The sequence below is a fragment of the Lepidochelys kempii genome, chromosome 2 (assembly GCF_965140285.1).
Source record: "Lepidochelys kempii isolate rLepKem1 chromosome 2, rLepKem1.hap1, whole genome shotgun sequence".
Taxonomy (NCBI): Eukaryota; Metazoa; Chordata; order Testudines; family Cheloniidae; genus Lepidochelys; species Lepidochelys kempii.
Genome location: NC_136381.1, coordinates 225,840,053 through 226,993,485, shown reverse-complemented (window position 1 = coordinate 226,993,485; position 1,153,433 = coordinate 225,840,053). Strand labels below are relative to the sequence as shown.

The 1,153,433-nt window shown below is 41.7% G+C and overlaps 11 protein-coding genes across 53 annotated transcripts; 9 read left to right on the top strand and 2 right to left on the bottom strand.

Moving 5' to 3' along the window:
• The first annotated feature begins 162,198 nt into the window (after positions 1-162,198).
• Positions 162,199-188,618, top strand: STEAP1 (STEAP family member 1). 10 transcript variants are annotated; one of them, XR_013635411.1, is made up of 8 exons: positions 162,203-163,215; positions 164,206-164,255; positions 165,837-165,929; positions 169,594-170,106; positions 171,518-171,682; positions 174,415-174,681; positions 185,485-185,583; positions 188,536-188,618. XR_013635411.1 is itself a non-coding variant. In XM_073334038.2 (7 exons), exons 1-7 carry the CDS (start codon positions 163,077-163,079, stop codon positions 173,838-173,840), a joined length of 1,059 nt encoding a protein of 352 aa, XP_073190139.1. In that variant the 5' UTR covers positions 162,199-163,076; the 3' UTR covers positions 173,841-174,502. The 10 variants fall into 10 exon arrangements, 9 of the variants coding, with proteins under 9 accessions (XP_073190139.1, XP_073190140.1, XP_073190141.1 ...); XM_073334038.2 differs by lacking the exons at positions 185,485-185,583; positions 188,536-188,618 and adding an exon at positions 173,519-173,546 and having other exon boundaries at positions 162,199-163,215; positions 173,770-174,502; XM_073334039.2 differs by lacking the exons at positions 185,485-185,583; positions 188,536-188,618 and adding an exon at positions 173,519-173,590 and having other exon boundaries at positions 162,201-163,215; positions 174,415-174,500.
• A 6,380-nt stretch (positions 188,619-194,998) lies between these two features.
• On the top strand, positions 194,999-226,176 carry STEAP2 (STEAP2 metalloreductase). Of its 5 annotated transcripts, XM_078851788.1 has the most exons (7): positions 194,999-195,147; positions 201,460-201,525; positions 202,038-202,229; positions 202,847-203,369; positions 206,805-207,332; positions 216,588-216,752; positions 225,316-226,176. In XM_078851788.1, exons 4-7 carry the CDS (start codon positions 202,878-202,880, stop codon positions 225,598-225,600), a joined length of 1,470 nt encoding a protein of 489 aa, XP_078707914.1. In that variant the 5' UTR covers positions 194,999-195,147; positions 201,460-201,525; positions 202,038-202,229; positions 202,847-202,877; the 3' UTR covers positions 225,601-226,176. The 5 variants fall into 5 exon arrangements, 4 of the variants coding, with proteins under 4 accessions (XP_078707914.1, XP_073190135.1, XP_073190130.1 ...); XM_073334034.1 differs by lacking the exons at positions 201,460-201,525; positions 202,038-202,229 and having other exon boundaries at positions 225,316-225,404; positions 225,498-226,176; XM_073334029.1 differs by lacking the exon at positions 202,038-202,229.
• A 21,066-nt stretch (positions 226,177-247,242) lies between these two features.
• On the top strand, positions 247,243-295,302 carry CFAP69 (cilia and flagella associated protein 69). 8 transcript variants are annotated; one of them, XM_073334019.2, is made up of 23 exons: positions 247,244-247,462; positions 249,114-249,176; positions 252,025-252,090; positions 253,679-253,788; positions 256,677-256,753; positions 258,092-258,190; positions 260,240-260,389; positions 260,551-260,728; positions 261,972-262,095; positions 272,416-272,464; positions 272,577-272,698; positions 273,907-274,123; positions 276,963-277,127; positions 279,380-279,498; positions 279,948-280,066; positions 282,015-282,096; positions 282,737-282,929; positions 283,675-283,812; positions 285,198-285,274; positions 285,710-285,907; positions 287,995-288,081; positions 289,803-289,907; positions 292,959-293,914. In XM_073334019.2, exons 1-23 carry the CDS (start codon positions 247,355-247,357, stop codon positions 293,178-293,180), a joined length of 2,868 nt encoding a protein of 955 aa, XP_073190120.1. In that variant the 5' UTR covers positions 247,244-247,354; the 3' UTR covers positions 293,181-293,914. The 8 variants fall into 8 exon arrangements, with proteins under 8 accessions (XP_073190123.1, XP_073190120.1, XP_073190122.2 ...); XM_073334020.2 differs by lacking the exon at positions 292,959-293,914 and adding an exon at positions 294,619-295,302 and having other exon boundaries at positions 247,245-247,462; XM_073334023.2 differs by having other exon boundaries at positions 247,389-247,478; positions 253,728-253,788.
• Positions 267,659-272,285, top strand: LOC144930267 (uncharacterized). Its single transcript, XM_078851914.1, has 3 exons — positions 267,659-268,284; positions 269,430-270,204; positions 272,262-272,285. The coding sequence occupies exons 1-3, from the start codon at positions 267,659-267,661 to the stop codon at positions 272,283-272,285; spliced, it is 1,425 nt and encodes a 474-aa protein (XP_078708040.1).
• Positions 295,303-301,468: 6,166 nt separating the features above from the next.
• Positions 301,469-301,837, bottom strand: FAM237B (family with sequence similarity 237 member B). The gene has a single exon (XM_073329570.1). The coding sequence runs from the start codon at positions 301,835-301,837 to the stop codon at positions 301,469-301,471; it is 369 nt and encodes a 122-aa protein (XP_073185671.1).
• A 16,361-nt stretch (positions 301,838-318,198) lies between these two features.
• Positions 318,199-338,365, top strand: GTPBP10 (GTP binding protein 10). Of its 2 annotated transcripts, XM_073334017.2 has the most exons (10): positions 318,199-318,336; positions 318,886-319,079; positions 319,177-319,268; positions 321,694-321,838; positions 327,346-327,419; positions 328,162-328,214; positions 332,489-332,596; positions 333,036-333,113; positions 335,156-335,279; positions 337,862-338,365. In XM_073334017.2, the coding sequence occupies exons 1-10, from the start codon at positions 318,304-318,306 to the stop codon at positions 338,062-338,064; spliced, it is 1,104 nt and encodes a 367-aa protein (XP_073190118.1). In that variant the 5' UTR covers positions 318,199-318,303; the 3' UTR covers positions 338,065-338,365. The 2 variants fall into 2 exon arrangements, with proteins under 2 accessions (XP_073190118.1, XP_073190117.1); XM_073334016.1 differs by lacking the exons at positions 318,199-318,336; positions 318,886-319,079 and adding an exon at positions 318,349-318,726.
• Positions 338,366-341,944: 3,579 nt separating this feature from the next.
• Positions 341,945-356,296, top strand: CLDN12 (claudin 12). The gene is made up of 4 exons (XM_073334018.2): positions 341,945-341,959; positions 342,618-342,846; positions 346,581-346,648; positions 352,612-356,296. Exon 4 carries the CDS (start codon positions 352,634-352,636, stop codon positions 353,369-353,371), a length of 738 nt encoding a protein of 245 aa, XP_073190119.1. The 5' UTR covers positions 341,945-341,959; positions 342,618-342,846; positions 346,581-346,648; positions 352,612-352,633; the 3' UTR covers positions 353,372-356,296.
• Positions 356,297-369,672: 13,376 nt separating this feature from the next.
• On the top strand, positions 369,673-427,235 carry PTTG1IP2 (PTTG1IP family member 2). 4 transcript variants are annotated; one of them, XM_073334011.2, is made up of 7 exons: positions 369,673-369,871; positions 375,748-375,800; positions 384,245-384,353; positions 389,662-389,770; positions 398,192-398,260; positions 404,383-404,498; positions 418,987-419,020. In XM_073334011.2, exons 1-6 carry the CDS (start codon positions 369,778-369,780, stop codon positions 404,483-404,485), a joined length of 537 nt encoding a protein of 178 aa, XP_073190112.2. In that variant the 5' UTR covers positions 369,673-369,777; the 3' UTR covers positions 404,486-404,498; positions 418,987-419,020. The 4 variants fall into 4 exon arrangements, with proteins under 4 accessions (XP_073190112.2, XP_073190114.2, XP_073190115.2 ...); XM_073334013.2 differs by lacking the exon at positions 418,987-419,020 and adding an exon at positions 407,760-407,796 and having other exon boundaries at positions 404,383-404,442; XM_073334012.2 differs by lacking the exon at positions 404,383-404,498 and adding an exon at positions 426,776-427,235 and having other exon boundaries at positions 369,675-369,871; positions 418,987-419,033.
• Positions 427,236-459,101: 31,866 nt separating this feature from the next.
• CDK14 (cyclin dependent kinase 14) lies at positions 459,102-954,671 on the top strand. Of its 3 annotated transcripts, none has more exons than XM_073334004.2 (15): positions 459,102-459,530; positions 479,710-479,741; positions 592,738-592,983; positions 616,699-616,793; positions 639,283-639,362; positions 679,466-679,560; positions 699,959-700,021; positions 721,265-721,388; positions 753,251-753,371; positions 770,107-770,200; positions 806,004-806,067; positions 835,903-835,951; positions 866,703-866,842; positions 871,077-871,225; positions 950,314-954,671. In XM_073334004.2, exons 1-14 carry the CDS (start codon positions 459,449-459,451, stop codon positions 871,190-871,192), a joined length of 1,401 nt encoding a protein of 466 aa, XP_073190105.1. In that variant the 5' UTR covers positions 459,102-459,448; the 3' UTR covers positions 871,193-871,225; positions 950,314-954,671. The 3 variants fall into 3 exon arrangements, with proteins under 3 accessions (XP_073190105.1, XP_073190107.1, XP_073190108.1); XM_073334006.2 differs by lacking the exon at positions 950,314-954,671 and adding an exon at positions 912,383-913,576; XM_073334007.2 differs by lacking the exons at positions 459,102-459,530; positions 479,710-479,741 and adding an exon at positions 565,463-565,551.
• Positions 954,672-987,085: 32,414 nt separating this feature from the next.
• FZD1 (frizzled class receptor 1) lies at positions 987,086-1,056,949 on the top strand. 3 transcript variants are annotated; one of them, XM_078851787.1, is made up of 3 exons: positions 987,086-989,348; positions 1,037,803-1,038,095; positions 1,056,590-1,056,949. In XM_078851787.1, exon 1 carries the CDS (start codon positions 987,421-987,423, stop codon positions 989,293-989,295), a length of 1,875 nt encoding a protein of 624 aa, XP_078707913.1. In that variant the 5' UTR covers positions 987,086-987,420; the 3' UTR covers positions 989,296-989,348; positions 1,037,803-1,038,095; positions 1,056,590-1,056,949. The 3 variants fall into 3 exon arrangements, with proteins under 3 accessions (XP_078707913.1, XP_073190102.1, XP_078707912.1); XM_073334001.2 differs by lacking the exons at positions 1,037,803-1,038,095; positions 1,056,590-1,056,949 and adding an exon at positions 996,362-1,000,499 and having other exon boundaries at positions 987,086-988,962; XM_078851786.1 differs by lacking the exons at positions 1,037,803-1,038,095; positions 1,056,590-1,056,949 and adding an exon at positions 996,362-996,442.
• Positions 990,753-1,129,722, bottom strand: LOC140907638 (uncharacterized). 15 transcript variants are annotated; one of them, XR_013635407.1, is made up of 11 exons: positions 1,129,449-1,129,720; positions 1,129,191-1,129,231; positions 1,127,077-1,127,218; positions 1,033,176-1,033,228; positions 1,032,032-1,032,115; positions 1,028,862-1,028,996; positions 1,024,256-1,024,412; positions 1,015,324-1,015,348; positions 1,014,180-1,014,271; positions 1,002,146-1,002,216; positions 994,808-999,879 (listed from the first exon to the last, which is right to left on the bottom strand). XR_013635407.1 is itself a non-coding variant. In XM_073334010.1 (4 exons), exons 1-4 carry the CDS (start codon positions 1,041,481-1,041,483, stop codon positions 1,032,035-1,032,037), a joined length of 669 nt encoding a protein of 222 aa, XP_073190111.1. In that variant the 5' UTR covers positions 1,041,484-1,042,005; the 3' UTR covers positions 1,031,890-1,032,034. The 15 variants fall into 15 exon arrangements, 1 of the variants encoding a protein (XP_073190111.1); XR_013635404.1 differs by having other exon boundaries at positions 1,129,191-1,129,720; XR_013635406.1 differs by lacking the exon at positions 1,127,077-1,127,218 and having other exon boundaries at positions 1,129,449-1,129,717.
• Positions 1,129,723-1,153,433: the final 23,711 nt, after the last annotated feature.

Below are 1,153,433 nucleotides of genomic sequence, written 5' to 3'. Positions count from 1 at the left end.
CGACCCGCTCCCCGGAGGAGGGGAGTGGAAGCCCCCAGACCCAACCGTTTTGCTGTTTGTTTATGGTCCTGTACCGAGCCATGAAGAATTTTCTTATCTCTGCAACATTCCGGGGCTGCTGAAAGCCCCGCTGTTCAAAGCTACAAAACCCGGAAGAGAAGGCAGCCGACAGAAAAAACCGCCCAGGGAAGCTACAAATCATCGTGGAGGGGGCCATAAGACTGAGTAACTTTTGAACTGTACTCGCGTGTGGGGGGAATTTGACCGTTTTAATTGCATTTGTAGGGGCACAGGGGGTGTGGCACGGAGCTGCCCCCGATCCATCAGTGCCCCCCACAACACCACTACAATAGTCACGGCCCCCCTGCCGTCCAGCTCTGCTGGCAACTTGCCATCTGCCTCTGGATTTAGCTGCTTGCTCTGAATTCTGCTGTCCGTCCCAGACACAACAGCTGACCAAACGAGACTCTTTAGACAAACGCGCATGGGTCCATGTTCCCCCACCCTCCCCGGACTGCCCACCCCACAGTTTGCCCCTATTACCTAACCCCAACTCCTGTTTCCTCCCCCTGTCCAGTTTGACCCATTTGCCCCCCCCACCCACCTGCAGCCCAACAGGGAGAAGCTGTTAATCTGCTTCCCCCTCTCCCCTCCTCCCTCTGGTGTCTCCCCGTCTCTCCCTGCTCACGATGGCGGGGAATGAGAGGGGTGAGGCCCCTCTAACAACCTCAGCTGCCCCTCTCCCACCTGCCCCCCTGCCCAACCCCCAAGCCTCCCCCCCCCCCACCACTGCTGCCAAAACACCTGCCACCACCGCCGCTGGGGCATTGGCAGCAGGAAGCACTGGGGCGACTACTGCCACTGCTACGCCCACCGTCCCCCCCAGATTCTAGGAGAGCCCCCCCAGTTGGCCGGAAAGGCCAGGGTGTGAAGAAGGGAAAGGGCACCTCTACAACCACCAGGTCCTCAATGGCAGGGGCTGCCCCCACCGCTGTGGCCTCGTCATCGACCATGGCGTCTCTCCCCACTGTTGCCTCTACCAGCTCTGCGAGCGTCCCTCCCCTGGCCCCCAGGGCATATGCCCGGGCGGTAGCAGCCCCCCCACTGCCTGCTGCCTCGTCATCTCACCCACCCACCGCCTCCTCTACCATCAATAGCGGCCGGGGCCCCTTCCCCACCATGACCAGGAAGCATGGCGTCCGTTGCCTCCTGGTGCCCTCCTCGCCTCACGTGGAGACATACGTGCAGGCGTTGGCGAGGGTGGTAGGACCCACGGCTATTGTGGCGGCCTCCAAAATGTACAGGAAGGTCGTCTTTTTCTTAGCAGTGGAGGCTGCCGCCCAGGAGGCAGTGGAGAAGGGCCTGGCGGTGGGGGGGGTGTTCGTTCCCCTGGAACCGCTAGAGGACCTTGGCGTCCGCCTAGTCCTGACCTCTGTCCCTCCTTTTCTACCCAATGCCATCCTGTTACCCGCTCTCTCCACCCTGGGGAAACCCGTTTGTCATCAGCCCTCTCCCGTTGGGCTGCAAGGACCCCATCCTCTGTCACATCCTTTCGTTCCGCTGGCAAGTGCGGCTTCTACTGCCGCCGCCAGCATGTGATGGAGAGGTGCTCGAGGGGTCCTTCCTAGTCCCCTACCAGGGAGCCCGCTATCGGGTCTTTTACTCCACGGGAGAGGCCCGGTGCTACCTCTGCCGATCAGCGGGGCATGTCCAAAGAGACTGCCCCTTGACCTGGCGGGAAGGGGCACCCGAGACCCCCGAGACCCGGCAGGACATCAGCTCCATCGTTGCCGATGCCCCTGGCCACCCGGTACCTGAAACCACCTCTCCTCCTGCTCGATCCACTGCTGCTCCTGCCCGGGCCCAAGAGACACCTCCCCTACAAGGCTCAGAAGAGCGAGGGAGCCCCGCCCTTGCTGTTAACAATCCAACAGAGCCTATGAAGGAGGATGCAGCAAAGATATTACTGGACATAGGAGAGGGCCTGCCCCAAGGAGAACTGCCCCCCGCTCATGCTGCCTCACCATTACCCCCCCCAAGCCCCTGAACCATCACCTCTGCCCCCGACACGACCCCTGCTAACCAGCCCCCAGACAATGCTATGGAGGGCTGGACCCTAGTCCAGGGAAAGCGAGGCAAGCGGAAGGCTCGAGCTCCGCTGCACCCATCCGATGCGGAGGCCCCCTGGGAGACCAGGAAGGGAGGCACTGACACTGAGCCTTCCGCTATACCCACGAGTGAGATCCATCCACCGGTGTCGGGAGGGGAAGACAAAATAGCACTGGAAGGTAGAATCTCCCCTCCACGGGAGACCCTCCCCTCTGAGATCCCTGAGGAAGCCCCTTCTGCCTGACTATCACCCAAACTCCCCGCGAACCCGAAGCGACTGTCATAGCGGGCGCCAGAGGGAAGACCTCCAGGCTGGCAGAAGACGACCTCTCCTCCATGTACGAGGAGATCGAGGCCCTAGGTTTGAGCCCGGTCACCTAGGGAGAGAACCTACTGCTGGCTGGCCTCGATCTGGGCAACCTTACCCTAGTCCCCCTTTCCCCATGCTCCCTCCCCATAACTGCCTTCCCGGGCAGGCACCCTGCAGAAGGTGGTCCACCATCTGATGCCATGGCTGCCAAATCCACCACAGAGCCTGCGCCTAGCATCACTGGGAGCCCCCTCCCCACCCCCTTAACCCTCGAATCTGTTCGGGAGGCACCACCTCAGCTGCTTGCCTCCCGAAGCCCAGAGCCTCGCCTCTGACCCCGCCCCCACCCCTGTCCCTGCCCAATCCACCTCTTCCTGCAATGCTATTGCCGCCCCTGGAGTTATTTCTTTCCCATTTTTTGCGGATTCCCCCTAGGAGCAGCCTTTGCATTTTCCTGCCGCAACCCATTAGGAACTGCAGTTTTCCCTCCGCCATCCCTTTCTACCCCAAGGCTTGAGACAGACCTAATAACTTTAGCCGGTCAGACGCCCCGTCAGTGGTCCCCACCCTGCCTGCCTGCCTCAGTGGACCACGAGGCTGCACCAAGAGCCCCACTAGGGAATAACCTGGAAATCGCAACCCCACCCCCCCATGAGCTGCGAAAAGCATTGCGGGAGTTTTTAAGAAGACATCTGTGGCTCCTGCAACAGGGTACAGCTGGCTCTCCAGCTATGGGGGGGACTTTGATCAACTCCTCCAGGCCACAAGGGCCCTTATAAAGGAGGGTAGAGGGACAGGAAAGCACGGTGCCGCAGCCTATGGGCAGGCCCGCAGTTTCCATGATGATTTACTCACTTACAGGATGGGTCATGGATTGTTGTGTGACCCGCCAGGGGCCGTGAACACCCCTGCCAACAAGGAACCCCCACCCCCCCAGCCCTTCGCATGATGCCTCATTATCGCAACTTTGAACACCAGGGGCTGCAGGATGGCTCTCTGCTGTTCCCAGGTGCTCTCTTACCTTCAGGAAGGGGGGTACTCTGGTTTTCCTGCAGGAGACCCATACGGATCCAACTGCCAAGGACAGCTGGCGGCTGGAGTGGGGGGACGTGGTCTGCTTTAGCCACTTCACGATTCAACAAGCTGGAATGGCGACCCTGTTCTCCCTCAACCTATGGCCCGAAGTGCTAGCGGTCACTGAGGCCGTGCCGGGCCACCTGCTGCATCTCCGAGTCTGTATGGAGGGGCTCGTGGTCAACCTCGTTAACATCTATGCCCCGACAACAAGCCCGAAGCGGCCGCAATTCTATCAGTGGGTGTCCGACTTCCTCAGCACCCTAGATTCTCACGAGTGCCTAATCCTGGGAGGGAACTTTACCACCACCCTCAAGGAACAGGACCGCTCAGGGGCCGAGCTGAGCCTGGCCGCCACGAACATTCTTCGAGGAATAGTCAAACATCACTCCCTAGTGGACGTCTGGCGTGACCATCACCCAGATGACACTTCCAAGTTCACCTTTGTCCGGGTGGAAGCTCATCAGTCACAGCACTCTCGGTTGGACCGTATTTATTTATCCCGTTTCCATCTTTCACAAGCCTACTCCAACATTTGGCCGGCCCCATTTTCCAACCATTATCTAGCCACCATAACAGCCTCCCTCCGTGCAGAGAGGCTGGGGCCAGCCTATTGGCATTTTAACAGCCTGTTAGAGGATGAGGGCTTCGTAACGTTCTGATGGGAGTTCTGGCTGGCCTGGCGAGAGCAGTGGCGTGCCTTTCCCTCGGCACGGCAATGGTGGGATCTAGGGAAGGTGTGCACCAAGCTCTTCTGCCGTGACTACACCTGGGGCACCAGCCAATGGAGAAATGCGGCAATAGAGCAGTTGGAATGGGAGGTCTTAGAGCTAGAGAGGCATCTGGCTGCCAGCCCTGAGGACCCGTTCCTCTGCGGAGCGTGCCGGGAGAAGCGGGAGGAGCCCGAGGTGCCTTTGTTCGATCCCGCATCCGCCTCCTTCGGGAGATGGATCGTGGCTCCCATTTCTTCTACGCCCTGGAGAAAATGAGGGGGGGCCAAGAAACACGTCACCTGCCTTCTAGCAGAAGACGGCACCCCCCTCATGGATCCGGTGGAGATGTGTGGGAGGGCCCATAACTTCTACACAAGCCTTTTCTCCCCGGATCCAACTGATCCTGGTGCTTGCAGGGTGCTCTGGGAGGAACTCCCTATGGTCAGCGCGGGCGACCGAGACCGACTAGAGCTGCCTCTCACCCTGGCCAAGTTCTCGGAAGCCCTCCATTGCATGCCCACCAATAAATTTCCAGGCATGGACGGGCTGACTGTGGACTTCTACCATGTGTTCTGGGACATCCTTGGCCCAGACCTAGCCACTGTCTGGGCCGAGTCTTTGCAGGGCGGGGTCCTCCCTCTTTCGTGCAGGTGAGCGGTGCTTGCCTTGTTGCCAAAGAAGGGGGATCTCCACGATTTACAAGATTGGCGTCCCATCTCGCTCCTTAGCACGGACTACAAAATCGTAGCGAAAGCAATCTCGCTGCGGCTAGGGTCTGTGCTGGCGGACGTGATCCACCCAGACCAGACCTACACTGTCCCGGGCCACAGCATTTTTGACAACCTATTTCTAGTCAGAGACCTTTTGGAACTTGGGCGTAGAGACAGTCTGTTGTTCGCCCTCCTGTCTCTTGATCAGGAGAAGGCGTTCAATAGAGTGGACCATGGGTACCTCCTGGGCACTCTGCAGGCATTTGGATTTGGACCTCAGTTTGTGAGTTTTCTCCGGGTGCTATACGCTTCCGCAGAGTGTCTGGTTAGGCTCAACTGGACCCTGACCGAACCAGTCAGCTTCGGGCGAGGAGTACGGCAGGGGTGCCCCCTCTCGGGCCAGCTGTATGCTCTGGCAATCGAGCCCTTCCTGTCTCCTCCGAAGGAGGTTGACAGGGTTGGTGCTGCGGGAGCCAGAGCTGCGGCTGGTCCTGTCGGTGTACACCGATGACGTCCTCCTCATGGTCCAGGACCCGGGCGACTTGGCGTGGGTGGAGGCTTGCCAGGCCATCTATTCAGCAGCCTCCTCCGTCTGGGTCAAGAGCTCTGGCTTGGCAGTAGGGGACTGGCGGCAAGTGCGCTCCCTCCCACCTGCGCTTCAGACCATCCGGTGGAGCGTGGGTCCGCTCCTCTACCTCAGCGTTTACCTTTCTGCCACGCAGAAACTGCCGGAGAACTGGCAAAATTTAGAAGGCGGGGTGATAGAGTGGCTCCGGAAATGGACGAGGATACTCCGATGTCTCTCCCTCCGAGGGAGAGCATTGGTGCTTAACCAACTAGTCCTGTCCATGCTCTGGTACCGGCTTGACACCTCGGTCCTGGCCCTGGGTTTCCTGACCAACCTCCAGACACCGATTCTAGAGTTCTTTTGGTCAGGAATGCACTGGGCCCCTGTTGGGGTTCTTCATCTACCCCTGAAGGAAGGAGGGCAGGGCCTGAAGTGTCTGCACACTCAGGTCCGTGTCTTCCGCCTCCAGGCCCTCTATAGTGCAGGTAGTTAGACATGGAGCATACTGGCACACGCCTTCCTGTGCCACTTCCAAGGGCTCCGATACGACCAGCAGCTCTTTTATCTCTGTCCGAGAGGTTTTCCGCAAGACCTCTCCGGGCTGCCGGTCTTCTACCAGGACCTCCTCCAGACCTGGAAACTGTTTTCAATGACCAGGTCTGTGGCAGCCGCCATGGGAGCAGATCTCCTAGCGGAGCCCCTGCTACACAACCCCCAGCTCCGCGTGCAGGTAGCTGAGTCCCGCTTGGTGCACCAGAGTTTGATTCTGGCGGAAGTCACGAGAGTCAGAGACCTCCTGGACTACGACCAGGGAGACTGGCTGGACCCCCTGACGCTCACTCGGTGCATGGGGCTCTCCAGACCTCATACCCCCCGGTGCGTACTTCAGGACGTGAAGGCCGCTTTGACGCCCACTGCTCGGGCTTATCTCAACCTAGCCCTGTGCGAAGGCACACCCTGCCCACCCTCTACCCCAGGCTTTTCAATTGGGCCCCTACCCCATAGATCCCAACAAACCCCTCACCCTTTCACTGCGAGCTGGCTGCACGAACTGCAGCTGGTCAGCTTCCAAACCATGCCAAGGAAACATCTATACACACTCACGCTTCACACCCTTCATGCCCTCACCCTGGTGTCCTGCCCCGATACAAAGTGGCAGGACCTCCTGCCACCTTTGGAGGGTGAGCAGCCCCGGTGGGCCAGCCTGTATTCCACCTTGGTCCCGAGGCCCATCGGGGACATCAGCTGGCGGCTCCTTCATGGAGCTGTGAACACAGGCATGTTTTTGACGCGGTTCACCCCCATCCCAGATACTTGCCCTTTTTGCAACGTGAGGGAAACCCTGGCACACGTATATTTAGAGTGTGCCAGGCTGCAGCCCCTTTTCCAGTTCCTCATGAATATTTTATATTACGCTTTTGGCTGCACTTTTCCCCTCACCTTTTTATCTACACACTCCCCATTCGACCCCACAAAGTTGTGGGATCTCCTGGTTAACCTCCTCCTAGCCCTAGCTAAAACAGCCATCTATAAAACCAGAGAGAGGAGGTTGGCTGATGACGTTTCCTGCGACTGTGGAGCCGTTTTCCAATCCTCAGTACATTCACATATCCAGGTGGAGTTCCTCTGGGCAGCGTCCACTGACTCCCTCAACGCCTTTGAGGAGCAGTGGGCGCTGTCCGAAGTTCTCTGCTCAGTGACCCTGTCCGGTTCCCTCCGTCTGACCTTTGATTAAGGGGAAGAGTGAGAGACCCCAGCCATTGCCGCTGTGGATACCATCATCACCACCACCTAAGAGGGGTCCTTTCACACGTGGGTGCACGTCCCTCCCCCACCCCAAAACTGCCCACCCTGCAGCCTTGCCCACCTTGTAGGGCACTCTCAGAAGAGGAATACTTGGTGACACTGGGTGTGGCACTAGGTAACTCAAGGGGGTGGAAGACCATAAGTGTCGAGGAAGCCCCCCGCTCTGGGCCCAGGCAAGCCTGAACATTTCTCTCCCCTGAAAGCTGCTGTATTATACATTGCGTTTGCTCTTGTTTTGTTGCACAGTTTTGTTTTATCCTTTTTGGTGATTTTTTGTAAGTATGTTATGCAAATAAAATTTTCTCCTGCTTTAAGAAAAAATAAAATTACCCTCCTATAGCCATCTGGCCCGACCCTGTCATAGTGGACAGAACAAAGCATACACACTATGCCATTTTTTAGTGATTTTTACCAAAAAAAGTTCCTGGGTTTTATAAAAATCTTAAAAAAAACCACAAATTTTCCTGGAGGCAATTGGTATTGGAGAATCAGAATAGGTGCTACAATGGCATTGGATATCTGCAATATATTCCAATAGGAGCATGAAGAGGACTACCAACTGTTAGACAAAATCAGTCACTTGGGAGAGGGAGACATTTTCTTTACAAGAAACCAGACTGTCAGGTTTGGTGACTGATCCTTATGTTACAGGATATAACAAACTTAACGTGAATTTGAACTGTTAATAGATTAACTAAAAACTAAAAATTATTTTATGATGGGTAAAAAAAGAGTGTGACAGTCAGGCTGGACAGCTGCAGGAGAGAGTCTGGGAAAACAGGTATGCTAGCCCTAGAATGCTAAAGGCCCTTTTTCCTACAAGCTGGGAATGGGTTACTTCAGGTCAATTCAGAACACCCAAGTCCAATTAAGGGCTGCCTGAAACCTGTTAAAATTGCTCTCCTGGTGAGAAACTGCTGCAAGTCTGGAGGCACCAGGGTGATAGAATCATAGAAGATTAGGGTTGGAAGAGACCTCAGGAGGTCATCAGTCAATCCCCTGCTCAAAGCAGGACCAACCCCAACTAAATCATCCCAGCCAAGGCTTTGTCAAGCTGGGCCTTAAAAACCTCTAAGGATGGAGATTCCACCACCTCCCTAGGTAACCCATTCCAGTGCTTCACCACCCTCTTAGTGAAATAATGTTTCCTAATATCCAACCTAGACCTCCCCCACTGCAACTTGAGACAATTGCTCCTTGTTCTGTCATCAGCTACCACTGAGAACAGCTGAGCGCCATCCTCTTTGGAACCCCCCACCCCACCCCCTAGGTAGTTGAAGGCTGCTGTCAAAACCCCTCTCACTGTTCTCTTCGGCAGACTATATCCCAGTTCTCTCAGCCTCTCCTCATAAGTCATGTGCCCCAGCCCCCTAATCATTTTCCTTGCCCTCTGCTGGACACTCTCCAATTTGTCTACATGGATTGGCTTCTCCAGTGTGAGAGACTGTGCTCCTCCCCATAGGGGAGACACCCAAAACCCAGTGCCTGTTTAGGGGAAGGACTAACACCTGCCCCAGTGAGGGAAAGTCATTCCCTTTTCATTTTGGTGCTTTATAGACTTTTCCCCCTTTGTTTGGTAGAGGAGCACTCCTCAGGCCTGCCCAGAGGTCTGCCAGGAAGGCTCTGAGAAACAAACCCTGAAGAGGGGAGACAGACATGCTCCAGAATGGAGGCTGATTTACCCCAGGCCCTGTCCCTGCCAGAGGGAGCGCTAAGCCTAGTAAGACAGAAAGGGTGCCTTGCCACAGAAGCTGCAAAGATTGTGAAAAAATGGACTTCACTTTGCACAACCAGTGAAAACTGTGGTTCCCAAGTGAACATAAGAAGCTAAATGACTGAAATACAAAGTAAACCATAAAGACAGAAAACCAAGGCAAATGAGTGGCAGAGACCATATTACAACTACATCTATTTCAAGTCACTCACAGTATCATACCAAGTTGTGCCACCAAAGAAGTTGCTTTCAATGGCATGCATGATAAGCCATCATTTCACTTAAATGTATTGCTGTTAGTACAAACTGCAAATAAATACATGTAGCCCTGCTATTTTGGATGTTCCAGATCGAAAGACCTGTTCTAACACTGGGCTCTAAACAGGCCTACCCCAACTGTGAGCTTAATTGGTGAAAAGCAGGTAAAGGTTCATGAATTGTCAGTGACCTGTTATATAAAATAGTTTGAGAGATGATATAAGGAGGAGACAGAAAGATTGAATAAATTTAAACACAGAGGGTCATCTTGGGACTATGTTATCGTAACTGGTAAACTAAAGGGATAGAGAACCAGAAATAAATAGACCAGTATTGGCGTTTCGGAAATTAGACCTATTCGTAGGCAAAAAAGGAGACGATGGATCATTACATCTATCTCCCCTATCTGTGGCCCTTAAAAAGAGGCTTGGGAAGCTGGGGAGGGAGGATTTCCACTACCACTGCAAATACCGCTACTAAGGTATTTTTCATTGTGACACCCTGAGCTTGGCACACAGTGGGAAACACCTGGCTATCACTGCGGCACCAGTGAGGACCCCTGCCTGATACATGTGGAATCCTGCTTGGTCTGCCCCTTCCCATCCCCAACTGTCTTCCTCTTATCCTATTGCTCATGCTCTCAGCTCTCCACCTGATCCTGAGACCAACTGCACAGCACCGGCATGAAGTAGTGAGATGGCCCATCCAACTCTGCTGGCTTCAGAGGGACCAGTGAGAGAGAGGAGCCTAACCAGACCTAACCAGCTGACCAGGGAGGTGAGCTGGAATCCAGATCAACAGCTGCCGTGGCCAACCTGCCAGCACAAAGTATCTGTCCATGACTGACCAGCCACCCTGTATCCAGACAGCAAAAGCATCAACAAAGAGGGCCACAGATGGGGAGATAGATGTAATGATACATCGTCTCCTTGTTTTGCCTACCAATAGGTCTAATTTCCGAAGAGCCAATTCTGGTCTATTTATTTCCTCACTGTTTTCTATCCTCTCTTCTTCCCCTTGTGCCTGTCTGTTCTGTTAAATGCAGGAAAGTGGAACTCATTCCCAACCCAGAAGTGAACAGCAGATCTAACCGTTTATTATGATAAGCACTCCTTGGTGGTGAATAAAGATTTTAACCAATGAGCTCTCTCTCTGAAAAGGGAACTTTGATAAGTTTTAATTAGGTTTGTTTTGCATAATCACTCACTCTGTTTCAACACTTTTTGCCTCTTCCTTTTGTGCATCTCAAATCAATAAATTTCCAACCTGTGGCATGAATTTTCTAGAGTGTTTTTGTGATACTAAGCAGGCCATGGTCTATGTACTCAAAGTCTAGAACCAATTTTAATTATTGTTTTACAGTGCCAGTGTCATGTTAGCATCTTTGACTAGCTGGGCCCATTTATTCCATTAAAATGAACACAGTAGAACCCTAAGATCCCAAAGGTCTTCCTACTCAGGTGCCTAAGACTTGAGCATCTTGTGAGGCATCTGATTGGCTTGGGAGAGCAACCAGCTGCAGTCCTGCACATAGTTGGGACCACCCAAACATGTGAGCTGAGCCCAGGGAGACAGTGTCAAGGAGAAGGGAGTTGATTGCAAGGAGTCAGCTTCCATAAACGGCCAGATTCAGCCCCTCTTTTGCTTTTAAAGGGAAGAAGAGACGGTTCACTGGTCCCCAGCTGAGACAGAGCCACTATGGCTGGAGGAACTCTTCCACTCTTAGGGTGCTAAACACACAAGAAAAATGCATTTATGAAGATGCAGCTGGAGGACAAAGCTCTGATGATGATGCAGAAATGGAGTTCTTTACTGGGTCTCTTAAGTGTAGAAAAGAAATCTGGGTTCAGAGACGCTAGAAATAAATGAACAAAAAGTAGATAGAGCTGAGTGCATCAGGATGACAGCCAGTGTAAGTGGAAAGATTAGCGAGTACCTGGTATTAAAATTGTTAAAGCTTATTCATAGAGCAGGCTGGCACAAAAAAAGCTCATGTATTTCCTCTTAAAAATCTCTGGTAGGCAAACAAAAAAACGCAGCCTGGTGAACCTTAGGCTGTATGTCCACACTGCAAATCGGAAGTGTGACTGCAGCTCAGGTAAACACACTTAGGCTAGCTTTAATCGAACTAGCTTACTACTAGCAATAAAGATAGGGCAGCATGATCTGTGCAAGCCCACCTAGTGCCCTGGGTACCTACTTGTGTTGCTAACCCATGCTGAACCCCATACTACTGCATCTTCACTGCTAGTTTTCATGAGCTAGCACAGGTATGCTTACCCATGCTTCAATCATACCCCTGACTGAAGTGCAGACAGCCTTAGAGGTAGGCATTCCAAGCCCTTTCCCGCACATAGCAACTTGGGAAGGTACAACTCAGCTATTAAACTTTCATTTGAGGAAAAAAAAAGCCATCACCAGGAGGAGACATCTTAAAGCCAGCTTCTCAAAAGCATCAGGATTGTGCTACTACCCTGAATTAAGTTTCTTAAAATTTATAATTGATATTTGTCTGTTTACACAAGGAGCACTCATATGACTGCTGCTTACTGTGACAAATACCATATGATTATTTGAGAGGTACAATTGGAAAGGCATATATAATTTTTGATTCAGTATTCTAAATCAAGTTGGTGGAGAAGAGAGTCGCATTTGAAGTTTAAATTCCGTACAAGCTGTTAAGCTGCAAGTGGTGAAATCCAAAAAGGAACATTTAAAAGGCAAGCTTTGCTGAAAGATAGAATCTTTTCAACCCTGCCATTGAATAGCTAACACAATCCCCCAGGTAGATCCCAGCAAACAAATTCCATTGAGAAGACAACAATGAGACTAACAAACATACATCAAGAATCTGGTAAATAAGATTTGCTAAGTCCACCTCAGAGGATTCAGGAAGAGGATCATTCTGTTCTCACAGCAGAGCTGTTTTTAAATGCAAGGAACATTTCCCTTGTGGTAGTCATGGAAGTTTGACTTATACCCTGTAGAAAAACTCCCAGTTTACCAGAATTGAGTCAATAAGATACAGCTCCAAGTAGGGATTGGGTGGGAGCTGCCTCGTGAAGATTGGTTGTGGGATTGTGCATCAAGAAGATACCTGTACACCAGAGAACTTGGGGAAGAACTGTATGATCTCAGGCTCACCTTCTTTTAGGTGATCACAGGCTGCTCTCCCTAGTGAGTACAGCCTGCTCTACAACTCTGGCTGCTCCTCCTCCTCTCTACCCACTTTGGGCAAGCTACACCACTGGAGAGCATGAAGGAAGCATCTCAGTGCTGTTCTGTGTTCAGATAAGAGTTGTCCATGTACCTTACACAGCACATGCAGGACTCACTCACTCCCCTGTCAAGAGCCAGGAACAAATCAGCCTGGTTTTTTAGTACAGAGTTTAAAAAAAAAAAATCTGAGTTTTCATCCCACAGAAAATTCTAGTATTTCAACATTTGTTTCCATCCTAAAAAAAGGACAAATATTTGTAACACCTCAACATTCCAGCATCAAAACATTTTTGCTTTGCTCAACATTAATCTGTAGACTCCTGAACTACCACAGTGCCTCACGTAATTTGGGTACCTCATGCCTGCATTCTCCTCTACATGCTGGAGTCTCAGCAGGATGACGTCTTGCATGATGGACCATGATCATGGAACTCCTATGTCATCTCAGAACAGTTCAAACAGAAGGGAGACTACAGTGTTTAATGGGAGATGTAGTCCAGCCCATCAAAGAGAATGGGAACACATACATGCGGTGGCTCAAGTGGATGCAGATTAAAGTCAAACTGATCCAAAAAACAAAGTGTTGCAATTCAGTATGACAAACTAAACATTTTGACTCAGGTCAACCAATAAGAAATGTTTTTATGTTGAAAAATAAAGATGTTGGCAAAAATCAAAATTTTACCATGCAAAATTTCATTTTTGTGAAAACTGCATTGTTGGTTGAGAGAATATTACTGATCAGCTCTAGTTCTCAGTATACAACAATGCTCACTTGTTAGGATGGTGTAATGTCCTGGTTCCTTATGTATGAATCTGTGAGCCTTCCAGTGGCTACCCCATGCAGGGGATAAGGCACCTGATACTGCTTCAACTAAAGGAAGTCTTTTTGCTCAAGTGGTAGTCAGTGGTTTTGGAACTGAAGCACCAGGGTTCTAGTCCCAGCTTCCCAAAGAACCCTGTATATGCGAGTTTCCTAACTGCGCCTGTTTGCAATTCATATTTATTACTACAGGCCAAAGTTTCTGGAAACTGTATTGAATGTAAAATCTTGTAATCAGTTAATATTTTCATTTTCACCATTTGCTTAAAAAAAACAGTAAATGTAAAATTTCTGCTCTTGTATGAGCTCTGACACAGCTCTAGCTTTGTGATTTAAAATAAGAGTTTTAGCATGCCCATTTCCCAAAGTCTTCTTGGTGTTGTATGTTTTACTCCTTTTCCAGAGAAGATTTCCATACCATATGGATGTGTTTTGTTCTTGATCCAGTAACGCCCCCCTTTGGATTCCAGAGCACAGGGGCAGTTGGGAAATAAACGTGTGGACAGACGGGATCTAACCTCATTCTCCCTACTTTCCCAAAACCCTCAATGACAGTGCAGTGTATATGAATTGGGTAGTATCCCTTTAAATAATTTGTGAGCCCTCTAGTGGGCCTTATCATCTATGTTTCAGAAGCCACCAGAGCAGCAGCGTATATATGTAGCTAGGGCTTGCAAATTCTATGTAGTTAGTAAACAGTTATTTGAACTCTGCTGTTATACACAAAACATCAAGGGACCCCTGGACAAAAGTAAAGGGCACAACACTGCTATTTGCTTGGAATAATGTTTAACCCCATGCTTTATGTCCAAAAATCCAAAGAGAACTGCAGAGAGAGAAGTTATATGTGCCAAGTGCTTTTAAAGAAAAAAAGCTATGGTTTTCTGATGAGCTTAATACCTAAAGACAGAGGGCATAGAGAAGGATATACACAGAGCTGTCCCTAGGGTATGGCGGATTGGGGCAACTGCCCCGTGCTTTGGGGGGGCCCTGTGGGCCAGCACAGTTGGTCCCAGAAGTGATGGATTTGTCATTTCTGCCCCAGGCCCTGCACTCCCCCCACCCCCCAAGGATGGCCCTGGATATACAATTCATATGTGCAAACATATACAAAAAAATACATTAGAAGAAAATAGTCAAGGTTACAAAGTCAAGCTCTCAAAAGCTAGGAAATGCCAGCACTAAAACTGCATATGCAACCTTATTTCAGTCCCCTTGTGTGTATGCATTATCATAGAATATCAGGGTTGGAAGGGACCTCAGGAGGTCATCTAGTCCAACCCCCTGCCCAGAGCAGGACCAATCCCCAATTAAATCATCCCAGCCAGGGCTTTATCAAGCCTGACCTTAAAAACTTCTAAGGAAGGAGATTCCACCACCTCCCTAGGTAACGCATTCCAGTGTTTCACCACCCTCCTCGTGAAAAAGATTTTCCTAATATCCAACCTAAATCTCCCCCACTGCAACTTGAGACCATTACTCCTTGTTCTGTCATATGAGAACAGCCTAGAGCCATCCTCTTTGGAACCCCCTTTCAGGTAGTTGAAAGCAGCTATCAAATCCCCCCTCATTCTTCTCTTCTGTAGACTAAACAAGCCCAGCTCCCTCAGCCTCTCCTCATAACTCATGTGTTCCAGTCCCCTAATCATTTTTGTTGCCCTCCGCTGGACTCTTTCCCATTTTTCCACATCCTTCTTATAGCGTGGGGCCCAAAACTGGACACAGTACTCCAGATGAGGCCTCACCAGTGTCGAACAGAGGGGAACGATCACGTCCCTCGATCTGCTGGCAATGCCCCTACTTATACACCCCAAAATGCCTTTGGCCTTCTTGGCAACAATGGAACACTGTTGACTCATATCCAGCTTCTCGTCCACTGTCACCCCTAGGTCCTTTTCCGCAGAACTGCTGCCTAGCCATTCGGTCCCTAGTCTGTAGCTGTGCATTGGGTTCTTCTGTCCTAAGTGCAGGACCCTGCACTTGTCCTTGTTGAACCTCATCAGATTTCTTTTGGCCCAATCCTCCAATTTGTCTAGGTCCCTCTGTATCCTATCCCTGCCCTCCAGCATATCTACCACTCCTCCCAGTTTAGTATCATCCGTAAATTTGCTGAGAGTGCAAACTACACCATCCTCCAGATCATTTATGAAGATATTGAATAAAACCGGCCCCAGGACCAACCCCGGGGCACTCCACTTGACACCGGCTGCCAACTAGACATGGAGCCATTGATCACTACCCATTGAGCCTGACAATGTAGCCACCTTTCTACCCACCTTATAGTGCATTCATCCAGCCCATACTTCTTTAACTTGCTGACAAGAATACTGTGGGAGACCGTGTCAAAAGCTTTGCTAAAGTCAAGATACAATACATCCACTGCTTTCCCTTCATCCACAGAACCAGTAATCTCATCATAGAAGGCAATTAGATTAGTCAGGCATGACCTTCCCTTGGTGAATCCATGCTGACTGTTTCTGATCACTTTCCTCTCCTCTAAGTGCTTCAGAATTGATTCCTTGAGGACCTGCTCCATGATTTTTCCAGGGACTGAGGTGAGGCTGACTGGCCTGTAGTTCCCAGAATCCTCCTCCTTCCCCTTTTTAAAGATGGGCACTACATTAGCCTTTTTTCAGTAGTCTGGGACTTCCCCCCGATCGCCATGAGTTTTCAAAGATAATGGCCAATGGCTCTGCAATCACATGCGCCAACTCCTTTAGCACTCTTGGATGCAATGCATCTGGCCCCATGGACTTGTGCACGCCCAGCTTTTCTAAATAGTCCCGAACCCCTTCTTTCTCCATTATGATATGGTCTTTAAAATACAAACCCTAGCATTATAACTGGCTCCATGGAGGAGATGCAGGAGTTTCCTGCAGGATCTAAAATCACTGGGGGGAGATAATTATCTGAAATCCCTAGACAAGTGTCAAGTCTGAAGCAGCCTCATCTCCCTGCATGAAATTGTGTATACTAGTTTGATCTGGTTGGAGGAACCTGAAAAACTAAAAAAACATAAAAGGGACCAGCCTGGTGACAGCATGGTACACTAAGGTCTGCACATAAGTGGTTTGTTTTAAAGATATGTTTTCCTCACTAATGCTTTTGTTTTGTACAAATACTTTCCTTAATGAAGGCTGGCTGATCACTGGTTAGCCCTGTCACTGCCCAAGGAACAGGACAGCCAGTGGTGAACTAAACGCCAACTTGCTAAAGTGACCACAGTGACTTGCCACCTAAATCCCCAGTCTCGAAGGAGAGTCTCAAGACTCTGCCACAAAAATGTTGACAGCTAGAGGCTCAAGACCTGAGTGGGGAGCCCTCAGGGAGCCCACAAAGGGAACAGAGGTGCAATTATCTCAGGAACTGTGCTAGTCATTTAAAAACTTGGTGAAATACCATTCACAGTGGTACAGAGTTTCAGATAATACGAATAAAGTCTCTGAATTGGTAAATATAGTCCATTAATAAATGTACTGAATAGTATTCGACCAGCTGTCACAGTGATGTACACTGGATTGAAATACTTTAATTACAGTCTTATCTTTTTCAGTAGAAAACTCAGATGTGAGAAACGAATCAGTGGTTCCAGCAGGGGGCCACCTCAGGAAGGGGAAAGTAAAAGAAGCAGCATTACAGGCTTGTACCATTTGGTTTTATATGGCATAACAACTGAGCATTGACCTGGTGTAGTTATTTTACTGCTGCTGCAATTGGAGGGGGGAGAATTCAAGATAATTGAACATTTAAGTATTTTTGAGGCAACATGCAGCTATTTACAGGAGCAGTTTGTGTGTCACAGGGTTGTATATTTTTGTCTATTAGAATTGGGTTGTCTGCTTTTCTTACATCAAAGTACACATGGCTTGAGGGACCAGTTTATTTTTGTATTTTATTTAACCAAATAGTCACAGTACTACTTAACAAAATAGCTAATTAGATCATTTTTCCTTTGATGACAAATTTAGAGCATATTACTTGTCATTTTTTCCTGTATTTATAGCAATATTGCTATTGTAGCTTGCCTACATACTGAAGGGCATGTTCTCAACAAACAAGAGTCATTGCACAAGGAAAATAAAGTAGTTGACAAGCATAAGAATGGTCTGTTCTATGGGTATTATAATCATGCATCTCATAAAAAGTACAACTGCACAAGCTTTTAAAAAAAAAAATCACCTGAAACTGAATGCCTGCCTGCTTGCCATCTCCAACTGCCACATAGTTCCCTGCTTGAAAGCTACAGAGATCCACTGATCACTTGACACTGTATAAGGGCCAAATCCTCAGCTGGTGTAAATCAGTACAACTCCAGATCTATGCCAATTTATAAGAGCTGAAGATCTGACCCAAATACTTTCTTCTATAAGGAGAAAGGAGGGTGGCAGCATTTTTGCCTTCCTCTCTCTGAAGAGAAATCTGTTTCTAACACAGTGTTATTTTCCTATAGCAGTAAAACACTGGTATAAATGCAGAGCTCCTTCCATTTTAACCAGCTTGTTTTGATTTTTTGCAAGGATGGAGGCAAAAAGTAAAGAAATCAAAAAGGAAATTAAAATTTCAGCTTTAGTTTGTGATACCTTGTTAAGGTTGGAGCAGTGCAGTCGGCCAATTCCACCCAGAAGAAAGTGGCAGATTTTCCACTCTAATCAGCATCATTAGTTGATGGGATGTAAAAGAATAGTAACTGCTATATAATACTTTTACATTAAAAAAAGACATAATATGCATGCAGAAGGGGTAAACATGCTGTATACCCGTATTATCAGATAAATTGCAGAAAACAAATGCATTATTCATGACAAAATGTAGTTGAATAATGGGTCTTCAAATTCATATTGCTTTCTCCTGCTGGTATTTAAACTAATCTCTATGTGTGAAGTGTGGTTTCACAAGGTTTCCTAAGTAATTTTAAATACCTCTGTAAAATTGGACTAAGGCAAATATTTTCCTTCAGAATGGTTCAGTGTTGAATCAATGGAGTTATGCAGATGAACACCAGCTGAAAAGCTACCTCACGTGCACCTAAAAGATGTGGTTTATGATCCAATACTCAAGTGCAGTTTCAGCTACAGGTAGATCAAGTATTCGGTTTAATACCCAGTCACTATGTTTTGATCACTCATAACCGTGCATCTTCTCATTAAGGAACCCAGGGCAAACCCCTATGGCATTAATGAATCAAATGCACAGAGGTGAACATAGACTCCTGTATTTTTGCCTCCAGGCATCAGATGATATCAAGCATCATTGTGTAAAAGCATGTGCACACAGCATACTTTCTTCTAAGTGGATTCAGTGTCTGCATTTTTCTTTCACCAAATGTCCTTTTCCTCCATCTTTTCAGCACACCTCCTAAAAATAAAATGTCTCTTGATCATTATCCTGCTGCAAAAATGACAATTCAGCTTGTGACCGATATGGTCTTCAACAAAAATACAACAGGACTTTCTGTATCAACTGCTTGTTTATTACAGGACGGTCTCAAGTGTATTAGAAGTCACGAGTTTCATTTCTACAAATGTGAAAAGTTCATTAACTATTCCAAAATTAAAATCTTCATATACAAGTCCTTCAGTAGCCTCCTTTTTCCTTGATACAGCAGACAATATAGAAGACCTCAGAATAGCCTCCTGTTTTCTCACACACAACCTCCCCCACCCCTTTCCAAAACATTCTCCTTGGGGTAAATTTCAGCCCAAAAAGAAAGTCTGAGGAAAAATCTTCAGTCCAATGCCATCCTCTTCAATGGAGCTATGAACTTCAAAAGTCTATTTGGGAAATTTAAAATACTACAATTATTTAAAACAGACAATGTCTTTAAAATAAACCTCAGGAAACAGAGGTTTTAAAAACCCTGCTTATTGCCACTAAGGCTGCATAGTAGAATCATGAAGTCAAATGCAAAAGTTAGGGTTCCAGCAACATCAAGGGCTAGACTGGGGCCCATATGAATAAGAAGTTTACAATCTTTGGCTTATACCAATCCATGTAATTCAAGTCAGTGTTCCAGTTTACACCAGCCAAGACTTGTGGCCATGGTGAGCAGTTGCTAGCTCAAGTGATCTTGGGGGAGTCACTGCTCACCCATATGTGGTAAGTGGGTTGTAGTCTTGGCATAAACCAACCTCTTTCAAAGATTCCAAGGACAGAAGGGACCATTGTGACCATCTAGTCTGAATAACAGAGGTCATAGAGTTCCCCCAAAATAATTCCTAGAGCTCATCTTTTAGAAAAAAGCATCCAATCTTGATTTAAAATTTGGCAGTAAGAGAATCCACCACAGCCCTTGGTAAATTGCTCCAATCGTTAATTGCTCCGACAGCTAAAAACTTACACCTTATTTCCAATCTGAATTTGTCTACCTTCAACTTCCAGCCATTGGTCAGTCAGTGTTATACCTGTCTCTGCTAGACTGGAGAGCCCTTTATTAAATGTTTGTTCCCCATGTTGATACTTATACCTTAACCTTCTCTTCATTAATCTAACTAGATTTTGCTCCTTGAGTCTATCACTATAAAGCATATTTCTAATCCTTTATTCATTCTTGGGGCTCTTCTCTAAACTCTCCCCAATCAATCAACATCTTTCTTGAACTGTGGGCACCAGAACTGGACACAGTATTCCAGCAGTGGTGGCACCAGTGCCAAACATAGAGGTAAAATAACCTCTCTGCTCCTACTTGAGATTCCCCTTTTCTGCATCCCAGGATCTCATTAGCTGTTTTGGCCACTGTGAGCTCATGTTCAATTTATTATCCACCAGGATCCCCAAATAATTTCTCTAGAGTCACTGCAGCCCAAGATAGAATCCTGCATCCTGTAACTATGGCCTACATTCTTTGTTCCCAGATGTATGCATTTACATTTAGCCATATTAAAAACAGGTGTTTGCTTGAGCCCAGATTACCAAGTAATCCAGATCGCTCTGAATTAGTGACCTGTCCTCTTCATTATTTACTACTCCCTCAATATTTGAGTCATCCGCAAACTTTGTTTTCTTCCATATCATTGTTTAAAATATTATATAGCATAGGGCTAAGAGCCAATCCCCACCTGAAACACATCCGCTCAACAATTCCCTTTCCACAATTACATTTTGAGACCAATAAATTAGCCAGTTTCTAATCCACTGAATCTGTGCCATGTTAGTTTTAATTATTTTCATCAAAATGTCCCCCAGTACCAAGCCAAACAATTTACAAAAGTCTGTCAACAGTTACCTTTATCAACCAAACTTGTAATCTCCCTCCAAAAAGTGTGTGTGTATATATATCACATTAGTTTGATGTGATCTATTTTTCATAAATCCATGTTGATTTGCATTAATTACATTACCCACCTTTAATTCTTTATTAAAAATCGAGTCCCATGTGAGCCATTTCATTATCTTGCCCAGGATTGATGTCTGGCTGACAAACCTATAATTACCCAGGTCATCCCATTTACCCTTTTTAAAAATTGGCATAACATTAGCTTTCTTCTGGTCTTCTGCAACTTCCCCAGTGCTCCAAGACTTATTGAAATATCACCATTAAAAGTCTAGTGGGTTCCTCAACTAGCTCTCGGAATGGTCTTGGATGCAAGTTATCTAGACTTGCAGATTTTAAAATGTCTAACATTAGCAGCTCCAGAAATACAAGTGGAATGGAAAGAATGTTACCACCACCATATGATGAAGCTATGTCATCAATTCCCCCTCCCCCCATACAGAACTAATATTGATCACTTCTGCCTTTTCTGCATTATTATTGACAAGTCTACTATTTCTCTCTAGAAAGGGATCAGTATCATGGTCAGGATTCTTTTTGTTCCTAATAAATTTTAAAAACTCCTTTTTCCTATCCTTACCTATACTGGGCACAGACTTGGTCTTGTGTTCATTAGGTTCCCTTATCAATTTTCTATAATTCCTAACCTCTGATTTAGATTAATTACTATCAACTTCCCCTTTGTTATGTGAAGTTTGGTTGTTGGCTTTTTTTTTTATACAAAGCAGCCTTTGTAACCTTTGGGTGGGCTAGAGTTCACTTCATTGTCCTTCTCCAGTACCTTAAAAAAAAACCCAATTCCCTCAGAAAATTAGCTGGAGACCCAGAATTCAATCTTTAAGGATCTTCAGCAAGGATTGTCACCTCCCCACATTCAAGGAACTAAAGAAATGAATTTAATTAACAACTTTATAAAAATCTTATGATAAAGAAACAAACTATTATTATTATTAGCTACTTAAAGTTCACAACATAACATGGCTATTTTATAATCCACTTACATTATATAGTTACAGATAAACAAATCTAAACAGGTCAGTCCCCACAAAGAACAGTGAGAACAAACTCAGTTTCCAAAAGCTTAGGTTGAGTTCACCTGAGTCTCAGTTAGTCTTTGATAACCAAATCTATACAGTTTGCCGAGTCTAAAACATCTTTCCTCCACTGACTTATAGGAGTCTTCAGTTAGAATCCATGTTGACTCTCACTGTTAGCCAGTTAGCTAATGGACTAGCCAACCACTCAGTTAATATATTTTTTTAAACTGCTACCAAAAAATATAACTAAACTGAGAACAGCAAAATATAAATGACTACTCCATTTAAAGAAAAGTTGATGACTCATAGGAGCAGAAACAATTTAACTAAAACAGTTTGGCTAAAATCAAAACATTCAAAGTATACAATTAAAATAGAAAAAATTATTTTCCCTCCCCATTTCCCCTTGCTCTAATTAACACTGCCCACGCTCCCTGTTGGAGGGTTAACAATATCACTAACCTGCTGGAAAATGCTTCAGTTCAGGACAACTGCCTACTTTCCGCTCCAGGACTCAGCTTTCCCCAGGACTCACCCCGGGCACATAGCCCTTTATAAAGCAGCTGCCCTGGCTGCTCACCCTCATAAAGTCTCACCTCAGCAACAGGGAACCTATAGGAGCATACCCAAAACTACCACACCCAATTCTAGAAGCTTCTGGATGTGAAGGGCTAAATCTGCCTAGTAACAATGACCCAGGCACAACTCACTCCTTCCCCCAGCTTGGATCTCTTAAAGAGATATTTCCCTATTAAGCACACAGGTTACACCTTCACTTCCCCTCTAAATCAGGTTGGGTTTTTAACCAATATGGCCTTCTTCCTCAGCTGCGGCATTGTGGCTTTTTAAGCATCCAGTAAGTTGTTCTTAAATGATTGCCAATTATCCATCACATTTTCTGTGATTAAATTCTTTCTGCCAGATGGTTTGGCTCATAGTTGTTTTCAGGTTTATGAAATTGGCCCTATTAAAGCACCAATTATATATGTCACTGGTCTGGATTTTATTCTACTTGCACATTATAAACATTATGACCACTTGTAGCTAAGCTACCTTTAACTTTTAGTTCTGTGATCAGTTCCTCTTTACCTGTTAAGACAAGGTCCAATAAAGAATTCCCCTGTGTTGGCTGCAGTATTTTTTGAGTTAGGAAACTGTCCTCTATAATATTTAGAAGTTCCAATGACATTTTAGTCCTGGCAGCATGAGACTGTCAGTGTATGTCACTCAAACTGAAGTCCCCCATCATCACACAGCCTTTTTCCTATACACTCGAGACAGGTGCCTAAGGAGGCAATTATCCTGTTCCCTAGTGTGATTTGATGGTCAATAGCAGACACCAACTAATATCTATCTTGTGCTCTATCTGTTAGGACGCTGATCCATAAGTATTCCAGACCATTTTCTTCCAAGTTATCAGTGATGATTTTTGACACTATACCACTTCCCCTCCTCTTTTGCCCACTCAGTCCTTCCTAAATAAGTTATAACCATTTATTTTAACATTCTAATGATGCATATCATCCCATCGGGTTTCAGTAATACCAACTAGATCAAATTTATGATAAATGACCACCTCGCACCCAGCACTGCTGCCGCCCCGCTCCCAGCTCTGCTGCTGCTCCACACCTGGGGCTTTGCTCCCAGCCTCAGCTCTGGGTGGTTTGGGGGGTGGACAGATGTAAGGGGGCTGGCTTTCAGAACCCCCACTATTAAAAATGTTCCAGCACCACTGGAGCTGTGGAGCTGGCCCTTGTGGCAAGAGCAGTGCACAGAGCGACTGGCTGCCCCTCCCCCTAGGAGCTGCAGGAACATGCCGGTCAGAGCTGGGTAGTGAGCCTGCCAGCCCTGCCAACCCTCCTCTCACACACACACACACCCCCGCCCCAGCACGGGTCCCGGGCTGTGCACTGCTGCCCGCCTCCCCCTAGCACCGCAGGGGTCCTGGGCCATACACCCCCAGGAGCCACAGCACACACACAGCCCCCCCAGCCCAAGTTTTAGTTAGAAGTATATAGTAAAAGTCATGGACAGGACACAGGCCATGAATTTTTGTTTATTGCCCATGACCTGTCCATGACTTTTACTAATAATACCCGTGACTAAAACAGCATTATTTATAGGCAATTCAAGAATTTCTTCTCTTTGTGTCCTTTATTTCCTTGATTAATTTTGCTCTCAGCAACTTGATTTTGTGCTGAGGATCTTCCCCGCTTTTATCCTCCCCTTTTGCAATTAATTTAACCCCCTTTTGACTACTGTAGCCGGCCTGTCTCCAAGGAGATTGGTTCCCCTTCTACTGAGGTGGAGACTATCCAAACTATTCATCATTCTCTTTCCACAGAAGGTAGACCAATGTTCCACAGAATCAAGACCCTACACCACTTACCTAGCCAGCATTTTACTTCCAGAATGTTCTGGCTTCAGGCTTCCATCACTCGAGGGTCAGAAAGGATTTCAGAGAAAATCTCTTGGACATGCTTCTTCTTCAGCATACTTCCAAGTTCCCTGATGTCATCTATTATCTGTGAGATAACCCATAACACAGTATCACTAGTGCCAATACAAGCCATCAGCAATGGCTCCTTGTATGTTGACTTCAGAATCCTGTCCACTCTTAAAGTGTCATCTCGTGTCTTGGCTCTGGGAAGGTAGCACACTGTCTTATTGTCTGGCTGTCCCTTGCAGAGTGTTCTTTTGATTCTTCTGAGTATTGAATCTCCAACAAGGATTGTCTGTCTTCCTTGGGCAGTTGGAGAATTCTTTGCAGGCAATGGTTGATTTTCTTACTTGTTGGGCAGAGCTGTCATCCACAGGTGTGTCCCAGGCATCTCTCCATTCCCTGGCACCTGCTGGATCTTGAGAGGTATCTTCCATAGTTCCCATGTTGAGGACCTGGTGTTGATTTGAAACTTCTAGCTGTCTGGAATTCCTTCTATTCTCTCTAGTGGCCACAGCATTTCTATCCTCATTTGTCTCTAGTCATGTAGCATGTCACTGTGACCTCTTGCCTCTGCCAGTTATGAACCACCAGGCCTCCTCTCTGACTTTCTCTATCTCCAATTCCTTGGTGGCCAGTCCCATTCTTTCTTGAAGCAGGGATATTTTTGTTTCCCAAACCTAGCTTTCTAGGAATTCCTCAGCTTCTCTGATTCCCAGTAGCATCTCAACTTGCCCCTCCAAAACAAGAATATTTTCCTCCAGTACAGCCACCAACTTGCACTTCATGCACAGGAAATCTCTTCTGGATTTAGGCATGAAAGAGAACATGGCACATCTGGTGCAGATCACCACCACTGTTCCATCACTGGCCATCTTGCTATCACGCATAGTGCTGTACCTGGAAGGGAGGCATCTCACGCTCACGCTCCCTCAATTCCTTCTGAAATTCTCCTATTAGCTGCCTCTGTTCACAGCTCTAAAGCTCACCTATCTAGTGACATTTTATACCAAGTCTTCCCTGCTTAGTTCAGCTCAGCTCCACCCCTCATCACCAGAAAGTGATTAACCACTCAGAGACTTCAGGCAGCTGGGCTTTGCACATCTATGGTATTTTCTGCTCTGTCAAAATGTATACCTTAAAGTATACAGACAGATTAACGTGCTGTTGGAATCTTGATTTTTTTTCATTAGCTGAGTCTTGGCAATTTCAAACTGTGCTATCTTTAATGTTGCATTTTGTTTGGAACGCTTCCATTTCTCACACACAAAACAAGTCTTCCTCTACACATCAAGAGTAAAAACAAAGAGCAAAATAGACATGATTATCCTCCTCTGGGAACTGTCATATGGAATGTTACAAAACTTCACACTCATCTGTTTTCAGTTGGCCTGCACTTGCTCAGAGCCTTTGATAGGGGCCATAATTTATACCTAGAGAGAAAAAACTAGCTCAGATGTACAAAAAAGGCTTCACACTCCCAGGATTTAAATTGAACTTTTTCTCATCATAGATATATCTCCTTAGAAAGATATCCTCGGCCTAACCCCGCTGTAAGTGGTACCCAGGAATAAATAGATAAAAGTCACTTAAATTAGACCTTTATCTAGTGATACCAGCTAGTTTTTTCTGCATGAAGGACCCCAGTAGGTGTACAAGGACTGATGTAACAACCTTATCCTGGAAAGCTTTGTCAATGCTCATTTAACTGAAATTGCTCCACGTTTAACAACCTGTTATTTTTTATTATTATTATTTTAAGTTGTTTGTGAAGTATGCTGGTTGTTTTAAGTTATTTGTGAAGTAGGACTATGACTGCTGTCCCTTGGGAGGGTCGTGAGAATGTAGCATCTATTTCATAGAGGCCAGCTATTGGATTACTGCAGTAATCCATATGTGGGACTACACCTGAAATGCATTCAGAAACTAAAGCAGTGACTAGAGCTGGTTGGGAAAATGTCAAATAAACTTCTTTCAGCAGAATTTGCCAATTTGTTGAAACCAAAATGCTTCTAGGGACTATCAATTTGGACAAAACTCCACCAAAAACCAGGCAGGTTTCTGACAGAGCCATGCCTAACAGACAGGTTTTATACATTGCGCCATTTCCTGCCAGCTCACTTGATGGGCTGCTGCTAAGCCTGGGCTTCCAGGCTCTCAGTTCCTCGACAGGCTGTAATCCAGGGCTTCCAGGCTCTGAGACAGCCCTGGCCTGCCTCAGAGCCAGGGCCATCAGTAGAGCTAGGCAGAGATCAATAATTGCATTTAATGGGGAATTTCTACGGTTTTGGTTTTCATTCCAAATCAGAACTAAATCAAATTTTGAAATCTCAAAACCCTCTTCAAAATGGAATTACTACTCTCTGCCCAGCCCTAGCCGCAACAAAAGTGGCAGCCCACTGGTTAAAGAGTATATCTCACCAGCAGCACATAACCCAGTGGTCCATGATCTTCACTGGCTGACTGTTGGGTTTTGGATGGAATTTACAACTAGGTGCCCAACTGTCAGGCACCTGCAATGGGAGTTAAGTGACTTACTCACTTAGGCACCTAGTGGCGTTTACAAACGTGCTTAATGTCATGTTTAGGCACCTAATGACCTTTTTAAACCTGATGGCTGGTGGCCATTTGAGACACTCTCTTTCCTTACACCATACTACAGCAGCTGAAGTCAGCAGAAAGGCTCAGGCTGGATCTGTTGACTTTTAGGGTACACTGCAAAGAACAACCATTTGCCAGGGCTTAGGGGAATGGCTCAGGGTTTAGGTGGGTTATGGTATCTGAATGGCTGTTTTGTAACTGTGGGCTTGTGTTGCTGGGTGGGAATCCTTAATAGGGATTGTTTTTAAATAATTGTTCAGGCATCTAGAGTTGGACATAACCCTAATCTTTTGGTATTTGAAACAAAAATCAAGTAAATATGCTAGTGATTAAAATTTTTGAATAAATATTCACATGGAGCATATATAGATGTTCAGAAAATGGTTTGACAAAACTTTGGCTTCATCCTTTTGGTCTAACTGCTCAGGCAATTTCCTCCAGTTGTGCATGCAACAATACTTGTAACTGACACAGCTCCAAGTCCACTAATCCATGCATATCGTTCTAGAAAATGTACTGATCTACAGTTCTCCCCCATGTGAAAAGTGAAGGAGCATAAATGAGGTGATGGCAAAAGAAAAAAAAAGAGGGCAGTTACCAAGTTCCTTGGACTATTCCAAAAGTTTAAAAAAGTGAGGTGGAGGGGCCCTGGGCCCATCCTCCTGGTGTTATGCAAGAGACAAGAGAAATACAAGACTGATGGAATTATTGTTACTGATTTGGAACTATTTTGGCTGAAGGGAATTGTGCATTCAGTGAGGTCATCTCTGAGAGACAGCAATAGCTGGCAATTAAAACTGTGAAGGAAGAGGAATGGTTTTAAACAGAAACATCTCTGAGGGATAAATTGTGGGTGTACTGAGGTTCCAGCACATAACAGCGACTGGAGCCAGTCTCCCACAGCTAAGAAGAATAGGTCAAATTTATGCCTGTGGAAACTTCATGAGAGTTGGGCCAAAGATGACATTGGCTCAGTGAGTTAAGAAAAAAGGGGAAATAGAGGATTTGCTTACTTTGTTTTGAGTGCCAAAAAACACACCGGCTGCATGGGTGAGGAGTCTGATGAAGTGGGACTCTGGCCAAACTACGGAACAGCAGGAGGTGCTAGACCAATATTATCCCCAACAAGCAAGTAGGCAGGAAGAAGGAAGAGAGGGACAGGGAGTTAGAGGAGCCCTCTTTTTCTCCATCCTCTCCTCACCAGCCAGAGTAGCTAGTCACATAAGAACATATTGGATCAGATCCTGAATGCGCCTCCTCTCCTGAATGCGCCTCCCTGCTCTGCTTCTCTGCCCACCCCTCACTTCCCACGAATTAGCTGTTCGCGTGGGAAGCCTGAGAAGGCTGAGAAGCAAGCGACGGCTTTGCGCTCAGGCCCAGGGAGGCGGAGGCGGAGGTGAGCTGGGGCGGGGAGAAGTTCCTCTGTGCTCCCCCCCCGCCAGTTACCTGCTGCAGCGCTGGCAGCCCTCCTCATGCTCCCCTGCCCCAGCTCACCTCTGCTCCACCTCTCTGAGCCTGAGCGTGAAGCTGCCACTTGCTTTTCTGCCCTCCCAGGCTTCCCACGTGAACAGCTGATTTGCGGGAAGCAGGGGGTGGGGGCGGAGAAGCAGAGGGGGGCGGAGTGTAACTTGGGGCAGAGGTGAGCTGGCGCCAGAGGCAGGGAGCTGCCGGTGGGTGCTCTGTACCCAACAGATTTTCCCCGTGGGTGCTCCAGTCTTGGAGCACCCATGGAGTTGGCACCTAAGGCGCCACTTTTGGCCGGTTGTTAAATTTAGAAGCCCTTTTAGAACTGGTTGTCCCTCGCGAACCAGCTCCAGCTCACCACTGCTTCAGAGGGAATGAACAGAACAGGGTAATTATTGAGTCTTTCATTCCCTTGGCAGTCAGAGGTTTAGGGACACCCCGGGAATGTAGTTGCATCCCTGACCATCTTGGCTAATAGCCATTGAGAAACCTACCCTCCATTAACTTATCTAATTCTTTTTTGAACCCAGTTACACTTTTGGCCCTCACAACATCCCCTGACAACTTGTTCTACAGGTTGACTGTGTCTTGTGTGAAGAAGTACGTCCTTTTGTTTGTTTTAAACCCACTGCCTATTAATGTCATTGGGTAACCCTGGGTGAAGGGGTAAATAACACTTCCTTATTCACTTCCTCCACACCATTCATGATTTTATAGACCTCTATTATATCCCCCTTAGTCATCTCTTTTTCAAGCTGAAAAGTCCCAGTCTTTTTAATCTCTCCTCATATGAAAGTAGTTCCATATACCTAATAATTTTGTTGCCATTGTCTGTGCCTTTTCCAATTCTAATATATCTTTTTCCCGATGGGACAACCAGAACTGCACACAGTATTCAAGGTTTGGGGGTACCATGGATTTATATAGTGGCATTATTATCTATCTGTCTTATTACCTATCCCTTTCTTAATGCTTACCAACATCCTGTTAGCTTTTTTGACTACCACTGCACAATGAGCAGATGTTTTTCAGATGACTATCCACGATGACTCGAAGATCTCTTTTTTGATCATCATTTTGTATGGATAGTTGGGGAAATGTTTTTCTAATATGTATTACTTTGCATTAATCAACATTCTATTTAATTTGCCATTTTGTGGCCCAGTAACCCAGTTTAGTGAGATCCCTTTGTGACTCTTCACAGTCAGCTTTGGACTTACCTATCTTGAGTAATTTTGAATCCTCTGCAAATTTTGCCACCTCACTGTTTACCCCTTTTTTCAGATCATTTATGAATATGTTGAACAGCCCTGGTCCCAGTATAGGTCCCTGGGGGACACCACTATTTACCTCTCTCCATTCTGAAAACTGATAATTTATTCCTACCCTTTGTTTCCTCTCTTTTAACAAGTTAGTGGTCTGTGAGAGGATCTTCCCTCTTGTCTCACAACTGCTTACTTTGCTTACGAGCCTTTGGTGAGAGACTTGTCCACATGTTTGTTGACCTCCTCAAAGAATTCTAATAGATTGGAGAGGCATGACTTTCCATTACAAAAGCTGGGGTGGCTCTTCCCCAACAAGAGAATTGTGTTCATTTAAGTGTCTGGTTATTCTCTTCTTTACTATAGTTTCAACTAATTTGCCTGGTACTGAAGTTAGGCTTACTAACCTGTAATTGCCAGAATCACCGCTGGAATTTTTTTTAAAAATTGGCATCACATTAGCTATTCTCCAGTCAGCTGGTACAGAAGCTGATTTAAATGATGTGTTACATACCACAGTTAGTCATTCTGCAAATTTCATATTCTTCATATTTGAGTTCCTTGAGAACACATATTTGGCTAATGGTTTCATGTTTGAATGCCTTCACATACAAGGGGAGAGTAAACCACTTCACCAAAAGAAGTGAAATAACTTACTTCTCCCTCAAACCCAGGATAAAACAGGGGAGAAATCGTGAATGAATACAATTAATTCTCTGGCCTGATCTTGAAGCAGTACAACTACATACCACATCTGAGACACGTTGTGAGGTTACCATCTCTAGGCTATAATGTCTCACCCACCACTGCCAGTGCCCAACTATACTAATCATTACCCATTGCTCCATTCCTCAACCACAGCATCATAAGGTTAAAACAGACAAGGGAGAGTACTATATAAAGACAAGGTGCTGTGACCTGTTTAATACTTTGCTACTGGAGTGTCTTAAAATAAATGATGTGATCAAGCCATCTTTACTATAACACTATTTGAAAACAGAGAGAATCCATTTAAGGATTCCCCTAGTGGGTCAGGAATTACTCTATGAAGACATATAATGCTGTATTTGGTGGAAGGATTGGTATATAATAAAGTTTCTATCTTTAAAAATGCATTGCCCCTTCAGGTCATTTTTTGTTTGTCTTTGTTTTGGAGATTTGTTTTGTTGCTTTCTTATGTGAAGGGGTTGTTCCTCAGATCTGATGAGAGCTGAAAAGCAATTTTTTAAAATAAATGTTGGTTCCAAAATTAGTCTGAGGATTCAGTTAACACCTACTAACCTAGTACTTTGTATTGAGAAATTCCACCTGGGGTAAGCAATAGGTACGAAAGCCTTTGATTGCAGTTACTGAGGAATGCTCAAAGTTGGGATAATCAACCTATTAGGCATTATGTTTACAGAATGGTAGAATGGGGACTTTAAGAAAGGGAGCTCAGAGAATCTCCAGAGGATTCTATTCGAAGTGTACAACAAAATGTCCAAGACAAGGACACTGAAGAAGTGCAGGGAAGTGGCAAGGTGTCTGACATACTGGAAAGTCAGTAGTACAGAATGGAATGTAAGAAAGGAGAAAAGGACTGCCCCATGACGCAGCACTAGTGACAATTCACAGTGTGTCTGGAGACAGCACATCCCTGACGTCTCGCTGCTAGAAGATACAGTAATGGTGACATGAAGTAGAATCCTGGCACCAAGGGCCTGATCCAATTCCCATTAAAGGCAGTGGGAGGACTAGCTCTCCTACTGAATATGGTATATTTCACAGTCCCACATCTTATTATTTGTGCATGCAAACAAATTACAATAGCTTCTCCCAGAAAGGAAGAGGATAAAAAAAACAGTGTAAAAATCAGGTTGCTATGTGAAGTAGTAGTTGCCACATAAACCTCTGCCCTTATAGAAACACATTCAGGTCAGTGTCACAACTCAGGGATACCATGTGAAGTAAGTGGCAGGAATAGCAGTACATATGTCACATTTATCATGGAGGTTTAATAAAGTGGTTTTCATAGAGGTTGTACTTTGTTTTGAAGTTATTCATTGTTCAATATGTACAATACTGTGACGTTTCTCAGGGTGCCCAGGACTGTGAATCACCTTGCTACTCTCCGGCCTCAAGCGAGAGGGAGAATTACTTGTGCTTAACATGGCGCCATCACCCTGACATCTCCAGTTAGCCACCCAAACAATCTCCTCTGGGCTATGCCAGTCCTTACTTTGCCTTGTAGGTTAACAATAGGTGCATCCCAGTCCCTGACCCTTTTGAAGTATCCCCCTATAGTATTCAGTCCCTTATCCACTGAATACCCACAGTCTGCAAATTAATTTCAGTTCTGCAGTTTCTCGTTGGAGTCTGGTTTTGATTTTTTTTGTTGAAGAATTGCCACTTTTAAGTGTGTTATTGAATGTCCAGGGAGATTGAAGCATTCTCCTACTGGTTTTCAAATGTTATAATTCTTGATGTCTGATTTGTGTCGATTTATTCTTTTGGCGTAGAGACTGTCCAGTTTGGCCAATGTACATGGCAGAGAGGCAGCATTCAAAAACCAGTAGGAGAACACTTCAATCTCCCTGGACGCTTCAAAAACAGACTTAAAAAAAAAATTTGCAAACTGGACACCATCAAATTAGGCCTGAATAAAGACTGGGAGTGGATGGGTCACTACAAAAACTAATTTCCCTCTGCTGATACTCACACCTTCTTGTCAACTGTTTGAAATGGGCCACCATGATTGCATTGGCCTCATTAGCACTACAAAAGTGCTCCCTCCCTTGGTATTCACCCCTTCTTGTCAACTGTTGAGAATAAGCCACTTCCACCTTAATTGAATTGGCACGTTAGCACTGACCCCCTACACACACGCACTTGGTAAGGCAACACCCATCTTTTCATGTACTGTGTAGTTATACCTGCTCACTGTATTTTCCACTCCATACATCTGATGAAGTGGGTTTTAGCCCATGTCAAGGTTCCTCCCCACTCTGAACTCTAGGGTACAGATGTGGGGACCTGCATGAAAACCTTCTAAGCTTACTTTTACCAGCTTAGGTTAAAACTTCCCCAAGGTACAAATTAATTTTATCTTTTGTCCTTGGAATAACCACTGCCACCACCAAACTCTAACTAGGTTTACTGGGAAACGTAGTTTGGACACGTCTTTCTCCCCAAAATCCTCCCAACCCTTGCACCCCACTTCCTGGGAAAGGTTTGGTAAAAATCCTCACCAATTTGCATAGGTGACCATAGACCCAAACCCTTGGATCTGAGAACAATGAAAAAGCATTCAGTTTTCTTACTAGAAGACTTTTAATAGAAATAGAAGTAAATAGGAGTAAAGGAATCACCCCTGTAAAATCAGGATGGTAGGTACCTTACAGGGTAATTAGATTCAAAACATAGAGAATCCCTCTAGGCAAAACCTTACGTTACAAAAAAGACACACAGACAGAAATAGTCATTCTATTCAGCACAATTCTTTTCTCAGCCATTTAAAGAAATCATAATCTAACGCATATCTAGCTAGATTACTTACTAAAAGTTCTAAAACTCCATTCCTGTTCTATCCCCGGCAAAGCAGCATACAGACAGAGAGACACAGACCCGTTTGTTTCTCTCCCTCCTCCCAGCTTTTGAAAGTATCTTGTCTCCTCATTGGTCATTTTGGTCAGGTGCCAGCGAGGTTACCTTTAGCTTCTTAACCCTTTACAGCTGAGAGGATTTTTCCTCTGGCCAGGAGGGATTTTAAAGGGGTTTACCCTTCCCTTTATATTTATGACAGCCCACGAAAGTTTATGCCCAAATACATTTATTAGTCTCTAAGGTGCCACAAGGACTCCTCATTGTTTTTGCTGATACAGACTAACACAGCTACCCCTCTGAAACCTGTTACAGAATAGTGAACCCTTTGCTAGCTGACACCAATGGGCCTCTGTGTCACAAATACATATATGGCAGATCAGATGGTTAGTGTCCACCCTGTCTACCCAGCCCCACCAACAACAGTGTAATTGTTTCCCCTTTAGATACCTCACAAAATTAACAGAACACACCCCTTAAAAAACAGTGTGTTGCTTGCAATGGTAAAAAGGGCTACCAAGTTAAGTTTTACTGAGACACTGCTTTTATTATAAGTACTACAAGTATACAAATACATATATGGCAGATCAGATGGTTAGTGTCCACCCTGTCTACCCAGCCCCACCAACAACAGTGTAATTGTTTCCCCTTTAGATACCTCACAAAATTAACAGAACACACCCCTTAAAAAAACAGTGTGTTGCTTGCAATGGTAAAAAGGGCTACCAAGTTAAGTTTTACTGAGACACTGCTTTTATTATAAGTACTACAAGTATTACATTATATAGCTAAAATGAAAATGTAAAGAAAACCATTAACATAAGGATTCTGTTATTAAATGCAATCAACATTCCGTCAAATTAGTTTTATTGTAGGTTTCTATAAAGGCTAAAAGTTCAGAAAAGCTGCTTAAATATTGGTATTGAAATGAAGTGTGGCATCTATTCCAGCAGAATTTGAAAGTGACTGTAGAGGATCAGATAACTCAAGGATTTGGGAATTTGGATACAGAGCCTTTTGCCTCTCAGGTCATTGATTCAGATCCAGCCCTAGTCATTGCACTCTGATAGATATTTCCATCTGAGGGCTGCATAGTTGCCACACTTGTTAACAATCTCCATAGAGAGTCCAAAGAGTGAGTGGGAATGAAGACTAAATTGAGCTCCTAAAAGTGTCCCTCTTTCAGAACTGATTGCTGACGTATTGCAGCCAGTCATAGATGGAGGGATGATGTTGCAATACTTGAACAGCTGCTGCCTGTTCTGTCTATGTTCTCTAGCTAATTAGGCTTCGTTCTCCAGGGCTGTCATAGGCAGGTACATTGTCTTTTTTAAAATTTTTGAATAAAAATCACGAACATTCTTTACATTGCTTCAAAATTACACTATGCAAGTGTTGCTAGCATATGAAGGAACAGGCACTTCTGTATGCCTAATAGCAAGATGTCTTTCAACTTTAGTAGACCTAAAGTAGAATTTCTCCATGTTAAAATGAGGAAACCTAGCAGGAGAGATTAAAAAGCATCTACTCAGTAAGAAATACCAGGAGTCATCACCATCTGGCCAGATCCAATTATTATACAATCAAGGAATCTCCTGCTAGCAGCACGACAGGGAAAATTCTTAAGAGGGCCGCTCTTTACCATTTATAACCACAGCAGGGAATAAGTGTGATATACGATTGGCATTGTGTGCCAAATCCGGAAGTGCATACTTTGGTTTAGATACATTCATTATGCCAGATCGAGAGAGATACATCTGTGTAGAGTAACTTACTTTAATGAAGAAAAACAGCAGATTTTCCAAGTTTGATTGGGGCACATGAACCATGCACAGCATTTTACCCCCCTTAAATTGATCACAAGAGCTCCTAATGTCAACTTTGCTGTAAACTGTTTCTTTCAAACAAGAGAAGCTTCACTGTTTGTAGGAGTTTCCTGCAAAATGAGTTGTGGCATGCTGGCCCTTCGACCCCATCCATTCCACATGAATTTCAGAAACTCTTATTTTAATTCCATCCCATTAGTATCAGACAAATTTTCACATGGAGCAGAATGGCTGCAAAAATACCACACTATGAAAATGTCTAGTTGTCAACATTTATCCAGCATCTGGCGTGATAATTTTGGAAGCACAGGAACAGTAGACCCACCTACGAACATATTTTCAGTGGCAGCTTGAGTGTGGATGGATAAGGAGAAAAGAATGACTGTTGCTCTTTAAGTTGCCAGAATATTTTTCATAAACTGAAGCCTGCAGAACAAAGCAGAAGAAGAAAGGCACAGTCCATCCGTATATTTGATAACACCTATCTCAAAACAAGGGCTTATTGTATTGGTACTACTACAACACTGTAATAAACAGATCTGAAATTATTCAGATTTTTTACATTGAGTGCTTCATCTGACATCGTTTGATTGTGTCAGCCTGATGTTGTAATTTGTTTAATAGATTTCATTCTATTATGATACCAAGTTAAAAGCCTTCAAAATTATAATCCTTTCCCATTTAGAAATACAGTGCCTTGCACCCAACAGCAGCCTTTCTAGCTATCATTCCTTCCCTCTCCAGACAGACGTCACCTCTGCTGTAAAAGGCTGCTAGTATAGTAATTCTATTGCCTTCCCACTCAGATAGACACTACATAAAGCAGCAGTGTTTTTGTCATAAGCTAATTGAATATGCAAAAAGCCAAAATTGCTTCAAATTGCCACCTCCACACTTGAACTGTGTTTTAAGGAAGCAAATTAAGGTCAAACAGACAAAATCCAGATGACTCAAAAGCAAGTTGGAGCCAGCAGTGTGACAGGTCATTGAATTTTAAATCCTCATCAGATTTTCCTAGAATTATAACAAGTTCTAGGAAAAGAGCTTGGTACAGTCAGTATGGTAGAACTGGATTTATATTGCCAGCTGATATGCTCATAAATACAATTCAAAGGCTAAAATTTTCAAAAACACCTTCATGACTTCGGACCCTACGTCTAATTGAAAATCAGTGGAACTTGGCTGTTTTTGAAAAATTTGCCTAAAATCTTTAGTGGTGATCAATTTCATCATATCCTTGTATGGTCCCCTGTGCATCCACGCTCAGCAGTTATAGCTGACTGGAGTTAGACGGCTCTTGGTCCCTGCGGGTTCTACTATGGAAAGAATCTGGGAACTGATCTTTTTGCACAAGGTTTCTAAGTTGCAGAAGTCCCTTCCAAAAGCGGTTCACTGTGGTCGATTTGGAGACTAGTGAAAGCTGTTATTTCAGTTAGTCTTTACTACTATTACACTTTTGTGTTCTTTCCCCTTGCTTTTATGTCTGCTGCACATCTGCTATAGGGTTTGACCTGCATTGTATTGCTATTTTAGCTTTTTTTTTTCTTTAAATGTTTGGCATCATTTTTATTGTAAAAGGCTTAGACACCATGCAATAGCTGCCTTGCTTGTGAAATATGAGGTGAGATATTATGTGGGAGAGCAATACTAGGTTTGGAAACAGAATTGGACTCTGTGTCCTGGTAGTCTCCATTGGCCTAGGTAGGAGACATGATGTGGTGGGTAACTCATTCTCCCTAGGAAGGATTGTCATGGCCCATTCATGTTTCTCCAAACCAATTGAAATGTCCTGAGACGTTCAGGATCAGTTCAATAATCTGGACTGCTGTTTGGGCCAGTTTTTTTCTGAACTGGTTCTGCTATCTCTGTGGGCCAGTCCTGAAACCAACGATTATAAGGAATCCCAATAATATCCTTTGCTTATGTTATATGTATTTGAAATTACAAAATATGGAGAGGAAAATGAAAATGCTTATCCTTGTTTAGACCCGGCAGTCCTTCCTTCTCCCTTTCCTCTACAAGTGCAGCAGGTGCTTAAAGAACAATAATTTTAAAAAAAAAGCACATCCTTCTCTTGCTAGGATAGAACGCTCAGCTTTCCAGCCTCTATCCACAAACTCTTTCTGCCCGTCACTAGACCTGGGCTAAATAGAAGCAAGTTGCTGTCTCTCTGCTACAGATGCATTCTGCTTTTGCACTTACATAATAGCCAAACAAGTGTCACTTCTGCTGTCTCCAGACAACAGAGAAGAAGATGAATGGGGTCAGGGTGAAATCTAGATGGGGTAAGAAAAGAGAAGGATGGCATATGTCAAATAGGAAAAGGAGTGCAAAGACTTCGACGTGGTTCAGCTGAGCATGAGTAAGTAATGAAGTCTTTGGGTATTGCCCTAAACTTTTTGAGATTCATGCGTGGGAGAAAAGAAAGAATCAAAGCCTTGATTGTTGGTTGGGAAAGGATTGCAAATACCAGAGCTGAGTGTCAAAGCTCTCAGAGATTACCAAGACTATCAGCGCAACAATCAATACATATCTTGTTCTTCAGCAGCAGGGAAAGACAGAAAAAAATCAACTCTTATCCAGCTTCTTAGCACACATACAATTTCAGAAAATGCTCTCCCTCAAAACCAGAAAATCGTACTGAGAGAAATTATTTTTGATTCCCCATTCCTTCTGTTAGCACAGTGTTTTGAGTCTGACAGACAGGAGTAGCATGTTTAGACTAAAACACATATGTTAAATGGACCCCAGAATCTCTCCCCTATTTTATGTCACTGAGTAAGTCAAGGAGCAGAGCACACAGGTGAAATGTAGCTTAATCCTTCAGTATTTTCCCTCTTCTTTTGGAATTCAAAGATATGGCGAATTAGGAGGTCAAAAATCTCAGAGAGTGAGGCTGTCCTTCAAGTAATTTGAAATCATGAGAAAAATGCTTTCACAAGCAACAGATCACAAAGCTCAAGTAATTATTAATTAGAGATAATTCACATATTTCAATATATTTGTGAGTTATCCTCCTAACTGCATAAATTAGGTACATAAAAATATTGAATAACTTCCTTCTCTCTGTTTTGTAATACTTAGAATGTAAGCTCTTCAGAGCAGGGACTTTGCCTTCTTGTGTTACTAGAAAGCACCTAGACATTGTGTACCATATCTAAAACAAACGCCTATGAAATAACAACAAAAACTGGGCCCTTAGTGGCTGTAGCTAATTACAACAATGCATTCTACTTTACTGGGGGTGAAGATCAAGAAAAGGGGACTGCTCATTTTATGGGAAAAAAGTGTTCAGAACCATTTTTCCCCACTGGAATTGATATGTCCCACGTGACAGGGTGCACAATAGATCTTTTGGTGCTCTCTGAAAAGGACCCTGCAGATCTGTCACGCACCCCTAATGGTGTCCCTAGCTGGAAGTCCTGCTGAACCAAACAGCAGCCTAAGGTTTGGGGGTTAATTTCCAGGCAGGGTTCGCAATCAGTTCAGGAAGGTGGGAGCTAGTAAAGTCCTGCTGAACCTATGTGAGTTCAGTGCCTTAAAGGGAAGTGAGGTTACTCCCAGAGGCAAGGAGGAATGTAGTTGTGTTGACCTGACTTGACCAGAAGGCAGGTGACAGGAAGTAGAGGAACTAACATATATGGTTTGTATGTTGTAGAAGTTTTGAGCATACATAGAATGTAAACTAGTAATTCTACAACTTAGTTTCCAAATCTACAACATTTATAGAAACACATGATGTAACAAATCTGCAGCTAAATTACATTTCAATTTTTAAGTTTAAGTGTTTTGGGGGATTTAAAAGCCTCCCCCACTTTTTAGTTTGTAAGTCAAGGGGGACTTTTCTGCTGTCCGTTTTGCACCTGTGTGACACATTTGCACAGGGAGTATGTGGAATATTGTAGACTAAAATACATATTGACATATTATAAAAACTAGTTTGTTAGTCACAGGAAAGTTTAACTCCACACATCTCAGTTCTACAAAGCTTTCATGTTCCCCAGAAACTCCCTTGCCTCTGGTTGATGAGACAGTATTGCAGACTAATTACACCTCGAAAATATATATGTAATTTACATAGAGGCAAAATCTGGAAAGATGATACAGAAGATAAAGAACTCATGGCTGGCATATTTGAAACTCTGTGTAATCCCCAACATCTCTTAAATCGATGGATAAGATTATTCAGCAATCAGAAAATCTCTAACAGCTGGGAGCTGTCTAAAAATACTGCATTTTCTTTGAGTGAACTGTCAAAGTTGTAGAATTAATAATAAGACATGCTAGATGTATTTCTTTTAAGTCCTTGGCCAATTTAATAAACATCTGACATGGGTACTAGTACTGGGTTTATTTTGTTTTACATTTGAGCTATTCTGAAGGAAGGCCTGTCTTGTGACTTTTCAGCTCATTTCAGTCCTTTATGTTAATCAACTGACCAGAAGGAGCAAGAAACATTTCCTTTTCTTATTTCAGTTTGATGTTTCCTATTCTCCATTGTTAGAGTAACAAACCTCAGCATTCTGAAATTTACATGCAATGGTTTATGGAATGTGGATCTTAACTGAATCCAAAATCTTGTTTGACTGCTTCTGCGTAGATAGTTGTTTATCTTCCCTATTGCCATCTGTCATATACTTGAACCATAACATTTGGAGCCAGACTTGACTCCAAACTTTCCCAACCTTCATGGCTATTTGGATTCAGAATTCTTGCTCATGTTCCTACGTAGTTCCAAAAGCATAAAATGCTCACAGAATAATACTGTGCCTGAAAAAGATTTTCAAATGATTTTAACAGAGTCAAGTGCTCACATCCTCGTCAATGAGATTTGGGGTGTCTAAATCACTCAAACTCCTTTGAAAATGCCAACCAGGAAACATAATGTGGATAAAAACCGTGCTACAGTCAGATGTTAGGCAAATATTTCCTTCTCATGTCTGGCCATGATGATTACTTCCTCCAGCACACCATCAGTTCCTTTACCATGTGTTGCTGTAGCTGTGTTGGTCCCAGGATATTACTTCACCCGCCTTGTCTCTCTAAGTTAAAAGCTTTCAAAATTATAATCCTTTCCTTTACCATATCATTCATGTACATTTGCAATCTCATTTCTCTATTCAGCTGTTGTTTATCAAGACTAATGATGGGATCCAGTCAGATACAAGAAAATAATTCCCTAAAGGGTTCGCATCGGCAGCCAGTTCTGGTTGAGGATTGCCTGTGAACCTCAAGATGGCATTCTTTATTGGTTTAATAGCTAACAAGATACAGTCCCTAGAATAAACCATGAGGGTGAAGCAAAAATAAATATACATTGGCCTGAGAATAGTGGAGGAATTATAAAACCTTTATTTATTTTACCACCATAGGCCTTAACTCAGAAAGCTAATTAAGCATGTGCCTATCTTTAGGCATGTGTGGAATCCACTGTCAGTGTCATCAGTAGGACTATTATGTTTAAAGCGAGGCATATGCCTAAGTCACTATTGGTATAAGGGTCATACATATTCAGTGAAATTCACCAGTCCTCTGACGCAATTGGCCAGCATTGATGTACTGCTTCAAGCCTGTAGACATGATGGCCTGAAGCCTTTCCAAGTGAAGAGTTCTCTATTGCCACCTGCTGGCGAGAGGGAAGAAGAGCAGCCCAGAGCTGCTTTAAGGACAGCAGATGGCGTGGGCTCCTCTCGGAAGGAAATGCTCTGCTGGCATCTATTGGAGAGCAAGGGGAATTGACTGAATGGGCCAGGCCTTATTTGCATTCTAGTTATGTGACATCTGGGGGCATTTGGGTTAAAATACAGTTAAATGTTGAGTTTGGGGGCAATAAAATTGTTTGTTGAGAAATACAAGGACAAGACATCAACACTGAGTGTACCTGGGGTTACCTGAGATTGTCTCAGTTGGGTGAAGCAGCCCGGGCAGAGCTAAGGGAGGGAGAGAGAGGAAAAAAGTCCCAACCTTCTGGTGAGAGTTCCTCTCTAGTGGTGAGGACTCTGCAAAGGGTCCTATACAACACTGGTACTTCTCTAAAGAACTGACTTGAGGCTGCTGCAGAATGGTGGACGGCCCAAAGCTGTGGGTGGCTCCAAGGTCATGGACAGTGCTGAGCAGCATTGACAGCTTTGAGACAAAGGATGGTTTGGAGCAGCGGTGGCTGGAGCAGAACTGAGGTATCTTGGGCAGAAGCCTACCTACATGACTCTGGTCTGGTGCAGGCCTCACTACCCAGCAATTAAAGATGAAATCGCACCAGCTGGCATAGGAGGTAGAGCCTGGAGGCAGCACAATGACCTGCCAGCCTCCTTGGACTTCTGTCACAACCCAATGATCCCCTCCGTCAGGGGGGTCCCCTGGGGAGGCAGATCAGCATTGTATGTTGATAACGCTGTTGCAGGCATTGCAAAGTATTTTGGGCAGGGTTAAAGGTGTGAGTGTAAGTGAAAGGTTCCTTTGCAGGTTGTACAAGGTCGAAGAGGGAGGGGGAGAGAAGAGAATGGGTTAACTCAGTGCTTCAGTTCAACCTAAAGATAAGACACTGGCCCCAGTCCAAGGTCACTGCGCTCAAACAAACTCTCTGCAGTTAAGAAGCCTGCTGCTGCGTCCGTATCTCACCCAACCCCAGCTAACTGTGAGAAAAAAGAAACAAGCCGGACAGGACTGCAGAGAGCGCAAAAATTAGGAGACAGCAAAGACCAGCGAGGGGGAAAACAAAGTCTTGCATCTCTAAAGTCAGTTTCTTTTGGGAAAGCTGAGGAAGCCACGGAAGGCTGGTTTGAACTGGTACACAGAGCTTGGGGAACAAAGGTCCCAGAAGGAGATACCCCCAAAAGACCCCAGGGACTTAAAAACCTCCTGGGAGCTGAGGCAAATTGGAGATCAAAAGCAGACCCTGGGCGACCCCTGCACGGGACAAGAACTCCCGTCCACCCCTCCCCCTCTTCTTCTTACATTATACCCAGGCTTGGCCAGCCTCGGATAGTGCGGGTGTGAGTATGAAAGTGGATTAGGGCTTGGGGCACTAACGCTTTCTTCCTTCCTCTAAGTGACATGGGGAACCCCCCAGCACTCTCCGCTGTTATTTTATTATTTTAAAACTTTAAAACTTAGACCCTTGGCGTGTTCCGTCATGTCCTCCCCTAACCATCCTGCGGCCTCAGCCTGATCACCTGACACCTCAGACAGATTGGTAACTGAAATCTGTCACACTTCTCCAACCCAGGATACCTAAAGTGAGTGGGAAACTGTGGAGGAGGGAAATGGCCAGAATGCACCAGCCACTCAGAGTTGCCAGGATGACCGAGGTTGGGACTAGTGTTAAGATCCCCTAGGGGGTGGAGTCTTACCTCATATAATTTGTTGATTAACTACTGGTTTTCCCATGTTTATTCTGTTTGTCCTTCCTTCCCTCCCAACTCCTCGAAATAGACTTCTCTTTGTTTTAAACCCCTCAGCTCAGTACTTGTGAGTAGGGAAGTCTGTGTAAAAAGTCTGTGAAAATTCATAAAATGTCACAATAACCTATAATAATAAATGCTGTTGGGAAAAGGTACACAAAGGAAACAGAAGGACTGAATTAGTCTAAACAAAAAGGCCTGCTGATATAAGAAAAGGATTCTGTTAAGATCATGCCCGGTAAACAAGAAAATAGGGGTCTAGAAGTTAATGAACCAAAACAGGATACTGCGCCTAATGTGTGGACAAAATAATGAAAGAATAGGCTATTCCACCCATCACTCTCTTTTGGGGTCCTTAAAGAAAAAGACCTTGTGGGGGGGGGGGGAATACAGAAGAACAGATGGAGGCTACATCATAATGGCTAATGCCCCTGCTGTTTCCTAGGACCCCAGGTCTTCAATGTCCTGATCCTGAAAGATGTCCTGACCAGACTGGCCCAGAGAGAAGGACCCAGATGACATTGCCACCCCTACCAGCTCCAGCTCAATCCTAAAATGAAACAGGATTGGAATTTAACAACAGCAACAACCAAGAACCACTCCAGCCCATCTCAACTAACTCCTCTTTTCCCCAAAAGGACAGTTATTACCATCTCTGATACCACTCAGAGACTGCCAAACCAAGGGGGTTATTCTTCTAAAAACTCTCTCCAGCTAAAGGGAAAGGGAACAAGGGATGTTGTTAAAATGAAGGCATTATTTAATTTTTTACTTTTCAAATATTTTAACTGTTTTTCCTTATGCAGGGCTGTCCCTAGGGGTGGGATGGGGCCTGGGACATAGGCACCAAGTTTCTAATCTGCTGGGGGGTGCTCCCCCTGGCTCTGCCCAGGCCCCGCCCCCAGTTCCCCCAAGATCCCACCCCTGTCCTGCTTCTTCCCATCCCCACTCCACCCCACCTCTTCCCTGCTTCTTCCCACCCCTGCCCCACCTCTTCCCTGCCTAGTTCCATCCCCTCCCCCAAGTGCACTGTGCCCTTGCTCCTCTCCCCTCCCACCAGCACCTCCTGACACCACAAAACATCTGATCCACAGCAGGCGGTAGGTACTGAGAGGGAGGGGAAGGCACTGGGGTGGGGCTCCTCCTCACACCCCTACCCGCCTGTCTGCCTGCCATTCGCCTCCCCGTTCACCTCCTTATCCCGCTCGCCCACCTGCCTCACCTCCCCATTCACCTCCTCACCCCGCTCACCCAGCTGACTCCCACCTCCTCATGATAAAGCATGGAGCCCCGCAAAGCACGGAGCCCAGGACAGTAGCCCTGATTCACCGTACCCAAGGGACAGTTCTGTCCTTATGTTTAATAAAAGGTGAAAAGGAAGTCTGATAATGTGTTTGTCATGCTACTAAGCAGGCAGAGGTCTCTGTATACCAAACTCTGGGCCTCGTTTAACACTGTTTAATGTTGGACAGTGACTTGGTTATGTTAATAACTTTGGCCAATTTATTCCATCTAAATTAATACAACATACCCAGGTGGTAGATATAGATTCCTAGATTTCTGGGTGGGGGCTCGAGCCAATGATACTTAAGACTTTAAGGAAAATCCTAGAAAACTGAACTCAGCCCTTTCTGCTGGTGCCAACACCTAGCTGGCGCCAACACCTAGCAGAAGGGTTCCATTTAAACACCTTAAGATGGTATGAGCATGGATGTAAGTTGCAGAAGCAGCTCCTGCATCAAGGGAGAGACATGACAATGTCATTCTGGAGCCACCTCAGTCTGTGTACACACAGAATGGGAGGGAGGGATGAGTCAACTGTGTGATCTCTTAGGTTTTAAATTAAAACTAAGAAGAAAACTCGTTAAATTGACACAAACATTTTGTAAAATTCCCCCCCCCCATGTGCATTTTTTGTCTTGCTCAAAATTTGAAATGTGAACAGAACAACTGAAATGTTGAATTTTGGCCAACTCTATGACTAATCTGACATATCTACTCAAAAAATGACAATTGCTTGGACACAATCATGCAGAAGTAAATCTAACAACCTAACCCTTCCAATCTCAATTTCTCTGTTTTTTGGAGTCTATAATTTAAAAAGCCCTAGGTAACTAGAAGTTTCTAAAGATGTATTTTGTTAGCATGCACTGTAAAGAAACAGCATGGAAAAAACCAGTATTGTACAAAAACAATAGGAGAAAAAAATCCCTGAAATATCTCATTTAACCTTCTTGATATCCTGAGAAGTTCTCCTAATGGTAGAAACAGAGGCACTGACTTTCTAATTTCCTGGGGTGCTCGACCCTTGCTCTGCCCCAAGCCCCGCCCCCACTCCACCTCTTCCCCCCAAGGCCTCACACCCACCCCATCTCTTCCTGCCCCGTTCGAGCCCCGCGCACACCCCACCTTCGCTCTCCCCCAGCACCTCTTGAATGCCGCTGAACAGCTGATCACCAGCAGGTGGGAGGCGCTGTGGGGGAGGGGGAGGAGCTGATCTGCGGGGCTGCTGGTGGGTGCTGAGCCCCCACTATTTTTTCCCATGGGTGCTCAAGCCCCAAAGCACCCACAGAGTCAGCACCTATGAGTGGAAAAGGTTTGCAGCCAGTCAGAGGGTTTAGTACACAGATTAAAAGTTATATGTCGTCTATGGATCCTCAGGAAAACCAGCTCCATACTTGTGAATCTTGGGCAAGACAGGCATCCCAGCTGTGCCGCAGCAGCATGGCTCATCCAGCTGGTTACCTGTGCAATAACAAGGCTGCTGTGTTCTAATGACATACATTACGGTTGATGTAAAAAGGCAGCGTCAAACCCAGATGGTAGGTTGAATTTTCCAGGCTTGTAATTGAAAAAAAAAATCAAACTTAATCTGGAAGTTATTTACAGAGAATAAATATGGGGGAGGTTTTCAAGGGCACAAAAGGTAGGAGTCAGGCCCTATTAAACTCACTGCCCTTTGAAGATCTTCCCTATTGAACCCAAACTGATGCTATTTTTCAAATAAAAGAAGAAAAACTGCTCATGTGGCAGACCAAAGATAAACATACACTTTTTAAAAGTGCTCAAGCATCTAGTTCTAGCTTCTGCCTCAAGAGCAACACCTGGATATTTCTCAGAGTGGAGGATTTTTTCTAGGAACTTAGTGTTCTACCTGTATTTATCATGAAGCACAGAACAAGCACTGTTAACGTTCACTTTGAGCAAAAGAGCAGCTTCGATAGGATCTACACTCATTCGACTTTTCTCTGCACTCCAAATACTGTTCATCATGCTCAACACTTGTACCAGTGAGGAGGGCTTTAAACTAGGTTCACCGGGGGAAGAAGACCAAAGCCCTGAGGTAACGGACGCTCAGCGAGTTATCTCAAGTGCCTATACGCAAATGCAAGAAGCCTGGGAAACAAACAGGGAGAACTGGAAGTCCTGGCACAGTCAAGGAATTATGATGTGATTGGAATAACAGAGACGTGGTGGGATAATTCACATGGCTGGAGTACTGTCATGGATGGATATAAGCTGTTCAGAAAGGACAGGCAAAGCAGAAAGGTGGGGCAGCTGTATTGTATGTAAGAGAGCAGTATGACTGCTCAGAACTCCAGTATGAAACTGCAGAAAAACCTGAGAGTCTCTGGATTAAGTTTAGAAGGGTGAGCAACAAGGGTGATGTCGTGGTGGGAGTCTGCTATAGACCACCTGACCAGGAGGATGAGGTTACTAGATCACAGGCCCTGGTTCTCATGGGGGACTTCAATCACCCCGATATCTGCTAGGAGAGCAATACAGCGGTGCACAGACAATCCAGGAAGTTTTTGGAAAGTGTAGGGGACAATTTCCTGGTGCAAGTGCTGGAGGAACCAACTAGGGGCAGGGCTCTTCTTGACCTGCTGCTCACAAACAGGGAAGAATTAATAGGATAAGCAAAAGTGGATGGGAACCTGGGAGGCAGTGACCATGAGATGGTTGAGTTCAGGATCCTGACACAGGGAAGAAAGGTAAGCAGCAGGATACGGACCCTGGACTTCAGAAAAGCAGACTTTGACTCCCTCAGGGAACTGTTGGGCAGGATCCCCTGGGAGAATAACATGAGGGGGAAAGGAGTCCCGGAGAGCTGGTTGTGTTTGAAAGAATCCTTATTGAGGGTGCAGGAACAAACCATCCAGATGTGCAGATATATTAGGCGACCAGCTTGGCTTAACAGTGAAATCCTTGCTGATCTTAAACACAAAAGAGAATCTTACCAGAAGTGGAAGATTGGACAAGTGACCAGGGAGGAGTATAATATTATTGCTCAGGCATGCAGGAGTGAAATCAGGAAGGCCAAATCACACTTGGAGTTGCAGCTAGCAAGGGATGTTAAAAGTAACAAGAAGGGTTTCTTCAAGTATGTTAGCAGCAAGAAGGTCAAGGAAAGTGTGGGCCCCTTACTGAATGGGGTAGGCAACCTAGTGACAGAAGGTGTGGAAAAAGCTAATGTACTCTATGCTTTTTTTGCCTCTGTCTTCACGAACAAGGTCAGCTCCCAGACTACTGCACTGGGCAGCACAGCATGGGGAGGAGGTGACCAGCCCTCTGTGGAGAAAGAAGTGGTTCGGGACTATTTAGAAAAGCTGGACAAGCACAAGTCCATGGGGCCAGATGTGCTGCATCCGAGGGTGCTAAAAGAGTTGGCAGAGGTGACTGTAGAGCCATTGGCCATTATCTTTGAAAACTCATGGCGATCGGGGGAGGTCCCCGACAACTGGAAAAAGGCTAATGTAGTGCCCATCTTTAAAAAAGGGAAGAAGGAGGATCCGGGGAACTACAGGCCAGTCAGCCTCACCTCAGTCCCTGGAAAAATCATGGAGCAGGTCCTCAAGGAATCAATTCTGAAGCACTTAGAGGAGAGGAAAGTGATCAGGAACAGTCAGCATGGATTCACCAAGGACAAGTCATGCCTGACCAACCTAATTGCCTTCTATGACGAGATAACTGGCTCTGTGGATGAGGGGAAAGCAGTGGACGTGTTGTTCCTTGACTTTAGCAAAGCTTTTGACACGGTCTCCCAAAGTATTCTTGCCAGTAAGTTAAAGAAGTATGGGCTGGATGAATGGATTATAAGGTGGATAGAAAGCTAGCTAGATCATCGGGCTCAACGGGTAGTGATCAATGGCTCCATGTCTAGTTGGCAGCCGGTATCAAGTGGAGTGCCCCAAGGGTCGTTCCTGGTGCCGTTTTTGTTCAATATTTTCATAAATGATCTGGAGGATGGCGTGGATTGCTCCCTCAGCAAGTTTGCAGAGGACACTAAACTGGGAGGAGAGATAGATACGCTGAAGGGTAGGGATAGGATACAGAGGGCCCTTGACAAATTAGAGGATTGGGCCAAAAGAAATCTGATGAGGTTCAACAAGGACAAGTGCAGAGTCCTGCACTTAGGATGGAAGAATTCCATGCACTGCTACAGACTAGGGACCGAGTGGCTAGGCAGCAGTTCTGCAGAAAAGGACATAGGGGTTACAGTGGATGAGAAGCTGAATATGAGTCAACAGTGTGCCCTTGTTGCCAAGAAAGCTAATGGCATTTGGGGCTGTTTAAGTAGGAGCATTGCCAGCAATTGAGGGATGTGCTCATTCCCCTCTATTTGGCATTGGTGAGGCCTCATCTGGAGTACTGTGTCCAGTTTTGGGCCCCACAATTCAAGAAGGATGTGGAAAAATTGGAAAGAGTCCAGCAGAGGGCAACAAAAATGATTAGGGGCTGGAGCACATGACTTATGAGGAGAGGCTGAAGGAACTGGGATTATTTAGTCTGCAAAAGAGAAGAATGGCGGGGAGAGGGGGATTTGATAGCTGCTTTCAACTGCCTGAAAGGGGGTTCCAAAGTGGTTGGATCTAGACTGTTCTCAGTGGTAGCAGATGACAGAACAAGGAATAATGGTCTCAAGTTGCAGTGGGGGAGATTTAGGTTGGATATTAGGAAAAACTTTTTCACTAGGAGGGTGGTGAAGCACTGGAAAGGGTTACTAGGGAGGTGGTGGAATCTTCTTCCTTAGAGGTTTTTAAGGTCAGGCTTGAGAAAGCCCTGGCTGGGATGATTAAATTGGGGATTGGTCCTGCTTTGAGCAAGGGGTTGGACTAGATGACCTCTTGGGGTCCCTTCTAACCCTGATATTCTATGATTGCTGGTTTCTGGTAAACACAGAACACGTTCTTTTTGGTGCTGCAATACATCTTAAAGATTGAGACATTAATAATTGAAAAATGGCACTTTCAGGTGTCTCAAAAGTTGTTCCTTGGACACCAGGACATCCTAAGAAAAAGTGGAACTGACTTGGTAAAACCTGAAGAAGGGCTCTGCATAGCTCAAAAGCTTGTCTCTGTCACCAACAGAAGTTGGTCCAATAACAGATATTACTTCACCCACCTTGTCACTCTGGTAAAACTGGGGCATCTGGTCACTTTAACAGAGGCCCTCAATGTGATTTTTCAAACTCACTTTTTAGAGTTGAACCTCACTTTGAACGCTATTAGAAAACTAAAGATAGGCTCCAACTAAAACCTTTGGTGTTTCTGTTAAAAACAGAACCTGGATCCAAATCATCCCTAATATTTGTGAAATATAAACCTGGCCTCTTTGGATGTGATGAGATACCTGAGGCTGGGACTTAATGAAACCCCCTACTCAGCAGGAAGGCCAATTACCTTCTAGACAAAGACTTTGGCTGTTATACTTAGTTCATGTATTTCTTTTATAACAAAGGGCCATATCTGCATTCTAACTCCTTACAGATTTGAAGAAAGTCTTGTCTTGTAGCAAAAAATGGTTTTCAGTGAATTGAAAACAAGGGAATTCTGGAGTTTTCTAGTGCATTAGCACCGACTACATATGATCGTATCTGTTTTGTGTTTCTTAAAGCAGTGAGGGAAACATCAGTTGAGATTACAGAAATTAGATTGGTTTAAATGAATTATAGGGCACCAAAGATGAAATTTTGATTTCCCCTCACATCATATTGCACTCTATTACTCCAAGGAAACTACAAATATCCGTAATTAAAGTCTGCTTGGTGACATTTATGTGATTAAATGTAAAAGCATGAATTTAATGCTGCCACTGAGTTCGCAACAGCTTCTCAAATGACAGACATATACATCTCATTCTTAAGCTTTACAGTGCTGAGATGTTCCCGACACAACCTGCTCATCACAGGAAAAAAAGAGAATGATCGGAGTGATATAAATAGGACCTGAACGGAAGGGAAGGGACCTGAATCAGTGCAGTTTTCTTTGTTACAATATGAGAAAAATCACCTAATAAATATTGCATTTCTGCAATAAGATGTGAGGAGAACACTAAGGGGCCAATTCTGGATCCCTAATTAGGATGAGTAGTGTGTGTTCACAAAAAAGAGTTTGATTGAAGGTACACACACATGCATCTGCCAGGTCCTTCCCTGACCATGTCTTTCCCCCCAAACCACCTTTAAAGTAGGGTTTCTTCACTGTAGAGAGAGCTCTGAAGAAAAAGTAATACAGCCCTCAACTGTATTTCATATCTTCTTTAATCTAGGAGTCTGGTGAATCCTACCCTGACAGGACACTGCCAGGTCCTTCCCTCTCATGTAGGGCCTGATCCAAAGTCAGTGGGAGTCTTTCCAATGACTTCTTCAGTGAGCTTTGTATTAACCTCTGTGATCTGGAGTGTGTTAGTAATGTTGATTTAATTGATCAACTTAATTTAATTTATTTAATTAATTTTAATTCATTACTATTAATAATAACAATTACTTATTAATATTAATTAGTATGGGTTTAGGCTCACCAATCTGTTTGATCAGAAGATATAGTTCTCGTCCCAAATCAGGCTCCACAGAATTTATAAGGGACCCTTGGGTGTATGACAGGAAGCTCACACTGAGACAGATATAGTCATAAAGACTTTTTATTAAAATCAATGAAATAGTAAGCAAATGGTAAAAATAGTTAGAATTACAAAGTTACAATTGTATTACTGATATTCAAGAGATACATATGGTAATACAATATTATGTGCTGCAAAACTTTGGTTAATACTCACACCGTGTTTTGATAACCTGGTGGGTACAATTTTGAAAAAACCCCTATGCCATTCTTGGTTGTTTATTGGTCTAGGTAAAGGTCTTAGACATAGGCGTGAGGGCTTTATGTATTTGGGTAAGAAGATGAAGGTCAACTTTACTTTTCTGGGTAAACGGTCCCAATATAGATATGCTAACTTTGCCTTATCTTAGCATACAGGTTTTTGGCCTGTAGGTCTCTTGCATTACAGCCAAATTTATTTTTAATATAAATCTATAAACCTATTACAATACATCAAATGCTTAAACAAAAGAAAAGCTATATCTATGCAAGCAAGCAGGGCTACACCCCATAGGCCCTTGGACCCACAGACAGCACTGTGCAAAGTCCAGGGTGTACTGGAGTAAGCTGATCCATATAGGGCTGCCCCTAGCATGAGACCCGAATACAAGAGACTTTGTATTGCACATTGTGTATATAGCATACATTTCTTTCAATGCATGCTTTAAATAGTACATTAGAACTCATTACTTAATTTATAAGGGACCGTGACTATTAGCAGCTAGGATGGCTATGACCTTTAGGAAAATAGTACAGCAAATGTTACTGCCAAGAGCACACAGTTATTTTATGAATATAATCTTAAGGGAATAAAATAAAACAGGTTCCTTACTTTAAGCACTGTAAAAAAGGCAACACTGACCAACACATTTTGTTTGTATGAAAGATTCACATGTACTAAAAAACTCATGTTATGATGTGGCATAACTCATTTTACATATACTAGCGCTATCTAACTACTGGAATGCAACGAGAAATCTTAAAGGACATACTCTGTAGTTTCATCATAAAATGCTAAAGTTCATGTCAAAATTTTTATGGAATGAAAAATTTAATATGAATGTTTTAACTGAAATTTAGAGTTTATGAAACTTGCTAGAAGCTAAAATTTTCTATTTCTTCACAGGTCAGGTACAGAATAGGGAACAGGAGCACAAGATTCCACCACACCACCTTCTAAAATGCCCCCCCACCCGCTGGCCTGCAGGGAATCTACTGTAAGAGATGGGTCATATACATACGACATTTTCGTATGACAATTTTCATATTCATTCAGTCCCTGGCCTCTCTGCAGGGGCTGCAAGCAGACATTCCAATTAGGATGTCTGGATTTGTGATGTGTACATTGTAATGATGTTGTGCAGGCAAGAACAAGGATCACACTGAAGAGTGCATGGAGTCAATGCAAGCTTGCTGCTTTATTAACTACCCAGAAGTGGGGCTAGTCAGAATAACTTTGATGGAACAGTTTTCCTTTCCAAATGCAGTTCTGTTAAAATTGGAACGCTTTCAAAATCATGTAAATTTCACCATTTCATTTTGGAGAGAAAAAGAAAAGGGCGGGGGGGGGAGGGCTCTGACAATGTCAAAATAACCTGTTTCTACATTATTGGAACTAAATATTTTGATTTCTCCTTTTGAAACATCTTTGTTACAAAAAAAAAGTATTTTGTATAGTATATAATATAAAACAAGTTGAAATTGCAATAAAATGTTTCAATTTTGTCAAAACTAAACATTTAAATCAATCCAAAACAACACATTGGTCAGAATTTTATTTCATGGTGAATTCCAGATTTTTGGGATTTTGTTGCTAATCAGAGCAAAACCAAGTTTCAACATCTCAGAACTCTCTGAAATAGAATTTCCATTCTCTGCACCATTCTACTATAAGTAACATAGTAGGCCACTTTCAGGTGTAGTGAGACTGACAGAAATAACTCTTACAGAAACTTTGGTGCAGCCACCTTCTGCAAGGTGCCTAATTCTTCAATAAATCCGTCCCTCTTTGCCGCTGTGATTAAATGCCTTTGATGTCATTCTGTCCACACCTCCAACACAGCAGCTCCCACTGTAGTCTTCCGAACTCCAAACTGATAAGACTGTGATAGTTCAGCCTGGCATCTCTTCTGAGAATACATTGCAAAAATTACTACATTTCCCAGGGATTTATAGGAGTCTGACTCTTTTTACCATAATTCCTTTAAACTCCCACAATCCATTTCCAAACTTCCCACAAACTATTGCTTCAGGAAGCCGTGCTAAAACTTTGGAGTAGGAAATTAGATCACAGTACAAGTGCAACCCTTGACTGTAGTGCGGTGTGTAGACATGAAGTAGGTGGCCAGCATGGATGCACTGCTCACTTGCCCTTTACACCAGAGGTGTTCCATTGGTTCACTTAGGAGCAGTATAATTCTCTACTATGGACATTTTAAATGGTCAAGGCCAGAGAAGATAGTTTGTCCTTAGAAAAAAGTTTACTGTATCTTTTATGATTAGTAGAGCTGACCAAGAAACCAAAGGTTTCCCACAAGAAATATTGTATGAAAAAAATCTTACTTCAAATTTTGGTTTTCCTATGGAAAATTCAAAACCAAGTCAAAACAGAAGTTTTTGCTTGAATTGACCCTTTGAAATGAAACAAATTTTTATTTCATTTCTACTTAGTGTCGTTTCAGATTTTCTGTTTTTAAAAAACCCAACAAAATTGAAATTGAAACTAAACCAAAAAAAAATCTCACTTCAAAATGTCAGTTTGAAGCAAACTTTTGTTTAGAAGTTTCCTGTGGGAAAAAATTTAGTCAGAATTTACATTTTCCCACCAAAAAAACTGGTTTCAACAAAACCACAGTTTGGAGGGATAACTTTTCACATGACAAATGTAATTAGCGCCAGAATTTCATTGACCTCCATTAGGCTATTTTTTCCTAGGAAAGCCCTCTTCTGCTAAATTTTAGCAAGAATATAAAAATTATAAACAGATGGGTACTTTATTAATATAGTGCCTGGGTTCACTCATTTCTCCCATAACACAGAAGTAATCTCCTTTAGTTGTATGCTACTTGACCACTGGGAATCATGTAGACAGACTATAATAATTACAAATTTCAGCCATTGAAATTAAGTATGTGGTTCTTTAAGACATAAAATATCCTTAAATTAAACCATATCTACAAAGTTTGAGGGACCCAGAGGAGATGGTGTAAAATAAAGAGAGACCACAGTGACTGAAGTGCAGATTGGAGCCTGTGAAATGTACAAAATGTTGCATTCTGCAGCATACCTGGCATCTGAACACAAATGTGTGCGTCTGCTCACCACAGATTGTTGTAGCATAATGACATGGATTCTTTTTAAGCAATGGGAAGAGTCTGTGACAAAAGATTTCCCTTATCAGCATTCATGCGTCTAAGTACTCATTCAAAATTCTAGTTTGTAAACTCCAACTCTCTCACAGAAATCACTGGCCATCTGTTGTGTTTAATGAGCTTCCAATGAAAGCAATTTTGATCATTAATTGGACTTTAACATGTATATTTCGTAGCAACTAACAAGTTAAGAATTCTAAGTCTTTGTCTATACATCATTCCTTATACTTTGTATCTACATTCATCCAATTCACATATGATTTACCAAGCATCTCAGTCCCTCTGAATTATGCTCTTTTTCTCAGGTTTGATCTTTTTTCTGTTCTCACATCCCTTCTCTAATTGCTGCCAATTCAGGGATTATTTTTAGATGACAGGGAAGAACAAACAGTTTCTTTGAAAACAGCTTTGGATCACTAATGGAAGTATGTCCTTAGATGTGTAACCACTACTAACCTTCCCCACCTAAGAATGTGGAAATATAAGTGGATTTTCAGGCATATTCTGAAATGCTGAACTTCCTCAAAAAGAGGTTAGTATAATGCTATTAAATCTATATATTAACACTGGAGACAATTACAATGCGTCACCAGGTATCTGTACCATGTATGAATGTTCTTGAGCAGCATGTATAGTGTGACATTAATACTTTTATGAGATGTTCTACCCTTTCGCTTCTCTTCCGAAGTAGTTTTCATCTTCGTATATGATATAAATTGGAATTACTCTCAGGATGTATATAATTTTTGGTGCTGTTGCATAAAAAGGCCTGAAAGGGTTAGGCTTTGGTTGTTGTTTTTTTCATTAAAAAAAAAAAGCACTTTTCCTGATTGATTTTTAATATTAGAAGCATTAGCTATATCAGTGGTCTGGGGTCCAGCAGTGGTCTGCAGAACCCTTCCTGATAATCAGCAGAATGAAACATTTTGAGAACTAAACTATTCCCCTTCTGTTTTCTGGAGGACTAGAGAACTGGAAAAGAAGTTCTCTCTGTCCTCAATTGAAGGAGTGGACAAGCAAGTCTATAACAAGGAAAAATCTTCCTTCCAAGTGTGTCAAAAGTTTGAATTAACTAATTAGTAGGGGGAAACCCATTACACATAATGATAAAAATCCTTTCCTATCTCAGTTTTTCAGACTTCAATTTCTTATCTCCTGTGGGATGAAATCCAGGTGCCACTGAAATTCTGCCATTGACTTTTATGGGGCCAGAATTTCATTTCCAGTATTGTGATTACAGCTAGGGAAAGTTTCCAGCCAAAACATTTGGGGTGGGGTAGAAAATTGCAAATATGAGTCAATCAAAACACTTCGCATGTTTGTGTCAATTTTGGTGAATTATTTTGGTCCAAAAAAGCGGGGTGGGGGGAATCCCAGAAATGCTAACATGTTTCATTTTGACATCTGTAAAACAAACAGTTTTGACTTTTCTTTCTAAATCCACAAGGGGACTTAGGTACCACTGGTATGCACAAAACCAAGCTGATGGTGATTAAGGCACTCACCAGGGTGGGGGAGACTCAAGTTTGAATCCCTCCTCTAGAACAGGCAGTGGAACCCAGGTATTCCCCCTATCTTCCACCACCCACTTGTTAGGCAAGTGTCCCAATCATTGGGCCATAGTATGTAATGGGGTCATTGCTGCCTCCTCCTCCATTTTGTGAATGCCAATGGCACCTAAATCCCCTTATGAATCTAACCCTTTGCTTTTTTTTTTTTAAGGGTGAAAATGCCCAAGCACAAAACAAGATGTTCCACGGTGGGTCAAACAGTACGTTTCATTTGATCCAAAACCATTTTTTCAACTTTTCAATTTGCCAAAATTCCCCCAAAAGTTCCCCCTAAAACATTTTTTTAGATTTTTTTTCAGGACTGCCAGTGAACTGAAAAATTAGTTATTCATACAGCTTTAATCATAATCCCATTTGTCATTCTGTCAGTCCTAGAGGCCACCAACAAAAACAGGCTAGACAAGTCCTTATGAAACCAAAAATCTAGCAACATTTGTTAAAAATATTCAGGCTTTTCTATCCATCATCAAGAAAAAGAAGGTACAATTTGTAATGGTATATTGAGAACTACAATAAACTTTATTGATAAAGTACAAATTTACATTTCAAAAAAATATGCTACAGAATGGAAGGCAGAAAGAAGCCTGTACTGCATATGCGACAAATCATGCTCTCTTTATGTCAATAGCAAATTCCCACTGACTTAAATGGTGCAGGATTGGCTTTATCTATATTCCTAATGCTAATGTCAATAGAAGAGGTGCGTGCATTGAGAAAAGAATAAACCTATTAATCTAGCTGACAGAACGGTAAATAAATAACCTCCTTTTAATAAGATATCATGCCATGGACAGCTGTATTAAATGTCAATCTATTCTATATTTTTATGGAACTCTATACTGAATTGCAAATTGTGTGCAATGTTGAGAATGCTACGTTTTGACATAAAAAAATATTTTTCGTACAAAGATCGCTGTTTGATTAAAGTACACGGACTCCTAATATTTGGCTCAGCAAGAAAATTCTTATCATGTACTTTAAAAATTGTTTAGCTAGACAGCTTGAACACTGATGTCACCAGTTCTTGACTACTGTTCATCCATAGCTATTGAAAGCAAGACGGTCTGAACTGTAGGAGTCTCCTAAAGACTCGTGTCTTCAAAGTTTCTTCTCCAGTATCCACTAACTCCTGCTCTCATGCCTCGCTTACATTATATTATGGTTAAATTTTAACCTACTAATTAAACATATTGGAACAAACAAGTTATGTATCACACTGAAATAACACATACCTTTATGTTATTTCCTTTGTTTTATAAGTATTCCATATGGTACACTTGTCTGTGTTACTTGCCTGCAGTAAATTTCAGGATATTACATACAAACAAAAATGAATGTTTCCAAAGTATTTACTCAGACAATTCTGAAAAGCCCTCAGCTTGATATGTTTAGTATTGCTGAGCAGGAAACAGTTTTCCCATCCCATGAAACACTGTCAAGATTTCAAAAAGTTTTCCCATTCCACATCAGGACAAAACCAAGACCTTTCAACATTTTTCATGAAGACCCAAAGAGAAAGAGAGAACAGCCCCAGAATAAATGTTATATTTTTAGCAGTGAAGATATTTAACCATTGGAACAATTTACCAAGAGTTGTGGTGGATCCTTCATCCATGGCAATTTTTATATCAAGATTTGATGTTTACCTCTCTGTGGGCAACTCTGAGCAGGGACAAGGGACCCCTATTCCAGGATACGTCTAACTCACTTATTACTCTTTTAACCCATAATCACTTAAATGGCAATTCACCTAAACACATATACAATTTATTTACACCTAAACCATCTCTTTGGGGATTAAAGAAGATGTCAAAAGGTAAACATGGTGAGGAAAAGGCTTGGGTGAGGTTCAATGCAGCAGTCTCTAAAGTGCAATAAACTTTACCATTACAACAAATTTATGACTCTAGTGTCCTCTTCCTGGACCTGTTGCTGTGATGCTGCTGGTGTCACTCCCCAATGTTGGGTTTGGACTCTGTGTGACAGAACCTGTTCTTCACCTACGGTTATGGCCCCCCTGAGAGGCGATGTCCCCTGCTGGGTCTGGCACTTCATTCCCTCCTGACTGGCAATGTCCCCCTCTGAATCTGGCATTTCATGCCCCCTCGACAGACTTTGGGCATCCTGTTCCTCTCTCCCTGGACCAGCGCACATGACCCTGCTGCAAGAGATGGAGACTCACCCTACCACTGTTGCTCTGATGCTGCTCCAGCTGCTACTCTGGCTCTGGGCTGCTGTGCCCTCCGCAGCTCTGCCCCGACAGCCCTAGCTCACATGGAGGACAGGCCCTGGACTCTTGACACCCTCATTGGCCTACCCACCCTGTGGAATCCAGATGACTTGGAGTGCTGGCCTCTACCCGCTGAACCTGGAGACCTGTGAGTCCCCAGATCCTGACTCCTCTTCAGCACTGCCACTTTCTCATGGTAGTGGGAGAGGGCCAACCAAAAAACCCCACTAAACTTCAGCCAGAGGCCAACAGCCCCATTGCACTCTTTCCCATTGAAAATTTTGCAGTAAATACTGATTTCTCACCAGACAATTACTGCAGATAACTGTTTCTAAAACAAACCATGCTTTGTGCCAGTAGTACCTTATAGTGCAGGATATGCTCATTTTAGTTACAGGACAGCTAGGTGAGAAATAGAGGCTTCTAGGAGTTCATAGTGAGGGTTCTTTGACATTCTGTTGGCTGTTGGTTCACAACTTGATAGAAAAATAGTTGATCTTTGTAATTCACACAATTATCTTTATACAGCTTCAACTTTAATTTAGTTACACACCCGCCTTTGTTGTGTCACTGTTTTGATTGTACTCCATCTTTTTTAATTGCTTTTGAGGAGGAAAAAAATCAACTTAAAATTCCAGCTTACTAATTCATAGATTCATAGAATATCAGGGCTGGAAGGGACCTCAGGAGGTCATCTAGTCCAACCCCCTGCTCAAAGCAGGACCAATCCCCAATTTTTGCCCTAGATCCCTAAATGGCCCCCTCAAGGATTGAACTCACAACCCTGGGTTTAGCAGGCCAATGCTCAAACCACTGAGCTATCCCACCCCCCATCACTCTGAAGTTAACATTCTATTTCCTGTGTGCACACGAGTAATCTACTTACACCGATTTATGTTAGGAAACTGCCGGTCATTCATTATAACAGGGATAGATAAGCTGAAGACAACATAGATCAGGTTAACTGAACACATTTGTATACATAAAGTAAAGGCAATTAAGACATGAAAGGGACTTAGCATCTACAAACTAATTTAGGCTATGTCTACACCGTGCACCTTACAACAGCGCAGCTGTGCCGCTGCAGCCGCACCGTTGTAAAGTACGTAGTGTAGCTGCTCTTATAAAACCAGCCCCCGAGGACGGGCGGTAGCTTCATCGACGGGAGAGTGGCTCCCACCAATGAAGCGCTGTCCATACTGGTGCTTTTCATCCTTAAAACTTTTCTCATTCAGGGAGGTGTTTTCTTCACACCCCTGAGTGACAAAACTAAAGGATGTTACTGTATATAGACTGAGTGCTTCCAGTTTGGAACATTTCCCAAATAATCAATGTATTTCAGGATTCCTGATTGGAATGGAAAATGGTTGTTGTAGTCAGCCCATAGGGTCTTATTTTCAGAAGTGCAGAGCACCTGCAACCCCATTTGCAGTCAATTCTGAGCACCTCAGAAGATCAAGCCTTTGCTGCACCTCTATAATATCAGAGTCTGATAACATTTTTCTCATCTGGCTTAGAGAGTTCAAAGGAGATATATTAAAGAAGAAGCTCTCAGACCAGAATGTTAGGAACATAGGATATGCAGACTGGATCAGACCTGAGGTCCATCTAGGCCAGTATCTTGTCTCTGACAGTGGCCACCACCAGCTGCTTCAGAAGAAAGTGAAAAAACCCAATTTCAATAAAGTGATGTGAGGTAATCTGCCCCTCATTAAGGTTTCATTCTAATTCCTAATAATTTTGGATCATTTTAAGATCTGAAAGATAAGGTTTTATCTGCATTCTATTATTCTTTTTGTTAGCATTAACTATTGTAACTCTGGATGTTCTTGTTTCCCATATAAATGTTCAATCCCTTTTTGAATCTTCCTGGCCTCAATAATATCCTGTGGCAATTAGTTCCTCAGTCTAGTTATACATTGTGTGAAAAAAAGTATTTCCTTTTATCACTTTTGAATTTGCCACCTTACAATTTCATTGAATGTCCCCTTGTTCTTGTGTTATGATGCAGGGAGAACAAAAGCTGCTGATCTGCCTTCTCTATACCATTCATTATTTTAGATATTTTCACCATCTCCCCTCTCATTCAACTACGATAAACACTTGTCATCTTTTCAGTCTCTTCATATGGGTGATTGTCCATACCTGTCATCACCTTTCTCTGAACACTCTAATTCTGCAGTGGTTTTGTGTATGTGTGTGTGTTTGAGATGGGGTGACAGCAGCCAACTAAGGATGTATAATGATTTGTATAATGACATAATATTTTCCGTCTTGTTCCTAACGTGGTTGGTTTTTTGACCACAGAGACACACTGAATAGAGGTCTTCACTGAGCTATCTACTCTTTCCTGAGCTGATACAGTTCATTTGGAATCCTGTATGTTGCATAAATAATTTTCATTTTTCCTTCCAATGTGCATTAATTTTCATTTATTGGCATTGAACTTCATTTCCCATTGTGTTGCCCACCCAGCTGGCTTTTTTAGGTCTCACTGAAGTTCCTCACAGCCCTCTCTGGATATGACCAACCATAATAACTTTGTGTCATCTGCAAATTAGGCTATTTACTGACCTCCCTTTCCAGATCAATGGTTATTAATGAACACCTGAACTAACATGGAACCTTGAGGCACCCCATCGTTAATCTTTTGCTGTGATGGAAATTGACATGAGATGAAAGGTTAACAGAAAAGAGGAGGTATCAGGGCACTTTAAAAATAACTAGAATGTACAGCTTTAATAATTTTGATATTTTGGTGAGTGTTAGGTTATTTACATTTGAAAGACTGCCTTTAATAGAAGGCTTGGAAGGTGATGCAAAAAGAGTAGATGATCAGGATGGTCCAATTTGACAGCGGAATGTCTAATGAGCGTCACAGAGATCTGTGTGAGGTTCCACCTTTATTCAATATTCCCACAAAGAAAATTATTCCTTAAAAAATTTTCAAGTTGCTGAAGAGGAACACCTATCCAAAGCTATAAAAGCAAGTCAGTCAAAGCAAGGAAATGTCCAGTTTAGATATCTCTGTAACATACCTCAGCTTGGATGTATAAACAGGGGACTATCAAGTCAGAATAGCAAGGTTGTACTATCTCTAATTTGGTGCTCTTCAACCACTGCCAGAATACTGGGTCCAGTTCTGGTGTCTACACAGCAAGAAGGATGTTGGTAAATGAGAGAGGGTTCAGAGAAGAATGATTTCAAAGATTGTAAAACATGTTATAGTTATAGAGTCAATGAGCTCAATCTATTTAGCTCCACAAAGAGAAGGTTAAGGGGTGACTTAATCGCAGTTTACAAATACCTACATAGGGAACAAAAATTTGATAGTAGGCTCTTTTAACTAGCAATCAAAGGTCTAACACAGTGGTTCCCAAACTTGTTCCACCGCTTGTGCAGGGAAAGCCCCTGCCAGGCCACGCCGGTTTGTTTACCTGCCGCGTCTGCAGGTTCTGCCAATTGTGGCTCCCACTGGCCGCGGTTCTCTGCTCCAGGCCAATGGGAGCTGCTGGAAGTGGCACGGGCCGAGGGACATACTGGCCGCTGCTTCCATGTACATATTAAAGAAATATGCTCTAGTTCAAACAGGAGTTAATTCAGGGAAGTCCTATGACACAGGAGGTCAGACAAGAGGATTACCGTGTTCCTTTCGGGCCTTATAATCTAGGACTATATGAAATATAGCTTAATGAGAATTTTTGTGCATTTCTTTTCAATTTTTATCATTAAAGTTTCTTCAAAAAAATTGAATTTTTCAGCCTATTTTGACTCCTTTGAGATGGTCTCAAAACAGGAATTGTTATTTATTTTTTCTGCAAAAGATTTCTCAAAATTTTGCAAATTCAGAAAATTTTGACCAGCTGTACACCAACTCCACATATCACTTCCTCCTCTTTGAATAAATCCCATACATTTTCAGCATATACAGTAATACAATATGCACACCACAGGTTTTTCAATTTCACGGTAACACAAAACCTTACCTCCAGCCTCCTGCAACATTAACAGACAGAGAGAGAGAGAAAGAGAATGAGAATGTGTGTTAGACATTCTTGCACCACTGAAGGTCATAATGAATTATTTCTCCATGGGGAAATAGAAGGTTAGAGTTTATCATATCATCATTCAGGTCTCTGACTAATATTCCTTTTGGGGTGCAGGAGGGGCAAGCCAGGCTGCCTTACACCTCGTTAACCAAGAGATTAACAAAGAGGCGAGGCTGCTGTTAGGGGAAAGCTTTAAAAAAAGAGTTGCCTACACATTGCTTGGCACAGTGATGGCAAAAGAGAAAGGTGGAACAGGAGAAGAGTCTATAAACATCACAAAGGAGCAACCACTGAGGAAGAAGAGAGTGGGAATGGGCCATCTCAAGAAGACATGAATTAAAAATAGGCAAAAAGATAAAAGTTTAAGAATACTTACCAAGTGGAAAAGAGAGAGAGCATGAAGCAGTCACAAAATGACCACTTTGGGGCTCCAGCTGCCAAATGCAAAGGGCCAACATGCTCTTCCCTGCCCTGTACACCGACAGAAAGACACTCGGGGGAAAGTTCCTATAAAAGGCAACTTTGCATTATAGAAGGTTAGTAAGGGCAGATAAGGTGGATGCTGATATCCTTCTGCATTCAAACTATATCACAGAGAGGAGTTATTTAGTACAATAAAACTAGTCTTTATAGGTTGACATTAAGACAGGGAAAACTTTGGCTAAATATCAGGAAAAAGACCACTCCTGTTAGCGAGGTCTATTAGCCCATGGAATAATCTCCTGAGAGAAAGAGTGGAAGACCCAGTGGCACTTTTCAAACCACACGGCATACAGTAAACTAACATTTTTACAGCAAATGTTACAGTACAGCATTCTCTGTACTGGTGCAGAGAATGACAAGGTTGTCTAATAGATCTCTTCCAATGTTAAATTCTGTGATTAGATTCCTAGTGCTACAGCTTAAAACAGGATGTGCAGTAACGTATCTGATACGCTCCAGAAAATTGATATGGGTACAAGTATCTAATCAGAGATAGTTAATGTTATAACTTTTGTGTTGCTTATGCAGGCTGTAATTTACAAACCAGATTGTATAGATGTGTAACACTGCTAAAGTGAATACTTTGGTTGAATTTGAAGGCAAATTAAGATTTCATTCTCTCTGAGCTCTGGGCCAGAACACTCCCCTGGGCTGTTGGCGAGCAGCATTCATTCCCTAAATCAATGAATATTTAATTTTATTTATACAAAACAGAACAGGTTCCACAGCAGAGACTGGGAGAGACTAACCCCAGAAATCCCCCACCAGCTCTTGGTTAGGCCACACACTTAAGCGGTGGGAGACCTGCATTTGAGTCCCTACTCCACATCAGGCAGAGTGAAGACATGAACCTGGGTCTTCTACTTCCTAGGTGAGTACACTGACCGCTGGGGAAATAAAGAGGACTTCTCATTTTTGTGAGAAAGGGCTTAGGCACCTAACTCCAGGAAAGGGTTCACAGCTGTGAATCATGAACAGAGTTAGGTGCCCAGCTCCCTTTGAGGGGCAGGGTTTAAGCCCCACCCCTCTCCTTGGTATTTCCTATTGGCTAACATAGGCAGCTGCTCATTTAGTTTGCTGGCTTCTGTGAATCCCATTCTTAGATCCCTAACTGTCCCCATGCATTGTATAGGGAGCCTGGGTACCTGAATCAGGGCTGTGGATTCCACTAGGCAGCAGGGTCCCTAAAGTTACATTAAGAGAACATAAGTTATTACATTTCAATATAAACAAGAAACAAACTTCAAATTCTCTCTCTTTTCAAGACCCCAGCTAATTTTGCAAAGGAGACAACATGGTAACATTAAGATAGCCCAGTGAAATTAATATACAGCATCCTACTTGGCCTTGCGTGTATGAATTGCTTTCATTTACAGTTTTTAATTTCTTAGCAAAGGAGTCCTCATAGGGCATTGCTAAAAGGAAAATCCACTCTTCAAGTCACTAAATCTATACCATTGCATTATTATAGACCTGTGTAAACACAAAATACCTCAAGAATGCTTTAGGGGATACAAGCTTCATTAGAAGGATAATCTACTACAATATGATAAAACATAAGGTAGCTATTCTTTCTACCACAGCACAGATGAGGACTTTATTTTAAACCCATAGCAGATTGAATTTTTGCATGATGTTTTCTTTAAACTGCCTTGGTTAATCTAGAAATATATTAAAATACCCATCTGCCAGCTGTACTAGTTTCAGCTGTAGCAAATTGATGATTAGTAGCCTCCTGACATAATTTTCTTCACATGAAATAAAAAAATGACTGTCACAGGATTACAGCAGAGGGGAAAAATCCAAAGTTCATTATGATTTGTCTTTTTTATTTTACCCTTGAAATGTTTTGGTAATTAACAGGTGTGCTACCATTAAGTAGAATGCAGACATCAGTAGGGCAGATATTTAAAAGGCCATTTTTGCAAAGTTTCACAAAAAAACAGCATACCAACAACTCACTGTTAACATTTCAATCTGGTGAATTCGTAGGCAGATTCTGTTCTACTGCTACATACAATGACCAGGCTCCATAGCAGAGCCTGGTCTCCTGGTCCAAAGCTAGTGAAGTGCGTGTGTGACACATTAATGGTCCAATTCAGCCCCTGAAGTTCAGTGGTGAGGCACCGCTTACACTAGGGCTGATTTTGGTGCTCTGATTCCAAGGGCACTTCAAGACTCCCTGTTGTTGGTAGTGCTGGTTGATTCACAGAGATGAATTGTCTATCCACTTTTAAGGGAGGAGAGAAGAAGCATTGTTTTGTTTTCCAGGCTTTACAGTGTGGAAGAGATGCTAGGTCGATAGCCCAGAAGGCTGAGGTCCCTAAAATCTATCCATAGACCCAGTACAGCACAGACAGTAGCAGTGCAGGCTTGCAGGTACACACGCGTGAACATACAACATAGGACTGTAAATATCCATTAGCAACAGCGCAGCCTCCATGCCTATTCAGTCCTGGGCCATTCTGCTAAGACTCCCAATAAAAGCACCAATAGCGCTAACTCTGATGGTAACTTTGTGATGCGGATCCTTGTCCATTAGGACTCAGGCCGTTGGCTCATTTCACACATCATCAAAATTCATCGGATAGTTTTTGGTTACTTATACCATTGAGCAGACCTGAGTCAGCAACCTTGAGCAGGAGCGTAACAAGACAGAAAGTCTGTCTCCTGAGGCATGCAGTAATCTGGGCAGAAGACCACTGAAATAACATACTGCATTGCTGCTTTCAAAGGTACAGTTCCTCCAGGTAGCCTTTGATGTGACTGCGTTTTAACACAGACCCCCCACACACACACACACACACAAAAGAACATTAACTATATCCACTCTGACAGGTTTCAGAGTAGCAGTCGTGTTAGTCTGTATTCACAAAAAGAAAAGGAGGACTTGTGGCACCTCAGAGACTAACCAATTTATTTGAGCATAAGCTTTCGTGAGCTACAGCTCACTTCATCGCATGCATTAAATGTGTGTCTTCATCCAGTACACAGAGATGCTTCTCTCCTTGTTATCTTCCCCCACCTCCAAAACCTGGCCATTGCTCTGTCCCAAACACATCAAGTTCCCTTTTACCCAGGCCTGGCCACATGTTTTCAGGGGTGCTTTCACTGGGCTGTCTTCCTCCACTGATCTTCCTCCTATGACTAAGAAAAACTAACGTGGCTCAGTACTGACTGTAATATGTGTGCTCACATATGATGATTTCAGCTCTGGGACTAGCATTTGTTGATTAACTTGTGCTGCAGACTCAAAAGACGTATTAGAAGAAATCAAACCATAGGATCTCCTACTCCATCTGTAACAATATTAGCAAAAGGCTAGGCACAATATACACATGATTATACAGACTATACACATGGTCTGTATAATCACACCGCTTTTCCTTCTCACCAGGACAGCCAGACACTGCCCTCTGCTGTGTGGTGCGGGAGCAGAGTTACTGAAAAACCTGCACAAAGAGGTAGTGTAGTAAGGAAAGGTGGGTGCGTGGAAGGTTTCCCCTTCTTCCCCACCATGCAGTTGCCTCCAAACCCTCTGCAGTGAACTTGCAAGCTGAGCTCCACACAGCCTGGGGCTGGAAAGCTGGATAGAGCTGTTCTGATGGAGCTTGTTTCCCTCTCAGAGCAGCAATATGTTTAATAAATTACTGTTGCTCTAAGGAGTAGAAAGTCTCTCTAAAGGACATCGATCCAGGTGACTGGTGTGGGAGGGGCCGCTCATGGAAGCTCAGCAAGTTGAGAGTTGAGTTGCCAATAGCAGTCATGCGTGGGGCCTGAGCCAGGAAAGTATGGACAGGCTGAGAAACATGGCACTGAAAGCTGTGGTTACTGTGAGTCTCTGTCTTCCATGGAAACTATCAGCTGTCCCCCACCCATGGATAGTCTGCGCTGCTGCTAATCTCGCTCCCAGAAGGTGACACGTCACATACAACATGTTGCATGTCACATGTTGCACGCCGCACGTCACACACACAACACATCGCACGTTGCACACACAACATGTCACACGTCACACAGTGTACCAGGTTTATCCCAGATGCCTCAACAATCCCCTTTCATGCCTTCTCACACTTGAAGGGGAGCATAAGGGCCCTAGTGAATAAGCCTCAATTAGGATGCATGAGTGGGACCAGTGACACCTACAATGTGCAGCATTATACATTGTATGAACTAGGGGGAGAGAAAACTTGCAGATAGTGATACCCACGGTTAAATAACCTGTAAAAACAAAGAAATAGATGGCATTCAGAGAAGATGGTTGATCCTGTTGTCCTTGCCAAGCCTGAGCCTTCTGCTTCATTGACTTGCATCTTTTCTCCTTTATCCTGCAGACAAATTTTGTTCTTCTTTTTTTATTACAATGTTGATTAAAATCTGCAGTTTATTAAAATTATGCAAATCCCTCTTATTTAGACAACTAAAGGCTTGTGCAAAATGTACTCCTTAGACACAGGGATAAATTCTGTCAAGGCAAAGGAAGGCTGTTGGGGGAAGGCTGCACAAACAAACTGGTAGACACAGCAGGCCACAGAGCACCAGACCAGCCCCAAAGCCTGTTGACACTCACCCAGGTGGAGGCTTGGTCAAGGTGTCTAAGGAAGGGGCTGAGCTAGGGCATCTTCTGAACAGGCTTATATAGAGCCCTCAGCTGGAATTAAAATTACCTCACCCCCTTGGAAGCATTTCCCTTGGGGTGCCCATGGATTAGGTGGCACAAGAAGGTGTAATTTTGACACCTTCTTGTACCAATTTGGGTCAATCTGACCCAGTAACTATTAAAAGAAAGTTTTACATATTCAGGGGTCCATCGCTCTAAATACAGCCATTGGTTACGATTTCCAAAAGTGACTAGGAATTTTGAGTGCCCTTAAAAGGGGCTGGTTTTCAGACGTGAATGAGTATTCAGTGGCATTTCATTGTTAGCTTTTGTAATGGGAGAATAATCTGACATTTAATGTTGGTTTCTTTTCAATCATTCAGTGTTCAGGCCCAAAGGAATGCATAATATTTGCTTAGACAACCCTGAGTTTGCAACCCAATGAAAAAGGACCAAAATAAGTAAAGTCACAGAATGCTAAATCCTGCTCAAATATATTCATGATGAATGAAGCCTCCTTGAAGTCAATGACAATCCTGTTCCAGTTAAAGTCAGTATGATTACCCATGCGAGTAAACTGATTAAAGGTCATACTGGTTAAAAAACTGACCTAGTTTAGAGGGGAAGTGAACACAGGCTACAAAAAAAGTATTATATAACACATGGAAGAAAGGGGAAGTTGGTAGTAATGAATAAAAATCAGAAGCTAGAAATTTGTAGAAAACTGATAAGGGAAGCAAAGGGACATTAGGAAAAATCTATGGCCAACAGAGATGAGGACAGTAAAGGAGTTTTTTAAGTTTAAACAAAAAGAATCCTAACAATGGTACTGGTTCATTACTAGATGGAAATGTTAGAATTATCAATAATACAGAAAAGCCAGAAGTATTCAATAAATATTTCTGTTCTATCTAAAAAAAAACCCAAATGATGTAATGTTATCATATGATGATGACATTCTTTCCTTTCCACTAATTTCTTGGGAGGATGTTAAACAGCAGCTACTAAAGTTCGAAATTTAAAAAATCAGCAGCTCTTTTAATATTATTGGATGCAAGGTTAGGAGATTGCTGGACCATTAATGTTTATTTTCAATAAGTCGCCGACCACTGGGGAAGTTATATACTATTGGAAGAAGGATAATGTTGTGGAAGTATTTTGAAGGGTAAACAGGATGACCCAGGTCATTATAAGCCTGTCACTCTGATATCGATGGCATTATCAAGCAAGATAATTAAACAGCTGATATGTGACTCAATACAAAATTAAAGAAGGTGTTGGGGACACTGGGGCATGGCCACTATGTAACTCGAGGGGATGGAAGACCACGAGTGTCGATGAAGCCCCCTTGCACTAGGCCCAGGTGTCCTTGGCCCTCGCTCCCGCCTGGAGGCACTCGCAGCAGCTCTGCGTACTAGGCCCAAGTGTCCTTGGCCCCCCCGGCTGGAGGCACACACAGCAGTTATGCTGAGGATCTGCAACAATATGCTGCGGAGTCAGACTGCCTGAAACTAAGCAAGGCCAAACAGGGCAGATATGGAAGAACAATGCTGAATAAAGCAGCTTTATGTATAGTTTAACAAATGATACAGAGAATCAGGGAACTAGCTGGGAACTGGATTGGCTGGCTATATGGATACTTGGGGCAGCTTGCTATTGGATAAGTATGCTGGGGAAAAGGATGTATAAAAGCCTGTGTAACTTCCTGCTCTGGGTGCAGGATTTGAGATTTTATTCTCCCTGTACCTTTTTGCAGCTGCAAATAAACTTTTCTGCTTCTCCACCCCGTTGTGATCATTGGGTGTAGCACACCGGGTAACAAACCAACTCAAGCTGTTGTTCAGCCTCTCGGCACTGGGTGCCGGCAACAAAGGGAATATAATTAATGCCAATCAACATGGGTTTATGGAAAATAGATCCTGTCAAATTAACTTGATTTTTTTATAAGACTACAAGTTTTGTTGATAAAGGTAATGTTGATGTAGTATAGTTAGACTTCTGTAAGACATTTGGCTTGGTACTGCATGACATTTTGATTAAAAAACTAGAATGATATAAAATTAATTTGACACACATTACATAGATTAAAATCTGGCTAACTGATAGGTCTCAAAATGTAACTGTAAATAGGAAATTATCATCTAGGGGGTCTGTTCTAATGGGGTCTTGGCCCTATGCTATTTAACTTTTTTATCAATCGCTTAGAAAAAAATAAAATCATCATTGATACAGTTTTCAGACAAGACAAAAATTGGAGCAGTGGTAAATAATGAAGAGGAGAGGTCACTGATCTGGATCGCATGGAAAGCTGGGAGCAAGAAAACTGTGTTTTAATACAGGTAAGTATAAACTAATATCTCTAGGAATAAAGAATGTTGGCCATATTTACAACAGGGGGACGTCTATCTTGGGAAGCAGTGAATCTGAAAAAGATTTTGGGGTGGTGGTGGATAATCAGCCGAACATGAGTTATCAGTGAGATGCTATGGCCAAAAGCGTTAATGTGACCTTTGGATGCAGAAACAAGGGAATCTCGAGTAAGATTAGAGAGGTTATTTTACCTGAGTATTTGGCACTGATGCAATCACCACTGGGATACTGTGTCCATTTCTGGTGTCCACAATTCAAGAGAGATACTGATAAACTGAAGAAGGTTCAAAGAAAAGATGCAAGAATGTTTAAAGGATTAGAAAACATGCCTTGAAGTGATAGACTCAAGGACCTCAATTATTTAGCTTACCAAAAAGAATGCTAAGGGGTGATTTGATCAGTTTATGAATACCTACATGGAGCACAAATATTTTATAATGGGATCTTCACTCTAGCAGAGAAAAGTATAACATGATCCAGTAGCTGGAAGTTGCAGCTAGACAAAACCCACAGGAAATAAAAGCATAAATTTTGAACCATTGGAACAATTTACCAAGAGTTATGGTGGATTCTCCATCACTAGCCATTTTTAAATCAAGATTGGAGGTTTTTTCTAAAAAGATCTGTTCTAGGAACTATTGTGGGGGGAAAGTTCTGTGGCTGGTGCTATACAGGAGGGCGGAGTTGGTGATCATAGTGGACCCTTCTGGCCTTGGAATCTATAAATCTATATTCAACAAGATTTGGCCCAGGATTTACATCATTCTGTCCATCTCTTTTTTTAAGCATTATTGTTTCTCCTAATTATTGTTCTTCCCTATTTTAGTTCCCCTCTGATCTCCATGTTTCGTCAAGAAGGATTTAGCTAAGCAGCTGCCACTAGCATGCTCATTGAGTTTGAAGATTATGCAGTTCAAGTTTTAGCAAAGACCTTCCAGTTTGTTTCCACATTAATGTATTTTATCTGGAATAAGGACGTGTTCATCCTACAGCAGGGACACCATGAATTGAACTGTGGCCCTTTCAGCGCTAAAAGCATGAACCTCTAATAAGTTGAGCTAAAGAGACAGCATAGCAAGCTGAAAGCTGTAACAGACTCATATCCTCTGTGGACTAGGTGCCAAGGGAAGCATATAACACAAATTGACCTGTGGGATTATACTCACTCCCAGCCACCTTGCTAACGTATGATACTCCGACTTAAAGAAAGGGTTTTTCATTGTTTGTTGTAAATATTTGACACTCCTGACAGTAACATTTCAAGGGTCTCCACTGGCTTTCAAACAATATTTAGATGTTCAGTTACAACTGAATCAGTTTCTAACTTAATTTGGATGGCCAGGGCCCAGCCATGCTAAAGCCTGATTTTAAAAAATGAAAGGAACCAATTCACCCCTAGAGGTGATCCTTCCAGAGACAGGTTAAGACTCATTAGAAAGACTCTTGGTAACCAATCAGGGTCAATAAAAATCTATGATTTTTATTTCTGAAAAATTCTATAATCTGATTTTTTTATTTAAAATCTGATTCTTATTTAAATTTTATTTTTTAAAAAATAAGCCTGTTTAAATGAAATCTGAATTTAATACAAAATATTTTCAGGCCTAAACTTTTTATAATTTAATTGTAAATGTGAAACATGTTTTGATAGGAAATTTTTATGTATTCAAAACGTTTAAGGATGTTTTGTTTAATAAAAATAAATTGTATATGCTGCCTTCTGTGTTTAATTAAATTGCAGTTACCATTCTAATGCAGCTTGACACAAATCATGAGCAAAAAGTTAATCTAGTAATTAAGCAATAGCATTGACCATTTAACATACTAAAAAAGTACGGTAAATAAGAATCCGAAAATATTAAGCTATATAATTGTTTTAATACATGTATATAATTATAGTGTACTTCCTAGGTAGCAAAAAGATGTACCAAATTTAGTGTACAAGCTCTATTTAATTGTAAATCAACGTTTTAATGGTTCTATCAACCAATGAGAATATGCCTCTCTCTAGAAAATAACAGAAGTGCAAATGGAAGAGTTTATTAAAATCAATTTTTAAATTAAGTCTTTCCATTTGGTGATTTAAATCAGTCCACTCCATAAGCAATAGGTATTGCCACCAACTGCATTGTATCTTTCCTGTGGAGGTGGTGGGCGGAGGGAAGACAACTTGAATCTCCTGACTGTCAACTAGTACCTTCTACTATGATCATTAAATTTAGTTAAAAAATAGAAGGTCACTATTGAGAGCTGCACTAAGGTTTCCTACTGATAGAATTTTACCTGTATTTTTCAGCCATATAATTCCTCTAGACTAGCTACACTGTCCTGAGTATTCTGCCAGAACTTACATCCATTTCTCAAACTGCTGACCCTCTTAATGACCTGAAGCAAGGTCTAGTGATTGGAACTAACAGCAGGTCAATTCAGGTATGTAACATATTCACTGTACTACTTTGCATGCACAATGCATCCTGTTCTTGTACAGGAGTGGGTGGAGTATTGAGTCAGGAGGTAGTTTAGAAGGTAGTCAGTCCAATAATATGTAAGAGTAGAGTACTTGACCTAAAAATATGATCTAATCAGCAGCAATTTAGATACCGTATATTCAAATTCAAGCGCTCTGATTTATTTCATGTTCCTAGCACTCATTTTAAAAGAGTTAGGAATTGAACTAGCAGGACATTAGAATGAATTATATTAATGGTCTACATAAGAATCTAAGTGCACGCCCTGCCCTTCAGGAAGACCAACTCCCATTTTAAGCGTCTATATGCAGAAGTGCTCAGTCTCCAATACTTGTCCATTCCAGATGGAACTTCTTTTATAAAAAGCAGAGTTAGGTGTAAAATTTGTAACTAATGATTATTTGACACATTTCCTCTCTCTTTTTGAATACTTGGCCACCTATTCATTAGTCAAGATTTATTGCTGAATAATTTCTGCAGGTAAGTCTTTGCCTATAACTTGTTCATGAGCGGTACATTGTAACATATGAAGTTTGTGCTGCTGAGACTGGACACATGGTCACATCTATCTACCATTCACGTTCATAATACCACATTCACAACTGTAGTATACAAGCACCTTACACAAACCGTCAATGTAGAGTATAAAGACTACAGCGGGCCAGGACATTTTTAACCAAATGTTTTTTCCTCAAAAAAAAATACTGTTTCATCTAAGCTGAAGAGTTTCAATTTTCGACAAAGTTTTCAGTGCTAAGGGTTCTAAGCTCCAAGTTGGACTCTCTGGTCACTTCCCAAGAGAGAGAGACAGACTGATCAAGAACCTGATTTTTTCAATCCAAAAATGGAATTGGGTCAAAAACATCCACTTCACAAAAACATTCAACATTTGTGTTGATTGCAATGAGGAACGAAACCAAGTTTCAAAACCTCAAAAGTTGTCATGAACTGTAATTGTCATTCTCTGACCAGCTCTAATTAAAGACCTACATGTGGTCTAGTCTGTTTTCTTCCCCCACTCATTACAAGGAATCAGGCATTTTTCCTCCCTTCTTTTCTCTGCATCTCCCTCCTTCCACTCTATCATCTTTTTCCACATCCTGTGCTGCTCTTTTTTCAGACCACTGGACCTGCAATGGCATCAAACTAGGTTTGTTGATGCTAGCAAAGATGGCAGAGTCTCAATGGCTATTAAGTCACGATTGCTGATCGTGCCTGCGTCTGAGATCTAGCACTGAGGCTCGGTTTCAAAGTAGCAGCCCTGTTAGTCTGTATTCGCAAAAAGAAAAGGAGTACTTGTGGCACCTTAGAGACTAACCAATTTATTTGAGCATGAGCTTTCGTGAGCTGCATCCAATGAAGTGAGCTGTAGCTCACAAAAGCTCATGCTCAAATAAATTGGTTAGTCTCTAAGGTGCCACAAGTACTCCTTTTCTCATTGTGGCTTGGTGCATCATAGTCTTCCAAGGAGTGGCTGTGGATTAGGTGCACTGAAGTATACTAGCTATCTGGTTGTTTACTCTCTTGGTGTTGGTTGACATTTCTGATTTTTATTTCTTCCTTTTAAAAAGTGTGGTGGCAGATGAAGAGTACTGTGTGTTGGGCTCATTCAGTGGAGATAAGAGAGTAGGAATACAGCAGATGCCAAGGAACAACTTCTTTTTCCAGCACTAACAGGTACTGTTTAAAAGAACTAAAACCTCTTATTTTTTTTAATATATTGTATGGTTTTATGCAAAGCAGAAAAAAAGAGAAAAATGTCCAAATCATCTTTACTGACAGTGTTCAGAATTGTCCATGCCAGTTATATTTATCAACGCAGAGCTCCTACTATCTATCCATCTCTAGGAAGATTACATTACATTATTGATAGACCCTTCCACTAATACTTCCTCTACTATAATAAGTTTCATTTTGTATATCACATTTTCCCTGTATAAATCAACAATATAATAGTCATCAATTGTGACTTCACTAGCAGGTGAGAGCGAGTTCCACTGCAGAATTTCTCTCCAGACTAATGTGTAGCATCTTTACTCGTTTGTCAATGACAAATGCATGAAATAGCAGATGCCATGGCCTAGATGCCAGAATGATGCTATTCTCTGTTGTTCTGTATTTGTGATGTAATCAATGAGAACAGAATGTGTGCGGATGAATGCATTTTTAGATTTACTTTTGAGATAATCACAGGATGTGGGTGAACAATTCTGATTTAAGAAAATGTTTTTCTTTGTAAAAAAAAGGCAATATTTTAGTGACATAAATAATAATGCTTTACAACTAATTTAGTTTGAATATGCTTTTACATTTCCCTTGTGAACACTCTAGTTTTATATCATTATAACTAAGAGTCCAGTTATGACCTCAGATACAAGAAAAAAATACCCCCATATATGTAGAAACAGATTTCAGTCCTATGAGGTTATTAGAATTAATTTCATGTTCTTTCTGACTTGTCCTTCCTCCCATATATTAAGTTGAAGTTGATATAATGTAAGGGTTCGTGACTTATTCAGCAAGTTAATTATCAAACACTGTGTGAAGGCTGAACTATTTAACAAGTGTATATTTAATAAGAGTGTCAAACATACAGCTAAGGGTAGCATGAAATCCCACCTCTACCACCATGTCAGAGTTCCCTCCCCACTCTGAACTCTGGGGTACAGATTTGGGGACCCGCATGAAAGACCCTCTAGGCAAAACTTCAAAGTTACAAAAAACAGGGAGAAACCTCCCTCTTAGCACAGGGAAAATTCACAAGCTAAAACAAAAGATAATCTAATGCATTTCCTTCCTATTTGGAATCCTCTATGTTTTAAATCTTATTACCCTGTAAAATTACCTTCCATCCTGATTTTAAAGAGGTGTTTCTTTTACTTTTTTTTTTCTTTGTAATAAAGTTCTGTTTTTTAAGAATCTGATTGGGTTTTTGTGTCCTAAAAACCCAAGGGTCTGGACTGTGCTCACCTTGTTTACCTATCTGGTTGGTAGATTATTCTCAAGCCTCCCCAGGAAAGGGGGTGAAGGGGCTTGGGGGAATATTTTGGGGAAACAGGAACTCCAAGTGGTCCTTTTCCTGAATCTTTGTCTAACTCACTTGGTGGTGGCAGCAGTACTCACCCAAGGACAGGGAAGGATTTGTGCCTTGGGGAAGTTTTTAACCTAAGCTGGTAGAAATAAGCTTAGGGGGTCTTTCATGTGGGTCCCCACATCTGTACCCCAGAGTTCAGAGTAGGGAGGGAACCCTGACAGAGAGTTTATTTGCAAATGTTAACACTGAAAAATCAACAATAATATCTGGATTTCAAAAACAACTAAAAGCAGATTTTTTGCCTTGAAATTGATCAGTATAAATACATCTGTTTCACATACAGTGGAACCTCAGAGTTACGAACACCTCAGAAACGGAGTTTGTTCATAAATCCAAAATGTTTGTAACTCTGAACAAAACGCTATGGGTGTTCTTTCAAAAGTTTACAACTGAACATTGACTTAATATAGCTTTGAAACTTTACTATGCAGAAAAAAAATGCTGCTTTCCCTTTTTTTTTTTTTTACTAATTTATGTTTAACACAGTGTTATACTGCATATGGGGATTTTTTTGTTTGGTTGGTTTTTGTTGTTGTTTTTGTCTCTGCTGTACCTGACTGTGTACTTCCAGTTCCAAATGAGGTGTTTGGCTGACTGGTCAATTTGTAACTCTGGTGTTCGTAGCTCTGAGGTTCTACTATACATAACAATTCGAGATTTTTAAACACAACCTGCAGCCAAAATGACACCTGGTGAGACATGTTACTTAACCTTACAGAACTATGTCCTCTAGCAAAACATTGGGCTGTATTAATCATTGCATATGTATCTTAAACTGAAAACTTACAAAAATAAGTACAAGATTTCAGATAAAACACTGCAGGGTATATTAACACCCTAAGTAATTCTCAAGTAATGTCAATACTACTTGTCCAAGGTTACAGTTCAGATATATAACATTGTGATATCACTGGAGATATTTGACTTTTAAAACATTGTGTCATTTTGCTTTAGCTATCTCTACCTCCACACAGTTGTTGAATCTTTCACTTAGGGGAAATTTGCATACAATCCATTTAAACCTGGAAGATTTCCATGGACTTTAGTCCTGCAATCAGGACTTTTCTTGGTGTACCCCATTTACACTTGCTAGTGTCCAAAATGACCTTCATGCAGAATGTTTTGCCTGGATCTCCAACATCTTCGTTTAGGCCTCTGTTCAGCAAGATGTTTAATCACACGCCTAGCTTTAAGCACAGTAATAGTTCTGTTGACTTCAATGAACTACTCACATGCTTAATGTTAGGTACTTGCTTGCTAATACTTGCTGTATTGGGTCCCTAAGAAGTATCTCTCTCCAGCATTTTTTTTAAATCTAAAAATTGAAATTGGAGTAAAAATAAACTTGATCATCTTTCAGAGTGGTAGCCGTGTTAGGCTGAATCTGTAAAAGCGGCAAAGAGTCCTGTGGCACCTTATAGACTAATAGACATATTGGAGCATAAGCTTTTGTGGGTGAATACCCACTTCATCAGACGCATGTAGTGGAAATTTCCAGAGGCAGGTATAAATAAGCAAGCAAGAATCAGGCTAGGGATAACGAGGTTAGTTCACTCAGGGAGGATGAGGCCCTCTTCTAGCAGTTGAGGTGTGAACACCAAGGGAGGGGAAACTGCTTTTGTAGTTGGCTAGCCATTCCCAGTCTTTGTTTAATCCTGAGCTGATGGTGTCAAATTTGCAAATGAACTGAAGCTCAGCAGTTTCTCTTTGAAGTCTGGTCCTGAAGTTTTTTTGCTGCAGGATGGCTACCCTTAAATCTGCTGTTGTGTGTCCAGGGAGATTGAAGTGTTCTCCTATAGGTTTTTGTATATTGCCATTCCTAATATCTGATTTGTGTCCATTTATCCTTTTACGTAGGGACTGTCCAGTTTGGCCGATGTACATAGCAGAGGGGCATTGCTGGCACATGATGGCGTACATTACATTGGTGGACGTGCAGGTGAATGAACCAGTGATGGTGTGGCTGATCTGGCTAGGTCCTGTGATGGTGTCGCTGGTGTAGATATGTGGGCAGAGTTGGCATCGAGGTTTGTTGCATGGATTGGTTCCTGAGTTAGAGTTACTATGGTGCAGTGTGTCATTGCTGGTAAGAATATGCTTCAGGTTGGCGGGTTGTCTGTGGGCGAGGACTGGCCTGCCTCCCAAGGCCTGTGAAAGTGAGGGATCGTTGTGCAGGATGGGTTGTAGATCACTGATGATGCATTGGAGAGGTTTCCACTGAGGACTGGATGTGATGGCCAGTGGAGTTCTGTTGGTTTCTTTCTTGGGCTTGTCTCGCAGCAGGAGGCTTCTGGGTATACGTCTGGCTCTGTTGATCTGTTTCCTTATTTCCTCATGCGGGTATCATAGTTTTGAGAATGCTTGGTGAAGATCTTGTAGGTGTTGGTCTCTGTCTGAGGGGTTGGAGCAAATGCGGTTGTACCTCAGCGCTTGGCTGTAGACAGTGGATCATGTGGTGTGTCCGGGATGGAAGCTGGAGGCATGAAGGTAGGCATAGCAGTCGGTGGGTTTTTGGTATAGGGTGGTGTTAACGTGACTATCACTTACTTGCACCGTGGTGTCTAGAAAGTGGACCTCCCGTGTAAATTGGTCCAGGCTGAAGTTGATGGTGGGGTGGAAGCTGTTGAAATCATGGTGGAATTCTTCCAGGGTTTCCTTCCCATGGGTCCAGATGATGAATCCTTGATTATTGATCATCTTTGTTTTCTAATAGTCCAGTCCCACTGTAAACATATCATGCGAGCATGGTCAGTCATGAACCAGTCAATCCCCTCTAATCTTGCTACAACACAGTTTCATTGTTGTAACTTGCAACAGTCAGGTAAAGGAGATCAGTAGGTGACACTTGAGGAGTTCTCTTAATTTAATTATACTTTCTGAGGGCCAGACTGTGATACCCTTACTCACTTCGAGTATAGTACCTTAACTCCTCAGATAGCCCCCAGAGTAAGGTACTATTCATTGTGTATAAGGGTGTCACAATATGGACCTGGAAGATTAGGATAGGACCTCTTACCTGATTCATAGGTAAGGCAGAGAGGACCACCATGATTATCTAGCCTGGCCCCACTACATAACACAGGCCATAGAACTTCCCCAAAAAATTCCTGTTTGAACTAAATTATATCTTCTGGAAAAAAATATCCAATAGTGTTCTTAAAATGCCAGTGATGGAGAGTCCACCACAAACCTTGGTAATTGTTCCAATGGTTAATCACTATCACGGTTAAGAATTTACACCTTATTGCCAGTTTGAATTTGTCTAGCATCAACATCTAGCCATTGGATCTCTGTATGCTAGAATGAAGAGCCAATTATCAAAGATTTGTTCCCCATGTAGGCACTCACAGACTGATCAACTCACTCCTTATCCGTCTCTTTGTTAAAGACCCTGATGTAATCTTAGCTGCATGTCGTGATAGGTAGACAAGGAGGGTGAGGTAATATCAGTTATTGGACCAGTTTATCTTGGTAAGAGAGACAAGCTTTTGATATGGTAGTTCCAGTAACCTACATGTTAGAAAAATTTTGAATAATAGAATTCTGGTTTTATTTAGACTATAAGCAATTTGGGAGGGAATATGTTTTATCTACATTCTGCAGGGCACCATGAACATTTAAGTTTTAGGTTTCAGAGTAGCAGCTGTGTTAGTCTGTATCCACAAAAAGAAAAGGAGGACTTGTGGCACCTTAGCGACTGTACAGCTCACGAAAGCTTATGTTCAAATAAATTTGTTAGTCTCTAAGGTGCCACAAGTCCTCCTTTTCTTTTATTTAAGTTTTACAATACTATAAAAATAATTTTACTGAGATTATTTCACTGAAACATTGTGTCAGGGATGAATTTCACCCAAACTTCATTTAGATCAGTGGAGTTATATCCAAAATGGAGGTGACCCAATTGTGAACATTTTCCCAATCTAAGATCCCTTTAGTTTATTTGTATTGATTTCCTATATTTTGCAAAGTAGTGCTCAATTTGATACAAATATTATGAAAGATGAACCAGCATGGAGGATAAGCTTTAGTAGAGGAAAATAGTGGAAGCCATCTCTGGCAGTTAAAAATGAGGAAGCTAAATAATTGTTTCACTTCATGGGCAGTGAAAGTACTTGATTCAGATAACTGCCTAAAGTCAGTGAAATTGGCTCCAACACCTCTTCCAAGAAACAAAATAGTGGAAACTCTGCTGTAACACATGTTCTTAGACTGATCTCTGCAAGTTTGAAATAGGATATTGAGAGTTGCCACATGTAAAGATAAATTACTTTTCAATCAGTCTTCTGTTTCCTATCACCTGTCTTACTTAGGGGAACAAAAGCATTAGAGAGGTGAAAGAACTGCATCATTTGAAATAAGTCTTTGCTTTGCTCTGCTCTATCTTGTATATGAGGGATTTAATCTATTCAACTTAGGTTCTTATTGCGTGCCTATCGCGATGGTATCTGAGCACCATAAGATTAGAAATAATAGACATGCATACATTTTGGAATAGCTGGGGAAGAAGAGAGTAGTCAGGATCAACACAATGAATTTATTGATTCTAAAAACTAATGTTGTGAACCAAAGTCCATTGCTGGTGGTGGGAGATTCTCCATTGATTTCAGATCAGACCTGAAGAGAATCATTGTAAGTGTAAAAATGTTTTGCAAAACTGAAAGTACAACACAGAATCCAGTTTTGGATTGCTACTGTATTTTGATATATGAAGAATAACTGCACTTTACTGCTGAGTGTGGTTTTTAGAAAGAACCAACTGGTGTGTATGGGTACTGCTGCCCTCTAATGAATAGAATCACATCTTCTCAGCTATGTCTCATGTGTCTACCAACTAGTTGAGAGTCCTCCTTTATCTCAAGAGCCTCAGCTTTTATAATGGTGCTGGGGGGGGGATCTCTGTTCTATCCTTGCTGATGGTGTGAGGTTATGAATGGCCATGTTATATAGCACAGTGAGAACCATTAAGTTCTTGGTGCATATGTTCTCTTGTTTATAGTTATCTTTGTAACTTTTTTTCTTTTTAAGTGCCTTTGAGAAACATTTAGATCTTTGAAGAGAATCTTCTGGCCCTTTATCATGCTTATATTTGCAATATGAGAAAAGTCAATGTAGATATTTATTTATAGGAGACTGCAAAGGTTTGAGAATGGCAGCTACATACACAAATAAGTCAGCGCTAACTGTCATTAGATACAACATATGATTTCACTGCAGAATTTCCCACCAGACTAACACGTATCTTCTTTACCCATTGTCAATGAGCTCTGGAATATGATGTCTTGTATCTGGGGAGTCACAACAGCTGAGCAGAGTGGAGGGGGGGGGCAACTTGTCAAAAAGTTTTCCGTTAGAAAATGACATCTTGACAAAAATCACTTTTTTGTGAAATTGTGTCAATTTTGACAATTTCCCACTACAAAATATTTTGAAATGAATATTTTTCCATTTTCAAAAACTGTTTTGATTCAGAATTAAAAATTTCAAAATATCCCCTTATTAAGTTTGGCCCGAGTGTGTGGGGGACACCCTAAGATATTTGAGGTTTAATTTTGAGTTAAACTCTCAGAGAGCAATAGAAATAAGAAAGCCTTTATTTATTGTTTATTCCCCAACATACTTAAGCATGCACCTGACTTTAAGCATGGAAGGAGTCATGCTTAAATATCTTGTTGAATTAGAGTGTAATGATCCTCACACTGGGTCTGTTTGGGGAGCATGGCCTAGTGGTCACAACCACAACCCCTGGCTGCCAAGGGGGTTGTGAGGACGGGAGCCTGGGCCCTCCTACTCCACTGGGCTCCAACCGAGGGCCCTTTGGACTACCAGTGGTCTGGCAACTGAGGCTGCTTAAGGCTGTTCTCCCTGGGCCTCTTCCTCTCATCCCGTCCTCCCCCCAGGGTCAGCTTAGTCCAAGGATTTCCCCGTTGGAGAAGTACAAACCAATATAAGTAAGAGGGGGTTACCAATGTCCAGGGTCCACAGGCTGGGAAGAGGGAGATACTTCCCTCTTTGATTGTCTCTGAAGTGGGTCCTCCCTTCCCCTCAGGGAGAGCCCCTGTGAGCAGCTGTGTCATAGATATTTAGGTCAGAAGGGACCATTTTGATCATCTAGTCTGACCTCCTGCACAACGCAGGCCACAGAATTTCACCCACCACTCCCACAAAAAAAACCTCATACCTTGCTATTGGAGTCCTCAAATTGTAGTTTAAAGACTTCAAGGAGCAGAGAATCCTCCAGCAAGTGACCTGTGCCCCATGCTACAGAGGAAGGTGAAAAACCTCCAGGGCCTCTTCCAATCTGCCTTGGAGGAAAATTCCTTTCCGACCCCAAATATGGCGATCAGCTAAACCCTGAGCATATGGGCAAGATTCATCAGCCAGATACTACAGAAAATTCTTTCCTGGGTAACTCGGATCTCACCCCATCTAATAGCCCATCACAGGCCATTGGGCCTATTTATGAATATTTAATTACCAAAACCATGTTATCCCATCATACCATCTCCTCCATAAACTTATCAAGTTTAATCTTAAAGCCAGATAGATCTTTTGCCCCACTGCTTCCCTTGGAAGGCTCTGATGGTTAAAAACCTTCGTCTAATTTCTAATCTAAATTTCCTAGTGGCCAGTTTATATCCATTTGTTCTTGTGTCCACATTGGTACTGAGCTTAAATAATTCCTCTCCCTCTGGTATTTATCCCCCTGATATATTTATAGAGAGCAATCATATCTCCCCTCAACCTTCTTTTAGTTAGGCTAAACAAGCCAAGCTCCTTGAGTCTCCTTTCATAAGACAAGTTTTCCATTCCTCGGATCATCCTCGTAGCCCTTCTCTGTACCTGTTCCAGTTTGAATTCATCCTTCTTAAACATGGGAGACCAGAACTGCACACAGTATTCCAGGTGAGGTCTCACCAATGCCTTGTATAACGGTACTAAAACCTCCTTATCCCTACTGGAAATACCTCTCCTGATGCATCCCAAGACCGCATTAGCTTTTTTCACAGCCATATCACATTGGCGGCTAATAGTCATCCTATGATCGACCAATACTCCAAGATCCTTTTCCTCCTCTGTTACTTCTAATTGATGCGTCCCTAGCTTATAACTAAAATTCTTGTTATTAATCCCTAAATGCATGACCTCACACTTCTCACTATTAAATTTTATCCTATTACTATTACTCCAGTTTACAAGGTCATCCAGATCCTCCTGTAGGGTATCCCTGTCCTTCTCTAAATTGGCAATACCTCCCAGCTTTGTATCATCTGCAAACTTTATTAGCACACTCCCACTTTTTGTGCCAAGGTCAGTAATAAAAAGATTAAATAAGATTGGTCCCAAAACCGATCCTTGAGGAACTCCACTGGTAACCTCCCTCCAGCCTGACAGTTCACCTTTCAGTAGGACCCATTGTAGTCTCCCCTTCAACCAATTCCTTTTCCACCTTTCAATTTTCCTATTGATCCCCATCTTATCCAATTTAACTAATTTCCCCTGTGGCACGGTATCAAATGCCTTACTAAAATCCAGGTAAATTAGATCCACTGCGTTTCCTTTGTCTAAAAAATCTGTTACTTTCTCAAAGAAGGAGATCAGGTTGGTTTGGCACGATCTACCTTTTGTAAAACCATGTTGTATTTTGTCCCATTTACCATTGATTTCAATGTCCTTAACTACCTTCTCCTTCAAAATTTTTTCCAAGACCTTGCATACTACGGATGTCTAACTAACAGGCCTATAATTACCCGGATCACTTTTTTTCCCCTTTCTTAAAAATAGGAACTATGTTAGCAATTCTCCAATCATACGGTACAACCCCTGAGTTTACAGATTCATTAAAAATTCTTGCTAATGGGCTTGCAATTTCTTGTGCCAATTCCTTTAATATTCTTGGATGAAGATTATCTGGGCCCCCCGATTTAGTCCCATTAAGCTGTTTGAGTTTCGCTTCTACCTCAAATATGGTGATGTCTACCTCCATATCCTCATTCCCATTTGTCATGCTACCATTATCCCTAAGATCCTCTTTAGTCTTATTAAAGACTGAGGCAAAGTATTTGTTTAGATATTGGGCCATGCCTAGATTATCCTTGACCTCCACTCCATCCTCAGTGTTTAGCGGTCCCACTTCTTCTTCCTTTGTTTTCTTCTTATTTACATGACTATAGAACCTTTTACTATTGGTTTTAATTCTCTTTGCAAGGTCCAACTCTACTTGACTTTAAGCCTGTCTCACTTTATCCCTACATGTTCTGACCTCAATAAGGTAGCTTTCCTTGCTGATCCCTCCCTTCTTCCACTCCCTATATGCTTTCTGCTTTTTCTTAATCACCCCTCTGAGATGCTTGCTCATCCAGCTTGGTCTACAACTCCTGCCTATGATTTTTTTCCCCTTACTTGGGATGCAGGCTTCCGATAGCTTCTGCAGCTTTGATTTAAAATAATCCCAGGCCTCCTCTATCTTTAGATCCATAAATTCTTCAGTCCAATCCACTTCCCTAACTAATTTCCTTAATTTTTGAAAGTCAGCCCTTTTGAAATCAAAAAACCCTAGCTGCAGATTTATTTTTATTAATCCTTCCATTCAGTTTGAACTGAATTAGCTCATGATCACTTGAGCCAAGATTCTCCCCTACAACCATTTCTTCTATGAGGTCCTCACTACTCACCAAAACCAAATCTAAAATGGCATCCCCTCTAGTCGGTTCAGCAACTACTTGCTGAAGGAATCCATCAGCTATCGCATCTAGGAAAATCTGAGCCCTATTATTATTATTGGCACACGTCCTCCAGTCTATATCTGGGAAGTTCAAGTCTCCCATGATCACACAGTTTCCATTTTTATTAAAAACATTAAAAAGGGCTCTATCCATATCCAAATTAGATTCCGGAGATCTATAGCACACTCCAAGCACTATCCCAGGGGAAGCGCTAATAGTTTTCTTCCCCAATTTAATTTTTGCCCAGACGGACTCAGTCATATCCATTCCATCGCTTCTTATTTCTTTACATTCTATCTCATCATTGATATACAATGCTACTCCACCAACTTTACCTTTATTTTGGTCTTTCCTAAACAGCAGATACCCTTCAATACCCGTAGTCCAGTCATGACGACTATTCCGCCATGTTTCTGTTATCCCTATAATATCTGGTTTCACTTCCTGCACCAGTAGCTCTAGTTCCTCCATTTTGTTACCTGGGCTCCTCGCATTGGTGTACAAACATCTTAATTTTTGCTGTTTGGCCTCACTCACATTCTGTACCCGATTAGGCACAGTCATTTTACTACCAGTATAACCTATTAGACTTGTATCTACACTGCCCTTCCTCCTACCCACGGCTGTATCCATTCTTACTTCATTTTCTTTCCTCTCAATACTAAATTCTGCCGTGGAGATTACCTGGACATCTCCCAACCATCTCCCCCTAATTCCTAGATTAAAGCTCTCTTAATCAGTTGTGCCAGCCTCCATCCTAGAAGTGTATTTCCTTCCCTACTCAGATGAAGTCCATCCCGAGAGAACTGTCCTCTATCCATGAATGCCTCCCAGTGGCCATACATCCCAAAGCCCTCCTTAAGGCACAACAGATGGCTTAGGCAGTGGATAGTCATAATCTTGTCACACCTTTGTTGCCCTTCTCTAGGAACAGGCAGAATCCCACTAAAGATCACCTGAGCCTCAATTTCCTTAAGCGTCTTCCCCAGCCTAGTATAGTCTCCCTTAATACTTTCCAGTGAGAATCTAGCCGTATCATTTGTTCCCACATGAAGAATAATCAATGGATTCTTTCCCGCTCCCTTTAGAATCCTTTTCAACCTCAGGTCTACATCCCGTATCTTAGCACATGAAAGACAGCACACCCTCCTATTCTCCGGATCAGCTCTGGTTACAGGCCTATCTATTCTTCTCAGTAAAGAGTCCCCAATCACATAGACCTGTCTTTTCCTAGTGACGGTGCTATTCTCCAGTCTATCCCCTGTTCCCTCTGGCTGCAAGTTCTTTCCATTCCATTCTCCCTTGTAATCCTCTTTAACCCATCCTGTATCCTCCTGGGGCTCATATTTGGTGTAATCTCCATTAACTCTTCCCCTTTTCCTATAGGACTAGCCGCTCTTCTCTTCTTCCTTGCCCTTCCACCTTCAGTGACTACCTGCTGAGCCCCTTCTTCATTTTCCAACTCTGCATACCTATTCTTAAGCTCTATTTTTCCTTCACTAGCCAGTCTTTTCCTCTGCCTGGTTCTTTTAGTCACATGCTTCCACTGACCACTTTCCTCACCCAGTCTCCCCTCAGAATTCCCCAGTCCTGCTTCCATCTGCAAGTCTGAGCTTTTCCCTTCAGATACCTCAAGTATTTGCTCCATAATCTGCTCAAACCCCTTCCTAAACTCTACCAGACTTTCCACCTGCATCGCCAGACCTCGGATCTTTTCCTCCATCAGTTCTATCAGACGGCATTTCATACAGACAAAACTCTTACCAGGTACCGCCTTCAGGATCATGTACAGACCACAGCTTCCACATCCAGTCATCTTCATTGTGTCTTCCACTACATGGGTCACTCCCACTGCTGCCTCTGTATCTGTCATAGCCTTCCCACCTAAACCCTGTTAATCTGGGAAACACAAACCACACCAAAACACCACCACCCACAGCAAAAAACAAGCACCACAAGACAAACTCCCCTTACAAACTGCCACTCAAACGCCCCTGTTTACAGCTCCGTTGGCTAGCTCCTGTGCCGCTGCCTGACCAGCTGCTACCTTTTAGGACCCCTAGTCAGAGAAGCCCCGCCTCCTAATCAGGGCTCAGCTTCTCTCCCAGCACAAAGCCCCTACAAGCCTCTCCACATACAAATACTACCAATGCAAAACCAAACACAAATACCTTCTCCTCCAGCAGAGCTCCCGCTCAAACTCCCCCGTTCACAGCTCTGTTTGCTAGCTCCTGTGCCGCTGGCCTTTAGGCTTCCCTCTGCTCTGTGCTGCTGGAGCTGTGGGCTGCAGATCTCCTCATCTCTATCTCTGCCACCCAACTTAGCTAATTCTCTGTCTTTTAATTCCTCCAGCAGATGGAACATTTGCTGCAGGTGTGGTGGAGTGAGGCTGGCTGAGCCCAAAATAATCTCTAAACCCCTTGTTGCTTAGTGTGGGGTTTGTACACCTCATCATGTAGGGTGATGAAAACTGTTTACATTAGGTTTCAGAGTAGCAGTCGTGTTAGTCTATATTCGCAAAAAGGAATACTGATGAAGTGAGCTGTAGCTCACGAAAGCTTATGCTCAAATAGATTGGTTAGTGTCTAAGGTGCCACTAGTACTCCTTTTCTGTTTACATTAGGTTATTAATACAGTAATATAAGTAGGGAGTGTGATGAATTCAGTCACAGAGACCCCCTTGGGACTGTCACCTGACATGCTGGAATTACCTCTGAGCCCGTTTTCCCTGCCAGCTTGGGACTCCAGAACCCTGCCTTGTTGAGCCAGACACACTAGTCCGCTGCAACACAGACCCATGTCTGGTCAATGCCACCAAAGCCTGCAGGCTTTACTGAAAACAGCTTAGCAGGTTACCTGCCTCCAGCACCCAGACACCCTGCTCCCAGTGGGATCCAAACCCCAAATAAATCCATTTTACTCTGAATAAACTTATCCAGGGTAAACTCATAAATTTGTCTGCCCTCTATAACACTGATAGAGAGATATGCACAGGTGTTTGCTCCCCCAGGTATTAATCACTCACAAGTGATTTTATTAAGTATAAAAAATAGGATTTAAGTGGTTTCAAGTAATAACAAACAGAACAAAGTAAGTTACCAAGCAGAATAAAGCAAAAACATGCAAGTCTAAACCTAATACATTAAGTAACTGATTACAGATAATATCTCACCGTCAGAGATGTTCCAATAAGCTTCTTTCACTAGACTCCTTCCTAGTCTGGGCCCAATCCTTTCCCCTGGTACAGTCCTTGTTAGCAGACATCTTAGGTGGAAACTAGGGGTATTCTCATGACTGGCAGTCTCCTTTATTCTCTTCCATCCCCTTGTATAGCTTTGGCCCAAGGTGGGAATCTTTTGGCTCTCTGGATCCCCACCCCACCTTCTAAATGGAAAAGCACTAGGTTTAAGATGGATTCCACCATTCTTCCTAGGCTGGCTTACACAAACACAGGAAGTCTTACGAGTAAACAGAGCCATTTACAACCAATTGTCCTAGTCAATGGGAGCCATCAAGATTCTTAACCACCACCAATGGCCCACACTTTGCATAATTACAATAGGACCTTAGAGTTATACTTTATATTTCTAGCTTCAGATACAAGAATGATACATACATACAAATAGGATGAACACATTCAGTAGATTATAAGCTTTGTAATAATACCTTACAAGAGACCTTTTGCATAAAGCATATTCCAGGTACACTCATATTTACACTCATAAGCATATTTCCATAAAACATTATGGAGTGCAACGTCACAAGGAGAATCTTATGCTATCAAGTGAAATTCACCCCATACAGAAAGCCACGGATCTCTGCAAAGATTAAACCAAAAGCATCACAAGTAAAAGAGCGAACGTTTTATAATGATCATTTTCCAATGCAATGACTCATTTGCAGATCCTTCTTCAAGCTGACTATTTTTAATGTAAGGAATATTTTATCCATCAAATGCTACAGGAAACAGATAGTTTTAAAAATCCACAGCTGATAATAGTGTAGAACTTTGCCAAGAATGTCCTGGACTTGGTCCAGCTTGTCTTTTGCTATTTAGCTTCCAGTCTTCAAATCTGAGTTGAATTAATTTAATTTTAAAACAGTATTATACAGGTTTATTTGATTTCCTGTCTTTCTCTCTTGGCAAAGAAAAATAAAAATGAACCAGCATTGATAAAGAGATTATGTGTATATAGTTGAATACAAAGCAGTACATCTGTCTCACTATATCACAATGGAATAATGCATGACAGGCACAAGTGTGGCCAATGAATAAAATATTTAATTTGGGTGCAATGAAAAATGAGATAATAGCTAATCCTCTGCAGTCGTCCATGCACCACTGAGATGTGCCTTTGCTTAGCTGCAGCAAATGGAGAAAAAAATATGTAACCTCCCCTCCTGTTCACTGGCCCAGTATGAGGTTGTTCAAGATAGGGGAAGCTGCCTTGCAACTTTTTACAGAACTTTCAGAAACTGGGCCTGAGTCTCCGCTGTGTGCTCTGTGCTGTGTCAGTGTGTGTTCACCTCAGACCAGGCCCACGCAGGCAAACCACCGGGAACAAGGCTTTATTCTGTAAAGAACATGGAACAGGATTACAGTCCAGCAACCTCCTCTCTGCTTGCCTGCTACGTGCTCCCAGCTCAGTCAGTGCTGAGACCTCCTGCTGGGGGGCGGAGGGGGAGCAGAGGGTACATCCTGGCAGGGAACCAGGAAGTTCTCCTAACATGCCGCAGACTGTAGTCCACAACTTGTTGTTCACAGGACTGCTGTTGAAGCACACTGGACCTTGGGCTACACCCTTCCTATCTACTATCCAAGATCCATAAACCTGGAAATCCTGGGCGCCCCATCATCTCAGGCATTGGCATCCTGACAGCAGGATTGTCTGGCTATGTAGACTCCCTCCTCAGGCCCTACGCTACCAGCACTCCCAGCTACCTTCAAGACACCACTGACTTCCTGAGAAAACTACAATCCATCGGTGATCTTCCTGATAACACCATCCTGGCCACTATGGATATAGAAGCCCTATACACCAACATTCTACACAAAGATGGACTACAAGCCATCAAGAACACTATCCCCGATAATGTCACGGCTAACCTGGTGGCTGAACTTTGTGACTTTGTCCTTACACATAACTCTTTTACATTTGGGGACAATGTATACCTTCAGATCAGCGGCACTGCTATGGGTACCCGCATGGCCCCACAGTATGCCAACATTTTTATGGCTGACTTAGAACAACGCTTCCTCAGCTCTCATCCCCTAACACCCCTACTCTACTTGCGCTATATTGATGACATCTTCATCATCTGAACCCATGGAAAAGAAGCCCTTGAGGAATTCCACCATGATTTCAACAATTTCCATCCCACCAGCAACCTCAGCCTGGTCCAGTCCACACAAGAGATCCACTTCCTGGACACTACAGTGCTCATAAACGATGGTCACATAAACACCACCCTATACCGGAAACCTACTGACCGCTATTCCTACCTACATGCCTCCAGCTTTCACCCTGACCACACCACATGATCCATCGTCTACAGCCAAGCTCTGCGATACAACCGCATTTGCTCCAACCCCTCAGACAGAGACAAACACCTACAAGATCTCTGTCAAGCTTTCTTACAACTACAATACCCACCTGCGGAAGTGAAGAAACAGATTGATAGAGCCAGAAGACTTCCCTGAAGTCACCTACTACAGGACAGGCCTAACAAAGAAAATAACAGAACGCCACTAGCCGTCACCTTCAGCCCCCAACTAAAACCCCTCCAACGCATTATTAAGGATCTACAACCTATCCTGAAGGATGACCCAACACTCTCACAAATCTTGGGAGACAGGCCAGTCCTTGCCTACAGACAGCCCCCCAACCTGAAGCAAATACTCACCAGCAACCACATACCACACAACAGAACCACTAACCCAGGAACCTATCCTTGCAACAAAGCCCGTTGCCAACTGTGCCCACATATCTATTCAGGGGACACCATCACAGGGCCTAATAACATCAGCCACGCTATCAGAGGCTCGTTCATCTGCACATCCACCAATGTGATATATGCCATCATGTGCTAGCAATGCCCCTCTGCCATGTACATTGGTCAAACTGGACAGTCTCTACATAAAAGAATAAATGGACACAAATCAGATGTCAAGAATTATAACATTCATAAACCAGTCGGAGAACACTTCAATCTCTCTGGTCACACGATTACAGACATGAAAGTTGCTATATTACAACAAAAAAACTTCAAATGCAGACTCCAGCGAGAAACTGTTGAATTGGAATTCATTTGCAAATTGAATACAATTAACTTAGGCTTGAATAGAGACTGGGAGTGGCTAAGTCATTATGCAAGGTAACCTATTTCCCCTTGTTTTTTCCTACCCCCACCCCTCAGACGTTCTTGTTAAACCCTGGATTTGTGCTGGAAATGGCCCACCTTGATTATCATACACATTGTAAGGAGAGTGGTCACTTTAGATAAGCTGTTACCAGCAGGAGAGTGGGTTTGTTGGGGGGGGGAGTGAGAAAACCTGGATTTGTGCTGGAAATGGCCCAGCTTGATTATCATACACATTGTAAGGAGAGTGATCACTTTAGATAAGCTATTACCAGCAGGAGAGTGGGGTGGGAGGAGGTATTTTTTCATGCTTTGTGTGTATATAAAAAGATCTTCTACACTTTCCACACTATGCATCCAATGAAGTGGGCTGTAGCTCACGAAAGCTTATGCTCAAATAAATTGGTTAGTCTCTAAGGTGCCACAAGTACTCCTCTTCTTTTTTACCCTTCCCCCACTTATTGAAAGGGCGACCTCGTCCCTTTCCTTAGTCATAAGCCTCTCAGGTTGAATATCGCATGCCGCCCCTTTTTTTCAATGTTTCCAAGAGCTTCTTGCTGCATGTCACCACACAGCAGTACTGGCCAAACCCCCGGTCTCTGCTCCTCTTTCACCACTGTTCCAAATCAAGCCGGATGAGTGCCCTTTGCTGTCTTGTTGAGTGCCGAGGAGCTGGTGAACTATCTGGTCCCACTCTGTCTGCCCTTCTCCAATCCAATTAGGAGGAGAGTCTGAATGAACCGTGGTCCCCATGATCTGGTCAGGCTCCTCCAGGTCAAAGTACTGAGGATCTGAGTCAAAATGGTTTGGGTCTAGCAGCCTCCGCGAGACAGTTGCACCCCTCCCAGACATGCGTGGGTGGGTAGGGGAAGGAAGTAGAGGGGACATACATTTCTCCCCCTCAGTGCAATTGAGTCAGTATGGAGGGGGAAGTAGACTGTGTGCACCCTAGAGCAAGTGTCAGGAACCATATTGTGATTCTCTGGGACATAAGCTGATTCTTGGTCAGTTTCTAGAGCAGCACAGCTACGCACTGTCCCTTACTAAGGGCTTGTGGCAAAGCCATAATTTAGACTTGTATGATTCAAACCCACACTACGTTAAGGCTGATTCTTTCAGAGACCATGTATTTGACACTCTGAACAAAGATAACCTATCTACTGCCTTTTGATATAGGGATACAACCAAGTTGAATTCAATCAATCTTTTTGACAGTAAGCTGTAATTCATTACGCTCCAGCACTATGTGGAGCAGCCCTTGCCTACAGAGGTGAGAGGATGCCTGTTTGATCATTCTAACAGTCAGATTCTTCTCTAAAGAAGGTGATGATATTTTTAAATAAAATGATTTCTGTATTTATTCAATAAATCATGAAAGTGATTTTTAAAAAAGAATGCGTACAAGATTATTTAAAATCATTGATGTACTTTTTTCTGTTATTATTTATCTGTATTGCAGTAGTGCCTAGAGGTCCCAGGCTGGATCGAAATCCTGCAATGCTGGGGGCTTTACAAACACATAGTAAATGTAGTAAGAGACCATCCCTGTCTCGTCCTCCTTTTCTCACTGGAATAATTAATTCCATCAGTGACAAAAGCCAAGATTCTCATAACTTTATAGGGTCAGCGCTATCTTACTCCTTGAAAAATCCAATTCATTTTAAACAAAATCCCCAGTGATTCCCAGTGCTTTCAGATACAATTGTTTCTTTGCATGAATGGTTGGATGTGTGTGAGACTGATAACAGGTGCATGTCCCGTGACTGTGTGGAACCTCATGCTTGTAAGAGCTGCATAGTGATGATAAACTGGCAGTGCTAGGTATGTTTGAGATAGAGGTGTGAAAAATATTTATAGGGAAATGCCAAACAACTCAAAAATTGTGGCCAGAAATAAAAAAGAGGCTTAAAGATAGCTAGCCTTAAAACCATATTTTGGCACCTAAGTGGCTGCTCACCCAAAAATGCTGGTCACCCAAAAGCTCCCACTGAACTCAGCAGAAGCTGATGGAGGTTTAGCACTTTTTAAAATCAGGCCATATTGTTAAGAAGCTAACTTTAGGCATCCATTTTTGAAAATCTTAACAATGGGTTTTAAAAAATGGACTTTATTATTCCCTCTCCTGAGATGTGCTAACCTCAGGGTGTCCAAGAGTGCATTGCAACTAATGGCAAGGGAATGTGCTCAGTCATACTGTCTTGATACGTGCGAGAAGATACAAACATCCTTGAGAACAGAACTCTAAGAGGGATGTATGATAGAATCATGAAAGCAATGGGTCCTTCAGCCAAGAAGGCCACCCTATGCAAATGTCTTAATAGAGACATAAATCGACAGAAGCAAAATGATGCAACACTGGATGGAACATTATCACAAACTCTATTAACATGAAATCTCTGTTTCTGAAGCAGTGCTAACTGTGATTCTGAGGCTCCAGACTATTAAAGACCTCAATATAGAATTATCTACAAATTATCTTAAAAATGCAATCACTTGTCTAGCACCTGGAAAGTCAACAGGGAAAGAAAGCATTCTTGCTGAAGTGTTGCAACAAGGAGAGGTTATGCTTAAACATCTCCATAGTGTCTTGCTTGCCTTCTGGAGGAAAGGAGGAATACCACAAGACATGAAGGACGCCAACATCATAACATTGTATAAAGACAAAGGCGATTGGAGTGATTGCAACAACTGCAGAGGAATCTCTCCTCAGTTTTCCTGGCTAGGCTTTCACATGCGTCATTCTCAAATGACTGCAAGTTCTTGCTGAATATGTATACCCAGAAAGTCAGTGCAGCTTCCATTCCAGTAGATCAGCTATCAACAGGGTCTTCGCACTATGGCAACTGCAAGAAAAGAGTCAAGGAAACAGGAAAAACCTCTCTTTGTGGCCTTCGTAATCTTATACAGCCTTTTTAACCTGGTCAGCAGAAAGGGCCTTTTCCAGTTGCTAGAGAGAATTGGTTCCCCCTGCCCCAAGTTCTCCTCAGTCTGATTTGATCCTTCCATGATGGCAAGGCAGCTACAGTCCAGAATGATGGTGATCAGTCTGACAGCTTTGAAATCCATACTGTTGTCATACAGTGTTTTAGCACCAATTCTCTTCAGTATATTCTTCTTTGTGCCGCTTCATCATGCCTTCTCATCCAGCACCAAGGATGTATATCTCCAAAATCAGATGGAAAGCTTTTCAAAATTGCATATCTGTGAGCAAAAAGCAAAAGCAAATACTTGCTGATAAGAGAACTTATTTTTGCCAGTGACACGGTGCTTACTGCACACAATAAAGAGGAGTTCCAGCAATTTTGCAATAGCTTCGTTCTAGCGTGTGATCAGTTTAGATGAACAATCATAGAATCATAGAATCATAGAATATCAGGGTTGGAAGGGACCCCAGAAGGTCATCTAAGCAGGACCAATTCCCAGTTAAATCATCCCAGCCAGGGCTTTGTCAAGCCTGACCTTAAAAACCTCTAAGGAAGGAGATTCTACCACCTGCCTAGGTAACGCATTCAAGTGTTTCACGACCCTCTTAGTGAAAAAGTTTTTCCTAATATCCAATCTAAACCTCCCCCACTGCAACTTGAGACCATTACTCCTCGTTCTGTCATCTGCTACCATTGAGAACAGTCTAGAGCCATCCTCTTTCGAACCCCCTTTCAGGTAGTTGAAAGCAGCTATCCAATCCCCCCTCATTCTTCTCTTCTGCAGGCTAAACAATCCCAGCTCCCTCAGCCTCTCCTCATAAGTCATGTGTTCCAGACCCCTAATCATTTTTGTTGCCCTTCGCTGGACTCTCTCCAATTTATCCACATCCTTCTTGTAGTGTGGGGCCCAAAACTGGACACAGTACTCCAGATGAGGCCTCACCAATGTCGAATAGAGGGGAACGATCACGTCCCTCGATCTGCTCGCTATGCCCCTACTTATACATCCCAAAATGCCATTGGCCTTCTTGGCAACAAGGGCACACTGCTGACTCATATCCAGCTTCTCGTCCACTGTCACCCCTAGGTCCTTTTCCGCAGAACTGCTGCCTAGCCATTCGGTCCCTAGTCTGTAGCTGTGCATTGGGTTCTTCCGTCCTAAGTGCAGGACCCTGCACTTATCCTTATTGAACCTCATCAGATTTCTTTTGGCCCAATCCTCCAATTTGTCTAGGTCCTTCTGTATCCTATCCCTCCCCTCCAGCGTATCTACCACTCCTCCCAGTTTAGTATCATCCGCAAATTTGCTGAGAGTGCAATCCACACCATCCTCCAGATCATTTATGAAGATATTGAACAAAACCGGCCCCAGGAACGACCCTTGGGGCAGTCCACTTGATACCGGCTGCCAACTAGACATGGAGCCATTGATCACTACCCGTTGAGCCCGACAATCTAGCCAGCTTTCTACCCACCTTATAGTGCATTCATCCAGCCCATACTTCCTTAACTTGCTGACAAGAATACTGTGGGAGACCGTGTCAAAAGCTTTGCTAAAGTCAAGAAACAATACATCCACTGCTTTCCCTTCATCCACAGAACCAGTAATCTCATCATAAAAGGCGATTAGATTAGTCAGACATGACCTTCCCTTGGTGAATCCAAGCTGGCTGTTCCTGATCACTTTCCTCTCATGCAAGTGCTTCAGAATTGATTCTTTGAGGACCTGCTCCATGATTTTTCCAGGGACTGAGGTGAGGCTGACTGGCCTGTAGTTCCCAAGATCCTCCTTCTTCCCTTTTTTAAAGATTGGCACTACATTAGCCTTTTTCCAGTCATCCGGGACTTCCCCGGTTCGCCACGAGTTTTCAAAGATAATGGCCAATGGCTCTGCAATCACAGCCGCCAATTCCTTCAGCACTCTCGGATGCAACTCGTCCGGCCCCATCAGGCAAAGAAGTCCATGATTACGGTAGAAGGTGTGTTGACTGTACCAATACTTTTTAATATCTAGAAGGTTGTGCACAAATCCTGCTATTTAGGAGCAATGGTGTCAACCAAGCTTCTCATCTAGAAATAAGGTAATTCTCTCATCAGAAAGGCAGCTACCAGTTTGACCAACTGACCAAGTGCCTTTAGGATAACAGGAAACTAACAGTGAATACCAACAAACGGGTCTACCAGATGTGCATTCTGAGCATGTTGCTGTATGGTGGCAAGACTGGACCACGTACAACAGGCATAACAGAAGGCTAAACACCTTCCACACTCACTGGCTTTGCCGTGTTATAAATATGAAGTGGGGATCAAAGTTCCTGATACAAAAAGCAAAACTGAGAAAGCAAAATTTCCAGGTCTAATCAGACATCTCCATTGGCTTGGTCATCTACATTGAATAGACAATGGATATATTGCAAAGGATCTTCTGAACAGAGAATTTGTGGATGCTGCAAGATCATTGGGCTGACCTAGGCTCAGGTTCAATGATGTTTGCAAGAGGGATTTGAAAACATTCAACATCAACCTGGCAAGCTGGGAAGATGCAACTAGCAATAGGTCACTCTGGAAAGCTTAATTGTGCCAGAAAGTCAAAGAGGCTGACGAGTGGAAAGTGAAGAGAACAAAGAAAATGCAGAAGGCCTCAAGCTCTAGTAGCATGCAGGCTTCATCCTCTGACCCTGCACCTTATGTCTACGTTATCTGTGGCAAAGACTGTTGCTCAAGAATTTGACTTTTTAAACTACTTGCAGTTCTGCAGCATGATACACAGTAACTGAACTGCTTTGGTGCTTACATCATCGTCTTTCGAGATGGACTATAGATACCTAAACATTAGCTTCTTTTCGAGAAAGGTTTTGCTAAGTATATTGAGTGAAAACGACTAGGGCTGTCAACTAATCACAGTTAACTCATACCATTAACTCCAAAAAATTAATTGCAATTAAAAAAATTAATCACGATTAATCACACTGTTAAAAAATACAATACCAATTGAATTTATTACATATTTTTGGATGTTTTTCTACATTTTCAAATATATCGATTTCAATTACAACACAGAATATAAAGTGTACAGTGCTCACTTTATATTATTTTTATTACAAATATTTGCACTGTAAAATTATCAAAGAAATAGTATTTTTCAGTTCACCTCATACAAGTACTGTAGTGCAATCTCTTTATTATGAAAATGAAACTTACAAATGTAGTTTTTTTTGTTATATAACTGCACTCAAAAACAAAACAATGTAAAACTTTAGAGCCTACAAGTCCACTCAGTCCTACTTCTTCAGTCATTTGCTAAGAAAAACAAGATTGTTTACATTTACAGGAGATAATGCTGGCCGCTTCTTATTTACAATGTCACCTGAAAGTGAGAATAGGCATTCTACTGTTATAGCCGGCATCGCAAGATATTTATGTGCCAGATGTGCTAAAGATTCATATGTCTCTTCATGCTTCGATCATCGTTCCTGAGGACATGCTTCCATGCTGATGATGCTCATTAAAAAAATAATGCGTGACTAAACTCCTTGGGGGAGAATTGTATGTCTCCTGCTCTGTTTTACCTGCATTCTGCCACATATTTCATGTTATAGCAGTCTTGGATGATGACCCAGCACATGTTGTTCATTTTAAGAACATTTTCACAGCAAATTTGACAAAATGCAAATTTACCAATGTGAAATTTCTAAAGATAGCTGCAGCACTCGACCAAAGATTTAAGAATCTGAAGTGCCTTCCAAAATCTGAGAGGGATGAGGTGTGGAGCATGCTTTCAAGAAGTCTTAAAAGAGCAACACTCTGATGCAGAAACTACAGAACCCAAACCACCAAAAAAAGAAAATCAACCTTCTGCTGGTGGCATCTGACACAGATGATGAAAATGAAAATGCATTGGTCTGTACTGGTTTGGATCACTATTGAGCAGAACCCGTCATCAGCATGAATGCATGTCCTCTGGAATGGTAGTTAAAGCATCAAGGGACATACGAATCTTTAGCACATTTGGCATGTAAATATCTTGCAGTGCCAGCTACAACAGTGCCACATGAATGCCTGTTTTCACTTTCAGGTGACATTGTAAACAAGAAGCGGGCAGCATTATTTCCTGCAAATGTAAACAAACTTGTTTGTCTGAGCAATTGGCTAAACAAGAAGTAGGACTGATTGGACTTGTAGGCGCTAAAATTTTACATTGTTTTATTTTTGAATGCAGGTTTGTTTGTTTTTTACATAAATCTACATTTGTAAGTTCAACTTTCATGATAAAGAGATTGCACTACAGTACTTGTATTAGGTGAATTGAAAAATACTATTTCTTTTGTTTCTTATAGCGCAAATATTTGTAATAAAAATAAATATTAACTGAGCACTGTACACTTTGTACTCTGTGTTGTAATTGAAATCAATATATTTGAAAATGTAGAAAACATCCAAAAATATTTAAATAAACGGTATTCTATTATTGCTTAACAGGGCGATTAATTAATTTTTTTAATCATGATTAATTTTTTTAATCGCTTGACAGCCCTAAATATGACCCAGTTTTGCAAGGAAACATCTTCATCTTAAAAACATTGAAGACATTGCCTCCCCCCCCCCACTTTTCCATAGGAAAATAGTTTATAGAAAATTCACATTAAGAAGAGTGGCAAGTGAAATCATGCAATATAAGGCTGCACACGTTTTCAAATGAGATTTGAAACAGGGACACAAACCGCAGCCTTTGGATTTCACACAGTTTTAGTTACAGGGTAGGAGTGACTTTTTTCATCAAAGAGACAAAATGAGTAACCAACTTTATTTGATAAACTTCTGTTGGTGGAAGAGACAAGCTTTAGAGCTGCATGGAGTTCTCCTTTAGGCCTGGGACCAACACAGCTGCAACACTTATCACACTAATTTACAAAAATGTAACAATGGCAACTTTCTCCTTGTGTATATAGGAATAAACCAAGTTAATGGCTTTGCAGGGGGGCTTGTTTCAGTGTACTCTGTGAAGCACAATAGACACTGAGTATGCAGTGAACCAAATGATCTCTAGCTATATTGTACTGAATCTCTCATACACAAAGAAAAGCAAATAAATAAATCACAGCTCTTATTTTTAGTTTTCATCTTACACATTGTTTCTTTATAAAAAGACCCTTACCACACACCAGTCATAGAACAGCATCTAGGGATATGTTAGTTTGCTCTAAAGTGATGAATGGCCATTTCATAGGAAGGCTGGTTTGAGGTCCAGCAATCAATACAACAAGCACTAAGCTATGGCTCAGACAGCCGCTCTGGTTCTTATCAGAGCTCGCAGACGATGATAACACAAAAACAATGATATCAGAGTAATAGCTGGCGACCTCATCTTTCTTTAGTAGTGAATGCTGGCCTTAATCAGTGTCTCCACCTCATCAAGTGGTCATTTTAAGACTGTGGCAGTAGGTACTAATCTTGCCTTTCATTTCAAGTGTATTGCAACAATTTTTTCTTTAAGTTTCACATTAAAAGGATTTGCAGGAGCAGGGCAAGAGGGATAAACTGTGGAACCCAATCTTCTGAAATTGCTTGGAAATAGTTTAATACTACAGTGGCATCAAAGAAGTGGACTTTAAAATATTTCCTCCTGAGAACAAAGGAAAGAAATAGATGTAGCCGGAAGCTAAGGATAAAAATAAGTGTTTTTTCAGTTTCTCCACCTTTCAAACAGGGATAACACTGCTCCTCTAGCTTTGTACAGTGCTTGGAGATCTATAGCTGGAAAAGTATTTATGAAAGCTATATTGTTATTATTAAGTATATTCTAAAAAGTGAAAGGCAACAGATGTTATAAAACAAAAATATCTTCATAATAGAAAATTACACACAGTGCTAAGAGGACAAAAATCAAACACAAAATAATGAAGAGTTGTTCATTTTTTCCCCCAGAGTTTCAGCATTCATGCAGCACAACCCTATTCCGTCCCCGCACACAATCCCTGACAGCTTTCCCCTTCCCGTAATTGCTTCCATTCTCTCCACAAAATCCCTGAAGCTTCCCCAGCCCAAATGCAGCTTCTCTACTTTGGCCAGATCAGACAGCATAGAATCATAGAATCATAGAATATTAGGGTTGGAAGGGACCCCTGAAGGTCATCTAGTCCAACCCCCTGCTCGAAGCAGGACCAATTCCCAGTTAAATCATCCCAGCCAGGGCTTTGTCAAGCCTGACCTTAAAAACCTCTAAGGAAGGAGATTCTACCACCTGCCTAGGTAACGCATTCCAGTGTTTCACCACCCTCTTAGTGAAAAAGTTTTTCCTAATATCCAATCTAAACCTCCCCCACTGCAACTTGAGACCATTACTCCTCGTTCTGTCATCTGCTACCATTGAGAACAGTCTAGAGCCATCCTCTTTCGAACCCCCTTTCAGGTAGTTGAAAGCAGCTATCCAATCCCCCCTCATTCTTCTCTTCTGCAGGCTAAACAATCCCAGCTCCCTCAGCCTCTCCTCATAAGTCATGTGTTCCAGACCCCTAATAATTTTTGTTGCCCTTCACTGGACTCTCTCCAATTTATCCACATCCTTCTTGTAGTGTGGGGCCCAAAACTGGACACAGTACTCCAGATGAGGCCTCACCAATGTCGAATAGAGGGGAACGATCACGTCCCTCGATCTGCTCGCTATGCCCCTACTTATACATCCCAAAATGCCATTGGCCTTCTTGGCAACAAGGGCACACTGCTGACTCATATCCAGCTTCTCGTCCACTGTCACCCCTAGGTCCTTTTCCGCAGAACTGTTGCCTAGCCATTCGGTCCCTAGTCTGTAGCGGTGCAATCCTGGGCTACTCACTGCCCCTCCACAAAGTCACCATTAGAAACCGTGAGCCTGGTTTTGCCTTGATCAGCACATTCTATGTTTATTTAATATGATGAATGTAAAGATTCTGTTCTATTTTCTGGTTCACCTCTCGCACTTGAACAATAGCCCTTGGTTTATTTGTTCTGGAGAAACTGCTTATTTACAGATGAGGACATGCACTAATAGAACAGTGCTTAGCAAAATGTGAGTCTAGGGCTATACTTATAAAGCCTCAGCTCATGCCAAGGGTGGGGGTCTGGAGGAACCCATATTTGGTAGCAGGAGGGCCCAGAGGCATTCTGGTTGAGGCAGACAGAATCCTTCTGTGGACTCTAAGGGAGTGTATTCTCCCCTGTACCCACTCAGCTCTGCCAGTCAGTACACAATAGAAGTGGAGTTGTGAGCCTGTCCTCACACTGCCCTGCCCCCTTTTGTTTACCTAGTGGCAGAGCTAGACTCACACAATCTTTGTACTCTTTAATAGACTTACAGCATGCTACTGTACAAGGCTGCAAGAGATGGGCCTAAGGCTCCTTGCATCCTCCCTCCTTCTACAGGGCCACCCAGCCAACAAGGTAGGGCTGAGAGCAGAGCAAAGGTCCCATCATGCTGCTGCACTGCACCACCAACATAGGTTCATGGAGACTCATGTTGGGATCTCTGAATAGTCAGCAAATCCATGTGCCACACTTGCAGAAGTGATTCCCTGTCCTCTTCTACCTGCCAGGTAGATCTGGCTGCAGATCTAGATATATCATTGTGTTTCAGATCCACACATGGTTCGCAAAGAGCCTGACTTTGGATTAGCTATCTTAAATATGTTTTGTCACATGGTGCCTTTTTGTGATCCCAAGCAGACTATTCTCTTTACTTACCTCCTGTCAGGAATCAGAGCCAGCAGCAGAGCTAGGGCAGCCTCATCAGTAGCTGACCTGCAGCAGCTGCCTGTTTAGCCACACCATCGGACTGGCTGCAGAGGCCAGCCGGCCAGCTCTTAAGCCAGCAGCAGCTCACTAGCTTCTCAATGCTCATGCCCACCATTGTGCCTGCTATCTTGTTCCTGCTGCTCCTGCCTTGCACCCAGCCTTGCCTCTGTTCTGCCCCTGCCTTGAACCCCTCTTTGTCTGCTACTCTGCTCACTCCAATTCCTGGCCTCTGGTTTTGACCCTTGGCTCTGGCTCCTGACTGCAGACTCCAGCTCAACCCTTGGCTGTGGGACCCAGTTTCTGCCTTCCGGTTTGACCCTTGGCTTTGGCTCCAGACAACTGACTACAGCTCTAACCCCAGCCACTAGGCCTGTTGCCCACTCTGGTCATAAGGCTAGGCTACCCTCATCCCAGTCAGCTGACACCTCCCTTCCCTTGGTGTATAGAGATTATATCATTTTTCTTGACACAAATAGACTCTGTGGCACAGTTATATGTGTGATTAAATAACAGGGTTTGAAAATAGGTCAATACAAAGTGTAATTATGGATCATTACACTAAATAGAAGGCCCAACCTAGCCAAATACCAAAACTGGCAAATATCACATATTAGCGCAAGGTTGTCCATTGAAACCATATCATTGATACATAACACTTTTGTCCAATAGTAGGACACACAACAATAGCATAACTAGTCTGCTTTAATCAAACAAAAACAGGAATAGCTATAGGATAAATTCTATCATGTTTCATAAACAAATGTACAGGATTTGTATTACCATCAAGCATTGTCCAAAAGGATAAATCTGACACTCCATAAACATAAACTAATGGCCACCAAAGTGCACTTCAGAACTATACATGCCACATACCCAATCATTAAGGTAACAGGAAATTCCTATTTTTGATGGTGTTGTCATATAAATTTTGACACTGGTTAACCAGGCGCCAGCTCTTGCCAAGGCACTTACAAATTCATAGCTGGAAACCAGACTAGCTCACCTCTATGTTTGTATTGTTCAAGAGAGATGTTAGACTTGTAAGGATGTGTTTAGTCTCTATAAAAGGCTTGTAAGTTGCGGCATGCATTAATCTCAACTTGTAATGTCAATTCGATGCTACAAGGTAAAATACAAATTTGTTTGATAATTGTAAAAATGCCTACTCTGAACTTACTCAGATGAGAAGAGTTGGCTCCCCACAGCCATCAAAATTAATTTGGCCACTATAGGACAAAAGCTTTGTTAATTGCCCCATCCACACGTAGAGAAGTCAGTGCAGAAGGCCTTGTCCCATTGGTTTGAATGCTGGAGGAGAGAAATAAAAATGGCTAACGTGAAGATTTTTCATCTCTTTGCTATTTGGACTCTCACAAGGGCTGGAGCTAAGAAACAGAAAGCAAAGATACCCAAGGTCAACCTATTTTAAGCCCTCAAAAGACATTCAATGCTGACAGATTACTACATCTCTATCACCTTTTCAGATCACAGACAAACTCATTTGTGTATATATATGTTTGCTTACTTGCATCTGTAAATAACTTTTGTATTTCTTTTTCCTAGTTAATAAACCTTTAGTTTATTACAGGAGTGGCTACAGGCATTGTCTTTGGTGTGACATCTAAGGTACAAATTGATCTGGGATAAGTGACTGGTCTTTTGGGACTGTGAGCAACCTGAATATTTTGTGATTTTTGGTGTATTTGACCATTTATCACTGAGTCCAACTTGCCTGGCTGGCAAGATAGGCTGGAGAGCCCAAAGGGACTGTCTGTGACTCCATGGTAAGTCTGCGACAGTGATCTAGTTCACATTTGTTACTGGGTTGGTGAAATCTAATCATAGAACATACAACCAGTTTGTGGTATCTTTTGGCAGTCTGCCCTAAGGTTGACGCATTCAGTCATGAGCCACTCCAGACAGCGTGACATAAGTATTCCCCACACATGCTGTCAGACAATGGTTCCCAGACCAACAAGCACAGTCGGCACTGCAATGAAGCATAAATATGTCATTGATGATCCAGTCATTTTCATCTGTGTCCCTGGATGTTGCCTATATTCAGAAGTGAAAGTAAGCCTGTACGCCCCGGTACAGCGTACAGGTAAGAGCCGGTGCGCCATACCAGGACCGGCTTTCAGAGAGGGCAATTTAAAGCCCCGGGGTAGCAGCGGCGGGGCTGAGATGGGGATTTAAAGGGCCCCGGAGCTCCAGCCACCGCTACTGCCTCAGGGCCCTTTAAATCCCCGCCAGAGCCCCGCCGCCGCTACCCTGGGGCTCGGGCAGCAGGGCTCAGGCCAGGATTTAAAGGGCCGGGGGGGGTAGCAGCGGCTGGAGCTTCGAGGCCCTTTAAATCCCCATCTCAGCCCCGCCGCTGCTACCCCGGGGCTCGGGCAGCAGGGCTCAGGCAGGGATTTAAAGGGCCGGGGGGGGTAACGGCGGCTGGATCTCCGGAGCCCTTTAAATTCCTGCCAGAGCCCCGCCGCCGCTATCCCAGGGCTCGGGCAGCAGGGCTCAGGCCGGGATTTAAAGGGCCCCAGAGCTCCAGCCGCCGCTACCGCCCTGGTCCTTTAAATGCCCACTGGAGCCTCCCCACCGCTACCCCAGGGCTTTGGCAGCAGGGCTCCAGTGGGGATTTAAAGGGCTGGAGCAGTAGGGGTGGCTGGAGCCCCAAGCCCTTTAAATCCCCACCTGAGCCCTGCTGCCCGAGCCCTGGGGTAGGGATGGGGGGAGCTCTGGCAGGGATTTAAAGAGCCTCGGAGCTCCAGCCACCCCTACTGCTCCAGCCCTTTAAATCCCCGCTGGAGCCCTGCTGCCAAAGCCCTGGGGTAGTGGCGGTGGGGCTCTGGTGGGCATTTAAAGGGCCAGGGCGGTAGTGGCGGCTGGAGCCCTGTGGCCCTTTAAATCCCAATGGAGCCCGGTCACCACTACCCCGGGGCTCAGGCAGCAGGGCTCAGGCAGGGATTTAAAGGGCCCTGGGAGAGTAGCGGGGGCTGGAGTTCCGGGGCCCTTTAAATCCCCATCAAAGCCCCGCCACTGCCGCTACCCCAGGGCTCAGGCAGCTGCTACCCCAGAGCCCCAAGGTAGTGGTGGCAGCAGGGAGCCCCCAGGGCTCCTCAGTGATTTAAAGGCCCCGGGGCTCCACTGCAATAGCAGCAGCTGGAACCCTGGGCCCTTTAAATTGCCCCCGAGCCTCCCAGCCGCCTCTGCAGCTGGTAGCTCAGGGGGGATTTAAAGGGCCCCGGGCTCCCAGCCACCACTACCGCAGCTGGAGCCCTGGCCCTTTAAATCAAGATTTAAAGGGCCCAGGGATTTAAGGCCCCGCCTCTTCCGGTTGAGGCCCTGCCTCTTCCGGTTGAGGCCACGCCCGCTGCTCAGGACTCCAGCGTACCGGTAAGTCCTCTATCTTACTTTCACCCCTGCCTATACTGAAAGGTGACTCTTCAGACTCAGAGTCCTGATGTGAAGAACTCTGGTACTTTTGTATTGTAGTTCAGAGTGAGACATGTAGAAGCTCAAGTGAATATTTTACAAGCTGCCAACCCAATTTTGTGGGACCTTGGATGATATCTAACTACCCTCTAGGGAGTGTCTTCAATTAGTTTCCTATACTTGATTGCTAAAGTTTAACATATGGTAAATCTATATGTGTCTCCACACCGATAACTATCAAACTGCTTGTTTTCTTGCTAGCTGCAGAGGCTGTTAAAATCTTTTGCACAAGACAATTTTCACTAATTAAAAGACAATAGAATCTATATAGGGCTCCTAAAGTAAATCTTCCTTTGGCCAGGCTATGCTACCTGTTTGACATCCATTGGGGCAATGTGGCTAAGCTGCACAAGTGCCAGCAATCTCCATCTGTATTACAGAGGCATCTGAGAAACCACTTTTTACATTTCTAGTGAGAGATGTCCATTTATTTGCTGTTTAGAGTGTCTCACATCTGCCCATAAATCCCACCTTCTCAAGGAAGGATAGAGCCAGTTAGGACAGTGCAATAGAGACAGTGCCATAGACAGTGTACTTCGAGTAAATATTCTGTACATATGGGGAAAGTCAGCTAAGCTGCAACTAAGGATCTGCTGCTGTTTCTAGTTGCTCATACTGCCGTTTCTCAATTTCCATGATTTTAAAGGTTCCTTTTTCTTGATCCACTGCACTTCAGCTGAAATGAACTGTGCATTTATGGCAATATTTTGCATGGCAGATTTCTAATACTATGCTCTTCTTGGACTGGATCCAAAATACTGTGCTCTTCTCTTCTTGGGCTGGACTCCCTTGGGCTGGATCCAAAGCCTATTGAAGTCAATGGAAAGTCACACCTATATATGGTAAAGAGAGCAGAATAGCAGGTCTAAACAGTGCATTTTGAGCTCAAATTTTATCCAGGTTCAGAAATAATTGCCTCACTTGGTGCTTGTAAAATTTTCTTGAATAGCCTGAGAGGTAGAATTAAATATTTAATATTCTTACACTTATTGTAGCTTTTTTTAAAAAACAAAAAACAAAACTATGACTTCTTTACTCCTTGGTTGGTACAACAAAGCAAATGAATTAAGGGGGAGGGTGAAAAGCAATTCAGTAAAAATGAGGAGAAAGAGAAAGGTTTTCATCTTCTCAAATTGGTCCTTTGACCTGGATAATTTTCAGGAGTGGGACCTTTTGTAAAGGATCATGTGAAGTTTTATCCTTAGAGTAATCAAGCTTTGGTGAATCTTTTGGAGGAGAGGAAGTGTTAATAACAGCAAAGAGTACAAAGCTGTTAGATATGGAGGGCCAAGGTCTCCAGTGTATTGAAATAAGCAATGTGTGTCTGCAAACTGAAGCAAGCTAAAGGCAAACATTCCTAACTGTACATTTCTTTAAGAGAAGATAAAGAGCATTGAATCAATAAATCACTGAAAAGATTGTTATTCTGTACAAGCTGAAGGTTGGTGCAGGTCATTCCCACTAAAGCAAACAGATCTTGTTAATTTAATCCAACAGATTTGGCAGAGAAACTAAACAGGAATTTAATCAGCAGCAGAAGGTGGTGAACATTTCTGAAAATTGAACGATCATTGTGCCAGACAGTAAACATCATTATAGCAGGGTGGAAAAAGGAAAGGAAAAGTATATCCCCTTTCATGCTCTTCATTAACTTAATCAAGCGCATAATAAATTATTAAAAATAAACTGTCTCCAGAAAAACACAAAACAATACATACAGGAGCAGGGAGGCAATAAATTAGGGCAACGTTTATGCCAGCATTAAAATTCTCTCTTTACTCTCCATTTCTTTTCTATTTTGCAATTCTTTCCTTAAATCTGTCTCACTGCAAAATGTAGGATCAGATGCATAATGTAATATTGCTATAACCCATGCTAGAAAAAGACATCAATTCGCTTTTTAACTTTTCTCAACCCACAAAAAAAGTGTGACAAATCAGAAGCCTCCATTTGCTGACTAGCAAGTCAGTGCCTTGATTTCTATAGCAATTGCCCTAGAAGGAAGTCTGGGATTTGAAGGGAAAGTGGTTGTTCAACACACTAGCTTTTTTGTTTTGGTTTGTTTTTTTACTGAAACTGCCACAAACCAACAACGTTCTCATAATCTCTGTCCCCGAAATGCTACTCCACAAACACTTCTACAGTTTTTTCTTTCCTGTCCCACAAACCAAGTGAGGTATATTAAAAATTGCCAGTTTGTTTTGACATTTGTCAGAGAGGTGAAATTTGAGACTTTTAATGTAGATCTGGGGGAAAAGACATTTGGAACAACCTTCAACTCATGTATTCTAGAAAGAGTTAAAGTCCAACTGTTCAGCATCTCCCATGTATGTTTCTGATGGTGGATCCTTTCTGTGTCAAGAGATTCAATTATCTATCTGTTAAATGGCATTTCAGAATTTGTTGAATTTACATTTGATTCTAACCCAGTTCCAAATTGCCTACAGTGCTTTGGTCAAAACCGAACTGCCACTTGTCCACCAGCATGACCCAGTCCTAACCTGGAGGGACCCCATTCAGAGGTACTCTGTGTCCATTCAGTCCTGGACCTTTTGTTTATTTTCCCAGAACTAGCGATATAGCTGAGGTTTTTCCAGGTATGTCTTACAAGTGAGTTTCTTCTTACAAATGACATGGAACTTATTTTAGCTTTATTCCCTGAAATAAAGAAAAACTACTGAAATAAAGAATTAACATGAAAATGGGCTTCTTCCCCTGATTTCTACAGAAGGCTCCCGACCTGCTCCCATTGCTATTTTGAGGGAGTTCCCCCACTTGAAGTGGGGAAGGGAAGCACTCAGAATTATGTCCGGCCCCTTACAGTGCAGCTAAAAATACAGTGGCCATGTCCCAAATAGCTTACAATCCAATGTCAGACAAAGGAGAGCAAGCACAGCAGAAGACTATGCAACTACCCACTTAATGAATGTGCATACCCTGGAAAGACCCTTTTCTAAATATATTAACAGAGAATCACTTTTTGTGGATATTATGGTCAATGTGAATCTTGAGGAGGGTTTGGATTAAGGAGGGAGTGATAGAATGCTCTCCTAGAACTGGTCCTCTGGGGAAGTGGTTCTCAAACAGCGGTACATGTACCCCTGGGGGTATACAGAGGTCTTCTAGGGGATACATCAGCTCATCTAGATATTTTGCCTAGTTTTACAACAGGCTATGTAAAAAGCACTAGCAAAGTCAGTACAAACTAAAATTTCATACAGACAATGACTTGTTTATACTGCTCTATATACTATGCACTGAAATGCAAGTACAATATTTATATTCCAATTGGTTTATTTTATAATTATATGGTAAAAATGAGAAAGTAAGAAATTTTGCAGTGATAGTGTGCTGTGACACTTGTATTTTTACATTTGGTTTTGTAAGCAAGTAGTTTTTAAGTGAGGTGAAACTTGGGAGTACACAAGACAAATCAGACTCCTGAAAGGGGTACAGTAGTCTGGAAAGGTTGAGAGCCACTACTCTGGGGAACTACCTCTTGCTCATTACAATCCCTCTGGAGCACACACAAGATAAGAGTCAAAGATACTTTTTGCAAAGCCTGATCAGCCTCTCCCCTGCTGATTTTATGCCTGGGGCTGATCCTTTACACAGCACCTAGGGACTTTGGGACATGGCCAACTTTGCTCCCCCAACTTGCACTATATGCTCTTTGGCCATCACCATGGATCTGGTCCTTTTTATTATCTTCTTGAGTCCCCTGCTAGCATAGTTCCTAATTTGGGAAAAGCAGGATATCATTGAAAAATCAGAGTTGAGCTTACTGGGGTAAATAAATATCAAATCCTCAGCTGGAAATGCACCTGACAGTACACAGCACAGCAAATGTATTGTTAATTGTTGGTTATACAACTGAACATATTGAACACAGGCTAACACTTTCAGTGGACATTTTTCAAAGTACTCTGGTCAGTAGAAACATCTACTATTGCTTTGTTTTTGCAAGGATTTAAGGAGACGTAGACAGCACAGTTCTTGCATCATATGTGATCTAAAGAGCCGCTGGAGCTACAGCATGCTGTCCTTGTCCAGTAGAATCCCCTATATATTTATTAGAGTCAAATACTCTCTTTTTCTACAGAAAGGACACTATGTAAAGTTGCCACCTGAGCTAACCATTCATGAGGGACTGCTGATTATAGTACACATGCCTAGTGTTCTGAACTCAGCAATACTCAAATGGTATCCCAAATGCCCTACTAAAGGCTTTGTTCTCTTCCAGATGTGACAAACAAGTGCTCTGTGTGGTACATGTATGTTTTCAGTTTTGCACTTATTGTTAATTCTTCTACCAAACACTAAATTATATTAAATCCCAAATTTGTACGGCAAGAATTAAACAGTGTATTATATTAACAAAAATATCTCAGCTGCTACTCGTGATCCCTCTGTGGTATAATTACTGTTTCCCTAAAGGAGAAATTAATTGATCCTGTTAACAGAAGTATTTAGAAACAATTATATTTAAAAGTTCATGCATCTAAAGTTCCTAATAATTCCCACAGAAGTTTGGGGACACTAAAATACAGGACTGGACTGAGAACTGGGCCCAGTTGATTTCAGGATTGCAATACCTTCCATCCCCTGGTTTTACCAATTTGAACTCAACACTGTGGTGACCATGAGCATATTTTCAGGTGAACCTGGACCTCTGGGTGGAGGCCTCACCTTGATTAAGACAACACCATCAATGTTGGGACTGAACAGTGACTACACAGGTCTTGCAAAGTTCATGATTCTACTATATCTCTACATGAGTTTCTGCAGTTAAGTTTCTGGGGTGGTTTTTTTTCTGATTCAAACCCTTCCTCCCCTCCCAACCCAAAGGCATCAGACACAAAACTAGACCTTAAATATGCCAGGCCTATCTATTTGCATTTTCAATCTTTGGTACATGCTGTCGATAAGGAACATATTGTTAAAAGAGCAGTGTTCACTTGAGTCTCCATAAACATGTTGTAAACAAGCATCTATATACAAGTAGAGACATTACAATGCACACCTTCTTGAAATAATTTTAGTTCTTTTAATTGGAAGCAAGATTACTATAAGCCAGCTAAAAAGGGTGAGGAAAGTTTTTGGCAGATACCACCAAAAACACTCACTGGTCATCTTGATTACAGTTAAAACATGTTACATTGCTTGAAAAAGGATGCACAATATGGCATTTATACCTGATTGTCTGTGTTTTATTAGCAGCGTTTGCATTACACTAATGCTTAAAAGATCCAATCAAGATTCAGGTGCTCTACAGACAAGTAAGAAAAAGACAGTCTCTGCCCCAGAAAGCTCACAGTCCTGGTTTGTCTCAAGATGAAACAGAGTGACAAAACAAACAAACAGATGAGATAACAGTAAAACAAGTATGGGTTTTATACAATTAATTGTACTTTCAGCTTGCCACGTGACTAGCCAGCTCTCCTTACACTGGCGAGGTGCTTCAGCCGCAAACTAGCTCTAAGAATGTGTGAGATGTTTAAAACTAGACTAGGTAAAAACTTTAACTTTTAACCAGTTGCTTTGAAGAGGCCACTGTGGATTCAACACCCTGAAAAAAAGAATGGGCTGGCAATCTCTGTCCTGAATCTGGCAATTGGATCCATACAGGCAGATCCTTGCACTCCTGTAGTGTCCCACTGATTTCAGTGAGGCTGTGTTGGTTCAAGATCCACTTTAGTCAGCGGGCCTGATTTCAGGCTCAGGGCCCGTGTCTGGAAATAAATTAGAGATGGGACTGAGGCACATGGTTTGGATCTGCATCGTATTTTCAAATGTGGGGGTGATTAGATTCAGGTTTTTGCTTCTACTCCATCTCTGTAATGACTGTCTCCAATGCAGATGAGGAACAAAGGTGTGAAAGGAAAGGTAGCAAAGGGGGGGAGGGGGAATGAAGATGTGAGAAGGAAAAGGAGGGCAAAGGAGAAAATATAGAAAAACCACAGCAGCAAAGATGACAGAAAAGCAGACAAAATCTGAAAATAGATAGAAGATTGAGAGAAGGAAAGACCAAAAAAAAGAAGAAGAAAAGAATGAAAGTACATGGAGGACAGGGGGAAGGAAACCAAAAAGATGGAGAATAGAAAGGAAGTCTGGAAAACAATTGGTGGAAATCATGTAGAGAACCTTCCCCATACAGAGGCATAGCAATGGGCAGGCTCCCCCAGGGCAGAGCAGCCACACATTGCCCCACGCTCTGGGCTGTGCCTAAATGGCAACATTTACCTCTATGTAATTAAAGTACATTTACAGCTCAGTGTGCATCTGCCCTTGTCCTTTTGCTACCGAGTCCTTGGTCTTTGCTAGTACATTTGGGTGTATGCAAGGTCAGTGAAGTTCTCTCCTTTCTTTCTATAACCTTTCTTTGGTTTATAGTTGCTTTGCTGTACTGTTCCTTTGATGTTCCTAGATGTAAAAATCCCATAGTACCATTTTACATGGCAGAGCACCTTTTGCTAGTGCAGATGCCTCTCGGTTACACCAGCTATGGAGAGGCCGATTACTGTCTCCTTTTCACACAGTTTACTATTATATCTGTTATAAAAAGCCAGTCAGCTGCGAACTAGCTGAGTGGCGAACAGCAGAGAGGCTAACAGAGGGAGTTTGCCTGGGATCTGTCTGAGAGGAGGTACACTAAGTGCTGCATTAGGGGGCTGTGTTGGTGAGTATCTGAGTGTCTGTTGTGGGGACAGTGTGACAGTTTGACTGTGTGCTTGACTGATTGTTTGAAAAGTGTGAATTGGGAGTGCTTTGTTCCAGGTGAGCCTGGAGTGGGCCTGACTGTTATAAAAAGCCAGTCAGCTGTGAACCAGCTGAGCAGCGAACAGAGGGAGTTCGCCTGGGGAGAGCCCACTGAGGCTTACATCTTGCCGGCTTCTCTGAGTAGTTACTACAACTCCTGAGGAAGCTAGTAGAAGGAAGGTAATATGGATGGGAAGTGTTCAGCTGTTGTGACCTGCACTGGATGTGCCATGTTTGTCTTTCTTCCACAGGACAGAAGCAACTTTGTCTGTACAAAGTGCAAGCTGGTCTCCATACTGGAAGAGAAGGTTCAAGGTCTGGAGAAACAAGTATTGACCCTGCATTGCAGAAGAGAAACTGAAGATTTCCTGGACAGACGTCAGGATATGCTTCTACGGGCACAATGTTCTGAAGATTCAGAGCAGGCTGTGCAGCGGGGACAGAAGGACGGTGAAGAAATTTGGCAGCATGTGACCTCCAGAAGAAGAAAGGGGAGCGTCCATGTACCAGCAATGCAGATACAGGTAAGCAACCATTTTCATGTTCTCTCCACAGGTACTAATGTGGAGAGTGGACTAGATGATACATCTGAGGGAAGGGAACAGAAGGAGAGACCGCCAATTAGAAGGCATGAGATGCACTGTCCTAGGGATGGGGGTTCCATGACCACCGCTCCCAAGAGAAGGAGGCAGGTGGTGGTGGTCAGGGACTCTCTCCTCAGGGGGACTGAGTCATCTATCTGCTGCCCCGACTGGGAAAACTGAGAAGTCTGCTGCTTGCCAGGAGCTAGGATTCACAATGTGACGGAGAGACTGCCGAGACTCATCAAGCCCTCGGATCGCTACCCCTTCCTGCTTCTCCACATGGGCACCAATGATACTGCCAAGAATGACCTTGAGCGGATCACAATAGACTACATGGCTCTGGGAAGAAGGATAAAGGAGTTTGAGGCACAAGTGATGTTCTCGTCCATCCTCCCCGTGGAAGGAAAAGGCCTTGGTAGAGACCGTCGAATCGTGGAAATCAATGAATGGCTACGCAGGTGGTGTCAGAGAGAAGGCTTTGGATTCTTTGATCATGGGATGGTGTTCCAAGAAGGAGGAATGCTAGGCAGAGATGGGCTCCACATAACAAAGAGAGGGAAGAGCATCTTCGCAAGCAGGCTGGCTAACCTAGTGAGGAGAGCTTTAAACTAGGTTCACCAGGGGAAGGAGACCAAAGCCCTGAGATAAGTGGGGATGTGGGATACTGGGAGGAAGCACGAGCAGGAGAGCAGGAGAGGGGAGGGCTCCTGCCTCATACTAAGAAAGCAGGACAAACAGCAAGTTATCTTAAGTGCCTATACACAAATGCAAGAAGCCTGGGAAACAGGGAGAACTGGAAGTCCTGGCACAGTCAAGGATTTATGATGTGATTGGAATAACAGAGACGTGGTGGGATAACTCACATGACTGGAGTACTGTCATGGATAGATATAAACTGTTCAGGAAGGACAGGCAGGGCAGAAAAGGTGGGGGAGTTGCACTGTATGTAAGAGAGCAGTATGACTGCTCAGAACTCCTGTATGAAATGGCAGAAAAACCTGACAGTCTCTGGATTAAGTTTAGAAGTGCGAGCAACAAGGATGATGTCGTGGTGGGAGTCTGCTATTGACCACCGGACCAGGGGGATGAGGTGGACGAGGCTTTCTTCCGGCAACTCACAGAAGTTACTAGATCGCAGGCCCTGGGTCTCATGGGAGACTTCAATCACCCTGATATCTGCTGGGAGAGCAATACAGCGGTGCACAGACAATCCAGGAAGTTTTTGGAAAGTGTAGGGGACAATTTCCTGGTGCAAGTGCTGGAGAAACCAACGAGGGGCAGACCTGCTGCTTGACCTGCTGCTCACAAACCGGGAAGAATTAGTAGGGGAAGCAAAAGTGTATGGGAACCTGGGAGGCAGTGACCATGGGATGGTTGAGTTCAGGATCCTGACACAGAGAAGAAAGGAGAGCAGCAGAATACGGACCCTGGACTTCAGAAAAGCAGACTTTGACAACCTCAGGGAACTGATGGGCAGGATCCCCTGGGAAAATAACATGAGGGGGAAGGAGTCCAGGAGAGCTGGCTGTATTTTAAAGAATCCTTCTTGAGGTTACAGGGACAAACCATCCTGATGTGTAGAAAGAATAGTGAATATGACAGGCGACCAGCTTGGCTTAACAGTGAAATCCTTGCTGATCTTAAACACAAAAAAGAAGCTTACAAGAAGTGGAAGATTGAACAAATGACCAGGGAAGAGTATAAATATATTGCTCAGGCATGCAAGAGTGAAATCAGGAAGGCCAAATCACACCTGGAGTTGCAGCTAGCAAGAGATGTTAAGAGTAACAAGAAGGGTTTCTTCAGGTATGTTAGCAACAAGAAGAAAGTCAAGGAAAGTGTGGGCCCCTTACTGAACGAGGGAGGCAACCTAGTGACAGAGGATGTGGAAAAAGCTAATGTACCCAATGCTTTTTTTGCCTCTGTCTTCACGAACAAGGTCAACTCCCAGACTACTGCACTGGGCAGCACAGCATGGGGAGGAGGTGACCAGCCCTCTGTGGAGAAAGAAGTGGTTCGGGACTATTTAGAAAAGCTGGACGAGCACCAGTCCATGGGGCCGGATGCACTGCATCCGAGAGTGCTAAAGGAATGGGCGGATGTGATTGCAGGGCCATTGGCAATTAACTTTGAAAACTCATGGCGATCGGGGGAGGTCCGATGGGCTAATGTAGTGCCCATCCTTGAAAAAGGGAAGAAGGAGGATCCGGGGAACTACAGGCCAGTCAGCCTCACCTCAGTCCCTGGAAAAATCATGGAACAGGTCCTCAAGGAATCCATTCTGAAGCACTTAGAGGACAGGAAAGTGATCAGGAGCAGTCAGCATGGATTCACCAAGGGCAAGTCTTGCCTGACAAATCTAATTGCCTTCTATGACGAGATAACAGGCTCTGTGGATGAGGGGAAAGCAGTGGACGTGTTGTTCCTTGACTTTAGCAAAGCTTTTGACACGGTCTCCCACAGCATTCTTGGCAGCAAGTTAAAGAAGTATGGGCTGAATGAATGGACTATAAGGTGAATAGAAAGCCAGCTAGATTGTCGGGCTCAACATGTAGTGATCAATGGCTCCATGTTTAGTTGGCAGCCGGTATCAAGTGGAGTGCCCCAAGGGTTGGTCCTGGGGCCATTTTTGTTCAATATCTTCATTAATGATCTGGAGGATGGCGTGGATTGCACCCTCAGCAAGTTTGCAGATGACACTAAACTGGGAGGAGAGATAGATACACTGGAGGGTAGGGATAGGCTACAGAGGGCCCTAGACAAATTAGAGGTTTGGGCCAAAAGAAATCTGATGAGGTTCAACAAGGACAAGTGCAGAGTCCTGCACTTAGGACGGAAGAATCCTATGCACTGCTACAGACTAGGGACCGAATGGCTAGGCAGCAGTTCTGCAGAAAAGGACCTAGGGGTTACAGTGGACGAGAAGCTGGATATGAGTCAACAGTGTGCCCTTGTTGCCAAGAAGGCCAATGGCATTTGGGGATGTATGAGTAGGGGCATTGCCAGCAGATCAAGGGACGTGATCGTTCCCCTCTATTTGACATTGGTGAGGCCTCATCTGGAGTACTGTGTCCAGTTTTGGGCCCCACACTTCAAGAAGGATGTGGAAAATTAGAAAACGTCCAGCGGTGGGCAACAAAAATGATTAGGGGACTGGAACACAACTTATGAGGAGAGGCTGAGGGAACTGGGCTTGTTTAGTCTGCGGAAGAGAAGAATGAGGGGGGATTTGACAGCTGCTTTCAACTACCTGAAAGGGGGTTCCAAAGAGGATGGATCTAGATTGTTCTCAGTGGTAGCAGATGACAGAACGAGGAGTAATGGTCTCAAGTTGCAGTGGGGGAGGTTTAGGTTAGATATTAGGAAAATCTTTTTCATTAGGAGGGTGGTGAAGCACTGGAATGTGTTACCTGGGAGGTGGTGGAATCTCCTTCCTTAGACGTTTTTAAGATCAGGCTTGACAAAGCCCTGGCTGGGATGATTTAGTTGGGGATTGGTCCTGCTTTGAACAGGGGGTTGGACTAGATGACCTCCTGAGGTCCCTTCCAACCCTGATATTCTATGATTCTATGATTCTATATCCAATATTTAATGAAGCCCAGCATTATCTATTTAATTGATAGATATCTATTTAATTGATAGATAGCTCTTCAATTTCCTTTTAACCTAACAGGCAGTACTTCAAAGGAGTCCTGGGAATCAGGAAAGGTGAATACATCTAACCCTTTTGCATACCTAAAAGGAAGGCATTGCTGTGCATTCACCATGCAGAATGCAGTCTTCTTTGTTATGAGCAAACATCTCTTTAGTCCTATGGTCTTTCTCACGGCTAATCATTCTCCCTGACTTTGTCTGAAGTGTTTTATTCAGGCTACTGTGTTTTATCTGTACGTGGGTCATTTAATTATGCCTTTGTTCTGGGTGTACTACATATTTAATTGTAAGGCCTCTGCTGTTCACAGAGAAAGGCAGGCATGTTTTGTTCCGTTCAGTGCAATGAGGACTGTCAGAAGAGATGCCCACACACTCCAGAGACTTTTCTTTTGTTTGTCCCTATGTATTTGTTCTTGTCATCTAAAATAAAGGTCATTTTAATTGAAAGTACCTGTGCGCTCTGGTTGTACAGAAAGGCATAACACACACCAAGATCATCTGCAGTTTATCTATATCCAGTCTCTGTGCCTGATGGTACTCAGTCTATCAATGCTCTAAGGCTTTTATCGTAACTAATTTCTATAAACCAAGTGCTGATCCTGCTTTACATAGAAGTAAGGGGCACATAGGCCCATAATCCTGGATATGTGAGGTTCACACCAGCCTCACTGTCAATTAGGGTCAAGCAAGTATATTCAGGGTTGTGGAGCAGAGGATCCTGCAAGGATGGGTGAAGTGCTCTTGCCAAATCTATGTACAGAGTGACGGGCTCTATAGAAAAGCTGAAGTGAGACAAGTAGTCAGGCACAGTGCACGTTTAATACATGATTTCCAGTTACCAATACCTGTTTAGAGATGAGGTAATGGCAGAAACATTTATCTAAATCCCCTTAAACTTGCAGGGGAGGAATGCCAAAGGTTAACATCTTGAGGTGAAAGCAGATACCTCACTTGCCTCCTGTCTTTCTCCTAACAGTCAAAACCTTGTGGTCTGGTTCTTGGGTACAGGGTAATGGGAGGGGGACATAAAGTAGTCCACACAAAAGAAAATATTTCCTTAATCCCCATCCCAGAGAGGAAAGCAGTCTCTCAGGCTTCATGGGCAGTTGCATCATGATCAGCGGAATTGGAGCAGAGGACCCACAGAATGACAGTTATAAACAGGACACCAGAAAAAACAGACAATTAAGCTAGAATCAAGTCAGTTACATGGGGTTTAATGAAGTCCCACTTGTTCAACATTCAGTTTTACTTATTGCACATGAAACAGCATTCGCAGTTCCCACTCCTCTGTGAGACCACAAGTGAGAGCTTAATCCTTGGAGAATTTCAACCAAGAAAATCAGCCTAGCCCATCTTCTTCCTCAGAGGCTTAGATAAGCAGCATCTGTAAACTATCAGTCAGTTAATATCTTAGGGCACCTCCCCAGGAGCTCTAATTTTGCTTGGTTTTAAGTTCGACTTCAACTACCCTAAATTCCTCCTTTTTAAGGGCTTGACTTCAGGCCCCGCAAGCCTCATAGTTGTGGCAAGTTGGGGAAGATTGTGACCACAGGAGTTCTTTAGCCCTTGACAGGCTGTTGGGGGATGTCATAAAAATAAAGGGAAGGGTAAACCCCTTTGAAATCCCTCCTGGCCAGGGGAAAGCTCCTCTCACCTGTAAAGGGTTAAGAAGCTAAAGGTAACCTCGCTGGCACCTGACCAAAATGACCAATGAGGAGACAAGATACTTTCAAAAGCTGGGAGGAGGGAGAGAAACAAAGGGTCTGTGTCTGTCTGTAGTCGTCTTGGCCAGGGACAGAACAGGAATGGAGTCTTAGAACTTTTAGTAAGTAATCTAGCTAGGTATGTGTTAGATTATGATTTCTTTAAATGGCTGAGAAAAGAATTGTGCTGAATAGAATAACTATTTCTGTCTGTGTATCTTTTTTGTAACTTAAGGTTTTGCCTAGAGGGGTTCTCTATGTTTTTGAATCTAATTACCCTGTAAGATATCTACTATCCTGATTTTACAGGGGGGATTTCTTTATTTCTATTTACTTCTATTTTTTATTAAAAGTCTTCTTGTAAAACACTGAATGCTTTTTCATTGTTCTCAGATCCAAGGGTCTGGGTCTGTAGTCACCTAGGCAAATTGGTGAGGCTTTTTACCAAACCTTGTCCAGGAAGTGGGGTGCAAGGTTTTGGGAAGTATTTTGGGGGGAAGGACGCGTCCAAACAGCTCTTCCCCAGTAACCAGTATTAGTTTGGTGGTGGTAGTGGCCAGTCCAAGGATAACGGGTGTAATATTTTGTACCTTGGGGAAGTTTTGACCTAAGCTGGTAAAGATAAGCTTAGGAGGTTTTTTCATGCAGGTCCCCACATCTGTACCCTAGAGTTCAGAGTGGGGGAGGAACCTTGACAGGGGAGCTTTCCAGTAAGGGCCCCACCAGATGGGAGTTCAGCTAAAATGTGCAAAACACCACTGTTTCGGGCCTTACAAAAACAAAACAGCCACAGTTTTGCCCCGCTCCATATCTTTTAAGCTATTTAAAAGAGACCATGGACCTCACCACTTTCTGAACTAAATGTAAAACTCATGTCTTCAGTTTAACTTGCCTTTAACAGTTCTTTACCCATATACATATAAACAAGACCAAAAAAGAAAGAACCCTATCCATGAATGAAGCTATTTCTCATACAGGCTGGACAGGAAGAATGAATGCGTAAAAGAATGGACAAAATTGAGAGAGTTTTTTTCCCAATGCTTGAGAAGCACTCATTATTATTATTTGTGCAGCAATAGCATCAGGGCCTGTGGCAGAGTGATGCTAGAGAAGCCTTAATCAGCTCCTGCCACTCCAGCCCTAAGTCAATCCCCCTGATTGGGGCTGGGTAGATAGCCTGATGTTTGCCTGGTAACTGAACACACCTGCCAGCCTCATTAGCAAGAGCTATAAGACTGGGAGGAAATGAGAACAAAGGGGAGGACTAGAAGTGAGTTGCTTAGTTTGTTGCTGGTTAGGTCTGTAGTAAGCCAAGCTGTGATAAAAAGCCTATATATATTTGGGAACTGGTAGTAGGGACTTGATAACAAATAAAGAGCATGGGTGTTACACCAGCCTGAAGCCTCTCTGAGAAGAAGAGCCAAATCTGGAGTGGCATAGCATGCACCCTGTTAGACATGGGGGCTTGTCTCAGATCTATAAAGTCAATGCCAGGATATGCTACTTGAGAACAGAGGGAACTATGCAGTGGCTAGCTAAACAGTAAGAGGAGCTGCAGAAAATCCTGCAGGCCTTCCAGCAGCCCCACCAAGTGGAGTGGCAGGCCTTGCTTGCCTGGTAGGCTGAACAACAGAAAATCCTTCAGGACTTCATCAAGGAGCAGGCCAGTGTACAGCAACAGCTCCTGCACCAATTAGTAAGTACCCCAGGTGGTAATGGCAGCCATGTGACAGGGTTGGGACTTGGTAAGATGAGCCCTATCAATGACCTTGATGCCTTCCTGTGTACATTTGAGTGGGTGGCTATAGGAGCTGGATGGGACAAGGCAACCTGGGCCCTAAGACTAGCCCCCTATCTGGCTGCCGAGGTGCAGGCTACCTATATGGCCTTAAGGGATGAACAGGCCAAAGATGATACAGTGGCCATCCTACACTGGATGGGACTGTCTGTGGAAAAGTACAAACAGAAGTTTTGGGTGGATGGGGGGTTTGCAGCCCTGAGCTTTTGCCCAGAATCTCATGGCCTGGGCCACTCAGTGCTTGAGGCCAGAGACCGCCCCCCCCCCCCCCCCCCGATGGTGGGAGAAATTATGGACAGGGTGATCCTGGAATAATTTGTGCAGGGCCTCCCAAAAAATGTCTGAGTCTGGTGGCACCAGCCGAATACAGTAGAGGCCACGGCCAAATTGACTGAGGAATATGCAGATGCTCCTTGAAAGGGGGGTTGGACAGCCCTGTGTCTGAACTGGGGGAAGAAACCCTGAGAACCCCCTTGCCCCCAGGAGAAGCCTGCAGGAAAATAAAGAACAAGGGAGCCCCTAGTTGCCCAGGATAGTTGGTCTGCTGGCAATGAGGGCAGCCGAGACACAAATGCAGAGATTGCCCAGAAATGGAGCGTGGGCTAGCTGAGTTTTGAGGTTGGATGAAGGGTGGAGGGAGGAAGCAGGGGTGAGGACTCCTCACCATCCCCATGTGGATGGGGAGGAAGCCCCAGAGGGACACTGCCTCAGCCTGCCTCCTCATTCGGAGAGTGCTGGTGAAGCCCAAGTGACTTATCCTGTGGGTGAGAACAATGCTCAAGTGCATCCACAGGGATTAGAGGCTCTGCCCTGTAGCCCAAGTGCCCCTGGAGCTCGGGGGATGGCTTGCCTGGCAACGGGTGGGGATGGTAGAGGGGTTGCTGTACCCTGTAGTACTGGAGACAGTTTGGGGCCCCATCCCAAAGGGGAAAGGAGGCCATGGGAGGGGACCACCTGGAAAGAAGGGAGGGGAGACCCCAATGAGCAGAGATCCCTATGCCCAGTGGCCCCAGGGAGGTGGAGGACCCAGGTCCCCAGAGGACAGGAGAGAGAGACCGTAGACAACAGAGCCAGAGAGAAGACGGGAGGGAAGTAGAGGGTGAGGGACTGAAGGACTACCCTGTTACAGAACCACAGGGGAAAGGGCCTGAGGATGAGAAGGGGGGGAGGGCCCCAAGGAATGTCTGAAGGTGGAGCCTCCAGGCAGGGAGAGCCAGACGCCCCTGGGCCAGGTAACTGCACTGGAGGCCCCTGAGGGTGAGGGTGAGGTACAGACCCACCCAGCTCCCCTGCTGGACAAAAAGGGGGAGTACCTGGGAGGGCGACTACAAGGCTGAGACTGGTGTGAGGACCTGTGGGTGGCAGTGAACCTGTAGGGCACTCCGCCTACTACCTAGTGTGCCTTTTGTGGCTGGGGGACCACCCAGTGGGTAGCAGCAGGCTTCCTGGGCAGGGGGAGACTCAGAGGCCAGCCCTTAAGGGGGTAGGTGTGTGCTAGAGAAGCTTTAATCAGCTCTTGCTACTCCAGCCCCAATTCAGTCCCTGGATTGGGGCTGGGTAGATAGCCTGATGTTTGCCTGGTAACAGAACACACCTGCCAGCCTCGTTAGCAGGAGCTATAAGGCTGAGAGGAAGTGAGAGTGAGGGAGAGGCAAGACCAGGAGGTCAGACGGAGATGGGAGTCTCCTTGTCTGTTGCTGGCCAGGCTTGTGGTAAAAAGTAACAGATTTCAGAGTGGTAGCCATGTTAGTCTGTATCAGCAAAAAGAACGAGCCCACAAAAGCTTATGCTAAAATAAATTTGTTAGTCTCTAAGGTGCCACAAGTACTCCTCGTTCTTTTTCCTCACTTAACGTTGTAATTATGTTCCTGAAAAACGCAACTTTAAGTGAACTGATGTTAAACAAATCCAATTTTCCCATAAGATTTAATGTAAATGCAGCAGGTTAAGTTTCAAGGAAATTGTTGGGGGGGCAGACAAAAGGCATTATATACTGTACAGTACTGTACTGTGGTTGGGAAGTGCCCCTGGCTTACCCCACACAGGCACAGCCCGCTGCAGGCAAGGACACTAGGAAGCACCTTCGCAGCAGCAGTGGCAGCTTACTCGGAGAAGAACAGGTGCCGACTTTGCTGGGGGATGTTCCAGGCCCCCCTCTTCCTGTCCCCTCTCCACTGCAGGCCTACCTCTGCCCACCCCCACTCCACCTCCTCTCCGGAGCATGCTGCATCCCAGCTCCATCCCCGCCCCCAGAAAGTCCTAAGATCGCCAAACAGCTGTTTGGCGGTGCTCAGGACTTTCTGGGAGGGAGGGGGAGGAGTGGATATGCAGGGCTTCCCCACTCCTCCCAGAAAGTCCTAAGTGCCACCAAACAGCTGTTTGGTGGTGGGGGAAGCACTGGTAGGCAAGGGGGGGAGGCAGAGAAGAGGAACTTGTGCAATGCTCCCTTGTAAAGTCGCTGCTCTTCCACAAAATCTTACATGCAGTGTACAGAGCAGGGAGCCAAACAACGTTATAAGGGAGCATTGCACAACTTTAAATGAGCATGTTCCCTAATTGAGCAGCAAAATAACTTTGAAACAACTTTAAGCAGGAGGACATTAAGCGAGGTGTTACTGTATATAGTTGGAAACTGTTGGTGGGGACTTGATCACAAATAAAGAGTACAGGTGTTGTACCAGCCTGAAGTGTCCCTGAGTCTCTGAGAAGAGGGGAAGAAGGGCAGAATCTGGAGGGAGATGGCATGCACCCCATTACAGGGCCCTATTGTGTTGGGCTTTCTATAAACACATAGTGTCTTGGGTGCATATGCATGTGGGGCAGTTAGCCCCTTCCACTACTCACACCACTGTGACTTAGGGTTGCCAACCCTCCAGGATTGTCCTGGAGTCTTTAATTAAAGTTTGTCATGTGATGAAACCTCCAGGAATACATCCAACCAAAATTGGCAACCTACTGGGACTACCCTCTATTTTTAGGGCACTAGCTCAAGAGGAGCTAGCACAGGTGTGTAAGTTTACTTGCTTTAACCTTGTAAATAACTTTAAGTTCTTGTCTTAGTTAATACATCTTTACTTACTTTATTATAAGATTGACTACAAGCGTTGTCTTTAGCATGAGATCTGAGGTACAATTGACCTGGGGTAAGTGACTGGTCCTCTGGGACTGGGAGTATCCTGAATATTGTAATTTTTGGTTTAAGGGACCCTCTGTCATGAAGGCAAGCTTGCCTGGGTAACAAGATAGGCTGGTGTACCCAACGGGACTGTATCCGATTCCATGTTAAGGCTGTTATAGTGCTTGAAGAGTACACACTTAACACTTGGTTGGTGAAATCTAAGTAGGGAACTAATGTTCCCCTCTCATGTTATCTAGACTGGTGATCTGGTAGGTCACTCCAATCCTTGATTCTGGGAGCCAGCCTTACCCTGCTCTGCTGTGAGAACCCCCACTCCTGGGCTCTTCACGCACAACCTCTGGCATGTAAGCTGCTCCTTGGATTGTAACACCAAATGACCCTAGCCAATACCTCCAGTCCCAGACACAACCCTAGGAACCTCTGTCTTGCAGTGTCCAGTTATGTCCGCTGGACGCTGCAAGCTTATCTGAGTTCGTTAATTTAACAAAGAAATTGATATGTACCAGGCTTGTTCTCCCAAGGGGTGTCTCTGACATGCTTCAAACCAAATGCAGTGCTTCAGGTAGAATAAACAGATTTATTAACTTAAAATCTATCTTTATAGTTATTATAAGTCAAAGCATAACAAGTCAGATTTGGTCAAATGAAATAAAAGCAAAACTCATTCTAAGCTGATCTTAACACTTTCAATGCCCTTACAAACTTAGGTGCTTCTCACCACAGGCTGGCTGGTTGCTCTTCAGCCAGGCTCTCCCCTTTGATCAGCATTTCAGTTGCTTGGTGTGGCATCTGTAGCTGTAGGTAGAAGAGAGAGAGACAATGGCAAACATCTCTCCCTTCTATCATGTTCGTTCTTCCCTCTGGGCTTTGCCCCCTTCAGAGTTGGGTGGGCATTACCTCACTGCAGTCCCAAACTGACCAAAGGAAGGGGAGTGACTCACCTGAGAGCCTAACAGATCCTTTTGTTGCTGCCTAGGCCAGCGCCCTTTTTGTTCCTGTGAGGCTGGGCTGGGTTTGACCCATACATGCCCTGATAAGGTGTGAACTGCCTCTCTGCTCTTGGAGAGTTCTTGCCTGGGCTTATTTTAAGCCATGCAAGACACATTTTCAGCCTCATTACAGGTTATAATTTCATTACTATAACAATGCTCAGTGCATCATGATCCTTCTGAAGACACCTGACATGACAAACTTTACATTGGATACCACACAATCATTTCCCAAGGATGAACATGGGGGGTGCTGGTGTTCCCCCCCAAAGTACAGAGCATCAGAAGAACTCATAACCAGTTTGGGGTCTGTGCCCTGCTTCTTCAGTCTGCCCTGAGGTTGGTACTCATGCTCTTGATCCACTCCAGACAGCCTGCCTGGGGGGGTCATAAAAAGACCTGGATAGATGGGTATTTTTTATCTGCAGAACTGGGTTGGGTTTTTTATTTGTTTCTTTAAACCAGCCATACCTTTCATATGGTAGCTAATCTGATGTGAATATTGAAAAAATGTTTATTTGGTTTTTAACATGTCCTAAAATCATTAAAATTAAGTTAAAACTAAACAAATGTAGATAAAAAATTGGAATTCTCTAACTAAAAGCCATAAAACATCTTCCCATCATTTTGCATCCAAGATATATAGGGCATATGGCCACTATGAAGTTGGGTTTTTTTCATTCCTAGATCTTGCGAGTTACAAGCCTCAGCTGGTCACCACCTGAGACTAACAACCCCTTTCCCTGCTGTAGCCGAAAAGATTATTTACTCAGCACAATGGGTGCTTTAATATTCTGTATTCAAAGTCAAACACAGAGGCTGCCTAAGGACTTGGCAAGCCAATGCAACAGAGGGCAGCTCGGATTTAGTGCCTGGAAGTGACGGTGGTGGTGTGATTGGGCTCGAATTGCTGAGCTACTTTTCTGATCATAGCTTGGTGCTTGTGCAAATCACATCTGCAGTCAATGCAGAGGACACTTTTTTTTGATTGGTTGTCAGGTAGTACCATATGCAGCACTAATACTAGAAAACAGATTTTGTCTTTAGGAAGACAAAATTCCAGCGTTCCTGAGTTTTTACGTCGTGGTTGACTTGTTTAGATGTATTTATTTTCCTGTTAGCATCCTGCTGTTGTTAGACAGACTCTTTAGATAGATAGACATGGCAGACTATAAGGATGTTAAATATTATGGTCCTGATTCTCAGTTATAGTAAGGTTCTCTTGTGCTATTCTACCAGTGTAAATGGCCTTAATGTGGGTGGATAAAGAGCCCTGAAACTACTTCCCGCACAGGGGCTGATATAGACCTAACATAAGGATTTTATGCCTGCCCTGTTCCCAGCCCCTCATATAGAAGGTGGATTCTATACTGCTATTCTATGATTCTCAAGGTCCATAGAAAGCAGAGCATAAATTAGGCTCCCCTAAATTATAATGGAGGTTAGGCAGGACCCTGCATGGCCTCACAATATAGGGAGCACAGAAGTGACTTAAAGCCATATTTGTCCCCTGTCCTTTCCTGCTCCATGCTCAGGGAATCAGTCTCTTTATATCTGCAGTTGTGGGATGTATACATCTATCATAGTCTGGTGATGAAAGGAGTGAAATCTGCAACAGGAGAAGTTGCCTTGGCCATCATTCACCTTCAGCTGGAGCTCATTAACATCCCGTCATAAAAGGAGGATAGTTTAATAGCGGAAGACAGTAAGTTTCCAGAAAGGAGGAAGAGACCCCTTCTCCATCATAACCAAGCACACCCATGAACTTTTCTGGGTCCTGAAGCAGAGGACAAGAGTTTGAGTGAACCTTGCTTTAGAGCATGTTTATCTATTCCACAGTGAGGCCTGAAATGCCAAGCAAATGCCTGACTGAGCCCTGCTAGAGGAGATTATATACTATGAAGCCTAGCCAAGCAAACGAAACCTCTCTCCATCCTCACCTGGAATGGGTGAGATCCTGCTAGGCCATCAATCCTGTAAGATGACAAGCAAATGGTATGAGGTGTACAGAAACGTGGGTGTCTGGAATGGAGCATGGTGGTGGGGACAGTGAACTGGGAGGACCATGGACTGGATTAGGGCCTTGCAGCTGTGCTACCTGGTCTTGAAGTGAGGGGAAGGGCACTCTAGGTGTGTGTTGGGGAGTTAAGGAGGTGTGGAGGAGACAAAAGGAGATTGGGTGGGGCATGGAGGGAAACAGACTCTTACTGATAAAGTTTAAATACTTTCAGTTTTCCAGCTTTTAAAAGTTTAAGTGGTTAAAGTTTACTTTACTACCCTTCTGCCCTATCCAGGTATAAAACTGTCCCATGCATCCTATTGTCTTGATAAACTCTCAAAAGAGAGCCCTGATTTGGTAGATGTTATGGTTCACACATAAGCAGTCCTGAGATCTATCTCTGTAAACACTTCTTTCTAATGACAGGCTTGCGCATCTGTGTAAGGTGTAGGTGCTGGGACCAGGGTATAGGCATTCTGACCTAATGGTGATAGCTGAACTGGGGTCTGCACATCAGGGACAGTAGTCATTGAGCTGAAGTCAGAGGAATTGCAAGAGCCAGCTTCGGTAAGCAAGAGTTGGGGTCAGAGTAGGCTGAAGTTGAAGATCAGAAAGAGTAACAGGCTGGAGTCGGAGTGAGGCTGGGACCAGACATCAGGAGACAAGGCAAAGTCTGTGTGGTTACACAGACAACTTCCTGGGTCAACCCCAGGGTTAAATATGATACTTGACCAATCACAGTTGCAGGGTACGGTCACTCTGGCTCCCTTAGAAGGCAGTTCCTGCAACACCTACTCTCCATAGTGCTCCCCGCCTGTAGCTCTGCATGGCTACTTGGTGGCACTGTCAGCTGCCCCAGGCTCTACAGACTCGTTCTAATATGCAGACCCTTATACTCTCAAAGTGGAATTCCACGATTCACCCGCTTTTGACTGGACCACAAAGTTACCTCACTCCAATTTCCCAACCATATTCCCTTCAGCAAATCCATCTGGATTTGGCCCTTGCAACAAAATTCTCTTCAGGAGCCAGGACCAGCTGGTGACCACATTGACAGGGAATAGCTTGTTCAAAATAGTATTATTTATGTATCCATCGGACCATCGCAAGCAGATAAAAGGGGTAAAATTTGAAAAGCCTAAATGCATATTGTCTTACCTGAACTTAGCCTTTCCTTACCAGTAAGAAGCTTCCACTTAACCCAGGCTTCCCCCAACACTAGGGCTGGGTGAAGAAGGTTGCACCTCTGCAACTGCTGCCTCTCTCACACACTGACTATCTCCTCTGGACACAGGCTGTCTTTTAGCCATTTCAAAGTCCTCTCTTTGAAAGAGGCCACCTGAAGATCTCCTAAGGTTTTGAGTGGGACTTCTGAGCCTGACCAAACTGGTTTGTGTCTTTTAGCCAGAGAGGACAGAGTCAGTCGTACGGTAGACTCCTGGTATTGTCCAGCTGAACACCAGACAATTAAATTCTGTCCAACTATTTTTTAGGTTCCTGCAGGTTTTAATCCTTGCTCACCTTTTAGCCAGCACTGCAATAACTACTAAACCCACAACATTCATAAAAATTAACACAGATAATTCCCAATGTTCTTTACAAGAGGCATCATAAGAACTGTCAGAGCAGGGACTCCTCCTGCACCCTTTACACACCAATCCAATTTCCACTTCTAGTGCTTGTTCAAAAAAAATCTGAGAAACTCTAAACAAAAAAAATCCTCTTTAGGGTCCACTAGTTGCCTCAACAGCTTTACAGAATTAAAGCTGCCCCCAGTGATCAATCTTGGAGGTGTTTTAGGCAAGGATCTATACTTGCACATATATTTTGGTCATTCCCTATTGTTTCATGCTTTTGGGATGGCATTATAACCAGAATTAACATGATTCTAGAGATATCACTCGACCTTTAGAGCAGATATTTACTTACTGTATGCAGCAAAGGAACACTATTGCCATGCCAAAAGGGATGGCTACATAAAGCTTTACTGGTTGCAGGTTGTCAAATTTGCTACATAGGAACAGTAAATCCTCACCCAAGGCATGAAGACTGGCATACTGTACTGGCAGACCTGACTACAAAGAAAAGGAGCACATACAATAGATAGCAAGCTCCAGGAAACACTTGAATCCATTTGGAATAGCTTGAATTGGTCAAGATCCCTCCCATAGGCCTACATGAAAGGTGGGAGATAAATTCACACTCTCCTTCCCCATCCCAGCTCCTTTTTGTCTCTTCCCCCTACTCTCTTTCTTGACTTTAATTTCCTTTGTTGTTGCTGTTCAATATGTGTGATAAAAATCTGTGTGCTAGGGACATTGTTAATATGTGAAAATCCAAGCACTGGATAAATATCTTTATCTTTTCTGATGTACAGTACTTTTGAACTTATTTTATACAATGGCACCTAGAATTTATTTGGTTTGTTAAAAGACAATAGATTGAAAAGATTTCAGAAATAAAAAAAAAGTTGGTAAATCTCCGATACCAAGAGAGAAGTATACAAAGAATTTGTAATGAAAATACAACCCCAGAAGGATATGAACTCAATACCTTTGAAATATATGGCCAGCACTTTATCCACTAGGATAAAAAGACTTTGGTTAACACTCATGGGAAGTTAAACATATTTTTTGGCCACAGGGCCCAATATCCATCTGTAAATTAAATAGAAATTGAATCTTAACCTTAATCCCACAAAGTTTACAACTATTTATCCTGCCAAAGCATACAGATATATCTTGGGGGATATTAAGAGAGCAGAAGACTTGCTAGTGACTGATCAAAGGCCCAGAAGAGTCTGGAGTGGTGTCAGACTCATACCTGGTAACTTTTGTACTCTCTTGTATGGCAGTGTGCAGTTTGAAAATTCACTGGAAATTCTCTCAAACAAAAAGAAAAGGAGTACTTGTGGCACCTTAGAGACTAACCAATTTATTTGAGCATAAGCTTTCGTTGGTTAGTCTCTAAGGTGCCACAAGTACTCCTTTTCTTTTTGCGAATACAGACTAACACGGCTGTTACTCTGAAACCTGTCATTATGCAAGGCACTGCATTTAGCCGTATGGAGTGGAAATCTATCAACTGCATGAAGGATGAAGTGAGCTGTAGCTCACGAAAGCTTATGCTCAAATAAATTGGTTAGTCTCTAAGGTGCCACAAGTACTCCTTTTCTTTTTGCGAATACAGACTAACACGGCTGTTACTCTGAAATCTCTCAAACAAGTAAGCACTGCTCTGCTTTGAATGTTAGTTTTTCCTTTCTACATCTTCAGGGCTCATCCTGCAGTCCTTACTCAGGCAAAATTCCTATTGGGGTTCATGGGAACTATCAGCACACTGCACCTCTCAGAATTATGCGAGATTACAATATGTTTAGCGAAGTATAATAAATCATAGTGACATAGACAGAAACAGGCCGATTTGTTTTTTTTTTTACTTGTCTTCAGCTGTTCATTTATTCCAGGTACGTGAATCTAACCACCATTTAGGGCCTGGTTCTGAAAAGATTAGCCATCAATGAGTACTAACTGTATTAAGTGCTGCAGAGCCCACTGAAGACCATGATAATCTTTCTAGTGTTTGTTGCCGGCACCCAGTGCCGAGAGGCTGAACAACAGCTTGAGTTGGTTCGTTACCCGGTGTGCTACACCCAATAATCACAACGGGGTGGAGAAGCAGAAAAGTTTATTTGAAGCTTCAAAAAGGTACAGGGAGAATAAAATCTCAAATCCTGCACAACAGAGCAGGAAGTTACACAGGCTTTTATACATCCTTTTTTCCAGCATACTTATCCAATAGCAAGCTGCTCCAAGTATCCATATAGCCAGCCAATCCAGTTCCCAGCTAGTTCCCTGATTCTCTGTATCATTTGTTAAACTATACATAAAGCTGCTTTATTCAGCATTGTTCTTCCATATCTCCCCTGTTTGGCCTTGCTTAGTTTCAGGCAGTCTGACTCTGCAACATACTGTTGCAGATTCTCAGCATAACTGCTGTGTGTGCCTCCAGGCGGGGGGGCCAAGGACACTTGGGCCTAGCACGCAGAGCTGCTGCGAGTGCCTCCAGGCAGGAGGGGGTGGGCCAAGGACACAGGGGCCTAGTGCGAGGGGGCTTCATCGACACTTGTGGTCTTCCATCCCCTCGAGTTACCTAGTGGCCATGCCCCAGTGTTCCCAACAACTCCCCCCTTTGAGAACACGCAACAGCCTTGGCTCTGAGTTTTCTCACTTGGGCTACTTATTTCTTTACAATATGACTTTGCATAAGCACTTTGTGATAGCCCTGAAAAGAATGACTTATTAACTTTTGCAAAAGGGCCCTGACACATGATACTGCACAGCATAATACCAGTAATACAAGCAGTACAGGAAAGAAAAATTTTAATAGCAGGCTAAATAAACCACCAAGCCAAGACGACAAACCCCAGCCTGAAAACAAGGTTTGCAACCAATCGTTCTCTGGGGCAGTATAGGCAACCTGTGCTCCGGCTCGGGCATGGGCTTCAGCCTGTACCACCTTTTCATAGATCTCATAACTGCTATCATTTACATATACACAACATCGGGGCCCGATAAGGGCACAAACCCCTCCTTGGGATGCCAAGAGATAGTCCAAAGCCAGCCTGTTTTGGAGGGAAAACGTCCTGAGCTGCTGTACCTCTTCATTTAATATTTTGACTGCTGACCCTAAATCACTAACCGAGTCCTCTAACTCTAAGGCCACTTTCTCAAGTACCATCTGCAGCCTTACAGTATAGTGGCCTATGCATGCCAGGGCTGGCCCGGTAAACAGTGGCGCTATTCCCAGTACAGAGCACCCTACCAGCTTCTCGGTTGTGAGGGGATTCTTCATATTGCCCGCCAATGCCTTAGTCAGTCGCCACAGGGTCTTTTCTCGTGACTCAACAGAGGTGTCTCGGGCATTTCTAATCTTTCCTTTGGGCAGTGTGGCAGTTATGGAAAGATGAGGAACTCCATGAGCTATATAACAGCTACCTGTCCAGCTGGCTGGCAGCACCTTGTAAGCCTTTCGGCCACATACAAAATAGTGACCCTGTAGGGCCCAATAAGGACTGTTTCTTAAGGGGATTCCTGGGATATTTAAGGCTGCTTTTCCAAACAGTTCATATGCCCCTAGGGGGGCATCCCATCCTCCTGATTGGGTACAAGTGGGGGTATTTCTAATTGTGCCGTTCAAATTACACTCGCCATAGGGACAAACCCACCATTGGCTTGCTACATTGGAGATATTAACTGGACGGCAAGTTACATTTCCAAACCCCTTTTTTGTGGTAAGATTATTTGTAAGTGTTTCCCTAAAAGGGGAGGAACCATTACACCCACACCGTTGGCCTCCCCTGTTGGTCTTTATCCAATACCCATCAGCCCACTGTGTAATAACACAGGAGCTCTTTCCCACAGGATGCCCATAGGGATCAGATTGGTTTCGGGTAAAACATAACACTCCCTCAGTGAGTACTGCAACTGAATACTCCTGGTCCTGATAGGTGGCTTGCTGTAAAGAGGTCTTGTTCCAGAACGGTGAGTCCGTTCTTTCCTGCTCTTTGGTGGTGGCTAATTCTGCTAGGGTCAAGGGCAGCATGTCAAGGGGCATTCCCGTTTTGGGGGATAGTGGAGTTGGAGCACACACCCAGCAATCAGTCTGGTTTGTTAAAGTAGCAACATGGTGCGCAAGCAAAACAAAGGAGTTATGCTCCCGATATGCACAATTTGGAAATACCAATACAAAGAATAACAATGTTACCCAATTAATTATTACCAGAGTCTTCCCAACTCAGGGTCTCCAGTACCTGGGTGGGCCCATTTTAGCATTAAGGTGCCCGCTATTTGTGTCTTTTAAACAGTAGCTTTAGCCCGAGATCGTCACTAGATGAGGAGTCAGCAGGTTGGACGGTCCACTGTTCTGCTGACGAGGGGGCAGGTACTGCCTTCAGACGAGAGTGATGGATCCAGTTCTTGTGTCCCTCGATCTTTGCCGCTGTATGGGAGATCAGCAGGACGGTATAGGGTCCTTTCCACTTTTCCTGGAGAGGCTCGTCTTTCCAGGTGCGAACAAGCACAGAGTCACCGGGCTGTAAGGAGTGAACGGGAGAGTCCAAGGGGAGAGGCTGGGAATCCTTGGTATACCTGTGAAGAGACAAGAGAACAGCAGACAGGGAACACATATACTGTGACAAAAAACCATTACCCAACTCCCATTCCCCTGACAGAACCGGGGTGCCATTCATGGGCCATGCCCTTCCAAACATAATTTCAAAGGGACTGAGCCCTAATCTACCCTTTGGGAGAACGCGGGTACGGAGTAGGACGAGGGGCAAAGCATCAGGCCATCGCAGTGAGGCTTCTTGGCACACTTTTGAGAGATGCCGTTTAAGGGTCTGATTGGTCCGCTCCACTACACCACTGGCTTGCGGTCTCCAGGGCGTATGGAGTTTCCAGGGGATTTGTAAGGCATGTGAGATGCTTTGAATGATTTTTGACGTGAAGTGTGTCCCGTTGTCAGATTCCATCCACAGGGGGAGTCCAAAGCGAGGAATGAGCTCCTTAACAAACTTGAGGGCCACTGTTCTGGCAGTGCAGTTACGGCATGGGAAGGCTTCTGGCCATCCGCTGAACCGATCCACTATAACAAGGAGATATTTGAACCCTTGAGTCCGGGGAAACTCAGTAAAGTCTATTTGCCACACTTGTCCGGGGCCCGGAGTGGGTTCTAGGGCAGCTGGTGGCACAGGATGTCCCGGTCGGGGGTTATTCTTTTGGCAGACTAAGCAGTCCGCTTGTACCTGGGCAGCCAGGGGTCGGAGTCCGGAAGTGATAAAGTATTTTCCCATTAGCTGGATAAGTGCTTCCCTGCCAGCATGAGTGGTTTGATGTAGTTTCTGCAGCACTGGCCGGATTAGGCCCTTTGGTAAGAGGACCTTCCCTTCTGGGGAATGGAGCCATCCCTCCTTTTCCCGGAGACTGAGTTTGTCAGTTAGCTGTCTCTCCTCCCCAGAGTACTGAGGGGTTGGAAGCTCCCCTACTGATGGGATAAGGGCATGCATATGGGCGTTCTCAGCCTGAGGGGATGGCAGGGTGGCAGCATGCTTAGCCTCTCTATCTGCCCGGGCGTTACCTCTGGCCACATCTTGATCCTCCCTTTGATGGGCTTTACAGTGTACCACCGCCACTTCTGAGGGGAGTTGTACAGTTTCTAGGAGCTGGAGGATTTGGGGCCCGTACTTGACTGGGGAGCCTTGGGCTGTCAGCATTCCCCTTTGCTTCCATAGGCCAGCATGAGCATGCAGCACACCAAAAGCATACTTTGAATCAGTAAAAATGTTGACCCGCTTTCCTTTTGACAGTTCAAGTGCACGGGTCAGGGCTATTAGTTCGGCAAGCTGGGCAGAGGTCCCAGCAGGCAAACCTTCAGCTTCCACAGTGTCATGGAGGGTCACAACAGCATAACCCGCCCTCCTTTGCCCATCTATTACAGTACTGCTACCATCAGTGTACCACTCATAATCTGCATTTGGGAGGGGTACATCCTTTAAATCCGGACGGCTGGAGTACTGGGCATCTATGATCTCTAAACAGTCATGTTTCTGTTCCTCTGTTTCTGGCAAGAGAGTGGCTGGGTTAAGGGAGGGGCAAGGCTGTAGGGTGACTTCAGAGTTCTCTAACAGCTTAGCCTGGTACCGAGCAATCCGAGCCTGGGTGAGCCAAAGCCCTCCCTTTGCATCCAATAAGGCTCGGACCATATGGGGAGTATAGATTTGCATAACCCCTCCCAATGTTAGCTTCTCGGCTTCCTCAAGCAATAGGGCAGTAGCTGCGACCACCCGTAAACATGCCGGCCAACCCTTTGCAACCTGATCCAATTGCTTAGAAAAATAAGCCACAGGACGCTTCCATGCTCCTAATAGCTGTGTAAGCACTCCTAGGGCCACCCCCCTTCGTTCATGTACATACAACTGAAACGGCTTAGAGAGATCTGGCAGGCCCAGAGCCGGGGCTTCCATCAATTTTCTTTTCAGGATTTTAAATGCCCTGTCAGCCTCTGGGGTCCAATAGAAGGGGTCATGATCTGCTCCTTTTACACAGTCGTACAGGGGTTTAGCCCACAGTCCAAACTCTGGGATCCATATCCTGCAAAAGCCTGCCATACCCAGAAATGCCCTGAGCCGCTTACGGTTACTTGGGGTAGGAACTTGACAGATAGCTTCCTTTCTTTCGCTTGAAAGCTGACGCTCCCCTTGCCGTATGTGAAACCCGAGGTACCGTACCTCTGGGAGGGCAATTTGAGCCTTACTCCGTGCTACACGATATCCCCGGAGTCCAATAAAATTCAGGAGGCTCACGGTGGCTTTAAGACAGGGTTTTTGGCCCACAGTGGCAATTAACAAATCATCTACATACTGCAGAAGGAGAGCCTCCTCATTATCCCACTCCTGTAGGTCCCTGGCCAGAGCCTGGCCAAAAAGGGTGGGAGAGTTTTTAAATCCCTGGGCCAACACTGTCCAGCAAAGTTGCTTTTTAACCCTTTTTCGGTCCTCCCACTCAAAGGAGAAGATCTCCTGTGATGGGGTGGCAACTGGGATGGTAAAGAAAGCATCTTTCAGATCAAGGACTGAAAAATGGGTATACTGTCCCCCTATAGAAGCCAATAAGGTGTACGGGTTAGGGACAAGAGGGTGCAGAGTCTTAACCCGTTCATTGACTGCCCTTAGGTCCTGTACCAGCCGATACGTGCCATCAGGCTTCTGTACGGGTAGAATGGGAGTGTTCCAGGCTGACTGACATTCCCGGAGAATACCATACATTAGGAATCGATCTATAGTTTCCTGTAAACCTTCTCTGGCTTCCCTCTTGATTGGATACTGTTTTACTTGCACTGGGCCTTTCCCTGGTATGAGCTGAATAGTAATAGGGGTCTGGTGGGTGGCCTTTCCTGGAATCCCTGATGCCCACACGAGGGGGTACACCTGGTCTTCCCACGGGCTCCATTCTGGGGCTTGCATGGCTGAGGGTTCAACTGCAAGGGTCATGATCCAGGCATTCTCAGGGGGTAAGGTAAGGGTTATTTCGTCCTCAGTAAAATGCAGGGTGGCACCGAGGCGACAAAGTAGATCCCGTCCCAGCAGAGGGGTTGGACACTCAGGGAGGTATACCAGCTTGTGGGATATAGTCCTGTCTCCCAAAGCACATTCCGCTGGGGCATACACTGGGCACTTGGTGTCCCTGCCTGTGGCTCCCACCACAGTAAGGGAATCTGCTACTGGCAACTGAAGAGGCTGATTTACGGCAGTTCGGGCCGCTCCAGAGTCCACTAAAAAATCTATTTCTGAGCTTCCCACCCGCATCTTTACTCGGGGTTCCGGGGGTAGGGTGGTCCGTCTCCCCTGACACCCCTATTCCTGCTCCACCATCGCCATCATAGGGGCACTCCCCTTTTCTTTCCTCTTTGGGCACTCATTTTTCCAGTGTCCCTCCTGTCGACACAGGGCACACTGGTTGCGACCCAGTCGTCTCTCCTGCAGGCCCGGACGGTCGCGTCCACGGCCCCTTCCTCCCCGGCCACTTCTCTTAGTGCCGGCCTGTACCGCTGTTACCATCAATCTCACTTGCTTTCTCTCCTTCTCTGTCTCTCTCAGACTATAAGCTCGGTTTGCAGTCTCTAAAATTTGTGCCATGGTCATACCCATTAAATCCTCCTTTTTCTGTAACTTTCTCTTAATATCAGGGGCTGCTCTGCTCGTAAAAATTCCCTTAATAATTGACTCAGTTGCCTGATCATCGGGGTCTGCATTAGTGTTCTGTCGAATGGTGTCCCGAATACGCTGTAGAAAGGCCCCTGGGCTTTCTTTTAAATCCTGCATTACTTCATATGGCTTTGCCCAATTATTATGTCGGACAGCCGAGTGACGGAGTCCATGCAAAAGCAACTCCTTATAGGAGGTAAGGCGGGTCATATCCCCATGATCATTTGGATCCCACCTGGGGTCTGCTCGGGGGACTTGTGCATCCGGGTCAGGGACATTAATACGATCCCGGTCGTACCGTCTCTGTGCCTCCTCCCTTGCCTTGGACACAACCTGTTGTCTTTCAACCTCAGACAATAGGGTTCGCAGGAGGACGTTACAATCATCCCAGTCCGGCTTGTGACTACTGAGGCACCCCTCAAAGACTGATATAAACCTGCTTGGGTTGGTGGAAAACTCTCCTGCCTGTGCTTTGAAAGCAGCCAAATCCACAGGATTAAAGGGCACATGAGTATAAACCTGCATAGTTGTGGCAGGACGCCTGTCTGATCCAGACCGGGCGACTTTAGTTTCAATGATTAAGGGGTATAGGCCAACCATTGGGGACTTACAAGGTGTGGGTGTAGGGGCCGAAGGGGACACCAGCTCTGCCATTACAGTGGGGGTGGGGGTCTGAGGACTAACATTAGCTGCTACCAAACCAGTTGGAGTCAGATTACAGCGCTGTAAAATATCTGGTCGAGTACATAAAGTCAGAAACAAATGCGCATACATATGTTCATTCCATTTCCTTGTTCTCTGACAGAACAGGAGTAACTGAAGGATCGTGTTGTAATTAATTGACCCTCCTGGTGGCCACCACTCCTGGTCCTCGAGTTGATATTGAGGCCAGTCAACTGTACAGAATCGTTTTAATTGGCTCTTAGTCATCGGATCCGCACCAAATACCTTCCAGTTTTCTAGAATGCACTCTAGGGGCGTACACCGTGCCCTAACCTCTGAGCTCTGTCCCTGTCCCATACCTACAGGGTAACTCTGGGTGTCCCCAGGTTCCAACAGAGCATATAATCCGGATTTTAAAGGATCCTACCTTATCCAAGGAACCGGTTCTTCACCGTGGCCTGCAGCTGCTCCTCCCCCACGTCTAAGGGACCGGTTCTTCACCGTGGTCCACAACAGCTTCTCCACTATACGAGTGCGTTGCACCGTTGTGCCCTCTGGGGTCGATCAAATCGTGTCTCCTCCGAGGCCCCCGATGAACTCACCGGTGCGCGCTGGGCGTCGGTTCTCGCCGCAATCCTCGACCTCCAGGAGGGGTCCGGGCAAGGCTAAATTGCAGCCTCGAGCCCACCCAGGGACGCCAAAAGCTGTTGCCGGCACCCAGTGCCGAGAGGCTGAACAACAGCTTGAGTTGGTTCGTTACCCGGTGTGCTACACCCAATAATCACAACGGGGTGGAGAAGCAGAAAAGTTTATTTGAAGCTTCAAAAAGGTACAGGGAGAATAAAATCTCAAATCCTGCACAACAGAGCAGGAAGTTACACAGGCTTTTATACATCCTTTTTTCCAGCATACTTATCCAATAGCAAGCTGCTCCAAGTATCCATATAGCCAGCCAATCCAGTTCCCAGCTAGTTCCCTGATTCTCTGTATCATTTGTTAAACTATACATAAAGCTGCTTTATTCAGCATTGTTCTTCCATATCTCCCCTGTTTGGCCTTGCTTAGTTTCAGGCAGTCTGACTCTGCAACATACTGTTGCAGATTCTCAGCATAACTGCTGTGTGTGCCTCCAGGCGGGGGGGCCAAGGACACTTGGGCCTAGCACGCAGAGCTGCTGCGAGTGCCTCCAGGCAGGAGGGGGTGGGCCAAGGACACAGGGGCCTAGTGCAAGGGGGCTTCATCGACACTTGTGGTCTTCCATCCCCTCGAGTTACCTAGTGGCCATGCCCCAGTGTTCCCAACATGTTGACTTGAGACCCAGAACCACATCCTGGAAAGGATGTGAGACAAACTTAGTTAATATAGTGTGTGTAAAATTGCTGTTAAATAATTGAAGTCAGTATAGCTGAAATGCAAGTAGGGGGACAATTTGGATATTAATGTTAAAATAGGCTTGGTAACAAGCTAAGGCCCAATATAGCCTATGGTAGTTTAATAGTTTGAAGTGTTTTCGCCAAAGTAGCAAAGAAGTTAGCATGACTGTTCTGAGGTTATAAGCTATAGCAATATATTTCAATATGTAGCTTGCAATAAAAAAAGTACACCACAGAAGCACAAAATAATGTAGTTGGGGGGGGGGGATTTTTTTAGTATGTGTAACTATGAGGTCAACCGCATTGGAAACACTGGAAAATGTATTAACACAACATTGGTGACATATGCTGTTTATGCCGATCAGAACCCTGAATGTGGGTAGGAGAACAAGACCTAAAGGCCAGAATTGATGCATGAATGTTCCACAAGTGGAACACCAGGAGTGATTGCGTGGGCAGTAGCCCAAAATGTCAACTCCTCTTGTGGTATGCTCCACTGACTGTTTCTTCCATCTTTGTTTCTAATGGCCTGCATAAGGAGTACATATACACAAGATTGGAAGTATGTCAGTTCTTGAGGGCCTGCTTTATCTTGTACCAGCCTAAAGCTGTAAGTATGCGTGATCCAGGGAGTCATTTTGCTGTTTTTCATACTCTTATTTTCCTATTTCAATTTTATTTGCCTGTACTAATTAAAACTCATAATCTCTGTGTGTGCTTCACTAATCTCACTTTCTTAATTAATTCTAAGTAGCCACCTGAAAAAGGAAACTGTTGTGTGTGACCAGTGCATTTGTATCCCAGACTAATCCAAGGCTACACTAGTGACTTCTGTGGACTTTGCATCAGACCCTAACCACAGAAGTACTGTGTTTGCACAATTGGGTCCTTAGCTTTTGCATATGAGGATAACTGGTTTAAATTAATGTTCCCAAACAGTATAAAGTGGGTAGCTCTATCTACCATGGTGGCTAAATGAGTCAAACCGAAGAGAGAGAAATTGAACTCCTCCTACTTTACATACAATGATGAAGTGAGCTGACTACAGTGACAGTCACATGATCACACATGAAAGATATATTTCTTTGACTCCTTAATTTCATGTGATTTTTTTTTCCTCTGTTCCTGAGCCAGGCCACCAGCTGTCATGAGATTGGTATAAATGTCATGAAATTTTAAAAATAATAAATCTTGGGTCAAGCAAGGTTGGGACCCAACCTTCAAGGCCAAGGCTCCCTGGATGGGGACCATTGCAGGTGAAGGGGTGGGCAGCACTGGCTGAGAGAGGAGATGTAGAGACAGCATCCAGGGGACAGGGGATCATTGCATCCTAATACAGAGCTCCTAGCACAACTTAAAAGTGCCCTCTGCCTATGGAAACCCTAAAGATGGGCAGGCACCATTACCTACCTTCCCTCAGGATGAATTCCCCCCAGCATAGGACCACAGGAGAATATAATTTATACCTCCTAGCCCTGGCTTCGGTGAAATGTCTTTAATTCCTTGTTTCAGACTGTTAAATACTCCCAACGTAAGCCTGGTTCAGAAGACAGTGGGGAAGAAAATGTCCATCCTCAGAAGAGACCTGCCCACATTTCTGTACAGAAGTGCTGTGCTAAGGCTCAGGTTAATCTTTAAGTTAGGGATGAAGCAACACAAGTCACTGCAGGGGGAAGGGAGTAGTCACAGGGGGCTGCCTAAAGAGAGAGGCTGGGGGATTTGGAGGCTGGAAGAGGGGAAACCGGAAGTCCAGTGGGTAGTCCGGTGATAGTTGTAAGATCATAACTGGGCACCCCCAAAATTGGTAACACAACATACATTGAATTACATTTTCAATGCCTGGAATATCCAAAATGTCAAGTTCCTGGCCCATAGCAATAACTGGCTGAACTCTGACTCCACACACCGAGTGTTCTCTGTAGTTTCCCAAGCAAACATCTGCACAAATAATCCTTCTACGAAAAAAGGCAGCCTAAAGATGAAACACTAAATTTGCATTTTAATACCTTTAGTGCTTTTGTGTCTATCCTGATTTTTGAAATTACATTTAAAACAGCAATACAGAGGGAATAAAAAGGCCATTAAAAGTATGTTAAATATGAAGATAATATCATATGCATTCTGTATTGCAATCACTTGTATAATCTTCCCTAATAAAAGGTCCGTACAGACCACTTAAAGAAATAGATATTGAAATAAGATAATAAAGTCTCTTTACAGTGTTTTTATTTTTATATTCTCTCAGGAAACTTGCAGTATTGCTGGAAAAAGCCATCAAGGTTGCAATGATGCAAATGAAAATAACTTCCACTTTCTCCCAAGAGGTGTCTGAATGATCAGTATATTTCCTTCTTTAGCTGGAGCAAAACAACTTTCATTAATATTTCAACCTGATGTTCTTGAGAACTTCAAAGAGCCACATCTTCAAAAGTGCACTCACATGTTTGCATGTGCACAGATGCATGCAGAAGTCAGGTTCTTGCACATATGCAGCATTGTATGCATGAAACCCACCCAGAGCTTTGGAAAAGGTGCCCCTACATGGTGCATTTCTACTGTCAACATATTCAGTACATTTACCAGTGAAACATAATAATTATATATGGGTTGACCAGTTTTGCATTTTTGGAAAGTCCAAGTACCCACTCACTCATAAGCAGTGGATGTTTTGCTGTCCATGCACTATGTACTGTGTCTATCCACAGCAGTGGTTCTCAACCTAGTTACCATTGTGGGCCACATCCAATACTATCTGTATGGCCCTGAAGATGTCACATCGGCTGCAGCTGTGTGCTGATTGGGCTGCAAGCATCCCATGGGCTGTGGGTTGAGAACCACTGATCCACAGCTACTGGCAGTGGTAGGATTCAGGCAGTTTGGACTACACACCATAGCCATACCACACCAGGCTGTGACCTCATCAGTTATCATAGCAGAGCAGGCTTGAGCTAGGGCAGTACTTCAATAGGAAACCTTCAGAGAAAATCCACTGTGGTACAAATGTTGACAAATCCGTCCTCTCTCTGCCTCCCTTCCTCTGGGACATCATCAGGGGAACATCAAGGCTAAGTAGTGGCAGGGTGGTGACATTCCAGGGTGGAAAGAGGCTTGACAGTGGGCAGAGCTGGATTGCATTTCACTGAGCCTTAGCCAACAGAACATCTCTAGGTGACTGTTCTAGCCAGGGTAAGTTAGAATAACTCTGTACCTGCTCTGCCTTGTGCGGGGGCTGGTTTGACTGCTTGGGCATTCCAGGATCAGGGGAGGCATAAAGGAGCCTTAAGCCATGTTAGAGGGCTTATTCCTTCACCCACTTACTTCCCTGGTCCTTCTCACATGAACAGAGAGCAACAATACCCGAAGTCCAAAGGTGCAAACAATTCGATGTTTATTGGGGTGAACTTCCAACAAGCATGATTCCAGTTTCCTTCCTTAGTATCCTCCTTCCCAGCTCTGACACCACAGAGCCTTACACCTGTGTCCCTATTCCCATTCCTACCTTTAGCCAAACATGATTCCAACTTCCTTACTCCCATTCCCTGTTCCCATTTCCCCCTTTAGCAAAACATGATTCCAATTTTCTTACCCCCATTCCCTGTTCCTATCTCACACACCCACATGCCCACCCACACCCAGTCACTTCCTCATTGACTACAGATTATATAGTAAAACTTGAGTTCTGCTTAGCTATACCTTAACCAATCATTTTCCTGAAATTTAACTAACCAATCCTAACATATTGTAACATGGTTATGTAACCAATTATATCCCACCACCTTAATTAGTTTACACCCAGCAAAATTAATTATACAGCAGACAGGAACAATCACAGAACCAGACAGAGATTATACAGACAAACAACAGCAAAGTGGGAACTATAATGACAAGACAATACAGAAGTGAGGATTTCACATCCCAGCTATTGATAAGTGAGTTCTTGCCAGACAGGATGCTATCAAACTAAGTTTCCTTTTACATTTTCTAGGCACTTCCCTTTCTCTGGAGGTGATAGGAACTATCAGGACAGGATTGTATTCCTAACAGCCGAATAGCACCTTATTTCAGTGTGACTAGTTTGGAATGTGAGGATGTGACTGTTTGCTTCCCAGCTTATGGCTGCCTCTGCTGCTTAGCCAAAGGCCTTAGCCTCAGAACAGGGCCTCAGACTGTCACAGTAAGAGAAGGCCCTTACACCAGCAGACAGTGATTTTGATTCTTTCTTTTATACCTCTATCACTAGCCAAGTGATAAGAATACACCTAAATTCTTAGAGTATAGGCCTTTACAGATAGGCCTGAATATCTATATCCTAACAAGCCACCTTAGCCTCGGGATCGTACCCTACAATCTTTCAGGTGCTCTTCGTCTGAGATGTATTTACTCTTTTGGCAAAAAGATACACTAGTTTTCCACTTAAAAATTGTTTCTTCCATTAAACAATATGCTGCCTGTAGGTGTATCAAATAAGAGATTCCTCAAGTAACAGTACTCAAATCTCCTATGTCTACTTCTCACTGTCACTCATGTGTACCTTGTGGTCTCTAAGTGCTTTCTTTCCACCAGCATAGCATTAATCATCCTGCCAGTTCCAGAATAATGTAACTAAACTTAGTTATTAAAATTCTGATAGTGAATTGTCATGTTATACAGAAAATATTCTTTAAGTACCAAAATTCATTTCAGAAATAAAAGCTCCTCAAAAGCTATTTTGTGATGAAACGCTGCAGCACTCCCAATTTCATTATGGATCGATCCTTAACTACACCTGTTTTTACTTTGGGGGTTTAATTTAAAATTGATTTCTCATAACAAATATGCACTAATTACATAAAAGGTTCCTTGGTGCACTAAACAATTAGTATATTCAGGATAGCTCTTTCAAACAGCAGACATCAACAATGTTTTGATACATAAATCAGTGACAGTCTAAAAACTAAGGGTAGGAAGGGCTTGAAATGTTGTGCAGCTAAGTTGTTTTATATCTTGAAGAAAATGCATGTTACAGAGAATGCTTTGCTATCACTTTAAAAATCGAATGTTCTTTTTGTCTGAGAGTTTACCATCACCACACAGATTAAAAAAGAAGAAACTTTTTGATGGAAAGAAAGGTGAGACCTACTTTAGGTTCTCAGCATACACCCACATACTGAGGCAACAGGGGCCAGAAGAAATTGTTTAAAGCATCATTAAATGTTAATAAAATGTGAGTGTTTGGGGGAAGTATGGATGCCCCATTGGCAAGGGAGGAATCCAACTCAGATAAATTCTGCATGAAAGAATCTTCTTTTAAATTATTAAACGATTGTAATTGACAACTCTAAATTGTTCTTTTTCTATCCCCTTTTATGTTATTTTCTTGGTTAAATGTTATTGGCTCCTAATTTCATTTTTTGCCCTCTTATAATCTAAAAGAGTTTCTGTGAAACTAATCTGAACATACTGTGAGCTCAATGCACACCGCTTATTGTTATTAGATACTGCTGCAGAGCAGGCTTGCTTTGGTGTAAGGGAAGGGGATGTTATGTAAATAGTTTTTAGCTGTATTTGTTACATAACAGTTTTATATGGTTGTGCCAATTTAAAATGGCTTGAGTTTAATTCATAGTTCTCTAGCAGTATAGAAATTGGCGTAGTTTAATCCTAGGGAAAACTAGAAAATATTCTCAGTATAGTTTGAGTGTGAAAGAAACACAGCATCAACTGTGCAAGAAGCCTGTTTAGAGCACATCAGAATCACAAGCTGGGTGTCCATTTCTTTGCATACAGAAGGTGTGTGTGGGGAAGAGATTCAGGTTTCCAAAGATTCTGAACACCAATAGATGGAAACTTTAAAGGGAGCTGATGAAATGCTGAATAACTGGCTGTATTGTATCGTGATTTGTCTTCAGACAATTCAGTTGCTTATTAGGTTGATCATTTCCTGAGACTCTCAGTGCTACTGGTGCTGATACTATAGGTGTGACAGCCAGAGGAACTTGGGTGCCCTCCAAGGTAAAATATCTTGATCTGGAACTTTAATTGATCATGTCATACTCTTTAAACTCTTTAATTGAAGGTGCAGTATTACATTGAGCCACTGGGTGCTCAGCCTTTTAGAAAATCCGGCCACTCATTTAGGATTTAGAAGCCTAACTTTAGGCTCCTATTTTTGAAAATCTTTCTCCTACTATCTAAAAAGCTCAGGTCACATCATCAGAACTGCAGGGACTATGATTTATAGGGAGATTTTCAAAGGTGCAGTGAGCAGTGAGGTACCTAATTCCCATTGAAATTCTCTGGGATTTATACACCTAACTCCCTTAGGCTTCTAAAAAACATCCCAGCCTACAGAAATAAAATGATCTTGAAGCATAGCTAGAGACGGAACACTGGATGGGGAGGGCCAGGGTTCTGAGACGGTACTGAGCGTTCTCTCTCTCAGGTGCTTGGCTGGTGGGTTCTTACTCATATGCGCAGGGTTTAACTCAGAGGTGAAAGTAAGCCGGTACGCCACGGTACAGCATAGCGGCAAGAGCCGGTGCGCCGTACCGGGGTGGATCGGCTTCCCCAGGCGCAATTTAAAGGGCCTGCGGCTCCTAGCAGCAACTGGAGCCTCCAGCCCTTTAAATTGCTGCCAGAGCCCTGCTGCCAGAGCCCTGGGGTAGAGGCAGCGGGGCTGGGGCGGCGATTTAAAGGGCCCTGGGCGGTAGCGGCGGCCGAGCCCTGGGCCCTTTAAATCGTCCCCAGAGCCCCGTTTCCCCAGGGCTCCAGCAGGCTCTGGGGATGATTTAAAGGGCCCGGGGCAGTAGCGGCGGCCGGAGCCCCGTCCTCGGAGCCCTGCTGCCGGAGCCCTGGGGAAGCGGCAGTGGGGCTCCGGGGACGATTTAAAGGGCCCAGGGCTCTGGCCGCCGCTACCGCCCAGGGCCCTTTAAACCGCTGCCAGAGCCCCCAGCTGCCGCTGTCACCCCGGGGAGGGGGAAGGAGGCACTTGCCCGTACAGGGTGGGCCAGGGCTGGCTCTGACCTCCCCTAGCCCCAGCCCTTCCGCCCAAGGCCCCGCTCCTTCTGGGGGCCAGAGCCGGCCCCAGCCCAACCCCATACCAGTAAATCCCTAGACTAACTTTCACCCCTGGTTTAACTGATCACAGTTGCAATGCATGCTCAACACCCACCAGCCACATCTGTTTGGCGACCCTGCCAAACATCTGATCAGTGGCTACCACTAAACAGTTGTTTGGCAGCTCAGGGAGGGACTTGAGGAAGGGCAGAGAGCAGCAAGCAGATGAGGGCCTCAGAGAAGGGGTGGAGCAGAGGCAGGTAGAGGCAGAGAGAGGGCAGGGCTTCGGAGCAGAGCACCCCTGGGGAAAACTAGAAGTCGGCACCTATGTATATGGGCCATAGCTGTGTGCTGATTAGGCCGCAAGCAGCCTACAGGTTGAGAACCACTGTTCCAATAAATCCATTCATTCCCTCCCAAGACTCATCTCTGTGCAGGAGCAAGCTCTATTGGGTTTATGCCAGCTGACACCTTCCCCTATGTCCATCCCAGGAATTCTACAATTGTTAGTTAAAATCAGAATCCGGCTCCTTTCCCTGCCTGAGCAACCCAGAAAAGATGAATCAGAAATGAGAATCTACCCCCAAAAGTACAAATCAAAAGGTGGTTACACAGTCTACACAAATTTACAAAGACTCTGCCTTTCCCATATGTCATTCTATATAAACATTTCATGAAGATGTGCTTTTAATTTCTTCATTTCCTTCTACTGATTTCATCTAGACAACATTCTTCAGTCATTTGTAAATAATTTAATTTGCACAAATTAAGTAAGTAATTGCAAATTTTATGAAAACTACACAGACATTGCAAGCTGGAATCATTGAGAGAAGGATAGATAAGACAGAAAATATTATATTGCCTCTATATAAATCCATGGTACGCCCACATCTTGAATACTGTGTGCAGATGTGGTCGGCCCATCTCAAAAAATATATACTGTATTGGAATTGGAAAAGGTTCAGAAAAGGGCAATAAAAATTATTGTGGGTATGGAACAGCTTCCATATGAGGAGAAATGTATAAGACTGGGACTTTTCAGGTTGGAAAATAGACGGCTAAGGGGAGATATGATAGAGCTCTATAAAATCATGACTGGTGTGGAGAAAGCAAATAAGGAAGTGTTATTTACTCCTCATAACACAAGAACTAGGGGTCACCTGATGAAATTAGTAGGCAGCAGGTTTAAAACAAACAAAGGGAAGTATTTTTTCACCCAACACACAGTCAACCTGTGGACCTCTTTGCCAGAGGATGTTGTGAAGGCCAAGACTATAACGGTTCAAAAAAGAACTAGATAAATTCATGGAGGACAGGTCCATCAATGGCTATTAGCCAGGATGGGAAGGGATGGTGTCCCTAGCCTCTGTTTGCCAGAAGCTAGGAATGAGCGACAGGGAATGGATCACTTGATTATTACCTGTTCTGTTCATTCCCTCTGGGGCACCTGGCATTGGCATTGTCAGGAGACAGGATACTGGGCTAGATGGACCTTTGGTCTGACCCAGTATGGCCTTCTTATGCTGTGTGAATAAAAAAAAATCTATAGTTTTGTATCTTAGAAAAACTAGAAATCCAAACCTCACAAGAGTAGCTCAATAGTTATTTCATTTCACCTGATTAGCATTTTCTACATTCAGAAAGAAATGTGGTCCAAGAAGTCACTCCTCTGGTTCATCTTCAGTCAACAGTTCAACTGGGGTTATTCTGGAATCCCACAGAGAAAATGAACTTTGTTAAATAATTGCATGGAAAACAGAAAAAGCAAGAAAAGGGGTTCTCAATTCTCAGTGTTTGTGAAGTTGGAGGATTTACTCTTTGATGAGTTTGGGATCTAATCTGTCACCCATGACACATGGCTAGCTACAATCATAAGTAACTGCTTCTAATTTTAATAGGATTTTACTCACATTAATTGCCTAGATGTCACTAAGAAGAAGAATATTATAATGAACTTGCAATGTTTGTTTTTAACTTCCTGTTCACACAAGGATATTTGTTATTTCCTTGAACAAACATTCAGTAGTGTCGATTGTATTAAATGTCTTTGGAGGAATTTATGATTTGACGGTGAGTTGGTGAGCAGCATGGGATGAAGCTGAAGAAAAGAAAATTTAGCCTAGATACCAGGAATTATTTCCTAACAGACAGATCTATTATACTGTGGAACAGCTTCTCGAAAGAAACAATGGAAGCCCCTTTGTGTGGGTCATTTGAAACTGGCTTGGCAAAGTACTAAACAGAATAACCCTGTACTGGTAAGTGATGGATGAGATTAACTTCAGAGTCTTTTTCATCTCTGGTTTTTATGGCATATACGTTATTTTCTAATATTCATCATATAAATACATTGAAAAATATGTGGTCCATCAAAAGATACTTGAAAGAATTTGAGTTAATTAAGAGGCTAGGGCCAGAAACAACTTTGAAGGTTCACAAGAATGTTAGTTGAAAACATGCATTGTAGAGTTCATATTTCTGTAAGTCTAGATGTGGAAGACATTTGAAAACAGGGAAGGAAGTCAAGGGCTGTTGTTAGTTTACACTTTCATTGTATTGTTGATTCTCAGGCAGCGCAAGGGTAGTGAGAACAATGGAGAGGTTGTTTAGACCTGGAGTATATGAACTGGGAATGATGGATGAGCAATGCCTCCAATGCTTCCGACTAGATGGGAAAGGCATCTTAAACCTCCACGACCTGTTCTCTGAATAGCAGGAGACTAGATCAAGACAAAGCCATTCCGGTTTACAGAAAGTACTGCCTGTCTGTTCTGTTACAGGCTTTCACAAGCTAGTAAAGTTACTCAAGAAAGTTAAGCACAGTAAGAGGTTTTACAGTAATATGAAACCAAACCAGGAACTTTTTAACAATAATATTCTTAGGCCACAGATGTATAAAATTGTTTTTGAAATGTTCACTATTTAGAAGTACTTATATATATTTTCTGTGTATCTTGACTGCCACCTTTTGGTCAAAGGATATTGTTTTCAACAAGCACTTTTATTACAAAGAGATCTGACTTTCAGCACTCTTACAGGCAACAGTATATGCAATAAGATAAAAACACAGTTTTACAGGATCAAAACTTTACACAGATAAAATAGGACAAGAAAAGGCACAAAAAAGGACAGATGATAAAAATAAATTGTTCTTGTTTTATCCTATATTCTTGATTCATGGACAGGTTCCTTGCTGTTGATTCACACACTTCTGAGATAATGAGATTGAATATAGATTTATAAAGCTCCCATGGGTGTGTCACATTTGGAGCAGGAGTTCATTTGAGCTTTCCCCTTTAGAGCAACGTCTCCCTGTATTTATTTTCTTTTGATAAATATGTTTTTTTCTATCCTATCATTGTTCGCATTATTTGTTCTGTGTACAGCACCTAGCACAATAGGATCCTGCTCATTGATTGGGGATCCTAGGCATGCCTACAGTACAAATAATACATTGTAATAATTGTTATGTTTATAATGTGGTAGCACCAAAAAGCTGAACAAGTTGGGATTCCATTGTGCTAGGTGCTGTACAGATAGATAATAAATGATCATTCCTGACCAAAGAATATAAAATTTAAAAAAAAATCTAAACTCTTCTTTAACTTTTCTCAGTCTGAGTAACTTGTAACAATCAGCAGCATACAGGACTCCCCAGCAGCCAGAGAGCTGCAGGCAGCACCCACATCACCCTCCTATTAGTCGCAGCTCAGGCAACACATCATCAGAGACAGGGATGGGCAGGCAGCGGGAACAGCTGCATCACCACCACATGCTCCAGTTATCTCCAGCTGGTATATGGTTCTTAAGAGTCCCTCTCCCGCTGGGTCAAGTTAAAGCAGCCTCCAGGCTGTTCTACCCTGTTCTGGGGATAAGGCAGAGAATCAGGAGTTGTAACTAGCTCCCTGCCAGTCCTGCCCCCCAATCCCTCACCACCACCACTCACACAGTCTTCTGTCCCCAGCAGTCTCAATAGAAAATCTGCCCCATAAAGTCTAAGTTGGTGTCATTTGTGTACTGAAGTGATGGAAGCAAGTGTAAGTTAAAGTAGGGGGCAAGTTACTTTAATGTTCACCTTATACATGGTATAATAAATGGCTACTACATGACAGTACCCTCTGAAAGCTGAAGCTAGGGCAGAATGTGACTGTTTACTTATTAAGCGGTGTGTCAAACACACAGCATCTGGTATCAGAGTTTTGTAATCTGTACTGCTTGCCAGTGCCTTTCTGCATGAGTGCAAGGGGCTGATTTGAACATAGAAAGCCCTGACGGAGGAAAGGCATTGCATGGAGAGGTAAAGGGGCAGTACAGTGCTGCTCCCGAAGGTGGACCTATTACCCCTTGCTGCTGGCTATGGATACAAACTGAGGTGCTGCAAATTTGCTTTTCTAGGGGCACTTGTGCCCTAGTGCTGAAACTTCTGTGGCAGGCTTATTGTTTAGCACATGCCCCTAGTCTGTCCACCCAGGCAAGTGCAGGCGCAAGTCATGGGCTCCCCCATTTGCACAGCTCTTTGAGAAGTCTCAGCAGATACAACAGCCTTGATCCTGCGAGTGCAAAACCCCAAGTTAGAACTCTGACAGCATCACGTATATTGTTTGGGAGTATTTGGGGTGCCACTGCTCAGGATGTTCCTTTTGTCCGGATAAACAGAGGACTTAAGACTTCTAGGGTCAGAAAACTTGCAATAAACTCACTTTAAAATCTAGTTACACGATTTGTCAGAAGTTCCCACTGTTAGGTGTAAGATTTGATAAGGCAGCAGGGAACCCCCTAACAACAATTGAGCTCTCTGTTCTTTACTGTGAAGCCAGCATCTATCAACTGGTTGGAGATTACCTTCCCGTTTTTCCCTCCCCCCCCCCTTCCACCTGTTGGATAACGCTGATAGTAGAGATCAATGTATGTAAACCAAACAAGGCAAAATTTATTTTGGGAAATGAGATGTACAAAGTGGGGAATAGGAAAATGAATGGTGTGGCGTGAAGCCAGGACCCGAGCTAATCCCTGGATTGGATACAAGGTAAGCGTAACATATATATCACTCTTCAGTCTGTATCTTGGGACCTCAATTTCTTAGCTCATGTGGAGCCTCAGGAGAGGAGCATTGAGGCGATCCGTCGTTCAGTCTCCTCCTGGTGGGGATGCTGAAGATGGAACCTTAGATGACACTGGGCAGGATTCCTGAGATGACAATGGGGGCGTCTGAAGATGGAGGACAGTGACTGTTATGGATGTGAAGGCTGGACTGGTCAGGAGTCTAGTTGGCCTGCAAAGTAAGATGCGTGCACCTGCCTTTAGGATGGGCAGCCGCCAACTGAAGCACTGTTGACCTTATAAACATTTTTATAAGGGAAAACCCCTTAGAATCCTCGCAAATAACCGGTTTCAACTAGTACTTGTTTACCACTATCAACTTCCAAAAGAGGCGGGAAAGCATTCCAGCCACCCCTAAGGTCACATGACCAATCCTCCATTTTGTAAAACAAAATGGATGACACCTCAGAGCAATAACATAGATAAAATAAACATAACCTAGGATTTTGCCTCCAACAGCATGTTTGCCCAAACTCTGCCATCTCTAGATGTAGATCACAGTATGTAGCTCTAACCTGCTACTGAATCTGTTTGGTATATAAATGGTGCGTGAAAAGAATCAATGACTTTAAAATAAAACTATATAACCTCAATGGTAATATCAGTTCACTTTGGTACTTATTTCAGCTTGCTGCCTCCTGCCTGTTGCTTCATGGTATGTTTATGCCTCCATTATAGAGTCCTTAATTACAGAGCTTTTATTACTTAATTCAAAGAGTTTATTACTTCAGGAAGTAAAAAGCAGTTAACATAAGTGTGTAGTGCTGTTCCTCTTTACTCCGTTAGTTTATAAGGTTATAAATGTTTTCTCTGTGCTTTTTGTCCTGCTGGCTATGACTTAACCCATTTCTGTAAGTAAAACAAATGTAGATTTGTAATAAAAACCCTAATGGGCACACCTTTTCTTTTGCAGTCTCATTCAGGTCTGTGTCATAGTTATATCAGTGACCACAAGCTGGGCTCACCGATGATATGTAGCTTCAGACAAGAGCTAGCCCCAAGCCGGGCACTGACCTTTGCTTCTGAGCTACACGTTTGGTGCATGAGTCTCCTCTCGTTTAAGGCCAGATACAAAGTCCACTGAAGTCAACCGAAAAACTCTCACTGACCTCAATGGACTTTCAACCAGGCTCTTACACCTGTGAAAACAATGTGCTGCTCTAATGTAAAACTGGTGTAAATGAGTGGAGAACTAGGCCCTTGTTTCTCTGATGTTGGGCTCCTTAATCATAACTACATGACACTTGGAGCATTCTCTTTAGGAAAATGAACACTCTTCATCATAGACAATCAGCTGTGATGTAAAGTGAATCTCCAAGATCAGGTGCTGTCAGCTCACCTATTGAAATACTCAAAATGGCAGCCTGGGTAGGGTGTGTTGAAGGCTGCATGGCCATAACTGGGGTCAAGCTGCAAAGCCAGGGCATGGAGTGATGTATATGCACTGGCATCGCAGGTAATCAGAAAAAAAGAAAAGAAATAGGAGGACAAGGGAAGACAAGATAGCAAGAGAAGCTGAATACTCGAAGTAGGGAGGTTGTATTACCTCCGTATTGGGCACATGTGTGATTCCTACTGGAATACTGTGTCCAGTTCTGGTCTCAACAATTCAACTATGATGTTAATAATTTCCAGCTGAGTAAAAGGTTACAGATGGGATCAGGAAATGAAATTAAGAACAAAAGTAGAGAGCGGTTAACTATTTTTTTCCAAATAGGACAAAATACCTATCAAGTCTTCACCTAAAACTATGTACATACTCTTCTAATATTACCACTCCTCATAAGTAATGTTCTTTCACTGGGAATGGGAGAGGGAACCTTCAAGCTGAGGGGAGATGGTATGTGCGATTGCACATGGGAGGAGATGTGTATCGCCAGAGAACCTCCCTATTAAAATGTGGTCTGCAGTGCACTATGAAATCTTGAGAACCCCTGCAGTAAATGAGAAGTATAAAATATTTAGAACCAGCGTATGGATTGGGACTTCCTTCTAGGGATGAAAATGGAAAGTGGCTCTATTAAAGGTTGAAAGTAAAGTGAAGGGTATTATTATACAATACAATGAGACCAGGCTTAAATTAATTATTATGGACAGGCCAAATTTAAAGCACCTCAAAAGGGAAAGTTTTTCATTGTGGAATGTTTCAGTATGATACATTTACTACATTTTCTGCCAGCTTAGTGAAGAATTTTAACAAGTGTTCAACTCCTGGGGTTAGATTCTTCTCTCACTTTTACCTGGCTGAATCAGGAGTAATTCCAGCAAAATCAATAGCATTCCACTGGTGTGAAACAGGTATTAGCAAGACTGAGTCCAGCCCCTGGTCAGCACTGAACAATCTGTCATCACTATCATTCACTTTTCTAAATTATTATATATAAGCCAAGCACTTCAAGTGTTTCAATACAGTCTAATCTATTCTACACCACAAGCTCTAATCTATACCCAAAAGGCATTGTAGCTTCACTTATTATTTCTGATTACACATGTACCTACATTTTAGTGGAGGAGAGGAACCCTCAATAAGAAAACATTGTTTCTTTTTCTCTCCTGTGATTTCAGTTGTATCTTAATTTTTTTCCTCATTATAATTGTATGCATATTTAATATTGCTAGAGTATGTGACTCATTTATGAAAATCATTGCCACTTATAAATTTTCTATGTAAACTTGAATTTTAAATGACTGTATTGCCTGAAGAATTTGTTTCTTCGCCGTTTTATCACGCTCTAGTGATCTGTGAAATACTTCACCTCCCTTCCTTTCAAAAGCATTGTATAAAAGATGACCTGTTGCTCTTTCAAATGCTGAGACAATCAGAAAAAGGCAGCATTTATTTCTCTATCCCTAAAAGTCAACGTACAAGAGTTCTCAACTTCCTTCAGCCACCAACTCTTCCCTCATCCCATTGAATCTCCTTTATTTCAAAAATAGTCATTTTGTCCCTCTCTATTTTCAGGCAATCAGAGCTGTCATGTAATGTGTGATGATGATTAGTCAATCATTGTCACTCCAACTATACACTATGGGCTAGATCCACAAAGGGATTTAGGCACCTAACTGGCACTTTAGGCACTTAGTACAAAATGTAGATCCTCAAAACCCTCATTTAGCTGACTCCTAACCCTGTAGAAATCCAAGTTTCTTCCTACAAAAGTCCCTAAGGAGCCTAAAAATCTGCCCCTGAGCATGTGCACATCTGCCTAAGTCCTGACGTCTGGTGCCTTCCTCAGGCCTAAGCCTGAGTGGGTCTTCAAACTAGGCATTCCCCACAAATCTCACCTGTGGAGCTTGAACAGGCCTCACTCAAAACACAGCCACATCTAACCTTTATCCCAGTAGTTAGATCACTCACCCGGGATGTGGAACACCCAGGTTTAAATGCCCCCTCTGGATGATTTGAATCCTGTAACAAGATGACCTGCCCCTTTAATGACCAGGAGACCTGGGCTGGCCAACTGTTTAATTATCTGCACCCTGCCACACTTTTGCTGAGTGTAGAACTTAAAAAGGGAGGAAAGCTAGCAGTCAGGGAACGGCTGTGGAAGGAGAGTAGTTGAGCTGGGTAGCTGAGCTAAAGGAGTGGAGCTAACTACTGTAGTGGGCCCCAAGGAGACAGTCGGATTGGGGCCAGTCAGGGCCGGCTCTAGGCACCAGCAAAACAAGCAGGTGCTTGGGGCGGCACATTTCTACGAGCGGCATTCCAGCGCTAGCCATGCCGCCCCTAGAAATGTGCCCCCGCCTCCCCAGCTCTCCTGCACTCCGCCTCCACCTGCTCCCCTGAGAACGCCGCCACCGCTCCGTATCTCCCCCTGCCTCCTAGGATTGCCGCGTGCAAAACAGCTGTTTCGCGCGGCAAGCCTGGGAGGGAGGGAGGAGAAGCGAAGTGGCGGTGCTCTCGGGGAAGGCGGCGGTGGTGGAGCGAAGGTGAGCTGGGGCGGGGAGCTGTTTCTCTATCCCTCCCCTTATTTTCTGCGCTCCCCCTCGCTCACCTCCGCTCCGCCTGCTCCCCTGAACGCGCTGCCTCTCCCTCGCCTGAGAGGGAGGGGGGAGAAGCGGAGCGGCAGCATGTTCAGGGGAACAGGCAGAGCAGAAGTGAGCTAGGGTTGTGGAAGTTGCCAGGGGGGCAGCCGCAGGAAGCAATGGGGGGGAATGCGGCACGCCTGTGGGAGGAGGCGGGGCCGGGGATTTGGGAAAAGGGTTGGGAAAGGGGAGGGATAGCTCAGTGGCTTGAGCATTGGCCTGCTAAACCCAGGGTTGTGAGTTCAATCCTTGAGGGGGCCATTTAGGGATCTGGGGCAAAAATTGGGGATTGGTCCTGCTTTGAGCAGGGGGTTGGACTAGATGACCTCCTGAGGTCCCTTCCAACCCTGATATTCTATGATTCTAAGGGGCAGATTTGGGGCAGAGCCAGGGTTGGGGGGGGGCACACAAAAAAAGCTAGGGCAACCAAACAAATTTTGCTTGGGGTGGCAAAAATCCTAGAGCCAGCCCTGTGGCCAGTGTTCCAAGAGAAGCCCAGGAGAGGTGAGAGGCTCAAGCCTGGAGAGGAGCAAAAGATGCTTCAGTGATTTTTGTTTGTCATTTTGAGCTTTACTGAGGGGCCCAGGGAGAAGCCCTGGGACCTGCTACTCTGGAACAAAAAGTGCAATTTTTGTTGAGTTCTGTGGTGAATTGGAAGGAGTTTTCTGCTGGCCTGGGAGAAGCCAGATGAAAGGCCTTTGAAGAGGCCAGTTGGGAAAAGCCAGCTTAGGGCCTGTCCAGTTACAATCAGACTCCAATACCCCAGAAGCAGCTTGAACTTTTAAGTGACCTGGCTGGAGGGCTAGGCCATGGAAGATCCAAATGGAGATGACCAACAGGAGGAGGCAACCAAGGGGAAGGCCATGCAACCAGACACAAGGGGGTGTACCCCCAACGGTGAGTTGCTTCTAGGCACATGGGGCTCAGTATGGGGAGGGACCTTATTAAAAACCCAGATCAGGGAAAAAGTGTCCCAACTACTGGGCTTTGGGATATTCTAGAGTGGGTCTTTCCTCAATCTCTTCTATTGAAACTGTTCTACTTTATATAAATAATTAAGCAGTCATGGGAACTTGGGTCTCCCACCTCCCAGGGAATTCCCTAGCCACTGGGTTATAGAGTCATTCTTATGTTTTCTCTGGTCCGATGAATATTTAATTATTTATACAAAGTGAAATGGATTGAACAGAAGAGATTGAGAGAATCCCACCCTTGTGGTGACACTGTCCTGAGCGTGGGAGATGTGTGTTCAGATCCCTGCTCCAAGTCAGGCAGAGGTGGGGATTTGAACGTGGGTATACCACATCCTGTCTGAGTGCTCTAACCACTAGCTACAGGTTAGAAAGGGTCACCAATGCCACCCTTTTTTGTGAGAAAGAGCTTAGGCATCTAACTCCAGAAGCGGTTTCCTGGCTGTGAATCCTGAGCAGAAATAGGTGCCTAGGTCCCTTTGAAAAGTAGGACTTTGGCCACACCCCTCTTCTCAGCATTTTCTTTTGGCTAGTTTAGGTGGCTTCCCAATCAATGTGCTGACTTCCGTTAATCCCTTAACCTAGATATCTAACTCTCTCCGTGCATTGTCTGAGTATTTTGGAGACCTAACTCAGGCATGTGGATACCATTAAGTGGTAGAGCACTAAACATCAGACCTTGCAATGCTGAGCCTAAGTCCCCCTTTGTGGATATAGGCCAATGGGCCAGATTCCACTATGTGTTCTTGACTCTTTGCGACATTCTAGTGGTACAAATCAGCCTGATCTAGCCAGCAGAGAATTTCTTTGACATGAGGGGGCTCTCTGTGCACACCACCTACACCCAGCCATGTTTCATCTCCTTCTCCTATGCTGGGGCTATCTCCAGCTGCGGATAGAATTGCCACTTGTCTCACTTATCCCTGGGATAGTCCCTACACCAGGGGTGGGCAAACTTTTTGGCCTGAGGGCCACATCGGGGCATGGAAATTGTATGGCAGGCCATGAATGCTCACAACATTGGGGGTAGGGGTGTGGGAGGAGGTGAGGTCTCCAACTGGGGGTGTGGGCTTTGGGGTGGGGCCAGAAATGAGAAGTTCAGGGTGCGGGAGGGGGCTCTGGGTTGGGGTGCAGGGGGGAGTGAGGACTCTGGGGTGGAGCTGGGGATGAGGGGGTTTGGGGTGCAGGAGGGTGCTCCGGGCTGGGACCAATGGGTTCAGAGGGTGGGAGGGGGATCAGGGATGGGGCAGGCTGTTGGGGCATGGGGGGGTGAGGGCTCTGGCTGGGGATGAGAGCTCTGGGGTGGGGCTGGGGATGAGGGGCTTGGGGTACAAGAGGAGGCTCTGGGCTGGGATTGAGGTGTTCAGAGGGCAGGAGGGGGATCAGGGCTGTGGCAGGGGATTGGGGCGTGGCGAGGGTGCAGGCTCCAGGCGGCGCTTACCACAAGCACCTCCCAGAAGCATGTCCCTCCTCTGGCTCCGAGGCGCAGGCAGGCGGCTCCGTGCGCTGCCCTGTCCACAGGTGCTGCCCCCACAGCTCCCATTGGCCGGGAACTGTGGCCAATGGGAGCTGTGGGGGCAGCACCTGCAGACAGGGCAGCACACAGAACCGCCTGGCTGTGCCTCCGCGTACTACATAGGAGCCAGAGGTGGGGGTCGTGCCAACTGCTTCCTGGGAGCCACACGGAGCTGAGCAAGCACCCAACCCCACTCCCTGGCTGGAGCTGAGGGCCGGATTAAATGGTCTGACAGGCCAGATGTGGCCGTGGGCTATAGTTTACCCACCACTGATAGATCACACTCCCCTATCACAGCCAGGGACAGAACACAGGATCCTGACACTTGTCTCAAAACAGTTGTGTAACCCTCTGAGTGTGTGTGATGTTGCAGTCTATATGATTTTATGAAAGTGTGCTGATGAGTGTGAATATAATGTAACTAAAATATGCTTCATGCAAAAGGTCTCTTGTAAGGTATCATTACAAAGTTTATAATCTACTGAATGTGGTCATCCTATTTGTATAAATGTATCACTCTTGTATCTAAAACTAGAAATATGAAATATAACTCTGAGGGCTTATTGTAATTATGCAAAGTGTGGGCCGTTAATGGTGGTTTGGAATCTTGATGGTTTCCATCAACCAGGACAATTAACTGTGGATGGCTTTGTTTGCTGGCAGGCCTTCCTGTGAGTCAGGCTGGGAGGAATGAAGGCTTGGGGTCTTACAGTGATATGTGAACATGTCACCTGAACTGGAATCCATCTTTAACCTGGTGCTTTTCCATTGAGAAGGAGGGGTGGGAACCCAGAGGGACAAAGGATTCCTGCCTTATGCAAAAAATATATAAGTGGGTGGAACAGAACAAAGGGGGCGGCCATCATGAGGAATCCCCTAGCTACCACCTGAGCTGAAACAAGGGCTTTACCAGGGGAAAGGATATTGCCCAGACTAGGAAGGTGTCCAGTCTGTGAAAGAAACTTATTGAAACATCTCTAAGGGTGAGATTTTACCTGTATTCAGTTTTATTACTGTATTAGGCTTAGATTTGCGTGTTCTATTTTATTTTGCTTGGTAATTCACTTTGTTCTGTCTGTTACTACCTGGAACCACTTAAACCCTACTTTCTGTATGTAATAAAATCACTTTTTACTTATTAATTAACCCAGAGTATGTATTAATACCTGAGGTGGGGGGGGGGGCAAACAGCTGTGCATATCTCTCTATCAGTGTTATAGAGGGTGAACAATTAATGAGTTTACCCTGTATAAGCTTTATAGAGTAAAACTAATTTATTTAGGGTTTGGACCCCACTGGGAGTTGGGCATCTGAGTGTTAAAGGCAGGAACACTTCTTAAGTTGCTTTCAATCAAGCCTGCAGCTTTGGGGCACGTGGATCAGATCCTGTTCTGTGTTGGAGCAGACTGGCATGTCTGGCTCGGCAAGGCAGGGTGTTGGAGTCCTAAACTGGCAGGGAAAGCAGGGGCAGAAGTAGTCGTGGCACATCAAGTGGCAGTCCCAAGGGGGTCTCTGTGATCGAACCCGTCACAGTGTGTATATCCACATAAGGATAACACTGTACTATTCCTACTAGTTACTTCTTTAGCTCAAGTGGTAGCAATCTGTGCTATTAATCTGCATGGCCTTGATTCAAACACTGATAAAGAGCCATTGGGGAAAAAACAGCATGTGATCATGTCATTAAAGATTGTACCATAATGCATATGAACAAAGGGGATTTTTTTAAGGTTACACAGGCAACTTTAATTCTGGTATTTCCTAACCTTTGAGTACTGGACTATGCAAACTTATCATTCTTTCACTATTTGGTTTTTGAGTATTTTTGCATGTAATACACACACCTTTGTCACCTCTTGTCTGGATTACAGTAATACAATATACCTGGTCATGAAGCCATCAGCTCTTAGGAAGTTCCAGCTATTACAGAATGTTTCATCTCCTCAGGAATATGGGATACTGCAAGCATATCAAACCTGTCCTCTACTTTCTACACTGGCTGCCCATAGATCACTGAGTCAAGTTCAAGGTCTCAGTTGTTATCTTCAAATAAAAATCTTAGATGTCTGTATACTAATGCAAGAAGTATGGGGAATAAGCAGGAAGAATTTGAAATGCTAGTAAATAAACACAACTATGACATAGCAGGCATCACAGAGACTTGGTGGGATGATATGCATGACTGGAATATTGGTCTAGAAGGATACAGTTTGCTCGGGAAGGGCAGGTAGGGAAAAAGGGGAGGAGGTGTCGCCTTATATATTAAAAATGTATACACTTGGACTGAGGTTGAGATAGAAATAAGAGACAGACTTGTTGAAAGTCTCTGGGTTAGGATAAAAGGGGTAAAAAAGAAGACTGATGTCATGGTAGGAGTTTACTACAGACCACCAAAGCAGGAAGAAGAGGTGGATGAGGCTTTTTTTAAGCTAACAATCATTCAAAGCACAGGACTTGGTGGTGATGGGGGATTTCAACTACCCAGACATATGTTGGAAAAATAAGACATCAGGGCTCAGATTATCCAACAAATTCTTGGACTGTATTGGAGACCATTTTTTATTTCAGAAGGTGGAGAAAGCTACTAGCGGGGAGGCTGTTCTAGATTTGATTTTGACAAATAGGGAGGAACTGGTTGAGAATTTGAAAGTGGAAGGCAACTTGGGTGGAAGGCAACTTCGGTGAATGTGATCATGAAATGGTAGAGTTCATGAGTTTAAGGAATGGTAGGAGGGAGAACAGCACAATAAAGACAATGGATTTCAAGAGGGCAGACTTCAGCAAACTCAGAGAGTTGGTAGGTAAAAATCCCATGGGAAGCAAGTCTAAGGTGAAAAACAATTGAAGACAGTTGGCAGTTTTTCAAAGAGACATTAAGGACACAAGAGCAAACTATCACATTACGTAGGAAAGCTAGGAAGTATCGCAAGAGACCATGCTGGCTTAACCAGGAGATCTTAAATTATCTAAAACTCAAAAAAGAATCCTACAAAAAGTAGAAACTCGGTCAAATTACAAAGGATGAATATAAACAAGTAACACAAGTATGTAGGGACAAAATTAGAAAGGCCAAGGCACAAAATGAGATCAAACTAGCCAGAGACATAAAAGGAAACAAGAAAACAGTCTACAAATACATTAGAAGCAAGAAGACGACCAAGGACTGAGTAGGCCCGTTACTCAATGAGGGGGGAAAGACAATAACAGAAAATGTGGAAATGGCAGAAGTGCTTAATGACTTCTTTGTTTCGGTTTTCACCAAGAAGGTTGGTGGCAATTGGACGTCTAACATAGTAAATTCCAGTGAAAATGAGGTAGGATCAGAGGCTAAAATAGGGAAAGAACAAGTCAAAAATTACTTAGACAAGTTAAATATCTTCAAATCACCAGGATGAAATGCATCCTCGAATACTCAAGGAGATGACTGAGGAGATATCCGAGCCATTAGCAATTATCTTTGAAAAGTCATGGAAGACGGGAGACATTCCAGAAGACTATAAAAAAGGGAAATAAGGACAACCCAGGCAATTACAGACCAATCAGCTTAATTTCTGTACTTGGAAAGATAATGGAGCAAATAATTAAGCAATCAATTTGCAAACACCTAGAAGCTAACAAGGTGATAAATAACAATCAGCATGGATTTGTCAAAAACAAATCATGTCAAACCAACCTGATACCCTGTCAAAGAAAGCTAACAAGCCTTGTGGATGGGGAAAAGCAGTAGATGTGGTATATCTTGACTTTAGTAAGGCTTTTGATACTGTTTTGCATGACCTGCTCATAAACAAACTAGGGAAATGCAATCTAGATGGAGCTAGTATAAGGTGGGTGCATAACTGGTTGGAAAATCATTCCCAGAGAGTAGTTATCAGTAGTTCACAGTCATGCTGGAAGGGCATAACGAGTGGGGTCCTGCAGGGATCGGTTCTGGGGCTAGTTCTGTTCAATATCTTCATAAATGATTTAGATAATGGCATAGAGAGTACAGTTATAAAGTTTGTGGACAATACCAAGCTGGGAGGGGTTGCACATGCTTTGAGGATAGGATTAAAATTCAAAATGATCTGGACAAACTGGAGAAATGGTCTGAAGTAAACAGAATGAAATTCAATAAGGACAAATGCAAAGTACTCCACTTAGGAAGGAACAATCAGTTGCACACATACAAAATGGGAAATGACTGCCTAGGAAGGAGTACTGTGGAAAGGGATCTGGGGGTCATAGTGGATCACAAGCTAAATATGAGTCAGCTGTTGCAAAAAAAGCAAACATCATTCTGGGATGTATTAGCAGGAGTATTGTAAGCAAGACACAAGAATTCTTCCACTGTACTCTGTGCTGATTAGGCCTCAGCTGAAGTATTGTGTCCAGTTCTGGGCACCACATTTCTGGAAAGATGTGGACAAATTGGAGAAAGTCCAGAAAAGAGCAACAACCATGATTAAAGGTGTAGAAAACATGACCTATGAGGGAAGATTGAAAAAATTGGGTTTGTTTAGATTGGAGAAGAGAAGACAGAGGGGACATAACAGTTTTCAAGTACATAAAAGGTTGTTACAAGGAGGAGGGAGAAAAATTGTTCTTCTTAATCTCTGAGGATAGGACAAGAAGCGATGGGTTTAAATTGCAGCAAGGGAGATTTAGGATGGACATTCGGAAAAACTTCCTGTCAGGGTGGTTAAGCACTGGAATAAATTGCCTAGGGAGGTTGTGGAATTTCCATCATTGGGGATTTTTAAAAGCAGGTTGGACAAACACCTGTCAGGGATGGTATAGATCGGGGTGGGTAAACTTTTTGGCCAAGGGCCACATCGGGGTTGCAAAACTGTACAGAGGGCCGGGTAGGGAAGGCTGTGCCTCCCCAAACAGCCTGACCCCTGCCCCTTCATCCAACCCCCTCCCACTTCCCACCCCCGACTGCCCCCCTGAGAACTCCCTGACCCACCCAACCCTCCCTGCTCCTTGTCCTCTGATAGCCCCCTCCCAGGGCCCCCATCCCTAACGCCCCCCAGGACCCCACCCCTCATCCAAACCCCCTGTCCCCTGACTGCCCCAACCCCTATCCACACCTCCGCCCCCAACCGCCCCCCAGAACCCCATCCCCTATCCAACCCCCCACTCCCTGTCCCCTGGCTGCCCCCCGGGACCCTGACTGTCTCAACCCCTATTCATACCCCCACCCCCCGACAGGCCCCCCAGAACTCCCATGCTTATCCAACCCTCCCTGCTTCCTGTCCCCTGACTGCCCCCCAGGACCCTCTGCCCCTTATCCAACCCCGCAAGCCCCTTACCATGCCACTCAGAGCAGCATGTCTGGCAGCCGCACCGCCTGGCCAGAGCCAGACATGCTGCCGCGGGGCCCTGCAGGAGCGCACAACCACACTGACCAGAGCACTGGCAGCATGGCTGCAGGGGAAGGGGAACAGCAGGGGAGGGGTCGGGGGCTAGCCTCCCTGGTCAGGAGCTCAGGGGCCAGGCAGGACGGTCTCTTGGGCCATAGTTTGCTCACCTCTGACCTATTGGGAAACTGGATGCTTCAGCTCATTGCTAAAGAGCTTAGCACCACTGAATACACCAGTCTGAATACAATGAAGCTCATGCAGTGATTGGAAGGGTTTTTTCCCCCCAATCTAATGGCTGTTTGATGGCCTCTATATAAAGTGAGTTTCGTGGGTCTCCATTCCAGCTCCCATTATCACAAACTCACTACCACCCATCACGCTATTTGGCAGACTCAGGAGAGAGGCCAAGAACTGCACGATCTATGGAGAATGAAGGACCCCCTCCTACACTGGGAGGTACAGTTGCCACCTCTCAGATTAGGGTTGGTGGTCTCACCTCATGCTTTTGGATACTCCTGATGCTAAAATATGGTGAAAATAGCAAACCATTCCTAAACAGTGTAGTTTACCAGAGAGCCCTAGCCAAGCAAATTAGCAGAAGACAAGGGCAATAAACATTTTTAGTATGGCTTCATAATTCCTGTACCTGAAGTCCTGTTTCTCAGACCTCAGTAGGAATCAAACAGCAGGAAACAGTTCCTTTCTTCACATCAAGAAAAGGAATACTTGTGGCACCTTAGAGACTAACCAATTTATTTGAGCATAAGCTTTCATGAGCTACAGCTCACTTCATCGGATGCATACTGTGGAAAGTATTTTCCACAGTAATCTGATTACCTGCTGCCTAATAGGGCTTACAGGAAGGCATCTGGGCCTTGTAAAGGGGGAGACAGCTGTTGCTAGTTGTTAGCAATTGCCTGCAGACACTGCAGGGAGTAAGAAGGTTCCTAAAGGACCCTGAATCAGCAGGGAGAAGATACCAGGAGGGAGGGCCTGTAAAGAAGGCCAATCTTCAAGCTAGAGGTGTTGGGGGAAGAAGGAAGCTGTGTTCTTGGGGAGGAGGGGCTGGGCCTAGCTGAAAAGGAGATAAAGGCTTTTTAAGTTTGTTTGGGTTTTTTTGAAAGACTGTAGAACTTAATAAATTGGACTCCAGAAAGGAAAATGTTTTGAATATCTGGCCTGCATGGACTTTTTAAGGTACCCTGAGTGAAAGGGAAACTGAGGCCAGTGCTCCTGAGCCATGCTGGGCCAGAAGGGAGTACTACAGAGCAGGTATACCCTTTGACACCCCTATATACAGCTGCAATCAAATCCATCCTTCTACCCTGATGGTTATCAACAGAAACCCAGGACACATCTTGGACTGCATGGTCTAGCCACTGCCCAGGTTTGCAAGCAGTCTAGCCCTTTGGTAGTGGTTTTCCATTGTTTTGCCTTTCACTAAACAAAGGGTCACTTAATTGTTCCCTTGTTCAGCCTGAATGGAAGTTGTCTGTCATAACCAACAGCTTCAATGAGATAGTATGATTGCCCAACCCCCAGCCAAACAATATTAGTCATGTGATAAGTAACTTAATAAATATAGCCCAGATACCACTAAACTAGTCAACTGAGAATTTCCAGTGAGAGTTTTGCCATTGATATCTATGGGAGCATGACCGCCTTTGGACCTTAATATTTAGATAAAGACTGAGCCAGTTCTCTGTACATACAACACTACCCGTAGCTGATTAAAGCAGTCATGTGCCTCCACTCATGTTCCTACCGCTAGATGTCACCCTGAGAGTAATTTTTAAAGCGTGACAACGAGCCCGAAACGAGAAAAAAATTATATCCCACCAGGCAATTTCTTATCTGCCCGCCAGCCACACGGCTCAGCGCGGACGACCTTGTGCTCTGTAGAATCCACACCAAATCAAAGGCGAGAGGCGAATAACGTTTTGTATCAATGTCAGTAATTTCCCAAATACCAACAAAATAATCCACAGTACTAGTGTGAACACAATCCAGAGCTAGTGTTCTGAATGCAGCTCCAAGGTGGGTCAGCTTTGTCAGAATTGCGATAGCTAAAAGGGGCCAGATCAGGGCAGACTTTGATCGTGATTGTTACGTTAGTAGAGACAGGGCTGGAGAAAGTGCTATTTGTCAGCAGGAAGGAGACAGGTTTGGCTGGCAGCAGGGTTAGGTGAGGGAGATCGGAATTGAACGTGCAATTGGGGCGAGGCATGTTGTCGGATGAAGGGAGGGTACTTGGCAGGCAGCGGGGCAGGAGTAGTTTCTTGGATGTCGGTTTGGGACCGGAGGAGGCAGACTTTGGGGTTTCGATTTATTTTTATTTATTTTTGGTGTAAAGGGAGCGCCTAAATTTGTGTTTTATTTGGTAGGGCAAGAATATCTGGTAAGAAGAGGCAGGGACAAAGTGCAGAATGGTTAGAGAGGAAAGCGTTGGAGGACCCCGACAGGACGATTGGCGAAGATAAGGAAAAGAAGGACAGGGAACAAGGGATTATCTGCCACTGTTTCAGAACCCAGATTTTCAGGGAGCGGTAAGAACAGCTCAAGAAGTTCTCTATTTAGGCCGCGAAATTTGGGGGGGAGGGAGGTAGGGCCCCAAACTGGCAGGATCTGGGGCGCTAGCTCCGGCTTTTTCCTCCACTGTTGCGCTAGGATGCAGTGAGGTGTCTCGCCTTCTGTCTAAGAAGTACAATTTGCAAGGTGAGAGCCAAAAATTGTCTGGATCGCGCGGGACCCAGATGCCAAATCCAAGGATTGGTGGCACTGACGTGCCAGGATTCACTGGGACTGAACGGCTTTGGGGTCAGAGGAGCGGCTACATGTGTCCGCACTTCCCACATTAGAATTTGAAGGGGCGGGGGCAAACGTGGTTGGATCCAGAAAAATTCAGCTGCGGGATCCAGGGATTTTTGTACCCGGGCGGCATGGGTCTAGGGCTTTTTGGTGCAGAAGGCGCGGTGAAACCTGATCTCTAGTGAGCTCTTACAATTTGAGGACTGTGTAGACGAAAATCAACAGGATTCTGGCAAATCCAGTTTTCACCCAGCCCCAGCGAAGGCGGGGTGAAGCCGGATGGATGCAGAAGGCGGAGCTGGAAAGGAGGAGGGAGAATGGGCACGCCGAAGGCTGGGCATCAGACTTCCAAGGTCGCTTGTGGGCTGCGCCAGCGCGCCTTGGAATCTCACCCTGTCCTGAGCCTGGAGACCTAAACCGAGGTAGAAAGTTTGTAAGTAACTTCAGTGTAATCTCCGCGTTTTCTAACAGCTCCGCGTTTGTGGCTGGGGTACGTTCACACAGACAAACAGCAGCAGTAGATTCGCTTTCTCCTGCCCTGCCCTGATTAATCAAATACTTGCTGAGCTGAGCTACTGGTGGGCCCTCGGGAGACTGTTAGAAACTCAGCCCACCCGTTACAACCGGAACAGGAGGAGTCCTGGAGAGCAACCTCTAACTTCACTTCACTCCAGAGTACCCTTCTCTCTCCCCACCCCAGTGCTAAATTCAATCAGTACCTTCCTGCAACTGGTGACTCAGAAATCGCTGTAAGAATTGGTTTTATAGCCCACAAAGGGAGGGGAGTAAACCCTGGACTCGGGATGACAAAGTCTTGTTTGGTTTAGTTTTCCAGGCTTTAATGTGAGCTGCCTTGGGAAGTTGCCCGAGTCTTGGGAAAATGTTTCCAGGCAATGCTCCCTTTTGCAGTAAACAGCAGCTCATTCATATTTCCTGTACCTGACAGTCTGACTTTTCCACCCCGCTGCGTTGGCTGATTGGAACAGATTTTAGGCTGTTTCTGTGAAGAACAAAGTGAAATGCTTGTTCACAGATTGTCCTACATCCTCACCTGGGTCGCTTTAATTTTAGGGACAGTGTCTCAAAACCTGGAGAAGATCTAATCCCATTCTGACTGTAGCGGAAACGCTGAACAATACCTTAACTATTCCAAATACTGTGTATTTCTCACTAGATCTTCCACAAAGTTCAGAACAAAAGCTTTGCTAAATGCAAATGTGGAAAGTTCTTTTTTTTTTTTTTTTTCTTTTTTTTTTAGAAACTGCATATATCCAAACAATGCAGAGAGTTCTCTAAAAGAAAAACTTTTGGTTCTTGAAACCTATGCTGTAATTTTGCAAATATAACAGCAGATTTTCAGATGTAACTCCCACAGTAGGTTCTAATCATGTTTATTATTTCTCTTTTCACAGAGCCAAGTCCTGCAGTCCTTACTCCAGAAAATCTCCCATTGACTTCACAGGTAGCTTTCCCTGAGTGAGGGCTGCAGATTTTGGACCCTAGTTTGTTTATTTAGCATAATTCTGAGTCAGCTTTCATGTTACAAAATGGAATGATCACATCAGAAGGAAAACTATCATTTGGTTTACCAGCTGATCTTAAAGTGGACAGCAAACCTTATATTCACAGCAGGAGCTTGTCCCTTATGGTTTTAAATGGTTTTACTGCTTCACTGTAGAAGGTGGGAAGTTGAGCTGACATGCAGTGAGGACAGGAATTACTACAACACTTTTGTCATACAATAATAATTATTATCTACTTAGCCATCATTCTATTTATCTATTTCCTCAACCTCTGGGCTTTTAAATGTAATTTTCTTTGTCTCAGTGGGTGCACTGGAGTTGGCTGCTTCTTACCAATTTTAGCATTTACCATAGAGTAGAATTATTAATGTCTCCTAGTATGGACCCTCCTAACCCACATCTCATTACTGGACATTCAGCAGATATTTTATTTCGTTAATTCTGGCTCAAGAAAACAAGTGCACTTTCATGACCCATCCCCAATGATTCTTTGTATGCAGCTCCACAGCTGAGACGTGTTGCATTGGATGAGAACATGCATTCATTCTCACACAGTTTATTTTTCAGTATTGCTTATTAGGATTGTTTTCATTTCCAGAAAACTGATAAATTGGCTTCTAATTGTTACTTTTGCAACAACAGCTGTCTTCCCAGCTGATAGCCATCATAGTAAATTTCAAAAAGAAAAGGAGTACTTGTGGCACCTTAGAGACTAACAAATTTATTTGAGCATAAGCTTTCGTGAGCTACAGCTCACTTCATCAGATGCATCCGATGAAGTGAGCTGTAGCTCACAAAAGTTTATGCTCAAATAAATTTGTTAGTCTCTAAGGTGCCACAAGTACTCCTTTTCTTTTCGCAAATACAGACTAACACGGCTGCTACTCTGAAACCAGTAAATTTCACTACATCCTCCACAATATCACAAGCCTTTAATAGCTGGCAGGTATTGTTGGGATTCTCATTTCTAGAATGTGCAGTATCAGAATAAGAGCTGCATGTCTTAATGCATGAATATCACTTGCCCATCTGTCTTTCCAATCCAGATTGTGCTCTTGGAAATCTGTGTGAACTGGTACAAGAAAGGATGATTAGAATGGCAGCATTGAAACCAAAAGAGGATAGTGCTGCAGGCCCTCATCTCTCTCCATTTTATCCCTTCCTCACACCTTAACCTCACTGTTATGGATTGACATGATCTTTGCAAGTCCAATCAACTTGCTTAGCTTTACCTGTGCTGCCTCTAATGTCTCAGACAGAACTGAGTGGTCTCATGATCCTCATTCTGCCAAGGATCAGGAAAAAATTAAAGGGACTCCTGTTAGAGCCATGAGAGCCCCAAAGAAGCATGTACCACTCTAAAGCCACAGGCTGTGTGTCACTTCCATAGGAGGCAAATGGTCCTGAAAACATACGGCAAATGAAAACTATGGTCATTTCTGCATTTCAGTAAAATAACAACAAAATTGCAGCAGTGCATTTGAGTACTTGATGACTTACATCCTGTAGTTATTTTTCAGGGTTCCTCTGTAATGGAGAGCAAGAACACTCTGGATCAGGATGAAGTTCAGAAACCGGAGCCTGGGAGAAATACGGGAAACCATAACAATTCGGTAACATACATATAAAAAAAGCTCATATGCATCATGCAAATGTTTGATCTCTCACCTAGGTTGTTCTGGAGAATTAACTGTTTCCATAACATGGGGATCTCATCAGCTCATCTTTAAGTCTTGTAACAATATTGTCATGAAGAGATAAAAAGATAAAGACATTTCATTCTGTGTAGTCAGAGATCATGCTTAAATACACAGTTTGGGCCACTGGAGTGGCAGCACAGTTCAGAGCTACATGAGGGATTTGAGTTGTGCCCTATTAGCTGAACAAAGCACAGTAGAAATCATTTTATTCCAGTAAGAAATCCCTAAATTTCTTTAAAGGACAGTCTTTAAAAGACAGTCTTTTTAAAGTAGTTGTCTCACAATGAACATTATGTCTTTCTCACTGCCCCCAAAAGAAAAATCCAGCAAAAAAAAAAATCTTTTCCAGCAAAAATTTGCCTCTGCAGGAGGAGGAAGCTGGACTGGGAGGTGCTCTGCGACTGTGGGGCCTATTTCTGAACCTCCCTAAAGTCATGTCTCTGGGTAGAGTTCCTCTGGGCCGTGTCCACTAGCTCCCTGGATGACTTCGAGAAGCAGTGGGCACGGTCCAGGGTTCTCTGCTCAGTGTCCACCTCTGGCTCCCTGCTTTTAACCCTATGACCCTCACTCCCTTGCCTGTTTTTTTCATTTGTTTCCCCACCAAATCTGCTTGAGGCCTGGGACAAGTAGCTCCTCCTCTTTGGCTGGGGGGAGGGGCCTTTAGATGTGGGCAGGCTTGTGCCCGCCCATCCCCCAGAGCCTCAGTAGGTGCTGAGTCACAGAACTAATGCCTTATTCTGAGGGTAGCTATCTCTTATCGTTGAATATTGAATTAGGCCTTTCAGACTACCTCTTCAAAAGGTCAGAACCTCTGGGCCAAGTTCACAGATGAGTCTTAGTGCATATAATTTACCCCACCTTCTGTCCTCTCAGCATGTATGTTACACCAGTTCAGTCTGCCTCTGCTTACGGAATGTCTGCACTGCCATTCAAGGTGTGATTGCAGCTCAGGCAGACGTAGCCGCACAAGCTTTACTCATGCTGTCATTGCTAAAAGTATCAGTGTAGATGTGGCGGCGTGGGCTAGTGATGGGAGTAGGTACTCAAGGACCCCAGCGGGCTTGTACAGCCCGTGCTGAACCCTGAACTGCCACATCTACACTTCTGTTTTTAGCCATGCTAGCTAGATAAAAGCTAGCCCAGTTATGTCTACCTGAGCTACAGTCACACCTCTGATTGCAGCGTAGGGATACCCCTCGCCTGAGCGCATTTAATGGAATCTGTCTTCAGAGGCAGACAAGCTGTGCTTTTACTGTGGGATAACTAGCATGTTAGCTGTCCTTCTGTGAAACCTACTGGAGACAAGGCATAAGGTAAACTAGGTCAAACCCCAGAGGAGGGCTGATCTCACCTCACTATCACGCAGTAACCATTGCGAGTATCTTGTCTCCACTTAGGATTTTACAATGAGATCACTATGTACACCTGTTATCTCGCTGTCAAAAACCCAAATGCTGTTCTGTCCGTGAAGACGAAGCCTTAGGGTATGCCTGCACTTAGAGCTGGGGGTGGAATTACCAGCTCAAAGAGACATACCCTCGCTAGCTCTGATGGAGCTAGCATGCTAAAAATAGAGTGTAGCTGTGGTGGCAGGAGGAGCTACTTTGTGCTGTGGTCTTGGACAGTTGCATACTCAAGCTGGCTACCCATCATAGAATCATAGAATATCAGGGTTGGAAGGGACCCCAGAAGGTCATCTAGTCCAACCCCCTGCTCGAAGCAGGACCAATTCCCAGTTAAATCATCCCAGCCAGGGCTTTGTCAAGCCTGACCTTAAAAACCTCTAAGGAAGGAGATTCTACCACCTCCCTAGGTAATCTGCTGCTCAACCAACCCCTCATGCCACTGGGACTACATTCTATTTTTAGAGTACTTACTCAATCATAGCTAGCACAATTATTTCTCCTTGAGCTGGAAATTACACTCCCAGCTTGAAGTGTAGATTCGCACCCAATTACCAATGGGCTACATGCTGCCCCGCTTCGCACATCCTCTCTGAATTTTCCCATCTGACTTGTGTCAGCACCATTGTCATATGGAGCAGTCTTGTTCTTGAGAATGATGCTGGATGACAGCCCTGAACCTGCTTTGGGAGCATAGGCACTGACTCCATGGGTGCTTCAGGGCTGGAACACCTAGGCTATAAATTAGTGGGTGCTCAGCCACCAACCAGCCACCCGCCAATCAGCTGCTTGGCGGGCCCCCTCCTCCCTCCAGCGCCTGCCGCTGATCAGCTGTTCGGCAGTGGGCAAGAGGCACTGGAGGGAGGGGGGCAGAGCAGGGTGGAAAGAGGCAGAATGAGGGCAGGGTATGCTTGTGGGAGGGGGCAGAGAGGAGGCTGGAAAAGACAGAGCAAGAGTGGGGCCTTGAGGGAAGGAGCAGAGTGGGGGCAGGGCCTCTGGGCAGAGCAGGGCTGAACCACCCACCCAGAAAGAAGAAAATTGGCACCTGTGTTTGGGAGTCCTCCAATGTCCTAACGTGAGGCAGATTTAGAACTTCCAAATTACTGTCGCTAATTATTTTTTCCCAAATCTAGTACAGAGACTCTTCTTCACTGAGTTCTGGACATAAGACAAGTTAGATGTCTTCAAATGGAACCATTTCTTGCTTATTTGAGGCTTTATTTTATTTGTATGGGATTATGAAGGGAGACACTCCTTTTGGATTGTGAAGAATAAATGTAATTCCCACCCCCACACAAATTTCTACCAGCATCCCATCATTGCATAGATATAAAAGGAAAACATAAATTCTAATCTGTTTCCCTCTCCAAGAAGTAATAACCACAGGACAGTCTTTAAATTTACTGACTGTCATGCATGCTATAGTGTTATGCTGAAGTTCTGGCCTAATTTTGCTCCCACCAAAGTTGATGAGAGTTTTGCCACCAACTTCAACGAAAGTCAATCAAGCCATGCCTACCTGGCAGAAGAAATTTCAATTTTGTAGTTGAGATGATCAAATTTCACATCATTTGTGAAGGGAGAAATGAGGCAGGAAACTATTAGATCTTATGTGTATCTGGTGAGGGAGGAGGGGACTTGAGCGTGGAGTGGGCTGATGTGCACTCCTCGCTCTTTGGTTTCTACCGTCTGTGTACCATCAATCAAAAAATTTTCAATTTCTCCTGCAAATGCAGTTAAAATATCACTGGCTGACTAGAATGTTGAATTATACAGACTCTGGCTTCCATTGCCATGTGCATTATTTGGGTTACATTATTAATCTGTGTCTTGAAATTTATCCCTCTTATCAGAAGAGGTCATAATGAAATCTTCTCTTGTGGTAGTTAACTTCCTGGAATGAAAATCTATTCAGAAACCACCTTAGAGGATGAATAGGGAACCAGAAATCTAGATTTAAATTGCCTCAGCACAGATCAGCTAGGTACCTAAGTATCTGAGAGGTGAAATCTCACATGTTTGAGCTGTCTTGTTTTTGATAACTATTATGTTACTGTTTGTATAATGTAAGGGAAACGTATGGTGAAAGGGCAATAATGCAGGAGTCTAACACGATTGATGGATTCTTTAATCTCTTAAACTTGACACATTTTTCTTCTTTTTATCCTTTTCAGAATACGGATTTGCAAGTCACCTACACCCAAGAAGCAGTTGCGTTTTTTCATTTACATCAAACACGTCATTTTGATGAGTTCGAATACCCTTCAGATCAATACTGCAAGCAAGATCTCTTCCCCAAGTGGCACTTGCCACTGAAGATAGCATCTGTAGCCTCATTGCTAATATTTATCTATACTTTTCTGAGAGATGTCGTCCACCCTTTTGTCACTACTAATGAAAACACTTTCTATAAAATTCCAATCCTGGTCATAAACAAAGTTTTACCAGTGGTTTCAATCACCCTTCTGGCACTGGTTTATTTACCAGGAATATTAGCTGCAGGTTTCCAGCTCCACTATGGGACCAAGTATAAACGATTTCCACAGTGGCTGAATGGCTGGATGTTATCAAGAAAGCACCTTGGCCTTCTCAGTTTTTTCTTTGCCTCAATGCATGCATGCTATAGCTTGTGCTACCCGATGAGGAGATCTTACAGATACAAGCTGTTGAACTGGGCGTACCAACAGGTATGACTGGGTCCAAATATTGAACTAAAACTTCTTTATTGACAGAGTCCTGATCTCACATCTACTCAACTCTCGCAGAGAAGCCTGTGAGGAGAAAGATTTTCATTTGAATCTGAAGCAGCCGCCACAAAGCTCTTTGTTTAAAAAACCTATGGGCTAACCCACAAAATATTTATTGCTTCATTTAACAGGCTGGGGTATGTTAAAGTGAAAGAGCAGAATATAATTGCTAAAGCCTGAAAATAAGAGTCCCATCCTCCAGGTGTCAATCCTGGCTCTGCCAATGAATCTGCAAACTCTTGAGCAAGTCACTTCCCCTGTGTGGGTTTGAGATTAGTCCTCCATAAAACAGCTCCAATCATACCTGCCTCACAGGTAATTAGTTGTTTGTAAAGTACTTTGAGATCCTCATCTGACTGTCTTCCTATCTACACAGCTCCTGGTACTAATCCCAATTGCCATTGTCCTATATATAACAAATAAGTGTGAAGTGGTGTTAGACTTAAAGTCCCATCTCAGCTTTCCGCTGGCGAACAGCGTAGACGTGTGTGACTCAAAGAGGGTGGGGTGTTTTCAGCTTCTTGAGAATTCGGCATATGCACAAGCACTTTGCTCCAAAATTTACAAAAAGCTGGCCTGCTGGGAATTTCCCTGGCATTAGAGTATCTTCAGGTACTGTAGTGCTGCTAAGCCACTCGCAGCCCCCGGTATAGAGAGTGTCCTGGCGCCATGTCAGGGCAGAATGACTGTGACTGGAGCACACTGCATTGTGATGATCCCTACCTGATGCAATGGCCTCTTCAGGGCTGTTGCAGGCAGCCATAAATTAGAACAACCTGGAGAATCAAGGTCCTCTGAAGTCTAATCCATTCCTCTGTACAGATCATTGTTTTCAGGGCAACTCAATGGGCCGAGTGTAATTTTTAGAGCTAAATAGCTATCCTGGCAGGATAACAAAGTAATTGAGAATGCCTGCTGATTAGCCCCTTAAAATAGTCCAGGTCAATATATTTCCTGTTAGAATCTTCCAAATATGGTATTTAGCAATAGGTGGAATTTTGATTGTGAAAGAATAAAGATTCTCCTCCTATGAAGTCAAGTTACAAAGGCTGCAGAACAAGTCTCCTCTGAGTCAAGGTGTTGCTCAATTCAGTAAACAGTTCTCAATCTAGGTGATTTTCCTTCAGAATAGACTGATGCAAACTTTGTCATCAGAAGTAAATAACCTAAGAGTTAAATGCAGAGATTTGGCTGCGTTCCCATTTGTAGGGCAAAAGCAAAGGAAAGGGAGTGAAAACAAAGCCCAGTATTGACTTATGGCTAAATGACTCTAATGTAAATAACTACAATTCTTGGGAACAGCAAGGTCCTGTGTCAGTCTGTCATTTTAAATGTGATGTTCTTTTGGCAGGTCAAGCAAAAAAAGGAAAATGCCTGGATTGAACATGATGTCTGGAGAATGGAGATTTATGTGTCTCTAGGAATTCTGGGACTAGCTCTGCTGACCATACTGGCAGTAACATCAGTTCCATCTGTCAGCCATTCTTTGACCTGGAGAGAGTTCCACTGTATTCAGGTACACATAAACAGTGCATGTGATCTGTGTGCTCTTGGAGGATTTTATGTTATAAATTAAGATCAGCAGTAATAGCCTTTCTTTAAAATATCAGAACATCACAGTGCTCATGGAAACCAGTCTGAAAGTTTACTCAGTGTCCTTTGCCAATTGCTTTGTAACAAACATTCTATTTTATTTGTTACTTGGAAAAAAAAGATTGACATATTGGTAGGCTAAAATGTTGTTGAAGATTAGAGATTGTTAATGACAAGGAGTATCCCCACACCTGTAAGGCACTAGTTCTGGTGTCACCAACTTGATATTCTTGGTTCTAAAAAGTCAGACGGCTGTTCCATGGCCTACTGCATGAGAAATGAGACTGTGGGCTCAGTGCAGTCCATCACAAAAAACACCCCAACAATTTGCACCTTTGTTGGAGGCTTGATCATAAAACCAAGTATTAGACGGGTGTTAACATGAGATTATTTTGAGTCCAGAACAGGATCACGCTATGTTGGCAGGGCAGCAGAGAGGCATTTGTACTACCACATCCTATATCAAACCATTAAGGCCAGATCCTTGGGACCAAGCCAACTTGTGTTCAATATAGGAGACAAGGTAGGGGGAAAGGCTCCACTAATCTAGGGGCTTGCCACTGACAGTGTTGGTCACTTGGGGATCATTCCACTGGCCAACTATCATTGCCATAAAAGGCATTTCAGTAATACCTTGGCCCATTCCTACTGGCCCAGATATGCCTTGATGTGCCTTAGCAGCACAAAGCAGACGGAAGGGAGGGCAAGGATCAGGTCCTTACCATAAACATAGGCTTTCACTCTCCCTCTCCAGCAAAAAAGGTGTATTCAAAGCAAAGGTATCTTGTTGAAAAGGTAAGGGGTCAAATTCTGCCCATAGGTACAGCTAATCAATCTTACATATGTACCAAGCTCAGCATCCACATGTGCTTGCTTCAGCCACCTAAACATCAGTTTGAGGGGCTGGGGTTTTCCTCTAACTTACATTAGCATTCATTTAAAAAGACTCCCCTGAAGTCACTGAGGTTATACCAGTGTAAAACTGGTTTAGCAGAGTGATGAATCAGACCCTGAGCACCTAAACATGAACGTTTGATTACCTATTAAGCACTCTGCATTAGGTCATCAATGAGTATCTCCTGACAGTGCAGTGATGGGGGATCATATATACTGTAACTTGAGATGCAATCAGTTGTGGGGAAAATTCTCAGGTGTATAGAGAGTAGCTGGGGAAAGGTGGTCAGAAGGGGCCTTTACTTCACAATTTTGGTTATTCATATTAAAGTACTGTTATCCCTTTTTGACCCAACCAGTAAGCCAAGATTCAGGATCTAGAGGGTTGTTTCAGTAGAGGAGAAATAGCTGATACTTCAGTGTTTCTCTGATAAAATTCTGTTAATTTCCAAAGAAAAACCTGTCATAAAGTCCTGTTTCCCTGAACACAGCAGGAATCAAATAGCACAAGACAGTTTCGTTTCTCTCAGTTCCAGCCAGCACTTAGCCCAAAAGCTGTCTCAGGGACACATTCCCAGTGCTGGTTCTGACTGTGCCCTTGGCCTGCTACTGCTTGTATCTCAGCTTCTGTGGTGTTTTTCGTTCCCTCCTGCTTTTATCACAGACACGCACATCTCCACTAAAACAATACCCAGTGAAACCCCTTCACCTATGTGGCTCTGTTTCTGACCTGTCTTGCGTCTGCCATTCTTTTGAGTAATGCGCCTAGTGTTTCAGCATCCTGGTTCTCTAGAGGAGCTCAATAGCTTCTTATGCTGTCCTAAATGAAAGGGCAGCAGTTATGCCCATCTTCTTCTTCATCTAGGCGTCGCCCAGCCCATACCAGCAGCAAGGTAAAGAAGCCCATCTAACCAGAAGAATAACACTAATATGCTAGGTTAGTCTTGTAAACAAATAACGCATCAATATGATTATGTGGGGGGATAGCTAGAACATGAAAGTGCAGTGTATGATTTCCCAGTGATTACTATGAAAAGTTAAATAAAAAAAAAAAACAGTTTTTGTTTTCACGGAAAATTCAAATTCAGTGATGCTACTAGTACTTTTTTCTCTTAGGGTCCGATCCTGAATTCCCTGAGCATCCGAAATCAAATCCAGTGACGTCAGGGGGAGTTATTTCTGTATGAGGAAGGCAGCACCGCGCTCTTCCACAGTTATTAAATGGGGTTGTTGTTGTTGTTTCATTGCGTGGAACATCAGAAGTTCCTGATTGTAATAATTTGCTTTGCAAGAAATTTAAAAAAAAAATCTATCTTTGTTCTTATAAGGGTAGAAAAGGCCTAACAAAGCATCAAGTCACAACCATCCTCCTGCTAATGCAGGATAAAAATGGCATGTGGGGAAACTGAGCTGATATCAAGAATGAACTTATGTCTTCTGAGGAAAGTACGATTTGTATGTAGCACCATAGACCACCCCATCTCTCTTGACATCTCATTACTACTGCTGCTATATGGAAAAGTTGCAAAAATGTGCCCAATCTTTCTCCCATTAAAGTCAAAGAGAATTTTGCCACTACTTTGATGGGTGTAGGATTGAGCCCCTTAGTTACTGAATTAATGATCTTTGATCTGATCAAAAGCCCAGTGACATTTGTGGGTTATGCATCAAGCCCTTGGTGCTTACGACGTCTGCCTAATAACGTACGTTTTTTACTGTTATTGGGGAAAAAAATAAACTTGTGTTCTTTTCTCTTTCCAGAGCAAGATGGGGTATTTAGCTTTGCTGCTATGCACAGTTCACGCATTGGTATTTGCCTGGAATAAATGGGTTGACGTAAACCAATTCGTGTGGTACACCCCCCCTACATTTATGATCGCCATTTTTCTTCCTATTATAGTCCTGCTTTGTAAAAGCGTCCTGCTTCTCCCATGCCTTAGGAAGAAGATCCAGAAGATCAGATGCGGTTGGGATGCTAATATAGAGATGAATAAAACACAGATGACTTCCAGACTGTAGATTGAATGAGTATTTATCATGCTGCCATGTATAGATTTAATGAGCTCTATGAAATGGTCACATGTGGGAGGGGGGGGGTTGCATGCATTGGTTAAATACTATTTGTGTATTTTTCATTTCCACTTTTGTTTGGGGGTGTGGCATCTGTGTTCTCCTCTGACTTGATCTGGGATAAGGGAGTACCCTTTACTGAGACAGTGAATTGAATTGGGTTCCTCAGGCATTGACTCATTTCTTTATTCTGAGTCCTATGCTGTTTAAAATCCAATTCTTCATTTCCACAAGTAAAACAATCATCAGCCATAGGGAAAGGCAATCATAAATCCCGGCTTGACATGTTGACTACAGAAGGTCAATAAGATAACGATTTGAAAGAACCAGATCTGACTCTTATACTACAGAGGGTGTTTCCCAGTGCTTGCTATGTTTAAGGTAACACATGTCACATTTTTTTCCCCATTCCTTTTTTCCCCTCTTTTATTATTATTTTTTTTTTCCTATTTGCTTCTTTATTTATTTTTGAGGCTGAACATCTTCCATGCCTTCGGCAGGAGCAAGCAGACACTTACACATGTGCTTAACTTAACTCGCATAAGTCCTCCCAGTGACTTCAGTGGGGCTGCTCACATGAGTAAAGTTAAGATCATGCGTAAGTGTTTGCAGGATTGACCTTTACTTTGTTCCCCAGGGTGATTTTATTTTTCAGTTAAGCCCTTTTAGACACTTCTGACCAAATAGGGTGGTGTGGGGGAGAAATGTCAGAGAATAAACAACACTTTGAAACTTAGCATTGACATAGTCCTGAATATACTTAATCAAAGCTAATGAATCCTCGCATTCTCTGTGATAGCAGCAGCTGATTGAATGATATTAGTTGAATGATTCACTTGACAAATGTCAGGATATTTTTCAAATAAATTATGCAGTGACTACTCTTTTTTCATTATTCACCCAGCGTTAGCTCCATCACTGCCACTCTTCTGTTCAGGCTGACTAGGGAGCCCAGAATAGGTGCTGATGATGCCAGGCTGCTGTTGGGACCAGTGAAATGAGAATTGTAATTGCTTCACTGGACCACACACAACAGACTCACAGCATACACATGGCAAAATGATTCCAAAAAACTCTCTCAAAATCAAAAACAGGAGAAAATTGATGACTGGTAAAAAGGAAAGGACCTAGTGTACACTATACATGGATCCAGTATACCTTAAAACTAATTCGTCTACTATACATTAATGGATCTAGCATACATAGCAAAACTAATGGATCAGATAACATTGGTGTAGGGACAGTATATTTTACATTTCCTGTCTTTAATCTTTCATTAAGTATATTAATACGTTGCTTTAGTACAAGACATAGGGGAGTGGTTACCTCTATACTTCATTGACTAAAGAGAAAGTGGATAACACTGTTAGTAACCATGACTGGTCTGTACTTGTAGTGTCTAAAACACAAATATATTTTAATATGTTCAGTGTTTTTAAACCCACTAGCCTCTTAGAATCACACTGCCAAGCTGTCATTGTGTATAAAAGTCAATAGTGCCAGACAGTGATGGACGTTGTCTAAGGAATTTAAACAAAGGAAGTTAGTGCACAATATGAGTCCAAGAACATTTCAGACTTATTTACTCTAGGAACAGGGCTCATGCAATTATCAGTACATTTGGAGTGTCATCACTAAAACAAATAAAATGAATGAGAGGATGTTATCATGGACACAGACTAGGAGCAACCAAAGGCTCCTGGTATTCATTTAATCAGAGCATTATCTGCACTCCATAGTAAGGTACTATAAAATAGTTTACTAACAATGCTACAGAACTACACAAACCAGTTTACCAGATTAGGTGGTAGAGTACTTTAAGAGTTCACCTCCTTCCTTTATCCAACAAACCAACTAGTATTTTTAATAAAAAAAAATGTACTGGCTGCTAGTTTCCTCTCCCATTGTGGTGATGGGGGGTGCATGGAATCTAATTGTGTTTATATATTGTTCAAGCTGTAACCATAAAACCTGACCAAACTGAATGCCTAGGGCCAAGTTCAGTCATAGCATGGGTACAAATAGCAGTGTAGACAGTGAGACACAGCTTAGGTAAGTAGGGTGCTCTGTATGCCTGACCCCCAGGCTATATACCCTACACAGCTCTCTACTCACCCAAACAGTGCCTCTCATGGCCACATGCTATTTGTAGGAGGGTAGTGTCCTACTCCCTCCCTGCTGGCAGAGACTTTCCCCACTGCAGTGAAAGACTGAGGCGGCAGGGAAAGGGCGTTACCGGAGCCTTTCACTGTGCTGTATAGCTACACCTGTAGTGCCTGGGGTAAGTGTAGTCATAGACTTAGTGAAACAGTGCAAGCCCCCCAGTGCACCATGTAACAGAAGGTAGCGTTTGATCTTTAATGATTATGTATTAAACATCTTGTGCTCTTTGCAGGAGCAGCCCTAGTTTGCATCTTATTTAAAAAGATTTTGGTTTGGAGCACTTTCCATTTGTGTTGCATTCTGGATTAATTGTTTTACAGCTGACAGTGGAATCAAAACCTTTGACACAGAGTTGAAATAAACAGCTCTGAAGGTAACCAGGCATTGCGACACACAGCTCTAAGCAGAACCTGACCCTTGATTGTTGGAAGCTACAGAGAGGAGATGGATTCAACACATGCTTTAAAAAAGTCTTTTAAAGCAACCAGTGTTGCCTGTAAAAATGAAGAGCAATCTAATAATACATTTGTACACATATAGTAAACAGAATTGCTCAGGGGATTAGTAATGGACTTGGAAGCTTTTTACTTGTGTTACCTTAACCAGACTTAAACTGGTAATGGTAAGCTCTATCAGTGCAAATTGGGGTTTTTCTTGTCCACACTTGGGGCTTGAACATTAGTGGCTGACTACAAAGTGAATTATCAATATAGGCAAAGGATTGCATTTTCAAAAGTGCCTATGTGACTGAGGAGCCTAACTCCCATTTTTCAAAAGTGACTTAGGGCTAGATGCACACTGGAATCTAGGTGTTGCGACACTCAGCGTTGCCACACTTAACTTTTAGGTACATAGAAAATCATTGGGATTCACAAAGCCTAAGTTGAGTGCTCAGCCTTTCTAGGCAATGAATGGAGGAAGATAGGTGCCTAAGAACGTGATTCACAAAAGCCGTATGCTAGGTGTCTCCCTGCCTACACTAGCCAATGGGAGGGATGCGCCGTAAGCCCCACCCTTCTCCAGAAGTTCAGTGTCTATCTCTGCATGGCCTTCTTAGCTATGAACCCACTTCTGGAGAGAAGCACCTACGGTATTTCTGGCAAGCAGCAGCTCCCCCCTTTTTAGTCCAGTGGTGAGGGTACCCATCTGAGATGTGGGAGAGCCTGTAGTCCTCCCGTTGTCTGAGGGAGAGAGAGGATTTGAATGGAGATCTGCTACCTCTCCAATAAGTGCCCTACTCACTGAGTTGTGGGATATTCTGAGGTAGAACTACCTCAGTCTCTCCTGTAGAAGCAGTTCCACTGTGGAAAACTAATTAAAGAGTCATTGGCACAGGGGAACTGGATCCTGGTTCTTCCATATCCCAGGTGAGTGCTGTAACCAGCAGGACTACAAAGTCATTCTTGTGCAGGTTTGCGCTCTAACTCTCTTTGGCCCAATGACTCTTTATTTAGCCACAGTGGAACAGCTTCAACAGGAGAAATTGAGGAAGCCCCCCCACACACACACACAATATCCCACAGCCCAGTGGTTAAAGCACTCACCAGAGAGGTAACAGATCTCTGTTCCAATCCCTTCTCTCTCTTAGGCAAGGGTGGTCTTGAGGTGGGGGTGGGGGATCTCCCACTGCCCAAGTGAGGACTCTAACCTCTGGGCCAAAAGATATGAGGGAGGTCCTCCCCACCCAGCTATTTTGTGTGGAATTAGGCATACTCTGAGCTCACCTACAAAATCGGGCCCTGCAGGCAGGTTAGATGGAGGAACACCTATCTTCCTCTGGTTTGTGAATTGCACTGGGGCTTTGGCATCCTGAAGCCTAGAGTGAGGCTGCAGTGCACATGCTCAGAGGCAGACACATAAGCATGTAAGGACATTTACTGCTGAGTAAGTTTAGACCCCTACAGGGAACGGTGGAAGCTGAGCCCAGTTTTGTGAATACCAGTGGTGCCTTACTCTGGGATTTAGGTGCCTAAAATGGCAATTAGATGCCTAACTCCCTCTGTGAATCTAGCCCATAGGGGCCTAATCCCATTGACTTTCAACGAAAGCTAGGTTCTTAAGGGCCAGATATTTAAAGATATTTTGGTGCCTAAAAATGCAGATAGATACCTAATGGTATTTTCCAAAGTGCCTAGACACCTAACTCCTATTTATTTCTTCATTATGCATGAAGAATACAGCGTATCCTCCCCAAAATTACAACACTTAAGGCACACGATGAATCTTCTGAGTCTTTACAAGTAAATGCATTAATTTGTTTCAGTTAAAATTAATTTTAAAATGAGTCTCAAGAAATTTAGCACCCTGTGTCACACCATTTTTGTATCTGCAATGATCCTAGTATTGGAACAATGCAGACCCTTCAAACTTGATTTCAATGGGAATTAGATGCTTAAGTCCTTTGGAAAATCCCATTAGACACCTATATGCTTGTTAGATGCCTAAATACCATTCAAATCTGGCCCCAAGTGTCTAAGCCATTTTAGAAAATGGAACCTATGCTTGTAAGTCATTTTAGGTGCTTTTGAAATTTTTTCCAACTCCTAAAAGTCATTCCTGAAGGGTCTTTGGTGATCCATAGGAAATTATCTTAGTGCAATTTCTGATGCACAGGTCCACATTACAAAGAGCACCAAAACAATGGGGACCACTGTTAGTAGAGAAGCCAAGGACTGAATGGGCCTGAAAATTAAACTACTATACCCATAGTCTCCATGCCATCAAGAGTGATCCCCCCATTTCAGGTGTAATGCATATTAGTTGAGCAATGCAATTAATGCTGCCCATACTATACCTGCAGATAAACAGGCTAAAGGAGGACTTGGTCTGCAGGACATCAGACCAGGACATATCACAAGCACTACCGTCACTTCAGAAAGTGTTGCAGCAAATCCTTGCACATGTGCATTTTTAATTATCTAGCTGTAATTTGTACAGCACTTCCGAGCTTATATTCATCTTTTTTAAAATAGTGGGGGAATTCTCTTACATAAAACTACAATTGGTATCTCCTATTTTAAATCTATTTACAGGTTGTAGCTTTGTAGAGGGTGAGACAGAATATAAAAATGATTACAAGAGCTCTGAATCTGATTTTTCCAGCATGTATCCAGCTGCATTGTCAGTAAGCTGCAATTAAGACCCACCTGAAGTACGTGAAGAAAATGAAGTTGTAGTGACAGTTTGTGTCTGTAATATATTATCACAAGGTGCATTTGAAAATCATTTAGAGCAAGATTCTCAGCTGTTACAAATCAGAATAGCTCCTCTGACTTTAATGTCTGAAATTGGTTGAAATCCTAGCTTAGGTTACAAGTATAAATCAGTATGATGGTCTCAGCCTATTGTAAAGGCAGATTGTAAATCCTCCTCACATCCCCACCACATATACTGGGACATTTGAGCACATCTGAGAGTTTCCTCTCTCTGACTGGCCAAAGGTAATAGCAGAAATGTACACTGGTAGCTGAAGTTTGCATAGCACCTAGGAAAGCCGTTCGTAGCTATGGTCAGTTGCAACCCTTACATTAATGAGCAACAAATTAAAAAAAAATTATAAACAGATTATTTTCTGGTTATTGTTTTTTGTGCAAGATCCAGAGACTAATAGCACTGCCCTACCTCACAGCAGTGTAATGAGGCTAAATCCATTAGAGATTGAGAGGTGCTTGCAACAGTGATGAGAGTCATATGAATACCTTGGATAGACATAGCTGAAAACAATACAGTATCTGATTCACTCACATGTGTGTTTTTTCTTCTGTTAGTACTATATATAATTCAATCCATGCAATTATAACTAAAATCTGAATGCCACTTAGGCTCCCTTGCATGTATTTCATTCAGTTTATATCCTTATGACTAGGGCCCTAACAAATTCATGGTCCATTTTGGTCAATTTCATGAATTTTTAAAATTGTAAATTTCATTATTTCAGCTATTTAAATCTGTAATTTCACAGTGTTGTCATTTTACGGGTCCTGACCTATAAAGGAGTTGTGAGGGGGTTGCATGGTTATTGCGGGAGGGCTGCAGTACTGCAATCCTTACTTCTGCACTGCTGCTGGCAGCGGTGCTGCCTTCAGAGCTGGGTGCCTGGCTAACAGACACTGCTCTCCATCCTCCCAGATTTGAAGGCAGCTCAGAAGTAAGGGCGGCAATACTGCGACCCCCCCTAAAATAATCTTGTGACCTTGCAACTCCCTTGTGGGTCAGGACCCCCAATTTGAGAAAATCTGATCTCCCCTGTGAAATCTGTATAGTATAGAGTAAAAGCACACAAAAGACCAGATTCCCCAGGGGAGACCAGATTTCATGGTTTATGATGCATTTTTCATGGCTGTGAATTTGGTAGGGCCCTACTTACGACATCTAACTACCTGATTTGTAGATATCAAGTGGACATGCAATTAGCTGTGTCTACAAAATTTCACAGAAAACACCAGAGGGCAGGTTGATGCCCCTTTAAAAATCGGACCTAAAATTAATTCATTAATTTACCTGTAGCCATGTTTGTTTATGTCCACTATATAAAAATTTTACACACATCTCTTCAGCACTCTTGTTTTCTTCTCTTATGGCTTGATCCCACTTCCAATGAAATCAATGATAGCTTTTCCATTGACATCAAAGAAGTACGACCAAATCCTTTGCTTCTACAGCTGTCCCTGAATAGCAAACACGTCAATAGTCTTCTGTTTTTGAGTTCATTAGCGCTTTTAAAATCCAAAGCTGGAGTTACTACTTTACCCCATTTCAATAGCAGAGTGATATGATTTTGTTTTATTACTTTGTTTGTTATCCAGTGTCCTTAGTTTTCTACTAATCATCAGTCAAGGAATCCATAGAAAAAAATATTAAAACAGATAAAAATAACTGACCTCAACATAACTGTGGTAATGACTGGCTTGGAAAATATTCTTAAAATGGTTTGTGCAGCTGATGACCTCACCTCTTATTTTCTCTTCTATTCTATCACATCCTTAGTTTTTCCACCACAGTCCTTATCTTTGTTGCACTCACTCCTCTTTTATCCTTTTCTCTTATAGACTGACCAACCCTATTTTTCTCTGCTCTCCCCTGTCCCCATTACCCACATAGGAGCATTCATTCTCTTTTTCGTCTCTTCCCTCTCTTCTTTCTGCCCATACCCAGTTTCATTTACTTTACCCAAGTCTTACTTCTGCAGTTCTGATTCTTTTCCTCATATCCTCTGTTCCCCATCCGCCAGGTTTTACATTTACATATGTATTTACCACTGAAGATTAAGCTCCCAATCTGCCAAATCAGCCTTAGACCAAGCAGTTGGTCTGTTTAATTAGTGAGAGGAAGTCCTGTGTCCAGTGATGCTGACTCAGGAGAGCCAGGGATTAGCAGCTTTGACACAGAATTAGTAGCAACTACAGTAAGAAAATTATGTATGGCTCTACTCCTGACTAAGCCAAGATCACTAAGTTCTCTTGGTGAAATTCTGGCGTTATTGAAGTCAATGGCAAAACTCCCATTGATTTTAATTGGGCTAGAATTTCACCCGCTGCGTCTCCATTTAACTCATCCGTAAAATGTTCCTTATTATTATACTTGAATGGGTGCTGTGGGGCTGAATTAATAAATATTTGTAAAATTATGTGAGAGCCTCAGATGAAAGTTGCTGTATAGGGTCAGTACACAGTTGTGTCAATTTTTCAAAAATGAAATATTGAAGCTGCTTCCAATGAACCTGATACAACAGAAGAGGTTTTGCCAGGAATGTTTCTGTGTATACTGTCCTTCAAGCAAGGAGGTAGAGGAAGGCCACCACTGTCCCCCGTGATCTAAAACTCAAAGTTATAGATCCTTTCTTGGATATGCACATGCAAACCCAGTGATCTCACTGGGATTAAATCATTACTGAGAGGCAAATTTGTCCTTCAATTTCCTTTTTTGGTCTCAATATGAAAAAAGTGAAAAAGAAAAATTAGTGCTTGAAGACTGTTTTATTACACTGGAAGGACCACAACTCACAGTCCTTAGCCATGCATGCATTGTCATATTGGCTTCATCACTGGGATTATTCATGTGAACAAGAATATCTTATATGAGTATGTACTGCAGAGAGTGGCCCTAATATTTGGAATGTTGGAAAACAACAACAAAAACTCGGCAGATGCTGGAACTTGAGGAAGGGACAAATGAGAAACATTGCTGTGTAAATGCAGAAAACTTATTTTGGATCTAAAATTTGGATTACATTTGAGGAATGGTGAAATCTTTTCACAGTCCACTTACAGATCTTATCAGCAAAAATGTTCTGTGACTCAGGGAATTCTTCTCTCACACCAACAATTTCCTCAAATTCTGTTATGGATAAAGAATAGGTTATTTCTGAAGCTTTGGAGAAATGAGTGATTGTTTTCCAGGATAAATGGATTTATCTACTCCTGAATATTGTTCATGCTTCACAAGCCTCTAAACATAAGCTGATTTCTCTTAAAATAGGTTGTTCTTATATTGGAGCAGACGTGGCTCTTTTGTTCCCTGATAAATCGTACAGAACATTGTTTTAAATGGGAAAAAATGTATTCTCTGATCATTGTTATACTAAATCATTTTAAGGTTTTCCTCCCCGTGAAATGAAGGAGAAAAAAACCAAATAAGGTAGAGAAAGTGCATTAGATTGAGAAAAGCAATTAGTAAGAACCTCAGTTTTACTCTCACTCCAGTATTACTTTTTTTTTTCACTTTCTTTGGGCCTCATCCTGCAGTCCTTGCCCAGGCAAAATTCCCAGTAAAATCAATGGGATTTTTACCTAGATATGGGGCGACAGCAGGATCAAGCTCTTTCTTGGCAATTACTCTCTTTTACAGTGAGCATGGTATTTCTGCTTTTTCTTAATGCATTTTTCTCTCCTTGGAAATATACTTTTCTGATATTTTGGATGGACAATGTTCTGCTGTGTGACATAAAATACTTCTTCTTGGGCTTTGTATCACTAAATTCCTCGGTCCCAGCTGCTCCATACAAGTGGGTCTTTACATCCATGTAGAGACCTATTGAAGTCAACAGGGCTGCACATGAGCCCAAGGGTCCAGCTATGCAGAACAACTTGTAGGATTATGGCCTATCTACTGTTAAGGCCTAAGTTTTCCAGTTTTTTGCAATTTTGCAGGAGCTTAACTTTCTGCACATGGGTAGCCCACTGACCTCAGTGCATGTGTGTGTACAGTTAAACACCTATGTAAGTATTTGCAGAATTGGGGTCAAAATTGGTATCCCATTTGGGATGGTTTGTTCCCCCCATGTATATGTTTTCCTCTCATGGTTACCACTGTGCTGTCAAACTGAGGGGATAGATTAATTGGTTTTCTTATTCTAGGGATGTTTCACTTAATTGATGTGCCAGTGTTATACTTAGATTAAATAAAAATATTAAAAATATACTAGCTGAGGGGATAATGTGCCAGTTATGGATATTCTACTTTTTGTCATATTTCTACATTTCCATGCTGTTACTAACTACTTGATGTCTTCTTCTTGTTCCCTTTCCACCTGCTCTTGTCAGTTGAATAGTATTATTCTCAGCTCATAGTAGTTGCAAGATAGCCAAACTCCCTCTGTTGCTTCCCAAAGACACAAGTAGAATGAGGAAATCAGCAGAAGGATCCACCTAATATATACACAGTTTGTGATCTACAGCTTTTTGAAGGAAACTTGAACTTGAACAAATTCAGGCCCAGTGTTGGCAGAAAGAGAACGAGATAGTTGCCCAGTAGGCTGGCCGTGGAACAGGCTGCAAGAGTGGTGCGGAGCCCTGATCTACTCCCTCTACCTGCTCTAGTGTTAAAGCATTTAGTAAAGTCTTCTTTACCAGGGGAGCAAGGATGCCCATAGTGCACCTGGAACTCTGCATCTCTGTTTTTTGTTAAAATCTTGACTAAAGGAACATTCTGCTCTTCATATAATGAGCTAAATTTTCAAAGCAAGCCATGCAAATATTCGCCTGCAGTTCTGGATGCACAATCATTGTGGAAAGACTATAATTTTAGCATCTAAATTTTTGCTGGGTAGTTGCACATACCACTTTTGCCTTAAAATCATATAATTGGGCACCGAAATTCTATTATTTGTGTTAAGAAACCATTCTGCAGTCAAAAATTGTAGATGGAAATGAAGAGGTCAGGTGAGGGCCTGTGTGCCTACCCAACACTCAGATGGAGAGTGCAGGCATTGAAACCCTTTACTGGTTACAGTTGAAACAGAAAAAGAAGCTCTCACCCTCCAGCAGAAGAGGAGGAGAAGCTGTAGGACAGCATTATTTACTCAAAGCAGGGAGAGATTTCTCTCCACTCTTAGCAGAGGAGGAAGACCTGTGTTCTCTCTTTTTTTAACCCTGGGTGAGATAAGAGGAGAGATTTATATCTTATCTCAAAAATCTGCAGGAGCTGCCAGGCCTGAAAGAAAGTGTTCTCATCTCTGGATAATTTAAAGTGACCTGTAAAGGGTTTGTTTAAAAAAAAGGGGGGAGGTGTGCCCTATTTGCTTTTTTATAATGTACAAAGACAGTTTGAAGGCTTCATTTGTTTATTTTAAGATAAATTTTTTCTGCTTGTTTTTTATAGTAGAAATGTGGGTCTCATCTGGCCTGGAAGACTCTATGATGACTGAAGAACTAATGAAATGATGACATCACAAAAGACTGAAATTGAAGTAATTGAGAGGTAAAAGGATTTTTTTAGTCAGACTGTTTGACACTCTGGCCTGGATCCACAAAGGGAGTTAGGCACTGTGATGCTGAGCATCACACCACCTAACTTTTAGGGACCTAGAAAATCACAGGAAGAACACTGCAATCCACAAAGGCCAAGTTAGGCACCTCAGCTCCCGGTACAATGAATGGTGAGAGGTAGGTGCCCTACAGGGTTAGGCAGCAGCCAAGTGGGAATTTTGTGGATCTCAATGGTGCCTGAGCTAGAATTAGGTGGCCAAGTCTAGGGTTTAGGCATCTACATACCTTTGTGGAGCCAGGCACCTCTGCTTTTCATTTTGGTTAACACCTACTTAACTTCAATGACTATTGAACATTTTAGAGAAATGATGTCTTTATTAAAAACCCTTCAGTGAAGTTATGAGAACAGATACTGCCCTAGTGGATAGTGGGAAGCAGTAGACATGATATATCTTTATTTTAGTAAGGCTATTGACACAGGACCACATGACATTCTCATTAACAAACTTGAGAAATGTGGTCTAAATAAAATTACTATATGGTGGGTGTTACAGGTTGGATCACAGAATCCCCCTTGGGCACTGCCAACTGATGTACTGAGACTACTTCTAACCCGTTTTCCCTCTGGCAGCTTGGGACTTCAGTGCCCTGCCTGGTTTGAGCCGGTCATGCGAGGCTGCTACAAACCCAGACCCAGGTCTGAAACACGCCCCCTAACAGCTGCAGGCTTAACTGAAAACAGCTTAAAAAGTGTTCCTCTCTCCAGCACCCAGATGCCAAGTTCCCAATGGGGTCCAAACCCAAAATAAATCCATTTTACCTTGTATAAAGCTTATACAGAGTAAACTCATAAGTTGTTCGCCCTCTATAACACTGATAGAGAGCTATGCCCCCTCTCTGAGGTATTAATACACACTCTGGGTTAATTAATAAGTAAAAAGTGATCTTATTAAATACAAAAAGTAGGATTTAAGTGGTTCCAAGTAATAACAGACAGAACAAAGTGAATTATCAAGCAAAATAAAATAAAACACGCAAGTCTAAGCCTAATACAGTAAGAAAACTGAATACAGATAAAATCTCACCCTCAGAGGTGTTTCAATAATCTTCTATCACAGACTGGACGCCTTCCTAGTCTGGGCACAATTCTTTCCCCTGGTATAGTCCTTGTTTCAGCTCAGGTGGTAGCTAGGGGATTTCTCATGCCTGCAAGCCCCTTTGTTCTGTTCCACCCCTTATATATCTTTTGCACAAGGCAGGAATCCTTTGTCCTTCTCTGGATTCCCACCCCTCCTTCTAAATGGAAAAGCACCCGGTTAAAGATGGATTCCAGTTCAGGTGACATGATCACAAGTCACTGTAAGACTTCAAGCCCTCATTCCTCCCAGCCTGACTCATAGGAAGGCCTGCCTGCAAACAGAGCCATCCACAGTCAATTGTCCTGGTTGATGGGAGCCGTCAAGATTCCATGAATGGCCCACACTTTGCATAATTACAATAGGACCTCAGAGTTATATTTCATATTTCTAGTTTCAGATACAAGAGTGATACATTTATACAAATAGGATGACCACACTCCGTAGGTTATAAGCTTTGCAATGATACCTTACAAGAGACCTTTTGTATGAAGCATATTCCAGTTACATTATATTCTCACCCATTAGCACATTTTCATAAAATCATATAGAGTGCAACATCACAGTGGATGCATAACTGGTTGAAAGACCATACTCAGGATGTAGTTATCAATGGTTTGCTGTCAAATTGGGGTGATGTATCTAGTAAGGTCCCAAAGAGGTCTGTTCTGGGTCTGGCATTATTCAATATTTTCATTAATGATTTGGATAACGGAGTGGACAGTAGGCTTATAAAATTTGCCAATGATACCAGGCTAGGTAGAGTGGCAAGCACTGTGGAGGACAGGATTAGAATTCAAAACAACCTTAGCAAGTTGGAGAATTGGTCTGAAATTAAAAAGATGAAATTCAATAAAGATAAGAACAAAGTACTACACTTGGGAAAGAAAATTAAATGAACAGATACAAAATAGGGAATAACTGGCTATACAGTAGCACAGCCGAAAAGGATCTGGAGATTATAGTAGGTCACGAATAGAATATGTCTACAAAGTGATGTAGTTGCAAAACAGGCTGATATTATTCTGGGGTGTATTAACAGAAGTGTCATGTGTAAGACATGGATGGTAATTGTTCTGTTGTACTGGGCACTGGTGAGGGCTCAGCTGCAGTATTGCGTCCAGTGAGTCCAGAGGAGAGCAACAAATATGACAAAAGGTTTAGAAAACCTGACCTTTGAGGAAAGGTTAAAAAAACAGAGCATGTTTAGACTTGAGAAACAAAGACTGAGGCGGGAATCTGATAACAGTCTTTATGTTAAGGGCTGTTATAAAGAGGATGGTGATCAATTGTCCACTGAAGGTACCGACAAGAATTAAGAGCTTAATATGCAGCAAGGGAGATTTAGGCTAGACATTAGGAAAAACTTTCTAACTATAAGGACAGTTAAGCTCTGGAATAGGCTTCAAAGGAAGTTGTGGAATCCATATTAGAGGTTGTTAGAACAGGTTAGACAAACACCTTTCAGGGATGGTGTAAGTATACTTGGTCCTACCTCAGCGAAGGGGACTGGACTAGATGACCTATCAATGTCCTTTCCAGACCTACATTTCTATGATTCTATAATATACATGCTTAAGGAAACCAGAAGGTCCTACAGGGAAAAAAAAGGAAAGAGCAGATTTCATAGTCCCATTTCTAAGGTAAAAAGCAAGCGGAAAAATTAAGGGGGATTTTTTTTTTGGTTTTGTTTTGGTTTTGTTTTTCAACCTATCAGGCCCTTTTTATCCACTATGAAGAAGCAATAATGGGCAAAAATGCAATTTAAAAATAATCCTTTAACAGGCAGTCCTACTTTCCTTCACCAGGCAACCCTACAGATGGCGGGGATAAGTTGAGCTGGAAGTGCCTGGTTTGGAGAGGCTGTATCTCTCTGCTGATTAGAACTCAAAACTGGCTACCTTGGAAGCAGCACACCAAAAACTATTGCGTTTGATTTGCTACCCTGCTATTTTTTTGTGTTTGTTTTCACTACCCTGCCCAGGAGCTTTGCTTTCCCCGGGCTGGAAGAAAGATACAAAATTTCTCTTTCGCTTTGCCAACTCTGAGTCCTTTTTGTTATAGTCCCTCCTTCCAAGGAAGAAATAAAAGTTTGTCTGGACCCTGCTGGGGGAATGGAAAAAAAAAAAAAACCTTCCTGAAAGAAAAAAGTTTCCTGTTTTCTTTACACTGACTGTTTAGTATTTTTTCCTTTAAAGTACCACCGTCATTTTAAAACTCTTGTTTAAGGGTTTGTCTCTATTTAAAATCATAGAATCATAGAATATCAGGGTTGGAAGAGACCTCAGGAGGTCATCTAGTCCAACCCCCTGCTCAAAGCAGGACCAATCCCCAATTAAATCATCCCAGCCAGGTCTTTGTCAAGCCTGACCTTAAAAACTTCTAAGGAAGGAGATTCTACCACCTCCCTAGGTAACGCATTCCAGTGTTTCACCACCCTCCTAGTGAAAAAGTTTTTCCTAATATCCAACCTAAACCTCCCCCACTGCAACTTGAGACCATTACTCCTTGTCCTGTCCTCTTCTACCACTGAGAATAGTCTAGAACCATCCTCTCTGGAACCACCTCTCAGGTAGTTGAAAGCAGCTATCAAATCCCCCCTCATTCTTCTCTTCTTCAGACTAAACAATCCCAGTTCCCTCAGCCTCTCCTCATAAGTCATGTGTTCCAGACCCCTACTCATTTTTGTTGCCCTTCGCTGGACTCTCTCCAGTTTATCCACATCCATCCCTAGTGTGGGGCCCAAAACTGGACACAGTACTCAAGATGAGGCCTCACCAATGTCGAATAGAGGGGAACGATCACGTCCCTCGATCTGCTCGCTATGCCCCTACTTATACATCCCAAAATGCCATTGGCCTTCTTGGCAACAAGGGCACGCTGCTGACTCAAATCCAGCTTCTCGTCCACTGTCACCCCTAGGTCCTTTTCCGCAGAACTGCTGCCTAGCCATTCGGTCCCTAGTCTGTAGCTCTGTATTGGGTTCTCCCGTCCTAAGTGCAGGACCCTGCACTTATCCTTATTGAACCTCATCAGATTTCTTTTGGCCCAATCCTCCAATTTGTCTAGATCCCTCTGTATCCTATCCCTGCCCTCCAGCATATCTACCACTCCTCCCAGTTTAGTATCATCTGCAAATTTGCTGAGAGTGCAATCCACACCATCCCTATGAAGATATTGAACAAAACCGGCCCCAGGACCAACCCCTGGGGCACTCCACTTGACACCGGCTGCCAACTAGACATGGAGCCATTGATCACTACCCGTTGAGCCCGACAATCTAGCCAACTTTCTGTCCACCTTATAGTGCATTCATCCAGCCCATACTTCTTTAACTTGCTGACAAGAATACTGTGGGAGACCGTGTCAAAAGCTTTGCTAAAGTCAAGAAACAATACATCCACTGCTTTCCCTTCATCCACAGAACCAGTAATCTCATCATAGAAGGCGATTAGATTAGTCAGGCATGACCTTCCCTTGGTGAATCCATGCTGACTGTTCCTGATCACTTTCCTCTCATGTAAATGCTTCAGGATTGATTCTTTGAGGACCTGCTCCATGATTTTTCTGGGAACTGGGGTGAGGCTGACTGGCCTGTAGTTCCCAGGATCCTCCTTCTTCCCTTTTTTAAAGATTGGCACTACATTAGCCTTTTTCCAGTCATCTGGGACTTCCCCCGTTCGCCACGAGTTTTCAAAGATAATGGCCAATGGCTCTGCAATCACAGCCGCCAATTCCTTTAGCACTCTCGGATGCTACAGCAAGACAGCTGAAGTGCTTCAGTGTAGACCAGGGGTGGGCAAACTATGGCCCAGGGGCTGCATCCATCCCACCAGACGTTTTAATCCGGCCCTCAAGCTCCCGCTGAGGCTCCCAGAAACAGTGACAGGCCCCTCCGCCGGCTCCTACGTGTAAGGGCAGCCACAGGATTCTGCACGCTGCCCCCGCCGGGAACTGTGACCAATGGGAGCTGCAGGGACAGCGTCTGTGGACAGGGCAGTGCACAGAGCCACCTGGCCATGCCTCCATATAGGAGCCGGAGGAGGGACATGCCCCTGCTTCTGGGAGCCGCTTGAGGTAGGCGCTGCCCGGAACCTGCACCCCTGACCCCCTCCTGCACCCCAACCCCCTGCCGCAACCCTGATCCCCCTCCCACCCTCCAAACCCCTCGGTCCCAGCCTAGAACACCCTCCTGCATCCCCAACCCCTCATCTCCAGCCCCACCCCAGAGCCCTCACCCCCAGCTGGAGCCGTCCCCCTCTCCCCCGCACCCTAACTCCCTGCCCCAGCCCAGAGCCCCCTCCCACACCCTGAACTCTTCATTTCTGGCCCCACCCCAGAGCCCACACCCCCAGACGGAGCCCTCACCCCCTCCCACAGCCCAACCCCCAATTTCGTGAGCATTCATGGTTCGCCATACAATTTCCATACCCAGATGTGGCCCTCGGGCCAAAAAATTTGCCCACCCCTGGTGTAGACACTACTATGCCAACTGGAGGGATTGTCCCATTGGCAAAGGTAATCTACCTCCCCAAAAAGCAGCAGCTAGGTCGACGGAAAAAAAATCTTCTGTTAACCTGGCACTGTCTACACAGGAATTTAGATCAGTTTATCCATGCCACTGAGGGGTGTGGATTTTTCACACAACTAACCGATGTAGTTAAACCAACCTAATTTTCTTGTCTAGACCAAGCCTAAGTGTTTTACTTGCTATTGTTACATCTACACACTTTAAGGTTTATGTAATTGGACAGCTATTGGTTTAGTCAGTTTTACAGAATAGTCAGGCTCCAATTTTGCAATGAGCTTTGTGTGTGGACACACTGCTGCTCCCATGCAGAGTTCACTGCAAGATCAGGACCTCCCTCTGCTTATGGGAGGGAACTGAACCCCATTTTCTTGAGGTACAAGATAGCACCCTAACCTGTGGGCCATCTTTCATCTGTTTGAGTGGGTCTTTCACATAACAATGGGGGAGAGATTTAAAAAAATAATAATATATATATTGGCAAATTGACACTGTACATTCATAACAATCAGCAGGGAGACCCATGGTCAGGTGTAGTACTTGAAACTACCTTTAATTCATTTTTTTTAAGATGACTAGATACTAAGTTGATTGTGCCTTGTTAATGGATTAGCAAATGGCTGTGACTTATCTACAAAACCATTTGAAAAGTGGTCATAATAGAGCTAAATTTCAGAAAATATATTCTACTACACAAATGATTGGATCATAGCCAGTTAATACTGTACAAGGAGAGTAAAAGGAATACATTTAAAACAGGTTAAAGCAAAGGGTACTTGTACAGGTCAGCAGTTCAAGTATCCAAGAGATAAAAGTTCAGTGGTTCAAGGGTACTGAGGCCCACTCTTGTTTTCCTTGTTAATGAATGATCCTGTGAAGGTCACTTAAAACTTGTTTAATTGCCAAACAACCAGAAAATGAAATCGGGGTACATATCAATATGAAAGAGTAAAGCAACTAAATTCACAACTGTGTTAGTAAGCTTGCCTTCTATTTATGCATTTGATATGTGAAATTAATTCTAGTAACATGTAAGATAATTAGATTAAAAAAACAATGTAGCCGAGAGTACCGTAAATGACTTCAGTGGGAGTTTGCATGCATAACGGCATACAGGATCAGGGCCTGAACTGGAACATCATGCAGTGCACAGACCAGAATGTGTGGGACTAAGAGAAGGCAAATTTAACCGGTGAACAATCATAAGGCAAAAAGCTGTGAAACAAGAGATAGCTGCAAATCAAATTCAGAGAGCAATACCTGAGCTGTCTGCTTACAAAAAAAGTATTCTCCTTGCTACAGTATTAATCTAATGCAATATCCTCTAAAAGTTTGAATACGCTATGATAATTATCACATTTTTTACTGTGATAGTACACATATGAGGAGTATAAAAATGCACAATACAGAAAAAATATCGTAAGTATTCAGGTTAGGATCTTCCTATGAATGTTGATATATTCTCAGTCTGAACTTTCACTTCAAATAAGTTAAGTTTCTAGTCTGTGACTGTGATTAGCCTTCACCTTGTAAGCATATGTAAGAGATAGCTGCAAATCAAATTCAGAGAGCAATACCTGAGCTGTCTGCTTACAAAAAAAGTATTCTCCTTGCTACAGTATTAATCTAATGCAATATCCTCTAAAAGTTTGAATACGCTATGATAATTATCACATTTTTTTACTGTGATAGTACACATATGAGGAGTATAAAAATGCACAATACAGAAAAAATATCATAAGTATTCAGGTTAGGATCTTCCTATGAATGTTGATATATTCTCAGTCTGAACTTTCACTTCAAATAAGTTAAGTTTCTAGTCTGTGACTGTGATTAGCCTTCACCTTGTAAGCATATGTAAGCATATGCAGAGTTGTCATTGTGAATATCTCCTGTGACAAATTATGCCCATTTTAATGTAAATACTTTAAACAGTTAAGAGAGTCCCAAGAACTAGCTGAAGCACCAACTGCAGTAAAACAATATTAAAATATGTAAAGTTATTTTGAGTTTGCATATAATTAAGACTATATTTGATTAATATTTTGAGCTGACATTTTAAAGTCTCTAGATGTAGACTGCTATAGTTGAACTGGCTAAGGAAAAACAAACCAGACATCTGAAAACATTCTGAACCCTTTCCAAACCAAAGGAGGACTGCCAAGTAGTTAAAACAGGGAACTAAAGGGATGAATTTCTGGTCCTCACATTAAGTGGGAAAAATCATTTGGTGCCTGTTCCAAAGCTCATCTTTCCTTTGACTTCACTGAGCTCTAGATCAGGAAATAAGGTCCTGGGAGCTCAGAGTGCAGCAGCCTGGAGGATCAGGTTCTGAGTTTGTCTGTGCTTCAGTTTCCACATATGCAAAATGGTTAGAAACATCTCCACCATGCACAGAGCTGTATTATTTAATGTTTGAAAAAGCTCTGAGCTTTTGTGATGAAAGGGTTTCTTAGATCTCTTTGCAAATTCATATCATATTTGTTAGTATTCATGGGAACAAATGTTTGATGTGGTGATACATATAACTCAGATTTTCTAAATAAAATAAAGCCTTACACTCATGAACTACCCTGCAGGAACAAATCACTCTGTACATCTAATGTATGAAAATATACACATTAAGAATTTCACTGAGCTGACATAAGTAACTTCCGATGAAGTGAGCTGTAGCGCACGAAAGCTTATGCTCAAATAAATTTGTTAGTCGCTAAGGTGCCACAAGTACTCCTTTTCTTTTTATTTTTTTAATCGCTTGTGTGTGTATTGGCTGTTTTCTGTTGGACCCAGTTGTGCCCATTTGTTGTTTAATCCCTGGCTGCTTTTATAACATGCATGTTGAACACACAGGGCTAATTGCTGTCCTCTTTTTACACTGATGTAACCATATTGCACAGATGTAATGGACAGAACTTGTCCCGTAAATTTACATTAAAAACAAAAATCTGCAGTTGTTACACAGGAAAACACCACATTGCAGTCAGTGGGGGATTTACCCAAGTAAGGCCTGCAGGTTTGGGCTCTTAGGCCTAAATCCTCAAAGGTGTTAGGCATGCAACTCCCACAGAAATCAATGGGATTTAGGTGCCCAAATACCTTTGAGGACCAGTGCCTGAGAGTTTAGGTTTACTTTTTATAACAGTTAAGCCAAAGTATGTGCTGACTTATACTTTATGTGACCCCAGTACAGGGAACAAATGAATCAGGTTACAATCATGTGACAGACATAAATTAAACCCAGGGGCCAAAATTCTCTGTGCACACCCCCATCCAATGTGGGTGAAACCAGCGTGGGCTGCACTCAGTGCAGAATACAGGCCCTTGGAGAGAATTTTTACCTCCTGATTTCCGACCATGCCACCGCTGACAATGGCTCGGTAAAGAAGCTGCATTTTTGAAACGAGTAACTAGAGGCCGGGTCCTATTAAAGGCCAAAGCCGCTTCCTGCGGGGCCCAAACGCAGGGCCGAGTTGGAGGGGGGTTTCGAGTCACGGGGAGCCCATTGCCCAGCCTCTGACGGCGAGCGGGGCTCTCCGGGGAAGGGCTCCAGGCTTGCAGACCACTAGGGGTTTGGGTCAGGAGGAGTCACCGCTCTGGGTGAGGCGCCGAGCAGCGGCGGAGAGGCGGCAGCAGGAGGGCTGGACCCCGGCCCCCTTGGCCTCCCTGCACCCACACGCCCCCATCGCTCCGTCTCACTCCGCAGCCGCCCCCCGCCCGCCGCCTGTCGCGGCTGCGCTCGGAAGGAGCCGGGGCCGGGCCGGCCTGTGGCGAGCGCGGGCCCGGCCGCAGGGGGCGGGCTGGAGGAGCGGGAGAAGCGCCTCCCTCCAGGTGCCGGGGGCTGGAGTCCGGAGAGAGACGCGGCGCGGCTGCTGCTGGAGGCTGGTCGCGGGAGGTGAGCGGGTCCCGGGCGGGGGGATGCATCCCCCCTGCGCACGTCTCCGCGGTGGGCTGCACGGGGGCGGGGGGGCGGTCGGGAGAGCCTTGCCCTCCCAGCCCCACCGTGGGCCAGAGCTCTGCGGCCCCATCCATCCAGTCCCCCTCTCCCGCCAGTGCCAGCATCCCCCTCCTCTCCATCCTTGGGCCGGGAGCATCCCGGGATGAGCAGAGCAAGCGCCAAAGGGGGGCAGCGCCACAGACCTGCGCTGCTGGGGCCACAGGCTGCCGGCTCCAGCCCAGCGGCTGGCTGCCAGCTACCCCTCAGCACAGTAGCTTCCTGCCAGGCCTGATGTAGCTTGCCCCCCGCCCCCAAAGAAACAGCTAGAGGGGCGCATTCTGCACTGATCATCCACCTCTTTTTGCGCACACACCCACCCTGCAGTTCAGTGGGGCACGCAGGGTATAAAGTCAGCCTGCAGTTGGACCCAGTGCATGTTATCGTGGGCAGGTCAAATTTTGAAAAGCACCAAAGTCACTTTCAGTGTCAACTATTGTCAGTGGGACTCCGGCTGGTAAGTGACTTTGGCGTGTTGGGAAATGTCCCCTGAGAAGGTACCAGGCCAAATTCTGCTCTGTTGCACACCAATCATTTCTTCACTGACTTATTCTGGTAGCAGCTAGAGGTCCCAACCAAGATCAGGGCCCCCATTGTGCTAGGTACTGTACAGATGAATAGTGAGACAGTTCCTGTCCCCAAAGAGCTTACAGTCTAAATAGACAAAGCATGGGAGAGGGGAGTGACATAAAGAGAGAAGTGACTTGTCCAAGGTCCGACAGTAGATCAATGGCAGAGGCAGGAATAGACTTTATAGCTGGCCTACTCTTAAAAATGCGGTCAACATAGCTACGTTGCTCAGGGCTGTGAAAAATCCACTCCCTGAGCATCATCGTGGTGCCAACATAATTCCCAGCGTAATAGTTAGGTTGATGGAGGAATGCTTCCATTGACCTAACTAACATCACTCAGGGAGAGGGAGTACCTACAGTGACAGAAAAACCTCTTCTATTGGTGTAGGCTCTACGCTAAAGGCTTATGCCACCATAATAATTACGCCATAGCTATGCTGGTGCAGCCCCTATAATGTAGACATAGGTTTCCTGGATCCCAGCCTAATTCCCCAGCCTCTGTGCCACATTGCCTTTCAAATTACACCAGTGTAACTGAGAACAGACTTTGGCCCAGTTGTCTATATGCAGGGTGGAAAACCACTGTGGATTCTTTTAAGATGAAAGGGCTTAATTGTTAGAGAAGGTGTTTTAATTACTTTACTTAACAACAGGTTCATTGACTAGGAGCTTTTCTCTTTCTCATTTTTTCCCTTTCCATTTTTAACATTCTGTCTCATTTTTCTATGTTTTTATTGCTCTGTATTTTTTTATTTTTTTATTCTCTTTCCCCTTATTTCTGTCTCTCTACCTTTCTTCCTTCTGTGTTTCTTTCTTTCTGCATGTTCCTGGAAGCTACAAGAGGAAAATTAAAAAGGAAGCCATCATCTTGAAAAGCATATTTCTGACTGAAAAATTTGTATTATCCATAGTAAAAAGTAACACTTAAAATAACTATAAGAGAAATAAGTTGGCAAAAAACAAATATATTCCACTTTTTTAGTTTGTGTACTTTGTCCATTTGACAACACTTTGTGTATAATGAGTTTCTCTTTTCCCTCTGTAAAGCCAGTCAGTGTCTCCCTTGCTGAACAACCCTTATCAACTTCAGTAGAGTAGCAGAATAAAAGATGTATTTGATAGTATCCCGCTAGCACCAGCAGGAGAGTGAATTTGTGTGGGGGGGTGGAGGGTGAGAAAACCTGGATTTGTGCTGGAAATGTCCCACCTGTTGATCACTTTAGATAAGCTATTACCAGCAGGACAGTGGGGTGGGAGGAGGTATTGTTTCATGATTTCTGTGTGTATATAAAGTCTGCTGCAGTTTCCACGGTAAACATCTGATGAAGTGAGCTGTAGCTCACGAAAGCTCATGCTCAAATAAATTGGTTAGTCTCTAAGGTGCCACAAGTACTCCTTTTCTTTTTGCGAATACAGACTAACACGGCTGTTCCTCTGAAACCTATCCCTCTAACTATCAAACAGCCTGTAGAACAGGGATTTAGAATTTACCATGCCAAACCATATCATTAGTCCGTTAAATCTAGCACTTAGCCCCTTGCCTAATACCAGCATAAGACCCCAAACCTCAAAAACTAACCAACCAAAAATTCTATATTTGAGAGACTTAGCTGGCTAGTTGTGCAGTGCAGAGAGATTCCTTCCTTCCTAATCTCCACAGGTGATTTATGACAGTGAAATATTATTAGGTGAAGCATGAGATATGTATTTACTTTCTCTTGAGTGACTACAAATTTTATTTTTAAAAAATCTCTGTAAAGATCCATCTGGCTGTCTTCCCAATTCTGCCAGTGCTACTAAAACCAGGAAACCATTATTATGTATGGATGATTTTGAATGCTAGTTAATTTTGTGGAATTCTATTTGGCTAACAGCTATGGGAGCTCCATAAAGCCATCAGACACTCTTGATCCTGTTGCTATTGGTAGCACCCAAGAAAACAGCTCAACAAATGTAGCTGTGGATGAAATATTCCTTGTGAATTATTGCTGGATGCCATAACCTTAGCTTAATGAGTTTCTTAATACTTTGTACTCAGCAACATTGCCTTAAGGATATGTCAGTCTGTTTTTTTCCATGCAATCTTCCAATCTGTAATTGTCAAAGCAGCTGGTGGTGAAATCTTTGAAGCCAGCAATCTTGACATCACATCTGTTGGGTACTTGATTTGTGACATATGCCTTACACAACAACGTCCCAGAACACTCCAAAAGCAGAGAGTCTTGGATCAAAATTTCAGTGAAGTGCTGCTTCTGTGTTAATAATGGGTTCTCACAAACATAATCTTCCCTAGTTTGCAATACAGATCAGCCACCAATAGCCCCTCCTCCCAAATGCTAGTTGCAATGCAGACACTTGCATCTCTTGATCCAGCATTTTTCAGTCCCATCCTAATTACTTGATCCTTGGTACTTCCTAATACTTTTCCTAATTATCTGGCTTTTCTTCACACCCTTATTTCCATTCTCCCACTCACCAGGGGTCTCAGGAGCACAGGGTTTTGTCCCACGGTGGTTGTGCTGCTGAAGAGGGTGTATGTATATGGGAATGAAAGTAGAATGGGCAAGTTGTCTTGCAGAGAAGCCATCACTGCATGTCCTTTCACAGCTCCCAGCTAGGGCCGGATGAGCATTTTCCTCTACTTGTGCTACCTGCTACTATAGCTGCAGTCAAAGTGACGGGAGCCATCAATCTCAATGATGTTTGTGATCCAGGCAGTCACTTCTCAGCATAACATTAGTCTTGGATTGTTCACTCAAGATTTGCAATACTGTTGTTAAATTTAAAATTGACTCAGGTGCATAGGCTTGAAGGAGATGCACTAAAATGAAGCAGTCGCAGGTATTGCTCGGTAGCCTACAGGGACAGCTGAGTCAGTTCAAAATATATATACCTACAAAGGCAAGGATGCCTTTGAATGGTCTGTTTGAATGTTCCCTTTGTCATTAATGGAGTCACCACAAGTAGTAACCTTGGACCAAACCACAGCTATTGAGATGGGCCTTGTATACTACATAGAGGAAGTTGAAACAGTATTAGGTGAAAAAGGCCTGCTTAAATGATAACTAGTGTGGAGCCTCTTGAAAGAGGGGATGTCACGGTTCCTCCCCCACTCTGAACTCTAGGGTACAGATGTGGGGACCTGCATGAAAAACCTCCTAAGCTTATCTTTACCAGCTTAGGTCAAAACTTCCCCAAGGTACAAAATATTCCACCCTTTGTCCTTGGATTGGCCGCTACCACCACCAAACTAATACTGGTTACTGGGGAAGAGCTGTTTGGAAACGTCTTTCCCCCCAAAATACTTCCCAAAACCTTGCACCCCACTTCCTGGACAAGGTTTGGTAAAAAGCCTCACCAATTTGCCTAGGTGACTACAGACCCAGACCCTTGGATCTTAAGAACAATGAACAATCCTCCCAACACTTGCACCCCCCCTTTCCTGGGAAATGTTGGATAAAAAGCCTCACCAATTTGCATAGGTGACCACAGACCCAAACCCTTGGATCTGAGAACAATGAAAAAGCATTCAGTTTTCTTACAAGAAGACTTTTAATAAAAATAGAAGTAAATAGAAATAAAGAAATCCCCCCTGTAAAATCAGGATGGTAGATACCTTACAGGGTAACTAGATTCAAAACATAGAGAACCCCTCTAGGCAAAACCTTAAGTTACAAAAAAGATACACAGACAGAAATAGTTATTCTATTCAGCACAGTTCTTTTCTCAGCCATTTAAAGAAATCATAATCTAACATGTACCTAGCTAGATTACTTACTAAAAGTTCTAAGACTCCATTCCTGGTCTATCCCCGGCAGAAACCAGCATATAGACAGACCCACAGACCCTTTGTTTCTCTCCCTCCTCCCAGCTTTTGAAAGTATCTTGTCTCCTCATTGGTCATTTTGGTCAGGTGCCAGCGAGGTTACCTTTAGCTTCTTAACCCTTTACAGGTGAGAGGAGCTTTCCCCTGGCCAGGAGGGATTTCAAAGGGGTTTACCCTTCCCTTTATATTTATGACAGGGGACCACAACCCTTTTAATCAGGACAGTTTAGACCTTGCCCATACTGCTGCTTCCTAATGCGGTGAAAGAACTAGTCAGGATGGGGAAGGACAGTGTAATGGAGCACAATCCTGAACTGACAATGGTGTGCTCATATGGTGCCTTTTTGGAAGGAAAGGGGCATAAATATATCTGCATAGACCAGGGGTCGGCAACCTTTCAGAAGTGGTGTGCCGAGTCTTCATTTATCACTCTAATTTAAGGTTTCACATGCCAGTAATACATTTTAACGTGTTTAGAAGGTCTCTTTCTATAAGTCTTTAATATATAACTAAACTATTGTTGTATGTAAAGTAAACAAGATTTTTAAAATGTTTAAGAAGCATCATTTAAAATTAAATTAAAATGCAGAGCCCCCCAGGACCGGTGGCCAGAACCCGGGCAGTGTGAGTGCCACTGAAAATCAGCTCGTGTGCCACCTTTTTCACGCGTGCCATACGTTGCCTACCCCTGGCATAGACCTAAGAAGGTCAATGTAGCAATAAGGAAGAAAGGTATATTCTCTCATCATACAAGGTACAATCTCAGAGTGAAATGCTAAAAAGTGTCCATTCTCATTTGGGCATTCCAAAAGAAGTAGTCAGTTCCGTTTTTATGTGTACAGTATAACTTCCAGCCTCCATTTCCCACAAGAGAATAGACTGGTGGGGAGATGAAGTACAAATGGCTAAGAGAATTCTTCAGCAAAAAGCCCATGTGTTAATTCTCCTAACCATAGGGCAATCTTCATGTCAGGCACTGGAGTGAGTCCACCTCAACAGTTTTTGGGTCCACATATCAGAGCAAAGTAGTTAACTTTGGAGGAAAATGTTTGTCCTTAGGGGCCCTGCAAAAAGGATATAAAACTGATAGATAATTCAAGTGAATTCAACTGGACAATACCCTCTTCAAGTCCAAAAGATTTTCAGATCTGGATGAGTAGAGAAGTTGGTGTTTTGTTTGAATCTATTATTATTTGCTGTTAAATATTCTTGTTAAAGATTGCTCATCTAGGGGTGGGAAAAGGTGTATTGTTTCTTTAAATCTGTAACAGCTAGGTAGAGGGAGGTTTGCGAATGCTCTAAGCCAGTGATACTCAGACCTCAAATTAGCAATCAACATTACCAAAGAGTCACAGTAGTGTGAATTCACTGTTTCATTTACTTTATATATATATATATACACACCTATAATTTTCACCAAGTATTATTATTTTATCAACTACAATTGGTTAATAACATAGTAAAAGCATCCTGATTGGTTAATACCTTAAATTAGTTAATAATTAAATCTTACATAATTTCATATGTGCTGCAAAAAGTTGTAGGAGACACATTAAAGAGACACTTGTGGCTCCCAAGCCTCAGTCTGAGTAACACTGCTTTAGGCAGAAGTTCTGCACTGAAGGTAAGGTAGAAGCTTTAGGGAAAATACTGTTTTCCTCATTCTACTAAAGTGTCTTGTTCAGGGTTAGAAGAAAATTACTGTGATTTTTTTTGCCATTGTCACCTGACACTCATCGTCTCTGAAAGATCAGGCCAAAACATGATATTGAGAGCCAATGTAACCCTGCTTCAATGTTTCTTCCATTGTTGCAGTGCTGAGTGAAAGGGTAATACATAGAGCTGTAACACTGAATCCTTTGGCCAGTCTTCTCATTCAGGGTAAGTAAAATATCATTAGTTAGTAAGAGGTTGTTTCTTTTTTTGTTAGACTTGAAGGATGTAAGTGATATGATATTGTGCCTGGATTGCCGTACAACTAGGTGTGGTAGATATATTGAACAACCATATTGTTTCGCAATTCTTAGTTTGGCATGCACCCAGGACCAAGAATGATTTTGCAGATATTTTATTTGGATATAGGGTTGCAAGACACTGGCTTCAGAAAGTAAAACTTGCCTAAACTTAGTTGTTGCATTTAGATTCATTAGGTAGATTTCATTCTTCTTTAGAAAAGTCTTAGACTGTAAACTCTTTGGGGCAGATGCTGTCTTTTTGTTCTGTGTTTGCACAGCACCTAGCCCAGTGAGGTCCTGGTCCATAACTAGGGTTTCCAGATGCTATGATAATACCAATAATAAATATTTGTCTTGCACGGTGGAAAAAGAAATAGAGACACATATTAGGCTTCCAGGCTATTTAATAATTGTTTGTCTCTCTTGTATTACAAATAGGCTACCTTAGGTCCCCTGCAGATTGCTCCAGTCCTACAGTCATGAATGCTACTGTGAGATTTCATCATGACAAGTCAACACATGTAACAACTGTAATAATAAAATACTTAAAGCTTTTGTACATAGCTCTCATGATAGTGATCCCAGAAAGAGTTATGATCCTAATTCTACAAAGGGTACAGAATGATTAAGGTCAGCATTTTCAAATGTGTATCCCCCAAAGTCAGGAACTTAAAGCCATATTTAGGCACCTGCTTTTTCAGTGGTGGAGTCAACAGAGTTCCTTGGAATTTACCCCAGAGTAACTTGAGATCATGATGTGTAATCAAGAACAGAATATAGCCCATTGTCTCTCACCCATATGTGAAATCTCCCTTGGATCATTAGCACTGGCTTCCTTGCGCTCTCCACTAAATCTTATAGCTGTTAGCCCCAAAGCCTTCTCCCCTACATTTTTTTCCATTTGGAACAGCATTCACATATCTCTTCTGCATAGACTCCGCATCTTATTTCAAATACATTTGAAAATGCATATTTACTCCCTTGCCTGTACTTTTTAATTTCTTTCTTATTTTCTCTCCATTGTTATTTATGTCTGCAACTATATTACTTAACTGCTTAAAACATTTTGTATTTCATATTGTGTCACTGTCATGAAACAGAATAAAAGTGATTAGTGTATACGTTATAAAGAAGAGTAAATAGGTTAAATTAGACCCACCAAATTTGCTTTAGAGTGTGTTTTGGTTACTCTGGTGTCTTGTAAAAATGTATAATGCTGCATATTTTCTTTTTGTTTTCTTTTAAAGGAAATCATTGTAAGCTTGGTGTCTTGGAAATATGGAATCAATCTCTATGATGGGAAGTCCTAAGAACCTCAATGAAACCTTCTTACCAAATGGTGTTAATGGTATCAAGGATGCCAGTAAGATCACAATCGGCATATTTGGAAGTGGAGACTTTGCCAAGTCCCTGACCATTAGGCTTATAAAATGTGGATATCATGTGGTCGTAGGAAGCAGAAACCCTAAATTTGCTGCTGAGTTCTTCCCACATGTGGTTGATGTTACTCACCATGAAGATGCTGTAGCAAAAACTAACATCATTTTTGTCGCCATACACAGAGAACATTATGCCTCTTTGTGGGACCTCAAGCATTTACTTATAGGTAAAATCCTTGTAGATGTTAGCAACAATATGAGAGTGAATCAGTATCCAGAATCCAATGCAGAGTATTTGGCCTCCCTGTTCCCAGATTCGCTGATTGTCAAAGGATTTAATGTCGTCTCAGCCTGGGCACTGCAGTTAGGACCAAAGGATGCTAGCAGACAGGTACGCTTTGTGTTTGAGTTCATTTAGTGTGTGTGTGCAGAAAGAAAACTACAATAACTGTAATAACTGTAACTCCCTGGTATCAGCTGTCAGAACCAACACTTACTGTCTTTTTCCAAAAACGTTATTTTTGTAAATTTTTCCCTAACACTAGATGTGAAACATAAGCCGGTATGGTCCGATATACAGCCGACCGTACTGGACCTGGGGCAGCTTCCCCAGGCCGGCAATTTAAAAGGGCCCCAGGCTCTCAGCAGCGGCCAGAGCCCCTGGCCCTTTAAACCGCTGCCAGAGCCCTAGGGGTCCCGGCCGCTGCAGCTACCGCTACCATGGGGCTCTGGTGATGATTTAAAGGGCCCGCAGGCAGAGCTCCAGACCCTTTAAATCACCTCTGGAGCCCTGGGCTGGTGGCAGCGATGTAAAGGGCCTGGGGATCTAAAGGCACCGCCCCTTCCACCCGAGTCCCCACCCCTTCTGGTTGAGCCCCGCCCCCTTGCTCAGGACACTGGCCCTGTGTACCGGTAAGTCCCTTAAGTTAATTTCACCCCTTCCTAACACCTAAACAAGGCTAGAAGCTGCATTTCCTGCAGTGTTCTACTTTAGCTGTTAGTGATGGTATCAACTGTTGCAAGAGAAATTGTGGGAAATAAGTAGATGATCTAATTTAAAAGAGTTTACTTTCAAGCTGGCAGCTTGGCTGTAACTAAAGGCATAGTTTGTTTTGTAGGCCTAGGTCTTCAACTGCCCTGAGCTCACACAGTTGAAGTAAAGGAGGAAGGCAAAGGCCGCTTAAACCTACTTTAGTCCTCTCCCAACCTTAGGGACCATTCCACTAGCACAGGGTCTCAAGAGCCCCTCATGCTCAAGCTCCATCCCTAAATACCTCCAGCACTCCCTAGAGTGCCTCTTGCGCAAATTGGAGAAGCAGATAGGGGCTCAGCTGCTCGTTAAAGCTGCTTTAGGGTTTTTTTGCACTGCTGGAGTAGTGCAAAGGTGACTTAAGCAAGGCTAAAAATCTGGTCTTTGGTACCTTGTGCTGTATGTAGTTTATTTTATTATACCTCAGTCAAAGTTGAACTCAAAGCTGATCATCTATAGGTTAAAAAGATGATCAGATGCCATGGTGATGAGCAAACTACATGACCATAGGTAAAAAAAGGAGCAAAATCTAGCACTGTGTTTATATTGTGTAACAGCACTTTTTTTTTAAGTGTAATGAAGTACCCCTTGGATCTTGCATCTTTTTTTTCCCCTTTAACATCCCGCAAAGCCATCCCTACTTGTTTCAGAACCTGAGCTGTGAAATGCAGCTCAAATTGTTATACAAAGTATGATTAGTTAAAAAACAGAGGTTAAGTGGGGTTCCTTCTTTGTTTTTTGTTGTCCTGGGCCATTGGGCAAGCTTTCTATTAGGGTTGTCGATTAATCGCAGTTAACTCACTCAATTAACTAAAAAAATTAATTGTGGTTAAAAAAATTAATTGCAATTAATTGCAGTTTTAATCATACTGATAAACAATAGAATACCAATTGAAATTTATTAAATATTTTGAATGTTTTTCTACATTTTCAAATATATTGATTTCAGTTACAACACAAAGTACAAAGTATACAGTGCTCACTTTATATTATTTGTATTACAAATATTTGCACTGTAAAAATTATAAAAGAAATAGTATTTTTCAATTCACTTCATACAAGTACTGTAGTGAAATCTCTATCATGAAGGTGCAACTTATAAATGTAGGGGTTTTTTTGTTACATAACTGCACTCAAAAACAAAACAGTATAAAACTTTAGAGCCTACAAGTCCACTCAGTCCCACTTCTTGTGCAACCAATTGCTAAAAGAAACAAGTTGATTAACATTTATGGGAGATAATGCTTCCCACTTCTTATTTACAATGTCACCTGAAAGCGAGAACAGACATTCACATGGCACTTTTGTACCCAGCATTGCAAAGAATTTACATGCCAGATATGCTAAACATTCATATGTCCCTTCATACTTTGGCCACCATTCAAGGGACATGCTTCCATACCGATGACGCCTGTTAAAAAAATAATGCATTAATTAAATTTGTGACTGAACTCCTTGGGGGAAAATTGTAGGTCTCCTGCTCTGTTTTTTACCTGCATTCTGCCATGTTTTTCATGTTATAGCAGTCTCAGATGATGACCCAGCATGTTGTTCATTTTAAGAACACTTTCACTACAGATTTGACAAAATGCAAAGAAGGTACCAATGTGAGATTTCTAAAGATAGCTACAGCACTCAACCCAAGATTTACAAATCTGAAGTGCCTTCCAAAATCTGAGAACAACAGGGTGTGGATCATGCTTTCAGTAGTCTTAAAAGAGCAACACTCCGATGCGGAAACTACAGAACCCGAACCACCAAAAAAGAAAATCAATCTTCTGCTGGTGGCATCTGACTCAGATAATGAAAATGAACATGCGTCGTTCCGCACTGCTTTGGATTGTTATCGAGCAGAACCCATCATCAGTATGGACGCATGTCCCCTGGAAGGTGGTTGAAGCATGAGGGGACATATGAATCTTTAGCGTATTTGGCACGTAAATATCCTGCAGTGCCGACTGCAACAGTGCCATGGGAACGTCTGTTCTCACTTTCAGGTGACACTGTAAACAAGAAGCAGGCAGCATTATCACCTGCAAATGTAAACAAACGTGTTTGTCTGAGCGAATGGCTGAACAAGAAGTAGAACTGAGTGGACTTGTAGACTCTATAAAGTTTTACCTTGTTTTATTTTTGAATGCAGTTATTTTTTGAACATAACTCTACATTTGTAAGTTCAACTTTCATGATAAAGAGATTGCACTATAGTACTTGTATTAAGTGAATTGAAAAATACTATTTCTTTTATTTTTACCATGCAAATGTTTATAATAAAAAGTAAATGTAAAGTGAGTGCTGTACACTTTGTATTCTGTGTTGTAATTGTAATTTGAAAATGTGGAAAACATCCAAAAATATTTATATAAATGATATTCTATTATTGTTTAACAGCGTGATTAATCATGATCAATTTTTTTAATTGCTTGACAGCCCTACTTTCTATATTTTAAGTGGTTCATTCATTTTTAACATGATTTTAGCCATTGGCCCAAAATTCATTCTAATCCTGTAGACATTTTAATGTTGTGAATACCAGGCATCTTGAAACCAGTTTATATTAACTCAGATGATATACTGTTTTTTGTTTAGGATACCTGGTTGTTTAATCATTTTTCATATTTCAATATTGACCTGAGTTGTTCAAGGGTTAATTTTTATGGTTCAGTTAATGTGCTAGTGACGATGGCTAATTTAGATCTTTGTACTGTGACTTCTGCCTGGAGGCCTTGAAATTGTTGATTTCATCTTTAAAAGCATCTCTGTGACTAAAAATAATTAATTTGACTTTTCCATCAGGTCTTTATATGCGGTAACAACGTTAAAGCTCGCCATCAAGTTCTTGAACTTGCCCGACAGCTGAATTTTATTCCCATTGATTTAGGGGCATTATCTTCTGCAAGGGAGATTGAAAACTTACCTCTGCGGCTGTTCACATTGTGGAAAGGGCCGGTCGTGGTGGCTGTTAGTTTGGCCACTTTTTTCTTCATCTATTCTTTCATCAGAGATATAATACATCCGTACGTGAGAAATCAGCAGAGCGACTTTTACAAGATTCCCATTGAGATTGTGAACAAGACTTTACCAGTTGTTGCTATTACTTTGTTGTCTCTGGTGTATTTATCAGGACTCCTGGCAGCTGCTTATCAGCTTTATTATGGCACTAAGTATAGGCGACTTCCTCCCTGGCTGGAGAGTTGGTTGCAATGTAGGAAACAGCTTGGACTACTCAGTTTTTTCTTTGCTACCGTGCACGTGGCTTATAGCCTCTGCTTACCTATGAGGAGGTCTGAACGATACTTGTTTCTTAATATGGCTTATCAACAGGTAAGAAACACCATTTTTTATCTAATGACAGAAGAGTGAGTCAGAATGCCTTGATTGTATTTATGTGACATATATCAGTGTCTTTGAATACATTTTCAATGGAAAATCTTTGGGGCTACATTGGGACTGCCTATTGGCCAATAGGGAAAGAGGGTACAAGGAGCCCCCTACCTTGTGGCAAGCCTCAGATGCGGTCAGCCACAATCAAATCCCTGCATTAGGGGGAGTCTAGCATTTGTTCCCTTTTTTATTCCCTACCAGACATGAACATTACCCTAGAGAGGGTGGGGAAGAGGCAGGACCATGGTAAAATCAGAAGAGCACTCTTAGTTTCCATCATGTTGGGATGTAAGGGCTGAATGATAATTCATAAGAAAGCTAAAAACATCTAGCAAGTTGTTTTCGTCTCTCTGGTCCCAAAGGTTTTGGTATGTGTATGTCATAAATGTAGATTTACGTTGTTGAAAAGGTTTTTAAGGGTGGCCGCATTAATATACAAATTATACACACGGATCCCTCACTGCATCACTGAAATGCAGACACTTTTGGGCAGAGGTATGCCAGCTGTTTAATAGCATGCAGCAACACCACTCAACTGTCTAGGACAGCAAAATCCTAAGCAAATATATGTTCCTACTAGGAAAGATGAAGATGCTGTATCACTTCTCAAACTAGTGGTAAAAAAAATATTATGTTTACAAGAAATTCTTTGTTCCCGTACAGTTATTGGCAGGAGGCATTGACTCAGAGTTCTGAGCAGCAGTTAGTTTTATATCAAAACAATCATCCTAGACAGAAAGATCACTTTTTCTAATCAAACTGTCAGTGAGGTGTCGGTTTGCCTCTTCTACACTAGCATTTCATAAAGCAGGTTGGGCGTTCAGCATATGAAATCTGCAGAGAAGAATGAGGCAGGAAGAAGCAGCAGCTAAGCAAATCAAGCCATAATAATGGAAAGAATAAAAGGGGATTGGATCAACAGTGTAGAAAGAAGGGTGAGCATGAAGTATTGAAATAAAAGAGCTGAAGAGCATTAATGAATCTATGACAGGCATTTTGGCGGGGTATGTCAGGTATTCTCTTCCCCCTGCACGAGGGTTCAGTGTCTGACAATCCCCATTTAAGGAAAATCCACTCAGACTAGTGACCAGCAAAACAGTCCTCCAGAGACTTAGAAGGGCTAGGAGTAAATACTAACCAATCCAGGACCAGCAGGCCAATTAAGAAGGCTTGCCTCCTTTTGCTCAGGGGCAAAGCTGGGTGAGACTGGGATAGAGCAGGACCTCCTCAAGGTTCACCCAGAACCTCAACCAGAGCCTTGCCTTGCCTTGAGCGCAGCAACAGAGCACTTGCGTATGCGGGGAGTTTTTACTCTTTGTTTAAATGCACAGACAGGCGAATCCTGAGTTGCTGTTTTGTTCCTTGAATGTTCAGAGGAGCTCATGGCACAGGCTACCCTGCCCCAATCTGGCAGCCAAATCTTGAAGACTTAGGTGGGAAGCACCTGCAATATCATTTTCATGGCCCTGAAGGGGGGACTACAGAGCAGCTCTGCCTCCCACAGACATACACAGAATCCAGCAAGGAACCCCGATTGTTCAGGCTTACATACCGGTCAAAGGACCTGCTAGTACTTTTGTGAAGAAGTTCTCATATCTTCTATATTAATATGAACATCTCATGTCATCATCAATGGTGGCCCCTTGCAAGAACTGACATGTAATTACAGATTTGATAGACCCCGGGGAACTGGAAATTTGTGAGATCTAATTGAGTATACAAGTGACTTGACAGTTGAAGTGAATGGTTTCTTTCCTGTCATGAGGAGGTCCAAGCTCATCCATCTTTTTTATGTCTGATGTTAACAACAGAAGAGACAGAGTAATTTAGGAGTCAGCACAAGGAGTTGAAGCAATATTAAGAAATGATGATAATTTATTTGTAAGTTTGTCATAAATATAAAGGGAAGGCTAAACCCCTTTGAAATCCCTCCTGGCCAGGGGAAAGCTCCTCTCACCTGTAAAGGGTTAAGAAGCTAAAGGTAATCTCGCTGGCACCTGACCAAAATGACCAATGAGGAGACAAGATACTTTCAAAAGCTGGGAGGAGGGAGAGAAACAAAGGGTCCGTGTGTCTGTCTATATGCTGGTTTCTGCCGGGGATAGACCAGGAATGGAGTCTTAGAACTTTTAGTAAGTAATCTAGCTAGGTATGTGCTAGATTATGATTTCTTTAAATGGCTGAGAAAAGAATTGTGCTGAATAGAATAACTATTTCTGTCTGTGTATCTTTTTTGTAACTTAAGGTTTTGCCTAGAGGGGTTCTCTATGTTTTAGAATCTAATTACCCTGTGAGATATCTACCATCCTGATTTTACAGGGGGGATTTCTTTATTTCTATTTACTTCTATTTTTTTATTAACAGTCTTCTTGTAAGAAAACTGAATGCTTTTTCATTGTTCTCAGATCCAAGGGTTTGGGTCTGTAGTCACCTAGGCAAATTGGTGAGGCTTTTTACCAAACCTTGTCCAGGAAGTGGGGTGCAAGGTTTTGGGAAGTATTTTGGGGGGAAAGACGTTTCCAAACAGCTCTTCCCCAGTAACCAGTATTAGTTTGGTGGTGGTAGCAGCCAATCCAAGGACAACGGGTGGAATATTTTGTACCTTGGGGAAGTTTTGACCTAAGCTGGTAAAGATAAGCTTAGGAGGATTTTCATGCAGGTCCCCACATCTGTACCCTAGAGTTCAGAGTGGGGGACGAACCTTGACATGGTGGCAGCGGTGGGATTAACCTGAAATCATTTTGAGATCCAGTTGAGATTTTTTGAACTAGAAATACAGATTTTAAAAAGGAAATTTTTTTTCCTTTGGAAAGGAAGTCCAGAAAGCAGCTGAAACTGAAAGCAGCTTGTTTTTCTCTGCTTTGTGGCCAAGCAGAGACAAAAGGGGATTATCTTTGTGAATTGCAGGTTTTCTTTGCCTGGAGGCAGGGTACTTAACTCCTGCAGGGAAATTCACAGTCTTCCAACCCAGAGTTTTTTTTTTCTTTTCTTCCTAAAAGTAAATAGGGGGTGTGTGTTCTACCCATTTGCTTTTTCTTTGGGCTGGGTAAGCAGGTTTCCAAGTAGTTGGAGGTTTTTTGCTTTAATTTTGGCCCAGAGCAGAGACAAGGGAATTGTCTTTTTCTGTAGGCTGACAATCACTATCAGAGAATAGGTATTCTATTCCAGCACAGCAAAGTTTTACAGCCAAGTTTTGTTTGTTTATTTCTAAACCTCGGGTGTAAAGTTAGTTAAAAACAGAGAGGTTAGAATGACAAAGTCCGCGGCTCGACTACAGCTGGAATTAGCCAAATTTCAGGCTGAGGAAAGACAAAGGGAACATGAAAGACAGATAGAACTCATGCGGCTGGAGAAGGAGGTACAGGAGGCTGCCCACAAGAGGGAAATGGAGGCAAGGAAGCATGTGGAGGAGGAGAAGGAAAAAGAGAGGAAGCATGTGGAGGAGGTGGAGAGGATAAAGGCCCAGCAGAATATACCAACCAACCCTAGCAATCCTTCTCCAGGTACCACTTCCCATCCCAGAAAGTTCCCCACCTACAAGGCACGTGATGATACTGAGGCCTTCTTAGAAAACTTCGAAAGGGCCTGCCTTGGGTACAACATCTCTACTGACAAATACATGGTAGAACTGAGGCCGCAGCTCAGTGGACCCTTAGCTGAGGTGGCAGCTGAAATGCCTAAAGAACACATGAACAAGTATGAACTGTTTAAATCCAAGGCGAGAGTCAGAATGGGGATAACACCCGAGCAGTCTCGTCGGAGGTTCAGAGCCCTAAGGTGGAAACCAGACGTGTCATTTACCCGACATGCCTACCACATTGTGAAACATTGGGATGCCTGGATATCAGGAGCAAGTGTTGAATCTCCAGTAAATTTGCCCTTCCTAATGCAAATGGAACAATTCTTAGAGGGTGTTCTTGAGGAAATAGAAAGATACATCCTAGACGGGAAGCCCAAAACTGTAATCGAGGCAGGAGAGATTGGAGCCAGATGGGTGGAGGTGGCAGAGAAGAAGAAAACTGGTTGCAGTTGGAGTGGAGACCAGAAGGGACAACCCCAGACCCCACCCTATTACCGGGGGCTGCCCAAAGCCCCACCTACCTCCCAAAGAACCCTCAAGACCCCTTATCATCCCACCACCCCGTTCTCCAGCAACCCTCCTCGCCCCAGTGACCCGTCAGCTGGACGATGTTTTAAATGTAACGAGCTGGGGCATATAAAGGCCAACTGCCCCAAGAACCCCAACAGATTACAGTTCATTGCACCGGAATCACACCAGAGGTCCACAGGCCCAGATACCTCCCAAATACCCTTGGAGCGGAGGGAAACTGTGAGTGTGGGCGGGAAGAAGGTCACCGCGTGGAGGGACACTGGAGCACAAGTGTCAGCTATCCATGCTTCCTTAGTGGACCCCAATTTAATCAACCCAGAGATCCAAGTGACGATTCAACCCTTCAAGCCCAACTCTTTCGATTTGCCTACAGCCAAGTTGCCTGTCCAGTACAAGGGCTGGTCAGGAATGTGGACTTTTGCAGTCTATGATGATTATCCCATCCCCATGCTGTTGGGGGAAGACTTGGCCAATCATGTGAAGCAGGCCAAGAGGGTGGGAACGGTCACCCGCAGCCAGGCTAAACAAGCCGTGAGGCCTAGCTCTGTTCCGGAAACTTCTATCAGGACCCGGTCAGAGGTGATGGACCCGGACCCCAGGCCAATGTCTGCAACAGCAGTAGTGGATCCAGTCCCAGAGACCCAGACGGAACCAGTCCCAGAACCGGAACCAGCCGAACAACCAACACCAGACCCCGTGTCAGCACTGAATCCAGTACTTGCAACCTCAACACCAGAGGGCCCCACTGAACCTGAACTGGCAACAGCCGATAACCCTACACAAGAGGCTCAGCCGGAGCCTGAATCCCAACATAGTGCACCAGCGGAGAGCGGTTCACAGTCAACAGAAACAGCTCCATCCCCTATATCGCTTCCAGAGGGACCAAGCCTAGGTCCACAATCCAATGAGGGACTGGTGTCTCCAGCATCAAGGGAACAGTTCCAGACCAAACAGGAAGCAGATGAAAGCCTCCAGAGAGCTTGGACGGCGGCACGGAGCAACCCACCGCCTCTCAGCTCTTCTAATCGATCCAGGTTTGTTGTAGAAAGAGGACTTTTATACAAGGAAACTCTTTCTGGTGGACACCAGGAAGACTGGCATCCTCAGAGACAGTTGGTAGTTCCAACTAAATACCAGGCCAAGCTCTTGAGCTTAGCCCACGATCACCCTAGTGGCCATGCTGGGGTGAACAGGACCAAAGACCGTTTGCGGGGGTCATTCCACTGGGAGGGAATGGGCAAGGATGTTTCTACCTATGTCCAGTCTGGTGAGGTGTGCCAAAGAGTGGGAAAACCCCAAGACCAGGTCAAAGCCCCTCTCCAGCCACTCCCCATCATTGAAGTTCCATTTCAGCGAGTAGCTGTGGATATTCTGGGTCCTTTTCCGAAAAAGACAGCCAGAGGAAAGCAGTACATACTGACTTTCATGGATTTTGCCACCTGATGGCCGGAAGCAGTAGCTCTAAGCAACACCAGGGCTAAAAGTGTGTGCCAGGCACTAGCAGACATTTTTGCCAGGGTAGGTTGGCCCTCCAACATCCTCACAGATGCAGGGACTAATTTCCTGGCAGGAACTATGGAAAACCTTTGGGAAGCTCATGGGGTAAATCACTTGGTTGCCACTCCTTACCACCATCAAACAAATGGCATGGTGGAGAAGTTTAATGGAACTTTGGGGGCCATGATACGTAAATTCGTAAATGAGCACTCCAATGATTGGGACCTAGTGTTGCAGCAGTTGCTCTTTGCTTACAGAGCTGTACCACATCCCAGTTTAGGGTTTTCCCCATTTGAACTTGTATATGGCTGTGAGGTTAAGGGGCCATTGCAGTTGGTGAAGCAGCAATGGGAGGGATTTACACCTTCTCCAGGAACTAACATTCTGGACTTTGTAACCAACCTAGAAAACACCCTCCGAACCTCTGTAGCCCTTGCTAGAGAAAACTTACAGGATGCTCAAAAAGAGCAAAAAGCCTGGTATGATAAACATGCCAGAGAGCGTTCCTTCAAAGTAGGAGACCAGGTCATGGTCTTAAAGGCGCTCCAGGCCCATAAAATGGAAGCATCGTGGGAAGGGCCATTCACGGTCCAGGAGCGCCTGGGAGCTGTTAATTATCTCATAGCATTCCCCACCTCCAACCGAAAGCCTAAGGTGTACCATATTAATTCTCTAAAGCCCTTTTATTCCAGAGAATTAAAGGTTTGTCAGTTTACAGCCCACGGAGGAGACGACGCTGAGTGGCCCGAAGGTGTCTACTACGAAGGGAAATGTGGTGGTGGTGTGGAAGAGGTGAACCTCTCCATGACCCTTGGGCGTATGCAGCGACAGCAGATCCAGGAGCTGTGCACTAGCTACGCGCCAATGTTCTCAGCCACCCCAGGACTGACTGAACAGGCATACCACTCCATTGACACAGGTAATGCTCACCCAATTAGGGTCCAACCTTACCGGGTGTCTCCTCAAGCTAAAACTGCTATAGAACGGGAGATCCAGGATATGTTACAGATGGGTGTAATCCGCCCCTCTGAAAGTGCATGGGCATCTCCAGTGGTTCTAGTTCCCAAACCAGATGGGGAAATACGTTTTTGCGTGGACTACCGTAAGCTAAATGCTGTAACTCGCCCAGACAACTATCCAATGCCACGCACAGATGAACTATTAGAGAAACTGGGACAGGCCCAGTTCATCTCTACCTTGGACTTAACCAAGGGGTACTGGCAGGTACCGCTAGATGAATCTGCCAAGGAAAGGTCAGCCTTCACCACACATCTCGGGCTGTATGAATTTAATGTACTCCCTTTCGGGCTGCGAAATGCACCCGCCACTTTCCAAAGACTTGTAGATGGTCTCCTAGCGGGATTAGGAGAATATGCAGTCGCCTACCTTGACAATGTGGCCATATTTTCGGATTCCTGGGCAGACCACCTGGAACATCTACACAAAGTCCTTGAGCGCATAAGGGAGGCAGGACTAACTGTTAAGGCTAAGAAGTGTCAAATAGGCCTAAACAGAGTGACTTACCTTGGACACCAGGTGGGTCAAGGAACTATCAGCCCCCTACAGGCCAAAGTGGATGCTATCCAAAAGTGGCCTGTCCCAAAGTCAAAGAAACAGGTTCAATCCTTCTTAGGCTTGGCCGGTTATTATAGACGATTTGTACCTCACTACAGCCAAATCGCTGCCCCACTGACAGACCTAACCAAAAAGAAACAGCCAAATGCTGTTCAGTGGACCGAAAAGTGTCAGAAGGCCTTTAACAAGCTTAAAGCGACACTCATGTCTGACCCTGTACTAAGGGCCCCAGACTTTGACAAACCGTTCCTAGTAACCACAGATGCGTCCGAGCATGGTGTGGGAGCAGTTTTAATGCAGAAAGGACCTGATCAAGAATTCCACCCTGTAGTGTTTATCAGCAAAAAACTGTCTGAGAGGGAAAGGAACTGGTCAGTCACTGAAAAAGAATGTTACGCCATTGTCTACGCTCTGGAAAAGCTACGCCCATATGTTTGGGGACGGCGTTTCCACCTGCAAACCGACCATGCTGCACTGAAGTGGCTTCACACCGTCAAGGAAACTAACAAAAAACTTCTTCGGTGGAGTTTAGCTCTCCAAGATTTTGATTTTGACATCCAACACATCTCAGGAGCTTCTAACAAAGTGGCTGATGCACTCTCCCATGAAAGTTTCCCAGAATCAACTGGTTAAAATCGTCCTTGAGATGTGGAAAATATTGTTAGTCTTTATGTACTTTGTAGTATATTTAGAGATGCATGTGTCTTATTAACTCTGTTTTCCTAGAGCTCCAGGAAGAAATCCCAGCCAGTGTTTCACCCTAGCTGAGATTTGGGGGGCGTGTCATAAATATAAAGGGAAGGGTAAACCCCTTTGAAATCCCTCCTGGCCAGGGGAAAGCTCCTCTCACCTGTAAAGGGTTAAGAAGCTAAAGGTAACCTCGCTGGCACCTGACCAAAATGACCAATGAGGAGACAAGATACTTTCAAAAGCTGGGAGGAGGGAGAGAAACAAAGGGTCCGTGTGTCTGTCTATATGCTGGTTTCTGCCGGGGATAGACCAGGAATGGAGTCTTAGAACTTTTAGTAAGTAATCTAGCTAGGTATGTGCTAGATTATGATTTCTTTAAATGGCTGAGAAAAGAATTGTGCTGAATAGAATAACTATTTCTGTCTGTGTATCTTTTTTGTAACTTAAGGTTTTGCCTAGAGGGGTTCTCTATGTTTTTGAATCTAATTACCCTGTGAGATATCTACCATCCTGATTTTACAGGGGGGATTTCTTTATTTCTATTTACTTCTATTTTTTTATTAAAAGTCTTCTTGTAAGAAAACTGAATGCTTTTTCATTGTTCTCAGATCCAAGGGTTTGGGTCTGTAGTCACCTAGGCAAATTGGTGAGGCTTTTTACCAAACCTTGTCCAGGAAGTGGAGTGCAAGGTTTTGGGAAGTATTTTGGGGGGAAAGACGCGTCCAAACAGCTCTTCCCCAGTTACCAGTATTAGTTTGGTGGTGGTAGCGGCCAATCCAAGGACGATGGGTGGAATATTTTGTACCTTGGGGAAGTTTTGACCTAAGCTGGTAAAGATAAGCTTAGGAGGTTTTTCATGCAGGTCCCCACATCTGTACCCTAGAGTTCAGAATGGGGGAGGAACCTTGACAAAGTTCAACAAAATAAAGAGAATTGCAAGCCCACCCATTTTACAGTGGAACATAAATCATTGCTGCCTGAAAAATGTAGGTATTTCGTGTCGCAATGTGGAGAATTTCATCTGATTTCATCAGATAATTTCTATAAATAAGCAGTAGCTAATGCTTTAAGAATTACTTCTCCTTCTTGCCACTGTTTCAACATATCTTTCAACCTAATATGCACCCAGAACCCGCAGTGATGGAGCAATAGCTTTTTCTCCAAGACATGAAGAAATCTCTAAAATATTTGACTACATTTTATGTTTGTAATCTGTTTTCTTACAAAACTCAGACTGGAGGCTCTTGCTCATCAAAAGAGCTTTTGTAAATAGTGTTTAATATTCTGGAAAATAAAAGACATCTTTTCCGCTGTGTCCTCAGGTTCATGCAAATGTGGAAAATTCTTGGAATGAGGAAGAAGTGTGGCGAATTGAAATGTATATCTCCTTTGGAATAATGAGTCTCGGCTTGCTTTCTTTGTTGGCAGTTACTTCCATCCCTTCAGTAAACAGTGCCTTAAACTGGAGGGAATTCAGTTTTATTCAGGTGTGTGTGTTCTTTGGTTGTTTGTGTTAATAAGATTGCATGTTCTTTTTTATTTTGAACCTATTATTTTGCTATAAGATGAAAAATAAGGGTTTTTTTCCTCTCAATAGTAACTGTAAAAATTATACAACTTCTCACTCAATAGAGAGAGTCCCTCTTAGAGTTGGGCAGAAAATGGTTTTCCTGTACTACTACTGTTTTCAGGAGTTAAAAATTTTCTCCTGTCTCAAATTGAGATGAGAAGTCAAAATCTCAAAAATATTTGTGAACCAAAAAACTGAATCTCAGGTTATGCAGAATGTTTAGTGTTGATCATCTGAATAATAATTTTGATAGTTCAAAAATCATTTCCAATCTGAAAACCAGAAATGTTTGTTTGGAAAGTGTCAGAACAAAACATTTTGACAATTTTGAAACTCTTTCTCATGACATTTTTTGAGTCGAGAGATTTGACGAACTCAGTCCTGTTTCACGAGCCATTTCAATTTTGACAAATTGATATTTTTTGACAAAAGTGATTTTTCAAAAAAATCCAAAGCAGCTCTTTCTCCCTGTGTGTATTCAGTGAGATCTATCTCCATTAGTGACATTAGTATTTACTGCATTTTACTCCTGTTGGCCTTGCAGAGCCAATACAGCTAAGACTGAGTAGGCTGGCACTATTCCTTTTTCGTTGACAGAATGTATCAGTTACACATGTGCAGACCCACTGCAGGCATTCAACTGAACAGGTGTCACTGAATGGGGTGCACGTAACTTTATAGCTGAAGATCTAATATGGTCATTAGAAGCTTTATTCCAGGGGATGATGCCCTGGGTAAAAAGAGCAGAGCTTGACTTTCAGATCCCAGAGTGAATTTGCAGGGCTAGCAGTTAGAACAAAACATCAGTTTACTTGTAAACAGAACAGATTTGATCTGAACTCACTGAGAGACAATATTTTTGTTAATAAACAAAAGTCTTTCTGCTTCTGGTGCTTATTCCTCAAGTGAGCCATCAGAAGTACATGAACTTGTAAACTATACAGATCTTCGTTTCATGCAAATGTCCCTAACTTTTTGTAAAAAAGAGCACATAGAAGATTTTCAGTGTTTTCCAGGAGGTTCCAGCAATACATCAAGAGATAAGTAACATACACAGTAATAGCAGGGTTTGGCTATATTTAGAATAAGTCCACTTCAGGATTCTTGGGGCATTATTTTGTTCTTCTATTGTAAAATTGGTGGAAGAAGAAGAGAAATTCCATAAAGTTTACCTCATAGTGTTTCCACTGAATGATCCATTCAGGAGATAGGTGGTGGGGGCTGCAGAAATGGCAGGAAATGCAGCTTCAAACTCTTCACATCCCTGCAGTTTTCAGGAAACGATGTGGAAGGACAGCAACCTACATGGTGCTCCTCACACTTCAGTCTCCCTGGCAGTGTGGGTCCCTAGGGTGCAATGCTGCCATTTTCTGTGACTTGCTCCCCATCCAGAGTGGGGAGATTAATGTTGATTCCAGCTAGATTAACTCCCATGACTTTGGAAGGCTGTATTTTTGCATTTTTCAAGGGGAGCCTTCTGTCCCTTCCTCCTGCCCTGACACACTTTCCCCCTCCCTTCACACATGAACACCGGAAGCAGAAATGCATCCACAATCTCTGGAGGTGGGTGTTAAGCTGTCTGAAGTGGCTGATGAGCATGAGAACCAACTTCAGGTCAGACTCTGAAGAAGTAGGGCACAAACCCCAAACTGGCAGTGTGGTCTATACTGAGATTTCACCAACCAAGTGTCAAATGTGAACTCCTCAAGCACTACAATAGCCTTAACATGGAGTCACAGACAGTCCTCCCTGGGTACTCCGGTCTATCTTACCGCCTACGCAAGCTTGACTTTGAGATAGATAGTCCCTTATACCAAAAATCACAACAATATTCAGTATCAGAGGGGTAGCCATGTTAGTCTGGATCTGTAAAAGCAGCAAAGAGTCCTGTGGCACCTTATAGACTAACAGACATATTGGAACATATGCTTTTGTGGGTGAATACCCACTTTGTCGGATGCATCCTTCGTTGCATCCAACGAAGTGGGTATTCACCCATGAAAGCTTATGTTCCAATATGTCTGTTAGTCTATAAGGTGCCACAGGACTCTTTGCCGCTTTAACAATATTCAGGTTACTCCCATTCCCAAAGGACCAGTCACTTGTACCCTAGATCTCCCCATCGGATGCATACCGTGGAAACTGCAGAAGACATTATATACACAGAGACCATGAAACAATACCTCTTCCCACCCCACTCTCCTGCTGGTAATAGCTTATCTAAAGTGATCATCAAGTTGGGCCATTTCCAGCACAAATCCAGGTTTTCTCACCCTCCGCCCCCCCCCCCACACACACACACAAACTCACTCTCCTGCTGGTAATAGCCCATCCAAAGTGATCACTCTCTTTAAAATGTGTATGATAATCAAGGTGGGCCATTTCCAGCACAGATCCAGGTTTTCTCTCCCGCCCACTCCCCTCCAAAAACCACACACACAAACTCACTCTCCTGCTGGTAATAGCTTATCCAAAGTGACCACTCTCCTCACAGTGTGTATGAAAATCAAGGTGGGCCATTTCCAGCACAAATACAGGTTTTCTCACCCCTCCCACCCCCTTTTTTTCAAAAAAACACACACACAAAAAAAGGTTAAATCAGGTAAACATACACACATATGAGTTACAGTCTAAGGTTTTAAAAAGTAATAGAAGTTGCTGTAATGTGGAAGCTCTGTATGTCTTTTAGGGCTAACCCAGGCCAAGCAATAGGAAACTCTTGCTTATGCTTAGAATTCTTCACCCCTCAGAGTTCAAGCAGCATAGAGATACAGTTTCTTTTTGTCCGGGATGTATATTCACTTCCCCCAGAGTTCAAGCTGATGGGATAAGTCCTCTTGCATGTCTCCTCTTCAAGAGTGTGAGGGGAGCAATCAACAAAGTCTATGTCCTTTGATGTTTCACAATGGCTCATTTGGTTTCAGTAGGCCTTCTTGTATGCAGAACCTAACACCTTCTGTAGGAAGCTGGCATTTTACATTATTTAATGCTTCTTTCCTGTTTGATGAGTTACACAGTTACAGAGGTTTACAATGCAAAAACTTAATATAACCTTATAACATGGGGTATAGATGTTAAGTGAGATTAATACATGCAGCTTCCTGCAAGCATTTCATAAAGTCTAAACACGTTCTTATAACTCTAATATCTACTTTAATAATACTAACACTCAGACTGGTGTTTCCAGCTATGCATTTGTCAGAATTCACTGAGGCCTAGGGGCCTTGGCATGAGCTGCCAGCAGCACGGTGGGAACATGCCTTCTTCCACTGCTGTCCTTCTTCCACTGCTTCTGGGACTTTCCATATACTTTATTTTTATTTGCTGCCCTCCATAAACACAGAGTGTAGGGCCTTTGAAGGGCAAAGCATAGCTAGCTCCTAAATGCATTATACGCATGAGACTGTGGAAGTAAGAGGCTGCATTTGCTATCCATGTGGCATAAAGGAGGTCTTTCATCCCCATCAGCAGGCATTCCTGCCTTGCAGAAGTCACCATTTTAATAGTAACACCACTGTCTGACAAGAGACAGACTGTCATGTCACTGGACTAACCCAGAATTGTCTGCCCTGAACTAGGAACTGCCATGCAGCAGCTGGGAAAATGCAGGCATGGCAGCCCAACATATGTGTAGATCATATGGAAGGGGAGACACTTAGGAATAAGCTGTGGTAAAGCACTTCATATACTTCCTGTGTGTAACACATCTTAACTGGTACTGAAAGCTGATAGACAAGCAAATAGACATAACCAGCAAGAGGCATTGAGACATACAAAAAGCACAAGCCCCCGTTAATCACAGAAAGGTGTCAACATGAAATGAAATTATTGTCACCTTTAAGCTGTGGTTATGGATATGAAATACTAATAGACTTACATCTGTTGCTGGGAGACATTCTGATAAAGCGTGTCCAAAAAGTGTGTATTTTGCTATACTTTGGGGTGTATTAATGTAGAGTCCTGTCTGACTAAGGACTGGTTTGTCCCATTGTAATTATATTGCCTAGTTCATAATCCTGTCACTGTTGACTGATTCTTGCCTATGTAGACTCATAGACTTTAAGGTCAGAAGGGACCACTGTGATCATCTAATCTGACCTCATGCATATTGCAGCCGCAGAACCTCACCCACTGCTGAAATTTATCCAGCGCAGTCTTGAAGCCAATTAGGTTTTTTACCCCTCTGTTCACCTTGTAAGGCTGTTCCAGAACTTCACTCCTCTGATGGTTAGAAATCTTCGCCTAATTTTGAGCTTAAACTTCTTGATGGCCACTTTACATTCATTTGGTCTTGTGTCCATACTGGCACTTAAATAACTCCTCTCCCTCCCTTGTATGTATCCCTCTGATGTATTTATAGAGAGCAATTATATCTCCTCTCATGTAACACACATGTAACACACATCATCACTTCTTTAATAATTAGGGCCCTAGAAGGGCTTTGTAAATTATAGCCATTTTAAGGGGAGTGACAGGGAATATTGCATTAGCTGCAATTGTCAGAGGTGTTCTGTCTGTGGAGGGATTCCTCCTTCTCTCTTTGGGATTCTGTCAAGTGAGAAACCTATATGAAACCTCCAACAGCGGTTGCTGAAGGAATGTGTTGACTCAGCCCTTCCCCCAACTGACCTGGCTTTCCCCATTCCCTGACAAGTGCCACCCACTTCTTAGGTAATGAAGAGAAGCAAAATTATGGCCATTTACATTTCCATAACCTCACTACCAAGCGGACTTTCTCCTTCAGGAGTTCTCTGCCTGGGACTATGCTATAGATGATGGTATGAACTAAATCTTCAGTTTAAAATAAAATAACAATTAGTCACAGGTGATTTGAGCCATACATCCAGTGTATGATCAGGAACTCCAGCAGCAAGCCATGCAATTGTAGCTTTTCCTTACCAAAGTTTCCAAACTTTGGCCTCAGGTTGTGGGGATAGAAATGTGCATGCCAGCAAATCATTGCCCAGTTGTTTTGTGGTCTTTGGCATGCACTAGTATACCACAACTATTCCCACTGTAATAAAAATCAACTTGTTTCTAGTTATCACAGCTTATAAACTATAATGAAATGCTGAGAGATGATTCAAGACTGCGGTACAGGACATTCCTCCTCTCGACTTGCCCTCATGTGAAACTGCATCACACATTAAAGAGAATTTGGACAAATTGTCTTTTTAATTATCACCTTTGGCATGCAATGGCAGTAATAATTGAAACACAAGGTGTTTTCTTGGGATTAATGACCAACTAAATGTAATGGTCTTTAACTGCTTCTCGGGGCATTAAATGTTCCCTAGCTAGTCATTAATTCTTAGGAAACATCTTCTGCCTCAAGCCTTGTTTCATAAACACTGACCTTACAAGGATTATTTTACCAAGGAAAATGAAGCTAGCATTCCACCACACATTAACAGTGATTAAGCTCAAATCTCATATAGAGTGCTTAGGCAGAGCCAGATAAAATACAGCAAATGCCCTTTTAGAGCTATTTCTCTACCTAGTGAAATACAATATTATAAAGAAGGTTTGCACTTAATGATTATAATCCTGTCTGAAATCAGCAGGAGATGCAGAGTGTAATAAGGGCTGGTCAGCTCAGTATAGCTTTTCTAGCCAGGGAAGTTGGTAATGGAGTAGCATGACACGAGTTTTACTCCTGTATCTAGCAGAAGCATAGATTGTCCAAAGCAATGGCTGCTGAAATTTTCACTTCCATCCTACAGATGAGGGTTCAGTATAAGAACCTACCAAGCTAGAGCCTGGGGCTCAGGGGGATTCTGGCTGATGCCTCTGCATCGCCACGAGAGGTTTAGGTCGGGCATCCTGAAGAAGACCCTGCAAAGCTGGAGTTGAGAGGAAGTACCACCCTTCAGGGCCTGAGTGGCACCCCACAGCCCACTGACTGGCCAATACAAGTATATAAACCAGGAAGCCATGATGAGGAGCTGTCTGAGCAACAACACAGACCACCTGTCTGCTTCTGATCCTGCTAATGAGAGACCCGAGACACTGGCTTCTGACCCTGATTTGTCCTTTCCCTGTCTCTCTGATGGCTATCTGTAATCTGGTACCTGACCCCAGTCTCCTGATAACATGACCTTGCCTGCCTCTTGACACCTGACTCTGTTTGCCCTCTGACCTATCTTGGACTCTGACCTCCTGGCATTCGACTTGGACTGACTCCTGCTCTGACCACTAGGTCAGATCACCCACATCCTGGTTGTGACACTCAGCATCATTGCAGCTGCTCAGTTTCTGACCTCCCCCTTCTAACACTCTCCCTTCTGAGAGCCGCACACCCGTGCAAATACTGTTTCTAGCTCACCTTGCGTAACACACTTGGTTTCTAAGCGCTTGTGTAAATGGCAATTTACTGTATGACAAGCCACAGTGTTAATCTATAGCACATCAGTTTGCTTCACAGTAACATCTTGTGTGGACACTGCTGCAGTGCACTGAAAGTCCTGGAGTGCCGCTTGGCATACTTTCACTGCACTGTAGCAGTTTCCACATGGGATCTTAGTTCTGTAGATTTACACTGGGCCTTGCCAGTTGCCATGTAGACAAGCCCTAAACTGAGTCAACTAGTCACACTTTTCAGGAGTAAGTCATGTGTTTGTTATTGTGCTATATCACACCTAAGTAACAATCAGAACAGTGCACAAGCCTAGACTATATGAAGAGCAGCCCTTTTCTAGTTGGGCAGGTTTACTAGTGTGGAAGAGAGGAGATGAAGAGGGTAGTAAACTCAGAAGAAAACCCCATACTCCATTCCTTGTGTGACTGGAGTTTAATTGTTGTCAGGCTTTTCTCTTTTAGGTGCAAAAGTAACATAATGTTCTGTCAAATCTTAGTCCTCCAATGGCACTTAAATAAAACTAAGCTTTCTCTTCTGAAAGGATGAAAAACATCTGTAAAGGATTTCATTATCACTGGCTTTTTCCAATAATTGTTATATAGTATTACCCATAGCTAAGCCTGCTGAAGAAATGAGTGGTCAGATTCACTACGTTGTTCCATGTTTACACTGGGTAACATAGCATGACCAGATGTCCCGATTTTATACGGACAGTCCCGATTTTTGTGTCTTTTTCTTATATAGGCTCCTATTATCCCCCACCCCCGTCCCAATTTTTGACGCTTGCTGTCTGGTCATCTTAGTGTAACAGCATTGATTTCAAGAGAGTCACACCAGCATAGAACTGGAACAATGCAGTGGTGAGTCAGGCCCAAGCTTTTATTTGTCATCTGAATTTCTTTCCAGAATATCAGGCAAGATCCTGCATATGCCAAATTATACCAGATAGGATCTGGCCTATAATGTTCAATTTCTTGGGGATTTTTGTTCTTGCTCTTTTTAACTAAATGAGGTAGTACATCTAAAAAAATGCCAACACAACTTTGGAAACCATTGTGTACACCGAAAAAAGTAATGCAAAGAAAATAGCAGCTTTGTTACCTTCTGTTAAAGTCTGTTACCTTCCTCAAAAGGCTGACAAAAATATTTCCCTTTTTTGTGTCACTGAATCTTTTCCCTTTTCGCCCTTCAGGCTATACTTTTCGTTAATGACAGGAGAGACGTTAGGTTTCTACCTCTTTATTTTTACTGTAGTTAGAGAACAAAATCTTGGTAGCCAGTTTTGATGATTCTTCCACTAAATCTTTTGCAACTGAGTGAGACGTTACATCAGCTTTGGTGGTGAAGTGTTTCCCTTCATACGATAAACACCACAGTTAAAAGCATTGCTGCAGTCATTTTTAAGGTGGTTTGGGATTTCTAGAATGCAGGCTAATGCTTTTAATTTGGAGTCTTCATAATTGTACTGTTGATTGTAGGCCCTAAGCTCCAGATATCCCCATTAACTAGTTTACATGGAAGGGACAAAGACAGGTCAGGAGTGGTCCAAGTCTTGATTCTACTGTCCAACCAGTGGAGCTCGGCCATTGTGATGGGGAAGCAAGCAGCATCCTTTAGGGGTGTCTCAGTTTACTCCTTTCTCCCTGTAGGAGCAATGGGGATCAAGGAGTTCCATTCCAGGGCTCCTCCTGCATAGCCACACTGCTCCATACTCCAAACTAGCCCTTTGTTCTCTCATGCGACACACTGGGTACCTGAATCTGATATCACAACACCAGTTTTACTCTTACATAACTCCATTGACTTCATTATTTACACCCCTGAAACTCAACTGACTGCCAGATTTTAGATTGTGACTAGTTTGTTTTCTTTACATGTTTGAGGATCTCTTAGCTTTTCAAAGTAGAGCAAGCATGCAGGCCTGTGGAAGCCAAGAGGGATGGGATGTAAATCAGGGTAGAATTTAGCCTTTAATTTTCAGCACATTACAATAACGAGTACATTGTGATTTTTTTTAAATAAAATTGAACCTGGCTGAAATTTTAAAGTGGTATAGTAGGCGTGGCTGATAATAAGGGATCAGGTTTTAACTTCTGTTTCTTTTCTCTGTTTTTTTCCAAAGTCTACACTGGGATATGTCGCTCTGCTCATAAGTACTTTCCATGTGTTAATTTATGGGTGGAAGAGAGCCTTTGAAGAAGAATACTACAGGTTTTATACACCACCAAACTTTGTTCTTGCCCTTGTTTTGCCTTTTATTGTAATTGTAGGTAAGATCATTTTACTCTTTCCATGTATAAGCAGGAAACTGAGAAGAATCAGAAGAGGCTGGGAAAAAAGCCAAGTTATGGAAGAAAGAGGTGGGACTGTTCCACATCTCTCACCAGAAAGGATTACGGTGATGTAATGTTGGAATAGTGTCCATTAGGACTGTTACAGTTGTCACTGGTTTTTTTGTTTTAAAACTTGTGTTTTTAGGAGTTTATATAACTCACAGGTAAAAGTTGCTATGGGCTTGCTTGGCATATGGTACAAGCTCTCAGCCAAGGAATGAGCAATTTATTTTTCTTCAGAAAATTTAAAAAAAATCACTTCAGTTTTAAGTTACAAGAGGGCAAACAATGTGAAATCAGGATTTTTTTAATGCTTCTTTGCACAATTGTATCACAAACATTGTGGTTTTATAATTAAAATCAAATGTTCCAGACAGCATTTCTTTGACTGATAACATATGTTCCAGACAGTACTTCTTTTATTAAAACCACCCTTTTTTAGTTAGTCAGGCCAGAATGTAGAGCAGTGGTTCCCAAACTTGTTCCGCTACTTATGCAGGGAAAGCCCCTGGCGGGCCGGGCCGGTTTGTTTACCTGCCGCATCCGCAGGTTCGGCCGATCGCGGCTCCCACTGACTGCGGTTTGCTGCTCCAGGCCAATGGGAGCTGCTGGAAGTGGCGGCCAATACATCCCTTGGCCGAACCTGCGGACGCAGCAGGTAAACAAACCGGCCAGCCCGCCAGAGATTTTCCCTGCACAAGCGGCGGAACAAGTTTGGGAAGCACTGATGTAGAGTAATAGATTTTAATGATTTAGGAAATAAACATGTTTTGAATCAGCCGAGATTAAATTTTTAATGGTTGAAATTATTTATCGCACACGTACATTACACTTAGTTGTGTAGCTCAGCAAGGACTTTGAACTAAAACATGACTTGAATATAATAAAAATGTTAGTTGCATTAAGGAATATGATTTCAAAGTGTTGCATATGGTTTTAGACATGCAATGTCCATGGATGTTAGTGAGTCATGCAGTGAAAAACTAATCTAAAACTTTGAAAGTGCAAGAAGGACTTATATAAATTTGTACAATCAACTAATGATCGCTTTAAAAATAAAACATGCCAAAAATTATTTTTAAAAATTAAAGTTGGGGGAAATTTGCAATAAAAAAATTCAACTTTATGAGTGAAACTTCCAATATCTTAAGCACAATAGAGAAAGACCATAATGTTAACGTTATCTGTGTGTTTCTGTGTTGGAATTTCAGTTATGGCACATGAATTTCCCTCTCTTTCAACCTTAAGATCTCTTAATGTATTTTTGTTGCACAAATAATGTTCCATTTTTATATTAAGCTTTTGTTTTTACAGCCAGCATCTGTGGGGAATGCTTTACTGTGAATTTTTAAGAAACAAAACCAAATATTCCTATACTTCATCATTTTAACATGAGTTGATGATCCCGTGAAATGGAAATTTCCCTCTAAAATTTGTAATTCTGGTTTCCTGAAGCTTTTTGAATGTTGTTTAGAATGATTTATCAATGACTACTTCAGGATGTTTTGTTCTTCTTTATGGAATAGGCCAAATTCTACTCATGCTGCTCCTATAGAAATCAATGGAAGTTGTTCCCATGCATCAGCGTGCAGAATTTGCCTCTACATCTCTACCTATTTTTGCAGTATTACAGCTGTACTGTCTTTAATTGTTTTCTTTCCTCACATTTTTGCAATAATTTGCTATCACTATGATAAATATCTGCTATATGACTCTGATCCATATAGCACTTGTGTATACTTAAGTACATGAGAAGTCCCATTGGCTTTACTGCCTACATTTGTAATTACTGGGAGGAGGGATAGCTCAGTGGTTTGAGCATTAGCCTGCTAAACCCAGGGTTGTGAATTCAATCCTTGAGGGGGCCATTTAGGGATCTGGGACAAAAATTGGGGATTGGTCCTGCTTTGAGCAGGGGGTTGGACTAGATGACCTCCTGAGGTCTCTTCCAACCCTGATATTCTAACCCTACACCCATGCAATGCGTACTTAGACCCAAATTCTGCTCCCACTTACACCTGCATAAATCCAAACTAATTCAGTGCCAATTGTTTTTAATTTCATTACAAACTCAAGAACTGCAGTTAGGTTTTTCAAGATTCATTATAGCCTCCAAGCCTCTCAGACAAACCTAGGCCCATTTATGGTTTTGTCTGAATCACAAGAAATCTGCAGTTTTACATGGTTTCACCTGTGTTCTGCTTTAGATGTTTCACCTGTGTTCTGCTTTAGATGTAGGGTTTGTTCAAACTCAAAACCCAGACAGAAACTCCAGGGAGAGGACTTTCTCAAAATGACACAGCACAAAGTGAGACAAGGTGGGTTAGTTAATATCTTTTGTCTTTAGAAAGCTGGTCTCTCTCACCAACCGAATTTGGTCCAATAAAAGATATTACCTCACATACCTTGTCTCTCTAATGCCCTGGGACCGACACAGCTACAACAACACTGCATACAAAATTAAGTGTTAGTACGAACCTCTGCCAAGCTAAACAATCAGTATTGCATGTCTCTAGCTCTCTTTACTATTCAGTGAAAGCCCACCAAAAAAATGGGGGCTAGACAAATCGGGGGTGTTTGGGAGGCTGGGGAAAATTCAACCAATTTTCTTGACATATTTTAAAAAATATGTCATTTAAAAAAAATTGGCGTGGGGGACTCAAAATTTTCAAAAAATTTCATTTTGAAATAGTGGGGTGGTTCCCAGTTTCTTGCCATTTTATTTATCCTCCTCATCCACCCCATTTTATAAATTGCCCCCTGCTGGAAGCAGAAGGAGGAAAAAGCCACTTCCTCTCACTTTTTTTTTTACCTGTTCCCCTTGTAAAGTTAAAAAATTACATTTTTAAAGCTTTCTTGCATTTTTCCAATAGAAAAAAAAAGTTTAAAAATGAGAGAAAGCAATCTGTTGCCTTTTTTTTTTAAAAAGCATTCTACCTTATTTTCACTTGAGAAGAGGGGGGAAAGTAAAATAGAAAAAAATCCAAAGAAATTTTTTCTAAATGAACTTTTTAATATTGTTTAAAATATATAATTTAAAATTGATTAAGTGAAAACGGAGAAAAAGTAAAAAATCTCAAATGTATTGAAAACTTCATTTTCTCTCAAAATTTTTCACAAAAAGAACAACATTTCAAGAAGCTAATCTGAGTTCCTTTTTGCAAAATGCCTGTGTTGTGAAGAGTCAGATGGATCATGCTGTACTATAGGAGCACAGTTATTTTATTAAATGAATAAAAGAGATACTATCAATATTATTGAAAGAAAGGTCATTACTAACTTTAAGGGAATAAGGCTTCAGGTAAATATGAACAAATGACAAATAGAACTTCTATTTACTGTGTTTGTGTGTGATTCACCCTAGCACAGAAAACTTTGCAAACCTCTCCACACCATTTAAAGTGAAGAAGGGATATACAGATGCCTCCACACTTTGTGGAGGGTTTTCAGGATTGCACACAGGTGGATCCAGTGGCCTAAGTTTCCTCTGTCGGGGGTGCAATTTGCCCTCATGCAGACAGCCAGCACAAGGCCTATGCACTTAGGCCCATATCCTCAATGGTATTTAGCTGCTTAGCTCCCATTTAAATCATAGGAGTTAGGTGCCTAAATACCTTAGGAGTTAGGCACCTAAATACTGTTGAGGATTTGGGCCTTATGCCCCAATCCTTAATACTTAATACCTGCAAACACACTTATGTACATAAGTATCTTTTCACACATGTAATTCCATTGTCTTCAAAAGAACTATTCACTTCCTCAGAGTTACTCATGCACATGGATGTTTGCAGAAATGGGCCCTTAAATCCTAGTTTGGAGGCTTATGTGGGGTATAGATCTTGTGCTGTCCCCCTACACAGTAGTGAATTTCTCCCATGTGTGCAGAGGGTCAGCAGCCACTATACCAAGCTGTAAAGAGGGGTAGGTGGATTTTGTCTCTACTAGCCCACTTACTGAACAAAACCCAATTACTGTGTTAGGAGGGATGGATTCTGCCCTAAGAGAAGAATATTTCTAACTTATATTGGAATGTATGACATCCTGAAGACTCAGAATACGGTAAATGCCATGGAACAAATTCTGCTCCCAGTTCTACTCCAATAGCCCTATTGAAATCACTGAATTTGCATGGGTACAACTGAGCTAAAATTATTACTGATTGTGACTATTACTATTTCAATATTGAATATGTTTGTATTAATGTTATCATAATATATGAAAATGCCAACTAAAATTAATCTTCCCTAGAACTTTCCAGATCTTGTTTGATGTTTTAGGACTATTGCTGTACTACTAATACAGTATTAATATTGTTGCATTATTAAAATACAGTAGCAACTGTGCATTGCCACCTTAGTCCATCTGTTCTGTGGTATGTGATGCACTATATTTGTCCGTATTCCTATGCAAAAAGAAATACGTAATTCTAACAGAAAAAAACCATACAATGTAGTATGCTGCTTAACATACGTAAAAAGTAATTAGATCATTTCATGATTAAGTCATTTCAAGAATGTTTAAACTCATGGTAAATCTAGACCACATGACGTTTCTTAAAGAAAATATTGTCATGGATTGTTGGTCTTTTTGTCAAACCGTGTGTATGGGAAATAACAAATATGTGCTTTTTATTTTATGTTACTTGAAAGTTGAAATATTGAAGTATGAAGAAATAGCTTATATTTTTGGATCAACTAAATTAAGAAATTTTATGAAATATTTGTGCTACGTATGTAATAGTGTACCCAGCTAGCCTATGTATTCATTTCTATCTGGAGTAACAAGCTGACTTGCTATTAAATCTTTTGTAATTTATATTATTGTAAAGATTGATTCTATTTAGCAAGAATTCTGAAAGTAAATTGACAAGGTCTTGCATAGCACATATTACGGATCAGATCCTGCCAACTTCTATTCATGTAAGAAATCTTCATGTGGTTAATCTCATTGATTTCTTCGGAACTGTTTGCATTAGGACTTCTCCTGTAAGTCCAGATTTTCAGGATCAAGTTCTAAAGTCAAAATTCTCAGTGTTGGTTGCCTAAAGTTAGATGTCTCCATTATTTAGGTGCCTAAATATAGATTTAGGTGCATAACTTCAACAACCAACTTTGAGAATGATATATTTGTATGCAACATTGCATTCACCATTAATTGATTTTCGGGATATCCTATATTTTATGTCCTATATAGTGTGAAAATAACTGAATTCTCTTCCTTACCACCAAAGGTGGCCAAACTTACTGACCTGCTGAGCCACATATGACAGAAGTTCGAGAGCCAGGGTCCACCTGTTGGGGCTCAGGGCTTCAATCCTGCGGGAGGCGCCTGCCAGGGCTCAGGGCTTCAGCCCTGCTCCTTCTGAAGTCCTGATCCCCGGCAGGTGCACTCCGTGGGGCTGAAGCCCTGAGACCTCCCTCTCTGCTGGACAGAAGCCAAAGGGTCACATGTCTACCCGCATTCTTGCCAGGGTTTGCTGGCCCCACTCAGCCACATGGTGCCCATAGGCGCCAACTTCTACTGGCGCCAGTAGGTGCTCAACCCCCCCTCTGCCCCCAGCCCCACCCCGACTCCACCGCTCTTCCACCCCCTCCTGCACCTGCCATGCCCCCATTCCAACCCCTTCCCCAAAGTCCCCACCCCAACTCTGCCCCTCCCTGCCCCTATTCCAACTCCTTCCCCAAATCCCTGCCCTGGCCCCGCCTCTTCCCCGCCTCCTCCTCTGAGCACAGCACGTTCTCACTCCTCCCCCGTCCCTCCCAGAACTTGCTACAGCTGTTCAGCAGCGGCAAGCGCTGGGAGGGATGGGGAGGAGCAGGGATGCTGCACGCTCTGGGGAGGAGGTGGTGGCGGGGGAGGAGGTGAGGGGGGGCGGGGAGCTTGGCTGCCGGTGGATGTAGAGCACCCACTAATTTTTCCCCGTGGGTGCTCCAGCCCTGGAGCACCCACAGAGTCGGCGCCTAGGGGTGCCACTGGCCTCCTTCCCTGCACAGCCGCTGCTAGAGCCAGCAAACTGGGAGCTGCGGCCATGGGGGAAGAGCAGTGGCCAACAGCTGGGAGCTCTAGGGAGAGTCACTGCTTTTGCTGCTGCCTTTTGCTCCCCGCAGAGCTAAAGCAACAGCTCCTCCCTACAGCTCCCAGCTGTTTGCTGCTGCCTATCCACTGGGAGCTAACACCTGGGATCTGCAGGGAGGGGCCACTGAGGGTAAGGAGAGGGTGCTGGGGGGGTAAACATTTAAATTGTGCCCCCCCCTCAGCTGGCACCAATTGTCACTGGCAGAAGCCCCTAGTCCTACCACCCCACTACAGGACCGAAGCCCCGAGCTCCCCCCGCCCCACAGTCAGGCAGAGAATGGGAGGGAGTGGGAGGCTCCATGAGCCGCACATTAACTGTAAAAGAGCCACATGTGGCTCACAAGCCACAGTTTGGACATCCCTGCCATATTTCATAATAACAAAATACCACTTAACATATAAAGCAATACTGCACACATTATATCCGTAAATGCACATTTCTATGCAGTAAATAATTGGAATGACATTTTGGAACACGTTCTTTGTTTTCTGCAGATGATTATGGTATTTTTTTATCCACAATGTTTATTATATAGTGCCATAAACATATTTCATATTTGTGCTGCATTTCACAGTGTAATTCTATTAAATATTGCTATTTATATACAAAGTTCATAAAAATCACCTTGTTGAAATTTGAATTTTTAATAGGTAAATTATTTTGAGATTCTGTTGTGTTTTAAGTTCTTTACTTAGTTTGTGACAATGTTACATTTGCAGTGTACTGGTGCCATGTCTGAATTTTGTTCCAACATTGTGTAGCATGTGATGTGCCAACATGAGAACATGCAGCTGTATTTTCATTTGTTGGTAAATCACTTATAAAATATCTTGTACATGTTCAATGTGTAATTAGCTACAAATGCAGCCCTAATAGCATTAATGGACAATTAAAGGCATAAAGAACAATTAAGGCAGCTGTTGTTTATTCCCGAGTAGCTGTGAATTTCACAATGTATGACTTGAGTTAGGAACCTGTGTTTTTCTAAGTCTGATAAAAGCAAAAATCAATAATGTCATGCAAATAAATATTAGATAGATTGACTTCTTCAATCTGATATTTTCAAGAGTTCTGGTGAATAGACTCAGTGGTAGTGGAGGCATATGAGTAGTTCTTTTCAAACAGTACCTTTCCGAGTACAAAAGTTTTGCCTTTATTGGGTGTTCATCCTAGTTCTTATAAGTATTTCCTGTAAATGTAATAAGTAACTTTCCAGTTCTTATATTTTATCATTACATGATACTGCTTCAGTTAACTAGTTTGCTTTTCCTTTAAAATGGGTGACACATTGAACGAACTTAAACAATGATCTCCGTAATCTTTGTATACTGTTTCTCATGCCTTGCTGACAGTGTTTCATAGTGAATGTATTATGAGTCTCCTCTGTGCAATACTTACTTACTCTCTGTAGTTGTGTAATCCAACTTTGTCAATTATTGTTTGTGTTGTCTATCTGAACAGGGCTATTATAAATGACTGGCAGTGCTTTCACATATTTTTCCATAGAATCTGTTTTACACAAAGATCAATAAAAACTTAATATCAAATATTTTGACTTGTTCAAATTTCAACTTAATTTTCTTTATTTTGCTTTTCTTTAAAATGCATTTGTGCTTTCATTAATATGTCTTCTAGTAGAGAGGGCATGGCTATAGGGCTCATAAAGATGCCTCTGAAGAGCAAATGTGTTTCCTCTGGAATTGGCTGGATGACAGCTATTTTTTAAAAAATACACTGTGGGAGGCTGCCTCACACCTTGTTACACGTATTCACACCTTTTCAAATTGCACAAACTGAACACTGTGAAATACTAGCAATATAGACAGTACATTTTTCAGGAGCAAAGTACAAACATTTGTGGCAAAAGTGAGACTGCTTAATTTGTTTGTCAAGTGCTGGAGTTCTTCCTGTTTGGCTGTGGGTGTGAAAAAAAAGCAAGAGTGTTTCAATGGGAAAATAAATGAATAGCTTTTCCTTTCCCTCACTCCTACTCTCTGGAAGTATTATATATGTTTCAAGGAAATTTATGACAAGAGGGGGAAAGAAAAATTATACATTGGAGTGATCGTGTCACATTAAAGTCAGTAACTTAACTTCCATTGACGTAATTTTACCTATGCACAAATCAGTGAACTTGGGAAGTTTATGTTAACTTGTATAACCTCCCCATACTGCTGCTTCTCTGCAGAAGAGATCTGACCAATAGTACAAAATCATCTCTTACAAACAATGAAACAGATGTCCGATATGATCATTGTACAAAATTACATTTTCATACCTCTTTTTACTTGTGCCCTGCCTGTCTCACTGATGAAAATTTCACCATTGGTGTCTGTTTTTCCCTAGTTTGTGCAACTCCTGCACCATTTTCTCATACATTATAGTGATTGCTTTTATTTGTTATTTACATCACAATAGTATCTAGGGGCCCCAACTGAGATCAGTGCCCCGTTGTGCTAGGTACTGTACAAATACCTTGTGTGAGACAGTTCCTGCTCTGAAGAGCTTCCAGTCTAAACAGACAAAGAGTGGGAAGGAAATAAAGGCACAGAGAGGTAAAGTCACTTGCTCAGCAAGGTCAACAGTAGATTAGTAACAGAGCTGGGCATAGACCTCTGATGCCCTACCTATTAGACTATACTGCCTCTCATTGCTCTATGTAATTTAAATTGAGCTCAGAAAAAAACCTCACTGAAATGTTTTCTCACTCAGAAAAGTTATGTACAGTAACAACAGGAACCTCTCGGGGTCCACCCTGGTAAAGTATGTGGCATGTGGTGAGGGTTAATCAGTTAATGTTTGGGAAGTGAATTAAAATTTTCAGATGTAAAACACTACCAAAAGGATAATTATTATCGAACACTATAGAAAGGATAGTTATTATCAATTTGCAATGAAAGAGATGGCTCTACCATATAAGCCAGTTGTCTGGGATAGCAAATTTCATATAATGTTTGTGTGGTTGACTGCAAGTTTGTAGGGGTGGATGTTTGCCTAGAGCAACAGAACCTCTAGAGTCAGCCCTGTACAATGTTGCTTTCATCCCATGTAAAAAAGCTTGATTCATGAAGAAGTTGCAGTGGGAGCAAATGAATCCTGGCAGTGTGATCTTTGGAACACTCGACCAGTAAATGTCACCTGACCTAAGCTTATAATGTACAGAAAATGCTGCCCCATTTACATATGGTTTCCATACATTTGTCAGTCAAACAATACACAGTTAAAGCTGTAATATTCCGGTGCATTTTTGGTCTATTTCTGGAATTCAGAAAGTTTAGTTCAGCATACAGCGCACAGGATTGACTTCCTGGACAACAATCCAAAAAAATTCATATAATCAGATTTATCCAAGGTTAAATTAATTGCAAACCTGTAAGCATTATCAAGATAATCTGTATGAGGAAAACAGATAAAAATGTTCAATAAGAAAACAATATTTGAGTTACAGCCCAAATCCCATACAATAGCTGAAGAATTCACTGTGCAGCTCAGGGATGAAGGGAATAAAACTGGCCTTTGCATGCCTAAAACCAGGTCCACTCTATTCCAGGCTATTCTCCTAGCATAATTTTGAGCAATCTCCAAGCTATGACTACCAAGGAGGGTCCCTTTGTCACCCTAAACCTAGCCCGGGATGCTTTAACTTTTCTAACCTTAACCCCAGCCTAGAGAGTCCTACCCTTTGTAATCCTAAACCTAGCACAGGAAGCCCCAGAGGGTGGGGGCAGAAACTCCCTGCGAATGGGGAGAGGCAGAGGAATAGGATGGGGAGTAGGGAAGTAGGTTTGCCAGCCCTCCAGGATTGTCCTGGAGTCTCCAGGAATTAAAGATTAATCTTTAATTAAAGATGATCTCAGGGGATGAAATCTCCAAGAATTCATCCAACCAAAGTTGGCAACTCTAGAGGGGAGGTACTGAGACTTGGAGGGGTGTGGGGAAGCCAGGCTGAGAATTAGGGTTCTGAGAGTTCCTACCCTCTCCCAGGCCTGTTCCAGCCCCTCTGTGTCCTGATCTCTGCTCCCCAGCCAATCCTGGGCCCCGGGATGGCTCCTTCAGTCCTTCCAGCTCCTGCTCTCACTTCTGCCCCTGCCTCTGCCCCGGTCATACACAAGTTTACGTAGAGGCAGCCGCTACCATATTTCCATTGCAGGTGCACTAGCAAAGTCTGTTCTGCCACCCCTGGAAAACCCGACCTTTTTTAACTGTAACAAGGTGGCTTGCCCCTTTCAGGACCTGGTGGCACTCTGTTCCATCCTGTTAGCACCACCTTGCTACACCTGTGCAGGATTACATTTACAAGGAAGCAAGACCACCAATAAGGGACTGGTGGGGGAAGTAGAGCAGACAAAGTGGCCTGTGGTGGGCAAGGGGCTGTCAGGAAGCAGGGTTTACAGCAGAGCCAGTCTCCGGGCAATGAAGGGTATGTCTACATAGCAAGGAAAAACCCATGGCTGTCCCGTAGGGTGACCAGACAGCAAGTGTGAAAAATCAGGACAAGGGGTGGGGAGTAATAGGCACCTATAGAAGACAAAGCCCCAAATATCAGGACTGTCCCTATAAAATCGGGACATCTGGTCACCCCGCTGTCCGGTGCTAGCTGACTCAGGCTTGCAGAACTCAGGCTGCAGGGCTGTTTCATTGCTGTGTAGACATCTGGGCTCAGGGGACCCTTCCGCCCCCAGGCTCCAGGCCAAGCCTGGAACTCTACACGGCAACAAAACAGCCCAGTGAGCCAAAGTTGGCTGGCACAGGCCAGCTGTGGGTTTTTCTTTGCAGCGTAAACATACCCCTAATGAGCACAGCTGGCCTGTAGTTGGCTTCCTGTTTGGCTATACTGGCTGACTGGTTGCAAGAGTCAGCAGACCAGCTCTTAATCCCAGCAACAGCAGTAGTTTGGCAGCTACTCAAAGTATTTGCCTATGGTGGAGTTAGCTCCTGCTTTATTCTCGCCTTAGCCCCAAACCTGTCCCTACCTTGCCTCACTCCAGATAACCCAGTTCTGACCCTTGGCTCTCATTCTTGACGCCTGGGTCTGACCCTTGGCTCTGGCATCTGGCCTTGGACTCCCTGAGCTCTGATTTCTGGCTACCAACTCCTGCTCTGACTGTTAGGCCTGACTTCTGCTCCAACTACCAGGTACAATTGCTCATGTCCTGATCACATGACAGGAGCCTAGCAGGAACTGATCAGGGATTAGAGCCTTGTGGAAAACCCTGGGTGTGCCAGCTCCTGGGCAGTGAGATTGAAGCCCAAGAACTGGAGCTGATGTTGGGACAGTTTATTGCAGCTGGGGCCATGCTGCAAAGAAGAGGAGACCAGCAGCTGAGCCCACCTGGGCTGACAATTTGGTTGTTATGCTGTTTTCCCTTGGACTTTAAATAAGATTCTCAGGCCATGAAAGAGATTGGATTCTGCTGTGTGGCCTGGCCAGAGGGCCAAGTCACACCAAAGGCCAGATTGAGCCAGAGAGGACATAGCAAAACTGAGGCAAAGCTACTGAAACACCACTTCTGGCCATGAGGAGGCATGCTGGTGCAGCAGCTCTGTAGCAAGGGAGTGGGACTTGTCTGGGATCTTTTGAACTCCTCTCCAAGAAAGGAGGAACCAGATGTAAATAAGGATAGGGATACATGATTTAGGGTGTGTTCAGGGTGAATGCACTGTCACTTTTCTATGGAGATGAGGTAGCCCTCTTCCTTCTGAGAGAGTGAGAGGAGGTGGCCTCTCCCCTCAGAGGGAGGGGAAGTAACAGTTGGAGGAGGAGTGGGGAGATGGTTGAGGGAGGCAGCAGGGAGCCCAAGGGAGAGAGACAGAAAGAAACAGAGTCTGTGAGTAAACTGAGAGAAGCAGAGTGAGTGGAGGGTGCAGCCAGAAGGATGGAGGGAAGCCAGGACTCAGAGAAACCAAGAGTAAATTGAGAGACAGACTGAGCAGGACAGACAGATGTGCAGGAGAGGATTTCTTTAGTTTAAAGCTGGCTGGTCAAGTCAGTCCATAGTTGTTGGCACGATCTTGAGTATCCATTCCTGTTTGTGCCTGAGCATTAGTTCTGGTCATCTATCATTGTCCCAAGATCCAGAACAGGAGTACTGAAGGTCCTTCAGCTTCAGTGGGTCTGGTCTAATGTACATCCTTGCAAGCAAGCAAGCATCACTGGAGTCAAGTCCACCTCTTCAGGAAGTCACAGGTGGTGCGTGAGGCTCAGAAACAGAGTTGAGTGTTAGGCAGTGAGATATTTGGGGAGAACCTTGAAAAATAGTAGTAATAATAATAACCTATGAGATAATAGCCTGTGCATACAGCAGTAGATATAGATATGTTTATATAGATGGTTTTATTCAGTTACTTACAGTTAGTAAGTTACAGTGGGTGTAAGATATATATTCAAACTATTATAATTGTTAGTATATACTCTTCATCTATATAAGGTTATAGCAGGTAGGTGGAATCCACTTCAGTTTGTTCCAGTTTAAATAAAATCCCTGTTATGTTGGGTGGAGGGGTTATTTTGTTTTGTTTTTTGACAACCAGTTGTATTATCTAGGGGACTGTTAAATAGCCTTTTATCACAGTGTAACACTCTCTCTAACCCCCCCCCCCCCAACCCCCCCGCCCCCCGCTCTCTCCAGCAGAGTATATTATACCTCCATTGTAACTGACTGTTACAAATCTTGGTCAGTGGTTCTGGGATAGGGTGGCCTCAGATGTATTTCAAATTATAATACAATAACCTACTCTGATAGGTCCTGTTTACAAAGTGAAAAATTACACTTTTCTTTGTTGGGGTGATGGCCAAAATGGAGGATGTGATCAACCTACTGATTGCACAGCAGGAACAGATACATACTCTCCATCTACAACTCTTACAAGGGCAGCAGAAGCAGCAGGAAGCCCAGCAGCTACATCAGGAATAGTTCCTGCAGTGTGCTGACAAATGGACCCCAGGCAGTCAGGTGGCTGCTGGGGAGCTGGGGCCAGCAGGCCATCATCAGGCTTGTTTAAGCTAGGACTGGAGGATGATCCAGAAGCTTTCCTGTACGTTTTCAAGTAGGTAGTGCAGCAGGGTTGGCAATACCATCTTAGGTGGACAGGGTGACCTCAGTTCTCCTTGGAGAGGCCCAAGGACCATACATGACGCTATTCAATAAGCAGGTGAGGTCCAATACCATCATAAAAGAGGTTATTCTAGCCAGGTTGGAGGTGATGCCAGAAGCTTACTGACATTACTTCAGAGTGGACCCATTTCCTCGGGGGGGGCATCCCAGGGTGATGGCCAGCAATTACAAGACCTGTTGATGTGCTGGTTAGTTCCAAAGACTATGTCCTTGGATAAAATTATTGGCCAAATAGTCATAAAACAGTTTCTGCAGGTCCTGCCAACTGAACCTCTGAAGCTGAGTTTGGCAGGTTCAGCTAGTTACCACCAGTGAGGCAGTAAAGAGGGTAGAGGCTGATGGTCCTGAGGGACTTGAGCAGTGGACCCAATCAAAAACATCACCCTAAGGAAGGCAGGAAGACAGGAAGACATGGAACCCTGACTTTCAGAAATGGGGGGGGGAGGACAGACATGCCAGGAGATAAACCCCTGGGCAGTTCTAAGTTGGGGGGCTCAGATGATCTATCAGCTCCCCCACCCAGGCATTTCCCTAAATGAATGCAGGTTCCCCAGGGGATAGCCAGGGAAACCAAATTATGTCTTTTCAGCATGTGAGAAGATCCTGCCCCCTAATGGGTGCTATTACAACCAGGTTTGTGGTTCAGAAGGTTCCCTCAACCAAAGTCAAACCTGCCATACATGTTCAAACTGGGGAAACACGTAGCAGAGCATCTGGTGGACTCCAGCTGCAAACACATCCTTGTCCAGGGATATGGACGCCAGTTGATTAAGATAGACAGCTAGACCAGCCCATATCCAGGCTGAGACAGAAATGGAGGTTGATGAGCAGGGTGATGAGGAGCCTTCCATGGCCCATAATTGTGGACAGAGACTGGTGGGGTTTTCCAACCCTCATGCAAGAAATAAGGGTGCCCAAACCAGTAGGGGAAATATTGACCCTGACTCAGAAACAACATTCAATGACAATCGGTTGTTATGGACAAACAGAAAGCAAGTGGAGGGACCTGACAGCCTGCATGGAAACTGTCTAGAAGCACAACTACCAGAGGTGAGGTGAGAATTGGAGAAATGTCTCCTGACAAAGGATTAATACTGAGGCAGTGGAACAGAATCTGATCCAGCCGAAGCTGGAAATGGATCATGAGAGGCAATGCTCCCAGCTGGTCAACCCAGAAAGGGCTACTCTCCAGCAGCAATGAATTCTGAGAATCAAGGGCCTAAAGTCAGGCCAGAACAATTTACTATGAAGACACAGAACATTCTGTGTTAGAGGCAGAAGGGGCTTTGCTGGCCATACAGCAGCAGCAGACTCAAAAAGAAAAAGAGTTCCTGAAAGAAAAGCAAAACCTGGAATTCTGGATAGAATGCTGGAGGATGAAAGAAAGGGACTTGCTCTCCAAATATTTTATGTGCTGGGAGTACTCCAGGAGAAAGACCAGTTACACTGAGAGATTGGTCAACTGAAAGGAGAGATAAAGGATCTGCAGACTGGAAGACAGACTGCTGCTGGAGGAAGAAATGAGGATTTGGACTCTAAAATTTTTGGGGACAGGCTATGTTTTATTGTTTGTTCTGTGATAGTAACACTTACTCTGGCACGGGGAGCCTTACACTTAGTAACACTTACTCGAGCATGGGGAATTTTACTGGCCCATCCCTAACCCACAGAACCCACCCTCTGGAACCCTAATTCCAGCCCAGGGAACTCTATCCATTGTAACCCTAAGCCTATCTTAGAAAGACCTACCAGCACCAACTCTAACCCTGGCCCAGGGAGACCTACTGGCCCCAAATCTAATCCTTACCCAGTGAAAACCACAATTTGTAACCCTAACCCAAGGCCAGGGAGTTCCAACTGTTGTAACCTTGGCCCAGGTAGCTCTACTGGCCCCAACCCTAACCAAAGACTGGGGTGCCTTGTGCCCTTTTGTGACACTAACCTTAGGCTGGGAAGACCCATCCCTGCAGCTCTAACTTTGGCCTGGGTATACCTACCATCCCCAACCCTCAAGCTGGCCTGGAGAGCCTGCCATCTGTAACCTAACCTTGAGTGCTTTATTGACCCCAACCCTAACCTATGCCAGTGAGCCCTGTCCGCTGAAACCCCTAGTCAGGGGAGCCTTATCAGTCCCAACCTTAACTCTGGCCCTGGAAACCCTATCCTTTGAACCTGAGCCCTACCATCTGTAATCCTAACCCAGGCTAGGAAAGCCTTCCCCTTGTAACCCTAAACCTAGCTCAGGGAGCCCTACCCTCTATTACCCAAGCAGTAATCTGTGTAGCCTTAACCCTAGCCCAGGTAGTCCCACTCTTAACCCAGAGAGCCAAACCCTAGCTCAGGGAGCCCTGTCCCCTGTTATCCTAATCCTAGCCTGGGAAGCCCTACTTTCTGCATCTCTAACTCTAAGCTGGAAGCCCTATCCTGTCTAACCCCATCCCTAACTTGGGGAACTCATTTTGATGTTGATTTTTGTGATGTGACACCAGTGTTTCAACTGGACCAACTTTGTCACACAACCAATGAGATGGTAACATCTTTTAACAACTACATAACTAGGCATGATTCATACCAGTAAGGGACACACACAAAGAGTTTTCAATACTCAGTGACAAGTGTACATCCTTCTATTATTTTAAGACCTCTGTCTCACTGTATAATGTTTATAAACTTTAGAGGTTCACTCTAACCAAATATAATTTGCAGCCTGATTGATGACACCAGGATTCAGTCTTCAAAAATTCTCAAACAGCTGGGCTCACCATCCAGTTATTAAACCATGCATTAATAAATGTATCATAATAAGCTGTGGCACAGAGGCCCATTTGTGGTTCATTAGCCTGTATCAGCCTCTCTTGCCAGGCCTGACTTGCTCACTATGACTGGTGTCATAATCTGTATCTAAAAGGTGTCATGTAAGATATAATTGAAAAACTAATAACTCATTGATCCTTAATATTTTGTGTGTGCAAAAGAGTTGTACAAAGAGCTGTATACAAAGAGTTATGAATATGTGCTAGAATTGTTCTTAAAATGTGTTTGGCAAGAATGAATAATCCCAGTCTGCCTTAGACAAAGGGATGTTTATTTGTTTGTCTGATGAGCCTGGTTATCAGGCAGAGACAATAAAGGTATATTTACATAAAAGGTAAACAAAGCTGTCAATGAAGCCAGTGGCGGGGAGAGCTTCTTGCAGGGGTCTGAACTTCAAATGATAAGTAATTGAATCAACTGACAGTACAATATTGCTGTATTATAAAAGTGTATCAGCTAAAGTCTTTTCTGAAAGCTAATGACGCACTGGTGATTAATATCATTGTGAAATGTATGTATTAATGATATATGTGAAAATATGAATACTCACTGATATTATGCTTTACATTTTGTGACCAAACACAGGGAGAAACAGGTTTTTTTCTCAGACAGGAGGGAAGGTAGCACTACGGAAACAAAACAGTGGAAGCCTCATTTACATACAAATCAGCATGGAGATGGGAAGTCCACAGGAAGGGAAGAAGAACATAAGGTTATCCTGAGTTTTGGGGGAAAAACAGTGAGTTTAGGAAGATATATGGAGAGAGAGAAGCAGCCATCCTGGCATCCATCACTGGACAGACACAAGGAGCCAGAGCTCTTGCAAGCTGAAAAAGATAGGTCAACCAAGGGGGTTAGAGTCTCTGGGAACTGAATATATGTGTCAAACCTGCTTAGGCAAAGATCTTTCACCTAGGAAGACAAGGGAAGTCAGCAACTAGTACTTCTGTGGAAGGTTCTAACTGAGAGAAAGTCAGTCTTGGCTGAAAAGAAAATGTAAGAAATCTACTTTGAACCAAGCCTATAGCTGGTTGAGTTAAGTCTTAGCCACTAGAAAGCATATTTTACTTTTATTTGCTTGTAACAGTTTTGTCTTTGTCCCTTGTACTTAAACTCACTTAAAACCTATCTCTTTTGTTCAATAAACTTGTTTTATCTTTATTCTAAATCAACCCAGAACTGTGTTTGATTTGAAGTGATTATTAACTCCAGTTAAAGCAACAAGCTGCTGTGCATTTGTCTCTTTAAAGGAGATTTGTTGGGCAGAGTGCAGTCTGTGCATTGTATGAGGTGAAGGAATGCAAGGGATGGATTGTAATTTATCTGATGGGGAAGTATATGTACTGTGGAGGTGTGAATATGGTGCTTGTGGTGATGGAGTGGTACAGAGTGCAGGGACACAGCTGTACAGCAGGCTGAATACTACAAAAACATTGTTCAGTTTACCTATGTTTGGACTATTTTAATGCATACACCCAAATGGATGTGTTTACTAATGTTTGGAGAATATCTTTTCTCCATACAAATAACCATATTTGCATGGAAATAAGGGTGTTCATGATGCACCATGAGGAATTTTGCTGCAGTCATCCAGTGAGGGACAGTACCAAGTAACTGAAGTGAATAACCATACACCCCAAACAACAGAAGTGAGCAGATGACACCTAACAGACTGAACATTATTTGTCCAAATTATCTGCCAAATAGTTAAAAATAAGGAAAATGAGCAGGAATCTGGATAATGGCGTGAAAAAATTCACAGACTGGAAAAAGAACTTAATTAATTGGACGGTCAATAAACAATAAGGCAAGCAGTCCTGTTAGTGCAGGTAGTGGGAAGGATTGTGTAGTGGAGGGTGCATGACATAGTATAGTGGGAGGTTTGGCAAGAGTCAGGGCCCCAGCTCCATTATTGTGTGCAGGGACTAGACTCCTGGATTCCAGAAGGTGTCAGGGAAAGTGGGGGGATGTTAGTGTGAGGGAGAGGGGAAATTTGGCACAGCCATGTCCAGTTCTATTAGTGTGTGTGGTCTAAAGGTTTTAGTAGAGGTGTGTGTAGTGAAGGAAGTATACACAACAGAAGAGGTGTGTGTGTTGGTGGGGGGAGGGTTGTAGTTTCAAAATCTATCAGAGCTTGTCTACACAGTGTGGCCTACTGACCTGCATTCTATTCCTGCCACTGTCACTGGCCAACTGGGTGACCTTGTAGAAGTCCCTTCACCTTTGTGCCTCAGTTTCCCCATCTGTAAAACAGAGATAATGATACTGACCTCCTTTGCAAAGAGCATTGAGATCTACTGATGAAAACTATTATATAAGAGCTAGGTATTATTGTTACACAGGAACAGCTCCCCATATTGACACTCTTATTCTGGAATAGCTTCTGTCCTTTAAATTCACATATTAACTTAATCAGTAATAAATGTCAACTGCAGACAAGCCCCCTGAGAGTGTGGGGGGAGGGGTTGATGTGTAGAGGAGGCGGAGGGACACTGTGTGAGGGGGATGCCTTGTGTGGCTGTGGGACTGATCTGTAGAGGAGGCAGAGGAACAGGCTGTGTGAGGGGGACCGTGTGTGGGGGGTGATGTGTAGGGGAGGCAGAGGGACACGCTGTGAGGGCATTGCAAGGGGGGATGATGTGTAGAGGAGGTTGAGAGACATATTGTGAGGTGGTTGCCATGGTGGTGATATGTAGGGGAGTGGAGGGACACCGCGTTACTCCTGAGGACATTCTGTGCCAAAAAATTTAAAATTCTGCACACAATATTTTAAAATTCTGCAAGTTTTATTTTTCAATAAATAGATGCACAGGCTGCAGCATGGCAGTGGGGAGCACAGACCACTGGCTACACAAAGGTGGGAGATCACCCTGCAGCTCCCCCACTCCTCACCCCCGGGATACGGACTTGGTGGTGAGGTTGCACTTGACCCTGACACAGCACAAGGCCTGGGTCTACCCAGAAACACTCTGGGGCCCTGCCCCTCTGCGCCAGGTGCACCAGGTGTGGGGAAGGCAGGCTCAACCAGGCAGTATCCAAGTGTGGGGGAATCCAGGTGTGGGGTGAGAGGATTCTGTGTGGGACAATCTGGGTGCAGCTCAGTCGGGGTTCTAGGTGTGCAGGGATCTGGATGCACAGAGGCTCATGGGGCGGGGGGGTTGTATTTGCAATGGAACTCTGCAGGGGTTTCCAGGTGAAGGTGGTTGGGGCTCAACAAAGGGGTCTAGGTGTGAGGGTCTCAGCAGGGGGGTCTGGGTGCTGGGGAGTGGGGCTTGGTGGGGTGGGGGTGCAACTAGTTGAGGGTCAGTGACATGGGGGTCTGGATGTGGGGGCTTAGGGGGATGCAGGGGGGTGGGGCTCATCAGGGTCGTTGTTTGAGTTCAGGGAGCGGAGTGGGGGTCTAGAGGCAGGGGATCTGGGTGCAGGGGGCTCCAGATGCAGGAGTTGAGGTTCAGTGAGGTGGGGTTTGGGTATGGAGGGCAAGGGGGATTCTGGGCATATGGGGTGAGGCTTGGCAGGGATGTCTGGGTATGGGAGGTCCAGATGCATGGGGGTTGGGTGGATGGGGGAGCAACTCCCTGTAAAGTGACCCCTCCCCCCCAGCTGAGGAGGAATGGGGTCAGGAAGCAGGGGAGGATGCTGTGCTTCCTGCAGCTGGGGGAGGTTTCTGGGAGTGGGTCTGACACAGCCCCAGCCACTCCTTGCAGGGGAAGAGGAAGTCCCATTCTCTCCTGCCTCCAGCCCAGCTGGGACTAGCAGTCGATCCCGGCTCAGGGTAGGAGCCACTGGCTGGGGTGTCTCCATCTTTACGGTGATTTACCTCTCCGCTAGCTGCTCTGGGTGCCTGAAATAATGTACCTGCACAGTTAAGTAGTGCTGCATGACTGCTTTTGCAGCTTCCCTTTGCTTCCCTGTCAGAAAGTTATTTTTCTGTGGGGAAGCAAAGAAATATGCGGTGTACATGAATTCTGCTCATGCGCAGTGGTGCAAAAATTTCCCCAGGAGTACAGTGTGAAGAGGTTGATGCAGGCAAAGGGGGTTGATATGTAAGGGAGGCAGAGGGATGTACTGTGAAGGGATTGCTGTGGGAATGATGTGGAGGGACACAGTCCTAGGAGGTTGCAGGGAGAGGGGTTGATGTGTAAGGGAGGCGAAGGAACATGCTTTTAGGGCTTTACTGTGTGAGGGGACCAACGTGTAAGGGAGGTGGAAGGATGCACTGTGAGGAAGATGCCACGGGGGTGATGTGTAGCGGAGGTTGAGGGACACGCTGTGAGGGGTTGATGTGTACGGGAGGCAGAGGGTTGCTGTGACAGTCTCTGCACTTATGTTCACCCTTTTATAACTCACCTGGTTAAGCTACCATCCTTTGGCGGACAGAATGGTGTGAGCAAAAAATGTATCTCTTTGCAAAGAAACAGACTTGCTGTTATCTGAACCCCAGCTGATGATTATTCTCAGTGAGGAGGAAAAGATGTAAAAATGAGGAGCAGAGGCCCTAAATCACCTCTCTTCCCTCATTTCTACTCACTGCATTAACAGTATTTAAAAAACAAAGGAAGCATAAATGAACTGGGGGAGTGGTCCTGGCTGATAGAATCTAGCTGGACTGCTGTAAGCATATGGTGAGAGAAACCTTTTGCTTTAAATTCACTTAGCTTTTTAAGTTAGGTATTACTTTGTGTTTTACCTTTTGTTCTTTGTAACCAATTCTGACTTTTATGCCTCATTACTTGTAATTGCTTTAAATCTATCTTTCTGTAGTTAATAAACTTCTTTTATCTAAGCCAGTGTGTTTGGATTGAAGTGCTTAGAACCTCCAGTTGAGGTAACAGAGTTTGTGCATAGAATTTTCTATTAATTTTCTATGATCTTATGTTGTCCAGGTGGACATTTCAGGGGACAAGTCTGGAACTGGTGTAACACTGACAGACCCCGGTCATCAGCAGGTGGGATCGAACCCAGGATCTCAGTGCATGAGCCTCTACCGCATGAGCTAAAAGCCATATGGCTCTCAGCTAAGGCTGTAGAGCAGACAATTTCTCTCTCTCTCTCTCTCGGTGGTTGCAGTGCCATTAGATAGGACAGAACACCACACCCAGGAAGTGTGTGGGTTACACTGGGAATTTGCTGGCGTTGCTCTGCAATATAATTCAGGAGTGGCTCACTAGAATCACTCCTATAACTCAGCTGGGAGTAATTTACATGCTAGAGGCTGTATATGAGCAAGGCCAGGAGTGGCTGCTCTCACAGTGAAGCACTGTAAAAGGCACCCCAGATTAGAGAATTGGGGGGGACCCAGCTGTTCAGCATCCAGATTGTACCCTAGAGAATGTTACCATTGTGCGGTGAGGGAGTTGTTGTGTGGGGCTTTTGGTGTGTAGGGGAGGCAGAGGGATAGGCTATGAGGAGGTTGCCTGGAGGGGAGTTGTGGGCTAGGGAGTCAGAGGGACATGCTGTGAGGGGGACTGAGGTGGCGGGATGAGCTGTGAGTGAGGGGGTTGAGGTGGGGGGGAGGGAAGTGCTGTGAGCGAGGGAATTGCTGGGGACGGTGGGGTTGAGGTGGGGATGGGATGTGGCCGCGCTCCACCTCCTCCGACCCCCAGGTCTCTCCCTGGGCTGGCCACTAGGGGGAGCTTTTGCTCTGACTTCCCCGCCTTCGAACGCGCCTGGCAGCTCTTCTGACTCCCTGGGGCTGCCGTAGGCGGCTTCCCCCGCTGCCATGGGAACGGAGCCCGGCTTGTGTTGGTGCCGGCGCTGGAGCAGGGAGGTGGCGGCTGCTGCCGCCCGGGTCCCGCACTGATCCCGACGCTCGCCGCATCTATGTCCTCGCCGCCCGGGCCCGACGGCGCCCCCGCCCCGGCCCACCTGGCCGGCAGGGAGAAGCGCAGGCCGCAGCCGGCCACGGACAGTGCCCTGCGGACCAGCCAGGTGAGCGCGACCCAGGGTGAGCAGCGCCGACAGCCCGGCCCCGGGCAGCGGGCCAAGCACGGTCCCTGGGGGAGGGAGGAACGATCCGCTCAGCACCCGCCGTCCCGTTCACTCCCCGTCCCGTCCCGTCCCTGCCTCTTCCCCTGGCGTCCCCTGGGGGATGGTCCGTGCGCCCTACTGGGTGGGGAGGCGCCTTTTGTAGCTGCCCTCAGAGGCTCCTGCTGGCCCTGGCAATCGGGCAGAGGCGAACCCGCCGGTCTCTGGGCCTCTCCCCTCCCTCACTTGTGAGTCCTCCCGCCTCTGCTGCTCCCCCTCGCGTTCCCCCGCAGCAGCGGCAACCTGCCCCGCCGGCCCCGCCAGCCTCGCTGGCTCTGAGCAGCAGCCGTGTGGCCCCACTGCCACCTGCTGGGCGCTGCGGCGGAGGGAGGGGGCTCTCGGTGGTGGAGGAGACGGACAGTATTGCACCCGTTTACAGTCGGTTCGTGTTTGGGGGTGGTTGCTTGTCTTTACCGAATGAAAGGTTGGGTTTTGAACAAGGGGCTGGCATTTACCCACGGAAGGCTCCTGCTCGTCCTAAGTGGGCTTTCTCAATTTAAAAAAAATCTAGTTTGTGTGGTTGTGATGAAGATTGAAGCACATGGAAATTGGTTCCGTGCTGCATCTGGGTGTGTCTCACCAAATCAATTCCCTGCTATCCTAGGGGCCTGTGGCACATGTAGTTTAGTCTCACAAGGGCTGTAACGCTTCAATTTAATCTAGGGGTAACTGGGTGGGGTCTAGTGGCCTGTGATATGCAACTGGTCAGACTAGACTATTTTTTTTCTGATAGTGTCTTCTGGCGTCAAACTCAATCGATACAAAATGGGAAATGACTGCCTAGGAAGTAATACTGCAGAAAGGGATAGGTTGAGGAGGTGATATGGGTAGAGGGAATACAAATGGGAATCTGGGACTCCTATTCAGGCATTTATATAAAATCAGAAGAAAGCTCTATATTTTGAATTATTAGGCTATAATTCCTTATTATTGTAACTTCAAAACCACTAGAGATTCAGGGCTTGTTTTCACTGTGGGCTAAATCAGCACTGCTGCAATCGATGCAGTGGTGTCAATTTATTGGGTCTGGTGAAGATGCGATAAGTCGATGGGAGAGCACTCTTCTGTCAACTTCAGTACTCCACCTCAACAAGAGGCAGAAGCTATGTCAATGCAAGAGTGTTGATGCAAGAGTCTGGTGGCACCTTAAAGACTAACAGATTTATTTGGGCATAAGCTTTCATGAGTAAAACACCACTTCTTCAGATGCAAATCTGTTAAGTCTTTAAGGTTCCACCAGACTCCTTGTGTTAGTCTGTATCCACAAAAACAACAGCTATCCCCTAATACTTGATGCAAGAGTATAGACACCACAGTAAATCGATGTAAACTACATTGACTTCAGTTATGTAAATTCTGTAACTACAGTTGCGTAACTTACATCAACTTATCCTGCAGTGTAGACAAGGCCTGAGTCTCATTATCTGTGATATCCCTCGCACCCCTCACTAGAATTATAGCCTCAAAGTTTAGGTCCTTTTTTGCTCATATTTAACATTGTTCAATTTTAGCATTTTTAAACATTGAAAAAATTAAGAACTGTATTTGTTTGTAGTGTATTCAGTTGAAGTCTGTGGACCTTAATCGTGTCATCAAACTACTTGAAGATTCCAACTCTGTAAGTACAACATGAGGAAAAAGGCTTGTGATACATTTTGTAAGGGTAATAATAAAATACATGTTACAATTAAATAGCCAGATGTTGAGCCTCAGTGGTCAGGACTGCAAATCCTCAAAATGGAAGAATTATACTGGTAGAATTACAATGCAAGTATGTCTTTGAAGATATTCAGTGTCAAGGAACAGTGGTACCCATGAACATTTGTGTTAAATATTCATTCATGTGCCTAAATATGAACTTTCACAAAAAATTGTTGCAAATGTGTAGATTATAGAATCCACGTGGGCAAATGACACGGTGTTGGTGTGCAATTGACTGTCCAAGATGGCAACTGTAGATTTTGAAACCCACCACTAAGAAAGCAGTTACAACATGTAGAATTGTTTAAAGCTTGTCAGCATGTATGTGATTGCCCATATTAGCTGCTAACATTTCTCTAGGGGCTTGAATTGGAGGAGGGAGAACATTTATAAAGCTCAGGAGTCAAGAACAAATAGGACTAAATAGACACACAGAAAAACAGTTTCAGTTATAGCCTGGACCTCAAAAGATTATTTTGGTCTCTGCAGGAAGATTTGACAAATCAAATGCACAAGAATTATAAAAGTTCCCTTTGACTGTAAAAACATAATCATTTATTGTCTTTAAGCAACAGCTTCATTGAACATATCAAATTGCTGATTACAAAATCTAAGAAGAGCCAGTCTTTCTCTCTCTTTTTTTTTTTTATAACCTACAGCTGAAAGAGTAAGCTGTGCATGATCTTCATAAAAATATTTTTTGTGAGATTGTGTGGTGCACCTCCAGACAGCAAAGCACACGTAGGTGCAACACGGGGAAGGAGGCCTTTAGATTCTGGGCTGGTGAGTGGGCTGAAACAACTGCTGGTCTAATTTAGAGCAACTCCTTGGCTACTCTAAATTACAGTAGCCAGGGCCGGCTCTACAGTTTTTGCTGCCCCAAGCAGTGGAAAAAAACTGCCACCGCAAACAGCAAAGGAAGAAGCTGCCCCGAATTGCTGCTGCAGTGGGCGGAGCAGAGAAGCTGCCGCTGAATTGCCGCCGCAACCGGAGGAACTGCCGCCCGTTTCTAACTGCCGCCCCAAGCGTCTGCTTGGAACGCTGGTGCCTGGAGCCGGCCCTGACAGTAGCCTTGCCTAGTGGCAAAGGACCTCAGAATAGCCACAGTGGAGTGTTCTACAGTGCCACTATTGACATGTCCTGACATACCCTTAGTCCCTTTTCCAGCACTGCCCCTTTACCAGGCCTATACAGTGCTGGCATTGAGAGATTCTTGGCTGCAAAGGGGGATTTTATGCAAGATATGGGAACTGTAGCAAAGGAGAGAATTTGGACAGTTCTAGAATCTGAGCTTTATTAAAAAACTGGTCGATATCAAAAATGGTGCTTCAGAAGAATGGAAAAATTAAGGGTTTGTATGCAGGCAGGATCGCCTCAATAGGAGTACAGATAATGGGAACTGCAACTCCAGATTGGAACTCTTGTCCATTTAATCCACTAACTTTCCAATAGTAGTGGGCAGTGGTTAAATAGATGGAGAGGACAAATACAATCTTGCCTGGCTCATGTCCATTCAGAGTGCTGCTGCAAAGGTCACATTTCTAGCTCCTCACCTTGACCATATAATTCCTCTTTGTATCCATCCACTGGCTCTCTTTTCTTTATTGCATCGAACTTAAGATGCTTGTTTTCATTTCTAAGGCCCATCAGGACTTATACCTAACCAACTTAGTGCTTCTCATATGCTATCAAGTTGTCAACGCTCACCTCCGATTGGCCAATGACACCAGTCTCCATCGCCACGTGTTAAATTTTCAAACCAGCTTTCTCCCAATCTGCCCCTTATGCTTTGGAGGCACTCTCCATAAACATTCACAAAGCTACCTCATTATTCTTTTTCAAATCCCTCCTTAAAATACTCCTTTGTATGATGTCAAAAACTTGACAGTTGGTGTGTTGTGACCACTGTCCACTGTACTGACCAATATTGTCTTATTTCCTTATACTCTTCCATCTGACTGTCTGTTTCTACCAGTTGTCTCTTGTTTTAGATTGTACGCTCTTTGGTGCAAGGATCAACTTTTTGTTCTGTTTGTGTACAGCATCTAGCACACTGGGGGCCCTGGTCCATGACTGGGGCTCCTAGGTATTATCACAGTACAAATAATGAATAATAATTAATAATTGTTTAAAAGGGATGGAATGGCCTCCGTGGGAAAAGAGAGAATACGTTTCTGGGGCTTCACATGTAAGGAGTGAGAATATATTCAGAGTCTGAAACTGAGAAGTTGCCAGTGAAGGCAGACAAAGAACAGCAACAGGCTGGTGCGTACACTACTTAGTGTGGCATTAGACATTTTCCTAGCAACAATTTGAGATGCAATAGATGTAATACAACATTTCTTAATAAATCTATCCTATGTCAATGCATCTTTAAAATACATCAGTATGTCTAATTTTAAAATAAAAATGGCACACCATACTTTCATACAGGCACTATACCAATTGTGATGACATACTACTTCACTTATCAGACAAGCTTATAGTGCTGTCAGATGATTTAAGCCAGTGAGCCCACACATTCAACCAAAAAATCCATTACTAAAAGACTCTGCATGATTATAATAATGTGTTCTGTGCATTTAAAAAAATATGGTTAGATCAAGATTTGCTGCTGAACGCTTTCAGAATTTCATAGTATCTTGTGACTTTTTAATCTATTTTTCCACTTGCACTTGTACTCAAAAGGGGATAGACCAAGATCATTTAAGGTTTTAAAGGCACACTGCAATTTAAAGTTAAGGGTCGTTTTTTTTCTTTTTAAGAATAATGAGGAAGATGGACAGCTAGAAACTCTCAAGAAAGTGGTGAAGCAGTATGAAACAGGGCTTGTATCCTTTTTTTTTTCTCTCTTCTATGGAAACTACAGTTCAAATAAGATGTGGTATTTTATATTTTTTAATATTTTTGACTTTTCAGCAAAGTTGCTTATCATCGGCTACGTTTCATAGAAATGTATCGCTTTCCCTGATAGCAGCAGTGGTTCACTCATAAGTTATTCACTGGCTTAGAGCAGTGGATTTCAGACTGCGGGTCACGATCCAGTACTGGGTCATGGAATGTAAGGCACTGGGTCTCGAGGCTCTGGTCAGCACCGCTGACCAGGCCATTAAAAATCCCGTCAGCTGTGCTGCCCAGCTAAGGCAGACTAGTTCTTACCTGTTCTGAAACCCCAGAAGTGGCCAGCAGCAGGTCCAGCTCCTAGGCAGGGGGGCTACGGGGTGCCGCGTGGTACCCCCATCCTGAGCAATGGCTCTGCACTCCCATTGGCCAGTTCCCAACCAATGGGAGCTGGGGGTGGTGCCTGCAGGCGAGAGCCATGCAGAGCCGTTTGCACACCTCCACCTAGGAGCCGGACTTGCTGCTGGGCGCTTCCGGGACACAGTACAGTCCGCGGTGCCAGGACAGGCAGGAAGTCTGCCTTAGCAACTCCACTGCACTGCTGACCAGTTGTAGTACTAGCCCGATGTAAGCCCATGCACCAACCCCATGCCCCAATCCCCTGCCTCAGCACCCCCAAACCCGGAACCCCTTCCTGCACCCCCCACCCCAGAGCTCTGATCCCTCTCCCGTACCCCAACCCTCAGCCTCAGCCCTGAGCCCCTCCCAAACCCCTCATCCCCAGCTCCATTGTGTCATGGGCATCAACAATTTTCTTCAACTGAGTCACCAAAACAAAAGTTTGAAAACCACTGACTTAGAGAAGGCTTTCTATGCACACTTATCATTGCTAGGGTTGCTTGGATAAGAAATATTATTTGGATGCTTGGGGCTATGTGCTTCAAAATAGAATTGAAAAATCTCAGTATACAATAACGTAGAAAAATATAGATAAAAGGCTATGCAAACGTAAATGTAATTTCAGCTTTTACAACTCAGCACAGATGTGGTTTCTAAGTGCTATATTGATTAATACTTAAGAAATGCGGATAAGAATAATAATGACTCATGGGCATAAGGTGACATTTAAATAAAACCAAATCAGATTAATTAGCTGGATGCTTTTTTATATATATGTATATGTATTAACAGTACCAGTCATATGTAACAAATATCTAGAAATGATAGGTGAAACTGTGTATAAAGATTACTTTACAAATGTGTGTTTGGTTCACATTTTCAAACTTGAGTCCCTAAAGTTAGACATATAAATCCATATTTAGGCATACTTTTCTGTGGTGTTTAGTGCCCATAACTCCCAGTGAGATCAATGGGTAAGAAACCTCAGGTGCTTCACACATCTGAAAATCCAGCCACTTATAGTTACTGTACCTAAATAGGGATTTATGTGTCTAATTTTAGTTATCCAAATCTGACAGTGTTGGAGTAGGGTATTTCTTTCCGAAAATAAAGTACATTTTTTTCCTCATTCTCAGGAGTTCTAACAGTCTAATTTCCTTAACTATTGAACATTAAAAGCCTCTTAAGGATTTAGCACAAATATTTAAAATTCTTAACCTATGTGCAGAAAAAATTCAGGACCAAGAGGCTTTCATAGAGCCTACATGTGAAATTCTTAAATTATGCGGGTAAGTACATCAGTCTTTAATAATAAATAGCACTGAGGACTTATGTAAGTGCTATGCAAATATTAAATGATTTTCTCAACACCTCTGTGAGATGAGTAGGCACACACTGGTTCCCCTTCTTTCCCTTTTATAAACTGATTTTCTGCATGTATGATTGCTGTAGACACAAAAAGACCGTTTTTAGTAGTTCAGTGACTATGGAACTACCTATTGCTGCACTTAGAACTGTATTATAATTAACCCTGGGATGCCAGAAAGCAGAATTTCCAGAGGTGTCTCATTGCCTGCAGTGGGGTGTTCTGGGACGATTGGCCCCCAAGAGATTAAACAATAAGTCTTGTTAAGGTGTGTTTTGTTGTTTCAAAATGTTCTCCCAGTGAGTTAAAAACCTGAGGTGAAACAAAGGGACCTTAATAGCTTTAGATAAACTTTATGAAGTGATAAACCTTAGGTCAGTTTGGGGGGGCTGGAATACAAAAACAATTTGAGGGTTTTGTTTTGGTTTTATCGATTTTTAATCTACTTTAGAATGTAACATTTAATTGTAAGGGCTTTTTAACATCTTCATTGCCATACTATTCTACATTATTTGCAAATCAGAATTAAAGTGTCATTCATTTCATGTTTGTCAGTACTTTCCTTTTAGTTTGGAAATTGCAGCCATAATAAAGATTATACAGAAGACTTCCCCTTAACGTTTTTGATCACTCATTTTCAGCTGATAAATATACAACATTGCAACTGAATTTCTTACTTTTCTAAGTATAACTAATTGTGCTGCTTTGATGCCCCACAGTGATTAATTAGAGTACATCATGAAGTTTTCAGTTTCTTATGTGTATGGCAGCAACATGACAAAACTTTGCAGTGAAGGTGTAAGGTCCTGTCAAGGTTCCTCCCCCACTCTGAACTCTAGGGTACAGATGTGGGGACCTGCATGAAAAACCTCCTAAGCTTATCTTTACCAGCTTAGGTCAAAACTTCCCCAAGGTACAAAATATTCCACCCGTTGTCCTTGGACTGGCTGCTACCACCACCAAACTAATACTGGTTACTGGGGAAGAGCTGTTTGGACGCGTCCTTCCCCCCAAAATACTTCCCAAAACCTTGCACCCCACTTCCTGGACAAGGTTTGGTAAAAAGCCTCACCAATTTGCCTGGGTGACTACAGACCCAGACCCTTGGATCTTAAGAACAATGAACAATCCTCCCAACACTTGCACCCCCCCTTTCCTGGGAAATGTTGGATAAAAAGCCTCACTAATTTGCATAGGTGACCACAGACCCAAATCCTTGGATCTGAGACAATGAAAAAGCATTCAGTTTTCTTACAAGAAGACTTTTAATAAAAATAGAAGTAAATAGAAATAAAGAAATCCCCCCTGTAAAATCAGGATGGTAGATATCTTACAGGGTAATTAGATTCAAAAACATAGAGAACCCCTCTAGACAAAACCTTAAGTTACAAAAAAGATACACAGACAGAAATAGTTATTCTATTCAGCACAATTCTTTTCTCAGCCATTTAAAGAAATCATAATCTAACACATACCTAGCTAGATTACTTACTAAAAGTTCTAAGACTCCATTCCTGGTCTATCCCCGGCAGAAACCAGCATATAGACAGACACACGGACCCTTTGTTTCTCTCCCTCCTCCCAGCTTTTGAAAGTATCTTGTCTCCTCATTGATCATTTTGGTCAGGTGCCAGCGAGGTTACCTTTAGCTTCTTAACCCTTTACAGGTGAGAGGAGCTTTCCCCTGGCCAGGAAGGATTTCAAAGGGGTTTACCCTTCCCTTTATATTTATGACAGGTCCATACAACACAGTATCCGTTCAAGTGAGAAGTAAATTTTCACCTATTGTAGAGTTCAGAAATAATACTAGTTTCTGCAGTGAATGTATGGATATGGCATTGGACCCCAGTTCTTTACTTTACTTTAATTTTTGTCCGATAGGGATGTTTCCACACTTCAGTGCTTTTATAGGTGAAGAGGAGAAGCCAATAATTAGAGTAGGTGTTACTTGGAAGTTCCTTTTAGCAGCTGGTGCTGTCTCTCCTACAATTTTCTACTCTTCCACCACTACCTTTATTTCTTAGCCTATCTTGCTCACACTTCTTTCCTTCTCACCTTTTCCATCTCTTTCTCCCCATTTGCCCCATTATTTTCTCTCTCCCTTCTTTTCCTCTGGCTCTGCTGCTCATACCTAACCCCTCTCCAGAAAACCTACAGCAAAGCTGTGCATGCACAACAATATGTCGTGAATGGAGCATAACATCTCAATATTTGAATATGAGGGCAATTTTATAGTGTTTATTTATTACATAAACTCTGTGCTCATAGTATCTGAGTGAATTTATCTGAACAATACCCCAGTTTAAAGAGAGAGTTGTATTTAGGCTACCTGGAGTCAAATTAATAGTTCTATTTTTCCATATTCCTAGCTGTCCTGCCTAGGAATAGGTTCCTTTTTCCCTATCTGTGGTGAGCATGTCTATTCATAGCCTGCCTCTGGCATATGACTGATGTCACCCCAGTTATTGAGTTTAATCTTCCATACTTAAATGAGATTTGTTTGCTGGGATTATTTCCTGGTTTACCAAATATGAATTACTACAATGGTACCTGTAGGCATTTACTTCTATCAGCCAAAAAATTAGTTGCTAGATCATGAAAGTAAACATTTTTGTTCTGGGATCAGTGTCTGCAAAGAATATACTTGAGGACAGTTTTTCCAAGACATCTTCAATGAATTTCATGGGATAGAACATAGGATATTGATTTTCTATCTAATATTGGTATCAGCATAAACACGTTTTGATTAATCTGTTTTTTCTGCTGTGTTCTAAGGATACTTATAATAACTTGCTTGCTCAATTTTTGTAGGTTACCATTTTTAAAGAAGAAATTATCTGATGAAGTAAACTATACCCCAGTTACTTTAGAATTAATTGCACAACTGGGTAAGTTAGATTGCTGTGCTGTAATACCCTCCAGCATAATAAAAAGAACCACAATTATCTTCTCAGTTGTAGCTTAGAATTTATATGATTTTTTGTTACCGCACTTATAATTACAAGTTCTTGCTATCTCCTGAGTCAGTCAACATTCTGAATTTTCCAGCATTCAGAAGCATTTCTACTTTGCTATGAACTTCATCTGTGCAGCTTTCAGAATATTGGAGAATCCTAATTGTTTGATTAGCCAATGAGGTTTCTTTCTTCCTAGTGAGAGAGGCTGCCCACCAGGGTTAGCCCAGGAGAGCTCACGAAATAAGCCAGTATGACTCCTGTAGCCTGGTCCACTGGCTGATTTCATTTTGCTTTGAGAATCTTAGCTATTACACTTGAGTTTTTCAAAGAACACCATCACCACAAGCTCTGTGGGTCAAGAGAGCATGGGGTCTTGACTATCCAATAGAGGTGGGAATGAGAAGAGAAATAGCAGGTCAGCAAGTGGGAAGACTTGAGCAATAGAGAGGTGGAGCAAAAGGCCGTGTGTGACAGGTCAAACAAAAAGGAATTTCCTTGGAACCTGGGAACAGAAAGTTCTCCAGCCTGGAGGTCTTTATTTTCATCTGTCCAAAGAGATATCAAAATAGACCCACATGTTTCAGACCGTCTTTGGTGATGCGTGCCCCAAAACCTATTACAAAGTGGAGGATTACAAAATTAAAAAAGAAAGCAAGTCAGTCTCTCTTGGGGAGCATGCCCAATTAAATTATCTCCACAACATGGCTCTCTCCAGTTCTCTCCCTATTCTGTTGAAAAGATACTTTTTATATGTTCCCCTTATATCCCATTGTGCCTCACTAGAAGCTAGGATTACTAATATGGCAGCCATGGTGTCAGCTGCCGTATTAGTAATCCTGTTTTCTTTGTTCTGAGAGAAACTGTCTGGAACCATTGAGTTGGCCTATTCCCTCACCACTCTGGAGAGGGTGAAGTTCCAGCCCACCTTGCTCAGGGAACTCCAGCCTCAGGCTGTAAAACAAAGGGCAGCAGAATAGGCTTTTTTTATAAACCCCAGGCCATTTTCCCAAAACCACTTCCTCCCCATCTGTGGCAGTGAATCCTGTCTCTCAGGTATTTATAGTCAAACCTGGGATAAGTTAATACCGGCCCAAGATGGTTACCCTCATAAGGAGTGAACACAAATATATACAGGGTGTAAACAGTAATAAGGAACATACATTACTCAATGTTGTACAGGGGGATGTAAGTAGGAAGACTCAGATGACCTTTTTTTAAACTATTCTGTCTTGTAAAAATTGCAAATCAGAATTTGTCTGTTTCTCACAGGTTACTTGATGAGGGTGCCCAGCTCTCAAGTGAGGATACAAATCTGTAAGTGTATTATTAGCTTTTACCACACAGAGCCACCAAACAAACAGCTTGCAGGTAAAATACACAATTTTAAAATCTTGCAAGAATGAAACAATGAAATGTATATGATCTGTCATCTACTGTGAAATGCCTATTTGCACTCAGCTCTGACTCCAGTTAAGAATTTTTATTTGCACAGATAAGTGCCATAATTACCTTAATTAAATAGACCGCATTGGAGAATGTGCAATTAATATATTCAATAGGAATGTATGCATTGTCATTTAAAATATTTTATTAAAATTAAATTATCCATGTGTATGCATTGAATGTATCTGTCTAATCTGACAATATATGCAAGATTAATTTAGTTAGACATTGTTTATTATAACATTTTGGGGGGCTAGGGTGAAACTGTTCAAATGATTGTGGGGAGGGCCATGATGATTCTGAAACAGGAAAGATACAGGAAAAAGGAGTGGATGGCTTTGGGGCTGGAAGTGGGGGAAAAATATAGAATTCTTGATTTGGCCATATGACCTCTAGAGAGGCAGCATTGTCTCCTCTTCCTGGGTTTTATGATTTAGGAAGCTTACAGCAACTGGACATGTCTCTGCTATGTGGGGATCTCGGACCCTGGTACCCCTTAATCCATCCTATTCTCTACCAGTGGCACATAATAGTCTAGTCTCCTGTGGGTTTTAATATTTAGGTCTAATTTTGTTTGTTGGGTTTGGTGCATGGGTGCTGGATGGTACAAGTGGCCTGTATATACAGGAGGTTGCATTGGATTATCTGGTGGTTCCACAGGGCCTTTGACTCTGTGACTTTGGTAATAGGCTAACCTGGCTTCTGTGGCCTGCAAAGCTCAGGTTGGTGCTCTCACTCCAGTTACAGGAATCTGGAAATGTCAAAGCAATCTGTTTTTAGTTTTTAAAAGAATTACTCCAAATACTGCAAATACATATATACACATGCTTAACTTTACATAATTGAGTAGTTCCACTTAACTTCAATAAGTGTTGAAATTCTTGGAGATTTTGCCTTTCCTTTAGATACAGAAAGTAAGAGGTGTTATGTCAAAACTAAGGAACTGTATTTTATGCTTGGTAGACACTGTTCTCTAAAATGATTTTTCAGTGGGACTATTAATGTGCTTAACATCTTTGCAGGACTGGGGTTTAAATTGAGGTATGATCCTGTAAGGTGCTGAGCACTCTGGCAAAGCAGCAAAAGCGTCAAAGCACATGTTTAACCCTGCTGAAGTAAATGGAGCTACTCACGAGAGTGTTGATGCTTTGCTGGATTAGGGCCAGAGTGCTCAACACTTAACAGGATTGACATTGCAGGCAGATCTGCAAATGGAAGAGGTCATCATTGGGCAGAGGAACCACTTGCAATGAGGAAATGAAGGATGTGTTTGACTAGTACTAAATAAGGGAAATTTTTACAAGAATCTCGTCTTTTAAAAACAACAAAAATTGGCCTTTTCTCTAAAATGTCATTTGTCTTTTAAAAATTGCTCAAACTAAACTTTCTGTTACTTGATTAGGTGGAACATAAGACTGTGAATTGCTCATCTCAATACTTGTATCCCCATCTACACTACAAAAAGAACCACAGTAGTGATTTCTGTATGCATAGGCAAAGGAAAAAACAAATGTTGGCAATTCAAATTTAGTCAACATGACCTTGAGGAGTCATGTTAAGCCATGGGATTTAGTCATGCTGACTGATAGACAGATATGGTAATCATGAGTGGCAGCGTGGTTCAGAGAATTAAGGCACTGGACTGGGACTCAGGAGACTTGGGTTCTGTTCCATGTCTGCCACTGACATGTTGTGTGACCTAGAGCAAGTCACTTCACTGTTCTGTGCCTCTGTTTCCTCTTCCACTGTTTGTGTGTTAGACTGTTAACTCTACAAGCTAGGAACCAACTCTTACTATATGTTTGTATAGCACCTAACACAATGAGGTCTTGATCTTGGTTAAAAGTTTCACTTTCGATAATTTTCACTAAAATTACTGAAATTCACATTTCATCCATTTTTTGAAGAAAACTAGATATTGTATGTGATTATGCATGTCTAAATAGTTATAACTCTCAACTATTGTACATACAGGTTTCCACTCTACAAGTGCAAACTATAAGATACAAATGGCTGAATTAGGAGGTTTAGCAGAAACTCTAGTTTTGTCTCTAGCATTGGTTGAAAATCAACTTGCTGAGAAGTTATGGGTACTTAAAGCCCTACAGCATCTCTCCACATCTGGTTAGTATAGGATTTTTTTTAACAATCTCATTATCTCAGATATGCTTTTCTTTATTTTTTTATATATATATATATACATACACACACACACACACACACACACACACACACACAATTACCAACCTGCAGGGAGTTGATTATTCAGACTTTCTTAATTACAGGAGTAAATTGTAAACTTATGATGAAAGCCCATGCAGCCAGCAGAATCTGTTCTCATCTAAATGATGCTGATCCCTCTGGACAGCTACTGTTCCGTTCATCAGAAATCCTATGGAACTTATTAGAAAACATGTCAAAAGAAGAAATTGTTAATCAGCTCAGTAATTTGGAATGTATATAGTAAGTACAATCAAACATTATGTAAACTAGTATTACAATTTTGGAGCAATCTGTGTAGTACTAAAATAATATGTTACTGGATTTTTGCATTTTGTTTGATGTCTCGTCTCTCAGCATGTTAAGAGAAATGCAGGTTATGCAGTTTATCAGTAATTATTGTGGGCCTGATCCTGCAGAAGGAAAGGACTGTGGAATCCGGCCTTAAATCAATGCAATGCTTTACTGCAATGCTAAAAAAAAATAAAGTATCAGGGGGTAGTCGTGTTAGTCTGGATCTGTAAAAGCGGCAGAGAGTCCTGTGGCACCTTATAGACTAACAGATGTATTGGAGCATAAGCTTTCATGGATGAAGACCCCCTTCGTCGGATGCATGTAGTGGAAATTTCCAGAGGCAGGTATAAATATGCAAGCAAGAATCAGGCTAGGAATAACAAGGTTAGCTCAATTAGGGAGGATGAGGCCCTCTTCTAAGCAGTTGAGGTGTGAACACCAAGGGAGGAGAAACTGCTCAGGATTAAACAAAGACTGTGAATGGCCAGCCAACTACTAAAGCAGTTTCTCCTCCCTTGGTGTTCACACTTCAACTGCTTAGTAGAGGGCCTCATCCTCCCTGATTGAGCTAACCTCGTTATTCCTAGCCTGATTCTTGCTTGCATATTTATACCTGCCTCTGGAAATTTCCACTACATGCGTCCGACGAAGCGGGTATTCACCCATGAAAGCTTATGCTCCAATACGTCTGTTAGTCTATGTCTGTAAGGTGCCACAGGACTCTTTGCCGCTTTTATAAAATTAGTAGTAAATGATATGTTTTATAAAATACAAGGCTGAGAACCAGATCCTCAGCTACATTACTCCATTAGTCAATGGAGTTGTGTTGACTTTCACTGAGGATTTGCCCTTCTGTTTTTAAAGGAAATGTTTTAATCAGACAGCAAGATGCAGTTAAGCATACCTTTGCTTGAGTAAATAGACATCTCTTTATAAACTCAATTTAACACCTGTAAAACAAAGATTTGTGTCCAATTATGCCTGTTTTAGCAGTTGATGCTTAAATTAAATACACCGTGGTACGTATAAAATATCAATTTTGAAAAAACCTTGGGAAGTTGTGGTGCTTGCAACTGCACACTAATGTAGACTTTGAAAAGTCTGACTTGCAATGGGATTCATGTACTCAGGAGCTGCACATAAATAGAATATGAAAAGGAATATAAAACTCTGACTTTCATTTTCTTCTAAGTGCTTTGAAGGAAGTGTTTGTGAACTTACTCATGCATGGTTTCCGTCACTATGATCGCCAGCTGAGAAACGACCTCTTAGTAATAGCCACACTCATAGCTGAAAACCCTGGAGCACCAATGATCGTGAGTATTCATACTTTTGAGCCTTACAGGCTGGTAACATATTAACTACCCTGTTCTGTATGCACTGGATATAGTCCAAAATTACCACTTCCTTGGGATTTACTGTATTGTTAAATTCAGCCTATTCTTTCTCTCATGCTTGGCTATTCAGGGCTTTCCTTCCAGGAAGACTGTTTCTTTCTGTAGTTCCCTCTGCCTCAGAGACACTCAAACCCTTAATACTGTTAGCTCCTGCCCAATAACATAAAGATGATTTGATAGTGAGAAAACAAAACAAAAATAACTGCAAGCCTTAACAGAAGTGTCCTGTTACAGGGAGCCTTATGTTTAAAACTGTACTCATTGTTTGGAAAATCTAAGGAATAAGATTATTACAATAAGTTGCCTAAGAAGTGTGTGTTTACTTCACTGCCCACATCTTCTGGAATACTTCATAGCTTTTACGAGAGAGCTGTACGGTGCCTTGTTTTAAATAAGCTAATATTCTTTTACTCTGTTTCACAGTTGTAGATTTAGAATTCTAAATAGTCGTGACATAACTAATAATTAGTCAAACAAATTTCTGATTACATGAATCAGCTAGATGTTGTTAGGGGCCTGGTCAGGCATGTTCTCCTTTTATGGAATTCATCTTTGCTTGAATAAGAGTTTCACATTAAGTTTCACACTTGAGTACACATTTGCTGGATCGCCCTTATAATTTGGAATATGGAAACATAGAATTTAATTGACGCTTCCTGTTTTCCCAGTGGCCATTTTAGAATGTCTATCACACTTTTACAGTAGCTTATTTTATGTCTGAATTTTTCAGAGCTCAGATCCTCAAAAGTATTTATGTGCCTAACTGCCATTGATGTCAATGGGAATTAGGTGCATAAATATTTTTGAGGATCTGGGCCCAGGCATTTAATCTTTATGATCGTAGCTACAGTAGATATTTAGCAACCTTTTTTCTCCATCACATAAAAGTGCAAAAATTGAGAAATTATGCACTTTATGACAACCTACAAATCAGCTCAAAGATTAAGCCTGGGACTAAGAAAAAGGAAATGAGAACTGTAAATTACTTCTGGAAAACAAGTATATTCTATAGGGTTGCTAATTGTCTAATCACACAAACCCAAACACCCTTGCTCAGCCCCTTCCCCGAGTCCATGCCCCTGCCCTGCCCCTTCTCTGAGGCTCCACTCCCTGCTCACTCCATCCCCCCTCCCTCCGTCGCATGCTCTCCCCCACCCTCACTCACTTTCACTGGGCTGGGGCAGGGGGTTGAGGTGTGGGAGGGGGTATTTGGGGTCTGGGCTCGGGGCTGAGGCCGAGGGGTGCGGAGTGTGGGAGGGGGCTCCAGGCTGAGCCTGGGGCAGGGGGTTGGGTGCAGGAGGGGGTGAGGGGCGCAGGCTCCGGCTGGGAGGCTTACCTCAGGAAACTCCTGGAAGCGACTGGCATATCTGGCTCCTAAGCTCAGGCGGCCAGCCGGTACTGTGCACTGCCCCTGCCTGCAGGCACTGCCCCCACAGCTCCCATTGGCCATGGTTCCCGGTCAATGGGAGCTGCAGAGTCAGCACTCGGAGTGGGGGCAGCATGCAGAGACCCCGCGGCCATCCCTGCACCTAGGAGCCAGTCATGTCAGTCGCTTCCGGGAGCCGTACAGAGCCAGGGCAGGTAGGGAGCCTGCCTTAGCCCCGCTGCGCCGCTGACTGGACTCTTAGCGGCATGTTAAAATCTCCTAGATGGCTTTTAATAGCCACTGGGAGATCAAGACTGATTCTGGGAGACTCCTGGCCAGTCCGGGAGGGTTGACAACCCTAATATTCCATGATGGAAGAAAAATTTTCAGTTTAGACTGGACACTGTATTTATTTTGCATTGTGTATGGAGACTATCCATAAGGTTCAAGGGATGGGTAGTCAAGTACATTACCTTATATAGGCAGTAGATTGAGTCCTCTCTTGAAGGTAATCTCATAAATTTTCTTGTTAATGTTTCACTTTTTTTTTTATTCATATGTGTTTTTCCTCTAATTACATAAATCTCTGGTTTGTCATTTAACATAATGCCATAATAGTAATACTTCTAATAGTAATGCTTCTAATACCTCATGAAACAGTCATTTAAACAAAAAATGGCCATTTTGCTCAGCCCAGCGATTTGAAATTTCAAAAGTTTGAAAAGAATGTCTTACCACATATGAATTGCAAACTTCCTGTAAAAATAAGGCACATAATAAAATTAAAGTTAGCATTTCTGAGTTTACCAGTAGCAGCAACTCTTATTTTTAAAAAAGGGGGTAGCGTGGTAATTGTTAACCAATTTCCATCTTAGTTTATTACCAAATTAACATTTAGAGGAAAAATATGCATGTTAGTATTCCAACAAATTATTTTCATTAAAAGGCTGTTTTGTGGTTGTTCAATGAATATTGAAGCAAGTTGGAAATCTGTTAATTATTTCATCCCTCTATGGTATGACAAAAGTCCTCTTTTTTTTTTTTTTTCTTTTGTGAGGAGGCCCATAAATAATCATTGCAGTATTTTTCTAATGACAAAAAGTGCTTTTTGCAGTTTGAGACTATTGGACTGAGCACAATTTGTCTAGTCAGTTCTTTGTACTATGTCCAGTCCTGGAGGTATTGTTGCTCAACTGGCTGTCTGGCAGCTATAGTTTGCTCACATCTATTTTTTGTCATGGACCATAACAGCCAAATTTTCAATATGTGGCATCCATTTGAGCCCACATTACTCATGCATACAATTTTCATGTGATCAGTTTTAAATTTTTATCATTTGAATGTAAAAAGCATATTTACATGCTGTCATAAATATAAAGGGAAGGGTAAACCCCTTTGAAATCCCTCCTGGCCAGGGGAAAGCTCCTCTCACCTGTAAAGGGTTAAGAAGCTAAAGGTAACCTCGCTGGCACCTGACCAAAATGACCAATGAGGAGACAAGATATTTTCAAAAGCTGGGAGGAGGGAGAGAAACAAAGGGTCTGTGTCTGTCTGCAGTCGTCTTGGCCGGGGACAGAACAGGAATGGAGCCTTAGAACTTTTAGTAAGTAATCTAGCTAGGTATGTGTTAGATTATGATTTCTTTAAATGGCTGAGAAAAGAATTGTGCTGAATAGAATAACTATTTCTGTCTGTGTATCTTTTTTGTAACAAGGTTTTGCCTAGAGGGGTTCTCTATGTTTTTGAATCTAATTACCCTGTAAGATATCTACCATCCTGATTTTACAGGGGGGATTTCTTTATTTCTATTTACTTCTATTTTTTTATTAAAAGTCTTCTTGTAAAACACTGAATGCTTTTTCATTGTTCTCAGATCCAAGGGTTTGGGTCTGTGGTCACCTATGCAAATTGGTGAGGCTTTTTATCCAACATTTCCCAGGAAAGGGGGGGTGCAAGTGTTGGGAGGATTGTTCATTGTTCTTAAGATCCAAGGGTCTGGGTCTGTAGTCACCTAGGCAAATTGGTGAGGCTTTTTACCAAACCTTGTCCAGGAAGTGGGGTGCAAGGTTTTGGGAAGTATTTTGGGGGGAAGGACGCGTCCAAACAGCTCTTCCCCAGTAACCAGTATTAGTTTGGTGGTGGTAGCGGCCAGTCCAAGGTGTAATATTTTGTACCTTGGGGAAGTTTTGACCTAAGCTGGTAAAGATAAGCTTGGGAGGTTTTTCATGCAGGTCCCCACATCTGTACCCTAGAGTTCAGAGTGGGGGAGGAACCGTGACATGGTGGCACAGTGGTGGGATTAACCTGAAATCATTTTGAGATCCAGTTGAGATTTTTTGAACTAGAAATACAGATTTTAAAAAGGAATTTTTAGGAAGTCCAGAAGGCAGCTTTGAAACTGAAAGCAGCTTGGTTTCTCTCTGCTTTGTGGCCAAGCAGAGACAAAAGGGGATTATCTTGTGAATTGCAGGTTTTCTTTGCCTGGAGGCAGGGTACTTAACTCCTGCAGGGAAATTCACAGTCTTCCAACCCAGAGGTTTTTTTTTTTCTTTTCTTCCTAAAAGTAAATAGGGGGTGTGTGCTCTACCCATTTGCCTGGAGACAAAAGTGGCAGGGTTTTTTTTAGGATTTTGATTTTTTTTTTGTTTTACAAGGAGCACAGGTTTGAAAAGAAATTTTTTTTCTTCTTTGGGCTGGGTAAGCAGGTTTCCAAGTAGTTGGAGGTTTTTTGCTTTAATTTGGGCCCAGAGCAGAGACAAGGGAATTGTCTTTTTCTGTAGGCTGACAATCACTATCAGAGAATAGGTATTCTATTCCAGCACAGCAAAATTTTACAGCCAAGTTTTGTTTGTTTATTTCTAAACCTCGGGTGTCAAGTTAGTTAAAAACAGAGAGGTTAGAATGGCCAAATCCTCAGCTCGACTACAGCTGGAATTAGCCAAATTGCAGGCTGAGGAAAAACAAAGGGAACATGAAAGACAGATAGAACTCATGCGGCTGAAGGAGGAGGAGAAGGAAAAAGAGAGGAAGCATGTGGAGGAGATGGAGAGGATAAAGGCCCAGCAGAATATACCAACAAACCCTAGCAATCCTTCTCCAGGTACCACTTCCCATCCCAGAAAGTTCCCCACCTACAAGGCAGGTGATGATACTGAGGCCTTCTTAGAAAACTTCGAAAGGGCCTGCCTTGGGTACAACATCTCTACTGACCAATACATGGTAGAGCTGAGGCCGCAGCTCAGTGGACCCTTAGCTGAGGTGGCAGCTGAAATGCCTAAAGAACACATGAACAAGTATGAACTGTTTAAATCCAAGGCGAGAGTCAGAATGGGGATAACACCCGAGCAGTCTCGTCGGAGGTTCAGAGCCCTAAGGTGGAAACCAGACATGTCATTTACCCGACATGCCTACCACATTGTAAAACATTGGGATGCCTGGATATCAGGAGCAAGTGTTGAATCTCCAGTAAATTTGCCCTTCCTAATGCAAATGGAACAATTCTTAGAGGGTGTTCCTGAGGAAATAGAAAGATACATCCTAGATGGGAAACCCAAAACTGTAATTGAGGCAGGAGAGATTGGAGCCAGATGGGTGGAGGTGGCAGAGAAGAAGAAAACTGGTCGCAGTTGGAGCGGAGACCAGAAGGGACCACCCCAGACCACACCCTATTACCGGGGGCCGCCCAAAGCCCCACCTACCTCCCAAAGAACCCTCCAGACCCCTTATCGTCCCACCACCCCGTTCTCCAGCAACCCTCCTCGCCCCAGTGACCCGTCAGCTGGACGATGTTTTAAGTGTAACGAGCTGGGGCATGTAAAGGCCAACTGCCCCAAGAACCCCAACAGATTACAGTTCATTGCACCGGAATCACACCAGAGGTCCACAGGCCCAGATACCTCCCAGATACCCTTGGAGCGGAGGGAAACTGTGAGTGTGGGTGGGAAGAAGGTCACCGCGTGGAGGGACACCGGAGCACAAGTGTCAGCTATCCATGCTTCCTTAGTGGACCCCAATTTAATCAACCCAGAGATCCAAGTGACGATTCAACCCTTCAAGTCCAACTCTTTCAATTTGCCTACAGCCAAGTTGCCTGTCCAGTACAAGGGCTGGTCAGGAATGTGGACTTTTGCAGTCTATGATGATTATCCCATCCCCATGCTGTTGGGGGAAGACTTGGCCAATCATGTGAAGCAGGCCAAGAGGGTGGGAATGGTCACCCGCAACCAGGCTAAACAAGCCGTGAGGCCTAGCTCTGTTCCGGAAACTTCTATCAGGACCCAGTCAGAGGTGATGGACCTGGACCCCAGGCCAATGTCTGCAACAGCAGTAGTGGATCCAGTCCCAGAGACCCAGACGGAACCAGTCCCAGAACCGGAACCAGCCGAACAACCAACACCAGACCCCGTGTCAGCACTGAATCCAGTACTTGCAACCTCAACACCAGAGGGCCCCACCGAACCTGAACTGGCAGCAGCCGATAACCCTACACAAGAGGCTCAGCCGGAGCCTGAATCCCAACATAGTGCACCAGCGGAGAGCGGTTCACAGTCAACAGAAACAGCTCCATCCCCTATATCGCTTCCAGAGGGACCAAGCCTATGTCTCCAATCCAATGAGGAACTGATGTCTCCAGCATCAAGGGAACAGTTCCAGACCGAACAGGAAGCAGATGAAAGCCTCCAGAGAGCGTGGACGGCGGCACAGAGCAACCCACCGCCTCTCAGCTCTTCTAATCGATCCAGGTTTGTTGTAGAAAGAGGACTTTTATACAAGGAAACTCTTTCTGGGGGACACCAGGAAGACTGGCATCCTCAGAGACAGTTGGTAGTTCCAACTAAATACCGGGCCAAGCTCTTGAGCTTAGCCCATGATCACCCTAGTGGCCATGCTGGGGTGAACAGGACCAAAGACTGTTTGGGGGGGTCATTCCACTGGGAGGGAATGGGCAAGGATGTTTCTACCTATGTCCAGTCTTGTGAGGTGTGGGAAAACCCCAAGACCAGGTCAAAGCTCCTCTCCAGCCACTCCCCATCATTGAAGTTCCATTTCAGCGAGTAGCTGTGGATATTCTGGGTCCTTTTCCGAAAAAGACACCCAGAGGAAAGCAGTACATACTGACTTTCATGGATTTTGCCACCCGATGGCCGGAAGCAGTAGCTCTAAGCAACACCAGGGCTAAAAGTGTGTGCCAGGCACTAGCAGACATTTTTGCCAGGGTAGGTTGGCCCTCCGACATCCTCACAGATGCAGGGACTAATTTCCTGGCAGGAACTATGAAAAACCTTTGGGAAGCTCATGGGGTAAATCACTTGGTTGCCACTCCTTACCATCATCAAACAAATGGCATGGTGGAGAAGTTTAATGGAACTTTGGGGGCCATGATACGTAAATTCGTAAATGAGCACTCCAATGATTGGGACCTAGTATTGCAGCAGTTGCTCTTTGCCTACAGAGCTGTACCACATCCCAGTTTAGGGTTTTCCCCATTTGAACTTGTATATGGCCGTGAGGTTAAGGGGCCATTGCAGTTGGTGAAGCAGCAATGGGAGGGATTTACACCTTCTCCAGGAACTAACATTCTGGACTTTGTAACCAACCTACAAAACACCCTCCGAACCTCTTTAGCCCTTGCTAGAGAAAACTTACAGGATGCTCAAAAAGAGCAAAAAGCCTGGTATGATAAACATGCCAGAGAGCGTTCCTTCAAAGTAGGAGACCAGGTCATGGTCTTAAAGGCGCTCCAGGCCCATAAAATGGAAGCATCGTGGGAAGGGCCATTCGTGGTCCAGGAGCGCCTGGGAGCTGTTAATTATCTCATAGCATTCCCCACCTCCAACCGAAAGCCTAAGGTGTACCATATTAATTCTCTAAAGCCCTTTTATTCCAGAGAATTAAAGGTTTGTCAGTTTACAGCCCAGGGAGGAGACGACGCTGAGTGGCCTGAAGGTGTTTACTACGAAGGGAAATGTGCTGGTGGTGTGGAAGAGGTGAACCTCTCCATGACCCTTGGGCGTATGCAGCGACAGCAGATCCAGAAGCTGTGCACTAGCTACGCGCCAACGTTCTCAGCCACCCCAGGACTGACTGAACGGGCATACCACTCCATTGACACAGGTAATGCTCACCCAATTAGGGTCCACCCTTACCGGGTGTCTCCTCAAGCTAAAACTGCTATAGAACGGGAGATCCAGGATATGTTACAGATGGGTGTAATCCGCCCCTCTGAAAGTGCATGGGCATCTCCAGTGGTTCTAGTTCCCAAACCAGATGGAGAAATACGTTTTTGCGTGGACTACCGTAAGCTAAATGCTGTAACTCGCCCAGACAACTATCCAATGCCACGCACTGATGAACTATTAGAGAAACTGGGATGGGCCCAGTTCATCTCTACCTTGGACTTAACCAAGGGGTACTGGCAGGTACCGCTAGATGAATCTGCCAAGGAAAGGTCAGCCTTCATCACACATCTCGGGCTGTATGAATTTAATGTACTCCCTTTCGGGCTGCGAAATGCACCCGCCACTTTCCAAAGACTTGTAGATGGTCTCCTAGCGGGATTAGGAGAATATGCAGTCGCCTACCTTGACGATGTGGCCATATTTTCGGATTCCTGGGCAGACCACCTGGAACATCTACAAAAAGTCCTTGAGCGCATAAGGGAGGCAGGACTAACTGTTAAGGCTAAGAAGTGTCAAATAGGCCTAAACAGAGTGACTTACCTTGGACACCAGGTGGGTCAAGGAACTATCAGCCCCCTACAGGCCAAAGTGGATGCTATCCAAAAGTGGCCTGTCCCAAAGTCAAAGAAACAGGTTCAATCCTTCTTAGGCTTGGCCGGTTATTACAGACGATTTGTACCGCACTACAGCCAAATCGCTGCCCCACTGACAGACCTAACCAAAAAGAAACAGCCAAATGCTGTTCAGTGGACCGGAAAGTGTCAGAAGGCCTTTAACAAGCTTAAAGCGACACTCATGTCTGACCCTGTACTAAGGGCCCCAGACTTTGACAAACCGTTCCTAGTAACCACAGATGCATCCGAGCGTGGTGTGGGAGCAGTTTTAATGCAGAAAGGACCTGATCAAGAATTCCACCCTGTAGTGTTTCTCAGCAAAAAACTGTCTGAGAGGGAAAGCAACTGGTCAGTCACTGAAAAAGAATGTTATGCCATTGTCTACGCTCTGGAAAAGCTACGCCCATATGTTTGGGGACGGCGTTTCCACCTGCAAACCGACCATGCTGCACTAAAGTGGCTTCACACTGTCAAAGAAACTAACAAAAAACTTCTTCGGTGGAGTTTAGCTCTCCAAGATTTTGATTTCGACATCCGACACATCTCAGGAGCTTCTAACAAAGTGGCTGATGCACTCTCCCATGAAAGTTTCCCAGAATCAACTGGTTAAAATCGTCCTTGAGATGTGGAAAATATTGTTAGTCTTTATGTACTTGGTAGTATATTTAGAGATGCATGTGTCTTATTAACTCTGTTTTCCTAGAGCTCCAGGAAGAAATCCCAGCCAGTGTTTCACCCTAGCTGAGATTTGGGGGGCGTGTCATAAATATAAAGGGAAGGGTAAACCCCTTTGAAATCCCTCCTGGCCAGGGGAAAGCTCCTCTCACCTGTAAAGGGTTAAGAAGCTAAAGGTAACCTCGCTGGCACCTGACCAAAATGACCAATGAGGAGACAAGATACTTTCAAAAGCTGGGAGGAGGGAGAGAAACAAAGGGTCTGTGTCTGTCTGTAGTCGTCTTGGCCGGGGACAGAACAGGAATGGAGCCTTAGAACTTTTAGTAAGTAATCTAGCTAGGTATGTGTTAGATTATGATTTCTTTAAATGGCTGAGAAAAGAATTGTGCTGAATAGAATAACTATTTCTGTCTGTGTATCTTTTTTGTAACAAGGTTTTGCCTAGAGGGGTTCTCTATGTTTTTGAATCTAATTACCCTGTAAGATATCTACCATCCTGATTTTACAGGGGGGATTTCTTTATTTCTATTTACTTCTATTTTTTTATTAAAAGTCTTCTTGTAAAACACTGAATGCTTTTTCATTGTTCTCAGATCCAAGGGTTTGGGTCTGTGGTCACCTATGCAAATTGGTGAGGCTTTTTATCCAACATTTCCCAGGAAAGGGGGGGTGCAAGTGTTGGGAGGATTGTTCATTGTTCTTAAGATCCAAGGGTCTGGGTCTGTAGTCACCTAGGCAAATTGGTGAGGCTTTTTACCAAACCTTGTCCAGGAAGTGGGGTGCAAGGTTTTGGGAAGTATTTTGGGGGGAAGGACGCGTCCAAACAGCTCTTCCCCAGTAACCAGTATTAGTTTGGTGGTGGTAGCGGCCAGTCCAAGGTGTAATATTTTGTACCTTGGGGAAGTTTTGACCTAAGCTGGTAAAGATAAGCTTGGGAGGTTTTTCATGCAGGTCCCCACATCTGTACCCTAGAGTTCAGAGTGGGGGAGGAACCGTGACACATGCACAAATTGCACGCACAAACACACGTATGTGTGTACAAATGAATGCACAAACGTTACTCAAATTGGCAAAATTGTATGCTCACAAATGAAGGGAGCCACTTTGCAAATTTAGCCCTAACCACACTATGAGACTGTTGTCTTCATCTGTGCCAGACTGGACCAGTGAATGCCAATCTTTTGGGGATTCCACAGACTTGCATATATTTGTGCAGAATGAGGTATACATTTTGATTAATTGAACCCTTAGATTACCAAATACCTTGTCACCTAATTTGGTAAAATGCTGAATATACTGACAAATGAGAGCTGACATTTTGAAATGTTGTCAAGAAAATAGTAAAACTTACAATGAAATTATGAGGTATGATTTAATTAAAACATTTATTTTGTATGTCTGTTAGGAAAGTGGATTTACTAAGCAGTTAATTCTATTAGCAACGTTTAATGAAGGTAAGATGTCTTCTTATTGCACATGTGAAATATAAGTGCTTTTTTCCTAATTATCATATTTTGATTTTTTTGTTTAGCTTTAGTTGTAATTTGGCTATAATTTCCTTCCCAGTTAAAAGTCACAATCCTTTGGTAAGAGGTCTTAAGCTTACCTACAGTTATGAAGACTTTGAGCTGAAAAAATTGCTGTTTAACATGGTTGCAGTCTTAGCAAAAGATCTGTGTGCAGTACAGGTAAGTTGTACCCAAATTGGTTGTGTAAATAAATGAGAGCATTATACTGATCATAGCAATATCCTTTACTGTCCATGTCCATATGCTCATCTGTAGGTGAATAATTCATAATCTTACACCAGTACTTAGCTTCAGACCTCGTGCTGATGCTGTATTGCAATATAAGGTGTCTATTTTTTAGAGGTTTTGCAAATCTAGTCCAACACTAAAAAAAATTACGTATTCTGAAAAGCGAAAGCTGGGCATGACTCAAATGCAAATGTAGACGAGGACAAGCCAAGTTCATCACTGTCTCAGAAACCACGTTTTACTGAATTGGTGCAGAATATGAACAGTATTTGTCTTCACTGAACTATATTCAGCACTAGTTTCAATGTACCTGCTCCTATTGCCGACCACGGGTAATTTTCCTAGTACAGACTTGTCCTGTCCTGGGCATTTTCTCCCTATTTCTGCAGATTCTGACAGCCTGAAGGAGCCACTGGGCAATGAGTCAGTAAAACTGATGAGAGGCTAGCTGAGTGCATATGGTAGCTAAGAATTATCATGCATCAAGCTTGTCATTAGTTGCGACTGTCCTCCCACCACACACCTGTCTTTGAGCCTTTTATATCAGCATTACACCATACCACTAACATCACCCGCAACAGTCAAAATATCCCTGACACCCCCATCAAACTTGCCTCCTGTGATGCAGATCCTCCTACCCTCATAATGACTTCAATTTTATAATTATTATTATTATTGGTTGTATTATTGTAGCAGCTTTAGGTCCTGGCCCATAAGTGGGACTCCTTTGTGCTATAGGGCTGTACAAACAAAGACCAAAAAGAGGTCCCTGCCCCTATGATTATTTATACCAGATGAAGATGTGGCCCAACAGCTTTATCCAAGAGACTAACAACACACTGTTTTTTGTTTTGTTTTTTTAAATTAATCACTGAATTAGAACAAACTCGTTGAGGGCTTGATCCACTGACCATTGATACAAGGTGATAGTAAAGTGACCATTTATCATGCGCAGAGAGAGTCTGTGCATTGCCTAAACACTGAAGGGTACATTTTAAAAGCCTTAAGGAGGAAATTGTAAACAGTTGAGTTAAAAACTATTTTAAAAATTAGTTGACTGAGTCTCTTAGATTTTTTTCGTATTTTCATGTGACATCTTTAAGCTATATCTGTATCCTATTTATCTTTTGAATCTGCAGCTGCTAAATGAGGGTAAAGTGGTGCTGGCTTTGTTTCATTATGTAAAACCAAATGAAAAGCCTGGTGTACGTGACTGGTCAGCAGCCCAATATGAAGAATTACAGCTTCATGCAATTGCTACATTAGCTTCAGTGGCTCCATTGTTAGTGGATGACTACATGACCTGTCAAGGGAATACTCGTCTCCTTATGTTTCTAGAATGGTGTGTGGGCCAAGGTGAGTTGACTTTAGACATCCATCCCAATTATATATCATGGCCCTGAAAATACAGCACAACTATTAAACAGAAAAACTGATGAACATGGAATACAATTTTCAAATATAGTTCCCACAGGAACTATATCAGTTTTCTCATCAGTTTTTGAAAAACTTAAATAGGAATGAACTCTCGTACTGAAGAAAGATGCTCTACAGTTTTCTACACAACAGCTCATCCAATGCACCTCATAGCTGGCCCACATTACTTTTTTTTATTCCAGTTTTGAGTGTTTCCTGCACAGAAATAAGTAAATTTAATCAGATGAGTATTTTATGATACAGATAAATATTCACTTAATCTGGTAATCTCAGTTTTCCCTCTTTTTAAAGACACCATAATAGAGGCTCTACTTAAATGTATACCCCAAATTAAAAAACATAGTAAGAGAACCAAAAAAGTGCCACTGTGGCTAAACATCAAAGTAAAAGAAGCAGTGAGAGGCAAAAAGGCATCCTTTAAAAAGTGGAAGTTAAATCGTAGTGAGAAAAATAGAAAGGAGCATAAACTCTGGCAAGTGAAGGTGTAAAAAAATAATTAGGAAGGCCAAAAAAGAATTTGAAGAACAGCTAGCCAAAGGCTCAAAAAGTAACAGCAAAAAAAAATGTTAAGTACATCAGAAGCAGGAAGCCTGCTAAACAACCAGTGAGGCCACTGGACGATCAAGATGCTAAAGGAGCACTCAAGGACATTGAGGCCATTGCAGAGAAACTGAAAGAATTCTTAGCAATGGTCTTCACGGCTGAGGATGTGAGGGAGATTTCCAAACCTGAGCCAGTCTTTTTAGGAGACAAATCTGAGGAACTGTCCCAGATTGAGGTGTCATTAGAGGAGGTTTTGGAACAAATTGGTAAACTAAACAGTAATAAGTCACCAGGACCAGATGGTATTCACCCAAGAGTTCTGAAGGAAATCAAATGTGAAATTGCAGAACTACTAACTGTCATCTGTAACCTATCATTTAAATGAGCTTCTGTTGACTGGAGGATAGCTAATGTGATGCCAATTTTTAAAAAGGGCTCCAGAGTTGATCCCAGCAATTACAGGCCAGTAAGCCTGACTTCAGTACTAGGCAAACTGGTTGAAACAATAGTAAAGAACAAAATTGTCAGACACATAGATGAACATAATTTGTTGGGAAAGAATCAACATGGTTTTTGTAAAGGGAAATCATGCCTCACCAATCTACTAGAATTCTTTGAGGGGGGTCAACAAGCATGTGGACAAGGGGGAACCAGTGGATATAGTGTACTTAGATTTTCTGAATGCCTTTGACGAGGTCCCTCACCAAAGGCTCTTAAGCAAAGTAAGCTGTCATGGGATGAGAGGAAAGGCCCTCTCAGGGTTTGATAACTGGTTAAAAGATATAATAAATTGTCCCTTCTCAGAATGGAGAGAGGTAAATAGTGGTCTATACTGAGCTAAGTGCTATTCATCTTATTCATAAATGATCTGGAAAAAGGGGTAAACAGTGAGGTGACAAAATGTGCAGATGCTACAAAACTACTCAAGATAGTTAAGTCCCAGGCAGTTTGCAAAGAGCTACAAAAGGATCTCTCAAACCTGGGTGACTGGGCAACAAAATGGCAGATGAAATTCAATGTTGATAAATGCAAAGTAATGCACGTTGGAAAACATAATCCCAACTATACATATAAAATGATGGAGTCTAAATTAGCTGTTACCACTCAAGAAAGATCTTGGCATCATTGCGAATAGTTCTCTGAAAACATCCACTCAATGTGCAGCAGCAGTCAAAAAAGCAAACAGAATGTTGGGAATTATTAAGGAAGGGATAGATAATAAGACAGAAAATATAATATTGTCTCTGTATAAATCCATGGTATGCCCACATCTTGAATACCACATGCAGATGTGGTTGCCCCATCTCAAAAAAGACACATTGGAATTGGAAAAGGTTCAGAAAAGGGCAACAAAAATTATAAGGGGTATGGAACGGCTTCCATATGAGGAGAGATTAATAAGACTGGGATTTTTCATCTTGGAAAAGAGACGACTAAGGGGGAATATGATTGAGATCTATAAAATCACGACTGGTGTGGAGAAAGTAAATAAGGAAGTGTTATTTACTCCTTCTCATAAGAATTAGGGGTCACCTGATGAAATTAATGGGCAGCAGGTTTAAAACAAACAAAAGGAATATATTTCTTCACACAACCCGCAGTCAACCTGTGGAACTCTTTGCCAGAGGATGTTGTGAAGGCCAAGACTGTAACAGGGTTCAAAAACGAACTTGATAAATTCATGGAGGATGCGTCCATCAATGCTATTAGCCAGGATGGGCAGGGATGGTGTCCCTAACCTCTGTTTGCCAGAAGCTGGGAATGGGAGACGGGGAATGGATCACTTGATGATTACTTGTTCTGTTCATTCCCTGTGGGGAACCTGGCACTGGCTACTATCAGAAGATGGATATTGGGCTAGATGGACCTTTGGTTTGACCCAGTATGGCCGTTCTTATGTTCTTTTACTTGTCTTATTGGAGCACGGATTCCACTGAAAAAAACTAGTCAGTAACTTACTGAGCTAACTAAATTGTTGAAATAATTAAAAATACTCATTAAAACACATTTGTAATGATAATAAAAAGTATAGTTATAAGTATTTTAAGATTTCTTATTAGAAAATTATTTTTAAACAAAAAGCCCTTTTTAATAAGGGATTAGTTACTTTGGTTTTGGTTTATTTGAAATCTGCAAAAGAGCAACTGAAAGCACAATTTTATTTTGAATCTACACTAAATTGCAAAAGCAGATGTTTGTTTTGATTTATCTGCAGATCCCTTCTTCGGTCAAGGTAACTGTTTCCATGGTGCAGGTGGTCGTGGCAACAAACTTGCACAGATGCGCTATAGTCTGAGAGTCCTGAGACCTGTGGTGTCCCTTTGTGACGAAGCTGTGAACCTTGATCTTTGTGATCAGGGAGCAATTAACCAACTGTTGGGTAAAGCACAATTTATGTTGTGATATTTATCCAATATATAGCACGTTCTTCTGTTGAATATAGTGTGTTTCAAATGTTGCACATAAGTGTACAAACTGGGAATGTTATGTTCTCTAATTTCCTATTTTTACCTTCTAGCACATAAAATTAGATGTGCTCCATTTTTATAAATTTCTAATATTGATGTACAAACAACATTGTGCCATGTGGTACAGGTACTAGTTCATAGATATTAACACTTGAGGGTCGTCATCAATTACCAGCTTTGACTCTTATCTGAGATACTTGCCTTTCTTCACTTAAAAAAGGAATTACTAGTAATCTCTTTCATGAAACCTTTCTGTCAAAGTATGGTCTCTTGATCAGTTAGACATATCCAGATCCATCCATGTTGTTGTGCTTTACTTTTTAATGCATGTCCCCGACTGCTGAAAAATTTCAATATGTGAGAGCACGAGTAGGGGGAAAAGTGAAAACAATGTAAAAATTCATTGATTTAATTTGTTTTAATGTTGTGACACTACAACACACACACAAAATAGAATACTTCTGTAAAGCCAAGGGATATAATTTGCAAGTGCAAGCTGTCTAATTATTATTATTATTATGGTAGCACCTAGGGACCCCAATTATTGACCAGGGCCCCATTGTGCTTGGTACTGTACAAACACATAACACAAAGATTGTTCTGGAGGGTGGAGAGAATCTACACTGAATTGCAATGAGAGAATAGTTTAACATCCATCTTAATTCATTCTTTATCCTTTTTTTGGTGAGAGTATTCACAAGGGTAGCAGACTCATTGGTCTCTGAACAAGTATCCTATGATAACTTTTTACCAGAATTGACTGAACTGATCTGAATCCATGATTTAATAATAATATCTTGTTCTCATAGAGCACTGTTTGTCAGTAAATCTCAAAGCACTTCAGAGTTTAGGAGTGAAAGGTTGTGGATCCCATTACTGTTTTGTATTCTCTGAACTCCCATATAATTTACATTCATGATTATGGCCCTGATCCTTGCCTGCTGAAATCAATGGTAGAACTCCTGTTGACTTGGATAGGAGCAGTGTCAGAGACTGTGACCCTAATTCTCATTTACACTAAGACCATTTTAAAGCACTCTGACAGAGAAAAGGGACCTTAAAATGAGCGGAAATGTAACTCACACTCACTTTTGCTGCCAGAGTGGTGTAAAGGGGCCTTTGTATAAATGCAGAATCAGTGCCTACACATAAGTCTTTTATCTGTTAAATGTTGTGCCAGGAGAATAAGGGAGAGAAATGCAGAGTAAAGCTTCTCTAGTTCTGTCCCACTCTGCACCTCAGACCACTTCTTAGTCCAATATAGCATACCTACTATAATGTACTATTTATTATTTTTAATTTGTGTCAGTTGTGAAGTCAGGAATTGTTTACAAAGTTATTTTTATTTTGTTTTGCTTTTTAAATAAAACTTCCAGGAGTGCAACAGAACCAAAATTGGAGGAATCTAATGATGGCATGATGTGGAAGATAGGGAATGTCTTATAATAGAAATTCTATTTTGGAGAGAAATAAAGGGTTTAATGTCCTTCGATGAAACTCTGGTCTCACTGAAGTCAATGGAAAAACACCCATTGATTGCAGTGGAGCCAGGATTTCACCCCTTATTTTGGATATCAAATTGTGGAGCTTTAATTTATCCTGGGAGGGTACTTAAGTGGGCTTGTCTACTTGGTGAGTTATCTTGTGGCAAGCCAGGATGTGAATCTACAGCATACCAGCTTGCTGCTCACTAACTGGTTATATGGATATTACTACAGCACAGTGATAGTCCTGGAGTGCTGCTTAGTATTCTGCTCTCTATACACTAAGCCGTGCTCTGGGACTTTCATTGCTCCACATGGCAAGTTGGTGCACAGCAAGCTGGTGTTCTGTAGATTCACACCTGGTTTTTAGCTCAGTAGTTTGCTGTGTGGACAAGCCTGTAGTTCCACTGGCTTTAGTCCGTGGGGTAAAGGTTACACAATCTAATCCTTAATTTTTATTGTTAGCAACTAATTTTCATTCAGGAATACTACAGGTTATGTGAGATTTTGTGAAGCTCAGTAGATAAATATTGTATAGCACCGGTAGATTGTGTTAGACAATAGAGTACTTGCATTGGAAAATTTTATTTTAAAAATATCAGCAAAGGTAGTAACTGGATATAATGAGCTTTTCTGTGTAAAACAGGACACTCATGTTTTTAATTTGTCTGTCATTCCAGATATATTAAAGCATATAGCAAACAAATCTAAAGAAAAAGAAGATGCCATTGTACTGGAAATTCAAACTGATATATTACTTATATTGTCTACTCTCTGTGAAAATGATCTTCATAGAAAGGTAATCCTACTGCATTATTCTGTGAGAAAAGTCAAAATACGTTTTTATTTAAATTACACTGCCATTTTCTTCAAAGGTAACTATCATTTGAAGTTCACCACTCATGAATAAAAGGCTCTCTGACAACTAGTTTCAGTGATGTTGCATTTTACTTCCATCATCTTACTCATAGTCCTTTTGAGCAGTTGACAGAACCCTGTCATTAGCATTTTGCATCATCTAAATAAAGGGGTGAAAATATGTTTGTTTGGGGTGAAGAAATAGTGAGATAAGGACTTTTAGAATCAAAAACTGAAAATCTATTTTAGCACTGTCAGTATAAGGAAAAAAATCTCCTCTAGTTCATGAGGAAGGACTAATACAGATACAAGGAACATGATTTAGTTTTTGTTTGTTTGAGATTTTGTGTGTATTTAGGAAAAATACAGTTTTGATTAATGTCTTAACAGGAACTGTTTGGCTGTGGAGGAGTGGATATACTTATGCCATTCATGAAGATGGATCCAAATAAGTTATATAGTGGATTAGGTCATAATCGACTCCTTTTTAGCACATTAGACAGTTTGTGGTAAGTGTGGAACTATTTTAATAACAGTAATTGTTAAAGGGAAGTCTTGTATTTTATGTTTGTACAGTTGTTACTCTTCTCTAGACATGAAGACCTTTCTCTAATTTAAGGTGCTTAAATGTTCATTATGCCTTTTGACTAAATCATAATAAAAATATTTTTGTACTCAATTCATACTAGATCTGGGGCTCAATCCTTGGTACTAATTTCACCCATAGCAGACAGAAAGATGCCCTAAAAGAGCAGCTGAAGATTTCTCCTGTGCCAGGAAAATTCTTGGATTGCACAAGCAATGCTTGGCTTTAGGCCACCCACTTCCTCCTCCCACTCTTGACACAGGTGTCCTGTTGGGAGTAAGGAAGGGCCATGCCAAAGGTGGGAGGTGGAGCACCTTGTGAACTCATCCACAGTTGCCACACCTACTGGATACAAGTAGCATATCTTGTACTGTGAGCTGTTTCTGCCCCCAGGCTACCCAGGATTGAGATAGTAGAAAGGTGGCTTTGAGCTGTACTGAATGAAGATTGCATCACTGATATGCAAAGAAGTCCTTTAGGCACTGGTTTCAATCTTCAGATGATGCTGACCATGAACTTGAGGAAGTAGAAGTGGCTCTAAGGGTATGTCTACACTGGCAAGTTTCTGCACAAGTTATACCACTTTTATTAAAACGCTGGAATTAAACCGCTGCTGCGTGTCCACACTGTGCTCTTTGTGATGCTGGAGCGCATCCACATTTGCAGTCTTGCAATGGCAAAGACAACAGTGCATTGTGGTAGCTATTCCACTGTGCAACTGGCCGCAGGGTGCTTTGGGGAGGGTTTGCATGGGGCAGGCACAGTGTCACATGATACAAGTTTCCCAATCCCATGGGCATCCTACTACATCGCCAGCTGCTTTTCAACTGAAGTAGCGGGGAGGGGGATGGAAGTGTGTGTGACAGGGAGTTTGTGTGTGTGTGTGTGTGTGTGTGTATATGGAGGAGGAGAGGAGAGAGACAGTGTGTTTTGGGGAACAGAGTGTGTGTCAGCATGCAGTCTTGTAAATTCAGACAGCGGCAGGAAGCAACCAGTCTTGAGGCAGGGGGAGGGGGAAACCCCGACATCAGCCTCTGCATCCCTCCCTGGGCTCTCTGTACAGTAATCTCTCTCTGTCACACAACACACACACACACACACACCTCTGCCTCTGTGTTCAACAGCACAAGCATTCCACATTAATGGTTTGCTTTGTGTCACGGAGCAGATCAGCACAGCACGCAACGGCTGTCAGAAACAGTGCTTTGAAAGAGGAGGGGTGCATGTCTCCAGGGCAGCCGAGTTCAAAACAATGAGCAGATTGGTCACTTGAGGCATTATGGGATGGGTCCGGAGGCCAATTACAGTGCAGAAAGCAATCAAGTGTCTACACTGGCAATAGAGCGCTGGAGCCTCTGCGCAAATAGCCTTAGGATTCTCATTAAGGTGGTTTTTCTGCAGCACTGCAACTGAGGCATTTCTGCGTACAAAGTGGCTTGCAGTGTGTGCACATTTGCAATTTGAGTGCAGAAAGCTGCTTTACTGTGCAGAAACTTGCCAGTGTAGACAAGCCTTTAATCTCCCCTGGTTCTGAGGTGATTGGGGCCCAAATGAGGTTGCTCTAACCTACAGCAGCTGAAACAAACCTTACCAAAAAAAAATTCTGAAACATACTTAACACTAGTGGCTCTTCAATCAATTTTTAGCAAGTATATTTATTTTCTTCTTTTAAAAGCAATGCAGTGTTAATATATTTAAATGCAGTGATAAAGTGATGGGTACTGTACCACTGTTCTGTTTCCCAGTAAACATCCAGTTATATCAAATGATATTTTTATGCAACACATTAAAGTAAATTATCTGCATGTTTGCTAGGATGTTGTATAGTGTAAAAGGTGTTATTTCTAACATGGAAATTATTTCCATTTAAGGTGCTGTGTCATGGGATGTTACATCACAGAGGATTATTTTCTCAGAAAAGAGGGCATTTTTCTCCTTCTGGATTTGTTGGCAGTAGGTATTAATTTATTTATTTATTTATTATTTTATTAGAGAATAACACTAGTACTAAAACATAGAAAAATAGCAACTTTTTCCTTTTTTGTTATTGCTCCTGCTGAGAGTACCATATCGGTATACAATATCATGTGAAACCCAGAGCAGTTAATTCACTCAATGTAAGTACCTACACTCCAGGGCACATGCATATATCATACAAGTTTCTCATTTTATCTTTGTTTTTAAAAAATTATTTGTCGGTGTTAATTTCACTCAAATTTATATTTTAATGGATTCTTCTATTTATAGGCTATTCACTTAAGTCCTGATTCAGAAAAGCATTTAAGCACATGCTTAAGTCTCATTGAAATCAATAGGGATAGACTTAAGCATATCTTTAAGTGCCTTGATGAATTAGGGACTTAAAAGGTACTTTATAGACACATGGCCAGCATTTTACTACTGGCAACCTAAGATACTCACACAAAGCTTGTGGGCCTTCCACATACAAGTGCGTGTGGAAGTTTTGTGAAAGTACGTTTGGTGACCAGTTTTGAACAGTTTGGTCCATAGGATTTCTCTGTTTTGGCTATGAAGATGGAATTTCTTTGTGTTCTAAACTACTTTCAACTCTTTTCCCTGGTCCTTGACAAAGTTAAAACAAAAGAACATATGCAACCTAATTCTTGGAATATTGATTGAATTTTGTGACAATTCTAAAACTGCTTCTCACATCAACACCTGGCGAGGGAAGAAAGATCAGACTGCAGCTAGCCTTTTAATACATTTGTGGAAACAAGAGGATTTGGAGCTGGGAGTCAAACATGATCAACATGGAAGAATTGTTGGTAAGGGTTAGCAGACTTTAAACCATCTATGTGCAGTTTCATTGAATAAAGTAGAAAATAAATTATTCTTCTAATAACTGAGTCCTTCAAATGTAAATAAATTATAGTGAATCTCATTCCTATGTCAGTGTATCTTCTTCTGACCAACCTCAAAATGCCTACATATAAAGGTGTTTTTTTTTAATTTTGTTATACAGGTTTGCCACTAGGTGGCATTTGCTTCATTACCTGGCAAGAGAACTATCCCTAATATCCTCAGCTGTCCATTCCTTTTTAATGATTGACAGCTGAACAGCTTCATTCTGCAGCTGTGTATCAGCTGTGTCCTTAAGGAGAGTTCTATGTCCTATTTCAAAGTTTACTTGAAAGTGGTTTTCCTCTAATGTTGAGAGCTTCTTGCATATAACTTATATGGATATAAAATGTGAAATAGCAAGAAAGGGAAAAAAAATTTTATTGTCACAAGAAGTTATCAGTATTAATCAGCATTTCCTGGCCCAAATTCTGCCCTATCTCACACCAAATCAATGGAGCTATTCCAGGTTTGTGTGGGTATACACTAAATGAGATGACTACCTCAGTTTTGGAGGTGACCAAGGATGAATAGTGAAATATATCAGTATATAGTGGTTGACTAACATATAACCTAAACCAGATAACCTATTTTTAAAAAATTATAAAAGTTTAATAATGTGTAACCTGACACTTGTTAACTTTGTGTGTGTGTGTGTTATGAAATTATTAGATGCAAAGAAACCTTTAGTTGGCAGCTTCCAAGAACAACAAGGAGTGATCCCAATGTCTGCCAACTGCCCCAGCACTGCTATCATGGAAGTGTCTGAAAACATGAGGGCAAAAATTTATTCTGTATTATGCAAGCTAGGTAAGGAGTACACATTGCATCCCAATTTTCAAATTTATCATTAATCTGAACTTCTTCACCAGCAGCACAACATAGCCATTGCTATACATGTTTGACCTACATTCAAGGTAGATATCAGGAAAAGCTTTCTAACCATAAGGGTAGATAAGCTCTGGAATAGACTTCTAAGGGACATTATGGAGTCCCCATCATTGGAAGCTTTTAAAAACAAGTTGGACAAACACCTGTCGGTGTTTGTCCAACCTGTCACCTGTCAGGGATCGTCTAGCTTTACTTGGTTCTGCCACAGTGCAGGGGGTTGGACTTGGTGACTTCTCAAGGTCCCTTCCATCCCTACGTATCTATGATTCACACATAACATCTCCATATTGCTTATGTAGTTCAGAATACCAGATGTGAGAAACAAATAGCATGGAAATGGTTTATACAAAATTGGAAAGCTTTTTACAGCATTTAAAACTGTGTGGCATACCTCTCAGTGAAGCCATGTCATATACTGTTTTTTGGTCTGTGATATGGCAGATCCAAAAAATCTGTTAAGGCTTTTCCTTTCATGCCATGCTACGTGTCACAAAATGCTTTAAACCTGTAAAATGATGTAAAACATACTCTAATAAATATATACTACAGTGTTGGGCTACAAGTATTTTGTGAATGTGAAATTTATAATGAGATTTGGGCAAATATAATAGCTGAACAATTCAAAATTATGTAAATTGGATATTATTATTGAAATTTCAACATGCACAAAAGTGAGAATTCAAAGTCTTAGTAGCTGGACCTTGCCTCCACCCTCTCTGTTTACATTTATTCTTAGTAGCATTTTATAAAATACTGGAGTCATTCTGTTTGCAAGGCTGAGTTCAGGAGTTAGAAGAGGGTCTCAGTACAAATCCCTGAAAGAAAGTACCAAAATCCTTGTAGTATGACTCTTCTGCTAAATAGCTCTGCTCCTTCATGATTCATCACTTTTTACTGGAGTCACAGTACCATGCTTCTCAATAAGGAAGGAGTTAGCTACATCTGTCCCTTATGAAATCTGACTTAAATAGAGGAACATTTCCTTGCAACACAAGAATAGCAGAGACATAACACAGCCATGGCAATACAGGTGATATGAAGGTTGTGTGGACACCCATAAGTAAAGCATTAATACAGAACAATTTAGTTATAGGGAAGTGGCTATCTTATCACCAGAAGCCAGCACAAGTAACTGACAGGATTAAAGAGTGTTTGGTGAAGATACTATACAAATTTGTGACAACACTTCTGCATTTGATAACATTTTGTCACACTCGGTGCGTGCCATGGTGTATTGTCTTATAATTTAAGACAAATATGTGATGTCATTCATATCTAAATAATAATTAACAATACTTTTTTAGGTTTTGAAAATTTGCCTGGTTTGTCTGCTAAGGATTTTGTCACACTTGCTGTCATACGTCGATATCTTGACTTTAAAGTGAGTATTTTTTTTTAAATGTTACTACTTTTGCGTGCACACACACACAAAATACAAGAAAAATAAAAATGTATTACAGCTAAAGAACCCCTTTATAATTGCAATATATACAAGTTAAAAATCAGATTTAACACACAACCCTCAAAAGTTTTTTCTGTCTTATTCTTCTTGAGCACCTGTGCATGCGTGTGCACACACACATTATGCAACTTGTTATGGCCGCCTGATAAGGCAGTTTTGTACCAAAAAAGATGGTGTGGCTGCAGATTCACACCCTGGTTCAACTCTCTGAAGACAAGCACTGTGTAAGCATTCTGGAGAATAAAACTTAACAAAAAGGAGAGCGGGAGAGGATATGTCGATTGTATTTTGAATCGCTGGAACTCTCAGAAATAAACATCAGCCTTTTTAAAAAATAGTCTATTTAACACAAAGGTTGGAGAAGTCTGGAGTGAAATATGTGCAGAACTAAAAGAAGAAATGTTCAGACCAGTCACTCCTGATGAGGAAGCCTTGAAAGTTATTTCAGAGGCATCAGAAAATGTTGGAAAGATGGTTGCCACTCTCCAGACTGAAATGCTTGAAAGTCAACAGCACCAAGAACTCCAGGAGGAAAAAAAGGTTTACTCCAAGGTAAGACATGAACTATTTATTCAAGAAAAGCCCATTTACTTCAGTATATATTATTTTGCTGACTACTTATATTAGTAAGATTATCTTGTTTAACAGAGTTCAAAGTCATACCATATTTGTATTAAGGTATTCTCTTCAGATTTCATCAGCAGTTAAAGTGAAATAATTTTTAAAAACTTAATTTTATTTCTCAAGTATTATAATTTTGTCAATATTTAATTAGCAATATGAAAGAAACAACTGTGCAATGTATCACCACTGGTAGAATCCAAATAGTAATCATACTACTATGTTTGTTAGGTCTGTCTCTCGTCTTTTGCAAAAGAGGAAAGGGCAAGGTTATACTAACTGTAAAGCAATCATTACAAATAGATCTTTCTCATAATGAAACTCTAAGGGCAGTATTTACAATTGAAGGGGTACAGTTTTCCAAAACTGAGCTGAAACATGATTAGTGGTAAAACTGGTTCCAATACGGTTTAACGTAGAGCGGGATGAATAATGGACTTTTTTTGATTCATGGTTAGTTTTGGAAACATGGGGGAGGGGGAAGAGAAGTCTTCTTGGGTCAAACTAAAAATGACATTTTTGAAAATTTTCAGTTCATTGAAAAGTCCCAAAACATTTCACACCAAAATGAATTGAAATGGTTTGACATTACTGAAACAAAAAACTTCAAGTCAAAATGTTTCAGTAATGTCAAAACATTTCAGTTCAACCCAAAAAATTTAGTTTAGACTTTCATGCATTTTGACAAAAGCAAGCAAAGGATTCACAAAATGGCTGGAGGAGCTAAAGATGGAGGTGGTGCTTCCCTTTATAAGCTTTAGCCTTGTGGCTAGGGCACTCATTTGAGATATGGGAGACCTGGGTTCAGAGCCTTTCTCCCATCAGCCATAGATGGGAACTGAACCCAGATCTCCCACCCCCCAGGTGAATGTGCTACTCACTGGACTAAAGCTTATAAGAGGCACCAGTACTACCCTACCTCTTCCTATTTTGAGAATCTTTTTGCTTGCTTCTGTCAAAAGGCCTGAAAATGAAAATGAATTTTTTCAGATCATAGAACTGGAAGGGACCTCGAGAGGTCATCTAGTCCAGTCCCCTGCACTCAAGGCAGAACTAAGTATTATCTAGACCATCCCTGACACGTGTTTGTCTAACCTGCTCTTAAAAATCCCCAATGATGGAGATTCCACAACCTCCCTAGGCAATTTATTCTAGTGCTTAACCACCCTGATAGTTAGGAAGTTTTTCCTAATGTCCAACCTAAACCGCCCTTGCTGCAATATAAGCCCATTGCTTCTTGTCCTATCCTCAGAGGTTAAGAAGAGAAATTTTTCTCCCTCCTCCTTGTAACAACCTTTTATGTACTTGAAAACTGTTATGTCCCCTCTTTTCTTCTCTTAAACAAACCCAATTTTTTCAATCTTCCCTCATAGGTCATGTTTTCTAGACCTTTAATCATTTTTGTCGCTCTTTTCTCTGGGCTTTTTCCTATTTGTCCACATCTTTCCTGAAATGTGACACCCAGAACTGGACACAATACTTCAGTTAAGGCCTTCCTTTCCACTAGGAGGGCATACAGCATCTTTCTTTTTTCCCCGCTCCAGGTCTTTCTATTTGTCTCATAATTGTAATTTCCCCTCCCTTTCGTATCTGTTTCTTCCCACCACAACTGATTGTATCTCAGTTCCCTCTTCCATGCAGCTTTAAAGTAGGTAGGATTGAAGGATTTCTCCTTTCTCAATCACAGAGTTGTCAGTATTGCTTGCTGTGGCCCCTTCATCTTAAGGGTCAGCGAAGAGTTGGTTTGCAACAGAGATGATGTGTCTTGTCTTTATTAGGGAATGAGAAAAGCACAACATTCTCTGGCAGTCTCCTCTAGTCAGTACTAGAGAAGCACTGATCCCGGTCATCCTTCCAGGCAAAGGAAAAGTGCTACATTAAGAAAAGCCAGAGGGGAGGCCACAAAATCAGGGTAAATAGGTGGAAGCATTGTACAAGCATCAGGAGCAAGGAATTCAATACAGTTAATGGAAATACAGTGTGTATTACATCTCCTCAAATCTCTTGTCACCTTGTAGATTCAAGCTATCCATAAACAGAGAGAAATGGTAAATAAATCCTGGGAAGATTTCTTAACTCGGACATCAAATTATGAGGCTTTAAAGGTAAGAAGTGTTTGGGGGAATTTATATCAGCAATGTTGTTATATCATTGAACAATTCCAAGCAGCTTTATTCAGTATTGAGTACAAGGATATTACTATAGAAATTACAGCTGGACTCAAACCTGACTCAGTAATGCTCTGATAGTAAGTAAGGCTCGGTGGTTAGTACACTTCCCTAGTACTTGAGAGACCCAGGTTTGGTTTTCTGCTCCACCACAGATTTATTGTGTGACCATGGGCACGTCACTTATTCTGTCTCTGCCTGAAATTCCCCACCTGTAAAATGAGGATAATAATACATCCCTATGGGTGTAGTGAAGATGAATATATTAAAGATTATGAAGAACTTTTTGTGATCTAATGATGAGAAGTATAGTAGAGCTGGGGGGTATTATTTTTATTCATAACACATAACAGAAATGCTGTTCTTTACTGAAGACAAAGGCTTCTTGGCAGAGCTGTGCAGTCACTAGTAACCTGGCTGCTCCTCAATTTCCAGTCACAAAGTGGGGATGAGCACTCTCTCTCTGCAAGTACAATCATGCTCATGTGCAAAAGCAGATACCAAAAAGAGAGGCTGAAACTGCAAATTTGGCAGTCGTTTTCTTTTTTTTTTTATAATCCCTCCCTTGGTTTTTCCCACAGCAAATATCTGAAGATAACCTGAGGCTTGCTAATCTGTTCTGATACCAAGATCACTTTTATTGTGTACAATATTTGCATTTACATTTCAAAAAGGACATCCAGGGTAGAATCCAGAGTAAGACAACGAGACTAATTTGGGGACTGAAGGAAATTATTGACAATGAAATGTGTCTGTAGCCAAATCTGTTCATTCTTGAAAAGAGACACCTGAGGAAAAAACTGGTCTCGGTATAAGAGTACCGAGTTCAGGCATGTAGCAAAGATCTAGGCTGTGAGTTGCTCAGTCTGTGTGGCAAGGTGTAACCTGCAGTCATGAATTAAAACTAAGTGAAGAATAAAAGTTGACTATAAAGAGAGGGTTTTTTTTTTTAAAAAAACCTCCAGGCTCATTATCTAGTTCAGTCAGATATTGGTTCTGCAGGAAGCCAGCCTATTCTGGGGAATGTCCGCCCACCATGCAAATCCAAAACACGAAAGAAAAACTTGCATGTTGGGAAGGTATTGAGCAGCCTGGGACACCACAGCTCTCATGAGCTTCCTGCCTCTTCTGCCCCTCAGCTACTAATTATAGGTCTGTCATATCCCTTCTGACCCTTTTCTCAGCCTCTATTAATGCTTAACTTTTACAATACCCTACCTCTGAGGTAGTCTCTAGTATCAATTCCCTTTCAAAGATGTGGAAACTGAGGTATAGAGAGGATAAAGGACTTGTCCAAGAGCAGAGGTTGAGTGGCTGAGCTATAAAGGCCCAGATTCTTGACTCCCACTCCCTATTCTGACTACTAGATCACACGCCCAAGACAGAGTACTAATGGCTACACTTACTCTGTTCTGTCTTTTTTTTTTTTCTTATCTCCTGGCTGCAATACCAAATTGTTTTGTTTTCCAACACATTTTGATGAATCAATTCATATTACAGACTTTATATTCCCATTATTCATACTTTCGTTAAAAGTAAATGGAAATGACCCTTCATGTTTTATTTTATAGTACTAATTACACCATTCTCTGTCTGGTGTCATGTAGTGCAGTGCTGATTCTCATAAAAATAACTCTTACTTTGTTAAATATATTTAGAAAGCAAAAAGACTTCAGGAAAAATCAATAGAAGCGTCTAGATCAAAGTCGAGACGACAAAACGCAACACTCCACTCAACTAAAATTAAAGGCCTGAATACGACAGTAAGTAAAGTTTCCAGGCATTCAGCTTAACTCACAATAACAAGCTAATGGAAATAAAATAGTGTAGTTTAGGCTCAAGAGTTAGTTATTGTTTGTTTGTTTTTTAATGTTAGGCTCCCTGTCCATTCCAGAAATGAGTTGATCTCAGTCTATTCTATCTTTTGTTCAATCCCCTTTTTTTCCCAAGTTGCTTTAAGAAATGTCCTTGATGACCAGACCCAAGCATGTGAGGTTAAAGCACTGTGCCTTTTTTAGCAGAAAGATGTCTATTATGAATGCACATGTTTTGATGCCTTTGATGCTTCAGAAAAGGGTTTTTATCACAAAGGCCTTTTCCAGCAGTGTGGCTTTTACTCCTTGAGCCTGCAAAGACCATGAAAGAGTCCTGAAAGCATTCTTGATGGATGTTAGTCTTGTCTTTTTAGGTAGATGTCTGCACAGCATAATTAGTAAGCACCACTTCAACCACTGTAACACATCCACAGGCATCAAGGAATTGAAACTGGTCAGAGAAAGTCTCTGTGATCTGAAGCTACTGTAAAGAAATGTAGGCTCTACCATTTATGGGTCAATCTTCTAAAGAGAGTGTGACAGTCAGGGTCCAGACACCCCCAGGGGAGAACAAGGGTTCTGAACTCCAAAGAATAAGCACTTGAATCAACTGATTGTATACAATGTTATTGTGCATAAAAATCTGACAAGTAAAATCTTTTATGAATGCTTGCAATGTTCTGAACTTGGTGGTCATTGAGATATGTATACAAACAGTGATTATGAATCTTTGTATTGAGGTATATACAATAGTATGTTCATGTCCCGCACTACAATTTCACGTACATGTTATAGCAAGGGGGAGAGGATGGCAGCTCCTGCCAAGCCAGTTATTTTACACAAAACTAATTTCAAGTACCCATCCATTGTCCAGTTAGAAAAAAGACATTGGGAAATGGGAAAACACTGAAACAACTTGAAACTGAAAAGAAATCCCCAGGCTTGGAAAACAAAGGGCTTGTACATGTAACGCCGACAGACCCCAGATGTCGGTGAGCAGGATAGAACTGGGGATCTCTGGAGCTTAGTTCATGAGCTTCTGCCACATGAGCTAAAAACCAACTGGCTGGTAGCTAAGGCTGAAGAGCAGACTCATTTTCTCTCTCTTTAAGTGGTCTTGATCCCTCTAGATGGGACAGAACACCACACCCAGAAGGTGTGTGGGTTACATACACATTAGCACTTATGTCGGTGTAACTTATGTCACTCAGTGGTGTGAATAAGCCCCCTTAGCGACATAAGTTACACTGACCTAAGTGCCGGTGTGGACAGTGCTATGTTGTCGGAAGAGCTTCTCCCACCAACATAGTTACTGCCTCTCGCGGAAGTGGTTTTCTTATACTGACAGGAGACCTCTCTCCGGTTGGCATAGAGTGTCTTTGCCAGACGCTCTACAGCAGCACACCTTCATTGGTGGGTCATTTCCCCTGCCGTGAATCCCCATAATCTGAGAGACGGGGGGGAAAAAACTGCAAACCCTTACAAAGGAAGGGATTTGAAGTGAAGGACATCCAAAAATTCAGGGCCTGCCTGTAGGCAGAGTGTGGTCTGTGAAAGGCTAGATTCTCTCTGTGCCAGAGGGTATGCTGAGAAACTGTTCAGAGGCAATAGGTAACTTATATTAGAAAATGGAATTTAGCTAATACGGAAATGTAAAGCCTGAAGTTGTGTCTGTGTTTTCTGTGTAACTGTGTTGCTTTTCTTCCTATTTCATCTTTGAATCTCTGATATATTTTTTTTTTCTGTCTGGGGCAGAGGTGGGCAAACTACGGCCTGTGGGCCACATCCGGCCCATGGGACCTTCCTGCCTGACCCCTGAGCCCCTGGCCCAGGAGGCTCGCCCCCAGCCCCTCCCCCACTGTTCTCCCACAGCCTCAGCTCACTGCACCACCAGCGCAATGCTCCAGGTGGCGCAGCGGGGCTGCGAGCTCCTGGGGCAACACAGCTGTAGAGCCCGGCCTGACCTGGTGCTCTGTGCTGCACGGTAAGGGGGCAGAGAGCAGGGCGGGTTGGATAGAGGGCAGGGGAGTTCAGGACGGTGGTCGGGGGGTGGATAGGGGTTGGGGCAGTCAGAGGGCAGGGAACGGAGTGGTTGAATGGGAGCAGAGATTCCAGGGGGGCAGTCAGGAAGGGGGGGTTAGATGGGGCGGCAGGGGGCAGTCAGGAACAGGGTTCCGGGGGCAGTCAGGGGGCAGGGAGAAGGGTGGCTGGATGGGGCAGGGGTTCCATGGGGGCATAAGGAAGGAAAGGGGGTGTTGGATGGGGCAGTGGGTGGCAGTCAGGGGACAGAGAGATGGGGTGGTTGGATGGGGCTGGAGTCCTGGGGGGGGTTGTCAGGGGCGAGAAGTGGGGGGGGCGGATAGGGGAGCGGGCTATGCCCCCCCTCCATACAATTTTCGAAACCCGATGCAGCCCTCAGGCCAAAAAAAGTTTTCCCTCCCCTGATCTGGGGGTGGGAGGGTTACTTTTACCCCAAGCAGGTATCTGTTGTGCAATCTGCGGGGAGTGTATGTGCCAAAGTGAACTGATAACTGGGGGCAAGTTTCACTACTTCAGGGGTGAGGAACCAGAGGGGAAAAATCTGAGCAACTGGTAGATTAAAAATGCGTGATAGACTGTTTTGGGGAGACTTGGAATGGGGAAGACTTTTGGGATCACCCTGCAAAGAGTAACTAGGCTGGTGAAATCCACAGTGAGACCTTTGCATTTGTAGGTTGCTACTGGTGTCGGGCTCTGAGCTCCAGCAGCATATCATTAAGGCACCGGAGGTAAGAGGTCAGGCAGTGACAGAATCCATAACATTGTATACAACCAGTTGATTCACTTGCTTAGTCTTTGGAGTTCAGACCCCCTGTTCTCCCCTGTAACTTGGTATCACAGGAGGATTTCTATGAAAAATTTGGAGAGAACAGGACTTTGTGCCTCTGTCACTGGGAAGACCTGTGCAGCTGTTAATGACTTCCGTAAAGACTTCCTTTCCAGTTATCCGTTCCTTCACAGATATCCCATCTTACGTGGCTGAAGACAAAGTCTTTGGAAAAAGAAGGTTCAAGTTTAATCCACGTCTTTTCCCTTTTCTTTATTACCTGGGATGAGTGTGTGTACAAGTACCTCTTCCTCAGAAGATTTCAGATGCTTTCAGGATCTTCTTGGGAGCATGACAAGTCTCTGTATCTTGAACTCTTGACAGCCCAGGAGAAGACTTGCTATCTAACATTTTGAAGTTGAGATGAAAAGAAAAAATCGCCATTCCAGTCAGAGTGCCTTGTGAAGGCAGCTCAGGGCTTCTGACTTACTTCTGCTTCTGTGCCTGTGGGGTCTTGTTGAGCAGACAAGATGTAGCAAATTCTTTTAATGTGGATCTGATTAAATTTCTTGGACACGCTGCCCTGAATAATTGTTCCAGCGTCTGCAGAAAATCAAGGAGAGATGAGTCCATGCTACAAAAGAACTATAAATTAAGAAAATTTATCAGTAGAACATCATATTAGTCAGCAACACTGCACATGAGAATTACAAATTACAAACATTGCTGACAATCTACAGCTCGTATTTGTGGAACAAGAATCTCCCCCTGCACCCAGATCCCTCCACTAGAAAGTTCTCTATATGTGAGGAGAGAGGAATCTATGATGATTGTTGCAGAAGGCCAGTGTGTGACCAGATATGGTCTAAAGGAGCTCTGTATGTTGTTGGGTTGGTTTGTTTTGTGGAGACTACAGTTAATATCTGCCATTCATACCTGAGAATTCTGAGCTTTCCCCCGAGGTCTCCAGTCCAGGACAGAGAATTTGCGATTCCAAGGCTTTAAACCTATTCAGTTTAAAGATGGATAGTATAGTGGAAAAACTGTGGGTCTGTAGAAGACCTAATGATCAAAACAAATCTCATCTAGAAGCCACTCCACATCAAACGCTTGTCCCATCCTCTCCCCTCTTTCCCCCTTCCCACCCCCACCCCCACCCCCAGGGATCCCTTACAAAACATTGTGTGTCTAATGTTTCTGAAGGCAATAGATGAGAGCGGTAGAAGAGTATCAGAGAAAGAGGTTATAGTCTCCTTATTTCCTCATTCTCAAGGCATAATCAAGCCTGGTGGAGAGAGTTTGTGGGGTGGTATGATGCACTAACGTATATAACTTGGGATTCTGGGAATCAGTTACAGAATGATCTTAGACTATAAACAATGGAAATACTGCTCTCCCCATCTTTTACAAACCAGCCTCAGGTAGCCAGTTGACCAGTACATTACAAGCCACAAGTTTACTTTGCTAAAATACTTGCAACACTGCAAATCCAAATAGCAGAATACATTGCACAACATTTTATTCTTCTAATGAGAACTTGATTCTCTTTTCTTATGATGAGAAGTATAGAAGAGCTGGGGGGTATTTTTCTCTTTTCTTGCATGCTAAAGATCAGACAAAGGCTGAGCAGCACAGTGCATCAAAATATCAGCCAAGAAGCTGTTCGGTCTACATTATTGATGGAGTAATTATGTATATTGTTTAAAGAGTATTTTGAGAGGAGCTAGGAAACCTTCAAAATGCATCTCCAGCTTCTGAGTAGCATTTTGAAAAGAGAAGGCCTGTGAGTTAACTCTCATTTCATTTTATTTTAAAGACTAATATGCATGTCAAGCCATTTGTTTTGTTTTCTAGATTGCATCTGGTCGCTTGGTAACTGTAGAAAGTACACCTTCTGAATTAACTGGAGGGCCTCTGGCTGACACAGACCTTGCTCTTAGAAAGCTCTCTGTTCGTGGAGGAGCCTTAAAAAAGATCAAAGGAGTTAAAGTGTTGGACCCACTCAAGAAAGATCCAGTATCTGTAAAGTAAACATTGTCCTGTACTGTTTCAGACAGTGCTTTGTATTTTTTCATTAATATATATCCAAACATTATTTGTAAGATATAATCTATTTGTATTTCTTCGGTTAAATATATAGAAGAGCTTGCGATTAATGATTATAGATGAAAATATATTTTTGCTTTAAAAAAAAAATGTTCATGAATAAAGAATTCCATGCAGTGTGTGTTCCAGAGGTCCATTGACTCTGATAATTGAGGCCATCTGTGCTAGGCTCAGTTTACCCTGCTTCAATAGCTGGATCTCTGTGCCTCAGCTATTGAACACGCCGCCGCTCTGCTTCTCCCCCCTCCCTCTCAGGCGAGGGAGAGGCAGCGAGTCCAGGGGAGCAAGCAGAGCAGAGGTGAGCGAGGGGGAGCACAGAAAGTAAGGGGAGGGGTAGAGGAACCGCTCCCCGCCCCAGCTCGCCTCCGCTCCACCACCGCCGCCTCCCCCGAGCGCGCTGCCACTCGGCTTCTCCTCCCTCCCTCCCAGGCTTGCCGCATGGAACAGCTGTTTCACGCGCAGCAAGCCTGGGAGGGAGGGGGAGAGGCGGAGCGGCGGTGGCGGGCTCAGGGGAGCAGGCGGAGGCGAGCTGGGGCAGCGGGGGCACATTTCTAGGGGCAGCATGGCCAGCGCCAGAATGCCACCCCTAGAAATGTGCCAACCTAAGCACGTGCCTGTTTTGTTGGTGCCTAGAGCCGGCCCTGCTAATAACACATACATTAAATTCTCAGCCTATCTATAAACATTTCTATAAACCCAGTGTGTCAGCTACCTAGAGAGGAGAGATTACCAGCACATCACTCTGGAGTCTTTACCACTCGCTTTCCTCAAATACCCCTTCTTCAGGCAGGTTAGCATGTTTGAGTCTTTCAGAACATTTAGTCTCCTGCTCTGATCTTCTCAGTGTCAGCTTTTCACTGGAATCTGAGTTGTTCTCTTGTTCCTTGACACTTTCTCCTGTGATGATAAATGATCAGTCAGTTGGGAAATGCCAACGTCTGCATATTCTGTCAGTGTTTTGGAACTTTCTGGGATTACTCTTAGATCCCTTTGATTACGTCGAAACGTGTCCCCCGGGTCTGTCTGGACTACATAATCCTTGGATGCAGCTGTTCTTATATGGTACCCCTTTGGCCCAAGTACCAGAGGTGTCATTGCTCAGGCTCACCCCATCTCCTGAGTTAAGAGGTGGGAGATCACGGGCCCTTTTGTCAAAATAATATTTCTGCTTCCACTTCTGATTTTCTTTCATTTTCCATATGGTTTCATGGCTACGAGATTTCAGCAAGTAATCAGTAACTGGTAAATTAGATCTTATGCTTCTTCCCATTAACCGCTGAGCTGGAGAAAAGCCATTCTCCAAGGGGTGTACTTCAGTAAACCAATAAAGTTTTATACAAATTGCCCCCACTATCAAAATATTTTTCCTACAGTTCTGTACTGACCGAATAGACTTTTCCACAAGTCCATGTGATTGGGGGTCATTTGGACTTGATGTTTTGTGAAGAAAATCCCAATCTATGGCAAATTGCCTAAAATCTGCACTGGAAAATTCCAATCTATTATCACTAAAGACTTCATCTGGAATTCCATGTCTGAAGAAGATTCCCTTCATGCCACTTATCACTGACTTACTATTAGCACTGTGCAGTGTGCAAATTTCTGGATACAGAGAATAATAATCTGTGACTATTAAATAATCCTTTGATTGCCAGGTAAATAAGTCAGTGCCTACCTTCTCGTAAATCCTTGTAAAACGGATGAGGTCGCGGTAGCTCTGCCTGTTGCCATGGCTTGTATTTCAAGCATGAAAAGCAGTTTCCTACCACATCAGTAATGTCGTGATTGATCCATGGCCAATACACAACCTCTTGTGCTCACTTATTTGCACTTCTCAATTCCCAAATGACCGTCATGGATCTTCTGTAGCATTTCTTTTTGGAGGCACACTGGAATTACAACCTTACTGCCTTTGAAAATCACCCCATCTATCACAGTAAATTCATGTCTGCAGTTCCAATAGTCTTATACTTGCACGGCAGGTACTTTATTTTTCAGACCACCCTTTAATTATCACTTCTTTAAGGATCCCCAGAGATTCATCTTTCTCTATTTCCCCTGCTATTTGTTGCAGTCTCCTGTTAGCTATGGGAATTGACTTTACAATCAGATCCACATAGGCTTGAATCTCTATCTCTAAAGTCTTCTCTGGCTTCAAAGTGGAAGTCACTGCTCTGAAAAGTGCATCTGCAGTGAACATGAATTTAGCAGGTGTGTAGGTCACAACCAAATCATACTTTTTCAGCTTTATCATTCTTTGAAGCCTTAAGGTACAGTCATTTAGCAGTTTGCTAAATAATGCTATCAAGGGCTTGTGTCCAATTCAACTTCATTATCTGATTGAATCTCTCACAGGCAAACAATGTTCCTAAAAGCTCCTTCTCAATCTGTGCATATACGGTTTCTTCCTCCGTCAGTGATTTTGCATGCATATATCACTGGTTGCCGACAAGCCTCATGCTTCTGTAAAATCACTGCACCTAACCCAGACTGTGAAGCATCTGCTGACATTTTAATAGGCCTTCCTGGTGCATAGACCTTCAACACTGGCTCTTGCATCAGTTGTTGTTTTAAACCTTCCTATGATTCCTCCTGTTCTGCACCTCAACACCATTCATTTTTTATTCTCTAGGAATAAAATACTGCTTTGACCAATATTCTCTCTCATCTCCTCTACCCACTCGTGTGTTACATGTTGTCTAATCTTTTAGCCTTTGTTCTCTCACACACTTCACTCAATGTCTTCCTCAGGCTTCCACTTATGCTTAGCACTGCCTCCTCCAATCAACCTCATCCACCTCTTCGTCAGTGTTCGTTGGATAGCTTGTCATGCCAATAAAGTCCCACTTGAACTAATTGTTTACACTGTATTGTAAATCACTTGGGTCAAGGACTTGTTTGTGAAGTACTCCATGTATGAATAATAATACATGCCTTGACATTGTTGAACTTATTATTATTGTACCTTGGACTTGATCTTAGCATATGTATAGTCAATATACTATAGTTTCTTAAGATATCCGAGACCACTTTGCACTGGGACAAGGGCATCAAAATATAAAAAAATATTAGATTTGATCCTGCAAGGTGTTGAGTCCCTTCATCTTCAGTTGAAATCAATGAGAATTGAGGACTCCTTGTACCTTGCAGGATGGAGTCCTTTCAAATATGTATGGTGCATTGTAACTGTTGTTCAGTTCAAAAATAGTGCTGATATAAATGAGCATAAAAGGTGACTTTATGAGTGTGAATGCATTTTACACCTCTGTAAATGAACTATAGTTAAAGTAACTTTTTTTTATTCACTGAAAAATCCTGGATCATTACTGCACTGTTTATATGGCCAAGGTAGAAAGCTCAGCTAAACTGAGCTCTCTAAGGCAAACAATTGATCCAGCTTTATATATTGGGTCTCTAATGAAGCATACTCCATCTATAGCTATTAAGTCAAAATGAGGATTGTAGTAAAAATTCAACTTTTGTTTTATAAATAAACAAATTTATTTTGAAAGGTCTTGCTGATCTGATGCCTTGCAGCATCCTCAGCTAATTATTTTAAGTTAACCATCTTTCACTAACTCTCCAAGGGTATGTCTACAAAGCAAAGAAAAACCCGTGGCTGGCCCCTGCCAGTTGACCCGGGCTCGCAGGGCTCAAACTACAGGGCTGTTTCATTACTTTGTAGACTTCCAGGGATGGACTGGAGGCTGATCTCTGGGACCTTCCCACCCTGCGGGGTCCTAGACCTGGGGCTCCAGCACAAGTGCACAAAGCCAGTGAAACCGCATGTATTAAGGCAAATGGCTTGGGTCACATCTCACATAGTTTAGAAGCAGTTCAAACTGAAGTAAATTCAGGACTGGTGCACACTGGAATCCAGACTGCAGTATGGCACATTTGCGAGAGTCTCTAGTGAGTCTCATCACTTACCCATTGTAAAGACCCTTTACAAATATGCCCTAAGAATCACTCCACCCCATCCTGCAGGTTATTCAACTGGTAACTGTGTCACACATATGCTAGTTCTTTTGAAACTTAAGTCCCAAGGCTTGGGATAGATAACAAAAATATTATAGCCGTAATAAGAGTTTGTCCTTTTCAGGTGAGTAGAAGTTGACTTCAAGCAGTCTGGAGTTTTAAGACCTCACAAAAACATATCCTCCTTTGCACCCAGCATCTGGAGTGTTATCCGCTCCCAGCACAAGAAGGCCCATCCCCTCCTTGTAAGAAGGTTGTGAATTTTAAGGCAGTGATTGGGGGTTTGAGGAAGCTTTCTGGATATTTTCCCCTTTAAGCAGGAGAATCCTGTCAAATTCCTAGTCCAGTGAAATCACACTTGTTTTGCTCCTGCCCAGTAGGATTTTTGGGGCAGGGCTGATAGAAGTCAGAGCCAGTAGCGGCGCAGAACTGCAGGCATAAGGGTGGCAATGCCACCCTTACGTCTCTGCTGCTGCTGATGGCAGCGCTGCCTTCAGAGCCTGGGCACCTGGCCAACAGCCGCCACCCTCAATACCATACCATGCCACCCTTCCTTCTGGGTAACATTTGACTTTTGCACTGGGAGGAGTGGCTACAGGGGGGGTAAGGCAAATTTTGGGGTGGCTATAGCCCCGACAAGGCTCTCCCAGTGCCACCCCTGTAAAGGGCTAGACCTTGATTTAACATTCTGCCATAAGTTGCACAGCTCCAGGAGCAAACCAGAAAACAAGTGTTGACTTGGAGAATCACAGTTCATTACTAAGTTCCCCTTGCGTGGGAAGAGACTAGTAGCCGGTTATTGCCCCCTCTTTGCCAGCTGTGCTGTGCTGGTTGGTTTCTTGTAGTGGAGACAAGACTCCATCCATTCTCCACTCCATGCCCATCTGCCTGAGGCGGCTCTCCCACTGTGCTGCAACCCAAGTAGCCCATGGGTGGGATACATTGCACCCCTTTTACTCCCACCTTGGTGCATTGGGCACATGCTAATCTTATGCAAAATACATAACTGTCCCTTTTTATATTATATATATATTGTATTTGTAACTAATCAGCTATACAAATGGACAAGTATGAGACAGTGACTATTATTCAGTCTTTGTTGCATAGAAAAATATTTTAATTAAACTATAACCAAGACCAAGCAGTGATCAAATACAAACTTAGAGGCTGCGCAAGACACTACATCAAGCATAATCTCTCCCTTTGGGTTGATATTGGCACTTTTTTGCAGATCTTAAAACTGAAATCCATTTCATGTGCATGATACTGTATAAAATATCCTTGTTACCATTGCAGTCTGTTTAATGTATAAAAATATATTGGGTTTCCATTGCAGTTAACATTTTAAAAAATAATTATTTGCAAGATGAATGTCTACAAAAATATAACACTAGTTTAAACAGATAGATTTACCTGAGAGAACACAGATATTGACTCAAAATACATAAAGCATTCACACGTGCAGAGGGGTGGGAAAGGCAACCATGGTACATTTAAAGAAAGGGAAACGTTGGTAACACACATCTGAAGAACTTATCAATTATCAAGTGCTTGTTCAGCATAAAACAAAATCTCAAAACCCATCAAAGGAACAATGCTCAATAAGCAGCTACAGTACAGGCTGTGCTTTTGACAAGCAGGCTCTTTTCCTTCAGTTTGATGTCATCTTGCTAAGGTATCTTCAATTTTCTCCCATTTTGGCCTAAAACTGATGTTTTGAGAAGTCTGACCCTGCAAGATTAGAAAAGAGGGCTAGTTATTATCCTAGCAATCTGTTTAGGAAGGCTAGGGTTATGTGATATCTTTTATCTTGGTCTATTCATTTTGTGTGTCATGTTCAATCTCAATTCTTTGCCACCATAAAAAAAAATCTACTGGGGTTATATTACTCTGGGGCAAAGCTATCTCTGGGGATTGGTTAATAAGATATAGAGCTGGTCATCCAGAGGCTGCCAGTTCAAATCTCCCCCAAAAGCAAGAGTGACCAGTGAATTTGTTACCATTTGGTGGTTCTCAGTGGCCAGGTGTCCATGTTACAAAAATGAGCACTAATAGTATGTGTCAGTGGGAAGGATATGACTTGAATGGACAGGGAATCTGAACCTCTCCGAGAGATCATTTCTCCAGGTCAGAGGTGAAGCATAATTGCTATGAAGATGTCACTGTTGCTATTTCTTCTACATCTGTTCTGTGAATAAACAGAGGAATTCAGTCTCCAACCTTGTTAGTTTGGCACGATGAGCTTTTATGAGCACTAAATTCACACAGACACTTTTAAGAAAAACCTTGGTAAAAATATAATAACTAATATATAGCCCAATTTGCCTTGAACAGAGCACATAGTAGGGTTATATGGACATATATGATCTAGCACAATCTGAACAACACACACAATTCTTCAAAATTTGATGCACTGTAGATGTAAAAGGAGAGAAAGATGTAAATTATTATTAAAATGGCTTTGAAAAGCATTTGATAAAGAAAGATGGGCAGAAAACTAGAAATTATTGTGTTGAGTTGTCTGAAAAATAGACCATTGAAGGATGGAACAATATTATGGCTTTAATAGCTTGTATTTAGTTGGTTAGTATTGTACATTAAAGTTACCTTGTGAGGTTCTCTATGGGTATGTGGAAAAATAATTGGGAGATAGTAACTGTCTTCTGCCCATTCCATGGGACCTTGAAAGCACACAGTCGACATACATATCCCAGAAGTTCTGGGCTAAGTCATTGAAGAGTTCGTTATGCTTGGCCTTAGGTGATTCTTTTAGGAACATCATGAAATCCCAGAGAGCAATGATAGCATCTGCTACCCTGAGTTTCTTCATTTCCACCAGCCTGTGAGAGGAGATCTCCCAGCAGTGATGGTCAATCTCACCCAGGCTTCCAGGAGGTTCTTTCTGATATTCTGGATTGGCATAAACCAAATTCACTATCAATATACAGCCCAATTGAAGGTACCACCTTCTTCTACACACAGAGTCCATGCTTCACACTGGTACCTGAAAGAAAGGACATAAAAACAATAGTGACTTTGCCCTTCTCTAATCCTTTCTCACATAACTTTAAAAGCTATCCCTGAGATGATTTATGAATTGTGGTCATGCATAACACTTAACATTTATATAGCACTTTTCATTTCCAAAGCACTAGTATAAACATTAATATGCTTTACAATATGCTTGCAAAGCAGCTAAGTATCATAAACTCCATTTCACAGATGGAAAAATTGAGATAAAAACATTCAGTGACTTGCCAATAGTCATAGACTAAGTTGGCTTCAGAGCTGATCTTAGAACAGAGGAGCTCCCATCTACCACTCCTGTGTTTAGACTACCCTGCCTCTCTGCTAGTTATTCAATTATTAGTAGAGATTTAAAGAATTATAACATTCGTGTTTAAAATTATTGCAATCAAGTATCAGGATTATAAACAATCTGCACTACTGGCAGTTCTGGCAGTTCCGATGCAGACTGGCAGTACCAGGGCAAAGAGTAGACTGTTGCACACGAGTGAGTAAGTGTATGCACAGAATGAGCCTTTCCAGCCATAACAGAGGAAAGAGTAAATCCAAGGCTGTCTTCTTTCAGTATTGCATTGAAATTAAGCAAACATTTATTATAGCTTTTCTAACGTGTATGCATGAAATATTAGCTATCTAGAGAGAGCAGAATGGAAGAGGCAAAGAGTAGCAACCCTACAGTCATAATGAAAAGTCAGACACGACAGAGTATACAGCCATTGTGAGCTGATCTACACTAGGAAAATTCTGACCTGAAATTCTCGATGGATGCAGCTCTATCTGCTCAGAATAACTACTTGTGATAAACCATCTGTTCCATCTTGTATTTAGCTATGACACTGAGTACATTTCCCAGACCTGCAGAAGAGCTCTGTGTAGCTCAAAAGCTTGTCTCTCTTCACCAACAGAAGTTGGTCCAGTACCTTGTCTCTCAGAACAGGGTTAGATAGCACAATGGTTAAAACACCTGAGCTCTCTCTGCCCTATAGCTTCCACTATTGTTACCATTGACTGAGCTGCACTGATGGAAAATTACAGGTCTGGATTTTATCACTGAAGACATACGTAAGAAAGCAGCTGAGATGAAAGCTGGGAGATGAAAGAGCCGGAGCCATGATGTACCTTGTAAGTAGGAAGAACACTGTTGATTTGTTTCAGTACATAATATTTGTTTCTGTGTCTTTAATTTTTAATTATTATTCAAATCCAAATGAAGCACACTTTAAAAAGAAATCTAGTTCACTGTGATGAAACTTTTATTTTAATTCAACAACTATTCTCCTCAGCATCCATATATTCCCAGTGCATGAACACAGGTGGAATAAAATGATTTGCACAGACCAAGTTAATTATGTCTTATTGGCCTAATCCAAATCTCATTGAAGTCAATGAAAGCCTTTCACCATTTTTGACAGAATAGGTCGTCTCTCCCCAAGGTTTAGCGCCATCTCCTCTATTTGAACCCAAGAGTCACATGCCTCAGAATCTTAACACGAAGTATAGGAAAACACCAATGTGCAATGAAGTGTATTAAATGGCTATTGTTGTTTCAGGGATATACAAACTGTTAACTGTCCAACCGCTTGGGAAACAATTAGCATTCAGTCAAGAGAATCTTATTATTCGTCTACTGACTGCCTGAAGAGGTCACTCTCTCAAATGCTGCTAGCCTACTCACAACACAGGCAGATCTGCAGGCTGGAGTTAAGGTTGAACTCTTCATTATGTCTCTGCAGAGTAAACTTACACTGTCATGATTTGGATGACCCACTAATTAAACATGTCCGTAAGAGCAGTGTCTTGGAAGAGCCCTTCATTGTAGTTTTCAAACGCCCGTGGGGAGACAGCAGATTTGTTTTCTATTTCCAGCGCTGTCACAGACTTGCTATGTGACCTTGGGTAAGTCACAACCTAAGCTGAGCCTCTTTTTTTAACTATCTCTATATAATACGGGGATAATAATATGAAGCTACTTTACAGGATTGTGAGAAGAATTAATGTTGTTAAAGCAATTTGCAAGCCTTGCAGAAAGGCTCAGTATTGTGATTATATCCAGTGATTAGACTGATCGTTTTAGAGTCGGAAGGCAACACCAGCTTCTTCTCTTGGAGAGTGTCTTGGCCCAGAATGCAACTTTGTCACTGATTTCCAAGTCCCAGGCACCAGCATTAAGCACCAGCTAGTTAACACTTGGAACACAGCAGTCCAGGATGGCTTCAGCTGTGGCACCAAAAAGAAATGTTTGAAAAGAAGCAAAAGACTGTGAGAACTGTCTCAAACCCAGCAGCAGCAATAGGATTGGCAAAGCGTCCCAAAACCATTATCCAACTTTTAGCTCTGAGGCAGGTATCATCTACGCTATCCCTGTTCTGTGCTCACTGTCCTTTAGCTGGTTTTTTTTAGCCCCTCCTCTCACTATGTCAGCAGGCTGAGCGGAGTAGAGATACATAAACAAGACTGAGGAAAAAGACAGATGACAGTAAAGATTCAAAAACATTCCCCCTCATTTGGTATCTCACCTAAATGCCACCCTGCAGATTTATCTGTCACAGCATTTATAACCACACTTTTCACCGCAGTCAGATACTCTCTTACCAATTCTCAAAATAAAAACAGCAAAGAAGTATGTGAGCTACCAACTTTCAGAGGTGTCATGTAAATACAAAATAGTGATTTGGGCCAAAGAAAGTTTTACACTGGGTCCCAGGAATTTGTTGTGTCTGCCAACTGGGTTTCCAACCAGAATAATTTTGTGAGCCAATAATAATAATAGTAATACAAGGTTTTTCAAAGTGCTGGTAACCAGTCCTTTATTCACCCTCACTACATGTATATGAGCTAGATAACAACTAATATTTTGAATCTAATTCTGTTCTAAACCTTTCCTTTTTATCTATGGTTAAAGGTCAGTTGGTTATACCTTCTTCTGCAGAGTAACATTTTGAAAACATGTGTTCAAGTTTCTCTGAATGTTTGTTCTTGCCTGTATTATTAGAAAAAATTATTCAGTAAAACAGGAAAGAAATTATGTATCTTCCTTACTTTCATTTCACTGGTACAGTAAGGATATGTAAGTGCCTTGGTTATGAAGCAGTAAAACAGGAGCTTTGAAGTCACCACTGATTTTTATCAGCTGCCAAAAGCAGAAAACAAAAATTACAAAAGTCAATTGCCATCTGAACCCCTGAACCAGAAGCAAACCCTAGAACAGCTCCTGAGTGGGACTTGACAAGTCATGAGCTAACGACTGCCACTATTTAGCGCAGGACAGATTAGTTTCACAAAGGCAATAATGTAAGTAACAAAGTGAAATACTTACAGGGATACTGTGGTGTGAGTAAATACTCTACCCCGTGAAACACTAGGGATCAGCCACTTGTAGAAAAGGAAATAAAGTCCTGAACTGACTGCTCGAGTCCAGTAGACTGAAGAGGCTGCTGCTCTAGGGAAGTTGGAATTGCACTGCACAGAGCCTAGGAAGATACTGACACTGACAAAGCAGCAACAGCAGCAGCATTAACTGAGCCAGTGGAAAAGGAGAGGACAGGGGGCTATTGATCTGAAAGTCCCACCCCTATCGACATCACCTTCTCTGAGTCAATCTCACCCAAGTCCCTGTCTGTCCCCTTGTCCCATTCAGAATGTGTGTATAAGGTGGGGGTGGAGACGGACAGAGACAGAGGTGCAAACTAAAAATGTAAGAAGTCACATCTCTCGAAATCATGAATGTGCTCAAAGGCTCCCACCCTCAACACAAACTTCAACCTGCCAAGATAGTTTCAGTACTGCTGTCCCCCAGTCCCCTAGATAGATTCTGCCCTGTCCTGTGTTCCCAGTGTGAGGACAAGACATTTTAAAGTGTCACACTTCCCTGTTATCCGAGATCATCAGAAAAGTTACTGCTTTCCCTACTCATCCTCCACGTTAGGGTGTTAACTTCTTATCCTACCCGTATTTCAGCCCCAATCATTGTATACATCTAAGTTTTCATGGAAACACACCTTTTTAATGCACCCTCGACTATCCTGTATGTATGCATGCACACACACACAAAACAAGGAGAGCCTTCAAATGTATGGAAAATGGGCTTTTTACCTGGGACATAGATGCCATATCAGGTTCCAGTAGGAAATTTCCTGATTTGAGATTAATTTTTAGAGAGATTCCCTGATTTGGGGGTAATTTTACAGCACTTTTAAAAGTCTCTAGTGTCTTCCTCTAGTAATTTAAATTATTTTCTGTGTATCATTCAAAGGGATATTTACAACCTCATTTTCACTGGTACTTTACCACAGCCCCTGAAGCCACTCCAGAAAATTGGAGCAGAAACTAGTGCTGCGGGCACAGAACAAATGCACACATTTATATTGCACATGTAGCAGGGGGAAGCAAACCATCTACCCCAGTTTTTAATTAATCCTTTTTGCTTTTGCTTTTGTTTCTTTACTAGTAATAACTTTTTGCCCCAAGGAAAAGATGGTTGATTTATTTTATAATAACTAATAAACATTTTTCACATTAAATATTTTGTCTTCTATATTCCCTTCTGTTGCTATGCCCACTACAGAATAGTCAGAGTAGAGAAAAGGTTTGACTCACATGTGCATTTGAAAGTATTCCATATCCTTAGCGGGAGGAGAGACTTCTGAAGCTTACACTTTGTATTGGATCTTCTGACATGAGTCACGGCTCTTAGCTCATACGACCACTGCAGCATGCATAACACAGGCCACTTTGTGTTCATAAAGACCTTGTAGTAATTGTCATAAAAGTAGGAGGCCGGGGCAGGAAATCAGCTTCTGCATCACTCAAAACAGGCAGTGTGACTGTGCAGCCAACGAAGGAGACTACACACATAGTAATCTTTTAGGGAGGCAAATGCTCTTCCCATCCCCCATCCCACCATACTTAAAACTTTGAGTACTTCCCTGTCCCTTTCAGCGGGAAGGATTCTACTGGATTCTTTTTGTTTAGTTCTATCTGCTATCCCAACAGATAACCTTATTAAAGGAGATACAGATTCTATTTCCAGCTCTGTTGTGGCCTTCCTGTGTGACTATGTGCAAGTCACATAATAATGCCCTAGTCTCCACATTAGTAATGTGAGGGTAACATTATCTTAACTCACAGGAAGGTTGTGAAGTTCAACTCATTAATGTCTGTAAAGTGCTTTGAGCTCTTTGGATGGAAGACACGTTGTTAATGCAAAGTGTTGTTGTTTCAGGTGTCCCTAAGTCCATTCCTGCAGTCACATTACTTTTCACAAGCTTGTGACCCTCTTCCTCCCCACAACTCTTAACATTGCTGAGGCATTTTTAGTCTGCAAGTATTACATTATGTTTGTGCACTTAAAGATGGAGCAGTAGGACAAGAGCACTGGCTATTTATTCTTGGACAGAGCCAGGCAGAATGAGCTGGACAACTGGGAGAACAGTCAACAGAACCCCAAGCAGAGAAGCCTCAGCTGCAGGAGTTGGCAGAGGAGTTGAACATGCTGTTCTTCCACACCATGGAAACACCTTAAGAAGATGCGGGTGAGGACACTTGCAGCTGCAAGTGTGAGAAAGACAGGGCAGAGAGAAGGGAGAGAAGCTAAGAAAAGGACAAAATGAGCATGTAGAGAATGAGGACAGAAGAATGGTGGAGGAGAGAAGGGGGAGTCATAATTGAGTCAATGTGTATAATAGGTAGAGCACCTGTGGTTTTTATGCAGCACAATAAATGTGATAATAAAAGCTTCTTCCCTATGGGCCATGGGCTGCACTGAGTGAGGGCCAAATACCAGTCCAACTGAAGTCAATGGAAAACCCTCAGTATGCTGGCTTCTTGAGTCCCATGTTCAAATCCTGTCTTTGGTCACTGGTGAAAATGAATTTGGAGATGGCTTTTTCCAGTTGCGTACATCTCTTAAAACAGTTCCACCACAGACAGTTTCTTAAGAGAGTTCCTGAAGTATTGTTGCACGTGCATTGTCTGAGTTCTCTGAGGGAATGATACTTCAAGCCAAACTATTAGACCTTCACTTTCATAGGCACTAATTTCACCCACAAGTTTTTAACAACCAGTAACAGCTTCCTCTTTTGAGCCCAGTTATTATAAAGCTGTCATAAATATAAAGGGAAGGGTAAACCCCTTTGAAATCCTTCCTGGCCAGGGGAAAGCTCCTCTCACCTGTAAAGGGTTAAGAAGCTAAAGGTAACCTCGCTGGCACCTGACCAAAATGACCAATGAGGAGACAAGATACTTTCAAAAGCTGGGAGAAGGGAGAGAAACAAAGGGTCTCCGTCTGTCTATATGCTGTTTCTGCCCGGGATAGACCAGGAATGGAGTCTTAGAACTTTTAGTAAGTAATCTAGCTAGGTATGTGTTAGATTATGATTTCTTTAAATGGCTGAGAAAAGGATTGTGCTGAATAGAATAACTATTTCTGTCTGTGTATCTTTTTTGTAACTTAAGGTTTTGCCTAGAGGGGTTCTCTATGTTTTGAATCTAATTACCCTGTAAGGTATCTACCATCCTGATTTTATAGAGGTGATTTCTTTACTTCTATTTACTTCTATTTCTATTAAAAGTCTTCTTGTAAGAAAACTGAATGCTTTTTCATTGTCTCAGATCCAAGGGTTTGGGTCTGTGGTCACCTATGCAAATTGGTGAGGCTTTTTATCCAACATTTCCCAGGAAAGGGGGGGTGCAAGTGTTGGGAGGATTGTTCATTGTTCTTAGGATCCAAGGGTCTGGGTCTGTAGTCACCTAGGCAAATTGGTGTGGCTTTTTACCAAACCTTGTCCAGGAAGTGGGGTGCAAGGGTTTGGGAAGTATTTTGGGGGGAAAGACGTTTCCAAACAGCTCTTCCCCAGTAACCAGTATTTGTCTGGTGGTGGTAGCGGCCAATCCAAGGACAAAGGGTGGAATATTTTGTACCTTGGGGAAGTTTTGACCTAAGCTAGTAAAGATAAGCTTAGGAGGTTTTTCATGCAGGTCCCCACATCTGTACCCTAGCGTTCAGAGTGGGGAAGGAACCTTGACAAAAGCATTTTACACCATAGGTACTATTCAGCTCTATTAACTAACCAAAACAAAGGTATTCTGGATTTCACCTGCTTGCCGGCTGTTCAGAGATGAGCAAATTATTAAAGAAGCTGTTCTAGGGAGTCTAGTAGAAGGAAGTTGTTCAAGGCTCTAAACTGGCAACGTCCATGCTGCCTTGGACAGCCACAGCCCTGCACTTGAGAAAAATGCCATAGAATTTTAAATGATTACTGGTGAAAGACATCTGCCATCTGAAAGACAGCTCTTCCAACACAGTTGCCTCCAACACCATGCTGGCAGAGTGGCTCACTAAAGAATTACAAAAAGATCCACTTACTGAAACACCAAAACCTTTTCTTGCAGCATCTGCTTTTCCTTGAAGTCTTTCATCCAGGTAATATGCCAATCGAACTCTGCATAGTTTGTGAGATCTGACAAAATCACAGCATAAGATTCTATTGGTGCAAGATACATGCCCTGCTCAATCTTGGATGATGTCAGGTAGATCTAACTTTCTAAACTATATCTGTTCTCTTCTTGAATCTGAGTCTCTGGCACAGCTGTCACCCAATAGATTAAGACCATAATTCAAGTCATTCCATTTTTACAAATGCTACTTTATATAGGTGTGACATTGCACTCCATATGTTTTATGGAAATATGCTTATGAGTGTGAATATGATGTTACTGAAATATGCATTATGCGAAAGGTCTCTTGTAAGGTATCATTACAAAGCTTATAATCTATTGAGTGTGTTCATCCTATTTGTATGCATGTATCATTCTTGTATCTGAAGCTAGAAATATGAAGTATAACTCTGAGGTCCTAATGTAATTATGCAAAGTGTGGGCCATTAATGGTGGCTTAAAATCTAGATGGCTCCCATTGACTAGGACAATTAGTTGTAAATGGTTTATTCACCTGCAAGCCTTCCTGTGTAGTGTAGGCCAGCCCAGGAAGAATGGAGGCTGGGGTCTCATAGGACATGTGACCATGTCACATGATACTGGAATCCATCTTAAATCTGGTACTTTTCCATTTAGAAGGAGGGGTGGGGACCCAGGGAGACAAAAGATTCCCGCCAGGTGCCAAAGCTATAAAAGGGGGTGGAACAGAACAAAGGAGGAGGCCAGTTATGAGACCATCCCTGCTTTCCACCTAAGATGTCTGCTGGAACTAACAAGGACTGTACCAGGAAAAAGGACTGGGCCAGACTAGGAAGGAGTCTAGTCTGTGAAGGAAGCTTATTGGAACATCTCTGAGGGTGAGATTTTACCTGTAAACGTTTCTTAATGTATTAGGCTTAGACTTGCGTGTTTTTGCTTTATTTTTCTTGGTGACTTATTTTGTTCTGTCTGTTATTACTTGAAACCACTTAAATCCTACTTTTTATACTTAATAAAATCACTTTTGTTCATTAATTAACCCAGAGTAAGTGATTAATACCTGGGGGAGCAAACAGCTATGCTTATCTTTCTATCAGTGTTATAGAGGGCAGACAATTTATGAGTTTACCCTGTATAAACTTTATATAGAGTAAAACTGATTTATTTCGTGTTTGGATCCCACTGGGAACTGGGTGTCTGGGTGCTTGAGATAGAAGACCTGCTGCGTAGTTTTTGGTTAAAAATCTGCAGCTTTGGGGGCATGCCCAGACCTGGGTCTGTGTTGTAGCAGGCTAGCATGTCTGGATCAACAAGGCAGGGTTCTGGAGTCCCAACCTTTGGCAGGGAAAATGGGCTCAGAGGTAATCTCAGCATGTCAGGTGACAGTCCCAAGGGGATCTCTGTGACCAAACCCATCACCATAGGCTTTTAGATATTAATAATAATTTATAGAGCACCATAGCATATGCAACCTTGTTAGGGTATAAAATAAGCTGGATAATGAAGAGTCTCTGTGCCAGAGAACTTTCTGTCTCTAAAGGCAAGATCTGAAAAAGAATACAAGTATATAGTAAGACTTGTTCTTAGAATTTCAGAATATGCATTGGTGAAATATGACAGGAGCCATGGTCTGTTTTTATGTGAAAATGTGATCAAACCACTGTCATCAAAACTAGTTATACAATACTAGAGACACAAATCCAAATGTGCTTTGAAACTGATGATACTCAAAAAAACTCTAGCTGTCTACTGACAGCCTTTAAAGCATTAGTAGAGGGACTATTATTTCCTTTGCATCTAAGAGGTAAAAAGAACCTAACTGGGCCAAAATAGATATATGAAGAAATACAGCCAGAGGATGAGTATACAGTGACTTGATGTGAACCTATCACTGAGCTTTTTGAAGAATCAGTGAGCTTTCTGAAGAATTAAAAGAAGCAAAATCCACTAGGTGCCCATCTCATCTTCAGGTGCTTAAATACCTTTGAAAATCTGATTTAAGAAGCCCAATCCAATGGCCATTGAAGTTAACAGAAAGGCTTCTATTTACTTAAATGGGCGTTGACTTAGGCCCTAAATCAATTTTTCATTTTACATTTAATACTTTCATTTATTTTATTACCTATTCTCAACTTTTCTCTTTCCATATGATTTCTTAGCATAGTATTATATGCTCTTTTTTAACCCTAAAATCAGAACTTTCCAGAACAGCATCTATGGAATTAGAATGCTAGGGAGTGGGTTTTTCTTATGTAAGCTAACCCTCCCAAATAGAGAAGCATAGGCCTTTGCTATTTGACTCTGTTTCCCCAATATCCTATCTAATTCCCTTAGGAAATTATTTCTGTAAAAATTCTTTGATAAGAAAATGACCCCCTTCAAAAATATTGTAATTATTTTTTATATTAGAGACTCTTGCACCTTGTGACAGGAGACTACCCAGTCTTTCCTCCACCATTGGTCAAGTGCCATGTTTCTTGCTCCATTATAGTCCGTTTCCATAACAGTGACATTCTTCTCACTAGTTTTCTTACATGTCATCTGTTGTCCTCCTCTTTTCTGTCTTCCACCAGGTGGTATCTTGTCAAGTGCTTGTCTAGAAATACATAGTGTTGATACCTGTACAAAATGTCCAAACCAATTCAGCCTTTTTTTTTAATCATTGTTTCTATAGTCCAGTGGCCAATCCTTTGTAACACCTCAGCGCTGGTTACTTTATCCTGCCAGCAGACACCAAGTTATTCTTCTTCACTGATGGAATGCATTACATTTCCTGTTCGGGGGGTGGGGCGGTAGCATTTGCCAAATTTTGTTTGTTTGTTTACTTGTTTATTTGGGGGGGGTCTTGATTGGTCGGGTCTGAATGGAGTCTTCCACATTCAGTCCATCACATTTTGCATACTCCAAGAATACTAATATTGAACAGTCATTTCTCTAATTACTTGAGTCAGTTTCCCAGAGTCCCACATGGTTCATCACGCTCCAGCAGCACCCAGCACTAGTTTTAGTTTTAGCTCTCAGGAGCACTAGTTACAGGCAAGGAATTCCCTCACGAGTTTGCTGCACCCCCTTCATACCTCCATTTGAACTCGTTGTCGACTCAATTCCAAGAGCCTAACTGACAGAGAGGCTGGATAATTGAGACAGACTGTTTTATCAGGGTTGTTTTTATAACTTACTTTTTTACAAGGACAGGTAGTTGGTCTGACTCACAACCATAGATCCACAGCTGCTCATTCAATATATTCAGAGTGGCTCATATTATGTATGGGGTTCCCGCATCCGCCAGCCAAGGCACACACCTGGTATCTTAGGATGCCCCCAAAATAAGAAAGGATGTGAAAGGTTAATTTTGAACTCTAATTCCCCTTCACACTATTATCTGCATTTGACAGTCAAGCCCTAAGGATTTATAACTATGGCAAACTGCCCTCTGAAAACTAAGGCCCCTTCCTGCAATGGGCTGCACTCAGGTGGAACTCACCATTAAGTGGAGCTCTGTGCATGCACAGGGGTCTGCCTGCGTGGAGTTCAATTCAGGATTGGGACCTAATAATTGCATAGCATCTATGGAAGGATAGAATTCTATAACATTCTATCCAAGGATCTCAAAGCTTGCATCAAAGAATTTAGCAAAGACTTATTAAGTAAGACTATCACATCTCTAAGGTAGTATTATCAACCCAATTTTTATTCCAGTGTTTTTAGGGAGCATTTAAAAGTGAACTCCTTTTGGGAACTACAAAAGGTAGATCATGTCCCCTCCTCCCATATGGATTCTGACATACCATGCCGCCTGGAGTCAAGATAGGAACTGGGTGTTCCACACTGCTCTCTTTATGCAGTCCGCCCTGACCTTACAGGATACATTCCTCCTGAGATTCTTTCAGTCGGCAAGGAGGCTTAAAACAGTTTTAACTTGATAGTATTCTGCTCTCCCATTATGATATTTCTGTTCTGTAGATCAGCCAGGAAGAGCTCCAAAGGACCTAAATGGACTACTCACATGAGTATGGTTTTCCGGACTGGGCCGAAAGAAAGGAATCACAGTGCTTATATGTGATTATCAGAACTTTTTATAACTGATCTAAATTAAGGCAAAATAAAACATTTTTCTCTCAAACTCTTCCAATAAGAATAATTTTCTACTGCATTAATTTTGAACGGCTCCACTGATTTTTTTTTAATTGCCATAGTAGTTGAAGTTGTTCCATCTAGTGGATCTTTACCGTATTGCAATGCACACGCAGGCCACTTGTTAAATCTATTTTTCTGTCAAATAAATATATATATATATATATTTAAATGATCAATTTACATAAACAGCATTTTAACGTAATGCATCAATGTTCTAAAACTTTAGAAGCCTAAACGTTTTTGAATTAATTATTTTTGTCAAATTCAAAGCATAATCTATGCGAACTTCACCACTTTGTACTGATGTGTTTCAGAAACTTTTAGAAAAGCAAGAGAAAAATAGAAAGCTGTGTTATTTGGACCATTTCATTTTTGTTCTAAATGGAAATATCTGATGCTAATTAAATCAGAAGCATTTCTTAACTTAAAAAATGAACATCAATGATGGTTCTTGTTCATAATAAAAAAAATTGACTTGGGTATACAAACTGAATTACAGACAACCTGTATTGAAAGGGATTTAATACCCAGGTGGAAAGCAATTTAATAACTTGTTTTCATTAAGGTAATGATATAATTGTTGCCCAACCTACTAACCTTTTTCATGAAAGAATGGAGATAGGTAATAATTAGGATTTGATGTAGCCCTTTGCAAATTTTCCAATTATCATGGCCAGTGATGTGTGAGCCCTTTAAAATGTGAGTAGAAATAATAAGAATGGAAAAGGTATATTATATATAAAGAATATTAATCAATTAAATATAAATCAGTTTGAATTATTTTAAACCTCTAATAGCCATATGCATGATTCCACAACTGAATTCTGTTGTATGATTACACACCTTGCTATTTTAAATCTGTTATGTAAGTAGGACTCACTGCAGATAAAGAATTGAATCAATGGAATTGCAATAAACAGTGCATCACTGATTAGCAGTGTGTGACATCAAGCAAAAAAATGGTGGTGTTCTACAATCAAGCTGGACACTTAGTACGCCCACTGCTTGGCACACCCACTGGATAACTCAACACCCAAATCAAATTAAAAGAAGATGACAACACCAGCATCAGTAAGTTGCTGGTGAAATTGGCTGGGTTTTTTAGGGTAATGATATAACGATATATATATATTTTAAAAAGCAATGCAGTTGATAAAGAAACCACCTAAACACCGTAGATGCTTTGAGACGCATACCAGCGATCTTAGCATCTCTTTTATTTTTCTTCTGTATTATGAAGACTTTGGCGGTGAAGACCCCTAAAGCATGGCTCATTTAAAAGGCAATGGTATAATAAGTAATCTAATTCTTGTTCTTCTTATGAACTTGCTCAGTGCTGGAGCAGAACTAGTGCTAGAACAAGTGGTGTTGATCCTAGTGAGTGCCATCAACACTCACTGACTTAAGCTGCATTGAAGATTCTCATTTTCCTGGGTTTCCCTTCTTTCACCTTCAGTGATGTTGCCGTTATGCAGCTGAATTAATGTAACCATTGGTAATATCTCTGGACAAGGCTGCAGACATATTTATCTTCCTATTGGAAGTCAATGGGAGTTGAGGGTGACCAGCATTTTATGATGCAAGGCCTGCTAGTAACCTTAGAGTGAGTGTCTTCAAGAACAAATGTATCTATAGATTATGCCATTGGTATTATCAATTGTCATGCTGACTCAAGACCCTGAAAACCAAGCAGTACTGAACTTGAAAGAAGTAGTAAGAATACATATTAGGGCATACTGACGTACAAGTAAAGAACACGGACTATGACACTATATGATTCATAATTGTAGTGGGGCAGCTGCCCCACTCCATGAGGAAAAGGGCGAGAACAAGCCAGAGAGGCTGCGCAGACCAGCAGCCAATCAGCAAGAGCCTGTGGAGAGCCAATCGGGACAAAGATAGAGGCAGCCAATCAGGGCCAGGCTGGGCCCTATATAAAGGCTACCCTGCAAAGGGGAGGTAGTCTCTCCCTAACTAGTAAGGAGGTGGTACCTTGGACAGAGCAGTGTTGGGCAGGCTTGTGGGGAGCAAAGGAGGGCTCTGGCTCCTGCTAAAAAGGGTTGAGAAGGTGCATGGGGCCAAAGGGGAAGTGGCCCAGGGAAGATAGGCAGACAAGAGGAGAGCGAAGGAGGGCAGAGAGAGGCTGCCACCAGAGGGTCCCTGAGTTGGGACCCAGAGTAGTGGGTGGGCCTGGGTCCCCCTCTTACACTGCACCTGGCTACAGAGGAGTGTGGCTGAGACAGACTGCCCTGAGGTGAGGGCTAGACTTTGGGGTTGTGGTTGGCCACTGAGGCAGGTGCAAGATGAAGAACTGTTAACTCCCCACTCCCCTGCCCTAAAAGGGGATGAGACTGGAGTAGTGGACACTGCTGGAGGGCTGAAGAGGATGCTACCAAGCGGGGAGCAACGCAGGTCCCAAACTAGCAGAGCAGACAACAGGTGAGACATGATGCGCAGAGGGTGCTCCACAGCTGATGAGCTAATTCCTGGAGCAACCAGCTGGAGGTGCCAGTGGTGGTGAGTCATAACCCTGTTACAATAATCATTAATGAAGTTACTTCCAATATTGTGCACCTTGGCCATGTGGTCTGGCAATGTTCCCTTGCTGTTGTATTTGCAAAAGAACATTTGCAAGTCCTACAGAAGACTCCATTATAATAAAGTAAAACACATGCAGTATTTGCAGGCATTACAGCTACTATTAGCCAAACCCAGCTGTAAAGTAGATAGCAAAAAAACTGCAGTAAAATTAGCAAATTATCAACATAATCAAATGCTCTTCTCCATATTTTTCCATATATAGGTGAAGACATTGGTCCAGAAAAATGGCTCAATTAACTTTCAAGCCTTTTAAAAATACTATTAAATAAGTACATACTTGGATATGATGCTTAAGTATGAAAAGCCCTGTATATTGTGAGTACTATGGACTCTCATTCAGTTAAGGTATTTTTATTCATTCACCATATCCATCAACAGAGAGCAGGGAGAGTCAGTCAAGATTTCTCATGTATCCTCATCAGCACAACAATCCAGCTGCAGAATAAGCACAGCCTAGTTTTATTTATGACTGACAGAGGAAGTATGAGCAGTTCAAAAGCACAGGCCTGGAAGTCTAGATTCTATTCATTCTCCCTTAAACTTGTTTAAAAATATATTAAATATAAATTATGGAAAAGGGTAGTTTAGTAAAAAGTTATATCACCCTAATTTATCTTAATGTAGAAAATATTTATAACTTTTTACATAAAGATATCATCCTAAATTCATTCTGCAATGAGGAGAAAAATGAAAATTATAGGGAAAACACTGACACAATCAGGAATTAAGTTAAGCATTAACCACTTTGTACACATGGTTCCCAACCCTGAAGAGTCCTATGCCAAGAAAAGAGACAGAAAAACATAATGTTTAAAAAGTTGTTAAAACTGTGGGGGAAGATAGAATGGCCCAAAAATTTATAATGGGCTTCAGTGTCTGTGCTAGACATAAGCAATTGCTTAGGACCTCCAATAATTCAAGGGGGCCCCTTATAGAATATTAGGGTTGGAAGAGACCTCAGGAGGCCATCTAGTCCAACCCCCTACTCAAAGCAGGACCAACACCAACTAAATCATCCCAGCCAGGGCTTTGTCAAGCTGGGCCTTAAAAACCACTAAGGATGGAGATTCCACCACCTCCCTAGGTAACCCATTCCAGTGCTTCACCACCCTCCTAGTGAAATAGTGTTTCCTAATATCCAACCTAGACCTCCCCCACTGCAACTTGAGACCACTGCTCCTTGTTCTGTCATTTGCCACCGCTGAGCTCTGTCCTCTTGGGAACCCCCCTTCAGGTAGTTGAAGGCTGCTATCAAATCCCCCCTCACTTTTCTCTTCTGCAGACTAAATAACCCCAGTTCCCTCAGCCTCTCCTCATAAGTCATGTGCCCCAGCCCCCCAATCATTCTCATTACCCTCTGCTGGACTCTCTCCAATTTGTCTACATCCCTTCTGTAGTGGAGGGACCAAAACTGGCTGCCATACTCCGGGTGGGGCCTCACCAATGCCGAATTGAGGGAAGTGTTTATTCCCCTCTATCTACTGGCAATGCTCCTCCTAATACAGCCCAATATGCCCTTGGCCTTCTTGGCAATAAGGGCACATGGCTGACTCACATCCAGCTTCTCAGAGTAGCAGCCCTGTTAGTCTGTATTCGCAAAAAGAAAAGGAGTAGTTGTGGCACCTTAGAGACTAACCAATTTATTTGAGCACAAGCTTTCGTGAGCTACAGCTCACTTCATCGGATGCATACTGTGGAAACTGCAGCAGACTTTATATACACACAGAGAATATGAAACAATACCTCCTCCCACCCCACTGTCCTGCTGGTAATAGCTTATCTAAAGTGATCATCAGGCTGGGCCATTTCCAGCACAAATCCAGGTTTTCTCACCCCCCACCCCCACTGTCATCCCCAAGTCCCTTTCTGGAGCAGCTGGGGCGAACCCACAACATCCAGAGCGCTAACCGCTTATTCCCCTTGTCCCTCACTGTTCCTGCCCCCACAGCTCCCCTCCACCCCATCCCTCCTTGCCCCAATTCAAGCCCCCGCACACCCCCGCACGCTGTCCCTGGCCCTCCTGCGCTTCCCCACCCTACTCGCCCCCATTCTACTCGCCCATCTCCCCGCAGTCCCCTCCCACCCCCGACCCTCTCGTCTCGCGGGGTCTGCTCCTCGCGCTACCCCGCCCGCCCCTCCGCACACAACGCCCCGCCCTCGGGGCGGGCTGAGCCGCCGCACGCGCCTCTCTACGGAGGGGAAGCGCCACGACGTCGGCGGCTGCGCTCGCGCGTTGCGTCCCTGCTTCTAGGCCCGAGCTGAGGGGCCCTGGCCAGGATGGTGCGGGGGAGCCGCGCGCTGCTCCGGAAGGTCAGCGCGCCGCGTGCCCTGTGGCGGCCGCGGGGAGGGGACAGTCCGCGGCCGGAGTCTGGGGCGGCAGCTCCGCGTGTGAGCGGGGCTGGGGGTGGCGAAGATGAGCAGCCTCCGGCGTGGGAAAGGGTCTGGCCCGACGGGCCACGTTGGGACGTCCCACGCTTTGCTCCCCCCCCCCCCCCCAGCAATAGCACGCAGCTGGCTCCCGTCGTCCTGCCCAGTGCCCGGTTTGCTGGGGAGCACCCAGAGCCTGCGGCCGGGCTTCGAGGGGCTCAGCGTTGCATTTACAAATCCTCCCGGCGCTAGGGCTAGGAGAGCAGGACTTGCTAGCAGGCCTTGGCAAGCCCCCGCCAGTTCCTTCTCACAACGTGCCCTGGAGCAGGGGAGGTAACTCAGCATGAGTTTCCTGAAGTATTTTTTCACTAACACTTAGAAGGATAATGCCATCTTGCCGGGGCTGGTGCTTAGGAGCTTACTAACAGTGTATGCGTGAAAGGCAGGTGGGATAAATATGAAACACCAGTTTAACACTTCTTATGTTGTTAGTATGGCAACTTTATAGATGATCTAAGAATCTATGTGAAAGGAGGAACTGGTGGAATGGGGCATCCTCGCTTGGGTGGAGAAGGAGGGAGAGGTGGTGATGTCTGGCTTGTAGCCAAAGAAAAAACTACCTTAAAGAGAATTAAAGACAGATTTCCCCAGAAACGCTTTGTAGCTGGAGCAGGAGTCAACAGTAGGTAAGGACATATTGTGACCTGATTTATATTGTTGAACATATTTAACCTGAAAGAAAAATATCCCTTAAGACCTTTTTACTGTCTAACTTTTTTATAGTGTCCGTGCACTGAAAGGTGAAAAGGGAACAGATTGTGAAGTTGATGTGCCTTTGGGAATTTCAGTTACTTCCTGTGATGGGAAACAGATTGGTAAAAACCTTTTGCTTTTCCTTTATTTTGAGATAGCAGAAAATAAGGTAGTTTGACACATCGTTTGCTGGGTGTACTCTCTTCACACCAAAGGCTCTTAGTAGATGTTTCATCTTTAAGACAAAATAGAAGGATTTGTTTGTTGAGACAAATGTGGGGAGACAGAATCACATGCAGGAGACTTCTGATGTTAGAGGCTCATTCCAAAAGCATAATTATAACTAATTTGTATCTCCAGATATAGTACCAGGAACATGTTCCCACAACAAGATTTAAAGGCTGGAAGCCAGGTTGGTTTTATAGTGAGCCACTGAATTACTCCGTGACCTTGGAAAGGTTACTTGTCCACTTTGTAACTCTCAGTTATTTGAACTATAAAACTGGCCGAGTTTCAGCATCTCAGGGATTACCCATGATGATAATTGTGTTGAAAGTAACTACTGTGTCTAGAACAGTGGAAAGAATTTCAGATTATCTGTGCAAGGCTCCTGAAATGGCCCTTTCTCAAACTATAACCTTGAAGTTGGAGAGTGCTCTCCTTTTTGTAGTTTTCAGAATTATTTTTTTTAGTAATAAAAATGATTTTTATTTATTGAATACTTCCTTTGTTTAAGTGTTAAGCAGGATTAAAGTATGATGTAGGTAAGGTGGTATCTGTAAGTATTTTTGTAAATTATATATATTATGCTAGTGTTTAACTACAATTCTAAAATATGGTAATGATAGGTGGTGACATCACAGCAGGAATCTTAATGGAAGAGCCTGTAATATCTAATGAGTTTGGTGGTTAAAACAGGCTGTGTAATTCTCAAGTTTAAAGTATTTGGTTAACAAGCTATTATAGCCATGGCTAAAAATATCAAAACTACTGATACATGTGGGTTTTCTTGGTTTAACCCACATCCAACTACATGATACAATGTGGTGGTGGTGACCACTTAAAACTAATACTTTGGGAGATCTAGTATATTGAGCTTACATGTGATTAGTGTTACTTTCTTTTTGGAATCACGTGCTTGTTAGTATCAACTACCATTTTGACCATACTGTGTATTCATTTTCGAGGGATAACAACTCCAAAGAGAAACTCTACTTCATGTAGTTATTTGGTGTTAGGACTTGAAATGTCTGACTCTTGGCAGAGACCTGCACCAAGCCCAAGGGGTTTATATAGAAACTAGTGGAAAGTCTCTTCTTTCATTGACAGCAGGTCTACCTGGTAATGGAGAATCTTAACTGTTGCACAACAGCTATATTTTCTGACTAGTTTCAGAGTAACAGCCGTGTTAGTCTGTATTCGCAAAAAGAAAAGGAGTACTTGTGGCACTTTAGAGACTAACCAATTTATTTGAGCATAAGCTTTCGTGAGCTACAGCTCACTTCATCGGATGCATACTGTGGAAAGTTTAGAAGATCTTATTATATACACACAAAGCATGAAACAATACCTCCTCCCACCCCACTCTCCTGCTGGTAATAGCTTATCTAAAGTGACCACTCTCCTTACATTGTGTATGATAATCAAGGTGGGCCATTTCCAGCACAAATCCAGAGTTTAACAAGAATGTCTGGCGGGGGGGGGGGGAAACAAGGGGAAATAGGCTACCTTGCATAATGACTAAGCCACTCCCAGTCTCCAGTCAAGCCTAAGTTAATTGTATCTAATTTGCAAATGAATTCCAATTCAGCAGTTTCTTGCTGGAGTCTGGATTTGAAGTTTTTTTTTGTTGTAAAATAGCGACTTTCATGTCTGTTATCGTGTGACCAGAGAGATTGAAGTGTTCTCCAACTGGTTTATGAATGTTATAATTCTTGACATCTGATTTGTGTCCATTTATTCTTTTATGTAGAGACTGTCCAGTTTGACCAATGTACATGGCAGAGGGGCATTGCTGGCACATGATGGCATATATCACATTGGTGGATGTGCAGGTGAACGAGCCTCTGATAGTGTGGCTGATGTTATTAGGCCCTGTGATGGTGTCCCCTGAATAGATTCCAGCAAGAAACTGCTGAAATGGAATTCATTTGCAAATTGGATACAATTAACTTAGGCTTGAATAGAGACTGGGAGTGGCTTAGTCACTATGCAAGGTAGCCTATTTCCCCTTGTTTTTTCCTCAGACCCCCCCCCCCCCCCAGACATTCTTGTTAAACCCTGGATTTGTGCTGGAAATGGCCCACCTTGATTATCATACACATTGTAAGGAGAGTGGTCACTTTAGATAAGCTATTACCAGCAGGAGAGTGGGGTGGGAGGAGGTATTTTTTCATGCTTTGTGTGTATATAATATCTTCTAAACTTTCCACAGTATGCATCCGATGAAGTGAGCTGTAGCTATCTGAGCATAAGCTTTCAAGAAATTGGTTAGTCTCTAAGGTGCCACAAGTACTCATTTTCTGACTAGTAATTTTTATTTTTCAGGAGAACTTAATAAAGCAGGAGACAGAATACTGGTAGCTCGTGGAGGTATTGGTGGCTGTTTGGTTACAAATTTCTTGCCTTTGAAAGGCCAGATACAAACAATTCATCTTGATTTGAAACTTCTAGCAGATGTTGGCTTAGTTGGGTGAGTATTGGAGTCTGTTATCTGTGAGTTAAACATTTAGGAGTATAATTTAAAGTAAAGCACTTCAAGTGAGGTGGGAAGGGAAATACATGCCTCTTTTTAAAAAAAACAAACAAAAAAACTCATGACCAAGTCTCAACCTATTACTTCATTTTTGTTGTTACAATGAGTTATCAGAATTGATTACTCATGGTTGGATGAATGCGGGGCCATTGGTCTGAATCCAGGTGAGGTTGATAATGATATCAGATGGCTGTTCAGTAATATATGTGAAATGAATTGGGAATCTCAAGCCAAGGCCTAGTGGACTGGTAGCTGTATTGCAAAAACTGCCATTACCATCCAAGTACTGGCACAAGTGGGTCTCCTTAATATTTATTCTTTGGCATTGCTGTTAAAACTAGATATGGAATCTGCTCTCTCAGGCCTGGTCTACACTGAGGGGGGGGGAGGGGAGAATTGATCTAAGATATGCAACTTCATCTACGAGAATAGCGTAGTTGAAGTCGACGTATCTTAGATTTAGAATCACTTACTTCGCATCCTCGCAGTGCGGGATCGACGGCCGCCGCTCCCCTGTCGACTCTGCTTCTGCCTCTCACTCTGGTGGAATTCCGGAGTCGATGGCAGAGTGATCAGGGATTGATTTATCGCGTCTACATTAGACCCAATAAATCGATCCCCAATAGATCGATCACTACCCGCCGATCCGGTGGGTAGTGTAGATGTGGCCTCAGAAAAGCATCCTGGCATATTTTTAGGAGAGTATGGAAAACCTTGAACTATGGTCCTTCTGTTTCATTTGCATTTAGTCTGCATTTTCACTGCCACCGATAAAAGGAATACAAATTTGAATTGTTTTGGTTTTTTTAGGAAATCTGAAGAAAAGCATCTAAGGCACTAAAACCATGCAAATACTGTTTATTAAGAACTCATTAGGTTTTTTTCCCTATACTTTATGGACAGTGAGTTACTCTTAAAGTTTTTTATGGATGCATAATGAGCAAAGTACTTGTAGATGGAAATGTGCAGATATGTTTACTTTGGATATTCAACAACTTGAGAATAAGGTTGATATTTTGCTAGCCATCTTCAGGGGTTGTGATGTTACAAAACATGATCACTTGGCTCCAGTCCTGCAAACACTATCCATGTGAGTAATTTTACACAGGCAAGGAGTCAAACTGAGCTTCATAAGATTCCTTATATGCATAATTCTTTGCAGAGTTTTATATGTGAAAAATGTAAATATTAGATGGTTTGGGTCACCTCATGAATCCAATACCTGTAGTTACTAATGCCACAAACCTTTTAAAATATTCTTCTCATTACTTTTGTGAAGGTATAAGAAGCTGGTCTTTGTTTTAATATGTGGGACATAAAAATTCCCTGACAAATTATGCTTTGTGAATAACAGGAAGAAGAATATACGTTGGATAGTCTGCATCTGTGCCTCTTAATATTCATAGGCCATGTCTCTCTATATTGCAAAATATCAGGTGGCACAGTAACTTACAAATGTATTTATTTAGGATGTGTGGCATTCAGGCACAAAAACTGAGGGAATGACTCATGGTAGGCTTTTTATTAAGATCTGAAGAGATGTCTCACTTTTTTAATGTGAATTTTATTAAATGGATTTGCAGGGGGTGGGGGGGTACATATGTATAAAAATGAAGAAAAATTCCTGAACTATTAGACTCATCCTTTATGAGAGTACAACTGAAAGCATTTTTAAAAGCGTTTTTTCCTAGTTTGAACAATGAAAATGCACTCGTTAGTTTCACTTTAGTTTCTAATCTGAGGTCAGTTTCAGGCTGTCATGTATTAACACAGTGCTACAGTTTACTGTAGTGCAATACATTTGTTTAAACTGGCATAAGAATTGTAAAAAATAGTCCTAGATCTCTTGGTCTTAGGTCTCAGGTTTTGTAAAGGCTGGTGTGTTTTGGGTTTTTTTGTTATTACAAATCCTAAGTTTTGGCTCATATTTGAGCTGACAGGCTTTCATTAAAAGCATAGAATCATGATTGATGAAGATTGTTTCCTAGCCAAAATTGTGAGTCAACCTCTGATATCCTGTTAGTGCCTGTACTTTGATCTTTTCTTTGAGTATGTTGCTTTTACTTCAGCATATACACAAGTGCTTTGCTATTAGATCAGATCAAGAAATCTTATGGTCTTGAGGGAGGATCATCCGGTCTGGGTACAGATTGTGAGGTACAAGAGAGGTTGCAATTGAGCTTCAAAGAGAATGCTTTGAGCCTTGATGGAAACAAAATACTTCCTTGAAGAAATGGAAGGCGTAACATTCCGAATTGTCTATATGGCTTCTTCTATCATCAGAGAGCATTAAATTCCTCCAATAACTTTCCTATTATAAAAGTCATTTTCTTCCATTATAAGGAATTAAGTCTTTTAAAATATCAGTTTTTTAATTAGTTGGTGTCCCTCTTGCTGTTTAACAGAGTTTGATTTTATTAATTTATGGTTAAATTCACAACATGGTGAATTCCTCAACCAATAATGCATTACAGGCAATAAAGGAAAATGCTTCTCTCTGTGGGCCAGCAGACTGCAAGACCATAGTCTCTTATTTTTAATTGCAGATCTATATTACCCCACCATAGATTCCTAACCTTCACACACTTTTGATCAGGTGACTTTTAATATCTATTTAGGAACTTATTTATCCTAGATCTAGTATTGTAGTGAAATATAGTGCCGTGTGATGGTCTGCAAATTTGACTTAAATCAAGGTCCCTTATGAACTCCTCCTTCTGTTGAGTGACTGGGAACTGTGTTCTGTTCCTGTGACCATGCCTGAGGTTGACTTTTTTTTTTTTTTTTTTTTTTTTTTTTTTGAGTAAGGCACCTAACTGTCTTGTAACTCCATTTAATCATGGGTAAAATGGGACAATAATACTTTTCTGATTAGACACTATACATTCAAAATGATTATTTTGAAAAGGGTTATTTCTAGCTCTTTAAGTGTGGGTCTGTTCTGTAAAGTATGTAAGCAAAAAGGCACTGCCTGACTCAGAAGACCTGTTTGCTGTGCATGTTCAGTTGTTGCTGCTTTCTTATGTGGAAAAGGTTTGGGGAGCATGGGAGGCATTGCTATAGTCAGCACCCTGCATAATCAGCTCAGATCTTGGAGCATGAGCTAAGTTTGTTTGTTTTGGGGTTTTTTGTTGTTTTTTCTGGTACACTCCTCAATAATACTTATCCCTTATACAGCGCCTTTCGTCAGTAGATCTCAAAACATTTCACAGTCTTTAACGGATGTATCTTCACAACACCCCTGGGATGTAAGAAAGTATTATTACCTGCCTTTGGGGGGGCGGAGGTAAGGTGCGCAGAATCTGTGACTTGCCCAAGATCACACTGGAAGTGTATAAAATTAACAGAATTGTTAATTTAGTTCCAATTTCATGACCACCTGTAGAACTGTTTTATCTTCAGATTGTGTACTTGGGTATATCTGTGCAACCCTGCAAAAGGCAGTAGTAGCAGAAGTGCAAATGAAGGTGGCATTTGACTTGTAGAATCTTCTGTTACTGGAATGATACATGTACCAGAAACCAGGCTGAGTTTGCAAGGCTATCAGTTAGAAAAAATATCTTTTTACTTTTCAAATCAGCAGTCTGGTATAGAAATCGGACACAGTAAACCTGGAACCTCAATGCCTTTTTAACGAAGCCCCTTTGGAGAGCAGAATGTCACTTAAAGCTGTTACACATGAAGGTTCATCGCACTTCCAGATATTTTATGCTCAGACCTCAGGAGCACTGTTGAGTTTACAGGAAAGATAAGTTTGGTTAAAAGAATATTATGACACTGTCCAGTAAACTAAGTTTCACTGTAAATGAGTTCATCCCTGAAACCTTCAGAAAGTCTTTTAGTTTGTCTGCATTCTTATAAACAGTTGTAACGGTTTTCAAAATTGTGGGGAAAAAAGCAAGTTGTATAAAACATTTTATTGTCTGTATTACAGAAACCTAGAGATCCCAGCCAAGACTACAGTTACAAAATTTGTAGATGATAGTGCTGGGGGGTGGGTTGCAAGCACTTTAGAAAACCCGATTTAGAATTCAAAATGACCTTGATACACTGGAGAACTGGTCTGAAATCAACAAGATGAAACAACTTGAAAGAGACAAGATCAAAGTATTATCCTTAGGAAGGGGAAAAACTAAATGTGCAGATTCAAAACTGAGATTCACTGGCTAGCCAGTGAAACTCAAAGTGAATGAGTTAACAATGATGCTGTTGCAAAAAAAGGCAATGGGATATATTAGCAGGAGTGTTCTACATAAAACACGGAAGTACTGGAACAGGAATCCCCATAGAATATCAGGGTTGGAAGGGACCTCAGGAGGACATCTGGTCCACCCCCCTGCTCAAAGCAGGACCGATCCCCAATTAAATCATCCCAGCAAGGGCCCCGTCAAGCCTGACCTTAAAAACTTCTAAGGAAGGAGATTCCACCACCTCCCTAGGCAACGCATTCCAGTGTTTCACCAACCTCCTAGTGAAAAAGGTTTTCCTAATATCCAACCTAAATCTCCTCCCATCACTGGAGGGTTTTTAAGAACAGGTTAGACCAGGTGTGAGCAAACTTTTTGGCCTGAGAGCCACATCAGGGTTCCAAAACTGTGTATGGAGGGCCAGGCAAGGAAGGCTGTGCCTCCCAAAAGAGCCTGGCCTCAGCCCCCTCCCACTTCCCAACCCTCCTGCTCCTTGTCCCCTGACCGCCTCTCGGACCCCACCCCCATCCAACCCCTCCAGCCCCATTACCATGCTGCTCAGAGCACCAGGACTGACAGCCACGCTGCCATGCAGTCTAGAGCACTGGGGCGGGGCAGGCCAGCGGCTCTCACAGCTGCGCTGCCCGGCAGGAGCTCGCAGCCCCACTACCCAGAGTGCTGGCGGCACAGCGAGCTGAGGCTGTGGGGGAGAGGGAGACAGCAGGGGAGGGGCCGGAGGCTAGCCTCCCTGGCCGGGTGCTCAAGGACCAGGCAGGATGGTCCCGCAGGCCGTAGTTTGCCCACCTCTGGGTTAGACAATCACCCATCAGGGATGGTCTAGGAATACTTAATGCTGCCTCAGCGAAGGGGAATAGACTGGATCACATCTAGAGGCCACTTGCAGCACTACATTTCTATGATTTCTAAGATCAGGGCCCCAGTACACTAGGTGCTGTGCAAGTACATACTGACAGACAGTTCCTGCCCCCAAAGGGTTTAACAGCCTAAATAGTAAAGGAGTACTTGTGGCACCTTAGAGACTAACCAATTTATTTGAGCATAAGCTTTCGTGAGCTACAGCTCACTTCATAAATAGTATTGATTCTGGTGGGGCGGGGGGGGGGAGATTGTCAGAAATGCAAAAAAATAATAGAATTATATCTTTGCCAGTATTTTGTTCATTTAACTCAATAGTAACGCATATGCAAGTGTGACATAAATAGTTATTCATTGTGTAAATCCCAACTTTCCTTCTAGATTTCCAAATGCAGGAAAATCCTCGTTGCTAAGCAAAATTTCTCATGCCAAACCTCAGATTGCAGATTATCCTTGTAAGTACAAACTGCATTATTTTTCATTGCTGTAACATTACTTGAGAACATAGGCCTTTCCTATGGCTTGGCTGAACAACTTTTAGAAAAGAACTGGAGAGTAGGAGCTGCCTACAGTTGCTACAGATGTTATTACCTACTAAATATTACTCTCTTCACCTTTATTTCAGTTCTTCCACAACTCATAAGACAGCAAGAAAGAGAGGTAGCTTCCCTTGAGCACCATTACTGGGGCTCTCTGTTCCTGTTACTTCTGTTTTCACATGTATCTTTTAAGTTCTGTGGCACAAAGTCTGAAGCATGATAGAAGCACTGAAGAGGCCACAACTACAGAGATTTGTTTTTAGTTGTTAGTTTTGTGAGCTCGGTGTCCTGCGGGAGACGAAAAGCAAAAATGGAAGCAGTAGCTGCTGTATGATCAACATGGTTAGGGGAGATAAAAGCAATGAGGGAAAAGTTGGTGGTGGTGGCAAATTTTCAGTGTGGCCTTAATTTTCAAAAGGGGTTTAGTTGATATTTACTAGGATTCATATCCGTTACATTATATCGTAGTACTTTCTGATGTAACTCCATAATGTCATTCATATAAATATATTATAATGGAAGTGTTCCAAACGAAGGCATGAGTAATTAGATCCAATACATAAGGAGAGGCATGAAGGTTTTATAATGTTAGTCACTTTTAATATACAGTGCTTTTTTTTTTTTTTTCCTTTCTTTCTTTCTTATCCTGCCCATCCAGTCACAACAGTAAAACCTGAACTGGGAAAGATCATGTATCCAGATTACAAGCAGGTTGGTATTGAAAAGCAATTAAATTTGTTATACATTTGGGTATAATGGCTAGTTAGATTAATGTCATTACAGCCTTTCATCTTCTGCAATGGAGCTTAATCCCAAATCATACTTTCAAATATATATTTTCTTTGCTTAAGGATGTTACTGCATTATTTTTTACGCCAATAGTTAATGGCGCAAAAATGGTGAAAGTAAAAGTGGTTCCCACTTCTGTTTCCCTTAACAGAAGGAACTAGGTTTCTGTAGTAACAGACTAATAGTTCTTCACCTAAATGTTAGCTTTCTTCTCCACCTTTTTTGTTACTCATCTAACAAATGAGTTTCCCTAAGTTATTTAATATGGTGGTAATAAAAAATACAGAAGTAACCAGAATTTTGCATTTTACTGCCATGAAATGACTGAGAATTTAAATACTGCACTTCCTGTATAACTGTTTCCCTGGCAGCTGATATTAATAGGTCACTGTTAAAGGATTGGAAAAACTAAAATACATATTTTAGTAATTGATCACTTCGTGCCTGCTCAAAAAATTATCTTGGTTAATTTGAGCAAATATCTACTGTGTCTATTTTCTTGTTGCCTACTTTCAACGTAGCTTATATACAAATAGAATTAACTGATACAGTATGTTGGTGCTTTGAGGTTCACAAGTACTGTATCCTGCAAGGAGCTAAGAATTCCTGTGCGCCCCCCAACTCCCACTGAGTTCACAAGGGGGATGAGCACCTTGCAGGATCAAGCCCAAAATGCTACCCAAGGGGTATAAATAAATTTCATGATTTTTTTTAATAGTAGAGTAAGTACCCAAGCACTATCTACAAAAACATGTTTTATATAAACTGTCCCTTTCATCTCCTGCATATTTTGTTGTGGTTTTTTTTTTTTTTTGTTAGAGAAATACAGGGAAAGCAGAGAATTTTGATTTTTTCAGATCAAACTATTGGGTTACAGGAAACACAAAACTGAAACAACCATGGAGCAAAAATTAAACAAAGTTTGTTTGGCTATATTCTTTTGTTCGCTATTTGTTTTTAAAGGATAATCTTATTTCTAATTAGTCCTAATACTTCATGTTTGTTCATGGAAATTTAGTTGATAAACAGCTAATTACTGGGAGATGGTAGTTTTAAACAGGAAATTAATTACAGTTGATTTTTAGTCCTTAGCATATTGGTTAAAATTGTTTATAAAATGGGCGTGATCAGGTAAATAAATCTGTCAGGCCCAGATTCTCAGGGTGTACAGACATGCATTTTACCTGCACAAATTTGGACTAACCTACCCGAACTGAAAATTCCATAAAATATCTGTACATCCCTGTAACTCTCCCAGTATTATGAATAGATAAGAACAAAAGTCTACCCTTTCATGGACGCACACAAGCCTCCATAGGAATTGTGCACACATCTAAAGGCAAAATGTGTCCCTGAATTGGGAGATTAAATTGGCAACTTTAATAATTTCGAGAAGAAATCAAAACAAGATAGCCCTTTGCTGCAGATAACAGGGTAAAAGTTTTTTTTAATCCTGAAAAGGAACTGATCTGCCAGGAATCAGTGGCACATCCTCTGCCAAGTGGATAATTACACATCCCTAGGGATGACACTTTTTTTCTACAGTCTGTCAATTATCAGATACCAGCAAGAGTTTCTCATTTGCTTGTACAGGCAATTTGTTTTATTTGATAAGGAGGAAATATAAAAGTGTCGTAGTGATATGCCAGCTCCAGCAAACTCCATCATACTAGAAAATAGATTTTCCCTGTACATTCAACTTTCATGGATTGTTTAGTAAATGTAGGTGAAACTGTATAGCCTTTTAATGTATTTCCATGTCTTTTTAGATGGAGAATCCTGAAGCAGGGTTTGACATATTTAGCAAACACCTACTAGCCAGAGGCCAGTATAAAGGTGAGTGGGGGTGGCGTTCACCAGCAAGATATTGAAGCAACATCTTGATAGAAAACTGAGTCATCAGTTGCTGGGAAAAGGCAAGGGTGCAGGGATTCCTACCAAGTACTGGCCCTGGGCTCTTGTCAGGTTTTCGTCCTTTATAACAGCCTCTGGTTTGTAGGTGTTGGATAGACTTGAAGCCCTTAGCACTTTTATTTTTCTAGATTTCTGAGAACAGGTAAATATATGCAGCAGAACTCCATTTATCTGAACTAATTGGGACTGGGCCAAATCTGATAATCAAAAAGCAGAGAGAACTGGAGAATGGGAAAGTGCAAAATCTAGTGGCCAAAGGAGATCACTCCTTTTTGTACCTGTGTATGCTGGTTGTCCAGCTAACATGGACAGCTGGATAATGGAGGGTCAGATAAACAGTGTTCTTCTGTAGGTGGATGACCAGATGTCCCGATTTTATAGGGACAGTCCCGATTTTGGGGTTTTTCTTATATAGCCTCCTATTTTACACACACACACACACACTCTCCCAATCCCTTGTCCCGATTTTTCACATTTGCTGTCTCGTCACCCTACTGAGCACCAGAAATGCTGCTTGAGGAGAACAGCAGAAACTTATAGCCCCTTATTTGTCTGCTAAAGCAGACTTCTGATGACAGGCTTTAAGTGTTTTGCAGTTGCTTGTAAATATTGCCACTGAGATACTAAGGTCAGAAGGGACCATTATGATCATCTAGTCTGACCTCCTGCTCAACGCAGGCCACAGAATCTCACCCACCCACTCCTGCGGAAAAACCTCTCACCTACGTCTGAGCTATTGAAGTCCTCAAATGGCAGTTTAAAGACTTCAAGGAGCAGAGAATCCTCCAGCAAGTGACCCATGCTACAGAGGAAGGCAAAAAACCTCCAGGGCCTCTTTCAATCTGCCTTGGAGGAAAATTCCTTCCCGACGCCAAATATGGCGATCAGCTAAACCCTGAGCATGTGGGCAAGATTCACCAGCCAGATACCCAGGAAAGAATTTTCTGTAGTAACTCAGATCCCACCCCATCTAACATCCCATCACAGGCTATTGGGCCTATTTACCATGAATATTTAAAGATCAATTAATTACCAAAATCCTGTTATCCCATCATACCATCTCCTCCATAAACTTATCGAGTTTAATCTTCAAGCCAGATAGGTCTTTTGCCCCACTGCTTCCCTTGGAAGGCTATTCCAAACTTTCACTCCTCTGATGGTTAGAAAGTCTAATTTCAAGTCTGACCTTCCCAATGACCAGTTCATATCCATTTGCTCTTGTGTCCACATTGGTACTGAGCTTAAATAATTCCTCTCCCTCTCTGGTATTTATCCCTCTGATATATTTATAGAGAGCAATCATATCTCCCCTTAACCTTAGGGGGTTGGACTAGATGACCTTCTGGGGTCCCTTCCAACCCTGATATTCTATGATTCTGATATTCTATGATTCTTTTAGTTAGGCTAAACAAGCCAAGCTCCTTGAGTCTCCTTTCATAAGACAGGTTTTCCATTCCACGGATTATCCTAGTAGCCCTTCTCTGTACCTGTTCCAGTTTGAATTCATCCTTCTTAAACATGGGAGACCAGAACTGCACACAGTATTCCAGATGAGGTCTCACGAGTGCCTTGTATAATGGTACTAACACCTCCTTATCTCTACTGGAAATACCTCACCTGACGCATCGCAAGGCCGCATTCGCTTTTTTCATGGCCATATCGCATTGGCGGCTCATAATCATCCAATGATCAACCAATACTCCAAGGTCCTTCTCCTCCTTTCATAGAATATCAGAGTTGGAAGGGACCTCAGGAGGTCATCTAGTCCAACCCCCTGCTCAAAGCAGGACCAATCCCCAGTATTGTCCCAGAGCCCTAAATGGCCCCCTTGAGGGTTGAACTCACAACCCTGGGTTTAGCAGGCCAATGCTCAAACCACTGAGCTATCCTCCGTTACTTCTAATTGATACGTCCCCAGTTTGTAACTAAAATTCTTGTTATTAATCCCTAAATGCATGACCTTACACTTCTCACTATTAAATTTCATCGTATTCCTATTACTCCAATTTACAAGGTCATCCAAATCTTTCTGTATGATTTCACTTTCCTTCTCTACATTGGAAATACCTCCCAGCTTTGTATCATCTGCAAACTTTATTAGCACACTCCCACTTTTTGTGCCGATAACAATTCTCAGAAATAAGTAGCTACGAAATAAGATCCTCATAAAATAAGCATCCCCAGAATACTTTTCTGTCTGTTCTTGTTTGTAGTCATTTGAGGTGTTGATGTTATAATTACTTTACCATTTTTTTCTGACAAATTTTCATTTATCTTCCTAGATCTCAGTAGCAGATCTTCCAGGATTGATTGAAGGTGCACATGCAAACAAAGGAATGGGCCACAAATTCCTCAAGCATGTAGAAAGAACCAAACAGCTTCTCTTTGTAGTAAGTAAATATTATAATTTAAATAACCTGGTAACTTTAGTTTTTTATTCTGTTTAGCTTAGAATTTACTATCCTGTAAACCTAAATTCCTGAGATTTTATTGCTGCTGGCTTTGAGAAAACATTTCCTTCATAATTGTCATGTATTATTTTACTCTAGCCGTGGTTATAAACAAATATAATATAGTATCTAAACTAGAAATCTAATAATATCTATCATTTTATGTTGATGAAGGCCATAGAGATTGCCTGTTGCTCAACAGCATGAAAAGGTTCCTAGCACAGCTCAGACATTAGGTAGCCATTGTGCAACAAGAGCCTCTTAAAACAGACCAAAAAGTCAGTCTTGGGCCTGGATATCTTGAAAAATGGTAGTATTTGGGGGGTAGTTGTGTGTGTGTGTGTGTGTGTGTGTGATTTAACTTTATAATTCATTCTAGGTTGATATTTCTGGGTTTCGGCTATCTTCAAAAACTCGATTCAGAACAGCTTTTGAAACTATACTGCTTCTAATACAGGTAACTTCGCATCCCTTTAAATGTTGACTCTAATACTGTGTAGATGTGAAGAAACAATAGCTAAAAGTGCATGTAAGCTGACTGCTAGATTAGTAGACGGAGCTGCTGAGGATCCAGTGTGGTTAATCATTTTTACTAGCAATCTTAAAAGGCTGGGAACTTTCTAGATGTACTTAAGGCAGATGACAAAACTTTAGACACAGCTGTGTCCTCATTAACTTCTGCTGCATCTGTAAGGAGATGTGTGTGAAGGCCAAGCTGAGTGAAGAACCAGAGCTCTTCAGTCCCCAGATTTGGCTGCCTTTTAGGAAATGGAAAACAGGTCATCTGCTAACTCCCTGGCTTGAGCTCTGTCCAAACCATGAGGTAACTGAGGTTATGTGTATGCAACAGCAGCACAGCTATGGCATTAAAGCTCTGTAGATGTAGTGCCATAGCATAGATGCTTCCTACATCAACAGGAAGGGGTTTTTCCATTGATGTAGTTAGTCCACCTTTTGTAAGAGGTGGTAGCTAGGTCAACCGAAGAATTCTTCTGTTGACCAAGCTGCATCTACAGCAGGGCTAGATCAGCCTAACTGTGGTGCTCTGGGTGTGAAACTTATTTCACAGCCTTGAACACGTAAAGCTAGGTCAATCTAATTTTTAAGAGTAGACTAGGCCTGAGTCTTAGGAGCTTGATGAGATATCAGTCTTCAACTTCGCAAAACCCCATCGCCTTTTAGGGGCCACGTGCAGAGTCTCATGGCCTATCCTGCATTCTTCAATTATCCCCACTGACTAAACTTAACTCCATCTTTAAAAATCTATTTTTCAATCGCTTCCCCCTCCCCTGTTCTGTGACTTCCAATATATTTTTTTTCCTGTTTCAGCTTATGCCATTGTACATTCCTGTGCTGTGTGATTGACAGTTAGGGATGATACCTTTTGATATATGCCATAGGAGAGATCTTGTCATTATAAAACTTAAGAATAAATTATACAACAATTCCAAACCCTAAAAATGTGGTTGCCCTAAGCTTTGTCTCAGAGATTGTCTTCATAGCACAGTTAGCTTGAGTTATAACTCAAGTGTTACCCCTAATTCCACTCCTTTTCTGTCACACAAATCTAGCTCAAGTTAAGTGGTGCTTTAAGCTCAAGCTAGCTGGTTTATCGCGGGGGTAGGTTGAAGTTTGAGTGATGCTCAAGCTAATAATGCAGTGGGAATGCAACAGCTCAATGACAGCAACTCATCCTATCACTCTGTAACTCCAGTGGGCTTGTCTACATGGTGCAGTAGTGTACACTAGAAGGGTGTGAATTCTAATACGCACCAACATGTTGCACACTTACTGGCCTTTGTAGACCCTGCTTGTCCGCACAAGCAGGGTTTACATGGGTCAGTAAGCATGCAAAAAATTGGTGTGCTTAGAATTCACACTGTTCTAGTGTGCACTGCTGTACCATGTAGACAAGCCCATGAGTGCGGTAACTCGAGTGTATCAAATCAAGCTGTGAAGGTAAGCCCTGAGAGATTTCTGACCAGTTACGTCAAGAAATTAGTAGATGCTTGTGTATGTTAATACAGATGTGACTAACAAGAACAAATCTGTCATTACACCTTACAAGAGATTGAATCACAAGGGTGCAGGCTGTGTACCAACAGTAAATGCATTTAAATGAGTTGACATTCTCAAACTGTGTGTGAATATATCAACAGTGAGCACATCAGTAGATTTCAGTGCTGTAGTGAACACTTTTCAGAGTAACAGCTGTGTTAGTCTGTATTCGCAAAAAGAAAAGGAGGACTTGTGGCACCTTAGAGACTAACCAATTTATTTGAGCATGAGCATCCGATGAAGTGAGCTGTAGCTCACGAAAGCTCATGCTCAAATAAATTGGTTAGTCTCTAAGGTGCCACAAGTCCTCCTTTTCTTTTTGTAGTGAACACTGATTCTTCAGACAGTTAAACAAATGAAAGAGGAAAACATAATTCAAAACATTTTTTTTCTACTTTTTAAAAATAAAATTTTACAAAGGCAAATTAACTTTGTTTTTAGGAAATAGAATTATACAAAGAGCAGCTTCGGAGAAAGCCTGCACTTCTTGCCATTAATAAAATGGATTTGCCTAATGCACAAGATAGCTTGAAAGAACTTATGAAACAACTACAGAATCCTCAAGGTAAACTAACCTAATGCACAGTAGCTTCTTATTTATAATAAATAGATTGTAATTTACCTTTGTAAATATTTGTGGAAGTATCTGTTAGCTGATGATAAATATGTTAAACAATAGAATAAGCAGAGAGAGTCTTCATTTTTACCTAAAATTTATTTGGAAAGTTTGAGGCCCTCCCCTGTGTCCCTCTTTTTGGCTGCTTGCTCTGTATATTTTTAAACTCTAGGTTCCTGACTGACTTTAGCCAGGAGATCTCAAGTATTACAAAAAGATGGGTATTCACTAAACATTCTGTATGAAAACTTCATTTATAAAAGGGTCAGCAGTTGTGGTTGCTAGAGGAGCCACGCTGAGATTGTTCAATAAGGGCAAACTGCAAAGAATGGGGCAGACAAGCCTCAAAACTAGTGGTGGTTCTAATAATTAGATTCACAAAGCCAACAACAAAACAACTTTTACAATACCTTATTGGCTTCGTAAAAGCCCAAAACAAAGCTCCCTTAAAGCAGTCTAGCCCTGGGCTCCCACCCAAACAATCTAATCAAATATGGTGAGGATTACTTAAAATCTTTTTCACCATATCTAAAGTTCTACCAATCCCAAGAGATCAGACACATTACCCACAAGGTCAATGAATATTTCAGATCTTACCCAAATACATGCTTACAGCCAGTTCTTATTAACAAAACTAAGATTCTTTTTTTTAAAAAAAAAGTGATGATATGGTTAAAAGACTTTACAGGTATGAGTAAAGGTCTTAGGTCAGTTTCATAGTAGAGAGGGTGAGCTGCAGAAAGTTCTTTCATAATCCATTCCCTGGATTTATAATCCAATAGATAGTCCATGTACAGAGACTATAAATTCTTCCATGAGAAATAGCAGGGTAATCCAGACTGGCACAGGAGATCTCAGTCTTGCAACTCAAGCGTCCCTGATCAAGCTTAAGCAGATATGAGATGACTGGATCAGGCCCTAGAGTTCTTTTATAAATCTCTGGCAGGCTACTCTAGCCTCTTGACACAGATAACACAGTGGGCATTCCTTGGGTGAAGAATAGGTAATATACATGGTTGCTTTGAAGTCAATTCCTATTTCCTATGTATACACAGGTAATTTGGTTAGTTAATGGCCTTATGCTAATCAATGCAACTAAAGGTTCATTAGTAGTTTACTACAAACTTCAAAGAGAAATATAGACAATGATATTATTTACACCCAAGTTTCATCTACATGTTAATATTCCATTTTGATCTCTGAATCAGTGGAACGTAGTAATAGACAGGAAGAGAAATTTAGCATCTGCAAGCTAATCTGGTAAGATATAGGTAAACACAGACACAATCAGTATCTTCTAATTCTCTAACCATATAAGTTTACATTTCAAAGCTCTAGAATATATATAACTTGGCTTTGTTAGCTGTTTATAAGGAATGGCCCTAATTAGTGTGTGTGTATATATATATATAATTTTCTAAAATGCCTTTAAAGGTGGAATTTGGGTCATTTAGCCTGCTGGTTGCTTAACCCCTTCTGGCTCAGTATCACACGAGGAAAGAAACATGTTCTTCTAAATCTCTTCAGGGTAACATCCTGGGTCCACTGATGTCAATGGCAAAACTCCCATTGACTTCATTGAGGTTAGGATTTCATCCTAAATCTGTTCAGGATGCAGTCATAACTTTGTCCAGTCAGCTGCTCTCTCAGTACTATAAACCCTACTATAAGAGTTTTAGCCCTGTTAGTTGGGACATACGTAGAATTGGGCAAAAGTACTAGTAAATACACAGTTGTGATAATTCTGGGTTGGCAAGGAGATGTTGGAAATTGAATGAAGCTTATTAGATCATCTAGTTAATTATTTAAAAGTGAAACTTATAGGAACAGACTAGTTTTATTTAGGAGCCATATCCTGGTAGTGAATAATAGTGTCTGCTGGCTTTGCTCTTAGAGTAGACAAAAATCCCAGGACAGCAAGCCTGAAGCTGAGATCCTCATCTGTGCCTAGTCCCTTTAGTCAGGGTATAAGGCTGGAGGAACAGCCTGGAAAATGCTTTAAAGTCTGCTTCCAGGTAGGGGAGAATTCCTCCAGCACAGGCACAGCGGAAGACAATACGGTTGTCTTCTGAGGACCTCTTTCCAAGCCCCGTGGCACAGGGGTCATTGTCAGGAGCAGAGCCACAGTGCTGCAGAGATTCTGGGAAATCTTAGGGAGGCTGCTCTATCTTAGTTAGACCCCCCCATGGCTGTCTGAGTTACAGAGGGGTTGCTCTAGCATCCTGGAGCGGATCAGAATTCAAGAAGGTTCACACACCTACCACCTCTGGACTGAGAGTTCTGTGGTTGCCTGAGGGCTGCAGGCCATAATCTCAACCTAGGAGTGCAAGTGCACTAGAATGCAAAAATCAAACGGCTATTGCTAGTATTCCTGTTCTGAAACTCTTTAAAAACAAATTTTGAAAGATTCCAAATTTAATTATTCCAGTCATTCATCTATCTTCTAAAATTCAGCTAAAGTCCCAATTTGGTAAAGTTTTATGGATTTATGGTATAAAGAAATAATGTGTAATAAGTATGCTCTGTTTCAGACTCTTTATGTTTAGTGGAGAAAGAGCTGATTCCAACTTGCACCATAGACTTCAAAGATATTATCCCTGTATCTGCACATACTGGAGAAGGAATAGAGGAACTAAAAACCTGTATACGGAAATCGCTAGATGAAGAAGCAGAGAAGGAGAATGAAGAATATCAGAAAGAGAAACTTCGTATCTTACAGACTTCAGAAGTATAACATAATTAAAGGAGGAAATCAGTTCTTGGATATTGGATCAATCTTTATGAACATCTCAGTGGATGCTAAATTTGTGTTTGTCAAGAATACAGTCCTCATGATATTGAACTCGACTTCATAGTTCTGACTCTATGCCACTATCAATTCAACCTTCTTGTTTTGAAAGCAAATCTGGAATCTTATCTGACACACATTGTAAGAACAGGGCAATTTAAGAAAACTGTCTAAGAATGTAAAATGAATAATATCATGCAGATGTACAGTGAATTTTCTAAGAAACAAATACATAGTCTTCTATATGAGTGGAATTTGTTTTTTGTTCTTAATCTTATAGGTGGTATTTATTACTTACCTACACACACACCAAAGCCTTAAAGGAGAGTGGTTGAAATTGGGATTTTGCTTGATAATAGACTGAGCATGTAAAATAGTGTATTGTCGTGAAGAACATGGTACATTGTAGAACAGATTTTGATTTTTTTTCCTAAACTCTTTTAGCTTTTAAAAGACAAGTGTTAATATAATGACTACACTTATGTGGCCATCAACAAATTGCCCAAATAGTTTCCTGTTTTTAGTCACTTTGACCATCTGTTTTGGAAGTAGAGATTGGCCAAACAAAAGTACTCACAGAACATCAAGTGCTAAATGGCTCTAATATCTTTCCTATAACCACAAGCATGTGGATCTTGTGTGTGTGTGTGTGCTCTAGGCTTCCATTTCTCCCCCACTGCATAAATTCTCTCTGATCCCTTCATGTAGGAGAGATAAGGAGCTTGTTATGCTTTGGTTCTATACTGGCTACAGCCCTACTAGACTGAAGAGCAACCTGGGTGCTGCTCTAAACCCAGCCAGCTGGTAAAAATCCCCCAGGGGCTGCCTGTTGTGCTTCTGTAGGAGTTGGGTAGGCTGGCTGTATTTCTGTTAGGCATTCTTTGCACCAGGGGAAACTTCCAACAGGGATGTGGGCATTCTGTAGTGCTTAGGGGCTGCAGCTGAGTGGAGCAGAGAATCTGGCCTGCACTCAAACATCACTTTGTATTTGGTTATCTTATGAATAGTGCCCTACCAAATTCATGGTCCATTTTGATCAATTTCACAGCTACAGGGTTTTAAAATTGTCCAGTTTCACATTTTCAGTTGGTTTATGCCTGAAATTTCAAGGTGGTGTAACTGGGGCTCCCAACCCAATAGTGGGTCTGACTTTCTCTCTCTCTCCTGCCCCCCCTTCCCCTTATTGCCTAAGCTGCCAGGCACGGCAAGGAAAAGTTCTGTCCCTTCCCAGCCCAGCAGCTTGCTGGGATGCTCCCAGCAGCAGGGGGATATGGAACCCACCTCCACAAGCCTCCTCCAGCTGCAGGACACTCTGAGGTGAGTCTGATCTCTCCCCAAGTGCAAAAGCAGCCAGGTAGGGGAAGGACCAGTCCTGTTCCTCCCCAGCCCAGCGGGGACTTGCAGCTAGGAGCCCCGCTGCTGGGGTGCTCAGATTTCATGGGGAAGGGCTTATTTCATGGTCTGACATGTTTTTCATGGCTGTGAAATTGGTTGGGCCCCACTTATGAATTGGTAGAAATCTGAATGAGACATAGGGGAGAGAGGCTGATGTGGGGGCATAGAAGAGCATGGCATGCTACAGAGCTGTCATTCTTCATTTCTACTCTCACCTGCTGGGTTCTGCTATTCTCTCCTCACAGAAGTAGAGGAAAGCATGGGCTAGGACTATCTTTGTATTACAGAGGGGAAGAAGATTAAGTAAAAATGACCAAGATCACAAAAAGTCCCAACTCCACATTCCCTGCCTTAATTTTAAACACACTTCCTCCTTTTACTTTAAAAGTGGGTAGGTCATGAATCTAAGCAGAGTGAGCATCCTCTCTCTTGGAAAAGAATTGCCTGTCAGAGGGGGGGTTGATTTCCAGGTTTTGTATAATGAATGAACATTAAATGTTACTAAAAAGCAACTAGTACTCCTTCATTGTACAATATGTCCTCCACTTCAAAGGTCCATTATAACATTTCCAAAGGCAAAATTAATACTGGATTCATCAGACTTAATATTTTTATATACTAGTAAAATCCTCTGTAAATTTAAAAGCAGTTACTAGGAAGGAAACCATAATTTGCTCATTGTTAGCCAATTCTTTTATCTTTTATACTGATGAACTTTTAATACTTGACACCAATTGCATTTCCTTATTACTTGGCTAAATCAATGTTTTCAATCGGAGCTGGACACTATGCAGGACAGACTCGCTGTCACACTTACTTCACTGCAGGGTGCAGAATATTGTTTTACAAGCAGACCGGGGAGCTTGTTCAGACGTCACTGACTGGGCTGGACACAAGGGTGTGAATGATGACTGCTCAAAGCCATATTCTGGTTAGCCATTTAGACCTTATGTGTGATGTACAGTGGGATGTGACTGAGACCTTTAACACACACAAATCCAACCGCTCGTCGTTGAATCACTGAGGAGGAAGGTGCTGCAAGGAGCATAATTAAAAATTGGACATTTAACCACCCTTCTAATTCAACTAATGGCAGCATTTATGGGAATCTCTCAGTGTAAGTGAAGGTTAATACAAGAACATCCATTGTTTTATTGAACCCACTAAGGAAGGGTAAAAGAATTTATTTTCTCTGGGTTTTAATTGACATTTTCAAATAAAGATCTTATGGCGTTTTTGGTATCCCTTCATCTTGATGCTAGTTTGGGTGTTACTTTTACAGGCAACTGGATTCCTTTAAAGTTAAAGTGCTACATAAGAAGTTTAAGCAGAAGCTGTAAATCATTTCTCAGTTCAGGTGTCTAAAGACTCTTACCAGCCTCTCCAGCCAGGTGGCATGGGAAGTGGTGGTTTCCCCTAGAAGTGTGGTCAGCCCATCATTTTTCCTTTCAGCATGAAGAAGGGGGAAACCAAAGAAGGGAGGAGACCTTGTGATAGCATGTTCAGGAGAGGGGATGCTGAAGGAATGTCTGTGCTACAGGGGCTACCCTGGCAGAGCTACAGTGCTGTAGCCATACTGACATAACCTGTGGTGTAAAGGCACCCTAGGGTGACTGAAGGGGTTTTCTGTCAGTGTAGGAATGCCACCTCTCCAAGCAATGGCAGCCAAGTTGATGGAAGCATTCTTCTATTGATCTAGTTGCATCTACACTGGAAGTTAATATAGCATAGCTACATTGCTCAGTGTATCTTTCAAATCCCTGAGCAACATAACTATGTTGACCTGAATTTTAAATGTAGATCGGCCTGAGACATAGCAGGCCAATGTATTAGAGGATCCAGGCCTTCTTAATCCACCTCTAATGCAATCCTTGTCTCATGTTTCAGAGGAATTTGGAAACAGTCTAACAGTTTAACCTTCCCTTGTTTCTTCTTTTATTCCCTAATGCTAAATACAGATACAAGAAAGCCTTGGTGTTTGTATTCACCTGAAAAAATAAACTTCCCTTCTCTCTGAAACATGGAGAGAGAAACAGATTTTCAGTCTACACAAGGCAAGCTCAATAAGACCAAGGCACCACCTTGCTGACTTCCTCCTGCATTTCTTCTCCCATCAGATTTCCAGCATGTAGTGATGTTTTAGACTTACTGAATCTGCCCCATGCAAATTTAGGTAGACTACAAATGACCCAGGGATCCCTTATTGGACCTATTCCATAAAAAGCCATTTGCCTCCTGGATGACCTTGAGCAAGTAACTTCAGTTTGCTATGCCTCAGTTTCTCCATTTATAAAATCAGGACAATGATACTCTCTGCTTTGTAAAATGCTTTGAAATCTAGTGATGAAAAGAGCTTGGTATTATTTATTATTATACAATTCCTGGAAGACAAACTACTGTAAACTTATTGGGGAAAAGCGGTGCCAACAATTCGCATGATTTTACTGTGAGTTTTGTGATATTTGTTGTGGGTATGGTGTTTTCTGTTTTGGTTTTGGGGTTTTTTTAAGCACTGGTTTCTGGAGTTATGGGATTATATGAGAATCTCAGCTTTTCTTTCTTTTACTTAAAAAAAAAAAATATTCTAGCCTAATTGTAGTTCTGGTGGAATGCTTGAAAACTTGGCCTTGTGGACTTCAGGCGCAAGGAAAATTTAAAAAAACAACCCAAAATGTATTATTTTTTACATTTAATGAGTTTTAAGCCAATCTCATAATTTTGGGAGTCCTAACTCATGATTTTTTATGTTGGGGGTTGGTGATACTGAAAAAGAACTCTGAGAAGTGCTTACAGTTATTTGTATAACTTTTGCTTACAAATGTGTTCCATTTTATCTCCGTGTATTTTGTGTGTGTGTGTGTGTCTGTCTGTTATTGTCCTTACCTATTAGCAAAAGATGGTGATTGACTGCAGGGCTTGATCACATTACACCACAGTGGCATAGCAGGAATAGGCTGTCGGAGCAGATTGTGAAGGTTGTGGGATAGGAAATAGTTGCAAGTTGCATCTGAAGAAGTGAGCTGTAGCTCAGGAAAGCTTATGCTCAAATAAATTGGTTAGTCTCTAAGGTGCCACAAGTACTCCTTTTCTTTTTGCGAATACAGACTAACACGGCTGTTACTCTGAAACAGTTCCAAGAGGGAATCCTGGGAGTTGTAGTCTTGGAAACTGGGATAAATTCTACATCGGGGAGAAGTAGGACTCCAATCCCAGAAGACTTTGAGCATTTCTGGGGAAGGCCACGACTTCCTGAAAGGCTGAGAAAAAGGAAAAACAGGTACACCAGCCGCTCCTTAGTGTTTGCAAATAACGAGTTGCGTGCGTAGTAAGCGGGTATGTGTGATTAGCAATGTTGTCGCTTTTCAGGCGTTTACCTATAATGCTTTTAAGCCTTTTCTATTCAGGATCGGGTGGATTTCAGTGTTTATAGCTAATGAAAAACCAGGATTGCATATCTGCAGGTGGTAGAGAAGCAGAATTGTAGTGATGATCCCTTTTTATTTATACCTTTATAGCATGAAATGAGAGCTTAGTTGCCTAGATTTCCTGACAGAACTGGGCTCTTTCCGTATTACTGGGTGTTCATGTTCAAACGTAATAAAAATGCGGTGGGGAGGGGGAAGGGGTTAATAATCAGACTGAAGTTGTTTTGATGATGATGATGTCCTGATTCACATTCTAACCCACGCAGTGCTGCCATTTGTAGGGGTTGGTCGTAGGCTGTTTAACAACAGTTCCTTCATCTTTTCATTAGTCACAAGAGGCACTTGCTTTTGCTGTTTGTGTACTCTGAAATATGCTCGACTTTAGCCTGGGCTCTCGGTACTGCCATATTGCAAGATTCTAGGTTTCCTACTCTTGTTGACTTTTAGTTTGTAGCATAAATTGTTTTGGTAAATGAGATTATATCTCAAAAAGAAAAGGAGGACTTGTGGCACCTTAGAGACTAACAAATTTATAAGCTTTCGTAAGCTACAGCTCACTTCATCGGATGCATTCAGTGAGCTGTTGCTCACGAAAGCTTATGCTCAAATAGCCACTGAATGCATCCAATGAAGTGAGCTGTAGCTCACGAAAGCTTATGCTCAAATAAATTTGTTAGTCTCTAAGGTGCCACAAATACTCCTTTTCTTTTTGCGAATACAGACTAACACAGCTGCTACTCTGAAACCTGAGATTATATCTGTGATTGTTAAATATCACCACTATAATATATTCTAGCATTCATGGAAAGGTCTCTGGGTTAGTGAATTAGTGTGCTTGCTGTATTTTTAACCATAGCTCAATGCAATTTTTGGATCAATTAGCATAATAATTACACTTGACACAATCTTTTGAAAATGTTGTTGTAGATTATTCCTGTAACCCACTAATTGGAGGCCTCTGTCTATAAATCTGTGATCTGCGTTATATTACTCTTCTTTAGATGTGATTTGTTTATAACCTTTTGCAAAAATTGGGGCTGTGTAGTTGTATCTTTTCCTCTTTTAGCAATTCTGTGGTTGCATAGGCAGAATTTATTCTACCCTCTAAAGAACGTGCAGACTTCCTGGGTGAATGAATGAATACGGAGCTAGGACTTGGGACTAGAGTGGGTTATAGATTCATTGAATAATGTATCTGATAAAAATGCTATGATACATTAAATACATTTTTTTATTTTTATTTTTAACATTCACCCACCTTGAGAGCTTACCAAATAATGTTCCGATTAATGCTTTCTTCAGTAAATATAAGCTCTGAATAATTTTATCCATTGTTTATTCAGTTCTACTGAGGATGTTCTGCTCCAAAATATCCTTAAAATATGAGCTAAGAGAAAATCTCTGTTCTATGTAGTGGTATTAAGGCTTATGACTTCTGTGTGTCAGACATAAAGGATGCCTTGGATCCCACAGTATAGCAGGTCTGCCATTCTGTCTGATAGGATGCAGTACTGTGCATACACACTAGCTAGTACATTTCATGTTCCTCTTCCTCACAATTTAAAACTAGTTCTTGAGCAGCTGGGGTGCACAGCTGTTCAAGTCCCACAGTTGTTCCTCATTGTTGAGCACAGGTGCTGCCTAGCTCACATATTGGCTAGTGAGGCTAGAACTCAAGATCTTAAACTCCTGGAAGAGAAGTCTCTACCATTTAGGGTAAAGCTGAATGTTCTGTAACTGTTAGTAGTATTGTACCCACTTGTGCCCACAGGCTAAGCCCATACTGGAGTAAGAGACTGTTGTGTGTTTGACGTAGTTCATCCACTGACAGCGAATCATGTACGCTTTCAAAGCACTATGTAAGTGTCACTATTATGAGCTTTTTATTGGTGCGGACTCCATTATAGCTACCTATACATGCCTTTGTCACCTCCAGATTGGATCACTGCTCTACTTAGAGTGATGCTTGAAGATTACTTAGAAACTCGAGCGAGTACAGATGCAACTACCCACCTGCTCAGAGATTTTTTTTCTTTCATTGGGTTTAATAGATGGTTTCTATAGGTTGCACTGGCTTCTGGTACTTTTCTCTGGAACATGGTGATTTTGATCTACGTGTCCCTTTATAGTTTGGGTCATACGTACCCTTAGTATTTGTTTCTCTCCTCGTGTGTGTGTGTTTGTTGGTTTGGAGGGGGGGGGTTGTGTGCGTTTTTAACGTGGCACTTGAAATCAAATGGGAAACTGGAGCTGATAGTCTATGGATTTCTGAGTCTCTTGGAGCATGATGAAAGCAAGTTCATAGTAGAGGGCCTTAGCCTCTGAAATTCACTTTCTCTTTTAGTTCAACAATACTTAACTTTGGGGACCATAACAGAACACTGCTAGGTCTCTCGGCTTACCCAGACATTTTAATAGAGGGAATCTTTATTTTCCTGTATGTGAGTGAGGTCTGTTGGATTCTGCATGGGTGGCAAGGAAGGGGTTTCTTTGGTTTTGTTGAAGGAGATTGCCCAAGTTCTTACAGTAAGCTGTTGTGCATCTGCCTAGGGACTGCTTAATAGGCACAGTTTATATCTGCAAAAATAAATAAATAAACATCCCCTTTAGACTCAGCTACTAAGGTGACATAGTCACAAACACTTGCAGGTCTCAGAGTGGTGGCCGTGTTAGTCTGTGTCAATAGAAAGAACGAGGAGGACTTGTGGCACCGTAGAGACTAACAATTTTATTTAGTCCATGAGAGCTTATGCGCAAATAAATTTGTTAGTCTCTACGGTGCCACAAGTCCTCCTCGTTCTACTTGCAGGTCTGACATTCTATCCAGTAGAGCAGTGGTTCTAAGCACTGATCAGCAGAGCTCTTTTGAGAACCAAGAAATTGGGGGAGCAGGGCACTGAGGATGGGGGTAAGGAAAGTCCGTGAGAGGATCTTTCTCTTCCGTTGTAGTCTGTGGAATGAAAAAGTTGGAGAACCTCCAGAGTTGAGGACAGTAGTTACACTTACACGCTAGCCAATACATTCTACCTGCTCTCCTAAAAAATCAGTTCTCCTTCCTCTTCCTACTTCGTTTATGCCCTTTCACCCAGAGAAATTCCATTGGTTTGGAGGAGGGAGAAATCCCCACAAGTATGACAAAGTTGTGTGTCTTCTTTAAGATTTCTGTTGTCCTCAATGACTCTCACCCTGACTGGTTAAATTCAAATTGGTAACCAAAAGCTGAAATAACAACTTTAAATGGTATTTATCACTAGGAATGTAGACTCAGGGATCTGAATATCTCTGTGACAGCATCTGGGAACTTCCCCAGCAACAGAGTCCTCTTCTGCTGAGGCACCCTGATGTCAGGAAGGGGATTAAATAGCCTTGGCACAAAGAGATAGAGGGGCAGAGGCATAGGTGGTCCTGTAGGGAAAAACTCTAGGAGTGGAAAAAGCTTAGGCTGAATGTTATGTTCTGTTATTTTATTTAAGTTAACAATAAAGGCAAAAAAGTGGTTTTGCACTCTAAGCCGTGTGTTGGAGAATGGTTGGCTCTTCCCTGCTTGCAGCCATTTCAGAATTTCTGTATTAATGCTGCACCTGGAATTACATGAAAGAAAACATGCAATTGACATTTTCCTCATAATGTTCTCTTTCCTAGATTCAAGAGTACGTATTTTCTGCTCCCAAGAGTTGCCAGGGTTTCTCCTTATTTGAATACACCTTTTGGTGAGTATGTATTATCTGTCCTTATGCAAGCAGCTCACCTCTGAGCAATATTAGCAATTGAAGCCACATCCTGCCTAGCAATATTTGCTACCTAGGGCAAACTGCCACTGTCTGTGTGATTAGAGATAACTGCCTGACCCCACAAAGTGGAGGAGAGAAGTGAAGTCTTTAGTAACCAGCGAAAGAAAAGTGCTATTTCCTTATCTCAGAATGGTTTGACCTTACCTCCATGAAGAGGAAAAAGACTCAACCTCTACACCAGGGATCTCAAACTCAGTTTACCTTAGGGCCAGTGCCAGTCCGCAAATCCTCCCAGCGGGCCAATAATGTCACTCATGCCGCCCAGGACCCCCCTCCCCAAACTCCACCCCCTCAAACTCCTCCCCCCCACCTGCCTAAGGCTCTGGGAGGGAGTTTGGGTGGGGGAGGAGGTCTGGGGTAGGGGATTGGGGTTCAGGATACAGGCTCTGGGAGGGAGTTTGGATGCAGAAGGGGTGAGAGGTTGGGCTCTGGGAGGGAGTTTGGCTGGGGGTGGGGGAGGGGGTCTGCAGGCTCTGGGAGGGAGTTTGGATGCTGGGTGCAGGCTCTGGACTGGGGTGGGGTTTCAGGAGGGGTGCAGGCTCTGGGAGGGAGTTTGGGGGCGGGAGGGGGTGCAGGAGGGGTTGAGGGGTGCAGGCTCTGGGCTAGAGTTTGGGTGTAGGCTCTGGGCTGAAGCAAGGGGTCGGGGTGCAGGCTCTGGGAGGAAGTGCGGAGGGCTGGGGTGTAGGCTCTGGGAGGGAGTTTGGGGGCGGGAGCGGTTGTGGAGGGAGGGGGTGCAGGATATGGGAGGGAGTTTGGGGGTTGGGGGAGGTATGGGGTGGGGGTTCAGGCTCTGGGAATGGTTCGGGGGGTGCGGTGCTTACCTGGGTCTTCAAGGCGGGGCAGCCTGGGGTGCTTCCGCACGCTGCTGCCCCCAGGCACCACCCCCGCAGCTTCCCATTGGCTGCAGGGGTGCTCAGGGCGGAGGCAGGACACAGAGGCACAGTCCCGCCCCGGGGCCACAGGGTGGGACTGGCAGACACGGGAAGCGAGCAGGCAGAAGCCGCTCAGCTCCACTGTGCTGCCAGTGGTGGGAGGGGCCCCAGGCCATTGTAAATCGCCCGGGGGAAGCGCGGGGGGGAGCACTTGCGGGCGGAAGGCAGGGCCAAGGGGGAGACCCAGCCCCAGAATTGCTGGAGCCCCACGGGTCACTTTGGGGAGGTTCTCAGGCCGCAGATGGCCCACAGGCCAGGAGTTTGAGACCCCTGCTCTATACAATATATACACTGCTTTCCCTGCCATTATTTGTGTAATGATGTGCATATTGATGCTAGAGCCAGTCTGAGAACCCAGGTACCTCAATTTCTGCACCTGTTCTAAACACAAGACCATCTTTCTTCCCATTTCACTTCCCTATCACTGGAGAACCAGAAGATGCTGAGTAATGCAGTTCGGGAAAGTCTGTGTAGGTCACTCGGTGACAGTAAAGTCTCTAGAGTTGTCACTAGTCTTTGTCCTGCCTGAATATTTGATCACGTGAAGAATAAAATCATTTTTATTCTAGATTTTTTTTTTTCTGTGTTAAGGCTTTTGAATAAGTGGTGTAGCGTTCGTGACAAGTTGCAGATTGACAATCCTGGAGACCTCTTCCCTAACTGCAGAGCTGTAGCACGTGACGGATGCTAGTCATGTTGCTCATTGCATTGCTGACAGATGCTCAGATACTGTTTTGAGGAATGCAGGATAAAACTCTGAAGAACAGAATGGCAAGTTTCAGCTTCTGCACACAGTACAGGAGGGACCACTCATAGAGATGGAGAGGATGGTTGACGCTCAGTGCCCATTTAATAAGGAGAACTTGTATGGCTCCATGGAGCCCAAAGCTCATGTTTAGCAGTGCATAGCAACACTACCACTTAGAACAGGAAGGTGGGAGGGAAGGTACGGGATTCAGCTGAAATCACAAGAAGCTAAAGTGTAGTTACCTCAATTGAAAAATTGGTCAGCATATTTTAGCTAACAACCTTGCACATGTGAATGGTGGTGGGGGAGCCTAAATTACAACAAATGGTCAGGTCCTCAGTTTTACATCTCATCCGAAAGACAGGTCAGTCTTTGTCTTTTCTGCTGCAATGGACAATGAGGATACTGCTCAACGCTCTCTGTTCTCTGGGATTTGGAGAGCCTCAGACTCCATTATGTGTCAAACTAAGCAGTGCTAGGACCTGGCCTAGGTGAAGCTGCTCCCTGTGTTAATCTCTAAGGGCCTGTCCCAGCTCCCATTGAAGTGAGTCGAAGTTTTCCATGGATTTCAGTGGGAGCTGGATCAACTCCTTTGTAGAGAAGGTTTTACAATGAGGATTAGGCAGGGAGGCCTGAAGGACACATGAGTGGATAGTCGTGGGGTAATTGGGAGAGAGTTTACAAGTACTTCTCTCCCTACACCACTCCCATGATGACATGGGCAGCCAGTTAGTTACCTCTGATGCCATACTATCCCACGTTTCCGAACCTATTCCCTATCTAGCCCCTCCTTCAGCTGCCAAACTCCTCCTGTTCCCTTTTTCCACCACCTGCAATAACAATAGGAAAGGTATTTTGTAACTACATCAGAATTTGTCACCCTTGGCATCTATCTAGTCTAGCTTATGGCTTTTCCTAGAGTCCATCCCCATAGCATATAGCATCCATCACCATAGTATCTGAATGCTGGTTTACAGGCAAAACAGGTCCTTACAGAACCTTTCCTGTTTGTGTGTTGTGTCATCATGGCCACAACAGATTTGGAAATAACTACTGTGCCACTGTTTCCTTTAACATCATCATTAGCATACGGCTAAAAACATGAATGTATAAGAGGTTGTTTACTACAGATGTGTTCTCTGTGGTGTCCACAAGTAGCTGCAATTTGTACTAAAGTGGCATGTGAAGCATGTATCCTTCAAAGAGGTTGTGAGCTAGTTCTCAAAACATTTCTCAGGAACCTTGATATAATTTGTATATTCCTAATTCTTGCACACCAGGAAGATGATGTTAAAACACAATTTCATAATTAAGTGCTTCATGTTATAGCACTGGTATCCTGTTTATCATCTGCATTTCCACTAATCCCAAGCGTTGACAGCATAGCAAATCCTCTCTCTTCATTTAAACATAGTGGATTGGCTGAAGAGATGGTTTATGAATCCGGAGAGGAGAGAAGGAGTACTGTATTGTACTGGACGGTATGGCTATACCATTCCCTCACAATGCCAGCTCTTTTGCGATTAGAAAAATGTACCCAGCTATCCAAATAAACCCGACAAAGTTTGTTACTCCTTCATGAGCTCACAATAGGACCAGATATATCCTCTCTCCCTTTGTCCCTTGTCTCTGAGTTCCTCTGGATTTGGATATGCACTTATCAAATGCATATTTACAAACAAATAAATATTTATGAACAAATATTTAAAGTTCACACAGGAAGCATGTAAACACCATGCAGAACTACGATATAAAATGAGTCTAAAAGAAAACCAGCCCAAATACACAACCATACAATATTAAAGCAAGTCTGGAGCAAGACAAATCCAATAACCACCAGGGAAACCATACCACAAAATATGTCAGTTCTCTCTACTGAACTCCCACCTCGCAGGGTCCAAGAGCCCAGGCACCAGACTGAGCCCAGAAGTCTACACAACAGTGAAACAGCCCAAGCCTGAATCAGGCCAGCCGCGAGTGTCTAAGCTGATCTAAGGCCCCACTGGTGTAGGAAGTAGGTACGGTTGGGTAGAAAGGGATAGCTGGTGTGCAAAAGAAGAAAAAAGAGGAGGCACTCAAAAAACAGTAATAGGCCAGCCAATATAAATAGACCTTGTAGTACAGCCTAAAGGCAGCCAAAAACAGACTGGAGACTGATGTCCTCTGTCCACGTATCAGGTACAGCAGACAGAGTTACCCATGCTGTCCCAGCCCTCACTAGAACTGCACACATAATTACATAGAACTGGCATAATTACATCTACCAGTATTCTATGGAAAAACTAGATACCTGAGGATCCAAGGGTCTCTGAGGATGCTGAGAGGTGACCTGACCTCTCTGTCCTCATATGTTTTCTTTCCCTGCTTCCTAAGACCCTTAACTGCTTTTACAGTTTCTATTATCGCAAAGGGATCTGTGGACAAAGTGGGTTAGCAGTTGACCTCTGAAAGTGATAAATCTTGAACTTGTTCTGATCTCTTCTGGCAGGGAGATCCGTAGCCAGTGGTCCCACTGCTGAGAATGCCCTTCCACCAGGGGACTTGTGTCTTATCACAGCTGCCTGACAGATATGCCATTCTCGAGCTTGTGTCTGTTTTTGCTTTAGTGTTTAAGCCGCAAGACACAACATTTGATCTCCTATTAAAGCTAAAATTACCTCCCAAATTTAGAGGTGTAAATTTATCTATTATTTCTTGGCGTCTTATATGCATTGATGTGGCTCTAAACATTTAGATTGAGGCATATGTTAGGTAAACTGTGGTACAGAAAAAGGGGCACCTTTGGGCTGTTTTACTCATGGGATAGTCCTGTTAACTCCCATCAGAGTGCTCCTCTGAGTAAGACGAGGAGGGTGTGGCCTACCCTCAGCTAGGTGTGCAGTATATAAATGTTGCCTTTATGGTAAGTGAGGGTATGTTTACACAGCAACTAGACACCCGCGACTGGCCTTTGCCAGCTGACTCGGGCTCACGGGGCTTGGGCTGCGGGACTGTTTCGGTGCTGTGTAAACTTCTGGGCTCAGTCCCGGGCTCTAGGACCCTGTGTGCTGAGAGTTCAGTACAGAGAGAATTGACATTTATAACTTTTTAACAAGCAACTCTAATTGCTTTTTTTATACTTTACTATAAAACAAAAATACCACAGACAAAAGACTCACTTTTTTTTGCATCTGGTTAATGTGTTTGTATCTGCCTCAAATATTTGGTAGGAAGGTAACAAGTAATTGTATCGTGTGTGTGTGGTGTTCAAAACCTCACTTTTTAAAAAAGTAAGTTTAGATTATAATTGAGGGGTTAGTTAACATTTTATAGAATTTTAACACTTGGAGTAGTGAAGAGCAGTTTATTATTATTTCACATATCCTCTTGCTATGTAAGGTATTTATAGTTATGTAGCACTGTATAAGTGTGCATAGTGCAACATTTTCAAAAGTGTGTAAGTGACTTAGGAGTCTAAGTCCTATTGATTTTCAGTGAGGCAGGCCTACATTTTCAAGTGTCTACTGTTTTTTGGGTGCCAAACTTGAAACACCTTAAAAGGTAGGTGCTTAGCACTTTCTGGATATCAGGTATCCTTAAGGTGTCTCAGATTAAGCACCCAAAAACTGAGGACCCCAAATTGCCTGGTCGCTTTTTGCAAATGTGATTCTAAAGCACTGCTGAAAATGTTACCCTACACCCCGTCCCTAGGAGTTTACACACTAAAATCAGATGACAAACCCTGATAGGGAGAGGGATAATGATGATATTCAGAAGGAAAGGGTTATCACCATTTGGCAACACAGCTCTCCACCAGACCTGGCACATAGAAGCAGAAGAGTTGTCTGATTTACAGAGTTCTTGTTTGTTTGTTTGTTTATTCAGAGGGTTAGCACTCAGATGCAGAGGAAGTGAGTTTTAAGAAAGGAATGTTAATTGTTCGTCCTTAAAGCTTGACAGTTACTGACAGTAACTTATCAAAGGCTGAATCTCCATTTTCTTGCTCTTTGTGTCAATGCTTAGGCCTGTGCAAAGTGTGTGTAAAAAGCTACTGATCCAAATGGCAGTGTTTTACACCTGCTTTGCACTCATTTTACACTAGTGTAAACAATTCCACATGGTCCGTGGCTGTGGAGAAGCGGGTCCTGAGATTTGCTTTTCTGCTATGTTAAAATGTTCCTTTTAAGACTCTTCCCTTCTGAACCCGTCTCTTTTCATCACAGGGAGTGTTTTCTGTGGGCCAACATGGGCTGCCGGGATGTTCATGCAGCGACAGTACTGGCCTTCCTCAGTGGAACAGCCTCGGTAGCCGGACTTTTTGCTGCAGTTTTACTTCCTAACTGGAGACTGATGAGACTGCACACATTCAACAAAAATGAAAAGAATCTGACAGTTTATACTGGACTCTGGATTAAGTGTGCGCGCTTTGATGGAAGCAGAGATTGTGTGATATATGACACAGAGTGGTACACAGCAGTCGATCAGCTGGATTTACGGGTTCTCCAATTTGCGATCCCCTGTAGTATGCTAACTGCTGTCTCCGCTCTGCTGCTCTGTTTGATCGGCATGTGTAACACGGCCTTTGTGTCAAATGTACCAAACATCAAACTTGCTAAATGTCTTGTAAATAGTCCAGGCTGCCACCTTGTGGCTGGTCTGTTGTTTCTACTTGCATGTGCCATTTGTCTCACACCATCAATCTGGGTAATTTTTTATAACAACTACCTGAACAAAAAATATGAGCCAGTTTTTACCTTTGATATTTCAGTGTATATTACCATTGCCAGTGCAGGAGGCCTGTTTTTCACTTCAGTTCTGTTATTTATCTGGTATTGTGCATGCAAAACCTTACCGTCCCCATTCTGGCAGCCTCTCTATTCCCATGCCTCCAGCATGCACAGCTATGCCTCCCAGCCCTATTCTGCACGATCTCGGCTCTCTGCCATAGAAATTGACATTCCTGTTGTAACACACGCTTCTTAAAGAAAACAAAATGTGTTTCAAAACCCAAACGTTTATTCTGGCTCAAACCTTAGAAATTGAAGGCCTGATTCTCTGCTGCTTTGGCCCATGTTTAATTATTAACACCTGAGCAAAGTGGGTGTAATATAGTCCCAAATCAGATTGTATAAGGTTGAAGACCATAGAGAATTGGGTCCACAATATTTTTAAGTCTTACTTTTTAATGTATTTCTGACCAATCTCTTCTTTGAATTTACTCCTGGAAAATATTGACTGCTGCTAATGCTGTAATGACATGCTATTGATCAAAAATAATTTTTATAGAGACCTTCTTGCACATCCACTCCTCCTCCTGCTTATTCAGACCAAAGGTGTTTTGACCGTCTTTACTGATTTGATGAGCTATTCCTATGTCCTGATCCTGCAATAAGAACCATATAGGTAGACCCATTCCACCGTGCATTGCCCTACTAAAGACAATGGGGCTTTTTGTGGAGTGCAGTTCCCATTACAGGATGGCACACTCTGAAGAATATGATGCGCTAGTTAGAGCAGGAAGATGAGTAGAAAATAGACTACAAAACTTTGCATGTATTTTGGGATGTGATCTCTGAAAACAGTATTTGACAAACTAATTAAGTCTTGTTACAACGTTCTTTGTTTTCCACTGTGCATAAATAAAACCCATCTGCTTATGAACTTCAAATGCAGCATTAGTGTCAAATTACCCTTTAATCTCAAAGTAAAAATCAGAGATTTAATAAAAAAAAGTTCAACTAATAGTTCTCAGTCCTATTGCAATGGCCTGGGCTAAATCTCAGAGGTTGGGATTTTTCCCCTGATCATCTTCAGTGCATTTTCATTCCATTCAGTGGATTTTGGTAAATTATGAATCTCATCAGATTTTTCCATTTTACGATTTATTTAAAAATACCACTTGTAATTCAAACATTGTGGTTTAAAACTTGAATATTGTATTTTAAGGGGCGTTGTCATCAAGTAGAACAAGCCTAAAGTGAAAACTGCTTTAGCATCATTCTGTTCTGGAGCGGAATGTCCTCCAGATTTCAAATGTATTGAATAAACCTTGAACAATTTTACAGAATATAAAAACACTGTTTGCTGTATTATAAACAGGCTGTCAACATGCCTCTTTGGGAAGCAGATTGTAACCACATGGGGAAAGAGTCCTCATTCTGGATGTCTTATGTATATATTAATGAAAACAAACGTGTGTATTTTCAAAGACGATGTTAATGGGAATTTTTTTTTAAGCAGTGGTTGTTGGGCTTTTCAGGCTGTATCTTATTTATTTACAGATAAGGATTTCACCTTTCCAGCCCTTGACTTCAAGATCTCTCCCCTATTTAATTGTTTTTTAGACCCAAGTTGGTTTCTAGCTCCCTTTGAAGAGAAGTTTCCATCCCCCTAAAATGAAGTCCCTAGTCATCCGAAAGCTTCATAAGTAGATATGTAAGCTAAGATTTTTCAAAGATTAAGTGATTATAAGCCCGTAATTTGAGACACATTAAAGGACCCTGATATTTCATAAAGTGCTAGTGCACACCCTCTGAAAAATCAAAGTTTCTCAGGTTGCGCACTGAAAATTACTAGTCACACCTGAAAATCCTGGCCTGACGCTGAAGTGTAATATTCTCAGTACAGACACATTTCTGACTCACTGTGTTTCTGATCGCTTCAAATCCTTTCGTGTTTGAAATGTGGTTCCAGTCTGAAAAGTGACTCTGTTAGCGGCACTGTGGAGTTTATTGTGTATTTGTGACTCATTAACTCCATAACAAATTTGCTCCATTCGCAGTTTAAAAATGAAAAAAATATTGTTTCTGATTCCTTGCCCTGTAAACACAAGCTGGGATCTGTGAGAGTCAAGCTGGGATCTTTCCTTCTCCATGTATTAGCACTAGTAATATTCCACAGGGCAAATGGTGCCCTCCCAGGATTTTTATTTCCGTTGTTAGTGTGTTTAGACCCCAGACTAAGTTTGCAGAGCAGGGAGTTAGAAAATATGTGGTCTTACATTCAACCAGAGCACATTTTATATGGCATCATAAAACACATGAACTCTATGGGGCCATTCCTACACAGTTATTTTTAGAGTGGATCTATGCTTTATGGTCATTTTCATTGTCCTGGTACAGATAATTGTAATATTTGTTTCTGCTATGCATGCTGTTACCTGCTTAGTCTGGGTCACTAAAGCAAAGGAAACACTGGGTGGAGGTCCATCCCCAGGCCTTATTCTGAATGATCTGAGTTTGCCAGTAAACCTTCCTCAGCCATGGCCAGTGTCTCTTCTGCTCCTAGATCCTGAACCTGCAAGGTGCCGAACCCTCTGGAGTGATGCTCAGTGCCTGCAACTCCCATTGACTTGACAAGGAAATGAGGGTGCCCAGCTTCTCCACATGCTCAGCACCTTATAAGACTCTGGGCTCTTCTTCTGTAAAGAGGATTTTCAGTTGAAAGCAAATGCATCTGGTGTTGTTCCATATAGGTATATTTTTAAATTGGTGGATTTTCTGGTATTTTGGCAGCTGTTTTGCTTTTTGACTTTGATTTTTCTGCTCTAAAGGCCTTAGCATAAATTGCTGTTAAGCTGATAAAGCCTTGCTCTGGAAATTGTACCTCTCTAAAACTTTGAGATGGGCCTTAGCTCTGATGCTTGTGAATCCCAAAGTTTCTGGGTTTCAATTCAGGCCATCTCTGTTAAAGATATTCTATTTCATCATGTATAGTTCATAAACACACTGCACGATTATATCTACTAAGGAGTGTTAATGTGAGTTGCAAAATATGTCCCAAGTGAAAATGATTTTGAGTGCTGTGCTGTATCTCTCTTTGTTTATGAAAATCTTGTATTTTTCCAAGTAGAATTCCAGTCTGACTTTCAGTAATGTTTAATTATGGTGCGGGTTCTTTTTATGTAAAACAGAAAATATGTATTTTTAATAAAATGTGTTTTACATATAGATGTGGTTTCTTTTTAGATTTTTTTTTTATACAGAAAAAAAATTAAAATTGCACCATGCATGTTAAAATACAAAACGTATTTACGTGATCTTCCACTGGTCATTGACTTTGCCAGAAAATCTTTGAACTTCTTTAATCAACTCCAAATGCATTACATCTAATGCATTCCTCAGATCCACTAATTTTGTAATTCTGTCCAAAAAAAAATCCTGCCTTTTATAAATTCCTTCTGACTATTGTTGGCTCTGTCACCAACCAAAAGCTTGATATTTATTAATATTTCCCTATGATTTTAAACAGAAAATTAAACTAAAAGAAATAATAGGCAGGCGACAACTGACTTGGGATACCAGGAATATTTCCTCATTGGAATGGCCTCAGTAGCAGGAATTTTTGCCACAGCTTTACTGGAGATAAATGTGACTGTACACAATCATGGTGCTTTCTGGGGTTGCTTGTTCTGATTGATTCAGATGTGTAATACACAGACATCAGTTAAAGAAAAAGGCCCAGTCATCAGATTAATTCCCCACCTTTCTGTCCTGCCTAGAGCTTGTGGGGGGCTGTCACCAGATCTACCTGACCTCTTCCTATGTCTTTCTGGTAGCTCCCTATCTTCTAGCAGCTATCTCTGATTTTTCTCAGCTTCCAGTGTGAACAGGGCCGATTGTTGAGCCTGTGGCATCTCGCTTGTGGCCCAGGGCCCATTGTGGTGACTGGGAAACTGGAATTAATGGATGGTGCTGCAAATTGAGCAGGACATAGCAAGCTTGGGCACTCAGAGCTTCTGGGATTGCTATTATTCCTAGCCTGCCAGTTAGGTTGCTAGCTGCAGCTGAGCAGCTAGCTGGGCTGATAGCTACTCTTGCATGAGTTACTGTTGGGCCATCAATTTTGTAATTCCTTCTGGCACATTAGTCCCAGTTACCTGATAGCCAACATGGCCCCTGAAATATAACAAGACACCATAGTATCTTACTGGGCTAAGGAAATGTGGGACACAGGAGAATCAATAATCCTGATGGCTGAAGCATAATCTGCCTGTCCCGTCCTACAAGACAAGGCTAAGGACAATGATTGTTTTGAGGACTCAGTGCTGCATCATCTGATGGCTCCCCTAAGAGCTGCTAGTCTGAGCATTTATCAAAGTAATATCAGGGACTAGACCTCATGGTTTTCACACAAATGAAATCAAAATCCTATTTTTAGTGCCAGGTGTAGCTGGGCCTCAGTTCCTATCACTAACCGCCAGGGCCTTTTTGCCTTTATCAAAAGGAAAACAACTCCGAGAGGTTTAATTTATTAGGCTGTAGATAACATCAGAACAAAGATAATCTGATGCAAAATGCCTCTGAGCTAGCTGGACAAACAGACCAAACCATCTATAACCTACTAAGTAAAACCTGCAGCCCCAGGATTAGTTCACAGGTCACACATGTAGATTCCCTGAGCTTCCTTTTGAGAGCTTGTTTCCATAGGGACTGCCTTCTCATTCTAAGGGCCTGTGTTAGCAATACTGCAGCATACCTGCCTTTGTTATAGAGTGACTCACATTCCCAACAGAATTCTAATCTTCTCTCACAAATTTTCTATGCTATGCAAGGAAGTCTCCTGGGTCTTACCTTCCGCACATCTCTCCAATGCCTGGATTTGTTACCAGATAGTAACAATATCTCAGCTGATGCTTTCTCATTTTATTAGGGAAACTGGTATTTGGGGTGTATCAGAGGCATGAGGATCCCCAGAAGTTTGTGTGCTGCCTGTCACAGACACCACCAAGTATTACTGGGTCTGCTTTGATATGATCATAAGCGGGTGTGAGATGTTTCATGTTTGCAGGGTGTGCCAAAGGCCCTTTTCACTGCTTCTGTGCTGGTGGTGCAAACTACTTCCAGAGCTACGTGTTCTAGTTCCTTGTATTTGGTTTTACTTTTTGTAACCCTCGGCTGTAGCAACAGAGAGCGTTTGTTTATAACTGAGTTTATATTTTTCTGTTCACGAAATAAAAGTAAATGGTATGGAAAGACTCTGTGTTTCTTCTTGAGCAATTAAACTTCCATGTAAGGTTTCAGGTAGTTGTTTTACTTGCTGCCAGTCTTATCTGTGTCCAAACCACTATAGCTCTTTTCTGTCTCTTATTCGAGGAGTCAGTATTTGACCTGAGGCCCCCTCCAGATTGCCTAATTTTGAGTTATCACTTGGCGTTTGTAATAAGACAAGATTGCTGCTGTTGTTTCTTTGTCCACTAATCTTTGCTTGGGCCCATTGAACCTTTTGTTGTTGGCATTTTCAGTTCACCCTCCATGTTTTCCTCCCTGGCCTCCATCTTCTATCCTACCATATGACCCTTGAAGCTCTTTAACAGGAGATTTAATTGCAATATCACTTTATCCTACAGAAGGGAGACATGAATGTATTCTCACCTACTTTTCCATTTTCTTTCATACAGATATTCTTTCCTCGCCCTCATTCCCATTCCAATGTAATAAGTGACTTCTTATCAGAGGAGTAATGTCTCGTTCTCTCCATCTAGGATTAAACTGCAAATTTCAACTCATGGTGTTCCCTTTGAATACTTTCACCAGGGGGAGAAGTTTGTCCTCCCCATTCTCTTCAACTTGTACATCTTTGGAAGAAGCCAGGGTCAGCTTTCTTAACTTGCACAAGATGGCAATGGCTCTTGTTGGTCCCTGCAATCACTGCTCCTGCAAATGTGTGTTCCACAGCGTGCCCATTGTTGTATTCATTAGTACTATGTGCTCCTGAGGGTGGTCCGAGAAGAAGGGGAATCTAGAGAATCAGTTGGCTTCCTTGCCCCCACTTTTGCAATGGGAGCAAAATTACCTAACTGGCTTCAAGACTGAGCTTGATATGTTTATGGAGGGGATGGTGTGATGAGACTGCCTACAATGGCATGTAGCTGATCTGCGACTGCAGTAGCAAATATCTCCAATTGCTTGTGATAGGACACTAGATGTGGAGGGTTCTGAGTTATTATGGAGAATTCTTTCCCAGGTGTCTGGCTGGTGGGTCTTGGTCTAACTGCTCACCATATGCTCATGGTCTAACTGATCACCATATTTGAAGTCAAGAAAGAATTTTCTCTGGGGTCAGATTGGCAGAGACACTTGGGGGGAAGGGGTCACCTTCCTCTGCAGCATAGGGCACTGGTCACTTGCAGGTTTAAACTAGTGTAAATGGTTGATTCTCTAACTTGAAGTCTTTAAATCATAATTTGAGTTCAATAACTCAGCCAGAGGTTATGTGTCTATTGCAGGAGGGGGTGGGTGAGGTTCTGTGGCCTGCAATGTGCAGGAGGTCAGACTTAGATGATCATGATGGCACCCTCTGACCTTAAAGTCTATGAGTCTTACAAATATAAGTTACATAGCTAAATTTTACTGATATTGTCTGCCTGGCACAGGTATCCAAATGGCCATTTCTAAATTCCTAAAGTCCTATCATTGCAGAATCATGCCCCAAATACTGAATGGAGGTGTGGAATGCCACAGGAGCAGTTGTAATGCTGTTCCTTCTCAGGACAGTAGCTTTCTGTTTCAGGCAAATCTGGTAGGATTGTACTGCTAAAGCTGAGAGCTAGTATCATGATAATAGACAAAAATGTTTGTTTCTTTTTTAAACTTCTGCAGAAATGTGTGATATAGGCTATTGCCATGGTCAGGTCTCTAGATTAAATAGTCTAGTGTTGTGCTCTATGATGATGAATCCCATGTTCCTATATAAAATCATGAATTTTGTTTTGTACACAAGAGAAATAATGCTGATGATTTTTCTGCCATGATCTGTGTACATGTATGGAACTATGCTGTATAAAATGGCAGATAACTAAACACAAATACTGTTTCTTGCGTGGATAAAAGTAATGCAGCCAGGTTTCCTCGTTATACCAATAAAATAAAAACCAGCAGGATCTTATTAAAGGGGAAAAGGCAAAATGCCACATTTATTGTGAATACAGAAAGAATCATAGTAAGCAGTTAGTTAAAGCAATAACGTTCCATTCAATTTCATATTTATTCATACACACACGCACAGGTTCTGCAAGGTTATCATCATAGTTACCAGCCTTAGAGTTGCTCATGCCAAGCCACTGGCCAGTTGGCCTGGACATGAGGAGGAAGCAGGGCCTTGTCAGATGCTCATCTGATGCTCCTGGAAGTTGGTTTGCAGAATCAGACCCCAAAATTCTCACTTTCTAGAGTCCATTTTTATAGGAATTTCTTCCTATGCCAGTCTATGGGAATTGCTTCACCATGCTGTTGCGGAATCAATCAGCAGATGGCACATTCCTGACGGCTCCGTGCTGCCAGATGTTGTCTTGTTCTTTGGTTCTCCCATCCTTGAGGCTGTTGGGCAGATTCCAGCCTGCCCTCCGGGGGTCCTCTGGTTGTTTCCACTTGATTCCTTCTTCAGCCGATGGACACTGCATTCTTAGGCTGGCACCTCCCTGATCATTCAGTTATTATCCACAGCAAGCATCCATCCACATACATCCTCTATCTCTATTTTAATCACAATTGTTAACAAAGCGAGATAAATACAACAAAAGGGCGGGGAGTCTCTGTGTCCTGTTTCTGTTGTTACAGAGTATCGCTTTGAGTCTCTCTCTCTCTCTCTGTGAGTAGTTGTTACAAAGCATTGCTTTGAGAACAGGCTCTGTTTTAGGATGTACTAATACAATTAGCAGCTTGCAAGTTTCACAGAGAGAGGGAGAGAAACAGTAAAAATATGAGACCAAGAGACCTCTTAATTAGTGATACCCTAGAATTTAAACTATGGGGAATCAAACTCATTTGTGATTTTAATACAAACTTCTTTAATATGATCCAACATCCTGTTACAAAACTGTTCAGTGAAAGAACAAACCCAACCTTTCATCCAGGGAGCTGGAAGCCTTAAAATTGGCATTTAATAATTAGACACCCTGTCCGGGCAAGTTAAAAAAATTTCAACAAGAATCACTGAGCCCTGTCTAGCATTTATCCACTCAGCATATACTATATCAGAAAATCCATTATCATCCTGTATTTGAAATATTAGAGAGGACTAAATAGTAGCAGCTATTTATATGCTGCCAATTTTAACTGAAACATGAGTTTTAAAGCACTTGGCTTGTCATTTTAAGTTATGTTATTATAACCATAAATCTCACCACAGTATACTGTAATGTAATTGAGAGTTGAAATTCAATACAATGAACCATTCTGTTGAACAATGCACTTGGCAGTTGTAACTGACCTGTACCTTTTATTTCACTACTAAGCACTTTCTTTAGATCCCGTAGAAAGTTCTTACCATGCCTTGTACGTGTGACAGGAATTGTAACAGCTAGCGGTCAAAAGTGTTCCTAAGCCTGTGAAGCACACCATCTTGCTGATGAGGCAAAAAAATGCATTATTTTTATCTGCCTATATGGCTCCAGGATCACTGTATAAATATTCATATAGGTACATTTTAAAAATCATATTTACTCAACAGATTCTAACTAACCTATTGTGAATACAATGGGGCAAATTCATCTCTTGTTTGACTTCAGTGATTATAGGAGGGATGAATTTGTCCCAGTAAATTCATGGGAAAATTGTAAATACTTTAATAAGATTAATTATATTAACTCCTCGTTACATTCCAGTATCGTGATCCTGCAAACACATGCTGAATTGGACTGCTCCCAAATGTAAACCTTTGCAAGATTGGGGATTAGTATATCGTTCGGAATATCCAGATGACCACTGTGATGGAATGTACCTCTGTATTCACACCCTACACACTATTGTAATAATCTTTGTACAAAACATGTCTTATGAGGTATCATCTGAATAACTCACTGGTCAATAATATCATGATGAAATGTATGTAGCAACTTTACATGTAAAGTTATGAATTTAAGATGAAATCATGACATAAGTGTGCTTATTAGACAAGTCTGGGGAGTGAGTAAACTTGTTTCTCAAAGTTGATGGGCAATCACCCACCACGTGGCCATTCTTTGGCACAGAAGCAGGGCAGGAAAAAACAGATCTGCATCTAGGAAACAACAGCGTGGAACCTTTTTCACTGCCAGACTTTTTGTCTCTGTCCTCACAGCAGTAATTAACTTTATGTAGGGGTTACCCTCAGGAAAATGCATTTCTAAAGGGTGACCTAACTATAAAAGTGAGGGGCAAAAACACTCAAGGTATCTCTCCCCATCCATCTCTCGTCAAAAGAAACAGTTGTTGGATTTTGGCACCAGATCCTCGCCTGAGAGCTCAGTCAGCAATGTTACTTGAAACATGCAGTAAGGGATTTCACCTTGAACCAAGTCTAGTTTGTTAATTTTTAGTACTAGGATGTGTTTTATCTTTATTTCTCTTGTAAACACTTCTGACTTTAATGCCCTATACTTGTACTCACTTAAAACCTATCTCCTTGTAGTTAAATAAACTGGTTTTATTCTTTAATTAAAACTAATCTAGTGCTGTGAATTGTCTGGGTAACTCTATTTAAGGTATCGCAATGTTGTATGTTGATCCCTTTAGAAGGACAATGTACCTAATATATCTTGACTGTCCAGAAGAGGGCTGGACAGTGCAGAACACACATTTTGGGGGGGAAATCCAGGACTAGGAGTGTGTTGGGGTCAACCTGCAGGTAGTAACCAAGGCTGCTAGAAGCCAGTGTGTGGCCGGTGTGTTGTTGACAGGCTGCTGGGGTCAGAGTTGCTGGACCAGGGCTGTAGCTGTACACAGACACTCAGGGTGTGATCTGCATGCTCTTTGGCTGTTTGTGAGGAGCCCAGGTTAGAAGCTACAGCAGCAAAGCATTGTGAGGCACCCCAGCTTGTAGAGCAGGGGTGACATGCCCCTCACTGATCTGGATTGCACCCTGGAATGTCATGCCCACCTCAAATTATTTGGATCCCCAATAAACATGTTAAAATCAAGAGTCCTTGTGGAAAGCTGGTTGTTATGGTAAGGCAGCAGAATGGGAATCAGGAGCTTTGGGTTCTAATCTCTGTTCTGCCAGAGACCTTCTGAGTGACCCTGGGAACCACATAAACTCCATGCTACAGTTTCCCTGTTTGTAAAATGAGGTTATTAGTACTTCTCAGCCACACAGGGATGTTTTAAGATTCACTGTTAAAAATTACCACGTTAAAACTGCACCTGCTTACTCAGCAGATCTGCTCCTTGTGTGTATGTAATCAGATCTGCTGACAAAAGGCCCCAAATCAGCAAGATACTTAAGCATGTTAGTAGACCTATTGATTTCAGTGAGGCTACTCATAGGCTTAAGTTAGGCACAAACTTAAGTACCTTGCTGAATTGACACTGTACCAGAAAAGGGTGTTTGGGTTAAAAAAAAACAAACACAGTCCTGTGAGCCCTGCAGAACCAGTATAGTAACAACAACAAAGAGACAAAGAAGAGTAACCTGGATTCTAATCAATTTAGTGTGTTATTAACTGAATTGTTTACTAAAGGTCCAATCAGTTACACCAGAGGAAAGCTACTGAAGGTGATGAGGTTACACACTATCGCTAAAGGTTTCAGAGTAGCATCCGTGTTAGTCTGTATTCGCAAAAAGAAAAGGAGTACTTGTGGCACCTTAGAGACTAACCAATTTATTTGAGCATAAGCTTTCGTGAGCTACAACTCACTTCATCGGATGCATAAAATGGAAAGTACAGTGAGGAGATTTTATATATACACACAGACCATGAAAAAATGTACATTGTAAGGAGAGTGATCACTTAAGATGAGCTATTACCAGCAGGAGAGTGGGGTGGGGGGAGAGAAATCCTTTTGAAGTGATAATCAAGGTGGGCCATTTCCAGCACATTTCCAGGAGTTAACAAGAACGTCTGAGGAACAGTGGGGGGGGGGGGGAATAAACAAGGGGAAATCGTTTCACTTAGTATAATGACTCAACCACTCCCAGTCTCTATTCAAGCCTAAGTTAAATTGTATCCAATTTGCAAATTAATTCCAATTCAGCAGTCTCTCGTTGGAATCTGTTTTCAAAGTTTTTTTGTTGAAGGATAGTCACTTTGAGATCAGAAATCGAGTGTCCAGAGAGATTGAAGTGTTCTCCGACTGGTTTATGAATGTTATAATTCTTGACATCTGATTTGTGTCCATTTATTCTTTTACGTAGAGACTGTCCAGTTTGACCAATGTACATGGCAGAGGGGCATTGCTGGCACATGATGGCATATATCACATTGGTAGATGTGCAGGTGAACGAGCCTCTGATAGTGTAGCTGATGTGATTAGGCCCTGTGATGGTGTCCCCTGAATAGATATGTGGGCACAGTTGGCAACGGGCTTTGTTGCAAGGATAGGGTCCTGGGTTAGAGGTTCTGTTGTGTGGTGTGTGGTTGCTGGTGAGTATTTGCTTCAGGTTGGGGGGCTAAGATTTGTGAGAGTGACGGGTCGTCCTTCAGGATAGGTTGTAGATCCTTGATAATGCATTGGAGAGGTTTTAGTTGGGGGCTGAAGGTGACGGCTAGTGGCGTTCTGTTATTTTCTTTGTTGGGCCTGTCCTGTAGTAGATGACTTCTGGGTACTTTTCTGGCTCTGTCAATCTGTTTCTTCACTTCAGCAGGTGGGTATTATAGTTGTAAGAATGCTTGATAGAGATCTTGTAGGTGTTTGTCTCTGTCTGAGGGGTTGGAGCAAATGCGGTTGTATCATAGAGCTTGGCTGTAGACAATGGATTGTGTGGTGTGGTCTGGGTGAAAGCTGGAGGCATGTAGGTAGGAATAGCGGTCAGTAGGTTTCTGGTATAGGGTGGTGTTTATGTGACCATCGCTTATTAGCACTGTAGTGTCCAGGAAGTGGATCTCTTGTGTGGATTGGTCCAGGCTGAGGTTGATGGTGGGATGGAAATTGTTAAAATCATGGTGGAATTCCTCAAGGGCTTCTTTTCCATGGGTCCAGATGATGAAGATGTCATCAATATAGCGCAAGTAGAGTAGGGGCATTAGGGGACGAGAGCTGAGGAAGCGTTGTTCTAAGTCAGTCATAAAAATGTTGGCGTACTGTGGGGCCATGCGGGTACCCATAGCAGTGCCGCTGATTTGAAGGTATACATTTCCCCCAAATGTGAAATAGTTATGGGTGAGGACGAAGTCACAAAGTTCAGCCACCAGGTTTGCCGTGACATTATCGGGGATAGTGTTCCTGATGGCTTGTAGTCTATCTTTGTGTGGAATGTTGGTGTAGAGGGCTTCTACATCCATAGTAGCCAGGATGGTGTTTTCAGGAATATCACCGATGGATTGTAGTTTATGGATCTTGGGTAGCAGATAGAATACCCCAGGTCGGGGTTCCAGGGGTGTGTCTGTGAGGATTTGTTCTTGTGCTTTTTCAGGGAGTTTCTTGAGCAAATGCTGTAGTTTCTTTTGGTAACCCTCAGTGGGATCAGAGGGTAATGGCTTGTAGAAAGTGGTGTTGGAGAGCTGCTGAGCAGCCTCTTGTTCATATTCTGACCTATTCATGATGACAACAGCACCTCCTTTGTCAGCCTTTTTGATTATCATGTCAGAGTTGTTTCTGAGGCTGTAGATGGCATTGTGTTCTGCACAGCTGAGGTTATGGGGCAAGTGATGCTGCTTTTCCACAATTTCAGCCCGTGCACATCAGCGGAAGCACTCTATGTAGAAGTCCAGTCTGCTGTTTCGACCTTCAGGAGGAGTCCACCTAGAATCCTTCTTTTTGTAGTGTTGGTAGGAAGGTCTCTGTGGATTAGTATGTTGTTCAGAGGTGTGTTGGAAATATTCCTTGAGTCGGAGACGTCGAAAATAGGATTCTAGGTCACCACAGAACTGTATCATGTTCGTGGGGGTGGAGGGCAGAAGGAGAGGCCCCGAGATAGGACAGATTCTTCTGCTGGGTTAAGAGTATAGTTGGATAGATTAACAATATTGCTGGGTGGGTTAAGGGAACCATTGCTTTGGCCCCTTGTGGCATGCAGTAGTTTAGATAATTTAGCGTCCTTTTTCTTTTGTAGAGAAGAAACGTATGTGTTGTAAATGGCTTGTCTAGTTTTAGTAAAGTCCAGCCACGAGGAAGTTTGTGTCTAAGGTTGGGTTTTTTTGAGAGTATCCAGTTTTGAGAGCTCATTCTTAATCTTTCCCTGTTTGCTAAAGGCACTAAAGGCATCAATTTGAAAATAACAAGGCTGCATAACTAAGGGCATAACTTGACCTTTAGAACCTTATTACTGATGGTAATGCAGAAAAATGGAAACATTTCCCCTTAACTCTCAGAGCACAGGCTGAGTTTACAGGGCTGACCATTATAAAAATCATATTACTTGTAATTACTTGTATTTAACAAGGAAATTATGAGAGATACTAAACTAGATCTGGTTAAAAACCTGAACATTTTCTGATGAATGGTTTTTTGGCAGGAGAGGGTTGTTTGGTATTCAGCTTATCCTCTTCTTCAACCTTTTGCTGATTCCAAACCGTGTTTCGTTGGAAGGGATCATATCTCTTCGTTCTATTTTACCCAGGATTTATAACAGTTGAGGTAGTGGTTACCCAATCAGAAAAAAAAAAGATGACTCGTTATTATAGCTATGGCTATTGTAACAGAATTACAGTAGCTGTTCATAAATTATATTTACATTTTGCCTCTCAGTGGAATAAATGATAGATTAGAAGAGCCAAATGATTACACTATTTCCATATAACTTTCAAGCAATTCTCTTATTTCAAGTCTTCCGCCTCTGTCATAACTTGTTGCCCCATTTGAAAGCCATTTTCTTGAGGACTAATGAACTACAAGCAATTCAGGAGAAAGAATTGTAATCAAGTTGTAATTTGAAACGCAACATGTAAGAATTAGCTAGTTGGCTCCTGTTCTGCTTCAGACATAATTCAATACAGGTCATGGAAACTCTAGCTACTGGATGCAAGCTTTGAGAAATTTCCAAGAACACGTTCCAAGTGATTCAAGAGTTAAGATCCATTTGTACAGACCTTATAAAACCTTGTGCTTTACTTTTAACTAAAGCAATATGTGACATATAGTGGACTTCAGGTTTTTTAAAGCCTCGTGAAGTTATTCCTGCTCCTTTCCCATCTTGGTCTCTGTGGCCTAAACACCTTTGAGGATCTGGGCCTACGTCTTTCCCCACCTTTCTCACATCCTATTTCTTTCATTTCATTCCTCATGATAAGGAAGGTGAACTGTACATCTTCTCCTTCTCCTCACCCCCCCTTCCATGTAGCTGGGAAGTGTTGCAGTGGTGACAGCAAATCTCTCTTTGTTCTGTGTTTGTACAGTGCCAACCACAATGGGGTCTATAATAATAATATTTTGCCAACTTGAGCATTCAGAATTCATGAGTTAGGCCACAAAAAAAGACAAGTGGTTTTTTTTAAGTCTTGGGTCCTTTTTATTTGTCTTCTGGTTTTTGAGCTTTTGGGGTGCACTCACTTCATGTTTTCAAGCTTTTCTCCACCACCATGACAACTAGAATTTTTTTTATTTAAATGAAAGCTGGGATTCTCATGTAATCACTTGATTCCAGCAGTTGGGGCTTTAAGAAAACTACCAAATATTACAAGACTCAATAAAAAATTACAAAAATTGGCAACACTCCTTCCCTTGCCTTCTCTTCCCTACTGCCCCGCCCAAGTGTTAATCTGAAAAGCCAGAAGGCCAAGCTGCTGGGTGTTTTACCAGAGCTGACTAGTAGAGAGCTCTTCTGCTAACAAAAAACTTCCATCCCCCATGAGCGGCAGCAGCAGCTTCTTTGGCAGGAGAGCGCTCCTGCTGACAAAGCAGTGTTCACACCGGTGCTTCTTGTTGGTAAAACTTTTGGCATTCATTTAACACCCCTGAAATGCCAATGTAGACAAAGCCTAATCTTCGCTCTTTAATTCTGCCTAAGAATAGTCAGAGCGCGAGCTAATGCACTCAGGCAACTGTCTTATGTTATTTTTAGGGCTGTCTTCTAAAACGTGGGAGCCAATTAGCTACAGGTTCCATACAATCCCCAAAACTGGCTCTGATGACAAAACTTTGTCACATTTTGTATGTTCTGATGAACCTGTTCTTAGTTGCACCCAAGTCAAGTCATATTTGCCAAAAAAACCCACAAAATTCCCAGCACAATCATTGGTTTCTGGTCATGTGTCCCAGGGTAGCTGGGATTTCAGATTGGTAAAATCTGGGATGCTTTAGAGGTAGCTGCTGCCAATCTCTGTTGCCTTCAGTACTCTGATGGCCTGCAAACTGGGAGTGCCTCCCTGCAGAGAAATGGATGAGAGGGACAGCTAAGTAGGTAGCCTCACAAACCAGCCTTTTGCAGTGGGAGCACCCTCAGACTCTTTCTCCAGTCCAACAAAGGATGTGTCTTTCCAGCCCAATTAGGGTAAGTCTTCACTACCAAGCTGCTGCCGTGGCGGTGCTTTAAAGTGGCTGTGTCGTCGCGTCACCAGTGCTGTAAAAAACCCCACCCCACGAGGGGTGTAGCTCCCAGCACTGTGAGCGTGGTTCCCAGCGCTGTAGCACTCTCTACACTGCCGCTTTACAGCGCTGAAACTTGCATCGCTTGGGGGGTGTTTTTTCACACCCCTCAGCGGGAAAGTTTCAGCGCAGCAAAGTGGCAGCGTAGACAAGGCCTTAGTGTTACCCCAACTCGACTTCTGTCCACAGTCCACACACAAAAATGTCTAGCTCAAGTAAAGTGGTGCTTTAAACTCAAGCTAGTTGGCCCTTCACGGGGCATGGGGCTGAAGTTCGAGTGATGCTGATGCTAGAGTAATGTAGTGCGGATGCAACAGTTCCAGTTACAACAAATCACCAGCTAATGGGGTCACTCTGCCGGAGCCATCGCTCTGCTAAGCCAGTCACTCTGTGTAACTCCAGGGCTGTTCGGAAGCCTGTGTTCACTCTCACTGGAGCTAGGCTAGCGCCAGAGCAGTCACTTGAGGGTACTAACTCCAGGTAACTGTGGAAGCAAAAGGAAGCCCAAAGGGGCCAGGAGAGGCCACACCATGAAGGCGAGGAGGAGGAGAAGAGGGGACTATGGGCAAAGAGGAGGGAAAGACAGACTGAGCCTCCTAGGGCAGGGAAAGACATCAGAGGGAGACACACCACGGGGCAGAAGGGGAGGGAAACGAGGACAGAGCTGGCGCTCCGCTGCTTCCCAGTCAGCCCCCGGGAGCCAGCCTGCCATGCGTTTGGAGCAGCCGGGCAAGCCACGGGCTCTTGTCGAGCAGGAACCGCCGGGTGGCGACAGCAGCAGAGCCGCTGGCCGCCGCTAGAGGCCGCTGGACCCGGCACAGCCCGGCTCCGCGGCTGGCAGTGCGCCTGCGCGGGAGGCGGCGCTCGGGGCTGCGGTTCCCGGCACGCCCTGGAAGAAGGCGGCGAGTGCGCCGCGGCCCCGCGGTCAGCGGAGCGCTCGGCCCGGCAGGGATGGACGCCGTGCGGCTCTGCGCGCTCTGGCTGCCCGGCCTGGTCCTCATCCGCCCGGGGTCGGGAAGGGGCCCGGGAGACCCGACTGTACCGGGTGAGGAGGGGCGGGGCCGGACAGCAAGGGAGCTGCGCGGAGCGGAGCCCGTGGCCGGGCTTGGGGGCTCCCCGGCTTGAGGGGTGTGAGGGGGCCCGGGCCGGGGGGCGCCGCGCAGTTAGATTCTGGGGGCTGCTGGCGCCCGGCTCCGGGGCTGGGGGGGGCGCCGGTGCGGTGCGGTTGGGCTCCGGGGGGGCGCCACTGCAGTGCGGTTGGGCTCCGGGGGGGACACACAGAGGTTGGCTGCCCCCCCGGGTAGCACGTGCCTTGGTGCGTGTAGGGCAGGCCGGTTTCCCGCCCTCAGTAGCGGGGCCTCTCTCCAGCCCGCCTGGGGTGCTGCATAGGCAGGGTAATGGGAACAGGGCGAAAAAACGAGACCCCACTGCCCCCCGTGTAAATTTCTAGTGAATGTGTAGACCTGCCCTAAAACACCCTAGGGGCAGAGTTTTTCCCCAAGACGGGCCAGCTGTGACTCACCCGGGGTGAGGCTCCCGACAAGAGCCTAACGGAGAAACAGGAACTGGGTTGTCCTTTTTTTTTTTTTTAGTTCTTTCTGCAGTAACTGCGAGGCCAGGGTTTCACATCGGATAGCTTCACACCTTCTCTACACTACAAAATTTAAATTGACCTAAATTAGCTCACAGCTGGAGCTCCCTCCCCTCTCCCGGCTGATGAGCTCTGCTCTCGAAATTTACATGGGTGCATTTGGCACTGGCTTGGACTGTCAGCCCGTTGGAGTGGGGGGACCTCCAGCTATGAGCTCATGGCAGGGCTGACAGGCCCAGAGCAGGGAGGACTCCACCTGTCCGTACCTGTCACAGTTAAGTTGGTGGAAGCACTCCTGGTTAGGGTGCGCACCACTGAATGCAGATGCATCTGAAGAAGTGGGGTTTTTTTTACCCACGAAAGCTTATGCCCAAATAAATCTGTTTAGTCTTTAAGGTGCCACGGGACTCCTTGTTATTTTTGTGGGTACAGACTAACACAGCTAACTCTCTGATATCTGGCACCACTGACAGAGGGCATGTAGTGTGAACATGAACCACCACAGTAATTACTATGGTGGCTGTAGGTTGACCTAACTCCGGTCAACTTAATTTTGTAGGTCTTACATCGATCTGACTCTGTTGCTTAGAGCAAGCCTCAGTCTGCAGGACTCAGCTCTTTGTACAGCACTATTATTGTGGGATGGGGCTATGCTCCAGAGAAAGTATGCTGGACAAATAAAATGACTGCCTCGAAGAGATTAGTGGTGGAGTCACAAATGTCTATATTTTAGCTAAAATCCTCATGCCGTTCATTCTTGGTTTAGTACTGGTCAGGTTGGTAGAACAGCAGGGTTTTCAAAAGGTTTGAAGAGGAGAGAATACATCCTCTGTGTGTTGTCTCATACATGAGGGGTGGGTTTTGTAATGAGGAATGGTTGAGGTATTCTAGATTGATGGACTACTGCCATACTAGTTATCCTCTGGGCACCAGAACTGTGCCAGGCCATTGAAGGCTCTTGGTAAAAATATCTTCCAACTTTAATAGTTATTGACAGGTGTTACAAGAAAATGTTTTAATATGGTTGGCTTTCATTAAAGTAGATTGTGAGAAGTACATTGTAATGAATACTCAGGATTCAATTTGAGCAGACCAGCTGTCTTCCACAAAGATTTCTCCGTGAAAAGGAATATTAAATTTCCTCTCTTCCTCCCCCCCCACCAGCTGCTCAATGTATTGTGACAAAAGTGGACTTTTTTTTTATTCTGCTACTAAAATATGGGATGAACCACCAAGAGCCAGAGCAGCTAACACCTCTGTAAAATAGTGTGCTCTGAGAATGCAAATCTGACTCTAAACATTGATTACTTGCACTGTGGGAATTGTGTACTTCCTACATTCAGCTCTTCATCTCCTTTTAGGCCATATCTAGGTGAGGGGGAAAAGTGTATTTTTAACACACGTTAAAATCTTACAGCTTTTCTATGTACAAAAATTATACAGCTTTAACTGTGTTGGTATAGTTAGGTGGTACAACCCACTAGTGTGGATGCAGTTACAGTGGTATAAGGATGTTTAATATCATGGTAGCTTAATCCTGTGTGAGATTCATAGATTCCAAGGCCAGAAGGGTTCATGGTTATCATTTAGTCTGACCTCTGGTATAACAGGCTGTAGAACTTCTCCAAAATAATTCCTAGAGCATATCTTTCAGGAAAAACAGCCTGTTTTGAAAATTGTCAGTATATGGAGAATCCACCGTGATCCATGGTAAATTGTCTCAGTGGTTAATTACTCACACTGTTAAAAATTGACACCTTGTTTCCTGTCTGAATTTGTCTAGTTTCAACTTCCTTTGTTATTCCTTTCTCTGCTAGATTGAACAGCACAGTATTAAATATTTGTTCCCCATGTAGATACTTGTAGATTGTAATCAAGTCACTTCTCTTGTCTAAAATAAATAGATTGAGTTCTTTGAGTCTCTGACTACAAGGCATTTTTTCTAATCCCTCAGTCATTGTCATGGCTCTTCTCTAAACCTTCTCCAATTTATCAACATCCTTCCTGAACTGTGCGCACCATAACTAGACACAATATTCCAGCAGTGATCACATTGTACCAAATATCCTCTCTACTACTCAAGAGTCCCCTGTTTATGCATCCCAGGATCACATTAACTCACTTGGCCACAGCATCACAATGGGAGTGCATGTTCAGCTGATTATTCACCACAACCTCTGAATCTTTTTCAGTCACTTCTTCCCAGAATAGAGTCCCCCTTCCTGTGAGTGTGGACTATATTCTTTGTGCATGTATACATCTACATTTAGCCATATTAAAATGCATATTGTTTGCTTGCACCCAATTTATCAAGCAATCCAGATCATTCTGAATCAAGGACTTGATACCTTCATTATTTACCACTAGTTATCAGGCATCTTTATACTGATACAACTGTTATAACTATTGGGGTTAAAAAAAATCACTTGCCTACCTGAAATAGCCAACCCAATACAAAAACTATGTAGAAAAGGGAAGTTTTGATTTTTAGTGTGTGTTAAAAATACACCTCTTTTTCCTAGTAAAGACAAGGCCTTGGAATCTTGAAATTTTATGGATATATTATCAACTTGAAATCCAGTTATGTTAAAAAGACTTGAAAGTAGTTTCTAAGTACTGGATGGTTTCTGAATCTGCCTACCAATATTTGGTTTTGATTGCATTTTCCTATATTTAAAAATGTTTTATTCTCTCTCCCCTGTTGCTGTTTGAAAGACCAACACAAACAGGAAAGGGAAAGCTGTACCTGACTGCAAAGCAAATAGTGAAAACAGCTGTAAGCTGTGCTATAAAGTGCACAGAGTAAAACAAAATGAAAATTAGAAAATATATTTTCTAATTTATCTTTCACTTACAGTAATTTTAGGTGTTGTAACAACAACAAATAAAAGATTTTAAAATGTCTTCTCCCCCCCCCCCCATGGTCATTTTGATAGTACAGAATAGGGTGTCTGGTGTAATGGGGTGTTTTATTAAATTGTGAACTGCTGCTTTGTAAGAGGAGTGAGGCTGGCTGACGTGTATATTAAAAATTCCACAATCAGAATATTTGGCATTTAGAGCTTTTATATGGGTACTGTTTATTTTTATAAATCTAAAGAAATCATTGGTTATGTTGTTCAGGCCCCAGTCCTTCAAAGAGCACGCAAGGTTTTAGGTTATCTGCCAAATCTTGAGAGCCTGTGAAATTTCAGAGTTGAACTAGTCCTGCACCCTATTTACTTTCTTAGCGTAGCTCTTTTGGGTTTTTGCTTCATTTTTGCTTTGAATGACTTCAGTTATAAAAGGTCATCCGTTTAAAAGAAAATTTAAAAATCCCTGGTATTCTCATACCTTTTTGACAATACCAGTGCACTGAATGAACCAATTTCCTGAACTTCATTTAGAAACTTCAGTTTTGTAGCTCTGATCATTGTGAATGTTTTTTTGCCCAGGTGGCATAACATTACTGAAAACTTACATTTGGAGAGTTAAGGAATATTTGCTATAGGCTTTATGAATTTTTCTAAATTTTGATTTCCATTTTTTGCTTGAGGTTGGTGTACTGGCCATACTATTAGAATTAGAAAAGGAGTACTTGTGGCACCTTAGAGACTAGCCAATTTATTTGAGCATGAGCTTTCGTGATGCATCCGATGAAGTGAGCTGTAGCTCACAAAAGCTCATGCTCAAATAAATTGGTTAGTCTCTAAGGTGCCACAAGTACTCCTTTTCTTTTTGCGAATACAGACTAACACGGCTGTTGCTCTGAAACCTGTCATTAGAATTAGTTTCTTCATTGTATTGGCTACTTCTTGATACAATGTGAACTAATCAGTGAGGGGTTTTAAAATTTATTAATTTAATTTATTAATCTGAATATACTAGTAAATAAAGCACAGATTTGTGTTATACTAAGAATTAATGTCAAAGCAGCAGGACAATAAATTATGAAATGTAGGGGTTTAAATATCTTCTAGATGTTTTGGAAAAAGAAACCCTAAGCTCTTTGACAATTTTTGTAGACTTATTTCAGAGTAACAGCCGTGTTAGTCTGTATTCGCAAAAAGAAAAGGAGTACTTGTGGCACCTTAGAGACTAACCAATTTATTAAATTGGTTAGTCTCTAAGGTGCCACAAGTACTTCTTTTCTTTTTGTAGACTTAAAACATTTCTTACCTATTTATGACTACTGGATGGTTGTGTAAAAGTAGAACTATATTCCTGACTAGCAGTCATTACCATCCAATGACTTGCTATGTGTGGCCTGTGTGAAATGAATTGATGGTGTCATGCCAGTTTCTAGTGGATAGGTATTTGCACACAAAAAATTACAGTTGGAACTCCTTTTGGCAGAGTAGCTAGGAAATCAAGGATTGGTTGGGCAAGTAGACTGAACTATCTTTTAGTCTCTAGAAGTGGTCCATTTAGGTCAGGACTGAGGCACCTCATTGGGCCAGTGAGAAGAAGCTATTCTATCTGTGCTGTGGATGAAGGACCAGACAGTCAGGATGGCATTTCACAAACATTAACCTCTAAACTTTTTCTGAGTTGCAAGCAAGTTGCATCCTGTTACCTGCAACTGAAAAATAGCTACAAGTTATAACTGTAGTCATCCTTAGGCAATATGAACAACAATGGGTTTTCTGTGCTTGAAGATATTTTTTTCATTGTAAAACCTAACTAAAATATAGATTAAATCTTCCTATATCACTTGGCTTTTAAAACATCCCTTAACAGTTTTCGTTGATTTTTTTGCTAAGTAATTTGGTTTCCTGTCTTCAGAAAGTTTTTTTCCTCTTAGAATGAGAAAATGCCTGTCACGAGGTTTTATTTTTTAAACCTTTTTAAAAAGTTCTTGAGACATTTTATGGAAAGGAGGAAAATTTTGATACTAAATCCAGGTTAGGCATTGCTTGGCTTCTGCTTCCAAAGCTTCAGAGCTCAGTTTCCTTCAAATTTAACTGCAAGAGATACAGAATTTCAGCAAAGATGTAGGCAAGCTCAAAACTCACGGTTCACGGATTAAGTCTTCTGTAATCATTTTAGAGAGAACAGTCCTCTTTCACTGATCTTCCTTTTGCGAATTAGAGCCAGGCATGGGCATAAGTTTTTTTCCTAAACAGTGTGGAGGTGAAATTGAGTGTTCAGTGTCATTTTACTTGTTAAAATACTAGTGGAAATGAAAGCTTTTATTTAAAATATAGAAGCAAACTCACCATTCCTTCTTTGCATGTATTTGATAGATGAGGTTACATTTTTGTGTATACATGCTGTGATTAAAAAGTTGTATTATTTGATACTATTGATTAAAAAAGGTTCATAACTTTGATATAATTCTTTTTTTCTAGCATGTTCTAATTTCTCCTTCAAGTCCTGTGAAGAATGTCTAAAAAATGTTTCAGTAAGTTTTGTCATCTTTTTACACTATTTTGGGGTCAGAGAATCTGGTGATGCTTACGTTTAATGAGATGATGCTGAAATGTCTTACCACAGCTAACTCCGTAGCTGTGCCGCACAGGCTCAGAGGAGGGTGGGGAAGGAGATAGCAAAGTAGTATAAGTCGTTAGACAGTATCATGCTGTCTGGAGTGGCTCACGGCTGTGTGCCTACCTCGGAGCAGACTGTCAAAAGCCGTGCAGACAGCCAAAACTGGTGATACGTTTTATAATTAGATTTCACCAACACAGTAACGAATGTGAACTCCTGGATCACTATATCGGTCTTATTGTAGAGTCACAGACAGTCCCCTTAGGCTCTCCAGTCTATCTTGCCACATAGGCCAGCTGGACTTAGTGATAAATGGTCACTTAGACCAAAAATCACAAAATATTCAGGTCGCTTCCAGTCCTAAGAGACCAGTTACTTACGTCCAGATCAACTGGTACCCTAGATCTTTCACCAAAGACACTGCCTGCAGCCAATCCTGTAATAAACTGTCTAAAGATTTATTAACTAGGAAAAAAGAAAGTTATTTACAGGTTAAAGCAAGCAAACGTACACACACAAATGAGTTGCAATCTAAATCCTAAAAGTGAGAGGAGTTGTGATCTGTCAATTCACAAGGTGTTTTGGCAAATCCAGGGATAACCCTGGAGGGATCTCTTGGTTCAGTTTAGAGTCTCTGGCCATGTGAGATGCAAACAGCAAAGACATGAAAATTCTCTTGTGACCCTCTTTTATCTTTTACATTTAGTCTTCCAGTCCATGAGATGAGCTCCCTTACACGTTGCATTTCCAAGATTCAATAAGGCCATTCACCTATTCTTGTGTTGCAATGTTCCTTAATGGCCTGTTTAATCTTGATAAGCCTCTTGAATGGGCGGGGGAATGCCTGAGTTCACAAGCTCAAAGCAAACATTTTCAAAGTTATAAAGCAAAGTTTATATATTTCCTTCTGGCAGGGAAAACAGACATTACGAGTGAGATTACTGCATGTAGTAACTTCCAAGCATTTTGTAGAGCTCTAAACACTAAATACATTATTATAAGACTGATACTTATTTTGAACAATACTAACATACAGGTAAGCTGATTTGGTTTCCAGCTATGAGTTTGTCAGTTCTTAGCTAAAGGCTTCAGCTTTAGCCAGAATTGGCACTTGATTTGCCAGCGTCATATAAAGCATTATTTGTTCATACAGCTAATGAAAAAGTAGAAATTGTAGAAATTATTGTAAAACATCTTTTCACTAAAAAAAGATAAACAGTCTTGTGTTCTCCCACATATGTTACTTTGTTGTAATGGATCATTTCATTTAGTCCCGATTAGCCTTGGGACAGCAAATTTTAAAACAATAAGATGAAATATGCTGATTCTCTCTGTGCTGGAATAGTTGCTCAGTGTGTGTGCTGTTAGTCCTCCACTAACTCAACATGAGTCTAGCAAAGCAATAAATAAAGGTTCTCATCATCTTTGAAGTAGAAGACAGGAGAAGGTACATGTGAGTCATCTAGGATGAGCTTGTAACTATTGATGAATTCACTTATCACTTATTTGCTATGTATAGGAAGCTTTTTTTAGTATTTTCTCTTTGAATAGATGCTGCTTGTAAGTACCAAAATGTTGGCATGTTAATAGGTGTATTCCTGACACACACACCCCAGACACGTTTTCCATCAACACAAGTGAGAACTACTCAGGTGCATTGAGAAGAAAATAAATTCACAGGTGTGTGTGTGTGTGCTGAAGACACCAGAAGAAATGTAAATATGTTACATCTTCAAAATCTATCAAACTATCGATGTATATACTTCTTTGATGACAGAATGATGGATGATGCAGTGAGACTGCCTTAATATCATCAAGACTGACCTTGGAGAGATGAGTTTAGACTTGACTGAGCCGATTCACATGACTGAGCCAATTCACAGAAAAATATAAAAGGCAGAAATAACTAAACCATTAGCATTTATGTATGCAATGTAAAGGCATTAGATCACTGGAAATGATTTTTTTTAATTGTCAAAGTAGAAAAATACCCAGCTGCTTATTTTGGTAGTAAAATAGATGGCTGCAGAAAATGAAAATATGCATTTGGGGACTAGACGATAATTTCTACTAAATCTTAGGGCTGGTCTACACTACCAGTGTCTACACTACAGGCTTCCTCCCACCGATGTAAGTGCCCTACTACACTGACATAATAACTTCATCTCCACAAGAGGTATAAGGTTTATGTTGGTGTAGTTAGGGTGATGCAGTGTCTATGTAGACACTTCATCTGGTACATTGGCTGTCTTGTCAGTTTCACAATAGGAGCTGGGAAATTGACAAGAAAGGCTGGTAGCTGCCTTCCACTTCTGTGGAGAGCTGGGGTGAGAAGCCAGGGGGGCACACCCGCTCCCAGCAAGTAGCCTGGCAGGGAGCTGGTTAGGGGCGGGCCAAGAAACCAAGGCAGCTGAACCCTGCTCTCCTGGGGCGAGAAGCCCTGGGTGGCTTCTCCTGGCAAGGAATGGGAGGGCAAGAAGCCCTGGGTGGCTTCCGCTGGCAGGGAATGTGGAGTCAGGCAGGGGAGGATTCCAGCTGGCTAGGATCCTGTGGGGCAGCCAGGCTCTTGGCAGGGAGCTGAGAGACCAGGCTCTAGGCTCCCCACACTGCCCCTCTTAGGTCAGTGGAAGCGCTCCTGGTGAGGACGCTCACCACCGATCCAAGGATTATAGTGTGGACGTGCATCACCATAGTAATTACTGCAGTGGGTGTGAGTTCACCCAATATAGCTTGACTTAGTTGCTTGGTTTAGTTTTTTACCATCCCTACCATATAGGTCAGAATGTTCAAACTTCAGGCATCTAAATAAAAGTGGTTTGATCTTCGGAGTTTCTGGAGCAGGTGCAGTTTCCATTGTGAGTGCTCTGCATTTTAGAAATCAGGCCACTTTTATTTAGGTGCCTAAATGTAGATTTCAGGTGCCTTATTTTAGGTATCACATCTGAAAAATTGTGGCATGAGCCCTTAAATCTTGTAACTGAACATTCTGTATTGACTTCTGAAAAGAGAGCTTAATGGCATTCTTTTTGATGTGGTTATAAAATTACCAGTTATGTTATCTGCTGAACACTACCTCTTGATAGACCATCTGCAGGATGTCTGGCATTGAATGCAGTGAAAAAGAGGCTTCTGTTCTCCCTGTTTGTGTGCATGCATGGTGGCTTGATGGTGACTGGGGACAAGAAGTTCCAAAACAAGAGACTTAATACAAACAAGACTTCTTAACATTGCATATTAAACTCTTTCGCTTGTGTGAGACTATATTGCCTCTTTCCCTGTTTTTAAAAAAGCCTAACTTTTTATTTTTTTCCGAGATATTTAAGAAAAGTAGATTTTTTTTTTTAATTTGTTCTTTACCATTCCCCTCATGCCTTGTTTTGGCCAGAATTAGTCCTTAAAGTTTATATTACTAAAATAAATTTCAGGCATACTAGCAAAAATAAAAAACCTAAAAACAAAGTAAATTGACACTAATAAATTACACCCAGCTTTTTAAAACAGCAGTGACTTACCTCAGTGACAGAGATTAGTCCTATGTATGCTGTACCTCTAATTATAGAAGATAGAGGAAGCAGCATTTTTTTGCATTCACAAGACTAAGAATTGTTCTGCTTCGATGATAATACTCCATGGGGGATTCTGTGTCAAAAAAATAAAAATTTTGCACCAAAAAGTTAAAATTCTGCAATATTCTACATATTTTGTCAAAATAATGCAATATAATCACATCAGTTTCAGTTGTTTTGGTCATTTATTTAATTAATTACAGAAAAAAGTTAAAATAACTATTCCGCATTTCCTAAACACATGAAACTTAAGTTACAGATACTTTGTAACTAATACCCTGCATTCCAGTTATAATCCTGGATTTTCATTTAAATTAAATTATATTACAGAACGCCAGACAGTGCTAAAAAAACCAAACTGGAATGTCATTTTAAATTGCTCAGACTTTTACACATGAAAGTTATAGTTTTGCTAATCATTGTCCTGGACCTGGCTGGGTACTTCAGGAAGTGTTTGCTTCTGATTGTCCTGGCCTTTTATTGACTGCTTGGTAAATATTTTATTTGCCCTCAAAGTCTCTTTTTTAATGGGTAAGTAAAATAAATCTTGAGCTGTAATCTAACCCCATTGTGCCATTTTGGCACAGGAAAAAAGTGCGAAAGCACATAGATCTTCCTAGCTGATTCCCCTACTGTCATTTATAAGGCTTTACATCACGCTGGCAATGTAGGGGCCTTAAAACTTTTACAGGTTTTATGCTCCTTGGAGAATTGATTGAGAATGGGAACAGTTAACTAAAAACAGGAACATTAACAATGTTACTACACATGTCTGCCTCGGGAAGGACCCTTCCTCCTGCATAATTAAAAAGACCTACAACCTCCACACCCCCAGACGCAGTAGCAAGGGAGAGGGACTAAGGGCTAGTCTACGCTAAAGCACTACCATGGCCTGCTATCACAGCAGCACTTTAACGTGGCTTGTGTAGTCACGGCAGAGCACTGGGAGAGTTTAGATGCCAGCTCTGTTTTTTCGCACCCCTGAGCAAGAAAGTTGCAGCGCTGTAAATTGCCAGTGTAGACAAGCCAAGAGTGTCTCTCGCTTGTTGGCAGGCACACACGTCCAGCTCCCCTCCCCTTGCAGTGGTTTGTATCACTTAGGCTGCTGCAGGCTCACTGGAATAGATGTGCTGCCTGGGAAGAGGCACGTCTCCTCCCCTCCCCCCAGATTTCTTTTGCATTTTTCTGCATGGAGGGCACAGAAATATGTGGGCGATATGAATTCTGTCAGGAGTCTAATAAGATATTATCCTGATAATGAGTACAGCCTAATGCCACAAGCTCACTTAGACATCATGTAAAATCTGGAGTCCGTACTAACAGATTCCAGTCTAAATTTGGGTCTTAAAATATTATCAGAATACAGTGCAAACTATGATGATAATCTCTGCCTAAATAGACCAGCTAAATATTTTCAATTTTCAGTTATAGACTGTCATGAATTTGAGAACTTAAGTTAGACAGATGTTTCATAATACCAGTGAAATTTGGTTGTCTTGTAGCTTCCGTAAAAAGAATAGCTGTAGTAAGGCAGTTCCTAATTTGACATCAAGAATAAATCTGTTAAAGAATTTTCTCATTTTACCCTGTGCTCTCACATACCAAATCTTCTGCCCTTGGGACTGCATGCATTTGTAACATAGGCAGTCTCCAGAAAGTGCTAAAGTTGATCTATCCACGCTATTAGTTACAGCCAGCAGCAGTTTAGCAGTGGCTTTAATGATCAGTCAAGCTGATATTAGGCTGGCTGTTCTTCATATGTTCATACAGTTTATCTTGCATATTATAAGAAATGGTGCTCATTTGTGTTGGCTGAACTAGCTAACATTGATCCTGTAAAGATATTCATTTTGGGGGAAATTAAAGCATTCTGCTTGTTTAGATGTTCTTTGTAAAGTGAAGTGCCCCTTTTTTCAGAAAGATTATTTGAACCAAAACAGCCTGCATACCACAAGCTACAAGTAATGAATTGCTCTTCCCCACCTGCAAGGGAATGAGTATCTCATTGATGTCAGGATTTTATTTTCTAACATGACTCCTGTAAAGAGAAACAAAACAGCATACTCTGCAAATTAGATCTTGGTTCTAAGAGCTATTTTCTTGTTAGTACAATTGGATCACGAATAGTTTCTAGATGAAATCTCTTTCTGCTGTGAGTAGGTCCTATTAAAACATGTCCTGAAAGGGCTCCTATTAAAACCCCATTCTACATTTCTTCATTGATTCAGTTGTGTGGTGAAGGAATTCTGAACTAGTGTCAATATTATATTCCCAGATAAAAATTAAACTAGAATTAAGGCTGAGTACAAATCATTAGTTTAAGAGGAAAAAACATTATAGCCATGTTGGAATTACACCAATCCCAGGAAATTCAGAGTTGAGGTTAAATTTAAGAGAAATCTAAACACATTAAGGTATTGAAATGCACAGTTAAGGCACCCAAACAACCTTAACTGTGTCCCATAGCAACACTATTCAATAACCATACAATTATGATTAGAGCTTAATGGTATTTGTATTTACAAATAATAGCAGGAATATATAGGAGAGGTGCAACATGGCTTTAAGAAAGGAAAGGAGTACTATAGACACAATAAAATATTTGCAACGAGACAGACATTTGGAAGAATGATAAATGGAGGGCATAATTGCTGTTCAGTATTAATGATCTTGAGAAAGCGTATGAGTTGGTTCTGCAGAAGTTGGTATTTGGAATATTGAAGGGAAAGGGACGTAAGGAAGTGGAGATGTTAGAGGAGCTGTCTTGATGGTCAAGAGCTCAGGTGGTAACAATATATGGAATTTCGGGGAGTTTTAAGGTGATGGGATTGAGACAATGAGTCCACTTCTCTTCATCTTAGTTAAGGAGTTAATTAGTCGGAGAACCAAGCCGGTGGGGAGACAGAAAACTAATACATGCTGACGATCTGGCCCTTTTGTCTGACAGCAAAGAAATTGGTAAACAGGGTATTGGAGTGGGAGTCTGTGTTTTGAAGTTGTTAACAAAAACTGAAGTTGTGAATGTAGGGAAGGTAGAAGAAGAGCTCATTATTAAAGTTTCAGGAGAGAAGATGAATCATAAGAAAGAATTTATGTATTTGGAAGTATTTAGTGCCATTGGAAAGAGATCTAGAGAATTGAAAAGAAGAACCCATTATGCATGGGTGGCAGTGAAAAAGGTGCCAGGAATACTCTGGGTAGAGCCCTCCATGGATACAAAATGTATGTCCATGGATATAAAGCAGATGTCCACTGAGTAACAGGGCTCTAGCGACAACGAGCAAGACAAGCAGGGCCATAGCCAGTGACTGGGCCAGGAACCACAGCAGCAAAAGCAGCAGCATGTCAGGCTGCCACTCGCACAAGCCAGCACCCAGCCTGGGCAGCTCTTCTGGCATGGCTGTACTGCCCCAATCCTGCCCACGGTGGCGGGCACCAGGCTCACCAGTAGCTGTCCCTGGTCACACTAGTGGGTATAAATGGCTCACACGCTCCCAGTCAGGAGATGCACACCTCTGCGTGGAAGGGATGCTATGACCAGGGACAGCTGCTGGACAGCTATTACCATGGCCCGGCTATGGCTCTTTGGCCCCTAAAGCACTGGCCCACGGCTAGGTTGGGAGCCGGAGCCGGTCGGGGTAAGTACCATGCAGGCAGCTGTAGGGAGCTGTGTACCCTCTACCTGTCCTGCGTGGGAGGCCAAGGGGGCAGAGACACAGGACAAGGGCAGCTCTTGGGGGAGCCCACCCCGGCCAGCTGGAGTGGCCCGGGCTTCCCAGGCTGGCTCTAGCTTCCAACTTGGCCATGGGGCGGGACCTCATGGGGAGAGATGGGGCCATGGAGGGGGCAGTTCCTCCCGCTTCCTCTGCCCCACCACTTTTAGGAAGAATCAGTTTCCCCAGTCTAGTCTCCTGTGGGTCTCATTTAGTTTGGTCTCATTTCTGTTGTTGGGTTTAGTGTATGACTAGTGGTGTTAGCCTGTGATTTGCAGCAGGTCGGACTAGATGCTCTAGTGCAGTGGTTCTCAAACTTTTTTTTTTCCCCGCAGACCACTTGAAAATTGCTGAGGGTCTTGGAGGACCACTTAATGATCTTTCCAAATGTTGTTTGTACTGTTAGCTAACTATTGTAAAGCGCTTTTGATAACCATCCCCTGGAGCTGGGGAAAGTCCCCTCTTTCTCTGGCCGCCACAGCCCCGCACATCCCAGATTCCCCCCCACCCTCTTTTCTCACCCCAAGGCCACCACCTCACCTTACATGTGCGTCTTCTCCAGGGTCCAGGCTCCTAATTCCTGGAGCCCTCCCTGCACAGCTCCACGAATTAGGTGGATGGTCCTTTGTTGTCTCGTGTGCGGCTGCCCAGGCACGCACCTTAGAGGGAACTATCCACGGACCACCTGAATGGAGAACCTCTGCTCTAGTGGTCTGTTCTGGCCTTGAATTCTGTGATTCTGACTCAGATTGACAGATTACTTAAATATTAGATCATTCAGTAATTGAAGAGTAAGTGCTACAGTTATGGGGGGGATATACTTATTTTTTTCATATTTAACACCATTATTTGAAAGTTTTTTTTTCTAAGTATGAATTCAGTTTAGCCCTAACTGTAGAACTGCGACTAGGGCTTCCATAATTCATGTAGGGCTTCATTCTTCAAGATCACAGGACATAGTGTTCATACTCACTTAAATTTGATATTCTGTCCAGGGACTGTTGTATTGGGGCCCTTGTTTGTAAATAGCTGTTTGATGGTCAGTAGTTGTAATATGTCTTTGTTTCTCTCCTATGCAGTGCCTTTGGTGTAATACAAAAACCACTTGTATGGACTATCCTGTGAGAAGTATTCTTCCATCATCTTCACTGTGTCCACTCTACGATGCTCGATGGGGTGTTTGCTGGAGTAGGTACTAATAGTAATTTTAATAAACAGATGTAATTACTTGTAATTCAAGCTATAGTAAGATAATATTGATTTTTGTTCCAAAATTAAGTTGACTACCATGTATTTATGATTTAGAATATGTTTCACCCAAGGAGCATCTTTGGTGGGATTCACTAATGTACACTGCCTGAGATCCTTAGGAACAGCCTTTTGAGGTACAGAGTCGTGGTGCTCTGCCTTAGTAAGCACATCAGCACCTTGACACTTAAAGGGGTTGTTCTTCCAACTCTACAGGAGATAGGATGATGTATGTGCCCTTCTTCACCTTGAGTGAAGGGAGTCAGCATGATAGAAGTATGTTGCCGCTCTCATGGCTGCCTCCTCAGCATGCACAGACAGCTATGATGGCAGCAGAGAACTGGAACTATACCAGTACTTCCACTAGAATGAATGCAAATGGAAAGTTCAAGAGCGTATGAGAGTGGTACAGGCTAAGGATGGAGGTGTGTTGGCTGTGGGTGCTGAAGAGATGCAATTGAGGCTTTTAAGAAAAGTGGGGGGGGGAGAGGGGCTGATAAGTAGCATGGCTTCACTGCTCATTTCCTTTTTACAGTTTGTGTTGACAAATTATGCAGCCTAGCAACTTTAATTCACAAATTAGTTTTGCGTATGAATAATGTAAGGATTGGTTTCAGAGTAGCAGCCGTGTTAGTCTGTAACACAAGTCCGCAAAAAGAAAAGGAGTACTTATGGCACCTTGTTAGTCGCTAAGGTGCCACAAGTACTTCTTTTCTTAATGTAAGGATTGTGACTCCTATGGTCTGTGTAACCCACATGGCTTGTCATTGTGAGAAGCTTTATTGGTGCTATACAAAATAGAAAGGAAGTGATGATCCCTGCCGTGAATTCAGAGCCAAAATGGACCAACAAGAATCTCACTTGTGGGCACTAGGAGACATCAGGGTGGCTTGATTTTAGGTCACATTTTAATCATGATTTAAATCAGGAAGCAGGAAACCTTGATTTAAGACGTAGTTTAGTCATGTTTTGCATTTGTACTTTCTAAGTTATTTTCCTAAGGAATAGCTGATTCTCATTGATTGGTAGCCATTAAAACATGTTGCTTCGCAGGTAAATATAGCCTGCACACCAGAGTTGGTGCTTTTTTTTCCTCTGAGGATACACGATACACACATTTATTTAAACTGTTCTATATCTTAATTTACATTTATTCAGATTCTTAATTTTTCAATTTTATATTTTGTTAGAAAATGGTGAACGATGATGTGTTCGTTATTTACTAGATAACTAATTTTTTACTTGCAATTTGTGCCAAGTTCTGTTGGGATGGAAATTCAAATTTAATTAATGCACAAAAACAACATTTTAAAATTTTTGTATTAAAAATAATACCTTAAATGTGATGGATACATAAAAAAAGTTTTTTATCAATATATGTTTTCCCTTTTAAAACTAATTGATTTACTAAAGAAATGAGGTATTATCTGTAATTAGTTAACTGGTTATTTTTTTGGTTACCATGTCCTTCAAGATTTTAGAACTAGTAGATCGTATCCTCTCACACTTCTATTTTAGTCGACTGGAAGAGGAGAACAAGTTTTCCTGCTTTTTTCAACATTCAGTTAGTTTCTTAACTTGGAATTAACTAGTTGTTCAACTTAACTAGTTGAATAAACTGAAATGAAGAAAATATTCTCTCTGCAGAAGAAGCTATTGCTGTTGAAAGCTGGTTTAGCAATTCAACCAATTGTGGTTCCATGTGCTTAGCTTAGCCAGTGACTTCCATTTCAGTCGTTTGATTTTCTTTAAAAATTGGAGCAAGCATACTGCTTAATATTATTTTTTGTATTTAATTTAAATTATTTTAATATATTGTAATTTTAGGCCTTAACATAGGTTGTCAATTTCAATTTTAATTTTAACTAGGTATATTTTTTAAAAAAGATATAGATTTAATTTAAATTTAAAAAATCCAATTTTTTATTAAAATAAGTTTTATCTGCCATTGGAGACATGAAGGAAGCCTTAGTCTTACAGCAGTAGTGATAGAGATTTTAAAGAGAGATTTACAATTCATAAATATTGTTCCTTGAACTGTTTGATTTACTCTGTTTTAAAAGAGAAACTCAAACTATGTATTCCTGAAAACTACTGTTCACTGTTCAACTTCTGATGCCACATGGTGTGCTGAGCAGACAAATTCTTTTCTATATATCATTAGTATGGGAAGTACTTGCAATTATTTTAGGCAGGTTTTCATTTTGTAGATTGACTGACTGTAGCTTAACCATAAGATGAAAACTTCATACTAGCACACCTTCTGCACAATAAGTGAACAGTTGCCAAAAGACTTCCCCTGCTTCCACCCCCTCGAGTTATTACAAGTTCTACACTGCAGCATGTCATATGAATATATGGTCTCATGGAGTTTGTCCCAGACATAGCAGGGAACTAATACCACATTGAGGATGGTGCTATTGTTTGTCTTTTTTGCAAATGAAATGAAGCAAAGCCACTTATTTTTGACTCAGTGTTGCTGAAAATGAACAGTGCAGCTTGTGAAATGCATTTTCATGTTCAGCTGTGTATTGGTGGAAAAATGGAAAGCTGGAGAACATATAGGTCCCAGATACCAGTGATATCTGGAACGTGACATGCTGACAAATGGTTGGTCAAAGCTAAAGGAGGAAGATGAGTGTAAAAGCAACATCAGTTGAATTTATTGTATTTTTATGGATAAATAAGCAAATAAAGTAGCTGGTGGATGCAGGAACACAGAATGACATTGATATTTGTTCCATTTTGCTAAATTGTATAGTCAATTGCTTGACCACACTTTTGGTTTTTATCCCTGTATAGACATAACCTAAGAGAGCAGACACAATTGGGCAAATCTACCATTAAGAACTCTTGGAATGTGGCCGGTCTCCCTCATGCCACTGATTTACTTACAACCCCAGTAAAGTTGTTTCATGAAGATTAGTTATAGGGTAAAGATGATGGTTGCTTGAGTCAGTGTTTGTTTGAAGTTACAGTGGCCCCTCTTAAATTACCTGAGATGTTAAACTGACCCTATTTATAGCCTATCTAGTCATAACAGTTGGATACAATTGTTAATAAGCTTAATTACAGTCTAATTTGTTAAATAATCTATTCATAAGATTTTTATGAATTTTAACTATAGAGAAGAATTAAGATCCTGTATTGTTTCTATATTCAGATCATCCGGACAAGACAAATTCTGACACAGATGCTAAATTGTTTGGAGTCCATTCTAAAAATTAATTTAAACTGGAATTTATTTGTTAGTTCTCAGAAAACTCATTCTGTACTCAGTGAGTATTTGCTGTAAGTTTGGGGAGGATATGTATTTTCATAAAAAACGGAGGTTGACTCCCTGCTCTCAGTGCAAAATGGGGGTCATGCTTAACTGTTGAGATGGACCGATGTCTCCATAAATATTGAAGTATGCCAGTCAGAAGCATTGTTAAGGTTGCATCTTGATTTCTACTTTGATGGGCCTTTTCTCTACAACTCAGTAAAAACATCAATTTTAGATTAAAAAAAAACAAACCAACAAGAACACAAAGTGTTAGTGAATTATTGAAAAGAATCAGTTGAAAATTAGTCATAGTGAGGGGAGATATGTCATCAGAGAGGATATTGCGGGCTTTGGGGTGGGGGCAGGGCAACAGAGAAGGGCAGCAAGAATGATCAAGGCCATGGAAAAAGAATGGGGTTGTAAGATAAATAAGAGGGAATATGGGGAAAAAAAAATCTAAAATAATGAATGGCATAAAGTAGGTAGATTAGGAACTTTACTTCTCCTGTCCATAATTCAAAAAGGGGATATTTAATGAAATTGAAGAATGAGAAATTCAAAACCAACAGAAGGAAATAATTTACACACAACCTGTAATTAGACTATGGAACTCATTGCCACAGAAAGTCACCTGAGGCTAAGAATTTAGTAAATTCAGAAAGGATTGAATGTTTATATGTATATCCAGAGTTGTAATTAATTAATTATAACATTTTTTTGAAGGGATACTGAATCTCATGCTTCAGGCAAGCAAAACTCTAATTGTTAGAGACCAGAATAAGATCTAATGGGGGTCATATTACCCCACATCTACCACTGCAGAAGTCTTAAACCTTCCTCTGAAGCATCTGGTGCTGGCCACTGTTGGTGCTGGATTAGACATGGTCTGTAGCAGGAGTCTTTCCTTTTTAAGATCCCTTTCACAGATGCCACACAACACAGATTAAATCTTGCGGTGAAGTGTCATACTAAGGAATACATTTGAGAATGCAATGTCTTGAAAAAATGTTCATGGTTCTACTTAATTACGTTAGGGAGCTCTGTCATTTAATGCATAACCACAAATCCACAGTTGTAAACTTCTGGCTTTTGATGTGAAGGAAGAGAGTGAACACATCTGTGAGCTGCATTGGAGATCTGTTGCAGCAAGCGGTTGTGGTGAGGAAAGGGGATAAAATAAGGGATGGGATCTGGGAGAGTTGAGAACGCTTTTTAAAAAAACCCTTACTTCTCTAACACCCGTTCTCCCTTTCATCTCTAAACTCATTGAATGCACAGTCCACAGCTACGGTCTAGAGTTCCTCTCCTCCAATTCCATTCCTAATCCTCTCCAGTCCATTTTTTGTCTCTTGCATTCCACTGGAGCAGCTTTCATCAAAGCTTCTAATGACCTCTTCCGTGGCCAGAACTCACAACAGATGCTTGGGGCCAGGATTTAACCATGCAAGTTGTTGACTCTAATGGTTCTAATCTTAAAAAAAATAAAAATCTATGCTCTGAAAATGTCTGGGAGATCTGTATAGTGGTTATAAATTACCCAATTATGCAAAAAACACCCTGTAGCTCTGTAACTGAGAAATCATAGTGTATGTAGAAAAACTGGGAGGGAACTTTCATTGCCATGTCAAAATCTGAGATGAGGATGTGTTTTTATGTACAAGAGTAGAATGGACAGTTTAAAAGGAGAGGACTAACAAAGGGATTAAAAAGCAACCTAATCTCAATCTGGTGAATGATGATTTTTCAGTGAGTAGCAGTGGCAGAGTTCTTATGTGAAACTGTATAACGTGTCGTTTTAGCAGCTATTTTACTAAAACTCCTATAGGAGTACTGCATAAAAAAACCAAAGATGAAACTCGGAAAGACCAAATGTTCATCAGAGGAAGCAGGGAGAAGACAAATTCAAATGACCACTGCTCAAGTCTTACAAGTTGTTTAATTTTATATATACACACACACACATATATATATTTTTTTTTACAGTGAACTTTGAGGCCTTCATCATTGCCATAGCTGTAATAGCAGGACTCATTCTGCTGTCAATTGGTGTCTGTTGCTGTTACTGCTGCTACTGCAGAAGGCGTTCTAGGGGGTAAATATATTTTTCTTTTATTAGCTTTGTTGGTCCTACAATGCATAATCTCCAATAGCTCTCCTAGAAATTTAATTTGGAAGTAAAACAAATTTGGTATTTTTTTTGGTTAAAAGAGAGGTAAACATATTTATTCACCCCACTTTGGTGGTATTTAATCACATCTTCCTGGTAAGAAAGTAAAATGAATAAAGATTGTATGCACACTTATTCTCACATATATATATATATATATATATTTAAAAAAAAAAATCTCAGAGTATGTATGATGTGTGTAAAACTTAGCAATCATCTTAACAGGATTTTTTCCAAAGATCGATGTAAAATTTAAATTTTTAAAAAAAGCTTTAATATTTAATTGTACAAAATGTCATGTAACTATTAGAGTAGGTAGTTGAATCAAAGCACATTAGATAGCAAATTAAATTACACTTTGAGTTAATATTCATTCTTCATTGAAACAGATTTATGGTATAGCAGCTACAGTATCCACTGAGGACAGGCTGCGGTTATAAGATCCATTAGTTTTCTTCATTTCACTTGTTTTAAATGATTGTCTAACTGTCTGAGCCGGCACCAGCTTTCCAAGCAGGTGCCTGGGGCGGCATTGAGAATGGGGCGGCAGTCCGTGTCCCACGGCGGCAATTCAGCGGCAGCCCTGCTGCTCTTTCAGTCCCAGCAGCAATTCGGCGGCAGCTCCGCCGCTGTTGTGGCCGCAATTCAGCGACTGCTTGGGTCGGCAACATTTTTTAAAAAATAAACAAATACCACATCCTGAGTCTGCTCCCTGCCAGGGTAGATAAAAATCAATGATTTTTAAAAGAATAAAAATGAAATCTGATTTTGTTTAAATAAGTTGTTTTTTTTAAAATCTGTTTAAAATGAAATCTGAATTTAAGACAGGCATCTTAAGACCTAAACTTACTATAATTTAGTTGTAAATATGAAACATATTTTGATAAGAGACGTTTATATATCCAAAACATTTAAGGCTGTTTTGTTTTAATAAAATTTAAATGCTGTTTTGTGTTTAATTAAAATTCAGTTACTATTCTAATGCAACTTGACACAGATCATGAGCAAAAAGTTATCTAGTAAATAAGCAATATATCACTCATCATTTTCTAACGTACTAAAATGTACAGATAATAAGAATCTTTTAAGGCTAGTTCGTGCCTGAACAAAAGTGGGCCAAGACAAGGAATAAAATTAGTATCTATCCTGTATAAACCAAGCAACATTTCAATATAGTTTAGTGTCCAGGCACCTGAGTCTGCTTCAGGGTATTTCAGCTAGCAGTCAGTAGACTGTCTCAGGAATCAGTTGTCAGAGATCCTGTTTTCCTTTAATTTACACAAATGTCATGATCATAGTAGAGATAAAGAGATACCTTTTTGCTCAGAGGCTTTGAGGATGCCTAAGTTAGTTTCAAAAAAGTTTCAAGCTTTACAAAATTCAAACATTCCTAAGATCTTAGAGGGTTTCTGAAATTCACTTGTTGCCACAGGTTTAATTCTTTAATTGTTTAACATACTTCAAAGGGATCCAATAAGCAAGCAGTGTCTTGTTTGATTTGTATATGGGATGACAGCAATAGTTGGGTTTTTTTTTGTTTGTTTTTTTTTAAATGGTGCATAATCCTAATTGAGACACCTTCTGGAAAATAATGTTCATTGGGGCAGCACAAGTGTCCTCTTGTGGCACTGCATATTTGGAGCAAGCTTATAAGGGCAGTGCAGTCTCAACTAGCTGTTGTCCTTTCTTTCCTCAGTTGCCATAGGGATAAGGACTTTCTCTCCATATCTGGAGGAATTTCTAAGGTTCTGTACACCAAGTAATCTATCCTTGTTTGTTGTTTTTTGTTAGGTGCTTTAGAATTTTTTTTAGATATTACTCGATTTGTGCCATTGCACTGTTTTCTCATTTTTGGTCCCTGTGCCAATGAAATAGAGCTGATCTGTAGCTACCAAGAAGGAAGATTTAAAAAAACATGGATTTAAATTGTGTGTCATTCCCATCTGTGTTCCCAGAGAAGGCTATGTGTACCCGTTTGTTCTGTTTGGTGGAAATGGATTTTCCCAAACTGCTGCACTGTGCAAGTCTTCACCCTTCAGGCCCATGCTGATGGGCAATCGAGGCTCTGAGCCTTTCTCACAGAGTAAGCTTTCTTGGCCGGTCTCATCCAGTACCTCCACCTAAGGAGTGGAGTAGACCTCTTGATTTCAGTGCCAAGCGCATCAAGGATGGCTCCTGTGAAAAAGAAATCTCTGCCAGATAGGTTGTGATATCACACTACTGTCCCAGAGCAATGAGAACCATCTAGCGAATCCACTAATATGACTGAAGCCCATCTAACAGAGGGAGAAGAAAAGGAGAATGATTGCATCTATCTCCAGTATCCCCTCCCTATGGACACACTCCTCTGCCCCTTCTGCTATCTAGTCTGAGGATTCCAGTGCATTGGCGGTTCAGCAGACACCTCAAGAGAATCCATAGCAACCGGATTGCGTTTCGATGTGCCCTCTGCAACCTGCCTTTCAAGAGGCAGAAGAAATGTAAGTCTCATCAAGGCACCTGCAAACTGGAAGAGTCTAACTCTATCAGTCTGTGTTGCCACCACCCCATCTCGGCTCCGAAAGCAGAAACACCACGTGCGCCAGCTCCGGCTTCCGACTCCCCAAACACTCTGGCTACTGCATCCCAACCTCTTCCTCTAGAGCCACAGCATGAAAAGGTGGTCCAACCATCTACTGAGGGAAGGACTATCCCTGCCCCTGGGACCAGCCAACTGGATATTACTGCCTCGAAAATCCCTAAGCTGGACCCTGCCAAGAGGAGGATCGGCATTACCTCGCAGCTTATGCAAAGCAACTCCATCTCCAGATGGCTTAGTGCTTCCTTGCAGTATGTCCAGCACAACGCCGTTGGCAGAAGGGTCAGCACCCCCCGCAGGTAACTTCACAGGACCCTGTCGTCAGAAGAGCTAGCACTACCTCACAGACCACTCAGCGAGACCCAGCCAGTGGAGGATTATCTCCACTGCTCGGACCATGCAACAGGACCCCAACCCTAGACGGACCACAACAGCCTCCAAGACCACCCAATGGGACCTTGACCCCAGAAGGTCTCTCACTGCATCAAAGACCCCCCCAGACAGAACTTATCCACAGACTAGCATTGCTCCAGAAGCTCCAAAGCAAGATTGCATCCCTAAAAGGGCCAATACCGCTGCCTCTAAAACTGTTCTTCCTAAAAGGACCAGTGCTGCCCTAAAATCCATAAGGGAAGATGCTGCCCTCATTCCGGAAGATCCGGCCGAATGGAGTTCTCAACGCCAGGAGGGGAAAAAGACAACAGACTAATCCCACAGCAGTTTTCCAGCCTGAGCCTGCGGAGATTGAGCAGCCAGAAGAGCAGCGGCCCACGGTGAGGGCTGCCACACCATGGCAAGCCGCTTGGATGGAGGAGTTGGCAAGGACAGCCTTCTTTGAGGACTTTGACCTCCTTGTAGACAGACTCACTAAAGATCTGTCTGCAGAAATCATATCTGGGAGGAAAGGAACTCAGGAGAACTCACAGACTGCGCACAGAGCTTCTGCATCCAGACGCCACAGCAACAACATGAGGGAAGCCAGGAGAAGGAACATCAGTTGCTGCTATGACACAGCAGCAGCATCCAGGATCCAAAAGCTCTACTGGTCGATCAGCGCTACGGCTATAAGAGAAATCCTCGACGGGCCTTCATCCTACTGCGCAATCCTGTCCCAAACCTTCAAGGGTGTGTTTTACCATGTAGCTCAGAACGACGTGCAGCATCCAGAGTGCCTTCATCCTCTACCCCGGGTTGACTATGCAGAGGACCTGGAACAAGACTTTACATCACAGGAAGTAGAGACCAGACTTACAAAGACCAAAAACACAGTCCTAGGAAAAGATGGCATTCGTTACAACTTCCTGAAAAAACTAGACCCCTGGTACTAGCTGCCATTTTCAACAAATGCAAACAGTTCCACTGTACTCCCAGCTCCTGGAAGAAATCTATGACTGTGCTCGCCTACAAGAAAGGTGAGTGAGACGACCCCAATAACTGGAGACCCATCTCTCTCTGTTCCACCGTGTACAAACTGTATGCCAGCTGCTTCTCGGCTAGGATCACAGACTGGTCAGTGAACGGAAGAGCCATCCACTCCATCCAGAAAGGCTTCATGTCATGTGAAGGCTGCTACGCACAGAACTTTGTCCTTCAGACTGCCATCCACATGGCCAGGAGGGCACGGAGGCAGTGTGCCATAGCATGGCTCTGCTTGGCAAGTGCTTTTGGATTGATGCCCCATCAGCACATTTTTGACATGCTGTGAGAGTTTGGGATACCTGAAAACTTTCTCCAACTAATCCAGGAACTGTCTGAAGCCTGCACCGCCACCATCCACTCCATGGAAGGAGAGATGCCTGAAATTCCTATCCGGAGCCAGGCTGCCCTTTGAGCCCCATAGTTTTCAACTTAGCCATGGAGCCACTCATTTGAGCAGTCTAGAAGTTTTGATTTATATGACAGAGTGAATATCCTGGCCTACGCAGACTCTTTGGTCCTGGTCGCAGACAACCCTGAGACTCTCCAACAAATGCTTGACCTCACCAGCCAGGCTGACAACTGGATGGGACTCTGCTTCAGTACCAGGAAGTGTGCATCCCTGCATATTGATGGCAGTAGAAGGGATTTGGTCCAGGCGATGCCATTTCACGTCCAGGGCGAACCCATGATCTTCCTCAAGGACAGGCAAGCATACCAACATCTCTGCATGCTGATGGGTTTCCGCGTCCAGCAGATACCATCGCGGAGATCCTACAAGAGGTGGCCAGGACTGACTCCTCCCTACTGGCATCGTGGCAGAAGATCAATGCTCTGAACACCTTCCTAATCCCCCCGTATTTCTCATTCATTCTGAGGGGATCCGCTGTAGCGGAGGTACCTCTTAACAAAGCAGGCAACACCATCCAGCAGCTGGTGAAGAAGTGGATGCTTCTTCCCCAGAGGGCCAGCAATGAACTAGTATACATCTCACACAGGCAGGGTGGCGACAGCGTCCCTCAAATGGGTGATCTGTGCGACTTTGCCGTGATCACTCATGCCTTCCGCCTTCTGACGTGCTCAGATGCCACGGTGAGGAACATCGCGGAGTGTGCTCTGCAGGATGCCGTCAAGAAGTGAATCGCCATAACCACCTCCATTCAAGGTGTCGCCACCTACCTGAGCGGCTCGCTGAAAGGTGAATTTGGAAGACGGGGGAGACTGCTTCGCTCTGGACTTATGCCTGCAACGCTACGCGACAACTGGAGAAGCATATCGGCTGCCACTGGGCGTGGTGCAAGGATTGCCAGGAGATGGTAGTCCTAGTACCACAGGTGAAGAACACAGGGCACACCATCATCACTTCAAGAGCCAGAAGCAATCTGAAGAGGACCCCTGTTTTCGAAGGTCACTATTTTCTAAATGGACAACCTACCTAATTGTCACTCAGTAATTAAGAATCTCCACTCATCGATATATTTTTGCTTTTCACAATCAAATCTATGTACAACTTTTCATGAGTGATATACCTGAGTATTCAGATTCTAATATCTAAACTGTACTATTAAATCTATTCACCTAAATTTAGGCTATTGCTGATTATGTACTCTATGTATCATATGACTTTTAAAAACAAACTTGGTATTTGTGGATAATCTAAGCACTATACCCAGATGTACAGATGCTCTTTTCTTAACCTATGTATTATATAATTTTTTTAACATTAGCTTTACTAAAATTTTTAAATCTAATGTCTTCAGCTGGCATATGGCCTCTAGCACTGAAGACTGTACATTGGTGCCAAGTTGTGAGTCTAGCAGTGCCAGGACTCCATTTGTGCTAAAATCATCTTCACTATTTGTGTCCTGTTTCTCATAAAGTTCCTGTCCTTGTGAGACTTCCTTGGTTCTGGGGGCTTCCCTGCTAAAGAATGCATCTCTTCGTAAACAGGCAGCTACCGTTACTCAGTTACATGGAATCTCTTTGGTTCTGAAGAATCTTGGTCCTGATCCGGAATCCCCTCTGTAATTCGGGGGCCTCCCTTGGCACCAAAGAAGCCTGCATTAGCGCATGAAGCTATCAGAACGGGACCAATTTCAAGTGGCACTTTCGTTTTGGATCACAGCTGAGAATGGTACGGACGCCTCCTCAAAACAGGGCAAGAAAAGCGTGTTGAGGAGGTTTCCATGGGTTTGTCTACACTACAGTTGGGAGCAAGCCTCCCAGGCCAGATAGACAGACTCTCGCTAACAGGCTAAAAATAACTGTGGATGTTGTGGAATCAGTGGAGGCTTACTTTAGTAATCTGAGTTCAAGTTCACTCTACCTGCTGGGTCTAAGCTAGCCTGAGCCTCCACCAGTGCAGCATTGTCGCACAGCTATCTTTAGCTTGGTAATGCAGGCCCTGAGAGAGAAAGTCTGTCTGCCCAGCCTGGGAACCTTACTTCTGGCTGCCGCATAGACATCTCGTGTTTGGAGCTTGACTGCCCCAGAAGAGAGAAGCAACCACCATCACCTTCAGCCAACAAGTATTCAGGAATATGAATCCCTGCACCGTTGGTGCCAATGGCTCCTCTGGCTCTGTTCATGCTACAGGTTCCAAGACTCCCAGGGCTTCTAGTATATTTGCAGTTGGTTATCATTGTTAGCATCTTGCACCAGAAGTTTTGCTGCTTCCATGTTCTTCAGAGCTAAAGGTTCATGAAACTAATGGTATATGCCAATCTATTGCCCCTTTCTGAACTTGTCAGTCTGCTGAAATACTAAAGTATGATGGTTACTTTTAGTTTAGTTGACTTCTATGATAAGCTTAACTGAGAACTTCCCTGGAGTGGTTCGAAGCAGGAAAATACTTTTAAATTCCAATGCTGTCCAATAATAAATACTATACATTCCAAGTCCTATAGAGCAGTGGTTCTCAAACTTTTGTACTGGTGACCTCTTTCACATAGCAAGCCTCTGAGTGCGACTCCCCCGTTATAAATTAAAAACACTTTTTAATATATTTAACACAATTATAAATGCTGGAGGCGAAACAGGTTTTGGGGTGAAGGCTGGCAGCTCGTGACCCCCACCCACCATATAATAACCTCGTGACCCCCTGAGGGGTCCTGACACGCAGTTTGAGAACCCCTGCTATAGAGGGATGTCATAGCTGTTAGGGGGTCTATATATTTTGGAACAGAAATGTGAGTTGGGCCTATTATGTAGTCCCTCCTAGCCCCTCTGATAATCCAGTTTTACAAAAGGCTGTGCAAGAGTTAGAGGCTTCTGTTGTATCACATATTTCAGCCACAATGGATTCATTCTGAAGTTATACCAGACAGAGGATATTTAAACAGATGCTGTCACTTTGAAATCTGGTCAGGTTCACAAAAGGTCAATTTATTGACTTATCCCCAAATTAATCTTCCACAATTAAAAAAAATTACTTTTTTTTTTCTCTCCCCTTTCTATGAGAGGCCCACACAAACAGAGGAAACAGAAATTGACTGCACGGAAAAGGATCCAGCTACATAGTGTGTCCCTCCCCCCCCCACAAAAAAAAAAAAAAACGGAGGCAGCAAGTCTGCGCCTTGGTCAACTGACTTGGGCTTGCGCTACATGGCTAAAAATAGCTGTGTAGGTGTTCAGGCTTCGAGCCCAAGCTGTAGTGCAAGACCCATGAGCCCAAGTCAATTGACCCATGCTCTGAGACTTGCTGCTGTGGGGGGGTTTTTGGCTATGTAAGATGTACCCAAAACATACACATTTAAAAACATTTCCACTGTAATCACTTTTAGTATTCTTGGATGGTACTTGTAACAATAGTAAGTTTTTAAAACAACTATATGGAAATGTGACTTGACAGTTGATTGTGTCCTTTAATGAACTGCTGAATTCAGACTGCCCCTTCTGATCTATGTATGATGTGCCATACATACAACATATGTATGTATGGCACATCTATGTTGTGACTTGCTGTGATTATCCTGTTCTAGCCACTGGATGTCACTGTTGCTCTGCTTAAGTGCTGATGTAAGTGCACATATATGGTACTAAGAAAAGGAGGACTTGTGGCACCTTAGAGACTAATAAATTTATTTGAGCATAAGGTTTCATGAGCTACAGCTCACTTCATCGGATGCATTCGATCTAAGGTGCCACAAGTACTCCTTTTCTTTTTGCGAATACAGACTAACACGGCTGCTACTCTGAAACCTGTCATATGGTACTGTTAGTCTTCACATCTCAACCAACACATGTTGAGACTTATCAGTATTTCTGATTAACACATCTCCAGATCATGCATTCAGTTTTGGGAGATAATTGGAGAAATGTGACAAAAGTATACAATTACTAATTCTTTCTAGTGTACCAGATGAAGAGGAAGAAAGACTTGCCAGAGATCGAGAGGAGAGACGAATGCAATCTCTTCAGCGGTGAGTTTTGGAAATATAATGTATAACCATACACTTCTTGGTAGAATTTTTATTACACAAGTAGTAACCTTAGCTCCTAGGGAATACAGTATATATTAAACAAACAGTCCAAAACCCAGAGCCATCTAAGAAGGCAGGGGCAATAAAGATAAAACATTAACAGGAAAATATAAGCACAGACATTGTAACGATATTTGATTCTGACTAAGACAGTGCAACTTCAAATACTGGATAGAGCCAGTGTACGTTCCTTTCCATTGATTTAACTGGTGTGCTCTTTACTTTGGGGATTGAAGGTTGTACTACTTAGGAAAAGACAGAGTTCAAACAAAACCACAGGAAAGCTCATACTTGTGATCTGGAAATTGCTTACCAGTTAAGCACTTTGCATTTAAGGCTAAGTTTTGCACAGTTAAAATCAAGATAAAAAAATGGAGTTTAACGTTCCTGCATATGTTAACTCTGCCATGTAGCACATGTGAATTTTGTTTTTCTGGTTAAATGAATAGTTTAATATAGTGGATGTTAAACATTACCTTAAAATATATGGCCGACTTAACTTTGCGGTAGCCACCTTAGCTGAATTTCTGGCTTTATTTTAACTGTGTAGACTTACACAACAAGTTTATCTTTTTGCATTCATGCCCTTCTTTTGGGGCTTGAGGGGACGACGTGTGTTTTTATAGGACTTTGAAGATCACGCTCCACTGAGGGGAATAGGGACAGGAAGGGGCAGAGGTAAGACACTTCCTAGACAAGACAGGGTCACATAGATGGTTTGAAAATGTGTTGGTTGATGTATTTTTAAGCATAACTTTGCAACAAGTGTAGACACATTTTAACATTTTTAAAATGTATTAGCTGGTCATGGTATATATTGAGTGCAAACTTGTATTTAATAAAATGTTAGCTAAGATGCTAACTTAGCATCTCAGGAATGGAGTTTCTTCGACTCATGCATGCAAAAAAGCATGAGTGGTCAGCTATGAAAAAACATTCATATACAGTCATATTCGAGCACTTTACACAGATAGCCACTGATGTTTGGGGAGTGTTCATGTAACTGACCAGGGCAATTCTAGCCCCTATTTTAGTGGTTTTTTTAGTAAGTAAACTTAAGCCATTTATTTTTCAGTTAATCCTTCATTTTTAACGAGTGGCTAAGGCGGGAAAACGCTGGGATACAGGAGCACTGCTGGAGCCGATGCTTCCCTCTCCAATTCATTGATGGGGAGTGTGCACCCTTTCAGTGTAAATGCTTTGGCAAAATCGATCCCAACTTCTGGATCTTTCATATCGGGCTGGGAAAATATGCAGTGATGTCACGGGAAGATGACTGTTCGGCTGTGCTTAAAAAGAGCTTTATAATCTTTTTTTTTTTTTTTAAATTCAAATTTGCTTGTGGACTTAATCCAAAATGAGCATTGTTTATATGTCAGGTGTCAGTTGGCCTGATCTTTTTAGAAAGTGAGACAAAAATTTATTGTAGAAAAAGTGTATTTGTCAGCATTGATTCATGCCATTCAATTTATAACTGATCACTTAGCTCATGCAGTCAATTGTTTTGGTTTCATAATCAGCCTAAAGAAAACTGAAGTACCATACCAACCTGTGTTGAGTGATGCGCATGTCTAACAGTTGTTAAGATCTGTGACGCTCTTCTCAAGTCTCAAGACAGAAGTTGTGCTGTCTATGGAGAGTGCTGTCACAGAATGCCACAATTAATGAGATTCTATGACACTTCCCGGGGCTGTGGAGCACCTCGTTACCTCCTGCTCTTAGCATGAAGAAGCCTTGTCTATGCCTGCCTGGGTCCCTGACGCACACCCCATCAACATGCAGTCTACACAGGTCCCTCTGCAGGCTAGCAATAGGCACAGTCCAACCCTGAGTCCTTTGTGCATCCCTCTGGGCATCAAGCCCCTTAACCACTGCACACTCCCAGAATTAGCAGATCCACTTCTTATTACAGATTATAGCTTAACTAGTTACATTTTAGAAAACAGCTTTGCTTAACACACAGTGCTTAGGTTAGTTTATATAGAACACAAATATGTTTATTTAACAAAGAACAGATCAAATTATAGTAAACAGAAATATTGGAAATCAAGAGTGACTCATACAATAAAATCATAACACGTAGTGTAGAGACTATATTTAACTAACAAGATGCCCTTTTGCCTAATAAGGTTATTGCCTACGCAAAGTTCTTAACACCTTGTGGAAAAAAAAGGAAAACAGTGCCAAAGATACAACTACTTGCAGTGGTCATGGACAGTCTTGTCTGTCCCACTGGTAACCATTTTTGCAGTTCTCACATTGGTCTGAGCTTACATAGATTCATAGATACCAAGGTCAGAAGGGACCATTATGATCATCTAGTCCGGCCTCCTGCACAACGCAGGCCACAGAATCTCACCCACCCACTCCTGCAAAAAACCTCTCACCTATGTTTGAGCTACTGAAGTCCTCAAATCATGGTTTAAAGACTTAGGGGAGCAGAGAATCCTCCAGCAAGTGACCCGTGCCCCATGCTACAGAGGAAGGCGAAAAACCTCCAGGGTCTCTTCCAATCTGCCCTGGAGGCAAATTCCTTCCCGACCCCAAATATGGCCATCAGCTAAACCCTGAGCGTATGGGCAAGAGTCACCAGCCAGATACTACAGAAAATTCTTTCCTGGGTAACTCAGATCCCCCCCATCTAACATATATGTTCACCTATAGTATATGCTGAATCCTTGTACGCTGACGTCACTGTGAGACTCAGTCATTCTCCAGTTAAGATTTAAGGTATTCTCCATGTAAATGAAACTACTAAGGATGAATAAAATGAAAAGTTTCTGATTGTTTTATGGCATAGCTAGGGAGGCAAAGTTAAGGTAATTTAAGTGCCTTGTTTAAAGAATGCAACCTTAACCTTGAATTCACTGGATTTCTAATTTTTTTTTTAAATAACACTTTAAAAAAAAAAAAGTTGATATGCAGTTAAATCACTGTGTGCCTGCAGACTTATCTGCACAGTCTTGGAGGGAGGGATTTACTTCAGTATTTTTTAATGCTCCTAGGTTTGGTTGGAGAGGAATTATTCTTGCAAACTGTAGGAGGCTCACAGTAAGGGCATTTTTATGTAGCAGACCTTAGGAAGTCTGGGGGTGCAGGCAAGGAAGGGAATCAGTAGGCACTTGGTCAGCTGGCAACAAAGTTCCCTGTTAATTGCAGTACCTATCCACTCTCCTGTTGAGGAAACTGATGCTGCAGATCATTTAAGGTCCTCAAAAAGGGAGTCCCTCTTCTCTATACCTCTGTAGGCCCTTAGCATTTTCTTCTATATACCTTTTAGGTTCTGTAGAAGTGTGCCTCCCTTTCTTTCTAATAGCTTCTAATAGCTGATGGTAGAGGCATTGGAAGATGGGTAGGTGGAAAATACTGTCAGGAGGCTTGAGATTCAGCAGACCTGGGGAAAAACTGGCCTATGTGACTTGTGCTCTTGGTCCATTGTGTAGGGGTTTTCTGGGAGGTGAAGACTTCTTCCTGGCTTCCTGTGATCTCTTCCCTGGTGCCCCCCTACATGATCTTAAGGGCTCTTTCTACATGGGAGAACTGAGTGGCAAAATTATACTGTTGTATTTATACCACTGTAGCTATACCAGTACAGGTCCCTGTGTGGATGTTCTTGTTCTGGAATAAGAATGTCTGCATGGAGAGTTTTATACTTGCATAGCTCTAGTGATATAATTAGGAGGTAAATTTCCCCTTGTTGTCAAGCTCTCAGTAGGATTTTCAGCCCCCTGGCACTCTTTAACATCCATCCCCTGTGACACTTCTGGGGAGGGCAACCCCACCTGCTGCAATTCTCAGAAAGCTTCTTAGGAACCATTTGTAAGTCTTAAGATATTCATCAGGGTTCCCTGGGTCTCGCTCTCCTCCCATTCACCCCTACAAAAAAAGCACTAATGGGCTCTCCCTGCCCACCTGCATGTAGCAGACACATTTTGGGAATTAACAAGCCTACTAAGGGTTGTGGAGGTTCAATGGTGGTACCAGTGAACCTACTAAGGTCTGAGAGATCAAAGAGCTTCTTAAGACCAGCAGTTTTGTTGTTGGTTCTTCCCTTCTGGGTTCTTGATCTTCCCCCATCCTGTGGAAAATCTACTCTGAATTTCCTAAGGTCGTCAGGCTGACTTCCTGTGGGCCTCAGAAGGTGGGGCGTGGAGAGCGGTGTTTGAAAATTGGGACTCGGTGGTGGGCCAAAGATTTGGGATGCATTCTAGCCTCCTTAGAGCTGCCCTTCAAAAGATCTTTTGGTGGAAAATCTTTCTATTGAGAAGCCAAGGTACTGACTGGCTTTCTTTGCAGAGACAGATCTCAATGTAAAAGGCTGGAGAAATTAAAATCAAAATTAAAAAAAAAAAGAAAACTCAGGCATCCAGCAGTCATATGGCATGTTGTACTAAGACTGCATGACCAGATAAATCCATAGCAGTGTTTGAAATTGAAGAGGTAGCTTCTGAAATTAAATGTTTTTCAGCTAAACATTGGTGCTGTGCACTAGCTCTGAGCTAGGGGAGTCTAGTACACTGTTTTTCTTTTCTCTTTTTCTGTTTTTTGGCTGTGAAGTGGAAAAAGTTAGACTGTTTGAACTATGAGCTCTATTTAGGGTGTCATAGTTAGAAACTCTTGTCTAATTTGCTTTACATTTGTAGGACAAATCTACCTCTGTGTGAGGTTAAATTTTCAATTTTGAGATTGGTTTTGTGGGAGGATGGAGGGAAACTTGTTTTAGAACATAAATACAGATGCATCCTTAGCTATGGAGTGATTGCTGTCACTCCATAATGTATCCCAGTGCTTCCTGCTATTCAAACGATATGCAACTTTGTTTTCTTAAAAAGTGAGATTTGGTTCTTAATGGAAAGCAGGAAATATTGTTCTAAACCCCAGAATTGGTCAATGCCAGATCACAGTTCACGAATTGATTTTGAAAATGAGGGCCGGAGAAGAGGGAAATGATGGGAAGTGACATTGTGTACTACGGACTATATCTGCTCACATGATTTCTCTGCAAGAACTTTCAGGGTTGATAAACACAAACATTCTACTATGAAAGTGAAATAAATATACTAATCTACAAAGCACTGGTATGATGCAGTTGTGTTAAAACATCAAATGCTTGATCATTATGAAAGGGCATTGAGTGATTCTGTTACTTTTCAGTGAGCTAAATGGAGGTATCTTCAAATTGCATTTGAAAACCAAGCAAAATAAAATCCTTTGCACATTCTTCACTTCACTGTTCTATCCCATTGTGTCTAGAGCACTTTGTAGGTATTTTTGTTTTCTTTGGATCTAAATTCTGCATTTTTATGTACTTATACATGCATTATTATTTAATTGTTATGAATTCGTAAGGAAAAACCTCACAGTCTTAGAGTTTTTTAGTAGTTATCTTGTAGGTATTCAGATTATTGTATGTGGAACCTTTAATGAAGAGAGAGCAAAACATATCTTGCAACAATTCTGTGACTCATTGTTTATCTTCTACCCTGTTGGAAATAGCACTCACCTGACCACCTGTCCTGGAATTAATTGATATAATTGGATTAAACTGGTTCCACTCTTTCCTGTCAAAAATATCCGCAGAGAGTCCATGATGGACAACTGCTGCTGCTCCTTAGGAGCTTTGACAAGCAGAGTTCCTCAGAACTCAGTTCTGTCACTGCTGCTATTTAACATCAATCTGTAATCTTTAGGAAGTATAGTGAGTTGACAATGATGTCCGCCATATGCAGGTGACAGGCAGGTCTGTTTGTGCCATTCACCCAGACAGCACTGTGTCCTAAATATCTCAGTACGTAGAAAAGATTGGAGCCTGGGTGAAGATCAGCGGGGAAATCCTGTGAGAAGCAGTGGAGCACTAGCATCTTACCCTTTAAAGGCATGTGCATTCTTGAAGTTAAGTGTATGCACACCTTAAGTATCATACTGGACTTATTGACCCTGGACATTCAAGTAGCAGCAGTTACCTAAAGTGTTGTCTTCCCACTCCAGCTATCAAGATGAATCCATCCTTTCCTCCTGGATAATACCCTAACCATAGGAACTTATGTATTTGTACTCTGCAGTTTAGAATATTGCTACTCTCTCTACCTGGATCCAGATGAGAAGTTCCGAAGTAGCTACAGGTGGTACACTAATGCTGCAGTTAAGTTAACTGGGAGTGGCTAAGTCATTATGCAAGGTAGCCTATTTCCCCTTGTTTTTCCTACCCCCCCCACCCTCCCTCAGACATTCTGGTTAAACTTGGATTTATGCTGGAAATGGCCCACCTTGATTATCGTGCACATTGTGGGGAGAGTGGTCGCTTTGGATGGGCTGTTACCAGCAGGAGAGTGAGTTTGTGTGTGTATGGGGGTGAGGGGGTGAGAAAACCTGGATTTGTGCTGGAAATGGCCCACCTTGATTATCATGCACACTGTAAGGAGAGTGGTCACTTTGGATAAGCTAATACCAGCAGGAGAGTGAGTTTGTGCCTGTGGGGGGGGTGAGAAGACCTGGATTTGTGCTGGAAATGGCCCACCTTGATTATCATGCACATTGTGGGGAGAGTGGTCGCTTTGGATGGGCTGTTACCAGCAGGAGAGTGAGTTTGTGTGTGTGTTTTTTGGAAAGGGGAGTGGGGGGGGGGGTGAGAAAACCTGGATTTGTGCTGGAAATGGCCCAACTTGATTATCATACACATTGTAAGGAGAGTGATCACTTTAGATAAGCTATTACCAGCAGGAGAGTGGGGTGGGAGGAGGTATTGTTTCATGGTCTCTGTGTATATAATGTCTTCTGCAGTTTCCACAGTATGCATCCGATGAAGTGAGCTGTAGCTCATGAAAGCTTATGCTCAAATAAATTGGTTAGTCTCTAAGATGCCACAAGTACTTCTTTTCTTTTTAGTTAACTTAAAGCATATCAAGTCAGTGCTTTACAACCCGTACTTGTTCTTTGTGCACTCACAGATCCTGGAAGTGGATCTGATATAGACTTTAAAAGTCCTCCTTATCTTACAGACCACCACTTCTGGAACCCAGTACAGCAGGGGTTCTCAAACTTCATTGCACGGTGGCCCCCAGCTGACAATAAAAATTACTACACGACCTCAGCAGAGGGGCACCGAAGCCTCAGCCTGCCCAAGCCCTGCCACCCCGGGTTAGGAGGCCCAAAGCCTGAGCCCCGCCACTCTGGGCGAGGGGGACCAAAGCAGAAGCCAAGGGCTTCAGCCCCAGACAGCAAGCCTGTAACCTGAGCCCTGCTGCCAAGGACTGAAGTCCTTGGGCTTCGGCTTTGGTCCCAGGAGGTGGGGCTCAGGCTTGGGCCCCAGCAAGTCTGAGCCAATTCTGGTGACCCCATTAAAATTTGTTCGGGACCCACTTTGTGGTCCTGACCCCCAGTTTGAAAACTGTTGCACAACAGCAATTGCAGTTAGGCAGCAAACCGTGTAGTCCAGATGTCGATTTGAGGAAGCAGGGAGCTAATGTCTTCAAGAGGAGACCCAAGGCACTCATGCCTTTCCCAAAAGAGGTCAGAAAGTACCCGTACTATCCTCTGGTGACTCAAGATACAGATGCTCACTACAACAGAATTCCCACAGAATTTGAAAATCTGATGTTTTCATAATTAGCATTCCATTGTTGAACCTAGGGCAGGATTAAGTATTAACTAGCCTTCTGGATTTTTTTCCCACAGTGCTTTTATAATCCGCATTCAGTGCTTAGATACTGTGTGCTTATAGCACTTCTGGAGCTATTGGCTGATAGAAACCAGGCTGAGAGAGAAGCACTGGTGAAGTTTTTTTTATTGTGATAATAGGTCAGATAAGACCCGTAGTTTTTGTGCGCTTGAGATGCTATAGTGTTTGTAAGATCTTCTACTTGATGCAGGGTCCCCTAAAATCCTACACAGATCATTTTTGCTCCAGTTCTTAAGAGAGCAATTTGCCTGATCTAGTGGTAAATTGATAGCAAGATGACCGCCAGCAGTTGGAAGGGAGAGGAGAGGAGAGCAGTGGTTGAGGGAAAAGATGTAGAGTGAAAATCAACTACTGGACAAATCCAAACAGGAGGATTTATATAAGCTGTCCGCTATCTTCGCAAAAAGGCATTTTAAAAATGTACTTCTAGTATTGTTTGTAAACAAATAAATTTGTTAGTCTCTAAGGTGCCACAAGTACTCCTTTTCTTTTTGTGAATACAGACTAACACGGCTGCTACTCTGAAACCAAACTAGAATGGCATGCTTCTGTGATTGCCATAGTGTACACTGTTAACAAACTGAGCTCATCATACAGTACTTTTTAAACTAACTTCCATAATTCAGAAAAAAGGTACAAAAGCTTTTTTAAATCTGACCATACTGTAATGTTTCTACTGATCTTTCCCTATGCAGCTTCTGTGCAGCTTTGCTTAAATCTGCCTTACTTTGTGCTCCATTTTACTTTTGACAAAATCTTCTAAAATTATAGGAGTACTTGTGGCACCTTAGAGACTAACAAATTTATTTGAGCATAAGCTTTCGTGAGCTACAGCTCACTTCATCGGATGCATTCAGTGGAAAATACAGTGTGGAAATTTATATACACAGAGAACATGAAACAGTGGGTGTTACCATACACACTGTAATGAGAGTGATCAGGTAAGGTGAGCAATTACCAGCAAGGGGGGGAGGGAACCTTTTGTAGTGATGATCAAGGTGGGCCATTTCCAGCAGTTGACAAGAATGTGTGAGGAACAGTGGGAGTGAATAAACATGGGGAAATAATTTTACTTTGTGTAATGACCCATCCACTCCCAGTCTTTATTCAAGCCTAAATTCATTGTATCCAGTTTGCAACTTAATTCCAATTCAGCAGTCTCTCCCTGGAGTCTGTTTTTGAGTAGAAGGCCTAAAAGTGGCAATTCGTCAACAAAAAAAACTTCAAAAACAGACTCTAATTCCAATTCAGCAGTCTCTCATTGGAGTCTGTTTTTGAAGTTTTTTTTTTGTTGACGAATTGCCACTTTTAGGCCTTCTACTCAAAAACAGACTCCAGGGAAAGACTGCTGAATTTGAATTAAGTTGCAAACTGGATACAATGTATTTAGGCTTGAATAAAGACTGGGAGTGGATGGGTCATTACACAAAGTAAAACTATTTCCCCATGTTTATTTCCCCCCCCCCCTTCCTCAGATGTTCTTGTCAACTGCTGGAAATGGCCCACCTTGATTATCACTACAAAAGGTCATACCTCTTCTCCCCTCACCCCGCTGGTAATAGCTCACCTTACTTGATCACTCTCCTTACAGTGTGTATGGTAACACCCATTGTTTCATGTTCTGTGTATATAAATCTCCCCACTTTATTTTCCACTGAATGCATCTGACGAAGTGAGCTGTAGCTCACGAAAGCTTGTGCTCAAATAAATTTGTTAGTCTCTAAGGTGCCACAAGTACTTCTTTTCTTTTTGTGGTTACAGATTAAGACAGCTACTACTCTGAAACCTTCTAAAATTAAGGTATTCGCCACTACATGTTGCAGTGGGAGGATCATTTTGGGAAGATTTTCTGTATTCTCAAATAAATAGACTCCTTGTCCCTTGCTTATAGGAAATTATACACTAACTTCAGCTTGATGGGCCAAAATGTGTTTCTTGCATACCTGATCTCTGAAAATTTACCTAAAATGTAATTCTGCTGGGCAACCCGGCAATAATATATTTAGGAATCTAGGGTTCTCCTCTGTGAAGTATGTGTATGTTGCAGTATATTTCCACTTGCTTATTCTGAACAGTTCTAGGAGGAATGAGTGCATTCCAATTTGAGAACAGCAGAGGAACAATATGCAGTCTTATGTCCATGAACCAAAACATAGCTGACAGGCTTAATTTTAGTTCTGTTATCATGGAACTACTTCAGGACTTGCCTACCCAGAATACCTTTAGGTTTATACACTGCATGGTCTTCCACAGTTAACCATGTCCATAAATATAGGTATAGTATGGTACTGATGTGGTATTACATACTCGAAAAAGGAAAGGATAGGGTATTATTGTGACTCTTTTCAAGAGACCTCATCTTGGAAGGATCAGAGATAATACATTATGCTGCCATCACAGATATACGTCCTCTGCATAGAACTATGGAAAAGCATTGTCATTAACTCTGGATGCAACTGCTTAGTTGTTGGGTTTTTTTGTGTGTTTGGTTTTTTTGGCAGTGTGCATTGCCAGAGGGTGGGAGGAATATTTAGTCAACACGATTTTATATCAAGCAGAGAAAGTTTGAGGATGTGAAGGACATCTACTTACAAGTATGCTCTGTGTTTTGCCAAAGTGATAACAAGCAATGGACTAGCTTTTATTAAGGGCATCTTTGAGTAGTATAACTGGGTAAATTATTAGCGGAAGAGGGAGATACAGATCTGACACTATTAATAGTAATTATTGGAAGACTTAAAACTGACAGGGATGTCAACCTTGGTGTCTTTTAATACAGTACATAAGCTTCCAAATTTGAGACTGTAATGGTTCCTCTAACTGGTAAACAAATTCTGTAATTTTACAAGATGCACATCATTTTAGATCTGACCCCTGAAAAAAGTTATAGTTAAGATTAAGGCTGTTGATTGATCGCAGTTAACTCACATGATTAACTAAAAAAAAATTAATTGAAATTTAAAAAAATTAATCGTGATTAATTGCAGTTTTAATCGCAGTGTTAAGCAAGCAACTACCAATTGAAATGTATTAAATATTTTGGATGTTTTTCTACATTTTCATATATATCTTGTATTCTGTATTGTAGCTGAAGTCAAACTGTATATTTTGATTACAAATATTTGCACTGTAAAAATGATAAACAAGAAATAGCATGTTTCAGTTCACCTCATACAAGTACTGTAGTGCACTCTTTGTCCTGAAAGTGTAACTTACAGATGTAGAATTTTTTGTTACATGACTGCACTGAAAAACAAAACAATGTAAAACTTCAGAAGCTATAAGTCCATTCAGTCCTACTTCTTGTTTAGCCAATTGCTTAGACAATCAAGTTTGTTTACATTTACAGGAGATAATGCTGCCCTCTTCTTATTTACAGTGTCACCAGAAAGTGAGAACAGGCATTTGCATGGCACTTTTGTAGCCAGCATTGCAAGATATTTACGTGCTAGGTATGCTAAACATTCATATGCCCCTTCATGCTTCAGCCACCATTCCAGAGGACATGCTTCCATGCTGATGCTTGTTTAAAAAAATAATGCATTAATTAAATTTGTGACTGAACTCCTTGGGGGAGAATTGTATGTCTCCTGCTCTGTTTTACCCACATTCTGCCATATATTTCATGTTTATAGCAGTCTCGGATGGTGACCCAGCACATGTTCATTTTAAGAACACTTTCACTTCAGATTTCATAAAACACAAAGAAGGTACCACTGTGAGATTTCTAAAGATAGCTACAGCACTTGACCCAAGATTTAAGAATCTGAAGTGCCTTAAAAAATAAGAGAGGGACAAGGTGTGGCGCATGCTTTCAGAAATCTTAAAAGAGCAACACTCCAATGCAGAAACTACAGAATCCGAACCACCAAAAAATAAAATCAGCCTTCTGTTGGTGGCATCTGACTCAGATAATGAAAATGCACATGTGTCAGTCCGCACTGCTTTGGATGGTTTTCGAGCAGAACCCGTCATCAACATGGACACGTCCTCTGGAATGGTGGTTGAAGCATGTGCATCTGGCATGTAAATATCTTGCGATGCCGGCTACATCAGTGCCATGAGAACACTTGTTCTCACTTTCAGGTGACGTTGTAAACAAGAAGCGGGCAGCATTATCTCCTGCAAATGTAAACAAACGTGTTTGTTTAAGCGATTGGCTGAACAAGAAGTAGGACTGAGTGGACTTGCAAGTTCTCAAGTTTTACATTGTTTTATTTTTGAATGCAGTATTTTTGTATGTAATTCTACATTTGTAAGTTCAACTTTCATGATAATTTGCATTACAGTACTTGTATTTGGTGAATTGAAAAATACTATTTTTTTGTCTTTTTACAGTGCAAACACTTGTAATCAAAAATAAATATAAAGTGAGCACTGTACACTTTGTATTCTGTGTTGTAATTGAAATCAATATATTTGAAAATGTAGAAAAATTCCAAAATATTTAAATAAATGGTATTCTGTTATTGTTTAGCAGTGCGATTTAATCACAATTAATTTTTTTAATCCAGCAATTAGTCGCAATTAATCACTTGACAGCCCTAGTTAAGATACTTAAAATGGCTCCGAATGCATGGTGGTTGTCACAAAGAGATGATTGGCTCTGACCCACTGCCTAGCCTGCTTCCTACCACCCTATCTGGATCCTTTTCTTTCATTAGATGTCACTTCTGCGGCACCCAGCCTGAATCCCACCAGTCGTGTAAAAACATCTAGGCACCCCTTTCCCAAAGCTAATTCAAAATAAAAGTTTAGTTACGTAGATAACGTTCAGTTAACAACTTGTCTGCAGTGCTTAGCCACTTGACAGGGGTTGGGGGAATTCTGCAGAAATACACCAGAAAGACTGCGGGGAGGGGGAGAGTTCTTGTTTCTTAAGAAGCTGCTAGTTTCTCAGTCTGGGTTAAGTTGCAAGTGAAAAATTTACTCCTGAAGGAATTCAATGCCACTGCACAATGTATAATTTGTGCAGAATTTCATTTTCCCCACAGAACTGGGGCTGCTGGCTGCCACTAGGGGCTGTTGGACTCTGCAGAGCCCAGCTCGTAGGGGGTGGCGTGCCCGTACTGGGCGAGATGGAGGTTCTGCACTGCTGTGCTTGATCCTCATGCACCTGGGAATGTGAGTAGGCCTGGGACACTCAACTCTGGCAAAGGGTGAGGAAGGGCAGGGCCATACCACGACCCCCAGAGGGACAGTAACTAAGCTGCATGGAGCAGAGCCTGTGACTGGGTTCTGAGGGGATGGGGCACGGGTGTACACCCCCACAGCGGGGCTCTGGGGAAGTGAAGGGGTGCAGCTGTCTGGGCAAGGGGGGACCCATGCAGCCCCCTCCAGCACCTCCCAACTAGAACTAGGTTGTCATAGGGGTTTCTTTAACTCTCTACTCTTGGGGGAATCTTTTTGTTGTCTTTATTGTTGACATACTTTGCTGACGGGTATTTTGAAATGACCAAAATAATTGAAACTGGAGTGATTTATATTGTGTTGTTTTTGACAAATAAAATATGCAGAATATGCACATAATTTTTAATTTTGGGGAGGCAAATTCCCCCAGAGTAAAAGTTAGGTGCAGCACTGTTCTTTCTGTAGCTGTTTCCTTAGATACCGTTGTTTTTTTTTCATAAATGGCTGTTTAGATCAGCAGAGGCAGTTGGAAATGCAGCATCCCCTAGAGTGGTTGTCTTAATTAGTTTGATGTAGTCTACCTTCATTTTACCACCTTTTCATTGTGGTGGTGGTGGTTGCTGGTGCTGCTGCTTGGGAGGGTTTGGAAATGGCTTTGCAAAAGAGGAGATTAGTGTTTGAAGCCTTTTCAAGTATCCAAAAATATTTTCAAAAATATCTTTGGAACTACATCACCAGTCTTAAACTTCTCCTGTAGAGTTTCTAAACAGCTGTTCTGGTTCTAATAACTTATTGTGTGGAAGAAATGTTATTTCTGAAGCTTAGTGTTTAAAGAAAAAATGCTCTTATATTCAGTACCAGCTATTCAGTAACACCATGTGTGTTCCCAGCATTCTCAGTGCCCAGAATAGCTTGACTAAAATGTATAGTACAAGTGAAGTTTCTCAGGGTATTGTACGCTGCACTTGCAAGCAGTTTCGACTTGATAGACTTAAGTATTCATAGAACAACTCAATCATAAGTCACAAAAGTTAGCAAGATAAAAAAAGGCCTATTAAATCAAGTCCACCACCCATTCATAAAGGTCTTCCAAGAATATATTCAGGAAGTGGTTGTTTGAAAAGGTAGGTGTCTGTTAGAATAAAGTGGCAAGGCTAATGGTTCTAGTTACCTCTTATTGTCACAGGCAAGAAATGTTATCACTGAATCCTGAAGAGTTCCAAAGAGTTCTGACAAATTGAAGAATATTGCAGGTGTAAATAGTTTGTGGTTAGAGCAGTAGAAAGGCAGACAGGACTTCAGAGTTCTTAATTATAAATAGTAATGATAAATGGATGTTATATGGTGTCTGCCCGAGTTCTGTTTTGAGCTTTCTGTGTGGTCTTGTCTCTTTTCCCATATGTAATGTGGGAGTATTACATGCTTGCTTTCTTCATGGGAGTTTATAAAACTAGTATAGGGCTTTAAGATGTAAATAGCATAGGTGCTAAGCAGTAGTATCTAGTTTTTAGTACGGTGACTCTTGGTGTATTGACAAATTTCAGATTTTTCTACATGCAATTTACAGAAATCCACTATAAGATACCATGTTAATAGGGTTGCCAACTGTCTAATCACACAATCCCAAACACCCTTGGCTGGCCTCCAGCCCCTCTTCCCTAAGGCCACGCCTCTGCCCTGCCCCTTCTCTGAGGGCCGCCTCCCTCCATTTCTCACTCTCCCCCACCCTCACTCACTTTATCTGGGCTGTAGCACGGGGTTGGGGTGCAGAATAGGGTTTGAGTGGGGTGGGGCCAAGTGATTTGGAGTATGCAAGTGGGCTCTGGGTTGATCCTGGGGCAGGGGTTTGGGATGCGGAATGGGGCTCAGGGTGCAGGATATGGGAAAGGGTTTGGGTGTGGGAAGGGGTTGTGACCTGAGGCAGAGGGTTTGGGATGCAGACTCTGGGAGGGAGTCTGGGTGCGGGAGGGGTCTCAGGGCTGGGGCAGGAGGTTGGCGTGTGGAAGAGGTTGTGGGGTGCAAGATCTGGGAGGGAGTTTGGTGTGGAAGGGGGCTGATTCATGGGGTTCGGGGTGCAAGAGAGGGTTCGGGGTGCAGGAGAGGGTTCAGGGTGCAGGCTGCGGCCGGGTGGCTCCCACCTCATGTGGCTCTCGGAAGCGGCGGCATGTCTGGCAGCAGCTCTAGGCTCACGGGCATCCAGGTGGCTCTGCAGGCTGCCCCTGCCAGCAGCACCCCTGCAGCTCCTTTTGGCTAGGAATGGGGAACTGCCGCCAGTGGAAGCTGCAGAGTCGGCACTCGGGGAGGGAGCAGAGCACAGAGACCTCCTGGCTCAGCCACCTCCTAGGAGCCACTGCCAGACATGTCACTGCTTCTGGGAGTGGCATGGAGCCAGGGCAGTAGGGAACCTGCCTTAGCCCCACTGCGCCACCGGACTTTTTGTGGCCTAAAATTTCCCAGATTGGCTTCAGTAGCCTCTGGGAGATCAAGCCCAATTCTGGGAGACTCCTGGCCAAACCAGGAGGGTTGGCAACCCTACATGTTAATATTGTTTATTGGCTGCATCATACAGGGGGTCCCCAGTATACCTCTCCCCTTTATCGGTCGTTTCGCATATCCGTTGTTCATCAATAGGGGAATGTGTTCCAGTTCCCCTGGGTCCTGATAAGCATATCCATCGCTTCTCATTTTGTGAGGCTTTTCTTTGGGTTCTTCCCCTGGCATTCAGGAGGCACTGGGAGGGAGGAGGAGGAGTGGGGACAGGATATGCTCAAAGGAGGGGGTGGAACTGGGCAGGAAGAGGCAGGGCGGAGGTGGGTGGGGCGGCAAGAGGCAGGGCGGACCATTATTTCTTACGGGGAAAAATTCCCTGGTATCCATTGCCCTTTTCAGGAACACAACCTGAACATATGCCAGGACACACTGTAACTGTTAGTCTGTGTAGCAATGGCTAACAAGCTGTACAAGCTACTAAAATAGCCAGGAATATAAGTGTGTTTCCTACTTGGAGATGTTTAGATTGCGTGTTTATTGCAGACTTAATGTTTGTGAGGGGAATAGTAGTTGTTAAATAGAGCAGATGGCTAGCAGTGTTACTATCTTTCTGGAGGCATGTCTAGTTATTTACAGCTCAAATGTTGGTTTAAAAACAAAGGCAACTGTTTTGTCATAATGGTACAGAATGCATTTTTGTATTCTAAGTCATTGATGTATCATAAAAGCAAGTTCTGAACTCATAAAGGAATGAGCTAAAAGACCATTAAGCAGGTTAAAAACAGATGATTCAAAATTTAAAGTTTAAAATTAAGCTCCTTTTTAGTGAGCTTAACTTTAAAAGCTAGACAACTTTAAACACTGGTTATGAACAGTCACAGTAACCATTGGTTATGAGTTAAGATTCCTAAACACATGCTTGAATTAGAGTTAAAAAGTACATTTAACTGTAGGCCTACACCTGCTTCTGCTGAATGGATAGTGATGTTTGAATGGGTAGCTATTCAGTATTTCATTTGCTCCATCGTTTAGTGTATAGTTCCATGACCATTAAAACCCTGCTCTGAATATAGTAATTTATTTATGGGTTTTTTAATGGCAGTGCTTCACAAATATTAATCTTCCTAACACTCTTATGAGGTAAGGTGATATCCCTATTTTACAGATGGAGATCTTAGGCATAGAAGATTAAAGTCAAATGTCCAGTAAGTTGGATGCCCAATTTGAGATGCCATGGGCCTGATATTTTCCAGAGTATTCAGCATTTCATAATTCTTTATATGTTCAGAGCAGAGCTCCAATGGATTTCAGTTGAAGCTAAGTGCTCAGCATTTCTGCACAGGTGTCTAGAGGTGATCACTCAGAAAATGAAGAACATACAGTTCGTGACCACTGGTGAAAAGTTTAATTTGTGACTTGCCCAACATCACATAGGAACTCTGGCAGAGACATGGATAGAATCCAGATTTCCTGGGTAGCATTTAGTTGTTTTAACCAGGTGATCAGCCTTTGTTCTTCCTGCAGTCCCTTGCTTCATTTACTACACACCTTTCAGTATGCACAGCAAATGAGGTAGGGATTCAATAGACAACACTGTCATTCACTATACAACACTGATCCATTCCCTGGGCACTGGCTATCCTTTGCACTGAATGAGTCAGGGGTACCGTGGGAAAAAAATAGTTTGTGATTAGGTAATTAAAGCCTATATCATAATGAATACACATAATATTACTCCTGAGGGAAATTTAAAATTCTGTGCACAATATTTTAAAATTCTGCAAGTTTTCTCAATAAATAAATGCAGAGGCTTCAGCATGGCAGTGGGGAGCACAGGCCACTGGCTGTACAAAAGTGGGAGATCACCCTGCAATCTCCCCACCCCCGGGACACGGACTCAGTGGTGAGGCTGCACCCAATCCTGACGCAGCATAGGGCCTGCGACTGCCCCAGAAACACCCTGGGGGCCTGCGCCAGGCACACCAGGTGTGGGGCAGGCAGGCTTAACAAGGCAGGTTCCAAGTGTGGAGGGGCTCAAGGTGGGGGGGATCCAGTTGTGGGGTGAGAGGATTCTGTGTGGCACAATCTGGGTGCAGGCAGCTCAGTGTGGGGTCTAGGTGTGGGGGAATCTGGGTGCACAGAAGCTCATTGTGGGAGGGGGTTGCAGGTGCAGAGGCAATAGGACTCTGCAGGGGTTCCAGGTGAAAGTGGGGCTCAGCAGAGGGGTCTGGGTGCTGGGGGGTTAGGGGTCTGGGTGCAGCTAGTTGGGTGTCCATGGTGTTGGGGTCTAGATGTGGGGGCTCAGGGTGGTGTGGGGGTGGAGCTCATCAGGGTGGGGGTTTGATTGTAGGGAGCTTAATGGGGGGTGGTCTAGGTGCAGAGGGGCTCTAGATGCAGCAGTTGAGGTTCAGTGGGATGGGGTTCAGGTATGGAGGACTAGGGGGGTTCTGGGTGTATGGGGTGAGGTTTGGTGGGGGTGGGTCTGACAGTCCCAGATGCTCCTTGCAGGGGAAGTCCTGTCCTCTCCTGCCTCCAGCCCAGCCCTGCAGTGATTTACCTCTCCGCTGGCTTCTCCGGGTGCCTGAAACAATGTACCTGCGCAGCTAGGGAGTGATGCTTGACTGCTCTTGCAGCTTCCCTTCACTTCCCTGTCAAAGCCATTTTTTTGCGGGAGACATGAATTCTGCGCATGTGCAGTGGTGCAGAATTTTCCCAGGAGCAACATAAAGAAGAATTAAGGTTGCCCAGGCAACCATTTTTTAATGTGGCTTTTAATGTAATTTTTCTATTTTTTTTTCTTCAAACAAACTGGGGAAAAAATTACATCACGTGGAATTATATTGATCCCTCACATAAGTCATCACCAGGGTTCAGATCTTTAGAACCACAACATAGCCTTCTACCACTTGAAGTAAGGTAGTAGCTGGTAGCAGAAAGTGGCTGTTCATCATCTATGTGGCCTACTCACTAGAGAATGACAAAACATTTTGCCAGTGGTTTTATAGATATTTGGTGACAGTAGAGGAATGTGGAGACTCCAGGTTCCTGGTTTCACTTCCGGGTTCTGGAGCAGTGTATCTTCTAGGGGTTATGGAATCCTGTCCCCCACCTGAAACTTCATCCCTTCTATCCCTGTCCTCTCCAGCTTGTCTTAGGGCTTGTCTTCACTATCAGGGTAAATTGACCTAAGTTACACTATTTCAGCTATGTGAAGAATGTAGCTGAAGTCGATGTAGCTTAGGTGGATTTAACGTGGTGTCTTCACTGCGCTGCGTCGACAGGAGGCACCCTCCGGTCAACTTACCTTACTCTTTTCGGGGAGCTGGAGTACCAGAGTTGACCAGAGAGTGCTCTGCCATCGATTGCAGCAGCGTCAGTCTTCCCAGTAGTGAAGACAAGCCCTCAGTCCTCATCCCTCTAATCTCCCTTGTCTTCCTCCTTTTTCCTTTTTCCTTTTTTTAACTTCTTTTCCATGCTGTCGGGGCCTCAGCAGTCAGATCAGTCAGTCTCCCTGCTTTCAGTTCTGGTGCTTGACGCCTCAGCAATACCAAGCTTCCGGGAGGAGCAATTCTAGGGAAAAGTCTAGCTCAGCCCTGTGGTCCTGGGAGAGACCATACACTGTTGCTCTTGGGGATGGTACACATGCAATCTGGTTGACACATAGGAACTTTATGGCAGTGGAGTATGCTCAGTGCAGATGGAATCTTTGGTGAATTTAGCTGTCAAGCTGCAACAAGCCTCTAAGCACGTGTGAACTGCTTGGGTGGTTTGTGAAAAAGCGCATACCTGGAGCTAGGACAACTCCCCTTTGCCAAATTTCTAGTCTCAGTTCCAAAGTATGGAGGCTCTGATCTTTTTAGTGAAAAAGTTGTAAGAATCTTTTAAGAATGGCAAAATGTATTTTCCCCTAAATTTGTTCTCAGACATGGCAAAATCATTTCTACCAAAACTCCTCCCAGTCGTCTTCCAGACTCCACCCTAGAAAAATCAGCCAGAGACAGACAGCTAGCTTGCAGAATCTCAGCTTGAATGGTTAGATTGGTAATGTTACTGGCAGCTGAAAACAGGGTCTTACCATTGAAGCTGTTAGGCAGTGTTAACTAGAGACTACCAGTGCTACATAATATTTTTAGTATGTCTCCATTTTTTTTTACATTCTAATGTTGTTGTTGTTTGACTGCTGCACACGAAGATGTCTTCACTTAATGCCTAACAAACATTAACACAGGTACCCTCAGAACATTGCTGGGACACAAGGGGTGGAGGATAGAAGAGCTGATATGTTCTGTCTTACGGTTGGGGAAATTGACGGAGGTTTGACTTGTCACATAGGAAGTCATAGGTAGAGCCAGGAATAGAATCCTGATCAGCTGGTTCCCAGTTCATTTGTTCGCCACAGGCCGGCCTGCCCTGTCTCTTAGCTATACTTTCCTCTGTGTAAAAGTCTGATCTTTGCCTTAAAGTCAATATACCACTAATTTCAGATTCTAGTGCTCAGCTCAGTCTTGATACTGAGTACAAGAATCAGAGTTCTGTCAGCACACTGTTTCATCAACCCCATGTATACTAGCAGTTAACAAACCAGCATTTTCCTGCTCCTCCATACGAATTTTGCTGAAGGAGATTAGCAATAGCATGATGGTACACCAGCATCAGAATCGCAAGACTTTTTTTGTGGTTACTTTTGAAATGTTACATTTGTTTCCTTTTTTTAACATAAACTAAAGTGTAGTAAACAGAAATATTACTGTACTCTAGTATGTTTTTATTTTGTTTAAAAAAAGTTGTTATCAAAGCATTTATTTCAAACAAATTAGAAAAGCATTCTTCCACTAGTATATAAAAATATTAGTTGCCAAAGTTACTCCTTTTGCAAAGTTGATGGTATAGTTTAGACAGCTGTATTTTAATTTACTCCTTGTAATGTATAACCAAATCATAATGCTAATATAAAATTTCTTCTCCTTGTAGATTTGTGATATTGAATTAGCATTCTGCAGCATGCAATCAGATATGAATTTTACAACTATATTCCCTGCTGGGCAGCATAGTGACATTTATGAGATAGTTCCCTGGATGTAATTAAGGCAGTGTATTTTCAGTTTCCTTGCTTGTTAATATGATCCTAATTGATGGCTTGATTTGTTAATGGGGAGTTGTACTGAGTTTTAGAACTGGGAGCTGTAAGCTTTAGAAATGGCTCTTAAAAGTTCTAATTATTGCAGAATTCTTAAAAAAAAAAAAAAAAAAAAAAAAAAACAACTGGTCCAAATGGACTCAATTGTAGTTGTTATACCTTGCTTATCAAATGTCTTGAAACAATCTAAAATATAAAACTTTTCTTCATATTTATTAATAATCTTTGCAGGAAACATGAAAGAAAAATGAAACAGGATGAGATACGCAAGAAATATGGTATGTATGCTAATCTTACTGTAATATCTGAACAAAGTCTTGTCTTCCCTGTTCACACTATTTAAATAGACATATTCCCATCAGATTGGTAATGAATACGGACCCTTTCACGTTAGGATTTTAAGTCCAGGTTAATAGTGATGAAAAGTCACTACTATTCGACCGTTCAGTAGCCTAAGTAAAGTAGACTGTCTGGCCTTAGTCCAGTTTCATGTGGCTGATAATTAGAATCATTATTAGCATTCACAGCAGGAAAACAAGGATTAAATGGAGATTTTGGAGCCTGAAGTACTTTCATTCCTGCTGTTAGTTGTTCCAAAATAGATTTGTGGCACAGTAGTGAGAATAGGGAAGTATGAGGGAGCTTTGCACTACCATTGCCTGTGTTATGCATCTTACTGGAGGTCTTCATTATTCAGAGCTGTCAATCTTGGCCCTTTTTTGATTTGGTTTGTTCGTGGGGCTACTGATGCCATGTATTCAAATATGCATGATAAAAAGATATACTGTGTTTTTTTTATCATGTAAATTAAAAAGATAGTGATTCTGTATTTAGAGCTCTGACCAGCCACTCAAAACCATTTTAATTTCCAGTCTCTTGTTAAACTGATTGACAGGAGCTGGGATTGTCTTCATCATTCTGCACCTAGTCCACTGGCATATGCAGGAGTGTTTTAGTTGAGCACTAAAGGGATTTTCTTGGATAAAGGAAGCTTGCAATAACATGAGCTCCTTAGTGAACCTTAAGAGTAGGAGAAGGGAAAATTGTTACAGAAACTCTAATTTTTAAGTGTGCATATAATTCACAAATTTTGATTTTGTAGCAGTGTATAACATCACTGACCTTGGCTTTCGAACTTCTGTTCCGTTTTAAAATGTTTGATTGAGTTATATGGACGTAAATAAAAAAAGAATTAGTCAGTGAATTTTGTTTTAAGATTAATATATCCCCCATCCCCACTTGTATTTATGCAGACTTGATGGGTTCAGTCCTGTGGGGTACTGAGCTTCCTGTAATATCCAAAAAAGCACTCAGCACTGAAGTCAGTGGGACTGCTCAAGTGCTTGAAGTTGAGCATTTGCTTAAATGCTTTGCTGGATCTTATCAGAATGCTTAGTGCCTTGCAGGATTGAGCCCTGTAATCATTTGCATTCTGGCTATAAATCTACCAAGCTCGCTTGCAGATGCATTCTTCAATCGCATGCATGTCAGTGTGTCACCCTGCTCCCACTGAAGTCAATAGTTCTGTCTCTGACTTCAGTGGGAGCACATTCCAGCCCCCAGTGTGCAAGTATTAGTCTTGACTTCTAATAAAATTATTAGATGTACCCATGTTTGCACCCAACTTGTTTACAGGGCAGTTGCCACATAATAGTTTAACAATTAGACTTGGAAAGGTCAAAAGTTAACTTTTTTATAAAACGGATTATTTGCAAGGTAAGTTTCATCTGTTGCATCTTCAGACGACACTTATTTATATTATCAATCCAAATGCAATTTCTCATAATTAATAGATTTTTCAATAGAGGCACCAAACTGGGTTATAAAGATGTGTGTGGTTGAATAGGAAATAGTTGAAAGGAGAGATGTTATACCTTTTTTTTTTTTAAATCCTCAAGCAACATCAAATGACTCCGAATAGATGAAACTCTTATTCTGAAATATATTAGTCCAAAAGTTAGTACACTGAATAAAGTACAAATGCTCATTCTCATCTTTGAATATGATTATAAAAATAATTAAATGAGACATGATACAGGCCCTCAGCACAGCCTTGAATCTCCTTGATCTCTCTTCATTTTTAGCTGTCTAGTAAATACAGTCTGATAAAAATTGCTGCAGAAAATTATGGAGGCACTAGATTATTTTACGCTGCCTCTTACACATTGCAGAGGGGATTCACTGTTAAGTAGGCAAAGACGAGTGGCAGAATGACAATGGCTTTGTTAACCTGACTCTTTAAATTAAGATGATCATGCCTGAAATGTCAGCCCTTGGTTGGCTTTAAGGGAATGCCTTTTTCCCTTTTCACCCACCAGCTTTTCTTATCCCATTTAAATGGTAATTACACATTTATAATGCATTGCAAGTGTCGCTCACTTCAGCCATAGTCCTTTGGGAGCACTGGAAGCAATAGAGCTTTAGTAATGGGGAATATTCATTTTGAATTGTTTTTGTTGCAAAATTTGTCACTATTTTTCATTTGCTCAAATATATGAATGCAGTATGATTATTCAAATTATACGTTGATGGTTTAACAACCTTTAAAATTGAATTTAGAGTATTTTCCAGCTTGCGTAATATACAAAGAAACTATGATTTAATTGCCCCCATATTTGCTGCTATTGTACATTTGATATAGCATCAGTAAGATGCTGCTTTACTGTCTGTACTTCTGGATTTTTGCTTGGTGGTAGTGGAAGAGGCCTATCTCTCCAAGATGATAAAGAATGTCCTTTGTCTTCAGTTACACATGATGATTCCCCTTCATGATCTGGGGATTCCACACTCCTTGTTTCCTCTTAAATTCTGTAAAGACACTTGATAGTCATTCTAATGGTGCATAATCCTATTTCTGTACTTTGATTTTACATAAAACATTTATGTTTAAAAGTTTATCACAAGAAATAGTTATACTGGCCTAGATGGGTATATTTTACTTTGACCTTCTGTAGTGTTCTGAATGCAAAACAGTTGAATCTCTTCTAAGTCATTAGTTTAAAATTTTTGTAATACTTATTTTTATTAGCTTGTAACTTAAGAGTTGAGAGCAAGTTGACTATTTTGAAGTTGAAATATAATATGAAATTTAAGGAAGAAAACCTGTGTTTAATGGGGGAGATGGAGCAATCTGCTTGTGGTTTTTACAAGCCTGTTTCCTCATGACCAAGCTCAGAAGTGACCTGAGTCAGCCCTTATACTGGGCTTCAGGAGACATGTCTAACAAGTTTGTCCTCTGAACTTCAAAGTCCAAACCAAAGGTTGGGTTTTCACACCTACATCAAAAGGAAAACCACCACAAGGAGAGAAGCTCCTTGTGCCTAGCTCAAGACAGTGGGTGAGCTCTACCTGAATTCAACTATCTGACTTTCAGCTCCAGATACTTCCACTTTTGAACCACAACATCCAAGCTGTAGCAGCTGGCTCTAGCCTGTCACCACACCTACAATTTTGCCCATCCTCTTATTGGTGGTTCCCCAGATCCTTTTTGCCCACCATCACATATGTCAAGTCTCCTTCTCCACTAAGAGACAATACAAGCAACTCACTGCTGTCTTCTGGTCTCTGTTTCTCGTGATGATCTCAATCTGCATTCGCCGATAAGAAAAGGAAGAAACTAAAAATGTTGGTGTATGAGATGTGGCAGGCATGGGTGGGATGAATAAAAACAAAGGGGAGGTTGGAAGCAAGGCATATAAGTAGGGCCCTACCAAATTCACAGACCATATTTCGTGGTCATAGGATTTAAAAAACCTTAAATTTTACAGTTTCAGATATTTAAATCTGAAATGATCAGTGTTTCACAGTGCGGGGTCCCGACACGAAAATGGCTGGTGGGGCGGGGAGTTGTGGTATTGCCACCCCCATTGCTCTGAAGGCAGCGCTGCAGAAGGGAACGGCACCCTTCCTTTGTGCCAGCACCAATAGCAGTAAGCATGGCAACACCATACCACCCTTACTTCTGCGCTGCTGCTACTGACAACGCTGCCTTCGGAGCTGGGCTCCTGACCAGCAGTCTCAGAGCTTCCTGCAGCTCGGGAGGGTCCTGGAAGTAGGTCTTATCCAGCCCCGGGATGCCCTTGCAGGGGACGAAGTCCGGCACATGGTAGGAGCCCCTGTCTGGGGCATCCCAGCCCTGCCCCTCCCCAGCTCCGGGCCCAGCGCGTGTGGAGGGGTGCAGAGAGTTACACAGCACCCCATGACCACAGCGTCCTGGGCAGTCACCCACCAAAAGACCGGCCTTGCCCCCCAAAAGTGATGAATGCCCCCCCCATGACATGCCACCCTCACTTCTGTGCTGCTGCTGGTGGCACTACTTTCAAAGCTGGTTCATGGCCAAAAGCTGCTGCTCTCCAGCCATTCAGCTCTGAAGGCAGCATGGAAGGAAGGAAGGCATATCATTTCCCCTATGCATTCCTAGTCTCCTTGAGGATAGGGTAAATGAAAATTCCTTCGCTCGTTTCAGGAGCCTTTGTTCTTGGTGCTGTGAAATTAAAATTTCTCCCTGTAATCAGGCAGGCTTGTGAGCTGTAATACCCACACTGGACTGACCTATAGGTTTAGGTCTGAAAATTTAGATACCCTAATATGTAGTATCCCTTTTAGGATAAAAGGAAACTCCTTGAAATTAAAACAAGTGAAAACTAGTTAAAAATATTAATAATTGTGGAAATTGCACTAAAGGATATTAAGCCGAATAGTTTAGTAAAACTAAAACAAATATCACTATGAAAAGCATCTGCAGTAATGCTAGGTAGGACAAAATTACGTATGCTATAAAGTATGAGGACTAACAGTCTAAACGATCAGTGGCTGGGGTAAGAAGGATACTTCCCCTGTGCAGTGTTGTATGGTTAAGTGCATTATAGGAGTTTCATACCTTCCTTTGAAGAATTTGGATTTGGCACTCTTGGAGACAGAATACCACCTCTATTCATTCTTGATGGCAGTGGTGACTGGAGCTATTCTGTGCTGCTTTTAGAATGATCATGTAAAGTATGGTATTTTAAACCAATCTTATGAAAGGCAGGTGTTAATTAGAACTTCGCCAGGCAAGGTTTAACACAGAGAAATAAAATAAAGAAAATGTGTGAATTCCTTTCAGGGGGAAAAATAAGTTTTCACAGTGTTCATTTTTAGTTGCAGCAATTGTCACATCTAGATTCCCGCTGGTTAGGGCAACTAGTCAAGATGGGAACCTTTTTGATTAGCATAAGATTCTTTTTTTACGAAGGCTTCAAAGGATTTTATTTTATCAGAAAGACCCTTTCATCCCAAAGTTCATTTTGTCACTGATTCTTTATTCACTGTAAGAAAAGGCTTTAGAAGTTAGGTTCTTGGAATTCTATGTGGAATCTAATCAGTGCAGAGAATTTATAGTCTACTTAGTGACCAGTGTAGTAAAATAAATGTTCATAGCTAGTATTGCTACTTTAATTTTATATAGCTAAATATTGTGTAAAGCATCTAATTTATTTCTTCTTAAATAGCTACTGTCGAGACAAATTTATATCCAGAATGTAAAAAAAACCCAACCTCTCTACATTCAACATGTCATTGATTTTAGTTTTTTCATCTTTGCATAAGGATATGATGATATCCAATATTTACTCCCCTGCTTGAATTGCCAAGGATATACTATAGCATTGCACATTATTCTATTGACATATGTTACATATAATAAAGTAAGTTGTTTACTGGAGTATAGAAACTTCCAGAGGGATTACTAGGGTGACCAGAAGTCCCGATATTTAGTTGTTTGTCCCGCGTCCCGACACCATTTGTCCCGATATTTTGCTTTGGCGGCACTCCAGGTTTGCTTGCTTTTTTGTTTTGTTTTTTGTTTTTGCTTATGGCGGGAAAAAAACTTAGAGCCAGCCCTGGTGGGGGGATGAGCCTGTGGCTGCCCCCCCCCCCCCATATGTCCTGATATTTTGTTCTTGTCACCTGGTCACCCTAGGGATTGCTGATTATAAAAAAAAAAAATTGGTGCACTCCTTTTATAAAGGCACGCACATTACTTTGAGTGCGCGTATATGGGAGTACGTTTTACTGATTCTTTGTCAATCTGCCAAAATTGATGATGAATTAATGAAAATTCTGTTCCTCCTGAATCCAGTTTCTGAATATACATTATTGTGTAGTAAGATAAATCTGTCATATTTGTTCATGGAAAACGTCTGACAATAAAATAGACCTAAAAGATCGATATATTTTCTGATACTGGTTTAAGGATAGAAGGCTATAAAATAAGTTATACACAATAAGTATACAAGCTTGATCTTGGCTGTGTATAGGATTTAATCAAAGAATTTAAAAACATTTAGTTTTAATTCATAAATAGGGACATCCATCAAATTCACTAGATCTCCTACATTCCTACCATTTATAAGAGACTGTTTTGTGTATTGCAAATAAAGCTCTGAATTATCAGTGATTCAAGTAATGTAATATATAGCTTTGAATCATATCAAAGATTCAAGTGATTGTAATATTTTATTTTACTAACCCCTATAAATCCTATTACAATGTAAACATCTGTACAGTGTAAATATTTATATATCTGAGAATTTTTGTGGTCCTGAAAATAAATGAGGTAAACACTCCTCTCCATGTACACATGTTGCCTCACAAATATGAATGAGTTACGTTGGGCGTTAGGGAACAAGTAGCCCTAAAGGAATGGTTGTTTTCATCACATTTCAGCCTACTGTAAATACCAAGCTTTCTACTGACAGGGCTTGAAAATGTATTGGCTGTTAGCCAGTAAAACTGGCTAATATTGTCTTGCCTGGCAGTTGGATATCTTACTTGCTGCACTCTGCCTAAACTGTACCTGTGACCAGCGCTCCATGCCCCTGTTTGCTTGTATTCATTAAACAGAGCAGTGAATGCTAGGCACCTAGATATTGAAACGCACCCTCTCCACCTAGTGAATAAACATATGCTGGGACACAATGTAGAGGTTGGGAATGAATGGTACAATCTTCTTTCCTCTTCCCCTTTCTTGGTACTGACTGTTGTGAAGAGGGGAATTTAATCAAGAGCTTTACTTCATCAACCTATTTTCCTGCCACCTGCCCAAGACAAAGCAGCTAGGAAAGGTGGTGCTCCAGGTTTTCCAGGCATCACTTGCCAAAACCAATATGAAGGATAGCAAAAGTCCTTCTGCTCCTTCACAGCATGGGTCTGCCACTAGACTCCTCTGGGCCCCTTTATCCTCAGTATGCACTTCTGGCTAGTGGATGTTTAGTAAGTTTCTCAAGGTCTTGTTGAAAATTACCACTGTATGGAACAATGATTATTGCTGAACTAAGCTTTACAGAAGATGTTCACAGATACAATGTCTTTGCAGTGCTTTCTGTGGCAATATTCTGGTTACATTAAAAATCTTTGATAAAAGCACACACTGTGACCTGGTTTAGGTGATGCCTTTGTTCTTGTCCCCAGTAGTTTCAGTGAGTTTGCAGGTGATCTGTATTTGTCCTTAAAGGACATTGGCTGGTGTCACAGAACTACTGCATATCACTGATTGAACTTGACAGGTTTTTGCTCAAGAGTGAAACAGAATTAAGCCAGCATGATGACCTCCCACCTTTTTGAAAGGATGGTCCTCTTACCGCAAAGCTGAATTTATTGGCAGAGCAGTTTGAAACTGTTTCTGCTTAGCCATCTCCACACTTAGTCTTTGATAAAGTAAAGAATTGGCAAATAGCTACAGTATCCTTCACAAGTGAGAAATACTGTTTCTCCTTAATGACTTTTCATGAAAAAATCTTTCTCGCTTTTATGTTTTACTCTTCATGTAAAGTTCATGACTTTTGGTTGAGAAATAAAATGACTTAAGAGTTTATTTCTAATCTACTATAGATGAGTAGTTGTATCTTATTCTTTAAGACTAGGGTCCATTTTTTAAAATTCTGTATTTGTACAGAACCTAGCAGAATTCCTGGTCTTTGACTAGGGCTCCTATACACTATGGTAATACAAATAATTAATAAATGCTGTCCTCTTTTCTCAGGTCTCCTTCAGGATTCTGATCATCCTTACAGTAGATTTGAGAATGAATGAAAACAGACCCTGTTGAATCTCCTCATCGAAAACTAAGATTCCAGGATAAATGAGCACTTTTATATTGCTTTTCAGCGGTCTTCAGGCTTCTTTTTTTGCAGGTTTTCAGACAGTAAAAATAAATGCACAAATATTTACTAAAATATGTATTTTTAATCTGGCATATTTATCTTTTAGAACTAAATTTTTATAAACACTTTTGGTTTTCGAAATGTTTGCCAATTGTGCTCTCATTAAATGTGAAATGTCACCTTTCCACTTTTAATAAAGCTTTTCTTTGGAATCTGATTTAAATAGTTAACTTCCTAATCATGTATTTGAACTAATATCTTAGCTCACCTTTCTCTTTAAAAAAAACAAAACAAAAAACCTCTGTTCCCATGTTCCTAAATAAAGATTTTTTTTCTAAATCTGTTGTATGCACATAAGTGATGGCAAGAGTAACAGAAGCGTTTGATACTGCAGAAGTGTGGTATTGGTATTGACAAGAAATAAATACAGCGTACAAATTCTTTAGTATCAAAATAGTATGTGAAGAGTTTTTTTAAAATGCAAAATGCGATTTTTTTTTTTTTTTTTTTTTTTTTTTTGCATAGCATAATCTGATGTAATAGCCTGGTAATATATGAACATTTCTGTGTCCTTGGTGTGGAGCAAAAGTTTTGAGTTAGTAAAACGGGCACAAAATCTTTTTGAAACGCATGCAAAATCTTAATATACATTTGTGTGTAAGCTTGAGAGGTAATATCAGGCTGTTTTAAAAATCTTTCTTCCATGAACAATTCTCTAAATTAAAAATACTGCATGATGCCAAGATAGCATCAGTTTAACAGTATAATAATTTCATATTTGTTACCTTTGAGTTTTTGTGGGGAAATTTTCATAATACATTGAGTTCTGTCATCTTCCTGGATTGGTGGATTTTCATTTTTTTTCTCTTCATACACAAATGCCTTCCTTGAGCATTTTAAATATGAAGGAGGAAAAAAGAATGAACCTCTGCATTCTGCATCATGTCAGCAAATTATTTAATGTGAATTTCCAATTCTATATAGTTGGATTTCACTCTGTATTATCTTCTGCTGAATAAATTTACAGTACTGAAGGCCTTTGTATGTTGTTTTTATCAACCTTGCTGGAGGAGAACTCTTAACTAGACATCTTGAATTCAGCTATTCATTGTTTTTCTTCCTAAAGAGGGCTTCTGTGAATAAAAAGCATATTTAAGGAAATGATCAAATATAGGGTTTGAGTAGGGAAAAAGAATGCAATTTGGCTTTCTCTGGTCCTCTGACAAAAAGAAAATCTAACACCATGTACATACAATATGAAGTGGATATTGCCTTAGTATGGTCAGGTGAATTGCCATTCTTTGCAGTATCAAAATGCTTGCATATACTTAAGCTATGAGTAATTAGATTCTATCACTCATCTCAGACTAGTTGCCGTTTTATTTTGGTTTTCCTTCTGAGAATATTTTTCCTCAACAGATGTTTTTATAAAAGCAAGCAACTGCCAGTTCTTGGATCCCCAGTATAATTGAAGACGTAATGTAATTCTGGAGTAGAAGGTTTTTTTTTTATTTGCTTGGAACTCATGAAACTGAGCCCAATGGACTGAGCACAGTTTGCTAAGTTTCTTCAACTGTCTACTGTTCTCAAGTCTAAAGTACTATTCATATGTCTGTCTGAAGAAGAATGTGTGATAAGAGTGAGTTGATAGCGTGGAAATAAAGCATAGTGGTTTTCCCAGGAGATGCCTTTGGTAAAAATGATGGAGGTCTGCCCGACATCTCTCAACCCAAATCGTGACATTCGTGACTTAATAGAAAAGCTTTATTTGCACCTGCTACGATATGTGAAAAGCTGTCATGTACTCTAACAAAAGGGGAAAAGCTGTCAGTATGACTTTTAAGGAATTTGTACTGGGTGAAGAAGCAAAATATTTTGAGCATATGGAATTAGTATTTTTTGCTAATGTTATGGTTTTAAATATAAGGTAGGTAGAGCTGTGTTATCTTTCCATTAAACATACTGGTTTTGTAGCTCTTTTGCCAAAATTGCAGGCACTAAGAAAGTATATATTGGAAACTATATAATCAGTCTCTTAGCACATATTGTGTATGTACCTTCTTCAATGTGAAACAGTAAATGGGGCATAGGAAAATGTAAAGTGTAAACAAGTTATCGTAACACTTCAAACTGAAAGTTTAGCATTATGTCATCCTGCTTCTATTGAAACCAAAGGTAAACTTCTACTGAATTCAGTATTGGACCTCAGTACCTCAAAAATCTACTAGAAAATGTGAAATAATTCTTGACGAACTTCTCAAAATACTTCCAGTTTGGGAGTATATCTGCCCTATTTCTCAGAAGTTTGTCCTGAATTTGGTGTTCAGTTGTGACCCACCGAGGCACGGTTACAGTTACTTACATAAAACATGTTGGCTTTGTCTTAGGCTGAAGGTTGACAGTCTTTGAATTTTAATTTAGCTCCAAGTAATGGAGTGAAATAGCATTAGACAGATGTAACGTAACATCTTTCTTTGTCTGTGCTCAGGTGTGTGCTAGACTCCTTTGTTCATTTTCAGTAATGAGATTCCCTTCCCCCACATTCTGTGGACAAAGCAAACAGAATGATTGTATAAATAAACAAATCTAAAGGGAACAGAGTAACCACACCTGTAATGTCTGATCAACCCAGTGCATATTGTTGATATTCCTACTACAGATTTGCACAATAAATATCCTCCCCTTCACTTAAACTGGTTTCCTTCATTCCGTCTGTTTTCCCTCTTACTTTAGCAGATATTGTCAGTTTTAGGACTAAAGCTAAAAAAAGGAGGTACCATTAAAAAAACAATAATAATCCTAAAATAAATGTTCTCATTTCTTTAAAAAACGTTTCAGAGTTAAACTTCTAAAATAACCATATTAGGAATAATAGGGACTGGGCTAATTTCCTTTCCCAAGCAAAATGAAAATAATAAACAGCCTCAATGAGGAAAAGTAAACTATCTTGAACTTCTGTATGGTTTTAACTTAAATATTTTTTTAAATATAATTTCTTTTCTCCTGCCAGATTCTTTTTAAATCAACCCTCACAATAAGGAGAGTAAAGGATACTTAAATAGTTATGTACAAGGTTCTGCTTACTCTTTAGAAGACAAATCTATGACTAGGGGTGTGACACTGACTTTTAAAAGTTTAAAACCTCACACTGCAGTGTACATGTATGTCTTTGCATATCTGGATGAATGAATCTCCTTGCTCATTTTAGGCATTCACAGTAGCTGTCTTGCATCAGTGATCTATGTACTCAGCTACTCTCTTTCAGCACCCCTCCCCCAATTCAGTCACTCCAGCAACTGTCTGAATCCTGGACTTGTTACTCCAGGTGAACACTGAAGCTTCCTCTTCACAAAACGAGTGCCTTACAGATTCAAATGGGGTAGCATATATTGCATCTGTGTACATTCCCATTACCAAAAAAGTGCAACTTACTGCACTTCAGCATTCAGTGACCATCAACTTGTTTTTTTGGGAAAGATCAATAGGAGCAAGTTAACCTCCCTAGATGAGAGGGCAGTAGGTGAGAGAGTGACTATATCCTTCCTCTGAGCATGTATTCTGAACAATTGGGTCGGTTTTACCTCACCCCTTATTCTACAGCTGCTACTGTAACTGTCTGGCACTTTGTCATAAACCAAAGTATTGTGTTGAATTACAATGTTTAGCAGAATTGTCTGTCTTCCATCTGGCCTCATTGTGGATAATTATACCTAATAGTTGTAGACTAGAAAGTAAAAATTATAATGGTAGTGGTATATATTTCCAGTAGAGGCAGAGCGATAAGGGAAAATACAGTTAGAAATAATAAATGCTACTCATTGCTCTAAATTTTTTCGCTGTCAATCTATTTTCCATCACTCCCCTGGAATATTGTCAGTCTTAGAAAAGAAAAGAGACAGATGTTGCAGGGAAAGGTGGCTTGTGTGAAATAGCAATAAGAAACATGTTTGGGGGGGGGGAAACAAATGTGAAAAGAGACCTGTATTTCTAATGGGTAAGCAAGGAAGGTTTGTAATTGCTTGTTCAAGAACAGTTCATCTGTGTGGGGAAAAATATAACCATATAACACACCAATCACTTTAGAGCTGAGCAAATGCTAGCTAGTTATGTAAGCAGAAGTTGCCTGAGGTCAGAGTGATATTGTAAAAATGAAAGTAAAATGAGGAATTTTGCTTATTTAGAGTAGTTGTTTTGCTTTTTAGAATATGTAAGCTTTTCTGAAATGATTGTGGACTTCAGGGAGAGACAATATTTAGCATAATTTAATTGAGATAAATGAAAATCTGAGTCTTTAGAAGAATACATATGTCAGAAGTGCTTCTCCCCTGCACAGGGACTTTCACAGATTTAAAAATACAAAATAAAATTAATAAAGCAATATAACACTAGACCAGCAGAAACCAAATGTAATCATAAAACCAGACTCTTCATCCCTTCACCTAGCCTCCAACTCCTTTCTATCTCCCTCTCCCCAAATGCCTGCAGAGGAAAAAAAAAAAAAGGATTTTGCGGCCTGCTCTGAAAGTTAAGAAATCCTAGCTGGGGGGGAAAGGGACAAAAGTCAGAGAGGCAGTCTGCCCACCTTATTTAAAGAAAGGGACTGCACCTGTTTCAAAATTGGCTGGGGTTGGGATGGGGGGAAGAGAACTAGCTCAGGAAACTGGCTCCCAAGTAGGAGCTTTAAGTTTAAAAACAGCACCTTAAATTTCACGTAATTGAAACTGAACATTTAAAATAAGGACCTACATTAGCCAGTTACTTTTCTGTGCACCATCTGTGGAGAAAGTTTTTATGAGATGTTGTGATAGAGTAAGTGCTAAACAAAAGTGCATCATGGGGTATTTTTGGGGACAAAAACCTAAAAACATATGCTGCAGGGTACGTTGAGAGACAGGCTTGGACTTCTGGATGGAAGCTTCAGCCAGACGGCCCATACAGAAATTTGGGGGGTTGAATTTTGAAGACTCCTCAGTTGACTTCTGGGGAGAAGGAACAGGATCTCGGCAAGTTGGAAAGCTAAACTATAGTTGTGAGGGGAAGCACTTCCAGGCTCTTCTAAGACTAGGCTGTACTTAATGGAGTAAAAAGGTTATTAAATACTATGGTCTTGTTTGTTTACTTGGGTTAAATAAAAGTTTCATGAAATTTTCAAACCCCGAAGTCAGAGGCATAGTCAATCAGTAGGTTTTCAAGAGATCTGCAGGGCCTTCAAAAAAAAGTTAAGAAAAGCAGCCAAGATCACTTGATATTTACAGTGCATTGCCCTGAGGGGAAGATTAGAGGGTTAAAAAAGGCTGTTCCAGCCACTCAGACACCGGTGTTGAATAAAGGGTATGTCCAGGAAGGGGCAGGTTACAAAACCATCTCTTTAAACTTTTGTGGTTTTTGGACAAGATGTTGTGATTAGCATTCTCTTCTCCCATCTGGAAACATTCAGTACAGAAAGCATTATTGCAAAATCCACCACAAAGCGAGGCTACAGAGGTTATCTAAAGGCTGACTCGACCCCCTCCTTTGCTGTTCTTTTCTTCCTCTCCTTGAAGCATGGAACCCTGCTTTCATGTTTTGATTATAGCTTTTATGACCTTACAAGTGTTTCACCACCAGGAAAAGAAGAGAGACTCCCAAGAAAAAGGATGGGAAGAAGGAAATCGGCCGTTAGGGCATTAAAGAATGCTACATGCTCTACCCACTCTCTTGCTACAGGCTCAATATCACCTTGTGCAATGGCTCTTTTCTAAGATGGTCCATATGAGCAAAAGTCCCAGGATTGCTCCCAAAAGCGGGTTTTCTGTTATGACATCACATAGAAATAGCCACTCTGACAGGTTTTCCCAATGTTGCCTTACACGAGATTAGAAAAAAATTAGGCCTCCCTTAAAAGTCACTTAAAAAATACTACCCTAAGATGTAGTTCATTTTGAAAGCCTATGTTAATTCTGTGGCTAAGGAAGCCTGTTCATCTTTTATTTATTTCTTGTCATTTTCACTTTGGACTTAGACTGAGAGGCATCATCCATTAAATAGTCAGTATTCTATATTGAATATCAAATCCTGAGCTCTCAGTTTGCCAATTTTAAGCAAAAAGAGCCTTTTTCTTCTTTCTCTTTGCATAGATTTTGCTTGAGTCTCCCCCATGAAGCCCAGCCTCCCCATTTGAGAATCTGCATTATGCCTTTAGTGCTGTGTGTGTGCGCGCATGCCAGTGTACATACACACGTTTCAAGTTCACTTGGCCTTAGCGTTAATTGGCAAAAATACCAATCACTTCCCTTTCCATCTCGCTGTGTTTTCTCATGTTCCATATCTCATTTACACATTTAGATGTTTCTTGTAGTCAGTGAAGTAAAACTGATAGCAAGTCCATGACTATGTAATCTAAACCTACTGAAATGTAATAATTTAATGAACAATTTGACCTGGTGGATGAGGGGAAGTTATAGTATGTTGGGTTATAAGATTTCCTGTATGAGTGCTTTGGTTTAGCTTACTGGGGGCTGTGGAATGAACAAACGGGGAGAAGACAATGGCTCTAGATAAGGGTACCCCAGCACACACTTGGAAGACAAATGGCAAACCTGTCAGCTTTGAGGACCTTGCACGCTGTCTCCAATAAATTGCAAGCCATGGTCTGACAAAGCTGAAAACTAACATTACAGGGCTACAACCGGTTAACATAAGTTGGTCTGAAAGAGAAGGGGGGTGATCCAGAAGACTGAGCAGCTTTAAAAGGACACATGCAAAGTACTCCATTTAGGAAGGAACAATCAGTTGCACACATCCAAAATGGGAAATGACTGCCTAGGAAAGAGTATTGCGGAAAAGCATCTGTGGGTCGTAGTAGATTACAAGCTAAATATGAGTCAACAGTGTAATGCTGTTGCAAAAAAAGCAAACATAATTCTGGGATGTATTAGCAAGAGTGTTGTAAGCAAGACAGAGAAGTAATTCTTCCGTTCTACTCTGCACTGATTAGGCCTTAGCTGGAGTATTGTGTCCTGTTCTGGGCAACATATTTCAGGAAGGATGTGGACAAATTTGAGCGAATTCAGAGAAGGGTGACAAAAATGATTAAACATCTAGAAAACATGACCTGTGGGGGAAGATTGAAAAAATTGGGTTTGTTTAGTCTGGAAAAGAGAAGACGGAGGGGGGACATACTTGAAAATTGTTTTGTAAAAGGTTGTTACAAGGAGGAGGGAGAAAATTTATTTTTCTTAACCTCTGAGGATAGGACAAGAAGCAATGGGCTTAAATTGCAGCAGGGAGGCTTAGGTTGGACATTAGGAAAAACTTCCTAACTATCGGGGTGGTTAAGCACTGCAATAAATTGCCTAGGGAGGTTGTGAAATCTCCATCACTGGAGATTTTTAAGAGCAGGTTCGGCAAACACCTGTCAGGAACAGTCTAGATAATACTTAGTCCTGCCATGAGTGGAGGGGACTGGACTAAATGACCTCTCAAAGTCCCTTCCAGTCCTATGATTCTGTGATTGCTGTATCTTACTTTATTGTGTTAAAACATACACAGATGCAGTGCTTGCTCGGTTCTCAAAGTGACTTTGCTTGTTCTAATGCCTATTTATCTGCCAAGCAAGTACTTGACTCCAAGTGACAGCACAAAAGCTCTGCCCTCTGTTGCCTTTTCTGTTGAGAGGTAATTTCGATATCACCAAGAGAAAAGTCAGTGCAACAATATATGCTGATGGTTCTGACATTCAATCATGAGAATGATAAACTTGTTAAACGGGTGTAATTCATCAGATCGAGGCTTACCTTCAATCTTTGTCCTTATTCCCTTATGCACTCAACTGGAAACCACCACCCTTAGAAGTCCTTTTTTAAATTTTACCGTGAGAAGAAGTGGAGTTTTCAATTGTAGCTCTTTTTTATACCACAGTAATCAGATCTCCTGTGTCACGGTTCCTCCCCCACTCTGAACTCTAGGGTACAGATGTGGGGACCTGCATGAAAAACCTCCTAAGCTTATCTTTACCAGCTTAGGTCAAAACTTCCCCAAGGTACAAAATATTACACCTTGGACTGGCCGCTACCACCACCAAACTAATACTGGTTACTGGGGAAGAGCTGTTTGGACGCGTCCTTCCCCCCAAAATACTTCCCAAAACCTTGCACCCCACTTCCTGGACAAGGTTTGGTAAAAAGCCTCACCAATTTGCCTAGGTGACTACAGACCCAGACCCTTGGATCTTAAGAACAATGAACAATCCTCCCAACACTTGCACCCCCCCTTTCCTGGGAAATGTTGGATAAAAAGCCTCACCAATTTGCATAGGTGACCACAGACCCAAACCCTTGGATCTGAGAACAATGAAAAAGCATTCAGTGTTTTACAAGAAGACTTTTAATAAAAAATAGAAGTAAATAGAAATAAAGAAATCCCCCCTGTAAAATCAGGATGGTAGATATCTTACAGGGTAATTAGATTCAAAAACATAGAGAACCCCTCTAGGCAAAACCTTAAGTTACAAAAAAGATACACAGACAGAAATAGTTATTCTATTCAGCACAATTCTTTTCTCAGCCATTTAAAGAAATCATAATCTAACACATACCTAGCTAGATTACTTACTAAAAGTTCTAAGACTCCATTCCTGTTCTGTCCCTGGCCAAGACGACTACAGACAGACACAGACCCTCTGTTTCTCTCCCTCCTCCCAGCTTTTGAAAGTATCTTGTCTCCTCATTGGTCATTTTGGTCAGGTGCCAGCGAGGTTACCTTTAGCTTCTTAACCCTTTACAGGTGAGAGGAGCTTTCCCCTGGCCAGGAGGGATTTCAAAGGGGTTTACCCTTCCCTTTATATTTATGACATCCTGTTTACAGAGATCTGTCCAAAGTGTTAGCTGTTCAACCTACAGGGCATCTAATATGACAAGCTACGCATAAGTATAAGAGTGGATGACAATGTGCCCTTGAAAGGATAGGCCCCCGCAAAAAAGGCCTTGATCTTGCAAAATACTGAGTGCCCACTAGATCTATTTGAGACCATGAGAGTTAAGGGTGTGCCTTGCAGGACTGGGTCATAATAAATTACAGATCTAAACCTCAGCCAAAATACTAATCTGTAGCTAAGCTTTGGAAAAAACTCTCATGTCTACCTCCCTTGGAGTGCAGACCCAAAGATATATTATGAAATTCGTGCCCTCCCTCAATGTGGAGAGAGGTGTGCATGCTTCTTCCCCCTGCCGTCCAGTTATAAATTACAGAAACTGGGTTTAATAATAAACCAAACAAATTTTATTAACTATAAAAGGCAGATTTTAAGTGGTAAAAGGGGTAACAGAACAAAGCAGATTACTAAGCAAATGAAATCAAACACGCAAACTAAGCTAGTTTCACTAAAGAAACTGGTTACAAATAGTATTTTTCACCCTAGATATTGTTGCAGGCAGTTTGCAAAGTTTCTGTGGTTCAGAGTTCCAGTTATATTCCTTTTCAGACTGGAACCCTGTCTCAGTCTGGACTCCCCCCTTGCCTTCCCTTATGCAGCCTTTCTTTTTGGGCAGACAGGCCATGGAGAGGAGGAGTCCTGTTTGCCTTCCTCCCAACTCTTAAATAGGATTTACATAAGGCGGGAATCCTTTTTTTCCCAAATTTGACCCCCCCTCCCCCTTACTGCGAAAAGTTACAAGAAGTCCAAGGTAATGTTTTAGTATCAGGTGACACAGGACCGGCTCTAGGCACCAGCAAAGCAAGCATGTGCTTGGGGCGGCATTCCGGCCACCCTTTTTTTGTTTGTTTGTTTGTTTGTTTGTTTTTACTTGGACACTTGCACTTTCGGAACTTGGGGGGCAACAAATTTTTTGCTTGGAGCAGCAAAAAACCTAGAGCCGGCCCTGAGGTGACAAGACCACCTGACTCTGTAGGATCACAGCGTCCGTGAGTCAGTGGCAGGATGGAGCATCCACAGGAAGGCCAAGCTTTTCAATCTATTGTCCTCACTGAGGGGCCAGCCGCTCTATCTGGCTTTTCCATTGTTGTACCTGAAGTGTTAGCAGTGGGTATCACCCAAAGTAGCTTAGTTGAAATACAGATACATAGTCGATGTTCCTAACTTCAGATAAAGAAATGATACAGGCATACAAACTGGATAATTGCATTCAGTAAATCATAACCTTTCCAATGATATCTTACATGAGCCATCTTGCATAAAGTATTTCTCAGTTAGGTCATATTCATATCATAAGCATATTTTCATAAAGAATATGGAATGACACGTCACACCCGCATTTCTCCATGTGTCAGCAATCTTGGCTGTAGCCAGTGGTGTCCTTACCCCTAGTTTGGAGTAAATCCCATGAGCTTTTGGTCTTAACCCAGCCATATCTCTGATTTCCCTTAGTCTGGTGAGACAGGGATGCAAGGTGCTCCTGCACATTGACAGGCCCTCTCTGGAGTTGTGTCCCAACCCGAGGGTTGTGTGTATGCAAGGAACCTCATCTGGAGTACTGTGTCCAGTTTTGGGCCCCACACTTCAAGAAGGATGTGGATAAATTGGAGAGAGTCCAGCGAAGGGCAACAAAAATGATTAGGGGTCTGGAACACATGACTTATGAGGAGAGGCTGAGGGAGCTGGGATTGTTTAGCCTGCAGAAGAGAAGAATGAGGGGGGATTTGATAGCTGCTTTCAACTACCTGAAAGGGGGTTCCAAAGAGGATGGCTCTAGACTGTTCTCAATGGTAGCAGATGACAGAACGAGGAGTAATGGTCTCAAGTTGCAGTGGGGGAGGTTTAGATTGGATATTCGGAAAAACTTTTTCACTAAGAGGGTGGTGAAACACTGGAATGCGTTACCTAGGGAGGTGGTAGAATCTCCTTCCTTAGAGGTTTTTAAGGTCAGGCTTGACAAAGCCCTGGCTGGGATGATTTAACTGGGAATTGGTCCTGCTTCGAGCAGGGGGTTGGACTAGATGACCCTCTGGGGTCCCTTCCAACCCTGATATTCTATGATTCTATGATTAACCCATTTCCTCTTTGGGAGTAAACCTGTTGCCCTCACCCCCAGGGCAGAGTCATGTCTGAGTTCCCCATCCCCACCTTTCTGATGGGCTGTGATTTGGGCTCTCTTGGTTAAGAGAACCTACTGTGGTCATGACCACACTCAGACCAGATGTGTCTGTTACCAGCAGTGGCCTCCCAGCTGTTTTACCCCCTATAGGGCTTCTTTCACCCCTGGACAGGGCAAACATGTTGGCAGTCCTCCTTCCCTGCCTGACTTCCCCCACTCTCAGCTGGGGTTTCACCTAGCACAAGGCTCAGCTCTGTCCCTGCCTTCCCAGTGAGGGTAGACAGGGAGCTTTCTCCCTTGGTCACAGCATCAGGCTTCAGGGAAGTTGCTCCCAAGTCCCACTTTAGGGTGCCTCCATTGGTTCCCTTTCTCTGGACCTATGCTTAGGCCACTCCCTAAGGTCTCTTTTCATTCTCAGACCTAGTGTCCACGAACTCACCTGCCAACTGGCCTGCACGATGCAGATCCTTAGGCTTTCTATCCACTAACCACATTTTAAGTTCAAGGAGAGATCTCATAGAATTATTCCAACCCAACCAGTTTATACAAATCTTCCATCTTAGTGACATGTGACCCCATACCTCATTTGTGGAGATATTCTCTCATCAGGGTGGTGGCTTCCATGTAGATCACCCCCGGGGCTTTTTGCACACCTCAAAACCTTTTTCTGTAAGCCTTGGGTCTCAAATCAAACTTAAGCAGTAGAGCCTTTCTGAACTGTATATAGTCTCCAGCATCTCCATCCATTTGGTTATATGCCTTTCTAGCTTTTCAACCGAGTAAGGGGGTGAGACAGTGGGGCCAGTTCACAGAGTCAATCTGGTTCAGTGCTGAAATGGAAAAGTCTCTTCATTCACTGAAAGACTCAAGATTCACTCCCAGATCACAAGGTTTATGCTTTTAAAAGGAAGCAATTTCATCCTCATTCTTCTTTCTCCAGATATAGGAACACTACACCATGCTCATTTTTATCTTCAGCGATCTTCTAACCAATCCAAGAAGAGATGGAGGTATCAAAATAAGAGGTCAGCTCCATCATCCTTTCAGTAACCTTGCAATCGGGACAGACACAGAGGCATCAAATTTGATGCGACACTCAAGGATCTTGGAGTAATATACAAGAATGTGTCCCCTTTCCTCCCTCCCTTTGGTTTCAGTCTATCCTTTTTCCAGGAGGCATGGATGGCGATTACTATGGATCAGTGGTACTTTAAGTCACAAGGATGGCTATGCCATTCTGTTTCCATCCACCCATACCCCTTCCAGTCACCTTTCAGGGACCATTTTCATAAGAGTGCTATGCTTCAAGAGATAGATGATCTAATCAATCTAGGATTGATAGAACTTGTTCCTCAAGAATTGGTAGAAAAGGGCTTTGTGCTATACCAGGGTCCAGTCTAGACTCATGAGCAGCTCCATCACCCCTGCCCTGCGACCTAGGGTGCCTCACAATGCTTTGCTGAAGTAGCTCCCACCTGGGCCGCTCACAGGCAGCATTCCAGCATGCAAGTCACACCCTGAGTGTTTGTGTGTAACAGCAGCCTGCCAACCATGCTTAGCTCTGGCTCTCACCAGCCTGGGTTATACTGCAGGGTGACCCCAACACACTCCCAGTCTTAGATTCCCCCCCCAGAAATGTATGTCCTCAATCTTCCAAGGGAGAACAATGGTCTGGCTGACTCTAAGCAGAAAAGTGACCTTGACCCACGAATGGGAATTAAATAGCTTCTTACTGGACCAAATCTTCCAAGCATAGAGGTGAGACAGAATATAACCCAGTATTCACATTTTACACACTATTATAATAATCTTTGTACAAAGTATGCCTTGTAAGGTGTCATTTGAAAACTTACAATTTTCTGGTTAGTATTGTCCTGATAAAATGTGTGGCAACACTGTATGCAAAGTTATAAGATTTCCCTGTATGGTGTTAACACATGTTCCAAAGCCCACAGCCCTGCCCAAACAGAAGCTGGTAAAGAGGTCTGTCTTAAATAAAGGAATGTGTGCTTTTCACCTTAATTTGCGTTTGAGAAGTAAATAGAGTCATCAAGCAGGAAGGAAAGACAAAGGAAGTTCAAACAGGTGAAAAAAACAGCAGAGAACATCCTTCCACATAGATTCTGTCTGCTATTGCCCAGCTGGAAATGTTTTTCAAGAGAGGGACTGAATTTATAAAAATGAGGGACAAACACCCAAAGGCACCCCTCTCACTCTCCCTGCCCATTGCATTTACTGCACCTGAAATGACAGAGGAAGCATTTGTTGGACTCTGGGAGCGGGGTCCTGACCTACAGGGATTGGTCAGTAAGACGGCTGAAAGCATGTGGTGAGAAACTTAGCTTGAATTTGATATAGTTTAACTTTTACATTAGTAAATGCCTTATATTTATTTTTCTTGTAACCATTTCTGACTTTTATGCTTCATTCCTTGTACTCACTTAAACTCTCTCTCTTTATAGTTAATGAACTTGTTTTATTGTTTTATCTAATCCAGTGTGTTTAAACTGAAGTGTCTGGGTAACTCCATTTGGGGTGACAGGTTGTTGCATATTATTTTCTTAAAGGAATAATAGACTTCTATTGTTCGGGAAAGGTCTGGACAGTACAGGACATACATTTCTGGGGTTCCAGGCCAAGGGTGACATAGCTGCTCATTAGTCTGGGTTGTACCATGGTATGTCACAGGGGGTTTCACCGAATAGACTTGTTCATTTAAAATAACAAGAAGTGTCCGATAGTCTGTTCTTGAGCAGGAAAGAGTCTAGGACCCATAGTGCACACTTCCATGATTTGTTGGTCATACTATTTTGATGTGTGCTTTCCATCCTCTCCCATTGATTCCCAGGGTGTTAAGGAAGGTAAGAAAAGCAGCAGCCCAGGTCATACTGGTAGCTCCTACTTGGCTTTGCCAGATCTGGTTTTTGGATCTGCTGGTGTTGTCCAGTCACCAGTTTATTAAGCCTCCAATTCAGAATGACATGATAACACAGACTCACGATCTAGTTGTATACTCAGATCCAGCCTCTCTACGTCTCACGACATGGACAGCATCTGGATACCCTTGTTATATAAGGAATGTTCCTCAGAGATATAGACTATCTTACTTTAGAGCATGAAATTATCTACTAGGATTACATATTCTGCAAAATGGAAATATTTTTCATTTTGGGCATTATCTAACTGTTATACTCCTTCCCAGTGTTCTGTTCTGATTATCTTGGATTACCTGTTGTAGTTAAAATATTTGGGACTACCTATTCCTTCTACCAAGGTGCACTTAGCAACAATTTCAGCATGTCATCCACAAACAGAAGGAGGTTCAGTTTTCTCTGATAAATCAGTGAGTAGATTTCTGAGGGGTCTAATTCAAGTTTTTCATCATGTAAGGAAGATTGCTCCAATTTGGGATTTAAATTAGTGCAGTGTCACTGCGTCAACCTAACTACATCAACTTAAGCACTATGCCTCTCGTGGAGTTATTAAGTCAGTGTAGGGGGCGACTGACATTGGTGCATGTGACACTTTAGTGTAGACGCTTACTGCGTTAGGTCGACGTAAGCTGCCCTATGTTGACCTAACTGTGGAGCGTAGACCAGGCCTTCCCAGTTTTCCCCCCGAAAACCTTATTTGTCTTTAGCTGAAGCTAAACTGCATACCTTAGATGTAAACATATCTTTGTTATTACTACCTGGATCGAACTGAATCTTTTCATAAGACTTCAGGACTTTTTATTCCTCTTAAATCTCCAGTCTATTTCATCACAAAGACTGCATGTGTTATTAAGATAAGCCTTCCTTCAAACGTTTGGACTCACTCCAGCAGGGCACAAGTGACATCAACAGGGTGTCTGAGATAGGTACCAATTTAGAGCCTCCTCTGACTCCAGCTCATATTGTTATGAAACATTATTCATTAGTGTCTGCTTCTAGATCAGATTCCGGTTTTGGAAGGGCAGTTCTACATGGGGGTGATGGAACGGGGGGAGGGCAGTGGGGGCCACAACCCCCTCAGTGGAAATATTGGAGGAGAGGAAACATACATCAGCCCCCAATGTTTTCCTCCCCCACAATATCTTGTGGAGGCAAGAGTGGGACATGTCTGTTTCTGGTTGCACATGCATGCGTGGGGTGGCAGAGGCAAGAGTGGGACTTGGGAGCAACTGCCCCGGCCCCTGGGATTAGACCAGCAACTGGGGAGCAGGTAGGAGCAGCTCTAGTCTCCTCTCCATGTTTTCTTTCACTCAGCTCGCCATCTTGACTGCACTAGCCAGGGCTGCTACACAGGAGTGACACAGTGTATGACCCCAGCTGCCTGGCAGAAGTGGCTGTTCATGTGACTCTCAAATGGCTGGACCAGCCAGTCTCCCCTTCTAGCCATTGTAGGACACAGCAGAGACATGCAGCCTGGGACACATGCACCAGCCAGAGGGATACACTGTGGGGATTGGGCATTGGCACCTGGGGTGTGTCTGGGTAGCATTTACACTGGGTTGTTGCCATTACTCATTCACTCCCAGCACTACCACGAGTGCAGAGAAATAAAACCCTGCACCATTAAATATGCAGAGCACAACGGGAAGGATACCACCACTCAAACCAAGGCTGACAATTTCTCATTTCTGTTCTTTTTTTAAAGTTCAGTTGAGCCTTGAAAGAAAAAAAAGCCCACTGTGACTTTAAGGGTAAAATCCATTTTAGGAGTGGGAAGCTCTCTATGGTTGAAGCAATTATTTTATGTGTCTGTCTGAGTATAGGTTTTAGGAAAGAAACAGGTCTCGGGGGATTTACAGGCTTGGTATTTTAATATGGTGCTTAGTATGTTTAGACTTCAGCCTGCACCTTAGTCCTCCTTCTCTTTCCTCTGCCTCACCCCCATTCAGAGCATGTTTCTGCAGCCTTTGGTTCTACAATCTCTTTTCAAATAATTCCTAGCTCCCACCTGCATCAAAGATAACTTCTGGTTAATCAGAATTAATTAGTGGGATCTACATGTTCAGTACTTGAAGAAAGAACAGTTACTTACTTTATAGTGGAAACTGCAGCAGGCTTTATATATACACAGAGAATATGAAACAATACCTATTCCCACCCCACTGTCCTGCTGGTAATAGCTTATCTAAAGTGATTTCCAGCACAAATCCAGGTTTTCTCACCCTCCACCCCCCCACACAAATTCACTCTCCTGCTGGTGATAGCCCATCCAAAGTGACAACTCTTTACACAATGTGCATGACAATCAAGCTGGGCTATTTCCTGCATAAATCCAGGTTCTCACATCCCCCCACCCCCATACACACACAAACTCACTCTCCTGCTGGTAATAGCTCATCCAAACTGACCACTCTTCAAGTTAAAATCCAAGTTAAACCAGAACATCTGGGGGGGGGGGGGGGTAGGAAAAAACAAGAGGAAACAGGCTACCTTGCATAATGACTTAGCCACTCCAAGTCTCTATTTAAGCCTAAATTAATAGTATCCAATTTGCAAATGAATTCCAATTCAGCAGTTTCTCGCTGGAGTCTGGATTTGAAGTTTTTTTGTTTTAAGATAGCGACCTTCATGTCTGTGATCGCGTGACCAGAGAGATTGAAGTGTTCTCCGACTGGTTTATGAATGTTACAATTCTTGACATCTGATTTGTGTCCATTTATTCTTTTACGTAGAGACTGTCCAGTTTGACCAATGTACATGGCAGAGGGGCATTGCTGGCACATGATGGCATATATCACATTGGTGGATGTGCAGGTGAACGAGCCTCTGATAGTGTGGCTGATGTTATTAGGCCCTGTGATGGTGTCCCCTGAATAGATATGTGGGCACAGTTGGCAACGGGCTTTGTTGCAAGGATAAGTTCCTGGGTTAGTGGTTCTGTTGTGTGGTATGTGGTTGTTGGTGAGTATTTGCTTCAGGTTGCGGGGCTGTCTGTAGGCAAGGACTGGCCTGTCTCCCAAGATTTGTGAGAGTGTTGGGTCATCCTTTAGGATAGGTTGTAGATCCTTAATAATGCGTTGGAGGGGACCGCTATTCCTACCTGCATGCCTCCAGCTTTCACCCTGACCACACCACACGATCCATCGTCTACAGCCAAGCTCTGCGATACAACCGCATTTGCTCCAACCCCTCAGACAGAGACAAACACCTACAAGATCTCTGTCAAGCTTTCTTACAACTACAATACCCACCTGCAGAAGTAAAGAAACAGATTGATAGAGCCAGAAGAGTTCCCAGAAGTTACCTACTACAGGACAGGCCTAACAAAGAAAATAACAGAACGCCACTAGCCGTCACCTTCAGCCCCCAACTAAAACCCCTCCAACGCATTATTAAGGATCTACAACCTATCCTAAAGGATGACCCAACACTCTCACAAATCTTGGGAGACAGGCCAGTCCTTGCCTACAGACAGCCCCGCAACCTGAAGCAAATACTCACCAACAACCACATACCACACAACAGAACCACTAACCCAGGAACTTATCCTTGCAACAAAGCCCGTTGCCAACTGTGCCCACATATCTATTCAGGGGACACCATCACAGGGCCTAATAACATCAGCCACACTATCAGAGGCTCGTTCACCTGCACATCCACCAATGTGATATATGCCATCATGTGCCAGCAATGCCCCTCTGCCATGTACATTGGTCAAACTGGACAGTCTCTACGTAAAAGAATAAATGGACACAAATCAGATGTCAAGAATTGTAACATTCATAAACCAGTCGGAGAACACTTCAATCTCTCTGGTCACGCGATCACAGACATGAAGGTCGCTATCTTAAAACAAAAAAACTTCAAATCCAGACTCCAGCGAGAAACTGCTGAATTGGAATTCATTTGCAAATTGGATACTATTAATTTAGGCTTAAATAGAGACTTGGAGTGGCTAAGTCATTATGCAAGGTAGCCTGTTTCCTCTTGTTTTTTCCTACCCCCCCCCCCCCAGATGTTCTGGTTTAACTTGGATTTTAACTTGAAGAGTGGTCAGTTTGGATGAGCTATTACCAGCAGGAGAGTGAGTTTGTGTGTGTATGGGGGTGGGGGGATGTGAGAACCTGGATTTATGCAGGAAATAGCCCAGCTTGATTGTCATGCACATTGTGTAAAGAGTTGTCACTTTGGATGGGCTATCACCAGCAGGAGAGTGAATTTGTGTGGGGGGGTGGAGGGTGAGAAAACCTGGATTTGTGCTGGAAATCACTTTAGATAAGCTATTACCAGCAGGACAGTGGGGTGGGAATAGGTATTGTTTCATATTCTCTGTGTATATATAAAGCCTGCTGCAGTTTCCACGATATGCATCTGAGGAAGTGAGCTGTAGCTCACGAAAGCTTATGCTCTAATAAATTGGTTAGTCTCTAAGGTGCCACAAGTCCTCCTTTTCTTTTTGCGAATACAGACTAACACGGCTGCTACTCTGAAACCTTACTTTATAGTAACTGTGGTTCTTCAAGATGTCTACACACGGAGATCCCATGACCTGCCCTCCTTTCCCACCACTCAGAATCTTATAATATGGATTCTGGGCAGTGAAGGAACTAAGTGGTGGTTAGGGTCACTGCACTTTTTATGACCTTGGGGGCCGGGGATGGGGGAGCGTGGACATGAAGAGTGCATGTGCGACCCCTGCCAGATGCTGCTAGTGAAAATGTGCTGAATTGTTTGGGTTTTCTAGTTTCCCTTTTTTGAGAAGAAAACATAAAATTTCAACAAAAAATGTGTGAACATTTCCATATAATCAAAAATTCATTTTTACTGAAAAAAATTTCAACGCAAGGTTAGAAAGCCCCCAACTGTTCCTTGTGATAAGCAGCTTCTTTTTTCACCCCTTTATCATCTGTCTTATCCCAGTGTGTACCCACCCTTCTCTGTTTGAGATCCCTCTTTTTACTCAGCTGTTGCCATCGTACGGATGGGGCCATTTATGGGTACATGTGATAGAAATCAGCTTCCCATGGGCCTCCTCCATGTTCTTTTTAACAGTTGAGAAATCAAGCATGAAAAGTTCCTAAACTGTGAGGTTGCTCCCTGGGACAGAGTAGCACCTGTGAGCCAGAGGAATTAATAGAGCAGGTGGGTCCAACATCATGAGGGATCTTGCTGAGTCTAATTGGAATGGAGTAACAGGTGGGCTTAGTTTCCCTTCTATGAGATCTTGGGCTCTACATGCAATTAGAAAAGCCTCTTGTTGTGAGCTCAGGGAGATGCAGTGTTAGCAGTGACTTTGTTTAGAACCGTATTTCTTAGAAACACTTTTCTGAAAAACATTTTACATAAGGAAGCATTCCTCTGAGCTTTTTTTCCCTAATAGAGGAACTTATTGATGGTATACTATTTTTGTTGGTCTTAAATATATATTCTGGGTTTGGCTGATTGCTATGTGCTAAAGTGCCTATTTTGTGAAAATCCCCCCGCACTCTCAGTCTTACCCTTGGGACTGCCTAAATCACCCTCTTACTATGCTCCCACTACATTAAGTTGGCCACATTGTACATTCTAGCTGTTATCATACACATATAGAAAAAAACATAAAGCACTAAGGGAACCTAGAATAGAAAACGCTACATGACTTCAATGGAGCTTTGCTAGGATATTCATATGTGATTGTTTTCTTCCCAATTTTAACACAGGCTTAAATTTTGGAATTTCCTGTCTTTTGAGTGCTTGATTTGTCAGCCTTAACATTCCATGAAAGCTATTTTTGTTTTCATTTACTTTCCCTGTTTTGGAGGGTCTTTTTAGAATGGAAAAATAAAAAGCAAAAGGAAATCTGGGAGCTATTCAGCTTGGGGACCATATAGATTCCTCTGCCTTTGCTGGGTAAGCTTGTAAGTTCCTTGAGCTGGAAGTATCTGTCTTGTGCCTATACTAAAGCACTTTAGCCAGATCAATTTATCTAAGCACTTTGCTGTTGGCCTATATTAAAGTGCTTAATGCTGGGCCTCACGTGATGGGAATAATAAAATGCTGATCTAGCTGAAGCATTTTAGTCTGTGTATGTTTACACTAAATAAACATTTAAATTCAATAAACTTATTTCTTAGCTAATTACCTCTACTAAATATAAATAAAAGTTTTTAGTATTTTTTACAGTTATATTTTTAGTCTTAGTCATGTAAGAATCACTTGAAATTTAATTAATAAAACCTTTGGAACACAGGTAAATTATTCGAAATTTTTAGGAAGATACTGTTTAAATACATGTTTTAAGTTTTAAATAAGTAAACTGAACCAACTGTGTATTTGTAGGCCAAATACACAGCTGATGGAAGCAGGCATATCTCCTAAACCAACTGTGTATTTTTAGGCCAAATACACAGCTGATGGAAGCAGGCATATCTCCCTAATAATCAATGGCTATGTGCATCTTCAGGACCATAATGAATCTGATCCAATATTAACTAAACTAAGCCTTTTTGGTAATTAAATTTGGTAAGAATGTTTGGACTATGTGAGGCTGGACCTGAGAGATGCTGAGTGTGCTCCCATTGAAGTTAATGGGAATTAGGTCCTGATTCTAGATGCCCTTGTCTGACAATCAGTACATCGTATAGGCAGATTATACAGGGAATTTCAGAGTGAAGTTATAATGTCTTGTTAGCTGTTTTTGTATGAAGTAACATTTCATAATATCATCAATATACATATATGTATTGGTTTAAATATAATGGGGAATCTCAACAATCAGGAACATAAGATGCATAATTCTACTTTTCTCTTGCAGATTTGATTTTAGACTGATGGGATATGGTACTTGATATCATTAATTCTAATGTAAGTGCAATCTGCTCTGACTTGTTTCATGAGATTTTGTATGAATGACACTCTACAGATAACTTGCATTGTGGCCTGTATTTTCATAGCACCACTTTGGGCTAAATTTTCACAGCATTGTCCTGAATTGACTTTTCACAAGTCCTTTAATTAACAGGTGTGCCTAGATTCAGTCACAGATTTAGAAAAAATAGACTTTGGTTTTTCTTCTGAGTTTTACAATGAGCCCCTTCTTTAATCATGTATGGAATTTATTATTTTAATAAATGTGGGGAATTTGGTTAGTGCCTATTTTCATATATGTTCAGGTGATGTCTATGTCATGCAGCTTCTTCCTGCCCAATTTCTCTAAGATACAGCTTTTGTTCTCTGTCCACACAGCTAAAATTGAAGTCCCAGGCCCTCTTCATCTCACATCTTGACAGCTGCAACTTCCTCCACTCTGGCCTTGACGAAAATGCCCTTTATATCTTTCAAAATGCTGCTGTAAAAATCACCTTCCCGGCTTGTCATGCTGACCATTTCACCCTCCTCTTTGCCTCCCTCCACTAGCTCCCCATTCTCCATCGCCTCAAACACAAAACTACTTCTTTTCATTTTTAAGGCCTTAGACTGAGCTAACCTGTGAATCATCTCTCTGTTGAGCCATCAGCCCCTGCTTGTGGTCTGCCAAAAGTGATGTCATCCTTTACTGCCTATCAGTTCAATTTTCCTTAAAATGCCTCTCCACTTTCTCCCCTGATGTTAATGTTGCCTGGAAGGAGCTCCCCATAAAAATACACAAAGCCACTGTATTATCCACCTTAAAACTCACCTCTGCTATGATGCCTACAAAACACTCACCAACGGGTAGAAAGAAAAGGAGTACTTGTGGCACCTTAGAGACTAACCAATTTATTTGAGCATGAGCTTTCGTGAGCTACAGAGCTGTAGCTCACGAAAGCTCATGCTCAAATAAATTGGTTAGTCTCTAAGGTGCCACAAGTACTCCTTTTCTTTTTGCGAATACAGACTAACACGGCTGTTACTCTGAAACAACGGGTAGGTAGCTGGTTTGCTGTGCCTGCTGCTTTGACTCGTCTCACTGCTCATGTGTGCTACCTTGTCTGTTTTATCTACCTATTGTCTCAGCACATACTTCTAATGTAAGCTCTGTGGGACAGGGACCATCTCTTTGTTATGTGTGTGTACACCAATTAGCACAGTGAGGCCTTGATGGCTAAGTGGAGCCTTTAGGTGTGACCACAATGCAAATAACAAATAACCTTAGTGAATCCTGTTATAGGGGGATTTTTCAACACCGGTTTGTGCCGGATACGTTACAGACAAGTACAGAGACTCATTCAATCTTTAATGCCTCATTTGTGATTTTTGTGCTGCTTAATTTTTTGCGGTGCTTTGTTACCACAGTGATAGGAGCTATAAAAACCTTAAGACATCTTATCCAAGCCTTCCCCTGAGCAGAGATTGGCATGTGGGCTGAATGATTTTAAAATAGTTTAAGTACTGAATGTGAACTGCAGTAACTTGAGCAGACCACAAAATGTCTGTCCTAAAGAACGAAGTCCAGACTTTCAGGTGTGAAAGGTGAGTCATGCACTTGTCCACTCTGCCCTATAAGCTGCAGTTCTGATGACTTTAGCACCTACACATTTTGTATTATCCATCTTGTGTGTAAAATTCATCCCTCTGTAGGGGGCTGCTAGCATAAGACTTATGCACCCCTGGCATCACACTTAAGTCCTGTCAGGTCAGCTTCACGCTATGGGCCCAGTCCTTGGAGGTTCTGAGCACCCCACTGGGAACTGAGGGTGCAGAGCTGCTCACAGAATCCAGCATTACATCCTTCTAACATCCTTTCTAACATCTTCTAACATCCTTTCGAGAATATTTATGGTACCTGTGGTTTAATAAGCTTTATTAAACAAACAAAAACTCAAGAGCCCTTGAGATATAGTCAGGTTATTCTCTAAATCACCCTTGTTTTTTTGAGACATCAGTGAATAGTTGTCATTTTAAAATTATCATTGTATTTTCACATCCCAGAATCAGTTGGGCTTTGTGTGTGTGTATGTGTGAGCACGCGCATGTGCATAAGTACGTAGTATACACAGATTGAGTACACTGCTGATGGCCAAATAGTCACCTGTAGATAAATAGCAATGATCATACAGTAAGCACCCATCATTCAATCTTTATGATGAGATGATATGATTTACACATGCTTTTTGAATGCATTGAAATGGATCATATCCCATCTGCTTCCAATTTTATTTATCATCTTCATTATGGGAGTATTTATTGAGCATTTCAATGCCCTTAGCACATTATACCACAATGGCTGAGGTCGTTTCACTAGAAATACCATTTTCTCTTTTACAAGCCCTTTATCAGGACAGCACAAGAAAATTAGCTGGTTAAAATATTTTTCTCTTATTTCACAGGAACATTCAGCTTTAATGTGATGTTGCTAGGTAGCCAAGTAACCTTAAATTGGAAAGTATCTTAGCACACAAATTCCTGCAAACCTAATATACTTATATTTGCTCAGCAGTGCCACTGAGATTACATAACTTTCACTGTAACATGTGATGTTTAATGCTTTGGGGTTACAGTTAAAGTCCTTCTGTTAACTCAGTAGTTTGAAGTGGGTAGATTTATGACAGCCATTTATTTTCCTTTACTGGCTACAGTTTTGTTTCTTGTCACACTGTTTCTCCAGGCTGGGCTCTCTTTGCCTTTGTCTCAGCCAAAATGAAAGAAGCTACACGTGCCTAGGTATGAAAGGGACAGCTGCATATTTCAGGAAAACAACCTAAAAGGGAATACAAATTATAACAGAGATAATAAGATTGTCTCTGAGTCTGAGGCTATTAAGTTCCAATGCTCAAGTATATGGTAAATACAAAGTAAGATATAAGGGTCTCATATACATTAGTTTTCAAAAGGACTCACCACTAGAGGGTAGTGCAGAGAGACAAACATTCACAGATTGCTCAGACTGAGAGGTCACTGCTAAAGTGTGGTTTCTGCTAGCCGGGAAAGCCAAACTCTCTTCTCGACATTGTAGCCTTGACTAATCCATGTGGGAACGTAACACATCACCTACTAAGCCACAGCACAGGATCTATATGAAGCTGTAATCAGGCTTGAGAGGATCTGAAATTAACTTCCTAGTTAGCTTCCTTGTTTGTGCTCTGATTATCAGCAGAGATGCACAATGCACAAACAAGATTCATCCTCCTGGGTTAATAAATATCACTACTTCATAGCCAGGGCCAAAAAAGGCGAAGTCTGACATCTCTCCTCTGCTTTAAGAGCACTTTTCCAGGACCAGACGCACGCCCCTTCCACTACTGCCAAAGTTTAATTTTTGTCTCTAATGCGTTTTGCTAGCAGAGCTTAAAGGTCATATCCCTGAGGCTACAGCTCAGTTTGTGCTGTCAGAGCCCATCCTTCTCTTCACAAAATGAGCAGTCATCTTGGATTAAGTCCGACTAGAGGACACAGGGAAAGTGAGACTCTTAATAGGGGCTAGTAGCGCTTTCACATGGATCCTAATCCTGGGAGGGTCAGTCAAGACTTGCAGCATTGTCAAATACCAGCTCCTGGCATCCAGCAAACATGCTCTCCCAGCAATGAAATCTTTCCACGGTGAGTCAACTGGCCTAAAGGAGAATTTCCTCAGCAAAGGAGAAAGAAGATTTGTGACATTACTTTGGACTGTCAGGTGGAGGCCCAAAAGCCTATGCCTGTCCTGCTGGAGAGCTATTTCCTACTCTCTCTCCGCCCTCCTCCCCGCATCCCCATCCCCATCCCAACTGCCCTCCTGCTAATCTTGAATAATCAGCCAGTCTGAGTGTGCTTGTGTAAGCACACACCTCCTGGGAGTGGTATTCTGTCCCATCTAGTGGCATCGAGACCACTTAGAGAGATTAATGAGTCTGCTCCACAGACTTAAACTAACAGCCATATGGCTTTCAGACCATGCCGTAGAGGCTCATGCATTTAGTTCCAGAGGTTCCAGGTTCAATCCTACCCGCGAAGGATGGGGTTTGTCAGGTTTTACGCTTGTTCCCACAGCACAATGATCCATGCACACAGCACTGACAGGCACTGGATCAATGAGTTCTTTTTGTGTGACATGTTTTTTGCTTGTTTATGCACAGTTCAAGTTTTGAAATTCAGCCTCTTGCTCCAGTGCAAATTCAAATAACTTAAGTCCATCTCCTTTCAGAGATCCCAAAGCAAAACCAGTGGGGCTGTTACACGGGGAAGGGGAGAAGATGGTACAGCACTGAGACTCCAGAGCACATAAAACTATGTCCCCATGTACTTGGATGTCTGGCAAGCGTCCGTTTCCCCCCAGCATTGTCAGCCATTCTCTGCACCCCAGATCGGAGATTAGGTGTTCATCATCTCCCTCTTTCCCTTCTAGTAAGGAACAGTGTCTGCACTGTCCTGCAGATGTGAGATATGGGATACTGACCCTGCCATGCCCAGTACTGGTCTGGAGATGGGTTATATCAATCCCACAATCCCCATCAAACAGGTCATACTAAAATAAACCAACTGAAGACCCCCCAGTTATTTCCCCTCATAAATAACACAACTGACTTCTTACTTCAGAGCACAGCAGGCAGGCTAGCATTCCCCAGTCTCCAGCCCTGCAATACCAATCCCGGGGTGGTTTGGCCAAAGGACTGATTGCTCACCACGCTGGATAACCCCTCAGTTTGCAGAATGATTCACAGTCACGCAACTAGAGGGGCTGAGTTCAGCTGAATTCTTCCCCCAAAGCTGGCCAAGAAGCTGCTTGGGATAAGGACTATTTTTCTACCTGCTTTTTCCTCCTGTTCTGTCTTTAGGGGGTTGACTCTGGGTGTTGTGCTTTAAACAAATCGCCTGGCAGAAATTCTCATTGTACAGAGTCCATTTTGTCAACAAGTTAAAACGGTGTAGACGCTTTTGGCTAAGGTGTGCAAGGACAAAGGCTGGGATTTCCTGTATGTGTAACAATGCTGATGCTCTTTAGCATTGAGTGCACATCGGTAACTTCTTCGGGGCTGCGAAGTCCGATGTTCAAATATGCCCAGCTGAGCAGAGAGCCCAGACGCTGCAAGAAAATAAACCGTCACCATTGTAATAGCTGCAGCTCTGCGGTTTGGCAATTTCATGCTTCCGCTTTATGGGTTTCCCGAGCTGGGCCATAGAAATGTAGGGGGCGGGAGGGGGAGTATTGCCAGCATCAAAGCCAAGAAGGTGCTTGCAGGTTTCAGAGCTGAAGTGAGCTGTAGCTCACGAAAGCTTATGCTCAAATAAATTGGTTAGTCTCTAATGTGCCACAAGTACTCCTTTTCTTTTTGCGAATACAGACTAACACGACTGTTATTCTGAAACCTGTCAAATTAATTGGTTAGTCTCTAAGGTGCCACAAGTACTCCTTTTCTTTTCATGAGTTTTCTTCAGCTCTGGTGCTCTCGGAAACAGCAACGGGGGCCGAGGAGGGGGGGAGAGCGGGGAGACACACAGACAAAGGCACTAAACGCTTCCACTTTTCTTTCCTTCCAGCAAAAACCACCAAGAAAGGGAGGAAGAACAAACATCGCCCTGGGTGTTTTACAGATTGCTGCCCGGCTGCCCGCTGCTCTTTCATCGGGGTCTGTGGGACGCTGCCGGTGGCTTCTTCGGGGTGTCCGAGCCTAAGAGCTGTCTACTTTCATTGGCACCAGGCTACCGGCCCTAGTCGGCAGGCAGAGCTCCCATTGATTTAAAACAACGGGGGGTTACCTGACGAGGGACTGCAGGATGTAAAGCCTGGAGCAGCCGATGCACGAGAAGCAGAACTACAAAATAACATCGCGCTGTCTTTTCTTCTTCTGTTCCTGGAACTTTTCAGTTCTCTGTCCCTTTCCCTTTCCTGACGCAGTTCAGGGCTTTGTAAGAGCAGCTAGTCTCTTGCGTCCATTGGTTTGTCCCAAACGAAGTCTTTAAGCACAAGACAATAGATCACGCATGATCCCTCAAGTTTCAGGTAAACAAAGCAGAGACTGCTGAATGGGAATTAATTTGCAAACTGGACACCATTAACTTAGGCTTGAATAAAGACTGGGAGTGGATGGGTCATTACACAAAGTAAAACTATTTCCCCATGTTTATTTTCCCCCCTACTGTTCCTCACACATTCTTGTCAGCTGCTGGAAATGGCCCACCTTCATTATCACTACAAAAGGTTCCCCCCCCCACTCCTACTGGTAATAGCTCACCTTATCTGATCACTCTCCTTACAGTTTTCAGAGTAGCGAAGTAGCGAATACAGTGAAGTTGATAGATTTCCACTCCATACGGCTAAATGCAATGCCTTGGTAACACCCATTGTTTCATGTTCTGTGTATATAAATCCCACCACTGTATTTTCCACTGAATGCATCCGATGAAGTGAGCTGTAGCTCACAAAAGCTTATGCTCAAATAAATTTGTTAGTCTCTAAGGTGCCACAAGTCCTCCTTTTAGTTTTTTTGTGGATACAGACTAACAGGGCTGCTACTCTGAAAAAAGCATCACAGTCACACCCTCATGGGCTTTCTGTTCAACCAGCTGATTTGGGATTATTAACATTTCTGCTCATATGCCTCCAAAAACAACACAGCCTCTCTCTCCTGCCCCCAAAGAGCCTGACAGACATTTGGACAACTTTGGCACAAAGTCTTTTATTCGTAACAAGAGTAAAAGACACTGGTAAGTTTATACACAGGCACACTTTTAAATCCCGCTGCAGACACTGTTCAAAAGGAGAGGCTAATGCCTCATAATTTCTTTTTTAAAAGTCAGTTCAAATAAAAATCTGGCCAAGATGAAAACTAGAATGACTTCCAGATAGACTGTAACGTGACTTTGTCCCATGTGACTTCGACACCTACAGGCTACATTGCTGCAATGTGCTCTACCCGGGTTTAGTTGTGTAGGACCAATTGAAGACAGAGCTAGTGTAGAATGCAATTGCACAGGGCTAATCAGCATGTTTATATCCTGCCTCTGTGCTCTTTCCTCTGCGCTGCGGCTCATCCATCCCTGGGTGAAACTGAATCATTACTTGCAATACACAAAACCATAAATTGCATTACATTAGCACCTAAAGACCTCAACCAGCGATCAGAATCCAAATTGTACTAGGAGCTGAGTGCACCAGAGGTGTCAAACTCATTATACAAAAAGGGTCAAATTCTACTTTTGGGTATGGTCCATGGATAACAGTATACATTTCTGTACTTGCCTCTGTCCAGAGCAAGAATACTCACTGATATCAAAAAGAAAAGGAGTACTTGTGGCACCTTAGAGACTAACCAATTTATTTGAGCATAAGCTTTCGTGAGCTACAACTCACTTCAAGCTTATGCTCAAAAAAATTGGTTAATCTCTAAGGTGCCACAAGTCCTCCTATTATTTATTAAGTACTTCACTGTCACACTCAGTATCACTCAGTGGGAAGTAGGTCCACTCCTATTTGCACCCTTTCTCCCTCTTCCTACCCCATGCTCATCTCTGTTTCTATCCCTTTTCCTTGTCTTTGCATCTCTCTTTCTTTCTTTATCTTTGCATTTTCTTCTCTGCAACATTTCCCAGTCACTGACATTGAAGTGCTATTTTAGTTAGCACTCCAGTGAAATTAAGGGGGACAACAGAATTCATGTCTTTGAGAGCTATTGTTTCAGGCTGTCTGCAGACTGAGGCTTGTCTACTGAGAGAAATTGATCGGCATTACTAGTATCCTTATGGTGCTGTAGTTATACCTGTACAACTCCCCATGTGATAAGTCTGTTTTGGAATAACAGTGGGCATTTTTTTTTGTTAGTTTATGTTGCTTCAATAAGCTAAACTGAAAAAAAAAAGCTGCTTTTATAATTACTGGTATAATTATTATTGGTGTAGTACATTTCCCCGTGTATATAAGCCCTCAGAAAGGCAACACTGCATAAGTTGTTTACTTTTGGTTCACATTTGGAAGGTTTTCTTCACAATCATGAGAGCTAAGGAAATGTACATTTTAAAAGGCAAGTTAATATTCTCCACAATCTGTATATGTCATAAGGGCCACACAAATACATCATGTGGATCAGCTCTGACTCATAGGCCATATGTTCAACACCTCTAGTGTATGTGCATGTTGCAAAAGACAGTTCCTACCCCAAAGACTTGACAGTTGCAGATGATCTAGGCACAAGTGCCTGTCTAGTGCTTTTTAAATTGAGTTAGCTAACATGATTTGAAACATTCCTTCACAGATGGAATGGACACAATGTAATATCTGTAAAATTATGCTAGTTAGCTCTGTTGTAACCTAGGTGGTGTGCCTTGCCCTACACCAGGGTTTAAAAAAGTGTTAGTTAACCTGTGTTAGCTAACATGTTTTGTGTGGTTTTTTTTAAATACTCACCTCTTATTCTAGCCTAGATACACTCTAAGGCCCAGTCTTGATTGGCCAAGAGATCATCATGTTAGCTCAACTGAGTTAACATAATCAAGAAGCCCTCAACACTCATCAGACTAACACATTTGAAGCTGTGTTATCTGGCTGTGTTTTAAAGTCTTGCGGAGGGGGGTGGGCTATGTTTGGACTTGAAGAGTCAGTGTGCCTTGTCCATACTATCCTTTTAACCATTAGTTATTAGGTGTTAGGTAACATTACCCCTTTAAACCTACTCTAGACAAGGTCTACAAGACTCTCTTCTCTATCTTTGACTCCTACACCAATTGCATTTCTCCAGAATGCCTAAGTTAACTGTCCCAAGGGTGCAGCTGATAGGAGTTGGAGACAAGTTGGAATAGGGTGGTGAGATCTCACTCTAGAATTTACTCCATCTCAGCCTCCTCTCTTGTGTAAGCATTGCAAACCACTGCTGTTGGAAGTGAACTCTTGCTTGCTTGGCATTCACCCTCCCCTGGCTTAATTCCACTTTGTGTATGTGCTCTAGATCACAGTGCAGTAGGGTGGTGCGGCATATAGTAGTCCTAATGAGTAATTGGTATTTCTTGCCAACTCAATCCCTACAGAATGCATCCATGCCACAGTGACAGGCACCCCAGAATAATAATTAGTAGCTGGAGATCTACAAATTGTTTTGCCTTGGGTTTAATGTACAATTCAGTGATGCTCTTAATCTTTGATGGCATGAGCTGTGGTAAAAGTGGGATCTCCCTTATGGTCTGCCCTGTTAAAAGCCACTGAAAGGAAGATCAACACAAACAGCCGGCAGACCAGAGGGCCCCTTCCATCCTCTGTCCGTAGCCTTCGGGGTGAGATAAGCCACAGCCTCGCTATGTGAGGTCTCTTAAATCCACTAGCCCCTCTCCTCAGCACCAGCTTCTTGATGCAACCACCCTCCTAGACCCACCAACCCCAAACCTTGCACCATCAGCCTGGTCCCACCAACCCCCCCACCTGCACCCATCAGCCTGGTCCCACCAACAAACCACCCCCCCTGCATCCATCAGCCTGGTCCCACCAACCCCGCCTCCCCTGCACCCATCAGCCTCGTCCCACCTTCCCTGCACTCATCAGTCTGGTCCCACCAGTCACTCCTGCCCCGCACCCATCAGCCTGAACCCCCAACCCTCCCCCACACCCAGCAGCCTGGACCCACCAACTCCCCCTGCCCCCTTGCGTAAGAACATAAGAACAGCCATACTGGGTCAGACCAAAAATCCATCAAGCCCAGTATCCTGTCCTCTGATAGTGGCCAATGGCAGGTGCCCCAAAGGGAATGATAGACAGGTTATCATCAAGTGACCCATGCCCTGTCACACAATGCCAGCTTCTGGCAAAGAGAGGCTAGGGACCCCATTCCTGCCCATCCTGGCTAATAGCCATTGATGGACCTATCCTCCATGAATCTACCTAGCTCCCTTTTGAACCCAGTTATAGTTTTGGCCTTCACAACATCCTCTGCCAAGGAGTTCCAGAGGTTCACAGTGTGTTGTGTGAAAAAATATTTTCTTCTGTTTGTTTTAAACCTGCTACCTATTAATTTCATTTGGTGGCCCCTTTTTCTTGTATTACGAGAAGGAGTAAATAACACTTCTTTATTTACTGTCTCTGCACCAGTGATTCTAAAAGCCGGTCCACTGCTTGTGGAGGGAAAGCCCCTGTCGGGCCAGGCCGGTTTGTTTACCTGCCGTGTCTGCATGTTCAGCCAATCGTGGCTCCAGGCCAATGGGAGCTGCGGGAAGGGCGGCCAGCATGACCCTTGGCCCACGCCGCTTCCTGCAGCCCCTATTGGCCTGGAGCGGCGAACCGCGGCCAGTGGGAGCTGCAATCGGACGAAACTGCGGACGCGGCAGGTCAACAAACCAGTCCGGCCCGGCAGGGGCTTTCCCTGCACAAGCGGTGGACAGGCTTTGAGAACCACTGCTCTACACCACTCATGGTTTTATAGATCTCTATCATATCCCCCCTTAGTCGCCTCTTTTCCAAGCTGAAAAGTCCCAGTCTTATTAATCTTGCCTCATACGGAAGCTGTTCCATACCCCTAATCATTTTTGTTGCCCTTTTCTGAACCTTTTCCAATTCCAATATATCTTTTTTGAGATGGGCTGACCACATCTGCACGCAGTACTCAAGATGGGGGCGTACCATGGATTTATATAGCGGCAATATGATATTTTCTGTCCTATTATCTATCCCTTCCTTGATGATGCCCAACATTCTGTTCGCTCTTTTTGACTGCCGCTGCACATTGAGTGGACTAGGGGGGGAGGGATAGCTCAGTGGTTTGAGCATTGGCCTGCTAAACCCAGGGTTGTGAGTTCAATCCTTGAGGGGGCCATTTAGGGATCTGGGGCAAAAATTGGGGATTGGTCCTGCTTCAAGCAGGGGGTTGGACTAGATGACCTCCTGAGGTCCCTTCCAACCCTAACCTTCTATGATTCTATGAGTTCAGAGAACTGTCCACAATGACTCCAGCGGCCTGGACCCAGGGACCCCAACCCCCTGGTCCCAGCAGCCCGCAGCCTGTCCCACCAAATCCCCTCCCCCACACCCAGCAGCCCGGTCCCACCAACCCCCCTCCGGACCCAGCAGCCTGAACCCCAGGCCCCGCATCCATCAGCCTGGTCCCACCAACGCGCCCCCCGGACCCCGTAACAGCCTGAACCTCCCTCCCCCCCCACGCCGCCTTTCCCACCAACCCCCCCGCACCCAGCAGCCTGGTCCCCAGCCCCCCGTATGCAGCCCCGCCCCTGCCGGCCAGCCCTCGCCCCCGAAGGCCACCGCCACCGCGCTCTCCCGGCCGGGCTCCCTCGGCCAATCAGCGAGGCGCGCCGGGCCGGGGCGGGGGCGGGAGCGCGGGCAGGCCGGGGAGGGGAGGGCGGCGCAGCGGAGGCTGCTGGAGTTGCCGCCCGGCTCGGAGCTGGCGGGGACGCGGCCGCTGCTGCTGCGCTAACCGGGGCGGGTCCGAGCAGCCGGCGGCACCCGGGCAGGGCTGCCCCCTTCTCCCGCGCGCCTCGGGGCACCCCCGCCGCTCCGAGCTGCCCTCCCCGCCCGCGCCCCGCCCCGCCCCGCCCGGGCTGGCTCCGGAGCCCCGACGGGAGGCGATGAGCCTGCCCTGGGCACCGCGGCGCGCTCCCTCCCCGGCGGTGTGAGCGGCGGCGGCGGGGGAGAAGGGGGTCCCGCGGCGAGGGGAGCCGGGGGGCGGCGGGCGATCGGGCTCCTCCCTCCCCCCGCGCTGGGCCGGCGCCGCCGAGCTGTGCCATGCTGGACGCGCAGTCCGCCGAGAAAAGCAGCAGGATGAAAAAGTTGCGGAGAACTTTGTCGGAGAGTTTCAGCCGAATAGGTGAGTCGGGTCCCCGGCCGCCGCCTCCGCTCTGCCCCCTGCGCCGCCTGCCCCGGCGCCTCGGGGGGCATCCTGGCATCCACGCGTGCTGCCCACGCCCACGGGGAACCGTCCGCTTGGCAGGAGACCTCTGGAGCTGGGGGGGGCGATCACATCCCAGGGAGCTTAGCCTACTTGGGGGCTACAGGACTTGGCCCTTCATCCCTAAAGAGTCAGGGCTGTAAACTCCAGCCCCTCCTTTTGTAATGAAACTAACTAGAGGGATGTAGAGAGGGACAAGGTGGTTGAGCTAATATCTTTAATGGGCTCAACTTCTGTTGGTGGAAGAGACAAGCTTTGGAGCTACACAGAGTTCTTCTGTTGGTCCAATAAAATATATTGCCCACCTTGTTTTTCTAACATCCTGGGACCAACAGGGCTAGAACAACACTGCCTACAAGGAGAGAGAGATCTGACTAATAAGTGAGCAGAGCTGGAAGGGGCTTGTGGGGTCAGTCTAGGCCATTGGCATCACTTGTCTGTTTCCCTACAGTATACTGAGGATGTCTTGTAACATAGGTGACAAAAGGAAGTGGTATGGAACTGGTAGAATTACTTTCTTACGCCTAGAGGATCAGATTTAGTTATGTGTTAGCTTTCTTGTACCTCCTTGCCTCAGCCTACCTCATGCCATCTTTTTCCTCAGGCCTCTATCTCCTAATTTTTCTCTCCCTCTACTTTAATTTTGTTATCTCTGTAAATATATTATTTAGCTCTGCAAAGTAATTTGGGATGGAGTTTGCCTGATAGATGCTAAACTGAAATTGTGCTTTATAAGTAAAGATTCTTTCTGCCCGTCTAACTACTTATCAAGTACCATTGTGCTTTACAAAGCTGCTATGCATTGTGTTTTACAAAACTGAAAAACTCTAGCAGTGTTCTGTAGATAATGTTCCTATAGATAATGAGTGTTCCTATAGATAATGTTTGAAAACTAACAAAGATTTCTCAGTACCTTCTGAAACTCAGATGCTACAGCATGAGCCTGCAATTGAATTGACTGAAAAGAAATAAAATTAAAATTGACTAGTCTGCTTTCAATGCTACACTGAGAGATCTAGACAAAAATAAAAGCACGTCTAGTAGAAAAGTAAATTACTTTTAATGTTTGTCCAACAGGTAAAATGTTTGTTAAAAAATACACCACCAGACAACATCCCCTTAAGGCTGAGGCATGAGGTCGGAAAGCAGATGATGATAGTTAAGCAGTGATGGTTAGGAGACTAAACAAAAGAAGTCTGTCCATCATCTCTTGCTGCTAAATCCTGTCATTCTTTTGCTGATGTAAACCGTGTTGAGATAGCATGTTATACTTTGTATTGCTGACCTTATCATCTCCTGGCATTACTATCTAATTTTCTTTTTGGTATCAGGTTGCTTTGCCTTAAAAATTGTTATTTACTGATCTTCTTGGAATTCTTTGTCATTGTTCTCTGCACTTTAATATTTTTCATTCAAATTGACATTTTATATCTTTGGCATAATACATAAAAACGACACGAGCACGTCGGGACAAAATTAGAAAGGCCAAGACACACAATGAGATTAAACTAGCTTGGGGCATAAATGCCGAAAACATTTTACAAATATATTAGAGGCAAGAAGAAGACCAAGGACGGGTAGGTCCATTAATCAATAAGGAGGAAAAGACAATAACAGAAAATGCAGCAGTGACTAAGGGTTGAATGCCTTTTTTTGTTTTCACCAAAAAGGTTAGCAGTGATTGGACAACTGACATAATGAACATCAGTGTAAATGTAGTAGGATCTGAGGCTACAATAGGGAAAGAACAAATTAAGAATTACTTAAGCAAATTGGATGTCTTTAAGTAAGTAGGGCCTGATTAAAATACATCCTAGAATTCTTAAGGAACTGGCTGAAGAGATCTCTAAACCATTAGCGATTATCTTTGAGAGCTTATGGAGGACAGGAGAGATCCCAGAGGACTGGGAAAGGGTACTATATTTGCCCTTTTATAAAAAGGGGAATAAGGACAACCCAGGGAATTGTAGACCTGTCAGCTTAACTTTGGTATTCAGAAAGACAGTGGAGTAAATAATCAGTTTGTAAAAACCTAGAAGATAACTAACAGTCAGCATGAATTTGTCAAGAACAAATCATGTCAAACCAACTTAATAGCTTTCTTTGACAGGATAACAAGCCTTGTGCATGGGGGGAAGCAGTAGATGTGAGATATCTCAACTTTAGTAAGGTTTTTGATACTGTCTCATATGATCTTCTCATAAACTAGGGAAATATAGACTAGACGAACCTATTATAAGGTGGGTGCATAAATGGTTGGAAAACTATACTCTGAGAGTAGTTATCTATAGTTCCCAGTCAAGCTGGAAGGGCATATCAAGTGGGGGTCCCGTAGAGCGGTGGCTCTTAACCTTTCCAGACTACTGTACCTCCTTTCAAGAGTCTGATTTGTCTTGCGTATCCCCAAGTTTCACCTAATTTAAAAACTACTTGCTTACAAAATCAGACATAAAAATACAGAAGTGTCACAGCGCAGTAGTACTGCAAAATTGCTTACTTTCTCATTTTGACCATATAATTATAAAATAAATCAATTGGAATATAAATATTGTACTTACATTTCAGTGTGTATATAGAGCAGTATAAATTAAGTCATTGTCACTATTAAATTTTAGTTTTAACTGACTTTGCTAGCGCTTTTATGTGGCCTGTTGTAAAATTAGACAAATAACTAGATGAGTTGAGAAGACCTCTGAGTATCCCCAGAGGTACATGTACCCCTGTTTGAGAACCATTGCTGTAGGGATCTGTCTGGGTCTGGTTCTATTCAATATCTTCATAAATGATTCATAATGGTATAGAAAATACTCTTAGAAAATTTGCAGATGATACCAAATCGGGAGCGATTGCAAGCGCTTTGGAGGACAGAATTAGAATTCAAAATGATCTTGACAAACTGGAGAAATAGTCTGAAATAAATGGGATGAAATTCAATAAGGACAATGCAAAGTACTAATCAAATGCCCAAATACAAAATGGGAAATGACTGCCTTGGAAGGAGTACTGCAGAAAAGGATCTGGGGGTTAAAATGGATCACAAACTAAATGAGAGTCAACAATGTAATACTGTTGCTAAAAAAGCAAATATCATTCTGGGATGTGTTAGCAGGAGTATTGTAAGCAAGACACGAGAAGTAGTAATTCTGCTCTACTCAGCCCCAATAAGGCTTCAGCTGGAGTACTGTGTCCAGTTCTGGACACCACACTTCAGAAAAGATGTAGACAAATTGGAGAAAGTCCAAAGGAGAGCAACAAAAATGATTAAAGGTCTAGAAAACATGACCTCTGAAGGAAGCTGCGGAAAAAATGGGTTTGTTTCTTCTGGAGAAGAGAAGACTGAGGGGGGACATGATGACAGTCTTCAAGTACGTAAAAGGTTGCTTTTAAGAGGAGGGTGTTAAATTGTTCTCCTTAACCACTGAGGGTAGGACAAGAAGCAATGGGCTTAAATTGCAGCAAGGCAGTTTCAGGTTAGATAGTAGGAAAAGCTTCCTAACTGTAAGGGTAGTTAAGCACTGGAACAAATTACCTCGGGAAGGTGTGGAATCTCTGTTGTTAGAGTTTTTTAAGAACACGTTAGACAAACACCTATCAAGGATGGTCTAGATCAGGGGTGGGCAAACTATGTCCTGGGGACCACATCTGGCCCTTCAGACGTTTTAATCCGGCCCTCGAGTTCCTGCTGGGGAGCAGGGTCCAGGGCTCGTCCTGCTCCATGTGTGCCATGGCTCCACGTGGCTCCCAGAAGCAGCGTCCTGTCCTCTGGATCCTATGCATAGGGGCAGCCGGGGGGCTCTGTACGCTGCCCCAAGCACCGGCTCTGCAGCTCCCATTGGCCAGGAACTGCAGACAGTGGGAGATGCAGAGGTGGCGCCTGTCGACTGGGCAATGTGCAGAGCTGCCTGGCTGCGCCTCTGCACAAGAGCCAGAGAGGGGACATGCCGCTGCTTCCGGGAGCCGCTTGAAGTAAGCGCTACCCGGAGCCTGCACCCCTGAATCCATCCTGCGCCCCTGCCCGAGCCCTGATCCCCCTCCTGCTCTCCAAATCCCTCAGTCCCCGTCCAGAGCACCTTCCTGCACCCCAACCCTAGCCGGATCCCTCACCCCCTGCCCCAGTCCGGAGCCCCCTCCCACATCCTGAACTCCTCATTTCTGACCCCACCCCAGAGTCCTTACCCTCTCACACACCCCAACCCCCAATTTTGTGAGCATTCATGGCCCACTGTACAATACCTAGATGTGGCCGGTAGGCCAAAAAGTTTGCCTGTCCCTGGTCTAGATGAGCGGTTCTCAAACTATGGGGCAGGCCTTCCAAGGGAGGTGTGAGCTCTATGCTTTTTATTTATTTATTTAAGAGTTCTGGCTATCAGCCCTGGGTGGCAGGGACTTATGCAGAAGGGTCATGCGTAACCAGGAGGTGGGGATGAAGAGGCTAGCCAGAGCCTTGCCGCCCAGGGGCTGACAGCTGGAGCCCGACACCCAGGCTCGGGCTCTCCTCTCACCCCGCCCCCTCCCAATCCCTCACCTGGAGGTGGCAGGACTCTGGCTGTCACCTCCAGGGTGGCAGCAGCAGCTCAGAAGCAAGGGTGACAATGGGGCACTAAGTCTGCTGTGAAAATTGATATTGACAAATATCACTTTTCACATTGCCTCCCTTACTTATGAGCTGCTGCTGGCACATCCCTGCCTTCAGAGCTGGGCGCCCGGCCAGCAGACACTTCTCTATGCTCTGTCTTGAGAGCTGGGTGGTGGTATACGTACTTGGGGGGAGGGAAGGGGTGTAAACAACTACAGTACAAAGAAAGGGGGCCCGATCAAATAAGTTTGAGAATCACTGGTTTAGATAATATTTAGTCTTGCCTCGGTGCAGGGAACTGGACTGGATCACCTATCAAGGTCTCTTCCAGTCCTACATTTCTGTGATTATTTTTGGTGTGGTGTCTAAATCAACTAGTATCTCATTTTCAGTTCACACAAATAGCATAAGAATAGTCGTTGACTGCAGCCAAAAGGGGGAGCAGAGCAGCTTGGGAGGCATGCAAAGGTGTCTTAATTTAAGCTGTCTTTGTTCTCCCATAATTCAGAGCTGCTGAGCACAAGGGTGGGCCCCTGGCTGCTCTAAATTACGCTGTTTGCCAATGGCCCTGAGTGACAACCTTGGATCACTGGGTGCAGACACACCTAATTCCCCTTGTCATGCCTCTTACCCTGACTGTGGAGATGGGGGTAGGCTCAGAGCCATTATGCTCTTCATTATGCACTGTCTCACCAGAGGATTCCCACACAGTGGTCTGATCCCACTGTGGCTGGCTCTGCTCGTTTTAAAGTTGCTTTGTGCCAGTAGTACAATGTGAAGTGGCCTGAATGTAGGAGAGAATGTGGCATGTAGTGTCCTTGTGATGTGAATCTACTACAGTTACATCAAGAGGATGCTAGACCGTATACTGGTGCCGTAATTTTTGGTGTGTGTATTGCAAATCAACTCCTTACAAACCCTAATATTTAAGAACTGTAGGCTTTTAAATGGAAGAAAGTATCTGAATCCAGACAACACCTTTCCTTTGTCTTCCTGTAACATTCATATTTATAAAGGAGAAAATGATGCCTGGAGGAATAATAAGTTCCAAGTTTGGAGCAAATATTTACATCCGCATCATAAATCCTTGTATCCCCATATGAAAATAGTGTTTGTATAATCACACATGTCCAGAGCTAGAAATATGCTTTTTAAAAAATAAAAAGCATAATTATGTATTTGGTGGATCTGATTGATCAAGTAGATAATAGTTAAAATATATAACCATGGAAGTTTTGCTTTTTAAGAAACCAAGACTAAGTTTTGTTTTTTTTTTAAATGGGTGTCTAAAGTTAGCTTCTTAAATAAAGCCCTGATCCTGCAAAGACGTAAGCACAGGCTTAACTTAATGTATTGTGAGAAGTCCCATTGACTCTAAGTCTTTTGCAAGATCAGGGCCCAACAGGGCTAACTTCCAAAAATTTTATTTCCACTTGAGTCTTCTGAACATTGGGCAGACGTGCTGTGACTTGAGTCCAAGCCCCGTCACTGTATAGTGTGGTGCAGCTCAGGCTGTAGACCTCTGTCAGTCTATTTGGTGAAGTATGGACATCTTAGCACAGCTGTCAGATGCCGGATCCAGCAATTGTAAGCCCAGGTTAACAATACAGTGCAGACAAACCCATTGAGACTGATCCAGAGTTCACTGAATTCAGTAGAAAGACTCCAGTTGAGTTTATTGGGCTTTGGATCAGGCCTTACTGAGGAGCTTAAATGTAGAACCTTTTTTTGAAAAACTTGGTCCAAGTAAATTAAATATACAAAGACCCAAGTCTACTAATAAAATGCTTTGGCAATAGTAATGGCTATTATAAGGACAGTGACTGTTTGTATGTGCATTATCATACATTGATTCTTTGGGTTGGCATCAGCATGTGGGGCAGTTGGCTGAGCTTACTCTAATAATTGGGTCTTCTCTTAAGAACATAAGAATGGCCATACTGGGTCAGACCAAAGGTCCATCAAACCCAGTATCCTGTCCTCTGACAGTGGCCAATGGCAGGTGCCCCAAAGGGAATCCGATAGCTGCAGCGGCACAGGAGCCAGCAAACAGAGTTGTAAACAGGGGAGTTTGGGTGGGAGTTCTGTTAGAGGAGAAGGTATTTGTAGGTGGTAGTGTTTTGGTTTGGTTTGTGTTTCCCAGATTAACAGGATTTAGGTGGGAAGGCTATGACAGGTACAGAGGTAGCAGTGGGAGTGACCGAAGTAGTGGAAGACACAATGAAGATGACTGGTTGTGGAAGCTGCGGTATGTACATGATCCTGGAGGGGGTACCTGAAAAGAGTTTCGTCTGCATGAAGTGCCACCTGATAGAGCTGATGGAAGAAAAGATCTGAGGATTGGAGATACAGGTGGAAAGTCTGGTTGATTTTAGAAGCGGGTTTGAGCAGATTATGGAGCAAAGACATGAGGCGACTGAAGGGAAAAGCTCAGTCTTGCAGATGGAAGCAGGACCAAAGAACTCTGAGGGGAGGTTGCTGGGTGAAGAAAATAGACAGTGGAAGCATGTGACTAAGAGAACCAGGCAGAGGAAAAGATGGGCTAGTGAAGGAGAAATAGAGCTCAAGAAGAGGTTTACAGAGTTGGAAAGTGAAGAAGGGGCTCAGCAGGTGGTCATTGAAGGTGGAAGGGCAAGGAAGAACAGAAGAGCGGCTTGTCATATAGGAAAAGGGGAAGAGTCAATGGAGACTACACCAAATATGAGCCACAGGAGGGTTGAAGAGGATTACAAGGGAGAATAGGAATGGAAAGAACTTGCAGCCAGAGGGAACAGGGGATAGACCGGAGAATCGCACCATCACCAGGAAAAGGCAGTTCAGTGTGATCGGGGACTTCTCACTGAGAAGAATAGACAGGCCTGTAACCAGAGCTGATCCAGAGAACAGAAGGCTGTGCTGTCTACCAGGTGCTAAGATATGGGATGTGGACCTGAGGTTGAAGAGGATCCTAAAGGGAGCGGGAAAGAATCCACTGATCGTCCTTCATGTGGGAACAAATGATACCGGTAGATTCTCACTGGAACATATCAAGGGAGACTATGCCAGGCTGGGGAAGACACTTAAGGAAGTCGAGGCTCAGGTGATCTTTAGTGGGATTCTGCCCATTCCTAGAGAAGGGCAACAAAGGTGTGACAAGAATTTGACGATCAACAGATGGCTCAGGCAGTGGTGCTATAAGGAGGGCTTTGGGATGTATGGCCACTGGGAGGCATTCATGGACAGAGGACAGTTCTCTCGGGATGGACTTCATCTGCGTAGGGAGGGAAATAGACTTCTAGGATGGAGGCTGGCACAACTGATTAAGAGAGCTTTAAACGAGGAATTTTGGGGAGATGGTTGGGAGATGTCCAGGTAAACTCCACGCCGGATTTTAGCATTGAGAGGGAAGAAAACGAAGTAAGAAAGGATACAGCTGTGGGTAGGAGAATGGACATAAGGAGGAAGGGCAGTGTGGATACCAGTCTAATAGGTCATGCTGGCTGTAGAATGTCCATGCCTAATCGGGTAAAGAATGTGAGCGAAGCGAAGCGAAACAGCAAAAATTAAGATGTTTGTACATCGCTGCGAGGAGCCTAGGTAACAAAATGGAGGAACTAGAATTACTGGTGCAGGAAATGAAACCAGATATTATAGGGTTAACAGAAACATGGTGGAATAGTAGTCATGATTTGAGTACAGGTATTGAAGGGTGTGTGCTGTTTAGGAAAGACAGAAATAAAGGTAAAGGTGGTGGAGTAGCATTGTATATCAATGATGAGGTAGAATGTAAAGAAATAAGAAGCGATGGAATGGATAAGACAGAGTCTGTCTGGGCAAAAATCACATTGGGGAAGAAAACTACTAGATCCCCCCCGTGATAGTGCTTGGGGTGTGCTATGGACTGCCAGGATCTAATTTGGATATGGATAGAGCCCTCTTCAATGTCTTTAATGAAGTAAATACTAATGGAAACTGCGTGATCATGGGAGACTTTAACTTCCCAGATACAGACTGGTGGACAAGTGCTAGTAATAATAATAGGGCTCAGATTTTCCTAGATGCAATAGCTGATGGATTCCTTCAGTAGTTGCTGAATCGACAAGAGGGGATGCCATTTTAGATTTGGTTTTGGTGAGTAGTGAGGACCTCACAGAAGAAATGGTTGTAGGGGACAACCTTGGTTCAAGTGATCATGAGCTAATTCAGTTCAAACTGAACGGAAGGATAAACAAAAATAAATCTGCGAAGAGGGTTTTTGATTTCAAAAGGGCTGACTTTTAAAAATTAAGGAAATTAGTTAGGGAAGTGGATTGGACTGAAGAACTTATGGACCTAAAGGCGGAGGAGGTCTGGGATTACTTCAAGTCAAAGCTGCAGAAGCTATCGGAAGCCTGCATCCCAAGTAAGGGGAAAAAATTCATAGGCAGGAGTTGTAGACCAAGCTGGATGAGCAAGCATCTCAGAGGGGTGATTAAGAAAAAGCAGAAAGCATACAGGGAGTGGAAGATGGGAGGGATCAGGAAGGAAAGCTACCTTATTGAGGTCAGAACATGTAGGGATAAAGTGAGAGAGGCTAAAAGTCATGTAGAGTTGGACCTTGCAAAGGGAATTAAAACCAATAGTAAAAGGTTCTATAGCCATATAAATAAGAAGAAAACAAAGAAAGAAGTGGGACTGCTAAACACTGAGGATGGAGTGGAGGTTAAGGATCATCTCGGCATGACCCAATATCTAAACAAATAGTTTGCCTCATTCTTTAATGAGGATCTTGGGGATAATGGTAGCATGACAAACGGGAATGAGGATATGGAGGTAGATATTCCCATATCTGAGGTAGAAGCGAAACTCGAACAGCTTAATGGGACTAAATCGGGGGGGGGGGGCGGCAGATAATCTTCATCCAATAATATTAAAGCAATTGGCACATGAAATTGCCAGCCCATTAGCAAGAATTTTTAATGAATCTGTAAACTCGGGGATTGTACCGTATGACTGGAGAATTGCTAACATAGATCCTGTTTTTAAGAAAGGAAAAAAAAGTGATCCGGGTAACTACAGGCCTGTTAGTTTGACATCTATAGTATGAAAGGTCTTAGAAAAAATTTTGAAGGAGAAAGTAGTTAAGGACATTGAGGTCAATGGAAAATGGGACAAAATACAACATGGTTTTACAAAAGGTAGCTCATGCCAAACCAACCTGATCTCCTTCTTTGAGAAAGTAACAGATATTTTTTAGACAAAGGAAATGCAGTGGATCTAATTTACCTAGATTTCAGTAAGGTGTTTGATACGGTGCCACATGGGGAATTATTAGTTAAATTGGAAAAGATGGGGATCAATATGAAAATTGAAAGGTGGATAAGGAATTGGTTAAAGGGGAGACTACAGGGGGTCATACTGAAAGGTGAACTGTTAGGCTGGAGGGAGGTTACTAGTGGAATTCCTCAGGGATCAGTTTTGGGACCAATCTTATTTAATCTTTTTATTACTGACCTCGGCACAAAAAGTGGGAGTGTGCTAATAAAGTTTGCGGATGATACAAAGCTGAGAGGTATTGCCAATTTAGAGAAGGACTGGGATATCATACAGGAGGATCTGGATGACCTTGTAAACTGGAGTAACAGTAATAGGATGAAATTTAACAGTGAGAAGTGTAAGGTCATGCATTTAGGGATTAATAACAAGAATTTTAGTTACAAACTGGGGACGTATCAATTAGAAGTAACGGAGGAGGAGAAGGACCTTGGAGTATTGGTTGACCACAGGATGACTATCAGCTGCCAATGTGATATGGCCGTGGAAAAAGCTAATGCGGTCTTGGGATGCATCAGGCGAGGTATTTCCGGTAGAGATAAGGAGGTGTTGGTACTGTTATACAAGACACTGGTGAGATTTCATCTGGAACATTGTGTGCAGTTCTGGTCTCCCGTGTTTAAGAAGGATGAATTCAAACTGGAACAGGTACAGAGAAGGGGTACTGGGTTGACCTGAAGAATGGAAAACTTGCCTTATGAAAGGAGACTCAAGGAGCTTGGCTTGTTTAGCCTAACCAAAAGAAGGCTGAGAGGAGATATGATTGCTCTCTATAAATATATCAGAGGGATAAACACCAGAGAGGGGGAGGAATTATTTAAGCTCAGTACCAATGTGGACACAAGAACAAATGGATATAAACTGGTCATTGGGAAGTTTAGACTTGAAATTAGACGAAGGTTTCTAACCATCAGAGGCTTGAAGTTTTGGAATAGCCTTCCAAGGGAAGCAGTGGGGGCAAAAGATCTATCTGGCTTCAAGATTAAACTCGATAAATTTATGGAGGAGAAGGTAAGATGGGATAACATGATTTTGGTAATTAATTAATCTTTAACTATTCATGGTAAATAGGCCCAATGGCCTGTGATGGAATGTTAGATGAGGTGGGATCTGAGTTACTACAGAGAATTCTTTCCTGGGTATCTGGCTGGTGAATCTTGCTCACATGCTCAGGGTTCAGCTGATCACCATATTTGGTGTCAGGAAGGAATTTTCCTCTGGGGCAGATTGGAAGAGGCCCTGGGGGGTTTTTGCCTTCGTCTGCAGCGTGGGGCACGGGTAACTCGCTGGAGGATTCTCTGCACCTTGAAGTCTTTAAACCATGATTTGAGGAGTTCAGTAGCTCAGACATAGGTGAGAGGTTTATTGCAGGATGGGTGGGTGAGATTCAGTGGCTTGCATTGTGCAGGAGGTCAGACTAGATGATCATAATGGTCCCTTCTGACCTTAATATCTATGAATGAACAAACAGGTAATCATCAAGTGATCCATGCCCTGTCACCCAATCCCAGCCTCTGGCAAACAGAAGCTAGGGACACTATTCCCCGCTAATAGCCATTGATGGACCTATATAGCTCCCTTTTGAACCCCATTATAGTATTGGCCTTCACAAGAACCTTTGGCAAGGAGTTCCAGAGGTTGACAGTGCGTTGCATGAAAAAATACTTCCTGGTGTTTGTTTTAAACCTGCTACCTATTAATTTAATTTGGTGGCCCCTGGTTCTTGTATTATGAGAAGGAGTAAATAACACTTCCTTATTTACTTTCTCTATACCACTCATGATTTTATAGACCTCTATCATATCCCCCCTTAGTCGCGTCTTTTCCAAGCTGAAAAGTCCCATTCTTATTCATCTCTCCTCATATGGAAGCTGTTCCACACCCCTAATCATTTTTGTTGCCCTTTTCTGAACCTTTTCCAATTCCAATATATCTTTTTTGAGGTGAGGCGACCACATCTGCATGCAGTATTCAAGGTGTGGGCGTACCATGGATTTATATAGAGGCAATGTGATATTTTCTGTCCTATTATCTATCCCTTTCTTGATGATTCCCAACATTCTATTCGCTTTTTTGACTGCTGCTGCACCGTTACAAGTCTTCATGTAATGGTGACTTGAACTGCCATACATTTTTATCTTGAATTACATCTGTTTTGGAGTTTACACCTACTGCTGTTCCATGTTTTTGAGTATATGATGTATTGCAACTTTATCTCTCCATTTCTCTTTCAGTAATAAATAAAAGGACCTTTTGGTTCCCTTGGGCTCTTTGACTTGGTTTTTGATGCAAAAGTTATGTTCTGATTACAGTAGTGCAGTGTGCTCCACAGGGTAGAAGTGCACTTAAGTAATTTTTTTGTTAAAATAATCCTTACTCGTGAAATTGTTCCACATACACCTGGTCTGATATTTTGGCCTTCTTGCTAATCCATACCATTTATAGGAAAAACATTCTAATATACCAGCATGGGGTTTGGACTTAGTCACTCCTGTACGACCCATAGCCATACACAAAAAAACCCGCTCTATATTTAAATAACGTACCAGGAAATTCAAAGTTTAAGACTGACATTCTTAACTCATACATTGAGGCTCGCGAGAGGAAAGCAAAACAGCTCTAGAAGGAGCCTTAACAGTTAGTTTAATGGCTTTTGTTGTTTATGGCCTTACACCTTTTTCTGGCAATTTCCTGATGAGATCAAATTGTTAATACCATATTCATGTTGGTCTAATCTGGGTTCTTTTTCATTCTGGAACCTTCAGCTCCCCGAACATAGGCTGAATTCCTGGTATGGCATGTGTATTCTAAAGAACACTTTTGATAGGTGAAAAGAACAGTCTTCCCTTTCTTGTTTTTCATGGTAGCTTCTTCATGGGCTCTCGATGGTATTTTTGGATAATAGGGTTAAATATATAGTAACACAGTGAGTGTAACTGTGGGAAAAATTATAAAATGTTTAAACTGTGTTTGAACTCAAGAGTTACACATACCATAACCCCCTAAAGCAGTGAAAGCATAATGTATAGTTATTCTTAGGAAATCAGTATAATACTGAAAGTTTTTTTTCTGTAATAGATATTAGTGGTATAGGGCTAACTACTCTCCAGAAATTAGTCACCAAACATAATAGTTTTCATACTGTAAAGCCCTAATTCACAGTTATCAGAGAGAGTTTGTCATATCAAACAGCCCTGGTTGATAAGAACTGTGTATATAAATCTGAGGTCCTCATTCACTGATTTTTCATGTTAGTATGCGTAACTGTTAACACTGTTAGCAGAGCCCCTTGAATCTCGGGGGGCAGGAGGGGATGTCTTCAAGATCTCTTCAGTTTTTCGATTGTATGGTTGTAGATGTAGTACTATGACTTTGTAAAATATGTTAAACAGTGATCAGTTGTTGCCAGAAGAAAAATGTAAGTATATTAATGCAAATGATTTCATTTTTAGTGGTGATAGTAGTTACCTAGGGATCCTGATCCTTGGGTGTTTCAGAGCTCTACTTGGTGCACCTGGTGAGGGGTGGAGCCTTAAAAACCATCTTTGTGCTCCCCTGATCCTCAGGACACATCCAGGGACAGCTTCAGACCCTGCACAGATCAGAGCAGTTTCAGGAGCCATTATGTGCATTGGGATCATTGCAACAGAGGGCACTTCAGCCACTGCCTGTGGGGGTTAACGGGGTGGCATAGATCTGGCTATGCTGGCTTTTCCCACCCTCTGTAGCTGTGGTCTGGCCCATACTGTCTAGCGTACCTGCTCTTGAGTAACTATTTCATTGTTGTGAAAAATGTCTAATGCCAAATTGCCCTTCCCTCAACTTTCATCCTACAGGAATTGTCATAAATATAAAGGGAAGGGTAAACCCCTTTGAAATCCCTCCTGGCCAGGGGAATGCTCCTCACACCTGTAAAGGGTTAAGAAGCTAAAGGTAACCTCGCTGGCACCTGACCAAAATGACCAATGAGGAGACAAGATACTTTCAAAAGCTGGGAGGAGGGAGAGAAACAAAGGGTCTGTGTCTGTCTGTAGTCGTCTTGGCCAGGGACAGAACAGGAATGGAGTCTTAGAACTTTTAGTAAGTAATCTAGCTAGGTATGTGTTAGATTATGATTTCTTTAAATGGCTGAGAAAAGAATTGTGCTGAATAGAATAACTATTTCTGTCTGTGTATCTTTTTTGTAACTTAAGGTTTTGCCTAGAGGGGTTCTCTATGTTTTTGAATCTAATTACCCTGTAAGATATCCACCATCCTGATTTTACAGGGGGGATTTCTTTATTTCTATTTACTTCTATTTTTTATTAAAAGTCTTCTTGTAAAACACTGAATGCTTTTTCATTGTTCTCAGATCCAAGGGTTTGGGTCTGTGGTCACCTATGCAAATTGGTGAGGCTTTTTATCCAACATTTCCCAGGAAAAGGGGGGTGCAAGTGTTGGGAGGATTGTTCATTGTTCTTAAGATCCAAGGGTCTGGATCTGTAGTCACCTAAGCAAATTGGTGAGGCTTTTTACCAAACCTTGTCCAGGAAGTGGGGTGCAAGGTTTTGGGAAGTATTTTGGGGGGAAGGACGCGTCCAAACAGCTCTTCCCCAGTAACCAGTATTAGTTTGGTGGTGGTAGCGGCCAGTCCAAGGTGTAATATTTTGTACCTTGGGGAAGTTTTGACCTAAGCTGGTAAAGATAAGCTTAGGAGGTTTTTCATGCAGGTCCCCACATCTGTACCCTAGAGTTCAGAGTGGGGGAGGAACCGTGACATGATCTAACACATACCTAGCTAGATTACTTACTAAAAGTTCTAAGACTCCATTCCTGTTCTGTCCCTGGCCAAGACGACTACAGACAGACACAGACCCTTTAAGCTTATCTTTACCAGCTTAGGTCAAAACTTCCCCAAGGTACAAAATATTACACCTTGGACTGGCCGCTACCACCACCAAACTAATACTGGTTACTGGGGAAGAGCTGTTTGGACGCGTCCTTCCCCCCAAAATACTTCCCAAAACCTTGCACCCCACTTCCTGGACAAGGTTTGGTAAAAAGCCTCACCAATTTGCTTAGGTGACTACAGATCCAGACCCTTGGATCTTAAGAACACTGAACTGTCCTCCCAACACTTGCACCCCCCCCTTTCCTGGGAAATGTTGGATAAAAAGCCTCACCAATTTGCATAGGTGACCACAGACCCAAACCCTTGGATCTGAGAACAATGAAAAAGCATTCAGTGTTTTACAAGAAGACTTTTAATAAAAAATAGAAGTAAATAGAAATAAAGAAATCCCCCCTGTAAAATCAGGATAGTAGATATCTTACAGGGTAATTAGATTCAAAAACATAGAGAATCCCTCTAGGCAAAACCTTAAGTTACAAAAAAGATACACAGACAGAAATAGTTATTCTATTCAGCACAATTCTTTTCTCAGCCATTTAAAGAAATCATAATCTAACACATACCTAGCTAGATTACTTACTAAAAGTTCTAAGACTCCATTCCTGTTCTGTCCCTGGCCAAGACGACTACAGACAGACACAGACCCTTTGTTTCTCTCCCTCCTCCCAGCTTTTGAAAGTATCTTGTCTCCTCATTGGTCATTTTGGTCAGGTGCCAGCGAGGTTACCTTTAGCTTCTTAACCCTTTACAGGTGAGAGGAGCTTTCCCCTGGCCAGGAGGGATTTCAAAGGGGTTTACCCTTCCCTTTATATTTATGACAGGAACGGTCATTTGTAGTCTACTGACGGTCAGTGTAGATCTGTGGTGTACTGAAAGAAACGCGTACTGTTTCTGGGCTGAACTCAGTATTCTTAAATCAGCTGCACAACTAATAGTTGTTCAGTGCAAAAGTTCAGAATTCGCTGCCTGCTCAGTCTGAAATATCAGAAAGCTTCTACCAGTAGAAAGGACATCTTGGTTGTAAAATTTATTACAAATACACTTACCAAAAGATTGTAATATTCTTCATGATATTCTAAGAAATGTAAATAGCTAAGTAATGCTTAGTTTCTTTAAAGATATAGATTTCTATTGACCGTTTTGTAGCTGTCTCTGGCTTGGCAAACTAATTTGACCCTCTATGAACAAAGTCGTATTTCCTTGGTTTGATAAGGAAAAATATGGAATCCACTTAAATTAATAGACTATATAGTATGCTGATCAGTTGTTTAAAAGAATCAAGTCAAATCCTTGTGTCGTTAGTATTTTAACATCATATGAGGATTGATGATTAAATATGTATCAAAATGAAATAACTATAAGATGCATAAATTATTAATTAAAGGCTGTGCTTAAAGTAGGGGGGGGTGGATCGCAAGGCATTGAGCCAGTTTGCATAAGAGGGCATGCTCTAGTCTAAAGCACTCTTACCAAAGCTGCTATTCCCAGATTATGATAGACCCCCTTGCCAAACGTTTTTCAGGCTACTTTAAGCATTGATTAAAGGCATATTTTGAAGAAATTTATGATCAAGTTCTTTTAGAACAAATAACTTAAGACATCTGCTAATGCTAGTGTATATAGTCTAGCACCAAAAATGTATTTTAAGGGGCTTGTTCAATCGATGCTATTTTATTTGTTTTTTTATGCTCCTATTCTGAGTTCCAGCTGGAAAAAAATGAAAGAAAACATTGTATGTTTTCCATGCACTAAAATAAAAATGTCGGTGTTGTAGTTCTGAGCATTTAGTGTATCTGCTTAATGGGAATTTAATAATCAATATAAAGCTTATGACTTCAGCTGATAAGAATTCATATAGTTTACAAATTCACTTTTAGGTATGTGAGCTATTAACATTTTTATTTTCAGAGCCATTTTATTGTAAAAGTTATCATTATGATGAGACAATAACATATCATTTGTATGTAACATATATGGTTGTGGTATAAAATCTGCATTTTAGTGATTCACCTTTGGAGTGGCCATTTTATAATAGGGTTGCCACCTTTCTAAGCGCAGAAACCTAAACACCCTTGGCTCGCTGCTTCCCCGAGGCCGCTCACTTCATCAAACAGGCCGCTGCCCTGCCCCTTCTCCAAGGCCCCACTCCCGCTCACTTCATCCCTCCGCCCCCATCGCTTGCTCTCCCCCACCCTCCCTCTCATTAGGCTGGGACAGGGGGTTGGGATGTGGGAGGGGGTGAGGGTTCCAGCTGTGGGTGCGGGCTCTGGTGTGGGGCTAGAAATGAGGGGTTGAGGGTGTTGGAGAGGGCTCTGGGCTGGGGTAGGGGGTTGGGTGTGCAGGGGGTTCAAGGTAGGGGCTCCAGCTGGGCGGCGCTTACTTCAGGCAGCTCTTGGAAGCAGCCATGTCCTGTTCCTTTGCAGAGGGGCCAGGGTGCTCTGCCCGCAGGCGCCGCCCCCGCAGCTCCCATTGGCCACGGTTCCTGGCCAATGGGAGCTATGGATCTGGCACTTGGGGCAGGGGCAGCGTGCGGAGCCCCTGTGGCTGCACCTGCACCTAGAAGCTGGACGTGCTCGCCGCTTCCGGGAGCTGTGCAGAGCCAGGGTAGGCAAGGAGTCTGCCTTAGCACCGCTCTGTTGCCAACTGGCCTTTTAGCAGCGCAGTCAGCGGTGCTGACTGAAGCTGCTAGGATCCCTTTTCGACCAGGTGTTCCAGTAGAAAACTAGATGCCTGGCAACCCTAGGTCAGATAGCTATTTGTTAATTAAAATTTCATTCTCCAACTGAGAATTGTCAAGGGTTTTAGTTTTACTGGCTAAGAAAATCCTCATATTTTGATTTCTCTATATCACAATTCTTAAATATCCATTTCAGTCAAAGTTAAAATACAATTAAAGGTAAAGACAAGCTAGAAAAATATCCAGAATACAGCATAACTAGGGTTGCCAGGTGTCTGGTTTTCAACTGGAACACCTGGTTGAAAAGGGCTTCAGTCAGCACTGCTGACCGGGCTGTTAAAAGTCTGGTTGGCAGTGCAGCGGGGCTAAGGCAGGCTCCCTTCCTAGCTCCGTGCGGTTCCTCGGAAGCAGCAATATGTCCCTTGCCTCCTAGGTGGAGGCGCAGCCAGGGGGCTCCGTGTTCTGCCCCCGCCCCAAGCGCTGGCTCTGCAGTTCCCAGCCAGTTGCAGTTCCCAGCCAATGGGAGCTGTGTGGGCAGCATGCACCGGGCAGAGCTGCCTGGCCATGCGTCTGCCTTGGACCCTAGGGACATGTTGCCCCTTCTGGGGAGCTGCCTGAGGTAAGCACTGCCTGGAGCCTGCACCCTCACGCCCTCTCTCTCCCCAACCCACACACCAGAGCCCCCTTCTGCAAACTCCTTCCCAGAGCCTGCACCCCAACCCCGTGTCCCAGCCCTGACCCCCCTCCCACACCCAATCTCCCTTCCAAAGCCCCCACCCTCTCCTGTGCCCCAACCCCCTGTCGCAGCCTGGAGCCCCCTACTACACCCCAAACTCCTCATCCTCTGCCCCACCACAGACCCCACACCCCAACCTCCTCCCCCAACCCAGAGCCTCTTCACACACCCTGAATTCCTAATTTCTGGCCCTATCCCAACGTTATTCGTATTGCTTGCCACCCCATGATTCAATTATGAGACTTGTAACATTTGGTGTTTTTGTTGAAGTCCTAGCATCTGTGATTACATGAGAATTCCGATTCATTTTGTCAAGTTTTTCTCCACTGATTTTTTTTCAAAATATGACTAAAGTGCCCCCTACAGGCTCAAAACCCAAAATCAAATTAAAAGAATGGAAAATGTGTATATATTCTCCTAATCTCATGACTTTTTGGGGCCTGGTTCATGCTATTTGAACACCTGGGGTTGGCACTGCTGCAGTGTATAAACTTTCTGTCTTTACTTCAGTCCTTATTTCATTGCAATAAAAATTACATTTGATACACAAAGTACAGTGTACTCCCCAAACTACTTGGCAAAACACCAATACTGTTACTTAGTATAAAAACTAGATAAGTCGTTTTCAGGCTGTAAGTAAGACATGTTCTCTGCCCCAATGAGCTTGCAATGTAAAGGCAAACAAAAGACAAGACCTCTGGGCCTTGTTTGCATTTGGAAAAATGGGCCTGGTAATTCACCACCTGTGGTAGGAATGATAGAAACTGTGGCACAGGCAAAACAGTAGCGGTGTTTTGTCTGACAATATAGTAGTAAAATGCCTGAGCCCTATCCACCATTGCTACCTCTAATAGATTTATGGGTCACATTTTCACCAGTGTAGACAAGACCCAAGAGGAGATGATTTGAGGGAATGATTTTATGGAGGAAACTGAGCACTAAGTGGAAGAGGAGAGGAGGATTGTTCTAGATGTTGGGGCAGCATAACCTCTACAATTCTCACCATTCAGCTGCTAACTGTAAACATATAAACCCTTGTAAAAATACTCCAATCCCGCAGTACTATGACTTGGTTCATTTTAACTGTTCAAGGTAGTCACCAAAGAGCAAACTCATGGAGGTAGTGGTTTTTAATTCATTTCAGAACGCAGTTTCTGGATGATGTGACCACAATATGTGCATAAATTAAATAGATCCATTAGCCTGCAGGCTGATACAATTCCAGTAGCGAATTGAAGAAAATAACTTAATTTACATTTCAGTGCAGGTATCTAGTAGGCTCAATGAAATGCTTCAAATGGATTAGCCTCTGTCAGAGCTGCAAAACTGCTCACACCATTTTTTTCCGCCTTGGCTCGCTGCTTCACATGCCAAGTCTCTCTCCTATGTTGACTTCACCTTTGGCTGATAGTGTATTTGCATGCAATAAACATTATCATAGTATGTGAGATCTGTGCTGTCATCTTAATGTAAACCATAGAAGAGTATAATGAATGCTGGTCACAATGCATGCTCTGTTGTATTGGAAATGTTGAGTTCTATATGAACTGAATCTGTTATGGTGTATGTGATAGGTCTGCTTTACACATGGCTTTCTGCAGTTCAGTCACTCTCCTTGAAGTGTTTTCATGCTCAATAGGAATTAAAGTAAAAATTTGTAGACTCCTATTTTCCTTTAACCTGAGAGGACAGCCTGATTTACATATTTATGAAAAATGTTTCTCAGATACATGCTGTGCAGTTCTACATTCAATTTACAGTTTCATATTTTGATTATAAAATTGTTATTCAGGCCAGTCTGTTCTTTCCTGTTACTACAGAAAAAAGTTACTCTATTTTTCTCTTTTTATTCCCGGAGTTAATTATTTTATATTCATTGAAATGCGTGACATAATTTCTTTCTTTTTCTTTTTTTTTATTTTAAAGCCTTGAAGAAAGAAGATAGCAGCCTTGATGAGGTAAGTTAAATATCTTTGTACCTTACTTAATCCAGATATGTTTAATTGCTACAGATTTCTTGCTATGTTAAAAGTAACATTTGCTTTATCATATTAGTGTGCATATGTGTACATGCATATAATCTGAGTATCTTTTCACCTCCCTAATGACTATCAGATGAGTGTTTTTACGGAAGACCTTGAGCTGAATGCTCGTTTCTATAAACATATTTTATGCGAAGTATTACATTGTTACATAGTGAGAAAATGCTTTACAGAACTGAGCCATTAGTCGTCTTTATAATAAACAGTATATACATATTTATATAAAAGATATAAACTGAATATCTTTTGAGGGAACACATCATACAGGACATTGCTGTTGTTGGGTCCTTGGTGTTGGTTGAATAAGTAGTATGCTCTGGTTAGACCTGAAGCTATGATTAATCCTCCTTTAGGAAGTTATTCACCAATCAGTTTTTATACAAGTGGTGGCACCAACACAGTGGAGCCAAAGTTAAATTGTGTGGGGCACAAAACATACAATATGATTTAAGACTCTCTTAATTTGCAAGACAAGTGCAGACACTTGGTGATTCGTGATGCTTGTTTCTGGTGGAAATGGGGTTCAGAGTATGTTATCCTGGACCACAAGATTTATTAGTGTGAGAAATTGCCGGTAATGTAATCAATCACAAGTCATTACTTTACATTTCCTTCTAACCACATAGATGGAAATGAATAGCAGCATCTCTTCCTTTCCATGAAATAATCTTACAGTTTCTGGCTATTTGTATTTTCTTCTGTATTATATTCAGAGCGTAAGGACTTGGATAATAATTACCTTGCTACGGCATAGGCAGCGGTTATGTTTTTGGTTTGAACGGAAGGTACCTCACTGTTTAATGGCCTGATCCTGAAATAAATGAGTGAGGAAGCACTTGGTGCTTTTCACTTCATTGGTTCAGACTTTAGGGCCAAACATAAGTGCTGGAAGTAGGAGTGCGGGAGGTAGGGTGTGGGGTGGATATGCTGCCACACCTGCCTGGAAGTGGTTTCCGTCATATACAGGGTTTACAGTTTGGTTCAATGGATCTCAGCACTGTACAAATTGTTCTAGCACCCCTGGGGCCAGATTTGTTTTGTCCTGTTCGCTCAGGCTTTGTACCCATGAATAAGTGTTGTAAATGGCTCTGGAGTAGAGGCAGTGTAGGCAGGTCAAGCTTTGTTAGAACACTAAAGGAATCCCTAGCTCAGAGCCATGGCTAAGATACGATAATCTTTAGAACATGGTTCTGGCACAGGTGGGCCCCATCCACAACAGCTGTCCACATAGTGTTAGAACGTGGATCACCTGTAAGCGAATTGCTGCTGTTTGCTGGTAAGTATGGTGGCTCAGGCTGTATCTGCACTACGTGCTAGGGGTGTGATTCCCAGCCTGTGTAGACATACTCTCACTAGCTTTCATTTGACCTAGCAAAGCTAAAAATAGTAGCGTGGGCAGCAGTGAATGTGCTAACTGCCCTGTGCACAAACCTACCTGAACCCCTGGGTGCTCCTGGGGCTGCTAGCACATGTCACTGCTGCCCATGCTACTGCCTCTCCAGTCCAGTTCTTAGTGTGCTAGCTCAGATGAGAGCAAGCGCAAGAATGTCTGTGCAAGTTGAGAATCCCCTCCCTAGCTTGTAGTATGGATGTAGCCTGAGTCCTTCGGTTTTATTAGAAATCTGGCACGTTTTGCTGCTTTGCTTCTGGTGTCTGTAGGAGGCTGAATTGTTTGTAATAAAATTGACAGGATGTTCTTGTTGTTTTTAAATGCAATCCACGTAACCAAGAAGAAAATGCTTTATCAATAACTTGCCTTAAACTAGAACTTGATTTTGGAAGGAACAAAATCCACCTGTTAAGTATGAAGCACTTCCAAATCTTAAAGGAAAGCAAATTGCACATACCACTTGTGGAGGAGGCCTCATATACAGCTCAACAGTGTTTCTTATGTGTCTGGGTTTCCATTTGTACAAATGAGACTGTTTCTGCACATGCTCTGGTTGAATTCAGTGTGTACATGGCAGGAGTAATATTTTTTTTTAAGTAAGTCTTTAAGGGAGTCTGGCTGATCAGTATATGGATTGCTGCAGTGTTAGCGAGAGAAGGCTCATAGAGAGGAAAATAAATGAGAATCTTTTCTTTTGTCCCCAGTATGCATACAAAAGGGGTAGGTGTGACATTGTCAATATCTGTCCCCTCCTTATTTTTGGGTGACATTTTGCAGAAGAAAAGTGTGTGTATGTAGGTAATCATAGGATTGGAAGGTACCTCCAGAGGTCACCTAGTTCAGTCCCCTGCACTCATGGCAGGACTGTGTGTTATCTAGACCATCCCTGACTGGTGTTTATCTAACCTGCTTTTAAAAATCCCCAATGATGGAGATTCCACAACCTCCCTAGGCAATTTATTCCAGTGCTTAACCACCCTGACAGGAAGTTTTTCCTAATGTCCAACCTAAACCACCCATGCTGCAATTTAAGCCCATTACTTCTTGTTCTATTCTCAGAGGTTTATGAGATCAATTTTTCTCCCTCTTCCTTGTGACAACTTTTTATGTACTTGAAAACTTATCAGTTATTAACTGATAATATAGAATAACAGCAAAAAGTATAAGTAATCCTCTTTAGACTCAACACAACAGCTTCTTTCAATTACCTATCCTAAAATATAAATAAAAAGAAGGTATGTGGCACAGGCGAATGTAATTTCTCCTTTTTCTGACAGTTTTCACTAAGGAGTATAAAACAATCTTTAGCAATAACTATATACCCTGTAACAATGACATATTTTCCTTTGAGAACTAATACTTCAAAGAACAGCAGCAGAGCAATTGACAATCTTAAACTGTCCCAAGAAAATCTCCAGACCGTTTCTGAAATGGGTCTTTGTGATTCTTTCACCACCAGCATCTTCTGGCTAATGGGCATAGTACTGACACTCCTGAAGGGATATAGCCTTACTGAAAATTGTGGGGGCAAGAAGCATAAATACAAGGATGTGGGGATAAGAGAGAAGGGGCCAGTTATTATTCAAGCACCCTCCAGTCCATGCTCTAGAATGTGGGAGATAGAGCACTGAAACAGTAAATGTAGTTAGCGTGAACCATCCTCTCACCAAGCAGCTGAAACACTCCCTCTCCTGTTCCCAGCATGGAACTAAAGGGTGTTTTGTATTTTTGTCCACAGCATAGATTATCCCTGCATGGAAGAGAACCAGCCTATGAAGTAGGGATCATACCATAGCTACCAAAGGGTTTGAGGGTGGGGCCTAAAAATATACTGCACCTCCAATTTAGCCCTTAGCTCAGTAGGGAAAGGTTTATCTAGGTTTTAGCCTTCTGTGGTATCCATATTCTTTTCTAGCCCTCCATAATGTCCTCTAGCAAAAGCAGGGTAGCTGAGACCTGAAATTTCAAGATAAAAGCATCCATTTGAATCTGTCTTTACACATCTTAATGGAGTGTTTCTTTTGCAGCTCACTTTTAAAACTGCTTGCTACAGGCATACAGCCAGGTCCGTGGCTACATGTTGTACATACACTTGGAGCTTGCTCGTTCTTTGTCAATCAATAGATTCACTGTTTGTTCTACATTGGATACAGTAGCTCAGCTATATAGACTACTGTGGGAAACTTCTCCCCTTTGAAGAAAAACCTGCTAAAATTATATAAAACATAATTGCTTTCTGTGGAATATGAAATCAATTTCTCTAGTGAATTAAGACCAAGAAAAGTCAAGGACAGCAAAGCGTATGAATACATTTTGTGGGTCGTCCTGGTTCATCGATTAAATTTCATATCTCAGAAACAGAATGTGTTTAATTTTTTCTGGAAGCCTTTTAGTACTGTTTCTGGTGCAGGTAGGTCTCTCCATAGGCAAATATATTATAATGTATGCCTGAAATAAAGTTGCAGAAAAATTCTGCAGTATTTGTCACTTTTGTTTTGTACCTGAACTCTTCTTGTTACTGTTGCTATGATGAAACCAAGTTTTTACTTTTTAAATTTAAAGTTTTCTGAGCATAGGGCAGATCTTGCTCATGTTGGCACCAATCCATCAAAGCACTTAAACTCCCATGTAACTTTAAATGTGTAAGTAGTCCCAGGGACTTCTTGTAAGCCCTTCTTCTGGCTTATTTGTGTATGTAACTGAGTTGGTATTGGCCCTATATTTGTCACGGCTCAGTAATGTTCATAATACATCCAGATCCTAAAAGTACTGAAGATTGACCTCACGGTGTTTCACACTGAAAACACTGTAATAACTTATTTTCATGTTGCCCTGTATCTTTTTTTTTTCTCCCCCAACAATAACTACCATTGGCAGCTATAAGCTACACATTCCTGTGTTTGTGTCTTCTGCCAGTTCCTTTTGATATGCAAATTTCAGACCACTCAGAAGCTGCATCAGGATCACTGTGGCTGTGGATTTATAAATCCTTTCTTTTAGGAGCCTGATCCAAAGACTGTTGAAATCCATGCAAAGACTCCTATTGGCTCAAGTGGGCTTTGGATCAGGTACTTAAGTCTTCTAAAATTTCATTTGAATATTTATGATTGTCTTGGTTTCTAGTTTTGTTGGTGGACTAGGAGTTGGACGTTCGCTTTCATGCCATCTTCTTGATTCCCAAAATGCTATTTCTTCTTGCCTGTGCCCTGTCTCCCCCAGAAAGAGGGTTCCAGTGTAGTTGAAGGTACAGTTGCCCTCCCTTTGAAATCCACCTGAAGTAAAGCGAGGGAATTGCTCTTCTCTTTTATCATAGGTTCTGACATGGAGACTTCATTATTATCCTGCTGTTTGTCTGCTCCATTCTTCTTGCTCACAAACTTCAGTATATTGCTTCATGTTTTATATTGCTGTCTCAAATTGCTGATAAGCCCATTTGAGAAAATGTCATATGCAAAGAGGTAGTCATGGCCATTTTTAGCTTGTGAGCCTTAGTTCCATTGACTAGCAAAGAAGTCGCCTACAGACACTCTATTTAGATTCATAGCTGACTGCAAAGAGTTAGTTATCTCACAAAACTGGGCAACAAAATGGCAGATGAAATTCAACGTTAATTGCAAAGTAATGCGTATTGGGAAAAATAATCCCAAATGTACATACAAAATTAGCGGTTACCTCTCAAGAAAGAGATCTTGGAGTCATTGGGCTGTTAGCCAAGATGGTCAGACACCCCCCTAATCCTCAGCCAGAAACTAGGACTGGATGATGGGAGGGATCTCTCTCGATAATTGCCCTGTTCTGTTCATTCCCTCTGAAGCATCTAGCATTGGCCACCGGCCAATATTAGAGAGGGAAGTACTCAATTCTTTCCATCTTGCATCTACCATTCATCAGTCCTGGCTGTCAGAGATATTAAATCCCCTTAAATCTCCTGCTTCATTGTGTCTCTCTTCCCGTTCTTTCTGAGGTATTTGGTGGATCTGCAATCACATTTACTAAGCTATCTTTTAGATTTATTTTCTTAGATTTCCTAATACACAGTCCCTTTTTAGTTGTGATTATGAAGATAAATGTGCATGTAAGCACAAGTAGGAATTTAGCTGGATGTAGGAATTTATACTGATTTATTCCATCTTAAAGTCAATCCAGATACCTAGTATGGACATGTGTAATTGGACATGAATGAGGCCTCATTTCTTGGGTGATAGTGTTAGGGAGGTAAATGGGTCATTAGCCTGGAAACAAAATGTCTGTACTAGCTAAAATCAGGGGAATGCCCAGGGAACCATCTACAATAGATAACTATGGATAAGATAAGTTGTGCATGTAAAGGTGAGGTAAAGAGTAAGTTGTGCATGGACGGTGCCTGTTGTATAGGATTGGTTCTTACAGAGTAACCAAGCCAGTTCCAAAACGTGTGATGTAATGTACAGTAGATGCAATGTGATGTGTAAAGCAAGAGGTTTCCTCTGTACTTTTGGATGTGTGCTATACCCTGTACCCACTCCCTACACTTGAGCATGAGCAACTCAAGTATAGTTTGAATGTATGACAATAAAGGAACCCTAGTTAGGAGACTGGAATCAAACTGACTTTTTGGGGAACTGAATGGAAGAGGTCTTGGGGGAACCCCAGCACACTGGTGCCGTCACTTAGATCTGCACGCTTGGAGCAGGTGACGTATACACATAAGGGTCGCAACCTAGCATTAAAAAAATAAAAATAAAAAAGTATTGGAAGAATTTAAGGGTTTAACTATAAGGAAGTGAGTGCCATGCTGGAAAACTGGGTTAACTCTAACCCAGGCAGGCCTTATGGACTCCCCAAAGAAGTGTTAGGGGGAGACTGAAAGAGAGTAAGAAAGCGAACTTCAAAGAATGGTATTAAAAATACTTGGAAGAGCATAGCAAAGGTCTGTTAAATGCCAATAAAAGATTAAAAAATAGATCCATTGGCTACTATAAAAATTTTTTTTTTGTTTTTTTGTTTTTTTAATCCTAAGGCAAAGAAAGCCCAAATCAAGGCAGATGTTTCACAAGGATTATTGGTCCTGGCTAAAACTTTACAAATAAAGTGTGCCACTTTAAGAAATAAATGTGAAAGGCATAAAAAGGAAATCAAAGATGTAGAGGAGGAAATAAACTAAATGGAAAAAAATCCCTGAAAGGTCAGGGAGAAAACAGTGTCGGTTACCTATTTACATAAATCCAAAGTAAAGAGCAGCCATCCTTCAAGAGCTGTATTTAATGAGTATAGCTTTGCAGGTAAAGTGTACTAAGTTTAAAAAATAAGTCCTAAAATCTTTATTTAAAAAAAACACTGAAAAAGTTTGGCTTAAAAAAGTCATTTTAAAAAATATGTAGTTTTTTTAACAGTGAGAAATTAAAAAAAACTTTTGCACAAATAAACACTGCAAAGTTTGGAAGGAATAAAGCAGTTGGGGAATGTAAAAATATATAAAAAGTGTGAAAAATACTTGGTATAATTTGGTGCAGTCATACCTGGTAAAACCCTTAGTTATAAAACAAATTATGCAAAGGGCAGATGACTGATAGATGATGACTACCACCAATATATGCTTCTTCCCCACAAAAAACCTTTACAACAATTCTGAAGGAAATGGGCCCTTCCTAATAAATATATCTGTAAATAATCAATTATGCTGGTTGCTACAGGTTCAAAAACAGTTTAGTTTAAACTATTGGACTATGGACAATTTAGTCAAAATCATCAAAAAAGAAACAGGGATTTCTCTATGGCTTGACTGCTTCCAAATGTATTAGAAGAAATGTAACCTGGGTATAGGGTGACCAGATAGCAAAAGTGAAAAATCAGGACAGGGGGTGGGGGGTAATAGGCGCCTGTATAAGAAAAAGCCCTGAATATAAGGACTGTCCCTATAAAATCGGGACATCTGGTCACCCTACCTGGGTACAGTTAATTAAGAGCAATGCAATTAAGAGCAATGCAAGGAGCATTAATAATCTCAAAGAGCAGATTGTAAGAAAAAAGAGGAAAACACCTACCAACTATAAAATAAAAACAAAAAAAAATATATAGTAAAGTTTTGTTAATAAAAAAGTTCTAAACTAAAAACTCATCCCAATTTAAAATTAAAACCTATTAAAATATACAAATATGTTCAGTTTGTGTCATTATTAAATTTTACCAATCTGCATTTATCTAAAAATTGTCCACTAAAATTTAATAAAATATAATTAAGAACTGTTAAACAACTTTCTAAACAAAATATACTTTAAAATACATAAAACTACCAAAGTGAGGGGGAGAAACGACACTAAAAAACCCTTAATAGAATTGGTACAAAAATGAAACACTTAAAAATTAGTATATTCTAAAACCAAGCTAACACAGAGATGCTGTGAGAACATAACCAAGTATTTCAGCAAAAGAACTGCGTCTATTAAATAAGCAAAGCTAAGAATTCATTAACAAAGGTTTGTTAATTGTGTATAATATACATAATACAGTCGGTGATTGCCTGTTCTGTTCATTCCTTCTGAAGCACCTGGCATTGGCCACTGTCTGAAGACAACATACTGGGCTAGATGTACTATTAGTCTGACCCAGTATTGCTGTTCTTAAGTAATGTTGAAATTGCTTTTAAAAAAAGGAGAATATTAAGTCAATGTGTTTTAATATCATGTGTAGCATGTAAAAAAAAAAACCCACATGCTATACAAAATAAAAGCAGCCTTAAACATAAATAATAGTAAAACTTGCTCTTTTATCACCATAAATATTAAAAATGTAATACAGAAAATGTGACACCACTTGGTGCATAATAATAAAAATAAAAAAACAAGGGTCCAATACCATGAAGTTAAATGTAAAACCACAGCAGCCCATATGGTGTAAAAACAACTGTGTTTTTCCTCCTCAAATACTTTATCAAGACAAGGTCTAAAAAGTTCCACACTTGTACTGTTGTTTGCTGAGGGACACTTGTGCAAGTATATGTCTTACAGATAGAATTGCCAAGCATGTGGGTTCATTCTGGGAAAACAGTCTCCAAATTGCACAGTATGGTTGGGATGGTGGCAAAGTAAAAACTATCTATGCTAATAATAAATATTGTGTGGTAGCTAAAAACAGCCATTTCTAGTATAAACCCAGGTCTATGTTCTCTTTCACACCTGAATTTTCTGTTGTAATGTACAAAATATGTATTTTTTATTTCAGTTTTTATAATGTAATTAAAATAAATACAAAGTTAAAATTAAAGGCAAAACAAGTTAAAATTACACCCTAGTGGCCTATACCAAGGGAGGTGAGCTTGCACCCTTGGTCTATATTAAGCACAGTATTAGTAATAATTGTGGCTAAGATAAGTCAGGAATGTGAAGATGAGGAAAACAGTAAGTTGTGCATGGACAGTGCATGCTGTACAGGGATTGGTAACCAAGCCAATTCCAGAATGTGTAATGCAATCTATAGTAAATGTGCTGTGTGAACAGAGGTGCAAGTAAGCCACTACGGCGTACTGGGGCGGACCGGCTTCCCCAGGTGGCAATTTAAAGGGCCTGGGGCTCCCAGCAGTGGCTGGAGCCCCGGGCCCTTTAAATTTGCACCAGAGCCCCGCTGCCGGAGCCCTGGGGTAGCGGTGGTGGGGCTCCAGCGGCTATTTGAAGGGCCCACGCTCGGAAGGGGCCCTGGCGCTCTTCTCTGCCCCCCGCTCTCCTATGGGGGCAGAAGCTTGGTGCTGCCTTCTCCTGGAGCTCTGTCCTGCTGCTGCAGGGCAGGCTCCGCTGGCAGCCCAGCTCCCCCATCCCCTGCCTCTTCCCCCAGTTCCCCCTGCATTCCCCCTCCCCCCTCACTCTCTCTCCCTGCTGCTGATCAGCTGTTTGCTGGCATGAGGAAGCAGAGAAGAGGCGGGGGCAGGGCCTTGGGGAAGGGGGTGGAATCAGGGCATACCCCCTCCAGTCCCCTGCCGTGAGCTGCTCAGGGCAGGGAGCCACCCCGGCCCTCTGCCCTGACTCCTGCACCCCCCTCACACTCCCATGACCCCAGGCCACACCTCCAGCCCTCTGCCCTGACTCTTGCACCTCCCCACCCCCACCCTGAGCACCAAACGGGAGCTCCTGCACCCTCCCCCACCCCACATACCCACCTGCACCCCTCGCACCGAATGGGAGCTGCCCCAGGTAAGCGCTCCACACCCCAACCTCCTGCCCCAACCCTGAGCCCCTTCCCTCATTCTAGCTCCTGGACAGACCCTGCACCCCAACCCCCAGCCTGCTCCTGCACCCTAACTCCCTCCCAGACCCTGCATCCCCAGCCCTGTTCTCAGTGTACCCCCACCCTCAGCTTGGTGCAGAGAGAGACCAAGAGAATGGGCTAGAACCAGGGAGAAGGTAGGTACCCATTATATGTGGGCAGGGGAGTGAGTGGGGGATCCTGTTTACCTCATCCTGAGCCCTGCTGCCCTTGCAGTTTACCCCCAGTCCCTCCCTTGCTCCAAGGACCAACCCTAGCTCCCGCCCCACTGTGTTTTTGCCCCCAGCCCCTGCCTTGCTCCAATCAGCAAGGACTAATTCTCCCCCCATGCTTCACTGTGCTCATCTTGCCCCGGCCCCTACCTCGTTCCAGCTGGGGTCCAATCCTTCCCCACCCCACCATCATGCCCCGCTGTGCTCTTGCCCCGGCCTCTTCTTTCCACAGGGGGGCCCTCAAATATGTTTGGCACCAGGCCCACAAAAAGTTAATCCGGCCCGGGCCCTTTAAATTGTCCCCGGAGCCTTGTTGCCAGAGCCCTGGGGTAGCGGTAGCGGGGCTCCGGTGACAAGTTAAAGGGCTGGGGCAGTAGCGGGCCCCAGGGCCTTTAAATAGCCCCCTTTAAATTACCCTCGAACCCCAGGGCTCTCAGTTGCCTCTGCAGCTGGGAGCTCAGGGGGTGATTTAAAGGGCCCGGGGCTCCCAGCTGCTGCTCCCACAGCCTTAGCCCCAGGCCCTTTAAATCCTGATTTAAAGTGCCTGGGAATTTAAAGGCCCCCGCCTCTTCCGGTTGAAGCCCCGCCCCTTCATCAGGACTCCAGAGTACCGGTAAGTCCTTTAAGTTACTTTCACCCCTGTGTGTGAAGTTATATAAGGGAAGAAGTTTGCTGTAACTTTTGGATGTACCCACCCCCTACACTTGTGCCTGATCAACTGAAGCGTAGTTTGATTGTATGACATTAGAGGAACCTGACTGACAAGACTGGAGTTGAACTGAGTTCTTGGGGAGCTGTGTGGAAGAGATCTCAGGGGAACCCCAATACCTAGTAGTTCCAGTTTTTAAGAACCAGTGCTGTAAACACTTACTACGGTGAGTGGTCTCACTGAAGACTTGCTATCTTTCTTTCCTTATAAGCACCTGATCCTGAAATTGTTCCATGCTAGGAGTTCTCATTGAAATCAATGGGAGTTCATGTGAACAACCCTTGCAGGATAAGACTGTAAGTGCCTTCAGTGCACGTTATTCTCGCACACTGTGGATTGTCATCAAGGACCGAACCTCAACTTCAGCACCTAAGTACAGGCTCTACCACTTGAGCTTTAGAAGCAACTCCTTTAGTTGTTGTCAATACTACTGTTGTCCTCTGTGGAGGATTACCTGACATACTTAGTCTGGCTGTTGTGCACACACCTCTCTCATTGAGGTCCGTTGAAGCTGTGTGCATAACCAAAGCATAACCTATTTTGGAAGTGGGACATAATTTTTCCACTGTTTCCATGTTCGGTGGTAATCTTTGTGACTAGAATCTTGCTAGTTTAGAAGTTCAAAGGATTGTGCTCATAATGTTGAAAATGAGCCATTTTGGCTGCAACTTGATGAGTCAGACTTGAGGATTTTTTAAAATTGAGGCATAATTATGAATGTTCTGTAACTCATGGTTAACAGCATCTTGTACGGTTTAAGAACAGGCACTCAGTTGTTTTCAACTTTGTTTTGGAAAAGAATGTGCACGAGCAACTCTAATGAATGAATCTCTGGAGATAGCTTTGACCTGAATTAGCTAATTATGGTGTAACAGTTTTGCTGCGGAACTAGCTCATTATGGAGTAAAATACTAAAAGTTTAATCCCAAAGCAGAGTATGCAAAACCAGCTGAAGGGTAGTGAATGATCACCTTTCATATGTTAGCTTGATTTTTTTGTAAGACTTTTCTGTCTGTATGACAGAAGTTAGCAACTGAGTTCAGTAATCAAAAAGCACTCCTTAAATGCATTCTGGCATTTCTAAACTGATGAACTTTGTTTTGCACCACTGAAGTCTATCGCAAAACTGTTGCTGGCATTTCTGTTGCGCTATGGGCACATGGTGACTTTATGTTCTTTAAAGAAAAAGATGACTAAGAGGAGGAAAAAATCATCACACCCAACATCGCTGCCCTTACCTGTGCTATCATAGATACTAAGGTCAGAAGGGACCATTATGATCATCTAGTCTGACCTCCTGCACAACGCAGGCCACAGAATCTCACCCACCCACTCCTGCGAAAAACCTCTCACCTATGTCTGAGCTATTGAAGCCCTCAAATCGTGGTTTAAAGACTTCAAGGAGCAGAGAATCCTCCAGCAAGTGACCCGTGCCCCATGCTACAGAGGAAGGCGAAAAACCGCCAGGGCCTCTTCCAATCTGCCCTGGAGGAAAATTCCTTCCTGACCCCAAATATGGAGATCAGCTAAACCCTGAGCATATGGGCAAGATTCACCAGCCAGATACTACAGAAAATTCTTGGTAACTATCCTGGGTAACTATCAACCCTCTTTCCTTTTTTTTCACTATACCTGTCACTTTTTCACCTTCTCCAGAGAGAGTTTTAGGTGTTGCTTGAATTCACGGGCAAGAACAAACATGATGCAAAGCAATATATTGACTGTACTGTTGAACATATCTTATATATTATGTAATGTATTTATCTAGGCAGTAGCATCCACTTGTCATGTTTCTTTCATAACATAAAGGCTTCAATTCTGCACTTGGAGCTGCATGGGGGCCAGAAGAGATTGCGATGTTGGTGCCTTAGTTTTTGATCTTGTGAAGACTAGAGTACATGCTTAGCTTTCCCTACTCGGAGTTGCCCCATTGACTTCAGAAGAACTACTCTGAGTATGTAAAGTTAAGCACCAATAGGACTACTCAGTACAGAAAGTTAAGCATGAACGTAAATCTCTGTAGGATTAGGGATTTGTAAAATGATGCTTAGTGCTTATCTTTTATCTTCTCACTATGAATCCAATCATTCACTGTTGTCTAATTTAACATAAAGTGTGTTGGTTGCTAAAAAGAATTTTAGAAAAGTCAATTACAGTCCAGATGGAAAAGCTGGCTAATGATCTGATACTGATGGTGTAAATGTTTGTGTGTCATAATAAGAAATCCTTATCCGTTACATAATTTTCTTTCAAATAGTCAATTATTTACTTTTGGGAGGAAACACATTTTTCTGGATAACATTCTGTCCTGCTTTATCTTAAAGTTCACGTATTTTGAGTCGCTCTGTTTAGATGTTGCTTTCCTGTCAAACTGATATTGTACCATTCAAGAGAAAGTATTACAGACTTCTGGAGGAGGAAAGTAGAGGAGTACAGGTGTACTTTTTCCTCATGTTGTTTCTGATGCATAGGTGGAGTATAAATGAACTTTTGCTAACACTAATTTTTCAGACTACAGATTAAATGGAAAAATGTATTTTCTATTTATAGAGATTTATGAAGATTTTTATAAATGGCTGTGTACAGTACTTTTAAAAAGTACTTAAATTGTGCTGTAAATATTTGAAATACTGTTAAAAGCATTGGCTGTGACAGAAATCTGTATAAATGCTTTCATATCTACTTGTTTTTCAAATGGTAAATGAAAATTAGATATGAGCTTTTAGCTTATTTTTAACCAATATCTCTTATTTTAAGAAATGAATATAAGTGCAGTGATAAGTCAATTGCAAACAATTCACTTTCAATACACTGGAAGGATCGTCAGATACGCCGACAACTACCCAACAAACCACTCTGTAATGTCCCCTTGCATCCTTCTCATCGCATCCACACATCTAGAACATCATCAAAAGCTGATGCGCGCGTGTGCGCACACACACAGAGTTACGTACCATGCTATTGACTTTGCTCTGTATTGTGGCTTTGCCTTAGGCCCGGGGCATGTGGCAGTGTGTACATGTGTTGCTCTAGAAGCAGACTGATCGCACTGCACCTTTAATTGGGGGCGGGGAAGGGAAGGGGATGTTGTCCGGCTTGCCAGAGGAGAGGGACTAGCGCCTTATGGCCAGGAGGGGGAAGTGAGGCTCAGAAGCTGCTGCAGAAAGGGGAGTGGGTCACTGGGGCAACGCTGACTCATCTGAAGGGACCCGAAGGGCTGGGGAGTTGAAAAGGGGCAAGCCTGGCAGGAGAATCTCTTTTCCCAGAACAGGCGGAGCAGCACCCACTCTCCCTCCCCTTTACTAGCAAAATACCAGGTTTGGTCAGGACCTGCTGTGGGCATCATGCTAGCTGCTCCTTTCGGGCTGGGAGGGATTGACCTAGGTGGAGTGGGAGTTTTTTTCGCCTTCCCCACAGCAGGTTCCAGGGAGGCTTTGTTATGGTGAGTGGGGACGGGAGTTAGGCTATGACGTTGTAACTCATTACGTGAGTGTGGGGCGGCTGTCCAGTGCAGGTACTCCAGAGGGAAGGGACACAGTGACTGGATAAATGGCTTGGCAAAGGACTTAAAAAAAGAGATGTTTGTTAAAGGACTGTAATGGGGGTAGGGAGGTGGAGTTGGGGGCTGCTATGACTGGTATGGCAGGGAGCCAACCCCCCTTTCATATAGCCCACGTTAACCCTCATGGTGGGGCGGGGGGGAGGAAGGGGGTGGGAGATGGTAAGGTCCCCGCCATGGGTTGGCTCAGGAAGGACCTGAATGGAAAAACAGGGGGGCTGGCGGAAGCCCCCCGGGTAGATATTAAATGAAGATGGAGTTGCCTACACTTTACGCTCTTTTTATCTGCTGGGTAGTCCCAGACATCTAATAATTAAATTGCAGCTTGATTAAAACCGTATCAAGTGTCTCCTGTCCTTTCTGTATAGTTGGACAACTGGGACTGTATTGTGATTTGGTCCCAGTCTGTTCTCTGGTTCTCCCACTTAGTCACATTGGGATGTAACTTATGCCAACCCCGTACTTGGTGCAAATTCCTTCCCTTGCATGCAGGCTAGCATGTTTGGAGAGGGCTCTTCCCACTTCCTGCTGGCCCACTCCCTGCCCACATGCAGAGGAGGGGAAGTAGTGGCCCCACAAAGGCTTCTCTCTCTCCAACTGATGCTATCCATGATGCAGGTAGCAAGTAGGAGGCTGTAAGGGTGTCAGTGCGTCCTTATGTCCCCACATGGGTGTGCAGCAAAAGGCACAATCTGGCTCTCAGTGACCAGCAAACCTCTTCTAGTGCAAAGTGGGCCTAAGTAAGAGTAGAAGCAGAGAGAAAAGAGGGGAGAGAGAAGAGAGAGGAGAGAGAAACATGGAGTGTAGAGAAGGGAAAAGTGGATGAGGATGCCTTCAGGGGAGGGGAAGCAACAGATTCCTATCTATCTATATAGGACCCAGGATGCATAAATGCTCCTTTCCCCAAAGAACTTACAAGAGAAAACACCAGTAAAGGAGTAGAAGAGATGGTGGTTTTTTAAATCGCGTATATAATCTTCCTTCTCACCTTTTTAAAATCCTTAAATTAAATACTGTTATTTGATGACGACACTTCCCCTGCAACTTTTGTTGATTCGTCCAATTTCTCTTAACCTTTTGTTGTTTGTTCAGGTTTTATTTAACCCTCTAATTATCCATTCATGATAAGAATAACCCCTATTTACCAAGTTCTTTTTTGGGTATTGCTTGCAAATGGGACTGTAGGGACAATTGCTTTAAGCTGGGTTCGGTTTGGTTTGGTTTTGTTTGTGTTTTTTTTTAATGTGATTCTAGGGGCAACTTTTTTTCTCTAAATAAATACAGTTCTGTCCCTTAGCAGATAAGTTTTTTGGAGAAGAGACTGTCTTGCTATGTTTGAATAGTACAGCTCGCTTTAGACAAAATTAATACATAGTAGAAAAATGGAGCAAGCAGTTACATTATTGTGCATCACCACTGTTTTGGGGAGTAGGGTCTTTTAATCAGAAATTGCTACATTGTAGTTGTAGTTTTTTTAACATATATTTGGTGCCCTCATTTTAGTATTTTTTTTTATCATGATACATTTTTTTACTGCTGATCTCTTATGAATGGTGAGTGAATGTCATATATGTACTGTATTATAGTAATTTATTACAGGCAATTGTGTGTTTGAAACAAAAAATTAACTTTCTATGTGGCGTGTACACTTGATGCAGTGAAGTTCAGTTTCATTTCCTATTCTCTGAATAGATCTGTGGCTGTGGTTTGAGTGTATTGTTATATTTATCTGAAAAGTGAACAGACTTTATTATGGAAACCATTTCTAGATGGAGTATTATTGCTTTCCATGTGCCATTTAAAATATTGATGGGGGCTGCATTAGAATCACGTACTGCAGAGATGCCTTTTTAATATATTGGTGCTATTTGCACGGCTATTGTTAAGTATCTGTCAGCATTTCCATTATAAATCAGCATTTGCCTGAGTTAATAACTCAGCTATACAAATTAGCTTTGACTAGAAATGTGGCACCAAAGTGTTCAGTCTGAGAGGAAATTTTATGTTCATTTAGAAAATATGGGAAACAAGGAGGTATTTAGTTTTGCTATTTTTAATTTGTATTACGCAGCCCCCACCCAGAAAAGACAATATTAAATGAATATTTGCTTTGAGTTTAAAAAAATTTTTTTTGACTAAAGGCCTGACCAAATTGAAGCTAAAGGTATGAAAGTAGTGCACTTGGGTAGCGTATTTTTCTTTTAATAGTTTGTGATCAGAACAGTATGCATACTTGTATAGAATATGCACAATTTCCTTTCACAAAAAATGTGATTGTTTTCAGCATGTGACTTTATTGCACGTATGGTACCCAGTGCTGGAGAGCTCTGCAATAAGTGGAGTTAGTCTCACTGCCAAGAGAGACTAGAATGGCTGCTAAAGAGCCATTGTTACTTATGGTGTAATTATTAATAATAGGGATTTTAAAAGTCCCTGCATAGCAACGTACTTAAACAGTGCGTCTTACAAAGTGGTAAGCGCATTCTCTGAAGTGCCAAGCCACCTCAACTTCTGTCATTGAAATCAGCCATTCGGAGTTGAGGGGACTCAGCACCTTGGAGGATTGGCCAATAACAGGGTGGGAATCTAAGTGAGGGGATTTAGATGGTGTATAAAGATGATGATGTTGTCCTAAAATTAATGAGCTTCATCCTCAGTTGGTGTAAATTATAGTATGCTTCAAACGAACTATGACAATTTACATCATGTACCATGCTGTCCTTCCATGGGAAATATATTTCTCTTGTTGTTTTCAAACCTTACATCAGACGACACCAACAGCAGGAAATTCAGCTTTTGAAAGCACTACATTAAAATAATCAGGATTAAACCTTCAAAATACAGAACACTTACATTTAATGATAAACCTCTGCTTGTGTTGTTTTGTGGGTATTAAAGTAGATTTCCAGAATTAGCTGACTAACATAGCTTTCCTGAAGGAAAATATATTTTGCTATTTAATGTCAAATGGGAAATAGTACCAAATAATATGTTTATTAACTAACTAGCAGAATTGTTTTGGTAAACTATGTATAATTGTTCTTAAATAATGTATATGCATTTTAACAGGAACAGCATATAATTTTACTGATTCATGGCCAAACCTATAACTTTAACAAATATAGACACATGAATTTGCTTTTGGAGATGACCATTGTATTCATATATCATGTTTTTCAAAAAGATTTTGTGATGTGTTTATATTTTGAGATTTACTGGTAAAATAATACGTATTTGAGTTACAATTAAGGTTGTTGTATTGTGACGAACTAGGATTTTCTCTTGTAATTTAGAAGAACAGTACTCCAGGGCAGTAGCCAAAGAGTGCTAACTTACTGAATGTTGGAAAAACTGTTACATCATAACAGGTTTCAGAGTAGCAGCAGTGTTAGTCTGTATCCACAAAAAGAAAAGGAGGACTTGTGGCACCTTAGAGACTAACAAATTTATTTGAGCATAAGCTTTCATGGTGTAGCTTACGAAAGCTTATGCTCAAATAATTTGTTAGTCTCTAAGGTGTCACAAGTACTCCTTTTCTTGTTACATCATAGTAAATTACAGTAGAACCTCAGAGTTATGAATACCAGAGTTACAAACTGACCAGTTAACCATATACCTCATTTGGAACCAGAAGTACACAATCAGGCAGCAGCAGACACCTCCCCCCCCCCCCCCCCCCCCCCCCCCAAAAAAGAAGCAAATACTTTACAGAACAGTACTGTGTTAAAGATAAACTACTAAAAAAAAGGGAACATTTTAAAAAAATTGACAAGGTAAGGAAACTATTTCTGTGCTTGTTTCATTTAAATTAAAAGCAGCATTTTTCTTCTGGATAGTAAAGTTTCAAATCTGTGTTAAGTCAAAGTTGAGGTATAAACTTCTGAAAGAACAGCCATAATGTTTTATTCAGTTACGAACAACCACCATATCTGAGGTGTTCGTAACTCTGACGTTCTACTGCATCTGAGATTACAACTTGGGTGTCTAGGTTTCGCAGCCGAAGATCAGTAAGCCATAGTGAATTCCAGGCAAATTCTTGAACATTTCTCTGTGCCTTAGTTACCTAAGGAAATGTGGATAATAATGCTTTGCATTTACCAAGTGCTTTTTCGTCTGTAGAATACCGGTCAAAATTGTGTAGGAATGTCGCCCAGTTGGGGGTTACTGCTGTCTTCAGGTACTGAGCTGTTTAAAGAGTGGTGAACTTGCTCAGAGCGTCCTCCATCATTCTTTTAAATAGTTTCCTGGGAAGTGGTGATAACTAATGTCTGTAGAGCTGTCCAATCTCATGAAGTGGAAACACAGCAGAAGCCTCGAGGAGCTTGTGTGGCTTGCAAGCCAGGAGGCTCCTTTCTCTTGTCCAAAGAGGTACTGATAGAAAGCTCTGTTGGTAAATTACTTGGTCAGGGTTGACTGGAGCCAGAGAGAGGTCTTGATAAGTATCTGGATTACCTGCTTCCTGTTGCAAAATGAAATTCAGAGACACTGTTTCTAAAGTATGTTAATCATGAATTTCACTTCTGTCGAGGTACTCCATGTGATCCCAGTAGTAAAGTATCTGGATGCTTCATAATCATTGTTGCAACAGGTCTTGGAGATAGGGAAGTATTATCCTCATTTTGCAGATGGGGGCTGTGGCACAGTGTGATTGAGACTTGCATAAAGTCAAAGTTTGTGGCAGAGCTGGGAATTGAATCCGGATCTCCTGAGTCTCTGGTTAGTGCCTTAATCACAAGACCAACCTTTCTCCCTTTGTTGAAATGTTGAAAAGAAGTCTCAGATTAAGTAGACTTTAGTACCTGGGTGGGGAGGAGATGGGGGAGAACTGTGCAACTTTTCAAAGAAATAGCAAAATTGTGGCATATAATGTGATTTAAAACATCAGAAATGACAGGTTGTTCAAGGAATCGGGGACTGTGACATCAGATTCTCCGACAACATTAATGTCATTATGGCACAGTCCCAAATTGGTAGGAGGAATGACTCCTTGAATTATTTTAACCTTGTCTATCAACCAAAGCCTGGATTCCCAAAGAGAAGTGTCATAAATATAAAGGGAAGGGTAAACCTCTTTGAAATCCCTCCTGGCCAGGGGAAAGCTCCTCTCACCTGTAAAGGGTTAAGAAGCTAAAGGTAACCTCGCTGGCACCTGACCAAAATGACCAATGAGGAGACAAGATACTTTCAAAAGCTGGGAGGAGGGAGAGAAACAGAGGGTCTGTGTCTGTCTATATGCTGGTCTTTGCCAGGGATAGACCAGGAATGGAGTCTTAGAACTTTAGTAAGTAATCTAGCTAGGTATGTGTTAGATTATGATTTCTTTAAATGGCTGAGAAAAGAATTGTGCTGAATAGAATAACTATTTCTGTCTGTGTATCTTTTTTGTAACTTAAGGTTTTGCCTAGAGGGGTTCTCTATGTTTTTGAATCTAATTACCCTGTAAGATATCTACCATCCTGATTTTACAGGGGGGATTTCTTTATTTCTATTTACTTCTATTTTTTATTAAAAGTCTTCTTGTAAAACACTGAATGCTTTTTTCATTGTTCTCAGATCCAAGGGTTTGGGTCTGTGGTCACCTATGCAAATTGGTGAGGCTTTTTATCCAACATTTCCCAGGAAAGGGGGGGTGCAAGTGTTGGGAGGATTGTTCATTGTTCTTAAGATCCAAGGGTCTGGATCTGTAGTAACCTAGGCAACTTGGTGAGGCTTTTTACCAAACCTTGTCCAGGAAGTGGGGTGCAAGGTTTTGGGAAGTATTTTGGGGGGAAGGACGTGTCCAAACAGCTCTTCCCCAGTAACCAGTATTAGTTTGGTGGTGGTAGCGGCCAGTCCAAGGATAACGGGTGTAATATTTTGTACCTTGGGGAAGTTTTGACCTAAGCTGGTAAAGATAAGCTGAGGAGGTTTTTCATGCAGGTCCCCACATCTGTACCCTAGAGTTCAGAGTGGGGGAGGAACCTTGACAAGAAGTAATTCTCTTTTTTTTCAAGAATCACAATGGAACTTGAGGGGTGAAGAGCAGGTATTCTCCTGTAACTCTAGATCGCTCCTTATTTCATGTGCATGACTTAATATTAAAATAGAGAAGAGAGAATTTTCTTTCAAAAATTAATGAGAAAGAGGCACTGATTATGTTTGAGGACCTTTACCTGGACTGTCTTAACACAGTCATTGGTATTTTATGTTGCCTGTATTCACTATTAAACAGTTATGTATCACAGAGGTGATTAGACATATGGCTAACTTCCATTTAGTGTCAATGGGAGTTACAAATATCAGGGGAAGAAAAGACCCCTTGGCAGATAGAAACATTATTTTCATGCTGCTTAAAATCTAAACAAAAACAAGAGCTGGCTTCCATTTTAAAATCAATAGGAAAACAAGTGGATGTTCATATGACTACTATTCCTTGGTTATTCTAAAAGATATGGAAGGTCACAACTTCAGCAACATAAACACTATAAGAAAACCTGTTACCAAATTCTACCAGCTGTGAAAATGTGGTAAAAGAGGATGGACACAACTTGTTGGGGAGAACCACCTGGTCTTCCCACCTCATCGAAGACCAGTATATAAGCCTAGACCAGAAATGAAGCCTAGCACAGGGTCTTGGTGTCAATACCACCCCTTTCCCCCACCCCCCACAGATAAATGGGGGTAGGGTTCCTGCCATCAGTACAGGTAGTTTTAATGTTTTGTTTTGCAAGACTCATGTCCACATCCCCTTTCCCATCTGATACCAGTGGCAGGTTTAAGAGCTATTTCTGGCGGTAGAATCTGAGAGAAGGTGGTAAATTTAGACTCAAGCCTCCTTTGTTTGCATTGTCCAGGTCATTGGATCCACGTACATATTTTAGTGAGCAATACTGTGGGTATTTGTATTTTCAAAGCAGTTTTGAAAATCAAGAGGCGAATACACTAGCGTTTTTAGACTTTCAGTATGTGCTTATGAAGAGGAGAGACACAGTATTGAAGGGGTCTACTCATTACTCTTTCCACCCTGTTTTAAGCACAGATATTTTTTCCAAACCAAGGAGAGAGGTTACATATGGCAAAACCATATGGTTTTTATTCCTGTAAAGTGTGCAGAGTATATTGACAGTATAGCACCGGGTTCTTGTGTAGTTTTGAAATGGGTGTGGGAGGAGGGGCAGAGAGGGGATGGTCAGGGCTCTCCTCCCTCACTCATTTTTGAGACTGTTAGCCATTTGGAGTAGTCTTATCTATTCCAAAAGGAGAAGATTTGCAGAATTCCACTCTGGGAGTGGACAGCGCTTTTGGAGTTGGGAATCATCCCATCGTTTTGTAGCAGAATGTTAATAAGGGGCTCTCTCAAGTCCCCTCAAGCATGTGACTTGATGCTTCACCTTTCTGTATGTAAAGTCTGTGTATAGGTGTGTACAAGCTGAGTTTCACTTTACTTGCTGTTGATCATGTTTTTTTCTCTTCCGTGTGCAACAGCAGTGGTAGGGATTGAACTGATGCTCTCATAGCTGCTCGCTCAGCATGCAGGAAAAACACATTAGAAAGAACATTTGCACAGATGGAGGGGACAGTGTGGAAAAATGCAGAGACTGGAGTAAGAGAGAGAAACAATTAGTGTGTAGCCTGGCAGCATTGTCAGAGTGGAGGGGCCAGTGGAAAGGGATAAGAGATGTAGGCTGTGGTGGAGTTGTGACAGCTTTGAATGGGAGCTCCTTAAAGCGTAAGCTATGGGGCAGTGCTTTTCTCCTCTTTCTCCCCCCCCCCCACTCCCCAGGTGAAAGTTATGATTGTGGCACAGTCTTACCTAGTGTGGGTTTTGGAAAGAAACATACTCTCAGCCTGCAAGTTTATTCCATATCAGTGGACAGACTTGTAGGATCCGGGCCAGAGGTGGTTGTCATGAATGGGTTCCCATAGGCATGGTCAGGCAGAGCTAGATTTAGGGGCAGGTGACCTCCTAAGGTGCTGGGCTTGGGGGGGTGCTGGGCCCAGGATGCTGTTTTTGTTGTTAGCAACAAAAGAGAGAATAGAATGCTTGAAGCAAAATGTCTCAGGTATTCCATATGTAGATTCATTTTTTCACTAACCTCTGTTAGTGAATTAGTTAGAATTTTCTGGACCTCTGTTAACTCTGTTATATGACAGAGAGAAATCATGCATCAAAGTTGTGCAGTGGGCTACAAATGCAATAAACAATGAAGTATTCAAAAGTTTAACAAGTAGAGGGGGGTGGTGGCGCTGAAGATGCGCCTTGCCTGGGGTGCCATTTGATCTATCGCCAGCCCTGTGGTCAGGCACGGAGATCCTGATATTGTTTTGTGGACCCAAAAATTGCTGTGAGGAAGGTGCTTGGTTGTTATTATTTTATTCCTTTTATGTAAGCTGGGATTCCTAATAAACCATATACAGTAAAAGCTGTGTTATCTCGGCCTGTACCAATGGGAAAGCTCTATAAACCAGCATTTCTAATCCTCACAGAAAGTCTGGTCTATAGTGCAGTTGGTGTGGGGCCAACAGGGTCCCTACCTGGCTCCGTGTGGCTCCCCGGAAGTGGCGACATGTCCCTGCTGCTCCTAGGTGGAGGAATGGCCATGGGGGCTCCGTGCGCTGTCCCCGCCCTGCCCCAAGTGCTGGCTCCACAGCTCCCATTGGCTGGGAACCACGGCCAATGGGATCGGCTGGGACGGCGCCTGCAGGCGGAGGCAGCACACAAAGCTGCCTAGCCTCACCTCAACCGAGGAGCAGCAGGGACATGTTGCTGCTTGTGGGGAGCCGCTTGAGGTGAGTGCAGCCCGGATTCAGCACCTGTGCCCCAACCTCCTCCCCGAGCCCCCTCCTGCACCCAAACTCCTTCCAGAGCCCAAACCCCACATCCCATCCTGCACGCTGAACCCCTTGGCCCCAGCCTGGAGCCCCCTCTTGCACCCCAAACCCCTTATCCATGGCCCTACCCGAGCCTGCAGCCCTAGCTGGAGCCCTCACCCCCTCCCATACCCTGCCCCAACGTGGATCCCCCTCTTGCACCCTGAACCCCTCATTTCTGGCCCCACCCCGGAGTCTGCACCCGCAGCCCAGAACCCGTACCCCCTCCCACACCCTCATCCCCTTGCCTCAGCCTGGAGCCCCCTCCAACATGCCGAACACCCCAGCCCGGAGCCCCTTCCTGCACCCCAAAAGATTTTTATAAGCAAATGCAATTGACTGAGCCCTTTGCATTTTCTGATGGATGGCTTTCGTGTTTCGCAGTTGGACTATGCTCGAGTTAGCCGAGAAGAGCCGAATGCTGTTCTTTCTGTTTGTATCTGCCATTGTGATCAGTCGGTTTATCACTCGGTGTATTGTCCTTTGTTTATCGTAAAATAGCAATGCCACTCTATGATTATGGCATCCAAAATTACAGTGAAAAGCAAAGGAGAGAAGCGTTGTGTTGACATTAAAATAGATATTTGTACACATCTTGAAAAGGGCGAGAGTAGGAATGTTTTGATGCAAGAGTACGTTTCCTGGTCCACATTTATCTGTTTACAAAGCACTAGGTAATTCATGGATGGACAAAGAAATTTTTTATGATTGGTTTCATCAAGTTTTTGTACCTGCAATGAAAGAACATTTTAGAAAAATAGGCTTAGCTGAAGATAGCGAAGCTATTCTATTGCTAGGCAATTGTAGAGCTCACCATCATGAAACACAGTTAGTGTCTGGTAATATTTTTACCATCTTCCTGCTTACCAATGTTACTTCATTGGTTCAACCAGGGCATTATCCAGAATATGAAATGTTACTACAGAAGAGATTTTCTGAGAAAGTTGAGCGATCATGAAGGACTTTTCAGGAGTTTCAATCTTGTTATAACATAAAAGATGCAATTTTTAATGTTGCTTGTGCCTGGAATTCTGTTAAAAGTGAAACATTAAGGAGAGCTTGGAGAAAATTGTGGCCTAGTGTTATATTTGCAAAAGTGTCTTCTGATGAGGATGAATTGGAAAGCTTTAAAGTAAGAGTTAGGAAAAAATACATTAGTACAAATTCTTGAAATGGTGAAGGATATTCTTTCTTCACACCCCATCAACAAACTTCATGGAGGTGAGATAGAAGAGTGGATTGAAGCAGATGAGGAGGTTGAAGTGACACATACTGTTACTGATACCAAAATAATAGAGAATATTTTGAATCCTGAGAGGTCAAAGAACACTATAAAGACAATGAAGAAGAAGATTTTAGTGAAGAGGACAAAATAATTCTGGGAAAGGTTGCTTCAGCTTTTGATACAATAGTTAAATTTTCAGAAAGGCAGCCATGTTATATTGCCCAGGAAGTTACGCGATTGCTCATTCTGTCCTCTACTTTTACGCAAAAGCGGCAGAAGACAAGCAAGCAAGCGGATATCAGGACTTTATTCAAAAAAGCAGCTTCCAGGGTGTGTCATAGGGTCAGTACAGATTCAGCCCAATCTCCTACACCTTCTGCATCTACTGTACAATGACGATTAACTTTGATAATGATGACCCTGAAGCACTGTAAGATCCTGAAGTGCCTTCTGAATCATCAAAGATTATATTATGTATAGTTTTAGTGTTAAGTGTATTTTTAGTGATCTGGGTGTACGCCATGTGCTGCCCATAGTGATACGTGGTGTCATAAGGTAACCCACTGTATAGAAAACTTTACCTGTATACACCTATGTGCTTCAAAAAACCAACCACTCTGCAGTGCAGTACTACTACTGGATTGGTGAGTACCTGTATACTGTACTACTGTATTTTATACTTTATTCATTTTATTGTGTTCTAATTCTTTGAAAATTGGTATTTGTAACGGGTTCAGGCTCACCACTGCGGTGCCTCATGCTGGTGGTGGCTTGCCTGTTGTCTCCTCTACTCTGCTGTTTTGGATCCGCGTTGCCGCCCTGCTCGGCGGTATCCTCTTCAGGACACTGCCCTCTGGCAGTGCCCCCCACTTCTTTCTCACCCCCCTTCTGGGGGTCCTGCCAGTCCTTTTGCTTGCACCCACCGCAGGGGCCAACCACAACCCAAAGTCTAGCCCCTCACTTCAGGGGCAAGCTGCAGTCTGTATTGCCCATGCTCCTCCATGGCCAGGTGCAGTGCAAGGGGGGGGGGGACCCAGGCCCGCCCGCTACTCTGGGTCCCGACGCAGGGATCCTCTAGCGGCAGCCTCTCTGCCCTCCTTCTCTCCCCTTGTCCGCCTGTTGTCCCTGGGCCCCTTCCCCTTGGCCCCTGCACCTTCTTGTCCCTTTCTGGCAGGGGTCTGCAGCCTAGGAGGTAACAGGCCAGAGCTCACCCTCTGCTCTTCTGAGCCTGTCCAGCACCGCTCTGTCTCAGGTGCTATCCCTGGGAGCCAGTCCTCCTCCCTTGCTTATCAGGGAGAGACTCCCCTCTGCTCTGCTGGACAGCTCCTTATATCTAGGCTGCCACAGCAGCTGCCTCCTGTCTGGCTCCTAACAAGCCTCGCCCTAATTAGCTGCAGGTTTCCACAGCCTCCCTGGTTGCTTCTGCCCCATCCCCACTGGAGTGAGCCACCTGCACCACTACAGTATTCCATTGGTAAGTATAACTCTTAGTTAACCAGAATATTTGATTAACCGGCACCCCTGAGACTCTGAACATGCCTGATAACAAAGCTTTTACTGTATCAAGCTCATTGCCTTTCAGAAGAATAAAGAAAAAAATTGGGAAAACTTGATATTTTTGTGTTTCCTCAGAAATAAGTGGAATTTGGAATCCTGTTTATCCTCATGCAGTTTGTACTTTCCTAATCTGAAAATATTTGAAATGCCAAAATCATTTTACACATAGGTTGTTTTGAAGACAGTTCAGTCCCATAACTGCTTTCTGTCTATATTAAGGAGTCTTCCTGAAACTCATTGTAGTCTTTCAAATCAAGCTGATCAACTGATCTGTCTGTATTGTCTTGGATTCAAAGCGTAATGTATTCAGGTAGCATCCTAAGATAAGATGCTTACAGTGTTTCGAAAGGGCCTTCTGAGGTCTGTAACAGTCAATGCTGGGGAAAAGTAGTTAATGTTGATGATAAATTCCGGGTCTGTGGCCCTGTGTGCTGATTAGACAGCTAAGCAAAGCAGGCAAATGGGGCAATGAGACAAAAAAGAAGAAAACCGTGACATGGAGCACAGTTGTGCGTTTTAGATGTTGAGGTGAATCCCAGTAAGTAATTCTGAATGAGCTGCTCTTTGCTGGAGCTGTGTCAATCCATAGCAGCTGCTAGCTTTGACCTTAGAAACGTTTATGCTTGATTGATTGGATAATAACATGGTTTTAGCATTGATGTTGGAATATGTATTGAACACCTGATAGAAATAAATTACAAATGTACACAGCTGCATGCTAGCGTCTGATATGAGCAGAGTTGAGATGAATGGGATATGTTCCAAATGAGATTACAGGAAACATCCTTTTGCTAATAAAAGGGCAAACTGGTCACAGTTATAGGAAGATGATACACAAACCTTAATTCAGGGGGTAGGGTGACAACTGTTTTGCTATATTAATGTGGCTGTGTTGGACTGATGACTAAATTTCAATGCTGAAATTTATGGGCCATTTTTTCCCCACAACTATAGATGCATACATGTGTCCTTGCAATCCTAATTTATGTGAACCGCAATTGCAAGTGTAGTTGCTTTAATTTCACAAGTATATGACCAATTATAAATCTAACCATTTGCTTATGCAAATGCTAAAATTGTGTAACCCACAACTTACTGTGTTATGTCCTCTCCAGATGTGAGTCCGTTAAAACTATCTAAATAAACTGCTACTTTAGCTCAAGAGCTCAAGTGGAGAGGCACATAACTCTTAGAATCATAGGGTTAGAAGGGACCACAAGGATCATCTAATCAAATCCTGCATTTTGGCTGGTGATTAGTTGTATCCAGAGGTGAAAGTGGGCCGGCACGGCATACCGGTAAGAAGTGGCTGCTGGTACCCACCCATATGCTGTGGCAGCGCTTTGACATCACTGCCTCTTTTCACTCCCTCCCCACCCCCCCGACTGGCAGGGCCATTGGGGCAGGGGGCAAAAGGGGTACCTGCCCCAGGGCCCGGTGATTTAAAAGGGCTCAGGGCTCCTGGCTGCCGCTACCATGGCAGCGGCAAAAGCCCTGGGCCCTTTAAATTGCTGCCGGAGCCCCGGCAGGCACATGCCAGGCAGCATGGAAGGGCTGGCTGGGGGAGGTTGACCTCTGGCCCTGCCCCTTCTGCTCAAGGCCCTGCCCCTTCTGCTCAAGGTCCTGCCCCTTCTGGGGGCCTCAGAGCCGGGCCCCCATACCAGTAAGTCTTTTATCTTACTTTCACCCCTGGTTGTGTCTAAACCATCCAAGACAGATGGCTATCCAGCCTCCTCTTGAAAACCTCTAGTGAAGAAGCTTCCACAACCTCCTGAGGCATCTGTTCCATTGTTCTACTGTTCTTACAGTTAGGACTTTTTTTTTTTAGATTTAATCTAAATCTGCCATGCTGTAGTTTGAAGAACCCATTGCCTCATGTCCTGCCTCTGTGGCAAAAGAGAACAACTTTTCTTCTTCATTTTTATGGCAGCCTTTCAAGTATCTGAAGACCACTGTCATGTCCCCCACCTAATCTTGACTTTTCCAAACTAAACATACTCAGTTCCTTCTGCTGTTGCTTGTGTGGCTTGCATTCCATCCCTTTGATCATCTTTGTTGCTTGCCTCTGGATCCTTTCCAGTTTCTCTACATTCTTTCTATACATTGGAGACCAAAACTGGACACAGTACTCCAGCTGAGGCCTATCCAGTGTTGAGTAGAGCAGTACTATCACCCCCTGTGACTTGCATGCTGTGCCTCTGTTAATGCAATCTAAAATTGCATTAGCCTTTTTTTTTTTTTTTTTTTTTTTTTTTGCAACAGCATTGCATTGCTGACTAATTTTGGGGCTGTGATCCACTACAACTCCCAGATCCTTCTCAGTAGTGCTGCTGCCAAGCCAGTTATTTCCCCTTTCTGTATTTGTGCATTTGGTTTTTCTTCCCTGAGTGTAGTACTTTATATTTGTCTTTGTTGAATTTCATTTTGTTGCCTGTAGCCTAGTTCTCCAGAGTATCAAGATCCCTCTGAATTTTAGCTTTATCCTCCAAAGTATTGGCAACCCTCCCTAGCTTTGTGTCATCTGCAAACTGGATCGGTTTGCTCTCTATACCTACATCCATTAATAAAGATGTTAAACAACACTGGACCCAGAACAGATCCCTGTGGAACCCCATTTGACAGTTTCCTTGAATCGGACATCATTCCATTAATAGTTACTGTTTGCGGTTGTTTAACCAATTATGTATCCACTTAACGTAGTTCTGTTGAGCCAGCATTTCTCCAGCATACTTATCAGAATGTTATGTGGGGCTGTGTCAAAAGCCTTGCTGAAGTCCAGGTATACTATGTCTACCACATTCCCCCAATTCACCCAATCACTTATCCTGTCAAAGAAGGAAATCAAGTTGGTTTGGCATGATTTGTTCTTGGTAAATCCATGCTGGCTACTAGTGATTACCCCTTCATCCTCCAGTATTTCTTATTCTGGAGGTCTTGGGTTCCATCCCCAGTGCTGAGCCATGGTGGCAGTCATTCAATTCTATGGCCAGTCAGAAAACAAATTTCTCAATTTTTCTGCAGGATGAAATTTCAAAATTTATTTTTCATCCCAATTTGGAGGATAGTCAAAACTTTGATATTTTTTATGAAAAGAAATTCCGTAAGACTTTGCTTTGGGTTAGTTGAAATGTTCTGTTTTGATAAAGTCAAAACACTTCATCTCATTTTCAACCATTTAAAATATTTAGATGTGTATATATAAAAAGTAAACTCTGAAGCATATTTTTGTTTCAAAATGAAAAGTCAAGCTTTCTGTTCTGAACGACAATGTTTTTCCATTATTTTCTAAATTACATTTGTCAAAATCAACTTGATTTTGTGACATTTTGATTGTCAAAATGGTATTTTCTGATGGAAAACTATTTTGATGAAATTTTTTTGGATTAGCTTTGCTCAGTTAATTCACAGTTGTGGAAATTGCATATAGGATTTAGGCCCACTAATGGCCACATAGTATATTTTTTTTTGTTCTGTTCTGCCCAATGTGCTAAAATTTGCCTAATTATTGTATTTAATGACAGGTAGAAGCTTGGCAAACTACCTTTTCAGTAGGACCAGTAGGTTGCAATAAATGACACGCTATGGAGGCTTTTCCCCTTCAGGCCCCTCTTGCCATCCCAATGATATTGAAGGTGGGGTGTGTGCTACTTGGTAATCTTGGACTAACTTGCTGTTGTGTTTCATGGTGAAAGGCAACATCTTTGTTGAAACTATGTAGTGGTATTAGAAATGTGTGTGTTCCATTTGTACTGTGTGTGTGTGTGTGTGTGTCTGTCTCTGCATCTGTTTGCATACTAAACCTGTAGAATTCTGTATGCTATAACTAAAAATAAATAAATAAAATAAAATTTCTCTCACCTTTTGTCTGCTGTTCGTAATAAAAGGCAGAGCAAACTGAAGTCATGGAAGTTGTCTGTCAGGGTTGCCTTTGACACAAGTTATTTTAACAAAGTTAAGAAGTTAAGGATGCATTACTTACTCCTGAGCACTTCACATAAATGGAAAAAGATATTGGTTTGAGGGCAGTAGTAAGACATAACATTTTCCTTTTAGAAATTATCTACTAAATTTCCCTAGACAGAGTCGGGGCTTTGGGTCTGCGTGATCAGGCTTTGCCCAACAGTTGAATTTCATGGAAATATTATGTTCTGGATTTAACTTTTAAAATTGGCTTGATTCATCCAATTTTAGTTTATATAAATCAGTAAAATCAAAGCACAAATATCAGGTGCAATTACATAAATGGTGAGGGAGACGAATGAGGAAACTGGTGTAATTTTCCAGGCTCAGATTTATCAGCAGACACTACTACTGAGTAATTTTACAAAAAATTGTACGCTAACAAAGCAATTCATTTAGGTATTCAAGGGAACAGTGTTGCATTCATTGTGTATAGTTTTCTTCTGATTGATGTTAGAGTTTGCATAATGCATTAGTTTGGAATGAGCAGTACAATGTATTGCTGAGTATTTCTACAAAGGCTGAACACACTGTCAAGTGCAAGTGAACGATTTTTTTTAAATGGTATTAATTAGCAATGTAGAGAGGATGGTGCAGTGATAAGGGTGCTAGTTTGGCACACAGGAGAATTAGATTTGATTCCTTGTTCTATTCCAGACTTCTTGTGTGGGCTTGGGCAAATCACTTAGGGACAGATTTACGGAAGGATTTAGGTGCCTGAGTCTAAAGGCACCAGTATTCACAAAACCCTTGCTTGGCTATATACTCCGCACCTAAATTTTCTCTGTAAAAGTTTCCTAGCATGCTGCTGCCTCACTCTAGGCATCTGGCTGCCTAAGCCCCAGCACAATCCTCAAAGCAGGGAAGAGAGACCTTCTCCCCCACTTATCTCACTGGCAGGGCCTGATCTGTTTGGTATGCTCAGAGAAAGCACTCTTACTCTATCATGGCCCATTCAAATGCTGGCTGGAGAAGGAGGCGGTGGTGCTGCTTCCTTTATAACTTATGGCCCCATGGTTAGAGTACTTACCAGGGTACTTACCTCTGCCTGATGAGAGGATTTGAACATGGGTCTTGCAAAAAAAACAAAAACAAAAACACCTTGGGCACTTGACTGTAGGAGCAGGTTCTCAGCTGTGGGTCTCAAGCAAAGAGAAGTGCCTTCCTGCAGCCCAGTTTAAGGCATCTAACTGTGAGAGGGGCGGGACTTGGGACATACACCTTTCATTGCCATCTCCCATTTTCTAGCTTAAGCATCTCCCTGCCTACCATGCTGTTTTTTGTGGATCCCATTCTTAGGTGCCTCTCTCACCGCATTCATTGTATAGGGAGCCTTGGCACCTAACACAGGCTTTGAGAATCCCAGTGATTTTCTAGGTACCTAAAATTTAGGTAGACCTATGCCCCTCTGTGAATCCTTAGTTTCTTTGTGCCTCAGTTTGACATCTGTAAAATGAGATAACAGTGCTTCACTACCTCCCACGTCACGTGAGGATACATGCATTAAAGATTGTGAGGTGCTTGGATGCTGTGGTAATGGGGCAGGGGTATACATACCTGAAAGAATATCAAATCTATTTTGTTCAGATAAAGATTAATACTGTTCTAGGGATATGTTGACACTATAATTAGACACCTGTGGCTGGCCTGTGCCAGATGACTCAGGCGTGGGCTAATGGGCTGTTTAATTATGGTTTAGACATTTGGGCTTTGGCTGGAGCACAGGCTCTAAGATCCTGTGAAATGGGAGAATCCTATAGCCCAGGCTCCAGTCTGTGTCCAAATGTCTACTCTGCAATTAAACAGCCCGTTAGCCTGAGCCCCATGAGCCCGAGTCAGCTGGCATGGACCAGCCATGGGTGTCTAACTGCAGTAGAAGTACAAAACAATATGCTTTCAGTAGATCAGTTTAATTGCTTTTTCAAGCACGATAAGCTTTTTGGGTATCATGTATAATTACAATTTCAAATGTACTAAAATTACATTATTGTTAAGGGTTTATTTTAAATTTATACAGTCTATCCTTTGATGTAACTGTTACTATGTTCCTATTGCTAAGAGTCGACAGCTATTAAAACGTTTGAAAATACGTTCGCTCATCAAAAGATTAAGGCTGCAATTCTGACCTCCTCCCTTTGGTTACTCATCCCATAGTTCCTCGTTCATCTTCCATAGAGCATCCATCGAATGTGGATGTTCTGCCCAACTTTCTGATCCTTACATATTTAAAATGTAGAATTGTACTAGACATTCTTGTTCCACAAAATTATCAAACACCTGGGAGCGGAGGGGAGAAAAATCAATTTTAGATGCAGATGGGAGTGAAGCTGTACAAAGATATTGGACTCATCGACCCCTACTGTGCACCATATTTCCAAGACAGAATATGAAATTTGTGAAAGAGTGGTGTTATCCACAGTGACATAGACAAATAATGGCTGCATATATTTGAATTAAAGGTAAGGAAGTATTTGGTGACAAAACCAAACAACCTTAAAAATGAAATCCTCCCAGCTCAGTGCCCAGTTCTGCAAATTCTTATACCCACTTAGTCTTGTGCATGCTGCTGTTGGCAGAAAATGTAAATGTGTGATTCTGTATCTGGGGAAGATACTCGGCTCCGGTGTCCATAATAGATAATGAAGACTTGAACTCAGAATGTGGAGTTTTTGAAAAGGGATAGTGGTGCAGTCAGGCATGGGACAAAGCAGGAATTCAGGCACTGTTTTTGGTCAACTATTTCAAACTGGAAATTCAAGGATTGTACATAGATCAAAAGATAACTGACCTATCACCTCCTCAGGAATTTACAATTTAAAGATTATGTAATAAAAGCACAAAAGAGATTAGCATACAGTTTTGTTAGAAGAGATGTACATAGAACAAGAGCAGTACCTAAGGTGTAAAAAAGTACTGATTTCAAGAGCATAGTGAAGCACCACTTTCATAAAAACTATGGAGGGGAATGTAAATAAAAACGGAGGAATGCACACAGGTGTGGAAGTGGGACTCTTAAGTTGCTTTCTGTTTATAACTAAAGAAAACTACTTATCTTACCAGCTATAAGAGATCTATGATAAAGGACTGAAGAATGTTGGAGAGTTGGTGACTTAAGGGGAATTTTATAGGGATCTTGTGTAGGAAGTATGCAATTAGTCAGTTTGTACGTGTTCATCCATGCTTTTTTCAAGTTTCATGTCATGTTGGTTTTGCATTTCCTGTAGTTTGGTTTTACTCTGGGATTAGAAATAATTCAAAAATTCAGAGCATAACTTAGTTCAAACTACAAAACGTGTGAAACAACAGAGTTTGGATGCTTGCCACCTAGAACAAAAAAATTCATGCAGGCTTTACTCTGAAGTTTTTGATCCAATTTTTCTAAAGGTTCACAGATTTCTTGGTGAATTGGGACTGAGTTTTCAGGTTGCTGATAGACTCCGAGGCCAAGTAATTTTGGGCTGACTTTGAACTCATTGCAACTTTCACACAGCTCTGGCCACATCCTATTATCTGAAAGCATTATGGACCCAGATTTCGACAATGGGTTTTGGGAGTGTAAATGTGTAATATACCAGTGTAATGCCATGTGGAGGCCGGATTGAAGGTACCCTTGAAATCTGGTCAGTATATTTACTGAGTACATCTGTGTGTATTTTTGTGTACAGATCGATGGTGCTAATGGGTACAAGATTAGAACTGAATTGTGTGCTGGAATTACTATTTAATTCTGTTAGTGTATAGCAATATGCATAAGATGTTCATATATTTTATGTTTCCCTAGCGGGAAAAACACTTAAATTACTTATCAGAAACTATTTTTCCACTTGTAATGGCCATTAACTGGAATGTTAACTTTTTTTAGCATTGTAGTTGGAATTATTTTTTGTGCGAGCACTTGAATATGTTTCTGACTGTATTCAATAATTCTCTGTGGAAATGTCTTTCCAATTTAAGCATCCCTTACAAAGAGGACTGTAAAAACAAAAGATTTAGCCTCTTCTCAAATATGTGTAAAAAGGATTAAAGGGAGTAAAAAATGAATTTTGAAGAAGTTTGGAGTTGGGTATAATGAAATAGCCTCTAAAACTCTTATCATGAAAGGAAAAAAATATAGTTAGGGCGCTGTACTGCTCTGAACATGTTGTCAGTGGAAACTATGCCCACTGATCAAGGGCAGCATTTGAGGAATATTGTCTACCTTAGGGAAGTAATGATTTGCCATTTAATATGTAGCTTTATCACCAGGTAGTATAATAGTTTTATATGGTATTAAAGGGATATAATGACTGGTGAATGTACATTTCTTTCCTTGTTAACAAGTTTACTGTAGGTTTATATTTCATCTACAATACATACATTTGGTGACACAGTATGTTAGTGACTTTAATAAGAATTAAAACATTAAGGTGTGGATTATTTCCCCATAAATGTATGGTACAATACAACATTGCAATACTCTTAGTTAAATCATATTCCAGTCCATGTTTTTGTAATCAAGATGTTGCCTTGTTATCTGGAAGCCTGATGTGCAAATGACCATAATATCCTATGGCAGTTTTTTTTACTTAAAAGCAGAAGAATTCGCAATAAAATTCCCTGGTGAAAATGAGCCACTCTCTTTGTGCTTCATAAAACATTTGTTTTCTCAGAGGTTAGTCCCCACCCCTCTCTGGTTTCTATTAAAATGTGGTCATGATGGCAGTTCAGCTGAGTGATTCTCTTGTCCCCAATGTCCCCTTGTCTGTTCATGAGATGACACTCAGTGAATAGAGAGCCTGGCCCCAGATAATGTATGAATTTGTAAAACATAGGCTGGAACTGATTTAAAGCACTTGACATCCTGTTTGATTAAGCTGTTTTTGTTAAGATTAGTGATTTTATGCCAGTCGATGATCAGATTATATTTTCCCATTCATTGGTGCTGCTCAAATGGAAAGGGAATCAGCAAAGCCTATTTGAGGAAGAAGTCAGCATCGTTTGGCTATGGAATTTATTTCCTGTAAGCTGCATTGCAGTCATACCATCTCGGGTTATGGATGGGTCTTTTATGCAGCATAGTGAAATACAGTACATTTGTGCTGTGCTAAGGATTTAGCCAGTCTTGTCCAGTTTCATTATTGGACAGACTAATCCGATCTATTTTTTATATAGATAATTCTCTGTTAAAATGGTTACTTTTTCTTCTAGTTCTGTTTTGTTGTAATAGTTCTCCACTTAGTTGAAATATTAAACTTTAGCAAAGGTAGCTATGCGATAAAAAAGTGCAATAGTATTTACAAGAGGAAGTCAGCCAAAAATGAATTTGCTTGTGGTTTTTGGATACTGATAAGGCTTTCTGATAGTTAATCTGATCTTAAACAAATTGAAGCAGTCTATTAAATTGTGTCTTCTGTCTTTTAAAAAGTAGTGACATAGAAAGCCATAAGGAATAAGTAGTGTATGGAAAGTTAAATTTCGTCAACTTGAAGAGCATTGAATACTTGTATATAGGCAATCAGCAGAGATCTGTGAAATTTTACTTTTGGTATTTTTGCTTTTGGTATTAAGGATTATGGCTTCTGGCCAATATTTTATGTTAGGGGAAAGAAAGAGGCCCTCATTTACTTTACTTCTGTAAGAATGAACACTTGGCTAAAAGTTAATGTTTGTTTTAATCCTTTTACCCAAAAGGCGGACAGCATTTCAGTTCTTTAGGTTACATTGCTAAATAAGGACTGTTGCATTTGTGTTCTATAATAGCAATAGGCTCAAGAAGAGTACTTTTTTATGATGAACTTGTGTGGAGGTTCAATCAGGTTCAGCAGTGGATATTTGAAAGTTTTAAAAAGTTAGTGTAAAACGAGAAAGGGCTAATCAAAACTAAGCAAGCTGCTTCTACCGGAATATTATCATATGTTTATAAGCTGTAGCATTCTCTTAACAAGTTTCCAGTAACTCTCTGGCCAATTAGTAGGTAATTCAAAGGTCCAATTCTGCAACAGTTATGCATGTGAGTAGCTTTACCTACATGAGTAATCCCACTGAAACAAAGAATTTTTTTTCACATGAATAAGTGTTTGTAAGATTGGGTCCTAGGTTAGGAAAGCCAAGAAGTACAGTGTTTTCATTGTTTTGTTTTCATTGCTTATTTATTTAGAATAATAGTTTACTATGATTTTGATCTTATGAACATGTCTTGATCTTGCAGTGGAACTTTGCATAGTAGATCCATTCTTCTAGTGAATCCCACTGTGAGATTGGGCCTATAGGGAAGGAGTACAATGAATGGAATAGGGGTGCACACACACACACACGCACACACACACAGGTGAGCTGGAGCTGGTTTGCGCGAACCGGTTAATAAATTTTGAAGCTGGTTTAGAACCGGTTGTTAAAGGGGTGGGCAAACTACGTCCCGCGGGACCATCCTTCTGGCCCGCCTGAACTTTCGGCTGGAGAGGCTCCCCTGAGAATCCCTTTTTAAGTTTTACTCACCCGGCAGTGCTCCGGGTCTTCGGCGGGTCCTTCACTCGCTCCGGGTCTTTGGTGGCGGGTCCTTAAGTGCCGCCGAAGACCCGGAGCAACTGAAGGAACCAGTTCTTCAGCTTTTGGCAGCTCATCACTGTGTATGTGTGTGTGGAGAGAGAGAGAGAGAGCGCCAAGGATCCTAAATTTTAGGAAAAGTTCTTATACTTGGCAAACTGTGAAACTTCTGAAGTTGCAACACTTTGTAAACAGTTTTTCTGATTTCCATTCCCTTGTGCTGTATAATACTGTACAAGGGTGGAGGACAGAATATGCAAAAATGACTACTGTGAAAAGCAGTGGGAGTTTCAGAAGATATAGCCAAAAGAACCATACTTGGTTCTAGTGGAGAATTTTCATTTGAGTACAATTAGCTTAAAGTATTCTATCCCATTAGCTAAGAGGGTGTTGCTTTCAGGCTTCTTTGAATGGAGATAACGCAATGCTATAATCATAAGAGTTGATTTAAAATCTCGTTTTAAGAAAAAACTGGCTCTTGATTTGCAGGAAGGTTTAACATAATTTGATTTGACAAAATTTGATCAAAATTACCACCTACTTCCAATGAAACGTGCAAGTGACATTAAAAGGGATTCAGTGCGGTTTCATGATACCACAGTGAGCATGCCAGAATATTAATGTTTTTGTAGATAATGGTCTGTTCAAATTGAACTTACATATTTCCTTTTTGTTAGCAAAACAAAGAATGGCACACCCAGGAGAAGACACAATCCTCCTATCTCCCCAGAAGATGGAGTTTACTTGGGAATAGTCCCACTGTGACCCTGCTTTTGACCTAGCTTTGTCTTAAGGGTGGAATTTTTAAGTGTGTCTAAGTGGGTTAGAAACCTATCCTACTGTCTCCAATGGCACATATGTTCCTAAGCATATGTGTGCACTGCAAAATCATCTCCCCTCACCCCTTCCACCACATTCTCCGCGAGTTTCAGAGCCCAGGTCAATTGTCTTGGGCTTGTGCTATGGGGGCTAAAAATAGCAGCAAAAATGCTTGGGCTGGCGCTCAAGCTTAGAAACCCGGTGATGAGGGAGTGTCTCAGAGCCCAGGCTCCAGCCCAAGCCCAAATGCCTATGCTGTTGTTTTTCGCCCCATCGTATGTGTCCCACAAGCTCGAGTTAGTTGACCTAGGCTCTGAGACTCTCTGCTTTGGGTCCTCCTCCTCCCCCCCCCCCGGTCTTTTTTTTAAGCGTAGATGTACCCTGACACGTGTAAACACTTTTGAAGATCTCATCCTGAAACCCGCAAATTGGATTTAGACTGATATTGACCTCAGTGGGGCTCTATGCTAATGCAAGGGCCCTCTTCTAGGTTGGGGGTCATGTTCTCTGTAATTGCCCATCTTCTTTAAAATATGTACTGAATAACATATTTATTTTATATAGCTGTTCTTCACAGTTCCTTTTCTTTAAAATAGCTAATATGTGAAAATAGTTGAAAACCCAGCTACAAATGTGTTATATATAAAGGAAGATTTGTCACTATATTGTCAACTCCTCTTTTTCATCTCTGCCGAGGTAATGCAACATTGTTTCACTGTTTCTATAAAGCAGGGGTGGCCAACCTGTGGCTCCGGAGCCACATGCGGCTCTTCAGAAGTTAATATGCGGCTCCTTGTATAGGCACCGACTCCGGGGCTGGAGCTGCAGGTGCCAACTTTCCAATGTGCCAGGGGTTGCTCACTGCTCAACCTCTGGCTCTGCCCCAGGCCCTGCCCCCGCTCCACTCCTTCCCGCCTCCTCCCGAGCCTGCTGTGCCCTCGCTCCTCTCCCTCCCCCGCAGAGCCTCCTGCACGCTGCAAAACAGCTGATCAGGAGGTGCCGGGGGGAGGGGCTAATTGGTGGACTGTCAGTGGGTGGGAGGCGCTGGGGGGTGGGGAGCTGATGGGGAGGCTGCTGATGTATTACTGTAGCTCTTTGGCAATGTACATTGGTAAATTCTGGCTCCTTCTCAAGCTCAGGTTGGCCACCCCTGCTATAAAGCATGTGTCTACTTTGAATAATGGAATGAAACCAGGCTGAGAGCCCATAGCAAACAGCTTGAAGTCTTTAAAATCATATATTAGATAACTGTGGGATGCAATATTTACTATCACACATGGTGGTTATTTTTTTAAAAAAGTTGACTGTCCTAGTATCTCACATAATCTTCTTGTTCTGTATTTTCATTTCCCTCCATCCTTCCCACCCTACAAGTGCTCACACAATCTCTCACTTCCCTCTCAAAATGCCTTTTGTCCTCCCCTCTCATCTCCACGCATCTGGTCGTCCTGTTATTTTTCTCTCAGCTTGATAGTTTCATTTTTTAAAGCTATGTTCCACAAAGTACATAATTAAGCAATAAGACACGACAGGGCATGAATTGTATTGTGTTAATTGACGGAGTGAGAAAAACCAAAGGAAAACTACAGAAAGAAAATACCAGCTGGCATGCGATAGGTGTATAATTTGCCAGTCATTTAAAGGGAAGCTAATCCAGGGGGTGGAATTTTACATTTTAAAATGCTGCAATTGGAGGTTGCCACTTAGATCTCTCTATTTTTATTTAGAAGTGGGCAGCATGGTTGCTGCTGCTCTTCACTGTTCTGGACAGTGATACTATCCGGTTGCCACCAGAGTAGATCTTACACTACACATGTATTGATTGCTGTACAGAGGTAGATGTTCATTTCAAGGGAAGGTGTATTGCGAGGTACTTACAGATATACAGCTGATCTGCTGATGAAAGCTATATGTCAATAATACAATTCTGTTGCAACCCAAAGAGACCATAGCAGCTGACTGAGTGGTAGCAAATGCCAATGGTGGATACTGAATACAATCGAAAGCAAGCAGAGGAAGTACTTCCTAGCCAGTGATTGTTTGGCAAAGGTTATACAACTTTAAAAGTCTCTGCTTCCCTTTAATCAAAATCCTATAAAATAAAATTGAATTTTGGTAAAGGAAGGAAGTGGGCAAATATATATTTTTCCTTTTGTAAAAATAGGAGGGGAGCAGTGTGAGTAGGTGTTAAGAGCTGCCAGAGCGTGTAACAAGTTCTACTGCTCCTATTGAGCCCATGAACTATGCTTCCTGTTCTTGAATGCCATCTACTGGTACTATTCGACATTGGTGAGGCCTCATCTGGAGTACTGTGTCCAGTTTTGGGCCCCACACTACAAGAAGGATGTGGATAAATTGGAGAGAGTCCAGCGAAGGGCAACAAAAATGATTAGGGGTCTGGAACACATGACTTATGAGGAGAGGCTGAGGGAGCTGGGATTGTTTAGCCTGCAGAAGAGAAGAATGAGGGGGGATTTGATAGCTGCTTTCAACTACCTGAAAGGGGGTTCCAAAGAGGATGGCTCTAGACTGTTCTCAATGGTAGCAGATGACAGAACGAGGAGTAATGGTCTCAAGTTGCAGTGGGGGAGGTTTAGATTGGATATTAGGAAAAACTTTTTCACTAAGAGGGTGGTGAAACACTGGAATGCGTTACCTAGGGAGGTGGTAGAATCTCCTTCCTTAGAAGTTTTTAAGGTCAGGCTTGACAAAGCCCTGGCTGGGATGATTTAACTGGGAATTGGTCCTGCTTTGAGCAGGGGGTTGGACTAGATGACCTTCTGGGGTCCCTTCCAACCCTGATATTCTATGATTCTATGATTTCATTTGGATGAGAAATAAGTGGCCTAAAGTAAGTATGCATTAGTGTAGTTTATTTATAAAAATATACCTCCGTTTCCCTGAGCACGAGATGGAGAAATCCCAGATACTATATTCCAGCATCTCTCTGAAGAAACAACTTTCTTCATACTATTTCCTCTCCCCAGGGACCTCCAGAGCACCCACCTGCTTGCTCACTCAAAATGTTTAATAGACAGCTTTGTTCCAGCCTGTGTTTGAAACATGTAAAAACCCCCTTAACTCCACACTCTGCTGCTAGGCCACCTGGCATTGAGCAACGAGCCTGAGTCATTCATGTCACAATATTTCCCAACAACTCCAGGTGGCTCCATGCCCTGTGTCCACTATTTCTCTAGAGAGAAACTCAACTTAATGGATAAGGCATTATGTACACCTTTCACAACGGTGTCTTATGTCAGGAGTGGCGCATTGGCTTCAGCATGGCTTTTCTCGTCTTGGGCTGTCCTGCTCACCTTTCAGATTAATAAAAGAGAATAAGTAAAATTCTGTCCTCAGATACGTGCGTGCAGCTCCTGTCTAAGTCTATGAGAATTGTACTTGGATATGTTTTCATAAATGCACTTCAACAATTTTCAACTTGCTCTGCATATTACACTAAAGCATCTTAAAGAGGGTTGGCATAGACCTTGAGAGAGACTTCTTTATAAAGATGAATAAATAATGAAAATTTGCTGAATCATCCTTTCAGTTAGGACTAAAGTGGAATTGTATTTCTTCAATAGCATTATAATCTTCTCTTTGGAACCTGTATAATAAACAAGCAATAATAATAAAAAAAATAATAAAAAAACCTTGACTACTTTTCTTTGTATAGCACCTGTTCTGCCCAGGTAGAATGCTTCTTTTAAAAATGCTCTATTTTTCCTTCAGTTTCTTCCCTCTTCATTGGCATCAAAGTGACTTAAATTCAGACTGCTACAGAAGTGGCTCTCCTCCCCCCCCCCAAACTCATGATGTAGCATCATATTTATGACTGGTGGTGGTTGGGTAACATGAGCTGTAACATGACACACACTTTTCTTGTACATACAGAAGTAGCAAGGCATGTTTACCCAGTGTTCCGACTTAGATTGCAAATGCTGGTACATGAACCCCACTGTAAATTCACATTACAGCAATGTGTATCTAGATAAGCCAATACGATTGTGAAAGCCACGGTTTTCACCATGGTGAATCAAAAGTTCTTCCTTTAATATCCAGTCTTCATTAGTTACCATTGTAAACTCTGGTCTAGTGGCTAGAGTGGTGGATAGTAAGTCTGAGTTCGTGGGTACCAGTCATGCCTCTGCCACTGTGTCACCCTAAGCAAATCACACATCCACTGTGTACTTAAATAAGAGAAGAAATAAAAACTTAACCACGCCCTTTACGTCTGTACAAAGTGGAAAATATAGTTATCTTAGGGGGCAAGATCAGACTTCATTCATTCCTGTTTGTAAGATGACAGATCTATGGAAAGACACCTCCAAGTCAAAGAATTAGATATTCATTCCTACCACTTCAGGTAACTTTTTTTTCCTCTCTCCCCCAAAAGACCAAAATAGCAAAAACCTCTTTCTCACTTCAGAACACACACCGGCTCTAGTTTGACTTCTCCAATAATTCCCTACTGTTGTTAAAGTTCATTTGCCAGTTCTGAATGTACTGGCTAACTTAGACTGTTTTATACTCTTTTGCTAGCTTCTCGGTATATTTATTGGTCTGTTACTCCTGAATGTCTGTATGCTACTTCAGCTTCCAAGTTGAAAGGTTAATTTGTCTCTTCCCCCCACCCCCCATCAATTGTATATTAGAGCACCTTTCAGTTTTAAGGGGCTCTTACCAGTTTGCCCCAGAATTGTTCTGAAGAGATTCACATCTCCCTCTTGTTTTTGCCCATCCCCCAATTTTGCACTGGCCTCTGAACCCAGAAAAAGATTTGATTTTTATTTCTCCCATTACTTAACAGCTCCCACTGCCACTAGAACAATCTCAAGCTTTATTGAAATGGCCCTTCTTTTTTTCAGCCAGTAATGGTGATGGGAGTTCTTTTTTCCCTCTGTTCTCATGTGGTTCATTTTGTTTGGAATCACTTTCACCTTCTGGTTCCCATGCCTTTAACAATGTATGTGGTGTTTTTGTTCATAGCACTGCAGGGGAAATATTTACGTCTCAAAGAAATATATTTTTTCACTGAATTATTTAAAAAAACCCCCCACAACTGTGCTCATCTTAGGTTTTGAGCTTGATATTATAAAAAAGGAAAAGCACATATGAACCCTCTCTCAAGTTAACATATGTTAGTTAAATCCATTCTAGGGCATACAAGTAGATTATTACAAAAACAGTAACGATTCAGGGGACAGAGGAAATAATGTAAAGGAAGCTACAGTCGTTAGCAGCATAGGTAACAGAAACAAAACAAGATTAACTTGAGCAAATACAAAGTTACATGTGTCTGTATCATATATATTCAATTATTTAATGAATTTAATTGAGAAGCAGTAAAGCTGAAAGAGAATTAGGGAGGTTGGATGGGCCACATACTATGTGCATATACAATGTGACATGGCAACAAAAAACCTGTGATAGATTTTTGGGTGGCATACACAGACATCACATTACAAAGCAGGCCTGGTGAGAGAACCTCTACAATACATTATTCCAGCTGGGAGCTCTAATACCTGAAAGATTTTGACAAATTGGAGGGAAGTAAGATGAGCAGTAAAACCATTACAATTCGGGAGGTAGGACTGTCTAAATGATTGATTTTTCTGTGTATTGGCAATTGCAAAAAATTGAGAAAAAAAAATGGTTTCAGGTCAACTCAAAACAATTCAATTTCAGTGAACTGAAAAGTAAAACAAATGATTGTTTTGGGTCATACAGATATTTCAGTTGACCCAAAATGAAACATTGTTTTGCTTTTGAGTGTTTCTGAATGTTTTTTTAAATTAAATTGAAGGAAGTTTTTAAATGAAAAGTTGTTTCAGTCTGAAAAATTAAAATTTCATTTTGAATGGGTCAACTAACCATCTAGTCTACAAAAAATGTTTGGGATTTTTTCAGCTGAAACAATTTGGCGAAGCAATTATAAATTCATGGAACATGTTGGTGTCACTGATTTTGTGCATTTTAAAATATTTTTGAAAAATTTCACTCAGCACTAACTGGAAGGATGGACTTATAGGAAAAAATATTAAAGGCCAGATCCCACAAACATCTGCTTAGGTGCATACTGTTCCTGTCTACAGAAGTATGAGATTACCACTCTTTCCCAATATCTCCCCTGTGGTAACTGTTGGCAAAATCTGACTCCTAATGGAGAGCATTGCATTTAAAGGTGTGTATATCTCGTAGGAAGAGGGATTCTTCACAGTTAAAGAATATAATTATTAGAGCAGGTGAGGAATTCCACTCCCTCCCCCAAATTTCAATGAAAATGAAAAGTTTCATCAATTTTTCACAAACTTTTGACTTTCTGCAAACAGAAAACAGAAATATTTTGATTTGGAAATGCCACCGCGTCTCATGCTTCCATCCTCCCCAGAAGTCTGGTTGGGCTCCCTGGTCTGACTATATCTCCCATGACGTACTATGGCCTTCTCTCTTGGTGAAGGAAGGCAATGCAGCATTTGCAGAGCTATGGATGTAGTGTGTTCCTGGAGATAAAGTTCAGCTGAGGTGCCTGGCCATAGAAGAGAATGGGGACATGAGGGAACTGAAATACATGACACCACATTGGCATATCTACATCAAAATATGTTGTATTTTTTCGTCTTAGCTAAGTGATTAGATCTAGCTAAGGCCAGATTTGCATAAGCACATAGGTGCTATGGCGGGTTGTCAAAAGCACACTGGAAGTTAGATGCCTATCTGCATCTTTAGAAGCAGATATACTTTTAAAAATCAACCTCTTAATGTTTAAGTGTGAATGGAAAGGAGCAAGGTGGGTAAGGTAGTATCTTTTATTGGACCAACTTCTGTTGGTGAGAGGAAGTTAGCTTAACAGAAGAAATAAGAGTGAGGTTAAAAAGAGGTAAATTTAGCCTGAATGCCAAGAAAAACATGCCAATGTTGTGATGTATTAGTCTGTGGAATATCTCCCAAGGGATATGTGCAAGTCCTTTAATGTGACATGTAAACCTAGAAAAGCAGTAGAAAATACTTGCTTCTAATAATTTACTTTATACTGTCTCTTTTTTTGGGCCCAAAAAACTAACAGCAGTGATGCTTTTAAAAAAAACAAAACTTATCGGGTTAGCCTCATTTTTCAAATTTCTGATTTAAATAGAAGTAATCTAGGAATATTATTTATGGAGATAATCTTTTAGTATATGGTTGTGGCTTGTTGTGGGGTACCTTTTTTCCCTGTTAGACTCTTCTTAGATAATTCAGCTCAACAAGCATTTTACCAGAAAGCCACAGGAAAGAGGACCCGCACAAACCAGTTGGTGATTTTTAAAAATAAATATTAAAGTACTATCATACAGTTATTACATTTCTATACGCTTTATATTTTTTATTTAGATGCAATTTTACATTTTGATATGCCGAATGTTAAGTTGAAATAATGTAATGAGGCTCAGTTTCTATTTAAAAAAAATTATTATTGTGGCACATTGTATAACAACTTTCTATTGCTGCAAAAATGTGTATAGTGTATTCATTTGAGATAAGTTGAGTGCTTGGGCGCTTTACCAAGTAATACAGTGCTGTTGCTTTTTCTTTCAGAATTATTGTTATATGCAAGACAAATGATTTTTTTTCCCATTGTAATTTATTGTTGTAAAAATCTACTGTACTCAAACACCATAACTTCTAACTTTGATCAGTGCATGTGTTTGCTAGTGGTTTTTCAGTGTTTGTGGACATCTTGTCCAGATTTTTAACTATTTTTGTTGAGGGGGATACTGTAAATGTTTAGTGTTGTTCTTCCTTGCGACTAGAGAGACAATGAAATGGCCAGGAGTTTCCTTTTCCACTCTGATAACAATGCATAAATAAAAGCATTCTGTTTTGAATGGAAACTTTGCTTAAATAAATATTAATTTTTAGACGTAAAGTGTGACAAACATTTGGACTAAATCCTGGATTTTGATGGAGTTAATTGCATTTACACAAGTGTAAATAAGAGCAGATTTTTCTCTCTGTACATATAGGAAGACACCTCAATTATATAAAGTGTTTAAAATCTTGTAGCATTTTTCCATGGTATAACATCTTAAATATTTGTGTGTGTACCAAAAAAAAAAAGTATACAAATGTTTCATGGCTTGACATTAGGAGTCCTGTCCAGTACTATTAAAAGTCAATGGAGAGACTTCCATTGGTCTCAATTAACTTTGGATTGGCCCCCTAAATGTAGTTTTTGTTGAACTCTGGTCTGCCAACATTGAATATATGGGATAGGTTTCCAGCATGAATCTTGTCCATCAGGGAGCAACCACTGAAAGGGATCTAATGCTTGAATATTAAGTATAGAAATATCTCCATTAACTACAGCAGGATTCTTATATTTGAAAGTACGGAAGGCTTCAGTCCTTGTGTGGAAAAAGCTATGATGTCTTTAAGTTCCACTAGTTGTGTGTTCTCAGAGTCATAGCATCTAGGAGTTTCTGTGAGATATTCAGCTTCAGAAGTAGAGAGTGTCATGAAAAAAGAGTGCAGGTTAGGTAGGGGAAAAACTAGTTCAGATAAATAAGGAACTGATAAATATAGATAGAAATAAATATTTCTTTGCCTGGCATTCAGACTATACTGAATCTGAAACCGTTATGAGGTTTGGAGAACATTTGGTGCACCACTGTTAAAATAACTTTAGAAAATCTTCCGTCCCTTTTATGCATCTGGATTGAGGAATGTAGGAATGGCAGTACTGAAAATACCAATGGTCTTCTCCAGCTCCAGCAATGGGCTGCAACATTATCCAAGGTCATAAACTGCTCTCTAGTGCAACACTGTACCAAGAAGCCCTCAGCTGGTGATAAGTCTGTGCCCTGGAGCATGAAGATTGAGGCTCTTGCAGTTTTTATTCCAGTTAATTTAATACAGATGCCATTAATCATAATGTGTTCAATCCCTTTTTGAATCTTGTGAAACTATTTGTTTCAATATATTCTGTGGTTGTGAGTTTCACAGGTCAATGGTATAATATATATAAAGTTAATCCTTAGTTTTGGCCAGGACATAAAACATAAATATCTTTCTTTCATAGAAGACCATAGAAGTTTTGTCCTATGAGGAAGGACTATTATTTCCGACCTTGCTATAGCAGGAAGGGCTGTGGATATATAGCTCTTTTTCCTGAACGAAAGTTTGAATAGTTCAGGTGACCACCTGAAATTTATGGATGCTTCTCCAAGAACAACTGAGGTTCTCTAAATAGGAGCACAAATGCAACAGTTGTTAACTCTTAGCAGCTTGTTGATTTTTATCTGTGAAAATCTCTGGCATACGCCAGTGGGTGTAAATTACCTCCTTGGTATGGGGACTGGATTTTCCAAGCCTTGGTCACTTTTGAACTTTCAGAAGTGCTGAGGATATAGGGCTAGTGTGAAAACTCTTATTTTTGAGGTTTGGTGGTGTGTGTTTGGTGATGGTGGTGGTGGTTGGGGGGGGCACATAGGGGAATAAACAAAACCTATTTACATAGAGGACCAAGGTAAAGACTGAGGGCATGATTCTTTTCTCACATACATTTAAATCAGTAGTAACTCCATTGAAGGTAATTGGAATTACTTTCAGTGAGAGGAAAATCAGGCTCCGTCCAATATTGAGTTGGGATAGCTGTCAATTTATACAAGGACATCAACTTCTCAGCTGATTTATCAGACTTTAGAGAACACCCCGTGGAGGAGAAATGGAGCATATCCTACCATTCCAGGATAGCTGTAGTACCATACACATAAATGCAAATGCTCTGCTGCTAAATTGCTAAATAACCTTTTTTATTTGTCAATTTTTTCTCAGGGACATTTTCAACAAAATGTCACCCTTTTCTGAGAATGGAAGGCTGCTTCGCACAGAGAACAGCAACTAGGTCAAACTTAAAACTTTTCTGTAGGTAGATCTGTTTCTTCAGCGAACACTTGTGTATTTAACCAGATACCATGTCATAAAATGAAAACAATGCATCATGAACCTTCTGGTAACACTAAACAAAATTCTCCAGCATGTGACAAATAAGGTCTGGGAGTCTTTATCCCCAAAACTGCATGAAGCTCTTGGAAGATGCTTTACAAGCTGGAGCAGGTTAGAGGCAAAACCTAACTGCAAGTCCTCTGATCTGAAAGACCATAGCCTCTAAATCTATAGGCCCATATGCTCCCACATTCATTCCTCCTGAAGACCCACTCTGTTGTGTTGCTTAGAGGGGAAAATGACCAAGTTCTACAGATAGGTGGTACTCCTCAACTTCTCTGTTATATAACACTTGTGATCTGTAGACCTCAAAGTGCTTTACAAAGGAGGTAAGTACTTGGGAATAAATTGGATATGGGGCACAGTAGGCTGATACTACCATGACTTGACTTAATGAAGCATCACTTTGATCACTCTGTTTTTGTAAGCTAAGCTCCTTAAGTCTCTCATGGCAAGGCATGTATTCCAGGCTTCAGATCATTCTTGCAGGTATTCTTTCAACCTGCTCCAGTTTTCAATATCCTTTTCCAAGTCTCGACGCCAGAATTGTATTCAGTATTCCAGTAGTTGACTCACTACAGTCATGTACAGAGATAATACCTTCTCCTTACTCTTAGTCAACATTCCCCTCAGTATAAAGCAATTTCAGCCCTTCAACCAATAAGTTACCTGAAGACATTTCAATGTGGAGACCATCTTCTGAACATTTTAATACAATAATGGATAGAACATCTCGGGATCATATGTTCCAAAATTCTGCTTCAAGCAGACATGTCCTATATTACTTTCTGTAAATATATCTAACCTAAACTGTTAATTCAGGACTATTTAAAAAACTGTCATAAGGGGAAATCCACCCATCTATTATTCATACTACTCTTTTCTAATTTGTCGTGTCTGTCTCTTTGATTTTCTCCTTATAGGCAATGAGGATTGCTAAAATTTGGTAATACAGAAGACTATAAATAGAATGAAATGGATATTAGGTTTTAGTTCAGAGTGGATTTTCAGATATCAGCACGTATTCTACAACTTGCAAGCTCTAACTCAAAAATATTATGGGGCAAATGATGCCCCTTGTGTCACAGGCACGGAGATGCTTGAAGTCATCGAAACTGCCATGGATCATTTTCAAGTACTGAAGTCAGGGATGCGAGGTGCTCATGAAGCATATTTACATGCCAGGTGCACTGTCTGGCTGTGCTTTGTGAGGGCCCCTTCCACATTCCTGGTCAGAGAAAGACTTAGTTTATGATTAGGGGACCATATTTTCAAAACCAAGGCAGTTTTGTGGCAACTTCTTATTTTTTTGGTGGGGAGTCACAAAATACTCAGCTAAATGTACATGTAACTCCCTCACCTGTGTGTGTTTGTGTCACTACTGCCAGCTTGTGACTCAGCCATGATCATATGCATATTTGTTAGAGTGGAGGATTCTTCCCAAGGCCTAATGTTCTGAATTAGTTTGATAAAACACTGAATAAGGGTTGTTACCATTCACTTTGACTAAAAGAGCAGCTTTGATAGTGTCTAACATTCATTCAGCTTTTCTCTTCACTCCAAACCAACATGGTTCATCACATTGAAGGCTTGTTCCACTGGACTTTTTGTTCCCAGTAAATAGAGTAAATGCTACTCAGCAGGACGATATCCCTTGAACAAATATTTTACAGTTATAAAACAAATGTTTTGACTAATAAAATAAAAGCTAGGACACTTCTGGTGTCCCACAAGGAGTTCTGATGGTATTGTATGGAAAACTGATTTATGACCATTTCAGTCCTGCCCATACCATAACTAAAGGGTCTGCACCACACGAATCCACTGATCATTCCAGTCCTTATGGAAGGGGAGCACCACGGTCTCAGGAACCTCTGGAGCCTTGTGGCCGCAGAATGGCTCTGCTGTCCATTTGTGGCTTGATGAGTGGAAACGATTCTCTCCCCCTTCCTCTGAGCTAAGCCATTATGCGTGGGTGGCTCATGCACAGAGTAGAATTTTGGTGCTGTAGGCACAAAAGCCTAAAAGGTAAAAGGTTTTACACATGTAGTAAAAAGACATGACTCAAATCACTTATTTATATGATGTATTTTTACTATTTGTAAGTATACTGCACTAGTTATAGTTTTATTAGATTGTAAAGTGTCCTGCCATTTTGGCATTCTTATTCTGAGTATACTGAGAACAAATGTTCAACCATAAATCATATTTATTCATATAGGCTATTTAATATTGCACCTTACTGTGGAACACAGGCATACTGTACCCTTATAGCTACCAACAATTACTCTAATGAGAATTAAGGAGTGATATGATTTATATATTGATGGGTATTCTAGCATGCAATGAATGTATAACAGGGTCTTGTACACAGAAATCAAAGACCTAATAAACTAAATTAATATCTTGTTTTCCTGCTCACATTCAGACAATAGGACACTCACTGCTTTTCTAGAGTTTTCAATGGCAATGATTTGCACTGAGATAAATGCTCCATTATGTAAACACAGTTTGAAATTAGGCCACTTAAGTAAGCTGTCTGTTGGACAATCTGCTTAAAGTATATTGTCCACAGTATTGTTGATATAAAAGAGAAAAATGGTGTTCTGTGCTTAATGAATTATACAAAAAATCAGAGTTAAATTGTTTCAGGAAAGATGCTGTGGTGATCCTTTGGAGCAGGAAAAACACAGAACTGTTTAAAATGTAGCATAACATTTCAAGGAGAAATATTCTTTGCTGTAATATGTTTTATGCAGTCATATTAAATTAAGTATCTTTATCTGGTGGTTATTTAATGTTTGTCTCCCATCTCCTGCACTTTAGATCATATCACTTTAAAAACGATTTAAAAAAGCCCTCTCCAAATCAATATTTCATGTTTTGTGTTTTATGGTGGAGTTTTTTTATGGAATCTGAAATCCCTTTAGGCCAAGGACACTATTTTAAGCATGTTACCTCCATTCTCCTATTTTTCATTAGGCACTGTTCACTTCTGGTGGGTAGTTCAAAGTGTTGGTTTCAATGGGTAAAGCCCTGACTGGGCTAGGACTCTGCTGTCTGAGGGGTCACTGCTCCCTACATTCTGTTGCAGGGATTATGATCCTCTGGGTTATTCTCATGCTCGGTTCCTGGGGGGTAAGCTCTCTCTGGCTGGAATGATCATAGAATCATAGAATATCAGGTTGGAAGGGACCTCAGGAGGTCATCTAGTCCAACCCCCTGCTCAAAGCAGGACCAATCCCCAACTAAATCATCCCAGACAGGGCTTTGTCAAGCCTGACCTTAAAAACCTCAAAGGAAGGAGATTCCACCACCTCCCTAGGTAACGCATTCCAGTGTTTCACCACTCTCCTAGTGAAAAAGTTTTTCCTAATATCCAACCTAAACCTCCCCCACTGCAACTTGAGACCATTACTCCTTGTTCTGTCATCTGCTACCACTGAGAACAGTCTAGATATGTCCTCTTTGGAACCCCCTTTTCAGGTAGTTGAAAGCAGCTATCAAATCCCCCCTCATTCTTGTCTTCCCCAGATTAAACAATCCCAGTTCCCTCAGCCTCTCCTCATAAGTCATGTGTTCCAGACCCCTAATCATTTTTGTTGCCCTCCGCTGGACGCTTTTCAATTTTTCCACATCCTTCTTGTAGAGTGGGGCCCAAAACTGGACACAGTCCTCCAGATGAGGCCTCACCAATGTCCAATAGAGGGGAATGATCACGTCCCTCGATCTGCTGGCAATGCCACTACTTATACAGCCCAAAATGCCATTGGCCTTCTTGGCAACAAGGGCACACTGTTGACTCATATCCAGCTTCTCATCCACTGTAACCCCTAGGTCCTTTCGTGCAGAACTACTGCCAAGCCATTCGGTCCCTAGTCTGTAGCGGTGCATGGGATTCTTCCATCCTAAGTGCAGGACTCTGCACTTGTCATTGTTGAACCACATCAGATTTCTTTTGGCCCAATCCTCTAATTTGTCTAGGTCCCTCTATATCCTATCCCTACCCTCCAGCGTATCTACCACTCCTCCCAGTTTAGTGTCATCTGCAAACTTGCTGGGGGTGCAGTCCATGCCATCTTCCAGATCATTAATGAAGATATTGAACAAAACCGGCTTCAGGACCGACCCTGGGGGCACTCCGCTTGATACTGGCTTCCAACTAGACATGGAGCCATTGATCACTGCCCGTTGAGCCTGACGATCTAGCCATAGTTAATCAGTGGTGGTGTGCATGTAATTGTTGGCATCATAGTAAAAATATGTATGTAGTTAAGTTACAGAAAAGACAGAGGTTTCATGCCTGTTGAACTTGGTCTGTCCAGTTGTCCATCAGAATCCAGCCTTGGTGAGCTACAAAGCATGGTGTAAGACCGATTTCTTTTATCAAGTTTTTGATAGTATTAATAAGGAATGAGGCCTTTGTTACAGAGCTGCAGGTTTTATGTTTTTGCCAAGAAAAGACATGGAAAACCGGGTGTGTGACCAAAACCTAACCTGAAGCTCAAACTCATTGTGGGCTAGTTGTTTAGACCAGGTGAATGACCCTGTATCCCTAGCCAGCTAAGATAAGTTCTAGACTGTAACCATTAATACTGTCTATGAATTGGCTGAGTAAATCCTTTTCTGAAGTGACTGTTATAGCTGGTGTACAAGTGTGACACAGTTTTGTTTTTTCAGTGTCCATTTTTTCACCCTTCTAAATTGTAATCTGGTTCATTGTTGTTCTTTAATTTCTAACTGTAACTGCTAAATTGACAAGTTGAGATGTTAGAGGGACTACATTTCTGTCCCTCTTCTTTCGCATAAAATTCAAAACTTCCCCCTTCACCTTCAGAACTCTACAGAACTTAATTGCCATCTATAACTTCCCTCCTTCCTTTCATTGCTTGAGCATCATTTCTATCTCCCTTTTCTGTTCTCAACTTTGTGCCTTCCTTGCTGCTGCCCCCTTTTATTGGATTATTGTCCCTATTAATGTATGCCGCAATCTCCTCTTTTCTCTCTCCAAACCTCCATACCTACATGTTGCCTATTTCATTCCAGCCAAAATTATCTGTCACTCTTTTTATATTGTATTATTGGGTGCTGCCCCAGATCATGTTTGTGCCCTTTTGGTTTTCCTGTTGTACTACCTTGTATTGACTTGTGGGACTGTATAAATAAGAAATATAATTAAAACATCCCTTTTGTGTTTCTGAGCTGTAGCAATAGGTTAGGTAAGTGTCAAGTCTCTGTGAAGTTGATATCTGCTTTGCGCACAAGAACAGATTAATCCACTGGGATACTGGCCATTTCACCGGGTAAAATGTAAACTGAGAATTCTAACTGTGCCAGCTGTGCAACTGAAAAGCAGCTGGAGCATTAGAGGAAAACATTTGGCAAAGTGGCCTGTGAGTTGCCCACGAATGTAAACATTTGCCTAGTTTAAATGATTAAGAGCAGTACTTCTGTAGCTTGGTTATTAACTGATTAAAAGAGCCTGACGCTAGCTTTTTAACCCTCATTTTTGATATGGCAAGAATCACCACATTGGTACCTTCTGTCACACTGTCTTCAGTGACTCAAAAGCATGAGTACCAGCCTTCGGGCAGACCATTCAGGGCACAAACTCCCAAATCTATACTTCACCAGCCAACTGCCAAGTGTAAACTCCTCAGGCACTATAACAGCCTTAACATGGGGTCAGAGACAGTCCCCTTGGGTACTCCGGTCTGTCTTGCCACTCAGGTGAACTTATCCTTATGACAGATGGTCCCTTACACCAAGAATCACAGCATTATTCAGATTACCCCCAGCCCCAAAGGACCAGTCACTTACCCCAAGTCATTTGTACCTTGGATCTCACACCAGGAGAACACTTGTAGCCAGGGCCGCCGGCTTTAGGATTTTTGCTGCCCCAAGCAAAAAATTTTTTGGCTGCCCCCGCTTTTTTTTCGTGCTCCCCAGCGTTAACTTCTGATGCATTTCTGTTTTGAGAACCGGATAGAGAAGTCAAGGCATACAGAGGTGTCTTAGGGAAGAAAAACTTTATTTATATAACTTGCCTTCCATTCATTGTTTGTTTTTCTAGAGGGAGATGACTGCATAATTTCAATCCCTGCACATAGTAAGCTGTGGAAACAAAATAGGCACAAAGGAAATGACTGGAAAGTGCAAGGCATAGGGAAGGTGCTGCATTTTTATTTATTCTCCTGACCTTGCTCTGTTTCATGTTCGTAGTCAATCAGATCAAAGAAAGTGATCAAAATATGTTCATGAATTTATATCTGAGCTTTCATTTTCTACAAGGTTAAATAGAAAACATGATTTTAAAGAATATTCTATAAAACTTTGGGAAAGGGAACTTTGAAGGATTTTGGCAGGCAAACCTCAGCTCCTCCGGTTGGGTTCTTCTGTAGAGGTGATTGGAAGTGCAGACCGTATAATGCAATCTAAACCCACTGCCATATCCACTTAATTAAATCAGCGGAAAGGAAAGCCGGTTACATGTTGCCTCTGCTGCCCACCCATCGGCCCTTTATGTGCTCCCCCTCTCTCTGTCCTCTCCCTGCTATGCCCCTTCACCACCACCCCCGGCAGAGCGCTCAGCTCACCAGCAGCTTGGCAGGCAGGCTTCTTCCTTCCTCCACTGCCTCTGGCTGGGCTGCTGCCCTGGGAAAGCCCAAGACCCTCTGGCCTGGGGCGCTCGCTAGGAGGAACTGAGCCCTGCACGTGCCAAAGCCCCGCACAGCGCTGGCATGGGGAAGCCTCTTCACCTCTCAGCTAAGCTCTGGAGTCGCGGGGGAAAGCAATTTCCAGCCTGTTCACACTCTGAACCTGCAGGCTCCACAGCAGCCACCAGAGAAAGGGCTTAGCACCCTTTTCACCTGCCCTGCCCTGGGTCTTGCCCCCTGGGTGTGCGGGGCTGCTCCATCCTCTAGGCACCCTCCCCTGCTGAGTCAACTCTCTGGCGAGGTTTGCTGGGCCTTGGTGCACAATGCATCCTTAGGGCTTAACCCCTTCCTGCCAGCACTGTAGCAGGAGGGGGCTGGGTTATGTTGGTGGCAGGGCTGGCTCCAGCTTTTTTGCTGCCCCAAGTGGCGAAGGAAAAAAAAACCAAAAACCAAGCCTGGTTGAGCTGCTGCCAAAAGCGAAGAGAGGGACTGCAGGGCTTACTGCCGAATTGCTGCCGAAGACCTGGACATGCCGCCCCGATGATGGATGGAGTGCTGCCCCTTTCTATTGGCCACCCCAGACACCTGCTTCCTTCACTGGTTCCTGGAGCTGGCCCTGGTCTCATCAGCAGCCTAGAGATGTTAGCTGCCCTTTGACACTTTGTGAACAGGAAGGGACAAGCTGCTTCCAGCCACATGGGGAGGGGGAAGAGATGAGCTCTGCAAAGACACGGGCCAGGTCATCTCTTCCACCCCTCCTCCCCTGCGACTGGAAGCAGCTCCCATCCCTTCCCTCCCGCACAGTGCCGAAAGGCTGCTGCTGGCCATGTTCTGATGTGAACCTTGGAGGGGAAATCTGGGGTGGGGCATGTGACCCTCTTTAGCCACCCCCTCCCCCCCGCCCCATTGTCTTGGGAAGACATGGCGCCAGGTACCAGGAGAGGTGGGTCTGCCCATCATGCCTGGCTGGGCTCCTGGGACAGAGGGTCGGTCGGTCACCCTCCCCCCTGCGTGAGAGAGAGGTATGGGAGTTTGTGTGTGTCACTTCTCCCTCATGTGAGCCCTAAAGCCTTAAAGATAAGAAGGTAAATAAAAAGAATCCAACTACGCAGTGTTCTTTTTAACAGGGGCTCAGTCAACTTGATGTTAATTTGAATATTTGTACTGCTTAGTTCTGATTGATTACTGTTTGAATACCAGTAATTTTACCAGCTGTCCTGTATTCATCACAGGGAAATATGTTCACCCTACAAATTACCAAGTTCTTGTGGCGAAATACAATCACACCAGTTATTCCAAATTCAGCTCGTTTATTGAACACCTTCCAGCTGAACATCCTAGCCAAAGGTAAGCTGCTAGCTAGAATTCCTTTGAGCTTCCCTAGATGCTGCTGACACTGGAGGTTGCTCCATTTCCACAGCACTTGTCATGCCTTGGACATCTTGGCTCAGGCTCTGTGGGTTCCTTAGGGAAGTCCAAAATATCTTTGATGGTTTGAAACTCTTTATTGAGACTACCAAAGAATTATTGTACATTTTGAAAGACTCCAGGGCCACCTTGCAATCTCTTGGGATGTATACACATGCAAACAAAGCTATAATAGTTCCCATCCCATCCAGTTTTCTGGTTTCCAAAGACCAATTGAGCAGTCTAGGGGGGAAAAAACCCCACAAGATTTCGATGGACGAGACTATCCATTACATCTGTCAGTTAATCAACTATCCTCATCAAAATGTCAATTTTGACAGATAGGTGGAGGGACCCTGGAACAAGCCTGTGTTTTGTATCTACAGCTGCAACAGCTTACCTGCCTTCTTCCCTCTGTCCCTCTGTTTCTCATTTTCAAGAGGTGTGGGAACATATTACATGGGACAAATTGATGTTGGAGGTTATAACATTGAGTTACGCCATCCTTTTATCTCCCTTGCCCCACCCTACCCTGCTCCCCCACTCCTCTTCAGGGACCCCTCGCAAACACTTGCTGAGACAGGAAATTGACTCCCTTCTACAATTAGGAGCCATAGAACCAGTTTCTGTTCGGCACAGGGGGAAGGGTATTTACTCCGAGTATGTCCCTGGTCCCAGAAAAGAATGGAGGGTGGAGACCTATTCTAGCTCTGACTCCTAAACAACCTTGTGAAAGTGCAAAACTTCCGGATGGTGGTTCTTGTAGCTGTAGTACCACTGTTGGACCCAGGGGATTTTTTTTTCAGCCCTTGGCCTTCAGGAGCTGCATTTCCATATTGTGACTCAGTCCTCTCACCAGATTCATTTCATTTCTGGTTGGTTAAGACCACTTCTAGTAATGGGTGCCGCTGTTCAGTCTGTCTTCTGCTCCGAGTAGGTTTTGGCAGTGGTTTCTGTGCATCTTCGTCAAAAGTTGATGATAGTTTTATCATACTTTGATGATTGGCAAATCAAGGACAAGATGCTTTTCACCATGAAGACCCTCTTCCTCAGGTTAGGTTTCCAGATCAATATTGAGAAGTTCATGTTAACCCCTGTACAAAAAATAAAATGAATAGGGGCATCCTTAGATGAAGCAACGGCCAGAGCTTACCTTCCCATAAATAGGCTTACGACTCTATCAAACCTCATTGCAAAAATTCAAAAAAGCTTGCAGACTTCGGCAAGGAATTGTCTTCAACTCTTGGGACATATGGCAGTACATACCTTTGTAACACATCATGCAAGGTTATGCCCTTCCTGCTTCGAGGGATGGCTCAGGAAAGTTTTTCTCGGAACTAACGCAGTCTGGACAGATTATTGTCACTCCCTCGACAAGTGCAAGACTCCCTCAGTTGGTGGAAGGACCCTCATGTTATCTGTACAGGTGTCCTAGTTATCCAGCCTGCTTCAGCTATCACTATAATAACATGCGTTTTTGTTGAGTTGGGAGCATCTAAAGACACTTATTATTCAAGGCAGATGGTCTATCCAACAAGCTAGTTTGCACATCAAATTTTTGGAGCAGAGGGCAGCCAGGAAAGCCTGTGTTCACTTTCTCCCAGTAATCAGACAAATCTATCAATATAATGTCTGACAGCATAGCTTGTATGTTTTACGTGAATCGACAAAGGGGGAACAAAGATCCCTTTTTCTTTGTGTCGAAGTGATAAAGCTATGGACTGCTGTCTAGCCAATCACATCCTCATTTCAGCAGTTACCTTCCAGGCACACAAGACACCACAGCCAATGCTTCTGCCAAGATTAGGAGTGGGAGTTGCATTCCCAGATTCTCAATCCCATGTTTCTGACGTGGGCACTTCCAGAGGTAGTTATTTTTACCACTATCACCCATAGGAAATGTAGACAGTTTTGTCTGAGTGGTGGTGGTGAACCCTTACTCACTGGGATTTGCCTTCCTCGTTCTGTGGGTGAGGGACCCTCTGTATCCATTCTCTCTGATGTCTTTAGTATTAAAAGTGGTGAACAATATCAAAAAAGAAACAGCCAAGGTCATGCTAATAGTTCTGTTGTGCTCCAGACAGACTTGGTACCCTTATCTGATTTGCCTTGCTGTTTGTCAGGCCACCAGTCTTCTGTCCATTCCCCATCTTCTAGATGTCAGTCAGGCTCTCCGTCCCAAACTAGGAATTCTTCGCCTCAAGACTTGGCTCCCTGATGTTTTGCGGGAATAGACTTTCTGTTACACCGTAGCAAAGGAGCCACAGGGCATACTTATCGCCAGAAATGGAAGAGATCCACCAATTGGTGTGACCAGCCGTCTCTCTCCTCCTTTCATTCTTGCTTCTAAGATGTTCATGGCTACCTTCTGGAATTGGAAAAAGGTCAGGATTATCTGTGAGCTCTATTAGAGTTCCCTTGGCAGCTATAACAGACTTTCATTCCTCAGTTGAGGGATTCCCAGTGTACACTTATCCTTTGACAGTGAGATATCAAGGGGTAGAGAAATGTTTTTCCTCACGCTAAAGAACCCATTCTTGTATGGGATCTAAGTGTAGTATTTTAAGTGTCTTATGAGACCTCCTTTCAAACCAACGTCTACCTGTTCCTTCCTTGACCTACCCATGAAAACGGCTGCCTTGGTAGCCATCGCCTCTGCCTGTAGAGTTCGGAAAATAGGGGATTTAATGGCAGACTCTCTATAGTATTCTTCAGGGACAAGATTTTGTTTTATCCACATTCTAAATTCTTACCTGACGTGTCACCTTTAATTTCACATCAGTCAAGTCATCCATCTCCCAATCTTTTCCCTGAAACCACATCAGACCAGGGAAGAGGCTGCCTTATAAACCTTGGACATCAGGATGGCATTAGCCTTCTATCTAGAAAGAACCAAGCCATTTAGGAAGTCTCTTCCATGTGAATTGTTGACACACCCAGAAGGTCTACAAACTCTACTTGGGAACTCTCCGGGTGGATATCTGGATGTATTATTTTCTGTTATGAACTGCCGATATATAACCTCCTCCTAGGGTGTTAGCTCATTCCACAGTGGCTTTCTCAATCTCTATGGCATCATTACTCAAACACACTTAGGTTGTGGAGATTTGCAAGGCTGCAAATTGGACTTCAGTACCGTCTCCAGCATTATGTAGTCCCTTCTTTTAGATTGGATGCTATGCTTGGGAATGCAGTCTTGTCTTCAGTCTTGCACACAGCTCTGAAGTGGGAGCACCCATAGAGACACTACTTGATGATGATGGAGAGGTTATTTACCTTGTGCAGTAACTGGAGTTCTTTGAGATGTGTCCTTATGGGTTCTTCACTACCTGCCCTCCTTTCCCTCTGCTTCTCCGTTTCTTCTGTGGGACTTTGTGGTGGAGAAGGAACTGAGGATGGTGCAAATAAAAAATCTTCAATGGAAGCTGCATGGAGTGCATGCACACCTGAAGTGGAGCACACGTAGAGACACAGATCTTGAAGAACTCCAGTTACTGTACAAGGTGAGTAACCAGTCCTTTGATTGTCTTTGCTCACTCTAGGAAATCTTTGAAAGAAGCATCTGAAGGAAGTTAGTATTTCTGGAGGACCCCCACCCCAAGTACACCCCATTCTAAGTTGTTCCTTTGAAACTACGATGAAAGACAGTACTCAACTGTGCGTCTATTCTGATGGCAGTATTCTGATTATGATATTTAGGAGGTTACTTCCTTTTCTTTTACCCTTCAAAACGGGGAGAGGGGAAGGGATGGGATTCAGCTTAATGCACTCAACAACAGAAACCAAACAATCAAAATGTAAATGCACTCTTAAATGTTGCTCCTCAATAGATGGATTGGTAGCTAATCCTTTTCATAGATTCTTACGGATGCTACAGGGTGGTTATTGTCCTTAAACTGCATGTAAGTGTGCTCAAAAGGCTGAGAATACCTCCCAAGTGTGTGGGCTTTGGCCAATAGCAAAATCAATTAGAAGCCTTTAAAAAAATGTGATAGGGTGTGAGTTGTATTAAACTATGATTTTATGGGAATATCAGGGATTTTTTTTTTTTTTTTACTTTTATCAGTGGAAAGGGAATAGTGTGTTATACAATACACATAATGTGTTGTGGAAAGTATTTTGAGGATCTAGGAAACATGTATATTTATACTTTTGTTCTTGAAGTGCTTTAGCTGTCGCTACGTATAAAGTAGTGTGGAAGTGGGTGCTAAAAAAAAAATAGAGCATTCTTTTATAATCTCCCCACTGATGCTGCTTACTCTTGAAGACGCCAGTCATTTGCTGTATGTAGTGGACCCGTGTACAGGTTTAAATTCTTACTGGTTTAAAATTAACACCAGGCTGTATATGAAGGTATAGATGATGGGTCAAAATGCAGTAAAGAGGCTAATGTCTGATGTATCTTTTACTGAAGATGACTAGAATATTCATTGTGGGTTTGGCTTAGTTATTGCTATTCATGTGCTCGCGCTCTTTGGTAAACTTTCTCACCAAGGTTGTGCTACTATCACCTTGTTTAAAATATTTTGTGCTAGTAGCACCCCACCCCTCAAATTAATATATCTGTTTCTTACACTTCGTTTTACATGCATAAAATATATGGAATGGGACTCATGTGTTGGTGTTATAAAGTGCTCCAATAAGAATAGGAGTGATGATCTCAATTATGAGTCAGATGAGACCCTGGAGTCAAATGGAATGAGTTTCTATTTGTCTTCCTCTCAGATACCATTACACTTTGTAAATCAATTGGGTGTATTAATCATCGCCCCTGTTGTCAGTTCTTCGTGACTGAAGACAATATATTAAAAGTTTCTGTTCTGATCGTCATTACTAATCATGAAGACACAATACCTACGTTCAAATCAGTCACTATACAGTTGAGGTCTTTCATCTGCCTTTTGCAGTTCATCAGGGTTAAGCTAGACATCTGACAACATTTCACTGTTGTTGTTTTGATCCAGTGTTGAGCATTTTAGGAGGATGAGGAGTGCTTGGTGCTTTCCTCAGAGATTCAAAGCACAAATAGAAATAAATACAAATAATGATAAAAGTATCTTTGACATCTAATTTAAATTGAAAAAAGGAAGAAAAGTCAGACGTTTCCAATTTGAATCGTGCTCTGTGATTAGGTGCAGGTTTGCAATACTTAAACACACTAGATGCCACATCCAAGATGTGTTGCCACCTTAAAACTGCATTACGTGCTGCTACAGAACCATTCAGATGATACAATGGCAACACAGAAAGTGTTGTGTTGTAATCTATTTTACTATAGAGAAGTTAATAGTTAATTAAGAGCATATAGCATGTATTGTGTTAATTTCTAATATAGTTCCATAGACTTATGTGTTGGATGTATCAGTTCAAAGGCAGATGGCCATTACATCTTGCCATTTTCAGTTGTTTTTTAAAATATAATTTTAGATGTCTGTCGGGTTTGGTCACTTTTTTGCCTGAGCAAATAGAGAAATCTCTGAAAAAACAAGTGGTATAGTGTGTGCACACGCATGGACCCACCTACTGATCTAAGCAGACAGACCTAATTTCAATTAACCATAATGCTCCTCTTCTACACCCATATGAAAAACAAATTTCCTGGCTGAGAATTATCGTGTAAAATTTCACTGTAATTTTTTTTACAGCTAAATTATAAACATCTTAAAAAGACAGATTATAACAGAAACACAGGCAGACCACCATATAGTAGCTATTGAAAAATGACCAAGCATTGATATAATAAGATGATTACATTTCTTTGAGAGCTATCTGAGAGTATTATGATACATTTGCTCTTAAGTGTTCAAAAATTGTAGCATAAATGAATTCTTAGAATTTAATGTATTGTAAATGTTTCTATAGCAATGACTACTTCTTGATCAGTAGCAATTCAGCATTTAGTAAGATAAAATAATTTGTTAAAGTATTTTAATGCAACTGTCTCCTATGCTCCCTTTTTACAAATGATCGTAAATAATAAGCAGTGAATGAAAGAAAAGGTGGGAGGAAATGTGGGTTGAAGAACCTGAAATGTGTATTTACTAGAAATCTTTTAGTAATAATGGTCTGAAGCTAATGTTAAACCAAGGAAAATTCAGACTGTTTAGTAGAAAACTTTAAAACCCTAAGGACATTCATTGCACTGAGTGAAACACATTACAGAGTAAGAGAAGGAATTGTTGTTACTGGAGCTCATCAAATCAAATCGTTTAATATAATTTGTGAAGAAGGCCAGGGCTAAATAGAAACATCAAATCTTTGGTTTTGTGTTGAAAGCACTGGACTGGAACTCAGGAGATCCGGCTTTTGTTCCAGCTCTGCTGCATAGTTCCTGTGCTGTGAGATCTTGGAAAAAAGTAAATAGCTGGCCTCAGTTTCCCATCTGTGTGTGAGGGAAGTATGATCCCTCTCTCTCTCTATCTCTCAGATACATTGTGAGGGTAAATTCATTAATGTTAGCGAGGTGCTCAGACGCTGTGGTGATAGAGGCCGGAGAAATACTTGGGTATATTGATACCAATGTTGATTTTATAGGGTTTTTTTCTGATGAGCCCAAAGTAAATTTACTTTCTTAAACTTGTGGCTTCTGGAAGCAGAGCTGTCAGAAGCCTCTTGAGGATCAGAAAATATTGTAAAAAACTTCCTTGTTACAATAGGCTTTATGATTGTACCTTTGCTACAGAAACATTGGGGTAGGATTCTCCTGCTCTAAAAGCATCGGCCCTTACTTTTCATACTACAGAGAATTTCTGTTAGTTGTTAGAATCTGAGTTACTTTGCTACAAGCTCTACTCAGAATACCATTTCATAATTATCTGGCAAAGCCATTTGTCCCATAGTGAACATTGCCAACAGGTACACCTATGCACCCCCCCATACCTTCATTCCTAGGGATGGGGTGGGAGAGAGAAAAAGAATATTGGGTCCTAGTCTTTTGCTTTAACATGTAGTTCTTTTGTTCTTTAAGGATTTTTAGTATCCGCACACTTATGAAAATGGTGCTAAGCTTGCATTCAAATCCTTTTTTGCCCAGAAAGCATTCTTGTCCACATTTGAATATGCTAATTGTATGTAATTTGTGGTTCAGTGAATGCCCGTAGCATTTTAAACTCTTGTTGAAATCCAATGGAAATTACTATGGCAGGACACTACATAAGACATCCATAATATCAACAAATGACATTGTTATGACCTTTCTTGTTACAATGAATACTAAATTCATTAATAATGACAAAATGCTTATGTAGTGTTATTAGAATGCTATTGTATTATGCCATGAGGAATTAAAGTTCTTGCATTGACAGGTCATTGCATGGGTGCAGTATGGATGGGAAAAATACTGTTTCAATTTCCAGCGTCCTCTTGATTGCAGAAATAGGATTTTTTTTGGTTCCTGTTTAACAATATAAAATTAAGTTATATTAAAAAATTGTTTGTCTGAGTAACCAAAAACCTAACAAATTCACTGACTTCAGCCACGTTTTGGCTGCCTGTTACAGAGCAGCCCAGTATTGTATCATTGTAAGTAAACATGTGAAATAAACTGATTTGATGTACTATTACTTTGCTACTTTTCTCAGTGGAATAAAAGTATGCTCATTTGTTGAGGGTGCAACATGTTTCTGCTTTTTATTAATAAAAGCTTAATTCTTTTTTCTTTATTACATTAGTACAAATGGATAGTATTTCCACATATGAGCATGGTAACTGAAAAAGTTAAATGGTTTGCCAAAGAGGAAACTTCTGTAGTTAGGGCTTGATCCAAATCCACTGACATTGATTGCAGTCTTTCCATTGACTTCAGTGGGTATTGGATCAGGCCCTTTTTGCTTCTATGATATTTGATAATGAATTGAAAATTGTACATTTGCAAGATGCTTACAGTTTAAGAAATAAGAATTTGGTTTTACTGATCAGCATTGCACAGTACCTTTTATTCCTTAGGTTTTCTGTACCTCTGCAGGTGTTTTCATGATTCGGTTTATCAATGCACACCTCCAGGTATGGCTTCAGCTAGAAGAAACTCTAGTTTATTTGCTTTGTTTATATCTATATGTTTATGTACCTCTGAAATGTTCTGCTTAAAGTATATTTTATTGTAACTTAATGGTTTATATACATTGTGTATCAGATAATTGCTAATAGAATATTTAACCTAATATTAGGTTTCCCTGTCTCATATTGTCTATACAGCATATTAGGGTATGTTATGGAAATGTAGAAATGTTAATTCCTTTAATTCTTTTTATATTGTTTTGATGCGATGAATAGCCACATTTTGAGGCTCTGGTAAAAGAATAGCTGTTTGATAAAGGGCATTCTAATGTTGTTTATATTACCTGGATGTGGAATGAAAAGCAACAATTAAAAATGTACATGGATATTTCTGGAAAACGACCCCAGGGATGCATTTGATGGATGTTGTTCCTAGACTATGTGCGATGGAGGCATGTTACATAATTCAACATCTAATGGTAGTTTGCCCTTTCACCTCCAAAAGTTGAGCTTGAGTTAGCTGAATAAAGGCAGATGTTTTAATATTGATTTAGCACAAGCTTGAAGTATGTGATCATATCAAACATAATGCGCCAACTCTGACACCTATATTCTCATCCTGGGAATTATACAAAGACTTAATCAATGCTCTTTTCTAGTAATCCCCTTCCACACATCTCACAAAACCTCAAAGCTTATGTAACTTTTAGAATTTCCATTGAGCTAGTGTAGGGAATGGCAGTGTACAGTGCTTCCATAATATTCTGCATTATGGGGTTGGAAGGCTGCCTCATTCATTGTGTGATAGATGCCTGCTAGTAAGATGGATGAGGAAAAATAGGATAATGATAGTCTGATGACAGTGGTATAAGCCAAGAATTTATTTCAGATGTTTGTATACACTTCTGACAGCTTTGCTAGTAATCATGTTAAAAATGGTCCTTAGTGAAGCAGCGTTAAGCTACACTTTACTTTTCAAAGATGAATTTGAATTAGTTGACCTTCATTTGCTGGATGTTTAAATATACAGCCAGTAAATAGGCCTGTCAAAAAATCATGATATGGGTTATTTAAGTTTTTGCGCTTGTTTAAAGCAGAAATATATCAACAGGAAAATGGATATGGCCCTTTTTCAGGGCTGGTATTTATTCAAAGGGCATCCTTTCCTATATAGTGAGTGAAATCCTGGACTCCCCCTTCCTCCCTGTGTTCGATATTCTGGTCTCTCCCCCCACCCCTTTCCTCCTCAAGTTCATGGAGGGTCAAAAATTTGACAGAGCTGTTGTAGTTCCACTGCACAGCAGGGAGGACTCATTAAGAAGCAGAGGGGCCATGTAGTGAGGCCTGTTCGCCTGTGTAGGCTGTAAAGCCAAGCTCTCTCTAGAGGGCCATTCCCTGGGTAGAGGGAAATGGAGGCTGGAGTGACTCATGGATCTATGAATTGCTCAGATGCGCTGACAGGGAGGTGTAGCAGCCTGTCGTTACTACTCGTACTGTAGCAGAAGCAGGTGCACAATCATTTTTAAGAGTGACATTTGCTTATTCATTTTGGGTGGAGCTAGTAGTCACCCTGTAGTTCAGGTTGCCTGCCCCCTTATAATGGTAAGAAGCTGTTCTCACTTGTCTTTTCCTGTGTTGAACTTAAACCGTTTATGCTGAAATCATCTATGGTGAGTGTCTGAGTTGGGCTAATTTTTTTTTTTAAATTAAAGCTTCAGTTAAAATGATTAAGCTGTTGCTGAAAACAAAATTAGGGAGAAATATGTTGCTTTTCCCATGATAAAAAAATTCTTACTGTTTTACTGAGAAATTTTAGCAGCCCCAGACTCAGGGCTTGAAATTTGGCAAGGCAATTGCCCTAGGGCCAGGAATATGCCTTTTGCCATCCCCATAAATTTTTTCCAAAAGTTATGAGTCTCTGAAAAAGTTTGTTTGCACATGCTCAGTACAGACTCGTTAGAGTTTGGCAGCTAAAATGTCAGATTCCATGTTCATTGAGCATGTCCCTACAGGTCAAACGGTGCATGCATGCGCCAGCCCTACAGAGTGACTGAGCATGCTCCATCCACAACTGCAGCAGCTGAGGAGAACTTTTCCTGCAGTTGCTCCTCTCGGGGCCAGGAGGTGCTGGGGGTGCTTGTCACAGAATCAGAGAGTATCTGGGTCACTGGGCAGAGAAGAGTCTAATCACTAGTGCTCACTTTCCTCCAGAAACAGGAATTGATCCCAGGAGTTCTGAGTCTCTACCTTCCTCAGCTGTCAGCAAAAAGCTGTGAAGCCCACTAGCAGAGTGTGTGTCATCCCCTTCTATTGCTAGTCCACATAAAGGATGACAACCTACTACTGCTACCACTTATTCCATTAATTCAAGTGATAGAAGGTGGTGCTTTGGATCTAAAGGTCCAATTCCTGCTGATGGACCAAGTTGGTGTCAGTAGGTTTCCACATGATAGAATTGGTTTTCTTAATTTTTTTAAAAGTAAGAAATTACATCCAAAACCACTACATTGAATAAAATATTAAGGTTGCAAACATTGGTTTTGGACAGGGTTTGTCTGAATTACAATTTATTTGGCTGGCTGGACCTTCCTGGTTAAGTCCCAGCTGGGTACAGCATTCCAGTGGTGCTCAGCTAAATGTGACTAAAAATAACCTTCTATCCATTATGTTCAATTGGGGATGGCAGGCTGGGGTTATGGGAGTAGCTGGTAAGAACTGAAAAAGATCCTCCTCCTTCTATTAGAATATTAAATAAAACGTTGTTAAAATAAAAAAGGATTATAAGCTTTTAGCTGTGAAAACGATGTCCCTTGCATCTACTACTTCAGCTGGTTTACCTTCTGTCTAACCCCCATTCTTCCACTGGGCATCCAGTGTTGCCAACTCATGATTTTATTGTGAGTCTCACTTTATTTGGTATTTTTCTTAAAGCCCCAGCTCCTGTAATGAAGTGCTCATGTGAGAAGCAGTGTGTCACCCTCATGATTGCAGAGAAAAGGCTGAAAACATGACAGTGTATTTTTTAGAATCATGATTTTAAAGCCAATCACTGTTTTCTGGTTTTTTTGGGGGGGGGGAGGGGAGTAGGAGAAGACTGTGGTTAGTCAGCTAGTCTAGGACTTGGGAGGTTCCCTGCCCTGCCATGGACTCTGTGTGACCATAGGCCTGTCTCTGCCTCAGGTTCCCATCTGTAAAATGGGGATAATAGTACTTGCTGACCTCACAGGGTTGGAATGAGGCACTCAGATATTTTAGTAATGGGGGCCATATAAGTACCTAAGATAGACATGGGAGGTTTAAAAGTTAATTTAAGATATTTGTAAGTCGTGCTGTGTTTGTTTTGTGTGTGGCCTCAGTGGAGTATTGAGATGGATTTTTATTCTTGCTAGCCTGAGTTTTAGTACCTCTAATTTTATCTGTTTAGTAACCAGCTTGCTTCACTTCATCCTTTTAAAATATTCCCACATCTTTCTTCATCTTATTATATACACAAACCCTCAATGTAAAAAGCTGTAAAAGGATTACAAAATTATTTGTGTCAGTCATTATTTGTCAAAATAATGGTTGGCCCCATGCATGTGCCAGAACAACTCGTGCATAAATTTTCCCTCGAAGAAAGCCAAGGTTGTGAGGGGATCACATCTCAAGAGCTATCCAACAACATTTGCATTTCTGAAGTTATCAAACCCTTTCCTCAGCAGAACTTTTCAATTGCATTTTCCCTGTAGCATTTCAAGGGCAAACTAAAGTTTATATGTTTTGATGAGAAGTTTTTTTTTTTTTTTTTTTTTTTTGGTTCTGATCTGGAAAAGGGATCCTTAAGTGTAGCCTCTTGCTCCTCCTAAAAAGTAAGGGTCCTTGCATGTGGATCCCTTTGGAAGACTGGGCCCAATACTTGTATAGAGGCCATCTTTGAATTTGGAAGGGAAATGCTCAAGTAAAGCCTACCCAGTGTTGTGTGGGAGGCACTTTCTCTGCTCTTTAGAAGGATAAGTGGCTTGTTGCTAAACTTGGTGGTTGAAGACAGGTTACTGTAATTTAACGTTGGATTATATATTTAGTATGAGAAACAATAGTTATGGGAATGATATTGTGCGTCAAGCTAACGATGCATGTACAGTGACTATGGCTCCTAGGTGCTATGGTAATACAAATAATACATTATAATAATAATAATGAAGTTATACATATAATTTCATTATTTTTTAGGGATAGCTGTACAGATCTACAATAGATAACACACCAAACTTCCCTTCTCTCATTCTCTTTTCACTGTTCAGTCCGCTTGCCTTTCCCATATCATTTTTCATCTCCTGTTCCAGTGTCCTCATTTACCCAAAGGGAAAGGAGAAAAAGAAGTTCACTCATAAAATAAATAAATAATTCCTCTTTGAAACTCTCCCTTGTTGTGATGCCTACAAAAAAGCGTTCATAGATTAATTTAATAGATTTGAAGTCCGGAAGAGACCAATGATCATTTAGTCTGGCCTCCTGTATAAAACAGGCCATTGAACTTCCCCAAAATAATTCCTAGAGCATATATTTTAGAATCCAATCTCAATTTTAAAAATGGTCAGTGATGGAGAATCCACCACGACCCTTCGTAAGTTGTTCCAATGGTTAAATACTTTCACCATTAACAAGTGTATACCTTATTTCTCGTCTGAATTTGTCTAGATTAAACTTCCAGTCTTTGGATCATGTTATACCTTTCTCTGCTAGACTGAAGAGCCCATTATCAAATGTTTGTTTCCTATGTAAGTACTTATAGACTGTAATCAAATCATCCCTTAACCCTCTGTTTTGTTAAGTAGACTGATCTCCTTGAGTTTATTACTATATGGCATGTTTTCAAGTAGTTTAATCGGTCTCGTGGCTCTTCTTTGAACCCTCTCTAGTATATCCAAATCGATCTTGAATTGTGCACATCAAGAACTGGACACAGTATTTCAGCAGTGATCGCACCAGTGACAAAAACAGAGCTAAAGTAACCTCTCTACTCTCTACCCGAGATTCCCCTGTTTAAGGCATCCAAGGATCTCATTAGCCCTTTTGGCCACACTGTCACACTGGGAGCTCATGTGCAGCTAATTATCACCCACAACCCTCAAGTCTGTTTGAGTCTGTGCTTCCCAAGATAGAGACCCCTCTTGTGTAAGTGTGGCCTACATTCTTGGTTTCTAGAGATATATTTACATTTGACCATATTAAAACACACAGTTTGCTCGCACCCAGCTTACCAAGCAATCCAGATCACTTTGTATCAATGACCGGTCCTCTTCATTATTTACTTCTCCTCCAGTTTTGTCTCATCTGCAAACTGTATTAGTGATGATTTTGTTTTCTTCTAGGTCATTGATAAAAATGTTATTTAACAAAGAAACAAGAACTGATCCTTTCAGGACCTTCCACCTCCCCCCCCTCGCCCAAGAAACACACCCATTCTGTGATAATTCTGTAGCCAGCCCTGGTTTGACAAAGGTTTGGCCTCTGGTGTGGTCTGCTGAACACAGGCAGTTGGTGAAAATATTCTTGGAGGAGACTGGGTGTGCAGAGTGGGGGCGGGTCCCCAGGCTCATACAAGAGGAGTCTAGGCTCTGGGTTTAGTGTCAAGTCCTGCACTTGTGTGCGTGTGTGTGTTGAGGGGTGGGTTGCTGTCTTTACCCTGGTTGATACAAAGAGGTGTCTCTGAAGAGTGAGCTCACCCCACAGTGGTGACTCCTGTTGAGCGAGGCTGGGCCCAACTCCCCACTCCAGCCCATTGGCTCTCACAGCTTGAAGGCTTGATCCAGTGAAAGGCTTGACCCAAAACTCCTCATGAAGGCAAGAATCCCATTGTCTTCAAAGGGCGCTGTTAGGATAATAGGGATCGAGCGTGATGTTAGTTTAAAAACCCTTGAAGATAAATATCTAGTTCTTACTTTAAGCATCTGGCTTATCAGTTCTAACATCTAATGTTTGGGATAGTACCATGAGGTCTGGAACACTTTTCTTTCATCCCTGCTAAAAAAAAACTGAAATATTTCTTAACACTAGGTGCTTCATTTGTGAGGCTGTTCTTAATGCCATAAAGCTGAGGTCAAACGCAAGTCAGAGCAGCTTGGCAGCAGGGTTCTGGTAATTTATTTATCACTGTTTTTAATGTAATGCCAAAGCACACAAAGTAAAATGTGGCATACCAAAGGAGTAGGAAATAGGGCAATTTTTGTGTGTGTGTGTATGGGGGCCGGGGTGTGTGTGTGTGTGTGGCAGGGGATGGCTCTGTGGCCTAGCAGAGCTAGAGGGAGGGGCGGGGTGGGGAAGGTGCCCTGAAGGAGCCTACATGGACGAGGGAGAGCAGAGGTATTAATCCCAATTGAGCTGAGCCGGTATCCTTGAAGCTCTGGCAGATGCCACCAGACTGGCTTGCACATGCCACTGCTTCCCCAGTGCGTAGCCCCAGCCTCTTACCAGTCCTGGTAAGAGTTGTAATGCATGGAGACAGGGAGCCCAGCCGCCTGACAGACTGCAAGTCCCATGCAGGGTCGGCAGTGTATATGTGCATGGGGCAGCCGGGTTTGGAGCTGGCAAGCAGAGAGCATGCTGAGTCTATTTTTGAAGTGCTGGAGCAATGCCCTGGAGTGCTCCAGCAGCACTATGCTCGTGTGGCAGAGAAAGATTTGAGGAAGCTGAGCCACCTCTTGCTGGAGCTGTCTGGAGCAGAGCTCCGGTAAATATTTTCAAACGCAGGGGGAGCCCCAGCACTGCCTCTTACGGGGCAGAAGCCCCTAGCCCCACCACCCTGCTGTAGGGCAGAACTGCACCGCACCCAGTGGCTAGAGCCCTGAGGGCATTCCCCTCACCCCTGCCCTGCGCTGGGCCCTGGAATTTTTACAGCATGTTGGGGGGTGGGCAGTATGGGGGACTCCGGGAAATAATCTCTGAGAATTTAAGCCCTGGTTGAGACTACTGTCTATCATGCTTCTAATGCTGTCAAACTGTTTCTTTGCGGTTCCCCACCTGTCTGTATCCATCTTGTACTTAGATTGTAAACTCTTTGGGGCCAGGAAAGTCATCGTGTTCCGTTTGTACAGGACCTAACACCATGATGAGTGCTCCTGGATGCTCTGTGTGCCACTACTGGTAACCCTGTATTAAATAGACATTTTAGCAACTGATAAATTCTAAATTCTTAAGATGCAATTGTTGTTGTATGCATAAAGAATAAGTTCCTTTTTCAAAAACGTGAAATAATTTAGCTTTGGGTCCCAATTTTGCACTGCCTTTCTGTTCGCAGAGAATAAAACCTTCAGTTCATGTTCTCTACTCACTGTGAAGTTGTTGCCCTATTGTGGGAAGTGAGATAAAGTGGCTTTTCCTCTCAATTTTTCTAAGACAAATCAAGAGTAGTATACAGCGCTGGATCAGCCTAAGGAAATATACAGATTAATATTGTTCATTTTTATAGCAAGGGTGAACCTATGGGGCTATGTTGTTTGTGTAGCTTACAGTCTTTTGTGGTGTGTGAAGATAATCTTGTATAAAACCAGTCTAAAATGAGATGGGGTACATTCTTTTGAAAGAATTTAGAAAAGGGATTACTTGTGTGTGGATTGTAATAATCAAAGTTAGCATGTAAACACAAAGGCAGCTACACATCAGTATGGTGATATATTGCTGTATCATATTTTAGTTGCATAGCAATTTGGTATAATGCATATTTTTAGATTTTATTTTGAGCTTGGGAATTCTGAAATGTGTTCCTGAAAGATATTAGGGGTAGATAAGCATGTATTTCCTGTTTTGTGATGCAGGTTGAAGTACGTAGTCCTGCACAAAGGTTTTGAGGGGTGTCTGTGGGGCAATTAGGGTGACTGCTTGGGGCCTCAGGTTATTCTTTGGTCACTTACTTATATCAGCATTTCTTAATTATTTATTAGGTATCTAAGTAAGAAAGGCTAAAATGCAAGGCCTAAGATAGCTAAGCTAAAATCTTGCACGGCTCAGCCTATAGGCCTTGCATTTTAGCCTTTCTTACTTAGATACCTAATAAATTTTAACTACTGATCAGTCTTCTACTTCTATAATCCTATAAATTAACTCTATTTAGCATGCAATGATTATATATGACATAACATGTTAGTTAATTATAACATCACACAATAAATGATGAATAAACTAAAAACATTGGCTCCAAGTATTAACCTAGGAACTTTTTTTTCCAGCTTAGATGTTTGGAAATTAAAAACAAATAAAACAGCAACAAAAAATCGACCGCAATTGTCATCGTTCTACATAGTAGCAAAATCCTGACTATTCAGGGTGAAATCCTGGTCTGTTGAAGTTAATGGGAGTTTAGCTGTTAATGTAAGTGGAGCCAGGATTTCACCAGCAATCTTTTATCTGTCTGCTCTATGGAAACTATTGAGTAATTTTTCCAGGATTTGTAGAACCTTCATTTCTTCTCAATTCTTATATGATAGAGAATGCTTACCTGGGTGGAAAAGAGATTGAGATTATTTGCCAGGTTAATCAGGTGTTGTCATTCCTAGATATGAACAAATTGCACAAAGAGAGATCATTCCACTGGAGAGCTGATTTTGTTATACTGGGAGCACAGGTTATACTTTTTAAATTAAATTTTATGGTTAGATCTACAGTGTATAGTTTCTTTTCAGTGATTTCTTAAAAAGATTGAATGAATATCTCTTAAAAAAGACTTCTTTATTGACTGGTTTTCCCTGTTGAATTAATATTATGCTACAGAACTAGATGCCTATTTTAATGATTAAAACCACACTAACAGAATCTTCTTGAACAGTGGTTCTCAACCTTTTTATCATTATGGGCCACATATGCGGCCCACAGTGTGTTACCTGGACCATAGGTTGAGAACCAGAGCATGCCGCCCCCAGACCTGTACGTCCAGCGCCTCCTGCCCACAGATCTTGCCACAGAGTGGGGCCAGGAATGAAGCCCTGGGTGTGGGCAGGGCGGAAGGGAAGCCCGGACCCCAACTCTGGGGCCAGCTGACAGCCCTGATACTGACCCCGGACTGCGATCCTGTGGGTCAGAGCCCGGACCCTGTGGGACCAGTCGGCAGCTCCGGAACCCCACTATGCAGAGCCTGCTGCGCAGCCTGGTGGCCTTTAGCACACAGCTGGACCACATGTGGCCTGCAGGCTGCGGGTTGAGAACTACTGTTCTTGAGTATATTTTTCATCGTCCACTGTATATAATATTTAGGTAAGTCATATAGGAAGCTCTGATAAGGCTTACAGTTTATGGGTTTTTTTAAGTGCCAGAAGGACAGATAAGCAAACATTCTTAAGGTACAAAGAGCTAACTCATTAAGGGGTAAATCCTGCCCTAATATCTACAGCTATAGATGGCTCTCTAGTGAGAATCCATGTAGTTCAATGGCATGGGGAGAGTTAGGGCCGAATGCAAGGGGATCCATATGGAAGGTGCCTACTCCCTGGGTTTCACAGAGCCCTGCTCCACATGCACAAGTGTGAAAGGGAAGAGTTGGGGGTGGAAGAATCAGTGCAGACAGGGCTAGTGTATCTGTCCATGTATCGGGGCACAAATAAGGTGGAAGTCCCTGCAGTCTGAAGACTATAGTAGCAGCAGCCAGGATAGCTACATGGTTTGAGGAAGAATACCTCCTTTTCATTCCCTATGGAGTTCCCCTGCACTGAGGCACTATGCTAGTGGAGGCGATAGGTTTTTCCAACGGCTTTCTGTGGGGCTGTTGAAAATGGGGGTAAAATTGATCCTAAGAGTAAAAATAAGGCCTTAAATTCCTCCCATCCTGCCAAAGTACAGTAGAGCCTCAGAGTTACAAACACCAGAGTTACGAATTGACTGGTCAACCACACACGTCATTTGGAACTGGAAGTACACAATCAGGCAATAGCAGAGTACACAGAGTAACACAGACTACAGTACTGTGTTAAATGTAAACTATTAAAAAATTAAAGGGAAAGTTTAAAAAAAAAAGATTTGACAAAGTAAGGAAGCTGGTTCTGTGCTTGTTTCATTTAAATTAAGATGGTGAAAAGCAGCATTTTTCTTCTGCATAAGAAGTTTCAAAGCTGTATTAAGTCAATGTTCAGTTGTAAACTTTTGAAAGAACAACATCTTGTTTAGAGTTCCGAACATTTCAGAGTTATGAACTTCCATTCCCAACGTGTTCTTAACTATGAGGTTCTACTGTAAGACCCCTCTTTTCGTCAGATCACTCTATCTCAATCACACCCCTTCCTCTAAGACAGCCTGGGAAAATAGGGATTTAGTGCACACGCAAGATGGATCAAATTCCAGAGTCCAGTGCTCTTTGTTGAGAATGCTCTTCTACCCTAGGTGAATGCAACTAAAGATAGTCACTTTATCTCAAATGCTGTGATAAAACATGAGGAGGAAAAAAGTCTTTTTAAAATGCAAAGGACCCAAATCATACAGGGCTTTATAGATCAAAACTGATACTTTGAATTGAACCCAGGAATTGATTAGAAGCCAGTGCCATCTCCAACATATAAGAACATAAGAGCGGCCCTACCGGGTCAGACCAAAGGTCCATCTAGCCCAGTATCCTGTCTTCCAACAGTGACCAATGCCAGGTGTCCCAGAGGGAATGAACAGAACAGGTAATCATCAAGTGATGCATTCCCTGTTGCTCATTCACAGCTTCTGGCAAAGAGAGGCTAGGGACACCATCCCTGCCCATCTTGGCTAATAGCCATTGATGGACCTATCTTCCATGAATTTATCTAGTTCTTTTTTGAACGCTGTTATAGTCTTGACTTTCTCAGCATCATCTGGCAAAGAGTTCCACAGGTTGACTGTGCATTGTGTGAAGAAATACTTCCTTTTGTTTGTTTTAAACCTGCTGCCTATTAATTTCATTTGGTGACCCCTAGTTTTTGTGTTATGAGAAGGAGTAACTAGTACTTCCTTATTTACTTTCTCTACACCAGTCATGATTTTATAGACCTCAATCATATCCCCCCTTAGTCGTCTCTTTTCCAAGCTGAAAAGTCCCAGTCTTGTTGTTCTGTCCTCATACGGAAGCCATTCTATACCCCTAATAATTTTTGTTGCCCTTTTCTGAGTCCTTTCCAATTCCAATATATTTTTTTGAGATGGGATGACCACATCTACACACAGTATTCAAGATGTGGGAATACCATGGATTTATATAGAGGCAATGTGATATTTTCTGTCTTATTATCTATCCCTTTCTTAATGATTCCCAACATTCTGTTTGCTTTTTTGACTGCCGCTGCACATTGAGTGGATGATTTCAGAGAACTATCCACAATGACTCAAAGATTTCTTTCCTGAGTGGTTACAGCTAATTTAGACTCCATTTTATTTGTATAGTTGGGATTATGTTTTTCAATGTGCATTACTTTGCATTTATCAACAGGAAATTTCAACTGCCAATCACCCAGTTATGAGAGCCTTTCGTAGCTCTTCGCAGTCTGCCTGGAACTTAACTATCTTGAGTAGTTTTGTTGCATCTGCAAATTTTGCCACTTCACTGTTTACTCCTTTTTCCAGATAATTTATGAATGTGTTGAATAGGACTGGTCCCAGTAGAGACCCCTAGAGGAAAGCAGTATTAACCTCTCTCCATTCTGAAAACTGACCATTTATACCTACCTTTTGTTTCCTATCTTTTAACCAGTTACCAATCCATGAGAGGACCTTTCTTCTTATCCCACTACAGCTTACTTTGCTTAAGAGCCTTTGGTGAGGGACCTTGTCAAAGACTTTCTAAAAATCTAAGTACACTATATCCACTGGATCGCCCTTGTCCACATGCTTGTTGATCCCCTCAAAGAATTCCAGTAGATTGGTGAGGCATGATCTCTGGATTACAGCTGTGATATGTGCCCTGAGGGGGGCACTGCTAAATAATCAGGGCTGCGTATTTCACCAGATGAAGTTTAAGTGGCTGTCTGATGTAGACCAAGTAGAGCAGTAAACCAGCAGTTCTCAAACTGTGGGTTGGGACCCCAAAATGGGTCATGATCTCATTTTAATGAGGTTACCATGGCTGGCGTTAGACTTGCTGGGGGCCGGGGCCAAAGCCCAAGCCGCACTGCCCAGGGCCAAAGCCGAAGTCCGAGGGCTTCAGGTTACAGGCCCCCTACCTTGGGCTGAAGCCCTTGGCCTTTGGCTTTGGTCCCCACGACTGGGGCAGTGGGGCTTGAGCTTTGGGTCCTCTACTCATAGGCACCAACTCTGAGGGTGCTCCGGGGCTGGAGCACTCACGGGGAAAAATTAGTGGTGCTCTGCATCCACCGGCAGCCAAGCTCCCCTCCTGCCCCACCTCACCTCCCTCTCCTCCTCCCCTGAGTGCACCGCGTCCCTGCTCCTCTGCCTCCCTCCCAGTGCTTGGCGCCGCCAGCTGTTTGGCGGCCTAGCAAGCTCCAGGAGGGAGGCAGGTGGAGCGGGAACATGGCATGCTCAGGGGAGGAGATGGGGAAGTGGTGGGGCCAGGGAGGGGAATTGGGGAAGGAGTCGGAATAGGGACAGGGAAGGGGCGTAGTTGGGGCGGGTACTTTGGGGAAGGGGTTGGAATGGGGGCGGGGCGAGAGAGGGTGGGGCAGAGGTGGAGTTGGGGCAGGGCCAGAGGCAGAGGGGATCAAGCACCCACCGGCGCGAGCAGAAGTCGGTGCCTATGCTCCCACTCAGGGTGGTGGACCTCAGGCGAGCTCAGGCTTCGGTCCCCTCTCCTGGGGCTGTGTAGTAATTTTTGTTGTCAGAAGGGGGTCACGGTGCAATGAAGTTTGAGGACCCCTGCAGTAATCTAATCTGAAGGTGACCAAAGCATGGATAACTATCATAAGGTCCTTATTTGAAAGAGGGCAACCTTCTAACCAAGCATAGGTGGGGGGAAAAAGCACTTTTGGCTATTGCTGATATATGACCATACCAGAACCACCAAGGAACAAATCATGCTCCAAAACTGGGAGGTAGTTTTTTTTGTTTTTGTTTTTGTTTTTGTTTTTTTTAAAAAGGCAGGCTTTCTCAACTCAAGAAGTAGATATTAATTCCTCCTTTTATTCCCTTTCCACTCTAGTATAAAACCTGTTTTAGCTGCCATCTTGCTCGCATCAGATTTACCGAATGTGACACATCTTGAGGCATATGCGTTTGACAGATGCATCATGAATTTCTACAGAACTGACAAAATATTACACATTTTTGAGAGAATTTGTCCTTCCCCCACAAACTCCCTCTAATCTGAGGCAAATGGGAACTGAGCTGCAAAGTAAAAGACCATGAGTTTTAGTCCCATCTCTTTCACTGAATGCTGTTAATATTTCTATGCACTTCACAACCCTTATTATTAACCAAGGTCTTAATTTTCTCCCTAAGGTAGGGGTATTTCATTCACCTGTCTTACAAATAAGGTAATTTAGAAGGTACAAAAGTCACTATATGTAAAGCTGGCAATAGAATCCCTTTTTCTAAAATGACAGATCAAAGTATAATTCCTCTTTGTCACACTGCCTTTCAGAAGTATTGTGCCAAGTTGTGTGCTTATGTAACCTACACTAACACATTGTGGCTCTTTCCTCCTCCTAATGTCTTGACCATATGTCAAGTCTTGTGTCTGCTACTGCTAACGGAGATGGTCTTTTTGATCAAGTGGTATTGTCTTATTTTTACAGGCAGAAGTCCTGGGTTCAGGCCCTACAAATGACCCAACAGGGATATCTTTACATTTGGCTATATTATCTCTAACCATTACACTACACAATGTTTCTACAGCCATGGATAAGATCCAGGAATCCTGATGCCCAACAGCCGAGTGCTATTCAACAAATAGTTGTCTAAGCCATTAACAAAGTGTGTTATATCCCCTTCTATGGGCTAGTCTGCACAGGGGGATGTCAATATGTTTTCCCCACCAACTACTCCTTTAGCTGAAGTAGAAAAGGTCAGAGCTATGGATCTGAAGATTGTGGATTCAAACCTGCTGTTTGACTGGGGGCAGGTGGGGGAGAAAGAGTGAGGAGTTTAGAATAATTATAATTGTTGAAATGATTTTATATTGCACAACATCGTATTTAGAAATAAATGTGGATATTGTGGAGATTGTTTTATTGTATATTTAGTGTTTTTATTTTGGCTAATGGGAGCTGCCCCATTCCTTTGTAATGCGTGTATGAATCGGACTGAGAGTAATCGTGTGGGCGATTTTGCTGGTGTTTTCAAACGGGAAAGCTCTGTCTGGGTAACCTTCAAAAAGGCAAGTACTTAATGTAAAACTTACCTTTCCAGAAAGCAAGCCTCATTCTCAAAGGTGTAATATTAGCACTTAGGGAAGGTTGGATACTGCTTGCTACTGCTAATGAGCGGTAGAGCCTGTCACCTGGAAGTCTTGAGTTTGAATTGTGCCCAGCAAGAATAATGGTTGTTCCCATCTAATAGATGTTTGGTGGCTCCTGTATGGGATGAGTTTAGTGACTCGTTTTCCAGCTTCTATATCACAAACTCACCATTTTTAAAAAATGCTACAAAGTATGGAATGAGTGTGATCTCTTAATTGCTTTATAACACACAGCTGTCCATGGAGTATCAGATAAAATATCCATACAGTTCTCTAAACACTTGTGCTAAAACTGTTTAACCTGAACATTTACTATTTAGCTACATATTGAAGGGCTCAAAATTGTTAGTTATGCTAACCATAACTCAGTAAATTTTTTCCAAAGCTGATCTTCTTGGACAGTGAAATAAAGATAATTGATTTGGTCTGTGAAGATGTTTTTGATTACACATATTAATCCTCTTCTGGAGATTTATGATGGCCAATATGGAAAAAGTGATTCAAAAGATGAACACTTGTTTGAAGTTAGAATAGAGGCAGATCAAATGGTTTTGCAATGTGGATGCTGTTAGCTCTAAAACATACAGCCTATTCCTAGTTTCTGACATCTACCTCACAGATGTGTGAAGATAATGTGACTTTAATTTTGTAACCACAATAGCTTACATTGGTGCGTAAAATCTTTTTAGTTTTAAAATCACAGTTCTGAGAGTCTCTGTCTAGTCCATTGAAATATGGAAAGAACACAGCTGGTGTGAAAATCAGAGCTTTCATGTGGATACCTTCAAAATGAGAAACAAGGGGAAGTGAAATCCAGAAAATGTCCATTAAAAGATACTAGATTTCAATGTACATCATATTTAAACTGGCTATGGTGCTGAACATGAACCCTTCTTACTGTGCCAAGTTTCAGTTAATTGAGAGCTGGACTTTCTTCTCTCAGCCACTCAAATGGTAGGGATATCTTTGAAATAGGATGTAACTGGGATTAGTCCCAGCGTGAGATTGGCTGTAAGACTTGATGTAATCTGAAAATAAAAAAATGTTCAGTGAGGTGACCTCTTGCCATTAGGAAGTATATTGGTCAATATTGAGATATTGCTCATCCTAAAGAAGCTGGGGTTTGTAATCTGTATTTCTAACATTCTTTCTTAACAATTCTTGTCAATAAGAAAATAAGCTAATCTTTGTATTTTTTTTTGTTGATTACACAAAATTCTATCTATATGGCAAATATGAAAATTACATACTTTTAGGAGCTGTAGGTTTGAGAAGATTGAGTGCTTTTGATTAAAATTAATTGGCTACATGATCTTATACCTCTTGCTGCTGTCTTTCATTGAAGAGAACATACATTTAATTTTACTGCTGTTAGATGTCTTTGCAGCATTTCAGAAAATAGTTTTTTTTTTTTTTTTTACCAAGACATGATGCTTAAATATCTTTTACCCAAGGATTTTAGACTGCAATGATTTGCACTGAACTTTAGTTAATAACTGTCCTCATTCCAGTTCTGTCACTCTGACCCTTACCTGTTGAAACTGGTTTTGGCTCTCCTCAAGGAGAATAGGCTAGAAACGTTAAGGCTCTTCACTCTGGCATTCTGTCTATGATCTTGAAGGGAAAGCTGTTAGGTGACTATAAAATAGGCCTCCTTTTGCCTTTCCTAGGTGGGTAGGGTAACTCTACTACACAGACAGACCCTATGGTGAACTATCCAATCCCATTAATGAGACAGATACACCATGGTAGTGTCGTGCAGGTGTATTAACAATCACCAAAGAGCATCCCGATTTTTGTCGCAGCATGATCTTATTTAACCTGAAAATTTTTGAAAGATAACTGAATAAGATTAATTGTTACATTATATAGATCTGAAAATTTCTAAGGGCTAAAGTCAAATCTTAAAGTACTTTATGGAGAGCTATAAAAGCAGTACCTAGGGTTCTCTGGTACTGTAGCCTATGAACATAATTTCAAAAATATTTTTGTCTTCTTACAAAACAAAATAATTGCTTCATAAACTGTGTAATACATTTTTTAAAATTTGTAGTTAAGTCATTTCAAAGTTTTTTGGTGAAGTGAGTAAGTACTACAGTGAGTTGTACTTCACTTTTAAGTAAAATGTCACACTGAGAGATAATGCAGGTGGAATGGTAGTGTGCAAATATTTGTGTAAGTGGAGTAAGTTTTACAGCATGGTGTATTCAGAATAACTTTCCACACAATCAAATGAACAATATTCTGTTTATGTCTCCATTTGATAACTTCACTGCCTTTCTATGCATACATCTGCATATCTTCGTCCCCTTTTATTCTTATAGGTCAGTGTCTTAATTTATGTAATGTTATAATTGGAAAAAGAACCAAGGAAATAAAATTTTTCAGTGGTCCAGAGATTAGGTCAGTCCAGTTGCTGTTCTGGCTATTTGGCATATTAGGTGCCTGGCTGGACATCTGGTACAGTTTCACATGTCGGTAAACTTTTTAAATTATTGAGTACATTATTCTTTATTCTGCTTGTAAAATTCCATCTGCAGTAGTCAAAGTAAAACAAGAAATTGGAGACTCTGATTCAATACAGCTGTCCTGACAATGTATTGTTAGAAGCCAGTAGAAAGCAGGCTCTACCCATGTGGATGCAGAAGGACCATAGCTGATCCAGATTTCTTTTTATTAGATTGAAGGAAAAAGAAATGGTACTCAGCAAGCTTCCAAATTATGGAAGATAGAGTGGGAAGAGTAAAGACCAACCCAGCCCATATGATACAGAAAATTCACTATAAAGTGAATCAGAGCTGTATATAGTATGAACTAACAGAAGCAACTTACTGCCATTCTTTTCACTTATTAATAAATCATGGATTTTATAGTTAGCTGATTGACTATTAGAGCTGTCGCATTATGTAGGCATCCACTTATTACAGCATTTTGTAAATAACTACTTTTGCTTAGCCCAGAAAGCTCAAAAGGTCTTAGCCCCACTATGAACTAACTCTGAAGTGCACTTGAAAGTAATTCTCAAATTACAGGTAGCATTGTGGAATCTCCTGCTGGTATGATTATCTATCCAAAAGGTAGCATAATTTATGATGATGAGAGCGTAAAGGCTGTTGCACAATATTTTTAATACATTTCCAAATAGTTTTTGGAAACCTAAGCAATTTATTAATGTGTATTGAAGACTGTTTGATGATAAAGTAGCAGTAGATCAGAAAAAGATTCTTAAAACAATTCTGCACAGGGCTCACAAACTGCCAGAAACACCAGTTATGTAGGCTGATAAATTTCAGTTGTGACTGAATGCTTCATTTGGCTGCCAGCCCCACCTTTATTTGGCTTTCCAGTTCCACCTTTCATCCATGGGCTAAAACAGTTTATCTGTTACAACAGACAGCATCAAAATGTGTTCTGTGCTAGTAGAATCATAGAATCATAGAATATCAGGGTTGGAAGGGACCCCAGAAGGTCATCTAGTCCAACCCCCTGCTCAAAGCAGGACCAATTCCCAGTTAAATCATCCCAGCCAGGGCTTTGTCAAGCCTGACCTTAAAAACCTCTAAGGAAGGAGATTCTACCACCTCCCTAGGTAACGCATTCCAGTGTTTCACCACCCTCTTAGTGAAAAAGTTTTTCCTAATATCCAATCTAAACCTCCCCCACTGCAACTTGAGCAACAGTAGCCAAACTGTGTTCAGTCACAACTGAGGAATGGACCATGGGAGTTAGCCCTCTTGCAGCACAGCTCCCTTTGTTAGTGTAAATACAACATAAGAACAGCCATACTGGATCAGACCAATGGTCCATCTAGCCTAGTATTCTGTCTTCCAATAGTGGCCAGTGCCAGGCACTTCAGAGGGAATTACTGAATGAGCCCCATCCTTAGGTATCCACTCCCAGCTTCTGGCAATCAGAGGGTAGGGACACCCAGAGCATGGGGTTGCCTCTCTGACCATCTTGGCTAATAGCCTCCATGAATTCATCTTGTTCTTTTTTGAACCCAGTTATATTTTTGGCTTTAACAACTTCCCCTGGCAGCGAGTTCCACAGGTTGACTGTGTGTTGTGCGAAGAAGTACTTCCTTATGTTTGTTTTAAATCTGCTGCCTTTTAATTTCATTGGGTGACCTCTAGTTCTTGTGTAAATAATACTTCCTTATTCACTTTCTCTACACCGTTCACAATTTTATAGACCTGTATCGTATTCCCCCCCGCCGTCGTCTCTTTTCCAAGCTGAAAAGGCCCAGTTTTTTAAAATTTCTCCTTATATGGAAGCAGTTCCATCCCTCTAATAATTTTTATTGCCATTCTCTGTATCCTTTCCAATTCTAACAGCATTTTTGAGATGGGGTGACCAGCACTGCATGCAGTAATCCAGGTGTGGGCGTCCCATGGATTCCCATAGTGGCATTATATTTTGTGTCCTCTTATCGATCCCTTTTCTAATGGTTCCTAACATTCCGTTAGCTTTTTTTTTTTTTTGTGACTGCCGCTGCATATTGAGCAGATGTTTTCAGAGAACTATCCACAATGACGCCAAGATCTGTCTTGAGTGAAAACTAAATTACTTTGCATTTATCAGTATTGAATTTTATCTGGCATTCTGTTGCCATGTTGCCCAGTCACGCAGTTTGGAGAGATCCCTTTGTAATTCTTTGCAGTCTGCTTTGGACTTAACTATCTTGAGTAAATTTATCTTGTCTGCAAATTTTGCCACATCACTGTTTACCCCTTTTTCCAGATCATTTATTAAATGTTGACCAGCAATGTACAGTACAGACGCCTGGGGGACACCGCTATTTACATCTCTCCATTCTGAAAACGGACCATTCATTCCTACCCTTTGCTTCCTGTCTTTTAACCAGTTACTGATCCATTAGAGGATCTTTCCTTTTGTCCCATGACTGCTTACTTTGCTTAAGACCTTTTGGTGAGAGACTTTGTCAAAAGCTTTCTGAAACTCCAAATACACTATTATCTACTGGACCACCCTTGTCCATGTATTTGTTGTCCCCCTCAAATAATTCTAAGAGATTGGTGAGGCATGATTTCCCTTTTAAAAAATCCATGTGGACTCTTCCCCAACAAATTGTGTTCATCTATGTGTCTGATTATTTTGTTCTTTACTATAGTTTCAACCAATTTGCCTGGTACTGAAGATAGGTTTACCAGCCTGTAATTGCCAGGATTGCCTCTGGAGCCTTTTAAAAAAATTGGTATAACATAAGCTATGTCCAGTCACTTGGTACAGAAGCTGATTTGAATGATAAGATGCATACCACAGATAGTAGTTCTGCAATTCCATATTTGAGTTCCTTCAGAACTCTTGGGTGAAAACTGTCTGGTCCTGGTGACTTATTATTGTTTGTTTAATCATTTATTATTTATTTATTAATTTATAACAGTTGTTTACACTGAAGTCATACAGCTGCCTGAAATAAGTGCTGGGTCTGCCACTGGCAGACAATATAATGGCACCATTTCAACAAAATTTGCTTTTCAATTCTCTTCCCTGCCTTTTCCTTTCCATTTGTGCCAGAGAAATACAATACATGTAGAAATATGAATAAAAACAACAAAAATCAGTGGTTTTCAAAATACAGTCCTCTCTTGCTTGTTCCATTTCGCTCAAATTTCATTTTCAATCTCTCATCTTTCTTTTTGTGTTTCTTTAATTCTTGAGTTCTTTTTGCACTCTCTGGTTCATTTCTTCTATGCTAGTCCCAATAGTGTGCTCTTTTTTTCCTACTACCATGCTCTCTTTTCATTGCACCTTCTTACTTCCTCAGACCAACCATTTTCTCCCTAATCTTACTCCTAATCTGTTTGCTCTTGGCCTCCTCCATCTCTTTCCCTTCACCAGACCAGAATTTTTGCAATCTCCTTCTCATTGCTCCTCATCTCTTTCTTCCTACATCCCATTTTTTTGTGTGGCATCCCTCTCTTTTCTGGTATCTGGAACAGTAAAAATGGGTGGTGTCACACAGGGGGTTTCTGAAGCTGTTTTTCAGACAGTTGGGTTGACCAGCTTTTCAGCAGGAGCTTTTTTCATGCTCAGAATGTCAGGTGTAGAAATGCCTGTTTGACCAGTGCTGGCCCTCTTTAACTGTCTGTTTTCTAAGTATGGATTCTCAGAATGTAGAGGTGGTGTTCTGAGCTGTCCTGATCTTCTTCCGCTTGCCCATGCTTTTGGGGCACTGAGGCCTCAGATCTTCAATAGAGGTTTTTCATTGGTGTTTTTGCCAAGTCTTTTACCAGATATAACTGAAGACGTGCACTGATAGCGTGGTAGGTGTCCACTATCAGTGCTTCCCCCACCTTCTTATCTCTGGCCACTTCCTCAGTCTAGTATCCTGTGAGGCAAATTATTCATAGTCTACTACATCAAAACCTTCAATCTTAAATAGACTTGCAGGGCACATGTAGATATTTTTTCTTCCATAGACGTCTGATTTCCAACTGCAATACTGACCTAGCTTTTTTTTACCTTCTTCTCTCATAACGTAACTACTTTAGTTGCTGGTCTCTCATTTCCTTCATGTCTAGTCTGGTTGTTTAGGAGAAACATTTTCTGTGTCTTCTGCCAGGAGCTGAAGCTTTTCTTTCTTCACATAAAATGGTCCTGAAAGATGATCTGCTGTGAAGAAGACTAAACTAACAAACTCGAAGGTGATCTGTAACATGGAATTGGTAACTGGGGTTAGGAAGTAGATGATGGAAAGAAAAACTCTTGAAGATCTTACTTCATGCTTTGAGCATCTTATGGAGATGGCATGACATCATTCAAGCTTTCTGACAGTCATTGCAGCTGCTTGTGCCAGACAAGATTATTTAGTTCATTAACACATCTAGGTCTTTATTTAGTAAGCACTTAAACATATGCTTAAGTCTCATTGGCTTCAGTGGGATGTGGGCATAGGTATGGAGTTCAAACATGTTCTTAAGACTTTTCTTCAGAATGGGAATAGACTTGAGACTGTGTGGTAAGTGCTTTGCTGAATTCAGTGGGACTGCATGAACTGTAAATTGGGGCTGCATTCAGATCATTAGTTGTCCTGCATATTTTGTTGTTCTGTGTTAAGATTTTCCCATACTCAGAGTGAAGCAGAGAAGTTATTTTGTAAGAGCATTAAGCCATGTAGGGTGAGCTGCATTTTAGCCTCTTCCTCTGTTTTAGCTTTCACCTATTGCTAATCCCTTTCCTCTGTCAGTCAATCCAGGATGCAGTTCCTAATCTCTGGCAGGGGAGATTTCCTTGAAGTCAGTACCAAACACAGACCCAGTGACCAGTAGGGGTTGCTATGAGAGCAGTGGATACAGAGAAATTGGTGTCCTTTTTGAGATACCATAGTCGATGTGCCTTGCCCATGCAGACCTCTTTTCCAATGTACCACGCCCAGGCTCAGTAAGGCTCAGCAGTGAGTTCAGCATAGATGTTCTGCTGCTTAGTTATTCTTTGATGAAAGTATTTTTATATATTCTTTATTATATGTTAAGGTTGATAATTATAAAGCTGTAATTACTTGTTCATATTTGGGTAGTTACATACTTCGGAGATGCTTAATTTGATATTTTTCCATGGTCCATGGGAAAGGAGGTCGGCATACGCAAGGCATATCAGCTATATATAAATGCATTAAATTGAGCCATAGTATCCTTAGCATTCATTTCCAGATGCCCTTCATTATTGTTTTAATATCATTTGTCACTAGGACACTACTGATTTCCTTCTGTACTAGGGAAATAATTGAATTGGGCACGACGAGTTGCACTCTTTTGATTAAATGTTTTTTCTGTATTTCTATAAAATCATCATTAGCTATTTTGGCTCCAGTTCTATGTTCCATTGAACCAGCACTGCATTGTAAATCAATATCTTTTCAAAAAGACACTGCTGTAAATTGCCTAGATAGCATATGCACGGTTACTTTGGCTGCAATGCTGCTGCAGAGCCTGGGTAGTCTGCCTTTCTGGGAACTCCACAGGCAAGTCCATCCTATTTTTTAAAATACCTTTTCAGAATGAACATAATTCTCTGTCTAAATTGCATCAGCAATAATTCTGCTCTCTGTGTTCACCTGTAACTTTTTATATTACGCTCTACTGGGATTATCCTGCCTTTAGGGATTGCTTTGTTTTCTGCTTTAGATTTCCCCCTTTCTTAGCTGTAGTACAGCCGTACCATTTCAGCTTGTTAATGCAGAAAGATGTGAATTCAGTTGCTGAATGAGCCGAGACTGACTGCAAACACTAACGTTGCTAGAGATATGTTTAAGAGTTGCAGGTGAATCTGACCTGAATCTAACAGCAGCAAAACGGTAAGATGGTGTTTGTTTAAAATACAAGATTGAGTGCTGGGATCTCCTGTTAAACCAGAGCCCGAGTTATCACATGCTTCCAACTTGAGCAGGATTCATTCTGTGCATGTCAGTGGTGGGTTTTTTTGAACACTGAAAGCCTAGACAGATGAATGTGGTGGTTAGCACGGAATGCCACATGAGGCTTTTTAGCGTACAGCCTTGTGAGACTCCCTAAATATCGCTTTTGGTTTCTGAATATCAGTAAAAAGGTAGGGAAAAGGTTTGCTTTTTTTTGCTACTGCTCTATTGATCTCCTAAACAGCCTTATTTATTATAGTATAAAGAGGACAATATAGACAATTTTGCTGGTGTATGCTTGGCTGACTGCCCTCTGGGACAAGTGAGTGAAGGACGTGACCAGCCACTTTTTCATTTCTGCAAACAAGTCTCTGTATCCTGATAGATCTGACTGGAATATATGTCTTTAGTAAATTAGAGATTTGCTTAATATGGGAAAATATACCATGAACCATCTTGAAATACGCTGACCTGTCATATGGAATGTATCTTCTTGATTGGTTAGCCATTTGGTTGTTTTGTTTTCATGTTTATAAAGTAATGTAGTCATTGTCGGTGGTCGTTCTTGAATAGCTGGAGTAGAAGTGTGTTGGCAGCATTTTAGATCACTGTAGAATATTTCAGCATGTATGAAAGCTTGGGGCAGCAGCATGCTCATAAAAACCCCCCAAAACCACTTACTCGGTTATGAGCAGTACAAGCAATAAGGATAAGAACATAACCATAACATGGCATAGCAATTTGAAATATTGTTGGTGATATTAATTGACAGGTAATATTTTGAGTTCTGCATCAAGCCAGAGACTTACTTTAAACTAAAATTTAATGAAACTAAAACATTTTTCTGTTCTATAGTATATTTTAGTCAGTAAATATATTTTTTACACCTAGATAATGTCAAAAACAGAATTTCATCTTAGCAGAAATGCATGTCTGACGTTCACATGTTGTATAAAGTAATGCAGGTAAAAATTAGTTGTAGAAATACAGTAGAGGGTGGCAAAACTAGTACAGTAGTAATTTGATGGTGAAGCATAGTGTTAATATCTACTCACTCTTTAGGTTTGTAGCAGATTATTGTGGGTGTTATTCTTAGTGGGGGGGCAAGTTAGACATATATCTAGGATATTATATAAAATCTTAATTGTTCAGAGTTATTTTCTAGGTGTGTCTTTTTCTTAAAAATATATATTCTTTAAGATTCTCTCCTCAGTGTACTATATTATTACATGTGAATTAAATATGAGTGATATAAACTACCTGTTACACACTGTATTCAAACCCCAATTTACATTCTTACAGGTATCAGAAAGCGTCTTCTCTTTGGTCAGCTAGGATAATCTCAGGCATGTCTGTTTAAAGAATTACTTCAGCTACAAGCTGATTTTGACTGATCTATTTTCCCTGGCTTAAACTGCTATTTACCATTCTCAGCATAAGAAATGCACCACAGGTTTCCTTTACCTTGTAATAGATCAAATATTCTGACTATTTGTGTTTCACTCCTTCAACGAACTGAAGAAACTTTAAAGAAGGGTTTGGATTTTTTTTTCTTTGAGCAAATGGTAAAGAAGGGTAAAGGTGGTGTAACAATTCGCTGAATAACGGCGCTGTTTTTACATCTCCTAAACTTTTCTGTGAGACTCAATGTTTAGAGACACAGGGTGGGTGAGGTAATACCTTTTATTGGATCAACTTCTGTTTGAGAGAGAATACAGGTTTTCGAGCTTACCTCACCCACCTTGTCTCTCTAATATCCTGGGGCTGACATGGCTACAACAGCATTGCAGACTCGGTGGTTTTCAGATTTCCTTAAAAAAAAAAAGATTTTTCTTTATCTTTTCATATATGAAAATAAAACCAGCAATTCCGTTCAATGCAGGTTACCTATCTGTACATTTTCCTCTTCTTGGACTCTCAAGCTCTTACTCTTGAGATTAAAAATTAAGCCAAGGGCATTTTAGACCTTTTTTATATGAAAATTTTGGTGGTGGTTTTCTTAAACTGTTGGTTAGTTAACACAGATTCCAGATTAACACAGACACAGGAGAAATCTGCAGAAAAGTTAAAAACATAACTTGGGAAACGTGAATATATCTGACAAGCATGGTTTAAGGGAGAGACACTGCTGAATGCTTCATAAAGATTATCTAGCTGTTCTTCAGTGTGTGGCTCCATTACATAGTTACAACCCATTTGTAACCGTGTGAGATAAGTCTATATCTATTAGAGGGTACCTCTTCGGGCTCCCTCGTCACTCTGGCCTTGTAATTATTAATTTTAGTTTATTGCTATATGGCCCAAAGGGTGTTAGGCACCTTCTAAACAAGTGAAAAGATGAGGTCCTTCCCCAAGTAGATTAAACTAAGGGGCTTCCTGACATGAGTCACTTCGTCATGCCAAGGCATTCCCTCTCCAGGCCACTTCCCATCACCTCAAATAATCACTTGTAAGCCTCTTGGAAAAGTCAAGACCATCTAGATCAGTGGTTTTCAAAGTTTTTTTCTGGCCACCCAGTTGAAGAAAATTGTTGATGCCCGCGACCCAACGGAGTAGGGATGAGGGCTTTGGGGTGAGAGGGGGCTCCAGGTTTGGGTGGGGGCCTGGGCTTACCTCAGGTGGCTCCCAGTCAGCAGCACAGCGGGGGTGCTAAGGCAGGTTTCCTGCCTGTCTTGGCACTGTGGACTGCGCTGCGCCCCAGAAGCAGTCAGCAGCAGGTCTGTCCCCTAGGCGGAAGTGGCTCCATGCAGCTCTTGCCCCCTCCCCTCAGGAGGCAGATCTGCTGCTGGCTGCTTCCAGGGTGCAGTGCGGTGTCAGAAAGGGTAGGACCTAGCCTGCCTTAAGTTGGCAGCACTGCTGACCGGGCCATTGAAAGTCCCATCAGCGCTGCTGATCAGAGCCGCCGCGTCCCAGTGCCTTACATTCTGTAACCCAGTACTGTGTTGCGACTCGCAGTTTGAAAACCACTGATCTAGATGATCAGAGGATAATGTTAATCTTCTAATTAGCTGAGGTAAGGATGGTAAAGAGAACTGTTTCCATAATACCATTATTTGTGGAAAAAGTAGGGATTTTTTCAGATTCTTCCTTGATTCCTCAAAATTCAGATAGAAAGAACTTGAAAAAGTTAGATCTTAGATGATCTAAAATCTCCTAGAACACCCCAGGAAGCATTCAGAAGGCCTGAAAGTCAACAAGGAAAATACTCAGACAAGCATATTCCCAATTCACCTTGCTGCGTACACCCTGATAAACTCGGGATTCTAAAAGTGTTTTTTCTAACCATGTCTCTAAGCTGAGGACTCCCCAGATAAAAGCAAAATCTGCATGAAGCTTCTTTGAAGGTGGACCTGCAAGTTGCTTCCCATGCAAGTAAGTGTTCTCTGCCATTAGAACAATTCTTGTTTCCCTGAGACCCCTATACATAAGAGAATTGATAGTACTCTAAAAAAGCTTTTGATTACTCTGCAGAACAAAAATTCATAACCACTCACAACCTTATTTGGCTCAGACACTGCTAGAAAGAGTCACAAAGCTTTAGTGCAATCCACTATTACAGGAAAATCCTTGCTCAGTCAGCAAGTCTCCTGCATGGTGAAGCTTGCAGCACGTTTTGCCTTTAGTCAACAGGTGTGATCAGTCGCAATTTGTCAAGCAGTCCCTGTGACAACATTAGCTTAAGTCACTGAGCTTTGCAGAATATAAGATGGTAACAATCCCTATCTAAAAATGTAGACTTTCTGGAATGCCTCAGACTTTACCCTCAAGCACCTGGTAGTCCAAAATAAAAGAAAAAGTCCTTGAATACTTCTCAGACCATTTGTCAGACCCCCTCTCCACTCAGCAAAGTTCTTGCAAGACAAGAAGAGATTGAGGTTGGGTTCCAGGCTATGCCATGCCTATTTTATGAACTTGGTTTGATTAACAATTGTTCTCCTAAAAATTCCATTGAGTGCAGCTCACAGCGTAATGGTTGGTATTTCATCCAGATTGATCAATCTCTCACAAGACTTCTGGAAAGGAAAATGAGAGCATTAGATTTATCTAATGAAAATATAGGTATGTACTAAAGTCTGTGATGCTTAGGAACTGCCCCCAAAGTCTATTACTGGATTTGGGAAAGATTTAGCACCTGATTTAAATTCTAAAGTCAAATGTATTTTGCTTTCTGAACTAAAATTCCTTTAGGTGAGGTCTATATTGTATTAGAAGAATGCTGGAAGCCAGCATTTCTTTTCTTTTAGTGCAATAAGAGGAAGGTTCTCTATTAGAAAGTCAGTCAATTTCATTGATAGACTCCTGAGGGCTGTTTTATTGATTAGTACCATGCTACCTTTCCCGCATTCATATCCGAATAGTTTCCCCCCCCTTGAAACATCAGCTTAGTCCTTTGTATATTGTGAAAGGATTCCTTCAAATATATGGTTTCTCTTCCCTTTCTTTACCTTGCGGTAAATATCTAGCTTTTCATTCCCATTTTCTTGTACTGTGTATATATATTATTGCCTTTGGGACAAGTTTATAAATTTTCCAAGTTGCTGTAATTCTAGATTTTTTTAGAGTGGATTTTTAGCACAGTAATAAATCCACCATAATAAGTATTTCCAAAGAAACAATCTAAGAGGCAGCACTGTCTCCTACTCTTCTTTTGAAATATATAATTTTATAGGAAATCAGACTGCAAATATACTGTTTTTAAACCTTTCACAGAAGTAATTTTATGCGATTACAGCTATGCTCAGTCATCAGTTTGAAACCTTTGCAGCGACCATCAGTTTGAAACCTTTCCTTTTTACATTTTTTATGTTAAAGAAAAAAGATAAACTGCAGAGTTCATGATACTCAGCATAATCTCTGATACTATGGGTTTCATTATAAAATCTAGCAGAATCCTTAGTTATGGGTGGGGGCGTAATGTGGTTGTGGGGAATTTTACTTTTTTTTTTTTTTTTTTTAAGTGCAGTACATCAGTTAAACCAATTGTATTATGTTTTTTCAGACACCTTTTTGCTTTGAAAGTTACTGCAAGGCCAACAGAAATATGCAGAAGCTTCTGGAAAATTCTGTTAAGATTTTTTTCATTCCAAATCTGAAGCATATTACATTCAGGTCATTATTTTGCATCCCAAATTGTAGAGAACAATCACCTATTTAAAAAAAATAGATATATACATGTGTGAGACTCAAACACAAACATGGATACCTTTCTTTTAGTTATTTGTGCAGCTGCAGCTGAACTCTCAAACTTTGTGGCCACTTTATGATCAGAAGATGAATGTCCTGGTATGAAAACCGACCAAAAAGGCAGTGGTAGATGCTGTTTCAAAGGAGCTAAGTTGGGGTAGAAAAGTCTCAGAACTCTGAATTGTGTTCAAACCTGAGAATAAATGACTCTTTTAGTCCTTTTTCCATCCTAGCCTTTATGCAGTCTCTTTTAGCTATTTCAGAAACACTCATCAAAGTTCAATCATATCTTTTCCTAGTTATTTAAGAGTTCACTTCAATGCCTTTTCTCTCTCTGTCTTTTTTTTAAGGTTATTTTCAGAATTCAGGCATCGTCCTTTTCCTACCAGAACACTCAAGGTTTCCTGATTGAATGTTCTGAGTAAAATAGTCATAGTCTCCTCTACTGGGATAAAACAATGAGGAGTCCTTGTGGCCTTATTGGGATCCAGAAAGTGGATCCCAACTTCGCCCGCCCACTGCTAAAGGATCCCCCCCCCAGCCTAAGGGGGGGGTCCACAGGACCTGGAAAACCAAATAATTACGGGGGACAACTAATGAACAACAGGGACAGGAGTGCGGTCAAAGGGTCAAACAAAGGGCACCTTAGAGACCAACTAATTTATTTGGGCATAAGCTTTTGTGGGCTACAACCCACTTTATCAGATGCATGGAGTGGAAAATGCAAGAGCAGGTATAAATACATGAAAGGATGGGAGTTGCCTTACCAAGTGTGAGGTCAGTCTAAAGAGACCATTCACTTAGCAGGATACCAAGGGAGAAAAAATAACTTTCAAAGTGGTAATGAGATGGCTCATTTCAGACAGTTGACAAGAAGGTGTGAATAACAGGAGGGGGAAATAAGTATAGGGGAAATTAGGTTTAGGTTTTGTCATGACCCTACTTCTACTGGGATAATTGTAACCTTCCTCAAGGATCCCCTGTCTTCTTAGACATCTACTTGAAGTCATTTGGGAGAAAATTGTTGAGAAGCCACAGATGCACTTGCCAGTCATGTGTATATGATGTCCAGCTCTCATCATCTTACCTGTGACCCAGTTAGCAACATTTTCCTAGGTATCTTTCTGCTTGCCAAGATCAGTACCGGGATGAAAGGCAGTGACTAAAGCTGAACCTTGGCAAAGTGGAGGTGATGTCTGTGGGAGTACGGAAACACATGAAAGATATAACAAGTGCTATTTTCTCATCTTCCTGTGAGCGAGTCTGCCTCCAGCTTGTGAAGTCAGTGCACACCCATGGGACCTCATTCCTGCTGGACATGCAGATAGTGACAACCATAAGAATGTTTTCTTCCGTTTATGAAGCTGGAAGATTGGGTCCCATCTATTAAACAAAGACCTGGCACAATAGTCAGGTTGGACTACTGCAGTTCACTGCAGCAATGAATGAGCACTCCAGCATTAAAAGAGCATCAGTTAATGCAGAATAACACAGCGTGTTGCCTCAGCAACAGCTGCTGACAGCCCTGATGCTCAGCTCTCTACATGGGGTCCCCACAGAATATCTGGTCAAATCCAAGGTCTCAGAGTTTAATATTAAAGGGGCCTCCATGGAACTCCTCCAACGTAGCTTAGGGAGCGCTACTTTAGTTGTGGCATTGACCTCCCTTCAGAGCTATGCTCCTGAGGAATTGTGAAGCTGCTGACCTCAGTGGTGAGAAAAGGAGAGATGGCTTTCTTGGCAGTAGAGCTAACACTTTGGAAAACATGATCAGATCAAGATATAAAATTCATTACATCTTCTTAGCTTTTCCACAGTGGCAACTAAAAACATCAAAAAAGAGAGAGAGTGGAAGAGAAGAAGAATAAAGGGAAGGCAAAAAGGATGAGAGAGTAGTAGGAAAGGAAGTTGCGGGGGGAGGAGGAGGAAATAAATAAGCAACATACCATCAACTATTCTGGAGGAAGGAGAAAGAAAAATCAGACCATTAGACTATAGGAATCTTTGATATTTTTCTTCGGAGGCACTCATGCCCTGATCCAAAGTCTGCTGAAGAGAATGGAAAGACCCACATTGATTTTAGCAGACCGAGTCAGGCTCTTTTTGCTGCACATAATTCTTATTAATTAAAATATCCCTTTTTAATTCAGATTTGTACCTGACTGTGAGGATTTTTTATTTTCTATTATTAAATCACAAATTGAGTTTTAATCTTAGTTTTCACTGGCTCAAGAACCTGCGTTGAGCAGAGTCTTTACCAAGTTGGTATTTTGGGGGGCCCCATTCTATCCCATCGATTGCCATTGCAGTTAATGTGTGAACAATATTGACCATATACAGTCTTTTAGGTATTTACTGCACAGGATGCATGTAGGAGAACATAATTCTTGGTTTAGGAGATTTGCTTACTGAATCACCAGTTATTCTATTTGCTGAGGAAATGCTTTGACGTCAACACTAGGTTTTGATGTTGGGTAACTAATAAGCCATAGGAGGGCTCTGACCTGTGGCCATGATTTTATCCACATTTTCAGTTGGAATTTGCCATTGGCCATAAAAATTAGGGATACAGGATTTTATGAATAAAGGGCCCAGTTCAGTGGGAGTTTTTCAAGAGCAAATGCTCCAGGAACAGGCATTAAACTAATCAAGTTGAGTACGTTTTGATCTTCTTGTTACTCTGGACCAGAGGTACCTTATGGTGGTGGATGTAAAGGAATGGAGATGCATGCACAGTGGCTGGGGTTGTCGAAGGAGTCTAAGGGAGTTTGGCACTCCAATCCCATTGAAAATAATTGTGTACCTAATCGCCATTTATGCCTTTTAAAATCTCCCTCCATTGTGGTTATTTTCAGAATCCCAGCAAAAATAAGCACTCCCCTGTTAACACCCTTAAATGAGAGCATATCTGGGTGTTGGAGGAGCTACTGTATTTTTATGTCTGTTCCTTTAACCACTTCATGATCATAATAGAGGCTTGGAGGAGATAATATAAATCTTTAAACTCTGAAAGATTTATATGAAATTAATAATTTAACTAATATAAAACCATTAATAATGCATTAATGGAAGGAAAACTGTGTTGGAATTTGAATCATATTTGCACATGTAGCCATCTGTTGGAGCAGGAGGCTGAGTAGAAAACACTTTTTTTGGTTGGGAAAGTGATTTAAAAATACATTTTTTTAATCTTTTATTTTTAAATGCTGTTCATACGGTTACAGAGGAGAATACAGACCGCAGATCTTAATGGGTCACTCAGCAATGGTGTATAGAAGCTATCTCTTATATTTTTGTTTTCTGTTACACATTTGCAATGCTAGTATATATGCGGCATGCACACTGCTGAAGCAGCTTAATTTCATCTATTGAAACTACACATACTTTGAAATGAAGTTGAGATACTGAGATCTACATAATTTTAATAATAATTAGCACTTGCATAGTTCTGTGCATTTTCAAAGTGCTTTACAAACATTATTTAAACCTTGCACCCGCTCTGAGAGATAAATATATTCTAATTTTATAAATGAGGATTCACAATTTGTCCAAGATTACAAGGCAAATAATTGGCATAGAGAGAAAACAAATTCAATAATTCCTAGCTGTCTGTCCTGTGCTTAGATTCAGTAGACAGCACTAATGTTCAGAGACTACATTAGCAGAATAAATGTATGCATATAATTTACGTTGAAAGCTCATCCAACTCCTCCCCCCCCCCCAAAAAAAACAAAACAAACTCCAACAACCCCAAAAGCAAACTGTATATTGTACTATGTATCAAAAGGTTTCAGCAGTTGATTTGCTTGGCATGAGTGGGCCCTTCATTCCCCTGAATCAAGTGCTGAACACGTGCTGTTAATAGTTAGTTATACATGTACAGGTAAATTCTCTTAATGTTATGAACTTGTATATGAAAAGCTGTTGAAATCCAATATAATTTAGCACTACATTAATATCGCTTAGAAAATTCCAAAAAATATGACTGTTTCATAACAGATTTAATGAAGTAATTATCAAACAAAATCTGTGGGAGGTAATCGCTGAAACACAAAGAAGAGCCTAACAAATCTACCATGTCAGCAGAAACATAGTGATTATGAACAGATTCATTTCCCAACCTATTCTACAACTACAATTCATGTACGAATGTAAAACTGATCCCCTTTCTAGAAGGCTGGTTTTATTAACAAAGAAAACAATAAAAGAGCAAAGATCAGCCAAACTGAGAAACAGGTTTTGTGCTGATCCCGGTATTCCTACTTCAGGACTGCTCAGCTCACACACTGCATCCTCTCTCTCCCATGGAGGACCCATCCCACCTCCCTTACATATAGGTGGGATAATGAGCCACCTGTCTCAGTGATGCAGTAGAGCCCACTTAATTTTTTCTCAGTAGAATCAACACCTGCTGGATTGAGTGTTTCAGGTGAAAATGGAGTATTAATGTAAGAGCTTCCAGCTCAAAATTTCTTCTGAACAGCACTTCAGTTCTTATATTTGTAAACATCCTGATGACAAAGACATTGGGTTTTAACAGCAGCCTTGACTTCAAAAGGAGAACCATCCTTACTGGAGTAAGCTTTTGATATGGGGATATGACAGGAAGATTGATAAAGAAGCTGCTTTAGGTTTGTTCTGTTACACCTGTGAAGGGATATGTACAATAAGGATTATATGATACGATCAGATTCCCACCACAAGACTCCAAAATTTGTCTTTCCTTGTGCATTTAACTGGCTGATGGGAGGCTCCGCACCCTATTACTATCGTTTTATTTAATAGCACCTAGAATCAGATTTATCCCTGTAATGAGCAGCTTACCGTATGAATGCACAACATACAGACAAGGGAGTGGAGAAAGGAAGCAGCACAAAATTGTTTATTACTTTCAGAATCAAAGTTCTCCTTTTCCCCCCGACCTTATAATAACCTCAATTTGCTGCCTTGTAGTTACTTAATGCTTTTCTGTTGGAAATTATATTTTGTTCTCTTTGGTTTTTCCTTAATGGTATTTTTTCTCTTTCTCAAAATTTTTAACCCAACTTCATTCCATCCCGTGTTTCCCCTCATATATTATCAACACACTTGCTGCCTACTTCCAGTCCCGCCTGTACCCATCAACTGTTTCTTTGACTTTCTTATTCTAGCACTAATAGTGTACTATCTGCTTACCCTTCACAATTGTCATCGGCTTCTGTTGAACACTCCAGTAATTGTTCCTCCCCTGTCGCTCCACAAGGTGACTCCAACTTGCCTCCATGCCTTCGTCCCAACAGTTAGGCCCTCTTCTCCACATTAAGCAATCTGTTGAGGCTGGTGCTGCTGCCGCCATCACAGAGACTTCTGGACCAGTGAATGTGTCCTCTATTGCTGCCTTCCAGGGGAGTTGGAGAATTGTGTGAGCTGCCCCCAGGAGTTACTAATAGCCACATATGGTCACAGGCAGAAGGAGTTTTGCTGGTGTCTTGTCCCGCAAAAAGAGTGAATCTCAAAATCTCTTTGAGCAAAACTGAATAATCTTCCAAAAACTATACTAAACCGCATTCCATCATCAGAAAAGGTCAAAATCCAATATTTATACAAAAGTGTGTTAATTTATTTTATTTTGCCTTTTAGAGTGTGCCGTTGTCGTTTTGATATTTGCTGGTGCTATCCTCCTATCTAGCTGTAAAAATACCTTCAGTGAGGCAGTGTGGCCTCCCTCCGAACTGGAGTGTGAGGGAACAGTACACACCCCTGGGTGGGCAGAGCCAAACCCACCCACTCACCGGAAGTACCAGGGCAAGACAGGAAGTAGAAAAGGAGAGCCCAGGAGCTCAGTTGCTGCTGAGCCACAGGAGAGGAGAGATGCCTCTCCTAGGGAGTAGATGCCCCTGCAAGAACCTGGCCTAGCTCCGGAGCGGACCGACGCTTTGCTGTCAGGGGAGGCAGATGAGGACCCAGAGGAGGTGCCGGAGCTACCAGTGGCTGAATACCCCAAGGAGATAGGGGATCTTTGGACCACAGGACCCTATACCCAGAATGTGGTAGGAAGTAGCCCAGGGGGACTAGACTCTAGTCCAGTTCTGCTGCCGGACAGCGAGTCAGGGTGTTGCGCCTGGAATCCCAGCTGACCCAGTGGCAGATCACTCTGCTACTGTTAGGGCTCTGGGCTGGGATGCCTATGTCCCCTTGTGGTCTGTGTCCCCCTACTCCCTGACACTCCACTTCTGGGTTGGTAGCCTCCCCATCTTCGGCCAGGAGGCCTGTTAGAGTCTACCCCCTGCCTGAGCTCGCTAGACTATATTGGGTGCTCACCCCTGCCTGAGCCCTACGTGTTTGCTGCTCTGCCCTGCTTGAGGGCCTGGGCTTATATAAGACTGTTACAGCTCTGAACACAGGCCAGAGCCCTAACTATTTGTGGTTCTGCCCCACCCAGAGGGAGCCAGAGCCCCTCTACAGACTATTTGTAGCTGTCTGTCCCAGCCATGTGGCTGGGGCTAAAGACAGTTGTGCTTCATCCCGCCCAAGGGGCTGGAGCTGCCCCTCATAAGTCTGTCACTTGTGGTCTGCCAGTAGCGAGGGACCACTGCAATGCCATATAACTAAATGTGATACATTATTTGGTCTCAGACATGGCTGCTGTGTTGCAAGGCCAGTTGCTCCATTTCAGAGTGATGTGTTTAGTATTGGGATGACTGTTTAATCCTAAATTTTCTTTTTTGTGCTAAAGCACATTGGAAAATAAAATACCTTTTCTAGAAGTAAGAAAAATTCAGGTCCGGATGGGAAACTGTGCAAATTAATGCCTTCTGCTTTTGCAGCTATATAGACACTAGTCAGTGATAGCTGTGATTATATCAGGGATAAATACATCCTGGAAATCTGCAGTTTAAATGCAGAATCTTATATTCAGGGATATTTTTGATATTTCAAGAAATAATGTGATTCTTCTTTGAGTAATATCCCTATGGGTGCTCCACTGCAGGTGTGTCTGCGTCCGTGAGTTGCTGATCGGAGAACTCTGGTAGTAGTCAGTCCTGCATGTGCTGCTCCCTGTCTGCCATGAGGCTAGTTAGCACACATGGGTGACCCTCCTCAGTTCCTTCTCAACCACCCCTGGCTAGAGACAGAGGTGTCCATTTGAGGATCATTAACTCTTTTTAGAATTGCTCATTTTAGCTTCCATTGAAGGTTTTTCTTTGTTACTTGGTTTGTATTTTTATTTGGCCATATTACGTGCCAGCAAAGGACATGGAATTTCTCTTTTCCCACCTGCCTCCCAATTTGATCATTGGTGCTGGCGGCCCCTAGAGTTAACTGTGTGTACAATCAGTTCCTTTTGACTGGGACTGGAAACATTTAGATCTGTTCGGCAGGAAGGCATATTCCTTAGCTACTCTCCAGTTCCACGTAGCAAACTATCAAGCCTTGTTGGTAAAACGTGACTACACAAAACTTGGTTTATTTATTGAGCAACTTCCTGATTCTCACAAGGGTTAATTCAAGGCCATAGTCAACAAGGGCTAGGTGGTGGCTAAAATGTCCCTCCAGTCCGTGCTAGATGCAGCTGACATGGTGGCATGCTTGATTTCCATGACCATTGTGGGGAGACAGGCTTTGTGGCTTCACTTATCTGGCTTCGCTAAAGAAGTCCAAACTACAGTGGAAGATCTTCCTTTTGAAGGGATGAAGTTATGTGCTGAGAAGACAGTTGCATCCCTTCACACATTGAAGGATTCTAGGGTAACTCTCTTGATCCCTCAGGATTTATACTCCTGCCTACAAAAGAAAGTACAGTCCTCAGCCACCACTGAAGTCCCACTCATCACAATACACATCTTAGTACTTGTCACAAAGATCTTACAAGCCGCAGAGGAAGAAGCCTAGATTCCCCAGACAAAAGCAGTTGGGATCCCAACCAACTTCCTCTCAGTCCTCCACCTCAAAGTGGCAGTTTTGACAGGTTGGTCAAGGTACCGTAGAACATTCTCCTTGTCATCTCATGCTGGAAAACCCCACCCATCCCTTCGGAGACAGTCAACTGTTCTGCAGCACCCAGGAACAGATAACCCCCGACAAATGGGTGTTGGTGATAATCCAGGGTGGATATGCCATCGATGTCTCCTTCCTATTCCTCTCAAAAATCCTTCCCCTTAAAGGATGCTTCTCACAAGGTTAGGCCAGGAGGTAAACCATCTCTTCGGTATAGAAGCCATAGAGCCTATGCGTGGGCACCTAAGAGGCAAAGGCTTCTACTCTTGCTACTTCCTAATACCAATGAAAAAGGGAGGTTGGAGACCCATATTGGACCTCAGAGTGCTCAGTAGCTCTATCAAGGTGCAGAAGTTTCAAGATGGTCACCCTATTGATTATTATTCCAGCATTAGAGAAAGGAATTTTGGTTCTCGGCATGCAACCTCCAAGATGCGTATATCTGCATTTCCATCCTACCAAGTCACAGACATTACCTGAGATTCATGCTGGGCCAACACAACTACCAATCCAGAGTACTCCCTTTCGGCCTCTTGTCAGTCCCCAGGATGTTCTCCAAGGTTCTGTTGGTAGTGGTGGACCACTTACTCTCTCAGGGCATCATGATTTATCCTTACCTTGATTGCTTTCTCAGGGCACACTCTTTCGCTGAAGCCCAGTGAGTCACCCAGACTACACTGAACCTGTTCCAGAATCTGGGCCTACAAATCAATGTGCAAAATTCGACATTAACACCCGTACGAAGACTAGAATTCATAGGAGCCGACCGTGACTCCATTCAGGTGAAGGCGCTCCTCCTTCATCACAGATTCCTCAGCCTCTCCACTCTGTTAGAGACAGTACAATCTAGCCCCCAAATTTCAGCCGGACACTGCCTCGAACTCCTGAGGTATATAGCCAAGGGCACATGCGTCATAGCTCATGTCAGACTACACAGGAGATGCCTCCAAGTAATCCTTGGACTGGTGGAAAGACCCAGTGTAACGTATGTAAGGAAATCTGACTTGTTTGACCTCCCCCATTGTTACTCCTGACTACCAATGCATCCCTCATAGGATGGGATGTGCATCTCAATGGGCTCACGGTGCAGGGGAAATCGTCACTATCCAAGACGTGCCTTCACATCAACTGCTTGAACTCAGAGTGGTCAGAAATGCGTGTGTTTATTTCCTCCCAATGATCAAGGACATGCACACAAAAGTCATGACGGACAATGTGGCCTGTATGTATTACATAAACCATCAAGGAGGTACCAGATCACACTTCCTGTGCCTGGAAGCATTAAAGCTATGGAACTGGTGCATTTCCCACAATGTCTTAATATCAGTGGCCTATTTGCCAGGAGTACACAACACAACAGCAGACAACCTAAGCCACAAATTCCCACTTGACCACAGTTGGGAAATAGATTTGATGATCCTACACGACATATTCCAGAAACGTGGAGAACTGACAGTACCTGTTTGCTACTTACTGGAACAAGAAATGTCCTCAGTACTTCTCTAGAGTGGGGATTGGATGATACTCCATGGGGGAAGTTCTCCTCTTCCGATGGGACAAGGTCGTCTTTATGCTTTCCCCTCATTTCCTCTAATTCTGAAAGTCCTGTAGAAAGTGAAAAGAGAGAGAGAAAACATTCTGATTGCTCCCACCTGGCCCAGGCAGACATGGTACCCTTACCTGTCACAGCTGATGCTATGTCCACTGATGACTCTTCCAATCATTCCATACCTGCTATCGCAGAACGAGGGATGCACTCTCCATCCCAACCTATGGATTCTGCCACTCAAAACCTGGCTGCTTTGTGGTTCCAGCACACAGAGACATCTTGCTCTGAGGAGGTACAGGGGGTGTTATTACACAGTAGAAAAGGAGCTACTTGTCGTACCGACCTACAAAAATGGAAGAGATGTCAAATCTGATCTCAGCCCAAAGTCATCACCCTGAATGCAACCACACTACTGGTAATCCTCGACTACCTGTTGATTCTCAAGAAATTGGGTGTCTATCAGCTTGCTAAAGGTTCACTTAGCAGCAATTGCAACCTTCCACCAGCAGGTAGAAAGATATTCCATTTTTTCTCATCAGACCATGAAGAGGCTTCTCAAAGGCATAGCAAATCTCCTTCCCCAACCCAGACTTCCTATTTTTCAATGGGATCTCAACATGGTGGTAAAAAGACTGACTAGACCACCATTTGAATCCCATGGCCACTTGTTCGTTAACTCACCTTTCAATGAAGACAGTGTTCCTGATCACCATTATCTCAGCAAGAAGGATAGGGGAGATATGATGGCGGACCCCCTGCTTCACTGTGTTCTTCCCTGGCAAAGTCACTCTTAGACCATGTCCGAAGTTTGCTCCCAACATGAATTCCGCTTTTCTATAAATCAGCTTATTCAACTTCCAACCTTTTATCCTAAACCTCATCAGGATAATAGGGAAGCCATCCTCCATACGCTAGACATGAGGAGAGCCTTGGCCTTCTATTTGGACAGAACAAGAGCTTTCAGAAAAATCTCCGAGACACTTCCTTTTTGTTGCAGATCAAACAATACAGCGATTTCAGCTCAAAGATTCTCCAAATAGGCCTCAAGCTGTGTCAAGCTCTGCTAGATGTGTAATGGTGCATCCCTCCATCTTCAGTATACACACACTCTGAGATTGGTCTCTTCTTCCGTCGCCTTCCCAAAGGGTATTGTCATATCAGAAATTTGCAGAGCAGCTACCTGGGTATCTGCACATATCGTTGCAGAACATTATGCCATCCTCGGGGACTCCGCTGCAGATGTCAGATTTGATGCCACAGTGCTATCATCTGTAACAGACTTAACTCTGAAGCCCCAGCCTCAGGAATCTGCTCGGGAATCACCTACACTGGAGTACCCATAGGGACACTGGAAGAAGATGATGTGCAGTAATGATGGCTCTTTGAGATGTGTCCCCTTATGGGTTCTCCTTGACCTCCCCTCTACTTTGAAGTTCTAGTAGTTGAAACTGTGGTAGAGAAGGAACTGAGGAGGGATTGCCCATGTGGGCTGGTTAGCCTCGTGGCAGGCAGGGAGCAGCGCATGCGTGGGTTGGACAGGCTGCTATCAAAGTTCTCTGATCAGCAGCACAGGGACTCAGGCAAACCTACAGAGGAGCATCCATAGGGATACACATCTCAAAGAACCATCATTATTGCACAAGGTAACTTCTTCTTGTTGTGATACTTCATGGGAGATGGCCCTAACTTCACAAATATTTCATTATCCTATTTAATTTGAGAAACTCTTTGGATGTTTCACAAAATTAATGAATTAGTCTTTACCGTTTTATTTGTATAGTGGAATTATCATTGTCCCCATTTTATAGTTGAAGGACAAAAAACCTCAACAACACAGATTAAATGATTTTCCTCGAAGCTATTCAATGATCCTCTTTCCCCCTCCCCCCGCCCCCCGGTGAGAATAGAACTCAGATCCCCTAACTATGTTCTTTCATAGCCCCTATCCAGGAACAGAGTAGAAATAGGAAGCTTCAAAAGTTTCAATTTGGATAAACATCCAGTCCTCTGTGTGCTTATTCAAGTATTATCTGCACTATCCAAATCTTCAGGATCTACAAATTAGAATGGGAAATAGTTAAACAGAACCCATTTTACTCAGGCCAGTGATCAGAAATTTAAAGAGGAAGACTCAACCAAACTGAGAAGACTATTTGGCATAATTTCTTAAAACTTTGTGTTTATTGGATGAGGAAAATGGGTTAATTTCAACTTTGTTTATAATATTTCATGTGGGCAATCAAAACAGAATATGACATGTTTTCCCAAAATGTAAGATGTGTTTGTAGAACCTTATGGCACATCTGGTTTTGCAGCTGCTTGTGATGTTTAACCAGTGGAAGGTTAGCTCAGGGGCCCTGGCCAATTGAGGGTCCCCTGAAAAAATGGGTGCATCTTGTCAAAACTTAAGTCTGATCCTTCAGATCTTGCTTACATGAGCAATTCTTAATGTGACCGGGTGCCTGGATGGGCCACACGGAGAATGCTATACTCAGGTCAGACTGCAAAGAATAGGGCAAACAGTCCGTCAAACTGGTAGGTTATTCTATAATTAGATTCACCAAGCCAGTAACAAAACAGTTTCTGCAATACCACAGTGGTTACCAAAAAGTAAAATACAGTCCCCTTTAAGCATTCCAGCCCTTGCTCCCATCTAGGCAGCTCAATCTAATATAGTGAGAGGTTCCTGAAAACCAGATTCACCATATGTGAGGTTTGCCAATCCCAAAGGACTGATCCCAAGGTCAATATGAGTCTCAGATCTTACCCAATAATCACAGGGATGCCAGTCCTTTAATAACTAAAAGATTAAAGGCTTAATAATAAAAGGAAAAAAGTAATAAGAGCGTTGCAGTGGTTAAATGATCAATATACATACAGATAAGTGTAAAGTACCGAGGTCAGTTTTGTTACCCAGGATTCTTTCAACCCAAAGCTCTTGGTAACTTTTACTCTGTGCGAGGTGGTGTCAGGAAATAAATCGGGAGACCGATAGATGGCTGCTACAAACAGGACAACACGAGTGCTTTCACTTAAAGCCAAACTTTTAGTCTCAAGCACTAATATACATGTCTGCAACAGGTTAGTAAAGCACCCTCAACCCTTGATAATTACCAAAGCTGAGCGAGGCTCTCGAGTGGCACAACAGCAGCCCGTCTGTTAGTGGGGAACACAAGATGCATCCAGAGGGAGAGTCCAGTCCTGAAGAGTCCTCCCACCTCAAACTTTCCCCCCTTATTTATACATTAGTAATAGAATGACATGTCCCTTAAAGAAAACTTGTTAAGCAACCATTTCCAATGGGCAAGCAAGAGGCTCCTTCTGATTATCGATCTAACCAGGGGTGGGTTTGCAGCCTTGAGGTCCTGATAGACATTCCTGGGGCACATCCTGCTCTTCTAAGATGCATGTATCAGCAACTTCAACACAATTCTTATCAGGAAGGATGCGGGGTCAAGCTGCCCTTTCTGTGGTACCCAAAAACCCCCTTCCCCTCCTGCCTTGGTTAAACTAAGCCTGCTGATTTGGCTAATTTACAGCCTGCTGACTTGGCTGCTTTTAGCAATAAGCCATAGTGGTTTCAGGCACTTTACTGGTTTTCCAAAGTCTCCCCGTACAAGTTTCATAGAGATGGTAAGGCTGCTGATTTAAATCTTTCTGGAACCAATTTAAAAGGTTAGAGTCCAATAGGCAGTTCAGGTATAGAATCTGTTCAGATTCTTCCATGAGAATTCACTCTTATTGCTTAGCCCTTCCCTGTCGAAATTTAAGCAGACCTGAGAGGTCATTTATTCACATAACGTAATTAGCCAGTACTTATTTTAGCATAGATAATTAAATGGAAGACAATATAGATAATGACAGGTTTCATGCTCAAATAAATTAGTTAGTCTCTAAGGTGCCACTAGTACTCCTTTTCTTTTTGCGAATATAGATAATATTAGTTTCCCACAGTATCTTACATCTTTGATCTTAAGGTTAACTGAACCATCTGCATGCATAATAGAAAACAATTAAGACCTGAAAGGACATTAGCATCTACAAGCTAATCTGGTTACATGTTAAACTTCTAACAGGATATAGGTAAACACAGACAAATACACTTAGCATCTCCCTTGATCTGTTACTACAGATAAATGGGTTAATGATTGCTGGTCTTGTACATCTCTTTGAAATTCCCATACAAATAGATTGTCTTGATTACTTTTTGTAGTAATTTTCCCTCTGCTGATACGCACACATTCTTGTCAACTGTTGGAAATAGCCCATGTCCACCTTGATTGCATTTGCCTCTTTAGCACTACAAAAGTAATTTTTCCTCTCTTGGTATTCATCCCTTCTCGTCAACTGTTGAGAATAGGCCACTTCCACCTTAATTGAATTGGCCTCATTAACATTGACCCCCCCACTTGGTAAGACAACTCCCATCTTTTCATGTGCTGTATATATATACTGCTTACTGTATTTTTCACTCCATGAATCTGATGAAGTGGGTTTTAGCCCATGAAAGCTTATGCCCAGATAAATTTGTTAGTCTCTAAGGTGCCACATGGACTCCTCGTTGTCTTTGCTGATACAGACTAACACGGCTACCACTCTGAAACCTGTCTTGTAACAATGGAATTTATCTCCTTTACCAAGTACCTAGATAGACAGGCAAAGTATCAAGGGGACATTCAGGACCATAATGAATATTAGTTGAATGCATGGATTTCAAGGGTAATAGAATACTTAAAAAAAAGTAGTCCCAGATATGGAGCTAGTTGTTGACTGAACATTATAGGCTGAATCCTCATTCCTACTAAGCACTCATCCTGTAAGGTGCTGAGCACTTAAGCACAAGCTTATTTTTAAGCTCATACATGGTTCCATTGACTTTAATTGGGTTTTTCACATGCTGAAAATTAAGCACATGCCTAAGCGCTTTGCTGAAGTGCATCTAGAGGGCTCAGCAAATTGAAGAATTGAGCCCTTACTGCCATTTGCAGTATTTCAACATGGGGTAATCCCAAAAGGGTGGAAAGCTGGCTCCACACCAATGTCATAGTTCTGGTATGTCCCATGCACTGGTATGTGAGGAGGTGTGACCAGAGTGGATTGTGCTCCAGAGGTCTTTGTGGATATAAGAGCAAACTTGCAGATTTGTAACAGCTGCCGTATTTCCAATTCGAACAGTTCTGAGTCTCCTATAACTTGTGCTGGGGCCATCACCCAATTGTTCCTGGGATTGGAGGAGTGGGACAAAAGAGGGCTGGAAAGCCACTTTTGGGGTCCCCTGTTCCCACCTCGAGTCTGCTGGGTACTGCTTTGTTACACCTGAGTATTCAGTACTATATGGTTCTGAAATGTGGATCAGCAGGTGTGAAAATCATAGGGAATAATGTTAGTTTCTATAACTCTAAAATCTGGCAGGCATTCAATGAAATTGTTCAATTTTAAGCACTTTTTTCTTACTGTCTGGCTTTGAGTGTAATAATTCTTTAATTTTATTGGAAAAATAACACATTCAGTTCATAAATTTAAAATAAAGTGTGAAGTAGCTAAATTAATGTTGAGATTAGTTTGTTAAATGTTTCAGTTCACTACAGAAATCTACTCATCTCCACTTGTCTCAAAAGTAAAGAAAAGTGCACCATGCAGACAGGTGCTGGAGCAAGATTCCTTTGCTAAGGATTTCAGGTAGCAGACACGTTCCTTTAATCCGCCCCTCTTTTCTTTCTCTTTTTGTTCTCTTCAACACAAATCTCTCACAGAGATATGAAAGCAGGGGGAAGTCCTAGGCTGAGGCATGCCAACCCTTTTCTCTACTTATTTACCTTTTGGATGAATAAGCAATAAAAAGGCTTTGAGAGCGCTGTTTTGAATCAGTTTAATCAGCTACTGGTTACATCTCCTGAAAGGAAGTCTCCAGCAGGGGCCATGCCCAGTGGGACTTGCTAGAGGAGCCATCGTTAGCAGACAGGGACACTGCCACACAAAGATTCAGTATAAGTGTGATTCAGTGAAGGGATGAGAAAGTGAGAGAGGTGAAGGAAGCCAAGCCCGTCACCTAGGGTGAGCACTTGCCCTAGCCTTGGTAAAGGCTACTGAATAGAAAAATCACTTTTAAAAGTGGACATTACCCTTTAAATACAAGCAATAAGTAAAATGAAGAAAAATGACCATTCTGCTACTACATTAGTCTGAGTGCTGATTGTTTCAATAGTTTAATGCCTTAACCATGATATTGTTTGTTAGATCAAAGTTTCTGAAACTTTTTCATAGTGAGGGCCACATTTAATACACAGGCTGTCTTGTGAACAACTTTCTCCCATTTGCACTTACGAAATGTTCCTGTGGTCTTGTGTACACTTAGAAAAGCCCTAACTCAGCAACTGGTAGCCAGCAATTAGTGTAGCTGCACCAGAGCTAACTTCTAAGGCATAGAAGGGCAAATTGGGGCTTAAAACACCTTTTGCCCATACTGAAGAATCAGCACCGATTCTGCTACACCAAATAATTGGAGCTGTTTTTGAGTGTGAACTATAGCAAATGCTTATATGAAAAAGCAGTAATAGAGAAGTGTGTGGATTTTAAGTTGTTTTTAATGTGGTGGTCGTTTTGTATTATGGTAGCACCTAGAATTACCAACTGAGATTAAGGCCCCATTGCACTGTATTCATATATTCATAGAGCTGAAGACCAGAAGGGACTACTAGATCATCTAGCTACTAGATCATCTAGCTGCATAACACATGCCATTACATTTCACCCAGTTACCCAGTATTCAGTCCAATAGCTTGTGGCTGACTAAAGCATTTCTTCCAGAAAGGCATCCAATCCTGTTCTGAAGACATCAAGCACTGGAGAATGCACCACTTCCCTTGGTAGTTTTTCCAGTGGTTACTTGCTCTGTTAAACATTTGTGAGTTATTTCCAATTTGAATTTGCCTGGCTTAAGCTTCCAGCCATTGGTCCTTGTTATGCCTTTCTCCACTAGTTTAAAGAGCCCTCTAATACCTAGTATTTTTTCCCTGTGAAGGTATTCATACACTAATCAAGTTAATTCTCAATCTTCTGTTTGATAAACTAAACAAATTGAGCCCTTTAAATCACTCATTGTAAGGACTTTTCTCCAGCCCTTGAATAATTTTTATGGCTTTCTTCTGCACTTTCTCCAGTTTTTCAACATCCTTCTTAAAATACGGACATCAGAACTGGACATTCAGTTCTACAATTGATCTCACCAATGCCATGTACAGAGGTAAAATTACCTCTCTACTCCTACTCATTTCCCTGTTTCTACATCCAAGAATCACATTGGCTGTTTTTTACCCAAGGGTCACTCTGGGAGCTCATGGTAAGTTGTTAATCCACTTTGACCCTCAATCTTTTTCAGTCACCTATTTTCCCAGATATAGTCCCCTGTTTTTCAGGTCTGGCCTCCATACTTTGTTCCCAGATGTACAACTTTGCATTTTGGCTGTATTAAAACACATTTTGTTTGAACGGGCCCAGTTTACAAAGTGATCCATGTGACTGTCCTGTCCCTTTTCATTATCTACCATTCCACCAATCTTAGCATCAGCAGCGATTAGGATTATGGTTCCTGTTTTACAGATGGGAAATGGATGCACAGAGATCGTGTGACTTGCTCCCAAGATCCCACAGGAAATCTGTGACAGTGCTGAAATAGAGTCCCCATCTTCTAAGACCCAGTCCAGTGTCTTAACCGTAAAATCATCCTTCCTCTGTAATGCAAATAAACTGCTGGAAGTAAGACAGAGGCCAGCCAGCTCCAGACCACCAGCAAGTGTGTCTCAGACCACTAAAGGTCTACTGACCTCTGTTTCAGAACCTCTCAGTTAGATTACTTGGTCCAAAACCAGGTTTATATAGCCATGCATGTATTTCTGACAGCCTTTTGAGTGGCCAAAATATAAGAATATATATGAAGAAATGACAAAAGTATTTCTTATGCTATGTAAGGAAAAGAGAGCTACTTTCAAATCTGAATTTTGTTTTAGTTTGTCTCACACTGTACTGTGTGTACAGTGCCAGGCATCCTCTGCTGACTTCTTAGATAAAATGAAGGCTCTTTCCATGTGCAGAAAAAAGACCCCCAAAATAGTACAATAAGCCATACCTCATATAGGCAAAAAGAAAAGGAGTACTTGTGGCACCTTAGAGACTAACCAATGGCTCAGTGCTGACATTTCAAACTTCAGATTTAGCAAAGGGTAGATTTTAGTCCTAAATTCTCTTTTTCTGACAATAGATGGGGAAGAATGTATGAGTGTTGTTCAAGCCACCTGTTTGGTCAAAAAGCATTCCTTTTTAGAGTTTCATGAGGAAAACAGGTCAAACAGATGAAACACACCCATTTGAAAATGACAGAATTCTGGCATATGAAAAGTTACGAATAGAAAGTTCTGGGGGTCCCTCAAATGCTTAGTTAATTCAGATTCCGGAGGATTTCAGTATCCCATAGCTCATGCTCACTTGATGTGCATGTATAACACTTCCATGTGCCCAGGAAAGAGAAAATATATCTCTTGCCATTAAATTTGCTGAGGAAGTAGATTTAAAGAGTCTGTGAATGGATTTTTGACAGAACTAGTGAGTGATGTACTTTGTTCACAGTACAGGCAGAGCAGAGGCAGTAGCAGTCCAGACTTGTCCATCTTCCCACAGCTTCTGCTCCTGGAAAGGGGCACTTCTATGAGTGGTGTTCAATCTGCATTTCCATTCATTTCTTGAGCTGCAGAACCTCCAAGAAGGTGACCACTTGGAGCAAATTTTGACGGTGGATTTTGTGACTTGGGCATTTTACATCGACCTCCAGGTGGTAATCTCTTTGGGTGGATTTTAACCTAGTCTAGATTCAAACTAGTGTCCTAGAAGTGAAGGAGTGCCCTCTAAGACATTCAATTTGAAGCTAAAAGAAAAGGAGTACTTGTGGCACCTTAGAGACTAACCAATTTATTTGAGCATGAGCTTTCGTGAGCTACAGCTCACTGCATCAGATGCATGCCGTGGAAACTGCAGAAGGCATTATATACACACAGAGACCATGAAACAATACCTCCTCCCACCCCACTCTCCTGCTGGTAATAGCTTATCTAAAGTGATCATCAAGTTGGGCCATTTCCAGCACAAATCCAGGTTTTCTCACCCTCCGCCCCCCCCCCCCCCACAAACTCACTCTCCTGCTGGTAATAGCCCATCCAAAGTGACCACTCTCTTCACAATGTGTATGATGATCAAGGTGGGCCATTTTCTGCACAAATCCAGGTTCTCTCAGTCCCTCACCCCCCTCCAAAAACCACACACACAAACTCACTCTCCTGCTGGTAATAGTGTGTGTGTGGGGGGGGCGGAGGGTGAGAAAACCTGGATTTGTGCTGGAAATGGCCCAACTTGATGATCACTTTAGATAAGCTATTACCAGCAGGAGAGTGAGTTTGTGTGTGTATAGGGTTTGGGGGTGAGAAAACCTGGATTTGTGCTGGAAATGGCCCACCTTGATTTTCATACACATTGTAAGGAGAGTGGTCGCTTTGGATAAGCTATTACCAGCAGGAGAGTGAGTTTGTGTGTGTGGTTTTTGGAGGGGGGTGAGGGAGTGAGAGAACCTGGATTTGTGCTGGAAATGGCCCAACTTGATGATCACTTTAGATAAGCTATTACCAGCAGGACAGTGGGGTGGGAGGAGGTATTGTTTCATGGTCTCTGTGTGTATATAATGTCTTCTGCAGTTTCCACGGTATGCATCCGATGAAGTGAGCTGTAGCTCACGAAAGCTCATGCTCAAATAAATTGGTTAGTCTCTAAGGTGCCACAAGTACTCCTTTTCTTTTTGCGAATACAGACTAACACGGCTGTTACTCTGAAACCTGTCAATTTGAAGCTATTACCATTACTGCTTTTACACACAATAGATGGCAGCACATCTGCTGCCTGTGTATTTTCTGGTTTCAGAGTAGCAGCCGTGTTAGTCTGTATTTGCAAAAAGAAAAGAAGGACTTGTGGCACCTTAGAGACTAACATTTATTTGAGCATAAGCTTTTGTGAGCTACAGCTCACTTCATTGGATGCATCCGATGAAGTGAGCTGTAGCTCACGAAAGCTCATGCTCAAATAAATTTGTTAATCTCTAAGGTGCCACAAGTCCTCCTTTTCTTTTTGTGTATTTTCTGTAGGTAATATGTGCTTAACCCATATTAGAGCCTGCAATTGGGCAGTAGGTTCTTCAGCATAACATGTAAACAAAACTCCATGTAAGGCAGATGCAGTAATCACAGCATCATTACACTGAATTGCAAATATTTAAGTTTAATGGCCGACTGCTGATCGTTAACAATTTCATTAAGACATGTGTGTTTTAGAAGCCTTTTTATTGTTTTGTTTTTTGTTTTTCATTCATTAGTTCATAATATCTTGGAAGCTGAGAAATTTTTTTCCTTCACTGATTTTATTTTACTGGGAAAACATTAATGGCACCAAAATTTAACATTGCTGTTTAACCTCAGCTTTAGCTCATGCATTTATTGTGTCAGAAACATCTTGGGTTGTGCACCAGCATCACTGATTTCAGTGTATGTCTAGAAAGAGCAATATTAAGTGTTTAAAGTGGTGTGTGTATTTGTGGCTGGCATAGTGGTAGGGGGAACGGAAATGCATTTTAAAAGGGAAGCCCACTTAACTCCTAAACCAACCAGTTTATTTGGTCTTTGTGGTAGTAACGATATACCAAAGTTTAGCCATTAAGACAAAATCTGCCCAGAAATGTGTGTATGGCTTAGGATGAACAGGCACTGCTCCTAATCTTTGGTACCAGCGACAAGTTTTCAAAGTGATGAAGTTTTAGTTGATTGTCTTTTTAAGTAAGAAATGAAACTTGTAATCCCTGTATTGGAATATCAGTCGTGTACCTTTAATTAGAGTTAAACCTGTCTCTGGTAGTTCAGATAGTGCTGTACAGTGTACGTAATATTTAATGATGAAGGCAGTCTTTGGACCATTGTGTTTTCTTGGTGTTTATGGAGGAGTGTAGTTATATTCAAGAGTATGATTGGTTTGTTCTGTATTGTATCCTTTATTTTTGCATGAAGGCATTACTGGGTATTACTGTCAGTGAACAATCGAAGTAAATTGGATTTCAAGCAACCAAACCATAAAGGGAACTGTGAAGAATGATTTGCTGTTGGAAAATGTTTGTTTGCATTGGTAACAGTTATAGCTGTGAGGGAGGCGCCCTGCACAAAGACATCTCTAAAACTGATCCCTAGTGTGACACCCAATTTGTAATGCTTCAGCAAGTTTTCAAAATATCATCAGTAAGGGCCCTGCAAATACTTATACACTTGCTTAACTGTACACATCTGTAATGATACTAAATCAGTATTGCCAACCCCAAACATTTAAAAATCACAAGATATTTCAAAACTGTGTTTTGGTTTCTTTTTCTGTGCCTTTGGGTTTTTGAGCTTTTAAAGTGGATCCCATTTTCAAGCTTTTATTTGCAACCACAAGGGTTAGAAAATTAACCTTTCAAAAAACCCCCCCCCAAAACTGTGTCATATAATTACATGAGTACAGGAACTGGGCTTCAAGCAAAACCACAAATTTTGCAAGACTCGTAGTAAAATCACTAGAGCTGGCAATCTGTAATCACAATGGTGCTACCTGAATGTGTAAAAGATACGTATGTGCCTAAATGTTTGCAGGATCAGAGCCCCCTGTCACAAACATAGGTAATATAGTTCAACCCTGTGGCAAGAACAAATGAGAACTCTGATCTTTGTGCTTTAGTGTGTCGTCAGGCTGAGGTTTCTCATGTTTCAGTGCTTGGGTATTGATTTACTAATTTGATTTTCTGGGGCATATGGTGGTGGTGATAATACTGCATAAGCATTATTTTAAAAGAATACAATAATTATAAACTAGTATTGAATCTTTGCAGTGCAGCACAAAAGTATGTATGTAAACTGGTATCATTTATTTAAGTTCGCTCTCATCCAATTTTAAATAAATGGAATTCGATATTGGTTGCAGATACCAGTGACTGTGGGATGAAGTGGACTGGCACCGTTACAAAGAATAGCCTGCAAAAGTTTAAATAAAATAGACCTCTATTGAGACATTTATTTTGAATTTGTCATTTTACATGATTATACAAACTGTATGTTGCTTCCTCCTTTCTTATCCTTTCTATCTTTTTTTTCCTCTACCCTTTAAGTAGTACATCTGATATACTTATTTGTGTATATATCTGTGTGTTTGTATATATATATTGTGTGGTGTGTGTATAAAAATACACATTTTATAAAATTTCAGTATTTAAAAAATGTGTTCTTGTTACACTTGAAATTTCATCTCTTTTAATTTCAGGTGTATACATTATATTCAGTGCATGTAATTTTTTTTTTTTTCAGATATGTGTCACAAAGATGTCTACACGGAACTGCCAGGGAATGGACTCAATGATCAAACCCCTGGACACAATTCCCGAGGACAAAAAAGTCAGAGTTCAGAGGACACAGAGCAGTTTTGATCCATTTGAGAAACCAACTAGTCAAGTGAAGAGGGTCCATTCAGAGAACAATGCTTGCATTAACTTCAAAACTACGTCAGCAGGGAAAGAATCTCCTAAAGTCAGGCGACATTCTAGTCCCAGCTCTGTAAGTGCATCTGGCTATATTACCAGTTTCTACACCAAATGCATAAATACGGTATATGTTTCTTACCTTTGTAAATGAAATTCAACACTTCTTAAAGCATTCCTCTCAGATTAAAACTAATGCATTTAAAAGAAAAATCCCTTTACTGTTGCTACTAAAAATCTAAATTACATTTCACTGCAATATTGTGTTTAATCTGACAATTCTCTCAGCTCTTGGGCAGCTAGTTTCACCTGTTTATGGACTGTTTATGGACAGTGTCTAATCAATTTCAGTTTTAGGGTCTCATCCTCAAGTACAATGCTGAAGTATTTGGATTGCTAACTTTGCAGGGGAATGTTTATTTCCAAAGAAAAGTTGTTTTCCCTGGAAAGTCAGTCAAACACAAAACCCCCCAAACAATGTAGTCACATTTATTTTGGTCTTAGGTTTTATAAAAGTATATTTCTATTAAATCTGAATCTTGGGCCAATTTTGACTTTTTTGTGTACCTTTTAAAATCTTCGTATTTTAAATGGAATATATAAGTGAAAATAAGGTTACTGTTTTCTGATAGAACCATGCTGCATGTGGAGAAAAATGAAAGGAATTTGATCAATGCAGTATCATGTTTGTTTTCCTTATGTGATGTAATATTTTGAAAGTAGGTTGATAAATAAAATGTCATGTCTTTTATGAATAGTGCCCAGACAGATGTCCCACAAGAGACCTTAACAAATTATTGAAAAATTGTATCTTCTTTTTACTGTAATAGGATAAATCCATAATAGTGTGACCTTTGAGAGAAAGATTACAGATTCAAGGAGAATGCAAAGAACACTTCAAAAGTTAGTTGGCATGAAAGTGATTTAAAAGATTGATTCTTTTCTGCTGTCTTTTCTGGATCAGGCAGAATTTTGAGAAAATTCTGTTTCTATGAAGAAATGTCAAAATTCTCTTTTCTAGAGCTGAGCTTTGTTTAACCCATGTGAATTTAACAGATAAGATGTCATGCCCTTAGGGGACTGTACTTTGTAGGAAAGGTTATATTTTAAAAGGAACTATCTTTAGCTATGTTTAGCCAAAATATTTAAATAAATGGTATTCTATTATTGTTTAACAATGCGATTAATCGCAGATTAATTTTTTAATCTCTTGACAGCCCTAGAATAAAGTTAAGTATGTGTGTAAGGATTTTTAGGATCAGATACTTGATTTCTTCATTTCCACAATCCTCTTTTCTTAACTCAAATACCCTTACATGCTGCATCTACGAACCAATTTCTTATTGTACTGCTTCCATATAGCTTTTGGTCACTTCTCTTGTTCTTGCCTATGGAATTCCGAAAAAGAGACTCACAAGATAAAAATAGTTTATTACAATGGCTGCAACTTTAATAAACAAGAATGTGAATGGAGGGGAGTGTACATAGTCTTTGTGGAATGGGTAACTGTAGCACTCTGCTTAGACTCGAGCCACATTTGGTCCTGACTGGCAAACCCCAAGGTCAAAATGGCTACCAAAGCGGATATGCTGTCTAGCCCAGTGGTTCTTAACATTTACGGCAGCCTGCACCCCTTTGGTTCTCAAAATATGTTCTCGCATCCCTTATCAAAATAAAAATCTGTTCTCGCACCACTTATAAAAAAAATCATTGAAGTAGGTCAGTTCTTTAAACCTAGATATATTTTTTGTTTGTATATTACAGTAATTTTTAAAAAAAGTATAATGTTAATAAATACATAGGCTTGATTAAACAAAGTAGTTGTACTTACCTGCCTGTGCTTAATTTGTGTTTTCGATGATTTATCTTCTAAAAAAATCTGGCATGTCTCGCACCCCGAGAAAGGGCATCTTGCACCCCCAGAGGGAGAGTGCAATGGTAAATCATACATTCAGTAATTAAATGCCAACAAAACATCCCAAGGTTATGGACTGATTGCTTTCCCTAAGCCCTGCCCCTCCTCCACTGCACAGGTAGGATGAAAGGAAAATTTTGTTGCAGTAGCAAGAGAGACTGAATGGCCCCTTTGATCCACCCCCAGCTCAGCCCAAGGAGAGAGGGCATGCACACTTCCCTCCCTCCTGGCCAGTAAGAGGATTCCTTGAGCTGGAGGAACAGCCTTGATTGAAAGTGGGAAAGGAGCCACTGGCATCCACACAGGGAAATCCCCAGCAAACTCCAACCCAGCTAGCCAGACACTGCTATGCCGCCTTTTGAGTGTGTCTGTCTGTCTCTCTCTGGGGCAAGAAAGGGTGGTGGTGGTGGGAGGTGGTAAAAAGGGAGGCTGAGCTGAATTCTCAAATATTTCCCACCTCTCAGTAGATCCAGGATAGTTTCTCCTCTGGTTTGCGTCCACTCAACTTATATGTAATTTGGGAAAATTCTGATGCGTGTTTGGCTGTCTTGTTGCCCAATGCATGTCTGCATGGTTAGATTCCCTAGGAGATGACAGGCTGTGGTTTTGAGTAACATGAGTTGATACAGGTTTTTTGGTCTTGTTTTCTTCTAGGCTTCGTGTTCTGTCGCAGATACCCATCATCATTTCCTCTACTACTTATTCCTTGTATTTTTAGTCAAAGAATCACTACCAGATTCCTCATTGTCAAATTATACCTTGCTGGGTCTGTAAATACTTCTGGCATATAGATTACACCCATCTGAGTTGGCATTTCAGTTATGAGAAGCACACTGCCAAGTTTGTTATGCCCTCTAGGTCATAATCGCTATAATTTTGTTTCAGTTCTAGTTATCTCTCTCTTTTTTGGTAAGCCTCCATTTATGTACGGATTCTTTAATAGATGAGTAATATCTTCATCTTTTGTTTAATAAAATTTCCACTTTCTGCCCTGGTTAGTATTTTGAAAATGCATGTCAAATTATTTTGCATTAGGCAAAAATTGTCATTTTGCCTCTTTCCTACCATAGCTTAAAGCCTGCCTATGCCTTCACTTCTGTAGCACTCATCAAAACAACTGTGTGTCATTCTCTGATCATTTAATTCCAGTCTCCTATCAGTTCACATTCTAGAATATAGAGGTAACCCAAAAGATAACAAACATTCTCAAGGTTTAACCACACCACTTCTTTAGAGGACATCATTAGAATATTCTAGGACTTTAGCCTCTAGTTCAATCAGTCGCAATAGCTGAAACAGCTGTAGGGCAGCTTTGTGTTGCTGGGTGAAGAGCAAATGGAGAATAATTGCTCAGCAGGTGGGATATTCTCAATGTACACACTGCAACTTCTGTTATTGTTGTTGAGAGATAGTACACAGAGGATTTTGTGAAATCTGGGATTGTATGTTCCTGGGCAAAGTTTCTGCCATTCAGAAATGAAATGATTTGCTGTTAAGCAACTTGCATCATTTAAATTAATGTTGCACCTCTCCATAGCTGTATAGAAGTTCTAGGTTGTTAATTAGTTCTGTAGCATAAAGTGAGAAGTTGTTGCATGAATTGTTTTTTGTTTGCTTACATGTTTAGACTTTAAAATCATCTGACAGATGTGAACTCATTATGTAAAACTATGACCTAGTATTTTGGTTAATTCTTCAAATGTTGAGTATTTATACACAGTAGCTGGGAGCTTGCTTTTGTGTTCTGGGAAGCACACTGCAGATCCTGTGTAGACATACTGTTACCTAGATTAGAGGTCCCTGCATGCAGTTACAGAATTATTTATTGGGAAAGAAACTGAATCTTGTTGTTGAATAAAATTCCTAGTGGAAGAGATTGATGCTCTTTGATAAACACAGATAATTCAGACAGGCATCAGGAATTCTAATTTTCTGCTACTCCTTTGGACATGACAAATCTGCATGTTAAAATTATGCGTGTAGCCAGCTAGGTAACTTCATTGCCCAACAGCTCAGGACAACCCAAAACATTAATACGGACCAAACATAAAGAGACACTATCAACTTGAAATGAAGGTAGTCTGTTTCAGAAAATGAATTCAAAGTAGTCCGATCGTGCACCTTTCCCAGAGTGCCATTGCTAATTTCTTTGGTTTTACAGTCAAATGCTTTTTAAAATATGGTGTTCTTTCCCCTGTAACAACTGGGTGAAAGTGTCATACAAATAATGTAAAAACTATATGGGAGAAACAATGAAAACCATTAAGCACAAAGAACAAATTGGAGGGAAAAGAAGGGTTTTATTTTTTCTCTAATTGTTCAGTTATTGTAATATTAGGTGCTAATTGGAACTATAGAGACAACATTTTCATAGAGAGAGGTGTGATTTTTCAAGTTGGTACTGTCCCTTTAATTATTCCAGTAACCTGGACAAGCTGGTGAGGTACACATACAAATCTTGGCTGCAGTGAGTGACTGGTGTATCTGACCTGATGCTGAAAATAAGAGTTCTCCTGCCTCAGGTTTCATATAACCACCACTGAATAGCAGAAGAAGGCAGACCTGTCAGGCAAGTTGTGGTATTCTGCTAAGTTTCTTTGGCTCCATTCAGACTGTCATGTTCACGTACTGTATTTTGGAGCACAGGCACATAGCTGATTCTCAGTGCACACCCCTGCCCAAATCGGAGTATGGAATACAACTGCCATTCACTGATACTTTCTTAGGACCTGAGGCACAATTTCAGATTGTTCACGCTGGTCAGTTGAAGCATCCAGGATTGTAAAATGAAGTTCAGATCAGCAGTCTTGGGGACATACAATATAGTGCAATGTTTAATTTATATAATCTTGCTTTAAAAAGAAAATTTGAGTCCTATTTTATTGTTTGACAGCCAAATTTGGGTTCCAGGCTATTTTTCGGACAAGTGACTTTATGGTAGGATAGGAAAAAATAACTGAGGTGTTATTTACTTGATAGATATTAGGGCTCTCAAGTGATTAAAAAAATTAATCGTGCGATTAATCGTGCTGTTAATAATAGAACACTATTCATATAAATATTTTTGGATGTTTTCCACATTTTCAAGTATATTGATTTCAGTTACAACACAGAATACAAAGTATGCAGTACTTACTTTATATTTATTTTTTATTATAAATATTTGCACTGTAAAAATAAAAAATAGTATTTTTCAGTTCACTTAATACAAGTACTGTAGTGCAATCTATTTATCATGAAAGTTGAACTTACAAATGTAGAATTACTTGCAAAAAATAAAACAATATAAAATTTCAGAGTCTGCAAGTCCACTCAGTTCTACTTCTTGTTCAGCCAATTGCTCAGACAAACAAGTTTGTTTATGTTTGCAGGCGATAATGCTGCTTGCTTCTTATTTACAATGTTACCTTAAAGTGTGAACAGTTGCTTGTATGGCACTGTTGTAGCTGGCGTTGCAAGACATTTACGTGCCAGATGTACTGAAGATTCATATGTCCCTTCGTGCTTTATCCACCATCTCAGAGGACATGTGTCCATGCTGATGCTGGGTTCTGCTCAATAAGATCCAAAGCAGTGCAGACCGAAACATGTTCATTTTCATCATCTGAGTCAGATGCCACCAGCAGAAGGTTGATTTTTTTTTTGGTGGTTTAGGTTCTATAGTTTCTGCATAGGAGTGTTGCTCTTTTAAGACTTCTGAAAGCATGCTCCACACCTCGTCCCTCTCAGATTTTGGAAGGCACTTCAGATTCTTAAATCTTGGGTTGAGTGCTGTAGCTATCTTTAGAAATCTCACATTGGTACCTTCTTTGCGTTTTGTCAAATCTGCAGTGAAAGTGTTCTTAAAATGAACAACATACTGGGACATCATCCAAAACCCCTATAACGTGAAATATAGGGCAGAATACAGGTAAAACAGAGGAGGAGACATAGAATTCTCCCCCAAGGAGTTCAGACACAAATTTAATTAACACATTTATTTTCTTAGAGTCATCAGCATGGAAGCATGTCCTCTGGAATGGTGGCCAACGCATGAAGGGGCATATGAATGTTTAGCATGTAAATACCTTGCAATGCCGGCTACAAAAGTGCCATGTGAATGTCTGTTCTCACTTTCAGGTGATGTAAATAAAAAGCAGGCAGCATTATCTCACAAAAATGTAAACAAACTTGTTTGTCTTAGTGATTGGCTGAACAAGAAGTAGGACTTAGTAGACTTGTAGGCTCTAAAGTTTTACATTGTTCTGTTTTTGAGTGCAGTTATGTAACAAAAAAAAATCTACATTTGTAAGTTGCGTTTTTCACGATAAAGAGATTGCAGTACGATACTTGTATGAGGTGAGTTGAAAAATACTATTTTTATCATTTTTAGAGTGCAAATATTTGTAATAAAAATAATATAAAGTGAGTAGTGTACACTTTGTATTCTGTGTTGTAATTGAAATAAATATATTTGAAAATGTAGAAAAACATCCAAAATATTTAATAAATTGCAATTGGTTTTCTATTGTTTAACAGTGTGATTAAAGCTGAGATTAATTGGGATTAATTTTTTAATCATGATTAATTTTTTTGAATTAATCGCATGAGTTAACTGTGAGTAATCGACAGCACAAAGAGATATTTAAGTGTTATTCATGTTGCACTAGCTGGTGACTTCTTTAGGTTTACCTAATCACTTTTTCTTTACAAGGGCAACCTGTAATGTCTGTGTCATTGATCTATTAATTACAATGCATTTCCAAACTGTAGGCATATCTGTTTGTGTGCGGTGGTGTAGTAGCCATGTTAATCCCAAGATATTAGAGACAAGGTGAGTGAGGTAATGTGTAAGAGCTTGAGCTCTGTATAAACTTGAAAGCTCGTCTCTCTCACCAACAGCAGTTGGTCCAGTAAAAGTCCAGTATTACCTCATCACCTTGTCTCTGCATACCTAGTTCACAGATTAAATAACACTTATTTTGATACATTTGGTATTAAAAAAAATACAAATTTTCTGTCACCTTGTTGTTAATGGAAAGGATTTTAATTATAGTACTTTATTTATTCATATCAAGTTAAGTTGGATAAACAATGTGTTATGACCCCCTGGAGAGTGTAGGGAGTGGTAGCGTGCAGCTCCATTGGCCCTCAGCAGCCTCACTCCCTCTGGGAAGCCTTGGCATCGGAATTGCAGTCCCCCTCTTACTGCTTCTGCCCTGTCCGCAGGCAGGCTTGTGGGACTGCAGCCAGGAAAGGCATGTCCCAGCACTTTTTTCCCTGACTGCTGCCTCACAAACCTAACTTCCGCTTGTTAGCAATTGCTGGATAATAGCAACTTTTTGCTGGCAACCGAGGGGCTGCTAATAAGCAGAATGTACTGTATTTAAAATGTTTAAGACTTTTTCTGAATGTGGAAATCTCTTCTATGTGGGCAGTTTTCCATTTCATATTTCAGTCTGATTATGTGATTTCGTTATAAAAATAAATAAATGTAAAACTCATGAATGTAGAGCTGTGGTTAGTAAGGGCCAGTGGCTTGGCTCAAGCTGTTTGGAGCAAGGAACCTTCAGCTGTGTCTTGGCTGATGATCCTAAATGCATCTTTAACCCTTTCCTACTTCTCCCATTCAGGTGGGTGTGGAGCACCTTTGTGGTCTCTCCATCCCATCAGTCCATCCTTCCTGGTATCCAACTGTGGTGGCTAGGGAGCTTCTGAGTTTTGTGTGGGAGATATCCCTTCCTGGCTGAATGTGAAACTTGGCCTGGATGGTAGTTCTGAAATGAGACATGGTGAGATGGTATGGTTTTTGATCCAAAGATTTTCCTACATACCTTTCAGTATTTGGGAAAGGAGAGGAAAAGAAAACCCTACAAAGACTGCCCGACTCCCTTGCAGGAGCTGAGCAGCAAGTATTCCTTGACCTTAATAGCCATGAATTTGTACACATCTATTGGAACATGGATGGGGATATGCCTAGGAGAACTTGGGGGTGGGGGTGGGGTTGGAAAGCTCATTGGCAACTGCAGTTTGGGCACCGGATTCTCTTTGTACCCCTCATACACTGAGCCCAACTGTCCCCAAGACTGGTCAGCTCAGAGCACAGGAGGTTTATAGATTTGGACAGATTTACATGTCACTTACTGCCTCATAGCCAGCTTTGTTTCAGGTTTGATCCTAAGCTATTTAACTCTAGCATGTAATAGGAACTGTTCTCTCTACAAATGTGTACCTCCCGAGAGTCTGTGTAGGGTTTGGTAATGAAAGCTTTACCAGCATCTCATTGGAAGATATTCTCTCCTACGATAGGGAATAGACCCTGAGTTGTTGTAAAGGACTATCTATTGACTTATCCTTTACTTTCAGTTTTTCCTTACAATGAATTTAGTATATAGCAAAACAGATGGATCTTCATTTTGGATTTTAAATAATTTACAATGGAACTGTGAACATAATATTTTTCCCTTGAGGATAATTTCATTTTGAAGTTTAATATTCTGTTAAAAAAATCTATTTAAAACTTTAGGCTCAGGAGTGTGATGGTAAAGTGTGACATTCACAAGCTGTTTTGCAGTTATGAAAAATGCATGAGAACGTAACCCACACAGCTTGTATAAGAATAGTCAAGTGGCTCTAGATGTAATTTTCCATTAAAGCTGTCTTTACCAAATAATCCACTGATTCTTGAGAATTTCTAAAAGGTGGTGTTCACAAGTGAATATAATGCCCAGTCACTCTACAGGATCCCAGATTAAACCTGCTAAATACCCTATAATGTATGTAAATGAAGTGGTCATTTGAAATTAGTTACAGTGACCCTGCCAACACTCTTTTAAAAAAGATTCTCCCACCTCCCACACATATTTTTTTTGAATTTGTGTTTTCTGATTCCCTCCCATGAGCCTGAAATGCCAATTTCTTCCACTGTCATTTCCCCCCATTTGGCATACTCTTTCCTATCCCCTTGTTAATAGGATTCCTGTGCTCCATTGATCTGAAGGGGACTTACTTCATGTTGTCATAAATCCATTTAATCAAACTTTTTTTTTTTTCATATTAAGGGCCTTTGTCATTGAGTGGCTTTACTTTTTGGCCTCCAATTTGTGCTTTCTGCCGTCTCCAAGCATAGGGTGAGTGTACTAGTATGCTTTGAACAGGAAGAAGACCCATGTTTTTCACTATTTGGGTGATTTATAAGGTGACTCTTCAGATTAATTAGTCTCTCCAAGTAATGGGAGAAAGACTTGGTCTGGGCAGCCCATACAAGTCAAATTTTTGTCAAGCCATATAGCTTCAGGAGGAATCTCTGTTGTCCCTTGTCCCCTGAATTAAGTCATTGCTTTTGCACCCAAATACTAATCCTCTTAGAATACAAGAAGACTGAAGTCCCATCATTTGCCAGTGGAGAGGGAGAAAGAGGTCCAAATGCAGGTTTGAGATGGTGAGGATTCTTCTGTCTCCACCTGCTCCATATTAGTCTCAGAGACCTTGGTTCTCTCATCCATTTTGAAACAATGAGCAGTCCTCCTTGAATGAGAATTCATTTTCCAGTGGCCAGTTCTTCATCCTAACAGTACCAAAAGTTTTCTGACCACTTGGTACCTGAAAGATTGAATCTGCAAACACAGGGACATGCTGACTCACTGCACTAGATGCTTGTTAAATATAGGAATGATTCCATAGCTAGAAATAACAGAAAAATATGGAAAATATTTTTTTAGCTAGTGTAATGCTTGGAACATTGATCCTGACACTTGAAGGAAAGCTGTCTGAATTCCTGTTTGATGGCTTCAATTCATTTCTCAAATTAAGCGATCCCAAAATTTAGGTGGCTGCTCTGTGAGCCCTCAGCATCACTGGGAAACAGTGCATCTTGTCATCTCTTCCTTGTATTTCCTGTTTCCTTCTAGCTGCCTCAAAAGTCAGAATTCCTTAGTTTAGAGCACCCATCCCTGTGTAGAATCTGTGTTGTTTTGCTTTTGAACCTTTTCAGTACATATCTTTGAACTTTCTGGAGCAGGGGTGGCCAACCTGTGACTCTAGAGCCAAATGCGGCTCTTCAGAAGTTAATATGCGGCTCCTTGTATAGGCACCTACTCTGGGGCTGGAGCTACAGGTGCCAGCTTTCCAATGTGCCGGTGGGTGCTCACTGCTCAACCCTTGGCTCTGCCAAAGGCCCTGCCTCTACTCCACCCCTTCCTGCCCCGCTCCCCACCCGCCCCGAGCCTGCAGTGCCCTCGCTCCTCCCCCTTCCCCCCAGAGCCTCCTGTATGCCATGAAACAGCTGATCGGGAGGTGCGGGGTGGGGGAGCTGATGGGGGCCTGCTGACATTTTACTGTGGCTCTTTGGCAATGTACATTGGTAAATTTTGGCTCCTTCTCGGGCTCAGGTTGGCCACCCCTGTTCTGGAGGGTCAAATATGCCTGTGCCATTACTATTAGTGTCTGTATAGTAACTGATTTGGAGCCCTTTCAATACAAGAAACTTGTCCTCCAATTTTATCTTGATAAGTGGTTCATTTTCCTTTTTGTCTTCTCTCAGTTCCTCTCCTTACTCTTCTTTTGTTCGAAAACCTGTGATTAGCAAGGAGCTCCTCCTCCACAACTACGACTTGAAAGAACCAAAAATGACTTTTTACACAGAACAGTCTCTTCTTGGAAGTTAGATGCTCTTTTCTATTGTCTGAATGCTTTATTTCCCTTTTTGGCCTCCTTAAAGTCAATGCTGCTTTGTTGAGTGCTTGCTCATGTCCTTCCATACTAGGTGTGTGCGTGCCGTGTGTACGGTTGCTGGAGATTTTTCCCTCAGCGGTATCAGTAGGACTGGTCCTAGGCCTTCTGGAGCCCCATGCGTGTTCGCCAGTATAAGGGGCACCGCCAGCTCTACGCCCTTTCAGTTCCTTCTTATCACCCATGACAGTTTCCTGGAATGATCCTGTTTGCTTTTATAAGGCTTCTTTCCCAGTGGTTTGGACTCTTTTATCTTGCATTGAATAGTTATTGTAGTTAGTGTATATAGTTCTAAGTTACTGTATATAATAGCATGAATAGTTGTCCCTGTCATCAAGGGACTTTAGCCCCAGGGGCTGGGTTCCCAGGCTTTAAGCTGATGTTAGTAAGTGACCCTACTCTGGCTGACTAAAGTGCCTTGAGGAAACTCTTGTTAAAGAGAAGTGCCAGATCTGCAGAGGCTTCAGACCACACACTCAAAAAGATAGAGACATTTGTCTGAAGGCCTTAGTCATGAAGGCAGCCCTCAGACCAGTCTCTTAGCTGAGCCACTCCGAATTGGCACCAAGCATTTAGGTTTTTCTGTGAAGCGCTCCACAGGCACCATGCTCTTTCTGGAACCGTTCTTCACCCCCAATACTGAGGAAGAAGTGTAGGAAACAGCACACTGAGAGAGGGCACTCTCTCCGGTGCTGAAGAGGGACAAGCGGGGAGTGGCATTGAGACCTGGGCTGGGCCACTCATAGAATCATAGACTTTAAGGTCAGAAGGGACCATTATGATCATCTAGTCTGACCTTTTGCACAACACAGGCCACAGAATCTCACCCACCCACTCCTGTAACAAACCCCTAACCTATGTCTGAGCTACTGAAGTCCTCAAATCGTGGTTTAAAGACTTCAAGGTGCAGAGAATCCTCCAGCAAGTGACCAGTGCCCCACACTGCAGAGGAAGGCAAAAAACCCCCAGGGCCTCTGCCAATCTGCCCTGGAGGAAAATTCCTTCCCAACCCCGAATATGGCGATCAGCTAAACCCTGAGCATGTGGGCAAGACTCACCAACCAGACACCCAGGAAAGAACTCTCTGTAGTAACTCAGATCCCACCCCATCTAACATCCCATCACAGGCCATTGGGCCTATTTACTGCTAAGAGTCAAAGATCAATTAATTGCCAAAATTAGGCTATCCCATCATATCATCCCTTCCATAAACTTATCAAGCTTAGTCTTGAAGCCAGATATGTCTTTTTGCCCCCACTGCTCCCCTTGGAAAGCTGTTCCAGAACTTTGTTCCTCTGATTGGTTAGAAACCTTCGTCTAATTTCAAGTCTAAACTTCCTGATGGCCAGTTTATATTCATTGTTCTTGTGTCCACATTGGTACTGAGCTTAAATAATTCCTCTCCCTCCCTGGCATTTATCCCTCTGATATGTTTATAGAGAGCAATCATATCTCCCCTCAGCCTTCTTTTGGTTAGGCTAAACAAGCTAAACCCTTTAAGTCTCCTTTCATAAGACAGGTTTTCCATTCCTCGGATCATCCTAGTAGCCCTTCTCTGTACCTGTTCCAGTTTGAATTAATCTTTCTTAAACATGGGAGACACAATATGGGAGACACACTATTCCAGATGAAGTCTCACCAGTGCCTTGTATAACGGTACTAACACCTCCTTATTTCTACTAGAAATACCTCACCTGATGCATCCCAAGACTGCATTTGCTTTTTTCACAGCCATATCACATTGGTGGCTCATAGTCATCCTGTGATCAACCAATACTCCGAGGTCCTTCTCCTCCTCTGTTACTTCCAAGCTTATAACAAAAATTCTTTTTATTAATCCCTAAATGGATGACCTCGAACTTTTCACTATTAAATTTCATCCTATTACTATTACTCCAGTTTATAAGGTCATCCAGATCTTCCTGTATGATATCCCGGTCCTTCTCTGTATTGGCAGTACCTCCCAGCTTTGTGTTCTCCACAAACTTTATTAGCACATTCCCACTTTTTTTGTCAAGGTCAGTATTAAAAAGATTGGTCCCAAAACCGATCCCTGAGGAATTCCACTGGTAACCTCCTCCAGCCTAACAGTTCACCTTTCAGTATGACCCCCTGTAGTCTTCCCTTTAACCAATTCCTTATCCACCTTTCAATTTTCATGTTGATTCCCATCTTTTCCAATTTAGCTAATAATTCCTCATGTGGAACAGTATCAAATGCCTTACTGAAATCGAGGTAAATTAGATCTACTGCATTTCCTTTGTCTAAAAAATTGGTTACCTTCTCAAAGAAGGGGATCGGGTTGGTTTGGCACGAACTACCTTTTGTAAAACCATGTTGTATTTTGTCCCAATTACCACTGATCTCAATGTCCTTAACTACTTTCTCTTTCAAAATTTTTTCCAAGACCTTGCATGCTACCGATGTCAAACTAACAGGCCTGTAGTTACCCGGATCGCTTTTTTTTCCTTTCTTACAAATAGGAACTATGTTAGCAATTCTCCAGTCATAGGGTACAACCCCTGAGTTTAGAGATTCATTAAAAATTCTTGCTAATGGGCTCACAATTTCATGTGCCAATTCCTTTAATATTCTTGGATGAAGATTATCTGGGCCCCCCGATTTAGTCCCATTAAGCAGTTGAAGTTTGGCTTTTACCTCGGATGTGGTAATATCTACCTCCATATCCTCATTTCCATTTGTCATCCTACCATTATCCCTAAGCTCCTCATTAAAGACTGAGGCAAAGTATTTGTTTCGATATTGGGCCATGCCTAAATTATCCTTGACCTCCACTCCATCCTCAGTGTTTAGCGGTCCCACTTCTTCTTTCTTCATTTTTTTCTTATTTATCTGGCTACGGAACCTTTTACTATTGGTTTTAATTCCCTTTGCAAAGTCCAACTCTACATGGCTTTTAGCCTTTCTCACTTTATCCCTGCATGTTTTGACCTCAATAAGGTAGCTTTCTTTGCTAATCCCTCCCATCTTCCACTCCTTGTTGGCTTTCTACTTTTTCTTAATCACCTCTCTGAGATGCTTGCTCATCCAGCGTGGTCTACAACTCCTGCCTATGAATTTTTTTCCGCTTTCTTGGGATGAAGGCTTCTGATAGTTTCTGCAATGTTGAGTTTAAGTAATTCCAGACCTTCTCCGCCTTTAGATCCACAAGTTCTTCAGTCCAATCCACTTCCCTAACTAATTTCCTTAATTTTTTAAAGTTAGCCCTTTTGAACTCAAAAACCCTAGTCGCAGATCTGTTTTTGTTTATCCTTCCATTTAGTTTGAACTGAATAGGCTCATGATCGCTCAAACCAATGTTGTCCCCTACAACCATTTCTTCTCTAAGGTCTTCACTACTCACCAAAACCAAATCTAAAATGGCATCCCTTCTTGTTGGTTCAGCAACTATTTGGTGAAGGAATCCATCAACTATTGCATCCAGGAATATCTGAGCCCTATTATTATTACTAGCACTTGTCCTCCAGTCTATGTCTGGGAAGTTAGTCTTCCATGATCACACAATTCCCATTAGTATTTACTTCATTGAAAACATTAAAGAGGTCTCTATCCTTATCCAAATCGGATCCTGGCAGTCTATAGCACACCCCAAGCACTATCCCAAGGGAGGCTCTGGTAGCTTTCTTCCCCTGTGTGATTTTTGCCCAGATGGACTCTGTTTTATCCATTCCATCACTTGCTGTTTCTTTACATTCTACCTCATCATTGATATACAATGCTACTCCACCACCTTTGCCTTTATTTATCTCTTTCCTAAACAGGGCATACCCTTCAATACCCGTACTCCAGTCATGACGACTATCCCACCATGTTTCTGTTTTCCCTATAATATCCGGTTTCACTTCCTGCACCAGTAGCTCTAGTTCCTCCATTTTGTTACGTGGGCTCCTCGCATTGGTGTACAAACCTCTTAATTTTTTCTGTTTTGCTTCGCTCACGTTCTTTACCCGATTAAGCATGGACATTCTACCGTCTATTAGACTGGTATCCACACTGCCCTTCCTCCTTATGTCCATTCAGCTACCCGCAGCTGTATCCTTTCTTACTTCGTTTTCTTTCCTCTCAATGCTAAAATCCGGCGTGGAGATTACCTGGACATCTCCCAACCGACTCCCGCAAATTCCTAGTTTAAAGGTCTCTTAATCAGTTGTGCCAGCCTCCATCCTAGAAGTCTATTTCCCTCCCTACGCAGATGAAGTCCATCCCGAGAGAACTGTCCTCTGTCCATGAATGCCTCCCAGTGGCCATACATCCCAAAGCCCTCCTTATAGCATCACTGTCTGCGCTATCTGTTGATCGTCATAATCTTGTCACACCTTCGTTGCCCTTCTCTAGGAACAGGCAGAATCCCACTGAAGATCACCTGAGCCTCAATTTTCTTAAGTATCTTCCCCAGCCTGGCATAGTCTCCCTTGATATGTTCCAGCGAGAATCTAGCCATATCATTTGTTCCCACATGAAGGATAATCAATGGATTCTTTCCCGCTCCTGTTAGGATCCTCTTCAGCCTCAGGTCCACATCCCATATCTTAGCACCAGGCAGACAGCACACCCTTCTGTTCTCTGAATCAGCTCTGGTTACAGGCCTGTCTCTTCTTCTCAATAAGGTGTCCCCAATCATGTAGACCTGCCTTTTCCTGGTGATGTTGCGATTCTCCAGTCTATCCCCTTTTCCCTCTGGCTGCAAGTCCTCTCGATTCCTATTGTTCCTTGCAATTCCCTGCAATCCATCCCATATCCTTCTGGGGCTCATATTTGGTAGTGTATTCTCCATTGAGCGTTATCGTCCCCTCTTCCCATAGGACTAGCTGCTCTTCTCTTCTTCCTTGCCTTCTCACCTTCAGTGCCTGCTGTGCCCTGTCTTCATTTTCCAACTCCGCAAACCTGTTCCTGAGCTCTATTTCTCCTTCACTAGCCCATCTTTTCCTCTGCCTGATTCTCTTAGTCACATGCTTCCACTGTCTATTTTCTTCACCCAGCAGTCTCACCTCAGAGTTCTTTGGTCCTGCTTCCATCTGCAAGTCTGAGCTTCTCCCTTCAGCCTTCTCATGTCTTTGCTCCATCATCTGCTTGAACCCCCTTCTAAACTCAGCCAGAGTTTCCACCTGCATCTCCAATCCTCAGATCTTTATTCCATCAGCTCTATCAGGTGGCACTTCATGCAGACGAAACTCTTTTCAGGTACCCCCTCCAGGATCATGTACATGCCGCAGCTTCCACATCCAGTCATCTTCACTGCTTGGGTCACTTCCACTGCTGCCTCTGTATCTGTCATAGCCTTCCCACCAAAGTCCTGTTAGTCTGGGAATAACAAATGAAAGCAAAACACCACCTCCCACAACAACCCCCCCCAACCCCCAACGAGCACCAGAACACCACATACTCCCTTCGCTAGCCTGTCTGTTCCTCTGCCTGGCTCTTTTAGTCTTTCCCCCCAAACTCCCCTTGCAAACTCCCACTCAAACTTCCCATTTACAGCTGTTTGCTGGCTCCTGTGCTGCTGCAGCTGTCTGTGATTCTATGATTCTATGACAATAGACTGCAGGGAAGACCAGGATGGAGAGATTGTTTGGCCACTAAGGTCACTGTTAGCTCTGGTGGCTCTGCCTAGAGCACCACGTCCAGTCCAGGATCCACCTCTGACTCCTGGGAGCGGTCATGGGACCTCGTGCCTGTGGGCCCCTTAAACTCCGGCTGCAAAGGACCTGATGTCCCTCCTGATCCCACGACCCTTCAAGGCCCCCTGCTAACCAAAGCGACGGGATAGAAGGGATCAAGGGGCGGTGAGCTCCATTGCAGCACCGTGGCACTGTTCAGGGGAAAAGCCTCCATGGTCCCGATGTAGTGATCTCCGGCCCATCAGTGGTTACCATTTCCCCGGCACTGCCTGGAGGTGGAAGCGGATACTGCGTTGCCATAGTCTTCGAGGGAAGAATCCTATTCGGAGTCTGAAAAAAAAATCCTTCTTTCCACCAAAGTCATATTGGTGCCCAGCCCATGCATTGGACTTCGGTACTGGCCCCTTGGCTGCCACATGGCCACCAGGCCACTGGCTAATGCAGTGGCATTGTTGGAACCCATGGGGGTTTCTCCCAGTACAGGGCGCCCCTTCCCACCGCTCACACTCGGTGGTGTCCGAGAGGTGAGTCACTGTTTCTTCCCATATGGCGCTGGACCCTGACTCTGGTACCAATGTCTGAGAAATGGCCCCAATGGATGTGGTTCAGGTTGAGGAAGAGGAGGCAGCCCCCCCTCCAGTGCAGGCTTCTTCCTCGTCATCCCCGGATGAGGTGGTTGCAGGCCCTAGTAACCTACTACTGCCAGATGACTTCAGGGCCCATCAAGAGCTCCTGAAAAGGGTCACTGCAAACTTGGGGCTGGAAGTCGGGGAGCTAAAGGAGTCTTCACCCAGCCTAGTTGACATACTGGCTGTAGCAGCTCCCTCCAGAAGAGAGGTTTGTAGTGGATGAACACTACTGCCAATGCACAGCACTTCCCTTTGGCCTGCTGGCAGCCCATGGCTCTTCATTAAGTGTATGGCGGTGGTAGCAGCCTTCTTCAGACGTTGAGGTGTCCATATCTACTTGTAGCTCGACGGCTGGCTGATCAAAGGCCACTGGCAGGCTCAGGTCCAGTACAGCATCAGTACAGTACAGGCCACCTTTCAGGTTCTGGGACTGTTGATAAATGAGCATAAGTCAACTTTGGTCCCGGTTCAGAGAATAGAGTTCTTTGGGGCAGTGCTTGACTTGACCCAGACCAAGGCCTACTTACTAGAGGCCAGATTCCGAGCTACGTTGGACCTGATCTCCAAGGTCACGACCCACCCACTAACAACCGCTCGGGTTTGCCTCAAACTGTTGGGTCAGATGGCAGTATGTAACTATGTGGTGCAGTACGCAAGGCTATACCTCAGACCCCTACAAATGTCGCTAGCGTCAGTCTACTCCCTGAGCAGACACAACTTAAACTCAATACTCACGATTCTGCTGGCAGTCCTCGCTTTGCTGACTTGGTGGAGCGACCCAGGTTCCTTAATGAAAGGAGTACCCTTTGCTGCCCTGCATCTGTTCGTAACCTTAGTTTTGGATGCATCAGACCTGGATTAGAGAGCCCACCTCAACAATCTCAGGGCCTCTGGTCCCAGGAGGAACGTTCCCTGCATATAAATGTTAAGGAACACAGAGCAGTATGTTTGGCTTGCAGGTGTCCCTTCCCAGGTCTCAGGCAAGGTGGTGCGTGTCTTGATGGACAACATTGCATCAGTGAATTACTTCAACAAGTAGGGAGGGGCTCAATCTTCAGCCCTGTGCCAGGGAACTTCTGCTTGAAACATGCCATTCACCTGGAAGCATCACATTTTCCCCGAGCCCAAAACACATTAGTGGATTGCCTCAGCAGGTCCTTTGCCTCTCACCGTGAGTGGTCTCTTCATCCGGAGGTCATCAGTGTCATCTTCCAGAAGTGGGGGCCTCCCCAGGTGGACCTGTTCGCCACAGACAGAACAGGAAATACCATCAGTTCTATTCACTGAACGGGCACAGCTGGGGCTCCCTCTTCGATGCCTTCCTCCTCTCCTGGGCAGACTGCCTACTATACGTCTTCCCACTGATCCTTTTGGTTCACAAGTTCCTCCTAAAAATCAGGCGGGACAAGGTGAAGGTTATTCCTGATAACTCCACATGGTCTCTTCAGCATTGGTTCAGTATGCTTCTGGATCTTTCAGTGGCAGCTCTACCCATGCTTGTATCCCACTCAGACTTGATTTCACAAGACCATAGCCAGTTGCTTCATTCGAACCTTACATCCCTGCACCTGATGGCATGATTGCTGCATGGCTGAACCCTGAAAAGCAGCCCTATTCGGAACAAGTCTGGCAAGTCCTGATAGGTAGCAGAAAACCTTCCACCAGGGCTACTTTCATGGCCAAACTGAATCTCTCTCCATCCCGGTCTTCCCTGCAGTCTGTCTTGAACTATCTGCTCCACCTAAAGCATCGAGATCCGTCTCTCTCCTCTATTAAGGTCCACTTGGCAGCTACCTCAACCTTCCTCTCTCCAGTGCAGGGCAGATCAGTGTTCTCCCACAAGATGGTCAGATTTTTCAAGGGCCTGGAAAGACTCTACCCTCAGGTTTGTGATCCGATTCTGCCATGGACTTAAACCTAGTGCTGTCGAGGCTCAGGGGGCCATCTTTTGAGCTGTTAGCATCTTGCCCCATACTGCTTCTCTTGGAAGGTTGCCTTCCTGATGGTAGTCACCTCGGCCAGAAGGGTCTCAGAGATCAAAGCCCTGACATCAGAACCCCCCTTATACTGTGTTATTGAAGGACGAAGTCCAGCTGCACTCCCCTCCGGCCTTCCTACCAAAGGTGGTTTCGCAATTCCAAACAACCAACACATTTTTTTTCTTCCTGTCTTCTTTCCGAAACCTAACAAGACTGCTGGGGAATGTCGGTTCCATGCTTTGGATGTTAGGTGGGCCCTCGCCTTCTATGTTGAGAAGACTAAGCCCTTCCAGTAGTCTATACAACGCTTTGTAGAAGTAGCAGAAATGACGAGAGGGCTGCCTGTGTCATCCCAAAGAATCTCGTCCTGCATAACTGCATGTATCTGGGCTTGCTACGACCAGGTGAAGGTTCTGCCTCCAGCCATCTTGACCACTTATTCCATGAGAGCCCAAGCTTCGTCGGCAGCGTTCCTCACACTAGTACCAATCCAGGACATCTGCAGGGCTGCAACATGGTCATTGATTCATACCTTTACACTATGTCCAGCAAGCCTGTGATGATGCCAGTCTTGGGAGAGCGGTGTTGCAGTCAGCACATCCATGAACTCTGCACCCACCTCCTGGAGTACTGCTTGAGAGTCACCTAGAATGGAATGGACATGAGCAAGCACTTGAAGAAGAAAAACCAGTTACCTACCTTTTGTAACTTGTTTTTTAAGATGTGTTGCTCCTGTCCATTACATGACCCACCCTCCTTACCCCTCTGTTGGAGTTGCCAGCAAGAAGGAACTGAGAGGGTGCGGAGCCGGTGGCACCCCTTATGCTGGCACTACAGCCAGTCCTCTGGATATCACTGAGAGAAAAATCTCCAGCATCTGTGCACGTGGCACACACATACCTAGCATGGAATGGACCTGAGCAACATATCTTGAACAGCAGGAAGGCTAGTAACCGTTTTTTCCCCTATGGGTCAAGCTTATATTTAAAAGGAAACTTTTCTTTTCTCAAAAAACTATATCCACAAGTCATCTGCACATCATTGACCACATCTCTTGCTACCTCCTGAGCAAAGAGAAATCAAGTGTCATATTCAGGGGCTTGAGTAGCTGCCATCTAGATAAAATTATCTTCCAGATAATGAAAGATCTCTTTTAAAACCTCTGCTTTTATTATCACATACCTAAGTCATAGGTTCTGTTAATAATTTTTTTAAATGTGAACAGAAAAGTGACTTCAGGCTAAATTCAGCCATCATATTAACATCATGTGTTTTTTGTAGTACTGTAATTTATGCTTGGGAGGGATTGAAATCAGCCTCCACACATATGTTCAAAATCACTTATATTCTGTCGTCATCCAAAAGGCTTGTAGTTTCTTATCTGCATGTTCTCTGTTTTGTGACAGCTGATTTATCAAAAGAAACATGGTTTTGAACAAAAAAGAAAAATAATTTTTAAACATTTGAAAGCTGTGGATTGAATAAACTGTTCTAAGGTCTTCAGTTTTTTTATATACTGTACTATTAACTTTAAAAATGGTGGTGTTTGCTGTAACAATCAAAGGCTAATTTAAAATAGATGGGAATGAGTGGCCTTTCCTGTATTTTATAGAAAGATCTATAGCTATGGATTTTGCTCTGTAAAGTATTTCAGAAATAGACATATGAAACTGGATGTACTGAAAGGAGGAAAAAAAACCCAATGCAATTTTGTGTATGCAGTAATGTATTTAAATATAAACATTTGGGATTTCAGAGTTTACATGGCATTTCAGATGATTTAGACTCCAAATTTATAACTTATAACAAAATTTTACAAAATTTAATATTAATAGAGATTGTTTCAATTCTTTAGAAGATCAACCTCTGCAGCCTTTTCAACCCAGACATTGCAATACAAGGCTATTGACTAAGAACCAGAAAATTAAACTGACTAGTATACTGTATTTTCTAAGATGAGTGAAATGTAGAAAGGTACCATGTGAAATTGTGAAATGTAAATTAGTGTCAATTTTATTTTCACGTTTAATAATCAAAATTATTAACTGCTAGCATCAGCAATTGGTGAATTTTTTCAAAGATTAATTGTCATGTGGTGTGCATTCTCAATATCACTTTTCAAAGTTTTTTGTGGTCTCTGAAATATCTTGCAGATTAGTTTGCAAGTTTCATGCTAAAGTATCATAGCAGCAGCCTCTGTTAATTTGTGCTTTTGAAAGATAATACAGGGAGTAACCGAACAAATTAAAGGGCCAGTTTTTAAAGATATATAGGTATCTAAAGATGCAGATAGCAGCTTTTGAAAATACCATTAAGCACCAATATGCCTCTTTAGGTGCCTGAACACCTGGCCTACAACATCCTACACTGTATTGCGGGGAGACACACCAGTAGGGTCTGACACTGCCTGGACTGTGTACACTTTGATTCCACCTTTGGAAGTGGCAAGGATCTCATTGGGTTCTGGATCAACAAGTTATCCCACCCAGTGGTCCAGCTAGATCAGAAAGCCAAGCTGGACCACTGGGTGGGATAACTTGTGGATCCAGAATCCAATGCAGAGCCTTGTGCCACTTCAGGAGGACTGAAAGGACACCCTTTTTGCTAGATCAGAGGGCCAACCTGGGGTACTGAGGCATCACGGTCTGCAAAGGGGAGAAGAGCTGCCAGGTCTTTCTGCTGGGTCTGGACAGATGGTGACTGAATAGTTTTCTTGTTGCTTTGGGGCTGTTCTCACTCAGCATGACCAGGCACTGGACCAACTGGGAGTTGTGACTGCATAGTAAGAGAGACAAGGCCCATCCTGCTTCTATGAAGCTGGAGTTTGTAGCACAACAGCTGCTGATGCATGTGGCAGAGGTACCCATCAGGCAGAGGCAGTCAACACAGGCACCTCTCCTGCATAGTCAGTAGTGAGCTCTTCCTATGGCCATCATACTGGTCCTGCCCAATGCAAGCTCTTCTCATCCTCTGCCTACTCTCAGTGGGGATGCAGCAGGCTTCCAAGCGGGGAGTGAATCAAATAGCTATGATTTTAAACCAATATTTTTGACGGCTGGAATAAGGGGAAGTGAGTCTGTGGTTGAGGGAATAATTATTTGATTTTTATGGTAATGGATTACCTATCAGAACCCTGAAGCAATAGCGATTCTTAAGACCTCTACGTTATGGCAACTGGCGGTATTATAAAACAAACAAAAACAAAAAAACAAAACAAAACAAAAATCCCAAAACAACGGAACAAGTAAGTCTCAACATGAAAATAGGCAAACTACATATAAGAAAAGTAAAACACAGTAAACCAGCTTCATCATATCCGAATAACATGGAAATCTAGTGATGGAGGAGCCTCAAAGGTGGGTGGTTGGTTTTTTTTGATAGTTTTGCAAACCTACTATATTGTGGACTACTTTCTCCTTGCCCTCAAACAAATACACATCCATACCTGTTGGTAATGGCTCACTTGGAAGCAAGCTGATAGCAGACAAACCTTGTCTGATGGATCCTTCTCCTTCTAGTGATTACATTTTCATTTAATTTAGGTTTTTGGTCCTTAATTTTTGTGTTTTTAGTTTTTCCCCCTCCCTATTCTCCTCTTCCACTGGTGGAAAATGGGGGAAGGGGAGAGAATAGTTTAAACATAATCTCACTTTCTCTCTCTTTTTTTCTTCTTCTTCTCCTTTTGCACTGGAAAAATATAAGAGGGAGGAACCCAGAATGAATCCGTGACTGAAAATCAAAAATTGAAAATTTCTGCAAAAACAGAGTGGTTTTCTTTGACCAGAAATATTTATACCACTTTGCACCCTCATGTATGCCATAACTTTCTCTCTCTCTCTCTCTCCATATATACATGTATACTTTCACATATGTATCAGAGATTCATGTCTACAAAGTGACACAGTTATGTACGTAATTGTTTTCATAGACTATTGTACTGAAATAATGAAGATTGCGAGAAACATTGTTTGGTATTCTCCTGCTGAGTAGGCTCTGTTTAACAAAATGAAGATAAATGGTGCAATTTTACAAGACAGAGCCCTCTGCATAATTTTCCTTATTTTCAGCACTTCCAAATTAATCATTTTAGAGTATATTTTTAAAGGTGCAGTATGAACTTCTACTCTTCACAGCTCTAGTTATTGTCAGTTTTGTTAGGTTTGTGTAAAAGCTTAGGGCAGATTCCTTAGGGCTCTTGCTAAAGCCAGTGGGGGCTATGTCTGATTGCACTAACTGAAAATCTGACCTTTTGCTTTTTCACTGAACAAAGTACCGTAGTTAACTTGATTCAGTTATAGAAACCCAGGCAGCAGTCATTAAGAATAAAGATGATAAAAAGCCATACTGCATACACACACCATTAAAAGGCATGCTTTGGTTGTGTATGCAAACCAAAGAATTTTAGGATCAATTCAGAAGTGAAATTCACTCTTACGGGGCCCATTCCATAAGATATTTAGATCTTCTGGGAGGTGCTCAGTGCCCTAAGTGCCACTGACAGTATTTTTTACATGTTTTCATCTAAGCAGGCCTATGTGATTACCTTGCCCATTTTATAGAGAAGATTAGAATCTTGAATTACATTTATTAAAACAGATTGGTTGGTTTAGTTGGAAATGATCCACCTCTGCATATAAAGTTTTCTATGCCAAAAATGAAACACAAGCCTCCTTTTGATGGCTCCACTGATACAAGAATATGGTTGAAATAGGTAACCACCATCTGGAGTGTTGAATGATGTTTATTTGAGCAGCCTATTAAACATTCTACATTAGTTCTGCTGGATTCTTGCAGCCAATATTAAAAAAATTCAGACATAATCCCATCCGTTTCGGTAATGTTGTTTAGTCTTTCATGGTTGAATCAAAGCAGTTAATTTTGGTGTTAATGCTGAAAGTTCCATCCTTTATTTTTATTTAGCCTACAAGCCCCAAGTTTGGAAAAGCAGACTCTTACGAAAAACTGGAAAAATTAGGGGAAGGATCATATGCTACAGTGTACAAAGGGAAAAGCAAGTAAGTGGGTTTATTATTATTATTAAATATGGGGAAAGGGTTGGCAAACATTTTATATACATGGGCTATGATCCTGCAATTGGATGCAGAATCGATGCATTCATGTGCAATGCCATTGTCTTCAGTGCTAATCTACAGGTCCTCTTGCACTGATCAGAGTGAAGGATTGTAACGTAAGATATTATAGTACCTCTGTGCTAGGACATTTTAATATAGCTCTGCATTGTTATTTTCTTAAATAGGATCTCAGAATCTTGTACACTTCATTATATCGGTCAATGAGTTCCTCCTTCAGTATTTTCTCAATATACACATGAAAAATCAATCCTTCCAAGTATTTCAGCTTGTTAGTTAAGACCATTTAGAAAACCTTCTATCGATAGTGATGTCTTCTGAGTTGCTTAGAACAATGATAAACAAATATTGTAGTTTTATTTTTTGTTGTTGTTCTATAGTTTTTTGGGGCTGAGGTAGCATAATGTGACCTAACATAATTTTGCACTGTTGTCAGTTCATTCACAAAAGCAGATATATTATGATATAGAAACCCACCCTCAAAAATCAAGGTAATATTTACACAGGTGATATTTACCCAGGTAATATTTACCCATTTATTTTTACCCAATTTACCCAATATTTACCAGTGCATGGTATTTGCAGCAATAGCTGAGGAAAAGAATCCTCTTGGGACAGTAACTTTGCTTTGATTGTGAATAATGCTAAAAGCATGTTGAATTTAACCACTATTACCACATACATTATTATTTGTTCCAGTTCACTTTTTGTCAGGGATCGTATCTTACCCTGAAGTAGTGCTTTAACTTATTATAGTATGTATACATGAATTTTTCATAATACTACTAATAAAGCAGCTCCTTGAAGGGGCCTGGTACACTTGTGCATCTCTGAGAAGAACCTTATTCCAATGTGTCATAGAGAGAGGACACTTTGGGCTTGTCTATATAGAGCACTGAAGGTGTAATGTGCACTGAAGGTGTGATTTCTCAAGTGTACCAACTAAAACAGCTAAATTAATGCACTCTAGGGAACTTTTAGATCATTTCAACAGGGTCTACATGGATCAGTGTAGCATGCAACAGGCTGGTGTGCTTCAGAAATCGCACCCCGCTAGTGAGCATTGCTACTCTGTGCTATCAAGCCCCAGTGTTTCCCATCAGAGAGGAGCCTCAGTTTCGTTTAGTTCAGATGACAGAATGACTACTGAAAGGAAGAAGATAGCAGATATGTTAACATTGTATGCCTAATTTAATGGAACATGTAGTACTGCAAATAGTGCAAAATTAATCGTGCAGTGAATAGATAAATTTTTTTGCAGAGAATCAAAATGAGGCTGATGTTATCTCTCAATAGCTTTTAGACTAACAGGAACAAAAACTTTTGACTGGCTTGAGTAGCAAAGAATTATTTCTAAACATAAAATAAGTATGCACTTACTAAGTATATTCCTTGTGACGTAATCGCTAAGAGGAGACCCAGCTTTTTCTTCCCTATCAGGCAGTAGAAATTTTGCTGTTTATCCATTAAGTATTAGAATCCTGTCACAGTCTAAAGAAATAACAAAAGATCTAAATTTCATTCAAGGAAGTGCAGTTACTGTTTAATTACATGCCTTAATAAATACCAGACATATTATCAGTAAATAGAATAAACTTACTTTTCTCTTGGGATTCTAGTAATATAGGAAACCACATAAGTTTCAGCCTTGTGGCTTATCACCCAAAATACCCAGTAAAATCATAGCCTTAAAATGAGTGTCTGGCTATAATTATATCCTACAAATTGATTTCCAGTTAATCTGAACTAAAGAAACATATTTGCCGGACATGTTCCCTTAAATCCATATAGGTGATCTGAAATTAATTTAAAAAATCTTATTCATTCAGTGATAAGCTGTGAATGTGTTTATAAACTCAGATTGGTTAGAAATATTCTGTTTGTTTGTAATGGAGTGGACCTGTAGATTTGTTAGAAATACTTTTTAATTTTAATGGGGGCTGTATTGGACTTTTAACAAATCTTCATGGCTTCTCCATTGTAATCAACAGCAAATTAGTAATAGATTTGAATTACAGAATCAGTATCATGAATTTTAAACTGTACTTGTTAATAATAGGGCTGTCGATTAATTGCAGTTAACTCATGTGATTAACTCAAAAAAATTAATCATGATTAAAAAAATTCATTGCGATTAAAAAAAATAATCACAGTTTAAACAATAGAATACCAATTGAAATGAAATATTTTGGATATTTTTCTACATTTTCAAATATATTTATTTAAATTACAATATAGAATACAAAGTGTACAGTACTCACTTTATATTATTTTTACTACAGATATTCGCACTGTTAAAATGATAAACACCGTAGTGCAGATATGCTAAACATTTGTATATCCCTTCATGCTTCAGCCATCATTCCAGAGGACATGCTTCCATGCTGATGACGCTTGTTAAAAAAAATGTGTTAATTACATTTTTGACTGAACTCCTTGGGGGAGAATTGTAGGTCTCCTGCTCATTTTTTACCCGCATTCTGCTATATATATCATGTTATATCAGTCTCGGATGATGACCCAGCACATGTTGTTGGTTTTAAGAACACTTTCACTGTGGATTTGGCAAAACGCAAAGAAGGTACCAATGTGAGATTTCTAAAGATAGCTACAGCACTTGACCCAAGATTTAAGAATCTGAAGTATGTTCCAAAATCTGAGAGGGACAAGGTGTGGAGCATGTTTTCAGAAGTCTTAAAAGAGCAACATTCTGATGTGGAAACCACCAAAAAAAAAAAAAGAAAATCAACCTTCTGCTGGTGACATCTGACTCGGATGATGAAAGTGAACATGCATTGGTCTGCACTGCTTTGGTTTGTTGTTGAGCAGTACCCATCATCAGCATGGGTGCATGTCCCTTGGAATGGTGGTTGAAGCATGAAAGGACATATGAATCTTTAGCGCGTCTGGCATGTAAATAGCTTGTGACGCCGGCTACAACAGTGCCATGCGAACGCCTCTTCTCACTTTCAGGTGACATTGTAAACAAGAAGCGGGCAGCATTATCTCCTGCAAGTGTAAACAAACTTGTTTGTGCTTTTCCTTATGTTCCAGTTCTAGTCTCTTGCTAGAGGACAATCCATAATGATTCCTGCTCCAGTAACTTGGTGCTCTATGGATTGAACAACAAATTGACATAGTGATATATGCACATCCCACTTATACACCCCTAATTCAAGTTTGTTCCATTCCATGGTTTAAAAAAAGCAGTGCTGTAGCTCGTGGACCTTTTAAAATCTGTGAAGAATCCGCTTCCCATCTGTTTCATTTCAAAATCCAGTGGTGTTCCATTAGAAGTGAAGCCTGCTTACTTTTTCATCTGTGTATCATGTCGCACTGTTTCACACATGCACATAAAAGGTGTTGGGGATCCTGTCCCAGTGCCAATTTAAATTTCTGTATGGGGATGTAAAGTGAATCTGTTCATGCCTATTTGAGAGATGAACTTTTTAAAGCTCCAGTTCAAGAAAAAGGACTAGATAAGTTCATGGAGGATAGGTCAATAGGGCCATACCAATTTCATGGCTGTGAAAAACATGTCACGGACCGTGAAATAAGACCTTCCCCGTGAAATCTGATCTCCGTAATCTCAGCCGGGCTGGGATGAGACAGGACTTATCCTTTCCCTGCACAGCTGTTATGGGGAGAGATCAGACCCTCCCCCACAGGCAGCACAGAAGTGAGTGTGTACCACCCTGTGCTGCAGCAGCCCCAGAGGTGGGCTCTGGACTGCTTCCCCAGTGGCTCTTGCCGGAGCTTGGGACACTCTAGTTCCGGGGCTTCCGCCCCTGCCCACACACAACTCCTGCCAGGGCTCGGGGTGCCTGGGCTCTGGGCCTACTGTTCCCTCTCCCACCTGGCTTATGCCTGGCCTGCTGCTTCGCCCCCATGGCTCCTGCCAGGGCTGGGAGGTGCCCAGGCTCCTGCCGGGGCTTGGGTCTTCCACCCCCTGCAGCTCCTGCCTGGACTCTGGGCATTCGAGCTTGGGGCTGCTGCTGGGATTGCGGGGGCCTGGACTCCAGCCGGGACTCAGGGCTTCTACCCCCTTGTGGCTCAGAGACCTGGGCTCAGAGACTGGGGCTGCCAGCCCCTGGAGCTCCTGCCCAGTCTCAGGGGGGCCTGGCTTGGGGCTGCTGGCCCTTCCTCTCCACCCCTATGGCTCCAGCCAGGGATCCGGGCTTCCACCCTGTGACTCCTGCCATGGCTGGGGCACCCATTTTTCAAATTGTCCGAGGCCCCAGCCCTGATTAGCAGCTAAGAGCCCCTGGTTGTGGCACTCCAAGCAGCACTGGGGAGATCGGACCTACCTCCAGTTGCAGGAAACTCCGCAGCTGGGCTCTGAAGGCAGCATAGAAGTGAGTATGGCAATCCTACAACCCCCTTACAAGAGCTTTAGGACCCCACCCCCATGATCCCCTTTTGGATCAGAGTCCCCATGGTTACTACACCATGACATTTCAGATATAAACATCTGAAATCGTGCAGTTGACTAATTTTAAGACCCTGTGGCCGTGAAATTGATCAAAGTGAACCATGAATTTGGTAGGACCCTAGCTATTAGCCAAGATGGTCAAGGATACAACCCCACACTTTTGTGGCAACCCTATACCTCTGACTGCCAGAAATCTGGAGGGGAAGATGGGTGGATCATTTCAGCTGCTGTGTTCTGTACACTTCCCCTGAAGCTCTGATACTGGTTACTGTTTGAGGCAGGGTACTGGGGTAGATGGGCCATTGGTCTGACCCAGTTTGTCAGTTTTTTGGTTACCCAAAGACCAATGGAGCACATCTGGTTCAAGATACTGAAACTTGAGTGGCTGGTATAAAAGGAGGTTATTAATATAATAGGCATCACAGAAACTTGGTTGAAAGATGATGATCAATGGGACACAGTAATACCAGGGTACGAAATCTATAGGAATGAAAGAGTATATTGTGCTGTAGGATGCCACTATATGTGAAAGAAAGCATACAGGCAAATATAGTAAAAGCCTTAAATGAATCAAACTGTACTTTAGAATCTCTGTGGTTGAATCATAAAAGTATAATAGTAGGAATATACTACTGACTACCTGACCAGGATGGTGACCGTGACTGTGAAATGCTCAGGGAGATTAAAGAGGATACAAAACCAGAAAACCCAACAATAATGGGGATTTCGGTTATACCCAGATTGCTTGAGAACATGTCACCTCAGGCTGAGAGGCAGAGAGAAAATTTCTAGACACATTAATGACTGCTTCTTGAAGCAGCTAGTCATGAAATCCACAACGGGAGAAGAAATTCTTGATTTAGTCATACGTGGAGCACAAGATCAAGTTCACGAGGTGAATATAGCTGAACCACTAAGTAACAGTGACCATAGTGTGATTAAATATAAGATCCTTGTAAGGGAGGAAAATACCAAAGAAACCCACTACACTAGCATTTAACTTCAACAAAGGGAATTGCACAAAAAATGAGGAGGCTAGTTAAACAGAAATTAAAAGAAACTGTCAGAAGAGTGAAATGTCTGCAAACTGTAGTCTGCAAACTACATGGCAACTTTTTAAAAACACCATAATAATAATAAACACTATTAGAAAAACAATAAAAGGACCAGAAAACCCACCACCACCACCATGGCTAAACACAGTAAAAGAGGCAATTAGGGGCAAAAAGATCTCTCTTAAAAATTGGAAGTCAAATCTTAATGAGGAAAATAGAAAGGAGCATAAACTCTGGCAAGTCAAGTGCAACAGGAAGGCCAAAAAAGAATTTCAAGAGTAACTAGTAAGAGACTTAAAAATTAATAGCAAAAACTTTTTTTGTAAGTCCTTCAGAAGTGGGAAGACTGCTAAACAATCAGTGGGACCACTGTATGATCAAGGTGCTAAAGGAGCATCCAAGGAAGACAAGGTCATTGTGGAGAAGTTTAAATGAATTCTATGCATTGGTCTTCACTGCAAAGGATGTGAGGGCAATTCCCACATCTAAGCCATTCTTTTCATGTGACATATCTGAGGAACTGTCCCAGACTGAGGCGTCAATAGAGGAGGTTTTGGAACAAATTGATAAATTAAGCAGTAATCAATCACAAGGACCGGATGGTATTCACATAAGAATTCTGAGGGAACTCGCATATGAAATTGCAGAACACTAATTGTAGTATGTAACCTTTGACTTAAATCAGCCCCTGTGCCAAATGACTGGCGGATAACCAATGTGATGCTGATTTTTAAAAAGGGCTTCAGAGGCGATCCTGGCATAACAGGCCAGTAAGCCTAACTTCAGTACAAGACAAGCAGGTTGAAACTACAGTAAAGAATAGAATTATCAGATACATAGATGACACAGTATGTTGGGGAAGAGGTAACATGGCTTTTGTTATGGGAAATCATGCTTCATCAATCTATTAGCATTCACTGAGGGTGTCAACACACATGTAGGCAAGGGTGATCCAGTAGATATAGTATACTTGGACTTTCAGAAGGCCTTTCACAAGTTCGCTCATCATAGGTTCTTAAGCTCTCATGGAGTAAGAGGGAAGGTCCTCACATGGATCAATAACTGTTCAAAAGACAGGAAACAACAGTAGGTATAAATGGTTAGCTTTCACAATGGAAAGAGATAAATAACTGGATCCCCCAAGAATCTGTACTGGGACCAGTGCTGTTTAACATATTCATAAATGATCTGGAAAAAGGGATAAACAATGAGGTGGCAAAGTCTGTAGACAATACAAAATTACTCAAAATAGTTAAAGTCAAAGTAGACTGCAAAGAGTTACAAAGGGATCTCACAAAACTAGGTGACCGAGAAATAAAATGACAGATGAAATTCAATGTTGATAAATGCAAAGTAATGCACATGGGTAAACATAATCCCAACAATACTGTATTTTCATCAATGACTTAGATAATGGCCTAGGGTACACTTATACCATTTGTGGATGATATCAAACTGGGAGGGATTGCAAGTGCTTTGGAAGATAGGATTAAAATTCAAAATGATCTGGACAAACTGGAGAAATAGGCTGAAGTAAATAGGATGAAATTCAATAAGGATAAATGCAATGTACTCCACTTAGGAAGGAATAATCAGTTACACACATACAAAATGGGAAATGACTGTCTAGGCAGGAGGATTGCAAAAAGGGATGTGGGGATCATAGTGGATCACAAGCTAAACATGAGTCAACAGTGTAACACTGTTGCAAAAAAACAAACATCATTCTGGGATGTATTAGCAGGCATGTTGTAAGCAAGACACAAAAATTAATTCTTTCACTCATTCTGTGCTGATTAGTCCTCAACTGGACTATTGGGTCCAGTTCTGGGTGCCACAGTTCAGGAAAGATACAGACAAATTGAAGAAAGCCCAGAGAAGGGAAACAAAACTGATTAAAGGTCTAGAAAACATGACCTAGAAAAATTGGGTTTGTTTAGTCTGGAGCAGAGAAGACTGAGAGGGGGCATAACAGTTGTCAAGTCTGTAAAAGATTGTTACGAAGAGGGGGAGGTAAATTGTCGTCCTACGATAGGACAAGAGGCAATGGGCTTAAATTGCAGCAATGGCAGTTTAGGTGAGACATTAGGAAAAACTTCCTAACTGTCAGGCTGGTTAAGCAGTGGAATAAATTGCCTTGGGAGGTTGTGGAATCTTTGTCATTGGAGATTTTTAAGAGCAGGTTAGACAAACACCTGTCAGGGATGGTCTAGATGATACTTAATTCTGCCAAGAGGGCATGGGACTGGGCTAGATGACCTCTCAAGGTCCCTTCCAATCCTACTATTCTATGATTCTATACATACAAAATATGGGGTCTAGATTAGCTGTTAGAACTCAAGAAAGAGATCTTGAAGTCATTGTAGACAGTCATCTGAAAATAGTAGCAGCAGTTAAAAGAGCTAACAGAATGTTAGGAACCATTAGGAAAGGGATAAATAATAAGACAGAAAATATATTAAAATGCCACTGTATAAATACATGGCACAGCTTGAATACTGCATGCAGTTCTGGTTGCCCCATCTGAAAAAAGATATCTTAGAACTGGAAAAAGTACAGAGAAGGGAACAAAAATGATTTGGGGGGATGGAACAGCTTCCATAGGAGGAGAGTGTAAAAAATTGGGAGTGTTCAGCTTAGAAGAGAGAAGGGGGAATACAGGAGAGGTCTCTAAAGTCATGTGTAGAGACAGTAGAATTAAGGATGTTATTTACCCTTTCACATAACACAAGAACCCAGGGGTCATCCAAGGAAATTGAGGCAGCAGGTTTAAAACAAACATAAGGAAGTACTTGTTCACACAACGCACAAACTCGTTGACAGTGGATTTTGTGAAGGCCAAAAGTATAACTAGGTTCAAAAAAGTGTTGGACCTATCCTCCGTGAACTTACCTACCAATGGCCAGTAGCCAAGATGGTCAGGAAGGCAACCCCATGCTCTGAGTGTCCGTAAACCTGTGACTGCTAGAAGCTGGGACTGGATGACAGGAGAATGAATCACTTGATAAATTGCCAGTTCTGTTCACTTTCTCTGAAGCATCTGGTACCAGCCACTGTTGGAAGACAGGAGACTGGACTAGATGGACCATTGGTCTGACCAGGTATGGCCATTCTTATGTTCGTTTTGTTTTTTTTTAAAATTAAAAGGCAAGACAGTTTAACCACGCTTGAAAATAAATTTAGTTGAGTTTTACGAACCTGAAGCTGAGGTTCTAGCATGAAGCAAACTAATGCAGAACACCTTTCTCTGGTAAATTTTAATTGGACATTGCACTGTTGGCTCAAACACTTTCTAAAGTGTATTATTCCAGCATCCAAGACCGTGCTAAGGACTTTACAGACTAAGTAGGAAGACACAGTTCTTTCTGCAATGCACTTATAATCTAAGACCTGATATTGGAAAAATTACATACATAATGTTACACACATGAGCAGCCCCTGGATTACTCCCATGTATAAAACTTTTTCAAGATCAAGGCCTACATTTTGTGGTGTGAGTGGCAAACATTAAGGAAAAGTGTCTGTGTGAAAAGGAGAGGAAGGACTGAAAGATGACTCCCAGGTTATGGGGCCTGGCCACAGGAAGAATGACAGTGTTATCAATAATAACAGAAGATAGGCAAAGTAGAGAAGGTTTAGGAGGAACATGGAGTTAGCTTTCCACCCCACAAGTCATTAGTTTAGCTCAGTTAGCCATAACCTTACAGGTATGTATGACTTTAAAATGTTCAAACACTCTTTTCTTTGCCTTTAAGGTGATATTGTGCTGTTTTAATATCTCACCTTGATTGGGACCAAGTTTTGGGTTAAAATGGTAATGCTGAAAATGATTTCCTCTATTTTTATGATGGCTAGTCATAGAAAATAGGTGCAGTTGAGGACTAAGACCGCTATTCAGTGGGCTGGGAGATACTCAGCGCATCCTTAAGTGAGCTATTTTGGAGTCAAATTTCAAAGCAAGTAATGTGCTGGGCTTCAGCCACATGGCTCCCTCTAACTTTTAATAAGAGTCGAATGCCTACATTGGCTAAACCCTTTGAAAATGTACATCCAAGGGAAGCATGCAAGCTGCTCTTCTCTCAGCATTCTTCGGATAGCTGCTGAATAGTAGGTGTAATAGCTATGTCTTCGAATCATCTAACTGGATATGTACAAAGTACCTTGGTCGCCATCAAAAAGTTACTTCTATCAACAGTCCCCACATAATGGCAGTTGAGTTATCACACCACACCTCTCAGGGATGGCTGTTGAAATCGAGCATCAACAATAACAAAAAAAAAAAGGGGGTGGGGTGGGGGGGGAACAGGATTTTTGGGGGTGGGAGGAGATTTGGGAAACAATGTACACTATGGCAATTGCCTCTTAAGGAGATTGGTGAAGATTATGCTTTCAGTCCTTCAGTAAGACCCAATCTAATATTGTGGGTTGTATTTCTGTTCTGTTGTGCATCCATACTGCTAGTGTTACAGCTCTCAGCATTTTTCAGCAAAGATGTCTATAGCAAGAGGCTCAGAAATGCCAGTTAAATGGGAACAAAGCCTATAGGTGTGACAGTATATTCAAGTATATTGCTTCTCACACTGAGTTTTCAGACTGCTCTCTTGAGTAGAGTGAGTGCTGCTTATCTGTAAACAAAAAAGTCATGTAATTTGTTGCATCTCTACTTTCCATGCGGTTTTCATTTTTTTTGTTGCTTGCTTCTTGATCCTTCCCCCCACCAGTTCTTTCATGTTTTAAAAATTATAAAATTCTCCCCACTTTTCAAGTCCTCTGTCAATATAAGCGTTTTTATTTTGAAACCAACTCCTTCTTGTCCCCCCACTACCTTTGGAAAAACCTCCTGAAGTGGGGTGTTCTCACCTGCTTCTTTTACCGTCTTTAGGAAAGTCCCAATCCTCTTTGCTCTCCCCAGTCCAATTACTGGCATCCCTGAGTCTCTCTTTCTAACAGTAAGAATGCCCCAGGCCCAGTCAGTTTTCTTTCACTGCGCTACAGGTACTCCTGGGATCCTCTTTCATTGGATGGACCCCAGCCTTCAGGTTCTCAGTTATTCATTCGACTTTGCACAGCCCCCACCCCCCTTAGGGTCCACTGTCTTTGTCCCCCCTGTTTTCCAGTGTAAATCATTCTCATATCCACCCTCTCTATGGTTCCCATCCTGTAACGAGCTCTGTGTGGGTGGACCCTGCGCCCATGAGGAGCACTGCTGCTTTTATTGAGGGCACAGGGCCCACCCACATAGAGCTCATTGCAGGATTGTGGCTTACATGAAATGACTGCATCTATTCTTCAGTGCAGCACCTGGGAGCAATAATCCAGGTCAAATTTTCTTCCCCAGTTTTTGCAGAGATGGAGCAAAATACAAGAAGTGCATTATAGCATTGTGTGTTAATAAACACTTATTAAATATACTAAATACGTTGTGGAACCACAAACTTTAAAAACGCTACTTGAACTCTGCAGACACATTGCATTCTAAGTTATCAGTATGCACCTCCCAAAAGCTTGAGACTTTAATTACAAATGGGTTTTCTGACCCTGCATGGGGTGGCTGGGATGCCATTATTAACACTGACAAAAGAGGAGCCCAACATAAGATTCTTGAGATGACTTCAAGTTTCCAGCCTCCTGCAGCTCTGATTTAAAAGTCAACCTTAGAATTTTTTTAAGAAACTCAACATTCTGGGACAAATTCCTTCGTATATGGAGAAAATTTGCTCAGATTGTAGTGAATTTAGTAGCCTGTGACCCTGTGTTAAGAGATTGGCTGAAGCAGTGTGGTTTCTTTGGCTTTTCAGGTTCCTTAGTTGTCATCTTTTGCCTTTTCAGAGATAAAGCCCTTCACTAATTTTGCTCTTTAGTATAAGTTTTGGATTCACGAAGTGCAGGGCACTCAGAAGCTCCCTGACCCTCATCTGTAAACTTCAATGGGAGTTGCTGGAAGCACAGCATAGCTGAAATTAAATATGGGCTTAAAAGCCTAGTTTTAGGCACTAATTTTTTCCCCCAACTTTTGCCTCTAGAGTATTTTACACTTTCCAGGTTTCCCATTATTGCTTGTTAAAATGACCTCCTTTTCCCCCTTTAAATTCTTGTCCTGATTCTAAAATGGTGAGGGGAATTTAATAATAAAAAAGCAAAGGCCAAGCTCACAATCTGCAAATCTGCATACTGTATAAGAGTGCAAAGTTAGCTAATACCATTCCTTCACCAAAATTTGTGGTAGCATGCATACTAAATCGGCAACTATGGAAAGCTGTTCCCGTATTTGTAACATGGAATTTACAGAGGGCTCAGTGAGGCCCAACCTTGCCTTCCTGCTAAAACACATTACTGCACAGAGATAGGACAGTAACTCAGCAAAATTAGGTTAAGAGCTAGTTGGATGACTGATATCTCCTTCCTTAAACTAGATACTGTTGATCCAAGGCCGCAAAGGATTGTGAAGTAGCTGTAAGGTATTGTTTTAGGAACAGAGGAGACAGACACACAAGCTAGCTTGCTATTAAACTGGTTGACATACCTACCTGCTTGGGAGGGTAATTATTTTCTGTAGAAATAGCAGAACAGCCATTTGTTGCTCCACTGGCTTTTGTAGAAATAGGTCAATATATTTCGCTGAGTTCATGTTAGTCTTCACGCTCAGAGCTGGAGATTCCTGTCCTGCACGTTCACCACTTGCTTTTTGTCTCTACCGGTAATTAACTTATTGTTTGCTGTATAAAGTCCTGTCTGGAAGCCTGCTTACCCCACATGTTGGCTGGAATCTAGCATCCCACTCTGAGCTGAATGTTGCTAAAAACAGCCAGTGATATAAGGCTAATAGATCTGATAATACCACAGAAGAATGATGCAGGTGTCATCTCGTTTCTGTGTGACTAATGTTGTGATCATTTGTCAGTTTTGCTTCTAATCAGCCACAAGTGCTCAAGGCCCATTGACTGTCCGTTGGTCTTAAGCCACTGAAGAAGTGTAGGTACTTTTCGAAAATATTACTGTTCGATTGTATTTGACTGAAAATACAGATTAGCACAAGAAATGCTTTCTCTGATATCGTCCTTTGTAATCTAGATACATGGAAATTTTAGAAGAGGTTATCTTACTTTGAAAATGTGGCTTTGAAAAGGTAGAAGGTTAGGTATGTTTTCCATTCTGCAGAAAATACTTAGAGAGGACTTGGGGAGGAGTAGCCTTACTTTGCTCTCTCTATTGGCATACTTGTGACTGCTGTGGGTTTTGCTCCTCTGCTGTGTAGTCACGTACATGTACTCAGTGGGGGATTGAAAAACAAGTCTCAGAGCAACATGATCTGCATCTACAGTTCGTTGTCTTGCCACACATCTCTGGATGTGCTTTGTGAAGAATCCCACTGGCATGCCTGTGGCTTCTGTATCTCTATCCTCTACGCTTACCCTTGCTTGTTGCTACTATTTAATTCACTTTACTAAAAAGGCATCTGTCTATACCTCCATGTACACATAAAATATTATAAAAACATAGAACTCTAACAGATCAATCCACAAAATCCTCCCCAACACGCTCACCATAAAATTCCTCTTCCTAAACCAAGATGGGGCAAATCTATCCTAAATCCAGTTGTGCACAACACCGTTAACTGTGTGAGGGGAAAACCTTGGGGAATAAATAGGCCTTGTAGAGTGTCATTAAAGTTAATAGATCTGAGCTCAGGATAAGGGGAGTAAGTTCTAGAGTCAAGGACCCTTGCTGTTCCTTATTTGAACTGGGGACTGAGAGCTTGAGTTCCACAGCTGATCACAACAGCTTCAGTATCTACTATGAGGAGAGGGGCAGTCTCTTGGGTAGCCAGGCCATTTTTGGTCTTTATAGGTCAAAGCCAATACCTTCTAATCTTCACCTGGGAATCCGCTGGGAGCAAGTGGTGAATTTGAAGCATACATCTGTGTGAAATACCACTCAGATAGGCCAGCCATCTTATTCTGCAGTAGCTGCAATTTCCAAGTGATTTCAAAGCCTTACGACAATGAGGGATGCTTATACCAGGGGCGGTCAAGCTTATTGACCTTCAAGCCGCACATGATGATGATCAGAAGTTTGAGAGCCGCGCCCAGGCAGGCGTGCCCCACGGGGCTGAAACCCCAAGACCCCCCCCCCACCACTGGGCAGAAACCAGAGGCAATGTGTAGGGGGGGCAAGTGGGGTCACATCTGCCCCCTGATTTTTGCCACCTGGTGCTGCCGGGCCCCCTCCCTGCACCGCAGCTGCTGGAGCCAGCAATCTGGGAGCTGTGGCTGTGGGGAGAAGTAGCAGCAAATAGCTGGGAGCTGCAGGGAGGGGCCGCTGAGGGTAAGAGGAGGATGTGACTCAAGCTTTGAGGACGGCTGAACCTTTAAATTGTGCCCCCCCGCCCCAGCAGGCACCAGTCGTCTCTGGCAGAAGCCCCTAGCCCCACCACTCTGCTGCAGGGCAGAAGCCCTGAGAGTCCCTCCCCCCCAAACCCCCCCCCGCACTCTGGTAGGTGGAGAATGGGGCAGCATGGGGGGCTCAGCAAGCTGTACCTTAACTGTAAAAGAGCTGCATGCAGCTTGCGAACCGCGGTTTGGCCACCCCGGCTTATACAGTCAACACATGGCTTAACCATTGTCTATATTGGTTTGTGTCTCACTATATTCCAGTACCCTTTATGAACAACTAGCTGGCTATGGTTATTTTTTCATATGTTCTGGGGGACTGTGGCACTCAAATAGTACATCATCTTCCCTATGCACATGGATGTTCATAGTCTGCTTTTCAATTTTGTGGTGTCATAGTCCCTGACAGGTGATTGTTGGGGTTACTTGCTCTTCCTATTTTTGAGCTCATATTTTTCCTTGTGCATCTGCTGAATTCACATCATCCTTTTCCCTCCCAGGCTGCTTTCTTAGCTGTGGCTCCTGTAGGTTTTTGCTGGCTTTCTTATGTGTGTGGTGTTGCAATTCCTGTGGGCTTTGGCAGCCTGCTGGGCATGCTGTGTCTTTCCTGTCATTCTTCCCAGCTAACCACAGCTTTGATCCGCAGCTACACAAGGTATAATTTTCACTGTACCAACGCAGTATTCTGCATCATTATGACATGCTCCCCAGTGTCTATTTTACTTGACAGCAGCTTAATTTACACATCTTCAACTCACTTTTCATGGCTTGTTCATTTTAGCTTCATTTTCGTATTTGGAATGTTCACCATGTTGATCAGGTATCCCTTCTACCAGGTGAAGTTGGCAGAAGCAAAGGCCAGGTTCAACATCTAGGGGTTCCTCTGAACATTACACCACAGAACCAACTTGAGTGCCCACCCAGTAATCTGGGAAAACTTAACACCATCCCTGCGTGCCTCTAAGAGGCAATCCTTCCCCACTCTTGAGTACTGAGTCTGAGAACTTTTATTAAAAGGGAAAGGGAACCAAGCCTTAGTTTGGGAAAACACCACAACCAATCAAAAAACAGGCATTCATAAGCTGACCCGACCCCATAGTGCGTTAGGCAGCGTCCTTTGCCTCAGTTTCCCATCTTGTGATGGGAAAGTCCAACAAATGAATGTCCCTTTAACAAATCACATCACTCTCTTCTCCCTCCACTGCACCCTACTGACAGTTGGCTGTCCTTGGTCAGCAAAGACCCAGAGTTCACAGTGTGTTCATTTGGGGTCACCTCCCACTCTTTGGGGTGGGGGGTTGGGGAGAGAAGGGGGAAGTATCCAGCAATGACTCAGCTGCTGCTGACGCTTCTGCAGCTGGCTCACTCTGTTCACCGCCTGATGAGACAGTCACTGGCTGCCGCTGCCACCGTTCAGTCTGCCACCATCGTTCACTCTGGTGGTGGTGGTGGAGCTGCTGTTGCTTCTCTGCTGCCACCTGCCACTCTGTGCAATGCCACATGCTGAGGTTCTGCCACTTAACCCAGCTTTCTGGGGGGGGGCCTCGCTGCTAGTGCAGGCTGGGCAGTCTCCTTTACAGCAACGCTGTCCTGCAGCAGATCGAAGGCTCAACAGCGAGACCTGATTATCAGAGACTTCAGCTCTAGTGATCACTTAGCAAAACAATGACTCAGCTGTCTTTGTTGCAGGTCAAATGTTGTCTAGGAGTCTTAGGCAGAGCCCACACCACAGGTATGAACACCTGTTCCCAGCCTTTCTCTCTTTTCACCGGGCTTTGGCATCCCTAACCCCTGCTTAGCGAGTACAGTTCAGTTGAGGGCTAGCCCCTCAATCAAGGCATGCTGAGCATGGTTCTACTCCCCTTTTACTCATACATTTCATTGCCCCTGCAGTCAGTACCAAACCATATTGTTACCCAACACTAGTCAAAATGTATCTCTTTGGCAACGCAACCTGTCAGCTGAATACCTAGGCAGAGTAGGTGTGTTTATGCCAATACAGTCTGATCCTGAAGTCTTTTACCTCCAGTTCATCTCTCGATGTCAGGGGAGAGCTCCTTCAGACTCTGCTCACACCTTGACAACTCTTTCCAACAGGGTTAAGAAGATCTTCTCTCGTTCATGCTTTTGCAAAACTCTCGCTGTTTTGGTTTCACAGAACTAATTAGTTTTGAACCTTTCCCTCTGTGATTTAAATATATTCCAAGCCACTTTTTCCTGTAGCTTATACAAAACTAGTGACCTGCTGTAAATGAAGCAGGGACCTTTCTATTTACCCAACCAGGTAGTTGTGAAATTAATATAGATTTATAGATTTTAAGGCCAGATGTTACCATTACAGTAATCTAGTCCGACTTCCTGCATAGTGCGTACTGGTGGTGGTGGGGGTTATATTAAATTGTACTGCTATCCATAGGAGATTATTTGTGACATGTTTTTAAGTTATATCAAGGGTTCCTAGAACATATGGATAGATGCCCTTTTTTAAGCCTGTGTACCAATATAAATAAATACTTTATCAAATCACAATGACTTTTAGCTGAACTAGAGCAAATTTTTAAAAAAATTTAATTTAAAATGCCAAGCGATGGAGAGTTTGACACTTAACGAAGTGCTAAGCATTGAAAGAAGTTACACATACTATTTTCTCCTGTTTAAAAGCTTTAAGAATTGTCCAGAATTGAGGATTCTAAGTGAAGGATGAAAGAATCGCAGTGAATGTATACATGACAGTCTTCATTCCTATAATCAATTTCTCAAAATCCAAATGCATTGCTGAAACAAATAGTAAGAGTGTGTGTTTATGTATATGTAGCTACAAAAGTGGATAAGCATTATTATTCCCATTGTACAGGTGAGGAAACCGAGGCACTGAATAATTATGACTTGCCCAAAGTCACGCTCTGAGTCAGTGGTAGAGCTGGGACAGAAACCAGGTGTCTTGTGTCATAGTAATAAAAAATAATGATAATCTAATGATAATAGGAAATATGTGCATGTTTGGGGGACAGAATAAACACTAAAGCCTTGTCTACACTGGCAGCACGTTCTAGAATATGGGCAAAAAACGGTGAAAGCCAGCTGCATCCACTCTTGTCACTGTGGTGTGCAGCAGTGAAAGGCGGCGGCAAGGTGGAGAGAGCCGTATAGGGTACATACCGTAAGGTTCGGACATGTAGGGCATTCCACTCTACTCGCCTAAGTGGTGTCTCACCATCTACACAGCTGTTTATACCTGTGCTAGCTGGGTGTGTAATGTCTGTATTTTACACGCCGCCGTAAGTGTAGACATGCCTTACGGAGTCCCCAAACTAGATGTCATTGTGCACCAGTGTGTTTTCCGTTTGAGAATGACACAATACCTTCCAATAGGAGATCAAATGAGATATCAAACTACAAAATTATAAAAGAGGTCACCCTTCTGCAGCCATACTACCAGATCTGTTCTGGGACCCTTCAGACTTACAGAGTGGTTTCTGCAGGCTCCCAAGGGAGTTAAAAGTGTGCCAAGGAACACTGCCTTCTGTTCTTTCCTATGCTATCTGTCCCAGTTTCATGCTGCTTTCCTCCCCTCTGCTCAGATAACGGGAGAAGAGTACCTAACCCATAGTCTTTACTTTCAGGAACAAATTTGTTCTTTATCTCTGTGCATGTGCCATTAAAAATATATTAATAGAATAGTTGCCATTTCTAGAACCATAGGTGTCCCTATGACCAGTGACTTTTGTACCTGTTTTGAAGAGGATTTTTATTTAATCTGTACTTGTACGAATAGTATATCTATTTCAAATCTATTAATGTCTATTGGACATCTTTACTTTAAACATAATACTTAGTACCTAGTTACCATTGTGACTTATCCATATAATGTACATTTCACTGGTATGGCACATAGCAAACTACAGGCAGAGCTGTTTTCTTAATCTTAAACTGTTACTAGTAATTCATATTCTTTCAATAGTCATGTGTTAAAAAGAGCGGTTGAGTATGTGTACACACACACACACACAATGTGTGCACACGTATAGAGTTATGTATATGTATATATGTTTTTATAAAATATGATTAGTTATGCTTAATGTAGTTTGTCTTGAGTGGAGGATGTGGATCTGGAGGTAAATATTTTTTCACTCTGTTCATGCTTCTTATTCAAAAACAAGGTCTATAAAATTGTGTCGTCTTGTCCATGAACCTAAACTGTGAATTCTTTGAAGAATTGATGGATTTGTTCCCGGAGTCCCAGTTGTAATATTTTAGCTGTGCAAAAATGAATATTCTAAATCTACCATGTCTCTTGGAAGCCTTAGATCTTTTATCAAGCTTATCATAATAAACAGCCACTCTAGAAAATAGTCCCTAATTTATTACTTAATTGATTTCTGCTTTTTAAAATAAAGTAACTAGATAGTTTTGCCTTCAACTCTTTTTAATAATTAAAAAAAAGTGTCATAGAAGCTGGAAAGATATATTGGCAGGTTCACTTTATTCTATTGAATACTTACAGGAAAAAATACATTGTTAGCAGAACTGGTAAAGTTATGAGTAACTCCTTTCTGCAGAAGAAATATATAATCCATATTTACACTGAACTTTCTCAGATGTTTATGATTAAAAGAAATATTTCATTGAATGTGAGATCAAATTTTATTCTGTGGAGTAATATGAAGTGACTAAAATGGTTACAGATTTACTTTTATAGCAGGTTTCCTTTCAAAGCAGAATGCTAGCAGAGCATGGCTTTATTAAGACTATTAACTCTGTGGGGCTTTGGACATCTGTTTGTGAAGCTGTTATAACTACAGAATACGTTTTGTTGAATATGAGGGATTTAGCGGTCTTATAGAAGTTTTTAGCTTTATGTAAATGAATAACTATCATGAGTCAAATTTTTATTTTTTTTCTGAGATATGAGAGTAATATCAGGAATTAAAGAACAGTATAGATGCCATCTGCTGATTTGTCTTTCAAAGTCTGTGCTTACTAGAGCTTTGAACTAAGTTTCAACTCTAGCCAGCAATAAAATTCCTCACAAAATAAACAGATTGAAATCCTAGTGGTGAATTTTATGTAAATTGAACCCATTAAGGGTATTTAAAACATTTATTATATTTAAATATAACTGAAGAACTTGTGAAAATAAATAGTATTCCATTCTTACCTTTTGTTCCCTAGATATGCATTATCCATATTATGCTAGAAAAACCAATTAGCCCTCAATTGCTTTATATTCATTAGTATTAGATTTTGTTAATGATGCATGATTAGAGCATTACATTGTTTCTAATCGCCGACATTTTCCCATAAACAGTCGTGTTTTCTCCATGTAATTCATTTGGGTCTTGCTGGCATTACAGTCTGTTTTGGAAAATGTTGTGTAACGTATACATTTTATTAGGATTTTTTTTAAACATCTGGTTCAAATGGTCTGAAGCTCACTTATATTTTAAAACATGCACAATTTATTATGTGCCATATACATTTACATAAACCCATAGCTCTTTAACGCCTTTCATGCAAAGCATGCTAGAAACAGTTTACAATAAAATTCCGAAACTAGTAATTTTAAAACAGTAAACAAAAATGAATTGAATTGAGACTTTTTAAAATTCTCCTGAGTCTAAATATTCTATCCATCAGCTCCTAGTGATAACCGGAGGGCCAGAGTGAACAAAGACCCTAGATGAGAATTAATTCAAATGATGTTTAGAGATGGTAAGACGCTCTGCAGCTTATCTCAAGGAATTTTTGGAGCTGGGGGAGAGGAGGCAGAGAGAGCAAGCCTATTAGTTTAGAAAGGAATCAGACCATGCAATGATTTTATAATCAATATTGTCCTTAATAGGAACCCATGAAGCAATTAGCAATGTGGGTGGGAGATGCTGAGATAAGTGAAATATCCTTATCTTGATTGGGGAGAAGAGTGAGCATAGAGTTGCCTTATAAACAATCCTACATGTCAGAAGATACAGCAATACTGTCATATTGTCAGGTTGCCTAAAGGGTCTGTGCCTAGCAGTATTTCCTACTTACCTTTCATAATAATAATAATAATAATAATAATTAATCCAATATTGAGTATAATAACATAAGCGATAGAAGACACAGTCGTAGAAGACAAAGATTAAGCCATTCATCCTGGTATTATTGTAAAGTATGGTCTGATTATCTTCCAAATAAATGCATGGGCAGATTTTAATAGGTTGCGGAGCTAATTTTCAGCACGACAGTTTTCTTCAGTGTTGATTGTAAGGATTCTGTGGTAGCCACATCTGCACTTCTGACAAGGCATGACAGTGTTGAGATTGCCTCAGTGGGAACAGCTGGAAGAGGAAAATACATCCAGTTATCACTGTTAACTGATGATAATTCACCTTCTATTGCCCCAAAATATGCACTTAAGGAAGGGAATGAACTAAAGTAAAAGAGCTCTTAGCAATTGAATAATTAACTGGAACCAGATCAGATGAAAATTGTTTTCTGAAAGGTAAGAGACTGGTATCTTTGGGACAAAAACAGGATATTTCAGTCCCTGAGCAACCAAGCATTCAAGATGAGTTGAATCATTTCAATAGCATTAATAGTTGCCCAGAGCTCTACCAAAGCAAATGACAAATATCATACAAAATGCTAATGATAACCACGTTTCTCCCCTCAACTGCCTCATCCATTGCAAATTAAGAACACGAAGATTCATCGATATTAATGTTATAGTTTTTTTACTTCCATTGCCAGTCTGTGGTAAAATTAATTGACTAGGTAGAAGAAAGACCAATAACCTCAGACTAAAAAAAAGAACATAACCTATATAACACAACCCCTTCCTTACGCTTCCTCTCCCTATTTACCAGTCTTTGTCTCTTGTTACGTTTCCCCCACCGCCCCATCTCCTCCACTCTACCAGTGATGCCAGCCTCAATATCTTATTTTTCTGCTTCTCCTGCTGACCTCCACATTGCCAGCGAGACACGGAACACCTTTCCTGGCCTGGGTCCGCAAAACTTTCACCCTCTCCTCATTTAAATCCCTCCTTAAGACACATTTTTCTTGCACCTTTCCTTTGTGTATTCAGATTTTAAACTCGTTAGGGCAAAGACTGTTGTCTTCTCTTTCTAAAAGACACCTGGTGTATTTTGTTACCAAAATCTAAATACAAATAAATGTCAAACATTAATAAGTGGAACCCCCTAATTTATTCTCAGATGAAGTTTCCAGTGGTGACTAGTGACTGGGATACTTGGGATACTTTAAAGGGGCCTGAGCACCCCACCCTTCGAAAAATTAGGCCTTTTTAAGGTATCTTGAGTTTTGTATGTTTGTACAGTACCTAGCACCTAGGCCCAACCTAGTTGATGCCTTTAGGCACTATTACAGTGTAAATGTTAAATACTACTAATAAATAGGAGAATAAAAATACAGTAGCAACCCTGTAATTAAATATTAAAAAATAAAGCTTGAGGGAGCAACTGAATTGATCACTGGATTAGATGTCCGTGTCATCTTGCTGCAAGATTCAGAACAACATATTTTAAGGCTCAGTGCAATAAGTTGCCTCCTCAACTACTGGAGTACGAAAGCTCTGTCAGTCTCCTGGGCTCTTCAGCTGCAAACTCTAATTTTTAAAATATTTTTTAAAAGAAATTGTAATAATAATCCTTGTTGCCAACTGCATCATACCATTTTAGGAATGCTATCCCCAATTATCCTTTTCATGTTCAGGGAGTCTCTTAAAGTCCTAATGCAGGAGTATACTTTTGAGGAGGAGATTGTTGAAGATGGTGTTGGTCATCTGAGTCCTTCACCTGGATAAACTGTCTGAGCAGACTGGGCAGATTAGGCAGAAATTACGTTTAAATGTTAAATACTGGAAGCTACTTCAGTTGAATAGAGCTGAAAAGAGACAGACATCTGTTGTGAGGCTTGATCCATGGGGGAACATTATTTTAAACCTTATAAATAGGTGTCGTCATAATAAAAAACTAGTCTGGGCAGTGCACTCAAGAATGTACTTTAGGGAATAATCCTTCTTTAATGGGAAATGGACAGAATGACCTAACAGATATTTTCCACCTCAAATTTCCATGACTATTGGAAGGTAATTATTGTGGGGCATAATTCAGGGAGAAGAGAAAAATAAATATAAAAATGGGTATACCATATGTGGAATTATTGATGGAAGTTCTGTTTGGATTAAATGATCAAAGAAATAAACCATATTTTTACAATGCTATGCTTTCTTTAAACAAAGCCTCCAGTTTAATGCTATGATAGAAAGGAAACAGAGGCTGACTCATAGAAAGCTGAGATCACTTCTTGGATTACATGAATGTGAATATTTAAAGCTGACATTATGGAGGCTATGAAGTGTTTCTTACTGTGCCACAAGTGAATCACTGACATTGACAGGGAGAAACTAAATAAGACATGATGGGAAATAAGCCCTGTTATTGGAGTATTCATTTTTTAATTAATTTTGCGTATGTTTCTCTTTTTTTCCTTCCTGTCCTCCTTCCCCCTCCCCCCTGCCCCTGCCCCCCCAGGGTAAATGGGAAGCTGGTGGCGCTGAAGGTGATTAGATTACAAGAGGAGGAAGGAACTCCATTTACAGCTATCAGGGAAGGTATGCACTCATGTTTAATGATTATTCATGGTTTGTTTTTTAATTGCATTGCACTCACTCTTTCCAAAACCAGGCTATACTGAATAGCTTGAGATTTTAAATTATATGGTTATGTTCCCTGTAGGAAGTGGCTTTGGTACTTCAAAAATCAAAACCTCCCTACAACGTGGGAGTTCATGTTAAATAAAACAAATCTGTGCCTCTGTGGTTTGGCTTGTCTGAGAACTACTATTTGGGTACAAGTGACATACCAAGTAGAATGTATATTTGGGAGGGGGGTGGGGACTGTCACTGGTATAATATGTTGGGGAAGTTTTGCTTGTTGTGAAGCAGCACCTAAAATGAGGAGAGATTGAACTTTTTGTTTATTTGAAACCATATTTTCTGAAAGATAGTCATATAGAACATATCTCTGCATTTTTTGACTGAGAGCCATGTAGGTTCAGGGACAAATATAGCAAGCTCCTTAAAAACAGGGTGGCTGATTAACTTTTTTTAAAGAAAAGACTGTGTATGGTTTGGGTTTTTGTCCCCCTCCTTCTTTGCCACCTCTGAACTGTCTGGCTTAGGGATGACTCTTTTCTAGCTGAGGGTCAGAGGTCTGTCATGCTTTCTGCTCCACTCCCTCTGTTTTTTCTTATCAGCCACCCTGGCTGCTCCCTGGTGACAGCTTTGCAGAAGTTGCTGCACATGCCTTGTTTAAATGGGCCTACTCTGTTGGTGAGTGCCAAAGATAGGGACTGGTGGTGAAAGAAGAAACCTTTTACCTTCCGGTCACTGATTCAGATTTATCTCAGGGTATGGCTACACTATGAGGAGAAAGCTCTCCTGCTGATAAAACACTTCCACCCCCCACAAGTGGCACTGTTCACAGTGACAGGTTTCAGAGTAACAGCCGTGTTAGTCTGTATTTGCAAAAAGAAAAGGAGTACTTGTGGCACCGTAGAGACTAACCAATTTATTTGAGCATAAGCTTTCGTGAGCTAGAGCTCACTTCATTGGATGCATACTGTGGAAACTGCAGAAGACATTATATACACAGAGACCATGAAACAATACCTCCTCCCACCCCACTCTCCTGCTGGTAATAGCTTATCTAAAGTGATCACTCTCCTTACAATGTGTATGATAATCAAGGTGGGCCATTTCCAGCACAAATCCAGGTTTTCTCACCCCCCGCCCCCATACACATACAAACTCACTCTCCTGCTGGTAATAGCTCATCCAAACTGACCACTCTCCTTACAATGTGTATGATAATCAAGGTGCATTTCCAGCATAAATCCAAGTTTAACCAGAACGTCTTGGGGGGGGGGGTAGGAAAAACAAGAGGAAACAGGCTACCTTGCATAATGACTTAGCCACTCCCAGTCTCTATTTAAGCCTAAATTAATAATATCCAATTTGCAAATGAATTCCAATTCAGCAGTTTCTCGCTGGGGTCTGGATTTGAAGTTTTTTTGTTTTAAGATAGCGACCTTCATGTCTGTAATTGCGTGACCAGAGAGATTGAAGTGTTCTCCGACTGGTTTATGAATGTTATAATTCTTGACATCTGATTTGTGTCCATTTATTCTTTTACGAAGAGACTGTCCAGTTTGACCAATGTACATGGCTTTTCGTCGGTAAAACTTTTGTCATTCGGGGGTGTGTATGTGTGTGGTTTTTTTTTTAACACCCCTGAACGACAAAAGTTTTGTTGACGAAGTGCCAATGTAGACAAAGCTTTAGGTTGGTAGCAAGTTCTGATACAGCTATTCAGTGGTCTGTATGAAATATCTTGACAGTCCCAGTGCAGTTCCTACGGTGGGGAGAAAGGTTAATGGCATATCAGAACACCAGCCCAATTGACCCTCTTATCAGTCTCAGCAGAACAGACGATAACATCGTTGCATAAGCATTAATACTGTACTAACCAGTCTTCCCAGAATGGGTGAGGTGCCAGTTGATGGGCTAGTGTGAGGAAACTTGCATTGTCTGTATTTGTAGTGCTGCCAGAATAATATTCATTGATTCATTTGACATATTAAACATTTTCGAACAAATATCATGTGAATAGATATTATTTACTTTTAAACAGTTTGCTCTTGAGACCATGTTGATATTTAGGAGCATGTAACATAACTCCCATTTCCAGTGTTAATGTCATCCGGTGTCGGTCTGTCTTTTGAGAGACTGAGCTGCGGATATTTAAAATCATTTCGCCCCCAATTTTTTAGTGAATTTATTGCTGATTTTTTAAGAGTGAATAGACATGATCATCCTACTCATCTTCACTTGTTACAAAGGGCAGGAATTCTCAGCCCTTTTTCTTTCTGAGCCCCCCCGACATGCTATAAAAATTCCACAGCCCGCCTGTGCCACAACAACTGTTTTTCTGCCGATCTAGTAGATTAAAAGCCATGGCCAGCGTTAGAGGGTAGCAAGCAAGGCAACTGGGGAACTGCGAAGTTAAGTTGTTCAGGCTTCAGCTTTCAGCCCCAGGCAGTGGGACTGGGGCGTTGGTTTTTTGTCCTGAGCTTCAGGGAGTCTAACGCTGGCCCTGCTCTCTGGTTTATTTTGGTGGACCCCCCGGAAACCTGCTCGTGGCCCTGCAGGGTTGTCAGGTGTCCGGTTTTTGACCAGAACACCTGGTTGAAAAGGGACCTTGGCAGCTCCAGTCAGCCCAGCTGATATTCATATAGTTTAAAGCAGGAAAACTTTCTAGCATAGAGAAGCCCACAAACAACCTGGCTTGAAATGCTAATACTCCAAGGCCCCTATCCAACAAAGCACCTAGTCATGTATAAGACTTGAAGCGTGATCACTTGCCTGATTTCAATGGGACTTCCTACATGCTTCAAATTATGTATGATGATCTTTACTGGGACCTGATCCAAAGCCCATTTAAGTTAATAGGAATCTTTCCCTCGACTTCAGCAGGCTTTGGATCAACGCCCAACAGATTTTTCTTAGGAATATTCCTGTCTTCTAGGCTGGGGAATCTCTATATAGGGTTGTGGATGCCACATGGAAATCTATTTCTGTAGCTTTTGTGTGCCATGGAAGCTATGTGTGGTTTGGGGTTGGGGAGAGGAAGGGGAAAAGTATATTTTTTATTTTTTGGTGAACACAAACTTTAGTTGAGAACCAGAAAAGGATAGAAAAATGCACTGAAAAATGTAACTGAAGGTAATCTTTTCAGTATTGAGGCGGAACTGTACTAGGCATACATAGTTCTAGGTATAGACATAAAAATGGAAAGTAGAATAAATACTTTATATTGAACTCTTGGAGAGGTCCGATATACTTTAGACTAAAAAAAAAAAAAAAAAAGTGGTGAGGCTGGGAGACTCTGAGCTACTTAAACCTGCTTGAAGAATTTTTCTTTTTTTCCATCCCCTGATTAAAGGATGCAGCCCTACAATTTGGACTGCAATAGCAGGAGCTGGAAAGCTACAATTTATAAATGAGGTCAAATTCTAATTTCAGTGTTTATTTGCATTGTAGTGTTGATCTAATAAGCCAAAAATGTGTTTCATGAGCCAGAGGACTGCATGCAGGCATGCAAGTTATACACACAGACTTCTTTCCAGAGCTTTTCATAATGTGGAAGCCAGACAGTTTTTATTCTTGCTGACTCATGCCCTATTTTCTAATTTTCCATCAGTGTATCAAATTCAGGCAAAAATCCAGCAATTTATAAATTAAAATTGGTGTAAATTAATTGTTAAACATCGCTCATGACTCATCAGGCAGCTGTGGAGGGAAAATATAATTCCTGCATTGTGTTCCTCCTGTTGGAGATGTTGTGTGATGCTAATTAAGGGGAAGTCACAGTCTGAAATCTTGAGCAGTACTCATGCTGAGGGAATTTTGTAGTTGGCTTGTGTGTAGAGAAGCATATTGTTGCCATTGTGACAGCAATAGAATGGGACTCAAAGGAAAACAAAGCAATTGGGAAAAAGATTAAATTAAGAAATGCAGCAAAATAAAGCATTTGAAAACAATGTGATTGGGAGGAAGAAAAATAAGTGAGGGTAGGCAAAAAGGGAAGAGAGCAAAGTAAAGAACAGTAAATGAAACTGAGGAACAAAAAAATAAATAAGCAGAATACCACAAAAGCAGAGAATAGTAATTATAAATGTTGTCATCTCCCTGAAAACTTCAGCGGAAACACTTTGCTGAGACTGAGAGTAATTTTGTCAAAAGCATACATTTTCTATACATCTTTTTCCCATTTCTGACTCAGAGGTACATTTGCTTGAAAATAGGATCAGGTCCACAAGAGCTCATCTGTTCTTGCTGTCTGGTTGCCTCTTGAAGTCATAGTGCCAAATTCAGAAGTGACTCTATCTTGCACGTTCTCCCTGCCCTGTCTTACGCTGCTTTAGCATTGCAGACTTGCTTACTGACATGCAAATTGCTGGGTCCCTGTCACCTCTGAAGTTAGCTCACTGAGTCAAAGCTAATTTAGTGCCTTGCATAATGACAGGTTTCAGAGTAGCAGCCATGTTAGTCTGTATCTGCAAAAAGAAAAGGAGGACTTGTGGCACCTTAGAGACTAACAAATTTATTTGAGCATAAGCTTTCGTGAGGAAAGCTTATGCTCAAATAAATTTGTTAGTCTCTAAGGTGCCACAAGTGCTCCTTTTCTTAAAGCTAATTTAATTTGCTTCCAAGGAGCCAGAAGAGAGAAGATGTACAGTAGTAAGAAAAGCAGCTAGCAAGAGGGTGTAAGTAGGTGAGAGTTCAAATAGGCCACTCCTTTAACCTACATCACCTTCTTGACTACATGGCATGTGAATTACATAAACTCAGGTTTCAGAGTAACAGCCGTGTTAGTCTGTTTTCGCAAAAAGAAAAGGAGGACTTGTGGCACCTTAGAGACTAACCAATTTATTAGAGCATAAGCTTTCGTGAGCTACAGCTCACTTCCTCAGATTCTCATAATTCTCATAAACTCAGATTCTCTTCTACTGTCAGCATACCAATGTGTAGATTTTATCACCTCCCTCATCCCCTCTGAATTTGGCCTACAGTGTCCTGTTTCAAACATCAGTTGATCTAGGAATGATTTACTTAGTATATTTTCATATAAAGTCACTTTTATAAAAGCTGCATTAGCCAATGTATATTTCCGTGTGTTAAATATGGCTCAAGTTTATTCAATATAGCAATCGCTGTTGCTGCGTGGAAGTATTAATATCAGTAGGCGTCTGAAAAAAATCATATTAAAATCACTACAACCAATGCAATAGTTCACCAGCTCAACCTTTATCTCATGTATAATACCCACTTAATTTCCTGTAATATGCTTAGCAGAACCTTTGATCTCCTAGATTGGCTGTTGAATTGTGTAATGGAAACTACTTCTAGAAACAAACTTTTTCTTGATCATACCACAATTTTACCTTACTTGATAACTAGGTAATTGAAATTCTTCATGATCAATATGAAGGCATTTTTGTAGGTCTCTGTTCCCATGTACGTGTGTAGACAAACATTCCGAAGCCGAATGTCTAACTTGCTTTGTGAACTTAACTCATTTACTCTGAAGTTCCTTTCTTTGGCAGGTTCTTAAAATTATTGCATGACCAGGCTGGCCATCTCTCATAGAATATGACATTGCTTGTCCTTTCTTTTCATATGTTATCCTCCCATATCTATATCTCTATCAACTTTGCTGTGTTTAACTTAATTGATTATTCTTAATTAAACGCAATCCTGGTATTTTAATATCAAGTCACTTACTGTTCCTGAGATATGCCTTTCCGAACGTTAAGAAAGCAAATATATTTAAGCAAAGAATTGCTTAAATGTTATCAGTTTTTCAATTAAATCACTTCTTTTTAATCCTGAAAGATGCATTTATCTAATTTTTACCTACCTTTGGTTGCTCATTTTTTCTTTATTTGTAGTAATCCAATTTTTATAATTAGGGCCCTAACAAATTCACTGTCTATTTTAGTCAATGTCAGAGTCATAGGATTTTAAAAATAGTAAATTTTATTATTTCAGCTATTTAAATCTGAAATTCCACAGTGTTGTAATTGTAGGGATCCTGACCCAAAAAGGAGTGGTGGAGGGGTCGCAAGGCTATTGTGTGTGTGTTTGGCTGTCGTTGGGAGGGGGAGCTGTGTTACTGCAACCCTCACTTCTGCACTGCTGCTGGTGGAGGAGCTGCCTTCAGAGCTGGGCAGCTGGACAGCGGTGGCTGCTGGTTGGTGCTAGTGGGGTGCTGCCTTCAGAGCTGGGCACTTGGGCAACAGCTGCCACGCTCTGGCCGCTCAGCTCTGAAGGCAGCGCAGAAGTAAGGGTGTCAATACTGCAACCCCCTAAAATAACCTTGTGACCCCCCTGCAACTCCGTTTTGGATCAGGACCCCCAGTTTGAGAAATGCTGGTCTCCTCCATGAAATCTGTAGAGTATAAGGTAAAAGCGTACAAAAGACCAGATTTCACTGAGAGCAGACCAGATTTCACGGCCTATGATGCTTTTTTTCATATTGATGAATTTGGTAGGGCCCTATATAATGTAGATCAAAGGTTCTCAAACTTCATTGCACTGCGACCCCCTTCTGACAACAAAAATTACTACATGACTCCAGGAGAGGGGACTGAAGCCTGAGCCTGCCCGAGCCACACTGCCCCAGGCAGGGAGGCTAAAGCCCAAGGGCTTCAGCCCCGGGAAGGAGGCCTGTAACCTGAGCCCCACTGCCCAGGGCTGAAATGGAGTCGCGACCCACTTTGGGGTCCCAACCCGCAGTTTGAGAAACACTGATTTCGATGATAAATTCTATAGGGCAGGGACTGTGTTTACGTGTTTGTAGGCTGCATAGCATAATGGGGTCCCAGTCCTGAATGGGACCCTGGGTTGCTACTGCATTACAAAACAGTAGTAATACTTCCGCACGTGAGACGTGTCCTACCTACCACTGACATTGCACTTCAAGATTCAATATGGGTAAGCATTCACCTAATGAACTTTTAACATAAGTACAGTATGTATTTGGTACTGGTTACAGGTCTGAATAATTGTAGAACATTTTTTGATTTACATGAGAGGGCAGAGAACACATTCTATTGCAAATAGAAAGAAAAATTTTAAGACTTGGAATACACAGCTAGGAATTCAAATATATGGTCTCATTTATGACCCCTTCCACTCTTTCGTTAGTGGTGTATTATAGATGTCAAGTATTTGATCTATTGGTGTGTTACAAAAGCTAAAAATAGTAAAAATATAATGCAGAAATGTACTTCCTTTATAAAGAATTGGAATCTGCATTTCATTGTTTCTTTTGTGTTAAGCCTTAGCTCATTTTCAGTCAAGAGGGTTAGAAACAATGGCACAAAATATTTCATTCTCATCCATATAGTCCATGTGCCCCCCCAAAAATAAAAGTTTAAAAGCTTAGAGATTTCCAGCAGAATTGTCCAAGTCCCGTATCATGCCACAAACCATACAAACTGCCTGTTCTTTGAACTTGGAAAATTCCAAGATTACAAAATAGCTCTCCATCAGACTTTTTTCTCTGGAGAATTGATGTCAAATAGCAACTAAACAGAAAACACACAGAAGATTAACAGTTTTTGGGTTTCCTGCAGAAATCAATGTATTATTTCATTGTATGTTCAGTTATCGGATACAAGATGAAAAACACAATTGTATAAGAATGCTTGTAAAATTATAGTAACAATCAATTTGTAAGTATATAGAGGACAATAGCATAGTAAGTAACAGCCAGTATGAATTTTGTCATAACAAATCATGCCAAACCACAACCTAATTTCCTTCTTTGACAAGGTTACTGGCCCAAGAAATGGGGTGGGGGAGGGAAGCTGTAGACACGATATATCTTGATTTTAGTGATGGTTTTGATACAGTGCCACAATACATTCTCATAGTCAAATGAAGGGAATGTGGTCTAGATGAAATTCCTATAAGATGAGTGCAAAAGTGGTTGAAAGAGTAGTTATTAATAGTTCGCTGTCAAACTGGGAGGATGTATCTAGTGAGGTCCTACAGGGGTCTGTTCTGTATCTAGTACTATTCAATGTTTTCATTAATTACTTGGATAATGAAGGCAAAAATGTGCTTATAAAATGGGAGGCGTTGTGTGCACTTGAAAGAACAGGATTGGAATTCAAAATGACCTTGACAAATTGGAGTATTGGTCTGAAATCAATAAGATGAAATTCAGTAAAGACAAGTGCAAAGTACTGCATCTTGGACGGAAAAATCAAATGCACAACTACAAAAGGGGGAATAACTCTGGGGGTGGTAGTACTACTGAAAAGGAGCTGAGGGCTGTAATAGAACACAAATTGAATCTGAGTCAACATTGGGATTCAGTTATGAAAAAGGTCAATATCATTCTGTTGTACGTTAACAGGAGTATCGTACGTAAGATGTAGGAGGTAATTGTTCTCACTACTCGGCGCTAGTGAAGCCTCAGCTGGAATATTGTGTCCAGTTTTGTGTACCACATCTTCCTTAAAGGGTGAACAAATTGGAGAGATTCCATAGGGGAGAAACCAAAATGATGTAAGGTTTAGAAAACCTGATCATGAGAAAAGGTTAAAAAAACTGGGCATGTGTAGTCTAGAGCAAAGAAGACTTGGGGAGGGAGGGCCTGGTAAATCTTTAATTTTTTTAAGGGCTGGTATAAAGAGGGTGATAATCAATTGCTCTCCATATCTACTGAAGGTAGAACAAGAAATAATTGGCGTAATCTTCAGCAAGGGAGATTTAGCTTAGATATTAGGAAAAACTTTCTAACTATAAGGATAGTTAAGCTCTGGAGTATGCTTCCAAGGAAGGTTGTGGAATCTCCATCATTGGAGGTTTTTAAAAACAGGTTGGACAAATGCCAAACTAGGATGTCTTAAGTGTATTTTGTCCTGCCTCAGTGAAGGGGGCTGGACTAGATCACCCCTCGAGATCCCTTCCAGCCCTACATTTCTATGATTCTATAAAGCAGCCATACATGTTCATTACCAAATATATATATACACAGACTGTTTATCCATGCCATCTTGAAGAGAACCTCAGACAATGATATTGGGGACTCAGAAGTTGTCTATCTCATGAGATCATGCTGAAACAATGCTCCAACATAGTATAGGAAGTACTGTGCTGTTACAGCTTTTGACTTCTGGATGATGAATAAACCGGGGTCTTAACAGCCTTTAGTTAGCAAAGATTTCATGGTACCGTTTGGAAGAGTAACGGTATTAGGCCTATTGTTCACTGGACTGCTACCATTAATCATAGAAGTTAGAAATAGAATATGAATTTGGTAATGCAGTCCATCTCCCTGGCAATACAGGATCGTTCTTTACTGTTCATTCATGTTTAATTTCGTCTTCCATTTATATCCAGAGAGAGAAGTTTGTTTGGATCGCAGTTACTTGGAGCATGGGCATACCTGCAGAAAATTCCCTTCCAGAACTGGGTAAATAGTAAGATTTTATGGTTCTCTGGAAATTCCAAAAAAATTGAAAAACAAAGAAAACAAAAAAAATTTTTGGATTGAACCAAAAATATGTTTTTCAATGTTTTCGGCAAATCAGAAAGTGGGAAAAGGTTTAGGCTGAAGGAAACATTTTGTTTCGTGCAAAATGAAGTATTTCATTTTCATTTCAAACTTTTTTTTGTTTTAAAATTTTGGTTTTGTTTTAAAATTACTTTTAGTAACTCTGTCTTGAAATTTCCTTAAGTTTATTTCAAATTGAAACAGTTGATTTTGAAAATGTTGGGAGGAAACATTTCAACTGTTTTGGCATTTTTTAAGGGTTTGTTCTGAATGAAACAAGTTGGTAAAATTCACATGAATTCAAGATATTTAGGGCCTGCATTTTTACGTGGGGAGGGGGAGAAAGATTTGGTAAAATTTTTTTGCCCAACTCCCCTCCCCGCATAATTTTTCCCAGCTGTAGTTCCCCCCCATTGCAGTTTTTGTAATATTTTCCCTTAATTTTTTTCTGAACCATGTGACTGAGAGAGGCTTGTGAAGTGACTGTCTGAAACAGGCAGATGATAAGCCTAACAGAGTGTGTCTGGCCATCACTGAGGAAAATGACTGCCTCTCTTGCCATTAGCTGGCCAACTAAGAGCTAAATGGCTTCTCTCTGACTATGCTTCCAATTCTGCTTGGATGCATTGCATGAGGACACCATAGTATCTCCATGTCGAATGGTTTCAGCCTTTCCAAATTATGTAGTGCTCTGTTTCCAATATGCTGATGAAATGGTACAGCCTCTCTTCAGTTTGCTAGAAGCAGTGGAGAGTGAACAGAATCTGTTCACACTCCTTTCCAGGCTTCTTGCTGTTCATAGGCCCAGTGCAGCATTCATGTTTATCTCCACTCCAAGAGAATCTGTGATGTTTTGGATTCTTCGGGATGTGGATGTAAAATGATAGCGACATTTCCCATTAGAAATCATAACCTGAATTTTAAACAAACTCAACTATGAACTGTCATCAGATCAGAGAGGCTCAGGTATGTCAGAAATGTCTGAGCTGTAATTTTCTCCAGTTTCTCATAGCTTAATCTACTTCGCAGAATATGTTCCCCCCGCCCCTTCCCCCAGAATATCTTACCCACAGTTTGGCTAGAAATTACGTAGTGATTTTAAAGTGAAAGCTGTGATCTTCCTTTGGCTTGTGTTCTTGGGCTTAGTTTGAGAAAGACAAGAATGTGTTGAGACTTTCTTTAAGTGCCCTTGAATTTCTTTGCAATGGCCGGAATCCTCTCCTCATCCTCGGTCACTTTAAAATATGATAAGCCTTTTGCAGACAGCCCTGCTTCCTTTCGAGGAGATGCTCTGGTATAAGGAATCTTGTGCTTGTTCCAAACGTAGCACATTACAAATGCATTAACTCAGGACACCGTTAAGTCATCTGTCTCTCCTCCCTCTAGAATGCCAAATAGTCTCATGATTTTCGTCCAAATCGGAATCCCAAGGCTTTCTAATTGATTTTTTAGTTCTCTGTTGTCTTACTGCAGCCATCTGTGTTGGACAAGTGTAACATTTTGTCCTATTCTCATTCAATATAGACATCTGAACTATTCCTTCAGCCTTGATTTTGTTGAAGTGGCTTTCATTAGTTTGCCCCCCACCCACACCCAGTGCTGCACAGCATGTAGAGGAGAAAAAAATGTGGAAAAGCTGCAGCCCATGGACCAGAAGGGCAGTTATGCAGGATGCTTCCTCCCTTGTGACCTGGCCATAAACCTCTTTGCTAAAGATTTGTGGTCCCTGATTGGCATGGGAATGTGTGAGGGAACAGGCATTCTAAACAATATTCAGATTTAGTCGTCTTGTATACTGGCTAAAACCTATGTAAAATTAAAGGATATGTCCATTCTGCTGAGATCAGCATTAGCTTTCCCCATCCTTCTTTTGAGGGACTAGAGCAGCAGTTCTCAATTTGTGGCTCAGGACCTCAAAGTGGGTCGTAACCCCATTTTAATGGGGTCGCCAGGGCTGTCCTAGACTTGCTAGGGCTTGGGGCTGAAGCCTGCCTGGGGCTGAAGCCAAAGCCCAAGGGCTTCAGTCCTGGGTGGTGTGGCTCAGGTTACAGGCCCTCTTCCTGGGGCTGAAGCCCTTGGGCTTCAGCTTTGCCCCCCACAACACCCGGGGTAGTGAAGCTTGGGCTTTGCCCCTTCCTCCCCCTGGCAGGTGTGCTCAGGCTTCGGTCCCCCCTCCTGGGGTGGTGTAGTAATTTTTGTTGTCGGTGGGGGTGGGGGGTCAGTGCAATGAAGTTTGAGAACTCATGGACTAGAGAATGCAGGTGCTGGCAGGATGCTGATTGTACCAGAGATAAAAGCCAGCTATGCTGTTCTTTCTTGGACTGGAAGGGAATGCTGAGGGAGAGACCTTCTGATCACCACTCCAGGAATTCCTGGACTATATGGAAAAATTAGATCTTGACACCAGCCAGTGTGCAAAGCTTCTAGTGTTGTGTATTAGTGTCCCTAATCCTAGGGGGCTTTCAAGTTAGTGTTCCTTTGCTATGTCTCCTATGTGTGAAAATAATAATCTGAGCAACAGTATAGCTAGCTGTCTGTTCAGAGCAGTGGTTGTGCACTGACCAGGATCAGAGGTAGTATTAATCTCTGTCAGAATCGCTTTGAATGCTTCTTTTGTTCTCCCAGTCTGTACCCTGGGCCTCCAAGATATCTGAACAATATGGCAATTCAGCTTTTGCACCAGTTGACTTAGCTTTTAGCTTCTTCATGGGCCTTTTTTGTATGTTAAAAGATAACATTCAACAGTTGTGTCCCATCAGAACTTATTTGCGATTTATTAAAGACAGCAAATGTCAAATAAGAGCACAAAAGAGCAGTCTGCTTTCCAAGTACAAACTCTCTAACCCCCATATTAAAAAATAAATAAATAAGGCATCTGTGGCTACTGAATACTAGACACAGCTGGAATTCTGAACTGCTGAAAAGAAGGCAGAACATACTAATTTGTATGTAAATTTAAAATATTGTCGGGGAGCCTCCTTTTTCATTACCACAATGCACAGTGCGTGAAAGACTCTGGCAAATGAGATATTTATAAGGCACAGTATTCTGAATGATTTAGAGAGAGATGTTACTATTGTGCATCATATAATGTTAATTTGTATTAAAAAGTGGGTAACGTACATGGCTAAATCCTTTCTAAGGGTCACGTACTAGTCTTTTTTAACATGGAGAACATCTGATATCAAGGGGAGTTGGCACATGTGGCTGCCGGAAAGTAAATTACACTTTCTGTGCTGTATATGAGAAACAATTTATTGCCAGACTGAGGTGGCAGCCACACACTAAGGTACTTCCCTATGCTCAGTGTGTTTACTTCCTAACTACAGGCCTTATTCATTAAGAAATAACGGGAATATTTTCATACATATTTTGCATTCTTGATACAGAGAAGGCCTGTAATGAGTCTCCCTCATGGAAATTTCATATGTGAGTTGTTCAACAATGTGGCATGACACACTGACTGAGCTCATCAGACATAGTGTGTCTGGCCATCACTGAGGAAAATGACTGCCTCTCTTGCCATCAGCTGGCCAACTAAGAGCTAAATGGCTTCTCTCTGACTATGCTTCCAATTCTGCTTGGATGCATTGCATGAAGGGAAATTGTGTGTATCCGTTATTGAGCATGTATCCTTTTGTTTTAGCCCTTGCCTGTTGGTGTATTGTCATTTTGCTTTTGCATTCATTACAGAACATGCAAACTACAATATTCTTCTTTAAAAACTTTAAATTTTTCCAGAATGAGGCTTTCAATAATTAGGAAGGCAGAAAACCCAGAAGCGCATAAGTCCGTTCCTGTTTCTCTTTTTGGTTTTGCCACCTTTTTTTCCATCTTTTGGAGGTAAAGAATCAGTTCTTGTTTCCTTGTGTGACCTATTCTTTAATTTCAATATCCTTGAGATTGCAGTGTGTGCTGGTTCTCAAGTTTAAATAAAATGATTTATTGACAGATGGCAGAACGAAGAGTAATGGTTTCAAGTTGCAGTGGGGGAGGTTTAAGTTGGATATTAGGAAAAACTTTTTCACTAGGAGGGTGGTGAAACACTGGAATGCATTACCTCGGGAGGTGGTGGAATCTCCTTCCTTAGAAGTTTTTAAGGTCAGGCTTGACAAAGCCCTGTCTGGGATGATTAAGTTGGGGATTGGTCCTGCTTTGAGCAGGGGGTTGGACTAGATGACCTCCTGAGGTCCCTTCCAACCCTGATATTCTATGATTTGGATGGTGCTTGTGGTAGTCTGCTCCTTTGTCACTATAATCATGGGATTTACAGCAGCATGATGACACTATAGTGAAGTCAACACCATTAAGTCATCCTGTCGGGAAAAAGCAGCCATTTATAGTTCAAACAGTGAAAAAGCTATGGGAAATAGATCTTCTCTTAAAGTCACAGCTATACACTGCGGTTCTTCAGGGCCATAGATAGAGCTGGCCTTTTCCCTTTCTAGAGTTTTCCCGCAGACTCAGGGTTGCCCAGGAAATATTTTAGTTTTACTTTCCCAATTGCTGCTTTTGGACTATTGTCAGAGCTGCTTCCCTTGAGCCCCTAGGAATGGTGTCGGAGAGGGAGGGCTACACAGAGTTAAATATGTGGTTCATATTGGTACCTATTTGTACAGCACAAGAAAGTTGTTGCTTTCAGGCTTTATAACCAATATGAAGAGTTACATTTTAAATTAGATAATGGTCTTTTCAGTCACTTTTTAGCAATGAAAATGAATATCCACATCATTGTAATGGAAATAAACACCATAAATCACAAGCAGTTAATTGATCACATTTCACATTTGAGATGAAAGGGAATTGGATAAGTCAGACCTTAGTAATGGGATACCAGAGCCTTTCACTCTGGGGCACTGGTTTAAGTACAGCTCAGGTCAGGAGTGACTGAAAGTCATTAGTGTGGTGTATTCAGCACTAAACACTGTGGTGGCTGTGCAGTTACTTCACTTCTAAGGTCTGGAACGTATTTTGTGGCAGCAGTTGGAGCTGGAGCTGAATTGGAGACTGAACCCAAGAACTGAGTGAAGCTGGTTGTGGCTTGTAAATAAGGACCCACTTACTAGGCTAAGTGGATTCATGTTTCTTCTTCTGATTCAGTTAAATGGCTAGATAGTTCTTCCCCTCCCACTTCTGCCCCTTCCATATCCACACACGGAGAGGATCATCTATGCGCAGATCTGCCCTTGTCCAGGCAGGATTGGGCTGAGTTCCCTTATCCAGAGCCAGTGGAATCCTCTGCATTGGTCCAGGAACTGTATGGGTGAGGGGGCAGGGGCAGAAGGGGATATAAATCATTCCCTCCTCACCCCCCGTGAATCTTACCTGGAGAAGAGACTAAGCCCCCAGATAGTTTGTGTGTATACCCTCACCACAAGGGCTCCTCTGGGGCTTTTGCAGTTGGGAGAGTCAAGTCCCTGGTAGTGGAACTCCAGGGGAACCACCCCACCAGAGAAATGTGGGTAGGAGTGCCACCAGGACCCAGCATTGGTGTGGGAGCACAGAGTCTTTGCGCAGAAATCCCTGGCCTCCCTTAGATCCCCTAGGATCCACCAGGTTTGGGAATAGATCCTTTGGCACTTTCCTGGGAGAGGCAAAACCTACCCTCCACTCTGGACTTGTATAATTTGGGAAAAACTCTGTGGGGAAAATCCTTGCAGAGATTTTCTCCCCAAGTCACTTTCCACAGCTTCTAACATGAGAAGAAACCGTGACTCCACGAGTTACTGTAATAAATTAAAGCAGAGCTGGTTGAAAAATGTGGGGGAAAAAATTTACAATAAAATAGATAAATAAAATTTGAAATTGTTTTTGTTTGGGAGCATTCAGAATGAACCCATTCTACATTTTTTATCAAAAATGTTATCAATAGGCGATCACATTTTTTGTTGACCAAAAATCAATATATTTCTATGACAAGACCTTTTAATAAAAATTTCCCTATAAATAATAAGCATGACATTTTCCCAGAAAAAAAATCAACAGTTTTTTCCCCCAATAAAATTTGTTTAGAAAAGGCTGTTTTTAATGGAAAAACTTTCATTCAAAAATTTCACATAGTTCTGTTAAAGAAAATATTTGGATGATTGAATTTGGTGGCAGGTTGTATGAGCTCAGTACTTAATGGATAGGTCATAAAAACGCTTACGATTTATGCCCTTGTTGGCAGTCAGGAGAGAGTATAAGGACTGAACGGGCATGGAGATTGATCTGAAAGAAAGTCCCCCTAAGCAAGACTAAAACTCATTGGCAAGGTGGTGTGAAGAACTTCTGACACTTCTCCAGGTAGTCTAGGCTTCATATATTTATGGTCTTGAAGACTTTTTTCATTAGACAATTAGATGTTTCTCAGGAAAATTTACTTTGGGTTGTGAAACCGACATGGTTGAAATACTGGCTTCACAGCAAGATTCCTGAAAAGAATTAACATCTGAATCGCTTGAGGCTCTGCTCATAAGACAGAGGCTTATTTATATAATCAAAAATGAATGATTTCACAAGGCTTTGGAGAGGCCGAAGATTGTAGTTTTGATTCACAAAAAAAAAAAATTCAAGCTATCAGTATTCATGTGCTGGCTTGCTGGCACAAATAAGGATAAATCCATATAAAGGCAGAAGAAAAGATTTGAGGGCAATGCATATTTTCCTTTCAAAGTCTGACCAAATAGTAGGGGTCAGAGGGGCAGAATCCTTACTGCCCTGGTTGTGGGTAAGGTTGGGGCACCTTCACAGCTGGGCTGTAGCTAGAAGTTTGGACGTCTTCCTTAAAGATATGCTCTAGGTCAATTAGAAGTACTGGGTAAAAGTCTATAGCAACTACATATCCCACAGAAGTCCATGGGTAATGCAGGTGCTTGATAGCTTTGACAATCTGGACTTTTTTGTTTTTGTTTTTTGCTTTCCAGTGAACTTAAAAAGAACATGAGGGTGTCTCCTTTAGCATGCATAACAAGGTTGAGATAGTATGGGCTCCAGTCCCACAAGGAGCTCTGTGCAGATTAATTGCTGTATCCATGCAGATCTCATTGTAAAATTGGGACTACAGCTATTACAGTATCCGGATTCTTTAAAACTGAAAAAGAGAGAATTTGTGCTTCAGTGTTTTATTAGCACTATGAGATAAGCGCACTGCATTACTCATCTATAAACTATCTTAAAATAAAATCTTTTTTTCCAGACTTTAAAATATTATTTTCATGCAGGTATGTAACAAGGCAGTGAAAGTATGATTTTAATATAGAAAATGTAGGTGCTATATCTCATTCACCTTTCTCTCAACAGCTACAGTATTTACAGTTTAACTTCATAGACACATTAAGCATGTTGACACACTATTTTGGAAAGCATTTATGAAGACTTGGAGAATTCTTGTGGTGAAAAGAGGAAGAAAATTGAGATATTTAATTTAATATTTTAAAATATTTTTAGTTTCAGCTTCCCTATATAGAGTGATGGAAATGTAGGGCTGGAAGGGATGCTAGTTTTGTCAAAAGGTCATTTTGAATTCTAATCTCCTCCTCCAAAGTGCTTGCAACTCCTCCCTTCTAAAAATTTTTATGCAATATTTTCCACTCCATTATCCAAGTCATTAATGAAAATATCGAATAATACCTTGGTCTGAAGTTTTTACCAAATTTCCCAGAAAAAATGTGCCCTGGTACAAGATACAATGTGCAAAATATCAAGCATAGTTTCTTTTGGGAGAAGGTTGGGGAGGGAGTGAACACTGGATTTACATTGGATGGCTACCTTCATCCTTAACTACGGAATGAATACCACCACTTCATAAAAGGAAGAATTAATATTACACAGAGCTAAACAGAATGGGGGCACTTGCAGGTGCGGGACATGGTGCAGGCATGATTGACAGCAGATGGTATGTGAGAGGAAAACTAGAAGGGAAATATTAGTGAGCAGGGAAACAGGGAGCAGAAGTGAGATGCTAATGGGGGATGGGAAAAAGGGAGTTCAAGGCGACAGGAAACAAGCCAGAATGGAGATGGCAGAAAATGGGCAGCTGAAAGCCAGCGGAGAGGCAGGGGTTGGGGGATGAACAGAGCTGGCAGCAAGAGGGAGCCTGAAACACACTGGGCAGCAGAAGGGGCATCCTGGAAACAGTTCAGAGGGTAGGAAAGAAGCCCAAAGGGGAAAAGGGTGACAGCGCTTGGAAAGAGACGAGAGAGACTGAGAGCGTACAAGGGAAACACAGCTGGGAGCTGGTGGAGGTGGACCTGGCAGAAGAGAGGGACTGAAAGGGGTAGAAACTCATTAGTCAGGGAGGGGACAAGGGAGAAGAGCAGAAAAGGCAAGTGCTAACTAGTGGTGGATTGGAAGAAGAAAAGAGTCACTAGAGGAATTCTGCTATACAAGTAGGCAAATGAGGCATGCTAGTTTTGCCAATTTTTTCAGTTGTATCTTAAGTATGATATTGGGCATCTTTCTTGTGGGCCCAGCTCCTGGCATCAAATACTTACATGGATGTCTCACCTTTCATTTTAATCTCCATTCCACCCTCCCCCAAATTTTTAGTCCTCATGGTTGCAGAGTAAAGCTTGAAAACATGACACGTGGACCCTAGAGTAGAGCTGGCTGAAAAAAAATTGATTAAAGTTTCCTGTTGGAAAATGAGATTTTGCTGAAAATGAAACCTTTCAAAATGGTAGCAATTTCTATGAAAATTTGTTTTGATTTTTCCCCTCTCATTTTGGAAAATAAATTCAGTTAAAAATGTTTTGAAAAAATAAATGTTTCAAAACAATTTTCATATTGAAATTTTAGATTATGTATTTTTAGACGGTATATTTCATGACCTGTAAGTGCATAACATGACTTGGCATGACATGGCATATGTCAGCAGTAGCAGTGCGCATGGCATGGTATGCACTACAACTACTAACATGTCAAATCTGCAATGTGTGTGATTGGTGCCAATCTGAATTTATTTTGAAATAATGTCCAGGTAAAGAAATGTTACCATTAGGGAAACCTCAGCTTTACAGAGGTACCTTCCAAAACCAAGAATAAATCCAAATCAATGTGAATGATCCAAAATTTGGATTTTAGTTGGTGTAGAGACAGTGAACATTTCCTAAATTTTAGGAACAGAATTTTCCTAATTTTTTGACATAAGAAAGTCTGTGAAAGTACATTTCTGATTTTACCAGTAATCTGAGTAGGCCAATGCCCCTGATCTCATTAACAGTGAGCAGTGAAAGAGAAACTAGCTGTCCTAAAGATTTAAGGGCTCAAATGGAAGATTTAATAGCTCCTCTTTCTCGCCCTATGATTACTAGCAAAAATTAACAGCCTACAGTCTTAAATTGTCAGCCTGGTGCAATCTCTTAAATCAGTTTGGGTGCTTCATTAGTGTACTGTAGATCAAAACCCAATCTTTTGTTTGCAATTCTAGAGAAACATAAATAGAAGCACACACATTCTTTTCTTACAACCAAGCAATAGGATGCTTTAAAGCAGACCAATAAAACCATGTCATTTTGTAACCTAAAACCTTGGCTTAGGAATCAATATTGTTCAAAAGCAATTTCATTTCATCTCTAGGGCTTCCTGAAGCCTTTATGAGAAACATGATGAGCCTTTTTACCTCATAGATGCAATATAAAGTAGAGATGGACCATTAAAGAAAAAAAAAAGGGTTCTGTGACACTAAAAGGTTCAGGGATTATATCCTCTTTCGAGGAGTCTGCTTGTTATACAGAAGTATTTGTTATATAGGGTAATGGGTGTGTTAACGTTGAATCCAAATGCTCCTTTAGCAATAATGCCTCCTTCTAGAACTGGTTGGGAAATCTTGATGAAACTGAAAAAGTTTAAATTGAAAAAATTCTTCAAAAATGTTCCGACTATCAAATCTCCCTGTCCCCCTGCCCCCAAATAAAACTAAACTTTTTTGGGGGGGAAAGTGTGTGGGGGGGGAGAAGTCTTCCATTTGGTCAAAAAGCCATTTTACATTCAATTCCAATGGAAATGTTTTTAACCAGCTTTACTTTTTAAAAACACCTTTTGTGGCCAGGATTCTAATTTTTTTGTGCATTTCACTGGGATTCTTAATATCTCTTTCACTCAGTGAGAGATATTTTCTTGACTGAGTATTTTGACTCACTGAATAAATAGAACATCTAGCACAGGGGTTGGCAACCTTTCAGAAGTGGTGTGCGGAGTCTTCATTTATTCACTTTAAGGTTTCACGTGCTGGTAATACATTTTAATGTTTTTTAGAAGGTGTCTCTCTATAAAAGTCTATATATTATATGACTAAACTATTGTATTGTAAAATAAACAAGGTTTTCAAAATGTTTAAGAAGCTTCATTTAAAATTAAATAAAAATGTTGATCTTATGCCTCTGGCCCACTCAGCCCGCTGCTGGTCTGGGGTTCTGTTCACCTAGGCCGGCAGCAGGCTGAGCGGGGCCTGTGGCCGGGGCCCTGGCTGGCGAGGAGCTGGCGGCCAGAACCCCAGACTGGCAGCCGGCTGTGTGGGGCTGGCGGCCTGGACCCCAGACCGGCAGTGGGCTGAGCAGTTCAGCCCGCTGCTGCTGCTCAGGGGTTCCATCTGCTGGCTCCTGCCAGCTGGGATCCCGGCTGCTGGACCTGCTCAGCCCGCTGCTGGTCTGGGGTCCCGGCCCTGCCCACATAGAATGGGTACCTACCTTCTCCCTGGTTCTGGCCCATTCTCTTCCTCTCTCTCTGCACTGAGCTGAGGGTGGGAGTGTACTGAGCACAGGGCTGGGGGTGAAGGAGCAGGCTGGGGGTTGGGGTGTAGGGTCTGGCCAGGAGCTGGAATGAGGGAGGGGGCTCAGGGTTGGGGCAGGAGGTTTGGGTGTGGAGAGCTTACCTGGGCAGCTCCCATTTGGTGGGAGGGGTGGAGGTGGGAATGTGTGGGGGGGTGCAGGAGCTCCCATTTGGTGCTCAGGGTGGGGGTGGGAATGTGGGGAGTGCAAGAGTCAGGATGTGGGGGGTGCATGGGGTATTTGGGGGGGTGCAAGAGTCAGGGCAGAGGGCTGGGGACCTGTGAGGGGGGTGCAGGTGTCAGGGCATGGGGTGTGTGGGGCCTGGGTATGTGTGGGGGTGCCAGAGTCAGGGCTGGGGTTGTGGGGGGGGTGAAGGAGTCAAGCAGAGGGCTGGGTGTGTATGAGGGGAGTACAGGGCTCAGGGCAGAGGGCTGGGTGTGTATGAGGGGAGTACAGGGCTCAGGGCAGAGGGCTGGGGGTGTGTGCGGGGCAGATGGCTGGGTGTGTGTGAGGGGGGAGTCAGGGCAGCAGGCTAGCAGTGTAGGCTGGGGTCATGGGGTGCTCATGGGAGGGGGCTGGAGGGGGTATGCCCCGCTTCCACCCCCCCCTTCTCCAAGGCCCTGCTTCTTCTCTGCCTCCGCCAGGAGCAGGGAGCACGCTGACCCCACTCCTCCCCCACCCCCTCGCAAGGGCCATCAGCTGATCAGCCGGGAGGGAGGGACCCAGCACACTGCGGGAAGAGGCAGGGGAGCCGGCAGGACCAAGCTTCTGCCCCCTCCCCCATGCCCACGGGAGGCAGAGAAGAGCGGGCTGGGACGGGCTGGGCAGGGCAGGATTTTTAATCTTACTCTGCTGCTGCCCTGGCAGGCAGCAGCATGCCATTAAAAATGGGCTTGCGTGCTGTAGGTTACCGACCCCTGATCTAGCATACAAAGGGATTTTCTTTTTTAAAAGTGAATGTTATGAATATATTGTATCCTTTGTAGAAAAAAGTTATGAAATACAGAACTAGAACTGAATAATCATTGCATTCATGGCTCTCTTTGTGATTAAACCCATTGAGACTGATTTTCGATTGATGTGAACCCAGCAGCAAAATGAGGATAGACGTGCATGGAATTAAGCAGCAGGACCCAGCTTTTACTAAACTTTAGCACAGGAGAGGTGTACCTGCGCATACTCTCCTATACCAGGTATTTAATTGGTTCCAGTGCTCCTTACCATATAACCTGTAACTCGGGGTAGGCTCTCCTCAGTCTAACCCCCAGGACTCATAGAATAGAATATCATAGAATATTATCAGGGTTGGAAGGGACCTCAGGAGGTCATCTAGTCCAACCCCCTGCTCAAAGCAGGACCAATCCCCAATTTTTGCCCCAGATCCCTAAATGGCCCCCTCAAGGATTGAACTCACAACCCTGAGTTTAGCAGGCCAATGCTCAAACCACTGAGCTATCCCTCCCCCTATTCATCTCCCCCTCAGCTCTCTCTGAGTCCTAGCACCCTCCAGTCTCACATGGTTCCAAAGCCTAAATGTCTGCAGTTTTATAGCACCACAGCCGGTGTCCTGTGAGACTGACTCAACTGCCATGGGCCTGCTGCAGGTGTTTTATTGCAGTGTAGGCATACCCAGAGGTTGCAGAAATTTGGGGACCTCAGCCCACAAAGTCTCACCAAATCCCAGGTTTTTTACCTCTGGGAACTGTCCATTTTATCCTTTTAACACACTGGAAACCGGCCACAAGTTGCAATGAATTAATAGCTCAACCCAAGAACATCAAATAGGTCGTAAGTGCATTCCTATATTACCCACTGTGGCTTGAAGGTGCTGCAAGGAAGGTGAAACAACTCCCTGGTCCTTGACAATTGGTCTATGCTAGAAAAAATTCCTTCCTGATGCCCAAATGGGTGATTGGCTAGAGGAGATCCCCTGCATCTGTCAGTTCGGGTTCCTATTCCTAGTTCATGGTGAGTCGGGTGGAGTTGCTGGAATGGAACCAAAAGAGGCTCCTCATGGCCCTCACTCCAGGCTAAATCCTGTCAACTGTGGAATACTGGCCAATCGGTACCCTTCTCTCCCTACCCCCTAGCTGGCCAATGGGTGCTAGACATTTCCAGTGGGGAGGAACTACCTGGTATCCCTCACTGACTGTCCCTCTTCACCACCAGCTCCATCAAGTTCCCCCACTTTTTGAGGCAGGTGGGAGGCATATTTGCTGAGCATTAACAGTTCTCATTGACTTCAAATGCAGTTTTGAGTGTTCAACATACATGGGACTGGTAGCGCCACCTATTATAAAGGGTTCCCAATATTTCCTGTTATTAATTACCTTTTCAATTACTTATAACTTTGCAAAGCTTTAACTGTTCAAGCTGAAATTATCTATGCAGGGTGTCTGCAACAAGTGGATCTTTTTGGAAATTTTTAGCTAAAACAGTTCACCCATTTGTGAGAATAAGGTAAGGGAAAAATACTTTGAGGCAGAGTCCTATGCAGAAAATAGTATGTAATCATGTAATTTAAAGACTGTACGGTAATTAGAGTTGAGTGGATAATTGATTTGTTAGTGGCTGAACTGAAAATTTGAAAAAAAAATTCTTTGCTTTTAGGTTGAGTGAAACATTTTGTTCAACCTGAAAGAATGTTTCATTTCAAGAATGTTTAATCTTTTATTATAAAATTGCAGTAAAATTCAAAACAAAGGCATGCCTAATAAAAAAAAATCAAAATGTTTCATTAAAAAAAAATCTAAAAGGAACATTTCAGATTTTTTTTTGACTGAAGCAGTTTATCAAATTTGACCCACATCCACAAATTGTTTTGGTTAGCCCAAATCACCATTTTTCAGCCAAAAACCTGTGCACAAAAAATGTCACCCCACTCTAACTATAATGCATACACACAAGGGTGCAAAATAAAGGTTGCACAGGCAACCTTAATTCTGGTGTTGCCTAATTGTTAAGTACTTGACTTTGCTATGTCAGTAACGTTCTTTTAACTTGGTTTTTGTGTGTAATTATAGATTTATTACATGAATAATAGATGTGTTGCAATTCATAATACAGGTATAGTAATCAGAGCTACAGTACAATTCCAATTCTTTATACTTGTAATTACCACTACTTGAAGGTTAACTTAATACCTGAATTACTTATTGTAGGTTTAGAATATTGGTAATTAATTACATGGTATTTATACTGTGAGTACTCTGCGGTTACACTTTTTGATAATGTCATTATATCAAAATTGTATAATTGGAAGTTTAACCTCATGGCTGAATTACCAGATTTCGAAGTAAAGTCTTTTTTCTATTCTAGATAAAGAAAAGAAAAGAGTGTTAAGATAGAATTAATGTTGAGAGTTCATATCAGCAAATTAAGGATAACAAAATTTACCAAGCTGTTGTAATTATCCCGAAACAATCATTACTCATGAAATTCAGAGTTAAGGTTTAAAAATCCTAAACATATTAAGGAAATGCATCATTAAGGCATCCTGTGGTGCCTTAACACTGTCTTAGTGATGCCATAAGGAAAGAATATCTAATATAGTGCCAGCTAGTGGATAGGAGACTTCTGTGCTATTCTCAGCTTTGCCACTGAGTTACTGCGTGGCCTTGAGCAAGCAAGTGGCCTTCAGCCCAGATCCTCAGCATTGCAATACCTAACCCCTCAGCAGCCTTCCACCTAGTGGAATCCTCGGCCCACGCTGGGCACCCAAGCTCCCTATACAATATGCTGAAGAGTGGGGTGACGAGAGATGCTGGAAGATAAGATGCTCAGTCATTCAAGCAGCTGACCTGGTGTGCCTGCCTTGCAAGTCATAGATAGGAACCTCCCTCCTCTCAGGATGTTCAGCTGCAAACCCTCTCCTGGAGTTAAGGTGCCTTGGTAGCCTATGCACTGACAGCTGAAATTGTCTCCTGGTCAATACCTGACACTCATCCTACTTTTCCCTCTGCCCCTGGCTGTCTTCTGGGCAGGTTCTGTGCTGTCACCCTGCCATACCCCCAACTATCAGTGTCCTCCTGCTATGGGGTATGACAGATATCAGGATTTAGGCATGCTCAGATACAGGTTTGGGCTCCATTGCTGAAAGATGTCACCCCCCTCCCCTCCCGTCCCCAGTTTGAATTGCACTTCAAAGCCTCTGGGACTTCAGCAAGGGCTCGAAGCTGCTTGGTAGCTGTGCAGCAGCATCAGGGCTTAGGCCTAGGCTTGTCAACTTTCTACTCGCACAAAACCGAACACCCCTGTCTGCCCCCTTCCACGCCCCTTTTCCAAGGTCCCACCCCTGCTCACTCTATTCCCCCATCCCTCTCTTGCTCGCTGTACCCACCCTCTCTCACTCGCTCATTTTTAACTGGCTGGGGCAGGGGGTTAGGGTATGGGAGGGGGTGAGGGGTTCCGACTGGGGATGAGGGGTTTTGGGTGCAGGATGGGGCTTCGGGCTGGGGCAGGGGTTTGGGATGCGGGGTGTGTGTGTGAGGGATTTGGGGTGCAGGAGGGGCCTCTGGGCTGGGGCAGGGAGTTGGGGTGTGGGGGGGCATGATGGCTCTGGCTGGGGGTGCAGACTCTGGAATGGGGATGAGGGGTTAGTGGGTGGAAGAGGGTGCTCTGGACTGGGACCGCAGGGTTCAGAGGGCAGGAGGGGATCAGGGCTGGGACAGGGGATTGGGGCATGGGAGGGGGTCAAGGGTGCAGGCTCCTGGCAGCGATTATCTCAAGCAGCTCCCGGAATCAGCAGCATGTCCCCCACCTCTAGCTCCGCGTGCTGCTCTGTCCGCAGGCACTGCCCCTGCAGCTCCCATTGGCTGCGGTTCCTGGCCAATGGGAGCTGCAGAGCCGGTGCTTGGGGTGGGGGCAGTATGCGGAGCCCCCTGGTTCCCCCTACACATAGGAGCTGGAGGGGGGACATGCTGCTGCTTCCGGGAGCCACGCGGTGCGAGGAACCATACCAGGAATGGAGCCTGCTTTAGCCCTGTTGCGCTGCCGACTGGACTTTTAATGGCCCAGTCAGTGGTGCTGACCGGAGCCACCAGGGTCCCTTTTCAACCGGACGTTCCAGTCGAAAACTGTCACCTGGCAATCCTACTTAGGCATCTAAGTACCTTTGAGCGTCTGGGCCTTCATCTCTTCATGCCTCTGACCCTCTCTCCATTTATGTATTTTGATTGCAAATTCTTTGGTGCAGAGACTCTCTTACTATGTGATTGTGTAGTGCCTAGCCTAATGAGGTCCCCATAATAATGAATCTGTAAAAATAAATTGTATATAATCTGGGATCACAAACCCTAAAATGTCATCCTTGTAATAGAATGATTGCTGCATGGCATCACTGCAAGGGCAGAATAAAGTTTGTTTGAAGGGGAAAAGATTTTTAATATCTGCATACAGCAGAGGAGGCCTTGGTTATTATATTTGGCATGTGATCATTTTATTTAAAAAAAAGACATCAGGTGTTACTGGGGTATGTGGGCAAATCCGTTTGACGTATTTTTGCACGTTGTTTGGACTTGTTTTAATTGCGTTATTGTTCAAATTGACTTTTGATATGAAGTTATGTTAATATTTTGGTTGGGAACATGATACAATACACAGAATTCAGTATTAAGAGAATGAGTTGAAGATGTTGAGAGTTTTTTGCATGCTGGAATAGGAGAGAGAAATTACTAGCTTACATGAACTAAATCTCTTCTAAGCCTCACTTAACTTTCTTATTGCCTTGTTACTGTCAGCTGTGGATGTCAACACCATGAAGGTGAGACATTCCTTCAGCCTATCTTTCCTATTCTAGTATCTCCTTATCTTCCTCAGAGGGCCAGCTGCTTTTAAAATAAGCATAAACATTGTTTTGCCATCTCTTTGCTTTGGGGAAAATTGCTGGAAATTTTTTTAGAAGCAAACTATAAAATTAAACCAAATCACCCACAAGGCTTAAACATGCACGTGGTTATCTAGGTGGTGACATGGTCTTATAATACTTTGTCATCTTTAAATAGAACTTGGAAATCTTGTAGCAATGCAGATTTTGTTAGTTAGAAGTTTCTGCAGTGTTAGTGAAAGGTGATATACAATATATATTGCATGGTTCATATCTATTGTCTTTTCTCTTCTCTCTGCTTACGTGTCATTTCTACTAATGCTGATGATAGATGGTATGAACTACTATGATTAATGATAAATAAATGACAGGATCAGAACCCAGACATGACCCAGAGATCACGCAGAGCATCAGAGTGAGCAAAAAGGCTGCTGGATGACATGTCTGTCCCCCATGTGTTACGACAGATGAGCCTGACTACTGATGGAATGGTTTCCTTTTATGTTAAAGAAATACTTGTGATATATTGAGATAATAGGATTTGTGAGGAAGGAGGATAATACTGGCAGAAAGGTGGCAGTAGTTTATGGTGCAGTATCACAAGTGTTTACCATGATAATTTACACCATGTCAAGGATTACAGTGGATCATATTAAGAGGTTACTCACAGCACAGATATATCCTACTAAATTGTAGCATGTGTTAAACACAAACAGCCCTATATTAATGCAGCAGTAAGACTGCACAGTTTAAATGTTGAAATTACAAGATGCAGAAGTTAAGGTACATGCAGACACTTGGCCTTGCAGTGGAATATTTCTGATTTCATAGTTAAAACATAGCTTCATAAAACATATCAAGAATTGCGGGAGAGAGACCTCAGAGCCTTCTCCTTGGCTGGTAATGCAGTTCCTGCTTCTGTAAGTCACTTCTTCTCTGCCCTGTCACTGGACGCTAGCTTTGTGCTGCCACCCCTCTGCTCTTCAGCCAACCCGTCCTATTTCTGCTATAGCCTCTTCTTTCATGGGGGCGGGGATTAGAACAGAACTCAGTACAATTTTAGATCAGTTTTATAATGGCATTTTCAATATTGTTTCCTATCCCATTCCTTATATAGCGTAATGTTTTGTTTGCTTTTTTATTGTTGTTGCACACAGAGCAGATATTTACATCAGGCTGTCTATGATGATCAGTGGAGCTTTCTGCAGTGGATACAGTTAATTTTGAACTCAGTATGAGTAACTGAAATGATCACTTCCAGTTGCATTACCTTGTATCTGCAACATTGCATTTCACCTGCAGCGATGCTGCCCATTCATCATGGCTAGGTCCCATTGGAGTTCCTTACGCTCCTCTGTAATGTTGGCTAATTTAAATAATTTTGTATCAGCTGCAAATTTGTCACCCTGCCTGACTCTGATGCTGCCTACTTACCTCACCTTCTCTCTTATTGCATGGTCAGAGGGCCCAATTTTGTGCTTGTATCACTGCCATTTCCATGCTTTCTTCCATGCCATTTCCTGCGCCTGGAACATGCTTTCCCAGCTGGTCTACGAGGCCATTTCTTTCTCTTCAGCCAAATGCTCCCAGAATACAGTGACAGGTACAAGACAATAGCTAGGACCCTACCAAATTCACTGTCTATTTTGGTCAATTTTATGGTCATAGGATTTTAAAAATCATAAATTTCATTATTCCAGCTATTAAAATCTGAAATTTCACAGCGTTGTAACTGTAGGGGTCCTGGCCCCAAAAGCAGTTGTGGGGCGGGAGGGTCGCACGGTTACTGCAGGGGTGGTTGTGGTATTGCTACCCTTACTTCTGCACTCTTATTGGAGGCGGCGCTGCCTTCAGAGCTGGGCAGCTGGAGAGTGGCAGTTGCTAGCTGGCATCCCAGTTATGAAGGCAGAGCCGCCGCCAGCAGCAGCGCAGAAGTAAGAGTGGCTGGGTATGGTATGGCCACCCTTACTTCTGCGCTGCTGCCTGCAGAGCTAGGCCCTCAGTCAGCAGCTGCCACTCTCCGGCCACCCAGCTCTGAAGGCAGCGTAGAAGTAAAGGTGGCAATACTGCAACTTCCCTAAACTAACCTTGCGATCCTCCTGCAATTCCCTTTTAGGTCAGGATCTCCAGTTTGAGAAATGCTGGTCTCTCCTCCCCACGCCCCCCTGAATTCTGTATAGTATAGGTTAAAAGCGCACAAAAGACCAGATTTCACCCGGGGGGGGGTGACCGGATTTCACGGTCCGTGATGCATTTTTCATGGCCCTTGTCACGGTTCCTCCCCCACTCTGAACTCTAGGGTACAGATGTGGGGACCTGCATGAAAAACCTCCTAAGCTTATCTTTACCAGCTTAGGTCAAAACTTCCCCAAGGTACAAAATATTACCCCCGTTATCCTTGGACTGGCCGCTACCACCACCAAACTAATACTGGTTACTGGGGAAGAGCTGTTTGGACGCGTCCTTCCCCCCAAAATACTTCCCAAAACCTTGCACCCCACTTCCTGGACAAGGTTTGGTAAAAAGCCTCACCAATTTGCCTAGGTGACTACAGACCCAGACCCTTGGATCTTAAGAATAATGAACAATCCTCCCAACACTTGCACCCCCCCCTTTCCTGGGAAATGTTGGATAAAAAGCCTCACCAATTTGCATAGGTGACCACAGACCCAAACCCTTGGATCTGAGAACAATGAAAAAGCATTCAGTGTTTTACAAGAAGACTTTTAATAAAAAATAGAAGTAAATAGAAATAAAGAAATCCCCCCTGTAAAATCAGGATGGTAGATATCTTACAGGGTAATTAGATTAAAAAACATAGAGAACCCCTCTAGGCAAAACCTTAAGTTACAAAAAAGATACACAGACAGAAGTAGTTATTCTATTCAGCACAATTCTTTTCTCAGCCATTTAAAGAAATCATAATCTAACACATACCTAGCTAGATTACTTACTAAAAGTTCTAAGACTCCATTCCTGGTCTATCCCCGGCCAAGACGACTACAGACAGACACAGACCCTTTGTTTCTCTCCCTCCTCCCAGCTTTTGAAAGTATCTTGTCTCCTCATTGGTCATTTTGGTCAGGTGCCAGCGAGGTTACCTTTAGCTTCTTAACCCTTTACAGGTGAGAGGAGCTTTCCCCTGGCCAGGAGGGATTTCAAAGGGGTTTACCCTTCCCTTTATATTTATGACAGCCCTGAATTCTGTAGGGCACAAGCAATAGCGAACTACATTTTCTATTTACTGAACTAATCTAGAAAAGGAAAATTTTACTCCCGCATGCCTTCATGCTAAGGGCACTAGCCTTCACTGAGTAACTTTTTAATCTTGTTGATGTCCCTGGTAGACTTCCCCCAACTCTTCCCTACTTTCTTATTTGCCTCATTATGTCATAGCTGAAATTAGTTCGTAAGTTCCTTGAGAAAGGGATCTTGCCATTTTATTTTGATTTTGAAGCACCTAGCGCAGTTGGATGATGGAAAAAAATATAATGCATGTCTCCTCATTAGCTGGACAGAAGTTGTTTGTGGAGCCTGAGATTTCCTGGCTTTCCTTCTCTTCTCCCTCCCCCCCAAACCCCCTCCCCTCCCCCCTGCTATAGTAGCAAGTGTTCTACATCAAGGTTCTAGTGCTTTGAAAGTTAATTGCTAATTATTTAAAACTCCACCTGTCGTAAAGCTATTTGTTAGTAAATGTATTACTAATGCTGTAACTATATTTCATTTAAAACACTAACAAATCCTGATCTTTTTGTACTCCTAGTTCATATTATACTTCTTTCAATAGCAAACTAAAACATAGTTTGTCTAATTTTCACTACGTAACTTTAAAAATTTTTAATTGTAGTAAATATTATTGATGGATTTATTTTCTGGTTTGTTTTTTATCACCACTACCTTTCTCTGATCTCTAAATCATTCCACAGGAGACAAAATGATGTCATGTTAGTTGCAGCATTATTTTCCAGCTGTTAGCAAAAAGGCATATTGGACCTCACCCACCCATAAAAATGAAATTGACATGATCCTTGAAAGGTTTCTGTTTCTCTCCCTTCTTAAAAAATAGCAAAACGTATGCCACAAGCCTTTTTTCCTGCAGCCTGATTACATGCTGACACAAATAATATCACAGTGCCTTTTATACAGTACTTTTGCTTGAGGAGATGCCTCAGTAAGAAATATAACAAAGTAATTTTTTTAGGAAAATGTATCTTTATATATAATTCTTAATGTGTAAATAGGACAGTGAAATATGCTTGTAGTTAACTGGGTTTTTGCGAATCTCAGTTATGCCCATTCCTTTCCTGCCAAGACCTCCCTGGATACCTACAGCAAATACAAAAATGTACTTATCTACAAAAAGAAATCCATTAGAGAGAGAGAGAGAGAGAGAGTAGCTAAGTGATCTCTTGTCACAGTTTGACACACCAGGGGCAAAATCCTGACCCCATTGAATTTGATAACAAAATTCCCTTTGACATCAGTGGAGCCAGCTTTTTCTACAAGTTTTTAACCCCATTACTACTTTACTTTATTCTGTCTGTGTGTGTGTATACATACACTACCAACTTATGTATACACATGTATAGATATCTTACACAAAAACTACACTGCAACCTTACTAATGTTTTTAAAGTTAAGGACTCAAAAGTTTAAATATGACAGAATTAAGTTGATCTGTGCAACTCCTCCATATGTTGCCCCACTCTCCCGACATCTGGCTCTTGTCTCTTCTGCATTTGAATCAGGCAGCTTCCTCCTCAGTGAGGCCTGGGCACAGGAGGGAGATCGCTGACCTTACAGGAAGGACAGGTGTCTGGATGAGGCAGAGTAGGCAGCAGCTCAGAGCTGCAATTGCAGGGGAAAGCCCTGCTCAGCCCTGTGCTGGAGCATGTCCATTGCAGACGGAATCTTTGGGGGAATTTAGCTGCTAAAATCTAAGCACTCTTTACTGAACAGGTACAAACTGCAATTTATCAAAGGCTTTCAACTTGGCCAACTTTGGGCAGATTTTCATGTGGTAGCAAAAGGTACGATCATGACACATAGACCAAATTTTGACTTTCCACTCCAAATCATGGTGGTCCTAATGGCATTCAAAGGAAAAGTCACCAGCATTTTGTAACATGGGCAAAACAATGTATTTTTCCCTAACATCATTCTTGGAAATGGCTGAACTGTTTTGGCTGAAATTTCTCCAAAAAAATTCCACTAGGAGGCAGAAAACTTCAAATCCAGACTCCAGCGAGAAACTGCTGAATTGGAATTCATTTGCAAATTGGATACTATTAATTTAGGCTTAAATAGAGACTGGGAGTGGCTAAGTCATTATGCAAGGTAGCCTGTGTCCTCTTGTTTTTTCCTACCCCCCCCCCCCCCCCGATGTTCTGGTTTTACTTGGATTTAAACTTGGAGAGTGGTCAGTTTGGATGAGCTATTACCAGCAGGAGAGTGAGTTTGTGTGTGTATGGGAGTGGGGGGGATGTGAGAAAACCTGGATTTGTGCAGGAAATAGCCCAACTTGATTGTCATGCACACTGTGTAAAGAGCTGTCACTTTGGATGGGCTATCACCAGCAGGAGAGTGAATTTGTGTGGGGGGTGGAGGGTGAGAAAACCTGGATTTGTGCTGGAAATGGCCCATCTGATGATCACTTTAGATAAGCTATTACCAGCAGGACAGTGGGGTGGGAGGAGGTATTGTTTCATATTCTCTGTGTATATATAAAGTCTGCTGCAGTTTCCACGGTATGCATCCGATGAAGTGAGCTGTAGCTCACGAAAGCTTATGCTCAAATAAATTGGTTAGTCTCTAAGGTGCCACAAGTACTCCTTTTCTTTTTGCGAATACAGACTAACACGGCTGTTACTCTGAAAATTCAGCCAAAACAGTTAGTTTGACAAATTTATTAAACAACTGAAAACAGGGTTTTATAATGGTAAGTAAGGCTTGAAATATCTTAAATGGTGCTATCAGCCCCACCTATAAAATAAACACACACACACACAGAGCACTGAAAAGTACTAAAGGTGCTAAACACCTGATGTGTCAAAGTACGACAAGAAATGACATAATTGTTTATTGTCCGCAGTGGAATATTTTTACTTTACATCACTGACCTCTTCTTAAATGCTGAAATAGAATATGGAGACAAGCTATTACTGGTTACGACTAGATAGAGCTGGCAGATAAGATCTTTCTGTTTCATTTTTACTCTTTAATATGTGAATGACATTTCATTCTTTTTTTAACCTTCAGTCTGTACCTGTAGACAATCTGAAAGGACAGCAATTACCATACATAATGAATACAGCTATATAAAAATCCAGCTAATGGCTGAACTTAACTCATTCCAATTAAAATATCAACTATTTTCCGTTTTCCTTGTAATGAAGTTGTATTTTACTGCTTTATACACATTAACTGAGTAGTGCTGTCAACACATTATCCCAGTGTTACAGATGGATAAACTGAGGCACAGAGAGGTTATGACATGCCCAAGATCATAGCACAACAATGGTGAAGTCAAGAGTAAGACCCAAGATTCCCTGACTCCTATTCCAATGCTTTAATCATTAGATATACTCTTTCTTTCCTATTATACATGGTGCCTGTTTTAAGAATACACTGCATTACCAAGTGGACTCAGCACAGAGGGACTTCACACAGATGTGCTTGGTAAAATTATTAAACCACATCTTCATTAAGGAGATTGAGTCTAAACATTACCATGCAGTTAATCACATCTAATGTGATTGTTTTCCTTCAGCAAAATAACTTCTTGTACCCACCAATGAAGCACCAGCAAATACTTTATTCAAAGGCAATTCTGGCCTTCTACTGTCTTGTTACTCCTCTCTGACTCTTTACAGGAAGATTTAAGATGAGGGCCACTTTATACTTGGAAGAGGGAGTCACTAGGATGAATTGTCTCTGCACAAAGCAACCCTAACATTTCCCAGCAGGAAGTTTCCTCACAATTTTAATTTCAAGGAGTAGTAGTAAACTATGGGTCAACAAAGTTGTGTGTTGGTTTTGAAGAACCTTGTTATTTGGGTTTTTTGTTTTCCAGACCAAACCCCTTGTGGGTTCCAGTCTACTCAATCCACCTGAGTTTTATGTGGGGGTGGAGTTTCAGAGCAAAGTTTTTGGTTTTGGCCCATCACTGGTAAAAACACAGTTTGAAGTTCGGATGCAGCTACCTTGTCTTATGGCTTCATTCATTAAATGCTTACATGTCTTTCCATCTTAGTTAAGGTGGTATGATATATACACAAAGTAACACACACACACACACAATTGTTTGTCAAAGCTCTCAAAACACTATTGCCCATGATCTCCAGTACCCATTTTGCATTAAAGGCATAAAATGTACAAGGAACCCTAATCCAACATAGAGATTTCTAGTTTGTGTACTGTAAGTATGCAAATGGAGAAACTTTAGCCCTTTTTCTGAGAGGTGCTTAGTAACAGTGGCTCAGGCATGAGCATTATTGAACGCATTGTAGATTACAGAAAGTAGTGGTTTGTAATCATTTTAACAACTGCTTTATCTCACTGCCTGACTCCCAAGTGAGTCTTTTAATTTCAGGAATTTATCCTGTATTAGAATGAATATAAACATTTAATAGAGAACAAGCAATGCATTCAAACAAATGTAGTAATATTTTAGTCCAAATACTGATTTTTTTTTAAAGACTCATGTGCTACTATGCCTGCTGAAGACTCATTGGGGAAATGAATTAAAAATGCTGCCATCTGTTTACCTTACATTTGATGTGAGGATAAAAATCTTAGTATCAAAGTAATATTACATCATTAGTTTTTCAGAATAAATGCGAAGTATACTGTACATATTGGTATATTCTCTGCTGCTGTTGTGGTTTCTTGAAGTGCTGTTTCAACAATATTTTAGTCCCGTGCTCCCACCCCGTCCCCCATCCCCCAAACATGTTTAGTGTGAAATTGGTAGGTGATGATGACTGGATTTGGTTGACAATCTGTAGAAGAATATTTTGTTCTAGCTGTAACAGCAGGAGCAGCGGCACCTAATTCCTTGTTGAGCTCCAACAGCAACTATATTGGCAGCTTCAAAATTGAATTCAGGTCTGTCACAGAGACCTATGCTGCTGGATCCTCTAGTCTTCCTGCCTTTTAGATGCTACTTGTTTGGTTCCATCTTTGAATTTAGTGGAATTTTTGCAGTTCTATCCTCTTCTGAACAAGAACTTACGCAAAATGCCTTGTGAGATTTCAGCGACAGTTGTTTGTGACCATTTGTTTTGAAAGGAGATGTTTCTAAATGTCTTCATACTCTAGATTGTGCATGCCACTTAAAAAAATAAGGATTTTTTTTGGAGAGCGGCAGAAGAAGGGGGAAATGCAGTCCACTTATTAAATCATACATGTTTAGCCTATGGGTCAAAAAATGTTGTTTTCTTTTGGTATAGTTTTCAAAAACAATAGGCAGAATTTGGCTCCAGGATTGCTTCCATCAGTTACTATCCCCTGGGATAGCGCTTAGAGTGTGCTATAGACTGCCGGGATCCGATTTGGATAAGGATAGAGACCTCTTTAATGGTTTCAATGAAGTAAATACTAATGGGAATTGTGTGATCATGGAAGACTTTAACTTCCCAGATATAGACTGGAGGACAAGTGCTAGTAATAATAATAGGGCTCAGATTTTCCTGCAAGCAATAGCTGATCAATTCCTTCACCAAGTAGTTGCTGAACCAATGAGAGGGGAAGCCATTTTAGATTTGGTTTTGGTGAGTAGTGAGGACCTCATAGAAGAAATGGTTGTAGGGGACAACCTTGGTTGGAGTGATCATGAGCTAATTCAGTTCAAACTAAATGGAAGGATAAACAAAAATAGATCTGTGACTAGGGTTTTTGGTTTCAAAAGGGCTAACTGAAAAAAATTAAGGAAATTAGTTAGGGAAGTGGATTGGACTGAAGAACTTGTGGATCTAAAGGCAGAGGAGGCCTGAAATTACTTCAAGTCAAGGTTGCAGAAACTGTCAGAAGCCTGCATCCCAAGAAAGGGGAAAAAAAATTCATAGGCAGGAGTTGTAGACCAAGCTGGATGAGCAAGCATCTCAGAGAGGTGATTAAGAAAAAGCAGAAAGCCTACAAGGAGTGGAAGATGGGAGGGATCAGCAAGGAAAGCTACCTTATTGAGGTCAAAACATGCAGGGATAAAGTGAGAAAGGCTAAAAGCCATGTAGAGTTGGACCTTGCAAAAGGAATTAAAACCAATAGTAAAAGGTTCTATAGCCAGATAAATAAGAAGAAAACAAAGAAAGAGGAAGTGGGACCGCTAAACACTGAGGATGGAGTGGAGGTCAAGGATAATTTAGGCATGGCCCAATATCGAAACAAATACTTTGCCTCAGTCTTTTGCCTCCACTGCTCCACCTGGAAGGCTATTCCAGAACTTCACGCCTCTGATGGTTAGAAACCTTCGTCTAATTTCAAGTCTAAACTTCCTGATGGCCAGTTTATATCCATTTGTTCTTGTGTCCACATTGGTACAGAGCTTAAATAGTTCCTCTCCCTCCCTGGCAATTATCCCTCTGATATGTTTATAGAGAGTCTTTCATGAGGAGCTTAGGGATAATGGTAGGATAACAAATGTGAATGAGGATATGGAGGTAGATATTACCACATCCAAGGTAGAAGCCAAACTTGAACAGCTTAATGGGACTAAATCGGGGGGCCCAGATAATCTTCATCCAAAAATATTAAAGGAACTGGCACATGAAATTGCAAGCCCATTAGCAAGAATTTTTAATGAATCTGTAAACTCAGGGGTTGTACCCTATGACTGGAGAATTGCTAACATAGTTCCTATTTGTAAGAAAGGAAAAAAAAGCGATCCGGGTAACTACAGGCCTGTTAGTTTGACATTGGTAGTATGCAAGATCTTGGAAAAAATTTTAAAGGAGAAAGTAGTTAAGGACATTGAGGTCAATGATAAATGGGACAAAATACAACATGGTTTTACAAAAAGGAGCTTGTGCCAAACCAACCTGATCTCCTTCTTTGAGAAAGTAATCGATTATTTTTAGACAAAGTAAATGCAGTGGATCTAATTTACCTAGATTTCAGTAAGGTATTTGATACGGTTCCACATGGGGAATTATTAGCTAAATTGGAAAAGATGGTGATCAATATGAAAACTGAAAGGTGGATAAGGAACTGGTTAAAGGGGAGATTACAACGGATCATACTGAAAGGTGAACTGTCAGGCTGGAAGGAGGTTACTAGTGGAGTTCCTCAGGGATCGGTTTTGGGACCAATCTTTTTAATACTGACCTTGACAAAAAAAAGTGGGAATGTGCTAATAAAGTTTGTGGATGACACAAAGCTGGGATGTATTGCCAATACAGAGAGGGACCGGGTTATCATACAGGAAGATCTAGATGACCTTGTAAACTGGAGTAATAGTAATAGGATGAAATTTAATAGTGAAAAGTTCAAGGTCATGCATTTAGGGATTAATAAAAAGAATTTTTATTCTAAACTGGGGATACATCAATTAGAAGTAACAGAGGAGGAGAAGGACCTCGGAGTATTGGTTGATCACAGGATGACTATGAGCCACCAATGTGATATGGCCGTGAAAAAAGCTAATGCGGTCTTGGGATGCATCAGGTGAGGTATTTCCAGTAGAGATAATGAGGTGTTAGTACCGTTATACAAGGCACTGTTGAGACTTCATCTGGAATATTGTCTCCCCCATAATGTGTCTCCCATGTTTAAGAAAGATGAATTCAAACTGGAACAGGTACAGAGAAGGGCTACTAGGATGATCCGAGGAATGGAAAACCTGTCTTATGAAAGGAGACTCAAAAAGCTTAGCTTGTTTAGCCTGACCAAAAGAAGGCTGAGGGGAGGTATGATTGCTCTCTATAAACATATCAGAGGGATAATTGCCAGGGAGGGAGAGGAACTATTTAAGCTCTGTACCAATGTGGACACAAGAACAAATGGATATAAACTGGCCATCAGGAAGTTTAGACTTGAAATTAGACGAAGGTTTCTAACCATCAGAGGCGTGAAGTTCTGGAATAGCCTTCCAGGTGGAGCAGTGGAGGCAAAAGACACATCTGGCTTCAAGACTGGTAAGTTTATGGAGGGGATGGTATGATGGGATAGCCTAATTTTGGCAATTAATTGATCTTTGATTCTTAGCAGTAAATATGCCCAATGGCCTGGGATGGGATACTAGGGTGGGATCTGAGTTACTACAGAGAATTCTTTCCTGAGTGTCTGGCTGGTGAGTCTTGCCCACATGCTCAGGGTTTAGCTGATCTCCATATTTGGGGTCGGGAAAGAATTTTCCTCCAGGGCAGATTGGCAGAAGTCCTGGGGTTTTTTTGCCTTCCTCTGCAGCGTGGGGCATTGGTCACTTGCTGGAGGATTCTCTGCACCTTGAAGTCTTTAAACCACGAGTTGAGGAAATCAGTAGCTCAGACATAGGTCAGGGGTTTGTTACAGGAGTGGGTGGGTGAGATTCTGTGGCCTGTGTTGTGCAGGAGGTCAGACTAGACGATCATAATGGTCCCTTCTGACCTTAAAGTCTGAGTCTATGAGAGAATTAGCTATTACAGATGATAAACGAGAGGTAGGAGTAAGGGGGAATGTGTAGGAGGAGCGACTGAACAAAAACCTGAGGGTGTGTTGCTTGCAATGTACTGTTTAAGCTTTAATGACCCATTTACAGTTTTTAACAATGAAGTAATAGCCATCTAGAGGAGGTAGCCTGAACAGTGAAGACTGAAAGAGGTCATAAATACTATTTCAGGATGTAGCTCTACTAAGCTTGTGTCAGGATATTTTTAATGCTTCCCTCTCAATGGGAGAGTGTGGAGTGGTGAGTTGAACATTCCTGATATCAAGCAGTAGTAAAAGCTACAGGAACTGGGGGGACTAAAGAAGAGGAAATCTCAGCCAGGATCCTTTGTGGCATTCTCCCAACTGTTCTATCAAGAGAAGGGGTTTGCCTTACCTTTGGCCAATGAGCCTGGGATCCAGCCTTCAAGTTCCTGTAGGAGTCACTTGAGGCCAAAGTCATCTATGTGGAACACTGGCTATGGATCCCTGGTGTGTCCCTGTTCCATCATCCTCCACCTCCCCACAGCATAGCTCCAGTAGGGGGTGCTAGCAGGGACTGCCAAACAAGAATCCTTAAATGGAGTGGGGGCGAGTTGCACGTTGCAATGGAGTTGTTGCCCAGAGCTGTATTACATTTTCAGGGTAATCCCTAGAGGACCAGTTTGGGAGACAATGTGTGCCTGCCTCCACCCAAAGCAGGGCTGTCCATTCCTGATCTCCTTGGTGAGTCCCAACCCATCAGAGTACACTCTACTCTGTGCCATGGAAGTGTCTGAGCCTCTTCTGTGCATGGGAAGGAGGGATACCCACATGCAGATAATGTTGGTACAATCTGGTGCTTCATTATTTTCCAAAACAACAGGGAAGAGGAAAAATTAAAGTCACGGTAAATGACTACCGAGACATACTATATATTTCTGTGTAGTTATGTGTATAATACACTCCATGATGATGTCTGGAATGAATCCTTCTCAGATGTATGCATGACAAGTCACCAATGGCATGTTGATATTGGTAACAACACATGGCTTGTCATATCATATTCCTTAACTATGGCATATCTTGTGGAACATTAAATATACATGTAAATTTATGCATTGCGAAGCAAGCATTAAATATGCATTGCAGTGCAAAAGAAAATTTTTTGGGGGAAGGCGGAATCTTCTGCAGATTCAGTAGATAAAGATTTCTGTCACTATTCTAAAACGCTGATGTTAATAAGAAATATGAGTTGATAACATTTATAAAAAATATGAAAACACTGCTTAACTTATTTTTCTATTATCACTGACTAATACAAATAGTTAATTCCCTCAAATCTGAACGTGAATGGGGGGAAGTTATCAAAGTGCTATGTACAGAATATGTGATTGCCTTTAATTAGAAAGCTCCTTTTGTGTTTTGCCTATGAAAGGGAAATGTCATTTTGAAAAATGTTCAGATCTTATCCGAGATAGATATTATGATTTTAGATTATAAAATCAACATACACATTTGATAGGCCAGAAGATAATGGTTTGATTCACTCAGTAGAGACCACTCAAGTGAAACCCCTGCTATTTCTGCCTTAGAGCAGGGTTCAGTTTGACTGGCAAAATGGAGAAGACAACATTGAGAGGAGGACAGCTTTATCCTCATTAGAGCTGTGAGAACAAATGATTTTTCAGTTCACTGGCTGTAATGAAAAACTGAGCGGGGGATGTCATTTTGGATACACCTGAGATGAAAAAAAAAATCGTATTTTTCAGCAAACCAAAAAGTAAAAAAAAAACCACTTTGAGCTGAACAAAACATTTTGCTTTACTTATGAACACTTTTTTATAAATAAAATTGAAGTATATTTCAAAACAAAGTCATTCAAATTGAAAAATTTAACCCCCCTAAAAATGCAGGTTTGGGTCAAAGAAGACATTTCACAAATTTGTGTCAAATATACTGAATTGTTTTCATTTAATAAAAAAAAACAACCCTTAAAAATCTAGATAAAAACTGGAACATTTCACTTAAACATTTTCAAATTGAACTGTTTTGTTTTTGTCCAGATTTATTTTTAGGTTTTTTTTTGTTTTAATTACCAAAACAATTCAGTGAATTTGACATAAATTTGTGAAATATTTTGGTTGATTCAAATCTGTTGTTTTTGCGTGAAAAGTTTTGGCCAAAAATTTTGCCTAACCCTAATCTTGAGACATGTGGAAGGATATAACTGAGGGCATTTTAGAACCTCTCAGGACCAAGCCATTGATGGCCAGCCAGCGAATGAAATCTGTAGAGTGACTGATTACCATTCTAATTATTTTAAAAACAAACGGGCTAATCCTTCACTAGAAAATATTTATTTCTGGTGGAAGTAACATGTTCTTTATAATGTGTATGTTTTCCTTTGCAGCTTCTCTTTTGAAAGGATTGAAACATGCTAACATTGTGCTACTTCATGACATCATTCACACCAAGGAGACATTGACACTTGTGTTTGAATATGTGGTAAGTAAAATTAATTTAACATGATAGGTAAGCTTGGGAGAGTTTAATTTTTGTTGGTAAATGTTGATTTTACCATACATACACAAAGTGACAAAAATGATTCCATCTATGATTATTGAAATGTTTACAGATAGGCAACATAAGAAAAATGCTGCTTGAGAACTTCAGAGTTTGATTTAAGGATATTTAGTTTGTATATTTTGATATGGGATTTTGAATATTTGTTTTTATGATTATAAGTTATAATATTTTGAATCTCAGTATGTACTGTCGAGAAATAATTGTCTGACCTCCCTCTTACAGCCAGCAACTGTGAAAATTTAAATTGATCAAAATAAAAAAAAGTACTTTAAAAGAAATGTTGTTATCCATTGAAATTATGAAAAAATAAAAATGGAATTCTGCCAAGCCTAGTTTTAGGGAATGATCCAAAGCCCATTGAAGTAAATGGAAAAACTCTCATTAACTTCAGTGGGATTTGGAACAGGCACATGATAACCCATTGCTCTCTCTGTAAGAGTGAATATTATAAAAGGAGCTGTTTTGTAATGGAATATCTTGAAACTGGAAAGCTTGCTACAATAGCCCTGTCTCTGAGGCGGTTAAGTGGCTGTAAGAACACTTCCGGTCACTGTAATGTTAAAATGACTTTTCAGCTGGTTTATTTAACATGTGTCCTGGGCCTGGCCTATTTGTGAGAACATTTTCTTTAGTGTCAGGATAGATGGTAATTAAAAAATAGGTAAGGAGAGCAAATAGGATTAAAATGCTCTACAGGTAATATCTATGAGTGTGACAACTGAAAATGACTTTTGTTGTGCATGGTTTCTGAAAGGACCTTCTTTAGTAAGCAATGTCAGTAAGGAAACTCTGATGCATACAATTTAGGCTTCATAGATTTATTTTTCCCCCGACTGATGTTTCAGCTATTAATTAAAACTTCATTTGCATAGTACACAGTGTAACGATCTAATTGTGTTCAGAGTATTACTTTCCCAAATCTTGGGCTTGAACTCCTAATTAATCTTTCTACATTTTCCTAAGACAGACATATGGTACCGGTGTAGAACTACTTCAGCATTTAGCTGTGGAATCATGCAATGTACCATCATAATTAACCTCCCAGTTTTCACAGATGGATCTAAGAACATGTAATTTATACGAAACAAATGAGTCTAGAGGAGATTTGGCTTTAATAGAATATCTGTCATTGTACTGTAGCCAATAAGGCTCTGCATTTTTTGCGTTATTAGTTTGGTTTTTTAAACTTTGACTGATTTTATCATAAAATTAATATGGACTGGATTAATACTTAAGAGAGTATAGTAGTTTTTCCCCCTCTTCTCGGTAGCATCACTTAATTTTTACAAGATGAAGTACACTGTTTATCATCTAGAGAAGACGTTCACCTCGTTGGTTTGCATATAAATGATATATTTTAATAATGTGGTTATTTGACTACAGAAGACTAGTGCAGAGCAGCTGCATACATCACTGTTTCCCTACATCAGGTGTAGAGACATCAACACAAATCTGATTCCTTTTGTTTAATCAATTATTCCAGTGTGCCTAACTTATAAACTGAATCAGCATTAAAAAAGTCTTGACATCTAATATTATGTAACAGACAGTGGAGATATATTTGTATAATTTTACATGAATACAGTTTTGCGATCTTATGTCAACTACTGTTTAGCTCTATTTAGTAGTGCTGGCTGAGAAATGAAAAATGTTTTCCATGAGAAATTTCATGGAATTTGTTGCCTTTTTTTGTCCTTTCAAACATCTTGCTTTTCCCAACCATCTCTAATATTTACACCTCCCCCATATGGAGTTAAAAATGCATATGCCCTTCTCCTGCAAAAAAATGTATGACACTTGCTTAATTTTGTGCCTGCGAGCAGTCCCATTGAACTTATAAATGATTTCTGAACTGGGGTCTTAAGGCTTACACCTATGAGGTGCTGAGTACTTTCAACTCCCATTAACTCATTGGAAGTTGAGGGTGCTCAGGACCTTGCAAGACTGAGGCCATTTCAGTTTCCAAGTTATAGTACTCAAAAGTAATTGGTAATGATATGAGGAAATAACTTCAATAACCATTATGGATCCTTTTGCAACAGTGAAATTCAACAATATATGGGGTACCATGTGGTGCAGGAACTCCACCCAAACACAGGGTGGCATGTAGGAAGAGAGATCAAGAAGGACTCACTCTACAATTCACTGGACCCAGAACATGGTGCAGGCAATCCATCCCCTTCCCTTCATGACAGCCTTCTCCCATTGCCATTGAATACAATTAGTCCTACATCTCAAGTAGTAGAAGTCTGTTCAGCAAGTTCAAGGTTCTGACTCTCCTGATGGTGCCTGATGGGGAAGTTGTTCCAGTTGTACATAACAAAATCTGCTTTACCCTTTTAATAAGAAAGAGTTTGAAAGAGATTACTTACAAAAATCTGTTATCTGTGCTATTTAGATTGCAAAGTTTAGCACTGGTAAGTTAGGAAAAGTCCATTTTAAGATAACCCATGCAACCTTAATTCTGACTCCCTGTTCATATGCATTATGATATAGTCTTCAATTACATGCTCACATGCTTTTCACAGGACCCTGGCCTCTGTCATTTCATTAGATGAGTTCAGAAAGGGGTAGAAATTAAGGTTGCCGGGGTAAAATTAGTTAAATTGGACTTTTTCCTGATTTCTGAGTGTTTGACTTTGCAACCGACATTTTTAATGCATTTTCTATCTATCATCCAACTGTCATATCTAGTCTAATCATCTGCAAGTCTAAAATGCCCAACATCTCAAACAGCTACACCTGGGCTTAACTTGATGCATGTGAGTGATCCCACTGAAGGCAGTGGGACTACTTTTGAGTAAAGTTAAACATGTGCATAAGTATTTGCAGGATTGAGGCCTAAAGACCTTACTGGAGGTTCATGTTTGCTTTAGTTCCTACCTATTGCTGATTTTATAATGATGTTTTGCTGCTCTAAAAGTGAAATCTTAGAACTATTATTATATTCTTACTAATGACAATTTCAAACTTAATAAAAATCTTTTGAGATGGAGTAATTAAATAAGTGATGAATGGTTAGTGATCTGAAAGAGCGCTCAGCAAATGGAGCCAGGAGGTTATCAATTTGGTGATGATTCCATAGATAAATTAATACTGATGGCATACTTTAGATTATCAGGGCTGTCCAATTTCAGAGCTGACCGTGAAACAGTAGAACGGAGTTTAGTTTCATGTAACACCCTTCAGACTCAAAGTATTGCAAAATGCTTTACAGTAATGAGTTAGAAATGGATAGTATAGTGACTGGATAGGCAAATGTGACCCCCATTATCTGCTCAGCAATAGCTCAAAATGGAAGTTGCTTTATTGGAATTTTGTCTGTCTACATAGTCGATTGATTTTATTTTTTATATATATAATCAAAGTCCCCCCCGCCCCTCCAAATTTTTTTTAACTTCCACTGATGGCCACCAGAATCAGGAAGGAAGGTCCTTGTTTGACAACTCATCTGACAGAAACACCTCCTCTGGTCCCACAGTGAAATGTTGTCCGCTTTGCATATAAAGCAAAGTCCTGGTGTGATATGTGACCCCACATCCTTCAGTCCCAGGAGAGACGTGCACCATCTGAATGACAGAACTAATATCAGTGTTGGATAATATATACTGTAGTTTAATATTAGGGCATAATTCTTAGCATGCTTTGGCGATTATTACATCGACTAAGTATTCATGAATAATTGAGCATTATTCAAGCTCTGCTGAACAGAAGACTAAAGAGAAAAATTTAAATTTATAACTGATTGACTGAAAGGCACCTGCTATTCCCTGAATAGAGAGGAATATTTGGACTCCCTGGAACCATTGTTTCAAATCTTGGTAGGATTGACTCGGTCTTTCATCTTTCTGTGGCAGGTAAATTTGGTACTATGTAGTTAGCTGTATAGGGGTTTGTTACACAAGTCCCTAAAAATAAAAGTCTGATGCGCTCTGTGTGAATGTTGCAGTTGATGTCAATTTTTTTAAGATTCAGAGTTTCTCCTTGGGTCCTTGATTAAGTATTTCCCCTTCCTGCAGTGCAGTATGTTGTGTGCTGGGTGGCTGATGCCCTCCTCCCCCGGAGTTAGTTGCTTTTCCCTGTAGGATAGTATGTATGTTTGCTTCCCAATTTTTATAGTGTATTTTTTTAGGCCATTTGTAAATAATATTAGCACAATTTCTCCAAAATCAAATGAAAAATATTTTGACTCATCTTTAATAGTGGAATTATCTTCTATTTTTATCTCCCCTATTCCTGAAAATGCACTTTGTGGCTTATGAGACTGCAGACAAAAGCCTATTCACCAGCACACTCCAGTAGAGGAGCATGACTGTTTGCTCCCCTCCTGTAAAGGCCCTGTCAGAAGATGGTATGACCTTGTGGGGTGTTCCAGCTACAGAAAGGTGCATAAGCCACGTTCACACTGAGCCAACAGAGGAAGTGATGAGGGTTGCAGGTGAGAGATGAAGCAGAGCTCCTTGAAGAAGGTTTCATGTCTGCTTTTACTAAACTTGGCGCTAGTTGGAATTATTAGTTCTTCATTTGTCTTTTTAGAAGGAAGACAAATTTATCCATAAACATTAAACTAATTTAAAAAATCTCCAGTAAACGGTACAAGCTTAGTACAATGCAATCTCTAAACATTAATGAGATTTGTAGTATGACACATAATTATGCAGATATATTATCAATAACTGAACTGGTTATTATGTCCTTCAGTACTTGGCATATGAAAAATGAATATATCTAGTAATACTTTTCATTATGCTTTTAATATTTATGAACAAGAACTGAAATGAGAACAGATATGTGATAATTGAAAGCATGATTCTTAGTGAGGAATAATTATATTTATGCCTCAACTATGCTATTAATGGGGGGAAAAAGCTCCCAGACTAACAAGACTATATAATTTTAAACCAAGGATTTTCAGTTTACCTTTCCTATTTTAATCTTTGTGTGTCTCTTATTTTTTAAAATTACTTCCCATTAAAGATATAAGTTAATTCTCATTGGTTGATTACAAGACCCAAAACATAGTTTGCTTAAGCAATGAATTGGCTTAATAAATTGCATTCATTCCTATTTTTTGCACTCTGTCCTATGGCAGAAATATGTTTCTTGTTTGACATAAACACAGTTTGTACAACTATGTAGTGTGTTACAATTAAAAGAGCCACAGACCTGAATTTTCAAAAATGATTAGTGACTGGGTGCCCATCTTGAGACCCCTTAAAGGGGCCTGATTTAAGAAAACATTGAGCACCTTCCATCTGAAAATCAGGCCCCTTTAAGATTTTTTTTAAGTTGGGCACCCTAAATAGATAGTCATTTTTTGATAACTTAGATCAAAATGCTTTTGTCTTATTTGTCAGAAGAGTAGAATTATACTAGTTGAAAATAAAGAGATCATTAAAAACGTTGATATGTCATAAAATCTGCATTAGTGAGTCAAATTCTTTTACATTTATCTGTGCCCTTTAGGGTCCCAGATTACTATGCAAACTATATACGGGGTCACTCATCTGCCTCTCGTGTCTGAAATCTCAGGAGGAGAAGGGGAGCTGGTGGTGAAGGGAGTCTCCTTCCCTTCTCCCTTTGGAAGGAAGAGGGAACAAGGAGTGGGGGTCTCTCTCCTCTGTGGGAGAGGGAAAGTTAGTGGGAAGAGAGATCTTTTTGTACAGGAGTGAAAAGTAGATGGATCCAAAGCAGGAATCTCCTATTTTCCTCTCCTGTCAGTGGCTGCTCCTGCTTCACTGTCAGTAAAGACTTGAGAAGCCCAGAAACTCTCCAGCCAGGCACCAGCTTCTCTTGCTGCTCCACCTCTGATTGCAGTGCTTAGTGAGTCCTTCCTTCACCAGCCAGAAAGGAGGGGGAGATCTGAGGGAACAGGGTTCCCCCAAGTCTGGGAAAGGGGTGAAGCGAGGAGCTCTCCATTTGCTTTTAGTAGGGGAGGGAGAAAGCTGCTTTTCCCATTTCTTTTACCCTGCGGGCCCCCTGGTCTCTGCACAGAGAAGAAACGAAACATTTACATTGGACTGCTCAGTGAAAAAGCCAATAGAACATGGGTGGAGGAGCAGAGGGAGAGGAAATCCTGTAGATGGAGAACAGGTGATAAGGGAATAAAGCTCTAGGGAAAGCATTGTTTTTCAAACCTTTTTTAATGAATAGATATGAGACCAGGTCCTGCTAAAGCTGGAGTGCAGTTTGGTGATGGAAACAACACTAGCTTGAGGAAGTGAGATTTCTGCAGGGATTTCTGAGGGCGAAAAAGGAAGTTTGCTTGGCACACAAGGAGGAGAAGGGAGATATAGACATAGGAGTCAGAAGGAACGAACGAAGAAATGAGTGTGAAAAGTAGACAGTGTCTGAGAGGGAGGGAAGATTTGCTGAGCATATTGAAGGGTTTCCATAGAATTGGAGGGGTAATGATGCCACTTAGGGGGGCATTCAACCCTGGCCCCTCCAGACAAACTTTGTGGAATTTCAATGGGGTTTTCTGCTTTTTTTTTCATTTCTCTCACAACTGAAATTGGATGGACTGACCCAAGCATTAATAAATAATTAATAGATGTTTTAACAAATGGTTAATCAATTGTGCAACTGATCAATAAATTGCTTGTAACTATGGATTATAACCATTTAGAACACCTTCCACTGATATTCCTATAATCATAACACATTGCTTATCTCTGTATCATGATTTACATCTATTAACCCTTTTATAAACTCCGTATAAATGTTAAGTTTGACCAAAAAAATCCAAGCAATCAAGGACAGATAGTTTCTGAGTCAAACAGGTAAATGAAATCTTTAGAAATGAGTGAGCTGTCCTGTCTGATGACAAATCTCACTGGAAATATTTTATTTCCTTAAACACGATACATGTTCATAGAATCATAGAATATCAGGGTTGGCAGGGACCTCAGGAGGTCATCTAGTCCAACCCCATGCTCAAAGCAGGACCAATCCCCAACTAAATCATCCCAGCCAGGGCTTTGTCAAGCCTGACCTTGAAAACTTCTAAGGAAGGAGATTTCACCACCTCCCTAGGTAACACATTCCAGTGCTTCACCACCCTCCTAGTGAAAAAGTTTCTCTTAATATCCAACCTAAACCTCCCTCACTGCATCTTGAGACCATTACTCCTTGTTCTGTCATCTGTTACCACTGAGAACCGTCTAGATTCATCCTCTTTGGAACCCCCTTTCAGGTTAGTTGAAAGCAGCTATCAAATCTCCCCTCATTCTTCTCTGCCGCAGTCTAAACAATCCCAGTTCCCTCAGCCTCTCCTCATAAGTTATGTGTTCCAGTCCCCTAATTATTTTTGTTGCCCTCTGCTGGGCGTTTTCCAATTTTTCCACATCCCTCTTGTAGTGGGGGCCCCAAAACTGGACACAGTACTCCAGATGAGCCCTCACCAACGTCAAATAGAGGGGAATGATCACGTCCCTCGATCTCCTGGCAATGCCCCTACTTATACATCCCAAAATGCCATTGGCCTTCTTGGCAACAAGGGGATACTGTTGACTCATATCCAGCTTTTCGTCCACTGTAACCCCTAGGTCCTTTTCTGCAGAACTGCTGCCTAGCCATTCGGTCCCTAGTTTGTAGCGGTGCATGGGATTCTTCCATCGTAAGTGCAGGACTCTGCACTTGTCCTTGTTGAACCTCATCAGATTTCTTTTGGCCCAATCCTCCAATTTGTCTAGGTCCCTCTGTATCCTATCCCTGCCCTCCAGTGTATCTACCACTCCTCCCAGTTTAGTGTCATCTGCAAACTTGCTGAGGATGCAATCCACGCCATCCTCCAGATCATTAATGAAGATATTGAACAAAACCAGCCCGAGGACCAACCCTTGGGGCACTCTGCTTGATACCGGCTGCCAACTAGACATGGAGTCACTGATCACTACCTGTTGAGCCCGACAACCTAGCCAGCTTTCTATCTACCTTATAGTCCATTCATCCAGCCCATACTACTTTAACTTGCTGGCAAGAATATTGTGGGAGACTGTGTCAAAAGCTTTGCTAAAGTCAAGGAACAACATGTCCACTGCTTTCCCCTCATCCACAGAGCCAGTTATCTCATCATAGAAGGCAATTAGATTAGTCAGGCATGACTTGCCCTTGGTGAATCCATGCTGACTGTTCCTGATCACTTTCCTCTCCTCTAAGTGCTTCAGAATTGATTCCTTGAGGACCTGTTCCATGATTTTTCCAGGGACTGAGGTGAGGCTGACTGGCCTGTAGTTCCCCAGATCATCCTCCTTCCCTTTTTCAAAGATGGGCACTACATTAGCCTTTTTCCAGTCGTCCGGGACCTCCCCTGATCGCCATGCGTTTTCAAAGATAATGGCCAATGGCTCTGCAATCACATCCGCCAACTCCTTTAGCACTCTCAGATGCAACGCGTCCAGCCCCATGGACTTGTGCATGTCCAGCTTTTCTAAATAGTCCCGAACCACTTCTTTCTGCACAGAGGGCTGGTCACCTCCTCCCCATGCTGTGCTGCCCAGTGCAGTAGTCTGGGAGCTGACCTTGTTTGTGAAGACAGAGGCAAAAAAAGCATTGAGTACATTAGCTTTTTCCACATCCTCTGTCACTAGGCTGCCTCCCTCATTCAGTAAGGGGCCCACACTTTCCTTGACTTTCTTCTTGTTGCTAACAATCCTGAAAAAACCCTTCTTGTTACTTTTAACATCTCTTGCTAGCTGCAACACCAAATGTGATTTGGCCTTCCTGATTTCGCTCCTGCATGCCCGAGCAATATTTTTATACTCCTCCCTGGTCATTTGTCCAATCTTCCACTTCTTGTAAGCTGCTTTTTTGTGTTTAAGATCAGCAAGGATTTCACTGTTAAGCCAAGCTGGTTGCCTGCCATATTTACTATTCTTTCTACACATTGGGATGGTTTGTCCCTGTAACCTCAATAAGGATTCTTTAAACTACAGCCAGCTCTCCTGGACTTCTTTTCCCCTCATGTTGTTCTCCCCGGGGATCCTGCCCATCAGTTCCCTGAGGTTGTCAAAGTCTGCTTTTTTGAAGTCCAGGGTCCGTATTCTGCTGCTCTCCTTTCTTCCTTGTGTCAGAATCCTGAACTCGACCATCTCATGGTCACTGCCTCCCACTGCCTGCCATCCACTTTAGCTTCCCCTACTAATTCTTCACGGTTTGTGAGTAGCAGGTCAAGAAGAGCTCTGCCCCTAGTTGGTTCCTCCAGCACTTGCACCAGGAAATTGTCCCCTACACTTTCCAAAAACTTCCTGGATTGTCTGTGCACCGCTGTATTGCTCTCCCAGCAGATATCAGGGTGATTGAAGTCTCCCATGAGAACCAGGGCCTGCTATCTAGTAACTTCCGTGAGTTGCCAGAAGAAAGCCTCGTCCACCTCATCCCCTTGGTCCGGTGGTCTGTAGAAGACTCCCACCATGACATCACCCTTGTTGCTCACACTTGTAAACTTAATCCAGAGACTCTCAGGTTTTTCTGCAGTTTCATACTTGAGCTCTGAGCAGTCATACTGCTCTCTTACATACAGTGCAACTCCCCCACCTTTTCTGCCCTGCCTGTCCTTCCTGAACAGTTTATATCCATCCATGACAGTACTGCAGTCATGTGAGTTATCCCACCAAGTCTCTGTTGTTCCAATCACATCATAATTCCTTGACTGTGCCAGGACCTCCAGTTCTCCCTGCTTGTTTCCCAGGCTTCTTGCATTTGTGTATAGGCACTTGAGATAATTCGCTGATCGTCCCTCTTTCTCAGTGTGAGGCAGGAGCCCTGCCCTCTCGCGCGCTCCTGCTCGTGCTTCCTCCTGGTATCCCACTTCCCCACTTACCTCAGGGCTTTGGTCTCCTTCCCCCGGTGAACCTAGTTTAAAGCTCTCCTTACTAGGTTAGCCAGCCTGCTTGCGAAGATGCTCTTCCCTCTCTTTGTTAGGTGGAGCCTGTCTCTGCCTAGCACTTCTCCTTCTTGGAACACCATCCCATGATCAAAGAATCCAAAGCCTTCTCTCTGACACCACCTGCGTAGCCATTCGTTGACTTCACGATTCGACGGAGTTTTTGCACTTGAATAGGTTAATACTCTTTTTAGTGCACACAACACAAAATTGGATAAATTTTTCAATTTGACCTTTTATAAGCGGCTAATCCTCATAGAGGGCTAATTGCTTTGTTACAAATTTATTTTTTATTTTACAAAATATTATATTATAAGCATTTAATAAAGACATGGGAGATTCCCAACAGGTGTAAATTGTTTTAGGACCACTTAATTCAAGGAACATAGGCCTAAGAAAATTTTCATAAGCTGAGGATCTGCCTCTTTATTCTGAGCATGCCAGGTAGAAAGTCTTTCTAATATTTTGCAATATGATGCTAACTGTCTCACTGAAATAACATAGTTGGTATCTATGTACTTTCTTTAACTAATATTTCTTCATAATAGGCCTGCAATGACCTTTATCTGAAGATCTCAAAGCACTTGAGGAGTAGTGACTTTACCTTCCCAACACCTCTCAAGTGGTGTTACAGATGAGACTGAGATATAATATAGTAGTAGTATTCCCATTTTACAGATGGGGAAAATAAGGCAAAGAGAGATTAAGTGGTTTGCATGAGGGTGTAGTACAAGCCTGTGGCAGAGCTAAAATTTTTAAGGGTCTGAGTTTGAGATGCTGAGTACCTTTAACTGCAGTTGAAGTCAGTGCTCAGCACCTGTGAAAATTAGGCCCTAAATGGTTAGGCCCTGTAACTGCAGTGTTGACCCTCCTTGAATGTAATGTAGGTTAAAGGTGCTTCAGGCCATTAATGGGAGTGAAGCGATTCCCAGCTTCTGTAGACATACCCGTGCTAAATCTGCTCGAGTTTGTCATTGTCTTCATCTTTCATCTCACTTCCGTATTTGGGGCTGGCAACTCTTATAGCCTTCTTCTAAAACTTGTGATTGTACACCTGGCTGTCATGCAAATTGGTCTTCCTAAGATCCATTGATGAACCAAGTCTTTGTCTTCTCCCTTGATCATCTTCCATCCATGATCATTGTAAGGGCCATCTACCAATATAACTCCCAATTCTGTGCTGGATATGCCCATACCAAAGTAGCCTAGCCTCCCTCAACTTATCTTTAATTGGGGGCAACCAGTTAGGGGGTGGCAGGCCAGGCTGTTTGCTGAACATATTTTAAGTACATAATTTTAGCACATATTTAGAGTCTTTGTACACACCCCATACCTATGTAACCCCTTGGGGTTTAGAGAGCATGGCCCCTTTTAAATCTTTTTCCCAGTGGGGAGGGCGAGCAGTGAGAGAAAGGATGGAAACTTGGGGGTGTGGCTCTGGAGCCCGGGTAAGAGAAGGGCTGCAGCCAGGAGGCCCTGGACAAAAAGTGAAGGAGAGAGGCTACCTGCCTGAAGCCTGGGAAGGACAGGGTGGCCGATCAGGGACACTCAAGTACAGGAGCCAGGAGGTGCACTGTGCCAGGGAGGAATCGCCAGAGAAGGACAGCCTGGAGCTGGATCCAGTATCACTGCTGCCCAGAGCTGCATGGGGCTGTGAGTACTGGGGCTTGTGACTCTGCACTGGGAATAAGGAGGGAGGCTGCTAGCTAGTTAAGTGGGGAGGTGGTTGCTCTGTGTGGCTTTGCAGAGAGCGGCAGAAGAGGGCACCGGAGGGGTTTGCTGGGGAAAGTTCACTGGCGCTGAAGATGACGAGGCGCACCCAAGACTCACCATTGAACTGGAATTTTGCTCAGGACTCCTGAACTCTGTGTCTGTGACACATTGCTCAGTGTCTGCCCTTTCAGACTGTGCTACCGCTGGGCCTGTGAGGCCTTGGTTTGGATGCAACCTTGTTCTACTGCTCCCCCTGTACTTCCCATTGTTGTTTTTCTCCTCTCATCCCTCTGTAAATAAATATTTCCCTTTATTATATCCATTGTACTTTTCCTGTGGGTGGGTGTGTTCACTCTGGGGGGGGGGGGGAGGGTTTGAACAGGTGCCCGTGGGGTGGAGGGAATTTTTCCTGCTGCATTCCTGAGCGCGCTGTCTCTTGGCCAGAGCTGCCTGCAGAGCAGACTCCATCTTGGCCACGAGGGCGCTAAAGTTACACATATGTCATGCAAGAATATTAATGATCAGTAAGTCATTAGTTTTCCAATGGTCTCTTACCTGGCACCTTTTAGATTCAGATGATGACAACAGTGTGTTAGGTGTAATGAGTATGTCAGGTCTGACAAGAGTAGCTGACACAGAGTAGTAAACTGCAAATGGGCCTCTGTGTCACCAGCTCCATTTTGTTTTGACTACAGTAGTCATTCCATTATATGTAGTCTAGATAAGACAGACACATCCTTCTGGCACACCTCTGCATCACAAATTCCACCCAATTAGTTCTCTTAGCACACAATCCTAAGCCTTCTCCAAGTCAAAAAACCCCAAGCCCATTTGATGGTTCTGCTGGAGCTAGCCCATGAAAAATAGTAGTGAAGCCACAGTAGCACGGGCAGCGGCAAGCGGCAGCATGGGCCAGCTGCCTCAAGTACAAACCCATTGAGACCCAGCTAACCTGTGGTGCCGCACACCAATGCCTGGGCTACCATGGCTATACTACTGTTTTTAGCATGCTAGCTAAATGAGAGCTGCTAGCATGAGTGTCTGTCCACTTGATCTGGAAACCACGCTCCCAGCTCCAAGTGTAGACTTACTCTTAGAGGGAGGATGATCATGTAGTTAAAGCACATAACTTAGAACCAGATCTGAGCTCTATTCCTGGATCGACAGCACCTTTCTTATGTGGTTTTCCTCAACTGTGAAATGGGGATAATAATTAAAATTAACTTACCTCAAAGAGAGGAGTGGTGAGGTTTAATTAATCAATGTTTATAAAATGCTTTGTGATCCTCAGGTGTAAATTGCTATTAAAGTATAAAGTGGTAGGTGCTTTTAGTCTACTGTTCCTGGGGGTAGAGGGTTGGGGAAGAAACAAGGAAACTAAAATATTAAAACATATGTTGCTCTAACCTTTTGTTATTTAAAACACTCAAAAGTTAGGAAGTGAATAAGTTACAGTTCTCTTACCAATATAAACTAAAGTATATATGGCATATGCAATGTCTTCTATTCCTCTTCCTTTATAAATGTTTTATGTATGCTATTTATTATTGTTTATATTATAGGAGGTGCAATATTGCTATGAGAACCTTACATTTTCCTCTCCTTACATCTGAAGTACACTTGACATTGCATTATTATAAGTTTACGTATCTTAATTGCTTTATTTTGAATTTGAATGTGGTGTGTGTTCACACATATTAGCTACATGTTTCCAAGCAAAAGTATGTGGACATAAATGTCTCTGGAGGAGATGGGGGATGGCTGAGGTACAGAGATATGGAGAGGAGGGGATTTTTGTCCATCAGGGAAGTGCAAGAGTAAGCCCTGGACTCTCCTGTTGCCTCCGCAATTCTATGGAACATGTATTTTGGAGTTTACATCCAAGAACTCCCTCCACAAAGACAGTTCAGCCTTCTCTGAAAGTAATCTATGCCCGTGGCACAAATCCAGGAGTTCTCCATGTACTTAAAGGAAACTTTGCATTAATTAATAACCAAAAAATGTTTTCCTCAAAGAACCACCAAAACCATGAGAAAATCACATATCAGTGGCATATCTGTTTGCTTTACAGAACACCTTGGTTAGACTTGGTGCATAAATTATGTGCTTTTTCTTCTTCTATACAGTATCACTCATGTGTTTCTGAGTAAATTTGTCCTTGTTGCTAGTTTGTGGGAATTCCAAGACACTAGAGACATCTGTTAGCAAAATTGTTTTCAAAGGTTTTTCTTTTTTTAAAATCCCTCATATATGTTCTTCTCCTTGACCCCTTGCTGCGTCAGCCTTGCTGGTCTTGTTTCCATCCCTTCTCTGTCTGAAAATTGCATGAGTATCACTTTGTGAAATAGCTTTCAGGAGGATTCTTTTAGGGATGTGGTGAACCCCTTCCTTTCCAATATAAGGGAATAGAGATCATCATTATATGAATATTTCCATTGCTTTCCATTGTAAAGAATTCTGTGACATTCTTAGAAGCTTCAGAAATTTTAAATGTGGTGACTAAAACTGTACTATAGCAATCAACAGATTACTTTATAGATTTCATTTAAATAAAATTAACTTTCCTGTGATCTTTTGTAACCTCCATTTTAAATGTTATTGCAGCTATCAATGTTTTTGGTAAACTGTATTGTCAGTTTAAGAATTTGTTAGTGAAAATGGGAAACTTTCAGTCAGTAAAACCGCTAGGGCATAAATAATGTGTGCACTCTTTTTAACAGGAAAGAATGGCTTGAAACAGTCTTGCTGCCTCAGTGAAACAATACAATCTGTCTGCTGCCAATGATGTCATTGCCAGAAGCCAAATAGTACAGTTTTTGTTTTAATGGAAGAGCTCTTTCACATTGCTGGTTTTACATGATGGGAATGTGGTTGGAAATGCTTCCTTTTCCATTCAGAAGCCTCGGGCTGTCCATGCATTTCAGTTTCAGAAATGACAGCTGAAACCAATTAGGCAGAATTATGGGACAGTAAAGTCACGTGTAGCTTTATCATGACTGAGGAAGAGGGGAGAGAGAGATTATACTGCATGGGGAATAGAAATGACTAATCAAATTAGGAGAATACTATATTAGTAAAATTATTATAGAAAGGCTTGTGAGATAGAGCTCATTTTCTGTGAGTTACCTTATCTTTAGTGAGAGATTTTCTAGCCTTTCTGTGCGAGCTGTTGCATGTTTGATAGTGGATTCTCAAATATCTCTCAACTGGCTAAAGTCAAAAGGTAAAATATTTGATTTTAAAATAAATCACAAGAGCATGTTCTTGAATATCTTTACTTTGTGGCTTACTCAGCTATTCATAATTTGAATCCTTTTTGTAAGGTGGAGGAGGACCTAAATCTTTAACCTTTGTTCCTGATTTTATTTATTTACATATTCCCTCTTCTCCAGAAGTAGATTAGTTCACATAAACTTTTCTCTGTCTGATTAGTTCTCCCTTTACAATTGCTTGCGCGCACACATCTGCAGATGTACATCATGGTTTTACTGAATAAGAATCACCTTTCACATTCTGCAACACATTTCAAGCAAAAACCAATTAATTACATTATGAAATATTGCTCCATGGGTTATTTGCATAAATAATTTAAATTTGTTGAGGCAGTTTACAGAGAAAAATAACAAAACAAACAATGATAGTCCAAGTAAGTCTTTTTAATCCTAGATCCTATCCTTTAATCCCATATTTCTTGTTCCAAATTCTGCTCTTTGTTAATCCCATGTAATTTTACTGCCTTTGAGACATTCTCAAAGTCTCCAAGGTATTGTCTTGGGCAAGTCATTTAATCTTTCCAGTCATAAAATGGGGGGTGTTAACCTCTCTTCATTAAGGTTTGAAAAGTGTTTTGAGACCCTAGCAGGGCATAGAAAAATTATTATTCAGTATTGCTTGTCTGTGTGTAATCTTCCCTGGATACCAGCTGTAAACTGTGATGAACTAAGCATTCCCTTATTACCTCCTAATAATAAAACTCCTATTCTACTCCTTTTACATCAGTTGTTCCTCTAACAATGCAGCAAGGAAAGCAGAAAACCCTCCGGTCCCTACCAGTTTGGCCCAAGGGGAAAAAGTTCCTTCCTGATTGCCAAAACAGGTGATAGGTCTGACATTCATTCTTGAGGTGTCCATAACTCTGAGGTTCTATTGTAGGTAGGTCAACACAGTCAGTGTAGACACCACGTTACTTACATTGACCATTACTGGCCTCCATCAGCTGTCTCACAATGCCCCACAGTGACCGCTCTGGTCACCGTTGTGAATTCTGCTGCCCAGGGGTCAGGTGGACAGGAAGACACCCCTCCCCTTTAAGGACCCACACATTTTTGAAATTCCTTTTCCTGGTTGCCTAGCTGGGCAAGCACACCTACCAACTCTCCATTGTTGAGTGTAACTTCCCAGCTGACCATGCCGGCTAAACACTTCAGACACACACCTGCCTGGAATACACAGGAGATATTTGGATCTCCTGGGCCTGTGGGGAAAAGAAATTCTGCAGGCACAGCTCTGATCCAGCTGTAGAAATGTGGACCTCTACGAGCAGGTTGCTCGGGGAGTGTGGAAAGGCTGCAACAGAGACCAGCAGCAGTGCTGCATGAAAGCCAAAGAGCTGCGGCAGGCATACCGGAAGGCCAACAATAGATCCAGTGCTGAGCCGCAGACCTGCTGCTTTTACAAAGAGCTGCAAGCCATGCTTGGTGGAGGACTCCCACCTCCCTGCTCAAGAACACTGTGGTTACTTCTGAGAAGCCCAAGTCACAGGCCCTTGCCGCAAACAGTGAGGAGATGGATGATGAGGAGGAGGAGTATGGGGAACTGGTAACTGGGGGATCCAGCTGTGCAGCAAGCCAGGACCTATTTTTGACTCTTCTGCAGTCCAGCCAGTCCTGACAGAGGTAGAGTTGCTATCAGCTTTTCATTCCCCTCTAGACTTAGGGGTGACGCGGAGCAGTTTGTTTATGTGCACCGATAATGGAGGTACTCTGCAGTCCTCATGGAGGTACTCTGCAATCCTCTGCTGAAGGTTTCTGGGGAGGGCTGCCTCATTTCTTCTGCTGTGATAGGATACTTTCTCAGCAATTACTTCAGCAGGCACCAGTGCAGTACACAGGCTAGCAGCATAGGGGCCCAGGTGGCCTCAGAACACCAGCAGCAGCAGCTGTGCTCTCTCTGCCTCTGATATCCTCAGGAGTGAGGTATCAGCTAAAATCACCACTGCCTGGGGAAAATGGTGCCAATATTCAGTTCCATTGCCCTTTACTACTAGAATCAAGCAAGCGAGCAATTCCCTTCTCCTTTCAGTGGCCGTACTGGAACTGTGGGGTGTGCCCATAATGCTGGTTCTGTATTCTCACCAGTCCTCCCTGGCCGCCTCAGACAAACCATGCCAGCACCAGAGTCGGAACTTGGTACCGAATCCGAGGTGAGGGCAGCACATCAGACTCCAGCAAGTAAGGAGACGTCCCAGGAGAAGGAAGGGGAACGCACCCCTCCTCCGGCGGTGCACTCATCATTGTCGTCTCCGGACAAAGTGGTGGCAGATTCCCAAATGGGCAGTCCCCCTGACAACTTCAAGGAGCACCAGGCCCTTCTTAATAGGGTGGCTACCAACCTGAACTTAAAAATTGAGGCGGTTGTAGAGGAGTCTGACAACCTCTTTAACATTTATATCCTCCTCCACCCCAACCAGGGTCATTCTGCTGTCCAACCAGGGGTCCTTAAGATTGCCAAATCGCTGTGGGAGACCCCCTCTTCTATTCTGCCAACTTCCAAGAAGGCAGAAAAGAAGTATTATGTTCCTTCAAAAAGGTCATATATACCTGCATACACACCCTCTAGCAGCGTCACTGGTCGTGTCCACTGTTAATGAAAGGGACTGGCTGGTGCTGAGCGGGGCCAAGTCATTGGCACACTGAAAAATGAAGATGCCAAGAGACTAGATTTATTTGGTAGAAAGATTTATTCAACAGCAAGTGTGAAATTTCACTTGTCTAACCACCAGGCTGTGTTAGGCAGGTGAAATTTTAGCCTCTGGGACTCCCTTCACAAATTCATGGAGGTCCTCCTGCAGGATCGAGCCCAGGAGTTCACTGCTTTGCTATCCTTAGGTGCTAGAAGGCTGAACTGCAGGGGAAATCCAGGTTGCCTGAACTGCAGCCCTGTTGTGTATGAGTATCCACAGTGATGTGGGCAGGTGTGTCAAATGCATGTATGTCGTTGATATACATGGTAGAGGGCAATGCTTGTCTCTCATCGTATGTTTTTAAAAAGCAAATTTCAGTGAAGTTTTTGTCAAAAAATTTGACTAAGACTTCTATCAAAAATAATGGAAATTGTCTTTATTCAAAAATTCACATGGAAGTTAAATGAGAACATTTTATTCCATGGAGGTTGCTGTTCTACTGCTATAATCAGAGAGAGATTGAGAGGAAGAAACTTATTCCACGCCAACTGGAAAAGAAACGTTTACATCATTGCAGTAATGATGTTTCAGATGTTTTGCCAAAAGGCATTATATGTTTGTGCTAGATTTAGTGCTCAAGCAGTATCAATCACTCAACACCTAAAAGGTGACAAAGGTGACTTTATATCAACATCAAGGAAGCTTAATAATAAATCAATGAAACAGAACCTTGAGTGTTCAATGTAGTAATGAATTGTTAAGAGTGATTGGGTAGTTCTTGCTATGGTCCCAGAAGATTTGGAGGGAAAGATTGGGGAGCCAATACTGAAGTGGATTTTAGAGCTGGAAAAAATGAAAGTAAAAGGATCACATTTAAAGTATAAACCTCTGTACAAAATACAATTTAACTAACTCACACTAACACTGACGGGTTGGGTTGCCAACCCTGCAGGATTGTCGTGGAGTCTCCAGGAATTAAACATTAATTTTTAATTAAAGACTAAGTCATGTGGTGAAACCTCCAGGAATAAGTCCAACCAAAATTGGCAGCCCGACTGATAGGGGAAGTAAATGCATGAACTAACCTTTTATTTTCTTTGTTAGACTACTTCAGTGATATGTTAACTGTAAATTGATCCAATAAACATTACTCTTCGTAGCGTGTGTTTGGGAGGAAATTGCTTCCTCTGCTTACGTCTTCATGCCCATTTGAATAGGTTCCTCTTCCTTTTCCCTGTGATATACACACACATTATAGTACCTAGAAATTTCCACTACATACAGAATATTTGCTGTCTTTAGGCCACAGCAGAGTTTCTTAAAGAAACATGCTAATGTCCAGCCGACTGAATGTATGCATCGAAGAAATAATGTTTTAAATTATATATTTAAATTTTTACTAATTTTAAAATACTTTCAGCAAATTGATTGAGTCCCACATTAATTTTCTAATATTGGCACACTGGAGAAGGGTTGTGAGAATAAAGGATAGCTTAGATGTGGAGGCAAGAAGGCAACGAAGCATGGAGTGGCTATTCCTGATATTAATTTGAATCCTATCAGGAGGAAATGTTAGTGGCTAGGTATATAGTAGACTTCTGAATGAACATAAAAGAAAGGTTCCTGGGGTTGTATGGGTAGCAAAATGAGACCCAAGAAACCATTCTGGCTTGGGGAAGAAAACTTCTCTCCAAGACTCTCACCTGGTTCACTGCTTACACACAACTGGCCTGTCCCTGCATGCAGTGCATATATTGACAACTGTCTTGTGCAGAAATGCTAGTTGATTTCCTCCTCTCCCCCCCCCCCCCCAAGATGCTGTCCAAGTTCCTGAATGGAAAGATCAGCTCCAGTGCGTTAGCGGTTATGCCAATTGATACTTTTTCTTTCAGTCCTGACTGTAATTTCAGAAGTTACATTGTGGGTATGGAGCAGAGAATCAAAATACCACCTTATCTGATAAAGGTGGTATACTGGTCAGAGCCAAAAGAAATGTGAAGGGAAAAAACGGAGGGGAGGGGGATTTCAAAAGAGAGTGTTTTCAAATGTTTCCTCTGCAAAAGTTAATAAATGTTTACTAAGAATTTATATGGAGAGTTCAGTTGTCATCTGGAGAGTTATTGTGGTAAATTCAGAGACTGTTAAATCATTAAAGTGAGAAACTGATTTTAATCCTGCTATAAGTGCAAACCTTAACACATCTTCACTATGAATCTGCTTCTGACATCTCTAATAATCGACCACGCATATGTACACACGTGCATGTTGCCATGTTTCATCATATCTTTTTTTTTTTGTACTGAACAATATTCAGCAATCTGTTCTACAGCTATTTTAAGAATTATTTCTATAAATAATCCTGGGCCAAAATCCTGCTTGTTTTACTCACATGAAACATTGATTCCAAAGATATTCTATGTCAATAGTGTGAGCAGGATTTGTGATGTTTTTGTTATATGATTTCCCCCATCCCTGGATGTTACCTATAGGGCATTGATGGTATTATGGAGTCTTATAGATTAAGAGATGACCTATTGTGTATGCTAGAAGGAGATGTAAATTAATAAATTAACCATGTACAAGAGAAATGAGAAGGAAACTAGATACAATTTAGTTCTTATCAATAATCTTATGAGTCAAGTATAGAGGTGCTTAATAAGAATGGAGCCTGGAGGTAAAGCCATCATGGTATAACTGAGAAAATACATGTCCTACTTCCATTTGCTCTGTCCAGCGAAAACAGTGACTTTGAAGTGGAAGAATATTAATGTAGTCATGGGGATAGTAATACAGTTTTTCCACTTTGCCTTTTTCAGCACACTGATTTATGTCAGTACATGGACAAACATCCTGGAGGACTTCATCCAGACAATGTGAAGGTAAGAGTTAAAAGGACACTTTCAAGCAGAATATAGTAACAGTAAACTTGTGTTGAAGGTACGGTGAAATATTTCATTGAAGCTTTTCTCCTTGGTAGATAAAATTAACTTGGCCACAAATTTTCCTCTATTGATGTTGCATTTTTTCCTCTTTTTAAATGAAAATACAATTGTAATTTAAACACTCCCACAGCAGAACAATGGGAACAGTGTAAATAGATGGTAAGCCAAAATTAACATATAAATATTGTTTTAATGTGACAGAACACACTTTGCTTACTTTGAAGATAAGAAAATAGTGCCGCTCCTCCACCCCCCAACAAAAAAAACCCCTTGAATGAAATATTTTGAATTGTCAGGGACAAAGCTTCAGCTAGTATAAATCAGTACAGATTCATCGACTAATCAATGCTAGGTTGATTTATAGCAGCTGAATATTTTGTCCATAGTGCTTTTTAAAGATAAATTCAGTATAAAAACTTTCAACTCTCTCATTTTTATCAAGTAGTTTTAAGACCTAACTTGATTTTATTTTGTTTGTTTGTAGAAAGTCAGATATTAAGTATCACACAGTATGCATCCAAAGATGGATATTTGTATTATTTGGGCTTAATGAAGGGGGGGAGTGGGGGAAAGAGTGATCTTCTGACATTTCAATTCATTCACCTTCTAGGAAGTCAGCCAAATTATTTTAGCATAAAACAGAAGCCAATCAGACATGCAAAGTATGTCTTATTTGTACAGACCACTCAGGTAATATTTGTTGAACTTGTTTTGTGCTTTGACACTGTTCTCATTGTTTTGCTGCTGTGGAAATGTTTAAATCCCCACTTGCTATGCTGAGAATTTTACTCTAGTATTTGGCTTTTTAAAATGGGGGGTGGGGAGAAATAGAAGGAGGAGGGAAATAGAAGAGGTCATGAAAAAAAGTAAAGATTTTCCCATGGAAAATTCAAAAGGTGTTTTTAAAGAAGTAAAATAAGATTTTTTTAAAAAAGGAAAGAATCTGATTATTTAAATGTGATCACCTGTATAGTAGTATAATGGTAATTTGATTAATTGTCCCTTGCTTCCACTAAAATTACCATCAACAGTACATAATTGTAGATAAATGTATGTGTGTATCATAATAGCTTTTTAAAGGATGAAATCTTCCTTTATTGTGCTTCTGGTATTTTTATACAACAAATATAAAGTGATTGTCATTGAAACTGTGCTCTGTGCATGCTACAACAATACGCATGTTTTAAACATTGTTGTGATACATAGTTGTGATCCAAATAAGTTGCCTATGTGTACAGAGAAAACGTATATAGCAACCATGTTAAGGATTTATGTTTAATTTAGACAAGCTACTACCAGCCAACTACCAGGTACCATTTTTTGTTGGTGCTGCTGGCTCTATCACACTTGCTGCATAAGTGAGGGGTGGGGGAGGAGGGCCTACTTCGCATCCCAAAGACCGTTAAGGGTTTTAGGGGTATAGTGATCCTGCCTGGTGGCCTTATGAAGACACCAGAGAGGAGAGTGGTCCTCCAAAGAACTGGGGTGTGAGGCTCAAACTTTTCCTGTCACACCCCCCTTAACAGTAACAGAATCTGTCCACAACACCCCCTCCCTCCCCCACACATTACTGCACAGCTGAGACTTCCTCAGCAGTGGAGCTTGGGTTGAAGGCAGAGCTGGGGGGCAGAAGTGGGAATGGGGGAGGAGCTGGGGCTAGAGGTGGAGCTGGTCTGGGGGTGGACAGGGAGTGAGGGTGGAGCTGGACCTGGACTGGGGGCTAAATGGGGTTGGAGGTGGAGCTGGCCTGGGGCTGTAGTGGGGTTGGAAGCCCCAGCCTCACCATATGCCCCCCTGAATGTTCCTCTGTGCCCCCCTAGTGGGGTGTGCTTCACACTTTGAGAACCACTGCTCTCAGTAAATGTGGGAGGGTTTGTGTGTAGCATAGGGCTGCCACCATCCATAGTTTTAGGTACTTTGGGTAAGTATCCAGATTCTGAAATGTTTGAGGTTCCCACATCACCAGGTCTGTATGTAATTTTTGTTAAGGTGGTTAATATTGCTTTGAAAAATGCTTTTGTATTTACTTTCCCTGTGTGGAACCTGGCTTACATTATCCTCTCTAATGGGATTGGCAGATAATGGGGTGTATGATTTAGTACGGATGCCGATACCACTTCTGGAGGTGGAACCAAAGGTCATACATTCTTTTGTCACCGCCTGCCATTGTGTATGTCTGTATCTCTCTCCTTTCTGTTTTCTCTCCAGAATTGACAAAGCATTGGTTGTTGCAGTTCTTTGGCAAATTTCAAATGTGTGGCATTTTGGAATCTTGACATTTTGAGCTAGAAGTGGATTTCAGAAATTACTCTGTGAGAATATTTTGGACCCTTGAAATTTCAGGCAATTTTGACGACTCATAAAATAATATGAAACACATTGGTAGTAAATGTTGAGTAAAATTTGGCATTTCCCCCCTCCCCCCCAGTCCTGCAATCTGTTAGAAAAACATACTTCAGCTAGAAAATAAGACAAAGCATTCCCTCCTAGAACAATAGTTACCATTTAATGCATCTCTTACAAGTAGTGGGGCTGCAGTAACTTCATTCACTGCAGATTCTCTCTCCCTGCTACTCTCTCAATACTAATTCTGTGAGTGTGTTCTTGAGATATCTCAAAGTCTTTATTAAACAATGAATTAAATACTCCTGCTTACTTCGCAGTGTGTTACGGATTCTTTAACTTTCAGCTGGACAACCATCTGACATAAGCTGAAAAGACTTCCAAAGTCCTTTGAAGTCATGAGAGAGACTCCCCTTGACATCAATGGGCGTTGGATTAGGCCATTAATGTCTCATATGAAGGACAGAGGAAATATTTGGTTTATTTGATTTCAAAGAATAGTCTCTCCATTTTTTTTCTGCAATGTATCTTTCCTGTATATATTCTTATGCCCACAATGGTAAATGGGTTAAATAAAAGAAATAAGGGGAAATGTTTCAGTATCTTTCCCCTACAATGTTTTTTAAACCCATTTTCCTACTGGTCAAAATATTACAGGCTTCAGCAGCAAAGGCAGTCAATGTCTTTGATATATGGAAATGATGTATGGAATTTTAGAATCAGTCTTTCTTTTTATTTATTAAGGGAAATAACAGAGCAAACAAACCGCCATGCTTGAGACCCAGCTTTGCCTCACTTGTTTCCCAGGGGGATTACACACTGCCTAGATCTCTAAAACAGACACATCTAGTAGCTGAAAAATGTAGCTGAAAGCACATTTATAGATATACTCTCTTTCTTAGTATGCAGCCCAAACTCCCTTATGTCTACCTCTCTAGCCTTCCTCTCTTAAATTCCTTATCTTGGGTTCTTGTGAAGAAACTGAAGAAAATCTGAGCCCAGTGTCATGCCTAAGTAGTTGAGCTGGGCAAAAGGGAGATGTGCAGGGGGAAGAGAGAAAGAAACAGGCATGTCCACACATGCATACATAGACGTGTGGGTGTGGGTGTTTAATATCCCAAGGCTGCAGAGGGGTTGCACTGTGCAATCAGAGGTCTAAGGATGGAAGTCATTGCATTTATAACTCGTGTGTGTGAGGAGGACATGAGAATTCACAAAGCCCCATCCGTCTCTCTTCATGCCAGTGCACAGGGTGTGCATAGCCTTTCTGTGCTTTGCATGTCTGCTCCAATTCCCCTACTCCAGTTGTATTACAAAGAGACCCTATACAATAGCTGAGGCAGCATCAGAATTAGCCCATTCATATATCTCCTAGTTGAGCTTCCAACTTGTAGACATGTTTCAAGGCTGCTCAGCTGTTTCTCCAGTTTTGCTGCATACTTTGGCTGGGCTGGGAGAGAAAGCAGTATCATCCCTTTAAGCCCTAATGCTAGTGCTTCTCTTGCAGAAGAACTTCAAAGGGAAACTGCTGGTTACCCTGTGTCAGGGATCAGGGCATGGATGGTCGTGCCTCGTGGTTGGAGGAGGGGTTGGTAGCCTGGAATAGCTCCCCGGGGTCCAGATGCTGGAGCCAAGGGTCAGAACTAAGGTCAGAGGTCAGGAATCGGAGCCGCAGGTCAGAACTGGATTACCTGGAGTGAGGCAAGGCAGTGGCATGCCTGGGAACAAGCAGGCGCAGGGGTTATTGCAGCCGTGGGCAAATGCTTTGAATAGCCAGCATCCTGCTGCTGGTCTTAAGACAGGTCTGTGTTGATCCCCCTCAGCCAGTTGAGCAATTTGGCCAATCAGGAGAACTCAGTTGTGGCCCAGCTGTGCTCCTAAGACTGCCTGCAGGTAAGCTAGCAGGTAAGTAGTCTAACTGCAGGCCCTAACTCCTGATACCCTGCCAGCCTAGTCAAAGCATTCAGCAATGCTGAAGAAGCAGCTGGGCGGCTTTGAAATGTGTCCTTGAGTAGGGAGTTAAACTAGGAGCTGCATTTAGACTCTTTAGTTCAAGGTCTTGATGTAAGAACTCAAGTTCAGGAAATGTGTTAGAGGAAAGGAGAGCAGGAGGAAAACGAAAAGCCGGTGGGGAGGAGGGGCAGTTTAAAACTGGCCACCTTTCTCTCCTAGCTGACCTCCTGATTCCAGCAGCCTCTCACAGGACACATTTTAAATTCTCTTTTCCATTGGAAAAAAACCCATAAAACTAATTTTTTTGTGTATTTAATATTCCCAGTTTAGTTTTTCTAGCAAGAGGGAGATGAAAATGGACAGAAAAACTGTGCTCATTGAAAGTAAGAGAGGAGGTTGTGCAAGCAAAACAGACACCTGAAAGAGGAAAAAGGTTAACAAATGATTTTACAAGAAATCTAGTCAGAATTGTCTGAAGTAGGTGTTTATATTCCTTCCTTCTACTGTCAAGTACTTTCCATGGTAGAAGGAAATACTGCATAAATCCTTCTCCAGATCAGTTTTTAAAATATAATTTCAAATTAAGCAACAAAGCTCTAGCAGCACTAAGCCATGCTAGATTGTCTGGGCTACACTCTGATAGTAAACTATAGATGCTTTCCCAAGGTGGCTGAAGACATTCAACTTTCAGCTTTGTTCTTGAAGTGTGTACCCATAGCCTACATTCCAGTGTAATTAGCAATAAATCACTATAAATATGTAAATATACATATTTTTTTCTGCAGAATACTATACAATATATTTCCTGTGAAACAACATTTATACTAAATGGAATGACTTCTGGTATTAGTCACTGCATTGAGTATGTGGAAACAAAGGCATCCTTAATTAAAGTTTTGGTGTCCATGGGACATCCCAGCCTAATTATGAATCATCTTTATTCCTTATTTGCCAGCTGAAGACAATGCAGTTGCCTAGGGTTTTATCTTAGGAACAAAATTGCAAGTGGAATAAAATCAACACATGTACTAGTGTCGTCTTGAGTATTGCGTTTGTCATATTGCCTTTCCTCGTGGTTCCATTAATACTATTTACTGTCATTTAAACACATTTAAAATAGTGGTAATGTTTTGCTTACTCCTTGTATGTAAGCATAAAGAGGAAGATCTCAAAATAATCTACATTGTAAAAATCTTTGGACATCATATTTAAACAAAGACAAAAAGGATTGCTTCCCAAACTATTAGATTGAGGCGTGTGCGTGCGTGCTTGTGTGTGTGTGTGTGTGTAAATATTTCAAAAATTTTTTCTCCCTCTCTCTCTCTTTTTCTCTCCTGGGCCCAAATCTCAAAATTGACACATGCATTTTAGACCCTTTGAGATGCAGGGTTGCTTGGATGTTGGATTTTAGTTTGGGATGGATATATTATTTCATATTCTAGTGACACACCCCATTTCCCTGATTAGTGTAAATGTGAGTGTCAACGTACCAAATGCGTTTAGATGCCTTGTAGTGGCCTGATGAGCTAGGAGCCAAATGTTGAACCCCAGATACACCAAACACTAGGCCCTATAGACTCTTCACCTGGTGGGTTTTCAGTAAATACTCATGTTCACATTTGGTAACAAATAAGCCTCTACCAAAGCTGTCAATAAAGAAAATATAAGTATATGAGATACAAACTCTTAACTAGATGTATGGCTGGTGGGAGGAAAGGTAATTATTAACTGAGACTCTAGGGAGCAGTTTAATAGGAATGGGCAAGCTCAGGGTTTCTTCAACCTGGTAACAAAGACGCTCTTTCAAGTCCACTGGCGAGAGATAAGTTTTAAACCCTTGGCCTCACATGTGTGGGCTTGGCTTTGCTTTTGATGTGTGGATGTTGCCTGGTAATTAGAGGTGATTGTGATTATTTTTCCCTGTGAGAAATGTTGACAACTTTTTTTTTCTTTCATCAAATGTTTGTCCTCTAAAAATGTGGGTTATTGTCAAAAACAAAAAATACAGTTTATGTTTTTTTAATAAACATATACTTTTTTGATGAAAATTTCAGTTCAATCAAACAGGCATTTTCTATTGCAAAACATGTTTCAACCACCTCCACTGGTATTCCAGGTGGCGTCCATTCATGTCATCTCCCTCCTGTCTCAGTCCAAATGTGATCAACATCTTCACTTTCTGCATTCTTCTGTGTGTGGTGAAAGTCAAGTTGTACTCATTCACCTGTTTGCTGAAGCTTTTTCTACAGCCCCACCCTTTCCCTTCCCTGTGGCCCACCCTTTCCTGTCACTGTGGTGGAGACTTGTTCCCCCTGCTGATGAAATCTCTAAAGCAGAAGTTCGAACTCCTCAGTAAGTGATCCGGCACCCCCAGTTTTTGCTTTTTAAGAACATCTCGCATTAAGGGCTTCTTGCAGTATCTTGAGAATTGTGTCTGTCCTAGGCCTCTCTTGGAGCAATTCTGACTTTCTATCCCCTGTCAGACTTTCTCCTTGTTTTCTCTCAGCTGCAGCTGGCCCAGCTTCCTTGGACTTGTGCTCAGATCTCTTTTCCCCAGTTGTTGCTGCCTGTGGAAGTTGTTTGCACTTCCTAGTCCCCAGTTCTAACTATATATGATTGCTTCCAGTAGCGTAAACTCAGATGGCCACAGCAGCCACTCCCCATATGACTTTTGCAGCTGCCTCCCTGCTTATCTACTTTCCTTCCCTTTTGCTCTCTGGCCATCTCCTGGTCATTCCATCTAGTTTTTTGGACATTCTTTTGTCCTCAGGTCTCCTGAGTGCTAGCAGCAGCCACCTGTAAAAGTGTTCCAATTTTGCAAGTTCATAACCTAGTAGGGTTGCCACCCGTCCGTGTTTTATCTGGACAGTTCAGTTTTCAGCTTTTTTGTCCAGGTGCCATTTAGGGTTGCCAGGTGTCTGGTTTTCGATCAGAAAGTCCAGTCGAAAATGGGACATGGCAATCCTAATGGCATCCGAACCAAAAGTCCGGTTACCATGAGGTGGGGAGAGTCACCAGGTCATTAACTTGTGCCAGCCCCTGCTCAGCCAGGGCCGCCTCCTACCTGCAGGTAGGCTCCTTGAGACGATTCACTGAGTGACGGGAGAAGAGGAGCATGTGACGATGGTGGGGCCTTGAGGGAAGAGGCAGAGAAGGGATCTGGGTCTCGGTGGTCCAATTACCAACAATTAGAAACCCTATAACCTAGTTCATTTTGAAGAATTTTTTTCTTTCTCTATTACACCCAACTCTAATGGAAATGTATGGCACCTTTAAAATTGGTCTCTTAGCTTTTCTACTCTCAATCAGTACCTAAATATACTTGTTTTTACTCCAGAGCATCACATTTCCAAATATAGCTTCATTTGGTCTGTAAGTAAAATGACCTTCCTGTCTTGATATGTTGATTATTTTGTGGTTGAGCCCATTTCCCATAAATCCTAGAGCAGGGGTAGGTGAACTACGGCCTGGGGGCCACATCCGGCCCTCCAGATGTTTAAATCTGGCCCTTGAGCTCCCGCCGGGGAGTGGGGTCCGGGGCTTGCCCCACTCCAGCCAGGGAGCGGGGTCGGGGGCTTGCCATGTTCCACACAGCTCCTGGAAGGAGCAGCATGTCCCCCCTCCAGCTCCTATGCATAGAGGCAGCTGGGGGCTCCGCATGCTGCTCCTGCCCCAAGCGCTGCCCCTGCCCCAGCACTGCCCCTGCCGTTCCCATTGGCTGGGGACCATGGCCAATGGGAGCTGCACAGGTGGCGCCTGAGGATGGGCAGTGCGCAGAGCTGCCTGGCCACACCTCCGTGTAGGAACTGGAAGGGGGACATGCCACTGCTTCTGGGAGCTGCTTGAGGTAAGCACCGCCTGGAGCCTGCACCGCTGACCCCCTCCTGTGCCCCAACCCCTACCCCAGCCCTGATCCCCCCTCCCGCTCTCTGAACCCCTCGGTCCCAGCCCGGAGCACCCTCCAGCATCCCCAACCCTTCATCCCCTGCCCCACCTCAGAGCCCACACCCTCAGCCAGAGCCCTCACTCCCTCCTGCACCCCAACCCTAATTTCATGAGCATTCATGGCCCGCCATACAATTTCCATACCCAGATGTGGTCCTCGGGCCAAAATGTTTGCCCACCCCTGTCCTAGAGTGGATAGAACAGATGGAATTTGAGATCATAGTAATTATGCCTGGATTACTTTTGCATCCATGTCTAAAGCGGAAAATAATATGGAAGGTAATTGTCCTTAGATTATTTGAGTTGATATTGTGTTGAAGTAGGCTGAGGCTACAGAAAAACTACTGAGATTTGTTTTTAACATTACAGGTAATTTTTGGCTCTTGTGTGTTTGTGTTCATAAGGCAACTTAGACTGGACAAAGATTGTTGTAATATAGGTTAAGTAAACATTTTCTTCTAACATGGTGTCTTAACTGGTGGGATACAACCCTAAAGTGAGTTACCCAGGAGTTGCCAGAGGGTAACATAAAATCAAACTGCTTCCCATCCAAAAAATATTCAGCATGACAAAACAGGCAGGCTGATAGGACCTCGTTTGAAAAGGGATGGAAGGAGCAGCTCACTCCCTCCACCATCTAATACTACTGCTCTGACTTCCTCCTTCTCCTGTGCAGCTTGTCTCTCCAGCATTTTGGACAAATGCAGAGCATCAGTGCCCCAGTGCAGAGTTTTAGGTGCAGGGAGAATCAGTCTTACCCCAGATACTGCATCTAGTATCTGAAACTAGCCCAGTTTACATTCCTATCTGTCATCACCATATTATATGAGCACCACAAATTTATTTTATTTTCACAACATTCCTGGGGGGACTGAAGCATGGGGAGAGGGCAACTGAGTCTGTGGCAATGTGGAGAATTGAATCAAGGTCTCCTGTTTCCCAGGCCAGCAACCTAAACTCTGCAAAAGATTGCAGGATTCAGGTTGCAGCAAGAAAACTGCATCTGGTTTTATTTTAAAAAAAAAAACAAACAAAAAAAACCCAAAAAAACAAAAATAAGTGAACTGGAATGTGAGGGAGGGCTTTGAAGTAATAGGTATTCGTGAAACATGGAGGAATGACAAAACTCTGTGGGATACTGTAATACTTGTGTGTGTAGAACAGATTAGATTATAGAGATAGTTGGTGAGAAATATAACTGAAAGATTGCATAGAATCTAATGAGCTAAAATTTGAGTGGAGGGGACCGTGCAGTGGAATCTGTACAAGTACAAATCCCAAATCATAAAATTATGACTATATTAAAAGTAAGTTTATACTACTGGCCTCCAAAAAAGGAAGTACAGAATAATGCTGAGAATGTTGAAATATGCATACAATAAATGGTGTGTGCTCTTATTAAAAAAAATCTCATCTTCATGCTGTCGCTTAATTGTCACTTGCAGAATTCATTTATTGCCTCCCATAGTCCTCCATCATGAACATTATCCCTTAACTAATGGTTATAGTTTTTAAAATAATATCTGTTCTTGACAAATGGATAATTTCAGGAGCTAATGACCAATCTGGAAATTAACAACCCGAGTCAAAGCCTTAGGGTGTTTGACTTATAAATATTTATATTTGCAAAAGGAATAACTGAACTGATTTCTCCTTTAGAATAATCTGGAGCACAAAACATAGGGAAACATTAAGAACATAGGAGTAGTTAGTTAACCTCTTCTATGTTTAACCAAATGTGGCTTATTATCTTTGAAATATGACTTCTGAAAATATGCCAATAATACAGTATTACCCGGTGGCTGTTACTAAACAGAAACTGCCATTGGTTAATAGTACTGAGTTAAAATATGTATTCTTTACTAAAACATAACAGCTAGGCAGTGTCCTAATAGTATGTTTTTATCCCTTTGTGTTATTTATTTACTCTGGAAAAAATGATCAGCAGGTGAGAGAGAAAAAAGAAACCATCTTTACTCTGACTCTACCAATCCAGAATTGAGGGGTTTCCTTCTGTCCGGATGATTGACGAGCAGCAGCAATCAGAAAGTCCAGAATTTTGGCACTTTTATAGAAACTTCCCGTGGTACTTTATCATCTAGCCAAACAGGAGTTTAGATGACTAAACCATGGTAAAGTGTCTGGAGATGATGGGTTTGCCTCATGCATCTAGATGAGAATATATCTTCTCTTACTTATTATATTGAGTCACCATAGTTTGGCTGAAGAGATGTTTTTACATTAAAATATCTACATGTCGTGGTTGCTCTTCTTATTTTCCCAGATCAGGTTTTGGAACAAATTAAAACTAGTATATTACTTGTGAAATATCTGTCATATTCACTGAAACTAGTGATGCTGTTGGTGTAAATATGAAAATATTTTAATAGATATGCCAAATAGGAAGATATGTAGTTTAATATGATTAAAGTTGCTGTTTTTCATTCCTCATTCAGAGAACAAGCAGGTGTACAACAGACAGAATAATGTCATGCCAAATTAAGGTAGTCTTTTACAGATAGCATTGAAAATTGATTTTTAAATGAGACTTTCTAGTGATCGGACATTAACTATGTCATCAGGATTTCACTCTACTTTCTGTTAGCTTTGCCACTTAGACAGTAATGATTTAATCCCATGCACAAACATGAACATTAAATGCAAAACCTTCATTACTGTATTAAGAAACATGCGAGTTTCATGAAGTTTCTATAATATGTTGTGAGATTAGAGAAATATACACAAAAACATTCACTGAACATATATATTTTGATACATTTATGCTTCAGCTAAAATAAAGAAATATAGTCAAGATGAAAAGAAAAAAATACATCCTCAGAAATAGTGTTCTTCGAATTGATGATGTATTATAATACAAGTCACTCTTGAACTATTTCAGCATGCGAGTGCATCAGTGAGATGAAAGGTAGAAGGGAGAGTTTTTAATCTCAATAGTTCTGGAAAAGGAAATGAAAAGAATCTTTCACCTATTGAACATCAGCTACTAAGTTGCTACGTTATATTAACTGATCAGAAAGGAGTATCATCAAGCTCAGTTAATTATGCACACTGTCCCTCATTACAAATGACTTTAGCACGTAGTGGGGAGATGTACTGATGAGAGAAAAAAATCAAATATAGAACTTGGCTAGTTAACACTTTCTGAGCTGTTTTCACTACAGTTCTGCTACAGGCAAGTGTAAATTTCTGTATATCTTTAGAATCTGAATGAGATTTTCATTCCAGTGAAATTTTCATTCCATTGTTGAATATTTGTGTGAAATTTGACTTCAGTGGGACTTTTTCTGTGTGTTAGGAATGCAGGATCAGGCTCCAAGCCTCTAAGAATGTGGTTTTGATAAGAGTATCTTTAAACCCTGCTTTTTAGAGAAGCCTGTCTAATAGGTTCTGGGAAATTAAGACAGGGCCAGCTTTTACTGAAATAAAACTTATTATGATAGTGGAAATCATGCTAACTCTGGCTAATATTTTTAGTCAGATAAAATCCTTTGTTCTTTGGGATGCAAGTCCATGTCAAGTCAACACTTTGTTCCTGAAGTTTCTTCTGCTGACTATTGAGATGAGAGCGCCTACAAAGCTTTGACCTAAAAAAGCACAATACATCTCCAGGATACTGTTAGAAATGAAATGTTACATTTTATCTCATGGTTATTATCATGGTGGGAGAGAAAAAAGAATAACAAACCTACAGTGGTAAAAGAGATTGCACTTGATCAGCTTTGGACATGCTAACAGAGGTCGCACAGAGACATTTGTCATTGCTTCTGTGCTTAATGGCAATTCATATGATCAAATAGAATTTTTTAACATTATGTTGATGTTTTATTAAAAAAAAAAACTAAGCAAGTATGACATATGGTCATGTTTATTTTACTAGCTATATGACTCTGTTGTATGTATTGCCCCGTTCCACTCATCCGCCTAATTAACCAAAAATTAATCCGAGGTTACAGTATCCTCTGGATCGTGGGGAAAATAGACTGGTTTCAGACATGAGGCATCTTGCGTGTCACTTACAGGTATTTTTAGATTTGATTGCCTATTAAGACTGAATATGGTATCGATTCATGTTGAATACACAAAGGAGAATCCGAATGATTAAGTAATACCTCACAGGTACGCTTTTTGATAGGCATCACATGAGTATCAGCTATATTATCAAGGAAGATAAAGCTTATGCTGTGTGTGTGTGTAAGTCAACTCTGCTAATGCTGCAATATGAATCGAGACAAGACATTCTGCTATAGATCTGAACATTAATCCAGCCATACTCTAATCTTTGTCCCTTTCAGTGCAATGTCCATCTCAGCTGCTCAACTCCATGTGAATTCTCATGCTGTTGATAAAGTGAGGCTAGGATTTGGACCTGTGTGTGTTCTGTAGAATGAAAGCTTCTACACAGCTCTCTGCGTACGCATTCGAGGCCAGATCATCCCCTCCTGCAGTAAAACACACAGGAGGGAGCTCTGATACGGATCCCTCCATGTCATCTCATCCAGAGAAAGTCGTCCTATCCCCATAGAAAGGACTGCCAGGCTAAGCTATAAACCTGGCAAATCCTTTGTGCATCTGCACCAGCTCTGGTCTCTTGTAGTCTCCTGAGGCACTGCAAGGCCCAAGTCGTCTTGGGCTCCTCCCCCGCCCAAGAGATGGTCTGTGGAAAAGGTAATAGAGCCTCATGTTGCACTGTCTTGTCTGGAGAATCTATGTGGGAGAGGGATGAGGTGCATTCCTGCACCCCCAGTACAGCAAACTTCTTCCACATCAACCTGTCCAGCCCCTACCCTCCCATGAGCATGTACCCTGGATCCAATAAACTTTCTGTGGGGTCTGGAGGGAGGGACCAGTGCTGTGGAGGCAGCTGAGATCTGCACATGGACAGCCTGCTGTGATGGCTTGATGCAAGCCCATTGAAGTCAATGGGAATCTTCCCATTGTCTTCACTGAGCTTTGGATCAGGCCTTGTTTGTGAACACTGGGGAGAATGGTCCAGGCCTTACACGGAGAGCAGCGATATCTGGTTTTGTCTCTTGTAGATGTTAACATTTTGTGCTTCTTTCTCTTATATTTTAAACATGGCTAATACCTTTTAATATCTCTGAATAGATATGGCCTGCATGCAGCCCCCTCTTGAAAACCAACTACTCTGATGAAAGTTCAGACAGTATAACTGTTATCGCAAGAATGTGCTTCTTTAACGGATGTATTAAATAAGGAAAGGTCTCAAATGCCACTTTTCAAACTTTGTAACTGGAAGGTTTTAAAGATTATCAATCATCATCATGTAACATTAGCCCTTTCCAAAGACTGACAGCTAAAAAATAAAAATAACTTCAACTGAGCCTACTTCTGTTCTCCTTCTCTTGCCACTTTCTGCCACTCCTCTAACTTATTCATTCACTGTCACAATGTTTCAAAATGACCAAAACCTCAGTTCTTGCTAATTATAAGCTACCTCCACAGCATGATGTCATAGTCTCATAATTGCAGGTTATTTGACAGTCCTGCAGCCTGGTTTATTTGATACCACTTTTTGTTTTACTAATAACATGTCAGGACAAGTCCCATTTATTGTCTCTGTAATTCCACTCCCATCTCCATCCCCATACACAGCTCGATCCTTCTGCCCATTGAAGTCAATAAGAGATTTGCCATTGACTACAGCAGGTACGTGAATAGGTCCATAGTGTCCACAGAACTTGACTTGTTTACCTTTTTATTGACAGAAGAACTTAAGCACATAGATTTGTAGGGTCCCCTCTGCTTACACGAGTGGGAGAGAGCTAAAGATTCTGGCAGAGCTAGGAGGAGTCATTGTTTCAGCTGCATACTCCTCAGAGTCCCTCTCACAAACCACCAGGTTGAGGCTCCATGACAATTAGAATTGAGCATATTGCAGGTGGGAGAGGGTAAAGACAGAGGAATGACCACTATAAGTGGCACATAACCCTCCTAACCTAGTTGATATCTGATCAGAAATTTAGGTGGGAGTTAATGGTTATCCAGGTGGCACTAACTCCACATCAGGGCTTCTGCTCCCCATGGGTGGGGGTCTTGTGCAGATGGGTTCAGAAGGAGGTGGAAAGGGCCAGTGGCATAAAGGCATGTGGTGAAGCTTTGCTGCCTATTTTCCATGACACTACTGGTTTTCTGTTTCTAGAGCCCCATTTTGAAGTCCTTCCTCGGGCCAAGATTACAAAAATCTTCCCTTCAGGAAAGAAGGGGGAAAATGCAACATGGTTCACCTTATAAAGTTTCCAGTGGGCTTTTTTTCTCCCACTGTTTTTCCCCCCTCCGCTCCCCAGGACAATTAAGACCATAGTAATTTATGCAAGAAAATTAATTAGCTTAGTCATGGAAGTTATCATGAAAACTACATTGAGGGCTGAATAAAGCTAAGAGGTTTTTTTTTCCAACTCTGTTCTCAGAGAGCCTGTAATTCATTATGTTTCGTTCATTGTGAAGTTGTATTGTTTTGTTTCCTATTTGGACATAGCACATAAGATCATTTTGATCCATTGCCTTAAAGGCAGTTGAACTAAAGTATTATATATGAATTCTTGGTATCATAGTGTTCTAGTAATCTGAAATGCTTGTGGTTTCTTTGCACACTTAAAATCCATCTTTGTGGTCAAATACCTCTTGGATGGTTGCGTAAACTGGCCCTATTTCGCATTTTTGTATTCAAAAATTATTGGGAAGCCATTTGATAATACCTAATCTAAATTCTAAGGCCATAATGAAAGCCAGTTTTACTTCCTGCCCTAAAAATGGTTTTTATGCACCACAAACTCCATGCTCACTACAATTCACAAAAAAAAAAAAATGAGGAGTACTTGTGGCACCTTAGGGTATGTGTACACTATGAAATTAAGTTGAATTTATAGAAAGCGATTTTTAGAAAGCGATTTTAATACTGTCGATTGTGTGTGTCCCCACTAAGCGTATTAAGTCAGCAGAGTGCATCCACAGTACTGAGGCTAGCGTCAACTTCTGGAGCGTTGAACTGTGGGTAGCTATCCCACAGTTCCCACAGTCTCCGCTGCCCATTGGAATTCTGGGTTGAGCTCCCAATGCCTGATGGGGCAAAAACATTGTCGCGGGTGGTTTTGGGTACATGTCGTCAGTCGCCTCTCCCTCCGTGAAATCAAAGGCAGACAATCGTTTCGTGCCTTTTTTCCATGCGGGCGCCATACTGCTTTCAGCAGACAGTGCAGTAGGACTGCTAACCGTCGTCATCGAACCACCGCTTCCGCTGCCACTCTGCTCTCCTGCTCTTGTCTCGATAGCGAATTTCTCCATGTTGTGTCTCATGGGCTTCCGCTGCAACTCTACTCTCCTGCTCTCATGAATCCACCTTGCAGGTCGTCAGCCACTGCTTCTGCTGCCACTGCTCTCCTGGTGGTCCCCCAGGGCCGCTTCCGCTGCAACACTGCTCGGCTGCTTTTGTCCTGGCAGCAGACGGTGCAGTAGGTCTGCAAACCATCGTCACTGAATGACCGCTTCCGCTGCCATTCTGCTCTCTTGCAGACTCCATACCATGGCAAGCATGGAGCCCGCTCAGATCACTGCAGAAGTTATGAACATTGTAAACACCTCACGCTTTATCATGCAGTATATGCAGAACCAGGACCTGCAAAAGCAGGCGAGGAGGCAATGGCAGCACAGTGACAAGACTGATGAGGACATGGACACAGACTTCTCTCAAAGCACAGGCCCCGGCAATTTGGCCATCCTGGTGTCAATGGGGCAGGCTCATGCCATGGAACACCGATTCTGGGCCCGTGAAACAAGCAAAGACTGGTGGGACCACATAGTTTTGCAGGTCTGGGATGATTCCTAGCGGCTGCAAAACTTTCACATATGTAAGGCACTTTCATGGAACTTTGTCTTGCTTTCCCCTTCCCTGAAGCTCAAGAATACCAAGATGAGAGCGGCCCTCACAGTTCACAAGCGAGTGGCGATAGCCCTCCAGAAGCTTGCAATGCCAGACAGCTACCGGTCAGTCGGGAATCAATTTGGAGTGGGCAAATCTACTGTGGGGGCTACTGTGATCCAAGTAGCCAATGCAATCAAAGATCTGCTGATATCAAGGGTAGTGACTCTGGGAAACGTGCAGGTCAGAGTGGATGGCTTTGCTGCAATGGGATTCCATAACAGTGGTGGGGCCATAGACGGAACGCATATCCCTATCTTGTCACCGGACCACCAAGGCAGCCAGTACATAAACCGAAAGAGGTACTTTTCAATGGTGCTGCAAGCACTGGTGGATCACAAGGGACGTTTCACCAACATCAACGTGGGATGGCCGGGAAAGGTGCATGATGCTCGCATCTTCAGGAACTCTGGTCTGTATAAACAGCTGCAGCAAGGGACTTACCTTCCAGACCAGAAAATAACCACTGGGGATGTTGAAATGCGTATAGTTATCCTTGGGGACCCAGCCTACCCCTTAATGCCATGGCTAATGAAGCCGTACACAGGCAACCTGGACAGTAATCAGGAGCTGCTCAACTACAGGCTGAGCAAGTGCAGAATGATGGTAGAATGTGCATTTGGACATTTAAAAGCATGCTGGTGCAGTTTACTGACTCATTTCAGAGTAACAGCCATGTTAGTCTGTATTCGCAAAAAGAAAAGGAGTACTTGTGGCACCTTAGAGACTAACCAATTTATTTGAGCATAAGCTTTCATGAGCTACAGCTCACTTCATCGGATGAATACTGTTCTGCAGTTTCCACAGTATGCATCTGATGAAGTGAGCTGTAGCTCACGAAAGCTTATGCTCAAATAAATTGGTTAGTCTCTGAGGTGCCACAAGTACTCCTTTTCTTTTTACTGACTCAGTTAGACCTCAGAGAAACCAGTATTCCCATTGTTATTACTGCTTGCTGTGCACTCCACAATATTTGTGAGAGTAAGGGGGAGAGATTTATGGCAGGGTGGGAAGTTGAGGCAAATCGCCTGGCTGCTGATTACATGCAGCCAGATACCAGGGCGGTTAGAAGAGCACAGGAGGGCGCGCTGCGCATCAGAGAAGCTTTGAAAACCAATTTCAGTGCTGACCAGGCTACAGTGTGACAGTTCTGTTTTTCTCCTTGATGAAAACCTGCCCTCTTGGTTCACTCTACTTCCCTGTAAGCCAACTGCCCTCCTCTTCCCTCCTCCCCCCCGATCACCACTTGCAGAGGCAATAAAGTCGTTGTTGTTTAAAATTCATGCATTCTTTATTAATTCATCAGAAAAATGGGGGATGACTGCCAAGGTAGCCCATGAGGGGTAGGGGAGGGGGGAGAGGAGGGAAGGACAAGGCCACACTGCACTTCAAAACTTATTGAATGCTAGCCTTCTGTTGCTTGGGCAGTCCTCTGGGGTGGAGTGGTTGGGGGCCCGAACACCCCCGCCCGTGTTCTTGGGCGTCTGGGTGAGGAGGCTATGGAACTTAGGGAGGAGGGCGGTCGATTACACAGGGGCTGCAGTGGCGGTCTGTGCCTTTCCTGCACCTCAACCATATGCCGGAGCATATCAGGTTGATCCTTCAGTAGCCTCAGCATTGTATCCTGCCTCCTCTCATCATGTTGCCGCCACCTTTCCTCTTGATCCCACCACCTCTCCTGTCGCTCCCACCACCTGTCCTCTCCCGCGTCCCTCCTGTCCTCGTGTTCATTTTGTGCTTTTCTGGGCTCTGCCATTGTCTGCCTCCACGCATTCTGCTGGGCTCTTTCAGTTTGAGTGGACTGCATGAGCTCAGAACATTTCATCGCAAGTGTGTTTTTTTCACCGCCTTATCTACGCTAGCCTCTGGGACGGAGATGCTAGTTGCAGCGTTGAAACATTTGCAGATTTGGAAGGAAAAAAGGGAGATTTAAAATTGAAAAAGACACGTTCGCCATTTAAAAGGACGGGCTGATGTTTTCGGGTTAACGTGCAGCACAAACCCAACTAACCCTCCCACCCACCCAATTCTCTGGGATGATCGCTTCACTCCTCTCCCCACCACGTCTCTAACAGCGGGGATGATTTCTGTTCAGCAAACAGCCCAGCTGGAACGGCCACCTCTGAATGTACCCTGAATAAAATTCCCTTATTTCAACCAGGTGACCACGAATTATATCACTCTCCTGAGGATAACACAGAGAGATAAAGAACGGATGTTGCTTGAATGCCAGCAAACACTGGGACCACATGCTGCCATGCTTTCATATGCAATGATTCCAGACTATGTGCTACTGGCCTGCCGTGGTAAAGTGTCCTACCATGGAGGATGCAATAAGGCTGCCCTCCCCAGAAACCTTTTGCAAAGGCTTTGGGAGGGGAGTACCTCCAGGACAACTTCATTGAGATGTCCCTGGAGGATTTCTGCCCCATCCCCAGACATGTTAATAGACTTTTCCGGTAGCTGTACAGGCCACGAATGCATCCCAAGTCTTCAGGGCAAAGTAATCATTAAACACGCTTGCTTTTAAACTGTGTATTATATTTACAAAGGTACACTCACTAGAGCTGCCTTCTCCGCCTTCAAGGTCTGGGAGCCCAGGTTGGGAGGGTATTGGATCCATGGTGATAAACAGTTCCTGGCTGTCAGGGAGAAAGGTTTCTCCACTTGCCTGGTATGCGCTATCTTCAACCTGCCACTCTTCATCATCTTCCTCGTCCCCAAAATCCTTATCCCTGTTGTGTGTGACTCCCCCTGTGCAGGAGTCCACATACAGAGGTGGGGCAGAGGTAGGGGCACCTCCTAGAACTGCATGCGGCTCATCATAGAGGTGGCATGTCTGGGGCTCTGACCCCGAGTGGGAGTTGGCCTCTTGGGTTTTTTGGTAGGCTTGCCTAAGCTCCTTAAGTTTCACGTGGTGTTAGCCTCTGTCTTTCATGCCCTTGGAGATTTTTTCAAATATTTTGGCATCTTTTGGAACAGAGTTCTGATCGTACGGATTTGTCTTCCCATACAGCAATCGGATCCAGTACCTCCCGTTTGGTCCACACTGGAGCTCTTTTGCAATTCTGGGACTCCATGGTCACCTCTGCTGATGAGATCTGCACAGTCACCTATCCTGATCAGCTTGCCACACTGGCTAAACAGGAAATGAAATTCAAAAGTTTGTGGGGCTTTTCCTGTCTACCTGGCCAGTGTGTCTGAGTTCAGAGTGCTGTCCAGAGTGGTCACAATGGAGCACAGTAGGATAGCTCCCGGAGGTCAATACCGTCAAATTGTGTCCACACTAACCCAAATTCGACCCGGCATGGTGATTTCAGCTAATCCCCTCACTGGGGAGGAGTACAGAAATCGATTTTAAGAGCCCATTAAGTCGACAAAAATGGCTTTGTTGTGTGGATGGGTGCAGGGTTAAATCTACCTAAAAACCCTGCTAAATTTGACGTAAACTCATAATGTAGACCAGGGCTAAGAGACTAATTCACAAAGGAATCTGTATGTTACTTATCACTTTCCTGCTTTTTTTTTTTTAACGGTATACTGCTCTTACGTTTCCTCAGCACATTGTTAAGCTGAACCTGGGCAAGAAGCTGATTGATATGGCTCTTTGTGCCCTGACTAAATAGCAAAACATACAGTAGTATTGTGTCTGCACTTGCGGGGGAGGGGGAATGGAATGTAACTAAATCTGTTTCAACTTGAGTAATGTGACATTTCTGTTCCTTTCATGTCAGGCTTTATTCTCTTCTATAATCAGATTTCATAACCTTATTTAGTATGTTTTCTCATTTGAATACTCTTTAAATAAATGTAGGGGTTGTGTTGCTAGCTAATTAGTGACTATTAATGTGCCTACGTTGACTTTTTCCAAATCTTTGGGTTTGGTGGTATGGATCCCCAAGTCTTGCAGGAGGTCATCTTTATTTGCCAAGTACTTGACTAATAGGTAAAGAGTAATTCTTCCATGACCTCATGTGAACCTCGCATATCTAAAATACAGGGGATAGTGCCGTTTCCTCGTGGGAACCAGAATATTTCTTCTAATAATTATAATACCAGGAAGGGCTTGTGTCCAAGCAGACATAGCTTTTTTAAAAAGGTGTATGCATAGACAACCTCTGCGAAATCTGTATTCAACAAACCAGATGTATGTTAATACAAGGGTGAGATTTGCCATCCTTTAGTGGCAGGGCCTATCGGAAGACGCATGAAAATCTGAAAAAAATCATCTAGCTCTTTTTCATAAGAACAAATTGCACAACTGCACAAAGGGAAAGCTAAACACTAAAGCATTTGTAGAGTCTGGTGGACATTTAAAATGGGCACTGGCAAGGAGTGTCAAATTCAACCTACCTTAAAGACCTTTTAGTGTGTGGAAAATAGCCTCAATTTCAGTGAAACCTGTGTTACTGGGTTTTTTTAAAATAAAAAACTCAGCTGACTCCTATCAAACTTTTGGGGGGAAACCCTACCTGCGTCATTTTTGCAAATCATTTTGGAGAAGCAGAGAGAGTTGTTTATACCCTTAATATTTTGTTTGTTTTAGCTCCTCTATCCCATTCCCTGGTCCTGTCTCCCCACCACCACCCTACCTTATTGTTTCCTATAATTAGTGCAGATACACATCTGTCTCCAGGCTATCATCTAATCACTAAGGCTATATGGATAAATGGAATATAATTACAGTTTGGTAGAAACTGAGCGTTCTGCTTGTAGTAGTATTCTTGTGTTGTTTTAAATCAGGTAAATTCAGTGTGTGAAGCGGTGGGGTTTGTGGATTGGAGATCGTTTTCTGCAAAATATATTCCTTATTTTTACATTTGAAAACTGTTTTAAAAAATTGGAGAGTGGGCAGTTGTATGACGATGAAGCCATAAGAAATTGTTACCATAAAATACAAATCCCCTGCAGATTGTGTAGAAATCTGATTTATTACATACAAATATTAACAGAAGTCATTTTTTTGTCCCCCTCTTTTTCAGTTATTTTTATTTCAGTTACTACGAGGACTGTCTTACATCCACCAGCGTTACATTTTGCACAGGGACCTGAAACCACAGAACCTTCTGATCAGTGACACGGGGGAATTAAAGCTGGCAGACTTTGGTAGGAAAGCAGTTAATTAAATGTCTATTTTATAATGTTGTGGGAATGTCAGACAGATGGTTTCATTGATTTTTCCTGTTCCTTAGACACACCTACTTTATTGCAGATAATTGTAATTTTTTCTCCAGAGCTAAGAAATTGATTATGGTCAACATAATATTTGATTAAAACTAGTGAGTGGAAAATAAATAAATACTCCAAATCCTACTAGAAAGGGATGATAATACTGCAAGTAGTTCAGTTCTCGTTATCTCCATAACTTAAGACTTAGACGTTAGGAGAAAACCTTTGAAAAGGCCTAACGATGAACAGGTCATGTCTAGTGGACAATCCTTTCTGTGTGTAGTCCTGGGGACATAATGATCTGGAAATAGGATTTAACTTTCATGAAATGACCAATAATTGAATGAGGCTTGAGGAAATAGGAAATCAGTAATGTTCTTCTGATGATTAGAAGAAACCAGGATTATGTGGACTGATTTCAGTACCCATTGTGGATCCCTTGTTGGGCATTGGGCGACTCTTTATAAAGCATCTCGGTATGAGACATTGTTCACCCCTTTCTTGTAAAGATGTCCCTTCTCAACACTTCCTTGAAAACCCTCCTTTTCTAGCAGTTACTGTAGCAGTGCCTCTTCCTCTAAAGGATAGTGCCAGTGTGGATGTGGAAAATGGTAATGCTTTTCTTGGGGTTTGTCTACACTTACAGCAGCGCAGCTGCACTTCGTGAATACGCTACTTATGCCACTGGGAGAGCTTCTGCTGTTAGTGTAGGTACTTCACCTCCACCAGAGGAGGTAGCTATGTCAACGGGAGAAGTCCACACCTAGACATAGCGCTCTGTACACCATGGGTTAAGTTGGTATAACTACATTGCTCAGGGGTGTGCATTTTCTATACCCCTGAGTGACGTAGTTATACCAACATAAGTTCCTAGTGTAAACCAACTCTCGGTGACTTAAAAAAAACACTTTGGCTTATCAGGTGTAAACTTCCAAATATTGACGAAGTGCTTGAGGAGTTCAGTATCTTACTCTGGACCAGATTCTCAGCTAATGAAAATCAGCATAACTCCGTCCACTTCAGTGGTACTACATCAGCCTACGCCAGATGAGAATGTGGCCCATCAGCTTCTTGAGGTGCCTTTTTTTTTTAAAGCTCGCCCTATACTCTGGGCTTCCCATTCTATTTACCAAGTGTAGTGAGGGTACCTTACATGCTAATTGACAATTTCACTAGTAATTTAATGGTGATTTTGTCTGTAATTAAAGTTACTGTGAGTAGCAGCTGTGTGTGTGTGCTTAATGTGCTGGGGAAAGAAATCGAGCTTCATTTGATCGCAGTTCACATAAATTTGATTAGTCTGTAGATTGTGAAGCAGCTTAAAGAAACAATATCAGAAACCAGTCATGTATAGCCTTACTCACCATTTTCTGTTGCTATTTTTTAATACTTGGAGGATGCCACAAGATTTGAACAAGAATTGCTTTTTTAAAAGAAAATTTGAAGACCCCTGCTCTCCAGGATGATACATAGTAGAATAAAATTCCATTTCTTAGAGAAATTCATGAAACATAGGGGGATCATTAGGTATTTATGCTTGCAGTGAAATATACAGTAGCTCTCTGATGAAATATGTGTCATTTGAGGTGACTTATTTTCTTTATTGAAATTGCTGCTTTTGCCGTATCTGTTAAATATACAGAGATCCAAGGATGATATGAAAGTAACTTGAGTTATAGTCTTAAAAGAATCTAAACAGCTCAAGGGTAGAGTTGACAAAATAGCTGATTTTTTGGTTCAGTAACCCAACTGAAAATCAGGAAAAAAAATTGGTTAGTTTTGAGCTAACGGTATGGTGTTTTGTTTTTCTTCACAAAATGAAAAATCACAAATATATTGTTCTGGCTGAATGAAACATTCTGACATTTCAGAATTTTTAAAAATGTTTTTTGTTTTTGGGTTTTTTTGGCTAAAACTATTTACTGAATTTGACTTAAATTCATAAATAGTTTTGATATCCTGAACAGTACATTTTTTGGCAAATTTACCATTTTCCAAATTTTTTTTGCCTAGTTCCACTCATGAGGTTCTGATGATACTGTGGCTTTGGCTGGTAGCGAAAAGTATAGTTAAAGTTGCAAACAGTTTTCATTTTAATCCCACTTTTCAGACCCTCTTAACTTTCCTTTTGTACTGATGATTCTCTGTGACTAGTGGAGATGTTTTTTAAACTGAGAAATTCCATTCAGCCATTTTGAGTTAAACAAGAATGAAACAGGCTTTTCCCACTTTTAAAAGTAAGTAACTACATTTTTTTGACATGACAGTAGGAAACCCAGGTGTAGTTTCAAACTTCTGGCTTTGTAGTTACTTTGATTATGAACTCTGTGGGGCAAGAAATGGCTTTCATATATCTTTGTACAGTGCCTAGCACAATAGTGTCATGGTCTATGACTGTGACCCCTAGGCTTTATGTAACACAAATAAATAATATATAATTCTCATCTGAAAAGAACCTTTGTTAGGTTGGGGGAGGTGGTTAAATAAAAATGAAAAATTATAAGAAATGTAAAAATTACTTCAGTTCATGGCCTGTGGGAATCAGCTTAAGTTTTAGCTGAGCCTAATGAAATCCTTTCCCGTTTATGAAGTCACTGCACATCCTACTTGTCCAGTTTGACAGGCATAGATCTGCCAGAATAGTTGGCGTGAACTGACTATACATGTCTCATTGTAACACACAGAACATAATCCTCCAAAAACCTTCCTAAACATCAGGGATAGGAGAAAATTATGGACATTTAAAAAAAAAAAAAAAGAAAGTGTCAGCAATGTTTGCTGAAAACTGCAATAGCCTGTAAATTCCCCTTGCATACACTAGACTGGGTCTAGGTTACACCCTCCTCCTTGGGGTAGAGAGCAAGCAAATAGGTTATCAAAATTTAGAAAATTCACCACCTCTGGTAAGTGTCTTATTGAACTGGAAACACAAAATCACAAGAGAAACTTCCCAGTTTCTAGCAGGCCACTTGAGCACTTCTAGATTACTTCACTGTATTACCAGCCTTCACCCCCTTAGGTAAGGAAATGCCCTAATTGCATATTTCTGGTGAGATCCTGGCCCCAGTGCAGTCCATGGCAAAACTTCCATTGACTTCAGTGGGGCCAGCGTTTCACCTCTTTGTGTTGACAAGAAATCAGGGCTCGCGTGTAAGGCTTGCATACAGTGTTACTTTGAAAGCGCACAGTCTATAAATGAAGAACAGGTAGAGATAATACATGTAAATGAAAAAGTCCTTACAATATTCAGCGCCCATATTTCAATTGCAGTATGATGGTGTCAGGGAGAATTTTTAATCCCTTATGTTTGTCTTGATTAACCAAAAAAATCTATGTAATACTCTATAACTGACATATTGAGAGAAGATTATAAGTCTGTATTTTTCCAAGTTATTTTTTCCCTCATGGCTCATGACCTTGTGAAATGGAAAACCAGACGGGTTAAATTTCCCTCCAGAAAATCAAGATGAAAAATTAAAAACTATGAGGCAAATGGCTGGAGGGTCATGACCCCTTTCACTGATGGCATGGGAAATGAGAAGACCAATATCCCTCTCTTTTTATAATACTATGCAATTATACAAAATAAATGACACTCTTCTACCAAAGACATAAAATGAAACCTTTTTGCTGTTGAAGCTCTACCTCCCCCAGGCTACTTCTTCTCTAGAAGGTTCTTGGGAGGGAAATTTGTGTAAATTATATTTTGGATTAATGACAACACATTAGGGGGCTTTTTTCAAATTAGAAGAGAAGTCGAGGAGAAATGAGCTTGTGTCAGAGACAGGATTGACTTTGCCAGTGTAATTAAATATAAAATCTTAGTCTAACGGCCTTTCAGTCCCAGAAGAGAAGACCTTCAGAGTTTGGTTTCATAAGTTTACAAAAATCAACAGTGCAGCCCTAGTTTTTAATTCAGTCTCAGGTTTATTTTATTCCCTCTGCGTAAGATATCAAATACTCAGAAGTTGGCTTTGGTAGATCATTGTTCTTGGGTAAACATGCTGAAGGAAAAAGCACTCCTGCTTGCTAGTGCATCACATTGCCGCTGAGCTGGAATCTTTGAGTAACTGTAGACACAACCTTTTTTATTTTTTTTTAAGCTGTGGAGAGTTCCCAGATGTTGATACTCTTATGTGTGTGTCATTCTTCAAAGCAAAGAAGTAACCAAGGGAGGATTGCTTTTGTATTGTGCCTATGGAAAGAGCATTTATGAGAAGAGAGACCCAGCAATCAAAGGAAAAGGGAAAACAGACCAGAGACTGTATCAAATTAAAAATTGATAAAGTATAAAAAATTGCTTTCATGACATTGTATGAGATGGAAGAATATGTCTAAAATAATTGTTGCTACACAAAGTAGACAAGAAGTAAACTCTTTTTCTTTCTATTCTAAAACTAATATAAATTCTAAGAAATATTAAAATATGCTAGGAGTTCTCCCTGTGAAATGATTAAATAAGAGCAAGAATTAATTTTGATCTTGTGTGTGAATTTGATTTAAAGCTTTTTTTTTTTTCCAAGCTGTCCTCTAAGTAGAAACAAGGTGCTAAACCTTTAATGAATAGAGCCATTTTCAATTACAAATTGAAAAGAATACCACCATTTGTTTTAAGCTACCCACCATACAAAGAAATCAAACTTCCTGGCTAATTTCCTTTGGCCTCCGTTCACAATTTCTTCACTTAGCTATTTGTATATCTTAAGCCTTCTGTATTTGCATATACGTTTGTTTAGCCTTTACACAGGATTGCTTTTGGTGTGTTGAAAAACTGATCAGTTTTGTTTGGTGATGTCATTCTGCAGAAATTTTGAAAGCTGCAGTATTTCTCAGAATAAACATATTTATCTCAACTATAGACAGTGTCAAATGATTGTGCAATATCTGATAGAAGCACATACTAAAAGAGAGAACCCTAAAAATGGCATACTTTCCCCTCCAGAAGTAGATATGATCAGATTTTTTGCCTAGTCAATAAGTGCATGATCTATATTGTTTATTATATGGACACTTTATGAAACCCTTCACTTTTGCTGTATATTAAAGCAACATAACAATAATGATATTTCAGTTACCATTACATTTCAAATTAATGTAGGAAAGTGTCTCCTCATAGACTTTCACAAGAAAACAGTGCTTCAAAGACTTTGAAAGGAAATAAGGATTGAAGTATTGCAGACACTTTCTTGTTCGGTTTTCATGTAGAAGACATAGGGTGGGTTTTTCAAAAGTTCTCAGCATTGGGCAAACACTGCCTCGGAATTGACTTCAATGGGGGGAGAATTAAGCAATTCTGAACACTTTTGAAAATCTGATTCCTAGATTTCAAGTGACTAATTCAACCAATCTGTTCTATCAAGGTTTTCGTACCATGCCTGTTACCATAGTATCTGCTGACCAGCTGATTAGAGCCATACTAGTTTCATATTTTATGTTTGGTTCTACTCTGTCATCTAGAAAGCAAAGATCCAGATGAGGGGTTGGGGTATTACAGGGGAAATGAGTGTTCTGTAACCTTAAACCAAATCACATCTGTGCCAGTTACATACTGACTTAAATTACAGTATACAGAACTCTCAATTTTTAAAAGCTATTATTTACTAATGTTATTTTTATTAAAAGTGTAAGCAATCCATATGATTCTTCTCCTGGTTGTTGGTGTAAATCAGGAGTAACTTGGGAAGTCAATGGTGTTATAAGTATAAAAGTGATTAAAATGAGGAAAGAATCTATACCAGTATGCCTCAAAAATATAGTTATGTAAAACTGCCCACTGAAAAATTAAAAGCATGCACAATGCCTTTGAGAATAGGCACGCTGCCCTCAGCTGTTAGTGTACTGAAAATCCCACCCAGCATGGGTGTAGAAAACAGTGAAAGTTTAGCTTTAGCTTGGAATCATATAACTTTATCAACTTGTGTGGATGTGGGAAAAATTAGCCAAAGTATTAGTGGGGCTGTTGTCCTATTATTCCAATAGACTGATATACCTATGCCACCAGGAATTCAATTTCAGGTGTTTGCTTGCTGATGAAGCTTCCCTGGGACCAGCTTTCCTGTTGCAGCACCAGGGAACAGCAATTACTTGTGCTGATAGGATTCTGATGAACAGACCTTCAGATGAGAGAAGTTGGAGGCTCCTGGAGCGTGGGCTGTATTTTGGATTGTGCAATTACTGTAGAGTACAGATGCCTGCTGTGTAGTCACTGCTTGTAATTGACACTTCATTCTCTTTAGTATGTACACTGACTTTTACAAGTTATTTTAGGCCCTGGCTGCAAGCACAACAGCTGATTATTATTATTTTTGTTGCCAAGATAGTGTGTGGCTATGAACATCTAAGCATTTGAGAAGAGGGGCTGTAAAATACAAATACAAAATACAATATTGAAATAGAAATAGACCAGAACAATAAAATATTGCCGGCTTTATTGTAATTGTCAAAGATGGAGAAATATCTACTGTTGTGGATTTTTGAGATTACATATTAAATGGAGTTCTTGTTTAAAGTTGTATGCTGTTCTCTTACGTTCGAAAGATCACAGTTAGAAATGACAGCTTTGAACTGTCCTCCTGGGAGGTCCGAGCTATGTGTGATTACTCCAAAGAGTACGAGTATTGGTGGTCAGAAACTCAGTATTTGTCCCTGAAGTTCTTGGGACTGATCATTATCTTCTGTGGGAGTGGATTTTGGGGGAAAAAATCTGCACAAGGAGATCTTCATGGAAATTTTCCTGAATTCTTCATTGGGAGGTGAAGTTTCCCCAGAAATTTTTCACTCAAACCCTTTGGGTCCCTCAGGGTCTGTGAAGATATATGGGAACCTGTAGGAGGCCTGGGTCATCTGCATGGAGGAGGTCCTGTTTTAAATTTTCAGGGGTTTATTAATGATCAATAAAAGAAAAATGTTCAAATAAATATGATTAAACCTTGTGAATATCCTTAAAGACATAGAGGTTGATTAATAATAGATAGCATGAGCTAAAAGGTTTGGGGTTTGTGAGAGTTATGCTCAATGGAGATGCGGTTTAAAAACTGGATGCTGTACATAGACCAAGAATGTTTCTGTGAATTTTCATGGAGATTTTTACTGTGGAGAGCGTGTGCTTGGAAATGTTACAAGGGACCAGAGTAGTACCATCTAGTTTACCGTTAAAATGAGAAGCTAAGTTATTTAACCTAAGGGTATGTCTTCATTACCGCCAGATCGGCGGGCAGCGATCGATCCAGCGGGGATCGCTTTATTGCGTCTAGTCTAGACTTGATAAATCAACCCCCGAGTGCTCTCCCGTCGACTCCTGTACTCCATCGCCGCGAGAGGCGCAGTGGAGTCAACAGGGGGAGTGGCAGCAGTCGACTCACCGCAGTGAAGACACCATGGGTAAGTTGATCTAAGTACGTCAACTTTAGCTACGTTATTCACGTAGCTGAAGTTGAATAACTTAGATCGATCCCCCACACCCCTCCAGCGTAGACCAGAGCTAAGAAAATGGTTTTTTCTTCTCAATAAACATCCCCTAAATATCTTTGAGATATTGATACAAGAGATCATCCTGGTGCCCAAGAACCTGTTACATTGGGTTGTTGACGATACAGAGACAATAAGGTTGTTTTGCTGAGCTCTACCGAGTGTGTGAAATAGCTTTAATGTCTTCAAAGGATTGCTTATGATCTCTGTGCTTAGAATTATGACAACTCTGAGGGTCCCCCCCCCCGTTTTTTCAACAATATTTCATTCCTCCTTTTTGCATCTGTCATAATTCCTTTGGAAGAACAAGCATTGTCAGGGCTCTATTGGCAACCTACGTGTTGTCTGGAATTTTTGTTATGAGATTATGATGATTGGGTGGGAGAGGAAGGACAACATGTGCATGAATTATAGTGCCTCTTTCTCCCCATTATGGGTTATTACGGGATAGGGAGTGAAAGCTGGCATCTCACAGAGGTGTCTAATGTCTGTTTTGCTTCAGTCTTCACTGCAAAGGTAAATTGTGACTGGATATTTGACACAATATTAACAAGGGGGAAGGAACACAAGCCAAAGTAGGAAAAACAGGGTAAGGAATATTTAAATAAGTTAGCTGTATTTAAGTCTTCAGGGCCTCATGCAGTTCACCCCAGAACTTAAGGAACTAGCTGAAGCAATCTCAGAAACATTAGCAATTTATCTTTGAGCGCTCATGGAGGATGAGTGAGGCTGCAGAGTACTGAGAGAGAGCAAACATAGTACCTATCTTTAAAAAGGAGAACAAAGACTACTTGAGAAATTATAGCCCAGTCAGCCTAACTTTGATAGCTGGAAAGATACTGGAAAAAATTAACCAATCAGTTTATCAGGACCTTAAGCATTGTAAGGTTATAAGTAATAGTCAACATGGATTTGTCAGATCATGTCAAACAATCTTAATTTCCTTCTTTGACAGGGTTGCTGGCCTAGTGGATAGGGGGAAGTGGTAGATGTGACATATCTTAATTTTAGTAAGCCTTTTGACACAGTCCCAACATGACATTCTTATAAGCAAAACTGGGGAAATATGGTGCAGATGAAATTACTTGAAGGTGGTACAAAACTGGTTGAAGGACTATACTCAATGATTCGCTGTCAACTGGGAGAGCATACAAGTGGGGCCCTATAGGGGTCAGTCCTAGATCCAGTACTTGTCAGCATTCTCATTAGTGACTTGGATAATGGAGTGGAGAGTGTGGTTATAAAATTTGTGTGTGACACCAAACTGGGAGGGGTTGTAAGCACTTTGGAGGACAGAATTAGAATTCAAAATGACCTTGACAACTTGGAGAATTGGTCTGAAATCAACAAGATGAAATTCACTAAAGTCAAGTGCAAAATACTACACTTTGGAAGGAAAAATCAAATGCAAAACTATAAAATGGGGAATTACTCGCTAGGTGGCAGTACTGCTGAAAAGGAGGTGGGAGTTATAGTGAATCACAAATTAAAAATGAGTCAACAATGTGGTGCAGTTGTGAAAAAGACTAATGTTGTTCTGGTGTGTGGTGTTAGGTGCCTTATATAAGGCATGGGTGGGGGTAACTGTCCCACTGTACTCTGCATCAGTGAGGCCTTGGCTGGAGTATAGTATCCAGTTCTGGGTGTCACATTTTAAGAAAGATGTGGACAAATTGGAGAGAATCCAGAGAACAACAACAAAATGAAAGTTTTAGAAAAGGAAAGATTAAAAAAACTGGACATGTTGAGTCATGCGTAAAAGAAAACTGAGGGGAGACCTGATAAGTCTTCAGATATGTTAAGGGTTGTTACAAAAAGAGGAGAGTGATCAATTTTTCTCCTGTTCACTGAAGGTAGGATACTTGCTTAATGTACATCAAGGGAGATTTCAGTTAGCTATTAGGAAAAACTTTCCAACTATAGGGTAGTTAAGCTCTGGAATAGGATTCCAAAAGAGGTTGTGGAATCACCATCTTTGGAGGTTTTTAAGAACAGGCTGGAGAAACACGTTAGGGATGGTCTATGTACATTTGGCCCTGCCTCAGTGCAGGGGGCTGGACTTAGCGCAGACTTCTCAAGGTCCCCTTCATCCCTACGTCTGTGATTCTGTGGCCTCTTGTGCACTGCCTGAAGTTAGTGAGAATTCCCCATTCTCTAGAGCCAGCTGGGGAATAAGGAGGCCACAGTCAAGGAACCCACTTGGCTGATAGGAGCCCAAAACCTAGTGTCTTGTGGGGTGGGAGTGAACTTTCTGGCAATAAGGACTGTGGAGGTGGAGGGCCAGAGAGGCTTGGACAGGTTGGCATGCTGGTCAAATACTTTTCCAGGGTGACAGAGCAGTGAGGAAAATGCTTTTTAATTCTCTGATTTGGGTAGCCTTGGGCTGAGATTACTGATGGGGAGTGGCTTCTTTCCGCAGGATATTCTTTCTGGTGTTTTTCAAAATCTACATATAAACACTAAGTGAACTGGTCAGATGATATGGACTCAAGTGACAGCAATATGGAAATGACAAACCGCTCTATCTTTCCTTCACCATATATAACCACACCACTAAAACCAAGATGTTCCAGTGCTTGTGTTACTGTGGTTCTTAAAACCCAAAGTTTTTGGTAACTATTGCTCTTCGCGAGGCGGTGGCAGGAAATAAATCAGTGGAAACGTTGCCGTCTGACTGATAAGTGGCTGACACAAACAGTACAATACAAGAGTGCTTTCACTTAAAGCTACGCTTTATTTTAATATCAAGCACTTACACACATCTTCAACAGGTTAGTAAAATACCCCCAAAATCAATAATTACTGAGGTCTGGAGCAGTCTTTGAGTGGAATGACAACTGTCTGGTTGGCCCGTCTTTTAGCTGCTGTTGGGGACCCTAATTTGTGTCCCTGAAGTGTCCCTAAAAGAGACACTTAACTTTCTCTCCTTATTTAATGGGTTAGAGTAACAAAAATATGTCAATAAAAAAAAAACTTGTTAACCAAACAACTTCAAAGTTTAAGCAAGAGGTCTCCCCAAACCATTAATTAGACAGATGTCCTGAGGGCCCTGATAAACACATCCCAAAGGGCAGATATAGATAAATTTCCTGTTTTTCCAAACCATATACCTCAGCAATGTCAACAGAGATCTTATCAGGAAGGACACAGGGTCGGCTCTCCCATCAATCCTTCCCCTCCTGACTTCTTGCTTAGATGTGCTAAGGCTGTTGCAGAGGCCTGCTGAGACCTACTGATTTAGCTGCTTTTGGCCATAAGCATGCTAATCAATATTCCAATTATCTGTAGTGGTCCAGGCATTTTGCTGGTCTGCCAAAATGACCCTGTGCACTTGAATAAGATCAGCTTATGGATAAAGAACAGCTGACTGAAGCTGAACCGAAGCCGAGATAATGCTGGGTGACCAGAGGAAAGTATTTTGAAGAGTTTGCAGCCACGGTGCAGTCTTTGACTGAAGGTTCACATCCACAATTGGTCAGTTCAGTCCATAGTCTGAGTGTACTTTTGGGTTCTTCACAGGCACTGAGCTCTCGCATCACAATAGTGTGAGTAATGCTTTCTGCCATCTCTGGTTGGCTTGGAGACTGTCTCATCCTAGTGGATGAAGACCTGGCCTCGCTTATCATGCCTTTTTCACCTCTTGGCTGGACTATGGCAATGTAGCATACTTCAGAATGAAACCCACAGTACTTAGTAAACTCGAACTGATACAACTACTGCTGCGCATCTCCACAGTGACAGAGACTTCATGATCACATCACACCAGTCCTCCAGTCTCTACACTGGCTTGCCATAGAAATCAAGTTTAAGTCTTGCTCCTTACCTTCAAAGTGCCCCATGGCCTGGGCCCAGGATACCTAAAAGACAGTTTACAGCTCCAAGATGAAGACTGTGGTTGACAGCACTCCCTGGCACAATGGAATTCTCAACAATAAGAGTTAAGTTAATCCATGTGAGAGACAGAACCTTCTCGGTGGGTGGTGAGATGCTCTGGAATGAACTCTCCCAGAAACTAAGGACTATCACAAATCTCACGACTTTCTGCTGCTGGTGCAAGGATGATTTCTTTGTCCTTTCCTTCTCCGATATAAGCATAGCAACATGTATATTTAAAATAAAAAAATCATACTAAACAACATGTGATAGACATGTAGTCACGTTGCTTAATGCATTATTGGAAGGCGCTCAGATACTAGGGTGATGAGCGCATTATAAAAACCTATATAGAATAGTATGTAGGATAGAATAGAAATGGCAGCATATGCTGTTCTCATGATCTCCTTGCATACTGCCCACAAGAGACATGTAGTGGAGAAGGAGAAAAGAGAGGAGTGTATGGGTGGTATCAAAGTTTCCAATGACTAGAGCATATACTATTATCAGTGCCAGGGGAGGGTCTGATTTCCTGCTGTGATGCCAGACATTGTCCATTGAGGCCTTTCTGACCCATAATGTGTGTGGTAATTGGAGGCTGAGGGGGGCAGCGGAGGGAAAGGGGGTGGATGTGATGAAGGAGTTGTTGGTCCAATATCTTTGCTGACACCTGTTACTCTAAATTGGTCTAGCTTATGTAATTGCATAGTAAACCTCAGTCTTAATCATTTCTTAGATCTGATAGTGATATTGATCTTTCAGACAGGCTTACGAAAACTGCCATTGTGACTTTAGATTCTGAAAGAGCATCTGACAGACTCAAGTGGGGATTCATGTTAGTTCTATGGCATGAAATTGGAATGGGAAAATACTTTACTAACTGGATACAAAGTCTTTGTGGAAACCCTGAGGCTGAATTTGCTCTGCTAAGGTCATCTCTGTTAATGCCTTTCCCTTCAACAGAGTACAAGACAAAACTGCTAGGCAAGTTAGCCATCGTGTTACATTTTTTGACAGTTTGCACTGACTGCTTTTTGAAGGTGTTGAAATTAAACTTTTCAGAAAATTCCACTCTGTTGATATAAGTAATGCAATGTACTTCATAATGTACTTCTCTTACCATAAGTAAACTCAGCATGCTTCTTAGACTGAACAGGGTTACTCACTCACTGCTGCAGTTTCCACGATATGCATCTGATGAAGTGAGCTGTAGCTCACGAAAGCTTATGCTCTAATAAATTGGCTAGTCTCTAAGGTGCCACAAGTACTCCTTTTCTTTTCCCTTACAAGTAAAATACAACCACCTCAGTGGTACACTGTGACAGCCTATCTATGCTAATAAGTAGCTAGAGATGGGAATGACTCACCAAATATGTCTCTAATTAAAAGCAGATGGGGGAAATGTAGGGCCCAATCCAACTCCCATTGATTTTTAGTTGGACTAGTATTGAGCCTTTAGGTAGGAGAAATGTATTATAATTATCTAGTTGGTATTTGGTCAGGATACCCTTTCACTTGCACAAAAATTATCTTTTAATTACTTGGATTTAGGTTTCATCCAAACTATAGCACCTTTGCCCCAGGTCAGCAGTAGTTACCTACAGAATGACTAACACCACTTTCTTCAGAGCCTGAGGTTGACCAGGTCCAAGATCCTTCCTAGTCTGAGAGCTCAAGAAATTGCAGAGTGAACTGTACAACATCTCTTGTTATAAAACAGGCCTATTCATCGCATTGAACTGAGAGAGTATTTAAAATATTGCACCTTCTTTCTTAAGTTTCTTAAAATTCGGCATTGGGTGCTTCTGGTATGGTTATGGTGACAAAATACCGCATGCACCTAGTAAGACAAGAAGCCAGTAAAGGATTTAAGGAAGAGTGAAGTGCTCAGACCAGTGGGAGAAGAATTATAAGTAAAGCAGTGGCATTTTGGCAAAGCTAGAAGTGAGGTTTTATTAGTCAATAAAATTACACCCCAAACATAATGAAATAGCTTAAAAATCAAAATAAAACAGAGATGTCCCTCTTGAAATGTTCTTGTTTTTAAAAATTTAATTTGTAGCCTGATTTTTCAGAGTCACTGAGCACTTGCAAGTTCCATTAACTTCAATGAGAACAGTGGTTGCTCAGCTCCTTTGAAAAGTGGGTCATTAAGTCAATCTCTTCAGTGATATAATTTGCCTCTGGCCTGAAAAATGGCAAACTGTTCCACCAATGCATCCGATGAAGTGAGCTGTAGCTCACGAAAGCTTATGCTCGGATAAATTTGTTAGTCTCTAAGGTGCCACAAGTACTCCTTTTCTTTTTGCGAATACAGACTAACATGCTGCTACTCTGAAATCTGTTCCACCAATGAGCTCATGTACTTAGTATCCTAGGGGCCTGGCAATGAAGCTTTTGAATCAAGGTCTCTTGTTTGACTTCCATAATGCTCTCAGCTCCTTGTCATCCTGCTGTAATTAAGTTTTTGTTTAATGAGCCTTTATTTAAAGAGCCTTTAACAAAACACTGTATTATTTAAGACAATTTATGGAACAATTTAAAATCATTATATGGTGAATAAAATGCAATGCATTAATAGTTATGCAGATTTGTTATACAGAAAAATACACAAACTAAATAGAAATTAAAGAATATTTTAAAGGGAAAATAGTATGGATTAAAGAAAAGAGTTTAATATAAAGACAACAAAGATACTGAGGTGCAAAGGAAAAGATTATTAACAGGAAATGATTAAATGGATCCACTAACATAAATATATTCTATTTAGTATGAAATGAAATGAAATAATTATTTCTGACTGAATTTAAAAAAAAAGAATGAATTAAAAATGTAGTCAATAACCTGTTACATTTTTCTTTAAAAGATTTAAAACAAAGCTTTTGTTTAATTGCATATAAAAGTGTTTTCACAACTTTATATAGGTGATTATTTAATATATGTAGTGTTTAATGAGTTTTTTTAAATTTTCATTGTTACTGAAGGATACAATCTCCTCTTGATGTGCTAGGATTTATTGTACATGCACATCTCTCCTATTAATGCAAATGCGAGAGTAATTCATAAAGATCTACCTGCATTAAGGTGCGACTATTCTGTTTCCTTTGCAGCAGTTGGCCTTCTGAATACCCAAAAGATGACGGGAACTATTTATAATAGTAATACTGAGCACTTACCCAGTCATTTGCGTTTTCAGTGTTGCATAAACATTAACCCCACATCACCCTTAATGTATGTTAGAAGTAAGGAAACTATGATACAAAGGTTAAGTGAATGGTTATCCATGTTAAGAGCTGGAATTAGAACTTGACAGTTCTTGTTCCCGTAGACTTCTAGACAGCACTTTTCTCTATTAACAGGTTCTTACTTTCTGTATTGAGAAAAAAATGTTAATTGAATGAATCTTGCTTTAGAGCTGACAAAAGAAAAATGAGGTTTTAAGGTTCCTGAAGAGATTTATGTATTTAAGGACATTTCCAGAGATTTAATAGATTCTATAATAGCTTTGGCCCCATCTATAACAATACCCAGACCATGTGTTAATGAACATTTTCATTTACTGTATTTCTAATCCTCACCTAAAGTCTATGTATTACTAAGAACCTGATTTATTTAGCTGTTGAGTTAAATGGTATGTAATGAGGAAAAAGGGTAGAACAAATTTAAATTATTGCTGTTGAGAGTGAAAGCTGCAGCAACAATGCAATATCATGCATCTCAAGGGAAAATAAAGTTTTAAAACAATACTAACCATAATCACTAGCACTTGCATTTACACCACGGGTATAGTTTTACGTGGATAACTGCATTATTCAGGTGGAGAGGACCTTTATGCTAAATTGAAAGTTTTCTGGAGTGTACACCTTGGACCAGATTCTCAGCTGTTACAAATCAAAGTTGTTAGTCTGAAGTTGATGTAACAACACCAATTTACCGCACCTGGGGCTTTGGCCCCATCTATCCATTTGCCAGCTGCAGTAGTCACTTCTTTCTGTGACCATGAAGAGGCTGTCACTTTTTGTGAAGATTTTAGAACTATAAATAGCTTATTTTTTCCTTAGTCTCTAAATTTTATTACAATAACGTTAAATTAGACGGTGTTGGAGTGGGTAGGTTTGACGGTGGAAGCCAGTACTGAACAAAAGGAACTAGAACAGAACAGGATTGGGGTGTTGTTTATACTGCCAATGCTGATGTCGCAAAGGCGCTTAAGTCATCGAGTAAGGGAGCTGAAAATGTGCTGCAGCTGCTAAACTCTCTGTAGACCTCAAAGGAAAAGAGAGTTGTCCGCTCTAGCACAAGTACGAGCTTAGACTTTCTATGACGGCCCTTTGAAACTATGGCAGTTCTCTGCCCAGGCGGTCTTGTAATACTCTTGAACATTGCAAATCTTGCCCTATAGGTTGTCTACTCCAGATAACATGCGAGGATGAATACACTGTCAGGTTGTGACTTTTAAGTTTGAGCTATTCAAAATGCATTCAGCCACGTAAATCTTCCTTGAGACTGTTTGCTGCTACTGCTTCCACATACCTTTTTAGGTTATTATTTTAACCAACCCAGTTAGGCTTAGAATTTTGACATACAGCTATGTTAGTTTGTTTTGCAAAACTCCGTAAGTGTGCAGAGCTTTAGGTGCCTAAATGAACAATAGTTTAAATAAAGTTTTGAATGTTCAAGATTTTATATTGAATTGGCCCTCAGTGTGTGTTTGGGTTTTTTGCGTGTTGAGCTTACTATTCTGAGTGTTTTGGTTGCTACTGTATTAAATTTGTCAGAGGTAGTTTCTCCCAGTGACCTACTGGAGTTATTGCTTCAGGAAATGCCAGTTCAGTAGGTGAAAGGTGGCTTGCTTTCAGTGGTAATAGATCTTCAACTCAGCTTGGGCGCCAAATTCAGTTCTAATGTACGTCTATGCATCTCCCTAGAGTTCATTGGCACCGCATCTACTTATAACAAGGCTAAATTTGGATCTGTGTCTTTAACTGTTTGTTGCCCTAGAAGATTCTACTGTGGTCCATTCACAATTTTCATATCACTTCATTACACATAGGTACTGAATAGGAAGGTTTGATTCTTAACAGTGGATTTCCAGGTATTTATTGGTGTAAGGCACAATCTTAAGATACTTCTAGTATAATTATTTTATATCAAAAGTCCTCTCTTCATTTATTTTCTATGATAGAAGTTTCTGTTGCAGAACTGTATTATGATCTGATTGGATAGCTCTGAAAGAGTATGGATACATGATTACTGGTGTAAAGCCAAGGACCTATAGGAATGTAAACTTTCACATAAAACTTTTCCTTCAAGATATATGATTTAACTAATTTAGGATGACGTATGTTTAATGGATTTTGAGGAAGAATTCACTTGAGCAGATGGATCTGAGGACTCGGGAGGTTCCTTTCACATTAAGTGTCATTCTGAAGAAGCAATGTATCAGTACATTTGCCATTTTTGCACTTTAAAGCAAAGCAAAAATAATTGTAAAATGTCTCTAATGGTATACATATTCAAGTTAAGTCACCTGCAGTAATGGTCATTCTTAGATGTGTTTGGCAAGCCTACAAAAGAAAGCAGGGACATGTAGAATTAAGTGCTGAATTTGAGCAGGTTGCACAGTGCCGTAGTTCCATTGTCTTTCAGTGCCGTTACCCGTGACTTAAACTAGTGTGAGAACAGAATCAGGCCCACTGACTGGTGGAGTTCTCCAAAGAGTGAGTGCTATTAGCTTGGAGACTAGTATGGTAGTAGGTATAAATTGTGCTGGAGTACCTAGGCACTGTGGGTGAGATTCCGGGCTACTCTTCAAAGAGATTTAATGCACAACTCTCATAGCCCAGGGAAGATGAGGGTCACAAGACACTTTAAGTCACCATTGTGCCTTCTTGATCCTGGGCTGCTCCAGAGGCTGGAAAGGCCCCAGGGATAACTGAGGGTATGTCTACACTGCAGTCAGAGGTGTGATTGCAGCAGATGTAGCCAGACCTGAGCTAGCTTTGATCTAGCTAGCTTGAATAACAATAAGAGTGAAGCCATGGCAGCATGGGTTAGCCACTCCAGTACATATCCAGGTGGGCTTGTACAGCCTGTGCCGCCATCCATGCTGCCAAGACTTCATTGCCGTTATTATTCAACAATAATCCAATCCTGCACAGAAACACAAGTAAATAGCAATGTCTCGTATGAAGAGCAAACTCCACTGTCAAAGTATTCAAATGATAGATAAGCAGATCCATTTATAGATAAATATTTGTATTTGGATGTTAATGTTGGTCCTGTTCCGCCCCCATCCCCCCTCCCGCCCCGATTACAAATGAATCTGCTTTCCTGGACAGCCCTATCATAGTCTTATTTTCTAAAATATCTATCACACTGCTTCTGGGGTTATATCTGTTCCTCAGCAAATTTACGGGCACTTGACCACGCTCTTAACTTACCATAATTTAAAATATTTCCTTTCTTGCAAATTCCCCAAATTTTACCACTGATTTAGAAATGATTGAATATTAGAATCTTAATACCCCCCTGGAATGAGTTGCTCTTCTGGGCAATGTCCCAGTAGGGAGCAAGGAGGGCATTTGTTTGATGGAGAACAGCCAACACGGTGATTTGTAAGTATTTCAGAGCACTACTGTTAGAGAAGTCATCGCTCACGTGATTACCGACGATCGCGAATGAATGTGATGGAGATTCTGGCCTGTGTGGCAGCACCATGTCAACAGCAGCTTTGCAGGGACATATGGAGACTAAGGCTGGCTAATAAGAGAAACAGGATTATAAATATTAAAGAATGAAAACAGGTGTAAGGATATAAAACTATACAAATGAAACTTCTGCCTAATTTATCTCTCTTACTTGTCTCAATTCTGATATCGTTCCCATCACCATGGTATCTGAGTGCATTACAAAGAGAGCTTCTTCACAATTGGCCCATAACCGATGGAATGAAAAGCTGTGATGGGAGGATATAAAATATGAACTATTACTAACCCAGTTTAACAGCTCACTGTGTCTAAAGGGCTAGCTTCTGTTTTTTGTTCTAGCCCTTTTGCAGCAGCACAAAATAGCTGGAAAAATTTTGGATGATCTGCTCAGCTAAGAATTTTCAGGATAGGGAACTTCGTGTCTGGCGCAGAGCTTGTGTAGCTGCCCTGTCCGAACCCATCCTACTTGAACTTGCACAAGCAGTAGGTCTGGTTATACACTCAGGCTATGCTCAGCTGGTCCATAAAGGACTGTCACCATCTGTTGGAAAAAGAAAAGGAGTACTTGTGGCACCTTAGAGACTAACCAATTTATTTGAGCATGAGCTTTCGTGAGCTACAGAAGTGAGCTGTAGCTCACGAAAGCTCATGCTCAAATAAATTGGTTAGTCTCTAAGGTGCCACAAGTACTCCTTTTCTTTTTGCGAATACAGACTAACACGGCTGTTCCTCTGACATCTGTTGGAAGTTTGAGTTAATTTATAGTAGGATTCAGGGTGGAGCAGTCTGCTCTGATGCTAGGGGATCTGTAACTAGCTGTCTCTTAGTCCTTTTCCCACATTGCTCTTAGCTATATTGCTGTGTACCATAATAAATTGTTCTTAATATTTTGTGTTTTAAACTCTTCAGATATTTATGGACTATTATAATGTCCCCATCATAGACATTGCTTAGTCAAACGATACATATGTAGCTCTTGTAGTCTGTCCACATAAGTCAATTCCTCTGGTACACCTGGATCATTTTCATTTCTCTGTCCTGAACCTCCCTCCAATTTGTCAGTATCTTTCCAATAATGTGATTCTCAGAAATCAGAGAAATATTGCGCAAGTGTGGTTTCTTCAAAGCTGCATCAATATGCTCTACTTACCTTTCTTCTTTCAAAGTGATATGTTTGTGCATGCATCTGAAAATTGCACTAATCATTGTTAGTCTTATCACATTCCAAACTCATGTCTAAGTTGGTGTCCAGTATCACCCCTAATTCTCATTCGGTGTAGCTGCTTCCCAGGGTTTCTCCATCTCATTGAGAATATGTTTCAGATTATTTTTCCTAGATACATTAGCTTTCATTTTTCCAAGATGAATTATTTTCTACCCATGTTTCTCTAGATCCTTTTGTAGTATTTTCCTCGCTGTTGTTTGCAACTCCTCCCAATGTAGAACCATCTGTACAGTGAATACTGTTAACTTTGTGTTTACCTTAATAGCGTAGCAGTATAAATGAGTAATTCTTATATATTTTCACCTTTTCGTCTTTCCATCAAAGTGGTGTGTTCATGCTGTGATGCTGTTGACAACAGAGGTCATTATTTTCATATAGAATATTTGCATGACAATAAAGTGAGGCTCATTAAATAAGAAGCCAGAAACTGGAAAGCAAGATTTAAATCAGTCCGCTGTTAAAGTATTGTGTGCACATATACTATATTCATCATTCCAGTTTCTTCATTAATGCAGATATGATAGGATGTTATCACTGATGTGGAATTGCTTAGAAACACTAAGTACTATGAGGTTGTGTTTACATTCTTGGTGCAGATGTTTAGTTTTGCTGCCTACACCATTTTTTCCTGTTTTCAGAATAACACAGACAGTATGAACATATTAAGACTGATTGAGAAGTTTGTAAGAAGAAATATTTTCTCATTTCTTGGAAAGGGCAACATTTTATATTATTTGCTCTTTCATGTGACAGCTGTTCGGTTGAAATGGCAATTATTAGTTTTGCTCCCCTCTACTAATGGGAAAAGAATGAGTCTAGTAATTGTGGTATTCTGTTCAACCCCAGTAGGCTTTTTCTACAAGTGACAAAAGAATTTTAAACTGAGAAGCAAAAATAGCTTCAAAGTTAAGATGGCTTTGCGCTTCCGAGGAGCTGATGGGATCCCCAGCATTCCATCAACAACTGGTCTCTTCATGTGATCCCACTTTTCTGTTGTCTAGCATCACTTTATTGCTAGATGCAGTTTGATTGGCTGGGTGTACAGAGATTATTGGGGTTTTTTAAAAGTGGCTTTGGAGGGGGACAGAGATTCCTTTCTATGACTGCAAAGCTTGCTCACCTTTGCAGCTCACTTCTCGCTAGCTATAGGTCATGCCTGCCATGTGAACAGTTGGGCTCTATCTCCAGACTACAGTGCCATTGCCTTCTACCGCTCAATAATTGATTCGCATGCTCTAACTTGGATGCCCAGTCATAGTTTGAGTGTGTTGGGAATAGTCATGAGGCGAAGCTGCTTGGTAGTGTGTTAGCTGTCTCTAGTGATGGGTCGTTCTTGCAGTAGAAGAGTTTTGGCAGGGGACAGAAAAGTAGGTGTTGGCTAACTAAATCCTAACTCTATTTACTGGGGTTAGGCTGAAGGGAAACATTCAAACCTGTATCCCTGTGGCTAGATCAGAACGGTAATTTCAGGCATTGCAGGTGGTTTTCTTCCTTGAGGGCTGGGGGATGTAGCTTGTAATACATAGAATAGAGTGACAGGTACAGCTATGACTTGAGTCATTCTAGAAGGACCTAGGCAGCCCTAAATAAGCAGATAAACAGAGAAGGATCTAGGAACCAAAGTAAAGTTTTGGACTGTAATCACTGCCTACTGGGATAGACATTTGGTACATGTTTTACTGAAATAGTGATAATTTTTTTCTGCCATTTTTTATTTGTATTGTGTTCTGTTCTCATTCAGGCATTTCCTGGGTAAATGTACCATTCAGATGAGTGACCAAGAAGTGAGTGCCATTGTTTTGGTCAACTGAAATAGATAGTTATAATCGACAATTTGATAATTTTATTTATTTTATAATTTGAATAAGAATTATGTATTTACAAGCCAATTATGCCAAACTACCAGTATCTATTAAAGAATTAAACAGATTGCTAAACAAGGAGACCTCTAAGGGCTTTGAGAAGAGGGAGAATAACAATAAAATCCCCTTTGTTTCCTATTTTCATCTCGTGCTGCTAGAACCCAGCTGTTTGTATCTAAGTGAAGATGAGGTGCATATTAACACTGAAATAGAAGAGAAAACATACTGATGCACATGTCTGTATTAATTTAAACAAATACTTATGTGGGGTTTAGTATATGTGTATTTATATAGAGTTTGATTTGTTTTTCCAGACTGTGGGTAAGTCCACATTTGTGCACCTGCATATTTTCCCTCCTTTACCCACACATGGAAGATGTGCATAAGTTTCTCCTGATTTCGACACAAACTTGGCTAGATAGCTATCACATAGCTAGAGAGATATCTGATAGATATTTGTGCCACACATCTAGCAGTACGCTCACAAAGTGGGTATAAGTCATTGCCTCCTTTCAACTGTAAATACAATACAAAAATATTAAGTGATAAGGCGATGTGTGTGTTTGCCAATAAAAGAGATTAGGGAAACTCGGACACTGTTTCCCTGAGCCTGAGGTGCAGTATAAGGCCCCACAAAGGGAGAAAATTATATTTACCAAATGGTGAAATATCTTCATATATTTAAGACTTTTTTTACACAGAGCATGTGGCAGCCTGAGTTTTTGGGTGGTAAAAACTAAAATATACTGGGATCCGAATGGGCCTTTGTGTTGAATGCTTATCCATGGTCGTAAAATATTCTTGAATCTGTAATTTACTAAGCAACGTTTAAAGAAAATTGTACCTTTTCTCATAATACTGGTAAATTATATCATGTAAAATATTAGAATGTAATGTATCATTATTTTATTTAGTTTCAATTAAATGTACATATAAGTAACATTCAACACACAGAGTAGTACACAAACCTAATAACACAACTCTTTGAAAAATTATACAAAAGTTTCATGGTGGGTTTGATATGACCTGATTTTTAGTAACTGTGCCTTATGGTTTCTGGTTACTTTAAGAATAGGACAATAACAGCAGGATGTTTTTACTGGTGACCTTTTATCTGTCCAAAAGCACAGGAGCTGAAAGATACTTCACTGAACTATCATGAAGTTATCATTGTATATCATCAGGTCAAAAGTGTATAAGCAGCACTATGCAAATATTGTGTATTTACCTGGTGATCTCTTCCATTTACCTTTTGACTTTTTATTCACATTAAGATTAGAAGTTTTGATGATCAACCTTAAGCTGTCTTTTTCAAAAGAGATTGTCTCTTCCTGTAGTGTAACCATGGAAACAGACAAGGAACCTTAAAGAAAGTGATCGAACATGCTGTGCTAATTAATCCTACCCTACATTTTCCTTCAGCTGAAAGATGCAGTTAAATAAATTTTGCATGAGTAAGCATATTTGGATGCACAAATGGTATAAAATATGTAACCATTTCTTTTCAGAAGAATATTTGAAAAACTGGTAACTGTCATTTATTCATATCTGGTGCATCAAAATAAGAAATGCTGTCTTGTTAGTTTCTCATATTTTTGATGATTTTGTATTTAAATAAACTGTAAATATTTCTAAAGGACGAAGATATTCTTTCATGCCTTGAGACGATCCAAAGTGCGTGCACTAAGTTTGAACATATGAATCTAAATGTGCATAATGTCATGTGCATAAATTACACCTGCAGTTTCACTTGCATTTTGGGCAGTCAGTCGCCTAACTGGTCTACATGCACAGTGAGGAAAATTCAGGCCATCATTTCAAACACAAAGACATCCTTGAGCCCATTCAGTGCCATTTTGCTACTTTGCTGCACTGAAGTTCCTAAACACTAATACAAAAGCGACCTCAACACATTTTAGGATACATAGTTGTCTTACACGCCAAGGCTCTGTTCATCATTTTTCCTTTCAGCAGTGAAAGCAACCCCCTCAGACAACTGTCTGTCTCAGAAACCAGATACAGTAGCTAACCTGTGATGACCTTGTTTTATGGTGGTTGGGGGGTCAGGAGCAGATTTAAGGATAAGGGGTGAGTTGCCAAGCGACTGGATTAGGAGAGAGGACCAAAGGTGGCATTCTGAAGAAGTGGCACTTAGAAAAATCTGCAGTATGTTTAGTTACAGTTCAGGTATCAGTGGAGGAGGAGATGTGGCAGCAGGAAAGGCAGACCAGAGGAGCTGATCCAGGGTGGCAGGTGAGAAGCTGCAGCTGAACTGGCCAGCACAAGGAAAGCTCTATGTGCCAGCCTGAAAAAGGTGGCAGTCAGTAATGTAATGAATATTTTCTAAGTCCATGTAATCTAGAACCACCTACTTAAATCTGAACTGAGAATAGTTTGTCTTTTATTTTCTCTACCTTAGTTCAGGGAGCACATTTTCTGTTTGGGAAGAGGGGCTCATTCTGGCAGGATGGATTTTCATTCCCCCCGCCCCCCACTCCCGCGTTATAGTACCTCCTTGTTTTTTCTCCCTTTCTCAATTGTCTAGATGTCTCTTCAACTCTTTTAAATGTAGGAGTATCGGGGTTTCCATATGTTTCCTTCTCTTCCACACTGGCATCTAGCTAGGGTGACCAGATGTCCCGATTTTATAGGGACAGTCCCGATATTTGGGGCTTTGTCTTATATAGGTGCCTATTACCCCCTCACCCCCGTCCCGATTTTTCACACTTGCTGTCTGGTCACCCTACATCTAGCTGAGATCTTTCACACCTCAATCTGAATAGAATCTGCCTCCCTTTAGTCATGTGGGATATAAGTAAAAATAGCTCTTCAAAGCACTTCAGACTCTTAACTGCTCATTCATGCTAGGAACAAAATTATCAGTCTTAATTACTGTACAAGTATCCACTGTCTGTGAAAGTATAAACCTGTAGTCACAAGCAAGGGCTCTGTAGGTGGCTTAGCTTCTGCAAGGTGTGCAATCTACGTTTCCCAAGAAACTCTTGCCAACATGGAATTCAGTGCAATCAGACACTGGGCTGATTTGTAGCCAGGGAGACCAGGTAAAAAAATGCCAGAACATGTAAAACTGGACAAAGAATAGGAGTACTTGTGGCACCTTAAAAAGAAAAGGAGTACTTGTGGCACCTTAGAGACTAACCAATTTATTAGAGCATAAGCTTTCGTGAGCTACAGCTCACTTCCTCAGATGCATATCGTGGAAACTGCAGCAGGCTTTATATATACACAGAGAATATGAAACAATACCTCCTCCCACCCCACTGTCCTGCTGGTAACAGCTTATCTAAAGTGATCATCAGGTGGGCCATTTCCAGCACAAATCCAGGTTTTCTCACCCTCCACCCCCCCACACAAATTCACTCTCCTGCTGGTGATAGCCCATCCAAAGTGACAACTCTTTACACAATGTGCATGACAATCAAGTTGGGCTATTTCCTGCACAAATCCAGGTTTTCTCACATCCCCCCCACCCCCATACACACACAAACTCACTCTCCTGCTGGTAATAGCTCATCCAAACTGACCACTCTTCAAGTTTAAATCCAAGTTAAACCAGAACATCTGGGGGAGGGGGTAGGAAAAAACAAGAGGAAACAGGCTACCTTGCATAATGACTTAGCCACTCCCAGTCTCTATTTAAGCCTAAATTAATAGTATCCAATTTGCAAATGAATTCCAATTCAGCAGTTTCTCGCTGGAGTCTGGATTTGAAGTTTTTTTGTTTTAAGATAGCGACCTTCATGTCTGTGATTGCGTGACCAGAGAGATTGAAGTGTTCTCCGACTGGTTTATGAATGTTATAATTCTTGACATCTGATTTGTGTCCATTTATTCTTTTACGTAGAGACTGTCCAGTTTGACCAATGTATATGGCAGAGGGGCATTGCTGGCACATGATGGCATAGATCACATTGGTGGATGTGCAGGTGAACGAGCCTCTGATAGTGTGGCTGATGTTATTAGGCCCTGTGATGGTGTCCCCTGAATAGATATGTGGGCACAATTGGCAACGGGCTTTGTTGCAAGGATAAGTTCCTGGGTTAGTGGTTCTGTTGTGTGGTATGTGGTTGTTGGTGAGTATTTGCTTCAGGTTGCGGGGCTGTCTGTAGGCAAGGACTGGCCTGTCTCCCAAGATTCGTGAGAGTGTTGGGTCATCCTTTAGGATAGGTTGTAGATCCTTAATAATGCGTTGGAGGGGTTTTAGTTGGGGGCTGAAGGTGACGGCTAGTGGCGTTCTGTTATTTTCTTTGTTAGGCCTGACCTGTAGTAGGTAACTTCTGGGAACTCTTCTGGCTCTATCAATCTGTTTCTTTACTTCTGCAGGTGGGTATTGTAGTTGTAAGAAAGCTTGACAGAGATCTTGTAGGTGTTTGTCTCTGTCTGAGGGGTTGGAGCAAATGCGGTTGTATCGCAGAGCTTGGCTGTAGACGATGGATCGTGTGGTGTGGTCAGGGTGAAAGCTGGAGGCATGCAGGTAGGAATAGCGGTCAGTAGGTTTCCGGTATAGGGTGGTGTTTATGTGACCATTGTTTATTAGCACTGTAGTGTCCAGGAAGTGGATCTCTTGTGTGGACTGGACCAGGCTGAGGTTGGTGGTGGGATGGAAATTGTTGAAATCATGGTGGAATTCCTCAAGGGCTTCTTTTCCATGGGTCCAGATGATGAAGATGTCATCAATATAGCGCAAGTAGAGTAGGGGCTTTAGGGGACGAGAGCTGAGGAAGCGTTGTTCTAAATCAGCCATAAAAATGTTGGCATACTGTGGGGCCATGCGGGTACCCATAGCAGTGCCGCTGATTTGAAGGTATACATTGTCCCCAAATGTGAAGTAGTTATGGGTAAGGACAAAGTCACAAAGTTCAGCTACCAGGTTAGCCGTAACATTATCGGGGATAGTGTTCTTGACGGCTTGTAGTCCATCTTTGTGTGGAATGTTGGTGTAGAGGGCTTCTACATCCATAGTGGCCAGGATGGTGTTATCAGGAAGATCACCGATGGATTGAAGTTTCCTCAGGAAGTCAGTGGTGTCTCGAAGGTAGCTGGGAGTGCTGGTAGCGTAGGGCCTGAGGAGGGAGTCTACATAGCCAGACAATCCTGCTGTCAGGGTGCCAATGCCTGAGATGATGGGGCGCCCAGGATTTCCAGGTTTATGGATCTTGGGTAGTAGATAGAATATCCCAGGTCGGGGTTCCAGGGGTGTGTCTGTGCGGATTTGATCTTGTGCTTTTTCAGGAAGTTTCTTGAGCAAATGCTGTAGTTGCTTTTGGTAACTCTCAGTGGGATCAGAGGGTAATGGCTTGTAGAAACTCCGAGCAGCCTCTTGTTCATATTCCGACCTATTCATGATGACAACAGCACCTCCTTTATCAGCCTTTTTGATTATGATGTCAGAGTTGCTTCTGAGGCTGTGGATGGCATTGCGTTCCGCATGGCTGAGGTTATGGGGCAAGTGATGCTGCTTTTCCACAATTTCAGCCCGTGCACGTCGGCGGAAGCACTCTATGTAGAAGTCCAGTCTGCTGTTTCGACCTTCAGGAAGAGTCCACCTAGAATCCCTCTTTCTGTAGTGTTGGTAGGGAGAACTCTGTGGAAACTAACCAGTTTATTTGAGCATAAGCTTTCGTGAGCTACAGCTCAGTTCATCAGATGCTCAATAAACTGGTTAGTTTCTAAGGTGCCACAAGTACTCCTTTTCTTTTTGCAAATACAGACTAACATGGCTGTTACTCTGAAACCTGGACAAAGAATGATCATTAAGTCTGAAATGTTTTTGTTTTTAAAATTCTGGTGTGCTAGTTAGACTATCCTCCCACACATGTCTAATCTGTATAATCAGTAGATAACCCAGTCTTTGCACAGAATTTGCCAGCGTTACTATGGTAATATATTCACTGGGATTAATTGTTCTTAAATCACTTCTCCAGTGTATTAAGTATAAAAGTGTAAATGTGCTTTGCTTCAACTTCAGGCATGCAGTCCTTAATTTTTATTTTTGTTTTTAAAAATATTTATTGCTGCTCCAGAGAAGATTCTGATCCTCACTTACATGTGAACTCTCATATTGTAGATTTCTCTTGCAGTTTGTAATCTTTCACTAAATGAATGTGTTTTGGCTCTCTTTAAAGATTTCAGTGAGGTAGCAGAACTGATAGTGACCTTCTGTTTTAGTAGTTTCATTGTCTTGTGGAAGGAAGTTAACATCCCTTCTTTCAGCAGGTGAAAATCCAACAGTGTACACTCCTGGTTCCCATTACTTGCATGTGCTCAGTATCTCCCAACTTCAGGGGTTGTGAGGACAGCAGCTTTTAGAATACCAGAACATGACTGTAGAAAAGCAATCAGGAGTGGACTGTGCAGAGAAATTCTACCTCCTTGTGGTGCAAGCATTTATCCTAGACTTGAAAATGCCCATGTGCCTGAATCATGGTCCCTTGCTTGTGGGAAGGATTAGAAGAAGTTCTCTGTGAGCATACAGTGATCATTCCTAAAAATCTGCAAGTTTTACCTTAGATAAATTATAGTTACCTTAGTACTAGCAGTATGCCTTGGATGCCCCTATATTTTAATAGAGTGGCAATTGCTAAGGTAATATTATTTAGCTATCTCAGGGAATTGGCAAGGTTTAAGAATGGCCATAGTAAATGCTACTCTTTCAATAGATTGTGGATTGGAAGGTTTCATTCGAGAGGAAAGTCTTTCCTGCTCCCAGACCTTCCAGGAACTGAGTTCCTTTACTCTATAATGCTCATCTTCTGGGAGTTGGGGAATAAAGCTTTTTAAACATGCAATTTCCTGATTTATATGCACAATGTTAGTAATTATGGATGCAACTGTGGATCTACACTTTTGAGTATTCTTTGTAAATGGATGTGGGCTTCTACTGTTTTAAAATTTGACTCTGGGAGGTGAGGCAGCTCTGGAAAATTCCCACTGTAGTGCTGTTTGCACTGGATTTTCCTTGCTTTTATTTTTTATAATAATAAAAATAATAATTCCATTAAATTGAAAGGTTTCAGAGTAACAGCCGTGTTAGTCTGTCTTTGCAAAAAGAAAAGGAGTACTTGTGGCACCTTAGAGACTAACCAATTTATTTGAGCATGAGCTTTCGTAAGCTACAGCTCACTTCATCAGATGCATACCGTGGAAACTGCAGTAGACATTATATACACACAGAGACCATGAAACAATACCTCCTCCCACCCCACTGTCCTGCTGGTAATAGCTTATCTAAAGTGATCATCAAGTTGGGCCATTTCCAGCACAAATCCAGGTTTTCTCACCCTCCACCCCACTCCCCCCCACAAACTCACTCTCCTGCTGGTAATAGCCCATCCAAAGTGACCACGCTCTTCACAATGTGTATGATAATCAAGGTGGGCCATTTCCAGCACAAATCCAGGTTCTCTCACCCCTCCACCGCCATACACACACAAACTCACTCTCCTGCTGGTAATAGCTTATCTAAAGTGATCATTAAGTTGGGCCATTTCCAGCACAAAACCAGGTTTTCTCACCCTCCACCCCCCCACCCCACCCCCACACACAAACTCACTTTCCTGCTGGTAATAGCTTATCCAAAGTGACCACTCTCCCTACAATGCCCTGATTCTCATGGGTGACTTTAATTTTCCTGATATCTGCTGGGAGAGCAATACAGCGGTGCATAGACAATCCAGGAAGTTTTTGGAAAGCGTAGGGGACAATTTCCTGGCGCAAGTGCTAGAGGAGCCAACTAGGGGGGGCGCTTTTCTTGACCTGCTGCTCACAAACCGGGTAGAATTAGTGGGGGAAGCAAAAGTGGATGGGAATCTGGGAGGCAGTGACCATGAGTTGGGCGTGCACAAGTCCATGGGGCCGGACGAGTTGCATCCGAGAGTGCTGAAGGAATTGGCGGCTGTGATTGCAGAGCCATTGGCCATTATCTTTGAAAACTCGTGGCGAACCGGGGAAGTCCCGGATGACTGGAAAAAGGCTAATGTAGTGCCAATCTTTAAAAAAGGGAAGAAGGAGGATCCTGGAAACTGCAGGCCAGTCAGCCTCACTTCAGTCCCTGGAAAAATCATGGAGCAGGTCCTCAAAGAATCAATCCTGAAGCACTTGCATGAGAGGAAAGTGATCAGGAACAGCCAGCATGGATTCACCAAGGGAAGGTCATGCCTGACTAATCTAATCGCCTTTTATGATGAGATTACTGGTTCTGTGGATGAAGGGAAAGCAGTGGATGTATTGTTTCTTGACTTTAGCAAAGCTTTTGACACGGTCTCCCACAGTATTCTTGTCAGCAAGTTAAGGAAGTATGGGCTGGATGAATGCACTACAAGGCGGGTAGAAAGCTGGCTAGATTGTCGGGCTCAACGGGTAGTGATCAATGGCTCCATGTCTAGTTGGCAGCCGGTATCAAGTGGAGTGCCCCAAGGGTCGGTCCTGGGGCCAGTTTTGTTCAATATCTTCATAAATGATCTGGAGGATGGTGTGGATTGCACTCTCAGCAAATTTGCGGATGATACTAAACTGGGAGGAGTGGTTGATACACTGGAGGGCAGGGATAGGATACAGAAGGACCTAGACAAATTGGAGGATTGGGCCAAAAGAAATCTGATGAGGTTCAATAAGGATAAGTGCAGGGTCCTGCACTTAGGACGGAAGAACCCAATGCACAGCTACAGACTAGGGACCGAATGGCTAGGCAGCAGTTCTGCGGAAAAGGACCTAGGGGTGACAGTGGATGAGAAGCTGGATATGAGTCAGCAGTGTGCCCTTGTTGCCAAGAAGGCCAATGGCATTTTGGGATGTATAAGTAGGGGCATAGCGAGCAGATCGAGGGATGTGATCGTTCCCCTCTATTCGACATTGGTGAGGCCTCATCTGGAGTACTGTGTCCAGTTTTGGGCCCCACACTTCAAGAAGGATGTGGATAAATTGGAGAGAGTCCAGCGAAGGGCAACAAAAATGATTAGGGGACTGGAACACATGAGTTATGAGGAGAGGCTGAGGGAGCTGGGCTTGTTTAGCCTGCAGAAGAGAAGAATGGGGGGGGATTTGATAGCTGCTTTCAACTATCTGAAAGGGGGTTCCAAAGAGGATGGCTCTAGACTGTTCTCAATGGCAGCAGATGACAGAACGAGGAGTAATGGTCTCAAGTTGCAGTGGGGGAGGTTTAGATTGGATATTAGGAAAAACTTTTTCACTAGAGGGTGGTGAAACACTGGAATGCGTTACCTAGGGAGGTGGTAGAATCTCCTTCCTTAGAGGTTTTTAAGGTCAGGCTTGACAAAGCCCTGGCTGGGATGATTTAACTGGGAATTGGTCCTGCTTTGAGCAGGGGGTTGGACTAGATGACCTTCTGGGGTCCCTTCCAACCCTGATATTCTATGATTCTATGAGTTGGTTGAGTTCAGGATCCTGACGCAGGGAAGAAAGGTAAGCAGCAGGATACGGACCCTGGACTTCAGGAAAGCAGACTTCGACTCCCTCAGGGAACGGATGGCCAGGATCCCCTGGGGGACTAACTTGAAGGGGAAAGGAGTCCAGGAGAGCTGGCTATATTTCAAGGAATCCCTGTTGAGGTTACAGGGACAAACCATCCCGATGAGTCGAAAGAATAGTAAATATGGCAGGCAACCAGCTTGGCTTAATGGTGAAATCCTAGCGGATCTTAAACATAAAAAAGAAGCTTACAAGAATCATAGAATCATAGAATATCAGGGTTGGAAGGGACCCCAGAAGGTCATCTAGTCCAACCCCCTGCTCGAAGCAGGACCAATTCCCAGTTAAATCATGGCCCAACTTGATGATCACTTTAGATAAGCTATTACCAGCAGGACAGTGGGGTGGGAGGGGGTATTGTTTCATGGTGTGTGTGTGTGTGTATATAATGTCTTCTGCAGTTTCCACGGTATGCATCCGATGAAGTGAGCTGTAGCTCACGAAAGCTCATGCTCAAATAAATTGGTTAGTCTCTAAGGTGCCACAAGTACTCCTATTAAATTGAAAGGTTATCAGTGCTGAAAAGTGATGAGTTGAAAGATGAATGGTGTAGGAAATGGCAACCCCCTTTTTTTTTGTTTGTCACAGGAATACCAAAATATATGCTTGAAAATTCAAATATTTTTTTCAATGTATTTTTTCCGTATGTGAATATAAGCTAAACCTGTCACAGGAGTCATTAATTCCCTGTAAGAATCCACCTGTTATCTAGAGTTGTGTTGTCATGCTGGGTTTGTTCTTCCTCACTTTGAATAATTGACCTTTAGGGATTTATCTGATATACTTTTGAATACTGTGTTTTCAGAATGCTAAATAAATGCTAAAGATAAAATTCCAGATGATGAGATTATTCCCACACCATATTTTTATATCTATGAAAATATAAATAAAAATTTAAGCTACTTCAGTCGTTATAGTTATCAAAGACTTGTCTTATTGTTCTTTCAAAATAACAAATCTGTTTAGCTATGAACTAAATGATAGATCTTATGTTCCTTCACTAATTAACTTACTCCTAGGCCAGAAGAAACAAAAAGCAGTCTTGCATGCAACACACATCCAGGTTCATATGACACACACTGCCTTTAAGATCTTAACTGTACACTTCTTTGTTCTCTTTATGCTTATTGCTTTTTTATTATGTATATTCTACAGGTCTTGCAAGAGCCAAATCAGTCCCCAGCCACACATACTCTAATGAAGTGGTTACCCTGTGGTACAGACCCCCAGATGTCCTTTTGGGCTCAACAGAATACTCCACCTGCCTTGACATGTGGTAAGAATAGCATCCTTATACAGGATAATCCATCTAGTTGCTTTCGCTTTGACTTAGTGTAGACAAATATGTACTAAAATTAATGGTGTAGCATAGACTGCCTGTGTGTGCTAATCCTTGTGGATCCTCCCAGATAGTACTTCCTGAAAGCAGCCCCCTGCCTATATATCCAGTACTTTACAGTGGGTATCCAGTAATGATACATGACTAGCATGAACAATAACAAAGAAGCAATTTAATTGGTATTCCGTATCTTTTGTGGTCTTAATTTGAAATTTTGTTTTGGAGAAAGTAGCTTTTATCTCCTAATAAACAACAGGGAAAGGGGGAAGTGCCATAATTTGAGATACAAACAATACAGTACAGTATAACAGCAATAACTATTGTTACAAATCCATGGCCAGTTAGGACCTTGCATTTGTCACTGTGTTGCTCACCATCATCATATCCACTCGCAACTTCACAGCAATGGCAGGTATAAAACCCAGAGTCTTCTGTTACAAAAAGCTCTGCCCTGGTATTTGGTCAAAATCTACCTTAGCTATTAGTAGTATGTTAGCATATGATACCCAGTTGACCGTGTGGTGCCTTGGAGAGCCCAAGTAGTGTTCTGAGGAGCCCTTCAGGCAGGTCTCCCACCCCAGGCTCTCTCAACATCTCGTAGAGTCTCATCTCTGCCCAGAAAGCAACCTGAGTCGATAGGGGAACATTCAGAGCACAGCTGGTGAATCTGGGTACGTTCAAGAATAAAAGTAGCTGATGGATCTGAGGATTTCTGTCAACCAAACTTGGCACTGTCCATATAGGTTATCATAAAAAAGGAAAAACTCCATGTGTTTAACTTATTCAAATTTGTCCTAAATGATCAGATTTTATCTCTGTATGCTTTCAGTGTGTGTTTAAGTAGGGAACTGTGGGGCTGCTGACTTAAGCTAGAGGAACCCAAAGAACTGCAAGAAAAATTCCAAGAAGGGAGCATTTTCAAAAGTTTTCTCTGCAAAATTCATAAATAGATTTGGCCAAAACATTTTCTTTGATGTGGAATGGCTTTTTGAACAAAACAAAAAACTTTGTGCAAAATTTTCATTTTGGTTGAAATTTTTCAGCTTTTCAACAAAAAACAAAAATATTCAGTAAAACTTTCAGAGGGGTTGATTTGATTATCCTTTTTTAGTTTTTGAACCCCCAACCCCCCCCCCCCCCAAAGTGGTTTTTGAAGACCAAAACTTCTTTGGTTCTTGTTTTTTCATTGAAAACTGAAACATTTTTACAGGATTTTATTAAAGAAAAATATTTTGGAAATTCCTGACCAAAAAAAATTGCATTTTTGACCAGTTCTATTAGCAAATACTTTACAAAAAATGACATGGAATGTTCATCTGAACTGTGCAGAGTTACCGTGCCAAACTGGGAGACCAAATTAAACCATAAATATGCAACAGAGATACTTTAGATTTACTATAAAGGCAACCTCGGTATCTCTGGTATTTCCTCTCGCACAAGAATATTAAATTTAATTACATTATGTTTACTGTTACTGAGCAGTTCAGCTATATTCACGACTTGGACAAGATCCTGTGTGCTACTTAGAACTAAATCAAGAATTGCCTCTCTCATTGTGGGTTCCAGGATTAGCTGGTCCAAGAAGCAACCATTAATTGTGTCTAGAAATTTTTTCTCTGCATCCTATCCCATATCACAGAGAGAGAGAGAGAGAGAGAGAGCACTCTGTTAAAAGCGAAGTCCAGGAAGGACCTAACCAGTGTAATCATATTCCATGTCTGGATCTCGGCGGTGAGGCAAGGGTGCTTGCTGGAGGGCACGAAAAGAAAATGTCTTAAATAACGGACATAAAATATTGACATCCCCTGGTGGCAGGACCTTTAACACAGGCCCAAAAGAGATCCAGGGTGCCCGGGGAGAAAGCTTTGTTCCAAATGAAAAATGAGGCAACACTGATTGCACTGATCAAAGCTATGAATCCAGTGCACTGGCACAGTGTTCTGACACTGAGCAATCACAGGATCAGAATGTTATTCAGAGCACACAGTTCACTCAGATGGCACATGAAAGGACTGAACAGTGAGGTTCACACCCCACCCCACCCCATGTTCTCCAGTTTATATTCAGGAAATGCAGGAGATCTTGCCTGTTGAAAATATTGTTATGAACTTGGTACGTCTAACAGTAAGGCATATTGGAGAACAGATCGTATGGGAGCTCTTTTACAGAAGCAGCATATTGTTGGGCCACGATTAAATTCGACTAAGTAATGATTTCCCAGAATGAAAAGAGAAAGAGAATCCTTGCTCGTATCAGATGCCAAGATAATTCATTACCAACAAGTGTGTTTGTGTGACATTAACATCCATATACAATTATTAGTGTTACTTCCTTATGTTAGTGTGCCTTCTGTGTCCCGATTCATCACATACATCTTCATTGCAAAAGCAGACCGTCACTTTATGGAAATATTTAAATAGTATTGAGAGAAAATACACATCTGTTTTTTCCATTTAGAAAAAAGCTCATAAGGCACTGACTTTAGCCATGATAAATGACATTTAATTGGGGTTTCCAAGGAATTGAACATGGATCTGCTATTGAGTAGAAGAGCAGCTGTGTGATAGGAGTGCAAATATTAACCACTGGACAGTGGCTGGGAAGCAGGTGGCAGTGACTGTGGGCTATTTTTATGCTTCATTTGCCATAGTAGGGCATTAGGCTAGTAACTAGAAGCTAATGATCCACATACAGTATTACATTTTCCAGCTTTCTGTTTAAATAGCCTCTGGCAGTAAAAGAATATTAATGAAGACATACATACATCAATGGTGTCAGCTAGTGATGGAAATCAATACAATGTGCGTTGTGATTTACTGCTGTCAGCATATGATACTGTGGCATTGTGTGAACATATTATGCAACCTGAGACTGCATCAAGGAGTTATGATAGCCTTGGATATGCTTTTTTTCTTGATGAGGACTTACTGGTAGGTAAAAGTACCATTTAACACTGCCTCTGGTATAAATTTTTTTAATCCTTCGATTTTAGTCCTCTGAAAGTCAGTGCAGGGGAAATAATCTTTAAGCTTCTATACCTAGAGGTTTTATAAAACACTAAAAACCATATAAAGGTAATATAAAAATGTAAAAAACCTGTTATACTTATCTGTTTGTTTCTTACAAGAAGAACTGAGCTTGAGCAGCTGAGATACTTGATTCAAGGAAGTTATTAATGGCTTTTTGATTCTCACAATGTAAGCACTGCTACATCTGTTTTTTAAAAGCTGGAAGTCCCTAGGGATATTTTATTTTAACATGTAGCTGGCTATAATCTATATTTGCCAAACAGCTGGCAACTGTCTTATTATATTTTATCCATACTACAGATTTCTTTGTTTTAAAAGATACAATGAATGCCTGACAGGTTAGTCACAATTCAGGTAAAATAAGCAATGTGCCAATTTTTAAAATTTCATTTAATTAATTAACATTAACTGTGCTTATCACTGTGGAAGAAATCACTTATAACTTTTCCTGTCAAATGTAATGCAATTGCATATTAGATCACCATTATCTCCATTACATTTCTGCCTTCAGATTTACATTAATTTATTTAACTTTGTAGCAGCTGGGATGACAGTGATCTCAGTGCAGATTTCAGCTTAAAGAAGAGTAGTCATCTCGAGCTTTATATTTTACGTATGCACAATCTGTTCCCTCCCTCTCCTCCCAGGTACAATGATCCCTATTTTGCTTTTGTAATCTGTTCTCCCATTATTGGAAAGCAGAATTGAGTATTTACCATAATCCTGTGTCTGCTTTCATGAATACTTGTCCAATCCAGACCTATGACAACAATTAAGATAGTATATAAAAATGGTCTTCTCTAGGACACAGGTGCATTACATTATCTATTTACACAGGGGACATGACAGAGGCATCTTTATTCTACATCCCTTGTAAACAGTTTTCAATGAAAGAGTCTGGGGCTAGTAATCCCACTACACTGTGAAGCACTAGTTGTTTGAGGCACCAAAGAGAGACAACAGCAGGGAAAATTGGTTCTTTTGCCCTTGATGCTCTCAACCATAACAAGTTCTACTCCAGAGAAATACTAATCCTTAAGAGGTCAGGATGCTGTGATAACCATCAAGATATTGTTAATTAAACTTCCGGAAAAGACACTGACAATGAGCAGTTTTATCAGGTGAATTAATCTGTGATTGGAAAATTCTCCCGGGGTCAGGTTCATGTGAGAAGCCTCTTTTGTTCTTAGCTGTTGGAAAGTCATTTAATTTTAGTTTCCTGTTCCTGAAGAATATTGTCTTTAGTTTGGCATTACACATTTACCAGATCTATCAACAAAGGTGTGTCAATTTTAGAGATGTTTCATACATAGCAGAGAATTCAGTTTTGAAATCTCCTTATTACACAAAGGAAACCGAAAAACAAAAACTCCCTAAGAATAGGAAATACATATTCAACAGGCAAATTTTGCTGGGCAAATGCTGCTCAATTTGGTGTTCTGTTGCTCAGAATCTGAGCAGTTGAGTTTACTTGCACAGATGCACACACAAAGTGATTTTGCAAATGGGGTATGTCATAAATATAAAGGGAAGGGTAAATACCTTTAAATCCCGCCTGGCCAGAGGAAAAGCCCTTTCACCTGTAAAGGGTTAAGAAGCTAAGATAACCTTGCTGGCACCTGACCAAAATGACAAATGAGGAGACAAGATACTTTCAAAACGGCGTGGGGGGTGGGGGGAAACAAAGGTTTCTCTCTGTCTGTGTGCTGCTTTTGCCGGGACCAGAGCAGGAATGCAGGTCAGAACTCCTGTAAAGAGTTAGTAAGTAATCTAGTTAGATGTGCGTTAGATTCTCTTTTGTTTAAATGGCTGATAAAATAAGTTGGAATCTATATTCCTATTTTTGTGTCTTTTTGTAACTTAAGGTTTTGCCTAGAGGGATTCTCTATGTTTTGAATCTGATTACCCTGTAAGGTATTTACCATCCTGATTTTACAGAGGTGATTCTTTTACTTTTTCTTTAATTAAAATTCTTCTTTTCAGAACCTGATTGCTGTTCATTGTTCTTAAGATCCAAGGGTTTGGGTCTGTGTTCACCTATGCAAATTGGTGAGGATTTTTATCAAGCCTTCCCCAGGAAAGGGGGTATAGTGCTTGGGGGGATATTTTTGGGGGAAGACGTTTTCAAGTGGGCACTTTTCCTGTTCTTTGTGTAACACTTTGGTGATGGCAGCTTTTAACCTAAGCTGGTAAGAATAAGCTTAGGGGGTCTTTCATGCAGGCCCCACATCTGTACCCTAGAGTTCAGAGTGGGGAAGAAACCTTGACAGGGTATATTTTATTTGGAATGGAACATTGCAGCACGGGGAGGGGAACCACAGAACCACTCTTCAGAACCTTAGTTTTTAGGCGGTTAAATGAGCCAGAAAAGAATCTGATCGCACCCTTCAGAACTAACATGGATTAAAAATTTTACCTCATGAAAAATTGAATTTTTGACTAAATGAACTTTGTTTTGTGAAATTTAAAATTTTTCATCAACAAAATATCATTTTGTTGGAAAAAGTCCAAATATTTTTATTTGGATGTACTCCCTCGTGGGAGGAGTTGTTTGGTTGCCTACTATCCCCATTCACCTACAAAGGGCCAGGCTCCTTGGCTAGAAAACATTGCCCATGACGCACAACAGCCAGGTGGTGTTGTCTCCCCTCTCCAAGAGGGGAGGCAATCACAGGAGATATAGTCTGACCAGGGAGCACAGCCCATAGAAGAGAATGGAAGCATGAGGCACCCAAGTGACAACGGCCGTGAGCCACTGCAGTGACATTTCTGAATCAAAATGTTTCGGATTTTCATTGAAATTTTTCACCAGTAAAAAACCACCTCTTTTTCTGACCAGTTCCATTAATAGATAGCATCACGTATGAGCATGCAGTTGTTTTGAATAAACATAGAATCAGGATAATAAATGTATGGCTGGCAGGGTCCTTGTCACGGGGTCTACTCACTGCTAGGGGCCTCCTCCTCCTAGCCACTCTGGGGATCAGCTTTTTCCAGGTCCAACGCCCACTTCCACTGCTCGCTGCATGCCCTGCTCTCTCTCTCTCTTGCTCTCTGTCTGTGATTCAGGGTGCTCTGTCTTTGTGGCTTGGCCCTCTGGCCAGGTTACTGTAGTCCTCCCCTTCCAGGTTATCAGAGTCTTTCCTTACAAATTGTCTCAGGAAGTCTTCTCATTCACTGCTCTGATGGTGCCACTTTCCTAGTGGCTGGTAGGGGAACCCAGGCCCACCTGGGTTCCCGCCTCTACTCCGGGTTGTAGCCGGGGACCTTCTAAGCAGCAGGTAAAGTCTTCACCTAAACCTGTGTTTTCCCTGAGCCCTTCCTACACTTCCGCCTCCTGCCCTCAGGGGGATTTGCCAGCTTCAACTGCCTTCTCCCAGGGAGTAACTGGAGAATAAATTCTGTAGCCCCAAACACACCTCCCTTTCCCCAGGCAATGACTGCCGACTACTTCCCTGCTCCCTGGCTTTATAGAGGCCCTGCTTGTTCCTGCAGACATGAGCTTCCCCTAAATAGGGTTTTCCTCTCAGCCTAACTATACCCCAGCTTGCAGCCTAATAGGTTAATTGGTCTCACTGGTCTGCATTAACCCCATTCATGGCAAGTGAGGGGAACACACCCCATCAGAGTCCTCAAGATGTAAATTAGTTCAGCTCCCTGCGCAGACTAAGGACCAAGTATATGTAGACCATTTTTGGCTGGTGTCTGGAAGTTTTTAAGAACAGGTTAGATAATGATGGGGATTCCATAATCTCCCTGAGAAGCCTATTCCAGTGATTAATTACCTTATAGCTAAAAAGCTTTTCCTAATAACTAATTTATATCTCCCTTGCTTCAGATTAAGTTGGTGATTTCTTGTCCTACCTTCAGTGGACATAGAGAACAATTGATCACCACCCTCTTAAAAACAGGCCTTAGTACATTTGAAGACTGTTATGAGGTCCTTCCTCAGTCATCTTTTCTTAAGACTACACATGCTCAGTTTTTTTAACCTTTCCTCATAGTTCATGTTTTCTTAACCTTTTATAATTTTTGTTGCTCTTCTCTGGATTCTCTCCAATTTGTTCACATCTTAAAGTGTGATGCCCAGAACTGGACACATTACTCTAGCTGAAGCCTCACCAGAGCTGAATACAGTGGGACAATTCCCTCTTGTGCCTTATGTATGACGCTGCTGTTAATACATCCCAGAATATTAGGCCCCCCCATTTTTTTTTTTTTGCAACTGCTTCACATTGTTGGCTCATATTCAATGTGTGATTCACTATAACCCCCAGATCCATTTCAGTAGTAGTATCACCTCGCTGGCTTTTTCCTTATTTTGTAGTTATGCATTTCATTATTCCTTTCTAAGTGTAGTACTTTGCACTTGTCTTTATTGAATTTCATCTTGATGATTTCAGACCAATTCTCCAAGTTGTCAGGGTCATTTTGAATTCTAATCCTGTCCTCCAAAATTCTTGCAACCCCTTCTAACTTGGTGTCATCCACAAATTTTATAATACTCTCCACTCAATTATCCAACTAATTAATGAAAACATTGAATAGTATCAGTCTAAGACCACTCCCTTGCAGGACAGTACTGTATACATCCCCTGAATTTAACAGCGAACCATTGATAACTATTCTTTTAGTTAGGTCTTTCAACTAGTTTTGCACCCACTTTATATTAATTTCTTCTAAACCACATTTCCCCAGTTTGCTTATGAGACTGTCATGTGGGACTGTCAAAAGCCTTACTAAAATCAAGATATATCACATCTACAGCTTCCCCTTCATCTACCAGGCCAGAAACATTGTCATAGAAGGAAATTAAGTTGGGGTGGTATGATTTGTTCCTGAGAAATTCATGTTGGCTATTATTTATTACATTATTATCCGCTAGGTGATGACAAATTGATTGTTTAATGTCTTCCAGTATCTTTCCAGGTATCAAAGTTAGGCTGACTGGGATATACTTTTTCAGGTCCTCTTTGTTCTCATTTTTAAAGAGAGGTACTGTATTTGCTCTTTCTTAGTCCTCTGGAACATCACTCACCCTCCATGAGCTCTCAAAGATAAATCGCTGATGTTTCCCAGATTTCTTCAGCTAGTTCTTTAAAAACCCTGGGGTGAACTTCATCAGGCCCTGCCAACTTGAACATATCTAACTTGTTTAATATTTGTTCCAGTGTCTTACCAGGTATCAAAGTTAGGCAGACTAGTCTATAATTCCCCATTGTTCTCCTTTTTAAAGCGAGGTTCTGTGTTTGCCCTTCTTTATTCCTCTGTGCTCTCACCCATCCTCCATGAGTTCCCAAAGATAATCTGTATTGGTTCCAAGATTGCTTTAGCTAGCTCCTTAAGTACGCTAGGATGAATTTCATCAGGCCTGGATGACTTGAATACATCTAAATATTCTTTAATCTGTTCATTTCCTATTTTGGCTCACGTTCCTTCCCCCCTTCTTAATACTAATTGTGTTAAGTATCTGGTCACAATTTACCTTTGTATTAAAGACTGAAGCAAAATAGGCATTAAATAGTTCAATCTCCTTGATGTTAGCAGTTATTATTCTCCTTCCCCACCTACACTTCCCTTCATCTTTCTCTTGCTCCTAATGTATTTATAGAGCCTTTCTTATTACCTTTTATGACCCTTGCTAGATATAACTCACTTTGTGCTTTAGCCTTTCTGCTTTTGTCCCAATATTTGCTCTATTCTTTTGTACTCATGCAATTTGTTAATGTTTCCACTTTTTGTAGGATTCCTTTACAATTTTCATGTAATTAAAGAGCTCCATATTGGCCTCTGACTATTCTTGCTATATTTCTTTCACATAGAAATCGTTTGGCATGGTACCTTTAATACTATTGTCTCTGAGAAACTACCAGGTCTCGTGCACTCATTTTCCCTCAGATTTTTTTTTCACATGGGATCTTACCTACCAGTTCTCTGTTTTCCAAAAAGCAGATTTTTTAAGTCCACTGTCCTTATTCTGCTGCTCTCACTCCTTCCTTTCCTTAAATTAATCAAATCTATCAGTTATGATAATTTCACCTATATTGTCTTTAATCTTGAGGTTTGCAACCAATTCCTCTCTGTTAGAATCAGATCTAAAATGGCTGCCCCTCTTATTATGCCCTCCACTTGCTGAAACAAGAAATCATACACGATACATTTCAAGAACTTATTGGACATTTTGTGTTTTGCCTTATTAGTTTTCCAACAGATGTCTAGGTAGTTAAAGTCCCCAATTACTATCAGGCCTTGTGTTTTTGAAATTTCTATTGTTTATTCTAAAATGACTGATTCACATTCTCCTGCTGGTTCAATGGTCTGTACTAGACCCCAGCCATGGCATCACTCCTGTTTCTTTCCCTTTTTATCTGCTCTTGGAAACTTTCAACTGGTCTGCAACTCACTTCCCTCTTGACCTCAGAACAAATGTATATTTTCTTGATGTAAAACCTCCTCCCTACCCTCTCCCCCGTCCTTCCTGAGCAAGGTATACCCCTCTATTCCAGTCAGAAGATTTATCCCACCAAGTCACTGTGATACCAAGTAAGTCATGATTTGCTTATCTATTAATAATTCCAGTTCCTTCTGTTTATTCCCCATGCTACTTGCATTTGTGTGCAGACATCTGAGATGCTGAGTTGATTTCCCCACTGCTACCCTTTTTGCTCCCATGACCCTATTGTGATTTTTCATCTTTCTCTGCCCCCACCTTTAGTCCTCTGTTAAGGTTCCCTTTTTTTATACTTACTTGTGGGTTATACACCTGCCCTCTTGAACCTAATTTAAAGCCCTCCCCACTAGATTGGCCAGTCAATGCATGAAAATGCTCTTCCCCTTTATGGTCAGGTGGACCCATGTCTTCCCAGCAGTCCTCCTTCCCAGAACAGCATTTCATGCTTGAGGAACCCAAAGCCCTCCCATAAACACTGTCAGACTGTCTGGAGTGGCTCATGACTATGAGTGCCAGACTCAGGACAGACTGTCAAGAAGCAGGGGAAAGACCCCACACTGGTTGTGTGTTCTATAATTAGATTTCACCGTCTTAGTAACAAGTGTGAACTCCTAAAGCACTAGAACAGTCTTTCCCCTGAGTCACAGTCAGTTTCCTTGGCACTCCAGTCTATCGTGCCACCCAGGCAAGTTGGACTGAGTGATAGATGGTTGCTATACACCAGAGATCACAAAATATTCAGGTTACTCCCAGTCCCAAAGGACCAGTCACTTACACCAGGTCATTTTGTGCCTTAGATCTCTCACCAAAGACAATGCTTGAAGCCAATCCTATAGTAAATTATCTAAGAAAAGATCTATTAACTATTATCTATTAACTAAGAAAAGAAAGAGTTATTACAAGGTTAAAGCAGGCAAGCATATATACACAAATAAGCTACAGTCTATGGTTCCAAAAGGTGAGAGAACTGTAGTAATCTGTCAGCTCTGAATATCTTTTAGGGCTAACCCAGGTTGATCTTGGGGATCTCTGTTTCTGTTTCATAGCTCTGGTCCTGTGAGAGTCCAGACAACAAAAGAGGTATTTTGTCAGGTATTATTATTTCCTTCTTCCAGATTTCAAGCCCATGGGATGAGCCCTTTTGCAGGTAGCCTCTTTATGGTAGTAAGAAGTAATTAACTAAGTCTTTGTATTGTGATGTCCTGCAGTGGCTCATTTAGTTTTGATAGGCCTTCTTGATGGGCAGGAAACAATCCCTCCTGACTGGGTTCACAGTTTTAGAGCAAACATTTTTTATAGTTACAAAGCAAAAACTTAAATATTACCTTATAGTATGTGATCCAGATATTATAAGTGAGCTTAATTCATGTAGAAACTCACAAAGCATTTCATAAAGTCTAAACACATTGTTATAAGTCAAATACCCATCTTAACCATACTAACACACAGGTGAAACAGACTGGTTTCCAGCAATGAATTTGTCAGTGCTTGGCTGAGCTCTAAAGCTTTGTCAAGAGCTGGCACCTACATTCCCAGCGTCACAGACACCATCTGTGAAGCCATGCATTTCATCTCCAAGACAAATGTGTCCCTGCCTGCACAATCACACTTCAGGAAAAACTGTGCAACTTTGTGTGTAGAACAGTCCCTATCCAAGCTCCATCTGGGTCAGTGCAGCCCTGCACTGGCTCCTACCTGGCTGAAAGTTAAATACCATAGTTTGGCAGCTGTTAAATTATTTACTGCAAATTATTCATTCACCTTTAATAAACATCCATCTGCTGAAACCAGTGATATTTAGTTTTTTTAGGGTTCAATCATGTGACACAATTCTGCAAGGTATTAGACCCCTCAGTGGGAGTTGAGTGTTCTCAGCTCCTTGGAGATCATGCCTGTAGACAACAGGGGTGAAATCCTGGACTCATTAAAGTCAATGGTGGTTTCTGTCAGAGAACCAGATTCCATGAATCAGGGGTAGTTAAAAGCAACAATTCCTTGCAGGTGCAGGCTTATTAGTCAAGGTTACATACAGTTTATCCTTTACAATACCTTATTCAGAGATGTATTATACATCCACACATTGACTTGATACAAGGCCTTTCCTGGGAGTAAAAATTGGTGTATACAATTTCCAATTTAGTAAAGTAGCTGAAACAAAATCTGTTTAATTGTCCTTACTTCGCTATTAATCCTGAACATGTACTTTTTTTGAAGTGCAACCCATTGTTTCTAGTTTCTGTAGTGTTTACCTTTGGTGTTAGTAAAGCATTCAGTATTCCAATATTGCCTCTTGGTGGTGATGGAGAAAATACTAAGCAGGTATTATAATAAAAAAGGACTGTCACTTTTGGAAAACTGGCACAAAATCTGAGTTACATGAATTATTCCTCTTGTGTTTTTTATAAATGTTGTTAAGTAACTTTATCAGAAGTATTAAAGTGATCATTTAGTGCTTTCAAAATATGTCTCCTCCCAGAGAGCCAAATCTTGCAATCTGAAGTCAGGCTTCATGGCCAGATGTAGCTTTCTTGGGTCTTCAAAATCTGAATGTCGATTCTGAAGTGACATGATGCTGAATATCGTCTCTTGTTAGCAAATTAATGCAATAGAAAAGCTGTTCATTCAGCAAAGACTATTCAATGTTTGTTATAGTGAAGTTCCCCAGTTGTCCACGCAAATTTTAAAATCTGCATTTAAATAAAACAATAAAAATCAGTATGAAAACAACTTGTTAATCAAAAATAGCTCTGCAGTCACTTATATGGATCTCTTCAGAAGTAAAAAAAAAAAAACCAAAAAACCACACACCCCAGCAACTTCAATGGACATGAATAATCTTAATAAGTTTTTAGATAAAGTGTCAAGTAAAAGAGAGATATTGCAAAGGCTTTATAAATTCACATCCAGATAGATTGTAATTTGAATTTGTGCATTATATCAAATGTTATATGGACAGAATTCTTCAGAATTAAAACAAAAATTAATTTCTTAAAATACTGTATAATGGCAACCAAACAAGTTATTTTTTATGAGCTGCGACTCTTGGCCTACAAATGCTCTGCATAAAAATGGAATTTCTGTAGCCATTTAAGCTTCTCATTAGATAGTCATTTGTTATCTAAATTCAAATTTCAGAGTAACCCATTGAGCTACAACATGAACTCTTCCTTTATAGTTCTCTGTGTAGTATGGTGATGGATATAGCCCTAGGAAATTAGGGTGGACAATATTAGATGGATGGCCACACATGGTATCATCAGTACATCAATAGGCTTAGTCATGCTTATTGTTGTCAGAGGGTAAGTCACACATTTTAACATTCAATGGCTGTCATTTAAGTTTGTCATGTTTGCTTTGCAAGGTATCCCATTTTGTTCCATTTCAAAGATTCCTGAATCAAGTATCCAAAAGCCCAGCAACTCAGTTTGCAAATTAGAATTCAGACCACCTCCAAAGGGTGTAGGAAATGCTAAATCAAATTCTTGAACTATTGCCAAAGTTCTTCAATGTGACACACACGCTTTCTCAAACACTTTACCTGAAAATGTCACTCACTATAGGGTATGTATGTATGTGTACAAATAATATATAAATAAATAATGGGGTGGGTATAGAGTGAGGGGGAGAGACAATAGAAGCAAAGTTACTTCTTGAAGTATGAAATATGCTCTGATTAACCTTGTATCATAGAAGCTAGAGATGGGAGAGATCTATTAGCTCATCTTGTCCACCTGCCGCTTAATGCAAGATAAGATAGTTCCCTGGAAAATATACTTAAGTGTTTCATCCAGACTAGTTTTATGACTTGAGTAGTGGACCTTCCATTCCTTTGGGAGGCTATTGCACAGTATAATTGACCTCAGTATTAGGCAGTTTTCCTTAACTCTCACCCTAAATTTTCTGTTTCTTAGTTTCAGAGTAACAGCCGTGTTAGTCTGTATTCGCAAAAAGAAAAGGAGTACTTGTGGCACCTTAGAGACTAACCAATTTATTAGAGCATAAGCTTTCGTGAGCTACAGCTCACTTCATCAGATGCATATCGTGGAAACTGCAGCAGACTTTATATATACACAGAGAATACCTCTCTGTGTATATATAAAGTCTGCTGCAGTTTCCACGATATGCATCTGATGAAGTGAGCTGTAGCTCACGAAAGCTTATGCTCTAATAAATTGGTTAGTCTCTAAGGTGCCACAAGTACTCCTTTTCTTTTTGTTTCTTAGTTGCATCTCATTACTTCTACCCTCTTTGGTATATATTCAGTTCTGGGGACCAGTGAAATCCAAAGCAATTCCTTGTCCTCTTTGTTTTTCATACTTTTCAGATACTTGTACAGAGTCATCCTATTTCTGCCTCGCCCTCCCCCCGCCCCATTCATTATTTTACCCAAGAATAATATATGGAGTTCTTTTATCTTTTCCTTACAAGTCAGTTTTTCCAGTAATAATCATTTTTGTTGCTCTGCTAAGAAATCCCCCCCGTTTGTTGATATGTTCTTGTTTTGGGATGCCTGAAAATGTACACAGACTTAATGGCTGCATAGAGATTTGGTGTCTGTGCTCATACAACACAAATGCGTTTTGATTTTTGATTACAAAATTTTTTTTGGCTATCATGTACTCATACTCAGTTTTCTATTCATTATGGTCATGAGCTAAACTAAAGTCTGTTGAAGTCAATGGGAAAACTCCTATTGACTTGCATGAGCTTCATTACCCCAAGATCCTTACTTGGTATTATGGCTTTCTATGTATTTTCCTTCTATTGTATATCTGTATTTTAGTTTATTTTTTCTAAGGTGTGTTTTCTTACCTTTTCCCAGGAGGAATCTTATTTTGTTATTTTCTGCCCATATTTTTGTCCCCTCTAAGGGCTCAATCCTGCAATATGCTGGGTGAATGGGGCTACTCTTGTGCTTAAAATTAAACATGAGCTTAAGTGCTTTATTAGGTTGTAGCCAGAATGTTACAAGATTGAGCCCTATAAGTCTCTCTATTTTTCTCACCAGTGATGTTTAACAACACCTCCTGATTTAGCATCATGTTTTAAGGGATAAAAAGCACATTAGTTGAATTATTCCAGATAATAAAAAATATGGTGTCAAACAATATCTAAAATAGTCCTTGTAGTACTTATGACATTGCAGTATATTAATAATGAATTTACAGATCTTCATCCAATTTTTAGTCCATACCAGAGTCAATTTCCATTAAATATGCAAGTAAGATTTTGAGAGGCAATATATAAAATTCTTTGCTAAAATCTTAATCTTCTATTGTATTTCAAATACAAATATGCATTAAGTGCTTGTCTGTAGATACCTGTACATGCTCTTCAAATTTTAAACTAATTTAATCTAATGTCTGTTGTCTGGTTGCAAAAATAGAACTCTACTCCCTCTGTCCTCCAGACCAAATTCAGTTTTTTTATCTTGAGTAAATACCTCCTGTCCAAAATTCTGCATTTCTCCTTGCCTGAGATGTAAATACTGTTTATAAGTATTTGACGAAGATATATTGTGCCTATCTGTGCCTAATGATGCATTAACCAGAGTAAATGATGAGTGGCAGTTTAATCAATCCAGTACCTTCAGTAACCAACAAGGGCATATGGAACATCATTTTTTAATCTCCTTCTTTTCAAACTGACTGAATACAACTAGGGATGGATCTGAACTGTCTGTTGTTTTTCTTTATTCTCTAGAGGTAAAGGAAAATGTTTGCATAAGGTATTCAATCTTTGAGAAGTAGAATCAGAAAATAATGGTGTATTATAAAAGCTTTCTTTTTTAATAAATTTGAATCGTATCCTGTTGCCTTTAAAATAAAATTATTGCATTATTCAGTAGTGGACTATCCATTCTGAACTTAGTAAAGAATGGTTTCAGAGTAACAGCCGTGTTAGACTGTATTTGCAAAAAGAAAAGGAGTACTTGTGGCACCTTAGAGACTAACCAATTTATTTGAGCATAAGCTTTCGTGAGCTACAGCTCACTTTGAAGTGAGCTGTAGCTCACGAAAATGCTCAAATAAATTGGTTAGTCTCTAAGGTGCCACAAGTACTCCTTTTCTTTTAGTAAAGAATGTGGTCTCTGCTGGTGATCTTTACCGAGTGGCGTCTACAAATGTTCAGTGAGACATTCCCTCACTTAACTGAAAACATGCAATCTGTTTTTATTAGGAGACTTTCTTCCAGACAACACATCTCACAATATACACAGACAGTAAAATTAAATGCTGCTGCCTAAATAAATAGTCATCATCATAAATAAGGAAAAAAACAATGTTTCATGATTATATTCCAAACACTCGACTTCTGAGAACAAAGTTAAATAAGAGGTTAAGGTTGGGACTTCCAAAGATAGCTATAGGACACAACTTGGATTTGAAAGGAATGGTAGTAACATGGTTAAATCCTCTAGTTGCCTTTGAGAAAGCTTAATGGATATGTAAAATGTGTATAACTCTACATAAAGCTGTTGGATTGACAGATTTTTGTTAAAATGATCTCTCGTGTGCATGTGCACAAATGAGTGTGTTTATCTATATTGCATATATATAATGTGTGTGCATGGACAAGAATAAATACATTTAGAAAAAAATGTAATTGAAATAAACACAATTAAAATGTTTTATCAAATCATGCATCCCACTGATACCTAAATAGATTATTAGCTCTTGAACATCAAATCTTGGAGAAGATGCAAATCCCCCTTGGAGCAGAGGGAAGAGAAGCAGATGAGGGTCTGTAGCTTCCCCTGGGAATGCACAAATGGCTGAACCAACTGACAAAGCCAGACCCTCGGGAACTACAGAAGCTTGTCTCAGTCTCTCAAGAGATATTTTCTCTGCTGCTGCCCCTCTTCCTCCTGCAACCAAGCCACATCTTTTTCAAAGCTGCTGTGGAGCCTTACTTAAGATGGTCCAAGGTTATGACCCTAGGTGAATGGATCCTTTTTATACATCATCAGTGTGACAACTAAGCAGAAACTGTTTCTTGAAAAAATGTTTGAAAAAGAGACTATTTAAAGGTATGGATTGGTTTTCAACACATTCATCCATTCCAGTTGTCATCCTGCCATCCTTGTACAGTAGAGTGTGGTGACGTAATGCTGGTGATAGAGACAAGTGTTTAATGTATTAATTATTTAATCTCAAGAAAATCTAATATTGTATACTTTTTTTTTTAATAGGGGAGTGGGTTGTATCTTTGTAGAAATGATTCAAGGAGTTGCTGCTTTTCCTGGAATGAAAGACATTCAAGACCAACTCGAAAGAATATTTCTGGTAAGTTCTTTATTTCTGGATAAATATGCTATCTTACAAATGTGAGTAATAAAATGTGTCTATTAAAACCCCAGGGAACTATTCTATTTGTAGTGTTTACTTTTCTCTATTGGAGCACAGGTGTCAAACACCCGGCCTCAAGCCGGATCCAACCTGCCCTGATACATTTTTGAGACTTGCATGACTTGTTCAGATTATGCAGAATCCAAGCTTTCATTTTAAAAAGATGTTTGTAGCTCTCCTGGCTGTAAAGAAAAGCTTCCAAATGCAAGTCCAGTAAAAAAAAGATGCCATGTTGCTCTGCTGAATCTGCAAACAGTCTAAAATAATGAGTCAGAGATGCCCCCATTAATATTGTGCTATTTTAACGTTAGCATTAACTCTTTTATTGATGATTATTTTGTGTGATGGAATAGGCCATGGTGTGGGAGTGAAGCCCATGAAGGTTGGGTGAGGATTGAGATTTGCTGCAGGGATGGAAATGCAGAGGGAATACAAAGACAGAGAAGGAACAGAAGGATGGCAGAAATAGTGGTGATAGAGTTGGAGTGTATTTCCTACTGAGTGATGCTTTATTCAACTATAAAGTACTTAACAAATAATGATAACTGACAGAGCAGAGAGAAGTGCAGTACCCAACTCCCACCACTGCAGCCTGATTGGTCCATTCATGGGCTGCATGGACAGCTCTTTGGCTTAATGAATCATAGAATATCAGGATTGGAAGGGACCTCAGGAGGTCATCTAGTCCAACCCCCTGCTCAAAGCAGGACCAATCCCCAATTAAATCATCCCAGCCAGGGCTTTGTCAAGCCTGACCTTAAAAACTTCTAAGGAAGGAGATTCTACCACCTCCCTAGGTAACACATTCCAGTGTTTCACCACCCTCCTAGTGAAAAAGATTTTCCTAATATCCAACCTAAACCTCCCCCACTGCAACTTGAGACCATTACTCCTTGTCCTGTCCTCTTCTACCACTGAGAATAGTCTAGAACCATCCTCTCTGGAACCACCTCTCAGGTAGTTGAAAGCAGCTATCAAATCCCCCCTCATTCTTTTCTGCAGACTAAACGATCCCAGTTCCCTCAGCCTCTCCTCATAAGTCATGTGTTCCAGACCCCTAATCATTTTTGTTGCCCTTCGCTGGACTCTCTCCAATTTATCCACATCCTTCTTGTAATGTGGGGCCCAAAACTGGACACAGTACTGCAGATGAGGCCTCACCAATGTCGAATAGAGGGGGATGATCACGTCCCTCGATCCGCTCGCTATGCCCCTACTTATACATCCCAAATGCCATTGGCCTTCTTGGCAACAAGGGCACACTGCTGACTCATATCCAGCTTCTCGTCCACTGTCACCCCTAGGTCCTTTTTCACAGAACTGCTGCCTAGCCATTCGGTCCCTAGTCTGTAGCGGTGCATTGGGTTCTTCCGTCCTAAGTGCAGGACCCTGCACTTATCCTTATTGAACCTCATCAGATTTCTTTTGGCCCAATCCTCCAATTTGTGTAGGTCCCTCTGTATCCTATCCCTGCCCTCCAGCGTATCTACCACTCCTCCCAGTTTAGTATCATCCACAAATTTGCTGAGAGTGTAATCCACACCATCCTCCAGATCATTTATGAAGATATTGAACAAAACTGGCCCCAGGACCGATCCCTGGGGCACTCCACTTGACACCGGCTGCCAACTAGACATGGAGCCATTGATCACTACCCGTTGAGCCCGACAATCTAGCCAACTTTCTACCCACCTTATAGTGCATTCATCCAGCCCATACTTCTTTAACTTGCTGACAAGAATACTGTGGGAGACCATGTCAAAAGCTTTGCTAAAGTCAAGAAACAATACATCCACTGCTTTCCCTTCATCCACAGAACCAGTAATCTCATCATAGAAGGCGATCAGACTAGTCAGGCATGACCTTCCCTTGGTGAATCCATGCTGACTGTTCCTGATCACTTTCCTCTCATGTAAGTGCTTCAGGATTGATTCTTTGAGGACCTGCTGCATGATTTTTCCGGGGACTGAGGTGAGGCTGACTGGCCTGTAGTTCCCAGGATCCTCCTTCTTCCCTTTTTTAAAGATTGGCACTACATTAGCCTTTTTCCAGTCATCCGGGACTTCCCCCATTCGCCACGAGTTTTTAAAGATAATGGCCAATGGCTCTGCAATCACAGCCGCCAATTCCTTTAGCACTCTCGGATGCAACTCGTCCGGCCCCATGGACTTGTGCGCGTCCAGCTTTTCTAAATAGTCCCTAACCACCTCTTTCTCCACAGAGGGCTGGCCATCTATTCCCCATGTTGTGATGCCCAGCGCAGCAGTCTGGGAGCTGACTTTGTTCGTGAAGACAGGCAAAAAAAGCATTGAGTACATTTAGCTTTTTCCACATCCTCTGTCACTAGGTTGCCTCCCTCATTCATTAAGGGGCCCACACTTTCCTTGGCTTTCTTCTTGTTGCCAACATACCTGAAGAAACCCTTCTTGTTACTCTTGACAGCTCTCGCTAGCTGCTGCTCCAGGTGCGATTTGGCCCTCCTGATTTCATTTGTACATGCCCGAGCAATGTTTTTATACTTTTCCCTGGTCAACCTTCCACTTCTTGTAATGGCACCACCACAATTGGGAAGTCCAGTTCATAGTGCTCCTCCTAGGATCTGCCACCATTCGTGCCAGTTTTCTTTCCTCACCGGCCCTCGCTCTCGGGTTGTTTTCTTATTTTCCTGTTTCTACCGCTGGATTTCCCATTTTGCTATGGGGTTTGGCCAGTGCCCTTTTAAGAGGCTAGGAAGAATGTTGTTCACTTCACAGATCAGTAGTCAGCTATGTGAGTGTTTTCTCCTTCTTCAGAGACCTTGGGAGCTTTGCAATTGTTTAGCAGGTGCCCCGTGCAGATTAACTGAGGTGGCTAATACAGTCCCAAATGTTGGCCTGGTTGGCTTCTGATTGGACCATTGTTGTTTGTTATATGGCAAGCAGGGGAGGCCTCCGAAAGAAGTACCTCTCACCTCAGCCCTATTACAAAAAAGGGGAATCTGGGGCTTGCTTGGTCCTGATGCCTGGGTGGATTTAGCAGGAGGGGTTGAGTGGTAGTCTCTTCTGAAAGATTGCTCTGGCTTTACAGCCATTTGTTTGTTTGAGCTGCTCTAGATTTATCCTTCCAGGTTAGCTTGTGTGGGAAAGAGCTGCCTGGCAGTTCCGCTCCTTGTTCTGTTACATCATAGCTACTAAAGGTATGGCCTTCCTTCTAACCAAATCTGTGTGGTGTTCTAATCACTGTGAGCCTGGGCAATTAATATTGCACACCTGTTGTAGTGAAGTACAGTTCAGCTCTGAAAAGCAGCTCTAAGAATGGCAGCGTAGAGCTCCTTGTTTGTTTGTCCCTTGATTTCTACATCACAGTTTCTCAGTCTTTGAGCAAAACATGCTTTTTCTAAATGTCAGATCTGCAAACTCAACGTAGGATGTGAAAGTCGCATTATGTTCTTTCTTCCTTGTCAAAACACCTGTGCAGCTTGACCCATTGCAATGTAGAGGACTAAACTGCTTCTGTGCTGTATGTGAGCAGGGTCGGGATGAGCTCTCCTCTGACATCTAGTGATGAGCTGGGAGAAAAGACTTCAGGAGCAGACAGTGTTTGCATAGACATACCTACTTTGCCTAGGTGCACAGCAGATGGAGCTGCTTTGCTAAAATGATTGATTTTGGCTGATTTTTGGGTTACAAATCACTCTAGTATTTGCATGAAGGGGAAATGAAATGCTGTTATCCTTATTGTATGAGTAAAGGACAGCAGAACTGTGCTTAGCATGCCCTGATTGAGTTGGACACTCTAAACTGAACCTCACTTGGCAAGCATGGGATAGGGGATGCCAACTCCCAGAGAAGAGTAGGTGGGGATAGGTGTTCCTACCTGGTGGTGTGGACTCTGCCTAAATAGTCCTAGACACCATTTGATCTGTTTCTCTCCAGCGTTTTATGGCAGAGCTGATTAGACTCAATTGAGAGTCCTTGTTTTCTGGTTGGTGATTCCTAGAGCTGAGATCACTGCAGAGCAGATTTAGGGGCTAAGCCTTAGACTTTGTGTGAGGACAGTAGAAGATACCACAGAGATTGCACTGGCTGTGAGGCTCCCCGCTAAAATGGCTAAGTGCTGGGTTAAGTGATGGAACCTCAGAACGTGGCATTGCAGGAGCAGTGGCAACAGAGGCATTGCTCAAACTCCACCCCCTTCCCCAGCGGTGGGAGGTGAACTCACATGAATGCACCTCAGAACTCTGGGTATTTGCTAACTGTGAGTGGGGTGCGGGAGAGGGGAGCGAAATGTTACAGGGAAAAGTCACAACACAATACAAATGTGTTCCTGCAAGGTGGGAAACTGAGGCAAAGGACGCTACCCAATGCACTGTAGGGTCTGGTTTGCTTATGGTTGTATGCTTTTGAATGTGATTGTGGTATTTTTCCAAATTAATGCTGAGTTCTCTTTCCCTTTTCATAAGAGTTCTCTTTTGTTATACAGAGACTCAGTGCTTGTGAGTGGGGAAGTATTGCCTCTCAGAGGTGCCCAGAGGTGGTATGAAGTTTTCCCAGATTACTAGGAGGGGGCTCAAACTGGTCCTGTTTTGTATTGTTAAGAGGCACCCCTAGATATTGAGCCTGGCCCTTGTTGCTGCAGTCTCAACCTGGCAGAAGGGTTACATATATTTAATTGTAATGTATTGTCAATCAACTTCTGTTTAATATACTAGCAAGTAATGGGAAAAGTTCTGCTTTATTAAATTTGTGCACTACTCATTTAAAGTGTGGAATGTAATTCCACCTCCTTTTTCTCTCTCCTCTGCTATTTTACCAACAGGTGAGACTTTTAAACATGGATCATATTAAACACATACTCAGGTTTTTGGAAGTATTATTGACCTTGCACAATAGTGTATTTTGTTGAAATTAAAAAACGTTTAAAAACAATAAATTATTGCTACATTTGACAGGGTCAGTACAAGCATGTATATATCATGTAGAATTTTTTAAACATTTTGGTCACTCTCAAGCTTGATTTTTTGTTTTTGTTTTTTTGTTTGTTTTTTTTCTGGAGGGGGCTTATTTGGTAAAATACCAAATACCATGTAAATTAATGGCCTTCTAAATTATAGTTTAGAAGAAAAAGGTTTTAAACTGTAGCTGCAAGTAACAAGTTCAGCCTTTCAAATAACTGGGGATAATTTTTTGACCTGGTCTCTTTAGGTCAGACTGATCTTGTCCAAGCTTTAAAAGAATAAAAAAGAAGCTTTTTGATGGAGCCTTTTATGGCATGTAGTTAACCAGAGTTAATTCTTAAATCCTAATTAAAATCCCTTAAAATAGGGGTTTGTAAAGGAAACTTCCAGCCATCCGTAATTAAAGTGCCTCTCTAAAATACCATTTTCATAATTAAGAGTTTAAGAAGTTATCTATTTAAAAGTTATAAAACAAGGGATTATTCTTGTTCCCTTTGTTTCTGAACAGAAGGATTAAATTCATTCATTCTCCAGTGAATTGTGTACACTAAGGTGGTTAATAACTTTGAAGTGCAAAACTAATCAGGTTGCTATTTAAGATAACTAATACAATTAACTCCCACATACTGAGTCCTTATAACAGCTATGAAATACAGATCAGCCAGCCAAAGTAGTCTTTTCTGCAGAGACAAGGTGGTGAGGTAATATCTTTTATTGGAGCAACAATAAAATTCTTCAATTCTCTGTTGGTGGGAGAGAATTTTAGTTCACATTTTTAAGTTCTTCAACAGTGGATCGTTTCATACAATATTGTGGTGTTCTGAAAGCAGATATACAATACAATACGCCACTCTCATTGATCCTTTAGTTCTGCAGTATTCTGAGGTCAGGTATTTTAAAACATACCTCTTGCAATATAAAAAAAATACATCAGTAAGATTCATTACTCTATGCCAGTTGAAATATGATTGAATTTCTTTTTCTTACAAACTTGTATTTTGGAAGGAAAGGCACTGATTAATATTTAGGACAACTAAATTTAATGTGATGTGAACAGCGTGAGCCTGTCAACAGCAGTTCCATGTACTTCTCAAATAGCTGGCTCTAAATCTATTTTCCATTAATATTTAAATATAATTAAAATATGTGGTACCTTAATTTTCCACAGATTATCAAGTGCACAATAAAGAGCATATTCTCTAAGTGCTCTTCCATTTCTCCTCCTTATCAAGAATAGAATACATCCCAAAACCTGTATTTCTGTTCATTTATGCTTATGTATTAGTTGTTTACATTTATCAGGGGTTTAATGAAACTGATATGTTTAATGGACTAGGAAAAGAGGTTGATCTTCCTATTACACTTCATGCATTATTCTGTTCATTGATTTTCCTTTTGGTTGTTTATTAACACGAGCACTTCATTTGGACTATTTTTAGATATTATGCTTATTTTAAATAACTTCAGGAACCAAAATCAAGTATAATACTGTAGCAGGGCTGAACCCCGTGCATACACTTGGATTTAATATCAGATTGGGGCCTGATTCAGTAATATACAATATACTGTGAACTGAAAGTTGCAAATTACCATTTTAAAGTACACATTATTTGTACCCCAGTTGTCAGTTTGTGGTGGATTTGTTTTACTCATCCAGACACTAGAACGTATGGATAATTTTGCTTAAAGAACTATGTGCTTATTAAGTAAAATGGAGGAGTACTTGTCACGGAGCCACAAATTCAGTGCTATGCCCCAGCTTTGGAAGAGTTTCAAGGAGGACCCCTTCAGCATGCCTGACCCTCCTAGGGATTTCACTCTTCCTCCAGCTTAAGCCACGCGGCTTCACCACCTTGGACTAAACCTTTGGGCCTTCCGCACTCCTGTTTCACACCATGAGTTCCGTTCAGCTAGTCCCACTGAGACAGACCCCTAAGGGAGACTCATACAATCTTAGGGAGCAATGCACCTCTGAAAGCATCCGCAGCTAACGTTTTCAAACAGTAGGGTTTATTAGTCAATTGGAACACAGCATAGGAAGTCCTTGGTTAGCATAGAGAAATGAAGGTTACAGCATAGTCCCTTCTGGGTAACCAGAGCCCAGCCAAGCATTGTTCAAGCTCTGTCTCTCGCAAAGCAAACACTTCACCAGAAAGGGTACAGATGTGCTTTTGACTCTTTAATATTATAATCCTATAAGATACAGTCAACCAGTCCTCAACCTCGGAGCATGAACTGCAGTCATCAGGATTTCCTCCTTTCACCCCACTGCACAATTGGCTAGGTGCATCATCATTTTTTTTATTTTGTCTGTCTCTGAGGCATTACATACTGGCCTACGCTAAGTGCAAGATACTAGGCTTGTTGCACCAGTAGTCTGATCTGGTATGGCAAATCCAACATTCCTATATACTCAAGTAATTGTATATACACAAGAAAGTATGAAGTTTAGTCAACTACTGAAGGATTCTCCAAGCAGAGGGGGAGCTTCAAGTGGCATTCAGTCAGACTGTGCCAGGGGTGCGATTAAGGAAAAACATGACATGTTCTGGTTGTGCCTTTACTCCAGCAAAGAAATAACTCTTTGGGGCTTTTGGGAATCATCATAAATTAGCTTAAGACTACATAAAATTACATTGAGAAGTGGCATGGCATCTAGACAGCCCAGGAACAGTGGTGTACAAAGGGTAACCTGTGCATTCCCTCTCCTAAGCTGCACTGACTGTATCTCAGCAATGGTCAAAGATCAGGCCTGGATAGCTTAATATCTGTGTTTCTACCATCTGCATTCATGTGCCTAAACTAGACCAGGTTTGACTCCTGTGCTATCTGTTCTGTGCCAGTTTTGTTTTTTTGTTAGAGGGAGAAGTAGCTGGGTGCAGCTTTTGGCTTTATCTCACTAAACCAAGATTCTGGGAGTTACTAGAGAGCAGAAGGAATTTGCCCCATGTTCTTAAAACTTATTTTTTGGAAAATAAGCCACATGTGAACTGTACTTTTTTAGCCTTTGTGCTACACTCAGAGAGTGGCTACACTGCTGCCATAGGTGTGATTGTAGCTCAGGGAGGCATTCATAGATATTTAGGTCAGAAGGGACCATTATGATCATCTACTCTGACCTCCTGCACAACGCAGGCCACAGAATTTCACCCACCCACTCCTGCAAAAAACCTCACACCTATGTCTGAGCTATTGAAGTCCTCAAATCGTGGTTTAAAGACTTCAAGGAGCAGAGAATCCTCCAGTAAGTGACCCGTGCCCCATGCTACTGAGGAAGGCGAAAAACCTCCAGGGCCTCTTCCAATCTGCCCTGGAGGAAAATTCCTTCCTGACCCCAAATATGGCGACCAGCTAAACCCTGAGCATATGGGCAAGATTCACCAGCCAGATACTACAGAAAATTACCTGTACTAGTTTTAATCCAGCTAGCATGGCTGAAAGTATGAGTGAAGTGCAAGCCCATCTGGAGCCCTGGGTACATACTCATGTTGGTAGACCACACTGGGGTCTGTGCCACAGCATCTTCACTGATGTTTTTAGCTGGATTAAGGTGAGCATGGGTATGCCTAGCTGAGCTGCAGTCACACCTCTGATTTCGGTACAGACGTACTCTCAGAACTACTTTCCACCATAGGGATGATACAAAGACAGGTCTTCTGATCCTGTACAAATTCCCTGCACAAGCGGGGTAGCAAAAATCAAAATGCTGCTCTGACTATAAATGCAGACACACTGTGCAGATGTGGCTGTGGAATGAATAAGCTGCTTTGTTCATGACAGTTCAGGTAATATGACACAGCTGGGAAGCTAGTTCACAGCCAGAACCCCCTCTCTTCACTGACATGCATGCCACAAAGTACTGCAAACCCCTCCCTGGTTTTGAATGACAATACTTTGCTGTGTTCCAGCATACATGATATTACAAATAATAATGAAAAGGAAACTATACCCATTTTGTTAATCCCAGAAGCATGATGCCAAAAAAAAACCCCATAAATTTCTGCATGTATTTTTAATGCGAGACTTGTCCTGTGTTTGAAATTTCAGTGCTGGATATGAAAAATTGTCTTTTCCTTTAAAATAGCATGCAATTTGAGTAGCTGTGGGGGAATGTGTGTGTATTAGGTGAGAAGCGGGTAAGATTTGTTCTTTATATAACAAACTGCAAGGAGTATGTCACCTATGTAATGTTGCATACTAACATTAGCACTGAAACCCTAATGTTAATAGGCATTTGTGAAGCCGTTGAGCTATTTCATTGTGGTTCCACATCTTCGTATCAGTTGTATCATCTGAAGCCTGGAATAACTTTTTTCAGCAGACCTGGCGCTCATTCAGTCAAGTGCTGGGCCAGAAATGTCATTGTAGCACATTCTGTTGAGAACACCTCTTCTGGAGCAATAATGCTGAATCCAATGGGTGAATATTTTATCTATTATTTGTTTGAAGTTTACCTATATAATGCACACAGTTTGCCCAACTTCCTCAAAGTCTCCTCTTTCCTCACTACTTTTAATGCATGCTTTCCTACTACTCCTAAAAACTTTGGTTCCCAAATACAGCTTGTTTGGATCAGATGGAACACATTTGGTTGTGAGGCAGAAGTTGGATTTAGGTTTTGACCTTGTGTGTTTCTGCGTGGGACTCTGAGGAGGAAGTTACTCTCCTCTTTGAGCTTCTACTCCTTGACAATACACATCCTTGTAAAATCTTTAGTCTTTTATTCTTTATTTTGGATACAAATATATCATTTAAAACTAAACAGAACAGAATATAGTCTAGAAAACCACTATGTACTGGCAAGGACATGGACTAGATAATCTAAAAGAGTGTTCTTTTTCTAATGTCTGTAATCATAGGATAGGGGGTTTTTAAGAGGGTAAAGAGATGGATTTGGAAGTTGGTAATATGGGCAGTTGTTTTCTGCTTTCTGTGTCTTTTGAAATTCTTCTCTTTGATGCTTAGATCTAAATAGTAAAATTTCAGGAACTGAGAAAATAGTCAAGGCTGGCATTGATTTCTCTTCCCTTGAATATGTTTCATGTCTTGTAAGTTGCTTTTGATTTGTGGATTTTGGTTTTGCACCTCTTTCTCTCTACACTACTGAAGATTTAGAAGGAGAATGCCTTTAATTCCTTTCAATGGGCAGCTTCCCTCTTAATCGTATATAGAACAGAGTACAAGAAGACTGAACATGGATGGAAAGGGGTTCTCCAGCCTGCTCCCCCCTCGCGAGGGAACGTACAGTCTTCCCTGAAGGGCTGTGTTCCCTTTCCCCTTCTCCCCCCAACAACTTCCCTCCTCCTCATGAGAACAAAAAACAATTTTCAAGAGTAACCAAAAACATCATTAAAAAAGAACCAGAAAGTTGAGCTGTGCTTCCCACAAAGTGTAAGGAGAATGAATAAAAAGTAAGTAGCATACTGTGCCAATTTACCTATAGACTTCATGCAGCCATAGAGTGTACATAAAATTCACCATTTTTATTTTTGCAATTAGTGATGAAAAAAGGCAAATAGCTGCCCTTTCAGTTACTTTCTCTGATTGCAGAACTGCCATTGAATTAATCACCGGCACCCCAACCTGTGTAACTGATGACGTCAATAGGACTAGCATGCATGAGGGTTACTGTCTTTGGACTTTTATTTATCAGTAGAGCTGTTTGTGTTCACCATTGTTCAATACACTACTATAGATCCAGGTTAGTGATATCCTGAGCCAAACCCTGTACCTTTGGAGATACACTTGCTTAACTTAAGAATTTCAGTCGATTTCTTCACCCTTACAGTGGCAGCAGATCTTATACCAAGCTTGTCCTTTGATTGTTTTTCTGTGGTCTTTGCTGTTGACTTGGCTGCGTGCAGAGTTTCTGGATCAGCACTTCTGCCAAATGTGGTCAGTGTTTTCCTTACACATCTCCACGGCAGTGATAAAATTATGTGGCCATACAGTTTTAGTAGTAAAAGGACAGATAGCATTGTGCACATTCAAGGCCATGTGATACCATCAGATCCATGCTGGGGATCTCCACAACTTTTGGCTCTTTTATTTATTTGTGCCCGACAATGGCTCTGACTCCAAATGGGGCTTCAGGAATAGGAAACAAATAGTGCTTTGCTATCTCCTTGTTCCACCCTCCACCTCTGCCCTATCCTATGCTCCATCTCAAAAAGAGAATTGCATGTTGGTTTCTGTTTCTTATGGCAACCCCCAAAAGAAGGTATTGTCTGACCCAATGTGGGAGATATTATCCAGCACCACACTAAGCTGTATTTATATCAGATGAAACAGGAAGATCTTTAGCAAGTCTAGTCAGTGAGAGTTAATATCAACTAAATAGAGTATCTTGTGCTTAGCATGTTTATATGTATAGCCACTGCCTGATTGTCTAGCTGCAGCATAGCTTACAAAAAGTCCAGTTTTGTAATGGGTATTAGTCCCATACAGACATGCAAAAAAGACCCTATATTTTTTAACAATGAAGATGAACTGATAAGATGTTAAAAGTGAACTGATAATGTGTTAAGTGAGCCGAAATGCAGATCAAAAATTGTTTGCGATCCCAGTTCATTAGCAGATGCATGTGTAGACATACCCACCACAAAGAAAGGACCTGACTCTACAGCCCTCACTCACAGGTCTTATTGAATTCAGTGGGGTACTTGCAAGAGTAGGGATGCAAGTTTCAGCTCCAATACACTGTACTCTCCTAGTTTTTGCTTGACTTGAGTTCAGCCATTCGATGTTTTAATATGTTTTTCTGCAACTTTTGCAGTTATGTTGCTAGCACCTCAAACACTGCAGGAGGCTGAATTCTTTCCAGGGCTCTGTGTTTGCGACTGTGCTGTTTATCTCATATCTGCCATATTCTACTTGTTAAAAGAAGACTATGCTATAATTATAAACCAGTATTGTTTCACTTCCAGGGCTGACTGTTGCATCTAAGGAAATAATTATAGGCTGCATTTTAAAACATGGGGAAGGGGCAAAATCAGTGTAGCTCCATTGATTTACACTCGAATATCTTTGCATGCACCCTTTTTGTGAGCTGTTTTCTGTTCATACAGATGATGGAATTTACACGTGTAAAACCCATCATTTTTGTGCGCAGATGACATTGCACAAAAATCTAGGAGCAAGTGGTTTGTGCGCATTAAATGGAGGCTTAGAGGTCCATTTGAACATAAGTATTAATCTGTTTGTAGTTACGCAAAAGTCAACAAGGGTTTTGTGTTACAGTGAAATAATGTTGTGATATACAAGTTATATGTGCTTTTCCTTAATCTAGCAATAAAATGTGGTTTTATTTGTTAAGGAAGTTGATAAATCAGATAGAGTTTTCAAAAACTGTTTTCCATCTTTTTTCTTTTATAAAAAAAGGAACAAAGCATAATACAGTGGAGACTTTCCACACCTTCTGTTTTGCTTGAATCCCAGTTGCAATTCTAATGCTAGCAGCGTAGGCAGAGGACCAGAGTGAATGCCAAAATTATTGTTTATCATTAGACAATTTTCAATGATTCTGGAGAGAAATTAAGAAAATAAGAGAAAAATTTCATGTCTATTTGCACAAGATTCCTTAAGGGCTTCAAGATGAATAACTTAACTTCCCCACGTTTCACACTTTCAGCGCAAAGGTCTCAGTACCATCACGTAGGCCCCAATTCAGGAATGCATTGTTATTCAATACAATCAATAGGAGCTATGTACTTGCTATGAGTTAAGCAATCACTGAAGTGCTGTCTTGAATAGGGATGCACTTAAGTAGATGTGTGTTTCCTGAAAAACTGCCATGGAGTTTAAAAAATGTGGGGCTCTATTCTGCAAGGTGCTGAGCACTTTCTGTAAAATGGAGTGTCCCCCACTCATAGTGGCATTGATCTCAGCACCTTTCAAGACAAAATCATCAGATGAGCTTAGAGAATTTTAATTTTCAAGAGCCAATATTTAATCCAGTTTGATTAGGTCATCTGCATTTCTGGTTCATTAAAGGAAAATAGTTAAATAGCTTGGATGTTAAATTTGACCTACTTTGGAAAATTTTATGACATTCTCCTCTAGATTTAAATATACATTTTAAGATTGTACCACATAGTCACCAAGTATTCATAATAAGTACAGTATTGTGATACTTTTGCTCTTTACAGCAGAGCCAAGCAAAAAATCAGGAGAAGGAGCACATTTTACCAAACAAACCTTTTCTCCAGAACTTCACCAGCTTCTTCCTGTAATAAGATAAAAGTTACAACCAGAAGAGCCATGTTAAGTTTAAGCTGTATTGAAGACTTCAAAAAAATCCACACTTGCCAGATGGAAAAGGACAAAATCAGTAAAGGAAAGATATATGTTCATGTTTGTAAGGGGTACAAAGCAAAAATTTGGAGGGTAAGAAAAGTACCCGACAGTCACTTTCATGTTCATATAGTGTGATTGATGTTGGAACCAAGCACGTCAAAATAGAGGGTGTTGTTATCAACTCTTGTTCATTGGTTTCTTCCTTTCCTACTCTTTTGAATGCTCATATTCTCTGATTATCTGGAATAACTGGCTGGCCTTATGAAAACTGTTTCTTGGTGGGCAGTTGCAGGGAGTAAATGTCTCTGTTCACATTATTTGCTCTAACGGTGGGAAGCTGCCACAATGGAACAATATTTTGGCTGTCACTGTCTATTTCCAAATACTTGTAAGTAAGAAAGTTTACGGCATTTACTGTTTTCCAGAAAGTAGATTGATCAGAATTATTCACTGTGCATTTTCTATGCAAAACACAATTCAAATAGCTATTGCAGAAAACTCCAAAATGTGTCACTGAGAGATGAAACAGATGACTGCATGAGGCAAATTGTTACAGAATAGTGTGTTGTGATCTTGTAGTACAAAGGGCCATGTACTCTCATAAATGAGGATGGCATTGATGATGATCATATCCAGAGGAGAAATAAAAGGAAATGTTCTTTTTAAGTGGTCATTTGTTGTACTGAAAAAGTACAGTTCGATTTTTATAACTTTGTCAACTGAGAAACCAGTTGGCATCCAAGATTTAAAGGGGGACACACTTTCAATTTGAATGCACCTTACTGTATGCTAAAGATTGCCATAATTGTTTTTACAACTGTACTTCCTTAATTTTTAAAGAATCTCATATTTTGAAAATATTTTGTAGGTGATCTGACTGTGTGTGTGTGTGTGTGTGTGTGTGAACCTTTACATGTGTGTTACAGGCTGGCCCTGTGCTCTTATGGATGGGCATCAATCTGTTGTGAGTGGACCCAGTCACTGGGTCCCATGTGCTTCCAAGCCACCTGGGTCTGGACTGAGTTTAGTTACTGTTTTTAGCTTTGAGTCTCTTGGACACACTGTCAGACTCGCACCCCTTGTCTGTGCCCTTCTTTGGCATGTGGGACTCTGCAGGCCAGCTGCCCTAGACCCTGAAACCAGTGCCTCAGGCATCCCAAGGCATCCAGTCACTTGCACACGCTCCCCAGAGCTCAGTTGTGGCTGTGAGCACTCTGGGCTTGTAATTTAACCTCTTTGGGGACAATGTGGCAGTAAAAGAAGGATTACAGGCTTAGCAAAAAAATGTCTTCACCACAACAATCTTTACTCTTCAAGCACGCAGGAATTCTGGATCTTTGCAAATAATGAAGTCCTGAGGTGCACCCTCCCCTACATTGATCTCAACCCCTTCTGTGAATCTGAGGTTTGTCTGCATTTCAGGCTGGGCAGAATCCCTCCTGCCCTCCCTCTCCTGCACGTGTAGTTTGCAAATGGTGAAGGTCAGCACCCTCTGCCCCCCAATATCACCGTGCCCCCCCCCCTTAAATAGAGTCTCTGGCAGGTGCACAATAGAAACTTTTGCTACCATGGCAATGTCAGTTGGGGATGGGGGAGGAATGTTTTTGTGACATTATACACTGGCAAAAGCCCTAGTGTCGATGCCATTATACCAGCCAAAAAGTGCTTTTTTTCCACATGTAGCTTATTTCACTCAGGCGACTGGTATAAACAATAAAGGGAAAAGCACTTTATTGCCAGCCCCACTAAAGAGTTTGCTGGGATGGCTATACAAGCAAATCTTTTCTAGTGTAGACTAGGATTCTGCTCCTTACCATCTGCTCAACTGGAAAACTCCAGTCACCTCCCCCAGCCATATGGTTTTCTCACCACTTAGAATCCTCATTATAAGATGGCTACTCACCCTGTTTCGGATAGTTGGATTATTTTATGAAACTTTTGTAAAGGAAAATAGAATTATTACCACACAAGTGGATTAATGGGTCCTCTTATAAAGGGAAGTCATTCAAGAGATCCTCAGTAAAGGATATTGTTGTCGTCCTACTGTATACTCTGCATGTGCAGAATTCATGTCCCCTGCAGATTTCTTTACTTCCCTACAGAAAAATGACTTTCTGACAGGGAAGCAAAGAGAAGCTGCAAGAGCAGTCACGCACCCCTCCCTAGCTGGACAGGTACATCGTTTCAGGCACCCAGACCAGCCAGCAGAGAGAGAAATCACTGCAGAGCCGTGGACACCCCAGCCAGTGGCTCATACTCTGTGCCGGGATCAGCTACTAGTCCTGGGTGGACTGGAAGCAGGAAAGGATGGGATTTTCTCTTCCCCTAAAAGGAGTGGCTAGGGATGTGTCAGACCCACCCCCAGAAACCTCCCCCAGCTGCACGAAGCTCAGCATCCTCCCCTGCTTCCTGCCCCCATCACTCCTCAGCTGTGGGGGGGAGGGGTCACTGCATGGGCAGCTGGTCCCCCATCCGCCCAACCCCCACACATCCGGACCTCCTGTGCCCAGAAACCCCCACCAAGCCTCACTCCATACACCCAGAACCCCCTAGCCCTCCATACTTGAACCCCACAACACTGAACCTCAACCTCTGCATCTGGAGCCCCCCTGCACCCTCACTGAGCTCCCTGCACTCAAACCGCCACCCTGATGAGGCCCACCCCCTGCATCACCCTGAGCCCCCACATCCAGACCCCCACACCACTGACCCCCAAGTAGCTGCTCCCAGACCCACACCAAGACCCACTCCCCCAACACCCAGACCCTTCTGATGATCCCCACACCCAGATCCCTCCACTGAGCCCTAACCACTTTCACCTGGAAGCCCCTGCAGAGTCCCATTGCACTTGCACCTGGAAACCCCGCCCCCCAACAAACTTCTGTGCATCCAGATCCTCCCACACCCTAGACCCCGCACTGAGTTGCCTGCACCCGGATTGTCCCACACAGAATCTTCTAACCCCACATTGAGCCCCTCCAGACTTGGATTCTGCCTGGTTGAGCCTGCCTGCCCCATTCCTGGTGCACCTGGCGCAGAGGAGTAGGGCCCCAGGGTGTTTCTGGGTAGGCCCAGGCCTTGTGCTGTGTCAGGTGCAGCCTCACCACTGAGTCCGTGTCCTGGGAGTGGGAGGGTAGGAAGGCTGCAGGGTGATCTCCCACCTTCATACAACCAGTGGCCTGTGCGCCCCACTCCATGCTGGAGCCTCTGCATTTATTTATTGACAAATAAAGCTTGCAAAATTTTGAAGAATTTTAAAATATTGTGCGCAGAATTTTTAATTTTTTTGGCACAGAATGCCCTCAGAAGTATTCTCCTTCATAGTAGAATTCACTATATCGTAAGCCATTTGCATAATATACAATTTTTAAATCAACTTTAAATATTCTTCCATAGACTAGAATAGAATTGTTTTACAACTCTTATTAATTAGCCAGCCTTATCGCAAAAAAAAAGAAAGCAAAGCTTACTGAATGTGTTCACCTTCCAGAAGGGTTAAAATACTGGTCATTTATTTCGTCCCTTCCTTTGACTGCCTGTAATTCAAAGCTTGCTGCTGCAGCTGCTACTTTGTGAGCATGTGCGAAGGTATTTAGTTGCACTTATTAAGCAGACATCCTAATTGTGTAGCCATTAAGGAGCCCATGACACTTTTTATGAAAGTGGAGATGGTGAGCTTCAGTCTCCTGACCAAATTCCAACTTGGATAGTACTCTCCTCACTTAAATACCCCCTGCAGTTTCAATCGGATGCTGTTCTTTCTTTCTTGTCCCAAACTGTGTAGTAGCATTGTTGTGAGCTTGTTTCTCATAGGAGCGGTGCCAGTAGGGTGCTTTTCTTTGCAGGCTGCTGCAGGTTGGTCAGTGATGCAGAAGTGCAAAGAAGGCCAGGTGTAAAGCCAGAATAAGTCAAGTGCTCTAATCCTAAGGTATTAGTTTTCATAAAGTCCCTGTGCGGTATTACTCCATACAGCATGTCATCGGATAGGAGTAAATAGCTAAAAACCTAAAAAAAGCCGCAACAAGCATCTACTTAATGTGCTTTCTGCTTTGTTACCAGAAGTATTAGGAGGTAACCTTTTCTTTGGAACCAGAATACCACAATTGCTCTTGTTGTTAGTACTCATCCACTTTAGTCTTCTCTCACTTCTCATTGATCAGAATATACTTGCTTGACACTTCCATGGTATTCCTGCTATTGCTGCCTTTTATTAATAATATCTTAATAATAATCCCCCACTGTTAATTCTTCCTTCCTCCTACAGTCCAAGAGATCAACTGTGACCACACTAAAGTTAGACTTACTGAAAGTTTGCTTTCTCGCTTTAACTAACTTAGCCACAGTTATCTTTGTTTCACCAGGGTAGCATTTCCCATCCTACTAATTCATTGAAGTCTTTGAAATGCACCTCTCCAGTACTTCTGTTGTAATAGCAACAATGTTTGTAATGAAGGACTTAGCATAATCAGTACACAAATCTAAAGCAGGGCTGTGCAAGCCTTCCAGCCATTCTGTGGGCTTTCCCATGGGGCTGTATCACAAGCCATACATGTGTAAATGATTTGCCCTTACACAAATATAAACTCACAGTCAGTGTCCCTTGCAAAACTGTAGGTGTTGCCTGTGATTTCATGAGAACTTGAAAGAGTTCTTTGCACCCAGAAGTGGGCCATTGACCAATTGTGGGATTTATAATTGAAGAGGAAAGAAGCATGCTGAGGGGGAGCAGAAAGAGAAAATTACTCATAAATAATACACTTCACTTTGCACAAACATACTTTTTTATGTACAAACATAATTATTAGCTGGTTCTTTGTGCTATTAAGTTCTGGGGGTTTTTTTAATCAAATATTTCTAGAGGGATAGATTCTCCCTCTAGAGAGATTTATAGGTTTAAGTTTGTGACATTGTATTTCACAGTGTGACTAGCTGAGGAGTGTCATACATTTTTCCAGATTACATTTTTAATTAAGGTCTATATGCCAACCTATAAAGTTAAGGCTGTATTAATTCCCCCTTGATCCTCAGTTGAAAATTCCACTATGGTGAAGGGAGTTCAGTAGACTGTGTACAAAGAAGGCTCTTTGGTAGTAATTAAACTTGTAGCTAGTAAAGCTACTCTTGCATTCAGCATCACTAAGTAGGAAAAATTGTATAGGACACCTTTAAGACCATGGCAATTTTTTCTGTTGTGTCTCTACCCTCCCCCCATCTTTGTGCTTCTCCTTTCTTCCCCTCTCACTATATTTCTCTTCTTTACTGTTTCAGCAGCTCCGCATTTTTTGTTTTGGTTTTATTCCGGTTACCCCCTCCTCCCACCATTATCTTAGTCCAGGCCCCCCTACACAATTCCTTTTAGGCAGTGTATCCTCTTGTCCCCAGGCCCCCACTGCTCCTCTTTACAGCTGCCTTTTGTACCCAGCTCCCTGCTATGTTACACTGAGTGGAGAAGTAACTGGGAAGAGAAGAAGTGAGAGCACAAGCACTGGAGAGGGTGTGCGGAGGGAAAGGACATTGCCTCTGACACACTTCTGAAATAGGGGGGTCATATCCCCCACTTTTTACAACCTGAACACATTCATAGCTGGGAGGGAGTGCATGGTGGCCCAGCCAGCATCCAGGTCCCACTCTGCTTCATGCTACATGCAGCGTGCTGGCCAGGTCCCACTGTGTGTCATGATGCTTGCTGGGCCCATGGCGGAGGCACCTCTGGGTGCCAATAACTGGCTAGGTCTGGGTCACGGGATGGACCCATCACCTGAGAGCAAGGGCCTCACCAGGAGGGAGGCTTGGGTAAGGAGCAGGAGGCAGGGGCTCCAGGACAGTTGGCCTATGGGTGTCTCCCTGGACCCCCCACTTTTGCAGTCCTTCCAGCACCAGTGAGCATGAAGGGAAAGTGTTTAGCAGGCACTAGCAGCTTCAGGGAAGTATCTTTTTCTCTCAACCCCCACTGCTGAGCAGTGTGTGAAGAACAGGTGCTCAGAATCTGTGTTGATGATCTAAGTGTAAATGCCTATATAGCCCTACAAAGAGCTTCCCTAACATGCTGGGGTATGTCTACACTGCACTTGTGAGCGAGCCCCCCGACCCAAATCCACAGATTTGTGTTAGTAGGGCTCATGCTAGCGTGCTAAAAAGAGCAGTGTAAACGCTGTGGCTGGGATCAGTGTGTGTTGGGCTTGGTGACATGAGGAGGGAGGCTTCAGAGCCTGAGCTCCAGTCCAAGTCATTGTTTACACAGCTATGTTTAGTGCACTACTGTGAGCCCCACTAACACAGGTCTGTGGACCTGGGCTGGGAGGCTTTCTCCCAGTAGTTGTTTAGATGAACCAGAGGTTCCCTAGTCAAACAAGAGATGCTTAGCATGCTGGAGGAGCACACCCACTGAATGTACCTCTTCCTACAATGCAGGTTGCTGCCCCCTGCATGCCAGTTTTGTCCTTAGCAGGGATTGTGCCCTTGGGAGAGCAAAGAGGGAACAGTCTTGGCGCTCCACCAAGACCAAAGGCTGTGGTTGTGGCTCGCTCATGCATCGGTTACCTACAGCAGTGGTTCTCAACCAGGGGTACGTGTACCTGTGGGGTACGCAGAGGTCTTCCAGGGGGTACATCAACTCATCCACATATTTGCGTAGTTTTATAACAGACAACATAAAAAGGGCTAGTGAAGTCAGTACAAACTAAAATTTCATGTGTATACTGCTCTACACACTATACACTGAAAAGTAAATACAATATTTGTGTTCCAATTGATTTATTTTATAATTATAAGCTAAAAATGAGAACGTATGCATTTTTTCAGGAGTAATGTGCTCCTGAAAATACTTTTGTATTTTTATGTCTACTTTTTGCAAGCAAGTAGTTTTTAAGTGGGGTGAAACTTGGGGTACACAAGACAAATCAGCCTCCTGAAAGAGGCACAATCATCTGGAAAGGTTGAGAGCCACTGCCCTAGCGTTTAGGGGACGAAGAAGACACTCTACCCCTAGTTCCTGTGACTCAGAACATGTGAGAACTCAGCAGTCACAGGTGAAGTTACTGACTGTGCTAATGTCAAAGAAAACAAATCTGTCCACTGAAGCTGTCAGTGCAGCTGCTCTTCCAGTTGAACTTCATTTGCAGTCCTGTCAGCTTTTACCCTGATTTACTTGAAAGCAAAGTGAAAATCTCTAATCACCCCCAGGGTGGTGGTGGTTGTTGTTAATAAAATACAATTAAGAAGCAATAAAGTGCTACTAGACAAATCTTTCTTAAAGCACAGTGGCCAGAATGGTGAGTAAAGTGCTTTAATGCACTGGACTGGCTCAACACATGGGTTCAGTTCAAGGTACTGTTTGTCTGTGCCTGACCTTGGGCAGTTTACACAGAGCCTGGTTCAGTTCCCCTGATAGTCAGTGGGAGTCTTTCCATTGGCTCTGATAGGCTTTGGGTAAGACTCAGAATCAACCAGTGCCTGGGTCCCCTACCTGTAAAACGCTGATGATACTTTCCTACCTAGGATCTCATGAGGATGTTCAAAAATACCAGCTTCTTTTTGAAGAGCCTGTGCCCCTCAAACACAGATGGGCTGAGCCACAGATTTTTTAAGAGGTGCCCTTAACACAACCAAGAGTCTGTCCACTCTGCTGGTCTGCTCCATTCAAGAAAGGTATTCAATCTCACAAGAGTCCTGCTTTCTAAATATCAGAATGTAGCTGTTCTGTCTGAATTAGCTTTACAGTGAGCAGCGCCCTGAGGTTCTGCTGTTGGAAGCACATTTGAAGCAGGGTAAATTGAGATGACTACAGTTATAGGAGTTGGACTTCTAAAGAGTTGTTTGAATCGGGGATTCTGGTTAGGTCCATTGTAGGGATAAGCAGGATATCTGAACATATAAGAATACTGCACAAATATCCACCCTCTGTCCGTTCACACACACAACTGGAGCTCTATTATTGGTTCATTGGCCATTTTAGAAATACTGTAGCACTGTTATATCTTGGACCATACGTTCTCTAAACAGCAAAGGGCAACATGTCTGGCCTCCTGAACCCACAGTACATTGAATAAATGACCTCTTATGGGGGGGGACAGACAAAGGGCCTAATGCTTCAGGCACAGGGATCTGCTCACATGAATCTTAATGCAAGTTCAAGCTCAAGCTTAATGCAAGTTGGGAAAATAACCAAAACTTCTAACAATGGATCTGACTCTAGTATTGTGCTGTACTATGAAAGTTGAGTACCAGGCTTAATATATTTTCTTAAAAAGTGAGAAAAGAATTAGTCTTGATAGCAGTCATTTTTTTGCACCTGGATCTCAGCACTACAGTGAACCCATTTGTAGTATGGCAATGGACCACTGTACCCTGCCTCCTTTGCAATGCGCATGTGTCTCTATCAGGTAATGAGGTTCTGTTGTGCTGTGCATGTGCTATTCCCTGTGCAGAAGGAATGACAAATTTTAGTGTACTATCATAATGGGATACACTTATTCCTAATGTGTCTTTTAACTAGGCAGGGGGCCAGAAACAAAGTGTTTCCAGCATCCAAAAAGTACAGTATATCTTACTACTTTGGAGTGGGATTTTGCTCTTGTAAAATGCTATATGTAAATATATTTATATGCAAACTAAAATCCCAGAGCTAGATCCTCGTGTGGTGTAAAGTGGCATAGGTCCACTGACTTTAATGATACTGTGCAGATTTTACACCAGCCAAGGATCTGGCTGAAAACATGCATGTTTTTGTTTTAAAAACTAAAGAGCAATACTATAATGGAGAAAAGTTATTTTATTTAATCTTAAAATATTTACTTACTGTTTTTATCATATTAAGATATATAAACTTGGTCAAATTTATTACAGGGTTTGAGAAGTGATGGTAGCTTTAGACCTTTAAATGTCATGATGAAATGGTATGTTTCGGCCCATGCCAATGAGATTGGACACTGTGACGTTCAATAGGAATTTGTGTGTATGCGATCTGTGCCAACTTTGTGGTCTTCAAAAATGGCTCTGATACAAAAACCGCTTTGCTGTTTTGATATGCCAGCATTTCTAGAAAGACCCACATAGTATATCCCTCAGCCGCAGCAAGTTCCAATGAGCTGGCTGCCTGAGCCAGCACAGCCGGGCTTGCAAAATCCTCATATGGGTCTTAGGCTTTAACTTGTGTTCAGCTGAATTAAAATCAGTGGAAAAATTGGTAACCAATCATAGAAGGCAATTAGAAGGACAGAGGTACCTCCTGTAGCTGCTTGGGCAGGGCTATTCCGTGCGCCACACTGGCTGTGCAGACAGGATGGCAGACTCCCAAATTGCAAAGGCATACTTCTCCCTCTCTACATTGTAAACCAGGGCAGATGTTAAAGGGCTTCAAGGTCTGACAACAATTGTGCTTGTCAAGGAGGGACCCCCCGGGGGGAAGATGAGACAGTTCCCTGTCCTTCTAAAGAGAGACAGAAACAGTCCTTCTCACTCTCCAATAAATGGCCAAGAGCTGAGGCATCCCAGCTGTAGTAATCAAGAGCAAAGGCCTCCATCCACTCCTTTCCAGCAGCTGCAGTTTGAGTTTCCTCACGTAGCTGTAAGGCTTGATTTTGTTTTTAATGCAAACCAGTCAGTCTCTCTAATTTGTCAGCCTTGGGGCAGCAATATACTGGCAACTCCAACAGGCTGAGCCAGCCCAGTGTGGAGATGGGGAAGATAGATCTGTCCAGGACGGGGTAGGTCACTTCGGCGTGAGTTTTCCCTCTCCATTCTGGGCCAGCTCTACAACTCCCAACTGTGCAGAGGCTTCTGGGTTATTTTGTTCCAACCCATGATCAGCCTGCTGTGGAGCCTCCTGCAGCTTGGGCAGCACAGAAAGCCAGAGAGATGTTGGCCTGGCTAGGGCTCTAGGATTTTAGGTTACTACCCAATCCCACGTCTGACATTTAATTAGTTTATAGATGTCAGGGAGCATTTTGAAGCTAATGAATTCTCTTGCTACTTACTTGACTGAATGCCCCCTTACACATTTCCCATTACAATTGTACAGAGTACCTTGTTCATAAGTGATCTGAATAGATGTGAAGAGACATTCTGGGGAGGAGTTAGAGAGGGAGAATGTTTCTGCACAATGGAAAACCTACCAGGGACTTCAAGATTAGTACCATTTAATTCTGAGCAGTTGCTTCACAGCTGCTCTTTTTTCTAGTGAAAATTATACAAAATAGGCTGAGCTTTGATTTCTTTTCAATTTTGATTGAATTATGGGCATATTATTTTTAAAAAATGCAGCTCACTGACAGCCACTACTGCAAATACATAAGGAAATAAATCGTAGGGCTTGATTCTTTAACAACTCCATGCACAAATCTCTCACCCAACTGAGCAGTTAGGAATGCAGATGAATCAAGCATTATCAGTGCTGCAGTGTGACTCAGGATTTCACATCCTGCTCCGGTGCAATCTTTAGTCTGCTTTTCTTCCACGGAGTTCCATAAAATATTAGCCCAGGGACATATTCAGCACATAGACTGAGTAGCCAGACGGGGCAGCTGCATGGAAATGAACAAGGAATCACGAGAGTAATGTGGCCATGTAAGTACTGCACCAAGACAGATTGTCCCCTCCAGGCCACAGAGCAGCTGTGGATACTGAAGTAGCCCTAAATTCCAATAAGATAATCATCTGCTTCCCTCCGTTTGGCTCCACCCCACTCTGGTTCACGTACTCCCCATCTCTTGGGCACTGCTGTGCAGGAAGCTTGGGTGGGGCTGGACTCCATACTTGTAGGGGGTATGCGCGCCCTGCAGCCTCCCTCCCCTATCCTCTTACTCCTGCTCAACAGAATTGCTCCAGGCCCTCTGCCAGTGGGCCCTCCAAGTGGTCGTTTCAATTACCTCTAAATAAAAAATTGTGAATTTAGTTGTACTATCAAAGTGGTACATGTGGAACAGAGCCAGTGATGGGAGAAATTCCAAACATTTGGAGTGGGCAAATACGTAAAAGTAAGGAGAACCATTTCAGCTCTACAAAAGTAGGCATGAAATCACATGTTAAATAGGTTTCCTGATAAGATTCCTTTTACTTTCCACTTCCACTCAGGCCAGCAGTACAGCAAGAACAGTTTTCTCACCCTACTTTGCACTTCTTATGTTGATCCTGGTCAGAACTAAGCAGCATAAATATGAGCAAAAGACTAATATAATTTTAAAAAAAGTTCAGCTTGTGTTTTGTTCAAGTTTTGTGGGAAGATCAATGCTAACTTTATCTGGCCTGCTTTTCTCATCCTTATTGGCTTGTCACTTTGATGTTGTTTGAAATAGATTTGATAACAAAACACTCTTCATGGATGAAAGTAGGCGTTTTTCTCTGACATAATGGAATGTAAAAATACTGCATAGTGCCTGAAAGATTTTGTCTTTTATTTTACACACACTCGATTCTGCTTTTATTGATTTCCCCACGCTACACAGAACAGAATGTACTCTAGCAACTTGTATATTTCATGCAACGCTATCACTTATCTGCACAGCAGAAAAGAACTTGCTTAGTAGGGCGCTTTATTTGTTGGTAAACATGCTTTTCTCTTTTTCACAGTCTCTGCATTGCTCTTGTGGATGCTGTAGACATTATTCATCTGTCACTTGAAGTTATCTGTTATTGTTTTGGGCAGAGCTGGTGGAAAAATGTCAAACTTCCATTTTTTTAATGGAAGAGTCCATTTTTCATGAAAAGCAAACAAAAAAAGTGCAAAAAGCTCTTGTTTTCTCTTAATAAATCTGGGGTCTAAGTTATGGGTGCCCGCTGGTTTAGATTTGAATGTCTGAACTTCACACTGAAATGTATATTCTAGTGCACATTTACCTACTCCATATGATGAAATGGTGACTGTGGGATTTTTGTTTCCTCTGTTATTTTATATCAATTGTAAATGTTTAAATTATCAGGATAAAATAGTGTAACAACATAAATCTAGCAATAACAGGAGCCTGATTTATAAATAAAAATAAAAAACTTGAATTTTAATTAAATGTCTCCCATCTTGAGTCAGCTCTTCAAAAAGATTGTTTTTATTTCTTTCATATCTCATTCCCATGCAATGAGTCTCTAGTCTGTGTATTTCTAATATAAGGAATCTCTTCTCACCTTTTTTCCTTTCCTATTTTTAAAAGAGATGAAAATTTTGATAGAGGTCAGTGGTTGGAAAAGAGGAGGGGAACATTGTTGTTTTATTGTACGTATTACAGTAGCATCTAGAGGCCGCAAAGGAGATCAGCACTTCACTGTGCTAGTTGCTATAAATACACTGTAAACAAAAGATAGACTAAAGATGAGAGAAAGGAAGTATTATTATCCCAATTTCGTAGATGAGGAACTGAAGTACAGAGAGAATAAGTGACTTGCCCAGGATTTTATAGGAAGTTTGTGGTGAAGCTGGGAATTGAACCCAGACCTCCTCAGTCCCAGGCCTGTGTCTCAGCCACTAAGTGATCCTTTCTCATTTTCACTTTTTGAGTTGGTTAGTTTGCTGGTCAGAGATTGTATGGAATTGTTGCAGTTTAGTTAGATGGGAATGAGGCTTCGATAACTGTATTTTAAGTTACCTCATGGGCAGCTAGAGCCACAGTAGATGCTCCTTTCATTGTGTATAAGTCCAAATAAATAAACGGCTATATGTATATAGCCTCAGATATGTTGGTGCAACCTTAACTGATGAGCACTGCCATTTTGGAGAAGGAATTGATATAATTTGTCAATCTAGCTAGGAACCCTGGAACATTTAGTATCTTCCAAAAGATAACATTTGTTTGCCCATCACTGTTAGATGTGGAAGTGTGTAATCCAAAATGATAGATTTATTGTCCCTCAAGGAAACTGAACTGCTGAGCTCCTGGTGTGAAAACAATGACTGGTATCAAGACAATTCCATTTCTCTTTCTCTCTTTTGAATATTAAGTCTGACACTTAACTGCCATATATCATGCCCTGCAGAATAAGACAAGGAAGTATAGATGCAATTGTCAATCATCTGACTTTGAGCCAATACGTGCAATATACTGGTAGTCATTACATCTGTCTTTTTAATTTTTTTTGACAAAGAAAGACTAAATGTGAAGATGAAGAAAGCTGCTGAATGTCCCCAATTGCTATATATCTCTCCTGCTCAATGACATTGGAAGCCAGGCAGTGCAATGAAATTGGCCTCACCATGGTGAAGATGGCGATTATTTCGCTCAGGGCGAACACTCTCGAGAAGAACTTTGTAGTATTTTGATCTGCAGAACCATTTTTGCCTTGTCAGGTTGTCCTTTCCTCCTTTTTTGATGACTGATTTTGAAAGCTTCCGACCATCTTCCCTGTAAGTGGAAAAGATTTTAGCAAGTGACTTCTCAGCACAGAAGGAATGGCAAGAAGATATCAAATAAACTTCTTCTCTTCAGCAGATCAGAAGGGAATTTCATCAGCAAAAGAGGAGGCCACATGAGCAGTTTTTGCTGTAAGGCCGTCTGGATTTGATGCCTTATGCTTAGAGCAAGTCTACACTACAGCCAGGATCGACACTCTGAGATTGGTCCACCGATGGTCGATTTAGCAGGTATAGTCAAGACCCACCAAATCGACTGCAGATCACTCTCCAGTCGACCCCTGTACTCTACCCCCGATGACAAGAGTAAGGGAAGTCAACGGAAGATTTTCTCCCATCGACCCCCTGCGGTGTAGACCCCGTGGTAACTTGACCTAAGGTACGTCAACTCCAGCTACGTTATTCAGGTAGCTGGAGTTGCATAGCGTAGGTCAACTTACTGCAGTAGTGTAGACGTAGCCTTAGCAACCCATCTACAGGCAGTCAGAGTAGCTTTTCTGACTGGGAAAATCCTTCTCTGAAAACAAAGTGGTGAGCGCTCCTGGAGCTCATCAGGCTTCTGAGCTTTAAAAGCCAGCTCTGCTGGCCCTCCTATTCCCACTTTTAAATCCCTCCCCCCTTCCTGGATTCCACAGTGCTGCTTGACTTCTCCTTCCACCTGGGAACTAGGCAGGAACTGGCTGACAACTGTCCAGTTTTCAGCTAAATGAAGCATTTTGTGAAATGTCTGCTTCCTGCAGAAAATACCGACTTTTTATGAAAACACGACCAGCCAAAAAATTTCAGATGAGAAGAAAACAAAAAGATGATTTTGAAATGCCACTGTGATGCCTCATGCCCCCATTCTCCTCTCTGGTTTTGTTGTCCAGACAGCCATCGTCTCCCATGATGCTCCACAGCCAAGGATTCTCATAATGTACTGTGTGGTGGATCAGCTAGTGGAGAGACAATATTTGAAATCTTCTTGATGGTTTTTGGAAAAACTAAGTGTGAAGTGAAATGAAAAGTTTCTAAATGAAAATTGAATGAATTTTTGACAATTTTTCCACACGAGTTTTTTTTTTAAAAGTCCGTGGGTGGGTGGGTTGGTTGGTTGGTTGTTTTTTTGGGGGGGAGGGGGGGGAGAACAAAACCTCTCAAACACCTCTTAGTTCAAAAAATGGTGATCTGCTCTGAGGACTTTTTGAATGGATTTGCTTTAATGTTTATCCATCAAGAGTTGACCCAATACATGAAGAGTCTAAAAGAGAATACAGTAAACAGCCAGGAATTCATAGAGCCTGTCTTTAACAAAGTGTAACTCATTGGCCTTCTGGTCTTGCTCACACTCCTGCCTTGTCATTGCAAACTTCTGGATCTGCTTCTGGCTGGATGGTCTTTTTGTGGTGGGGGCGACAACCTCAAACCAATACCTTTCTTGAGGAATACCAAGAATTCTTATACCAAATATTAAGGAAATTGTACATAACCAGATATTAAAGCACTGTACTCTGAGTTTTGTTTTTAATAGGATAAAGCTTTGTATATTCTGCAATTGAGGTGAATCTGTTGGCCCATTACTGGCTACTCCACCACTTCAGAAAGAGCTGGAGGGAAGGAATTAAGCCAAGGGTCATCCCCCAAGGGACCCAGATCAGCTAGGCAAACTATGTTACCAGAGTGGCCATTATGCAACATTATGTAATTATTTTTGCTCTCTGAAAAAAATATAGGACAATATGACTCATTATGTTGACAGTGTTATGCTGTTCACAAGCTATGACGACCACAAAATAAAGGTTGGCTTGGATACCAGGCAGTGCATTAGTGAGGTCTTTGTAAAACTAATTTTAAAAAGCAAAGCAGCAGTTTCTTTTCCAACTCAAAAAGTCAAACCAGTTACAGTAAAATCCCTTTATTTCCCAAGGTGCTTTAGCTATTTTAAGTGTTTTATTACTGAGCCTGTCGTTTAATATGACAGTGGGCACCAGGAGTTCACTCCTTCAAATTAGTGTATCAAGCATGAGCATAGAGAGCAGCTCCCCCTAAGATAAGTCATCACCACAGTTAGCCTGGGTGATCAGCACCCAGATTGGAGCACCCCAGGTAGCTATCCCAAGGTATGAGCATCTACACTTGAAAACCCTACCCAAGTTGCTGGGTTCTCACTGGTGCTGTGTGGCAGTAGGCCTAGAACTGGTTAGGAATTTTTTGACAGAACGCTTTTTCATCAGAAAATGTAGAACCATCAAAACCAAAACTTTTCACAGAAATGAATCTCTTTTGACAAAATTTTCATTGGGAAGGATTCTCAGGATAGAACTTGTGAGAGAGAGACAGACACAGATTCATGCACTATGACCTCCCACCCTCCCCACCCCAAATGGCCAATAGTCCATTGGATAAGGTACTTACTTGGCATGTTGGAGACCCAGGTTCATGTCCTTGGTATGAACCAGCAAAAGCCTCAGGTAAGTGTTTGAATCTCTGGGCTATTGGCTTTCCTGGGGCGAGTCTGGTTTTGCTTGTTTGTTTTTTGTTGGGTGGGGGATTGGGTGAGAAAATATTTGAAAGGTCCGTTTCAAATGCAGAAAGGGAAAAAATGTTGAAAATCTTGAAAATTTTCCTGGGACAGGAAAACCATTTCCTGCACAACTCAGACTTCTAGGGGTGCATCCCCTGGTTCTTTGTGCTGCCATAAGATGAGCCATTTTATGATTCTTCCCAGTGAATTATGGGTGAACTTGTCTGTCCTTCTGGACACACACAGTTAATTGTGAGAAGGCATTGGAGGACTATCACCACTCAAGTGATTTTTAGCCTGGATTCTTGCTGCAAAGTGAGCCTATGGGAAAGTGGAACACAAGCTGGAACCCACATCCCCAGCTGTGCCCGCTAGCCTGGGCAGAGAGAGCGCTACTAAACCTGGTGTGTGGATGGAGGAGGATTAGGATCAATACTGGTGTAAAAGCCTGAATCAACTCTACAGTGAAGACATACCCTTAGAGATAAAACTGCATTTCCCCTGCCTGACCCCTACATTCAACAGGCTAACAGCGTATTAGCTATGTGGAGTGTGCCATAAGGACAATATGTGGCTGTCTTAAAGTACCCTCTTTTTCAGTAAATTGGCTAAGATAAATTCTTCGGTATCCCTTACCGCATTGTACTGGCTTTCCCACAGAAATCCCTCTTTAAACCACCCCTGACATGATGCCTTCAAAACTCTCGGTAATGCCTAGGCAGTGGACAGGAAGTTTATTCCTCCTTATTATGCCAAGTAGGATTGTTTCACTGTTACTTTGTCCTCCTTGTTAGTCATTTATCTTTACCTGCTGTATTTTCTCGTATGTTTAGACTGTAGGCTCTTTGGGACAAGCACTGTGTCTTTGTACCATTCATAGAACAATGGGGTCCTGATCGCTGATTGTGTCCAATAGGTGCTACCACCCTATAAATAATAATCCAAGTGATGGAATACCCTGGTTGTCTTTGGCAGAAGAGCCACTGTTGACAACAGAAAAAGTGATGTAGAGAGTTTGGGTCCTACTATGAGCAGAACTTATTTTGTAACTGGCTCCCAGACGCTGTGACTGTGTTAGAATATATAGACAGAAAATGAATAGGAAGGCTGGGGGGGAATTGGTCACAGTTTAGTGTGAAAAGTGATCACATAGCAAAGCCTTTTGTTTTGGTTCCTATGTCATTTTGGAAACCAAAGTTACTTCCTTGTTTCTCTTATTCTGATCCTTATGTTACCTCAACACAGCAAACCTTCTTCATGTTATGTTAAGATTTTAGGTTTCAGATTATATGAACTAGCTTTGATTTCTACCTGTAAAGTGCAGAAGAGGGGCTAGACACTAGAACTGTGGCTCACTCGCAGCCTAAATTTGCCCTTCTTTCTTTATATTGCTGTTATTGACTGAAGGAGAGTGTGTATGTGTGTATATACAGGGCACATCAATCTCATCTAAAATACTGGACAGTTAATACTGATAATGTAAGGGAGTCTTATTGAGAGGGGGTGAATAATTTTCCTTTAGTGATAGAGTTATTTAGAGGGATTGTTCATTGAATTGCTGAGGTGTGCTACAAAATACACAACATTTTCAAGCATACTTACTGCTTCGCTTGGAAGAGCTGGAAAAAAATCTTTGTTTTTAATCCACTGGCTCCCTCTGCTGGCATGACAGAATTATAGTGCATGGTTGCTGGTTAGAAGAACTGATTATACAGAGCTAGAAGAAAATGGCTTTGCAAAGAACTATTTTACTTGATCATGACACAAGTGAATCAGGGGCACTTCCTGGCTTCTCACCCCTTGCTTTAGCACTGTACACACACATACACACACTCCTTCAGTCAATAAGAGTAATGAAAAGAAAGAAGAAAGGGGAAGTTAGGCTGTGAATGAACCACAGTTCTAGTGCACAGCACCTCTCATTCAATCAGGAATTAAACACTGTTTTTGAAATATTGAAAACAGTGTTTTATAAACATTAACTACAAATAAAACTTTAATGCAATCAACAGGATGTCTGTACATACCATAACTTAGTAGTCATATGATCTTATTACTCTTGCCCTTCCCTCCCTGCTCCCCATTGTTTATTTTCACTAGTTGTGTTACATTTTAAATGCTGCATTTGTTTACTGTATTTGGCTGGATCACTATGCATCCACCTAAAAGGAGCACCTTTTAGTTAGAAAACACTTCAGCGAAAGGGTGATGCCTTTGTGTTTGTGCTGTAAATCACTCAGCAAACTTGGATGATTTTTTAAATATAATTAATCATAGAGTTAAAGCTTGCAGCACAGCTTGTAGGTTAGTATTATTGTATCCATTTCACAGATAGGAAAACTGAGGCACAGAGAGGCTAAATTACTTGCTGAATGTCAGAAGGCAAATAGCAGAGCCAGAGCTCTGAAACCTCAACTCTCAGCTAACATGTACAGGCCCCTGCCAATGCTCTCGTTGACCTTACATAAATTTAATTTTCATAATAAACATCAAATTGCCCAGGTCATCCCACACTCAGTACACAGATATATTATGGGTGACACAATAAAAAAGATTTTAAAACCCCTTCATAGCAGTCCTTTTAAAAAAAAAAAAAAGAAGAAGAAAGAAAGAAAATCTCCTCAGCCAAGCCCATGCCCAAAAGCCTCAGAGAAAAGATAGGCTTTGCAGCCTGCCTTGAAACTTAACAGAAGTGGTTCTGCTGCACCAAGAGAGGGGAGTGAATTCCAGAGCTGAGGACCCCTCATGGGGATCCACTGCCAACAGCTCCCTCTTTTTTACATTTGGGGCTCCACCTTGAGAGCCTCTGCTGATCTCAGTTGTGCCAAAAGACACCGGGAAAGAGGCAGTCTCTCAGGCACCCAGGTCACATACCGTAAAGGATTTTATAGGTTAAAACAACAGCCAGTGCAGTGCCTCAGGCACAGATGTGAAATGCCCTTCAGGGTGCAATTGCACTTAGTAAACAGAGAGCTGTATGCTGAGTTCCAAGTGGTCTCAGTGTGTGACCCCAAATAGAGCGCATTACAGTAATCCAGTTTTGAGGTGATAAGGCATGGATATCTCTGGCAAGGTACACATTGGGAAGGAAAGGTCATGCTCTTCCCAGGAGGTGCAGATGGGAAGGAGTGTTCTTGATCACGGTCATAAGAATCCAGGTTCTACCAGTAGTGACACACCTGAGTTTTGTACACTAAAAGAAACCACCTGTGATGCATAGCATCTCTGCTATAAGAAACTACCAGCGTCCTTTTTAAGTTACTCAGAGGGGATCTTTTTGTTCCCCTCTAATTTGCATTATAGCATTTTTTTTACTCACCTGGAGTTGCAGGTTTGCTGCCTGCTCTCACTGTCATCTTTGCTTCTTATTTACTCTTTTATCAGTGATTTTTTATCGCTACCTCCTCCCTGAATAATCAATAAAACAGAGGGACACGAGAACTCATCATCCTCAGATTTGCTTTTGCTTTGAGACATAACTGCTTGCACTTCTTTTTACTGAAGTTAAGAAGAACGCTCAGGAACAAAACTGCTAGAGATAGATTTATGAATGAGTTTTGGATACTGACTTTTCATAAGTAGAATGTTCATTCATATGCATTTACCTGATTTCTAATATGAATTTAAATTCCAGTGATAATTTTCAATATTTTTAATAAATATAGCCCCTAGAGAGAATATAAATTGGTATTTTTTAATGATCAGTTTGTTATAAATCAGATTTTAAAGCCACTGGTCATGATATTAATGTTACTGTAGAAAGTAGTTACTGTGAACAACAAATAGGAATCCCAATTATTTAAGATTGTACAAATTAAAATTTAAGCTACTTCCCTAACCATCTATTTCAATTTTTAACTACTCTACTATACAATGCCGTCCATCCCAAGGCATTGGGCATCCTTGGCACTCTTTTAAAAACACTCCAGTTAAGAAACAGACCCACCACATCACCAAATTCAAATACCCATTGAAAACAGATGCATTAACATTTCATTTAAGCCTGCTCACATTGTCCCCCCGCCACTACACACACAGACCCCACTACCCAGCCCTACCTGTTACCCATCTCCTTACAGATTGAGGAGAAAAGCTTAGCCTTGGATTCTTCACTAGGCCCCAGCCATTGTGCCCAACACAACCTTCATGCGTGGGGGTCTTTGTCCAGATAGATGGAAGATAATTGTGTTGCCCCTTTAAGGACTTCTTACAAGAGATGGTGAGGAGGGGGAGTTTACAGGGGTAGACAAGAAGGGCAGGAAGCAGTTGGGGCCAGGTCAGAAGATCACTGCACGGCTCTTCATGCTCACTGGAAGGGAGGGTTAATGCCCCATTCAGCTGTAGAGAGACCCTGATTTATCAGGATTGCGCTGGCAGCGCCAACCCAGGAACTTGGCAAAAGCACCAAGTTCCCTCTTGACCTGCTGTAGGCATTATGCCAGTTGCCCTTCGCCTTGGGGGTTGGGAGGGAATTTGTTGGCCAAGGCAGAATGGGTTTTTTCACCTTCCCCACAGCTGGTCTGGGACCCACTGGGGTGATGTAGGGGGTTGGGTTAGAATGTTGCAACTTAGTACATAAAACTAGTGGCTGATGTCCAGTGCACGTGCTCAGTATGGAAAGGATACAGTTATCAGATAAAATGGATTGGAAAAGAATTTGAAGGAAAGTATCCCTTAAGGGAGGCAGAGTAAGGGTGTTTGGGGCTCCTACGTCTTGTACAGTGGGGAGCTGTCCTTTTCCTAACCCTTTTTAGCCCCCTTTCAGGGAGCTGAGGAAGAGGGTTTGGGGCTCCTGCATCTGGATCAGCAGAAAACCGAACCCTCTCCTTCCTGCACTGTAAAATTTGTTCCTGGGTACACCCAGATATTAGAAGTGAATAAAGTTGTGGCCTAATTAAATCACATTCATGGCCCCCCCGGTCTTTCTTCTGGTGTGACTGGACAATTGTGCTTTGACTTAATTTAACACAGTGGTCCCTTCTGGCCTCAAAGATGTAGGGTGAAATCCCTACTGAAATCAATGACATAAATCCTATTGACTTAAACGGGGTTAGATTTTACCCTGTGAATTGATGACTGTTTTGAGTATAATTTTTATGAGTGACACTTAAAATTTCACAAAAACTAAATGAAAAGTTCTAGAGATTTTGGTGACTGAATTAGCGAAGTTGAGTGAAAAATTGCATATTGTTTTTGACTTTGTGAAAAATGTGTTACTTCAGATTTTTCTCACGCTGAATCTTTCTCATGCTGCATTGGCAGTGAGATGCTCTCAAGAAGAGGGTGAAATACTTTACATTGTGTCATAGATGCCAGGGATTTTACTCCATGTTAACAGGGAGGGGAGGGGGAGAAGTAGTCTTAATTCATTGCTGCCTTGAACCTTTTGTATTCATTTACACCAATGTAAAGTAGATGTAAATTGCTACCATTCTGATTTGATAGCATCTCTCACCCACTTTGCACTAGTGTAAATGACTACACAGGGCAATGGTGAAACAGGTTGTGTGTGTGGAAAAGACATACATTTCAGGATATATGTAGTGCTGAAACTGTGGATGTGGTGTTCTCTGGGATATTCCCCAAACTTAATTGTTTAATTTTCTACAGACAAATGTGTGTGAAACATATGTGCTGTAGCAGTGGTGAGGGCTGCTGCACAATTGTTTGAGTAAAGCATGCAAGTGAGAATTAACCACATATGGTACATGTTAGTCACATCTCTTAATGCACTGGTGGAAGACGCTCAGATATGATGATGATAAGGGCAGCATAAGAACTGGCACAGAAGAGAATAGATGCAGAAGCTGTTCTGTGGGTAGATGGAGGATTGTTGTCTCCACAGTCTTTCAGTTTTTATGAGCACTAAATGCATGTAAAATTAAGGGCAATCTTTTGAAGTTCTGGTTCCTACTGCATTCTTAGAAGTCTGGTTCACCATCTGTGTACATCTGCTACATTGCAGTTAGCAAGCTCTTGGAGTTGAAAATAGTTTAACTTGTATATGTCCATTCAGTTTGTTTAGGATTACAAAGATCTACATTTCCGGTGAGCTCAAAGGCCTACTCTGGGCCATTTCTGCTTTCTATGATGTACAAATAGGTTGACATTTGTCAGTGAAATGTCAGTTTTAATATATCTATCATCTGATAGACCAGCGGTTCTCAAACTTCATTGCATTGTGACCCTCTTCTGACAACAAAAATTACTACCTGATCCCAGGAGTTGGGACCGAAGACCGAGGCCACCCGAACCCTGCCGCCCGAGCCCCACCACCCCGGGCAGATGCTCCAGGCAGCCCAAGGACTTCTTCCTTGGGCAGTGGCATGTAACCCTGGGCTTGGGCTTCCAGCTTGCTGGGGCCCAGGGCCAACACCAGCCATGGCAACCCCATTAACATGGGGTTGTGACCCACAGTTTGAGAACCCCTGTGATAAACTGTCCAATTTACTGACAAGGGGTAAAGGATTGGGAGTCAGGGCTTCTGTGTCTGATTTCTGACTTTGCCACTGACTTGACCGTGGGTAAGTCAATTAACTTTTTCTTCATTAATTAAGCTTAATTACAGTTTGTATTGTAAAGTACTTTGTAGTCTGTGGAAGAATGGCTCTATATAAAAGCCAAGCATTGCCAGTGCTAAAATTAAGGAGGTCTTTTTTTCTTTTGCTAACAGGTACTTGGAACACCAAATGAAGATACATGGCCTGGAGTCCATTCTTTACCCCATTTCAAGCCAGGTAGGATTAAACAACAAGTTATCAAGATTTCACTCTTTCCAGGAAAACACATTAAAAATCTTACGTGCTAGCTGACAGAAGGATTTTGAGACAATGCTCCTACCTTTTGGCACATTTACTTACTGACTAATGGACTTCTGCAACATTGTTCCAAAATCATCGGAATAGTTTTGTAGGATAGCGGATGCATTGTAAGCATACCGCCGTGCATTCATTTTAGCATTTCACATGTCACTATGTTAGTTGGATTTTGACTTTTAGCCGTAATTTCCCTTTGTAGCATATTAATGTGACATGTTGCACAGCAATCTTACATATCCTGTGAGTGGTAGGACCAGTATTACTAGTCAACAGATGCAATATCTATGAATTATAATATACTGAAGGGGGGAATCGAAGTGATAGGGAAAGGGATCCTGGAAGCTGAAGACGGAAACATCTTATTCCTCTGCCACTGTTTAGTTTGCTGTATTATCTAACACTTTCTGCAGTCTACTTTTAAATGGCCACACTGATGGTGCTGCTTCTACCACTGTTGGAAACCTGTTCCACAGTCGAATAGATTTAACCATTAGGAAGTTTCTCTTGCTATTAAGCAAACACCAGTTGGTAACCCTTATAAGCTAGGATGCAACCAAAATAATGATGTTTTATCTGTTCCACAAGTAGACTTCTATTTTGAATTTAATCTATAAATTGCAGTATTTAGGCTGGAAGTAGGTACCAAGATCTACTGCTCTGAAATGGAATCCAGATTCTACTCAAATGAGATCATAATTAAGTTAACAAGTTTGCAGGATTGGGGCTTATGTCATCCAAAAGACCTGGAAAGAAAGAGGGTGATGTACAGCTGCTCATCATAGAATACTATAGGAACCCTTCAATAATAGCACACATCTATTTAATAAATCTGGAAGGGTTTTATCCTAACACTTTCTAGATTAAAAAAAGATTTCCTCTAAAATGCAAAAACAGTTGTGTGTAAATTTAATTCTTATTAAAGAAAACACTATTTTCAGAAAAGTTCCAAAGACATTTGTTAATACCCTGGGATATTGGAAGTGGAAAAACAGGACGTGTTTTTGGCTTTGGTGATGCTGTATTTTTGTCACCAAAAAAAATGGAGTTGAATAAAATGTTTTGAACAGTAGATGGCAGTCAAGAAACTTTCTCTTTAGAGAACGGCTTAGAAGTGCATCATGCAGTGAGGGTTTGTTCTATCAATTTTTGCAAAGGGACATTGGGAAATAAATTGACAGCTGGCATTTAGTGAAATGTAACAGAAGCATGTTATTATTAAAATGACCATTGTGTTGGATTTGTTTTTGTTTCCTCTGTTACAGAGTATGGATTTTGCCAGCTCTGAACACATACCAACCATAAAAATGCAGTAATGAGGAAAAAAAGATAAATGCAATGTGGTAAATGGTCACTCAACACTTTCTCCATTTCCCTGAGGGTGCATAGAGTGTTCTTTGTTCTTTCAGCCTTTCTCCACCCCTGTGAAGTATGCATATTTTCAAGCAAAAATCATTATTATCCTGGTTGATGACTGTTTTCATGTGTATGAGGCCTGTTGCTGCAAGGTGCTGAGCACCCTTAATTCCCATCCACTTACATGGGGGTTGAGAGACGTCTGCTCCTCCGCATGGGGAAAAGGCCTCTTTTTCCTGCAAGTGTATGTTTAGCTCAGAGCTCCCTTTGCCCCCTCCAGCCTCTTAGTGCACATGTATTCTTAGCAAAATGATGAAAATGTGAAATAAGCCCTTCTAACATGTTACAAAGATGCATAGTTTTTGGTTTGTACAACAGTAGGGATGAAATTTGCCTCACCTGCGTAAAGCCTGGGCTTTATGCTGGTGAAATGCAGAATGACTGGGGAAGCAAAATCCAACACCTACAGCATAGGGGTTGGGCATGAAGCAAGCCTTGCATCATATCAAGAACTGCATCCTACGGGCTGAGCTGGAATAATACCACTTTTTGGGGCTGCTAGGGACATTGGCTCTGGTTAGGGATGTATAACATGGCCCTTTCACTATCCAAAAAGCTGCCCCTCATGCTGACCTGTGTCTGGCCATCAGGGAAACCTCTCTGGAGAGCACAGGGGTTGTATAGTCTCTTTTGCAGCTGCTCAACCAGCCCCTTACCCTTCCTATAGTGCTTAGATGGACCCTCTGCACTTGGATGAATTACACCCTATAAGAGATTTTCCGAGTGAACTTGACTGAAAGAGTTTCCTGAGTAACCTTGTACTAGCAGAAGCAGAGTTAATGCTTTATTTTAACACTTCTCAGATTTATAATTTTGAAATGGCTTAATCTCTTTGTTTCCTTAGTCCCAGAGTACAATATAGTGAACCTGAAATGGTCTTGCCAAATTTGAATTGATTCCATCTGTGTCCAAGACGTATGAGTTTATTGTACTTAAAAATAGAAAGCGTGGAATATATTTTCTTTTTCCAACAGTTTGTTCAGCACTCCTTAGTCAGGCAAAATTTCTCTGTGTGTGGAGCAGAGCCCTAAGAAAGTAACATCCCCATCTAAACATAAATATATGAGCTATAATTTAAGCGTAGCAGTTGCAAACAGTAAGGACAACAAATTATTTGAAAGGAAAGAAGTGCAAGAAGAGCACTGATGATTAGAACATTAGCATCCGCTCAAGGCAGACTTTGATGTTATAAGCTCAGCTGCTTAAAAGCATAAAACAATGGAATTTGAGCAGAAGGTACCAGTAATAAATAGTGACTGTAGTAAAAAAAATTCTGGCAACTTAATTAAATATCTGTGGAGTTGAAAAATAAAACAAGCAGAGTTTAAACAGAATTTCATTTTTTGTTGTCTGCATTCAGATGTAGGTAACTAATTTTTTACTCTGTGATTCAGTAAAACACGGTCACTGCCTCAGGGAGCTAATCACATTTTACTAGGGAGAGACAAGTAACATCTGAAAAACACTGCTTTCAATGTTCTGGGTTGCTGCTTCTCCATTCCAGTGTCCACAGGCCTAATTGCCATGTATTGCAGTTAGCAAAAGCAATGATGTCAGGGATATTCTGCTGAGATTGGTCAGTAGAGAGAGAGCAATATCCTAAAATGTGAATAAACTTCTCTCAGGCTGAATGATGAGTCCACTTCTTATGCCAACCATAGAGAGCTCTAAATTAGCCACCTGTTTTGTTTCTGAGGCTCTCAGTTGGTAAATGGGAATGTAAAAATTTTGTATCATTTATTTCACCCACTAGCCCTTTGTCCCTTTGAGATAGCGCCGTATCATCCAAATCATGAAACCAGTTTGAAAGTTGTCTGCTGTGTCATCTCCTGCTGTCCCTTAGTCTTGCCCTCCACCAAAACCATCCCGTTTGTGTTTGCAAATACTTTTATCCCATCTAGTAAATCACCTACTGGGTTGATTTTCAACACTGTTTTTCATCTAAATCGGGGTGGGCAAACTTTTTGGCCCGAGATCCACATTGGGGTTGCAAAACTGTATGGCGGGCCGGATAGGGAAGGCTGAGCCTCCCCAAACAGCCTGGCCCCCACCCCTCTCAGAACTCCCTGACTCATCCAACCACCCCCTCCTGAGCCCCCCCCCCGCCTCAACCATCCCCCTGGGACCCCACCTCCTATCCAAACCCCCTCTCCCAGTCCCCTGACTTACCTGACCCCTATCTGCACCCCTGCCCCCTGACAGGCCCCCTGGGACCCCACACCCTATCCAACCACCCCGCTCCCTGTCCCCAGACTGCCCCGACTCCTATCCACACCCACGCCCCCTGACAGGTCCCCCAGGACCCCATGCCTATCCAACCCCCCCAGTTCCCCGTCCCCTGACCGCCCCCCCCAAAACCTCTGCTCCATCCAACCACCGCCCCCTGTCCCCTGACTGCCCCCTCCCCCCCCAGGACTCTCTGCCCTTTATCCAAACCCCCGGCCCCAGCCTCCTTACCGTGCCACTCTGAGCAGCATGTCTGGCAGTCGCGCCATCCGGCCGAGCCAGACACAGTGCCTCTCTGCCCAGCAGGAGTGCACAGCTCTGCCGCCCAGAGTGCTGCCCACGCGGCGGCATGGCTATGGGGGAGCGGGGACAGCAGGGCAGGGGCTGGGGGCTAGCCTCCACGGCCGGGAGCTCAGGGGCCGGGCAGGACGGTCTAGCGGGCCGGATGTGGTCCGGAGGCCGTAGTTTGCCCACCTCTGATCTAAATACTTAATTTTAAAAATACAAAATAGACCAAATGGGAGACAGCTGCCTTCCTAACTCAGTTTCAAAATTTTGTAATCCTGATTTTCTTATAGTATCTCCCTGTGCTCAGGTGTCATCTCTTCCAGCCTGGTTATGTAAGCCAACGTGGGCCATGTGTAAGCGCTGTTTGTAAAGAAGTGATCCGTGCTCAAATGACCAAGCTGTTCTGGGAAGTTAAAACAAAAATTAAAGTAAAAACAATTATTATTATTGTAGTAGAGTCTAGAGGTCTCGAGCATTTGGGGGCCCCATGGTGCTGAGCACTGTACAAACATATAGTAAATGATGACAGTGACCTAATGAAATCTGGGTTGGTGCCTAAGTATTTACTATGGACTAGCCTATGGCTTTGCCACAAGGCCTGAGTAAGGGCAATGTGTAGGTGTGTTGCCCTGGAACAGGCCAATTACTTCCTCCTCCATGTCAGCTCAGTGGTGCTGGCTCATACGTTTGGGGGGATGGAGGCATGGGTCTGCCTCTGCCTGCGCAACTGAGTGGGAGAGGGAGTAGCAGTTCCAAGGAAGCTGCTTTCCCACTCACGTTATGACGTGTGATATAGGTAACTCATGCTGGGCAGGAAGCCGCATCTGATGTTCCCTTACTTCCCTGTATGGGCACATCTAGTAATCTAGTCCAGTATCTGTTTTTAATGGATATTCATTTTAATAATCTTTGTTTATTCCCAGAGCACCCATACACCACGTCCATGCGTCCATGCTATATTAAGGTGAAATGTGAACTGATTCCCTTCATTGTTTTAAGATAAAACTAATGTTACTAAGTAAACGGATATATCCCTCACTTCCTGCACATTCCTTTATATCCACTCATCATGTTTTACTTTATTAAAAGGTATTTTTCATTTAATGCAAATCTGGTCTGCTAATATCTCATGGCATGACCCCATCCAGGAAAACATGTCGAGCATTGCTGAAGCAATGGCTTTTCACCAGTGTAGAATGAAGAGGGATTGTCTTTTGATACAAATTGGTGGATTCTATTATTATGAGAATGTGCTGATAGCTGGACGAATGCTTTTCTATTGACCCTACTAAGACCACTTCTCTCCTGGCACAGATTGTTTCTGATGTAGAAGAAAAACTAGCAAGCTTCAGGCAACTTGTTCTGGGGCCACCTAGCGACAATTGGGGTTTAATACATTAAAGTTCTGGGCATTTTGATCTATAGCTGCCCCCAAAGAAGTAGGTCAGCGATCAGGGTAGGGTCTTTCCTTCCTCAGAAAAAGAACATAAGAATGGCCATACTGGGTCAAACCAATGGTCCATCTAGCCCAGTGTCCTGTCTTTTGACAGTGACCAGTGCCAGATGCTTCAGAGGGAATGATCAGAACTGGGCAATTAGCGAGAGATCCATCCCTTGTCATGCAGTCCCAGCTTCTGGTATCAGAGGTTTAGGGACATCCTGGGCATGGGGTTGTGTCCCTGACCATGTTGTCTAATCCCCAGTGATGGACTATCCTCCATGAACTTGTATAATTCTTTTTTGAACCTAGTTAAATTCATGTCCTTCATAACATCCCCTGGCAAAGAGCCCCACAGGGGGGACTGTGGGTTGTGTGAAGAAGTACGTCTCTGTTAGTTTTAAACTTGCTGCCTGTTCATTTCATTGGTGACCCCTGGTTCTTGTGTTATGAGAAGGAGTAAATAACACTTCCTTATTCACTATCTCTACACAATTCAGGATTTTACAGACCTCTATCATATTCCCCTTAGTCATCTCTTTTCTAAGGTGAACAGTCTCAGTATTTTTAATCTCTCCTCAGATTCTCTGTACGCCTAATCATTTTTGTTGCCTTTCTCTGTACTTTCTCCAATTTTAAGATATCTTTTTTGAGATGGGGTGACCAGAGCTGCATGCAGTATTGAAGATGTGGGAGTACTATGAATTTATATAGTGCCATTATGATATTTTATGTCTTATCTGTCCCTTTCCTAATGGTTCCTAATATTCTGTTAACTTTTTTGACTGCTGTTGCACATTGAGCAGATGTTTTCATAGAACTATCCACAATGACTCCAAGATCTCCTCCTTGAGTAGTAACGCTAATTTAGACACCATCATTTGGTGTGTATAGTTGGGATTATTATTTTCCAATTTGCATTACTTTGCATTTATCAATATTGAATTTAATATTCTATTTTGTTGCCCATATGTCCTGCTAATGATTTTTCGTGGGCCAAATGCAGAAACAGTCAGAGATATGTATAGGGCACAAGGAATTGGATATATAAAATTCTTTATGGGACTCTGCTTTAATCACTTACTATTGTAAATCTCATCTGAAATTGAGCCGCTATCCAGAGTCTTAGCATTTCCTGCTCTATCAGAGCTTATCCCATCCTCACAGATGCAGTGAAAGAAATCCTCCATCTGATGCTAGATCAGAGAAGACTACCAGCTTCTCAGGCAATATCAGCAATTGGGCCTATGTCTCTGGTTCCAGACACTGGGCAAGGCTGCCTGAACTCTAATCCTTTCTTTCAGTTCAGCCTCTCTTCTGTACTGGATTCACAGACCTAACTAGTGAGTCGAAGAACTTTGCTTGGAGACTCGCCTAGTTAGTTTTATTATTTTTTTCTTATTAGCTTTTTGAAATGGCCCCAGTCCTGCTGTCTGGGTTAATATCTCAAAATACAGTTGCTGGGCAGTTACCAGATCAACAGTGCTGCTAACCCCAAAGTTTTAAAATCATGAGTCAATTCCCCCCTCCCTAGGAAAAACTTCAGTGTGACCCCGTCCCACTGCTTAGAACAGAGGTTCTCAACTGGGGAGTCATGCCTCCCTTAGGGGTGGGGTGGGGAACCAAACCTGATGGTTCAGTAGTTATGGCAGCGGTGGGGGGAGGGGCCACAGTGGTTTTGTGTGGCAGCTCCTGCCACCTAGGCAAGATCTGCTGCCCTCTGCTGCTGCCTAGTTTGCATAAGGCAAGAGCAGGAGAGAGAGCTCTGTCTGTCTCCTGCAGCAGCACTGATTGTCTGCCCTTCCCCAGGAGGCAGGAGAGTGGGGAAGGCAGAGGGAGTATTCTCCCAGCCAGGGCTGAAATTTATGAGAGGACTGGAGATTCTAATGTCATTGTGATACTGGCTTCAGTCCGAGCTGGCCTCCTAGCACTCACGGAAAAAAATAAGAGTTTGCAGTATTGGCTCATGCTCTTGGTGTTCAGCCAGCTACACTTCCCGCAGGCATTGCTGAGAGGCCAGTTGTCACTGGTGCAGATGGGCCCACAGCATCTGTAATGTAATTGCTTACAACTAATTCTACAGTTCCTTTGGAGCATGATACCTTGGGCTGTGGCTTGCTGCTGTATCAGGAGGCACAGCATCGTCTCCCTGGCTGATCCTTTTATGAAGGATGTTCGGTGGATACAAACGTGATCCCACTTCTAGTTCTGCATTTGGATGTCCTGTCTGGTCCTCTTAACCAGTCTTGTCCCTTTAAGAAGGCACACGTGGTCCTGTCTCATTAAGGTTCTTTTGGTTAACCTGGTCATCTACCTCACCCTAGTTCTCTTTGTCCATAATAGACCAAAGGGAGAATATCTTGTGACTACTGCAGCTCTGTCCAAAATATAGCCTGGCTCCAACCAGCCCTTCCTGACAACCCAAGCCATTAGCCACAGGTAGGTTTTTTCTGTTGAGCGTGTCAACCTCTTTTGACCAAACATTTGGATATTTGGCTTGCAGAGACCTGAGCTCTTCCCTGAAAGCTATTAGGAGGAGCTTCCTTTGTCCCCAGCCTACCTTTTCCCCTGAAAAGCTAAAACTTTTATATCAGCAGCTGCATTTAAGCCCAGTTCCTGCCGTTCCTTCAATTTCTGTTCACCTCTTCTCTGCTTCATGGAATATGGACTCTGTATGCATCATCAGAAGCCCTCTTGATATTTAAAGAGTAGGGATTTATAATCAGAAGCAGTTACAGTAAGCAAGAGGGGAACTGATGAGACATCATAAAGATTTTGTTGAAGACAAGAGACATGATGACCATCCTACAGTCTATGAGGAGAAATTGTGGTCCCCCTGGTACAAAGTGGTAGAGACTAGAACCTCATGTTAATGAACCTATTGTTGCCTGGTAGGGTGAGTGATTAAATCTATGCTTGACTGCTACTGAGGTAAAGGAGAATCCACACTTAGCAAAATAACAAACATTAGGAAATGTACAATGTATGTGAAAATGAGTGCTTGCTTTTCAAACTTTAACTGCATTCACAATAGAATTTCACAAAAGTCCAGTCAACTCTTTCTGTTAAACACTGAGTCAAATAGCTGTGCAATCAAATTGCTAGGCAAGATATTCTGAGCTGGTTGAAAAATTGGTGGTAGTGGGGAATTAACCTTTTAAAAATACTTTCCCTCCTCCCCTTTTAATTTTGACAATTTTGAAATTAAAAAAAAATTGAAATGTTGATGATCTCTAATATCTGCAGTATGAGAAAAAACAGGGTTATCAAAGGTTTCAGAAAAGGTGATATAATTAGAACTAGAAGTGGGATCACGTTTGTATCCACCAGAACATCCTGTATAAAAGGATCGGCCATGGAGAAGATTTTGTGCCCCCTGATGGGGGAAGCAAGCATGTGAACATTGCTGAAGGACAGCATCATCTTATAAAAAGAATGTAATGTGACATTGTAATACAGTGCTGGCTAACTACCTTACACACATTGCATTTCTTATTTATGCTCACAAGAGGGACTAGAAAATTGCGTTCTGTTGCACCATCCTTAACATGTCTTGGTAAGACAATGAGGTTGCATATCTGTATCTTGAATATGACCGAACAATTTTCAGTGACAAGCAGGAGCTCAGCTTTACGTTAATTTCTTTCTAGGGTACTGGGCTTATGTCCCACAAAATGATATAGCCATCACTAAAGAATCCTGAGGTATTTAAGCAGTGGGGGCAAAAGATCTATCTGGCTTTAAGATTAAACTCGATAAGTTTATGGAGGAGATGGTATGATGGGATAACATGGTTTTTAAATATTCATGGTAAATAGGCCTAATGGCCTGTGATGGGATATTAGATGGGGTGGGATGTGAGTTACCCAGGAAAGAATTTTTGTAGTATCTGGCTGGTGAATCTTGCTCATATGCTCAGGGTTTAGCTGATTGCCATATTTGGGGTCGGGAAGGAATTTTCCTCCAGGACAGATTGGAAGAGGCCCTGGAGGTTTTTCGCCTTCCTCTATAGCATGGGGCACGGGTCACTTGCTGGAGGATTCTCTGCTCCTTGAAGTCTTTAAACCATGATTTGAGGACTTCAATAGCTCAGACATAGGTGAGAGGTTTTTTGCAGGAGTGGGTGGGTGAAATTCTGTGGCCTGCGTTGTGCAGGAGGTCAGACTAGATGATCATAATGGTCCCTTCTGACCTTAGTATCTCTGAATCTAAGATGCAATTGATGGTTTAGAAAACTGGATTAGATGTCGAGACTTCTGATTTATAGACATACTGTATATTTTTAGAAGAAGGGAAGGCTAAACCCCCACTCTGGCACTTTGAGTGCAGAAGATAGGGGCCCTCAAGGATTCTAAAAATTAATACTGGCCGCTCCAGGCTTTTATTAAACTCTCAAGGTTACAGCTTTTCTCTGACCTTGGATGGGTAGATGCTGCCACCATCCCTTTGAGAGCCCAGGAAGACACACTTGGGAATTCCTTCCTGTGGGGCACCCTCAAAGGAAAGGAAATCAGCTGTTGCCACCAGCTAATTAAACAGCATGTGCACAAACTTAAGACACAAAAATCCAATTCTATTCTTAAAAAAAGTAAATTTTATTAATAAAATAAAGAAAATACATCGAGGAACTTCCTTTTGCTAGATTAAAAAAATATAAACCTACTACAAGGATTAAGGATCAAGAATAGCTCTCTTGAGGTCCATCTTAAAGTTTACAAGCAAAACAAAAGCACTTGGGGTTAGCACAGAGGAATCCACAAGCCACAAAAAATAAAAGAAATAAATAAACCTAGTCGCGTCTTCCTAGACATTTCCTGATCTACTTACATATCTGGGGCTTTAGAGGAGTAGTTTCTAGGTATGATACTGATGATTTTTCATACGTGGCCCAGGCTTCTCACAGCATAATTGCTCCCTCCCCGAGAACAACAACAGCAGACAGACAAAAGTGAAGTTTTGTTTCAATTTTAAAAAGTTCTAGCTTTCCCATTGGCTCTTTTGGCCAGGTGCCCACTCCCTTCCTTTTACCTATGCATAGCAGTGAGGCTTTTTAACCCTTTACTGGTAGAACAATTAGTGAACAGATACTAAGTGGGATTTTTATAGCTGCTGGCTGGGTGCCCATAAAAGGGATCTACCCCCTCCCTTCATTTATGACAGGGTTGTTAGAATTGCAAGGTAATGATTTTTTTCATAGTATTCTAAACTCCTGTACTGGCATTTCTATCCCATGCTGCAATGGACTAGTTACAAAAAATCTTATCCAAGAGAGGAATTAAATTTTCCCTTCCATGCATAGCCATCATCACTAGCAGTTAATATGAATGGAGGCACAGATGTTTTTCATAGACAGAGAAGAAGCAACTACATCCAGTAATTAAAAAAGACATCTCTTAAATGTTGCTTAGACTGTTAGTCTCACAAAGTTACCGTTACACACAAGCAAATATATTTAATGATTTTTGAAGGGTTAGTTGATGAATTGAGCTACAGTATAAATGCTTTTATAAATTTCTTTGGTCTCCTAAAATGTCAATAATTTAGAGAGAGCATCACTGGGTAATTACAGGTAGTAAGTAGATATTCATTCTCCACTCTAACTTCAGAACTCAACAGATCTAAGAATGAGGGTTCACATGATTAGGGGGTGCTCACATGCAGCGGAGCACTAGCTCTGCTATAGTTAAAGTTAAGACCAGCTTTCTGTTTAAACCATAAAAAAAAAAAGGAGTACTTGTGGCACCTTAGAGACTAACCAATTTATTTGAGCAAGGTGGAAATGGCCCACCTTGACTATCATACACATTGTAAGGAGAGTGATCACTTTAGATAAGCTATTACCAGCAGGAGAGTGGGGTAGGGGGAGAGAAAACCTTTTGTAGTGGTAAACACCCATTTTTTCATGCTTTGTGTGTATAAAAAGATCTTGTGTATTTTCCACAGTATGCATCCGATGAAGTGAGCTGTAGCTCACGAAAGCTTATGCTCAAATAAATTGGTTAGTCTCTAAGGTGCCACAAGTACTCCTTTTCTTTTTGCGAATACAGACTAACACGGCTGTTACTCTGAAACCTATTTAAACCATGACTCTTCTAATTGCTCTACAATCCATTCAGTTGCTCGGATTGCCTTGAAATTTGGTGTGCCTCATGGAGGCTTGGGGTTTGGTCAGTGACCAAATTTGGGGTCATTTGACCAAGGGGTTCCTGAGATACAACCCTTCCCAGCACATCCCAAAAAACCCTGCTTTTCTTAAAGTTGACATATTTTGACAACTTTTTTTTGTCCAGACCTGGGGATCAAACTATGGTTCTGATCCTGGCACAAGGGTCTTATTTGTGTAAGGGTTGCCCCAGAGAATGTATGGCACGCACTAGTCCCTTGGGGGAACAAAATTCAGAATGCTATTAGCAAAAGAAGTTGTTATTCTCCAGTTAGGCTCACACCTAAGACTAACACAAACCACATTACACTGAGCACATGTAGAGAGAGAGAAAGAGAATGTCTAGTGGAAAGCTTCCTCTGCAGCTGGAGGGGATGAGTAATATGCTTTTGAACCTGAACCAGCCCAGCCAGTGTAAGTTCAAGTCCCATCTAGGGTAGAAATCTGGAAAAGTTTTGAAGGCATGTTGCTAAAATCTTTCTGTAAAGTGCTTTTTAATGGGGGGTGAAACGTAATCAAAGTATTTGTGAAAAAACGTTAAACATGTGAATGCTTGCTGGGACGGAAGGGCGTTAGGGGGCATGGTAATAGGGGGAGAGGGAAATATGGGGATGGGTGGGAGAGGAGAGGAGGTGGAGGACTCAGATTAGGTAGGGGGAGGAACACTGAGAAGGGCACATGGGGGTAAGTGGCAGGGATACTGGAGCAGAATAAGAGGCACCTGTCAGACCACATTCTCCCCTCCTGTGTGTGGGCCAAGATTGGAGGGGGAAGGAGGGCTGAGTCCCTTTCTTTACCATGGTGTGTGTGTGTGTGTCAGGATCTGGGGCCTTCTGTTCCTCTGGGGGTGGGTCTGAGCCCCTCTCTCTGCCTCCCCTGGGATCTGGGGATGCCTGCTGTTCTGGGAGTGCTGGAGCTCTTACCAGCTTCTGGGAGGCCGAGGTAAGCTATACATCCCCCTGCAACACTAACTACTTCTTCGAGTGATGGTCCCTATACGGATTCCAGAGATGCATGTGCATGTGCACGACGCACCAGAGCCAGAACTGTTTATAGTAGTGTCCATTGGCCCGCATGTGCATCATGTGTCGGCCGCATGGTGTGTCTGAGGCTTTAAAAGGCTGTGCGGGTCAACGCCACTCTAGTTCCCTCTTACCGTTGTATGGCCTGTTCCTCTGTGCTCTTGGCTTGCTAAGTGAACTCTTTGTCCATTCCTGTTTTTTGTATGTAGCTTCTAGTTGTATATAGTTACCAACAGTTGTTAGTTAGCTAGTTTTTTTTTTCCCATTGGACTTCTTCACCCGGGGGGTGACAACCCACCTCTCGCCCTTCCGGGGACAATGCCCCAGCATGCTGGCTTCAAAAGCTGTGCTTTGTGCTCATGTTCCTTCTGTGTAAGCAACGAGCACTGGGTCAAGTGGAGATGGTTTTCATCCTGGGCACAGCAAAAAGGAGTTTTACCAGAAACATTGGCAATTCCTCTCATCCTAGACTGTCCTATCCTTAAAATCATTGGGTCTCGCCCTCAGCACTTGGAGAGTCCATCCGGTAGCTATCAGCACATTCCACCATTCAGTGGAAAATTACTCTGTCTTTACAAACCCATTAACCACTAGATTTTGGAAAGGCCTCCTCAGAACCTTCTCACCCCTCCAAATGATTGTGCCTCAATGGGACCTGAATCTTGTTCTCTCCATGGAAGCCCCCGTTTGAACTCTTAGCTTTGTGCTCCAGGTCCCTCCTTTCCATGAAAGTCACCTTCCTTGTTATCTCTTCAGTGAGAAGGGTCAGTGAACTCGGCACTATGATGGTGGGCCTGCCATTCACAGTATTCTGGATAAAATCTTGTTATGTCTACACCCTAAATTTCTTCCAGTGGTGGTTTCCCAGTTTCACATTAACCAATCCATTCACTTTCCTGTTTTCTTCCTGAAACCTCGTGTATCTGCGGAAGAAAGTCTACTCCATTCCCTTGACATCCGCCAAGCTCTGGCCTTCTACCTGCAAAGAATTAAACCAATTAGGAAGTCCCCTATATTGTGTGGCAGGGGACAGGCCATCTCCCCCAGAGAATTTCCAAATGGATTTCTTGCTGCATTAAACTATGCTACCAGCTGTCAAGTCTACCTCCATACACAAGGGTATGGGCTCACTCCACAAGAGCTCAAGCTACCTCGGCATCCCTTCATGACGTGCCTCTCAGAGACCTATGTAGAGCATCCACTTGGAGTTCTGTACTCACTTCCGTGACACGCTATGCCTTGGTGCAAGTCTCGGTGGCCTCCTTTGGCACAGCGGTTTGCCACGTGACCGTTCCGCCCTTGTTCTCACACCCACCTCCAGCTTAGATGCTGCTTGTTAATCACCCTCAGGGGAATGCAGTAGAGGCCATCACTTGAAGAAGAGGAGGAGGTTACTTTCCTATAACTGAAGGTTCTTTGAGATGTATCTGTATTCCACTTTCCGCCCTTCTTTCTCTCTGCTTCAAATCTGTGAGATACATGGTGGAGAAGGAACTGAAGATGCAGTTGGTTTGCCGTGATCTTTGTCACCTGGGACAGAAGCACAAGGCAAACCAGGGCGCATGCATGAACCAATGGACACTACTTTCAAATTCTCTGATTCAAAGGTGAAAATGCGTAACCTGAAGCGGAAAACAGATAGGGAACACACATCTCAAAGAACCCAGTGACAGGTAAGTAACCTCCACTTTGGAGGGAACTGAAGGGTGCAGGTGTAGTACCCAAAATTATTTTAAACTGCACTTGAAAAAATTGAATAATTATCATGTTGACAGTTTTCCTTTAATAATGTGGATGAGGTAGCTGCCAGTTATAACTAACTAGCCCACACAATTACTGAATCACTATCTAACTTAGCCCAGTGACAAACATTTTCAATCTTGACAGTTAAAATTTGCACACCCCAAATTTAGTGATTGTCAGTGATTTCGTACATATTCAAATGGAAAAGATCCAAGCTGTAACTGGTGTACGTGAGGGAAGTGATGCGCAAAAGTGAGGCTTTATCCCACCTTTCTGACTTTCTCTTTTCCCATTTCCCTGATTCAACCCCCAATGCAATTTAGAGACTGGCAGAGAAGGCAGATTCTTGGTAAAACAGTATGGGATAACATAGAAATGGGTTATTCATAACCTGCCCCGAAGTCCAAAAGTGCCCTCCTTACGTAGGCTTCATTTCAGAAAAGCACTTAAGTATGTGTCCTTACTTTTAAGCATTGACTTTGATGGGACTTGAGCATGTAAATGCCTTCCTGAATCAGGGACAGTATGTCTGTCTTATCTCCATCAGCAAATCTTCACTGAAGAGATGAATTCATTATTTTAAGTGAGAGAATCATCTCATCCTGGGGCAGGTCTGATTCTTAATAATATGGTTGTCAGTTTGAGACCAAGAAGGCAGAGCTTGAATCTCATGACTGTCATGCAGCTCTGAATACTACTGCTGTAGTTCAGTAAAAAGCCCTAATTGTATGTTCTTGCTTTCTATAGTACTTGAGGATTTGGATGGACTGCATGGTTCACTTGTCTTTTCAACCTTTAGATGACATAATAGCAATATATATGTTAAAATCTCTAGTATGAAAGTGGTATGCTATAGAACAGTCACAAATACAATATGTTATTGTTTTTCAATATTAAAAATGTATTTACTTTGAAAGTAAACACACCTTAAAGAAGCCTGTTTACTAATCTGTTCAAAATATTACTGTGATAAATGTTTAAATATTTGCATTGAAACAAATCACATTTGGTTTTAAATAGAGAAGAACAGTAATCAAGAAATACACATTAAACTAGCATGTTTTTATTAATAACATGAAAAGAGTTTGAAGTCAAACTCTGTGCATTTTAAGTGGTATAGGTTAGAGAAGCTGATTATCAAAACTGCTGAAAATAAAGCTATCAAAATAAAAATTCAGTCCGCTTTAATTCTTTGCATAGCTTTTTTTTCCCCCCTGTTCTAGATTTTCTTCAAGGCAAATAAATGGTATAAGTATAATAGCTCATGTGTTTCCTGACTGATGAAAAAAAACAAAACTCGTTTTATGTTACTTAAAATGCAAGTACTTATTTTTTTCAATTCTCATAGCAGACCAGTGGTTCCTTCAAGGGTCTGCTAATAAGCTCACTAGTGAGTTCTGCTGAAATTCTCTTCTGTTTGAACCTGTCCTTGATGCAAGGCTGTCAGAAAGAGCCTGTTTATCAAGCATATAATGTTTTCAGTGGAGAACATTTAGGTATATGTGTGAGCACATGTGTATATATAGCCACATAAAGCCACCTACTCGCTCTTATTCTGTTTGTTAGCTTTTTAAATCCTAATAATAATCTACAGGCTGTAGAAGGATAAAATAGTTTATTTTTCTTTCTGGTGAGAAATATTGATATCATGTATCTGCTTTTGCTAGTAAGATAGCCACACAGTATAACTATACAGAGCTCTAATCTGTTTACATAGCACTTAGCTATGAACAGACCATTTCATTAGTTGAGAGTTTTTACTAGCTTGAACCTGTTTTCAGAAGCAAATCTTAAACATGTTTTAATGTCTGTGCAATTTACAGAAAATCTGAAGTCACTCATTTGTTTCATGTGGTAGAACATCAGCTTCAACTAGTGAAATACGAAGCTTGTATGAAAATCCATCTTAACAATGAGACAGGCCTCTGAAGATGGTGATCATTGTACATTTAGCATAGTAATTCAGAGAAAATCAAGTTTATTTTGCTCAATTTAATTATAAAGGTTTTTCAGATAACATTGGTTTCCTTTAAACTTAGTAATTTTCATATTCAACGCAGCACTATTTTAGTTTTAAATTCCAGGCAAATTTAATATACTTGCCTACCACTGTGTTCCTACACAAAATAAATGCATGTAGAGAAATTTAAAATTATCTAAAAGGATTTGATTCCCTAATAACTAGTTACTATTTGAGTCAGTGATTCAATCAAGTCATAATAAATATGCACTTTCAGTCCCACTACTTAACAGGTTTTCTTTTTAATTACATGTTGATGAAAGTAAGCAAGTACCTTCATTCTACCGCTCATACAGCCTTCTTGGCAGTAGCTTGCATACTTCAGAGTATGGTTTATCATAGAAGATTAGGGTTGGAAGAGACCTCAGGAGGTCATCTAGTCCAACCCTTTCTCAAAGCTGGACCAACCTCAACTAAATCATCCCAGCCAGGGCTTTGTCAAGCCAGGCCTTAAAAACCTTTAAGGATGGAGATTCCACCACCTCCCTAGGTAACCCATTCCAGTGCTTCACCACCCTCCTAGTGAAATAGTTTTTCCTAATATCCAACCTAGACCTCCCCCACTGCAACTTGAGACCATTGCTCCTTGTTCTGTCATCTGCCACCACTAAGAACAGCCTAGCTCCATCTTCTTTGGAACCCCGCTTCAGGCAGTTCAAGGCTGCTATCAAATCCTCCCTCACTCTTCTCTTCTGCAGACTAAATAAGCCCAGTTCCCTCAGACTCACCTCATAAGTCATGTGCCCCAGCCCCCTAATAATTTTCGTTTCCCTCCACTGGACTCTCTCCAATATGTCCACATCCTTTCTGGATGCAGTACTCCAGATGTGGCCTCACCAGTGTCAAATAGAGGGGAATAATCAGTTCCCTTGATCTAGTGGCAATGCTCCTACTAATGCAGCCCAATATGCCATTAGCCTTCTTGACTACAAGGGCACACTGTTGACTCGTATCCAGCTTCTCATCCACTATAATCCCCAGGTCTGTTTCTGGAGAACTGCTGCTTAGCCAGTCAGTCCCCAGCCTGTAGCAGTGCATGGGATTCTTCCATCCTAAGTGCAGAACTCTGCACTTGTCCTTGTTGAACCTCATCAGATTTCTTTTGGCTTAATCCTCCAATTTGTCTAGGTCAAACTGGACCCTATCCCTACCCTCTAGCGTATCTACCTCTCCTCCCAGTTTAGCGTCATCCACGAACTTGCCGATGGTGCAATCTGTCCCATCATCCAGATCATTAATGAAGATGTTGAACAAAAACCGGCTCCAGGACAGACCCCTGGGGCACTCTGCTTGATATTGGCTGCCAACTAGACATTGAGCCTTTGATCACTACCCGTTGAGCCTGACAATCTAGCCAGCTTTCTATCAACCTTATAGTCCATTCATCCAATCCATACTACTTTAACTTGCTGTCAAGAATACTGTGGGAGACGGTATCAAAAGCTTTGCTAAAGTCAAGGTATATTACATCCACCACTTTCCCCATAGCCACAGAACCAGTTATCTCATCATAGAAGGCAATCAGGTTGGTCAGGCATGACTTGCCCTTGGTGAATCCATGTTGACTGTTCCTGATCACCTTCCTCTCCTTCAAGTGCTTCAAAATGGATTCCTTGAGGGCCTGCTCCTTGATTTTTCCAGGGACTGAGGTGAGGCTGACCGGTCTGTAGTTCCCCGGATTCTCCTTCTTTCCTTTTTTAAAGGTGGGCACTACATTTGCCCCTTTCCAATCATCTGGGACCTCTCCCTATCACCATGAGTTTTCAAAGATAATGGCCAATGACTCTGCAATCACATCAGCCAACTCCCTCATCACCCTCGGGTGCATTGCATCCTTCCCCATGGACTTGTGCATGTCCAGCTTTTCTAAATAGTCCTTAACCTGTTCTTTCACTACTGAGGGCTGCTCACCTCCATCCCATACTGTGCTGCCCAGTGCAGCAGTCTGGGAGCTGACCTTGTCTATGAAGACCAAGGCAAAAAAGCATTGAGTACTTCAGCTTTTTCCACATCTGTCACTAGGTTGCCTCCCCCATTCAATAAGGGTCCCACACTTTCCCTGACCACCTTCTCATTGCTGACATACCTGTAGAAACCCTTCTTGTTACCTTTCACATCCCTTGCTAGCTGCAACTCCAATTGTGCTTTGGCCTTCCTGATTACACTCCTGCATGCTCGAGCAATATTTTTATACTCCTCCCTAGTCATCTGTCCAAGTTTCCACTTCCTGTAGGCTTCCTTTTTGTGTTTAAGGTCACTGAAGATTTCTCTGTTAAGCCAAGCTGGTCGCCTACCATATTTGCTATTCTTTCTGTACATCGGGATGGTTTGTTCCTGCGCCCTCATTAAGGATTCTTTAAAATACAGCCAGCATTCCTGGACTCCTTTCCCCCTCATATTAGTCTCCCGAAGGATCCTGCCCATCAGTTCCCTGAGGGAGTCAAAGTCTGCTTTTCTGAAGTCCAGGGTCTGTATTCTGCTGCTCTCCTTTCTGCCTTTTGTCAGGATCCTGAACTTGACCATCTCATGGGCACTGCTGCCCATGTTGCCACCCACTTCTACTTCCCTTACCAATTTCTCCCTGTTTGTGAGCAGCAGGTCAAGAGGAGCACAGCCTCTAGTTGGTTCCTCCAGGACTTGCACCAGGAAGTTGTCCCCAACATTCTCCAAAAACTTCCTGAATTGTCTATGCACTGCTGTATTGCTTTCCCAACAGATGTCAGGGTGATCGAACTCCCCCATGAGAACCAGGGCCTGTGACCTGGAAACTTCTGTTAGTTGTCCAAAAAAAGCCTTGTCTACCTCATCCTCCTGGTCTTGTAATCTATAGCTGATGCCCTCCTCGACATCATCCTTGTTGCTCTCGCCTCTAAACTTAACCCAAAGACTCTCAAAAGGCTTTTCTCCAGTTTAATAGTGGTGCTCTGAGCAATCATACCACTCTCTGACATACAATGCAACTCTTCCACCATTCCTCCCGTACCTGTCCTTCCTGAACAGTTTATACCCAACCATGACAGTGCTCCAGTCATGTGAACTGCCCCATCAAGTTTCTGTTGTTGCAATCACATCATAGTTCCTTGACTGTGCCAGGTCTTCCAATTCTTCCTGCTTGTTTCCCAGGCTTCTTGCATTCATGTGCAGGCACCTAAGATAATTAGCTGATTGCCCTACTTTCTCAGTATGAATCAGGAGGCACCCCCTGTTGCATCCTCCTCCTTATGTTTTCTCCCAGTTTCCACCTCCCCAGTCACTTCAGGGCTTAGGCCTCCATCCCCTGGCAAACATAGTTTAAAGCTCTCTCACTTGGTTAGCAAGCCTGCCTGCAAAGATGCTCTTCCCCTTGTCAGGTGGATCCGATCTCTTCCTAGCAATTCTCCTTCCTGGAACAACATCCCATGGTCAAAGAATCGAAAGCCTTCTCTCTGACACCACCTGCGTAACCACACATTTACTTCCACAATTTGAGGATCCCTATCTGGAGCTTTTCCTTCAACATGGAGGATGGACGAGAACACGACTTACACCTCAAACTTCTTTATCCTTCTTCCCAGAGCCACATAGTCTGCCGTGACCATTTCAAGGTCATTCTTGGAGGTATCATTGGTGCCCACATGGAGAAGTAGGAAGGGGTAGCAGTCTGAGGGCTTGATCAGTCTTGGCAGACGCGCCGTCACATCCTGAATTCCTCCAGGCAAGTAGCACGCTTCTCGAGTTTCCCAGTCTGGACAGCAGATGGATGACTCCATCCCCCTTCGGAGGGAATCTCCGACAACCATCACCCATCTCCTCCTCTTGGAAGTGGTGGTCGTGGAACTGCCATCCCTAGGATAAGGTATCCCATGCCTTCTGGTCAGTAGGGTCTCCTTCTGGTCCCTTCCCTCAGAGGACTCTTCCAAACCATTCTCCACCCTAGTAGCTGTACAGAGAGACTGAAAACGGTTTCTTACTTCTATGTGCATTGGGGGTACATGGGTTCGCCTCTTTAGTCTTCTGGTGGTCACATGTGTGCCGGGTTGGATCACAGAAACCGCCTTGGGGCTGCCAACTGATGTGCCAGGACTACTTCTGCCCCTGCTTGCCCTGCTATCTTGGGACTCCAGAGCCCTGCCTAGTTGGCCAGACACCCTTGCCGGCCACAAACATAAACCCAGGTCTGAACCACGTCCCACAAACTGCAAGCTTAACTGAAAGCAGCTTAAGAAGTGTTCCTGTCTTTAACACTCAGATACTCAAATCCCAAATAAATCCGTTTTACCCTGTATAAAGCTTATACAGGGTAAACTCATAAATTTTTCGTCCTCTATAACACTGATAGAGAGAGATGCACAGCTGTTTGCCGCTCTCCCCCCTCCCCCGTATTAATACATACTCTGGGTTAAATAATAAGTAAAAAGTGATTTTATTAAATACAGAAAGTAGGATTTAAGTGGTTCCAAGTAGTAACAGACAGAACAAAGTGAATTACCAAGCAAAATAAAATAAAACATGCAAATCTATGCCTAATACAGTAAGAAAACTGAATACAGATAAAACCTCACCCTCAGAGGTGTTCCAGTAAACTTCCTTTTGCATACCAGTCTCCTTCTAGTCTGGGTCCAGCGCTCAGTCACTGTGGGTTCAGCACCCCCGTGGTTACTGTCCTTTGTTCCAGTTTCTTTCAAGTATCCTTTGGGGATGGAGAGGCTATCTCTTGAGCCAGCTAAAGACCAAATGGAGGGGTCTCCCTGGGGTTTAAATAGACTTTCTCTTGTGGGTGGACACGCTTCCCTCCCTCTGTGTAGAATCCCAGCGACAAGATAGAGTTTTGGAGTCACATGGGCAAGACACATGTCCATGCATTGTTACACTAATAAAAATGACACCAACAGGATCTTGTAAGAGAGACAAGGCAAATTGCCATGTTTATTGTAAATACAACAAAATATTCCTATATGCAATTTCTGTATAGATCCATTCACACACACAGACATTCACACACAGGTTCTACATTAAGGTTGTTATAGTTACCAGTCTAGATGTTGCTTGTGCCAAGTCACTGGCCTGGACATGAGAGTGGAGCTGAGTCGTCAGATGCGCATCCAATGCTCCTGGAGGGTGGTCGTAGAACCAGACTCAAAGAACACAGTTCCTGGACCCAATTTTTATAGGTCTCTGGTTTAATACAAGTCTATGGAAGTTGCTTCATCATGCTGAATTTACAATTGAGATGACCATCAATCAGCTCAATCAGCAGGTGGTACATCCATGACGGCTCCATGATGGCTAGGTGTTATCTTCTTGTTCTTCCTTGATGCGTTTTGGGTGGATTCCGGTTCGCCCTCCGGGGGTCATCCAGTTATCTCCACTTTGCATATTCTTCGGCCCATCGATATCAAGGTTGAAATTCTTAGGATTAGGCTGGCACCATTTACTAACCAATTATTTCCCTGCTTCAGGCTCTCAATTCCATGCACTCATCATTCATTCTTTTACTTAACAACACAATCTGTGACTCTTGATTCATTTAACAAGTTTTATCCCACTATCTATTTTTCCCTCTTTGGATACAAGATTTACATAGGCATGACAAGGGGCCCCAGCAGGGGAAGAGCATCAGGGTGTTGTTTTAAAGAACAGCATTGTTTACTCAAAGTTCTTATCACTTTCCGGCACAGACTCTTTGTCCTGTACCAGCCTGAAATAATTAGCACCTTAGCCTTGCATTTGTTACAGAGTGAAATTCAACAGCATGGAACTGATGTTCATACTTTTTTACAATACCTATATATTCTTTTGTCTATCTTTGTTTCTACTACTACATAATTATAATTCTATCATACTTATATAACTTTGAGGGCGACCCAACAGCATGATTCAGAACTTGCAGGTAGCAGCCATGGTTCACATGCTATCTTGAACATCCTCAAGTAGACCTCTTATGTGGATTGGAGCCTTCCAAGATCCATTGTTCGTTAAGTGTTTCTTGATTGGACACTTAACTTGCACATTCCTTTCTCAAGAAGCTGACCAAATGCTTTACTAAGGCTACTTAGAAATCAAGCAAGTACACAGCTGATATTCATAACTTCTAACACAGAAATGATACGTGCATACAAATAGGAGGAATAGATTCAGTACATCTTAACCTTACAGAGATATGTTAATGGCACATGTAGCATAAAACCTATTCCAGTTATATCATATATACATTCATAAGCATATTTCCATAAAGCCTTATGGGGTGCAACGTCACAACATGCTGCCAATTTTCTTCCCAGTTCTCCACTTCAGCATGCCGTGCCTGCAGTACCAAACACTGACTTCTGTCCAGAAAGTCTTCATTTCCTCTGATGCAACGCAGGGTTGGTACTTGGGTCACTAGTCCTTTAACCTTCTCTTCCAATATTGAGACCAGCTTTCACTTCATACAGACGAAGTTGCTTCTGTCCTCTGGGAAAAAGACAAACATGGCACATCCTGTGCAGGTCACAACAGCTGATCACTCACTTTCCCTATTGTCTTCCTTCTAAGACCTTCTTCAGATGTTGTATTTACTGCTCACAGAAGCCTGAAAGGCAAAAACTCTGTGGGAAGCCCCTCCCCCTCCGCCCCCAGGTGAACTCCCAGGCAGACTCCCTCTGTTTGCCTCTCCTCTGATCGGCACTCAATGAATTCGCAACTGGCTGCTTTTTTATAAGGCTGCTAGCTTGAAGCAGTTGCCCTGGCTCAAAGCCTTCCATCCAATCAACCACTCAAGGCCCACATGGAACAAAGCACTCCCAATTCACACTTTTCAAACGAACAACCACATGTTGTCAAACAGTCACACTTTTCAAACAAATACGGGGTCAAACAATCCCTGCAACTAACAGTCAAACAAAGGGTCACAGCAGATTAAACACTCAGATATTCAGCTCAGAAAACAGCCCAGTCCCGGGGTATTGCAGCACTCACTGTAGCTTCTCTCGGACTGTTCCCAGGCAAACTCCCTCTGTTCACCTCTCTTCTCTTCGCTGCTTCAGTATGATTTGTTCACAGTAGTGCCTAGTCCTGTCCGTCTTATAGTTCTATGAGAGAAGTAGCATGTAGGTGGGTTTTGGCTAGTGAGGTTTGGTTTCTCCCATAAATTCTGACTCTCTCATAACAGGTGGCAAATTTATATTTTCCGTCATCATAGCCCTTCTCCTCCATAGTGTAACAATGAGCTATTTGCTTATACCATTCCTCAATAAATCAGGTTCTTCTTCAAGTGCTTGCTCATGTCAATTCATTTTCAGTTTCATCCTGATTCATTTTTCCATTACCAGGAGTTTTCAACCTTTTATATACGGGGGCTTCCCTCCCCACCCCATGATGATCTTTCTCCCATTTCTAACTGGGATTCCCGTCCATTTAGCAATACGGCAAGAAAAGGGAAATTGTGACCTCCTGGTCCACAGGTTGAGAACCCTTGCCTTGTACAATTCACATGCTATCACCATTAGACATTTATTTTTGAACAATCTCCAAATAAATACAGAAAGGAAAGTTATATCTCCAACATTCCTACGTAGATTCTTGACTAAAATTGTTATTTTGTCGGGATGAGATGTTTGTTTTATATTTTATATATTCATTAAATTATTAACCTAGAAAAAGTTGAGCTAACCTAAAAAATGTGTGGATTTTGTGATGGAAGGAGGGGAGGTGGTGTTTAGCCCCAGAATCATTTGGTTCTCACAAGACAGAGTTAAGAGATAATACCTACTTCATACGCTTTGCACCTTTAGATCTCAAAGTGATTTACTGAGGAAGTAAATATCATCCGTTTTTACGTGGATGGATTTTTATGTGGAGCTGTTCTGAAATAATGTATGGTCTAAAGTACAGGTACTCATCCCGGGCTGGGGAGATGGCAACCTTTCTCTCTTTCTTTATGGCTAGGTGGTGAGGGTAGTTGTTAAACTTCTGAAAAGGGGACACCAACGCTTTTATATATTGTAATGTACTGGCATAGGGTGAAATTGTTGTCCTACTGAAGTGATGTAAACTTCATTGTTGTCCTTCTGTTGATTTTCAGTATGGCAATAGCATGGAAAAAGTTGAGAATAACTGGTTTGACATTATGAATTTGGTGACTGATGGCACTGAGTCAATGGAAGCTTCTGAAGGAAAGGAATTTATATCTGGAATGTTGTGGGAATTTAAATTTCACCCAGTGCTTTAGATAAATAGTATTGGCAGGCATGTTTGTTTAATAGTGCAGATTCATCATTAATATATTTTTTTTTAGTTTATTAACCAAGTAAAAGTTGGCTTAACCTAAAAAGGTCTCTTTTTATGTGGGGATACAGGGGTTATAGATTTTATGGATTTGAGAAAATATTGGAAAGATAAACTACCTTTCTGGAGCTACTCTTTGAAGCTGGCTGAGGTGAACATTAGTATGAGGCTCTGGTTAGAGTAGGCATATCTAAGAGTTTACAAATATCTTTCTGTGTTTAATATCTTTCCTTGTTTACCTAGAGATTTTATAAAGTAATATGTAGGGCTTCTTGGACTGGAAGGGAGAGTGTTAATAGGCTGATCCACTCTGGGGGATTTTCAATATCAATTAGAGGAAGCGGAAACATAATCATGCTGCATAGTAACAGAGTTTGAAAATCCTTCTTTTTCAAAGACGAGAGTTAGTATTTCTCCCTTCTTCCTACAGGGATTGTTTTGCCAGATAAATGTGGTGCAGACAGGATTTCTTTTAGGAGAGGTTTAGAACAGAGCAGGAGGCTGTATATAAAGGAAGCATGAATTTCAGTAGGATATTCATTTTGGTTATACTTCTCCTTCCTAACAACATCAGGGCAAGATTTATCAATTTCTTTCACATTTCATTGGTATAACAATGGTTTATAGTTTTGTAGTGCAACCAAGATAGGTCTTTTAGACATTAAGGCCAGGATTTTCAAAGCAGCTTAAGGGAGTTAGGTGCCTAATCATCATTTGGATTTTTGCACCTAGCTTCCATAGGCCATTTTGAAAGTCCCACCTTAAATTTTTTGGTCTTCTAAAGATGCAGAATTAATTGTAAGAGGATGGTTAAGTGACAATATGTTTCCTCCTTAGTTTAAGGGTAACACTTTTGTTAACTTTATGATGTGCAATTTTGCTGAAAGGTTTAATGATTCCTACAATTTTTTTTTTTTTTGGTAGTGTGGAGTGGGATTACTGGACACATAGTACAATGTTGCCATTGTGGAGTTCTGATGATGGGTTGTGTTATTGACTTGAATTCTTTTGGTTACAGGGCATGAAGATTTTTTAAATTGTTTTGTTACCCAGTATCAGTTGTGTGCTCATACTAAGTAAGTAAAACCAAGTATTGAATCCTAGTGCACAAAGATGTAGCAGTATCCCTTAAGGGCAGGATCAATAAAATATGCATCTGTATTCTGTACCAGGGAAGCCTGCGCTGTGCTACCTGTCGGTCTAATCTAATCAATCTAGTCATTCATACTGTACTCATTACCATGGTTCAGTTTGCATAAACCTGTGTAAGAGCTCAAAAAAGATTTGGGGTGGGGTGTCCAAAATGTTCACAGCTTTGCACAGGCTTCAGTATTATTTAATACGACTTGTTTACATGGAATTTACACTTGATTAGTGTTACAAGCCAAACTATCCCAAATCCACGGTTTTGACGTAGCACACATCCCCAAGTGCTTGAGTCCACCAGCATGGGAACAGTCATTGCAGTTGTTCACAGCTAGAACTGACCAGAGGGCAACAATCCCATTTCACAGCAATTTTAAAGGTTTTGCCTTTTTTTTTTTTTCCATTCTTCATTCAGAGCAGAGTTCTTCATCACAGCTCAGTCTGAATCAGAGCAGGGACTTTTGCCTGGATCTCCTACATGCCAGATCAGTGTCTCTGTCTTTGTGATGGAAATGTCATTGAAAAAGATACATCTCTGCTAAACTTTCCAGCTTTTACAAAACAGCATATTTTGGAGTAATTTTATTACAATGTTCTGACAAGCTCTGTTCACAACCTCTTGTGTTGGAACCCCCCTCACATGATGGATGGGTACCTTGTCAGCCTCCCAGGTGCCATGCGGGAGCATGTTGTTGTTAAATCTCCATTTTTCTTTCATTTTTTTCTGACCATTGTCTGTCTCCTTCCCTCCCTCCCGGCACTGACCCCTTCCACCCAGCTTATATTTTTCTATTTTTTTGAGTGCTTTCCTGTTTTGTCACCCTTTCTCCCTTTTCCATACTCACTAGAAGGCTACATGTTACCCAGTTTGGGTTCTCCACTGGTGTCTCCATCAAGCTAAATGGAAAAATTACCATTAACTTCAGTGGAGCCAAGATCTCATCCCAAAACAACAGTGGTTGAGACATTAAGTGATGGGCTTGGTTTAAGACAAATTATAATGCTCATTTCTCTATTAATTTGTCATCACATTCCCATTGCTGAGATTATATCTCTTCACTTAATGCATAATGTATAATGAATTCCTGGGTTTTTACACCTGTTATGACTTTATTTATATCAGATTACGGACACTGTCTCCCACTACTGTCTTCACACCTCCGTTATCTGGCATGTAATAATGGTTCTGGGTACTTGCATAGTGTGCTTCACTGAAAGGTCTAGCATTCTTTTTATTTCTTTGTAATGTTATAGTTACATTAGTTTTAGTACATACAATACAGTATGTAATGAAGATTTACATAAAAGGAGGAATTCAGAATTTTCTGTGGTGTTATTCTGTATGCCTCAGAAGAGTATTAATTTATTTATTTAATCACAGTGTATGCACAGAGAACTGAAGTGGAAACTTGTAACTTGCTACTTGGTGCAATTATGTACTCACCCATTTCTCCCTTCTCTACTATTCTTCTTTCTTTCCTTAACCCCTGCTGGTGTGCCTCCACTGCAGTGTCAGAGCAGGAAAAAAATAGGTGAAAAATCACCCTGCAGGTTTAAATTAATTGCTCTTCTCTGTTACGCTACAAGCTAGTGAGTGCCTTAGATAATGTGCTATGAATTTTCTTTAATTTAACCATAATTGGAATGGGAAGGTTCTGTAATTACTGAAGTTCTTGGTAGTTTACGAAGCTTTTTATTAGAATAGAGGAGCATAAAAACATTCAGCATTGTAGTGTTTCATATTATTACCACTCATGTATATCATCAGTAATTTTATGAAAAAAGAAAAGGAGTACTTGTGGAACTTTAGAGACTAACAAATGTTTCCACTCCATACGGCTAAATTCAGTGCCTTGCATGATGACAGGTTTCAGAGTAGCAGCCGTGTTAGTCTGTATTCACAAAAAGAAAAGGAGGACTTGTGGCACCTTAGAGACTAACTGTTAGTCTCTAAGGTGCCACAAGTCCTCCTTTTCTTTTTGCGAATACAGACTAACACGGCTGCTACTCTGAAACCAGTAATTTTATGGTATGTTTTATCAGGGAATCATCACAACAAAAGTTTTCGCTCTTTTATGAGTTTCATAATAGTTCGCCAGTCAACAAATTCTATTTTGTAAGGTAACTTTTTTGAGAAACATACTTTTTTATTACTAGAGTATTCATATCCTATCACATTTTATCTTGCACAGGTTGTCTCAGAGTTGAGTTTTTTCCAATTTTCAAAATAAAATATTAAAATAATACATCAAAATAACATAGATACAGACAGATGAATGGTTCTTATGGATCCAGCTTAAGAGTTCTTCTAGTTTGTGGAGAAACTGTAAAAAGGGTGCCTTGCTCAACAGATCTGCTTCTTGAATATTTAGAAGTCTCCTTTCTTTGCTGACTAAGATACATTTTTCCTAGATTTTACTCCTGTACTACTGTAGTAGTACAGTCAGCGAGGTGCTGCTCTAGCTCATGCTTCATCTACAGAATTATTAACTATGACTCAGTTGCAGAATCTTTATTGTTGGTGATGCACAAAGTAGAAGAAGCCATCTTGACTTTCTAATCCTTGTGTTGGTCTTCTATAACATGGCCTTAAAAAGCGTGATTTTTTTTTTTTTTTTTTTTTGGCCAAGGTAGCTATGACAGTAAAATCTTGAGAGTAGACACAGTTTTATGCTGGTATAAAGGTACATTATACTGGTATAGCTTATTTTGGTTCCTAAACCAGAATAAGCTATTTCAGCGTAAGGCACATTTATGCTGGTATAACTGCATCTAAACTAGGAGTGTTTCACTTCTTTAATTATGCTGGAAAAAAGTCTGAAATCCTATGGTTCCATTTTTACCAAGTTACTTTGCTGAGGTGAGCTGCATTTTAATTCCACCCAACTGTTTTTATTGATTACATGCCACTCATTCTGGTCATCCATTTTGCTGCAACTTTAAAGAAAAATATTGCCATTGACAGTAGGATTTTCCTATTGTGTTGTCTGTAACCATGTACGTTGTTTTCCGAGTTGCCAGTAGTTACGTGACAAGGTTACCTGTACAAATAAAGAACAATTCAACTAATTTTAAGTTGCTCTTGAAAACCAAAGGTCACTTTCATTTTGTTTATGATGGTGTGATCCATTCAGTACAAAAAATTGCTGTAACTTCATGGTCCTGTGCTATGTGTACCACTCACAGAAAGTAAAGCCCCCTTTTAAAAGGGTCTTTAAAGTTTTAGCAGAAATCTAGGTAGCATCTCATTGAACGCATAATGTTGGGGAGATCTATCCAAACTACTTAACATGACACAGCAGTAGGAACGTTGGCCTATTACAGCATCCCATTTTTACAGTTTGTGATTTGAAGGTATTTATCTAGCATGTCTGTTGTTAACTGGGACACATTTTGCTCCTGTTCAGAGGAGCAACACAGTGCCTAGCCCCAATGTTCTTCCTAAAATCCTGCCCTAGCCAGAAGATATCCTTCTGCAGAGGAACCATAGGACAATAGATCTGCTCCTTGTCCCTGCACTAGTCAGGGCAATATTTACAGCTAGAACTTAGTTTGTGTGTGTGGGTAAAGAAACATGCAGTCACTATAATTATGGAGTTTTGGTTATGTTTATGGATCTTTTAGCATGAGGACTTTCATATGACCAGCATAGCTCTCAGCTGCCCCCAACTTTAACATAAAGCTGGGCTCACTTCACTTACTATTAAAATGTTTTTACATGGGAAATGTGGAGTCATGACAGCAAGGTAACAGAGAATGTTATTTATGATGATGAAAAATAGGGTCTGATTCTTATTTACACTTAAAACCTCTCTGTAACGCTCTGGCAATATAACATGGCTTTAAAGTGCATGTAAAGTGGCTTTTGTGTAGATGAGAATCAGTCACAGAATATGTCCATTATTTAAAGTTATTTTTCCCTTCTTCTCACTTTGTTCTTTTTTCCAGATTTGGCATATGGGAGGAATGATAACCGCCATTAGTTAAAATGTTTTTACATATTTTTAATATAATTAAACAAGATAATCAAATGTCTTTCTTTTTGTTACAGAACGCTTTACACAGTACAGCTCTAAAAACCTTAGACAAGCATGGAATAAGTAAGTTTTTTTTTTTAAATTTACTCTGCATTCTTTGACTTTCTGTCCATATGGTCTAGCTCATGCTGAAGTTACCATAGCTAATTTACAATGCCTTTTGCTTCTTTGTCATTCTTAGCAACACAGAATCACCCACTCCTGCATTTATCAGTTCTGAACTTGCTTCACGTTACCAATGTTCAAATGAAGCCCCAGCTTCAACTCAGATACTATTTGACATCATTTAACCCAAATAATGTTGTGTGGAATCAAATGGAAAGATTAAAATTTGACTTCATCTTTGTCATTTGAGTGTGCTATGTACATTTCTATAACAGAAATACTGCTGTGGCTTTTTGAATCATATTTTACTCGGGAGGGAGTTCTGCACCAAAAAATTAAAAATGTTGCTACACTATTTTAAAATTCTGCATATTTTGTCAAAATAACACAATGTAATCACGCCTGTTTTAATTATTTTGGTAATTTATTTCAAAATACCTGTCAATGAGTATGTCTACAACAATACAGACAGTAAAAAAGATTCTGGAAATGGTTTTGACAAATAGATTCCTTACTAGGCATATTAATACAGGGGAGATTAATAAGACTGGGACCTTTCAGTCTGAAAAAGAGACGACTAAGGGGGGATATGATTAAGGTCTATAAAATCATGAGTGGTGTAGAGAAAGTAAATAAGGAAGCGTTATTTACTCCTTCTCATAATACAAGAACTAGGGGTCACCTGACGAAATGAATGGGCAGCAGGTTTAAAACAAACAAAAGGAAGTGTTTCTTCACACAATGCACAGCCAACCTTGGAATTTTTGCCAGAGGATGTTGTGAAGGCCAAGACTATAACAGGGTTCAAAAAAGAATTAGAAAAATGAATGGAGGATAGGTCCATCAATGGCTATTAGCCAAGATGGGCAGGGATGGTGTCCCCAGCTGCAGTTTGCCAGAGGCTGGGAGTGGGTAGCAGGGGATGGATTACTTAGTGATTGCCTGTTCTGTTCATTCCCTCTGGGGCACCTGACATTGGCTGCTGTCGAAAGACAGGATACTGGGCTAGATGAACCTTTGGTCTGACCCAGTGTGGTCATGTTCCTAACTGTCAGGGTGGCAAAGCACTGGAACAAATTACCTAGGGAGGTTGTGAAATCTCCCTCATTGGAGGTTTTTAAGAACAGGTTAGACAAACACCTGCCAGGAATGGTAAATAATCCTTAGTCCTGCCTCAATGCAGGGGATTGGACTAGATGACCTACCACGGTCCCTTCCACTCCTACATTTCTATGATTTTGTGTCTCCTTCCCTCTCCTACCCCCCAGTATGCAAGACAACATGTGCCACCCCTTGCTTGGGGTTTGAGGTAATGCCATGATTTAGCCCACAGAAAGATCACATCCACTGCTGTCAAGAGTTCAGGTTTGGCTGGGGCAAACCTAGGCTTTCCCAGGTAACTGCTGTCTCAATTGGGACTGTTGGTAGCTATATATCAGATAGGCAGCAGTAGCACTGTTGTACTCCCAGAGTAGTAGCCCCTCTCTGGGATGAATGGATGGGTATATATAAAACAAACTTGCTCGCACGTTGTTTGGGACAGGACTCTGTCTTCCTACCTGTTTTAATAGTACCTCACACAATGGGGCCCCTGATCAATACTTGGGCCTCTGGACCCTGTCATGGTAAAAATAACAATAATAATTGCATTTGAATTGAAAACATGACACTGTGAGCCACGTATTTTCTCCAAGCTTATTGTGTGTTGGTTTTGTTTGTTACAAAATCTATTGTTTGTTTAAAATAAAACTGTGGTCTGAGAATTGACACAGAACATGATTCCATCACAATCTGCTGCAAATGAAACCAGAGCTTCCTCATTTATAAGGAAGCTCTTCAAAAATATGTACACGTTTTCTATGTTCCATGAATAAAGGATTTACAAATTTTCAGCATAAATGAGGGGATTGAAAGCAATGACAATGCTTTCAGTAGAATTCAGTGCTTCATATCTCAGGCTCTGATATGATAGGAAATATTTTGTTCTCAAAATTATGTATCATTTATATTTGAAAAGTGTAAAGCATTTTCTCTTTTTCTAGTGTAAATCTTTATTAGTGTGCAGTATTAGTGTGTTGCTGGATAGTACTGCTGTAGTGAAGGATGTATCAATATTTCCACTGTAGACGACATATTCACAGGGGTTTATAATTCAGCTGTAAAATTAACATTAAAAAACCTCATAGAGTGACTCAGCCTGGAAAGTATGCTTTTATTTATTAATACATTTTGAAGAACATGTTTTCTAATCAAAGAGAGCATTTTTTACGTAATTCTGATTTCTTTTTTTCAGTATTTTTTTCATTCATGATACCAGAATGGGCTGGTTTGTTTAAATCAAATTTGCAGGCTAGTCAGAATGAGAATTAGACCCTCCTAGTGTTTAAAAACTGAGCGGACGAAAATAAGGTTATACTGTTGGGTTTTTTTTAGAGTAGTTTGGGTAGACAGATTTGTTTTGATACTGTTAACAGTTAGTTACTGTGGACCTCTTAATGGCTCTGGAGGATCAGTGTCAAAGGATGTCTAAGGCCCTGATCCTGCAAAGATTTACACATGTGCTTAACTTTAAGTAGGGTAAGTAGTCCCTTTAATTTCAATTGAACTATTCATGTTGTTTAAAATTAATGGGGGTAGTGTGTGGGTGGCCTTTGATATACAGGAGGTCAGACTCGACGATCTGGTGGTCTCTTCGGACCTTAAATTCTAGGATTGCAAGTCTTTGCAGGATTGGGGCCTAACTGGGAAATATTTTTGAAAGCCTCTTGGGTCTGACACTATGGAACCACTGTTTGGGTTAGAGCAGCTCCTAAAGCATGTATAAGAGGAGGTTTATTTAAAATACTTAGCGATATTTTTAAAAATATATTAAACCTACTTTAAACTGATAGAAAATCATGCTCTGCTCTTGATCTACAGCTTGTGCAACCACATAAATGTCTATGTTCACAAGCTGCAGTGAGTGCTCCTGCTTTTGCTGGTCAATGTCAGGGAAGAATAGGACCACGTGTCCCATACTTACTCCTTTTCTCCTCACCCCAGCGGTTTGCAAGCACAGACAGATGCACTCGAGTCTATCAAGCATAAATATTTATATGCCCCCCATTACGATACTATCTGAGCCCCTCACTGTCTTTAATGTAGTTAGCCTGACAACATCCCTGTGAGGTAGGGAAGGGATGCTATTCCCATTTTATCAATGAGGAAATGAGGCAAAGAGAGATTAAGCTGAGTTATCAAGTCACACAGGAAGTCTGTGCCAAGAGCAGGGAATTGATCCCATGTTTCCCAAGCCTCAAGGTAACATCCCAACCACTTCCTCGTAGTCTGTGCGTGGCAGGCGCACAAAGCCTGAGATTGCGTATGGTTCAGGAGAAGATTACTCACCCTCCACTTTTCTTTTTCAGACGGCAGGACTAAGGATAATGCAACCCCTTTTCTTGTTTGTATACATGAGCTGTATACAATGTCTTTTAAAAGGATTACATCCAAAAATACAGTGATTAGGGGCTTTAATATTATACTTCATTTGTATTTATTTACTTAGCATACTCCCTTACCCAAGGCGACTACAAAGGTAACTATAGTCCAGTACAATACTTGTTGTATATATACTGCCTGAACACATCCACAAAATTTGCTATTTATGCTGTGACCAACCCATGAAAACTGTGTGATTTCTCAGCGATTTAAGTAGACCCCTAATAACGACAGTCAATTAATTTAAGTGAGGACAGGCCACTAAGAATGGCATTCTGCTTACAAACGTTTACAGTACCCCCAGGTGTGAGACAGGCTCTTCTACAGAAAACAGAGGCAAGAACAGAGAAAACATTACAGATAATATACTGAGAGTGATGGTAATCAATCACATATTAGTTACTCCAACCACAAGAGAGACAAATCTTAAAGCCAGAGTAGAAAAGGTAGAGCAATGACTGACACAGCTTGATATCTCTCTACCTAACCAGTTTAGCTGGAAAACAGCTGCTCAGAATAAAGCAATATGTAATAACTTTTAAAAAATATTGATTAGAACCAATGGAAAATCATACCCGAGCCAAGAATATCAACGTTATTGGACTATTCAAAGGGCAGAGAAGATAAACCCAACAGGCTTATTATGTGACAAATCTGATCCCTGAAGCTCTTAAGCTAGATGTAACAATAGACCTATTTTACTTTTGAGAGCCTTTTGGAGAAACAAAGAAGTAACAGTGAATGAGTACTTTGGTTAAGGTGTCCAATTACAGAGATAGAGAACATGGTACTTATGGAATCATACACATGGTACTTAAAATGCAAGATGGGCATTACTCTAAGCCCTGCAGTTCCTCGGCTGGGGTTTTCAAGAGTCTAAGGCAGTCTGGCAGCCAACTCACATTGGTTTTAGTTCCATCCAATATTAAATTCCACCTGCACTGCACATGTTACTCTACTGGGGGTCCTCAACTCATTTAAAACCTGGTTTGGTTTTTAAGTATGGAGGGACCTGAACTGTGTTTTATCTTTGGTCCTGCACTGTTCACTTCAGGTATGTCTGCACATGTTCTTTTACAGAAAACAATGTAAAACTCACTGTTTCAGATTACAATAGCTTTCTCACAACAGTAAACCCTTACAGGGTAATGAGGAGAGAAAGCTAATTGTCTCTGTGTATATTTCAAAGAAGGATCTGTAAAGTGCTTACACATTATGGCGATGAGTAAGAATTTAGATAGTTCCCTGCACATCTGTTCTTCCCTAGCATGTTAAAATTAATGTAACTAATTCGCCAACGTGATAGAATTTAGTATATGGCACCTTAGCCTCACAACACAGGTCAACTGCTGGAAATTTCTCCTTCAAACAAGATCTTCTATAATAGTAGGGGCTGATGCCTTCCATATTTATATCTGGCAAAGTTTAAGGATAGGACTCAAGGGCCAGATTCTCACATTTTTAAACCGTTAGTCAGTGAAAACCTTCTGAAGAAGCAAGACCAGAAAAAGATTCAAAAGCCAAATATTGAATATATGGGATTTTCAGATTTGAGTAGTTAACAGTTTACAATTCAAAATGGTCTTTAGAAAAACATATTCCCTAACGGGCTATTTAGTTTACATTGCTCTGACAGTGTAAAAGGCGCCCATGTCAGGGTCCTTTTACATCATTCTGCCAGTGTAAAGGGGCCTGAGTGCAAATGAGAATTGGACCCATTACGTCCACAGCCCAACTCAGCAGCATCAGAGATCTACAGTTGGAAAGCAGTGTATAATACTTAGTGATGGTGGTGTTATGAATTATATAGAAATAAGTGACTGATAAGACCTACTTAGATTCTATAATCTATCCCTTGTGCCAAAGCTTGCAGTTTATTTTGAGGGCTTCCTCCATTCTAATTCTAAATGTCTCAAGTGATGAGACATTTATCATTTCTTATGCGAGATTATTCCACAATCTGACAGTGAGGTCTCTTAGAATATATATATCCTGATATTCAACCACAATTTCACTTTGCTCTGTTATATCTTATTATTCCTAGTTTTACCCCCTTACACTATCTTTAACTATTCCTTCCCCTTACAATGTTCACACACTTTAGATAATTAAAACCACTATGGTATACCCCCTTAGTCATCATTTAACCATAAGTATTTCTCCACTTTTTAAAAACTAATTTCTAGTACTGATAACTTAGATGCAATTTTATCAATACTATCTTCTACCTGTCCCATCTATGATACCTCTGCAAGTACAATACAAAACCATTCTGGCTTTTTTTCACCTGCCTTATAGCCTTGCATGCTTATATCCAGTTCACACTCTCTTATTGGACAAGACTCTGTGGGTATTAGTACTTTCCTAGTATCTCTGTTCCACTGAATATCTGGGATTGGGATTATTTACCCATAGATGTATTTGTCTGCAGTTTTCCATCCTGAATCCTTCTGATATATTTTTTTTCTGCCCATAAATATTTTTATAAATCCCTTTGTATTAATTCTGTCTTCATTGGTGTTTGCAACACCTCCTAATTTAGTATCTGTGAACTGAATTAATGTGCTGTTATCCCTTAGTCCAGATCGTTAATAAAGATGTTAAATAAAACTGGGGCTAACACTAATCCCTGTGGCACACAGCTGGATCCGTCCCCTCCAACTCTGTACATGGCCAATTATCATTATCCTTTGTTTATGGCCTGTCAGCCAGTTTTCAGTCCATGTGACAGTGCTTATATCCAAGATCATGTGAATTTGTCTTTAGAGCAAGGTTTTGTGAGACACTGAATCAAATGTTTAAAAGTCCAGATATATTACGTCTACTGCATTGTGCTGATCCACTAATATTTAAGTCCATTTTAAAAAGTGATGAAATTGTCTAATGTGTTTTGCTTTTTTGTTGGTCATTTATGTATTGCTTATCATTTTTTTCTTATTATCCACTTACAATTTTTTTCCCTCTTAATGTTGATTCCATTTATTTTACTAAGGTTTGAAATTAGAATTGCCAGCTAAAAATTGCCAAGATTGCCCTGACTTTTTTTTTAAAAAAATAATTGGCTCTGAATTTGCTTTTCTACCAAAATCCTGTTATGATCACGTCCTTCATGACTTTTGAAAAGTACTTTGCATTAGTCTGGTGAATTCATTAAGTAATTCCTTGAGGCCTTGATGTGAATGTCACACAGATATGTTGGTTTATATTTATTCAGTGTTTTCAATTGTGAATTTTCCAAAACATGTTCTTTAATAATGTTATTCATTACTTTTTGATTGACTCTACTTTTCTTTACTTTTCAAATATGTTAACTTTTCAAATATGTTAATATGTCTCTTTTAAAACTACATCAGTTGTTCCTACCTTCTTCTACGCTTCCCCTGATAAGGTGATGTTATACTGATTTCCCAAAATGATGCTTTTGGGATGGTGTGACTTGAGTATTTTTGTAGTCTAAGAAATTGTTTCCTCTTTTGAATTCCAGTAGTTCATTGTCACTAGCACCAAACTTTCCTGTTACTCTATTCTCACAGTCTTAATTAATTCCTCTCTTTTAAAGGCAAAATCCAGGATGGCTTCTGCACTGGCTAAAATCTCTCCTTTCTAGATCATGACTTTGTTACAACATTCTGTCTCTTTGAGCCATATTTAGATGCACTTGTCTGAGCAATTCATGTCCCCTTAGAAGCACAGGCTGTGCTGTGGTTTAGAAACCTGTCATATTGTGAGTCTGATTTCATTTTTGTGGACAACAAGGCCAAGATTTTCAAAAATGACTACCAAAAATTAGCCACCTGAAAAAGGGTAGGCTGATTTTCAGAAGTGCTGAGCATCCAGCAGCCCCTATTGATGTCATTGGGATGGGATTTATATTTTCTATTTTGCCCATCATAGTATATCCTAGAATACTTCTCTTCAGCTCCCATGTTTCTTTGTTTCTCATCTTTACTTATCACCTCACCAGTGGACATCAACTTGGAAGGGAGTAGTGTCAGTGTAGTCAGCTAATAAACAACCTTGCAGATAAGTATTACCACCTCTGTAACTAGCATGAGGTCAGTCTGAAAAGCCTCACGATTCTGCAGTTATGTCAGCCAAAGATTTTTGGGCAATCGCTAGCTTTTGGAGGTGGTGTCGTGCACCATAACAATCAAAGGCTTCATGGTGCTAGGCCAAATCAAAGCACATCTTGGCCTTTGACAAATATTTATAACTGATCTTTATGGTAGTTTGATCAGGGTTCTTCAGTCTTCTTTTGACTGCCAGTTTTCATAAAATGAAATGACCCTTAAACTGCCACTTTTTCCTCATTTAACCTCTATATTCCAGGACCTCTCGTGATCATATTCCAAGAATCTTTTGCAATTCATGCCAAAAAAGAAAAAACTAAATGTATCTTTCTTCTTCTGCCTCCACATTTCTGGCTATTGCTCCTTCAAGCCCCAACTTCCTAGGTCTCTGAGTGCTGTGGCATAGGACTTATGGCAATAAATTTATGCCACTTAAAGCAAGGAAACAGAGTTCTTATTTTCTCATGCAGTTCTTTAAAATTAGTTATATGTTAACAAATGGCATTCTACATAATTAATGTAAAAACTATGATCTATTTCAAACTTTGAAACACATGTGTCAAGGTTCCTTCCCCACTCTGAACTCTAGGGTACAGATGTGGGGACCTGCATGAGAAACCCCCTAAGCTTATTCTTACCAGCTTAGGTTAAAACTTCCCCAAGGTACAAACTTTGCCTTGTCCTTGAGCCATATGCTGCCACCACCAAGCATTTTAAACAAAGAACAGGGAAAGAGCCCACTTGGAGATGTCTTCCCCCAAAATATCCCCCCAAGCCCTACACCCCCTTTCCTGGGGAAGGCTTGATAAGAATCCTCACCAATTTGCCTAGGTGAACACAGACCCAAACCCTTGGATCTTAAGAACAATGAAAAAGCAATCAGGTTCTTAAAAGAAGAATTTTAATTAAAGAAAAGGTAAAAGAATCACTTCTGTAAAATCAGGATGGTAAATACCTTACAGGGTAATCAGATTCAAAACACAGAGAATCCCTCTGGGCCAAACCTTAAGTTACAAAAAGACACAAAAACAGGAATATACATACCATCCATCACAGCTTATTTTACCATTAAACAAAAGGAAATCTAACGCATTTCTAGCTAGATTACTTACTAATTTAACAGGCGTTGTAAGGCTGCATTCCTGATCTGTTCCTGGCAAAAGCATCACACAGACAAACAAACCCTTTGTTCCCCTCCCCCTGGCCCCAGATTTGAAAGTATCTTGTCCCCTCATTGGTCATTTTGTGAGGTGCCAGCGAGGTTATCTTAGCTTCTTAACCCTTTACAGGTGATAGGGTTTTGCCTCTGGCCAGGAGGTATTTTATAGCACTGTATACAGAAAGGTGGTTACCCTTCCCTTTATTTTTATGACAATGTGTATTAGATGAACAGTTTTGCTAAATAGATTAAATGAAGCCTTCAGACAAATCATTCTTAGAAAGTGCCAAGATATAATTTGAAAGCTTAGAAGAGATGTTGCCTGTGGGTAGATTAGTTGCTCTAAACCCAGGTGTGTATGTTCAGCGTCCACTTGACCTGGTTGTCAAAATGGGCAGACATAAGGTAATTATTCTTGCCACTGCCTTAAAACTGGAGAGGATAGATTACGTATCTTCAGCAATACGCTGTGAATAAAGAGACTCAGTGTAGCATTGGTGCACCTGTTATCGCTGGAGGGCAGAGAGGCAAGTGATTCCAAAGGGAACTGACCTTTTTCTTTCAGGCACTGAGTCAATTCCATATCCTAAGGCATAAATTCTGTCTTAAAATTATTATATCCCTCCTGGTATTGGTCTTAACAATAGACTTCATGTTGGCTCTTAATGGAAAGCCCATAAAATTATTTTAAAAATTAAGTCTTTGTAGGGGAAAAAATTGTCTAATTTTGAAAGGAGTTACTAGGTTAGTTAAGTTGTTCTCTGATCACAATAAATCCTAATTTAAATTTAGAATAAAATGCTTTAGTGGAATATCTATCTAATGAGTTGCCAATGAAACCATTGATACATAAATGGCATTATCAATAAGTGAAGAGAAATGTTAATTGACAGAAAGGTCTGCTGCATTATTATAAACAGTTATAAATAGTACAACGTATCCACTGTCTGCTAGTACCTCAGCTGTGTTTACTCCCACAGGACTTGATTTACAAACAGTGCTAAATAACTTTCCTTTAAATTATTCACATTTCATAATAATTCATCTTTCAGAGTTCCAGTACTGGAGAATATTTGATCATAAATTCAGTGAAATCAGTCTCCATCTTTGTGATGTTTGTCCAGCTAAATCCTTCAATGAATAAACCAATAAAGATGCCAGCTGTGTTTCTTTTATAATGGTTGCTGTTGTTTGTGAGCAGGTTTGAAATAAAAATAAAGAAAATTTCTAAATTTTCAGATTAGATATGTGAATCCTTAATCCGACTGTAGACTTTTTAAATGGAAAAAAAAATTGAGAACAGACAAATGCATCCTTAAAATATTCTTGCAAATCCAGTGCTTGCTTTTGTTTGGATACCTAGAATCAGACTTGAACTATTGTTGAGGTCATGGCCTGAGCTGACAAAAGCGAGGGCAATCAGCATGAAAACTTCTCTCTCGTGATGATATGAATTAAGAGTCTGTCACTTCAATTTTCCTTTTGAATTGCCTCCTTTAGTCATATTGTATCATAGCCTTAAAACTGTTTTCTCTATTAGTGGTTGTACTTCATGAGAGTGCCCCAGTATTGCCAGCCCCAAGCACCCCAAAATCATGAGTTAGGCCCCAAAATATCATGAAGGTTGACTTAAACATCATGAGATTTTTAACAGGTAATAATTTGGGGGTTCTTTTTATTTGCCATATTTTTGAGCCTCTAGGGTGCAACTCAGGTCACATTTTCAAGCTTTATTCTGCAACCATGAGGGATAGAAACTTTTTTTTTAAATGAAAGTTGAGATTTTCATCTGATCACTTGCTTCCAGGAGCTGAGGCTTGAAGAAAAATATCCAAGGTGAAAACCTGGTCCCCACTGAATTAAATTGCAAAACTCCCATTGTCTTCAGTGCGGCTAAGATTTCACCAAGGATGCTCATCTGCTTGGGGCAGGGCATGGTTCTAGTGGGATCTGTCTGTTTTATCTAATATGTCAATCACAGTAGTACATAGATGCCAACTCCTGCAGCATATTCTGGAAAAGGAAATAGGATTCTTAAATCCTGGATCTCCCTGTGTTATCAGAAATATATGCAGCTAAAAATATTTAAAATATGGTTTCGGTAGCACTAGAGTCAGAGCAGAAATGTCCATCAAGACAAATTTTCAGGTTTAGTCTGCTGTTAAGTGCTGTATAGGACTGTGGTTTAATACATTTGCAAAATCCTGTGGCAAGACCAAAAGTTCTCTCAAAGAGCTTTGAATTTTATAGGAAAATTTCAGACCAAAGAAATCTGCAGTATCCTACTTAATGAATTCCAATAAGGACTTCTTACCTTACTTGTTTAAATTCAAAATGATCCACAAAGGAGGACCACTTTGTCAGCATACTGATGCAGAATGCTGAGAGTTTTTAATGCAAATCAGTGGAAATTTGCAGCAGGGAGTGTGTGATCCCATAAGCAGGATCAAGCTTTTATTTGTACTATCAATAACCCGGAGATGGTTTTCCTGCTTAGTGACATCTATTGTGGGAAGGGGGCCCTTTCACCATCCAGCAAGTACACAAAGTCTTCCACAGCAGCACAGCTCTTCTTAAAATCATGCTGTTATCTTGCACCTGTGTTTTCCAAAGTGTTCTCACAACCAGCCTGCATGCTGAGTGAGAGATCAATATTACCATTATTTATATTACAGTAGTGAGATTGGGCCACTTTGTGCTAGGCACAGAGCAAACACACAGTGAGAGAGAGTCCCTGCCCCAAAAAGTTCTGAGTTTAAATAGATGGCTGACCAAGGAACAGGGGCCCAGAGAGACTGAGATATCCCCAAAGTTAGAGTCCTGTTACCAGATTTTCCCGTTACTTTGGGGTATGCTCATTTATTAGGGTTACTCTTGTGTGGGAGGGTCCTGTAATTCTGTCAATGTACTGCTTGTGTCACTTGTGTTTTCATATGGAGCTCTACTTCTCCCTTCTGCAAGTCCCCTCCCAATGGAGCTACCCTGCAGGACCTAGGTTCCTCCAGCCCCAGAATCAGATGAACGCGCACACACACTCACACACACACACACAGCAAGTCTGAGTGGGCCGGGTCAGTCACCACTCTCAAGCTGACCCCTTAGATGTCCCTGGGCTCAATAGGCTGGGCCAAGCAGCACTGCCAAGCTGCCACCCTTATATGCCCCTGGACTCCGTAATCTGGGTCGAGCAGCACTTCCAAGCTGCCACCCTCGTATGTCAAAGGTTCAGCACGTCCCTATCCCCACTTTCACATTTCTGGTAGCAACCCACTTGAGCAAACCCCATAATATGTTTGGGCATTACAGCTTAGGTGAGAGGAGCGTTGCTGCAGAGTAAATGGGGAAGAGCAAAGAGCAAAGTTCAGAGAGAGAGAGGGAAGCAACCAGCTTAACCATAAAAGTTATTTATTGAATAATAGTGATAACCACACAAGGAGAGCCTAAACAAACATAACAATTACATTATTAAAGTTTACAAAAGTTATATAGAGAAAACTATACCTGATCAAACACGTCAGGGTTAAAAAGTTATACCTGAGACAGAAAAGAAAACAGAGAGAGAGAGAGAGAGTTGGGGTCTCACCACTGCATGAAGCTTGAACTGGTTGGAGTTCCCAGGTGATGGTGGTAGCTCTGAGTGCTGGAGATAGGCTGAGCTCAGGAGAAGATGAAGTCCCAGTGGATCCAGGCATCAGAACACTTGAGCATGGGTAGGGGTTTTTGTAGGGAAACAACAGTGGTTCAAGGGAGAACACTAGATTTGTTTATGGGTAAACTGATGAGTCAGGGGTTTTCTTTAGGCTTGACAATAGGAACTGATCATTCCTGGCTATGGGTGGTGTCCCTTCAAGGGAGCTCACAATGCAGTTAGGCAGCTTCAGTATTTTGGATATAAATCAAGGATTCATTACTAGAATTGGTCTGATAACTGCTGAGCTGGGTGCATGCAGGGGTAGGTTCATTAACATCTGGAGCAGAGATCCCCCATGATGCAGTGCTTCCCTGCTTTACTGGTCCCAGAGTTCTTGCCTTGGAATCTCTGTTCTCCATTCTGTATGCTAATGGAGATGCTCCCTGTCCCATGTTTGATGCAGATGAGGCTAGGGGAGTTGCCTTAAGCTTGTTACCCTTGTCAGGAGGGGTTTAGGTTTGTCTCCCACCGCCTTTTTATTGCTTGCTGTAAGTCTCTTCTATGATTGGTTTTGGTTAAAGCAGAGGCTGGGGTGGGGGGTTGTCCTTCATGAGTCAGACAGGCTGGATACTGCGCCCTGATTCCCCAAGAACACAGAGCTGACTAGTATCACTGTGCAGATACAAAATTTGTATCCACATCAGATCTGCGACCCACAGACATGGCTCTCGGATATAAAGCAGACATCTGCAAATTTGCCAGGCTCTACTCAACGTCACACAGCAGGCCAGCAGTCGAGCTGGTTGTAGAAGCCATGCCTCCTCACTCCCAGTCCAGTGGCCCGTCTACTGGACCACACAGTCTAGCTTTATGGGTGGCAGTGTGGACAGTGCCACTGGGTCAGCCTTTTCCCCGGTTTGCAGGGTTAGTTTTCATAAACCTGCCTTTATTGGTACCATGATGTAGCCTTACAACTGTTTAAAATAGAGAGATCAAACCTTCTGTATGAAAACAACAACAAAGAAGTTGGTGGGAAATAAGCAGAGCACTGAGCATTGTGATTTCCCAGTAAAACTGATTGTTGGGAGAGCAGAGTTAGCAGTACTGCCATGCTGCTGGCCGTGGGATCTGTGCCCGTGCCGCATACTGTAATGGCCCACTTCTAGCCATTGTTTTAATAATCATCCTTAGCCGTAGTGACCCTGCAAGCTGTATGAATGGGAACGCTGTGGTAGCAGCAGAAATGAACACTAAAACATCATTTACAGAGTAGTACATCCACCACACGCACCAAGTTGAGTATCTTGGTGGATAACTAATTGCTAACAGATATGGGCACTTACACTATGTCCTTACTCCCACTTTTTTACTTACTTGGGATTCCCATGGAAGTTCCTCACTTTTCTTCCTTTTCTATCATTGTTAACATGACTATCCATCACTCAGGCCCCCAGTCTTGGGTTATTTTAAACTCTGCCCTCTTCTTGTCCCACACATCCAGGCTCCATTTAAATCCTGCAGCTTCTTCCTTCTCAGTATCCATTCTCTTCTTTCCATCCCCGCACCAAATCTCCCATTCAAGCCCTCATTAGATCTCACTTTGATTACTGCTGTATTTTCCTCTCTGGCCTCCCAAGCATGCACATTACACCTCCGGCCGTACAAAATGCAGTCACTGAACTCCACTTCCTTTTCTGTTGATCTGATCATGTAACTTTCCTCACTGGGCCCCAACACGGGCTCCTCATTTACTATCGCATCACATTTAAGCGTTGTGTCACCACATTCAAAGTTCTGCATAACTCTGCCCCTTCCTACTTAGCCTCCATTGTCAAGTTTTGAATTGCCTCTCACCAATTCTGTTCTGCCCATGCTCTCAAGCTTTTCAGCTTCTCCCACAGTCACCTCTGTTCCTTCTCCCATGTGGCCTCCAGTGCATGGGACTACTTCTGTGAGCTCATCCACAAAACCCCTTTTGAACGCCCACATCTTCCATACTGCTTTCAGTGAATCGAGTTGACTTGTGTATAAATAATATACGTTTGTATACTGTTCACAGTCCTTTATTCTCCACTTATCTGTCCTTCCAGCTGGGGCTGTCTTCCTTGGTGGTTTGAAAAGCACCTACCAGCTGGGAAACTAGATTTTCAAAAGTGCTCCACACCCAGCAGCTCTCATTGGGACCCTGACAGCCAGATTTACAAGGAGCTCAGTTTATATCACACACCCAACATGCTGAGCTCTTTTGAAAATCTGTCCAGTTATTTTGGTACCTAAATAGGAGCTGAGGTGTGCGTTTTCTTGTTTGTTTGGAGCCAGACTCTCCAGAAAACCAACAACAAAGGTGGCTCGGCTCTTTTGAAAATCTGGCCCATAAATGGGAACCACCATAAATAATTTTTTGTTTGTTTTTTAAACAGCCAAAACTGGGACATGTCTAGATACTCAGCTTTGATTTCCAATGTAGATCTGCCTACCTCTTTCATACTATGATGACAGTTAGAGATGTGCAAAAGTAGTTGAAGATTGTCATAGACAGTTTTTTGAGTCATCTGGTATCTTCACCCTGACTCATGAATAAGATGCAAGTAAAAACACCAACCACCCAATAATTAATTGGTCCTAAATGATAACAAATATACAGAACTGCTATTTTAGTCATTCATTACCAAACTGCTCATATTTTAAAGGCTTAAGCAGAAGAGAAATAAATCTCAGTAAGGTAAATGTAACTAATGAAAACTCTTCAGAAATGCAAAGAACTGAATGTGTCGTGCAATGCTGCACCTTCTTTATAACACCACCAAGTTCAGTGGGAAGCCATGTTCATCTCTGCTCAAGCCACGCGCCAAACTATAACCATTGTTCCCTCCTTCCTCAATGCTGCCTACATCTGGGAAACTCCCCTCAATCCACTCTACCATGCTCTCACCTTTTCTCCTTCAAATATCTTGTGGGATTCACACTACTTCCAGAAGGCCTGTTAAAACCCTAGTCATCTTCTCCAACTAACAGCATCATTAAAGATTATGGACTGGATTCTCCAGTCTGCCAAGTTTGCTTTTTGCTGTTTATGGAGCCAAAATGAGCTTGAACCTATTAGAAGATGCCACAGGAGGATTCACCAATGTAAGGGGGAAGAAGAATGTGTCAGACAGGTGGGGGGATGGTGTGGTGGGAGAAGGGTATGTGACAGAGAGCCCCTTGCTGCCCTAACTTCCAATGGGGCCAAGGGGCTGAGAATCTAGGAGCTGCAACTGGCTTTTTGTGGCATAGTGGAGAATGAGGCGTGTGTGTGGTTATATGTATGTATATGTGTGTATATATATAATGTTTGTGAGTGCATATATAATCTTGAAATACCTTAAGATCTATCAACATGATCTTACTGGTGTAATTCTCGGCCCTCCTTCTCCCACACTGATTGTTGCAATTCATCAAGTCGCTGTTATGTTTTAATTTATACTCCAGTTTAGCAAAGACTTTGCATGCTTCACTTACACAAGTGCATGGTCTCATTCAGTTCAGCAGACTCACAAAGTTAGGTGTACGCTTAAGTCTTACAGCTTTGGTTTCTTACTTTTGTAAGCTTTCTGGAGTGAAGGCATTCTCTTTCTCTCCAAATCCCTATCCATATTTAAGGGGCTGTATAAATAATACAAAGTGCACACTTCATCTTGCCATACCCATAAAACTTTTTTCATTAGTCTGAAAAACATACAATAATAAAAAATCACACCAGTCTGACATTTTAGGGAGGGAAAAGAGGAGGGGATAAGTAGCTGTCTCCAAGTGTTTGACAGATGTGAAGTCCCTGCAGGACAGATCGGTAGGTTAACTGTGATAAATGGTCTTTGGCTTCAGTGACTAAAGAGAGGTCATCCTTTTCAGGCCACTCCCTGCATTCTGAAATCTTTGCAGCAAATTCTTGTCGGAGTACTGAACAAACAAACCAGTTCTTATTTACACTGTAGTGAAATTAAGACGTTTCAAACCAAAGATGTTAAAATATGAGACGAGGACTGAAATTTATGAGAGAGTACTAATGTTTCTTTACTAGGACATGGATGCTTTTAGATTTCAAAAGACAGTAGGTCCAAAAGGACAGCTGTATTTTCCTTTACAGTCGTTTAAAAGGGAGAACTTTGTTTGCAACCCCAGCAGCTGCACCCAGTGACAAACTCAAAACCCAAAGTTCTCCATCTCGCATACTCTTGGGCTCTCTCTCTTTCAGCCTCTGCTATGAATCCTTTGGAGTGTAACAATGCAGGGTGCTAAAAGAGAGAGAAACCTGCAGAGCCTTGACTGCATGATGTGCCAAAGGTTTATTTCCTAGCTACTTCTGTATTGTTTTTTTTTATTCTCTCTATCTCTATCTCTCTCTTTTTTTTTTTGTTACCCCTGGCGTATGTCCAGTCAGTGAGGAAATAAATATGTGAAGAAAGAATGCTATGGAATGTTAACTGCACTGGCGTATTTTCTTCCTTTTATCAAGTCCCAAGATTCAGTGAAGTTGATATAAATTCACCATGCCTTCTTTTAAAAAGCATAACAGAAAGGCATTCTTCCTGTAAGAGTCAGACTGTAAAAAGTGATTTTCTTTCACTCAGTTTGGTTTAAGCCTGTAAAAAGCATTAAGTGAAAAATCTGATATATTTGTTAGGGCATTTATTGCATTACTAACTTATATTTTCAATTCCTAGTGAAAGGTTTATAGAGAACATAAACCTTGAAGAGTTTTTGTTCAGGATTAAAGATATATTTTCCCCGTTTTCTGGTGAAATAATAGCCCATAAAATGATGGCTTTTTTAGTAATTATTTTTAGCTGTATTTATTTTCCAAGGATACATTGTTCAGCTTGCTGAGATGCATGAAGAAGACCTTTTGAAAGCACTATCTTTATTGGAAGATTCATGCCTTTTAAATGTTTTCAAATGAATATAAAGCTTATGATTAAATGTAGCTACCAAGTTGTTGTTTTTATTAATTACATTTACCGCAAGGAAAGACCTTCCAATAAACTATAAATCCAACATATTCTGAAATCTTCTGTCATGGTGCAAGTAATCTATTATATGTCTGCCGTAATGAATATCTTTAATATTGGACTAACTGGTATGCTGAAAGAAGATAACTGATTGATGGTGAAAAGAAGTAATTGTTAAAACCTTTCTGGGAAAAAATGGTAAGGGGAACTATATGATTAAAATTTCTTGGGAAATACTTTTCTCAGGAAATATTTTTCACTCAAATAAATTGATGAAAATTGCAAACAAGGAAGTATGAAATGAACCTTAAAGCTTACCTATGCATACTTTTGTTCAAACAGTTTGTCAGTTTTAAACAAGAGAAGAAAAAGACACTCAAAATAATTCCATTGATTTGAAATTTTTAAAAATCCGCAATTCTACAATTATGTGCCAGAATGTCCTAAATAGCCCTGGGAGTAAGTGGATCATCTGACGTATGCTATACTTGCATTTAAAGCTACCTCCTTTTATTTCTTCCTAGTTCCTAACACCAAATTTAATGGCTCTCACTCCATGTGGTGCCTCAGCATGCATTATCCTGGTAAAATCGTATGCTGTACACAATATTGCACTGGGTGTTTTGACTTTCACATAGCCTTATTCCCATATCCCAATGGACATATAATCTGATTACTTTTAATGTAGACAAACTGTGCAATATTGTAAAATAAGAGCATTATGTCTATGAAATGGCAGTAGTTTGCATTGGATTTCTATAGAAGGTGTGATAACCCCAGCATAGTTTAGTCTATGGCATCAAATAGAGCAAGAGCCAATGGGTGTGGAAGTCAGGACCTAGAAAGAAGAAAAATAAGGTAAGTTTAAGTCAATCATATGCAGAATGGCTCTCTTTAAGCTCTGTGTTCAAAGCTCAAATCAGCCAAGTTTATAATAAATGGCCTACACATCTGTAGTGCTGTCCATCTGAAGATCTTACAATGCTGTATAAACTTTAAAGGAATTAGTCCTTCAGGGCACGATAGGTGGACATATTATCTTCATTTTTTTGCTGCAGGAATTGATGCAGAGGTAGATCAAGGCCCCAGTCCAACAAAGCACCTAGAAACATGCTCAAGTTTAAGCATATGTAAAGCTATTGAACCCAATGGAAATACTCATGTGCTTAAAGTTAAGCATGTGTTTGCTTGTGTTCCTGGATTGGGTCCTGTAGCAGAGCTGGGAAGGGAATGCAGATCTCCTCATGCATGGTCCATGTATTGAAGATTGTCCTTTCTCCCATTTGTTCCTCATTCTCAATCATGATTATTAATCAACGCTGTGGATGACCCAGGTGATAACACACTAGTCTGATCTGTGGCCCAAACTATGTTGTAGTCAAGTTTTAAAAAATGCTTTGGCTTAAGTAGACAGCCAGTTGTAGGAGCTATAATCACACCTCATGGGAAAGTAAACAATGTAAATGACATTGATTCAGCAAGAGGCAAAGCAGATCTTTCATTGTAGGCATTGCAAGGAACATTATGCACCTATACAGAGCATATACCATGCTAACCTATAGCTCATGCCTAGTATAGACAGAGCCATACAGGGTGAGAAATTAGCTCCAGTGGAAACCTAGCATGCGTTTTAGCCTGATTGTATCTGGCCATGTCCACACAGGCATTTTATAACCTGGTTCTATACAACTGAGCTTAAAAACCCCTATTGACCTCAGTTGTTTTGAGTGTGTAGACTGGTTCATACTCTTGCTATTTGGTGCATTCAGCAGCACCTAGTGCTAAATCTTCTGGACTAAAGCATTACTGAGTCTCCTGTTCCACATATTTGTTTTCTAAAAATCCTCAAACCAGGCTACTGGACAAAAAAGATTATGGTCTTCATTCTACATTCCCGTTAAGTTTAGAAACTGGTATTAGAAATATATATCGGCCAGTAGATTTTAGCCTTAAAAATTCCTACAAGAATGTTTTTAACAAGATACACTAATTAGCACAAATGTTTTCATAAGTAATGTAGTTATGTCCCCCTTGTTGGTGGCCTTTATGTGCCACATTTACGGTTTTTATCATGACACAGTATTCATCTTGGCTTTTTCTCCAGTTAGCAGCAGCTGTGTGACTGTTCAGTGAGATTGGTTCAAATAGGTCAGACTTATTACCTTGTTGGAATGCACTAAATCAGCTCACCTACATAGCTTGTCTAAATAGGGCTATGGCCTTCTTGAACACCTACATTCTTGGCAATACCAAGAAATCAAACACTTACACTTATAACAATGTACAAAGACCACAGGAAAAATGATCATTGATGTCTGTCTCGGCTTTTATTTTAATGATAAAGATTTAGCCACCTTTCCAGTACTCCTAATAAACAAGGATACTGATGCTAAACTATTCAAGTATAGTTAAAAGATACTGAGCTAACTAACCTGTACATTTCCAATAATCTTTTCTTTCATACACTTTTATGGAAATAGTGGAAACCTTGTAAAGAGCCTCTTTATTTTGTGATCTGACAAAATAAATCAACAGACAATGAGGGTAGCACTGCCTTAACAATTCTTTTTACAGTGTATGCCTCCTTTAGGCATTCGTTTGGTCTTTGATTTATACTATTTTCTTTCCTCACAAATCTTTATTGCAGGGGAGTATGTCATCTTACACAGGCAGCAGGCTAGACTGGGGTAGACCGACTAGGCAATGTAAAATCTTTTCTTCAATAGTTGTAGATGTTTGTCACAATTTTTAGGTTTTATGCTTTTATTTGCATCAGAAGTTAAAAGCATCCAAAGTGGAGAGCAGTACTAGTTTGGTCTTCACTATAGTGATTTCATCACAGTAATGATAATAGGCTAAATTCATCCCTGATGTAATTCAGTTGACTCTGGTGGAGTTACAGTAGGGATTAAGATGGCCCAGTATTTTATATCTACATGGTAAAATTCTATACTCTGAATCATAGGAATGGTTTCATTGGAGTCAATGGGAGCCCTAAGCATGCATGTTACTCAAATTAGGCCTTGCCCTGACCTGCAAAGACTGGCACACACGCTTAACTTTATACATGTGCGTACTCCTAGTGAAGTCTCTCTCATGCTCAGAAATACAGAACTACTTCAGCTTGTGTCAAGATTCTAGAAATAATGTGTGTTTCAGTTGGGTCTCATTCAAACCCATTCCCTTCAAATGTATTTGGCCATGTTTTACCCAGTAAAAAAAATTCTATTCCTGGGAAAAGAAAGCCAAAGCATTACTAAGGACCCAGTCCTGCAAAGACTTATGCAACTGCTTAACTTTGCCCATATTAGACTGCTCAGCTACACAGCCAAATTAATATGAAAGAAATTGGCTTGAATAATAACCATCTTAAATATATTTTAATCTGCACCATTGGTACAGGTTTAAATAGTTTTCTTGAGTATGAAGATGTCCTTTTGACTGTGTACACTTCAAATCTGTTAAATATAAGCCCTTCCAGAAAGAGATCTACCTGCTACAGAATATTGTAATGTTTTATGTAGCAGAAAAAGCACCGTACTTCTCAGAAATACAAATATGGATATCTTTGACTGAAGACTGAATGGCTTGACAAAGAAAACGTTAACTATCACACCTAAAATTGGCACCATTTTATATCAGCATTGAGGAGTGGCCTAAAACTGGGACAAGAAGGAAATGCATTTTTGTCTCTGTCGTTTACTGGATAGGAGTCCTGTGAGTTAAAAACACAAGTTGGGTGATGTGGCAAAAATCACAGTACAACCGTTTACTCTTTAGTAACATTTTGGATTTATAGTGTAATACAGGCTTCATCACTATAAGACATTTACCATTCATATTCATTCCATTTAAACTTTAGACTCAAGTAAATGATGTGGTTTTTCTACTTATAACTTGTTTTGGCAAGCATATCCAATGCTTTAGGTGAGAAGTGTGGTAGAGTGTAGGTCTCATAGTTAAAGCACTGGGCAGATATTCAGGAGATTTTTGGTTCAATTCCAGCTCTGCCCTATATTTGCTGTGTGACTCTGAGTCACCTAGGAGGAGATGTTTAAAGGTACTTTCAATGGGCATTGGCACTTACCTGCCTTTCATGCTTTGAAAATATCCCCCTTAATCTCTCTCTCTCTCTCTCTCTCTCAATTCTCCAGCCTTAAAATGTCAATACTACATCTTTTCTCCTTTCCATTGTCTGTTTAGATTGCAAGCTGTTTGGGGGCAATGACGGTCTCTTACTATATCTTTATACAGGACCTCACACAAAGAGGCCTTGATAACAATTGGGGCCTCTCAGCAGTAGTGCAATATGAATAATGAAGTAATAATTATAGTATTTCCTTGCATACTCAAAAGGAGGCAGATCTGGAATTTTCAAAGGGAATTAAGGGAGTCAGGTGCCTTAAGAGAAACAAATTAGAAGTATGCCGTGAGAGTTTTACTGTCAAATTACAGTTTGATTTGGAAATTGTAAACACAAAACAAAATCTGTTTACCTTGGGAAAGTATTCACCTCATTTGCTGTCAAAAATGCATAGACAGGACTAATCTCTGTTTGTTTTAAATACCCACGTCTTAATTATTAATGTGAATTTAAACCCCGCTCTTCATTTCATTTAACAAGCAAAGCACCCTGAGTTCAGAAGTTCACTGCACATGCCTGAATCTTTTGGGTTTTTTTCTCAAAAGCTTAAACCAAACTTCAGTGATCCTAGTCATGTTCTGCTTGACCAAATACTGACCTGCCTTTGCAACAGAAAGAAATGTAAACCTCTTCTGAAATTAAATCAAATTCTTATAATCCAGTGAGATTTACAACTATTCAATTCTTGTCCTAGTCATAACTTTAAAGTGAAATAAACTAAATGGCATTTGTTTTGTTATGCTAAGGAGATGGGTATACTCAGAGCTTTTATTTTTAAGGGAGCAGGTATTTTTGTAAATATTGACAGTTTAGCTCTTTTAAAAAATCTTTCCATTACTACTTGTACCAGCACTTTCATATAATTTAATGGTCAATGCTAAGGGCTTCACTGTACTTGGCTGTATGCAGCATTTTCTATAGAAATTATGTATGCTGCCATGACCAGTAACCATTCCAAAGTGATTAGTGTGACAGTAAGTGAAGCATGAATATTGAGACTTGCCATATCTTGCGTGCCAAGTTACTATATGGCCCAAGTGCTGTGAGACAAAACATGCTATTATGTCGTAGATACAAAGCCATATTGTATGAAATTCCACCCTATCACCATATAGAAAGAGGTGTATTTAGGAATTCAAAAGTTTTTTCTTTTGATTTTTTAAAAACTCTTCTACAGAATATAGCACCTACATACAGAACTCAATCAGAAAATACAATTCTCTCCCCCCCTCACCCCATATTAAGGAATACGATCTGAAATGTATATCAGATAAATTTAACTAATTTCTAGGGGAACTTTAAAAGAGCGTATTTTTAAAAAGGTACCAATATTATGTATTAAATGAATCGCACCAACAAGTTCTCATGTAGTAGATGTGTTCATAGTATATGAACGTGCAGTATATTTTTAATAAGTTGGAGAATGACTTGCTTTAAACAAGTCTCAGGACTTCACATGCATATTTCCTTTTGCAATGTCCAGCTAATCTCCATAAATGATCTTTGCAAAAGACAAATTTCCTGGAGAACAATTGCTGCACTGCTGAGCCAACCTACATAAACAAAAATAGAACTTTTACATAGATTTAAAGGTATGTTCTAGCTCAGTTAGAGGTAACAGGCTTGATGCGGGCATTAATGGGTGATCTTCAGTGGTATGTTTTAAGCAGGCAGGCAAACTAGATGATTGTAATGGTCTCTTCAGGCCTTAAAATCTATGAATGCATGAGAGTATAATAATACTAATAACTTAGTTTCTGGAAACTTCAAAGCAATGTAAAAACAGCTGATCCTCACAACACCCCTCTAAACATTATAAGGGGTAAGTAACCATTATAGTCAGAGTAGGTCAAACTATTCATTGCAAACTTTTTATTCGGTAAGTTTAGTCCTTTTTTTTCTGTTCACAAATTTTCCATGAACAGGTCCCAATTGTTACTAATTTATTTGCCTGTTCAAAATTGTTTGGCTAATAGATAAGACTATGTTCGAGCTAAAGATGGTTTGCATAGTATTTGTACTGAGTATTGTGTTGATTATTTGATATTTGGAATTTGCTTCTTGACTGGTCATCTAAGTCAGCTAGTATTATTTTTGTTCCTTGACAGAATGGTCTTGGCTTTATAAACTACTTCCACTCAAAGTATCTTTCATTTTTTTGGGAAACTTAATTTGTTTCTTAGTTAAACAAATCTTGGTTATGGGCCAGATACCCAAGTTCCACCAACATTCATGCACTCATAATTTTGCATGTTCAAATGTATTCAAGAAAGCAAACATAAATAGGATGCTAACATATTTAAATCAAACTTGTAATTCAGAATTCACACAAATGCTTATTTTCACATTTTTCCTTTTTCTTATCATCCTCATTTTACAAATATAGAAAATGAGGGCCAGAGAAGTTAAAAACTTTTTTTACATTTGAGTTATGTTTAAGGAATAGCTAGCATAGATTTGTCAAGAACAAATCATGCCAAACCAACCAAATTTCCTTCTTTGACAGGGTAGCTGGCCTAGTGGATGGGAGGAAGCAGTAAATGTGATATATCTTGATTTTAGTAAGGCCTTTGACACAGTTCTACTTGACTTTCTCATAAGCAAACAACTACAAACTACTACAAGATGAAACTACTATAAGGTGGGTGTACCACTGGTTGAAAGACCATACTCAGAGAATAGTTCTTCGAGTAGACGCAGCCATGTATTCCATGTAAGTGTTTGCATGGCCAGCATGCTGAAGTTGGAGAACTTTGTCTAGCAGTACCCATAATATTCATCACCAAGTTATATATCGACCAGTGTTCATCACTAAGCCACATTCAACCCCAAATGAGCAGCATCTTCACGCTGTTTATCGGGCTATGTTTGTCTTTTTATATTGATAAGACTAAACCTTTCCATTCTTCACCTCATCTGTTTCATATGCGGACTGAGTTAAAGGACAAGAGATCTCTTCACAGACAATCTCCCAGTGGATAACTTCCTGTAACATGACAGCATATGAAGTAGCTCTGACTGCTCCTCCTCAAAGGGTACAAGCTCATTCCACAAGGAGCCTGGCAATGTTGATGGCATTTCTAATTGACATTCCTATATTGGATATTTGCAGGGCTGTCGCTTGGTCCTCTGTACATACATTTACAAACCCCTATGCCATTACTACTGCATCCAGATCACATTCAAACTTTGGGAAGGCAAACCTTCAGTCTGTTCAAATAGACTCTGAGCTAAGTTCCCTCTAAGCTGCATGGTCATGTAGCAGCCTATTAAGTGCCGCAGAGGCTCAGGGCTGCCGCCAGCCAGCCCCAGCCCTCCTATTGCTGGGGGAGAGGTGCTTATCCCGGGGCCCCAGACCTGCTACAACCAAAAGAGAGGCGCCCTTGCCCCGGCCCGGCCCGGACCTGCTGTAGCTGGGGGAGAGGCACCTATCCCACAACCCCAGCCCCGGAGCTGCTATGGTGAAGAGAGGCACCTCTCCCCCCGAGCCCAGGTGCTGCTGCAGGGGGAGAGGGAGAGAGAGCTTGGGAGAGTTCTCTCTCCCCGATGTAACCTCAAAGCAGCCTGCACCTGAAACCCCTCATCCCCAGCCCCACCCCAGAGCCCAGACCCACCGACCTGAGCCCTCACTCCCCCACACACCTCAACCCTCTGTCCCATCCCTGAGCCCCTCATCCTCGTCCCCACCCCAGGGCCCGCATCACCAGCCAGAGCCCTCACCCCCCGGCACACCCCAACCCTCTGCCCCAGCCCTGAGCCCCCTCCCACACTCCAAACCCCTCAGCCGCACCACCGCCACATGAATTTTGTTGTGTGTACCAGCCTGTCACACATCACCTCCATATTGGTGCACACAACAAAATTCATTCCGCACATGGGTGGGGAAAAATTAGAGGGAACACTGACTCTGAGCCCCACCTCCTGCAAGTACTACATGGAATTCACGACTACACCTACTCGAAGAAGAAAAGCATTTACTTACCTGTGTTGTAACTGTTGTTCTTCGAGATATGATGCAGGTGGGTATTCCACAACTCACCCTCCATCCTCTGTACACTGGAGTCTGTGCTCATGACGTTTGGTGCAAGAGAACTGAGGGGGGTCAGGGTGGTGCCACTCTTATAAAGCCAGGGGAGGTACAGGGATTACAGTGCACTCACCCCTATGGGTACTGGTGGGCTATGCTGTCTGGTTTCAGTACGCTGGGTGCGCACACACCTACATGAAATACACATCTGCATCACATCTCGAAGAACAACAGTTACAATACAGATAAGTAACCATTTTTTATCCATGGTTCTCTGTCAAACTGGGAGGACATATCTAGTGGGATCCCACAGGGGTCAGTCCTGGGTCCTGTACTAGTCAATATTTTCATTAATGACCTATGAGGAAAGATTAATAAAACCTGGCATGTTTAGTTCTGAGACAGGAAGAATGAGAGGGGACCTGATAACAGTCTCAGATATGTTAAGGGCTGTTATAAAGAGGATGGTGATCAGTTGTTTTCCATGTCCGCTGAAGGTAGGACAAGAAGTAATTGGCTTAATCTGAAGCAAGGGAGATTTAGGTTAGATATTAGGAAAAACTTTCTAACTACCAGGGTAGTTAAGATCTGGAATAGGCTTTGAATGGAGGTTGTGGAATCTGCATCTTCAGAGGTTTTTAAGAATAGGTTGGACACAATACCTGTATACTTGGTTCTGATACAGCACAAGGGGCTGGACTTGATAACTTCGCAAGGTCCCTTTCAGCCCTTTATTTCTATGATTCTATGATACAGGTAATGAAATACATGTCCTAATGTTCAAAGGTGCTAGATACCCACAATTCTCACTAAAAGAAAAGGAGTACTTGTGGCACCTTAGAGACTAACCAATTTATCTGAGCATAAGCTTTCGTGAGCTACAGCTCACTTCATCGGATCCGATGAAGTGAGCTGTAGCTCACGAAAGCTTATGCTCAGATAAATTGGTTAGTCTCTACGGTGTCACAAGTACTCCTTTTCTTTTTGCGAATACAGACTAACACGGCTGTTACTCTGAAAACAGTTCTCACTGAAAATCAGGACTCTCTTATTTTGGTTCCTAAATATGGAGGCATTTGAAAACTTTGCCCTAAATAACTTGCCTGAGGCCAGGTGGGTGAGGTAATATTTTTTATTTGACCAATTTCTGCTGGTAAGAGAGGCAAGCTTCCTTCTGCAGAGCTCCCAGTAAGCTTGAAAGCTTGTTTGTCTCTCCAGCAGATGTTGGTCCAATAAAAGATATTACCTCATCCACCTTGTCTCTCTTAATATCCCAGGACCAACATGACTACAACAACATTGCCCGAGGCCACACACTTCCTGGCTTCCAGTGCCATATGCCGTTCACTAAGTCAGGCCTTGCTAGCTCCAAGTAATCACTGGTTCATTAGAAGTTTAGGTGTGCCCACATGAATGTGATTTTTCCCAGACTTTATCTGCCAGCCCCTAATTAGCAGTATGTGTACTGACATTTACCAGTGTCCTGGTTTGTAAAGCACTTCCTTGTAAATGTCATGAAAAGCCAAATAAAACAATTGTTTAAGGAACCTGGAATTAATCCTCTGGCAAAGCTTAGGCTATGGTGAATGACTGACATTGATGCCCATATTGCACCACAAACTGAAAAAGGAAAAGATATAGCAAAATGACACTGAAAAGTACCTTTTGCATTTTGCATATGTTTACCCTAGAATAACAATAAAAAACCAAGTCCTGGAAATTTCTTCAAATAATAACTAGCTGGGATTAATGGCCTGAGGTTGTCAACTTTTTCCAGTCAATTGTTGATACCCAGGAATTCTCTGGACAAATATCCTATCTGTTCGCAAGAATGGAGCAGATAGGCTCATTAGAGGAAAATCCCTATAATGCACACAGATGTCATAGATCCAAAATGCAGTGAATATCACATTTTTGGATCACTATCAATAGCAGCATATCTTACATATGTCAGCCCATAATTTAATTGTATTAATTACTGGTATTTATTAGAGTTTGCTAAAGTCTTAAAGAGAAAGTGTAAAGCCACCCCAGAGAGGAATCATTGTGCTTCCTCTTGTAATGAATGTGTTATTTTGATTAGAGTAGCTTTAAGAGATGTTTGTCGCTTTCATAAGCATACTGAACATTGTACTGTAACTCTGAGTATGGTAAGATGGGCAGAAGAAGTTGAGTCTTTATGAAGTCTGCAACAGAGATGTTCTCTCTGGTGTATCTTTTATTCATTGTAACCTGCTTATGATTTTCAGCTCTCTGGTCACCTGTAAGTGTGACAGTTATAAACTGTTGAACCTCAAACCACTGTTACAAGCGCCTGAGAATAAAAAGAGAGACACTTTCTTATACATCATCTTGCTTCTTGAGTGATATTCCAGAAAATCAGCTTGAGACAAACAAGGGGAAGGACTAACTGTCCTCATGTCAAAATTCTATTAATCTAAATTTGGATGGAACTCTGGAGGCTTTGGAGTTTTATGGGCAGTGTAGCGGGGTGGTCACTCTGCTCCTGCCTTAAAAGGCTTAAAACAGCCTGGGGAGAGGGCTGTGGCAGAGAAGGAAAAGCGGGGCTGATTGGGAGAAGTAGCCTCAGCTGGGGGCCATGCCCCAACCAGGCTGCGGCTGGCTTAATCAGGGCCCAGTTGGCCCTTATAAGAGGGCAGTGGGCCAGGAGCACAGAGTGTCTCCCTCTAGCTGAGGAGGGAGATGGACCTAGCTGCCTGAGTGCTAAAGGGCACTGGAGTGAAGCAGGGCTGGGGAAAGGCCAGAGGAGCTGGGGAGCTCCGGGCCAGCAACTCCCCAGGCAGCAGGGCCTTGTACGAGGCCACTGGATGTACTGGGTTGCAGGGGAAGGCAGCAGGTCAAAACCTCCCTTGCCTATGATGACTAGCTTATACAGACTGCAATCGGCCCCTAGTGAAAGGGGGCTAGGTGGTGACTGGTAGTAGCCCATTGGCTGAGGCAAGGTGGGGATAGAGGGTGGGGGGTTCCCCAGGGAGAGGAGACCTAGATCTGTGGGGTATTGCCTGGAGGGGCAGCACCCCAGGTAAAAGGGCACCAGGGTCCGGGAGGGACACGGGGGCCAGCAACAGCGAGACACCATCAGAGGGTGCTCCGGAGCTGGTAAAAAGAGCTAATTCTCAGGCAGCCAGCAGGAGGCGGCGCTGGGTGAGTCTGTGCCCCATGACAGGCAGATAATAGTATCTATTTCCAACATTTTGATAGTTTGGCCTGCTTATCTAATATCCTTATTTGTCAACTCATGAACTGCAAAGTGGAGGCATTTTAAATTATTGGTGTTCTGGTTTTGTTGTCTGAAAACAGATCTTTAGTTAAAAAAGTGTGCTAGAATTTATAAAACAAAATGATGATGAAGATATATTCAGTGTGTGCAGGATCCAGCCTTTTTTCTTTTGGAACACTTTTTTCCAAAGCCAGAGTATGGAAAAGTTTACCAGTCTCCCAAAAAACTTCTGGACCTGGCAGATTAGAAGATAACAGACCTTTTGTCATATCACTCTGATTATTGTTTTGCTTTTTCCTCACTCCAAATGCTGCTGTTCTAGGTTGAGATTTATAATGGAGATCTAGCCACACAAGTTGCATTAAAATGAATGAGTCCTGGATCTAAATTCACTCATCATGTTTAAAACCTCAACTGCTGTTGTTTAATATTTGTATTACATTAGCACCTAGATGCTTCAGAGAAGAGTAAGGGCCTCATTATGCTGTGTATACACAAAACAAAAAGACAATATCTGAGTCTGGAGTGGTTCAAGACCAATGAATTCTTGAGCAGACTGTCAAAAGACAGGGCAGAAACCCCAAACTGGTGGTATGATCTATAATTAGATTTCACCAACCCAATAACAAGTGTGAACTCCTAAAGCACTAGAGCATTCCTACTACAGAGTCATAGACAGTCCCCTGAGGCAAGCTGGACTAGGTGATAGATGGTCACTTTGCACCAAAAATCACATCAATATTCAGGTTACTTCCAGTCCCAAAGGACCAGTCACTTCCCTCAGGCCAATTGTACTCAGATCTCAAACCAAGGACAACGCCTGTAACCAATCCTGTAATAAACTAAGTAAAGATTTGTTAACTAAGGAATGAAATAAGAGAGTTATTTACAAGATTAAAGCAAATAAACATACACACACAAATGAGGAACAATCTTAAATTTAGGCTTCTATGACCAGCATGCTTTTATGCCCTTTGGGGATAAACCAAGCCAAGAAGCTTGAGGATAATTGTTATTTCTAGGAATCTTTGTCACTGAGCCCATATGGTAAAGAGACCCAGTTCTCCTTGTCAGAATCCAAGCTGATGGGATGAGCGCTCCTGCACGTAACCTATTCATGGATGTTGAGGGGAGCAATCGACAAAGTCTTTGTTCTATAAGACCCATTTGGATTCAGTAGTCCTTCCTGATGAGCAGGAGATAACACCTCTTAGGGTAGACTTATATTTCACACTTGGTAATGCTTCTCCGATGACTGTGGGGAACTTACAGTCTTAGCAAACAAACATTTTTATAGTCACAGAGCAAACATTTAAACATTAACTTTATAACATGGGATACAGATATTATAAGTAGGATTAATACATGCAGCATCTTACAAGCATTCCATAAAGTCTAAACACATTGGGATCTTGGCATGAGCTGGCACTTGGTCTGCCAGCATCACACTCTGCCCCAAAGAGTTTGCAATGTAAGTAAGAGGATACCTATATAGTATGGTAAATATGATTTGTTTTCATAACTGCTGTCTCAGAAACTTCAGAGACTTTTATTGTCATTTGAAAGCTAGGATTTCATGTTTTTAGATGGTAGAAGTCATTTGTAGGTGTAGCAGTTCTCAAGTTAGCAGCATGTTCAACTGAAATAGGGATGGGAAAAGCAAAATGGTAATCAGAGTTGTGTGCTTTTTCCTCCAGTGGTAGGTAAAGCTTATATGATATACATGTTCTGGTGATTCATAAGATATCGATCACAACAATCTCACCCTTACTCTAAGGAGTATGTTTTTGGCACTGGTCTAGCACTGAGTACAGAAAAACGTGGAACCAGTGTAATTTTCAGTCCCTGAATCTTCAGTGATGTGAGATTCTACATTTTTAACTATACTGAATCCAGCTGATATTAGTAAAGAGAGTAAGCAGCTTGTACATAGGTATGTTTGTTTTACTTCTCCTTGCTTGTGTTTCAGGCTAAGCTATATGAATCATGCAGAGGATCTGGCCTCCAAACTTCTTCAGTGTTTCCCAAAGAACAGATTGTCAGCACAGGCAGCCCTGAGCCACGAATATTTCAGTGATCTGCCCCCACGGCTATGGGAGCTAACTGATAGTGAGTATGACACAACCTCTGAGCTGAATAAAAGCAAGGAAATCAGTATATAGATAGATATATATATTTGAGCAAAATTCTGTAGTTCAAATTGCATAGTTTGCTTGACACAGGAAAAAATGGATTCTCTTTTGCTATCTCTACTCTGCAGTCTGCAGCTAGCTATCTTTGTATTTGATTATGTGTGCAGCCAAGAGAATTATCTGAATTGTCATAAAGCAAAAGGAAAAAAATACAATTTACATATTTAGTGTTTTTCACATCATAACAGAGAGTACTTTTTAACTAGCTGCAGCACACAGGATAAAAATCCAGCAATCTTTGATTCTCAGACACTTCATCTCTTATAACAATAACCCTTTAAAAAGACTTGGCATTCAGAAGACTGAGGAACACAAAGTAGACAATTGGTTAATTTGCTGAATTGAAATGTATGAGAAGAAAACTTCATTTTATTAGCTGAGAATGCTTTCAGTATTCACACACAGCTCTTTTGTTTCTCCTATAAAATAAAACGCTTTCCAGTTGTCTTGGCAAAAATGTTCCATCCAGCACAAATGCTGTCAATTGCTTTTTAAATATTCGTGAAATATTTATACCACAGATTTCCTTATCTTTTCCCAGAATGCTAACTGTCACCACCATGAATTCTGGCAAACCCATGCTTACAATACATAAGGGTATTTTTGATCCAGAGACTGTTTTGTTACCATAAATAGGTATCTCATGGGAATCTTATTTGTGATTTTTATTTAAATCAATTCTTGCACTCTAACCATAGAAGTTGTTTTCAGTTTTCAAACACAGGTACCTTAATAGGAGATCCAAATCCAATATCCAGAGACTTAAATCATTATGTGGTCATGTAACAATTGCATTTATGTGCCTACGCATGGTTGATTGGAGCAATAAAATGTGAGATTTGGACATTAATGTCTGAAAAACTGGGCCCAGGATGCAAATATTGGTCAACAGTAGATTTTTTTTTGTTTACTTCACTTTTAGTAAGTCAACTTTCCCTCTTCCAAATTTTTAGTTGTTCTGTCTCCAACAGTTAACTGCACTGGATCTCCTGTTGAGGCAGCTTTGTAAACTGGCACTCAAGGTACCCTACTCCCCAGCGGTACCTGCTTTTGGGACTAACCCCCATTTTGGAGAATGCGGAGATAAAAATCCTTGTCACTAATTACAGGTTATATTCTCCAATTCACCTGCAGTGCTAATAGATCTTCAGTTACTCTGTTAACACTAGATCCAGGACGCTCACCTGCCTATCCATACATCAGCCCTCCTTCCAATGCACCCTAAGCTAATGATGCTGTAAGGAAGTCTGTCTTTGCTGTAAGTATGATGCAAAGAGATTCATTAGTTCATGGCTAATCAAACATGCCAGTTCAGTTATCCCTTTCCCACTAAATGGAAAACAAAAATCAATCTGCATTGGTGACATCTCAATCCTGTCTGACTGTGCAATTTAGTCTAGCCAGGATTTTGATAGTCTATGAATTCTGAATTCTGTAGTAGTACTTTTCTCTTAATATGGACTTATTACCCACTTGCCACTTAGTTTATCAGTCAGTGGTTAAATCCAGTTCTATCAGTGAAGTAAATGCCTACACATTATCACTCTGCAGCAGGCTGCCAACAGAGACAGTCTTGTCCTAGTCATTAACAAGCACAATGTATGCAGAACACCAGAGGGGAATTAAAACCACAAAAAATACCTCAGGGTGGTATTTTTAATATGAGAATTTAATTTGTAATTTCACAGATTAAGAATTTTGGCTGCATTAATCCTTTTATCAGCTCACAGCAGGTTATTTGCAGAAGCATAACCATAAGGCGATATTCATTGGCAGAAACACGTCTTTGCATAACGTTAAACATCAGGAGCAGCGAAACCTTTTGAAGGGGGGAGAATAAAGATGAAAAATCATTATATTTTAAAGCAAGGTTCTGTTAAATGCCTCCAGTAAAATTTGAGTTACAGATATACTCTTTCTGTGTCTAGTAGATAATCATTATGAAGCATAAATCCAGATGCAAGAAAGGACAATCCCAGTATCAAATACTACAATCATTTCTATTTAGTACAACTTGGATATACTTGTAAACATATTTACAAAACAAAGAAGTCATATACTTTGGAGACTTTGGAAAATGTTTACTTTGTAGTGAAATGACTTGTTTTGGTGACTTCATTTGTCTGAGTTAATACTTTATCCAGGTGTCTGGACAGATTTCCTATTTATACTTTATTTTAGTAAAATTTTTGGATAAATGCAATGGTATTTTGCACACAATACAGTCAACAGCCTTGCAATCAAAACACTACAAGGCCATTTTCGGAGTCCATGTTACAGATGGTCCTCTTCATGGAACATACATTATACTGCAAAGTCCACATGCAAAATTGAAATCTTTAACATAAAAAGTCTGTGGAGAATCACAATTGTGTGAGGGGGGAAAGGAATCCCTCACATTAGAAGGAATTTTGTCAGAAACACTTTTCCATCAGAAATTGGAGTTTCATCTGAATCAAAACATTATGTGGAAAAGTGTGGATTTCAATGAACTTTTTATAGAATAAGTGTCAACAAATCATATCAACATTTTAACTTTTATGATATAATTTTAACATATAATTTATACTTTATTGTAATGTTTTGCTATAATTGAAACATAACATTTTGATGTTTTTGAAATGAAATATTATGATTTGAACTTTTTGGAATTGACATTTCATGACAAATGTTGAAATGTTGACTTTTTGTTCTGATTCAGAATGAAAAAAGTTTTGAAATGTTGGAATTGCCCATGGGATGGGAATTCCATTTTCCAACTAACTCTACCTAACCTACACTGCAATCTTCACTTTCAGTGTATAAAATTTAAAAAAAGACATAGGAATAGTTAATCTTATAATACTGGAAATACAGTACAATACCTGAGATCACACAGTCTTCCAAGAACCCCAGACTTGAGCTGTAATAGAGGAACTAAATACTTGTACTAACTGTGCCCGATTTCATTTTCCATAAAATAATTTCTCACTCTTTCCTACTTAAATAAGCTCATAAGCGTTTCCATGCATAAGTGTGTAAATAATTTATAACACACCTTCTGATTTTAAAAAAGGCCACAGAAACACCCCAAATAAATTTTAGTATGAGTACAGTACAACAGAGATGATAATTACAAGACTATGTATTATAATAAATAGTGAAACACAGTCTCCATACAATAAAAATAGCTGAATCTTTTAAATGTACACAAATAATGTGGTGACTCTAACACCTATTAGCTGCATTAATATCTGTCGGACAAAAAAAAAAAAAACTATGAAGGCCTTAGTTTAACCTTTAAATGTGCACCTGTAATTTTGTTCTCTCAATCTCACAGGGACACATAATAGATTTTTTTTTTATGGCTAACAGCCTGATACACAGGTGCTAATGCTTGCAAAAAAATAAAATACTGGTTTCTCTCAACCAGTCTGAGGCATTTTAATTGGAATTAGGTTTCTTGATCATTATTGTGAACCCTTCACCATTTCTATTTTGACATTCATCATTAATATTATCATGGCCATTAATAATTAGTTCCACACACACTTTCCTGCCATCAACTTGCAATCTTGATACAGATTTTTCCAGTGGCTCAGCGACAGATCTGATATAGACTGGACCTGCACTATGTAGATATATTTGATTTGCTTTTAAATATTCACTGGATATTTTTTAAAAGACTTTAATGGTCTCTAACACTGTGGTTCTGTTCTGTTCTTTTGCAATGGAGGGAAGGCAAATGCAGAGGCTCAGTTCCACAGGCAGCAAAGTTTTGAAGCTGGAAGACATGAAATCGAATTATTGAACGTCCTGTCTTATTTTTAGAAATTCTGGTATATTTCTAAAGGTTATACAGGAGAAACTTCAAAAGTAATAGGAAAAAAATGAATCACAGATGGGAGCAGAGTGAGCAAAAACAAAAAACAAACAAAAAAATATGAAGACACAACTCTTTATAAGATGTCTGACAATGTTGTCTGCTCAGATAATCTCCCCCATAAACAACCCTACTTCCTTCCCACTGAAGATTTTTTAAAATAATTTAGAAGTAGCACAAAGCTTATTCCTTATTTCAAATGCCACAGCATTTAGCTGAATATTTTTAAAGCAATACATTTATCATAAAGTAAAATAATTACGATTCTGAATTGTCACTTTTTCCACAGTGTCTTCTATTTTTACGGTACCGAATGTAAGATTACAACTAGAGGTTGGAGAAAGCATGAGAGTCTTTGGGAAAAACAATAGTTATGGCAAAGGTTTATCAAACAGCAAGCACTGAGGAGAATACTTAGACTTACTACAGAGAATGCAGGTAAGAATGCTTATCAGAAATAATTTATTTGAATACAGCATTGGATTAAATTGTGCTTTAGAGGTGCAAAAAAGAACAACTTTAAAAAAAAAAAGGAATTAGGTGCATGTGTGTAAATCTGAGCTTGGAGTTTGCATGAGTAAAATAGTTGTTAGTCCCAGGCACAGTGAAGAGGTGGGCTGATTGACATGTTAAGGTGGTTGACATGTTGGGAATGTTGCAGAAGCCAATAGGAAACTCTGCACTGATATAGCAGTCAGTGGTCATTACAAGCTGGTACCTAGAGGGAGTAACTGATTTCTGGTGCAGTATTGAAGAAAGAAGGCATTTCATATTGCTTTTGCTATTAGATATGGGTTGAGAAACTAGTGGTGAGTTCAATAAGACTAAGAGTCCTATCCGGAGTTTACCACCACGACAAATGGAGGGCCAATGCCCTTGATGGAGGGAATGATCTCGGCTGGCTCCTATAAATAAATCTCCTTTTCTTCCATCATCGCTTTGGTCTTGTGTGGATTCAGTTTGAGCCCGCAGCTCTTCAATCATAAGATCTAAAACATATTTCAGTGTTGAAATTCTGCTTGTTATGGCATCAGACTTTCTAACAGCATTGTGGAGACCCGTATGTTTCTGGGCTGTAGGGAATGTCTCTCATGTTGTAAGAGTAGGTTAAAATAGGTGGATGCCTGTTATATATTTTGTGCGGACCTACTAATTACTTTTTGTCTGTTTGCATTATTACCACAGTATAGGCTTAGCAGGGCTTTCCTCCCTTTGACATACACTCTTTTAGACCACCAATGTCCCCTTTTTCCACCTGCACCTCCTAGGATGTCTTTTGTGCCTGTAATACCTAAATGGAGTTAGACATCTTTTTTTCATAGCGACATCTGGGATGTATCAGCAGGAGTGTTGTAAGCAAGACATGAGAATTCTTCCACTCTACTTCACACTGATAAGGCCTCAACTGGAGTAGTATGTCCAGTTCTGGGTGCCACATTTCAGGAAAGATATGGACAAATAAGACAAAGTCCAGAGGAGAGCAACAAAAATTATTAAAGGTGTAGAAAACATGACCTTTGAGGAAAGATTGAAAAAACTGGGTTTGTTTAGTCTGGAGAAGAGAAGACTAAGAGACATGTAACAGTTTCCAAGTACATAAAAGATTGTTACAAGGAGGAGGGTGAAAAATTGTTCCCCTTAACCTCTGAGGATAGGGCAAGAAGCAATGGGGCTTAAACTGTAGCAAGGGGAGGCTTAGGTGGATATTAGGAAAAACTTCCTAACTGTCAGGGTGGTTAAGCACTGGAATAAATTGCCTAGGGAGGTTGTAGAATCTCTGTCTGGAGATTTTTAAGAACAGGTTACACAGACACCTGTCAGGGATGGTCTACATAATACTTAGTCCTGCCTTGAGTAAAGGGGACTGGACTAGATGAACTACTGAGGTCCCTTCTAGTCCTACAGTTCTGTGATTCCATTATCTGCACAATTTAGGCAACAATTACACTCATTTTCTTACTAATTTATGGAGCACCCAAAGCATATCTCATATTGGCCTTATGTCACTTCAGAATTTAGTCCATTGTTTAAAAGAATCCTCTTTTGAAAGAGGCATTACCCTAGCACTTTTCTGTTTGCAGGTTAAAATATATTTTACTGTTTAGTATTGTTGACATCAATAAATTAGCAAGGAGCTACTGGGAAGTGAGGTAAACTGTAATGTTACTGTATCGCCCTCTATAAAACTAGCCTAATGTATATTATAATCTCATATTCATACTGTTAATATTCTTTGTGAAAAATAAATAAATCTTGTTAGCTATGTGTACATGTTACAATATCAGATGCACATCCCCAATAAATTCTAACTGCAGTCTCTACCATTATAAAATGATGTTCAATTCTATTTTTTAAAAACCTGTATTGTTAAGGGGGTGGTTTCCAGGGTAAACAGTGACTATGGAAAACTGACGTGATCAGATTTCATTTCTGGCAATCTGTCCCAGTTATTGCACATGCTCTTCTCCAGCAAAGCTTTTAAGACTTTCTAATGTCAGAAATGAGACCGTCTCAGAGCAGTCTGTTTACATCTTTATTGACAAGCTAAGCCCTACTTTTTTCCTGGAGCTGTGCCCCTGCAGACATGTCTTCAGCCTTGCCTGTTTCAACATGATATATCATCCATCTAAAATAAAGTTAGAATGTGCCCATCTGTGGTGAATACATTTTGTTTGGAAGCTTATGTACAAAATCTCATTTCTGTTGCCTCCAAACAAGAATTTGCACAGAATTCGCAATGGAAGTTCATATGTGAAAGTAAGCTGTTAAAATAATGGGAAGAAGGAAATTTTTCTCATTCTTCAATACCTATATGAACAGAATTAGGTGGTTTCTTTTCCATACCAAAACGGATACAGTGGGTCAAATACAGCCCTAGAAAAAGAAAGAGCGTGGGATTGTATGTATATATGTGTGTGTGTGTGTGTGTGTGTGTGTGTGTATATATATATATATATATATATATATATATAAAATATGTATGTGTGTATAAATATGTGTGTTGTGGCAAATTGCCAGCACTACTATGATGGGTCTCGCGCTTTCTCTTCTTGGGGGGGGAGGTTTCTAGGGCACCCTTTTCTTGCCCCTGAACTGGGGTATTAACTGCCCCACTAGTGTCCTAGAGGAGGGGAGGGGAGAGGGAGGGACCCAGGCCCTACTTCTACTCCGGGTCCCAGCCCAGGGGCCCTAGGGATAGCGGTAAACCACTAGAACTAGCGGTTCCTTCCCTAGCCTACTTCCCTCTCCTGCCCTTCAGCCTATGGGGCTTCCTGCCCTCCCTCTGCACAAACCAGGTGTCCCTTTACCTCGGGTCTTGGTCTTCTTAGCCCACCGCAGCACTTCTCCAAACTCTCCTCTGCTTCCCTCCAAACTGCGCTCTGCTCCAACACCAATCCACTCTGTTTCAACTCCTCCAAACTGCTCTTTGCTCCAGTGCCAATCCGCTCTGCTTCAACTCCTCCAAACTGCTCTCTACTCCCACATCAATCCACTCTGCTTCAGCTCCTCCAAACTGCTCTCTGCTCCAACACCAATCCACTCTGCTTCAACTCCTCCTCTTGTCTGATTGAAGCAGGGGGGTTTTATTATGTGACTGGCTTCAGGTGCCTTAATTAATTTATAGCAAACTTTCTTCCCTCTACAGGGAATAAGGCTCCCTTCTAACACGCTCCTGCTGCCCTCTGGTGATGCTGAATCACTGTGTGTGTGTGTGTGTGTGTGTGAGAGAGAGAGATGAGGTTGCTACTCCAGAACAATATCTTACGTATGTACAGAACAGCATCCTTCATTCCATAGGATCCCAATGCACTTTGCAAATTGATCATTATTATTTATTTGTATTGCAGTAGCACTTGCTACGGATCATAGATCAGACCTCTGTTGCGCTAGGTGCTATGCAAACACAGAACAAAAGAATGGCCCCTTTCCTAAAGAGTTTACAATCTAAGTATAATACAAGGTGAACACAGCCAACTGGGGAGAAAATGGTAACAAAGGCAAAATTGCCCTAATCCCTAGGCTATAGGGTAGGCTGGATGTGTATAAAAAAAGAGTGACTCTGTAGACCAGTAATTAGGGCCCTCAGTTGGGAGGACCAAGACCCAGGTTTATGGCCCTGCTCCAATGACTCTTGGAAAATATCCCTGACATGTGCATGTGCATGATGGTTTTCAAAAGCCTGAGGTAGGTATGTACAAATTGACCTGCATACTTTAGAAAATTCGGGTGTAAATTAGTTTGTTGGCAGCACTGTGATCTCAGGAATGAATCTGGAAATCTTAAAGTTCAGATTCAGGTCTTCTGACACTGACCTGCTCTGTAACCCTGGGAAATGCATGTAACCTGTCTGTGCCTTCAATTCTCCATCTGTAAAATGCAGATGATAATATTTGCCTACCTTTCCCATAAGCTCTTGCGAAAATTGAGTAGGTTAGGGCTGTGCAGATGTCTGAAAATATAAAAGAGCTATATAAGTATTATTATTAGGAGCACAGAGGAGTAGAAAGCAGCACTGTGAAGGAATAGTAAATGTCTCTCCTCATCTCCGGATCTACTTTCTTCCATAGAGCCTGGAGCAGAATTGGAGGTTTTCAGGGTACATAAACTGAGAAGGGGTGAAAGGGATTGAGATGTTTGAGAGATTTTTCTGCCACTAATGAAGCAAAATAAAAAGGAAATGAGAGCAAAGTAGACAGGAATACAGATGCTTTTATGCTTATTCAGAGGTCTGTCTGTGTTTGCAGAGAGCCTGAAACAATCTCCGAGGTTTGAACTATCTTCTTCATTTCTATGGGCGCGGTCTTAGAAGCTAGTGATGATCCTAAAATGTACAATATATAAAATATTTCTCTGCTCATCAACCATCTAAAAAGAAGAAATATTTTTAAATAGTTTGTCTCCTTAAAACTACTGAGTTATAACTAAGCAGGTTTGGTTCTGCCATTCAGCTTGATGTGTTACTGATTAACGTTGACTTGTTTTCTTCTTCGAAGAGTGATAGAAAATGGCAAAGAAAAATTATGTAAAATTCCCCAGAATGCACAAATACCCAGAAGTTTGGCTGACTGAGACTGTGTTCTCCTTCTCCTCAGTGATTCCTCCCTTGGCTCCTCTGTGTACCCATTCCTCCCCAATTACTCTTCCTCAGAAATCTCCTGCTAATCACACCTGAGAAATTAATGCAAGGAACAGAGTTGTTAGCAGGGGCTGGGAAGGGATTCGCAACATCCCAGAGAGGCACTATTGTTCTTGGAGTATAGCAGTGCTGTTGCTGCCTGCCTGCTATACAGCTGCCAACAATCCCAAAACAATGGTGAGAAAGCAGTTACCTGGTTTTTTGAAAACCTAGGCTATCTCCCCCAGATATGATTTCCTGACATCTACAAATGTGATCTCCCTGTGGGCTAAATTATGGCATTGCCATGAACCCCAAGTAGGGAATGGCACGTTGTCCCGCTGCTCCTGGGGCGTACTGGACAGACAGCGTACATCCCCTAAAACACCAGCACAGTAAATCATCAAAGACCATCTTGAAGATTGTTCACTAGTGGGGGGAAAATAGTAAATATCAAATAATGAGCTCCATATCAGTGCTCCTGGAGAAATTCTGCATCAAAAAATTAAAAATTCTGTGCACGATATTTTAAAATTCTGCAGAATTCTGCATATTTTAATTGTCAAAATAACACAATATAATCACATCAGTTTCAATTATTTTGGTAATTTATTTCAAAATACCTGTCAGCAAGTATGTGTGTAACAATACACACAACAAAAAAGATTCAGGAAATGTTTTTTGACAAATAGATTAAGTATATTAATGCAGAACAATACAGAAATGTATTTCCCACACCTTTCAGAAGGAGTGCAAAAGCTTGGAGGAGCTGAGGGAGAGGGAAGTATTTGCTGAGAAGGAGCCTGGGAGTGAACTTGGAGGGTTGTTGGATGTGGGTGGGAGAAATATGGAACAGGCTGGGGGTTTTTTGAGGGATGAGAGATTGTTAGGGAGTTGGGAAACCTCTCTCATGCAGATCCTGACTGATCCCTAGCCTCTCCTATTCAGTCAGACACATCTGCTCCTGACCCCATGAATCCCCTCACCCTCTCTCCTCCATCCCCATGTGTCCCTGCACCCCCACCCATTCAGCTCTGGCTCAATGCTGTCACTCCACTAGCTCCTATGCCACTTCCTTTTGAACCCCGGTCTATGTGACCCCCCCAGCAGCCCGCTCTGTCTATTCCCCCCATATCCCATGCCTCCTCATCTGACCCTTCTGGCAAGGCGCTATGGGGAAGGCAGTTTCTTTCCCTCCCTTGCCATGGCTGGCTGAGCCTGCTGCCCTCTCTTCTGGTGCCACAGCAGCCCCTGGTAGACAAAAGGTGTAATTGCAGTGCCTTCCGGCAGAATGTATTTTCTGCTGGAAGAAAAAATCTGCAGGGGACATGAATTCTGCAAGTGTGCAGGGGCACAGAATTTCACCAGGAGTTATATCAGGGAAAAGTCTTTGTTGCCCATGAGTAGAACTCTGTGATAAAAGCTCTTGACTACAACCAAAAATCATGTTTTAGGAGGGTTCATGAGAAAGCAAAATATCTTTCTTTCATGTCTAATATTTTTCTTCATTTTTTTTTCTAATGGGCAGTAAACATGTCAATACCTATAAAACAAAAACTGGTGGTTGCACACAGCTCTGCCATTGCTAGCTTCTGTAATAACCAGACTGGGCCACAAAAAAACACCAGAGCCATTTTTGCCTTTTGGTCAGTAAAAATTATGGCCAAAACTTGTTTCTCCAGTAGAGGGTAAATCAAATGGTAATTGAAAAGGCAAAACATTATCTGTTATCACATTGTATGATATGTTCTCACATAGTAATTCATATCCTGAGTTCCGATTGATTGGACAAAGACAAAGATGTGTTTCTGACCAATTATTGTGTGCCTCCAAGAGCCAGCAGGGACAATTTAATTCAGGATGGTAACGCCATGTGCTTTTAAAGTATTTAACCTGTATTACCATAATGAGATCCCCCTGGCTTTATAAATCTCCTTGACAATTCACTGGAACAAAACAAAAAGTGGTCTTTATTTGTATTGCTTCTCCACAGGCACATGCAGACAAGCAATCCTGAATTTCAATTGCAGGATGCTGAATTCTTTCTTCTATGTCCATTGAAGCCAGCAAGTGACACAAACCCAGCCAATCAGAAATGCTATATCCTCATTCAGGTCAGCTGTGTGAAACAAAATAAAGCTTACTGGACAACAGTTCCTAGTAGAATGGCAAAAACTGCTAATTGCTAAAAAAGCATGATGTCCAAAAACACAAAAATGTTTTGTAAAAATGCTTCTTTCCAATCTAGTAGCTTGTTTTTATGTCTGATGAGAAGTATATTACAGATCAAGCCAAATATTTTCATTTTCAGTTTTTTTCTTCTCCTTACACATTTACAAATAGTGTAAGATACCGTCTTCAGCACTGCTGTATAGGAACATCATTTTTAAAAGCTTTTCTTTAACTCGAGCTGTGGGGAAGCTATAGTCCAGCAGTGTATGAGTCAGTCTGTTTTGAAAAGTCTTTCTAATTCATCATCACCTTGCTATTCTCTACCCTCTGTGTCCCATCACTGCTAAATCACTCTGGAAAGCTATATACTGTGGTTCTAATTCCTGTTCTGAGCAGCATCAGGAGATAAAACTATAGTAATTATAATGAAATAGGGTCTATAATGAAGTAAAGGGAATTGCTGGACTGAGTTACTTTACTAGCTAACTTGACTTTGATTCTGTAGTTGTTTATTTAATCAAAAGCTGAAAACCCCACACAGAATTTTATCCTTCCCAGAATTTCTAAGTTCAATGCAAAACAAAGTCTTTGTAGAAAAAATAACACTGAAGTGTAACATCACCACAATAGATGGAACCATTTTAAAGATACTGGGATTTTTTAGAGTTGGATTCAAATAGTTGTATAAAGCATTCGTGTTGCACCAACTGAAAAGATGGAAGCCTACATACTAAAGATGGGGGTGTTTAAAGTCCTAATTTTTCTTGCATCTCTCACTACCAAATGATGTCTATAAATGAATGTTGAGGGTCATTTTAATTATTTAACTAAAAATACTGGATTTGCATAAATTGTCTTTAGTGAAAAGGCTAATAAGATGCAGTTGTGTTGGCCAGCTGAAAGCAATTTGGGTTTGAGTCCAGTAATAGTACTAACTGGAATTGAAATTGTGGCATTAATTTTGTAAAATGTTAAATTAGTAGTGAGTATGCAAAGAGAACTGCAGGATCCTAGAGGTTTTTGTGGCTTTTTACCATTTTTAGTGCCATAATTTTAGAAGGTTAGTAACATAATGGTTTTATGGGGCTACTCCTACTGTGTTTTAGTTAGCATCAAAGGATAAGGCCATCACGCTGATGGAAAACACCCTAAATGATATGCATATAGCAATTTGTCCAAGAAAGCCACAGGCATTGGACTATATTCTCATCTTGAAGCTGTTTTGTTCTAATTTGTGTAAAATGGAAGTTATAGACTAAGCTCTTCCTTCAAGCCCCAACCATGCAAACACCTTGAATCCAATGAGACCAGTATGTCCAGCATGCATATTCTCAGAGGATAAAATTCTCATCCATTATGTAGCAGGTCAGCACTAGGCTATCTTTCAGTCTCACATAGGATTTGTGTTAGCCAACTGCAGATGGAGCAGTGGCCAAGGGGACCTATATGCCACAGAAAGGCTTTCCATTATCAGCCCTATGTACTCAGTGGTACTTAAGCACATGCTTAAGTGCTTTCTAAATTGTGTCCATAGTTAGTATATTCTACTCTAACATGGATTTTGTTACTGCTGGTAATATTCAGTACAAGAAACACTGGAATACACAACTCCCTTGGATTTCGGGAATCAAATCCACATTTGGAGTTGGAAATCCACTGACATGAAAGAATCCACACTTGGTGGGAGCCTCTCACATGGTCTCATTAAGCCATTCAAACACTGGACCTAGTAGGCCAATCAGGTCCATTCAAAAAAGGCCAGGAAAGCACATATTCCTCTATGTGTAAGAAATAGACCCTGAACAGAAGCAGCAGTTCAAATAAGATGGTCCAGAGGAGCAGCAAAGGTATTAGATAGGTATTTGTATGATAAGTGGCACATGTTGCAAAAGAGGGCAAAAAATGTTTTATTTTTTTTTAGTCCTGAACTACATTGGAAGAGATTTTTGGGGAAGAGAAGTTCTGATTAAATACAGTAACATGAAAAGAGCTTCCCAAACTGTGGGCAGGATTTTAAGGCAAGTGCTTAGTACTAGTGCAAGATGCTTCTTTAAAAGGCCCACTGGGGTGGGGAATGGGGCGGGGAAGGGGTTGAGGATGAAGGAAAAGGAGCAGTGAGGAAGACAGAATGAGAGACTGTGGTCACACTTTGGCTTGTTACCTCAGAGCACTTGCCATGACCAGCTTTTGAAATATCCCAGGCTAGGGTCTATACATTCTGTATTGTGATTGTATATTCTATATTATTCTTTGTTGGAACTTGTTGTTGCATATTTATAGGTGTATTTTTGAGTTGCATTGTTTCACAGTCAGGTCAGCTACACAGCCGCCAGATTAGGAAGGAAGTATCACTAATGTTAAAGTTGAACTTGCATCAAGGGAAAATATCATTTTTTTTCTACCTTTGTATAGTCTGATGCTTATGTTTAGTTCACTTCTGATAATTTACCCTTAAGCATTTTTAGCTGTAGTTTTAAGTAATTTTCAGTGTATAGGATTCTAATTTAGCAATCTCAGATAATGCAGTTAATCTCTGAAGATATTGGTGGTATTTTCAATAACACAAATGCTCAGCTAACACTGTTTATCCATCTTTTCATTTCATGTTTTTGTTCTTGAATTTGGGATACAGAAAACGGAATCTTGTGTGCCCCATGTGCACTGTATTGTATTATTAATATTAGAATAGCAACCGATTCCCACTAGACAGTCTTTGTGGTCCGCTCATGCTCTAAGAAGTGTCTAGGCATAAAAGGCTGTTTGAGTTGAAGTGGGCTGATAGTCTGGGATGACATTTGAATGCAGAGAGGACAATGTCTAAATGACAATGACTGGAAGAGAAGCAAAAGAAGCTCTAAACTATCCTATTCTCTCATGGACGGTCACCTCTCCTTTAGGATTATTTTGTCACATGATTCCTCAGTTAGGCTTTGTCTATGGGGGGAAAAAGTGGAACCACTGAAGGGGAGAAACTTAGGTTCCCAGACAAAGAAGAAGTTTCTAGTGCTGACACATGGCCTGTAACCTATAGAGACAGCAAATCTAATGAGAGCCATTGCCTGTAAGGCATAATTTGCAGTGTTCAGAATTAATAAAGCATTTTACTTTTAGTAAAATCATAAAACACAAATCTATTTCAGTAAACTCCTCTGAACAGTATGCACTGGGATGGTTTCTATGAATAAGTGGTTTCAAGAGCTTTGTATCAATATTTCATTTGCATAGTTTATGGTGGTAGACTATGAAACAAAGAAACTAAAACCCCTCAGGGCCAAATTCTGTTCTTGGATAAGTACATGCAACACCCACTGAAGTTAATAGGAATTGAGTGTGCTCAGCTGTGGGCAGAATTGGGCCCATGAATGCAGTAATATTTTTAAGAGTCAATTGATCAGATTGCATGAGTTTACGCTGCCCCATAATTTACAGTTTAGTCTGACTTTTGTTCCCATAGCTGCACGTCATTAAAATAATCTTAAAGGTCTCAGGGGAAAAAGCAGACAAATTCAGAATAAAATATTAAAATTGCCAATACCTTGGCACAACAAAGGAGGGTAACACTGAAGCAGTGTCATCTGATTTCTCAGAAGTGGAGTTTAAGACTTATAGTTCTATAATTGTGTGGTGGTGTTATAAATGACTAATGATGTTTTAATATAATTTTGACTGCACACGTCTTGATTTTTTAAATTGTGGATTATCATTTTTATGCAATGGTAGAGAGCAATTAATTATATACTATAATTGTTGCAAATATATCTTTTGACATAATTGCTATAAACGGGAGGAACAATATCATGAGAATGTGCTGAATATTATTACATGTGTTGTAATGGTATAAAGACAACATATAATGTTGTTGTATAATCCCTTAATAAAAGTTTTGCATTCGTTATTACATGAAATATGTACTACTTTACTTAGTACAACACTGTAGCTGCTTAGTTTATGTATTTTCTTCTAAATCTGTTATTTCAGTCTGAACTATCCACCTACTGAACCTGATCTGGAACAAATTTAATGTTAAAAGTTCTATAAGAGCAAAAAAAAAAATCTTAAAATTAAACAGGTCTCCTAATGCATTTGAATAATTCAACAGTAGCTAACCTATCACACTGTAAAATGAACTAAACCAAAACAAATCACTCATTGTCATAACTCCTATGCTTGTTTTCAACCCACAAAACTTCATATAAACTATGTTCAAAGTATATTTGTTGTTTACAGATGTTTGTGCCTAAAAACAGAGGGGTAAATATTGCCAGCATTTAAATTAGGTTTTAAAATACTAATTATGGCTTACATGACCCAAAAAATTCATAATTCCTAGGTGCAAATGTTAATATAACAAGTTTACAGCTCCTAATTAATTCTGTAAAGAACACCATTTGGCAGAGCAGAATTATGAGGGCCACATATTGGTGGTGGCAGAGGAAATACATATATTTTCTATTTATATGATAAAATTTACTTGTGTTCTTTAGAAAATGGCACATCTCAGAGGTGTTGCTCTCAAAATGATCTCAGGATGGAAAGAAATCAGTAAGTACAGAGCTAGACATTCAATTCTGCCCTAATTTTCCCACCAGTTTTTCAGTGTTTCAGCTGCCTCAGAGACTTAAAGTATTCTCATTAGGTAGCTGCAGAGGCAGCTCGCTTGCCTACTCCCTCATTCTCTTGCTAGCTTTTTCTTTCTTTCTTTTTTTCCCCCTGCCTTGGGAGTGACTGTGAAGATCATTTGTTGGAATGATTGGCAGGTTAGAGGATTCGATCAGATGAGTTCCTCTTAGTGCAGGTCAAAAAGGCTAGTTAGCAGGAGCTGTCGAAAAATGCCAGCAGCATTCAAAATGGGAAATGTCATGACTTCGAGGCAGGGGGTGCCACCTGGAACAGAAAGCCCCCAGCTCATTAGCAAGTTACAGGATGCAAGCTTAACTAGAGGGAGCAGAGGAGGAAAGATAATATCCAATTGGGAAAATTATTGTGAAGTGGAATTGATTTCATGTATAATTTGTTTATTACTAGAGGGGACAAATGCTGTCCTCCTGACATGTGCGGAGGAGTGTGGACTATGAATGAAGCAATTTAGCATAATCTCCAGGTTGAGCTCTGGATTTAAAGAATGCAAACTTCTTTCTTCCTTGCTATGGAAATGATCAGGTCATGTTGTATTAATTAAACCTGACATACTCTCAAATGGTTTATCTGGGCAATTGTAGCAGTTCGGCAGAACCTGGTAGATAGAAAATGCATTTATTATAAACGTGGTATGGTATGGTTTTGGGTTTTTGGACACAAAGATTTATCTTTTTTAAGCTACTGTTATGAAAAATGTGTCTCAATGGCAGACTGAATTATAACACAGCTCATGTTTATCTTTGGTTAGTCAGACTGGATAAAATCAGAAATGCAATTCCAGTTTCACAATATAATTTCATTTCCAGAAAAGATTATATGCCCTTAGAAAGTAAAGATTTTTTTGAAAAATATGGTTTAAAAATGTATGTTTTTTCATTTAAAATTAAATATAAATGAAAAACCACAAGGTCTCCTGGCTACCTTTGACTTATAGGATGCATATATCGAGTCTCAGCCATACAAAATACTCAGTGTTGTTTGAGACATTCTGTGACTGAAAATTGCAGGCAGAATCTTCGTCCCAGGGAGTTAAATAAACCTTGGCTATTAATGCTACTAGCCATTGATTGTTTCATCATTCTGTATCTGAGTGTATAAGTTATATTGCATGACAGGGAAAATTAAATTACATAGGTAACATTTTTGAAAAATGATGGTAGATTGAACTAGGAGAAAACAATATTGCGCATGCCATTGCCTACACTTCTGCTCAATCCTGCACCTATTGACTTAAATGGGCATGGAATTGGATCCTTTATCAAAAACATCGTGGAAACACTAATACCATTTTAGACTGAGGAAACTTGGTTTAAAAGCAGCAATTTGCCTTTGAATAACTTGTATTGCAAAGTGTATCATCTCTTGACAAGGAATGTTATCTCATTTATCTTAAACATGTATCTAGCAAGTTTGATTGTTGTTGCAAGTCATGTACAGCACTGCTTAATTTTTTTTTTTTAATTCTGAGGTATGTTTGCTTAGTATTCAGACTCTGCACGTGTGTCTTTTCAGCATTTCTCTGACTTCAGCTTTCCCTTTTTTATATACTTGAGAAAGTTTTTTTCAAAGACAGTAATGAAATAGCCGTGGCTTGTTTTAATACAAGTTTTCCTCTCTGGTCCACACCGCGGCAACCAGCTCTAGTACTCAGATCTCCCCATACATGCATGTATCTCAGATCTGTGCATGTACAATAAGGAGAGCAGAATATTGGAATCGAGCTCCACTGTGCAGACCTGAAGGGAGAATTTTGCCGATGTTATGTAAATCTGTAAATTCCCTATAGTAGGAGTTCTCAATCTTTTTCTTTTGGAGCCCCACCTCCCCACCCCTCCCAACATGTTATAGAAACTCCATGGCTCTCCAGGCTTCAGCCTCGGGGTTGACTCTGGGCTTCACCTGTGGGAAGCTTTTGCCCCGCAGGGCAGGGGGCTCGGGGCTTCTGTCCCTTGTGGCAGGGGAGCAGCTTGGGGCTGGGAAGCTCCAGGCTTCAGCCCTGCGGTACAGCTTCTTCCAGAGCTCAGGGCTTCAGCAGGAGCAGGGCTGAAGTCCCAAGCCCTGGCAGGCACCCCATGGGGCTAAAGCCCTGAGATGCCCCTCCTTGCAGGGCAGAAGCCCCGAGCCCCACCACCCTGCTGTGGGCAGAAGCCCCAAGTTTCTCTTCCCCCTTCACCCCCCCGCAGAGAATGTGGGGGCTGCTGTGAGCTGTACTTTAACTGTAAAAGAGTTACATGGCCACTCCTGATCTATCACCTACTAACCCCTCCTCGTCCCCTAGGACTGCAGAGGTGTTAACGGGCCACTTCAACTTGAAAGGTCCCTTGAAATATGTGCTAACTACTTATGCTAAACAATTTTATCCACCTTGTATTTAGCTGTGACACTCTGAGTACATTTCCCTAAGCTGAAGAGGAGCTCTCTTTAAGCTCCAAAGCTTGTCTCTCTCAGGAGCAGAAGTTGGTCCAGTAACAAATATTACCTCACCCACCTTGTCTCTGTGATACGAAATAACTAGCAGAGGAAAACCCATGGCTGACTAAACCATTCCAGTTCTTTGGGCACATGAGTAAAACAGCAGAACAAGAACAATTTGCCATCATTTGTATTTGAAAATGCTGTTGTCAAGATGCTGCTCACAAGTGGCTAGTAAGGAAACTAAGCAGGCATGGATCAGAAACCAACTCAGGGCTTGTCTAGAGCAGGGGTTCTCAACCTTTTACTTTCAGAGGACCTCCACACACACACCTCTGATATGCTATAGAAACTCCAGGGCCTGGGGTGGTGGAACCTTTGGGCTTCAGCTGTTGAGGGAGGGCTCAGGCTTGAGCCACAGCGGGGCTTCTGCCTCTCAGGACGGATGAAGGGGCGGGTGGGTCAAGGCTTCTACCCCGCAGGATTCGGAGCTTTGGGCTTCTGCCCGGGTGCCAGGGTTTCAGCCCCACCTGGCAGCTTCTGCCAGAGCTTGGGGATCTGGGATCCAGGGCTTTAGCCACGCAGGGTGGCTTCTTCCAAGGCTCAGGGAACGGGGCTTTTCTGCCCCATGGGGCACCCAGGCTCGGGGCTTCCATCCAATGGGGCACTGGGGCTTCTGCTGTGCAGGCTGCCTGGGTTTCAGGGTTTCTGCCCTGCATGGTGCCAGGGCTCGGGACTCTGAGTAGCCCTGCTTGGCAACCCCCCCCAGTGGGCCGCAGAGCCCCAGTTAAGAACTGCTGCCCTGCAGAATAACACTATTTCTTTAATGAATAAAAAATTTAAAATCCATTTGAAAGAGTTCATGATGCATCATCATTGTATGAAAACCTATTTTGTTACTTTGCTTAGATATTTCAAATATTAGGGAGTCTGGATAAAATACAGTACATTAATGATTTGGGGGTGGGAGTGGAGCTAGAATTTTGTTAGGGAAGGAGAAAAGCCATTTAGGAAATAGTCAGGTGCATTGACTGTCAGGACAGATTTAAGGCTAAAGACCCAGAAAGCATATAAACCTGTGGAAGTGGGCTACAAGAGTAGGGCACTCTATGAGGCGCATACATGAGTGTCAGGATGACCCTCTTTGCTTCTTGCAAGAGCTGGACAGGCAGGAGGACAAAAGACATGGGAGCTAGAGATGGGAAAGCCTTTACTTGGGCCATGATCAGGGACCAAAGAATACCTTTACCATCCTACTGAAAAAGCAATTTGCCAGGGCCCTCACAGTTAGTGTCTCCCACAAGTTGAAGGTTGGACTAGTAAGCAAAAGTAGCCCAGCCAGTATCTCCTGAACCACACCACAAAATTCAGCCATAAATCCCTTTAATTTTACCAGAATTTTTCTCCTTCAGAGAAGGCTGGAATCTGCTGAGATCCTGGCTTGAGAGTGTCAACTGCAAGATCTTGTTACAAGAGATCCTGTCTTGCAGTGGCCCAGCCAGTGTTCCGAAGTCAACACCATCTTGGTTCCTAGACGCTACCACAAATAAATAATAGTAATAATAATGAAAGGGTTGGTGATCCACCTCTTTTGCCCCTCCGGGTCACAGGAAGATAGTCCTGAAGTTGGGTCTGAAGCTCCCACAAATGCTGACTTATCTATTTTTAATTATTCCTAATTGGCTCCTTGGTAGCCCAGTGAGGACAGAAACAAAGAACGTTACATACTTGTCCACATATTTCCACATCTTCATTTTCAAATTTCTGAGCTGTCTTTGGAAATTGACACCATTCATTTCATGAAGTGACCCGGCTTTCTGAGTCACCCCTCAGACAGAAATGAGCTCCAACAAAGACTGAACAACACATGCAAAGCCGCATGTGTGACGTTTTATGAGACTAAGCAGTGCCCTCAGTGCTTAGCGATTACAGCCAGCATCCAGTACAGTGACTCATGGTCTGTGTGCATGAGCCCTTGCACTTTGTTTCATTCGTGTTAGAGGATCATACTGTTTTGTATAAAGTAGAATCATAGAATCATAGAATATCAGGGTTGGAAGGGACCCCAGAAGGTCATCTAGTCCAACCCCCTGCTCAAAGCAGGACCAATTCCCAGTTAAATCATCCCAGCCAGGGCTTTCTCAAGCCTGACCTTAAAAACCTCTAAGGAAGGAGATTCTACCACCTCCCTAGGTAACGCATTCCAGTGTTTCACCACCTTCTTAGTGAAAAAGTTTTTCCTAATATCCAATCTAAACCTCCCCCACTGCAACTTGAGACCATTACTCCTCGTTCTGTCATTTGCTACCATTGAGAACAGTCTAGAGCCATCCTCTTTGGAACCCCCTTTCAGGTAGTTGAAAGCAGCTATCAAATCCCCCCTCATTCTTCTCTTCTGCAGGCTAAACAATCCCAGCTCCCTCAGCCTCTCCTCATAAGTCATGTGTTCTAGACCCCTAATCATTTTTGTTGCCCTTCGCTGGACTCTCTCCAATTTATCCACATCCTTCTTGAAGTGTGGGGCCCAAAACTGGACACAGTACTCCAGATGAGGCCTCACCAATGTCGAATAGAGGGGAACGATCACGTCCCTCGATCTGCTCGCTATGCCCCTACTTATACATCCCAAAATGCCATTGGCCTTCTTGGCAACAAGGGCACACTGCTGACTCATATCCAGCTTCTCGTCCACTGTCACCCCTAGGTCCTTTTCCGCAGAACTGCTGCCTAGCCATTCGGTCCCTAGTCTGTAGCTGTGCATTGGGTTCTTCCGTCCTAAGTGCAGGACCCTGCACTTATCCTTATTGAACCTCATCAGATTTCTTTTGGCCCAATCCTCCAATTTGTCTAGGTCCTTCTGAATCCTATCCCTCCCCTCCAGCGTATCTACCACTCCTCCCAGTTTAGTATCATCCGCAAATTTGCTGAGAGTGCAATCCACACCATCCTCCAGATCATTTATGAAGATATTGAATAAAACCGGCCCCAGGACCGACCCTTGGGGCACTCCACTTGACACCGGCTGCCAACTAGACATGGAGCCATTGATCACTACCCATTGAGCCCGACAATCTAGCCAGCTTTCTACCCACCTTATAGTGCATTCATCCAGCCCATACTTCCTTAACTTGCTGACAAGAATACTGTGGGAGACCGTGTCAAAAGCTTTGCTAAAGTCAAGAAACAATACATCCACTGCTTTCCCTTCATCCACAGAACCAGTAATCTCATCATAAAAGGCGATTAGATTAGTCAGGCATGACCTTCCCTTGGTGAATCCATGCTGGCTGTTCCTGATCACTTTCCTCTCATGCAAGTGCTTCAGTAAACCCAGTGCATGCACATAAATGCAGTATGATCTAGGGAAGGGGTTCTCAGAACAAAATTTTTGGTGGCCTCAGAATGCAGCCACTAACTCTTAGTGGTGGTCGCTCTGACAATTTTTCCTAAAGTACTTAATTAACTTTAGGAAAAACAAATAAATATGCACATATACATGTCCAAATCATTGTAATTTATTTATTATGCAGACTCAGTAATAAAAATAAGGTACAGTTGTTCCTATTCTTTACTGGCCTTAAACAGAATAGAAGCAAAAATAAGGTGCTTTGCCTGTTTTGCTTTTTTGGGTTGTTTGTTTGTTTTTTTAAGACTTGCTAGCTAGTAAGTCTGCTATTGTGAAAAGTGATATTTGTATATTTGTTAATATCACTTTTCACAGCAGACTTCCTCATCCCCAGCAAGCTGGGGGACAAATTAAATCCTGAATGGGGAGGTGGGTAAGGAGGCAGGAGGGCCAGGGGCAATGAGGACTGGATGGGGGGTAGAGGAGGCAGCGGGGTCAGGGCTATTAGGGGGTGAGTCCAGGCCTAGAGCCTGGGGTCCTGCTGCACGAGTAGGGGCTGGAAGAGGCAGCAGGAGCCAGGGGCGGTGGGGTGAGCCTGGGGCCAGAGCCCAAAGCCCTGTGGCTGAGGTACAGAGCCTGTTGCCTACCCACCACCCCAGGGCTAAAGCCCAAGCCCCCAGGAAGGTGGGGGACTCACACTGGTCGCCTGGCTCTACAGTGTGTGTGGCTCCAGAGGGGGGCAGGGACCAACCCCTCCTGGTGACCCCGGGAGAGGGGCTGCTGCTTTGCTCCCCCACCCCTCAACCATCACCCAGGAGGTTGTGGCCTCAAGAAAAGCCCTTGGTGGCCGCATGCAGCCATGGAGGCTGCATTTGAGAAACGCTGATCTAGGGGAATGTTTTCAAGCAGTGTTTGCAGTTTTTGATTGAAAATGTTTTAATCTGAATAATTTAACCATGTTTGAAATATAACTCAATTGATGACTCTGCGTAAGTGTCAATGTGGTAAGATAGGACTGGTTGAAGGACTACAAAATTCCATTAACCAGAAGCCCAGCAATGAACTATTTCTACACTTTTCCCTCCAGCTCCTTTCTTAACTTCTGTTTTCTTCTTTTGAAGAAGAAAAAACTTATGTTTTCTTCTTTTCTTCTTTCTTCTTTTGTCATTAACTGCTGAATGACATAGTTATGCTGACATAGCTCTGTAGTGTAGACCACACAGGCTGGCCCACAGGAGGTTCCTGAGGGTCATACATATCACCTCAAAATACATGTTAGGCACTCCTGATTGACTTCTATGGTGCTCTGGGTGTTTATTAAGTTCTACTCATAGTTAGATTTGCTAGATGCCATCCTTTATTTGACAGGTAGTCCCCCAGAGCACAGACATTCACAAAATGCAGATCAACCAACAGAAGAGTAACTTGGCATTGGTGCAGACAGTTTCCCGCTCTGGTGTAGTCATCTCCAAAAGAATTAAGCTTCTGGCACAAAGCAGGATAGAAAATCACCAGTCTGCAATCAACAGGGCCTGCCTCCAGACCATATCCAAATTCAAAAATCTTTGTGGGAGGGAGAATGTAAGAGAGAGTGTGCTGTGCTGAAGTGCTACCCTGGTTCCATTAGTGCAGGAGGGTTTTTCAACACCTCGTTCTCTCCAGGATATACAAGAACCATTCCAATATGGAGAATATGGGCCAGAACATATAGCCACAAAGTGGAAATATGTTGCTATTCAAGGAGGAAAACTCATGAGGCAGTGGCATTGAATGCCCTTTCTCACTTTTCAGAAAGAATGCACTTCTAGGCCATGCTCAGATAAGTTAGAATATGAGAGAAAGGAATATGGCACCATAATGATTCATATCAATCTTGCAATTCACTTCAGGACAACCTGGCCATTGGCATACTGGGCAGCATGCCAAGAGTCCATGCTTTAGTCCCGAGTTTTTTGTTTTCATTAGATCACCCGAATGTGGCACATTTCCTCAGGGCAGCTAGAAAGCTGAGACCTCTTCTGTGCTTTCAAGGGCTGGACTTGGATTCTCAACTTAGTTTTTGCAGGTCTTCACAACCATTTAAAATCCTAAATTCTGCATCTTTGTAATTCGATAATCAATCATCTTCCTAGCAGCCACCATGCCAGCTTATCTGATATCAGAAGTAGGAGCTTCTACCACTTAGCCACAGCATTGTTTGTTTCACCAGGACACAGTGGTTCTGAGAGCCCTAGAGGGTCTCTCACCAAAGAAGATCTGTGTCCCACAGATTGCAGGACATAGTTGTCACCGTACCTCAGTGGATCACAATTGAGAATACAAGTTTCAGGACAAACTGTTGAGAAATAGGGCAGACTCACCCCAAAGCTGGTGGTTGTTCTTCCACAAGATCACAAGATATACCAAACCAGCAACAAAAATAAACTTCGTCTCACCACACTGGCAAAAATGAAGTCAGAAATGCAGTCTCCTTAGGTATCCCAGATCTTGTTCCAACACCCAGCCATTAGACTTAATGGTGAATGGTTATTTAAAACCAATTTCATCAAACAAAGGAAAGGAGTACTTGTGGCACCTTAGAGACTAACCAATTTATTTATTTGAGCATAAGCTTTCGTGAGTTACAGCTCACTTCATCGGATGCTGTAGCTCACGAAAGCTAATGCTCAAATAAATTGGTTAGTCTCTAAGGTGCCACAAGTACTCCTTTTCTTTTTGCGAATACAGACTAACACGGCAGTTACTCTGAAACCTATCAAACAAAGGGTTCTTCTGATCCCAAAGGACCAGCCACATACCTAGGTAAACATATGACTTAGATCTTAACCAACAATCATGCTGTTGCCAATCCTTTAGTATCTAATATCTAAAGGTTTATTTATAAGAGGAAAAGAGATGAGAGTTAAAATTGGTGAAAGGAATCAAATACATACAATAATTGCAAAGTTCTTGTATCAGGTTTGAAGCAGTGATGAAATAAATTGCTGGCTTGTTAAGTCTCTGGTTGTTTCCAAATGATTGGAAGGTCCTCAGGCCTTCGGTTAGAATGCGCCCATTAGTATAAGTCCACAGTCTAGAGATTAGAGCAGGAAAGAGGCAAAATGGAGATGTTTTCAGAGCCTTTTATAGTTTCTGCCATATGGCGGGAATGTCATTGTCCCAAACAAAGCCCCCAGCATAATTAGTGGAAAAGCAGAGGCATAAGATGGATTTTAGTATCACATGAGCTGGTCACATGTCCTTGCATGCTTCGATGAGTCATAGCAGGGACCATTACCCATATTCTGCTTGGAACATCCACAGGAAAGTCCATCAGGTGGGGATAAGCTTCTTCCATGGTCCATTGTGTTCATTAATGGGCCGTCAACTTTAATAATCCATTCAAAATGTGCTGGCTAGACTGGATGTAAACTACCTTGTGGGGGTTTTCACAGGAACAAACACATTTGAAATACAGATATAAAGTCAATATTCATAACTTCAGATATGAACATGATACATGCATACTGATAGGATAATCCTATTCAGCAAATCATAACTTTTCCATTGACACCTCACATGACACACTTTGTACAAGATTTTTTGCAATTGTATAACAGTGGTAGCAACAATGATATACATGGTCATATTTTAATCAGATAACGTCACAGTAGTCCTCCCTTATTCTATCAGAATCATAAATATAAGAAAGAGAAACTGTAGTGTACCTGGGATGTCAGAGGGGTGTTTGAAATATGCCTCAATGGAACGGAGTGATTTGGAAAATCTGATTCCCTGTTTGTGAATTACTGTGGAAGACAGAGGACACAGGAAGATACCAGTTCCATCTTGATATATGAGTGCATCAGAGAGGCATAAAGGTGCAGAAGATCTCTCCAACTATGCAGCTGTGAGAGGACATACTGTCCCAGAGGGGTCAAGACAGTGTGGGCAGGGAAACCATGAGCTCCATCGGATGAAATCTCCAGAGCAGCTACAGATACTGTTGCTTATTTTATTCCCTTCTTTGTTTTATTTATATAGTGCCAAAAATAGGTACTTGCTGACATTCACAAAGCATGGTAACCTTGATCTCCAGGAATCTTTAAAATAGCCTTTAACAGAAGTTCACTTGCCACTGTGGTACCCATCTGACACGTTTCTCTCTCATCATTCCACCACTTGCTCTATTCTTCTTCACCGTTGATCACTTACTACATGGTAAGAAATCAGTAGAAGTGCCACCCAAAGAACACAAAATTCCTTTCTCGTACCTGTCCTTTTCATCTCCAAGAAAAGGCATGCCTGCTGATCTTTTGGGCAAAGAATACTGTTTGATTCTGTATGCGTTCGAAAACAAAACATCTTTCAGGCTCCTCAGTGGTCTATCACATAATAAATGTCAGTTGATCCTAATCTGTCAGCCTTTGTGGCTGGGGATATTTCTGTGTGAACATAGTAATATAAAAATTCAGACCTTTCACTAGTGAATTTCATTATGACCTACTTCACAGACCATTGACAGACTCAAACAGCATGTTGAGGGCTGATCTCCTTTCCTTCTAGGTTCATCCAGATGTACTGTTTAGTGGCCTTTGTCCAATCAACAGAAGTAACCCATCACATGTAAAGTAACAGCAGACATGATTCCTCTTAGTTCTGCTCTACACTACAGTTAGGTCAACCTAAGGCGCCTTACATCAGTTATGTCAGTGTACACACTGCAGCCTTGCTCCCATCTATATAAGTGCAATACTACACCGACATAATAACTCCACCTCCAGGTGAGATGCAGGGCTTATGCCATTGTAGTTAGGGCGACACAGTGTCGTAGACACTGCAGGTTACTTACATCGGCTGTTGGTTGTCATTCTTGTCAATTTTCAGTTCTGAGCTGGAGCTGTGAAATTTCCAAGAAAGCCTCACAGATCAGGCTGTGACCCTGGTGATCACAGGGTGGGGGGCTCCAGCTAGAACCCAGCTGCCTCCGGGCTCCTAGAGCCCTGCTCCCATCTGGGCTGCTGTCCGGGGTCCCCAGGCCCAGCTCCGCGCTGGGAGCACGGCTGCACCGAGGCTCCCTGCTCCTCACTGGGAGCCTGGCAGGTGCCCTGGCTCCAGGCTCAGAGCTCCCCACTGGGAGCCCAGAGGGCTGCCATGCTCCTGGCAGCCCCACATTGCCCCTCTTAAGTCGGTGGAAGCACTCCTGGTGAGGACATGCACCATTCACGGAAGGAAGATAGTGTGGATGTGAACCACCTCAGTAATTACTGCAGTCGACTTAACATAGGTCGACTTAAGTTTTTAGTATAGACAGTTAGACAAGCGAAGTTGATGGCGAAGACATTTTTTTTTCCACCAAACAAAAAGTTCTGATGGAGAATTTTATAACCAACTTCCTTATGGGGTGAAATCCAGGAAACCTACACATAGATATGATCCATTCCCTCTTCTCATTTGTGAAAGAGCAGATTTTTTTAATGACATTATCTTCACCAGATTATGTTTAGGAAGAGCCACATTTGTTTATTCCTGTTTAAATATCATGGAAATCTGATCTTTATCCAAAATACAGCAATATGTGGGGTGATAAGGACAAAAGGTTAGCAGCTGATGATAATCATGCCTATCTGGCTACAGAATCAAACTGTTACTATTAAGATTTCCAGCAACAAGATGACAATTTTTTTAAAATGAGTTTACATGGCATTGCAGGAAACACCTACCCACAAACTTACAGTACTGTAAGTATAAAGTTGAGAGAGAGGACTTTCAAAACACATTTACTTAGCCAATTCCCTGTCTTCACATTGAGAAGCTTCAAATATGTATGTTATTCCATCAAAGGATAGTTGTACTTTAAAAGAGAGAGAGAAAGAGAGAGAAATTAAATCGGGGCAAAGGAGGAAGTATCACATGAGTATCGTAAATACACTCACAAATAAAGTGAGCATTATGCTCAGTATAAGAGTATAAGGGAATATTCTTAAAAACAAAAACACCACCACCCATCAAGATAAGAACATACCTAAAAAGAGTGACTCCGTGAATATATTTTTGAAATCCTTGCCCTAATTCCACCCTTACCTCTTTTTTGTTTGTTTATAAACCTCACTTGTTGTATTGTGTCCAAGCTCTGGACTGTAAATTCTTCAGATGACTGGCCCATCTTTTTCTTGTTCTTTAAGTTCCTAGCACACTTTTGAGCACTGTAAAAATAACACACAAAAATAACAGTATGAGTAAATGCAATGCTATGTTCTGCCAAGAGTTAATTTCTCTGTTTGTTTGTTGTTTACATTTTATTTGGCATAGCTGCTCAAATCGCAGTGAGTAAGCCCCAGAATGGTGGCCTCTCTGCAAAGGTCAGTGATGATTTCTGGGTCCAAATACAAGGAGGAAAAGAGTAGAATATGAGGAACTTCAGCATTTTGGTCATTCTGTTCCTTTTGGAGATGGCCTAGCAAAGGCTTCCAACAGGCAGCTGATAAGTTCCATACTTCTGAAAGATGGCAGAATTCCAGCAGAACATGAAGCATGTGAGGAGGAGGCTGCTGTCAGATCTTCTTACTTAATTTAAAACAACAACCAGATAAGTGCAGACTTGATGGCCAAATTTTGCCTTTTAAGGTAAATAATCCCTATCAACTCCCCAAAATGTTCCACCTTAGCAGGGACATATCTATTCTGCATTTAGAACCAGTTTTTTTCTTGCCTTACTCATGTGAGTAGCCCCACTGAAGTCAATGGAACTGGTTGTGTGTGTAAACCAAGCAAGATTTGCTCCTTAGTTTGTATGTTGTTAGGAGTGAGGAGAGTGGGTTGGTTTTTTGCTTTTTTGTTTTGTTTGTCACGGTGGGGATTATAAAGTGTGTGGTGCAGATAGGGGAAGCACAGGCATTTAAGTTATGCAGATTTAAAATACTCTGAATCTGCATTACTTTGGAAGATTGTAGGTTGGGCAAGTATGTATAAACTGACAAAGGGGAGATGTTTATGAAAACAGAAATCCAATTATCATCATATCGAAGGAATTGGAAATGTGTATTCATTACTCCCCTGTTCTCCAAATACGTTGGTCTGGCTATTCTGTATTAATCACGCTAGCTTCATTCTACTCGTATCATTTTTCTTTGTTTATCCAATTGAACAGCTTAGTCCTGCCATGGAGTCCAGTATCGTATGGCAATCTTTGCCTTTTGAACTGTCTAGATCACAGTTTTACTGCAGCTCCCTATCTCCACCTTCATTCCTTCTCTTTACTCTGAATGTTACCAAGGAGGAGACAAAAAAAAAAAAGAAAAGAAAAAAATAAAACTGCTGTGGAAAAACAAAGTTTAAAAGAAAACCTGAATGAATGCTTCACTTGTTGGCTTTTAGCACAATTACCATACCTTAGGAAATATGCAGGGAATAGTTAATTATGACTAAATGAGCTCCTTTTAGAGCCCATGGCAGGCCCCAGGATCCAACTGTCAGTGTTGTGAAAGATATTGAATTGGAAGGCTGGTCTCCCTGTCAGCCAGTAGGATGGTCTGCCTGAGTAAAATAGACAGTGAAAAGATAGCTGGTTTAGAGTAGCCTCAGACAAGGGAACCACGTACAGCATTTGCATACTTTTTCTGCAAAGGGGGTTTAATCCGAAGAAAGGAGGAGATTTCTGTATTGTCAGCCAAGGCTTTGTTCAGGGTGAAGAGTAGAAGGAAATCTGATGAAGGGGCCTTTCTAAAAGCCTCAGTCTCAGCTTTGAGGTTGTTCTAGTAAAGTTATGTACTTGTGGATTGTTTACACACTATTGTCTGTTGAAGATCTTCTAAACTGAAAGGGCTCAAAGTATTCCCCTTTACTAGCACAAAAGCAGGGAATTTGTGTGGTAAAAATGACTTGCTCTGCAAAACTGAACAAGTTCCTTTTATTATGTTCACAAAATACCCCAAAGTTCCTTTTATTATGTGCAAAATTCCCTCATTTTCTTCAACCAAACTCATGTACCACAAAATGTTTGCAGGCTAGAAAACAAGATAGAACTATACTTGAAAAAATTTGAGGTAGCAAGAGAAACAGAAAGGCCTCCAAGTTAAGTGAGTCAGTGTTCTCCCTCCCTTCCTCCTAATATGGTTAATTATTATTATGATATGCGATTTCCTGCCATCTCAAAATTACATTTTAAAATTTAGATATAAACAACTATAGAAATTGCACAATGTCAGGAAGGGGCTTAGTGCCGAGCTACAGAAGAGGCAATACAATAAGGACAGAATCTGAAAATATACTGGATTTTGTTATAAGACTATGGCTATAGCCTAGAAAGAAACATTTTTATCCAGTATTATATTTTTTGTAATAAAAAATATTACCTAATGTAGACTATGCTAGTTCAGAAATACTTTACAGGGTATGATGCAGTTTGTACTGTATTCAGATACGAAATCAGTGAGCATCTTTAGTTAGCCAAATTTCTGTGCAATTAAGTTTCAAGTGGCCATTATAAAGCAACATAGTATGTTCCACTATGATAGACAGATGAAGATGTTAAGATGATAAAAGCCAAATCAAAATGTCTTTAAAATACACCTGGAATTTTCTATAATGTAGAAGTAAAGAGTGCTTAATCTAATCCCAAGGACCAAGGGTAGGAGCATCCTCTAACAGCAGTTTCCATTGTAGAACAGAATATACAGTTGTTCTGTATGAGTATTTTTGTGTGTGTTTGTTGTGCAACTGTCTCAAGTGATTCAATTATTATTGTTATGACTAAGGAGAAAAAAGATTGAAACTTTTTAATGTGATATAAAATATGTTTATGGACAAATTCTGCTCTCAAATATGTGTTGCAACTGCTTTAGTTTGAATAGGAGCTGTTTTGTGCTTATTCAAGGATAGAATTTGACCCTGGCACATAACATTTCTACAGCCAATAAATACTTAGAAATTAGCCCAGCTCACTCCTATGTCTATGCTGTTATACATGCTATAGTGTTAGCAAGTCTAACAGGGATGGAGTGTACAGCACCAGAAGATTTCCTATCCATGGAGTGACAGAGCAACCCTAAAAAAAGGGTGGTGCAGGCCAGTGACCACACATTGGAGGCCAGGATATGTATGCTCTGCATAAAGTTATTTCCTGAGCAGTCTCTGCCAGTTACTCCTCAGTAAACCTGAATGTAATTTAGTATTTCTATCTCCTCCTTCCTGCAGAAACCCAGAAGGTGAGGGCAAACACTGGCAAAACCACCTGCTCCTCTGGGGTGATTCAGGGGGATCAGCTGGCACAAACTGGAGCAATTTATACCCACATGCATCAGCTTGGGTGAACGTAGCTAATAGATGCCTGTAGGTGCTTACATTTTTCTTATCAATGTAACTAGTGCAAATTAGGTATCTAAAGTACAACTTTGGTTATTTCCCATAGAACATTCACAGCCAGAAAATACAGAATAACTCAATCCATAATATATTTGTTGACAATGTATAAAAACCTATAGATGAACTTGAAGCCAACCAGTCTGAAGTGCATTTCTCAATTTAAGTATCAAGTGGGTTTTTTTTCCCTATTTTTCACTCATAATTTTTCATTGCTTAGTTGGAAATGAAAACATCCTCCACTGCATTCTTACCCAGTCAAGGAAACAAATGTGAATTTTTCATATGCGGGAGATCTTGTATATAACTGTGGTTGTTAAAAATATATATAATATATATATATATATACACACAATGCTCAATACAATGTTGGGGAAATAAAGAAATGCAGTAATAATAAATATAACATATAGAAATGTATTTAGTCTTCAGAGAAGGTTTATTTAATCATCCAGTGGAAATATTTTTAATAATAGTAATAGTATGGTCTTTCAGTGATAAAAAGGGCCGTGCAGTTTAATGGGCACTATTCCGTTTTACATCATTGGGAGCTGCATGCACAGATCAAGGGTGCATATGCCCCAAAATTAGCTCTAATGTTAAGATGCATAGTTTGTAAAAATAGAAAAGAGATGAAATCCCACATTTATGACCAGTATGTTCATTGATGTGGATGTTTTCTACTTCTCATTCATTTCTTTTTGTTTTGAGGGACATGTGAAATCTCAAATTATAAATCGTGCTTTGCTAGAAGTAGTAAACTCCCCCTCATTCCCTTTTGCATTTTTTCCTGTGAGAAGCGTGTCAGAATTTGGGGGAACTAAATATACTTCTTTGTTGCTGAGCTTGTCAAGCACAGCACTGTGTTCTCTTTCCCACCAGGAAGGTCAGACCGCTGGGGGGCCATTCTATTTTCTGAAATGATCCCGACTGTCTGTCCATGCTGTCTGACAGATTGAAACAGTTGTCTGTGTCACTGTGCTTTCAATGCTTTTTTAAATGCCTCACTTTCCATGAAAGAGAGAAAATATGTGGGCAATGGGAAAAAAATGTAAAAGGAACCACATTTTTTCCTAGATTGAAGTTTAAAAAATCATAGATTTTCCTCTTTAAAATGTAAACTCTAATTCTGTGCTAAGATATTTACCAACTGATTTTAGTAAAGTTGCTCTTTAAAACAAAAAGAGAGAGAGAGAAGCCACTGTCAACATGTTGTTCTTCTAAAGATCCATTTTAAAGCTAGGGCACTAAGATTGTTAAATATACACTCTCTTTCAATAACAGAAGTGAAATAGTAGGTTTCCTTTGTTCACTTATATTTCAGTTTAATATATTTTGATCTGAGGTACATATAAAGCCTGAAGAAATTAGTGCTGTTCTGAGCCTTCAATACTCTCCAGATAATTGAACTAATTAAATCTTTACCAACATTAACACAACTCCAGCAATCCTTGGACAGTGGTTAATTATTGCATGAACATGGCAAGCTTAAACTAAACAGATAAAAATAGAGTCCTGTGGAATGGGTATTGAGTTTATTCTTTATTCATCTTTTGATAAGGTTTAATTAAAACTGCCTCTCTCCATTGTGGTGAGAATGAATGTGCTTGTTTTCTTAGTGAAAGCCAAATTATTCACTTCAGCCATGGTTCAATAATCAAAGCCTTTGCAAAGTTTTGGGTTATATTGTCGTTGTGGTGATATAATTGCTGCATTTCTCTATGAAGGCTTTATCTTTTTATTACTTTCTTTTATTTACTTTTTAATTTCTTTAGAAAGAACACTATAGCATCCATTTTCTGATGCAGTGTTTTAATGTTTTCCAAGCATTGGTATATATTGAAAACAATGGGTTGGATGTTATAAAACACACTTAAAATAAAAGTTCTTTGTAATAATATTTTATGACAAAATATAAAAACCTTTCTTATAAATTTAAACAAAATCAGCAATCTTTTAAGCTAATAGTGTTGGGTATAATGTAAGTACATAGCAAAACCTATTCCCAGCTACAGTTGAATGAGAATACTAATAAAGGAATAGTCACATCTATTTATAAGAGAGATGTAGGACTGATTTGATGACTCATCACACTAGTATACCAGCTAGTTATTCATTTTAAAGACAAAATTGTTGAAAGAACCAATGCCAGCTCATAAGGTTAGAAACACAGTGTCTCTCCAACTTTGTGAAGTATTGCTATCCTCAACAGCTACCTGAGTCTGACAATGAATGCAGATTTTAGGATCAGTGCAATACTAGTGCACCCAAACTTTTAAAACAAACCTTTAGGACACAATCATGATAAAATTTTGAATTTTTGAGTACGAAAAATATATTCCAATTGTTGAAAATTAGAAGCATAAAATGTTCAAAGCCCACTAGTGTGCAAGCAGACAAATTGGCTAATCACAGATACAATCGGTATTTGCATTTTAAGTTGGGAAGGCATTGGAATACTTTGCATACTTTATAAGGTGTGGCAATGGGCTTCAACTTTTAAAATATGCAGCTCACAATGCAAACCCAAATTCGACATTCTAACTGTCTCTCACTATCATTTCATACAATTAAATTAACTTGTTACACCAAAATTGGTTAATTCAAAGGGGGCACTGTCTTTCATGTCTAATTTTAAATTTTTGCCAGACAGTCTTTTTACCTTTTGTAATAGCTTCTTAGAAACGTATCCTTCCCTATTTGTTTCCTCCTTTTTCATTTGGAAAACATTCATTGTTCCCTCTTGGATGGGTCAGAAGCCATATGACTTTGTGATGTCTTACGCCTACGTTATGATGATCATATTCAAAATTGGCATCAATATTTTCAACACAATTGAGAGAAGAGGGCTTCTTTCATTTTTCTTTGTTTGTTGTTGGGCTTTCCTCCCAGGTTTTGTTTTTTTGAGGGTGAATTTAGTTTATGAAAGAAAAGTACTAAAATTGCTGGAGCATTGGCTAAAGCAAGGCACAATGTTGTTTAAAGACTGTGGGTCAAATCATGTTGAGAAGGTCTTAAATGTAGGAGAAGACAGTCTGTGCAGAGTTTATTCACAAGTGCCAGCTTTAGAGTAATGCTAGGTGGTGGCTTTCTCCTCTGCAACATGGGAGATGCTTGGGGACAGGGTGGAGGAGAATGGTTGACACATGGCCAGTGAATCCACAATTATGCAGATCCACTGGATAAACCCCTGTATGTGGGGTAAGGGAGTACTCAGCCACTGCTATAGACTATGGACTGTAGTAGCATCTGCAGAACAGCCATGCAGATGTCCTGTGCACTGGAGGAAAGGCGGCCATTCCCCATCTGACCTGTGTAGAGATCTCCTGCTCATGAGCCATTTATTCAGACTTTTCGGAATATGGCTTTGGCAAGCTTCCTCCCACAGGTGGGTTAATGCAGCTCAGTCTTGCTGAGGTGGGAGTAGAGTCTGTTAGTTAACTTGTGCATTCTCTGGTAGATAGCTGTGTGACACCCAGAGCACATATATGGTCATGTGTATTTTAATGGTGTCTATTGTATTTTAATTTCTTGCCAACATAGTAGCAGAAACCACAGACCATTCTAAGAATGCTGAGTCAGGTCATATTTGAGACCAAAAACTCCCTGCCAGATTCTTCAAAATAGAGCTTTCCTCTTTTATTATGTATCTTTTTATTTGGCACAAAGAAAACATATTTAACAGAGCAATTATTTTATCTGATCAACTTTCCATTGCATTTTGCCTTTCAAAGCACTGGAAGTTAATTACTCTAACAAATTAATATCAATACTAATTAATTATTTGAAGGGCTTTATTGTATTTTTGTATGAGAGTTGCACTCTACTAAATTTCTGTGTTTTCATTGCAAGTAGAAATTTTCCAGCATTTAGAACAATGAGTCATTCCTGGAACTTCTGTCATAGTTTCCTAAACCCTTTTCATATGAGACTTTCTTATTTGAATGAGAATCCTCACCTATTCAGTTACGTTAAAAATTATTTTTATTGCGTAATTTATTTTTAAATGGTGATTACAATCTTGAATCAGATAATTGTGAAATATCAAGCATCCAGGAAATTTAATGGAGTTTCTATCTGGAGATACTGAAAGAACTGCTTCCTCAAAAGATCATAATCTAATTTGAGTGGATGCAAAGATTTGAAAATACTCTCTTTAAAAGTGAAGAGAAGATTGTTGCAAGTTAATGAGTTAAACTCTTTGGGGCTTTAGATGATAGGCTATACTGCACTCAAAACTCTGCACATGATTCCTATATAGATCTCAATTCCAAAAGATTCTTATGAATGTGCCTAAAGTTAAGAACATGAGTAATTTTAGTGAAACATTTTTTGTATTTATTATGCATTTTTTTAAGTTGCTGCATTTCTTCACTTAAGTGAATAGTATCTCCCTAAGATACAAATGGACATACTTGACCATCTACATTTTTGCCTCTCACATATTAATTCAGGTTTAAAGTAATAAATCCTTTCACCAGTTCAAAAGATTTTCAACTGATGGGACTGTTTCATGTTTGTTTGATTCAAATGGTTGTGTAAACAAAGTATAACTATTCTTCTTGCTTCTCCTTGATTTGGCATGCATGTATAGCTTTACAGGAGCAGTATTCTCCATTTAATTCTTAAACACCTAAATTTCATGTCCATAACAGCTGACCTATGTATAATTTACAGAGCCATAGCAAAAATATCTTACTTGTCTGTGTAAACTTGAAAGTGTTAACTTGCCTTCAGCCATAATTCTTACATTCCTGTAAGTAGTCATCTTTATAATGTCAGCTACAAATCATAGAATCATAGAATATCAGGGTTGGAAGGGACCTCAGGAGGTCATATTTCCCTTCCTACCTAGTAATTGTTCCAGTCTTCCTAGCCATCAGTCATTGTATTTGCTGTATATAAGTCACCCTAATTATTTAATCTTCTTGTGAAGTTCTTCATCTTCAATTCTAGGGATACCTGGTAAGTCATTCTATTATTTAAAGCTGTTCTAAGGTTTCGTTTAAGGTATTTGTCATATGATGTAAAATCTTCAGCTTTACCACGTTTTTTTTAATTTTGAGTTGTCATTAGTTTTGCTTTCTTGAGAAAGTGTTCGATATAATGTACAGACCCAACCTTTGTATTATAATTATTATTTATTTAACATTCGTATTGTGATAGTGGCTGAAGCAGGTTAGGTCCCATTATGTACTGTACGGTTGCTTATTAAACGACAATCCCTGCCACAAAGAGTTTACAATCTCTCAGTCCCTGTTTCCAGCTTGGCAGACTGCCATATTTGTACACATGGAATCAGCCACCTTGTTCAGATAAGTCATGGGATTCTTTCACACAGATTCTGTGACATTCAGATGTTCCAGTCACATAGTCATTTACAGGCATGGGTCTTGAGCAATTACTGAATTGCTGTGTCATGTAAGGAGACATTCTAGCTACCTCAAGCATACGAAATTTTAAAAATAGAAAGTATATTAAAACCATAATGCTCTGGTGGGAAAGATGTTAATACTCTATTGGAGAGTCCCATGAAGGTTTACTTTTAATGTAATTTCACATTATTGTGATGACTGGAAACATTTTCATATACTGACAAAACTAACAAAAACCTATTGAACTTCCTTTAGCTGTAATTATTTTGAAAACTTCAACAGAAATAAGCAGACAAAAAGCATTTTTTTCATTGTAGGACAGCGTTGCATTTGAGTCCTCAATCCAGTGAGGTAGTTTTCCCCGCCCCCTCCCAAGAAACTTATTTTGTTATAATCTACATATTTCATAATGTGGTAAAGATATCTATCTCTACGTGTTTTTTTCTTACAGTGGTAAGTAGTAGAAAGTGAGAAGGCGACACTGTTTTCATTTGCACTTTGTGTTTTAATTCCCACTTACCTGATGTCGAGCAAGCTCTGGGCAGAGCAAGTGTTAGTTTATCAAATTACCAATATTCAGATAAAAAAGACAATTTATATGCCAGTTATTTTATGTAGTATTTGAATAAGAGTTCAGTAGTGCATTACTGTGAGTTCAAAGGGTAAAGCTGAGTTTACAGTGTTGAGCAAGTGAAGCTAACTTAATATGTTGCATAAAGGACCTCATATCTGAAACATGCTGTTCCCCCATTTTCTCTATTTACCCCATGATGCCAGCCTCAACATATCAGTTTTCCAGGTCTCTCATAAACTGTATCCACTCTTGTTTCCCTGCACAGAATATCCTTCCTCTGCTGGTCTGTACTTTCAGAAGTATTGGAGTCAGTTAAAATGAAAGATCTCACAAAACAGGAATTTGTCTATATTTAACTCTTTTCTTGGTAGAGATGCACTTTGGGGCCTTTTGGAGGCTTAATTTAATTGGCTTTGCTACCACAGTGCTGAATCCTCTACTTCCCCTGTTGGGTAGCCACTCATAAGGGAGTCAAAAGCTAAGCATACCTGACCAAAGGCAAAATATCATCTCTGCTCTTCCTGAAACCAACCTGTAGAGAGATGTTTATGAAAGACTGTGATTTGGAGATGCTCCCTTGTAAGGGACTATGTTGTGAGTGTAGGAATTTGGAGATGTGCTTTGGAGTCAGGGGCTGGGAACATAGCATGGCTGTGTGCAGCAGTTCACCAAAGACATTCTCCAGTTTGTTTTAGTAAAGTTTTGTTCCTTTCTCATTCCCTGTTTGTTATTTAATGAACTCCAACATTGTTACACAACCTTTTCCAGTGAGCTCTGTCCGCCACATGTGAATCTGAAGACAATGGGAAGCCAAAAGGACGAAGCTAAAGGAGGAACACCGTTAGGGGCAAGCAGGTGGGGTTCCCACCTATGCAAACAAATGATAGCTGCGAGAGCTTTATACTATTGCACAGAGAAACAAACAAAGCAGGCAGTGTCCCCGCCCATGTGGACAATGACAATCAAGGTCCCATCACTCTCGTCTAGGGGAACACTGGCTGTGGTGAGCAGAGGAGGGCCCCAACCACAGAGATGATGGAAAAGCCAGGTCTCTCTTTCCTTGGGAATGCTGTCACAGGCAAGCAGGCAAAGTCCTTGCACCTGCAGATGACAATAATGTCCCAGAGTGCTACTTCAGCTGTATTGGACTTGATCTCTATGATCAGCAGAGTGAGTGACTCTGTCTCTAACAAGCAAATATTTCCAGAGTTAACTAAATCCCTCCAATGGAGACTATCAGTCAGTAACAAAGGTAGGGATGGACAAGTATTGAATAGAAGTGGTATACGCAGGAGTGCTACTAAGTTCCTGGCTTCAGGCACATGATATGGGTCAAGGTTAGTAAAAGTTATACCCCATGGATTCTAATGGTGTTATTATTACAGCTATGATCCCTCACAACCTGGAGTTCTGAATCTGTGTGAATTTAACGTTGATAGAGCAAAGCCAGCCAGTAAGACTAGGCAAAATAGCCCTTCAAACCCAAGAAGAGAGCCTCAGATATGCTTAAGACTGTCAAAGCTTGTAATCAGGGCACTTGGTTTTCAAACTCAGCAAGAGGAGAAATTACCCATAGTATTTTTTTGGGAGATTTAAAAATGAAATGGGATCAATCAAATATCATAATAGAAAAAGAGCAAAGGAACCCATACATCACTTTCTCCAGTGTGGACTCAATAATGGCAGACGACACAAATGACTCCATAATTTCCTCGGAGGGGAACACTTTTGTCAGTCGTAACACAAACAAGAAGAAACAGTTGGGCCTTTTCATCCCCAGTATGATTTTCCAGATTCATTGTTGCTGGTTTGCAAGGCATTTAGAAAGATTACTGCCTGCAAAGACAAGTAAGGTCCCCTTCTGATGATGATGTCATTCCCTTATGGTATACTCACTTAGGTAATTCGCTAGTTCTGTGATATCATGCAGGCATCTGTGACTTCAACCGCCAAACCTGGATGTCTTAATCTCATAGCCAGCTTCCGTAGTGATAAGCAATTCAATGAGAAAGAAAGGAAGAGTTTTGGGGGAAGCCACAATCTAGCTTTCCAAAGAGACCAGAGTAGTCAGAGGACATCTTGAAACAAAAGGCCATTCAATAACGGCCTGATAAACCTGAGTACAAATTTCAACCTTTCAGACAAATGGGTGTTTGAAATAATATCCAGCAGCTATGTTCTAGAGCTTGCCTGGAATGTGTCAAGATGGTTCCATCAGTTCTCAAGACCAAGAGATTCCCAGAAATCTGAAGACATTCCACTGTCCAAACATCAACCTGAGACAGGAGTCATTAAGTCGGTTGTCTCTTGTGGTGTTCCTTTGGGATGTACTCAATCTTTTTCATCATCCCCAAGAAATGGGACAATCTGAGTGAAGAATCAAACCTCAAAGCACTAATCAAGTAAGTCAATTAAATACCTTCAGTACTTGGAGACCCTTTCACCAATCATCTTAGTTCTGTCTCTCAGCCTTAGCATGAAGGAAACACATTCACATCCCAATCCAACTGGGACATAAAAAAGACATAGAAGCTCATATGCCAATTCATCACAAGGAAGACTTCAGCAAGAAATCTTAGGAGCCAGTTGAGTTCTTAAGAGCAGTTGGTGGGTGAATTCTAGTGTTGTACACTGGAAATCATCTTCTAAACCATAATGCCTACAAATTTACAGAGAGCGAAACACCTATCCCTATGTACAAAATCATAACATGTATTGTTTTGAACAAAATAAATTTCCAAGTGAGAACTATATTTTTCTTTGAGTTATTTTTTCTTCTTTCTTTGGATTAGATGAAAGGTGAAGCAGTTTGATGGAGCATTTCTTTTTGACTTGGCTAGAGGGAGAAGGACCACATAAAATCTTTTATTTCTCCTTTCTTGAACTTTTAGGAAATTTCATAATTTGAGGTAATTAATACAAAAATAAACCCCAGATGAGAGTTGAAAATATTCTGTATATATAAAATGTTGGTGGGGAAAAAACCCAAATCAGATTAATTCTGGGCACTCTGTAATGGGCTTTCCAAAAGGGTGATCTATTGTCTGAAGCTAGTATGCAGTGCAACATTACACTTATTGCCAGAGTGGGCAGCAGGCATTTTGCCTATCTGCTGCTCTATATGTGCTATTGACAGCTTGTTGTCACATGGATAGACTTCAAAAATTTGTCAATTATTTTAAAAGTCTTAAAGTCCTGGATTCTAAGCAAGTTTCTGAATTTTAGGCTTTCTTTACTGTATATTCTTTTGCCCTTTGAGGTTAATAGACATGGAGCTATTGATCTCAAAAACTTGCAAGAGCATAAGAGGTATAGCTCGTACTGAATCTGAGTCTGCTGCCTCATGTCTTGGGAATACCATACTGTGGGGCTTGACACATGCCAGAGGTTTGCCTTCTTTAAAAGAGTATATAGGGACCTCTTTATTTCACTAACTCCGCCACAACTATAGAGTCACCATTAGCACCTCCTGAATCTGTTTTCCAACTGCATTCTGATTTATTTGGTCTATTTTTAATCTGGTAGGATTTTTAGTCATTTTAACCTGGAATGGTATTTTTCTGTGCTGCTTTCAGTGGAGTGCTTTGGGTACCATTGGCAGATAGCCCTATATAAATAAGATGTATTAGTACTTAAATTTTTCCTCATCTGCTTTGCTGTGAACAATAACCAGGAGTTGGAGATGAGCTGGTCTCTTTTTCAGCCTAGACCTGGACCTCTGGTAAACTAATGGAAACTTGTAGCGGAAAAACGTTGATATTTGCTGAAAATTGAAAGGAACTTTCCTACTTTTTGTTGACTTCTTTTGTACCTTTGCAGTTTGAGAATCTCAAATTTTTTCGTAAAATGCTATAAAACTGAATTAAGTCACTGTGATACTGAATACAGACTAACACGGCTGTTACTCTGAAACCTATCTCTTTTTAATGTAGCACAGTGGGAGACCTTAGCAATCTTCAGCCTAGATTCAACTTCCATTTCTGTGAGAGATAAGGATTCTGATTCTCTTCATGCTTACATGAGTCTAATCAGGAATAATTCCACTGAGGTCAGTGGAGTTATGCCAGTTTAAAAGTAGTGTGTGTAAGAGAAGAATCAAGTTCTAGGTAATACAAAGGCATCTGCAAATCACTAGAGGTTAAGTGTTGGCCTTTCGACTCCACAGCACTACCTTGCTGGCTTGTAGGGGTAGTTAAAATAAATAAATAAAAACAGAGACATGCCCCATTGTCAGTTGTGACTGCTACACAAGGAGATACGGGAAATAAAATGGTAAAATTCCAAGGATGAATGGGCATCATCCAGCCTCAGCAATAAGACAGCAACATCCTTCTTTGAAGAAAAAAGTGGATTTTATAACAGAGGAAGAAAGAGCCTGAAGATGTGGATTCAAATTCATTCCCTGTTCTAAATCCCACTTGGCTTCATGAGGGTTTATTAATTTGGCCCAGAGCTTTTTGAAAATGACTTGAATTGAGCAGCTGGGTCCGTGGACCATATGCAGTACTGCCCTAAATCCCCATGGATATAAGTGGTAGTTCTGCCTCTGATAAAGGCTGTCTTATGGGTCATAAATTGCTGTTGCTTAATATTACTTATTATTTATTTACCACCAAAAGTTTGCCAGCATTTAAGTGTTCCCCAGTTGGACTTTAAAGGTAACATATCACTGAGTTAGGTTCACGTTTCACACTGCTATTGTTTGGCTGAAAACAATTTTCTGCAAGGACAGGTTATCAGGCAACAGAGCTTTATGAACGTTCACATGGAGAAGGCTCTCTTCACAATAGAACATGGCTAATTTTAACAATTTTAGATTTTGCAGAAATTATTTTAAGTGTTGAAATTTGCCGTAATTGTGGAGTCCAGATTTTGGAAAACCTACTGGGTTTTCTGTTGTCCCAGTAATGCGTATCTGGTGTCTTGCTGCACAGAGGATGTGCGGTGGGTTTGTGAATTTTGTTAGAAATTAAGATGGAGATATTGAGCATATATCAGTGGGTCTCACATTATGACCTTTGCCCCCTGTCTGTACTACCATTACAAACATATTGTGTTAAAGCATGCCTAGTAAAAACCCAGTTCCAATCTACAATGTAGATGGGGCCATCACTGTGTTATTGAACTATGACAAAGCCTTACATAAGTCTACGGTTCAGGCATGTTAAGATATGAGGTTTGGGGGCTTATTCAAATCTAAGGCTTGGGCTAAGGCTTTAACATGATTCAGGAAAGCAGCTAAGATACTATGTACCACACAATACAAAATTAGAACCTTGCTTTAACTCGGCCAGGGGACTACTATATTGTAAACAAGTTTCCTGATCTGGGTGTAGTTGTGGAGCAGACTCTTAAGCTAAAATTCTGTCATTTTAGCCAGCAAACCCTTATCTAATCCTTCTCGTAACTAATTAATTAATCTCAACTACTGATACAATACAAATATTATCCAGGAAATTTAGCAGTTTACACCCGGTCACTTACCCTTTCACTTACAATTACCGACAACTTAATGTTAAAATCTGTTCTTTTTAAAGTAATAGTCAAACTTTAGGATAGGATGCTAAACACTGTACTCTCAGTGATGATTTATGACCTGTTGTAAACAGTTCAGTGTCGTATATCCTACCCAGCATGGAGCATAGGGTTTATTTTTTCCCCCTTGTTGTTCTGTTATGTGCGTTTTGTTCCATACGTTTTCTTCTTCTTGTTGACCCTAGCATACAAATCTGTAATGAAAAAAAATTGATTGACTCGTGGAGTAGGGGATTGCAATGTCGTGATTTCACGCTCAGTTGTTGGCTAACAAGGGACCATAGTTTTTATTTAGTGAGGCCCAGTTGGAAAAGATGAAGAATTGTGTGAGGCCCAGCTGCCAAGGTTACAGAGCAAGCAGCTTAAAGGGCTTCAGGGTTCCAAGTGTGAAGGGAATTGTCTCTGCCCAGCAGGTAAGGAATAGATCTAGACAGAGTCTGTTGTGCACAAGATGCTGACTGACCTAAGCAATTCATAAATCCAAAAAATTACAACATTCTCCTCTCAGCAGTAAATGAAGCCGACACTCAGCTGTGTAATTAACCCTTTGAGTGCCATGTATGCGGCACAACGTGCCTGAGAGCCAGTTAAAAAAAAAAATTTGAGAATGCCTGTTTCTAAAATCCTTCCCTGTAATGTTATACACATGCAATATAGATACTGTTGAGAATCTCTTTAAAAAAAATTGCCAATTATATGTTACATATACCTTTTAAAGATTGATCTTCCTTGTTCTTGTATTTCATGTTCAGCTTCTAATGTACCATAAGTTCTGTATATTTCCATTACATGCTACCTAAAATATATTTGGCGAAGGTGGCATTAGGCCCTAAATTCTCAACCAACTCAAAGCCAGGCTGATCTCCTGCTGCAGATTATAGCTGCCTGGAGACTGCCCTGATTTTTTGGCAGCTACCATAGGTCTCCAGCAATCATTCCAAAAGCCAGGTATTAAGTAGGGCACAGGAATGCCCCTGCCAGGCCTCTTTCTACCCAGACATGCCCCCTACCCTGGGGCTTGGAATCAAAATATTCAGAATGAAGATAAACCAAATATGGAGCATCAGTCTTGTTGTGAAAGAACAATTAACATCTAAGGTTACAAGTGCAATCACATTAACAGCCTTAACTCTTAAGTGCCTGTCTTTGGTCAATTTTTGCTATAATATTAATTATTTACACTTTTTGTATTTATTGTGCTTTATTTTTTTAAACCCACTTTGTAATAAAACAATATGAAAATCCTTCAAGTGCAGTGAAGGCCATGATAGGACATCAAACTCTGCTTCTGCTTGCCACCGGAAAGCCACGTCTGATAGGAAAAGGAAGAGAGCAGACCTCACCAGCATGATCCTGAAATTGATAGGTGCCTGCCATTTATAGATCCTATCAGATAAATTTGTATGTAATGGCAGCTCTTTTTCCATAGTGTGTAGTTTGTCTCCAATAAACTAGAACTATTCTGAAGAAAGTGACCCAGTTTCTCGTAGGGTGGGGGCATGTGTGTAATACTCCATTTTAAAGAAATTTTAAATATTATTTATTGAATGGGCAGGCAGGTTAGGAGCAAGAATAACTGAGATGAAGAGAAATATTTGCCCTTCTAGACCATCCACTGCCATTTGGAAGGTAAAATCAGAGAAGCCTGGGCTGTGTATTCTAAGAAGCCTTTGAGTGAAAAAGCTCTTCCTGATATCTCATCTAATTTTCCTCCTTATTATAATTTATGTCCACAGATTGTACAATGATCCTATAATGAAACTAAGTGAATTCCCTCTTTGCTGTGTGGCCCCTTTATATATTTGTACAATACCACTATTTACAAACCTTTCAAGCATGTATTTTTCTAAACCAAGCATATCCATTTTCTTAAGCCATTCCCCAGAGGGAATGATTTCTATTCAGATACCATGTGTGTCTTGTGGGACATCCTCTGGACTTTTTCTAAGACGTGGAAATCTTTGTTAAACTTGGTGACCAGTATAATCCCCAGTATTTCATATGAGACCTAACTGTTGTTTTGTATAATGGAAGCATTATCTCCCCTTGTCTTACATATAATTCCTCTGTTTATGCATATCATTTTCTGTCATTACTATGAATATACATTCTGCCTCCATACCTTCTTGGTATCATCCTTTGTTGCCCAAGATCCCTTTCTTCACGTGTATTTTATTTTAATATTAAGTCTACCTAGGTACAACTTAAACTTTCGAGAGGTACATTTAATGTGACATTCTTCCTCCCCTTCAGCCCCCCTGCCCCAGTCCCATCTCCCAAAGGTCTCTGATTTATCATGTGCATTTACTTGCTTGCATTTCATTATCACCTACTGTTCACATTTATATTCATACATAATGTGTGAAATTTACTTGCAAATTCAACACCCTCTTTTTTACTATAATATCCTTTTAAGATACACTGGCCAGGCTTTGTATCCGACCCAAATAATATCGTAGTTACATCTTTTTACATCTCTACATGACCGTGCAAGTATTTTAAAAATACATATTCAAGCCATTTGGAAAAGTCTGAAAAACTGGTTGTATTTTATTATACTAAGTGTTTGCCAAATTTCTCATTGAAACTACAGCTGCTTTTAAAAATTCTACATACACACCAGATGCTTCTGCAGCCAGTGACATTTGAATTTGTTTTGTACTCCTATCACTTAAAACCAGCTGAAGGAATTTTTCAAATATTTGTTTGAAAAGGTTTGCATTACAGCTGATATTTTGCAAGGCAAGTTTTTCTTTCGGTGCTGAAGAGATGGTGATTTTTCCTTAATTAAGTTGTTCCACATTTTCTACCTTTCAGGTTGTGTGTTTGTATTTCATTATCACTTGTTATTCCAACTTGTGTCTCATTTGAAACTTGCAAATCTGGCAGTGTCTTTCTATCTTGAATATAAACTAGTACTTAATTTCCCAAATCATCTGTTAGTGTTTAGCCTATTTTTAATACTATTTTCCTTCATGTAATGTTTATCCAGCTCTGTATTAAATCTATATGCACCTTACTTTCCCCATAAATCTTGTTAGATCACAATGACCTTGTTGCTTTTGTTTGATTTACTTTCCTCATGCAGCTTCCACCCTGATTTGCTGTTTTACTTCTGCTACCATAGTCCACTTTTGCTAAGAATGCCTCCCAATTTGGTGAAGAATAACTGGAAAGGAAGGAAGTAATACGAGATTTATGGAGTGAAAAGTACACTGGTTCGTTTAAAAGAAACAAAATGTAGTTGGTTTCTGTCAGCAAAAAAGAAGCTTCTAGCACACAGTAAATTTATTCTATCAACCTTAAGGAAGACTGGGAAACATACAGACTGTAACCAAACAATGCACAATGTGCACAGCTTCCCAGTAAGTTATGGTTATTACTTGCATACGGAAAAATTTGGAAATGATCAGACCCTGCCATTCAGTTACATTGCCAGTTGTTCTGATACTTGGCAAAACTTTGGGATTGTTGTTTTCTTTTTCCTGACATACTCTTCTTCATTTATTTATTGTCCCCACTTTTGTCCATCCTACCACATCCCCTATCCAGCATGATTTTGTAGTAGACTTGAATAATACACTATGTGCTAAAAATAAATCTCTTGCACTAACCTCCAGGAATTTCAGAGGTGGTCTGAATCCCAGATCCATCTGTCACATAGTTTGTCTTTATAATTGGCCAAACAAACCAAAATCCCAAATCCAAGTAAACGCTTAACTTTGTGGTGTTTGAAATCTAGCTCTGAATTGTGTTGCTTGAGTAGATCCCTACTTGCATATAACTTAAAATAGTCCATGGGGCAGACTCATGCTTAATTCACCATAATATGTTAACACAAACCGTGGTATAGGTCCCCAGTGGCATAAGACCACCAGGGGAGGTTGCTGCACTTGCTGGGAACTGCTCAACTGCTGAGTGTGCTAATTCAGTAGGTTTTCCATACTGCTCCTGATGGCTGAGCACCTTTGAAGTCCCCACCAGAATTCAAAGCTTTCCTCCAATCGCCCTTCAAAACAGACAACTCAACGGAGAAAACAGCAGCATAATAACTGCCTACCTTCTACTGAGGGGAAAGAGTAATTTTGTACTTCTCATGGATTTGTATACTCTAAGGCTAGAAGGAACTCTTGTGATCGTGTTGTCCGATTTCCTGTATAACACATGCCATAGAACGTCCCCAAAATAATTCCTAAAGCACATCTTTTAGAAAAACGTCCAATCTTGATATAAAATTGTCGATGGAGAATGCACCATAACCCTCGGTAAATTGTTCCAATGATTAATTATTCTTGCCATTAAAAATGTATGCCTTTTTTCCACTCTGAATTTGTTTACTTTCTACTTCTAGCCATTGGATCATATTATACCTTTCTCTAGAGCCAGGTCTTTTGAAATGGACCTGACTTTCTCTAGAGTCAGGAACTTCTTCTAGAGCCTGCTTTTCTGAATATAGATGCAGATCCGCAATAAATAAATAAATAAATAGGCTTCTTTTATCTGTATATTTAATCTATGAAATATACAGATAAAAGAAGTGATCTTGCTTCTGTTGAAGTCACGGCAAAAGTAAGCCCAAAATGTAATGGCCCATTCCAAGTGTCCTCATCCTCATTCCAGTGAACTGTGCTCCATGGAGGCTCCTTCCACACAGCCATAGGATCAGATCAGAAGATGGGTAAGAAGCAAGCAGTGATGGATTTGCAACTACACATCTACCAACCGTTCTTCCACCCCTTCCCTATAGAGAGTAGCAGCCATACAGCAGACATGAGAGGAAGCCTGTATCTTCCCACATCCATGTGGACCTCACCTGCACATGTTTACATCCTCAGGCTTTGAAACATGGAATAGGATTTGTGCATGTGTCTTTTTTCCATCTGCATACAGTTATTCTTCACATGTGCCACAGTATTTCAATATTACACATCTTGCTGTTATAGTATATTTCTCCTGACAGTCCACCTGGAAAAATGGCAAGACACAGGCAATTGTGCCTTTATATTAAATTAACTGAGAAAAGAACTGAAGAGAAAAGTAAGGCCTAGTAAATTATCGTTATGAAGGCAGGTTACCTTTTTAACCCTAATAGGAATAAAGGTGCCGGGTTGAAATATTTGCTGTTTCAAATGTAGACAGAACAAGAACAAAGTATGTATGAGATCCGTGCTGTCTAGAACCATCTTGTAAAGATTAAGTATTTAAACTGTACACTTCAGGGCTGCCATAAAGAATGGGCAGTCATGTTGAATTTCAGCAATCTTACCCATAAAAAAAACTTTTATCTGGACATTTTTAATATCTGTGAACATTTTATTTAATATTCAGCAAACATATGTTGGCAGCAGGAACAGTATATTCAGTAAGTTTGTGCTTTGCATTAAGGTTGTAATGCAAGATTGATCTTGCGGTCATTTGGCTATGGAAGCAGCACTCGTAAATGGAAAACGTCACTGTTTTGACAAATATTTTCTGGCACCTTCACATTGCTGTTAACTAAAAACAGAAAATGCTAGTTTAGTGTCATGCCCGCTGAAAACTATGAGCTATAACTAACGACTGACATTAGGGTTGATTTTCACTGAGGAGGGGGAGAACAGATGGGAACTAAGGAATTTCTCTTTTTTTCTCAAGTATTTTTATGTCTCAAGGCACCAAAGTTAGATAGGGATCTCTCCCTTGCCACTTAATGTTTATGCATGATAAGCCTGCCTAAAAAGGGCAGAGAATTGAAAACGTCATTTTGAGTCATCTTTAAATCAAATTTTCCTCCAGGTATATTACTACCACCACCCCCACTATAGTGCTTTCACAAGCAGCGAGTTCTGAGGTGGGAGAAGAGGGTTTTGAGATTAATACAAATAAAAGATGGTTCTTCTGAGAAGACAACTATCTTCCCCCGCTCTCCCCACAGAGGCAGACTGCCTTCTTAATACACTTTGGGCCCAGTTTTTTAAAAGGTCTCAACCCTATCTCCTATTTTTCCCCTACAGTTTTGCAAAAGAAGATAAATATCTTGCAGGATATCCTTTAGGGACTGACTTTTAAACGCTGGCCTTCTTTTGTGCATCTGCAATTTGCAAGCTCAGCTTAGTGCACACATCCCATAAATATTTGTGAATGCAGTTCAGGTCACTTAAGGTATGTCTGCACAGCAGCTGGGAGGTGTGATTCCTCCACACACACTCAAGCGAGCATGCTAAAAATAGCAGTGTGGCTTCAGCAGCATAGGCAGAGGCTCAGGTTAGCGGCCCAAGAACAATCCTGCCCCTGGGTAAGTACTCTAGTGGCTAGTCTAAGCCGTGGCCAAAGCCACCTCAAACACACTGCTAGTTTTAGGCACTTGCTCCAGAAAACCTCGTGCCTGCATGTCTACCTGAGCTGGGAATCAGAATCACACATCCTAGCTGCTGAGTAGACATACCCTTAGATGTCTGAGCACTTGACTAGGCCAGCCAATCTGTTAAATAAATGTGTAAGTGACCTAAATTGCACGTGCAGTTATTGGCACATGCAGTGGTAATAATTGGACATCTAACTACCTACTTTGTGAGCACAAACACACAATGCTTAGTTGTTTCTAATTTCACTATCACAGGTAATCAAAGCATGGTGTGCATAGAACACTCTATCTAACTATATGAACTACATTTCCTAGTTTCTACAAAGTAGCAAACACACATTCTTTTAATTAAAAGATTGTTGTGTTTTACTGCCCAGAAACAAATCCTACAGGAAACTTGGTGAGAACAAATTATATCCTGCGCTTAGACATTTCCCAGTCATTATTATTGAGGAATAAATGTTAGTAACCCAGGCTGCAGTTCATAAAGAAAAAGAAGTAAAGAACAGTAGCAAAATGATTACAACTGAACCCCAGGAAATTTAGTAAACGCAAGTACACTCAAAACTAGCTTCAGATAACTACACAACTTGTAAATTAATCTATTCTGTCTGGAGTTTAAAATACCCTTTTTGATAAATGTGGTTTCTGATCATTTAACTGCATTTGTGCACTGTAGCTGAAGTAATCTGTCCACTTTTTTACCTAAACTCCCTCAGAGTCTCAAGATTTACAGCATTATTCACTGAACAAGCATTTTTGTGGCTCTTCCAGCATATCATATTCCCAACATCAAACCCTATTTCCAAACCCTTAGTTTCTACAACTTTCTCTTCTCTCCACCCCAACACTCAACCTCAACCCTCCCCCAGTCCATCCAAAATGCTGCCACCAAAGCCATCTTCCTTTACCTCCTTCATTCCTTACACTGGCTTCTCCTTGCCTCCTGCAGCACATTCAAGATCTTTGTTCTCTCTTTCAAGGGCCTGCAGAATTAGGCCGCTACTTAACTCTCCACTGTACTGTTGACTAATATACTATATGTATATATTATGCTGATAAAACTACCCACAATATATATATTCCAAGCATTTATGTATACATATCATTAAGCATTAGAATAGCAGTTACATAGCCCAAATTGGCTTGTATCTTTGTTACAATCCTGTACGCTTATGTGCAATCGTCATGTGATAAATGGATGAAACAAGTGGAAAGCTAGACAATTACGTTTTTTTAAAAATGGCACACTTAAGACAAGTAAAGGTAGATGTGCATGTACACTGATACACTTTATATAACATCAGAGAGCCTGATTCTCCTCTTTCTTAACCTAGTGAAAATCAGGAATGTCTCCACTGAAACCAAAGTGGAGTGTTAGTAAGAGCAGACTCAAGCCCATAAACTGCAGTATATCAGTTCATTGATCAAATCCTAACTAACTAAAGTATGTTTCTTTCACAGAGGTATTGGTTGGATATTATCAATAGCATAGTCAACTGTGAATCCATAAAAGCATCTGATTAGTGGCTACATTTTTAAACTTTTACTTGTTGCTGAAAAGTGGAAAAAATATATTTGGATCTAGTAGTGTTTGTGGATTCATTGTACTCAACTAAAAATATCTGTCAGTAGCACAAAAATAGCAAAGCTCAGCAAGAATTTCTAACAGTCATAGTCTATATAGTAAAGGTATTTAGATTTGGTGTTAGGTAATGATTCATTCCTACTATCTCTATTTGTGATCATTATCTGCATCATTCTTCAATGCCTTTGTTTCTTAAACAAAAGAAGACAGGTCCTCCTGAACCCACGTTCTTACCAGGGCCAGCTCCAGGCACCAGCTTTCCAAGCAGGTGCTTGGGGAGGCATTTAGAATGGGGCGGCCGTCCGTGTCCCGCAGCAGCAATTCGGTGACAGCCCCACTGCTTTTCCCGCCGCGGCGGCTTTCGGCAGCGACTGCTTGGGGCGGCAAAATTGGTAGAGCCGCCTCTGGTTCTTACCTACCTAAACAATCTGAGTCAAGTTTGTAAAACATCATATTAGGCCCTTTATAGTCTCAGTACCCCTTGTGATCTGAGGTTGCGGGTCTGAAAAACAAAACAGTAGAGAGGAAATAGACATCAACTTGCCACAGATACGTGTACAGTGAGGAAGATATTTTTATTTAGAAGAGAGACAGCTGAGAGAGAGTTATTTGATCCCAGCTGCTTGAGGGACCGTAGGGAAAGAGAGGTATTTTTGTGATCGCTCTTCAGTGATCCCTATGCCACTTGGTTCCAACAGTCACAACAAACCCCAAGATTGTTATAACAACATTGCAAAAGGCCAGAGTTATGTTGCAAGTATTACGCACAGTTGTACCTAGCATACACAATCTGTTTGATTATTTACGGATCCATAACATTTAGTTTGTGAAAACATGCTTTATCTAACTGAAAAGAACTTGCACAATAAATAGGACACATTTAATAGCTATCAACCACATTCTGACATCCTTACTCATGTTGAATAGTACCTTGCTTTGCAAGCATTATTTATTATTACCATCATCAACATTGTTGAACTATAATGAGATATAGTATTCTCCCCAGTAATGGCGCATTCGTTCTGTGGTACACATCTGTATTTTCTATAATATTTACTTACTTACAAGTTGATCAGTGCACAGAGGTCAGAGCACAGTTTTTAGAAGAGCATGTTTTAGGCATACAGATACTCCAAAGCATGTGCAGGAATTTCCCTGCTTAAACTGTACATGTGTAAATGGGCTTGCATATTTGTGTTTGTGTTCTTATGAAAACGTACTACTATATATGGAATGCATATTGGTGTGGCTTCATCAGCAATCATTTTGGGTGACCTACATAATTTATTTGTGGCTATGCCACTTGTGAATAATACAACCATTCCAAATTAATGTTGCTAAAACTTTTATATCTAATCCCACCATCATGTTTTCTGTATATTATACATATTTTAATGAAAAACTATTTTATAAATGTTTTAGAGATTTTTACAAACAAATTTTGTGACTTGTTCTTGTCTCTCTCCACCTTAAAGCCAGGTGATGTGAATCCAATTGTGTCAGGGAGAGAGAAAAATTAAATCTAATAAAGGTGAAATACCTCCAAAATGCTTTTCTACACTTAAAAAATGACACAGTTTTATGGTCTAATAGATGTAAGTGTTGGCACAATTTTGAAGTGGGGAATCTCTGCTTACCAGTTGCATTAGAAGGTCCTGTTTCTAGTCCTTCAGAAATGTGATATATCTGGTTTGAATGCCATCGTGTTTTTACATATAGAAATGCTATTTCTAGTCCAGGACTAGGTTATTAATTTATTTTATTTTATTTTTTTTAAGGGAGTCATCTCCCACTTTTGCAGCTTGCAGGGAAACTCTGCCACTACAAGGCCTCCCTGCAGCCTTAATTTTCTTACTGACATTTTGTCTCTGTCAAAGCAGATGACAGAAAATGGAGAGAGAAGGGGAATACCTGGGAGTGAAAGCAGAAGGAAAATTTGAAGTGGATTTTTTTTTAGTTATGCTTAAGGACTTCCCAGAAAAGTTCCTGATATTTACAAATGTTATTTTTATGTTCTTTTGAAAGTTGTTAATAAAGGTACCTTCATGTACTTTTTGTCCTCACTTAACTTCTATAACTGGATTTTTGGGCAAATATTTTGTTTGCATTTAAACAGGCACGAAGAATAGTGAGGGGCTAGTTTATTTATTATATAGATGTAATGAAAACAGACTTTATTGGGAGCATCAAAGCTACATTTTCCTAAAATTAATTGAATTCATGAGCATTGTTCAATATTATCACTGGATTGCTGTACAGATATTTTGTTGCATGATTAAATTACCACACATGGTATACAGAGAAGGCATTGTTGTTTAACAGCTAGAGATTACTCTTGTTAAAAGTTGTATGTCTATGATGAAAGACTGAATATCTTTATCCTAACAATCCTGGTGGACATGACCTCACTGAACATTGAGATAAAATTCATTTTTTTATTTATTTTAAAGTAAATTGAGTAAATAAATACCAGGCTCGTGTGGAAGTTTTTAATCAGAGATTCCCTTATTAATTTTGGAAAAGAAGTTATAGGTTTTTTCTGTATGTATTTTAAAAATGAGTAATACACAAACTATAAAATGGTATGACCTAGATTTGCCATATGCCTCTAACAACATGTAAATAATGACTTGTAATAGTATTAGTTCACCAGCCCAATAGAATAATTATAAGCTTGGCTTGCTCCAGTATATAATTATTGAAAAGTTCTTAATTTTAGGAGTGTCAATAACTAGCCTTTTCAATGAGAACATATTTTGGCAATTAGTCATTTAAATGTTTTCAGTGAATCGTTAGTGTTCGTGGAAGATAAATTTGATCACATTGGGCCATTGAAATTTTCTAAAACAAACTATATACAGCATGACCACTAGAAGCTTACCTATACTGCCCTACCAATGCATTCTGTGTCTACAGACTACAGGCAGGAGTGTAAGAATAGCTGAGTTTTGATGATCCATTTAATCCTTGGCTTCTCTTGAGATTATCAACCAAGGGTGTCAAATTGCGTTGATGGTACCTGCCCACTAGAACTGGACAAACTACTGAATGTTCACCACATTCAAACATTGTCACCTGAAATGAACGTTTGTATATCCTTACAAATCCACTGAGCCATTCATTCTTCTTGTAAGTTTTGCTATTTGTTTTGTGGAACTTTCTTTTGTTGTATTGTTTTTTCCTTTACAGTAAAGCTGATGTAATTATAATGCTTCTGGAACTACATTAGGAGCCTTCTGGGCTCTATGTTTTCGTTATGTAGCAGGCTGACCTACCCAAAGGAAAAATTGGCATGCTACCCAGGAAAAGAGAAATCACCAACTGTTCTGTGCATGGTGGAGTTACAGAAATAATTGGGGAAGCAGGGAATTCATGCGTATGAATTGCATGCCTTCCATGCACCATAATTTCTATCGTCCCCTGCAGGTACCACACAAACCATGAGAAATGTTAAAGCCTTAGTGTTAGAGTAAAACCTATTTGCAGTCCTTCTGGAGGGAAGCAATGCACCTTTGGGCCATGATGGTTTTAAAATAAACTTTGAGTTGGAAAGTGAGGTTGGTGAGAACATTATTGACAAATAATTGTGACATTTTGCACCCCTTTCCTCCCTACTTCCACTTTGGAATGTAAGTTTTTCACCAAAGTTCAGGGGATTGAAAATTATTCACAATGAAGAATGCAAAATTTTGAAAAGCTGGTTTCTCATGGAAATGTGGAGGCAGTTGTGGTATTCCCCATCTCTCCTCTGAAGCCACATGGCCAGAGGAATGGCACAGGACTGGGAACCGTGGGATCCTGAATTCTTTTCCCAACACCTGCCACCACGTGGCCTTAATATTTTGCATTTATACAGACATTTACAAACATCAGTTAAGTTTCAGAGGGGTAGACTGAGATTCAGAGGGGTTTCATGACTTACACTGACTTGTTCTCTGACTTCAGAAATGTTGTTTAAGTTGTTATTATTTCTTTGTATTATTGTACACTGTTGACCTTTTGATACTGAATGAGAGATGATAGGTAGGGGGATAAAATATGATGAAGAAGGGGAGCCAGTGGAGAGATGCAAAGAGAACGGTGACATGTTCAAAGTGATAAGCTAGAAAAATGATCTTTGCAGCAGTATCCTGAATGGATATGAGCAGAGCAAGATCATATTTGTCAAGGCCAGGGAATAGGATATTGCAGTATTTGCCACTTGAGGTGATCAGAGTTGTAACTGTGTGGATGGATAAGAAAGGCTGTAACTTAGAGGTGTTGCACAGAAAAAATCTGCAAGACTTAAACATAGCCTTGACATGAGGACTTTGAGAAATGCCTGAGTTGAAGATGACAGCGAGGTTAAGGCAGAGTGGTGGTGTCGTCCACAATGATTGAGAAAAGAAGTAGGAAGGAAGGCTTGTAGGGGGAAGATTAGGAGCACCGTTTTAGCTGTTGAGTTTGAGCTGATAGCTAGCCATTCACAAGGAGATATCAGAGTTACAGGCTGAAACTTTTGTTTGGCTAGAAAGAGACAGGTCTGTGAATTGTCCACATAGGCCTGGTAGTTGAATTTGTGTTTGCGGATGAGGTTATCCAGAGGTAAAGTATAGAGGGAGAAGAGAAGGGGACCAAGGGCAGATCCCTAAGCAACTCTCACAGAAAGCTCTAATCTCTCAGCCTCAATATTCCCCATCTGTAAAATGGGAGCAATTATATTTACTGATTTACTTGTGCTCATTGTACATTTCTAGGTCAGTGTAAAACGTCTGGAGGTTATAGTGGATCACAAATTTACCATGAGCCAAGAATGTGGTGCAGTTGTGAAAAAAGCTAATATCATTCTGAGGTGTATTAACAGGAGTATTGTGTGTAAGACATGGGAAGTAGTTATCCCATTCAGTTCAGCACTGGTGAGGTCTCAGCTGGAATACTGTGTCCAGTTATGGATGTCACTCTTTGGGAAAAATGTGGACAAACTGGAAAGAGTCCAGAGGAGAGCAACAAAAGTGACAAAAGGTTTAGAAAATCTGACCTATGAGAGAGGTTAAAAAACTGGGCATGTTTAGTCTTGAGAAAAGATTGGCGGGGGGACCTAATAAATCTTCCAATATATTAAGGGCTGTTATAAAAAGGATGGTGATCAATTGATATCCAAATCTACTGATGGTAGGACAAGAAGTAATCCACTTAATCTGCAGCAAAGGAGATTTAGGTTAAATATTAGGGAAACCTCTCTAATTATAAGGATAGTTAAATACTGGAATAGGCTTCCAGGAGATTGTGGAATCTTCATCTTTGGAGGTTTTTAAGAACAATTAAAAAAACGCTGGTGGGATGGTCTAGCTACACTTGGTCTTGCCTCAGCTCACTGGGCTAGACTAGGTAACTTCTTGAGGTCACTTTCAGCCCTACATTTCTATGATGATTGAGGTCAGTCAGCAACAGAAGTGGGAATGGAACTTAGAACTTCTTGTAACGTTGGCCTGTGTTTATTCCTCTAGATCAGCCTTGCAAAATATCCTCCTTGCCCAGGGTGAATAGGAAGCTTTATTCAGAATCTACACTTTCATCCAGAAAAAAAAATAAACCGAACCCCTCACCTACCTTTTTCTAGCTCTTATGGCAGAAGAAAACCCTCTATCCATGAGCCACTTGCAGCTGCTAGTCAGAATGGAAGGGTGACCAAGCTGGAATATGGGGGTGAATTGGGATGTACAGTAAAAGTTGTTTTATCTGGCATGTTGGGGGATTGGGGGATGCTAGTAAGTTAAAAATGCCGGTTAACTAAGAGGGGGGGAGTTTGGGTGCAGGAGGGGGTGCAGGGTTGGGGAGTGGGTACGGGGTGCTGGATCCAGGGGCCATTCACATCGGGCGGCTCCCTACAGGTGGCAACCTGTCCCAGGCTCCGGCTGCTCCTAAGTGGTGACGCGGCAGGCGGCTCTGCACGCTGCCTCCTCCTGCAGGCGCAAGATATCTGAGTTTGTGTGCGAAAGAGAACATGTAGGGGATGTGATTGCATCCATCCATTCAAATGTGAGAGTGCATGTGACCAGGAGCATGTGGGTGGGAGTGAGTACATGTGTTTATATGGGAGTTGGTAGCATGTGCTGGTGTTTTTGGTAAGGCTGGGCTAGCAGATTATTTTTCACCTAGGCTGGTAAATTTTCTTGAGGAATTTGCAAGATTCCTGTTGACCATGTGATCTAGAGTGACTTCAGCTTTGCAATTTTTTTTCCAGCTGTCCAGACCGTAAAATATACGTTGCTGTGGGAAAATACTGAAATTTCATAAAACTGCTCATATATCACAATTTTTTATCTTAAAATTAGACAAATTCTGTTGGTTAAAACGCTTTTCCAATGTATCCTTTGCCGAACACGACTCCTGCCCATGATCACCAGAGGTGGAAATTTCCGCTTCTATGTTGACCGTTAGGGAGATCTTTGTCACAATCATTCCAGAGCTCGGGCAGCAAAAATCCTGTGCTGTACTGTCCATTTAATCTCTTCATATCAGATACCCAGTATATATTTTGTTTTGCCAAGGGACACATTTTTGCTCAGTTGGCTCTACAATAGGTGTCCAGATACTGTCATGATGGGGGAATACATGTATATAGATGATGGGGCTTGATTCCAAAAAGCCCGATACAGCATTCAGGCAAGAAAAACCCTTGACTTCATCCCTGGGAGAGGGAAGGCTTGGGGAAGTAGCTAATGTGCAAAACAGCACTACATGGTTTTGTCCAAATAGGATTTACACTCTTAGGATAAGGAACAGCCTATCCTCGGACATTTAAGAGGCGTCTGTGGGCCAGCAGTCACAGAGGCGGTTTTAAGGCGAGACTGATCCTTAGGATGATACAGCTACTGATCTCATACATTTGAAGTTTGTCTAGGAGATATTAAACCACATTATGGGAAAGCACTGAAGTACATCTATCAGAAGTAATACGTCTAAATTTATGTCCATAGAATTCAGTAAATGTAAACATCTGGTTCCTATACTTAATATTTATTTAACTTCTGCAGTCTAATTGAAAACAATTGCTTGAACAACAAGTGCTTGATTTTTCAGTGTCTGACATGAAGAATTTATGAAACACAGTTCTCAGTCAACACATTTATGTGATGTGTATACAGTCAACATGTCTTTGCAAACAATAAATCCATCTGTTTAAAAGACAATGTGAAATTTTATGTTAAACTGTGGTCTGCTACACACATGGCCATTTTCTTGCTACTTTCACTGAACACAGAACACAGTGAAATGTATTGTACAGCTTACCAGTTTGATTTCACTTTGATAGACGTGAAGTGACCTTATATACACACTCCAGTGTACTCTAATCTGTGGTCTCCCAGCTCCCACTCTGCAGGAATTCTGAGATGTTGATGGAACCCTGTGATTTAACAGAGAAGCTGCACTGACCCTTCACCCTTCACACTGGTTCTGACAGCTGCCTGCCATGTGTAGAGGAAACCTGACAGACTAAAATCTCTGTCATAAAGTAAAGATCTTTAGATAAACATGCAGGTCGGATCATGCTACTACTTTAAAATTAAATATTTTAAAAACCAAACTTCCTATATGTCAGTGAAAGAATGGCACCTATATATACAAGATGTACTGTACAGCAAAAACACAATGTAATGTTCCTTTTTCCTTTAAAAGAAGGTCATGCTAAACAATTCAAGTTGTTATAAACCTAAATAAACTTGCATACTAAATTTGATTAATCTGTCTCCTAGAACTGGTTCAGCTAGCTAAACAAGGCTCATCAGGTTTTGCTAGTTTGTTAAAATGTAGTGTCATAATAAAGTTAGGTAAGAAATAGCTTGGCCTTCCAACATTTCCTGCATCAAGTGACAGATGGTGTTTGTATCGAAGTACTGGTAGTACTGACTTTTATCCATACAGTAGATTTCTTTCATTGGGATTTTTTTCTTGGAAGAGAAAAATGAAGTGTTTAAAATGCAAGTATAAACCAAATTATAAATTTCCTTTAAAAATCCCTGTTATAAGTTAAAATACCAGGCTGCATTGTACTTCTGAATCATTCTGTTCACATACAGTACCCAGAGTTATAGCCTTGCTAATGTTTTCCTGCTGAGCTACCATTATCTTTTGTCTAGCTGCCATGGTATTAAATTGATATACCTTCCACATTTGGGTAGAGGTCATTATCCTGTTGCCTGGTTGCATTGCCTCTGCTGAGCAGGTTAACTGCTTGAAGTCTTTTATCTAGATAAATGTTTCACCAGCACTTTTGCTCCATGATGACACAAACTGTTCCTCAGAGATCAAATACAGCTGCATTAGCAATGCTCTGATAACTTGGTCCCTGTACTTTCACAGACAGATGCATACCCAAGGGAGTAAGGTTTTCAACTTTATAACAGGAATAAAAATAATGATAAAAGGGTAACTTATAATTGTTTCCCCCAACTATTTGCTTTTTTTCTTTAAAAGAACATATCATTGTTGAACATTACAAATTGGCGTATTAAAAGAGAAGCACTTTGCAAAGAGATATGACATCTATCTAGTAGACTTACAGAGTAGCCACTTCTACAAATAATATTTTAACACTGTTTTTGTAATTTAGAGTGATCATGTTTTAAAGGTGTTAGCTAACTTTATAGATATCTCCTTTTTAAGTGACAACTAAATTGTTTAGGAATGTGTTGAGATTTTCAGGCATTTCCTGGAAGTATCTTAGATACTTTCTGAGCATGAGTACTACTTGGTGACAAAAGTAACAAATGAGAAGATGACCTAAAGTACAGTGCAGTGCTACTCAGACTCAAACCGCAAGTGGCTCTTTACTGTGTCTCCTGCAGCTCTTTGCAGCATGATATCAAAACACTGTGTGATTTAATTATTAACCCAGCTGAGAATCAGGATGCTTTTACTATATTATTAATCAATTAAGTTATTAACTTGCACTAAGTTATTTGCTGTGAGAATAATGTGTGTGTGTATAAAAACTAAATATTCCCCAGTTATTCACACTACTGTGGCTCTTTTGAGCAATGTTGATCACTAATTTGGCTCCTGAACCACTGAGATCTGAGTATTCCTTGTGTAGTCATTCTGACAATTTCCTGACAAGCTCTAGGGCCAAGTTTTTGAACGTGTTTAGGCACCGAACTCCCATTGATTTCATGCTTTGATTTCAGTGTGTTAGGTGCCTAAATACCTTTATAAACCTGGCCTTAGGTGACATGTTTATTCCAAAGGCAGACGATTAATGATATTAATTAAAACAACTAATGTAAGAGCCTGTTAAAATCCATTTTGAGGGTGCAGAAGATTTCAAGAAATAACTATGTATCTTTAACAACAGCAACAAAATAGAAAAGAAAAAAACACTGACATTTTTATTAAACGCTGATATTAATACTACCTTTAATAACCAATCAAACTATATCAGCTATTTTTTAACATAGATACAAATTATGATTCCATAGTTTGACATATTCTGTTTTTTAAAAATAAAAGCAATAAACATGAAAGCAATGGAATGTATTTATGGGTCCTAGTTCAATATCTATTGAAATTGATATGTAGACTTCATTGACTTCAGTGGGCATTGGATTGGCTCCAGAATACTAACAAATATTATGAATTCTCTGATTTTGCACTCAAAGAAAATCATATCTGTTCATTCCCTGTTCATATAGTTACCAGTTCAGGATAGCTCTTCAATACATACTTAATTTTAAATATGTGCCTAAATCCCACTGAAGTCAATAAAATTAAGTGCAGTTTTTCAGGAAAAAGTTTTCATACTTGCATTTGGATAGCTATATAAACCTGTATAACAAGATTTTTGCCCTGCTACTTACAATGTAGATTGAAATGAATCTCTGCACTTCAGATATATCACTTTTTTTGACAACAGAGGCAGGGAAGAAGAGATTAGAGACACATTAGAAAAAGACATTGGCTATTTCCATCTTATATAACTAAACTAGGAAATTGCTCTGAAAAAAAATAATGGAAATTTATTCTCTGTTTGTGTTTCCTTCTTTGGAATAGATTTTTTTATGTCACATACAAATAATGATTTTAAAGGCGATGTTTCTGGAGACATTTGTTGCCAAAATACAGGAAAGTTCTTGTTCTGCTGCCCACATTTTTGTAGAAGAAAAACATACTGTGAGTTGAGTCTGATAATGATGAAATTTGAAAGGTTATACGGCCACATTCACTGTTGGCATAAGGAGGCACAGTTGACACTGAGGTCAATGGAGGAGTTTGCGTTATTGAATTTCACTGTCAAAAAAAAAAACAAGGAACTGAAAGGAATTGGGATGATAAAGCCTGACAAAGGTTGGATATTAGGAAAAACTTTTTCACTAGGAGGGTGGTGAAGCACTGGAATGCGTTACCTAAGGAGGTGGTGGAATCTCCTTCCTTAGAGGTTTTTAAGGTCAGGCTTGACAAAGCCCTGGCTGGGATGATGTAGTTGGGGATTGGTCCTGCTTTGAGCAGGGGGTTGGACTAGATGACGTCCTGAGGTCCCTTCCAACCCTGATATTCTATGACGAAGACTTTAATTCTTCAGGTTAATTGTGATTCAGAATGGAGAAGAATTTTGAAGTATAGGCACTGATGCAATTATGACTGAAGTTAATGGGTATCTCCTCTAGCCTCCATTTACTTCATTGGGAATTGGTCTGGGCCCAGTAGCAGGGATTAAGGGGTTCTTCAGAGCGATTGTGACCTGACAATGTAGCTAGTGCATAGACTGGCACTTTTATTTTCCAGTATGAGCAGTTATATTAGCTCTGTCATGTCTGTGTAGCTTGGTACTCATAGAAGAGAATCTACTGCTTTGGTTCCAAACAGAAAATATGATCCCGGGCTGCCACTAGAATTAAATTTATATATTGTGTGTGAATTTATTTAGAACATACTATATGCCATTGGCTGCTTCAGCCTAAAGAAATGTCTATTGGATGCCTATTTAGCAGCATGGCTTCAGTTTTTCAACAGTCTCCATGTAACCTTTTAATCTAACTCTTGTCTTTGACTTTTCACACTTATATATTTAACCCCTCGTTGCAGATATATTGCGTTAAGTGCTTTAGAAATCCCAATTTACTACCTCATGGGATTAAATAGAATTCTAATATTCTCAGTTTATCTATATTCATTTTTCCAGTACATTTATATCTAATAAAGACATTGCCTAGATCATATTTCTCTCAAAACTTTAACTCCTGAAAATAACTTTATGCAGTGAAATAATTTTAAAAAAATTGCATATTGCTCTTATTCTTAATTTAAATATTAGCTTTCTAGGCCTGATGGGTTTACATTCTCCAAGTAAACACCACCTTTGAGGTTCACACTGCAAAGCTCTAATTTTTAGTTGACTTGTGAGGAGATTTAATCAAACTACAGGATATATGATTCAAAGAAAAAAAATGTAGTTAAGAAAAACACTATATCAGTAGGCAGAGAGCAGCTTGTTTTCATTAATTTTATGAAAAAGGTGGTTTTCTTTGGCTGAAAACTTAAATCCAGAAGAGAAGAGAAGATTTATGGGGCGGTCCATAAATTGACACAGGTTTTGTATCGCAAAGCTATTATAGCAGTGGCTGCTAGAGTCCCTATTATTAAAGGTTTATTAGTGTTCGTTTGTAAGCCCCTATTTTCAGGCCAAGTTTTTACTCAGAAATTAGCTCTGAGCTAAATACTGTGATACGAAGTATCAGCCCGGGGAAACATGTATACATAACATAGTGGATATGTATATACGTATGTGTGCATATTTAATGTCTATGGGAGTAAAACTGAGTTAATTAATGATGGCACTTTAGCCTTCTATTTATATATGTCATATGTTTTATTGTCATTGTGCCTTATCTATAGCTATCAAGCATTCCCTAAAAAGGAATGGAGAAGAAGGTAAGAGTAAAAGGCATAGTCTTTTTTGTAGTCTAATTCTGCAAGGTGCAGAGCAACCCCTGTAAGTTATTGTGTCTGCTTAAATTCTGAGTTGTGAATTGGATGTGCTTAGATTCCCTCTCTCATGGTTAGGTTGGATATAAGTAGACCTAGGGGAGAGTAAGGGGGTTTATTGTAAAGAGGTTTAACTTTCACCATCCTACACATCACTTTTAAATTTTGCCCATAGGTTTGATGTCCAAATTCAACTTTAAGTTTGTATTCTTTGACCTCTGTGTGTTTAAACTAAATGTTGTATTAACTCAGTTTACTGAATTGAATAACATTTTTATATTATTGTCATTATAAATTACCTAAATATCTCTTTTAATAGATCTATGGTTCAGAAGAACAGTAGTGAAACAAATACTTTAACAGAATCTTTTTTTTTCCATAATGTCAGAGAGAGTGTCTACTTGTTTAATATCATGGTAAACAGAAAAGTTCATGGTTCAGTGCTTAAGCCTCTGAGCGGTCTCCCCAGGGCTGCCAAGCATTTTACCTACTCAACAGGAAACTAACTAGTGCAAAGAACAGGCCAGTATACAATGCCTTTAAGTTTTAGAAGGCATATGCTAGATACAGTTTTAAAGTTCTCAAAATGGAATACATTTCATACTGAATAAGCAACAAGTTCTTATCTTTCTTTGTCAAATTAAACAATGACATGAATGCTGGAATGTTTTCTCTATAGCCTTGTAATATAAAAATAGTTGTTTCTTTCACCTGAAATTTTGCAAGTTGTTAATCTATATAAGACAAGTTTTCAGCCTAGTATCCCATTTTTCTTATTATGTTGTTCATGATGATTGTGACTAAATGGAAAGATAATTAATCATCTGGCTCTTTATAGTGTTATTACATTTTAAAAAAGTATATTAAAAGAACGTTATTAAGCTGCAGAGTCAAGTGCTCACAAATTAGGCAATGCAAGAATTAAGGTTGCCTATGCAACCTTAGTTTGGTCCCCTTGTGCATATGCATTATGATAAAAAGATTTTAATTGCATGATCACTTAGTATTTTTTCTGCAGCACCTTGCATCATTCAGTGCAGAGGATGGACAGTGGTCACTGAAAGAGTAACTGTTCAACATTTATTTTTATCCTCATCATTCAATGTCTGGCCCCATGCATTATTTACGGCACACCATCCAAACCCTGCCCTAAATACAGGATTATTAATTTCCTCATGGTCTTTTTCTGTGGTGCTCTCATCATTGTATCTCAGTTCTTAACAAACATTAATTAATTAATCTTTACAACACCCCGGCAAGCTGAGTTGGTATTATTATCCCTGTTTTACACCTGGGGAACTGAAGTGCCTAGATTAAAGTACAAATTGTTAGCTAATTTTGGGTGCCTGATTTGAGAAGCATAGAGCCTGATTTTGAAGAAAACTTAACATCTAGTGGTACTTCATATATGCAGAGTACACCTCATTTGCAGTGACCTCAATTACAGCTGTGAGTGTTCAGCATTTCTTCAAATCAGACCCCTAGGGTATTGGGCAGGGCACACAAGAACACACAGTGACCACCTGTGAAAACTTTGATTATATAACTTGCACTGCATCACATAGGAACTTTTGATGGAAGACATAAGAACTGCCATACTGGGTCAGACCAAAGGTCCATCTAGCCCAGTATTCTGTCTTCTGACAGTGGCCAATTCCAGGTGCCCCAGAGGAAATGAACAGAACAGTGATCATCAAGTGATCCATCCCCTGTCGCCCATTGCCAGCTTCTGGCAAACAGAGGCTAGGGACACCATCCATGCCCATCCTGGCTATAGCCATTGATGGACCTATCCTCCATGAATTTATCTAGTTCTTCTTTGAACCCTGTTGTAATCTTGGCCTTCACAACATCCCATGGCAAAGAGTTCCACAAATTGACTGTGGATTGTGTGAAGAAATACTTCCTTTTGTTTGTTTTAAACCTGCCACCTATTAAAGGGACAGAATCCAGTTCTGCAGGATATATTCAGCTGTCTCAACCATGAGACCATCCTTTCTCTTCCTGAAGTCCCTTGCTTCGTTTACTACATACGTTCCAACTTGAGCAACAAACAAGGCAGGGATCTTAGACATCATCCTTATTCACCTCATAGCCTTATTTCTTTCCTCACCATCCATCCTGTGCACTCAAAGAGTCTGCAATCCTGTGGAAAAAAATAGTATATGATCATGCAGTTACAGACTACAACATAATGCATACACATATGGGAACTGAATTAAGGTTGTATGGTCAACCATTATTGTGGCATTTCCTAATTTAGTTTTCTTGGATAGAATTTCCTAAGTTTTTAAAAACTTAAAAATTGAAGAAAAAACAATTTAATTGTATGGAACCGTATGAACCACCACCACCACCACATTAGTCATCAGTGGGATTGGGATCTATAAATCTACAGCACAGCTGTCTACCACTTGAGTTAATTGAGTAACTGGTGGCAGTAGGAGGCTATTATTTTCTATGTGGACCTGCCACTAGGGGAAGATGGGGATACACTTTGAAAATGGTTTCACAGCTCTTTGCTAGACAGCAGAGGAGTCATAGAACCATAGGGTTAGAAGGGCCCACAAGGATCCACATGTAGTCTAACCCTTGCCAAGATGTGGGATTTGTTGTGTCTAAATCATCCAAGACAGATGGCTGTGCAGCCTCCTTTTGTAAACCTCCAGTGAAGGAGCTTCCACAACACCCCTAGGTGTCTGTTCCATTGTCCTACTGTTCTTACAGTTAGGACATTTTTCTTGAGATTTAATCTAAATCTGCTATGCAGTAGTTTGAATCCATTGCCACTTGGCCTGCCCTCTGTGGCAAGAGAGAACAACTTTTCTCCAACTTTTTTATGGCAGCCTTTCAAGTTTTAGAAGATCGCTATCATGTGTTCCCACCCCATCCCCCCATCTCCTCTTTTCCAATCTAAGCATACCAAGTTCCTTCAGCCTTTGCTCGTATGGCTTGCATTCCATCCCTTTGATTATCTTTGTTGCTCGTCTCTAGATCCTTTCCAGTTTCTCAACATCCTTTCTATACATTGGTGACTAAAATTGGACACAGTACTCCAGCTGAGGCCAACCAGCGCCAAGTAGAGAGGTACTGTCAATCTCGAGACTTGTATGCTATGCCTCTGCTAATACAACATAAAATTGCATTTGCTATTTTTTGCAACAGCATCGCATTGCTGACTCATGTTGAGATTGTGATCCACCACAACTCCCAGATCCTTCTCAGCAGTGCTGCTGCCAAACCAGTTATCCCCCATTCTGCATTTGTGCATTTGGTTTTATTTCCCTAAGTGTAGCACCTCACATTTGTCTTTTTTGAATTTTGTTGTTGTTGTCTATAGCCCAGTTCTCCAATTTGTCAAGCTCCCGCTGAATTTTAGCTCTATCCTCCAAAGTGTTGGCAAACCTCCCTAGCTTTGTATCATCTGCAAATTTGATCAGTATGCTCTCTATTCCAGATCATTAATAAAGATGTTAAACAACACTGGACCCAGAACAGGTCCCTGTGGAACCGCAGTTGAGACCTCCCTCCAATTCAAAATAGTTACCCTTTGTTTGCAGTTGTTTAACCAATTCTGTATCCACTTAATGGTAGTGACTCAGGAATAATGGGTTCTTCCAGAGTCTGGAGAGGGGTGTGCTCTAGTGGTTATAGGTTGAGAATACCAGGGCATAAAAGACTAAGTTCTTCTGCCCTTGTCCCTTCCCCGGCTCCTCCCTCTGTTTCTTCCCCTCCCCCCACAAATCCCCTTCAGAGCTAGGCTGAATCCTAGGAGCTAAGATAAAAAAGGGCCAATCCTGAACATTGGCTATTTGGCATGTAGTCCATTTTTAACATTGCACTGGATCTAAGTAAATTTCTGCAGTATGTGTGTGTTTGTGGGAGCTTCTCACCCCCAGTAAAGTAAAAAGTTAATAACATTGCAGCTTTCTATTTCAAAATGTATCTTTGTGTCTGTGTTTCATTCTCCCACATGTCCTGATCAAAGATCGGATGACTCAAAACATGGCAAATTCCAGATCTTCTAGTTTAACCACTATTAGTCACTTGACATTGCATTTAGAGCTAGTTTGCACAAGATGTATGCAAAGCATAGAGCCTCACTCACATGCTGGTTTGACTGCCAGGAATTTCCTCCTCTTGACTCCTCACTCATTAATATTTAATAGCAAATCAGGAGGGGCTGAATTGGATTAGCAGAGTGGGTGGCACCTTAATTACTACTGTCCTGCTCAGTTGTTACAAGGCTGCCTCCTCTGATAGGCAGCTTCAGCTAGTTTAGTGTGATGACATATGAGCCTTGAAGGTAGGAATTCATTTTCATATTGCAACAGTTTCTGCTGTGATCAGTAGTATTTCTGTGCTGCCCAGATTGTCTGGTTCCTCCTGCTCCTGATCACCTGATTGCTGCCTCATTGTGCCCCCTTTCAATCATAGCTGCTCACTTGGTTGTGGTCCCCTCATGCTGCCTTGTCCACCTGTTGACTGCCCATTTTTCCCTGAGCTACTCTGTTAACCTGTAACTCCCAACCCAGAAGCATGTTGAGAGTCAATAGTCAGAACAGCTGTGTGAACTTCAGAATCCTCTTGTCTTCCTGGGGCCTCTAGCATCAGCAAAATGGAAGAAGGGAAAGCCGGCCCTCACTTTGTCTTCTCACGGTCTGCAATGCATATAGAAATTGCTTATATTTAAAAATAAATAGTGTGGAACCTACATTGTGTTTTAATTACAAGTTTAACAACCTCACTGATAGATTTTTACAAAGGTCAAATGAAAAATTAGCTACTTGAGATTAGCCAAAATGTCCCTGGAGTGTCAATGTTTTTGAAATTTCCCAGGGTAGAATATCAGTCTCTTCCTTGACAGTGGTGACTGTTTTATTTCTGCATAAACAGGAGCTCTGGTGCTCTTGGTTAGAACCTTTGCTAAAGAAACACACCCTGTTTTAGTCAATTTTGTAAAATGAGTTAAAGTTCTTTAGGGTACTACATTACCCGTGTCCCTCTGCCATTTTTAGTGGCTTTACCATAATATTTCCTATTTTAAAAGTCTTTTTCTCTTCCCCTGTTACTGTTGATATATGAAAGACACCACAGGGGAAACAATGAAAATAACTATATACAAAGTCCTGACATACACAAAAGGCACAGATGAGAAAAAACACTTTTCTCTAATCTCTGTGGACTACTATTACTTTACTGTTGGAGGTGTTTGTATCAGTAGTAGGTAAAATGTTCTCTCACGCAGGATTTTTAGGCTGTTAATGTCCCTTTAAATTGTTTGTTTTACTTTTCAGTCTTTCATTTTGAAAGAGTCTTTTTTCAAGGCACCGTTCACTTTTGGGCTTTGATTTGGTGGGGAGGCGATGTACGGGGGCAGGAAAATTGTTGTTGCTTATTGTTCAGCGTGTACACCCCAATCCTGTGAAATGTGAAAAACAGAAGCTATTTCTTCCCGCTAATTCCTGTTATCACACTATATACAAGACCGCAAACCAGGCATGAGATACTGTAGCAAGGAAAGACCGACAATCAGCATTTCTGGAGCAATCATGCATGGCACCACGAAATCCAGCACTTATAGTGTATGAAGAGGTGAATAAAAGTAGAGCCCTGCAGCGGGACTGTGATCCCGCAGGTCCTGCTGCCATAATAGCAGGAGAAGGTAAAATGTACTTTATTGTGGGTGGGATTAGGTGGGCAAAAAAACGAGACTATGGTAATTTGCGGGAGAAGACTAAATCTCTTGTCAGTTTGTCATAAATAGAATTTCAGAAATGTAAAGCAAGTTTTTCTCTCTTTTTTTTTTAAGATATTTTAGTTCATAAATTTAAGTGAGGGATAGAAAGAGATTTGATATCTATTATAGTGGGAGTTAAAGAAGTTTTTACATGGTTTAAGCAAGATTTGTTTTTTCTTTTAGTGGTAAAAATTGGGTCTGAATTCCGTTAATACATATCATATATTAACTGACTGTTTTTTGGCTGGGGCAGGGGAGGAATTAGTAGCATGGGGGCATCTTGCAGGATTTGTGGGAGCTAAGGTTTTTGCAGGTGGGAGTGGGATAAAAATGCAAGAAACACGGTAGAAGTGGATATTGCAGGGTGGAGTGGGAGCGGGATTAAAAACATAGCCCTGCACAGGGTTCTAGTGAGTAGGTTCTCAGGGGACCATGCTCACAAGGCTACATCACTACTTTTGTGCAGATCAGTCTGCAAAGTGAGAAGGGAGTTATGTTGCAGATGATACATTTATCTTGCTTTCTTCCACCAACCTATGATTTATGGGGGGGATTGCAACTCATCGATGTCAGGTTAAGAGGAGTGTCATAGAATAGGAAGGTGCCATCTATCAAAGAATTATCACCCCAGAACAGATGTGATCTCACCTTCTAGCTGAGGATTACTGTAGTGCATCTGTTAGTATCACTATTTACACAGCAATCCATGGTGTTGGCAGGATTTAGTTCTAAAATATGCAGAACATTACATCTTCTGTAATATTTCAACTGTAAAGTTCCTGCAGTGGAAGAAAGACTGGATCAGTTCCCCTGCTTCATTGGCAAATTCTTTGCCACTGCAGATTCTAGGACCAGGAAAAACCACTGTCACATGCAAATTACAAAAAGGTGGCTTTACTTGTCTCTGTGTTCTTCATAGGTGAGATATTGTTAATCATTTAATTTTTTTTTATCTTTTGGCTACAGAAACTGTTACTGTAATCCTTCAAACCCAGAATAGACTTGATTTCCTGATGAAGTTAAAGAAAAGGCCAAATATTTTGAGGGGGCAATAGATAAACGCACAAAAGCCTGCATTTCCAGTCGCAAGCCTATGCTTGGAGATACAAAATGGGTGATTGTGTGCAAAAGGGCACACAAATGAACAATTACCTGTGTTCGTAAACATAAGTCTAGATTTCTGCACTCATTTCCCCATTCTTTAAAAATCTGACCCCAGAAAGTCTAATGTCTATAGAAATCGCAACAAATTATCCTGGTTTTATTTTTGTTTTTATTATCTCTCCTTCCTTTTCCCTCTCCCCCGTCTTTTATCCTCATCCCTTTCAATGTTTTTTTTTAAAGACCAGCTACACTTTATATGAATCATAAAACAAGTGCAAGTTAATCAAGTGGATTGAACAGTAGTTGCCATAAATAAATGAGTAATTATGAGACTACAGCATTATTCTGTAATAATGCTAGAAAAGTTTGATTGAGAAAATCCATCATAAATGAATTTATATACCCACCCATATTTTTTTAATTAAAATCATCCATGACTCCTTGCTGTAGCTTTGACTACTAAGTACTTACAAATAGCCTTATTAGACATGTTTGTTTTTTTCACAGCTGTAAAAATACGTATTTTGCCACGATTGCTTTTTATTTGATTTATTGAAATAGACTAGGTAAAGATACAGTTTATATGGAAGGTTAAATGGTCAAAATCCTATTTAATTAACTGGTACCCACTTGGGAAATAGCCAAGGTAAAGGAATGCAGTGAAAGTAAGCTTCAAATAATAATAAATCTTTGAAAAAGAACTAACCACCTTTGGTGAAAGACTTTTCTGTTCTTAACCTTGTGTCATTTAAACTATTTAAATGAACCAGGCAAAACCTTACATTTAATATATAATAGGGCTTCAAAAGAGAGATTATTTTTTCCTTGGCAGTTACAAGAAAAACTGATGCAATGCCTCTGAAAGAAAAGGTTACAGTTACCTATTTGACCATAGTTCCGACTCTTATGTACCAACCATAGGTATAGGTAATGCCTGATCTAATATCTATTATTTTTGTTCAACATGAGGAACATATAGAATGTATTACAGAACTAGATACAAATATGGACCAAGATTTTCAGAAGCAATTAGTGGTTTTGAGTGCTTAGCTTGAGACACCTTTAAAACAAGTCTTAGTTTTCAGAGAGTGTCTGCTCCACATTTTCTGAAAGTCAGGCCACTATAAGGTGTCTCAAACTGGGCACCCAAAATCATTGGTCTTATTTGACCATGGGCATGAAAAGAGTTCCTACCTTAGATAGAATGTTTACTTCTCATAGGAAATGAAACTTCCAGGCTCGCTTTTTCTCTCTCCACTAGTACAAATCAGGGGTCCGCAATTAGATCTGCCATTCTGCAATATTGTCCTCCCCTACTCTACAGATGCTCCTCTGCTGCGGTTCTACAGTGTTAGGTTTCCATGTGACTTTCTATAAAAGACCAGCGCCAGGAGGGATAGAACAGGCAACCAGTTGCTCTTTGTAGCATCCCACAGAATTTCAGTCAGAAACCCAAATGGTCATTCATGCTACTTCAAGCAGCATTGCTTCCCTCAGGTGTTACAACTACACAGCCATGTGGGGACCCAGCTAATGAAAGCACAGTGAGGAGGGAAAGGTAGCATGGAGGGGACAAACTGCCATGCAGAACTGAGGCTTCCTTTCCTTGTAGATTCTCAGTCTCTGCTTGGTTGGGAGACTATAACCTCAGCTTCAGAAGGTCAACTTCAAGCCTTTCTGATCTCTGTGTCCCTCTTCTGTGGTGTGGTGTGCTTTGTGGGACTCCACAGTATAGCCCTATGTACTATAATGGTAGTGGGAAACATTCTAAAATGTGAATTATATCTGTTACTTAAAGCCGCCATTTAATCTCATATACCTTGTGATTCAGCTTGTGAGGTTTGCATTCTATTTAATTTTATATATACTTATTTATTTGCAATGCTGCTCTATAGGATTTATTTTAATTTATGTGACTACTTTGGCATGATGTTCAGTCTCTGAAAAGCCAGACCAGCAAATAGAGTAGTATAACCTGATGGGTCTTAAAAAATAGCAGCTTTCAACCAGAAGAGTATTTTGCTATCCAGGATGCAACTGTAATGATGTCCCTTCTCTTCAGCTAAAAACAAAGGCTCTCATAAATCAGCATTCCAGATTAATTAAGAATTCCTTCCTGGTCTCAAAAGTATTCCCTTTTGGAGAGAAACACGGGAGAAAACATGTATCAAAAGCAGAAATACGGATGAAAAATGAATTTTTCTGAGGTTTCTGCTTTCCTGTCTCTTATTTCTTTCTCTTTCCTCCACCCAAATACACATTCCCCACATCAAAATATTTACAAAGGTAGCTAGAACCAAAACTGGCTCCAGAGACTGAAAAAGTATTTTGAAGACCCTGAGAATGATAGATAAACTCGTACGGCCTCACTTTTTGTCATGAATAATATTTGAATCTGTTGAATTGTGCTTATTTAAAATATTTTCAGTACTTCATGGAGCTATCTTTAAGACCTGAATAGTTCTTGTTTATTTTGTTTAAATGAGCCAGAAAGATTGTCCATACCATTCCTTAGACCAGTGATACTCAGACCTCAGTGGCTCATTGCCAAATTAGCAATAAACATTACTCAAAAGAGCCACAGGAGTGTAAGTTCATTGTTTCATATACTATTATATATATACTCATAGCAGAATGACTGACCAAGTATTCTGCAATTGGTTAATAACATAATAAAAGCATCCTGACTGTTTAATAACTTAGACTGGTTAATAATTAAATCACACAGTGTTTTAACATCATGTGTGCTGCAAAGAGTCGCAGGAGACACATTAATGAGCCACTTGCGGCTCCCAGTTCTCAATCTGAGTATCACTGTCTTAGACCCTCCTGCAGTTCCTTCTCACCAATTGCATCTGGATTTAGACACAAGCTCCCCTTGATTATTTTGCACCAGAAGTCTTAAATGTGCTCTAAGAACATCGATTAACCATGTAGCAAAATTGAATATATTGATCATGTGTATGCAAAATGCCGTATTTTAACTACCTGTAAGATACTGGAGCTTCATATAATGTGGCCCCTAAACTTCTTTTCAAAGGAGGTGGATGCTAACAGCTCATCTAGCATGCAGTTAACGTATATTGCATTTTACACAGTAGATTGTGAAACCTTTACTCTAGCAGTGTACAACCTTGGCAGCACTGCAGCCTGTACTGGCAACTTCCCTGGAACCAAAAGGCCAGACTAATTTGCATATAAATTTGCAGAGGATTTTAATCAGATATAAACATGCAGTCATGTTTTTGCAGAGTGCTCTATGTAGACATTTCATTTCACAGAACACATAGACAAAATATGCTTGAGGGCAGTGGGGGGGAACTATCAATAGGAAAACCAGAACTTTTTCTCTGTACTGATGTCTTTTATCTGTGTGATGACCACAAACATTACTTCATGAAGCTTTGAGACTGTTAGCCAGTTGTGATGTTTCAGTTCAGAGGCAGACAAATAGTGTGTTCACAAATGTAAGTACTTCCAAAGACGCTTACACAATTCCAGTGTTGTGTAACACTGGAGATCAGTCAGCTGACAGGCATTTATAGAAATTCAGTACGTTTCATTCATGAAATTTGGATTGAGGAATGAATACTCAATCTGTTCACCTTGACCTTTGGCCTTACAGTGTAAGGTTTACACCAGTGATGGGCATCCTACGGCCCGCATGCCGCATGCGTCCCATCAGGGCAATCTGATTGTGGGCTGCGAGACATTTTGCTGACATTGACCGTCCACAGGTATGGCCCCCCGCAGCTCCCAGTGGTCACAGTTCGACGTTCCCGGCCAATGGGAGCTGCAGGAAGAGGCGGCCAACACATCCCTGCAGCCCACCGCTTCCCACAGCTCCCATTGGCCGGGAACGGCAACCCACAGCCACTGGGATCTGTGGGGGGGGGCCGTGCTTGCGGACGGTCATCGTAAACAAAATGTCTCGCGGCCCGCAATCAGATTACACTGATGGGCTGCAGGTTGCCCATCAGTGGTTTACACTGTTCATTTGCAGTTAGAAATTAGATTGCAGAGAACTTAAACGTTTTTCTGGTCCTTTGAAAGTCTCTGAATTGTTAATTAAATTAATCTTGAAGCTTCTTGATCCCTTAAGCACACAACTATTATACTCCTACTTCTTGAGTAATTGTTGATAAGTCAGAAAAATGAGAGAAGCCATTCCACTGAATCAGTCTGTAAACAAAACAAAACAAAATTTCCATCTACTGCATAGGCCCTCAGTCCCATCTTGTTCTCTGCTCTCCTGAAGCATGTACAAAATGGCTGTCTTTATTAGGCAATATCCTATCATAAGAGACCATCCCAAAATATCCTCCAACCTTTTGAGTTCAGTTCTGCTCCTCCTTTATTAGTAGCCCTTCTCCATTATGCAACCAATTTTTGCCGCTAAGGAATCAGTTAAGACAGATTTCACTATATTTCTGCGTATCTGAAAAGAATTCATTGTTTGCGAGTCAGGAAGTCAGACTTGCAGAAAATGGAAGCCTGCAGCAAGTGGTGAGCTATGAGAAATTATTTTAGTTGAAGAATGAGTCTGTTAAAGCTCCCTCGGCTGGTGGTTCCTGCTAAAGCTTCCAGTCCCTCCCACCATTCTGTTTGGCTTATCGAGTGCACCTAGGAATTCTCCCATCTGCTCTCTCATATATATTCCACACCTCCAGAGAGAGGTTCAACCCAGGAGCAGCCAAAGCACTTTAGGCAGTACACCACTGACCTCATAGGTCTTTCCTGTTTGTGTTCTGTTAAATCCAACCTCTTCTGATTAGCATGAACAACAGTAAAGGCTTCTTTTTTTTTTTTTAAATCCACCTTGGCTTTTAAGTCATTCTAATTAGGCATCAGCATTAAATAGCACGTTGATATAAATGTGGGCAGCTCACGTCTTTTATTATTATTTATTTGTTTTACAGTAATACAGAGATGCCCCCACTGAAATCAGGCCCCACCGTGTTAGGCACCATGTACAAACACATCCTAGAGCAACTGGTTGTGGCTGTCTGATCGCAAATGCAGGAAGACAACATTGCATCAGTTTATGTGCAGATGGTTCCCTTTGGCAGGTTTTCTTTGCAAACATAAGGGTAAGAGACCTAATGTTTGCAGTACTGAGGAGACTGCCACCAAGCAGATGACAAGAAAAAGCGTGGCAAGCTCTTCGGGTTATGTTCCTTAGTTTTACTATACAACTGTGGGGATAAATGTCTGTGAGTGAGTTTTTGCCCACTGATCTTATTGGGCCCAATCTCGGAGGTGACAAGTCAATAAATTATTGTAAGTGTCATGCCTGAGGGCTGACGGTCAGAGCTGAAACCGGAAAAACAAACAGGAGCATGGAAGAAGTTGTAAGAATTTGGCCCATCATTGTCTGGTTTGAAAAGCACATTCTAGTGAAAGAAGAGGTACCAATATTTCTGTATTCTTGATGTGTTCCAAAATCTTGATGACTGAGCTATTAAGCTTCTTTCTTTTTTAAAATAAGGTTCATATGACTCTGCTTGCAAACTATATTGAACTCACTAAGACTACTATCTTTGTAGTACTTCTGTCTGAAGTATTAACTTTCCCAGAGCTCACTTGCAGAGAACTCTATTTTATTCTCAAAGACTGGAAGAGGTATAGTAGATTCCTTCCTGGCCATTTTTCATGTGAAGCCTTATTCAAATGGTAATTGAAAAAGGCTTTGTGGGCTTTGTTCTCTACTCAAGGAAAGAAAAAAAAAATACAGCTGTGGCCAGTGTGGGGTAGTAGAGAATTTTTGCTGAAAGACTCACAGAAACAACTAGCTTGGAAGTTACCACAGCCACCCAAAGGTTAAAAGATAAACTACAAAGTATGTTACCAAATATTAGTGAAAACAAAAATAGTGAATAAAATGCTAACTCATTTTTGTTTTGTCCAGTAACAAATGTGCAAGAGTTTTGAGAGATCTGTGTACAAGGTATTCTGTAATTGAGTATTGAGTGCAAAAATTCCCTAAATTTGTTGTTCTAAGAGATTATTTATATTACTATAGCACCTAGATGTCCCAGTTAGGTATCAAACCTCCATTATAATAGGTATTGTACAGCATCCAAGCTACAACATCTGGATTCAGATTTCTGACAATCTAAAGTTAAAGAATATCTAGGGCTTTGATTGGGACTATTATAATGACAGGTTCAAAATTCATAGTCAGATCTGGGTTAGGATTTCAAACACATACTTCAGAGTTTGCTGCTGTTCAGATCCAGGATTTTTGCCTCATTATTATTGTTATATAATGCGAGCACCTGGAGGTCACAAATAAACATCAGGACTTCATTGTGTTAGGTACTGTATACCACACAGTAAGAGGCAGTTCTTACCCCATTGAGTTTATAATCTAACCAAACAAAACAGACACGCACAGAAGTGAAGTGACTTGCCCAAGATCATGCATCTATTCAGTGGCAGAGTCAAGAACAGAACCAGGTCTTTTGAGTCCCAATCTAGTGCCCTGTCCACTGCAGCATACTAATAGGCCCATTATCCTTGGTGGCTAGGGTTGCCAGGCATCTGGTTTTCAACTGGAACATCCAGTTGAAAAGGGACCCTGGCAGCTCCAGTCAGCACTGTAGACCGGGCCGCTAAAAGTCTGGTTGGCAGTGCAGCGGGGCTAAGGCTGGCTCCCGGCCAGCCCTTGTTCCGCATGGCTCCTGGAAGCAGCCGCCATGTCCAGTTCCTAGGCGCAGGGGTGGCCATGGGGGCTCTGCATGCCACCCTGAGCGCTGGTTCCACAGCTCCCATTGGCCAGAAACCACAGCCAATGGGAGCTGTGGGGTTGGCACCTGCGGGTACTGGCAGTGCGCAGAGTCCCCTGGCCCCTCCGCCTAGGAGCCAGACATGCCGGCCGCTTCTTGGAGCTGCCTGAGGTAAGCACCACCCAGCCGGAGCCCTCACCTCGAACCCCCTCCAGCACACCAACCCCCGACCCAGTCCGGTGAAAGGGAGTGAGGGTGGGGGAGAGCTAGCAATGGTGGGAGGGGGGATGGAGTAAGCAGGGCACAGGGCCTCGGGGAAGAGGTGGGGCAAGGGTGTTCACTTTTTTGGGATTAGAAAGGTGACAACCCTATTGGTGGCTATCTGCTATTTTCTTAAATGCATTGATATTTGAATACTCCTATTTATTTCCATGTTAGTACTCTTATTTTTTTCTGGTTGAGTTTACTTCTTCATACCTGGCAATTCATTTACTCGGTCTTTTAGTTGTAAACAGAACCAAATCTCGATCCATCAGTGATCTCCATTCAGGTGCTTGAATGAGGGATGTTGTGTGGGAGCAGGAAGTATCCCAGGCAAAGTTCTCTGCAGGATCAGGAACTATGAAAAACAGACACTGCCTACATTTTTATTAATATTCCTAACTTAGGGTTTTTGGACGTGGTTTAGAATATGCAGCAATATTTTTCTATTTGGGACTGAAATCAGAGAGACTCGTGAATTAGCAAATGAACACAGTAAAGAAGTAAGACACATATAGAAGAGTAAATAAAATGCCTCAGAAAACATTTTACTTATTTGACGAGCATGGTTCTGATGATATTTCATAGCATATGAGTAAATCTTCTGTATCACACTGGCTGATCACGTAGCGCTAGCTCCTCAGTTTGTTTCCAGCTTGATAAGCTACAATTAAAGACAGCTACAAATAAATATAAATTGATCTGGAAGGGATGTGGCCTGTGTGACAGAATGGGAGGAGATACCGTCTGTATTAAGGTGTGATCCATTTTATGAAAAAGGCTGAGTCTCACTGCCCTAATATGGCTGGTTAAATTAGGGCTTACACCTTGCCTATACACACAACTTGCACCAATTTAGCTAAAATCTCTTTTAAAATCAATTTAGTTACACTGGTGCAAAATTCTACATAGACACTCTTAAACCAACTTGAGAGTGTCCACACAGGAGTTGGCACCAATTTAGTTAAATTCAAGACACAGATTTAAACTGGTGCAAGTGTATAGACAAGGTCTTGGAAATAAGAGACCTCATTTCTGCACGGTTCTAATAGATCTAGCTGAGAGGTGGTGAGAGACTGCCATTTTTTGTTTGAATTCTGGGGTGTGTGAACTAGAGAATTGCACAATAAATTCTGCTGTAAAATAGTTCCTGCAAACATTGCCAGTTTGGAAAAATCATAGTTTATTTCTAGAATCAAAAAATCTATTTTAAAATAAATTTTTAATCCTGGCCTTAAGACTTGGCTCACCAGTGCATTGCAGGAGCATGGAGTAACTGGATAAAACTAAAGCCCAGGAGAAACCAGTTTTGAGTAGCCATATACTTAGCCTCTGTGAATAGTATTCCTCAACAAACCAGCTGTATGGTTTAGCCTATGGAAGAGAAGCCTACAAATGAGCTACAATCGGTACTGAAATAATCACTTATTTCACCTCTGAGCTAATGCCACTGAAGATATGTAAAGAAACCTAACAGGCGGCTGTCTGTACTGATCCTGGCCTGTGGAGAAATAGAAGGCGTAAGCTAACAATACTGCAAATAATTTTTTTTATAAAATACGACAATAATTCTTTTTAAAACTTGCCGCAGTGCAAATCGATTTGAGAAACAAAGTACCTTGTAATATATAAAAATTGTATTTTTTAAAATATGTATTTATATAATGTTTAAATATGTATGTTTTACATACCTTTATGCATACACGTACTTATACATGCTATGTATATACATGTGTGTGCATATAGACAGAGCTAAAATAATGTATGTATATGTACCTATGTTTGAGGGGGGTGAAGCATTTGTAAGAGGCTGTCCTGATTTAATTTCTCTGTTTGCTTGTATTCAGCACTTAAGGGCTTATACATTCAGTTTGCTCAAGAGAGTGATGAAGTACTTCTTGCTTATGCCTCCAATCAGAAATGCATGAAGTGCAGCTGCAGAGATAATACATTCTCCCCAAAGGCTTTGGCTGAGCAAATTAGGTGTCAATGGGGTGCCTGTGCAGGCAGTACTCTCTCTAATTAGTCTCTTGAGCCTAGTTGGTGGCAGGTATACGATGATCTCATCAATTGGTCTGTGTCGTCTGGTACGTGTAAAAATCCTGCCCGGCAGAGCTGTCTCCCACAGGTCACTCACCTGCACAGCAGGAATGCTCATTTTCATTTTTCATCTCTTCCATCACATGATGCTGACAGTTGGCTTTAAGAAAACTGAATCCCCAAAAAATCTAGTTCATAGGGCATGCGGGTCAGAATAAAGCTGCATTATGGGTATTGGTGATCCAATTAATTAACATTTATAGCAAAGAGCTGTATGTAGATATTACCGGAATACAAATTTTATCGATAATATATTTGTTTTAATTGCTTCACTCGTACAGAGATGAATAAAAAATAAGCAAGAAAGAAATGTATTATCTGTTAATATTATACAATTTGTTGGAGTAATAGCTGGGTATATTAATATGGGGAGGGGACCATTGTTGATGGTCTTAAATTGCCAGTATATTTCACCTTCCAGGAAATGCAGTATTCCCCTGGTTATCCGGTTGCATTTGTGTTTACAACCGTATTTCATAGGAATAAACTGTCTAAAGTGGTGCCAACAGTCAGCCGTGTAAATAGAACTGTACCCGGAGTGTGCTTTGCATGTTAAGGACTCTGCATGAGCACAGCTCTACCCCATTTTATAATTTGCTCCCTAATTAATAGCACCTTGAGAAGGATGCTGAGGCTGCCAAAAGTAGCCTGTAAGGGAACCAGAGATAAATATTTTTAAAGGGAAGAACTCTCCTTTTATAAATTAAAAAAAAGAAAATCTTCAGGAAGTGTTGGCCTCTTAGTCATCCCACCCTTGCCCCAGGCCTTGAAACTTAGAATTAATATTTAAAATACAAAGCTTTTGTATCGTTTAATAGTGTTGCTATTACATCAACAGCTGCAATATTATACAGTTATTCATTGCTTATTTTTAAGCTGGATTAATAAATTATATGACAAAACAGGGTGTATGCAGCACAGAATTTCATACAGTTACAATTACATAGAATTACATGGCTTGATTTGCATCATTAAATATTTCAGATGCATCATTAACTGGCTTATAATCTTTTATTATTTTTAATAGAGATGTTATGAAAATCTAAACTGCCTCATCCTGCAGTGCAAAAATAAAAGTTCATTTTTAAGGCAGTCTGTTTCATGTCAGAAGGTATTTTAAGGAGATCTGAAAGAGCCCTTGTTTGCTCTTGGGAAATCGTAAATTGTAAATATTCCATTTTACAGCTTATGCTTTTATAAGCAAAGCTGTGACCAGGGGCCATACACACGATCGGCAAAGTCACCAAGCAAAACTTTGACTTGTATGATCAGAAAAAAAATAAGCAGTTTTAGTGAGGATTTTTCTAAAATGGATCTCTTTTTTTTACATGCAAAAGCAGAATTGCTAAGGAGCTTGGGAATTGTGCTGTGGTATTGTGTGGAGAATCCTGGTTCAGAAACAGCCTTGGGTCTTCGATGTTTCGTGCTTGAAGGGTGGGGGCAGCGTGGACCACATTGCTCTTCAGTAACCCTTTCGGAATGACTCCATCCCAACCTGAAAGCCAAAGGAAAGGTGTCTCCGAAGCAGTCAGCGCTGGGGATGGGAGAACTGCACTGTAACAGTTCGGAGGGTTCTTATTCAGCGCTACAGCAGAAAAACAAAGGAGCCTCTATAGAAAGCTTTGAACATTACTCCACATGTTAATCACCACTGTCGGTCCTTATTCCATCTTGTAACCAAAATGATGCTGTCAGTGTTTCCCAGCACGTAAATTGGCAGCTTCTGCTGTTTAGTGTCATAAATCATTTGTGCTAGCATAAGAGCATAAGAATGGCCCTTCTGGGTCAGACCAATGGTCCATGTAGCTCAGAATCCTGTCTTCCGACAGTGGCTGGTGCCAGATGCTTCAGAGGGAATGAACAGAACAGGTAGTCATCGAGTGATCCATTCCCTGTCGCTCTTTCCCAGCTTCTGGCAGTCAGACGCTTAGGGACACCCAGAGCATGGGGCTGCATCCCTGACCATCTTGACTAATAGCCTTTGATGGACCTATCCTCTCTGAGCTTATCTAATTCTTTTCTGAACCTTTGGCCTTCACAACATCAGCTGGCAACAAGTTCCACGGGGTGACTGTGCGTTGTGTGAAGAATTACTTTCTTACGTTTGTTTTAAACCTGCCGCCTATTAATTCCATTGGATGACCCCTGGTTCTTGTGTTCTCCACAACGGCTGGCCTGTTTCTGTGAAGTGCTGAACATCTGTTTGTGAGCTACTGAGCACCCTCAAATTCCATTAATGTCACCAGGGAATGAAGAGTGCGTGGCATGGCACAGAGGGCTTGTAGCATCTCAATCAGGACCAGCTCTGGGCACCAGCAAAGCAAGCACGTGCTTGAGGTGGCACAATTCCAGGGGCGGCATTTTATTTATTTATTTTTGCTTGGGCAGTTGCGCTCTCGGAGCTAGGGTCGGCAAAAAACCTAGAGCTGGCCCCGATCTCTCAGATCTTGGCCCTTCATTTGACAGTTGTCTGTGTCTGATCAGTTTTACATGGAGAGCCAAAGCTTGGAGAATTTAGGTGTTTTGCAACTGGAAATCTTTAGTGTCACTGGGAAAGTTTTTGTTTGTTCACTGTGGCAAAGAGCAGTTTGTGCCCTTAGTGGAAACTTCTTTCTCTGTTCTTCTGTTACAAATGCCAGAGACTCAAGCTTTGTTATCCCAGATCTGGTTACTTTGAAAAGCAGCATCTGGACAGGGTCTTGTCTTATGTCCCAATCATTTTGCCATTCATATTGGATGATGTCTGCTTTGCTTGTTATACCAAGTCCCGGGACTCCAGCATTATATGCTTACCCCTATAGTATGGCCAGCTGTTCTCTGCCTGCAATGACATTTTTTAAGCAGCTCCAGGATCAGCAGGCCAACCAGACCAAAGTTAGGGGTGCAGCATATAAACCCAAGGTGGTAGAGACCCATCTATCCCCACTGATCTATATATCTTCCTGTTTATAAGTTGTTTCCTTAGAGGATGGTGGGGGTCTCCACTAAGCAGTGTTAGTTTATGAAAACTTGGAATTCGGGGAATATTATCAACAAAATGTCACCATTGAGCACTAGTGAAATTTTGAACCCCCAAAATATTGCACTTCTTTTTTTGGCTAAACTTACATAAGTGTCAGCTAGAGAAGTCATCTTCAATATGTTTTTTAAAACAACAGTTACTGAGTCATCAACCGTAACCAGCAGCCAACAAAAGAGTGGGATTTTCATGTGGATGCCTGGAGTAAAGTGTTGGTAGGTGTCCAAAATGAACCACAAAGGCAATTGGAAAACAACCCACATAGGACTCCAGAGATGGTCGAACAAAAGCCAAGAGGCCATAAGACACTGACTGCCACACACCACTCATAATGTGTTCTTGTTGATCCAGCTCAGGTGCTGTGTAGTTTTAATGGGGAGGGAGAGGAGCACTCAGGGACTGTGGTAATGAGCCTGGCATGGGTGGAGAGAGAGAAATTGCAAAAGGTGGAAATTGTTTAAGCTACTTCTGATGAAAAAAGCAATTAAAGTCTTATGCTTGAAGCTGCAGTTTGCATTAGTTTTTCAGGCAGTTGTTTCATCGTTTCTTTCCTGGTGTTGAAATGAGGTCCTTATAGACTGGAGTCTGTGGCGCCTACCGTTTGATTTGTGGAGTTTTAGGAGGTGCTAATTCCAACACAGCTCTAAGTCTGATAAATATTTTTACGTAACTGCCTTTTTAAGTGCTGTTTTCTTGTATATTGTCAATCTATCCTTGCAATTGCACTTAAAAGTGTAACAAGTGCCCATAGTTCAAATCTCATCTTTTGGAAAAACCAGTTGTTTTAAAAATTATATCTGTATTTCGAACCTGTCTTTAGTAATTACAGAATTCCTGATCTTCATCAGCAAAGGGCTTGTACAGAAATCCATTTGGAGATTTTTGAAGGTTAAAAGTGCTAGTGACAAAACTTAAATCCTTCCAGTGGATCTGATTCTTACAGCCCTTACTCAGTTATAGCTCCTATTACAGTCAATGGGATTTTTATTTTAATACTTCAGGATCATGCCCTCCGGGTCCTCAATCTGTTTGGCTGGCCCCAAATAAATAGCAGAATGATCACAAGCCATCTTTTCAGAATCAGTAATTGGGAGTTAGTTTGATGAAATGGAAATCATTGGCATGATTCAAAGATAAAACTAGGGAAATGATTACAACATACATATGCTAGAAAAGCACCAGAATAAAAATGAGTGTTTTGTGTTCCTGGGTGTTTATCATTACCAGGTGGAGTTTACAGAGCTATTTGCTATATATACCTACGTATAAGTGAACTCCGTTTTTGGGCAAAGTCTGAGGGAATCTGTTTATCAGGCAGATCAGCCTCAGCTGCCCAGTTCTTGGTTAGGAGAGGAGAATGGTCCTTATGGCAACTGCTGGGTGCAGTACAGGAGAAGCAGCAAGGGAAGGGAGCAGACATAGCTTATAAACTCCAAATGCTACACCAATAAGCAGCAAGTTCCTCTTTACCTGCCTAGGGTTTGAGCATCTCCTGCAGAGACAGCTGTCTGGTACCATGTATACCTGTGTATACACTCCCAATTGAATGTGGTGGTGCTCATGGCCCATCTGAAGAGTAGGCCACTTTTAGGTAGATCCCCTAATAAGGACTTGGGCACCTCAGTTTAGGCACCCAATTGGAAAATGCTGGCTTTAGGGCAGTGGTCCTCAAACTGCGGGGCGCGCCCCCCTGGGGAATGCAAAGGAACATTCGGAGGGGCACGTGCGGTGGGGCCTGGGCCAGCCCCTACGGGGGGCAGGGAGGGAGCACTACCCAGCACCGTTCTGCTCCCAGCTCTGCTCGGCCTCTGGCCCCAGCCACAGCTCTGCTCCCAACCCCGGGTACTGGCCCCAGATAAGACTCCACTTCCGACCGCTTCCCGGACTTTGAGTAAGGCCTTGGCCTGGTTCTGACCGTGATTCCCATGGGGGCGTGGCTGATTCCATTACGGGTAAGGTGGGGTGCAACAGAAAAAGTTTGGGGATCACTGCTTTAGGTTTGCTGCTTTGTTGAGACACCTCATCTAAATATGTTTTGTGTTTGTAGTATTTTGGTTAGAGTGGGAGTAATAAAGTAATGAGGGCTGGCTTTGGGCAAACATATTTTTTAGGTTCAGAAATCATAAAATGATGCAAGTCATAAGACTGCTTATAATATCTATTTTGTCCTTACAGGATTACGCTCACCACTCTACAGGAGGGAAACAAAACCTAATGAGAGGACCAATGATTTGAAGGAACCGTGGCCCTGTCTCCTTTTTCTCTCTCTGGTGGATTTCATTCAAAAGAAAACTGAAGCTGGCAAGACCCAGTTTTTCCCTGCAATTTACTTAAAACCTTGCACGCATTTGGATACCTTGTGATTTCAGAGAACTATGTGAAGATTTAGCTTTTGCTTACTGGTACATGGGATGTACTCTTTTCAGCCTTTTGCATTTGATTTTGTTTGATTTTCCACTGCAGCACAGCCTCTTTGTAAAGATTTTTATGCTTTCACCAGCAAGGTCTTAAATACGTTAAGACAACACATTGGGTGTTCACGCTTGTTCAGTAATGTCTGTGCATAAAACCCAATAGTGGCATAAAAGTGTGTGTTTTCTTTGAGAGTTGGACATATTTTTCAACCAGTAGGGAGGCTATTTCTAGCTAGACAAGCCCAAGTCCTCAGATTGACGGACAAGTACAGTGTCTTGCCATTATTCCTAGAGTGGATTTTTAACTGTTCAGAATGTTCACATCCATTTTTTTTAAACCTGGAAATAATTGCATGTTTATTTAGAAACTCAGCATTTGGTTATTCTGCATAGGCTGCATAGCATGCCACTTTACAAAATAGGCCTGCAGTGAAGAAAAAATGACAGGACATACTATACTAACGGATACAGTGATGAATTCCTTACCCTTCGCTAATATAGATTTTTAAATACGTTTTATATGTCTTGGCTCCATCTTTACTTACTTTTTTCACACCCTATTTAACTTCTGGGATATTTTCTGAAAAAGAAAACAAAAAGAGCATGAGACAGAATTGAGTTTACTTTAGGACAGACGCTAGGGTACAGAAACTGTATTTGCTGAAGGAGCCACTAAAACTACCTTTGTTGTTTTGCTTCTTAGAAAGCAAAATGAAAAGTCACCCCGATCTAAAATGTTTGCTGTTCCACACCAAAGCACTTTCACTTACTTTCCTTAGACATTTTAATCCGATTGGAGGACGCCACCAGCTACTGTGTATTTAAGTTCTTTTTTGACTGAATCACTCGAATGCAAACTTGGCAAACAGTGCAGTCATGTCATTTTTAAAAAAAGGAGACCCCAGCTCCCCTGGATTGGGGAGGCAGGGCTTGAGGGGAACTTGTGGAATATGATTGCCCTAATGTATGAAACTTTGAATTCAGAGAGACTGGGAATGGGGCAAATCCTGCTGTTGAGTTATAACGGTGCTTAAACAGAAGGGCTTGTTAGACTATTTTATTGAAAACGTAAAGTTCCTCTGCTTCCTGGATGCATCAACTGCCAAAAACCACATTGGTTTCGCATTTAGTGTTTTGTTTGGAGGGAAAGGGGGAAAGAGTTGGGTTACTGCCCCTTTATTAAACTCAGCAGTGTTTCTGTTGGGAACTAGGAAAGAACACCCAACAAGGCAAACCCTGGATTGTCCAAAAGCTACCAGTAGAGGTTTCCTTTTATGAACTACGGTGAACATTGTTCTGTACTTTCAAACACAGTTAAGATGTGAAAATATACCCAATAGTTGCACAGTCATTAAAACCATATGCCCCCTGTGACATCTCTGTCGTTTAGAAACTTGTAAAAACTACATGAAAGCTACTTAAATCACAATCCTATTTTAAAACTTACTACAAATTCATTCCGGTACTTACAAGGACAGGAGGTGGAAAAAATAAGCAGCAAGCCCACTGAGCTTTTCAAACTCATCACAAACTAAAATTGCCTTATATGTCATTTGCTTTGAGTTACATGTTTAATTTTATTTTTTAGAGAAAAATCTTTTGTACATTATCTTTGCTACTTAAATCATATGCAATTTGATGTTTGAAATTAGCTATTTTTTAAGAAAGGCTTTACTTCAAAAATCTGAAGAATTTTTGAAAACGTAATAAAGCTTTCAATTAGGAAAATAAGGGTAGTTCCTTAGTCCTATATCTTTTACTTTGTCAGCTTAAATAGGGAGGTGAGCAATTATGCTTCTCCGTGAAACATCTGGTGGTTTGATATAGAGAGTAATTCCCCAAACTGTTCCCTTCGGAAGGATACAAGTCTAGCACCTTACTTATCCATGGTAAATCAAGCATAGCATTTGCTTAAATCAAGTGTATATCACTCTCTTCTCTCCCACTTTTAAACAACCATTGCAATCATTAATGGTTATGGCCAAAATGTTCAAATTTGAGTGCCTGAAGTTGGGTATGTGAATTTAGATTTAGGTGTCTAAATAGAAAGTGACTCAAATTTCAAAGGGGCTGAGCACACCTCTGAACTCCCAGTGGAATTTTGGGAACTCGGTATTCCTGAAAATCAGGTCACTTATTTACACACCTAACTTCAAACACCCAAGTTTGAACACTGTGGGCCTGAGCTCATTAGCAGATTTATTATTCTCTTGAGGAAGTTCTGAAATGTGAGCGTTTGTCTTCATGGACGGACAGCTTGCATTCAGACAGCTGATGGGGTTGGGAGTAAGACTTCGAAAAGGTTCACACGGCTCCTCAAACCCACTCAACAGCAGATAGGGCTCTGAGTTCTGGGTGGTTGTGCTCCCTAGCCCTGGGTGGTTGTGATTGTACAGCTCTGCTCCCCCTCCCTCTCCTTCCAGAGCAGCCCGTACTTAGCGAGTTGTCACCCTCCAATACCCATCAATTAGGAACCCCAACTAAACGTTGGATCTCTCTTTGGAAGACTAAACAATCCTGCTGCAGCATCCTGAAACTGGGTGTTTCCTCCCCTGCTCCCCTAAGAAGTACTGGCTGGCCATTCTCCCTCTAAATACTTTCCAGGGTGCACTGCACAGGCCCACTGCTGACCCCCAAAGCTAGAAGGGTCTCAGGGAAGCAAGAGGAGGCAAACTGGCTCTTGAAGAGACAAGCAGGAGCCAGGAAAGAATCCTGCTATCAGCCGCTGCATCACGTTAGGTAGCACTTCACACTCCCAAGCCCTGGGTTAGCTGCTTAGTATGGGTAGGAATGGCCATTACTCCCTCGAGCACAATAGTTTGTGAAGCTATGGGACGCTACCTGCCCCTAGTCAATAATACCATGGCTGGCAGCAACAGTGGAATAATTTCCCTTCTACCGCCTTGCTGGTCCTTTGAAGATTCTTTCTGATGTTGAGGGGAGGTGGTGGCTTTTCCTGAGGGAAGGGGGGCAGCTGCCTGACATCCCTGAAAATCCAGGGGCGTGGCAGTGGGCCAGTAAAAGTTCAAAGGCATGTCGTAGCTCCATAAAAATATTAATAGTAGGTGGAGGGGAAAGGAGAGGTGGTGAGGGGCTGATCTGTGGAAGGGAGGATTTCTTCGAAGTTCAGGTTCATAGAACTTAACCATATATGTTACCATCTCCAGCTGGCTTTGATCTTCAATCCTACATGAACCATACCCAGTAGGGCGCTGCACAGCACTAATCAGGACCCCTTAGCACTATGATAGTATCAACATTACATCACTGCATAGTATCCTGGATTGGGTGGTGGGTGGGTTTCAGAAAAGCGTGGTTTAGGATAGCAAATCTGTTCATGCAGCACATGAAAACGCTTATCTGCAATGCTGCAGACATTGGGGTCTATTCTTGCCCTTGGTGTGAGGGAGAACTCCCACTAATGCTCAAGGACATTACAATAATCAATTCCCCACTGATCGGTGGGAGAAATACACCTCAGTGTGTTCTTTGTAAGTGCACACATGACGAAACGTGTTCTCAGTGCTCTACGTTATGCTTCTATACAAAATACTCCTCTGTGAATATTATTGGTTTTGTAACCTTTGTTTATATAAAATGATGTTTAGGCTGTACATACTTGGGGGCAAACTACTGACATCCCATATAAATAGAAATATGTGGTTTTGCCACCTATAACAATAATCTCCCCTACCAACATAAAGGTGGACATAACTGTATGTTACTGCCTTGCATTTTTTTCACATAAGCAAAAATAAGAGGATGCACTAAAAAATCCCACCCCAAAATTGCATTTTGACAGTGCTGCATACAAAATACCCACTCACCAACTTCAGTTTGGCTTTTTGTATGATTCAGTAAGAGGCATTCTTTTTAACAGGGGTTTGGTACGTGAAAACAATGTTAATGTAATTATATATGTGTGTGTCTATGTGTGTGTGTATATATATATATAAATACACACACATACTTCAGAACAGCAGCATAGTAAACAGTACAGTAAAATAAATGTGACATTTGTTACAATTTGTAATTTGTCTGTATTATGAAAGATGTAATGGTTTGTCAGCTGTAACTGTTTTCTTGTAACATGATATTGAATAAAGGGTAGAGAATCTCTCTTCTCTCCTTGGTGCTTGCTCTGTAGAACTACCACACAGTACAAATTTCTTTGCAGATAAATGAGAAGGATAGTGCTTGTGAACATTTTTTAAAAACTTTTTGTTAAGGCAACATTACAATAAATCATTAATATACTTCACTGTACATTACCTACTTAGGATCAAGTTAATATTGAAAGAACATGACTAAAGATTCTGGCTGGGGAGTATGCTAGGAAGGATGGCCAAATTTCTAAATACTTATCCTGTTTTTGGTGCTTCTCTTGTGTACATACTTGTTGTGGAGTCTTTTCCATTACAAGGACAGTGCATATTTTACTATACTACAATTCCAGAGCAGGAGGGGTCCCACATTTCCAAGAATGTGCAATCCTGAGTCTAGCTGCTAACCATAAAAAAGATATTAATTTGTCATTCTCTTTAAAATGTGGATCCTTTACTGGAGCATTATGTAAGCAGGTCAGGGGATCCCTGGGAAGCTGGCGTTTTGACGTAAGATGAATCTTTTTAATAATCCCCACGTGTGCAAATACGTTCCCCTTTCTCTGAACCCCTCCAACAGAGCCCCTCTCTAGAAGCAAAAATATGATGGATCTCAACTGGAATCAAACGCCATCTATAAACAATTTCTTTACGAGCTATACAAATTGAAAACAATTATATTTTAAGGAATGGAACTACAGCAAAAAGCACTCTGTAGATGATAAGTTGAAGAGTCTTTAAACCCTGATTCAGCCAAGCAGGTAAGCACACACTTAGTTTTAAGCACATAATTAAGCACATTCCAATTCAGCAAGCCACTTAAAAACACATGCTTAGACAAGCATTTGAAACCAATAGGATGTAAGTACATGCTTCATTTTAAAATTGTGGCATTAGTGAAGTAAATTTTGAACATATATTTATTCTTCTTTTAATTTCATGTTCCAGAATACTCTGCTGAATTCTGTAGCATGATAATAGTGCACAGAAGAGGTTATTTTTTTTTAAAGGTGACAGTATCTATGTAGGGCAAACAAAAATACAACAATAAATATAGTTGAAATTCGACCTATCTAGACCTAATATGATGTTAATTGCTTGGTTGGAGGGATGTTGGGGGTTTTTTGTTTTTTATCATTTTGTTATGAACATAATAGACCTATTCATGGTATGCTTCACTTTAAAAAAAAAAAAAAAAGTGACCTATTTTTAAGTGGCAATAGGCTGTTTCCTAGCAAAAATATCTGAGCAAAAATGGGCTCATTTTTAGAGATGGTATTTATATTAAAAATATGTCCAAAATATAGTTTTGCATGTAATGTGAAAATTACTATTGTATCAAACTGAGACATCAAACTTTGATGTGTTGCAAACTCTCATGAAATGGAAGTGACAATTCTTGTGCAAAATTATTCAAAACAAACACTGAATTTTTCCTAGCTCTATTAAGACAATTTGCCCGATTTACCACTGTATTATTCCAATTTTACAACAATTGAACTCCAAGCTCATACTTTCTTTCATCACCAATTCATGCAAGCTTTGAGAGGATTCTATGTAAGATTTAACTTAATGGTTGTAACTGCTGCTTTGGGTATTGGTTCATTTGTTTTCTGAGCAATCTGCAAGCATTTATGCCCTGTACAGATGGGCCTCAACATGTTCCTTAAAATAATAATAATTCTCCAGAGGGGTCTACTAAAGTTCTTCCCGTTTTCTGCAGCCATCATCTTGGGTAGGTCCTACTTCAAGCCAAAGAATGCTAAACAGATGCAACATACTTTCACAGACATCAGCGCCCAGAAGCAGAGATGGTCAGAACATTTTTGACAAAATAAAAAGTTGCCAAAATATGCTGTTTCGATTAAGTTTTAATCTAGGGAAAGGGGCATGGGGGAGAGAGAAACGTTTAAAAACCCTTTTAATAAAATCATTACAGAAACACAGTAAAAACAAGAAAATAAATTACAAATTCAAAAATAATCGCCCATCCTGAACAGTATAAAGTGCATTTGCAATAGCTACCACTGAATATATTGAGCCAAAGCATTTATAAGATATAATACCTAAACTCCAGGTGAAGGCATAAAACAATTACAAATCTAAAAGAACTGAAGAATATAGGCAACCCTAGTACCAAATACCTTACACCACCAACTTTTTAAAATGGCCATCTTTGCTTGACCCAAAATAAAGTTTGCAAGGCTCTATTTGTGAACCTATACTTAAAAGTAAAAATAAATTTAGTGGGAGAAAAATCAAGGGAGAATAACCAAAAAATAGCCTGAATTAAAACAAATTATGGTAGTAACCTGGAACACGTAAGAAACATATGAAAAAAGTCTCCCCTCCATGTGACAAAAAAAGGACGTGACAGACAGTTTAAGAGTGTACACGATGCACAAACACATTCGTGGCAATAGCCCTGGGGAGACTTCTGCATTGGAGATCACCCATCCTCGTCACAATTGGAGCTTGTATACAGTTCTCCAGGCTGGATGGCTCGAGTCCGTCACCAGAAGCTGTCGTCTTGATATCCTAGCGGGATAATCACCAAGTGTTCGAAAATGACGAAGCTGTGCCACAGACGTATACGGTGACGTGTGGCCTAAGCTAAGAAAAGTAAATTCAGACAACCCATTGAAGGTAAACAAGTTGCCAGGCTTGTCAACATCCCAATCTGCAACAAGCAAGAAAACAGAAACATGAGTATAATTGGGAATGGCTCACTCGAGGAGACAATTGTCTAGCCTGGCAATACCGCCTCTAGGATGAGCTGCTAAAAACCAAGAAACCCAGCAAATGGAATGAAACCAAGCTGGCAACCAAGATATCTGCTGCAACCTGGGTAAAATTAATAAAAATAAATTAAATTAATCAGTTTTCTTGCAGCTGTTGCAATAAGGGAAGAAACAAGACTCCTGTAAATAAGACTAGGAATCCTCACAGCAGGGCTATAAACAGGAGGTTCAGCATGCAGTCATGGGAACTGCAGGTACCTATCCAGTGGCCTCAACTTAAAAAAAACTCCACATGTTAAAAAGGCTTTGATAAAAACCAGGTAACACCTCAGTGTTGAGGCACCTATAAGCCAAAAAAAAAAAAAGTTCCTGATCAAAACCCAAATCCCCTACCAGCTGAAGAAAAGCAACAGCTAGCTGCTTCCAAGGAACAGGATCATCCACAAAGAACTGCTGCAGAAACTGTAACAGAAAAGTAGCAACTCTGATCAAAAGATCAATGAGACCATGACCCCCCCTGTTTTCACAACCACCAAGTACAGCACACATTGCCTTAGCTAACAATGGCCAAACGAATGTTTTCTAAAAACCTGCGCAGAGGGATCCAAACCTGTGAACTTATACCACAACACAGGGGCCATTTTGCTTGTAATGACTAACATCTGCCCTTGGAATGAGTGTCGAGGCAAACATCCCTTCCACCTTTGCAACCTCCCCTCCAATTTTTCCGTAACTCCCTCCCAAATCCAATCCAAAATACCATCTGGTCCCAGCATAATGCCCATTATCTTAAAGTCAGTTCAGCTCCACAGTAGCCCCTTGGCAAAGGTGGAGGGGGCAGGAAATCATCCAAGGCCATAGCAGGAGGGTGTCATTCTTCCTCCAGTTTATGCAAGCTGAGGAAGCCTTCTCAAAAGAACGCTGACATCCAGTCAAAATTTGGACATTACAAGCATGAGTAATAAACACAGTCATATCGTAAACATATGTGACTACTTTCACCAGAGTTCAAGCTGGAAGAGGGAAAGGCCAGAAAGGCACTTTCGCAATGTGCGTAACTGAGGCTTGATAGAAAAAGCATATAATAACCCAAAAAGGGAACAACCCTGTCTGATGCCCCTAAAGGCTGAAAGGGAGCTGCTCAAAACCATTCACCTTAAGCACAAAGGGCACAAAACATAAAGCCATGATCTACACGATCAAAAGCCTTGTCACAATCAAGGGAAATCAACCCAAAACGCAATTCAAACATTTGAAGGTTGAAATTACATCCCATGATAGGAAAATGTTATCAAAAATGGATCTGTTAGGGATGCATTAGGTCTGATGAGAGTTCTCTCAGTTTTCATCTATTTGCAAAGGCCTTTCATAGAAGTTTTTAATCTGAGCAAAGCAGGGCCACAAGTCACCAATTTGTCACCTCTTCAAGGTCTCCCTTCTTAGGCAAAAATAACCACTTGATGAGAACTGAGTGGCAATATCTTCTCACTGATGCTCTAGGTTTTTCAGGAGTGTAAGTCAGGCCCCAGAAGGGTCCAAAGGGCTTTGTAAAACTCAACAGGCAACTCATCAATACCAGGTGCCTTCCATGGAGCACAACCATGTAGGGCAGAAGTCAATTCTGAGAGTGTCAGATCTCGTTCAAGTCTGTCCACACCCAAGAGTGAGATCTTACCAAGATCCTCAAGGAGCCACGGAATCTCAGATGGCCACACATGCTCTGAGGCATTCAGATCTGAGAAAAAAATTCATAGCAAAGTTCCTAATCCCCACAGGACCTGAATGTTCTTGGACCGATGACATCTTGAAGTGGCCAGTCATCTTCCACTCTGCATGTGTCTTTTCCAGGCTGAATTAAAACTGAGTAGGTGCGTCCACCTGAGAAAAGCTCTAAAATCAGGCCCTAACCAGTGAACGCTGAATTTTGCTATCCAACAGGTCCCACAAGAGCTGGCTTTTATACTGCAAGCTCTCATACAACCCAGCATCATTAGTGTCATGAAAGATTTTTTCAAGTTCCGCAATCCCCAATGCTAACTCCTCCATACTCCAGCAAAGGCTCATGATTGTCTGCTGCGTGAATTGCTGACAAACATTTAATATTAACTTTACACACCTTGCACCGTTGCCTAAAGGAGGAGAAATCATCCTTTGAGGCAACTCAGGCTTCCCAAAAATAACCGCCCTGTCCTCAGAGCCACCTGCTCAACACATGGCAACAAACATAAAAACAGCTGTGCTCACAAGGGAGGCATACCTCACATTTTCAATTTTCACCCTTCCCACAGCTAGACCATGCCCCTCCACAGAGGCAGAGTTTGGAGGCAAAATCTGCAACCCATAGCCACAGGTTAAACCCTCAGAATCCACAACAAACTGAGGCCTCTGTCCCTCTGGGCTAGAAGAAATCCTGAACTTAAACCCACAACAGCTACAAAACTAAACAAACACACACATACACACACAAAAACCTCATGTCCCCAAAAGAGAGAACAGCAAAGCAACCCCACTCAGCCTCACTTGCAAATGTGTGTGTGTTTGAGAGAGATGCCTGCTCCTACTCTATAGTCTCATGGTTAGAGCAGTGACATGGGATATGGATATTGAAGGTCCCTGCTCTGTCTGATTCTAGAATGAGCTGGTAGGAAAAAATTAGCTCTGAATCAGGAAGAGTGGGTCTCCCGACATCTCAGGCCAGTGTCCTAACCACAAATGCTCAGGTTTTGATCCAAAAATGGACATTTTGACACAATTCCATTCTTGTGAAAATGGTGTAAAAGTCTTGATTTTGTTCTAATGCAGAATGAAAACAAATTTCCAAAGCTGCCACAACAGGGAATTGTCATCCTCTACCCAGAGGGAGCTGCACGAAAACAACCTATGGCACTACACACACTGACCCCCAAGGTTGACGTGTTTCCACTGTAGTCATTGGCCCAGGGAAAGAAGGGGAAGACGTTACCATTTTAATCCCTTGCTTCACCATGTTATTCATTACTTGTTGTTCATGATTTACTACTCACTTTGCTGTTGTAGAGTACCATAATATCCCTTGGCACCTGGTATTACCAGGTTATTCATTACTTGGTGTTCATGGCTTACTACTCACTTGGCAGTTGTAATGTACCATAATAGCAAATATAGATGGAAACCAAGACTTATTACATTAGTTTAAAATGTAGGTTAAAATAACCACTGCCCTTGTTCAGACTAAGCTGTTAATTGTACTATATGTTCCGTACAAGGTTTGCATTTTTAATTTTGAATGCCTTTGGCTCCGTTCCATTGTGGCCCTAATATTTTCTTCCCAAACTAGCCTGCTGCTACAGCAAAGGAAAAGATGCCCTGCCTGTAATAGCTGTTGCCCTCCCACCCCTCCCCCAGAGAAAAGAAAAACCAGAGGGAAGGTGTTTGAGCAACCTTGTGCCACTAGGTTAACACATACCGTTTCTGAATAATGGCTGGCATTGTAAATCTTTGCAGTGAGAACCCTACAGTGGCAGAATAGCCTTGTGCTACCAGTGGGTGGTGGTGTTATGGACATTAACTTTGAGAAGCTTATACAGCACGAGGGCTAGGATAAAGGATACAAATCAGGGAAAACCTGACAAGATTAAAAAAAAATCCAGGGCCAAGTATTTACTGTTCATTCCTCTTGTGAGAGGTGTTCTATATTGTCTGCAGTGAGTCATGCTGAGAGCGAGCCAAGCACAATAATAGCTGAGATCAGCCTCACAGTCAATCCCTGCCAATGGTAGTTACTGAGTTAGTAGAATGTGATTCTAAAGTTGTCTTCTTTTTTCCCTCCGTCCCAGAGAGACCACCAATAATTGTTGGGGCCAGGCTGCATGGCTGGGTTGCTAGGCTAAGACCAAGCAGAGAGAGATTTTTAAATCAATTTTCAAAGGATCAGTGCAGTAATTCATATAAACGATGCAATATACAAAAACATTCAGGGCCACAGAAGGAATTCCAGTAAAATAACATACTATTGAAGCCTAAAAGGCATATTAGTACCCCATTGAAACACTAGAATCTCAGGACCATGTGGAATCATGTGCTTACAGGGTGCCATTGAGATGGTTTTTGGGGTACCCAGGACTGTGCGTCACCTTGTTACTGCCTGTCCCTAGTGAGATGGAGTCTTGCCTGTGGTAGCTGGATGCTAGTGCCTTATCACCAGCAGCTATTCAAGCACTGGGTGATGACAGCCCTGTCTTTGACTTGCAGGTTAACGATAGATGCACTCGAGGTCCCGAGTCCCCTTGACCCATTCTCCTGTGATAGCGAGCCCCTGACACTGGCTACTCAGAGCATTCCCAGATCCTCTGCCCCCAAAGGGACAGCGTACCCCAATTTTCATTTAAATCGCCACTCCTGTGTAACACACAGCACTTGTGGGCACTGAAATACACCACCTTTTGTTTTACTGTAAGAAAGAATAGAGCTTCCATTATAAACAAAAGAGAGTGATGGAAACAAATGGGTACAATACAAAACAAAATCATAAATCATGAACTAGGGCCTACATTTATTAACTGTTATCTTTTCTATCTAACAAAGTTAGTTCTTTTCCCCCCTCCCCCCGGTCAGTCTGTTGCAGAGCTGACTGGCTTTATAGGACCCAGGATCCAATCTTGCATGAAAAAAAACCTCTATTCAATAAGATGTCACCTGAGTGAATGGATGCAGAGCACCTATCTCCAGCCTGTGATATACTGACTCTGGCTATGGCTACACTTATAATGCTCTAGTGTAGCCACTCTAAGCCGATGGGAGAGAGCTCTCCCATCAACTTAATTAAGCCACCCTCCCTCCCTGAGAGGCGGTAGCTATGGCAGCACAAGAAGCTCTCCCGCCAAGATCGGGCTGTCCACACCGACACTTAAGTCAGTGTAACTTGTCACTTGGGGCGGGGGGTGGCTTATTCACACACCTGAGTGACGTAAGTTATACTGACGTAAGTTGTAATGTAGATACACCTTCAGTCATTTGTCTTTGGCCACAGACAGTTCAATGGTCTAGTTCAATGGTCCTTTTCACCTGCAAGTGAGTTTGATTGTTTGCAGTTGTCTTTCATGATTTTCCATTAACTGTTCTGGGCTAGGGTAATGGTAGACAATTGAACCTTGCATTACATCACAGGCTGACCAGGGGGAGTAATAACTCCCTCCTGCTTGCAGGGGCAGTCACCAAGACATATGGCACCCTGGTGACTAATTTTTATGCCAAGCCCATAAGGTATAGTTTTCAATATGGTTACATTATTCCTTACAGCTCATCCGTATGCACATTTCCCAATGATTGTGAGTACTGATAAGTGACAAGCTTTCAACAGACCACTCACACGCTACCTTTCATGACTAAATATCATGAAAGGTGGGTATTAGATGTAGTGAGTTTCTCAGGTCTGAGATAGGAGTTGCTTGTAAAGAAGCATGAACCCTTTGCCACTGGGCATTGATAGGCCACTGTGTCACAGCAATGCTGAAGAGCGAATGCACATCTTAACATTTACCTAATTGTAATACTTTGCCCTCACCTTCCGGCTTAGGCTCTAATGGGTTTGCTAGCATTAATGAAGTGATCTTCACAACACACCTGAGACATATGGCATAGGGCTTTACAGATGGAAAACGGAACATTTTACAGATGGAAAAACTAAGGAACAGATAGCTTAATTCCAATATTTTCAAAGGCTTGCAGGGACACAAGTGGCCTGTTAAGCATTTCAGCTGAGAATGTTCAGACATTTTTAGGGATTTTCAGAACCGCTTGTTAGTTGTAAACAAGTTGCCTGAATGTTCAAATGGTTTGGTTGTACTAGAATATCGCATATATTCAAACATGACTGAGAAGAGTTGCTCGTTCATGGTCAGTATCAGGTCAGCATAGAGTAGGATAAATTGCATTCAACATCATGTTAGCTCTGTTGCAAAATTTAATAAACAACCTTGTGAGCTAGGGAACTTGGTTACAACTCCTGAAAGCGTGTGAAAATCCCTCAAGGTCCCTAGCATGCACTGAACTAGGGTGACCATATTGCCCAAAAGGAAAATGGGACACCACCTGGGGCTAGCCTTAGGCATCGGCTGCTGGCGTGAAACATACACCCCCATGCAGAGTTGGCCCAAGCCATTCTCTCCCCCCTCACCCCAATATGGGGCCAGACCAAGCCACCCACTCACCCTGCCCCGGCCCACACCACTCACCACTGCTTGGCCCCAGCTGGGCAACCCGCGCCGCTCCCCCACTTTGGCCCACATGGGGCCAGCCCGTGCTACTTCTCCCCCGCTCATGTGCAGGGCTGGCTTGGCCTGAGACACTCACCCGAACTGTCACGCCCCAAATGTTCCTCTGCACCCTGGTAAGGTGGATGATCAGTTGGCAAGAGCAAATGGGACAGATGCCCAGTTTTGCAAAAAAAGTCAAGACAGCTGGGACAGGGCTTAAAAAAGGGACTGTCCCGGCCAAAACAGGACATATGGTCACCCTAACTAAACCTCAGTTGGCATGCAGACCAAGTAAACTCATATAACATAATAAAATTTTTTTTTATCTGTGTAGTGATGTATTAGTACATAAAAACAGCCCCTTTCTGTTGACCCTCCACATAGGAGGGCTGGCTTTTCATAGGTACTTTTCCCAGTATGCCTTTCTTGGGGTCTGCCCCTTTAAATTTGACAGCCAATGCATGTAGTCCTAAAATAGCTATTTTGGAGGTAGCTGCGGCTTGCTCACATCTAGCTGGTAAGTATTCTGAATTCCTGTCTTGGTCTTGAGGAGATAGTATGTTCTAATAAGAAGAAACAACGTACAGAATAGTTGCACCAGAGTTGCACTTTTGCTGTGGGAAAGAGAATGTGGTGAGTCGAGGAGTTGCAAGCTCTGTCTATTGCTCTCGCATGTGTACGTACACATGCCCCCAACTTTCTCCCTTTCAGAAATCTGCCCAGAGAAAAATATTGCCAGAGACATGATCAATGTCAGTGTTTAAAATGCACAAGGCAGAGGCACTGCTGTGGTTTGCATAGAGGTGGGTGGTAGGGAGCCCCAGGTTGGGGGCAGTCCCACATACAGTTAGTTATACCCATGCACTTCACTTTTCCTCTAGCTCAAACAGAGTCAGTGAGCAAGCACTGGTTTTTGAGCAGAGGAATGCTCTGGCTGCCCCTCAGACCCAGCTGGCTGGTTTGGCGCTGCCTGCTGTCTGCCCCACAATCCCTGTGGAGACCTCTGGGGAAAGACACTAGGGAAAGGGAAGTGAGGATATTGGATGGCTGAGTGCCTGTGTGGCTGGGGAGAGGAGGTGGTAAGAATTCTCCTCTCTTGTCTGGCACCCTTACCTGTTGACTATTTTCCTTGCTTCAGAAACCAACCAACAGGCTACTACCCTTGAATAATATTGTGGTAGTGCTCCACGGCTACTTACTTCCTGTCCTGACTTCTAAATTCCTCTCTTCTTCCCTTTGTGCCCTCTCCAAACATGCACCCACGCTTTCAGTTGCAAGGATGGGTGGGGGAAAAAACAGAATGATTAAATGGTAAGTGAGGTCTTCTTAGCAGATGGGCCTGCAGGGCTTCCTGACTGTGTTTGGACCAGGTCTTCCAAGGCCCCAGATATGAGGGACCACATTAGACAGTATCCCAGTATGAAGAACAACAGAGAGATAACAACACAGGGGGCTTTAAGCAATGTGGGATTCATTTCTCCAGCATTAGTAACAATATCTGGAGCCTCAGTTTCATGTGCCAACATTTCTGTGGTAAGCTACAGTAAAAATGAAAGCATATTAGGTTTGTGCGGGATGGAGATAGATGTGTGACTAAAACAAGCCCAGTGCAGCAGCGTGCTGGAAGGAGAATCATGCTGTGCAGGGAAACTGGAAACACTCTTCCTTACTCTTTAAACAAAAAAAGTTTACTGGAGAATGAATGACAGGTTGGAATTAAATCTGGCTTTGCCACATGCCATCAGTTCACTCAGCTAGTTCTTAACGTATACATCAAAATACATCCTTTGTTAAATAAAACCTCCATATTCATTAGCCTCCATATTTTCTTATCCAGTCGTCTGATGTGCCTGTACCACATATAAAATAACTTTCTTAACAGAAACCTGAAATGCCCTTCAGATACTGAGCTCAATTAGCTATTGCCTCTGTGAATCTAGCTACTGAGCTAACTTCCCACCAAAATATGTTGACTCCGAGAATACTTCATTAGAATGTGCCAGTAACAGAGAATGGGCACATTTATGTTCATTGGGCTTGCTTAATGTTGCTTTAGATAACGTGTTTTGAGCAAACATTTAGTAGAATCTTTGCCAGGCTCAGAAGATTTAGCAGACACTTTGCCAGCTCAGTGGCCATTATCTTTGAATGGACACATTATCAGTGTCACTTTGGAAAGGCTGCAACAATTTTGTTTCACAAGGTGCTGCAAAAGAGGACTAGAAAGAATCTAAAATTAAAATAATGCACAAGAGATCTGTACTGCAAAGAAATTTTGAAAACCACCCAAGAATAGAAAACGTGAAAGAGAGTAGGAGGGGGCATTTCTTTCATGTTTTTCCCCACTTTCTCGCCAGCTTTTACTTTTTCCCCCCCTTTTTCCAGTGTGAGGGGAGGAAGAGAGAGAAAAAGGGGATCAGGAAGGAAGAACACAAGAAGAAAGAACAAAATAAAACATAATGTTTGATTTTCAAAAAAGAATAAAATTCAATTAAAAATGGAACAAAATGAACATTTTTATTTCATTGTTTTGATTTTTATTATTGAAACATCACATTTCCAGAATTTTTTTGAACAAAACGGAAAATTGAATACCTTTTAAAAATTTTCACTGAGATTAATTTGGATTTTTTCATCGAATGGCACATATGTTTACCAGTCATTTCCCTCAGTTTCACTTCTTAGTTATGACTCCAAGCTTTCAACTAAATATATTGCATAGTAAATAAAAGAGGAAATGTTATATTTAAATCACTAAGCTAAAACCAGCTTTTTTACTGTATTGGGGTCCAAATCTGTACGGGGGTCCAAATGCAGATACATCTGTGGAAATTCTATTGCACTTGTGGGAATTGTGCATGAATATGTAAAGATAGAATTGGGCCCAACGCGTTTAAATGCTCATACTAATGGCTGACTAGTAGAATAAAAAAGACGGATAATAATTCTCCTTGCAGTGTTGATACAGTAGTAGACTCAACTGTCATCCAGTAAAATATGAGCCAATGGCTTCCATGAATTCAATAGACATTAAAAAGTACTTGAATATAACCCTGCTATTCAGGTATTATGCCCATATATTCTAACACTTCCAGATATGCAGATTATAGCAAAACCCAAAGGCCATCATCTGGCCTCCAATATTTCCATGCAACTCCTATTAAAGTAACTGGGAGTTGTACTGGTATGTGACGATCTGAGGCAGAATCAGAAAATGTAAAGGCACAGTTGCCCCAGATCCTGATCTTTTTCTTACTTTCTTCCAAACAAGGAAGAAAAGATTCCAATATTATCCTTTAAGGGGTCCTTGGAGCTTGAGTGAGAAAAATAGTATTAGGTGGGGTTTTCTTAACTTGGACATTTACTACAAAGAGAGAAAGAGAGGTGCTATTTAGTATTTTCTCCTCCATCCCTACCTGCTTTATTTTTCTCATAGTTATTCTGATGACTTGATCATGGTCTACAACTACAGGGGGAAGAGATAACTGATCACAGATGATCATTAATCTAACAGAAAAAAGTCATAGAAAGTTTCAGTGTTTGGAAGCTGAAGCAGACACATACAGACTAGAAAGAAGGTACAATGAAGATAATTACAATCTTATCTTACAATGAAGATAATTAACCAATGGAGCAACTTACCTAAGGATGTAGTAAGTTCACTATCAGTTGAAGTCTTTAGAAGAAGAGTGGGGGTGAAATCTTGGCTCTTCTGAAATAAATGGAAATATTCCCATTGACTTCAGTGGGGCCAGGATTTCTTAGAAGCTATGGATTTGATGCAGGAATCACTCGGTTAACATCTATGGCCTGTTCTATGCGGGCGGTCATACTAGATTATCAAAATGTCCCTTTAGGCCTTCAAAACTATTAATCTATTAATGGTCCCACTTGTATTTGAGATTTATTTCTTTATAGAGAATATACATTTTTGTGTGGTATGGTATAGAGGTTTTATGGACATGAGTTTCGGTTGCTCACATTTTTCACAACTGGTGACATTTTGACACATTCTACAGAAAAAACTATTTTAGAAATATTTTGAAAGTATTTTCAAATGCTATTGGTACCATTTCTCATGTCTATTCACTTGTAAAACCCTCAGGGGTCTTAAGATACTGGTGAGTCCAACTGTGAAATAATTCTCAGAAAAAGAAAAATTAATTCTAAATGATAACCTAAAAAAATTTGTTTCTGATGACCTTTTAAAGCTACAAACAGCCTCCTAGTGGAACAATGGGAATCTCAACTTTCCAGCAGTATAACGATCCCATTTGTAGTTCTGAAAAGTAGAGACATTGAACATTACAACCTATAATTGGACAGCACTACATAAAGTGTATCCTAGGCCTCAGCCCTATATAATTTTATGAGGGAAATTCCACATACGAAGGAAAGGGAGAGCTATGTCAGTCTGATTTTTCTTGTTTCTTCTGCAACTGTTTGAAACTCCTCAGAGGCTTGGAAAGTTTAGAAGTAGTCCTCGTGGAGATGGTGCGTGGGCAGAAGGTAAGTTTGGTAGTTAAAGTTGCATCTGAATGTTGGTTGTGAACACTGCTTTAATTTATGATTTCTTTGCTTCCTATTAGTGTTTGCATTGTTGTGAGGGCATACACGTGGACCCTGGAATTCTGAACTGATATTTAAAAAGTACATAAACAGATCTACAACTTTTATCCCGTGAGGGTCACATTTGCAAAATGATTATAGTCACTCTGAGACTTGAAGTTTGCTGACATGGAGGCTCCGATATGAAGTGAACATTTCTCTGTAAACTAACTAATGTAAGTGCGATTGTTAGCACATTAAACTGAAGTGGATAAATACAATGTTCTGTCCCAAACAAGAAGTTTAGGAAGCATGTCAGATACAGAGGGGTTCACTTTAAATAAACTTGAATGAATTAGATTCTATGTATTACAATATTATATGTAAGTATGATGCTGCACTCATAACCTAGAAAACAAAGGAAGTTCTACGGGGACACTCATTTTACTAAGGAGCAATTGCTGTCTATTTCTTTTTCCCTTAAAATTAGTCTGTTTCTTTTACTCTTGATAATGGTGCTGGTACAGTCATAGATGGTTCATTCAAAAAGAAAAAGAGTTGTGTTCCTGTTTGCCACAAGAGAAATCCCATAATGGTTCTCCTTTGATTACATGGGGCGCACTATGGGTAATGAGACGCAGATGCACACATATTTTCATATAGTTTTATATTCTGCACATAATTTATGTTTCAATAAATTATGCAAATAATTTGAAGCATTTTTCTAGCTGCTCCACACTTACTTTCTACTATCAACTAAGAACCTTTGCAGCATCAGCCTTACCAGGCTTCTTATCCTTGAGAAATCGGCCATGAAGACAATCATTGGCTGAGCAAAGCCAGGCCTTGCACTCAGCTCAATGGCATTTCTCTGTTTGTAACATGATAATTTTTGAATAATCAATGACAGGCTTTCTGTTGCTGGTGATCTGAAGCAATTTTGTTTCTTCCTACCATTTGATTTGTGTTTCCATACAACACTCATCATCATGGTTTCAAATTACAAAAGCAAGCCAATCCGGTTATGTGCAGTCATTCTGATTTAGAAATCTATGTGCAATGTATGTGGTGCATCCATGAGGCCTAACAAGTTATTAATATGGCCCTTGGTTTTGTAAATTTGCACATCCATGCTATCGATGTGCCTCTCCCAGCTCTTTGCAGATGTTCGCAATGTTGTTTTCTTTCTCAAAGAAGGGCTAATAACATTTGTTTTTAACAGAGCAACTGTTTCCTCATCTTCTCTTTCTGTGCATTCCTAGGATATTGCTCCGATTCTGAATGATGCTCTCTCCTGGATGGGGAGAGTGGGGGGCTGACTTCATAGTCTCCTTGCATTTAGCAGCAAAGTATTTTCTGTGATAAATGTCTAAACCCCTTGAAAGCCTGGCTTTAATCTTCCCCTTACAAAACGATAATCGAACAATGTTACCAACATATAGTCTTCTCTGTCAAACATTTCATTTACTCTGTAACCTGCGGAAAAGTTAAGAATGTGTCTTTTGCCTGCATTTCTAAAAGCAGCCGCGGCTTTGCTTTAGTTTTCACTGTGAAGTATAAACGTGTTCCTGGAAGATTTTTGATTTTTGGCTGAGAGAGCTTTCATCAGCATCAACTTCCCTCATGGTTCACAAGCAAACTATCCAGTGATCAGATCACAATGGGTGGCCGTCAATATCTATTATTTGATTCCTTAGCTATTTCTGCACTGCTTCCTCCTGTTCAGAATATTGTAAATAGATATGGACCTCAACAACGAAGTTCAGATCTGGATTCTCAGCCTTCTTCAAAAAGTAGTGTCATTCAGGTACAGGGGTTTGTCTTGGGCCCATTCCTGATCATAACTTACTGAAACCTGACCCATCACTCACACCATAAAACCCACTAGTCCCACTGAGTTGTTGCCTCTTGCACTAGAATTTTTGCATGCAAATTAGGGTTGTGCCATGGCCTATTCCTCAGAACAGACCGGCTGATCTCCTGCAGACTGGGGTCCTTGTCACAGCTCCTGCTGGAAGTGCAAACTCAGCTGGTGGGGTCTGTCTCCCTTTCTAACTTGCTTCTGACTGCACATCTCAAAGCACAGCAGAAGCCGGTGACTTGGCTCCTGCTCTCTTCAGACAACTGCAGCTTCAGAGAACCACAGGAGGTGTTTCCTGCAGCTCCAGCTCTCTGCCACTAGCACACCTCATCCTACAAATAGCGGAGCTGTCTGTCTCTTGCTCCCAAGGCTGTCTTTCCTCCTAATTGCTCTTTTTGCTGTTAATTTTGTTAGCTATTCCGCCATAGCCACAGATTCCCTGAAAGATAGGTATCAGCTTCCTAATGAGGTGTAGCTTTGCCATGAACAAAGCTCAAACAGGGATTGCACTGTTCTCCGTTGGTGGAATCTGGTCCCCCTGTTTTACTGACTATGCAGGGCTCATCACTGGTCCAGGGAACCCTCTTCCTTATCCTTAGTACAAATTCTTACATTGCTTGACCTCCAAAATTAGCTCATCTCTGTCCTTTACACCCAGAAGCCTGAAAAGTGGAAGTGCTTACTTGTGTTGTGGTGCTATGCTGTCACTTGAAAGAAATACAATAAACTTTATTCACATTTATCAGATCATCCAAAATTCAGGGCATCAATAAGCAATTTCTTTCAGTTTCTTTCTTTAGTGTATTGGCTTTTTCGCCTCTGGTGGGTGCCTTCCATCCACACTTTGTGAACTCTGTTGGTTCACTGCATTTTTCAGTCTGTAGTGCAGCAATTTCTTTCCTTTATTTCGAGTAGTAATAATTAACTAATTATTTAACTAATAATTAACTCACAGAATTCTTCACTGGTGATTTGTGCTAGAAAGTTCTACTTTGCACAGTCTATGCTAAGCATTTTCTGATTCTCTTTCTAACTTAGTCAATCAGCAGATCAGATTGTCTACTATAGAATCCAATGTGCAGTTGGAAGGATGTATTGTGTACCACCCTTCCTTACTGGTACTTGACCTGTGATCCTGTGTCTTGTCTTGATTTTCCTTGTCTATGTTAGCTCTTTAGGGCAGGGAATATCTCTGAACTCCATAGGCTTGATTCTCTTCTCATTTGCTCCAGTGTAAAGCCGAAATAACTTCTTTCAGTTAATGAAGTTACACTGATGTAAAACTATTGGAAATAAGAGTAGAATCAAGCCCTATGTTTGTGAAGTCCCACGTGAATTCACATTACTAACAGTTTATAATTTAGGGTGTAAAATATTATTTTTCAATAGTTCGAAAAAGGAGAGAAATTAAAAAACTCTTTGAGAGGCTCTGCTTCTGTAGAGGGCTTCTCCATGCAGTTTCTGGGTTCGCTCCCGCCCTCCTCCCCATTAATGTATCGAGTTTCAGTCTCCAAATTCAGCGAGGCTTAGTTAGTTGCTGATCGTCTCGCCTTATTGAAAGCTCATTATACTACTTCTTGGAAAAACAACTTATTCCCTGTGTCACTGTCTATCTCCTCTCCTTCTTTTTTCTCCCTTTCGTTAGAGACCCAGACACTGACATTCTTTCTGTACCTATTCTCTGTAACTCTTTCCCTTAGCCTCACCCTTTGCCTCTCACAGACCTCTGTTTCTCTCTGAAATGTCAGGTTAGAAATATCTTTCACCAACAGCAAGTGAACAGAACCCCTGGATCATTCTATGCACAATGCCTGCACATTGCAATTTTACCCATTTTTACTGCAGGCGTAAACCTTGTAGTTTGTATTTAGATACACAGGTTTGACTATGAGGAGAGAGAGAGAGAGATTGATGGGAGCACTTTACTTTTAACAACAATTTTCAGAGTGGTTAATTTGCTAACTGCTTCCACAGGAATTTTTATGTACTGAAAAACCTACTTTGTGATTGGAGGCCAATGGGGAGGACAATAAAATAGAAGCATCAATAGCATGCTCTTCACATATTGGGCTAGTGCTAAAGCTGACAGCCTGGGGCCAAAAAAACTCAGCTAGAGGGTGTGCAACCTTGTTTGCTTGCTTGTTCTTTCTTTCATTTGAGTTTTTCAAGAAGATGCAGTAGAGGGAAAACAAATGCATCAGTAGTGGGATAATTGCTGATAAGGTAACCACTTTTTGATGTTAGTGAGGGTGTCGGGGAGGGGCAAAGGGGGCTGCTGCTTTGTGGTACTTCTCACTGGCATTTCTGGAGCCTGAGCCCAGGGTTCTGACCCCTCAGTACTGAAAAATGTTAATTCCCCCCCGCCAACACTTAAGCTATGGCTGTGATACAGGCAGAGAGTACGAGACCGAAGGAAGAGAGCTCCTCACCCCTCACATCACAAGCATACTCAGCCCTGGTACAATAACAATACTAAGACAAAGCACGTTGCTGTTTAGAGTTGATTTACCGAAACGTTTTTTTTTTCTAGTGGGTTTTGACACTTGTACTGTAGATTGTACTGGGTTGGGTCTTTATTCTTCCTGGTGCTACTCACTTCATGATGTTGCCTGAGACTCAGACACAGGCAGACAGATCTGCTGAACACATGAATACTAAGGAAGTGGTTTCCTTAGTAACAATAACCATGTAACAGCTCTCAGAACTTCCTGCCCTTCCTTATGGGATTTTTTTTTTGTTTATTTGTTTTCACTGGGTCAGATAGAGTAGACACCAAAATTGGAACCGGCTAAAAAGCATCCAGTATCAGCTTATTTAAAGCGGGGGAATGGAAAAATGTCTGTTGCATTTACAAATGGTGCCATGACTGAGTTTGCTATCTTAAAACAAAACAAAGCAAATCCTGCTGCCTTATATTTACTGCTGCTCAGTGTTATCTGACTAGACGACATTTCTCTTGTTAGAACCTCTTTTTTTGTTTTAGAATCTTTTTGCCTTTACAGCTGTAACCATTGTTTTAGTAGATTAAGCATAACTCTGATACAGCAGTCTGTTAATGGAATGCACCATAGGGAGAGGAATACACTCACTAAGCATGTGCAGTTACTGCAGGACCTATTGCTATCTTCAAGGCATGATACTGAGCAGCATTTTGTGACAGTGGTATGCTTCTGCTATGAGAGAGACAGAGAGACACACAAAAATCCTGTCTGGCATACTCATGCTGTGGAAGAGGAAGGGGGCGGGCTCTTGCTGATTCACTGAGCAATATTCCTCTAAGGAAGTTACAATACAGTATTTCAGCAGAGGGACTCTGGTACTCACAGAAGGTACAATACACTAAATCAAGACAACTTTTCAGTCCATTTATCAAAAGGCTTACAACTCACTTCAAACCAGGTGGGATGATTTGAAATACTAATCACAGAAATTAAATCCACACCCCAGCCACTTCATTTAATCATTGGCTTTCAACAGCATTTGTATATGTATTTTATAATTATTACAGCCACATTTATGTCATTTTTAAAAAAAAATTGTAAAGATACTTTTTGCGGGGTGGGGGGAGGTAAAATTGCCGTATCTGTTACCTGTCTGGTACCCTATGATCTTGAAAATATTTACACGTGCATGGACTCAAAAGGGACTAGCTGCCTGTGTCTGTCAGTGTGTGCAGGAACATGAATGTATTCTGCAAATGATATACCATTTACCTGCATAATTGCCTAGATCCTAAGGCATTGTAGATTGGTCCTTAGCTGATGTAAATTGACTATGATAATTTACACCAGCTGAGGATCTAGCTCGATATATTTATTCTCAGTTCTGTGAGAAAGATCCATAACCCTGGACAGACTGACCCAAGGACTGTATCTCACCAGTGCTGAATATTTTCAGTATTATACAGTTCTGAAATATTGTGGTATATGGTTTCACATTAGTCTATATGAGCATTACAGTTCAATAAGAACTGTAGGGTGGCCCATTATTGGTACAGAATAATATTTTGGTTTCTCACGATGGGTGGTTTTTTTGAATAATATGAGGACCTTTTCTTATGAGATTAAGGAACATCTCACCGTAGAAGAGATATTTGTATCACTTTCCCCTTGTTTTTTAGCTTATAAAATGGACTATAAACAGTTTACAGTAAATAGATGCACACTTTTTCTGCCTGTATCAATTCCCTAGTGTACTGAGTATGACTTCAATTCTTTTGCCTTTGATGCTTTTAAAACCAGATTTTTTCCTCTCCAGAATAACCCTGTATGCCAGCCAGAGTAAATACCAATTCCATTTCCATCCCATTATTTTTCTAATGAAGGGTTTGTCATGCAAAAGAAGATCTGAGGTGACTATGTTTTCCATTATGCAAAGTATTCAGTTATGATAATGGCTTTAGGACAGTTTTATAAAGGTACCATGGAAAGAAATCACAAGTGAGTGCAGTGAAATAGTAGATAAATCCCTTATTTCTTTTGCCCTCTCATTTGAAATTCAAGCCACAGAGGTCACCCTAATTTGCCACACATATTTTCTCTGACATTCCCAATCTGTGCATATAGTAAATGTAAGAATTGGCAGCTTTCACTGAATAGACTTCTGTTAAGCGCTTATCAAAAGAAAAAAGACGAAAAAAGGGGCTGCAAAATGCAGTCACATTTCGTACACCCTTCGCTTTCTCTTCTAAACTCACACTTATTAAAATCTACAGTCAATGGAATTTACCTTTTGAGCTCAAGATGTTTCCATTCAGAACAAAGAAAAAATAGGCCAGCAAAGACAACCTGATATTTCTTAGAAATTCTCTTTACTTTTTTATGCCAAATCCCAAGGGGCAGGGCTCTCCAGAAAGAGAGTTTATTTTCTAAACCCTTTGAACACAAAGCTTTTACATTTTTAGGGCAAGATATTTTCTTAGACCATCTCAATAATTGTATTGCTGTATTAATACTTTTCTCAGAGGTGCATACACACACACACACACACACTTGCTTAATTTCTGTTAGATATTTCAGTTATTCTAGTGTACTGGTTTACATACAGAAAATGCTGTGAAGTTAGGTCTTGGAAAGAACTTAATATCTTTGCAGTTACCGGCGTAGTTAGTTCTCTCTCTTCCTTGCTCCATCCATATATATGGTGTGTACATAATATATACACAGAGCGGATATATTTACTTCTTCCTAGTGTAATTTCAAAAAAAATACACACTTTTTTTTATTCCTCAAGAATATTTTAGAAACCTCTTGAACTGATTTAGTTGTATTAAATTTCGGTAGCCAGCAAACTTTTTTGACTGAAGAAACATATCCATTTCATAACCCTTCAAAGCTAACAATCAAATTTAAGCAGGAAGTAATATACATAACAACTCACATACAGTGACCTACTCAACCAACACTCTCAAAATACTTTACAATCATTTATGAATTAAGCCTCACAACATCCCTGTGAGATGGGCATGTATTGTTAACCTTCTTTTATAAATGGCTAAATTAAGGCACAGAAAGTTGAGTTGACTTTGGCACACAGGCCAACATTTTCAAACCTGAGAGCCTAAAGTTAGGCTCCTGAATCAGTAACTGTATGAGCAAAATTCTTAAGTACTTCTTAAACTGCTGTCTGTGCCAGGCTGATTTTGAAGCAATTTTGAACTAGTCACAACTCAGTTTTGATGTGGAGTAACTTATGCATTTGAATGCCTTCAGAATAGACAGCCAGTTGGCAGCCTTCTGGCTATGCTTGTCCAATCTCAAAACCCTAACTCTACAATACTATACATCTGTAGATGGAATTAGATTCAAACTAATATAAAGGGGACATGATAGCAAAATCTTATATATTTTGTAGTCTATGATTCCGTATTCATTTATTTATTTAGATTCATGCAGGGAAAAGATGAGAACGCCTATCTACAGCTCTAGGCACTCCAGACAATTTTTAAAAAATACAAACATAATAGCTTCCCCCAAATTGCTTTATCAATGCCACCTATCTCCCTTTATCAACAACAGCTGTCAAGGAATAAAGGCTGAAAAATTCCCTGGCCCTATCATCACACCTCCTCCTATTCCTTCCAAAGCCAGGGGAAATAGATGGCCTCTGCAACATGCTTTAAGAGTCAACAGATTTGGACTATAGCGGACCAAGCTGGGCAGAAGGTAAGTCCAAGTTCCTTTGCCAATCTCAGCTATGGCACAGGAAGAGAAGTCATCTCTTAGATAAGTAGGTCCAAGGCCAGCCCATTTAGGACTGGATAGGTCAAAACATTTTAAATTCCTCTCTAATCAGCAGCCAGTGCAGACAATAGAGCACTTAACACTTCACTTAAATCATATGATTTAAAAAGAGAGTGAAAATATATAGTAAATTGTACAGTATTTGTAATGTATGTGATAAGCTACTATCCCAGTAAGATGGAATAGTCCTATTGGGTTACAAAATGGAACCCCTTAGCGTACACCCGTCTACTTGGTAGAAAGTCTGTAAAAACATCCAGAGTGTATACGTGACCAGTTGTTATCACCAGGCCTTACCTGTGGGAGAACTGTACTGTTTCAGCTAAATCAGTGCGATGCCTTTGGTGTGATCACTTATAAGCGTGAGTGCTTCTTATTGATTAAACTTGAAGCAGCAATGAATCAACTAAACCTAACCTATAAAAGGCACTCTGAAAGTGAAATCTGAGTGTCCACACAAGTGAAGAAGGGGTGCACTGATCTAACTAAATAAATGTCTAAATATATCTAGTTTAGTATTGGTACAATGTTCTCATATAGACAAGGCCTAAGTCCCTTAAACCTACAGTGGAACATTTCAATAGAAAAAGATACAGTGGAAGTAGCCAAGTGGAAATGTCAAAAACGATTAGGGTGCAGACATACATCACGTCTTTAGCATTCCAAGTGAATCATTGTCTCAACATTAGGCTTGCTCGGATATGTTTCTTTTGGTGTGTAGGTGCTAGAGGTTTGCATGGGAACCAAGTCCCATGGGAATTTTGAAGGAATGAAATGAGACTGGAGTAACATCAGAAAGAGGCTTGAGGTCTATGGGTTCATGACAAGCCAAGGAATTCCCATTATGGATTGAGTGCAATTGTGCAATTTCTACATTATGCAATCTGGAGGCAGCAGGCTTACCTCCTGCAGGGAGGGGGTAAAAGTGCCCCATTTATAGGGTTGCCAACATTCTAACCCAACAAAACCGAACACCCTTGCCCCGCCCCTTCTCCGAGGCCATGCCCAGCTCACTCCATCCCCACTCCCTCCATCGCTCGCTCTCCCCAACCCTCACTCACTCACTCATTTTCACTGGGCTGGGGATGGTCCCTTTTTGACTGGGTGTTCGGTTGAAAACTGGACACCTGGCAACCCTATGAGGCAATTCAGCTAACCCTTACAGCCATCTTGGAGGCAGCACCAATAAAGTTCAGGGTGATCTGCGGCTACCCTCCCTTGCCAAAAGGACAATGTGGGACCTTTTAACTCTAACACCTCCAGGCCAATGAATGCATAGAAAGATATATACACCCAGTACTGTAGGTATCCTCACTGTAGGATAAAAGAGCAAAAGAGCACAATGGAGATCCTAGATAGTGCTCAAATACATTCTATCCTGCAGTTACATGACAGAATATAATGCTTCTTAGCAAGCCTTTACTGCCTATGAGGTAATATTTTTTATTAACGTTTAAAGATTTAAAAAACACAATATACCTTAATGGCTTGTCACAATCTACATTTTGAAAAGGCAAAATGTATTTAAATAAGCTGCATTGTGAAAAGTACATAAATATATCCCTGTACAAGAGATTAATGGCTTTGTAGGTAGCCACCTTTTCCACTTTGTTTATTAACCTTAAGACCATCAAAGATGTCATCTTTAACTTGTCTGTCCTACTGTCTAAATAGTGCAAGAGTCTCTGAGCAGTGAACAATATGCAATATTCTACACAACCTGAGAGCAAATGTGCTTCCAAAATTTTAACAAGAGGCTCCATTAAAAAGCCTTCCACATTAGTTTGCACTACATGTAGTATATTTTTCACTCTATTTTTCTATCTGTCATCTAGATTCATATATAGTGCCCATCACCACGCTATCAGAGAGCCCCCAAAAATTAAAGAATGAACAAAGAGATATTTCTCTCTCTCGCTCTTTTTCCTATAGTCAGCAGGGATGGGACTTTACATTATTGTGGGATGACAACTGTAGGTCAAATAAGTGGGCTTGGTATTTTGCTCTAAAAGTGCTGAGGTTCATGGTCACTCATATATCTTCTTGGGAGTTGCAGATTTGGGAGCCAGCTGCTGCAATAGCTCCATTTTCTGCCCAAGAGTTGCCTCCTGTACAGTCACCTTGAGGTTGACACTGCCCTATAGAATACAGCTGTCACAGAAGGTCACAGCTGCTCGGGGTGAGGCAGTCCCTCAGCTCACTTGGATCAATCCCATGTATGGCTTTGAAGGTGAGAAGCAGAATCTTGAATTGGACCCAATATTCAACAGGAAGCCAGTGAAGAGAGCAGATCACTGGGATAAAGGCATCTCAGTGGTCTGCATTGCTGAGCAGATAGTCTTCTGTGCTGTGAACCAAACTGCAGCTTGGTTAAGGTCTATAATTTCATACCCAAGTACAGAGACTTACAATAATCAAGTCTGCAGGTAATGAATGAGTAGACCACCATCGCTATGTCTGAATCCAATAGAGGATGGTACAGTATCTTTACCATTCACAGATGGAAAAGGGAATTTTTCATGTTTGTGGCTATTGGGATATCCATAAGCAGATGAACACTGGGGCTACGGAATACCTGGAAATCCTGGACGCCCCATCATCTCAGGCATTGGTACCCTGACAGCCGGATTGTCTGGCTATGTAGACTCCCTCCTCAGGCCCTACGCTACCAGCACTCCCAGCTATCTTTGAGACACCACTGACTTCCTGAGGAAACTACAATCCATCGGTGATCTTCCTGAAAACACCATCCTACCTACTATGGATGTAGAAGCCCTGTACACCAACATTCCACACAAAGATGGACTACAAGCCGTCAGGAACAGTATCCCCGATAATGTCATGGCAAACCTGGTGTCTGAACTTTGTGATTTTGTCCTCAACCATAACTATTTCACATTTGGGGGAAATGTATACCTTCAAATCAGCGGCACTGCTATGGGTACCCTCATGGCCTCACAGTATGCCAACATTTTTATGGCCGACTTAGAACAATGCTTCCCTCAGCTCTCGTCCCCTAATGCCCCTACTCTACTTGTGCTACATTGATGACAATATAAAAGAAGCCCTTGAGGAACTCCACCATGATTTCAACAATTTCCATCCCACCATCAACCTCAGCCTGGACCAGTCCACACAAGAGATCCACTTCCTGGGCACTACGGTGCTAATAGGTGATGGTCACATAAACACCACCCTATACCAGAAACCTACTGACCGCTATTCCTACCTGCATGCCTCCAGCTTTCACCCTGACCACACCACACGATCCATCGTCTACAGCCAAGCTCTGCGATACAACTGCATTTGCTCCAACCCCTCAGACAGAGACAAACACCTACAAGATCTCTGTCAAGCTTTCTTACAACTACAATACCCACCTGCGGAAGTAAAGAAACAGATTGATAGAGCCAGAAGAGTTCCCAGAAGTTACCTACTACAGGACAGGCCTAACAAAGAGAATAACAGAACGCCACTAGCCGTCACCTTCAGCCCCCAACTAAAACCCCTCCAACGCATTATTAAGGATCTACAACCTATCCTGAAGGATGACCCAACACTTTCACAAATCTTGGGAGACAGGCCAGTCCTTGCCTACAGACAGCCCCGCAACCTGAAGCAAATACTCACCAACAACCACATACCACACAACAGAACCACTAACCCAGGAACTTATCCTTGCAACAAAGCCCGTTGCCAATTGTGCCCACATATCTATTCAGGGGACACCATCACAGGGCCTAATAACATCAGCCACACTATCAGAGGCTCGTTCACCTGCACATCCACCAATGTGATATATGCCATCATGTGCCAGCAATGCCCCTCTGCCATGTACATTGGTCAAACTGGACAGTCTCTACGTAAAAGAATAAATGGACACAAATCAGATGTCAAGAATTATAACATTCATAAACCAGTCGGAGAACACTTCAATCTCTCTGGTCACGTAATCACAGACATGAAGGTCACTATCTTAAAACAAAAAAACTTCAAATCCAGACTCCAGCGAGAAACTGCTGAATTGGAATTCATTTGCAAATTGGATACTATTAATTTAGGCTTAAATAGAGACTGGGAGTGGCTAAGTCATTATGCAAGGTAGCCTATTTCCCCTTGTTTTTTCCTACACCCCCCCCCCCTGATGTTCTGGTTTAACTTGGATTTAAACTTGGAGAGTGGTCAGTTTGGATGAGCTATTACCAGCAGGAGAGTGAGTTTGTGTGTGTATGGGGGTGGGGTGTGTGTGAGAAAACCTGGATTTGTGCTGGAAATGGCCCACCTTGATTATCATGCACATTGTAGGGAGAGTGGTCACTTTGGATGAGCTATTACCAGCAGGATAGTGAGTTTGTGTGTGTGGTTTTTGGGAGGAGGGTGAGGGGGTGAGAGAACCTGGATTTGTGCAGGAAATGGCCCAACTTGATTATCATGCACATTGTGTAAAGAGTTGTCACTTTGGATGGGCCATCACCAGCAGGAGAGTGAATTTGTGTTGGGGGGTTGAAGGTGAGAAAACCTGGATTTGTGCTGGAAATGGCCCAACTTAATGATCACTTTAGATAAGCTATTACCAGCAGGACAGTGGGGTGGGAGGAGGTATTGTTTCATATTCTCTGTGTGTATATAAAGTCTGCTGCAGTTTCCACGGTATGCATCCGATGAAGTGAGCTGTAGCTCACGAAAGCTCATGCTCAAATAAATTGGTTAGTCTCTAAGGTGCCACAAGTACTCCTTTTCTTTTTGCGAATACAGACTAACACGGCTGTTACTCTGAGACCTAAAAGTGTCAATTCTTCAATAAAAAAACTTCAAAAAGAGACTCCAACGAGAGACTGCTGAATTGGAATTAATTTGCAAACTGGATACAATTAACTTAGGCTTGAATAGAGACTGGGAGTGGATGTGTCACTACACAAAGTAAAACTATTTCCCCATGTTTATTCCCCCCCCCCCCGCCCCCAGTTCCTCACACGTTCTTGTCAACTGCTGGAAATGGCCCATCTTGATTATCACTACAAAAGGTTTCTCCTCCCCCCCACCCCCCACTCTCCTGCTGGTAATAGCTCACCTTACCTGATCACTCTCGTTACAGTGTGTATGGTAACACCCATTGTTTCATGTTCTCTGTGTATATAAATCTCCCCACTCTATTTTCCACTGCATGCAGCCGATGAAGTGAGCTGTAGCTCACGAAAGCTTATGCTCTAATAAATTTGTTAGTCTCTAAGGTGCCACAAGTACTCCTTTTCTTTTTGATCTGAAGGCAGACACCCTCATGCAGAATTGTGATACAGGGGTGATGAGTTGTTTAAAGTGCTTCGCTTTCTCCTCCTCACATACCTCTGGAGCAGCTTGCTGTGTGTATAGGAACCATGTGGTTCATCCCCTATGTATTCCTAGAGATTCTGATGGGGACACAGGAAGGAGAGTTCCACTGGAAACAGCTGCCATGGGAATGGAGGGAACACCATGCCATGACAGCTGTCTGAGTGTGCAGCAGCTGGGTCAGGAGCCAGCTTCAGAGAGAGCTGAACATTTTAAAAGTAGAGTCTGCCTTCCGATTTTAGGAAAAGCCTATGAAACAAATTTTTGTTCTCGTTCTCGTCTTGCCCACTTTTACCACACCACTGTTATCGGAGCCAGCCTGAAGATTTTGGAAAGGGTTAATAAGGAGGTTCTTTGAACTATACCCCAAACTTAAGTGACACATCTTATAGAAACTGTGAGTTCAGCAGATGAAGGACTCTTAGAAGTGGAACCTGGTAGCTCATTCCTTTCAGTTACCCTGGTCAGTTTACATCCATGTACTGGTTTATATTTTCAAGGCTATCTTTGCAAGGAAAAGGAGCAAAGATTTCTTTCTGAAGTGAAAACTGAGATTCTCCTTTGTAGGGAACAAGGCCATTAACAAGGGCATTTGCAAGACCCTGATATGTCCCTTCCAGGACATCAATAAATCTGACCTTGTCTCACACTCTCTTGTCAATCTACATAAATAACGCTCGCTAATGTTATTGGGAAATGCATGCATAAAAAGAACAAGACACACAACCGCTCATCCCCTGCCACGTATGTTCTGAGCAACAGTTCAGACATGATTCTGACCTCATGTACACTGACGTAAATCAGGAATAATTCCACTGAAATCAATGGATTTAAACCAGTCCCCCAAACAGTGTGAGATCAAGAGCAGCCTTAACTGTGAATTTCTTGGTGTATGGCAAAACCTTATAAAGCTTTACTCACTTACTTAGTGTCAATGAAACAATAGATCTACTCTTGAGCATAAGGATGCAGATCAGGCCCTAAATCCAGGAAATATGGTGGGGGGGGGGGAGACACAACAATAAGAAACTGGGTTGTTTTGAGGCACTGTATATATATAATTTTAGAAGAATTAATTTAAGATGGGAAAATAAAAAGGAGAGAGAGAGAGAAATGTGCATGTTTTCCCTAAAACAAAATGAATCATGAGCTATAATTGCCCTTTTAAGAGTGGTGAGTTTTTCTTGTTCTCCAAAAAACTTGTTCCAGCACTAGAATGATTACAGTCCCAGCTTCTCTCTCATCCAATCACAGAATAGATCAGGAAGCACAGGCAACATAGGGCTTTAATTTACAAGGGATCATCTACATTTCTTCTAGAAGAAGACAAAACCAAATAATAAGCCTGCATGCTCAATATATATTGAGTTTAGTTTAAACTGCTCTATAAACATTATCGACCAGAAAAATTGTTGTGGGTACTGTGATGAAGAGACTTTCTATAGTGCACTTTGAATGTGCTTATCATTTCTTCTTGTGCCTCCTTTAATATGAGATGTAAAAAGGGTCTAACTTCCAGGAGAGCTCCTAAGAGACTGATATTTATTCCTGTCCCAAGTTACATGATATGGATCAGGATTAGAAAAGCTATCGCATGGTAGGTTTTTCTCCCCAAATTAAGTGTAGATAAAACACAATTTCCACCAAAACTGACAACCACAAACTAATAACAAAATATATAAATAGAGATATCTGGGGATAGATTTCAGGGCTGGATGACCTGAACCCTCTGACAGAAAAGAGGATTGTTCTGCATCTTTGATAACTACTGCCTCTGAGCCTAAATGGTTTTCTGGTCACATGGCTTCATGTTCTCAGAACGACTCTTTATGCAGTGGCCTGTTTGGCTGCTGGGCAGGCAATCACATGGGCCTCATGTTCCCTGTTCCTGATATTTTTCATTGCCAATGACTGTGTGGGTTTGTGCTATTTCTGTCAGTACAGAAGCACTGACAGTAGCATTCTGGATCTCCCAAGAAACAGACTGCCAGGGTCCAACTTAGGTTTTTTTTATATGTCTTTTTTTTCTCCTATAGGAATGACCCTCAGACATTGTCATGACATATGTTCTTCATGCAGGTGGCCATTACCTTGGGGGGTGGCTAGACACTTTCTGTTTGAAATCTCTCACACTTTTGCAATGGCTGCGTCTGTCTGGGATTCTTGTAAGAGTATATTTTCTTTTACAGTTTTCAGGCACATAAATCTTTTGGTACCTACCTCAGGGTTAACTGTCTTGGGCTCAAGAAGTTTGTTATATGTAGATTAAGGGTTTTGTTTTTCTACCTGTCGGTCTCTGAAATCTTAGCCCTAATAAAACACTGAGGTATGTTGTGATGATCCTACAGTGATAGCTGTGGAATCCTCGAATCAGCTACATTTTATATTATCACATTTTTGCTATTTGTACTGACTTTTATCCTAACACATGTGACTAAAAATAGTAAGGGCTTGACGTGATGTGCTAAAACAAATATGTCAAGGAGAACTGCCACAATAAGGCACTCGTGAACTGTGGCTCACAATCAGTTATTAGCTTACTTAGAATCCCATGGTGAGCCAAATGAGGTTTATAGTCTATAAGTTGATATTTGATGCAGATTTCCTATTTGGACATTTTAACTTCAGTGGACATGTTTATTCTGGTCCAAAACAGGACATCTATTGTTACGACAAGATAGACAGCGAAGGTATGTCTACACTGCAATAAAACCCCTTGGCACCAAGTCTCAGGGCTTGGGTCAGCTGACTCAGGCTTGGGCTGCAGGGCTAAAAACCTTCAGGCTAGAGCTCGGGCTTTGAGACCTTCCCCACCTCATAGGAGTTTCCAACTCCCTTTCATGGTCCCACAGGAATGTGTTATAGCCCTCCAATGCCCATGGCCTGCCACATGAAGCAGAGTGGTGGTTTTCACGCTTTCCTATTTCTCTGTAATGTCACTTGCTTCCAGAAAAATTTGAAAGCATGCAATCACTTCCTCCAGTTCTCTACCACATTTTCTTCCAGACCAAAGGATTCGGATGGCTTCATTTGCCCCATTTTTGCCAAAGATTCTTTGTCTTCTGACACTGTGTAATAAAAGTGTGATATACAGTGCCTCGGTGTACAAATTGAAGATGGCACAATATACTGCAAGGCCTCAAAATTTTAGGGCAGGAGTTCTCGAAGTGGGGATTGGAACCCCTCGGGGGTCGTGAAGTTATTACATGGAGGGCCATGAGCTGTCAGCCTCCACCCCAAACCCCGCTTTGCCTCCAGCATTTATAATGGTGTTAAATATATAAAAAAGTGTTTTTAATTTATAAGGGAGGGGGTTGCACTCAGAGTCTTGCTATGTGAAAGGGGTCACCAGTACAAAAGTTTGAGAACCACTGGTTTAGGGAAAGAAAAAGGGCTGTCCAACATGTCGGAGCACTGGACTGGGAGTCAGGACTTCTGTTCCTGACTCTGCCACTGACTTTGGGCACACAGTAATGATGGTAAGAAATGTATCTTTGTGTGATTTTGGGACAGTCAGTCAAACATGGGGATTTGAATTTCCACAGTGTAGAGGTGTTCTTGGATCCAGATACTCCATGTTTGTAAAACACTTTGAGATTATAGGAGCCTAGTTTATTATTACTATTATTGAATTTCAGTGAGTAAAGTACATTTCCCATCTAGCTTTTACCAGTTTTTTCCTTTTAATAAATTGAGTATGCATTTTGAAAGAGCCAACATGACTTCCTCTGGCTGTGAGCACATGTAGCTTAGAAACATAGGAGGAAATGGCTATCCTTGGTAATAACTGTATGCACATTCACTCAACAAAACATGCAATCTACAGAAGTAGTGTATATTTTAGAAAAACCTGTCCCAAGGTATTTGTAAGTAAGGTGGCTTTAATCTTACACTGACCTAAACTAACTGTCTGCTAGGCAAGAAAAAACTGTTGTAATTATTACTTTTATATTTTAGGTTATTATAGTTCATTTATCCTAGAATGTAAAAGTAACTCAACACTGATATGATAAATGCCCTTTGATACTTATTTTTATTTTTCAACCTTCAGAACACCACCAGTATATACTCAGTGTAACTATCAGGGACCCTAATTTCAAAGGGTTGTTCCTCATTTTTGTGCCAAAAAAACTGTTACACTAAACAAATTATGGCAATACAAGTCTTACAAAGATGTTCAGTTACTATTCACAGTTTTTAATTTACTTTACTCTCCATTCTCTGCAATTGCCTTTTGGAAGCCTGACAATTATATTGTCATCCCCCCAATCCCTTTCTCCCCCACCCCTATGATTGTGCCCTGAGGCAAATATTGATTCCCACTCCCCAAAATCCCTGCTGCGTTTTGAATGGAGCTGGAAGTAAGAGAGTTGTCTTTCTTTAAAGGGACACTGTCAAGACTGATGGACCCAAAATGTAACATATATTAACCAATTCAATGTTTTGTGCTGTATTGATTATGGGGAATCTATCAATTCTTTCTAAAAAATGTCTGTAACATTCCTAAAATCCTAACTTTTCAGGAGAGAGCTACTCTTAGCTCTGCTGGCACAAACTGTCTTTCCATCCTGCTTTTTTGGTGTTGGTTTTTTGTCTGTTTTTCCATTCCTTTGAAGATGCAGGGTATCACAACATGCACAAATCTTCACAAAGAGAGAGCAGGCAAGCAGAGAAGAGGGACAACACAAATGCCTATTATAACAAAACTTGGTAGGTCCAGCCTTCCCCTTTGACAGATCTGTTAAAACAGCAAATGGATAGTTTTAAAGCATATTTCAAAGTTTCTGTGTTGCAGGCTGATGTTTTTCTCATCACTTTCTGAAGACAGTGGTCAAATTAATCTTTGACATCTATGAACTCATACCAGAGAGGAAGTTGAGGCTTCATATTTTTGAGGGTTCCACACAAAATGGCTGTTTTAGGGTTTGGGGGTTTGTTTGGTGTGTGTTGCTAGGAAGAGGTTATTTGGTTTACAAATGACATTTAGAGTTTTACTTATGTACTTCACTGGCATAGTGTGTCAATTTAAAGTTTTCAAAGTGTTAAGACAATGCGAGCTTAGCACTATTATATTTACCAGAATCCAAAGAATCTCTTGCATCAGGTTACAATCTTTAAGTTTTTATTGTAAAACTATGGAACAAATGTGTTTCCTAAATTGCAAACACTAAACTTTAACTTAGAAACATCTGTTCTGATCCTAGCCTTGACTCACCCTCTTTCATTAGTGTGAACTGCAGAGTTTTTAACCATAAAAATGAAAAGCAATTGTCTGCCCTATTCTATTCATTATGCTCTCACAGCATATGGGGCTATTCTCCTCCCAAGCCTTCCTCTTTTTTTCCTTTAAAGCAAAACCCATCAAGCCTGGCCTCCTTCACAGTGACCCCCCCCCCCCAACCGCGAGCCCCCGCCTCTGCTCCCTTTGTGCCTTGGACAGGCTGAAAAGCGGCGCTTGGGCGACCCAACCTCCTTCTGCGCCTGGCAGCTGAGTGAGATGTTGAGAGACGGTCCCTTCCGCAGGCAACTCAGGCGTCGGTTTCAAGGCTCCTCCCTTCTGGCGAACGGCAGACTGCGGGGCGCCTGGAAACCGGTCCGAGGGAGAGAGGCGAGGGGGAGCGCACTTGAGGGATTGACACAAATGGTCAGGCGGCGGCGGCGGCGGAGGCAGGAGCTGCCGCGGGGAGCCGCGCGCCGCCTCTCGCCACTCGGCTCTGCGGGGCAGTGAGGAGCGCTGGCGGGGCCGGGAGCGGGGCAGTTTCGGGGTGTCCCCCTCCCGCCGCCCTGCCCCCCTTCATGAGTCTCAAGTTTGATGCGGGCGCAGCAGAGGCAGCAGGCGGCGGCGGGAGCCCGGCTGGGGCGGCAGCGGCGCCGAGGCAGGGGCCGGCGAAGTATGGCTGAGCAGCGGGCACCCCCGGGGGCGTCCGGGCACGGCCGGGAAGTTCGCGGCGGGGAGACGGCGGCGGGCGGCAGGAAGAGGCGCGGCAGCGGCAGCCGCCCCGGCTGGTGTCTCGGGCTCCTGCTGCTGCTGTGGGCGGAGGCTCCGGTGCTGCCCGCCCGGGGCCAGCCCCAGCAGTACAACGGCGAGCGGGGCATCTCCATCCCGGACCACGGCTACTGCCAGCCCATCTCCATCCCGCTGTGCACCGACATCGCCTACAACCAGACCATCATGCCCAACCTGCTGGGCCACACCAACCAGGAGGACGCCGGGCTGGAGGTGCACCAGTTCTACCCGCTCGTCAAGGTGCAGTGCTCGGCCGAGCTCAAGTTCTTCCTGTGCTCCATGTACGCGCCCGTGTGCACGGTGCTGGAGCAGGCGCTGCCGCCCTGCCGCTCCCTGTGCGAGCGGGCGCGCCTGGGCTGCGAGGCGCTCATGAACAAGTTCGGCTTCCAGTGGCCCGACACGCTGCGCTGCGAGAAGTTCCCGGTGCACGGCGCCGGCGAGCTGTGCGTGGGGCAGAACACCTCCGAGCGCGGCACCCCCACGCCCTCGCTGCTGCCCGAGCTCTGGACCAGCCACCCCCAGCAGCGCGGCGCGGGGCCGGCGGGCGGCGAGCGGGGCGGCCGCTTCGCCTGCCCGCGGGCGCTCAAGGTGCCCGCCTACCTCAACTACCGCTTCCTCGGGGAGAAGGACTGCGGCGCCCCCTGCGAGCCCGGCCGCCTCTACGGGCTCATGTACTTCGGGCCCGAGGAGCTGCGCTTCTCCCGCACCTGGATCGGCATCTGGTCGGTGCTGTGCTGCGCCTCCACCCTCTTCACCGTGCTCACCTACCTGGTGGACATGAAGCGCTTCAGCTACCCGGAGCGGCCCATCATCTTCCTGTCCGGCTGCTACACCGCCGTGGCCGTGGCCTACATCGCCGGCTTCCTGCTGGAGGAGCGGGTGGTCTGCAACGAGCGCTTCGCCGAGGACGGCGCCCGCACGGTGGCGCAGGGCACCAAGCGGGAGGGCTGCACCATCCTCTTCATGATGCTCTACTTCTTCGGCATGGCCAGCTCCATCTGGTGGGTCATCCTCTCCCTCACGTGGTTCCTGGCCGCCGGCATGAAGTGGGGCCACGAGGCCATCGAGGCCAACTCGCAGTACTTCCACCTGGCTGCCTGGGCCGTGCCCGCCATCAAGACCATCACCATCCTGGCCCTGGGGCAGGTGGACGGCGACGTGCTCAGCGGCGTCTGCTTCGTGGGCATCAACAACGTGGATGCCCTGCGGGGCTTCGTGCTGGCCCCCTTGTTCGTCTACCTGTTCATCGGCACCTCCTTCCTGCTGGCCGGCTTCGTCTCCCTCTTCAGGATCAGGACCATCATGAAGCACGATGGCACCAAGACAGAGAAGCTGGAGAAGCTGATGGTGAGGATAGGGGTCTTCAGTGTCCTCTACACGGTGCCTGCCACCATAGTCATCGCCTGCTATTTTTATGAGCAAGCCTTTAGGGAACAGTGGGAAAGCAGCTGGGTCGCCCAGAGCTGTAAGAGCTATGCCATCCCCTGCCCCAGTAACCACAACAGCTACCACCATCCACCCATGAGCCCTGACTTTACTGTCTTCATGATCAAATATCTCATGACCTTAATTGTGGGTATCACCTCGGGCTTCTGGATCTGGTCGGGGAAAACACTCAATTCCTGGAGGAAGTTCTATACCAGGCTCACCAACAGCAAGCAAGGGGAAACCACAGTGTGAAACCCAGCTCAGCTAGGCCGAAGGACACCCACCATCCCAACCAGAGAGGGCAGGTGAGGGACCAAACTCCATTGTGTGCCCACAGTCGCAATCAGGGAAGGGGGGAGAGGCTGCTGCACATCCACTCTTGGCAAACTTTTCAGACTGCTAGCCGTTTCTCCAGCCTGCAGGGAAGTGAGAATAAGGAGGCAGGTGGGGAAACTCCTAAGATGGGACAGGCTTTGCCTCCTGTTGGGACTGAACATTATGTGTGGTTGGGGGAGAGGGTTGTAAATAGCCTGTGTAAGATTTGTAAGTATATTTGTATTTGTAAATTACAAAGATCTCTCACCTTTTTTATTTTTAGGACATTTTAACTCATTTGCAGATGTTCCTCACGGTTTTTAATTGGCTTTGGATTTTATTTTTCATTTTAGTACAGGATGGAAAAATAAAAGCAACTAAAACAAACCACTCCTTTCATCCCAGCACAGGTTTTGTAATGGTTTTGCTTGGAGTTCAGTTGCACGAACAGCATGGCCTGGATTGAGGCTGCTGTAACTCCCTAAGGTTCCTCCTGACACAGGTTGGGTCCTGATCCCAGCCAGCCTACAAGATGGGTGGGAATGGGGAGGGGCACAGACACCTGACTTGATCCCTGCCCCATATACCTGATGCATAATGGAGGAGTCTTGCTGCCTGCATTCTGAGGGGATGGGGGGAGCAAACGGCTTTACCTCACTTCTGTGAGCTCCTCCATAGATGGTGGAGAGGAAGATGGTCTGACCCTTGCTGCCCAATACCAGACATGTCTAGTCCTTGCCATATATACCCAAGGAGATCTTATCCCAGCTACCCAACCATTGAGGGAACAATCTCCTGAGCCCTGCGCAGAGGTGTCTGATCAGGGCAGAGCAGCAGACTAAACCTGTCAACACTTAGCACTGGGTGGGGGGACTGACTGCCTTCTGTTTTTTTAAATTTAACTGTACCATGTGTTTGTTTTGTCAGTGGTCAGGAGTGGAGGTCTAATATCAGCCGCACCTATAGTATGTTTGATGGCTTAAGAGAGATAAGAGAGCATAGATAGCAACCTTTCCTTTTAACCTGTTTAATAAACTTATTTCTTTTTCTAATGGAAACCCAAGAGGTGATTGATCTGGCTAACCTTTCATCAGAAATGGGGTTATTGGCTGTTGCTGTCCCAAAAGTTTCACAGTGTGTGGAGGGAAGGAAGACTGAGGATAGTTATAAATGTTAATTTGTGTGTGCTCAGTTTCTTGGCTATCTGCTTCCTTGATGGGTCAGCTTGTGTGTGATATAACATTGTTTCTTCTGTCAATGAAACTGTTGAGGGAGAACGACCTGGAAGGTTGTGTTGAGGTACTTGATATTTACTTAGATTAATAGACTGCTCAATATAAACAGGGTCAGAAAATATGAGCTCAGTAAAAAGAGATTAGTTGGAATGACATGCAGTATTCAGCTTTTTTATTAAATCTATAAATTGACTTTTCAATCTGGAAATATTGAAAACATTAAAATGCTCCTGTATTAAAATGCTCCATTATGTACAAATTGTGAGGGAGGGATGATTTATTCCACTATTAAAAAAACAACAACAACAACAACAACAACCAAGAAACAAAATAATCTGATGGGATATGAGACTTTAAGGAAACTCTGATGTCCTTTCTAGTACCATAATTACGTTGCATACTGTGAAGCATGTGTGCAATATGTCTGCTATCTTTAAAAAATGTATGCTCCTGTTTTTTTTAAGAGGTTTAAACAAGACACATCAAATGTAACTCTTCACAGATGCATTTTAATATTTAGTCCTCTGTATGAAAAAAACAGAATGCTTCTCTCTCCTGATTGTATTTTTTAAAAGTTTTTATATAACAAGCGTCTGTATTTAGGTTCATAAATGTTATCTCTGCCTACCATATCCTGAAATGCAATGGTATTTGAATTTGGTATTCATTTATTTCTTTCATTATCACAAGATCATCTATATTTATAGAGGAATAGAAATTTATATATATTAAATACCATATTTTTAATTTCTCTTAAATAAATTGAGGTTTTGTACAAAATGATCTTGTCCTTTTACATATGCCTCACAGTAACTCAATATATGCTGTATTCATTATTTTCATATATTACAAGGTTTGGGTGTTGTTTTGTTTGTTTTTTAACTGCGTTCACAGTACAAGCTAGAATTCAGTGTAGGAATGCATTATGCAGCTTCTTTTTTATGTCTAGGACAGTCCAGATTAATCCTTCAAAAGAACTAATGTATACTGTTCAAGATCCTGGATAGGATATGGTTGATGGTGTGAAATCCAAGAAGAGATCTGCTATATGGCAAGAGAAGAAAGAAGCTTGCAGATTTCTTTATTTTTGGCAAAGGAGAGATTAAGTTGGAAAAACCCTTCTATATTTGCTATTAAAAAATTAGCCAGTTTCTCACTGCCAGAATCACATTCAAGCTGTGTTTATAAAATATAAACAATTGTCTTCCTCAGAATATTTTCGTATGCAGCCCTTTTTGTTTTCTTGGAATCTTGACTGTTTAGTTAAACCAGAGCTGTAAAATATGTACATGAAAATATTTCCATTCCGGTTTTTGAAGAACTACATACATTCTAAGCTTTTTTCCAAAACATTTTTGTTATCTTCCAAAGTGCCTTTTTAGAGGTTTGGTTTTGGTAGGCATACTTGAATAATTGAGATTTTTGTTTCTGACGCTTTCCACTGTTATAAGGTAGCACTGTGTTTCATTATACAGAATTGTAGGGGATATAAATTGTTTATAAAAAAGATCAGGCAAAAATTAACATGCAATACGAAGGAAGCAAGACTTAGAAATTAGAGGCGAAAATCTGCCCTCATAGACATGAGAGCAGAATTTAACCATAGGGCTTTTTATTGTAGCATAAATGTACTGTCCATTTTCTTAAATATTGTCTTTTTTAAAAAAATTCTCTGTTCTAGCAGTTACAGTAGTACTGCTCAGCGTTCAGTTCCAATGGTCTAAAGCACAAACCATTCAGCTTCATTTGAAGTGCAGGTCCTTTATGGTCAGGTGAATAATTACAGCAATAGAGATATTTTGACCAGTTACCTTGAAACCGAATATTTGTTTATTCATTTATGCATTGCAGAAAGTGCGTTAGGGTTATAACAATTTTTGTATTTAATAATGGAAATGTCATTTCTATACAAAGTAACATTTTGCCAGTCTACCCAGTTCGGGTCTGCACACTTTATAATTTGTGCTTCCAAGATTTAAATATAGGGAATTTCACATTGCTCAGTCTTCTTTATTTTTACAGAATAGACTACAGTATATCATAAAATTAAATTGTTGCAGCAAGCTCCATCTTATTTGTGCATCATTCTTGTTTTTGTTGTTTGTTCATTTGCATGCTAATTTGCAAAATTCAGTAATTTCCATAAGTCATTAGTGGGTGTTATCATAATGCACAACTTTCTTCTTGCATTTTTCTTTGGCATACTTTTATTTGTCTACATATTTCAAATGCACCTATCGTGGTTTTTAGGACTTTTTGTAAAAGTCAAGTCTAAGTAGATTAAACAAATATGAAGGTGCCTTCTTTTGGGCATATTAAAATAATTTATGCTTCACCATAGTAAAATACTCCAAACATATCCAGTGTTCCATAGCTCAAGGGTATTTAGAAAGACATAGGATTTCTGACAACGCTATGTATAATTGGTATGCCATATTTATGAGTAGACTGTATTGTAGTATAAAAAGAAACAATGTTGCAAAATTCTACTTTGTGTCTCATAAAGAAGATAATATAACAAAAGCTTTGATATGGCAAAGTTTGACTGAGAGACTAAAGAATATTGGTAAAAGGCATTCTTTAATCAAATGCTATGCTCTTTCATTTAGAATGCCACTGATCTAAAATGAGCAGGCATATATAAATAAACATGTTTCTCTAGCTATTCTCTATAGAGGGCAATATCGTGATAGCATGGAGAACTGGGGATGCTGAACTAGAGTTCATCCTTCTGTAACAGTCGCACTATTTGTAAAGTAGCATGCTTGCACTGTAGTTTCCGTAACAAATCCTATTTTTTCAGGGCTTTTAACTTGTTCACATAAATTATCCACAAAACTGCCAATTTACAAGAATATTTTAAAAGGCTATTTTTTAAAAACTGAAATGCTGCATTCTAATAGACCTACATTCTAACTTAACATGGGGGGTGCATTTCTGTATATCTCTAGCTCAATAGCTGTTATCATGTACAAGTGCAGTTAAAGATTCTTTCCATGTAAATGGTGAAGAGAATCCTCACAAACTTAGTTTATAGTGTGACCTTTTCACTTGGAAACTGAGGTAAGGCTGTTATTTCATCCTCCATTCACCCTCTAGTGCCCAGACAATATAATTGCAATATTCTTGGTGGCTATCACCTACCGTGCTAAGATCTCTGCAGTACCTAAACAGGCCCATGTAACAACATAATTCAGCCTCGACTATGAATATCCTGTTTTTAAAGATCCAGTTAGATTTGTACTATTTATTACTTGTACCATAATGAGATCCAGCAACTTCAGATCAAGGAAGGACCTTTTGTGGTGAGCACTCTTCAAACATAGAAAAGCATGGGCTCTGCTACAAGGAGATCACAGTCTTAAAGCCTCTATCCTGCAAGCACTTATGTACATTAGATCCTGTGACTTCTGTCTTCTGCTATGTTGGTACTGGCATGCAACACCCCTAATCTTAAATCTATCAGACATACAGGTCACCAGCTGAGTTTGCAAGATATGCAATAATCCACACAAAAGAGGGAAGGACAGAGTTCTTTCTGCCTCAAACATTGAATCATCTGATGCCCTCAATATGTTTACAGTGCCGAAGAGTGATGAGAGTAACACATTTTCTCTGTGTATATATATCTTCCTACTGTATTTTCCACTGCATGCATCTGATGAAGTGGGTTTTAGCCCACAAAAGCTTATGCCCAAATATATTTGTTAGTCTCTAAGGTGCTACAAGTACCCCACATTTTCTAAAGTTCAGCAGTTTTAGCATGTTAATGTTTTTAAAATGAGTAAAGAGATAAAGGAAACAAAGCTTGGTGACTTAATAAGTGGAGGCATGGTTAATCAAAGATCTTATTAAAATGGCGCTAACAATTTATGAAGTCAGGGGGAGTTTAGGGTGGTTAGCACTTCAAGAGACTGGGGCCTTGATGTTTATATTGTGCACAAAATGCTTTGGGGTTAGCCCAATAACTATCAAATCAAGCTGGATAAATTGACAAGAGTGTCCTGGAAGTAAACAAAGAAAAAAAATCAACACTTAATTTCATGCAACTATAAACTGAAATTTACACTGTACATTTACTTAAAGCTGTGTCAGTTGGTGAGGTAATGTTAAATCTTCTTTAAAAGCTATCAAGTTATAAGTTAGGTGGCAAAATACTTGTATGGTTATTAGTAGGCAAGATTTGTATGTTACAAGTAAAGATCTCAATAAACTAGTAAAAAAACAGGCTTTAATATAATAAGGTAATAATTCACAAAGAAAAAGAAAAAGCAACATTTTGATCATTTCATTATAGCCAATATTTTTAATTCTACAATAGAAAAACATTACCGTTTTGTAATCCATGAACATCTCCCTGTTTCAGACCTCCCCATATGTTTAAATTAATTTTCCAGTACAACCACAGCAAGGCTTCTCCCACAGACCAGGGCTTGCCCCTGTTTTCATTCAAATCAGCTGTACGAGTAAATAAACTGTAGTCTTGTACTCTGGTCAGACAGCCCTTTTGAGGACCCACATGCACACACCAATATCACATACAGGGAAGCAATGCCATTTTATGACGATTCAGTCATCAGTGAGGCTTGCACTCAAAAACCCCATAATATGTGCATTTAGTTACCATCCTCTAATCAGATGGTTTTTTTCCCAAAATACTTTAAGGGTTTGGTTGCAATAAGAGGAAGTGAACAACATAATAGTGTAACTGCTATTGTGATTTCCCTTTGTGTATGTTTGTCATAATCATTACAATATAATTTAAAAATTATCTTTGCATATGAAGAGAATTAATATAGAAAAACTCCCATTGCCAGCTAGCAAGAAAGATATTTCATGGTGGAAGACCTAAAATAACTTCTATGGCAATTTAATCAATCTGATGGCCCTAACAGTGGAACTAAAATTAACTGTCTACAGGAAATAGTTATATTGATGATGATGAACTGCAATGGCAAATAAGACTGTATCTCCTTCTTATTTTAATAGTATCACAAATCATGTGAGCTTTGCTCATGCTACCATGATGTTGTCAGTATCTCTTGGTGTGACCAAGAACAGTCTGTGGGTTTTTTCCAGCTTTAGTACAGTTTTATTAAAATAAGCCATACTTATACAATGCAAATTTTAGAAAAGGATATAATTTTATTGAAGGGTTTGCTGATGACAAAGTCAGAAGATGAACTCAAGTAGCCGAAATCCCTAAGCCTGGTAGATCTTTATATTTTGTTATTACATATTTCTTGCTTTTAAAATAGCACATACAGTTGGGCTGTTGTACTTTATAACTGTTTACATGCTAAATTGCATGCCTTGTATGTTAGTCACAATACCATCTTAGTGAGACTAATATAGTAGTGAGGCTAATATAACTGAGCGGTAACAACACCCCACTGACTTTTTATGTTGGTTTGTTCATATGAATGAGCATTGTTGTTTTGTTCCAAGTTATTACTTATTTACCTCCACTAATGTGCATGGTGCTGTAGAAACCTAAAAGACAGTTTAATATCCTAGAGTTTACAGTCTACTTTAGACAGACAAGACCAGATCTATCCTCCCTGACACCTTCCACATAATTGATTTATTGAGTGCTGCTGCATTCTGGGGAATGGAGGACTGACTGACACCTTCCCCAGAGGTGATATTTACATTCCTCTGAGAGCTCCATGAGTGTCCTACAGGTAGAAGCTATACTGGGGATATACTGAATTAGCACATTTCCCTGGCTGCTTTAGTGACACACTGTTTTTTCTCCTCTCACCTAGGTTGGAGGGCTGTTTTGGCTGCTTGCAAGCCCTGCATTCCATAGAGGACATTTGCAGGACATTTGTACCACCACAACATCCTTAGCAGATTTTCTGCTGCCTGGAGCCTAAATTCTGCTATTAGATATACCTAGGCAACCCCCATTTTGACTACATTGGAGGTCGCACTAGTGTAGCTAATGGTAGAATATGGCCCTTGTAATCCATCAGGAGGTGGAGTAATTTGGCAGTGTTCATGAAAAGCCATAGAGGGAAAGTGAGTTGTGGAGAAGGGAAACTGTTTGCCACCTCCAGTCGAACCAGGATGAAAGATAAGTGACTTTTGCTCTAAAAATTAAATTGTTTGACAGCTCCTGTCACTCATGTCATCTTTTTTTAAAAAATACCTTCCAGAAAGAGCTGATCTTGCATTAATACTAATCAGTGTAGTATGAACAAATAGGGACTAGCCACTTGCTCAGACATAAATAGTACTAGGTATTACTGATAAAGCAGCTCTCTGTAGCTGATTTGAGATTAAGAAGAAAAGTCAATGTATCCCTATAAAATTGTGTCCTTGGGAAACATGGGAGTATTTGGTCTATAAAGCGACAAAGGCCCAGATTCTCTAAGATATTTAGCAGCCTAACTCCCATTAAAATCAATGGGCCTGTCGCACTGCCATTGAAATCAATGGGAATTAGGCTCCTAACTATCTTTGGGGATCTGGGCCAAAGTGACTATGGGTTGGCTTTTCAAAAGTGCCTAAGTGATTTGTGAGCAAAATCCCATTGAAAGTCACTGCGCCTTGTGTTCCTAAATTGATGGGGTGGTTTGAAAATCCTACCCTGCTTTCCTTTCAAGGTAAACTGAACTGCATTTCTACTAACTACAGTGAATTGTCAAAGATCCTATGTACTTTGGTTGATGTAAATTTTCAAACAAATACAATATAAAAACATATTTGAAAATAATTCCTCTTTGACTTACCTGCAAGGATCTGTGTTCAGGGATCTGTATTTCTCCCACAGGAACAGATCAGGTCTATAAGCCCTCTTGAGAAATACAGCTCCTGTTACTGGTGTTGATGACACCACAGGCTGTTGCACAAGCAACAGCTAGCCACAAACTCAGATTTTTCTGTGGCAGGCCCTTAGTTTACTTGTAAATACATTTATCTGTATTTTAGAGCTGTACATCTATTTGGGCCCAATTCTGAGAGGTGTTGTGGGCCCTGAAGGCCAATTGGAGATGAGGCCCTTACTCAATTAAGATCTCAAGCAATGTTTTGGGTTAAAAACATTAATTGAATTCTGAAAAGTCAAAGCAAAGTTTGTTTCAGGCTATTGAAATCCGTGGATAGGAAGGGTGCTTAACCCCTCAAGGGAAAGGTGAAGTCCTCACAATCTTGCAGGCTCAGGCCTCTACATTTGTGGAGTTGCAAATAAGTTCCTGTTTAAAACTCCTTGGTCTTTACCCTTCCTTCTTCAGTACATAGGCCTAGCTGATCTGCTCCACTTGCTTTGGTAAAAGGAGCACATGTCACCAGAATTGGGAAGAGGGGCTCAGCGGTGTGCTTGTCCACTCCGCAGAAGCCCCTCAAAGGAACTGTGGTGTTGGGGTTCACATGTCTAGCAAAAGGTGGAGCCAGAGGAGCAGCTCCTGTTTGAGATATTTTTGTTTCTGAGCACAGCAGAGGAGAAATCTCGATAGCTAATACTGGCTTACACAGAACTAATGCTCACTTCATGCCTCCTGGTCCCCCATGGAAGGGGACAGGCCAATGGTCAGCTAGAGAGTTCTCTTAGCTGGTGGGAGAGGGGAATGTGAGGAGTACTAGGGAAAAGCCAGCTCTTGCTGCGTTACAATCCCAGGATATATAGGATTTCAGCCTGCTTTCCGACAGAAAACGGTGCCCAGAGGTCCCCATGTCACATTCTCCACCCTGAGATTAGAAATCCACTCCCCTCAAGAGAAAATGGGAGGGAAACTCTGAGGTGAGCTTAGCTGAGTTTCCAGTTGATTTTTCCACAGGAGTGGGCGATTGGGCCCAGTGTTGTAAGTATCTTTTACATCAAGATGAAATCCAGGACCTATTGAAGTTAATCGTAAAACTCCCATTGACTTCAATAGGGTCAGGATTTCAACCCAGGACTTTTTAAAATGCTTCAAAAATGAATTTTTAAGTTTAAAAAATATGGGTAGGGTCAAAGGTAATTTACAAACTTCTCTTGAGAAGACAGATCCCAGTGGCAGCTCATTTCATTAAGCCCTAAAAGCACCTCTAATGTTACTCAGGTCCAATTTATTCAGAGTACATGGTTGTCTTCCAGTGGCAGCTAATTTATCTAAGAATCTGGGAATCTCCAGTACCTCTCTCCTCCCTCTCCCCACCAAAAAATGCAGTTCACATTAGTTCCTCTGAAATTCTGTCTGTGGTAGTACATGTTAAAGGTTCATCCCAAGCAGTAGTAGTTATTTCAGGGTTAGAGTTTTCTAAAGCAAAGCTGTCCAACATATTTAAAATGAGGCTACTTTTGTTCCTGTACAACATACTGATGGCCAGAATGTGCAGAGGGGCCCTTCTGTCATTGTATATTTTTTCCAGTTCTGTGTTTTAAAAATATGTATATTGTATAGACTTTCAAAGCTGATGCCGTCCACCTCAGGCCCCAACCTCCTCCTAGTTCTGCAAATAGCCTTGCTTTGCAGTCAGTAACAAGACATGTTGCTTCCCTGAAACCAGTTTGGAAACTGGGTGTGGACAGCTTGCAAGAGGTAATAAAGGCACCATGAATTATGGGATCAATTCCTCATGGTGACACCCATTTAAAATATTCACAGGAATTGATTCAGCCTGCAGGTGTTGCCCAAATGTTGTGCTGGAATCTATCATCCCTTAGTGTAGATACAGTGTGAAGAGCCCAGTCTCATTAATCTCAGAAAGAGTTTTGCTGCTGACTTCAAGGGGAGCTGGATCAGCCACCACATGACTGGAAACATACACAAGTCTTTTTTAAATTAAGCATAATTAGAAATACAGCAAAACAAAAAATGGCTGAAAATTACTTAAGACCATCGCTCTTCCATTTGAATAATGGTGCGGCACGCTGGCTGGGTTTATGTGATGTTCTTAAGCAGCCAAGGTGCAGAAACCAGGAAAAGTCGTTGGGCTGCTTAAGGGCCAGGTTCTGTGTGTTGCTGAGTGCCATCAACTTCAACAAGTTGCTGAGTGCCATTGAGTCCCATTGACTTCAACAAGACACACAGGAGCTTTCTGGGTGTGACTACAGCCAACCCCAAATGTTCAAAAATCCTGAGTCAGGCTCACGAAAAATCATACGATTGGCTTGAAAATCATGAGATTATGTACAATGAATAGATTTGATGCTCTTTTCATTTGCCTTCTGCTTTTTGAGCCATTGGGGTGTTTGTCACATTTTGAAGCTTCTCCACAGCCACGAGGGCTAGAAACTTACTTTTTCCTTAAGAAGGAAGGCTGAAATCGTCACATATCCACTGAACTCCAGGAGCTGGGGCTTTAAGGAAAACAATAATTAGATTCATAACAAAATCATGAGAGTTGGCAACACAAGTTACAAATCAACATGAACAATTATGCCAACAAACATGGTCATTATTAGGAGTTATTCAGCATCTTATAGCCATAATACTGATCTCCCTTTTGTTTTCGCCTTGATTGGCTACTAGAAGGAAAACGAGGTGTCAGAGGGGACAAGCCATCAATTATTTTTTCACTTCTTGGGCTGCCATTTTCACTATTCATATTTCAGGCTATATCCCCAGGTTGGTAAATTAAACAACAGAAAGGATTCACGTCTGTTCAAGTCTTTGAATCTTATTTTTAAAAAGGATCATTCACTTGCCATTATGTTCTATTGACCCTACAGCTGGTACTAATTCTCCAAAGGAGTTGGGTTTGCCAATGACCCATTTCACATAAGGTTGTTCTTTTTTTTTAAACAAATGAACTTATTGTTGATGAAATGTTCTAGAGGTCCAGAAATGAATGTTTCTGTCCCAGAGCGGTTGCAGCAAAAGCAATGGAAGTGCAAGTGCTACTTAGCACTCGAATCCTGGTTCTAGTGGAACCACTTCTACAAATGAAAGATAGGCATGAAATCTGAACTGTGTCACTCAGTCTCCTTGGTCTCTTTGATAAGACTGCTCAGACTGGAGCCAATTATTATGGTGGTTCAGTATTGCTAGGGTTAATGTAGTTTGCATAGGAGACTGAAGTTCAGGAGATTAGTAATGGGGTACAGAGCCTCATTCAAATTTGCCCCAGAATGGTAGCGACTCAAAGCTGTCACCCATCCAATTACTATTTGGTGGAATGTGACAGGAGGTGATAGTCTCATACCTATGCCTAATGGACAGCTGCCAGACTATCACCTCCTGTCACATTCCACCAAATAGTAATTGGATGGGTGACAGCTTTGAGTCGCTACCATTCTGGGGCAAATTTGAATGAGGCTCTGTACCCCATTACTAATCTCCTGAACTTCAGTCTCCTATGCAAACTACATTAACCCTAGCAATACTGGGAACATTCATGTCCTCACTGCTCTGCTGAGAGAGTGAAGGTGAGCTGACTTGTTTCCAGTCCTGAACTCTTTTCCCTTCCCTCATGACCATTCCTGAAGGAACCTCATCTACTTCTCTTTTACTTTCCCTTTCCAAACACAGAGGCCCCCTCCACCACAACCCTCATCCTCGCTTCCGATAAAAGTGCATTGAAATTAACTAAAATTGGAAATATGCCTGTAATTATAAGTATTCAATGAATGGCAGGTAAAATAACTTTAACAGAGGGATGCTTTTGAAGGCCACTTGGCACCCAATGTTGTGTTTTACCTAATGTATGATTAATGAATAATCAACTAGCTTGCTATCATGACTGACAGAGATATCCTGCTCCTCAAGGCAGTCTCGGGCCTTTGGCTCACTTGCAAAGCCAGCACACAAAAAAAGGAATGCTAAGTTTCCTTAGGGCCCAACCAGACTGCTAAGAGTTTCCAACTGAAACACCACATTCCTGTTTGCAATACACCAGTGATATGGTCACAATTGCATTGAAATTGAAGACAGTTTTGCCAACGACTTCAATGGAAGCTGAGAAAGGCCTAATGTAGCAAACGTCCACTTGCTGTGTAGGTACTGGTGCCTCTCTCCTACTCTAACAGGCGTCTGATGTAATTTTTAGAACTAGTCTTAATTAAAACTTTCTAGTCACAAAAAAGTATGCTTGCCAAAATTTTAGTTCTCTTAGGTGCATGTCTTGCCATATTAGTGACCTTGGTCCTGAGGCTACCTACTCACCCTCTGGTATAACAACTGCCATCTTAATCTGCTTGTACCTCATCTCTTTTGATATTTCTGACTGAATGTGGGACTCCCCTTCTGGCTGGAGGAGAAATGATTGTCAGTAGCCAACATAGGTGCTGGAACTAGGGATGCTGGGCATGCTGCTCCACCACTCTGGCTTGAAGTGGTCTCCATCATATACAGGGTTTACAGTATGATTCAATGGCTCTCAGCACCCCAACTGTACAAATTGTTCCAGCACCCCTGTTTGGTGCTGCAGTGTGGCAAACTACACAGAAAAAAATTAGCATCAGAACATAGGTTCTAATGTAACTGTTCCTATGAGTGTCCACTCTAGTTTGTTCTCCTGTGTTTGACAGTGCCGGCCCTATATTAAGTATTTAATGTATTTGTGAAAATACCAATGATGCACATGCTGGGGATTTTCTTTCTGATCCCACCTGATGATCTGCTCACCTTGAGATTTAATAGTCCATCAGTCACGAATGCTAGTCCAATTCAGAGGGTGGTTTTTTGGTTTCCTGTGTCTTCAGCGAGTAGGAAAGGGGGAAGAGGGAAAGAGGGTTCACAATTTACTCTTCTTTTTCCATGAGCATCTAGGCTCTAATTCTAGCTAGAATATTTGGTCTTGGCTCTAGTCTACTGAATCATTCTTTAAGTGCCTCCAATTCATGGAATGAGAGTCACAGGTTGTTCATAAATGTGGGTCCTCAAAGTGGCAACACAATGTGCTACCAGACTGGATTGTTTTTGCTTCTATTACTAGTCCACGTATACTTTCCAATCCAATAGCTGGCCAAAATTGTCAAACTTGTGTGACATACTGCAAAACTAAGGCTGTATAAGGACACATCTATAGTAAGTGAGAAGTACTGCTGAAATCACTGCTTGTAACACTTTGAGCTTGTAGCATTAGTACAGTGCCACAGATGTTCCAGGTCTTTTTATAAGTATTGGTTATAAGTTTGGTTGCAACAACAGGAGTGCAGATCTTTCACTCAGATCTAGCTGAAGCAGTGCAACCAATAATGGTTTCTTCCCAGTGTCAACAGGAAGCCATAGGCATTTCTGGAAGCTGGGTATAAGCACACATTTTTAACAGTAAACCATTGAATGAACATATCAAGAATTTGGTGGATTCTCCAACTCTCCGTCACTTGGAGTCTGGAAATCAAGCCAAAATATATGCTGTAGTTCACCTGTTAGTTATTGGGTTTGATACAGGAATTACTGGGTGAACTACTAAGGTTTATTTTATATAGAATGTCAGACTCAATCACCGTGGTTCCTTCGACCTTAAAAATGTATCTATGAATTGCAGCTGCACTTGTTCATCTGACTCTCCTAATTCCACCAGGCAATGTGTCGCCTTATATTTGTGAATTATCCAAAAGATCCTGCTCCTAGAAGTAGTGATGGACATAATGGGCTAAGTACACCAGGAGTCCCAGAATGCACTGATACAACAATTTTGTGGCTGCACCAACATTATGGTCAAAAACAGTGTTACTCTGTAGATACTTTGCTTAGCCTTTGCTTATCTTTGTAAAAAACCATTTCATGCAATCAATGTTCCTCTCTTGGTTTGTTCACATGGTATAGAAAGGGGTGAAGAGGTACATGTGCCTAACATGTAAATACAGCGCCAATTCATTAAGAAGAAAGATATGGTGTTCTTCTAACATGCTTCTTCTTGTAGAGAATTATTTTGAATGGCCTTTAAATTTTTTTGGCATATCCTGCTACATAAAATGATTCTTCACCTCATCCCTGAGTCTATTTCCCAGATCACTTTATTATTGCAAGTGTCTTAATAGCCACTGAAATGCCCCAAACAACTTAACAATCTAACCAGTAAGTTAGAGGCTGCATTTTTTTTAAATTCATTGAGAAACATTGGCAAAACTGCAGACATATGTTTCTGCTGCTAATGCTTAGTCTTATCACAGTTTGAAAATGTGGAAAATCAGTTATGTGCTTTGAATTATACTCCCTTTACTGCTATAAAAGAATTTCTTCATTCTTTCAGGGTAGTGCGGACTTTGTAACATCTACCACGAACAGGCTGTTAGGACTTTCTGCTAAATTAATACACGGCAAGTAAACTAAACAGAAGGCCTGTGGAATGCTAAACATCCACTTTCTCTTCTGTTGTGGCTGTGCTGCAGCTTGGGAACCATCAGCCTTGTTGCTACAACATCTGGACAACATTTGGGGTTGTCTCTCAAGTACACGGGTGTGCACCTCCGGTGAATTTTAACTTTCAACATCTCTCTGCCTCTAATCTATATTTAATGTTTCATGACTAGTAGTCAAAGAAATTTCAACTAAATATCAGGTTGGAATGAAAATGATCCTTGGGTAAACATTCATTTTCAGCATTCAACAGCCAAGTATCTGTGACAGAGATGGTCCCTAGAGATTTGTAGCCCATTCTCTTGCAGTAATAATAATTAAGACTCATGATTACTGTGCCCACGTAATCAAAGATCGCTTCATAAAATGTACTCCCTAAGGGGAAAAATTCTCTGTTCCTAACTGGATGTCAGTCATAGGGATCAGCACCCCCAGGGTGTCAAGTCTTTTGCTTGCCCTTTTCATTACAGTGTTGTTAGCATTGTGTTACTTCATATTCTTCTCAATGCAAATGAGTAAGTAATCATCTGTAAATCGTGCCCTCCAGAAGGCACATGTGGTGAGGTTTTTTTTCTCTCTTCTCCAAATCTACCACAGGGATTTCTCACATGGAATATAATTACATCTCTGCCATATGGGCTCATTTATATTCTATTACAGGTTAAGCTAATACGACTTAGAACTATGCTAAAAATACCTCAAAGTGTTATGAGCACTGTCAAAACACTTATCATTTCTTACTTGCCTGTTTGATTGCTAGTGACTTTATATTTATTTAGAAATCTGTAGAGCCAAGAAACTGTAGTAAAATAAAATAAGGTCAGTTTTATGGTGGCCAGTCTGTAATCCTCTGCAATGTTGTGCTCTTTTGATTTGAGGTAAATGGATCAGATGTGATAAAACTGAAAAGCCTCTGAGCCACATTTACCTGAATTGTCTCCCTCCCACGTTTTAGGTTTCCCAGGAGGTACAGAATACAGATTTCAGATGTGTAGTTTTGTCATTATCAAAATATATCAGGTCTGTGTTTGATGTAATAGTCTTCTGGTGTATGGCTTCTGATGGCACAAACAATGAATTAGATGTTGGTAAGTGATGTAGACACTCAATCACAGCAACATTGTCCAGAGACATCAAACACATCCATCCATCATCTAGATGATAAAGAAGGCAGTCTATAACCAGATGGCAGATTGTTTGTTCTTGAGCTTCTTGGGGCAGGATGTGGAGCTCAAGAAGCCCCAGTGGTAATGATGTAAGTTAAACTGCCCATGACCATAACTTAACCTGATGTAACAGGATTCTTATGGTAGTCCTATGGGGCATGCAGGAGCTAATCCGGCAAGACTGGGAGATACAGATATGAGTTGTCTATCTGTCAGGAAATGTACCATCAATCCAAAATATAGATCCGTACTACCCGTTGCCACTGTTCCTCAGAAAGGTTGTGTCTGACGTACTGTCTGAGAGGTTCAACTATGCCAGAAAAGAGGAATCTTGACTTTTGCCAGTGTTTTTTGATGTGGCGTTGAGAAGTAAGCTGCTTTGATAGTTGGCTGCGTGTAGTAATGCACTCAGGCCCTTGCCTTCATACCCAATTGCTGGAGGAGCAATGCCTGCAAGGACTGTAAGGTTAGAACTGGAGTTGTCCAGGTTGCACCAGTAACGATACTAAGCGCAGAGTTGATAATTGAGTCCAATTCGCCACAGTGATGACTGGAGCCCCATGCTGCCACATAGTATTCAACAGCTGCAATAATTAGGGCATTAATAAATGTCTATAAGGTTGCCTCACTAATGCCCCATGAGTTGCCAGCAAGTCTTCGGCAGAGTGCGACTCTTAACTGGATTTTAGCACGTGTCTCCTCAGTGTATTGTCAAGGACAGAGTGTGGTCAAGCTTTGACTCCAAATAAGTAGGGTGCTGGTCAGAAACAATTGGCTGATCATTCAGAAGGACCTGCAGCTGTTGATGAATTAACTGGTTGGCAAGATTGATCCCAATTACTTAGTCTTGACAGAGAAAGATCCACAATTTAGGAACAGTAAAAATACATCTAACCTACTTTCCCACATAAAAAAACTATTATACAAGTAATAATAGTAGTTTTTGAAAAGGGCTGCATTAATGTAGGGAGAGGTCAATTATAAATAAATTTGAAAATACTGATTTCATGGTCAATATTATTTTGTTTTCCAAAACTACTGTGCCACTTAATAGTGGATCATTTTGCTTTTTATTTATTTAACATATCTGAAGCTTTTTATGCTACATAAAAACATATTGCCTTGTTGATTTCTAAAAGTTATGCCATTGAGGTCTATAGGTGAACTTCTTGCCCCATTGAAATTATTGGGAATTTTTCTTATTGATATCAATAGGTCCGAATTTCAACCCATACATTTTACCAGATTTCATTTAAACTATAAGCATAGTGGGCCTGAATCTGAGCTCATACTGGCTTCATGCCACTGACTTCACTAGAGTTACTCCTTGTCTACACCAGTATATGTGTAGGAAAAAACTCTTGAGTGCAGTGGACTGGACTAGATGACCTCTCGAGGTCTCTTCCAGTTCTATGATTCTATGTAAGATAAGAATCCATCCTATAATTTTGCTTTTAAAGGTAAATCCTGTCCTTCACACCAAACTTAAGTAGTCAGGAAAGAGCCTCATAACAGCTGACAGTAGAAGGAATCTTCCTTCCATGTTCCTAGTATACTCCAGCCTTGAGTCTGCAGTAGTAGTCCCACCACTCCTGCAGTCCAGCTAGACATGGGCAATGACGGGTGAATTACCACAGCCCGGCTCTGGCTTCTGGCTTGGCCAGGGGCATGGGGCCTCAAGGGGAAGAGGAGGAGGGGCAAGGCCACAGTTCTGGCACCAATGCCCCCCCACACTTCCGGTGCTGTTGCAGGGGCACCCGTGGGCTGGTACATTAATCCACCACTGCAAATATTTTTCAAGCGTTTTTGTGAAAAAAATATATTAAACCAGTGTATAGAGTGGACAACATTTTTGAACATTCAAAATTTCAACAAAACTTGTGAAATGCTTTGAAAAATTTTCATGAAGATTTTTCTACATTTTTCAACGAGTGCTAATGCTTACTATTTATTTCCCCTCTGCAGGTCCCCAGTTCAGCAAAGCACTTAAGCATCTATGTAGTATTAAGTGCATAAGTAGTCCCCTTAAAGTTCATAAGTACTTTGTTGAATCAGGGTCCCAAAGCTTTGCCTGTGAGCAAGATACTTAATTGTGGAGTGCTAAGAACCCTAAACTCCCACTGACTTCAAATAACTCCTGAACTTACACTCAGTGGAAGATGAGGGTGCTTGGTCCCTTGCACAACTGGCACAAGCCACAGCATTTTCAGTCAGGGTAGAGCATTTAAAGCTGCGGCCAGCTATGGACATGGACAGAAATATGTTCAACAACTGTGTATTTAATACAGAAAGGGCATTTTTTTTCAAGCCAAATATGAGTTTTTTACTTGAGGGAAAGTATTTTTTCCAGGCTTGACTCTTCTGGGAGACAGTAGTTGAGGTAAAAGCTCCCTATCATGGAGTAGGGGAAAGGCATCTAGAAAAAGAAGAGCTGACCTGGACAATTTCTGTTCCAGCAAAGCAGCTGTTGGAAAACAGTAAAACAAAACACTCAGAGCTGCTTTGCGGAAGCCATTTTAACACAATTTTTCTTCCATTTTTTAAAGGTGTTTTATGATCAAACATGTTGATTTCTTCTGCAGTCTGTAGGGTTCATTTTGTAAAAGCAGTTTGTGTGTCAGCCTCCAGCAACAGAATAACCTCCCCCACCCCCGCACACCTATCTAAATTTCTTTTTTCTTGAGGTAAAAATTATGAACAAGTATTGTAAGTGATAACTATATGAATATTTAATATTAGTGAGTGGAGTGTGGGAGAAGCCTGTTTGAAGGCGAGGTGGTATCATTCCGTTGGGTGTATTCATCAGGCAGTAAATACACGGGATAGAAACAAATGCATTTAACATAGGGCAACCTCATAAAACATCCATGGCTATAAACTGAGAAACTGATGAATGTCAACATGTCTTTGATATTTCTAGACACCTCATTTTATTAAATGTAGTGTAGGAGGAAACTGGTTTTCATTTACATTTGAAAATTTGTGTGGTTTGCTTAAGTGGGTCACTATTTTTTCCTCTTTATTGATAGTTATAGTCTTGTCTTTTACATTATAAAGTGAGCTTGAGCTATTCCTATTTATAGGGCTACATTTTAAATTTTGAGCACCAAAATTCATTATTTCTTTGAATAATGAAACCATGGAAGCAGCTTTTCCTATTTGGGATCTATACTCTCCAGTTCTCTAACTCTCAATGGAAGTTCTTCACCGGATTGGCATCACAGCATCTGCCATGGGCCGTTTATGACAAATATGGAATCAACATCATCTCAGCACGACAACCAAGTTCAGGATCTGTTTGAGCTGTATCCATTCCGTACTGCTGTATGGTTGTGAAACATGGACATTGGGCATAAAGTGGAACAACTTCATTCATAACACAGACATTTATGGTCGCTCCAGTCTACAGACTACTGGGGCCATTGTATGCAGCTGGTGTCTTACAGTTTTCAGATATGTCTCCAGAATGCTGCAGGACGTTCCAGCAAACTCTGTTCTCCGGGTGGCTTGCAACATCCAGGATAAAATTCCACCAACCAAGGGATGGAGATGGCACAGAGGCAGAACTCTTCTTACATGGGTGCATCAATTTTGTTCTGATGTTGACAGGTTGAAAGTCCAAGCCCTTGCAGCCGCACAGGAACAGACCAAATGGCAAACTATCACTGTCGCCGACTGTTGGGCTCAGTATTGAAGAAGAAAATTTAACTGAAATAGTGTGGACGAGTTCATTTGTGTATGCAGTAAGTTATTTGCATATTCACAATTGGCATTTGGGAGATCAAATTCTGATTTAGATGTAACGAGGAGCCCTTGTGGCACTTAGAGAGTAATAAATTTATTTGGGCATAAGCTTTCATGGGCGAAAACCCACTTCATCAGATGCATGGAGTGAAAAATACAGTAAGCAGTATATATATTATAGCACATGAAAAGATGGGAGTTGCCTTACCAAGTGGGGGGATCAGTGCTAACGAGGCCAATTCAATTAAGGTGGAAGTGGCCTATTCTCAACAGTTGACAAAAAGGGCTGAATATCAACAGAGGGAAAGTTACCTTTGTAGTGCTAACGAGGCCAATGCAATCACATGGACGTCTTCCATTCCCAACAGTTGACAAGAAGATGTGACTATCAGCAGAGGAAAAATTATTTTGTAGTGACCCATCCACTCCCAGTCTTTATTCAGGCCTAATTTGATGGTGTCCAGTTTGTAAATTAATTCCAGTTCTTCAGTTTCTCGTTGAAGTCTGTTTTTGAAGTTTTTTGTTGAAGAATTGCCACTTTTAAGTCTGTTATTGAGTGTCCAGGGAGACAGAAGTGCTCTCCTACTGGTTTTTGAATGTTACAATTCTTGACGTCTGATTTGTGTCCATTTATTCTTTTGCATAGAGACTGTCCTGTTTGGCCAGTGTACATGGCAAAGGGGCATTGCTGGCACATGATGGCATATATCACATTGATAGATGTGCAGGTGAATGAGCCCCTGATGGTGTAGCTGATGTGGTTAGGTCCTATGATGGTGTCCCTTGAATAGATATGCGGACAGAGTTGACAACGGGGTTTGTTGCAGGGATAGGTTCCTGGGTTAGTGTTTCTGTGGTGTGGTGTGTAGTTGCTGGTGAGTATTTGCTTCTGGTTGGGAGGCTGTCTGTAAGAGAGGACTGGCCTGTCTCCCAAGGTCTGCGAGAGTGAGGGATCATCCTTCAGGATAGGTTGTAGATCCTTGATGATACGCTGGAGAGGTTTTAGTTGGGGGCTGAAGGTGACAGCTAGTTACGTTCTGTTACTTTCTTTGTTGGGCCTGTCCTGTAGTAGGTGACTTCTGGGTACCCTTGTGGCTCTGTCAATCTGTTTCTTCAGGTATTGTAGTTTTAAGAATGCTTGATAGAGATCCTGTAGGTGTTTGTCTCTGTCAGAGGGATTGGAGCAAATGTGGTTGTATCTGAGAGCTTGGCTGTAGACAATGGATCGTGATGTGGTCTGGATGAAAGCTGGAGGCATGTAGTTAGGCAGAGCGGTCAGTAGGTTTCCGGTATAGGGTGGTGTTTATGTGACCGTCGCTTATTTGCATTGTAGTGTCCAGGAAGTGGATCTCTTGTGTTGACTGGTCGAGGCTGAGGTTGATGGTGGGGTGGAAATCCTCTGACCCCGAACTTGGTAAGGCAACTCCCATCTGTTCATGTGCTGTAATATATATACTGCTTACTGTATTTTCCACTCCATGCATGTGATGAAGTGGGTTTTAGCCCACAAAAGCTTATGCTCAAATAAATTTGTTAGTCTCTAAGGTGCCACAAGGACTTCTCGTTGTTTTTGCTGATACAGACTAACACGGCTACCACTCTGAAACCTGGTTTAGATGTGCAAATCCAGGTGTGGCAAATATACACTTTGCAGAAGTAACTTACGTGCCTCTGTGTGAAAATAAATATCCAAATTGGTATTGAGTGATTCATCTCCAAGATATAAATTTGAGCTCAGGATTAAGCTTGGGCCTTTCCCAATTATTGCATTGTTGTCAGGTTAGCCATTATTGCTAGACAAATCTGAAAACGTTTGCTGTATCATGTGATCTGCTCACTCCTAAAAACAAGCTGTGTGAAATGCCTTGCAAATAATTACAGTCATCAGTTTGGCTAACATGCTGTGTCTGAGTTTCAAATTGGGATGGGTGATCTCTGTTTTAGAGCCTGTGCAAATCAATTCAGGATATCATCATGATATTCAGCTGTTCATTAGATGCCAAATGGAATAATAAAAATAATACTTAGCAGTACTATACATTTTTACATAAACGAGTTTATCAACAACCGTGTTGTGTGACGGGGGGAACATTAGTGTTTAATTCCCTTGTCCTACAGATTGCTTATTGATGAAAATATTTTCTTTAAAGAAAAATTTCAGTCAGAGCTTGGCTGTGGAGCCCTTTCTCATGTTCGAGAGCACTTACTGACAGGAGTAGTCCCACTGAAGCTACTAATCCTACTGCCCTTCTGGCAGAGAAGGTCTGACAGCCTCCTTTGGGACAGAGACACTGCTGCTTGTCTGTGAAAAGCTCCTGCACATTCTTTCAGCTGAAACCCTCCCTCTAGCCTCTTGGAAAGGGGGGAGTAGCAGGAAAAAACTTTGAAGCATCTATGTGGGTGCCTCTGCATAAGCCTCTGTGAGCGAGTGGGTACAGACGTACATTAACAAGGGCAGAGAGATAATGGGTATCATGGCTGTGTGGGTGGAAGAAGACATGGAATATGTGGAAGGGGAGAGAAATAGCATGATGAGGGAGGCCTACTACGAAGTTTCACCTGGCTCCATCCAGCAATCACTATGGTAGGATGAGAGATTTTTATTTAAAACTGGGCATCTGACAATAAAAAACAGAACTTATTGAAATGGAATTATATGCCACTGACCCTAACAAGTTTAAAATTGAACTGGGAGCAGCTTAGTAAACTTATTCCACTCTACAGGTCTAGTTCTCATGTCTCTTCTGACTGCTCATCTTTGCCTTTGGTGTCATTGCATTGAGATTGCTGTGCCACACCACTTTCTCATTCACTGTGTAACCCTTCTGCCAGGTGGTTAATGACTGATAAACAGATCAGGTTCAATATACCTAAAGTCCCTCTTGACAAATAACTAAACTGACTTAAGCCACCATGCAGATACCTAGGAGAACTAAATGCATGCTCCCTTGGTGCCCTTAACAGGCAGAACTTCCCCATTCACAAGCACTCCAAGAGTGTGTACAACCAAGGAAATCTTTGTTGGGGGAAGCGAGCACAGTCATAAACTTGGGAAAACCCATCAACAGAATACATATGCAAATAGAATAACCTTCCCTCCCACCACCCAGTAACTTTGACAATAATCCATCTAATTCCCTTCCCACCTACCAGTAAGAATGTCCCATACGTAACAGCCTCTTGACCTCACCACCTTACCCATCCCCAAAACCCACTAATGGTTGGGATCAACAAGTAGCAGTAGCCCAAATATCTCTTTCCATGTCTGTCTCCAGTGCCAAGGGAACTGCTTGTGTGTTCCTGCCTGGTGGCATCACCACCTATCCCAGTTTAGTGATTCAGCTTCCTGAAGATGCTGAGTAGGAAGGGTCTCACCAGAGTTCACTTCTGCTGCTGTCCTTTACTTCATCTCTCTATCATCTCTGACTGTGAAGTCCTCTGTGCTGTCTACTGCAACAAAATCTTGGCTCTGCATCATCGCTCGCAGCAAAATCCTCAGTGTGTATTATTCCCCACAGGAGAGAAACCAAGAGCATTTAGGACTCTTGAGCAGAGTTCTGTCTCCTTGAAAATTCAGTATTGGCCACAAGATAAAAGCTCTTTTCCCTCTTTAGCTTCTCTGGGAGCCCACTACCCCCTAAAATCCAAGTTCATGTATAGTTATGATGACCAACCAAGTGTCGCTAGAGGAATTTGTGAGTAGGTAGCTAAAACAAATGAAATTTTGTATGGCAGCATGTTCCTCTTTTCACCAATAGAGGGAGCAGAAAGTTCTTTCCCCTTCTGGAGCTTCTAGCCATTAGGTTTTACATTGAGAGATGAGCAAAGTTTTTTGGATAAATCTTTTTTCTGCTGAAAAATACAGATTCAGGTTGACCAAAACATTTTGTGAATTCACTCAATTGTTTTGGTCAAAAAAAATCAAATGATTCATTTTGACATTTTTAAATGAAATGTTTTGATTTTTGAATTTGAAATTACTTTGTTTTGAATTTTACTTCCATCTTACTTCAAAAGGTTAAAAAACCCTCAAACTAAATTAAACTTATTGTTTATGGACAAATAAAATGTTTCCTTCAACCCAAAATGAAATCTTTTTGACTTTTTTGGTTGGCCAATTTTTTTAAATTTGTTTATTTCTGGTCAGCCTGAAATGAATTTGTTTTTTCAGTTTATTTCCTGTCTAGCTCATGAACTGAAATCAGTTATTTGCACACTTCTACTTACATCAGTATACCTAATAAGTTTTTTTCCTTCTGAAAATTCACATACATTTTGGACTACATGCAAGAGCACAAGGCAAGGACTATTCAAAAGAGGCATAGTAAGTCTAAACTAGCATGTTTTGGCTTCAAAATCCAAGTGTGAAGGATTGGAGGGCCTCCTTGTGGCCAGGCATGGAGTAGCATCTCCTTTTCCTGTTTACGCCCTGCCAGCAGGCACTCCTGGGCCTTCTCTTCCAGGGCTCACATTTAAGTCTTTTGGGGTAACAATGCCCAGACTCAAAGGAACAAAAACTCTTTCATCCTCCCCAGAATCAATCCTCTGCATTCTCTTTGCCCCTCTCCCAGGCACCTCAGAGTTCCTCCTCACTCTGTCACAGAACACTGCTGCCCAGGGCTTTCATCCTGGAGGGCCACCTCCTCCCAAGCCACTGAACCTCAGGGAGGTTTCCCTGGAGTCTCTCTTCTCCCAGGCCTGTTTTAGAAGTCTCCTCTCCCCACCTTGCGCTCTCCCTTCAGGGACAGTCCCAGACAATGAACACCTTCATGCAGGACCGTCTGTGGTTCCTTTCCCCTTTAGTCTGGGCCTTCCTCCAGAGCCCAGATTTCTTAACCATGGCCCTCCTTCAGTGCTTAACTCCCTTTTTCAAAGCCCTTACCCAGCCCTGCCCTCATTCCAGGGCCCACTGCCGTTCCCTTCCCTTATAGCCCAGCTTTCCAGACCTTTTTCCAATGCTTCCTCTCCCTCAAGGCCCAATTTCCCCCTGGGTCACCATTGCCTCCTGAAGCCCTCCCTTATAGTAGCCACCCATTCCTCTCCAGCTGGGTCTCATCCCAGCTTGAGCCTGGCCCCTCCAGCTATAATTGGATGCACTTCTTGATGTTATTGAGCTCCTCTTAATGCTTAAATGCTGTGTGTGTGTGTGTGGGGGGGAGACTGGGGGGATTCCACCCCAGCACACCAAGATATTTTTAAAATCTGGGGGACCTTCTTCTGAAAAAAAGAACACAAAAGTCTGCTTCTGTGGAAATGTGCTCCAAAACAAGAAGGTTGAGGGAAGGGATCCTCAGTCCCAATTATGTTTCAGGTTTTGGGCACCCATATAGCCACCCCACTGCTGGGAGTGTGATGGTGAGCTTCAGAGCTGCCCCACTACTCCCCTATGTGGGATTTTTACCAGGTGGACCCACTGGCCACTCCCTTGATTGTGGGTGACATACCTGCTCTCCTCCTCCCTGTTGATAGTTGCTGTGGCTGTCACATCAAAATGTGCAGAGAGATGAGGGGTCCTAGCATCGTATTTTGCTGCTTTCTATACCACAGTATGGAGGAAAACACATAGGGTGGGATTTGCAAAGTTGTCTAGGGAATTTGAAAACCCAATTCCCATTAAAATCTCAGAAATGGTTTCTGATCTCTGTCACACTGATGTCAAGCAGGAGCATTTAAAGGCATTGTGGTTGCCCCAGTGTGAAACTGGAGGTCAGAATTGGGCCCATAGATTCCATTTGGCTCTTCAATGACCATGCAAAAGCTCTCAGACTCTGGCCCTGTGTTTGTACGGAAATTTACCCTTGAGCTGCACGAATCCTACCTATTGCAAATATCGACTTCATTAAAACAGCATTTAAAAACTAACATTATTCATGGCTATTACCTCTGGAACCCTTTGAACAGGATAATAAATATCTTGTGAAATGTCATTGGCTGTTCTTGAATTTACCCTTGTAGCTGCACTATACATATTTAGAGATGATAGTTAATGAAACACTTTATTATAATATTCCTGGTTTAAGTCTATAATTAACCACTGATGTAGATAGAGTTAGGAATAAGCTAATTAACACATTTCAAAATGTTGTTATAACGATGAAATCTTCTGACATGGAAACTCCTGTTAGGCAATGTGAATGTCAAATATACATTGCTTAAAATTATGTAGCGTAAATCATATATTTCAGATCACTGTCACAGAGAGGATGGAAATCTATAAATCAAACCCAGAGTCATCAGAGTCTTAATTTTGAGCATGCAACTACTTGAGGGCAGTTGTGTTTGGAGACTGAATGCTTGTTTCCCTTTGGCTTTCAATATGTGAAAAGTAGGATTTTTTCCTCCTTCTGGCCATATATAGAAGCAGAGTTAAAATATGCCATGCTATGAACTTCCTTTGGGAGGACAGACTACCAGGCAGTGTTAGATAAATATTTTAAAGGAATTCCTCTCAGAAAGGGGATATGTGTTCTGGTTTTGTAGGAAAGGATGGAACTGCTAGTTAACACATAGGAATGGGAGTTGGGTGATCTGAATTCTATTCTTAGTTGTAATATAGATTTCCTATGTGACCTTTGACACATCACTTACCCTTTCTATGCTGCAGATTCCCCATCTGTAAAATAATAGTCGCAATGCTTAATTAGCTGTTTCGTTGCTTAATGTTTCTAAAGCTATTTACAAGCCTCTAATGAAAGATGCTACAAAAGTGAAAAATATTATATTGGTGCATATATTTTTATAATAAAGATATACATAATATTACTCTCACAATTACACTAAAATAACATTATGAATGTTCCAAGTCAAGTACTCAATATGCCAGAATTAAAGCTGCCTATGCAACCTACAGGGGTCCTACAGAAAGGTCTCCTTTATTACACAACCCTGACTGAGCCCCAGATAGGTCCAGCCTATGCACTGAATAAAGCCGGGTTCTGGGGGGAAATAGTATGTGATCCCATAATTAAAGCCTGTATCATAACACATATTCACAAGGAAGATGAATTAAGGTAACAAGGGCAAATGGACATGGAAAATTTCAGCCCAGATTATTAAAATTTGCAAAGTTGCGTAAACTGTGTCTGTTCAGTGTAGTGCAGTGTCGCCCTCTAGGGGGTAGCTGGAGCAACTAGAAGATGGAGTCTGTTACTGCCTTGGCTAGAATGGTAGGTCTTTTAGCTCATGTAGTAGAGACTCATGTATTAAGATCTAGAGGTCTTAAATACAGTTCCTGCTGCTGATGACCCACCTAAGGGCATTGACATTACAAGCAGAAGAAACTGTAAAGAGGCTCTTACAATGGGAAGTACTGGACAACTTTATTAATAGGCAGTGGTACCAGCCCTACCTAAAATAATATTATTACCTAAGTTTACTATGTTGAGTGTTCTGTTTCCCCTCTTACCAAATTACTAGAAGTTATCCCAACCCAGAAAGCAATGAGACTGAGACTTCATCAGAACTATGATGGGGTAAACTATTTGATTTGAATAATTAATGTGATGAATTTAGCCCCTTTCTCTGATCTAGAGCTATCTTGCTTTTTGCTTTAAATAATTTTACTGGCTTACGGCCTAGACATCACTCATGAAGTATTCCCTATGACTACTTCTCTGACTATTCACTATTCATAATTCCTTCTTTGTACTTTGTGATTGGCCTCTGTTCTAAAATGCATGGCACCAGATTTTCAAAATAGCTCACTATCCAAAATCAGGACCAGATTTTTCAAGAGTTCAGTTTCCATTTTTAGGCACCAAAACATGTGTCTTCACATTTCAAAAAGAACTACACGTATTGGGTGTATTATGGGTACTGAGCTCTTCTGAAAATCTGCTCCTTATTTAGGAATCTATATGGGAGCTGAGCTCTTTTGAATATCTGGCCCATGATGATGTCTCTGTTCCCTGAGTGGATGACTCCCAAGCCCACAAAGAGCTTTTTGAAGAGCCACTGGGGAATACATGTTTCCATGAATAGGCAGAACACTTTTCTCATTCAACAACTGTTTTTGCAAACAAAATTTCTCTTGCACGAATATTCAGAAGAAGAGGATAGAAGGGATCATGAATATTGACAATGCGAGTTTGCATCTTTTATTCAGCCAAATATTTGCAATCTGAGAATATAACGGGCCATGTCCTGGTTCCTGCTGTGCTTGGCGCTAGTTACGCCTAAATGTCCAACCTAAACCTCTCTTGGTGCAATTTAAGCCCATTGCTTCTTGTCCTATCCTCAGAGGTTAAGAAGAACAATTTTTCACCCTCCTTTTTTGTAACAACCTTTTATGTACTTGAAAACTGTTACCATGTCCCCCTCAGTCTTCTCTTCTCCAGACTTAAAAAAACCCAATTTTTTTCGAATCTTTCCTCATAGGTCATGTTTTCTAGACCTTTAGTCATTTTTGTTGCTCTCCTCTGGCCTTTCTCCAATTTGGTCACATCTTCTTGAAATGTGGTGCCCAGAACTGGACACAATAGTTCAGCTGAGACCTAATCAGCACTGAGTAGAGTGGAAAGCGGGGAGCCACCCTAAGTAAATATCCTGGGGCACGTTCTCAGGGTAGCTACTTCATCCTTCAACTCATGCTGCCACAGCTATTCTCTATTTTTAGTGTGAAAGCTCAATTATAGCTAGCACAAGTTTGTCTCCTCATGCTGGGAATCACACCCCCAGCTCAAAATGTAGACATACCTTTAGGGAATGGCTTATATCCTGAAGCATGAAGGGCCATTCGGCTTATAATTTTTTTGTCCTAACGTAACTATGGCTGTTTTCACTAACCATCAAAATGTCAAATCTTTATTTTGACTCCTGCTAAGCTCTTGGCCTGTAGACTAATCAGAAATGATTATTGAGTTTCTGCAGAGCAAAGGTCACTTTAAAATAGCAGAAATGGAATGCAGGGTCAGAGTAGAGAGGCTGACACATTTGGTGTGTAGGCAGGTGTGACCAGCACGGCGAGCTGTACACTTAAGCATTTTCTATGTCTTTTTGATTCGGAGCTTTGGTATCAAAGGTGCCATTTAATTAAACATAATCATCTTTTGTACTTCTCAGGTATGTTACAAACATTAATTACTTATGCCTCAGTACACCCCCGAGAAGTCGGGAAATTACCCCTCTTTCACAGGCATGGAAATGGAGGCACAGACAGGAGAAGGGACTTGCTTGAAGTCACACCAGAAGTCTGTGAGAGAACTGTACACAGAACCCAGAGCCGAGTCACAGTTCTGTACCTGACCATCCTGCCTGTTTGTTGTCACAGCAGTTTGTTGCACATGCAGGGAGGAAGACCCAGAGAGTCTTAACAGAACAAAAAGAAAATGTCCAGCTAAGAAAACTGATAGCACAATGAAAAGGAGTACTTGTGGCACTTTAGAGACTAACAAATTTATCTGAGCATAAGCTTTCGTGAGCCACAGCCCCCTTTCATCGGATACATTCAGTGGATGCATCCGATGAAGTGAGCTGTAGCTCACGAAAGCTTATGCTCAAATAAATTTGTTAGTCTCTAAGGTGCCACAAGTACTCCTTTTCTTTTTGTGAATACAGACTAACACGGCTGCTACTCTGAAACCTGTCATGATAGCACAATGAAGCTCATGATAATGCGCTCAATATCTTCTCCCTGTAGTTGTAGCTGGAGGATTGGGATCAGCAGCCTAAATCGAAATTACATAAAAATATCTCTAAAAAAACCAATATTTAGCATCCTGCCCAGAGGACCTTTCTCCTCATCTTTTCAGGGGTTTTCTGTCTGTGATCAACTCTTTTAAGCTGTTTTTGTCTCTGCCTTCAAATGCTGTCAGGTACCATTCTGAGGGTAAATTCAGTGGGTAGAACTCCTACTGACTTCAACGGCAGTTGCACCCACTTACACTGGGAGTGAATTTGGTCCTAACAGAATGATCCAGCTCTTATTATTCACTTAGGATGGGGCAGTAAACAAGTTGTGCCTGGGACACAAAGACCTAACACTGTTTTCTAGAGGTACCAACACTCGGCTTCACAGTAGAGTTGAGGTAAGGCCTGGGGAGACTTTTTAAAAAAATGTCATTGAGTCTATCACTGTTTATGAGCAACACAATACCATTGCCTCAGAGCAGCTAAACTAGAATAGAATATAGCAGGGCTGAATTTGTGTCAGCGCTTCCCAGGGCTGAGCTCTGGCACCTGTAGGCTTGGCAGTTATTAGTCGCAGCACCTCTGGGCTTGCGCATCCGTTATGAATGTAAAAAAATTGCTTGAGCCCTGGCACCTCTTTCATTACAAATTAAGCACTAGACTATAGTGATGGCTGGTTGTGGGAGGCTAGGTGTGTAATGAGCCAATGAACTGGTCTTTTATCTTTTGCCACCCAAGTTCAAATCCTGGCTCAGGTTACAATTAAAAATGAGTTTTTAGTTGAGCCATCCACCTTCCCGTCCCCAAACCACTGCTTGATTGGCAATGTGCACTAATCTTAAACAAATGCCTCTGCCTTTTTCTGGACCATACATGGGTTGTCAAGTTCCTTGTCAAAAGTGTAAATATTATTTCAACTGTTCATCTTTCACTTTTATTATAAAAGCTCTGGAGCCACCGCTCTATTGCCCATCCTTGGCATGCCCAACATTGATAGAGAAAAATCTAAGTTTATTTGCTTTTTGAAAGGCTCAGTTACCTTTCCTGCACTTTAGAGTTGCAAATACTGCACTAGCCAGCAAGAGCTTGGATACATAAAGTGAGGGCTTTAAAAAAATCTCATAAAAAACTGAATTACCCATCTTTATCCAGTTTTCTCAGGAAATCTCTGCAAAGCCTTTTGTAACTGAAAATGTATTATGGCTTTTTCAAGGCACTATGGGAAACAATTTCACATATTTTTTTAGATAGAAAAAAATCACCTTGTGAAATGCCAGTTTTCAAAATGAGGACTGTGTGACTAGTCCTCTGAAATGTATAAGCAGAACTTGTTTTTAATATTTTACCCATAATTCCATAACTATTCACGTCCTTTTTAATGATGATGTAACATTACTCCAGAGCTCATTAAAGAAAGTGCAATTCACTAGAAATACTCACAGTACAAAGGGTTTGAGGAACTGACTTTATAGACAGGCTCTGATTCTTCACTACCTTGTGTCATCACTTATGCCAGTGAAAAGTGGGTGTAAAATGCTGCAGAACCAAAATGGTAGCATTGTACAACTATTTGGCACTCTCACTGCACAGGTATAAAGGACTGTGCAAGGTAAAGGAGAATCTGGACCATACCGTATTGTCCAGACATCAAAACATCAAATTGCAATCAACACTGAGGTAACCAAAGTATAAACGGTTATTGAAAGAAACAGAAACTATACTATGCTGTCATTATTATAGACGGTGTTGTATTCTCTTGGTAATGAGCTTGGATAGTGATTCTGAAGCAATGGCTCATGGCCCAGCAGCTAATTTTGTATTGGGCATCAAGCCTTAAGATGACAATGACTTTCAGTCACTGCTAACTTGAGCTGGATTTGACCCGGTCAATTAGAGGTGAAAGACACTGCATTTTCTTTTAGTCCTCATGCCATTTACTAATGGATATTCTATTTTATTCTGTTTAAGTTCTTATGCTACATGCATCAGTGTGACATCTGAATGCCTTTCAATAGCTCAGTAAGTAATGTGACTAGCATCTGTCATATGTGGTTTTTCTCTTCTCTCCCTCTTCTTTTGGGGGGTAATTGCATGTGGAAATGTTTTGTTTGTATTTTTGGCATTGATGTATGATGTGCTGTTTTTGGTTTTTATTAGAGAAGGCCAGCTCTTTTCAGGGTGCTTCATTTGTCCAAACTTTTCTTCGATGGACATTTGAGCAGTGTCAATGAGTGAGCAAGAAAGCTCCCTCTTGAATTTTTCTTCCGCGCTTCCCATCAGCTCATCTCTGCCCTTGTAACCAAACTTCTTCCAATGAATTCGAGTTTCCTTGAAGACAGGCTCGACTACTAAATTTTCTGCCATTTCTTTGACAGCAGTGATGGCATCCTCAAATCCTTTGTCTGTGTAGGCCACAACAAAATCAAGGCAGCTTCTCATCAAAGTAGTAGTGGTTGCAAAGTCCGGCGACTGATTTGAATTTGCTTATAACGTTTACTTGGAACAGGATTTTATGCCAAACTTCAAATGAGACCAGAAATTTGAAGTCAGTGATTTGGTTTGACAGGCTTTGCACCTCGTGTCAGATTCTGGCCTTGGCTTTACTCAACTGTGCCAGTTTCATCAGGGCGTCAGAAACCTCAGTCACTTGTTATCTCACTGGCTTTACGCTGTCAATGTGGCACTCCCAGTGACTGTCACTCAGTGACTTCTTGGTCAGATTTGAAACACAGTCTGTGAGGATCTTCTTCCTGATAATTAATGCTGAAAACAGGACATATATCCTTTGTAGTACTCTGAAGAGAGATACTGAATCTAAAGAAGATGATGCTGCATCTGACACAACCAGGCTGAGGGAATGGCAGCCACAAGGCATGAAGAAAGCTCTTGGATTCAGCACAAGGATCCTTGCCTAGATGCCATGGTTTCTTCCCTTCATGTTTACACCTTTGTCATAGCCTTAGCTGTGGCAGTCCTGAAGCTTCGTTTTACTCTCATTCAAACTGTTCATAAACATTTCTGTTAGGTCTTTTCCAGTAGAGTCGTCCACAGACCAGAAACACATGAAGTGTTCCTGGGATACAGCCATCCTTGTCGTCAACAAATTTTACTGTAAATGTCATATTTTAACTGTGACTAATGTTGGGAGTGCAGTCCAGTATTATGGCGTAATACTTCGCTTTGCTGAGCTGCATCATTATGTTATCAAGCACCTTCCTTACCATAAGGTCAATCAATTCATTTTGAATTGTTTTGCTGCAGTAATGGTCCATAGCTTCTTTATGAACTACTCAACGTAGGTGCTCTTATATGACATCATCATATTTCCCAAGGAGCACTACCAAACCGAGGAAATTACTGTTATGTTCAGTTAACAACTTATCCAATGAACCCTGGAAAGCCAAATTATTCTTTGCAAGGAAGAGGGTCAGATGCTCAAGCACTTTCCTCCAATGCTGGGTTTCTACATTAAGAATGTGCTGGTTTTCTACATCTGTGCATTTATTCAGCTTGAGCCTGGACTCAACCTCCATTCATTTGGAGTAGACCGTAAAACAGTCAGGTGAATTTTCATGTTGCTTCAGAGCATCAGCTAAGTTATGCCAGTAATTGTACCCGGCAAGTGCAGGCAACAATTTGGCATTCTTGACAAATATTCTGCAACAAAAACAGAACACTTTGTCAGTTGATTTTGAGTAAACTAGCCAATGTTGATTCAGTTTCTCACCATTCTCTACCACTCTTTCGCAGTGTGACTTTGAGGAGTGGCTCTTCTGCTCATTTACTGGAAACTTTCTAACCTCGATTTTGCCCAGCCCATTCAAAATTTTCCGATCAATATTGTCAGAGTTTAGGATGGCCGGCCATAAAGCGGGATCTGATATATCAATTTGTGGTGTGCAATTTTTCTCACTGCTGTTTCTGTCATCATGCAAGGCTGATTCTTCTTTATTGTTTCTCTCCTTTTCATGTAAACCAGATTTTTCTTTGTCATTACTCGCCTTTTCTTGTGAGCCACATTCTTCTTTATCATCACTCTCCTTTATGCTGCCAGGAAAACTGGACAATTCTCAATCGCTTTCCTCACATTTCCATTCCTTATCTTCAGGTAAATTTGCTAATTCCTTAGTAACAGGACTTCCATCATTTATGCTTCTCTCCTCAATTTCTTCTGCACTGGGATGATCACTACTGCCTAAAGCCCAGTCTATGTTGTTCTGTTTCAGATATTTTCCCACCAAATTTGCCCCTTGCTGCAAACTAGATTGCAGTTGAGCTTTTTGCTTCCTATACTGAGCTCCTGAAGGCTTTTTTGGACTTTTATTTTCTATTGGGGAAAACAGTATTAGGGAGAGCAAAAGTCTATGTTCCTCAATCTTAGAAAGTGATCAAACAGCATGTGTTAAGCATGGCAACAGAAGTAACAGTATTTCTTTTATATTTTTACATTGATATGGGTTTAATAGATATCGCTAGCATCTCATTAAATATATCCTTTATTAATTGCTACTTACACTCTTCAAGTCTTAAAATACAAGGACACTTTCATGATTACACAATAAAGTAAGGTTCACAATATCACAGTTGGGATCTCACTTCACTTCACTTCACTTCCTTCACTTCATTCTTATATCTCACTGACTGAATGGCGATACCCCACCCCTTATATACCCACAAGGGCATGACTGACAACATTTTAGGAGGTTCAAGGAAAATGTAGTTCTCAAAGTCTGGAAGGTTCCATGAGATTCTACAAAGGTCCAGAACATTCTAGGAGGTTAGTGAAAAATGAATCCACATACGGAATACCTGAAACATTTTATTTCAAACATTCTATTTTCCTTTTAGTTGCTAACAACAAAAACAGCACCCTGAGCCCGGTGCCTCCCAAGCCCAGCACCCTAGACAGTCGCCTGGGACACCTGCCCCTAAATCCGACCCTGTAAATACACACATTCCCCATGTACATATTTCAGCCTAACTATTAATATCCCATGAAAGGATTGGCCAAAACTCTGTCCTGTTACACTGAACACCCATGCAACCTTACAAGTTTAACTGAGGGTAGAATTTGGCCCTGTCTATTTGTTCTTTATTGTCATCATGTATTACATCAATGTGGAATTACTGGATGATGCCATTCAATTGGACCATGGTTAAATATAGGCCCATTTAAAAAAATGTATTCAGTTCTTTAAAAAGAGATTAGTGAGTTTTATCTTCTGAATAAATTCATATACAACGGGTATAATTCCAAGATATCCCTTCCTGGGCTTAATTCATTGGTGGGGTAAGAGGGCATCCAAAGGATGGGAAGGCCATTTACACCTTGAGTCCATCTTCTGTTATCTATGCAATTATGCAAAATGCATATAAATTGAGAGACATGGCTTCTGAGGAGGGTAATTAGATATAAAGCCAATAGGGGTCTGTGCCCAGCTGAAAGTGGGCATGGTTTATACAGAAGAGGTGTACATCTATCTTGTGGATGAAACATGTAACAATCCTTTAAGATAAAGCAGCGTCAAACAAGACAAAAATAGGTGCACCAGTGTAACAAGTGATGTACTATTATGTATCAGTGATTTCTGGGGGGTTTATTTGTTAATTATATTTGCCAGAATGTGTTATATAAAATGTAAACATGTATCTCTCAGGCTAGATAACTTGTTTCAGGTTAAGGAAAATAGCAAAAGAGGGAAAGAAAAATAAGTTTCTGACCTGATAAAGAGAAACTTAACAACCAGACTCACTTTAACATTCTGCATCTAAACTGAAACACAAAGCCACAGCTACCCCAGCAGCAGGAAAAGCAACTCTTCACCATTGAAAGGTTCAATAACAGAAAACAGAATGATGGCAACTCTTTACAGTTCCATACATAGCTACTTACCCCCTACCATGCAGCTGGGCTTCTTTTTTACATTGCCTTTCCTAGATGGCCTCCTTTGGGCTCTGCTTTCTCCTTGTGCTTCACTAAGACCTTGTTTGCTGTCTGTTCAACAACTGCCAATCCTTTGTCCTTCATCAAGACCTCACTTGCTTTATATCTGTGGGGAGCAGTTGATGCAGTTATCTCCCACAGCATATACAACTCTAGTAGCCTGCAGCATGTGTGGTTGTATTTGAATTCCTGGATAAACTGCATAGGCCCATGAACTGACATGTAAGTAGGATTACAGGCTGCTGGGCCTGTCTCCCTGGATCAGGAAGGACTGAACCACTGAACCCAGAGTCTGAATCGGGCCCTTTCCTCAGGGTACAGTTTCTTAATTAAAAACAAAAAAACCCAAACCTCTCAACAAAGCTATTCCCTTAGCCACAGCCTTGTACTTAAGTATTTTAAAGTACAGACTTGTACGTAAGTACTTTAAATATTCTGTAATCAGAACTTGTGCTCAAGTACCTTTTAAAGAACAAGTAACTTTTTAAAAATCTGCAAGTCCTTTTTCAAAATAGTTTTTTGAAACCATCACATCCCTCCCAACTGTCCCAGATTATGGTTTGCTCCCAGAACCCACTGTCCTGGCTTCAGAGTTCCAGGCCCTGAGTTCTGGCTGCCAGGGCTTTTCTGTGTTTTATTGATTGGTCAATAATTTGAAGGAGGGACTTTGAAGATGGTTCATGCATATTTTGACCTTTGATGCAACTGTGAATAACAGAAGTACAAAGTCATTTGTTGCAGCTTCTGCATCACACCCATTTTTTTAAGTTGCACTGGCAGCAGAATCAGGATCAGAGAAAATTTGGACAGGAACTTTTTTTTTTTAAAACAAGATCTGGTTTGTTGTGACAACCTACTGAAGCATATAGATCAACCTACAACATCCAAAGCTGCCACTAATTTCTATGGCTTTGATAACCAGAAGGCATCTGCAGATGATGTAGGTAAGTCATTGGGATGCAACTCCTCCATGATCCATCGCATGAACTGAATCAACTGCAAAGATAGCCAGCAGTTGTTAGGTTATTCCTCATATGTAACAGCACACTGCCAAGCTCTGCTCGCATAGAAATACTATTCAGTAGTGATTCCGACACAAAGGAACCATCTTGAGGATGAAATGTTTGAGATTATGCTGCTGAAGAAAAATGCCCCTTTCATGTTATGATATGTTGTCTGTACATAATTTTGTGTATATGTTTATATATGTGAGAAAGGAAATTTTTTAATTTGTTTACATTTATAAGCAATTGTTTTTTATTGTTATTCAGTGCTTATTTGTGTATATGAATAAAATTTCATAGTTGTTATTTTTCTTTCTCTTCCACTGCATGCTTGTATTATTTAGATAGTTGTCCATGTATTGCCCTGACAATTGCAGGGTTTATGGAAGTTGAAAATACTTGTATTTGTGCTCTTACTTATAAATACATAAGCACTATTTCCACAGGATACTTGTATGTGTACTTATAAGTACTTCTGTAATGGTGTACTTGGCACTTTTGAAGTCCTTTTTATCAGTACTTACAGCAATGCTGCTCGGCCAACAGGAGCTGCAGGAGGCCAGAGACCTTTCATGCTGCATCTGTCTAGGTATGTGTATACTGCAATTAGACACCTATGGCTGGCCCCTGCCAGCTGACACAGGCTCTCAAGGCTGTTTAATTGTAGCCTAGATGTTAGGCTCCGACTGGAGCCCAGGTTCTATGACCCAGTGAGGGGGAGGGGCTGAGAGCTCAGGCTGCAGCCCAATCCTTAACATCTACACTGCAATCAAACAGCCCCGTGAGCCTGAGTCAGCTGGCATGGGCCAGCATGGGTGTCTGACTGCAGTGTAGACATACAGTGTCTGCTCCAGCATCACACACAAAAGCCAGCCTTGCTCCTGTAGCTCTCCTCCAAGTGAGCTCTCTCAGCCACTTGCCAGCTGGTCCTAGGCCACCTGGTTGCCAAAAGGGCAGATCACCCTGTTAGAGAGATGGACACACAGTGCCTTTTCCTCTCCTCTAGGCAGTAGATAATGCCTATGTTATTTTGTGGGCATGCCCCTTGCTACCACAGAGAGCAACAAGTCTCTGCTTGCATTCAGACCTGTCAATCACACAATGTACAGAACGGAGGTGATCTATAGCCCCCAACTAAGGTTGAGGCCCCATTCTGCTAGGCTGTCCCCAAACACTGTACAAAAAAAATGTGGTTTCTGCCCTTGCGAGCTTACAGAATAAGTACACCACATGAGACAACAGATGAATACAACAAATAGACAGGAAGCGCAAAGTAAATGCAAGGTAATTACTTGTGAAACGAAGATGTGACTGCTTGTCTTCTCACACTCCTTGCTGCCTGGGCCTTTCTGACTGCATCATTCCCGTTTTGATCTTTACTCTTTTTGGGTGTAACTTGACCCTTCTCAGTCAGGTTTACACCCATTTTATACTTTAGCTGCAGAAAGGAGCTTAGCAATGCATAATTCTCTGGAAACAATACATTTTTCTAGTTTTCAGTATAATACTGATTATCTGACTTACACTCAACAGAACACTTCGTTAACCAAAGGACAGCCATCTCCCTGGACGGTGATGTTAGGGTGACCAGACAGCAAATGTGAAAAATCAGGAGAGGGGGTGGGGTGGGGGGCTGGGGGGATAATAGGAACCTATATAAGAAAAAGACCCTAAAATCGGGACTGTCCCTATAAAATTGGGACATCTGGTCATCCTAGGTGATGTGTTCCATTCAGAATATACCTTATTTCTCCTAAGGATTTAGATGTCTCCATTATACTGCAGTATGAGTTTTGTAGAGTTGGACAATACTGCTAACACCCTGATAGTCCTGCAGAGGTACTTAGAGATAAGCTGCCAAAGAACATTTTACTATATTAATGTAATGGCATGTGCATTTGCTTGACTCGATCTCACATAATCCATCAAAATCTTCATCAGTAGAAAAGGTTGATCAGACTCCCTAATGAAATTCCATTCCTTCTGTTGTTTCCATGATAAATCAACCACCACATTGCAACGAGTTCACAGCCCTTTGTTTTACAAGGCACTTGGTGAATGTGTTGCACTTGTGATTTAATAGCAGTTGTTAGACAGAAGCATCATTCAGTCAGGAGCTGGGCTTAGCTCTAAACTTCAGCTTGTTACTCTATGCGGTATTGGTACAGGAGGCAGAGAGGACTGGAAGAAAAGGAAACGGTCTGGGGAATAATTAAAGGGGATGTGAGGAGCACCATACCTTAGACATATTTTTAATTTCCTGGGGTTGTAGCATGTAGAGCTGCAGTGATTCCAGGCAGTACTGGCGCTCATAGGGCAGCCCAGGGAGGTTGCCATACGTTAGTCAGGTCCAGAAAGGTGTCTAAATTATGCTCGGGAATTGCCAGTCCCTGGAGCAGCACAAGATTAGGAGGGCAGGACGTGGTATAAAGTTACCTTAACTCCCCATCTCTGCCCAGACTGTGAGCTCTAAGGGCCAGGCTTCATGGGCATGCTCAGGAAAGTGAAGTTGAAAGTATGAATTTAACACCCGTGAGTTAAAGTGCTTTATACCCCTGCATGGACACTGTCATTCAGCAGTAAAGTGACAGTTTGTTTTAGCTTAATGCCCTTTGGAAGAGCTGCAGTACAGAATCCAACCCTAGATCCCCTGAGTCTAATTCAGATGTCCTAGCTACCTCACCCAGACATTTAAACTGGGTTTGGGCTCTAGAAGTGGTGTTTGGATTTGGACTAGGATTAATCAAATCTGAATCAGCGCTAGTGTTCAGATACAGATTTGATGGTGCTGAAATCCTGCAAGTTGCTGAAAGAGTGGAAATCTCACAAGAGCATCAGATGACATCAGTATCATCAGATCAGCTGTTCTCATGAAATTGCCACCAACTAGGGTCAAAATTTCACAAAATGGTCTCATGAGAACTTCACCACATTGTAACCAAAAGAAGAAAAATAGGCTTCTTCCTGAGACAAAAACCAAAGGGACAGGTTTAGATATGGTGTTTCAATTCCAAACAGTCCCCAGAATTCAAAGGGGTTCAGAGTTTTGGCCCAACTAACTGATGCAGATCGTTTCTAAAGTGTAATGGGGTGACAATATTAATCTCCGTTTATCTGAATATTCTATTCAGTTTCTTCTAGTTCTACTCTTATTACAGTAATATTGGAGTGCCTGCTCGAAGTGCATTAAGGAAAGGAGGTTATTTCACAGGCAGCATTCTGATGTGGACACCTTTGCTAGTTGAGGCTGAATTGTACTGCACTTATGTGTGCAGTTTATAACTTCTGGAGTGTGTTTTTTGTAGCTAACTAAATTTGGACAAGTATTTGGGAAGAAACGAGGTCATTAGGTCTGTTTAATTCACGGCTCCCATCACACACAGCTCAGCATACCCTCACCTGCCTGTCTGTGAAACAAACCTGCATATGGAATTTCACAATATAATTTATTAGTAGCTATACTTAATTGTTTAGCTTCGGGAGCACACTTCTCATAGAGGACCTTAGGCTAGGGTTTTCCAAATAACGTCAATGTAAATTATAATTCTTACGTTTGAAGTGCCTGCTGCAGTACGTCAGTCATCAGCTAAGCTGTTTACTTTGTGCCACAGTGCTGGTTGGAGCCACTGAAGTCAGTTACTCAATCCATCAGTGGTGTCAGAGCTGAATCTTTTCACTGCCATCTCCTGAAGCAAAGTGCAAAGAAGTCCAATTACAATTATATTGGCAGTCTGGTGAACAATTTCCCACTCCTGGTCACTTCAGTTAAATCATTTTGGGGTTACACGCTCAAAGTGGAGCTCAAGAGTGTGGGACAAGGAGGCTGCTTGTGTACCTGACATGATGCCCATATTTTAAGTTGTACTACTAAATGGCTTGCTTGTAGGTAGGAAGAACAGGCAAGACCATACACATATTCAAGAATACGGTGTGAATGGGAGGGAGGAATGGAGAATCAAAACAGTAGCTGAAACAGAAAGTTTTCTAAAGTTGCCACCAAAACAGGGTGAGTCAGAGTCTTTTGTGGGATTTTTGTCTATTTCATTAATATTGTTTCCTGTTCTGTTGACATAAAAGCACACCCCACTTTAGCAGAGGGGTCAGGGTCAATGGCGCCACACAAATGCAGAATAAGCCTTCTAAAAAGTCATGTGGTTTCTGTGAAATCGTTGAATATAGTGTCACAGAACCGCTCTTTGTCAGTCCTGCATAAAGCCCGGCGCTGTCAGCAGCTGACATTGCTGCCTTGCTGCTACCATTACCCTACAAGGAAGGGTATGAACAGCCAAGAAAACATATGAAATTTGATAATCAAAGGAGCAGCTCAGTTGATTCCTGGTGTGACTCTTACTTTAGGGATTAATTTGAACTACTCTGCTTGTTGAGAGCCATAAAGGAGATTGTGCCTAAGGAGGTCGTGGAAGCTCCGTCACTGACGGTTTTCAAAAGGAGGCTGGATGGCCATCTGTCTTGGATGGTTTAAACACAAGAAATCCTGACAGGGTCTTAGACTAGATGAGCCTTTGGGTACCTTGTCACCCTATGGCGCTATGCTTGTACTGTACTGATTTTTGCATAGATGCATTTCTGAGGTTGCCCTCTAGTGGCTATCCCACAGATGGGCTCTATTACTACTATTACCAGCTAAAAGTTCTTCCTCAGGCTAAAGTGTCAGGGGCTAGAAGAAGAAGGGTTCCAGTCCCGGACCCCTCTGTATAAACATTATTTATTTAATAATTGTATCTGTGGTCCAAGGATATGAATTGCTTTAGTTACATGAGGTAACTTCCATGAACAAAAATGCACCAAGTAGCTGCATTACAATTGTAAAGCTAACACGGACCATTTTAGTAGTACTTCAGTGGTAACCTTCATGGTATGGTGGAGGTTCACTGAAACCCCAACACCTCACATTGACAAGTCTTCCTTAGTGCTAAAGAACATACTCTAAATTCGCAAAAAGAAAAGGAGTACTTGTGGCACCTTAGAGACTAACCAATTTATTTGAGCATGAGCTTTCGTGAGCTACAGCTCACTTCATCAGATGCATACTGTGGAAACTGCAGAAGACATTATATACACAGACACCATGAAACAATACCTCCTCCCACCCCACTCTCCTGCTGGTAATAGCTTATCATCAAGTTGGGCCATTTCCAGCACAAATCCAGGTTTTCTCACTCTCCGCCCCCCCCCCCCCCCACACACACACACAAACTCACTCTCCTGCTGGTAATAGCCCATCCAAAGTGACCACTCTCTTTAAAATGTGTATGATAATCAAGGTGGGCCATTTCCAGCACAAATCCAGGTTTTCTCACCCTAATAACATCAGCCACACTATCAGAGGCTCGTTCACCTGCACATCCACCAATGTGATATATGCCATCATGTGCCAGCAATGCCCCTCTGCCATGTACATTGGTCAAACTGGACAGTCTCTACGTAAAAGAATAAATGGACACAAATCAGATGTCAAGAATTATAACATTCATAAACCAGTCGGAGAACACTTCAATCTCTCTGGTCACGCAATCACAGACATGAAGGTCGCTATCTTACAACAAAAAAACTTCAAATCCAGACTCCAGCGAGAAACTGCTGAATTGGAATTCATTTGCAAATTGGATACTATTAATTTAGGCTTAAATAGAGACTGGGAATGGCTAAGTCATTATGCAAGGTAGCCTATTTCCCCTTGTTTTTTTCTACCCCCCCCCCCCCGACTTTCTGGTTAAACTTGGATTTATGCTGGAAATGGCCCACCTTGATTATCATGCACATTGTAAGGAGACTGGTCAGTTTGGATGAGCTATTGCCAGCAGGAGAGTGAGTTTGTGTGTGTATGGGGGTGGGGGGGGGGGGTGAGAAAACCTGGATTTGGGCTGGAAATGGCCCATCTTGATTATCATGCACATTGTAGGGAGAGTGGTCGCTTTGGATAAGCTATTACCAGCAGGAGAGTGAGTTTTTGTGTGTGTGTTTTTTTGAAAAAAGGGGGTGGGGGGGTGAGAAAACCTGTATTTGTGCTGGAAATGGCCCACCTTGATTTTCATACACATTGTGAGGAGAGTGGTCACTTTGGATAAGCTATTACCAGCAGGAGAGTGAGTTTGTGTGTGTGGTTTTTGGAGGGGGGTGGGGCGGTGAGAAAACCTGGATTTGTGCTGGAAATGGCCCACCTTGATTATCATACACATTTTAAAGAGAGTGGTCACTTTGGATGGGCTATTACCAGCAGGAGAGTGAGTTTGTGTGGGGGGGAGCGGAGGGTGAGAAAACCTGGATTTGTGCTGGAAATGGCCCAACCTGATGATCACTTTAGATAAGCTATTACCAGCAGGAGAGTGGGGTGGGAGGAGGTATTGTTTCATGGTGTCTGTGTATATAATGTCTTCTGCAGTTTCCACAGTATGCATCTGATGAAGTGAGCTGTAGCTCACGAAAGCTCATGCTCAAATAAATTGGTTAGTCTCTAAGGTGCCACAAGTACTCCTTTTCTTTTTGCGAATACAGACTAACACAGCTGTTACTCTGAAACCTACTCTACATTCATCTTCCATCTTTCCTGCATCAGAGGATTCCTCCCTCTGCTAGATACAGGATTTCTAGAGCCATTTTTACCTTGCCAGCCCTTTAACCCAGTATTATGGGGACAGAGCAGGGATGAGGATCTGGTTCTGGTGCTGTCACTAGCTTTATTCTTGCCTCTGTCACTGACCTGTTATGTAACCTTGGTCAAGTCACTTCCCCTCTCTGTCTCTGTTTCCTCTCCCACCCTTTGTCTGTCTTGTCCAGTTGAGCCCTAAAGAGAGAAAAGGAAAGTGTCTCACACCAGTGACAAGCACCATGGGGCCCCAGTCTTGACTGAGGCCTCCAGGAGTTACTGTAATGAAAATAATTTCTCTCTTTCTCCCTTTAACAACAAGGCCGATTATGTCACTGTATGGAACACAAACAGTCCCTCCTAGAGATAAAGCAGCTGTGCAGACTGTTACGCAGAAAGGGAGGAAAAGTAATCCACCCACACAAAAATGTTTACCAGTGTTGAGTGACAAGCTGAAAGAGAATGAAAACAGAAAACTTTCAGTGGTTTGGTTTATTTTGCTGTTCAAAACTGTGAACTTTCACCTCAATGTGCCAGATTCCCCGCAGTCTGCATTCCAGACCAAGTTCCATGCCTAATTACCTGTGAACTTATTTGCAGGATTGTTACTTTCCTGTTTCTGGGAGGCTATTCTGTTAAAAGTATATTTTTAATGGCTGGAATGTAATATTTCCTAATTATGTCACTTGCTAGTTCTTCAGTATTCCTGCCTGCATGACTGGTTTTATTTTTCTCCCACTGCAAAAAAACCCTTTGCTTTTCAGTTGAAGTGTTGCCAAAGGAAGGATGACGATGACTCTGGTCTTTTTTTTTGCACTTTGAGCAGCGCTACTCATTACAACAATAGCTGGTCAAAGTTTGTCCTTTTTCAAGAATGAAATTGTTTGTGAAAAAACGTCTTAACTAATCATTTTGTTTTTCCAAAAAATGTCAATGTAAAAATAATTTATTAAGCCCTTTTGGATTGTTTGGCAAAAATGTATTTCTGATTATGATTTTTTTTGTTTCAGTTTTTTGGAGGGCAGGTTGTATTTCTGGTTTTGCTTTGTCAGCTCAGTCACATGGTGGAATATTTTTCAGTTCAAAATTCTAAAATATCTTAAATAGTAAATATAAAAAATATTGTCTTAAAATTTGATGGAGAATTTAGAAAATGAAAAATCAAATTATTTTGTAAAATAATGGAACAGAAATTGTATTAGCCGAAATTTCTGTGATGCATTTTTCTATTTCTCAAACAGCTCTGATTGTGATGTACCCTAAGATTGCCTCTTGAATTCTCTTTCTTCCATTTTCTTTGATGAAGTTTGCCTAAAGGAAATGAAATAAACAGAATTAGCTGTATGCCTCTTATAGTATTCTTATTTATGTTCTATGGTGGAAATGGAAATGTAACGAATTCTTGCCAGTCTTACTAATTACTTAGATACCACCTAACAATCACCTTTGAGGATCTGAGCCTATCTCCTGCTGATTTCAATGTGAGTTAGATGTCTAAATATTTGAGGAGCTGGGCCTTAGTACCCCAAAAAGCTTACAATCTATCCTTTTGTTCTGTGTTTGTACAGTGCCTAGAATAATGGAGTGCGGGTCCAGGACTGAGGCTCCTATGTGCTACCACAATACAAATATGGTGACCAGATGTCCCGATTTTGGGGTTTTTTTCTTATATAGGTATCTATTACCCCTTACTCCCGTCCAGATTTTTCACACTTGCTATCTGGTCACCCTAAATACAAATAATACTAAATAATAGAGTTGTCAAATTGTTGCCATGATCCTAGGATCTGTAACTTTGTCTCCTTTCCTTTTCTTAAATTGTCAGAGGACTTGCTTCCTCTGTCTTCTACCCATGAAAGCATTGGTTGAGGAAGTACTGTTCTCTGCCCTTGTTTATTATGGGATGGAGGCTAATTAAATGACTAGAAACCTCAGGAGTAAGAGACAGGGGGTGAAAGTGGGTCTTTGTCTGCTCTGACTTCCTATTTTGCTACCTTGGTAACTGTGTGTGTCATAAGTCTTCCCTGTCTCCAAAGAAGCCGTCTTCTTCTGTTGTTCAAGGACCACAATACAGCCTGGAGCAGTTTTCTTTATGTCCCTGTCTGAGTCCCTAAAGAGAAATTCCTTGTGGGGAGGGAGACTGGCTTGTGAACTCCCTGAAGATGGATCTACTATGGCACTTTGAGTTGGTTTTCCTGAAGTTGGTGTCCCCCAGTGAGCGCTACATATACTTGAAACTCCAAAGCACACTAAACCCTTTCTCTAAACTCCCTGCATTTCCTTATTCACATACTTCACCACTGACCTGATCTGAAGAGTCCCTTCTTGGAAAGAAGGATAATTCAACCCATTCAGTTTGCTGAAACTACCAACAAGGTGAATGGCAATGACAATGATTTGGGAGCAGCTTCATCTGTCTGCATAAACTGTGCAGACTCCTTTTCACTGACCCTACCACCTTCCTACTTACAGTTGTAAAATCAGCCTTGTTGTGCTACTAATCCAGAAAGGCAGCTGGAATTTTCAGCTGTATCCTGTCAAGTGTCATGTTATGATCACATTGGATTATATGATAATTGCAGGGTAAATCTTTTAATAAGATATTTAAAACATACTGACAAAAACAAATGCATAGCAATTTTTGAGTATCAGACAAGAAGACAGTACTGAGTTTTTCAGCCTGCTTTGCTGGAGAAACAATAAATACCAGTGGGTCAGCAGATCTACGCTGTCAGTGTTGCACAGTTATTTAATCACACAGATTTAGATCTTAGTGGAAAAGAACTAGGCCTGTTAAATCCACTTGACTCTTTTTCTTAACATGGAAGTTGAGCATGGAAAAGACCTGCCATTTCAGGATTATTCCTTGGGGTACATTTTCCAGTGTACATCATTCACCTTCACCTATTTTCTGGGAAGACCTATCTATTTCGCCTTCACTGAATACTCATTTTCAGCTTTAAAACTTATTGGCAGACATTTCTCAAAAGTATACGTTTGGTAATAAAGATACAAGTTAAAAAGTGAGGAAAAAATTTTCAATTACTTACTTTTTCCACTGGAAATAATTGGAGAAAAGTGTTTGGGGTTTTTTGTTTGTTTGTTTGTCTGTCTGTTTGTTTTTAATGAACAGACAGAGAAGACATTTTCTTGCACTTCTAAAGATTTTTTTCCTTGGGAAAGTATGAAAAATGTTTTAAAATGAGAGAAAATGACACACTGTCTCTCATTTTTTAAACTTATTTTTACTTTTCCACTGGGGAAAAAAGTCAAAAGGTGAGAATGTTCCCCACCACACACACACTTTCTCTTGTTGTTTACTATTGAGATGGGAAAATGTGGGACTAGAAGGGAAGAAGAGAGAGAGAGAGAGAGAAACAAAAATTTGAAATCTTTTTTTTCCCAAACAAAATATCCTTTTCCCAATGTAAAAAAATTTGAATTTTTCTGTTAAAAAAGAACAACATAAAATCTTTCCAACCACATCAAATCTTTAAAAAAAATACATAACCCTTATAGCACTTTTTATCAGTCATTTCAAAGCACTTAAAGAGTCCAGTATACTTATCCTTAAAAAAAACCTTAAAATGATGACCACCTGTACTTTATAATCTATTACATAAATCTCTGTTCATCAATAGATAATAGCCCTTAGTCTATGGGCCTGATTTGCAGATTGGTTTAAATTGGGAGTAACTCCACTGAAGTTAGTGAAGTTACATGGGAACAAAAGCACTGTGACAGAGAAGTCTTAACAATGCAATTTTCAAAGCATGTTATTGTCATGTTCACAGCATACACCCAGAGATGTTACATAAAAACAAACTACTCTTGCTGGTAGGTTGCAACAGATCACTACTTTTATTCTTAAACTCCAGAACAGATAAACAGATAGCAGGCTGCTCCCTTGTTGGGGTGAGTTGTGCCTCTTTGATTAAGAGTATGTCTACACTACAAAATTAGGTCGAATTTATAGAAGTCGTTTTTTTAGAAATAGTTTTTATATAGTCGATTGTGTGTGTCCCCACACAAAATGCTCTAAGTGCATTAAGTGCATTAACTCAGCGGAGCGCTTCCACAGTACCGAGGCTAGTGTTGACTTCCGGAGTGTTGCACTGAGGGTAGCTAGCCCACAGTTCCCGCAGTCACCGCTGCCCATTGGAATTCTGGGTTGAGATCCCAATGCCTGATAGGGCAAAAAACATTGTTGCGGGTGATTCTGGGTACATGTCATCAGGCCCTCCCTCCGTGAAAGCAACTGCACACAATCGTTTCGCGCCTTTTTTCCTGAGTTATCTGTGCAGACGCCATACCACGGCAAGCATGGAGCCCGCTCAGGTAACCATCACCGTATGTCTCCTGGGTGCTGGCAGATGTGGTACTGCATTGCTACACAGCAGCAGCAACCCATTGTCTTGTGGTAGCAGATGGCGCTATAAGCCTGAAAACCATCGTCATTGTGTCTGAGGTGCTCCTGGCCGCTTCCGTAAGGTCGGTCAGGAGCGCCTGGGCAGACATGGGCGAAGGGACTAAATTAGGAGTGACTCGATCAGGTCATTCTCTTTAGTCCTGCAGGCAGTCCTATTGCACCATCTTCTGCCGGGCAGGCAGGAGATGAGGATGGCTAGCAGTCCTACTGCACTGTCTGCTGCCAGCCAAAGATGTAAAAGATAGATGGAGTGGATCAAAACAAGAAATACACCAGACTTGTTTTGTATTCATTTTCTCCCCCCTCCCTCCCTCTCTCCGTGAAATCAACAGCCGACAATCGTTTCGGTGAGGTCCATCAGGGGCACCTTGAAAACTTTCATGGAGATTCAGTCCTGCCTGAAATATCAGAGGGTGGGATAGTTTAGTGGGTTGAGCATTGGCCTGCTAAACCCAGGGTTTTGAGTTCAATCCTTGAGGGGGCCATTCTGTATGACAGTTGTTTTTGTTTCTCCTTGATGTAAAGCCACCCCCATTGTTGATTTTAATTCCCTGTAAGCCAACCCTGTAAGCCATGTCGTCAGTCGCCCCTCCCTCCGTCAGAGCAACGGCAGACAATCGTTCCGGCCATCCCATGTTGATGTTGGTGAAACGTCCCTTGTGATCCACCAGTGCTTGCAGCACTACTGAAAAGTACCCCTTGCGGTTTATGTACTCCCCGGCTTGGTGCTCCGATGCCAAGATAGGGATATGGGTTCTGTCTATGGCCCCACCACAGTGAGCTGAGTGGGCTCCATGCTTGCCATGGTATGGTGTCTGCCAATAGGCCTGAAAACCATCGTCATTGTGTCCGAGGTGCTCCTGGCCGCCTCAGTAAGTTTTCGAAATGCCAAAATATTTGTCAGTGTACCTTTTAAAAGCAAGAATGTTTAATGATTAATTTGCTCTGGCATTCGTGGCTCTCCTGGATGTACTCCCAAAAGGTTTCTGGGGAGGGCAGCCTTATTCCGTCCATCATGGTAGGACACTTTACCACTCCAGGCCAGTAGCACATACTCGGGAATCATTGTAGAACAAAGCATTGCAGTGTATTTTTGCTGGCATTCAAACAACATCCGTTCTTTATCTTTCTGTGTTATCCTCAGGAGAGTGATATCATTCATGGTCACCTGGTTGAAATAGGGTGCTTTTCTTAAGGGGACATACAGAGGTGCCCATTCCTGCTGGGCTGTTTGCCTGTGGCTGAACAGAAATGTTCCCTGCTGTTAGCCACGGGGAGTGGGGAGGGGTGAGGGGCTACCCACGTGGTGGGGGGAGGCAAAATGCGACCTTGGAACGAAAGCACATGTGCTTTGTATGTAATGTTAACAGCAAGGTTTACCATGAAAGAGTGTACCCATTGCTCTGTAAAATGTGTCTTTTTAAATACCATTGTCCCTTTTTCTTTTCTCCACCAGCTGCATGTGTTTCAAGGATCACAGGATCTTCTCCTTCCCAGAGGCTAGTGAAGATTAGAAGGCGAAAAAAACGCACTCACGATGAAATGTTCTCTGAGCTCATGCTGTCCTCCCACACTGACAGAGCACAGACGAATGCGTGGAGGCAGACAATGTCAGAGTGCAGGAAAGCACAAAATGACCGGGAGGAGAGGTGGCGGGCTGAGGAGAGTAAGTGGCGGGCTGAAGAGAGGGCTGAAGCTGAAAGGTGGCGGTACCACGTCTGCCAGCACCCAGGAGACATACAGTGACAGGTAACTCAGGAAAAAAGGCACGAAACGATTGTCTGCCTTTGCTTTCACGGAGGGAGAGAGGGAGGGCCTGATGACATGTACCCAGAACCACCCGCAACAATGTTTTTTGCCCCATCAGGCATTGGGATCTCAACCCAGAATTCCAATGGGCAGCAGAGACTGCAGGAACTGTGGGATAGCCACCCACAGTGCAACACTCTGGAAGTCGACGCTAGCCTCAGTACTGTGGAAGCGCTCCACCGAGTTAATGCACTTAATGCACTTAGAGCATTTTGTGTGGGAACATACACAATCGACTATATAAAAAAGATTTCTAGAAAACCGACTTCTATAAATTCGACCTAATTTCGTAGTGTAGACATACCCTAAGGAATTTTCAAAAGGGTGATTTAAGTGGAGAGAAGGCCCCTTTGAGCACTGGCTTGCATATGGCCAATATTTGTGTGTTGTAGGCCTGATCAAGGGATAGGCAGCCAACAGGATCAGGGTTTCTATGTTTATTACCTAATTTTTAGACTAGCTTGTCCCAGTTTGTAAATGCAAACAGTTTACTGTGATCAGTTTTATCACCTATTTTTTATGATCTACTTTTATGTATAAAGGTGGCAACACTCTCACAGGAGAGCCTCTCTTATAGCTCCAGAGACGCCAAAGATGCTTATGAGACAGTCCTGTATTCACAAGAGGTATAAGATGAATGCCTAATGATGAAATTATTCCTATCCACACGTATACTGTATGCCTGAGGATTTAATGGTTAGAAAAGTGCATCTTATATTCTTTGGATGGGAAAACTGCAACACAGGCTGCTCTATGACCCTTACAATGCACCAGGGACCATCTTATTCACAATGGTTAATGCATCATTCCTATCCACACACAGAGAAAACTATTCTCAATTTGTTTACAATGGTCCTAAAAATGTAATTTATAATCTTTATTTTTATTGCCCATGTGTAAGTTACCCTCAGCAAAGTAAGAATCCTCATGTGCAATATATAGAAATCACAGAAATGTAGGTCTGGAAGGGACCTCGAGAAGTCAAAGCATTTTCAAACCACGTTATTATGTTCACAGCAAACACACAGAAAAGTTAGATAAGAACGTGGCCTCACTGTTTGGTTGTCCTCAATAAAATGTTGTATAATTTTTTTTAAAAGATCAGAAACTTATTTTTAACACACATTAGCCCCATTTAGTCCGTTTCGATAGCTGTAGCCTGCTGGGTCATTAGTAAGGTTACTGCACTCTATCCAAAAACCTTTTCTTGGTCAGATCTTACAAGATGCATAAAACAATACTTAATTTGGATCGTTTCCTCAGTAACTGTTAATGACAGATGAAGGATTCTAGTTTTTACGGCCATTTAGAAAGCTATTTTAGTTCAGCACAGCACTGGGTTTACAATTACAGCATAGGTGCTAGAACTAGGGGTGCTGATGCATCCCCTGGCTTGAAGTAGTAGTAACAACCCAAATGCATGGTTTCTGCCTTCAGCATCCCCACTATAAAAATTGTTCCAGCACCACTGAATTATTGGTTCCAAATGCCTGTGGTCTAGTCATGTACTTCAGTCTGTTTGTTTTGTTCAAATAATCTAGTCATAAACTCCTCCCAGCACAGAACACAGAATACAGATCTATTTCACAGTGCTCAGAACTAAGAGCCAACAGACAAAGGTAGGCAATTGCATTGGATCTGTAACATTGTAACACTAAGAGTGCCAGCTGTCAAATTTAAGTAGATTTTCAATTAATTTTTTTTCTTGTGCATGTGTACTCCCCATCTCACCCCCTCATGTGCACACATGGAGTCTTCATAGCTGAGTTGTCTATTCCTCCCAAACCAGAAGTGAACTCAAAAGGTTTAAAAACAAAAACAAACAAACAAACAAAGCAAAAAAGCCCCAAACAACTTTGGATACCTTTAAAACTATTTTGAACTTTCACACACCTCTACACTTCCAGGTTTTGGCCAGTGCCGGGATACTGTTAAAAAAAGAGAAAAGCATGTTGGCATGGGGTCTTTGGCCTGCCTAGAAGTAAAAGGTACTAGTTATTTTATTAGACACCCAGTTTTTGCATCCTGGTAAGATTTTGATATTTCCAGTAAGGTTTGGATAAGCATTTACATATTGCGATCTGAACCAAACCTCCAACCTCACCAATCCTATATATGGGGCAGAGGGAAGAATAGTGGTAAGGATTAAATAGAAAAAAGTGAAAGAAATAGAACAATTGTTTTACAATTATTTTTACTTCATTATGGTATCCACATAAACTTTATTTCCTTCTTCCTTACTTCCAGTAACTTTAACAGGCATTGAATCAGACCGTTAAATGACTCCAACCTTGCACTGATGGTTATTTAATTCAGGGATTTGGTGCAATCAAATTTTTGAATTCCTCTGCTCCAGCTCTGCTCTGGCACCAATAGTGACTGCTCCAACTCTGCTCCGACTCCGCTCCACGCTCCGACTCAAATTAATTTTTAACTAAATAAAAAAGTGCATACTGTAATTTTGAAAAAAACATTATTTTTATTCAGACTTTTAAAGCAATTTAAATGTCATCAGCAATGATACAAACTAGAATAATTCATAATTCATTCTGTAAAAAATTATTGCAGCCATCAAGTCGTCTTTCATAGCCTGCCGCAAATCATTTAAAATTAACTTTAAAGCCGAAAACAGTCGCTCTACACTAGCTTGAGTTGTTGGCATGCTCAAAGCAATTCTACAGACAGGCTGAATGCAGTGTGGGTAGCTGTGAATGGCCTCAAAAACAGACTTAACTTTTAGCCTACCAATAGACTCCATCGCCTCACCATCTTCCTAAAAGTTTCTCTCGAATAATGCTTTATTATAATTATGAATCGCAGAAACTCACCGGCATCTTTCTTGTTTATCCAATTCCATTTCAAAGGCATCATCTTCTGAAGAATTGGTGCTTGAATTATCTCCATTTCCCTGTGATGACTGAAGACGTCTCAGGGATGGACGCTTGAACAAGTTCAGAATGGAGATGGAAGTTTGAGAACAGCCTGCTATTTCTGAAGGATGTGAATGTTCCGAAACCTCAGATTCGATTATTGATGACTCCTTTTGTTGTGTTTTGTTTTCTTCAAGCTCTTTCGCCAAGTTCAAATGTAGCAATAGATTTTGGTTTTTGAGTCGTCGAGCAATATCAAGGAGCCCTTCGTGACCAGACTCAGCTGTGCTGACAACTAAATGATGAACAGCATCATGCCCCGTCGAAACGCCAAGCTGCCGACCCATTTCACCTGCAATTTTGTGGAATCCTTTGTTCTTTAGCCTGAAGGTAGTGAGCGCTGTTGAACTCAAGCAAATCATTTCCATCAGCCCTTCACGGAAAGTATTGGCATCCATGGTGACTGTAACCTTTGAGGACTTCAAATATGAGTCAAGTTTTGTTTGTTCAATTTTGGTTTTCTTTTCAGATGAAGTGCCGCAAAAAATCTTTTCTCAAGGAGTTTTCAAAGAGCCAGATGAACGTCATTTAACCACATCAGCTTTCTGTTTTGCCTCATCTTCCTAATCCTTTTTTGTAACCAGAGCCACATAGTTTTCAGGATGGTTACGTTTTACATGTCACCAAAGGTTGAAACTTTTCACGGCACTTGTCTTGAAGCTACATGGTTTGAGCTCGCCATTCACTTCCTTTTCCACCTTGCACGTTGCCAATTTCTTCTTTGCTTTTCCCAAAAGCCCAAATTTGGGCTTCAAATTTAAAAGTAGAGACGTCATTGAGATCCTTTTCCATAAATTGGCTATCAATCATGGGGGGCTGATTTGATTTTTTTGTACAAGCCGTGGCCAAATCTTCTTGTGCTGCTACTGCATCCAAATGTTTCTTGTTATGATCTTCAAAAAGCAATGAACATAAGCATTACATTTTTTTATAATGACCTGCTTGTGATATCTTAACCACTTAAGGTACTTCAGATTTATTTTGGATTTTCTGGACAAAAATGATCGCATTTTCTTTTTACACAAAATTATTATTAAAGTATATTTTAACATTTTTTGCAGATTTAGTGAAGTAAGAAGTATTTGTAATATACATAATTAATATAAATTTTTATTTATAAATTGCAAGTTAGTTTTTTTAATGAAATTTTGCGGTAAAAATATTTGAAATATTTTCCAAGTTTTTTATTAATACCTCAAAAACGCTTTAATATAGATATATCAGTGAAATTTGGTATGTGCTATAGCGTTAGTATGTGCTATCACTATTCTACAACATTAATTGTTGGGAAGTAACGAAGCTACACATTACAAGGTTGAAAATAAACTTTAACGGGAAAGGGGATTCAAATTGCAAGCACAGTCCTTTTAGTAGGGAGAGCAAATTTTTGGAAATATGTTTTCGTTTCATCAGCCTGAATAGATTATATAAGATAGAGCAAATAACAGGTTCTGTCTTGTATAATGTTTCCAGCCTGCGGGTTAATTTGTATGCATATTGTTCCCAATTATTATTCCCATATTTTGTTATGAAGAAATTCACTATTTCATTCAGTCTAGGATTTCACCGAGGCTTTTTGATCCCATTCAATTTAATAAACATCAGAACCAGTCTATATAACAATGACAGAAGATAAATCCCTTGAAAATGAAAATATCATAGCTCAGTTAGTTGCTGCTTCTGCTAGGGTTAGTAGATTGTTATGCTTTGTATAAGAATTGCTTTGGGATAATAATATTTTCTACTTGTTTATCCATTTTTCATCAGACAAATCAGTCAAGAAGGGCCATATCAGACAGATCTGATATAGTCGCTACTTTTCTGTCTTGTAGCTGGAAGGGAAAGATGAGATACATTTTTATACTTGAGAAAAGGAGTCACAGTTAGAGGGAAAAACTGAAAGAAAGTGAAAAACCTTGAATATAAACAGCTACTCTCTAGAGCAAGTGGCAAGAACACCGTCCTGATAATCACTGAGTTTTGTGATTAGTGAAGCAACAGTTACAGTTGTGAGGAGAGAAACAGGCAAGAAACGGCAGTGCACTCTACCTATCTAAGATTATAGCAGCAGAATGAGTCGTGGTTATAAAAATGTATAGTGGAGTGTCCTTTCATGGCTGCCAACACAGACTGAATCCAGTCCTGACCAGGATGACAAAATTCATTTTGATTGAATTGCTGTCCAGACCAGGGCATTGGAGAGGAGCCCAGAGCTGGAGCCCGGAGCAGTGTAGCTGCATGTTTTTGCCTGGAGCTGGAGCAGAGCCGGAGCACAGAAAATCTTGACTGCTCCACTGCTCCAGTTTTTTTTCCTCATTTTCAATCCAAAATGAATGATATTTAGCAAGAAAGTCCTAAAGGTGCAAAAAAGTTTCAGATTTTATAACAATTGATATTGACATCTACTTTACCACTTTACGTAATATGTCACAGTTATTCTCACTTCGGCCGAAATCAAGATTTAATGTACAGATACAAAATTACAAAGTTTTTTGGAGATACGTTTTATTAAAGAATCAGATAATTATCAGACATCCAGCAACACTACAGACTGCTCCCACCCTTGTGCCAAGGTTAGGCGAGTACATAGTCACGTAGATTAGTTAGATAGTTAGATTAATGTGTGTTGATACTTCTTTTGTAAGGGTTGATCAGCGAGACGCCTGAGTGCTGCGATTACGGAAAAGTGTGACTCAAGACACAACATTTAAGATATCACAAATAGTATATTGCAAAAAAGATAATGTTTTTGTTTATTGATATATTAAGATATCGCAAGAGATATTAATCACTTAGCTCATTTCTCACATGGGCTCCCGTTACCGGTACATTTGTTCATTTGTACATGCTCCTGTATCACTCTGGTGGACTTATTTTATATGTCATCTGTTCAACGGTCTTTTCGTAGCGTTGTTTGTTATTTTAAATTTACTAAAAAAGTCGCATGCAGCAGGCATATAAATATACAGTAAACATTTTTGCATAAATTATGAGTGATTTTTGTGATATATCCAGAGTGATTGGAGAATGTCCAACACAACTTTGGGGGTGAATCCTTAGGTCATTTTAAGAAAATATATTTCTGTGAACACGTGTCCTAAAATTCTTCCTAAGGGAGCTACGGTCCCTTCAAGGAGGTGATGAAAAGTTAATTTCTGATTAATATCTCAAAAACGCTTTAATATAAAGTAATGAAATTATGTCTGTGTCTTAGTGTTAGTATGTGCTACCATATTACATTATCTAAAATTATTTAAACCATAGCCGTTCGTTTGGTTATTATTTATTATGTTTAAAATTTATGGTTCCAAAGTTGAAAAATAAGTAATAAGTAAAATTGTTTGTATCATTCTAAGCATCTAAGCAGATTAAAAATTTTAAACAGTTTTCTCGGAAACGGTTAATTATACAAAATAAATTAAGAGTACCATTTTAATGCATGTTTTAGCATTAAAGCATATTCCAGGGTTGTATCTGTTAAATAGTCGAAGATTTAAAAAATATTAAATAAAATTGGCCCAGTCCCCTCAGTTCAGGACGCCTGTAGTTTAAACAATTTTATTTGAATGATGTTGTATGATAGAACGTTGGAAATAAACTTTAACGGGAAAGTGGGTTCAAATTGCAAGCACAGTCCTTTTAGTAAAGAAAGCAAATTTTTGGAAATATATTTCTCCTTCATCAGGCTGGAAACATTATATAAGATACAGCAAATAACAGGTTCTATCTTGTATAATGTTTCCAGCCTGATGAAACAAAAACATATTTCCAAAAATTTGATGTGCTTTCCAATTAAAGTTTATTTTCAACTTTGTAACGTGTAGCCTCATTACTTCCCAACAATTAATGTTGTAGAACAGCGATAGCACATACTAATGCTACGGCACATACCAAATTTCATTGATATATCTATATTAAAGCATTTTTGAGATATTAATTAAAAACTTGGAAAATATTTCAAATATTTTTACCACAAAATTTCATTAAAAAAACTAACTTGCAATTTATAAATAAAAATTTATATTAATTATGTATATTAAAATACTTTTTACTTCACTAAAACTGCAAGAAACATGTTAAAATAATAAAATATACTTTAATAATAAATGTGATCATTTTTGTCCAGAAAATCCAAAATAAATCTGAAGTACCTTAAGTGGTTAAGATATCACAAGCAGGTCATTATAAAAAAATGTAATGCTTTTGTTCATTGCTTTTTGAAGATCATAACAAGAAACAATTTGGATGCAGTAGCAGCACAAGAAGATTTGGCCATGGCTTGCACAAAAGAATCAAATCAGCCCCCCATGATTGATAGCCGATTTATGGAAAAGGATCTCAACGACGTCTCTACTTTTGAATTTGAAGCCCAAATTTGGGCTTTTGGGAAAAGCAAAGAAGAAATTGGCAACGTGCAAGGTGGAAAAGGAAGTGAATGGCGAGCTCAAACCATGTAGCTTCAAGACAAGTGCCGTGAAAAGTTTCAACCTTTGGTGACATGTAAAACGTAACCATCCTGAAAACTATGCGGCTCTGGTTACAAAAAAGGATTAGGAAGATGAGGCAAAACAGAAAGCTGATGTGATTAAATGACGTTCATCTGGCTCTTTGAAAACTCCTTGAGAAAAGATTTTTTGCGGCACTTCATCTGAAAAGAAACCCAAAATTGAACAAACAAAACTTGACTCATATTTGAAGTCCTCAAAGGTTACAGTCACCATGGATGCCAATACTTTCTGTGAAGGGCTGATAGAAATGGTTTGCTTGAGTTCAACAGCGCTCACTACCTTCAGGCTAAAGAACAAAGGATTCCACAAAATTGCAGGTGAAATGTGTTGGCAGCTTGGCATTTCGACCAGGCATGATGCTGTTCATCATTTAGTTGTCAGAACAGCTGGGTCTGGTTGCGAAGAGCTCAAAAAAGCTTTGGAGCAAAAATTGTGCTACCTGAAAATGGATGCAGCAACCCGTGGAAACAGAAATTTCCTTGCAATCAATGCTCAGTACTACGAAGAAGGAAAAGATAAAGCTGTGGTAAAAACCTTGGACATAAATCGACACTGAAGGGCGTCACATTCTTCATATGTGAAAAGTCAAGTAAAAGCTATTTTAGAAAAATTTGGGACCAGTGAAATGCAAGTGCTGAGCATCTGCATTGACAATGCAGCAAACATGACATGTGCCGTCAAAAATTTCAGCGAGGACAATGAAACCATTTCTACCTCTGAGAACAGGGATGTGGACAGAACTGAAGCAATTTTGCCTGATGAAGGAACTAACGGAATGGATGAAATTGAACTCAACATGAACGCTGCTGAGCAATGGGTTAATGACCCTAGGGTCATACTTCCAACATGGCTTCATGAGGACAACTCAAAAGTCCAACTGATGAGGTGTGGTATTCACACTCTTCAGTTGGCAATCTGGGATGGACTGAACAAAGAACATGCAAAGAAATTTCTTACAAAAATGCAACAAATCGTTGTCAAACTACGAACCCCAAGTATTTGAAGTGTTCTGCTTGATCTACATGGGGTAATTCAATCATTGCATACTGTGACTCGCTGGGATTCAACATTTGCGATGATTGATTGGCTTCTTGTTTTTCAGTCTTACTGTGAACAAGTGGCTGCTGCTGGAACAAGAGAACTCAAGTTAACAAAAGCTGAATGGGACAAAGTGAAGAAGCTGCGAGACCTTTTGGCAAAGCCAACCCAAACAACCATGAATCTTCAAGCTGTTGATGTAACCCTGGAAGATTTAATGAAGGAATGGCGAAAACTGTCAAAATTCTTGCAAGAAAATGGTGGACAAATTGCAGAAGGAATTCTATCTTCTATGCAGAAATGCAAAGAAAAGCTTTTTGACAATATTCATTTCCTTGCTGGAGTTTATGTTGACCCATGGTATCAGATTCTTCTTACCTCAAGGAAAATACCAAAGGCAAAGGAAGCGCTCCTTGATATTGCTCGACGACTCAAAAACAAAATCTATTGCTACATTTGAACTCAGTGAAAGAGGTTGAAGAAAATGAAACACAACAAAAGGAGTCAGCAACAATCGAATCTGAGGTTTCGGAACATTCACATCCTTCAGAAATAGCAGGCTGTTCTCAAACTTCCGTCTCCACTCTGAACGTCTTCAAGCGTCCATCCCTGAGATGTCTTCAACCATCACAGGGAAATGGAGATAATTCAAGCACCAATTCTTCAGAAGATGATGCCTTTGAAATGGAATTGGATAAACAAGAAAGATGCCGGTGAGTTTCTGTGATTCATAATTGTAATAAAGCATTATTCGAGAGAAACTTTTAGGAAGATGGTGAGGCGATGGAGTCTATTGGTAGGCTAAAAGTTAAGTCTGTTTTTGAGGCCATTCACAGCTACCCACACTGCATTCAGCCTGTCTGTAGAATTGCTTTGAGCATGCCAACAACTCAAGCTAGTGTAGAGCGACTGTTTTCGGCTTTAAAGTTAATTTTAAATGATTTGCGGCAGGCTATGAAAGACGACTTGATGGCTGCAATAATTTTTTACAGAATGAATTATGAATGATTCTAGCGCGGAGTGGAGTCGAAGCGGAGTTGGAGCAGTTACTATTGGTGCCGGAGCAGAGCTGCAGCGGAGCAATTCAAAAATTTGATTGCTCCAAATCTCTCGTCCAGACTTTTAAATGAAATGCACATGGTGCTATTAGCACGGTTCCTTGTTTAGCCTGGCTGCATCACAGTCCTGCCATGGGTTTGGTAGCAACCTGGTAGTTTTGACAATGGAAATCCACATTTGAATGGGGATAGTTTAATATTTAATAATTTTGTCTTATTGTAGGTCAGAGATCTATTTTTTTTAATTTATAAAAATGTTAAACAAAGTAGTACCGATCTTAAAACCCTAGGCTCTTTAGATGAAAAATTATGACAAACAAGAGATCCAGCAGATAAAAATTAACAAGCCCCAAACCAAAAAGTTAGCTCAGAACAAACGTTGCCATAAGCCCCTTTCCTCATATAAGACCCACCCCCTATCAAGTTCCTTTCTGTTCAGAACCCTTGACACACAGAAATGCTTTGCAGTCCTGAAAGTCTATTTTAGGTTCATTGGCTGAGAAATATGCAAGTTGTTTCCCCAAGATCTTACTGAATGTGCTTTAAATATTTAGTGCTGACAAACTTCTATTGCTGCCACTCTGCCACATTTCAAGGCCTTAGTCCACATAATAAATAGTGTTTCCTATTACGTACATTTTGGCCTAATTTATTAAAGTCAGTGGAGTGACACAAGATGGCCTCTTATCTTGTGAAGACAAATACATGGCTCTGTGGGATACTGAGAGATGGACAAATATGGGCAGAATTTTTGTACAGGATCAGAAACCCCATGTAAAACAGGCTGTTGAGCAGTTAGGGGATGGTTTCAGAGCATACTTCCTAGCTGGAAGATTTTGGAGCTCTGCTTATGTTCTGTTGGGAGTTAAAGAAGGATGAGAATGACTCAAGACTTTTGTTTTTTCATTTATTTTGAGTATCACTTCCAGACCCCACTTGTATCATTCCTCAACATAAAATTGATTATACAAACATGGCTGTGGGTGGCCTCCACCTCAGAAGTGCACATGTGGTTTTGCCAAGATCTATTTCTTCCCATCCCAGGACCCAACCCATCAGAGAAATGCAGCTCTAGTACGTTTTAAGAATGTAGAAATAGGAATAATCAGTGAATCCAACTGAGAGTTATAAATGGGAAGGATCTGTAAAAGAACTACATTGAGTATATTTTCCCTTCAGTGATCTTGAGCATTTCCTTTGTAAGCATGTTGCGCTGTCCCACCAGCTCTGCTTGGGCTGTAGTCTCCAGAGCTTGAGCAGTAGATTGTTGTGCACTTCAATACCTCACCTGGATGGAGCAAACAGGCAGAGAGACAGGACTCCATCAGATGTGCATACCCTGTTCAAGCTCACAAAGAAACTCAATGGCACTTCTTGTGTTGCCTAGCAGAGTAAACAATTTTATTTAATATTGCAGCCCTCATTTTGGAAAATAGACAGATTTAACGGGATCAGAAGGGTGGTGATATTTTAAGGTACATTTTATCTGTGAAGCCCTTCCTTGGCTCTCCCCTCCCTAGGTGAGCCAGCTCCAGCCGAAGTCTCACCTCCAAAGTGCTGTCTATGCAGCTATTTTTTAAGAGCTAGTGTGAACCCTACTCTGTTGACCCAGGCTGGAGGCTAGCTCCTGTGGGCTCCTAAATGCTGTGTAGATATACCCTTTAAGACATCTAATGTCTGCTGTGGATGTTTTCACTAACTTTCTGTCCTTTAAAGTCCTGTTTAGGGAAATGTTTAATTAACTCGTCTGATGCTTTTTGTTTATTGAGGAAAATGCTGGCAAGGTCTTTTCAAATTAATTATAATTTTGTGCGTGTGTCGCTCTGAGTTTTGATTGTCTTCCTGCTTCTTTTTTGATTGGACACTGCTGCAAGACGATTATTTTGTGGTTTCCCAGTTAGCTGCTTTGTACAGGTGTAGTGGCCTTTTGGTAGTAAAGCACTTTGATTATTGCATTGCCAAGGGTAAATAAATGCATCATATTTATTTTTCAATTTAAGTTGCACAGCAGTCTAGATTAAACTGAGGTTTGGGTGTAGGAAAACCTTACAGGATGATTCTCTCTTCTAGTTGATCACCTGACTGCTGTGTTTCTAAAGCAGGACTGTATGTTTATATAGTGTGTAGCCACAGCCTATACCTCATCAGCAAATTACCAAATATTAAGAAGTATTCCCTTCTACAGTGCTCACTCATGTATGGTGGTGTATTTTGTTGCTTTCCGTTCTCTTTTTGTAGGCTCCCTTTGAAGAATGTTGAATTAGGATATGAGTCTCTTCTCAGCAAATCCAGAAGTGTTACTTGAAAAAAATGCCAGTTTTGGCAGAGGGTTTTGTTTTTTTTTAAAGTAAAAACTTGTCTGTTGCTAATTTCCTTTTGTTTTCTTTTTGCTTTCCAAAGAAAAGTCTCTCAGCAGTACAACCATACAATGTTGTGCAAACCTCACCAGACCACTGGAATCACAGTTGTGACAGGGCAAGGCCAGATGGCTATAGAAAAGTAGTGGGAGATAGATATATTAGCTTCAGGCTAAACAAATCCCTGGTACCAGGATAAGTGAAATGGCAGCTGCTCCAGGTCAATTAAGACACCTGGGGCCAGTTAAGAACTTTCCAGAAGGCAGGGAGAACGCTAGGTTGATTGGCACACCTGAAGCCAATCAGGGGCTGGCTGAAGCTAGTTAAAAGCCTCCCAGTTAGTCAGGTGGGTGTGGATGTCAGGAGCTGTGGGAGGAAGTTGTGCTGTTGGAAAGGCTGAGCAGTACACACCATATCAGGCACAAGGAAGGAGGCCCTGAGGTAAGGGTGAAGTGGAGCTTGAGGAAGTGAGGGCTGCTGTGGGGGAAGTAGCCCAGGGAATTGTACTTGTCATGTTTCTAAAAGGTCAGCTACCATAGCTGATACTATTAGGGTCCCTGGGCTGGAGCCTGGACTAGAGGGTGGGCCTGGGCTCCCCCACCCCTTTCCCCCCAGATTAATCACTGAGACTGGGAGACAACAGAGACTGTGCAAGGAAGGATAATTTCTCCTCTCCTCCCTTGCTGACTTATGATGAAAATGGCTCAGTAGACTGTGACCCTTGTCTCTAGAGAGAGAAGGGTTACGTGGAGGGTCACAGTGAGCCTCTGAGGCTAGCGAAATCCGCCAGGAAATGCGGGACCCACAGAGGCAAGGACAGAGCTTTGTCACACAGTGTAGACTTTATTAAGTGGGGGTGGGAAAGGGGAAGAATTCATGAGACCTACAGTAAAGGGAATTATTAATCTGTAGAAATGTGACTGTGTTACTATGGGGCTCTGGGAAAAATGATTTCACGTTATGGGTCTTTTAAAACTTAAAATGTAGCTGTTGGTAATAGGAATGGGTGTGGAAACTTATATTTGTATGGCATGTGAACACTTTGATCTCTTAAGATGACAGATGTCAAAAAAATTAAGCTAGACTTGGAAAAAATGCAAATTCATAAGAGAATCAAAATTAAAGACCGAAACTCATGTCTTTTGATTAATGGTGAGACTTGGCACTAACATCTCTGGGCACTTCTGAAAGGAGAACTCTGATGATTGACTCAATATGCAGCTTAGAAACTGCCTTCAATATAAATTGTATCTGAGTGTTTCCAGTACATTTTGAGAGCCAAACTCCAGAATTGCCTGGGAGAATATTAATATTTCTCTGCAGTGATGGTTTGAATCAATATTTCATCCCATAAGCAAGGAAAGACATTGTGAGACAGTTATTTACTTAAGTAAAACCAGTAAAAGCAGAGGACATGCTGTGCTAACACAGGCTATTTCCTGAGTTGCTGTGAAATAGAATGCAGGGCTTTGCCAAATTTAAATGACATGGTAACTTTACTAAAAGCAATGCTACTAGTAGGGGTGGTTCAAAAACAAGGAATCTGTTTTGTGAAAAAAATTGAGGTTTCGACCTTTGTTTCTGGTCTACATTGGAAAGAAAATGAGACCTTCTAACATTTTTCATGGAGGAAAAAAACAACAACAGAGAGAGAGACCTCAGACTAGCCAATAGTTTGAGTGGTTAAAGCATTCGCCTGTGGGAGACCCAGGTTCAAGATCTTGATCTACCTGATTTGGTGCATATAAAGTCAGTCTCTCTTTTTCTTTCTCTGGCCCAATGATATTAATTATTTATAGAAAGTGGAACAGCCCCAACAGGAGAGATCGGGTATGTCCATATTGCAAAAACAAAACAAAAAAACCCCAAAACACAACCCACAGCAAAGAGTCTCAGTAGGTCAGCTGACTCAGGCTCCTGCTACAAGGCTAACCATAGAAGTGTAGACATTCCTGCTTGGGCTGGAGCCTGGGCTCTGAAGCCCAGGCAGGGGGGTGCGTCTCAGAGCCTCCACCGTGTGCAGGAACTTTTATTTTAGCAGCATAGCATGAGCCCCACAAGCCGAGTCAGTTGACTCGGGCTTGGAGACTTGCTGCCACAGGGTGTGTGGTGGTTTGTTTTTGCAATGGAGATGTACCCATTGACTGACTGTGTTGCCTGATGGGTGGGACACTCACTGGGGTGTGTGGGTGTAAGTTCCTGTTCAGGAAGAGCAGGGACTTGAACCTAGCTCTCCCCCATGCGAGTGCCCTAACCACCAGATACTGGGCACTTTGGAGTGGAATGAAGGAACATCGATGAATCAGGATTTTCCAGTGGAAAAGCATTTTGTCAAGAGTCCTGACCGGCTCTACTAAGTACATGGAAAATTCAGATTTTGGATCTAGAGCTACAGTTCATCATTTGGGCATCTCTATAAATGGCAGAACTCCAACACCAGATCCAAACACCCTGCAATTTTGTATCATTCAATGTCAAAAGCATGGCTGGGAAGGCAGAAGTTTTCTATGATTGGGGCTGGTTAAGCTGGTAAAGGAAAGGCAGAGAAGCTCTTAAACTCTTAAGTGGCAGAGGGGATGGATAATGGAGACAAAGGGGGAGACCTGCAGAAGGAGTGTAGGAGTAGAGGCAGAAGAACTCTGGGAAGAAGATAAAGGACATAGAGGAGCCATGGAAGGGTTTGGAGAGTTGGGGTACGTGTTTCTTTTCTGTAAGCTCATGAATCTATCACTGGACAGCACTTAAAAAATAATTAATCATTAATAGATTTGGTGACTTGAGTAATGATCTTTGGAGGAGTTTGATAAATGAGCTAAATTAGTCTTTCATTTATAAGTTTTTCAGAGTTTTGGGAAAAGGCAGTAATGAGCCTCTCATAGTATCCTGCTTTATTCATAGAATTATTATTAAGTATGTAGATTATGGTGGCCCAAAAGCACTAGTTAGATATTTCTCTGCCAGAATGTGAAATCCTGGCCCTAACACAGTCCATAGGAAAACTCCCACTGACTTCAATGGGGTCAGGATTTTACATACTCTAGAGAGTAGAGAAACACAAATCTAGGAACAGAACAGCCTCAAAAAGAAAGAGTACTTGTGGCACCTTAGAGACTAACAAATTTATTTGAGCATAAGCTTTCGTGAGCTACAGATGCATCCGATGAAGTGAGCTGTAGCTCACGAAAGCTTATGCTCAAATAAATTTGTTAGTCTCTAAGGTGCCACAAGTACTCCTTTTCTTTTTGTGGATATAGACTAACACAGCTGCTACTCTGAAACCTGAGAACATCCTCAGTTTCTTCAAAAGTTCAGATGTGGATTCAAATTTGTAGCTGACCCACTCTATAGTAATCGGAGCCAAAACTGCAGATCCAGACACCAAGGAACTCTAGGAAAGTTCAGCTCTGGCTCTGAATTCTGCAGCTGGCCCCAATCTCTGTGAAGGAACTAAACCAAAGCCTTGGTCCAAGCACCCCACAAAATTTGAGAAAGTTCATATCCAGATCTGAATTTTGTTGCATAGGCCCATTTCTGATGATGTAGAGGAAACATAATACATACAAGGGCAGCATATTGGCAATTTTCTGGCAGAAGCATTGCCTGTAGCACACCATGTGCCTTTCTTCCCTTTCTTTTTTTCCCCCTTCCACATCCCTCTTTCTCTATTTCAGAAAGACTTGGAGGGGTTGGATAGGATGCTTACTATGAAACAGATCTATTATGAGAACAAAGCTTTTTGCAGTTTTCCTTCCATTTATTTTTGGTGAGTTATACCCACACAAAACTTTGTTGGATAAGATTTTTTTTTTTTAAAACTTCGGGAGTCTGAAAGCTGACTTCAAAAAGCAAAATGTCACTTCAGCTCCTCAGAACAGTTCCCAGCTGACAAAAAAAATATGAAAAAACAACCTTAATATAGCTGTTCATAACAGGACACTAGTTAGAGCCCCCAATATTTTTTAAGTGATCATTTCAGGAACAATGTAGATGATGCGATGACTGAACAAATTATTCTTTATGAGGCAGAATACATGGGAAATCTAGATTAGGCAGTAAAGAAACTAAACAAGAGGGAAGATTATAAACAAATTTAGAACAATGATTTATCAAACTATGCTCATCCTAAAACTAGATAGAGGTCATCGTCGCTGATGAAGTTCTACATTGAATTCAATAGCTGGCCATGGCCTAGAGAATCTGTGAGATGGTTTGAATGTTACACAAACACTTGGTTTATAGCCTATTAAATTAGTATATCTTGGTAGAGTGTGCTTAATAAAACCACAATGCAGTCTACTTTCCTGTTCCAAAGAATAGCGTAATTTTCCCCACAAGTTACGTATTGATCTTGCTCTTGCTAGCATAGAAGTCGGTGAAAGTTTTGCCATTGACTTCAATCTTAGCAAGATTATCCATAGTGTGTGCAGCAGTCACGCTGGAAAAAAAGCTGATCCATTTATCTTTCTAGGTATGTGTACTGTGCTCAGCACTGTGGTGTCTGTATACCGTAGATTATGCTATCAGTTAGCAGGGTTGTCTGTCAGAAAACACACATTTGACATCCCATAATAATTCCCCATTTACTTACATATACTATACTGTAGCCTAAGAAGAGAAGTCTTCAAAACCTCAAAGTCCTAAATACAGCAAGCTTATATAGTGACAGTGTTTGAAAATATGCACTCTATTCACAGTCATTCTTTTTAGGTTTATCCCTAAGAGACGTTCTGCATTAAATATACACAAAGCTTTAGCTATAACCTTTTCCAAGACCAGCTATAACAGCTCTATTTGTGCATTTTCGGTGTGGGTACTGATACCTCTTACTCACAAGCAACTCACAGGCTGTCATACTAATATTCATGATTCCCAGATTAAGTTTGAATCCTTTGTGACAATGCATGTTTTACATTCGGAATATTCTAGGTGAACTCAGCTGCAGGATATTTGTACATATTCAGAGGAATATATAGAGGGTTTTTTTTTATTGCTACCGTAGGATTGCTTATCTTCATTGCTCAGGTCCATAATAGATTTTGCTTAATGGTAAAGTGTTTGTCACTGAACGGGGTTTTTAAAATGCATTTCTATCTGTCAGATCTGACGGGTCTCACAGCAGCATGCATTAATTTATCTTGCTTGAACGCACAAAAAGATTACACTGTGTTGAAATGTTAACAAAGTCATATCATATAGATGGTAGCTCACTGCACTTTTCTTCCTTTTATTGCTCCTGGTAGGCTTTATTCCATGTCATGCATAAATACTATTACTCAGAAGAGAGAGTCAGTGTACTTTATATTATTGAAGCTAATATACTATAGAGACAGGTTGAACTTCTGGAGGGAGCATCTGTTCATGTCACTTACCAAATTATTGGTACCTAGCCCTCAGACAGACATGTACAATAGATGAATGCATGTATCCATGAATATAAAATTACTTTGTTTTGGGCCACGGCTGCAGTACCCAGATTGAGATAGCTTTCATATAAATGAGGTCTGGCAAATCAGTTTCTGGCATCATGCAGCTGATTATTGTAAGACTATTTGCAAGTGTTTGACTCACCGTATAGGACTAAGTGTGAGAAGGCCCCAAAAGAGATAAACTGAGGACAGTTTGCATACCATGGAAATATTCATGTCCTAAAGTTTCAACCAGTGGAAATCCTGGGGGAAAGTCAGAAATAGCCCATTTTCACTTAGCACAATTCTGCAGTTTTATAGTTAACATGCTAGTATCTTTCCTGAATGGCTACCCTGGATCCCTGTGTGGAACTCCTGTTGATGTCACCTTCTCCCCAGGCTTGATTCCTTCTAGGGTTTCCAGTTCAGGGCTACTCATGCTAGGTTATCTCTGTCCCAAACCCAAGATCCCTCTGCCTACACAGCCCAGCCCTGAAGCCTGCTTCCTTCAGAAAGAGAAGTGTGTTTTTATGCTTACTGTTATTGATAGGTGTTATGGTGAGGGATCAGCTTTGGCCCATCTCCAGGGTGGATCAGCATACCCTTCTTGATTTCAAAGGTAAATAAAAGAAAAACAAAATCTAAAATGGATCCCTAGGCATTTGCTTGGGGATCCTGTGCCACATGGTTTCTTTACCTGGTATTTTCATTAACGTTTACAGTTGTTTTGCAGAGATGCAAACATGCAATAAAATCACACAGTGCTAAAGCTTAGGTCAAAATGACACATTCCACTTCCACAATGTAATGAACAGCACCGTTGGTTAATTACAAGTAGATTGGGAAGAGGTAAGTTTCCATTAGCAATGGAGAAAAGAGACAAGTTCAGCATTATCACTATTGCTGGTCATACAAATGCTATTTGGTTAGTCCATCTTTGCATAGATAGGCAGTTACTGATTTTGCTTTACTCCATAATCCTGGGGGAAAAAGGGAATTTAAAACTGACCCATGTTTCACAATTAGCAACGTATTTTATTTTGCCGTGATAAAGAGTCGGTCTTGTTTTGGGTTTCTTGATTTTTGGTTTAAAAAAAAATCCCAACTAATATGTCCCTGCCTAATGTTCCTTGTGCAGATATCCTGACTGTGGAGTGCATCATTAGAAGGAGAGCGCACTAAAATCATGGCCTGCCATTCCTGCCCTCACCCCTCAGTCCCCACCTTGCCACTTCTGGTAGAGGAAAGGTGAATAAAAAAAGTCTCTCCCTCTTGTGGGGAGTAAGGTCATTTGGTGTTGTAAAAGTTATAAAACTGTTGTTCACTGGGGAGGGAGGAGCCTTCCCACAGCATTTCATGTTCTCTCTGACCATTTGACCTATTTGGACTGCACCATAGAGGGAGGCTGGGTCAGGATTGTCTCACTGAAAAGCAAACTTGTCCAATTTATTTATAGATTAATTTCTGTTGCACATGAAATTCTGCAATTTCAACATTTCTTTTTATCCTGAAAAAGACAAAAAAATCAAAATAGAAAAATTTGTGGAATGAAAAGTTCTGAAAAAGTGTCTACAGGATTTTCAATCAAAATCTCTAGTTTCACAAACACAACATGTTGATTTCACTAGTTTCACAACATGGGATTTCAACTTTGACAATGGTTGCCATTTCCAATATTTCCAAATGTCAGTGTTGCTTTGAAACTATGCCTCACTTCAAATTTTCCTATTAAAAAAATTGGAAACTTGTTGAAATTGATATTTTCCTGTGATATTTTTGTATTTTAGATTTTATTTTAGCTTTGTTGGAAAAACGTGCAGCTGAAAAATTTTGACCACCTCTAGTTCCTAATCTAGTTCCCGGTCTGCTTCTCACACATTACTAGGATGATACTATGTTTGAGCTGCAAATAATGCCAGGGAACGCTTTCTCCTTTAAAAATAAACTGTCTTAATTAAACCTGCAAAATTCACAGAAATCTATCTACTGATGTTAAGTTTGGTAATAGCTTGTTTTAGAAAACCTAAAATTTGGCCTAACTTGTCCCTTGAAAGAGTAGTAACAATCCGATTCCATTTTCTTCTGGATAGTAATTCAAGAGCCTTCAAAAGAGATTAAAGTGGGGGGACAGGGAAATGTGTGGGCTTCACACTTATCAGTGAATCCCAAGAAACAAAATACAACATGTTTTGGGGTTTGTGCAATAAGATAACTGCATTTGCAGTTAGTGTAAGCACAAGCCATAATTTGGGCACATATGCACATGAAAGGATAGCAAAGTATGCTAATCAGCAGCACACATCTGCTAGCTGCAGTCATACCATTGAGATCCTTGTTTTTTCTTGCTTATTTTAGGCTTTTGTTTGTGTGTTTTGCTACACCATAGCATTTTAACACCTTAGTCAAATAATCACACACTAGGCAGTCTGCCATTTGGTCTGAGAAATTTAAACTAAATACTAAAAGTTTGTGCCATGTCAATTGTATGACAAATGCCATTAGACTTCTAGATAAGCTCTTATTTTTGTGAGTCCTCTAAAATTCCATGCATATGTAATGCCAACAGACCCTGGTTGTCAGTGGGCAGAATCAAACCTGGGACCTCTGGAGCTTAGTGCATGAGCCTCTACTGCATGAGGTAAAAGCCATATGCCTCTTAACTAAGGCTGTAGAGCAGACTCATTAATCTCTCTAAGTGGTCTCAGTGCCACTACATGGTACAGAACACCATACCCAGGAAGTGTGTGGGTTACATATACCCTTTGTATGCAGTGTTGTTGTAGCCATGTCAGTCCCAGCATATTAGAAAGACCAGATGAGCAATGTAATGAGACAAGCTTCCAAACTTACACAGAGGTGCCCTGAAGAAGAGCTCTATGTAAGCTCAAAAGTTTGTTTCTCTCACCAATAGACATTGGCCCAAAAATATATATTACCTCAACCACCTTGTCTCATGCATATCCTTCAGCACATATAAACTCACATCTGCAGAGCAAATTTTTTAATCACAAATTGCAGAGTTAAGCCTCAGGTTTGAGCAAACAAATACAGATTTGCACACATGCAATTTAGAGGCTTAGCTGAAGACATAGCCTGAAGTTCTAAAACTACTTATTTGAAGTAATTAGGCAGCATCTGATTGGTTGTAAAGCTGCTCACACCTATAGCAGGCAGCACACTGATAGAGGTTGAGGATGGCAGACTATGCTAGGAGCTAAGCAGTCATGGGAAAGAGGAAAGGTCCTCTCATGGATCAAATTACTCAGTTACTGGTTCCAAAGAAACACCACATGACAAAATTGTCCTGCAGGATGTCCAGTTACAAAGCTGTATCATCAGGACCAACTCTGGCAGGTTGATCATATCCTGAAGACATGACACTGATTGCAGCAGCTTAACCTTATCATCACAGTTACATACACAGTCATGTATATAAAAGAGATACTGTGCAGCCAACTGACCCCCAAAGAAATACATGCTAGTGCAAAAACAAAATACAATTTGTACATGTGGGGCCAGACTCACCTGTATGCTCCTGCTGCTTTGCACCATAAACTCAGATCAGTTAAGTTGGCATTTCAGCTGCCACGTATCATGGGAGTGACACAAAATAGCTGATGTGCACAATAAATCTGAGCCTTTATTATGCTTTAGGAGCGCAGAAATCTTCATATATGGGATGACATATTTTTTGTTAATTACAAAATACTAGACTAGAGCTCTCACATCAAATAAAGTTTTTTTCCTACTCAGAACATTTAGAGAAAACTTACAATTGGAGTATGCAAAAGAGAAAAGAAAAAAGGTTACTCCCTAGTCCTGGATGGTCTCAGAATGAACAATGTCACGCTTAACAAATTCCAGCAATACAGTTCCACGGCTAACAAAAACTATCAAACCAGGGTGGGCCTCTGAAATGTTAACATCCTGAAGAAATTCTCTCTCTAGTTGGACTCCTACAAACCATTAAATATTTAGACACAAAAAAGTCCCCATCCCCCCAGCTACATAGCAACCCTATAGCTTTAAATATTAAAAATAATAGCACTTTAACGTATTCTAATCAAGTGCAATAGTTCATTGGCACCAGATAACACTTGTCTTCACTTGCTGATGTGGTAGAAAAATATACTTTTATTACAAAAACAAAGAGACTACTGAGGAATGCACACTCCCTGGATTCTTTCCTAGCATCGTATGGAGAAGAGCAATATCATGCTTATTTCTCTGTCTTTTCATGTTAGTATCCAAATGCACAGATAAAGCAATGCAAAGGGACATGCACTGATGATAGGAAACCTTTGTGATTATTGGCATGGGGCATATGTTGTTGGGATATTTAATGCCAGATCCTCAGCTGGGGTAAGTCACTATAGCTGCAGTAAACACCATGGATTGCAATTTTCCAAAACATACTAAAAAAGAAAAAAAATCCCAGGTAGAGCTGTTTTAATAACACAAACCAAGACAAAACAAACAACAAAACACCTAACCCCAAAATATGCCAAGTGTTGTGAATTAAAGATAGGAAATTCAACGTTAGTGGGTGAATCTCCTGACTTGATAGAGTTTGTCTGGCAATCTCATCAGCATCATGACGACTAGATGATGCTCCTGGTTTGTAAGGTAACAACTCTCTCCTGAATAAAGTAGTGCAGATATTTGCAGCAAATAAACTCTGAGGCTAAGAGACAAAGTTTAATAGCCCAGGATATGGTTAGCACTGAGTTCAAAGGAAGAACCCTCAAAAGCAAGAACCAAGGGCAGGAGCAGAGCCTTACCACATACTCCACATCCTTTGCAACCAGTCTAGCATCAGAACTATCCAACTTATATCACTAGACTTTATTTTTGCTGACTGGTTGTTTGTTCTGATCGCCTCTTGTCCCTGTCTAACTCTCCCATGCTTCTCGTCTCCCTTCTTATTTGCTCTTCCATCTCTTCTGCCATCTCCCACTACACACTCTCCTTTCCATTTTTATTTCTCTCATTCTTTGTTCCTGCAAACTCCCCTCATGATATCCATGAAAATCTCAATTATTTAAGAATAGATAAAAACATTAGAATGCAGTTCTATTGTGACAAGTGTCTACATACAAGTTGCAGCTCCTTCTCAGCTGATGGGCTTCCTGTGTATATGTAGTGCCAGGTTTGCTGATTTAGTGACAAAAACCCAACATTTTATTGCTTTTTACCCATTAGCACTGAAGAGCCAACACAGCTAAAAGATGGTAAGGTGGATTCTATGCCTTTTAGTAAACAATTCTGCTGATAAACAAAGTTCTAATCAGTGACACCTCTGCAAACCCACTGAAAGCAATGTGGTTGCACAAAGCAGTTACGTACACATCACTGAAGGCAAAATTTGAAAAATGTGGAATTTCATGGTGTAACTGAGACCCTAATCTAGCCTGCAGAGACTTTATTAATGGTGATGACACTGAGAAGGAAAAGAGCACATCTTGACTGTAGAAATCCAGGTTGACTTTATGGGGCTGGTAGTTGGAACTGCCCCACACAAGTAAAAAATGTTGTGTGTGCAGAACACATTTGATCTAGAAGTCACTGAGAAAACAGATCAAAGCCACTGTGTGATGGGCATGGTAAAATATGAAACTGGCTCTACCCCACAGGGCTTAAGTAGCCCAGGCAGGCAAAGAGTAGAGGGGAAACAGAGGCACAGGGAGGTTAAGTGACTTGCTCCAGGCAACAAAGATTAGTGGCAGAGCCAGGATTAGCATCCAGGTCACCCGAGTCTCAGTCCAGTGCTCTATCAACTAGATCACACTGCCTCCCAAAATTTGTGCCTGTGTAAAATGGGTAGAAGAGTAATCCCAGGAATGCTGTGAAAATTATTTCCTGTAATATTTGTGAAGTACCTTAGGATAAGAGATGCTATATACTGTAAATGTAAAAAATAATTAATGAAAAAATAGGAAAAAACCTTTCAGTTTAAAAATGATAAGCCAAATTTTAGCACCAACTAACCGCTTTCTCCCTGGTTTGCATATAACACATCTCATGTGTGACAATTATGACACTCTGGATACTGCCCAAATCACATCACTGAAGCGTATAACCTTTCCTGATTTAGGAACGACAGGATGACATTTGCACGTATATTGCTGAAAGATATGAGTGCAGAGCCAGTTCGGAAATATTGTTAGCTTGGCCTCATTAATAAAATAAGGTTAATGATTTATTCATATCCAGGACAAGGAGACACTAATGTAGGGTAGTTACATTAGTGAGGAATAGATGCTTTGGAAAAAAAGCAACACTAACAGAAATTGTCTCTGGCTGTTTTGGTGTTTTGTATGAAGTAGTGCGAGGGATTTTTTCCTGACCAAATCAGTAATTAAAGCACACAAAATTCCTTTTTCCACATACTAAGAGAGAAATTGGGAAATTTGTTAGCTTAGTATAGAAATATATTATCACTTGAGTACTTGAATGACTTGCTCAATCTCTTCACACTCACTTTCCAGATGCCTGGAACTTGCCCCTGTAATTATGAACCCAGACATTATTTCTGTGAAAAACATTATAAATCAGAGCTGAAAATGACTGACTATCTGAAATGATTGCCATTTAAGTCCTCTTAACTTTATACCTGGAATGGCATGGCATGGCATACCATATAAATTGTGCCCCTCCAGAACCTAAATAGAAACCCTTTAAAATATCATTCACATATTTCTCAGTGAAGAGAATGAGTCGACCCTATTCTCCCTCTTCAAGAAAGCTAAATGTGCTTGGAATAAAACAAAAAAGCCCACAAAACATATGCTTTAAAACTACCTTGTTTGGTAGCAAAGCAGCAATTTATTTAGTTTTTATTTCTGTTTGGTTGGTTTGGCAGCAGCTGGTGTCCTAATGCAGAACAAGATTATGTCCTTTCAAAAGAAAGTGAAGTATTGTGTCTGCTAATAAGAGACCCACCCCCAACAGTTGCAACCTCTACCTTTATTTACAGGGATAGAATAACTGGGAATGTGGCTTAAAAATACCTTTTTTCCTTCTCTCAGATTTTGTATTGAGCACCGCTCAGCCAGACTGAGAATTTAGCCCATGAAGTGAAGACCCAATCTAAATTTTGCAAACATGGGGGAGTGTTCTGAACTGGGATTTTGGCCTGTTACTAATTATTGTTCCCATCAGCTCATGCTATGAAAATATACCTTTTTACAGAGGGCCTGATTCTGATCTCACTCCTGATTTTCAGTGGCAGATTAAGGCAAGGAGTAAAGGCGCCCATGGCCAGGGGCCCTGGCCAATTTGGTGACCCCCGCAGGAGCGCCAAAACCTGGGTAGAAGGTGAGGGGGCCACAAGCACTGGAACTATGGCCCTGTCCTCTGCTCCTTCTCTTTCCTGGAGGCCCTGCCCCTCCTCTTCCTCTTCCTGGTCCCCTGGCCAGGCCAGAAGCTGGAACTGGCCCATGGTAAGAGCCCACCCAGGAGGCCCAGGTCACTGCAGGGAACCCTGGGCCCACTACCTGCCCTGGTCAGAGGGCCCAAGACCAGCCCCTGGCCCATGTCCCCAACCCTGGGGCACGATACCCAGGGCAGGTGGAGGGGCCTGGGCTCCCTAGGTGGCATGGCTCTTACCACGGCCTGGCTCAAACACCTGGCCTGGCTGCTGGGCCTTGGGGGGAGAGGAGGAGCAGGGATGGGGCCCCATGGCGAGGGGGATGTGTGGGCCCTAAGAGTTCTTTGTGCCAGGGCCTCAATAAACCTCCATCTGCCTCAACTGATTTTACACAAGTGTAAATTTCTCCACTCAAGTTACACTGGTCAGAACCAGGCCGTAACACTGTAGAGGGTCTAAACATTTCATTTCTTAATGCACAGTATTATTGAATGTTGTATATTATCGGAACTGACACTTAAATATCTTGAATTGTTTATAATCTAGGGGGTTGACTGTGGTTACCTCTTAGCTAAGGAAAGTATTTATTTTCAGCATCAGACCACAACCCCCTCTGCTTATGTGACAATAGCAGACACGTTTATACAGCAGACAGGGAACTACATTAAAGTACTGGAAGGGGTGGGGGGAGGGGGAAGAATGTGAGGAATTTTCCAGTTAAATATATAAAACACTGTGGAAAGCCAACAGAACAACAGGCAATATGGTGTGCCTTCTGACTACACTTCAGAAGCATTGTGAATTTGCCAACCTTTGTTGGTAGGTCTTGTACATGTTGGCTATGATTTTTAAGAAGGCCTCAGCTGGTCTTCTAATGTTGCATCTGCAAAAGTTTAGGAGCACAAATAGCTGCACTATATAGCTTTCAGAGCGCTGGGATTTACAGGCCATTAATATCTATTTTGTGTAAACACACACTCTGTTATCTGCACCCACAAAGTTGTTCCTGCAATTTCTTTGAAAGCAAATATCAGAGACCCCATTTAAAAAAAAATCAGGCTGGTTATTGTTTTAAAAAGTTATGGTTAGTGAAGTCATGTTTTCTAATGGTCTTGTTCATGATTTAATATATTTACATATCAAGATATATTCATCACTGAATATATTGGTCTCATTCAACCTGCTCATCTTATTTGTAAGACACATGTACAGTTTGTAAACACAATAACATAGTTGCAAAGTGAAATGATGCAAAGTATTTGCAAAGCATGGCTTTTCGGTGAGATGGATGTCATGTTGATGAACAATCTGATATAGCTCAGAAGAAGCTGAAGGGATGTGTTGAATCAGCTCATTTCCTACACTCCTGGCTGTGCTCATCTCCCTAATCAGCATCATCTGCTAACTGCAGTCCTTGCCACACAGGAGGAGGAGGAGGAGGAGGAAACTCTGAGCCACTACAGCTCCTTCATAGTGAACTTTCCGCCAACGCAGAGAACTCAGCCCAGCATCTATAAAAGCTCACTATTTATGCTTTGGGTGCTTGTTTTATTTAAAAAACTGCCACAGTAGGTCAATTTTATTTACATGAGATTAAACAAAAATCTACGTTTAGGCTGAGACTTGACAAGTTTCAGCCCTAACCAAATTCTTACCACTGAGTTATATAAGTGCTGGGAGTTTATAATAGGAACGCTAATATACGTACAGCTTCTATACAGTGGTGCTACCTGGTAGTGCTAGAGGAAAAATCAGCTAAACATCACAAGAATGAAAAATGGTGCCGCACTGGTGGAAATGAGCTAGTTACAAAACAATGCAAGAAGAATCCAGACAGAAGACTGAAGCTAGGAGACATCTATTTTTAGACTTTCAGTTTATAAAGGCACGTAAAGGAACCTAGAGAGGAAAACAGTGTCAACAGTTCACACACAAAGTCTCTTTTTATGTTTGGGAAAAGCCAAGCTAAACTGAAACTATGACGGGATTTAAGAGTAGACACAATAAAGGCTGCCACAATCTATACCTGTTACACAGAAGGTCACTTCTAGGAGGTTTTGATGAAGTGAAAGCTGAAAAATATGTTCGTTTTTGCCCAAAGGCAGGGGCTGGCATGGTAGCTCGAGGACCACAATGGTAATTGTTCCTAAGAAGGAAAAGACAATGTTCCCATTGTCTTTAAAGGGGCAAAACATCTGAAGTACTCCTCAGTGCAGTTCTAAGTTCAGCTGAATGAACCCTTTCACATAGTGTTACTTTAATTAGTAGGTGATGCTGTAATCAATGGAAATTGTTGTAGGGGGGATGACTTGGGTTTAGGGTGCAAACCAAAACTAGCATAAATCAAAATTTTTTAAAAACAAACAAACAAACAAAAAACCCCCACAGTTTGTCGTCTCCAATATCCAAAGAATTTTTCAAATCACATGCTGAAAAGATGGATGCTGGGGGAAAAGAGGCATGCAGAGATTTTTCCATGAGGCTGGCCTGTAGCATTATTTTGCTGCATTGTTGATTAATATAATTGGAGTATATATGTGTGTATGTATCAGAAAGAGAAAAAAAAATAAGACTTCTTCAGGGACCCATTAATTTCTTAAGGATAAAGGGTTTGAAGGTTCAAAGGCTTTGCTGAAGCTTATTTTAAATTTAAAATTTCTATTGCCAAGGGATTGATTACCATTCTTGCTTTAGCTTTGTCAAACAATAAGTTGATCCCCATCCTTTCAAAACGTTATGGTACTGTACATACTGTATTCAGTTACTTCTATAATGAGGACTATCTTATACATCTTCTCAAGGACAGTAATTTCACAAGAAAGTCTAGACTGAATGTCCAAAACTCTAACTCCAAAAGTACTGTATCCACTGTTGCAAGGCACAGTATCTTTGGGATATTGTAATAATTTCTGTATGCTTCTAGTCTTCCTTTGAAAAATTACACATGTATTTCAAGGTGCACCCAAAACATTCAGATCTGCAATATAAGTTACACAATCCTGTCACAGCAAGCTGAGACTTCTATTTTTCTGCTAAACTCTTGTTTTGTTATCTCGTCATCCATAATTCATTTCTGCTGTCCAGTAGACTCCTAAGCTGTAAACACACTGGAGTGGGGGCGGTCCTTCTCTGTTACGGTGAGTAGCACAATCGGATCCGTGGTTAGTGGTTCCAAGGCACTACTATACAGTAAATAAATAAATATACTCCTTACATTTATTGTGTATAATTTATTATTTGGGGTTTTCTTAAACTAAAATGTCCAGTTGTGAAAAACTGGAAGTTTTAGGGTTGTGGATATTTCAATGAAAAAAATATTTTATCTAAACCAATTTTTTTGTGAAAAAATGTCATTTTAAACTTATTTTCAATAAACTCTTTTCATCAACAAAAGCCAACCAGCTCTAATTATCTGTTTTTCATACAGCAGCAGCTGGAGGTCCCAACTGCAGTGTTCAACCAGCTGTAGTTCAGTTTATTCCAAAATGGTGACTTCAGTCCCTTGATCTCTATAGCCCATACTACACTGTGGTTACTTCTGAATGCTCACATTCCATCAACTATCAAGACTCATCCCCTTCAAAATGAAAGTTGAATCTTTAGAGAAGTGACTGAATTTTGCAGAATGATAAACTTATTTTCCTCTTAATTCTCTGGATTTTAATTCTTCCAGCTGTGAGAAGAGATTGGCCTGAGCTGCAAAATTTGAATCCGTTTCTGTATTCAGAGTTTGGGCTGGCATCATGCATGCTAGCTTTGTTATTTGAGACTGAGGAATTAGCTGTTAGGAGACAGAAAGAAACTAGGGTAGAGAGGGGAGACAGAGATGGTGATTTAAAGTGTTGAGAGCTCTCACAATTTTATTATGAGTCTTGCAGTCTTTGATATTTTTCTAAAAGCCCCAACTCCTGGTGACAAGTAATTACATTAAAATCTTAGGGTTTTTTCCCCCTCCCCTTTAAAAAAAGAAAAGAAAAGTTTCTAGCTCTTATGGTTGCACAGAATAGCTTTAAATATGACTAGAGAACGACCTAAAGGCTCAAAAGCCAGAAGTCAAATAAAAACATTCAAAAAATTGTTTAAAACAATATTTTTAAATTCATCTCATGATTTTTTGGGGTCCAACTCATTATTTTTGCATGTTTGGGGTTGGCAATATTGAAACTAACAAATCTGAATGATAAGTCATTGGCATCAGGAGAAGGAGGGGAAGATCTGGTAGGAGAAAGGTCTTAAAGAATTTTCAACTTGTCGCAACCCCACAATATGGAGCAAGGTGTCTGCAATGTGACCAGACAACGAAATGGGAGGGATCAGCACTTGGGGATAGCTACACTATGAAAATACCTCTTCATAGAGCCATTTATATTTATATGATTCTGTGTGTATGTTGTATATAAGATGAGGACATACACAAAAAACATCTCCCTCAAAAGCCCGTGGTCGGAGTCTCTTTCTCAGTTAATTGCCTGAGTACCAAGAGCTGACCACAACCTTCTCAAATAAGATAATGTACATACTAAGTGTCAGTGTGACACAAGACATTCTCCCCCCCACCCCCCAAATAATTTCTGTGTCAATGCTGACTGTTTGGGAGAGGTAGCTGCTAAGTCCACATTTTCTGGTCCACATTTTCCAGGGGTTCTTTGCTGATGGCGATTTGTGGAGTATGAAGAGTAGTTTGTGTAGGTGAGGGCTGGTAGAGTACCTTGGTTTCCCCCGATGCTGAGAGAGAGAGACCCCCAGGCTATGACAGGCATCTGTGAAAAGGTTTAGGGTACTTTGCAGGTCAGCCTCTGTGCGCACGAGAATGATGCACTCATCTGCATATTGATTAGTGATGCCAGTTCTTGTGATCTTAGATTTTGTTTGGAAACATCGGAGATTGAGGAGTTGACCGTCCATACGATAGTCATCCCCATTCTACCAGGAAGGCGGTCATGGATGAGAATCAGGATCACAGCAAGGTAAATGGAGAAGAGTGTTGAAGCAATGACACAACCATGCTTGACACACATGTGAATGATACTACAGGCCCGACTGTGTAGCAGAAGCAATAGCTTTCACTGACTAGCTGCTGTAGCATCAGGGCTGGTCAGGGATTTTGACCATTTTTGTTGTTGAAAAATGCTGATTTGTTGAAACAAACAGTTCATGAAACAGGGTCAGCTTAGACAATTTTTTCAACACAATGTCATAAGAGTTTCAAAATAGTAGAAACATGGTTTCAAAATAAAAATTCCTGTTTCAAGTGACTTTTCATGTTGACATTTTAGCTAATTGGACTGAAAAAAAAGTTAAAAATTGAAGCCAAATCAAAACATTTCAGAACTGTCAAAACAAAAATGTTTTCAGATTAACCCCAAATCACCCAATACCTCTTCTCCCAACCACCCACTCAAAAAAATCTGTTTTTCAGTTTGCAAATATGAGATTGACTTTCTGGCCTGATTCAATACAGGAAAACATTTTGAACTTGCATAAAGTTTCATAGGAAGGGAAGGATTTTCCTGTCCACTTCTGGCAGCACCACACTTACTCTGGATTCATTTTAAAGTTTTGTTTGCCATAAAAAGGCTAAAACCTGCTTTTTTAAAAAAAAAAAAAAAAAAAGAAAGCTTGGGTTCTGCAGAAGCTGTTGGCAATGTTTATATTCACTGTCACAGTTTACTCCTCACTAAGAGGAGGAAGCAAGTGGAATTTTTCAAAGCTCATTTAGATGGATTAGATAGGACAAGCGCACTTCTCACTGTCACAGTAGTCCCTTCTGGCCTTACAAGCTATGAAAAAAACTCCACACAGTATTACAAGTTGGTTGCAAAAAACCATTCGGAACAGGCTATTTTGATCTACCAACCAGGAAAGTACTTCTTTAAACAAACTTGCCTTTTGCACCCTCCCCAAGGGTGTTAGCAGCACCTTCCCCACTGAATCAGAAATAAAGAAGTGTGATCCTGCCTTGCCCTTGCCACAATGCTTTCCAGTCCCTAGGTGGCCACAGCAATAAAGACAAACAGCTCAGCTCACCTGATGAGATTCAGATAGGCCCCACAGGAGACTCAAATAGAGTTTGGGGTTTTTTTAGCGTCCAGAATTGTTTCCTCTTGTTTTTTCCTACCCCCCCCCCCCCAGATGTTCTGGTTTAACTTGGATTTAAACTTGAAGAGTGGTCAGTTTGGATGAGCTATTACCAGCAGGAGAGTGAGTTTGTGTGTGTATGGGGGTGGGGGGATGTGAGAAAACCTGGATTTGTGCAGGAAATAGCCCAACTTGATTGTCATGCACATTGTGTAAAGAGTTGTCACTTTGGATGGGCTATCACCAGCAGGAGAGTGAATTTGTGTGTGGGGGTGGAGGGTGAGAAAACCTGGATTTGTGCTGGAAATGGCCCACCTGATGATCACTTTAGATAAGCTATTACCAGCAGGACAGTGGGGTGGGAGGAGGTATTGGTTCATATTCTCTGTGTATATATAAAGTCTGCTGCAGTTTCCACGATATGCATCTGATGAAGTGAGCTGTAGCTCACGAAAGCTTATGCTCTAATAAATTGGTTAGTCTCTAAGGTGCCACAAGTACTCCTTTTCTTTTTGAGAATAAATAAAGATAGCATCACTGTGTGTGCTAAGTGCATCTTTCCCCCTCCCCACAGCAATAATTTTGTCCTAGAAACCTAATTGGGATAAACTTCTGGGATCATCTATCTCAGAAGCAAGCTACGGTCTTGACAAATTGGTCATCTGTCTTACGACACTTGATGAGAGTTGGTCTAGTTTATTATTTATATAGTGCCATACAGGTGCACACAGACTTTGCCTCAAGTAGTTTACAAGCTAAACTGATTACACACACAATGAAAGAGTGACCGACTATAGAAGACTATTGGCTGGGGGGGGTTGGGGCGTGGCGGGAGGTGTGCGGAGGACAGAAGGAAGGGGATATTGGCCCCGGAGAGTCGGTTTTCCTACAGAGAGTGGCTAGAGAATGTATTCAGTATCATTATGAGCTGGGTGAAATCTTGTTACAAGCTGAATTAAAACCCTCATTCAAACTGATGTGTGAATGCACCCTTCATGTAAGATGGTTGTAAGAAACACATAAGGGTCCACATCTAAAAAACAAGGCCTAAGAGAGCTCACTCAGGGGTTTCTGGATTGTGTGGATGGAGGGGCTTTTTGCTGAGTATTGGAGGGTTGGGGGGGGGGGCGGGAATGACAGTGAGGGAAGACAGAAGAAAGGGAGAGAGACAGCCCAGATGGGGCAGCTGAAAGCATGGTGGCTGACCCTGGAAGAAGCCTGTGGGGAGGTTTTTGGGCCGGGGTGCCGGCTGAAGAGAGAGTTCCTGGTATGTGAGCAGAAGAAGCTGTTTCTTCCTATTTAACTCCTTCTGCATTCAGAGGGACACAGGACTTTGTACATTCTGACCTGCAACATCTATTTTTCAGACCCTACGTAATGGCATTTTAACTACATTGTGATGTGTCCCACTCTGAACATTCTCTTTGGTAATCAATATAATAACTAGGCAAAAATGTAGTTTACAGCGTACGGAACTTCAATTTGGGGGGGACCTGCATTGCCCCCGTGCAAACAGCTTTTACATTTTTTAAACACTTAAGAACAAGAAGGAACATAAGAATGGCGATACTGGGTTAGACCAAAGGTCCCTCTAGCTCAGTATCCTGTCTTCCGACAGTGACCAGTCCCTGGTGCTCCAGAGGGAATGAACAGAACAGGTAATCATCAAGTGATCCATCCCCTGTCACCCATTCCCAGCTTTTGGCAAACAGAGGCTAGAGACAGCATCCCTGACCATCCTAGCTAATAGCCATTGATGGACCTATCCTCCATTAACTTATCTAGTTCTTTTTTGAACCCTGTTATAGTCTTGGCCTTCTCAACATCCTCTGGCAAAGAGTTGCACAGGTTGACTGTGGGTTGTGTGAAGAAATACCTTCCTTTTGTTTGTTTTAAAACTGCTGTCTATTAATTTCATTTGGTGACCCCTTGTTCTTGTGTTATGAGAAGGAGTAAATAACACTTCCTTATTTACTGTCTCTGCACCAGTCATGATTTTATAGACTGCTATCATATCCCCCCGCTTAGTTGTCTCTTCTCCAAGCTGAAAAGTCCCAATCTTATTAATCTCTCCTCATATGGAAGGCTGTTCCATACCCCTAGTCATTTTTGTTGCCCTTTTCTGTACCTTTTCCCAGTATATCTTTTCTGAGATGGGGCAGCCAGAACTCCATGCACTATTCAAGGTATGGACATACCACAGATTTATATTTCCTATTGAGACCTCAATCTGGAACAGTTCCTCAGATTTGTCACCTAAAAAGAATGGTTCAGGTGTGGGAATCTCCCTCAATCCTCTGCAGTGAAGAGTAATGCAAAGAATTCATTTAGCTTCTCTGCAATGGCTTTGTCTTCCTAGAGTGCTCCTTTAGCACTTACTGATCCTTTTGCAGGTTTCCTGTTTTTGATGTACTAAAAATATTTTTGCAGTTGGTTTTTGAGTCTTGCTAGTTGCTCTTCAAATTCCTTTTAGGCCTGCCTAATTATATTTTTACATCAGATTTGCCAGAGTTTATGCTATTTTCCTCAGTAGAATTTGACTTCCAGTTTCTAAAAGATGCCTTTTTGCCTCTAACAGCCTCTTTTACTCTGTTGTTTAGCTGTGGTGGCATTTTTTTGTCCTCTTACCCCCAAATTAAAAAAAGGTATACATTCAATTTGAACCTCTATTATGGTATTTTTAAACAGTTTCTATGCAGCTTGCAGGCATTTCACTTGCGACTGTTCCTTTTCATTTCCATTTAACCAGCTTCCTCATTTTGTATAGTTCCCCTTCCTAAAGGGAAAAGCTGCTGCAGTGGACTTCTTTGATATTTCCCTCCACCAAAGTTGTTAAATTTTATTATATTATGGTCACTATTACAAGTGGTTCAGCCAGGGCCAGCTCTATCTTTTTTGCCACCCCAAGCAGCAAAAAAAACAAAAAAAAACCCCAAAAAACAAAAAAACCAACCTGCCGAATGTGTCACTGCCAGAGAGAACAGGAACATCAGAGGGAGCTGCCGCTGAATTGCCACCGACAGCGAGACCCGAGTCAGAAGAGTTGCCACCAAATTGCCACCGAGGGAAACAAGGGAGAGGTGCTGCCGCCGAACTGCCGCCGGGGCTGCTGCCAGAGTGCTGCCCCAAGAACGGATTGCTGCCCCTTCAGCAGCGCCACCCCTAGAGCTGGCCCTGGGTTCAGCTCTATGGACCTCTTGGACCACATCCTGTGCTCCACTTAAGACGAAGTCAAGAATTGCCTCTCCGCTTCTGCATTCCAGGACTAGATGGTCCAAGAAGCAGTCATTTTTGGTCAGGGATGGAGGCAGGAAAAAAGCGTTCTTGGTGCTACAAGCAATAAAAGCTGTTTCCTGCTATTTGATTCTTTCTGTGTTCAGAGACACAGGACTTTGCACATTCTTCGCAAATAAACAAAACTGAATTAGAGAGAATATCTGACTGCTGTCAATTTCTCCTCCTAACTGGAACAATCTACTAGACCCCAGATTTTTGGCTAGCTGCTCAGGTCAAAAAGGGCAACAACATCTCACCAATCTTGTTGGTTGGAACTGGTCCTAGTTAAGCTATTTTGTTTAAGCAATTAGATCTTCACAGAAAGTTTCTGGCAAGAAATTATATTGAACTAGAATTTGAAATAGGATAGTTGTTTGGTTAACTGAATTAGAAGTGCAGGTGCAATCAAAAGGAACCATGCAAAAAAAATGGCACCTTTGTTCTCAATAGATCTGCTACCGCTGCATGTTCTGAACCATACCTGTTTACTTCAGTGACAAAATTAAGCTTTTACTAGTTTCTATTCCTGTTAGCTTTATTAGCCAACACAGCTGTAGGAGGGTGAACTGGATTTTATTCTGGCTCTCATTGCAAAAGAATTGTTAACTAAGGGCTTGTCTATGGGGGGTGTGATTTCTAGAAGTGCACTAATTTGCTATGCATTAATTGGTCAGTGCAGACCCTGCTGGTGTGCTTCAACTTAGTTCTGTTTCAGAGTAGCAGCCGTGTTAGTCTGTATTCGCAAAAAGAAAAGGAGTACTAGTGGCACTTCATCAGATGCATACCATTTTCCACTGAATGCATCCAATGAAGTGAGCTGTAGCTCACGAAAGCTTATGCTCAAATAAATTAGTTAGTCTCTAAGGTGCCACTAGTACTCCTTTTCTTTTTAGTTCTGTTTGAATCAGTACTCTGTTAAAGCACGCTAGGGAACCTATAGTGTGCACAAGCAGGATCTACGTGGACCAATTAATGAGCAACCCATGAGTGCACTTTAGAAATCATACCCCTTAGAGCATGTTACCCCACTGTGTACTTATGCCCCAAGTGATTGCAGTCTGTTATTGATGGTGATGCAAGAGCAGGAGAGAACTCTTCTTGACTTTCAGATCCCAGGATGAATTTGCAAGGCTATTTTTTTTTAACCTCAGACTCAGCAGCTCTGATCTAGAGTAACTAGGAGAAATTTTTTATACAACCTCTTTAGGAAAGAACAGTTTAACATGAAATAATTATATTTTAAAAAGATAAAAACTATAGCATGGGGCTTCTCAAAGTCCTCTGCTTGTGCATATGTCCTCGGATTATGTCAGACCAGTGGCCAACCTAGCCTATTGAGTTAACTTTGGCAAGAACCCATATGTCAAACTTCAAAGGAAGGTACAACTCCCCTACAAAGTCTATTTAACCAATTAGACAGCATAAAAGCAGGGTGTAGATTGTAACTCACTGTAGTATAATTTTTAAAATTCAGTTACAGTGTAATTCCCTGCAAGAAAGTGGGCAGGAAGGAAAGGAGTAGGTAGAATAATAGCAGAATAAACTCAACCCTGAAAGTGGTGAAGTAACAAGGTTGATCACCCAAGGTGCTGAGCCCTCTGACCTTGCTCCAGTAAAACACATAACACATCATTAACTTTACACATGGGCATAGTCTCATTGATTTAGCTGGAGCTACACATGCTTGAGTTGCCATTTCTTCCTGGAACTCCTTCTGCAGCCAGGCAGTTATGTGCTGCCTCTTACAGAGCTGGGTGTAAAGTTAGCTTTCCTTATGGAATAGCTTTGTCTCATGCAAATAATGAAGCACACAAATTTAATAGCAAAATTGATGTCTCCTTTAGTTTCTCCTTGCATCTGAATCAAAACCAGAAAACAATATAAGCTCTAAAATGGGCTCCCAAGCTCACTTCAGTAAAATACAATGTAAAAATCATCCTCAGAACAACCAATGCAGCACTTGGTTATGTAAGAGAGGTTTAGTACTGATGTAGTTCTAAAGCCAGTTGTGTTTTATAAGATTGCTGAAAAAGCACGGTAACAAGGCAACCCTCTAAGAAACCCCTCACAGCCATAGGTCACTGCGGTACCCAACCACCAATTCCTCCCCTTTTCAGCACCCCATAGGTCCTTACATACTGGCCCTCCAAGCCTCAACCCCAGTTCAGCCACCCTCTCCCTTTACAAAGGGCAGGTGTCTCAAAGTCCCGGCCCCTGGGCCATCTGTGGCCCAAGGGAGAACCTCCCCACTGCAGCCCGCGGAGGAGAGACGCAAACAGACACGCTGCCGGCAATCTTTGCTGCAGGCACCGCCCCCCACAGCTCCCATTGGCTGGGGGAGAGGTACAGAGATACCATCACTAGTCGCCAGGCAGAGTCAGCAATGGAAACAAGCATCATTAGTTGCCGGGCAGAGTCAGCCCTGGAGGCAATGTCACTTTCTTCCACAATGAATATAAACAAGTCAAAATACCAAACACAACTATCCACCTTGCTGCAATCCTGAAGGTGTCAACTGCTCAGTCACTGAGGCCAAACATCAACAAACTGACAGAACTGAAGTGTTGCCAGGTGCCTGGCAAACACTAAAAACTCTGTTAGTCTGTATTCGCAAAAAGAAAAGGAGGACTTGTGGCACCTTAGAGACTAACCAATTTATTAGAGCATAAGCTTTCGTGAGCTACAGCCGAAGTGAGCTGTAGCTCACGAAAGCTTATGCTCTAATAAATTGGTTAGTCTCTAAGGTGCCACAAGTCCTCCTTTTCTTTTTACTAAAAACTCTCTGGCAGGCAAAGAATTGTATAAAGTTGTATGACAGTTTTATTATTTCTAAGAAATTCAAAATAAAAAATACAATATGAATGTTTTCTTTTTTGAACACCATCTTCGGTGACATTACTGGCCCACTGGGAGGATTTGAGCACTGGCACTAAGGTAAATTGAGTTTGAGACCCCTGACATAGAGAGTCCCCAGCCCCTCTTCCCAGAACTAGGTCCCAGTTCAAAGTCCCTCAGGCTTTACTGGGCTGAAGCTCAGCCTTTTTCAGCCCTCTGGCTTCTAGGCCCCCAAACCCTTCTCCAAGTTAATCTGTGGTAGGAGCTAGGCCTAGGACTCCCAGGCCTTACCTGGCTAGAGCTTAGCCCTCTGATTCTGGCTTCCAGGACCAAACCCATCTCTCAGTCAGGGACTCTAGTAGGAGCTTCCTGCTCACTGCAGCTCCTTTGGTTTCTAGATCTTCCCTACAGAAATCTTTCATCCTGCCTCCTTACCATTTCCCAACACCCCTCATGTACCCGTCAGCTGCTCTTTATAGGGAAATCACCATGGTCTCCCCCACGTATGGTGACCCAGTCTGCAATCAGAGCTGGCTAGCTCCAGCCCTTAAGGGGTGAGCCATCCTGTTATAAGCACCAACTGTGATCTCTGCCAGTCTAAACATTTTAATGACTTTTGGATAAACCTCTGTATTTAACTAGTTAAATTGCCAAATGCTCCATAAAACAAATATGTAAACAATTTTCTAGTTAATCATCTATCATGAACAGAAGTACACAGCTGCAGAGATATATAATTGCTGTTTCATCAGGGCTCACTATTTTATTTACATAATTCCATTACTGATCTTAATGTAGATTTTTTTTTGAGAGAGAGAGAAAGACACTAACATAATGTCTCATTAAATGCAGCAAGTTAAAGAGAGAGTTCTGGTCACAGCTGCTGGATAACAGGTAGTGATTCCCTTTGATGTATTTAAAAAATGTCTTAAACATTTCTGTGTATATAACTATACATATATGCATATTTGTACATGAGTAATTATATTTAATTTGTATATGTGGCATAGGTGTATGAATATATGTGTCAAGATATTCAAATTAAGAGCTGTTACAAGTACAGAAAATAGCTTTAAATGAGCAAGAAAGATAAAACATGACCAATAAAATATAAATCAGTATTTTTTCTTTGATTCTGTACACTATTTATAATTAAAGAGAATATCAGCTGCAGATGAATTAAAACTATAGGAATGAATATGCTTTTCCAGAAAAGCATATTAATTGCTTTTAAAAAATTCCAATTAAAAATGGAATAATTCACCTTGAAGTTAAAGTATTAGAAAAAAATTATTGACAGCTTTCTGATTTTATGATTTGTTTACTTAATCTCTAGAGAGGTGATAAAATAATAAAAATTGAATACTTAAATGAAAGCTATTATAACTCCAGGCATAGCCCTAGCAAAGAAAATAACCAAGATACCCATGGTCAGTCATCCTTGTCCTTTTTCTTTAATTGATTGGGAACTCCATGTATTTACTGGGTATTCATTCTATTTGTTTTATGTCAACAAGATATAAAAAGAGCAAGAAATTACAGTGTGTGTTTGTGGTCCTCCCGCCCCAGATTCAGGAACAAAAGGTGGGAACGTTTTCTACAAAAATGTCATGGCACATTCTTAAGTTTGGGAGACTTCACAATCTGCCTTAATAGTAGATTGTAGCTCACAGACATGTTTCCAACTTGAGGAAGTGACCCTGTGGAAAGCGTTAATCAGGCTCTTGTAGGAATGGATGCTCCTGCCTGGGTTGGGGTTGTGTTCCATGGTAATAATTCAAGGAAGCTGCAAAAGATTGAATTCCAGGGGAGAACTACCTGAATTTCAGCAACATTGTTGACTAACCTAGAAAGGTATTTTCTTCTTCTATGTAGGTCCAAACTCTGTTGACACTTAAAAGGAAAAGGTCTAATGAACACTCCTTCCCAGCCCCCATACTGTCACAGTAATTTATTTCTGATTCCCAAAGTCCCTCTGTTATCTTTTTTTTATTTAATTGAACTTGTGAAAGGTGCCAGAAGACTTCATCTTCCAGAGCTACCCTTCCATTTCTTCAAACAAAAGGTATAACATGGGCAGAATCTGTTCTCCTCTCTACCCTACTAATGTCCCTCAGCCCTGATCAGAGGGACCACTGTAGGGTTGAGAGGTTAGTGCAGTCTCTATGCCCAGTTAGTCTTTGGACCTCTGCTGGAACTGCCAGCAAGGGTGCCAGTTAGTATCAATCTTGACAGTGTTTTTTGTAATGTCTGTTAGAACTGGATGGAGACCACCAATTTATTTAATATATTCTGCTGAATAGCCTTCAGGTAGTATCGGCTTTCAGTCATTGTCTCTGAGCTGAATTTGAAAAAGTGATTAACAAAAGGGTATAGGGGTCTGTTTCCTATTATGGCCCTTTCACACACATCTCTAAAATGCCTGTTACAATAGTATATGTGTATGTATTATATATATATAGGTACATTGCAAAACAACTACATTAAAAGAGCATTAAGGTTGCAAAGTCAAGAACTCAAAAGTACCAGTATTAAGATGCAATCTTAATTCAGCCCCTTTGTGCATATGCATTATTTAATGGCATGATCATACTGTTTTGCCCACAAGGTGTCTGACTCATTCAGTGCACAGGATGGCTGGTGGTCATGGAATGGGTAGCTATTCAATATTTCCTTTTATCCCCATCAGTCAATAGCTGGTATGTTGCCTTATTTACCACACACCATTCAAACCTTACACCAAGTACAGAATTATTAATTTCCTCTTAGGCTTTTCTATGACACTCATCACCATAGTATCCGAGTGATTCACAAACATGAATGTATTTGGTTCACAACAGCCCTCTGTGGCATGGGTGGTTATCCCCATTTTAGAGATGGGGAATTTAGGCACCGAATGGCTAAGGCCAAACCTGGTTACATTCATTCATGAATTTTGATTTGTCAGAGTAATTAGAATTATTTTAGCACTTTACATGTTTCAGAACAGCTCCTATTGACTTTTGGTGCAGTTATGAGCACTTATCACTTTTGCAGATTAGGCACCAGGGGCCAGATCCTCTAAGATATTTAGGTGCCTAACTCCCTCCTTAGGCACCAAACTTGAGAATCTGTGCCTAGGTTACTCAAGTTTAGCACCCAAAAATAAAAACACACATTTAATAGCCATCTCTGAAAAGTCTGGCATAAGTGACTTGCCCAGCATCACACAGGAGCACTGTGTCACAGGCCAGGACAGAATCCAGTCTTCCAGGGTGACATTCTACATCCCTAATCATGAGACCATCCTCTCTCTTCCTGCAGCCCCCCCCTGCTAAACACCAGTTATAGGAAAGAATTCTTTATAAAATATACTGCTACTTGCTGGGGCTCTAACATTTGAGAGCTAGCAGTCTGATCACAGATTACATTCCTGAGTCTCCTGCTGTCACACCAAGTCAGGTCCCTCCTGAAACCTGACCCTCTTTCACCAGTCCCACTAATCATACTACACTGTCCCCCTCTTCTCCTATTTCCCCCATGGCTGTTCCCTTCTCCTTCTTCTCTCATCTCCGTATGGTCCAGCCTGTCCTTCTCTAGTCCTGCCTCTTCTAACCTGTTTCAGTTTACCCATCCACTACTTCCATCCCTACCTATATCACCCATCCTGAATTCCTGCTCCTCATAGCTCTGTATTCAATTCCAACTGCTCCCTCTTTCTCCAGGCTGCCTGGCACCAGAGTGGGGAGCACTGAAAACACAAAAGAGTCAGTCTCCCTCTCTCTCAGCCGTGGGAGTTTGAAGGAACAATGGAGGACAAGTTCTGTTTCCAGGCTGGAGTATGCACAGTGAGCTCTGTGGGGGTGGTGGAGCATGCCCACTACAAACTAAGTTGGGAGAATTTCACTGCTACTTTGTAAACACACTTCTACTGAGCATGTTCAAATGGGGATTTTTCAGAGGTTTATAATTTGACTCAGTTGGAGTGAATATTCACGGGAATATCAAAAGGCATCTCTGTGACACCAGGATGACCCGCTTGCCGAAGTTCAAGCCCCTGTTCCATGGCATGGGCATGTCTAGAGCTTCTGGATGGAAGTTACAAGAAAATTTTTGACATCGGCAAAACAATGTATTTCCCCTTACTTCATTCTCAGGAAGAGTTGAACTATTTTTTGTTGACGTAAAAATAAATAAACAATTTTTTAAAAAAGAAGGAGCCTGAGGCACACCCAGCACAGATGTTCTCTGCCCAAATGGTAAAATTTGGCAAAGTTGTAAGTAACTGAAAATAGGGTACGTAATGGACAGTGTTGGGCAACCTTAACCAAAGGGTCACTGCCGTCTCAGAATACAATGAAAAGTATGAGAGAGAGCGCATATCCCCTGGACCATCCAACCCCACAGATATTTTATGATTAAAAATTAGAACATTTGTGAAGCAATTCCCCCAAACCAACCTCCCACTCACAATCAGCCTTGTTTATAGTCTTGGCTGACATGTTTTTTCTTTTCTTCTTTATAAAATAATTATTTTGGCCTGGTGGTTATTCTTTTTGGTTTGAGCAAGAATAGTAATCACCCGAACTATCTTACCGTCTTTCTTTTTCAGGCATTGGGCCAAATTCTGTTCTTAATTACACCCATGGAGCCACACTAATGTCAGCTTTGAGGCACATAATAGAATTTAGCACATTGTGATTTAGACCCTGCTGCCACAGAAAGCCCCTCTGTCCCCTTCAAAGAAAGGTCTGGACCTCTTCTGAGCATGCTCTTTAGACCACAGGTTTTAACAGGTAGATTCTAAGGATTCTGTTATGAGGCATGGGGTTGGGAGGTTGCGGGGGTGGGGAAGGGGACAGGTTGTGGACTAGAAGATGAGTGCTAAGCTATAGTGTGGATGAAGTATGTAATTTAAAAAAATCTTCCTTAGGACAAAAAATCAGGTATAATCATAGACTATCAGGGTTGGAAGGGACCTCAGGAGGTCATCTAGTCCAACCCCCTGCTCAAAGCAGGACCAATCCCCAATTTTTGCCCTAGATCCCTAAATGGCCCCCTCAAGGATTGAACTCACAACCCTGGGTTTAGCAGGCCAATGCTCAAACCACTGAGCTATCCCTCCCCTCATTAATTAATATTGTAATACTCCATGTATTTTATATGTCAGCAAGGCAAACACCCATCTAGCTTAATAATCTCAGTCATGTAATACAAGGTATTCCTGCATTCTAAACCCTTATTTAAACCAAAGAAAAATTAGATATTTAGATGGAATTGTATAGTGTGTCACTATGTATTTACATACATCTTGCAAGTATCTACATATACTTCAGCTATTCTTTGTGGGTTGATTGGTTATCTCATTCCTTTAAGATGAAGGAAATACTTTCCTTGTCTTATTCAAATTAATAATTATAATCTCCCAAAAGCAAAAGCAGGGCCTATTATTGCTTAGCAACAAGGCCACAAATAGCAGTTAGCAAGATTTACAGATTAGTAACAGTGGATAACAGTAAAAGATTTCATTTTCCACTGAGAGGTCTATTCCAAAGTTTCTTTACGGTTCACATTTCAGCATAAATGTGATACATTTGGACAGGACATTTAAACAAATTGGTTATGTCTCTTTTGTCTGGTTCAATTGTTCTCATGATCTTAAAATTGTCTAGACTAATGCTAACTGACTGCTGATACAGCAAGCTACTCTCAACTTCAGCAAATGCTTTTGTGCTTTTAAGTTAATGGAAACTTCATTGACTGGTATGTCAGCTACACAGTGTTGTAACATGTTACAAACTTAATATTCCGTCACCATTTTTCATTCGTGTAATGCCATGTATGAAAGGAAGCCTCAGTCCAGCACAGAGCGGTTTGTATCTCACAATGCATTTACCTCATCTTGCTCAATCACATTAGTTCAGCTGGAGGGTGAGAAAATGTTAGAGTCCCTCCTCCCCTTCAGAACATATGTATAATGGCAGCGGACCAGCTCCATTGGATTCAATAGACTTGTAACCATTTTCACCAGCAGGCAATGTGGCTCCACTATTGTAAGGATATAGAGAAGACACAGTGCTTGTGCTATTACACTGCCAGCTCTAGTGAGCTCTGTAACCTAGCGTCACAGACTCTGCCAATGCACCATTTCGTTCCATTGACGAAAACGGTTATTGCAAGATTTCACAGCACCTCTTGTAAGAGATCTTGTGACATTTCCCATATGACACAGTGATGCTTCTGAAATACTATAGGCCAGATCCTCACCTGGTGTAATGAGAATAACTCCATTCAGTCCAATGGAGATATGCCTCATTTCCCAGCTGAGGATGTGGCCCTATTCACGGACAATGTTGTGTCATGTCAAATCTCACGAACAAATTTCAAATTTTGTATTACCTTAGTGTTACTCTGGCCCTCTCATTGTCTTGGGGATGGAGCTTCAAATATTAGGACAGGAAAGAGGTGGTGATACTTCTGGTATCAAAATCCTGGCTGAACCTGTGTCACCATGCCTCAGTGGATCACAGATGAAGATGCCAAATTCATGATGAACTGCTGAGAAACAGCGCAGACTCACTCCAAACTGGTGGTTATTCTATTATTAGATATACCAATCCAGAAACAAAAGTAAACTTCTGTCTCTCCACACTGGTTAACAAGACATCCAAGCTGGAGTCTCCTTAGGCATCCCAGCCCTTGTTTCACCACCCAGACACTAGACTTTATGATGCGTGATTACTGAAAACCAGTTTCATCAAACAAAGGGTCATTCTAATTCCAAGAGATCAGCCATGTAGCCAGGTCAGTATGTAACTCAGATCTCACCCAATAGTCATGCTGTTGCCAATCCTTTAGTATCTAATATCTAAAGGGTTATTTATTAAGAGAAAAAGAAAGAGGAGAGAGTTAAAATGGTCACAAAGAAATCATATACATATAATCATGGCAAAGTTCTTGGATCAGGTCTGTAGCAGTGATATTACAGACTGTTGGCTTGTACCGTCTCTGATAACTTCCAAAAGATTGGAAGGTCCTCAGTCCATTGATTGGGATGCTCCTTTTAGTGTAAATCCATAGTCCAGAGCAGGAAAGAGGTAAAATGTAGATGCTTCCAGGGTCTTTTATACCTTCTCCCATGTGGAGGGACTACTCTCAGTCTTAGTTTGTGGAACATTATGGGCACAAGATGGAGGCCAGGGTCACATGAGCTAGTCACATGTCCTTGCATGCTTTGATGACCCATAGGAGCAGCCATTAACCATATTTTGGCAGGGATAGGCTTCTTCTATAACCCATTGTGAGAGCTAAGTATTCTTTAATGGGCCATCAACTCAAATAGTTCATTCACACTGTGCTGGCCAGACTGGATGTAAATTTTCTTTTGGGCCTTACCCCAGGAGCAAACATGTTTGAAATACCTTTATGTAGTCAATATTAATAACTTTAGATACAAAGATGATACATGCATACAAACTGGATAATCATACTTGATATATTGTAACTTTTCCATTGATACATGATGTACTTTGTATAAGATTTGTTGCAATTGTCTAACAGTGGCAATATCAATGATATAAATGTTCCAGTCATAGAGCATCACAGCCTGCCTATATTATTCCATTCAATGCTTACATAGGGATGATCAGTGTATAACAAATAAACTAACCGAAAAAGAATAAAGTCTGAAAACATACAATGGAATGTAAATTATGAATAAAACAAAAAATTTAGGAAAGTGGGGTCATGGAGTTCTGAATTTCCCAGAGCTTATTTCTTTATTTGTTTTAAGTTTTCTGCCTGGAACTCCCGCATCTTGAGTCCTAAGGCTTGTGAGGCCAGAGAGAAATACATGGCATATAATTATAATCTATGTATATCAGACATCAGGCTTCTCTCCATGTCCAATCAGCCAACAGTCTTTATAGAAAAAGGGAGAGACCTCTTCCTGCTCAACCCAGTACATAAGAAAGTGAAATTACTCATACTGCCCGCAGGGGAAATTCATGATGTACCACAAGGCCCCTTGCTGTCACAAGTTATATCATCCCGGGACCAGGTTACCAGCTTCAGCCAATGAGCACTGCTGAGGAGCGAGAGTGCAAAGTTGCCCTTTGCACTGTTCAACTCTGGGGTCTGCTCTGCCCAGGTTGGTCTCCTAGCACAGGTCTAAGGGGCTGGTTTGGGAGCTGGAGGTCACTGGGGTCCAGGAAAGCCCTGCCAATGCCCCTTCCTTTAGCCATATCCCCTCCATCAGCAGCAGAGAAGGGGATGATGTAAGAGCTACTGTAGCAGCTCTATGCCTCCCAAGGATTCCCCTCCACAGGTGAGATGCTTTGAGGCCTGTATCTACTAGACTTTGGATTGCTTTGTGCTGGTGGACTTGTACGTAGCAGACAGAATGTGGCCCAGGATGGGGTCCAATATGTATACCTCCAGATGGCATGTATGCCTTTCAGTTACACATCTTCTCCCACTACCTTCCCTAGGCAGTCACCTGTACATAGAAAAATGGTATCTTTTCCTCTTTAAACAAAAACCATAAATTGAAAGAACCACATGGGCTCCAAATAACCATGTTCTAGATGTTCTAGATCCATACAACACATAAGACATAGCTACTTACACACACTGCTGTGCTGATAGAGATCAGGTGGCTTCTAAAACACAGAAGATTGTGAGAACACGGGGAGGCTGTTAACTCTTGTGATACTGCCAGAATAGTCTTTAACAAAATGCTGGAAAGCTCCTGAGCTCACAAAGTTTTTGAGCAGATTGCCCTGTCATGAAATTCAGATAAGATTTGGACAAGTGCTCACACTTACAGCTTTTTATCTGAACTAAACTGAACCTTTGAGCCAAGCGTACCTTGTAACACTTGTTTCTCCATCTTGTACCTGTGACTTCTACCTATCTAGGTTTTTATATTGTGCCTGCCATAAAAGTAGCTGAATGATTTCTTTGACATCTAAATAATATTATAAAAGATCCAGCAGTTATAAGTAAGATGTATTCATATTATTATAGGAAATTCAACTAAAAAGGACAATGATTTAATTGTTGAGAACTGTCTTCAGATAACAGAACACAGGAAATCAATGTACTCTATAGCAATTGATAATAAACTGGTTCTTGGTCATTTTAAAAATTCTTTTGGGTGTTTTTTGTTTGTTTTGTTTGTCCTCAGAATGGCTTACACTATCTATCCAGAGATGGTAAATTACATGCCTAAAGCAGTTATTTAACTTAGATTAATGTAGACAATTATTTTGTGTTATATAAACGTCAATTTATTATTAAGAACATAATTACTGAGACTGAACAACTATGTAATAGTGACTGGGTCTTCCAGTAGAATACTTAGTGCATGCTCATGGCATTATTCCTGCAGTGAGTGATACAGCGTGTTTTGTCTTGTAAAGCCCATTTAATGTTGTTAATTCATTTCAGTTCAGGTATGTTATTTCTCTTCTGCCTTCTGCTTTCTCTATTTGTGACTTATTTAGTCTTTCTATTGAAGAGACAAATTAAAATTCCAGAATACTGTAAAGCTAGGTCAGGGAAACACTATTGTGGTTGCTACTGCATATGTGAGAGTCCCAGGACTGCAGGAGCATTGTTCAGGCATAGCAAGGGGAAAGACGCTTTTCGCATCACTGTGTAACAACTCCTCTGGTTTCAGCTGACATTCCATTTGTGCTCCACATTCCCAATCCTTCAGTGTATGACTTTAAAGGAGAGAGTGTGGAGGGAGCTTGTATGCTAGCAGAAGCCAACAGAGAAAACATTGGTGGTGGTAGCTGGCAACATTTATAGGATCTTGCTGCTCCAGAGAGGGCTGGGGATATGGGGAGGGAGAAAAGCTATGCCCGTTTGGAGATGCAGAATTATACACAATATAAGCCTGCTTTCATCATTCTAAGAGTGACCTCGGATGAGGCAGATCATCACGAAGTATCAAAGATAGTGTGGAGACCTAATGCAGTCCACTTCTTTCTTTGTTTGGTTTGCTGTGGTTGTATTGAATTACCTAGGAAGAATCAGGGAGAGACATTTCTGCCTAACTTGAGATATTGTTTACTCACACCCTGACAGACTTCCCCAGAAAGTGCTTGTAATTTTTATTTATTTATTTAGAGAGAGAATGAATCTGCCACAAGACAACTCCTTCTCTAGAGTTCTCTGTATGGGAATGCTAGCAGGAGTGGAATTAATGACTTTGATTCCACACCAACTACCATTCCCTGCACCAGCAGGTTTAGATTATACCCTAGAATCATCATCTGTTGCGTTACTGCTGCCCCTGTTCCCAGTCCTGGGCTGCTGTATTCCACCTTCTTTGCACAGCATCCAAATCATGCTGAACTTCTGTTGGTATCCCTGCTTAGAAATCAGACACTACTGGACAGCACAGCTAATGCAGTGTGTATGATGGCAAACATAAAATAGATGAGTTCTATTGAAGTGAAGTCCCAAAAGGAACTATGGCTTTCAAACAGCTTTTCTATGAACACTTCTAAGAACCCTGTAAGCCCCACTCCCAATCTCAGCCCCAACAGATGCTAGACTGTCTCCTCATCAGGCTGAGCAACAAAATTTATGGAGTGGTTTTAAAGTTCAAACTTCAAAGGACACCTAAATTCTAGGTGTTATGGCATATCTTCACAGATCTTTTACATTTATAAAAGGCTAGGCTGTCCAATAAAGGGAAAGAAATTGTCTCAACCTAATTGAATGCCCCCTTTTGGTCACCCACCAGCCTGCTGTGAGCCAAACCACCATTAGATTGTACAAGCATTAAGCCTCTGGTGACCGAACAGAGTCCAGGCACAGCCCCTATCTTGGGGTCCCTAGGCACAGTCTAGCTAGCACCTCCTCCTGATAGCTTAGAGCCCATGGGCCAACTACCCATAGTCCTTGGCACTAATGCCAACCCTCTGAGGAACCCCTACAGCTTAAACATATCCTCTCCCAGAATTCCAGCTGTGCTGGTGCTCTGGGTCCACAGTGAAATTCTTCAATGGCACATGATACATGTAACACATAGTATCCTGAGCAAAGCCTCTGTGCGTGTGTTAACACAATTACTCTTTACTTAATTGCATGATAAATACACGTAACTATTCAAAAATATTAACTCTACATCCATTTCCCTGCTTCAGTTTCCTCACCACTCCAGAGCATTTTTTTGGGTTGGGATCGGGGCCATCCAGGGTCCTTTTCCGGTAGCATAGGGCTTATCTTCTCAGCCATGGAGCCTCTCTCTAGATCAGCTTACTTTGTTTGACCTGGGTTGGTCCCACAGCTAAACCAGGCCTCACTCCTAGGAAAGCATGTCTGTATCTTTTCCTCTCCTGCTCAAAACTGTGTGGTTCTCTGGATCTTCCCTTAACCCACACAGCTATTGTGCTTTTTAAGGCTAGCATGAACACCTGGGTTTCTTTATCCTGCTGCTGGTAATTTTCTACCCTCCAAACCCCAGCCTTTTATTGAGGGGTTAGGGAAAAAACTGGTTCGCCTAGCTTGGTCCAACCAATCTCCTTAGCATACTCATTGTGAGGTAAAAGTACAGTTGTCAAAGTTATCTATTCTCCATTGTCCCAGGGCAGGTATGGATGCGCGCTAGCTCTGCCAGCTCATACTGGATTCCACATTTACACAGAGGTATTCAATGATACAGTCGTTTTCAGAGTCATACTTTCAACCAGAATTCATAAATTGTACAGACTGCTTCCCCAAATCAATACAGAAACATAACAAGCTCAAGAATTATTTTCAAATAATCAGATGATTGTTTACAAATTGCACAAATGATTAAAATATATGTGCATAAAGTACCATCAAACAACTTTGAATAAGGGAAATATTTGTGAAAAAATGGTCACCCATTGGCACACACTTTGTGAACACAAAAAACGGCTACTGTGTACAGGGGCAGCTGGTGAACTGTGTGGAAAGTGGGGTGTGTGTATATAGGGTTCCTCCCCTCTCCTTCCCATTAGAGGGATGCTGACCATCCAGGATCTCTCCCACTTTCCTAGTCTTCAGCCAAGGAGGGGTGTGGTGGGCCTCTTGTCCCACCTCCCCTCTTGTTGTACTTCTGGCAACAGGTCAAGTCAGGGTTCACCCCAAGTATCTGGGACTCCTCCAGACTCAGCCAGCAGCAGGGCCAACCTGGCAACACATGCTGTAGGTGGGCTGGGGAGGAGAGGAGCCCAGACGCCCAAGGCAGGACAGAACTGCACAAGGGATGTTGCACTTAGCTGTGAGTTAGCCCTGGCTTTGCCTACAGGCCTCCTGAAGGAGGCGGCGTGGGCATTGAAGAACAACTCTCTGAACTCCTCCTCCTGCAGGCTGTTGTGGCTGCTGGTGGTCCAGGCCAACAGTGCCAGCTGCAGCTGGGTTTAGGGCACTGAATTCACTGCCTAAGCCACAGGTTGTGGTGACTATACAGAATGCTAACTGCTCCATGTAGATCCTGCTGGCCTGCTCTAAAAGGTACCTAGAGAACGGGCCACCTGTGTCTACATGAAGCAATTAGAGCACCATACATACATAGCCTGTGACTTAGGCAGTGAAACCAGTGTGACAAACTGCACTCAAAATTGCCACTATTTGCCTCCTATCAGACCCTCACTGCAGTTTGCACATGCTCCACAGGGGCAGTGGAGAACACCCTAAGGCATGCACATCAGAAACACAGCAAATCAATAGCAGTCTGTTATAGAGTGCGTGTTATTTGTATTTAGTCACACACACACCCCTCATGTGTGCTTTTACATACTGTAGACACAAGCTGTTACTGACGTGTATTTGATGAATAAATTGTTTGACAAATAATTAAATAATCCCCAAATCAGAAAGCAGTATTTTCTGGAGTGAAGCTTTACTTTACAGTTCTAGTAGAAAGTTACTGTTTTTGAACACATTTTTGAAGTCTATTCAAACTACATTTAAATTTTTTTTTATCATTTTACTGCTTCCACACTGTGCTTAGTTGTGCAATGGCTTTTATTATTCTAACTTAGTAAGGCCCAAAACAGCTATTTAATGTCTACTTTTCCTCATTTAAATTACTTAGCCAAAACCCACAGCATTGGATATACACTGTACATTCTTCCATCTATTTTTGGTGGCAGTGTCTGAAATGAAAAGGAAATTAGTACCTTTCCCAAGTTGCTCTAGAGAGCTAAGAAGTAGTAAAGTCAAACTCATTGATTTACTTAGAAAACATGAAATGGAAGTCTTAAAGGGGCCATCAATATTGCGTCATGAAGGACAGAAATAAACCAGCTGGTGAATATGGAAACTTGGCTCTTATGTGGTAAAATTCAGTACACCAGCTTGAAGACCATGTAACTGGACGCTGTGTGGGTGGACTGCAGAGAGGTAAAGTTCCAGAGGAACTCCAGAGAGTTCCTCCTTCTCCCATTCTAGAGTTCAGGGCTGTAGCTCAACTCCCCCACAGCTTCTATCCTAGTCTATGGGATGGAATAAGAGCTTCAGCCCCTTTGTGCTGGATGTACAGCATTGGAGCCACATAAATGGATGAATCCTCTACTCTTTCCGTGGCCAGCCCTTCCAGACCACCTTCCAAGTGACCTGTGCCAGAGACCTGTAAAGGCTGATTCTGCATCCTACAGGGCATACAGAAGTAGCTCCAGAGAGTCAGTCAGCTGGCTGACCCCAAAGTGGGATTCTTGCCTGGCCTTCCAAACTGGGGTTGGAATTCACTCAAATGGCATTATTCATCTGAAGCTCTCAAAGCACTTTCCAAAGAATATCATCATGATCTCCCCATGCCCCTACCTTTACACATGAGGAAATGGAGACACACAGAGGTGACTGGATTTGTTCCAGGTCAGATCTGGGAAGAAAATCCAGTTCTCCTAACTCCCAGTCTATTGTCCTATCCATTGGATCATGCTGCCTGCTACATGGATTATTTAATGACCGTAAGCATAGTTCAGAGATTAGAGGTATGGCACCAGCACTGGGCACTGCTGAGGTAGGATTCACAGCTTCGGTTGGAATTTTAAAAAGAGCCAAGAGATACAAGGAGGAGCTGAAAACACTGTGGGGATTACTCACCTGTCTGTGCAGTCTTAAACTGAGTTTAAATGACTCAAATACTCATAGTTTACAATAAATAAAATAAAAGTGCAGTGCAGACTGCTGCACAAAAACAATTATTCAGGTCCATCCCATAGCTCTGTGCATTAATACATGAAATCTGACACCTCCCTCCCCACAAATAGGTTTTTAGTGTTTAACAATGCATTCTGGCATAAATAGGTCAAACAGAACTCTGGAGCTTCTTTCACCATCTGAATCTGTGCTGGTAGACTTTTAATTATAAAAATCTCAGAAATTGTGGGAAATGCAAACCTGAAATCCTATAAACAACATATACTGCAATGGGGTTTCTCAGGTGTTGTCATGTTCTGAACTCTGCAGCCAGCATCCATTACACATTAATAATCAAGGGGGGGGCATTAAAGTAGAGAAAATATGGGAATACTACAAGAGCTAAGGAAAGAGTAATGGATGCAAACATCCTTCACCTGAGATTGGGCTAGATCCTGCAGTCCCTGTGCAAATAAAACTCCCATTTTGGGCTTATAAATCATGTCTAAGGTAGTTATAGGTAGCTTTACTTCAAGACAGTTGGGAGGTAGATCTGCATAAATGCTACAGGATCAGGCCCGTTGGGATGATGGCATTTGTGATTTGACAAAAAAAATAAAAGCACCACCTTTTCACCTTTGTGTTCCAGACATGATCCCTATAATCATAGGGCATTTTGTGTTTGTTCTTTCAGAATGAAAGAGTAAATGTGTCTCAAGATAGCTTTAGGAATATCATGGGAAGAGAGTCAACAATGGTCACTAGTTCATTAGCTTTCAACTGGTCTTCATGCCAAATCAAAGGAAGACAACCAAAGGATTTGTGCGTGATGGACAAAAGACTAAAAAGCTGAGCTCTGAAAAAATCAGGCATAGCTGGATGGCACTGTTAATAGTTTCGTTTTTATACCACTCTAGACTCCTTATGACCAAAAGAGTAGCGTGAGCCATTGTTCCAATCATTTCCATGATAGAGGATTCAGGATTTGTCAGTTTATATTTCATACCTAGGGAAAATTGATAAAGAGGGATTAGAAGAGAGGCAAATCCATCCAGAATGAGGATGTTGATCTAACATTAATAATTAAGGACATACAAATCAAAAGTCAATTATCTTGACTTGTGAAAAGTATCTAAAGTAGTGGCAATTAAAGAAGCCTTTTAAAGGCTAGATTTAGAGACAGGAAGGTGAGGGAGCCTCCTAGAAATAATGAGGCACCATAATCATTGAATAGGAAAAGACTTTGGCATTTCCTCCAGAAGATACTGCTGGTTCAACACTCCTTGTGGAAATGTAGATGTAACTCACCATCATATGGTAATTAATTCCAACACCTGGAACTTGATAAGCAAGTTACATGAGGGATAGGGAACAGCTTCCTTGGATCCAGCAGAAGAAGGATGTGTCCAGGCTCAGCAGAGGCTGCCACACTTAAGCCATGAGATGAGCTCCCCATATATATAAGCAAAGCCAGCATCCTCCTTAAAACACTCCCTTGATGTGATGCATACAAAAAACCTTGACAATGATTAGGCAGCTTGTGTGCCGAGTCCACTGCCTATTGTGTGACTAGCACTAGTTCATGGTTTCCTCAGCTCCCACAAACACTCTAGCTAGCAGGCATTGCCAAGCCCCAGTACAATGTTCCCAAACAGAGAAATGACAAGATGTAGCCTTTACTCAATATGAGATAGCATGCCCACTTCATATCTAATTCCCCCTCAGATCCACACATCCCTTTTGTTTGTACCCATTCCCTTGCTGTGTTATTTCTCTGTGCAAGGGCGTGGGACTCACCCCTGCAGCACCTCCTGCTGTTGTCCTGGGAATTAGCTCTACTTCCAGCCTTGGATCACCTTCTGCAGGCCAGTGTGCCACTTACACCAGGCCCCCCCAGTCCCTCCCAGACCCAGTGCCCCTTGTACACCAGGGTGCTGCCCCCTGGCAGTAACCCCTCACTTGCAGGATCCCCCTACCCAGGGGAACCTACCCCCCTATCCCCACCTCACCTCAGTCTTTGTCTACTGCCCAGTCACTATCTAGCCCCCATTCATTGGGGCTGACTGCAGTATATAAGCCACTCATCACAAGCAAGGGGGGTTTGGACCTGCCACCTCTGCCTACCCATGGGCTTCCCCCTGCAACCCCACTACCTAACTGGCCTTCAACTAGGCCACAGCCAGGGGGATTTCCAGACCAGACCAGACCAGACCAGACCAGACCGGCCTTGGCCTTGGCCTTGGCCTTCTCTCTCTACAAGCAGAGAAAGTCTACCTGAGCTTCTGGCTCCCAGCCTTTATAAGGACCAGCTGGGCCCCGATTGGGGCACCAATCAGCCCAGCTTCTAGCCCACAGCCCCAAGGGCTGGCTTTCCAGCCCTTCAGGGCAAGAGCGGGTGACCACCCCGCTACGCTCTGTATACAGAATTTTCCAAAGCTCCTTTTATTCTGTTGCTGGCTTCCCAAACTAGATATGCCAGATATTAAAGCCATCAAAGCTTCATCACCTAGGGCCCCATCACTTGTTTTGCCTTCAGGTGGGGAAACTGATAACCCTAAGATCCCTCTCATTTTCCTGTTTGTCTCCTGTTCCTATTTGTATAATCTCTCTATTTCAGAAATATCTGAGCTAATACTTATGTGAGGAAACACTCTGCTTGTGATCAAAACTGCAGGACAATTTTAATATTTCTGTTGCTTTATTTATTTTAATTAATGACAGAAATGGTGAAAGAGACATTTGGGTGCAGAATAGAGTTTCCTTGTGCCAGACTTTGAGTGCTGAAAATGGCTATACAGCTGTTTTTCTGTTCAGACTTAGTCCTTTACACTGAATGAATAGAAACTCTGATTTTATTATTTAAATCCCTTTCTCTTACTGTAAGTAGTTCAAGAACTCCAACTGACCAAATCTCACTGATAATATCAATGATCTGTGAAACAAAATACTGAATAACTAAACTCATTTAGGGCTTTGTGAAGCTATATTACATTATATTACACTGTACATATTTACATGGCACCCTCAAGTGATAGCTAAGGATTACTTAAGAAACACAGTGACAAAACCAGAACAAATGGCAAAGCTACATTATATGAAAGGGGAAAAGAGAATAAAGATCATCTCTCTCCCTTCCCCCGCCTCAACTCCAAGTCTTAATTAAAGTACTAAACTTGATTCATACCCGTTCTGTGTAAGGAAATTCTCCATGTTGACTGAAACTTGGCACATACTTTTGATTTGGTTTTAGCAACTGCTTGTGTTTGGTTAAAACACTAGTGATTAAATCTTATAAAAAGAAGAAATTTTTTAGTCACCATCAGACATTAGTCTGGGAAGAGAGTATGAATGATGCCAAAGGAAAGAACAAAGAAATGCTGCATTACAAAATAGAACTTCTGCTTGATCCAACACAACCACAATCTCTACTGGGAGTGAACTTTTCAGAAAACGACACCACTTTTACTTAGAGATGGATCTGAGATGCAAAATTTGACCCATTACAGAAATAGTGTCCAGTGGGGAGTATCTGTTTTCATACAAAATATGTATTTGCACAAGTAAAAAACAAATTACGTGGACCCATTCATGTTTATTAAGCAGCAGAAAGCAGCATTTGCACATTTTGCAGGCATGTTTTTGAAAACCAACTGAAAATGTGCCCCCACCTCCTCAGTGGTTTATCCATCAGTAAAATGGATATTCCCTTCAACCAAGTACTATGTCCACTAGATCACATTGCCTCTCAAAATGAAGGTGTGGTGGGGGTTGGTGGTTGTAGTGTGTGTCAAGATTCACTGCAGATATTTGAAGTTTGCACATGGTCACCAGACAAAGAACACAAGTTCTTAATCTTGCATTGGTAACGGAGACATAAACAATGTATGGTTGCTGCATTTTGATGTATTTGGTCTTTAGATGTTATTAAAATAGATTCCATATAAAACTTGGGGGATGGAACCATTTCCAGCCATGTATTTTTGCTTTCATACTCCGTGCAGATTCAGTGCTCATTTGTGAGAGCATCATCTTCCCAAAACGTGTGCCAAATCAACTTGAATGTCATTATTGCCTCTTTTTTCCATGGCAAATTTAGTCTGAGGCAGATTCATTACAGTTTTTATTCTTCTGTGTAATAGGGCTGTGTGACACTAGCCCTGGAATTAATGAGAACAGGTGTCTTTTTGTGTTTCTTTGCTCCTGTTTACCCTTTAGCAGCCCCTCCCCCCACTTCTTTCTCTGAGCAGCGGTCTGCTACTTGTTTGTTCATGAATAATGTGATACCTTCCAACTCAATTAGTTCAAAGCATCAAAAGAGGTTTGTGAGGTGTTGTGTATTGTCAAGTTACCTGAAGTGCCACTACTCAATGGAAATACTTGTGTATACTATCACCAGCTTACATATTTTATAACCTGCTCAACAGATACAGTAAGTGTAGAATTCAAAAGGTAAGTGAACAAAATGAATCATACTTTGTGGATTGCATATAAATCTGTGGAAAATAACTTTGAAAGAACATTTATGGTCCAAATAGAACAAAGTGCATGCATTTAATAGAGGTCCAAGATCTTTCCTTAGCTTTAATTCTCTTTTCTGTAAAACCGAGGAACTACTTGAGGATGGATATATATTCATGTTAGTGGGACTCTAGATAAGACACAGAAAAGTAAGGAGCTACAGTCTTGTAAGTGTTGCTTCACTAGAAAACACTAGATCATAGACAAAGCTATAGAATACTTAGAAAGAGACGCTTAATGACAGAGTGTGAATCGGCAAAAAGAAGTTCACACCGAACACATTCAGTCACATCTGGTATTACCAGACAGGGTGATGTGGACATAATTTAGCTAGATTTCAAAAAATATTTTATATAGTAGAATCGCTCATGAAAGACTAAACTGAATAATCAACAAGTATGGTTTAAGAGGGTGAGCCACTTGAGCGGCTAAAGAAATGTCTTGCAGATGGAAAAATATAGCATTAATTAATGGAAACACCTCTGCACAGACAGGGATGACAAGCTCTGGGCCACACGAAAAGATATTAGTTGCAATTTAGTTTGTTGTATACAGTGATCACCATTAAAAAGTAATCATTTGTCAACAATTACAATTACCTCAATTACCTCACAGCGATAGCTGTATTGCCAGAATTTCCCCTTATACTTAGAGTAGGAAACAATGTAGAAATCTAGAGGTAACTATAAAAAGAAAAGGAGTACTTGTGGCACCTTAGAGACTAACCAATTTATTTGAGCATGAGCTTTCGTGAGCTACAGCTCACTTCATCAGACTATGGTAACTATGGTATTCATTGTCAAATGTTGTCTTTTAACAATGATCACTCTTTTCTACAGTAATTGCAATTTTGACCTTATTATAATAATTTGTGATATTTTCCTATTCCTAGAGTTGCTGTTGTCAATGTAATAATAATAATAATGATATGATAAATGCTTCCTTTTTAATTTAAACCATTGTACTGTTGACCTGGAAGAAATAACATTCAATCAAGTAACAAACGGTAGGTATAAAATTGGGGAGAGGATAAAAAAATTAAAGCAAATTGCAAATGGATACTTTAAACATTAACAGGGGGTGGCAACTTTAAATGCTGGCCAGAGCTACCTATGAGCCCTAATTGGTGAATGAGTAATTCTTCTAGCCAGCCTGTTCCCTTTCCTGTTCCCTGTTTCCCACCTTCATTCCCTCCATGTCCTTACAATCACCATGGGCTCCAATCTTGGTTGAACTATCTGGAATGAACTGGACCCATTGACATTTCAGTGTTGACCACTATATATTCACTGTACAGTACCACATACCCAATCAAGAACAAACATTTTAAAATGACCTTACATATTTTATAAAGTAATATGTCACTTCTCTCCTGAAATATCCAGATAATATAATGCAAACATAAGAAGTAACAAAGATTTCACCATATGGTCAAATGAATTTATCCTGAGTAAGGACTTCAGAGTTTGGCAACATGATTATCTCTATATCATTCTTAAGCTGTATGAAATGGAGATGTGGAGGTTACTTGCCACCAGGAGGCATTGACCTCACCTAGAACTCATTGATTTGCAACAACATGCATTACTCCAGAAAGTGGTATGTGATCATCACCAACCAATGAAGCATCTTTTTGTCTTTCTAAGCAAGACAAATCAATTCCAATTGAATAAGCTGTGGAAGAAGATGGTCAATGTCTCCCTTTGAGTCCAATTGATCCCTTTTGATCAATGCTGTTTTAACACCACAATCACTGAAGCACAGAGTAGTAAACACACATGCCTCATGTTTGTAAGTGAAAAACTACACTTTGTGAAATGGAAATACAGCATGCAATGAATAGCTTTAGAGGGCAGATGAAATGTTTTGCTTCCTCTCCTTCCAAAATACGTCATTTCACAGGCTGGCATTTAGAAACACAATAGCTGAGTTTCCACGCGGCTAACACTAACGCCAAGATTCTTGCCACAAGAAGAGTGGACTACCTCACAGTCATTCCTTGCTTGGATTGCTGATGGTGTGGAATGATCTCATCCTTTTCTCTAATGCCACAGAGCAAGCAGCAGCAGATGATCCAGAAGAGCCCACCAAAATGAATGGGTACTGAGGGCACTCAGCACCTCACGTGAGGCACTCAGAAGTTTGTAGGACTGGGTTCAGAACACAGCATTATCAGTTCACCTACCATCTTTCAAAATATTCTGTATCTTCAGATACCACTAAAAGCATGACAATCCTATTGGCATACATGGTATTTCACATGGTTCCATATTCTATGAACATTCTAAAGTCTAGATTGTGAAGAGTGGCCCCAATTCAGTAAAACACTGTAAGCCTCCGATTAACAATCCCTTCCGGACTTCTCTGGTGCTTAAGGGGATACACAGGCCACACTATCCTTTGGGGGGAATGTTGCAATCTGTTCCCCAGTGCACCTGGCCTGCAGAAGCCAGAGGAGAGGACAGGGCCATGTCGCTTTCTGCCCACTTTGAAGTGATGTGTGCCCTCAAGCCCTTGCACTTGTCCCTGACCCTTGTGCAGGGCATGAACATGAGAAAGGCAGTTTGCCCCTTCCCTTTGCAGCCATCTGAGAGACAGGGATAATCTGGACTTAGGTATAGGGAAGTCACAAAGACTCCAGTTAAATTAATCTTGCCTATACGATTCCACTGTCATTTTGTAATGGTAGTTCCTGTAGTTAATTGGAATTCCTTTGGAATACACCTCCTTTAAAAATGACAGCACTGAAAAATGTAAAGGTGCTTTTTAATAGTGCTATGAATATGGGGGATATATTCAAAGGCACAAAGGGAAGTGAGGCCTCCACCTCCCATGGAAAGTCACTGGCAGTTAGGCACCCAGCTCCCCTGAGTGCCTTTGAAAATGTCCCCCATATACTATTCAGATATCATAGCCATACTTATTGTTCACGTGCCAGGGCTAGAGAAGGTTAATTTGTAAATGGATTTGAATGGATTTGAATGGCCTTGCTCAGTTACAGCGACAGTTTAAAATAAGCAGTGTATATTGCAGATGTCAAACAAAATCCCTTCACATCACTTATGCTGTAAATATTAGTAGCTATGATATAAATTACATTTAACATCCAATTACACTCAACTAAGTGCCTGATCTAATAGCGGAGAATTGAATGCATCATGCAGATATTAAGTAGGCACATTCAGACTTTGTATTAATCCTTCTTGAAATCAGTCATGTTTTTTGAACTTTTGCTAGCTTTATGAGCTATATTAACACAAAAAATATCCATTCATTTGCATTAGCTGATGCTTGGAATTTTGTTTCATTACTTGTAGCTTCGATTAACTGTATTTTACTTATTTACTATTAAAATCTTCACCATGGAAGAGCTTAAAATATTTTATAGAATGCAGTTGTTGGAAATTGTAATATAATTCTTTTGAACGTCAAAGCATTCCCCCTGAGCTATCAAAGTGGTCTCTCAATTTAGATACAAAAAAAAATCTGAAATACTCAGGTTTTTATATTTGATATACATTATATATTTATTCCTAGCAGGCATGTTAGAGACTATCAGTCGTCTAAAACTAAATCCACACACACTGGGGACAAAAAGTGTTGAGCCTAAATAGTACTGCACTGTACATTTTCCTGTACTAAGCTAATGCAGTAATCTTTAAAAGTGTTTCTTAAACATCCAGACAATAGATGCCCTTTCCATATGGTTTTAAGTTTCATACAAATACAGGTAGGATTGGAAACTGGCAGTTGGTTTGATTTATTGCTCTGTTTACAGTTGTAGACAAGCCCACTGGATGTTATGAATGTGACATACTACAACTCAATTAAGGCTGAGTAAAATAAATGGAACGAGTGACTCACCACAATTATATCCAAGTTCAATATGATATTGTAAGTTCAATAGGAAATATCCTTACTGCTTCAGTTAAAACTGAAGACTTTTAAAAAAAAAACATTGATAGAATATAAATCTACAGTAGTTACTATTAGACAGAGTTATTTTTATATACTATGGTCAGAACTTTCAAACCTGGGTGTTTAAAGTTAGGCACTTAAAACCATATTTAGGCATCTACATTTTGTCCCGGTGCCTGAATTGAGGCATATATATTTGAAAATTATGGCCTAACTATAGAATGCCATTGCTGGGTGTGGTGTTTTACAAATAACTAAAGAAGACCAGGTCCCAGCCACTAGGAGCATTTTAATTAAGTAGAAGTAGAAGCCACATCACCTGAGAATTTTAAAGCTAAACTGGAAAAACTACAAGAAAATATACCACCAGGAACAATTCTGTACTGTTAGGAAGAAAGGATTAGATGACCAACAGGGGCTTTTTCATCTTTAATTGATGTGGTTCTCCACACCACAGTAAAGCAATTGAAATGTATTATTTTTTCATTTGTTTTTATACTCTGAGCTCTCCCTTCCACATGGTTCATTTAAGAATGTTTTCTCCATTTTGGCTACTTCAATGTAACTGAGCCAAAAATGAAATATATTTCTCCAGTGAATTAATTTCTACCTACTTCTGTGCTGTAATATATAATTAATGTAAGATGAGATTTAATTGTTTAATTACTACCCATAAAAGCAGGTAAGTATTGTATGGCAAAAATAAATACGAGTTTGCACTTTTCTGTATCCTGTTTAGCCCTCAAGCTTAACCTGATTCGAACAAGTCTGATATATACAGAGAGAGGAGTAAATATGTACTACACAAGGGACATAGGGTAAACTAAAGAAATGGTTTGGCTGGACTATAATGTTGAGATCGCTTGAAACAAAGCTGTTTTTATAATGATGTTTGTTGACTAAAGAATACATTGAATCCAAGCAACTGCCAAATGTTATTCTACCATTTCAAACATTTTGCAGTATTCTCATTTTTCCTTTAGAATCTGCTGTTTCGAGACACTTGTAACTCAGTCACTCTGGGTGAACTGTGACATACACGGACAAATATGGAAAAAATAGATGCTTACATTGAACAACAAAAATTTGGTCTGAGGGGCACGAACAGCTAATTATTATTTGTGCACAAGACCCCAATCCACCCACTGTGCTGGCTGCTCTATAATCCTCAAACAAAAAGACCTTCCCTTCCCTTTCCCACTTACAACCTAAGGCCCCTGTCACACAAACTACTCAGTATGAGTGGATAACTGTGCCAGGAGTTTAGGTGGAAGGGGGCCAAAATGGAGACAGATGTGATAGGAGAATGTGCAATACAATAGAGGGGAAAGGAAGGAGGAAGACAAGAGTAACAGAAATGGGAAAACAATGTTAAATATATTAGCTAGGTGTACATATATTAATAGTCAGTTGCATGTATATGTCAGGTATCCCATCTGCTGTATTCTAAGGGTTAATAGGCAATCTTTTGGTGTCCCCAGAAGCAGACTGTGCCCTATACTTCCAGTGAAAGGAAGTAGAATGATTTAATAGCTATAATGTGCCATAGTTTATCCTGATTTACACCCTGCACAACCCCAGTGGTATCAGTGGGTTGCTTGTGATGTGTCAATACCCTGTTTGATTGAAGGGGTGCTCTGAACAGTTTCCTGATTTCTTTATAGTCATGCACAGAGATGATTCATTTTCCACGTGCACTGAGCAAAGCCTTCTCCTGATGACAAATGTTAATTTTGCTGAATTTTATCTGGCGGCAGGTTCAGTAGAGGCATTGAAATGTGTACTGGGTGCTGAAGACTGAGCTGAGTCAGCAAAATTCACTGCATTCAAAGCATATTGGTATGTTGTTTTATCAACCAAAGAGCCAAGAGGTGAAAAGCTAGTCCTTTTATCCAGCAAACCATCCAGTCATCTGAGCAATTACTTGGTTTAAGCAAATGATGTGCAGATACTGTAGGATGATAAAGTTAAAAGTCAATTCATTAAAAAATACTATTCTCCTTCAAGAAATAATTTGTTTTTTGAAGTAAATTGAACATAAAGAGCAGGAAGGAAGAATAAAAATGTGAAATTTTATCATATCATTTCAAGTTTGATTATGTCACAGAAAAAGTAAATGGCAATAGAGTATAAAGGAACCTAATCTATAAAGGAAGTGAAAAAGGTTAAAGAAGCCAACAGTAATTAAATGGTGATTGAAGCTGAAAGAAAATTGATCTGTGTTAGCTGAAGGCCATTCTTGCCTTTTGGGATGTTATGCATTGGTGAAGAGGGGAAAGAAAGGTTTTTACTGTTTTGATATGGAAATATATGTCACATCTTCTTAGCCTATGGCACTGTGACTCAAGACTGCAGTGAATTTCCGGTACATTGATTCTAGTGTCCTATACATGCTTGTGGGTATTGTGTAAAGATAAGATGATCTAACAAAGCTTGCTGAGGTCAAAAGTCATGGGAGCTTCAACAGTTTGCATGCTGTTTTGTCTCAGGCAGGAAAGCAAAGCACATTGAAGCAACACAATGTAGATAGTGGTAAACACTGACATATCCTTCAATAAGTTATGCCATATCCAGAATTTAGTGATGCAAAGATGCAGCTAGTCATTAAAATCTGGAAGTATGGTGTGATATTCTAGAGGGGTAAAGTCTGTAGTAGCCAGTTTGCTAATTGCTTAGATGTGGTGGCTTGTATCAATATGATTTAAAATATCTACATACATTTAGTTTGAAAAGAAAGTTAAAAAAATTAATGCCACTTCTTAGAATGCCATTTCTTAGAAGTTTAGGGATTTAGGGTATCTCAAGCTAAAATCTCATAGAAGGTGAACATGAGAGTTAATAAAGGAGCATATCCAGGGCAAGTGGATGAGAGATTACTGTGATTTAGGTTTCTATCTGTGTATCAAGAATTAAAGCTAAACTAATCAACCTAGTGAAGTTTAACATGGATGCATTCTCCATAACCAAAATATTGACAAATGCCACCGAGAATGTTACTTTTCAGTCCATGCAAAACGAATCACATTTTCTAGAATTCTAATAATTTTGCAAAGACCTGTACCTCCTCCAGATATTCATCTAGGGCATGATGCTGCAAGATGTTCATTATTTCTTGTGAGGTTTGAAACACCCTCCACTCCCTCATCAACACATCACAGGTGATGCTCAGAACCTTGGAGGATCAGGCCTGTAGAGAGTTTAAACTGGATGACTGTTTCTAGGTGGTACCTGTTGCTGAAGGAGACTAAACCATGCCATTGATTTAAATAAAATTTAGCAACATTTATTGACTAGGAGCCAAATCTTGCAGTCCTTACTCTGTCATAATGCCCACTGAAATCAATGGGAGTTTTGAATGAGGAAGGGCCCAATGTGCCAGACTGCAGAATTTGACCCTAGCTATGTTGATTTGTCAAGAGCAGCGAATTAAAATGAGAAAATCGAATAATTTGCATTACTTAAAGAATAATAGACAACTACTAAATGTTCTTAGCTACAGTTTTTATGAGCTTTTTGTCAGTAGAGAGAGCTGTAAATACACACAATTAATAACATTTATGTTAAAAAAAAGTATTAATTCCTCCCTCAGTGAAGAATTAGGACAAATAAATAAATGCCAACCTTTTCTCTCCCAAAAATCTTGTGGGAATATTTTCCATTCTGCAGTTTATGTGGTGCTAAATGCCCACCATTGTCTAGTTCAAGCTTGTCAACTGTGACAAAGATAAGGGCCATTTGAAAGGGCCACCTCAACAAACAACTCCAAACAAAAAGCTAATTTTATTATAAAAAGGCATCTATATTTCTTGCAACCAACTTCTGAATGTAGAAAAATTGAGACATTTAAACTTGAATGAAGACCTTCCTGAATATTAGCATTCAGATTTTCACCAGTTAAGTTGGCATGTGTTCCGGAGAATTACTTATGTCAGTCCTGGAGATACTGATGTCTTAGTTGCAATTCTGGTCCATTCATTCAAGCGTAAAATAGCATCTGTTGAATCAGTGGCTCAGTAAGTGGTATGGCTTTGGGCATGTCCTAGTCAGAAGGTCATCTATACTTCCAGTGGTTATATAAATACCATATCATGTTATAACAGCACACTGATATCACCTTGTATAGCAGTCTTCAGCAGTTATGTTTAAGTAAAATATTGAATCTTATTGATCTACCCTGATCATGCAACGCTTGTTCATGTTAATGATCACTTATTCATATGAGTCATGCCACTGATTTCAATAAGTGTTCACTTAAGTGTGTAAGAGTTGCAGAACTAGGCCCTAAATCCATATCTAAATAAGTGTGCTGTTCGGGCACTCAGTCCAATTCCCGCAGACTTCAGTGAGAGTTGAATTGGACCCTTCATGCACTTCTAGGCATGTAGACTTAAGTAAATGTGCAGACATACTTTAGGACATTCACTGAGGTTTTTTTCCCCCAATGGAAAAGGTGCTTTCCTTCATGTAACATAGCAAGTAATGAAGGATGATGAAGACATTTGGCTCAAATTAGAAATTAGCATCCTTTCCCCTCTAGTTTTCTGTTTTAAATCCAAGTCAGAAGGTGACCGATTAAATCTACAGGAACTGTTTAGAGTGAACAATTTATTCAATGAACTTAGTCTCTTTTCTCTTTGCAAATTGCCCCCACTGACAGTTTCACGAGAGAGGAACCAAGGACTGAATGGGCATGGAGAAGAAACTATCTTTTCATCCCAGGTCAGGGTACAGGCACATTAGCAGAGTTGTGGTAACGCTTGTCCTGCAACTGTCTAAGCTTTACCTGTTCTGCATATAAATAGAAACAATATTCAGCCATAAGCTGAATATAGCTGGTATTTGTGCAGTATTTGGGGTTTGCACATTAAACCTTTGCCCTGAAAAGCAGGTCTAGTGTGCTTTGTTCATTAGAGTTGCAGCTTGACATGTTTCCAATCAGCTTGGGCTGTGTTAGTGAAGCCCATCGCATTCCTATCAGCCTACCCTCCTTTTATTAAACATAAAGCCTTTCTTCCTCCCTAGCCAGGAGACGTCTTCAGTACTGATAAGTTGACCTCTCTGCAATACTAGCCTTCCAACATTCAGAAATATGATTCTGGATGAATTCTTGTTGTAATATAGTCCCATGCTTAACACCTCTCTTCTCTGTGGTATTTCCCAACAGCTGCACAATGGTGTATCTGAAGCCAGAAAGGGAAATGATTTCTATTGTGCAAAATATAAATAGTTTTGCTGTCATCTAATTGGGGCCGCCACTGTACTGCAGCCCAGCAAACTCCAACTCCTGTTCAGACACTGGTGATGGTTCCTTGCACCCTGATCCAACAAAACACTTAGGCACATGCTTTACTTTAAGCACATAAATAATCCCATAGACTCCAAGTCAGTGAAACTACTCATGTGTTTAAAATTAAGCTCATGCCTAAGTGTTTTTTCTGGACTGAAACCATGGTTATCTTGATTTTTCATTTTGCATCATTCAGAAAATACATACTCTGACTCCTTAGTCTGATGTGTTGCTAATATAGGGCAGATTATATCACTCTCATTCATGCTGAGTAGTACTTTACTCTGCAATAGTCCCATTGAAATCAATAGAACTGCTCATGGAGGAAGATATTATTCACCATAGCTATGTTTGTTAAACTCTGAACCATAATTAATTAAACGAATATTTGTCAGCCAGACCATACGGAGGACATTTTAGTTATGAAGCACAGGCTTGGTTGAGCTGTGTAAAAAAAAGTATTCACAAATAAATTATTTGTTGATTGACAGAAACAAATAATGAATAATTTATTTAACAAATGTTTTCAGTCATCCTTAAAGCTGGAGGGGAATAGTGGGGGGGGGGGGGGGGGAATTTGTTCATTAATAATTTACTCAGCAATTGACGAGCAGGGTGAGTATCAAATAGACTATTTACCATTATTATATGACCAGCTTACCAGCAGCTGCTATCATGGTAACAAACAATGAAGCATGGATAAGCATTCATCATTATTAAGCAATAGCCAGTCTTAAGAAACAGCAACCAAAGCATACCCCAAGCATATGTACACGGTTCTGCCTTACTTTTATTAGTAGGCCACCTCCATGAAAAAGCTAATTTTTGGCAGTCCCTGGAACATTCTGTTTAGACATGTTTTACTGTATATAGTAACCGTAACATCATTGTAGTTGAGCAATCCACCGTTAATGGTTAATACTAATATATTAATAATAAAGGAGTTTAGTGCTTGTCACTCCCCATGCACCACCCTGAAAGTGCACTCCTACTGTAAGTGCCTTCAGAGAGCAACTGTGATCTGAAGAAATTTTTCATTCTTGAAAGAACTCTTTTTATTCTCAGTGGAACACTCTGGAATTTTACAGATCATCACAGAAAAAAGTTTTTTGTTAATAGTTGGTGAAATAAGCCTAAGGAAAATGTGTACCTAATCCTATTAGCTGAGTTAATATAGAATTATTAAAAGCCTTGATACACAGGATTTAACACAATCTTTCTGGCAGGGTGTGATGTAATCTATTTTTGTTCCTCAGCTAGCAGATGGCTTACCTTTAAGTAATTTCCAATATGTTAGGAGATCAAAAGCCATCCTCATGCCACCAAGGCAGTAATCGTTGCTCTCTGCTGGGGGTTGCTGGGTACTGTGGTGGGGATATGCAAAGGCTGCTGGCATTTCCACACATAGAAGGCCGACATTTCTTCAGACTTTGAAGTTAATAATCCTTCAGAAGTAGAAAAACTGAGGGATTTTCAAAACGCTTTTAATGTTTTATATGCCATGTGCTAAAGTAAATATATTAATCACTGAAGGCTGATGCCAGGGAGTACTGTACAACACCAAGCACTGTAACCAAGCGCACCCTACTGCAGGGTGTAAAAGTACACTGTTTTGTGTGGTAATGGTATTCTTAGAAAGAAGAAAGCTCCAACTATGTTGTATGATCCACTATCAAGAATGTTCTAATAAGCCTAATGCACCCAGAAATGCACCTAATGCACCTTGACTGCAGCTGTATTAGAAATACTATAAAGTAACCCTAAATGTGGCCTCAGAAAACTCTACTTTTATATGCTTTTTATTGTTGAAGCCGATTTATTGTGCTAATATGACTTTATTAAGAATTCTGTTTGATCATTTCCTCTCTGCAGCAAGAATGTTTTGTTTTCCTACAGTCAGGAGACTTAGGTCTAAAATGTGTTTAATTGAGTTGTTTCAGACAATAAAGTGAACATGATTAGGATTGGTAGTGACACCCTCATTGATAGTGTGCTTGTAAATTTCCAATCTATATCCATATCTATATCCAAATTTGCTTGTAAATTTCAAAATTGAAATTGAAATTCAAAATTCAAAATTCAAAATTTCAAAATTGCTTGTAAATTTCCAATCTATATCCAATCTATATCCATATCTATATCCAAATTTCCAATCTATATCCAATCTATATCCATATCTGCTTTAGCACATCATTTCAGCATAGGCTGTTTTTGTTTCCCTCACTGGATCAGTTACCTTTCAGCTGATGATTCTTTGGGGGGGGGGGAGAGGTTATGAAGGAATGGGGCTCAGGTAGGGTGGGGGGGGGGAAGCATGTGATGTAGAAAAAAAAAATTAACAACATGATGAAGCACAGCAAATCCGATATGGGCCTTTCCCTTAAACCAGGGATTCTCAAACTTTTTTCCCCACAGTGTGAACTACATCTTAATAGAGAAATGGTCTCATGAGCACCACTTTCCCATTTGTGATTGGGCATAACTTTTCTGTGTAACTACAGTTATTAAGTTAAGCTATTTGTGACTCTCTCTTTAAATGATTCAGCATTTGGAAACAAAGTTAAGCATTATCTGATAGTAACATGATTCACAACCTGCCCCTCTTCCTAGGGCCTGCTTGCCCACAATCAGACTCAGAGAGGCTTCAGCGTTGTGCAACACCCCTGTCTTTATTTACTAAAGTTTATCCCACCTCCAGATCTATATACAAATTTACAGGATTAATCTCCTCCTTTACAGGTAGAGCCAACCTTCCCCAGGGAGACCTCCAGTTCCCTGACTAACTGACTCACTTACTTCTCCCTGGCTATTCTCCTGCCTTCTGCCTCCCTCCCAACTTTTATAGCCCTTGTCTTGTCAGGCCAGCAGGTGTTACCAATCCTCAGGCCAGCATCAGGCCTTTTCCATCAGCCCCAATCTGTTTCCCCTGTTTGGAGCTCATTGGGCAGGGGCTGATTAGGTGCTTTTGCAGCAGCACCCTGCTACATACCTTCTCCCCTTAAGCCGATGTAGGGCCTGATCTTCCTCGGTCCCTCTTTCCTCAGCCTAGGGTTTTACTCTGTGGTGGCCTCCCTGCCCAGCAACCAAGAGGGAGTCCTTCCCAATAAGAGGTTCAGGAAAGGGGAGAAGCCATTTTTGAGTCAGTCTGGAGCCAGCAAGGGCAGGATTGGCTGTGAGGGGAGCCGGTGAGTCCCAGGCCTGCATGCAGGGTCCCCCCTGAGAACTAGCCTCTAGGGACCTGAAAGCAAGATCCCACAGCTGGGCTTTTCCTTCTCCACTGATGATTCCCAGTTTGTAGAGTTTTGCTGGGAAACTTCCCCAGCCAGGCTGAGTTTGCCCTCCAGCTCCCTTGGTGGGACCAGTCAGCACATGGTCAGCTCTGCTGTGGCTGCTAGTCCAGGGTTGCTGCCTGCTGTGAGTGTGTCTGGACGCTGGGTTAGGAGATGACAGTTTGGATTTAGTACAGGTGTGTAGTCTGCACCTTGAGCCCTGCACCCCTTTGTTGTGAGGGGAAATCCTAGGACCGAAGCAGCCTGATTCCTGCCTGAAGAGGATCCCTGCCAGCAGAGATCAGCCCCTCTGCAGTGACTGTGGAGTCCAGAGTCAACTCTGAACCCAAGGATCATTCATGGAGTTTGTGAGTGCACCATCTTTTAGCTAGTCAGGGAATTTGTTTTGGGGACCCCCTACTCCCAGAACTGTGCCCTCAAGCCAGGGAGTGAGGGTTTGGGAATTTTATAACCTGCTGCATATTAAACCTGTGGAGGGATTTACCAGCTTCTCCCACTTGTGAGTCCTTTGGGCTGTACTGAACCCAGTCAGCCACACTGCTAAACCACTGCAGAGAAGAATTTTTGTGGTCATAGGTCATGAAGGGCCCTAACAAAGTATACGTACCAATGGGACACTAATCTTACATTCGCTACATCAGGTCACGTGACTGGGGAAAGTCATGGGTATTATCAGCGTGCGCACTGGTGACCGTAAGAATTGTGTTTTGCCCTGTTATTTGTCTCCTGTTCAATATAATTATTGTGTTTGTTTGTGTTATTTCTTGGAAGTCTCCAACTATGTGGCAAGTAAGTGGGGGTTACCCTGAGGTTAGAATTTTCCATCCAAGCTGCCCTGGTGACTCAGCCAGGAAGGAGCGAGGGGGGTGGAGGCACCACCAAATAAATTCATAGGAAAAAATAAAGAAGATACACCCTGCTGACTGGGTGACAGGATCCAGACGAACCCAGACCTGTCCATCAAAACCTGTAAACCAATTGGCATTAAAGAAGGTAACCAGGTGGAGTGGGGGGTGCTACAATTTACTAAAGCTTATCCCACCACCAGCATCTATCTATATACAACTTTACAGGATTAATCTCCTCTTTTACAGGCAGAGCCAGCCTTCTGCTGGAAGATCACCAGTTCCCTGCCTGACTTCTCCCTCCCTCCCAGTCTTTATAGCCCTTGGCTTGTCAGACCAGCAGGTGTTGCCAATCCTCAGGCCAGCATCAGGCCTTTTCCATCAGCCCCAATCTGTTTCCCCTGCTTGGAGCTGACTGGGCAGGGGCTAATTAGGTGCTTTTGCACCAGCACCCTGCTACATTGACCAACAGGCTCTCTGCAGCCCACTAGCTCTCTGCAGACCACAATCTGGGAACTCTTGCCTTAGAATGAGCAGTGCAAAACCTTTTAACAAACACACCTCATTACAAATGCAGCCCAGCTCTGTATCTACTTTATAATACCTTGAATTTATAAAGTACCTCTCATCCAAAGATCACATAGCACTTTGCACATGTTAATAAATGTCATAACATCCCTGTGAAGTAGCTAAATATTATTATTTTTGTTTTACAGAAGGGAAACTGGGGCACATAAAATTCTGTGGCAGAACCAAAAGAAATGACCATCTATCTCTCTCATTGCTTAAAGCAGCTAATTATCACTGATAACTGGAATATTAGCTAGTAATCATTGGTCAGTGGACATCATAGAATCATAGAATATCAGGGTTGGAAGGGACCCCAGAAGGTCATCTAGTCCAACCCCCTGCTCAAAGCAGGACCAATTCCCAGTTAAATCATCCCAGCCAGGGCTTTGTCAAGCCTGACCTTAAAAACCTCTAAGGAAGGAGATTCTACCACCTCCCTAGGTAACGCATTCCAGTGTTTCACCACCCTCTTAGTGAAAAAGTTTTTCCTAATATCCAATCTAAACCTCCCCCACTGCAACTTGAAAGGTGACTAGAAAGGGACTATGAGTTAATCTATGAAAGTAGGGCAGAAATGACATTAGCAGTATCTCATGGCAGGCTGTGCTTATGTAACAGATAGCCTCATGGCTATGAGGAGATAAATTGCTGTGATCATACACCAGTGAGAACAGAACTGTCTCTGTGCCATAGATAGCTTTATAGTCTCTGTTACGGGTACCAGATACTGGCAGAAGTTAGATGCTAATGAAGATGGGCTGCCCAACGACCTTACCTAGGAAGGAGCACGAAGCAGCTAGCAAGATTATTGGCCTCTATTGATGGTTATTCAAATCAAATCTCCCAAATGATCACTTTGCAAGCCTTTTGCTTCACTTTGCTTCCTAAGGGATGTATTAATGCAGTGGTTCCCAAACTTGTTCTGCCATTTGTGCAGGGAAAGCCCCTGGCGGGCCGGGCTGGGTTGTTTACCTGCCGCCTCCGCAGGTTCGGCCGATTGCGGCTCCCACTGGCCGCGGTTCGCTGCTCCAGGCCAATGGGAGCTGCTGAAAGCGGCGGCCAGTTTGTCCCTTGGCCTGCGCCACTTCCAGCAGCTCCCATTGGCCTGGAGCGGCAAACCATGGCCACTGGGAGCTGCGATCGGCCGAACCTGTGGACAAACAGGCCTAGCCCGCCAGGGGCTTTCCCCGCACAAGCAGCGGAACAAGTTTGGGAACCACTGCATTAAGGACATCACTGAGGGGCAGGCCCAGTGTTCTTCTCATGTGGTGGCACAAACTTCTCTCAGTGCCCGCATATACTCCTTCTGTGTGGCTGATCAAATTTTATATGGGGGTGAAGGCATGAGCACTTCAAAAGCATCCCACAGTGTGCAGATCATCACACATTTCTTAAGGTGTTTGGGAACATAAACCACTCTCCTGCCACACTCATAAGCTGACCTCTATTTGGCTCCTTTGCCTACTGGCCACTTGTACGCATGCCACCATTAGCAGAGCCCATGCAGCTAAATGGGAACCTCTTGCAGCATCAGCTCCATAAGCCTTTGCCTTTGCTTTTCTTCCATTCTTAGCTCATCATGTTATCATCTGCCACCCACCACCACCATAATGTCTGGACCACCTGTCTGCAGCTGCTGGCTCATTTTCCCCATCTCTTTATACCCCCCCTTCCCAAGCAGGAGCCAGTCCAACACCATGCTATGGCCATCACCTAAGAGAAGGTGTGACATTCTGTTCAGGACACCCAAAATGGGAAGCCATTCTGTTACTATGCCCCAGCAAGCGAGAGTGCTGCTGCTGCTCAGCTATGTGTCAGCTCCCTGACACACCAGCCTGTCTGACTTGCCAGCAAACTCCTGGAGAGACTGACAGTCTAAACCTTGCCTTTCAGGTAATAATCAGAAACAGGAACTATAAAATGCCGGCCCTCTAGCTCAGTTGGGGCAGAGCTGCCAGAGGGGCAGAATGTCTCTCTCCTGCTGCTGGAGCCGAAACCTGACAGGCGCAGCTACAGTGCCAGAGACCTGGAAGGACTGCCAGAACTGTCGGGCACCGGGGACCCTGGGTTGCTGTTGGGGCTGCCGCTTACTGTGTACCCGAGTGAGACCGATGACAACCGCAGAACCCAGGTACCCCTGGACTGGGAGTGTAGGAAGGAGCCCAGGGGATCTGATTAGGGTTCGGCTGTGTGAATGATTGCAAGCCAGCCAGCGTGTTGTGGTCAGATATCCCTGCAGACCCAGTGGCAGACCACTCTGCCACTGTTAGGGCCCTGGGCTGGGTAGAGTAGAAGGGCCTGCATCCCCCTACCCCCGCCGTGCCACTGTCAGGGGTGGCAGCCTTCCCGCTTTGTGGTCAGGACACCTGCATTGGTCTGGCCCTCACCTGAACTAGGGGACCAAATGGTTTGTTGACTCATCCACCAGAGAGCTAATCGCCCCTAAACTGCACTGTTGCTCTGCCTGACAGCAGGCCAGAGCCCCTTACCTGAACTGATTGTGGCCCCACCCTGATTGAGGGCCCAAGCGAATAGACTCCCTACTGCTCTGCCTGACTGACTGTAGGTCAGAGCACTGAGATGATTTTGTCATAGAGCAAGAATATTATTTATTTTATTATTAATTTATTATTAATAAAGAACAGAAATTTAAGTGGTACTAAGCCAGGGAAAAAGAGACAGGTATGGTTACAAACAAAACAAAACAAAATAAAACACACTTTCCAGTGACTAAAACTTAATTTTAGCAAGTCACAATCTTTACCTAAGCAGTTTTCATACTTGCATCAAGTTACCAGCACCTCTAGCCATCCTGGCTAGGAGGTCAAACTTTCACAGGCTCAGAAGATGCTGTACCTTATGCCTCCTATATGATGGGTTAACTCAAATGGGTGTTTGCTCCCCTTATATTACCCAAAGTCCATTATCTCTGCCACAAGAGCCAGGAAGGCTTCCTGGGGAGCAGACTTTGATCCCTGGGGAGCTCACTAAGCTATTTCCTCTGTTGTTTGTTAACATTATTTCTTTGTTTACCTTATATGTAAATGTACTTTCATTGTCCTCTGCTTGTAATCAAGTCAGAGAAATCCACGTTCCTCTGTCTAGGGATGGCTCAATATATGCACTGCCTCCACAACGTATTTTAAGGATCTATTACCAACACACATACATAGCTCTTTATACACAATCTGTACATACATCACACAGGGATTCACAACCAGCGTGTCACCAATTTTTATATATCTCACTCGATACACTTTTATAGTACAATAAGATTGTATACAATTAGCTACTTCAATTCCTTATTCTTTGGGGTTCCCATCCCTCTTCTCCCCCTGTGGTGTCTTGACCCTGAGTGTCACAGAAAAGTCCTGAGAGAGAAACTGTGAGCTGCAAAGTGACCACTGGGGCTGCCGGGAAGCGTCTCATTTCCTGGGATCAATGGAGAGGAAAACCTGTGAATTTCAAGCTAGGGAGATGAAAGGGGAAGAAGGCATTTGGGTTGCAGCGGAGAGACCCAGCTGTGTCAAATGCAAGGTTTGGGGGTGACTGAGACACACCAAGAAAGGAAGAAGAAAATTTTGGCAGCAGTTGAGGGAGACACTGGAGAGAATGGGAACATTTTGGGACCGATGGAGGGGACAATGTCTAGCAAATGTTGTCCCTCCTTGTGCCTCATGTTTCAGAGGTTATTTTCCCTTATTGTCACTCATTTTGGGATCTGTCTCTGACATCGTGGTATTGGTGTAACTAGAATCAGATAATCCAATTCCTGGCACATCCCAGGGGACTCATGTCCATATACCTTCTTGAAACAGAAGATAGGAGTTCTCTTTGTCTATTTTCTTCTGGACTCAAGTAAATGCAGAGACATTCTTTGTATGTTAAACTGTTGCAGCACGAGAACTGACTGTGACACTCTGTACCTCAAAGTAGCATCCTGAAACCTCACCACACTCATATAATTATGACATGTTTTGTACAAAGTATACCTTGTGAAGTATCGTTTTTTAAAAGTCTTGAACATACAATCCAACTGGATATTAATGTACTATCATGGTATGTGAAGTTATGAAGTATTGCTATCTGTGCTATTGAAATATGTTGTGAGATTGGGAGATGCCCACAGCCAGATTTTGTCCTTACTGAACGGAGCACCCATCACTGGCCAGATGAGCATTGATGGCCCATCAAAAAAGAATCCACTACCCAGACGCTCCTTAGAGAAGGCATATATGCAATGGAGACTGCTTGACCAATGGGGACTGCCTAACCCCAACATCACAGCAAGGATCTTCCTAGAAGCTGGAAGTATAAAAGAGAGGCAGTGACATCATCACTTGGCCTTTCCCTACCCCCACCCCCCCATCTCAACACCTGGAAGAATGTCTGAAAGATAAATACTTTGAACTGGGGAAGATTGGTCCCAGGCTGGAAGGGAATCCAGTCTGTGTATTGAGTAACTGTTCCATCTGTTAGGGTGAGACACTGCTTGAGTCAAATCCTGCTTAGTCTATTTAACTTAGAACTTAGACTGCAAATTTATTTTTGTTTCTTACGTAACCAGCTCTTATCTCTATACCTGCTACTTATAATCACTTAGTCTAGCTTTCTGCAGTTAATAAATCTGTTTTATATTTTTCCTAAAACAGTGTGTCTTTGATTGAAGTGCCTGGGGAATCTCAGCTCAGACTACAAAGGCTAGTCTATGTCCATTCTACTCTGAGGAAGTGGCAAATTAAGCAATGAGCTTACACTAATCAGGCTTCTGACCAGTGCAAGATGGTACAGTTCTGGGGTGCAAAGCTGGGGAGCTGGGGGGAATTGGCTGCAGCCTCCCAATTGATGGTTCATGAGCTGCTGGGCGATCATTCATGTAACTCAGTTGGGTGTTTCCCGGCCTATGGATGGCTGTGTAAGTGCAGTACCTGCCAGAGGCTTGCAGCTTGACAGTGGCAGCATCACAGGGTGAGGGACAGCCCAGGCTGGTGGGTTTGGAGGGCTCAGTGGTCCCACAGTTACAGGTTGCACCCCATGGACCCCATCACACCTACTCAAAGAAATATTGGGGCAAGGCAGTGCCAAGGCGCCACAGTTAAAACAAGAATTATGCTGAAGCACGTTCAGAAATATAGCCTTGGTCCAGCTTAATGAAACTGAGGTTGCAATAAATGGAGCTATGTTTACAATACATTTACAGTCTCAGGAATCAACTTCATTTGCCTAAGCATGAGTAGAGAGATATATTGGCATCACATGCTCTATGCCAGGGTTCAAGAGCTGAATACAAAAGAACAGAAAAGGAAGTGTGACAAGAACATTATTCATCCACCATCAGAAGAAATTACAGTTCTGGGCTTACTGTATGCAATCTCTTCAGAGATGGTATCAAACAATAGCAAGTCCAATCAATTAACAGTGTACTATAGAAACATACAGGAAGGAAGGAAGGGAGTCTTCCATTCCACTTTAGGAGGACCTCTCAGTATAACTGGGGGATATCAAATGAGAGTTCCTTTTGTTGCACTTGTCTTGAAGAAATATTTGAGCACAGGGGAGTCCCTTTCAGATACAAAGCATGGGAAATCAAAAGTCTAAAGCCCCTGCAAGTTAATAATAGGTATCTCAGAAGGAACATGAATCTTGTAGTTATTAAAATTCTCCTCTCCAGTCTGCTCTTGGATTTCTATTTCACATCCTGTGCTCCTTCCATACCTAGAAGCATGTGTTCCTGACATACATAAGCTCACTGAAAACAAAATCAAAGGTCTATGCCCAGTGGAACAGAAAGGACTGAGTCCATCACAGGGAATAAAGGTGGTAAACAGCAAATATGAAGTATTCACCCCAGTTCAAAAGAGCTTGTCCTCAAGTTCAGAACAAGTAACTCAGTGTCTAGGGTTCAAGTCCCTGTCTGAAAAACAGCTTGTAACAAACAGACACCCCAGAGATTATTCCAATGTATACCTGCTGCATTGAATTTAAATTCAGTACCTAAAGCTTTAAAAAGGCTGACATATTAGCTAGAGCTAAAAGAAACAGCTCTCTTACCCTCACCAGTACAGGGAACAATTATGCACAGAAATCATTTTGATATAGATTCCAGTACAGGCCAGTGGTACACTTACAGACAAGCTATTGCATCCCGAAGACTTCTGGACTTGAAGGGCTTGTCAAAATGAATACGAGATGAATTCTGTATATATAGAAAAAGCATAGCACAGCAGTGACTGCACAGCACATTCTGTATTCCTACTGTGTACCAGGCAAAGATTTTTCAGTTCATACATCATTCACAACTTGCTACAGGAATTTCACAAAGCCAGTACATACCCTTTACACAAAGGAAGAAAAAAAAGAGAAAAGAATAGATTCAGGAAAGAAAAGATTCTGAAAGAATGTCTGCTGGATGAGTAGTAGTCAGTGTCAGGGCACTAACAAAACACAAAACCTACCAAGAAGCAAAATAAATAAGTCAACAAGAGTAGTGTTCCCACATTGACAAGTCACTCTGAAATGTCCAGAGCATTTCAGTCTCAATTTTTGTGAGGAAATGTCACTCCCTCACCAAGTACAGGTGCCATGAGGAGAGGAACCAAAGGAGACAGCAGCATTGAAGCTTTCCCTCCTCCCTCACCTCATATACATAGAAAATATATGTAGGGCCATTTGCACTATTTGGCATGTAAAGTACCAGTGAATGAAGGAAGAACGGATGCCTACAGATGGGTGTTAGGGGTGAAATGCCACAAAACTTCCTCATGGATATGTGATGGTTACCATCTTGGCTGTGGATTGAGCTGAGGGCCTTCCTGTCACTGTTCAGGGCAAATGCAGCTGTATTTCCCCTTAGGCATCCAGCAAAGACACCTACTCTCAGACTTCCAGATCCCCAGCCATCACCTTTCTGGGAGGAGACCCGCATCTCTATCCTTCATACAGGATTTTTTTTTTTCACAGGGTACACTGTTCCTTGCCTACACTGTGTTATCCCCAGCACAGACAGTTTGCCTAAGGACAACTAGTTGCTTTCTCTTCAGACGTGGTTAACAGAGTAATTGTTACAGTTATAAGGTGCCATGCAGGACATCATGCAAGCCTACTTTATTGTTAAGGTAAAAACATTAACGAGAAAACATATTAAAATCAATAAAAGTACATGCATGATAATAAGCTTACCAGAATTAAACCCAACCCTCACATGGATTCTGGCAGGCACAGTCCTTCCAACCCACATCTAAGGGTACGGCAGGGGTGCCCCCTCTCGGGCCAGCTGTACGCTCTGGCGATTGAGCCCTTCCTCTGCCTCCTCCGCAGGAGGGTGACAGGGTTTGTGCTGCGGGAGCCGGAGCTGCGGCTGGTCCTGTCGGTGTACACCGATGACGTGCTCCTCGTGGTCCAGGACTTGGGCGACTTGGCATGGGTGGAGGCTTGCCAGGCCATCTATTCGGCAGCCTCCTCTGCCCGGGTCAACTGAGTCAAGAGCTCAGGCTTGACGGTAGGAGACTGGCAGCAGACGAGCTCCCTTCCACTCGCGCTTCAGACCATCCAGTGGAGTGCGGGTCCGCTGCTCTACCTCGGCGTTTACCTTTCTACCAGGCATCCCTCTCCGCCGGAGAACTGGGAAAATTTAGAGGGAGGGGTGATAGAGCGGCTCCGGAAATGGACGGGACTACTCTGATGTCTCTCCCTTCATGGGAGAGCGCTGGTGCTTAATCAACTAGTCCTGTCCAAGCTCTGGTACTGGCTCAACACCCTGGTCCCGGCCCCGGTTTCCTGACCAACCTCCGAACCTCTGGGGTTCTTTTGGTCAGGAATGCACTGGGTCCCTGTAGGGGTTCTTCATCTACCCCTGAAAGAAGGAGGACAGGGCCTGAAGTGTCTGCACACTCAGGTCTGCGTCTTCCGCCTCCAGGCCCTACAGAGGTTCCTTTATAGTGCAGGCAGTTCGGCGTGGAGCACACTGGCGCACGCCATCCTGCGCCGCATCCGAGGGCTCTGATATGACTGGCAGCTCTTCCATCTCTGTCCAGGAGGTTTTCCGCGAGACCTCTCCAGGCTGCCAGTCTTCTACCAGGACCTCCTCTGGACTTGGAAATGGATTTTAACGACCAGGTCCGCGGCGGCCACCGAGGGGGCAGATCTCCTCGCGGAGCCCCTGCTACACAACCCCCAGCTCCGTGTGCAGGTGGCGGAGTCCCGCTCAGTGCGCCAGAGCTTGATCCTGGCAGAAGTCATGAGAGTCGGAGACCTCCTGGACTACGACCGGGGAGACTGGCTGGATCCCCTGACGCTCGCTCTGCGCATGGGGCTCTCCAGACTTTGTACCCCCCGGCGTGTACTTCAGGAGGTGAAGGCCGCTTTGCTGCCTGCTGCTGGAGCTTACCTGAATCAGGTCCTGCTCGAGGGCACGCCCCACCCACCCTCTACCCCAGGCCCGCCGGACCTTTTAATTGGACCCCTGCCCCGTAGACCCAATTGACCCCCTCACCTCTTTACGGCGAGCTGGCTGCATGAACTGCAGCTAGTACGCTTCCAAACCGCGTCAAGGAAACATCTATACACGCTCGTGCTCCACACCCTTCACGCCCTCACCCTAGTGTCCCGCCCCAACACAAAGTGGCGAGACCTTCTGCCACCTTTGGAGGGTGAGCAGCCCCGGTGGGCCAGCCTGTATTCCACCTTGGTTCTGAGGCCCATCGGGGACATCAGTTGGTGGCTCCTTCACAGAGCTGTGAGCACGGGCACGTACTTGGCGCAGTTCAACCCCATCCCAGATACTTTGTCCCTTTTGCAGACTGAGGGAAACCCTGGCGCACGTATATTTGGAGTGCGCCAGGTTGTAGCCCCTGTTCCAGCTCCTCACAAATCTTCTATTACGTTTTTGGTTGCATTTTTCCCCTCACCTTTTTATTTATGCATTCCCCATCTGTGGCCTCACAAAGTCGCGGGATCTCCTAGTTAACCTCCTCCTGGCCCTGGCTAAAATGGCCATCTATAAAACCAGAGAGAGGAGGTTGGCCGATGGAGTTTCCTGTGACTGTGGGGCCGTTTTCCGATCCTCAGTCCGTTCACGTATCCGGGCGGAGTTCCTCTGGGCAGCATCCACCGACTCCCTTGATGCTTTTGAGGAGTGATGGGCGCTGTCCGAGGCTCTCTGCTCGGTGTCCCCGTCCAGCTCCCTTTGTTTTGACCCTTTGATTGGGGGAGAGAGTAAGGGACCCGAGCCCCAGCCATTGCTGCTGCGGACACCACCACCTTAGAGGGGTCCTTTCACACATGCCCTCCCCCCCCTCCCCGGATTGTCCACCCCACAGCCTGCCCCTTTTGTTAGATGCTTTCAGAGGATGGAATTGTTGGTGACACTCGGGCATGGCATCAGGTAACTCGAGGGGGTGGCAGACTTTGAGAGTCGATGAAGCCCCCTTGCTCTGGACCACCAGGTAACTCGGAAGGGTGGAAGACCACAAGAGTAGAGGAAGCCCCCCGCTCTTGGCCCAGGCAAGCTTGAACACTTCCCTCCCCTAAAGCGAATGAGAAAACAATTGTGATTGGTTGCTGTGTTATACATTGTATATGCTGCTCTTTTGTTTTGTAAGTATGTTATGCAAATAAAAAAATACCTTTTTTGCAAAAAAAAAAAAAAAATTACTCTCCTGTAGCCATCTGGCCCAATCCTGTCACAATAGCTAAACACATACTCCAATAAACTGCTTCCAGCGTACAGAGGTTACTCAATGGCAAATCGGTGTTCATGTTTAATGCATCTCAAATTTCACGTCATGAGTAATTAAAGTTACGAAAAGATGCTAAAAACCAGGACTAATTCAGAAAGTGAGTAATGTTAATATACAAGCAATTTTTGCTTTATTTTTGTACATTTAAAAATAATTTCTTAAAATATAGTATACATAGAACTTTTTGGTATATGTAAGAAATATAAATTACAGTTCTATTGATTTTATTTTATTGTAATGATTGATGGCACTGGTAGGCTTCAAACTTGCTTAAAAATTTAAAATATATCAATAAAACATTGTGTCCAACTGATACCTATATATATTGTGGCTAGGGAAACTAAAATTCAGGATTTCATTTTAATCACTGAAAAACATGGATTTTTATGCTCTTTCATTGGAGAATTTTGGTTTTATTATCATGGAAAATCATGCTCATCATAGAATCATAGAATCATAGAATATCAGGGTTGGAAGGGACCCCAGAAGGTCATCTAGTCCAACCCCCTGCTCAAAGCAGGACCAATTCCCAGTTAAATCATCCCAGCCAGGGCTTTGTCAAGCCTGACCTTAAAAACCTCTAAGGAAGGAGATTCTACCACCTCCCTAGGTAACGCATTCCAGTGTTTCACCACCCTCTTAGTGAAAAAGTTTTTCCTAATATCCAATCTAAACCTCCCCCACTGCAACTTGAGACCATTACTCCTCGTTCTGTCATCTGCTACCATTGAGAACAGTCTAGAGCCATCCTCTTTGGAACCCCCTTTCAGGTAGTTGAAAGCAGCTATCAAATCCCCCCTCATTCTTCTCTTCTGCAGGCTAAACAATCCCAGCTCCCTCAGCCTCTCCTCATAACTCATGTGTTCCAGTCCCCTAATCATTTTTGTTGCCCTTCGCTGGACTCTCTCCAATTTATCCACATCCTTCTTGAAGTGTGGGGCCCAAAACTGGACACAGTACTCCAGATGAGGCCTCACCAATGTCGAATAGAGGGGAACGATCACGTCCCTCGATCTGCTCGCTATGCCCCTACTTATACATCCCAAAATGCCATTGGCCTTCTTGGCAACAAGGGCACACTGCTGACTCATATCCAGCTTCTCGTCCACTGTCACCCCTAGGTCCTTTTCTGCAGAACTGCTGCCTAGCCATTCGGTCCCTAGTCTGTAGCTGTGCATTGGGTTCTTCCGTCCTAAGTGCAGGACCCTGCACTTATCCTTATTGAACCTCATCAGATTCCTTTTGGCCCAATCTTCCAATTGGTCTAGGTCCTTCTGTATCCTATCCCTCCCCTCCAGCGTATCTACCACTCCTCCCAGTTTAGTATCATCCGCAAATTTGCTGAGAGTGCAATCCACACCATCCTCCAGATCATTTATGAAGATATTGAATAAAACCGGCCCCAGGACCGACCCCTGGGGCACTCCACTTGATACCGGCTGCCAACTAGACATGGAGCCATTGATCACTACCCGTTGAGCCCGACAATTTAGCCAGCTTTCTACCCACCTTATGGTGCATTCATCCAGCCCATACTTCCTTAACTTGCTGACAAGAATACTATGGGAGACCGTGTCAAAAGCTTTGCTAAAGTCAAGAAACAATACATCCACTGCTTTCCCTTCATCCACAGAACCAGTAATCTCATCATAAAAGGCGATTAGATTAGTCAGGCATGACCTTCCCTTGGTGAATCCATGCTGGCTGTTCCTGATCACTTTCCTCTCATGCAAGTGCTTCAGGATTGATTCTTTGAGGACCTGCTCCATGATTTTTCCAGGGACTGAGGTGAGGCTGACTGGCCTGTAGTTCCCAGGATCTTCCTTCTTCCCTTTTTTAAAGATTGGCACTACATTAGCCTTTTTCCAGTCATCCGGGACTTCCCCGGTTCGCCACGAGTTTTCAAAGATAATGGCCAGTGGCTCTGCAATCACAGCCGCCAATTCCTTCAGCACTCTTGGATGCAACTCGTCCGGCCCCATGGACTTGTGCACGTCCAGCTTTTCTAAATAGTCCCTAACCGCCTCTATCTCCACAGAGGGCTGGCCATCTCTTCCGCATTTTGTGATGCCCAGCGCAGCAGTCTGGGAGCTGACCTTGTTAGTGAAAACAGAGGCAAAAAAAGCATTGAGTACATTAGCTTTTTCCACATCCTCTGTCACTAGGTTGCCTCCCTCATTCAGTAAGGGGCCCACACATTCCTTGGCTTTCTTCTTGTTGCCAACATACCTGAAGAAACCCTTCTTGTTACTCTTGACATCTCTGGCTAGCTGCAGCTCCAGGTGCGATTTGGCCCTCCTGATAACATTCCTACATGCCCGAGCAATATTTTTATACTCTTCCCTGGTCATATGTCCAACCTTCCACTTCTTGTAAGCTTCTTTTTTATGTTTAAGATCCGCTAGGATTTCACCATTAAGCCAAGTTGGTCGCCTGCCATATTTACTATTCTTTCGACTCATCGGGATGGTTTGTCCCTGTAACCTCAACAGGGATTCCTTGAAATACAGCCAGCTCTCCTGGACTCCTTTCCCCTTCAAGTTAGTCCCCCAGGGGATCCTGGCCATCCGTTCCCTGAGGGAGTCGAAGTCTGCTTTCCTGAAGTCCAGGGTCCGTATCCTGCTGCTTACCTTTGTTCCCTGCGTCAGGATCCTGAACTCAACCAACTCATGGTCACTGCCTCCCAGATTCCCATCCACTTTTGCTTCCCCCACTAATTCTACCCGGTTTGTGAGCAGCAGGTCAAGAAAAGCACCCCCCCTAGTTGGCTCCTCTAGCACTTGCGCCAGGAAATTGTCCCCTACGCTTTCCAAAAACTTCCTGGATTGTCTATGCACCGCTGTATTGCTCTCCCAGCAGATATCAGGAAAATTAAAGTCACCCATGAGAATCAGGGCATGCGATCTAGTAGCTTCCGTGAGCTGCCGGAAGAAAGCCTCATCCACCTCATCCCCCTGGTCCGGTGGTCTATAGCAGACTCCCACCACTACATCACTCTTGTTGCACACACTTCTAAACTTAATCCAGAGACACTCAGGTTTTTCTGCAGTTTCGTACCGGAGCTCTGAGCAGTCATACTGCTCCCTTACCCATATCCATACCCATACCCATATCAGTAGTGCATATGTCATGTTGGGATGCAAATTGTTTTCAGATATGAATACACATCTTAGTGGAGAACTAAATATTGGTATTACTCAGGATAGCATTTGGGCCTGAAACACAAAACTAGGATGTGGATTTAGTTCTGACACTGGTTCTATGCTCTTCCAAAGTTCAGTGCCTTTTGGGAGGGATCACAATTTTGGTTTAGCTGATTCTCCTTCACTTTGTATCTTGGATAGTCACGTAAGCTAGTGCAAGGTGAGTATAAATGGTTGTAAAAAGCTACCACACCATAATGGTAGTGATTCATTCTCATTTTGTAGGCCGTAAGTGACTACATAAGATGCAAAGCAAACTCGAGACCTACAGATTAAGGGGTTAACTTCAAAGTTTTGTATTTCTCCAAAATTTTCAGGTGTAAAGATTTGAGGTTTAGGTTGGATCTAGCTCTGCTTATTATAGTGATGTATTGCGTTATAGCTGGCTAAATATCCAAGGGAGTTTTTCAGAAGAGAGACCCCAGATGTAGAATTTGTTTAACACTAACTGTACACAAGCTGGAGATAATTATCACATGGGGAACTTTCAGATTCCATTCTGTACCATGTCGAACTGAAAAGAAATGTGACCTGCACTGTGTACTGCACATTATTTTATGACATACCATCTAACTGTAAGCGAAACAAAACCCTTTGCAGAGTTCTATAAAGGGAAACAGGAAACATAGCTGGCAAGTGTGGAAAGTCTGCCGTTGGGAAAAACAGTAGAGTACCCCTGTGTAAACATAAGCAGCATGATCAGATATATTGCAAAGGTCTTATAAGAGGTCTGAGGATGAAGAGGACTCTGGCTGTTGCCAAATATAGGGTGATTTGTGTTTTCATTAAGATATGCAGACTTATTTAGGGCCCATTCCTGCTCCCATTAACTTTATTGGAAGTGGACTGAAACCATAGTGGCACTTGTTGGTAATGCAGGCTTTATAGATAAGTGACTAAAAAAAAAGACACTATTACATATTTCCAGCATGTTGATTCATATATCTTATAGTGAAATTGGCTGACTGGTGGGGTGTGTAATGAAAAGCTTTCTTGGGCAACGGTGCATTGAGTTTAAAACGTTAACATACGTAAAGTCCTAAAGGTTATGAGAGAAATCTTGGCATACAAAATAAATAGAACACTAGATATTCATTTATATTATTTACAGACTGAATTCTCCCAAAGGCCCCAGAACCATCAACCACAGCAGAATCAATGCAAAAGAAGAATGCAGCTTTTAATTTAGAGTCAGATTATGGCCACTCTAGCATGGGTTCCCGGAAAGGGAGCAAACAACATGGATACTCTCTCCTTGCGCCTTTGCTCCTACATAGGAGGAAACCAGAATTTGACTGCTTGTGCCCAGGATTGCCATGGAGAAGGCGGGCCGGATTTGCTGGCAGTATATACACAGTGTGGTTGCTCAGCGGTGACAGAACTCCACAGGGTGCACCTGTGGAGGCAGTATTTGCAAAGGTGGTCGAAAGCCATTCTCTGGTCTTCGGACATCAGGTGGTCTTTTCTGCCCCCATCAGAGATGAGAGCAGTCTAACTTGTGCCAGCTTGTAACTGACCCTTAGGGCTTTTACCTTCACAAGGCTCACTGGAGTGCAGCACACTCTAGCCATGTGCTCTCCTGTCTTCAACGTGTCTCCTGCACAGGAGAGGGGAGAGTGTTTGGGAGAGGGGTATCCCAGCTGCTCTGATAAAGCAGCTTTCTGGCCCCTTTGCACCATGGCCAAGAGCAGAGACTGAGGATCTCTGCTCATACATCTATAGAGCTAATGTTGCTTCCCCATCCCACACCCTTTGAGACAATACATATCTGCATTTGGCTTCAACAAACATAGTGCTTTCAGGGCCACTGGTCTGGCACTATGTCTCCTCCATTTTTCCCATCTTCCCCGTATAGAAGACTTAATTTGACCCTTAGTATTCAAATACTACTTATTGGACCTATTTACTATCTGCTTTTCACACAGGGCATGGGCCTTTCACACAACAGGGGAGAGAGAAACATTTTTAAAACACAGGGAAATGTGATTTTAAAAACTCAGTTATTTGGTGGGGGGGGGGAGGGGTGGATCCAAGGCAGGTGTAGTACTTGTGTAGCCTTGGATTAGTTTGGGTGTGCTTGTCACAGGTTCTTTTACTCAGATGGCCGGGTAGGAAATTTTATTGAGTTTAAGATTGGTGAAGTACAGAGACTTTATGAGCTTGAGTCAGTACAAATAAGTATAATTGAAGTCATAGGAAAATAAGGTAGAGTACAACAGTAGTTCTCAACGAGTGGTACAGGGTTCACTGAGGGGCCGTGAGCTGGTTTCATGGGGTCTGCCAAGCAGGGCTGGTATTAGACTTGCTGGGGCCCAGGGCAGAAAGATGAAGCCCTGCCGTACGGGGCTGAAGCCCAGGGCCCCAAGCCCTGCCATCTGGGGTTGACGCCGAAGCCTGAGCAACTAAGCTTTGCAGCCCCCCGTGGCATGGGGCACCGCGTAATTGCCCTGCTTGCTACCACCTCCCGCTGGCCCTGGCTTTTGTAGGCAGAAAACCAGTTGTTGTGGCACAGGTGGGCCATGGAGTTTTTATAGCATTGGGGGGGGGAGGGCTCAGAAAGAAAAAGGCTGAGAACCCCTGGAGTGCAAAACAACCCCCCTGGATCATGCATACTTACAGCCTTAGGATGGCAAAAGATAAAGCAATGCCCCAATGGTGACATACTTACAACCTCAAGGACACCATTAGATGTGAAGATGGAAAGAAGAGTAAGTGGAGGTCATCCTACATAGCGACGACTGTTTTGACTGCTGCGTACTATATCGTACTGATGCCCCATTGATAAACATACACACGTTAGCTTTTATACTGTTTTGTTTACATATTAATATATCAGTGACCATATCTGATTAAGTCCCAATTCCATATCCATATCTGGCTATCTGGGGAACCATAACTGGGTTTCAGATTGTTGACAAACTATTTGCATCAGTACATTTTCCAGTGTTTCCAATATGTTAATCCAGTTAACCCCATGGTCAGATATACTAAAAAAATCCCCCCTCACATCCATTTTTAAGTATAAACTGTTCTTTTGCAGTGAGTTAAGTTGTTCATTACATACTCCATATTGTAAAATATCGCTAAAGCTATTGCTATCCTGAGATTAAGCAGTCATGTTAATTTCTTTGCTTTAGATTATCAAAATTACTAACAGGCGTACTAGACCTCAGTTTATTGCCATGCTTATCTTAGTTATTATACCATATCTTATATTTCCCTTCTCACACATCTTGCATTACAGCTTTAAAAGCTTCTATTTAACTATCTTAAAGCATTTTAATATGTCCTAGCATGATATATAATTTAATCTTGTACCCTAAGATCTGTTCAGGAGTTATAGGTCAACACGTAAAACTACTTGAATGCACCCTTTAAAATGAACTGATTGGATTTCCAATTGATGGTGTGGCATCAAGATTAGATATTTTGTTTAGGTCAGGCTCCTAACAACCTAAAGATATTGTCTTGGATGTGACCCATTCTATACAATAAACTAAAGTGAACTATTTGGTTTCAAAGGTTAAATTCTGCCCAATATTGGACAGTGCACCAGGGATAGAGAAGGCTGCAGACAGCCTTTCAGCACACCCACACCAGACCAGAGCAGGACATGCTTCTTCTGCTTCTACTTTGTGTACTAAGAAGAAATCTTAGCTCCTCTGACCTCTGGGGATCCATGACTCAAAGGGGACAGGATTTGTTTGTCTGGGGACATGACCAGGCCCCTGACCCTACTGTGCACATACCTGAAGCCAGCAGCAAATACAGGGTGTGTATGAGTGCATTCTTCTCCCCTTTGGAATGATAAAAGCATGGCTTCCCAACCCCTGCACCAACAGGATAGCTCAGGAACCATCTGAGGAACCAACGCTGGCTCCATGCTGAACCCTCTCCTTGGGCCTGCTTATAGCAAGAGTAGAATTTTGGCCTAAGGGACTGCAGACTGTTTTAGACCTAGTGGGAAAGAACGTGTTATTGATTGGATACACTGAACATGTCACTTTCTTGTTATCACTTCCTAACTTGATACTTTGCAGCTTTTTTATTTCTGCATTTGAAATCATATGGTTGCTACAACATCAATAAAAGTTTGAGTCAAAATAAAGCCAGTTCTGAAGGTTTACAACAGAGTTCTATTCTTCCAAAACCAGAAGCTAAATCATTTTTATGGCCACAATAAACCATCTCTTTAGTTTCAATTGACTTTCACTGGAGGCACTGACGTCTAACAATCAGGTTACAGTGTTGCAGAAGGACATGTCCAGAAATTGTATAAATAACTGGAACCATTGGAGCAATTTAAAATATACCAAAGATTGAGACTTCTATACCAAATGACATTCATCCATCCTCAATGTTCTCTGTTCTTTTCACAAAGGAAAAGCAGAGGCCAGACAGCATGGAACCCATGATTCTTTGGCTGTGCTTTTTAGATTCATAGACTGTACAGACAGACAGGACCACTGAGATCCTCTAGTCTGACCTCCTGTCTAAAACAGGTAATAGGATTTCCAGGAATTAATTCCTGTTTGAGCTAGAGCATATTTTCCTCACTCTTTTTTAAATCATGACCCACCTTAACATTTTTATTTTACTTAAGAGATCTCCAAGCTATGTCATGGACTGTTCCCAAATCTCTTGGCAGTGCCCCAGCTTTAAATGATCTGGCAGCACCCTCACCTCTTCGCAATCACACGTCCATGACCCTGGCTAAAGGAGAGAGTGGAGGAGTCAAGGACCGGGGGGGGGGAGGGGGGCACATGGAGGGGATTCCCTGGGGGGAGGTGTGTGTCCCTACTTCATGATATTTCAAAGTGGCTAAACAAGGATTCAAGAAAAATTCACAAGTCCCATAATTCAAAATCAGATAATGGAAATCATGGCCCTTATGATTTTGAGGGATATTTTTGAGACAATTTCTAGAAAGTGATATATAATTATGGTTGATGAAACCAGACTTCTCCAACAAAGAGAAAATGGTTTTATATCTGTGATATCTGGATGAGGACATGAAAGTTCATGAAAAGTTCATTGATTGTTCCATGTACGGTAATTGTATCAGTAATTATTGCATCTAAATCTGGGGATCAATAATTGTCACAGACATTCCTATGATGGTGCCACTAATATGGCAGGCATGATACCAGATATAGCAACCAGACTGCAAGAAGAGGAACCATGCTCTGGGTTATTAAAAATCGTAAGTATCATAAAAGATACTCTTGAAGCTGTTAATTAAATCACAAAATTAAGTCTCCCAATCGAGATGCTGTATCTCAGGACATAAAATATGAAGTCAGCAGGCATCCATGTCCTCTGTCCAACAAGACTAACTCTTTGTGCAGAAGCATTAGCTTCTGTTTCTGAGAACTAGCTTGCACTATATGCAACTTCAGAGACTGTGAAGGTTGCAAGAAAAAGTCCTGAAATGAGAGCTCAAATTGATGGCAAAGTAGTTCAAATGGAAAAGCTGAACTTCCTCTTTGGTATAGAACTAGGTCAAAAAGTCCCCAACGCAGTGTACAATCTTTCCAAAACTATGCAAGGGTCAGACATTTCAGCAACAGAAGGAAAATCTCTTCTGAAAATGACACAATTAACTTCCATCCATCTGATCAGATGAATGGGGTCCACAATGGGACAGACTGTTAGGATCCCAGGCAGTGGGCACCCTGGATCTCTGACAATATCTAGCCACCACGAAGAGAGATGGGTGAAGCAGCATTTCGCCAATCCTGGAAGTCTTATAGGGGCACTAAGGCCAGAAGCCACCTGGTTCACTCCTACTACCTGAACCAGGAAGTGAACTGGATTGGCCATCTGAGCAACTGTGCCGACTCCCATCACATCTGAATGGGACTGCCACCACCATCACATCTGAACCTGCTCTTGCCTGCCTCCTGAAATCTGCATCCAAACCTATTCCTGATTCCTGCTCTGCTCCTCACCTGCTCCTGGACTCCTGCCTCACCCCTGCGCTCCCTCCTAGATCACACCTTGCTCCCACCTTGCCTGATCCTTGCCTTTCTTCTGGTTCCTGCCCTTCCTGCCCACCCCCAACACTCCACCCCCCACTCTTCTTCCCCCAGTAGGTTTAGGTACGGATAAAAGTCATTTGAGCACTGAGCCTGCTGGGACAGTAGATCAGGAATTATAGGAGTTCAGTTGAACAAATACAAATATAACGGATTTATTTGAATTCAGCAGCATGAGTTCTAGAAATAAAGTTAATATGAAGTATTACATTCTTTCTTGTGATGTTAACTGTTAAAAAGAGGTTCAGAGAGATGGGGGTTGACCCAGAAGAAAGCTTAGGAGGTGCTTACAGGGGGAAGTTGTGCCACTCCTGTTCTTAATAAAATACATGGACCGATTGAAACTGACACTGCCTGCCTACTACGGTTATTTTCCTGGACTCCACTTCTTAAGAGCTCACATTTTTCCTCTGTGGGAACCCATGCAATTTACTATGACCAGATAGCCAGAAAATGCAGCCATAAGTATGTCAATTGGGGTGCAAGTATGCCATGCTTTGCTATGCCTCTTGCTACTGTATATAGTAACATGGCAACTACCAGAACTTCCCTTACCATTCATTCTATGAGATAGCTGTTCACAGACACACCACTCAGAGCTTGACACAGGAGAATCCATTTGGCTGACAAAGAAACTTAAAGAGGTAAAGCAGCAAGTGTAGTATCAAGGATGACAAATCTTCCTCTTTTTTTGTCCCTGAGAAAGGAGCAGCATAATGAAGAAAAATGGGAATTTTACAGACAGGTAATCGCATGATAACAGATCTGTTATTTAATACCACTAAAGCTATTTCCAATAGTGTTAGGACTTGTCTGTGCCCACCAGTATCAGTTTCTGCTAATCAGTGATCTGTAAATGTGCACGGTTCATTAGGGCTCTGAGAACAGCTGTCAGTGACCGCTTGGGATCAGATTACAGGATATCATTAGCTAGGATTCCATGTCTCCTTTGAGGCTTTGTTAAGGCTAAGTCTAATTTTTTTCCAACTCTCTCGGAACCAGGAGAGCTGAAGACTAAAGGTTTTATTTTACCTGCGTCTGTTGACTATTGTTTTCATGTGTATTCAAAGGAAAAGCTGTAAATATAATCTTCCATGTAAATGGTGCTATAAAACACAGAATAGTTTCATGGTTCTTACACGCACCTCTGTTCTAAACTTTACAGTTGAATTATTTTAGTGGCACAACTTACTTCCACTTTAATCTCCTACAACCTGTAAAATATGTAGAAATATATATTAAAATGCATTATAGATTTCATATGAAGCTCTTCATTTTGCTTTTGTGACTCTTATCTGATGAAGTAGTAAATTGGCTTGGCCATTATTGCATGAGGTCCAGTGCTTCAAGACTGAGCATATTCATTCTAGCAAGGCACAGCTAGGGATTTAACCATGGTAGGAATCGTTTTTCTTTAGAATCATAGAACCATTGAGTTAGAAAGGACAACAAATTCCTTTCACTACCATAAATAGTACATCATATAAACACAGGACGAAACAGTGGCATTACCTTTTCTATTTATCATGTTTTTTCTCTTTTTTCCCCCTTTTGCTGTAATAAATGTAAGAAAGCTAGAGCTCATTGAATAAAGAAAAACTGATAAATTATTTGCTAATCTGATGACTGACAGAAATGCAAAAATCTGACAATGGGTAGAAGTAAAAATCATCCAATACATTATTTGCTGAATATTATGTGACCAACCCAGTCAAATATTGGAGCAAAATTATTCACGAAACATTTATTCAAAGAAAGATACCCAGATTCATCTACCAAATTGTTCTGGGTGAATAATTATATCAGCTCTAATGACAGAGTAGAACAGACACAGTGCAGTCTATGACACACGTACTAAGACAATATAGGCTATAACTGATGTTCAGCTATTAGACAATACAGCAATAATATATAATAAAGGTCATAATACATATTAATACATAATAATACATATTAATAAGTAGGACCTTATCCTTCTGCATTTACTCATGTGAATAATCCCCAAAGAAGGCTAGCTGCAGGATCAGATCCCTAATGAAGACTGCAAGATATAACCAGATACTAATGCAGATTATAGACATCTATATATAATACAGGTCCCAGCAATCTTGACATCATTAACAGCTAACACTCTTTATTGTTTTTTAAAATGTCTCTAGATCCTGCATTTTCTAACAGGGACAGCTAAATGTAGGCACATAATCCATATTTAGGCATCCAATTTAATGGCCTAATGTGGACCCCAATCTAACTCTCATAGAAATCAATGAAAAACCTTCAATCAGAGCTGGAGTGGGCCCTTTTCATTAACATCAGTAGGAGATGTGTTCACTCAGCACCTCTGGAAACTCACACCATTTATCCAGGTGCCTAAATATGCCCTTATGGACAAGTCCTGTAGAATTTAATGGAAAATGATAAACTTTCAATAGGTTTGTAGAGCTATCCTACAGAACTGAACAAAGAATTATATGCCTCTCATTAAGTATCCAAAGTTTGAAAATTTTGGCCATAGTATTCAGCTTTCAGCTCTCCAAAAGTTTTAATGCTCCTCATCTGGTGTGAATGCTAAATAATGAAAGCTAACAGAATTAACTACAGTTGTGTGTGCTGTGCCCTTGAAACCTGTGGCTGTGAATACAGTTTCAGTTTAGGATACAAAACCTCACCAGATTGCTTCTCCAAATAAATGATGTGCTGTGCATTCTTCCTGTAATTTTTTTTGGTGAAAGACAAGCAAAACAAAAGTCATATTTTAAATAATTTCAGATGATTCTTCATCGCTTTTTGCAAAAAACCCAGCAACACAAATCCTAAAGAATTACAAGGTACAAGGGACTCTATTCAACAAAACCTGCAACAAGGAAAGTGACAGAAACTTGCACAATGTTCTACAGCTACAGGCCATGGAAGTAAAAAGCTCATACCCTTCTCCCCCGACTCCGAGTTCCGTTGTGGGATGTTGCATGGAAGTCACCTAGTATAGACCTCTCTCAGAACTGCAGACTCCATCCCCATTCTTCTGGACAGCAGATAGGCTCCCAGAAACCCCGTAGAGCTGTGTACAGCTTCAAAGAGTGCCTCTGAGGGATCTGGCCTCCCCTTAGGATCCCCCTCTGGGGCTGCAGATTGCAACACACACTCCACCAGTGGACGCTTCAGATTGTGCCATGGAGTGCATCTGGGGATGCTGCTGTTTGTTTAATGACAAGACCCAGGGCCGCGTTAAAGAATGAAAGTAAGATCCCACACTGGCCTGAAGAGCCACTGATAAAGGACTGCTCCAGTTTTATCTGTGAATTTGTTTGCCATTTGTGGATTTAAGTCAGCTCTATAATTACATTTTAACACCAAATTTTCCTCAATAGTGTCTGCTTGGTGCAGTTCACAAGCTGCAAGTCCAGGGTGACAATTTAAAATGAGCAGAAAATCAGTCTGAAACCAATTAATCAGTGAAGTATTATATTTAAAAAAAACCCGACACTGGTGGGCAAATTGGTTTAGCTACATTAGCTCACACACACCGCTGAGCCAGGCGATTGTGGCTCAGGTTCTAGTGGATTTCTGTCAGCTGGAAGTGTTACCACAACAATGAGAAGCAGATTCTAGGCCATAACGGGCAATGCCAAACTTCCATTCCATTTGGAACAGTTCAGCACAATTAGTGCTGAAGGAAATGCTCAGGACTGGAACAGCAGGGTGTTGCGAGGCAGGACTGGGTACATTTGCAGAGATGTATGGAGACTCTAGCACAGCTGTATGCCTGGAACAAGCTAATAGTTGCGGATTTTCAAGAGCACTAAAAAAACTGACTACAAATAGAAAGCATTGTGGAAAAAGTGTCCTGGATTTTCCCAGTAGGATATCTCCTCTGTTTGGATCTTATGAATACATTTGAACCATTTGCACGCTAACTTTCGAATAAAAAGGACAATGAGGACTGTAATGGTGAATTATTAGAATTTACTGCCAAAGCAAAGAACTGGTTGTGGCCCTGGGTGAATGATGGAGAAAAAAATCTGTGAATTTTTTTTAATAATATTCGTGAAAATCTTATATGTTTATCAATAGTTACCCAGCTCTAAAATCTGAATGAATAAAGACAAAGATCATAAAAGAATTTACTGGGGAAAAACTAACTCTGAAAAGATCAATGCACTTCTACTCTGATTATTATTATTAAACAAAAGTCAATAGATGAGACACCCAGGCTATTTCACAAAAGACTCATAATTTAGATCCAGAGAGAGACAGCTATTGAAATTCTGGACAGACCTCAGTTCTCAGCAGTGCTGCTGTGGTTGGATTAATATTGGAATCCACTGGCAGGACAAGTCACAGAAATGTGCTTGATGTGTTTTTCAAAAGCATTCATTTTAATATAGAAACCTTTGTATCTGACATAGCATAGTGAGCAAGTGGTAATTAAAGGTAATCATTCAACTCTTTTAGTGTACTTTTTTTCTTATTTTTCCCAACTGAATAACAGGGCTATTGTAAAGAGACTGTTGCTGCATCCAAACTTTCTTTTGATAGAGCAAAAAGAAGAGGCCTAACAAAATACTGTGATGAAAACAAAGCCACAGTTTAGAGCCTTTTCTTGCAGTTCTGGCCCAAATTATAGGAGATTTCCACATACTTAACTCCAGCTCTAATTTACAGTAAAGAGATTTACTATGGGCATCTGGAAATATGTGATTTTTTTCTTTCATCATATTGATTTATATGACTGTAATTACGACAATCATGGTCTTCGGGGGGAAAACTAGTTCTCCTGTTACCTGTTTGGACTTGCTATTTTGTGCAACTCCTGTAGGGCGTTTCCTAAGCAGCCTGATGGCTCCACCCTACTCCCCTATTTTTTTCTTCCTGGTTGCTCATGAGTCACAATTCCAAGAGGGCATGTGTCAGCAAGGAGGCATATTTGCCTTTGAAAAGGGGCAACAAACAAGGGGCGTGAGCTTGGGTCGAAGGTTTCATTGGATGAATACAAAAATGTACCTGAACCAAAACCCAGAATCCAGCTCCCACAGACTTGAGAAGGAGAAGGGGATTGGACTCTAAGCCTGGATCAAAATAAAAATTACGAGGCAAATCACCTCAAAACAGTAAACATCATAGCCCCTATCCATAACGGGCAGGACCAAAAACCCAGATTGACTCCTCTCAAGACTTTGTAGGGTTTGAATTCTGGCTCTACATTTTGCAGCATGGGCCCATCTCCAGATAAGTGGAAGCAATGGTACACCAGTGATCCAACATTCATAGCAATAGTAAAAAGGGCTGATAAAAGACAGAAGAGGAAACACCCCAGTGCTATTAAATTCCTAAAGAAGAGACTCAAGCTGCTACTTTGGAAGAGGCTAAGGAAGACTTTCAAGATGTCCCAGTCTTTTGCATCCGCTTGCCAGTCAGTTCTTTTCATCATCAAACTCAGCAAGGATCATTAACACAGTAACTGCTTCACCTTCACTCTTATAAAAATGTCCTATAAAAATCCTATTGAATTCTATAAAGATTCTGATCTGGAACAACCCCTTATCCTGTGAGTCTATAGTCTTTATTGTCTTTAAAACAAGGAGGACCATTATGAGGAAAGACTTTTCTGGGATTATTTGGGGAAGCTATTTCAGAAATATGGGTAAGCATACAATCTTAGCCACTTACAGCAAGTCTCCAGCTATGCTATTTTTTGCTGTATTAGCCAACCATTAAAACGACTTATTTAAGTGAGTTCACACATTTGTAATGCAGTGTGAAAGTGTATAGCTCCATTTCAATTTTTTTAATTGTTCTCAAGACTAAGGGCCTGATTCTCCCTCTGTTACTCCAGTTTTATGCCAGTATAACTCCATTGACTTCAAAAGAATCACTCTGATGTAAAATTGGTGTATGATAGAGGGGAATCAAGTAGCAGGTATGGAAGTCATGGGGTATGAGGAACAGGATGAACAGGAGGTTTGCAGGGCAACGTAAAGTTCACTATGATGTCTTCCCTATTGTGTCAGCTATTGGTAGCTGTTAACCTGAAAATTAGCAGCTCTGGAGCAGGTGTGCTATTCAACAACCCCACCTTGGCACTATTGAAGATGAGGAATAAGAGGGTCTGCAGAAAGCTTTCATGGGGAGGTTCAGTGTCTATGGCTAGTGTACACAGGACTCACAATCTGTCTTTGGACAATCTTCTGGGGCATACACTAGGAACCGCCTGTCACAGTTTAGGGCAACTGCACCTGTATTACCCCCACCGGGGTCCACCAAGGGCACACACTCTGGGCTCCCATCAGCCAGAAGACTAAAAACTGTGGCCAAAGAAGGGTACCTGAGGGGGAATAAAGGTGCAGTTGACCTGAACTATGACATAGTCACCTCCAAAACTTCCAGGACAGTCCTGATTTTTGAATGCATCCCTCCATTCTCTACCTTTGCAAATGCATTAAATACATGAGAAACTGCTGTTTAAACTTGCTAAAGTGCATGCATTGTGAAGTGTATTTATAGCAAATCCAAAGATTATTGCTAGGACTTCAACAGTATTCTGTGCTCAAATATTTATTTATTGGGAGGATATTGGAAGGGGACTTTGTAAAAAGGCTGTCTGAAGAAATTTCTCTCCAAGACAATAAAAGAGTAAGAAACTGCTGCTTACAACTCAGAATACCTGTAACCCTAAAGTTTGTACAGTCCCAAACTCCTGGCCATTAAAAATATATATACTGTATAAGATACTGTAATTGTAGTGCAGTCCATATTAGGATACGTGACAACTGCTTTGGGTGAAAAGTGTTGGTGCACATAATACATTACTGAGGAATTATCCCGGTTTGGGGCATTTTGGAACGATCTTCATTGTAAGAGTTTTGGCTTCTTAGGGAGGGATTGGATCTGAACTTCTATAAGATAATGGAGCTCATCAATAAATATTAAATTGGATGGAGTTATCCATTTGGCTGTTCTTCTATCACATATTGGTGGGACCACATGTTATGCCCAATGGGATGGGACTAGCATGGTTTGATTATTTTCAGTATTTAAGAGAAATATTGTTCTATTTATTTTTTCTTGTGTAAAGAAAGCTACAGCCTTTTTCTTTTCAGTCCTCTCTTTATCACACAGCTCTGCACATAATCACATAGCTATCTTATCTACATGCAGGGTATTTATTCATTCACCACGTGGTCCTGCTATATCTAGCCCAGCAACTTATGGTTGAAGTAAAGTATACCTTTCAGGACGATATCCAGTCTTGATTTAGACTACCCGTGATGGAGAATGGGGTTGGAGTCCATTTCCAGAAGTCCTAGAGTTTCTAGATGCTTTGTTGTGATGTCTGGGCTCCAGTGCCAACCAAAGATCTGACTCATCTTTGCTCTACACCTTTTGGGGTCATTTAAACTGGTGCAAGGTAGGCATAAAATGTTTTCATTCTACTTTGATAGGGTTTTGCACCTGTTTGGGACTCACTTTGTACTGGTGTGAATGACTAAATATGTGCAGGGTAACTGTGAATAGGGTCCCAGATTATACTTGGGGTAAAATAGAACATGGCCATCTTTATTAGCTATCCACACCAACACTCAAAGGAGTAGTGAGATGTGCTAACGGGAGAATGAGGTGTCCAAAGATCCACTAAAGAATACAGTTTAGTCTGACTTTTTCCATTATTTTAGCTGCAAGAGTCCTTCCTGATATTCCCTTTAGGCAAGGATATTTGCCCCACATGAACCATGATACCCACAGTCTAGGGCCCCTTCTGGATTCCTCACTGACAATGAACTCTTTCATAGCATTGGCCACCAAAAATGTTTTCTACCATCTGTGTCTAGGTAGGGTACTGGGCCACATTCTCTCAGATGACAGATTGGTCTCAGTCAATACCACCTTCTGTTGCCTCCAGACCACAATACAATATACCTTGGCTAAAAGTACCATCATGCCTGAAAGAGCTGTATCTGGGGCAGAATGTGATAGCTCATCTCCTCAGCAATGCAGGTTACTGAGAGCATATCACCCCTGCTTGCCCCACTGGCTCCCTAATGAATAGTAAATTATGCTGAAGTCTCAGACCTTGTTTTCAATGGGATTGGGCCTAAGATACCTAGAGGCCTGCTTCACCTTCTGGGACCTCAACTGCTCTAAATACTGTGCTCCTCTGGAACAACGGAACTATCTTCTTCAGGGGAGATGCTCACGTATGCAGGAGACAGAACTTTCTCAGCCGCTGACATGAGACACTGGAATTCTTTACTGAAAGAACTGTGACCGCAAACCTCGCCACTCTCAGCTTCAAATGCAAAAGTAACTTTTTTGTCCCTACTTTTCCACAAAGCAGCTGCCAACTTCCTAGCATTTACCTGTGGATTAAAAAGGTTACTATTGTGGAAAATGGAGAGGAAACTTAACTTTACTGTGTCACTATAAGCCATATTGTGTGTTTCCGCTCTGAAAGGTGTTCGTATACCATGATGATGGGTGCTGTAGAAGAACCCGAATAGAACATAATATGCTGCCAGCTCTGTTTGAAATTCCTTTTATCCCCATTATGGTGGTTCTGCTTGTACTTGTCATTCTGTAGAAAGACATTATCCTTCATTTATTACAGCTTAAAGGGGGAAGATAAGAGTTTTTGTCTCTATGTGGGGGACTCGTCTAATGCTGTAGTTCTGTGCTGAGCTGGTGAGAAAACAAGAAGGGTGAAAGGATAAAATACTAGTGAACAATATAAAACAAGCCTGGTGAGATCCTCAGATGAACTGTTCTTTTTTTTTTAATCTCTATCTTTCAAGAAAAAAGGCAGAAACAAGACTGGAAATAAGGTGAGTTTTTAACAGTGAGTGTAATTAACCAGTGGAACAACTTGCCATGGATTCTCTGTCACTTGAAGTCTTTAAATCAAGATTGAATGTCTTTCTACAATACATGCTGTAGCTCAAACAGAAGCTATAGGCTTGATCATGAAATTCTGTGGTAATTCTATTCCTGTGCTATGCAGGAGATCAGATGAGATCATCCTAATGGTCCATTTTGGCCCTAAAATCTATATAAGTTTGTCTTTATTTGCTTTCAATCTTCATGTTTGTTTTCTTATTAAGTGAAACAATACCGGAAACTTTTTTAACAAACATTTCTGAAGTGCAAATTTTTGACTTCTGCTGATAAATATTGTTAGGTCTCAAGCCCTTGTGACTAAAGTTGGCTCTCTTGGAGCACCCGGTATCGAAGGAACTACCTCCACATGAGCTGCACTAGACTTTGAAAATAAAAAACAGACACCTACTAGCTGGAGCACTAAGGCTATTAGCCAGAAGTAGACATAAATGTGGGGAGGTCCTTACAGAGATTCAGGGGCAATGCCCTGGTGATAAGCCTGCCTCTCCAAAGCCACTATCCCCAGTTGTTGGCAAGAGCAGAGGTATTATCATAACTCTACTGTGAGACTTTGCATGGAGCCTGTTGCCATTTATTATCTTCCCAACCTGACCCTAAAATCATTGGTTATTTAAGGCACATCACATAAAGCAAATGAAAACTAATTATGATTACTAATATCTAATATTTTAAGAAAAAGCACATGGGGCCAGGTCCTCAGGTGGTATAAACTGACCTATCTCCAGTGACTTCAGATGGAGCTATATTGATTTGCACTGGCTGAATGTCTATGAAGTTTAGTCACTTGAACTACAGCTACCATAGAAACTGATTATGAGAGAACTGTAGTGCAATCAAGGCTCTCTGTGAACCCTTTAACTGGTAATATATGCTGCTGTTTTGGTCTCTTTGATGTGGATAGATATGCCCGGAAAACTAGCTTACTAGATAGAAAGTAAAGGTACTCAGGCATTAAAAAGAAAAGGAGTACTTGTGGCACCTTAGAGACTAACCAATTGATTTGAGCATGAGCTTTCGTGAGCTACAGCTCACTTCATCGGATCATCTGTAGCTCACGAAAGCTCATGCTCAAATAAACTGGTTCGTCTCTAAGGTGCCACAGGTCCTCCTTTTCTTTTTGCGAATACAGACTGACCCGGCGGCTACTCTGAAATCAGGCATTAAAAGATCTGTTCCAGGTGACAGATTATTTTAGAGGTAACAGGATCTGTAGTCAACATTTCATCAATATTTCAAGCTGAACCTCTGGGATGATGAAAAATATTTTCCCCTTTGAGGAGCTAGTGGTGCTCAGCGTGTCCTGTAGAGCCGACATGACAAGTTGGTGATGTTTAGTTGTGCTTCCATTTTAAACTCTGATTGCATTAGAGGGTCAAGTGGGTTAATGCCCTGGGTATTGGGATCTGTTTTATTTCTGGGTATTAATCCATTCATCACCACTTTTAAATTTTGTGCAGCATGCAAAACAGGTTAATTAAATACAGTTTTGCTTATAGTCACACAGAAAAGAAGAAATGGTCCCAAATCAAAACTCTGCATCCAAGTGCCCCTAAATGTTTTGGGAATTTGAAATCCAAACCCAGATCTACATTTGAGTTTTGTAAATAGTTCTTCTCTTTATAAGTTAAAATGAAATTCACAGTCCAAGCATACCTGAACAGTGGGCTTATTTGAAATCCATTTCTAGCTCTGAATCTTGTGCTTTGGGTCCATCTCTACATGGAGAAAATGCTTTTTATCCCTAGCAAACACGATCAGCCAGCAGAATGAACATGGCATATTAGACCTGCTTCTGATATAATTGTAGCTTGAGCTCCACAGCAAGTGTTATAAAATTGTGAAGCTTAAAGTTGGGAAATAGATAACAGAAAATGGCACAACAGCAATACTGAACAGCTTAGAACAAATTAGTGCAGAGTAGAGTGGGACAAATTATTTGTAGTGAACAATTAAATAATTTACCCTTTTTCTGCATATAAGTTGTCTAGAAACACTCCTTAAATTTGTTATTTTTTCACTGTCATTCAACAAATATTTTCCACAAGCACATTTGAGCCCACGGAATGTTCACAAACTGTTCACTAAGAGTACTAGATGTTCAAGTTTTGAAATCTATCACATCAGTCACATAGAATTGTTTCTATTCCCTGATTAGCAAAATGTATTGTGCTTACCTAAAAACTGCCTTTCTTCAAGTAATAAGATCCAGAGGTCCATTACAATGGGTACTTCAGCTTGCTTGCAGCAGGGGGCCAAAACCAGACCTGTCAGTTGGAAGTGACAGAGGAGGAGAAAGACCTGAGTGTTTTTGTTGATCACAGGGTGACTATGAGCTGTCAATGTGATATGGCTAATGCAATCCTAGGATGCATCAAGTAAGATATTTCCAGCAGAGATAGTGAAGTCTTAGTATCATTATACAAGGCACTGGTGAGACCTCATCTGGAATAGTGTGTGCAACTTTGGTCTCCCATGTTTAAGAAAGATGAATTCAAACTAGAACAGGTGCAGAGAAGGGCTACTAGGATGATCAGAGGAAAGGAAAACCTACCTTATGAGAAGAGACTCAAGCACTTGGCTTGTTTAGTCTAACCAACGAAGGCTAAAGGGAGATATAGTTGCTCTCTATAAATACATCAGAGGGATAAATACCAGGGAGGGAGAGGACTTATTTAAGTTAAGTACCAGTGTGGACACAAAAACAAATGGATCAATAAGTTTAAGCTTGAAATTAGAGGAAGGTATCTCACCATCAGAGGAGGGACATTCTGGAATAGCCTCCAAGGGGAGCAGTGAGGACAAAAAATCCTAACTGGCTTCAAGACTGTGCTTGATAAGTTTATGGAGAGGGTCGTGTGATGAGACTGTCTACAATGGCCTGTGGCCCATCTGCAGCTCCTAGTAGCAAATATCCCTTATGGCCAGAGATGGGACACTAGATGGGGTAGGCTCTGAGTTACTACAGATAATTCTTTCCCAGGTGTCTGGCTGGTGGTGTCATGACCAGAATGAGGGCAGTCAGACCTAGTAGTCAGAATGGGAGTCAGGAGCCAGGCCAAGTCAGGTACCATGAGGTCAGAGTGCAAACTGAGAGTCAGATGTCAGGCAGGGTCAGGTGCCAGGTTACAGACAGCAATTGAAGAGCAAATCCAAGGACAAACCAGGGTAAGAAGCCGGAATTTAGGCTCTATCACAAGCAGAGTCTAAAGCAGAGACAGGGAGGCAGTCTGCATTGTTGCTCAGACAGCTTCCCATCATGGCTTTCTGGTTTAATACTGGTACCAGCCAATCAGTGGGCTGCGAGGGGCTGCCACTCACGTCCTGCTGGGCAGCATGTCCTGCCAAGGCCAGCATCCCAGGGTCCTCCAGTAGGAGCCTAGCCTAAGCTTCCAGTTGTGATGTGGCAACATCAGCAGTACAGAACCCCCATGATCCCAGGTTCCAGTCCTGCAGGTTCTTACAGGTGGCTCTCCCTCACATGCTTAGAGTCCAACTGACAGACAAAAATTGGGAAGGACTTTTGCCCCAGCTCAGATTGTCAGAGACCCTGGGATATTTTTTGCCTTCTTCTGCAGCATGGGCACAGGTCACTTGCAGGTTTAAACTTGTGTGAATGGTGGATTCTCTAAAACTTCTTGTCTTTAAATCATGATTTGAGGACTTCAGTAACTCAGCCAGAGGTTATGGGTCTATTACAGGAGTGGGTGGGTGAGGATCTGTGACCCGCAATGTTCAGGAGGTCAGACTAGATAATCACAACGGTCCCTTTTGGGCTTAAAGTCTATGAGTCATGGGCAGCAAGGGAATGACCTGCCTCTGGAAGTTCCCTCCATTTGAGATAACTTCTACAGCCAGGATAATTCAATTCCACTTTCCTAAATTATAGACTGAGTTAAAAGACCTTTGGGGGAAAAGCACAGCAATTTGCCCTACTGCAGAGAACCATTTGTTTCCAGGGTGGGCCTCATCTATGGATCTTATTACTGAGAGAAAGGTAATTTTCAGTTAAGCATAGATAATGTTCCTATTCTTCTTCATACTAAGGACAACAGATCTGCTACAATGGGAGTTTCGTAACCATGTGCCTCAATGGTGGGATGCAGAATTATCTTTAAATGTGGACACCCCAAATGAGATAGATTATAAATAAATAACATTTCCATTTTCCCCAGGCACTAAGGTGTGGAGAAGACTTCTGCCAAAAAGAAAGGAATTATGATTGGCTAAAATTGACTGACCCATATCCCGAATGCAGTGTTGTAGCCATGTTGGTCCCAGGATATTTGGAGACAAGGGAGATGAGGTAATATATTTTATTGGCCCAACTTCTACTGGTGAGAGAGGCAAGCATTCAAGCTCAAAACCCATCACAAGTGGGTCCAATAAAAGATATTACCTCACCCACCTTGCCTCTCAATAACCTGAATGACCAATGTCCAGAACTTGGTGAATTTATATATTGATGGTCTTGTGGCCATCTAACAAATCTCAATACAGGAGAAATGACTGCTCTGCATTCAGATGGTCAGTGCTGCTAAGGACTGGACTTTAATTCTTAACCAGAGGAGGACTATTTCTTGATTTTATTAAGGGAGTGACTGTTGTGAGGACTAAATGTCTGAATTAAAAGTATAATACTATGTCTCCTTAGAGAAAGCTTCCAATGTCAAATAAGAAACTCATGCGATTGGAGAGAGTAGCCCTAAGGAGGCCTACTCCAATGGATAATGGTAGCTCCTGTAGGCTTCAATCTGTAAAGAACAGAATGAGATCCCAAGGTTGTGCTCTGTGACCTTGTGGGATTGGAATAAAGTTTATGCTCAATGGAAGCATTTAATGTTGGGATCTGTACGAAACTTCCCTTTACTGAACATGATGAGAACATTATAGTTAAGTTTGGAAGAATTAGATTTGTATCGGTAAATGTCGATAAACATCAATTTCACCATACATACATGGTGTCTGCCTCACGCTGAATACTTTTGGAAAACTTCTGTCAAAACAGGTCAGCCATTTCTGAAACAAGGCTAGGGAAAAATTTATTGTTTTGCTCATGTTAAAAAATTCTGGGGACCTTTTATTTTGAGAAACTCTACAGCCCATGAGGCTTTGGACCAGGGACTTAATTTGGTGGGGAGTATTCTTTATATTAGGGCTACCCTTTGTCTCCCCAGTAATATCCCCTCAGATTTGTCTAATTTATAAGCCTCTGAAAAATTTTAGTTTGCACATGCTCAGTAGGGATTTGCTAAAACTTTTCAGCTAAATTTTCCACAGATTCTGTTCGCATTAAGTCTAGCCCAGAGTTGAACAGAGCTTTCCCTGCAGTCGTGGCTCTGAGCTGTTGCAGACCGGGGCTAGGCACCTGAACTGAGAGCAGGGAGACTGTCTCTCAGTGACACCCTGCTTGGCACAGGCAACATGGACAAGAAAGCTGACTGATTTGACTATAGAGGTAACATGAGCCAGACCTGAGGGAAGTAGATTAGGACAAGGAGCCTGGGCAGGGAGACTGGGACTGAAGACTGGCAGGGGAATGAGAAGGAAACTGGGACTGGGAGGAGGAGGAGATTGGTGGAGGAGATTCGGACTGGCTGGGCAAGGAAAGTGGGACTGGGAGCCAGGGCAGAAACTAGGTTTGGGAGCCAGGGTTGGGGGAGAGAGATAAGAATCCAGGGAGTAAGATTGGGTCTGGGAGCCATGGGGATCAGGAACAAAGGTGGGAGATGTGGGGGAAACTGGAGCTCAGGGTGGGGAGGAGAGATAGATTGGATGAGGAGCCAGAAGGGGACTGACTAAGCAAGGAGACTGTGGACAAGAAGCTGGGGGAGTGTGGGGGAACTGAGAATGGCTGGGCAAGGAGACTGGGACTTGAAGTGTGTAGGACACTGGGATAGGGAATCCTGAGCAGGAGACTAGGAGCTGCTTGACAAGAAAGCTGGAACTGGGATGAAAAGACTGAGGAATGGAGACTGGGATTAGCTAGGTTAGAAGAATAGGGCTGGGACAAGGGGCCACGGGTAGGAAAGAGACAGGACTGGGACAGTTTGGAGCAGAAGGGGTCAAGCTTGTGGGGAATGGGTAGAAGAGTCTGTGCCCAGTAGAGCACACTCCACTCCACAGCCAGGAATGAAACCCAAGATTCCTGAGTCTCACCATTCCTCTGCTGTCAGCAAACATCTGTGAAACCCACAGGGAAAGCGTCCAATTCCTCTCTAGTGCTAGTCCACAAAGAGGATGACAACCTGCTGTTGCAATCAGTCACCTCATTAGCTTAAGTGGCAGAGGTCTATATGATCTAAAGTTTCCTACTAGTGCTGAGCAGAGAAAAGTCATTCCATTTTGTGGAGGATTTTGATATTTTGAAATTTGATTTTGAAATTCTCCATGAAAGTGAGTGGAGCCCCAGCTTCAGGGCAGCTCACCAGGTGGAAGCTGTGAGAGCTTGGGCTGACAAGAATCCATAAGCCTAAGTGCCCCAGCTTTTGGCTACCAGGCTCTTGACTCCCCATCAAACCACCAGGAAGGCTAGTAAGGGACTCCACATCAGCTTGCATAGCACATTGTTGAGGAGCCGTGTGGGTGAGCTGGCAGGAGATCAGACATGAGATCTACCTGGTTTCCATCTTCATCAAAATTTAACCAACTCCACCAAACGTTTTAATGTTGACAAATCAGCAAATTCTCACTAAAAAAATGTTCTGTCTGAATATTTCTGACAAACTCTAGTTGCAAAGCTGCTGCTGACCCATGTGGATGTCAGTATGATGCCACATAAAGCAATATCTGTTCTTTCAGTTTGCTTTGTTAAATATCTAGGAAATTGCGTGCACACACACACAAAACAAACTATGTTAAAAGAGCATTATTAAGATTGCAAAGTGAAGTACGCAGGTGTTAGAAAATGCCAGGATTTAGATTGCCTGTTCACCTTTAATTCTCCCCACTTTTGTGTATGCATTACGATACAGTCTTTAATTACTTGATTGCATACTACTTTACATTAAGGCAAGAATAGGGCTGGGACAAGGAGCAAATGAAGCCCTGGGATACAGCTGGGAATTAGATAGACAAATAATTGAGCCAAAATATTACTCTGTAAATTTGAAGTAAAGTTTGGAATTCTCAGAACAGGTCTGCAGCAGGGAGGTCTGGATATGCCTGCCTGCCTGCTGCTGCAAGGGCAGAAAAAAATGGAGGGAACTTCAAAAGGTAGGTCATTCCCCTGCTGCCAGTGAGTGACAGGTCTGATTCTTCCCCCAAGTTGCAAGCAGGCTGCAGTACCCATTGTAATAGCTCTTGAGGCTTCGGCACAAAGAAAAAATGGATGGTTGTACCCTTTACGTATAGTAGGAAAAACGGAATACGTTTCTTAGCTTTTAATATCTAGGGAGAAAGTGGGAGCCCTTCAAATTTAGCAAGAGATAAGCAAGCATAGGGAATTTTAAGAAAAGCTACACATTTTCCTTCCCCTTTTCCACAAGCACATTATATTCTGGCTACATAAATGGACACCAGGGTTTAAAATAACTGGGTTCCTTCCTGATGGAGGGGAAAGGGCTGACAAACCACAAGAAGCAAGAGTCATATGTTTACAGCACATTTTACATTAAATATTTTCTTTTATCACCTTCACAAACAATCAATGTGTTTGCAGATACATGCATACTTCTATTTGCAAAGAATATGGTCACATATCCTTATCCATATTATCTGACTAATTGCCTCAGATTCAATCTAAAATGGAGGTGTGAATAGATCTATGTGGAGGGAGGGAGTTCCATTTTGCAAAGGATTTCAAGATTTTGAAATCTGGCTTCATGCTGAAACAGAAAGAAAACCAAACTTTCAAAATTCTTCATGAAGGAAAAATTTCTAAAAATTATTTTTGGTCAATTGAAATGTTTCATTTTTATTTTGACTTTTAATTTTGTATTATATCAACATATATTATTAAAACGTATAATATAATACAAAAACTTTCAAAACAAAAGGTCTTTTCAACATGAAAAATTGAAACATTTCATTCCAAAACTGTCCTGTCTTGACATTGTTGGATGTTTTTTTCCAGTTCTTTGCAAAATGAAATTCCAGCAAAACTGACCTGATTTTGCAAAAGCATTTCAATTAAGTTGGAATATGCAGTTCCAACAAAGTTTGTCACACCAGCTCACCCTGTAAGCAGTTCTGGAGCAGATCAGTGCTCTTGCAAGAACACGTATTCATGCAAATTTATGAATTTGTACTTAAACAAGCGTATGGCCACATACAGCCTGTTAGGAGAGTAGGTGAGGAGGCATGAGCTGCCATGCTTTCAATATGCTGATGACACTCAGCTTTAGAACTCCATTTCACCATATACAGTCAGTACCTTTGAATGCTTAGCCCAGTGTCTGAGAGAGAGGGGGGCATGGGATAGAACTAACTGGCCTGAACTTCAACCTCATTAAGATTGATGTGATACTGTTAGGTTGGGGGAAGCAACCAGAAGACATGTTGATGCTCCCCTTTGATTGAGGATGCATACCTGCCATTTATTAATCAGGTGCAATTTTGAATCCCAGTCAGCTTTTGGAAGATCACATAGTAGCTGTGTCCTGGGATGCTCTGCTCTGATTGATTTTTACCTGTTATCTCCTATTGTGTTTTTAAATGTATGTCAAGGGTGCCAGAGCTTCATAGGAGACAGCATTCAAATAAATAAATATTCAGCATCTAGATACCCAGGTGATAGAAATCATGGAAATATGCCACCACAGATTAGATAAATTACATGGAGAAATGAGATTCTCCCAAACATTTGTGCAAACAAAACCTGGCTTATACAAATGTTCATAGAAAGTTAATTATGAAGGCTGCAGGCTCTGTAAAATCAGATTTGATTTAGAATGCATACAGAAAAAATGCACTCTTTGCCCAGCTCTCATACAGAATACATATTCACTGAAAATACAGGAGGACTGTTGGCAGGCAAAATGTAATTATGTACATTAGAATTTGACCTGGACATCAAGTTTAGCATCACTTTTTCTAATAAAAATTTTCATTGTTTTGGCGCCTGAATCAAAGCTGAAGTCAATGGGATTTTTCCATTGTCTCTGATGGGCTTTGGATTAAACCCTTAATGACTACAAGTTGGCTCTTATATGTTTCATTTAAAAGACAGCACGGTGCCTTCTAACGCTGGCCATTGGTTCACTGGGTACTCAGAGGTGAAACAGCTGCCAACATTCTTTCCATCAGCACCTACATCATCTCTAGAGCTATCCACCCCAAGTGCTTGCCTGACCCTCCTTAGCAGATGAGAGCACCTAGGATCACAACTTGAGATGAGATGCAAAGGGAAAATGAAGCAAGCAATGAGTGGCACTCTGCAGTTCTCAGCTAAAGTCGAGATATTTCATAAAAGGTCCTCTTGTGTCTGTGAAAGGGTAGGCCATGTACGGTGCCTCTCTCTTGACAGAGAAGCAGGAGCTTCTTCCTTCCATTATCCTGTGAGGATAAAATGTATAACTCAATGTATTGTCTTGATATATTATTGGTGGTGTTTATATGGTCACTCACATATTCTCTCTCACTCTCTGTCTCTCTCTCACACACACACACTATTTGTTCTCTAAATAACTCAGTGTATTAGAGTGTTGCCATAACTACTGCAAGCCAAAGATACATCTACAAATTTGTCTATATGATGTGTGCACAGGCATATTACCTTGGAGAATTACTCAATTAAATGTGATAACAAGGGCACATTGACATAGTTAAACACTCAGATGAATAAAAGAATTCACTTTGAAGTGCAGAAATATTTGGAGTCAGCTGTGTGTGAACAAGGGATATTTCTCACTCCAGGCTTCTGGGAATGAGAATGCCCGTGCCTCAAAAATAAATAAATAAATGAATACCCCACAAGATATAGGGCTATTTTTGCTGTCTTTGATTAAAGTGAAGGCAGCGGTTAGTTAGGGTCTCCATCTTATAAAGAACAAATTACTGGCCAGTCTGAGAAATTAGGGAAAACAGCATGGAAGTCTAGGAGCATCCACCTGCAAAATGAAGGACAGATATAGCAAAAATATTGCTACTCACATTTGACAACATTCCATTACTTTAAAGTAGAGAGCTGGAGGCCACACTTGTTGCAGAATGAAGGCAGCAGTTTGGCCTTAGTCTCTATAAATTGTATAATCAGGACACATTGTTAATAGCAGTATAGCCATGCCTGCGGCCCCCAAATGAGATTGGTGTGAGATTCTGCACATCCACATAGCGTGAGACCATCCCTGCCCCACAGTTTTCAGTTTAAACAGATGAGACAGGCAATGGGTGAGAAAAAGAGAGTAGTATTGTCCCCAACTTTACTTACGGAGAACTGAGGCACAGAGAGATTAAGGCTGTTTAGCTGCATAAGGATACATATAGGTACTGAGTGCTCTTGAAAATCCCAGTAGTGCCTACTTGAATCTTTAGCTGCTTACATTCCTTTAAAAATCTGGCACTAAAAGAGACTTAGATAAGGTCAGACGGGGAATCCTGGCAGAGCTGGTAACTGAACCAGTTCTTGGTTCTCAGTCCAGTATCTTAACCACAGGACCATCCTTCTCAGGTTTTTTAATTACCTCTTGACCCTTGCCTGATATCCTTATAAATATATATAGCTATCTTAGCTCTAAAAGAGAACACTTTTTATCAGTTGAATAAGCTGCTTTGTTCCCTCTTTGCAACTTCCACCTTTGGTGCTAGTGTAGACTTTGGTTTCTTTAAATAGAAATAAATGACATGGTTACAGAATACCTCGTGCATCCCAAGATGCCTCTTTCCCTCTTCCTAATTGTCTAGATCCTTGTGGTCTAGCAGAAGCAATGATCTTTCCTAGTTTGGAACTGCCCCTGCATCACTGAAGAATATGGAAGGTATAATTTTACTGCATTGCCACAATATCCTTATGTCTAGTTTTCCTATCATACTAGTTCCATATTCTATTTGCAAAACAGACTACCAGGATATTGTAATTACTGTATTTGTATTTTATGAATTAGAGATAAATCAGACTGGACCTAGAATTCTTTAAATACATAGAAATTAATCTAATTTAAATATGACAAAAAGGAAGCAGCTTTGCTCCAGAAAATATGATGGTAAATGTAATAATAATAATAATTATTATTAATAATAAATAACAGTATTGACATGTTTGGTTATCTGCATATTGATGGTTATATTATTGCAGTGTGTTGAGATGGCAGCTACTGGGGTTCAGGATTTTCAATATTTAATATAGTGTCAGTAATTGATATTGTAAAATGTCATTCAAACAGGTTTACAAATGAAGCTCCCACTACTACTCCTGCTGACGTCATTGGGAGGTTTGCTGTGAACAGGATCAAGTCCAAAGATCGATGATTATCATGCATCTTTTTTGGAAATCAAACCCAACAGAACTGTATGAAAATAAAATAGTTTGGTAATTCTCCTTTAAACAGACAACCCTAGCTTTATGGGCCAAATTTCCCAAAGCTGTGTCCCAAGACCCATATTTCACTGTCCAATAAGGGAGGGGCAGCATTGTTACTGCCATAGGAGCTGAGCAGGGTCCTCACCCAGAGAGGGGATGCAAGCTATCCCAGTCATTTTCTTGGTACATCTTACTTCCCCTTCTGGCCTGGCTCAGCTGCGCTGGCCAAGGCTCCACCTCTGACCAGCCATTCTCTGGCTACCTCAACTGGACAGAGAGTAACTACCTGAGGGCAAGTACTCTCCCATCCCCACACTGTTACCCATGATATGGGAAGCAAGCACAAGGGAAGTATGGGTTATTCACAGCCCTTTACTCCCCTGCCTGAGCACATGGGACTGATCCTGCCTTTCTGCATGCCCAAAGCACCCAGTGAGAGTTTTGGGTGCAGAAGGAATGCGGAACTGAGCCCTACAATATACTCACCTGTCATGGCTGCTGTGTCACTGGGGCTCACATGTGGCAAAACAGTTTTTAGTTACATAACAAGGAATTCATTTTCCATAGGGGCCCTGAGTTTCTGCTCCCATAGCCCAAAAATCACAGAGCCATATTTATTTTAAACTCTCCAGAATGAAACCCAATTCCAAAGTATGATGAGAAAGATGGGGCATTACCACCTAAATGGCACTGTAATAAATATCCAGTGACATTTAAGGGCTTTTTGAAGGCTACCAAGATAGAGTTTATCTATCTGGATAGCAAAACCAGTAACTATTTAAAGCCCAAAAGAAAAAGAAATGAACTAGCCTGCTGATATTTGTTTACTTTTAGCAATTCTCTTAGACACATCCCTCCTCTTCAGTACCTCACTTCCAGTCAGTTTCCCACAATACTGATACTGCTGCTATTCAGGGACCTGCTAGAGTGGTAAGAACTGCTGGGACAGCAAGGCAAACACGTATTAGACCAGTAGGCACGGAGGCTGTGTATTCACTGACAGAACAGGTATGCTTTTAACTGTAGGATAATTAATGTGCAATAGCGATCTCACTGTAAAAACATTGCGAACACAGAGTTCTGTAGTTTTACCACTAGGCAAATTAAGCAAGACCAACCTTGGGGATGAGGGGTAGTGCTGAGCAAGTTTAGCTGCCTCACCTAAAAACTGGGATTGCTTTATCTTGGCACAGGATTTCACAGGACAAGAACTATCATGCATTAGTTATCTCATTGTAAAAAAAGACATTTGAGTCGGGAAAGACAAAGCCTTGGATTGTTAGTGCTTCAATCTAGGGTCTTGTCTTCCTGGTTGTATGGATAGAGCCTAGCATTCTGTGAGTGTTACCAAAATACAAAAGATACATAGTAGTAATAATTAGAATGTAAGCTTTTCCAGGAATAGTGTCTTCCTAAGTGGCTGATTTTTGATCCAGCCCTAAGTGGCAGATCAGGGGAGTAAAGAAAAGTAAGACTTCTTCCAACCTCTCTGCATGGCCATATTAATATTCCCCTCATGTGCAGTTCAGTACTTATCCCCACAAGCAGGTGGGCAAATGCAGGGCAAGGAGTAGCTGACTCTGTCTCCATGCAACGTGCCAGGCAGCCAGCAGAGCTGACCCTGCATGAGCAAGGGAAGTAATCTGCACCCAGCATAGGGCTACAGTTAGGGTACATCTACAGTACGAAATTATTTTGAAATTATTCTATTCGAATTTTCGGAAGCTATTTTATACATTCGGTCTTCTGTGTCCCCACTAAAGCGCGTGAATTTGGTGGATTGCGTCCACAGTACCAAGGCTAGCATCAAATGTCAGAGTGGTGCACTGTGGGTAGCTATCCCACAGTTCCCGCAGTCCCCGCCTCTGACTGGAATTCTGGGTTAAGCTCCCAGTGCACGATGGGGCAAAAACATTCTCGTAGGTGTTTCTGGGTTTGTGTCGTCAGAAAGCTATGGCAGACAATCATTTCACACCTTTTTGGCGTGTCCACACCATACTGCTTTCAGCAGACGGTGCACTGCTGCTCTCCTGCTACTATGAATCCACCTCTCCAACTCAACTCTGCTTGGCCATCATGAACCGAGCAGCACAGCTTCCGCTGCCAACTCTGCTCTCCTGCTATTGCCACACTTCCGAGCTTCTCCATGTTGTCTGTCCTGGGCTCCCACCTCCGTGAAAGCCACAGAAGAGCACCATTTTCAGCGTTTGTTCGGCTACTATGAACCAAACAGCACAGCGTCCACTGCCACTCTGCTCTCTTAGATTTCGCGCCCTTTTTCCAGGATTACCTGTGCAGGCACCATAGCCATGGAGCCCGATCAGATCTCCGCTGCAGTTTTGACCATTGTAAATATCTCGCGCATTATCCAGCAGTATGTGCAGTACCTGCAAAACCGGGCGAGGAAGCGACGACAGTGCGATTACTCTACTGATGAAGACATGGACACAGACGGCACGGCATGTGGCGATTGGGAGATCATGGTGCTGTTGGGCCAGGTTCATGCCGTGGAATGCTGATTCTGGGCCCGGGAAACAAGCACAGACTGGTGGGACTGCATAGTGTTGCAGGTATGGGATGATTCCCGGTGGCTGAGAAACTTTCATATGCGTAGGGCCACTTTCATGGAACTTTGTGACTTGCTGTCCTCTGCCCTGAAGCGCAAAGACACAAAAATGAGAGCAGCCCTCACAGTTGAGAAGCGAGTGGCCATAGCCCTGTGGAAGCTTGCAATGCCCAACAGCTACCGGTCAGTCAGGAATCAGTTTGGAGTGGGGAAATCTACTGTGGGAGCTGCTGTGCTGCAAGTAGCCAACACAATCATTGACCAGCTAATATCAAGGGTAGTGACTTTGGGAAATGTGCAGACCATTGTGGATGGCTTTAATGCGCTGGGGTTCCCTAACTGCGGCAGGGCAATAGACGGAACATAGATCCCTATCTTGGCCCTGGAACACCAGGGTGGCCAGTACATAAACCGCAAAGGGTACTTTTCCATGGTGCCTCAAGCACTGGTGGATCACAAGGGACAATTCACCGACATCAACATGGGATGGCCGGGAAAGGTGCACGACGCTCGCATCTTCAGGAACTCCGGTCTGTTTGAACAGCTGCAGGAAGGAACTTACTTCCCAGACCAGAAAATTACTGTTGGGGATGTTGTATTGCCTATAGTTATCCTCAGGCACCCAGCATACCCCTTAATGCCATGGCTCATGAAGCTGTACACAGGCACCCTGGACAGTAGTAGAGAGCAGTTCAACTATAGGCTGAGCAACTGCAGAATGGTGGTAGAATGTGCATTTGGACGTTTGAAAGCACGCTAGCGCAGTTTACTGACTCGGTTAGATCTCAGCACAACCAATACTCCAATTGTAATTGCTACTTGTTGTGTGCTCCACAATATCTGTGAGAGTAAGGGGGAAACGTTTATGGCGGGGTGGGAGGTTGAGACAACTCGCCTGGCAGCCAGTTTCACACAGCCAGAGAACAGGGCAATTAGAAGAGCGCAGCAGGGCACGCTGCACATCAGAGAAGCTTTGAAAGCCAGTATCATGACTGGCCAGGGTACGGTGTGAGAGTTGTGTTTGTTTCTCTGAAAGTTACCCACCCCCTATATATATATATATATATGAAAGGAAATAAAGTCACAATTGTTTAAAAACCATTCTTTATTATTTGTTGCACAAAACATTGAAAGAAATCAGAAGGGGGAGAGGGGATATTGGGTTAGTGGGGTGGAGGAGGAGGGAAGGACAAGTCCAGAAACCAAATCAAAATTTAGGATATGCCAGCTTTCTGCTGCTTGTGCAATCCTCTGGGGTTGACTATGTGGGTCCCCGTAGCCTCCCCAGCCCACCCGTGTTCTTGGGTGTCTGGGTGAGGAGGCTATGGAACTTGGGCAGGAGTGAGGGCAGTTATTCAGGGGCTGCAGCGGCATATGGTCTTGCTGCCTTTCCCGCATTAGATCCACCATACAGTGGAGCATGGCAGTTTGCTCCCCCATGAGCTTGACCATAGCATCCTGCCTGCTCTCATTGCACACACCCCTCCTCTCTTCATATTCATGAAACGCTTTATGCTACTCCGCAATTGTTTGCCTCCACGCATTCAACTGGGCCCTATCAGTGCGGGAGGACTGCATGAGCTCGGCAAACATGTCGTTCCGAGTTCATTTTTTCCACCTTCTAATCTGGACCAGCCTCTGGGATGGAGTAGATAGGGGCTGCATTGAAACATTTGCACCTGCTGCAGGAGGAGAAAAAGGGAGGGTAGTATTTTTAAAGATACATTTTAGAGAACAAAGGGGACACTATTTCTCAGTGAAACAGGCAATTCATAGTACACAGCACATGTTCTTTCTGTACAAGGTCTCATTTTGCCTCTTATACTGAAGTGCCAGCCACTTTGGTGTGAGTAAGCCATCACATGTGGCCAGGCAACAGAATTCAGCTTGCAGACAGCCTGCAGGCTCTCTGGGATGATCGCTTCACACAACACCCTCCCCCCCGCCCACCCCACTCCCCCACACACACCGCGGGGCTCTGATGAGGCTCTGAGCAGGGATGAGCCCTTTAAACTAAATGCGAACAGCCCAACGTGGCTCTGATGAGGCTCCGAGCAGGGATGAGTCCTTTAAACTAAACGCGAACAGCCCAGCATGGCTGGGTTTCCCTCCACCCCCCACTGCATGGCTCTGATCTAGCTCTCACTCACCAGAAGTGCCTTCTCCAGGGTCATGGTCTGGGAGCATGCTTTGGGAGTAGGGGGAGGCTATTGGCTCCAGCGTTAAGAATAGTTCCTGGCTAGGGGAGAAAACAGATTCCCCACTTGCCGCCTGTGCACTGTCCTCCTCCTCCTCCTCTTTGTCCTCCAAAAACTCATCCTCCTCGCTCCATGCCACTCCCACCTTGCAGGTGTCCATGGACAGTGGTGGGATAGTGGTGTCATTGCCCCCCATAATTGCATGCAGCTCAAGAGAGAAGCGGCATGTATGGGGCTGTGACCCAGAGCACCCGTTTGCCTCCCTGGCTTTTTGGTATGCTTGCCTGAGCTCCTTGATTTTTGTACGACACTGTTCTGTGTCCCTGGAGTAGCCTCTTTCCGTCATGGCCCTGGAGGCTTTAGCATATGTATTTGCGTTCCTTTTTTTGGAACGTAGTTCTGCCATAACAGATTCATCTCCCCAACATGCAATGAGATCCAGTACCTCCTGTTCGGCCCATGCAGGAGCTTGTCTCCAAATCCAGGACTGCGTGGTTTCTTGAAATGGTGGACTCTGCATGGTTGCCTGTGACGGTGGACTGTGCTGATGGTCACCTGTGCTGATGGTGACCAAACAAGTAATTCAAAAGTTCCCGGGGCTTTTACTGCCTACCTGGCATCAGAGTTCAGAGTGTTGTCCAGAGCGGTCACAAGGGAGCATTCTGGGATAGCTCCCGGAGGCCAATATCATTGAATTGTGCCCACAGTACTTGTAACCCGGAACTGTGATCTCAATTTTAGTGCTACTCCACTTGCCAAAGTGGAGTACAGAAATCGGAGTAAAGAGCCTTTTAAATAGAAAAAACTTGTTTTGTCATGTGGATGGAACCAGTTTTATTTCGAGGTAACTCAGCTAATTCTGAAATAACCGCATACTGTAGACCAGGCCTAAGTTTCTTCTCCTGGAAACAAGGTAGGAGCAGGGAGGAATTGTGACTCAGAGTCACAGTTCCTACCCAAGGTTCTTCTGGGGGTCACACAGCTCTCACACCACACAGCTGGTGCTAAAGGCTCAGTCTAGCCTAATTGCTCACACCTCGCAAAATTGTGCAATCCGTTGTTAATATGAAATTCTGTGCTAATTATTCCTCACTGACTAGAAGAATTGCAAGTGATAATACTCCGCAATTCTATAGCGCCTTTCTTGCAAGGATCATTAAATGTTATCAATTAAGCTTCCCAACATTCCTGTGATGTGTGTGAGTTTATTATCCCCATTTTACAGATGAAGAAAATGGAACACAAAGATATTAAAGGCCCAATTTTTCAAACTTGGGTGCCAAAAGGTAGACATTGAACTTTAAATACCCATCTTTGAAAATTTTGCCCTAAGAGACTTTCCCAAGTTCACAGAATGAGCTAGAGGCAACACTTGGTCTAGAACCTAGGATTTCTGGTTTCCACGTCTGGGTTCAATTACCAACCCACACTCTCATCCTTGTCTCAGAAATTATATTACTATTCAAAACCCTAAGGGGCATATTTTCAATGTAATGTCTACCCTAGAAGTACTGCATTTCACACTTTTATTTTGAAAAGTTTCTTTAAAGATAAAAAAGAATGCAAAAGTGCTGGTTTGGGAAGCCTATTCCTTCTATCTTTTTGGCATGACAGGATTCTTGTCTTGAGCAACACAATCTGCAGACAGTGGTTTGAGGGTTTAGTGAATTCTAAGGAAAGGAATGCATTCAGTTAGATGGTTAAATCACTTTGGTACTAGTGTTCCCTGGCCCTTCAGTATGAAAAGCATATGAGTGCAAATTAATGAGCAGGGATTCCTAAACTTGTCTTTGGGAGGGAGGAC

Bases quoted from the DNA above. Each gene is read 5' to 3' on its own strand.
- STEAP1 (XM_073334036.2), top strand. From the start codon at position 163,077: ATGCAGAAGGCGGAGCTGGAAAGGAGGAGGGAGAATGGGCACGCCGAA. The intron at 163,216-164,205 runs GTAGAAAGTTTG...CTCTTTTCACAG, and splicing joins GCCTGGAGACCTAAACCGAG to AGCCAAGTCCTGCAGTCCTT. The intron at 171,683-174,414 runs GTACACATAAAC...TTCTCTTTCCAG, and splicing joins GAGAGTTCCACTGTATTCAG to AGCAAGATGGGGTATTTAGC.
- STEAP2 (XM_073334028.1), top strand. From the start codon at position 202,878: ATGGAATCAATCTCTATGATGGGAAGTCCTAAGAACCTCAATGAAACC. The intron at 207,333-216,587 runs GTAAGAAACACC...CTGTGTCCTCAG, and splicing joins TTAATATGGCTTATCAACAG to GTTCATGCAAATGTGGAAAA. The intron at 216,753-225,315 runs GTGTGTGTGTTC...TTTTTTCCAAAG, and splicing joins GGGAATTCAGTTTTATTCAG to TCTACACTGGGATATGTCGC.
- CFAP69 (XM_073334019.2), top strand. From the start codon at position 247,355: ATGTCCTCGCCGCCCGGGCCCGACGGCGCCCCCGCCCCGGCCCACCTG. The intron at 272,699-273,906 runs GTAAGTTGTACC...TTGAATCTGCAG, and splicing joins AAGATCTGTGTGCAGTACAG to CTGCTAAATGAGGGTAAAGT. The intron at 289,908-292,958 runs GTAAGTAAAGTT...GTTCCTTCACAG, and splicing joins TTAAAGGCCTGAATACGACA to ATATCCCATCTTACGTGGCT.
- LOC144930267 (XM_078851914.1), top strand. From the start codon at position 267,659: ATGTGGACTTTTGCAGTCTATGATGATTATCCCATCCCCATGCTGTTG. The intron at 268,285-269,429 runs GTTTGTTGTAGA...CTTTTATTCCAG, and splicing joins AGCTCTTCTAATCGATCCAG to AGAATTAAAGGTTTGTCAGT. The intron at 270,205-272,261 runs GCAGGACTAACT...TTGAACCCTTAG, and splicing joins TCCTTGAGCGCATAAGGGAG to ATTACCAAATACCTTGTCAC.
- FAM237B (XM_073329570.1), bottom strand. From the start codon at position 301,837: ATGGACTCTGTGTGTAGAAGAAGGTGGTACCTTCAATTGGGCTGTATA.
- GTPBP10 (XM_073334016.1), top strand. From the start codon at position 318,440: ATGAGCAGCCTCCGGCGTGGGAAAGGGTCTGGCCCGACGGGCCACGTT. The intron at 321,839-327,345 runs GTGAGTATTGGA...CTTTCCTTCTAG, and splicing joins GCAGATGTTGGCTTAGTTGG to ATTTCCAAATGCAGGAAAAT. The intron at 333,114-335,155 runs GTAACTTCGCAT...CTTTGTTTTTAG, and splicing joins CTATACTGCTTCTAATACAG to GAAATAGAATTATACAAAGA.
- CLDN12 (XM_073334018.2), top strand. From the start codon at position 352,634: ATGGGCTGCCGGGATGTTCATGCAGCGACAGTACTGGCCTTCCTCAGT.
- PTTG1IP2 (XM_073334011.2), top strand. From the start codon at position 369,778: ATGGACGCCGTGCGGCTCTGCGCGCTCTGGCTGCCCGGCCTGGTCCTC. The intron at 389,771-398,191 runs GTAAATATATTT...AATTCTTTCTAG, and splicing joins TGCAGAAGGCGTTCTAGGGG to TGTACCAGATGAAGAGGAAG. The intron at 398,261-404,382 runs GTGAGTTTTGGA...TGTACTCTGCAG, and splicing joins CGAATGCAATCTCTTCAGCG to TTTAGAATATTGCTACTCTC.
- CDK14 (XM_073334004.2), top strand. From the start codon at position 459,449: ATGCTGGACGCGCAGTCCGCCGAGAAAAGCAGCAGGATGAAAAAGTTG. The intron at 770,201-806,003 runs GTAAGTTCTTTA...TTTTGCTAACAG, and splicing joins AACTCGAAAGAATATTTCTG to GTACTTGGAACACCAAATGA. The intron at 866,843-871,076 runs GTGAGTATGACA...CTTTTTCCACAG, and splicing joins GCTATGGGAGCTAACTGATA to TGTCTTCTATTTTTACGGTA.
- FZD1 (XM_078851787.1), top strand. From the start codon at position 987,421: ATGCGGGCGCAGCAGAGGCAGCAGGCGGCGGCGGGAGCCCGGCTGGGG.
- LOC140907638 (XM_073334010.1), bottom strand. From the start codon at position 1,041,483: ATGGATGCCAATACTTTCCGTGAAGGGCTGATGGAAATGATTTGCTTG. The intron at 1,040,084-1,040,983 runs GTGAGTTTCTGC...TTTTTTTAACAG, and splicing joins GATAAACAAGAAAGATGCCG to TATCCCGGCACTGGCCAAAA. The intron at 1,032,116-1,033,175 runs GTACATCACAAT...TTCTCTCTTTAG, and splicing joins ATTCAAGAGGCAATCTTAGG to GGCTCAACTGGACAAGACAG.